Consider the following 1,085,047-nt stretch of genomic DNA (forward strand, 5'->3'; position numbering starts at 1 on the left):
GGCGCTGGAGTCAGTGCATACCAGCTTGCAAGAGCTGAATGTTAACTTTTCAGGAATTTTGTGAGCCGGTCATTAAACATAGCCATGATTAAAAATTAAATTATATATAATAACTATGTATTGTGTCAGATGGATACTAGACCTTCGGTGTGAAAGATGGGAGGGGCTTGGGGGCAGGGTGAAAAATGCGAAGGAATTAAGAAATACTAATTGGAAGTTACAAAATAGTCATGGAGATGTAAAGTAAAGCATAGGGAATATAATCAATAATATGGTAATAACTATGTATAGTGCCAGGTAGGTCCTAGTCAGGGGGATCATTTCGTACATGATATAAATGTCTAACCACTATGCTGTACACCTGAAATTAATATAAAATAATATTGAATGTCAAAAAATAGATTACATAAATTTACATTTTCATAAATTATATTAAAACAAAGGTAATAAATACACAGAACTTATTACTTCCTAATTATCACTACGTTTCACTATTATCTACCTTCTTGAGGTTATTTCTATTGTCTGTGTGGTGGAAATAGTATATAATGGTGCGTTACTACAAACCTCCTCCCAGCTCCCTGTTCAGTGGCAACATGTTGGCTGCTTGAAATTGGTCATGGTAGAAATAATTGCACCATGGATACTGGCAAAGGGTATAAATCAGAGCTTTATTTTGGAGAGCTGGTTGTTAAACATTTATCAGCACATAGGGAGAGGGGATACCAGTTGAAGCAGAGAGACTGATAATGGCTGAATCAGGAAGAGCCTTGGATGCCAAATTCAGGAGCTTGAATTTCTCCTTGAAGGGGAGAGGAAGCTACTAGAGCATTTTGAAGCAGCAGAATTATATGGCCCAGTTTGTTATAGCAAGACCACTCTGGCTGCTGTAGCAGAGGGACTGTAGTTGGCTTCACTTGGGGCAGGGAGCGCAGTGAGGAGGCTGTTGTAATAAAAAAGAAAAGATGGGATCAGCCTTGGTGAGTGATTAAATGTTGGGGGTAATGGAGAGTGACCTGTCTAAGGTGACCCTGGGTTCTGTCTTTGGACACTTGGTGGAAAATTGTGATGTCTCTAAAGTGCTAGGGCCCAAGAATATACCAACAGGGAGAATGTCCTGGAGACATAAGAAGGTCCCAGTGCTTTGGGGGCTTTATGCCTCTGTTCTTACCTGCATCAAATCCATACATACTTGGGATTTCCTTTTGCTGTGTAGACCCACAGTGGAGCATCTCTGATCCTTTGCCTCCAGAGAGGCATCACGGGGCTGAGAACACAGTACTGGTGTTGATCAGACACGACTCCTCTTATTCTGATGAATCCATAGGTAGGATGGTTTCCTCTCTGAGCCTCAGTTTACTTCTCAGTTTATGCCTCAGTACTATCATTCAGCCCCTATTCTCCTCCCCAAGGCACTCTTGGGAGAAGGGATACAGGCCAGTAACTTTTCTTATGGTGTCAGACTGTGTTTCCTAGTGGAAGAGTGAAAACTAGGAGAATTCCCTAGCACAGAGGGAAGCAAAGGACAGTTGGGTGTCATTCTTGAAAAACAGAAGGGAGTGCCAAGAGGGATTCTGGATTCCCACACAGTGGCTGCAGGAGGAATGTTTCTCATCTGAGAGGGTGGAGTGGAGTTCTAGGGATTGGTATGGTGGTGGTCTCTAGCCATGCCACAGGAGTCCAAGGTGCATCTCATTTGGTTTTGACTCAGGTATGGCTGGCAGCTGGCCAGTGCTCAGCCCTCTTGGTTTTGCCCCTGAAGGTCCTAGTACTTAGCAGTACCCACTGAGTGAGTCACACTTAGCTATCAGTCAGACATCGTGTTGTGGAATCACAAGTCCAAATGTTAACGAAATCAAACACACTGAATCACCCATATGAAATAGGAGTCCACCTTGTTGTTCTCTGTTTTCACACGGTGTTTGGTTCCTTGAAATTGCATATCATGATGTGTTTTTATTTATTAATTCCTGTATTGTACCCATTCACAATATCAACTCAATAACGTAGAAGCTTGGCGAGCCCAGTAACCGTGTTTATTTCACTCACAGAACCCAGCCTATCACATTGAGGGTGCTTATTCAATATCAGATGAATGAGAGTGGTTCTGAGTTCAGGGCATTTTGGGGTTGGCGACTGGGGAGACCAGGGAGGCCCGGGTCGGGGTTTTTTAACCCTTTGGAGTAACGGGTAACTCCTGTTATGGCTTTGAAAGGGCTCATCTTTCCTTTTTCTGCCGGACGGCGAGGCCAATTTATTGCAGATCACTTCCTTCCACCAATACATTGGCAGCGCAGAAACGGGGGCGCTAATCGTCGCCCAACTCTAATGGAACTCGGGCCTTTACAGGCTTGTTCATTTGCCAACCATTTTCCTTTTACTGCCAGCCTTTTTCGTGCAGGAAGTTTGATCACTAAAGCCTGTTGGTTGGCAGCCACCGTTTAATGGAAAACGTTGGGGACGGGTAAGCGTAAAGGAGGGTATTTTAAAATTGCCGTTGCCTCTAAACGCAGGGGGCGGAGAGAGGGGGGGATTGTGTCTGCTTTAACCTGTGTCATTTCCTCCAGCAATGATGAGTGGGTGTGACGCTGTAAACTATTTCCTGAGGGTGCTGTCAGAAATTCAGAAACAGCAGAAGAAAACCAGTGCATCACAGAAGTAGTAATTTGTGAAAGTTTATTGTTCACACACCAAAAAGACCGGGAGCATTCAAGCCAAAACGTAACGAGGCTCAGGGGTACGTTGTTAAAGCAGCTTGTGTAGTGAGAAGGCAACGGCTGGTTATCTTAACAGAGATTGGTTATAATAGTCACATTTTCTTAAATATAGGGAATTGGTAAGTGGTTACCTCATAGCAACCTTCGTAGATGGTTTAACTTTCACTTATGATTTCCAGAGGTATAAATGAGGAACTAGCCAGGTGAAGATGGTTTTACAAAATGAGCTAAATTTATTTTATTTTTCCCCTTCTTCCCCCTCTCCCCAACCCCCCACTCCATTCAAGCCGCTGTTTCTCAGTCTAGTTATGTAGGACACAGCTCCCTGGCCCATGCTGGTGTTAGCCTTGAGCTACCCCCCCCCCCCCCCCCAAGACCACACAATAAGTAAGAGGCAGAGATGTGGGCAATATGGAGAATCAGAAAAGGATAGAGGACGATAGGTTGGAATTAGACTGACTGATGGGTCCCAATCCAGATTTATCGCTTTGGCTGTGTGGCTTTGGGCAAGTCACTGGCCCTCCATGAGCCTGAGATTGCTCATCTGCAAAATAGTCATGATAACAATAGCATGTATTCTCCTGGGTTTTGTGATGCTGAAAGGAATCTATGTTTGCAAAGCACATAGTATCATGCTTGGCACGGGGTAGGTACTCAAATCTTTCTGTGGTTGAAAAAAGCAGAATAGAGAATAGGGACAAAGGCAAAATGGGGCTCCAGAGGCCACCCTGCATGGGTAGTGAAATTGCAGAGGACCCTGGGGCCAGTAGAGAAAAGACCCAGGTGATCCTGTGGTTGGGAGCTGCGGCTGGTGTGAGGGCTAGGTATGGCCAAAGGTAGGGTGCCCCCACTTAGATAAGGTTGCGCTGTGCTAGTGTTCCCATTACAGGTACCAGGGATGGGACATCAAGTGGGACCTGGCTGGCATACAGGAAGGAAGGATATCCTAAGATCCCTGCTGGGATGAGTGGTTGGTGAATCAATGGTTATTGCGTTGAATGGAAGACATAGTCATCTTTTGAGGATTTGGAGGTCCACTCTTGGGAATGCCAATTTCTGTAGGAAAAGATGTGTTTTACTAACTTGGAGCTAGGAAATCAGGCTCTGAGGATTAAATGAGATGACACAGGTGAAGTACTTAGCACCCTAAGCGTCCAATACATGTTAGCTATTGTTATTTACTGCTAACAATAAACTCTGAGAGGTGGGCACATTTTTCCTGCCTCAGTTTGAATCCTGGCTTAGCTGAGTGATTCTGGGTAAGTAGATTTAATCTCCGAGGCCTCATTTCCCTCATTTGTATAATGGGCTAATAATACCAATCTTATAGCATTTTGAAATAAGATGAACTAAATGCAGAGTTGAGCTCAAATCCTGTTGTAAGGAAAGAGTACAGGAAGTGCCTGCTGTAAGTATTGGTGTGAAAGTCCAACAGTCTGTGAGAGTGCCACCCCTGGTTAAATGGAATGGTGAGTGGGCCACCAAGCCCAGTGAAAGCCTCAGGGGCTGGGTGAGCAGAGGGGGAAAGAAGAGAGCTGTCAAAAGGGAACAGCATTCACCAACCCTGGACTTTACATCTTGATTCCAGTTACCTTTCTATTTCTTCCACTGATGGGGTGAAAAATCCCCGTGTGCCAATTGGAGAGCTTTGCAGCGTAAGGTACATGGGGAACTTGGTTTTCTCTGGGAGAAACCCTCTCTTCTCCCCCTCCGCCCTTGACATACCTGAAAAAGGGAAGCTCATTTGAAAGTCTATTGTAGGCCTATTTCTAAACTGCAAATGGAAGGGACTTCAGCTCACTTCATCCACCTCTGCTCCTGATTCTCAGAGGAGGAAATTGAGATCTATAGATGTGAAGTGGTTGGTCCAAAGACTCGGAATTTGCCAGCTGGCAGACCTGGGTCTGGAACACAGGTCTGCTGACTCTATATCAACTGTATTTTCTACTGTTCCACCTGGAGCATCACTACTGATGATGATGATGGTGATGATGATTTGTGTGTGTGTGTGTGTGTGGGGGGGGGTTAGTGGAAGCAATGTAAACAGGGATTGTAGTCAAAATGTCTAACAACCACTGTACTGTGAGTATCAGCCAATCAGACACCTCCCTGGGGCATCCTGACTGAATGTTAGCTGGGCTCTGATTGGACATTGGATATCCACTAGGGACAACTGAACAAACATTAGGAGAGACAGTGGGTTGGTTTTGTCTCCTTGCTCCAGATTTTCTAAGGATGGAGAGCCCTTCTGAAAATTGATTGCAAAAGTTGACTTTGGTGAGCTAGATTAGATGAACAATAGTTTTCATCTAGAGAACTAACATTGTGACTTTTGTAGATATTTGGCTTTTAATAAATTTAGGGCAAACAACTGATTTCTCTCCAGAAGTGTAAAAAATATTTTGTTCATATCACTCCCAGCAGTGAGTACAAGCTAAACATGAGAAGTGAATTTTGGAAGGACATCGATACATTCTCAGATTTCCCAGGGGGAGGGAAATTTTTGAGTCTGATGTTTTGGAGGAGAGCCTCCCTCTATTCTCTCTTAATCTATGTCTGATTTTAACTACAACTATTAGATGGAAACAAATAAAATTCTATCTGACCATTTTTGACCAATAGAAATGGTAATTTACTATAGTCCCAATTTAATATTGGCTGAGCATCAGTAGTGACTGCAGCTACTGTTCTGGAAAATAAAAAGAGATGGATGGGTTCAACCATTTTGGTTCTTACTGATGGCTATTTTCATGAGAGGCAGTTGGGTGCAGTGTCAGAGAGACGTGGGTTTAAATTCTGGCTCCGTCAAGTACTAAGTTGGTTCTCTCTGGCCATTCTTTCTCTTTTTCAGGGTTGCTGGATATGAGTTTAGGCTGCTTAACTACAAAGTCTCATAATTCATAAAAGTAACTCAGTGGAGGGTCTTCTCTCTCTTTCCTTCTTCATCTGAGCAGTGGTACAATCTATGGGGTTTCACAGTCAATTTGTTATAAGATTTATTATAACCTATGAAAATCAGTTGCCATTTTGCATTCAAGTACATGGAGAACTAGATGCATTTTTAAAACCCCAAGAGGTTACCTAGAGACCTTCATTGAGAAAAAAAATAAAACAAACAGATTAATAAAAGATTGACGCAATTATTAACATTCTGTGGCTTTCAATGCCAATTTATTAAGTTACATCTATTAAATACATGAACATATACAACATTTCATTCACAGAGATTGGAATGGACGCCGCAGTGCCCGAAGACATGGGCTGTGTACCAGTGAATTACATCTCCAACAATGTACAATATGCAGTTTACCTTGGGATTGTGACGTTTTAACATAAAACATAAATCAATGAAAGCACATGAGGCTTCTCACTAAAACCACATAAACACCTACATTTATTCAATCTCTACCCCCCTGAAACAAAAGAGGGGAAAGTTACATATTTCAATGACTTTAAGAATAAAATCATTTGATTACATTCAGCTACTTTATTTACTTGAAATTGTGTGTCTCCTTCCTCCTGAATATATGCTCCAGAGAGTAGGACTTGCCTGTTGCTTTCCTTCTTGTCTTGGCTGTCTAGCCTCTAGGTGCGGTCATGTGACAGATGCTCAAAAAATAACTGATTCATGGATGAAATGGAAAGACTGCTGGGTGTGGTGTCAGAAGATAGGAATCTAGTATCAACACTGCTACTAGCTACTGTCTGGCATTGGGCCATTTGTGTCATCTTTCTGAGCCTGGGTTTCTTCATCCTTAAAATGATGTAACTTAAGAGCAGGAAAACTCTACAGATACCATCAACTCTAAAATTCTACGACATTTTCTATTAGCCAAGATCTCTGGGTTACTTTCTGTTGGACATTCTTTGAACAAGTGGAAATGGCATCCACTTTTCGGCTGTAAGCCACTGAACTCTTGACAAGGCTCCCAGGTTCTTAATGATCAAATAGAACACACGGAAGTTAATTAAAAATGGCATAATGATAGATTTGAAAAAGACCCCAGATCTCCTTCGGCTCAATCCCTCCTCCTACCTCAATGGAGGAATGGCTTCTATAATACAAAACCCTTGAGATAAGCCCTGTGCTTGAATATCTCCAGGGACTGAGAAATCACTATCTGGGGACTTTCTACTCTTGGGTAGAGAGTTCCTTTGGGTATCAAGCCAGGAATGGTGACTCTATAACTGCAACTCATTAGCCCTCGCTCCTTCCTCCAGGGAGATATGGAAGAAGGCTCCTCTCCACTTCTACATCATTCCATAGGGATCTGATAACACTTCTCATGTCTTCTTCCAATATCACCTCCAGTTATGAAAATAAATACTGTTTTCTGAGAGCAGAGGCAATTGGATGAGCCTAGCATTTTGATTCAGGAAGATATTAGGTTGGTGCAAAAGTAATTGTTGTTTAAAAGGTTAAAAAAAATTGCAAAAACCACAATTACTTTTGCACCAACCTAATAGTAACCTAGCTCTAGAACTGCTGATAACTGTGTGGCCCTGAACAAGTAACTTCAGTCTGGGCTGGTGTGGCATTTTCTTCTTAAAATGGAGTGATAGAAGGGGGTGTGGGGGTGGTGATGACACATGTGTCCCAGAACTTGGGAAATTGTAAATATGTTTGTCGGAGTGCGGCAGGGTACAGATGTGACTGTTCTGACCCACACTCTCTCATCATGAGCAAAAGGATTCAGGGGTCAACTGTCCACTGAATTCTCCTCAGGCCCAGCTGCAAATATGATGCAATTGCTGGTAATATCCAGTATAGTGATGCACATTAAAAAACAAAACAAAAAAACTCTACTCAAAATGGCAAAACACTTCCAGGACTCTAGGCCCTAAGAGAGCAAGAAATCTTGGGGTAAGAGACTTCGGCATGTATTTTAAAAGGTGCAGAATATAAACCATCCTGTTCTGAAGAATTAATCCCCAATGTCATAATAATGGAAACATGATTGGGAAAGGACTTGGAAAATACCTTGCAAGAGAATGTTGGCAATGTACATGCCCCGTGCAGTGATCTAGCTGAACTTTTATGACACAGAGGGGTTATTGACGAGCACAGAGGTGGAATTTCCTCTGGAGTGACGTGGCTAAGATTGAAATTGAGCCAAGGGCTCTGTCATGCCCTGTTATTAAACTGAACAAGATGCTTTTCAGGATGTGAAAAGTGTGCCTTAGCTATAGAATTTAGAAATTTTAGTAGCTTAAGCAATTCTGTTCTATCAAATAGATCTATACCATGCTTGGGTCAAAATGCTAGTGATGCCATGCATTTTGATCATGGTTCCTGTTTTTGCTGAGGGACACAGGCTCTTCAACACACCTCTGGGTCATCCATAAAGTTGCAATATTTTCAAGGGTGTTGCTGTCCAAATTTGAGTCTAGAAGATAATAACCTCTGCCCACATTTGACTTAATAATGGATTCCACCATTGAAAACAGTATTTTATTTTCTCCCCTTTTATTTATGAAAAACTATCCTTGGGTAGCTGTTGAAAAAACCACTTAGGGTAAACACAAGTCATTTCGTTAATGATCATCCTTCATCAAATGGCACCCATTTTCGTAATAAGAAAATATCCATGTGCCTAAAGTTAGCTAATTAATTAGCTAATACAACCAAAATAAATTAAAGGATCTGCAGATAATGGAGGTGCTGAGTAGTTAGAATGAACACATCTGAGACTAAAATAATTTATCCTTGTGTCCCCGGGGCAGGTAGGTACTCATTAAACATTTGTGGAATTTATTTCAATTTGGCCTTTTGACAGACATTGAACCAGTAAAGTTTTTCCCCCTAGATTAACTATTTTCTAAAGTATGTAAGCATGTTTCTTCTTCCCTTGCAAACCTTTGAATGCGTTCCCTGTATGCCTTTTAGGGCACCCCACCACATATTCTTAAAAAGCATTCACCCACTTCATTTTAAAACCTAGGGCACACATATTTGCCATGAAGATAATGCCCAGAAAACAAAAGTTCTGACTTGAGTCCTACTAGGAATGTTAGGCTGGGCCTTTCTGAACAGTAAAATATGTATCACAGAGAATGAACAAATTCAGCAGTGAAAACATAAGCATAATACATTCTTCAATAAACAAGCTATGACAGAAGCAAAATAAATATATGGCAGGATTTTCCCAAAGCCTCAAGTCTTTTAGGATAGCAGGAAATACCAATTTCTTGAATAAACTTCCAAATGCCCCAGATCCCTTAAGGAACAGGGGGCAGGTATGAGGGCCTTGGCACAAGGGTTCTTTTTAGCAGAGGAGACCACTCTCATCTCTTCCAAGCAAATTCTTTCCCGCCCACCAAGTTGCTTGGTATTCTCAAGCACATGCAGAAAGAGCACTTTATTTTCTTAATGAGTTGTTCATTCTGATCATGGAGCCAGTCTAGAGTCATTGATCGAACATTCCTAATCTACTAATAAATATTGTTCTAGGAGTTGGTTGAGGGAATAGCCTCTTATCAAGCTGGTTTTGTAGTTACTGAGAAACCTTTCCTTTCTGCTTTAAGTAAAGGGTAATTCCTCCATCTGAGATGCCCTTTCCCCAAGGCCATCTGTTGTCCGCCCACCTTCTTTCAGAACTCACTCAGGCTTCACTTCCTTCTTGAAGACGTTCTGAACCAGGTGGAGGTGACCACACCCTTCTCTCTGCTCCCATTGAGCCCTGTGCTGACTGTTTTTGAGAAACTGAAGGCTGTAGAACCTTAACCTCCCAACTGAGAAACTAGAGATTAATTTCAATGGAGTTATAACTCAACAAACATCGATCAAATACTGCTACACCCATCACTGTGCCCATCATGCACCTCTGTGCCGCTATAGTCTCCTGGCAACAAGGGTAAGAGTGATTTGAGTGCCAGGTTTGCTTTCAGAGCCATCCGTGAGGTCTGTCACCATAGGAGCGTTTATAATAGAGGCCAGCGTGCTGCCAGTCGCTCCCCATGTCACACTGATATGCTCTCGGAATTCACAGAATGCTCAAAGTTAGCATGTTTCCTCCCCATGAACTCATTTGATCTTGGGAAACAAATTGGTGGATTCCTGTTTTACAGACAAATCCACAGAGGCTGAGAGAAATGCTCCTCCCACCCCTGACGTATCAATGCAGGAAAATGGCGGAGGTTAGAGGATGTGAATCCATTGCAGCACAGGGGGGACCTCCTCGATTTCTACCCTGGAAGTAGCCTTGGCTGAGCTGATTAGCTAATCCCATATTTAAAAACCTTTGACTATTTTAAGAGAAAAATACCCACATAACACTTTGCATATAAAGTTGTGAATCAAACCTCAAAGCACATTTAGGTTAACTTCTCCAGGTTTAACTTCTCCAAATTTAGTGGTTGACTCCCTCCTTCGCCCCGCCTCCCCCACCCCCCCCGAAAATAAGTCCATTATCTTCTGGCATCGATCAAGTTTGTTGTACAGTTGGTCTAGTTAGCTAGAAATCTGTCCTCAAGTTTGTTGAGTGACCTAATGAGCTGGATATCTTACAGAATCAGGAGTGCTCCAGAAATCTTATGTAACACTGTCAGATGATATTTTCTTAGGACTTAGAGTTAGTCCTTGGGGTATGTTGAGACTTATTTGACCAAGAGCCATCTGGTGATAGTCGTGTAAGTTCTGAGTAGAGTCTGTCTTGCTCTTCATCGTGTCTCCTGGGTGAAGGCAGTGCCCAGAATATAATTGGTGCGCAAGAAAACTGCGGTGAATAAATGCTAGTGTTGTATTTTTGATATGTATGTGGAACTCATACATGCTTGTTTTTATGCCTGTGTAATATTCATAATAAAGAGAAACGTAGTTTTTCTCATTTGCCATGGAGAACGTGAAAACCAATTTCTTTTTTTGAGAACATTCATGAAAATACCAGCTTCTTTCATTTCTTTTTTTCTTTTCTTTCTTTTTTTTTTTCAGGCACGGTATTAAAGTATGTGCTTGGGAAAAGTGATTAGGGTTTTCTCCTCTGAAAGGTTTACACTGTTTTCTAGGGCTTTGGATTTTATTCAAGGCTCCTGAACTGAAGCAAATACTTCATAATCAAATTGAACAACTGGGCCCACTGGTGACAAATGTGTAGTAAGAAAGTGTGGAAATTTTCCGAGTAGATCATCCATTCATTTGGTGACCAGTGTTTTAACATTTAGAAACTCACCACTCTTCCAAGCAACCATGATAATATATCTGCTTTCTTCTACCTTTTTCCAGTTAGTATTCTCATCAGTAATGCATATAAAGTGAGAACTTTGGGGCCCTGAATTTCATAGCTAAAGCACTATCTCTGTGGGATGCTCCAAGAAAATCCCTGGTTAATATTCTATATGAAAGAGGAAAATGAGAAAGTAGGAGGTGAGGACCTTCACACAATGATATCTGCCTTTGCTCCTATAGCAGGAAGGCTCCGAAGAAGGTTTTATCTTCTTTTGTGTAATCCACCAAAGAGATGTCACTGACGTTCACCATCAGCTTGTCTCCTTCTTGTAAGGAGAACATCGCCCCTAGGTAGATGGGTTGGAACCAGTTGCTGCCTATCTCACACACTGTCTTGGTCCCCATTAGGAGCTGGGTGGGGTCAGGGTAGCTGTCTGTTACCTTGGTGATGACCACGATGATGGCGTCTGGTTTGTTCAGTCGGCTGCCTTGGCTGATTTCACCACACTTGGATGTGGTACCTCGGAATGTGATCTGGGAGTAAACAAAGTAGTCTCCTGACTCTGGGATCACCAGGAATTTATTGGTGTAATTCATTCGGTTCTTGGTGAACGCCAAGCCAAGTTCATGTTCCCAGTGCAGAGTCGGGAACTGATTTTTCAAGGGCGGTGTGGGAGTTTGTCTCACAACTGCAAAGACAAGAGAGAGGTTTGAGTTGCGTGTGTTGAAACCTGTGGACTTTGCAAAAAGTGTCTCATATCATTTTTAAAGAAGAAAGTGATTGCATAAAACCAATAGCTAAGATGCTGCTTGAGGAGGAATGAGTAGAGGTTTTGTGTGTGGACATTTGTTCGGAGTAGCATCTTAGGTCAGTGACCTGGGGCAGATTGCTTTGCCTCCCTGAACCTGAGTTTTCTTACCTGATAATTTAAAATTTTGCCTGAGCACCATGGTCCTGGAGAACAGTGAAGGTTAAGAAATCTCCTCACTCTTCGGTGTTTCAGAAAAAACTTCCTCTTCCCCCAATGACTTAGGTAAGACTTGTGGATACCCCCGCTTGCTTACCTACAACAAGGCCAGACACCAGACCCTCCAATTTCCCATTCTTTGCCTCATAAATGATTAGCTGAACTGTTTGTCCCTAGTAATTCATCAGAACAAAATGCTTGCCAAACCAAACTTTGATTAAGTTCCTCGGCTTCCTCCAGGCCCCTGAACTTTGGCCCAGTACACAGTCTCTCCTGCCGATAGGCTGGCCTCAGAGTAAAACATTCTCTGCCCCTATTATGCCAAACTTTCTTCCCCCTCCCCTGTACCTGGTTCTTTCTAGCCCTGTTTACGCCTCTCTATAAGAGAAAAAACCCTTTTAGCTTAACTCTTGAGACACTTGCAGGCTTAATGGTCAGAGGATCATCTTGCTATGGCAATAGTCCTTTCCCTCCCCCCGCTCCCCACCCCCCGCAATAATCCTTCTTCATGAACTCTCTTCTTACTATGTCAGGATTTGTTTTTTTATTTGACATTCCTTTCCTTAAAAAGAAAGAAAGAAATAATACCCGTGGGAAGGATTAAAAGACATGGTGTGTATAAAATCCTTAGCTATTAGGGATATTCTTTAAACTGGATTTGCTTTTATCAGGCTTTTTGTTTCAGACATGCTCTGCTACAAAGAGAGATCATTCAGACAGAGTTAAATGTTTCCTATCACTCCCTTTTAACATTGTGGTCCAAAGCCACATGAAACATAGGCCGTAATTAATTAAAAACCAAAAGAATTAACATGCAGGGAAATATTGGAACCAGAGATCCAGAACATTTTGGAAATGCTTCTCCGGCATTCACAGGGCCACAATAAAAAGCCAGTGTAGTTGACTCATGGAGTGAAAAGGACCAGGGTTTTGGGCCACTTATGCCACATTCCAATCCTGCCTCTGTAACATGTTAGGTTATTAATCAACAATGCAGGTTCCTTCTCCTCTCTGAGTCTTAATTTCCTGTCTGTGAACTGCAGATAAATCTCCCTCATAGACTTGTTCTGAAGATTAAGTGAATGGAAGAGACGTGGACGTTTTTATCCTGATGGCTAGATACAGCATTACTCAATATATATTTATTTTCTTCCCCCCAAATACACTAGCATCTTTCATTGTGACTGTTTAAAACTAAGCCTATTTCATTCTATATATTCTTATGTTTGCAGTATTTGCACATATCCATTATATAGAACCTATGAATGAATGCTTTCATGAAGTATGTCTAGAGCAGAAAAAATGAATAGAATCAAATCATTATTTCAAATAAGATAATCTGCCGTAAAACAAATACTTTTCAGGAAAAATAAAGACACATTTTAATTTCCTACAACCACTGTTGAAATCCACACTAATCACCATTATATACTGTCAGTCACAGTTTGGGGACAAGTTATGTTTAAAGAAGCATTTAGCAAACTTCACACCTGGGGGTTGACCAGAAACCTGGTGGTTGACCAGAAACCTGGTTCTTGAATTTTTTTTTTTCTTTTTTTTCCTAAAGTAACTTTCCCATAGCTGACTGGACTATGGGTTCTTTTGCAACCATGACCCATGGTCAGAGTGTGTGTGGTCTCCCCTGGCCCCTGCACTAAGTGGCCTCTGGAGAGCTCTGTTGCTTCTTTGCAAAATCTGTGAAAGGCATTTTTATTAGTTGCCATGGTAGTATTTACACTTTTGTTGGTGATGCAGTAGATTAAAAAAGAAAAAATTCCTCCCAGATCACACAAAAGCAAAAGTTATTTAGTCTCCAGATAAATCAAGTTCTGTTCAATTGCATACAATTAGCTATGTCAACATAGCAGCAAGCAGGAATTCGGGCAGGGAGTCTGTTGTAATGGAAGCAATGCACTCCTGAGAATCAAACTCACATCTCAGCTGTTCTTAGTCATGTGACTTGGGACAAGTGAATTTAGTTGCCCATACCTCAATTTCCCCATCTCATTGGGCTAATATGCAGATTAAATAAATCACAGATGTAAAATGCCTACCCCAGTATCTGGTACATGTTAGGACTGCCATTAGAGCCTGGATTCCCTCACCAATTTCTCATCTCGCTACTCGGTAGGAAGAGTGCTGGCATCTCCATACTCGATTTTTAGGATTTTCCTGCCCAGCCTGTTCAATCTTTCCCATTCTTATAGGCAAGTGGTAAATGATGGTGACCTGGTACTAATCCTTACTCAGGGCTCCTCACAAACAGCTTCCTCTTGATTGAACATTAAGACAAATGTCTTGGACCCAAGGGTATCCTCCTGTGGGTTGCAAATTTTCTAATAGGTCAGGAGAGTATGCTTGCTTTTTAACTCTTGTTTTTCAATGTTTTTTTTCTCCCTATGGATTAACATGTTTCTGCACCGTCTTGCTCGTTTCTCTGAAGTCTTAGAGGTATATATAACTCCAAGTGTGAGATGCCAGAAATTTCGACACTACACTTGGGGAGCTGGCTAACTGGTGATATTATGAGATGGCTCTTAATCTCTTCACATCGTGAAAATTCTTTGGAAATATCTACCTGAATGTAAATGTCCAATAATTTTGAGTAGGGCACAGATGGACTTGATAAATTGGCGACTCAGAGGATCATTCAGAATTATGTGAATAATTCTGAGAAATAATCATAGTCTGAGGAAAGCCATTTCTGAATGACTGAGTATATGAATGAAAGAAATAGTAGAGAAAAGAAAGAGTACTGACAGAATCTGAAAGAAAATGCCCAAGAGATATGGGCCTTTGGCTCCCTTTAGGAAGGAAGACCTCTGAGAACCCTCGACTGAGAGAGGGTGTCTGTTACCAAGGGGTGTGGTTTCCAGCTTGAAGCTACTAGAATGATTTTGGCAAACACACTGAAAGAAATCTCAGGTCCATGGTCCATGGTCTCCTGGAAAACACCCCGGGGAGAATTACCTGTCAGGTGTGCCCTTGGCTTATCTCCACCAGTTCTGGGAGGTACATCTGTAAGGAAAGAAGAACAATTCTTTGTATGAGTCAGAGGGTAACCAGAGTGAAAACAACATCTGGAGAGCTGCGTGGTATCTGCAACTGGAGAGAAACATTCCTTTCCTCCAGCTTGGTCCAGTTCCACTCTTTGCAGGTTTGTTTTTTTCAGGGATGGGGAGCCTCAGGAAAAAGAGTCTTCGACACAAATGAATGTTGGCCTATGACTTTGGGCAAGTTATCTAAACTGTCTGAGACTCTGTTTTCTCAACTCTAAGATGGGCACATTAATTCCTACCATCGGTGGAGAGTGCTCAGAACGTTTCTTGGCATACAGTTGGTGCTCAATAAAACGCACCTTGCCTCTTCATTGCTCCTACTGCTTCTGTGGAAGCTAATTGGCCTTTTGCCATTTCCATAGTCCTTTAACCATATCCACTGCGGCATCCAGATGACCTAAGGGAATGGAGTGGGAACCACTCTGTAGATAAATGACCTTGACAGTTCCCTTTTCCTCTCTGATCTTCTGTTTCCCTACCAGTTCTCCAGAAGGCCTCAGAATTTCCTTTTGGTTTTCAGAGATGATTGTATTAGACAAGGTATTCTAACTGCAGAGAGAAAGATGATGTTGTTGATGATAAAAAGGAAAAATCATTGCATATTTTTGATGTGGTAGGCATTATTCTAATACTTTATAGGGTTTAACTAATTTAATCTATACTATCCCTGGGAGGTAGGTACTATTATAACCATTTTTATAGGTGAGTTAACTGAGACAGAGACAAGTGAAATTCTTTGCCCAAAGGTCATCAACTCCACAGGCCATGCACTCGGCCATGGCACCATTTTGCCTTCTTGGTGGCTGAGGATGTCCCTTACTTCTCCTCTTTGTTTGCATCCCTCTGAACCTCCTAAATACCAGAACTACTTGATATGTTCTTGTTTCCCACTAGAAAAGGCATCAAATAAGAGCATACTTACCAGCTCGCTGATGTGAAGGTCCAAACTCCTGTCCTTTTGGAGTCTGTTGGGAAAGAAAAATATGGTTCAGACCATCTGTGATCCTTTTGAACCCAACACCCACACAGCTGCCCACGGCATGGGTATGCTTAAGATGCTGCTGATACCCAACCTGGGTACTCTGAGATGAAGGAAATGGGAATGAGAATATTTGGTTGACGGGAATCTTGCACCCAAGCTCTCCCCTTGCTTCCTCCAGCACCCTGAAGACCTTTCTCTCTGTTATGCTTGTCTCTGAAGCTCAACTTTAAAGTTCTGTCCTGAGAGCTCTTCCTGTTCTATTTTAGGGCACACTGACATCTCATCATTGCTTCTGTTATTTGAACCAGTAATAACACTTGCTTTTTTTTTTTTTAACCACAATTTAAAAATTGGAACTATTTTTTTAAAAAAGATACAGCAAAAGAAATAATGTCTATGTTCTTCTTCTCATCAGTCTATACAATTCTTCCTTGTTTCCTTGCAATGCATGATGACTTTATTCATTGCAATCCTAGTTCGTGAACCATTTCAGATACCATTTCAGATAATAGAAGAGTAACTGCTTCGGAGGGAGGCAGAGCTGGGCTCGAATCCTAATTTCCATCATTTATTGACATAGGACCTTGAGCAAGACACTTTTCTACTCTGAGCTTTGGTGTCCTCGTTTGTAAAATGGGAATAACAATATTCATAGCCCAAGATAACTCCCGGTTTGAGATGAGGACCAACTCAGAAAATGCATGAGTCAATACACAGAATGCTTAGAAGATGAAGGAACCCCTCACATGCCTGCATAGAAAGCTCAGGAGCAAAACTAAGCTCTTAGCTTAGGAACAAAATCACCATCTTACATTTGGCAATGTTCCAAATAACCTTCTCCCTTATGATTTTGACTCAACCTAGAGTCTTCTGATTTGGTTCTTGTAACTGCTCAGTCCCCATGAATAGTGATTCTCACATTACCATGGACACTTGTTCAGTTTTACATGCTAAAACCTGTGTGTGTGTGTGTGTGTGTGTGTGTGTGTGTGTGTGTGAGTGAACTTGTGAATGAGGAGTTTTGTGTCTGTGTGAGTGTGAGAGGAGATAGCTGCATTGGTGGGAAAGTGTTTCTGCATCCATGTATCTCCATGTGTCTGTGGTGTGGTGGGAAGTGCATGGATGTCTCTACATGCACATGTGTGGCCCTGTGCGCGTACCTGTGCCATTTCCGAGTCTAGGTCTGTGAACAGTTCTGTGATAACAGTGACTTTGTTAGAACCCAGACCATCTGGCTCTTTTTACTCCCAAGACACATGACCTAACCTCTACTAGAAGCCCTCTTGAGGGCAAAGATCTTGTCTTTGATTGACAAACTGACTTCATGTACTCTCCAGCTCCCTTTCCTCTGCTTTCTAATTCTGTTAATGGTGACACAACTGCTTTCCCTCAGTTACCAGGGAAAGTACCTTTAGTTACTCAGTTACTAAAATTTCCTTCTCTCTTCTTCTACAAACCCAAACTGTCATTTCTATTTTGCACTTTTTCTCTTTCGTGCCTCCACTTCAGCATGCTGTTCTCCTGGATTCTTCCAAAAACCTCCTAACAGGTATTTCCTGTACCTGGCTTCTCCTTTTCTCTAATCCATCTCCTCACCTTTTTCTAAAGTATCACTTTATTGAGACAGTTATCTTGGCATTCAAAGTCTCAATTTACCATCACAGTCCCAGAGTTGGGGGAATCAGGGGAAATTACCCCTGAACTGTCTTACAGGTCTGACAGGTATTAGCCAGGTGATAAAAGGTAATGGCCATTTGAAATGACAAGGCCAACAGCTTGTGTAAGAGAAAGGAGGCCCAACCGAGCACGGGAGCAGTTGGGAAACGGCAAAGATTTCTGCTGTCAGATGAAAACATTACATACATTTAGCATAGGGTTATGAGTCCAGTGGTCTTTGGAAACCTAAACCCAACTGATGTAACGACTGGTCCAGCATCAATACATGTGATGAGGTTGTGGGGTGGAGAAACAGCCTAGAAATGAGCTTATTGTCCTTATTTGCTCTTGACAGAGCTGATAAAGAATCAGTCCTTTGGCAAGGCAGAAACCTGAAGGTGGGGTTCTCTGCTTATTTTTGGCTAAGAAGGCAGTCAGCTAAGAGTTTGAAGGATTCGTTTTGGCTCACAGTCTTCTCATCATTAGTGTGTATTTTGGATGTGAACACATTTCCCTCTTTACACTGCCAGATTTCTGTTACTTGGGCACACACTGTATTTTCATACATGGATGGATGTACATGGATGTTAGTAGCCTTAGAATGCCACACATCTGGAGGCTGTGATAGTACCAGTTGGCAGGTGTTGAAGGATACAACCATCCCAGAGGCCCCAGGAACGTCAGCTGGACTCTCTTTCCAAGAACAACATCTGAAACCTTCCACTGCTGCTTCTCTTAATAATGACTCTGTGTACCATGTGAGGAAGGTTATTGTGATGGAAAGCAGGACTGAGCAAAGAGATGATTTGAGAGGAAGAAAGAGTAACTTATTTAGGGAAAGGTCCATGCAGTTGAGCTGGCTCAATGCCTGATTTCCAGATAGTTGCTGGTAACAACAGGCCAACCAAACATCTTACTGTCTTCCAACCCTGACTCATCTCCACTGCTTTTGGGTTACTCTGGGGCACCGGTGGCTCCTGAAGAAGGTTGGTCACTCAACATTGACTTCCAAATCGGAATAGACAAGGCATTCAAGAGCACCCCATGAGAATGTGACTTATTCCCCTTTAAATGCCTTCTCAAACCACTGGCTGCGACCCAGAATCCAAATTTATTCCCCTCCTGAGCATGTATCACTCCCCAAAGTGATATTACTTATTTGTGTGTTTACTGCTTTTCTCTGTCTGGTAGAATCCAAGCAGCATACAAGCATCTGTCTTGCTCACCACTATATTCCTAGTGCCTCTGACAGTGCCCGGCACTTCCGCTGGATGATCCAGCCTGCAGAATATACTGATGCTTGGGTATCAGGAAGACAGGTAGAAAAGAGAGCAGATGATGGAGTAAGGTTCAGCTTCAGTGACTTCCGCCAGAGTTTTGCAACCCAAAAAAACTAGGAAAGATTACTTTACAATACATGCAAAGTTTTGAGTTTTTGTTTAAATTTAAAAAAATAATTATCTCGAGGTGGGTAACCACATATTTTAGGATTGGGACCACTACAGGTTTTCATCAGGCCTACTTAGAGCATAGGCATGGCTCCAGAAATATTTGTTGAAGTTTCAAGCTTTGGCCAGGAGTCAGAGCCAGGAAAGGCAAGTGTGTATGCCCATGGGCACACATGTTAGTGGGATGGTGGATGCCTGCCACCACCGGCATTTATTAGACCAAGCAAAACAAGCTGGGGCCTTTTGCCCCTTAGTTCCTGTAGGTCAGGGAATTTTCACTCTCGTTTGATTTTCTTTTCATTTTTTTCTTCATATTTTTTTTCTTCCTTCCTTCCTTCTTTTGTGTGTGTGTGTGTGTGTGTGTGTGTGTGTGTGTGTGTGTTGATTGGTAATCCCTGACTCAAACTAACCATAACCTATTACTACAGGCATTTTTAGAATTACTCTAATACTTCAAATAGGGCAGAAGAAAGGCTGGAGAAAGGAGGAGACTACTATCTCGTTGAGTGCTTGCTGGGTGCCAGGTCGTGCGCTGAGTGTTTATGTGTGTTCCTCATCTCATACTCCAGTTACTCTCAAAGGAGTGTGTCACCTTTGTATAGACTTTGTCAGCCAAGGGTCAAAGAGTAAATGGAGGGTTTGGGATCTGAACCTTTAGACCAAGTACAGACCCTGGCATATATCAGGAGCCCCATAAACATTAGCCGAGCACATACAACGGACGATCAAACCTGAGCAAGATTGTCTTTGAGATTTTCTTACTGGCATTTCCCCAGGAAAACCCCTTGAGCATATTTTAACTAATGATCCATTTAGCCTTTCTCCCATGTTCCATAGTCACTCTCTAGTATACGCATAAAAAGGAAGCAATATCCATTTTTTGCCCTCAGAAATGCTACAATTGCAAAGGCTAAAGTGTTTTATGACCCATAAGATCCTCCCAGCACCTTTAGGAGAAATATGCAGACATTCACCTCCTTGTCTTTTCCTCTTGCTTCTTCCTAATTGTACTTGCACAAGGATAAATCCAACCTAGAAATGTTTTATTCCAAGGCCATTTCATTTCATCATCCACTAAGGTGCGCTTGACAGGGCTTTACATGCAATATTCAGAGTGGTGTAAAGTGAAGAAGGTGGTGTTTGCAGCAGAGCAAGTGTGGAAATCCCAGCTCTATTATTTCCTGGTGGTCTGACCTTGGCATGTCACCTAATCTCAGTGACACTGTTTCCTCATCGGTAACAGCAGACAATGCTTCTTTCCTCCCAGAACTATTGTGATGGCTAAGAAAGACCATACACATAAAATGGATATCCAATTCATTTTCCTTTTTCCTTTGGGCTCAACAAATGCTTGTGGTACGTGTTGTTGGCTCCGTAGAGCTTCCCTTTGGTTTCACCATTTCAGTGATAAACAGAAGCCACCCTTGTGTCTCAGATTTGAACCCCTTAGGAAGTCTGGAAAGCTTCTTCTTTCTTCCAACAGGAGAGGCTTTCTCAGTCCACAGTTTACTTCTGGACTTCTGCCCTGTCAGAATGCGAAGGGGTTGAGGGAACGGAATGCACCCCCTACACATTTCAAAACCTAAGCTAGTTGCTGCTGTCAGCTGCTGGGCCTCATTCAAGAGAGCGAGCTGGGAGATGACCTCTTGCAGCCACTGTGCTGTTGCAGCCGGGTGGAACAACATCCGGCTGTGTGGTCTGTTGGGTGAGGACCTTGAGGACCACTGAACATTGAATGATGTTTGTGTACACCTTTTTTTCTTTTTAAAAATTATTGTTAGTTTCAGGTGTACAAAACAATGTAATAGTTACACATTTATACCCCTCACAAAGTGATAACCCCTTCCCCAATCTACCAGCCCTCTGACATCGTATACAGCTGTTACAATTCCATCGACTCTATTCCCTGTGCTGTACTCCACATCCTGTGACTATATATAAAATTATAGTTGACATTCATTATGATTCAGCTTCAGCTTCAGGAGTACACTGCAGTGATCAGGCACCTACACCGTCCATGAAGTGGTCTCCCTAATAAGACAAGGGTCCATCGGATACCCTACAAAATCTTTACAACATTATTGATTATATTCCCAAACTGTCTTTCGTATCCCCGTGGCCATCTTATGGTTACCGGTTGTGCTTTCTAATGCCCTCCCATTCTTCCTCATTCCCACCCCCTCCCATGTGTGTGTTTACTTTAACAGGCAAAGGAATAGATCCTGGAATCCCCAGCCAGGAGCTGCAGTGGATGTTTCGGATTCACACCCACAGCTGGCTCTACACCCACAGCTTGCCCGCCCTCCCTTCCTTTGCACTTGCATAGCTCCTCTCCACTACCTGGGTTTCTCTGCCCTTTGTACTCAGCCTGACCTTTGGTGTGAGTCGGGCTTCTCTTCCAGCTGTGCCAGCCCTTTGTGAGGTGACAGCACCCCCGAGTGCCCTGTGTTTTACAATTTACAAAGCACTTTTACCTCAACTCTCTGTTGGTTTCCTCTAGACAACACTGAAAGGGGATTATTACTGTCCTCATGCCGACAGGAAACAGCTTGAGTGAAATGTAAGGGCTCACCCAAGGCGAACATCTAGCTTTTTGGGGATCTCCTTGGAGAATTCTCAGCACGGTGCTATGAAGACAATGTGTGAACCTCCTCATATTTTAGACAGAGAATGTAACGCTTAGGGATGTCAGGTACCTTGTGCATTCCTTCATGCCTCTCTCCATCCAGCAAACACTTAACGAGTGCCTTCTGTGTGCTAAGTACAGCTAGGTGCTCTCAGGGGAGGAAGGGGACTCGCATTTATTGAGCACTTATTATTTGACGACACTTTCAGGGTGTCATTGGTAAAGCCAGCTAACCACCCCAGGTGGTGACTAATTTGTTGGGCGTATACCCAGAGGCAGACCAGCATGGTGGTTAGGAGAGATATAGATGGTGGGTTTGAACCCCAGTGTCACACTCTATTTGTATGACTGGGCACGTGGCTCAACTTTCCTAAGCCTCAGTTTCATCATCTCTGAAATGGACATGATAGTACTTTCCTCATTGTACGAGTTCAAGAATTAACTGAGGTTATGTATCTAGTAATAACAGCAAACATGTGTTGTACGTATTTATATTCCAGACACCATGTTAAGGATGTTTAGACATGATCTCGTTTGCTCTTCTCAGAACCCTAAATATAAAACTTAGGATGGAGTCTGGTATATAGTAAGTTATTACAAGGTCACAGTGGACCCATGGCTTTCCCTCAAGTCTGTGTAACTCTGAAGCCTGAGCTGGCATCGCTAAGGGGTCCTGTTCTGGGAGGAGATGAAGGGGTCTCAGGAACGTGTGTGTAGTGGAGAAGAGGGGTTCAGAGAACAAGGGCCAAAAGCCGTGCAGAGATTTTCAGGAAGGGGTGGGAGTGAGATTGGAGGGAACCCAGGTGAACGTGGGAGAGAGTATGTGCAGATGATTCCAGAAATAGGATCTGGAAGGCAAGGACAGAGACGGGCACTGGTACAACACTGGGAAATAATGCCTCCTATGGCATCCGTGACAGTTCATTGCACAATACTGAGGGCCCACTGTGCGCCAGGCTTGGGGCTGAGCCAGGGTGGTGCATCCTGTTATGCGTGGAGCACAGACACTGCATGTGCTGGAACAGTGTCTGGAGAAGAGGGAGTCCTGGCCTCAAGGCATCCGAGGGCCAGTGGGGCCTGTGGCCCCAGCCTGAGGGCAGTGGGAGCCACCAAAGACCTAACGCAGTCCCAGGCCATGGTCAAGTGCAGCTGGGTAAAGCATGGATTGGAGCGTGGGCTGAGGGTACAAGACCAGGGTGGAGAAGGAGTCATGGAGGTAGCTGACACATCAGAGACCAAGAAAAGCCCTCCAGCGCCAAAACCTGCTCTCGGGCCTGGTGATGGCAGATTCCAGAGCAGGAGGAGAAGACGTTTTCTATGATGTAACTTTCATGAGCAGGGAAGTTCCCTAATTACCACTTATTCATCTCTACCTTCTGCCAAATACTTTATTTCTAATTATCCCTATTTTATACATAAAGAAGCTGAGGCCCAGGAAGGTTAGGCAACATGTCTAAGAAGTGGTTAGGCCAGAATTCAAACCGGGTTTGAACTTCTGACCCACGATTTTTCCAAGATGCAAATCTATCTAGCATTCTCCAGGAGTCTAAATCATTTTATCCTAAAACACTTCACTTTTACTGTATCTATTTTTTTTACACAGGTAACACACACATTTTGTGCACAAGGGTATATGTTTAAAAATGTCTCCCCCTTTTCGTTGTCACCCAGCCCCCCGGTTCCCCTACCTGGGCACTAGCAGAGTACCCAGTCTCTTTCGTCCTCTTTTTGGGATAGTCTGTACATTTTAAAGCACATCCATGTATATAAATATGTATTATTTTTTTCACAAAACGATGTGTTCCACGTTCTATATGCTGATATACACTTTGCTTTTCCCCCTTAATTACATATCTTAGAAAAAGTCTGCATTATTATATATAGAAATGCCTCATTAAAAAAACAAAAGAGTGTCGGCTACAGTTTCCCATTGCGTGGAAACACCATGATGTATTTAATTGATGCCATATTTATGGACATCTCACCTAAAGGCATTTAATCCCAAACCTCTCAAATCTAATTTTGATTTCTGCCCTGCAATTTACCTGGCTGATGAGTTTGTCACATTGAATCTTTCATTATACATTCCCTGAGGAAGAGTCCAGTGTAAAACACATTTTGTAACAGTCCTGATAACTGGTTTTGTTGCTGCTAATAAAAACCTGGAACATTCCTACACTAGTTGCTGTTGCTTTTCCAATGTCTGATTTGGGGACCTGGCAAGAATGGGGTCAGTTCTGTTTTCTGGAATCTAGGTCTGGGTTTGGCCCCCTGACCTGCTTTTTGCCGTGAACTTTTCCTTCCCATATCGGATCCTTGGTTTCCTCAACTGTAAAATGAGGAGATTGGACTAGATCAAGGGTCATCAAACTTTTCCTGTAAAGGGCCACATAGTAAACATTAACTTTGCTGGCGATACAGCTCTGTCACAACTACCCAACTCTACTATTGTGGTGTGAAAACAGCCATAGACAGTATGTAAATAAATGGGCGTGGCTGCGTTCCAATAAAACTATTTACACAAACAGGAAGTGGGTGAGATTTGGCCTGTGGGTCATAGTGGCTGACCCCTGGACTAAGGGCGCTTCCATCTCTTAGTCCTTTCCTACTTAGGGGAACAAAAGGGACAAACACCCACCGAGTGCCTATATTGCCAGGCACTCACTGGGGGCCTTAGGGAGATCACTTGGAATCCTCACAGCACTTGAGTCAGGTAGGTAATGTGGGAAAATGGAAACTCAGAGAAGTTGTGCAGTTTGCTCACTCTTCCTTTTGAGCCACTTTGGGCCTCTTCTACTTAAGGCTCAACTCGTTTTTATGTTAGACTAGAAAAGATTCTTAGTGATGCCAACCTTCTATGTTATTACAAGGATGGAATTGAAGAAATCCCTTAGCACGGTCCTGGCAGAGAGAGCAGCCATGGAAAGATTGGGAACAGGAGCACACGTGGAGGGCTGGGGGACTGAGGGAAGTCAGGGTGGCCGAGAAGCCAGTGATGAGGACAGAGGAGAGGAGGGAGCGTGGTACCAGAGGGGGCCCAGAGTCTGGGCCAGGACACCATCTTGCGAAAGTTTTCAAAGAATCATTTTGGCTTCTGTGTGGAGGGTCAAGCCCAGGATTGTCGTTACAGAATTTCTTGTTTTACATGCGGGTGATCCATTCATTCATCTATTAAAAAGGATGGATAGAAAGTTCTTTCCACGATCATAATGCTTGATTGTGAAAAGGGAGGAAAAGGTGAGGAGGCAACATGCAAACCAGAAGAGACCTGGATTTGCCAACTCAGATCCCGCCCGGTGCCCTCCCAGCCTTGTGACCTTGGCTGCTCCCATAGACTCTCTCTCGCTCCAAGTTCCTCATCTGCCAGATGTGACTGCCCATCCCTTCACTGCATCTCTGGGTTGCTCTGAATAGTCAGGGGGATCATGTTTGTGAGAGGTCTCTACAAATGTACCTGGGAGTTAATGTCCGATTATTATTACTGTTGTTATTATCATCACTGGCTTATCTTCTGCTACTGGGCTTGCTCCTCAGGGCTGTGAACACTCTGGAAGGACTGGGAGACCCTCTTCTCTTAATTCTCTTTGTGTTAGAGTTGAATTGCCTTGGGCCGGGGCGACTGTGGGAATGGAAAACTCATCCCGTGAACAATTTCAGGTTCCATGGATCTAGCTGTGGGCAGAAGATGAGGAGTGTGGGGCTGGGGAGAGGAAGAGGAGGAGGAGGAAACAAGACCTGGAACATGAAGGGGATGGGTCTGCAGGGGCCAGTAAGGTGGTTATTTGCCCCCCAGGTGACTTTGGGGGAATCTACTCAAGCAGATCCTGGTGGGGCTTTTTATTTGCAGGGCTTGTGGGATAGTCCAGGCTTTGGAGGAGACAGATCTGGGTTCAAGTTCTGGATCTAGGTCTTACTAACTGGGGAATCTAGACCACAACGAAAAAAGCAGATTAAAAATAAAAGGCTTAGTTCTCCCTGTTGAAGTAAAGGAAGAGATATCATTTCGCTCCTTTTTTCTAGAGCATTTACTTTAGAAACTTGTAAGTACTTTCTCCTCTCTTTGAAATGCATATACATCTTTTTGAAGACCAGATAAACCTTTTTTCCCCCTCAATGACCTGGGAGCCATCTCTTTGAACTGCCACTGTGGAGGGGAGCAGAGAGCAGGGTGCCAGCTGGCCTGGTTTCCAGCTGGATAACCTTCAAAGGCCATGTTACCTCCAATGGCCTGTGTTGTCTGATAGGCCATGGAGTCCGTGGCCTGGACCTCAGGTGTAGCATTCTGACCACCTGCCTTCCTTCCCCCTTCCAGAAGCCCTTCCCTGAACCAGCGCTACCCCCACGCCTGGGCCAAGACAACATCTGGAATCCCACAGTATGTAGCCTATTCCTTTGTAAGTCATCAGACTTGGAGCTCCCTGAGGCCAAGATCAAGTTTCCCTGGTAGTTGTCTGGTGCTTGGCAAAGTGACAGTCACATCACAATAACTGTGTGAGGATAGCTTTCCCCGTTCCCAAGGTACAAACTACTCCCACACGCCTTATTAGTGCTGACGTTTTGATATCAGTATCCTCTTTTGGTAGAAAAGGAAACGGGCTCAGAGAAACGAAGCCACATGCCTATTTTCACGTGGCCAGAGGTGGCTGAGCTGGGATGCAAATTCTGGTTTCTATGAGCCATGACATTTCCACCCTGTTATGTCCACCCAAGCTTTGCTTGGTGACCTGGGTTTTTCTCCTTGAATCCCATCTTCTTCAGTCTCCTCTGAGCTGGTTCTTGTCCGTTAGCCCCTCTGGATCTACTCTGGGCCCTGCACTGTGCCCTGCGAGGATGACCTCTGGGGCACATTTGCCCGAGCAGAGTTTTCCCTCCTCCTTCCTGATCCTTCCCTGCTATTTTGGCAGACCTGCCAGCCTTCCTCTAGTCAGCCCAACGCTCCTCCAGGCAGGCCCCCTCCTTCGTTTAGGTCTCCTTGTGTTCCTGTAAATCTCCTCCCTCCTTTTGCCCTGTTAGGTCAAGGGTTGGTGACCACTCAATGCCTCATCAAAAACAATGGTCTCTTTCTGGCTAAAGAGGTACGGGGTCCCAGAGCGCTGCCTGGGTGCTGCAGTTTGGCTTCCCAGGAAACAGCACCATGGTGGTCTAGGGGGTCACAGCAGTGACCCCATCAATCCCATGTCCGGCAGTGATCCTCTAACACAAACAGCATTTCCTGGCTCTCTGCATAGTTCTACATTTTCTGAATGATGGCATGTGGCCATGGAGGCTGCTGCCTAAACCACACACAGTCTGTCCGCTGACCCCGATGGGGTGGTGAGAGCTGCACGTTAGTCATGGCCTGCTCACTGTGTCTCTGTGTTGCAGTTGGCCAGTGTTGCTTAGAAGCTGGGTTTCCAATTTAACCAACTGAAAACCCTGTGTTTTCCTCTGGAATTTCATACTTTGGACTGAAGTTAAATCAGTCAACAGATTATGCAAGAGTAGTTTTTAAAAGGGGTATTACTTGAATGACACGTTCTTCAGGCTTTAAGGTTTTTGATATTTCTAGTCTAGAATTACAAGTTTTTGCCTTGACACCTGTACCCCTTCATTGTTCTCCCTAGACCATATATATATATATATATATATATATATATATATATATATATATACATATATATATTTGGCTAAGCTTCTCCCAACCTTTCCTAAACTCCCACTCTCCAGCAAGACCATCCAGCAGGTGGTCCTTTCTTGAGCATTGAAAAAATTCTTCTAAACCTAAGAAAGGAGGTTGATTAAATTATAGCACAATAGATCTATGGGAATATAATGCAACCACCTATATCTTCATGCTGCTGTGAATTTATTAATAATAGATTCAATGATAACATATTGGGACACTCAAATAATCCCATCTGCATAGAAATATGAAATTATATACCCCTACATTTTGGAGTGATTACTTCCACAGGGTTATGGGTAATTATCTAAAAATGTGTAGCTTGAAGTTGTTCCCATAGAAACATAAAAAGGGACAATTTATTTCCTGGACATATTGAAAACAAAAACCACATTGGGCCTCTCCACCCCTCACATTCTACGTTTCGTTTGCACGTGAGAGCAAGGAAGCAAAGGAGCGTGATGGAGCAAGGCGCTCCATTCAGGGCTGCAATAGCTGCCAGGCACAAACGGAGGGTCCGCCAATCCCCCAAGGAAGGCAGTGTGAAATCTTGCTTACCTGGAACACACAGGCCTCTCCTTGGGTCCGGAGCTGGCCCATGAGCAGGTAGGTGGTGAGTCCTGCCAGGATGGGGAGCAACACCAGGCAGCAGGTGAGAGCCCAGTAGGCGCTGCGGCTCCTGGCTGCTAGCCCGGCTCTGGCCTTGGGCCTGCAGTTGTCCTCCGGCAGCATTTCCACGCTGGCTGTTTCCCCAAAGCCCAGCACCAGGTCCTCTGCCATGCTCCTGGAGACAGCTCTGACTTCTCCCAGGCAGAGAGACCCCCCATTAAATAGCAGACCAGCTCTCACAGTGGGTGAATTAATCTGCCTACTCCTCCCCCTGGCTTCTCTTTCTCTCCCCTCCACAACACCCTGTGCCCCGCCCTGCTAGGGAATGCACCGCCTACAACAGAAACCAAGTTTGGTCTAAGAAAAAAAAAAAAAAGAGAAGAAGAAAGCTTCCCGAGCATATTTATGTACAGTGTGCTCATGTGTTCCTTCCTTCGTTTACAGAAGGAAGTCAGGAAAGTCCCTGCAGGAGGAGAAAAAGAATTCATCAAGTCAGTGGGTGGGGCAAATTAAAATATACCTGTTTCTGCCCTGGAGGCCTGCCAGCTGTTCCTGTCTATGGAGTATGCTTCTGCTAGAAGTGAAAGTGAGGGACGGGGAGGTGTGTGGTGTGGCTTGCAGACTGGGAAATGGAAATCAGGTTTACATCACCACTTTGCAAAGTGCTGCCAACCCCTCCGTCTTGTTTTGAACCTTGTAGGACCCCATTCCCATTGCACAGATGGGAATACCGAAGTTCTGGAAGGTAAAGGCATGTGTCCTAGGCCATCCAGGGATTAAGACAGAGAAGCTAGGAAGATGCTCTAGTTCTTCTAAATCATTGTTTCGAATCATGGTTTAGGGTTTTCACCTCTACTACACAACTACCTGTGAAAGGAAAGCATATTTCTAGCCTGTGTTGACCAAGTGTCTAAGCAAAGAGTATGAGGTCATAGTCTGAGGAGAGGACATTGACTTCTACTGTCTGATTAGTGCCAAGTTTATTGAGCAACAGTGATAGACCTTGCTCACACAGTTGGGTGTGTATGGAGGGCGGTCACAATATGTACCCAAATGTAACATTTATTAAACGTTTGCTTTGTGGTAGCCACTGTTCTAAGTGAGTTCAGTGTATCAGTGAAATTATTTAATCCTGAGATAAACTCTTGATGTAGTAATGTTATTATTCTCATTTGACAGGTAAGGGAATTGGAGCATAGAGAGTGAACAGTGAAGCCCGGATTGAGACTTGGGCAGGCTGCCTCCACAGCTCCTACCCATTACACTGTATCTGCTGCTGTACAGTGCATGTACACAGACACCTGTACCAGTTCTACCCAGCAGGAGGTCGTCTCGTCCAGCTAGGGGTTGCGGGTGCTTCCTGGAGAAAGAGGTGGTGTTGTAACTAGACCTTGAAGCTTTGGGAGGGTGATATTGGCACGGAATGGGGACCTGCAAACAGATGGGTTACAGAAAGAAGGAAACTGAAGGATGTCCTGTGGCATTTGGAAACCATTCTGACTAGAGCCTCCATTCGATTATTCCTCCTGCTTATAGCCTGGCCTAAACCCTTCAGGCGACTTGGAAAGGCCTTTTATGACCTGGTCTCTGCCCAGCCTCATATCTTGCTACTTTTCCAAACTGTAGTTCCCTGCCTCCCCTCCAATGCACTACGGACTAACTGCTCTATTGCATGTGCTGTTTCCTCTATGTGAAAGTTTCCAATCCTTTCTTTTCATATCACCATGCTCTCTTATTTTATAACTTCATGTAGAAAAATGTTCTGCAGCTCTCTGTCTCTAAGTTTGGGTAAGATGGTCGTCTATGTTCTCATAGCTCCCCATTCTTCTCCTATCATGAATATTTCATATTAGACTGATTGGCTATTTTTCCTTCACGCACATTAAACCGTTAGATCTAAGAGGGCAGGTACTAGGTTACATCCCTTCCCTGTAGCTGTAGCACCTAACATAGTGACTGTCACATAACAGACTCTTAACAACATCTATTGAAATAAGAATCTAAAATATGTTTTAAGAATCCCAGCAAAGGATAATTTTTATGTCCCTTGGTTACCCATTCTTGGTTAATCTAGTAAGAAACTTTTCCACTAGACTGCGACCTGTAACCATACACCAACATTAACTCAAAGTGGGTCAAAGACCTAAATATAAGACCTGAAACAATAAAGTGCATAGAAGAAAGCATAGGTACTACACTTATGGACCTTAGGTTCAGAGAGGATTTTATAAATTTCACCTCAAAGGCAAGGGAAGTAAAAGCAAAAATGAATGAGACTATATCAAACGAAAAAGCTTCTGCACAGCAAAAGAAATCATCAACAAAACAAAGAAGCAACCAACTGAATGGGAGAAGATATTTGCAAACAACACTTCCAATAAGGGACTACTATCCAAAATATATAAAGAACTCATACAACTCAACAACAAAAATACAAGCAATCCAATTACAAATAGGCAGAGAACCTGAACAGACAATTCTCTCAAGAAGACAAACAAATGTCCAACAGATATATGAATAAAATGCTCAACTTTACTAGCTATTAAGGAAATGCAAATCAAAATAACAATGATATACTTCCTCATACCTGTTAAAATGGCTGTTATCAACAAGACAATAACAAGTGTTGGAGAGGTTGTGGAGAAAAAGGAACCCTCATACACTGCTGGTTGGAATGTAAATTGGCACAGTCACTATGGAAAACAGTATGGAGTTTCCTCAAAAAATTAAGATTAGAATTATGATCCAGCAATCCCCTTCTGGATATCTACTCAAGAAATCTGAAAACATTTATGCATAAAGATATATGTACCTTTATGTTCATTGCAGCATTATTCACGGTGACCAAGGCATGGAAACAACCAAAGTGTCCTTCGATAGATTAGATAAAGAAGATGTGGTACATATATACAATGGAATACTACTTGACCATAAGAAAAGGTGAAATAGTGCCATTTACGACAACATGGATGGATCTTGAGATTATCATGCTAAGTGAAATAAGTCAGGCAGAAAAAGTTGAGAACCATATGATTTCACTCATATGTGGGATGTAAAACTGAAAGCAACAAATGAACAAGAAAGACAAACAAACAAACAAAAACTCATAGATGCAGACAACAGTTTAATGGTTACCAGAGGGTAAGGGGGAAGAGGGAGTCGTAGAAGAGGGAAAAGGGCTTCAAATATATGGTGATAGAAGGAGAGCTGATTCTGGGTGGTGAATATACAATGCCATATATAGATGATGTATTATAGAACTGTACACTTGAAACCTATATAATTTTACTAACCAATGTCACCCCAATACATCTAATAAATTTTTTTTAAAAGAAACTTTTCCTTGAGACTAACCTAAATATTTGTGGTTGTAACTTTTAAACACATAATCACACTCAATTTCTTATCATGAAGGGATTTACCAATGTGTTCTTACATTTGTACTTCTTTTTTAGAAAGTGGGTGTGCTTTATCAAACCAGTCTTAAAAGTGGTAAATGTATCGGCTCAAGAGAAGGGTTATGTACTATCATCTATAATATAAAAAGGTCTTGAAAGACAGCAAATACTAAAAAGACCAGGTTGGGGATCTGGAGACCTGGGGTTTAGTCCATCTGTTTTGTGACCTTGAGAACTCTGGTAGACGATCCCCGTTCTAAAGTATATGGCTGCTGCCCAGCATGATAATAACTAAGCTTGCTATAATTCTGTTTAAGTGTTGATGGATTCTGAGTTTGAGCCTGGGGAATGTCCTTGGGAAGAGAGTAAGAATTTTAGGTCATGGACTTATAGACATGTATTTGAGGTAATTGTAGATGTACATTTGCTTGTAGTTGTAAGAAATAATACATTGCTCAGGTTTCCCCAAAGGCAACATCCTCAATAAGTATAGTATAATATCATAACCAAGGAATTGACTTTGACATTGATATTCAGATTCTACCGGTTTTATATGCACTCATTTGTGTATATGTATTTAGTTCTGTGCAATTTATCATACGTGTGACCATGACCACAGTCACAATACAGAAAAGCTCCATCACAAGGATCTCTTATGCTACATTTTATAGCAACAGCTACTACCTTCCATCTCTTCCTCCTTTAATCCTTGGCAACCAGTAATCTGCTCTCCAAATCAATAATTGCGTTATTTTACAAATGTTATATAAATAGAATCAAGCAGTCTGTATCCTTATGAGATTGGCTTTTTTTTCACTCAGCGTAACATCCTTGAGGTTCATCCAAATTATTGCATCACTAATAGTTCATTTCCTTTGATTGCTGAATGGTATAGTCCATGGTAGAGATGTACTACAGTTTGCTTAACCACTTACCCATTGAAGGGCATTTGGATTACTTACAGTTTTGAGTTCTTTTGAATAAAGCTGTTCAGTTTTTGTGTGAACTTGTCTTCATTTCTTTGGTGTAAAAGCCAAAGAATGAAATTGCTGGGTTGTATGTAGGCACCTGTTTATTTTTGTACCACCATACTCTTCTCCAGGTGGTTGTACCCTCTCTCCAGCATTTGGTGTTATCACTATTTATATTCTATTTTATCTTAACCATTCTGTAGGTACATAGTGATATCTCACTGTGGCTTTAATTTGCATTTGTCTTATGGCTAAAAATGTTGACCATCATTTTTATTTATTTTTATTAAAAATATAGCTAACATACAATATTATATTAGTTTCAGGGGTACACCATTGTTATTCAACATTTATTTACCTAAAGAAGTGATCACCATGATAAGTCCAAAAATCATCTGACATTGTACCACGCTATCACAATATTATGGACTATATTCCCCATGCTGTATATTACATCCCCAGCACTTATTTGTTCTATACCTAGAAATTTGGATCTCTTTTTCCCCTTCAACTTTATCCCCTTTTAAAATTTTTCAATTACAGTTGACATTCAATATTATTTTATATTAAGTTGTATAGCATAGTGGTTAGACATTTATATAATTTAAGAAGTGATCTCCTGAATAGTCTAGTACCTACCTAGCAGTATACATAGTTTTTACCATATCATTGACTATATTCCCTGTGCTTTACATTCCCATGACTATTTTGTAACTACCGATTTGTACTTCTTAATCTCTTCACCTTTTTCACTTTGCCCCCAACCCCCTCCCACCTATCACCCCAACAAAGCTAGTACCCTTCTGACACCATACATAATTACTACAATATTATTGACTATATTCCTTATGCTGTACCCTACATCCCCATGACTACGTTGTAGACCAATTTATACTTTTTAATCCCCTTCCCCTTTTTTGCACCCACACTCCCAACCCTCCTCCCATTGGGCAACCATCAAAATGTTTTCTGTATCTATGAGTTTGTTTCTATTTTGTTTGTTAATTTTGTTCTTAAGATTCCACATATAAGCGAAATCACATTGCATCTGTCTTTCTCTGTCTGATATACTCCACTCAGCACAATACCCTCCAATGCTGCCACAGATGGCAAGAGCCCATTCCCTTCCACGGCCAAGCAATATTCCATTGTGTATATGTACCACCTCCTCTTTATCCATTCTTCCATTGATGGACACCCAGGCTGCCTCCACATCTTGGTATTGTAAACAATGATGCAATGAACATGTAGATGCACATGTCCCCTCAAAGTATTTTGGGGGGATCAAAATACAACCCAAATTGTTTTGGGTTTCTTTGGCTAAATACCCAGAAGTGAGATTACTGGATCCTTCATTGTCTTTTCCTTTTTTTGTAAATTAAATTTATGTGGGTGTCAATGGTTAGTAAAATTACACAGGATTCATGTGTACAATTCTATATCATTTATATATCACATTGTGTGCTCACTACCCAGAGTCAGTTCTCTTTGTTTTAAAGTCTGTTTTGTCTGGAGCTACTCAGCAAAAGTCTCAGAGCACACCAACTCTAGTCACCATCCACCTGGGGCCTGCCGGAATATTACATGATAGTTTTCTAAGAAAGACTGCAATGCAGAAGGGGCTGGCTGCTTGTGGAGAAAGTACCTCCAGTGTTGGGGGGAGTTGGCTGAGGCGGGGTCCCAGCTGAGTCAGCACGGCAGAGCCGTGGAGCTCACCAGACCAATCAGATTCGGATTTAGCTGTAAGCGTAGGGGGCGGGCTCAACACAAGAAAGATGGCTGCTGCCCGCCGGCTGCACAGGAGAGAAGGACTCCTTACAGGGAAAATGATGACTGTCCTCCAGCTGTCGCCTCAAAGGCACACACCTCAGTTTGCCCCCTATATGCCTCTGACACCCCCGAGTCACCGTCTCTTCACCACCTCCCACGGTAAATACCTGTGAGTAAGTCTGTGCGGGGCTGTTTAAGAGGACATCTGGGTTTCCCACAGCCTCCCGTCTCATCCGGATGGTCAGAATCCCCACTGTTTTTCACTGCCAGATGTTGTGGGGTCTCCTTTTCCCAGCACCACCACTGTGGGCTGGGGAGCCTCGCTCCTTTGAGAGGAACCTCCATGTCTGAGATATCCCTCCTCATTCTCAACTGCCACACTGAGGTTTGGGCCCATTGTGCATCTCCGCCCCTCCTACCAGTCTGGATGTGGCTTCTTCAGTTTTTCAGTTATAGGACTTCTGTTTGGTTGGACTTCAGATGGTTCTCTTGGTTGATTGTTCTATAATTTAGTTGTAATTTTAATGTGTTCATGGAAGGACACAGGCACAGTGTTTATCTGCTCCATCATCTTGGATCTCTCCCATCTTTATTCACCATCTGTATAACCTCTCTGGTGATACAGACGTCTATTTTGGCTGCTACAAGGATTTTCGCACTTCCTGTTTGATTCTCAGTAGATTCTAAGGCAGAAGGTATAATAAATAGCTTACAGATAAATGATGAGTTACTGCACTTGAGTGTCAAGTATATTATGCAAGATAGTGTTCTAGGTATTGGGAATAAAGCAGTGAAGACAACAGACAAGAATCCCTGCTTTCATGAAGCTTATATTCCAGTGGAGCAGATGGGGTAAATTAAATAAATTAATAAAATTTTCAGTATATTAGATGGTCTTAGTGCTTTAGGAAAAAGAAAACAGAAAAGGGAGATGAGGAGTTAAACTTAGTTGCAATTTAAAATGGGGTGGTCAGAAAAGGCCACCTTTTCTGAGAGAAGACGTTTGAATGACGACCTGAAATGAGGGGAAACTGTGTGTGTCTCTGGTAGAATACTGGTCCTGACCTTGAAGCAGGTGTGTTCTAGGAGCTTCGGGGTGGCCAGGAGGGCTGGGGCAGTGAGCGAGGTGGACAGTGCTATGGTGAGGTCAGAACCGTATCGCAGGAAGCTGACCACGCAGGGCCTCCAGGCGTGTGTAGGACTGGGTTTCTCCTTCTAGAAGGTGTAAGGCAGAAGGGTGGTAGGTTCTGATTTCACTTCAAAAGAATCATCCTGGATGCTGTGTTGAAAGTAGCCTGAAGGAGAAGTGGAATCAGGGTGGCCACTGCAATAATGGATCAGGTAAACTACTGCAGTAATCCAGATGAGGCATGATGGTGGGTTGGACAGGTTGGATAGGAGATGGCATGGGTAACAAAAAATGGCAGATTCTCAATATACTTTGCAGCAGAACAGACATAATTTCTTCTCAAGCTGGATGTGGGATGAGAGAGAAAGAAAACTCTGGTTCTAAAGGTTCTCAGTTGGAGCATTGAAAGGATGGAGATGCCATTAGTGGAAACAGGAAAGGAAGCTTGATGCTCAGACCAAGATGTACACCACAAATGATAACTTTTAGACCAACAAGTGGAGAAGAAGACATGTCGAGGAGGCCGTTGGTTGATGAGTCTGGGGTACCAGGGAGCGGCTTGGGTGGAATAGTAATTGGAGAACCTCGCTTGGCACGGCGCTTATCACATAGTTAGTGCTCCAAAGTGGAGGCTCCTCTTGATCACAGGCCCTTAATTCCTTAATCCAAGATCCTTGGGGCAACCAGCTGAAGCCACTGGAACTGAGGATTACAGTGGTGAGGTTGTCGCCTTGGAGGGGTCAGGGGAAGGGAGCCCCTGGGACTTGGGGCCAGGTTGTAGAAAAGCATTAAGTTGAACTATATGAAATTGCCATTATCTGACGTTTAGTGACCTACAATAATAATAATTTCATGTGGTTCACTCTAATAATGCACTCTATGTGCCTTATATTACATAACACTCTCAGTGGGGGCTGGAACAGAACCTATCATCAAACACAGAAATATTTCCGCAGCCCAGCATACTCATATTGAGTGGGATACACACACACACAGCACACAGACACACACACACACACACCACACACACACACACACACACACACACACACACGCCCTTTCAGGTCAGCTTTTGCTGCGAAATGTGTCATAACCACTTTCAGATTTTTAGACCTTTTTGGACTTTGGATTGTGGACTTGTAGTACCATCCTTGTTGTGTTATTATTATTTGACCATTCTGTGTGGCATCCAGAGAGTTAAAACAGGCCAATGTGTGGCAGGCACAGAGGCACATTTCAGCTCAGTTTTAAGACTATGTCAGTGCTATTCAATGGTAAATCTTGCTGCTTCCAAAGGTGGGAGGTCTCTGTCCCATGAGTAAATACAGGATCTGAACAACCACTTAATGGGGGATATTTTAGAGGAAATTCAGTTGTTGGAGAGATGATTGGCGTTGATGTCTTTTACAGCTCTTGATCTCAGTGGGACAGGATGACTCTAAATCATCTCTACTATTCAGGCCTCATTCTCTTCATCTGTAAAATGGGGCCAAGTAGTTGACCTTTGTGATTGCTGAGGATGCTTCTGGCATTAATGTTTTCAGGGTCTCTCTGCTTCTTTTTACCCACTGGTTGTTCCTCCACCCATCTCTACACATCCATGTTTTCTGAGTCATCTTTTTTCCAGACTGTACCATGGCAATTTCCCCAGGATGTGCAATGAATGATCAGTTTGGATGGGGAAGCAGAGGTTTTCCCTGTTGCTGCCTAAACTGGGAAAAACGGTCATTTTTCAGTAATCACTTCTTGATAGCTAAGCGTGTTTTGACTTGTGCAATGTCCCCAGGCTTCCTGCAAGAATGCTAATCCAGGGCACAGCTCCATCTTCCTGGATTGGTGTTGATGGTTGCAGAGACTCTCCTTTCTGGTTCTCTTGGGAAATGAGCTATATATATGATGAAAGAATTTTTCAATGATTAACATAGCCCTCTAAGGGACAACCTAAAAAAATGAAGCCATTTTGAACAAAAACCTTTCTAAAATATAGTTTGCGATTTTAAAAGCGTTCCTTCCCCCCCCCCTGATTATACAAGTAACATATGTGGACTTTAGGAAACTGAAAAGAGAGGGAGAAAAACAATTATCTACACTCTCTAAACTAGGGGTTGGCAAACTTTTTCTGTAAAGGGTTAGATTGCAAGTATTTTAGAATTTGTGCGCCAAGGGGCAAAATTGAAAATATTATGTAGGTGCTTAGATAGCTATTTAAAAATGTAAAACTGTTTTTGTTTGCAGGCCATACAAAAACAGGGCTGGTTGGACTTAGCCCGTGGGCAGTAGTTTTCTGACCTCAGCTCCAAACCCTCTGGAAACTGGTGTCAACAATTCAGAGTATTCCTTTTCAATTTAATTTAATTTAATTTTTAACCATTGTTGGGATCACTTTGTACATCCCATTTTGACTTTTTGTCATCTTACTGAGTAGCAGCATTTCACGAAATTTCATGAATAAAGATAAGGACTGTGTACATCTTCCCTCAAATGGAAGTCCTGCAGCTCACTGAAAACTTGCTGAAAGAGCATTTGGATTGTTTCTTATTACTTTATTGGAACCAGCACCAGAGGCAATTATTTTGGAATTTAGAAGTGAGAGTTTTTTCTGTTTTGTCTTTTTTTGAATTAAAATTTATTAGGGTGACAATGGGTAGTAAAGTTACACAGGTTTCAGGTATACATTTCTGTAATACATCATCTGTATATCACATTGTGTGTTCACCATCCAGAGTCAGTTCTCCTTCCATCACCATATATTTGACCCCCCCCCCCCCATTTAACCTCTTCTACCAATCCCCTCCCCCCTTACCCTCTGGTAACCCCTGAACTAATGTCTGGGGCTATGAGTTTTTGTTTCTTTGTCTGTCTTGTTCTTTTGTTGCTTTCAGTTTTATATCCCACATATCAGTGAAGTCATGTGGTTCTCGACTTTTTCTGTCTGACTTATTTAGCTTAACTAATAATCTCAAGATCCATCCTTGTTGTAGCAAATGGCACTATTTCATCTTTTCTTATAGCCGAGTAGTATTCGATAGTGTATATATACCATATCTTCTTTGTCTAATCATCTATCGAAGGACACTTTGGTTGTTTCCATGTCTTGGCCATTGTCAATAAAGCTGCAATGTATTTTGTGTCTTGCATGGAGTCCCAGGAGGGGCATCTCTAGGACAGAGGATATGAACATATTTGAGGCTCTTCCTATGTAGAGGTGGTACCACATGTCACCCCATTTTTGCCAGGATTGTGTATTTTCCAAGCACAGCAACATCGTTTGAATTATCTAGTGAGGCATTAAAGCAAATTTAACAGTCTGGATAATTCTGTTTCCATAATGAACGTCACTAGATCTGTGCCTGGTCCTCCATAGCCTTCGAATCACAAAGAGCACATGTTACTCTTGTGTTGAGTTTGCCCCCAAATTCGGCTTTTAGAATCCACCCTTCTTTTCTTTCCTTCCTAGTTACTCTCTTTCTCTCTGCTTTGCTTCGCTCTGGCTGCCCTTTAGATTTATCTCAAGTAGGTTAGAGCCAACTTGTCCACTCCTAGGCACATGCCCAAGAGAGATTCTTGCACATGTACATGAGGTACGTACAAGGGCCTTTGTTGTAACAGTTATCACGGTAGCAAAAACCTGCAGGCAAACCCAATGCCTGTCACCGAGAAAGATGGTGAATAAAGTGTGGTGAAACCAGCCAATGGAGGCATTGTACAGTCGTCCCGATGAAGGAACAACAGCAATGCATCTCAGTATGGATGAATCTTAGCAAGGGATATAAAGTGAAAAAGTAAGTTCCCAAAGATTACATACAGCAAGGCTATTTAAGTTAAACATATGCGTGTGCATGTGTGTGCACACATACTTACACACACACACACAAATGCATATAGACACAACTAATTAAAAAAGGAGAGTAAAGCAATGATGAATACAAGACTCAGGATGATGGATCCCCTGAGCTGGGGCAGTTGTGAGGGGCTTTGTGTGGTGTCATATGATACCCTGCAAGTCCTGGCTTTCATTTTATGTTGAGGGGTCATAGGTACTTATACTCTTACAACTAATCAACTGACTAAATAAAAAGCAGTCCAAGTGTATACCATGATGATAATGTGATATGATCCAGGGATTCTAATTCCAATTTCGTCTTTCTTTCTTCTTCTTCTTTTTTTTTTTTTTTCCTATTCTGTCTTTCTGAGATCCAAAAACAGAAAATAGAAATCAGTGAGTGTGCTGCGTGTGGTCCTTGAAGACTTTCCAATGAACCACGTGGATGAGCATCAGTACACAGATTTCAGGGTGTCTGTTTGACTTTATGGAGGAATGCTTTTATTTTCTTTTTGGTTCTTGATTCTGGTCCAGGCAGCTGATGTTGCCAGGTAAATGACGTCTTGTTGAACCTAGTACCATTGCTAACGTTAATAAGCATTCCCTTAAAAGGGCCTGGAGTTATGGTTGACCATTTGGTGATGGTAAAAATATAGGAAACCTGTCGCTGGATAGATGACACACCCTGGTTGGTAGAAAGTGCTCAGATGATTGGCAAAAGTCCAGGAGTGAAGGGAAAGAGTGCAGAGGCAGAGTTGTATTGGGTGGTGACAGTGTCTTCAAGTTCGGAACAAGCAAAATGGAGCCAGAGAAGTCTTGGCCAAACACAAGATTATTTTCTTGGAGTCTTTCTGGCCTTTATGTTATCACTAGTTTCAAACAAGCATGCTGCTAAATTGTGAGGCCTGGCTGTGGGTGTGGATATTCCCTCATTCCTCTGTGGCCCAGACTCAACTAGCAACTGGAGATACAGACGTGACCCAGATCTGAGGTTGAAGACCATTATTATTTTGCCCATGGTTGTAGCCCTACCTCTCAACATGGACACTGTTGGCTCTTAGTGCTGAGTTGAGTCAAGCGGAACTTGCAATAAAGGAGCAGAGTGCTAAATTTTAAGGTTGCATCATACTGGCAAATTTAGAATTCCCTCCTCTCAGTATGCCCAGCCCACACTTTAATTACTGATGGCTTATCACATTGCATTGTCATAATTTATTTATATAGCTCTCCTACCCACTAGCCCGTGAAGATGTGAACATCTCAAGAGTGAACTACGTCATTTTCATTGCCAAGTCTCCCAAGTTCAGGGCATAGCATAGATGCTAAATAAACATCCCGGGGAATACCGTGCATTACACTTTGTTGTCAGCACCCAGTGAGAGGGACCTCAAAGCAGAAACAGATGATCGCTCTTAGGAGGAATCCCAGGTAGCTCAGAGAGGAGGGTGTAGTTTGGTTTGGGCTTTTGAAGTGAGTTTCATGGATGGAGATGGAGGGGAGAGAGTGTGGAGGGGTGATGGTGGGAGTGGTGGGGTATTCAAAGTAAGGAATGACCGCAACTGCATGCCTGCTGACCCAAAAGAGTAGACTATGGTGCTGAATAGTCAGTATTGCTCTCCCTGTGCCTCGTAGCTGCAGGCCAGCCTGGAAGATGAGGAGGGATCTGGGGTTTTCGTGGTGAAGAGGTAGAAAAGGACTAAATATTTCACCATCACCATCTTTATTCCAACTCTGCTTCAGGAGCTTTTTGTACATGATCTTACTTCATTCTCACACAACCTTGGCAGGTCGGCACTATGACTCCAATCTTTAAGAGCAAGAAACAGCTACTAGAGGGGTGATGCAACTTGCTTAGAATTACCCAAGAAGGAAATAGTAGAATGGGAGCTGATGTTGAACCCAGATTTTCAAGTTCCTGGGCATGTGCTCTGTACCTCTGCCATCTTGTTACACTGCTACGAGTGGAGGGTGTGACCAGTAGAGGTCAGGGCAAGAGCCGAGGTGGGAGGTGGGAGCCATTAGACACGTATGTGGGGGAAGAGCAGGAATGAGGCTGTAGCAGAGGGCTGGGCAGCTACTTAGGCTGGGGTGGTGTCTGCGGTCAGGGACATTCTATTTCGAGTCTGTAAACCTCCAACCTTCATACCAAAATAAGTTCACAGCGGCAACACCCTTGTGATCGCCTTTTTGGGAGTGTTTCTGGAACTGGACAGAAAGCTCAGGCAGGGAAGGAGGTCAAGGCACAGCCCTGAGACAGTGATTTTTGAGCCAGAGACAGCGATTTTGGAATTTAGAAGGGAGAGGTTGAGCCCAAAGTTTCAGCCATGGGGGCTGGAGATGAGTAATATCTGTTTAGGAGACGAACTCCATTCTCAGATGAAAAAGAAGAGATAAAAAGGGAATCAGAGACTGAAGATGTGGCTGAACAAGGTAATGGTACCAGCTCTGGTGAGAGAACAAGGTAATGGTACCAGCTGTGGTGAGAGATCAAGGTAATGGTACCAGCTGTGGTGAGAGATCAAGGTAATGGTACCAGCTGTGGTGAGAGATCAAGGTAATGGTACCAGCTGTGGTGAGAGAACAAGGTAATGGTACCAGCTATGGTGAGAGAAGCCCAAGGCTGGTTTCATGGGGGCCACCTGTCATCGAAAACATTGGATTGGTGTATTGATAAAGGAAATGTATGTAGGGGGGAAATCGAGGGAAGATTGGGAAAGAGGAATAAAGATAAACAGAAACAGAGAGACAGACTGAGATGAGGCAGAAACGTACAAAGATAAAAGAAAGATACAAAGAGACAGAGACATAGAGAAATAACACCCTAAAGATCCAGGGGCCCATGGAAACCAGGGCAGTGCGAAAAAGAATCGGGGACACAGAAAGCGACAGAGTCAAAGAGAGGAAGAGAGGAAGAGGGACAGTGACAAACACCCAATGGACAGCTGTGTTTAATGGACAAAATACATAGGAACTTCCTTGAAGGATGGTTTCTTTGACTCAGCTGAGGTCCTAGACAGTTCTAAGTCTCTGTGCATTCCTTGCTGACAGATAGAAACCCTGGGGTAAAAGGCCACTTACAATATATATTTTCCCTGCAATTACAGCATATGAGCCCTGGAAGAGGCCTTAATGCTGTCTCCCATCCTCCTGTCTCAGGCCTTTGCTTGCCCCTCTGCAGTTACCTCCAATGACCAGTTGCTCAGAACTACCTTGCAGAATATTTTTCCTTAAGCTGAGCTACCTCCCTGTGACTTCCAGTTTGGCAGCAACACATATTCTCTCTTCTTTAGGACCATCCTCTTCAGTTCCTTCACTGGTGTTATTAGTCAGGACAGGCTAAGTTATGCTGTAGTAACAAACACTTCCAAGTCCTCAGGGGATCTTAGGAACAAAGGTTTATTTCTTGTGTTAAAGAGAAAAAAAATGGTATTCTAACTGTTAAAGAAAAAAGTATTCATGACACTTGTTACAGAATGCTAAGGCAGACTTTATGCAAAGGATAAAGGATATTATGATGTTAGAGACTGTCTCAGTGGGACCATGTAGAGATCGGACTCAATTCCAAATACAGCATGGGCAAGTGGAAGTTTATAACTAAGGAGCAGGATGGGGACCAGTGGATGGAAAATTACTAAGAGGAAACATCAGGAGAAGGGGACTCTAGCTAAACTGATCTAACAGGATCCTTACTGAAGGCAGGCCAGGCTGATCCGACTCACCTGAGGGATGGTGGGGAGTGAAGAACCTGACTGGGTATTAAACGTGATATGATATGGAGATGAGGGATTCTGGCTAAGCTGATTTGTCAGGATTCTTGCAAAAACTGAGAGACAAACACTAAAGCTCAAAAGTCAGAGCCTATTGAGAAGAGAGTTCACAGGTGCCTGAGTAGAGTTTGCCCAAGGAGAGACTTTGTCACTTGCTCACACTGTATGTTCACTGCCGGCCACGACAGATGCTCCAAGTCATCTTCACTCCAGGACCCAGGCCGATCAAGCAGCCTCTATCTAAAAGGCTGTCGATCATGGTGGTTGAAGGAAAGAGAATATGAGTTCCCATAACCTGGTCCTGAAAGCTTCTACCAGAGGTGACACACATAACCTTCAATTACGTTTTGTTGGTCAGTCTTCTGTCAATGAGATGGGGAAGGGAATTCTGCACACAGGGCAGGCAGTGAATGTCTATGAATAATAATAAGCCTACCAAAAACAGCTCCTCCCACACTGTAGTTTCCAGCTCTCTAACTAGGCTAGTCCCTTCTTTAGGGAGGCTCCCAAGTTTACTGATGTTCCTCTTGATATGTGGGAGCCAGTGCTGGACCAGAAACTATCAGGTGGGTGATGCTCATGGGGCACCACGTGATCATACCCACGAATGGTCTTCTTCCATCTTATAGCTGCGCCGCATAGAATATGTCTCCACCACATTGGCCAAAGCCACGGAAGGAGAGACAGGAAGCACACCTTCAATTCGATCTTTATACCCAGGTTTTACTGGGTCATTATCATTCAATACCATTTAAAAATCCCAAGTGTTATGACTTGGGATCTAGAAGAAATCGGTTCCTCTGTAGCTCCAAGATGGAAAAGGTTAGCTTGTCTTCGTTGGACTTTGAATGAGTGAGAAATAAACAAACCTTCATTGTGTTACTCCACTGAAATTTTAGGATTTGTCTGTTTTGACAGATCGTGTTAATTATTTTAATGCAGAAATCGGTATGAGAAGTGGAGGCTCCATAACAAAAACATAAAACATATGATGTTAGTTTTGGGATCCAGGGACAGATACTAGGAAACTGAATTGGAAACCGGAAAGATGGTGGTCGGAGTATTCAGTGGCAAGGTATTTGTAAAGTTGTTGCCTGTGATGACTTGGAAAGGCAGACCCGGTGCTAAGTGAGATTGCCATTCTAGGGGAAGAGGTAAGAAAATGGAATTATGGTAGTATGGCTGCATTTGGCAAGCTATTACAAATATGAGATGAGCTTTGGAAGTTATTAGGTGGGTTTCAAGCAGAAATTAAGAATTGAGCATGTCCAGAAATGTGAGGCCTTCAAGTTGCAATAGGATTCTGCTATAGATACCATATAATAAGAGATGGGATTCAATAAAGATTTAAGTGGCAAAGGCCTCAATTCAAAAAATGACTGAGGGCATAGATCAAATGAAAAAAGCAGATTTCTCATTGATTTTTCCAGATAGCCTCAAGGTAGCTGCCATTAACTTAAGAGAGAGAGAGAGAAGCAAGAAATTGAAAAAACAAGGCAAAGAACAGATTTGAGAGCTATATCTTAAAAAGAACTTTGGCTGTGATCACTGGAAATAAATCAGAAATCTATTACTGAGTGAAATGCAATACCAAAAAGAAGCCATGATCCCGGTCTAGAAATCTTGGGGGTTTAAAACAACCCTTGGGATGCCAACTTTCCATGAACAGGAAGTCAACTAGGAAGATTATACACTATCTAAGGAGGCATAATCCTTAATACTTACTTCATCTGTGTTCAAGGAAGATCATGACCCCCAAAGGGTCATGCAAAAAAAAAAAAAAAAAGAAGAAAAGAACAAAAGAACAAGCTTGAGCTGCTCTGAAAGGAGATTCATGATTCATAGCGCCTTACCCAGAGCAAGTGCCTACTGGAGTCTTCCCAGCTGGATTTTCAGAGCTGTTCCTATCAATGACTCTGTTTGTTTCCCATTCTTTCCAAGCAGGCATGTTGATTGTGGTTATCCTGTCCCTTTTCCTCCATTGTATCTTGGATGTGTGGTGTGTGTGTTGGGCTGTAGCAGTTGCTGGAAGAGAGGGATATATATAATTTGTTCTTTGAGATCATAGATCGAGGGTAGCGATTCTCAACTGGGGGATATTTGGCCATACTTGGAGGCATTTTTGGTTGTCACAAGTGGGGGAGGCGTGCTACTGGCATCCAGTGGATCAAGGCCAGGGTTGCTGCTAGCCATCCTGCGATGCACAGGACAGCCCGTTATAACGAACAATTGTCCATTCCAAAATGTCAGTATTACCAAGGTTGTGAAACTCTGGTCTAGGCAATAAAAGGTGAAACATCCAGACCTAATAGCCAGATTATGGGACATCACCATTCCGTCATTTAATACTTAACTGAGTGCCTTCAAAGGGTAGGGGGTGGTGGAGAGTTGTGTTGGAGAGGTGGGGATTTGGCAGGTAATTAATGCTAGTTGTTGCAATAGACAACCTCCTCAAATCTTAGAGTCTTTAGCAATAAAAGTTTACTTTTCATGTCATGGCAGGGGAAATCTGTTTTTCTCCTGAACAACATGACTATATATATATATATATTTCGCCCCCCCCCCATGGGTATTGTGAGTCTAGTAATGGATTGGTTTTCCTCATTGACTTGGCCAGTAGGAAGCTCATTACAACACCTGCTTATTGCTGTTTACTGATGTTTCCGGCTCATGCTCCTATTTGACTCTCCTTTGCCCATGACTTTGATTTCTTGTCTCCCTGAATACCCCCACCCACAATATTGTGTGCACTTTTGTTTGTTGCCTTAAAAATACCTTTGGGGAAAAAAATACCTTTGGGGATGAGGTGAGCTACAGAGTAAATGAATGAATCAAAAGCATTCTTGCTGGAAGATGGCTGCTGTTACAGGGAAATTGGGGAACAAGTAAATGTCTCTTTCCTTCTTCAAAAAGGAAAGTGGAGCTTTGGGTTCTGGCTCGACAATTTACAGAATTGAAACTGTTGTTTGGGCTTGGGATCTGCAAAAAGCAGGCCTGTATTCATTTTGTAATTTTACTTACCCCCTTTAAGTTGCTATTTTAACAACCCAGAGTCCCATTCGTTTTAGCTGGCAGAGGAAGGAGACAAGAAAACCATTTTTCCAAAGTCTTTGGGGAATCACTTCATGCAAATATCTTTCTCTAAGAAGGAAACTGCCCTGAGGTTACGCCTCTGACTGTTCCTGAGATAGCAGCATTCAGAGTTTGTGTCTTTCCTTTTGCTTTTTTGTTTCCAAATATGAAACAGAGAAGTAGTCAGGAGATCAGTCACAAACTTGCTGTGTGACCTTAGGTCTTTTTAACCCCCTCTCTGAGTCTCCAGAAAAACAAGTGAGTTAAGAACCCATCTAGATCCATGGTTCTCATCTGTATAACAAAAGAATGGGCTAATCCAGTGAAATGTGCTTTCTGATGATTTTCGTGACACCTCATCCTGGTGTTTGGAAGAAGCTGGCTCTGCTTCCCATAAACATGGAGGAAATGATGGGTTTGGAGGCTCAGACAGGTGTTTTGCCAGTGACAACATTGGGAGATTGGTCAGTATGAACCCTGGAGCCCCACTGCCTGGCTTCCAATTCCCACTACATCCATCAACCTTGTGCAACCTTGGGCAAACCATATTGCTTCCTTTGGCCTCAATGTTCTCATCAGCCACAGTGGGATGACAACAACAGAACCCTGTGTGTGAAGAGTAAATGACGTCATGCTCATAAAGTAGTGGACACATTGCACAACACATATTCCTGATTGCTAGCTACCCTTAAGTGGACCAGACAATGCTGGGTTGGGGTATGTCCACTGGGAGGACCGAGACAGGATCCCCTCACCCAGGGCCCCACTGGATCATCCTTTCTCCTCTTCCAGGAGGTTGGAAAAGGATTGCCCTAGCCGCTGTCCCAGAATGGGATGGCAGGAAGGACATGAAAACATCCTTGCAGAGAAGCTTCCCGACACCCAGCTCTTAATCTTCAGGGTCCTCTTCCTCTCCATCCCGTCCTTCCTCGGGACATTGGGTCCCTTTCACTTTCTTGTTTGCATTTTTTCTTCTGTGAAACGAATAGGTTAGATTGGATCATCTCTAATCTAATGTATTCCATCCCACCCTCGCTTAGATAATTTATATTAAGTTCAAGCAGCGTTTCTCAATCTTGGCGTCATTGACATCATAGGCCTGATAATCCTCTGTTGTCCCATGTATTAGAATGTTTAGAAGCAGCCCTGGCTTCTACCCATGAGATGCCAGTATCTAATCCCTCCCCAAGTTGCAACAACCCAAAATACAACCCAAAATGCTTCCAGACATTGCCTCCGGACATAGCAACCCCCCCCCCCCCCCCCGTTGAGAACCATTGACTTAAGAGTACTTAAACATAATAATGCTGATCGCCTTTATCAAGTACTTCTTTATGCCAGCCACAGTGCTAAGAGATTTCCCTGCTGGGATCTTATTCAATCCTCACACATCCTGGTGAACTGGGCATTAAAATCCTCTGCTTTGCAAATGAGGATGTTGAGCTGCTATTCACAGGATGGGATTTGAACCCGTGTTTTTCCAAATCACAGACTGTTAATGCTTCACCACTTTAAAAGTCTAGAAATACTTCTGAAGGGCAAGGCCATATGGTTTATTTAGTAAGAACACAGGATTCGGACACAGGCAGACCTGATTTGGAATCTCATCTCCATGCTGATGAACTGACCATCACCTGCTCACCGAGCTCCATTTCTGCCATGGTTGAGTTGAGGGTCATACTGGCCTTGTAAATTGTTGGAGGATAAAATGAGGCAGAGAGACAACTGCCATGCCAGGTCCTTCTACCGCTGAATTGTCTGCTCAGTAACAGTGGAAAACACTGTTGACACTGATTTCATTCCTTCTCCGCAGCCCTGGGCGTGGTGTTGGTGCTCCTGGGGGGGATGAAAACCTCCTGCCGTGGTGTAGCGCCTCATTCCTGGTCCCACCTTCTCTCGGGTGTCTAGGCCTTTCTTCTGAGCTCCAGCCCAGTGTAGACAGCGGTCTGCTGGAAAATCCATACTCAGTACAACCAGGACAGAAATAGACATGTTGCCCTCAACCTGCTCCTTCACTGTGTCCCTTTGCTCAGTGACCCCCCACCCCCGACCCCCATTACCCAAGTCAGGACTCTGGGAGTCGTTCTTGACTTCTCCCAACTCCTCACTTCCCATAGCCAAGCAGGAACCAGGCACTGTCCATTTTACTTGCTAAGACCCCTTGCATTTGTCTGCATTTCTCATCCTCTCTCCCTTTCCCTGGGCCAGGTCACCATATTTCTCACCTGGATGCTACCCAACACCCTCCGGTGCACAGACTCAAACCAGCCTCACCGCCTCCACTCCTGCCACTTCCCCTGGGGAATCTTCTCTGATCCCTGAACCCGGTCAAGCTCCAGCACCTCCTCGGGGCTTCTCCACTAAGGCAATTACTGTGCTGTACTGTAACCGTCTGTTGACAGATCTGTCTCCCATAATAGATGCAATTTTTATGGGTAGCAAGTGTGCCTTTTTCTGTAATTCCCAGTGCCCAGCACAGGCCTTGTTACAATAAATGTTTGTAGCATAAATGAACGATAAGCAGCACTGCAGAAGTTAAAGAGTAGCTATAAGAAGGAGGGAAGAAACCAAGGCAGTGAGTTATAGAAACTAACATACGAATGGTCCATGACAAATCCTAAAACTGGCTCAGAGATTTCTCTTTCCGTCTTGAAATCCATAGGAATTCAATAGAAGATTATCCTGTTAGGTGGAAATGTGACTCAAGGTAACTTTATCTTTGACATTAAGATAGATAAGAAACCATCTTTGTACCTGACAAAGAGGCTGTGTTCCTTTTTGTAGGGTAAATATCAGATGGAGATGGTCAAAGAACCAGGAGCTAAGTGACGTAGGGTTCACTTTTAGCTTAGCCATTAGAGAATTTATTAACCAGTCTCTCTGTGATGTCATGTGAAAAACCAGATGAGATTTTGGTATACTTTAGAGCAGGATTTCTCAACCTTGCCTCAACCTCTGACATTTTGAGCCAGATAATTCTGTTGTGAGCGCTACTCTGCATTGTAGGAGATTCTGCAGCGTCCCTGGCTTCTACTCAGTAGATGCCAGTAGTACTCCCTGCAACCCAATTGTGACAACAAAAAATGTTTCCAGGCATTGTCAGATGTCCCCTGTGGGGACAAAAATCAGCCCTGGTAGGGAACCACTGCCTCAGAGGAATTAAACTGGAGTCCATCCGGTAGAGCCATCTGGATGAGAGTCAAGTTTGAAGTTCATTGCCAACTCTGCCATTGAACTGAAGATTTTATTTCTTTGTAAGTTTTATATGAACTTAAGACCAGGATGTTTGAATTTGGGGAATCAGCTGGACCTCCCTGGATTACAGCTTTCTCATCCAAAGTAATAGAATCATGCAAGCCCAGAATGTTTTGGATCCTTCCAAGTTTGGTTCTGGTCTTAGGAGTAATTAGGGAAATGGAGTGAGCTCAGACCTCAGACAGGGCTCTGACCTGACAGCTACAGTCAAGTGATGAGATTCAGGCCTCTGCTTGCTCAGGGTGGCCTGTCTCCACAGGCCAACTCAGCTCTCACCGTAGGGCTTCTCATGATGCCCCAGGGAAGACTGTCTCATTCAGTCACTTCTTGGCTGCTCTCCATTCCCAGCAGCTTAGACTGACAGCTACCAAGTGATTAGAAATATTTGGCCTCAGCCCTTTGTTACAGAGAGGGAAACTGAGCCTTGGAAGAGGGAAGAGAGTTAGCTGAGGTCACACCGTGAGTTAGAATAAGACCCTCTTATTGACTCAAGTTTCTTCTTTTTTTAAACTACTTTATTGAGGTATGATTGACATGTAAAAAGCTGTATGTATTTAATGTATACAACTCAATGGGTTTGGGGATAAAGTACGCACCTGTGAAACTATCACCACCATCGAGGCCATAGATACATCTATTCCCTCCCAAAGTTTCCTCTTACCCCTATTATTATTATTATTATTACTACTACTATTACTATTAATATTTTGTGGTAAGAGCACTTCACCACAGATGGTAAGATCTACTCTATTAGCAAATTTTACATATACAGTACAGCATTGTTAGCTATAGGCATTATGCTGTAGAGTTTTAGAACTTATTGGTTTCAGTTATGGCCAAGTTTCATGATTCAGAGTCTGGTATTCTTTTTCCCACTCTGTGTTACCTAACTCTGGGATACTTACCTCCATATCTGTTCAACACTTGGTGGAAGTCTTTATTGTAGACTTCTCCTGGCATTTCTTTCTATTTTGTTGAAACTTGCATCTCTTTGGTTTTATGCTTCCTGTATCCTGATTTGTGCTTGGTGATAGCCATCTAATAAAAGTGGGACCACAACACTACAGCAAGAAGTAAAAGTTACTCCCAAGAGAAACTTTTGGTTTTTAATTGTACTTTAACCTAATGAAATGAAACTAATAGTGGAATTTGAGGCAGTGAGAAAGGCTTTTGGAGCAGCTAGATCTTTTTGGGAAATTCCCCATGCTTGGACGTCGTGTATTCTAACATTGTACAGAGTTGCACTGTGGTTGTTTCTCATCATGTGATTTAGAGGAAAGAAGCTGGACTTTGGACATAGGTTCAAATTTCAGCTCCACCTCTTCATAGCTGTGTGAATGTACAAGGTAACAGTATTTTTGAATGGTCACAGTGGGCTGTTCACATTACCTATTTATCTTATTAATTCTTACAACTCCGGGAAGAAGGGTTTATAGTTTATGGATGAGAAAATGGAGTCTCAGAGAGTTTGAGATACAAAATTATGTTAAGTAATAAAGTTAGAAGTGACAGACTGGGGGTTGAACCCAAAGGAATTTGGGCTCCAGATGATAAATGACCAAACTGAGATTTAAAAACAAACAAACAAACAAAAGATTAGGCATCATATAACCTCTGTGAACTTCGGCTCCTCAGTATGCTAAACAGGGATGATAATACCTCCTTAGAAGAATTGTTGTGTGGATTAAATAAAATAATGCATTGTATAGCGCCTGGCCCCCACTGAGTGTCTGATAGTCTTTAGCACAAGTTGCTCCTGATAGTTTCATGTCAGTTACAATTTATTCCGTTCCAACCTTTCTTTATTCACTAGGATAGATTTCAAGATTGGAATTACTGGGTTAAAGGATGTGCATATTTAAAATTTTGATAATTATAGCCAAATTGTCCTCCAAAAGTTTTTTTTTTTTTAATCGACATATATTCCTAATCGTCTGTGAGAATTTTTGTTTCCCTCCTTCATTTTTCTTAGTATCTTCTTGACTTCTCAGCAGTTCACACAATGCCTTGCACACAAGTAAATATTTTAAAATATTTGAATTGGATCGAATCTCCATTGTTTTTTGAATCTTCCCCCTTCTCTCTAGTATGTGCCCTGAGAAATCTCACCAGCCCAGTCTGTAGTTTACATGCTCTTGTTATTTAATTCAAGTTATTGATGGAGTCGTCACTGGTTCTGGATGTTAGAGATAAAAGATGGACTAGACATACTTCCTTCCCTTACTTCCCCCTTCTTTCCTACTCTTAGGATTTTGTACTCTGTTGATTGACACTTGTCTCTCACACTATATTAATTTAAAATACTCTCTTCCATTTCCAGATATTTCCTTTTGCAATGCTTTCTGGGTATATTTTGCCTAGCACTCAAACGAGGTTGTTCTGGGAGAGATTAATATCCTCAGGTAGCTGATGGGTACATTGAGGCTCAGTGAGGGAAAGAGTCTTTTCTAAGGTCACATACAACCACACCTAGTCGTTGGGGCTCCTGGGCAGGGTCGAAGAAATAGGAGTTGGGTGTTGGGGTTAATAACTCTATTATTCTGCAAGGTAGAATATTACCACACTGGTAATTAATTACCAAAGGGAGAAGATCTCTACCCGGTGTCAGCATCCTGGTGAGAGGTGAGTAGCTGGTATAGAGGACTTCTCCCTTCCAGGAGAGAAGTGTGGGGCATGGCCTCTGTGATCTTGGACAATATTGTCCTGGGGACTAAGGAAGGATCCTGCAGGGTCGTGAGGCTTGCAGTGCCCAGTCCATATCTTACTAAAGGGAAGTCTGTGGGCTCCGTGGGGCCCCTGGTCCTGCATTGCCACACTGACTAGGAATGCCAAGGGACCCAGAAATGCTGCTGCTGCCATTTTAATTATTGACAGTCTCTGTCTTTATGTATAATGTGTCTTTTTGTTTCTCCTTCAGCTGCTTGCAAAATTCTTTTTAAAAAAATCTTTTGTTTTCAGCAATTTGAATGTGATGTGCCCAGTAATATCTTTAGTAATATTGAGCTCTGAACCTCTGCTCAGCTTGAGGTTCACTGAATTTCCTGGATGTGTGGGTTGCTGTTTTTGATCAAATTTGGAAAAAAAAAATTGGCCAATATGTTTTTATTAAGCGCTAACTTGGTGTGAGCAAACTGCTAAGTGAGTGTAAACAGATACTTTCATTTAATTTTACAAAAGCTATGCAAAGGAGGTAATATTTTCCCCGATTCCTGCTGAAGGAATTGAGGCACAGAGAGGTGTAGGAAATGGTGGAGTTCAAACAGTGAGGAAATGGCAGAGTCAAGATTTGCATTCGTTGACTATATGCCCTATGCTATTTATCTTGCTCTTAAAAAAAAAAAAATTGCATTCTTGCTTGGCTGACACCAGGCCCCCTTGGGTATGCTGACCCCTCTAGCTACTCAAAGACAAACAAGCTTCAGAAAATCTCGCATGCCTCAGATCATCCCCTTGGCATGATTTTCACCTTTGAGACTAAAGTAAAACAATTTTCATCTTAATTTGTAGATCTCTTCCTGCCCTGGAGGCTGGTGCCTTGAGGACCAGATGAGTTCTTCTATTAAAGCCTTAAAGATACTGAAGTCAAATCTTGCTTGTCCTCGGTGAAGTTCTAATTCAGACTCACATCCATCCCTTTTCTGTTCTGCCCAATATGGCCTCAGGGACTCTAGACTCATTTTTAGCCAAATTGCAGTGAGATCTCATTAAAGCTGTTAATGGTTCACCCTCAAAGCAACCAGGCAGCGACATGTCCCAACATACTCTCTCGTCCTGGAGCCACCTCTGAATTGCAGCTTCCTGGATCCGCCCCCTACCGTGCCCTTTAATCTTCCAAGTCCCCGTTTCTCTGCTCAGCACAATCCTGTCTTCACCTGATTCATATTTCTTCTGTCCATCGCCTACAAGTGTGAGAAAGTTGAGTGGAATCAGAGCCACATTTTCCTTCAGACAAAAAAGATGAGTCTGGAAGGCAATTTTCTCTTCATTCTTTATCTGTAAGAGCTCAATATGGCGCCCAAAATTGTAGGCCCTAATAAATGCCTCAGTGATTGGCAAGGGCTGAGCCAACGAGAGGATGAAAGGGACTAAAGCATTAAAGGGGAATACATATCTGCATAGTAATCCTTTTGTGTTTGGATTTTTTGGGGAAGAGATTCAGTATATCCCTAAATCAAGCTGTGTGGTTTGGGAGGAAAAATATGTCTTGATTATTTTTACACTGTTGCCTTGACCTTTACCACGTGGAGTTTTACAGCCAAATTCTGCCTCTTATTTATTTAGCTTTTTCAAAGTTGTGCCAAATCAGCTAGTTATACCTTCCTTGGAGGCATTCTCCTTGGGAACAAGAGTCTTGCCTTACAAAACATCAAGGTATATTATGTGGCCCAAATCAATAGTTGGAGTCAAACTCTCTTTTGGTTTTCTAATTCTAAACTCATTGTGTTTCCTTTGGTTCATGGCTTCTTTGAAAAATAAATATTTCCTGTGATTCATAGGGGTCCATGAAAAATTAGACAAGAAACTAGAATGTAAGCTTCATGAGGATATGGAATTTCTTTTGTTGTTACTCTGTCCCCAGGCCCTAGACTAGTGCCCTGTGTATGGTAGGAACAGGAACACAGAAAGAGAGAGAGACACACACACACACACACACACACACAGAGAGAGAGAGAGAGAGAGAGAGAGAACGAGGAAGGATGGAAGGAGGGAAGGAAGGAAGGAAGGAAGGAAGGAAGGAAGGAAGGAAGGATGGAAGGAAGGAAGGACTTACTGTTCTTAAAATGAAAAATAACCTTAAGGATGATGCTGGCTGACCCTGAGACATCTGCTTATGACCAATTGTGCAACCTTGGGCAAGCACGCTATGCTTTCTCTATTCCTGGTTGGTCTGTAAAATGAAGTGAGTGGGATGAGTGGATGTGAAGAAGATGGAATTCAATACTGGATATGAAAGTATTCGGGGGAAAAACATACTTTGCTTTCTTTAAATCTCTCTTTGGGGAAAATATCCAGATATGTTTGTTTTTGGACCATGGTGGACAAGCAGCTTTACCCCAGCGTGGATTCTGAAGGCATTGCCAGGTGGCATTGATTGGTGGGTTAGAACCAGATCAAATCTGTGTAAGTGGCAAAGACTGAGGTGTTTTCCAGAAGTTTGTGCTGGGGTAGTGTTGCATGCCTCCCTGACAGATATGATCTGAGCAGCACCCAGGAACCATTATGGCAGGTGGAAAGGCAGAAGCAGCACAGGTGTTAGTTGCCCTGCTTTGGAAGAACATATCAGCAAAGCTTCAAGTTGAAAATTAGGGTTGCTCAGGTCAGATTTGTGTTCACAAAAGGGTGAAGAGGAAAATGAGGAAAGGTAAAAAAATGATAGAGCTGAGGGAGTGAGAGAAAGCAAGTGTAGAAATTAGTTTATTTGAAGCTATTCGGTTGGTGCAAAAATAATTGCGGTTTTTGCAATTATTTTTAACCTCTTCAACCGCAATTACTTTTGTGCCAACCTAAGAGTTCACAATTACACTCTTCTAGTTGTGTGACCTTGAACAAGTCATTTCTAGAAGAACTAAGCATTGTTTCCGACCCTCTGGGGGCTAGAGGTAAGTATAATTCAGTCTTAGCCCTCCCAGTTTGGGAGAAGCAGACAATTAAAACAAAGACGCCATTGAGAGGGGTGACTGCTGAGAACAGGAGAGCACAAGGTTCTGTGGGAATGCAAAGCGGGGAGGTGATTGAATTTGCGTGAGTGGTAGGAAGGGATTAACGAGGAGGTGGGCCTTAAGAGGAGAAGAGACTTTACTAGGTAGAGTAGGAGGGATGGTGGGTCGGGGGGGCACTGTTCTCAATGGAGAGCGTAACTTGTGCAAAGCACGGAGGAATGAGGTAGCACGGTGTCTGTGGCAATGAATTGGATTTGCCACACCTCTAACTTATATGGAGAAGAAAGCAGGGAAAGAGAGAGCACAGATGATAAAGACCCAGTCTACGGGCTCACGGGGACTTCTGTACCTGTGGACAGTGATAAGCCACGGAAAAATTGCTGGCAGAGGAGAAGCGTGATCACATGTGCATTTCAAAACAACTGTTCCAGCGTCGTGTGGAGGATGAGCTGGAGGTGAGTGAGGCTGGTGGCAGGGCCACCATTGGCAGCCTGTGGCACTCACCCAGGTGAGAGATGAGTAAGTCAGGGGCCATGGAGATGAGATAGGGGGGCAGATAAAAATAAAATTAAGAGAGGTAATCACTAGGGCCTCAGATTTCCCATCTGTAAACTTAAAGAAAGTTAAACATTTCTGAACCCAAGTTTCTTTTTTGTTTTGTTCTGTTTTCATTAAAGTTTATTGGGGGTGACAATGGTTAGTAAAGTTACATAGGTTTCAGGTGCACAATTCTGTATTACATCATCTGTACATCACATTGTGTGTTCACCACCCAGAGTCAGTTCTCCTTCCATCACAGTATATTTGATTCCCTTTACCCTCATCTACCACCCCCTCCCCCTTACCCTCTGGTAACCACTAAACTATTGTCTGTGTTTATGAGCTTTTGTTTCTCATTTGTTTGTCTTGTTCTTTTGTTGTTTTTGGTTTATATACCACATATCAGTGAAATCATATATGAACCCAAGTTTCTATGATGGCCTCAAAATCTAGAATGGAATGTAATGATGGCTGCGATTGGAGATACCCTGGGAAATGAGTGTCCTCAAGAGGAATACTGTGTAGACTCCCTGCAATTTTATTGGCGGGGTATTTGGGTAGGGGGAAGTGTTCTAATTTTCATAACAGCTCTGCAAAAGGATGAAGAAACTCTGCTGTGAAACTTGAAGGGGGGTATATTTGAATGATTCTCGTAAGCAAGTCTCGGGGTTGGAAGAACCTTCAGAAGCCAATCTGTTGGGTGCTCTCAACATCTCTACAAGATGCTCACTTAGAGTTTGCCCAACCTCTTCTTGGTCCCTCCTGTAATGAGAAGACACTCACTTCCTGAATAGCCTGTTCCATTGCTGAAAAGGCTCAACACTGAACATCAACCTATCTATCGATGTTCTATTGCTACCCTGCCTTGGCCAGAAAAAGGAATGTCTTTGAAACAGACTGTCTTAAGAAGCCTTGCACAAAAATCCTTGATTAATGAAGGCATTACAAAGGCAGGCAATTGCCTTGATTGAAATTGATTTGAGTTTTTTTCTCATTTGGGGCCCAGAAGTATTTTAAGCTGTGTGTCAGAGACAGAAGCATGGTTGAGCTCAAGAAAGATTTTTGTCAAAATAGAGAGCTCTGGGAACCAGATAATTCTAATGCTTACAGTGCAGTTGAGATGGTGCTGAGGGGCCCATGTGGGGTGGGAAGGGCATAGCGTACAGGCTGAGAAAGCCAAATCCACTCTTGGTGGTTGGAATGGTGTAAAAGCCTTGTCCTAGGATGAACACTGGGACTTGTAAGAAGTTAGGAAGAACCTGCTCCAGTGCGTGTGACTAGAGGGTCGGAAAAACACTGAGGCAATGACTACAAGTACAATGGGCTGCTTACTCTCTCACCCCACTTCCCTTATCGTCCTCCTACTCCAAACCCCTTCTTCCCGGTTTCTTCCATTGTCCTCTATCTAAATTGACTGCCTTCTTCCTCCTTCCTTCCCCACCCAGCTCTTTCTTACTCTAGGTTTCTGTCTCATTCCCCGCATAGAAGCAATGCCTTCCGTTTTTATGATACTTCACAGTTCACAAAGCCAGTTGGAATACATGAGCTCATCAGCCTCACAACCACACTTATAGGGAGGTGCTGTCCCCATTCTGCAGATGATGAAAATGAGGCAAAGGGAGATGAAGTCACCTGCCCAAAGCCACACTGCCACGTGGCAGCAGAGGCAGGTCATGCCCACGTTCTTCCCTCCAAACATCACTCCAGCTTTACAGGTTAAGTCTCTGGTATGCCAGTGGCTGACTTGCCCTGGATGTTCCCAGCACATAGGGAACCTAATGATCTCCTCGTTTAAGGACCCTAAAGGATGCCTACTTTCTCCTGGAGGGATTATTAGAGAAGATCAAAGGAGAGTTTGTCTCCCTGAAAGTTGTCTTGAAGTGTGGGCAAGTCCCATTTTAAGTCTTTGGAATCTTTAAATGTCCAAGCCCACTGCGTATGCCCAAACTCCATTCTGAGAATCCGCTACTGTGGGCAGAAGTAGGCCAGAACCAGTGGTGTGCTGGAGCCAGCTCACGTTGCCTCGCTGGTTAAGTTTTCAGGAATTTTGCAAGCTGGTTGTGAAACACAGCCATTATTGAAATTTGTATAAACTTATAATCAAATGAATTATAATGAAATGAGGGTAAGGAATAGTCAAGACATCATTCCTTAATTATTTTACTATTTTTATAATTACTATACTCTTGAGGGTATTTACATCTAGTGTATGCGAATGGTAAAAATACTATATAATGATATGTTATTGTTCATCTGTTTTCAACTCCAAGTTCAGTGATATTATATTGGAAGCTTGATATGGCCACGGGGGAAATTATTTACGTCATGGAAACTGACAAAAACTATAAATTGAGGCTCTCTTTCTGCCTCAGAGCGTTGGTTATTAAACATTTACCAGCCCAACACTGGCTAAGATAGATAAAGGTTTGCGGTATTTGGGCCTCTACAATCCTGAATGCCCAGGTAGGTCTTCCATCCTGCCAGCATGAATTTGAGCATGGAAAATGGTGTCTAGAGAGGAACAGAGATAACAGACATTAGGAGCTCACTCACTATTTTCCCTCCTTTCCTCTACCTGCGTGGTGGTGATAACACCAGCAATGGTATATAACATTTAACACTTGCTATAAGCCAGGTACTGTATTAGACATTTGACATGCTCCGTTCCATTTAGTTCTCAGAAAAGCCAGGTGAGGTTTTACTGTCCGCATTTTACAGATGGAAACCTAAAATTCAGGGAAGAGGAAGGACTTGCCCAAATTTACCCTGAGAGAAAGTGGTAGGACCAGGTTTTGAGGGCAGTTCTGTCTGATGCCAGACAAATCAGTGCTTTTTCTGAAATGCTGGTGGAAGGGGAAGTCATTGGGAACTCTATGGCTCACCCTGTACAACTTCTCTCACCTCCGGAAGCTCTTTTATTGCTGCCAGTCAATGATATGCCAGGTGTCTTTTGTTCAAATTAATCACGAATTCCAAGTAGAAACCAAATTTGAAGCATCTTTTTATTTATTCAAATAATTTTTTTGAGTGCATAAGAGCTTGGGATCCAGCAAAGGACAAGACACAAAATCCCTGTGTTTGAGGAGCTTATGGACCTGTAAGGGGTACACTTCAGGCCTGGAGAGACACTTAAAGGTTTGGTACCCTCCCAGGATGCCCCCAGAGCATACTCTGAGGTTACTATGTTCAGAAAATGGGGTGATATCATGTACTCTCCTGTGTCACCAGGCCTTGCCCAGGCCTCTGGAGTTAACAAAACTCCCGTTCTCTCTCCTCTTTCAACATAAGATGGGTCAGCAATTATTAAATTCACCAGTGCTGCAGAGAAGGAAAAGTGGCCCTAGACCATGTCCACCAGGTTGTTTCCCTTTCCGGGGCAAAGTGATTTGGAGAGAGGTGTGTACATTTCCTCAAGTTGTGGTTTACAGTTTGAGTCTGTGGTTTAAATCCCTAGTTTTGGCAGTCACCTCTGCTATTGACTGGCCAATCATGCTAGTTTCATGCTATTTCACACCCCATGGGTGCTTCTTCAAGGGCAAATCAGGCCATTCCAGAATGAATGCTTTACAGCAGCCCCATTCAGGTTGCCTCATGGTGATATTTCCTGAAGCCTACATTTTGTCTGGGAAACAGACAAGAGAACTCTTTTGGCAGGAAAAAGGGGTGCAATCATTTTGATCTATGTAATGTTGATTTCCTTAAGCAAGCTGGAGTTTTTCCCCCATTGTGATGATGGTAGAAACGTCTTGAAAAGCCTGGAAGCCTGCAGAGGAAAGTCCCTCAGGGAACATGACTGTCGAATACGTTCGACCACAGCCTCCTTCAAATGTGTTTGGTTTTCGATTATCTGAAGACTTGGGCTTTCCATGGCTGCCGTCTCTCCCCTCTTGCCATTTGTAAGGAGAGGTGAGCACTGATGCTACTTGAAAAGTATGTGTAGAAGATGGTATTCATTCCAAAGGGGTGATGGAAGTGGCATGTTGGCCCTAGGAAATGGTAGGCTGAGAGTGGAGAGAAGAAACAGAGGAAAGCACCGGTGGAGCTGGTGAGGTGTGAGCTCGGAGAGTCCCAGCCTGACAGGGAGGGGCTGCCGAGGCAGGTGTGGTCTGAGCCAGACTGGTCTTCCTCCTCCGGCTGCCTTGCTATCCCTTCTACCAGGGACATGGCTACAGTCTCTTTGATAGCACTCCCCAAAGAGAGTCCTGTTTTAGTAATCCAGGAGAAAGGGCCTGTTTCCCCAAGGTGGAGTCACACTCAGGGAGTGGCAGCATTTCTGTTCTCCAAAGTTCCTGACCTTTTTGTTGCTTTGATTGCATTTTCCCCCTCTTCTTTGAAATCACTGCCCATGGCAGCTCTCGCCTCTTCCTCATCAGGGACAGTTTTACTATTGTACAATTTTGCTGCCCAACAGATCTCTATGTTTTGAAAGATGTTTTCTCCTAATAATTCACTTTCCTAATTTACATGAATCAGAGACCTAAGAAGAACTGATTAGAGCTTCTGAACTGCATGAGAAAATCAGAGAGCCCATGGCAAGTTGATTTACTTCAAAACCACAAGGTCTTGGACGTCTCATTTTCCATAAGCTTCTGTTATTTAGATGAACATAATGACAATATAATAATATACACCTCCAAGAGTTGTTGAGTGACTTTTGAAGACAAGGGATACAAAATGCTTAGCATCAAACTTGAACTTGCCGTGGCTTTTCCAATTATCTCACTCACAATAAATTTGAGGAACAATATTCAAGGAAAGTCTACTCTGTGCTGACACTGAACTTGGCATTGGGGATACAGTGATAATCATCCCTGTTCACAGTCTGTTTTCTTGGAATTTCTAGTTGAGCAAAGAAGAAAATCAAACCAGAAGAAAACCAGTATGTAAGACAGCGTGTCTTGTCAATTCCACATGGTTCAGGTGGCCCACCTGGTGGAGAATTGTCTTTCTACCATCTTAACTCTTCCCAAGTGGAAGCCTTTCCAAAGTCTCTTTTTCTCACTGTGACTTATGTCCTGAGAGTTTCATGTTTTTCTTTTCCTAGTGAGCATTACCTTGGCTGTACAACCATCATTTTAAACGCAGTGTGTCTAAAAGCAAGTTTATCCTTTTCTCCTGAAATTTCCTGTGAAGGGCATGAATGTTCCCTAGTTTAGCTGGTTAGCTGGGCTGACTATCTGGGTCATTCTTAGTCTCTCTTCTGTCTTGTCCCATCTGTTCTCTTCATCACCAAATCTTGTAGGATTCCAAGTCATTATCCCAACCTTCCTGTATGTGATTAAGTTGCTGCAAAAGTAATTGCAGTTTTTGCAGTTGTTAACCTTTTAAATCACAATTATTTTTGCACCAACCTACTCATCTCCCTGCCTCTAATCTATCGTGCATACCCACCTCTAATAGATTGATTTTCCCCAAATATGACTTTGCAATATGACTTGACAGATACCATTTATTGAGCACCTATTATATGCCAAGTTCTATGCTAGGCATTTAATATTCAGTGCCTTTTAAAACCCACCCAACAACTCTTTGAAGTATATAGTATAATGTTCACGGGAAGTGAGATGTCCAAGATCTTGTAATTATTAAATGGCAAACAGATTTGAGTATAGCGTTTTCTGTGATTCAAAAGATTATGTTCTTACCTACCATGCTAAATGGCCTGTGGTATTTTAAAAAAAATATCTGTTATCATCTAAAAGACATTTAGTGCCTCCTCGTTGCCTGCAAAGTAACGCCCAAAGACCTAGTCTGGTTCTCATTTTGCACGTTCTCTTTCACCATTTCATGGCATGAACTTTCTTGAGTCAGGCCAGGATCCTGAATTCCCCTTCAATGCTTGGTTCATTCCAGCCTTTCCATTTTTGGTCATGCTGAGAGCTATCTGAAAATTCAAGAGACTGTTAAAGGAACCTGATTTAAGCACTGTTTAGAGAGCAAGAGGAACTACTTAGCTCTATTTGAATTAGAACAAGAAAAACACATAAGTTTAATGAAAATGACAAATATTATGCAATGAATTTGCATGACATAGCATTGACTTGTGGCACCATGAGGTCAGTCTGTCTTTTGATGTCCATGAGCTAATAAGACACCTAATGATTGCAGGGGCTTACCGCATATTCCTTGAGTGAATGAATGAACTCCGGGGTGGAATGAGAAGCAAAAAGGCAAGGCCAGAAGGATGGAGGTCTTTGTGTATGAGGAAAGGGAATGATGTAGCAGGCTTTGTTTACATGTTGAGTGCCTTACAGCTCAAGTAAAGATTAAAAAACAAAAATGTAGAATTTATGTATTATTTTAAATGTGGAAATTGAACAACTTAACACTTGTAACACCAAAAATGTATTGCAATACATTTATACTGTTTATAGGATGAAACAGATTTTGTAAAATGTGTATGTCCAAATATAAAGCAAAGTATTCACCCACCCCGCTCCCTGATTACCCCTGAGAAAATGGAGTTTCTTTATACTTAAGTCTTTGTGGAGTACCTCAGATTATGGGATACTTTCCCAATGTATTTTTTTCCATAATCAATATAATGTTGGAGGAAGACAATTAGCCTGAAATCATCTCAAGCAATGCAAGTTTTAAATGTTTACAGAGGTAACCTGATTAAGTCATTTAGAATGCGGCAAAGGAGTCTAACCCAGATTCAATAGTTTTTCTTGAGCTCTGCCTTCCCAAATGTAAGTGATATGTGCAAGTACAATAAATGGCTTCATAAAAGAATAGAATTCAGTGGTTATGCCTGGAATACCACAAATATACACCAGAAGACAAATGAGAACAAAATCCTTCAGTGTTCTGAAAATGGGTACTTGTGGCTTGGGATTCCATTTGCAGTGTGAATATGGTTTGTGGATTAACTCAGTCCTTTACACTGAAAAACTGAGTTAGATAACTCAAAATATCATTCAAGTGACGACAAAAACCCTTATGTCTAAGATGCATCTGAGGACTTTGAATAAAGTTAGTATAATATGTATGAGAGTGGGAGAAAGCAGAATTTCCACATTAATATAATTTATATACTAGGTTGCTTTAGCTGTGTTTGTGTAACTTAATTGTTATATTAAATATTGTGAATAGAAAAATGACTCTTTATTGTGTATGCCTAAAAGATTTCATATCCGTTTAGGCAAAAGTCTTCGTTATTGGTATTTTGCTAGGGAAAGGGGGCTCTCCCCACATACGGGCTTGCCTTCTATTTGGGCAGATGTGGTGTTCATCGAGCTCTCTAGGAAGTGTGGTGGTTGTTGGCATCAGTTGGAAGTTGTTTCAGTGCCTTCTTTAATCCCGACACCACTGATCTGTGGTGTAATTGGATGGAAGGTCAAAATGTCTACATGATCGGTCCTCCATGCTTAGGGCTGTCCTGTTGGGCACTTGATGTGATTTTCCGAGAGAAGAGACATCATAGGAGAGGGTTAGATGTGGAGACCACAGGAGGTTACTTCAACCATTTAAAGTTCTGGATCATCCTTTTCCTCCCAGGCCTTAAATATCCAAGAAACCCTCCTTCTCATGCCCTGTATCTAGGAATCCAGCTTCCTAGATCTGCCTGCTTCTGTTCCAGCCTTTTCCAACCGGGAGCCTCATCTGAGCCACAGAGCACAGAAAATGACTTGAGTGATTATTCTCTCGTTTCTCCCAAAGGTGTCATAACCAATACCAGTCTGGATGCAGAGGAGAGAAATTAATGGATTATATAAAATGGATACCTAAGGTCTCTCTATTCCATCTGTTAAGGTCTCTTCCTTTCCCAGGATTCCTATGTGTGAAGACCCCGTATCCTCATTAGATGACAGATATGATTGATGCTGCACTTTCTATGGGCTAGGAGACATTTTGCATACGTCTCATTTATTCTTTCCAATAAGGTCATGAACTGTGTACTGTTATTTGCATTTTGTGGCTAAGGAGATGGGGGCTCAGAAAAGTTGAATAATTGGTGATGATGATGGTTAGTTATAGAGCCAGAATTTGATCCCAGGCTGGATTGCAAAGATCCCTACATTGCCAATAGCTTGGCATGAATTAGATTTCTTGCCTTCTGATGATGAAAAGTTTAATAAGATTAAGGTTTGTAAGACTCATGAGCAAACAGTGTATTGTTTGACATTTATTGCCCTTCTTATATTTCTTCTGAGTCTCTTCTTACCCAAGGTCTGTCTAGATGTCTTCTTAAAATATGATTTAAATTGATACTTGTATGTGTACCTAGCATGAGCGGGGTGCTGTGTTGGGTAGTACTGTAAAAGGAAAATTAGAAACTAGATCCAGAATTCCTCCTAGGAAAGGCACTTCATTGAGTAAGTAGCACCCAAGGTTGTAAGTGAACCCTCTCCAAGGGGTCTGGTTAGAGATAAGGAAAGAGAAGGAGCTAAAGGATTCTGTATAAGAAATCAGCAGGAATTTGGTTATAGAGGGGTGAGAAGAGAAGAGAGGCATAAGGGCTGATGTTGGTAGGAAAGCAGCAGCTGAGACATTTTTTGAAGACCAGGGTTATCTACCATAGAATTTTAACATGCTTGGGCTGTTGGAATGTAACACCATCTTCACTCCTATAATCTCCATAAACCTCTTGCAGAGTCTTCTGTACATACCAAGGTCCTGTGTGTGAACTCATGTACTACAAATAAGGAAATGAGTCAAATTTCAGATCTGGATGAACTTTTAAGGACGAGAGAAAGAACATACTAGAAAGCATGACAGGGTATAAAGTGATCTGATTCAGTTCATAGAAACTGGAACTCATAAGGTTCATGAAAATGCCATTCCCTGGGAATTGGGGAGGTCCCCAAGCTTTCCCCAAGATGAGTGATGGAGATTCAAGACAATTTCATCTAGATCTGAAGAGGTGTAGTGCGTGTAGCTGTGAATCTGATATTTAGGTTACTTAGAGAACAGCAAGATACAGAGTCTGTCCTCAAGAAATTTACAATCTAGAGGGAAAGGCAATTACTTAAAGAGGTCATTTCAAAATCATGTCCCAAGCTCTAGAGGAAGGAAAAGGTGCTGGGTCCTATGAGTTCAAAGGAAGGGTGCAAGGATTGGTTGTGCTAGGGCCAAGAAAGTCTTCTTGGGGGAGACAACAAGAGTCTTATAGGAATACTAGAAATTATCCAGTTAAAAAGGAATGGAAAGAACATTCTGGACAGATGAATTAGTCTGAGACTATGACTGCTATTACTACTACTACTAGTTGGCATTAACTGAGTACATACTGCATATACCAGGCAATGTTGTAAGTAATTTACACGTATAAACCCATTTGAATCTCACAACCCTATGAGATACATACTATCATTGTCATCATTTTACATATGAAGGCACAGATCAAATGATTTGCCCAGGATCATATAAACAAGTAAGTGGTGGTGAGTTGAACCCAGACAGTCTGACATCAGCGCCTGACAAGCTTAATCACTACATAAGAGTGATTCCCTATACTGGTGAGGAAATTTAGGGAGTTTGGGATTATTGAGTGTAAGGATAAATGCTGGGAGTGGTCAGTGATGAAATTGGAGTTGGTAATTAAAGGCCAGGTCATGGGGTCCATTGCTCTTTTCTTCTGGGGGAAGGGGCTCCTGGAATTTTCCTTCTCATCTCTCTTTTCTACCAAGGGATCTCTTTCCAGTTGAGATGGAGCAATACTTGTGTTTTAGCTGGGTGTGGTATCAGTTGTGTATGGCTGCAAAAGTTCTGTGTCTACAAACAACCACAAAATATTTGTTTAGCTCAAGAATCAATGGAATTCAGATGATCTGGATTAGACTTGACCTTGGGCGGGGTTGCTCATGCATTTGTGGTTGGCTGTGAGTCAGGTAACTCTGCTGATCTTGGATGAGCTCACTCCCTTGTCCAGGAGTAGGCTGACTGTTGGTTGATCTAGGCTGGAGTCTCTCAGCTCTTCTCCACATGACTTTCAATTCTCCAGCAGACTAGGTCAGGCCAGGTCACATGGCAATGGCAGAAGTAAAAGAGACAAGTTGAGATGCTCAAGCCCTTTTTCAAGCCTCTGATTGCATCCTGTCTGTTAACATCTCATTAGCCGAAGCACGTCACCAGGCCAGCCCAGAGTCAAGGGCAGAGAAATAAACTGAAAAGCACATGACAAACAGCATGATATATGAATGTGTGAAGAACTGGGTCATTAATCCAATTAGTCAACCATATATATTCACCTGCTCTCAGCCTACAGCTACAGGGTAGTTACAGGATCCCTTGAAGGAGTTGCTGGAAGACTTATTAAAGCAAAAAAGTGGAAAGAAGAGTGGAGAAAAACAAAACAAAACAGGACAGCATTCATTTTGGAGTGAAGAAAAAGAAAAGAGATGTTACAGAAAGAAGTTATGATTCTACATTGGATATTAAAAAACCCTTTATTTTGGAAATTTTAGAAAAGTTTTAGATTTACAGAAAAATTCCAAAAATAGCAGAGTTCCCATGTCCCCATATCCAATTTTCCTCTTTTATTGACATATTCGTTCATTAATTATGACAAATGGTACCATTTATGACAATGTGATTAACATCCATATTTTATTCAGATATCCTCAGTTTTTACCCAATGTCCTTCTTCTATTCCAGGATTCTATCCAGGGTGTCACATTACATTTAGTCAACATGTCGCTTTAGCCACCTCTGTGACAGTTTTTCAGACTTGTTTTTGATGACCTTGACAGTTTTGAGGTGTATTGGTCAGGTAGTTTTGTAGACTATCAATCGGAGTTTATCTGATATTTTTCTCATGGTTAGACTAGAGTTATGGTTTGGGGGGAGGAAGACCACAGAGGTAAAGTGTCATTTTCACTACATCGTATCAAAGGTACATGCTATCAACATAACATCACCATTGATATTAACTTGCACTGAGTTTCTAAAATGAATCATATAATAATTTATTTTTAGTTACATAAACTCTATAAGGAAGAACAAACTTTCAAATGACTTCCCCCCCTAATTGCAAGAGAATCTGTATCATTTTAACTACCACGTGGATTAAATACGACAAGATGTGTGAGATCTTAAGTCAGAGTTAACTAAGCATGATAAATAATTTTAATTTCTCATAACAAACAGTTTCCCAAAGCAAATGAACAAAAGAAGCACCTTAGTGTCAAGGTAAAGATGCTACGAACCATTGTATTTGAAGGAGTAGCTCCTGTGAACATGTCCTGTAAATAAGTGACTCCTTTCCACAATGACTGGCTATAGGACCAGATCTTTAGTTTCCTGTAAGATCTCTCTTTCCTCCCCTTGACTAGTGCTCCTTGACTGCCCCAGTTACTTCTAGCCTTTGAAACAATGATATTGTTTACCCCAGCATATTTAATTCTTAGAAACATTCCTGGCAAGAGTTTCTTTTTATTCTTTCAGGATTCTTTTATCCTTGCCATAAACGCACTAGGCCTTTGGTTTCAATGACAATATAAACCAAAGCTGAAATACCATTGGGACGCATAATTCTCTATTTTCACAGTCTATGAGTACAGACACAAAGGAAGCAGGCAGGTGAAATTCACTGATTTAACAAACATGTATTGAACACCCATTATGTGCCTGCTTCTGAGCCAGGGGACAAGGAGACAGTCGCTGCCCTGAGAGAGTCCCCTCATGATGTGGAAATGATGACCCACCAGTGCAGAGTGTGATATGAAGGAAGCCCCATGTGTGGGACTACAACGCAGAGGCACCACGCTCTGGGGACTGGGGCTGTGAGCGCGGCTTCGGGACGATTTCTCAGAGTCCTCGACTTCTAGGATACCTGAAGGATGTGTAGGATTAGGGGAAGGGGGCTTTTGTGTGCATGTGTGTAAGTGTGCATGCATGCATGTGTGTGCGTGACCGAGCATGTGAAGAAAGACTGGTTTAGGTGGAGGGAAAAAAATCATATCCAGAAAACTAGAAATAAGCATGGTTGTGGCACGTTCAGAGAAGGGCAAGAATATCTCTGTGTTTAACTTCATCTGAGGAGTCTGAGGTTTCGGAGGGTTTTCTGGACGCCGTGGAGCTGGTCTTAAATGATGGGTAGGAGACAGTGAGCCAAACAAGGAGGTGGGAGGGCAGGGCTCTCCGAGCAGAGCCACAGCCTCAACCCAGGCACAGAGGAAGTGAAAAGCCTGGTGCCTTTAGGAAACTATAAATAGCTCAGCCAGACCAGAAAATAGATTGGGGGGGAGGAGGGCACAAAGAGAAGGGAGGTGAGGAGATGACAGGAATCCCAGGTCTGCCGCTCACTAGCCTTGTGATTTTGCATGAGTTAGCTGACAGCTCTGAGCCTCAGTTTTTCATCATGAAGTGGGGAAAACAACAACAGCAGTAATAGACCCTGCTGCCCAAGAGTTGGGGTGAGGATTAAATGAAATAAGCCTGCAGAACACATAGCACAGCGCTTGGCAGACAGAGCTGAGAAAGGGCAGATTTTGTTACCATTCATTACCTTTGGGTTGTTAATGCACTGATTAGTAACTGCTGCTTGCTGCTAGAGGCTTCTGAAATTCTTCTCCAAATTTTCCCAGAGGGCTCCCTGGACGGAGCCCAGACTGGGCACCGTGCCTGGCACACTGTTGGCAGTCAGAGGCTAGGCGTAGCAGGAAAGAGAGATTATTCCTCAGGTTTCAACCACAGCAATGAACCTCAGCCCCACTCAGGCTCAAGTGAAATAGACTGGAAGGTTCCACAGGGGTTTGGCCCCCACTGGGAGATGTTCCGTACCCCTTGACTGATTTCTAACAGACATATCTTCTTGAAGGACACTCTTGGTTCTTGTCCCAATTTTAATCCCCTTTCCTGATGTTTTATCCCCTGAAATAAAAATGTGCATGTTGGGGGTGATGGTGGTACCGTGTTTCCCCCAAAATAAGACCTAACCAGAAAATAAGCCCTAGCATGATTTTTCAGGATGACATCCCCTGAATATAAGCTCTAATGTGTCTTTTGGAGCAAAAATTAATATAAGACCCTGTCTTATTTTCAGAGAAACATGGTAGGAAGAAGTGTTATACAATATTTTTTTATTTGGTGAAGTCCTGCTCTGCCCAAAATTCTGCTTGCGGTTTTCATCTTTTCAACTGAGTGGCTGACTCTGGGTGTGTAGACTGTTTACAAGATAGAAAACTCTATACTTTTAATCCTTACAAGAGAGAAGGAACCTGGGGAGGCAACCTGCCTGCAATAGACTGAATATTTGTGTCCCTTCAAAATTCATATGCTGAAATCCTAACCCCCAATGTGGTGGTACTAGGAGGTGGGGTGTTTGGGTGGTGACTAGGTCATGAGGGTGGAGCCCTCATAACTGGGATTAGTGCCCTATAAAAGGAACTCCAGAGGGCTCTTGTCTTCTTTCTGGCACAGGAGGATACAGTAAGTCTGCAACCCTTAAGAGCATTCTCATCAGAATCCGACCATGCTCGCACGCTCATCTTGGAATTCCAGCCTCCAGAACTGTGAAAAATAAATAACGACTGTTTATAAGCCACCCAGTGCATGATACTTTGTTATATAGCAGCCTGGATAGACTAAGAGACGCTGCCTACCCATGACCAGTGCCCCCTTAGACTCAGATCACTGAGGTCTCTGCATCTCTTCTCTGAAGGTGTTCGGGCCATCAGCTCAGGGCCCTGGGTATGGAGCTGTGGAATTAATATCAACCTATTCACCAACATGAATACAAAGGCAGGGACTCTATGAGGCTTCATTACTTTCTATATGTTAATAAACTAAGAAAAATGCCAAAACACCTTTTGACCCATCAAACTTTTCTCTAGCTATTCCCCTATAGCCACTTCACTTTGTGGCCATGCCAACTTACATGTGCCTGCATTTTCATGCTTCCTTGCTTTTGCCCAAGCTATACCTTCCACCTGTCCTGCCTGTTGCCACAAGCTCTTCTCCATTAGGGCAGCTCCTATGCTGAATATACCTGGTGTTAGGAGCAGGTAAGACTCTTCTCTGCAATGTCTTCCCTCTGTGTTCACTTCCACACCTGGTGGATGACTTTCTTTGAGTGAGTCTCCCTATATTGTGCTGAGTGCCTGGATTAGCACTAAATTGGACGCTCATTGAGGATAGGCATCCCCTAGGACTGATTCTGGAATCCAAACAACCACCATGGATGGATAAAGACTGAAAGAGTAAGTACATGAATTAGTGAACAAAATAACTCAGAGCAGGCTGCGAAGATCCACTAGGATAATTGTGTTTTTTTTTTCTTAGAACACTTCCCAGCGAGTATTCTTGATATATTTTCACTCTTTGTAATAGCTTAGGAAAAATTGCATTAAAATTTAGTGTTTAAAAAATCATTTTAAGAGTACTTGCTTACTGTGAATAAATTGTAATTTATCTATAAGGAGCAAAGTATAACTTCCTATAATTTTGCCACTTAACATATTTTGATATGTATGCTTACATTTTATCAAACAAATAGGACTGTATGTAATTTCAAATACTATATAAACTGTTTTTATAACCTCCCTTCAATCACTTACTATATCAAGAAAATATTTCCTGCCATTAACTATTTTTCTGCAATAGCTGCATGATGAATCACTAAAGATGAATCATAATTTATTTAATTATTCCTCTGGATGTAGATCCTTTAGAGGGCTCTTATTTTTTTGCTGTTATTATGACTAATGCCATAATGAAAAATTTTGCAGTTAGATATTTGTGCATGTTTATGTTTTTCTTTCCTTCTTTGGGATGCATTCTCAGAAATCAAATAGTGGGATCAAAGAGTGTGCATGTAGTTTTTAAGACTTTTACACATATTTTCTCTTTGCCATTGCCGTTCACATCATTTGCCCTCCCACTGAAGAAACCCCTTGCCAACAATGGGCATTGCCCTTATTTTTAATATTTGGCAATTAAATGAGCAGAAAACGGTGTCTTATTTTAAAATGCATTTCTTTGATGATTAAAGAGGTTCAGTATCCTATTTGTTGATTGGCCATTTGCTTGTCTTTTGTGAATTACCTGTGAATGAATTTGTGTCCATTTTCCAACTGCTGGGTTCACCTTTTCTTTTCTAGCAGCAACAATAATACTAATGCTTTATTGAGGTCCACTATTTGCTAAATGTCTTGCGTTAATTCTCTCGTCTAATTCTCACAGTAACTCTGTGAGGAGGTAAGAGATTTTTTTATCCCCTCCTGATGCCAGATACGTGGTTTCTTTTCCAACACACACCTCGTCTCTAACTCTCCATCACCAGCCAGGGGTCCTACAATTCAGTTCAGTTCTGACACTCCCGGAAGTTGACACCAGACTCCACAGGTGTGAGGCCTCAGTCCCACAAGACTGCCTTCACTTCAGACGCCAGTCACAAGGCTCGGGTCACTGATTGACCAAGCTCTAAATCAGGGTTCCCATAACCCCCTTCTCAGTTTTAGTAAGTTGCTAGAGCAGCTCACAGAGCTCAGGAAAACACGTGACTTACTGTTATCAGTTTATTATAAAGGATACCAGTGAGGAGGTAGATAGATGGAGAGGTACACGGGATGAGGTCCTATAAAGGGTTCACGAGCCTCTGTTCCCGTGGGGTTGGGTGCACCATATTCCCAACATCTTGATGAATGAGCCAACTCTGAAGCTTTCAGGGCCCTGTTGCTTAGTTCTTTTCTAACTTAAAAAATACTTTTATTTTTCAATTACAGTTAATACACAATATTACATTAGTTTCAAGTGTACAACACAGTGATTAGGCATTTATATAACTTACGAAGTGATCACCCCAATAAATCCAGTACCCACCTGACACCATACATAGTTACTACTGACTATATTCCTTATGCTCTACTTTACATTTCCATTTCCATGACATTTTGTAGCTACCAACTTGTACCTTTTAATCCCCTCCCCCTTCACCTATCCCCTGATGCCCCCCAATCCAGGAACCATCAAAATGTTCTCTGTATCTATAAGCCTGTTTTGTTTAGTTTGTTCATTGATACTGATCTCTAGATTCCACATAATAAATGAAATGACATGATGTTTGTTTTTCTCTGTCTGACTTACTCCACTCAGAACAATACCCTCAGGTTCAACCATGTTGTTACATATGGCAAGATTTCATTCTTTTTTATGGTTGAGTAACATTCCAGTGTATGTATGTACCACCTCTTTATCCATTTATTCATTGATAGACACCCAGGTTGCCTCCATATCTTGGCTATTGTAAGTAATGCTGCAATGAAAATATAAATGCACATGTCTCTTTGAAGTAGTGTTTAGGGTTTCTTCAATACCCAGAAGTGGGATTCCTGGGTCCTTCTTTGTTTCTTGTTATATAGCCCTTGCTTTGAAGTCTATTTTGTCTGGTATAAGCATTGCTACCCAGCTTTTTTTTTCTTTTCATTTCCATATTCATGAAATACATTTTTCTATCCTTTTACTTTCAGTCTGTGTGTGTCTTTTGATCTGAAGTGAGTCTCTTGTAGGCGCATATGTTAAGCGTTTTTTTTTTTCTTATCCATTCAGCCACCCTGTGTCTTTTGATGAGAGCACTTAACCTATTTACATTGAAAGTAATTGTTAATAAATATGTACCTATTGCCATTTTATTATTCATATTTTTATCTTTTTTTTATCCTTAAAGAAATTCCTTCAACATTTCTTGTAGCACTGGATTGATGGTGATGCATTTCGTTAGCTTTTTCCTGTCTGGGAAGCTCTTTATCTGTCCTTCGATTCTAAATGACAGGTTTGCTGGGTTGAGTAACCTTGGTTGTAGGTCCTTGCTTTCCATCACTTTGAATATTTTGTGCCAGTTCCTCTGGCCTGAAAAGTTTCTGTTGAGAAATCAGCTGACAGTCTTATGGGAGTTCCCTTGTAGGAGTTCCCTTGTAGTGCAAAACTAATTGCGGTTTTTGCAGTTGTTTTTAACCTTTTAAACTGCAATTACTTTTGCACCAACCTAATAACTGCTTTGCTCTTGCTACTTTTAAGATTCTCTCTTTGATTTAACCTTTGGCATTTCAATTATGATGTGTCCTGGTATGGGCCTGTTTGGGTTCATCTTGTTTGGGACTCTCTGCACTTCTGGAGATTGTATGTCTGTTTTCTTCACCAGGTTAGGGAAGTTTCCACCATTATTTCTTTAAATAAGTTTTCAATTCCTTGCTCTCTCTCTTCTCCTTCTGGAACCTCTATGTTGTGAATGTTGATATGCTTGATGTTGTCCCAGTGGCATCTAAACCTAGCCTCAATTTTTTGGATTCTTTTTTCTTTTTTCGTTTCTGATTGAGTATTTTCTGCTACCTTATTCTAAATCGCTGATTTGATCCTCTGCTTCATCTAGTCTACTGGTGATGCCTTGTAATGTATTCTTTGTTTCTGACTGGTTCTTTTCTATGTTTTCTAGCTCCATTTTTATGCTTCCGATCTCTTTGTTGAAGTTCTCACTGAGATCATTGAGCATCTTTATAACCAGTGTTTTGAACTCTGCATCTGGTAGATTGATTGTCTCCATTTTGTTTAGTTCTTTTTCTGAAGCTTTGTTCTGTTCTTCCATATGGGACGTGTTTCTTTGTCTTTCCATGTTGGCTGCCTCCCTGTGTTTGTTTCTAGGTATTAGGTGGAGCTGCTATGCTATGTCTCCCAGTCTTAATAGAGTGGCCTTACGTAGTAGGTGTCCTGTGGGGCCCAGTGGTGCCGTCTCCCTGGTCACCTGAGCCAGGAGTGTCCCTTGTGTGTGCTCTCCTAGTTAAGCCTTGGTTGCTGTTTGTATGTTGATAGGAGGGTTTGACCTTCAGATTGATTGGTTGTGAGGACTGGCTGTGACTGCAGTGGAGGAGCTGTTATGCAGCGGCTGACCCACTGAGAGTTGCCTCATTAGAACAAAAGATGTTTCTATTACTACCCTTATCACTCAGGAAACTGGAAAGGTTTTAAGGAGCTCTGTGCCAGGAGTTGGGGACAAAGATCAAATATTTTTCTTATTGTACTGCATGAGGGCATTATCATGTTTCAGAGAAGGAAACTGAGGCAAGGGGAGACCATGGCCCGAGTCATAAATCAAGAGGAAGCCCTGGAGCTGATTTAATCTGTCTGTCTGCAAAGCCCATCTCTCAGCAAAAGACTACATGGCATTGTTAATATGTGTTACCTCTTCATATATTAAATACAATAGCCTATGTCTATGGTAGATGTTGCAAATACATTTTATTTTTAGTGTATCATTTGCTTTTTAATTTTTTGAATTAAAAGTTTAATTTTTTGCATCATTATTTTGTTATTTGAAAAGCTAATCTAGTGACATAAAAACAGCATAATGATGAGTTATCACCTTCCCACTCCCAGGCTCCAGTTTTCTACTCTAGAAGTTAAAAAAAATAATTTTTTATAGCAAAATCTATTCATCTTTTCTTTTGTGGCCTCCACCTTTAGTACCATATTTAGAAAGTGTATCATTACTACATGATGTTATGAATGTTTATTTATATTTTTCTTACTGCTTTTATAGTTTTTTTTTTTTTTTTTACATCCAAAGTTTTAATCCCATGGAATTTAGTTTGACTTATGGCACGAAATCAGGTTTTATGTTTTCCTGAGTAATTAGCTAACATTTGAATTTTAAATTTGAAGAGAAGATAGAGTATATTTCATGTCTAATTGCAGAATCCAAGAGAATTAATTGTACAGTAATAACAAGTAAAAAGAGGGCACATCTGGAGGGAATGCTGAGGATGTCACAAGAAAGAGCTGATTCTGAGAGAAAGTGAATGCACTCGTGATCACACCAGTGGAAGCCATAATTTTTTACAGAAATGATTTGAACAAACTTATGTGATGAAAGGGAAACCCACAGGGCGATGCCCAGCAGACACTCCCAGTTGTATTTCTGCCAGGGTGCTGTATTGTAACAGCCAGGAAAGAACCAAGGAAGGGATTCTCCTATGTATATCAGATTTGGGGCCTCTCTTAATTTTCCTGGGTGGAGATCCCATCCGCTCTCAGGGTTAGTGTCTGTGGGGCCTTTGGCAAGCAACAGTCCTGGGACTCATAGGGAAATCTTAACTCTTTAACCTTATGTGGCTTAGTCAGTATGAAATGGAAACTAGGACCTTGGGAGCAACAATGTATTGGGGGAACGTGGTGAGTTAGATGGAGGCTGGTCTGGGGAAGTCCAAAATCTGTTCTAGTTTCCATTTTTCCCACTGATCCCGGGGTGAATTTTAACATTATCAAATTCTACGAGCTATCCAAGATCCTTTCCAACTTGAACTTTTTGATCATTCTAGGGACTTCCCATTGTCATCCTCATAGACCTCAGACATTCATTCATTCATTCAGCAAGTATTTAGTAAGTAGCTACTGTGTAAGTAGAAATTGTTCTCACAACTAGCCCAAATGGTATTGAAAGGTTTTCAAGAAACTAAGATCCCAAATAAAAGTGGCTTAAATAATGATTTTTAAAAACCCCCAAAACTTATATAACAAGATGTCCCAAGATAGGTAGATTCCAAAATAAGCTAATAAGTGTCTGAATGGCATCAAACACTAGGTTCTTTCTGCCTTTCCACTATGTCATTCTCAGCATGTTGAGTCTCCTCATTTTCTCAGCATAGCTGCAGCAGCTCCAGGCATTGCATTCTCACAGATTTAGGGGCAAATAAATTGGGTATTGAAGTACCTTGAGCTTTCTTTCTAAGATCTGAGAAATCATTCCTAAAATGGTTTACTGTTCCTCATGTGTTCTTCACCTTTGACTGTATGTTTCTGTCCCATATCATTCCAGAATTGGAACACAGGCCCTTTCCAAAAGCAGTCATTGATAAGAAGAGTGGAATCACCAGTTCTGGCTCAGACTAATCAGAGTTCTTTCCTATTGGGATGGGGCTGGGCTGGGCCCTGGAAAAATAAAGCTAACTGGAAGGGCTTGGATAGCTGAACAAAGCCTGAGTTTTATTGGCCAGGAAGGATGCTATTGGATAGGCAGTCAACAGTGTCTGCTGCACCAATCTCTATAATTTTTTTGCTAATTTTGGAGGCAAAAACTGATTATTTTATATTTTTGTTTACGCTTTCTCTTTAATTCAGCTAGGCATTGTTTTCCAAATTTCTTGGCCATTTTTATTTCTTCCTTTATGAATTGCCTGTCTATGTCCCTGTCTTATTTTTTTCTATTGGTATATTCATTTTATTATTGATTTGTAAGAGTTCTTTGCTTATTATCTTTCCGGTGGGATTATTGTTTCCTTCCCAATTCGTGTAATTCTGAATCAGGTAATCCTGAGTACTTTGTTCTCCTCAGTGCAAATACCTTCCAAATTTACCTTCTTGGAGATGTCTCAAAAATTCTTTCTTTTATAACACACACAGCTGTGGTCTAACACAGAATAACTTTCAACCAACATCTAGTTAGTCCCCGATTTTCTGGAGTTTTCTTTTAAGATGAATATCGCATCCTCTTTTCTTCTTCCCATCGTAAATGCCCCAACTGCTTCTCACTTTGGACTGTTGTCATGGCCTCATAATTGGTTTCCTCTCCTCTGGTGCCTTCGTTTTCATCCAACTTGTAGTATATCAGTCACAGATCACTAAGAGGTGGATGACACAGCTTTATACTCAATGTTGCTCTTGAGTGAAGTCTAGAGCTTGTTGAGTGAAGTCTAGACTTTTTAGCCTATGTCTAAAGGGCAGACCTGCACCATTCAATTGCAACAGCCTTTTTCACTGCTGCCTCGTGCTCTTATTGTATCAGTCTACCACGCCGAATCCTGCTTTCTGTTAGTGCCATTTCCCTTCCTCTCGTGTCCTTTGGGTGAAATCTCCCTATTTTTCAACGCCCACCTCCAAAGCTACCACCTTGGCAAAATCCTACTAGTTTCCTCAAGTGAGAATGACCTCCTCTTTGCTCTTTCATAAGCCGTTTTAGTCTATGCTGGAGTATTTAGAACATCTTGTCTGTATCAGTGTGCCATCCGTGAGGAGCTCTCTGCCAGCTCCCAAGGGCAGGACTCTGCGTGGTGTAAGCTTGTGGCCTCACCTCCTAGGGTTTACATGGAGAGATGCCCAGTGCGTGCTTGTTGAATCTGCTAGCGCTCAGTAAATGTTTGACATTAACAATTCCTCCTGGTGTACAATTAGGCCAGAGGTCAGCTTAAATTTAATTGCCATTTAACACTTGCTAGAGCAAGGCACTATATGCACAACACTTTTGGGAAAGGAGGTATTTTCCATAGACTGTAGTATGGATTTTCAAGCCCCATTTTTGATTTGCTAACAGAAGACTCTATAATGGTACTGTGTGTAACTGATCTTTTTAGTGAAAGATTATTTTAAGTGAATTCAGCCTGAAAATTAGTACCATAAACATATCTTTAGAAGTCATGCTAAATTATGGGAAATGAGATCAATTGTAGAAATTTACTTTTCTAGTTCCTTTTAAGAAACTTTAAAAGATATATTAATAGCCAACAGTTATTGACGATTTGCTATGTGTCATGTTCTATTCTAAGCACTCTATATGTACGAATTTATTCAATATTCATAACGTGTTTAAGAGATATGTACAATGATTATTTTTATCGTGGATATGGGGAAATTGAGGCAAGAGAGTTTAAGTCATTTGCTTTAAGTCACACAGCTAGTAAATGGAGGAACCAGGATTTAAATTCAGGCAGTTGGATATTTGAACTGTACTGTGAAGTATACTCTAAGCTATATTTTTGCTGACTTCCAAGGAGATAAGCAGTTAATTCAAAGCCATTCAATATAAAATTACTATTTTAACAACCTTAGGCTTCAAGGGACAGGAGGACAAAAAGGAGAAGCGTTAGATGGGGGAAAAATTTTGGCTACATCTATAGTTATGAGAATTAAAGACTGTATTCATCTACCATCTTATGCTACTTTTGATTTCCACGCTAGAACACCTGCTGATCAGGTAGGCAGAGTCAAGATGCAGAAAGATGGTAAGATTTAAGTTAGAAATGACAGAACCTATAGTTTTGTGATGCTGCAATGAGTACGCTGTTTCATGAAGATAAGCTTTCCATGAATTTTAATGTCCATGATATTTTAGTCTAATGAGAATGTGCATTGAAATTTCTCTGCTGTGACATCCTTGTATATGAGGATTTATCCCAGTGAGAGAAATCCTATAGCTCTTTCAAAGCAGGAAAACAATCCTTTGACTCATTTTCCTGACTGTGTGTGAAACTTGTGTTATGAAATGTGTGGAGCACCGGTTCTCAAAGTGTGGTCAGGAGATCCCTGGGTCCCCAAGATCCTTTTCATGAGTCTACGAGGCCAAGGCTATTGTCATAATGATACAATATGTTATTCGAGTTTTTCATTCTCATTTTCTCACGACTGTATAGTGGAGTTTTCCAGGGGCAAGAAGTTGTATGTAGAAACAGACCTGAGAATCCAGTTGACTTCTATTAAGGCAAACATTAAAGAGATGTGCAAAATGTAAAACAGTGTCACTAAATTATTTATTATTAAGTTATTTTGTTTTGGAAAAATAGTTTTCATAAAAATATGTTATTTGTGTGAACCCATTAACATGCAAAGGTTTATTACTGTTATTTTAGCATAAATAATTATTCTTAAATGACCAGTTTTAGTATTTAGTACAGACATTATCAATGAGATATAGCCCATACAAACAAAAGCTCTTATGATCTCAATCAATTTTAGGAGTGGAAAGGAGTTCTGAAACCAAAATGTTTGACAACCGCTGGCATAAGCTAAAATAGATCTAAGAAGCTGGATCTAAGATCATAATTTCAACTCTGTGTACGTGCTAAAATATTTATAGCTTGAAATGTTCTCAATGTTCTCATTTATTTGTTCATATATTCAATGGATATTTATTGAACACTTGCTGTGTGCCAGGTGCTAGGCGAAGCATTGGGGCTGCAATGAGCTTGTGCTCCCAGAGCTTAACCTTGGCATTCATTCATGCAACTTCCCTTTAGCAGCTATCCTCAAGGCCTACTCTAGTCTTAGCACAATTCCCAAGGAATTTATAATCTAAAGATAAATCGGTGTGGACTGGTATGATAGGGGTTCCAGGGCTGGACTTAAACCCAGAAGGGCAGGCAGGGTTAAGAGAGTGGAGTTGAGAGGAAGGGGACAGACTGAGTGAGGGAAGAGAAGAGCGGGCCTGTGGAGGTGAGATCGTTGCTCACTGTTTAGGATGTAGAGAAAGGCAAGGGCCTGCCCAAATGGAAAAACAGTCTTGTGGAGGGGAACTCCTGGTCCAAGACCGGGTTTTCTTCGGTAGCTGATGGAAACCTCCTTATGTCTTCCAAGTGACTGGTCATCAAATGTCTCTTGGGTGTGATTAACAGTCTATGCTATCATTCAGTGCTTTCCAAACTTGCCAGATCCTAAACTTTCCCAAATAACAAGAATTATCTATAAGTACTTGTTAAGGACACAGATTCCAGGGCTCCATCCAAGATGTACTGATCTGGGGAGGAGCCTGGGGTGCTGTATCTTTATTAGGCACGCCAGGTGATTTTCTTTCTTTTTCTTTCTTTCTTTTCTTTGCTTTGCTTTGCTTGCTTGCTCTCTCTCTCTCTCTCTCTCTCTCTCTCTCTCTCTCTCTTCCTTCCTTCCTTTTTTCCTTCCTTCCCTCCTTCCTTCCTTCTTCTTCCTCTTCCTCTTCCTCTTCCCCTTCCCTTTCTTCTTCTTCTTTTTTAACTGTAGGCAAGTTTGGGGAATATAACTCAACCCATTACCAATGGTTCCAAGCCTGAGGCTGCACACCAGGAAACTTTAAAAAAATACCAGTGTTCAGGCCCTACTCGTAGTACCCTAATTTGATAACAACAAAATGATAAACTAAAGATAAACTAACCATACTTAGAACTAAATGAGTTAGTTTAGTTCTAACTAAACTACAAATGGTTAGTTTAGTTCTAATTAAACTAAGACTGGTCCATAATCATTCTTTAGTTGTACCATATTCTCCACAGCCCAGGATCAGCTAGGAAAATCACATCTGACTCCACAAACAGTGTTTTTCTCGTTTCAAGATACTAAGAATACAGCACTGCGAGCTGAGCTATGGGTGTGATTATTGGTAGTGCTGGAGGAGGGGGAGTGGCATAGCTTGCTTTGAAGGTTAAAAAAAGAAAAAGGAATATTTATGGTTGCTTTGGGCTGTCAGTGTCTCTTCAGGCCAGAGCAAATTTTAAGGACAACTCACCGAAGCCCCGTGGGAACTAATCCTGGTTCTGCTTAACTGATAGCTTTGGGAAGACTCAGAGCGACACCCTCATACCAGGGCTCTCTTTGTTCCTGATAACTTTCCGAGTAAATGCAAAGTACATGCTGCTTGTCTCACGGGAAAATCATTCTGGTTTTACTGGGCAAAGGATTGGTATTTTTCCGTTTATGAAATCACGAACTCCACGTTTTGGGAGAGCCAAGAAAATATTTGAGAGGCCACTCGGCTCTACTTCTTTTTCTCTCTCTCTCTCTCTGCTCTTCCTCACGTCACCTGGACTGGGCACCAGGAAACTGAGACTTTGAGCTGCCTCTGGCACAGGCGTGCTGTGTGACCATGGGCAAGGCCCTTGCTCTCTTTGGGTGTCGGCTTCCCCATCTGTTCAAACAAAGATGTGCTTCAATCTGTTGAGCCCTTCCAACTTTGCAAAAATATGAGGCTCTATCATGATATTATTCTGGCTCCTTCTTAGACAAAGGACACCTAGTATATAGAGGTGAAAGGTTGAACTACATCTAGAAAGAGCTATACTCGTTATGTGGTAAAATTGAACAGGATCTGTGTGGAGACTTGGAAAAACTGTCTTAGCATTCAGGAAAGCATGTCCAATATTCTGAAGAAAGGAAAGGTCTGAAATTTGACTTTCTTGATTCAACTCCACACTGGGTTTTATGGTCTTGAGCTAGTGAATTATTCTCTATGGGGGTCCACTTTCTTCATTCATAAAATAGAAATAATAATAAAATAATAATAATAATAATAATACCTGTTTCATGATGTTATTCTAACAAGTAGATAAAATAATGTACTTAGGCTCTCAATAAAAATTAGCTGTATTATTTTTCCCTTCTAATTTTGATCCCAATGGGTGTTCTCTCCTTTGTGTTGTCCCAGATATGGTTGTAGCTTAGTTTTGTTAATGCATTTTTTTTTTTTTTTTTTTTTTTTTTAAGATTTTACTGGGGAAGGGGAACAGGATTTCATTGGGGAATAGTGTATACTTCCAGGCCTTTTTTCCAAGTCAAGTTGTTGTCCTTTCAGTCTTAGTTGTGGACGGCGCAGCTCAGCTCCAGGTCCATTTGCCGTTTCTAGTTGCCGGGGGCACAGCCCACCATCCCTTGCGGGAGTTGAGGAATCGAACTGACAACGTTGTGGTTGAGAGGACACACTCCAACTAACTGAGCCATCCGGAAGCTCAGCGGCAGCTCAGCTCAAGGTGCCGTGTTCAATTTTTAGTTGCAGGGATCGCTGCCCACCATCCTTTGCGGGAGTCGAGGAATCGAACTGGCAACCTTGTGGTTGAGAGCCATCCGGGAGGCAGCTCAGCTCAAGGTGCTGTGTTCAATCATAGTTGCAGGGGGCAGAGCCCACCATCCCTTGGACTCGAGGAATTGAACCAGCAACCTTGTGGTTGAGAGCCCACTGGCCCATGTGGGAATCGAACCCGCAGCCTTCGGAGTTAGGAGCATAGAGCTCTAACTGCCTGACCCACCGGGCTGGCCCATTGTTAATGCATTTTTTTATTCTCTTTCTATTTTATGCTTATTTTGGCCTGGTTCACCTAAGAGAAAGAAGAAAGAAAATGTCTTTTATGGAGTCAAGTTTTAAAGAAATAATAGTATACCCGGATAGTAAGATTCAAAGCTGAAAAATTACCCGTATTTCACACTGTCAAACAGGCCAAAGAAGAATCCGAAATTTGGGAAGTAGAGCAGGTCTCTGGATGAGCAATTTCCCCCAGAGTTGTGCTTTCTGACCTTCATTTTCTGAGCGAGAACTTTCTGTGCAAACCATAGGCATGAATCAAAGAACATTTGGGTTCTCTCCTAGGCAGCCTCCCAGAGCAGAGCATCAAGTCAAAGCTTTCCTTTTCCTTCATCTAGCTCCCTCTTCCTAGCCCCAGTTCCTTGGAATGGAGCAGTGAGGAGTCCACAGCTGCAGCACAGTTGCCATGTGCCAAGCCTGGGGGTCCAGACCTTGGATTTTGTCCTGGTTCTTCAGCCTCTTACTTTCCATGGATCCTTGAGTGGGCCTCTTGTCCCATCAGTCTTACTCAGAATCTGCGCCTGTGAATGGGCAGGCTGGAATAGGTGTGTAGTTCCATACATCAGGGGTACCTAAGGGCATTTTATTAAACATGCACAGGTCTAGACCTCACTCTCAGAGATCCTGGTTCAGAAAAGTCAAAGATGAGTTGTTTCTGTTGATCACTGCTCCTGACCCCAGGCACCTGCACATAAGAGCCTAGCTGTCTTCCATTCATGATATGTGGCATGTCTCACCCACTTACTGGGATGTGAGAGAACGCAAGCAAACTTCCTCTTGCCCGGGATTGTCACCCAGGCTGTGGTTCTGCAAGTGTGGTCTGTAGGTCTCCAGTGAGCTGTGAGGGCCTGTCTGAGGATCTCAGACAGACTCAAATGCGAGTTCTCTCTTTACTTGTAGGAGGTTAATGACATAGATTTCCATAGATTGGTATTTTTTATATAATTAAGCACTGCTTGCTAATAATCTAATGTCTTTGGGTTCCTCTGAAAGCAAAGGATTTCAGTGAGTGCTTTATTTCAGAGGTGAACCCCAGAAGAAGAAAGGAGGGAAGGGAGAAAAACCAATAACGGGTATGCCCACACTAGGGATGTAGTTCAGTGGTTTTCAGCTAAGGGAGATTTGTCTCTCTAGTGGCATGAGGCAATGTGTGGAGACATTTTTTGATTGTCAGAACTGAGAGGTGCTACTGGCATCCAGGAGTGCTGCTAAACTTCTTATGACACACAGGACAGCTCCCCACAACAAAGAATTATCCAGCCCAAAATAACAGTGTTGCTAAGATTGAGAAATCTGCCTCAAAATCGTCTCTCTTACGGATGGTGAGCCTAGAGCATCTATTCCTCACCTCCCCCCACCTCTGGGTAAGGGTGGCTTCTGGGAGTGTGAACGTTCTCAAATCACCAGGCTGCACGTAAATTAGTGTTGAGCAGATTTCCACGTTTTGGAGAAATCTCTGAGCTAGAAAAGCAGAGAGAGCCCATGACGTGCATAGGTGGAGCACTGGCCATGTGGGTGAAGGTGACACAGCCTGATGGGTGCTGAAATTAGACCAAGGTCAAGGGCATGCAGCCAAATGTGGTTTCTCCCAGTTGGGTGATGATTCTGGGGCTGTGGGGGATACGGTACAATGGAAAGGAAAATCATAGACCCCCAAACTGTTATGATTTAAATCTAACCATGAAAATGGCTGAGGCTGGAAATCCAGTACAGTACAGAGCTGCTGTATGGTGAAATGGTTAAACACATGGTCTTTGGGCCAAGACTAGCTGCCTTCTAACTTTGCCTTTGACTTGTTAGTTTTGTGACTTGGGGTAAATTAACTTTTCTGTCCCTCAGTTTTCTCATGTAGAAAATGGGATTAATCATGATTCACACCTCATAAAGTTGCTGTGAGGATTGAATTTTATTTATGCGTGTATACATATGTATGTATTTAATTTAACACACACACATATATTATTTAATGTATTAATAACATATTCACAGTGTCTAGCATTTGGTGAGTACTGATTGACTGATTGGCTATTATCTTCATCCCAGGGCTTTGGCTCTGGGCCTGGAGATTTGCAGCATTTATTTGGTTTGGTCTTTTCCCATTGGTAGTAGACACAGAAGCTGCAATGCAATGCAATTCAAAAACATTTATTGAGCTCCTACTATAATCCAGACATCGTACTAGGCTCTTGGCCAAACTTATTGCTCTTAGTAATAATAGGAATCTCCCTCTTTCCTCCTCTGCTCTTTACTTATGTAATGCCATTCCTTCCTTTGATTTCATGAAATGTGGGTAGAAAGTAGAGTATAGAACTTAGAGAAATGAATTTCAGTTTCAGTCCAGGACAACTTCGTCATTCACTGGCCGTGAATTTGGGAAACCACTTTGCATCTCAATTTTCACATTTTTAAAGTGAATGTAGCCAACTCCGGTCTCATTGTGTTGCTGTGAGCCTTACATGAGATGCTATAAGCAAAAATATTGTAAGAATCGTTCAGTGTGTCAATCGTTTATTAAGTTTATTATTTTACTTGAATGTTCAGCATTCTCAACTCTCTCTGAAACTGGAACTTTAAATTAGAGATTTCTGGGTTCTAGCCCTATGATTGCTGAGTGTGCTTGAAGAGAGACCAAGGGAATCTGTAATTTTAAAAACATTTTCTGGTTAATTTTGATGATCAGCCAAAATTTGAGCATCTGTAAACTATACTTTGAGTGCCACAGAACAGAGATTATGTCATATTCAACTTTATTAGGCAGTATTCCCACTGCCTACTGTCATTTCTAGTATATAGTGTAGTCAATACATGTTTTTTGAATGTATGAAAGGCCAAATTTCCATACTTAGCACGAAAGAGGAAAGGTACGACTCTTGAGGAGTCACCCTGTCCCCGCCATCTGCATATTTGCCTGACCCACCTTCCTTCCGTTGAATAAGTGTGTTTGTCCTGGAAGTATGTCAGCTAATTTACATCCAGGACTATACTACCTAAGCAGCTTGCACTGCCTTATGTTCAGAATCACCGTGACTGACAATATCTGCCTTTCTACTTCAAAAGTGGTTGTGAAGATTATGGGGAAAATAGATCAGACAGTGATTTTTCAGGCTGTAGTAGGCTATAAATGTGTAAGCAATTAATGTTAATACGAAGAATATGCTAAGAAACTTTATGGTTCTCCAAGGCTCAATAGATACTGTGGCTATAAAAGAGAGAAGATTCTTTAACGAGAGTCTCTGGGCCCACAGATTCACTACTGAGCTCACTAAAGGGGTTCAGAGAACAGATTTAAATTAAGTCATGGAGAATTGAATTTATAAGACTGGGCAGAGGTATACAGACCAAGGAAACCCAAAAGAATACAGAGGATCTCAGTATTACTATCAGGAAAGTGGAATTCAAGGCAAGAGATGTTAGACAGGTCATAAAGGAACTTTTTATAATGGTGGAGAGTGTGATTCATAATGGAATATGCTGTCATAAATAGTTATGCACCAGTGAATATAACACCAATATATAGAAAGCAAAATATTCAGTAGAAAAAAATCCCTGACAATATCAACTTTTTATTGGGAAAATTTGTTGCACTTTTTTGGAACTTTGGCAGATCCAGTAGACACAAAAATAAAGAGGGCATGAACATAATTTGCACGATATTTCTAATAGAAGTTTATTGAAGCCTGCAAACAAAATATACATATATTTTTTAAAGCAACTATGGAACAAAACTTTACAATATTTTAAGCCTAAAGATAGCCTAATCATTTCTTCAAAGAAAAATAGTGTTGACCTCGGCTGTCCAACATGGTAGCTATGATTCACAGCTGGCTAATGAGCTCTTAAAATGTAGAAAATAAAGAAATTAGGAAAATGAAAACTACTTTGTCTTAGAGTCAAGTTGGAGAGAAAAGCCTACCAGTGTACAATGACCTCTCATCCATTGGATTTAGAAACGTAGAGGGTATGGACTGATGATCTTAACAAGAGCAGTTCCTGTCGAGTGCTGGGGGCAGAAGCCAGAATAGAAGTATTAAGAGTACTTCTATTGATACAAAAATCCTCTTTGTCCCTAACTTGCAGTTTTATCTGCTATCTCTACCATAGGAGCAATCTCTGTCATGCATTTCATGTGTATTTTAAAAATTCATTAAAAAACATATACATACATATCCAAATATACATATCCAAATCTTTCCCTGTATTTTAAACTTTTCTCGGAAAATACATTAAGTAAAAATAAATACAGGAAAGTGAGAACTTGGAAATACTGTGTGTAGATAACTCTTGCCAAGTTTGGCTCTGAATGAGGGATAGAGGAATGCTGGGTCAAGACTTGCCTGTTTGATAAGAGCAGACACTTAATGAGAATGTTTCCTTATTGATGGGAATGTTTAAAGAGACGGGGAGACTGACCATGTTCGAGGAAAAGGCGTAACTAAGCAAATGAGGTCCTTCAGAAGGCAAAAATGACTCCACGGGGTGGGGCTCAGAGCCCAGGAAGAGTTGGCCTTTGTTAGGCCCGAGGACACTTCCTCCATCACTCCAGGCTAAAAGAAAGAGAAAATGAGTACAGATACCGTACACTTGAGCATGGGTGGTGAGATGTTGATGGAGCTTGCTTATGGTGACTTGTATTTTTTTCAAATAAGTATGAGGCAAGGTCATCAGCTGAAACTGTGGATGGAGGAGGAGGTGTGGGAGGCATGGGGAAAGAGAAGTTATTCACCTCGGTGACTGTGAGAGGAAGATGGTCAGCTCTCCAGGCGGATGTGAGAGCCCATTGATACTTGGGACTGTTACATTAATGTGAACCCCCTCAGCTCAGTTGTGCGATTGTTTTCTCCAGCAACATGCAGCTGCTTGGGGAAAGCCTCAGAGAGCGGAGATGGCTGGAGTGTGCAGGCCAGAATGACGAGGGGGACTATGGGGAAGGAAGTTGAAGGGATTTGTCAGAAATTAATTAAAATGAGTGCTCATGAAATCTAGGATGGGTAAGAAGGGAAGTGAAATCAAAAGAGACGAACGGATGGTGAGAAAATAGCAGGGAATGAAGAATTGTGGTGGCGGGAGTGGTGGAGGTTGTCCTGTAGCGTGTGACTTGGAATGACAGGAAGTAGTGGTCAGAGTGTGAGGTTTTTAAGTTGGTATTTCATAGATGATGTAGTTTCTGTTGGTGGGGAGAGCCAGGATGTGACCGTGAGAGTGGGTGGCCGAGATAGAGTGGAGGAAAAGGTAAAGGAGCCAAAAGACCAGGGTGCTGGGTGGTTCATTGTGTGGATGCTGACACCACTGAGAATGATTCAGGAGTTGGGGTGAAAAGAAAACTTGAGCCAGGAGTTCAGGTCTTCAAGGATTAAGGGAGTGGTCAGGTGGGCAGTAGGTAATAGCAACTAGGCGAAGGTGTGAGTTCACGAGAGCCTGAGTGTTTTATAAGAATAAGGGGGAAAGGGTGTGGAAGAAGAAATGGGGAACGAGGAGCACACTTACTCCATCTTAAGACTTTGATGGTGTGGGGTATGAGAGAACAAAGCACTTTCCTCTTGAGAGGGCCACAGGAAAAGTGGTGTCTCAGAGAACAGCCAGATTCCAACTCAGGTAAAAAAAGAACTTGCCAAGAAAAGGTGATGATTTATGAATATTTGCTGACACCAGAGTAGGCTTTCCAGAGGGTTACAGTGGAGAGGGATTGGGTTAGATTAGAGGATGCACAAAACAGCATGGATCTGTGCACACAATATTTCCAGTCCCTACTCGGCCAGACTAATTCATAGGCAACTGACAATTCTACAGGCTCGATCAGGGGTAACCGATTCCTGGTCAAATCCCCTAGAGCCACATGGTGCTGATTTGGGTATGGAGTGTGGCTTTCTATGCTTAAGAAGCTGCCTAGAACTATTTCCCTCAGCAAAGGCTGAGGGCAGGGCAAGGACTCTTAGGGCAATTCATTCCTGCACAGTGGTCCCCCGCCTTATCTGTGGATTTGCTTTCAAAGTTTTATTACCTGCCGTCAACCGTGGTCCAAAAATATTACATGGAAAATTCCAGAAATAAATAATTCATAAGTTGTACATTGTGCTCCATTCTGAGTAGCATGATGAAATCTTGTGCTGTCTTGCTCTGTCCCCTCTGGACGTGACTCATGCCTTTGTCCGTTGTCCGCATCCTGTAGACACTACACTTCCTGCTTGTCTGTCACTTAGTAGCCATCTCAGTTATCAGACTGACGACGGTTGCAGTACCGCAGTGCATGTGTGGAAGTCCTCCTTATTTTATTTAAAAAGGCCCTAAAATGCAACAGTAGTGATGCTGACAATTCAGATATGCCAAAAGGAAGCTGTCAAGTGCTTCCTTTCAGTAAAAAGGTGGAAGTTCTCAAGCTAATAGGAAAGAAAAAAAGTCGTATGCTGAAGTTGCTAAGATCTATGGTAAGAATGACTCTTAGGAACACAATTTAGGTTACTACCTGAACCTGTGTCTCCTGGGCTGCAGCAACTTTTGCTCAGATAAATGCTCATTACTCTTTATTACAGTCTAAAATTAATTTTGGTTTGTAGAACACTAAGGCAAAATAAAGGTGTGGAGGAAATAAAGAACCAATCTTCTACCCGTGAAATTGTGAAGAAGGAAAAAGAAATTCATGCTCGTTTTACTGTTGCACCCTCAAACTTCAGAAGTTATGGCCACAGTAGATGATAAGTGCTTAGTTAGGATGGAAAAGGCATTAAATTTGTGGGTGAAAGATATGAACAGAAAACGGGTTCTGACTGACAGCGACGGGTTGTGCTAGAAAGCACTGAGCCTATACAGAGACTTCAGCAAGGGGTCCCCTGAAAGGAATGACACCAGCAATTTACTGCAAGTAAGGGATGGTACACAGATTCAGGAATAGGTTTGGACTGAAAGATATAAAAATTAATGGAGAAGCTACATCTGCTGATGTAGAAGCTATTGTCACATTTCTGGTCTGGGTTGGGGAAATTGATTAGGGTTCGGTATTATCTGTGGTTTCAGACATTCTTTGGGGGTCTTGGAATGTATCCCCCATGGACAGGGGGAAGTACATACAAAACCTTAACCAATTCTAACCCCTTTTCAAAACAAGTTTCCTCTATGCCACTGTCAGTAGCTTGTGTTTAAACATGTTTAATTAATATAATATTTCTAGAGTCTAGTTCATATTAGTGTTGGCAATCCACAGCATAGATATGTGATTAAGTTCTTTTAAAAATGCCAAATAAAAATGTCAATAAAATGTCAGTAAATCCCCTTAAATTAGCAAAAACAATAAAGCTTGGTAGTATCCAGGGCTGGGGAAAGGGTGGGAGGTAGGCATCCCTAAACACTATCAGATGGATAGTGAATTGGCTCAAAATTTGTGGAGGAAAGCTTGTGATATCTATTAAAATCTTAAATGCCCATATCTATTGACATCAAGTTTCACTTTCAGGAATCTAATTTACACAAAATTCTCATTGCATTTTAGGTGCATAAAGCTATCAGTGATGTTGATTGCAGTACTGTTGGCATAATAAAAAAACTGCAAACTATCTGTTCATCCGTGGACAAATGGTATGAAAATTACCTCTTTACAAATAAATGCTAGACATTCATTTAAAAGAATGAACAACAACAACAACAAAGGCATTTCTGTAGGCACTGACATCAAAGGATGTCTTTGCTATATTATTAAAAAAAGTAAATTGCAGACATATATATATATATATATACTTCACCAATTCTAAAACTTACATTTTTCATATTTTCATTTCTCTGAAATCAGGAGGTGTCTTACAATGTGTGATGTTTTACAGTTTAATTGACAGTAACACTTTTTCTTTCTTTTTTGGTGGTACAGAAATTAATGGCATGTTTACCATTGACAGAGACTTAGGTGTGATGAAATATGGTAGATAGGTGAGTAGAGACAAATAAAAATAAAAATGGCTAAGCATTGGAAAAAGGATATGTATCAGATAGTTACTAGAGGTTGTCTTTAAGGGTGGGAGTGAAATGGCAGTGGGTGTTTTATTTTTCTTCTCTAAAACATTTCTAAATGTAATTGTTAAATTGAGGTAAGGTGTCCAAATCTTAAGTCAACAGTTTGAGAGTTTTCATGGATGTGTATAAACTTTGTAACCCATAACAGATTTAGAATATTTCCATCACCCCAGACTAATCAATACCCTCCCAAACTCTATTTTGATTTCTATCAACACAGATTGGTTTCACCCATTCTGAACATTATATAAATGCAGTCACACATGTGTGTATTTCATTCATCAAATGTAGTCAAGTGGAATATACTCTCTTGTGTTTTCTTTCTTTTGCTTAACAAAATATTTTTGAGATTTATTTATATTATTGTGTGTGGCACTAGCTGTTTTCCCCTTTATTTCATTGTACGAATATTCCACTATTTATTTATCCATTCTTTTTTTTATGGACATTTGAATTGTTTTCACTTCAATTAAATTCAACTGGAAAATATTTATTGAGCTCCTATTGTAATTCAGATACTGTACTATGAACAAAGCTGCTACATTTTTCTACCTGTCTTTTTGTGGACATATGACCTCAATCTTCTTAGGAATATACTTAGGAGTAGACTGGTTGGGTCATAAGGCAAGCATATGTTTAACTTTAGTAGATATTGCCAAACATCTTTCCAAAGTAATTATACCATTTTCACTTCCCCCAGTAACTTATCAGCTTTCCAGTTGCTTCACACCTCACTGACACTTGATATAGTCAGTCATTTAATTTTAGCCATTCTGGTGCATATAGTATCTCATTGTGGTTTTAATTTCCATTTCTCTGATTACCAATGGTACAAAAATACTTTGTCATAGCCTTATTGGCCATACAAGTATTCTATTTTTTGAAGTCCTGTTCAATTCTTATGCCCATTTAAAAATTAGATTGGTTTGTCTTTTATTGAATCATAGGTGTTTTTTATATGTATTGTGAATGTGAATCCTTTGTCATATATACGTAGCAAACATCTTTCCAAATATCTGTGGCTTTTTTATTCACTTTCACAATAGTGTCTTTTGATGAACAGAAGTTCTGAATTTAAATGAATACCAATTTATCATTTTTTATGGTTGTGTATTTCATATCCTACAGAAGACATTGCCTACTTTAAGATCATGAAAATATTCTCCCATATTGTATTGCAGCAGCTATATTGTTTTATTATTTACATGTAGGTCAATGGTCCATGTCAAATAAATTTTTATATATGGTGCAAATTAGGGGGAAAAGTTCATTTTTCATAGAATTTTCCAACATCATTTGTTGAAAAGAACATTGTTTCTCCACCGAGTTTGTTGTCACTATTTAAATGATCACATGAGTATATGTATGGCTCTATTAGACTTCACTGCTTGGATTATTTTAACTTTATAGTAAATTGAAATCTGATAGTGTTAGCCTTTTAACATGCTGATTTTCTTTGAGGCTATCTTGTCTTATTCTAGGTTCTTTGCATTTTCAGATAAATTTCACAATCAGTTTGCAATTTCCGCACACAAATACCTACAGGGATTTTAAATTAGGGTAGCTTTCATTCTACAGATCAATTTGGGGAGCATTTACATTATAATATATTGAGTCTTTCAATTCACATACTTGAAATATCTCTTCATTTAAGTCTTTAATTTCTCTTAGCAATCTTTCATAATTTTCAGTCTGGAGGTCTTTCACATCTTCCTTTAGAGTTATTCCTATGTATTTGATATTTTGGGGTACTATGTAAATGGTATATTTTTCTGAATTTAGTTTTCTAGTTGTTTGTTGATAGTATACATAAATATAATTGAATTGTATATATTGAATTTGTATCCAACAACCTTGCTAAATTCATTTGTTTGTAGACCCTTTGCAATCATAAATTATAATATTTGTATCATCTATTAGTAAGGACAGTTTTATTTCTTTTCTGATCTTTGCACAATTTATTTCTTTTTCTTCTCTTATAGCTCTGGCTAGGACCTCCAATTCAGTGTTTCATAGAAGTGGTGACAATGGACATCCTTGTCTTGTTGCCAATCAGGAGACAATCACTCAATATTTTATCAATGAATATGATTTTAATTGTAGGCTTTTGTAAATATATTTCTTTTGTATCTTAGCATGAAATATTTTTTTAAAATATAGGTGTTAGTGAAGAACACTTCTCTTTTCTACATGTTTCTTTCACATGAAGGAAGGTTAATATAATTTCATGTCTCTTTGTGCTCTTTCGTTCATTCTACCATGGGATGGTTAGCAGGGATGGCTCATTTGGTTCTCACACTAAGCTCCTTCCTCCAACTTGGCCTTTCATAGTTACAAAGCTGAGCTTTTTAATTCCCATCTGTCTTAATCTTTGTTTGAATTTTCAACTTGTTCCAGAGCTTGGATATAGAAATGAAGGGCTTACTATTTATTGTCTCCCTTCAAACTTCAAAGGTGGCATCAAGGTATACTTTTACGTTTTTACTGCATGATTTTTAGTATTTTTGAATAAAACAAATCATTTTCACAAAGAATTTTTAAACGTCTTTTAAGGCAAGATATTTTCAAGGTGCGATTTTTATGAGACATTTAAACATCCTTCCTTATTCTGTTTATCCCAGCCTCGGCCCTCTTTCGATGACCTTTCCCTTCTCTGTCTTCCTGCTCGGACTTAGCCATGCTTCATCCCCCAACAAGAAACTACCTTGGGTAGTTTCCTTTGCTCCTTGGGTAGTATCCTTTGCTCCTTGAAGGCCTGGGCTTCTCCTCAGCACCACTGTGTAGGCACACCCATTTCCTCCTGTGGATACCTTTCCCTGCCAGGCCATAGGTGAGGCCCTCCAAAGTGAAATTCCACAGTTACCGCAAGAGTTCTACCCTTTTGTTAGATATTCTCATGACAGGTCTGAAGCAAATTAACCTCTCAGGGCCTCATTTCCATATCTGTAAATTGGAGATAGCCACAGGACTAACCCCATAGGATACCTGTGAAGATTAAAGGAGTCATTTGGATGTAAAAGCACTTAGACTACTGTGTGGCACTTAATATGCTTTTATTGCATGTTAGTTATTATTATTAGCCAATATTAATACATTTCTTGGGCTTTTTAATATACCGTTTTATACTTTTATCAGGATATTTTGGGAACGTATAACTCATTTTCCAAATTAGTTTTTAAGTTCTGTAAAAACACATCTGTGTCTTGTACTCTGCTTGCATTTCCTTTGTGCTAGTCAAATTTGCTATCTTCCTTAGAACAGCAGAATGATAATTTTGAAATTTCAGTATTTTTTTCACCTGTATTTCTGCACTAGCATAAACCTGATCCTTTTTGAAGTGGTGGTATGTTGGGGATAATGGATGCACATCTGTTATGTGAAGATTTTGCTCTTTCAAGTATTCAGAGAAAGAAATGAAGAAATAGAATGAAAACTAATTTGCTTGCTGAAAATTTGGGTTGGAGTCCTGGTTTTTTCATTTATTTATTAGTTTCGTGATTTTCATCTCTGAGTCTCAGATTCTCTGTATCAAAAAAATGAGGACAATAATGTCTTTTTAACACACCATTTAGCTTTCTTCTGTATTTCGATATTCAGATAAAAAATACCATAATAATCATATTTCCTCAAAAAATACTACTTAAAGATAGCTGGGCCACCAGAATACTATAAATCTGTACTGCAGTTATTAGTGCATGTGTGAGTATGAGATATACATATGTATGTATATTTGTATATATATATATATATATATATATATATATATATATATATATATATGTCATATATATATATGGTATTGTTGAGTTAATAATTGCAGAAAAGTGTATAGATCAATGTTTACCAAAGAAGGTTCTCTGGAGATGCTAATAGATGCTCCTGGGTAGGGGAGGGAGTTACAAATAGATGAAAAACTTACAAAACTTGTCAATATTCACAGAAAAATAATCAGTTGCATTGCATGGGGCACATTTGCATTTTTATGAACAAGAACTTTTGCATTACTATCATTTTCCTTCAGCTTTAAGGGTTGTAAAAAATCTGAGAGACAACCAAAGCTTGACATAATCTAAATTCATGAGTAAAGCCGTATTCTTCCTAATTTTAGTCTTTCACAATTTTTCCTTGTACCATATGTTTTCTCAAATAGAATGCTATTCTTGCTAATCCTTTATTTAAAAGGAGACTTGGCTTATTTTAAAAATATAAAGTATGTAGCTCATTTAATGAGTTTTTGAGTAGGATATTTCAATCGGGAAAGAGATTGAGCTAAAAAGAAAAATTCAATATAGAAAGTTTTTTAAAGATGATTTCAGCTTCTATTCAAATCAATACATATTTTCTAAGTAACCTACCATGTGAGTCAAAGAGGAATAATAATGATACCTGTCTTCATTGGATACCTACAATGTTCCACCACCTGCTGTGTAGGGTTTGGCCCCGTGTTTGAAGAGAACCCCATGTCCGATAGCATATTTCTGGAAGTCTGGATAATTCAGTCCACAAAATAGTCATACATGGGGTTCTGTAATTCACATAGAATTCACTTAAGTCCTCTTTACTAGTGTAAATGGGAGATGCATTTTCACATTCCTTCAGTTACCATCTGGTCACTGCTTCCAAACTCCCCTGGGTAACTGATTGAAGAAAAACATACACCTCTGAGAGCAAACAATAATTTGCCTGGAGCAGTAGACTCTGAATCTGTATTTTAGAAAGAGACATTTCCACTAAAAACCTTTTCATTGTTATAAAGAAGTTCAAATCTTCACATCGCAAAACTCTTTTATTTAGAACAAGATCTTTGCTTTGCGTTTGTATAACAAAACTGTCCATTCATGTGTTTTTCCCAAAACAAAAGACTCTTTGTCCTCAAAGGTTAATTCAAGCTTCTGAAGTTAGAAAGCTCCTGGCAGCTTTTTTTCTAACTAAAGTCATCAAGATTAAATAATAATAATGATAATAATAATAATAATAATAATAATACAAGAGATGTGTTTCAGTGTCAGCCATGATATTACAACTGGACTGAATTGTGTCATTATAAGGGTGTTTAGGGCTTTCAACCCTGAGCTAAGTTGGGATTTTAGACTGTTCTGCTTTTTATGGTCCTCCTCTTATTGGATGCCACCCCTTCTCACTGCCTTTGGTGGACTTGCCTCTGAGGCCTTACTTTGTTAGTTTGTTACTTCTCCACGTTGTTAGGATAGATAATACCATGGTAAAAGGTCATGCATTCCCCCATAGAACCTCTTATTCAGCCCTCAAAGACATGTTCCATTCATGACTCTAACACACTTGACACTCCCTTCTTGTAGCTGACAATATTGAGAAGTTCAGACAGAGGCAGTGGCCAAATTGTTCTCTTTGTGGGTGAATTTAGGATGTGTGTGTGGTATGTAAGCATATATATCTGGGTTTTTTTGTTTGTTTTTTAGGAGAAAGATTTTGCTTTATTTTTTAAAGAAAAAACATTTATTTTGAGAAAACAAAGAGAAAGTTTTTTTTTTTAAATTTTTCAGTTGCAGTTGACATTCAATATTATTTTATATTAGTTTCAGGTGTATAGCATAGTGGTTAGACATACATATAACTTACAAAGTGATTCCCCTGATAAGTCTAGCACCCACCTGGCACCATATATACCGTATTTCTCCGAAAATAAGACCAGGTCTTATATTAATTTTTGCTCCAAAAGACTCATTAGGGCTTATTTTATATTACGAGCATCCTGAAAAATCATGCTGGGGCTTATTTTATGGTTAGGTCTTATTTTCGGGGAAACATGGTACTTATTACAATATTACTGATTATATTCCGTATGCTGTACTTTATATGTCCATGACTATTTTGTAACTACCATTTTGTACTTCACCTTTTTTCCCCAGGCCCCTATATATCTTAACATAGAAGGAGTCACAAGTGATATATAGCAGGATTGGCAAACATTTTCTATAAGTGGCCAAACAGTAAATATTTTAGGCTTTGCAGGTCATAGAGTTTCTTTTGCATTCTGGCACAACTACCCAACTTGGTCATTGTAGCAGAAAAGCAGCCATAGGCTGTACATAAATGAGTGGCTGGAACTGTATTCTAATAAAAGTTTATTTATAAAAACATGTATGAGGTCTGCCAATTAAGTTCGTGAACTCAACCTAGAAAAAGTGCTACATACCTCATTGCTGAATGTCACTATAGTAGTTTGAAGTACTCCCCTTAGGAAGCTATGCACCGATGCCAGGGCCTAGTCCACCCTTCAAAGCAGTTTTGGAACTCTTTCCCTGGAATGGCCATCAGAGCTGTTGTCGTATTACCCTTGATGTCCTGAATGACATCAAAATGTCTTCCTTTCAATATTTCCTTTATCTTCAGGTAAAGAAAGAAGTCATTGGGAGCCAGATCAGGTGAGTAGGGAAGGTGTTCCAATCCAGTTATTTTTTTACTGGCTAAAAACTCCTTCACAGACAGTGCTGTGTGAGCTGGTGCATTGTCGTGACGCAAGAACCATAAATTGTTGGCGAAAAGTTCAGGTCGTTTTCGTCTTTTTCATATAGCCTTTTCAGCACTTCCAAACAGAAAACTTGGCTAACTGTCCGGTTGATACAAATTCATAATGAATAATCCCTCTGAAGTCAAAAAAGGTTAGCAACATCATTTTGTCTCTTGATTTGGACTGATGGAACATTTTTGGTTGTGGAGAATTGGCTGACTTGCATTGTGCACTTTGACGCTTTTTTCAGGGTCGTTTTGGTACACCCATGTTTCATCACCAGTGATAGCAAGACCTAAAACATCATCTTGCCTCTCCAAAAGGTCTTGGCAAGCTTCAACTCTCCTTTGCTTTTGTTCATCAGTGAGCTCCTTTGGGACCATTTTTGCACACACCTTTCTCATGCTAAGATTTTCAGTTAAGATTTTCCTAACTGTTTCTCTATCAATGTTTCCTTGGTCTGCTATGCTTCTCACAGTCAGCCAATGATATTGATGCACAAATCAACGAATTTTTGTAATGTTTTCATCAGTTCTGCTCATTACTGGCCACCTGACCTCTCTTCATCAGTGACACATTCTCTCCCCTCAGAAAAACATGTAATCTATTTGTACACTGCCGTTTTCTCCATGGCATTATCCCCATAAACTTGGACTAACATGTCGCAGATTTCACTTCCATTCTTGCCAAGTTTAACAAGAAATTTAGTGTTTGTTCGTTGCTCTAATTCAAGCCCAGACATTCTCGTGATGACACAAAAAACACACAACAACAATAATGAACACCACTCAGCAAGACAGCGCCACACGTCGACACGAACACAGCAGTGAGACACTGATAGACCAAGGTTATGAAACCTTCCCGAGCTGTTTGTCCAGTGCCGCCACTGTAAGTGCACGGTGGCAAGTTTGCGATCTTAATTGTCAGACCTCTAGAAGCCCCAGAGGCTATAGTTTGCTGATACCAGAAAATACTACAGTCTGACTACATCAGAACACCAGGGCTCTCAACTCTGTCCCTTACCACCTGACTGCATAGCTTACCCCTCTCTTATGTCACTTGAAAAAATAGTTTTGTAAACTCTGAAGCACCGTGCAGACATCTAAAATGGTATTAATGCAATGTTTCATTTATTCAACTACTGTATATCAAATGCCCACGGTGTGTTAAGAACTGTCCTAGAACAACAAGGTCGTAGTAGATCAGGATGAGGTGCATAAACCTTGGGAAGAGCACCAGTATCAGACTGTTGGGTGCTTGTCAGGTTGGGGTCATAGGGTAGGATGACAGCCTGGTAGGTGGGGGCGGGGTTTTCCCCTGAAGGGAATTCATGCTCACACAGTCACTTATTTGGGGAAGTGGTTAATTCTGGGCAGGAAATGAGTTGGCACTTTGGGTTGGGGGTGGTCACACTCCTTTCTCTCTCTGAGGCCAGGAAGAGTTGGACCAAGATTCTAAGTCATCAAAAGGCCTCGGTAATTCTGATGGTGGGGAATGAGCTGCTTCCTGGTTATGTGGAGAGAGGCCCAGAGTGATTGTATCATTTAAGTTTGTGACTTTTCCACTCAGTGGTGACAGTCACCAAGAGGAGAAATAGCCAACCTTTCTGGAGCAGCCAGCATGAAGGCTCAGGGTTGTAGAGTTATGGCCTCCAGGTAGCAGTGTTCCTCCTGGAGTCCAGGGTAGGTGTGAATGGTGGGGAACCAGGGAAAAATTATTTAGAAGCAAGAATCGTTTTATTTTGTAGGCCCTGGTGGGAGAAGTGTACTACGTATAAACATTGTTCTTACCGTGAAGTGCACAGTCTAGCAAGGGAGGCAAACACAGTCGTACAATTCTAACGCAGGCTGATGATAGAGGCGAGGACATCTAGGCCCAGGTTGGATGTGTAACTTAGCCTAGGAATGGTTCTTGAAAAATCATGTCTGAGTTGAGATTTTATGAGCGAGGTCAGTTAACCAAGTTGAGAAGGGAGGGCAAGGACCTTGTAGACAAAGGGAACAGCATGGGCAGAATCAGGTGGCCTTACAGTAGAGCCGTGTCATGTCCTTAGGGAGGTGGCTATGGAGTTAGACTTTGAGCGCTTACATCCTGGCTTCAAGCTGATTAAACTCGGACATTCTTATGCATTTCTTCAAGGCCATGGTTTCTCACCTGTGACATGAGAATGGCAATCTTTCTTCATAAGATTGTGTTATGAGAATGAAATAGACTGTGGTATTTGAAGGCTTCAATATGATGCCCAGGACGTGGTAAGCAAGCGCTCAGTAAGCATTAGCAATTATGCATATTTATATAATACAAAGCTATTTAAATAAACACCTCATAGTTAATGAAGGAGGAACACGAAAAGATCAGATACAATTGAGGGCTGTTTTTTTGAGTGTATGAGTGTCACTTTGGCACTAGGAATCAAGCCTCCTGAGGCGTTTGCTGCTCTTTCCTCATCTTGATATGTCAGTCCCATGACGGGTGTGGCCTTTCTTCCTTTGACTCCTTCTGCACCTGATGCTGAGTGCGCAGGCCAGCTGGTCAAATGAAACTGTTTGTGACAGCGGAAGGCAAAGTCAGAGGTCAAGGCAGTTATGTCATCTGTGCACCCAGCGAAAGGAATGACATGAAGAAATACCTCAGCTAGTTTTCATTCGGAACCTTGTAATTGTGACCTCGAGACTGTCAGCGGGTAATTCCCTGTCTTGCTGGGAGTGAAGTCTCCAGAGTGTTGACTTAGTGCCAAATCCTGATCTAGGTGCTAGGTGTCCAAGGCAGATTCTCACCTCCTAGGTGCTCCATTCTAAGTGGAAAACAGACACCAAGCCACAAACACCCCAGTGTGACCAGTGCTACATGAAGGAGACAGGCAAGGGACCCCCCAGGACTCCATCTCCCAATATTCAATTGGCTTACCCAGGACAGTTTTGCCAAAAGTATGAAAGTGTCCACAGGGTAGGTGCCATGGCTATATTTTTCTGGATGCAGGTGAAAGCTGGTTTCAGTGACTTTGAGGGACTTTCATTCCTGTCATACCAGCTGATGATTTTTGCCCTGCTCCTTTCCCCACAGCCCAACTCCTTGCGGATACTGAATATCATAAAAATACCACATGTGTGTATACTTTTCAAGCTCATCATATGTTTGTTCTCCCCATAGCTTTGGGATAGATTATGCTTCTCATTTTACAGCCGAGGAAAGTTAAGTTTACAAAGTGTCTGTGGCTCATCAAGATTCTAATGTTAGTAACGGCCTGAGCTAGGATTCAAACTCAGGTTTCCAAGCCATCCTTTTTCATCTGCCCTTCCCCCTCCGCCCTTCCAGACTTGTTTTCTCTCTCTCCTTGGCCTTAGGGAAAGTACACCCTCCCTGCCCCTACTCTGGACTATCCTCCCATGCTTTCAACATATTGGCCAGAAAATTGTCCCAAATCTTGCCCAAGAGTCTCAAGGGAAATAGCTAGACCCAAAGCAATGTTTAAAAATTTAGTGATGATAATTACAAATGAATACCATCGTGCTGACTTAGTGATGCTTTTGGTAGTGTCTAGACCCGCCCATTTGCATAAGCATCCGAAGAGGAGGGAGAATGCATTTCAGAAGTCAGTTTGGGAAGCATAATGAATGCAGTACAATCTTTTCCACTCAGCAGGGAGAGTCATAGAAACCAGTGTTCCTCAAAAATTAGGTGGCTTATAGAATTGTCATGAAGGCTAGACACAGGGTCCAGGCTGAGCTTCCACAGGATGTAGGTGTTTGTGCATCTCTTTTGTATCTTATTCAAATGGAGGTTTTGTCTCAGTAGGTTGGGGTGGGTGTGAGTTTCTGCATTTTTAACAAGCTCTCTGGTGATGTAAGGCTGCTGATCTAAGACATAATTTGGATAGCCAAGGTTTAAACTACCAACTTTCAAAGTTAGCTTACAGTATGGGGCTTAAAGTAATTCCAATGCCTGGGTTCTAACCCCAGCGATTCTAACTTAATTGGTCTGAGATGTGGCCTGAGGACTTTCCAAAGTTTTTCAGTTCATCCTTAGGGGCACTAAAATTTGATTTACACTTTCTAGGGTGAGTGTCCCCACCTACCAAATGAATAGAACAGCATATAGCTATCTCAAAGGGGTAGGAAGAGATGTGGATTATATAGAGAATATACTACTACACCTGGCTCATAAGAGGGGTTCAATAAACTACGTGAGGGTTTCTTATTTTCCCTTCCAAATTCTCAGATGATACCAGTGAATTTCGATTTCTGAAAATTTCTCCTTTCTTTAATTAATCAACATTCTTACTCTCCTGAGTGCTGAAAAACCTTTTGAAGAGAAAAGGTGGCTTTCAATTCACATTTCCATGTTTTTCTAAAGAGTTTTCATTCCTTTTTTTTTTTTTTTTTTTGATGGCTTATGTGATATCTTTTCCCTGGAATGAGACCTGTGTTTAAAGAGATTTTCTTTGCTTATTCATTGAAGAAACAATTATTGAATGACTCTCTAGTGTGTCCCAGGAGCTGTGCTGAGCTAGGAGGACCTAGTGCTGAATACGATTGGTAGGGTTCCTGCCTTTGAGAAGTTTGGATGTTGGAGAGAACCGCTAGAGACAACCAGGGGTGGACAGTCAAGGGCCGTGCACTTAAGGAGGGGTTAAGTGTGGAAAAAGACTTCAGAGAGTTAGGTGAGGCCAGAAGAGTCAGGAAGACTTCTCTGAGGAGATCAGAACAGTGACAGGAGATAACCAGGCAAGAAAGAGTAAAACAAGTATTCCAGGCAGAGGGAAGAACATCTGCAAACAACTGGAAGCCAGGCTGAAGAGCTGGGAGAAGTTCGATGTGATCTGAGCACAGGGCACAAGGAGGTGGGACATGGCATGAAGCTAGAGAGAAGGGCAGGCCTAGATGGAGAGGGAGCTTAGATTTTAGGAAGGCTGGGTCTGTAGTGATGGAAGCATGGCATGTTGGAATGTGGATGTCCACACACCACGGCTTGAATCCCAGCTCTACCACCCAGTGACTGTGTGATGTTGGCTGTGCTATTCAATATCTGAGTCTTGATGTCGTTGTCTGCAGCGTGGGGGTAATGATGTCGACCTCATAGGGCTGTTTTGAGGATTAAACGAATAAGTGCGTGAACATGCGTAGAATGTAAAAATGCATGATCATTTTTACTATCAATCCCAAGAACAATGGAGAATTGTGATAGCTTGTCTGGAGATGGAATTTTAGGCGAAAGACAGGAGGCAATGATGTGTGTTAGGAGGTGATGAGAGTAAGGCAAGTGAGATGATAGGGGTTGGGACTGGAAAATTGGATGAATTGGACAGGTCTGAATTGGACGGGAAATAGGAAAGAGGGGTCATATGAAGCTCACGTAGTCCTTGAGATTTAGAACACAGGAATGGTGATCGATTTGGGGTGAGTATCATGTGGTCAGTTTTGCACGTGCTGAGATTGTATCCATCAGAGATCTGTTGCAGAGAACAGACTTCACTCTTGCTCGTTTAGCAGGAAGGAGTTTATCACAGGGTATTAAGTGGCTTATACAATTGTCAAGAGGGCTGAGGAAACAGAATCCAGCTTGAGCTTTCAAGAACAACCTCTGACGCCACTCCTAGGAGCTGGGCTCTGGGTAGCTGCTGCCTCTTTAATAGTCTCACAACCAGGAAGCTGCCCCCTCAAGAGCCACACCACAGCTGTTTCAAACAGGAAACCACCACAATCAGGAAGCCACTACTGGGACCAGTTCTAGAACCAATGGAAATCTGCAACAGACCATGTCAGCAGAATGAATTCCCCTCTCCCTATATCTGGTCTCGCCACATCTACTAAGCTAGAATCTGAACACTGGGACCTCTGCAAATGCAGATGCAGAAAAACCAAATGCATCCACAGTTGGGCATAACAGCTGAAGGGACAAGCATTCTAAAATCTTGTCTCTCTCAGACTGAACTATTCTAGAACCCAAGCTGCAAGAGAATAAGGAAAGTATATCTTTAGTTTTCCAGCTTCTGGAATGGGAAAATTCACATGAGAATGATATTTTGCAAATTGTGAATTGCGGCTCATGTGAGCCTCATGAAATCAATTCAGGCAAATAGTAAGGGTAACTATTATGTAATGCAATGACGCTTTTGTTCTTAAGGATGTGTGCTCATCCTTGTTTGCTAAAAAACACTTCTTCCTCTGGGTCATGGAAAAAAAAAAAAAAAAAAGCCCTTGAAAGTCACTGCACTAGACGTTGGGAGCCAGTATTCCATTGCAAGGTCTCAGAGACAGTTAATGGGTAGAGCCCAGTGGCTGCTGAATATACAGGGTTGGATTCTAGGAGACAATCAAAGCTAGAGATATAGATTATACAATTGTTGGTAAGAAGATGTCATTTGAAGCCATGGAGTTAAGTCACCCAGGGGAGAGATTGTGGAGCGTAAAGAGAAGGGGTTAGACCCCAAGGAACACAGACATTTGATCTTGGGAAATAAATTTTCTTTTGGGGTTGTACTTGTCCTTCCTGCACTCTGGTATTTTTCATTTACTCTCCTGAAAGAGAGCTGAATCTAGAGAAGCCCCTGAGCACTTTGGAAAGGCGTGTTTCACACACACACTAACATGTGAGCCTCATGAAACCAATTCAGGCAAATGGAGTATAAAGCAGCCCGGCAGAGCGGTGGCGCACGCCACGCTGGGTCAGAAACTGGCACTTGGCGTGGGGCCGGCACCACACTGGCTCTCATGACTGGTGTGTGTCGAGTGGGCATACAGGGCAGAGAAGTTCTTAGGAAAACTGGAAAGAGCCTTTCAGATTCCAAAGCTCCAGTTGCTGAGCTGTGCTCACAGAAGGGTCTAACCTCACTAGCCAAGGCTGACTCAATAGTTTTAGTAGCCCCTGCTTATCCATAGTTGCATTTTCTGCGTTTTCAGTTACCACAGTCAACTGTGGTTTGAAAACATTACACGGAAAGTTCCAGAAATAAACAATTCATACGTTTTGAATTGTAGGCTGGTTTGAGTAGCATGATGAAATCTCAAGCGGTCTCCACGCTGGATATGCTCTTTGCGTTAGTCACTTAGTAGCCGTCTTGGTCATCAGATCCACTGTCACGGGTGTCATAGTGCCTGTGTCAAGTCGCCCTTATTTTACTTAATAAGGGTCCCAAAGCACAGTAGTAGTAATGCTAGCAGTTCGGAGATGCCAAAGAGAAAGCCGCCATAAAGTGTTTCCTTTAAGTGAAAAGGTTTGTATGTATAAGAAAGGACAGAGTGTACAGAGGGTTTGGTACTATCTGTGGTTTCAGGCATCCATGGGGGATCTTGGAACATATCCCCTGTGGATAAGGGGGGGCTACTGTATTTATAATTTTAAAGAGTATTTTTGTTGTATATAAAAAAAAATGGCAACAAGGGGTAGGAGCTGTACCGGAAGATGTGCTTGTTGCACCAAAATCGAGATGCAAACTAAATGTTCAACCATAGAAGAATGGGCAAGTTGTGGTATATTTAAACCACGAAAGTCTAGCATACAGCAGGTACAGGCATGAGCTAGAGCTGCATGTATCAGTCTGGATAAATCTCAAAAACTTAACGTGACATGAAAAAAATTCAACTCACAAAATGTTATATCAAGTCTGATATCATTTATTGAAATTTTAAAATCCACAGAAAATTGTCCTATATATTTTTATGGGAAAACAAGCATGAAATTATGTAAGTGAAGGGGACACAGAAACTTCCAGGCCATGGTTATTTTGTGGGGAGTGTATAGGGAAATGGATGGAGGAATGAGACTTTGGCTCTATTTGGATTATTTTATTTTTTTCAAAAGCAGAAGCAGATATAGCAAAATATTACTAGTCATTAAATAAGCTGGTGAGGCATGGGAGCAATATTATTTTCTGATTTTTCATAATTAAAAATAAATACAACCATGTATAAATTGTGTAATACCCAGAGCAAGAATCAGGTTTCCTCCCCTGACCCCAGATTAAGCAGATGACCTTTAAAACAATTACTAGGGAAACACAGACACACACACACACACACACACACACACACACGTATATATAACACACATGTATTGTATAATGCACACATGTGCAAATATGTACACACACATATATACACACATACATACATATGCATATGTACATATATACATAACTCCATAACTTCAAATTAAAACAAGCCTTTAATTGTTTTGTTGGGAAAAATACTGGCCTTGGATATTTCTTCAGTTTCAGAACTTCTGTATCGTTGGACACTAACATTTTCCTGATATTTGACCATGTACTGACTCTCTAGACCATGTGTGTCTCATGTTAGAAGGATGCTCCTGGAGTGACTGGCGTGGGGGCAAGGCAGCACAGAGGAAAACCCTGCTGGAATGCTGAAGAATGCTCCAAAGCAGGGCTTGAAACATGTGACCTGAGGCATCACAGAAGAGCTGGGGGGGGGGGGGGCGATAAAGCCTGGCAGGAAACTGTGGGGAATCTGGGCTTAAATCCTAAACTCTGCTGCTAATCATGTGTGAGGACTTGGTCTAGCCGATCTCTCAGGATCTTTCCAGAGATGACACTGATTGACAACTCTATGTTCTTAACTCAAGGGCCTTGTTTTTTGCCGGAATAATCAGTGGTATTCCAGGGATTCTGAAAGGATCCCTTGTTTGATCAATTCTGTCCAGTTTCCCTCAGTACTTCTTTTGTTTAGGACCTATTCATATCAACTCTCCTGGGTTGCTGACCCCCTCCTTTTCAGAGCCATCCATTGTGTGACTGGGGGATTCTAAGAAAGAACTGGATAAGCGAGTTACAGGACGCATAGTGGACAATGGAGAGACGGGGTGAAGAAAAACTTACCAAATGTAGAGAAAGAAAATCCTACAAAATTTTCCAAGAGCAGGAATATATTTAGTCTCGTTATTTACATTGACTTGTTATTTTTCATCAACTCATCCGTTACCCTCTTCTGCAAATTCTACAAGTATAGTGTGTGTGTGTGTGTGTGTGTGTGTGTGTGTGTGTGTGTGTGTGTGTGCTGAGGGGCGGGAAGAAGGGTAGGGTCTGTGAGCTCCAGTTGCATTTTTATCAAAGTCATATGTTTCATGTAGCCCGAGTTCCCAGCCATACAAAAATCATTTATTTTACCTGTATAGATAGTATTCTTTTGTCGTAACGTTCCCGGGGGCTGGTTAACCCTCGGGGAGTACCAGAATTTAGTTTTAAACGTCCTAGGTTGTCTACTCCCTATGTACCTATCAGGTGAGTTATTAATGATTATTCTCTTACTGTTTGTCTTGCTACAAGATTCTTTTAATGCTGTGAGCCCTGTATCTTCAGCTGTTGGCTTTCAGAGTATTGCTTGACAGAGGCAGAGAGTTGAACCACCCGCAGTGTAAATGTTGGGCACCTCTACTCAGAGGATGGTTGCTGAAAAGTGAAAGTGGAATCTTTCCCGAGTTAGAATATGAGATGGTAGAAAATTTGCTTAGTTTATGCGTGTGTAGGTTGCAGATACCTTTTCAAGAATGCATGAGTTGGTTTCAGGCAAAATTCATGTATTCTGTAGAGTTAGGGTATAACTCAAATGCCAGATGCCCCCTTGTTATTTAGCTTTGGGTCCTCAAAACCTGTCTATGGTTTTACCATGTACCGCTTGGCTTGCTGAGTTCAACACCTCTTTCAGTGCCCCCTGCTCCCAAAGAATCTACTCACAGAAAGAGTTAAAGAGAAGTGTAGACTTTACTGAATATTTCATTGACTGAGGAGAAGTCAACATAGGACACTGCTCAGCAAATAATGAAAACATTTTCCCTCAGTCACTTTTGTTCTCGCAAGTCTCTCATCCATTCCACCGCTGCTGTTTTCTCTTCTTCTAAATCTTCTCTGGTCTTTCTCTGACAATCTTTCCTGAATTCTTCCTCCTTACTTTTCTCTCCTCCTTCTTGAGAAAAATTCAGATTTTGCTCCATTCGTTTGCATAGCAGGTGTGGGTCCCTTTTCTTTCTGAGGCACGACCTCAGGGGCTTATACTTCAAGTCCAGTGGTCCTTTCAAACAGATGAGATGCTCCTTCCAAGATGATGGACAGATGTAAAGGCTGATGCAGCGAGGGAAGTCTCCTGGTTACCCATATCAAGAGAGGAGGGTCCTATTGTTTAGAAGTTCTTTTCACCATTTTCAGAGTCACCACTGTCTATCAACAACTGTGTGGGTCCTTAAAAACCCTCTACAGAAATGGTTTCCTGAGAGGTGCTTGAATCAGGGAACAGAAAGAGATCGCGCGGGAGAGGGTAGCAGCTATGCCCTGACCAAATGACCGCATCGCCTCAGTCACCACTCTTTGATTGGAGTGTTTGCTGAATGAAACTGTCTGTTGTTGATTTATTGTCAATCTTAACTGGCGTGGAGTCAAGCCTGGTCAGATGCTTTTCCAAATACCCAGAAGATCTCTTAAATTTGGGATGGTCAGTTTGGCGGTCCTTACTTTTACACGTTTTAGGTCCTACGGCTCACACCATTTGGCAAGGTGCCCTGAACCTCGTCCTCAAATTCTGACTCTGCTGAGGTGACATGCAGCCAGATGCTACTAGTGCCATTGATTTTATACTGGTGTGGGGGGGACCTTTCCTTGGGTTGGGGGTTTCCAGAATACTGCCAGGTCTGTGATGAAAGAGCCTGGTTTTCTGAGATGAAAGAGACTTTGGAGAGAATTCAAATCCAGCCCCTTCAGGTTTCAGATATGGCTCCTGAGTTCCAGGGAGGGAAAGGGACCTGAGTTCCAGGTCATACAGTGAGTTAGTAGTTGGGCTGGGGCGTAAATCCATGCCTTCTGATCCCCATGTGGGGCTCTGTCCACCACACCACGTTGTTTCCCTGCCTTCTATCTGGAAGATGCTTCACTCAGAACTCTCTTGTTAACCCCGGAGATGTATCTTCCCAAGAGACAGAAGGAGAAGCATGCTATTTAATATGCTCGGTGGTTTCAGTCTTGGTGTAAAGTTTTCATTCTGCCCAAGTGTTGGATGGGTGAAGTACTGGATGGTGGAGAGTTGCTTTCTTCCTGAAGGCCAGGAGAAATAGTTCAGTCGGAACTACTGTATAAGAAGACGGACAACACATTCTCAAGAGGAAAGGTGTTTGTATCCACATACTGGAATTTGTCCACCCTGACTGATATGGTGGTGTTGACCTGCAGATGCTCCAGCAGAAATTGAGAGAGATTCTGGTATATGCTTTCGGTTTGCACTCCAGACTCACACACTGTCACCAGTGTCTGCTTTTTCACAGCTGTGTTGATGAGAAGCTCCAACTTTAGGTCGACAGAGCCTTTCGTGCATTTCACGAGGAACTGTAGTTGGCAAACAATGAAGTACCAACCTGGGAACTGGATCACCACCTTCCCATCCTGATGCGTGACTCCATGGACAATGCCATCTTTGTTCCAAGTCAACTCGGGTTTGTTTATATGCTTTGATGCTGGAAAGAGAAAGACACAAAAATGGAATTATTGGTCAGATTGCAGGTGCCACTTGGAAAGTTTGAAGTCATTATTCAAGGTTCCCCATTCAAGGCCCATGTCTCCTATAATATTGTCTGCTGTTCTACCCATCCAGAATAGCTTCTGTGTTACTCCTTCTAGATCTGCTTAATAGTCAAGGCACAGGTACCAAACCGCCCCTCTTCCTTTTCGCTAATGCTCAAAGCTAGAGGGTCAGAACACACCTGGTGTGGGACCCTACTTCCTATAGAATATTTTCCCACTTAATTAGTATATTCTTCTGTGATTGTTATAATTATTATTATGTTTGCCTTTTCAGACTACAAGTTCCTGGACTGTGTTCCCCATAAATTCTGGACTATCAGGTTTATTTATTCAGCCAATCAATGAACTTTTGATCATTGCGGGACTACTATTTGGTAGGCGTTGCACAAAATATCAGAAAGAAGACATGCATTTTTGTTCAATTGATAACTAATTTAGGCATCAAGACGTCCAGGAGAATCTCAGTCTCATTCACTTTCACATTAAGATGCATCCTTTAACCCTTCATTGTCTGAGTTTTTGAATGTCTTCCTCTCTGTGACAGCGCAGGCAAACATAACTGTGTGGACCCCTCACATGCACCTTAAGGGGCTTGTCCCCGCTGGGATTTATAGAAAAGCAGAGAATTATCAGATCTTCTAAGCCAACATGTTCAAGTCGGAAGCCAAGTCTCTCTGAGTCCCAACGAATGAAAATCAGCACTGATTGATTGGTCAGGGTGCCTGTCAGAACTGGGAAGCTGGGGTGTTAGTTTTAATTGCCTCTATGCCTTCCCTTTAAACCTCGTTGCAATTCAGTTGAAGAGTTAGCACTAATCTCACTGCAAAACTGAATTTCTAAATTGAGCAGAATGGCTATTCAGAGAATCTTGACCGTCTCCTCCATATCTCATCTTTCCTAGGGTGAGTGGCTCCCTCATGTCATTTATAAGGGGCCTCTTACCTGAAGCAAGCTGCAATATGCAAATCGGCCCTGAGTCAACATGTTCATTAAGAATGTCAATTTGGGAAGAAGGCAATTTTGTGGTTCTCTTGTGAATAACTACATACAGGCAGAGATTAAGAGCCTGCTTCCCTTGCATGAAGAAAGTACTATGCACTTGGCCTGCAACTTATAGGTAGCCGAATAGATGGGGTAGTGGAGGTGGGAACCAGATGCCTTCAGGGGCCAAGCAGGTAACATAAAGGAGTGAATGGGGCTGAGACAAGAGGAGCATTATCTATGACAGTAACATTCTCCCCCCCACCCCGAAGGCATTTCAATTCGAATTATAAAAAATATCATGCAGGCTAAATAGAACACATCTACAGATCACATTTGGTGTGGGCCTCTGCTTGTGACCTCTGGCTTGGAAGTTTCAGAAAGGCCATAGGAAGTGGCCCTCCTATGGTTGACGGTTGACGTTCCTGGATTTGGTTACTGACCTTGGAGGTAGGCCCATGACTTCTTGAATGGAGCCCTTTTCAGGATACATGAGATGTCTTCTGAGCAATTTCCTAAAAATAAGGAGATCACATAGTAACTAGCTTTGTCTGGGAACTGGAGATACACGATCTTTTTCCATGACCCTTTGAAGGAGACAATTGCCGTTCTGTTTTCATTTGGGGACCAAAGAAAAACCTGTTTATTTTTCATTTTGCCATCAAGTACCTTGGGATTTAAAAAAATAATTGCTTTCCCTTGGGCTTTTACAAAAAAACTACGGAAGTTGGGGAAAGGAAACAAATATGAACTGGGTTCCTATATTTACCAAGTGCCATTCTTGCCACTTTACGTATTTCATCTCACTTAATCTTTGAAGCAACTCTATGAGCGAGGTATTATTAAGCCCCTTTGACAGACAGAAAAAAGCCTGGGGACCAGACAGTACATTGTCCCACGTCACTCAGCCAGGTAGTGGTAGCCAGAATGAGATTATTGATAGTAATTATTGCTACCCTTCCTTTGAGAGTGCACCAGATACTGGTCTGAGTTCTTTTACATATTTCAGCTAATCTCATTCTCAGAATAACTCTGCAAGGTTAATCTTGATGCCTAGACAAAGCCAATGACACAGGGTCAAGCAAGTTGGTGGAAATGCTGAGGTTCACCTGAGTCTGTCTGATTCCAGGTTTCCTCCTTGAGGCCGTTTTGCTAGACAGTGGAGATACTGTGCTCAATTTTAAAGGATATAGGATCAAAGAGGTCTAAGCAGGGAGCGTGCTATCTGGAGCTTCCTTGGCAGTGGGGAAAGACACTGTTTATGTCATTATGGCACATAAGAAGTAAAAATGTTTTCAATATATTCACTGGTCATGGTGGCTGAAGCCTCTTCTTATTATAGTAACTATTTTGAATGCAAAGAACCAAGTTACACATTTCTGCAGTGCCTCATGAATTCAACTTATTCTGGGCAAATTCCTTGTTGTTGGGACTTGGTTTCCCTAGCTGTAAAACTAGAATATCTATGACCTGATCATCGACCGAAAGATCTATGATGTTTCGAATGTCATCACAAATGACCATTCATTCCACCCATCGAAAGCTAGGCAGCGTCCGCTGATTCAGTTGAAGCGACCACGCCCTGGAGTGTTTGCTCACTGTATCTCCCTGAGTGGTACCTGTTGGGCTCTCAGTCTTTTCACAGCTCTCTGCTCAGGCCTGAGAAGATCCCTCCGGCCTTCATCGCATGGTTGAAAGTTAGGGGAAGAGTTCCCTCTGCTGTCTGAACAAGGTCATTGCGAGAGGCAGAAGCAAGGGGGCAGTTTTCATCTTTACCTGCCCTTATCCCTTAAAGAGGTTCCGGGCCAAAGGTCTCGGCTGATGCAGGCTGGCAGGCCAGCTGCCACTCTTCTGATCCTGTCTCGCACTCATCATCCTACAGGCATTGTTGCCCTGCCTGTTTCAGCCCACAGCCCACACTCTTGGGGCGTGTAGAACACAACACAGAGGGCTGCTCACTCCCCAGTGCAGTGCGACTACTGTTGAGAGTCCCCCTGGCCCAGCCTCCTCTTTGTTGGGTGTGGAGCATCGGGTCAGGAGGAATCACAGAGAGGCACATGTGTCTGCATCTCTACTCTGCTCAAAACCCCTTTCTGACTGTACTGTGCCTGCAGGGTGGGGGCCAAGCCCCTTCACATGGTATTCGTGTTCCTTTGTGTTCCCGCCCCTCATCTCTTTGCCTTGCACTCTGTCCCGATACTAATAACAGTAGTAATAGGAGTGTTAATAATAATAATAGCTAATATGTATTGAGTGATGGCTATTTCCTAGGTACTCTGCTAAGCATGTTAAACACATTATTTCACTTAATTCTCACAACCACCCCACGAGAAAGGTACCTGTAATGTTACTATCTTGTACATAAGGACACCGAGGCCTTGAAGGGTTAGATGACCTGTTCACATTTGCGCAGCTAGTCCAATGGTGGACTGGAGATTCAAACCCAGGTTGTCTGACTCTAATGCCTGAGTGTATTGCTCACCATCCTGTTGGCGTTTGAGGGCTCCTAGTGTCCCCAAACACAGCATATTGATTTGCCATTCCACTGGGAATCCCCCCTTCACTGAGCAAATAATGACAAGTTTAAAGCACCGCCTTTCCCGGCAGGCGTCTCCTTCAGGAAACCTTCTCTAACCCTTCCCTCTGTTTGCCTATTTATCTCTCTTAGACCGTGAAACCGCAGGAAAGAGACTACTGTTATATATCCCAACTGCCCGGCCCAGAAGCTACTCTGCAAATGTTTGTTGGATTGCGTCATCTGATCCGTCTCTCTTCCTTCCCTCTGTGGATGTCAGGTAAGTTCTCATGACATGAATGAGGTAAATGGGGATGGTTGGCTTGTCTTTCCCCTCCGGGTTGGGATAACACCTGGCCTAATTCTCCCATTGGCTCTGCAGGTTAGATTAGGTTAAGGGAACATAAGACGCATGCCCTAGACTGAGGCCAGCAATCTCACGAAGGACAGGCCTTGCTCATTGGCCAGAGGGCCCCCTCACACCACACCACTTGAGGTGGCATCTGTCAGCTGAGCTGTAAACAGATGACTATAAAAGTACAAGCCTGGGCTTGCCTTTCACACATGCAGGTTCTTCTTCTTCTTTTTTTTTTTTTTGTTTCTTTCCCCTTTGGTCTTTGCATGTTTGGTGGGTTGACCTCAGTTGTAATTCTGAGAAACCCAAAGATGGAAAAAACAAAACTTATTTTGAAGCTTTTGCATTTCCTGAAGTCAAATGGCGTGGTGTGTTTTAATTTTTCTTCAAGAAACTTTTACATGGTTTCAAGTGGAAGGAAAAACACGGGCAACCCCCTTTAAGAATGTCATTGCTGGAGCTGGCTAAGGGAAGGGGCCTGGGACTCCGGACACCGGAGAACCTGTAGATAAATTGGGGTGGTGAACCTAGGGAAGAGCACAGAGGAAGCCTTTACCATCTGACCAGGCTGTCAGCAGGAAGATAATGGAGCCTGTTCTGAGGGTCCAAACGCTGAGGCTTCAAGTACACGTTTAAAGAGATGACACACTCAGCTAATGGCTAACGCTGCTCACATCCCCATTTCTCAGCTGACACAATGGGAGATCTGCACGAATCACACTGGAAGTCACGGTGCTGACAGGTCAAATATTTGACCAGTTTGTGCTGTTCACAGATGTATTGGACAGCTTTGAGGGTCATGAGGCTCTTGTCCAGAGCTAGATAAGCATTTCATGTGGCTTGAATCTCCTGTTAGCCTGTGACTCCACTCCATGGTATGACTCTTTTTTAGTTATGAGGACAGGAAGGGAGTGACTTATAAATACCGTGTTTCCCCAAAAATAAAACCTAGCCGGACAATCAGCTCTAATGCATCTTTTGGAGCAAAAATTAATATAAGACCTGGTATTATATTACATTATATTAAAGACCTGGTCTCATATTATAGTAAAATAAGATTGAGTCTTATATGAATTTTTGCTCCAAAAGATGCATAGAGCTGATTGTCCAGCTAGGTCTTATTTTCGGGGAAACATGGTAGGTGGTGCTACATGCAGCTGGAATATTGTAATGTCTCTGGAATTTTGAATGCTGGGAGAATAGGGAGGAAAACACACCCTGTTTCATTCATTTCCTATCTGAATGTGAAGTCTGGAGGGGTTTCGTTTGAAGAACTGAACTGTTAGGTGAGGGAAGTGAGAACTGTCTGCAAGTCATGGCTAAGTTGATGGCCTGGGAGTTAGAATCTAGGAATTTCCCCTCTCTGGGCTCTTGTGTCCTTAGCTAGGTGAAGAGCGGTGTGGATTGGATGACCTAGAAGGGCCCTTTTAGCTTATTCCAGCAGGCTGTGTAGACTCAGCTGTAGTAGACGCAGTGGGGGTAAAGTCAGTCCCAGCTCCAACTGTCTGTCTTTGCAGGCATGTTCCTATACCCCAGCTAGGAAATTATCTTCACATATTCAGATTTCCCAACACCTGCCATTGTAGAACAGAACATTTTTACTCTGGGGACAATCAAAGTTATGAAGAGCCTGGTTCCGTAGGATTTGCATGGTTCATAGAAATGGAAGTTCCCTGCTTGGTAACCACACAGCACATGTGCTCCCCAGTGGGACCCCCACAGTAGACTTGTCCTAGGTTATCCCAGGACTTTAGTGAAAGAGGCAAGACCAAAGCCCAGGACTCCTTACTCCTTCTCTGGGGCATTCCATCTTTTGGACAACTCAAATACTCTGTGAATTCTTCTGAGGACCTAGGCCTTCAGATGGGAAAGATTTATAAGCTGGTTTCCCAAGCTTGGGACTCCTCTAGAAGGATCGTGAAACTTTTGGGGGCGTTTTTTTTTTTTTTTTTTGGAAGGCTTGAGAGAAATATGTGCCAACGAAACCTTCCTTACCAGTGGCACAGAAGAGAGATATTGCTTACGGTGTTTGAAAGGATCATGATCTAGAATAATGTCAACCTAATGACTGGACCCCACCTTGACATCTCAAAATGTTAGACATGAAAGGGCCATTCGATGACGAGTTAACCCGGGCCCTTGTTTTCTGAGTGGGGAGATTGAACCCAGAGGAACTGAAGGTTTGGCCCAAGACCCCATAGTAGGTTAGTGGCAGAACTGGGTTCAGAGCACAGAGCTCCTGGCTCCTAGTCCAGGGCTCTGTCCCCTGATTGTTTGGTTTTCCCACAGAGCAGAGAGGGTTAAGTGTAGGAAGAAATGAGTTTGGAGCTACCAGACACACTGGACTGAAAACTGACACTACAGCTGGCAGTGCTAGGAAAACAAGCACTAATGAGCCTTCTGGGCTCCCTCTTATGGGACAATGCCAGCAGGTGACTTCAGGCCTATGTGCTGAACACTGCCAAGTCATAAGTCAGGGGAAATCAGACTTTCATGAAGATGCAACAGTGCCCAAGGTGGCAAAACAAAACCCGCTAAACACTGCAGCCAGATGGTAGTACACGGTCTGAGTGCCAGGCATCTTCCAGGTCAATACCAGGACAAGACAGACACAGGGCTTCTCAAAACAAGCACCGGGTTCTGCACAGGCTTTTAGCTTCAAACCTGTCACTTCCCCTGATAGACCCTCCATTACTGCATCTGTAAAGTGGGGCTAACAATCAACCCAAAGGTATGGATGTTGAGAAGATGCGATAAGATTACGGATGTCACGTGACCAGGGCAGCATGTGGCTTAGAGGAGACACCCAGCAAATAGTAGTCCCTTTGTGCCCTACTCCTCTTTTGCTAGTCTTTTGCAGCTTAGCAATGCCACTTAGCAGAGTGATCTGGTTGATGAAATGCTCATTGAAGCAAAGCTTGTGGCATTTTCTGCTGGACTAGAGATTCTCAATTATGCACATTAAGTGTTTGAGGCCATCTGACGCTTCCGGAAAAGTATGCAGAATCCTTCCAGCTGTTGAAAATATTTTAATCCTTCCAGGAAGGAGAGGAATTATTCTACTAACACTGCATCTACCATGTTCTGTCTTCTTAGTTCCATCTGTCTGGCAGAATATCCAGGAGAATCCCAACAGTGACATCTGGGGGAGACTTTCTCCATTATCAGTAGAATTTGGAACCAAATTGAATCCTTAATCCAAGGGTCATTTCAACTGGCTTTAATTTGACTATTTCCTTGATGACACCAGGCCAACTACTGATGGAGAAATGCCTTTGTATTTGTTAAACAAAGGACAACTAGGTGACCCTGGGTTTACAAACAGCGTTTGGGGAACACCCAACCGGCACGCTCAGCGTTAAGCACATAGAAAGTGATCAGTAAATACAAATTGAGATGATGTTGAAATTCACTTGAACCCCTTGAAGCTTCCTTAGGGTTTGGGGGTCTTTTCAATCCTGACCTGCTACAATGTGTAAGATAAACCTATCTGACCCTATGTGGGTATTTCCTTGGAATTCACTTATAGTAAAGGCAGGTGGAATTGATAGTATTGGGAGCATTTCAGAAGCACGTTCACAGTCTATAATTTGAAAGGCAAGGTGAATCTGGAGTAGTGTGGTGAAATCTGCCGACATTTTAAATAACTTTTTGAAAACACTTCCTAGGTATACTAGATGCGGACGTATAACCGCACACTTAGAATGTTAGGCTTGGGATCAAACTGGCTTGGGTTCAAATTCTATCTCTGCCACTAAGTTGTGTGGCTTTGCACAAGTGACTCAGTCTCTTTGAATTCTCCCCAAAATGAGGATAATAATAACCTCCCTCAAAGAGGTGCTGGGAGGATTAAATGAGATAATGCATAAAAATGAGTCGTGTGTCCACAACCCAAAGTCTAATAAATAATGGTTGGTTCCCATTCCCTGGTCCAGAGCTTGCACTGCTAGGTTTGTAGAAATTTAAGCCAACACATATGGTGTCCGGGACATGGATGATATAAATAATGGAGCCAGTGTGAGAGATAGGCCTGCTTTCCCTCCCTCCCTTTGTCCTTCCCTCCCTCCTATTTCCCTCCTCCTTCCCTCCACCTCTATTTCTTTCTTTCCCTTTTCCTTCCCCAAAGTGTTTGGAAGACGAGGATTTTCTCTGGATTTAGAGACTTGTGATTTGTATGAGCTAAATTGAAGTATACTTTTTAGTGTCTCTCAGCCGTCTGAATGTTTTTTCCTTTTCCTCTCTTCTCCTCTTGTCTCCCCTCCCCACCCGTCTCATCCTCCCTCTTCTCTCCTCCTGGCAGTGGGGTTTAGTTGTAGCACTCAGGCTGGCCTCCCAAGGATGCTATTCTACTTTATTCTGAACGGCCCATTTTTTAGTTTATCTGTCTACTTATTTAATTATTTTGTATACAGAGATTCCTTATTCTTCTAGCTCCGCCTTAAGAAAAAGACAGCGCGTTGAAGAGTGAGTTTGGAGTGAGTGTGTTTAAAGTAAATGGAGAAGCAAATAGGCTTTCTGAGGCCTGTGATGATCTGAAAAGCAATTTACCCTTTGAGAAGTGCCCCCTCTGGCTATAAAAAAAAAAAAAAAGCAACACCAACTGGCAGGGTAGGCATCTAGAGACAGGTCAATCTATCTGACAGTGGTGAGGTCTCTGCTATTTTCATTCTAGGGAAGGGGGCTGCGGCCCCTCTACCTGCCTCTTCTACTGCCAGTGTGGAGTCCTGGCGGGATTGTGACCATCTGGATCATAGCCGTGTGACCTCAGGGGTGGCTGGGGATTGAGGAGTAGCCAGTCTCAGTGGTTTAGTTTTATTGCCTTCAATGGGCAGCTGTTATAGTTTCTTTGTGGGTGGGTTCACTAGGTACAGTTAGATCTCTTTTAACGCCCACATTTTCTTTTTAGCAGGGGAAGTGGGGAGGAGGGTAGCGTGCCAAGCCGTGCAAAAACTGGAAGTTGTTAGAGCAGTAAAACGGTCATAGACTCTTAAGATATTTGCTTGATTCCTGGAATGTTCTACTTGGAACAAAGTCCATGCCAGGGATAGGTCATCAGGCTTGCCCCCATCACACCTGCTATTTTAGAAAACAGGAAATCCCAGTCCCTGCAAGGGAAAGTGAGTGGTTTCAAGTCCCAGGACTGGACTGTAGATATTCCAGAGTTCAGCCCAGTTCTCTGCCTGTTGTGTCTCCCCTTCAGTGGGAGATTGAATTCAGGCAAGAGTGGGGAACACATGGAAGGGGTTGTTGGGACCCACATATGGTCGGGCAGTTTCCTTGGGGCCTCCAAGTCCCTTTGACGTTAGGGCCCACATGGCATTCCCAGGAAAGACAACCCTCTTTTAACTGGCAAGGTGTGGAGAGAAGGAATCATCTCAGGTTTCATGACTACTTAGCTGCAACGCTAGGGCTTAAGTTCAGCCTCTAGATCCCCTGTCATGGGCATTAAAGCTCCCCACCACCCACCTCTCATGCAAACTCAGGTGAGTGGTCACTCTAATGGCCCTCTCTGCCCCAGAGCTCAGTCACAGAGAGCACGCTTCAGTGACAAGAAAACGGCACCCAGAGCAGGGGCTGAGGAAGCCACAGAGATTGTTGGAAGGATTTCTAGCCTTGGAGAACTGGTGAGGGCAGTGGAAGGAAGCACAGTTGTGTTTTACTAAGCGTCTGATCGTGCAGTCCTGGTTAAGCAGAGAGGCTCCCAGGCGAGCCAGCCTGAATTCTGAGGTCTTGCCTCACTCCTTGTTAGCTGTGCAATCTTAGGCAAGTCAGTAAACCTCTCTGTGCTCCCGTTTCCATACCCATAAGATAGAGATAATAATTATCCTTGGGGCTTGTGAGGACTCGGTGAGTGAATCACAAAACACTCAGCCCAGTGCTTGGCACACAGTACATGCCCCACCCGTGTTTATTATTTTCTGCCACATCCTCATTCATATGTAGTGAGGAAATAAAAGAAACACTGATTTAAAAGTTGTCTACAGAATTCCTCTAGTCCAGGGAGGAACTGTCATTTGGTTGTGGGGATGTTGGGAAGCCCTGGGAGAAGACCACGGTGACCACAATCTTTCTGCAAAATAAAGTCTGTAGAATGTGAATTTCTGCAGAGTTTGTGAGGGGAGGGGCTGTGTGTGGAGGAAAACGACATAAAAATTGGTAGGAAGGACAGTAGGTCAGTGCGCATGGTGGGAGGCTGAACCCCAGGGAGGAATGCTACCCATCAAGAAAGTCTGTGGCTGGAGTGGCAACGGCCTGATAAAAACAGAGGGGTGTAGTGCTCAGTGGGCATGGTTCTCTGTGATGGAGTGCGCTGACCCATCAGCTTCTCTCCACACCCTAAATCCTGCTGTAAACTTCGTTATACACACAGGCGGGGTGCTGGGGGGACTCAGGGGAAATCAAGGCCAAAATGTGTGTATTCTGTGGTTTGGACAGATAAGCCACGTAACATGAGCACATGCGAGATTCAAAACGTGGTGCAAACAGACAATTGGAACAAGAAACGAGAAGCAGCACCAGCCTTGCTCTCCCTGCAGCCCTCCTGAGCTCCTCACCATATGTGAGTGGGAGGGGGCCATTTCACTCGGAGATGAAAGAATGGAGTGGACCCTCTGTCCAGAGGACATAGGCTCAGCCAGGAGGCAGGCAAGGGTCATGCTTGCTGTCTCCTTCTAGACTCAAAGCGCTCTAGGCAGGAGGCCCTTTAACTCCCTTTTCTAGATGAGAGAAGCGTGTGCTGAAAAGTTCTTCTCCCAGTGCTCTTCACGGCCCCCAGTTTCTGCCGAACCTCCAGAATGGTCCACTGAGTCCCAAGCACAATGGAGTGGGATGTGGGTGGCAGAGTGCTGGTGACAGCCAGCCACAGGAAGCTTGTGTTGGGACTGAGAAATCCATTCACCCCCAAAAGGGCTTGGATTCCTTTGGTTTCTCTGCAGCTAACTGTCAACTTGGGCTAAGTTACTGTAGTGTTCCCACCTGGCCCTGCTTTCCAGGCCTCCGGCTGATGGCGGGCAATTTCCATCAGCCGGAGGCAGAGGGCTCCCTGGAACGTGTCTGGCTCTGCCCTTGTCCGCCCCAGTGCCAAACCACAGGCTGCCTCTGGAGCTTCTTCCTGGAAGCTTCTGGGAGACGGTTCCCCCCTGTCCAGAATATTTTACAATGGCTTTTCAAATGGAAAATTTGCTGTGTGTCCCTGTTTAAGAGGGGCTTGTTGGGAGAGGAAGCTACAGCTGCAGATTTCCTCAAGGTTATTGTTAAACTTTTTGTTTTTTCTATATTTACATATTAAACAAGAGAATCAGAGTATCATAAAGCGCCAAAGCTCGAAGAACTTTCCAGTTCATTTAGTACATTACCATTATGTTACAGATGAGACCCAAAGAGGAGGAAATAATTGCCTAGAGAAACAGCCTGCAGGGATGAAAGTCAGGTCTGCAGCCAGTTCTTACGCCACCGTAATATTCTTTCCATCTCACTCTGCTACTATGTTGGCAGTTTGCCACTTTAAGAGAAGTAGCATAGACTTGCATTAAAAGCAGGAAGAAACCCGGACCACACACAACAGGTCACTGACATTTATGGCCAAAGCACATCATGCAGATGGATAGAGAGGTGCTCTGGATTCTGGTCCCTGCTCTGCCTTCACCTCCTTGGAGGACCTCAGGCAAGTAAGTCTCCTTGATTGCACGGGCCTCAGCTCCTCCTCTGCAAAATGGGCGCACGAATCCTCATTGCTCCCAAAATTGAGGCTAAGAGCAACCCAAGGGAGGTACAGAAAGGTCTTTCACAAAAGTTTCCTAGCCCTAGTGGGGATTATTATTAGCATTTTTTTAATCTGGTTGCCGAAACATTGAATTGTAAACTGAGGTTGGTTTTGGAGTAGTTTCTGTGCTGTTAGTCTGTGCTTGACAGTGATGGCCAAGACAAGATGAGATCTGAGAAGTGATCTAGTCCATGGCACCCACAGTTTTGGGTTTCACGGACCGAAGAAATTTACCCCAAAATGAATATTCAGTGACTGTGACAGAGTGGACATTTTAACCTTTTGGAAAAGAACATACTCTCAGAGGAAAGGAGTCCCCCTACGTTAAAAATGGTTGGCTCTGGGAAAAAGGGGCTGCCTTGTCCTTCTTTTTCTGATTCCACTCTTGACTGGTGAAAACTATTGTAGGGACAGAACCACTAGTTAGTGCCCCGTGCTTGGCAACCTGCGAGGGAATGCTCTCCAGGTGCAGAGCTGAGATCCAGAGGGGCTGAGGTCGCATTGCCCAATCAAAACTGTCCTTGTCATTGAGATCACGTTCCTGGTCCAGATTGCCTCCCGTTCTCAAGAAATGACAAGTTGTGGTCTTACTTGGAAACTCTGGGTGGGTGTGGTGTGGAATGTTGGGAATGGGGAAAGGGAGATGACATTTGCTCAGTGCCCTTGGCTTTTTGCAAGGCTCCATGTTCTGCTGCCAAAGTCTGTGCTGTTCCCATGATAGAGGTTGGCAAACTCTGGTCTGTGGGTCAAAGCCAGCCCGCCACCTCACTCTGTAAATAAAGTTTATGGACCCTTAGCCATCCCTGCTCAAGCCCACGGAGTCCATGGCTGCTTTTGCACTACAATGGTAGAGCTGACGAGTTGCAACAGAGACCTCGTGGCCTGCAAAGCCCAGCATATTTACTATCTGGTCCTTCACAGAAAACGTTTGCTTGCCTCTGCATTATAGCATGCTCCATTTTACATTAATGTGACGGTCTATGGAGGTATTCTGGGAAATGAGGTCGCACGCTAAGTAATTCCAGCCAAATTTTAAGATATGGTTGACAAAGCTGTAATTATTAGTCTGCCCTGAAAGATCCAGAATGCTTGTCTGTTCGGGGCCTTTGGCCTCTACTTTCTAAGTTTTTGGGTGACAGATAGCAGGGTATCCCCGAGGAAACTCCAAGTGTGATGCTGTTGGCATGAGGGACTGATGTCCTCTGGTCCCAAGGATGCCCTGGGGTCTCCATCAGGGTGCCTATGATGACCCACCCTTTCTCTTTGACTCTTTTCCCCTCTAAGTTGTCTGGTTATCTAGCTGTGCTTGCTCTCTAGGGTCTGAAGTTCACAGGAGCGAGATGGGTTAATGTTCTTGGGTGGAAAGAACATTGGATTAGAGATGAGGACATCGGGGTTGTAGGTTGGGCTCCATATGACCTTGGACACAGCACTTTACTGGGTTTCACACCTCCTCTGTGCAGTGAAAACATTAATCAGATGATCTCAACGTTTTTCATCTCCAAAGTTAACCTAACTCTGTGTATCAGCCTCCTGGAGCTAGTCGTGACACCGTATTCATTGGTGACTTCAATGATAGGAAATATGGGGGGTGAGGAGAAGGCCTGAGGTAGGTATTATTATTCCCATTTCATAGGCAAGGAACTGAGGCTCCCAGAGGATTCGTAGAGCCAAGATTCATACCCGCGTTTCCCTGACTCCAGAGTTCAAGCTCTTAATGCTGCTGAATGTTCCTATGCATGTGACAGCCTATGCCGGAGGTAGAATTTTCATCAGTGGGAGAGTTAAGGGCTGGTGGGAGACTAGTGGGGATAAGAGTACAGATCAAAGATGCGCATATGAATTGAGATGCATCAGCTCTGCCCTGAGCAGCCCCCACCTCCTCCCCTCCCCACTTTTCTGGTGAGCACTGTCGTGCTGTTTCTGGTTATCAGTCAGCTATGATGGGACATGGATGATTCACTACACACTTACTCCCAATTCCAAGGTCTTACCTCCTTTAAGGGAGAATTGGCCCGTTGAGGTGGAAATGGAGTCCTAGAAGAGAAGAAAGAAAGAAAGAGAAAATAAAAACCAGTGTGAGAATGACATTCAATTGAAACAACTCCCTTTTCCATTTTCATTTTGGTTTTCCTCAGAGTACTGTGCAATTTAGCATTTACATCCCATCTGACTGTTACATTTTTAAAACTTAATTCACTGACTTAGGTATAAGGAGCTTGCCCATCCATTTGCTTGACAACCTGCCCATCAGAAATGACTTGAAAGATTACTGTCTACATTTCACAGGTGAAGAACCAGGGCTGAGAGAGGTAACATGAAAAGTTTACGGCAGCTCAGGGACCAGAACCAGCAATTCAACTCCCAGTCCAGTGCTTTTTTTTTTTTTTCCCCTCACCTCCACATGTGTCATTTTTACCCCCTCCGGTCAACATAAGAACAATCAAATGTGGTATCCAAATATATGTGGGTTTTTTCCATCTTTGATTCATCATACAGTAAAAGTAGGTTGTAAACATACCTGGGAAGGTACATCTCTCTCTTTCCTGTGGTTGGAAATTCTGAATTAATTGAATGTTTATGTGCCAAGCACTGTGAGGATACCATAAATAATTAAACTGAGTCCCTGCCCTCTAGATTTGTTACAAGTTCCAATTAGAATATAATATCCAAATATTTAGAAACGTATAACGTCAGTAAACACAAATGTTCATTATATATTCACTTTGTATTTTATGTTATTTATTCTGTAATAAGCATAAATATATACAGAAATATTTACACAAGAGGTTCATAGTAACAGATTGTCTTCTGAAGGGGGGCCTCGCGGGCTGGGGAACTGGAAGGGAATAAAGGGAGGTCTTGTTGGGGTGCACTGAGCCAGTGGGCAGCAGAAGCAGATGGGCACATTTCCTCACACTAATACATTCTTCAGAGACTAACTTCCTCACACCCAGTCTCCCTCCCTCTTCTCTGCACCTCAGCCAAGGAGACACCCCTCGGGTGTCCTGTCAAGAAGGAATAAAGTGTCTTATTCATCTTGCGATCTGTCCAGGTTGGGAATCTCCTGCAGGGCATTGGATTGGGACATTAATAAAGACCTAGAGAGGTGTGAGCATTTATATGTCTGACACCACGTTGTCAACCTCTGCCCATGTTTTATTTTCTTAGTGTTTGGTATAAACCTTGAGGACCTTCTGGAGTTCCCCCTTTATTCTGCCATTTCCCAAGGGGGTCTGTCCTTTGCCTTCCACTAATGGCTCTTTTTTCTGGTAAATGGATCTCTTCTCCAGCCCAAGTGGGTGGTGATGAGTCTGGGAAGTCTCCCGAAGGTGAGGCCCTGACATCACACTGACCTGGAAATGGCGGAAGTCAGTATAAACTTTTGGGCTTCCGCTTTTCAGGGGAAAGATAGTGAACTTGTCTTCGTAGGTGCTGCCCTCTTTGTTCTAATATTCCACGATATTATTGCTTTAGTCAAAAGCTCTTTACCTAACTAAAATGCTGCACATTTGCGGTCTCTCAATTACGTATGCAATTCATAGGAAACCTGACATCACAAAATTCCCCTCTGTGAGACAGCAAACAGCACTTCAAAACTTAATAGATAGCTCATTTACTGCCAAGCATGACCATCGATTTGCATGTTGTTCAATGGACAAAGGAAAACATCTATGTTTAAATGTGGTGCTAAGATCATTGGATTCGTCAGCTGCCCAGGAAACTATCCAGGTAGAGTGAGAGAATGCTAAAACAGCAAAACCACTGGAGCCATCCCTCCCAGGGGCCACCAGCAGTTGGAGAAATACCAGAGAATCATGTATTCACCGTATATTGTGTAAGCACCTGGTGTGTGCCAGGCATTGCTAGTTATGGGAAGACATCCTCTGGATTTTAGGGCTAAGTCATTGAAGGAGTTATTTAAAATATACTAATAAATATACAAGTAGAATTGCATGTTGTGGCAAGAGCTGTGAAGGACAAGAGAATGTTTCGAGATCGTACAGTTAGTCCCCTCTTATCTGAGGGGGAATACATTCCAAGATCCCCAGTGAATGCCCGAAACCATGGATAATACTGAACCCCATGTATATTGTGGTTTTTCCTATATACATACAAATTGTCAGCATCACTACTGCTAGCTTTGGGGCCATTACTAAGTAAAATAAGGGATACTTGGACACAAGCACTGTGCTATGTTATTGTGACAGTGGCTACTGAATGACTGATGGCCAGGAGCGTATACAGCATGGAGATGCTGGACAGAGGGACGATTCACACCCTGGACAGGGCAGAGCAGGATGGAGCAGGTTGGTGCGAGATTTCATTGCACAGCCCAGAGTGGTATGCAATTTAAAACTTATGAATTGTTTATTTCTGGAATTATCCATTACACATGTTTGGACCATGGTTGACTACGGGTCGCTGAAACCAAGGAAAGTGATACTGCAGATAAGGCGGGGGCAGGGTGGACTGCTATACTCCCCCTGCACTAGTTAAAATGCAAATTCTGACTGGGCACGTTTGGTGCAGCCCAGGAGTCTGCATTTCTAACAAGCTCCCAGGTGACGCTGATGCCCCTGGCCCACAGAACACACCTTCAGTAGCAAGGGTGTAAGAGAGAACATCCTCGAGGAAGAACTAATTTATTTGGGAGTCAAAAGAAGCCTGTCTGTGATTTGACAACTTTCTGGTTTCCTAACTTCAAAACCAAAGCATCTTAGTATAGGAAAGAGTCCTGGTGTTTAAACCATCACCCAGGGCCTAGGGCATCCGGGACAGAAGTGTGACTATTCCTGCCCTGAAGAGCTACTGGGACAAGGTCTCCCAGCTCCCCTGGCTGCCCATGGTAGACAAGATCGGAAAATTAGAGCCAGAGAGGAAGCTAAACATCTTTTAGTCCATCTGGCTAATTTTACAGAAGAGGAAACCAAGACACTCATGCGTCAGTGGCAGATGCTGGGGTGAAGTTCTCTGGTGCCCTTTCCACGTCCCCGGAAGTGGCTATCTTCATTCAGAAGCCAAGGATGGGAAAGTTCATTCTTCTCTTCTCTCCCCTCCCATGAGCAGTCCTTACATTTGGAAATGGAAAACCGGGGTACAAAGAGATAATGACTTTTAAGGGTTGCTGAGGACTGTTTATACTCCAGGCACTATGCTAAGTGCTGTCCATCAGCTTCTCTTTGGCAGGTACCTCCCAATCCTAGAATTCTCTCCCAAACCTTGTTTGCGGATCTGGGTCCTGGCTGGAGAAATGTGAGCCAACGTGCTCAGTGACTTGGCTTTGAAGTGAAAAGTCCATTGGCTGGATACAGACACAAGCAAATGGACCCTCCCAGGTTGTCCTTCTCAGCTCCATTGAGTAGCTCAGGAAACTTCCTCACCATGGTTACTGACCAGCTACACTTCCTTCATATGTTTGTTCTTTCGGTTCAGACTCTGGGTTTCTGTGTGTGGAGGGAGGAACTGTCACATTTAATCTGCTTGTTCCCAAGTGAAATGACCTAATCACAACCATCTTCCCTGTCTAGGACTCTGTTTTTTCATTTCCTTTAATCATTGTTATTGCAGAGCTAGCAATTCTTCCCTCCATTGTGGACATAAGATATTATATATAAAAGGTTAGCGAGTCCTTGAAAATGGTACCATATTTTGTCTACTCTCTTGATCCTAATGACATGTTTAGTTTGCCTCAATACCCTCACAGGCTATTTCCTTTCCCAGAGCAATGCTATGCAGGGATAATCAGCTCCCAAGTTTGCTTTGGACAGGAGATGCCCTCTCTCATTAAAAATGGCCAAAAGCAACTAATGTTTGGGCTATGCCAGGGGGATTTCATATCCCCGTCCTTGCTGACCTCATATTGTCTTATACAGTGGGCCACAGAGATCCTTGCTAGGAATGTGTCTCTTATTTTCTAGTTAACATGATTAAGCACTTAATGAGTGTGCTCAATCCTCCTGGGCTAAATGCATTTCACCGAGAGTTAGTGATTCACTAAGACTTAGAGAAGTGACTTAATGATTGTGGAAGGTCTCACAGATGGTAAACAGCAGGGAAAGGATTCACACTCAGGCGTGTTGACGTGGATGGAAGGCACGCCACATTGCCTCTCTAGGGTGGGTCAGGATGAAGCTGGGGCAGAAAATTCTCCTGAGACTCTGAGACTCTGAGCAAAGTGGAAGGAGGTCATAGAAAATTCCTAGCAGGAAGATGGTTTTTGTTGGCAGCCTTTGTCTTGGTATGGCTAGTGAAAGTGGGAATTGGAATAAAGTGGCTTAAAGCCGTGCTTCTCCCACTGGGGGGTCTTCTTAAAATGCTGAGTCTGAATCAGTGGGTCTGGGATGGGCCTTTAGGTTTTGCATTTCTAATGAGATGGTGTCAGTGCTGCAAGCCCACTGACCACACTTTGACTAGCAAGACATTACTCAGGCCTTTCTTTACCAAGGAGCAGGGAACGGCAATTGGAAGACGAGTGTGGAACTGGGCTCATCCATGGGTTTGGAAATCTTCCTAGTCTGCTGATGGAAAAGGCATCCTATCCTCTCACCTCCCTCTGCCAGTGCTTGTTGCCACCCAGCTCTACTTCGTGCTGTTCCCCTGTGCCGTCGGGAGTGACCACTGTTCTGACTCTGCCATTCCTCTCCTCACACCTGGGCTTCCTCTCCTGGAGTGTCCTGCCCCAACTCTACCTGCCACCGTACAGCCAATGGAGACAAGTGTGGAAAGAATGGCAGAATTAGGCAATCATTATTCTCCTACCCTCTCTATTAGCTGATTCAGACGAGGGTCATCAAGGAGAGGCAAAACCTCTGAAGGAAGGATATTTCTATGTTTTCAGCCTATGACCCCAGAAAAAAAAGTGTTTTAGAAAATACAGAAAAATAAGTGTTTTAGAAAAGAGATAGCCAGTGGTCACCACCTTTAATCAGGTGATGAAACATTATCATCATAATGGGACAACCTGGCATGTGGCTGTAGCTGTGCTACAATAAGAAATATATAACATTATCTAAGTACTATTCTTGCCAAAAATAGTTTGTCTACATATAATCATGACCGAATCTTAAGACAAACCCAAAACATGAACTAGTCAACAACAGAACTAGCCTGGACCCTTCAAAAAATCAATGTCGTGAGAAACAGACACCAAAGGGTGGAGAAAATTGTTAGATCATTGCTCTCAAACTTTTATGTGCATATAGATCACCCAGAGACCTTGTTAAAATGCAGATTTTGATTCACTGGGTTTAGAGTGGGGCGTGAGATTCTGCATTTTTAATGAGCTCCCAGGACCACCCTTAAATAGCAATGTTCTAGATGTAAACAGACATAACCAAGTGCGGTGTGTGACCTGAGAGGGGATTCTGAATTCCCAAACAAAACAAGGCACAATAGATGTAGAAGATATTTTTGGACAAGTGGGGAAGTTAAAATATGGACTGCATATCATTATGAGATGATATTACTGAATTAACATGAACTCTCTTGGCTATGATGATGCCATTTCAGTAAGTAGGAGATGGGGGCTGAAATACACGTGAGTGAAAGGTCACACTGTATAAAACTTACTTTCATATGTAGAGAGAGCACAAATACAGCAAAATATTAACACTGCAAATTTAGGAGAAAGGTTATATGAGTATTCACCGTTCTACTTTACTGTAGGCTTGAAAACGTTTCAAAATAAAACTTTGGGCATAAGACATGATCCTTCTAATTCTAGAAGGAGGCTCAGCTTCTATCCTAGCTCTTCCTCCTCCAAGCAGAAACTGTCTTCCTTTCTTCTGGTCTGTGACATTCTGGGTCATTCTGCCCTGAACTCAGGCTCTTGGGTATTAGGTCCTCATCTCCCCAACCTAGAGAATTCCCAGAAAACAGCAGTCCTGCCCTGGTCACTTGGTCCTCCCATTACAGCCCAGCACAAATCCTGACCCTGAGATTTTTCAGAGGATTTTTTGATTGATAAATCAAATGCATTGAAGAGTGTAACTTGGATAGAGGGAAGCATTATGGGGCATCGTATCTTACCCCTATGTATTATCTGAACTTCAAAGCAAACCAAAAAACCATACCAACACCACCACCACCAATCACGACCCTTAAGCAGGTATTCAGCTCCACTCTTGGCGAAGAGGTAGAGTGGTACTGTAAGGATACATTGTTTTGAAGAAGAAAGTTTCTTTGCTTATAAAGAAAAAGGAGACAGTTGCTTTCTCTTTTTTCTAGAAAGAGTCTCCTTGAAAACCTAATGATCCTGAGCCTTATTGCTTTGTTATAACCTTTTTGAATAGTTCTGTCCAGGGGCTGGGTTAGCCCCGTCTCCAGGTTTATAACAGAGATGTCCCTAAGACTGAAGACCTCAGAGCCCCTTAAAACGTAAACACTTCTGGGGTCCACCTCACAGCCTACCTCCTTATCTAAACCTTTGTCTCTGGAGGAGATGAAAACCTTAATCATTTTCCCTTTTGTTTTGCTGTATAAATTGTGTGAAATTTCATTCTGATATATATGTGTCGACTCTCAATAAATCAATTTTCTTTCTTTCCATATTGAGGTGAAGAAGTGTCTCTTTCTTGGTAGTACTTTTACTTTCTCAAGAGGACAATCTCTTTGGAAGCTGAGTAACAATATTTATGGAAGTGAAAAATAGAAAAATATATATTCTATTCCCACCACTAGGAACTTATCCCGCAGATATACCCACAGATGTGCACAGCAAGCAAAATTCTAGACAAAAACACAAGTGTCCTTCACGAGGCACAGATAAAATAAATCATGACGCAGTCATACAGTAGAATACTATGCAAGTCCTCGTAAGAATGAGGTGGATTTCCATGTGTTGACATGGAAAGAGCCCCAACATATACAGTCAAGTCAGTAAAGTAAAGCGAAAATTATGAGTTTACTATAATGACATGTGTGTATTATATATTTGTAGCTACACAGATATTTTGGAAGGACAAGGAAGACTCTGTTCATGGTGGTTAGCACAGAAAAGAGAGATTGGTGGTTGGGTGGGGAACATGTAAGAGATTTTTACTTTTCTTTCTTTTCCCTTGTTTCCTGTTTACTTTTCTTAAACCATGTCAGCATTATGTTTCATAATAGATATACTGGTTTAAATGTAAACAAAATGAAATACAACCATCACAGTGGCTGAGAAACGTTACCAGACTACTAGTCCACAAGCAACATGAAAGCAGGACTTTTGTGGGCTTTGTTCTAGGCTGTATCCCCCTTGCTTAGAACGATGTCCTGCACTCAGTAGATGCTCAATAAACACCTGAGACTGAGATCTAAGCTCCTTCTTTGTCTCTCACCCAAGGAGTGACCTTGGAGTTATTTGATCTTCAGGCCAAGTCTCAAAGCAATCTTTGTTGATGTTCCTACATGCCTTACATCTTCTCTTCTCCATCCCTTTGCTCATGCTGTTCTGTTGGCCAGGCGTACCCTCTCCTCTGATCTCCTTTTCCACCTGTTTAAAATCATACATACCGGGGGTGCCAAAAAAAAGTATTCCTCTTTCGTTATTGGTGTATTCTGAGTATCACAATTCTAATACAGTTTTTTTCCTTTCTTACAATGTGTATACATTTTTTTGGCACCCTCTGTATTTCTCAAGTCAACATGAACCTCCAATCTCCTGTGAAGTTTTTCTCAAGCCTGCCTGGAAAACTGTTCTGTCTGCGTAACTCAGGGTCTCATGGTAGCACTAGGTGCCCACCTTCCATCACTTCTTATATATTGTAACTTAACTTTGTTTTAGTTTTGCCTGTACATGTGTCTTCCTACCTACAACTGTGACTTCTTAGGCCAGTAAAACCATTCTCGTGGTTCTCCACCCTGCCCCTGCTCAATGTCACACACAGAGTGCTATGTGGCCATCAACCCACTCCATTTTTAATAATTGGGATGTGGGTTTAAATTCCTTGGGTATCTCCCTTTGATTTTTTTTACCAGAGGTCCTGTTAGTATCTGTTCATTTGTCTAAGTGCTACCTGTCTTAAAGTCAGCTTGCATTCCCTCTTCCTTCAGGAAGCCTTCCCTGATGGCTTGAGCTAAAGGGGATAACTCTCTTATCTTACGACAGTTATTATCTGAACAATGTATTAGAAATGATATGTGTAAAACATTTAATACTTAATATCACAACTTAATATCACAATATCACAAAGTAACTGATACTTCTCAGGCTAAGCAATCACAGCACACCATACTATACAATCAGACTGTGAAGTGAAACTTTTCATATCCAAACATGAGGGCCGAGTCCAGGAAACGGATGTACAAGAAGATAAAGCTCCTGAGAGAAGCCTGGGAACAAAGTGTCTGAGTGTTTCTGTAACTATTTGTCTTGGGAAGGGGAATGCTCTTCTCATTAGACAATCGTGCAGTCTTGACTCAACCCCTTTTACAGGATGACTTCATTCAAGCCCTGTGTCCTTTCTGATCCTCATTTTCCACATCTATGAAAATGAGGCAGAGAGATCCACCCCATTGCCCTCATGAAAAGAATCAATTCAACTAAAATTGGGATTTGGATAAGAGCCATCCTGGAGCTCTCGCTAGCTTCTTGTCACCATCACCCCGTTGCCCCCCATCATCTTATTTCCCTTTCTTCCTTTCTTTGTTTTTCTTCTTTTCTCTCTCTCTCTCTCTCTCTCTCTCTCTCTCTCTCTCTCTCTCTCGTGCTAAATGCAATCTTTAACTAAAAACCTTCTTAATGCGACTTCAATTTCTTTTCTTTGGCCGTTGCTATAAAATGATATATCTCTGGTTTATATCAAATTAGAATTACTGAAATTATAGGGCCTGTAAAGAAAAAGGCCCTAAAATGTTTTCAAGAGTATTATTCTTAGTAGATGTCGATAAGGACATTAAGTGATAAGTTTCATAAATTCTACTACCTAAATCAAATGTTCGCAGTTCTGTTTTCTTTCACTTCTATGGAGATTTGAGCCCCAAAACTTCATTTAAATTTCAAAGCTTGCAGACACTGAGAAAAGATACCAAAGGCTTTTAAAGCCCGTTTTCTTTTTCGCTTTTGTTTTTTTTTAGTCATCCCTAAGTTATAGAGCATTCAGCCTAAAACAGGGTGTCCAAACTGCGGCCCGCGGGCCAACTGTGGCCGGCAATCCATTGTTAATTGGCCCGCAGCAAATTCCAAAAATATATTTAGTTTACTTAAATAAACCAGGTGAGGCAATATGTACTTCACCTTGAGTGAACGGCCTGGCTGTTTGTGTATTTTACTGCATATGGCCCTTGGTAAAAAATGTTGAAAAAAGTTTGGACACCCCTGGTCTAAAACAACTGAAGGACAGATTCTGTAGGATTGTAACACCATGAAAAACTGGAGCTACGAAGGAATAAACAACCATTCTCATGTTGGTAGAGTGGAGAGGGGGTACAGTTCTTAAATTATCAAAATTAACAAAAGCTTTACTTCATTAAAAAAAATCATCCGTGAGCAATATGTACCCTCAGTACAGTATTTTCTGTAATAATACTGGTAGATTCTCTGTAAACACCAGTTTCCTAAAATCGGAAGCAGCGTCTTCCTTCATCTCTTCTGTTTGTACCAACTAATCTTACCATTTGCTTCAAACAAAGTACATCTCCTGAGACAGTTTGACGCTACAGCGTGTACCCATAATTGCTTGCAGTTTTTGTATTGCGAGCAGCCTCAGAGGGAACAGGTGTTAAAAACATTTCTGTGTTCTTCTGCCTCTAGGCTCTGTTTCTTGTGACACCCTACACTCTTCAAAGCAGTGACTCAGAAGGAAGCTTTCAATTTGTCTTGTGGGCTTTAACACCAAAATGTCCAAAGCTCTAAGCAGCCCTGGTCTTCTCTCTTGCCTCCTTCCCTTACAGACCGTTGGCCTCTGAAACTTAGCTCCTTGTTAAAAAAGCTCTTGGTAATGGATGAGGCCTAAGAAATTTCAGGAACATTTCCATTGAGAATATAGGACCTTGAAATCTGGTCTGAAAATGTTGAAGATATGATAACAAGTTGTGCAAATATGTTACAAAGTTTCCCTACTGCTTCCTTCTTTGCTACAAGTCTCTGGCTCAGCAAGATTTAAACCTTAATTTCTCAAAGCTAATAGCTCTTCTGCCCTCTTTTGGCTCATGTGGGTCTGGAAAGTTTTGAGATGATGGATAGATAGCTCAACAAATTTGCCTCTCAAAAATCCAAAATATTTCAGAGAGTTGAGTTCCCGTTTCTTTTCTCCCTTTCTCTACATGATATATGTACTTCCCCCCCGGCAACTAACTAATTTATTAGTTTATCCCCAAGGCTGTCTCTCTGGGGAAAACTGAACATAAATCAGAAAGGAAAGGTGGAGAACAGAAGTTGACTTACCGTCTTCTGAACTACCAACACCATAATGGTTGCCACGGCAAAGACGAGACACAGAGCCAGCGTGGCCATGGTGAAATAGAAGTAACTGCGGCTAGTGGTTCCCAGGTGGTTGGTGACAGAGCCCGCTGGCACATGCATGGCTGTGTCTTGAGCAGGGGCCACTCGGTTGAATGCTTGCTGAAGCCCTGGGTCCATTCTTATATAGTCTTCCCCACATCACACCTTATCTCTCCTCATCTAATTCGGTTCTGGGCCCATCTCGGTTCCAAGAAGGATTCTCCCCTGCATCCTGGATCATGTGACTTGGAAAAAAACCTTCACCGGCTGCCTCGCGAAGAAACTCTTCTCTGGGGGCGTGAGGAGAAAGGCGGCCGCAGGGGTGGGGGAGAGGCTCATTTTTCGTTGCCAGGGATTAATTTGAGTGCAGAGAAACTGTAGCTACAGAGAAGGTGGCTGATGTCAGAGGGCGAGTAGGAAAATGACGGTTTCCCTAATCTGGTGTGTGTGTGAGTGTGTGTGTGTGTGTGTGTGTGTGTGTGTGTGTGTGCACAGAGTGACTTCTGTTTCGTTTAGACTTAGCCACAAAACGCCTTCCTGCTTCAGAAGTTGCTCATTCTCTTTAGGGAGGCCTGCGGCTCAGAAGACCTTATCAGAAACTGTCTCTTTGCTGGACCTGGGGAGGCTGGATTCCTTGGATTGCAGTAGAATGACTCAGAGTCATTCAGTTTGACAATGTCAGCTCCTACCGAAAACTGGAAATGCTACCAGATATCTGGGAAGCAAGAGCCCATGAATACGGCGATGTATCCAAACGGGGATGAGCTCATCGCTGTATGAAATCTGGGAACTGGCGCAAAGAGGCTGGAAACACTGATCCTTTGAACAAAATTTTCTGCAGAGGGTATCGGGATCTGTTACACTTGCAGATAAACCCAGGCCTGCCATAAAACTCACAAAAAGGGGAAGGAATTGGCAGTGAGGGTGGGGGTGGGGAAGTGGTCTGGTGCAGAATGTGGGGTGTGTGTGTGCTCTGTGTGGGTGTGCACGTGCTGTGTGTGGGTGGTTGCTGTGTAGACTGTGCGGTACACATTTGTGATGTGTGGTGCATGTTGTGTGTCCCCGTATGTATTGTGTATTGTGTGGTGTGTGTGTGTGTAACTATGACAGTGGAACCTCTGCTAGCTCAGGCACAGTGCTAGGAGGTTTACACATTGCCTTACTCCTCCCTCACCTCCCCCCTCTCAGGCAGATAATATTTCTTTTTTTACCAGATAGGAAATTGGAGGATCCCAGAGAATGAAAACTGTCTCAAGTAAAGTCACAAATGTTGATCAGTGAGATAACTTGGGTGCATAGCCATACCTGACTGGCCCCCAAGAATGCTAAATAATTCACCCGTCCCTGCACTTAAAAGCTGGAAACCTGAGGTCCAGCCTCAGCTCTGCCTCTTGCTGGCCTGGGCTCCCTGCACAAATCCGTATGGCTCTCCCTTTTCCTCACGTGCGTTCACAGCCACTGTGAAGATCAAATGGGACAGTGATGTACGAGTACTTTGTGAATGGGAGTAAACTTGGCAGTGGTGTTGAGCCATTCTAATTAAATGTCCGAAGTGGTCCCCATGGCTCAGTCTGGAATTTAGATAGATTCAAGAAATAGATTCTCTGGGGGTCATGGTGGTGGTGGGGGGGCGGAGCTGGTCACATCTGTGCTTATGAATGGACTCCATTTAAATTGTGAATCATTGCAGAGCTGGTGCCTTGGGATGTAGCTCCTTAAAGATTTCATTTGGAAGTACCCGATTCTTTGCAGCACCCCTGCCCTTTTTACTCACTTTTTGGCTGCAGTATATCCTTGAGAACCAACAGGAACTGGGGATCCTCCTAAGGAAATGTCCTGTGTCCGACGCCAAACTAGGATGATGCCCAGATCCCATACTGCTGAGTATCACCCGAGTCAGGTCAGACTCTAGGAATTGGTCTGGATATTCCTTCCCAGTGAATCCATAAAATCATAGATTGCAGATATGGAAGAGACATCAAGAAGTAAATTGTTTTCTTAGGCTAAATAGAGTGGTAGGCTGTGTGCCTATTTTTACAGTCAAGGAAACTGAGGTCCCCCAAGTTGAGACCCCCCCTTTATATACCACTGTATAAGTTTCAGGTGTACAGCGTGATGGCGTCGTTGTTGTTGTTTTTCAGTGTGGTGGAACGGTTACCACAATAGGTTCAGCTAACATCTGGGCTTGGTTTTGGAAGGAGTGGGTACACATACTCATTGGGTCTGGTCATTGGGGGGAATGAAGCAAGCCAGTATATTTTTGGCATGTGTACCTGGCTGATTTGGGGAGATGGCTGTGTCCTGCGGTGCGCATGGGCAGTGAGTGGGTAGCAGGGGGCTCTGTAATCTGCCCAGAGCTGCTGAGAATAGGCTGCTCCCTCGGCTTCTCTCTTCAGTCTCTTTGATGAAAGTGGAAAACTTCTGATTGTTGAATGGAAGCTGTGGGTGTTGAAAAATAAAAAGGCTTTGCTTGAAGTGCAGGTCTTCCTGAAGCCCCGTGGGGCTGAGAAGGGCAGTGGAAAAAAAGGTTTGTCTTACAGTTACCGGTTTTGCATACAGTACAATGTCCTGGGAGGGAAGGCTGACATGGGGGAAAATCAACCTTTGTGTTTACTCAGAACCTTCTGAGCAGTTGAGATTTTCATATCAGTTTGCTTTTCTAGCAGCCTGTGGGCCTGATTTCACTTCTCTCCCGGTGGCCCTCATTCACTCACGTTGGTCTCAACTTCTCCTTGTTGCCAAGCTGTTCTAGAAGCGAGCCTGGTCAACTTAGCTGCCCCATCCATTGTGCTAGCTGGCTCTTTTCCTCCTTTCTGTTCAGCCACCCAACGTACAAATGGAAAAAGCCTTTACAAAATTTCTTGTTGAGTGACTGTCAAATGCTTTCCGTAAGTGAAAAATTTAAACAGCAGAGCTTCTCTGGCAAATGCAGATGGGACAGAGAAGAGCTGAGCCTGGGCTGTTCACTGTACCTTTCAATGGTCTGGGGTCTCTCCAAGATGGAACAAAATTTGGAAACTTGCGATTTAGCTCAAAACCTTCCTTGCTCACATCAGGAAACTAGAACCCCCCAAAGTGGAAATGACTTGTGGGAGTTCACGTGGGGAGGGTAGAGACAAACTTACAAGTGCGTTGTACTCATCTGCATCCCCTCTGCTAAGATTCCAGGCATACCCAGTCTTCTTTGTGTGTTCTTCTCACCGTTCCCCTGCCTGGGTCCTTCTTGCTCTGCAGGCCCCTGCCAGCCTGCCTGAGCTCCTCCAGGAAAGTCTGTCCAAACTGCTCAAGCTCACGAATATCTTCTCTCCAGAATCCTCTATCTGCGTGCCACCTAACCTTGCATGTGATTATCTACTCAGTGTCTTGACGAATGACTGTCAAGTGTGTGAATTTTGCCATCCCCAAAGTCAGAGAGTCCCGGAGGGCAGTCTACAGTTTCCTGGTCTTCTTTCGATTCCTTGCCTTCCACTCTGCATTACTTGGCACTGGACACTGGGGTAATAGTAGCACTAGGTATGATTAACCCTCAGTCAATGCTTGTGGTGACTTCATGTTTGTGGAAAAAGGAAAGTTCTAGAAGGGTGGCTTATACAAAGAAATTGTGTGGTGGCATATTTGCCTCTTAGTTCTCAACTGTCCCTCCACCTCCCTGTCCTTCTATAGATGGCTCACCTGGCTGCCCATCGGCGTTTATGTTCCAGGGTGGCCCCATCATGGAGGTGCACACCAGCCCCCTTTCAGGGTGCAATTAGTAGTGAGGTTTCAAGAAGGAGCCCCATTTTCAAAAAGAGGCACCAGCTCTGGACCCCCACCCCCACCGACCCCACCAGTGCGTCCCCACAGAAGGGACTGTGAGCGCTCTAATCCTATATACTAGTGGTTCCCATAATGTGGTTCCTGGACCAATAGCAGCGTAAGTTGGTGGCACAGCAAATTCTTGGGCTCCACGCTAGATCTACTGAATTAAAACACAGACTGCTGGACCCTAGCCTGAGTTTTAAAAACTCAGGCTGGGGGCCAGCAGTCTGTATTTTAACAAGCACCCCAGAGAGTTCTGATTCCTGAAACCATTTGGAAATCATGAGTTTAAGGAAATAACCGAAGTTCCAGAACGAACCTCCAAGGGATTATCTAATCCAGACTGTGGCCTTTGGGCAGGTGAACTCCTAACCCTATTGTGTAGGTGAGGAAACTGAGGCCGAGAGAAGTTATTGCCCAGGGTCAGGTACCAGGGAATGTTGGCATGAAGACTCGTTTTTCTGTCCCTTGATTGAACCCTCTTTCTCGAATATGACTGTAGGCTATAAAAATACTATTGCTTATGCAGATGGAGATTTTCTGTAATATTTATTTAAAGTTTTCTTGTGGTGATCATTGTATGTGGTAACAAGAAGTAGTTTTTAAAGCTATTGATATATGCGGGAGAAGGACAACCCCCCCCAGGGTGTTTCCAAGCAATGCAACATGCAATGCAACATGCAATGCAACATGCAATGCAACATGCAATGAAACTGCCTACTGAGGAGGGAGCGTCCTGTCCCATTAACTGGAGAACATTCTGTTTTGCTGGGGCTAACTTGAAATGATTGGATGTTGGAGTTGGCCGGAATGACACTTCACTGAGAGGATGCTGTGAGGACAAAAAAACAGGGGAAGGTTTAGAGCCGGGTCAGCAAACTATGGTTATGGGCCAAATCTGGCCTGTCACCTATTTTATACATAAAGCTTTATTGAAACAGTCATGTCCCTTTATTTATGCATAATCTATGGCTCAATTTGCACTATAACCACAGAATTGAGTAGTTGTGACAGAGACCTCATGGCCCACCAGGTCTAAAATACTACTATTTGGCCCTTTACAGAAAAAGTTTGCTGTCCCCTGATTTAGAGTATTAAAATGAACTCAAGGCAGGATAACCAAAGAAGGGATTTGGAAACTAGAACAGAAATGTATTTCCTAAGACTCCTCTATAAAATCTTGATTTGTTTTTATATTGATAACTCATGCTTTCCTGTGAGCAGATTCTTTTTTGGAGCTAATTGTAGAGGAGATAGATGTCCTGATAGATGCATGACAAAAGTAGACTACTGGAAAGGACTCAAGAGCTGAGAGAGGTGTGGCAGAAGACATCTGGGAAATATTATATAGAAAGGTTTACTTTCCGTATTGGATATATGTGTTTGTGTTCATAAATAATAAATAATACACATATACATATACGAACATATGCAACATATATGAATAGATATACATGTACATGAATATGTACATATACATGTATACACATACATATTTACATACATACTTACATATACATGTTATTTCGGCCCACTTTAAAAATGTTTTGAGGCAACTTAAATAAATGCACAGATATATAAGATCTGAAGCCACTAAAACAAAACAAAAGGTAGGAGCCAAGATATAAAGGTAGAGAGAAAGTGAATCGATTAAGAAACCCTGGTTGATGACAGTTTCAGCAGCTGAGCACAACATGTATACCTCTGAGCTTCCTGGTAACCAAGGCAAAGAAGAAAACACATTGGGTTGCATAACCCTCTTTGATCGTGAGAAGCAGATGAGTTCAAAAGGAGAAATGGACCCTTTGCTGGTGGTATAGGTGCTTTGAAATATATAACATACTCTGAAATAGTAGATGGTTGTAATCTATGAATTTAAAGCATGCCATTGCAATGAATTAGGATAAGAGCTAATTTTAAGAAGTGAAAATACTGAAATATTTGAAAGGAAATGTAGTTTTATGATTTTCAATGATCCAGAATGAATGATAAACAAATACTAGGGAAGTGGGAGATTCAAGAAAAAAAATAGAGCATCCCTTTCCTGGCCTCCATGGGCTTCCAGTAGAAATGAAGGCCTGGAAAACTCTTAAGTTAGATGGAGTTCAACTCCATTGTCATTCAAAGAAGAGAGATGAGTCTGCACTTTTTGCAAAGCTGAGGCTAGGTCGTATGTATTAATAAAAATACATATGAGAAGAGACAGGATACTATTTTCGTTGGGCATTTGAGAGCTTACTATGTGTTGTACACTGTTAGTATGACAGACGTCATTTCTACCTTCATGAAGCTTATAATTGGGTGAGTGAGATGGGCAATTCAAAACATAATTATAACATAATGTGATTGATATTAATAACAGACATTCAGGGCATTATATGTATTCAGTGGGAAAACTCAAGCCCATCTATTATTTTCTAGGGGGCTTCCTTCAGGCAAACTTTTTAACCTCTGCACTAGGTGAATGGGTAAAAATCCACAGGGACTCTAGTAGGTTGTTTCACTCCCTTCCTCTTCCCTTTTGTAATGTTTCAGCATCTCCTGTTGCCTGTGGAATCTGGTCATTATTTCCTTGCATGTCCTCCCCGGTCTTCCCCTAAAAGCTTCTTTTTCAGCCTCTTATGCCACTAAAACCCCACCTCCACTCCAGGTGTACTGTTTATTCAGATCCTGGTCCCTGCTAATCCCCTCCATTTGGGGGGCAAGCAGTACCCTCACCACAACGTGAAATGCCCTAATTCAACATTTTTTTTTTTAGTTGCTGTTCAAATACTGTCTCTTCTCTGAGCTTCCACTCCCAACTTCCAGTAAGAAACACAGCCCTTCTTTCTCTGCAGTGTTTTGCAGCATCTTTCTACCTGCAGTCAACAACGATGAGAGTAGTAATTATTTTATGATTACAACCATCACCTACATTCAGGGAGGTCATATTGTGTGCCAAGCACATTATATTCATAATTTCACTTGCTTTTTGTAATTACCCCATGAGTGCTATTATTCCCATTTAGCAGATAAGGAAACTGAGGCTTGCTAGCTGCCAAATGACTTTTCCAAGGTCTTGGTGTTATTTGGTGAGGAGCTGCTAATCTGACACAGGTCTAACTGCAGAGCAAGTTGCTGTAACCATTTTGCAATTATATTACCTGTGTTCTAGGTGGCTACCTAGGGCTCTGTCTCCCCAACTGTACTGTAAGCACCTTGAGAACACAGCATGTTCCTGGAGCAAATGACTTGCATGTATCCACACCTAGCACGTTCCCAATAAATGTTTAAATTGTGCATTTCCCTAATAAATCTATCTAAATACATATATTGGGGGAAAACACCATTTGTTTTTGGATACTTTTTTTTTCAATCGTCATAAAGTTTAAACATGAGCCTGTCCCGGAGAAGAGATCCCAGGCCTGATTCCTTCTCCAGCCCTCCCCTCTTGCTGCCTTCCAACCTCCAGATTTCTGTTTCTCTCCCTACTCCAGCCCTTGCCTCTAAGTATATAGGCACATAAGTCCTGAAATAGAAGCAGACAGAAACTGTGACATGTAGGTGTCTAAGGAAATTATTGTCTTCTTATAATGGTGCTTGAAACATAACTGATGGGCCAAAAATTAGATGAACAAGTGTCATCTGCAGAAAAGGAGAGAAAGAGATAGAGAGATAGAGATAGAGAGAGGAGGGGAAGGGAAGGAAGGGAGGGGGAGGGGAGAGGAGAGGAAAAGAGAGAAATTTAAATGGCTCATTTTTCTGGTTGTGCTAGATTTATGGGCCGTATTGAGGGTGGAGGTTGACACTAAAAGATGTCCTAAAATGTTGTTTCCTGATTTTGCTAAAATCAGGAACTGACCTTTTCTTTTCTCTTTAAAATGGGCTAAGTTTTTTTTTTTTTTTTCAATTTCTATGAAATTTGAAGCTTGGTTTGTCTTGGTTTTGAAGTAGAACTTGATTTATCCCTGAAATAAACTATTTCAAATTGAACAGTGCTTTAGCTATGCAATGCCACATATTTTCACTTGTGAAGGGACAAGAAAAGGAGGAAACATGTGAACCACAAGTACGCACCAATCCATTTTACGTAGTTATTTTTTTACTGGGAAGAATAAAAATATCCCAACCTAACTTTGCTTTTTTAGCATCCAAGTTTTAGCTGTGCAAAGAGAGATTAGCAAACTTGTAGTGCTGAAATGTGAGCATCTGTAGACGGAATAGTCAAGGAGGGGGAACACAAAAGGTGTTAAAAAATGGAAAAATATTTAGTGGAGCATCTCCCTGGGAAATTTGTCCTCAGTGAAGTGACCCTAGTCTCCCCTTATCCACGGGGATGCGTTCCAAGACCCCCAGTGGATGTCTGAATCTGTGGGTAGTACCGAACTCTGTATATTCTTTTTTTTCTACACATTTATACCTATGATAAAGTTTAATTTATAAATTAGGCACAGTAAGAAACTAACAGTAACTAATAATAAGATAGAACAATATACTGTAATGAAAGTTATGTGAATGTGGTCCCTCTCTCTCTGAAAATATCTATTGTAATGTACTCACCCTTCTTGTGATGATGTGAGATGATACAATGTCTAAGAAATGAGATGAAGGGAGGTGAATGACATAGGTATTGTGACATAGCATGAGGCTACTATTGACCTTCTGGCCATATGTCAGACCAGAAGGAGGATCATCGAGACATGAGCAGTTGATGGCTGGCTGTTAGGAACAGATGATGTAGATGGTTGAAGAAATTTAATTTCGTTTTTGAACCATGACTGAGCAGGGATAGCTGAAAACGTGGGAAGCAAAACCATGGGGTAAGGGAGGCGCTAGTGTATAGAAGAGTGTGGATGCTTGAAGAAGGGTTCGGAGAACTGAGTTGGAAATACAGACTTGCTTTCAAATCTTCTCCCCCTTCTTTCTACTCATAACTAACATTTGTTGAGGACTCAAAGAAAGATAAGTGTTTGGAAGGGGACAATTTAGTCACCTATGTCTCAGTTGTTTTCAATAGTAAATTGACAACAATCACTTTCACTTTTAGGGTGGTTACAAGATTGATATTGTTTGAAACACCTTAGAGCAGCTCCTGGTACATGGTGGGCACTTGGTTTACATTTATTGAAAGTATCTGAGTCTTGTAGACTTGAAGTGTTAGACACTAATCTAGCTTAAACCACTGGGTACATGGTTTAAGGCATTGAAATTCCATCATCATTGCTGGTCAAATCACCACAGACGTTCATTGCTCCTTTCCTGTCTCCCTTTCTCCACTCCTAACTTCTTTTCTTCTTCCTTTTCTCATTCATCTTTGTTCTCTTCTTGATTCTATTCCTTTCTGCTTACCAAGCTGCAATTTTACCAAGTATATATTTTTGTTCTATATTTTTCCTTCGTCCCAATTTTTTTTTATAAAGAATATATATTACTTTTTGTAAAGAAGATGCGAGAAACAACCCATAATCCCTACCCACTGGGGAGATCACAAGTAATATCTTGGGGTCATATTGAATATATGTTTATACTCTTGTTTTCTTTTTTTAATATATGTAGTTTCTTGCAAACCATAGGAAAATCTATTATTTCTTTGTCTGAAACCAATGTACCTTTCACTACTTCTTTTCAGGGAATGTGGAATGTGTAAGAAATAAAATGAAATTTCTCCCTTTGAAACCAGCCCACTGCGTGGTTGACACAGCCCTGTGTGTCCTCTTCTTCTTGCTCTGTGATATTGCACTCTGGGGTAGTCCCTTCTACCCTTCACGTCAGAAAATGTTCACATAGCTGACAAATAGCTGAACAGACTGAAAACCATTTATGGGAACTGAGAGAGAATAAGGTATCAGACCAGGGGACTCATCTGTCAGTCTGGCAAAACCGTACAAGATGTTTCTCCTCTTTTTAGAGGACTGGAACCCAGGCACAGCTTGGCAAGGTTCTCCTAGAAGGGAGCTTCTCCTGTGAAGTCCTGCCTTTGGTTTTCCTGTGCCTGCCCCTTGGAGGATCCAGGCTGAACAAAACTGACTCAGCTCTCCTGGACTTCATGGGACCAAGGCAACCCTACCTCTGAGGCCCTATGGTTTTGCCTTTCTTTCCTCTTTCTTTGATGTGATGGATCTTGATAAGCATTTTGGGGGAGAGAAAATAAAGCCTAAAAGTTAATACATTGAAAATATTGTCGGTGGCTGCCCAGGTCCCCGCACTGGGTCTGGAGACCTCTGCTGTAGTCCACAGGGTGGGGGACATTATGGAAAGGGAGATGGCGGCTGGGGGACTCATGGTCAGAACTGTTGCCACACCAGAAGCACTTGCCTACACTGTGGTGGGGACCCTGTGAAGCATGCGACACTAGCCAGGATACTACCTTATGTTCCAGGACCTGGTGACTATTGGTCTCCTGAGACCACCATTCAGTGAGTGAGAACTGAAGCCCCTTCCACCAAAATGGAAGCGCTAATCCTCAAATGCATCTGGAATTGGAAGGGCCCTCAAATAATCAAAATGATCTTGAAGAAAAAGAACAAAGTTGGAGGACTCACACTTCCCAATTTCAAAACTTACAGTGATGTCAGAAACATGGCAGTGGCATGAGGGGTCCCCATTGATTTCTCAACTTGAAGTTACAAGTTGAACAGCTATAATTCAGCAAAGGATTCCCTACGCGACACACCAACCCATCTGAGAGATCTACACATCAAAACATCTGAAGGTGGGGAATGAGGACCAACAGGAGAGGAGGGAAGGAAGAAGTGCAGAGACAGGGGCCGTGGGATGCAGCCGAGAGCTCACTGCAGTCCTAGGAGAGGGGAAGATTGAGATGGCAGGTACACTCTCTGTGGCCCCAGCAATCCTGCCTGATGGATCAAAATATAATACAGCCGAACCCAGTGATTGGGGCAGAGACCTTGGGGCAAAGACTGAATACAGAAGTGTGACAACTGTGGTCTAACAGCCTTCAGTGCCAAGCAGAAAACAAAGCCATGGAGCCTGGCTGACTCTCCACACCACCCCTGCACCCCCTGAGCTCTCCTCCCCCACACCTTCCCGGTGTTAGTAGCAGGTCCCGGAAAAAAAATGGTAGCAGTGTCAGATTAAAGAGCAGAATATGTACAGCCCCGAAAACTGGAGAAATAGTTCCTGAGTAGCAGACACACACTGCAGCTAATTACAGTGACAAGGGAGGAGCTATAGGGGTGAGGCAGCTGTGGTCTGGCAGCCACCATTACTCAGAGGAGAGCAAAGACAGAAACACACCAGCAACCTCCCAGCCCATACCACTCCACCTTTCATGGCTGATCCCAGGGGAACATCCAGGGCTGCTGAGGCACACAGCTCTGCATCTGGCTGCAGGAGCAGCCCTGGGATTTCAGGGGCTCAGAAGCCCATCACCCACCATATTCTCCCATGGGTCGTGCCCTGGGACGAAGGCAACCTTGTCACAGAGGAGATGCCCACATCCCCAGGAAATCTTCCACCCAGAGAAGCCAGAACAGGGCAAGAGAAAATAAAACACACTAGTGCTACCTACTGGAAAACAAACGAGAGACCTCTTCATATCAAATCAACCTCCTGCAGAATTCACTCCCGTAGATGCCCAAGAAGAGAAATAATCCATTAATTAACCATGAATAACCAGGTTAGCGGCTCAGAAAGAAGATGAAAAATCTCCAGAAAATAAATTTAAGGACATGCAAATATGTGACTTAAGTGACAGAGAATTCAAGATTGCAGTTCTGAAAAAACTCAAGGAGATGCAAGAAAATTCAGATAAACCATTTAATGAACTCAGAAATAAAACAATGAACAAAATGAGTATTTTACCAAAGAGATTGAAAATTTAAAAAAGAACCAAATAGAAATTCTGGAGGTGAAGAACTCACTAAAAGAGATGAAGAATGAAATAGTGAGCTTAGAAAATAGAGCTGACAGGTGGAGGAAAGAATTAGTGATGTCAAAGATAGGAAATGATGCAGATGGAAGAAGAGAATGACTTGAGAGTCATAAGAAATGAAAGAACTCTACAAGAACTATATGACTCCATCAGAAAGAGCAATATAAGAATAATGGGTATACCAGAAGGAACAGAGCAGGGAAGGGCACAGAGAGTCTATTCGAACAAATAGTTGATGAGAACTTCCCAAACCTGTGGAAAGAACTGAATCCTCAAATCGAAGAAGCAAACAGAACACCTAATTACCTCTATCCTAAAAGGCCTTTTCCAAGGCATGTTATATGGAAACTGTCGAAAATTAATGACAAAGAATGAGTTCTCAAGGCAGTCAGGGAAAAGAAGATGATAATCTACAAAGGAAAGCCCATTGGATTATCATCAGATATTTTAGATATTTTGGCAGAAATTCTACAAACCGGGAGGGAGTGGAATCAAATATTCAAACTATTGAATGAGAGAAATTACCAGCCACACATAATATATCCAGCAAAGTTATCTTTCAGATATGAAGGAAGAATAAAGACCTTTCCAGATATACAGAAGCTGAAGGCATTTTCCACCACAAGGCCTGCATTACAGGAAATACAAAGGAGGTTATTCTACCTGAAACCAAAAACCAAAAATAAAATAAAATAAAAAGGATACAAACTATGAGTAAGATTACTAACAGAGAGACAGAAGCAGGAATAAGGCACTATACACTTAAACATAGCGTAAAGGGTAAAGAAGATAAAAATGTAAAAAAAGAAAAAGCGAAGAAGACAGTTTGCTACTGCAACTCAGAAATAAACTCACAGCATAAATAGGGATAATTTGTGACAACAAAAATCTAAAAGGCGAGAAAAGTTCTGAATTGGTGAAGGACAATGAAGATAAGAAGCATGCTGAAGCAAAAGGACTACTGTACATATGAAACTTTCTTTTACATAAACTTAATGGTAACCACTGAAAAAAATCCAGAACTGAGACACATAGCATTAAAAAAAGAGGAAACAGAAGAAAAAAAAAATCATAGAATACCACCAAACTAAAATAACAGACAGAAACACAAAGGCAAAGAAACAGTGGAGATACTGTGCTACCAGTAAGCAAAAGATAAAATGGCTATAGGAAATCCTCACACATCAATCATCAATGGACTGAACTCACCAATGAAAAGGCACAGAGTAACAGATTGGATAAAATACAAAACCCATCCATATGTTGCCTTCAAGAGATACATCTCAGTTACAAGGACAAATATGGACTCAAAGTGAAAGGTTGGAAAATGATACTCCAAGCAAATGGCATCCAGAGAAAATCAGGTGTAATCCCACTTATATCTGACAAAACAGACTTCAGGATAAAAAGGTAACAAGAGACAAGGATGGACATTTCATAATGATAAAGTGGACAATAGAACTAGAAGACATAACACTTATCAATATATATGCTCCCAATGAAAGAGCATCTAAATATATAAAGCAACTACTAATAGAACTAAAGGAGCAACTGACAGAAACTCGATTATAGTAAGGGACCTAATTATGCCATTGACAGCTATGGATAGATCATCTAAACAGAAAATCTATAAGGAAATATCAGTTTTAAATGACACGTTAGACCAAATGGACATAATTGACATTTACAGAGCCTTTTATCCCAGAACACCAGGCTATACATTCTTTTCTAGTGTACCAATTCTCAAGGTAGACGATATGTTGGGATACATAACTAGCCTCAGCAAATTTAAGAAGATTGAAATCATACCAAGCATATTCTCTGTCCACAGTGCTTTGAAATTGGAAATCAACTGCAAAAAGAAAGTGGGAAAAACCACAAATCCATGGAGATTAAACACTATGCTACTAAAGAACAATTGGATCAAAGAAGAAATAAAAGGAGAGATCAAAAGATATGTAAAAACAAATGGGAATGAAAATACATGATACCAAAATTATTGGGATGTGACAAAAGCAGTATTAAGAGGGAAATTTATATCATTACAGGTCTATCTCAAGAAACAAGAAAAATCCCAAACAAACAACCTAACATTACATCTTAAAGAACTAGACAAAGAAGAATAAATGAAACCCAAAGTCAGCAGAAGGAAGGAAATAATAAAAATTAGAGCAGAATAAAATGAAATAGAGGACAAAAATACAATAGAAAAAATTAATGCAACAAAGAGCTGGTTCTTTGAAAAGATTAATGAAATTGACAACCCCCTCACTAGACTCACTAAAGAAAAAAGAGAAAAGACACAAATAAACAAAATCAGAAATGAAAGAGAAATTATGACAAATACCACAGAAATACAAGGAATCATACAAGAATACTGTAAAGGACTGTATGCCATCAAATTCAATAACCTAGAAGAAATGGACAAATTATTGGAAATATATAACCTTCCTAGACTGAACTATGAAGAACTGGAAAATATAAATAGATGGGTAAACAGTAAGGAAATTGAATCAGTTATCCCAAACCTTCCCCAAACAAAGGTCCAGGACCAGGTGGCTTCACTAGTGAATTCTACCAAACATCCAAAGATAATTTAATACCTGTCTTCCTCAGACTCTTCCAAAAAATTAAAGACAAAGCAATACTTCCTAACTCATTTTATGAGGCCAACATTATCCTGATACCAAAACCTAGTAAGGACAACACAAAAAAGACAACTACAGACCAATGTCTCTGATGAATACAGACACAAAAACCCTAAGCAAAATAATAGCAAATAGAACACAACAATACATTAAAAAGATTATACATCATGATCAAATGGGATTCATTCCAGGGGTGCAAGAATGGTTCAACATAAGTAAATCGGTTAATGTGATATACCACATAAAAAAAATAAAGGATAAAATCATGATTATATCAATAGATGCAGAAAAAGCATTTGACAAGATACAACATCGATTTATGATTAAAATAATAAAATGGGTATAGAAGGAAGTTGCCTCAACATAATAAAGGCTGTGTCTGACAAACCCTCAGCTAATATCCTCTTTATGGGTGAGAAAGTGAAAGCTTTTCATCTCAATCAGGAACAAGACAGGGATGCCTCACTGTTATTCAATATAGTGTTGGAAGTCCTCTTCAGAGCAGTCAGGCAAAAGAAAGAAATAAAGGGCATCCAAACTGGGAATGAAGAAGTTAAATTGTCACTTTCTGCAGATGACATGACAGAAAAACCCTAAAGATTCAAGCAAAAAACTATTACAAATAATAAACAAATGCAGTAAAGTTGCAGGATACAAAATCAATGTACAAAAATCCATTGCATTCCTATATACTAACAATAAGATTTCAGAAAAAGAAATGAAAAAAAAAACAATTCCTTTTGCAATTGCAACAAAAAGAATAAAATACCTAGGAATAAACTTAACAAAGGATGTGAAGGACCTATACACTGAAAACTATAAGACGTACTTTAAAACAAGTGAAGAAGGCATAAAGAAATGGAAAGACATTCTGTGTTCATAGAATGAACACCTATTAGAATGGCTATCAACAAGACAATTAATAACAAGTGTTGGAGAGGTTGTGAAGAAAGGGGAACCCTCATATACTGCTGGTGGGAATGTAAGTTGGTACAGCCACTGTGAAAAACAGTATGGAGTTTTCTCAAAAATTAAGACCAGAATTACAATATGACCCAGCAATCTTCTGGGTGTCTACCCAAAAAATTGAAAACATTTATCCATAAAGACATATGTACCCCTATGTTCATTACAGCATTATTCATGGTGACCAAGACATGGAAACAGCCGAAATGTCCTTTGATAAATGATTGATACATATGCACAATGGAATATTACTCAGCCATGAGAAAAGACAAAATACTGTCATTTGTGACAACATGGATGGATCTTGAGATTTTTTTCATCATACTAAGTGAAATAAGTCAGAAAAAGTCGAGAACCATATGACTTCACTTATATGTGGGATATAAAACTGAAAGGAACAAACGAACAAGACAAACAAAGAAACCAAAGCTCATAGACACAGAACAGTTTAGTGGTTACCAGAAGGTAAGGTGGGAGGGGGGGTGGTAAAAGAGGGTTAAGGGTATCAAATATATGGTGATGGAAGGAGAACTGACTGTGGATGGTGAGCACACAATGTGATATATAGATGATGTATTATAGAAATGTACGCTTGAAACCTATCTAATTTTACTAACCAATGTCACCCCAATAAATTTAATAATAATAATAATAAACTTACTACAAAGCTACAACAAAAGTCATCAAAACAGTGTGGTACTGGATAACAATAGACATATAGACCACTGGACTAGGACTGAAAGTCCAGAAATATGCCCATATATCTGTGATCAATTGATTTTGAACACTGGGGAAAAATAGTCTCTTAACAAATGGTGTTAAGACAACTGGATATCCACATGCAAAGAATGAAATTGGACTCCTCTCTCATACCACATACAAAAATTAGCTCAAAGTGGATTGACAACCTAAATATGAGAGCTAAAATCATAAAAGTATTAGAAAAAGATAGGGGTAAATCTTAATGACCTTGGATTTGGCAATGGATCTTAGATGTACCAAAAGCATGAGCAACAGAAGGAAAATAGATAAATTGCACTTAATCAAAATTAAAAGCTTTTGTGCATCAAGGACATTATGAAGAAACTGAAAAGACAACCTACAGAATTGGAGAAGATACTGCCAACTTATATAGCTAAAAAAGGTCTAGTATCCAGAATATATAAAGAACTCTTACAACTCAATAACAAAGAGACAACCCAATTTTAAAAATGGACAAATGAATAGACATTTATATAAAGATGTACAAATGGCCAACAAGCACATGAAAAGATATTAGTTTTCAGGGACGTGCAAATCAAAATCAAAATGAGGCACCACTTCACACCTACTAGGGTGGGTATAATAAAACCAATACAATAGGAAAAATCAAAACTCTCATATATTGCTGGTGGGGATGTAAAATGGTTCAGTCACTGTGGAAGTACAGAAAGTCCTCACGTAATGTCTTCCTATAACAATTTTTCCATAGGCTAATAGATATAAACAAGAGTTAAGTTTCTGCGGCACCTCATCAAGATTATAAAGAAATGACATTTACCGAAACCAGGTTAATGGAGGACCTGCTGTAGATTGCCAGTTCCTCAAAAAGTTAGACATAGGGTTACTAATGACCCAGCAATTGTATTCCCAGGTATGTACCCCAAAGAATCGAAGACAGGTCGTTAAGCACATGCACATGCGTGTTCGTAGGGGCACTATTCACAATAATAATGTAAGTGGCCCAAATGTCTATCAGTGGACAAATTGTGGTATGTCCATACAATGAGATATTATTCGGCCATAAAAAGGAATGAAATACTTCTACATGCTGCAATATGGATGCACACTTAGGGTGTGTGCTAAGTGAAAGAAGCCACACACAAAAGATCATATACCCGAGGTGTCAAAAAAAGTATACACATGAGTTGTATTCATCTTTTGTTACTGATATATAGTATTGAGTATTAAAATTTTAACACAGGTTTTTCCTTTTTTAAAATGTGTATGCATTTTTTTTTTTTACCACCCCCCTCTCCCTTTACCCTCTGGTAACCACTAAACTATTGTCTGTGTCTATGAGTTTTTGTTTCTCATTTGTTTGTCTTGTTCTTTTGTTGTTTTTGGTTTACATACCACATATCAATGAAATCACATGGTTCTCTGCTTTCTCTGTGTGACTTACTTTGCTTAACGTAATAATCTCAAGATCCATCCATTTTGTGGCAAATGGCACTATTTCATTTTTTCTTATGGCAGAGTAGTATTCCATTGTGTATATATACCACAAAGTCTCTTCATTTTTTTTCCCAGTGTTCCACTCTGTCTCTTTATCTTGGTCAGGATAATACCAGATATGCAGTGCTAACAAGTTAGCCTTGCAATATCAGGGACTTAATACAATAAAAATTTATTTTTGCACCTCTGTGAAGTCTAGTGGGTGACAGGTAGCCCTTGTGGTCTCCAAGGTGGCTGTGGAGAGGGAAGACAGGGTGGAAGGTTGAAGGAAGACTATGGGGTAGTCTTTGGGTCAGGCATGGAAGTGGCTTTTCATCGCTGCTGCCTGTATTCTGTTGGCCAGAACTCAGTCATATGACCCCAATCTAAGTATAGGGGAGGCTGGAAAATACAATCATTTTGTGTGTCCAGAGCAATGCTTTAACAATTGTATAGGAAACTATATAAATAACACTGAGGGCCTCTGAGTGCAGCAGAATATCCCCACCCCCATCTCTCTCCTTCGTAGGAGACTGTATTAATCTGCTCAGACTGCTATAACAAAATGCCCGAGTAGGTGGCATGAGCGACAGACATTTATTTCTTCCAGCTTTGAAGGTCTGGGGCAACAGTGGTTACATCTGGTGACGGCTCTCTTTCTGGGTTGCAGCTGGCTGCCTTCTTACTTCTTACTATGCCTCACATGGTGAAGAGAAAGAGCTAAGCTCTCTGGTCTCTTCTTATAAGAGCTCTACTCCCCTCATGAGAATTGCACTCTCACGACCTCATCTAAACCTAATAATCTCCAAAGGTCCGGTCTCCAAATATCATCACATTGGGTGTTAGGGCTACAGCATATAAATTTCAGAAGGATACAAACATTCAGTCCATAACAGAGACCCCCTGCCATTTTCTGCCTACACCCAGGGCACTATATGATTAGAAATCTAGATACTTGGGTTCTGGACGACCTATGACTCTGGGAACTGGAGTGTCTCGTCATGGGATTTCTTGATGCATCAGTTTTCTCAAATATCTACATTTAGAGCTCTTGAAATAATGAACATGAAGGAAATTTATGAAAAGGGATGGTGATTATTATGCCACAGTCAGAGGGGGCGGGGTTGTGTGTTCATCTTTTTATTTAACATGAATATTGATTACTCAGTGTGAAACATTTTCCTAGAAACTAGAGATACAATGATGACCGATAACACACTTGCTAGCTGTGCAAATCTTCTCACACATATTTTTTTACCTAGTCAGGGACATATAGATTACTTTTATGATTAGTTGAATCATACATAATTATGGTTTGTAATTAATGCTGTGAAGAAAATGTACTCAGTCACATAAATGGGCAAGAGTAGGGCACCCTCTCTAATATGGGGGACATGGAATCTTCCTGGAGCAGGTAATACTTGATGAGAGATCTGAAGGAAAATTTGGAAGTAAATTTTGATGAATATGATGACAGCACGTATTGAGATCTTCCTATGTGCCCAGTAGTGTTTTATATGCCTTATACACGTCCTACCTTAATTATCTTAGTATCTGGGTTATTCCTTGCAACCACTCAATGGTTTAGGTATTAATAGTAGCCCATTTTTACAGAACTAGTTGGGGAAAATAAGAAGGATTGACCTAGTGAAAGGGAGCAGGAAATACACAAGTCCTTTGTGTAAAACGGAAAGAACTACATGGCCTATGACGTATTTGAGGAACTGAAAGATCAAGTATTTGGAATTATTTTCTGTAAAAAATGCTAAGGAGAAAGACTTCCCCCTTCTCATCAAAGTGTGAATGTGTTGGGGGACAGAGAGGAAAAGCAAACATAGAAGTTTGTGATTGGGTAACAAATTCAGCTGCTATAAAATACAGTGAACTTCTGGAGAATTTGATTCAAAAATTTTGTGTCTGGATTTCTCCTGTTACCAAAAGACCTCAGAGCAATCTAGTCTTTTGCAAGATGCATAAAATCCCAACACCAGGAGGAGAGAATTTAGGGTTTGCTAGCACTTTCCTTCTTTTGAAGCTATGAAGTGGGGTATAGGAGCTACCGAGGTTTCATAGAGAACAGAATTCAAGGAGGAATGCTTTCATTTGATCTTATTTAAATCTGCGATGTGGATTGGGGATGATAACAATTTTGTATAATACAGCGGTAGCTTATGCAGTCTGGCTCAGAGTGTTTTCATAGCAGGTAATAGGAAAAACTTTTTATCTTCTCTTCTTAGAAAATGATCAGCTCTTTTTGAAGTTAGAGTTTGATTTTGTATGTTAGGCAACATTTTGTTTTCATTGAATTGACTTTGATGTGAAATTTCCTGGCATTTCTTAATTCTGTAGGGGAGGTTTCTCTCTTTGAAACTGAGATGCGAACATGTATAATTACACATGGTACCGTGTCTCTGACTGATGCCTGTGTTCACACATTTACTAGCAATATTTATTCAGCACCTACTATATGCTAGATTCTGGGAATGCTGCAGTGAGCACATCATGCAAGCAAGGAGTAGCATGTCTTCATGGCCATGTGATTGACAATCTGAAGGTGCTTAGGGACATTCAGCAAAAAAGATACAGGCGTGAAAATTGTATTGACTACTCAAATGAAAAACATAGGTTGTTATGAGGCCAAATAGTAAGAGGGTCCCCTGAGGAGGGATGGTGTGCTGGGAGCTTCTGTTCATCCCTGTCATCCTTCTTCCCAACCTTATCCACCTTCCCTGGGAGGCTGGCCTGCATGGACTCCCTTAAAGGGCTCCTCTGCTCCCTGTTGGAGACTTGCCATAGGGACAAGTGGCCATAGGGACAGTGGGAGAAGAATGATGCTGGGGTATTTATTTCCCTTATTCCTTCTGTACCCGATCTGCCTGCTTAGTTGTGACCCTTTACAGAAGGCCATCAATTCTTTAAAGTAACCTTCTTCTTCCACCTACTCTCCCAGGTTCCTGTACACGTTCCCTTGCGTCCTGCTTCAGGCCTCGATGAGGTAATGTCTGCCTACTGTGGCTAGCCATGGGGTACTGCATTATCTCTTGTTGGTATTTCTAAACCCTATCCATACTTTGTATGTATCCCCTTTATTAGCATTTTACTCCACTTGGTATGTGGCACCTGTTTCCTGCCAGGGCCCTTACTGATATATATCCCAGAGTGTATTTCTTTGAGGATGTGGCTTTTAAGTTGAAACCTAAAAATGACAGAAATTGTGGGCCAGGAAATTAATGGGATGAAGTGCGTTTTAGAAAGGGTAAAGCACAATTGAAGACCACAAGGCCAGAAAGAACTTTATGTGTTCAAGGGTCTTATGAGGAAAGACACACATGTAGGACAAAGGAGAGGTGGTACCAGGTGATGCTGGAGGAGTGACAAGGGACAATCACACCTGGCTTTGTAGTTGCTATTAGGAAATTGGATTTAATATGAATCCAATGGAAACCATTAAAGGAGTTTAGGTAGGAGAGTGCCATGATCAAGTTGGATCGATCTATTTATTAATTTGCTTATGGTTATTAATTGACACTTCCCATATGTCAGAACATGTACTGAGTATGAGGGAGACGGAGGCAGATGTAGAGGCATATAAGACATGCACTCCCATCAGGTAGCCTACCAGAAGAGTTGGGATACGGGTATATAGAATGCTAATATAAGACATTATATAAGTCATATGACAGGGAGAGCCAACAGCAGATCACTTTCAGTGGAGACGAATAGGGAAGGCTTCCTGGAGGTGGTAGCATTTGAGTGGGGCTTTGAAGAACAGATAAATCTTAGATATTGATGATGGAAAGGCATTCCAGGGAAGAACTGGATTAGGCAGTGCTATTCAAAGTAGCTGGTCTGGGTACTAATGACATGAGAAACTTGTGCCTGACTCCTCAAGAGACTCTTGCAATGGGCCGCCTGACATTTGTAGATAGGAGGTGGAGTAGAGAGAGAAAGAGAAGTTTGGTAAAGTGGGATGCAGCCAGATCACAGGAGAATGCAAATAGCCAGGTAAGAAGTTGGGACTTTAGGCTGTGGGCATGGTGGGACCTTGGAATTTTTTGAGAAAAATGGAAAGTTGAGAGCTGTGTTCAGAAACATCCTCTAGCAGGATAGGGCTGGAGAGATCCAAGCGGGAAAGTGTAAGACAGTGATCAGAAAACCACCGTGGGAGCCTTGTGGAGACTCAGTTCTCTGTCCTGTGGTTTCATTAATTTAACAGGAGCTGTTTTATCTTTGAAATGATGGTTGTGGTCTAAAATGTGCTGTTATTTGCCTGAGTAATTTCCGTGATAATTTTTGATATGCTGGAACAAAGCCAAGGGTCTTCAATGAAATCAAACAGAAATCTTAAGCAAAAGTGAACTTCCATCTACTAATTTTCAGCTTGTTGATTTGGGGAAGGAGGGCAAGGAGAAGGTATAACTATCCATTCTGTAACCTGTGTGAACTTGGGCAAATTATAAAATTTTCAGGGGAGAGGGAAGGATGATAAACATATCTATTCTTAATCTGTGGGAACTTGGGTAAATTATAGAATATTAGTAGGGTGGGCCCATCACTTTCAGAGTAATGTCAAATAATTATGCAAAGAATCTTGGTGAATTATAGCACACCATTTATTTACAGATAAAAGAGATCAGTCATTTTAATTATCAAAGGTCCGAGATAGGAGTTAAAGAAGAGAAACGGGAGAAGGGGAGGGAAACAAAACAACTACAGGTAGTCTGCGAAGAATGAATATATCTTGCACACATTTTTTGGATAACCTGATTAGCTGGCATCAAGCAAATAGTTCTGTGTGGACTGCATCCTTGAGGAGACTGGCTAGGAGTGTCAAAGAAAACCGTTCCAGCTGTTTATGGATTCTCTGGAAGACCTAGAGAGTTTAGACCTGTGGAGTATACAGGGCAGACTGGGTGGCTGTGAGTGTGGAGGGATTCAGAGTGCTTCCAGGCAGAGGAGATAGCATTTAGGAAAGCCCTGAGGCTGGGAGGAGCCTGGCATAATACAGGATCTGAAAGATGGCTCTTGTGGCTGGAATACAGAGAGAGGCAGAGAGACTGTAGCTTCTTCATAGAAGAGGCTCTGTGGGTTCTTGAGTCAATGGGCTGTGCCAACATCAGACGTAGTGCTGCATCATCATTACTATGACCCACGTCATCACAGCTGCCATTCATGGAGCTCTCTCCGTGTATTAGGGACAGTGGTCGGCGCTTTCCATGCATTATCCTATAGGAACTTCCCAACAACCCTAGGAGACTGGCATTGTCATCCCCATTTTACCAATGAAGATACTGAGGTTCACAGAGGCCCTCTGCATGCCCAAGTCATACAGTTAGTACGTGGCAGGAAGGGAGTGGAAACCAGTTCCGTCTTACAGCGCAACCTCAGTCCTTCTACCGAGCACACGGCTTCTGGCTGTGGTCTTCTTCCTCCTTAGCTCCAGCATTCAGCCATGTGCAAGTTGGTATTTGCTCAGCTGATTAGTACTGATTATCATTTTGCTCAATAGATGCCAGGATTAGGGTATTGCCTTCTCCTCAAAACTGGCACAAACAAGAAAAAAGGAAGCATCAAAATAAGACACGCTGCTTCCTGAAATAGGAATCTACACTCTAGACAGCTTAGAACTGAGATAAGCTATTGAATGAATTATGTATCCACGTGCATCGCCGCCAGCTCACACCAACCTCCGGCTGCTTGTGGCAGCCCAGCTCCAGGGAGAGCCATTGTTCACAATCTTAGCTATAGAGGGCGCAGCTCGTTGGCCCATGTGGGCATTGAACCGGCGACATCAGCATTAGAAGCACAGCGCTCCCACCACCTGAGCCACTGAGCTGGCCCAGTTTTTATTTCTAATAATATTTATAGATAAACCCGTACACACAAGAGTTTTAAGGGGTCTTTGATTTTTTTAAAGGCTAAGGATATTTAAGACCAAAATGACTGAGAACCACATTATTAATTCAGTGCTGCCTCATCCCATTATGATAAAAATAATTTGTGATTGATCTTTAGTAATTCCTACAAGAAAATGCCAGCAGCAGTAATGGGGAGTTAATATGCAGAGATATAAGTGCTATTTCACAAAAATAATTACATCTGGGTATTACTTTGAACCAAGAGCATGAATTGTAAAATGTAACTAGAACACATTCTCCTAAATATTGCTATTTCTTTAAAAGAGGAAAACTCCTCGATTAGTAGAGGGTGGGAAAAGGGAAATTCTCCTCTTGGAATTTTGTGATCTCAGGTTCCTGCCCACAAGTGTGTAGTAGCTTTTTTTGTCTGAAGAGTCTTTTAAAAGGAGGGGTTCACAAACCAAAAGTGATACAATCTGCATTGCAACCCTATTCTGCCATCAGCTTGCTGCCTGATGTTGGCAAATCACTTCTTTTCCTGGGGTCCATTCCTCATGGAGGTGGAGAGAGAGTATCTGTTGGGTCCTTCCTTGAAAGATCCGAGTGTGGTTTGAGATCTCTGGAGCTGAAAGATGAGAAGGTAAACAGGGCACTTAGGAAATTTATGGAGTGATTGTGAAGATCAAGACTTTAGATTTGGTTAAGGAGGGGCAAGTGGGAACTCCAGAAGAGACCCGGGAGGTTAAGGAGATAGAACAGGCAGGTGTTGGAGCAGGAGGTTATTTGAGAAAGGCAGGTCACTTCCAAAGCCAGCAGTGACATTGGGAGTTGCCCTCGCTGCTTAGAGTTTGCCACGTCATCTGGAAGAAACAGTTACAGTCTGGCTCAACTTTCTGACTGTACAGCAGCTTCTTCTGCTAGGTTGTGGATTTGTACCTGTTTTCATGCAAAATCATGCAGGGAAGAAATGTGCTGCAAATGTTGGACATATGTTGCGAGACGCCCTTGTTAGTCCATTGATAACATCAGCCAGTGTTCAGCCCAGCCTTTGGGGTGCTTCAAGGTGGGATCACGGTCTCCTTCTTCCTGTCTTTGCTGGTTTGTTCCGGAAAACTTCTATGTCCACACCTTCTTCTTCCACCAATCCCATCTACTTCAAGTCCTTTCAATCATCAGACTTGATCTCGCCCCCAGGCTTTTTCACAGGCTAGTCCTGTCCGGGAGGGGAGGTCGCATCCCCCAAACTGGCTGGTTTGCTAGCTTTCAGTTTCTTAGTTTAAATGCCATTTTAGAACCAACTTCTCTGATGATTAAGTAAACTTCTAGTTTATCCACCTTCATTGTTTTTTTTTCATATCATCTTGTTTGGAGGCTCCATAACACCTATTGTCTTTTGTAATATTTGAGATAGTGTATTTTTGAAAATTAATTGCCGCGTTATCAAATAATATGTATAAACAACTTTAAACAAAAAAGCGTTGAAAGGTTTATAACGAAAGCAGCAGTGCCTGCTTGCTAATCCCTTCCTCATTGTTCAGCTCACCAGGCAAATCACTTTTTAACCCTTTTAATTATTTCTCACGGCATATGACTCTCTATTTCTAGCAAATATGCTTATATCATTATCTATTGATTTATCAATGTCAGTCTTGCATTGACTTCCTGCTATAGTAGATGAAAATTTACAGCTTTTATACGTCTCGTTTCTCCTCTCTTCTCTTTGATTGTGATATGTATATTGCAATTCTTGGATAAATTAGAATCAGTGTTTATATTTTTATGATCATGCAAATATTGTTCACTACAAAGTCCAAGTAATATGCTGTGATCATTTTTTTTCTTGTACAACTTTGTATTTCCTGAGTTAACAATTGCTTCTTTACCCCCAGTTGGTGTGGGTTCTTTTCTCCTCTATATTTATTATATTTTTTCACCCATTCTATCAAATCAGCATTTCTCTTTTTCCTTTTAAAATCTGGGGTTGACATACTCTTTCTTCTGTAAAGGATCACATAGTAAAAAAAATTACACTTTTCAGTCTAGACGGTCTCTGTCGCAACTACTCAGCTCAGAGGTTGTAGAAGGGACACAGTCATGGGCAATATGTAACTGAGCTACAGGCAATATGGAAATGAACTGGCGTGGCTGTGTTCCAATAAAACTTTATTTACAAGACCAAGCAGCAGGCAGGATTGGAACACAGGCTGGAGTTTGCCAATCCTTGTTCTAAATGGTAAAATATATTAGATATTGTGTCACTTTTTACTTTCCTGCATCCTTCGTCCTGGAGCCCTCCACCCTGCTGTGTGTTCTCTGTGCGTCCTGCCCTGCTGGCATCCTGGAATTTCCCTGCACTGCTTTCCTATTTTGGACCCCTTGTTTCTTGAGTCTCTGCATCTTCCTCTTTCTTGCTTTATTTCTTTTCTTAGCTGGAAAATGTTCTCAAGTAACTTCCTGAAAAAGAGGGTGTGTATGGGAGGTAAATTTTCTGAGTCTTCCTATGTCTGGAAATGTGTAAATGTTCCCCATGTTTGTTGATAGTGTAGCTAAGTAATGGATTCTAGATTTAAAAGTCCTCAGAAGTCTGAAGGCTTTTGCCAATGATTTTCCAAGTTGTAGCATTTCTGGTAGAAGCCTGATTACAATTCTGATTCCCATTTGTTTGTATATGATCGTCTCCTCTTTCCCCTCCCCCTAGCTAGGAACTTTCAGGCTCATCTCTGTCTCCATGGAGCTCTGAAATACCAGGAGGCTGTGTCTCGGCATGATCATTTTCGGCCCCATGCCTCATCTCTGTCCTTCTCTGTGCCTGACTCATATGAGTCTGGAACTTCTTCAAACAACGTCTCCAGATACTAACTCTACTGTCTTTGCTTGTAGGGTACCCGTCTGGTTCTATGGGGCCAAGGTGGGGGGCATCTAAGCATTTAACTCTTCCTATGTCCAGATGTGCAGCCTCATTCCTGTCTTGCCCCTTGCTTGGGCGGAACTTCGGGTCACCGAAACCCTCACCTTGCAGGTGTCCTGCAGGGTATGGGATTATGTTCAGTATATGCCTCCATGGGCCCTTTAAGTTGATGTTTTCTCTACTCTGCGAAGTTGATCATTGCTCATCTATCTACAGCATGTCTTCCAAAATTTGGTTATGTATTTTCTTGTCCACTTATACCTTAAACATGTTAGTTGTTGTTCATTTCATTGGGGGAAGGAAAAGATATAAATGCTGTGGTCAACCTGTCATGTTTCATCAAGAGGTCACCGTTTGTTATTTACTTGTCTGAAGCCTGTCTGCTCCACTACAAAGAAGCTGTGTCTGTTTATGCACCTATTGTACCCCGAATGACTAGTTCAAAGTGGGCCTTCTGCAAATATTTAGGGAATGGGATGAATATATGTTGAGTGAAATGGTTTGATGGGAGCAGAGGCCTTAGGTGGGGCGCCCTGGGAGATAACACGGAAAGAAGCTGAGCCCAGAGTATGAAGAGCCTTGAGCACCAGGCCAAGGAGTGTATGCTTATCCAGATGAAGGGTTGTTGATGGCTTTTCAAACGTGGTGGAGGATGGTGGGTGAAAGATATTTTTCTGGCTATGGCATAAAGGCTGGCTTGAAAGGAGGACACATGTAGAGGAAGGAAATATCATGAACTAACAAGAACCTGTGAGAAAGGAAGAGTTGGATTGCAGAGAGCTGTGGAGGAGGAATCAATAGCATTTATGTTCCGGTTCAATATGGGGAGTTAAAAACGAATCTCAATGACTGCTGCTACCATTAGCAGAAAGAAAGAATAGTACAAAGGATTTTAGCCTTTTTGTTGGTTTGCTTTTTCTCTTAAAATTTTGTTTTATCAGTACAAGAGATTTTGGGGAAGGGGGGTTGGGGAAGAATAGGTAATGGTTTTTTTGTTTGTTATATTTGAGGCAATAAAGGAACATCCAAGCAGAAACCTTTAGCAGGCAGTTGGCTGTATTAGGGGGAGGAAATGAAAATGCAGATTAGGGAGTTATTCTCACAGAGAAGTCAAAGGAGAATGACGTGAAGAAAGATTGTTACTTGCTCAAGTCACATTGCTGACAATAGACAGACCCAGAATTTGAAGTCAGATCTCTCTATTCCATTTTAATGTTCAACCACAATAGTGTACTAACTCTTAGACTGTCCAGATACAACCCAGAAGAGTAGAGACTTAGGATAGGCCTTGGGAAAACTCACATTTAGTGGGACCTGTGATTTCTTAAGAATGAAGGGGAGAAATGCAATAGAAAGCTGGTGAGGTCTGAGAGAAGAACGCTGATGCCACAAGACTCCCTGGAGTCTGGACAGGAGGGAAGGGCCTGGAAGCTTTGGCAGGCCTGGTCAGAGCTGAGGTCTCCCGCAGACCCCACATGCTTTCACTCTGACGACTTCCACCAAAGCATCAGCTGTACTTTATTTACTTACACTTTCCACACTGCTTACTGCTATCGGTTGAAGCCAGAGAAAACTACGGGCAAGTAGCAATTCTCAGAACCCAAGCAAGGCTGACATCCTGCGTGGTTTCTTCCTCTCTCTTGGTCAGCCCAGAGCAGTCTGAGAGAATCCTGGGGAGGGGGTATTTAGAGGATTTTAGAAGTGACCCATGCAGGGAAGGGTTCCTGGGCTTGTCTTCCCACTGGGCCCCTTCCCTGGTGTATGCCTTAGGGTTCATGGCATGGGATGAAGAAGGAAGAGGAAGCAGACACCGTGAGAGTAGGGGCATGGGGTGTGTAGGTTGTGAAACAATATGAGAAACCTCCAGAGCCAGCAAAGAAAAGTTTTGTTTCTGGAATTTGGAATTCAAAATTTTTTACACTCAACATTTCTGTGACTAGAAGGTGAGATAAAAATCTATGTCATTCCACTGTTTTTCACCTTTGTTTTAAATTATCAGATTTTAAACAGAAATTATCGGTGTGATATTATTTCCTCTTCTAAAATGTGGTTTAATTTCGTAAAGAGCAGAGTAAGATGGCAGAGCTGAATCATAGGAAGTGTCAGCATGCAAGCTCTCTGCCCGTGATTACAAAACCCTGGCCCAGTAACCTTGCTATTCTCCTCAATCCTAGGTTTGTGTTTTTTGCTAGTGGCATTTCCTCTTCCTTTTCCCTGCCAATACAGCCTTTTTGATTTCATGCGAGAGAATGTTTAGAAAACACGGGTCTTTAATTTGAATCCCACCTCCTCCTCTTCCTTACTGGGTAATAGTGGGACAGTCACCTAACTGTTTTTTGTTGTTGCAATTTTAATTTTTTTCCAATTACAGTTGACCTTCAATATGATATTAGTTTCCTGTGTACAACATAATGGTTAGACATTTATATAGCTTACGAAGTGATCTCCCCAATAAGTCTAGTACCCACCTGACACCATACACAGTTATTACAATATTTTTGACTATATTCCCTATGCTGTACTTTTATCACCTAAGTTCTCTGAGACTCAGTTGTCTTTCTATAAATGCAGATAAGACCACAGAGAATATATATAGTGATTAATATATAATTAATGATTAACTTATATTATATATGATTAATTATCGTATTTATATGATTAATGCATTTCTGGTACTTAGTAAGTACTGAAGTCATATTAAGTCCTCCCTTTGAACAGGACTGGATATTTTATTTCCTATTGCTAGTCACTGACTCACCAAAAAAAAAAAAAAAATCAATTTACTGTATGCTGTTAATTCAAGGGAGAGAGTTGTGGGTGTTTATGTTTTGGATCTTATTTTTAGACATTACAAAAATGTTCCATCCACTGGATTTTGAAATTAAAAATGGGAAACATTATTTACGTCTGAATCATACAACAAATGAAAATATTACAGGTATGGTCTCAGTTCTATATTATAGGCCTTTAAAGGAGGAGGGAGGGAGAGAAGGAAAAGAAGGGGAAAAAGGGGAGTCAAGAAACACAAAATTGGCAGAGATATGAAAGACACAGCAAGGGCAAGCATTTAAGCACTGGTGTTTGCAAATTTGAGGTAGCTGGAAAGACTTCATAGAGGGGGCAATCCTATACTAGGTCTCAAAGGAAATGCTGTAATTTGTTAGGCAGGAAAGATTGTTAGGTGTGGGGGAGGTTAGGAGTGTGTTCTGGGCAGAAGAAAATTCTGAATAGCTTTGAAATGACCCAGTCCCGTCTGAACTGGGAACTGGTTTATTTGAAACAGAGCTCTGTGTGCTCAGGGGACCAGTGTGGCAGGTGATCAAGGTCATGGGTGTTGCAGGCAGAGGCATATGGATTAATTATGATTTAATTAATCTGTAAGACTAATGGTGTGGCTTTGGACAAACGGAGCCCTCACGTCTTCCTTCACAAGGAGGATAAAACTCAGGAATGTTGTAAACTTTAATCGAACTGACCTAACACCTGTAAAAGCTTTGTGCATTGCTGGGCACATAGTAGACCCTCTAATCGAAACCATTATTTTCATTTTAATATACTGGATCGTTGGTGTAGTGGAATCTTAGTGACACTCTGAACCAGTTGGGTCAGATGTGAGAAGTGATCCCCCTGCCCCATGAAAAAATAGATTCTGTATGACTTTTCAACTCACTTCTTGAAACTTCTCAGAAACTTTTCTGCATCCCTGCAACTCAGGTGTCACTGTTGCACCTCTGAGGTGCGTCTCCCTTTGTATTTTCTAAGGCTGGAGTGAGAGATTCACCATCTTTGTTGTAATTACCTCATGGTGAAAAAACCTTAACGCATTAGGTCCCGAGAGCAGAGCTCTTCAGAAGACTGTCAGGCACACGCTCAGTACAAAGCTGTTTCAAGCCTGTAATTTTGAGGAGCACCAAGGATACCCCATGGAGAGGATGCAGCAGATTTGGGTCGGCTCTCTTAGAATAGACACCTGTGTACAGGATGTAGAGAGAGCAAGTAAAACCACGAGACCAAAGCAGGAATAAAAAGGAGTCATTTTCAACACTGACTGACTTGAAGTTAGCTTTTTTTTCCATAGAACCACTATTAATTACTGGGAGGTTAGAGTGTAACTGATATCAGCTGAATGGGTCTCCAGTTCATAATTGCTGCTTCACAGGTAACACAGTGGCCAGACTTGTTCTTTATTTTCCGGTGCCCTTGGCCATAGTTGATCCTAGGGCCATTGTTCTCAAACTTCAGTGTGTATCAGACTCTCCTTGTGAAAACACAGATTGCTGGGTGCCAACCCCAGAGTGTCTGATTCAGCAGGTCTAGGGTGGGGCTTGAGCGTTTGCATTTCAGAAAGGTGCCAGGTGATGCTGAGGCTGCCGGTCCCGGAGCACACATGGAGAACCACCAATCTAGGAGGAAGCAACTGAGCCATCTCAGTGTTATGCCTTGCGATTCACCCATCTCCCCTCAACCTGTTTTGTGTTTTCTAGGTGTAATGAATACTGGAGGGGGGGGGGCTTGTGTTTATCTTAGAGAAGAGAGAAATCAAAGTGTAAGAGGGAAATCAAGATATGCTCTAGTGTCTGAAGATCTGTGGTGTCAAAGCAAGAAAGGGAAGTGGATCTTACCGAGTTGCCCAGGTTGCCCCAAACTAAGCAAGACATTTTTAACCATTTAAATTATTTGAAAATGGTCAGCCTTTGGTTAAAGATGATAGATTGAACACAACCTTATCCTTGTTCTCTCCTGAAATACTGATAAAATGACAGTGACTGAACTTTTAGCACAAATTGTGTGGCATAAACTCTCAAGGACAAAAAGAAGAGAAGAAGGGACTGATAAGGATACCGAAAGCTGGAAAGCAGATGGACAGCTGGTCCAGTTGGTTCTAGCAGACCTGAGAAGTCTGATACATAAGCTGGCAGAAGCAAGAGAGCAAAGCGATTTACACCCTAGAGCCTGGGAGGCCTGCTGCTGATGTCCAAACTGAGTTTAAATTTACTGAGCAGCTACTTGGCACCCGACAGCAAGTTATAGGCCCTGATGATTCAATAGTAAGATTCAGTGTGCTCATCCCTCAGTTAACTAGGCGAGAGGGGCAGGGGAAGAAACAGCATGTCCAAAGGCAGAAAGACAGTGGTGAAACAGCGTGCTGAGTGTGTGGAACTACAAACACCTCAGTGCTTTGGGCATGGAAAGTGTAGACACACAGGGAGCGTGGGAGGAGGAGAGGCCAAAGAGATGCTGTTGTGTGTATTTGTACGAGGTCTTTCAAAACCCATTATTATTTTACGTGCATGTATTTTGAATCGAGATAAATGTATCCATTCTGGTTTTCCTTTTCCCATCAAAGGCAGTGTTTTTAAGATCCGTCTACATTGCTATGGCAATAATCTAAGCCATTCCTTTGAACTGCCTGATATTTCATGGCACTTTATATAGAGTGTACCCACATATTTTTTTCCTACCCATTTTCCCAGGGATGGACGTCAAAGTTATTTTCCATCCCCTCCTCTCACTCGCTCCAATAAAGAAATACAGCAATAAACATCCCCATGAATGTCCTCTGATGAACCTGTGTGAGAATGTCTTGTGCTTTATACCACGGAGAGAAATTGCTGAGCATGTACATATATGTAATAGGACTAAGTATTGAAAGTCTGCCCTCTAGGGTGGCCCCCCACTGACACGTGAGGACCACTGGATTTCCACACCGCTGCTAATCCAGTTGTGGTGTTTTTTTCACCTCCCAAAGTTTCCTTGTGCCTCTTTGGGTTATTATTATTATTTTGTAAGAACACTGGATAAGAGATCTACCCTCTGAACCAAGTTGTAAGTGCACGATACAGTACTATGGACTATACAGGCACTGTGTTTTACAGCAGATTTCTAGAACTTATTCATCTTGCTTAACTGATGCTTCATCCCCTTGAACAACAACTCCCTATTTTCCTCTCCCTGCAACTCCTGGCAACAACCATTCTATTCTGTTTCTAGGAGTTGACTACTTAGATACCTCATATAACTAGAATCATGCCGTATTTGTCCCTCTGTGATGCCTTCTTTCACTTACCGTAACGTGTTCCAGGTTCATCTATATTGTCATATATGGCAGGATCTCCTGCTTTTACGATATTTCATTGTATTTGTAGAGCATATTTTCTTTAACCATTCATCCATGGATAGACATTTAAGTTATTTCCATATCTTGGCTATTGTGAAAAATGCTGCACTGAACACAGCAGATACTGCTTCAAGTTCCTGATTTCAGTTCTTTTGGGTAGATACCCAAAAGTGGGATTGCTGCCTCATTTGGTAGTTCCATTGCCAATTTTTTGAGGAACTCCCATACTGTTTTCCATAGCAGTTGCATCATTTTACATCCCTACCAAGAGTATACAAACATTGCTTGACATCCTTGCCAACAAAGTTTTTTGATACCGTTTTATAGTTTTTGCTAGTGTGAAATGTTGATAATTTTTCTTGAGTCCAAAACCTCATTTGCATTTCTCTAATTGCTAATGATTTTGAACATCTCTCTTCAGAAGCTTGTTAGCTTCTGAGTCTTCCTGTCCTGTAAATTAACTGTTTATGTCCCGTTACCACATTTCTATTGGGGCAGCCCTCTGTTTTTTTGTTAATTTGAATAATGTTATAATATATGTTAGCTCTTAAACCCTTGTTGGCTGCTCATCTTAGACCTGAGGAAAGTCCTTTGATTGCAAGTCCTGCCTCAAGATGTGGTCATAAAGTCTCAACAACAGAAAAATGACCATGAGACTTGAGACAGAATAAACTGGTGTGACATGCTTATGGCCCAAGGACCCCGGGGGTTATATTTTCACTGCCCTTGTATCTGACTTCATTCACAAACTTCTCCCTTCATTCCTTCACTCACCTGCCAAATCTTCAGTTTCAGGCATGACATGTTACGATCATTATCGTTTCACTTTTATTACATAAATGAAAACTATTTTGTGTTGGAAAATTGGATAATATTCAAACCGGCAAAATTATTAAAAGCCACCCACACTCTGCTGCCTAGAGATGACTGCAGCTAATCTCTTTGGATGTATTCCAATCCCTGAAAATGAATGGCTGAGAAGATGGAAGCATCATTATGACAAATAATATAGAGCACTTGTACATCAGTGCTCTATAGTAATCGCTCTTGTAGAACTTCCTACATGTTATTATAGTTATTTGTTCAGTAACTATTTATAAATAACTATTTATTATAGTTATTTGTGTAGGGATTATTAGAACAAGAGTCAGTAGATTTATGTTTTAGTTTCATCTTTGATTTGCCAAAGTTTCTTTGTTTTAAAAAGAGGAGACCTTGAAAATCTTGCCAAGGCATTGGGACTTTCTTCTGTAATTAATTGGGAATCATCAAAGGACCTGAAGTGGTTGAATTATCCAAAATAATTTTGGTAGAAGAAGTTCACACTGGAAGTAATGGCACATGAATGTTAAGTGAATGAAAATACCATTTATTGTGGTAAAGCTACTATCGACAGTATTTCACTAGGTCCTTTTAGTACTACTATAGTATATGGATGGTCACCCCCAAGTTAGAGAGAAGAAATTTAAAACTCAGTTGGGTTAAGCAATGTGAACAAGGAAACACAGCTAATAAGTGTTGGAGTAGGAAGTTAAGTCCAGCACATTCAACTAACTGGTTTCTTTCCAGGCGCAGAGGCTTCTTTGAAAGGCATTTTAGCAGTCTAGGTGGGGTCAGTTCCCATTTAATGGTGAGAAGTTCAAATGCCTAGCAAACTACTTTCTTAACAGCCACAGCATTAGTTACTGATTGTCCCCAGGGGTTTTTCCCTATGACTCATATATAGTAGGGGAATCCTGAGGAAAGCTTAGCTTTTATTTTTTGAATTTCAGAGTCCTGACAGACTCTGTAGTGATTGCAGATAGAGATCTGCAATCCTTGCCAACAAAAAGATTGAAGGAGGCACCTTTGGTAAGTCCCTTTCTCTCTGGACCTCAGTTTTCTTAACCACAAAGGATGAAATGATCACTGAAGTTTTCTTTCATTCTAACACTCAAGATGCCTGATGAGATGCTGAATTCTACATAGGGCTTAATGGTATGATGATTTGTAGGAATTGAACCAATAGAATACCATTACACACAGATGTGGTTGAAAATAGGCTGTAGAAAGGCTATGGGGGATATATATTCTTAGTTACTCAACTTTTATATATTCACTATACTGTAAGATTCACATAGGAGGGACTGTATGTTTGTTCATCCTACACCTTAAAGTCCATCACTAGTGACTTATATGTCGGCGGCCAGACAGTTTTGTTGAAGGGAAGAGTGAGCAACGTAGAAAGGCTACTCGTTCCCTAATGTCTGTCTTCCCTTCTCCCTCAATAATGCAGCATCTAAAAGTTACCTGGAAACAGGAACCCAGCCCAAAACCTCATTTCCCAGATTCTTTGTAGTTAGATGTGGCCATGTCATTAAATTCTGACCAATGGGATGTAAATGGAATTAGAATTTCCTTTTTTTTTTAGGAGATATTCTTAAAGGAAAGGACATGATTTTCTCCTTTTTATCTCTCCTTCTGACTGGCTAAGATAAAATAGAGAAATAGATAAGATGTTTGTGGCTTGGATCACAAGTTGGAACCTATATGCTGAGAATAGCAAGAAGGATGGTGTCTGGGTATCTGGTGATATTCAAACCTTTATATAAACCTTGAATGACCATGTTAACATACATGAGAGAAATAGATTTCCATTTTGTTTAAAACATTATTGTTTTTGGTTTACTGATTGTTTTAGCTAAACTGGATACAAGGGAACATTTTCAGAAAAAGCACATGACCTTCATAATTAGAACTGCTGGTAAGAAACATATTTTGAGCATGGTTGTCATAAATCTCAGCATCATATATGGTGGCTCTGGTTTGGGGATGGCTGAGGAATGCCTACTCAGTTGACCAATAGGGAAATTTTACTAGGGCCAGTAATTTTTGTATAAATGCATGCAAGTTTTACTAGGGCAATAAGTTGAATATTTTACACTAAATTCTTAAACTAATCCTTTCATTTCCACTGAAACTTTTATATTTCTATTCATTACATAAGGTTGTTAATATAAGAGCAATTTATTTTTGTGAATAGAGTGAGGTAGAGAGAAAAAAAATAAAGGGATAGACAATTATTCCAAATCTTTTATTTTATAGGATATATTTTTTTTGCCACTGACTTAAATAACACCTTTTTCATAATATTAAATTTACATACATAAACTTTTGAGTAACAATGGTAGGATTTTTACAAATTTGATAAAAATATAAATCCTCAGATCTATGAGGCTCAAAAGTTCTCAATCTGGAAAAACAGAAAGAAAACCGCACAAAGGAACATATTTATTAAATTTCTAAAAACAAGAGATGAAGAGAAAAATCTTAAGAACAGCCAGAAAAATTATGTATAGAGGAACAAATATATAAATCCAATTTCTCTTCAGAAATTATGTATGCCAGAAGAAAGAAAAAGCACCTTTAAAGTGCTGAAAGAAAAAGAAATAAAAAACTCTAAACTTAGATTTCTATACCTGACAAAAATATCCTTCACAACTGAGGCAATATAGAGACATATTCAGAAAAAAATCGAAAGAATTTTTGCCTGGCAGACCTGGACTACAAGAAATGTTAAAAATATATATATATATTTTTTTCTTCATATAGAAGAAAAATGATAACAGATGAAAATTTATACCTATGGAAAGAAATAAAAAGCTCCAGAAATGGTAAATATACATAATAATGTAATGGTAAATATAAATAATATAAGAAACAATTTTTATTTGTAAGTTTATTAAATTTCTGTAAAAATAATTAATGAAAGCAAAACCCCTACTCATGTATCATGGATTTTAACCTATGTAAGAAATTTTATGATAAAATAGTACAAAGCACATGAGGGAGAAAATGTAAGTATGCTATTGCAAGGTTTTTCATTTATATGTGAAGTGGTATATTAATTGAAAGTTGATTGTGATAAATTACAGATGTGTACTATAAACCCTAGTGAACAAAACAAACAAACAAAGAAGTATAGCTTATAAGCCAATATTGGAATTAAAATAGGATGATAAAAAATAGTCAATTATCTTCTCCCACTTGGTTGGTTGCCTGTTTGTTTTTTGATGGTTTCTTTTGCTGTGCAGACGCTTTTCTGTTTGATATAGTTCCATTCATTTAATTTTGCTTATACTTCCCTTGCCTTTGAGGTCAAATTTTTAAAATTACCTCTGAGGCAAAGGTCCATTAGTTTAGCACCCATGTTTTCTTCTATGCAATTTATTGTTTCAGGTCTTATGTTTAGGTCTTTGATCCATTTTGAGTTACTTTTGGTGTATGGTGACAGATAGCAGTCTAGTTTCATTATTTCACACGTGACTTTCCAATTTTCCCAGCACCATTTATTGAAGAGGCTCTTGCTTCTCCATTGTATGTTTTTGGCTCCTTTGCTGAAAATTATCTGCCCATACATACGTGGGTTTATTTCTGGATTTTCAATTCTATTCCATTGGTCTGTGTGTCTGTTTTTCTGCCAATACCATGAAGTTTTAAATATTGTCACTTTGTAGTACAAATTAAAATTAGGGAGTGTGATATCTCCAGCCTTGTTCTTTTTTCTTAGGATTGATTTGGCTGTTCAGGGTATTTTGTGATTCCATACAAATCCACCAATTAGTGGCTAATATCCAAAATACATAAAAAACTTGTACAACTTAACACAAGGAAAAAAAATCCAATTAAAAATGGGCAGAGGACCTGAACAGACTCTTCTCCCAAGAAGACATACAAACAGCCAACAGATACATGAAAAAATGTTCACCTTCACTAGCTATTAGTGAAATGCAAATCAAAACCACAATGAAATATTACCTCACACCTGTTAGAAAAGCAATCATCAACAAGACAAATAATAACAAGAGTTGGAGAGGCTGTGGAGAAAAAGGAACCCTCATACACTACTGGTGGGACTGTAAATTGGTATAGCCACTGTGGAAAATAGTATGGAGTTTCCTCAAAAAATTAAGAATAGAATTACCATACAACTCAGCAATCCCTCTTCTGGGTATCTACTCAAAAAATCTGAAAACGTTTATCTGTGAAGATATATGTGCTCTGATGTTCACTGCAGTTTACTTATGGTGGTCAAAAGACATGGAAACATCCAAAATGACCTTCGATAGATAATTGGATAAAGAAGATGTAGTACATGTACACAGCAGAGTATTAGTCAGCCATAAAAAAAGATGAAATACTGCCATTTGTGAAAACATGGATGGATCTTGATATTATCATGCTAAGCAATATAAGTCAGACAAAAAAAATTAAGAACCATTTAACTTTACTGATATGTGGGATATAAAACTAAAAGCAGCAAACAAACAAAAACTCATAGACACAGACAAGAGTTTAGTGGTACCAGAGGGTAAGAGGGCAGGTGGTAGAAAAGGATAAAGGGGGTCAAATATATGGTGACGGAAGGAGAACTGACTCTGGGTGGTGAGCACACAAAGCAATATATAGATGATGTAGTATAGAAATGTATACCTGAAACCTGTATAATTTTACTAACCAATGTCACCCCAATAAATTTAGTAAAAAATTAAAATAATTAAAAAACACAGTCTAAAAGAACACAGGGAAAGAGAAAAGGGGGAACGAAGAACATTTGGGACAAATTCAAAACAAATAATAAGAAAGTAAATCTAAAGCCAATTGTATTGTTAATTACATTGACTACAAATGATAAATGTTCCCATGAAAAAGCAGAAGTTGTCAGACTGGATAAAAACGCAAGACCAACTATGTGCTGCCTATAGGGAAACAGCTTTAAACATTAAAATGGGTTAAAATTATTGAAAAAAAATAATGTGCACATACTAATTATAAGAAAGAAAAACTAGATATATTAATATCAGGAAAAGTAGATTTCAAAACAAGGACTATCACCAGGGCTAAAGAGGGACATTTTATAAGAAAATGAGGTAACTCATCAAGAAGACACAACAATCCTAAACTGTACCCAGTGATCCCAGCTTATATGACAATATATGCCTAAAAAATGGGCAGAACTGAAAGAAGAATTAGACAAATCCACAGTTGTATTTGGAGACTTCAATATTCCTCTTCTTATAACTAACAGGAAAATAGACAGAGAATCACTAAAGCTATAGAAGAATTGAACACCATCAATCAAATTGACCTAACTGACATTATAGAACACTACCTAAAACAGCAGAATTCACATGTTTTTCAGGAGCCCATGGAACATTCACCAAGATAGACTGTATGCTGAACCATAAAACAATTCTCAATAAATTGAAAAGGACTGAAATCATGCAGAATATATTATTTGACAACAGCAGGACTAAATTAGAAATCAATAACAAAATGATACTTCCTGAATATTTGAAAATTAAACAACACACTTGTAAATAACCCATGGGTCCCAAAAGATGATAATACAAAGGAAACTAAAAAACATTTTGAACTAGGACTTAGAGGTGTGCCTACTTCCAAGACGAGCACTTTCTAGGAGAAGGTGTGCCCTCTCCATTTTCACTCCCTGCTTACTGGAATGCAGGTGTGAGAGCTGGAGCTGGAGCAGCCATCTTGGTGACAAGATGGAAACTATGTGCTACGGGTGAAAGAGCAACAGGTGCAATCTGGATCCCTCTTTCCATCACAGCCCTGGAAAGAGAAATAACATGTGACTTTGAGCTATTGCTAATCTGGGTCTATGTTACATCCGGCAAACCTATAGTCTACCTAACGCAGTCATGAAGCAGGTAATACCATTGCCATATTGGGACAACTAGGATTGTTTACAGGAGACCAGGCTGTGAGGCTAGAGCTTTGCCATTGAGTGAAGCTCTGTCCAGAGAGTCATTACTTCTGTCTCAGGTACATATCTCAGTAGATGCATTCCTGTGGTTCAGGGCTCACTCCATGGCTTTTGCCCAGTGCTTTGGCCGACATAACTCATTGTGGAGAAGAAAAAGAAAAAGAGCACACAGAGATCTTTCCCTAAAGTTTTCAGTTTGAAAACAATCGCTCTTTTTTTTTTCTTTCTTTGAGAAAGTTTGAAATGATCTCTCAACCAATATATCCAGAATTGAATATCAGTGTGGGTGTGTGACTCACTCAAACCATTTCACATCATTAAATACCTCTTAGGAAATTTGGAGCTTTCCATTATCCCTCTCGTGGGAAGTAGGAAAATGGCAAGATAATTCACAAAGAAATTCCAGGAGATGCTTCTGTTTCTAAGTCCTCACCGGTCCCCATGGGGCCCTGGGAGAAGAGAAGTTCGTTTTTTGATTATGTTACATTAACTCAGAGTCAAATTTTTCACTTGTAAAATGGGATGCTTACATAGACTTAGGCAGGGCAAGAATTATCTTTTCGTGTCATGTAGAGGAGTTGAGTGAATTGACAAAGATTACACACATAGTATGTGACAGAGATGTAGCTTGAACTGAAGTCTTTTGAGACAAAGTCCAATGCTTTGTCTCGTATCTAGTCAAGGAGGCAGCCCATGGCTGAAAACTGATGATGGCTGTTTCTTAATAATTTTGGGCTCATGGACCCTTTTGAGACCAAGAACCGCAGAGCTCCCCAGAAAAAGCCATATTTGCACATACACACAAATTTTAACTTGCGATATCAGAAGGCTTCTCAATTTTCCTACAGTCAGTCCATGGGGCACTATGGTAAGAATACCCGTGTTAGATGTATTTTTAATGACCTGGAAAGGTTTTTTGCACAGCATAATTTTTGTGTGAAAAAATAGTTTACAAAATGGCATGTGTGAGATGACAAAATTTTATAAGAAAAATGTACATATCTTTCTACCTATGCAGAAAAGAATCTGGAAGTTGGCACTTGTGCAAGTAGGGTGCACAGGACAGAGCTCAGAACTGTAAGGACTTTGGAGGAGGCCAGGTTGTGACAAGAGTACCCAAAGGCCCCATCTTCTGTTGAGGTAGGTCTAGGGGCTGGGCCCTGCCTGGTCCAAGGGACCCTGTCTCTGCTCTGCTAGGGGAGTACAGTCCCGAATAATTCCATGAGCACACCCACCTCTTCTATGTGCAGGTTGTTGAAAACCTGCAGAACTCTGCCTAGAGAATGACATTGAGTCTCAGGGGCCAGAGTGACCTTGGGAAGTGGGAGCATATCTAAAGGAGGGGGACAAGGATGGAGAGGGCGCGGGGACCCATGCTAAGGAAGGATTAGTGGAAGACCCTAGCAGGAGAAGAGATAACTAAGGATGGGCAAGATCATTCTCTACATGGATCTGAAGGGCTGTCATGGAGAAGAGGGGATATAGTTGTATAATAATTCAAACCAATGTATGTTATGCTCTATACCCTAAGCCTTGTGCTAAGAGCTGGAGAAACGGATTCTCCTATGTAACAGGGCAAGATAAAGGGTTTGACGTAGGATTCCAGCGTAGTCTGATCCGTGTTATATAATAAAGCTATGGAGGCGAGCTCCAGGAAAACAAAGGTGCAAAATGACCTACTCTGTCTGCGGAAGTTGCTGTGGAATTTAAGGATTAACAGAATTTTCCCAGGCTTAGAGAGGTGACAAAGAGAATTCCAGGCAGAAAAAAACAACATATATGAAGGTCAGAGACACAAAAAGTAGATTATGTGGAGGACAGTGGAGGGAGAGAAGGGTGGAGGTTTAGGTACCATCCAAAATGTAAAGAATCTCGAATTCTGTGCTAGTACACTTGAACCTGTGCTATGGGAGCCATAGAAGATATCCCCTTTCCCCATGTTGTGATGGAACTAGGTCCACTGATGGCAGGTACAGAGGGTCAGAACTGCCCTGGGAGAGAATGAGTCTCCATCAGGCAGAGGCTGGTCAGTGTCTTGTTGGAGCTAGATTAAAGAGAGACAACTACTGGATGCATTTCATAGAACCTTGTGATTCCGCCCCCCCCCCCCCCCAAAGAATGGGCCGCAGCCCTCAGCTTTTTAGAGAGGTATGTTTGTGTATCTCCCTCTGTGAAAGAAACTTCCTGAAGGTTCTGTATATTTTTGCTTTCTAACTTAGTGAACATTGTTATTATCTTAATAGCTGGTACCAAAATGTGTCTATGAAGGGATCCTTCTTATTTGGCAAGATCGTATGTCAAGTCACTCTGAGTGGCAGGTAAGACCTCAAGAGGCTTGGTAGGAGCTCAAGCAAAAGAAAAAGTTAGAAGTTGGTAGTTGTAGTCCCACCTGAGAATATAAGAGGCGTTTTAGATATTACTTTTACCACGTCACTGAGGAAGAGGAGAGATCGCGAGCGTAGAATGGAGTAGGGGGAGGAGGGACTAGAGAGATGGTCTATGACTGAAGACTGTTTGAGGTAAAGCCAGAGCCACCATTTGCAGCTTCTGGGGGTTGCCATTGCTCAGGCTGGCAGGTTGAGGGGGCAGGTTGGGGCTGCAGTGAAGCCAGTGTCTGCTCTCCAACTCCTGCTCCCTTGGTCTACGAGTGCGTGGAGGGGGTGCCTCTCTGGCCTGGTGCTGACCCTGGGAAAAGCGTCCCATGGGGATTCCCCTGCAGCAGGGTGAACAAAGGACATTTTCACAAGGGAGACACTTAATGTTCAATTTGAATCAGTTGGTAGGCAATCTTTCCTATCTCCTACGTAAATCTTCAAGAAAGTATGTTATACTTATCAGCTCTTTGTGCAAGATGCCGCGCGTGTGCGTGCCTGCGTGAGTGTGTGTGTGAACACGCGTATGTGTAGAAATTGAGGAAGGGCTGGATTTCTTGTCTGGTTTGTAGCCATGTGGAATAAACGCGGCATTTGAAGAATCGGGTACCTAGGTTGGGAGACATCAGAGTGACCCTTCCTCCTCTGCATCCGCAGAAATCTTATAGGCTTTGGTTTTCCCCAGAGCCTGGAGTTAATGATTTTAGCCAACTTTATGTGGATATTAAAGGGCAGGATATTAAAAAACAATGAAATGTAAACCTGAATGACCTCAGCTTTACATTTCATTGTTTTGGTGCCTCTAGCAAGATGACATTGATAAGTTTATTTTGTGGCTGTCTCTTGCTCAAAGAAGCTGCTATTGTATCACAGGTAGTTTTCACAAATCACTGAGGGTTTAAGGAAGCAGTTTAAAATACCAATTACACGAGCAAATAGAGATTCTTATCTCTAGGATACATAGGAAAATAGTTCATTTATGCACCATGTCTTTGGAATGTATTTTTATAGACTCTGTAATTGGATGAGCTAGCTGAGTACAATGCATGGAATGGAAAGGTAAACAGTTAGAAGCCCTGACTGAGTTCAAGACCAGCTCTCAGGCTAAGCTGCTGTGGGTACCTGCTAGCCCTCTCTGATGTACAACTGTCCTGTGATATAGGAGGAGAGTTAACAGTAGTCTTCAGCATCTGTATTAATTAAGATTAAATGAATTGTATGAAACAGTGACTTAAATAGGATAGAAATGTTTTTCTTGCTCATGCAGAGGTCTCAAGATGGGCTATAGGTAGGTATCACTTCTCTAAGACCCAGGATTCTTTTGTTTTTCCAGACAGCAGGAAAGTATAAAGAGCTAAGAATATACCATCTCTAATGATCAAATATACAACCTGGAAGCTGCGCATAGCATTTCAACTCATAACCCGTTGGCTAGAACTTTGTCATATGGCCTCACCTAGCTGCAAAATGGCCTGGGGAACATTGGTTTTACGCTTAGTTGCTACAATGTCGGCAAACAACAGGGGTTCCTTCTCTCTGAGAGAAGAGGAGAACGGTATTGCAGAACAATTAGAAGTCTCTGCCAAGGGTTCCTTCCAGACCTAATAATCTAGGGTTCTAGGTGTTATCTATAGCTTGGATGATCAGATATCAAGTTATCTTCCATCTACAGGGTCTTCTTCACTGTGTGATAGCCGAGGTGCCTTGATCACAGAATTAGCAAGTAGTATAGACCAGGGCTATCGCATGGAAACCCAATGTGAACCACGTAGAAATTTAAAAATTTCTCATAGCCACAGGAAAGAAAGCAAAGAAACAGGTAAAATTAATTTTAATAATATATTTATTTTAATAATATTTATATGTAATAATATATTTTACTTAACCCAATCATGTGACCAATGTCAGAGGTTGTTAATGAGGCATTGTACATTTCTGTTTTCGTATCAAGTCTTCACAATTCAGTTTGTAGTTTACAGTTACAGCCCATCTCCCTGTGAACTAGCCACGTTTCCAGCGCTCAATAACCACAAGTGGCTAGTCGCCCTAAGGTGATACAGTTATATAGATTGTGTCTATTGGAGAAATCGCACCACTGTATGCACACGTAAATTACTTAGTTATAAAGGGACTCTGCTAATTAATTAATACAGATTTAACTCAGTATTATAGTCTCCATGAATATGACCGAGAACATTATCATTTCCCAGAGGCTTTCCTATGGGTACGTGACCATTTCATTGTTCACTTTCTGGGTCTTCAGAGATCTCACCAGGCATCCATACCAACCGGCCAAGTCAGGTAGAAATGATGGACTCCAGCTCTGCTGCTTACCAGCTGTGTCATTGGGAGTAAGGTGCTTAATTCCTCTGAGCCCCAGTCCCTTACCTGTAAAAATGCCATATGTTGAGGTTCTTAAAAAAAAAAAAAAAAAAAAAAAAAAGACCTTTTGGAAGCTGGATGCAGCAGAAATAGCACTGAACCAAGAATAAAGGATTTGGATTGTAGCTTGAACTTTCCCCTGACTTTGTGAGACTAAGAATCTCATCCTCTCTCTGGATCTGACTTTTCACAGTTTGAAAGCTGGAGGTGAGGCGGGTATATTAGATTCTTACCAATTTGCTTCTTTTCTTTCAAATAGAATCTCCGGACATCAAAGTAAAACTATAATATTCACATTTCTAGGATATGATTAGGGAGATGATTGCTTTCTCAACTTCCAACTACTTCCAATAATTTCATAAAAGAGGGAGTTGAGATCTGGAAGACTGAGACATCCACAATATGTTTACAATGTTTGTAAATAGACACAGTCTCTGGAAGAAGGAATGAGTAGGATCAGGTAGAAATATCTCTTATGGCAGTGACTGAACCTTTAGTGTTAAGGTTGAAAAAAATAACCCAGGAGCTCTTTCTCATTGCTGGTGGAAATATAACAAGGGGGGCCCCAAAAACGTACATAAGTGGACCCTTTGGTCAACGTTGCTCAAGCAAAGCAGTATTTCGCCGTCATCAGAAGTGTCTGGATGCTGATGGTAACTGCTTTGAGCAGCTCTTGTAATTGCAGCAATCAAAAGTGACCTGTATTCATCTTTTGTTATCAGTATATTTTGAGTATTACAATTTTAATACAGTTTTATTTTCTTAAAATATGTATACTTTTTTTGGTACCCTCTGTATATTGAGGAATTTTTCTGGAAGCCAATTTGACAAAGACATAAAATGTGTACATCTGTTTATATAACAAATTTAGGATTCAGAGTTTAAGGAAACAGTCTTATGTTTACAAAGATCTGTTTACTCAAGAGTTCATTGCTCTATTACTGATACCAGGAGAAAATTAGAAATACCCTGGCTGTAAAACACAAGAAAATTGTCAAAAAATTATGGTACAGGCATATGTGAAGATATTATTAAGCCAGTAAAAGCCACGTTTTCAAAAAATATTTAATGGTACAGGAAAACACTTTGCCACAATGTTGAACCATAAAAGGTCACTAACAATGTGTCCAGTATCTTTTTTAATTAAATTTATTGGGGTGATGATGGTTAGTAAAATTATATAGGTTTCAAGTATACATTTATATAATGTATCATCTATATATTGCATTGTGTGTTCACCACCCAGAGTCAACTCTCTTTTTAAGTTGACTCTTCCCCAGAGGGTCCAGTCCTTGCTGTCCTGCCTTCTGGTCCCTGCTTTGCCCTCCTCCTTCACATAAAGACTGAGTCTTCATTTCCTTCTAGGTCAGGGTTTCTTAACCTCAACACTCGTGATGTAGTGGGCGGCATGGCCCTTTGTTTCAGGGCTGTCCTGTCCTTTGTGGGATGCTGAGCAGAAGCCTGGGCCTCTACACACTGGATGCTAATAGCATCCTTCTCCAGCTGAGATAACCAAAAATGTCTCCAAACATGGCCAAATGTCCCCGTGGGGGCTAAACCACATACCCCTCCTTCACTTTGGCGATTATCCAAGTTTGGTGATTATTAAATTATTCTTGCCAGTAAAAGGTGGAAGTTGAGGATTGTTCCGGGTATTTCTCTCTCTCTCTCTCTCTCTCTCTCTCTCTCTCTCTCTCTCTCATCCACACACACACACACACACACACACACAGCACACACACACATCCTCACACTCTCATATAACACAAATATTGATTCTCTAAGGCAGCTCAGTGTATGTGCACAGTAGGTATTTCCATCCTTGGAACATTCTCAGCATGGATCTCTTCCCAGCATGGGAGTAGGGCTCTGTGAGTATACAGATGAGTCATTCCTCTCTTGCTTCATCCTCTGGTTTCCAGTGTGAATGGAGATAACTGCACTTGTAGAGCTCAGTGATCAGGAATGGAAACTGAAGCCCAACATGACTTTACTAGTTGTTCCAGAAAATTCTTGCTTAGGACAATAAACCTGTTCAAGTAAACAATTTCGTTGTTAACCCCTGGTACCTCATGAAACCCATTTATCTGGCTTGGGGACAACTGGATGCTCATCTGGGCAAACAGTGCCTTCTCGGGACAGTTGATTGCTCAGCTTAGCAAGCCCTCTTGTTTCTCAACAACTGTTTGCTCATGAACACTGCCCTCAGGACTCCAGCCTTTCTGTGTCCTCCCATCCTCAGCTATTAGGACAAAGACCTGCCTGAGACACTCAAATCCAGATCCTCAAACCCTATAAATGTCCCCCTTGACCTCTGCTTTCTGAGACACCCTAAGACTCTTTCAGGGTGGTATTCTCCCTTATGTGACCAGTGAAAATTCAACTTGACCTGATACATAGAGGTTTCTTTGGGAAACTGGCAGTCCCTCAGGGCTTCTCTATGTTTAAAGAAGGGGCTACTATCATAAAGTGTGGACCAATGATGCTTAGAAAAAGACCAGGAGGAAATATTTGAAACAGCTGCTTTTCTACATCTTTGGCCAGATAAGATTCGTCGACATGGTGTCCCCACGCTGCACTCTACAAGTGGAAGGGCGACAACAGGGGGTTATGATCCTCCTGCCCAAGGAGTCTGAGTGCAAGTGGAATAGTCAGGGCCATGAGTTTTATAAACATAGAAGAAAAAGAAGTGTAGAAACACACACACACAAACACACACACACACACACTCACTGGAATTATGGGTTCTTTCATTTTTATACTTTCCCATATTTAAAATTTTTTCCTTAATGAAGATGTCTTCCTTCTCATCAAAGTAACTACTGTTATAATTATAGATGAAAGACTATGTTAGTATAATGCTCTTCTATTAGTTTGGTGCAAAAGTAATTGCGGTTTTTGCAATTATATTTAACCTTTTAAACCACAATTACTTTTGCACTAACCTAATAGCATATATAGTGGGAGATCCAGGATCTTGGCTTCGAGGAGGTACAAAGAAGTCAAAGATTTAGACTTTGGGCCCTTCCTTCTTCTGCACACTTCAGAAAAGTCTAGCACAAATTACTACAGACTTGGGAATGCGTCATTTGTACCAAATACTAGGCTGAAGTATGAATGGAAAGGACTGTAATTACTTCTCCTTTCCCCCTGTCACGTTTCTTTAATGATCTCATAGCTACTAGTAAAAGCACTCAGCAGTGAGATGGGATGGGTAAGCTACTGGGCATATGATGGGATATAATTAGCAGGTGCTAAAATAAATGATACCACTGATCCCCAGGATTGTGGATGGAATCAACGCTGAGTTACTCTTGACCCAACGGGTCACTGTAAAGAAGAACCCTCTGGGGTTGGCTTCAACTCTACCACTTATGAAATTTGACACCATGAGCAAAATTCTTCACTTCCCCCCTCTCAGCCCCCCAGAGTACAGTTTCTTCACCTGCAAAGGTTAGATACTTGTGCCTGCCTAGTGAACCTCATGAGTTTGTTGTAAAGACCAAAAGAGATACTGGAGATACACATGTTTAGGAAATAGTTGAAATTTTTCACATGTCTCTTTGATTGATATTAACATAAATTAAGATGATCAGCCCACACTCAATTTAAATGCTGAAGTTGTTCAGCGCCATGGGATTGCTTGAGGCAGAGACATAGGCATTTGGGGATCTCCACTTTATCTGGGAGCCCCCGGACCTGGCATAGCACCAGGGACCTGGCTGGGTGCCCCCGACTAGGCGCCTGGTTCCCCTAGTGCTGTGTGGGCACTGGGTATGCCCATTGAGAGCATACCTAGAAGGAATGTTTGGGCAAGCCTGCCACAGCTGCCCACGAATCCCTCATTAACATTTCACGCCTAGTTTGTAATCCACAAATTGGATTTTCCAGGGTGGAGTCAGAGGAATGAGAAAAATGAAGAGGAGCAGATAGATAACACGTCTCCCGCATCCACTGTTTATTTATTGTGTGCCCACCATGTTCTTCTAGCAAGTGTTACCTCATATGATGCCCAGAGAGACCAAGGATAACCTCTACCTGATTGTAGCCACTCACAAGCTCCAAGAGTTTAAATAATTCGCCCCAGGTCACAGAGCTCAGGAGCAGAGCAAGAATTCACAGCTACCTTTGTACATTTCATTCTCTCTGACTCCGTCTGAGTAAGGAAAGGCATTTGGGCTTTGCAGCTTAGCCACAGTGGGCGAGGACACCACCAGAGCTAGATTTCCTCCTAGAAATTCTTTATAGCAAGTGCAAGTGCAAAGAGGGCAAAGGAAGGCAAGAAGAAATGAGCAGAATTAATGCCCAACTATGCAAAAGGCTTAACTCTAAAAATCATCACAGAAAGGAGTTACATTTAATATTGGGCAGTTCCTAGGGCTGAATGTTCTCGATTTTTTTCCTCTGCCACTCTCCATGTTTTAATTTCAAGAATCAAATAATCCAAGTATGTCATAATCCAATATTAACTGAATGCCACATGCATGAAATTTCACAAAAATAATTAAATTTCCTTGTATTTTTTTTCTGTTTTAAAGCTATTTTGGAGTGGTGGGTGGGGGTGACTTTAGCCAATGACTTCCCACTTTTTTTGAGTTTTGAAATACAAACTGGGGAAAATATGTGAAAACAGAGTTTGATAGGGTGAGGAAATTTTTTTCTAAAATCCCTCTGACCTGCTCAGAATATGAATAAGGTCACATATTATTGCTTGTGAACCCACTAGAAGGAAATACAGTAGTCTTTTTTTTCAGACCCCCCCCCCCCCCCCCCACACACACACACACATTTTTCCAGATCTTCCACTAACTTTAGATGCCTACTCAGTTCAATGGGGGATCAGTCCTTTAAATTTCAAGCCCGGAGAGAAAGCTGGATTATGAGCCCCTGCTCCTCCCGGCCACACGGTGGCGCTGTTGTAGCTCAGCCCTGCAGAGCCCTGTGATTGCTTTTCCTTCCCATCGGTAGTGATGTACTGGCTGGTCAAGGTCCTTGTCCAAGCTGCAAATCATACTTGGTCTCCAGAGTAATCGTTCTCTTCAATTACAAGGTACCTTGCTAGACCTGTAAACAAAACAACAATAAACATGTATTGAAAAACCCCATGTGCTAATGGCCATGCTAGGGCTAGAGGCCCTAAAATGAATTAGATCTTGCCCCTGCACTCAAGACATTTACAGTCTAGGGGGTGGAGGCGGGGAGGGATGCAGACAAAAGCAGTGACCTAAAGCAGAAGAGCCCACCACTCTGAGTGCTAGGCTGAGCTTCAGGTGAAGAGCTGGGTGCTAGAAGAGGTGGTGGGGTGGGCGGGATGAGAGCACTTCAGACCGGAGGCATCCAGGGAGAGCAGAGGCTTCGACTCACTGAACCTGAGAGATGACTCGAAAACCAAGTCTGAAGAAAACAGAGAATACACAGTCCCAGAGTTCGAGATGGCAGGAAATAACCAATAGTTTTCACTATGCCTTGGAATGAATGTACTCCACGTGTTTTTCCGTCTTTGTCTCTTGGCTCAGGGTTCGGAATCCTGAAGGTCCACTCTTTAGTTTCATGAAAGCAGGACGTCAGGAACTTCCATTGTGGGAGCAGGTTTGTCTGCAGAAAGAAAATTCAGTCAGTGTTGCCAAATACGGGGATAAGATACAGATTGCCTGGGCATGTTTGCCCACATCACTTTATTTGAGTTGAGGTGTTGGGTGAGGAAAAGCAGAGTACCCCAGCAAATTCCTTCTCTCTAAAAATGCCCCCTCCTCCCCACACACACACTTTGATCTCTTTATCCTCTGGAAGAATTCAACTGTAAGCCATTTCATAAAGCCTTCAGGTGAAAGATGGGGCACATTGGCCACCTGTCCTGACGTCTCAGCATGGAATTTCTGTGCTTCAGAATATGGGGTATTTGATAGGTATTTCTTTGTAGGTGGTCTTTGGGAGGGATTTCTGCACAAATTCCCAAGTGGTAAGAGCAAATGTTGTTAGCATGTTTTAATGCTTCACTGAGGCCCAAAGCTGTCACAAGCAGGCCTCACTTCCATTCCCTTGGTGCCTGCTCTTCTGTGCCCAGTCCTGCCTTGGGCACTCACACATGAACAAGGCCAGGCTCCTGGTTTGGGGGTTCAGAACTGGTTGGAATGGCCCTTCGAGTCAGTTCTCTGCAACTGTGCCCTACAGTCAGGCTAAGCCTCAGTCACAGGGTGACTCACCAGAATGACACCGTGTACTTCCCCTCCTCAAGGCCTTTCCTACACAGGTCCCTCTGCTCGTGCTGACCTTCCTTCTCCAGTGAACACATGCTCACCCCAAAACCAGGTAACCTTGTTGATTCCCTGCCGGCTCCACCTTTCCCATCCTCATCCTGGGATCCTTCCTCTGTGCACCTCTAACCCTTCTCCCATCTGCTCAGGGTTGGAGCAAACTGTGCACATATCTGTCACCCCAACTGGACTGGGAGCCCTGCGGGGGGCAGAGACCCAGGCTTTTTCCTGTCTGTTTGCTGAGATGCCCATCACAGTGACTGACACTCGGTAGAATGGATGACATCTAAGGGTGCCTTTGTGCCACAAGCATGCTTGGTCCTCAAGTGCACAGAGCTGCCTCCCCTCCTTCCTGAGGGTCCCCCTATTCCTGATGGCCTGGATTCTAGAGAGGTCTCAGTGAATGGCCGTCCAGATGCATGGAAGAAGCCCCGGACGGAGCATCCGGAGGCTTGGGTTTACATTCCTGCCCTCTCAGCTTCCTGGACCATGGGCAACCACTTTCCCTCTCTGGGCCTCAGTCTCCACCTCTCAAAAGGGGACTTGTTGCTCATAGCTCTAGTGGATAAGAATCTGTTGCTATTTTCTGTGCTTCTTTCATATCAAACCTCCTCTGTGTCTGTCTCTGTCTCTTTCCTTCCCCTCCGTCCTTCCTTTTAGGTGCGTAACAAACCCAGAGTTTACAGTAAAAGCACAGGAAGAGCTGAATGATGTGTTCTCTTCAGGAAAGTACCTGGTCCACCAGGGAGCCAGTGGCTGCCTCAGGAGCCCTGAGCCTCCTGAGCTGTGGCTCCTCAGGGCTTTCAGCATAGACCCAGCTCTAGCCTTTGATGTAGCTTCGACATGCGTGATACCCAAGTGGCCCCGATGCAAAACGGTGGGAAGGCTTGCTACTTTCTGCCACTGACCCTAGCGACGGAACAGTGGTGGTGGGGGACAGTCAGAAGGTCCACTGGGGACACAGAACAGAACACACACCTTGATAATCACACTCCACAGCATGCCCAGACTTCAGGTGGGACCCCCGTCTTCCCCACCAAAGCTCTCCTAAAGAGGAAAACAGATAGGGCCTTAGAATCCATGTGCACCCCTAGAGACCAGGCAATGCTCAGAGGAGGTGCCTGCAGAGACAGCACATTGAATAATCAGCCCCCGAATCTCCAGATGTGTCTGTGCTCTTACAAAGTACGGAGGAATCCCCAATCTGTTTATTAATGTCTTGCTTTTCTTAGTAGAAATACAGGGGTTGGAGGAGCCTGAAGATATAATCTCAATGGCTTTCATTCAACTCATTCATTCATTCATAAATACGTTCACGCATTCACTTAGCAAAGATTTGAGGACCTATGTTATACAAGGCTGGACACTAGGGATACAATGATTTTGATGATAGATGATAGATAGATAGATGAGGGATAGATAGATAAATGGATATGGATATGGATGAAGATATAGCTATAGGTATCTACTGGGGCCTTGCAAAATTCAGAGTCTGGTAATGGCACAAGCATTATAGAAACAGTGGCATAAATAATTGTGATAACTGCTCAGGGGGAAAAGACGGGTGAGCCATAAACCTATAAAATGGGCAAATCTCAATTGATTTGGGGGGATTGGGAGAGGCTTCCTGCATGGAGTCATTTGATAGCTGAACTCCAATGAAAGGAGATCCCCCTTCCCCTAGTCCCTACCACATACACTTGTCAAACTAATTGTAATGTGGGTCTGATTGCTTGATTTTCAGTCTGTCTCCCTTATGAAATAAGTAGCTTTACAAGGTCATTGAGGACCCAGGCTCCTTCCTTCTACCCTCCCATCTCCAGCCCCAGAAGATTGCTTTCAATTTCAGGTCACAGAATGGCTGCTGCTCCTCCAGGCATCACAACTATTTTTCAGGTGCAAAGAAAAGAAGGACCAACCACCAAATGGGGCATTTCCTTTCAAAGGGTTTACCCAGAAGCTCCAGCCATTGGATTCTGCCTTCCTCTCATTGGCCCAAACTGGATCTTACTCTAGGTCTACTCCGAGTTGCAGTGCTGTCTGGGGAAAGGGAGAAGGACTTTAAACTGGGAACTCTGGCTCTTTGAACCACATCAGAGCAGCCTGGGTGGTAAACTAGCTGTATCTGCTTGAACTATAGCTGGTATTCATTTCCTTTCGGCAATCTGTATCTTTTCCCCATATTTGGCAACACTGACTGAATTTTCTTTCTGCAGACAAACCTGCTCCCACAATGGAAGTTCCTGATGTCCTGCTTTCATGAAACTAAAGAGTGGACCTTCAGGATTCCGAATCCTGAGCCAAGAGACAAAGACGGAAAAACACGTGGAGTACATTCATTCCAAGGCATAGTGAAAACTATTGGTTATTTCCTGCCATCTCGAACTCTGGGACTGTGTATTCTCTGTTTTCTTCAGACTTGGTTTTCGAGTCATCTCTCAGGTTCAGTGAGTCGAAGCCTCTGCTCTCCCTGGATGCCTCCGGTCTGACGTGCTCTCATCCCACCCACCCCACACCTCTTCCCAACCCTAGCACCCAGCTCTTCACCTGAAGCTCAGCCTAGCACTCAGAGTGGTGGGCTCTTCTGCTTTAGGTCACTGCTTTTGTCTGCATCCCTCCCTGCCTCCACCCCCTAGACTGTAAATGTCTTGAGTGCAGGGGCAAGATCTAATTCATTTTAGGGCCTCTAGCCCTAGCATGGCCATTAGCACATGGGGTTTTTCAATACACGTTTATTGTTGTTTTGTTTACAGGTTTAGCAAGGTACCTGGAACAAGTACAGAACAGACAGAGCAGAAAACAAGAGCCTTGGCCATAGAGAGATTTCTGTCCTTGTCTGAACATGTCTCCAGACTTCCTCTCAGAATCCTACTAGCTGGACAGATGTAGTGACTCTTGATTCTTCAGTAAGTCCTGACTCACGGAGCAGCCCTCCCTCTGTGTTACCACAAATTCTCCCCCTCCGACCTCCTCCTCCTGCTCCTCTTCTCCCTCCCCCTCCTCCTCCTCCTCCTCCTCCTCCTCCTCCTCCTCCTCTTCTTCCTCCTCTGCCTTCTGTGTTGTCATCAGTACCTTCTTCATCATCACTGTTAGCTTACACTCAGCATTTCCTATGTGCCAGGCCTGTTCTGAGAGTTGTCTGAGAGGAGAAGCCTCATGCCCAAGATGGTAGTTCATTCACGGCAGGGTCAGGACTCAAATGCAATCAGTTTGGCCCCAAACCTGTGTTCTTGACCCCTCCCTCCTGCCCTCCCTCCCTCAGCCACAGAGGCTCTGGGGAGGGTGAGGACCCTCTCTAGCCGTGCCCCACCTTAAAACCCTCCCTTGAACTCTGCATTGCTCACTGTGGTGCTCGCAGAGCCCTCGCCCCGGTGACCAGCGCTTCCCGCTGTCTGTACAGAGCCATCCTTCACCCTGACTTGTCTCTGTTCCCCGTCACATGCCCGAGGTTCTCACCCCACCACCCGCTTGCCGCACTGAGCGTGTGCTGTGCTTTCCTAGCCAGAAGCTTTTGCTATATATTCTCCCTACCTGAAATGCCGTTCTCCCACCCACCTGTGGAAAATCATACCCTTCATGTAAGACCTATGTCAGATGATGGAGGCACATGAAATCCTCCAGGATTCACCTCCTTTCCAAACCTTAGCTCTCTCTTCTTGAAACCTCTTATTTTCTTGGTGTACAAGGAAGTCATGTGTGGGGGTGGGGGAGGGAAACTAAGGCATCGGAGACAGGCACGCTCTGTTGAAATCCCTTGTCAGCCTCTTCCTAGCTTTATGAATTTGGGCAAGTTACTTAGCCTTTCTGGGTCTCTTTGTATCTGTAAAATGAAGCTACTAGTACACACTTTGGGAATACTAAACAATTCTCATAAAATGGCTTATGCCCTGCCACCACTTTCATTACATCTGCCACCCACCCTCTGTCTGGGGCAAAGATACTAGGCAGCCTGCAGGCATGACTTGCTATCATTTATCTTCCAGGGAATAGATCAGCTTTAGTGATAATGTCGTTGAGAAATGATACCATTGGCTGTTATGACTCCTGTCTCATCTGCTAGGGTACTCTTTGCCTTCATAGTAATTTCTTGACCTCCTGAAGTCTCCATCACCCAGTGGCTGGTGAGCAGCACCCTAGACAAAACCATCTGCCCCTTCAAAGAAGGAAATTCTCTCTCAGTGGCCTTGCCTCTGCTTTATAATGGTAGGTCAGGTAAAGGGCACAGCAGACCGTGCGGGGGAGGGGGGAGGACAGATGCACAGGTGAAAGGAAAGCAACGTGGTTCTCGTTATGGAACTGCCTCTTACTAACTGTGTGATTCCATCACATTTCTGCGCCTCTCTGTCCTCAGTTTCCTATCTGTATAATGGGATGGTGGGACTCAATCCCTAAGCAGTGTCCACCTGGATTAATTCCTAGAGTGTGTGGGTCTTGTTTCGGGGCGTCAACTTGGCTTCAGATGTTATTAGTGATGTGTTATCCTGAACTAGAAGAGTCTGAAATGTGTGTGTGAGTAGGGGTCGGGGGACGAGGACCAATCCAGGGGACTGCTAAGGAGTTGGGTGACATCTACCTAGGGACAGTCACTGGGAAATCACTACCACGTGGAATTTTTGAAGACACTCCTTTGTAGTTTACCCTAAAGGCAAGCAGTTGATATCCATTGAGTACCTACTATATATAGTTGTATGCTTTACACTTATATTCACATTTTTATATCGATAATTGTGTTACTCAAATACTTCATCTCAGGATACAGTATCATCATTGGTCCAAACAGCCTCTCTTGTTTTATTTTTATTTCACTAATACTATTTTTCTTCCCTGCATCCTTGGTCCCTTCTTCCACCCACTTTCTACCCCATTGTAAGGATATGTGTATATTTTTGAAAATACGTAGTATTTATGGTGAATGCGCAAACTTTTTATTTCCTTATATGATGCTGTGATATATATCTCATTCAGTTTCTTATTACTTTACTCAACATTTTAAGACTATCCACATGAATGAATGTACTTTTAGCTGACATTTCTAACTGCTGCATAATATCTCGGTGTGGAACCCCCACTCTGTCCTCTGCCATGCTCCTAGGAATGGCAAGTGCATCGCTTCCAGTTCCCAGAAGTGATACAGATCTTGTCTGCTGAGGTACGCATTGCTTTTTCCGCAGTGCTTTTTAAAAGCAGACCGTTGCTGCTAATTGAGACACTTTCAGGTGCTGGATAGTGTGACTGTTGCTAATATGGAATGACATACATCATGAAGATCCCATCAGTTTGATGCTAGTAAGTCACCTCTAACCCTCTTTGCTCACTGAGTTTCCCTTTTTAAATAGATTGGTAGCATGCCTCAGGCTAACATATTGCAGGCAGCACACTAGCTGACGTTTAATTATGTTGGAAATTTAATTAAAATGTAATTTAACAAAATATATTTATTTAAATAGTTCCTTCTATTTTTAATAATCAACCTAGTTTTCCACTCAAAGAAGTGACATTCCATATTTAATAGCATCGAAAATGTTACAGATTATGAAAACATTATTATTATCTGTCCCATTAACAAAGAAAAATAATTTACTAATCAAACCATCCTACACCACCGAGTGTAAGAAGGATGCTGCTTTCAAAGGTGTTAAATGTGAACAAATGTGCTTTTGTTTTCTTTAATAAACAAGGTTATTTAAGTAAAGAACAGAGTAGGTTTAATGAAAAAAAAAAAAGTAAATGAATGGCAATTTTGGTGTTAAGTGAATTTGGTGTGGGAGTGCCTGGAGTTCAGGAAACACAGAATCACCTGATGGTCCTCGTCCCAGCTTTAGGGACCCGTGGTTATTCCTGTTCAGCAGGCAGGGAAAATGGACCTTCCCAAGGCCAGAAGATTAAGAGTAAATCTATGCTTAGGCAGGGAGTTCAAAAGTCCCCACTTCCAGGTGATAGAAGTCCATAAAACTTGTGACCTGACTCCAGCATGGCCTGTCTCCTGCCCCTTCTGTCTGGGAGTCTTTAAGGAATGCCCAGTTCTCGTCTTGCTCCCTTCCAACCTTGAGCCTTTCAAAGCTTTCATGTTGAAAGCCTGAGTTGAAAGCCTGCCTGAGTATGAATTCATATATTCTGCTACCTTTCTCACAGAGGCTCTGTTATCCACAGAGAAGTCAAATCATGATGAGTGGCCATTCCTGACACTCTGGCATCCACTAAGGAAGGGATGTATACTGAGGACAGAGAATACTCAGGTAAGACTTGGAGCAGTAGTAATTGCTTTGCTAAGTCCAGGCTCTTTCACTTTTATTTTCATTTGACCATTACCACAATTGTGTGAGTAGATATTGGCCCCATTTTACGGATGGAAAACTGACAATGTGAATTTGTCCCAAATCACATAATAAATAATCGTTAGAGCTCTAAGTAGATCCATGAAGGCACTGCCTCTTTCTTTTTTTTAATGAAACTTTATTTCAAAACAACTGTAGGTTCACCATAGTGAGAAATGCCACAGTGAGATCCAAGAGATCTGGCATATCCCCCCATTGGTCCTCTTGTAAAAGTATAGTACCAAATCACAGTGAGGACGCTGACAGTGGTACAGTCAAGATACACACCATTTCTAAAGGCCTGTCCAGGTGTTACCCTTTTCGAGTTATGCCCACCTCCTTCTTTTTCTCCCCATCCCATCCCGACTCCTAGCAACCACGAATCTGTTCCCCATTTCTATAATTTTGTCATTTTAAAAATGTTACATCAATGGAATCCTATGGTATGGAACCTTTTGATATTGTTTATTTCCACGCAGTTTGTGTTTCTGGAGTCTCATTGCAAGTTGTTCAGTGTATCGATAATTAGTTCCTTTTATTGCCAAGTAGCACTGCATAGTATGGCTACGCCACCGTTTATTTAATCATTCAGCTTGGAAAGGACATTGGGGTCGCTTCCATTTGGGGGCTTTTACAAATTAAGTTCGGTGAACAATCATGTACAGGTTTTTTTGTGAATAGAAGTCTTCATTTCTCTGGGATAAATGCCCAGGAGTTCAATTGCCATGCTGTCTGGTTGTTACCTGTTTGTTTTTGTAAGAAACAAACTGCCTTACAGACTGTTTTCCGGAGTCGCTATACTAGTTTATAACCCCCACCAACAATAAATGAATGACCCAGTTTCTCTGCATCCTCAGCAACATTTGCTTTTGTCACTAATTTGTATGTTAGCCCTTTTGATGGGTGTGTAGTTATATCTTATTGTGGTTTTAATTTGCTTTTCTCTAATAGGTAATGTTATCAAACATCTTTTCATGTGCTTGGTTGCCCTCTGTATATCCTCTTTGGTGAAACACTACTTCATTTTCTTTTCTGAATTTCCTTTTAGTTTCCCCCAATGTCCTTTTCTTTAAAAATTAAAATTTGTAAGGAGATAATTGTAGATTCACATGCAATTGTAAGACATAATACAGAGATCAATCATAGACAGATGAATAACCCAATTAAAAGGTAGGCAAAGGATTTGAACAGACATTTCTCCAAAGAAAATACACACATGGCCAATAAGCACATGAAAAAATGTTCAGCCTCAACAGCCATCAGGGAAATGCAAATGCAAATAAAAACCACAATGAGATACCACTTCATATCCACTAGGATGGTTATAATAAAAAAAAAAGAGAGAGATGATAATAAGTGTTGGTGAGAATATGGAGAAATTGGAACCCTTATATACGCTGGTAGGAATGTGGAACACAGTGGAAGTTTGTCGAAAGCTTAAATATAGAGTTATTGTATGATTCAGTGATTCCATTCCTAGGTATACACTCAAGAGAATTGAAACTGTATGCCCATACAAAAATTTGTATGTGAATGTTCATAGTAGCATGGTCCATAACGGCCCCAAAGTGGAAACAAACCAAGTGTCCATCAACTGATGAATAAATAAAGTACGGTATATCCATACACTAGAACATTGTTCATTGATAAAAAGAAATGAAATATTGATACATTCTACAATAAATGCTAAGTGAGAGAAGCCAATGACAAAGGACCACCTATTGTATGATTTCATTTATATGAAATGTCCAAAACAGGCAAATCGATAGAGACAGAAGGAAGATTAGTGGTTATCTAGGGCTTGGGGTATGGGGGAATTTGAGAGTGATTGGTAAGAGATGTGGGGTTTCTTTGGGGGGATAATTAAATTGTTCTAAAATCGTGGTAATGGCTACACAACTCTGTGAATATACTAAAGGCCATTGAACTGTATACTTTACAGGAGTGAATCATATGGTATGTGAATCATATCTCAATAAACCGGCTTTTTAAGACAACAAATAAAACAGAAGGATTCTATGTACCTTTCACCCAGTTTGCCCCAATGCTGATATGTTGTAAAATTATAGTCTGATAGAATATTGAGACCAGGATGTTAAGATTGATAGAATCCACTGATGTTTAGGTTTCCCCAATTTTACTCATTCTCATTCTGCTGTGTGTATCTGTACGTATTTAACTCTGTACACTTTATCACATGTGTAGGCTGTTTATCCATCACCACGGTCAAGAGGCTGAATGGAATATTGCCCCTTGAAAGCTCTGTTCACCCTCGATGCTGTTGGAGAAAGCACTCCAGGGACCTTTAGGTTGTCCTCACTGTCAATCAAAGCAAGGCAGCCGCCCTTCTGGCCTCCTGAGTTCCCAGTGGGCAGAGCACCCTGCTCCTGATTGTCAAGGGCAGGAGTCACAGAGGGACATGAATTCCCACCCACACGGGAGCCACGGAAGGTCAGGATTGTGGGCACCATTCATCTAGATTCTAGAATCACCCACACTTCTGAAAGAGTAGGAAATGATCTTACCAAAAGGAAGAACATGAATTCTGGAAGGGGACGACGCCCCCGTGTCTCCACTCCCCGCTCTCTCCTCCCACCAACTTCGGAAGCCATCTCTTGCTCCCAGGCCCAGTGGGTGACTTGTCAGCGCTTTCGGAGAGCTGGTATTTATTGGTTTGCCACGAGCAAGTGCTCTCAGGGAGAGGACTGACAATGATTCATCTGTACTAATCCCTGTGTTTTCATCAGCCTTGCTTCTGTGCGAGGGGACAGCCCCCGTGGCTCTTCGCATCATCATCACTTTGGTTTCTCTCAAAATGTTTGCTCAGAAAAAGCCCAGAGTTTGGCCTCCGTGTATTCTGGGCTTCCAGGGGAATTTCCCATCCTCCTCGGACTCTATGGGTGAAGTTGCTAGAATGTTTGCTCCTTAGCTGGTAGGATGAAAGGTTAAAGCTGGCTCCAGCACAGATTTTTTTTTTTTTTCATCAAAGACAAACTTACCAAGTTCCCATCATTTGGAGCAAGAAATATGGGAAGAAGTAGCTGTCATTCTCTCTCTCTCTCTCTCTCTCTCTCTCTCTCTCTCTCTCTCTCTCTTTCATTCCACTGCCCCCAAGTCACTGGTCCTGTCATACCTGCTAGTCCCACCTCTGCTCTCCCCCTGGATCTTACAACCGGCTATAATGTAGCATCTCAAAGTTACCTTGAGCACATCCACCACATATGGCCCCAAACGTGGCCCCTCGACGCTGACTTACTATCCAACTCCCACACACACAAAACCTCAAACACCACCATTCACAATCCCAGCTGAACTTTGTGTTGTCACTGGTGCATAGCAGCATCTCCAAAAATGAGTGCCTCTGCTAATGATGGTAATAAGGTCCTGATTAGTTGAGCAACTTTGTGAGACAGAAACTCAGAGATTGAAAAGTCTTGTCCAAGATCCCATAGTGTGATGAGGATAAGAGTTGATTTATTTAGTTTTATTTTATTATACTTTTTATTAAAGTGTATTGGGGTGACAATGGTTAGTAAAGTTACACAGGTTTCAGGTGTACAATTCTGTATCACATCACCTATATAGCACATTGGGTGTTCACCACCCAGAGTCAGTTCTCTTTCCATCACCATAAAGTTTTTATTAACAAATTTAAGTTTCTTCCCTTTAGCCATGGTTTCCTTGCAGCCTCCCCCCTCCTTCAAGTTCATTGTCCCAGAGGACGTGTACTTGACTTCCTCAGTAAGACCATAGCCTTGCACACTGGGAGAAAGAAAGGCTGGCCAGCAGGCTAGAGACCCAAGGAAGGGCTAATATTGTGGCTTGAATCTGAAGGCAGCCTGCTTGCAGAGTTTCTTCCTTTTTGAGGGAGGTCAATCTTTTCCTTCAGGCTTTCAACTGATTGGATGTAGCCTGTGTACATTATGGAGGGCAACGTGCTTTACTAAAGTCTACTGAGTTAAATCTTAATCTCTGTAAAAAATACCTTCATGACAACATCCAGACATGCTTGATCAAATGTGTGGGCACCATGGTCTGGCCAAATTGACGCCTGAAATTAACCATTTCACCAGCCGAAGGTTTTATGGAAAGGAGAAGTCTGGGAGAGAAGAAGGAGAAGACGTTGAACTATCCTGTGAGGGCAGTTGATGAAGAAAAGGGAAGTACTTTAGGTAAATGAAAGAAACATCCAGAACAGAAGGTGGTTATTGCTTCTTGTCTCTGCTTGGGGAGCTGCCAGTCAGAGCCAAGTCACAGGATGCTGTATCAGTGTCAGAGCAGCCACCTCAACATAAACGTGGCAGTGTAGCCGCTGCCCTCGGTTCCTGTGTGCTGTGGACAGCTGGGTACTGGGGTGGGGTACTGGTTAGAAGGGCCATCATAGCAGGACCAAGGTGGTTCTGTAGAGTAGGCTGCAGAGATAATAAGCTATTTGGGCTGAGCCCAGATGGATTCACAACTATATCTCAGAAAGGTCTAGAAATGGTGGGGCTGAGTTAGCCAGAAAGCACCTGGACTTTGTCCAAGGAGAGAGAGCGAGAGAGAAAGCGCAGCCCTCAGGTTTCCTCTGTTGCAGACCTCATTTGAAGGACTAGCATGTCAGTTTACAATTAGGTGCACTACAGGTGTTACTTCTGCCACTACCATCCAACTGGCTTTTGGCCTCAGGGCCCCAGTGTTTTGCTTCCATCCTGAGGTTCTGTAAACCATGCCCGTGCACAATCTTGGATTAGAGTTTGGGATGCCAAACAGGAAACCATCATTTTCGAGATTGGATCTTTTCTCCTAGAGAGATTGAGATGTTCCTAAAGGGTCTATTTAAATTATTAGCTGACATGAGGTATACATGATACGGAATTTAAAGTTCACATTTTATCCACTAACTGGCATGAAGAACCGAATTCATTAGAGAAAGCAACACATTTCAGAGCTGATGTGTCCTTACATTTGTGATCATCTTCTGTTAGTAAGTGGTGAATCCAGGTGTGAAAACTAGGTCATCATTTCTTCAAACCAAGTGTCATGCGGACGCCCAGATAGCATGGACGTGATTAACCAACACGCGTCATGATCCTTGCCTGACGCTGGCTACTTCCCAGCTGCCTTGATGCCCCCCTCTGACCATGACCTTCGAACATGTACTCTAACGTCAACGTAGGCTGACTGAGAGGGCGCTGGGCCACCCTTCTTTGTTCAACACATTGCTATTACTTGTATTTTGAGAAATTTAAAAAATAAGAGCAATATTAAGAATAATATCACATACATCGCCACTATCCAAATTAATTTGTCATATTTGTTGCTAGTCTCCTTAAACACGAGCGACACGTTACAGATGAAATTATTGTCCCCTTGATCCTTGTCCTTACACCACTTTCTCCCTCCCTCCCCCAGAAGCAACCAGATGTGGAGTCTTTTAGTCCATTTGGAAAACACTTTTATACACACAGATGACACATCCATGAAAAAATGTAAAATATTTCGTTTTAAAATCAAATCAAGTTGTACCCAACTGTACGTATACTTTGATAACTGCATTTTTCAGTCACTCTTAATGAGGCTACGTGTTAATGCTTCTAGTTCTTCATCTGCTATAATTTATTTGCTCTCCTATTGATGGACATTTAATGTTTTTCCTGATGTTTAAATTTATAGGCGGAATTTCAGTGGTCGTCTCGGTCATGTTTCCATGAGCACCGTCTCCCTCTGTCGCATGCTTCTAGAAGTGGAAGTGTTGGCTTTCTTGTACTTGTAGGAGGTAGTGAGCACGTCTAGACACCGATCTTCCCACTTAGACGCTGAATTCCTTGAGGTCAGGGGCTATGTTTTCTTCATCTCTGTATTGCCAATGCCTGACACATAATGTTGAGATAAATGAATAGAAACATCAATGAGCGAAGTGCCTCCCTCCCTCCCCCTGCTTTCCTAAGCTAGCTTTCTTCCTGAGGCTAGCATCATGAGAGTCAAGGGAATTGTCTGCCACAACTTACAGAGTGTGTTACTTCCGTCATCTCATTTAATCACCACAAATTTCTGAGATTTACCATTTCACAAGCAACAAAATGGAGGCTTACAAAGGTGAAGTGAATTCCTGCCATCACACAGTCAGTTAGGAGTATAGGTGAGGTTTGAACCCAGGTCTATGCAAATCCAGAGTCTGTGGCCTCTCAGTTCTCTTTCATGACCTCTCAGACAGTGGGAATTTGCTAATATGGAAACAGTCTGATGTTTTGCCTCATATACTGACCTCATCTTTGACAATTCTCTCCCCTTCAATGAAATCTTTTTGACTAATTAACTGTCATCCTTCTCTCTTGGGCCTTAAGTCTATATGCTAGAATCCTAAAGTGTTAGCAGGATCCTTCATAACAGTGAGGGAGCTCCCATAATTCTAGAGATGGAAAAGCCAGACCAAGGAGCCAAAGCAATGTGCTCAAGGTGCCATAGTAAATTAGAAGCCAAGCTAAGGTCAGTACTGGGTCTCCTGCAGCTGGGTCTGGTGCCCTTTGATCTGCTTTTGGATTATCTGATGGGGCTGGCTCTTCTCCAACAGGGAGACAGTTGGGTGATTCCCAGCTTTGCCATCGCACTGATTTCGGAAGCAATGGAGAAGGGAACAGGCAAGGACTGGAACAGGGAATGGACATCACAGAAGCCAAGGGAAGTCCAGCTTGGACAGGACCAGATGGAAGGTCCAAATGATACTGAATCTGCTGGACTGAGTCAGAGGAGAAAGCTGTCTCGACTGCAGAAGGATTGTACTGACCAGGGTTGGGTGACTCCTGGAACAGACAACTCCATACACTCGGAGGCAGGACGCTATAAAAATGGACTGCTTGCTCACATCACGGCCCAGTGCTACCAGTAGGTTTGCTCTCTGCTCTGTGGGGTTGTTCAGGAAGGCAGTTTCCTTCCTTCTTTGGATTCTTCCCTTTCCAACATGCAGCCTGCACAGTCCGTGTCCAGTGTGGCTGGGGCACCCGTGTGGAGTCAAGGTCAAGCAGGGGCAGAGTGTGGGCTAGAGTGGGCATTCCCTGCGCCATGGCCAGTGGCTGGGATTTCTCCCTCCCTGTCCTGCCTCTCACCTCTGATACAGTTTGTTCTGCTCTGAAATGGGAGTCACACAGTCTGCTCTACTCACCCCCAGCATGGTGACTTCAAACACTGGAATATGTTTTGTAGATGAAAGCATCCCCTGCAGATATAAGCATGGCTGTGGTTTCTTTTCTAAATGACAAGGAAATAAGCATTCCGCCCACCCGAACCTGGAGTCCTTCCCATTCAGGTCCTGAAAGTAGATGATAGGTCTGCGAGACGTTCCTTAGGGATGGAAGGACAGCTGCAGTGTGAATGCATAGGACAGAGTCACTGCTGCTGCGAGGCTGTCACAGGGCTCATCTCTCTCCAGATGATGCTGGTGAATCCAGGCCAGGGGTGCATTTTGACACCAAGATCAGTTTCTGTCTCTCCCAGCCCCTCCCACCTGTAGCCAGCAAGCTTGTATCTGCAGGTCAGTTGTTCCCCTTGGACTTGGGCTGCAGCACCATTGGACCCTGGCAGGGCAGTGGTTGGTCAGAGTATGAAATTAGGAATCCAATAATGCTGGATTCCAGTCTTGTTTCTAGTGCTTAGTGGCCTCACTTTCCTCATCTATAAAATGGGGAGAATGACTTATATGGTTGTTTTGATAACTAAATGAGCTCATTATGAAAACTGCTTAGCAGATTGAAAACGAGCAGCTCAGGAAAGCTGCGGTTATTTTCAGGCCTTATCCAATGTGCTAGAGATGACTTCTGGGCACTTGCATAAAGGTTGAGTCAGAACTTCCCCTGTGGGTTCCCTGGTGGCCCCATTTCAATGAGCGGCCTTTTGCCTCGGTGTCCCTTCCCTGACTGTCCCAATTCCTTCCCTGAATCTTAGTCAGCTTGGCAGAGGCCCAACGCCTCTATCCAGCCCTGGTGAGGCAAGATCCCCAGGCTCCACTGCTGCCTGCAGGCCTGTCGGCTGGGTTCCCGGGTTGTGCTCCACCTTCTCGACCACTAGGCTGTGGTCTGAAACCTAAAGGTTTTCCATGGCCCGTTCACCATCTGATCTCACCGACCTGAGCTTACAGAGCACTCCTAGTTCTCACTCTAACTACGGCGTGCATCCTCCTCAGCTTATCAGGCCTCAAGCAGAGCCCGAGACAAGAGCTTGTGATCCCAGGATGCAGGAGTGGGGACGTGGACAGGGTGAGACAGGGAGGAAGGAAAGGCCAGGATGTGTCAGGTTCGCACGGGGGCCCTGTGGGAAGGTGAGCCCGGGAGGCCTCGGGAGTGTCCTGTGGAAGGAGAGGAGCCTGGGACGTCCATCCAGAGCTCCTATCCCCCATTGGTTGAGGGTCTTCAGCGACTCCCCACCCCCTACTTTGGAAATGTCTGTGGGTTCGATCTGAGTGGGCTTGCCAGGCTGAGAAGAAAGCCCTGGGACAGAGAAATGGAGAGACTTCGAGGCACATGCTCGAAGGAGCATGTATCCACTGCTGCTGCACAGACGTCAGGGGCAACGTGGAACACCAGAAGGGTCTGCTGAAGCCGGTTCACTTAGTCAGCAGTTTCCCACTTTGGATTGTCACCAAAGGTCTAGGTTCACATGTCATCTTCTCAGCGGGGACTTTCCTGCTAGCCTACCTGGAGGAGCCAACCTGGGGTTATTCCAGCCTATGATATTCTTTCCATGACCCTTCTCTGGCAGCCTGGCCAGGGTAGCTTAAGGCCGACAGGTCCATGAGAGTGTCCGGGTGATGGGATCTGTTTGGAGAAGACGTGTGCCAGACTTGGGCTGGGTCATTATGAAGAAGAGGGTCAAATTCCAGTGCCAGTCCAGGAAGCAGGTGCCAAAGAAGTACTGAAACTTTGGTTGATTAGCACGTGTTGGGGTGGAAGATATCAGAGTCAAGTGCAGCAGGCAGGGTAAGCAACTAGCAGAAGTTGACCAGGCAGCAGGAAGTGGGGACTCAGGGACAGACCAGAGTGTCCAGTGTGACTTCTGCAGACAATGTCAGGATGACCCTCTGGTCCTGCGTTGCCATTTTACAGCACTTCTCTGTATGTGGTTTCCATTCCCCTAGCGTGACCACACTGATGGTGTCACTAAATGTTGGGAGAAGTGCTTACTTTAGTGCATACCTCGATAAAGATGCATTTTTACCTGGCTACGGCTCATTCCAAAAGTGACGGCAAAGGGATGTTTAAGACCTTAAGAGCCACTTTTTTGAGTCTTGGTGCAAAGGGGAAGCAGCCTGCAGAGGTCCCTGGAATTCTGGAGACTCTGGAATGCAGAACAGCAGGCAGTACCTTCCATGGACCATGGCCATAATTTTCCAACCCCTGGTGAGAGCAACCACTTCTCCATCGGACCAGCTTAGCAGGACCAGCTTGCCTGAATACAGTGTGAGCCGCCCACCAGGCCGGGGTCAGGAGCCGGGTCTGCAGGTTTTCCCTTCACAATGCCCTCACAATGCCTGTCTCAATTCTCCACGCTGCAGGAAAAGCGTGAGGTGAGGAAGAGCTGGTGGAGTGATGTGTCTGCCTTGTAGCCGAGGAGACATTAGTGTGCGTGCCCTTTTGCCTTATGGATCTTTTGTCCAGTAACCCAGTTACGACAATAAATAAGCTCTTGACTTCCATTGCTTTTATAGTCAGGTTCTGTAATTTCTGATAGTGGAACTTTAATGGTGGAAGGAAAATGGAATTTATTCCTTCTCATTATAGTCAGTGTCTGTACGGTGCGGGCTGCCTCCACTGCCAGCATGTGCAGTGTGTTATATTCATAGCTGTCCTCACAGTTCCCGTATGAGGGGGGTCTGCATTAAAGCATTCCATTTTAATCCTAATTGCATTAAATCCAGTGCCTCCTCAACAGTGTGTTTCTAAGTCACCTCACTTTCCTGTTCCTCAGTTCCTCCTCTGCATGATGGACATATGCTATTACACCATGAAATTTTTGTGTGGATTGAATGAGTTTGTACCTGTGGAGCACTTTTAACAGTGCCTGGCCTAGATCCAGAGCTATTATAAGTGTTTGATGTTATTATTTTTATCATCATTACTCATTTAAAGATGGTAAATCTGAGGGGGGAAAGTCAGGTATTGTTTTCAAATTAGGGAAGTTCAAATTGGGAATCTGTGTGCAAAGTTATGTTTTTAATGTTCTATCTTACCTTTTTGCGGAAAGAATTGCAATGGTGTATGGATTAAACAAAGTAAAACCAAACCATTGGGATGAAAAAGAGAGCAGGAAGCAGTGGAAGGAGCTAGAAGGAGTAGAGTGTGCCACAGACCTGAGCCGTGATGATCGGAGAAAGTGGGCGATGAATTTGTCCTTACTTTCCCTGCAGCAAAGGCAGTGAGGGAACACGTTGGATGGTATAAATTTCACTTCCTGATCATAGCATGAAGTATATATTCATTGGTAAAATAAACTCTTTGGGAACAGGGGGTGGGGACTGGATGCTCCAGGGATTCCTTTAGGCATAAGTGACTTTGGGTACGGCTGACTGTGTCTATATGTCCAACTCTATGAATGGGAATCTGTTAAAGCCATGAATTCTGTGAATGCTCTAGAAGATCCGGAAACTTTGCTCTTTGTTTTTATATTTTTTTTTTGGTTGTTTTTCTTTGAGTTTCATGAGTTCCTTGTATATTTTGGATATTAGCCCCTTATTGGAGGCACTGTTTGCAAAAATCTTCTCCCATTCAGTTGGTGGCCTCTTTATTTTGTCAATGGTTTCTTTTGCTGTACAGAAGCTTTTAAGTTTCATATTGTCCCATTCGTTTATTTTAGCTTTTGCTTCCATTGCCTTTGGAGTCAAATTCATAAAATGCTCTTTGAACCCAACATCCGTAAGTTTAGTACCTATGTTTTCTTCTATGCAGTTTATTGTGTCAGGTCTTATGCTTAAGTCTTTGATCCATTTTGAATTAATTTTGGTACATGGTGACAGATAGCAGTCCAGTTTCATTCTTTTGCATGTGGCTATCCAATTCTCCCAGCACCATTTATTGAAGAGGCTGTCTTTCCTCAACTTTGCTCTTTGGAGCTGAAATGGCAAAGTAGTAATCATGGTATGAGCAACGAAAGACAAATACACATGTCAGCTGCCTCTCGCAGTTGGCAGAGATATAATTTCAGATTTCCTTTTCTTCCTCTGCCTCACACTCTTCCATGGAGCAGCTACCTGAGCCCAAGGCACATGAGCTCACCTGTTTGTGTTTCATCCCCAATTAACCGAGAGCATGCATAGTAGTTCCAGCTATCGATCATCCAGGCAAATGTTTACTGATCATCTATTCACTTTGTGTGAAGTATGGTTCTAGGAAGTAGAAGGGGCATACCACTTCCTAAGCACCTACTATGTGCTGGCCACTTTCTGGGGGCACTTTGAACACATTATTGCATTTATTGCAATCATATGAGGTAGCTGTTATTATTTCTGATTTATCGATGAAACAATCTGGAGCTCAGAGAGGTTAAGTAACCAAGGTAATCAAAGTAACACCATGGGTCCTGCAGCAGAGCCAGAGCTGGAAACCATCCATCGATTGATCATTGATTGATCATTGATTTAGCACGTTGCCATCCTCCTTGCCAGGCTCTGCCGCTCCAGCGTTTGCTAAGAAATGATTCCTGCCTCCCCGCACCCAGTACACCCACAGTCTGATCGGGGAGGTTATTTCTTGACTCCATGTCTACCGTTCTTGTTATAATCAACCTCAAACTTTAGTATTAAAAACATGTATTATATGCTGCACACGAAGCCATTTAAATTCCATTTGAATGCTCTTGGTATTTAGATTAAGTAGGAAAAAGAATGAAGTGGTGAAGGGGACCTGAATGATAACATCGTAGATACACTTAAGGTCTCCTTTGTAGAAACTGCCCTTTACGCAAACCTCTGGTCACTTCCTAAGGGAAGGTTAGAAAGTGAAATTTGGCCCTGAGCCACCTCTTTCAGCCATCCTGGCCCAGGAGGCAGTGAGATTCTTTGGCAGTAAGTCCGAGTCCTTTGGGGGCTGCAGATTTGATTTTCTGTAAAGAGCTTGCTTCGGAGAAACGGATTAAACCTAGATGTTTTAGGAAATTTAGGGTTTTGCCAGCTTGCAAGTAAGGCTCCTCCCCAGCACATTCCTGGGGGGGGGGCAGAACACTTATGTCATCTCCTGTCTCCCCAAGGAGGCCACCTTCTTCTTAAGAATAATATCTGTGTCTCGTGGTGTCTGAACTCCTTCATGATCGCCTTTCCTTTTGTTGCATTTTAGACTCAGGCTGGAGACTGAAAACCTGGAACAGAAGCTGCTGGACACCTTTGTGAAAGAACTCACTGAACCAGAGGGGCAGAGCTAAGTCCGTCTTGGGACTGGAAGGGACACAGTAACGCCACTCTCTGTAAGGTCTGAACCGTCACCCAGACGGATGACCCCTCCAATATCAGGTGCCCACTGCTCCGATGACAGCCTGCCTGTCCTTTGGGTGGCTTTGGTCATTAGAAGTTCTTTTCTTATTTGAGTACAATTTGTCCCCGGGTAGATTTCACCAAGTTTTTTCTCTCTGTCACCCAACAGAACAAGTCTGCTCTCTCCCTTCCATGACAGACCTTCAGTGATTTTGAGACAGAGATATGTCCCTGTGTGTTATTCCATTTCTCTCTCTCTCTAAAGAGGTGGTGTTTCTAGTCTTCCCACTATCCTGATTGGCAAAATATGTGCCATTCTAAGGATGACAAATACCAATATTAATAAGAGATCTATTAATTGAGTAGTACTCTTTTTTCTTTTTTTTACTGCACTTGGTTGTGACCTTGGTATCTTTCCCAATAACTTCCAGGCAGTTATTATAAATTAATGTCTTAATAAGGAAATCTTAATTGTGCAGCTATTGTGTGCCTGCACTTGCACTGTGGGTAGTGTGGACACAGCAGAGCAATCTGTGCCCTCGTGGCATTTGGAGCCTGCCTGGGAGCTAACCTGGTATTGCACTGAGTTGAAAGTTCTTGGCTCCCTTGGAATGTTTGGGTAGCAACAGATGCCTTTCCAAACTTGACTCTGAGGCTCACTTGAAGGGAGTGTGGAGTGTGGTCTATGGCCTCTGCTGAGCTGGGTCTGCTGTGTGTCTCTCTTCCAAACCCCTTTTACCCATCTGGGGCCTGCTCCCCTCTCTCCTGTGCTAACTGCTTGGAAGGCCTCGAGTGCAGGGAAATGTATCCACAGGGAAGATGAATGCCTCTGAGATGATCCAGCCTCATTTTACATTGGGAAATGGAGGCGCTTCTTGGAAAAGCTCTTGAACCCACGACTAGGTGAATCCAGGTTAGTGATGCTTTACCACACCTGGAGAATTCTCTCTGTCTCTCTCCCTGTCATTTTAGTAACCTTTTTAAAGTTAATGCCTGTAAATAGAAAGCTTCATACGTCAGCTAATTTTGATCCCTTCCCATCAGTCCTTAAGAAATGATGGTCTCAGTGCGGTGGGGTGATGTCCAAAACTGGGAAGATGCTTGCCAAGAGACGACGGGTGTGAAAAGTCCCCAGAGAAGTGATTTTGGTTGGACGTATACCATGCTCCGTCTTTTAAGTGACTGATAGTTATGGTGTTTTTCTCTCTGAATGTCCTGCGATTTCTCCCTCCTTGGCTATAAGACAACCTCAGCCCACAGCGTGTCCCACCATAGGAGAGGCAGCGTCTGGGGCTCTCGATAGAGGAATTCCTTTGCTGTTTCTTTAAATCACACTATTAGGTTCTGACCTGTTGAGGTAATGATGTGGGTGAGCAGGAACTGAATTCAAAGCCACATTGATTTCATGGCAGCTTTGGGAAATCACATCTTCTCTGAGTTTGTTTCTGCTTAAAATGATGATCTTGGAACAGAATCAACACTCAACAAATTAAATAGAAGACAAGGTGAGGCTAAAAAGGACTGCTCACCTCTCCTTCCAGTTCTGGCCGTGTATTCAGTTAACATGTAATGACTGAGAAATGATAGAACAGGTTCTGTTGTAGGTGCTGGAGCCACAGCAGCAGGGAAACACACATAAAGTCTCTGCTATCACAGAGCTTGATTCTAGAAAACATACACAAAAATAGGTAAACCAGTGGTATGTCCAGAGGAATTATGTGCGATGGAGAAAAATAGAGAAGATGTCATGTGGGAGACCCTGCTCGCTGCGCCATTTGTCGTGCGGGGTATCAGGCGGGGTCTCTGCTCCCGCTCCCTGCACAAGAACACAGGTGTTGTGCGGGGCGGCCTGCGGGGTCTCTGTTCCCGCTCCCCACAGAAGAACGCAGGACACAGTGAGGCCAAAAAGGAACACCCACGGAGCCATAAGTAGGGGAGTCATATCACTATATTCTCGCTGGCGGCATCCGCCTCTCTGCAATTCGCTCTTGTTAGCTCAGCCACCATCCTCTTGCCAGCCCCCATTTTTTTGCTAGCATAGCCACAGCAGTTATATTAGTGGCCAATGGCTCACTGGTTACAGCTGATGGCCAACTAGCCACAGCTGATGGCCATCCAATCACAGTTGATGGCCATTTACTACCTGAGCCAGCACCTTTCTATGTGAAGCCGAGAGCCTGGAAACTGCTTTCTGGGGCTCTGTCCTCACAGAAGAGTACTGGGCACAGGGCGTAGGTGCATTTGTGTGTCTGTGTTTTTGCAGGTGTGTGTGCATGTGTGTGCTTCTGTAGGGTGGTGAGGGAAAGTCTCATTGAAAGGGACATTGGGAGGGAAGATGCCTAAAGGAAGTGAGAAGTGAGCTATGCATGTGTTGGGGGAAAGAGCATCACAGGGTGAAGGGTCTGAAGCGGGTGAGCGCTTGCTGGGTTTGAAGAACTGCAGGATGGCAGTGTGCCTAGAGCATTGTGATGAGAGGTGAGAGGCTGAGGTCACGGAAAACAGGGGACTGGTCACTCAGAGCTCTGAAGGCCACTGTAACACCTGGGCTTTGCTCTAAGCCAGAGGCCAGCTTTCGAGCAGTGGGATGAGACGACATGACTCAGCATTTTGAGAGCATTGCGCTACAACTCTTTGGGGTACGGACTCACTCTAGGAGGCAATTATTGGGAACACGGGCCCTTGACTTTGTTTTCAGTGCTGCCCAAGCTGCTCAGGAGAATCGGAGGGACCACCACGCAAACCAGGATTAAAAGTGAAGAGAAAGTAAAACAGTAACAATGGTAACAGGAACTAGTCCCCATTTTCAGATGTGCCTCTGTACTGCAAAGCTGAGCGGCAGGAAAGGAGAATAGAAGGGGCGAGGGGCAAGCCAAAGGAACAAGCATAGGACCGTAATGAACTCAGCCTTCACAACCAACAAGGGAATAGAAAACAAAAGTAAATCAGTGGTGAAATGTTGATATGATGGAGCCATTAGATGTGCCAGAGAAGGGTGTTGGTCCTTGCCAGGAGGTGCTTGTAGGAGCTGAGTGGGGGCTGGACACGTGGCCCAGAATCCCTGTCCCTGTCTCCTACATTCCTGTTCTCCATCCTAGTATTTATTTGCAAGAGGTGATAAACTAGAGCGTTTGTGGTTGTTGACAGGAGGTTTTGCATGGCCGAGGGGGAAGACAAGAACAGAAGAAGTGGCCTGCCAGCCTGGGCAGAGTTTGAGCCCCTTACGGAGAGAAGGAGTAGAGAGGAGTTGAAGAAAGTGTTTTCTCGAAAGTATCTGACCCTGGGAGCCCAGCTGGCATTGAAAGTCCACATCAACCCTTCCACAGGGAGCTCTGCATTTAGTGTCCTCCTAAAGCCAGGGGAGACTGCCATCTGCTGGTTGACTTAAGTACTGAACCCAGACACTCAGCTTTGGACAACCTTCTTTCGACTTGAGAGAAACAAACCTGTGTTAGCACTTTCTCCAGGCCAGGCACTGTCCATTTTCTTTTTTAAGTTTCTTAGATTCTCATCATGGTAGGTCTTCTTCATCCTCATTTTTAGGGATAGTCAGAAAAATGAAGCGACTAGACCAAGATCATTTGGTATTTGGGAAACTGGGGATTCAAGCTCAGCTCTGACTGCAAAGATTGCTTTGAAGAAGTTGTTATGGTCACACTGGCTTTGCAAACTATAAAGTGCTACGAGGGAACTGGCAAAGGGCAGGTGTCCTGTGTGTCCTGATGGGAGAATGGATGAAGGAATAAGTGTGTAGGTGGTGCTCCTCAGAGCCCTGTGCCCTCCGGGCTCAGGACACCTAGGTTTTAGTCCCAGTTCTGGCACTTCAAGGCCGGGTGAACTTGGGGGAAGTCATTTCACTGCTCTGAAACCATTTCTTAACCTATAACTAACTGCACATACTACTGGGCTGATGTGAGAGCTTGTTTTGACTGTCTGTGGTGTGTATATGTGTGTGTGTGAGTGTGAGTATGTGTGTGTGTGTATGTTTCCTATAATATATTGAAATCTATTTTCCAGTCTTGGCATTGGAGCGATTTTCAAGGAGAGAGCCTTTCTTTCCCTGTTTCCTGTCTGAGCTTTCAGTCCATCTTAGGAGCTCACTGGGGAGGACAGACCACAAGGCGACTGTGCCCTCTGCTGGCCACTGCTGTACCACACCGGCTCACATCCTGGCAGGGTGCACCAGAGGATCCCAGCAGCCAACTGAGGCCAGGGGACACAGGCAGATGGGGGCAAATGCCTTTCGAGTGTGGGAGTGAGCTTGCTAAAGAGCAATGCTGATTATGTCGCTCCTGCCTAAATACCTCCAGCAATTCTCAGCTGCGCTCAGACACACACAGCCTTCGAGGCAAGACCCTGTACCACCTTCACCCTTTGCGTGTAGCCACAGCCTCCTCTTGGTGTCACCAGTCCTCATTCTAACCACAGTGACCTCAAGCAAGCCTGTCCTGATTCCCCCTCCCACCCCACCCAAAGTCCAAGGAGTGACGCCCTAGTGCTCCAGGACCCTACAGCTCTCCCTATTCCCGGAGTTAATGGGGACTTGATTCCAGCTCCCCATATCCCTAATTAGGCCTAATTGGAGTGACACCCTGTGGGGACAGAGCCCCAGAAAGCAGTTTCCAGGCTCTCGGCCTCACATGGAAAGGTGCTGGCTCAGGTAGTAAATGGCCATCAACTGTGACTGGATGGCCATCAGCTGTAACCAGTGAGCCATTGGCGACTAATATAACTGTTGTGGCTACGCTAGCAGTAAATGGTGGCTAGCAAGATGATGGTGGCTGAGCTAGCAAGAGCGGATTGCAGAGAGGAGAATATAGTGATATGACTCCCCTACCTATGGCTCCGTGGGTGTCCTTTTTGGCCTCACCATGTCCTGTGTTCTTGTGTGGGGAGCGGGAGCAGAGACCCTGCAGGACGCCCCGCACGACACACCCACATTGAGGAACGATCCCTGTAGCAATTGAGGACATCTCAGGAACGGGAGTACGGGCGTGGAGAAGCTCTCTGGAGCCCCAAGTCCTATGGGTTTTACCTTCTAAACAACTCTTAGGAGATATGCTCCTTCTCCAGGACACCATGTTTATGCAAATGCCATCACCTTTCACCTGGATTCCTGCAGGGGCCTCCTCACAGGCCTTTCCGATCTTGCACTTTCCAGCCCAGATGCAAACTGCCACAAAAAGATAGTTTTTAAAAAGCAGATGTGACCCTACTTCTCCCTTGCTGAAAATTCCTTAGTTGCGTCCCATGGCATTTAGGAAAAAGGTCAAAATCCTTATTCTGCACCCAAAGAACCTGTAGAAGCAGGTTCCTGCTGCAGCTGTGGCCCCCCTTCTTCCTGGGCATCAAGGCCTGTAGAGATACTCTGCCCTCTGCCTTTGCTGCCTCCTCCACTGGTTAACTCCTACTAACCCATTAGTTTGTACTTCAAACACCCTTCCTCAGGGAAGCCTTCCCGGTCAGGTCTCCATTAGATGGTCTCACATTTGCTTCCATAGCGTGCCTTCCGTTTGCAGTGACACTTTGGCTTATCTGATGCGGTGGCTGTTGCCAGCCTCTCCCTGGCATGGAGGCTGCAAGAGGACAAGGCCGCGGTTATTTTGTTCACTTGGTGCTGTGCATATGAGGGTGCTCAGTCCTGACTTTTACATGAAAAGGTAAGTGAGAATCTTGGGGGAAGAGAACCAACCCGCATAGCCCACAGGAGCTCCAGATATTCTGGGGTTGGCAAAGCCTGATGGGAAGGAGAATGGCTTAGGTGGGGCAAGCCGAGTAGGGGAGAGGGTGGGGTTGATCCTAGTCCCAAAGGACAGGGCTGTGTGGTAGACACTGTGATGGTGGTGGGGAAGCCAGTCTCACAGGCTCCTTGGTTTGCATTCCTTGCTCAAGTCTGTCTGGGGATATCCAGTGGGCATAGCCCAAGTTATGTGCCTACGCTCTGGCTGCCATGGGGAGGAAGAAAATGCATTTTCCTCTGTGGCTTCCATGGTGGGCAGCAGGGCCCTCACCCAATGCTCCAAAACTAGAAAGGAATTTGGGTGTTGGGAAGGCATTAAATGACCAAAGTTCACTGCAGGGAGAGGCGTGAGTAGAAAGGCGTGACTGGGGTCACGCAAGCAGGCAGCTATGTCAGTGGTACTGAGTGCCGAGATATCCCTGAGAGTGGGTGTACCCGCCAGGGTCCCTGAGAAGAGTTTCAGTGAAGGGATTGTTTCCAAAGGCGTGGGCAGGATTGGGGAGAACCACAGGGTCAGTGAGCCTGGTTCCCCAGGTCTAACAGTAGTTGAAGTGTAGAGATCACCCCTAGGCCTGAGGGGGCAAGTGTGGAAGCAGTAATCTGAAACCTAAGAGAGACTTCTATGGAGATGGCCAATTGACAGACGCCGTAATTCTGTTAGGAGTGAAACTGTCAGCCCACCAGGATGCTGCAGAGAAAGAGCTGGAAAATAAGTACCCTGACTACCCTCAGCTCACCATCCCACCAGGATCCTCCCTTCCACGTCCTGTGGATGCTGCCCATTTTGAAACCCGGCCAGAAGCCTGAGGGCATGGAAGTCCATCAGTATGATTCATACAGGGGGCCTTGGAGTATACAGAGCAGGGAGAAGGGGAGAAAGGAGATGGGGAGGGTCACAGGGAAGACCAAACACTCTGGAAATGAATTCTCGATGGAGAACTGCTGAGCGCTTCACGGGGGATGAAATTGGTCTTGGACTTTGAGGGTTGAATAGAATGTCAGGAGACCTTTCAAGATGCAGGGGGTTGCTTGAACAAAGCCGCAGAGTTAGTGGCTAGACTGAGGATGTGTTTGAGAATTGTTGAGCTTGCACTTTCCACCCCAGCTTTTGGACCAGAGCTCATGGTGTGTAGGCAGTTTGAAACCAGCTGTGAAGCATTGAATGCCATGGCCTCAGGCTCTTCTGGGTGCATCTACAACCTTTCCAAGGCCAAGATTAAGAGCACCTAATTGATGTGGCTTCTTCAGCACTCAGAATTTGATTTTTGTGCAGCTTCTGGGAAACACCTTACCAGGTTAGTTATAGCTCTCTTTCTTAGGAGGGGTTGGAGCTAGAGCTCAGAGACTCCCAAGGCTGCAGCCTGCAGAGGGTTAAGCTTCCTGCTAAGGCTTGGTTTTTGCAGGGCACCCGTTTGTTTGGGTTTATGGAGCAAGGCGAGTGTTGCTATGGCTGAGCTGCAGGCAACAAGTCTTATGATCTGGAACAGCAAATTGTATATATAACATGACAGCATTCATTAAAGCATGATGAACTCAGAGGCAAAGGATGTGGCAGGAGCCGTAAATTCCTCTTATCCTCACTTCTGAGCCATCACATTCCATTTGAATGAGGCCCTATCAGCCCAAACAGTGTCATTAAATCAGTTAATTTGCTGAAAATTCCTACGAGAATGAACTGGGAGTTGCTCTGCCCATCCGCCACCAACACCCGTGTTTTAAAAGGTACGGATACTGTGCGGTGTGGTTCTGACTCATGTTCGCTGAGTACAAACAGATATGTTGTGCTGGGCAGTGAGTTCCCCCATCACTGCATATATTCAGGCTGAGACTGGGGGACACTGGGCTCCCTTTCTCTAAGGGGCTTCGAGTAGGAGAGGAGCCATTCATTCCTAACAGACATTCTTCCAGATCTAAGATGTGGGGATTGTAAGGAGCCTGGTGAAGGAAGCAGGTGAACGTCCTCATTCTGTCTGCAACCTGTGCTTTGTCACCATGGTGCACATTTCCTCAGGGAAGTCCCGGCCTGGGGGAGAGCAGAACATTGGGGCCAGACGTCCAGAGTGTCACTCCTAGTTCTATTATTCATTGGGTAAGTAGCCATGAGCAAGTTCCGGTACGTCTATGAACCCCAGTCCATCATATGTAAACTAATAGTAACAGCTGACACTTATTAGCATTTCCTGTATGTCAGCATTTCACGTATGCTAAGGGCCTCAGGTGGATGACATCCTTATTTTTCACAGAAATGCTAAGAAATTAAGAAGTGTGACCGTCCCCATTTTACTGATGAGGAACACAAAGGTGAGGGATGGTGGAGCCAAGACTTGGACTCAGGCAGTTGTGCCTCCGGGGATTTTAGCCCTCGGATGATAACAATTCTCACCTCACCTGTCATAGAGTTATTAGGAGATTACATTAGAATATGAGTATAAAAGCATCTTTTAAAACATAAACTATTAGTCTTGGAAATGTTGAGCAAGGAGTCGAAACTTAAGTTGTAAGCTTTTTCCAACCTTGTTCATCTGTGTCCAAAAAAGTGTTTCCCTCCCTTCCAGCCCTTCATCTCCCTTTCTTTCTTCTCCTCTCACCAGATCACTACCCCTCTTTACCTTTCCTTTCCAGCGTCCCTGCTTTGTTTAAATACATTGGCTTTGGTGGAATTCAGTCTCAACAAAGAAAGGCAAAACAACAGCCAAATTTAAAAGTACTTGTGCTTTTATTAAAAAACAAAAATACGATCAGGTACTGTCCACATGTGTTTTGGAAAGGAAGATCTCTTTAAAAAATCCTTAGTTTTCATCATCATTATTATATTAATAATATTAATTTTATCCTTAAAATCGAAACGGTATTGCTTTTCTGGTTTCCATTGGATGAAATGTAAAAAAAAAGGGGGGGACGGCTTCCAATGACACACATTGAATCATTGGTAACAAAAATAATGATAATTAATTATACAGCTTTGTGTAAAATACAGCTGGTTCTAAAACAAACTACCACTGTATAGCCTCCCCCTCCCCCATTCCCAGAGCCACCCAAGAGAAGGAAAAACCATTGTAAGACTGTCACCGGAAGAGTTTTGCTGATTCAAACAACAAAACAGAAATCTGTTGGAGACCGTTGTCTTTGGTGCGAAGGAAGGGATCGCAGAGCGGGGAAGCCAGTGCTGCTGCCATCAGCCCCGATGATCCAAGGTCAATGTCACCTCCCGCCAAATGCCCAGGTGTGGCTTGATGGTTGGATGGGTCGTATTGATACTTTGGTAACATTAGTTTCTTCCTCTGGGCCCCACTCCTCTCTCACCCAGTTGTCCCTGGAATTTATGCCCGTTTGCGCCTGCCTTCGAGATTTCGGAAGTTGCTGGGTCTCACCTTCATCTCAGCAAACTGAATTGAATATTCGTGGCCCTTCCAGTGGAACCAATTAACACCCTGTAAAAAAGAGAAGACATCCAGATTGGTTTCCATTAGGCAAGGTGTTCATTGGCCATTGCTGTTTAGTTGACAGAACCAAACAAGTTCTGTTCCATCTTGACTATTTGGTAGTTCACAGCTGTCTCCTGTTCTCTGTCTATACATCTGTGCAGTGAAAACTTTCAAAGAGGCTGGATGGCTGTATCAAATTTTTTATTTTATTTTATTATTTTTTTTACTTTAGTCAGAAGCCATGTGATTTTGCATTGAGCTTTGATCTTGAAACAAAATGGTGGCCAATGAAACTTGCCATCATTAGGAATAGGTGCTAAAGGAATTCAGGTCAGGATTGGAGGTTACAGAATTGAGTCTGTCCATGCAAGGGGAGTCTATAACTCCCAGGATTCCCACTGAGTATTTTAAATAGGGGTTGGTATGGATTGGGAGAAAGGCTCTTACTTGAGAGAGAAATGGTCTTGGGCAAGTGAGCAAACCTGTCTGGGCCTCCGCTTCACTCACATTTCTGTTTTCCTTCAGGTCTGACAATGCCAATCTTGAAAGAAGGCTATGCAGATTAAATGAGCTGGTAAAGGAGCTATCCCAGTACTGAGCACATGGTAGGTACTCAGTGAATATTAAGTCCCTAATCTCAAGTAGAGAGAAATATCCTTGGAATTTTGGCCAAAAAGCTTCCTTAAGAAAAGACTATATGTGTGTCTGTGCCTCCTAGTTCTATGTTTGACTCTTCGGGAGTCTACAGATGGTAGAGTCTGCATTTCGAATCCCACAAGGCCCCTGGTCCCACCGGCGGTGGGGGTCAGGTTCAGAGAGTTCTCCTATGAGGCCTCTACCCCACTCATTGACCCCTCTTCTCTATCAGATGGGAGGGGACATATCCGGGAAGAAGTTAATGGCTGGTGAAATGAAGGAAAAAAAATAGACACTTTCTTTGATTCTAATTTTTTAGCATTCACAGATACCGATCGGGTGGTCTCTGAGTCTGATGAGGAGGTGGGATTTGAGGATGGCTGGCTTATTTCATGAGCAAATGTGTTTGTAATTCTCAATGATGGGGAGTCTGAGAACTTGGGCCTTGTGCTGCCTTCCTCTCCCCCGTTCTGTCTGCTGATAGAGGTTCAGAGCCCGAAGCAAGCCCCCCTTGTACTATGCTACAGACAGAACCAGAGAGGGAAAGTGATTTCACAGAAGCCACACAGTGGCCAGAGCAGAGCCAGAGCTAGGACTGGGCTCCCATACCTTCCTCCTTCGTGGTCTTTTATGTCATCTCCTTCTAAAATTGGATGGAAGGATGGAAAAAGAAGTTTCCTTTTGGCATGTAGGTTTGTTTTGTTTTCTTTTTTCCCCCGCAGAAAGACTTTGTATTGCATGGGGTTAGGCGACGAGGCAGTAAAGGTGACACAATTATGCTCAGAGTGGAAGGATAACGGAGGCAATTTAATAAGATGGAAAGAACCCCCTGCCTTCACCCCTGCTTCACCTGGACGGGCTCTACTTTATCTGCTTTCCCTTTGGAGTTCTGACAAAGATTTTGTCTGAGGAAAGCTTTCCCTTTTGGAACCCACTTAACTGGTGGGTCTCCTCAGGATCTTTAAGAGTTAACACATGCTGTTTCTGTGATTTTCACCTGACCTGCAGTGTCACTGAGGTTTCTCCTCGCTTTGCTGGGAAAAATCACGTCCTTACCCTTAGGTTTCTGCCTGCTAGTCTCAGCCAGGATGGAGGGGCTGAACTGCTCTCGCATCACCTGGTCTGGGGCCCTCACGGTCCGCTCACCTGACTGTGGTTATTGTCTCCATATCTCCCCATCAAGTTGACACGGTGACAGTTCTTGTACCAGAAGGCCCCCTTGTAGGACAGAGCACAGTTGGTGATGGCTGAGTCCGTGTCCTTGTCGAAGGTAGAGAAGGACCTGCCATTGTGGTAGGCCATTGAGTCACCTGGGAGAGAGAAAATACGGCTCTGAGAGATCTCAGTTTGGAGTTTCTTGTGGCCTGTGAGGGGTAAAATGAGGGGTGACAACTGAAAGGTCCTGGGGTGAGCCGGCCTTCAACACTGGACCCAGACTTAGGATCATACACCGGACTGGATGGGACATGAGTGTCACCTGAGGACTCATTTCTGATAGAAGCAGCATACTGTGGTAGAAAGAGGGCTGTGGGTAGCTTTGGAGGGTCCAGCTTCAAATCCCATCTCTTTCATTCCCTAGCTGTGACCTTGGCCAAGTCAAGCCTCTTGCTGGACCTCAGTTTTCTCATCTATAAAATGGAACAGGAACATTGGTTCTGCCCCCCTTTGAGTGCTGTTAGACAACAGACAGGAAGGTGTACGCTAAACAGGTAGAGTGTTGTACATAGTTGTGATTATTGTTATTTTTATGATTTTTTTGCATTCCCTTTCCACAAAGGAGCTCAGAGTAAGGTGAGAAATTTGCATGTAAGAATGTGTACTCCCCATAATACAAATATTTAGAGCCATATTTATAGTCAAACCCTTCAGCTGTTAGAGGTCACCGAATAGCCTGTGTATCATATAGTTATTTTTCAAAGCGTGTATGGGACCAATGTTCCCTGATTCTCAGACAAAAAGCCCGTTTATAGATAGTGCTATTTCGGAATCTAGTTTGTAATTTAACACATTGACTTTTAGGCACATTTAAGTGCCCTTTCTCTCTGTGCCCCTCACTCCAAGCCTGGCCAGTGCTATGCATAAAAATGTCAAGCTGCCTACCTAATCTCCCCTGATACCTGGAGCAAGTCATCAGAGGGAATCAGGTGCCTTTTTAACTGATGAAACTGCTAAGAGCGTGAGCATGGCAGGTTGGGATGCTGATGAGCAAGAGGCTGTCCTGAAAGGTTACCTTAGTGAAGGGACACATCACAGCCCGTTCTGTCCTTGGAAATAGGAGACTCACTCATTCCTGACGTTCACTCAGTGTCTTTGTTTGCCACGTAACTATATCCTTCTTGCCTGAAGCCATCTCAACCAAAGAGATCCCTTTGCCAGGTAATAAAATGTAAGAATTCTTTGAGCGATGCAAGAATGAAAACAATTTTCAGCCCTGGGTCTCTCTCTTCATTACCACCAGCCTGAGTCTAAAGAGCGGGGTCTCTCCTTTGACTGAGCCTGGCTTTTGGGGAAGTAGAGACTTTTCTTCCCTTATGGAGGTTTTCTTTCTTGGCTCAGAGAGGTTGGAAATGTACCATGGCATTTCTATCTTCTGTTTTCACACATGAATGCCACCCAAAGTGGGCATGGGTGGCATAGGGTGGTCATACTCTCAGACCTGATCCCCTCTTGTTACCAAGAACACCTATCTGTGGCCAGGCTTGTACCCTGGGCTCACCTTCTACAAGCTGTTTCACCTTGAGCATATCGCCAACTTTTCCTAAGCCTTGGTTTCTTCCTCTATAGAACAGTAATATCTTCCTGGGATGGTTTTTCTGAGAGTCACTTAGGGGTAATACCTGGGAAATATCTGCAAGAGAGGGTGCTACCATGTAGGCCAGGATGCGTGTGGTTTCCTTATTTGTTTCTCTAACATGGAGCCGGAAATTCAGATAAAGTCAAAGACATCTTCAAGACCTGAACTAGGTTATGTACCAGACAAGGAATGGAAGGGCTGCTGGAGGGGCAATGAGCTTCTGGCCGTGGGGGTATGCGGGCTGAGGCTGGGTGACTGCGTGGCAGGGATGTGTTAGAAGAGATTCAAGCAGTCAGGTGATGGAGTCGACCGTTTGCTACTCAAAGTGCAGTGCACAGACCAGCAACACCACCAACAGTAGCATCAGCAGGGAGCTTGGAAGAAATGCTGCATCCTGGTTGTCAGCACCTGCCCATCCCAGGATCCCCCGGGGGTCATATGTATGCACTAAATTGAGAAACATTGCATTGGAGGAATATTAAGGCCCCCGAAAGACTTTTTCTATCGGTCTAAAACTGGTATCTAAATATGGATAAGAAGACATATTTTTTAAGTGACGGCAGCTACAAAGTGGTCCTGATTGTCCTGATTCCCACCCTCGTCTGTGTTTCGGTGACCAAAGTATCTACCCGACTCTGCTCAATTGTAGTGCTCCGGGATTAGCACGCAGTAGGGATGCAAATCATTGTTGACCTAACAAATGGATGAATGGAGGCATTAGCTGAAAACACAAGAAGGGAGTGTGGTTTTGTAGGCCCTAAGTGTGCAGTCTCCTACCTGCCGTCCCGCTGTACCCCTCCACCTTCAGCTTATAGCGAGTCTTGGCGTCTCCCACGCTGAACCTGTCGTAGACGGCGTATGCCGTCTTCCCATGGTCCCGCAGATCCACGCGGAGCTCGTACTGCCCTTGGGATGTGATTTTGTTCAGGTTGTCCAGCCCTGTGGATGACAGGCAACGATTAATGCAGAAGCACAAGAGTCTGCGGCCATGATTTCTACCCCACCCTGCAGGAGCGTGGCCAGTATGCTCTAAGGAGGGCCGTGTCACACAGACCCAGGCTTGCAGCTTGGTCTGCTCCTTGCTGGTGCAATATCAGGACAGATAGATTATGCTTCTGAGCTGCAGGTAAAATCCAATCGACAGGTTTGCCCTGCCAAGCTCCTGTGTGCTGTGACGATCAAAGGAGATAAGGTGGGGGAAGCACCTTGTAAACTCTAAAGCTCCTTACAAGTAAAACAGATGATAACGGGATAGACCTTCCCCAGCCCAGGCACTGGTTGCGTAGAACAGTGACCTGGGCAGGTAGGTTGTCAAAAAGTGTGAATTGTGTGGATGGATGGGTGATGGCATTGTAGGATTGGCTTGAGAGATTTCAAAATGCATCTCAATGGCTTATAGTATTGGCTAGATTCCTCTGAGGCTCTGATTTCCCCTGCGTAAGATGGGAATTCTGTACCTTGCAGGGGTGCTTTGAGGTTTTGGCTCTTTGAAGAACCCATCTCAGCACAGGAGCCCAGGACAGACGCAGTTAGAGATCAGTGAGGACGATTCTATAAACGGTTCAGTGAGTGACTTACGGGTAGGCTTAATCTTCAGGCCTGGCTGTTGGCTCTCTCCCTTCATCTGAATTTTATTTTTAATGACCCAGAGAATTTAAAGTCTTTTTCATTGAAAATTTGATATTCTGCATCTACTACTGGGGCTATGGTTTCCTTGTAATCCATTTCTCTCCCATAGGTTGCTGTGGGTTAGGACAAATGACAAGGAGGGCAGACCTGGGCATTTGGGACACAAACATGCAGGGCTGCATTACCAAGCCAGAATTCCTCTCTGCGGTCCCCAAACCCAGCAGCATAGGCTTTCCAGTTTCGATAGAAATCCTCACGTCCATTTTTGCGTCTCAGGAACACCTATAAACATAACCAATGAATCTGGGTGCACTTAAGCTATTGCGAGAAAGAGAAGGCATCTTTTTGAGAGGAAGAACACTAGACTGTGGGAAAAGCACCAGTCCCCAGCTGTGTCCGTCACTAACTGCCATTAACTCTGGGCAGGTCACCTCCCTTCTCTGAGCCTTGGTGTTCTCACCTGAAGAATAGGGACTGAAAATACCACCCAGCTCTGGGTCACAATGATGTGTCAGTGTAGGTTCGCCACTTGCTACACATGCACCACAGTGGTGCAGGATGTTGACAGTGGGGCAGGGGGCTGGGCATGTGCCATGGGGGCATGTGGGCCCTCACTGGACTTTATGCTCAATTTAGTCGTGAACCTAAAACTGCTCTACAAAATAAACTTTAGTAATTAGAAAAAATACTACCCAACTCATACGGTCATGAGGTTGAAATAATTCATATAAAACACTTATCACAGGGCCTAGTAGATAGCACATGCTAATTAATATGCATAATGGGTTCCATGACCACTGTCATGTCTACGCATCACAGAACTGAGAATCAGATGAGATAAATTACAAAAAAATTATTTTCTCTTGGCTTTATATCCCCAGCTTCTTTCCCATTCTTTTGTTTCAGAGAGAATACCTGAATTCTCCGCGTGACAGACACTATCTTGCAAAACCTCATGCGCCTTGGGGTCAGAGGGCACGGGGAGCACTCCACCCATCCCCTCCCCACTGTGCCCTTGGCGCGCATCCGCCATGCCTGCGAGCTCTGCGATCCTTTCGGCGATACTCACGATCCAGCCACCCCCGTCTGAGGTCATGTCACAGAACACTTCCAGTGCCTGGGCCTTATCACCGTTCAGATAAATGGTGTAGAGGCCAGAGGTCGTGTCTCCATTCAACATGGCTTGGGAGCAGTCCCTGGGGAACGGGTACAGGAGTCCAACTGCAGGATAAAAAGGAAGAATGACTGTCAGAGCAGAGGACTGGGATAGGAGCTTGGGAATTACAGCTCACTGTTTGCTGGCCAGATGACTCACCTTCTCGGAGGCCCTGTTCTCTCACATGCAAGATGGGGACAAAACCTATTTTGTGGGGGTGCACTGAGGCTTAGAGGTATTGGATATAAAGGACCCAGCCATCTCAGTCCCTTATATTCATGGAAGTCACCAATGATGTCAGTGGGGGGAGACCGAAGCCGCTGTGAGGGGCAGGTGCCAGGTTGGCCTTGACCTACCTGGAGCAGCCACGCAGCCCCTGATGAACTCCCAGGTAATGGCCAGGGTGGCTGGGGCTCTAGCGCCCAGTGGGTGCCTTACTGTAGATCAGGGTACTCTATTAGGCTGGAAGCTTCTCAGTGTATTCAGAGGACTCTGAAGCCAAAGACAAGGGGTCTAGTCCTGACCTTGCTGCTTCCTTTTCTTGGGACACTGGAGAAGGCATTTAACTGCCTGCCCTGGGATCTTAGAGGGAGAAAACAAGAACGCCTGGGGAATTTCCAAATGCAATAATGCAAACAATTAAAACATTGATAGAAATGGACAATCTTGGGGCTGGGCTTAGCCCCAAGGTGGGACCAAGAACTGACAGCCACAGCAGTTCTGTTTTCTGATCTGACCTCCTCACATATTTTATCTTCACCTGAGGCTGCATCATTGGCTGTTCTCTTCTTTATTTCCTGGCCCTAGTCTGAGAGCATCTCTAGGGCACACTCATTGTTTTCTGCATCCAGCACCTGGTGGTAAGTTCTGGCAGAGTTATGTTTGCCCCTGCAGCTCCCTGGGCAGGTGTCTGCAGGTTGACTACAGTGCAGTGCGAAGGGCAGGGGGCAGCTCTGGGGTTAATCTGTGTGTCCCAGGTTCAGCTTCTCCAAGGCTGACTCCCTTCCTCAGGAATGAATGCTTCCCCTTCATCAACAATGGAACACCTTGCATGTTTGCCATCTGCAGGAGACACCCAGTGGTAGGGTGTGGGGATGGTTCCCTGGTCCTGGAACACCTGCGCCCAAATCTGCTCTAAGTCAGGGTGTAGCCCTGAGCAGGTCATCGAGTCTCTGGGTGTGTCCATTTCTCCACCAAAACACTGGGCTTGATAATCTCAGCCTGCCGTACTTGGTCGGAGGACGGCTTGTGATTTTGAATGTGGACAGGCTTTGTAAACGCTGACATGCTAAAAAGGAGAAAGACAGGGACCCTGAGCTTATAATGAGCTCTGACCACACAATGGGTGAGGAGTTCAAATACAATACAGGAAACCTCACAAGGTGCTTGTGATGAAGGGATGACTATCAATCCCATTGTATAGATGAAGAAACTGAGGCTTGTAGAATAGCAATGACTTTCCTGAGTCACACAGAGCAAGTGGTGGAGATGGGGACTGAATCCAGATCTTCTCACTACTGACCCTCGTTGCCTTTCACCACGAGCCCTGTTATCTCCTACACCCACATTCCTCAGACTTTCAGGTAGTGGCAGGGAATTGATTCTTTTCAGAGATTTGATGGAAAAATTTAATGTCGAAGTCTGAGGAGAAGTGGAGGGTTGGTTCAGCTCACAAAGTTTGCTCTAAAGCTCGGCTGCTCCCTGAGCTCCTTACTTGTGGTGAAGATGGTCTGGACCAGCTTGCTCCTCAGGGGCCCGTTCAATGCCTGGATCTTGGCCGTGTAGTGAGTGGATGGGCTCAGCTCTGTCAGGATGTAGGAGGTGGTGTCTGGACCTACAATAACTTCCTAAGGGCAGAAGAAACAATAGAATAGCTTTTGGTCACATAACTCCTCAGAATACAGATGATGCATCCATCCATTCATTCACCCATCCATTCATTTATTCATTCAACAAGAATCCACTGAGTCCCACTCTGTGCCAGGCTCGCTGCTGGAATGTCAGAGATTGGGAGAATGCAGCATGAGCAAAGGTCCTGAGGCCACAAGGGGCTGATGAGGCAATGATGTACCTCAACCATACTTGGTTTTCGGTGGTAGAAGAGGTGGGCAAGGACCAGATTACAAAGGGCCTTAAATGCCAAGCTATGGAATTTAAAGTTTATTACTATAAGGAATGGAGATTCCTGAAAGGTTTTTTGAGCAAGTGAATGACATGAACTCAATTTAATCTGGAAGCAAGATGAATTACACAAAGCGCAAAAGGTTTCGATTTTGACACAGTTGTATCAGTGGTCCCTAAGTATGGCTCTTTTTTCACAGGCCCCTGGGAAGCTTTAAAATAATGTAATGCCTAGGCTCCATCCCAGACTGACTGAATCATAAAAGTCGGAAGGGGGGCCTGGCCAGGTGCATGTTTAAGAAGCTCCCCAGTTGATTCTGATGTACAGTCAGTTTGGGGATCTCTTGAGTCAGATGATTATAATGCTCAGTGGGCCTGGCATAATGAAGGCTTGAGCTGACCCAGCATGTCTCTTTTCTAGAACAGAGCTATCCAGGACAGGCAGATGTGTGCAGCTGACCCCTTCTAGCTATGCTTATAGTTTGTGATATGTCACTGCACTGCCGTCCAGAGGCGGTGATCAGTTTCAGTGTGTAGGAAATCCTCTTTCTTTTCCAATCCCCTTTCCAGCTTCCAATGCCTGTGAAATCACCTTCTAGCAAGTGACCTTGGTGGCTAGGATTGGAATCCAACCTACATTCCTAGCTAACAAAACACAATAGTGCTCTCTACAACCTGCAAACACAGCCAGCAGGATTTAGGCAGTAATGAGTCAGTGTGGGGGCCCCTGGAAGGTTCTCTCCCATCCTCCCACCTGGGCAGGTGAAGTTGTCTTGATTTTTCCAGTGGGACCACTTGAGTTTCAGAGGAGCTGTGAGACTTGCTCCCAGTCCATAATTTGTTGCTGGCAGAGGATGGTCCTGCATCCTGTCTCCCAACATCCTGTCCATGACTCCTTCCTCCTACACCATGCTCATTTTCTTGAGTGACACACTTAACGCTGGGGATTGGACATGCAGCAAAGTAAACCAGGTGAGTGCTCATTTGATACCACTGACCCAGTGCCCTTTGTGTGGCCCACAGGTCTGGTCCTCGGGGAAGGATCAGGTACAAAGCGGGGCTCCTTGAATTACCAGGGGATTCCATTACCTATCCGCTCTCTGGGCTGCTGGGCAAAGCTGTTTTCTAAGCAATCGGAATACATTGAAATGAGACTCATGGCTTCAGGTAAACACTAAATCCTGGAATGCCTGACCAGGAAGGAAGCTTCGAGTTTGGTGAGACCAATGCACTCATACGTGTGAACACTGACACCCAGAGAAGGCACGGGACTTGCCTCTGTTCACAGTGAGTTTGTTCGTTGTTATAGCAACTCCAGGAAGGGCTGTGATAATAACTAGAGATGTGTGTCCACTTCTCGTTAAACCTGGCACATGGCCCATGCCAGTTCATCTCTACTTGCTTCTGATGCCCACTAACCAAGAGCAAAGGGACACAGGGTAGGAACCCACAGATACCAGGGAAATGGCAGAGGAGAAAGGAATACACATGTGATGTCAACAGAATCTTCATAGATGGAAAGTGTGTGGTGGAGTGACCACTCAAGGGACAGAACGGAGAAAGCTGGGAGCTAACTACCTAAGTGGGCAGAGCCGGTCAGAGGCTGGCTGATGAATGCCCCAGAACCAGCAAGTTCAGGAATGGAATGTACACGAAAGCAAAGATGCCTTCAAAGGTCAGTGTGGGGGCAAGGCTGAATAAAAGTTTGTTTAAAATCTTTGTATAAGAAACAGATCCCCAGCTCTCCCCATCCCTTCCCAGTTCTTCCTAGTGCAGACGGAAGGATGAAGTTTGCTCTTTAGAAAGGCTGAACCAGAGAAGACTCTGGATTCAAACCCATCAGGCCCAGCTGTAGGGGAGGCCAGGGTGCTATCCTGCAAACAGAAGGAGTGAAGGTTTGTACCCAGTGGGAGCCCAGGCTCCTTCTGCAGGTAGGCTCCTAGTAGCCCGGTTTGAAGGAGTTGGGGGATCTTCCGGGGAGACTGATTAGCTCAAGAGAAAAGGTTAACAGTATTGATATTTGGGAGTCTCCCATAAAAATTGCTGGGTGCCTGTCCAGTCACTCTACAGCGAGCCCCATGGTTGACAAGCCCTGTCCATGAGACTGGAACTCCCAATCAGCTGTTTCATTCTTGGCTGCAGCACAAAAGGACCAACAGACATTGAGCAGAAGTCTCCAACATGAAAGATGGAGACCTAACCCAAACCAAACCATCAGCAGTGAAAAAAATAAATAACTTAGAAGAAACACTATGCAGGCGGTAGAATAAAATAACAATAACATACGTTCTCACAAAAAGAAGATGGTGCATGAAACACAAACAATATGCTAGAAACAGAGGACTGTGCAAAGAGTAAGTAAAAGATCTTTGAAATATAAAGTATGATGACTGAAATCAAAAATTCAATAACAAATTTAGAAAATCTCGTCCACTTGTGTGAAGATCTAAAATTACATCGAATTACGAAGTAAAAAGTTCATGGGTAGAGAATATAAATAGTATTAGCAATTTCTATAAACAATATTAACAGTTGATATAACAAGAATGTGGTAATATATACTTGAACATATGATGGAATGATGCCATCTTGGAGATAATATATATGGCAAGAATGCAGAGGAAACCTTCGGATTTTTGCTCAATAAAACATTAAAGGACCAAGAAAATAGCTCCTAGAATGTCCTCAGACCTTGTGAACAGTGCTCCTTGACCTCGGCTGGCTATCAAAACTCGAGTCTGGTTAAAACAAGAGAGGCTGGAGCATCTGATTCAGGTCTGGCCTGGCGTCAAGTCCCTGTTACTTTTTCTTTTTCAGCTTCCCAGTTCCACTGGGGTAGAGAAACACACCCAGATCATTCTTCCCTACTTTGAGCATCCTGTAAAAGTGTCAAATAGCAGAGGGGAGTGGAAAAGATACCTTGACTGTACCATCCACGGATTCATACACCAACAGGTAACCAGTGACAGATGCCTGGGGGGGTCGCCAGTTGAGGAGGGCAGTTTCCGACTGAACCTCACTAGCAGTCAAGTCTCTAGGAGAATCGAGGTCTAGAGAAGATAAGACATTTCACATCAAACCAGTCAGCAAGTGTAAGGCATATTCTCTGTGGTCCATCTTATCCTAAAGGCCATGTTTCCCTGAGCCACAAATGGGCTTGACTGGCCTTGGTTGGATTTGGAGAGAAAGACACAACTGTGAACATAATTACATCGCGATGCCCCTTCTTCCTAAACAAAGCGACAGATGGGTGCTGATCTCGGCGCTCACCCTTAGAGGGAGGACGCTTCCTCCATTTCCCTGCTTGCTGCAGTTTGGAGAAAGGTCTCCTCGTATCAGAACCCAGTGAACGGCCAGGAAAATTGGCCTGAGAAAGCTTCCTCTTAAAAATATTTCCCCGCCTAGTACATGGATCATTAAATACTGGGTTTAGGGCCAGTGGGGACTGGTTTTCCACTTAAAAAGCCCTCCTCTTAAAATTGTTTTCTAGTCTGTGGGGAGAACAAGGGCATTTCAGTTCAAAAGGAAATGGTGTGTTTCTTAAGGTCCTGATTGAGTGCGTACTGGTGAATTCAGCTGAGGCTGATGTCATCACATTGCAAGGATCTGACTTAAGAAAGAAGAGTCGGAGAGGGCGACTCCTTAGGATGGAGGCTGTGGGTGGGCGTCTTTGTACCTGTTGTGAACTTGGTACTGATAGTTGAGCTCTTCTGGGGCCCTTTCTCTGCAAAGATCCTCAGCACGTATTCCGTGGCAGGCTTGAGGTCCGTCAGCACGTACTCGACCGTGTTCCCGGACACTCTCCTTGTGATTTCTGGCACTAAACACGAAAGACACACACCGAAGCAGTTACCTCTGCCGAGCTGAGCTATCAGCGGATTTAGCCAACAGTGCACACACCTCCTTCTAACCAGAAACTGTCAGTGACCCTGCAGAAAAGCAAGTTTGATTTCTGAAATGACTCACGCCCGATTCTCTCTCTTGAGCACTCACCTCACTTACAAAAGATTTATCATAGAGAGGATGGAGTTTTCCAGGCACCAAATCAGAAGGCAGGGGAGCTGGCGGTCAGGAGACTTTTCCGCAAGGTGCAGGCTGCGACAGCTTTGCAGCTGAGGTGCGGGAGAGCTGCAGGTAACATCTCCAGCCTCGGGCGACCCACATTTAATGTGTCCACTGCTTTTTCTCCCCCTTCTTTTCACTTACGTACAAGTACATGTCATTTTATAATCTGCCAAATCAGTAGGCTGGGGGACCATACAAATTAGGAGGCAGACGTACCAGAGCCTGGTAACTGCCTCTGAGACCCACTGGGTAAGGTCTAATAGTGGAAACAAAACACCGGTGCCCAGGTGTATATGTTTATTTCCTAATCACAGGTGACCAACCATCCTGGCTTGCCAGGGACTAAGGGGCTTCCCAGGCTGTGGGACTTTTAGTGCTAAAACTGAGAAAGTCCTGGGCGAACTGAGATGAGTTGCTCACCCTGCCTCGTCATCCATGAAGCCCCCTCCCACTTCTGGACCAGGCCCTTTCCTAGCCTGCATCCGTAATTTCCATGATTCCTACAAACTATACTCTGATTTATTTTAGGTGAGACAGCACCATTCTTCAGGGCTCGGAAGAGTTTGCACATTGAGAATATGAGTATTTATGAATAGAAGACTAAAAAGAATAAACCCCCAAATCTCTCCCCCACCCCTTCCTTGCTCTGTCTCTTAGGTGGTTGCTGTAGCTGAGTTAAGATGTTCACCGATGGACACCTGTCTTATTAGAGAGACCACTTCAGGGATGATGTAGATGCCTGATCACTGCACTGTACACCTGAAGCTGAAGCTGAACAATAATGAATGTCAACTATAATTATATATATATGTGTGTGTATACACACACACACACATATACATAGTCACAAGAAGTGGAGTACAGCATAAGGAATAGAGACAGTGGGAAATGTAACAGCTGTATACGATGTGAGAGGGGTAGTAGATTGGGGGAGGGGGGTTATCACTGTGAGGGGTATAAATGTCTAACTAGTCCATTGTTATGCACACCTGAAACTAATAAAAAATAAAACAATGTTCAGAGACCCCAGGCACCGATGGTGGTGCACTCATATTGTCGCTGAAAGTAAAACAATCCTGAACCATAAAATACAAAATTTACATATGCTTGGACATTAAAATAGTAACATTTTTTTCTAGAGTAGCTCATTACAAAAGTATGGATTCATTCACTGGAAAGGAATCGCTCTTTCTCCCATCTCTTATTTGTATTTGATTTTAATGTTCCGGTGGCTGTGGTTTGCTGGTGCCTCCAACAAGTGTTTAACCTGACAAATGAGTACAATTGGAAAAGAATGGTTGCAAAGACAAGGACAAATAACTTCCAATTTCTCAGCCACATTTGCTACAACTGGCCTCCTCTGTGGCCTCTCGGAAGCCCAGGCACCCAGAGCACCCTGCAGTAGCCTGTTTTAAGATTCCAGCTTGTGGACCCCTTCTCTGTGAGAGGTGAGAGGGGCTTCCCAGAGAGGGTGGCTCATGCTGACAGGCAGACACACTAGCAGGAGAGGGGGAAGAGGCCCCAGAAACACATACAGGCTGGGTTTGTGCCCTTTGCTTTTCTTTAAATGGCTGACTGGACTCCCTTGCCATAACCACAAGATCGACGCTCTTTCACTTGATAACAAGCACAGGAATATGGGCAGGGCTCCTTGCCACCCCCTGACCTGGCTCCTCCACAGCACGGCCATCCAGCCCCAGCCCCAGCCCATGAGTGGCAATCGGGAGACATACGATGTTGCCGACCTTTCCAGCCCTCCTGTGTGTTTACTGTCATCCTGCACCAAATGTGGCACGGAGAAGGGAGAACGGGGAGGATTTCCAGCAGGGCAGACAGTCCTCAGAGTGGCGAGGGTTTTGAACACAACCTTACCTCTCTCCCCTGTATAGGAGATGACATAGCTGTCCACGGGGGCGATGGCCGGCTGCCACATGGCCAAGGCCTCTGAGTCGGTGATGTTGGCTGTCACCAGGCCAGATGGGCTGTCCAGAGCTGCAAAGAAAGATGGTAACATGTTGGAGAGGTAGGCAGTCATGGGGAAGGACTTCAGCCCACAGCTCTTCTGCTGTGTACACTGCTCCTGGACTCCTGGTTTGGAACACAGCATCAGCCGCATGGAAGGTTTAGAGTCCTGACCTTGGAGCCAGATGACCTGAGTTTGAGTAATGACTTCTTCCATCACTGGCTGGGTTTCCTTGGGTCTCTATTTCCCCATCTGTGAAATGGGGATAGTAATTCGGTCTGGCTTTATCCTCAGTGTTATTTTGATTTTTAATCTGATATTATAGGTAGAAAAGTGCTGTATAAAATGGAAAGGGCTGAACACATGGCAAGGATTATCATTATAGCTCATGTCACTTTCCCAAGGGAAAGAACTTACGAAAGCAGACGAAACATACAGAATGAAGGCTGCCTGAGACTTTTCTAAGCTTTGAGTGAGAGCTCTGCTTAGGCGGCTTCTAGATAATAGGGACCCAGGCTCCAGAGGCCAGTGGCCCGGGTTCTACCTCGGCTTCTTTGTCTAGGGCCTGTGTGCTCTGTGTCACTTCCTTTTTCCAAACCACACCTTCTTCAGTTGTCAAAGAGTGGCTGCTGTAACGATGAACAAGGCGGTGTGTGTGAAATGTGCTAGAGGCAGTGCTCGATAATTGCGGTTGTTATTTATATGACTACTAACGTTATTTGGAGTCTTAGATATGATTTGCAAATGACTTGTGCAGAGAAAGGATGGCAATTCTCAGGGCCTTGGCCCATTTAACTGACCACTGCTATTACCCAAGAGCCCTTTCTTAGAAACCAACCTAAATACGACTGTTTCCCTCTTGTGTTTGCATTTACTACTCAACTATTCCAGGACAGCAGCCCTGGGAGGGTGGAGGGTAGCTGTCAGCAGCTCATTTCACAGATGAGGTGCCTGAGCCCTAAGAGATGAAATGACTGGCCTGACAGTGAGGAGGTGGCAGAGCAATTTGAGGAGCCCGCATCATCCGCTCCAATTTCCTCCCTGCTTCATCATGCCTGTACAGAATCTCCTTTAACTGACAAGAACAATGAGGCATCAGGAAAAAAAGCCATCCAGCTTTTGCCATCTGTTGCTGTGGAAAATCCATGAATGAACGATTTCTATGGGGGAAAAAGGGCCTGTGCGGCAGGGTGGACCAGACTCTGGGTTCAGATGGGATGTTTTAATCACATATTATCAACTCTTTTCAACTATTAAGATATTTTTAAAATTTCCTACGAGGCCCATTCTTTGGATCCCTGAATGGATTAGACTGGATAATTGCTCATATATCAAAGGATAAATTGTTTGGAGACATGGCTGCCTAAAGAGAAATTTTCCACTCCATTCTCCTTCAATGCAATTCATTCTTTCCCCCTGCTTATAGTGTGCTGTCCAAATCAGGTTATAACAGGAAAATAATCCTTCATTTTAGAAGCACGCAGAGTTTGGAGTGAGCTGACCTCAGTTCAAATTTGCTTCCAGCATTTACTAGTCATGAGGCCTTGGCCAAAGTATTTAATTTCCCTGGGTCTCAGTTATTTCCTCTGTAAAATGGAATGATAATAGCCAATGTAAGGTTTGAATGCAGTGGACATAGTAGCAGTGCCTGGAATACATTAGCGGTTACTTTGTAGCTGACACCATTATACATCTGTGCGAAGTACCTGCTTGAAAGGACCCTCGCGATACACCTGGCACCAGGTGGGGACGGAGAGGAGGTGGATTAACCTGTATAGTCATTCATATTTACGTATATCATTTCACGTGGTTCTTACAGCAAAGGAAGCAGATTGTCCCCACTTCACAGACAAGGAAACCAGACCCTGGAGAAATGAACTGACTGCTCGGGTATCTAAAAGTGATAGACTTGGGATTTCAACCCTGGTCAGTATGTCTCCCAAACTTGGGTTCTTTCTTCCACACGACCCAGGAAACAGGGGCCAAGAGAGGTTGAGGATGAAGTCAAGTTTTCCCAGCCCGTAAGGGGCTGGAGAGGGGCCAGAAACGAGTCCTCTGATGCTCCCAATTCCATCCACCCGCACTAGGATTTGCTGATAGAAACATTTCCCAGCTGCTGACCCATGAGCACGAACGCTGAAGGTGAGAACAGCACCTGTGGTGAACGTTCCTGAGACAGGTTCGCTTTCCTCGAAGCCCTTCGTGGCGGTGATGCTGACGAGGTATTCTGCTCCGGGTAAGAGTTTCACCAGCCTGACCTGAGTCTTGCGTCCGTCCACACTGACCACTGAGGGGTCACCTGCGACACAGTGAAAGTAGCATCAGGAGAGGTGAACCTCACAGTAACGTACTCACTGTTGCCCCAAGAATGGGTTATCGGATTTGGAAATGATACTCTAGCTTTAACCGATACCATTTTTCTTGACTTCTCATCTGCTCCTGTCTTCTGACAGAAGAGAAGAGGTCTTACTTTCTGTATAATGTATTTTTCCATCCAGGCAGAAAACCAAGCCAGGCGAGGGAAAAACATGAAGTCACAATGTGCTAAAAATGCTAAGTTTCCGTTCCTTAGAGGCCTGGCATGTTGGGCACATTTTATTTATTTTTCTCACAAAGAATATGGAAGGCTCACTATGTAATGCATATCTGATATAGTCAGCCCATTGTATTAGCTTAGGAATGTAGAGACTTCCTTAGTAGCAGAGATTCTACTCTTTAAGAAAAGAAGGTGGTCATAGTCAAATTTGTACTCTTATATTTATTACAAAGTCTAAAATTTATATTTCTGAGAATTTCAGGGCTGGGTGAGGAGTTGACCATCAGCTGGTCAAACGCCCCGTGGAGATGCTGCAGCCTTCATCTGGAGAGGTTGTCAACCATTCTCTTGTACACACTTCCACTAACAGGGAGTTCACTACCTGACAGAATGTTTTTAGACAGATCTCACTGTGCTTCCTCTGTGGTCTCTATTACAGCCCACATGCTGTAAACGAGAACCCCCAGTGCTACTCAATCACAACTTCCCATCCTTTACGGAGATAGATTTTGGGACCCAGGGCCAAAACCTCACATATATCCAGACCAAGACCAGCTTTTCAGATGAGTGTGTGCAGAGAAAAGGCCGATGTACTTAGCGTCTCTTGTCATTATGTGGAAACAATATTGGGGATTTATTTCTCATAGGCACTTGGCATTTCAGGGCTGGAAAAGGGCTTCATAAAATGACTCTCACAAGGTAGTTTCTTCCAAGGATCTCACAGCACTTTACAAATGAAGTCTATCCAGATGGTCTCAAATAGAAGGATGGCCGTGATGTTTGGGAAGGTGGGAATTATCAGGGTCTCTTCACTATGCTACCCAAACCCTCCAGGCTCCTCCTCCCCGACCCCTCTCCAAGTCCCCTACCTCCTGCAATGGGCACATAGGTGATCCGGAAATTGTCCACCTGGGCAGTGGGCGCCATCCAGCTGACAGTGGCCGAGTTTTCAGTGACGTCTGAGAAAATGATTTCCTTCGGGGAGCCCATGGCTATAAGAACAACAGGAGAAAACCAGAAACAGTTTACATCTTGCTCATCAAAATTCTTTCTGGATTCCTTATCCCAGAAAACGTTGTCCCTAGTTTGCATCTGGGCCAAGCCTTTAGGATGAAAACTGTGGTGATCTGCGGCCAAGTTGTGACTCGATAGAAACAACCAATTTTTCATTCAGGTCAGAGCCCAGGGCTGTAGGGTTGCCATTTGGTTTCATTCAAGGAGAATGTTAGCACTGCAGCTGACATCTAAGGAAATGTACGTGAGTGGTCTCTTAGCTTAGAATATGCCCTCTGTTTAATTCTGGATTTTCAGCATTTTTTCGAATCTTTGCTTTCCAGTTCCTTCTATTAAAAGATACCAAGACTTGACAATTGTACAGTTCTTTGCAATTTATAAGGATCAACCCTCATTTAGAAAAGCCTGAGAAAAAGGTATGGTTAGCCATTTCACAGAGGGGTAAAGTGAGGCCCAGTTCTCCAATGAACATTCTTGTGGTTTGACCTTTCTCGGTCCCAGGAGTGGGCAGTAGAACTGAGCACAACCCCAGGATCCTGGAAATAATGTTCACATGGAAACTGACCCCGGCAAACCCATTCCCAGAACTGGCTGGAGGTTCAGAGCCAGGGAACAACCTCAGGCCCATCACCAAAGCAAACGCCCAATGGACATTGGGCCTACCTGCGGGGAAAGCCGTGCCCTGGGGCCAGTGTGTACTACATAAATACCTCCACCCCAAACCCAGCATCTTTTGGCTTTTCTCTGTGTATGTTTTGGCTTAGCTTGCTGCCCTCTTTAGCTGACCATGCTTAACCAGAGAATTCAGGAAATAATTTTCAGGGCTCTAGGGAGCTCACTTCATCTTTTCCCCTCTCCAACCCACGTTGATCATTACGCTCTGAAACCCACAGAGCACTTTGGGGAGGGTGTTTTCCTTTCCTCTCCCCATGTCTATCTTTGCCCTCCTCCTACAGCTTTCTTCCGCAACCTAGTAGCCACCCCCAGACTCGGTGGCTGCCTGGGGTTTTGCCCCTTTCTGGGAAATCTTTGGAACCACAGGGGCTCTGGAGCCTGCAAACTTTTGATTGTCCAAATACCATGGAGAGGCTGGGCAACCTGGGGCAGTTCCCTTCTCTTCTGTGAGCCTCAGTTGTTCCATATGTCCGGTGGTAAAATGGTGCCCACCGTCTGGAGTGTTTTGAGGATTCCCAGAGATAATGCATCTAAAGCCCCTAGCACAGAATCTGGCATGCAGTAAGAATTCAGTAAACATGATCACCTTCTCTTTACTTTCTTTCCAATCTGACTCTTTCCTCCACAGGCCACACTGGATTTTGAGGTAGCCCCCAGGAAAGATCTAGGTGAGGTCAGCAGAGAGAAAATACCCTAGGCGGGTACGTGAACTCAGGCACTGGTGCCCTCCTGCTGCTAGCTTTGTCCCCTCTGACTTTCGCTGACTGCAAACCTCACTGGTACAGGTCCTGGCACAATTTAGAAGGTGGATCTTGTGGCCACAGATTTCCTCTCTGGATCCCAGAGGCTATTGTGAAGAAGTGGCTCAAACCACAGAGGGGAAGAGGAGCCATTGCAAATGCAGGGAAAAAACAGATAGAAAGAACAAAAACGTCATAACCCAAGTATCCATCAGTGGGGGAATGGTTTAAATAAGGTGTATGTGATGATCTCTGAGATCTATTAATAAGCAAGCAACACACACACAACAACAGCAATGTGTGGAACAGTGGGTATGTTAACCACTGTGCCAAAAAAAAAAAAAAAGGGTAAAAAAAGAGAATGCAGACTTATGTCTAATTTTGTCTACTTGTATAGAATATTTCTGGAATCATACAGAAGAAAGTGATAGTCCCAGCTGCCTCTAGATAGAGCAACCAGGTGGAAGGGACATAGTAGAATAGAGACCTCACTCGATATCCTTTTTGAACTTCTGAATTTTGAACCAAGTGGCCCACTAAAAATAAAATTAATATTAAATCATATAAATCATATTATATATCATATCATATTCATAATAACATATTAATAGCTAATTTTGTTACAGTGGGCAAGGGGACTCTGCTATACACTCTGAGTTCATGATCTTGTTTAAACCTCAGGGCTGACCTCTGAGTTAAATTCTATTTGCCAGGTGAGGGGACTGAGGCCCCAAGAAGCAAGGAGATTTGCCCAAGGTCAGAAAACTGGTAAAAAGCAGAGCCAGGATTAGACACGAAGGAATCGCTCAGAGGCTGCAGGCTTAACCACAAAGCATCCTGCCTCTCACCAGCAGGGCACTGGGGGCTGGCAGCTTGTACTCAGGGAGGAAGAGGAGAACCTGCAACAGCTTTTATAAGGAAAAAAAGGAACAGAACCTTATAGGGAAGGGTTTACAACAGTGTGATGGAGAAACGACAGAATAAAGGATGAAAAAGCAAAAGGGAAACTTTATGAAGGTGATGAGGTGACAGTGGAAATTAGACGTCTGTTGTGCTCAAGAGTCACCTCTCCTACGCTCCCAAAGTAACTGAGCAGAGGTGTGTGCACACACGTCACACACACACTGTTCTCTTGGGCTGTGATATACAAGGCCCCAGAGAAAGAAATCAAAGACAGGCCTTTCTAAAAACTAGGGTCTGCCTTTCCTTTTGTTCTTAAAAAAAAAAAATAAAAAATCATGATTATTCATTCTCCTTTTGGCTTCAGAACTGCAGGGCCTCTAGAAAATAAGACCAACAAAACAAAATCAGTGATCAGAAGTAAACTTCGAAAAACAGTGTTTATAAACTAAGGTCAAAATCAGGCTCTGCCTCTGATCTGAAGTTGTTTCATGGGCAGCCACAGGGAGGAGGAGACACGGCCCCACAGCCCAGGGATCGGGTGTCCATGTTAAGAAACAGGGCTTTTCCTCTGACTGAATTGCTCAGAGGATCTCGCAATGTCTTCACATCTACAAACACTGATTACGATTTCTATAGGTGGCTTCCTGGAGCTTACTAGGTCCCGAAACTGGACATCATAAAATACCTTGGACAAATATTCTATGTATTTCTCTGGACAAAGAGAAGGTTTTGGCTGGTGTTATTCTCTGTCTATGCCTGTCAGAGATGGCAAGTATGTATATTCATTGGTTCTCTGTCTATCGTCCAGCCTGGCTTGTATTTAATAGTATAAAATAAGTTGGCATTTGGGATCTACCCCAAATCTGGCTGTGTGACCTTAGGCAAATCGTTGACCTTTCTGGGCCTCAGATTCTTCATGCACAAACAGAAGAGGCTGGGCTACATCATTTCTCAGGGCCCTTTCACCTGTCCTCATGATTTGGTATTCTTTCCTCTGGTTCCTCTTTGAAGCAGTCCTCTCTAGCTAATGCTATCTTTCCCCATCTCCCTCAGTTTTCTGAAGGAATTCACCCCACCTGTTATAGGTCTTTCCTTTTCCTTCTCAAGAGTCATGTTAGCCTTCATATTATTATTATAAAGTCACACTATTAACCATCTTTTTTTTATTTTCCTTGAAACAACTCATATGGAAAAGGGTTTTCATTCCCCCCTCTAGTGCCTTTTAGAGTGTAAGTATCAAATAAAATTAATGAGCTTCACAAAGAGCAACCCTTAACCTTGTCAGCTTCCTCTTTTCTCCTTCTTGATTACGGTACTGATTATTCACACATAGCATGTTATAAATATTAATTTTTATAGATGGAGCTACTAATTCTCCATTATCTCTGCGTAGTTCAAACATTTGACCACAGGACAAGGGAATATATCTCTGGAAAAAAAAATGATGAGATAATAATAGAAGGAAGAGTCTTTGGGATGAAAGAGATGTGATCATCATTGATCAATGATGATGATGTATTAATGACAATAGTGAATATATAAATATATCTCATTTGCTGAGCCCTTGCTATGTGCCAGTCCTTCTGTTACGGGCTTTCCATGCATTATCTCACTTAATCTCACAACACTATTAAGTAAATGGCATCACATGCTTTTTACATAAAGACTTAGCCAAATTGTGCATGGTCACCCAGTCTATAATTGGAAGAGGGAGGAGGATCTGAACGTGAGCTTGTCTGTGTCCAAAGCTCCTGTAATTTCCCAGCCCTGTGAGAAGAAGGTCCCCGTCATGACTTTTCTCTGTTTTCTCCTCTTTCTGTACGGTACCTGTTGTTGCTATAGCACTGATTGGCTGGGATCGCCTTCCACTGCTTATTCCATAGAGTTCAATTTCATATTCAGTGGCCTCTCTGAGACCTGTTATGTCCCTGGTACGTTCGGGGGCAAGTAGGGTTATTTCCAGTGGTTCGGACTGCTTTTTGGTATCTCTGATTTTGAGAACAAAACTGTCGAAGACCCCTTCATCAGCTGTCCAGGACAGACGGAAACCGTCTGGGGTGGCATCTGAAACTAGAAGGTTGTCAACTTCTGGCTCAGCTTCTAGAAGGGGAGAAAGTGATGGAAGGAAGAAAGAACACATCATTTATCAGCCTGTGCAATCTTCTCTCCAGTGGGGATATTAGTATGTAGTGATGCTCGGCTCTTAGAGATAGAGGTGTCCTGAGATACCGAAAATAAAATTATTCAACACGAACAAGGCTAGCAGGCCTAGGAGAAGGGAAAGATGGAGTTGACACATTTATTACAAACCAAGTGGATGCTTGCATATGTGAGTTTTGTCTAAAAGCCATTCTATAAATCCACATCTGGACTCAGCAATGGCCCCTCCTCTGCATTATTAAACAAGTTCAAAGCCAGTAACTTGTTTACATTTGCTCTCTGTCTTCCAGTGGCTGAGTGCCCATCCTCTGTGAGATCTTTTTCTTTTCTTTTTGAAAAGACAAATAAACCAGCATTAACGATCTGTAGAGCTGCCCATGATGATACTGCTGATTATATTTCCCTTGATCATGAGCAAAATGGCTTTTAAAATGATATAAATGTTATGGTCTTTTTGCTTTTTTATTGGAGCTGTTTTACTAAAGAAGGCTCCTACTCTTGACTTGCTTGTTTTTTTTAACCATTAGATAAGTGTTAAGATGATAGAACTGAGGCTTGGAACCTCTTGTGCTACATACTTTGGACTCAAGGTATTATCTTGGATTGCGTGAACTAGACAAAACTCAATGTCAAGATAAATTTACAGCTGAGTTTCCCAAAGTGTACTCACAGCAAACTATTCTTGTTCGAGCCTCTTCCTTAAAAGGTATCCATTGTCAAATAAGTTTGGGAAATACTGCCTGGGTAAGTCCCTCTTGGAGAGACACATGCACAGTAGGACATTCTGTAAAGCCTTATGGTTAGGGATCCTGGTAAACTATGTTTAAATCAGTGTTTCCAAAACTTATTTGACCATGGAACTGCCTCACCCTGTAGGGCCTTTTGAATAGTCTATGGAACTAGTCATCTCTCGAAAGACTTTGGGAAACACAGGCTTTTGAACATGAACGTTGTTAATGCTCTTTTGGGAATTAGTAGTCTTGAGAAAATTATCGATTTAGTCTGTGTTGAAGCATATCTACGATATTAGTGATTACCAACATAACAAGTTCATAATTGGTTTTCCAGGGATGAGCCTTCCTGGTAAGTCTGTCAAGATCACAGTTGAAACTTTGAGATGGCAAACGCTGTAACTAAGTTTTTGAAATATACTTATTGGTATATTTCTTTGGAGAAGGCTGAAATGTAGTTGGGGGCCCAGCCAGGATGAACATGGGGGAAGGTGGTATGGAGTCATCACACAAAAGCTACGGAGAAGACATGGTCTAAAGGATTTGGAACACCAAGTGGAACCATTTCGACATTCTCGTTTCTGGAGTGGGAGAAGGGGAGTGCTCATTAGAGACATAAGACAAGGGAGAATGTGGGGTGGGGGTGGGGGAAACATCACAGAACAGGCCACATCTAAGGATTAAATAAAGAATGTGGACGAGGGTGTTAGAACCATGGTGATCTGGCAGATGGATGACACGGTAAGAGACCAGGAAAAGAAGAAAATGGCTCACTGGAATCAAAATACCTGTAACAATCTCAGCCCTCAAGGGCTTGGTTTGGTGCCCTTGAGTGGAGCCAGAGACCATAACCTCATAGCCAATGCCGGTTATGAGGCCTCTGAGCTCCAGCTTCCTCTGGGTTCCTGAAAGGGTGAACTCTTGGGGGTCGAGCAGCTTCCCTGAATCCACCACCGTTACTAGGAAGCTGTCAAAGGCATTCTCCGATGCCATCCAGGAAACTGTGAACCCGTAGGGATTAATGTCGGAAATGGTTAGGTTTTCCAGAAGGGGCAGGGCCTCTGAAAGAAGGGAGCAGTGAAAACAACTCAGGTTAGCAGCACTGACTCTGCTGACACAGCACGTCTCCACAAACACTGATCGTTACCCCATCAGTCATTAAGTGTTTTGTATGCTCAGAAAATGAATATTAGTAAGACTTTGTTGGCTACCAGATGACATCTTATGTAAATCTCATGATAAGCCTATGAGATACATAGTATTCCCATTATACAGGTAAGAAAATTGAGTTTCAAAGAGATGGATTGATTTGGCCAAAGTCACATAGCTAGTATGTGACAGACTAAGGCTTTTTAGCTGAGTCTGATTGCAAAGGCCATGAACAACTTCTTATGAAATTGGATATTTTGTATTGGGTTGGGCCCCTTTCCCTACTTCCCGCTGTCTTCTGATCTTGAAGCAAATCATCCTTTTTTCCCCCCCTCAAATATATTACTTTTTTTGCTATATTCTTATGTTTCTATTCTACTTCTCGTTCACCCTTTGAATCAAATCAATTTGGTCAATTAGTGACACACATGCTCGCAAGTTGAGATAAAATGAGGAAGCAAGATTTTTCACGTGTCAAAATCAACAAATTATGTTTGTGGCCCAGCAAAGAATACTGATTATTTTGATGTTTGATTATTTTGAATACTAATTATTTTGATGCTTACTTTTCTGGATCAAGATAGGAGATCAGGCCATGTCTGGATCTTCAGTAAATTCTGTCACCATTTTTTTTTCATTCATTCACCAAACATCTATAGCTCAGTCACTCTTACTTCTTAGGTGCCAAGGGGACTTTTCACACATGGGGATTCCCAAAAGGAATAAGCTCATATCAGCTGAGTTTCTGAGGTTTCAATCCTTTGCAATTGACAAGGCTTCAAGTCCATCATCGTATTTAATCCTCACAATGACACTGTAAGGTAGATATTGCTATGTACCCACCTCCCCCATCACAACTAAAGAAACAGACAGGTTGATGACTTGTCTAAGATCACAGATCTACTAGGTGGCTAAGGTAAGATCCAACCCAGCTTGTCTGACTCCAAGTTCAATGTTCTTTCCACACCCTCAGCTAACATCTCATTAGTCAACCCCATCAGAGTTGGCAAGTACTGAGGCATACACAGGATTAGTGGAGAAGGTCCAATGCCTCTGCTCTAAAAAAACAAAGCACGGTAATGGTGAATGTATTTATTTTTTATAGGAGGGGGCATGAGGATGGGGGATTCTACGGCCAAGACTGCCGAGCTGCATCTAGTTTACAGCCTTCTTTTCCACTGCAGCTAAATGGAAACTTTCAAAGAGATAAATGATCTTATACTGAGGCCCACAGTCGAATTCATGGGATGTAAAGAAAAACTGTTTTACAAAGAAGTGTTTGGTGACTGAATGAACAATGAAGGAGATGCCTTCATCCCCTAAGCTGAGATTTAAATTTTGCTATGGCTTGAACTTTTGGTACTTATTTTGAAACACTTGGTGTTTATTCTGAGGCATTTTTTTTTTTTTCACCACGTAAAGATCTCCCCCAAATCATAACTCTATCAAAGGCAAAGCTGAAATCACATGTACTGTGCAAACAGGCTTCCTTGTCTGCAAGACAAGAGTCTCAAATTCTGTTGCTGAGTTTTGTTTAGATAAGTGGCGCCTGGCTTTGATAGCAGGCTTCTCTGTACCTCCACGCCATCAAAGCAGCGGTGTTCTGATGAAAAAGGAGGGCGTTCAGGCTAATTAGTCGATAAAGGGCTTGTTATTTATAGTCCCTCGTATTCCGTTTTCTTTTCCTCTTTTTAAAATATGCTTCTTTTAAAATGCAATCTGTTCGAGGATTAGTTGAGACAATGCTGTAACTTGATCTAGGATTCCCAAGGCCAGCTCTCCCAGCCTCCGTTTCTCCTCTCCGTTCTGTGGGAGGTCCTGCAAGAGGCTACAAGTAAGGGCCTGATGGGATCTGTAGCTGGCCATTTCTCCCCTCCTGGGCAGTGAGATTCTCCTGTCATGGCTGCGCTTGCCCCGCCACGCCTCACTAAGGAATTGTCAGGGTCTGCATTTCAAGACTGTCAGCATGACTGAATTCACATTAGATAACGGGACAGAAAAGGTAACCACTTTTTGACCTCACATTAAAACATGTCCAGGGTTCTCTTAAAAAATGGCAGGAAAGTCATGATGGCACAGGTCTATTGTTTCTATCTAGCTTGCTGCTCATTTTTAAGAACACCACTTTCCTCATTGTGTTGGGAGATAGTAGAAAGGATCTAGCATCTGTGAAATGCCTACTGGATGCCAGGCAGTTAAAATTCATCATATCCATTTAGTCCCCAGAGGGATCTGTGGGTGTCTTCTCTTCATACACAAGGAAATTTGGGTTCAGCGCAGTTAAGAACCGGGCAAGGTTATAGAACTAAAAAGATGCAGGAGAGGATTAGAAACCACTCAGGCCTGATTGCAAAATCCTCACTTTTCTGGGACACCATGCTGCCTTCAATTAAATACTTAATCGACGTCATTAACAGAGCTTACTTATAGCAATTTAGACCCTGGCAGAGGTCTGGTTTAATGTGAAAATCAGATGGCAAAGTTAGTCTCCTGAAAATTATCATTAGTGGAAGGCGAGAGACTTCTACATAGTTTTTGAGGTTTTTCAAACTAGAGGTTTGGTAAATCCACACCATTTTCAGCCTTTGCCATTGATTTAGGATAATCCCAGGAAAGAAAATAGAAAAACATTTCCTTATGTAATTCAAAGAGAAGTTAGAAGTCAAGTTTAATGAATGGATAAAGTTCAACTATACTTGGGATTTATCTGCTGTCCTAGGTTGAACCTTCATTAGTCTGTTGTAAAGGCCATTTAAAAAATGTATTTTTTAGAAGAAAAGGATAAATTATTATGTTTCTGTGGCAGTTAGTTTATAGACTGACTGCCTTACTTACCTAGCATGATTTCTAGACAAAATTCCTGTCCTAGGCCTTTATTAACTTAGAACACACTCTTCAGCCAAAATCTCCAAATTGTGGATCAGACAACCTATAAAATTGGGCAGGAAATCCTTGGAAGTTTTGTACAACTGTTGAATACATTTCCTAACAGTGGCTGCGAAAGACCTCTCTTTGCAATAGTATCGGCTTTCTCCTTACTTAGAAGTTTATACATGGAGTGAAGACGGTATTTTGGGCTCCATTTTCCTGTAGAATATCTATCACCTCTTCCACTTTTCCCATCTCAGAATTCTAAACTGACAAGTGAGAACCTTTGAATGAGTACCTGTCATGACAAAGGCAGTGAGGGGTTTGATGGGGTCCCCAGCCCTGGTGGTCCCTGTCACACTAATGTCATAGCAGTGTTCTCCACCAAGCCGGTGATGTGAGCGTGCTGTGCGTCTCCTAAGACTGTGAATTGCTGGGGCTCATGCAGCAAATGAGAATCGCTAACATTGATAACAATCTTTGCAAAAGGTCCATGACATGTTGAAGCTATCAGAAGTAATATTGCTAAGGATTAGCGTGCCCACCTGTGGCTCTCGCTCTGAAGGGGAAGGAACCCAGGCAGAGAGAAAGAGAGACATTATTAGGGGAAGCAGTGGGTCTCTCCAGATTGTAGCCATAGAACGTGAAAGTATCAATCCCTCCAAATATTGACAGAAAGGTAGTATATTAGGCTATATCACTTTATCTACAAGCATGGATGTGTGTTCTTTTTACGTGTTGACATGACCATTTGCTAGTCATGTATGAAGAAAAGTGAACAAGCCATGAGCGCAGTAGGTAGGATTCACATAAAGGACATTTAGGCTACATTTCCTAAGGTTTGTAATGGGGTACTAGCTCTGTATGATGGTCCAAGAAAAGACAGCTTCATGGTAAAGCATGTATGATAAACACTGGAGATGATATCTCACCCTATAGATTCACAAAGCATACTAGCATTTTAAAGGCTCTGAAATGCTGGTTTTGTAAAAAAATCTGCTTATGTTTGTTTACACCAGCATTTCATAAACTTACTGATCAATGGATAACCTTTATGAGGAATATTCTTTGAACATCTTAAGGAGCTGGTGTTCCACTGAGCATGACTTAGAAAATGCTACCTTCCTTATTTAGTCTTCTTTATATCTACTTGGATTGTACAAATTAAAGGCTAATATCCACGTAAGAGAAATTCTCTATAGTATTGAGAAAACTAAATACATACACCATAGGAAAACCTACATCTTACCCTCAAACACTGTAAAGGTAAAAATGGCTTTCATTAAACAATTCCTGGTGTATGCAAACATTAAAGAAAATCTTGAAGTAAGGCATTGTATTTTCTGATTAGGAAATTCACTTATTGGATAACTTGGAAAGATGGATAGTTCCACTGAGGTTAAGTTTCTCTTGTCCCTTAAAGTCTAGACAATCAGTGATGAAAGCAACTTATTTTTAATGTAGGGGACCTGTACTGCTACTTCTAACTAGGATGTATATGGTCTGGCCTCCTAAATGCACATTTATCAAATAATACTAATATTACAGTAAATTGAACCCAGAATGGATTTATAGAGCGGCAACAGTCCTGGGGGGCTGAGATACTAGGATGAGGTTTTAGGGTTGGGGGGGGAAGCAGACCAATTCTCCCATGGACTTGGGAATTGTTTGCAGTGCCAGTATTTGTAGAAAGGAAGGGACTCATTTGGATAAACTTTAACTGCACAGCCTAACAATTGCACAGCCTAACTCGATGCCCTAAAGTCTTTAGGAACAAAAAAGGATCTGACTCAGAAACAGAATACAGCTGTAAGTAATAGCATGGAGTTTCCTACTTAGCAGTCAGTTTGAGAAACAATGATGGTATAATCTTCAGCCACAGCATTGGCAAATTACCCTAACCCCACAAAAGGTAACACCCTCCAAATGAGACTCTCTTTGCTGCTAGACAGAGACTGGCAGTGCCAACACATTCACCATGCCGAATAAGACCTGGCTTCTCAAGGTTTACTGCCAGCTGTCTCCCAAAGAGTGTAACCAAGCTGAAAAGTGAGAGATGCAAGAAAAACTCAGAAAAAAAACGGTAGTTAGTGTTCCATGCAAGCTAGGGACATTTTTCTCTTACCACTCCTAACCCTTTGAAACAATTCCTTGACATGCTGCTTGCTTCCAGGAAAGACAAGCATTCTCAAAAATTTAATGCTCTGACTATTCACCACATGCACCTACATTGGGACAAGATGATGGATGCAAGGAAGATGCGGACCTTTTGTGACAGATACCTGTGGAAGACAAAACATGCTTGATAGAGCAAATGTCAAAAGAGAGCAGTCTGTTTGCAGGGAATCCAGACAAATAAAAATCTGAGAAACGAGATGAGACCACTGGACCCTCTCATGTGGTTCTTGGGGTGTGTTGCAGGGTCTTTTCTCGGCATGCTAGTGGCACCACTTTTAAAATCTTGGTGGAGACAATGAGAATATACAGCATTCCAACCAAGACACCAAAAACAGCACACACACACCTCTTTGAATAGGACACAGGCAAACTTTGATTAGAAAGACCACAGGCGGATGATGATGGGTGGAACTGGAAATGATTATTCAAGATCAGACAAAAGGATGGTTTAGAAAATTCAACCAAAGCAAGTCAGGTTAACTCTATATAAACAAACAGAGAAACTCCAGATGTGACTGAATATTTAGGAAAAAGAGGTTGACATTGAAGTTCCTTAATTTGGGGTAAGAGGTTTTTTTTTGTTGTTATTCTTTAAAGCTCTGATTTGGGCAGCTCTATCAAATTTGAGAAAGATCCGGAGGAACTAGGAGGATGAAAATGGGTAGCAAGAGATTTTTTTGGAATGCTCCTCAAAGGACGTTCAGTAGAGAGTGAAGAACCCATCATGGGAAATACCTGTGGTTGTCTGGACCATCAGGGTCTAAGCGCGCTGCCCGCCAATCAATCCATGAAGGTGGACAGTGTAACTGGAAGAAGCTTTAAGGCTGGTGATGAGAGAGCTGCAAGACACCCAGGTACAGAATGCACCACTGTCTCCTGGAGGTGGTCAGAATTCCTAACTTCTCTAAGAAAGCTATCAAAGGCAGACAGACTCCTGAGCTTTCCACAAGATGGACACATTGGCCCAGGTCACATTTGAGATAGCAAGGTGGCTAAGGAGATGTTCAGCTGATAAGGCAAGAAGAAAACAATATGAAAGCGTGTCCATTTAAAATGCTATTATAGGGTCCAATGCAAAACACATATAACTAAATCCATAGTTTTACACTTTACCCTTTAGTAAAGGAACATGTCCTTTGCTGGAAACCATTTGAGACATGAGAAACAAATAGACATGGGTGACTAATTTTCTCCCTAGGTTTTGTTATACTTTAAGCTAGCTGAGATTAGAACCAAATAATGCTGGCCCTTGGCTTTTTTCTGCAGACCACCCTGGTAACAATGTGTAGTGTCACCTACAATGAGGACAGACCCTCCCTTGATGACGGGTGACTTGATAATGTTGATGCTATAATGTCAACCCTTTTCTTGAATTCCCCAGAATATGAGACTGTGAACTCTAAGAAGAAATTCTCTTGTGTTTATTCCACAAATAACTATTTTTTTTTTCAGTTTGTGATGTCTTACCTTATCTGTCAAAAAGAGGCACTGTCCAAAATGTGCTAAGAATGTTATTTTGAGTAAAAAGGCACTCCTTTCTAAATTCATATAAAATGTTCTCTTTTGCTGCATGCTGTAGGTATGTCAGAGGCACCCCAAATTTAAAGTGCGAGCCATTTACTCTTCTGCTAACCAACCTCCTTGTTCAGACACGATATGTCACTTTTACGTTTGTCATCTACCATTCACTGTTCTGGGGCAAGACAGCCTGCCCCTGGAGGTGGCACTGGAATTGGGGTGGTCTGGATGGCATGGTTTCCTTCTGCACTCATCTGATGCATAATCTCTGCTCTTTCTCATTACTTTCCCAGTTGAAAAAAAATAGCACCAATGCAATTGCATTAAATCATTGTCATATTTGGATACTATGAGGTCAAAGTCACCAGAAAGACAAAGATGCTAGGCTAATAAAAAAATATGATTTTTAAGATCTCTTTTGACTGATGTACGTAAGTGCCTTCCCAAGTGAGGGGACATTGCTTATTATGGCTGTTGTTGTTGTTGCTACTGAAGGGGAGAATTCTTTTCTCCACATTCTCTATGGCAATCTGGACCAAACTACATTTTATGCTGCAAATGTCCTGGTCGGTGAGAAAACAAGGAAAAGCCTTAATGGAAATCCACCATTTGGGCTGCTGTTGGGAGAGAGTTATATTAAATAGTACTCCAGCCAGGCTTTACTGCACTATGGCTTGCGCCTCAGTGGGCGAGCAGGAGTAGCTTCACCCTGCAAAGAAGACTCTGGAGAGAGGGCATTATCAATGGGGGAATGCACCTGTACCTGTGGTCGCTGTGACGTTGATGGTTTGGGTCCGGATGCTGGGAGAGAGTCCAGAGAGGTAGACAATAAAATCATTACTAGGGCGTAGCCCTGAGATGTGGGCAGTTCGCTCAGCACCAGACACTTTGTATTTCATCATCTCCACAAACCTATTGGAATCAATAATTTCAATGATAAAGGTCTCGAAGGCTCCATCAGTAGCTGTCCAGGAGAGATTGAAGCTCTCGGGGGTTATGTTGGAAACATTTAAGTTTCCAATTTCAGGTTCTCTGGCTGAAAAAAAAAAAGGGGAGAGGGGGAATAAAAGAAACAAATAAATTTGAGTTAATCCTTTGGCTGTGTTTTAAAGTAAACATTGTTAATAGAATGGTAGCTGGGTCGAAAGATCTGACAGTTCAGGATTATAGGAAAATGAAGGCATATTACCAATCAGTGCCAATGGGAGAGGAAAAGGGGATTTGTTAAAAGAAAAAATACAAATAGGAAGGTGTGGCAATTTGATTTCCCTGCTCTGGAGCTGCACACATGACCAGGCTGGCCGAGATCCAGCGTGAGAGAAGCTGTACTGAGTGACCGCAGCAGGACCTACGGTATTAGAGGCTTCCAGGATCCCCAGCTTGGCGATGCTGGCCGTTGCTCAAAAGATATGAGTGCTGGCAGCTTCCAGAATTGCACTCAGGAGACCAAGATTACTTGGCTCCCTCCCACAGGCATCCTTTGCTTTGAGGGAGCTCCCGTCTATTCAAATGAAGACTAATTCTGACACCATTACCCTCCCAAGGTGGTACCTGGAGGCTTCTGATTTGGGGACTTAAAGGAAATTGGCAACTTGTCAGTGTAATTCTTGGTATTTTCTTTATACTTCTGACAAGGGCCAGCCATTCTCATATTCTGTTAAAATAGCTTGTCCTCTCTTAACTGCTTTCGATGTGGGCCAAGACGGCTAGTTTTGCATTGCCAACCAGGAGAGCTGAGCCAAGGCAAGCCAGTCAGGCAACCCTGTTGAGCCAAGAAATAACATTTTGTCTTGGAGACGTTCCTACCCGAGCTTTTCCGAGCAACAGGAATGAAACATGCAGAGGGTAGGCAGAAGCAGGCTTTGGAAAGCTAACACTGTCTCTCTGGCAAGGACGAGAAGGCCCGCCCATCCCAACAAATTTGGTGAAACACAGATCGAATTATGGCCCTTCCTCTCCTTATAATGACTAATCAGAGGCAAGAATGTTGCTATCACTGAAAAGGAAAAACACAAACTAAAATGCTAAGAACACCAACACCACAAGATAGATCGGTAAGAAAGATCAGAAATGGTGAGTGACTGCTCTGCCTTGTGGGAAGACATGGTTTGTGGATGTGATTAGAGCCCAGCCACTCCAGGGCAGCCTCAGCTGCATTTTTAAGGCGTTTTCAGGTCACCCTTCATGCAGCGGTTGCCTGTGCTGTATGTTTACCTCAGTGAGAGTCCCTGACATAATTAAGGCTGAAATGTGGAGTTGCTTTTGGTAGAACCAACTAGGACATAGAGGTTTTGCATGAACATTTAGTTGCCATAATTGTCTAAAAATGGGGCAGGCATATGCAAAACCAAACAACACAGCCTCTACTGATCTTCAAGCCAATGGAGGCACATAGGAAGACGAGCACCGAGCACCACCGGAAAACAGTGCTGGGAGGGCTGCTCACTTGAGCAGGCTCCTGGGGAACACTGAATGCGCTGTTACGTGGCAGAGTGATGAGTAAACTATAATGCACCTCCTGGGTCACAGCTGGGGGTCTGCCATCCAAAGGCCAACACTCCAGGGAGCCACTCCAGTAAAAGAGCAAAAGGGGTATCAGATCTTTGACACTTATAGCCTGGGACATTCCTTGCTTCAAATACTGCTGTGTGTACTTTTGCTAATGAATGGCTTTTTCTTTGGTAGTGTCTCCAGTCATAATTGTGTGATTCTTTTTCCCCCCTTTTGGTCTAGCTATTTGCTAATTTGCTATTCTAACAATGACTCAGTATCTGAGAGAACTGCCTGGAGGAGGGTAATTCAGTTCTCTTATACTCAGTGCATCTTAAAGAAACATTTAAATTAAAACATATCTTTTAAATGCAAGAACCGCAGTGCCCACACCCTTGAGGGATTTGGGGTAGAAAAGCACCCTTTCCAACTAGCAAAAAAATTCTCCAAAGCAAATAATCTGTGTTCCACCAGGACTCACAGATGGGACAGGCTGGCTTTTACTTGTATCTGAGCACTGGAGAAGAGAATTAAAACCTACAGACTGTCTCCTGAAACAGAAAGCCATCAGTTCACAATTCTATATCACTAAAGTTGTAGAATTCGACAGGTGACGTCTGGGAGAGGCTGGAGGCTAGAGGTCAGAAAAGGCAACATCTGCATTGTTCACTCTCGAGGTGCAGAAGGCATCTGGCCCAAGGTGCAGCCCGTAAGGTGGTCTCTGACTGTGCACAGCCAGCCATTAGGGGAGCATGGAAAGGGTTCAGACTGGAGAGAAGCTGACTCCCTACACGACCCTTTGGGGACAAAGCAGGGAACCTGAGGAGAGAGCATGGACAGGGAGAGAACGGTACCTGTGGAGGCCTCAGCAGAGAGCACGGGTGTTCTATAGCCCTGGATGACCCCGTAGATGGTAACTCTATAAGGGGTGGCCGCCTGGAGGCCCGGGATGTCCACAGCCCGCAGGCTGCCGGGCACCGTGAGGTTCTGAGCGGCCTCCACCCCGTTGGCCTCCTGCACCTGAATGACAAAGTGCTCGTAGGCCTGGTTGGCTGCGGTCCAGTTGAGTTTGAGGCCATTCCAGCCAACCTGGGTCACAGCTAAGTCTCCCAGCTGGGGGAGCTCCTCTGAAGAAGGACAGAGAGGTATTTGTCAGTTCTGTAAACCCAAAATGAGAAAACCAAATGCCCCCACAGCCCAGATCAAAAGAAAGAGAGAAAGGGGCCAGAGAATTGTGTGTGTACGTCTGGGTGTGTGTGTGTGGGATTATCCTTGGTCTCTGAGCATTTCTAATTTGAACTGTGGTAATCTGGCTGCAGCTTTCTTCAGGAGTTGAAAATGGTCAGACCGGGGAACATTTGCATGGTTCCCCCTTGAGATGGTGATGCCATCTGGACCATGGCACAGCCCACCAGGAGGTCTCTGAACAGGCACAGCCAGAACTTAAATGGCAATTGGAAAAGATGGCATTGTGGGTCAGGATAAAGGAAGTAGGAATGGTTAAACATGCAGGCTTTGGAGGCAGCTGGGCCTTGGTTAGAATTCCAACACTGATATTTGCTAGCTGTGTAATGTTGGCCATGCCGCCCAGCTCATCTCTGAGCCTCACTCTCCTCACCTGTAAAAGGAACTGACAATACCATTTCATTTGGATTGTGTGATGTTTAGACTATTTCTAAACCTTTGAGTATCATACCTGACACATAGTGAGTGCCCAGTAAGTGACAGCCTAACAATATGTCATTGTTTTGAGGTTTCCCCTTGGGACGTCTCAGTCATATGGGTGAGAATTACATTTCATTTCATCACTTGACATTGGTGAGGTCATCTTATTGCTGGCCACATGCTATCTGACTGCGTTTATAAAGCATATGCCGTCTCAGGTTTGGACAAGTCTGATGTTTTATCTCTGGACTTTCCTCAGCTTTCAGGGATGAAAGGCTCTCTACTGGAGCTTTGGCTTGCTTCTTTCCCTCCCTCCTTTTTCTGCTAGTACTTGGTGTCTGAATGAAGAATGGCTACATCACGAAGCAAGGCCATTTGTGTGAACCGAGTGCCCAATTTTAATTAAAATGATTATGTTTTGCTCAGCAAATGGTGCAGAGCAGGGCCCAGTCTTTATTTTTCTACACTGTAGGAAAGAAATTTAATGTCATTATTGCCAATTTGGGAAGTTTAGATTCAACTATGGAAAAACACACTGCCTCATGAATGCTTCTCAGGGCTGAATCAAATCTCCCAGCCTCTCTTTTTAAGGTTGAAGTGGCCGGGGATTCAAAATTAGAGACAGAAATAACAGCAGGGATTTGAGCCAAAAAAAGGTGTGAGAGTCTTGTTCTCAGGGGTCCCGGGATTTGGGGTACTATGAGAATCAGAGCAAACTCTGCAATTTAGAGGGGCTGTTTTCAAACTGTGTTCCACGTACACTTGGTGTTTTGTGGAAGGACTGGGTTGGGGCCCTGGGTCGAGGAAGCCCCTTCTCCTTCCAGCTCACCAAGAACAGCTGTTCATGTAGCTGTCATATGTGGGGTTCCTTGTAAGATTTCATGTTCAGGAGTTCTGCTGCGAAAAACAAAACTTTACACATGGCAGGTGTGGACCATTAGCATCCTGCACCCAGATTCCATCTGTCTCAAAGGCCCCTTTTGCTCTTGTTTGGTTTGCAGCTACTCCAGGAAAAATAGGACAACGACAATCTGGCCAGCTTAGGTGGATTGCAATATCACCTTTCTTATTTTTGGAATTGTGTGTAGTTTCTATCAAGGACCAAATTTATTTGATTTATAGAAGCAAGAAAAACAATTTTTTTAAATTAAGTTATTTGGATGGCATTATCAAAACACAGGGTCTATAGAGGTGGTCATGGGCTTAGGGACCAGCATAAAAACCCCATTACCAAAAATCTGGCCCATTTGCCCATAGCCCCTTTTAAAGCTGTTTCTAGAAACCTCATGAACAGCATGGAGTTCTCTATAACAGATGGAGCAGCATATTTTCAGGGGAAAATTGAGATGAATTGTTTTTCCTCCCCACATTGAATGAAAAACATTGAAGTCAAATTGTGGCTGTCCTTTCTTGGAAATGTCCCTCCCTCGAGTGTCTGTTAAAGAGAGAGAGTGTTGGATCCTTTCAGCAGCTGACTCGATCATTTCAGAGGTTATTCTGTAGCGATCTGACTACAAATTGGATGGCAGTTCGTGACTCTGAGGCCACTAATAAGCTTTCTCTAGAAAGTGTTGACCTTATTCTTGTGCCACAGCCCTACTGTTTAGGCTCTTTTTATTCTGATATGTTGCTAGCTGATAAATTTAGCTATTTGCTGATCAATATTTATTACAGGATAGGCACTTTTCTAAGCACTTCCATCATCTCATTTACTGTTCTGGACAGTGTTCTGAGCTGGGGGTGTTATCTCTGATTTAAAGGTGAGAACAGAAGGCTCAGAGATGTAAAATAATATACCCAAGAATATTCAATAAGTAAGGTGGAATTCCAGCCTAGACCTCCCTGAGTTACAGCTGTGTCATTCTGCCTGTTAACAGCACCAAGAAAGGCTCCTGCCACCTGGAGAATTTGCTCTGTTACAGAGACAGGCTGGCTCAGTCACGTCCCCGGTCCTATACCTGTGATGACCTCCACAGCAAGGGGTCGAGTCCTGCGGCCCCTGACCTCGCCATGCAGAGTGACAGTGTAAGGGGTACCAGCCCTGAGGCCTGGGATTTCCACGGAGCGCAGGCTGCCAGGAACAGTGAGACTGTGAACTTCTTCGGCCTGGCCAGCCTCTTGGACCTCAATGACAAACTGCTCATAGATCCCATCTGGGGTGGTCCAGTCCAGTCTGAGCGCGTCCCAGCTAATCTCGGTCACTGTGATGTTTCCCAGATCTGGAACCTCTTCTGCATAAGGACAGAGAGGCTGAGTTACGGAAACAGGCCATCGCACGCTGAGATTCAGGTAAGATAGCGTTTTGGCTAGGGTTGGGGTGAGTTGTCTGGTTAGTGTTGATTACAGATGCGTAATTTATTTACAACAGCTGGTGAACACACTCTGATTGTTGGCACTCAAGCCGGGGTTTTTCTAATCAGCCTTTGGGAATGAAAGATATCTCTGGGAATTGTTCACAACTTCCATTTTTGACTTACGAATGGGGTTTTGGGGAGTCCTTTGGTGTGATCTTAAAATGAGCTCAGACCAACTTTTTTTCCACTTGCAAATTGTGCTTTCCAAGTTCTTAAATATTATGACTGAAACTTGCCTTGAAAGAAAAGTCACCTCTCACTTTTGTAAAGGAAGACTTGGTGGAATTTTCCATGGCATTGGCTACCGTGCTATGACTAGGACTTGGCCATATAAGGGATAAGACATTTGGACGGAAGTAGGGGTGATTCACCAGTTTTCCCCAAGGTGGTAGGGGCTGAACCCAGTTTAGAGCAGGGAAGAGCCTTGATCACTCCTGAGCAGAAACGAAGGAAGGAAGCAAATTAATGAAATAGTTTAGAATACCTGTCAAGACTTCAACAGAGAGAGGGGTTGTGATGAAGTCCCGAGTGACCCCGCGGATGGTGACGCTATAGTGAGTGCCTGCTTTGAGCCCAGGCAGGTCCACAGACCTCAGTCCTCCTGGGACTGTGAGGTTCTGGGCTGCCTCTGCTGTGTCACTCTCCTGCACCTGAATAAAAAACTGCTCATAGGCTCCTTCTGGAGCAGTCCAGTTGAGCTTGAGGGCATTCCAGCCCAACTCGGACACGGTGACCTCTCCCAAACTGGGAATTTCCCCTGGAGAAGGACAAAGAACCAGTTTAATAATAAAATCACACTCCACAATCCAGGGAATCTTGAACACAAGAACAGGCTTTAGATTATTTTTAAAAATAAAAGTAGATAAACATGAATCATGCAGCTTCCTAAATTTGTGAAATAGAACAAAGGGGGTGAGATGTAGGAAAATATTTGTTATCTTATTTCATTAAGGAATTGCCCTAACCTCCAGTAGACAAGGAGATGAGTTGTGTGATTAATTTCTTTTTTCCTTTTAGATAAAATGCCTTAACATCCCTTCCCAGGAGGGAGGCTGTTTGTGACACTAAAGCTCCCTGTCTTCGGGGCTGTGTGTATGGTCCCCAGGCTGGGCTCTGCACAACTCCAAAGGGTGTCATTCACACGGGGAGCAGGGTAAAGGCTGCATCTGAGCTGTGCAGCCTGATGGCTCCCCATTCTTAGACACCACAGTGCTACACCTTGGGGCAGAACAAGTCCACTGAAAAGCAAATTGCATCTGATTATCCCTGGACGGTTTCCTGTGGGAAAAAACAGAGCCATAGACAGAAGGTGAGAGGTACCTGTGGAGGCCTCAGCAGAGAGCACGGGTGTTCTATAGCCCTGGATGACCCCATAGATGGTAACTCTATAAGGGGTGGCCGCCTGGAGGCCCGGGATGTCCACAGCCCGCAGGCTGCCGGGCACCGTGAGGTTCTGAGCGGCCTCCACCCCGTTGGCCTCCTGCACCTGAATGACAAAGTGCTCGTAGGCCTGGTCGGCTGCGGTCCAGTTGAGTTTGAGGCCATCCCAGCCAACCTGGGTCACGGTGAGGTTTTCCAGTTCAGGGGTGTGGTCTGAATAATGACAGAGATGGGGTCAGTTAAACCATTCCTCAAAAACACTTTCCTCCTAAGGAACCCAAAAACGGCAAACCCGCTGCCAGTGCCGAAAGGCCATGGGGCCTGAGTGCCGCGTTTCACTCACCGCATCCCCGAACAGTGCTGTCACTATAAAAACACCAACAGAAAAATCAATATATTTATTTTGCTTTGTGCCTGCATTCTTTGGGTTTGCCTCTTGGAAATGGTATTTTCCCACAGACCAGTGTCCTGTGGATTTAGAAAACTCTACCCATCTATGTTACTACAGCTCTGGACTTCGGTTTCCATTTTGGAAAGTGTCTCTCGTAATAAGGATGAGATCAGAAGACACAGACTTCGGCTGTTCTTGGTCTGAGCTGTCCAGCCTTCTGTATTTTGAGAAAATTGGCTGCTTTTAGATTCCCTTCCTGTCCATGCTTCCTCAATCGCCTATGGAAGGTCTGTTTCATCTTCTCTTTATGTTGGGATTTTTGTCAGTTTCTGGGACTCAAGTCACTTTACATAAACAATTTCAGGAAGATCAGAGATAAATTCACCCAACACATGTAAGGCTGCATTGAGCAAGGCAGTGAGTCTTGGTGAAACTGTCCCTTGCTAGACAGAAAGAAAGCCTGGGAAAAACAGAGCTTATTAAGCGCAGTTAAAATGAGATGTGCCATCTTCATTCATCTCTGGAACATATAAAGCACAATAAAAACTCTCTTGGCTGAATATGCCTTCAAAGTGACAATTTACTCAGGGCTGAGTTTAAGTGGATTTTGCATGATCTAGGAAGAAAAAGGACTCTCTCTGGAAGTGAATCCTGTAAATAACAGAGGAAGAACTGCTTTGAGTTCATTTAAAAGAACAATTTTTTCTTCTCTATTTATGTCTCACTCTGGCAGCGAATTTCAAATGAGCTCTACTTGTATGTGTCCATTAAAGCAGACTTCTAACTTGAATCCTAGCTTGCAATTGGATTGAAGATATCCTTCATGAGGGGGAAAACGTTTCTTTTCAAGAACACATTTAATTCAGACTTTCCCAAGTCCTGGGAGATGCTCTTCCTGATTGTTTCATATTGGCAAAACTTACATTCCTTCAAATCTTGTTTGATCTAGAACAGGGGTCTGCAAACTACAATCTGAAGGTCAAATCTGGCCTGCTGCCTATTTTGGTAATGAGTGAGCTCACAACCATTTTTATATTTTTTAAATGATTGGAAAAAGCATCCAAACAAGAGGACGACTGTATGACATATAAAAATATTTGAAATTCAAATTTTGGTGTCATAAATAAAGTTTTATTGGAACACAGCCATGCTTGTTCATTTAAGTTTTGTTGGTGGCTGCTTTTGTGCTGTAAGGCATGGTTGAGTAGTTGTGACAGAAACCACATGGCCTGAAATATTTACTATGTGGCCCTGTACAGAATATGTTTGGGATACCTGATGTTGAACTACATTCTATGGACTCCTCATTTAACTCAAATTTGTGTCCTGAAGTTCACACCCAACATGTTATAGCAGTTCTAACCACACAAATATGGTCTCGATTAGAAAGAGAGACCCGAAAGTCAAAATGATATACATAGTTTGGCAGAAAGAAAGGGACAGTCAGCTGTCCTTAAACCCATCGCCCTTGTGAGGCCAGAAGCAGCACTCTAGGTGTAACGGTTACTTCCTTGCCCTTGGGTTTTAAGACAAATAAACTCAGGAGTATGTCCTTTTCAAATATTCCAACAGCGCTCATGCATAAAAAGACAGGATAAAACCAATCTAAGCAAACCAATAAGGTTAAGGATATCGAACCTACTGCCCACAAATTCCTCTTCTTATCCCACTTTCCTAATTTTTTTTTTTTAACTGCTGTCATAACTTCCTGTCAGAAACTGAGCTGACATTGAGTTTTCCCCTTTATGCGGATTAAGTCACTGTCTTTCCTCTCCAGGGAACTGCTTTTTTAAGCTGTCTCTCTAATTCTAACATAAAACAATTTTTTTTTCCATGAAAGCAATTTCAGGTACCCGGTTGTAAGAGATATGAGAGTGACCTAACTTGGTAGGGAGGAGGTGATTATGGATTATCTGCTAAACCGTTGCAATAAAGATGGATGGAGAGAGGAGAGGAGATCCACAATGCAAAGTGTCTCTTCCTGATGAGAACCATCTTTTCTCTCTTTGAATCAGCTTTTTTATATGCCACTGACACTCTTACACAATGCCCCTCACATCCTTCTTTATTTGTTCGTACAGTTGATAGAGTAATTTTCACCTAATGATATGTTGCTCAGTAAACAGTAATAATCATGGTAATGACACTTCCACCAAAATGTTTGGCTCTTCTTTTTTACCCCTTTATGCTGGGGGAGGGGGAGGAAAATCAAGAAACAGCATCAGTTTATACTTAGTGAGCTGTTTCTGGGGTGGGTGCTATTGGTCTCCATCCACATCCCTTCACTAACCAAATGCTAGTCCGATAAGTGAAAGTTGTAACTTCCATGAATAAAATCGGTAGATAAATGAAAGGGAGAGGGATAAAAATTACAAAAAGAGAGGGAATAATATGACAGCAGACAATAGTTGAGGCGGCGACTAAGAGGCTTGTCATCATAAAGGCAGACTCTACAGTTCATTAGCAAATGACCCACTTGTGGGCTTACTGCCCCAGAAGCCCAGTCTTTCCCTTGTAGAGTTCCACACTCCATTTCTTGGCATTTCTTTATGAAAAGGCTGTTGTCTTTTTCTTACAGCTGTGCACGGCGTCTACCCTTCAAACAATGTCAGTGGGCCTGGGAAATCAGAATTTATTTCAACATCCCATTTCTGTGCTGATAGTGGGTTGACCAGCTGGCCTGGTTGGAATTTGTAGCTTTGTCAACTTTAAATCTTTAGATTCCCACCATGTTGTAGATGGCAAAGGGGAACAGAGTTCGCTACCTCCAATTATGCCCCTTTTGGGAATATTTGTTATTTGAAGTTGGTTATTTTTAAGAAACTTAGGAAGGAACTTTGACCTTCCCCCTAACAGCTTAAAAAAATTTCGGTAGAGTACCTGCTCCAGGAAGGGAGCTGTCATCCTAGGTAACTATGGTTTAATGTGAACCAGGTGTGATAGACGGGGAGGAACCCAGCAAGGCCCCTTTGATCAAAGCCCTCTCTGTCCCATTGTTAAAGACGGCCCAGCAGACATTTGTTTACCAAACATTTCTACTGCATTCCCTTCCTCTCCTTTGAAGTCCACACCATCACCCTTCCTTTCCCCTTAGCTCAAGGTGGCATATAAGCTTCAATTGCCCAATTTGTCCTTGGGCCCCATATTCTTGTGGACCTCCCCTTGTGTACATGCGTAATTAACTTTGGTTATTGCCTCCTGGTAATCTGTCTTATGTCAGTTTAATTATCTGACCAGGCAGAAGAACTAAGAAGGGAAAGGGGAAATGTCCCCTCCCCCACACTGGTATGGAAAGATGTTTATTGTCGTTGTGTTTCTACATATCCTCCCTGCTTTATGTCCCCTACTGTTCACAGCAAATTCATGGTCTCCACCTTAAGAAGGGTTTCCTTGAGTTTATCAGAGCAAATGCAGAGACAGAGGGGTTTGGAAGAATACGTCCAACACACACTCATTTTTTTTCAGTGCTAACAGGGCTAGTACTCTCCTTCCTTCCTTCCTTCCTTCCTTCCTTCCTTCCTTCCTTCCTTCCTTCCTTTATTCCTTCCTTCCTTCCTTCCTTTATTCCTTCCTTCCTTCCTTCCTTCCTTTATTCCTTCCTTCCTTCCTTTATTCCTTCCTTCCTTCCTTTATTCCTTCCTTCCTTCCTTCCTTCCTTCCTTCATTCCTTCCTTCCTTCCTTCCTTCCTTCCTTCCTTCCTTCCTTCCTTTATCAGCCCTTCCTTTTCTCCCTTCCTCCCACCCTACCTCCCTTCTTTGTTTCCTCCCTTTTCTCTCCAGATTAAGCTTAACTGAAGACTTTGCAGGGGAATGACTTCCCTTTCCTTCTCCTTAATCCTCAAGGGAGAGAATTTGGGCTGTTAATGGAGAGGGAGGAGAAGACCAGAGGATTCTATGTAAATACTGCCTCTGGAGCAACTGGGGTCCCCAAATGCTCACAAAGCACATGCCTTATGCTTTGCTGTATTCAAGGCACTGGGGATGCAGCCCTGGATAAAGGAGACAGAGTCCTTCCATTTTGGTTGCTAGTAAGAGGCAGGCCATAGACAAATAAGCCAACTACTGAGTAATAGCAGGCCGCATAAGTCTCATGAGGAATTCTGAAGGAGCACCACATGGTAAATCAGGATGGGACACCATTTTATCTTGGTGGCCAGAAAAGTCTTGTGAGATGACATGTGAGCTGAATGCAATGAGGGAGATGCTACGTGAGGATCTGGTAGAAGAGTGGTACCTGGGCAGCAGGAATAGCATGAGTAAAGGCAGGCATACTGAAGGAGCAGTGAGGCCAGGTGACCATTGTGAAATGAGCAAAGGACAGGGGGAGGAGCATGGTCAGAAAGATGGGACAGGTCAGATTCTTTAGGGCCCCATAGCCTGTGGTCAGGTTTTTGGATTTTATTTCAGGTGCGATGGACATGCCATAGCTTGATGGACAGCTAGGTTATGCATACTTTTAATTTGGTGCTGCCTGAAGCGAAAGGCTTTCACTTTGGCTCAATTCCATGGCTAAAACCTGGAATTTCCTGGGACAAATATTTCGGGGCTGCCAATTCTACACCTTCTCCATAAAACTCACAGACTATGTATGAATGGCACTTTACAGACTTCTGCTGTTAAGAATTTAGTGATGCAGAACTGGAGTCCCTTTCTTCCGAGGTTTCAACCTAGAGCCCTTTGACATTTCAAGACTCATAGCTACCTGGTACACTTACCCAAGAGCTTCCACTTTTTCTGTTTTTGTTTTCTTCCCACATGTTGACCAAGGCCAGGTGCCTGGATTTCTACTTCTTTACATATTCTACGACACAACCTGTTTGCCTCTTCTGTATCAATCCAAAAGCTTCCTACCCTTTTCAGCCTTTCCTGATGCCCAGAAGGCATTTGTGCTCCTGCTGTACCCTCTGCACCCCCAATTATAGCAAACAGAGTGCTGTGTTGTCTGTTTACTAGATAGCGAGATCCTTGGAGCACAGACCTGTCTTAACTGATCTAGCATCTCTAGAGCTTAGCACAGAACACAGATGTAGTATATTATTGACTGTAGCAAATGTAGGGGACTTGGGAAGACAGAATTCAGGAGAAGGAAAGAAACACCCACCTCACTTTTAATAAAATAAAATACAATAAAATAGTTCTGTAGAGAAAGCCAAAGAGAGAAATATTCTGGAAGCACTGGGGGAAGAACCCATAAAAGGGACTTTGCACATTTTCCCTGTAATAAAGAAATGTCTTTAAATATACAACACAATTTCTTTGAAACAACGGGAAGGAGGCATGGCTGGGGAAATGACATCACTGAACCCTTGGGGTGCCAAAACTGGGCTCGCGGTCAGAGACAAAGTAATACCAAGCTGTGGTTCTTGTGAAAGTTTTCATCTCCGTGGGCAGCTGAGGCCTGGACTTCCCCACTGAAGACAGGAGATAATGTGGCTGCAGCCAGAGGGTAATATGACTGAGTGGAGTAGGAAATGCTCTTTGATAACAGCATTTGTCAAACTCAGGGAAAAGCAAAGAAAGAGAAGAAGGAGAGGAGGAAGAGGAGGAGAAAGTGAAGAAGAAGGAATCCCCTCTTCTGTTTTTCTGGTTCTTTGTTGACACGTGACACCTTCTAATTAGCTTGTGTTTATAAAGCTACAACATTCAGATCTGCACCATAGATTGATTCCTTCCTGATTCTGTTCTGTCCCTTCGTCACCTGTGATTAAGCTTCCCCTTCACAGTATCCTTGATGGTCATCTCACAACTGGGTGGGAAGCAGTCCATGCACAGCCATTAGGATTGACCACCGGGACTCACTCTCGACTCTCCGAAGAGGTTGCTCTTGGTCTTCCAAACATCCCTTCTCTCTCTTTCTTACAAATAACCACAAACCAGAAGACGACCTTTCCTAGACTTGCTGGTAGCTAGGAATGGCGAATGATGCCTGAGTAGAAAAGTTTCCAGAAAGACTCATCTGGGAGGTCCTCCTTTTTGGTTTTGGTTTGTCCTTCTTCCTGCTGCCTAGAACACAGACATGTCGGCTGCGCTGCTGCAGCCACATTGTGACACGGAGGTGACTTTGAGAATGGAAGCCAAGGACAAAGGCTAGTGGAACAGAAAGAGAAGAACGAGCCTGAGGCCGCGATAATTTGTATCTGCTATACTAACCCTGAATCACCTAGCCTCAGATTTATTTCATGAGAGAGGAAACCAACTTCTATTTTGCTGACATGACCGTCATTTGAGTTTTCTGTTATAAGCGGGTGAACGTATTCAGAAGTAACCAAGACTCTTCAAGGCATTTCTAAATTTGCCCGTCATTTCAGCCCCTTTTCTGCTTACGGAGATTCAGCGGTAGTAACGTCTCTGCCATGATACTTTCTCTGTCTGCTCCTGACTGCCCCCCGCCCCGCCATCACTCACTTACTTTGATTGACTTTTGTCTAATATTCTGAATATCTAATCTTCCCCAAGGTCTGTGAACAGGAGCACACGAGTCAAAATAACAGTGCGTAGCCTGTGCCCTACTCTTCCTTCCAATATTAGCACACCCCAATGTATTCAGTGGGTTCTCCATAAATTCTTACTAATTAAATTGAAACTAAAAACTATTACTTGTCAAACCCCAAAGCATGAACATTTCCCACCTATATATCTTGAATGTTTGGGGGCCAAAATTATACGTCCATATTTTTCATACAGGAAAACGAAGTTCACCTCTTAATAACTAAGAAGAAAGAGAAAATGAGACGGGCATCGTGGAAGGCTCCAAGGACTGTATGCACGTTTTCAGGTAACCTTAGAGGAAAACAAAAGACCTGGAATGAAAACATTTAATGGGAAACAACCAAAGAATTATTACCAACATCTTGGTCATCTTGAAAAAGAAATAAAATGAAAAGTAAATTAACTGTTAGGCTAAAGGGAAGGAAAGATAAGAAACAATTTTTAAAACTCTGTAAAATGCACAAAATTAAAAACAAAAAAAAACAAAGAAGAATTACCAAAGACAAACACAACACTGATGCTTTAAATTCTCCTAGGAAGAAATATCTAAAACCTACTGTTGATCGCCCAGCAAGGGAATTTGCTGAATCAATGGACAGGAGAAAAAGAGAAGTGGTATTTAGTGTCTTCATGAATAAAGAAAGTAGCATGTCTTTCCACCTGTTTTTTGCAAATAAAGACAGCCTGGCTGCTGAGTCTGCAAAACTCACAGTGAACAGACGGTCTGCAGGGAGCTCAGGGGCTGACCTCACCTGTGGAAGCCTTTACACGCGCGGCCTTGCTCTTGTGCCTGCCCTTCTCTGCTCTCAGGAGGATGGTGTAGTCCTGCCCAGGTTCCAGGCCTCTCAGGACATAGGAGGTGGTGTCTCTGGGAAGCTGCATCTCTGCTGTCTGGCCTGAGGGAAGGCTGTAGTTGAGGCGGTAATGGTCAAACTTGGCCAGTGGGGACCTCCAGAGCAGGGTCACGGTGCTCTCCGTAGCTGCAGAAACCCGAAGGTCCTTGGGTGCATCCATTTCTGGGAAGAAAACAGAGAGGTAAACACTCAGCGAGGCAGGCTGCTTCTGGGGCGATAATTCAGCTGGCTCTGGGCTGCCATACAGGGCTGCGTGGCTTCAGGCATCTCAGTTTTCACCTTTGTAAATGCCGTTGTACATTACCTCATTGGATTTTTGGAAGATCAAAAAGAATATAGTGTATATCCATACCACAAAATGTTACTCAATTAAAAGCATTTAGAAGGAGCTGACTATTGACATAAGAACCAATTTGGATGGATCTCAAGAGAATTATGCTGAGTGGAAAAGCCAACCTCTAAAGGTTGTATGATTCCTTTTATGTAGCATTCTTGGAATGACGAAGTCACAGAGATGAAGAACAGATTCATAATTGCCAAGGGTTAGGGATGGGGGGAGGGAGGGAGGGGCCTGGGGCTATAAAAATGCAGCAAGAGATTTCCTAGTAATGGAACTATTCTGTGCCTTGACTGTAGTGAGGGATTCACAAATCTACATGTGATAAAATTGCATAGAACTAAGCACACACACACACACACACACACACACACACACACACGAGTGCATGTAAAACGGGTAAAACCTGAATAAAGTTGATTGATTGTGCCCGTGTCACTTTCCCTGTGGTATTGTTCTATAGTTACACAGTTGTTACCATTGGGGGAAACCAGGCCAGGGGCTTAGTCCAAGATCTCTCTGTATTATTTCTCACAATAGCATGTGAATCTACAATCACCTCAAACTAAAAAGATTAAAAAAAAAAAGAGTATGTAAGCAGTCAGCACGGTCTCCTGCATACCAAGGAAGCTCAAGGAGGCACAATCTATGTCCTCTTTGCATACAAGCCTCCCTTTTCTTCAGTGTCTGGGGGAGGTAAGGAGGAGACTGGCAGAGAAGTAGAGAGAAGCATTTTCTTTTTTACAAGTTTTCCAGGAAAAAAAAAAAGTTCGAGGAAAAAAAAATTTCCAGGAAAAAAAAAAGAATCAATGGCTTCAAATCAGGTGGCTCCTCACGCTCCTTACCCACAAGCTGGGGCTACAGGATGCCAGAGGTAAGAGCAAAGTCTGACTTAAACTATGTTCCTGTCACTTATAAATCTGTATGACCAGGGTATACAATATATGTTAGGAGTTTTCCACAGAGAAAACGCCCCCAGATGTGTTTTGATTAGTCAACGGTATGAAAAAACAACAACATGGAACTGGTTACCAACTTAAAAAGTCTATAGATGTCTTATAAAGTCTGGTTCCAATTTCCCCCCCCACAAAAAAAAGAAAAGCCCGTTCCCCTTCCTGTATGGAGAGAGCCGCGCCGGTTGGCATCATTCAGATGTGGTACGCTTACATTACTTTTGAATTAGACATCTGGGCTTGATGATCCTAGGGGCCCCTTTCTCCTTGGGGCATTTACTCTGTCTTTTCAAGCAGGTTTTCTGCCTCCTCGGCCCTGTGGAGACTGGCGGTGCCAGCCCAGTGGTGGGGATCCAGGAGTACCTCACCTGTGGCCGCGTTGATGGTGGCTGGATTGCTCTCCTTGTCTCCCTTCACAGCAGACACTCCAATCCCATATTCAGTTCCCGGCCTCAGACCTACGGCAGAATATGCAAGTTGAAATTCAGCCCCCAAACTGGAAAGGCTTTCACAGGATCATGAAAATGCTCTGAGCTGTCCCTGGAGGCTATGATTTCTCAATGTCTGGAATGTTCTACAGACTGACTCCTTGATGTTCAAGTGAGAGGGATTGCTGGGAACTGCACTGTTTTCTCACGCTGGAGGGTTGCAACAGGGGGACATGTCCCCAGAGCGGGCTGGGTCTGAGGTGCGGAGCTCACCTGTGAGTGTGGTCTTGGTTGTGGTTTGTTGGCTCTTTGGGACTTCGACCTCGGCGTGGTCACCTCCAGAGATGGGCGCGTACTTAATTCTGTAATTGTCAATGGCCGCTTTGCCATTCCTCCATTCCAGGGTGATGCTGCTGTCTGTCTGGGAGACACGACGAAGATTCCTGGGAGCATCCAGGCCTGTAGGGGAGAGGAAGGAACATTTGTGTGGAAAACACCAGGCACCAGGAGGGGGGAGTCTGACAATTCAAGCTGAGATATAAAAGCCTCCTGCCATTCGAGAAAAATGACAATATCACCCACATACCTGTCTCACTAACTGATGCACAAATGTAAAGAAATGCTTCACATTTGGCACTTTCCCCCATTATTAACGTGTGTGATACTTTAATCATTTCTGTTTTCCTCAGATTTGCGGCTTTAAAAACTATATAAAAACTTAGAAATAAGCTCTGTGAGTTTAAGGACTGGTTTGCTGTGTGCATCAGTGTATTTCTAATAAGTCACGTGGTGCTTACTGAGCTCTGAAAAAATTTTTATCGAATGAGTGACGGACACTTTGCCGTAGGCTCAGAGGTTAGGAAGCAACTTTGTCATTCATGTTTTCCATATACTGTATTTTATTATTAAAAAATTATTTAAAAATGTTTACTAGAACTTCTGAGGTCAGACCAGCACCTTCTATGTATGCATATATATATATATATATATATATATATATATATATATATACACATATATATATATATACATATATACATATATATATATACATTTTTTTATTTTTTTTTTGCTTTGAAAGATGATTTTGGGTATTTTTTTTTCTTTGAAAAATTAGTCAACCAACCACTACAATATTTAAAAATAACGTTTAAAGGAATGAAAATTCCCTTTCTCTTTTCCTACTCTAAAAGGAGCCTGGAAAACACCCTGACACAGGGTGGGGTGGAAGTCTTGCAATCCTTTCTTTGCTGGTACTGAAAAGAGGGGAAGGCCCGTTACCTGTTGTGAAGGTCTCTTTTGCAGGGTTGCTGGACATGTCGCCCCTGCGGGAGATGAGAGACACTTCATACTCGGTGTCTGGCTTCAGGTTTCCGATGGAATACTGGTTCTCGTCATGTGTGAGATCTATGGTGGTGCGGTCGCCAGGCACATCTTTGATCCCGTAGGAGAGTTCTATGCTGTCAATCTCCGCCAGTGGCTTGAACCAGGTGACCAGAGCAGTGGTGTCTGTGACATCTTTCACCTCGATCTGGCTGGGGGCATCCAACCCTGTGATGAGCAGAGGACAGCCATTTCAGGGTTTGGGGGCAGTGCCAGGGGCCCCGCAGAGAGAGGGCTGGCAGCCATCCAGATCCATCTGCGTACATTTATGTGTAATTCTGACCACTTGACCTTCCATTATCTTTCTGAGTCTCAATTTCCTGTTCGACAAGCTGTAAGTAGGCATGATGACTGCTACCTTGCAGGATTTTTTTTTGTTTTCTTTCCCCCCCCCCAAATAGTAAGGGAGATAATGGTTGGTTGCAAAGCATCTGGCATGGAGCCTGGAACATGGCAGTTACATGATAAGTGGTTGTTACTCTGTTATTATTATCATTACTGTTCTCATAAATTGAAGGAACAAGCTCAGGGGCTACTTGATTTTAAAAACATTGACTTGGTCTCTGTTGTTTTTCTGTGAAGCAAGAACTGTCTTGGCAGCATATGGACAGGAACTTTTCATGAAAAAAAAGTAGGCAGAATAGCCATGGCTGCCTATCTTTGTATCCTCATCTGGATTTTCCTCCTGCCCAGTTACTCACCTCCTGCTCCATCTACCCTTTTGTTTTATGCTCAGATAGCAGGTGGCTCAGGGCTCTGAGAATAAGTCATGCTTTTTCCTATCTCCTGGCCTTTGCACTTGCTGTTCCTTTGTTTCTTCTCCCTGAGATTGCCCCCGACCCCCTTCTGAAAAATCTCCTGTTCATCCTTCAAAATCATACTTCCTAACGAGAAGCCCTCTTTGGCCCTGCTGCAATCAGATACACACATACTCCCTCCCCAACACATTTAAATTTCAGTTAATTAAGATGATTAAGTTCTAGAGATCTGCTGAACACTATTGTGCGGTTGGTCCCCAATATTATATTGTACACTTAAAAACTCATTAAGAGGGTAGGTCTCATGCTAAGTGTTCTTACCACAATTAAAAAGAAGAGTGTTTTTCTCGCTGTTCTGTAATAGATTTCTCTACAGTTTATTCAAACTGCATTATTCAATTCAGATAGGGTCACCCATTCATTCAGACAGAGGGTCTTTGACCTTTCTAGATCCCCAGCATAGAGTCGGGCTCTGTCATTTATGTCTTAACTCTATTCTTAAAAATTATGTAAAAAAAATTCTAATGTAAACAATAAAACATTCCAGGCATTCAGTAAATGTCTAAAATTAAGACTTACTACGCATTCGGTCCATGTTTCCTTCTTTCTTCATTTCAAAAAATAATTAAGTTTGTGTTTTCAGCGTTGGTTGAGGAAACAATAGCAAATGAAAGGAACTTGGTTTTATATAGGGGATGAGAGGAAGGAATAATTCATAGCTGATTGTGAGAAACCTGCAGAGTCTATTTTTTTTTGAATTCTCAGTGTTAATACATCACTCTCAGCTCACAGATAATGAACTCATAAAACGCACAATGAAAATGATGCTATAATTCAACAGGGAAGCTGCCTGTTTTGTGTTCTTACAGGTGCTGGCAAGCTCCCAAACCATACCTGCTGCCTTCCTTAGCAGCCCTTCTATTAAAGAAGTTGGGAATCAGTCAAGGACACTGGTCCCCTAGACTGGGGACCCTTGAATAGAGGAGACTCACCTCCTCCTGTGCTTACCATGGGCCAAGCTCAGTGCTTTGTCATTTATGTCTCAACTCTCATGCCAACTCCACAAGGAGGATACGATAAACCCACTTTCCAGATGGTTGGTCAGGGGCTTAGAGAAGTGGTGAAGCTGGAATTCAGACTCAGGACTGCATGGGTCCAAAGTCCATGCCCTCTCTTCTCCTCCAAATGTGGGGCCTCTCAAAAATAGTCACCTGACCAAAATGGTTGTAATACCACCTCTATAAAGATCAGAGGGAAAGAGGCAAAAATGTTTTGGCACCAAATCTTTAAGATGCTTTACACCTGGAAAAAATTTGGGTAGTGGCAAAATGAACAGGTAAATATCTACCTCTCAGTGTTGATATCTACGTGATTATAGAACTTCGAATGTTAGGATGTTTGTCCTGCAATACGAAGAAAATAAAGCAGCCAATCCCCAATTTAGATTAAAAAAGAAAAAGGGCTGATGAAAGAAATGTCTTTTGTATTTTCAGTGTGCCTTCTCTACAGCAAATAAGCATTTGCTTGATCTTTTTTATGCCTTTCTGGTGATCTAATGATTTTTTCCTGTCGGTACCTGCCTTCTACCTACCACAGAGGGATGTTGTCAAGATGATGGAAAGCAATTGCTTATGAAGAAGACAGTCCTATGACTTGGCTGTGAGCTGGGCAAACTGTGCAAATATTTAAATGCAAGATGTTCTTTCTTGTCATTAGTCAACAGATTTAACTTTTCCAACAAGCCCCTGCCAAGAAGAGTCAATTCCTTAAGCAGTTGGCACATTCGAGGTTTTGAAAAAGATAAAGACGTTTTCCCAAATGGCAGTGAAAATAATTTCATTTATTTATTTATTAAAAAATTAGCTTTCTAGTAGAACAACTCCAAACTTCCCCCACACTAAATGATCTAGCAATGCCAAATCCTAGCCTACCCCCAAGAAGTTCTGATATTAATTGTATTGAGTGACATTTTATTTTGGTTCCTGTTGAAGATGCGGGGTCCACATTCTACATAAACCGGAGCCCACTCAATGCTAGTGGTGATGGAGTTCAAGTTATAAAACTGGACCCTGGCTTACAATTGTGATCCTGAGAGTATCAACCACGTGGTGTTAGTTATATTGATTTAGCTTCTCTAAGCCTCAGTTTCTATGCTTCAAAAATAATAACAACGTTAATATTTGCCCTAGCTCTTTCTCAGGACTTGTGCTAATATTAAGTTAGATGATGCAGTAGATTGTTTGCAATGGTCTCAGTTATTTATCCTGCTGTGTCTGTGCCACTTTGAAATATCACGTTGCAGCGCCTCTCCTCAAGATATAGCCCCGTTTGTTTCCCTTCCCCTTAAATCTGGACTGGCCTTGAGATTTGCTTTGGCAGAAGTGATACAGTGCCAGTTTTCAGCCCGCTCCGCTGCCATGAAAGCAGGTCCAGGCTAGCATGCTGGATGCTGAGAGACCCGTGGGGCAGAAAGGCGCCATCCTGGCTGGGGCCATCCTAGGCCAACCAGCCCCCAGCCCACACAGATGCATAAGTGAGCCCAGTCAAGAACAGAAAACTTGTCCAGCTGAGCCCAACCCAAATCATCAACGTGCAGAATTATTGTTTTAAGCCACTAAGTTTCAGGCTTGTTTTTCACATAGCAAAAGCTAATTGATACAGGAGCTATATAAGAGGGCATGTGATCAAGCAGAGGGGGTATGAGGGACAGTCAGCTTTGCCATTGTGTCAGTGGTCTTAAAGGTGATACTCACGGGTGGTTGTCACCCTCTTCAGGCCTGGGCCCCGAGTGTTGTTTTTCACGATGTGCAGAGAGATCTCATATTCTTGCCCAGGAGCTAGGCCAGTCTGCCGGTACGTGGTCTCTGGCCTCCGCAGGCTTTTGGTGATTTCTCCCTCATCTTCTTTGTTCTGAAAGGTAGAAGCACCTTGGTAAGACCTAGAGGAGGGGCCAGCCTCTTCATTGATGAGGTTCACTCAGTTCACATTCATGCATTCCTCATTTATTCTCTCGTCTATTCACGAAGCACTTACTAGGCATTTCATCAGTATGGTAGGTGCTGACGGTAAAGAGATGACAAAGACATTTGTCAAGTGTGCTTCTCCCTCTCATGAACTTCTGTACCCACCACTTAGACACTCAAATCAAGTGGCAGAGAAGCCAAAGCAATTCTGGAGACACAGCCCTAATGTCTCCTTTGCTGGACTGAGAAGCCAGAGTCACAGAAGTCAGGTGTGCTGTCCCATAGTCACACAGTTAGTTAGTGGCAGAGCCTGGGCTCGAACCCAGGAACCTACATCCCTGCCTCTCCTGTGCTTTAGGCCCACAGGCATTTTGAGACAGGGACCATTTCTTCTCTGAGTAGAGACTTGCAAGACTATGAAGAACATTGGGAACCCAGAAATGACTTAATGTCTACTTGTCTAGGCTCTCAGCCCTAAGTGCTATGCTTATTGACTCACTAAAAATCACTTAAAATGTATATGCAGACACACAGGGGCTAATGAGGGTCAAGGAACTAGAGTTGGTATAAAGTCTGCAGAGCCCTTTGACCACCTCTCAGCTCCTGGTGTGCCCGCTCCTTCGTACCCTTACCATATTCCGGAAGATGATCTCCCATGTTTCAAAAGCGATTTCCAGAGGATCCCACTCCACTTCCACAGATGTCTCCTTGATGGACTTGAATTTCAGGCCTTCTGGTGCAGGCAGGTCTGTCAGGAAGAGCACAGAGAGGAGCTAAGGATGGCTACATGCGTGGTGGGGGTGACAGCGCCCTGTTCCTCTGAACCCAAGGGTGGGGGCCTGCCACAGTCAGGGCTGACCACATGAGCTGGAGTCTATTTCAGGGCTCTTCTGGGGAGCTGCCCACTGTGAGGCAGCATGGAAATCCATATTAGGACCAGACATATGGTTAAATATTGGCAATTTCATATGGCTAAACCTAATATGCACACAGCCTTTAAAACTGGACAGACGTGGACTAGATTGTAAGCTCCACCGTTTCAAATTCTGTATGTTTGGGCAAGTCACACGGAATGCCCCCAGCCTCAGTTTCTTTACTTGGGAGAAGGAGGTGAGTACGCCTGCCCCTTGGGAATGTTTTCAGGACTGAGGGATATATTCCATGGAGACTGCTGGGCACGCTTCCTGGCAGGTAGCACAAGTCTAACATGGCACACAATGTTATGATTACTAAGCCAAAAAAGGACCCATTTTTAGCCACAACTTGCTTTTAGGTTATGAAGAAAATTATACAGACACTGGACTTTTAAAGGAATAACTTAAACTCTAATATTTCCACTTAAAAAATATGTATATACAGATATACAGATATATATCTATATCTATAAATATCTATATCTATCTGTATACATATATATGTATATATGTATATATGTGTATATATGTATATATATGTATATATGTATATATATATAGGTATGTGTATATATGTATATATGGGGAGAGAGAGCGCCAGCGAGCTCCGCAGGAAGGTAGTAGTAGAATAGAATGATAAGAGCATAAATATGCAACCAGATTGCCAAGGTTCAAATCCCATTTTACCACTTATTAACTGTGTGGTTTGGGATGAGATGCTTAACCACTCATTCAGAGTCTGTTTCCTCATTTGTAAAATGGGTTGACAATGGCTGTTATCTCATAGGATTATTAAGAGTGAAATGAGTTAGTATATGAGGAGTTTCTTTAAAAATAATATTCAGTGGGCTTACTTGGATCCCAGGATCTTAACTGGTGTAACTATGAAAGGCCAGCTAGAGAGCTGTGGGGACAAATGTGAGGCAGTGACCCCTGGGAGCGGTTCTGCACTGGGCGAGGGGAGGGCAGCTGCGGCTGCCCAGGGCGGTGGTGCTCACTCACAAGTGGCCACCCTGGCGCTGACGGGAATGCTCTTCTTATTCTCCAGGATGGCGAACACACGGATAAAGTATTCTACCCCCGGCTCCAACTCCCGGATGGTAGCCGACGTCTGGTCCCCGGGGACGCGGAACTGCATCTCCAGGCCGTCCTGGTGGGTGGGCGTGTACATGACGAGGTACTCGGTGACCCGCATCTCATTCTCCCAGGCCAGATTCACGGTCTCTTCTGTCACCTCTGTCACAATGAGGTCTTTGGGAGGGGACACTGGTGGGTATAAGAAAGGACGATTGGGGTCAGTAATAAATTCTTTCTAGGTTTTTCTCCCCCTGACCTGTATCTTCCATTGCCAGTCACAGAGGCCTGAGATCTACCTTCCGTTTTCTAAAATGCAGATCTCAGCAGGACACCCTGGGGAGACCCATCTTTAAAAGCGTTGGTGGCTGGATTGCCTTCAGGCTACAGTTCAAGTCTGCAGTGCGGTCTTTAAGGTTCTTTGTGGACCAGCCCCTCTGACTCTGTCATGCCCCAGAACTTCGTTCAGATTCAGGCCAGTTGCAGCCTAAGCTTAGCTCCCTGCTCTGAACTTCAAGTCAGACTTCCTTAGTGCTGGGAGGGTGTTTGGGGCTCAGCTGGTCCAACTTTTTTAATTTCTAAATGTGAGTGAGGCAGAGGGACTTGCCCAACTTTGTTTCTCTCATCAAATTTGGGACTCACATCTCCCGCCTGCCAGCCGGGGTTCTTTGCACTCAGGCTTTCCTGTTTTTGCCACGTTAAACAAAGAGCCATTTATTTATTCTTATCTACCAAGAGCTTTATAACCACGGTAGAAATTCTCCACTATGACAATTATAATATGGGTGGATGAGAGAAGCACAAAGAAGACGTTCATTAAACATGAACATTACCGGTGTTTGCTGTGTTTTTACTCAATCAGCATTTACTGGGCACTTACTGTATACTATGCCTTGTGCTCATTGTAAGGATAGTGACCCTTTAAGGAGCTCATAACCCTTGGGATCGAAGACAGCACAGGAAAAAATGATTTAAGAGACAGGCCACCTCATAGGTGATCAGCATTTAGTCTTCAGCACAGTGTATTTAAAAGTTTGTTTTAAAGAATCTCACTGTCCATTCAATGTAGTGGAGTTTTTACTTCCATCTGAATAGAGGGATTTAGTTTATTATTGGTTCAGGGTCGATGGGAAGTAGGAAAGAGGGTTGATGCTTCGCAAAAGGGAGGTTCTCACTTCATCTACCTCATCCTGGGCAATGGGTGCTAAACTCAGTGTAGACAAAGTAGGCGGTATGGTCATGTGTCAGCTCTGTGATGTATTAGCACGTGTCCTTGAGACAATTTCATAACCTCTCTGAGCCTCTGAGATTTCAAATAGGTCGCCCTGTAACAGGGGAATGACCAGGGTCCCTTCAAAGAGTGTGTGTGTGTGTGTGTGTGTGTGTGTGTGTGTGTGACACTTCGTTCTCCAGCGCATACCAGGCGTACACTCAGTCATGGCCATTACCTCGCTAGGCTGAGCACGGCACTCACCCTCGGAGCAGTCTTCCCCGGTGTAGCCCTCATTGCAGATGCAGCGGCCGGCGACACACTGTCCCCAGTTACTGCAGTCATTGGGGCAGGAGCGCTGCCCGCAGTCCAGGCCCGTGAAGCCCTCGTGGCAGATGCACTGGCCGTCCACGCAGCGGCCCCGGCCGTTACAGTCACTGGGACACCTTCGTTCCTTGCACTCTTTGCCCATGAAGCCTTCATGGCACACACACTGCCCGTTCACACAGCGGCCCTGGCCGTGGCAGTCGCTGGGACAGGACAGCTCCGTGCAGTCGGGGCCGGTGAAGCGGTCCTCACACACACACTGCCCATCCACACAGCGGCCCCGGTTGCTGCAGTCCTTGGGGCACCGCAGATCCCTGCAGTCTTCACCCATGTAGCCATCGTCACAGACACACATGCCATTCACGCAGCGGCCGTGCTGGTGACAGTCATTGGGACAGCTCATTTCACTGCAGTCGTAGCCCTGGAAGCCTTGTTCGCACACACACTTCCCCTTGATGCAGCGGCCCCGGCTGTGACAGTCGTTGGGGCACCGCAGCTGGCTGCAGTCCTCCCCAGTGTAGCCGTCGTCACACACGCACTGCCCGTTGACACAGTGGCCGTGGCCGCTACAGCCCTTGGGACATTTGAGCTCACTGCAGTCAGTTCCCGTGAAGCCATCGTCACACTCACACTGCCCGTCGATACAGTGGCCATGGTTGTGACAATCGGCGGGACACCTCTTCTCACTGCAGTCCACACCAGCAAAGCCCTCGTCGCACACACACTGGCCCTCCTCACACCGGCCCTGGCCGTTGCAGGCATTTGGGCAGGTGAGTTGGCCACAGTCTTCTCCTGTGAAGCCTTCTTCGCAGTAGCAGGTGCCATTGACACAGCGGCCACGGTCGAAACAGTCGTTGGGGCAGATGAGCTCGCTGCAGTCGTCGCCCGTGAAGCCCTCGTCGCACACACACTCATTCTCCACGCACCGTCCGCGGTTGTAGCAGTTGTTGAGGCACAGCGGCTCATTGCAGTCATGGCCGGCAAAGCCGTCGTGGCACACGCACCGGCCGTCCACGCACTGGCCGTGCTCCTCGCTGCAGGGCACTGGGCAGACCTCCTGGCTGCAGTCAGCCCCGGCGTAGCCTTCAAAACAGATGCAGATCCCGTTCACGCACTTGCCCTGGTCATTGCAGTCGCTGGGACAGGCCAGCTGGCTGCAGTCCTCTCCAGTGAAGCCCTCGTCGCAGATGCACTGCCCATCGAGGCACTGGCCTTGCAGGTGACAGTTGCTGGGACATTCGGGCTCCGAGCAGTTGGGGCCTTTCCAGCCAGGTTCACAAACACAGCCACACCCCTCCGTGCTGAAGTTGCCCCGGCCACTGCAAAAGGGCCTGGTGTCCAGGCGGCCTGCAGCAAAGAGAAGAGATGTCCTCAAGTTGAGTACTACAGCCCGATTTCTCCATTGCTACCCGTGAAACCCAGATTCAAATTCAGCCAGAGCACAGGTTCCACCCTCAGGCCCCATCTGACTTAAAAACTAGTTTCTCAGTTTGTGAAACCAGATGGGATTCACATCAGATTATACTAGCCAGGACTTCTTAACCTGTATTCTCTAAAATTGCAGCCTACTATACAAAGATAGTGTGTGTGTGTGTGTGTGTGTTTCCTCCCCTGGGAAGAGGATCCATAGTTTTCATCAGATTTTCACATAGTCCCATAATCCCAGTGAAATGCATGATATTGGGCTATGCTGCTACCTTGGTGCCCAGACAAGGTCAGGCACAAAAGAGGTGTCCAAGAAATAATTGTTGAACTGAACCCAATTCTGACTCTTTGACTCAATAGCTGTGCTGCATCTGGGAAGGAATTTAGACCCTCTGGAGCTCAGTTTGTTCATCGGTGGAGTTGGACCAATAACCTACTTCCCTGGGGTACATCAGGGTTAAATGGGGACATTCAGAGGTGACTGGCTGTGCTCATCGTGATGTTCTCTTTCAAAGTTTTCCGGGTTGACTCAAGTTGGTATATGGGTTTTATGTAACCAAAACTATCTAATTTTCCATAACCGAAATTAGGCAGCTAATGAGTGGCTTTCTAATTCTGTCAGGACAACTTGCAATTTGGCGCTGCCCCCACAAAACTCATGCACCTTTATCTTTTTTTTCCCTCTCCTTCCTGAGGGCTGCAGTGGTGCGTGTGTCAGCGCTGACACCACTTCAGCCCTTTAAAGGCTATGTAATGTGTCGGCTTACCTTGCAGGAGTAACTAGCGTGAGTTCCATGGAGCCCAAGAAGAACCAAAACTCACTCTATTTTCTCTGCGTCTAAACACAATTGTATTAATATGTTTGATCCCCTTCCTGACAGCAGGAAGGAAGGCAACTGAAAAAAAGCTGGGTTGAAAAGTGAGAATCTGACATGTGCTGTGTAGTGTGCTGGCTACTGGACACTTGGGGCTACCAGGCAATTGAACTATGGCTCGTCTGGATTGAGACGTGCTGTACGTATAAAATAAAATGTACACCAGATTTCAAAGGCTTAGTATAAAAGAAAAAAATGTAAAACATCCGTGAATAATTTTTATATTGATTCCAGGCAGAACATGGATACTCCAGTTCTATTGGCTGAAAGAAAATAGATGATTAAAATTATTCTTACCTGTTTCTTTTTCATTTCTTCAAAGTGACTATTGGAAAAATCTAAGGTTACATATGCGGCTCACATTATATTTTTATTGAATAGCACTGCTCTAAACAATTATTTCAACTTACTCTTTAGAATTAATCCTATTGTGTAACTCCCATCTACATTTGTCAGGGAGTTGACAGAGGGGGAAGATAAACTAATTTATGCATAAATAAAACTTTCTTTCTTTCTGCCTTTTTTTTGCCTTAGAATTCTAGAGCATGTTTTATTATAGTACTTCCCACTTACGGTAATTAGGTCTACTCTGAAAATAATTTGTCCAAGTAATTTCTGGTAATTTTTTCTGAGTGGCGGAAATAGATGTTTTCATTTGAAGCTGTTGGAACTCCTGTAATTCTATAAACATTAGGAAATGGAGATGAAGGCATAATTCCAAAGTGGCAAAATTCCTTCAAAAGGGGTGCAGGCAGGGATTACTTGGAGACTGTGAGTTCTGGAGACACACAGGCATGTTCAAACCGGCTATCTCTTACTACCCTTCATGTCATCTTGCCAGTTGGTTAACGTCCTTGAGACTCAGTTTCTAGATCTGCAGAATGGGAATATTCAATTTTATCTTACAAGGTTGTTGGGAGGATTAAATGAGATAATGAATTACAGTGCCTGTTCCATAAAAGGGGCTCAGTCCATGGTTGTGACCGTCATCATTATTGCCATTCAACTGAGCACTTTGCCAATGCCCACAGACTTTGCACCACCATACGCAGCACTATACCCCTGTGAGAACACCAGGCTGTGGAACACGGTGGTTTAAGTCCCAACGTGGCCACATCTGGGCCTTAGTTTCCCTATTGTATAGGGCTGTATCAGTATCTTTCAGAATGTGATCTTTGGGTCAGGAATTTCATAATGTGTTCATAGGCTTGGGGTAGATTTCATGTCAAACAAGTTTTAGAAACTAGTAATCAAAGAGAAACAGGGTTTCCCAAAGTAAGACTTCTCAAAAGCCTGTAAATTCTGCTAAGAAACATCTGTCGCCAAGAGTAGAATAGACATGGTTACATTCTCCATACTTATTTGACCGTAAAAATCTCTTTTTAGTGATGCCTTGCGAGGCTAGTTCCCCAGGGAACCCACTTGGGAAACAACTCATGGATCCCGCCATGCTCATCACTTCCATTTGCGCAGTGACAGGCTGGGCCAGTCACCAGGTCGTACCTTCAGCAGGCTGGAGACAGCAGCCGGCTCCTGCGGTGCACTGTTCCCTCAGGGAGGACACCAGGTTCTCCAGCTCCTCCAGTCTGCTCAGAAGCTCCTTGATGTCAGGGGCAGGGGCACAACCACAGGCCTGGCGGGGGATGTTGATTCGGTGTGTGAAGACGATCTGGTTTCCCCCATCCATGGTGTGCTCCTGGAAGCTTTCACTGGGCTGCGAGGGTGGGGCCAAGTCTTTCTCCCCACTGGCTGATTCCAGATCCACGGAGCACTGGGACCCTACAGGCAGCTTGATGTTGTAGATGTGGTTAAACACCACTGGCTGGTTTTCCTCCGACAGGGTGACGTTCACCCCACTCTGTCGCTTGTGTCGAACGAATTTTTTGAGAACCCCGCCTTCGGTAGGGATGGCAAGCAAAGCTAGGCAGATGCCCGCCAATAGCTGAGTCACAGCCCCCATGGTGGAGGTGGGGTTGGCTGGATATTTCTGGGGTTCAAAGGTCCTAGGCTGTCTCACTCTCAGGCAGAATTGGGGATTCGGAAGCACAGAGTTGACTCCAAATCAGTTGTTCCTGATCTTCTTGAAGGAATTCTCTTCTACAGGTAAATAAAGAAAAACAACAAGCTTATTCGTATTTACTGGTAATTGAATCTATTGAACATCTGTAATTCCAAGTGAACTTTTATTTTATGTCTGCTATGTTTGAAGCTCTCCTGATACTTCTGCAATATTCACTGCAGTGCTGGTACACAGTGGTCTCTAAAAGAGTACAGAGGATTAGATACAAACAGAGGTTGGAGGAGAATATGCTATTGTGAGGCCGTTCTTACTCTGCTAAGCTGTCTAATTCATCTGTGTTATGGCCATTCACCTGTATGGGATATCAAGTATAGAAGAAAGGGGTATTGTCAAAGGCGGGTGAGAACTTACTGAGTAAAGACAGGAAGACGCGGTTAATCTTTAGGTGGTTATAATATTGACTAAAATATGCCATGCATGCATGTGAGAATGATCTATATATTGTATGAAGTCATTCATAGTCCTGTTTAATTAGGAAATACACCTGAATATAGTTCTAGAAAATAATTGACAGCTATTTGGTTTTTCATCAATCGTTTTACAAATTGACATTTTCTTATGCCCATGTTGTTCTTAAACTTGTAAATTCTAAGGTGGCTGTTTATGTCAATTAGATGTGGTGTTTGGATTGCTTATTCTATCAGAGGTTTTCCAACTTTTTTTCCTAGGAAGATCTTATCCTAAGGATAGAATGCATCAACATAATCTCCTCTGTGATGACAGAGTGTCTTTGCAAAACCTGGAGAAGGACTGTGGCGGGAAAAACTGAACCAAGAAGAATTTCTGTAGGACTGAACAGGGGTCTGGGGACCTAGAAAGCACCAGCTGTACCTTTAATCAAAAACTTCCTCTCCTTACCACATCCTAATTATATTGATATTTGATATTTTACCTACTATCCATGTAACATCTACTTTGGCCTTCTACCCCTGGGTAGGCAAAAACAAAGCAAAACAATACAAAACACAAAGACAAAAAGGAAACACAAACTTCTTCTGAGTTTCTCACTCAAATTAGTTTCCTAAATAGGCATTTGTGGATCTGTGATGTAGGTGAGCGCACTGAATAAAAATTATTATGAAGAGAACTTGGAAAGTTCTCTTCTCTCAGACCAGCATAACTCATCTTATTCGTTTACTGGACAAATATTTATTGATTGCATACTCTATGGCAATTGCTTTAACTCTCCTTGCCTTCCACAACGTCCTTCCTTCCCACCCTCTTCCCATCAATTCTTCCTCTTTTTTTTTTTTCTTTTTTTTTTCCGTTAAATGAGCAAGGGCCATGGGCCAAGTTTGAAACGGTTTTGGACTTCTACCCAACACTTTTGTGTGTGTTGCTAAGTGACTTAAGTTTCCATCTAAAAGACCACTAGAGTTGCTGGTTGAGACTTTAAGACAATGAGTCTAGGGTAATCATGACCAGAGAATGGGTTGAGGGAGGATTTGTCACTGTGCGTGTCAGGGACGTGCATTGGCGCAGCACCATGCCGCGTTGTTTGGAGGAAAGAAATGGGATTCTTCCGGGCTGTGTCGTTGTGTATTTCCCATTGGCGGATGGTGGTCTGAGGGCAAATGGATGTTTGCATACTTTGGGAAAGACCCATTATATCTTCAGTGTGGTATAAAATGCCTCAATTTGAGAATTAGACACACCTGGGTTCGAATGCCACTCACTATCTCTGTGACTTGGGCAAGCTATTTATCCTCTTTAAACCATGACTTCATTTGTGAAATGGGGTTCAGAATCCTTTCCAAGGGAATTATGAATTAGCTCAACACGGTGTCAGGCCCATAGGAAGCACACATCAAAATGTAGCTGCAATTCTGTTGCACTCTTAGGAACAAAACCTAGCACCAATCCAGGCCAATGGCCTCTTTTTCGCTTAAACTTGACCTCACTGAATTCAGGCCTAAAGTCAGCAGCAACTTGAATCGAGATCAAAGAGGGGCTACAGAAATCACTAACGGGTAAGGGTAAATCTTATAAAGATAAATGTACTAGACCTGGAAATATTTACACCAGAGAAGCAAAAGATAAGGAGTAAATAATAACCTTTAAGAATGTAAAATATTCTTTTGCAGACAACTGGCTGCTTAATGTCCCCTTTGAGGATAGAGCTGTAGATTGCAGTTCGTGATATTTAGGTTAGACATGAAGGGTCAGTCTGACAGTAGAGCTTTTACAATTTGAGAATGAACAACTTATCCCACAGAGACTCTTTCAAAAAGCACAAACAGATTCTTATCTTTATATGAAATGATCAGGCAATGGAAAGTCTGGACAATATCTTGGAGGAGGAAGGAGTGTAGACCTGTACGCGTTCATCCTATAGTTGAAAACAAGAAGGCAGGGTTACCACTTATAAGCCCTGGGGAAGCAGGAGCTGGCTTGTGCCTTGTGGCCCCAAAGGACAGAACAAACACTAATGTGCATATGCGTGTTGGGGGTGCCGTGGAGGGTTGGTGATGAGAAGGCAAATTTCAGCACAATAGGAGAAATATTTTTCTAGTTGGAATTATCCAGTCAAAAGGGCTTCCTTGAGAATATAGCAAGCTCCAAGGTGCTGGAATAGTGGTGAAGAGATAGAATAGTGGGGAAGAGCCCAGGTTTTGTAGACAAACTGCCTTGGGTTAGAGTCACTGTTCAACCACTGCATCTTCCTTGAGTGATGTCTTATCTCCTACCATAAGCCAGAGTCGTGTCATCAATAAAATGTGATACGGGTGTTTTCATAGGACTGTTGAGAAAAGTACATGAGATGACGTGTGTAAGGGGAACGGTACAGTCGTTGGCAGCAGCCAGAGTTCAATAAAGGGAAGCTTTGTAGTAAAACAGACAGACTGCACTTAATATTTTTTCCAGGATTTTCTTTCTCATAACTCTTGAAACTACCATGGCTTCTGCAAGATCTGCTTTTTAAAATTAGGATAAGAGTTCTGCAGGGAAGTGGAGACCTCTCTCTCAGAGCTCCCAGGCAAATATTCCTTGGGAGATAGCTCTGCCTCTACCTCTGTCTCTGTCTCTGTCTCTGTCTCTGTCTCTGTCTCTGTCTCCATCTTGCTCTCAGTCTCCATCCATCTATCCATCTATCTACCTACCGATCTATTGTTTGTGGTGATATTAAAGGATCTGGTGAGTCAGTGATTGCAAAGGAAGGCAGCAGGAAGCGACACAGCCTTTGGACCGGCTCAATACCTAGATTGTTGGAGGTCACATATCCAGGACAAAGTGGCTGTTTCCAAGGCTGTGGCCTTACTCTGTATCCTGTCTCAGCATACTCGTATATGCTGAATGCACAAAAACACACATGTGGACCAGATTTTGCTTTCTATCTTTATCAAAACAACAATTTAGAGCCAAGTGAACTACTGTGAATTGTTTTTGTGAGACTCTTTAGGTATCGGCTTTCCCATTTACTTCTCAAAACATAGTTAACCTGGGGAAGAAAAATCTACCATAAAGACTTCCCCTTGAGAGAGAAGGTTTAAGAAGAGGTAGCAAACTTTGAATTCACTGATCTAAAGCTGTGCCCTCAAATAGGATAGCTACTAACCACAAGCAATTATTAAAATTAAAATTAAATACAATCAAAAATGGCATCCTCAGTTGTACCACCCCCACCTCACGTGCTTAATAGTGATATGGCTAGTGTTCATAATATCAGATAGTGCAGATAAAGAACATTTCCATCTTTGCAGGAAGGTTATTGAGCAGTACTGCTTTAGAGGGTTGCTCGCTGATATTAAGGCCATTGTACAAATGAGGAAACTGAGGCTCAGAGAGGTCAAAGAGGCTCTGAGAATGTAACGCTATTGTTAAGTCTCCCACCTAATGAAAATGGGTGGGTACCTCAGACACGGGTGCAGGAGACTAGGTTGTTCTCTGAAGTATCTCACCCAAACACAAGCAATAAGTTCCATCCCTCACATGTGCAAACACATCCAGGTACAAGTGAGGAATGGTCTTCGTGGCTGTCGTCTTCCGCAAACCTGAAGCAACATCACATTGCCCCAGGTCAGCATCCTTTCCCCTCACTCTACCCTTGGGATAGGAAATGTTTTTCTCATTTCTCTCTCTGTATACCTTAGCGTCCCAAGTTCTTCATAAGGTTCTTCTCCTCAAATCAAACCAAAAATAAGCTGCTCCAGAAACCACACTGGCCACACCTAACATCTTGTCATGCTCTGCCTCTCCCTCCTCTTGGGAGCTGGTAGGACTTGTCAAAAGTAACATGATTCTCCTTCTTCTGTTGACTCTGCACTATTTTGCTCCAGTGTGTTGGAAGGAACTCAGCCCACTTCCTTCAGCAGTCTAAACACCTCTGTTGGTGAAGCGGCTGGATGTGGGAGAAACAGCCTGGTCTTTGGAGAGAAGTAGACTGTGTTAGAATCTGACTCTTCCACGTATGGTAGTAGCTGCTACCTGTGGACATTCACTTTGCCCTCTGAGTCTCAGTTGCCTTATCTCATACAGGGTTATACATTTGTCTGCTTCATAGAGCTGTGGGAGGATGGCGTAAAATGAAAAGATATATATTAAGTTACTAGCACAGTGCCTGGCACATAGTAGGTGCTAAATATATGGTATCTAATGAAAATAGAACCTATAATAATAACGCTGGTCAAGTAGAAAATAGATTAGGAAGGAAACTTGCACCTAGAAGGGATGGGAGAATCAAGAAGACAGTAATCAGGGAGAATCGTGACTATAATAATAAAATAGGTAACAAAAGGGATTGAGCAACCTAAGTCTATTAATATTCAAAGTGGAGGGAGACTACATTCTTTTGAGGTGTTCAAGAAAGACACCTCGAAAGAGATGGTATCTGAGATGCAACTGAAGGATGGTGGGATTCTAAAGAGTGGATGTGTACAACTGTAGTCGGTGGGTAGAATTTGAAGCCTACAGAACTGAAGCAAAAGGCCACAGAGTTGGACGGCCTGGGAAGAAGGTGAGAGTGAGAACAGCAGCTTCCCTTTGTGGCTACCTGACAGAGGCAGATGAGCACACAAAGTTGGTAGAACCACAGCAAGGAGGGCACTATGGGTTGGTGTGAAGAGTAGGTGCTGAGCTCAGTAAGCATTGCTGTGCCTCTCTAAGGCTAGGAGTCTAATTGCTCACAGCATCATCTGTTGAGAAAAACACAGGCTTCTGTATTTAGCCCCTGGGTCTCGAAATACCTGGCACATTTATTGTGCTTGTTACATACATACAAACAAACAAACAAACAATGGTCCTAAAGGCTTTTTTGGGGGGTGCTGGAGGGGAGTGTTAAAATATTAAGTCTTTGTTACTGATGATAAGAATTAGTTCATGTTTCCATTTCTTTGGTATTAGATGCTGTCTGTATAGGATTATTCTCCAGATTTTTATTCAGAACATTACTCCGAGGTAACACTTCATTGAACAGGCGAGGAAACCATAGTCAATATCACAGCAGCTATGTCCCAAAGACTTTTTGGTTAAAAATTTTATACTTTAAGGTGCCTCTTGTCTTGTTATCAAATCTTCCTCCCTGTTTTTTCTTTTTTCTCAGTAGAGCTGTTTAGTAGCTAACCTCTCGGAAACTGCATGGAATAAACGAAGGGTTATTTTTAGGCACCTCATCACAGGACAAAGACCATAGTTAGTTAAAGGAATCAACAATCTCTGGATTTTTCCTTAGTCACAGTTGGAGAATAAACAATTTCATTTTTAGATAAAGACAAAACTTTCAACTGGCAAGAATCATATTTCAGAATTAGCTACTTCTGACTTCATTTTTTAGTAGCTGAAAGAGTATATTTATCTTGTTGATTTAGGCACGTACGTGAAATATCCTAGGTTTGGGGGAGCAAGCAGGAAGCTCACTGTTTAGCAATTCAGATGCACTTCTTTCCATATCATTTTGCCCATGCACGAGACAGCTCACACCAAGAGGATTTTATTGTGCACAGTCAGTTAAGCACGGAGTTGCTTACAAGGGCGTTCTTCAAGGTTCTAGAAATTCCTCACCCCTTGTCCTTCCCAACATTCATAAATTCCTTCTTGGAATGTGTCAGGAAGAGAGAGGAGCCAGGAAAGGGCCTTAAATGTGGATTTTTTTTTTCCAAGGACATCTGATCTTTATAGTCGAGTGAGTCCAGCACAACCTGTGTCTTAAAAGAATTGAGAAAACTTTGATTGCCAAACCAAAATCCTTCCAAGCCCTAGGTGTTTGAATTCCAGCACTGAAAAACACTTTGGTAGCACGGTGGCTTAACTGGTGCCCAGTTAGGGTGCTAGTGGAGCCAACAATCATCCCAGAGGCCTGGGAAATTAATGTATTTAAAAAAAATCATTTATGCTTGCATTCAACAGAGGTGAGTTCAGTGAGTGCTAAGACCAGGCTATGGGATAGCCCAAGGGGTAGGGAGGTGCTCCAGAGACCAATGATGGAGAGTATTTGCTCTCAAATAGTCCAGTAAAGGAAACAGACATGTAAACAGATATTTGCAGGAAAGAATGACAAATGCTACAATTGACAAATATCCAAGGAGACTCTGTGCTCCGTTTGAGAGTTTCTGCTCTAGTATCAGGCAAATACTATCGGATCCTGGTTCTGTCATTTGCTATTAGCTTGAACCATATGGAATTGCCATTAGTGTAGATTAAAAATAGTTGGCTCATGGCAATTTTGTATGGCTCCATCTAGTAGCTGTGACCTTAGATATGTGAGAGAAAAAACTGAGATCATACATGGAAATAATTAGGACAGTGCCTAAAAGGAGGGAGAGCTTAATAAGTGGTGTGTGTTGTTACTGTGGGAGGATTGGTGTCTTTTGTTTGGACAAGCCAGTTAGTGAAGGCTAGTCTCTGAAGGATGAGGGCTCCATAAGGGAATTTTGGGGGAGTCCTGCCTGCTCAATGTTGCTTTTTCCATAGAAGCATATAATTCTTAGTGTTTCAGCTTGTCAAGAGACAGGGAATACTCTGAAATCCTTAGGAGAGGAAGGAGGCTGTGGTTAGAGTCCTGGTTTTCCTTCCAGCCTATCTGTTCTAACTCAGTAGCAAGGCAATCAAGTCCACGAGCCTGGGGTGGAGCTCTTTTCTGGGAGGTGAGTGCACTGGCCAACAGGCAGTGCTGCTACTGGGATGCTCATCCACGCTGCTCAGCCAGGGCTTCTCCACAACAAGCTGCCTGTGGTTTAGTCTTTCAAGACATTGCTCCGGATGGGAAATGTTTGGCTCAGCTTTTCAACACTTTCCATAGACACAGACAGATAGCAGATTGCAGAATCAAAATCAGACTTGGACAGGGCTTAGAAGCAACTGTAAAAGATCACTGAGTCCAGGAGTGGCAAATCTGTCGCACCCACACACATGCTTCTAGTGTACATAGCAGACATTTTTAATCAATACCAAAACACTTCCATGGAGCCGCACTACGGAACTGTTGCGAGTGTATCACTCCAGGCAGCCACATGCAATTCAGCAGAGGCAGTGCATGACGTGAGAGAGAATACAGATTTGAAACCCCCAGAGAGAGCCACCAGCTGCTCAGTGGTAAAGCTGATACTAAACCCATAGATCCCGCCTCTGGATCCAGAAACTTGATGGAGGTTTATCTCTTTCCCCAGATCACTGGGGGGGGGGGGGCTTCAAAACTGAGTGCATATGAAAGGTTTTTAGTAATTCTTAATTTGAGGTCAATTTAATGGTCCCAGAGAGAAATATGAGCAATGGGGTCTTGGAGAACATGTGTTGAGAGATTTCCAGATTTCTTGGTTCTGTAACATTTCTTTAATTTTCCTTCCTGTCACCCATCCATCCATCCATCTATCTAACTATCCATCTTTTCAGTACATATTTATTAAATATCTATCGTGTGCTCAGCCCCAAATTAAATATGTGGGATACAACAATAGAGAAGATAGGCATGTTCTCTATAGTTATAAAGCGTATCATTTCCTCCTGAACACTCACAAAATGCAATTGATTTTAAATCCATGTACTGTGGATTTCATATTTGTGATATTCTTAAGTGTTGCTGTAGACTGAGAACATGGTACATGCTCCCAAGCCAGTGACAAAAGTGAAAATCTTAAGATTCTTTCAAGAGCTTCTTGCTGTTGACTTACTATGTGCTGAGTGCCAGAGAGACTAGGCAGAGTAAGGACCCATTCTCTGTTTCCAGAAATCTCAGAAACTAGAAGAACATGCACAAGCAAGTTTCAGTAACAGTACTTGTCTGAATGACCATAGCCTGTGCTAAGCATTTTCAGTATCCAATTTCAAATTCTCTCAAAATGAGGAAACTGAGGCATAGCATAATTAAGTGGCTTGTGCAAGTTCCGTTCTCTATTAAGTAGTAGAGTAGGGATTTGAACACAGGTCCATCTGAGTACAAAGTAAGTGCTCTAACCATCATGTTACATAGCCTTTTGAGCTGAAGGGCCAAGGAAAGGAGTTATGCTTCAAGACCAGAGCCAAGCTCTGTCTATATAACTTCCAAACACCTGCCTCAAAAGTGAATGCTATCAATGCCCTGGGATTAGGGCCTTAAAGTGCCAGACATTCTGTGGGTGCGCCGGAGATGAAGCATGCCGACTGATTCCATGGAGATGCTGTCACATCTCAGTTAGCACGGGGAGAGGATTCCAGATGCCTTGAAGCCTCCTTGAAAGCCCTTTTGCCATCTTGGAGTGGACAAATCTATCTGTCCTTCAAGATAAAGCTCAAAAAAAAAAAATCTACTATCAGAAATTTTCTCAGGTAACTTTTTCCTTCCTCTGAGTATTTGATCTGCTATTATTTCCATCACACGTCATTCTAAAAATGATTCAGGGTGGCTTTATTATGGATGTAAAGCTTCCTCTTTTAGAGCTTATTGCGAATTCTATCTTGTATTTATGTTAGGCTGTAAGCAGTTAGTGTACGCTCAGTTAGTCCTTATATAGTTTTAATGCCATTAGACCGTAGACTGTAAACTCCATGAAAAAAGGAACTACGTCTGAGTCATTCACCTCTTAATACCCAGCGCCAAATACTGTGTCTCGAATGTAACAAATGTACAATATATTGATATTTGAATAAAATAAAGCTGAATATATTTCTTGATTTGAACTTACACAGAGCAGGTGCTCGTATCCATGAAATTGGAATTAGTTCCTTTTTATTCCTTTAGCTGTTCAGTGACCACGTTTATGTGCCAGATACCACACTAAGCACAGGGGTTACAAAAGTGACCAATCCAGGCCAGGCTCTGTCTCATGAGATTCTAGTCAACACCCCAAGGGTTCTTGAGAGCCCAGGACTGTCTGCTTTGAGATAAGCTGTCTGTATGACCAAAGTAAACTCAACTGGACCTTTGGCAGGAGGTGGACTTTACCAGGTCTGTGATATACTCACTGTGAAAATTTGGTTTTGGTGTGAAGGACACATCCTGAGTAATTTGTCACTAATCTTTCTAGTTTCATTGCAGTATTTGTTGTTTGTTATATGTGGGTCACTCTCCTTTTGTACTTTGACTATGTATTACTTCTTTTTAAGCTCCTGGAGACTTAAGGCTCTCAGAGGGCCATGTAGGAGAAAGTGCAACAGATTGAAGAGCTAAAAGATGAGCTTGGAACGACAGGTCTGCCAACTACTCAGGTGACCTTGGGCAAGTCACATCCACTCTCCTGTCATAGAAGCTAGTGCACGTGGCTCCAATTCCAGAGTCTCTTTGGTTCTAGTTACCTATGGTCCATTGTTAAGTCAGCAACATTTCTGCTGAAGTTAAGTTTGGATTTTATTTTAGGCCCAAGTCAAATGGCCAACATTAAGCACAGAAAAACAAAAACCAAAAAACAAAAAGCAACAACAACAAAAAAACAAAACAAACAAAAAACCCAAAATACTGAGTGTTTCTTTCTTTAGTTATTTGGCTAAAGCATTGTTGGTGCTTCATGGCTTCCTCACCCCCATCCCCCACACAGAAGTTTCATTACTAACCGAATTAAGCCCACAAATCTTAATCCATAAAATATTTCCATCGAGCACAGTAACAAGATTCATATTTGTGGTTTAGTATACCTAAGAAAAGCTCAGATGAAATATGACTAGATCCATTGATATGTTCAGACCACAAACTAGCCTGGTACGGTCTGGTTTCAATTTTTGAAATAAAAATTCTGCAGAGCACTTGCTTTCTCTCTTCTATTTCTTGCCTAGACAGAAAAGAAAATAAAACGTGGTCTGACCAAGTGGCAATAATACAGGTTCCTGGAAAATTGTTTCAATAATAGATCTGAATTCATTTCCCAATAGAACAATGACCTCCCCCGTTATGGCCTTCATCCAGAGATTTAAGAAATCTAGTTGACTGGCAAGTTGAGCTCTTACTCCACAGTTAAAAAATGAAAGAGATTTATCTAGGAAGGACAGGTTATAGATGGACTCATAACTCAACTTTCAACTAGAGACATGCTGAATGGCTCCGTGATACGGTAGCCTTTGTGAAGCTGTTATCAGCCACTCAATGCCAAAGATGTAGGCTCGAAAATACTTTGAAAACTGAAGGAGGCACTGTGATGGGTGACAGAACATAGTCTTTCCAGTCAGGAAGACCTGGGATCAAAGTCTGCTTACCTGCTGGGGAGTCTTGGACAAAGTCCTATACCTTTTCTAAACTGTGGCTTTTTCCACTGTAAATACAGATCTTTCCAGGGTTGTTGGATATAATGAATGTGATCACAGAGTTACAAAGGCCTATAATGTTAATAAAAAGTGCTGTCCAACTGTTAGTATCTATTCTTTTCTCTCCTTTTCCTTTTTTGTCCTCCTCTAATAGGAAACTCTACAACATTTAACATATTAAAAAATAGACACTAATATTGTAGAGGTTCGTGTATTGGTTAAGAAGTTGAATTGGTTTGGGATAGCAATTAAGTTTTAGTTTGTGGGTCAACCTCAGTTAGCTGATACAGCTTCCTGGAACTGCACTGAGAAAGATTCTGTGGCTGTGTTTGGCTGAGCAATGTCTGCCATGGGGACCAAAGTGCGCGGGGAGGGAGGGGTTGTGGACATGTGTGCCAACTATTTGGCATAGCAAGACCCAGATAGCTTTGGCAATCTTTTCCAACCCAATGTGCTGATGTTCAAATGAATGGAATGCTGTTTGACTGAGGCCTGTGTCAGAGGGAGCCAGATGGAGTCACTGACAATTATAAAAGCCTATATGGATCAAGTTCAATAAACCTCGATACACTTTGATAGCAGTTGACTCCTGAAATGTAAATGTGCCTCTAAGGCTGAGAGCAGGAAACTGGACTCTCAGAGAAAACTAAAACTGCTCCAGTAATGAATTTGTGTGATCCAGGGCAAGGCAGACATACTTTTATCATCTATTTTCTCTTTCTCAAAATGGGCATTTAAAAGCCACAGTGATAACTAACACTGATGGAACGCATCTGTACCAGGAACTGCTTTACATGTCTTATGTGGATTATGTGATTGAATACTCACCCAGATCTCTGAGGTAGCTACCTTTATTTTTCTCAGTTTACAGCTGAGGAAACAGGCTCACACAGCTCAAGGTCATGTCACTGGAAAGGGGGAGCAGGAATTGAATTCAGGTGGACTGACTCACGAGTCAGAGACCCCTTTCCTATCCATCAGCTTTGCACTGTCCTTTAATGACGTCATACAGTGGTTTTTGTGTGCCTAAGTTACAAGGACTAACTTCAAAAGGACCCAGTGGTCAAGATCCAGCGTAAATATTGGCCATGAAAGACCTTTCTGACTTAGAGAGAGAACAGGAGAAGCTGCACATGAGCCTGAAATATGGAGATATTTCTAACCCTTGACTTTGGTTTAATTTAGCTTTTTAACTTTAAGCAACATTTTCTAACATGTAATCTATAACATGCCGACAGGTATTAATGCAAGGGGAAAATTCTTTAATTAAACATGCTTGGAAAATGCTATTTTAAACCAAATGCTCTTTTCAACCAAAGTACACAGCTTTCTTTACTTCCGGGTTTTCTAGGGTCTTTCATGTGTTTGTGTTCATTGGAATTTCCAACAAGGGGAGAGTTTATAGAGTATTTCACAAACTTAGTTGACTATTTTGTGTTTGAAGTATGCCACAGGATTAGGTTTGATGGAACACGATGGGGGAAGTACAAATTTACAGTAATTCCTAGACCCTTTCTCTTTTCATTTCCTTGTATGTTAGATGGGGCTAATGATACACCTATGATAAAGCTGTGACAAGTGTGAAGTTCCAGGATGAAGGCTCTTTAGCCATTCAGATTAAGAGTGAGGCAAATGGTTTAACACTTATCCTGTCCCTGGCACTTTACCGATGCTATTTAATTGTGACACCAACCGTATGAGTTAGGAAGCATTGTTCATGTTAAAAGAGCTGATGGCTTGAGAAGGTTAAGTAAGTTGCCTAATCAGTAATTATCTGACTCAGAGTTAAGAACCCAGTTTTATAATTCTAAACCCAGTGTTCTCTCTGCTATACCAAACTATCTTTCGAAGCAACATTCATTGTTCAGTTTAAAGAACTGATATTTATTTATTCAATAAATATCAAAGGGAAACCCAGTATCATGGATGGAAATAGAGTTGTTGGATTCTTCAAATGGGGCCTCTTGGAAGAATGGTGTTGGAGAGTTGGGGAAACAGAGGACTATTTACATTTTTAACTTGAGAGGCGGCACAAAGCTAAATGCACTGTACTGTCTGTGTCTCCAGCAAATCTTTAAAGATCCTGGAAATAGCTTACTCTGCTTGAATCTGGCCCAGAGAGAAAGTGAGTAAGTGAGAGGAAGATAAAGTGAGAAGTAGCAGACAGGGGAGCTTAAAAATCTCTCTTTTCTGGAAAATTGGGCCTCAGGCTATGTACTATCTGGAAATATAAGGCTGGCTTCCAAGAAATTAGTCAAGGCATGATAGCATTTCAGAGGGTCTAGACATTACAACTTTTATTTTTGAAAGAATAGACTTACCTGAACAAATAAACAAACATATAAATAAGGAAATGGGGGAAAATCATTCCTAGACAGGGTCATTTCATTTAGCATATGGCAGGAAATTCAAGCAATTTAGCCTGAGAGAGATAACAATCAGAGCAGAGTGGGGCAAAGCGGGATGAATCACACCAATGAATAACTCTTCCATGATTCTTCTAAGCTTCCTTCAGGTCTAGAGTTTGGCACATGCTTTTGGAGGGGGACTTCCTATTTCTGTTTCCATCTCTTTATATGTATAGCAATATCCAATTGCTAATTTGTGGTTATTGGAAATTACTCGTATGTATATAAATTTAGCACCCTGACTAGCAGGAGTCAGTAAACTCCTTAAGTGATCAGATAGTAAATGTTAGGCTTTCAGTCAGATGGTCTCTGTCACAACCCAACTGTATTGTAGAGAAAGTAGTCATAGACACGGCATAAATGAATGAGTGTGGCTGTGTTCCAATAAAACTTTATCTGCAAAAATCAGCCACTACCCAATAGTTTGCTGAGTCTTGCTGGAATATAGTAGTTAGTAAATGACAATTAGTATTATAAAACCAAACATAGATTACACTGGACAGGAAGGAAACTAACATTTTGTTGAAAGCCTACTGTATTCTGGTTTTGTATCAAGTCTTATGCTAAATGTTTTTGTTATACATGCTATCATTTATCTTGTCATTTGTCACGACAACCTCGTGAGATAGGTATTAGTATGGCTATTTGGAAGTAAAATTGATACTCAGGGAGGTTCAGCAATGGGACTGAGTGGCAAAGCCAGCTTTTGGACCTTGATTTACGACTCTAAAATATGTGCTCTTAACTACTACACTCAGTCGACTCATCAAGCAGCTTCCTAAGGTGAAAACTTAAATCAGCACCGCTCAATAAAAAGAGAGATGAGCCCAAGCAGAACCCTTCACCTTCCATTTCCTAGACCTACAGCCGCAATCTGGTGGCCGTCCAGGTATAAGCACTGAAGCATTTGACCTCTGTCTTTCTCCCAGAGCCTCTGGCGGGAGCTCAAGTTTTACACACTTCCCCTTTGGAGACGCTGAAGCCAAGGTGTACTGTTTGCAAATGCTTATTAGCTTCTAGGCAGATGTTGGCAAGTTTCTTTTGGCCTGAGATGGGGTTCCAGAGTCTGCTGAAACCTGGCTGTGCTCATCGATCATCTCGGCCAAAAAGAGTTGTTAATTAGGGTAATATCCTGCTTGTCTCTCCTCTAGAGCTAGGTTTTCCTGCTTTGGGCATGCCTGTGTTGGCCCAAATGGTTTGTTTGGCTTATTAATGTAGGTCTAGATGAGGGAGAACAAATTTACAGCCCTTTGGAAATCTACAAAGCCTTATGCTCCAGTGCAAAATTTACCAGACTATATCCCAAGATGTTTTTAGGTAGCTGTCCTACGGGAAAAGGGTATTTGTGGTCAGATAAGTTTGGGGATACTGGGTCAAACAAAGCCGAACAGATGAACTGCTACAGGATTTCTCAGATCATGGTCTCTTCTACCCCACACCTGCCATTGGCTTCGAATCACACTCAGAATAAAATCCTAACTCCTCGCCACTGCCTACGGAGCTCATTTCCTCATTTCATTCAGATCGCTGCCCAAATGTCATCTCCATGTCCCACCCATCTAAAGGAAGACCCTTCCCACCACCAGTCATTGTCTGTTCCGTCATTGTATTTTGTATCTCTTCTTAGCAACTATTAACCTGAAATTATACTATATATTTATCTGATTTGTTTTTTGTAGTGTGCCTGCTTCCACCCCATAATGTAAGCTCCATGAATAAAAGGACCTTACAGATCATTTTCTGTTGTACCTCCAGCCCTTGGAAGTACGTATTGAATGGACCTATGAGCTACGAGTTTCCAAGAACAGGCCACAATGTCCAGCGTTCCTCTCACTCTTTCGGCCATAGGACATGTTTTTAGGTACATCTCCTGAGAACACTGCTCCATAGGACACACTTTTGGGAACTGCTTCTTTCATGGAGTTTTATTACCAAGAACCATTTCAACAGTAGTCATGACAAAATGTTTATATCGAGTGCCAGTTTCTATGCTAAGCAACACACTTGCACTATGACATTTAATTCCTAACCTTATGAATTAGGTAGTACTAGTTTGCCTTTAATATGGATGAGGAAAATGAGACTTAGAGAAGTTAAGTGACTTGGCCAGGATCACGTTAACAAGCAAATAGTAAATCCCGAACCCAGCACTTTCTGATGCCCAAGCCATACTCCTAACCATTATCTAACCCTTCCCAAGCTGTGAATTTCTCCACGTCCGAAGATAGAGATATCTCTATGTCTCCATTTTTTCCTTGAGCGCTTTTCCTTCCTCCCACTAGTTGTAGACTGATCCTTATTATCACCTCCAGATTTTCCTATCTCTAGTGACTCAGCCTCAAATCCCCAGACAGGCCTTCTCTGTCCTTGGTACTGGTTTCTCAAAATCCCAGGCAATACATTCTTCGATTCTGGGGGCGGCCACCTCTGAAAGCAAGGGCATTCCTTGAAGTCTGTACCCAGAGACAGTTTCCTGTCCCAGGACTGGGCTGGCTTCCTCCTGTCAAGTGTTATGACATCACTCTGCACAGTTGAAAGCCTGGAGGGCAGAGTATGAAAATAACTTCAAGGTCTGGTCTTTCTGAATAAACTCTGAGGAAGGGCAAGTCCAAATCTGGGACACAGCAAGGACTGCTGTCTGTTGTTGGAAATTAATTTGATTTCAGTTGTGCTTGATTACAGTTAAACCAGATACAGATTCCCCTTTCAAGAACTTTATGGGCAGGAGGAGTTGACCTATGAGCAGACAGGCAATTCCAGAATGATACAATGATGACAGAAAAAACATGGGGTGGAATGGGATGACAGTAAAGGGGGCATCTCATCGACCTGGACAAAGTGGTTCCTGAACTGAATTTTGGAAAGAGAATATGAGTAGGTGAAAAACATAGGGGAGGGCATTCTAGGAAAGAGGGAATGGCATTTGGAAGGGCACACAAAGCATGAAATAGTTGGTGTGGAGAACATGAATTATAGCTGAAGTACAGGTTTGCTAGGAGACCAAGAACCAGATCATGGAAAACACTGAACACTAGGCTGGGGATGTGAATTTTTCCTGTGGCCAGAAGAGAACCATTTGGAAATCTTTAGGCTGAGGAATGTTGACTTCTACAACCCAAGGTTGAGAGATAGATTGAAAAGGAAAGCTGAAGGGATGGGGGCCCATAGGGAAACTGGTCCATCTTTGAGATACCACAGCCTGAACTAGGGTGATGAGGGTGGGGATGAGGAAGCAGTCAACTGATTTACTTGTCAAAGCAGAAGAGCCTACAAGATTGGGTGTATGGTAGGTTAGTAAGGAAAAGGTGGAAAGGGAGAAGGCATTAGTCCTAGATTGTAGCCTTCTTTATATCTGCTAATAGAGGAATAGGTTGGCTAGGGAGACGATGGAAGAATTTCAGTTTTGGTCACTTTGGATGTCTTGCCTTTGAATGAAATACATTTGAAGCCTTTGCCATGGAAGATCGTGCCCTGGGGTAATATTCAACAAGAATCATGGCTCAGCAATGAATAATGACATCTACTGAAAAACACGTGGCTCCACCTTATAAATGGATAGGAAGACTAAATAAGACACAGTCTACCTTAGTGGCTGCCATAATTATTTATTGCTCATCAGCAGAAGTGCAAGTGGGTTGGATGAACTTGTCATTAATAAGAAGTTGTCAGAGGTCAGTGACATTGGGATGTTGGAAGTAGTAGCAGGAAAACTCTAAGATAGTCTCCAATGACACACTGCCTCCTGCTATTCACATCCTGTGTAATTCTCTCTCCCTGAGTGTGGAATGGCCCAGTGGTTTATTTCCAACCGTAAGAATACGGCCAAGGTGATGGGATGTCACTGGCACTATTAGGCTACACGAGATTGTGACGTCTGTCTTGCTTTCAGGTTCTCGTGCTCTCCTGTTGACTCTGAGGAAGCAAATGGCTATGCTGGAGGTGCCCATGTGGAAGAAAGTGAGGGTGGCCTCAGGCCAACAGCCAGCAAGGAACTGAAGCCCTCCATCCAACAGCCTTTGAGGAACTGAATCCAGCCAACAACCACATGAGTGAGCTGAGAAGCTAATCATTCCCCATTGAGCCTTCAGATGAGACCCCGACCTGGCCACACCTGTGATTATAGCCTCGTAAGAGACCATGAAGTAGAACATTCACCTAAGCTATGCGTGGAATTCTGACCTACAGAAACTGTGAGACTGCAAATGTATGTTGTTTGAATCCACCACACTTTGTGGTACTTTGTTATGCAACGATACCTAATACAGAAGACCCTTTGGTTCCATCCATGTGTATCAAAGCCATTCAAAGAATAAAACTCTGTTAATTTTTCCTTTTTAAACACTGTATTAACTTTGATTCTTTTTATATTGTCTTTGGCTTTCAATAGCAAGAGTCGAGAGACCTAGGATTGAGTCCTGGCCCTGTTGCCAACTGGCGTGAAATCTTAGAAAGACTGTTTCTCTCTAAGGCTCAGTTTCGCCATCTTTAAAATGAAGGGAATTAAAGTAGGCCAGCAATTTACAATTTTTTTTGGTCATAAAACGCTTTCATCAAATGACATTTCATGAGGAAGCTCAGTGAACAAAACAGATAAAAGTGGAGGGGCTTTAATTGAAATAAGGTTGAGCAGATTTGATCTGGCCTCCCCATCTCTCCATGGCAGCCCATGAATCACTTCAGAGGAGGCTTTTTAAATCCAGTGTCTAAGCCAGGGGCTTAGAGGTTACTGATGAGCCCTTTTGGTTTTAACATTCTGTGGGCTCTAGGGACATATTTAAAAAACAAACAAACAAAGAAACAAACAAAAAAACAAAAAACAAAACCTACCTCTACGTTGGTCACTGTTTTGTGACCTCTCTGAATGAAGCTACCGCTGTGTGACCATTGGACTCAGGGTATAAGTGCCTCAGAGAGCAGGCTACTTCCCTTAGGAGAAGCACCAAAGGTGCATATGCCCATGAGCAGACTTTGACTTCCTGAGTGCCCCATCAGGTGGGCTCCCTCTGGCACATCAAAGCTCCTTAGGTATTTGCCTCTCCCAGGCCATCTCTTCCCTGGGTGGAAAGTCAAGGCTTCCTTGTCTGGATGTACTCACGTGCTTCACTACTGCTGTTGCTATTTTGTATTTTGGTACCTACGCTAGATGCTGGCCTCTGGACACAGTGTTCCTGAGGGTGTCTGGCTGGCAGGGAGCCCAGGGCTGCTCTAGGCTCCCTTGTTCTGGCTGCGGTGTGTCACTTCTGCAGTGAGGTCACATGTGCACATATTGTCCTGCATGGCCAGCAAAGTTCTTTCATGCACTGCTGTTAGCCAGGATGTCCCCATGCTACGTTTCCAGGCTTAGAGTTCTGAACAAAGATATACTGACTTGCACTCAAATTCAGTCTCTGCCATCCTTTTTTTCTAACTACCAAGTATGGTTTTACCCCTGGACCCATCCTGGGGGATGACATTTGAGCTCACCTATTCCCCCAAAGTATCGGGCTGCCTAAAGTTCACCACTGGCAGTTCTCTTATTTGTGTTAAGTGTTTGCCCTCTCTACTGAACTACCCTTTAGAAATGTAAATCTTCCTGGAGCATGTCGCCTGCTGTCTCTAACCTCTTTTCTTATCTGAAAAAAAAAGGGGGGGAATAATACCTGAATGCTGAGTGGCACAGTGAAAAAAGCACAGTTTGGGGAGTTAGGCCTGGGGCGTAACCCAAAGCCACCACTTTCTACTTTGTGCAAGTGACAGCATTTCTAGGCTTCAGTTTACTGCTTGTAAAGTAATGCATAGTTGCAGGGAGAATCTGAGAGTGATTTATAGAAAAGGTACTTTATACATGTATAAATTTATGAGTATCCTACTTTGTTAAAAATTTATCTGGCATGTGAGTACGCTTCATAAATCATAGAACACAGTTAAGAAGCAAAGCGGTGGGGAGCTATTGTTCCATTTCCTTTGGGACAGTAGAGTTTCTTCAAGAATAAAGTCCTGAGGGCCTAGCAGGTGGCTAGGCTTCAGAGAACATGAGCTCCAGCAGACACAGCTCCTGCCTCACTGATGTACCTGACCTCAGTGGCACTAGTCTGGTGGAGGGGGAGGCCACCGTCAGGGCAATTATGATGCATGGAGGTCAGTGGGGGCAGCAGGGAACTCTGCTGGACCCGGGAGACGGGTGTCTAAGCCAGCCTGCAGGGCAAGCATGCCTTCACGTAGGCAACGCCTGCTTATGTGTGCCCATGCTTCAGGTCTCAGGCTGGAAGGAGGGATGAGGTGTGGCTCGGGCTTTGCACCCCTGCAACTTCCAGCCCAGTAGAGGAAACGTATTACACTAGAAATCAACACTGCTGCTTTAATGAGTTTCCTCAGGAAGTGAAACTTAAAGGAGCAAGTTAAAGACAGTAAGAGCAGCTACCCTGCCGAAGAGAACACTAGGATCTAGAAAGCAAGCTTTTGAGTCTGTTTTTGCTTTGCTATGTCTCACCCTCGCTGGTGTCAGAGGACCAATAGAATTACAGTGCTGAGCATGACTTGCTACCATAATGGTTATAAACACATGCTCGGGGCTTGGCACTGGCTTTGAGTTCTGGCTCCAGCAAGCACTACCTATGTGGTGTTGGGGAGTCTACTTATACTTTTCCAGCCTCAGGTTCCCCATGTTTGAATTGGGGGGGGGGCAGTTACACTTGCTGTAGACAATGATTGATGATTAAATGGCATAACGCCCATAGAGGACTCAGTAAATGTTCCTATTATGATCGTCCCCAAGGCCTGTGCTAGAAGTTTTTAGACACGTTCATGTACAAGGTAATAGCAGCCAACTCACCTCCTCTGGGGTCAGAGTTGATCAGTGGTTAATTCTGAAGCAAAGTGTCTACTTTCAGAGCTAATGAAGTATCTCTGGCTCTTGAAATAGGGTATTCGAGGAGGGTTCAAGGAGCAACGAGAGCTATTTGAGTTACTCTAGCTGCACAATTAAGGACCTGTGAATTTCAGGAAATTTCAAAAAAAAATCTGAGATAACTTGGCACGACATAATTTTATTTTTTATTTCCATTCACAAATAGACAAATAAGACACATAGAAGGGAGTTTCCATTCATGATCTGCTTTCAACTGGGACATTTTGCTTTTATTCTATGATGGAGGGTAAAAGGAAGCAATGCAATGTTGAACTAGGGTGTTGCTAAAATAAAGAGAGGCTGGAAGTGTGAGACAGGGAGAAGGAAACAAAAAGTATTTCTAGGCTGAAGAACATAACTAAAAAAAAAAAAAATGTCTGGTCACCAGGTTACAATCAGGTGGCATGCAGCAGACTTTTCTCCTATGCCAAGAGGTCAAAAGGTGTACAAAACTCCTGTTATGGTAGGTGAGGCCACCACTATCGTTGTATTAAATGGAGTTATTACCTGGAATTTGAGGGGGTTTTCCTCCTTGGAATGGAGACTTCATCTCAAGTTTCTCCCATGCTGACAATGTTCATACTAGCCTGGGATTAAATTCAAGAGGATTCCCTGCAATCTTCTCAAAGTGAGAAGTTATGGAACCACAGCCCTCATCTCTGAGGCTTCTGGGGAGTTCGTGTTTCAGAGCCTACAACGCTTTCCTGGTTGTCCTGGCGCTCACCGCCCCAAGGCTGGACATACCAATTTAACTTCATCTCCTAATCAGCCCTTTTAAAACCTCAGAGAGGGTACGGACACAGGTATAGCCCTGCTTTCCTGATCAGAGCTGCCACCTGTGGTACATGGCAAAGTCTGTGCCTACTTTCCCGGGGTGAAAATCAGTAGTAACGACCTAATTGCTATCTCTAGTGTCATTCTTCTGTCTCCTGGGGCTGAAATTTGAACATTCCTGTTTCCAGGCAGAGAAGTGCACCACTATGCGTTGACCTTTCCTGAGCATCATGAAAAATGATATACGCCGGGCTACTCTGTAAAACCAATAGACACCAATGCCTGTCGGGGGCTTCTCTACCATCTCGGCCAAACACTGAGAGACGTTGGTCAAGGTTTTGCGTGAGGTCAGCCCAGCCAGACTTCAGGAGGCAATGCAGCTGAGTGGAAAGACTAGTAGGGCTTGAGTCAGAAAGCCTGCGTTCAAAGCCAACTCTGCTCCTCACTTACGGAAAACCCTCAGATGAGTCATTTAACGATCCCTAGGCCTCGATTTTTCTGGCCATAAAAATGGAGCTAGTAATTCATAACTTGCATGTAGTGTTAGAGTGAGAATTATGAGAAACCATAGGTAAGACCCCCCCACCACACACATGATACTTAACTCTCAACATTAACCATTTTGAATGTGCGTGTTTTAGCATCATCATGAAAGGACTGTGTGCACTGAGTCAACCTAATGTTTGTTACCTACTTTCTGCTTTTCAAACTGAAGTGACGTCAGTGTGCAGGGCCTTGTGCTTTAAACCAGCTGGATTTTTTTTTTCCTATAAGAAAACATGGCTCCATGTCTAGAAATCCAGAGGGAGGAGAGAATAGGTGTTGCAAATTCTTTGTGAGCATTAGCAAGGAAGGTAGGATTAAGGGGGATGTGTTTTTCATTCTGTCAGCTTGAATTCCCTTTCCAAATTCCATTCTGGTTATACGATCAGCCTACCGCTGTATTTATGGGTGGCCACAGTCTGGCTGGAGGGGCAGATTTAGTCAGAAAGGAAGTTTATTCCTTCTGCAGGCAGTTCAAGCAGCTGCAGCCTGCAGCAGGTAGGGGGGGAGTGTGGGGGGGAGGGGATGTGCTTCTGATTTGGGGATCATGAGGACAGGACGTGGATCTGGAAACTGGCTCCCTCCCTCGACTCCTGGAACTCAGGAAAACCCACTCATTCTCTTGGATTTTCAAAACCATGTCTTTGTCTTAATGGGTATGGTCCATTTCTCAGAAGCACGTTGTGGCTATTTAGTGAGGTGATGTACTTTACAGAGGGCCTATAGGATAGAGAGTAAGCTCGCCATGTTTTGGCTATTGTTATCATCAAAATTAATTAAAATAATCATCCTTCATCAAGCATTTTAAACTTCCCCCATATACTTCTGTCTACTGTGCTACTTGGAAAATTGCTATGACTTCTGTTAGAGGCAGGGACTCGGAGGGGCACAGATCCTTATCAAAGTGCAACATTGCAGCGCTTCATGATGTTTAACTGTGTCTTGTGTGTTCAGGATTCTGAGGGAATGTCCTAGGGGCTGAGAGCAATAAGGTGAGTTTTGGAACCTCCACCCCCATTTCAACCCAATCAGCTCCACATTTCCCTGTTATATATTGGGGTTTTGCCATCAATTTCATTTAATGCATATTTCTACTGCTAAAAATGTTTGAAAGCCACTGTCTTAGAACATTAATCTTGGACTAGTCCTTGTAAGTTAATAAGCAACAAAACTAAGAACAGGCTCTATGTATTGAGCTCTTACTATGTGCCAGGTACTGTGCAAGAATTTGCCATATGTTATCTCGCTTGAATGTCACAAGATCCCTATGAGATAGATTGTCATCCTCTTTCTATGGGTGACAAAGCTGAGGGTTGGAAGGTCAGTATCTTCTTAGGGGTTGGGGAGACAGTGAGAAATGAGAGGGAAGCTGGGTTTTCAAGCAAAGCATATAAAACAACTTCAACAACTGTAGAGTTTGGCAGCACTCCTTTCGATCTTTATCCAGGGATACTAACGAGCAAATCAGAGCAAAATTCATCTTGTGCACCCTTTTCTTCCCCCAAACACCATCACCTCCCTGCGAGGCCCAGGGTCAAGGGCACTCACTTACACCTACTGCAAAGGGCTTGGATGCTCCCTATGCCAGCAAACTTTCCCTGGGTTTCTTTAGCAATGAACAAATCTCTCCTCAGTCCTGAGCTGGGCTTGTCATATTGTAGGACAAAGCAGAAAGCTGGCTGGGGTGGGCAGCAGGTTTTATTTCTAAAGCACATATGGGAAAGCGCCATTAAGCAGCGGCGGGGGGCGGGGGGGCGGGAAGGTCCACCAAAATCATGAGAAAGTGGCATTTATTCTTCAAGTGAGGTCTCCCTGTCCTGCTCTCTATCTGGATGAAAAGCATTTCCAAAGATCCCCCAGCAGCATCATACTTTACAATTGACAGCTGTAGAATCTGCAAATGCCCAGACTCAAAACCTTGTGCATTTTGGAATCAGAATCCAACATTTACATCCAGCCCCAGGCGGCTCCCTTTTCTCCCACCCTGTGCCAATACAACCTCCTGCTTGTAAAATACAGCCAAGTCTCTGACCTGTCAGCCTAGTGAGACACCCTCAGACCTGGCAAAATAAGACAGGGAGTGGGGACAGGCGGGTGAGGAACGCACAAGAAACAATCCAAGGTTGGCTAAGTGCCCATTTAACGTCCAAGGTGATGGCAGTTTTTGGCAATGGCAATGATTATCCAGACTTCAGTTACTGAGCACTCATTTCCTCTTCATAACAACAGTAGAAGTTATCATGCCCATTTTAGAGAAGTGGAAACTGAGGCTCAAAGAGGTTATGTATTTTTATCCGGGTCACATGTGTGGTGGTGGTGGTGGTGGGGATACTAAAGGGCTTCAAAACCTGAGCTCTTAATCCCCTTACAACACTGAGGGGAGAAAGGAACCCCTGTGTTCTTTCCACAGTCAGCCAGGGGAGATAGCGCTCCCATCCCCTGGAGAAGTTGCTTCTCAGGGCTTTTTGTGATGAGAGGTGAGGAGGGAGAGGTGATTCTATAAAGACCTGGGATACTGCTGGCTCTAAGCACCCCAAACATGCCCATGTGCCAGCCCAAGGATCAGTGAATCAGGAGGTATCCACAGGGAGACCCCCACCCCCGCTTCAGAAGGGAAGCTGGGGGCCACCGCTCCCATCTTCTAGCCTGTAGCTGTTCATTTGACCCGAGGAGTCACCTTTTCCCTCCTGTCCCCAGCCCTCATCCCTTTCCATGTCTGACCCCAGGATGGATGTTGTGGAATGAGTGGATGGATGCAAAACTGTAAGCTTGTCAGGTAAGGGCTGTTTAGATATAAAATGTTATTGTTCTCTCGAGAATCCTCTATCAATCTCCCCCTTTCCCATCCCAGAGTAAGGCCATGAGCAAACTCAATTTCCCTGAACCCTCACAAAAACAGTCACAGGTGAATCAGCCAAGCAAAGAAAATTCTTACTTTTCTTCTGAAGACCGGCACAAAAACAAACAAACAAACAAACAAACAAACTTTACAAGAAGTTTCTTCCATGTGTGATTATTCATAGAACTTAAACAAACAGACAAAAATCTATAAGACTGGAAGGGGGCAGACAGAAAACAGTCAAGGTGCATCCAGACCATACAAACACCCCATTTTGCTAGCGGTGAAGGTAAAGCAAAAGTTTTATAATTATGAGCACACAACCTACTTGGTGCCAGGAAGGCAAACAGTATATCGTAACGATCTTTGGTGATGAGGGTGAAACAGACTTACCTTTCCGGAGTTGGAAAGACCTAGGTCCTTGAATGAATCAGCACCACGGAATAAGTACCTGGATGTGAGCAGCAGCGGGGCTCCCACGTGCGCTGCCCCCCAGGGTCACCCCACCCCGAGCTGTCTTTGTGCGGAGAGGCGGGTATCTGCGCCGGAGAGCGTGTGACAGTAGGCAGGCTGTGGCCAGCGCAGCCAGCTTTGGCTGGCTTATATAGTGAGCTCCTTCCTCTGTAATGGGACGCCTCGCCTCCACACATCCTTCCCCACTTTTTCAGTTGGCGAATTAAAGGAACAGCCCTCCCAGCGGAGGAACAGGGTTAGCTCATGAAAGACGCACTCGCTCCCTGCCCTCCGCCAGGAGAAGAACCCATTTGCATACAATTTATGGCGAAAGTAGGAATTCCTGCTTTTCTCCCTCCCGCTCCCTATGCGGAGCAGCTGTTAGTGAAGTGTGATTTTCGCTTTGCTCCCCAAACGGATTTTCTAATTGGGAGACAGAAGCCCTGGAGGGAGAGGGAGCAGGATCTGTGGGTCTGGCTGGCTCTGCACCTCTCTTAGGCTGGAAACGCAACCGGGGCTCGCCTGGGCTCTGGGCAGCAGCTGCTCAGTGGCACCTCTGAGAAAGCAAATGGGCTGAGCCGAGTTCCTGGAGAGAGGAGATAAAGCCCTTCGAAAGCCTGGGGAGTTTTGGGTTTCTCTGGGCCGGCAAGCACAGAGATAGCGCTGGATTAGTTCTCAGGAGGTGGGGACAGCGCTGGGGGCACAGATCAGTCCCCTTTCTCCTCTGTGGGAGAGAGCTGTGCCCAGCTGCCTGGAGGGCTCCTTGTCCCAGCAGCTTTTTGACACTGTTCCTCCCCGGGCCTTATCCTGTCCTCTACGCTGCGTCTCCTGGGGAAAGTTCTCTGAGGTTTACCCTCATCGCTGAAAGGTGTCCACCACAAGAAAAGAACAAAAAAGGTAATGTCAGGGAGGAAAAAAATTAGTCTCTACGCTTCTAAATTTTTCTGGCTGGTCTAAGAATTAAATGAACGTGAGATGGGTTAACAGGAGGGAAAAAAACGTACTTCTGATAGTATGAGGGCCCCGTAAGAATATGCTCCACAGACCGTCAGGCAGTTGGGGCTTATACGCCGTTCTGAACTAAGGAGAATGGGCAGGAGTAGGGCTTCAAACGGGAGGAAGGCAATTTACGTGGAGATGGAAAAATAAATGTTTGGTAAACACATGTTTGCCGGGTCATGCAGAGCCGTGGGACACACAGAGGACTCTGGTTTCCAGGAGGCTCCATAGTCTTTGTGGGTGTCTCTGGTGATACTGCTTATCCTGGACCAGGTCCTTTATCTAAATTCTTCTAGGCAGTTCACGGGGAGCTGAGAAAGCCCTGCCTGAGTCTTTTGTTTCTTAAAAAGAATCAGCCTAAAATACCCTCATGCCAAAGAGACATATTTTGGGGTGGCAAAATCCTGCTCCCCTCCAGTAACAACGTAATCTGTGAGACATAAGCTGCGCCTTTACTCTCCAGCCTGCTGTGGATTCATTCCAAGCTCTGAGTCATCCATTAGTTTGGTGGTTAACATGCATTGACTATCCTCAGGGCACACACAGGCATTTGAGGGAGTGGGGAAGAAGCCAGGGCATGGCACCCATGCTGGAGCTTGTCACAGCACATAGCAGTTTTGTGATACTGAAGGCAAATGAGGCGTCCTGTAACCTGTAGCAGCCGTTGGGCCCTCCTCTGTGAAGTCTGTATTAGGCGCTGTGCAAGGTGCTTTATGGACATTGTTTCATTACATCCTCGCAACCATCGTGTGCGGTGGGCCCAAGTGCTTGTTCCCTTTTCACAGATGAAGAAACTGAGGTTCAGAGAAGTACCGGAACGCCATGAAGGCAATCCACCTGGGAAGCATTGAGATGATAACACTGGGCTCCATAATTGTTACTATTACGCATTACTGCCCAGGAACTTTGGGAGATGATATTAAAGGATGTTTTATGCCATATTAGATTATAACACTGCTTGTATAAAAATCACTGCCGTATTTGAATATGGAAGATATGTTTCTTTGTTCCGTAGAGCTAATTCAGAGGTCCTTGATTTTTTAAAATTAACTACTAAGGGAGGTTGCAATTATCCACCTGTTTTCAATCTGAATGTTGTCATCCCCACACTTGTTATTATTGATGTGGCCTCAGTTTCCCAATGTGAAAGAAGTGGGACAAAATTAGGTCTTTCTGTGGTCACTCTGGCTGTGGTATTTCAGTATTCTCTGCTTAAGTGACCATCCCAGACAGCAAGAAAGCCCATAAATAGTCATGTCATAAAACAGCTCACTTGAACTTTTGAATCGTTTCGGCTAATTCAAATGTTAGTTGTTTTGGAAATTTTTAATTCTGTGTTTTAGCTAAAGCATTTTGCAGTGGCACGAGGCTGTGTCTTTCAGCCCGTAGCGGATGTTTCCAGGCCTCTTGGCTTTCCAAAGTCTACCAAGTGTATCTCTTCGGTTAGGGAATAAAATATTAGAATAGTATATAATGCATGTCACATGCCATGTAAAGTACATTTACACGTAATATACAATCAATATGTATTTGCAATTATGTGTGCTTTGAATGAGGTAAGAGAGTATAAGAGAGTTGCTGGAAAACCGGGTGATAGATATGGCTTCTTCGAGGAATGGCCCAAACCTACCCCACCCCCTCGTAGTATCCCACAATCACTGATTAGGGTCTCCTGTAAGTGCATTAGCTAATCACAAGGAAAACAAAGCCACATATGACCACGTGGGCCCTCGGCAGGAAACAGACCAGTGGAGCAAACAAACAAGAATATTACTAAGCATGAAGTTGACTATCATAGAAGTATATTTTAATAACATGAGAGATAACCAGTTTTATTTATGCTGTTTCCCCCAAAATAAGACCTAGCCGGACAATCAGCTCTAATGCATATTTTGGAGCAAAAATTAATATAAGACCCAGTCTTATTTTACTATAATATAAGACCCGGTCTTCTATAAGACCGGGTAATATATTAATTTTTGCTCCAAAAGACGCATTAGAGCTGATTGTCTGGCTAGCTCTTTTTCGGGAAAACACGGTATATCTTTAAAAGAGGCTACTTGTAAAAAGAGTTTTCTCCAAAACCTAGATACCTTGGCTTAAGTCATACCTTGGCTTTTAAGGAAGGGGGGCCCAGACAAGGATTTGTTTTCATCCATCCCTGGACCTTTCACAGCCTCTGTTCCAGGCAAATGGGTCTGCACCCACCGTGTGTTCTCTCATACCTGAACCTTCGCTAAAGCTGGACTCTACCTAGAATCCTCACCTGCACCTCCTCATGTCCATGTATCATCCAGTTCTGATCTAACATCATGGAGCTTCCTAGATTTCTTCCACAAGAAACGCTTCTATGCACCACTGCATTTTGTACCTCTGTTAGGACATTCATTGCTTCTGTGTGGTACAGCTATGTAAATGTACGTCTAGTTTTTCCTTCTACGTGTGAGGCTATCAGAGGACAGTGACCATGCCTGCTTTTTCTGTGCCTAGCACAGAACCTTGGGTGTCACAGAAACTCAGTACATGTTTGTTGAATGAATGAAGTAATGGCGGAACAAGTGAGTGTTGGACATGCTGTGCTTTCTAATTAAACCCTTTCTTTTTTACCCATAGAACAAGAGGGAAATTAGATTATCGTATCCAACCCATCCATTGCACAGATGAGGAAAGGGGGCCCAAAGAGGTGCAATGAGGTCCTCGAGGCCACCATGGCTGCTTTCCATGCAGATGGTCATCACAGTCAGCACTGAGAAACCAAACCACACTAGACATTACAGCCGAGGATGTTTACAGGATTCGTAACCAACCATTCGTTCTCCTGTCGGCCAGAGGCCGTGTGTCTTGGCTTCCCGTCTCTTACCATTGCATCCTTCTCAGTACTGTAAGCACTTTATTCCACGTGAGAGGACAAAGTATGCTTGTAAACACCACCTCTGCTGGGAGTTCTCAGCCAAAGGCTGACTTTGTTGTTACTTGTTTGCAATTCTCATTCACAGGTTGCTAATGGAGGTTGTGGTTTGCAGGCCAAGGGGGGCCTGGGGATTTGCCTCAGGTGAGATCATTCTCATTTCTTTGAAGGCCTGTTAAATGTAATGCAGGTTTTTCCTCAGATAGATCAGCCAATGAGTGGAATATTGGCCAGGACACTTATCTGAAGAAGCCGAGTGTCCCTTTTTTTTTTAAAGTCTGTCATCCACTTCCCATGGGACCCCTTGCTTCCCATCCTTGCTTCCCCACTCCCTCACTGTTCCCAACCTCCTCCTCCTCTTCTTGGAACTCACCTAGTACTAACTCCTGTCCAAAAGTCCCATGTGACTCTGTATTTGCCAGAATTCTCTCCCAAAGCAATGAAGGAACTCTGGTCCGACACAATGGGCTAGTCATTCAATCAGATGCATTTTTTGAGAGTCAAGGTTCCCCCACTTGCTGTCTGCGAGGTTTTATTCAGTGCTCTTCTCCTTCTCTTCTTGTTTTTCCCTGCACAACAAGGACAAAAAAAAATCTCAAACCCATCACTGGTCATCAAATGAGTGGCAAGATCCACGACAGCATCCCTCCCGGATGGAACAGAGCAAATCAGCTGCCTAATGGACCAATGAGTAGATCTTCTGGTCAGTATGGCAGAGTGGAAAGAGCTTTTGTTTACAGTGGGCTGGAGTCCCGATGCTGCATCAACGTACTGTGTGACTTCAAACAAATCCCTTCCCATCACTGGCTTTCAGTGTCCTGGCTGCCCAATCAGCAATCCCTAGGATCTTAGCAGCTTCAATATTTTAAGTAAAAAACTCAGAGAAACAATTCAGAGGCCCTGAGCCTTTGCACATTCAATACCCGTCCTTAAAATAACCCTGCTCCCACTTTATTGACTTGTCAAATTCCTGTATTATTTCTCAAGATTTACCTGATAGGACTTCTAAAAAATTCCGGGCTCTTACCTTCAGAGAAAAGGGCCCCTCCTCCATGCTTATCCAGGTGTTGGGTTTTCATTTTTAGCACGTTGCGTAAATTTCCGGTTTACCCCATAAAACCATGGACACTTTGAGGGTAGGCTTCTGCTTATTTACTGGTTTGTTTAGAGCCAGCGTCTGTTTATGATTGCTGCCTGCGTGCCATGGCACTTGTTAATTATTTTGAATAGTATTTCTGCATATCATGGTGTTTAGAATGGCATAGATCTACGGTAGATTTTGGAGGTAAACAATACAACTTTCTTGAAATGATTTATTAGGTGTTTAGAGTATTGCTATCACCGATTTACTCATCTATTTCCCCCATGGGATTGTGAGAGCTCCTAGAAGACAAGCTCTGGGCTTTCTACCCCAAAGCACTGGGAAGTCAATGAATGGCTCCCATGCAATGACTGACCAAGTGATTGGCTGAATGATGGAAAAGGTAGAGAAGGCATAAAACTGGCACAGGTAGTTTTGGGTTTAATCGGCTTGATCATTCACTAGGTGAATTACCTCGACAAAATCAAGTCCCTTCTCTGAAACTCAGATTTCTCATTAGCGAGACAGATAACTATCCCTACCTGAAGTACCACCCAGAGTTGATGTCAAGACCAAGTAGGAGAGTAGAAGAGAACGTGCTCGGTAAACTTGATACTCTATGCAGATTTTAAAAATGATAAATGATTTTTATCCCCAAAACCCCAGTTGAAAGTTCACACTTTGCATAGATGCATTGTGCTTATGAAAGCTTGAGGCCCCGCTTCTATCTAATGTATTTCTGGGCTGTGCAGGGGCAACCGCGGAGAGAAGGAAGTTGAAGCCACCGGGTTCTGTCTTGTCTGCTAACCCTCTCTAAAGACTGCTTCTTATCTGGAGGTCGAAGGGAAAGAGGGAAATTTCAAAAGACACACACTGGCCAACATTAAGTTAAAAGGTCTGGAGTAAGTGTATTCCCTACAGAGGGCTGGGGATGTGGTAGGACCTGATATCAGAGAAGCATGGGGTTCACTTTCTTTCTTGGGGAGTACCCCTGGGCCAGCCTCGGTCCTGACTGAACAATCTTACCTGTACTTCTTCCCTACCCCCAAGGCTTCCAATAGCAGGAATGGTGGAAAATTTACCACTTATAATTACTGATAAATTAGAAAGCATTAAAATTATTTCAGTCCTCACATCTTAGGCTATCCCCATATTACAGGTGAGGAAACTGAGGTGAGGAAAGGTCAAAAGACGTGTGTAAAGTCACATAGAAAGAGAAGACACATAGCCAGAGCATGGTTTGACAGAAAGTTTCTTGTAAAATACTGGGCTCTTTGGTTTCTACTACAGAAACCATAAGTAATGAATGTTATTTTATCAGTCTTATGGGGTACAATCGTATAACAGAAGCAGCCCGTGATTTGAAACTAGACAGACTTGGGTTTAATCCCAGCAATGCCATTTATTAGTGTGTGAAATGTTTCAAATTCCTTCACTCCTTGAGCCCCATCTGTGCCATTGTCTGTAAAATGAAACTCAGGGTACTCACTTCACAGAGTTGACAGGATGATGGTAGAATGAATAACAACCCCCAAAATAGCCTCATCCTAATTCCCCAGAACGTGTGTCTACCTAATAAGGCAAAAGGGGTTTTTCAGATGTGATTAAGGATTGTGACACGAGGCAATTATCCTGGGTGCAATCACAACTGACCTTCGAAGGGAGGCAGAGGGAGATTTGACTACCGGAGAGGAGAAGGCACTGTCACCCGGCAACAGAGGTTAAAGAGATGTGGCCACAAGCCAAGGAGTGCTGGCAGTTACTAGAAGGTGAAAGAGGTAAGGGACCGAGTTTCCCCTGGAGTCTTCAGAAGGAACCAGCCCTGTGACAACCTGATTTTAGCCCAGTAAAACTCATTTCGGACTTTGCCCTCCAGAACAGTAAGGCAATACATTTCTGTTGTTTTAAGCCACTGAGTTTGTGGTAGTTTGTTACAGCAGCCACAGGAAACTAACACAAGGAGAAATGGGATGATATCTTTGTGTTGTGTGTAACAAGGTAAAAATGGTAATTTGATCTCATTAGATTTCCAAATACCTTCTTGTTGCAGCTTCCTTAATATGGCTTTTTAGGTATTGGCTGGAAGACAGGGAAAGAAAGAGAAATCGGAGGGAACTACAACCTCCACCATTAGTCTGATAGTTGTGAAGTGGCCTCTTGATGTGGGAGCTTAGCAGTGTTGAGTGATGTAGCCCAGAGACAGGAGTAAAACTGGACCTAAACATTACATCCTTATCACTCTAGTAAGTGTAAGCCTAACTCTAGTAAGTGTCAGGCTTATCTGGGTAGCTGCTCATCTATAACTCTGAGGATTCGTCCACAGCACACTTTGTCAAGCGCAAAGTGCTAATTGATCATTGTGCACAAGTGAGAGACAAGAAAAGGAGGTTTACACATTGAAAATTGTCAGCTGAGGCTCAAATCCAGATCTGCTTATTCCTGGAACACTGTTTCTCAAGGAGGATGCAGCTTGTCCAGCTTTCTGTAAGAGCCACAAAAAACAAAGGAGTTGATTGTTTATAAAGGTCTTCACACAGGTTGGGCTTTTTCTACCTAGAAAAGTCATAAAAAGGTGACTGAGAGGAACACGTGGACGCACGCCAGAGTCCCCACTCCCTCCCTGCTTCCGTGCAAACCCCACAAGTCCAGTCTCTCTTTTCAGCTTCCCTTTGTTTTCCTTTTCACTCCTGATCTCATCAGATGGAGATGTGGTATCTGGGGACCAAAGAAGCCCCATAGTGAGATGCCAAGACTTTCAGACGTTGTCTCCGAGCATGGCCTCTGTAGGGGAAGTACAAAAGCTTTCTAAATTCTTTGGAACACCTGCCCAGGCCAGGATTGGACTCGACTTGCAGATGAATGGTGCATGAGGAGAGCGTTCAGTGACTATAGGTCCATGAGTCATCGTTTGAGGCAGATGATGGAAGACTTCCCCCTGTGGAAATACTTTAAAAGGAAATGATGGCGCAGCCTTGGTAATCCCCACGGACAGGATGGGGTAGGGGCCAAGATGAATCAGTGAGACAGCTGCATTGCAGCCCAGCTGAGGGGCTCCATTTGAAGTATATTCTGCCAGTAGCTCCTGTAAGCTGGTAGGGACCTGGGAGCCTGGTTGAGTGAGAGGAAATCAGTAGGAAACAGTTGATTTTAAAGGAAATGGAAGTACTTTAGCTCTTTAGCAAGTTGCAATTTTGTTTGCAGTTAATCTAATAGGTGACTTACATGAAATTGCTGGTATTTGATTATATCTGACCTACAAAAGTGGTGCTTACATATTAATTCAACACAGTACATTCTAAGCTCTAGCACCAAAGCTGTGACAAAGATAAACTCTAGACCAGACCTTGGCTAAATATAAAGTGGCTTCATCCACAGTCGCTCTTGCCATAGGAAGACTGGCCAGGTTGATCTGGGGAGGATCTTTGTGAGGGTAGTGAGGTAGTCCGGTCTGTAGTGCTGGGAACCATGGTTAGACAATGGACTCCTTTCTCCCATCTGTGGGTATTCTACTGATACCAAAGCTTTGTGTGAATCTAGGGAGAGCAGGGAGATGCCCAGTTGAGGAGATGTTACAAGCTGATACTGACTGTCATAGGACAGACGCAGGCCAGCAGAGAGCCAGGGACACGAGCAGGAAGCATGGATGAAAGGGATGGTGTTCTTGAGACCACACTGGGCAAGTGTATGCGTGGATAGTTGCCTTTTAAAGGGCCCTTCATAGGGGAGAGGACTTCTTACTTCTGCCCTTGGGGTTGTCCTATAAATTGTGATTGCTAATTTTTATTGAGCATGTGCGTTGGATACCATTTTTAGAATATTACACAGTCACTTCACTTCATCTCTGTAACTAACCTATGAATAGATACGATTATTAACCTCAAACTGAGGCATAATATCAGATGTGAGAATAGAACCCAGATCTCTTTTCGTCGTGTGCAGGATCCTCTGCTCTTTGTTTCCCTAAAGAGCATTTTTACAGCTTTACTTCCCTTGTTGCGGAAAAGAAAATGGGGGAAGCAAGGAAGAGGGCATAGTAAGACTTTCATTGACTACCTCTTTCACTCAATCATTTCCTCACTCCGTACATATGGATGGGATACACAGGCCCTGAGTTAGCAGACGCTGGGAGCACTGCTGCAAATGTGACACAGTCCCTTTCCTTTTGGGCTTACTTCTAGGACAATGCTTCTCAACCCAGGGTCATCTTCTCCTCCAGGGAATATTTAGTAATGTCTGGAGACGTCTGGCTGTTATAATTTGGGGGGTGCTTCTGGCATCCAGTGAGCTGAGGTCAGGCAAGCTGCTAAAAATCTATAGTGCGCAGGACAATCCCCCATAACAAAAAATTCTTTGGCCCCAAATGTCAATAGTGCTGAGTGCGAATAATGCCTATTCAATAAGGATGGAGGGATATGGGAATCATGACAACTACCTAACACGTAAGACCTCAACTTGAACCCAAAATTGTATGGTAACATTCGTGACCTTGGGCAGAACTAACGCAATAGACATACAGTGGGACTGTGGGGGAGGAGTTGGAGTCGTTCGCGAGACAGGACAGGCACCCTCTTCCAGTGCAGTGAAGAGACTTCAGCTGGTCATGGCCATGGACTGTTCCCTGAGTGGGCTCCCAGGCCTTGCTAAGACCCCCCAGTACCATAGTTGGAGATGGAAGGAGTAGAGCCGGTCACTTCTAGGGGTGCAGCATTGAATAATATCTGCCATGGCCAGGGAGGAATGAGGCATGCAACTGGTTTCCAGAGGTTCTGCGCCATGTAAGACCCATGGACTCCTGAGTAAACCAGTTGGCAAGAGGAATAACTCCTCATCAACACAATCAAGATTGAATTTTACCCGTTACTTGGCTGCTTGTATTCTATTTTATTTGTTTAAATTTTATCAGGTACCAATTGGGTGAGGACTTAAGAGTAGAATGGCATGGTTGAAAGAAATGAAAAGGAATGCGACGTTTCTAATCCTCCAACCTGGCAGATTATTATATGTACTACTGAGCAATAGACATCAAGCTGCCGGCTTATGGCCAGCCACAGAACATGTTAGTTTTCTTTTCCTTCCCATGGAAAACAATCATAAATAAAGTAATAGCTTTTCTTGTTTTCAGGGAAGTTGCTCGATGCTAGGGAGATGAGAACTACAGGTATGGGAAACTTTCCACTGCCTAAGCATTCTGTTCTGGAGGCTACCCTCTGGCTAGGAGGTACCTATAGCTTAATTAACTACTTTCTTTGTGCACGGATGTTCCCTTCTCCAAAGGTGCTGAGACCAGAGGATGAAGAGTTTGTCTCCAAGACTTCTGAGCCTTTTATGCTAACCCAAACAATCCAAGAGGAACATCTGGTTTCCTTTGGATAATTGAGAAGAATTCCTAAAGTGTCAATCATTCTCCAGGTCTTGAATGACCCAACAGGATTTAACCAGCACCTTGACCCAACAGTAAGTAACCAGCACTGACATGTGGCTGGCATCTATAGATATTAGTTTTTGTGAAGGGTTGTATCTAATTATCTTTGAAGTGCAAGCTTGGATATGAAAAATCTGTCTCAAAAATTTTCCTTCTAACAGTGGCCAATTTAATTCAATATGGAATTATTGATGGTACACGGTTGTCTGGAGCAATACAAATAACAAGCCCAATCTTTTGTTCCTGTTTGGTGGATGGTGCGTGAGCAGAACTGGCAGCAGTGAGAGCAGCTAAAGCCTAGAACTGATGAGTTGGAAGATATCAGAGTGATAATTGTGTCTGAGTTCTAACTTGGTCAACGGATGCCCTCTAATGCATCGATGTCTTTACAAATACTGATTGGACTTGGACGTGTATCACACCTTGGCTACAGGTAATGGGATCAAGTCATGGGGATAAAAAGGTGATTTGTCAGCACTGAAGGAGTTTATAGCCTTATGAGGGAGACAGGCACAGAAACAGGTATTTGCTGTAGTGGCAGTCGCTATGAGAGAGGACTGTCTGATAGGGACACAGAGGGACAGAGTCTATTTTTTCTATTGCTTGAATACTTCCAGTGTCAGGAAACTCATTGCCTTGGAAGAAAATCTAGGGAGAAAGCGCACATTAATATTTTATATTGACTCGAGGCATTTAAATGAGTATCAACTACGTGTTACGTACTGTGTCAGGTGCTGGAAAGGCAGTGAATAAGAGACCAGTCCCCACTCTCACAGAACTTTCAGACTCATGGCTGAGACATCCATTAAACACATAAATGCACCAATAGGCATATAATTACAAACAGTGACGGGTGTGATGAAAGAAAAGCCAAGGAGCTGTGAGACACTGTACATTGGTTCCCCCCTATCTGGTGAGTATTTCAATTTCCATTTTGCTGAAGAGTTCGCTGAGGCTCACAAGTGTAAGTTGTGCTTTGCCCAAAGCCACGTAGCTGGTGAGTGTCAGGGCTGGGATTAGCACCCGGAACCGTCCAATGCCAAGTACACGTTTTCAACTCCAACTCCTCACTGGAGAGGCTCATGGCATATGGGCTGCCCCATTCAGGAACGGACGGTTAGAAATACAGTCATTAAAACAGTCTTTCTCTTCAGCATACTATTTACCTTATATGCCTTTAACATGTACCACCAATGCAGGGGTTAACTGAGGACTATCACATGTTGACTTATGAATGTGGGTCAGCCTTGTTTCAGGAAAGTCATGGAAAGTCTGATTCTTCCATTCAAATCCACCCACCTTCTGTCTCAGCTGATGCTGAATGTAGTTCTCATCAAATACTCATTGGTTTATGTCAGACTTTGAAATTTTTATGTGTTGCATACAGACTCCAAAATAATGGATGGAGATAACCCAGTGGCTCTGAGTTTGGACTTTAACTCATGCAGACCGGAGTTCAAATCCCAGCTCAGCTACTTACAAGCTGCATGCTCCTGAGCAAGACTAAGACTGTTCACCGCCCTGAGCCTCAGTGTCTGCAGCTGTGAAATGGGGATAAGAACGCCTATATTCAGGTCTGCTGTTAGGAGTCAGTGAGATAAAGTGCTTAGCACCATGTATGCTTAGGACATGGAAAATGCTAAATAGTTAATTATTACTAGTTAATAATTACTAGTGCTAGATTTTCCTCTTTATTGAACACATATCCTCTGAACTATCAAACAAAGCTACCTCCCCCACTTATGCTTCATTTCTAAAACTAGATTTGGAGTTGGAGAACTTACAGTATTTTATTTTTCCCCTGAATTCCTTCCCCTGCCTTTAGCATGAAGGGATCTGATTTATCTCATTCTTCGGTCTCAACTGTGGGTGATGTTGCCCCTCAGAGACATCTGGAAATGAGTGGAGATTTTTGATTGTCCTAACTTGGAGAGGGAGTGCTACCGGCAACTAGTGTGTAGAGACCAGAGAGAATGTGGAATTGCCTATGGTGCACAGGACAGGCCCCCGTAACAAAGAATTATCTGGCACAAATGAGTCAATAGTGCTGAGACTGAGACACCCTAGTTCACATCCTCCAGCGCGCGCGTGCGCGCGCACACACACACACAGACACACACCACACACACACACACACACACACACACACACGCTCATGTACAGCCCAGTCTCCTGCTGCGTGGAGGGAGCAGTTTGTGTGGACCTGAGCCCGGCGGAGCTCCAGGATGATGTCATGCTGGGGGAGACCCACACAGGCCTGCGGTGAGACACATTACACGTGGGGGATCTCACCATTTCCGTGCAGACCCTCACCTCCCCTTGCCGCCGCCTCATATCCTGCTCTGGTCCCTCCGGGGAATACAGGGAAAGCTCGCAGCAGATGGGGTTTCGCTCAGTCACATTCTCTGTGGTCAGATCTGGTTACACCGACAGAAGCTCTGGCTGCGAGGGACCCACAGTCGCCTGGAGCCTCTGGGCTGGCCTTTCACCTTCCAGAACCCAAACTCATCCCAAGGCAGGCGAGGAGAGAGGTTTGTTCTCAGTTCCATCACAAGGAAGAAAGCTGAGAAATAGAAAAAAGCCGAAAGGATGTTGGCATCCTTTATTCAGGGCAGGGACTGGATATTTCTGTTTGTGTATTTTGTGTGTGAATCACGTCAAGTGGGAAGGATTCAGTAATTTAAAAAAATATGTATGTCTATAAATGATAGAAATCGTGAAGGCATTTGTATTTCATACGAAAGAGTAAGCGTGGCTAATTATTGAGCAGTTTGTGTTTCACAAGTATTATCTCATGTAATTCTAAAACAGTGATGCGTAGATTAGCATCTCCACTTGAGAGCTGATATGATAATAGAGGGTGAGTGAAGCTGGCTCACCCAAGGGCAAGAGCTACTAAGTGGCAAAGCCAGGATTCCAACCCATGTTTCACTTCCTTTGAGGACGGGGTCCTCCCCACTACGCTGCGTGCCTCTCGCTAGTGAGAAGAGAGCTAATCTTTTGCAGAAAGCATGGCTAATCTGAAACCTCCCAGCCCCTGAGGAATGATGGAAGGTTCTAGGACTCCTCGTTTGGCACTGCTCTTTACCAAATGGGAAATTAGTTCTTAGTACCTCCCATCTCTCTCCTGAGCATGCATTTCTCACCTGGCCGCGCTGCTCCTGACTTCTGTCTCAAGCTCCGGATGTTACCTGGCCTCACTGGGGCCCTCCTCTCAGAATCCTTGCTGTTATGGTTATCTGATGAATAGTGTCACAGGATCAAGGTGACGTAATGAAAATAGAGGGTATATTTATTGGGGTAACAACAGTTGCTGTAATAGAAAAACACACACAACTTCAGTGGCTTTTAACAAAATGAAAGTTTACGTCTTGCTCACGCAAAGCCTTGCTAGGGTGTTGGCTCTCTTTCAAGCAATGATACCAGAATGTTTCCATCTGATGGCTTTACCATCTTGGTTTCCATGGAGACTGGGTTTACCACTAAACCAGCAGAAGTGGAAAGAGCAAGGAGAATTGCATGGGTGAGATTATAGACTAGATATAGTAGTGACAGTCTATTGGTTAGAACATGCAAGGAAATCTGGGAAATGCAGATTTATCTAGGCTTCTTAGGAAGGTGAAGAGACCAATTTTATGAATAGCTAGACAGTCTCTAGCACAGTGGGGATCTCTGGGGCTTGTTCTTGAATTTGAAAGAGGTGGTCAGGAGTTGGGGGGGAATTTTGGTAGGTAACAGATCTGGCTGTACTCCTCAGATCTCACCTTTCAGTTGATGACTAATTCTTTCTTCATAGAGGCCTCCCTCCTCGTGACAACGATGGGCTAGGGACAAGGTGGTGAGCAATAGTGCCCTGGGGGCTAGACTAGGTCAACCAATTTGTAGGAGGAAAACAGAAGGCCTTTGGGAAGTAGAGTCAGCTGGGCCCTCTTATCTCTGTTCAATGTGAATCTGCCCATATCGTACATAATTCCTTGATTCATTTATTCCACAACATTTATTTGAGCAAACTGCATACAGTGCTGGGCAGGGCTATCTAAATAGCTAGTCCCTGCTCTTGAAGAGCTTATAGCAAGTGTGCAAAGGAGGGGGAACAGGACCGTTATAACCCAGCAGTATGACTTCTGTGACTGAGGCAGGTACATGCTAGATGAGGTTCATCCAACCCAGGCTGGAGGGAGGAGCAGCTGACTTATCTCTACACGGAATTTCGAAACATCCTCAAAGCAAGGCAGTTGGGGAAGGATGCAGACACCGCATGCGCAAAGGCAGGGAGGCCCTGAAGAGCTCTCAGGAGCAGTGAGTACTTTGGGGAGGGGGGCGGGGCAAAGGATCCATGAGGGAGAGAGACGGCTAGACTAGATCATGACGGGCACTGTGTGCTCAACCAAGGAGTGTGCATTTATTCAGCTTTTCTGACCTTCCAAAAATGACAACGTCCACATGGGGACAGGGAGTTTCACAGCACATGGAAGTACCCATGGCTGCCCTTGGTGAGAGCTTGCTATTATACTTGTAGACAGTGATGTGGGTACCATCAGAACCCTGTGTGCACATCATTAGGCTCGGGACTTCCTCTCGGCACGTGTCCTTGTTGCTGTAGTTCACATACAGTCTCTGCTACATGTTCGAGTCTGTCACGGCAACAATATGTGCCAGAGAGGGCACTGATTCTCTACCCACGTGGGTAGCTCTCTCTTTATCCCAGGGTCTCTCCAATAAAAGTATGTCCTTCCCCTCTATCCCCAGGGAACTGATGGCTGTTTTCATTCTTCAGAGAAGATTGAGTCACTGTAGAGTCATTCTACAGGGACTTAACACCCCCTTTCATTAGTATTCAAATTATGAGGACGCGCCAGGAACTCTAATCTCAGTTTCTCGTCTGTAATCTATTTTTGGATAGGAAGCAGAGCCACATGGAAAAGATTTGATAATGTTAACAAATGACACAATAGTAACTAGCCGAGCCAGGAAGTGTTTCCTTCCACACTCAAGTGACACACTTCAGTTACACAGACTTCTAGGAAAACAGCCTTATCTTATCGAAAATGCTATTTCATCTTCTAACGTTCAACCCAAATGCCACCTGCTCTGTCTTCCTTGATTACGCTCTTTGCCTTGGATCTTAAATAATTGCTTCCACATGTGCCTCTCTCATGAGATGATAAAATAAGGTGAGTAGCATTTATTATGAGTTTACATGTGCCACGGGATAACTGGCTTACACATGCTATGTCATGAAATCTTCTCGAATTGACTCAGGGCAGATGTTACTAGTTCCATTTTAAAAATTAATAAATGGAGGTTCCTAGATGTTAAGTCCTGGAGGGCTTAAAAAAAATGTGTCTTTACCTAGCTCTGTGTGCTCCACCAGCATGACATAACCGGGCCCTGAAAACAGCAGAAACAACATAACTGTTATTGAAATCCTTGGAATTCTCCTCTTCCCTACCCAAGGAATTCAATATTCATCCAGGGCTCATTTTATATATAAAAAATTAAAATATTAGGAAAGCTCAACAGTGATGTGAGCAAGGGGTCACAGTTTTAAATGACTTGGGCTTCTGCCACAGGCATTTACCGCAGGACACGTATTGTTCTATGCTTCATCATGACAGACGAATATTCAGTGATGCTGGGATACATTTTAGGATCAGATTTGCAAAACTTCTCCTGAACAGTTGTGCGTCACCATGTGGGAAAGGGTAGGGCATCTGGACCAGCCTGTGTTTTGCCCCTTTTCATCTTTCTCGACCTTAGCAAGCGCAATGTCTCTTTCCCTTGAAACAACTTATGAAACACAACCTTTCTTTGGGTCAATCCCTGATTTCAGAAAGTCTTCAAACATCTGCTTTCATGAGTGTGTGTGTCTGTGTGTGTGTGTCTGTGTGAGTGTGCGTGTGTGTGTGTGTGTGTGTGTGTGTGTGTGTGTGGTTAAGGATGAGAGAAGAGAAAATGGTTTCCACTCAGTAACCTGGGGCCCACTGTATTGGAAAATCCGCCCCCCCCCAAAAAAAAAAAAAAAAAAAAAAGAAAATGATACAAGAACTCTTCTTTTGCAGAGCTTGGATTGGATTCCTTTCTGTTTTTGGAAAAGCTGTATGAAAAATCCATCATGTTCTCATCTATGGTCAGAAGGCCTGTTCAGACCTTTAAAACTGCCCCTGTTTTCAATTAGCTGGAGAAGTTGGTTCCCCTGTGGAAGGGAACATGGTTCCATGGAGAGGATGAAGCCATCTTTACCATCCCTGGGAGAGGGAGGCTGGGGGTGGCCCTAATGAGTTAATGACAATGTTCAAGTTCAGTTAACTTTTGCAATCACCCTGTTTACAAACATACAGCAATATGAGAACATATTGCTTCCATTATGAGGTGAAGATGATAATGAGGATATTTATTCATTTCTTTAATGCATATTTACTGATCACTTGCTCTGTGTTTAGCAGTCCGGGCAGTGAGGAATTTAGATGAACCAAGGGGTTTGCCCTTACGAGGCTTATAGCCCAGAAGAAAAGACAGACAAGTGAAGAGAAGATTGTAACTCAATGTGATAAGTGCCATCATACAGCGAGAAGAGGACCTAGTTGAGTGGGAGTGGAGAAAAGGCTTGCTGGAGAGGGTTACACCGGGACAGAATTTTGAATATGATTTAGAGTCATGGAGGGGAGGAGAAGGAGGAAGGGAGTAGGAGAGAGGCAGAGGGGTGTGTCCTTACCAGAGTGTGGAGAGGAGAAACAGCATATGGAATTTTAGGGAGGTCAGTGGAGGGAGATTCCGGGGACAGTGGGGGTCAGGATGGTGAGAGCGGCAAAGTTGGTACGTTCTCACTTAGAACCTTGAGAGCCATATGAAGGATTTCGAACTTCACTCCTACAGGTAGGTGAAGGGAGGCCATTCCAGGGTGTCAACAGGGCAGGGACAAGGACAGGTCCATGCTTTAGAAATATTGCCCTGGCTGCAGTGTGAAGCAGCGTTAAAAAGAAGGCAAATGGGAGTCAGTTAGACCAGTGAGGGGCTGTCATAGTCATTTAACCAAGAGATGGTGGTTTGTACCAGGGTGGGGGGGGACTTGTGGGGATGGAGGGAAGTGGGAAGATTTTGATGACATTAAAGATAAGCTTGCCAGGGTTTGGCAATTGATTGGATATGGGGACTGAAGTAGAAAGAAGCAGCATCCAGATGGGGGACCCTGTGGATGAAGATGCCATTCACTGAAATGAGATTCGGGGAAGAATGAGCATGACCACTATTTGGATCTGGGAGTCACAGCTCAGGATTAGAGGCAATAGTGGCCAAAGGACTCCTTAGTGAGCCCGGCCACAGAAGGACACAGTGCCCACGGTCCATTCATCTCTGAGCCCATAGACCTAGAACCCTCTCTCTTGAAACTGAGCCAAGGAGGGGCCCAATTAACCCCTAGAGGCATTGTCCCCACTGATTTGGTTTTATTCTCACAGTCCCCAACAGTGAAATAGTAATTGTGATACCTACAGAGAGTGGTGCAGGGGTTAAGTGCATACAAGCCAGACTGCTTGGGTTTGTAAATAGTCTAATTCTCATTGCTATATGACCTTGGGCAAGTTACTTAACCCACCTGTGACTCAGTGCCCTCATTAGTAAGTGGGGAATCATAGTTCCTACTTGACGAATTTGTTGTAGAGAAAAAAAATGTGTAGACCCATATGCAATGGAATAAGCATAGGCACATGATAAATATTGATAAAACAAATGAATAAGTCTTACCTTTTTCTTGGTTCATTTCTTCCTAGACGCACTGTAGGTCATGGATTCAGAGCCCTGCTTTTTTTTCTTTTTTCTTTTAGTTTCAGTTGTACAAAACAATGTAATAGTTAGACATTTATACCCCTCACAAAGTGATAACCTCCCAACCCCAATCCACTACCCCTCTGCTTCTTTAAGGAAAGAAGAGGAGTTGTGAAGTCAACTAAGGTTGTTTGTTTGTTTTTGGAGAATCTGTCTGTATCTAGTGCTGAGCCGGATGTTTTTCATTTCATCTAATCCATGGCCACCCAAAATTATCATCCTAAAATTTTGATCCAGTCATGCTCCTTCCCCTTGCTCAAAGGATCAAATTCAGACTTCAGATGCCTCAGCAGGGCTTTTCAAGGCTCCTTGTGGTCTATCCCCAGCTTGCTTTGGCACTTTATCTCCTGCCCTCCCCCCCACCAAATGCCGATTCTACCCTTTGCATTAATCGCATTATACTTTCCATTCTTCAACTGTCATGATCACATGGGCTTCCGTGTCAAAGTGTGTGCTGTGCCCTCTGGGACTGCCCTTACTTCTCACTTCTTAATTAAGACCCTGCTCAAATAACACCACCTCTTGCAGGATCGATCACTCCATCTTCTCTGATCTCTAGCACCTTGATAGTTTTTCTAACATAACACTTACTACAGAGTATCTTAATTCTTTGTTCATAAGTGTGTCTCTTCCTTATGAGATCTTCTACGAGATCTTCAAGAGCAGAGCCGTGTCTTCTTGGCCTTGGAAATCCTATCACAGAACTTGGCATAGAGTGGGTATTTAGGTAAGGCTTACTGAATGAGTCAATGGATAAATACAGTCCACTTAAAAGTGAGACAATAGTAGGTAACCAACAGGCTTTCCTTCCCCCACTCCTACCACCTCCTTGCTTTCACCCTAGCTCAGCAATCTGCCTGGAAAGGACAGCATCTGGAATTGACCAAAGAAGAAAAGGACATCCTAAGAAACAATACAAATATTTATGCTTTTCTTGTGCTCCCCACGCAAGGCATTGGCTCTATGGTACCAGCATTATACTCTGTTTCCCCGAAAATAAGACCTAGCCGGACCATCAGCTCTAATGCGTCTTTTGGAGCAAAAATTAATAAAAGACCCGGTGTTATATTATACTATGTTAGATAAGACCTGGTCTTATTTTACTATAAGATTATAGTAAAGATTAAGTAAGACTAAAGTAAAATAAGACCGGGTCTTATATTAATTTTTGCCCCAAAAGACTCATTAGAGCTGATGGTCCGGCTAGGTCTTATTTTCGGGGAAACACGGTACACATACTGTAATTAAAGATTAGAGTTTTGGGGAATTTCCCCCCCTCTCAATAAAGACCCAAGGTTTAAAAATCTTTCAGCTTCCTAATGCAAGTTAGGGCACCCAGTTATAACGGATAACATGGGTCCGAGGTTAGGAATAGTGGGCTGGGGTTCACAAGGAGGCCCAGTGCTAGTACAATCTCAACCAAACATGACAGGTACCATTTATACTTAGAAAATGTGTCACCCTCACGTCGTTTACACACATGATCTCATCAGCACATTGGATTCCTTTCAACACTTACTCTTCGATCTGTTCTATTATACTTACTGAAGACACTTCACTGTAGTAAAACAGAGCAGTCTTCAAGAGTTTGCTTCTGTACCCTCTAAAATCCTCTCGGAAAACTATTCACCTTTTTAAGTTGACAAATGTTTTTATTGTATGTTTAAATACTTGCAAAGGATATAACTTCAAGTATATTGAAAATATAGTCATTTAAAAATAAAACTGTCTCATTACTCTTTTAAATGGATTTAATGAAATCTATATTCCACAGTGATTTGATGCTACCATTTACCCATTAAGAAATATATGACTAAGATCTTTTTAACAATTGAAAATTTACATAGTTCCTTTTTCTCCTTAAATGTTTATTTCCATCCCATTTCTTCCACAGGAGTTTAGCCTAATGTGATATATTTTCAGGCTTTGAAAACATTTCATTGATCATATTAACATATTCCTCTGAAACAAAACATGTATATAATTAATATTAAACTTTATTTAATGTTCTGTAAGTATAAGATTCTAGCTCAAAACAATTTCTTCCAGATTGAATTATTGTAACAATTGCTAGTAGTCAACTGATCAATCCACTATACATTTATTAAAATTTTGATAAATATTTATGACATGAAACAAGGCTTTGTTGAAAATGCTTCTCTGAATGAGAATAAAGTTTTTCAATTAGATCATATATCTGTTGAGGAATATTCATCATTACTAGGATGAGATGGTATTATATGAATTCTATTTCTAGTTTTCATTTTCTGATTGTATGTACCTATTCACTGAAACAAATGGGTGAGGAAAGAAAGACTTTTGTTATAATCCCTGACCAGATTGCATGCCAAAAATTACATAGGGATAATCGTCCAAAAGCATTTTTAATGATTTCTCAGTTGACATTTTAATTAGGTTCCCCTTCAGTTTTATTGTAACCAAAGCATTGTAAGTCATCTGACTTGCAAAATGACCTGTTACTAGATCATTAGTCATTCACTTTCTCAATAGTTACAACAGAATTTTGAATTGTACCTTTGTTTGGTCCCCCAGAGATTTTCTTTACCCCAAGGGAACTCAAGATGAGTAAGAGTTATGGCCTCCTTTTCTAAAGTGGAAGGAAGGCATTTATGAAAAGGAGACTCCTTATGCTCAGATTCTTGAGAAAGAGTGCAAACGGAAGTTGAAAATCTGAAAATTTCCTTAAAACTATCTGCCAACTGGAGCCCTTGGAAAATCCTTGAGTACCTTGGGGGTTCAGTGCACCACAGTTTGAAAATTGCTGTAATTGAAGTAAGTCTCCCCAGAGGGGCAGCATGGTTGTGCAGGTAACATCAATGAGATAACAGTGCAAAGCAGCCAGAAGTCAAGTTCATATTAGCTTACAATATATGGACTAGACTGCACAACTCAGAAGTGGGGAAAACTAACTTGTGTTTCAACAATCTAGGTGGACTTCATAAATGAGCTGGGATTCAAATGGATCCTTGAATTATGGAAACAGGATGTTAAATCTGGAATAAACTTCAGAGATCACCATCATCTCTTCCAGAGAAGGCAATTAAGTGTTATCTTTTACTTCAGTTTGGATTGTTAGTGACTGCTTAGAGTTCTATATGAAGACAGATTCAGAGGAATCATCGGGAGGACCTGTTGGAAAGAGTGCTGTGATTGATTAGTCATGCCTGTCAGGGGAAGCGGGGCGAGAAGTGGCACAGCTGTTCTGTATTTGCCATCTCTGAGCTGATCCCAGCACATATAGTCCATATCATATGACTACAGGGAGAGCTAAAGCCCAGTGAGAGCAGGAAGCTCAATCAAAATTCCACAGCTAATTAGTGGCAGGGTGGGCAGAAATTACTTATTTTTTCTTCAACATTTGGTACTCATTGTGCACTTGATAACATTTGCTACTGGAAATTTTTGGCACGTTTTAGAGTTGGAGGGGAGAAAATTCTGACTGCACAAACATCAACTGTTCTTTCTTTTAGGGAACTTTTAGATGCCTTCACATTTGTTCTCTGTGCTGAAAGGAGGAAATGGGTCATCCATTATGAAGAGACTGAAAAACTGAAACTAGTAGGAGCACGGTCTTACTTTCCCATTTAGACGGAGCTCAGGAAAAATCATAAACCATATAAGCAAAGGGCTACTCATCTGGCTATTGATTCTACCTCATCCGTTTACTCTTCTACCTACCTGTCTATGGTAATCATTCATTCCTAGCATCTCGCACGTCTGAGGGCCTACGTGAGTCCGTTTGCCACGTGAGTATTACCACATCTTGGAATTGGAGCGGGACTAGACAGAGGTAGAAGCAGAGGTACAACAGGACACATGCAGTGATAGATGGGTTAACTTATAACAAATGGATGTTACCACGCATACAAAATTGCATATTGTTTTTCTCCTTTTTCTTTTGGAACTCCTTCCATATAAATCTACACATGCCTCACTTTTTTTTTTTTTTTTTTTTTTAATGGTAGCTACAGCATAATATTCAGTTGATTCCAGACTTTTGCTAGTACAAACAATGCTGCAGTAAACATCCTCATATATTCATCCTGGTGCACTTCTGAGAATTTATCTAAAAGATAAATTCCTGGAAGTGGACTGGCTGCAACAAAACTTTCAGTTTCCATAGATACTGCCAAATGGGCTCCGAGGACATTTCACCAATTTACACGCCCAACTATGGCATATGGGAGTGCCGGCTCTCCCACATCAGGCTAACACTGGGTATTTTCAAATGTGAGGAAGAGGAGAATTTGAATATAGTTGTGAATTGGACTTGAGGCATCTGTCTTGGCTACCCCAACCTGTGTCTCCCCAAAGTAATACCGCTGGGTGATGGCTTATGCCACAGACTCTGCACAGAAGGCGGAATGCCCCTGCTTTGTGGGAACAGGAGGTGTTTCTTCAGTCTGTGCCCTACTTGGCATCTGTCCCTGACAGACCCAGCCAATGTGGGGAGCCAGCCTTTCTGACGGTAAGAAAGAGTGGATTGAAAACAAATTGATCTTTTCACAGCTGGCCGTTCCCTTCTTTCCCCTCAACTTGGACCCAGCTCAGAACAAGGTCGCTGATGTTCTGCTGCAACAAAGATGGCATTATTGAGGATGGCCCCCTTTGGGGGGAAGTTTCATTCCCCAGGAATTGCCTTTGTAGTGTCCATGATGACAAGCCTGGAAACAGCATAGCTGTCAGTCTGCAGGGGTCTCCAAAGCGACACCTAAACTGTCCATCCTGTGGATGACCAGGTATTCTTCTATTGGTTTACAACTTTATTTAAAGGATGTCAGATGACTCAGTTCAACAGACTATAACCTTCCTGGAGGCCCACGGTCAGGGGCTGGGGGAGTTTGGGATACAAAATAAAATGAAGGGTGTGAGCACACGGGAAACAAATCTGGTATTTTTTCCCAGTACCACAACTCTTATCACTCTTCTATTAGTTTTTCTTCATAACACCAGTTCCAGCTAAGAGAAATCTATTTGCTTATCTGCTGATTGCTTGCCTCCTCTTCTCGAATAAAACCTCCATGAGGGCAGGTATATTGCTCAGTTCACAACTTCGTCGTCAGTCCCTAGAGTACCTTCTGGCACAGGGCAGGTGTTTGATACACATTTGCTGAATGGATGAATGAGTGAAGTTATTGAGCACTTCCTGAGTTGCACAATTTCATGTATGTAATGACATTTAATATTTAAACTTTATGAGGTATAGGTATTATTTTCATTGAAGGCAAAGGAAATTGGGTCTCAGAGATTAATTAGCACTTCCAGAATCACACAACTGGTAATTGGTAGAACTGAGATTTTCATTTAGGCCTGACTGACCTCAAACCTATCGTCTAGACCACTAAAATTCTAATTTTTTTTAAATTTAAACTCCAAAATGTTAAAGACTTTTGAAAGCAGTGAGGGACATGGTCATCAAAGACATTTCCAGGTGAGCATCATGCATTCAAAAAGAATAGATATTCCTCCCTGCCCTCGCCACTTAACCCGTGGGGAATTGCTTAACACTTGGGAATTACTAGAGATAGTTATAATTCCCCAAGGTAAGGAATTCCCCAAGTGTTAAGTATTTATTCAATCCTTCTTTGTTTGGGGACGAGGAGTAGGGCTAATTTATACCCATTGACACAAATTTTGGGACCTCTAAGCTGAGTAAAAAAGGGATTCTAAAAGAGCCTAATATTGACGGCGAATGAAGGTGAATGAATACAAGAAAGGGCGCTAATATTTAACACTCATATTGTGTGCAAGGAACCATGCTTTAGATAAATGATTTCATTTAGTTCTTACAAGTTTCTCTTCCTCTCTCTCTCTCTCTCTCTCTCTCTCTCTCTCTCTCTCTCTCTCCCCCCCCACCCCCCTTAATCTCCAGACACGGAATTGAAAGTTTACTTTGGTTAGGTAGTGCACAGTGATAGGGCAAGCATTGGAACCTGCATCTATGTATCTATAGAGCCTCTTCTCTTCCTACCCACCATGCCACCAGCAGAGTGTTGAGCAGAGACTGTGGTCTCCGCTGACTAAGTACAGTCATAGGCACAGAGGGTGCTGCATAAATGACCAACTGGCAGAACCCTGACAGCCTGGTCCTAAGCCAGTGACCCCCATGGCTACTTGAGGTTTGGCGCCATGCCTCGTATGATTTTATCCTTTAACTGTTTCTTTCTTTTGTCGGCCAACCCCCTGAGGGAGCCCTGTCTCCTCCAACCCGGTGCTGGAATGAGAGGTCTCCACAAGGGTTCCGGAAGCCCTCACTCAGTGCTGTGGTTTTCCCTGAGAACTGGCTGTAAGGTAATGCTCTGAGATCAGTCCTTCCAGCTCCCAACTGAAAGATCCACAAACTCCAGGCTCCCAGGGGTTTTGAGCTGCCAGTTCTGATGAAATATTAACACAGAAGAAATTTTTTTTTTTCTATTTTGGGTTTCTAATCAAGACAGCATGGCTACAGGATGATTTATGTACTTGTAAGTATTTTCAAAAAGTTTCTTTTAATATTGTTCCTTCTCTAGTCATTTCTCTTATCACTTGGGCTCAGCTTGCTGCTTCTCTGGAATCTGCCTGTTTTTCTTCCATCTGCAAAATGCCAAACACATGTTCCCCCAGTCTAGCTCCATGAGACTGAAAATTTTGGGGAACTCTTTAGAAAAAAGCCCGACAAGTTGTGTTTTGGACACAGCAAATCCCAAGTAGGTTGTGACTGCAGTATTCGGGGATGAAACTGTCCTTCTGGGAAAACAAAACAAAACAAAACTGAAATCTTAAATAAAAAAAAGTAAAAGAAAGACAGTTTCTCCAAAGCATTCTGTTCTTTACTCACTATTGGTTCATTCAAGCAGTCATTTGACAAATGCTCATTACAAATTTACTATGAGTTAGACATTGTGCTGGGTATGGAGAACATAGTAGCAAATCCATTTCTTCAGGAGTTCATGGTCTATGACACTAGCCAATGGACTGATATGGCTCACAGGGCACTGCACTGCGGCCACCCTCCCTCTACAGTCCCCTTTGACAGCTCTCATCTCCTGGCAATACTGTTCTCCTCATCCTAGTCCCCCAACTTTTCCTACCTATGTTCTTCTTGTCTCTTCTGATCATGAACTTCTCTCCACCCTAGAACATTTTTCCACCTTCTCTTCATCCAACAAACTGATTCTTCAAGTCCTAACGTAGATGTCATACCCCTCAGGAAGCTTTCTCTGACACCCCCTCCGAAGCTGGGTGTGTGCTCCTCCCGTGCGATCTCAGGGTCCCCTCCTATTATAAGACATAATATATTTTATTATAATCAGCTGCTTCCTCACCAATTTCTCCCACTAGACTGTAAGCTTCTTGAGGACAGGGGATAAGTCATCTTCGTCACAAGTATGTGCCTAATGCATGGCCACAGTGAGTGCTCAATAATTATTTTTGGAATAAGCATGTGGCCTGGAAAACAGATAAGACAAAACAATTTTAAGAACCTCACAGGGGTTCTTATGAGACTTCAAGGAACTGGTATTTGTAAAGTAGTTAGAATAATGCCTGCACCTAAAGAGTGGATTCCAACCCTGTGTAAAATGCTAGGTTAAACCTTATCAGGAATTCTAGAAGAAAAGAAGAGGGCTGCCCTAATATAGCCTGAAAACCAGGATGGAGAGAGGACTTAGCAAACATTTTAAAGAGAAGATGAGTCTTGAAGGATGAAAAGGAGTAATGGAGAAGGGCGAGGAGAAATGTGTCTCTAAAGTCAAGGGAACTGTACATGCAAAAGTGCAAACGTAACAGAGAACAGGGCGATGTGTTTGGGGGGCACCAAGATTTCTCATGTGGTTGGAGAAGAGTGACTCTGGGTGCGTGTGAATGGGTAGATGAAAAGAGGGGATTTGTAAATGAATTATAAATGCCCCATGGCCCAGTGGAAAGAGTGCTGGAGGGAGAATAAGGGGACTAGAATTTGAGCCCAAACTCTGACATTAACTCTTCAGGTGATCTCATGTGGGACACTTCATTTTTCTTGATCTTAGTTTTCTCGCCTATACAAAGAATGTGCACCATGCACTACGGTAGATGATATCTGAAGCCCCCTTTCATCTTGCACATTCAGAGAATTGGGGGGAGAGTTAGAGCTTTTTGAGGGCCAGGGCCTTGTGCCTGGTGCCTGGCAAATACAACTACGGTTACTACCAGACTTTGATACTATTACTTCCTCTCCTAGTACTACTACCGGGTGTCCCCGAAAATAAGACCCAGCCGGACAATCAGCTCTAATGCGTCTTTTGGAGCAAAAATTAATATAAGATCAGGTCTTATTTTACTGTAATATAAGACTGGGTCTTATATGCTATGCTATACTATACTATACTATACTATACTATACTATACTATACTACCTGGTCTTATATGAATTTTTGCTCCAAAAAATGCATTAGAGCTGATTGTTCAGCTAGTTCTTATTTTCGGGGAAACACAGTATAACAGTATTTCTAGTGTTATACCCCCATAATATTACTTCTACAATTACTACTATATTACTATGTCATTCTTAGTACTGTTACCACTATACTGTTACACTATTGCTATTAATATACTACTGATGCTACTATTGTCATTACATGGCCACCACTATTATCACACGACTATCACTACTATACCACTAGTGCTATTATGCTCCTCTCTCACTATACTGTTGTACTACTAGTGCCATCATTACTGCTGTACAACCACTATTTCTACACCACTACTATTACTGCTGCCAGAAATAATAGCTAATACCTTTTGAGATCCTACTCAATGTCAGGCACTGTTTTCTGTATATTGACTCAATCCTCCCAACAAACCTAGGAGATAGGTTCTGTCATCATCACCATTTTAGAATTTAGAAAATCAAGACTCAGAGACGTTAGGTAACTTGCTCAAGAGGCTGGGGTTGCAATTCAGGTAATACAGCTTCAGAGCTATGCTACTTCTAGGGTTTCTATTAAGGCCTGTTGAATAACTGAATGGAAGATTGACTGACTGAATAAAACTGAGCTCCTCTGTTGCTGTTTCTGAAATCTTATTTTAATACGAAGTCATAGGGAAATTATTATCTACTGGAGATAGAAATCGGAAAAGTTTCCTAATTCAGTTTGGCTGAGAGTCTTTAGTTCAACCTATTTAACCCTTACTATTCATCATGTGTCAAGCAGTAGCTACATGACATGAAAGATAAAGTGATTTATCAAATTTCTCCATGAGATACAGCCGTATGAGAACATGAGGCAAGGGTATGTACGTGCACACAGTCTGAGATTCTGAGACGTTCATGGTTCTCTTGAAGAGAAGAGGGGAAATGTCTACCTGAAGGCCGCTGGCTTCTGATCCAACCTGCCTGGGGAGAGGGAGCTGCTGCCACTTCGCCAAGTACAGAGTTATATGAGCTCTACAGTGTGCATAACTCAATTCTTCTAAGGGTCTCCAATATGTTGGCAGCATAGTGAACAAAAACATCATTCCTGGCATCATGGGCCACTGATGAATGAAGGATGTCTCTGGGAAGACCCGTACCTTCCCAAACTAGCCATCTCCTAATCCTTTAGAAGCGTATCTAAGAACTTCTCATTAACTCTACTCCATGGTTATTGGATCTACTCATTTGGAATTTTTCCCATGGCCCTGTGATTGGATTTGGTGTCTGTGTTTCATCTCCCTGGATCTTCCGGGCTCTGTCTTAGACTGCTGGAACATTTTGCTCCCACAGCTGCTGGAAGCCACCCACTGATGTAGCCAGAAGCAGTTGCTCAGCATCTTAGCAGCAAGACCAAATGGGGTGAAAAAAAAATGGAAGTCATGGTTAGTAAGTGATTGACCTCATTCTGCAGGAATTCCTTCTGGAAAGGGAGCTGCAGTGTTGTGACAGGCGGTAAGTCATCTGTAAGAATGTTTATCATGGAATTCTAGCGAAAGAAACGGCACGAGAAACTTCCTGGTTAACACAAATGGAGTCTGCTCAGAGGTCCAAAGGGGCATCCTGCAAAATGTCAGGGAGGCTGTCTACTCCCACATTGGGCTCAACACAGGTTGCAGGGGCACTTGAGGTATCCAGACCACAAGGGTGGTGTTTATAAAAGACTCTTCTGGTTCTTAAGTCAGCTTGACTTAAAAGGCTAGCCATGGGGCTCTATGAGGAAGTACAAAGCAAGCTACCATTTACTGAGCATGGAACTAGGAATTCCCATTTTCATTTTATAGAGGCTTACTGATTGAACGAATTTTCCTAAATTCACAAAGTTTGTAAGTTCTGGAGTCTGGGTTCAAAGTCGAGTGAGTTTGACTCCAAATCCTGCCTAGTTGCCTTTCCCGAGAGCAGGTTTATGCATTCTAGCTATTTTTCTTACTTCATTGCACTATTCAGTGTCCCAGGCAAGTGCAATCTTAGAACATCAGGATTTGAAGGGCCTTAGACAACCCATGATCTAATCTTCTCACGGTACAGAAGGAAATGGGCCTAGAGAGGGAAGTGCCTTGCTCAGATGCACACAAAGGCCAGGGCCAGAAAACAGGTTGGCTGAATCTCAGTTCAAAATGCTCTTTTCTGAACAGGCAGATCGCTCTGAGTGCATACTTAATATATTTTGCTGGTTGATTTTTGTAAAAACTGCAGTTTACGGCAGTGCTGCCTCTTCATCTTCTAGGCAAATCTGCTAAATCCTAAAAGCTCACCTTTTGGCCCACTACTCTTTTTCCGGCTGCTGGTCATTGGTATTTGGTGTATAAACTTTTTCCCCTTTAGCCCAGTGAACAACCATGTGCTGTGAGACACTGGAGAGGCAAGGATAAATCAGTCACGGTTCATGAGCTTCAGGAACTTACCAACAGTGGGAGAGCCAGATAAGGGAGCAGCTGATTTTAGTACATTATATAATATCCACCTGGAGGGTGTTAGGGACAGCAGAGATTAGGGACAGAGATTATTAACACAGCCTGGGAAAATAAAGGGGCCTTTCTGAAGGATTCATGAATTAATTAAACTGATTAATGATTGCACCCATTCACCAAATATTTATTGGGTACTTCTTCTCCGGTAAGTACTTTTCCAGGTATCACAGGATACAACACTAAGAAAGTCCAAATGTTCTTCTGTCTAGTGGGTGAGACAGAACATAAATAAATCAATAAATATTTATAAATATAAGTAAATAAAATATTCAAAGTAGCAGTTTTGAAGGAAACTATAACAAGGAAAAGGTCTACAGAATGATACGAGGTCGAGGACTTATTTTTAAAAGAGTGGCCAGGGAAGGCCTCTTCAAGGGGATGTCTTCTGATCAGAGAACGAATGGAGAACTACCTTGAAAATATCTTTGATAACTGCTTCCCAGGCAGAGGAAAAAAATAAGACCAGAGACTGAGTCAGGACCGACCAGTTTGGTGTATTTGAATACGAGTGAAAGCCAGTGTGAGTAGAGTGTCGTGAGTGCAGATTCGGGCGGCAAGAGATGGAGACAGTGATGTAGTTGAGGACCAGATCACAGGCTGTGTAGGTCACAGGTAAGTAGATGGCAGGGAGATGGAGAAGGGCTTTCTAATCTTTCCCTTCCTGTTAGGCATCGCTGACAATACCATGACATCAACACACCGACAAAGACAAAGCAAATAGCAAATGAATCACTCTGATTGCCCATCTTGAAAGACTGCTATGGATGATGACTAATGTGTTCTTGACCTAACGGTCAGATTCCCTCTAAACATCTCTCTGGAAAATGCAGTGCTCAATACCTGTGACACCGGCTCTCCCACACACCCCTACATTCAGCATCCTACATCCATCATCTCTCTCTGGTCTTTGTTATGTTGCTAACATCCCTTGAAGGAGATGGTGCAACTCCAAGTAAAGCTATCTCCATAAATATTTAGACTGAATAGAAAATGTGCCAAAGATGCAAAGAATCTGTCCAGAGGGAGAAGAGGCCTTTCTCTTTATTGCCTCTTCAGGCTTGTAATTTAATTCATGGATACGTGTCTTTGAATAATACATAGCTATCAATTTACCTAAAGGAGTTCCACAGAAACCTTAGCTCCTTCATCCTTCTGCTGGGCCCGCGTGGCATTTTCTTCTCATCTGGGTTATTCATTCCTCTAGTTTTCCTTTATCGCCTTCTTTCTTGTATATTCCCATGTTTCTGATCACATACTGTGTGTCAGGCTCTGTTAAACTCATCCCTGTGGAATCTATATGCACTACCTCTTCTCATCTCACAGTCACCTGTCAATTCATTTTAATCAGCCTTCTCCCTCACCCCCTTAACTGAGTCCGTTCCCACAGAGGTCAATCCAATCTCCATATTATTAAGCCCAGTGGCCACCATTCTAGTTCTTATCTTGCTAGACATCATCACTGAAATGAATAACATGAATTGGTCCTTGCAGAAATTGGCATTTCTTTTGGCATCTGTTTGCACCATTCTTCTGCTTGGACAGCTATGACTATTCCTTATCCGTCTCTGAAAATTTTGGCTTCCCGTGGGCTGTGTCTCTGGCACTCTTTCTATGGCTCCATCCTCCCTTTTCCACTGTGTTCTCGTTCATGCCTGGGCTTCGACTCTAATCGCTTCCAAACCTCTATGCTCTGCTTAGAATGAACACCTGGCTCCTATCTGCGGGCATGGAATGCTCACGCTCATCTGATCGATGGCTTTTAAAGTGACCCCTGAGGCACCTCCTTATTTCTAGTCCAGGGTTGGGAGCCTTCGACCTTCAGCTAACTTGCTAAGTAAACTTCAGTAAATGCCTTCCTTTCTCTGGCTTCTGTTGCCCCAGGTGTAAAGTGAACGAGTTGGACCACTTCAAATCTCCTTTCAGCTTTGTTTAGATGGACAAGAAATAAGGCCACAAAGAAAAATAAATAAATGACTATTGTGGTTTTAAGACTCTGAATAAGTGACACCCCTGCCCCCCTCCCCAAATTCAGAACCAACTGCATAACTGAAATTAGAGTCCTGTTTAAACAAGAGACTCTAAATGTCAGCTTCATTAGATAAAAGTAGACCCATGTACGGGGTCTTCATTACCTGTTTCCAAATCCTCCTAAGTAGATATTTCCTTAAGAAGGCAGAGAAGCCCTGCTCTCCTAGCAACTGCACGACGGAAGTTATTCCTCTCCAGGGTTTGATGATGGCACATTTTGATTTGATTTAGCTTTATTAACCTTGCAAGAAATTCTAAAGCTGGAGGGATGTTTAAACTCCTTCCAGCTGCCTATTTAACATAAAGAGCTCTTCTCTAGACCTGGTGGTGAGAGGGACTCTTATCTTCTCCTTTAATCAAATCAATTTACGCTGAAAAAAAGGCCAAGTTGACAGCCAGCGTTTCACTAGCATTCTACCTCTCTAGGCATCACATGCCTTTTTTCTGCTCTACTGAATGAGATGAACTGCTTGATTTTAAGGGTTCTCAACCAACAAGCACCAAATGAACTTAGAGCATGGAAAAATACAAAAGTCCTCAAGGCTAAACAGAGAAAGCTGAGAATGTACAGACCCTGGAGTCGTGTACAATCTGTGATTTTTACAGATGAACAGAGGGTCAGAAAGGGGATGTGACATGCCCATGGTCACCCAACTAAAAAATAGCCAAGGTGGTACTATGATCCTAACCTTATAACTTGTCGTACAATGACTTTTGCCAGCACACAGTGTACCAGAAAATAATAAGCGTGATATTTCTGTACTGAAGATTGCAAACTGTTTAAATCAGTTGACAAGTGTCAGGCCCAGGGTCACATCTAATTCAACACTGCTGTAATGCGAAAGACAAGAGTTATAAGAATTCTCCTGGTCCATCTCTTCAGTGTGCTGTTTCATATTAGACTACTATGACTACCACACTGAAAATGATTCACTTTATTTTTGATTGGAAGAGTAATATAACTATTCTTAGGAATTATACTAATATTCATGAATTATCAGTTCTTATAGTTTATATAGTAAAGCACAATGGTATTGTTTTCTTTATTTTTGTTAGTAAATCGGTAAGTAGTCCATGAATAAGTCTCACTAAAAAAACAAAAAACAAAAACAACAGTTGGTGCTGGGTGGGCACTCATGCCTCACTCCATGTGGAGAGGTGTCTGTGAGTCCCTGGACACTCTGCATGGCCTCCCTGCACCCCTGGGATCCCTGCCTGGGAGAAGTGACTTGACCAGGTTGATGAGTTTGGAAGAAGCTGCAGGGCATACTTAGCTTAGCTCAGTGGTTCTCAATGTGGTCTCAGGACCAGAGGCGTAAACAGCATTAAGGAAACCACCAGCCCCACCGGCACTGAATCAGAAACTCTGGGGGTGGGCTCAGCCATCTCTGTGTCCACCGCACAGCCGTGGTGCCCACTCATTTGAAACCCACTGGTTAGCCACCCTCTCCTCTCTCTGCATCTGCATGCCTACTGAGGGGCGACGCGTATGTTTTGGTCCACGTGCTGCCCTGTGGCTAAAAAAACAGATCTACCCAGTCGGGGTGGGGGCGGATATGCAGTTCTGCAGAGCTGTCCTGACTGGATGTTCCCATATGCTAACTTCAGGTGCAGGGTCAGGAAGCCCAGGATTTCACCTACGTAAACCATGGTCTCCAACCAGACATTATCTAAGGAAGCCGACACTTGGATTCTCTTCTTTAAATATGACTCCAATTTCAATTACGCAGTTGGTTCTGAATTTGGGGAGAGGGAAGGGGTGCCATTTGTTGGGAATCTTAAAATCACAACAATGTTTATTTATTGATTTATTTTTTACCACATACTATGCCCATCTAAAGAGGGAAAGATATTTGGAATCGTTGAACTTACTTTACACTTAGGGCAACTGAAGCCCAGAGAGGGGAAGGTGTTTCTTCCAGGTCACTTAGCAAGTTAGCAGGAGGTAACAGGCCCCCAGCCCTGGGCTCAGACACATGCATCCAGGCAACACAACTCTGATGCCCCTGAACCAGGTCAAAGTTGAAACAGAGGAAATGCATATTCTGAGCTGTTTGTCTCACCACATTGAAGATTTCTTAATTTACATTTCAGCCTTGGGATCTTGGATGACTCTGACTCTTCCATGGCCCCCTGGTGATTATGGCCTTTCTCAGAGTTGCATCCTTGCATTCCTGCCTCAGCTTCTTGCATCCAACTTCCTTGACAGGAATTGAAAATCAATTGCAGCTGATCCGCGTCTCTGTGGAGGGGGCCAAATTCTTCATCCTAAACTGAGCTCATCTCTGGGAAAACAATGTGCAATGGGGACGTGCTCCCTATTATGACGCTGATCTCACCTTCTTTTCCTTTTAGTCATTTTTGTTTCCAGTCCACAGCCTATTTCTCCAGATTGGGTTACTCGATCCCCTTCCAGACATAACCTGTGAGTTAACAAATCTGGCTTTCAGAATTGCATTTTCACCAATCTCATTTTTATTGACATTATGCTTTCTTCTTCTCTGATTCCTTTTCTTGGTTGTCTACTTGCATGCATTTGTCATATTCCAAAGTTGACAGCAGCTCCCGGCTTTGATGCTAGAGACCAATCTTTAGACAAACACCTCTATCTTTATAGCTTGACAGTGCCAACTACAATGTATTGAGCAATGACCATGTGCCAGACAATGGGCTAAGCATTTTATAAGTGTTGGCTTAACATATCCTCACTGTGGTTTATAAGGTAGGTACTGTTAGAATCCCCACTTTTTAGGTAGGAAACTGAGGCACAGTGAGGTATTAACTTTTCCCAGGCCATCCGACTAGTAAGTGGGCAGCCAACATTTGAACACTTGCTATCTGAGTCTGTACGTTGCCCTTTAGCTCATGATTTCCTGCACAAGGACTTGGAAGGCATCTTTACAATCCTGCCCCCTTCCTGATGTGCCACTACTTTCTTTGTTCTGCATCTACTGGAAGGGGTTTGAACCTAGGTCCTGATTTTCCAGGACCACTTTACACAATGAGACATGTGAGGGTATTCTTGGATGACCCAGCTGGGGGAGGGCTTGCTAGGCTAGAGGGCAGTGTAACTGACAGCCTTTGCAGAAGGAGCAGGTGTCATCAGTCCAAGTGTGATGCCAAGGAGAAGAACTGGAGAGACATAATTCTTGGGGAAATATTCAAGAATTTGGCAGCAGTTTACAACAACTAAGACTCATCCTTGGGTCTGAATATATCCAGCAACCTAGATTCTGTGTGGTAGATTCTAGGGATCTTACTGCTGGCATGCTGTCCCACATTGGCCCAGGTTATAGCCACGTCCCTGGCAGTCTACAGAAAAGATACTTAAGTTGTGAATCGGGGAAAGTTGAAAATGTACAATCCAGACAGAATAGATGAGTTGGGGACACTTAGCAGACATCAAAGATCTGGGCAGAATTTTTCACTAGGAAGAATAGGGAGACTAAAACTAGCTCTTCATAGAAAATTCATGTGGCAAATATATCCACATAGAAATGAGCTCGTTTCACTGATCCAGACAGAATGCATGCAGGTGTTATGCTCTGATATACAATCTAGATTAGGAAGGATGCAGCGGACTGAGATGAGTCTTAAAGTGTTATTAGGAATTAGATAATCAAAGCAAACGGCAAAGGTTGATATTCCAAAAATAAAGACTTTATTTCCTATATCAATTAGGATGTACTTGGTTGCCAGTAACAGGAAGCCTAACAATGGGGAAAACAACTCTGAGTTTACATTTACACCTAACCAGAAGTCCAGCCTTCACAATGTCAAGGTTGGGGTCTGCATTTTTTCCCATAATCATCTCATGTTGGCAGTCACAGTCCAGGCATTTCATTCACTTTCAGATCAGGAAAAAGGGGTGGGTGGGTGACATTATCGATACTCAACCTTTTCATCAGAAAAATTTTCCTAGAATAGCCACAAATTTCCACTTATATTTCCCTGTCTAGAACCAAATTACGTGACTGCTCTTGGCTGCTTTTCCAGTTTCTACAGGGGAAATAAGTAAGGGAGAATGCCACCAGGAATGGGTGTTAGGTTGACCAACCGACAGTAGCTTCCATACCATCCCTGCTCTCCTGGGAGCTTTATGAAGGCACCATTGGTATTTACTTTGTCTCTTTATTTCTCCCAACTGTAGAGCAGTGTTATGTCCAAAGAAGGGATAACACAGAACAATAATTGTAGGAATAAATTCAGCTTATTTCAATACACATTTATTAAGTGAGGCCCATTTGCATAGGAATTGCATAGGTATAGACCAAGGAGCTTAGAACGTGGGGGCTGATACTCAACATATACACAGTCCATCATGCTATGGCACATGTGAGGATACAGGAGCACATCAGGGGCTTTTTCAGGGAACCTAGAGATGGAGCACATGGCCCACCTTAGTGGGTTGGAGAAGGAGGCAAAAAGGGAGTCCGAGAGCGTCGGGAGAGTTGAGGTTAAGCTTAGGCAGCCAATGACCCCTACATCTCAATGTGCATCCAGCCACAGTGTTTATTTCTCTGTCCGCTATGTGGCCACTGTGGCTTAGCTGTGGCTTTGCTCCACTTTATCCTCAGCCTGAGACCCAAGTCCAGTGAGCAGCCTCTGTCTGGAGCATGGACAGAGGGGATAAAGAACTCAGCAACTATACATTGGCTTTTAGAAGCTTCTTTCTAGAAGTGACACTCGTCATACCTGCTCATGCTCCTTTAGCCAAAAACAAGTCACATGACTGCCAAATTGAACAGCATGAGGGTTGTGTAATCCTCCATGCGAGGGGCACTGGATGGGTGAACAGTAATACCATCTACCACAAAGGGCCAGGGAAGGGTCTAACTGTGCTCTCTGTTTCATCTGGTCTACCACCCCTCACTTCAAGTCCTCTTACTATTGGCCAGTCACCAACCTTGCTTTGTGTGGGATAGCTGTGGGCTGAGCTGAGTGGCCAGAGATGAGCTGGAGGAGGCAGGAGGCTGACTTCATCTTCACCTGGTTTAGGAAGGGAGACTGAGGGAAGGGGCGTGGGTCCAGAGCCATGAAGATCCCGGCAGGATGTGGTTTTCAGGAGGCAGAATGATGGATTTCACCATCTGTGTCTTTCCCAATGCTGTTGAGGGGAGGAGTTATCCCAGGATATAGAGGCTGGTGGTCCAGACTCCTGAGAAAAAATTCTTGTTGGCAGTCAGCACTGGCTCAGCACATGTCGGTTGTGAAGATGGCCTTCTGACATCTGTGGGGCTTGGCATCTGCAGAGGCCACTGGGGAAGTGAGCTGGGGACAGGGACAATGACCAGACCCTCGCTTCTTGTCAGTGGGAATAAACATGCACAAATATGGATTCAGCACACAAAGAGCCAGATTAAGACTCAGCTTGACCTGAACACTTAGAGCTTTGGGGAAGAGACCATCTTAGATTTTTTGCCTCCTTAAGTTGTTTCACGACCCCTTGCCTTCCTTCTGACTCCCTGCTGTGCTTCTGTACGTTACATTCAAATCCTCCTTTAAATCCTGTCTGGAAAATAAGTTTTAAGATCAATGGTTGTTAGGATACTCACGAACTCAGATTCCTATCTGTAGACACCAGGCAACATGCCCTTGGACTCCAGCAAGGAGAAAGGTAGAATACCTGGCTAATGACCGCATGGAATTTATTTTCATTCCTGGCTCTGGAATTTCCATGGATGCTCAGGTACTCACTGACTTCTCTGAGCCTCGGTTTGCTCATCTGTAAAATGGAGCTGCTAATCACAGCTTTCCTGCTCCCCTCAAAGGGTCATTTGTGGACTCCGGTGAGAGCCTTTACTTATTGAACTCCTCCTGAATAGGAGACTTATCTGGGCAAAAGGTAAGTGGGAACTTGTTGCCATTTAAAGTATTTAGGTAAGTGTAAGGAATTTTTATTGTTTTAGTTATTGTATCTGAGGAAATTAAAGTTGGGTCTGCAAAGGTATATAATCATGGGAGGTACACCATTAACTTTGGAATCAGAATCTCTGTTTCAGGCTTCAGAATATTTTGAACAATCTCCACTTGTCCAATTTGGACCATGAACTTGGTACAACGAAAATTGCCTGAACTTTGGTTGCCAACATTTCCCCCCTGGATTATGACAGCAGCCTCTTCCTCTGCTCCCAGTCTCACTGGTCCAATCCATGGCATGGATAGCAGACAGATCTGAAGACATTACACTCCTGCTAAAAATCGTTTCATGGCTTTCTGCTCTTCCAAGAAGTCCATGCTTTTTGATTCTCTTTCCATATTTTTTAAAACCTGGCCTCTGTCAATCTCTCCAGGCTCATATCTGGACATATGTCTTCCAGCCCAACCATGCGGTCCTATGCATTCCCATATACAGACAGACCTATAAACTCTACTGCAGTCTCTCTGAGGTTCTAGAACCTTTGAAGAAGCCTTAGCACCTTGAAGCACGGCATACTTCTGTCTAAAATATCTTTATTCTTTCAACTTCTGGCTAAGGTTCAACTACAATGTCCTTTCAGGTCCCAACTTGGAAGTGGCTCCATTCCCTCTGAGGAAACTTGAATGACATCCCTCTTTTCCATTTTCCTCCATAGCCTGTATCCCGGCTGACAGCTAATAACTGTGTATGTTTGCTGCTGTGCATTGTTTGTTTCCTTTTCAGGTTGCCACTGGACCTTGAGCTCTTTGAAGACAGAGACTGAGTTTCATTCATTTTCTCTTTCCCTCACTTCTTTCCTTCCCTAAGTAGTGCGTGAGTTCCTACTCTGGGCCGGGCACTCTATTCTGACGATCATCACATCTTTAGACCTAACAGGGTGCCTGACGCAAAGCAAAGCAATGAACACGAGGAATCGAACGGACCCACCAATGAATCATGAATCCAAGGTTGAGTTCAAACAGGCTCAGCTCTCTCTCCCGTCTAAAGTCATGTGGAGGTTCAGGAAGATCAACATCTTTCCTAACCTCTGCATTTTGCCATATTGTTATTCTTTGTCTGGTTTCACCCTCTGGCACAGAGACATCTTAATGAAAATAGACTGCTACGTTTTTCTAGGCTATATCCTCTGATTGGTGAATCGCCCAAGCCCTTCATCTAGCTTATTATTTGACTTTTTTGTGTCCTTGTTAGATCACTCTCCTGGCAGTGGAAAGAGCATTGGCATAGAGTCCGAGGGGCCTGCGTGCTTCCACTGTGAAGATGTGTCCTTTGGGCAAGTCATTTACCCTCAGTATCTATTGTCCTTATCTGTAAAAAGGAAATGATAATATATAGTCTTGTGAGGAATAATTCGGAAGATGTGTAATAAGTACCTAACATAGTCCTTGGTAAATAATGGGTTTTCCAAAAGTATGTCTGCCTGTCTTCCCTTCCTTCTTCCCTCCCTTCCTTCCTTCTTTCTTTTCTTTCCTTCCTTCCTTCCTTTATTTTCCTTCCTTCCTTCCTTCCTTCCTTCCTTCCTTCCTTCCTCCCTCCCTCCCTCCCTCCCTCCCTTCCCTTCCCTTCCCTTCCCTTCCCTTCCCTTCCCTTCCCTTCCCTTTCCTTCGTTCTTTCCCTTCCTTCCTCCCTCCCTCACTTCTTCCCTCCCTCGCTTCTTCCCTCCCCCCTTTCTTACTTCTGCCTGTGTCTTTCACCCAACACCCACTCTGCCAGGGTAAGACTATGAAGTGAGAGGAAGGGTATTGTAAATAGCAGTAAATGGATAGTATCTGCTGAGAAGGTAGAGAGTTGGAGAGTTGGCTAGAGGAAAGTTTCATATTACTCTTAGAATCACTGGGTAAATTATTAAGGCTCATCATTTTTATAGATAAACTTGAGATCGTTTGTTTTCTCTGAGGGTGTTGGGATTCTAAATGAGAGGATGAGTGAAGTGCATCACGGCGCCACGATCATATAAGGAGGCCTCAGTACATTTTTGTGATGATAGTATTGTATTATCCGTCTTCATTTCATCAATTTGCACAGCTAAGGTGCATTTGAATTCCAAAATTATTTAACTCTGACAGCTGGTCTGCACTGGCATAGATCCTGGGGGCAGTGACAGAGTCCAGATGCCCTTATGGGCATGACCTGCAAAGTTATGTACAGAATGTGGTGAGACAAGAACCAGACCACACATCACTTTATTCTCAAGCCAACTACAGAGCTCAAATGCATTTTCTGACACCTCAGAACCTTCCTGGGGATGGGCTTTCTGCATTGGGTGCTGGGACATGTTGGGTATTTGTGGCTCTTCCTCCCTTGTGAGGTCTTCATGGAAAAGCCAAGTCACTGGCAACAGATACATGGTGGTGTCAGATGCTGTTGAGACTTTCTGTGAATTCCAATCATACATCATTTCCGATTATAACAGGGAATGGAGGTGTTGGGCCTTGTTGCCTAACCGTGGTGAGAAGGCCCTTTACCAGAATGCATTTCTCAACATGCTACAGTGGCCAGTGATCTGTGATGCAGCCTTATGCAAGTCGTATAACTTTGCATCATCTTGGTGTTCCCTGCTGTGGGGAGAGCTGGAGACCATATGTGAGGCAGCTCAAAGTCACGAGTAGAGCTCAGACTCTGACATGGACAGAATTAGGCTTAGAGTGCGGCTCCACACAGACCAGTGTGAGACCTTTAGCACATGACTTGATCTCTCTGAGCCTCAGTTTCCCCTTTTATTAGATGAGCATGATGATTAGTCCAGTCTAACAGAGCCAATGTGAGGACTCAATGAGATAATATACGTGCAACGCTTCAGCTAACTGCCTGGTACACACTACGGGATCAACCCACTTTGGCTGTCACTTATTAGAAACAGATACTTACTGAGAACCTACCCTGCTCAGTATTCTGAGTGCATCACCACATCCAGTCCTCACATCAGCACCACGAAGAGGGTAGGACCCTCACATTGAATGTGAGAAAATGAAACTTAGAGAGTTCCAGTCACTCAGCCAAAGTCACGTGGGCGGAAGTGGCAGAGCTGGAATTTAAACTCAGGCTTCTTTGATTCCAAAGCCTAGTGACGATCTTTCTACTGCAACATGTGCCCCAGATGACATTTACTTTCCTGAGAAACACTGACGGCCAATGACTAATGAAATGGAATGGATTCATTTCAGACCAACAAATACCGACAGAGCATCTATCATGTCTCACGCGGTGAGAGATGAAGGAAAGGAAATGGCCTGTTCCTTGACCACAGGTTACTGTCTCTTTGCGGATGTGCGACAGGATGACTGATGTGAATGTTAAGTACCAATGCGTGTTCTGGGCTGCAGGGGCTCCCACAGTCACAGACAGGATCTTAGGGAGTTGGGACTGTTATAATAAAAATGCCATCAACTGAGGGACTTAAACAACAACCTGTTATTTCTCACAGACCGGGAACCTGGGAAGCCCTGAAAAGCCAGGAGATTGCGTGTCTGGTAAAGACCTACTTCCCGGTTCACAGATGGCCATTTTATCTCTGTCCTCACATGGTGGAAGGGGCAGGGGAAGTCTCTTGGGTGTCGGTTATAAGGGCACTAATCCCATTCATGAGGGTTCCACCCTCATGACCTAATGGCCTTCAAAAGCCCCAGCTCTCAATACCATCACCTTGGCCATTCGATTTTCAATTCATGAATATGGGGCGAGGGGGTACATAAACACTTAGTTCATAGCAGACGGTGATTCCTGGTTCATGTGGTCAAAATATCTCCCAAGAAGGGCTGGGGAGCTTGTTGGAGATTCTGAGAGAGTCAGGAGAGCTGCTGTGGGTAGAAGGGTGGTCCTCCAATCGGTGGTGCTGTGGAGCCACTGTAACCCCACAGAAGCCAGTCCAGGTGCCCCTTCTCTGGGACGTGTGTCCTGATATCCAGGTCTCTGCTTCGTGAATCCTTCTTTTCCATACTCAGTGCTTTGTCACTGGCACTTGACTTGACTCTTGCTTCACTATCTGTGAGCTCCTTGAGAGTAGGTGCTGCATCTTTCTTCTTTGATACTCCTTTCATTGCACACTACCTGGTACACAGTAAGCACTGAATCTTATTCCCATGGACTTGCAGGGGGGACGGAACATCCGCTTTGCTGGCTGCATTGCCCTGATCCAGACGGGTAATCTCTAAGGAGCTGTTTCCCAGTTGGCCTATGCTAGAGTGATAACAAGTGCTGAGTCCCAGAAGGAAAGAGGTAATAACAAGTCCTGAGCTTTCCCTTCAGCCCCCGTGCAGTGAGTTCCTCCTGTTCCTGGAGCCACAGGTCCTGGGATGTACTTGGGCATTGCTCCCACCTCCTCAGTCTTCCTATGTTGTTTCCCTCTGCAGCCAGACAGCTCCCTGCCTCAGGAAGCTCCCTATGGCCTCCTGGGAGGACATTCTCATCCTACAATATCTCTGGGGCCATCAGGGATACACACTTCAGTGTGGCTCAGAACGAGCAGACGAAACATAAGCTGAAGTTAACATCCACCCTTTGGTTTTCAGGATATACTGTGTTCTTGTGCTCACAGGCTCTTTTGCCTTCTCCTCCTCCACGTCGGTTTTGGGCTCAGCATAAATCCCCTTCCTTTGGGAAGCGTTTGTACCCTTATAAACATCCGCTTTGGGCCTTCCTCATTGTCGCCTTCATCACGCTATGGATTGATAACTGTTCAATTATCTTGTTCTCTACACTGTCAGTTATCTTTAGCCTTAATTAGTTTAATGAATTAATTTATTAGCTACTGGACTTTGGAGATGAAAGAAAAACTTTTCAAGGGACTACACTTTGGATGAAGGACAACAGGAAGGAGAAGGAAAATACGTCGGTAGTTGTTAGATGTGCCCCAGTGGGCGTCTCTGAGCTTGACGGTGTCGACCAGCTCTAAGCGTTCAGAGCCAGGAGGAGAGGCTGGAAAGAAGGAATGCAACAGGAAAACTCTACTCACTTGAGAATTTGTCCACGAGTCAGTCCTGAAGTCAAATGTGATCTCAGCAAAGCGCACCCCCCTTGATCATGGCCATGTATTCTTGTGTGTGCGTGCATTCGTGAATGCGTGTGTGTATGTGTTTGCTTTTCAGGCTACAGAGTGATGTCATACAGTGTTCCAACAGCCTTTTGTATTAAACATAACGGAGTTCCTCTTATTTATAAATGAGGAGTCTAGGGTTTGAAAAGGAACCCGCCCACGTCCTACAGCTGCGGCACATATCCCAGGCCTTCTCATTCCCACGGCAGCTGCTCTACTCCCTTTTCACGCTTCCAGTCTGAAAGGTCTTCAGACACCTAAGAGATAAATATTTATCTCCACATCTTTCCTCAAAGAATTCAACATGCCTTATTGTCTTGAATTTCACCATGAAGGTTTGCAATGGTATTCCATATAGTATCATATGGTATTCTTTCCCATGGAGTAAGATGACAAACACCCACCCTGAGAAAGTGTAATTAAATGGAGGACATCAAGGAAAGGTAAAGAGAAAATACTAACATGCAAACCCCATGTAGCCAAAAGCTGATATATCTGAGCCTTATCTGTGGTTCTGAGTTCTCCAGCATCAAAAGGAAAAAGGGAGATCAATTTTGTCATTTGCTCTTAGGAAAACAGTAGTTCCTGAGCCAAAGAAATATTTTGCAAGCATTTAGATCTCAGAGAAATCTTTCCAAGGGGCTTTAGCATTTATTCAACAAATATTTATTTACTAGGGCCCATGTACTGGGTACCATTCTAAGACACGAGTACAGACAGTGAACAAACATTGACCGTGTGAAGCTCAGTCTTGTGGGAGAGAGACATTCAAAATCATATTCTGTTATATATCATGAATAGGACAGTAACAGAGAAGTATATAATGATGGAAGAGAATATGAAGGGACTTGGTTTATTTGGGGAGTTCTGGAAAGTCTCTTGAGAAAGTGTTATTTCAGCTCAGAACAGAAGGTGACTAGGTTTTAACAATATGGAGCATGTGTAAGAACGGACATTCTATTCAGCAAGAACAGCCGATGCAAAGGCCCTGAGGCAGGGGAGAGCCTCAAGCATTCCTGAAATTTATGGAAAGACAGCGTGGCAGTGTGAGCCTTAGAGGGCAAGGGGGAGAAGAGCCTGAGATGAGACCTGGGAAGGGCCAGACCGCCCCCCCACCCCCCCAGAGTCTAGTTGACCTTGGTAAGGCTTGGTCTTTATCCTGGGGGAACCATTAAAATTACTGAAGGATTTTAAGGGAGAAAGTGGCTGTTGAGATTTGCATTTAAGACAATGCTCTGGCTATTACAGACAATGGCCAAGAAAACCAGCAGGGGCAAGAGTAGAAGTCTGGAGACTATGAGGTGGTTGTGGAAACATCCTGGCCCGAAATAAGGGTGGTCTGGAAATACAAGAGATGGCTAGAGTCAAGACACATCGTAGAGATAGAAACTCGACAAGCTTGTGGCAACCATCTTACATCAGGAAAAGATGGTTACTGCTCAGATATCACGGACAGTGTCCCTCAAACCTCCAATTCCCAGAAGTCAGGACCTATGAAAGAAGGGTGGAACAGAACACCAACCTTCACTGAAAATGACTGATAATGTCCTAGGAGACATTTAGAGAGAATACACGCACTCACAACCCGACTATGTGTGTGCCACATAGCCACTGCAGCTCACATCTGGGAGTTTTCAGCATGTAATTAAAATAAGCTATTTTCAGTTCTCTCGTGTGCTCTTTCTGTGGAAAGCGGGGGTTTTGGGCCCGCAGTTGCAATGGTGAGAAGCAGGCTTGACAGCTTCTGGCACAGCAAAGCCCAAGAATCATCGCAGCATTTTTCCGAGTAAATGGGTCTCCCTCTGTGGGCAGATGCTGGCACCCCTCCAGGACTCACTTCTGAGGGGCTCCGTGCCGCCCTGGGTTCGGAGAAAGAGGCCAGGCATCAGGCCCAATGTTGGTGACACAGTGGCTTCTTGCCTGCTTTTTAGTGCGTTCATCCAGTGGGCACATCTGTGCTGCCCAGAATTTGTCGGCTTGGGTGAAAAGACAATGGAGTTTTGTTGCCTGTATCCGAAACGATGACTTCATGCTACTTTTAAGGCAGAATGAGAATGAGGATGGGAGGGGGACGGGGGGAGTTAATGGAGTGAAAGGGGCACGTTACTCACAGAGTTTGAGTTTCCACTGGATAAAATCTGGAGCGCTTCCTATCTGAGAAACTGTTAAGTCCAAGGCATTAACCATGTTGGCAGGAAGGACCCTCGTTTCCTCCCATTTTACTAGCTTAAAAAAAAAAATTATGAGTCTCCAAGTTGTTGGGGTGATGTGTGTAGACTTATGTTCCTTTCCTGTGCTGAAAGCATGAGGTAGAGCAGTGGCTTTTAAAGTTTTTTGACAATGATCCATCGCAAGGCATAAATTTTATATTGTGCCTTTGAACATACATATGTACTGAAAAACATTTCAGGAAAACTAGCACTACAATGTGTAACACACAAGGGCAGTTTCTATGATATTTGATTTGTTGTTACTTTATTTGTCAAAAAAATCTGCTTGTGGCCCAGTCCTTTGATTTCCTGACCCCTCACAGGTGTGACCTGTAGTTGGGAAACGTACAGGTAGAGGAAAGAACGTGGAGTCTTGGGGGTCTCAGCTCAAGACCTAGCTCTCCAACCAACTTAAGTGCTGTGAAGGTTTTCTGAGCCGTGGTGTCTCAGTCAGCATGGGCACATTATGCTTCATTAATAACACCAACATTTCTGTGGCTTAAAACAACATATTTCACTTTCATCTACAAGAGGTTTGATCAAAACATACGGTGAATGTTTAAATAAAAAACATATATATTATAGTAAAAGACACATTGCCATGAATCCCCCTCAAAATACTCCCCCTCACTTCAAACACACTTATCCCATCGTTCTTGCCACTTTCTGAAGCAGTTCTGGAAGTCCTCTTATGTGAGTGTCTTTAGTTGTGCTGTCATGGCTGCTTCCATGTCCTGAATCATTTCGACTTTGGGGAAGAACCAGAAGTCACACAGTGCCAGATCCATGAATAAGGTGGATGAGGACACACCGCCATGTTTTTATTGGACAGCAATGCGGTACCAGAAGCGATGTGTGACATGGAGCCTTGTCATGATGGAGGATGATTTACAGCACTTTAAAGCACACCTTCTCTAAACCGTAGCTCACACCCAACTGACTGCACCCAACAAGTTGACACTTGTCACACACTGTTACTAAGGTTCGATGCACTGCTTCCTATATTGAAGATCCCTGCCTTTCTGTTGGATAGCACTCGGCAGCAGCATTCACTGTATGTTTTGATCATACCTCCTATGTTGGGGGCTCTATTCATTGTAGTGACTCGGGGACCCAGGGTGCTGGAGCCTCCCTGTCGACACACTTCCCCAATTAGTGTGAGAGCAATGCAACTCCCAGTCATGATGCTTTCTTGCTGTATGAACCTGGGACAGTCACAGCACCAGGGCTGGCTTCATGTGCGTGTGGCCTGTGCTGTCACACAGACCCCCGTGCAGAGAGCTTGTGCTTGGCTCACTGCTCCGCTGCTCCTGTCTGGAAATTCTTAATAATTACTGAAGAAGAAGCCCCATGTTTTCATTTTGCAGTAGGCCCCACAAGGTAGTCGGCTACTTTGCATAGTCTCTTTGAGCCTCCATTTCCTCATCTGTAAAATGGGGTCACAGTGCAGAACTCATAGCGCCCTTAAGGGGACTAAAAGAAGCAAGGCAAGGGGCTGCATCTGTTTAATAGAACTGTTGTTTTAAACTTGCTGACGTCATCTTCAGTCGTTACCTGTATAGAAAACCTCTGCTTAATCCAACTAGTCTCCTCACCTTGAAATGCTGTACTTCCTCATATTGCTTTCCTCTCACCCTGAGTTTTGTTCATTATTCAAGACTCCACTCTAGCGCCCCTTTGGGGCCCAAGCTGCTCTCAGCACCCCACCCCGTTAATTATGGATCTTTCCTCAGTGACCCTCTCACTTCTGTCCATCCTTGCCTTCTGACTCCCCCACCCTAGCTCAGGACCCCGCAGTTCTCGTCCGGGACATTTAACAGCCTCCTAATTAGTTATCCCTTCTCCACTTAGCCCTTCCATTTCTCCCTCCACAATGCCAGCGTCAGTTCCCCATTATTCTAAAATGTCTCTTTTATCATGTCATTTCCATATTCAGAGAATTTCAATGGCTCCTGCCATGTAAGGGCTTTAGGCTTTCGTCCGGCGTTCAGGATCTGGCTCTAAGGTCCCCCTTCTCGTCTAACTTTCCTCTGTTCCCCTCATGACCCTGTACCCTGCTCCACACAGTGCCACTGGAACAGAGCTTATTCTGTCTTTGGTTCTTTGCACATTCTTTTCCTTACACTGACGTGACCTGCCCCAACTTTCACTGGGAAGAATTCAACCCACTTTTCACTGCTCAGCTGAAATCCAGTCTCCTCCCCAAATGCCCCCTGTGCAGACCCAAGATGAAAAGACTCCCTCCTTCCTCTGAGTTCCTATAGTGTTTCTTGGAATTTGACACATATCCCGATATGTGGGGCAATTCACGCACTGTCTTGGTTGCCTTTCAGCTAGGTCCGTGTTCCAGAGAACAGGGACAACAAGATACTGGGTTGTGTCGGCCACACTTTACAGGAGGCCCCTGGAGTGAAGGGCTCCTGCAGAGATCGCCTGGGGATTCTCCTGATGCCCTTGGCTGGTTGGAATCACCCCTCTTCCGGGCCCTCTTGGCACTCTGCGCGTTCCTCCGACACTCACTGCTTTCCATTCCAGTTCTTTCCTGACACGGTGAGCTCCCTCACTAGGCGTGTCGTGTGCATTACTGCCGCGCTAACGCCTCTCACAGAACTTGGTGTCCAGTCAACACTCAGTGAATGGGTAGACAGATGGAAGAACAGACACCCAGTAGAAAGGGAAGTTGCTGGCTGCTGTGGGTGTGTGTGTGGTGGGGAGGGGCCTAAGTGTAAGCTAAGTGAGGCTGAGATAACAATTGATTACAAAATCTTACTGGCTTCAAATAACAAATATTTATTTCTTCTTCTTCACTCATATCCATTGTGGGGTGACTGTAATCCTGCTTTATTCTCTCTTTATTCTGGGCTGATGGAGACGCCCAGTCTGGAAAACACTATTCTACGGCAGAAGAAAAGGAAAGACGGCAGAGGAGTACAATGGCTCTCAGAGTGTCTGGGGAGAAATGGCTCATATCATTTCAACTCACATCTTTTTGACCAAAGCAAGTCTCGCGGACACAGGGAAGAGAATTCTCTCAGAGAGATGGTCCCAGTACAGAAGGGCATGAGTATTTTGACAAGAGCATAATGTTGTACGGTCGGGTGGTGGTGGTGGCTACTCCACATGGAGGGAACTCCAGCGGGCACCTGCTCTTGCTCTCTCTGTGCGCCCACACTCATCTGCCGGGGGTGGGGTGGGGATGGACAGGCTCATCCACTTGGCGAGTTTGGATCCAGGAACTGAGCGTGCAGAGCTTTGCACCTGCCTCTTGCTTTCTTAGTGCCCGTGAGCTACCCACAGGGAGTGTGCCTCCGACCTTGCCCTTTTAGGAAGTGAGGGAGAGGCTGCCCAGGCTCAGGGTTGCCTATAACCTGGCAGTAGGTCTGTCTAATCCTGGAGTTTCGTTCGTTCGTTCATTTGTAGAAGCCAATGCACAAGTAACAACGATGTTTTGGTCTTCCTTCAACTTATCTCTCTGTCTTACCTCTGTTGATTTTGAGCATGCGTGCAGAAGAGGGTGTAATTTTTTTGAGACCCTGGTAGAATACCAGGGTTTGTAGAAATATCAGATTCTGATACTGATGTGTTTATTCTCAGGGGCAGGATGAGAGGCTGCAATGTTGCCACTGGCAGGATTGTTTCCCTTAAAGAACTTTTCTGGGTGCAAAAGAAAGACTGATATTCTGAAACAGTCTCTAACATGCCGCTTCCTGCTCTGGGATCATCTTCTACAAAAGACACTATGTCAAATATATGGTGATAGAAGGAGAACTGACTCCGGGTGGTGAACACACAATGCAATAGACAGATGATGTATTATAGAAATGTACACTTGAAACCTATATAATTTTACTAACCATTGTCACCCCAATATATTTTTAAAAAAGATGCTATGTTCATCCTGAGCCAATGTGGTTCCTTTACAATCAGAAAATAGAGCATAGTAGAAAATGGACATGTTGGGACATCTGTAGTGAATGCTATCCTCTTTTATTCAAAGCAGTCCTTCTGGAAAAATCCTGAAACCTAACTCTTCACACGTGGTACCCAGAGGGTCCTTGTGAGGTGTTGTGTTCAAAAGCAGAGCATGTCTATTCTTACTTAATAAGGTGTTTTGCAGAGGCCCGAGCTGGGATGCCAGGTGGCAAGTAGGATAGTCATACCTGTCCCCATGGAGCATCTATTTGCATAAGTTGTGATACATGGATGGTGCTTCAGGTTATAACTGGAGGAAGTAGAAGACATTCTGATGTGGGTGGTGGGAAAGGGTGGGGAGAGAAACGAGAGCGAGGCAAAGGTGAGAGAGGAGATGTAATGATTTATTTCTGCTCACCCTGTCCCCATGAATGAACATGGGGGTGAAACCTAAAGCGGAAGGAATTATGTTTATGAAGACTGTAAGCTTCTGGGAAGAAGCAGCGCAACTTTGGGGAGAGGCACCAAATGTGGTAATTCACTCAAAGGTTTTCTCTTCTTGCTAATTCCAGAGCTCAGGGACAGCACTGGGTGGGGCTTGCAGAGTAAGGTGGTAATCAGAGGATGCCCAGGAGGGAGGCAGGGCTGCACCACGGGGACCAGCGTCTGTGGCACTGGTAAGTGTCCTCCTGAAAATTTGCTCACAGAGGATTTCAAAGAGAGACTGGATGAACTTGTTCCTGCAAATGTTTGATGTAACAGGAGAAAACAAAGAAAGCTAAGTTATTGGGAACGGATGGTGGTATTGGGAAGTAGTTAAGAATCATTATTATTTACCCATTAATGAACTAGTGACCTCATATATATTCCCAGGATGCTGGACCCTGACACACTGGGTCATACCTACATGTCCTGTGGTACAGGTTACCCTTCGGTACTGGGGTGAATGTTTTACGTATGATAGATCCCTCTGTATTAGTTTCCTGTTGCTGATGTGACAAATTAGCACAAACTTAGTGGCTTAAAAAAAGCCCCACAGAAACTCTCAAATTTATTATCTTATGATTCTGGAGCTCAGAAGTCCAAAATCAGTCTCACAGGGCTAAAATTAGTGTCAGCAGGCTGCAGTTCTTTTGAAGGCTTTAGGTGCATTTCCTTGTATTTTCCAGATTCTGGTTTATCACCTGCATTCCGTGGCTCATGGCCTTTCCTTCATCCTCAAAGCCCCCAGTGGCGCATCTTTCAATCTCTTTCACTGGACTTTGACATTCCTGATCCCTTTCGTAAGGACTCTTGTGAAAATATCTTCACGTCAAGGTCCTGAACGCAATCACACTCTCTTTTGCCATATATTCAGCCTACTGTACCCTTGGCTTTGGCTCACGAGGAGACACATTCAGTCTCTCATAAGCACATATTGTATGCCTTTTCTCTGCTAGAAACTCTCCATATTTTATTTCAATGTACCCTCACTGTGATGCTACCAGAGGTATTTATTATATCTGTTCTATAAGTGAGGAAGCTGAGGGCTGCACAACTTAAATTACTCATTTCTTTTGTAAGAGATGGAAATCGGATTTGAGTGCAAATTGGTCTGGCTTAATAACTGACTCCCTACAACTTCAAACACTCCATTTCCAGAGCTATTATTTTCTCATGATTGAAATGACTGGATGAGAAATGCCAAGAAACTGTAAGTCCATGCTTTCCAGAGGAATGCTTGAGGGGCCTTTCGGTGCTTCCTGATAGCCACTTTCTGGGTCCCTGGAGTAGGAGAGATCCCTGATTCCTTCAGCTTTCTCCTGGGACTCTGCCGAGGATACCCTGGCTTTGTGGAAAGGACACACCCAAATGCCCTGGATGAGTCAGACTCTGCCCAGAGCGAAAGTGTGAGGAGAAAAGGCTCTTGCTGCCCCAGCCTGTGAAATGGTTTCTATTACAGTATTTCTGCCAGGGTAGCAATTCCGTCCTTTGAGTCTCCTCCCCATGAGGCTCCCCACAGAGCCTCAGGCAACGGACTGAGTTAGCAGCAAACTGAACATGCACGGGGACAGCCCTGGTTTGGAGGCCCTGGAACCTGGAGGCATGTTTCAGTGTGACCGTTGGCTGGTCCTGGGGAGCCAGTCCTATCTGTGAGTCCTGGGTCTCATCTGGACTGAAAGTCTTGGGCCTTTTCTTCTCTTCTAACTTAGAGTGTCCCTGCTTAGCCCAGGCTACCACTATTCTCAGTGGAACGGACACTGTCAGAAAGCCTCCGGATACCAGGCTGTTGGAGGTAACTTTGTCATGTGCTCTGGTCTTTCTCAAATGCAAAATGGTACAGTGGCTAAGAGCCTGGATGCTGCGTTAGCATTCCAGCTCTGCCCTTACTGGCTGGGGCGCCTTGAACAAGCCTCTTTCTTCATCTGTAAAATCGGATCACGCTCATCAGAATGCCCTCCTCCTAAGGTTGCTGGGAGGACTGCACAGCCATTAGAACAGCGCCGGCAACTGTACAGGCCCATGCAAACCCATTCTTCCTGAAGCTCCAGTGCAGAAAGCATCGTTGGCTCTAGAACCAGAACCACTTGGCTTTCCTGTTAGGCTCTGCTACTCATCAGCGGTGGGACGTTAGGCCACTCCATCCGACCTGCCGAGCCTCAGGATTTTTAATCTGTACCGTGGAGATATTAATAATAGCCACTTGGTGGCAGTGGGGGTGGGGGGTGAAGATTAATAGGACGGTACATGGAAAGCTCTCAGCAGAGTGCCTGGCGTGTGGGACGGGTTTGTTGCCTTTGGATGTCATCCTCTGCTTGTGGGATGGGCTTCTCTAGCATTTCTGGGCTGCTTTGAATTTAATTCCATTTTCTAAGGTGTGAGGAAACATAATTTGATATTTTGGACAAAGTGAAGCTTTTCTATTGAGCTCACACACTTGTAAATATGTGCATTAAATTATGCAGAGCACGTGGCATAGATTTTTCCAGCACCCTTCACTTCTCAACTCATAGCCTCAGTGTCTGCAAATAATTAATGCAGAGAGGAGGTTTGCAGTTGGCCACCCAAATGCATCTTAAAAATTTTATTTAAAAAAACTGAAAGGATGAACCCAGCAAAGCTGCTATGAACTTCAAAGGATCTATTAGGGACTTGGACGCATGGTGCGAGAAGATAAATCCAAGATTTCTGGCACTGGGCCTACTAAAAAAATTGTGGAGTGACTGCTTCCGTGTGGAAAATCAGGCAAGGGACGCCAGAGGTGAGCCATGTGCCCTAGTTTTGGGCCTGCCCTGACCTTGAGAGTAGAATCAGATAACAGTAGACTTAGCTCAATCCTTGGTTCTTCCAGAGGCAACCAAAAATTCAGAAAGCTTAGGACAAGGGAGAATATATTTGACAGAACTGCCACAGGCAGACGTCAGACCGGTCTACATTGAACTTAGGCCCTTTCCACCTGGAACAGAGGTAACGATAATTATGTCAACTAATATTTACTGAGGAATTGTAATGTGCTGGATGGCACTATATTATATTTAATTTAATCTCATAACAAACTGTAAAGGAGGCATTACTGTTATACCCATTTTCCTGATAAGGAAACTGAGGTTCAGAAAGTTTACATAACTTGCTCAGATACAGATAGCTTATAAATGCAAATCCATAATTGGAATTAAAGTCTATCTGATGCCAGCCAGACTGCTTTGTGAAACTGTTAAAGGGAACAGACAACATCTAATATACATGGTCAGCCATTGATCTGCTTGAAGGCTGAGCAATGCATCAAATGATGTCTAATGTCTCCCTTTCTCTTTCTGAATTGATACGTTGTGCATCTACCTGCGTCCTTCCAAATAAGCTGCTCCACATCCCTGGTCTACCTACTGCCTCCTCTCAAAAGCACAGCATGGATTTTACCCACTTGGAAGTTACCGTCCGACTGTTTGCAAGAGAGAACATTTACTCTAAATCCTTACAAAACTCTCAGGGTACAGACAAGGCCCAGGATATGTTTTTAGACAGATAAAAATGTTTGTTGGGCTTTTATTTCCCTGGATTTGATGGAGGGAGGAACAGAAATGTTTCCAACTGAAGTTATACACTGACTGTTGCTACCAGCATGATCTCAGGCCCAAAGTTTGGGGATGTTTCCTGAGATGTGGCATTCTCCCCCACACTGCCAACACCCACCATCCATCACCATGGTCCAAACCACCCCTGTGCTTTGCCTAAAATATTGAATGACCTAACTGTTCTCCCTGCCTAGAGCCTTGTCTCCTCTAATTAATTTCATTTATTAAAAGATTTTTGTGTTATAAAATAATACAAGCATATGGAAAAGGATCGTGTAATATAAGGAATGATTATATCGCTTAGTGTTAGCAACTTTTAAAATTACATCTATGCGTCCCTAAAAGCAACACATGGTATTGTCTCACATGCATTTAAACTTAGCATAAATTGTATCATACTACACATAACCTTTGTAAGTTGCTTTTCCAAATGCAACTTTGTGTTTGGAGAATTAACCATGCTGTTGTTTCACGTAGATAAAGTTTATTCATTTTGAACTTCACTATGGGGTACCCTTGTGTGCACATCTCGTATTGGTGCACATTTAGTTTGATTTCAATTGTTCCTCATTACAACAGCACTGCAACAGGCATCGTTACACACATCTCTTTGTGCGTATTTGCATCCTTCCCCAGAGTGAATACCTACATATGGGTTTTCCAGGTCACATAATATGCCAATATTTATATTTACTAGATAATATCAATCAAATTGCTGTCCACAATTGTTGTACCAATTTTCCTTTAATGGAGAACGAAGAGTTTCTGTTTCCCTACATTCCACCAGTAATTGATACTGTCAGACATTTGACAGTATATGATGGGTTTGACAAAGTGTCTTATTTTCTAAATTTGCACTTATTAGTGAGAATACTTATCTTTGATGTAATTATTGGCTGCTGGGATTTTTGTCTCTCATGATTTGCCTGTTTATGTCTTTAATATTTTTGTCTTGCATTTTTAGTATTTATTTTATTGATTTGTAGAAATTTTTACCCTGTGATGTGTGCATATTATTTTTTTTCAGTTAAAAACTGACAAAAAACTTGCAAATAAATTCTGCAAGTATGTAGCATGTTCTTTACACTTTTTTTGTGGTGTTTCTATCATGCAGAAGACTTTTGGTTCTACTATATTCAGATTTATCAAACTTTTTATGGTTTGACCTTTTGCGTCTGGTTCAACAAATACTTGATTCTGAGGTCAGTTAGTTTTCAATCATGTTCATAGAAAACTTTTACTTTTTACATTGTGACTTTAAATCTACCTGAGATTTATTTTGCTCTAAAGCAGTGTTCTAATTTGTTTTGTTACCATATGGAAAGCCATCTGTCCTTATACCATTGATTGTATAGTCTATCCTTTCCCTGTTTATTTATAATGGCAAATTTGATATTGCTAAGTTTCCGAGAGTCTATTTCAATATACTTGACTCTGTTATATTGATTTGTTTGTTTCCTCATATCAGTAACACATTGTCTTACATATTATACTCTTAGGATAAGGCTTGATATCTGGTTTTGGTAATCTTTATTATTTTTCTTCAGTTTTTAAAATTTCTCTATTCTTTTATATGAAAAGTCTAAGCTCTGGCTGGTGAATTTCAATGAAAATCTTATTGAAATTTTCATTGCAATTGCAACAAATGCATAGATTATTTTGGTTGGAGAATAGGCACTTCTTTAATACTGAAACTTCTCTTCCACAAATATTTATTTGGGCTTTCTTTTATGTCCTTTAAAAATTTCTTAAGATTTTCTCCTAAAAGTTTATTTACATTTTTGGTTAGAATTATTTGTAGGAGTCTAGAAGTTTTTCTTGCTATTATGAAAGCATCTTTAATTCCCCCTACATTTTTTAATTGGGAGAGCTGGTTTCTGAGAACACTGATGGATTTGAATGATCTCGTAACTTGCAGAATTCTCATATCTTTTTACATATTTTTTTCCGGAATTTTCTTAGATTTTCTAATCTTGTCTGCAAGTGAAGGGTATTCTATCTCTTTTTAAAATCATATGTTTCTTTTTCTTATGCATTGGCCAGGGATCTTGAATAATGTTGAATAGTAGGGGTGACACCAGGCCTCCTTGCCTTCCTCTAGATTTTAAAGGGGAGATGCTTGTAGTGTTCCTTATAGAGAGGCCATGTAACATAGTGGTTAAAAATGCAAGCGCTGGGGTAAATGCGTTTGAATTCAGACTCTGTCACTTAACAGTTGTGTGACTTGGGAAATATACATATACATATACATATGCAATACACACATACAGAGGGTGCCAAAAAATGTCTACACATTTTAAGAAAGGAAAAAACTGTCTTAAAATTGTAATACTCAATATATACTGATAACAAAAGATGAATACAAGTCATGTGTATACATTTTTTGGTCACCCTTGGTATATACAGTGTTGCCCCGAAAATAAGACCCAGCCGGACTTATATGAATTTTTGCTCCAAAAGACGCATTAGAGCTGATTGTCCGGCTGGGTCTTATTTTCGGAGAAACACGGTATATTCTTACTGTATAAAGACTAATAAGAAAGCATTTTACCACAGTTTAAATGGCAGCTATATCAGTAAGGGTTCAAACAAAGAAACGAAATTAGTAGGGTATATATTTTTTCTTTTTTAATACTGTGTCAAGTAAGGATGCATCTTAAATTTGATGGTATCTTGAATTTGATGAAAGACATTATCTTATAATTAACTTTTTTTCCTCTTACTTTTTTTCCCCTTACTCTTCTGGTCTGAGGTAGATTTAACCTACATTGAGTTTTAAAAAATAATTTAAAATATAATTTTAATTATTATTTTTTAATATTTACAAATTTTCTAATAGATTCTCTATTCACTATTCCTGCTACCATTTTACCTACTTTTTGTTCAGTTTCTTGTTTCTTATTATATCTTTGAAAATTATAACCTTACTTACTGAAAGTCTTTTACTAGAAAAATTTCCACCATTTGTCACTGACTTATTCTGATTATTGTTTTGATCTTGCCTTTTACATGGTTCTGATGTCATTTTTAATGTTTAATTGGTTTTGGTTTTGCTGTTCAGATGGTGGGCTTTCCCTTTAGGATTGGCTTCTTTATGTGTTTTGTAGGATTATCTTACATAGAATGAGTTTTGTTTTGGTCTGCTGTATTTCTCCCGCTGTAGGCTTGGGATGTTTTCTTCCAATGACTCTGAGTCTGCTATCCAGGACTGTGTTATATGTCACTGTTTGAGATTCCTGCTCCATGGCTACGGTGGAGGTATTTTGATCCAGTTCCATCAGGGGGCACATGATTGGTTCAGCGGGGTTCTGGGCTGTGAGGGTGGATCTGTACACACTGGCCTCCTCTATCAGGTGGCTCCCGCCCCAGACAGTGGTCACTGAAGCTCGGACTCTTCGGTCTTTTCTTATTCACAGGGGGTCTCAGTCTCCCTCTGGAGTTGGAGCAGGGAGCCTGACTGAAGTCCAGTCTTGCCTCATGTTGAACGTGATTCCCTGTTTTCCCATAGGAGCAGAAACCCTGAATGCCTCTGCTTGCTTTGGACCGACGGCCCAGAGGCTCGTAGCTGCAGCCCATTATTTAACTTGTTTTCATTCTATTTCTCATCCACAGAGATGTTTACAGTGGGTTTGTGAGCAGCTATGTGTTTTGAATGTTCTTTGCAACTGTTACCTATCACGATTACGAATCTGGAACAACACCACCTTGCCTGGATTTCTCCCTTTGTTTCCTACCTGGTGGGACCAATGGCATTGCCTAAACTCCAACTCTCTATATGTCCTCGTCCTGTTCATAACATTTCATTGTGTCCCCATTGAACTTAGTCCGAGTGAAAACACATTACCAGACATTCTGAGACCTTTATGTATTTACTCCGCCTCTGCCACTTATTTATGTGGAGTGGCTTTTAATCCCCTGACTACACTTTTTTCCTCTCATCACCAGTCTTTAACTTGGGCTATTTCTCCATCTGATGCATTTTTGCCCCTCTGTCTTGTTTGTAGTTAATCCTCCTGATCATTCTTATCTTCCCCTGTCGCTTCTTCCCCGAGTCCATTCCATGTACTTTTATTCTCCCACTCCTCCTTCCCCTAGGATAACACTTATCTCATTTCCTTGTAACCACTTTCTCATTAATCTTTCCTCCGGGGACTGAAGTTCCTTGTGAGTAGGGCTCACGTCTTGCTCATTCAATCCTTAATCACTTCACCTAGCACACGACAGACACCTAGCAAGTCTCAAGAAAATGAGTAGATGAAAGGAAGTGCAATTCCCTCATCCATCTCATTTCTTCCTTGCTGTCCAGCCCTGACTTGCATATGACATGGAGGAAAGAATCATTTTATCTGTATCACCAGCCAGCTCACAGTCCCCATGGCTCAGCCGTGAATTTCATCAAGGAAATCCAGAGCTTCTTGGAGAGACGGAGGGGGAGGTGGTGGGATTCCGGTGTGGAACTGGGAGGGTCCAAAGGAGGTGAGTCAGAGTGGCCAGTGCTCTGTGACAGAGACGTCCCCCTCACTTCTTCTTGTCGCTGGGGAGCAGCACACAGACCTTCCAGGTCTGTTGTGGCTTGTGGTTTGGTTATTAGAGTGTATCCCCTCTTGAACTAGCTGATCCTTGCAAATTCATAATTGAAAGCTGATCTGAGCTCAGGGGCTGGGGAAACAAAGCCACTCCTTCCCACTCTGAAGCAGACGTGGTTCAGTGTATTTGGACACGAGCCTGTGACCCTGGCTGAAGCCAATCGGTGCCGGGGACTCTGAGTCCTAAATATTGATCACCAGAGCAGCTGTTGAGCCTGGCTTTCAAGACCATCCCTCACGGGGAGCCTCTGGCGTGCCAAAATCTCTCTCACTCCCTTTCCTCCACCATTTTTATATGCAATTTAGTTAAAACATTTGCCTTTCATGTGTGGGCCAAGATGGTGACTTCATAAAGGTCAGGAAGTGGGGAAGCAAAAAACTTCCTTGAAAGATTTTAAATAAATTATTTTTAGTTATAATAAACGGTAAATTGAAAGATTTAAGACGAGGAGCCTGGTAGTTGGATGGGCTGAAATCTGTGATGTTTGGGGATTGTTGCCAATTTTTCCCAGGACTTGCGTGGTTTTGTACTTGCATTTTCTCTATCTGGTATCCATTATTTGCTAGCCTTCCTTTAGAATGGAGATATACGTAGAGACTTTTAAATTATCTTTTTAATTGGTAATGGGTTGGAACTGAGCTACACAGTTCCTCTCTCCTGAAATATCCCATTCTGTTGTGTGACATGAGACCGCTCTTCATGTGGAAAGTGCAGTGAGGGGAAGAGAAACACATTAGCTGAGCAAATTCAGAATATCCTGTAGTTATTTTGAAGTCTACGTGTGAAAGAAGCAGAGGAGTATTTTGGGGAGAGTGTCAGCTTAGGTAGGAAATACCTGCCATCGTCTGTCCTACCATTTAACAGCCATGTGGCTTTGGGAAGATCATTTAGTAGATGCAAGCTTGCCAACTGTCAAGGCCTCAGTTTACCCATCTGTAAATGGGGGAACTTGGTGAAGTCAAGAGTAGTTAGCTCCATGGATTGTGGAGAATAAGAAGGAAATTTAAGAAAGCAAAGGAGTGGCGGGCACCCTGGTGAAAAGGGATCCTGTGTAGTCCCAACATAACTCTGCCACATGGTTACTGTGCAGCAAAATAGACCAGGCACTGTCAGCACTTCTGATGATCTCAAGGGGAACCTCATATCTAGACCTTTATGAAATATCTTGATTTCACATCTAATTAGCAACTCATTAAAAAAGTGAAATAAACTAGCAGTGTCCTGTGTGGGCCAAGCAGACATGTCTGTGGGCTGAACACAGCCTGTGGGCAGTCAGATTGCAATCGTGGGGGCGTGGGGGTAGATGATCTTTGACTCCAGATTTATTGTCTCTCTGTCTTCAGAATTGGCTGACCTGCCTGGACCCAGCCCAAGATGGGGGTTCTGAGAGTCTGGTAATAGGCTGAAGCATGAGCTTCCTGTTGGAGGCTGTGTCCTGAAAGAGGGCTGGACTTCTCTTAAAGTTGGAAAAGCCAAAGGCAGCGTCAGCATTTGCACTGTGGTGGGAATTACACTGTGCTGGGGACTAGGTGCTCTTGATCCCAACCTTAGCTCTGCCCAAAATGCCTGTCTGGACTTGATTACATCACCTCCTTTCTCTGATGCTCAGCTGCCCTCTCTGTAGAATTGAAACTCTAGGTCTAAGCAGTGTTTCTCAAACCTCAGTCACTGGTGTATCTCAGTGCAGTGGCCAGTTAAATGATCCTTATTTCCTTGTATCTGCCCCTTGCGTAGTCCCCTCCCATGCTGAATAGGGCCGATTCATATGACTAACTTGATACTGTGGAAGTGACAGCTGTGACTTCTGAAGCTAGGTCATAAAGGACATTGCCACTTGTACCTGGATCTCTCAGGTCACTTGCTCTGGGGATACACACGTGGCCATATCATGAGGACACTCAGGCAGCACTGTGGGAAGGCCCTTATGGTGAGCCAGCACCAGCTTGTTGGCTGTGTGAGCTGCCTGGCAGCATATCCTCCGGCCCCAGCCGAGCCTTCAGATGGAGCACATCCTCCGGCCCCAGCCGAGCCTTCAGATGGAGCACATCCTCCGGCCCCAGCCGAGCCTTCAGATGGAGCACATCCTCCGGCCCCAGCCGAGCCTTCAGATGGAGCACATCCTCCGGCCCCAGCCGAGCCTTCAGATGGAGCACATCCTCAAGTACCAGCCAAGCCTTCAGACGGCAGCAGCTCTGCCTAGTATCTTCACTGCAACCTCATGAGAGACCCTGAGCCAGAACCACCCCACATTCCTGACCTCCCAAACCGTGTGAGAGAAGAACGTTTATCATTACTTAAGCCACTACATTTTGCATTATTTTATCACATAGTAATAGATAACTAATACAAAGTCCTGAATACTGCCATATCTGCCTACCATCAATTCTGTTACGTATGTTTTTCAGCTTTCTTGAGGTGCAACTGATTAATGAAATTGTAAGATATTTAAAGTGTACATCATAGTGATTTGATTTGATATACTGTGAAAGGATTCCCATTATCTAGCTAATGAACACGACCATCATCTCACATATTTATCTTTTTTTATTTTGTTGTGTGAGAACCTTTAAATTCTAATCTCTTAGCAAATTTCAATTATACAATTCAGTGTTATCAGGTATACTCCCCATGGTATACATGAGATCCTCAGACCTTATCTTATAGCTGAGAGCTTGTACCCTTTTACCAACCTCTTCTATTTCCCTTACCCCTCAGACTTTGGAAACGAGTTTTATACTCTCTGTTTCTATGACTTTCTTTTCTTTTCTTTTTTTAGATTTTACATGTGATACTATACAGTATTTGCCTTTCTCAGTCTGGCTTACTTCACTGAACATAATTCCCCGATGGTCCATCTATGTTGTGGCATATATCTACCACATATTAACACATTTCTTTAAATAGTTTCTTCTTTTAATTTAATGTTTCAATATCAAAATTTTCATGCTATAAATGGACAATAAACATCACTAGCCAAATAAAGATAACTCAAAATTTAATTTCCTTGTCAATCTAATTCCCATCTAGATAATGTTTCCTGCAGAAAGCGCTAAGGCTGAGGCATCTAGTTTCTCTGTTAATAAGGGAGATGAACTAGAGTGTAAGGGATGCTAGAGGCAAGCTGGCACCAAACTGATACTGTCTTCTTGAAGTAAACAAAGGAATTAAAAGGAAAATGAGCAGGGAATTAGTTTGTCACAATGAAGTTGGATGTGAATAATGCCCCTTCTATGCCTCCAAGTTATCTTGCAGGCCCAAAGGAATGTTGTTGTTGCTTTTTTATTTTTAGGGAGAAGATTGGATAAGATCTATGTGTTTTTTCCCCATTTTTAAAACATCCTAAGATAGCACAAATGTGTATTTGTACAAAGTAAGTTCATTTATAATAAAGTCTTGTAAAACAGCCTGCCACAGTTTTTAAGTGTTATTTCTAATATAATGCCTTTTGGTTATTAAAAGGTGTACCATTTATAAAGCCCTCCTCCATTCACTGGGCTCTTGTAACAACTAAGAGACAGGTCTGACCCAAGATCATAATCCCCAAATTGCCAGTTCAGGAAACTGAAGCCCTGAGAAGGGACATCATGCACCCAAATTACTCAGCTAGTCGTTAGCAGAGCAGGAGAGCAGGGGTTAGAACCTGGCTGTCCTGACTCCTTGGTTCCCTCCACTGCCCTAAACTGCCCACACACAATCCATTCCCCTGCCTCTTCGTGTGTGCTACATTTGTACCCCAGCTGGACCCTTGAGAAACTGCAGCATATAACTGAAGAAAGGGTGGCATAGGAGCATCAGGGATGGTATGGAGGCCTGGCCAACAGTTATCAGACAAGGGTATTTAAGGAATCTGAGAGACTGAGAAGACAGCAGTGTTGGGCTGGGCAAGGAGACTAGAGAAGTAAATGCTCCTGTACCCGGGAGCCCATCTGGAGCTCATCTCAGCTCAGAGATCAAGTCTGCAGCTCCACCAAGGAAGGAGCACACAGAAACACACACGCACAGAACATAGATTCAATACTGCTGTGGTATCAAGTGTACCCCTAGACCACACTCCAGTCCACAAGAGATGCGAAAATGTGGCTTTCAAATGAACACACATGTTCCAGTCTCTTTAGCTCTGAGTCCAACTCCCCGGCCCCTATCTCCCTATGTGTATGATGTTTTTCAATTTCTATTTAAAGTACTTCTGAGACTTCGTATATTTTGATGTACAGGAGTGCACGGAGTCTTGCGATTCTCTACTGAGTGGAGTAGGATTTTTTATGGGTATTGGGTGACAAAACATTCAGAGCAGATGGAAAGCAAACATGTTAAAGCATTTTGATGAAATAATTCGGTGGCTATTTCTAGATCTAAAAATACTTCGGCTTTCTCAGTTGCGTTCTTCGTCCTGTTTAAACACTGACCACCAGAGCTAGTAATTAATTGCGTTTTCCTAAGATAGTTTATAGGTCTTGGAGCACAAGACTGCAGTGCTGGAAGGTTATGATATTCTCATTCCATCAGAGGAGACATCTAGGCACATAGGGGGCCAAGACACGGCGCAAGTAACGCTAGTGAGTGAGTCATAAGCAGACGGGGGACTAGTCAATTGTATAAATAAAATCACATTTTGCAAAGAAAGTACATTTTGATGTCTTTCTTTTCTTTTATTAGTTTTACACTGTTAAACGGATTCCCCCCACCACTCCACCTCCCTTCAAATTTGGAAACCAATTACATTCCAGGGAGACAGAGATCTGGTGATAAAGGACTTGCTTCAGGTTTCAGACTTGAATCTATTTTACAACCTGCTTGTAAAATTCTGCAGGTTGCTCTAAGGGTGGAAAGGCTGATGCTGTCAGATGCTAACTGGTACAATAATTACAGGGACATTCAGATCTCTCTGAGTCAGTCCTCTCTCTCAGCACCCGAAGGCACGGGTCCTTCCTTGCAGCAGTGCAGTCTCCTCATTAATTTCTGGGGTCAGCACATGGATTTGCACTGCCAGGTGTCAGACCCAGTGAGTCAGCAAAGCCAAGCCACGGGGCCAAGACAGTGTCAGCCACCAAGAGCAGAGGCAGGGCTCAGGCCCCAGCAGCCAGGGAGTGGTAGCGTGCACATCCACAGAGATGCTAAGTGTGGTGTTCCAATGAACGCACCTCGCCCAGAACCCCAACCAGAGACAAAGACCCAGGGACGCCATTTCACGGGCTGCTTCCATTCTGGTGTTCTTTCTTGTTTCCTCTGATGCTTAATCAGCTGAGGGTTTAGAGGGAAGGTATGTGAGTGGATCTCTACCTTGCAATATTGTAATATTTTTCCCCAATTTGGGATAGAAAGGCTAGTTCAGACCATAACATTTTGCGTGATGCCAACTTATTTCAACATAGATCAGAATAAAGGGTTAAGTCATTAAATTCAGGTGAAATCTATGGGTCTTACTCAACTAGTCAATTATATAGTCTACAGCAAGAAAAATGGCTTTTGTCAATAACAATCAAACTTTAAAACAGAAGAACTTTTGAGAGGGCCATTTTTAATGTAATATTTCAGATTTCAAATATAAATAATTATTTGAGCTACAGAGCTAAATGTAAATTTGTGAAGAGATGATAGCAAAAATAACACATTTATAACAGCTACTATTTATTAAGCACACACTGTGCTATGTTCCAGCCACATTGCTTAGAAATTCATTTTTCATGGATGCTACTTCTATGTCTCTCTCAACTCTAAATGATTTTGTTTAAAACTTCAGGCAATTTTATAAGGTAGTTATGATCTTCTTAAGAAACATTCATTAATTCAACAGATATTTATTGAGTGTCTGTTATGTTCCTGGCGTGGTTCTAGGCCCTTGGGATCCAAAAATTTGGGAAGACATCTATGACTCCTGTCCTGGTGTTTACAGTCTTGTGGAGAGAAGAAAGCAACTGCAAATTGATTCTTTTAGGAAGGGTGCAAAGTGCTGAGGAAGAGAATAATAAGGCAAGGAAAGTCTTCAGATGAGACATGCAATGAAGGCCTCTCTGTGTGGTGAATTTGCCAGGTGAAAATAGATGTGAAGACTGTCTGAAGCCAAGCTCTGAGGTAGGCAAGATGTTGGCATGTTCTAGAAGCTGACAGAAGGTCCACGTGACTGGTGATGGTGCAGAGTGACAGAGGTGAAGTCGGGGGTGGGGAGGGTCAGGAGGAGCCAGGTGGCCTGGGACATTCAGATCTCCTCTCTAAGTCCTTCCTCACCTCCTGCACCCAATATGGAGCCCAGTGGGATGTGGGGAGAGTTGAGATGAGGAATCTGTGGCATGCAGGCATTAAGTCTTTCTTCCAAAGCCACACAGCTTATAAAAACTAAAGCCCAGCAGAGTCAGATGAGGATATCTATCTATCATCTATCTATCTAAATATCTCTCTCTATATCTATACTTATCTAATCAATGCATATTTCTATCTCTATATCATCTATATCTATATCCATCACCTACTATGTGCCAAGAATTCTAGGCTCAAGATACATGACAATAAACAGAACCATCAAAGCTCCCAGTCTCCTGGGTCTTCCTTCAGTAAGTGCAGTAATGTAAACTAAAGCAGGAAAAGAGGGCCTTTTTTAGATAAGGTGCCTTAGACAGAGGACACCTCTTCGAGCAGAGGCATGAATTACTGAGGAAGCAGCCATCCACTCTGTACTCTGCAGCTAAGAGAGCTTGGTAATGAGCATTTTCAAAATACAGAAGAAGGTCATCTTCATGGGGTACTTTGAAACACATCATAACTATTGCGTGTGTGTTGTGTGTGTGCGTACGCAGGCACATGCACACATTTGTTTGTCAAATCCTTTCCCAGATCGGAGACAGCAAGAAAAGGTCAGCCTGGGTCGTGTAAACAAGGAGGATATGGAGGTTGATAAAGTTTTGCCAGGTTTGGGGACTGATGGAAGCAGTGTTCATGAATAGAAAGGACTTCGCCAGATGTGCGTGTCAGAGAAATGCAGCCTTTGGTGTCTACACACTAGGAATCAGTTTCGCCTTCAGAGACCAGTCATGTCCTTCTCAGGAGAACATTCTTTCAGCTCATTCAAGAGCAGACTTCCACCACAGAATGAGGGAGACTGATGAGCCTGGATGACAACAGCCAATAAGAATTCATGGGAAGGTCAAGTGTTGGAGTTTAGTTACTGCTGGGTCTGGACAAACGCAAGATATCCCTATAAAAGACTAAAGATTAAGCGCTCTCTCTCTCTCTCTCTCTCTCTCCCTCCCTCTCCCCCCTCCCTCCCTCCCTCCTTCCCTCTCTCTCTCTCTTCCCCCTCCCTCCCTCCCTCCCTCCCTGTCTCTCTCCCCCTCCCTCTCCCCCTCCCTCCCTCCTCCTTCCCTCTCTCTCTCTCTCTCTCTCTCCTCCCTCCCTCCCTCCCTCCCTCCCTCCCTCTCTCTCTCTCCCTCTCCCCCCTCCCTCCCTCCCTCCTTCCCTCTCTCTCTCCCTCCCTCTCTCTCTCTCTCTCTCTCTCTCTCTCTCTCTCCCAACAGAATTTCTGTTGCTTGAAAAGATTTAATATAGAGCAGAACTCTAAACACAGTTAGGATTAGCTGTTATAGTATATGGAGAGTGACGAAGGACCATTTGTCATGTTGAGTCGTTGGAATGTCTGGACATGAATGAAAAATTAAAAGGAATAATTGTTCTTTTTTTATGGTTGTCAAGTGGAGTAAACTGTTCAGAATTACATTTTACAGTTTACGGGTCCACTCCATCTTGAGCTTCTTTATGGCTACGGCCAAGATATTTCAGAGGGTACAAGGTGATTTACTGGGTCTTATGCAATTATTATTCAGAGAAGAAAAATGATGTACCTTTGACCTATTGTTCCAGAAACTGTTCATGCATCTATCCATGCGTCTGTCCATCCATCCAGAAGGTATTATGGAATTTCGTGAATGACACAGAGAGGAATAAGGCCTGACCTCTGTTTCTAAAAAGCTCACAGTTCAGCGACAAATAGGTAAGCAGGGAATCACAAAAAAAAAAAAAGAAAAAGAAAAAAAAATGGGGTTGTTGTACATGAAAGATGGTGGTAAGGATCAGACGTGCTGGCACTGGGGAAAAGGAATCCCCAAAAGGATTAGGGTGCGTGGGGATACTTTCTCATAAACGTCAATGACTATGCTCATCCAGGAAGAGTATGTTGGAGCCGTCCAGGCAGAGAAGATGACAAGAGGTTTTCCAAGAAAAGGAAACTATATGAGCCTGTGCATAGGCTCAGGGGAGTAGAAGAGCAAGACTTACTCAGGGAACCAGAGGAAGTTGTCACAGTTGGAGTCCAGACTCTATGTTTGGTCAGATGCTAAAAGTGGGCATAGAAGGGGGAAGAGTGGTCATCAGTGAAGCTCTGAAGTATCATGGGCAAAGTCATGAGAGGCTGGGATCACTGGAGTGAACTTGGATTTGATGCTAGCAGCTATCACGAACTGTTACCACATTTTAAATGCGAAGTTAGCAGGCCAACATTTTAGAAGCTGCATTGGCCTCTTATGGGATCATTATTTTTGTGACAACTTTTTCTGCAATGATAATCTCAGTAGAGTGAGACCTAGAGTAAATGATCGCAGGTTATGGAATGTGAGGAAGCCACTTAACTGTCTGTAGCCTTTTCACAGACCTTTTCTAGACCAAGCAAATAATCACCACATAAGATCTTGTAGAAAATTTTAAAAGGAAAGGGAAGAACAAAACCTTCAAAACCTGAAAGGTCTGAATGATACTTCCATGCTATATGTAAATTGCTATTATATATCAGTGACTTTGGAAACACAGCCTGGTCTGACCTTATTTCTCATTCCCGAAGGAAACTCTTCTGTTTTGAATCCTCAGCAGCGCCTGGCACAGTGCCTGGGAGAGAAGACGCTCAGTCAATGTACAAAGAGTTGATTTGACCCAAACTCAGGGCCTTTGGGAACATTTAGTGAATCGCTTGTGTTAAGTATGAGGAATACCAGCATTAACAGCAAAAGTAGGTCAATAACAGCAACACAGCAATAGCTTAACAGCTGTCATTTACTGGGGACCTACTGTCAGCTAAGGCGCAGTGTCAGGCTCCCCAGGCATCAACTGGCTTAATCCTCACCCTCTCCTCTCTGCTCAGTATTACTGTCCCCCGGTTACCATGGGAAGGGACGACCCACTCTGATCCCCCTTTACAGATAAGAACACTGAGGCTGACTGAGTTTACTCAACACTCTCAAGGTCACACAGATGAAGACTAGAACAGGACATGAATGGGGGACTACTTGGCAGCAGAGTCTGTGTCTTTTCTCTCCTAGTGCTGTTTCCGAATATTTTCAGGTGTTTTTTTTTTTTAAAAAGGAAGCACACCGGTTCTCCTGCTGCAGAGGAGAGACAGCAGACCAGGAGATGTCCCGCGTGGGAAGGAGAGGGCTAACTTTTCTGCAAGACTGTCGCCACCTGTCCCTGGACATGAGACCTTTATGTGAAAGTGGATAACCATCTCTCGGGGCATCTGGAGAATCATTTCTGTGCTGGCTGGTAGAATAAAGTATATTTACTTCTATCTTTACAATCTTGAGACATTCTTCGGGTAGCAACAACAGAGCCTGACATCTGGGTAATATTTCACATTAGACAAAACACTTGCACAGAGCGTCTTATTTGGTCCCAAGTGGCTTCCTTTTGGGGATGATGTAGCTGCTGCTCTGAGAGGCAGCATGACTTGCCCAAGGATGTTCAGAGTAAGTAAAAGACTCAGAAGATAGACCTGGGTCAAGCAAGACCGTGTGCCTTCCTCCATGTATGTTGTCCAGGCAATGGAGCCAAAATCCAGGTCTGTGAGGGGGCGGGGGGATCAGAGTGGGTCGTTCCTTCCCATGGTGACCGTGGGCCACATGCTGAGGCTATTTCTGCGACAGTCATCCCTTTCCATGTAGATCAACATCCCCGAAGCCTGGACTTCCCTCTGGGGACAAAGCATCCTTCAGGGTCTCCCTTAATTATCTTCATCAGTGTAATTCGTTGCTTCCTGTCCAACTGCCCCATTTTCGTAGGCACTTTATATATCCGGAGATGCCAGAGTGATGATTCTTAGTCCAATTGTTTCATGTCTAGGTTATTCTTCCTGACATCTGCATCTAGGACACAAATCTAAGTCCCCCGCTTATGCAGCCCAGAGGGCCAACCCCTTCTCAGCCAGGAGCATGCTGACTCCTGACTGTGGAAAATTTGCCTGTGTGCTAAGTGTAAGCAGATGTTCCCAGCTGCCGGATTGTGTGGCCATATGAAACCAATCACACACTCTGCACAAACATGTAACATCAGGCCAAAGTCTTAAGGTGCAACCAACTCATCTTGGTTCCCATAAAACAGTGGGTGAGGAGGGGCTGGTGTGTGGGGGACTGGTCAGAACGGTCCAACCAAGGGCAAACTTGTATGGTCCAGTGGGATAAGAATGGTGAAACTGGGCCAGAGGAAGTGCTGCTCAAAGTTAGGACAGACACTCGGACTGGTCCTGTGACATCATCCGAGCACTTCCAACTCTGTGCACATGGAGGCACTAAGGTCTGGGGGCGGAGGAGACTTCCGCATGGTCTCATAGCAACCTAGTGGCAGTTGGGGCTTTCTCACAGACCAAAAGGCTCCACCCAGGACTCATTCCACTATGGAAAACCGTGCCACTGGTTTTCTGGTGGGCTTCGTCATGTGCAGTCTGCATGTCTCTTTTGTTCTGAATCCTGGTGTCTTTTGGGGTGACTTCTCTAAACTGAGTAAACTTTCCTAAAGAATGATCATTAATAGCATTTAATGAGGATAAATAATACATCGGGCAGGATGTCCTATGTACTATATTATATTTAATAATCCCCCAAACGATGAAGCAGGCCTTTTCGTCTCCTATTTCAAAGGAGAGGAAACTGATACTCAGAAGTAGAAAGCTGCTCAAGGTCACAGAGCTTGTAGGTGGCACAGCTTAGATTGATGTCAAGATGGACTCCAAGGCTTTGTTTAAAGCAATCAATAAAGTCATATTGAAGCATTTGATTGATTAGCGATGGAAGATGGCTGGGTAATCCACATTTATTCACTTAAAAGGAATTTTGTGAGCATCTTTTAAGTGCTTGGCTGCACATGTGGCTTCAAAGACGTACATGACACTAGCTCCATCCCTCTGGGAAAACAGTCTAGTGGTGAAGTCAGAAATACAAACAAATTCTTCCTTTGTGTTGAAGTGATTTTTAAAGAGATAACTGATCAGGCCAATTGGAATAGCGTAGAAAGAACCCACGAGTTTGATCAATGTGTAAGAGATGGTTTGTTAGAGAAAGTGACATTTTTCTTTTTTTTTTTTTTTGGTCAAGCAAGCAAAGATGATATTCAAAGCAGAAGTTGACAATATGTGTAGAGAGTTGGAAACAAGACCAACTATGAATACTTAAAGAAATACAAATCATTAAGTATTGCTGATTTGTAAAACCATAAATGGGAAGCTTAAAATATGATACCAAATATACAGGTTATAAGGACCTTGAATGTTCTGCTAAGGGATTTAGAAATTTTCTCTGAGGTCAATTAGGAACCTTGGATAGGTTTTAAGCAAAGAGTGACATGATTGACATACCGTTTAGAATTAGGTTTGATTGCTCGTAATGGAAAACTCCAAATACTATTGGTTTTAAAGCATCAGAAGTTTGTTTTTCATGTAAAAGTCTGGAGTTCTGTAGCCTGGGACTGCTATCGTGGTTCTCAGGAACTGAAGGTCTTTCCAACCATCCCATATGTGGCCTTTAAATTCATACTCCAAACTCATAGTCCGGGCAGCAAGATGGCAGCAGTGATAAAGAAGAGACCTACGGGAAGTGTCTCAGTCTGTCCAGGCTGCTATAACAAAATGCCAGAGACTGGGTCTCTTCTAAACAACAAACATTTATTATTCACAGTTCTGGAGGCTGGAACTGTGAATCATAAATGTTCAGGGTGCCAGCATGGTGGGGTTCTGGCAGAAGCCCTCTTCCAGGTTGCAGACTGCCACCTTCACTCTGTGTCCTCACACGGTGGAAGGGTAGGGAGCTCTGTGAAGTCTCATCTATAAGAGCACTGATCCCATTCATGAGGGATCCCCCCTCATGACTTAAGCTCCTAATACCATCTCCTAACACCATCACACTAGGCATTAAGATTTCAACATATGAATTTTGGGGGGAGATAAGCATTCAGACCATAGCAGGAAGGCTTCTGCTCTCTCTTAAAGAAGTCTCAGAAGCTTGCGTAAGAGACTTCTGATTTTATTCCATTTCTCAGAAATGAGTCACATGTCCATATTCAGTGACAAAGAAGATTGAAAAATGTAATCTTGACATGGACAGCCATGGGCCCACATGAAAATGAGATTTTGTGTTTCTCTTCTAGAACTGGAGAAAGGATACTTAGGGAAGTTAGCAACCTGTGCCATTAGTAGGTCTGAAATGTACAGATCACTTCGCTATCCTATAGTAGATGCACAAGGATATAGGGACATAACTGGAGATGTGGGACTAAGTCTGCTGGCATCCATGGGTTTGGGAGATGCATTCGCCACTCCCCTACCAATTACTGGGGCTTTGCCCAGGGAAGGAAATTGCTCCCTTACTTTTCTTTCCCCACTGTTGAGTCGGAGGTGGATATAGGTCTCCTTTAGCAAATGAGTCACACTCAAGGTTGGGCAAATCCGTTTGTCTATGCAGAACAGACCACAATATGTAACTGGCTTGGACTCCATCCTTTATCGACTGAAAACCCTGCTCGCTGTACCTCTGACCCAAAGAGATGTATCAGATTTCTTATTCTGACCATTTATAGAGCCAGGACAGGGAAGAGGAAGTTTCTACACATGTCATTCATATTAGCAGAGTTTACATGTTTTGTCGTATGGACATTCACAGAGTTAACTGGTTAATAGCATGTGCTTTCGCACCAAAGAAATAGGAATTCAAATCTCAGCTATGGCCCTCATCTCAGGCTGTCTGGTTTCAGCGTTCTTAATCACCAGGACATATTGCCTCCTCTCTGGCTCTGTGTGTACTTTTGCCCCTTCCCTAAACTGTCCGTCTTCAAGTAAGGGGAGGAAAGTGATCACAGCAGCCTTGATGAGTGTCTCTAGGAGGTGGTGGCAGAAGAATGGACTTAAAGATACAAGAATTCGGTCTTGGGTCCTGAAAGCACCAGCTGGCTGTCCACCTCCATGGAGCCCCTTTAAGAATCGACTCCTGTCCCAGCAAGTGTGTCTAGGGCCCCCTAGAAGAAACAGCTTGGCGCCTATCCCGTGTTGGCTCACCCACTCTTCCCCGTCCCCAAGCCAGGTGCCCCCGCTTTGCATCGCACTTTTTCTGCTAATGTCCTCATGCCTGCTCTCTTCAAGGATCCTGGCCTCTCCGCCCCTCTTAGGAGGCACCCAAAGTATATGCAAGCATATCAGGGAACTTGTGATGATTTTTCTTTATATATTTTAAATCTTTCCAAGCGTTTTCATGAGGCCTCCCAGTTAATTCTGATAAACTCACTGTAAAATTCATTGCCTTTGCAGTGTAGGCGGCAAAGTCATGTAACTTAAGTGTCATTTGCTGTCTCATGAATCTCCTTCATTCTGAGGCACTTAGGGCTAAGTGACTAGGGATGTAGGAAGCAACTCTTCCCTGATCACTGCTGGGAACCTTGGGACTGAAGATGCTGGACTCCTGGGAAAGAAAACCCTGTTTTCTTAAAAAATTTAAAGCAGGTGTCTGAGATGGAAAGCCTTACTACTTTCTGGGCTATGGTGAAATCGTTCCCTTACTGGTGGTTCTGGGCTTTTTGCTCACAAAGTACTGGCCGCTTGAACCCATTTGAGAACATCACGAATGGTCCACAAGACAGGACCAAATGAGTTTTAAGAAACACCCCAGGACCCCTCTCTACTTCATCCCTACACAATGTAACAGAAGACTCAAAGCAGCATTTGCTGAAGATAGCACTGTCTGCATAAAATTTCCATTGATACATCTGGTTTTCCTTTTGAAAAAGGCCCTCAAACCTCATAAAACCGAAATCTTTTGAATCAAACCACAAATTCCTTATAGCTAACCTCAGCGAAACTCCCTACACACTCTGTGTGTTTAGTCCCTCTAACCCCCATCCCTCTTTTCTCTCCATCTTCATTAAGTGAGCTGGGGCCCAGCTCACATGGATAAATCAAGTTTATTTTTAAGTTCACTTTATAGTAATAAAAATTGCAGGTCATTTTTCTGTCTTAGACCTTTGATTTAGAATAGCTACTACTTATTGAGCCTTAGCAACATGCCAAATGCTTTACGTAGTGTCCCATTTCATCCTACAACAATCTCACAAGGTAGGTGGTATTTTTCCACTCTTCAATAAGGAAAGAGAAACAAAGAGCAGTCAAATAACATGTTCATTGTCTTGCTCCTGCTAAGTAGTGGATTTAGTAGCTCAAATCCAGCTTGTCAACTTCCGTGTCCTCACTTCTCATGTCTGTCTCTCTACGGAATAGATTCCTAAGACTTACTTTTCAAATATAATCTGATATTTAAAATAACTCCTCATTTGACTCAGGCAATCATTATTCTGGCGATTGACTGCATGGGGACGACGGTTATTGCTATGATTAATAATAGCAGCTACTATTTGTCACACTAATCACGTCACTTGCCTTGACTCCTTACAATAATTTCTTGAGGCAAATATTATTATCACCATTTTATAGATTTGTCAACTGAGATGCAAATCATTTGTTAACTATCCCAAGTTCACACGGCAATCAATGAATTGGAACTGTAGATACTAAGGAAAAGCAAGCCGAGGTATATGCAGACTCTTTGAAACACTTTACACAGTAAACGCGTTCCATCCGAACAATCTTGAAAGGTAAATAGCATTATCTGCATTATACAAGTGAGGAAACTGAGGCTGGAGAAGTGAAGTGGCCTCTCCAGGCCACACAGCTCGTCAGTGGGGTGGGGGCTAGAATGTGAACCAGTGGGGCCCTGGGGCTGGACTCAGAGCCTGAACCACAGGGCGTGCTGCCTGTCTGAGTTCAGAACCTCCTTGCTCTGAGCAAGTGTTTACGGGAGTGGATTTAAAACTGTATTACTCGTCCAGTTGTTTCAGTCTCCGGTGACCTCATTGTGTCACAAGGACAACACTTGATGCATGCCATGTCACGGGTGATTATCGTTAGGGAGATGGATCAGCACGATGTCGGGAAGTTTGGACTGAATGTTAATGACATACACAGATGACCTGCAAGAAATACACGGCTCTGTCTTAAAGCTGGGGTTCTGCTCGGCAAGAAGGATGGCCACAGACTGTGGTGGATTCCCTGCCCTCAGGCACTTTTCTGAGCAGTGTTCAAAGCTTATCTAAAGACTGAAAGAAAAAAAAATCACAGTGGAATCTTCTGGAATGTTGGAAGAGAAGAAAAAGACAGTTACGGGAGTGAGTGGGGATGTGGAGGAGGTTCAGCTGGAAGATGGAACCTTGACTAGAACAAAGAGGAAATAGATCAGCCAGTTTCCTTCCTGGGAATGAAGGGCTAGGAATGGTAGGGAAAAAACAGAGGGACTTTTTGTTTAATTGCAGGCATAGAAATAGATAAATCAATATCCAGAAGAATCCCGAGTGGCAAGCTGGGCTCTAGGTGGTATCGTTCTGTGTTTGACTCTTAAACTTTCTCCACCAGTATCTCTGCGACTAGAGGTAGAGACATATAGTAAAGCCTAAAGTGGACTCCTGCACCTTGGACATTTCTTTGAAGCCACATATTTTATTAATCAAATATGTGCCAGATCTGAATTCACATTTATATTTGTTTTAATAAGAAATACTGGTTTCACATGCTGTTTAGTTAAATTTCTTAACTTTAATTTTCAAGTAAAAGTGATATCTGATGTTTATCATTAGATTTGGGCATTTCCAAGAACTGAGTTTTACATCAGTATTCAAGAAGCATCTTCCTACGCTGGATTTATGGGAAGGTACCCTCCGGCAATGCAGAGGCTAAGGGAAGAATAGTTTGAAGGGGACTCATATTTATTTGTCACCTATGTTGTCAGGCACTGTTAAATGTTATTATGCATATGACATCTTATTTAATAGTCACAACAGACATGCACAGTGGTTACGAATGATCCGCATTTTACAGATGAAGAAACCAACTCAGGTGAGCGAAGTTATACCCGGTCACATGACTAGGACACGCAGGAGCCAGAGTTAGAAACTAAGTCTGCCTGACTTCAAAACATGTTCTTTTCACCAAACCACCCAGCACTGCCTCTCAGGGTAAAGCAGAAAACTGGCACTATTAATTTAAATCTGTGCAGACAGTTCGGTCAGGAGTCTTGCCCTCTGCCAAGGAGGGCAAACCAAACCAAACCAAAATAGAACCATGAACATCAGTATTCTGATTTGGAACACCAACCCTTTCACGTCCCAGGTCTAGGCCGTCTCATGCTCTCAGTTGGTAGGTCACCTCTATCTCCTTAAAGGTTACAAAGTCAGTCATTTGTAAAGGAGACATTCATTTTAGTGAGCAAAGCGATCATACATCATAATTTGATGTGCTATGCATTTCATTCATTATACCTACCTTGTGGTAGGCTGAAAATAATGGCCCCAATTTGTTCCTCCGCCCACATCCTTTGCAATGTGATGTTACAGCTCTTTTATTAAGCGGTGGTTTATTTGCCCAGGCTTTTATTCTGGGCTGCCCTCGAACCTTGATTCACCTAACAGAGTGTGACAGAAGTTACAATGTGCCAGTTCTGAGAGAGTCTAGGCTGTAAGAAGCTTTGCGTGCTTCCATTTCTCTCACTAACTCTTCCATTCCTGCCATGCCATGGGAACAAAACTGGGCCAGAGTGGACGAGGAAGAGAGACACACGTGGCCAGCCACACTCAGAAGCAGAGCTGCCTAACTAAACACAGTTAACCTCATTCTCATGAAGGAAGGAGCCCAGCAGAAACCAGAAGAGCCACCCAGCTACGCTTGCCTTAAATTGCTGATCGGCAGAATTGCGAGCTATATAAGTGGTTGTTGTTTTAAGCCACAAAGTTTTGGAGCAGTTTGTTTTGAAGCATAACTGACACCCATTTACTAAAACACAACCGAGTGCCAACAGTGCGGCATGGTATGGGGACACAGAGGTGATTAAGCTGTGGTCCTTGCTCTAAAGGGACAGCCAACATGCCAAATGGAAAGTCAGACAGGTAGACAAATGATCACAACCTGGCAAGTTACACGATTAAAAGTAACCTGGGAAATCCTTTTGGTGGGAATAGTTCTACTTCCCCTGTGAAGAGGCCACCATTCTCAGGAGCATAGTCGGTTCCCAAACTTCTCATAACAGTGTCATCCAAACCTCAGGCTGCTTCAGTGGCCACTCAGCAAGGAGCTCTGAGGATTACCCAGTGCTATTTATATCTATTATGGGATCCCCAGGAAGCAACCTCAAATGGGAGCCAGGAGTTGAGGGCCAGGACTTTTTGGAAGGACTGTTTTAAAGGGACAGTATCCTCTGTTTAAATATGGAATTGCTGGATATTTGGGGGTACCGGGCAAAAATGTCAGTCCCTTGGACTTTTAACGATTGATAATTTTCATAGAGCTGTGGCACCAGAAATCACGGACTTGAGGACTATCTCTTGACTTTTCAGAGAGAAAACTGAGGCAGTGGCAGATGGATTAGGATACAGAAGCTAAACCTGTGTTTGAGTCCCAGCTGAGGCATTCACTAGCTATCTGAGCTTTAGCTGGTTCCAGAATCTGCATAAACTTCGCATTGTCTTTAAATAGGGATAAAGGTATCTACCTTATACAGTTATGATGAGGACTAAATGTGCCTAGTACATAGTTAATATTAACTCATTTTCCCATTCCTCAAGTCTTAACTCTCATTTGCTTCCCCCTCCCCCTTTTCTACTTTCTTCTATAGACACAGCCAAAGCCCCAATCCATTAAGCTTCATGGAAATGGGGTTGATTATTAGCAATATGGATACATTTGAAAGTTTCCCCAAGATCTGTTTTTAAAAACACCTTTTTGAAAGTGCCTTTCAATGATGGCTTCAGTAATAAGACATATTCATGATTGTGAAGGGCCCAAACAAAGCGCTGAGACGCGTCTGTTTCAAGCAAACTCTGCATTGAATACAGATGCTCATATCAGCAGCCAGCCTGTCACTTTGGTCCATGGAAAGAATGGTGGTTTTGAGACATCCTTCGCCCAAAACTGAGTAAGTCTCAACTGGCTGGAGCATTAAACATGAGCAAAGACACAGCTAGATAGGTGGTCCTAGAATTTTTTCTTCAAATGTAGCACATTCAATGTTCTTACGCAAACCAGAAAGGAAGTGGGAGATTCTTTCCTCTTCCTTTTCTTTGCTACCGTGTTTCCCCGAAAATAAGACTTAGCCGGACAATCAGCTCTAATGAGTCTTTCGGAGCAAAAATTAATATAAGACCCAGTCTTATTTTATTATAATATAAGACCGGGTCTTACATACTATAACATAACATAACATAACATAACATAACATAACATAACATAACATAACATAACATAACATAACATAACATAATATAACATAAAACTGGATCTTGTGTGTGTGTATATATTATATATATATATATATATATATATATATATATATATATATATCAGAGAAGGTGAATTGACAACCTCTTGCATACGCAGTGTTGTCACCTGTATGACGGGAAGACGTGCTCCCAGGGTTAGCATGTGTTACAGGGATGCTCCAAGATAGTGGATATGAAAAGTAGTTGCCTCTGTACTAAAACACGTTCGAGTCACAGGACCTTTGCACTTCCTGTCGCTCTGCCTGGAGATCCCTTCCTTTCCTTTAGAGATGTTTGTTGGTGCGTCATTCATTTCATTCTGGCCTCCACTCAAATCTCTTCTTCTTAGAGGGCTTGCCTTAATTATCTCATTCCAAACAGCTATCCTATCACTGTCTCCTCATCCTGGTTAATTTCTATTTCAAAGCATTTATCTGACATTATGTCATGTATTTACATGTTGACTTGTGAACTGGCCATCTCTGGCAACAGAATGCCAGCTTCATGAAGGCAGAGGTCTTACCTGTTTTGTTCACCTCTTATCCTTAGCACCCAAGCACTCAAAACAAACATCTGTTAAATGGATAAGTTAATGAATGTGTAAGATTATTTTTACATCAAAATCACAGACTCATAGTGGGCATTCTCTAACTATCGGCAGAATTAAAGAGTATTCATATTCGTGTATGATCAGAATTTGGGAATCACGACTCTCCAGCAAGCCAGTGTCCCCCTCACTCAGCGCCCCTGCAGATTGCATAAGGAATATCCAGACGCTTTCTCTTTCCAGCATGATGTAATGTGGAACGAGAAGACCTGCAGAGCATACTGCTCACAGACGAGACAGATGACCTCATCCCCTTCCTGGGCATTCCCAGGCTTTGCTGGTAAAAAATAAATACAAAACATAAAACCTACCATGTTCGTTCACAGGTGGTTGTTTCAAGCCTCAGTCATTTGGTGGCCAAATCCTGGATCTCTTCTCTTAGCTCCCTGGTGGATGAGGGCAGGAAAGTCATGTCGGATATCGTCTGGTCTATTTCTTCAGTCGAATGGAACAGATTTAGCCTGAGAAAGGAGAACATCCAGGGGGAAAAATATATTTTAGCATCAGCCACAGGGGCCAAGCTGTGAGCAACTAGCTGGGGGTGATAGGAGAGTTTAAAAAATAAAGTCGGCAAAGTGTTTCATCGACACCAGAAGTCTGAAGTTGTTCTTGGGTGAGTTTCAAAGGTTTAGGGCCTGAAGAAAGAATGTGCCCCATTTCTCTTATATGGCTCACTTTCGTTTAAGCATTTTTTTTGGTGTTACCGTCTGTGTATATACTAAAAGGATCATAATTCTGATTTATAGATATTAATTGCTGTACAGTTTGCAATACCTTCTAACATGAAGATCTTCACAAAAAAAGTGAGGGAAGAAGAATTATCCCCATTTATAGCAGAGGAGGTTGAGGTTCAAAGAAAGAAGGTGAATTAAGCAATATCACACAGTTAGCGTGTAACACAGCTGGTAATAGAACCCAACTCTGGTTATCCGGTTATCGTTAAGTCCAAATCTCTCCAGGGAAATCTTCAAGACTTACAAGGTGATCTCTATTTGTCAACCCCAGTGTCTGTATCTCCTAATTTCCCCACATCTTTTCCTTCCCTGGTCAGCCACGAGATACCCTACTTCAGATCCAGATCTGAAACAGGCTGTGTACAAACCAAACTAAAGTCAACCTGGATGTCTCATGAACAAGTAACACTCCAACTGGAACTGCTGACTGCTCGCCAACTTTCCGCTTCCTCTCTGCACTAGACCCTTTCCACTGGTCTCTCTCTGTATCTAGAAAATGGTATCATTAATTGCTTGCGTCCTACATATAGAAGTCATACTTGGTTTGTACCTTTCCATCATCATTTTCCCCAACCAAACCATGACAAAATCTTCCAGCTTTCATGTCCCATATGTGTCCCAGCTCTATCACCTTTCTCCATCATCACTGCCAGGATCTTAGTTCTGGCAACCGATCTTGCTCCACCAATTTTTATAACAGCCTCATAGCTAACAACCCCTCTTCTACTTCTGCTTCTCCCATTCATTTTCTTTAATAGAAACGAAAGCAATTGCCTTATCATATATTTATGTATTGCGTTCAAATCCCTCCAAGCTTCCTGACACCTGTATAAATGCTTAACGAAATCCGTACCATGATCACCAGGATCTGCTTGACCGAGTCCTTGGCTCTCTCTTCAAACTTATTCCCACCCGTTTTACACTTGCTTATTCTAGGCTAGGAGCCACTGTGTGGGAAGAATCGTTTCTTGAGAATACAATCCGCAGAGAAGAAAGTGGAGCTTCGATCCTAGGGGAGGTGAAATTCTGGTGACATTGTTTGAGCTGCTGAGTCCAGCTGTGTCCTGAGCACTGTACTGAGTTACTGAGCCAATACATCCTCTCTCCTATTTTTTGTTTTTTAAGTGAAGGTCAAGTTGATTTGAGTTTGCTATCATTTGCAATATGATATTCCTGGATTTTTAGAAACTCACAGTCAGATGGGGAAAATTTGACACGTGAACAGGCAAACTCTAAAAAGAGAAGGTAGGTATGACGCAGGTAAACATCAGGCACTTTTAATCAGCCTGGGAGAGGAAACAGGGTCATGGGAGGCTTCCCTGTCAGAGCCTGCGTCTGGTCTGAACCCTGAAGCTCTGGGCAGTTGACAGCATGTGTCTACCAACCGCAGGATGGCAGAGAAGCCTTCCCGGGACAGGGAGGAGCAGGAGGCAAGGCACGGTGTGAAACAGCAGGACAGGTTTGAGGAACCACAAGTAGTTCAGCGTAAATTTAAGGCAGCACGAGGGGTGGAGTCAAGGAAAGAGAAGCAGGATGGGGAGGCAGAGAGCAGGCGAGGAAGGGCCAGAAAGAATACTCTCCTGGATGTTCTGAGAGCACATTGAGAAATTATTTCTTCACCTTTAAAATAGGCATTCTAATCCCTGCCTACCCTAACATTTTATGGTCAAGGTCTCTCAATAGAATGGCTGTGACAGTGCTTTGAACCAGTCATGAGTGAGCTAACTATGCAAAGGAAGAAAGAAAACTGGGATCTATCGGGCATCTCCTACATGCCAGGCTCTGGAGCAGGACAGGGGTGCAGGGCAGGTAGAGCAGCTGGGCAGATGCACAGGTGGGTTTGGTAAGTCCCCTGCGCTTCCTGTTCCTGCAGCAAGGACAGTAGCAGGGCCGCTTTGGGAGCTGGGAGTGATCCCTGAAGCGAGAGGAGAAAATATTGCCTGTGAACTTGGCCTATTTCACAACTGCCCAGAACAGGATTTGCTCCCTGTCTCTCTGTGCTTCCCTCTCACATTCCAGCAACATGATCTCCAGACAACTTGAGCAAGTCAGGGGCTTTGTTCTCAGAAACTGTCCCCCCAAACTCCCTTCCTGTCTTACTTCCTGTGTGTGTTACCTCTTCCCCACCCAGCCCTTCATTATTACAGTTGAGCAAACCCAAGAAAATGTCACAGCTGCAAGCTTTTCCACAGGCATGCAGAGCCAACTCCAGTGTGGAGACATGACTAGATTCCTGGGGGTGCTGCCGGCTGGAAAGCAGGGTTGTAATTGACAATGCACCAGAACAAGGGTTGGTTTTCCTGGGACGGTCCAACCACGAGACCAGGGACTCTCAAACTACATCTCGACATCACCCTTCCTGGACCATTTACTATGGCCACTAAGTGTTGGATTGGCTCTGAGCTGATTTGCTTCTGCTATTGAGTGAACTGGGATGGTGGGCCTGAGCTTGGAGATGTTGAATATGTGTCTGCCCAAATAAAATGAGACAGGACTGTCACAAGAAATGAAACAATGTGCCTCTTCAGTTTAGAAAATGACTCAGTTATAGAGTTGACCCTTGAACAATGCGGGGGTTAGGGCTCTGACACCCCCGCCACGAAGTAAAAAATTCCACATGCAACTTTTGACTCCCCCAAAACTTAACTGCAGTCATTTCTCGGTATCCACAGGGATTGTTCCAGGAGCCCTGATGGATACCAAAATACGGATGCTCAAATCCCTTATATAAAATGGCACAGGACAATGCATAGAGTCAGCCTTCCCCATCTGCGGACTCCCAACCGCAGATGCAAACCAGGGGATACAGATGGCCAACTGCATATTTATTGAAAAAAATCCATGATGGCCGCCTGCATATTTATTGAAAAACATCCATGCATAAGCGGACCCACGCAGTTCAAACCCCTGTTGGTCACAGGCCAACTGTATTTAGAATTATAAAGCAACCCCTCCGTTTCATAAGTGTGTTGAAGAATACGCCGTGCGTTGATGAACTATTCAGTTCATTCATTCATTGACTCAGCCCTTATTGAGAACCTGTTCTGTTTCAGGCATTGTGCTAGGATACCTGCCCTGTCCTCCAGAAGCCTGCAGCCCATCAATGGCACTGAGCAGTGGCGTTAACTCTCAACTAGAAGCCAAATTGGATTTTAATCCTTTCCTGCGCTAGCACAGTGCTGCATACTCCAGCAGATAAGGAAATGGCTTTCTGTCCAGAGGAGACATTTATAATCAAGTTCAGACAAGCCTTGCAGATTTATAGACAATCTCTCAATTGCTTTATTTTTAATAGCAAAAGTATTCAGGGAAAACACGATCATCGATTAAAATCAATGCAAACTTTGAAACTGTATAGAGGTCACCTGACCAAATGGTAAAACAGGAGGCAAATATATTTACTACATTTTGCAATTTTTTCCTGAAGGAATGCACTGTGGTATTCAAGAATGTGTATGTCTCCAGAATGAATTAAAAAAAGAAATAAACAGTGTTGTATCGCTATGAAAATCAGTACTTCTGGCTTGCAGATGAAAAAAGAACCAGAGCTCAAATGAATCAGATAAATGCAGAGATGGTGGGCTCTGCAAAACTGTTAGATGACTAATGACAGATGGATATGATGTCAGGGATTTGAGTAAAAAGTTCATGAAAATTGAGAGTTGAAAGAAAAAGCAATGATTCACCACATTTATAATTTTATGATTTTATACATGGTAACTCAATTGATAAATTACTGTAAGTAGACATTTTATTATTTCCTCCACATCTTTAATGTTTAAATATATAAATTGCCCAAATAACTTGTACCTTTGAATCTTCTCGGAACGATGAGGGGCAAGACCTAATTGGATGTTGTCCTGTGTTTGGACCTATGTGGTGAGTGGCTAACAAAGGTACTGGTATCGGTTTTCACAAAGGTCCTTCCCTCTCTGAACCTCAGTCTCCTCGTCTGTGACATGAAAGTGATGAAGTACCCTCTTCCTGCCCTCATTTGGCACCAGGGCAGAAAGCTATGGAAAAACCATACATCTACACACTGGCTTTATTTTTGTATTTCTCCCCATTTTCTTCCCAGCTTGTTGAGTTGGAAAGCCTCATTAAACAAATACACCTCCAGAACTTAACAATACCCCTTTCCCCAAGACTCTAAATGGGAAGTTAAGAATATTTCCTTTCTTCTATCTGTTATATAAATTTAGGTTTTACGAGACATCTCAGGAGAAAGGAAATGACTGTTGACTTTCTGATAATGTTACCTCTTACTTTGTGCCTCTTTCTTGCTCCCGTCCAGATGGACCAGAGCAGTAAGTGTTGTGTGAGGAGCATAATGACGTTTAAGGGCAGGGATGTGGGGAGCCATTATAGTTTTGAAGCAAATACAGTTTTTACAAATTCGCTTTTCTCTGAGTCCAGTAGATCTGACACATTAGCTGTCCCCACGGGATGGATCATTCCATGTGGTCCATAAAAATCTCCTGTTGAATGGCCTCTGCCACTTCTATATTTATTTATTTTATCCTAGGGGCCTAGAAATATAGTTCAGCTAGATAGGTGGGCGCTTGCTAGCTATTACAGTCTTCGTACAATTTGATTGGACACATCTGTAGAATGAGGTGAGGGAAATGTTTTTATTTACTATAGTTAATGTAAAATCTTCAGAACAGAACTTAGAGCATTCTAAATTTATGTGTAGTTCATAGCTGCTGCTTCTCTCTGGAGAGGGAAAATCATGTTTAAGAGCTTTGTTTAAAGGTTTTCACTTGTTCCAACCTTGTTGCTGTAGACTCTAGCTCGCTCAATCAGTCTGTATTTAAAAATTTAAAAGAAGGGGAAACAGGCTGGGAGCAAAATTGTGTTCTGGTCTCTACCCAAAACACCCTTTTTTTTTTTTTGCAAACCCCAAAAGCCTTTTAAAAGCTTCTTTGATTAGCTGTCACACCACTCCCCCCACACAGAGTGAGATGCTAGTTTGTGGCCCAGGATGAGAGAAAGAGGAGCTGTGAGTCTCACGGGACAGCTTGGCCACTCGAGTCTTCCAAACCCAAGAGACTTTACATAAATCGGAGATGCCCTGGAAGGGGACCAGCAGCCTTTTGAGCTCTTTGCCCATCACTAATTCTGGCTCCAGCTAGACTCTGGCTCCGATGATGAAAGGGACTGAAAGCGGTGGGCCTCAGCGAGCATTTTGGATGGGATCTATTCAGACTGCATTTGCTCACCCTGCATTATGGGGTTTCCAGGGCAACGGTGTGTTACATGTGGAGGGGCTGTACCTTACAGTCTTCCCTTGTCAGGAAAATGTGATCTTGTGCCATTTCCTTCCTAATTGTCTGAATGGGCTCTCCCGTGAGTCAGTCTCCCCTCTTCCCATGTGATATGCATGGAGAGAAATGCCCCAGGCCAGCGTCCAAGATCTTGAAACCACGGATCCCACTGGAGACACAGAATGGAGTCTGCTCCAAAGACACTTGGCATGGTTGTGGCAGATCAGAAACTGAGGCCCCTTTCCTGCTTGCACTTGGCTCCTGGCCTTGGCTGGGTTTTGAGGGCCATGAGATGAAAAGGTCATGTGGACATTGCCCATTGTGATTCTGTCCCAAGGAGCGAAGCTTGTGAGGCAGCTGGTACCAGTGAGAACTCCATGCATGAACCTGGAATAATTGTCCTCTCTGATGTCTGTCTGTTGCTCATGTGGCGAACCTGAGATGTGGGTTTGCAAACAGTTCGTGGGATTATAGAATCATATTCAAAGGGAATGTAGATTAATACCATCTTTGGAGGAGAAAACATCCTCTCTCTTACTCACCTGTTTCCGCCCACCTCAGTTCGTAAAATAGAACCTTTTGTCACCTGAGAAGTCAGGGAGTAGGAATTGGTTCCTCTTTCCAACTACAGGAGAAGATGTCACTTGTCTGGTGGTGCCAAGGGTCTGTTTTCCACGTGTCCATATTTCTCCGTAGGGTGGCCTACATATGTTAAAGATTGTGTGATCTGTGACTGTCGGGTTCTGTGTGTCTCGATGCCTGTCTTTTATACTAGACTATACTTTTCCATTGTTTATTCAGTTTGGAAATTTCATTTATGAACCATCATATCTCAGGATTTTAAAGATCAGTAACCCTTAAGACAGATCTGATCCACTGAAACATTATTTCACTTGTGGAATGATTATGGAGTTTTGATGTAGATGTTAAGCTTTAAGAATTGAGAAACTGTAAATACCATTCTGGATTTCCTAGTTATCTTAGAAGACCTGGCCTCCTGAGGTCTACATGGCAATCACCAGAAGGAGAGAGCCGACTCCGCCCTCTAGATGGGGACGCATTCTATGTCCCAGATGCTCTCCATGCCTACTTTACACATTTACAATATCTAACACGCTAGCGCACCTTTGAGTGTGGGACCTCTACTAACATGAGCTGTGTGCCTGATTCTCTGTAGGGCTCATATGTGAAAGTCTGAGGGATGTGTGACCTGTCCTTTAGTGTGTTCAGTAGGGTATGTGGGGAGACAGGATATGGTCCCTGGCTGGCTGGGTTAGGGCACGCTCTGTAGCCCAACCTCTCATGTCAGGGTACCGAGGTCTAATTATAGTACCAGCTATCTAAGCACTGCAGAGCTGGCAGAGACAAAGGCGAGAGAAGCTTCACATAGGAAGAACAGAGAAAACGGTACTTGAGTTGGGTTCTACAAGGAACCAGATTTCACTAAGTAAAGAAGGAGAGGAACTTTCTGAAGGATTATCATTAGGGAAAATGAAAGGTAATTGGGAAGCACATGAAACTTCCAAAGAGTATAAATATTTTCATATGCATAAAATGTAGGATGTGTGTGACAGAGACCTAGGAGAAATGAAGTATGGACCAGGTGACACAGGGTCCCCTGGGGTCAACGGAAATCTACTGAAAGTTAATTTTCAATTAATCTGTAATTACGGAAGTAATGCACATTACATTTTATTTGAAAGGTCTGAAACATTACTGATACACTTCTTTTTGACACCCCCTAATCCTTATGCCCTCTTTGTCTACCCAGAGCACCACGGCTTCTCAGCCTTGGTACTGTTGACATTTTGGGCTGGATGATTCTTTGCTGGGGGGCTGTCCTGTGCATTGTAGGATTTTTAGCAGTATCCCTGGCCTCTGCCCACTAAATGCCAGGAACTCCATCGTTCCTCCCAGCAGTCTGATAACCCACAGTGCTCTCTGGACATTGCAAAATTGCCCCCAATTGAGAATCAATGACCTAGAAGTAACCAGTGTCACATATTAGCTGTAGAAGCTCACAGACCTATTTCTATACATTTACCTGTACATGTATTTACCAGTAGGATATGTTTTGCTTTTCTTTTTCACACATCGTGCATCAAATTTTGACTTGTTCATTCCACACACCTATGTGTCTGGTATACCCAAACATGCTGATTGGTATACATGGAGCCGTCCAGTTTTTTGTTTTGTTTCTTTTTAACGGCATAATATTCTGCAGTAGGGATATATCACAGCTTATTTATCCAGTCTGTTATTGGACCTTTAGTTAGTTTGTTTCTTTTTATTTCTTCTTCTTCTTTTTTTTTTTTTTTTTTTGTATTTCAAACAATTTTGCAATGAATGTTCTAACTCATAGTCCCTCATGAACACACAGAAGTCTGTACCAGGAACAGAAGGCAGCCTTGGCCGTGCTGTTATTCATCTCCAAAATGACTAACCCGTTAACTAGATTCTTTGTGCTCCTTAGAGAAATGCTTCTTTTCTATTGAAAACAACCCTAAAGGGAAAAGATAGAGGGGGCCAAGGAAGAGAAGGGTGGAGGAGAGAGTGGGAATGAAAGAAACAAAGAAGGGTTTACGAGCCACTCCACGGATTGGAACTGCAGTGTAGCTGAGCATTAGTTTAGAAACAAAAGTTTTGGGGGGAAGATGAATAGCACGACAGGGTATTTCAGATGTCAAAGGAGACATCCTGGCACAATGGGAGGGAGAGAGAAGGATGAGGTTTGCAGATTTGTTTCCTAAAGCTTCTCAAGACATTACCCTCCACCCTCTGATCTGACCCGTAGCCAAACGAACCTGCATCCAATATGCCTTATCCCAAAGAAGGACCTTTAAGTCCTGCTTAAGCCAATTACGTGATAGGTTTTATGTTTTAGAGGAAAAAATCATATACTTTCAATAGCCCACTTCCTTTCTGGGCTGATAGGTTGGCACAGGGCTGCCTCCTCCACGGGAAAGTAATTCATAACCCTGCCCTTGCTCATCTCAGCATATTCGCGGGTGGTCAGTAGCTGAACACCTACCCTGTGATAGATCCACAGGGAGGAGGGTCAGAGCCTTTGGGATTAATCAGCTCTGTTCTGGGACAAGCAGAAGCTGAAGGTTCCCATTTTTGGCGTGACTGATCAGCAATCTTCCTCACATCCTTCAAGACCTGGCTTCCCCCGGGAAGCATTTTAACCCCCTTGCTCTCCTGAGTCCTGTCCTTGATGGCGTCCCACTCCTCAGTCTCACATTTCCTCCCTTTCCCCTCTAATGCCTTGGGTATGTATTACTACCTTAAAACCTTGGCTCTGTCTCATATGTACTGGACTGTCCCTTGGTTTAAGACCGCAATACCTTGAGGTCAAGATTGTACGTAAAGCGGTCCCATGTTCCTGACTGTGTATATAGAGCTGTGTTCCATTGATCAGTGAGTCACAGAACCAGCCTGAACTGCAGCAAAGGATACCACCTTACTACATCAGGGCCCACAAAGTCATATTGCAAAGGAGCCTGGAACGGGAAGGAAATGATTGCAGCTGTGTTGATAAACAATCTACATGAGGCAGTTTTATTAAGATAAAAAATGCATATACTGTGGGACACAACAATTACACTTTTTTCTGTGTGTGCGACTTGCCTTTGGGTTGGTGACTGCTGGTGACCCTGTGTGTAAGTAATGTCCACACTGTCCTGTCCTCACTGGCCCTGCTCAGCTCCTACAGACTCACACCTATGGCTTCTTTTATGGAGTCCAATCCACCTCATGTTTGGTCTTCCATTTTCCTGCTACCTTCCAGCTTCCCCAGCATTACTGTCTTTTCTTTTCTTTCTTTCTTTTTTATTTTTTAAGTGTGTTTTTCCAGGACCCATCAGCTCCAAGTCAAGTAGTTGTTTCATCTAGTTGTGGAGGGTTCAGCTCACAGTGGCCCCTGCGGGGATTGAACAAGCAACATTGTTGTTAAGGGCACAGCGTTCTAACCAACTGAGCTAACCGGCCACCCTACATTATTGATTTTTCCAAAGAACCCTGCCTTCTTATGAGGTGTACAAAGTTGGACAGCTTCAGTTTTGTCTCTTTTGCCTCCAGCGATGTTTCAGGCTTGATTTGCTCTGGGACCCACTTGTTTGTGTTTCTGGCGGTCCAGGGTATCCACAGAGCTCTCTCCAACACCATATTCCTAATGAACCAATTTTGTTCTTATCACTACCTGAGAAAATTTACACATGTGCATAAGGAAATATATGTTAGGGTACTCATTGCAAATTTGTTTGAAATACAAAACAAATTGAAGGTCCAATAACATAGAGATAGCTATACTGTGATATATACATACAGAATACTACGCCATATTTTAAAAAAACCAAACAACTGACAGCTTCCTATGTACCAGCATGTTTAGATACCCAAAACACTTAGGCATCTGAAATAAGCAAATTAAAAATTGATGCATATAACATAACGATACATATCTGAAAAAACAAACAAACAAACAAACAAACAAACGTTGTCATCCAGAGTGCCAGGTGGGTCTCTGCTCCCGCTCCCCACACAAGAACGCAGGATATGGTGAGGCCAAAAAGGAACACCCACGGAGCCATAGGTAGGGGAGTCATACCACTATGGTCTCACTGGAGGCTGGGTTCACTGGACGTGCGACCTGCTGTCCGTTTTTCTGCCAACTGACCAACGACTCTCCTCCACTCTCCTCGGCTCTCCTTGGCTCTCCTCCGTAGCCGCAGCAGTTATATTAGCGGCCAATTGGCTAACCGGCCACAGCCGACGGCCAACCAGCCCCAGCCGATGGCCATCCACCACCCGAGCCAGCACCCCTCCACGTGAGGCCGAGAGCCTGTAAACTACCCCCTGGGGCTCTGTCCCCACAAATGTGTTCTATTGGTAAATATATGCACAGGTAAATATATAAAAATCGGTCCATGATCTCCTACAGTAAATGGATGACACTGATTACCGGTAGGTCAGTGGTTCTCCACTGGGGGCAATTTTATCCCCAGGGGATATTTGGCAAAGTCTAGAGACATTTTTGGTTGTTACAGTTTGGGGGAGGAGAGATGCTACTGGCACGTGGTGGGTGGAGGTCAGGAATACTGCTAAACATCCTATGGGGCTCAAGACAGTCACCTCTAGCAAAGAATTATCCAGCCTCAAATGTCAGTAGTACCAAGGTTGAGAAGCTGTGTTGCTCTAGCAGACAAAGAAGAGATCAGAATAAAAAGAAAGATGTCAAAAAAACATGGCTCAGATCTTTTAAAAAAATGTACCTTGTGAATTACACATGTAATTACAAACTGACTAAAAATGAACCTTCATCAGATTTCCTTTGACCCTGGAGAATCATTTGGAATCTGGTGTCTGCCTTGTCTCTCTTGTGTTCCTATTACATAGCCTACATTTTAGACATATGAAAAAATGTATAGTCCTTCCAAATTTCATGACTGTTTCTATTTCACATGAAGTTTTGAGTTCCAGACATCTGGATTGTCTATTCTACATTTCTACTTGGATGTCTACTAAATAGACTAGCGTTAACCTGCACAGAATGGACCTCTTGATTTCTACTAGTCCAGAGCTTGTTCTTCCTCCAGTCTTTCCCTTATCAGGACTTGGACACTCTCCTCCTGCTGGCTGTTCATTTCACTTACTTCCCACATTCACTCCATCAACAGGACTCACGGCTCTACCAGAAATCTGTATCTTAAACTGGATATTTCTACTACGTATTGTCACCCTAATAAGTCATCTTTGTATTTTTCCTAAGCCACAGAAGGGGATCAGGGAAGATGAGGGGGGCTGGTACCACAAGACCAGGAAAGCAGATTGTGGGGAATGAGAACAGAGCTGAGGAAACCATAGTCTCTAAGACAGTGTCAGTAAGGACCAGAATGTAGAAATATACCTCTTTTGTCATGATAGGAAAAAAAAAAAAAAAAGAATAAAAAGCTTCACTGATGCAAGACATCCAGCTGATTTTTCAGGGAGCCTTTCCAAGCTGGGTTTGAATGTGGTAATCAGACCTTGTGAAAAGGATTTAATCAGAGAGCACAGCAGCCTTTTATTTGTGTGGCCACATGGCCCATGGCTTGCCATGACAACAGAGGGGGACTGCCCGATGTTGAGGGGGAAGAGAGCAGGACTGGATCTGCTCAGTGAATGGACTGCGGAGCCAGCCCAGCTTGGAGCTTGGGGTTGAATCCCATCTATTTATGGGATTAAAGTGGAAGACGGATTAAGTTTGATAAGCCCTGGACTTTGAGTCAGAGGGACCAGTATAAATTTACAGTTTCAACCCCTATTAACTGTGTAAGCTTACTAAATAGCTGAAGGTCTTAGTTTTCTTTATCTATAAAATGTGTTTAATAATTTCTGGCTAACTTATATTCAACAAAGTACTAGAAGTATTAGCTAGAGCAATTAGACAAGAAAAAGAAATAAGAGGCATCCAAATAGGAAAAAAAGAAGTAAACATATCTCTGCAAATGACATGATCATATAGGTAGACAACACTCAACAAAAACTGTTAGAACTAATAAACAAATTCAGTAAAGATGCAGGATACAAAATCAACCTACAAATATCAGTGGTCTTTGTATATACAATGAACTATCTGAAAATGAAATTAAGAAAACACTCCTAATTGCGATAGCAATAAACATAATAAGATATTGAGGAATAAACTTAACCCAAGAGGTGAAAGATCTGTACACTGAAAACTATAATACACTGATTCAGAAAACTACAGAAGATGCAGCTAAATGGAAGGCCTACTTGTGTTCATGCACTGGAAAAATTAATATTGTTAAAATGTACATACAACATGTTGAATAGAATCTGCTTCAAAACCCCAATGACATTCTTTACAGAAATAGGAAAAAAAAAAAAGTCCTAAAATTTATATGGAACCACAAAAGACCTAGAAATCTTGGGCAAGAAGAACAAAACCAGAAGTATCACATTGCTTGATTTCAAAATGTATTACAAAGCTACAGTGATCAAAAGAGTATGACAGTCGTGTAAAAATAGACACACAGACCAATGGAACAGCATTGAGAGCCCTGAAATAAATCCAAGCATCTACAGTGAGCTGATCTTCGACAGGGGTACCACCAACACCCAATGGAGAAAGAATAGTCTCTTAAATAAATGGTGTTGGGAAAACTAGGTGTCCATATATAGAAGAATGAAACTCGACCCTTATCTCACACCATATACAAAAATCGACTCAAAATGGATTAAAGCCTTAAACGTAAGACCTGAAACCATAAAACTACTAGGGAAAAATCTTTTTTTTTTTTTTTTTTTTTAAATTTATTGGAGTGACAATTGTTAGTGAAATTACATAGATTTCAGGTGTACAATTCTTAACATTGGTCTGGGCAATGATTTTTTTGGTTATTACCCCAAAAGCATAGACAATGAAAGCAAAAATAGAGAAGTGAGGTTTTTTTTTTTTTTTTTTAAGACAAATGGGACTTAATCAAACTAACAGCACAGCAAAGGAAACAATCAACAAAGTGAAAAGACAATCTACAAAATGGGAGAAAATATTTTCAATCCATATATTTGATATAAGCCCCAAATATGTAAGAAGCTCACCTGAATAGCACACTTATTTTTAAAAGTGTATTTACATGTTTTTTCAAGATATAATTCACATACCATAAAATTCCTCCTTTGAAGTGTAAACTTCAGTGGTTTTTTAGTATATTCACAAAGTTGTAGAACCATCACTACTATCTTGTTCTAGTACATTTACATTACCACACAAAACAAGATTCTGCATGCATTAGCAGTCATTCCCATATACCCTCCTCCCAGCCCCTGACAACCGATAATCTGCTTTCTCTTTCTATGGATTTTTGCCCATTCTGGATATTTTATATAAATGGAATCAGATAATATGTGTCATTTTGCATTTGGCTTTTTTTAACTTAACATGGTATTTTCAAGGTTCATGTGGTAGAATGCAGCCGTGCACCAGTCTTTTTACATGCTGAATGATATTCCATCAATGAAACCACATGTCAACACAAAAAGCTGTACTCAAATGTTCATAGCACATCATTAGGTGAAACAACCCAATGTCTTGCAATTGAGGAATGGATTTTGTAATTTATGGAACTGGGAGCTCTCTGATGGCAGGGACTGTGTCTTATTCAAAGTTTTGTGCATAACAGGTATTATACCAATGTTTGGTCAATAAATGAATGAATGAATCACTGCTCCTACTACAATACTAGGCAATTACTGATGATCACATTAATTATGTGGGGATGACAGTGTCGAGGATGATGGAAATTACCACTTGACTGAGCTTGGTTAAGTTTCTGACTCTTTAGATTTCACTTCCCTTGTGAATAAAATGAGGCTAATAGTGATGGTTAAAATGAGATGAGGGATATGCTTTTTATTCCTATATGAAAACATAATTCCCCATTGCAACCCCCTTTGCCAGGCCTGCTGTATATATCAACAACAGGCAATCACTGGGCTTTTAAAACATGCTGGAGTAATTAAGAGTAAAAGACCCACTGCTAAGAATTTCTTTGTATCAAGTTAGATTCCAGTTATTTTGGTGCGAAAACTATAGTTGTTCCGCTGGATAGTATAAAATTAGTTACAAAAATGTTTATGGATCTCTGAGGAAAGGTTGAGATTCACGCATTTTAGGATTTTAATGTTTGCTTCACATTTTCTCAATTTCAGTAAAACAAACAAACAAAAATCACTAAATCTCAAACTTCCTATATCAGGCCATACCTTTATCACCATGTCTTTAGGGACAAGCAGAGGTGTTTGCATTTAGTAGGTGCTCCATTAACGTTTTACAGGTGATTCAAGAGACAGCATTTGATATAAGAAGGTGCCAAAACTGATCTCGTGGCTCAGTGTAAAAACATGAACCCAACGCTCCACAGATTTCACCCCCAGACAAACACCAGCAGCAGAGAATTGAACTACACCCATGGAAGGCAACTAGGCCTTGTAGACATGCCCTGTTTCTCAGCCTCCCTTACTGGAACGGGGCCGACTCTTCCCCGCTGAACAATGGCAAGGCATTTCAGAGACTCAGCCCTCAAGGGCCTGGGTGGCTGGCTTGCTGTAGGAGAAAGTCATGGCCTGGGAAATGAAATACACAACCTGTGGCCTTTCACAGACCGACGGGCACAGGCAGATTATTTGTGGTGGGGACAGAGACAGTCATTTGGCCAATATCTCCAGACTTAAAAAAAAAAATAAAACAAAAAACAACCAACAAAAGTAGCCTGTCTTTGTGGTTGAGCCCTGGAGAAACTAACCTCAGAGCCATATGGCTGATGGGAATAAGGAGACTAATTTCATCTGTAAAATGATAGGCCTGGACGAGATAATAATCAGTCTCATCTCTCCCAGCTCTGACCTGTGGTTTCTTTGAGAAACCCTACTGAGGGAGATGTGGGATCCCAGCGTCCCCACGGCCTCGGCTGCCATGGGGGTCCTGCTGGGGGGTTCCTGACTTTCTCTGCAGCTGTGTGCACCCCTCTTTCCCCTTTCCACATGCTGAACTCCTCCTCTGCTTGCTCATGCTCTCCTATGACACACACACGGTACCTACACAACAAGGATGCTGACAATGAGGGAGAACGGCGTTCAGCCACACTGGTCTCTGGAGCCATCATTGTCACCAATGTGCTTCCAAAACAGAAACCTGATTCCCCTCTGTAAAGCCTTCCACAGCATCCACTGCATTGGGTTCAAGTCCAAATCCTTGTCACAGCACCCAAGACCCTGGAGCGTGGGGTCCCAGCCAACCCCTCCAGTACCACAGTCTGTGGCCATTGCATCCCTCCACTGCTCTAGGTGGTTTCCTTTCCTTCTTCTTCTCCTTCTTTTCGTCACATAGACCACGTCCTTTCTCCTTTGGAGCCTTTACATATATTGCTTTTTAAGCTCTTACAAGAACCACGGTGATCTTCAAGTATGTAAATCAGATCCCAACCGTCTCCTGCTTAAGATCTCCAATGGTCCCTATCACACTTAGAGTACAATCAAGCATCTCACTGTTCCCCACATGGCTTTACAAGCCATGATCGCCACCATTTTGTGCCTCGTGTATACCAACCTTGCTCTGAAAATAAGACCTTTGCACTAGCACTTCCCTGTGCTTGCACATCAGTGGTTGACACAGTGGCGTGGTCGGCTTCTTCTCCTCTCAGGTTTCAACAAAAATGGGACTTTCTTAGAGTGGCCTTTCATGACCACCAAACTCAACGGAGCTCGTGTGCACTGCACTCTGCATTATTTTCTACACGGCACAGAGCACTTCCTGATATTTTGTGAATTATTTGTTATTGATCAACCAGTTTGCAAATCGAGTCTATCAGTCTGTAATGTTCAATACTGTGCCCTCAGTTTTCATAATGGTTCCTAGAACACATTAGGTACTCAGGAGTTGTTGTTGAATGAATGAATGAATGAATGAATGAATGACCAAACGAATGAACATCTTTCATCATCCTCTCCTTCCTTTCACACGTCTAATTTCTACGTATCACTAAGCTCCTAACTTACACGTCACTTCCTCCAGGAAGCCTTCCCTGTCTGGAAGATGAGCTAGGTGACCCTCACCGGTGTCCCTTAGCAGTTGCTACTTTTAGAAACAAGAACGTATGATGCTGATGCCTCACTGCCTCTTAAACTGTCATTCTCCCCTTGACTGTGTTCCTACAGGCAAAACCTTTACCCTGTACATTGCCACATTCCCAGTGCAATGCTCAGTTTTGAACACTTCGATAATTTAAAAAAATCTCAAAATAAACTTTATTCTTTCACTAAAAAATATAAGGTGCTTCCTAGGGTAGTCACCGTGCTATCCTCTGGGTAAATTCACTAAAGGATGAGAATGGGGGACTATTTTGGGTTCCTTGACCGAATTCCAACATGTGTTTCTGTGGAGGGGCATCAACTCCAAGCAATTCTCAGACACCAGCAGGTGTGTGAAGATTCACCTCAATTCTGACACTGTCTACCTGGAGATGACATCGGATTCCACAGGTTAAGCGTTCAGTCCTACAAGACCACCCGCCCCACCCGCCCCCTCAGATGCCAGTCACAAGCCTAGGCTGTTGCCCGCGCTGCAGATGGCCCAGGGCAGGTTAGAGGTTCCCCCGACCCCTGCTTGGACTTCAGAGGCCAGGTGCAAATCCAGGCTGTTACCTGTACTTCTGACCGGGGGGCTGTATATCAGAGCTTGCCACAGCAGCCTTCTTGGGTTCAATTAATTTGCTACAGGGGTTCACAGAACTCAGAGTAACATTTTACTTATTAGATCACTGGTTTATTATAAAATGATATGTAACTCAGGAACAGCCAGATGGAAGAGATGTACAGAGCATGGCATAGAGAAAGGGCTCAGAGCTTTCACGTCCTCTCCAGACACGCCACTCTCCCCAAGTCTCCCATGTTCACCAACCTGGAAATTCTCCGAACCCTGTCCTTTTTCAGTTTTTTCTGGAGGCTTCATTACATAGGCATAATTGGTGAAATCATTCATTGGCCATGATGATTAAACTCAGTCTCCAGCCCCTCTCTCCTTCGGGGAGGTCAGAGGGGTGAGACTGAAAGTTCCAGCCCTCTAATCACGTGGTTGGTTCTCCTGGCAACCAGCCCCATCCTTGGGTGCTTTCCAAAAGTCACCTCACCTACATAACAAAAGGCACCTTTATGCTCTCATCACTTAGGAAATTCCAAAGGTTTCAAGGGCTCTGTGCCAGAAAGAGGGAGGAAGACCAAATACATATTTCTTTTTACAAATCACAATATCACAGGGACCATCACCCAAGTGTCTGCTAAGTATTGGTGTTTAAACTGTCTCCTCACAAAAGTCCTCAGAGGAGTAAATGGTGACTCCTCTTAACGGATGTGGGAAGTGTGTTTCAAGGAGAGTAATGACTTGGTTGAACTATCGTGTTTCCCCGAAAATAAGACCTACCCCAAAAATAAGCCCCAGTTAAGATCGTCAGCCAGACGGATGCATTTAGTACGTTATGACGATGTTCCACAAGATGACATGACTGTACTTGAATAAATATAGATTGTTGTACATAGAAAAATACGACATCCCTTGAAAATATACCCAAATGCATCTTTTGGAGCAAAAATTAACATAAGACCCGGTTTTATTTTCAGGGACACACGGTAGAAGGCAGAAGTAGTGTTCTGTCCCAACACTGTGTTTTCCTCTTTCCAACACCTGCATTCAACACAGTGGGGGACATGCAATAGAAGACATATCCCAATAATTTTAGCCATTCTCAAATGATACTTTCCCTTCTGGAACCTCAGAAAGGAGGCCACAATCAGAGGTTGAGCCTTGTAAGTGGAGAAGAACCAGCGCTGTGTTTCCAGGTACCCTCTAAGGAGAGAGGGGACTGAGGCTGGTGTTACTACCTGGCAAAGCCCCAGTGCTGATCTGCCCCCTTCTATGAGATGTCCCACATCTGATCCCAGCACTGTTTTCTGGAAATACTATTCCAAAAATAGTTAGGTAAGGGAAGAAAGTGGAGGGGCATTCATGGCTGCTGGGTGATGAACACTGATGCCAGGTTCCTTCTTCCCTGGCATATAGGCAGCTGGCAGAGCTGATGGTGACTGGTTTCCGGAGGCAGTCACCTCCAGTCTCAGCGGTTACCCGCTCGGTTGGTTAGCTGGCTCCTTTTGCTCGTTGACACCTTGCCCACTTCCTGAGTCACCCATTACCCTCTCTGAGCAGTCTCAGAGCTCACTGCAGTGGGTTCAGGGAGAGACAGCAGTCAAAACTGTTTGGGCAAATGAAAGTTCTACATTTTAGACAGATAACAACTGAACTGCTCTGCATGAACCAGTGGCTTTGTCTCCCCCAGTCGGTTAAGAGTAACATACAGAAACCTCTGCCTTAGCCAGCCCTCTACCATGTACCACTTAGAAGGGTCTTCCTCACCCTCCATAGGGTCTGGTCCCTGGGTGGTCACAAGCAGTCACCTTTCCTTTCCCAGCCATGATGGTGGACAGATGTCCAAGGCCCTCGTGGAAGTCAGGATACTCAACTGGAGGACCCGGTCTTACTGTACACCCATTGCATGACCTTGGGAAAGTCATTTTCACGTCTTTGAATGCAGGCTTATTGAGCCATTAATTGAGTGGTTCAGCGATGCAGTGATATGGAGCATAACCTTATCTCAAGAGCCCCCTCTGGCTTTTGAATTTTGTGATTTTCAAGTCACGTTGAACTGACAGAATGCTGCTTACAGTATATTAAGTAGAAGAAGCAAGCTGCAGAACAGTCATCAAAGTACCCCACATTTGTTTAAGTACTATATGTTTTCAACTGTGCATTGTTTTGGTAATTTAAAATAATTATGAACATGTTATAAGCAATCTTTTGTAAGTTTATCATTGCACTAATGAATCAATGCATGCCAAAGGCTGCTTTGAGTGCCTACTTGATAGGAGACATTTGGGACACGGAAATGAATAAAACAGGGTTGTTGTCCTGGAGGAGTCTAAAGTCTAAGGAGTCTATGATTTATTTAGAAAAGATTTTTACAAAGCAATTGCTCTGCAGTTGAGGCCAGCCTGCTGCCACATCTGATAAACAGAAAGGACGCGGACAGCCCCTTCCTTATGACAAGGAGCGTATTGTTCACAGTCGCCTCACTGCCACATCCTCTCGTTAGTGTTTCCCCTGAACTTGCCCTTCCTGAACTTCTATCCAACCTTGAGTTGGTGCCAATACTTTAGTACTTAATCATACAGTCTTCTTTCCCTATTTCCACCTGCTCACACCCGGTCTCTCCTTAGCTCACTCCAATCTAGCTTTGTCCCTTCCATTCCACTGAAAACGTTCACGTCAAGGTTACAATGCTGTACGTGTTTCATCACACACACACACACACACACACACACACACACACACACACACAGAGGCAAACATGCACATTTGCAACAATGTCAAGGGGGAGATGGGCTGCTGATGGCCATCTGACCTGTCTCCTGGATACTGCAGACCACAGGGGGGTGCATGAGCGCTGTGCACATGACCTTTTCATCTCCCGGTCCCTGTGACTGGTGGCAGTCCCACCTCCACTCTGCTGCCTCAGGATGACTGACACTCCTGTACTGGGTCGTTCTCACCACCCTACCTTTACTCTTGCTGCTCTCCTGGCCTGGAAGGAACATCCTCTTCTTGTCCAACTAGAAAATTCCTACTCATCTTCTCAGCGAACCCCTTTCCGTCTTATTTTCTCCCCCACCCGCTTTTGGTTTAGTTATCCTCTATTCCCTCTTCCAAGAGCATCTCCCTGAGGGTAGTTATATGTGGGCATAGTTGCCCGGTTAGGTCCTTCAGCTCACCTGTTTGGTACAGTCATTGAATGGATATTGACCTAATTCAGGCCAACTGCACTCCCTCCATGAGAATGCATGAAATGTGTGGATTCTTTCATTCCAGCAGTGGTTCTGGGTCCAGATATCAGACAATGTCAGCCAACAACACCCTCTAGAGCTGCCTGGCTTCTATCTAGTCCAGATTCCTTCTTCAGCCTTCTTCCCTAACCTCGGAACTTAGTCTTACGCTCCTCTGACATGTGCTTTTTTGGATTAAGTCATCCAAAATTGGTTTCTGCTCCTTGCAGTGGAAAAACAAAAAGACTGATCCATCCTTCCAGACGCAGACAAGCATTGATAAGTCCTGCAGAGTTCACAGGCTTCCTGCATTGTCTCTCCTCGGCCTCTAGTTGCTCTAGTAGATTCCTCTCTCGTGACATTGTAACCGACCTCTCCTCCTCACAGACTCCCTGGGGGTAGAGCCCAGGACATCTTTATCAGGCCTATTGCTGGGGTCCGCACCAGCTTTGTTCAAGAGTGAATGAGGGATCAGAACTATTGTACCTCCAGGGATGGTATATTCTCTCTTCCTATTGACAGAGATGAGGACGACTTGACAGGGTAGTTTCCTTTTTAAAGAAGTTAAAATTTTATTTTTATACAATTGTCCTTGTAAGAGATTTGATAACATTATATTTAAAGATATGGATGCCCTCTGAATCCATCATGTTCCAGTCAGGAAAATAGAAAGCACATCAGGAATTCCAAATAGAGGGAATTTAATATAGGGAATTGACTACACACCTGTTAGAAAGCTGAACTAGCAAACGGGATGGTACGTAATGCAGACATCTGTAACTGCAGGAAGTAGCTACTATCCCTCAGGCATGGAGAACAAAAATGGAAAGGTAGTGTTAGGAGAACTCAGGAACTAGGAGAAGGATCCTGCATGACTGATTCTCGTGTGTGTGTGCGCGCACGCATATGCGTGCACGTGCGTGTGTGCATGTGTGTGTGCACGCGTGTGCACATGTGTGCATGCGTGTGTGCGTGCACACGTGTGTGCGTGCACATGTGTGCATGCGTGTGCATGTGTGTGTGTGTACACACACACACACACATGACAACTGGTGCTTCAACCTCTGGGAGATGCACTCTGTAGGCAGTGCTTAGACCTCTGGGGAAGTACCCCAAGGCTGGGTACTCAGACCTCAGTGGGGGCACAGTGTGGCCAGTGCCAGAACTCGGACAATGTGAACTGAATGCTTAAGCTGAGACCTGGTGGGCCAGTCAGTGCTGGTACCTCTAAGGAGGCATCTCACAGTGGGTACTGCGAGTGCTAGAGGAAGCCAGAGGCTGGAGCCACAGCTGTCTTACTTCTAGAAGGTGTCTAACAGGATCTGGAGATGAGAAGAGAGTCTTCTTCATGCTGCCACCTTCTAATCTGTGAATTCTTCCCACTGAGGGACCCTCAGGGGAAGCAAGCCAGCAACGAGTCTGGGAAATGCAGTTTGCAGGTTCCCAGCTCTAACATCAGAGTAGAGATGGGAGTAGGGAGCCCTGAGGCTGACAGACACTGAGTAAATAACTACATATACGCTTCTGGTAACGAAGGCTAAGTAGAATTGGCCTCTGAAGTAATGTGATGAAATATGGTCTCCTTATTCTGTAGCCCATTTCCACCAGGACTCCTAATAACTCTCGAGCAAGAAATCGCAGTTTGGGATGGGACCTCTGGAAAATTCCAGTGCCAATATGAAAAGTGGCTCCAAAGTCAAAGCATTCCTGTAAGCCCGGACTCTTGGAGCCCATGATTTATTTTAGCTTTTCCTTATTTTTGCCTGCTTCTGCAATCCTTGGTTCCAAGAACGTCTTCTGGGCAGATGCCTCCATGGCCCAGATACTTGGAAAAACAGCCATTTACTACAAAGCCTGCTGCTCCTCAGGCCACCCTGCCAAGTGCCTTGCTATGTGCAGCTGCACCCTGTTCCTCTGAGCTTGCATCTTTCCATGCGTCAGCACCCCACATGTCAGCACCCATTTTCTTGGGAAGAGAATGCCGTAACTTGACACATCCCCTGTCCAGACTCATTTTTTTTCTTCTTAATTTTCCATTGCTTTTGCTCACCCCTTAATTCCTATGGTGGATGTAAAGCCCTGGATCTCTTTCTAACTATTATGCTCTTCTCCTAGGATCCTACTATGTAAAGAACACCTGGTTACGACAGTGATCGTCATTACATTTTGGCAACTAAAGCTTCATACAGCCACTTTTTTTTTTTTTTTTCATCTGCAACCTCAATGACCCATTAGGCGGAGAAACAGGTTTTTGGATTCAAGTACTCATGTGTAAATCCTGACTCTAATTTAACTTGAAAATCTTTAGCTACTTAATTCCTCGGAGACTTAGTTGCCTCTACTTTAAAAAAGGAACTAATGGCTACTTCTGAAGCTTGCTAGGAATATTAAATAACACAAGCTGTGAGCTACATGTGGCACATAGTAGGACAGGGTAAATCTTAGTTCTTTTTCCCCCAGCGAGAGTGGGTGTTGTTCTCATATACATATGGAGAAAGCGGGACAAAGCATTATTTAAGTCTGATCTCAGCCACATAATGGTTTTTATAACAAGAAAAGATTTAAGAGAAAATTATGAGCACTGCTATGTGGAGGACAATTATTTCTCTGTTCCTACAGGGAGACAGGGATCATATCATCAGATGAGTTCTGACTTTAGACTGACTTCTCTCCCTCAGTTTTACCTCTGTACACATCTGTTACTCGTGTGTGTGGACGAGAAGAAATGAAGAGGAGAGGGCTGGGGGCAAAAGCACACGGCTGGACAGTATGGCGGACTCCTGGGGAAAGAACAGCAGGTTAGAGGACTGAACAGGCAGGTGGGTCTGAGTCATACCATGCAGATCTTTGATTGTCCAACTGAGGAGTTTTGCCTCTTACTTCTCAGACAACAGAATGTCAAAACCAGAAAGAGTTTAAAAAAAAGAAAGATCCTGTAAAAATGGACTTGAGTTTTTTATATAAAAGCTCTTAAGGAATGCCAGGCAAAGAGATTCAGGAAAATGCAAGATCCAGGGAGATTTCATCTTTGGCAATTTTTTTTTTTCTTTTCCCCTAAATGACTTTAGGAAAGATATACGTAAAGGAAGTGCTAGGTGCTGAGATGTTCCTGTCATTTTATTTCCCTTTTATCCATTCACATGGGACACAGTGGGCCGCTATTTGCTTCCGACACAGGGAAGATTTCCCCTACGGACCAAGAGCAGGTCTCCATAAGGGAGATGACGGAACCTCACCCCAGGTTCATTCTGCCAGCAGGACCACTGCTGCCTTTAAGGAGTCAACTTTCCGGTTGAGGAGACAGATGCATGGAGTTCAAGATAATCAATGGGGTGATCACACTGAGAAGCACAGATGAGGCTTGCACCCTCAAGGTGGGGGCCGTAAGGCTTCAGGGGAACCTCTCTGGCACACACACGACCATAGAAAGGGATGTCCAAGCTGAGCCTTAAAGGATGAGAAAGAGGGAACCATGTGGAGGAAGACGGGAGGCAGAGCCATCGGGATGAGAAACACAGAGGGATGAGAAACACGATCGTGCATGCGGGAGACCGCAGGCCACGTGCGATCCTGGAAGCTACTGAGGCACAGAGTGAGTGCAGAGAGAGGGGCAGAGAGGAGGTGAGGGGGTGAGGCAGGACCGGAAGCAATGGGGTCTTGTGTGCTAGGCCAAGAAACAGCATGCGGTGTGTCCTACAGGGGATTAGGTGTGTGAAGAGGCTCTGAGCACCAGAGTGACACTGCTGAATTTCCGTTTAATCCGTTCTAGTGGCTGCATGAAGGAGGGAACTCAATGACGGGAGAGAGATCAGATGGGCGGCCATAGAAGTATTCCTGGTAGGCAATGGGGTGGGGGGCTATTCGGGGCTGCCAAGGAGAGTGTGAATATAGGATCAGGGGAGTTGGTGATTGACTGATACAGAACAGGGGACATTCCAGATGTTCACACATGATGACTGGAGGACTTTGCTGCCAACCATAAAACAGGGAACACATGAGGAATTGCCATTTTGGGGGGAAGACAATATGCTCAGCTTCAGAAACTATTAACTTGGGATGCCTGAGGATACAGGAAGCTCATCCTCCCAGCTGTACCAACGACTAGCGGTTTGGCTTTGGGTAAATGATTTAATCCCCCGAGCCTCAACGTCCGCATTTAAGAATGGGGAAAAGCTCATAGATTTCAGGGAATGAATAATTTGTCCAAGGAACTCAAGGTGTTGCTTTTACCAAACTCTTTTCCTTCACACTTCTTTACATGAACTAAAAGGAAACAAACGAACTTCTGTCCTTCCAGTTGACAAATGTTCGTTTCTGAGTCAAACTTCCGCTTTTGTTGTCACCCTAAGCCTCGGAAAGTCCCTACTCTGTAGGACTGGCTCTTGGGTGTCATAGATGTCCACATGTGATGCTCTTTCTGCTCAGCTTTGGTATCAATGTGACAGGTTAGAGTGTGAAAGTCCCAGAGATGAAGATTCTCCTGCTGAGAACATGCACATCAAAAAATTCAGAAGTCTTCAGAAATAAAGGTGATCCCGAGAGGATTTTGAAATTTGTGAAAGCTTTTGAAATAATCTTTATTTGATATTTATTTCTCCCATATCATACTTCCAAAGATTTTGAAACCCATTCCACCCTTAAATATTGTCTTTTTCTTTCAAAACAAGGATATGTAATTTTTCCATCTCTATAAAAGCCCTCTGTTTTGGACCCAAAGATCTGTTTTTATTTTTCCCCAGTGGCGGGACAGAAATGGGGACAGAAGGACAGAACCCTCAGCCCACGTTTACTACCAGTAAGCCATGAAGTAAACAAGTCTCACCATTCTGACCACATGTGTTCCAGGAACAAAAGGGACTTTGGGGTGATGGGTCCATTTTTTACTATGAACTGTGAACTAGCATATTTTTAACTTGGCTTTGGAGGTTTATGAAGGGAGCTGTCTTGTCCTTCCCTAATAAAATGCAGATGGCTCTCCTTCCCAAAGCCCCTAAGTCCCCAAAGCTGTGTATAGTATGACTCTCTTCATCTTTAAGGATAAGAATACGTTTGCAATTCAATAAGTTGTAATGTGCATCATTTCCATTCGTCACTCCAAAAATTTTCCTAAAGGGCTTAACATATAGTAAATGTGCGTGAGACATGTATGAAATGAGTATATGAGAAGACGTCAGCACCAGCCTTAGAATCTGAAGCCTGGATTTAAACTCTGGCATTGCAGGCCACTCTCTGGAATGAGAGGGAGACATGACTGCCAGCTTAGAATAGAAGTTGTGGTATATATACACAATGGAATACTATTCGGCGGTAAGAAAAGATGATATAGGACCATTTGTGACAACATGGATGGATCTTGAGAGTATAATGCTGAGCGAAATAAGTCAGACAGAAAAAGCAGAGAACCATGTGATTTCACTGATATGTGGTATATAAACCAAAAACAACAAAAGAATAAGACAAACAAATGAGAAACACAAACTCATAGACACAGACAATAGTTTAGTGGTTACCAGAGGGTAAAGGGGGTGGGGGGTGGGAGATGAGGGTAAGGGGGATCAGATATATGGTGATGGAAGGAGAACTGACTCTGGGTGGCGAACACACAATGGGATCTATAGATGATGTAATACAGAATTGTACACCTGAAATCTATGCAATTTTACTAACAATTGTCACCCCAATAAATTTAAAAAATAAATTATTAAAAAAAAAAAAAAGATCTGTAAGTCAGTTAAGTCAGGACTTGGATCCTGGTTCCTCACCTTCCTAGTCATGTGTAGGGAGGATTTGGGTCAAATTTCATGACCTCTCTGTAATTCAAGAGGGAACAATGGCTGAGCTTGAGAATTCTTGGTTTGAATCCTTATTTTGTCACTTATCTAGAGGACTTCGGCAATTTACTTAAATACTGGATTTCCTCACCTGTAATATAGAGAAAATAATTGTACCTGTTGTCATAAATGTGTTGTACAGATTTAGAAGTTTAACGTGTGCAAAGAACTTAGAGTAGAGCTTGGCATATCATAAACACTCTGTGTTAACCATCATTCTATTATTTTCCTTATATGACCTCTTACTTGATGTTCTGACTCTACGAATGGACAGTTCTTTCCTAGGGAGAGAGGTTCCATTACATTCCACACCTTGTGGTGGTCACATAACCTCAGGCATTTTGGGGTTCAACTTTCACACACGTCACTGAGATAATGCTCCCCATCCCTTCTCTCTCTCCAGATAGAGCATAGGTTTTCCTGAGGCTCAAATAAGACCACAAATGTGAAAACACTTAGCTAACTCTCAAGTACTCAATAAATGTGAGTTTACTAGTTGGAACTCTTTCCACTACAAGTGACAAAAACCCAACTCAAATCAGTGTATGCCAAAAAAGAGGCTTTACTGCCTCTTGCAACTAGATTCTAGGGTAGCTCACAGTCCCAAAGGAAAAACCTTAAGAACCGGGTCTTTGGGAACCCAAACTGGTGCTCATTGTAATTCAAACCCACACCTTATACCTGTGTGTCTTCTCTGATGGTCATAATCTCTCCCTCTCCACATAGGCCTTGGAAATGCTGACATTTGGACCAGAAAATTCTTTGTTGTGTGTGTGTTGGGGAGATGTCCTGGGCCTTGTAGGATGTTTACAGCATTCCTGGCCTCTGCCCACTAGATGCCAGGAGCACCCAACCCCTCTACTCTCTACCTTGTGACAATCAAAAATGTCCCAAGACATTTGTTCAAATGTTCCCTGGAGAACAAAACCATACCCCAAGTGCCCAGTTAAGAAGACTATACTAATGAAACTCAGCTGCGTAGTAATTCATTCCTCTCTATTCTCCACACAAGTGTCTGGGCTGGTGATATAACTTTAGAACCTCCCTCTTCCCCCTCTACACACGCCCAATCCCGCTCCCACCACTGGGGCACTGAATGGTCATACTGTTGAAAAAGGCTGCAAGATACCTGACTCAAGATATTTTGGGGTCCAGTCACTACCTTACAATTTGGCTGGGCATCTCTTTTCCTCTCCATGCCTTGGTTTTCCATATTGGCAAAATGAGAAGACGTCCTGTAATTGTTTTGTTACTCTAATATTTTTTATATGAATTGATCAGATTTGAACTATGAAATGGGAAATCACCATATAGAATTCAGTTATTGAATCATATATGACTGAATCCTAAATTCCCCACAAGCCATCTCTTTTGTTTCCTGGAAGTTAGGATTGCACTGTGTTCTTTGGGATGTACAAGGAGTCTAGGCAAAAGTGAGGATGTTTTGTTTTGGGGAGTCTCTAAAGATTCCATCTTACTGTATAAGAAAACAGTATAAAGTAGAAAATCATTCAGTGAAGCTGAAGCATGGTATTTGTAAGAAATGAAGTGGGAGATTGTACAGGGCCTTGGATGCCCAAGGAATGGGTACAATGCTATTACCCAAAGGGGGGGAGGTAGAATGCATAATAATAAAAGCATCCATATTAACTGGGTGAATTGTTTTCTATCTTTATCTCTGAAGTTTAGACAGATAGTAGAGTTACATTAGCCATATTCAATTTGGAGTAGACAACAGCTTGTTGCCTCTTTATTTTTCCCATTGAAATCATATGGCACAAAATATTCACTTCATCTACAAAACTGAAGCTCAAAAGGGAGGAGTTAGGAGCAGTGACTATACTTAGAGTTAGTGGCAGAGTCTAGAAGGAAAGCCAGCTCAGTGATGTTTCCACCTTATCATCCCCAGGGAAAAGACCCTATGGGGGTTAAAAAAAAAAAAGTGCAGAAACACCCATTCTCCCCTCCCCCTAATATTAGACTTCAATAAAGGGAGTCATGCTGATGCTGGTTTTTCCATCTTCCTATCCTCTGCCTCCTATTCTTGGATGGGTTTTCACAGAGAGTTACATCTTATTCTTTCTCCTTGTTCCTAGCTAGAGGCATATCAGCGCTCCTACTGGGGCTTAGAACAGAGCTCACGGAACAAATGTCTCATAGTCCCATCCCCCTTCCTACCCAGTTAAAGAAAAAGCAAAAGGAAAGGAATAAAGGCATAATTTGTGCTTTCAAAATGACCTTTCCAGCAAATGGGGATGAGAACTTATATACGGGTTTTGAACACTTACTATTTTCTAGTATCTAATTACTGTATGTGTTTCCTGTGGCTGCTGTAACAAATTACCACAAACTTGGTGGCTTAACACAACAGAAATGTACTCTCTCCCGGTTCTGAAGGGCAGAAGTGTGAAATCAAGGTGTCAGCCGGGCTGCACTCCCTCTGGAGGCTCTTAGGGAGATTCTGTTCCTTGTCTCTTCTAGCTTCTCGTGGCCACTGGCATGGGCTTGTGGCTGGCTCATTCCAATCTCTACCTCTGTGGTCACCTTTCCTCCTCCTCTTCTCTGTGTGTCTCTTAGAAAGACATTTGACACTGGATGAGGGCCCATCTGAATGACCCCAGGGGGTCTCTCTCATCTCAACATCCTTAACTTAATGACATCTGCAGAGACGTTTTCCAAATAGGGTCCCATTCACAGGTTCTGGATATCAGGACACGGATATGTGTTTGGGGGAACCATCCTTTGGTCGACTACATCCAGAAACCGTGCTGATTTTCTTCATACAGTAGCTCATGAACTTCCCACAGGTCTCTGATTTATGGATGGACATTCCCATTTTACAGATGAGGAGGCAGAAACAGCAACAACATTTTAAAAGAACACAGATTTAGAAAGTGGCAGAGGCAGCTGCACACGCGGGTACTTTTCATCGAGTCTACAGTCTACTCCAGAGCTTTGGGTATTTCCTCTAAGAGCTTAGTTCCAATGGCTTTTGTTGTTAATACATTCATTTTAGGGTGAGACCCTGCAGAATAGAAGCAGCACCTCTAGAGGACACACGTGCTGACTCACTAGGTCGGATGAAGGGGGTTTCCCATGTTTGATCCAATTGTTAACGTCTTGGTGGTTTACAGGCATCTTGACTCAAGTCTTCACTTCCAGCCCTGCCACTATTTAGCTGTGAGTGAATTCTAACAAGTCTGTTTATCTCTTGGTTTTCCATCTGAAATGAGCAAGTTGGACTTTGAGCTCTCAGTTCATGAATCTAACCCTCCAGCAATATCACTTCTCCAAGATATGGTTTTTGAAGAGCTAATACCGTCTTTACAAGTATAACTGCTGCTGAAAATACTCACACTCTTCCCACCACTGCTCAGCTGGTGAAATAGGACCCACATGCCGGAAAGCTTTAGGACTCACTCAGGTGAATCCTGCCCTGAAATCCTCTCCCCTCTCAGGCTGTATCTCCCACTCAGCCTTGAAACGCCATCTCATACACTCCCCCTGCCCTGATCGTCCCGAGCAGAGGGAACTATCTATCCCTCTCTTCTTAGCACACCTTATATGAATAATGACACTGTCATGCTGGGTGTCATGTGGGGACTCAGCTCCTTCCCCTCCCAGGAGTGGGATATGGTGAGGACACAGGACATGGTGAGGCCAAAAGGAACACCCATGGAGCCATAGATAGGGGAGTCATACCACTATAGTCTCGCTGGCGGCTGGGTTGGAGACACAGGAAGTAGGAGACACACGATCTGCAATCCGCTGTCTGCTTCTCTGCCAACCAACCCACTTGCTAACTGCAATCCGCGCTTGCTAGCTCAGCCATGGCAGTTATATTAGTGGCCAATGGCTAACTTGTTACAGCTGATGGCCATCTACTACCTGAGCCAGTACGTTTCCATGTGAGGTCGAGAGCCTGGAAACTGCTTTCTGGGACTCTGTCCCCACAGACACTTATCTTCCTGTATGGTTAGTATTTTTCTTATCTCACTCCTCTAGAGTGTGAGTAAACCAATTTTGGGAATCTAGACCTTCTTTAAGAAGGTGTGAAACCAGGGAACCTGCAGTCTCACTTTTTTTTCTTGATATTTGATTGAAAAGGTGCCAGAGCCTTTAGAGGGAGACAGCCTGTGTCAGTCAGACCTGGAACCCATTTTCAAAGGAGGACTAGTGTTGGTTCTCTGCAAGATAATTATTTCCTTTGTTTCCTTCCTCCTTTTCTTCCTTTCCTCGCTCTTTCTTTTCCTTCTTTTATCAAAAACACACCCTGAAATCCTACTAATTGCCAGATGCTCCTAGTGGTTCTAAGGAGACACTGATGAATAGGCCATTGTCTTGCAGTCAGATAGCTCATATCCTCATGGCAACATAATCAAGGAAACCAAGAATCACACAGCACGCCACGTTATCTCACATCAGATCATACACTCATACATGCTACACAATGCAGTACAGCTGGTACGTATCATTGTGCTGCATATTTTTGTGTTTTGTGTCCCGCTGTAAACTATAATGCGCACCACACTGCACAGTCCAAAGGAGGTGTACTAAGTCCTTCATTTCTTCTTCGCTTCAGGGGAGGCCACACAGAAAAAGTGTTAGAAAAGTGTTCATCAGACAGAGGGAAGAGAGTTAGAGCGGGGCATTCTCTAAGGCTCAGAGTCCGGGCTTGAACGGCAAACTCTGACAGGTGTATGATAATCCCAGAAATTTCTCTGGGGCCACTTTTCTGAAGGAAGAGTTACTTTTGGATCGACCTGGGTGTTCCAGTGCCGGTTGCAGGCCCGTCTCCCTCACTGTACACGCAGCACACTGGGCCAGCGTCCTCATCTGCCCACAGTCCGGACTCCGCCCAAAGCCCACGACTGGACACCGGGAAGCAGACGCTGAGCACTTCGCTGTCCTCCTTGTGCTCGGCCTGGGCCTTGTTAGCCTGGTTCTCATTAGGATCCCTCTCGGCTAGTTTGGACTCCCCAGAAATCACGTGTATTTCCATTGCTAACTTAACTTGCAAAGCATTTAGCAAACTTCGTAATTTTCGCCCCCGCCCCGTAGCCCTGTAATCCGATGTTGCAAATAAAAACAGATTACAACATGGGGACAATCAGGGGAAGGCCTAAGGCATCGATTGCTGTATTTTAACACCACAAATAGCCACTGATTATTAAGTCTTGAAAGTATGAAGTGTGAGTCATTTTTACCTTGATATACCTGTGTCTCTAACAGAGCTGGCATACATTAGGCGACCGGCGAATGACAATGCAATTACACTGAGCAAGTCTGCAGGACGCAATGAAATGGGGATTGTGGATTCTCTTCACGTAGGAGAAAGTGGGTCCCAACTTAGCTGTGAAGGGAGCTGACAGTCCCCGTTCTGTGCTCTGGTTCGCTCAAGAGCTCTTACTGCCGTTAGTGCCAAACACTCATACTAGCCTGTTGGAGTATTTCTGCTGGGGACTTAATACAAGTCTGCACGCGTGGCCTTTCTCTTGTCAGCCCTCCTCTCCTCCATTCCCTCCTTCTCCATGCTGTGGGCTGTGAGATCTTTCTGAAACGCAGATGGGATAATCTGTCTAAACCCCTCCTGGTTGTCTGTGTGCCATTTTATGCTCCCACCCCTGCCTGGGTCGATCGCCCCATCTCACACTCACCCGCGCATGCCCTATGCTGGAGCTCTGTGGGGTTCCTCGAATAGCGTTGTGCGTTTTCGATCTGCCCTGTCTGCACATGCGGTACTGCTTTCCAGGAAGACATCTGTCCACCACTCTTCCATTCGGTTAACTGTCATTTCAAAGCCCAGTTCAGAATCTACTGCCTCTTGGAGGAAAGGGACTTTCTCTGAAGGCCACTGACGTGACTAGGGAATCAGTCTTCTCTTTTCCACAGCCTCTGGTGTATTACTTACCACACTAAAGGCAACCAGTCATGTGTTTGTCTATCCTTCCAGCTCAGCTCTGAGCTCCACGATGATGGAAACCATGTCCTGCGTCTCTGCTTTGTTCTAGGTTCTACTCCCAGAATTTAGCATCCATCAATTGCTCAACTATTGAAAGAAAGACAGAAAGACAGAAAGCAAAGAAGGAAGGGAGGGAGAGAGGAGGGCGGGAGAGAGAGAAAGAGGGAGAATAGTGGGGCAGTCACCACCAAAGGGCAGCAGGAGACATTCATGGTCCCATGGTCACACTCAGCCTGAATTACTTTATTATAAACTCTTCAGGAAGAATTTACAACAGCTGCCCACTATCTGGCTTTGGGGAACCAGGGCTATATGGCCACTCAGCTACTCCATAAACAGTACTGGGGAGCTAAGGAGAACTTCCCCATTCACCCTTGGAAGCCAGTTTGCTTTTGTTTGTTGTGTCTCTGCTGCCATGGTTCCCAGATGACACCCCATCTGCATAAGTGCTACTGCAAACAAACATGGAGCTGCCAGGCGGGTTTTCTCAAACCCAACAGCCTCAGCAAACCAGCAGCTGACAAAGGCTAAGAGCAGGCCCCAGACACGGGAAGGAATGCGGATTTGTCTTGATCTGCCTCATGGAGGGGGAAATGATAAAGAAGGAGTCATAAAAGACTGGCAGCAGCTCAACTATTTGGCACCAAAGGTCTCTTGCAAAGAATCATTTCCCAAGATGGGGCTGCACCCCAGCAAATGCGCTCACGTTCACACGAGGGTTCTGCTTCCCTTTTCTTTGTTTTCTGTTTTCTTTTCTTTTTCTAACTTTGCTTTACTTTCTTCTTTTTAAAATTCCCCTGGTCTTTTAGTGAATAGCATTAGTTGAAGGGTCAGGTCTCAGACATCAGGTAAAGATTGAAAAAAAACAGAAAAGAAAGAAAGGGGAGAGAAGCAAACACCCACCTGGAGGGAAGGCAGGTCTGTCTGGAAGGAGAGGCCGTCCCTCGGCCCCCCAGCCTCCCTCCCCCAGGCTGTATCTGGTCTGGGAGCCATGGATGTGGGGCCCACTGAGTTCTTCCTGCTGACTGCAACTGCGATAATTGTCCAGATCTCAGAAAATCTGACCCCATCATTTTCCCTTGAAGGCTTTCCTTCTCCAAGTATTTGTCTGGCTATTCTCTGGGGGAAGAAATGACACCTAGACACTCTTTGTCTGCTTTCCTTTCTAGTCCATAAGGTAAGTCACTGCTGCTAACAGAATATAACCGTAAATTCCTCCCTGTCCCCGAGAGTCACATCCACCTTCTCTTGGGCTCCTGACAGTTTGTCCCTTCATTTTCTTATTTCACTGTCCACCCTCTATGTCTCCCAGCTCCTCAGCTTGCAGGGATCACTGTTAGGATTAAGGTCTACATTGGCTCAAAGCCCATCCCACACATGGTTGTATTCCAAGTGACCTCCAGGGATTCAGGCAGGTGACCTTCTGTTTTACACTGTCACCTCTGGCCCTGGTCTCATGCGTCGTACGTAGTCCATCTCTTTGGATACCGCACCAGCCTCTCCCACCTTCTGCTTAGAAAGCAGCTGCTTTTACTTTATCTCCCCCGAACTCACCCATAGGAGTTGTGGCTATCAGGCTTTTACTGACAATCCACCGCGTGCGTGTGCGTGTGTGTTAAGTATGTAAATGTGTCACTTTGCAGCTCAAGCTAGATGTGATTGCAGCGCAGCCTTCAGTCGTATCATTCCTTTTTCTGCCTTCTCTTTTAGTGCTGTAACCCTCTCCGATATTCTGGTGTATCTCCTGGGTTAGAACAGTTTAGCTAGTTTACCCTAGCCCTGACCAGTGCTACTTTTTAATGACAAAATTACCCACAAGAGATGTTGCTACTTAAAAGCTCTTCTCTACTCTAAGTGCGAGCAATTTAATCAGCGGTCTTAACCTACCAACTTTCTGCACTACACGTTCACTCAGTGGGCAGTGGGGATCACGGCAAGAGCTCCTAAGCCCTGCTCACTATAGCAGTGAAAAAGGACGGATTCTTATTTCCCTCATGTGTTAATTTTTTTACATAGCAATCCCTCCAAACCTTGAGGGCAGGTGCCACGTTTCGTTTATTTCTAGATTCCTGGCTTCTAGCATCATGCCTAGTATACATTAACAATGAACAATGAATATTTTGTGGCAACATGGTTTCAGGTATTACTATGATGTACATTTTACATGTGGGAAGAAGAGACTCAGAAACCTCATGTAGAAAGGCCTTAGTCAATACAGTAAATGGCAGAGCCAAGCCTTGAAATACCCAAATGTTCAAACACCAAACATGGAACTTTTGTTTCTGTACCACATTGGTGCATGTTTTCTGCAAACAATAGTTTTTTTCAGATTTTACATACATGTAAAGTCACGTGTTCCTTTTACACTGGTGACTCGGACCCCTAGGTTAGTCTCCTACTTCTCTCCTACATTTGTGCAGGGACGGGTGTGGGCAAGGACGGAGGGAGGGACACCTGTAAGCTCCACCCTTGGCCTCCACTCAGGGTGCAGAGGCTGTAGCAGTCTCTACAGCTGGCTGCGGAAGACTCTATGATCAGTGCAGAAGAGTTCCTGGGTTCTTTCTTATATTGGCTCTTAAAGGCATGACCTGGGTCATGGAAGCAGAAAATTACCATCTTAGAGAAGGGAAAAATGGACGTAGGAATCCTGCCCAGTGCATTAGCTTTCTATTGTGCGACAAATCGCCACAAATTTATCAGCTAAAAGACAGCACACAGATATTATCTCACAGTGTTTGCAGATCAGGAGACCTGGCATGGCTTAACTGGGTCTCAGACAGCTGCAGTCAGTGTTGGCGGGGCTGTGTTTACGCCTGAGAACTTGACTGGGGAAGAATCTGCTTCCAAGCTCATTCAGGTTGTTGGCAGAATTCACTTCCTTGTGGCTACTTGGCTGAGGCCCCCAACACTTTGGTGGCTGTCAGCAGATGTAGATGTGTTCTCTCTAGATTCATTTCCATTTCCATCGTAATGAAAGCAATGTAAATAATATTCCTTAAGTGTAAGGACTAAAATTCACTCAAAAATCACATGGGCATTAATTTTGAAATAGATACTCGATATTAAATTCAACCCACATAATAGAAATGCCAGAAATGTATCCTGTGAAAACAATGATCGAAATAGAATTATGGTGACTTGACAACTTTGCCTTTAGTGTGTGGGCCCACAAGTTGCACTGACAGTAGGAAAGTTGGCTGAGCTCAATTCGAAACCCACAGGTTCTCAGTTGGTACTGCTGCATACTCCATTTCCTCCCCCAGGACCCCCTCTGCTCCTACCACCTCACAGCTCTTGTCTTTCCAACATTTAGGGGGCTTCTACTGTTTGGGTGTCATTCACCAAATTCCTTGTCTGACCTGGATTATCACTGGCCACTCGGCTGGGAGCCAGGTCCCAGCATCCCAACTCCTCAAGGCTCAGTACTTGTTGACTTGGAGTGGAATGCATCACAGTTCCAGTAACAGAACCTTAAGATAACTTTTAAGATGAAAAGGCTGTCATGTAAGTTGTTATCAATAGTTTATACTTTTCTTGGGTAAAGATGTGGACTTGCTGTAAGGGGAGGAGATGTTTGGTGTCTTTTGTTCTGATCTCAAGGACCATGTTGGGAGGCTCTTTCTGTCAGATAGGTCCAGGATTGATAAACTTTCTCTGTAAAGAGTCAGGTTGTCAATATATTGGGTTTTGACGGCCAGGTGGTCTCTTGTCACAAGTACTCAACGTTGCCATTAGAGCACGAACGTAGCCCTAGACAATATGTAAATGAATGAGTATGGCTGGATTCCAATAAACTTTATTTATGGACCCTGAAATTTGAATTTTATATTATTTTCATGGGTCATAAAATACCATTTTTCTTTTGAATTTTTTTCAACCATTAAAATATGCATAAATCATTCTTAGCTTGCAGGCCATGTGAAAACAGGCAGTGGGGCATAGTCTGTGCACTCCACTACAGACGTAAAAGAAGTACCTACCCATTTTCTTGGGAAAACTAAATTCTCTCCTTTGTCCCCTTGGAAGTCAGTTGGGGTTGCACTCAAGAATTGTGGGGATTTCTGAAGATTCTTGGGAAAAATGTCTCTGTGCCTGGGCTTTTCAAAACAGGCATTTGCAATGTTTGGAGGCAGCAGCCAAAGGAAGAGCTTTCTAGGCTCCAGGGCCCATCGTAGCTCCGTGGAGGACAGCTGAGCTCAGCCAAGCTGTGACTTCAGTGATCTCATAGGCAGGTGAGAAGGCCATACCGGGAAGAGGAAGCACGTAGCAGCTGCAACTTGGGTGAAATCATCTCAGTAGAGGAAGGGGTGACCTGCAGAAGAGCAGGTGATGGTCTGGAGACAAATGACTGGTTTACACAAAAAGTGACAACCAGGACAGATTTGCAGCACATTTAAAAATGTCCTGGAGATTCCCAGAGGTACTTGGAGGAGTTTGGTAAAAGAATGACTTTTCCATATTTGAGTAGCTTGAGGAATAATGCCTTTATAATTTGAAAATACAAAGAAGTGCAGCATTTCTGGTAGGGTCTGCCCTGTGAGGCCTGAGATGGATGTTATCATAAACACCCTTGGTTGCCAAGTAACAGCCATATCCTTATTTCCCCTCTTTTGTTTAAACTTTTTATTTTGAAACAACTGAATATCTTCAGAAAAGTTACAAAATAGTTCAAAGAATTCCCATATTTATATCACTCACTTTCCTCAATTATTAGCATTGTTACACATTTGTCTTAAACTTCTTTCTCTCTTACAAATACACTCATACACACAACACACATACTTGTATGTACTATTGCTTCTGAACCATTTGTTAATAAGCTGCATCAGTTTGTATTTCTTAAAAAATGAGGATTTTCTCCTACATAATGACAGTATAACCATCAAAATCAGGAATTTAGCACTGACCCACTATTGCTTTCTAACATATACACCCAATTGAAATTTCTCTGACGTCTGAATAATGTCCTTTTCATGTTCTGGATCCAATCCAGGAACATGTGTTCACTAAGTTGTCATGTATTTTTTCTCCCTTCTATTTGGAACAGTTCCTGTCTTCCTTTAGCATTCATGACTTTGACATTTTTGAACAAGACAGGCCAGTACCTTTGTTTTGAGTTTGTGTGTTTCCTCATGATTTAAAGAGCTTTTTGCTGTGACATCTGCCAAATAGTCATCTCATGGCATCATATCGTTAGACACTAAATGCTAATTTATCTTATTACTTGTGATATTAACTCTTATTATTTGGCTAATGGTGTCTATAAGTTTTCTCTGTTTTATGGTTAATTAATAAGTATTTTGTACTCATCAATTAATGATTAATAAAAATGTATTTTTGGGATTGATACTTCAAGTCTTCTACTCTAACTGGGAACATTTTCTTCTCCCCCATTTATTTATGTCAGTACAGATGAACGGATTTCTGTTTTACTTAAAGGGTTACCACCTATAAGTGTCATTATTCTGATGTACAGACAGTCCCAGACTCGGCCAGTAGAGCCCCTACCGACTGGCTCCAGTGATATTTGGCCCTGTTTCCCTCATTCTTTCAGCAATTCCTTGTTTTGTGATACAAGATGTTCCAGACCTATCTTGAATTATTTCCTCTTCAAGCACTAGATAACCCATTCATCTTAGGAGTTTTAGTGTCTTTAGCGGAGAATAGTACATAGAAACCAAGAACTAGATGTGCTCATTGTGATGGAGTGCCAATGTTTCTGGGTCGTTCTAACGGACAGAGATAGTACACACATACATGTGCACACATATATAATGTATATCCATCCATCCGTCCGTCCGTCCGTCCATCCATCCATCCATCTATCCATCCATCCATCCATCTTCTATCATCTATCTATCTATCTATCTATCTATCTATCTATCTATCTACTATCTATCTATCATCTGTCTGTCTATCTATCTATCATCTATCTATCTATCTATCATCTATCTATTATTTCTATTTAAAACCATGAGTTTACCTCATCACTTTCCATTTCAATCTATACCACACTATGGGATTTGTTCTTGTCTTAGCCCTCTTCATATCTGTAAATCCCTTCTCCAGCCATGAAAAATCAAACCCGCAGCATTTTCAATGTACTTACTTATTTTTTCAATCCCTTCAGTTTACCACCCATAGTGAAACATGCATGAGGGAACGACCACGAGACTTTCACAGGTGCCACTCCTGGTAACTTCGGGTAGCTGAATTAAAACTAGCAAGCATCTAGCTCTTGTTATATGAAGAAACTAAACTATTAGTTTAACCTCTGGAAGTCTAGTAGTGACTTATACCTCAATACATTTTCAATGGAACCCCAGCTTTATCAGTATCTCTGCATAGCAGGGGAAAGTGACCCCACCTTTTGCTGCAGGAATGGAGCTGACTGATCTCAGGGTGGCTGCACTCCACTTTCCAGTGACTGATCTAGGCATGGGCACACGCCCAATTCCGGAAACGATGTGGGAAGAGAAGTTGGCCATAGACAAATCAGTCTCTTCCTCTGTACATTACTGTGGGGGTTCTCACGATCGCTGTGATCATCTATTTACATGCCCGAAGATGAAGAAAACACACGGAGAGGAATCTGAGACAGAACTGCAGCATTAAATCAAAACTGAAGTTGGCCCCACCTTTTGACCTTCAATTATTTGAACTGGTACATTTTCTTATTAACTAAGCCAATTTGAATTGGATTTTCTGTTACTTGATGCCAAAGGCAACCTAACTGATAGATGCAGATAACAATAATATGTATTAGGCTCTGTTCTTGGCAGTGAGAATATGGAAAGCAATATGAAATAAGTCTACTTTCAATGAGATCAAACAAAATATTATTATAAGTGCCATGATAAGAAGGCATGGAACACAGTAAGAGATTGGAGGAAGTCTGGCTGAGGTGTGGCCTTAACTAACCAGGAGTTTACTGTGCAGAAGACACAAAGGGAATAAAGACCATTACAGACCACATACTCAGTACAATGGCACAGAACATTAAATGCTAATAGAGGGCGGTGATGGGTTTAATGTTAGAATGAAAAGTACGAGCCATGACTGATTTAATGAAGAAACATATGCCAATCACATACAAAGATATCTCTGCTGAATAAAGATGGAAAGCTAAATGTTCCCTGGTAGAGGGAACTCATAATTTATGAATCCATTCCTCTGAAATGACTCTTCTACAAGAAGGGATTTTGGGGTGGAACCTATTGTGCTGAATGATATACTGGTTTTGATCCATGAACCTAAATTTTCTTCATTTTACTGACAACTCTGCGTTTTATGGACCTGAAATTAGAGGCCAGGAAGCTGTCTATCTTAAGACCTGAGGCTGTACTAGATAGTGGATATACCTACATATAAGTTTTCTTCAAGGAGATTGTGAAACAAAACTCCTGAGGCAAAGCCTAACCCTGTGCTGAAATAGCAGCAAATCTGTTCTGTGACTTCTTTCTACTGCTGCAGAATTGGCCCTTCCCCAGTGGCATCGATTTGGTTCAGCTTTGCTTTGATGCTGTTGACAGATGCATCCTTGGGGAAGGGCAGTAGAAATCGTCACTCTTAGACATCACCAAAATGGCGGCGTGAGGTGAGCCTCTGTAAAGCTCCCCTGGAATTTACAGCTAATCGAACAACAATAATTCCACAAAGGACTCCCTGTACAGCAGACAGGCAAGACGAAGAGGCCCACTACTGAATTCACCTAGGGGTGGGTGAATCGCGCGAGTGGGGCAGGAGGGAAGGGAGAAGTGCGGAGACGGAGCCGCACGGGTGCAGGACGCAGACCCAGCTCAGTGCTCCAAGCTCGCTGCATCCCGGAACTACCGCAGCTGCAGGAGAGGGAAGAACTCGGACTGCTAGGGCTCCGCTTATGGCCCACAGGGCTGAGGGGGCAGCATATAACACGGCTGAACCCAACGCTCACGGCAGAGACCTCAGAGCAAAGACTGAGGGAAGAAGGATGAAAAAAGCGGTGTAAGCCCGCACTGCTGAGCAGAGAACGGAAGCCTTAGGCACTGAGACTAGCTGCCCGTCCCTACCCTCCCAGAGCTCGTCCCGCCCCCACCTGCCCGGTGCTAGAAGCAGAACAGTAGCAGTGTCAGATAAAATAACAGAATATCTGCTGTTCTGAGAACTGTGGACCACAGACATAGATGCCCAGCCCAACTAGTTCTGGCAAAGGTGAGAGAGCTGTGGAAGCAGGACCGGCTGTGGTGGTGGTCGCCGCCATTGCTCTGGGCCACCTCTCACAACTCACCCCACCCCTGGCCCCACCTATCTGGGCGGATCCCTGCAGGAGTAAACAGAACTGATGAAACATACGGGCTCTGAATCTGGTGCAAGAAGAGCTTTGGAACTTCAAAAGCTCTCTGCATACTCACGTGCACAGTGCGCCCTGTGACCCAGGCGAACTATTAACAGAGGAGAAGCCCATCTCCCAGGGAATCCCCCCATTGTGTGAGAAGCTGGAATAGTGCAGAGAAAACATAGCACTACCGTGTGAGAGAGGAAAAAAAGGCTGCATTCGGAGAGAAAAATAAAACATGCTACCAACAAGTACTGGAAAACAAAAGAAAGACCTCTTCCTATCAACCTATTGCAGAAGCCACTCCTGTAGATGTCTAGGAAGAGAAATTATAAATCAGTAATTGCCATGAATAACCAAGGCAACAAGACAGCGCAGAAAGAAAGTGAAAAGTCTCCAGAAAAGGAACTTAAAGATATGGATATATGTGACTTAAATGACAGAGAATTCAAGATTGCAGTTCTGGAAAAACTCAAAGTGATGCAAGAAAACACAGAAAGGCAGTTTAATGAACTCAGAAATGCAATCAAAGAACAACATGAGCATTTTACGAAAGAGACTGAAATTTTAAAAAAGAACCAAATAGAATTTCTGGAGATTAAGAACTCAGTAGAAGAAATTAAGAATGAAATAACCAGCTTAGGTAGTAGAGTTGACAAGATGGAGGAAAGAGTCAGTGACATCGAAGATAGAAACCTTGAAATTACACAGATGGAAGAAGAAAGAGACTTGAGACTTAAAAGAAATGAAAGAACTCTACAAGAAGTTTCTGACTCCATCAGAAAGAGCAATATAACAATAATGGGCATACCAGAAGGAGAAGAAAGAGAGAAGGGAACAGAGAATATATTCAAACAAATTGTTGACGAGAACTTCCCAAACTTGTGGACAGAACTGGATCCACGAATCCAAGAAGCAAATAGAACACCTAATTACCTCAATCCGAACAGGCCTTCTCCAAGGCACATTGTATTGAAGCTGTCTAAAATCAACGACAAAGAAAGAATCCTCAAGGCAGCCAGGGAAAAGAAGACGGTAACCTACAAAGGAAAGCCCATTAGATTATCATCAGATTTTTCAGCAGAAACTCTACAAGCCAGGAGGGAGTGGAACCAAATATTCAAACTATTGAAAGAGAGAAATTATGAGCCAAGAATAATATATCCAGCAAAGATATCCTTTAGATATGAAGGAGGAATAAAGACCTTTCCAGACATACAGAAGCTGAGGGAATTTTCTAATACACGACCTGCACTACAAGAAATACTAAAGGAGGCTATTCGACCACCATCAACAGGGACAATTTGTGGCAACCAAAACATAAAAAGGGGGAGAGTAAAGGCCTGAACTGGAATATGGGAATGGAGAAAGTAAGCGTGCTGAAGAAAATAGAATACTCTAAATATCAAACTTTCTTTTACATAAACTTAAGGGTAACCACTGGAAAAAAATCCAGAACTGAAATATATACCATAATAAAAGAAGAAACAGAAAGAAACATCATAGAATACCACCACACAGAAATTATAGACAACAACAAAAAGGCAAAGAAACAATGGAGACACAACCTTAACAGAAAACGAAAGATAGAATGACAGGAAATCCTCACATATCAATAACCACCCTAAATGTAAATGGACTGAACTCACCAATAAAAAGGCACAGAGTAGCAGATTGGATCAAAAAACTAAACCCAACCATATGCTGTCTCCAAGAGACACATCTCAGCTACAAGGACAAGCATAGACTCAAAGTGAAAGGGTGGAAATTGACACTCCAAGCAAATGGTACCCAGAGAAAATCAGGTGTAGCCATAATGATATCAGATGAAACAGACTTCAGGGTGAAAAAGATAACAAGAGACAAAGATGGACATTTCATAATGGTGAAGGGGACTATACAACAAGAAGACATAACAGTCATCAATATTTATGCCCCCAATCAGGGAGCACCGAAATATACCAAGCAACTACTAACAGAACTAAAGGGAGAAATTGACCAAAACACAATTATACTAGGGGACTTAAATACATCATTGACAGCTATGGATAGATCATCCAAACAGAAAATAAATAACGAAATAACAGCCCAAAATGACACATTAGATGAAATGGACATAATTGACATTTATAGAGCACTTCATCCTAAAACATCAGACTATACATTCTTTTCTAGTGTACACGGAACATTCTCAAGGATAGCCATATATTGGGACATAAAATCTGCCTCAGCAAATTTAAGAAGATTGAAATCGTACCAGCATATTCTCTGATCACAAGGCTTTGAAATTGGATATCAGCTGCAAAAAGAAAGCAGGAAAAAACACAAATCATGGAGATTAAACAACATACGTTTAAAGAATGACTGGGTCAAAGAAGAAGTTAGAGGAGAGATCAAAAGATGCATAGAAACAAATGACAATGAAAATACATCCTACCAAAATTTTTGGGATGCAGCGAAAGCAGTTTTAAGAGGGAAATTTATATCATTACAGGCCTATCTCAAGAAACAAGAAAACTCCCAAATAAATAACCTCATGTTACACCTTAAAGAACTAGAAAAAAAGAACAAGTGAAACCCAAGGTCAGCAGAAGAAAGGAAATAACAAAAATCAGAGCAGAACTAAATGAAATAGAGAACAAAAAGACAATAGAAAAAATTAATGTGACAAAGAGCTGGTTCTTTGAAAAGATTAACAAAATTGACAAACCCTTGGCTAGACTCACTAAGATAAAAAGAGAGAAGACACTAATTAACAAAATCAGAAATGAAAAAGGGGAAGTTATCACAGACACCACAGAAATACAAAGGATCATCCAAGAATACTATGAAGCACTATATGCCACAAAATTCAATAACCTAGAAGAAATGGACAAGTTCTTAGAAACATATAGCCTTCCAAGGCTGAACCATGAAGAACTGGAAAATCGAAACAGACCGATCACCAGTAACAAAATGAATCAGTCATCCAAAACCTTCCTAAAAGCAAAAGTCCTGGACAAGATGGCTTCACTAGTGAATTCTACCAAACCTTCAAAGAGGATCTAATATGAATCCTACTCAAACTCTTCCAAAAAATTGAAGAAGAGACAGTACTCCCTAACTCATTTTATGAGGCCAACATTACCCTGATACCAAAACCTGGTAAGGACAACACAAAAAAGAAAACTACAGACCAATATCTCTGTGAATACAGATGCAAAAATCCTAAACAAAATTCTAGCAAATCGAATACAACAATGCATTAAAAAGATTATTCATCACGACCAAGTGGGGTTCATCCCGGGGCACATGCAAATCCATCAATGTGATACATCACATGAACAAAATAAAGGACAAAAATCATATGATTATATCAATTGATGTAGAAAAAGTATTTGACAAGATACAACATCCATTTATGATTAAAACACTTAATAAAATAGGTACAGAAGGAAAATACCTTAACATAATAAAGGCCATCTATGACAAGCCCTCAGCTAATCTCATAATTAATGGTGAAAAACTGAAGCCCTTTGCTCTATGTTCAGGAACATGACAGAGCTGAGGGCTTGTCATAGATGGCCTTTATTATGTTAAGGTATTTTCAACACAATAAAAAGGGGGATCAAGTGTTGGAAGTCCTCCCCAGAGCAATCAGGCAAGAGAAAGAAATAAAAGGCATCCAAATTGGGAATGAAGAACTTAAATTATCACTCTTTGCAGATGACATGATGCTATATATAGAAAACCCTAAAGCCTCCACCAAAAAGCTATTAGAAACAATCAACGAATACAGTAAAGTGAATGGCTACAAAATCAACATACAAAAGTCCATTGCATTCCTATATACTAACAATGAAATCTCAGAAAAAGAAACACAAAAAACAATTCCTTTTGCAATTGCAGCAAAAATAATAAAATACCTAGGAATAAACTTAACCAAGGATGTGAAGGACCTATATGCTGAAAACTGTAAGACATTTTTGAAAGAAATTGAAGAAGACACAAAGAAATGGAAAGACATTCCGTGCTCATGGATTGGAAGAATCAACATAGTTAAAATGGCCATATTACCCAAAGCAATATACAGATTTAATGCAATCCCCATCAAAATCCCAATGGCATTTTTTAAAGAAATAGAACAAAAAATCATCAGATTTGTTTGGAACCACAAAAGACCCCAAATAGCCAAAGCAATCTTAAGAAAAAAGAACAATACTGGAGGTATCACACTCCCTGATTTTAGCTTGTACTACAGGGCTACAATAATCAAAACAGCATGGTATTGGCAGAAAAACAGACACATAGACCAATGGAATAGAATTGAGAACCCAGAAATAAAACCACATAAATATGGACAGATAATTTTTGACAAAGAAGCTAAAAACGTACAATGGAGGAAAGACAGCCTCTTCAATAAATGGTGCTGGGAGAATTGGATAGCCACGTGCAAAAGAATGAAACTGGACTGCTATCTGTCACCATATACCAAAGTTAACTCAAAATAGATCAAAGACTTAAGCATAAGACCTGACACAATAAACTGCATAGAAGAAAACATATGTACTAAACTTATGGACCTTGGGTTCAAAGAGCATTTTATGAATTTGACCCAAAGGCAATGGAAGTAAAAGCTAAAATAAACCAATGGGACTATATGAAACTTAAAAGCTTCTGCACAACAAAAGAAACCATCGACAAAATAAAGAGGCCACCAACTGAATGGGAGAAGATTTTTGCATACAGTGCCTCCGATAAGGGGCTAATATACAAAAGATACAAGGAACTCATGCAACTCAACAACAAAAAAACAAACAACCCAATTGAAAAATGGGCAGAGGACCTGAAGAGACATTTCTCCAAGAGGACAGACAAATGGCAAATAGATATATGAAAAAGTGCTCAACATCACTAATCATCAGAGAAATGCAAATAAAAACCACAATGAGATATCACCTCACCCCAGTCAGAATGGCTATCATCAACAAGACAAATAGTAACAAGTGTTGGAGAGGCTGTGGAGAAAAAGGAACCCTCATACACTGTTGGTGGGAATGCAGACTGGTGCAGCCGTTATGGAAGGCAGTGTGGAGGTTCCTCAAAATATTATGAACAGAATTACCGTATGACCCAGCAATCCCTCTCCTGGGTATCTACCCAAAAAATCTGAAAACATTTATCCATAAAGACACGTGTGCTCCAATGTTCATTGCAGCTTTGTTTACGGTGGCCAAGACATGGAAACAACCAAAATGTCCTTCGATAGATGAATGGATAAAGAAGTTGTGGTATATATACACAATGGAATACTATTCGGCAGTAAGAAAAGATGATATAGGAACATTTGTGACAACATGGATGGATCTTGAGAGAGTAATGCTGAGCGAAACAAGTCAGACAGAAAAAGCAGAGAACCATATGATTTCACTGATATGTGGTATATAAATCCAAAACAACAAAAGAACAAGACAAACAAATGAGAAGCAAAAACTCATAGACACAGACAATAGTTTAGTGGTTACCAGAGAGGGGGAGGGGGGTGGGAGATGAAGGTAAGGGGGATCAAATATATGGTGATGGAAGGAAAACTGACTCTGGGTGGTGAACACACAATGGGATTTATAGATGATGTAATACAGAATTATACACCTGAAATCTATGTAATTTTGCTAACAATTGTCACCCCAATAAATTAAAAAAAAAAGAAATCGTCACTCTTTAGCTATCATCATGAAAATCTAGCTCACTAATCAAGTCACTATGTCATTTGCCTCATTACAAAGAAAGTTAAGTTTGTCTTACTTGAATGAATTAAAATCCAGTAAGAGGATGATGATGCAATGAAGAAAAAAAAAGAAATGAAAAAATATTGGAAAGAAAGATATGATTATTAGAGTATGAGATTTTATATCCGGAGAATCAAAGATAATTAGCAAAAATAATGTTAGAACAGAAAAGACAATTTAGAAAATTGGCCAGATACAGAGTAAATATACTAAAAACCAATAATGTTTTTATACATCTGCATTAAGGAGATAGAAAAATAAATTTAATGATATACATTAACCAAAATAACAAAAGCCAAAACCATTGATGGAGCTGTTCAGCATACCCATCAGACAATCAAATGTCACTGTTAATGAAACGGAATTGACCCTAGAGATCTCTCGTTTATTGTGCACATACTATGTCTCCTTGTTGCCCCTTGCTCTTACAACCTGTACCATGATCCTCACACCAATCTTTATGGCTCACACTATGAGCCCTATTTTGCATATGAGAAAACTGAGGCGAGAGCCGCAAGATCACACAGTTGGTAAAGAGCCCAGTGGAATTAAAACTCCTCTCTGATTCTCCCCCAAATGTATAGTTGTTTCACTATTTTCAACCTAACCTGCCATTAGGTTGACTCCTCTGCTGTAGAACTCTCTTCTTAAGCTAAAGAGGTTCCTTTTTATGGGAAGATCCTCAACTTCTATCTTCCTCCTTGGCTCTTTCATACTCATAGGCCAATATTTTTCTTATTTGGCTTCCATACAATTTCCTGCCCATTCCTCCAGGAGAAATGCACCTACCCAAAGTCAGCAGCCATATCTGGTTTAACTTAAAATGGTTGCTGGGTTTTGAAGGGGAACAACAAAGACATAGCCATATTCATTTCAAATCGGCTCTTTTGTTTTAAAAGTCAGATGTAGAGAATTTGTGGTATTTTGTCTTGATTGTTCAAATAGAAACTTGAAAGAGTAGGAAAAGAAACTGTGGAGATCCTGTTCCCATAACTTGATTGGATTAAGTGTCCTTGCTAGAGTGAAGTTCTCATGGAGCATTCCTCAACTGTGAATCCCCAAACGTCAGGGCCTCACTAATCAACACCATAGTTCAGCATCTTTCCTGCCTTGTCTCTAATGAAATTTCCCCCAGGAGTGAAATCTTTCCATTAGCCTTACTGCTGAGAAATGTGTCTGTATAAACTGGAAGGGGAACATGGGAGTCTTTCTGAAACTTGCTGGTTTGGGCCTAAAATAATGAATGCAAAGTGTTTTGGGGAATTATTCTACAGAGAACTGTTTTAAAAAAGGAAAAATAAGGTGAAGTCCTGAAATTTCCTGTACTTGGGGAGACTAACCTTTAAGAGGCAGATGTCATTATCCCTTCTTGTGTTGATCAGTCTATTTCCCACTTGGAGTAAGAATAAATAAGCTGAAGATACCAATGTATAGTTGGAGTGGCTATACATTGGTGAAGTTTCTGATATGAATGGCCAATATGATATGATACAGTAGAGAGTACACGGGTGTGGGATTGTTTATAACTCCATTCAACACCTGGTTCTCTCACTTACGAAGTACATAAACTAGTTACATGGCTACTTTTATTTACACATGAAACAGAGTGAAGAAAACATACTATTTTCATTAAATTAGCCATTCAGCACATTTTCACATGTGTTTCCTTCTGCCTGGATTGTCTTCTTCTTATGTGCTCAGCCAGTGTTTACTTAGGCTTCAAGACTGAGCTCACGGTTCACCTCCCCTGGGGACACTTCTGTGGCTGTGTCTCTCCCAGGGAAAGCTGGTGTTCTCTCTCGGGCTCCCAGCTTACTTCACGCTATTCTAAGCATCACGCTACATTACAGGTATTTACTTGCCCAGGTCTGTCGCTGAGTGGACTCTGCCAAGATCCTGTCTACTTCACCTTCATATCTATGTGCCTTGTCTAACGTCCGATGTCTTATAGGAGCTGGAAAATGTTTGTTTTGATAGACTTGGCATATGTAAATGGAGCCATTTCAGAATCCATTTACTTTTGTCGGATATGTCCAGATAATTTTCCCAATTGGCCACTAGTGATAGAATTGCAGAGTCAAATGCTAGACTGTCCTATGTAACTTGTCCCACACATCTAACTCTAGTTCTTCGCGTCCACTTTCACAGTTTCTGTCACAGCCACATACCCCCTCTACTAGTATTCATATTTTCTAATGTGGGTTCTTTTAAGAAACTGAGCTATTTGCATTTGTTCTAGTCAATCACTTATTTGATATGACAGTTATTTTCCAGTGCACATTAAAGAAATTCACAGCTGTTAAACTGCTCACAAGTTTGTCCATCTAGTACCTGTAAATATTTCACATCCCACCAGTAGGTACACAGACCCCCTTTGGGAAACACTGAGCACTGGGTCCTTCTTACTGACAACAAAGGACTTCCCATGCCCAGAGAAGTCCACGTCTAACCGGGGCCTCTACAAAACCTCCCAGGCTTCTGAGCTGGTCTTCAATAGAAGTTCCGTGAATTAAGCCAAATATGCACATATTCTTGGAGCTCCAGCACTTTGAGCAGCTTTTGTCACCGCTCCAGGTCTTTGTGGCTAGGGTGAAAGCAAGACACTACATAGCTCCCTGCCTGTGCCCTAGCAACCGAGCACAACACAGATGGCCAGCTTGGCCACCTGCCCACCAGACGTCGACTACATACCTGGCGGTGAGACACAATGGCAGCTTCTCCACACAGGAATAGTGTGTATTTGCAGTGTGGCTAGCGTTTAGAGCGATGTGCAACAAAGACTGTATGTATATACCCTGTGCCCTCAGGCCAATCTGCTCCTTTCGAGTCTAGAGACCATAACTTTCCGCTAGTGTAATGACAACTTGTCTCTTGCAGCTGGATCATGTTAGGACAGTAGGAATTTTCTCTCTTGGCCCTTCTCAATAGTGCCTTGTAAGAATAGGGTAGTGTTTTCCCAAGATGTTCCTTGCCAGTTGCACACATGCATTGGCTCATAAAGTCTTGAGCATTGCTTCACATCAGAAAATGAAAACTGTCTCTATTTACAGGAGGGAAGAGTCCCAATGTTACAGGTGGCGAGACCAAGACTCATTCCAATTCAAGAAGTATTTATTATTATGTGCCCATTACTAGTTGTTAAATTGAATGAATGACTTTTATAAGCCATTCTACCAGGCCCTCGGCATACAAAGATAAACAATGACCAATGTGATTCAACAGGCACTCAGACAATTAGAGGAGGCAGCCATTTACACTGGTAACTATAATACAGCATGGTGAGTGGTCTAACAGGGGGTGTACCCACTGCTGTGGGAGCACAGAGGAGGGGGCAGTTACTTCTTCGTGGAGCAGGTTGAAATGAAAGCTAAATGTGAGCTGGACATTACATTCAAGGAAGGACATTACATTCAAGGAAACGCATTCTGGAAGAGTGGTGAGAACGTTTGCTTTGCGGCTGGATGAATCTGCACTCAAGTTCCTGCCTTACTACGTACTCACTTTGTGACTTTAGGCAAGTCACTAAAATTACCAGATCTGTTTCTGTATGTCTAAAATGGGGAGAGAAAGCGTGCATGTCATATATACACATATAAAATGAGAACAAAATGAAATAATCATTATGAAGTACTTAGCGTCTTTTCTGGCATCTGAAGCATGTTCAATAAATATCAGCTGCGGTTGTCATCCTTATCATTATTACTATTATGTGCGTTGCCTTGCAGGCACACTTGTGATGTGGTATTATTATTGGCATCAGGAAGCGCTGGCTATAAATCTAGCTCTGAATTTTACTACCTGTTTGTCCTTGAGCAGAATCTTCACGGTTCTGAAGTAATTCTGTACTAGTTGACTGAGATGGAGAAGAAAGCCACTGTAACAGTTAAGAAGTATAGATTTGATCTTTGTCCCTGATTCCTGGTAGACAGATCCTAAAACTCTTGGAATCTCTGGAGTGATAAGAGTGTCTTTTATATGCTAATGAGATGCCTGAGTTGGAGGCTCCTACATAGGGTCAGTGTGGGGGCTGGTCTCCAGAAAGACCAAACCATGATTAGTAGGTTGGAACTTTCAGCCCCACTCCCAAACTCTGGGAAGGGGAGAGGAACAGGAAATGGAGTTAATCACCAAATCTGTCATGTCTGTGTCATGGAACCTCCATAAATACCTCTAAAGGGTGGGGTTCGAAGAGCTTCTGGGTTGGTGAGCACACAAGGAGCTGGGAGGGTTGTGTACCTGGAGAGGGCATGGGACCTCCTTGCAATGCCCCTTCCTCACCCCTCACACAAACACAATTTGCTCTATGCGGCTCTTCGGTCTGACTGTTCCTGAGTTATATTCTTTGTAATAAACAGGTAATAGTAAGTAAAATGCTTTCCTGAGTTCTGTGATTCGTTCTAACAAATTATTGAACCTGAGGAGAGTGTTGGTTGTGGGAACCTCCTGAATTTATAGCTGGTGACAGAGTACTGGTGAAAACCTGGGACTTGTGAGTGGCCTCTGAATCGGGACAGTTATACGGGACTGAGTCCTTTTATGGGATCTGATGCTAACTACAGGAGGATAGCGTCAGAATTGAATTGAATTTTAGGACACCCAACTGGCGTTGGAGAGTTGGAGAAGAGGTGTTGGAAAAGACACTATGCATTTGGTGTTACAAGTGTTGAGTAAAAAGCAGTTCAGAGCCACTTATCTTTATCCGCTGGGTTTCATTCCAAAAGCAAATCATTTGAAAAGGTGGCATTTCCAGAATCGTGGTCCTTTCAAAACATCCCATTAAGCGCTCAGAAGCACTGCTCACTAGGTTTTGGAGGTCATGTTATTTTTGGAGGAATACCACAGTCTTACCATGGTGCATTGCATTTTCTGGCATGAGTCAAGTTTGGACAAGGTTGTATGTCCTACTCAGAACTAGAATTCTGATGAAGCAGAGAAAATAGATAGAAGGTGAGGCAATGTCCAGAAAGTGAGGAAAGCTGTGCTGAGAGGAAACGATCCCAGGCAAAAGAATGCTTATAGCTAACGGGAACCCCCATCACGCATGCTGCAGGGGTGGGGGTGTGCAGGTGGCTGTCCTTCCTCCTTCCGGGGGGTCTGGGGGGAGTGAGGCTGGCAGACCTGAACGCTGAATCAGAGTCACCAGGTGGGACAGACGAGAGAGGGTAGTTTGGGGAGATGGAAGAGAATTGCAATGACATGGAAGAACAGGTGTTTGCAGAATATTTGTGGAATGATGAGATGTGAGTAGTCTGATGAATCTGGGAAAGAGTGTTGGACTAGACTGGGGTAGACTGGGAGAAAGGAAGACAACAGGAAACTGTTTGCAGTTGAGTATCCTCAGCGTGCTTCACTAGCCCGCCTGTCACTCACCACCCTAACTCAAAACAATCAATAACAAATGCCAGATATGTGCTATGTATCATGTGAAATGGTTTATACATTAAATATGGAAATGGAAAACAATTGTGTTCACTACAATTAAACTTGGCTAAGAATAACATTTGTACTTTCCCATTCCTGAATACCAGCGACATAAACAAGATACACATTTGCTTTTCTCTCACGTACAAGTCTAGACTTCAGGGATATAACGGCAATTCTGCTCCAAGGTACCTGGGCTTCTTCTATTTTGTTGCTTCTCCATCTCCATAGCCCAGGCCAAGTCATAGCCTAATTTGGCTACTCTGTGCATAGTTCTAGGTACCATGTCTGTATTCTTGTCAGCAGCAAGGAGGGAGGGAGGAAAGAAAGTGGGCCATGGGAATACACTACATGTGTCCTAAGAAAGCTTTCTGCAGCTACCTGACAGTACTTTTGCTTGCATCTTGTTGTCCAGAAGGTAGTCACATGGCTATAACTAGTGGCAGAGGATGCTACAAAATACAGTATTTATTCGGAGCAGCCAGAATAAATGTGCTCAATTAGTAATGTGGAAAAGGGATAAATGGCTGGATGTATCCATAAAGGTCGGTATTATTAATCCCTATTTTTCAGATAAGGAGATTGAGGTTTAGAGAAGCACGGAGACTTACCCATAGTGACACAGTATTAAGTGCCTAAGATTTCAACTGACTGCACTTCTGGTGATTCTAACAACAGGACTTTCCCTCCAACATTACTCATCCATCCTTGCTGAGGTTTCCTCAAAAGCAGAGCCGAGACAATGACTTGGGTGACAATATTTGGAAGGGGAATCATAGGGTGACCAGCCATCCTGGTTTGCCCACATTTAAAAGGGACGCAGGCCTTTCAGGTTTAAAGCTGGGACCTTTGTTTGGGGAAGGGAGACATGCAATGGAAAATGCCAATGCGAGAATGCAGCATGAAGCCACAGGGCTCCGTTTCAGCAGGGCTTCTGAGAAACATGCACAATTTCCTTCAGCACCTGAGAGACAGGTGCCTGCCACCTGTATCCAGTAGCTCTTGTCTTCATTACTTGAGAGTTGGTCCCAGAAGCATTAACTCCAAAGGGCACTTCTGGGCTGTACCTGCTTGCACTGTGAGCCTGCTTGTGGTGAGTCAGAGAAATCCCCTGGGCAAGACTTTGGAAGACACACTGTTAACATTTGATGAGGGGCCTTAAGAGTATCAGGTGAATGGGAATGATTTAGTAGACTAATGATTCCCCAATTAGTCTAGTATCCATCTGACACTATACATAGTTGTTGCAACATTATTGACTATATTCTCTATGCTGTACTTTACATCCCTGTGGCTATTTTGTAACCACTAATTTGTATTTCTTAATCCCTTCACCTTTTTCATCTAGCCCCCCAACCCTCCTCTCCTCTGGCAACCATCAGTTTGTTCTCTGTATCTATGAATCTGTTTCTGTTTGATTTGTTTGTTTATTTTGTTCTTTAGAGTGAAATCACATGGTATTTGTTCTTCTTAGTCTGGCTCATTTCACTTAGCATAATTCCCTCTAGGTCCATTCATGTTGTCATAAATGGTAAGATTTCATTCTTTTTTATGGCCGAGTAATATTCCATTGTATATATGTACCACATCTTCTTTATCCAATGGTCTATTGATGGACACTTGGGTTGTTTCCATATCTTGGTTATTGTAAATAGTGCTGCAGTGAACACAGGGGTGCATATATCACGAGACAGTAATTATTAAATGGAACTCCTCTAATTCCTGAGGGGTTCTAGGAGCTACTTCTGGACCTGGCCGTGTGTGTGTGTGTGTGTGTGTGTGTGTGTGTGTGTGTGTGTGTGTTTCTGCTGCAGGGATGTTTTAGTACTTTGCTTCTCTTCTTTCACTTAAAACCAGAGCAGTTCTAATTTCATCTCTTTTCTGTTTTGTGTTATAATTTTCACTTGAAGAAAAGGTTCCCAGTTTCAAATGTTTGTAAAGTAGTGCATTAGGTAAGGGAGAGTCATTGTGTAGGGGATAAGCCGTCACATTTAACGCTTGGGAAATCTCTCTGTGAGTGCAGCCTGGAGAATGAGCAGGGAGAGCAAGCCTATAGGCAAAGGAAACAACCTTGATGCTGCAACAATCACCTAGTCAATGGGTGATATAGGACAGACCAGAGAAAGAGAATGGACTAATGACCCACTGGATTTGGATGGTAAAGAAGACGAGACGGAGGAGGCTCCATCTACTAGAGATGTCTTATTTGGCTAGCTTAGGATCAGAACAGCACCATTTATTCAGAAAAGATACACAGTGGAAGGAGCTGACTTGGAGAGCTAATGATTCACCCATGTAATGAGTCAATGACCAGTACCTGAGGTCCCTTGTCCTATACTATCGTAGCATCTGCAGTTGGGGAGTGTTATGACAATTTACAGAAGACCTCCTGCCCCAGCCTCTTCTCAGAACCCACATGGGGAGAATCATCAAGGCAGAGTGTCCTTTGTCCCCAGGACCCAAGGAGAAAGAAAGTCAATTCCTCCTTCTCGGAATAAACTAATCAAGGTGTGCTGCCTAAGTAAGGGCCTCACCCTCCAGGACCCCTTGAAGGACTGAACACTGAACACTAATGGTGCTTTGGGGGCAATCTCACATAGAGTGGAACTGATCTTCATTCACTGATTCATATGTGGGGCATCAATGGAAAGACTTTGTTGGCAAAACTACTGGAAAAAAGGATAGTAAGTTGGAAATGACATGATTCCTGGCCTTGATGAGCTCGTTGCGGGCTTCCTAGTCATTTGGCCATTTGAGACGTCTCATTGAGTTTTATTCATGGTGATATGTACTGATAAAATTAGTGAAAAGCGAAACAAAACAACAACAAACACCAAAAAATCCATCACTCAATAACAAATAGAATACAATCAATAATCTTTAAAGCCTACTTGGAAACTATTAGATATGAAAGGAAGAAAGAATGGATTTCTCAAAATCTGAATCTCAGATGTATATGGTTGTCATTTTGACTTTTTAAGACATAACATGAGAACTCTTAAGAACTCTTAAGATTACTGCTTTAGGGATATCTCTCCATTCCTTTAAAGCCATTTACTGCCTCAGAATTCTCCTTTATCGTCTTTAAAAAAAGTAATGATGGGGTGGCCGGTTAGCTCAGTTGGTTAGAGTGTGGTGCTGATAACACCAAGGTGGCTGGTTCGATCCCCGCATGGGCCACTGTGAGCTGTGCCCTCCTTAAAAAAAATAAAAAATAAAATAATGGACATTTTGGGGGGAATTTTCAAGAAGTAAAGAAGGATCTGGAAGCACTATTAAATTATGTGTGTGTTAAAAGAGAATAGTACCTATTTATAATTATAATGATGATTCAATCTAACTCATATCAATTGGTTACACGAGCAAGTCGTGCCAACCATGCATATTTGGAGTCCAAACTATCTTTCCTTGGATTAGACATAGGCCTCTAGGAATTCAGCTGAGGGCTGCTGTTCACTGAGAGAGTGCTGAAACTCTCAGGCTATTTAGTGCCCAGCTGAGGGGTGTGGAGGCTGTTTTTATACCTGAGTTATCCTATACTCCTTCCCAATTGAGAAGAATCACCTGTTAGTACCGATATGAACAGGGCCAACCCTTGCACAAATGATGTGAAAGCCAACATTGTTTGAAATGTGGTCCTTCCCCTTCACTCTGGGGTCCTCACTGTGCCTCAGCCATGCCAGAACCCCATGAATTTTCACCCCATGAAGCCACTCTATCTAGACCAATTTATTTAATGCTTGTCAGCCCCCAAATCCTTTATTTAAATGAGATATTTTGTGGAAAATACTACATATTACATGAATAGAAGCAACTGTGCTGAAATGGTTATGAAAATCATGGAGCTCATCTCCCACAGATGATTCCTCACCACATTTGGCAGCTTCTAGGGATCTGCAGAACCTAGTTTGCAAATACACGACATAGACAATTCCTATTCTAAAGTGCTCATGGGAAACTTACCTGAATCAGACTGACTGGGTTTACAAATATCAGCTCAAACTCTCACTTTCTGTGACTTTGGAAGATATTATTTAATTTCACTATGCTTTAGTTTTCTCACCTTCTAAGTGACTTACATTTTGTTCATGACAAAATAGGGTTGCTGTGAGGATGACATGATGTCGTAAGACATGTGAAAGACCTTAGAACGATGCCTGTCGCATAGCAATCACCCAGTAAATATTACACACCATTGTTTTGATTATTGTTATGGGTGTAAATTAAGTCGTCAATTATTACTTAGTCTAAGAAATGAATCCATCCCAGTGTGCCTATGCCAAGAATAGTATCAATATCATCAGTAATGACAACCATGAAACCCACCAGTAATCACAGGAATTGCTTTGCAATGATCACTCGCTTTGCCACTATTTTAGAATGTTCTCTGACCTCACACAAGCCCTAGTAAATACTTCTTAGACCCACTTCACAGATGAGGAAATCAAGATTCTGAAAGGTTAAGCCACTTGCCCATAGCCACAGAACTGATATGTGTCAGAGCCAGGATGCATAGCTAGAATTGTCGAATTTGCGAGCCTCAGCTCTTTATTTTTCCATTAACAGCTCAATTTTCCATTAACAGCCCAATTTTCCATTAACAGCCATCTTTGTTTGTTTTTTTCCCCCCTCAAGGAACTGTTGAGAGGGTTCTAAGGATGACGTTTTTAGGCTCTGATGCTGAGGAATAAGCGGCCCTTTCCTCACTGATGTCCTATAAGCCTACTACCTGGGGTGGCAATAGTTACAGCTCCAATGGCTCCAGGTCCTGCTCTCCAACTGTGAAAAGAGGGTGACTTCACGGTTGTCACATGTAAATCCTAACTCAGGAAAGTGCTCTTCCACTTTCTCGATCCTGGATGCTACTTTGTTTTAAATTAGCCTCACAGATCTAGAGGTCCGTTGGACACTGAAGGATGAGACAGTGTCATGTGAAATTTGTTGTCAGGTTGGGGGCCCAGGCCATGTCCTACCTGTGTGATATTTGCAAGTTTTTCTATTCTCCAAGACTCTATAGTTTTCCTTATAAAGGTAATTACATCTATCCACAGAGTAACTAGGAGGTTAAATATAATAGAAAGCTCTTAGCCCAGTGCCTGCAGTCTTCAGGATATGGCAGCTATTATTATAATTATTAAGTTCAACATCCTCAGAGTTTCAGGAATCTGTTTCCAGCCACATTTCACCCAAATGTGAGTTCCTTTCCCAGGAGTCTGTGTGCTCTGCATGGTTAAGAAGGCGCCCAGCTTATTCTCTGCTCCCTTGATAAAGGCACTTTCACCATCAAATGGCTCCACTGAATCAACCCCACATTTTCTCCTCCCCTTCCGCCTCCCTGCTAACTGCATTTTGGCACTTCTTCAAGGGACTTTCTGTGATGAGCAGGTTCCCAGAGAAAGCTGTTTCCTGAAAGGCTTATAGCATTTAAAAGAAAACAACGTTAAGGCCTCAGCATTCTTGCTTTTGAAGAAAGAAAGAAAGAAGCTTAATCTGCAGGCCTGGCAGCTGCAGCAGGAGCCTCAGGCTTTCCTGATCGCAAACCTAAAGAACCATCACCTCATCATGCATGCTGTTTCCCAGCTCCTTGTGCAACTGCATTCTGGCTTGCCCATTTGCCCGCGGAGGCTTTGGTGGGAAACCCAACCTCTCCCCTAATTCTTTGTTCCTCAAATTAGGGTGAGGACTGTTGCCACCCCGATCAGATCTGCATAAATAAGCCCTTTTCCACAGTAGCATGCAACACAGCAGCGTGGGTGTGTGCACTGTTCCTCAGGCGGGCTTAGAGATGTGAGGTGTAGAGGCAGAAAGACAGTGCGTGCATAGGAGCCAGCACACGGGGTGCCCGTCGGCCAGACACAATGCAGCTGTGGCACCTTGAACAAATTACTGATTCTCTTTCAACCTCCAATGTCTTTCTTAATTAAACTGGAATAACTGTGTCTACATTGCTTGTGAAGACTGCATACGGCAATGCACATGTATGTCTGGAATATTCTATGTGCTTAATAAAAATATCAATTAACTTACAAAGTAAGCATTCCTTCTGTGGAATGTCTTCTGAGCTCTTCCTTTGTGTCACACAATGTTAGTTTAGGCATTTGGAAAAAGGAAGTCGGACACTGTATCTCTGCTTTCATTGTGATAACAGTCTGGTGAACCTATGCTTTCACCAGTGGGTAAGGAGAGCTGCGAAAATGACCAGTGTCACATAATGTGTCATAAAACCATTGAATATCAAAGTTGTATAGGGCCTTGGAGACCAAATAATCTTTTTATGAATGAGAACAAATGGTACAACCAAAAAGAGAAATGATCTATTAAAATCATATGGAAAGCCACTGAGAGAACTGGAACTTCATTCATATTTCAGTACTTTTCTCTTTGCTCTCAAGAAGTTTATAGTTTCCCTGACATATGAAGTGATTTGCAAAGACAACACATCACTATGTATTAACTATTTTGCCAAAGGGGGAGGGGAACAGGAAGGAGCTCTGCAGTTGGGGACGTATTTAGGGAAGGCTTCTACCGGAGGGGAAGCCTAATTTAGGTCTTGATGGGTGATGAGTTGGGGAGAACATTCTAGATAGGGAGAAATACATGAAAAACACTGCCATCTTGAGATTCTCCCTAAAAAGTTTAAACTTTTTTTTTTTTTTAACAGACTCTTAGTCTCAAGGATCTTTTCTGGAAGCAGATCTACTTAATGTTAGGTATTTGACTTAGTGGGTGATAAATGACAAATAAATAGGCATTATAGGCGTAGATTTATGTTTCCATGACTCTCTGGATTATAAAAACATTACCCCACAGGAAGATCCTACTACATCTCTAATCTTTTTTTCTGAGGGGCAATGAAGATTATGCTTACTCCAGCCCCAACATGAAAACTTATCAAAGAGCTATTAAAAAACCATCTTTCCTATCTCTAAAATCTGTCAATTGAAAAGTAGTTGTACTTTTTTTTGGATGGGACCTCACACAGGCTTTTCCTCCAAAGTCTTTTTTGCTTCCAGAAAGCGTCATTTGCCAAAAAGAATATTAGTTACTCAGCCTAAGTCTACTGGAAGAAGGGAAAATCAAAAATCAGTACGATTCATGGGTATTTGGGCCATGAGGAGAATCCAAAAGAGCAGGAAAACTTAAGATCTAGGAAAAATTTAGATCTAGAAACATGTAGGTTGTTGAATAAAATTTCCTGCTGACCCTAGGTCTTTCCAGGTCAGGGGATTCCTTCAAGTGTAATTATATCTCTTGATCTATATGATGTCAGTTTTCTTGGAAACTGCAGTCTAAATTATTTTGGATGTCGTAAGAGCTCCTGGACTCTTATCCCTGCTTATCGAACAGGGCACACTGACTCTCTTTTGGAAGATTCTGTGTCCAGGTGGATTGGGCCAAGATATTCTGCAATCCTAAAATGTAATGTAATGTAATGTAATGTAATGTAATGTAATGTAATGTAATGTAATGTAATACAATACAATACAATATAATGTAAAATACCAGCTCATACTAATTTTTGCTCCAAAAGACGCATTAGAGCTGATTGTCTGGCTAGGTCTTATTTTTGGGGTAACACAGAATACGTGATCAACTGAGCACACTCACACCCAACAAGTCTGCAAATGACTAAAGCAGAACAACACTTTACTTATCTGTACTCAGAAAGAATTATGATTACCCCATGAGGTTAACTGCTCGTGATAGCAGAGTAGTTAATTTCCATTGTACATAGAAATGTTTACAAGGGGATTAATCTTTACTATGGCGATGGTGATTAGAAGATACGAGCAGAAAATGGGTCAACTCAATGCTCTTATTGGCTAAAACGAAAGAGCCATGACTTCCTGGTTGACCATCTCCAAGGTAAGATAAAACCACCAAAAAAACAAAGCAAAACAAAAAAACTCCCACAAACAACACAAAACCAAATAGCGTATGTACACGCTGTTGGGACGATGTCTATCCTGAAACACTTTCTCTCTTTCTCACTCTTTCTTCCATCCTTAGCATGTTCCATGAGCAGAACAGGTGGGGTACAATCAGAAAATGACGCATTTTTTCTCACAGCTGCTTCTGTGTCCCCATGTGGATTCTTCTATACCTGCCTCCTTCGATAAAGACCTCGGGTAGTCCAACACCTGATCTACTCACCCTTAGAGAAAACGTGATTTCTATCCATTTTAAACCACAAGGCAATCTTATTTCAGTCATCAAAATGTCCAGTCCCCTTCAATAGTTGAAATGCTTAGCTTCATTACAATTTAAGTTTCCCCCTTTCCTGTTAGCTCAGGAAGCCCACCACACAGTAGGTAAGTGGTATGAATGTTGATGTCTTTGATCAGTGGTTTAATTCTTTTTCTCCACCTTATACTTTTCATTATCCTTCTCATTTGTAGAAAATTCTGTTGATCATTCCTTCAGGAGCAAAACTGAGTCAGTGATGGAGAGGTGAACTGGGTGGGGGAAAGTTTGGAGACCAGCATTGCTGTGGGCTGTCATCAGCGCTCTCCGGTCTCGGGGTTGTTTAAAGGTGACACTCTCATGGAGTGTTCTGTGCATAACTGTCTTTGTCACTGTCTTTTCTGAGGATCTCTCTCTTGCATGGGTGACATGGATGAATGCATTGTCACTGGCTGGTCACTTAGGAGGCCACTACCCTCTGCAAATCTCCGCTGGGTTTTTTTTTTTTTTTTACCATCCCTCCTGGTATCTACTGAAGAGTTTGTTCAGAGGACTCCTGCCTGGCCGACTTGCTGCCTCTCTCAGGCGCATCACCAATCAGTGTGCAGTGACTTCCCAATCTGTTCTACTCAGCTGCTGGAGGCTGCTCTGGCCAACCTCCTCCTCTTTGGATTTCTCAGGCATGTCAGTCTGGTCAGTCCCCCGTGTCCCCCAACTCCAGGGAAAATATGTAGGCTCTTTGATCAGTCTTGAAACTCACTTAGCTTGAGATGAGGGGAGAAGAAGCCCTGTCATGGGACAGGTGGAGGAGGGCTCCAGCATGCTTCAGTGACAACCCATCTCCAATGTCCAACTTAAGTCATGTATTCCTTTAAGGTAGGTTGTAAAAGCCACTCCTTTTGCTAGTTCTGCTCATATGGACAAGCATCTCACTTTGAAATCTCCAACTCTTTGACAGCATTGTTTTGGGGACCTAGCTGAAAATGAGGCAGCATCCCATTAAAACAGCCTGTTCTTCTTCCTTCCTCTCCTCTTTCCTATTTTTATCATTTAACTCTTCCAAAAATAATGCATATCCTTCAGTTATGTGAGAGGCCCTCTGTTAGATGTCAGGATAGCAAAATGAAAACAAGAAATAAGACAAACTCAATGGACTATTATTATGCAGTGAGTTTTGGAGGCATCTTTCCATATCTGTTCTGTAGCACAATCTTTAGTTGTTGCTACTTGTATGAGATGCCCAGCTTGCAGAAGGTGGGCAGCAGCTCTAAGAGTCAGTCACAGGGGAACAGCAAACTTAAAGAGCTTGGCAGTTTTACTAAGGTCGGCCTGGAGAGGAATGTAGCCGGGTCAGATGAATAGGTGGAAACACAGCTCCTGCAGCAACAAAAGAGGTACTTCACGCAACATGGAATTAAGTGCCCCAGGACAGGGTGGGGCTCATGAAGACAGGCTGAAACTAGAGTCCAAGTGGTGCAGAGCTGCTCAAGTTCTCCTACGTCAGGAGAATTCAGGAGCCCCCATTACCCTATGAGGGCCGGTGTTCTGAGATGCAAACACAATGGGTTTATTTTGTCCAGTGCTCAGGGTTCTCGGAACATTCTAACTTGGCTCATTGTTGCTGCTGTAAAAGGTCTGCCATTAGAAGGTTTTTGTTTTGTTTTGTTTTTTGTTCCTACCCACTCCCTTTTCCCCCTGCCTAGTAACTCCTTAGTACCAGAGCACTACCTGGTGCCCTTCCTAATTGAGCTGATTCTGATTTTTAGTTAGTATGGACTTTAGTGTATACCTGTAAATGAACGTGCGTGGGTATGTAGGTAGGTAAGCAGGCAGGTAGGTAGGTAGGTAGGTAGGTAGACAGATGAAAGATATAGATGATAATAGATAGATGATAGATGCCAGATAGACGATGGATAGATAGGTAGATAGATAGATAGATCGATTGATCGATCGATCGATTGATCGATCGACAGACAGACAGACAGACAGACAGACAGACAGAGACACTGACATAGTAGCCATAGGGGGAAAAATAATTATATTTGTCTCTTTTCAGTTATGTGTAAGAAGTATAGTCCAGTCAAAGAATCACTTGAGAGTAATTGATGTTTGTTTATTTTATCTTCCTATTTTATTATTAACTGCAATTCATAGGTTACTAAGAAAACCTAAAGTGGGTTATATTCTGGACATCAGAATCTAAAATTTCCACAGAATCAGATCTATCCTGGCATGAAATGAAACTGAGCTATTATTTTAATGGAGGAGTGAGACAGAGTTCGTATAATCTTATCATCTTCCCATCCTTCTTTCCTTCCCTAATTTTAAATAAGTATTGCTTATGCTTCTTTCTTTGTGCCTTTTCTTTCATGATAAAGTCAGCCTCATGTCAGAGGTGAGACTGCTTCTTGTCACCGCTGGTGACGCTGACAGCCAAGCTCGCTGAAAGGACTTTCCTATTCCACGCAGGGGGCCACACCTACCCCCTATGACAGGAAGCATTTGGTTGAACCACGTGATCACTTTTGGAGGCTCCATCCTGTATCAAGACCACCATGACCCATATTGCCAGAATCGGACAAGAACCCATTTACTTCTTTCCTACGCTGAGGCATGAACCTTTGACTCTATCCACCTCACAGCTTTACAACCTGTGTCTGAATTCACTAGATGCTTCCTGCTTCCACCAAGCCCTGCGGCCTAAACCCTACACAGGTGATCACGTGCTGATCTCTGGCACCTTCCCCCACGGTGCTCCACACCAGGCTAAGGGATAAATGAAATAATACATGCAAAGAACTTAGCACGGGCTAAGCACTCAATACACAGAAGTGCAACATTTGCTATTTTATGAGTCAGCACCACTAGCCTTAGGGTAGGTTTTAGTAAAATATGGACCTATCTTAAACCCTCCCCAATTTATGACTGGGAATCCCTTCACTGGATCTCCAATTGGCTATCCATTTTGTTACCTCCTCCCTCCCTCCTCCACCCTGTTCACCCCCCTCAGTGGGCAGCTTTCCTCTCCCCAGGGAGCTACCCAGCAAGATGCCTGAGTGTGAATCCACGTTCTCCTGCTTACTAGCTGTGTGACCCTGGGCAAGTTACTACTAAGTGTCTTAGTTACTCCTCTGTAGAGAGGGGATTCTAAGAGTGCTTGCCTCATAAGGTTGCTGCAAGGATTAACTGGGTTGAAATGTGCAATGCAATTTGCAAACTGTCTGGCCCGAGGAACCATTATATGAGGGCACATCACCACCACGGTGACTCTCTCTGCATCAAGTCCAGAACTCATCTGAACCTCCCCAAGGAAGGAGAAATCACACAATGGCTCTCATGAAAAGAAAACAGTCTGCAGAGCACATCTACCCACAGTGATGACCAACTGTATCCTCTTATGCAAAGAACAGTTTATTTTCTCATTGTTTTGAAATAAAATGGGATTTTGACTTTATCTTTGAGAAACAGAAGCACTGGATCTTCCTCTCCCCCAGACAAAGACACTGTCAGCCTTCGAAGGTGAATTTGAATGTCCACTTTTAAATAACCTCGAAAAGTAATGTATTTGTCTGTCTGTCTGTCTGTCTGTCTCTCTCTCTCTCTCTCTCTCACTCTGTCTCTCTCTCTCTGTCTCTCTCTGTCTCTCTCCCAAATCCATATGTTGAAGACCTAACCCCCAATGTGGCTGTATTTGTAGGGATGCAATTAAGGTCAAATAAGGTCATAAGGTTTGAGCCTTAATCGGATAGGACTTGTGTTCTTATAAGAAGAGGAAGAAACACCAGATCTCTCTCTCTCTCTCTTTCTCTCTCTCTCCCACACCCACACCTTCTCCACATGCAAATGGAAGAGGCCATGTGAGGACAGGGTGAGAAAGTTGGCATCCACAAGCCAGAAAGAGAGGCTTTACTGGAAAACAGCAGTAAGAACACCTTGATCTTGGATTACTATTTTCCAGAAGTGTGAGAAAATAAATCTCTTTTGTTTAAGCTATACACTCTGTGGTATTTTGTTATGGCAGCCTGAGACGACTAATACAATCTCATTCATCAATCATTCCACAATGACTGACTATATCAACAAGAATCAGACCATGTGCTGAGCACTAGGGAGCAGAGGCAAACAAGACATGATCCCTCATATTGGACAGGACCCTAAATCTATCTAATGTTTAGTGATGGATCAGACTCACAGAAGGGACTATTGTTGCTCAAGGACGCAGAGATGGTTCACAGTAAAGCCGGCTACAAATGCAATTCTGATTAACTTCAGCCTGATGTTGAGATAAACGGTAACTTCAGATACGACAGGGAAATATTAAACAATGCCATTTTGGAAAACTAAAAATCCACTGGAGAAAAACTCATTTGGATGAGAGACTATTTGTTACAATTTCCTACTTCTAGTTCTTTGTCTCGGGCCTTGCATGTGTACTCACAGCTTGCTAATGTCTTTGACCCAAGCAAGAGACCTATTCCTCTCCACTAACTAACTGTGGCTAAGTAACAAAACCTGCTCCCTACTGGGGACAGAACTGGAGCTTTTAATTTCCTGTCAGCCATGGCCCACAATGGGTTTCCCTAGAATTTTCTGGAGGCGAAAGGCTACCACAGGAAGAAAACCATAGAATTCAACTGGAAGCCATCCAACTTTCCTCATTCTTAGCGCCATCTCCAACAAGCCTCAGTCAAAGAGACACAGACCACAAGGTTATGACATAATTCTTGTTTGTCTGCCAACACACAAAGAAAAGGATGAAGGAGAAGAGTTTTATTTGAAAAAAGACAGATGGAGGATTGTATTGTCTTTTAACTTGGAGAAATTTAATTTTGAGATTGAGATCTGTTAGAGTAGAACTTAGATGAGGATGTTAAATCAAAGCAGATAAAGGGAGACGGGTGGGTAATTAAAAAATGCTTTAATCCTTGATGTTTTCCTTGGGCAATGGAAAAACAAATTCTCTGCATACTACACTATCATTTACATTTTAAGTGAATGCGGGAGGAAAGGGCTTAGGTCAAGAAAGAAGCACAGGTGTTAAACATTGAACCAGACGTAAAGAATTGGTATGGGACAGTTGCAGATTTAAGAAGAGGTTATAGCATCAGGAGCGCTGATCAGTTTTGTTTTCTGAGGAGTGTAAACTTCCATTAGACGATTCTCTTGTTGAAGGAAACATACTCGTGGTTCTGTGAACTGCCTACTGTGCCATAACCTTCTACCCATGTTCTCCTCAGCATTTCCCAGCCTCCTTTGCACTTGGGTTGGCCATGTGACTATTTCTGACCAATAAAAAGTGAGTGGAAGTAATGTAGTCACTTCCAGGAGAGGTGGCTAAACTCAAATGTGCCTCCCCTCAATTCCCCTCAACTCCTCCCTGCAGCTGCAAGGGGAGGCCTCGAGTTGGTGGAAACAGAGGATGAAAAGGACCCAGATACTGAATCGCTGGGGAAGAGCCATCTGGAAAAGCCAGGAGGCCTACATTAGACCCAGGGTAAGTGAGAAACCAACTTTTGTAAAAAGAAGTCACTAAGGTTTGTGGATTGCTACAGCAGCTAATGACAAATACAGGTGCAATGCATTCGTTCTCATTTCCTTGCACCTATAGTTCCAATCTTTCTCAGATGTCACCCTTCCCCCATGAGAGGCAGGGAGAGCTAGCCTATCTCTTGCTCTGGAAGAAAATCCTACTGGTCTCTTCTTGCCCATTACCTGTGCTAGTGGTTTAGGAGTGGACGTAGGACCAGATCGTGAAGCTTTCTGAGGACCCCTAAAAAGATTCTCTTGTTCTTAAAGAGCCAGAGACTGAGAGTTTCCCCTTTCTGATTGGAGATGGAGAGTTGGAGGGAGGGCTGATGTGACAAAGCAAGCGAAGTGGTCTGCTTAGTAAAGCGGGTGATTTTCATTGTCTAGCGGAGATGACCACATACAGTTAACTGGGGCCCTGGAACCGAGGGCTAGAGGAGGTCCTAGGAGTCCTGAGGTGAACAGGGCAGGGACATACAGAGAAACAGCCCCTAAGGAGGGCAGTGGCTTATGGCCTTTGATTTTAAGTCACTTCATGAGTGATAATGTCCTCCTTTGATGACGGATCCTTGTGCACACGAGTTTGTGTGGGAGGAGTTTGGGGAGTGGAAGGGGAACATCCAGAGTAAGCTAGAGCAGCGTGAGAGGTAGCGCTAGAGAGAAACATAACCGGAGCAGGTAAGCGCCCCATGTTCTTGCAGTCCTCAAAAGTAGGTCAGACGGGGGCACAATATTAAGCTGGAATGTTAAAACGAGGAGGACGGGGAACACTGAACACTCAAAATAGGAGGAAAACCACACCATTGGTGCCAGACTTTATTGGAAACCTTCGCTTTGCCATTTACGCACATTTGTTTCATTCAGCAATTGATTTCTCCTCTCTGAGCTTCCCTCCTCTTAGTCACGGGACTTCTATTACTTAACATATTCTTTACGTTTTCAGCGTACTCTGTACCGTATGTATCTATAAAATCTTGTCAGGGAAACAGAAGATCGGCTTCTTGATATTCACTCTGCAACTTTTAGATGTTTGCATAACTTGTCTCAATGTGTAAAATGGGGAAGGTGGCCGTGTCATCCCCACCAGGTTATTTGGAAGGACAAACGTGACACACATTTTATTACAGCCTGTTAAATAAAACATGCCCCAAACTACTATTCAAATTATTAACACGCATACAGAAAAAGTTCAATCAGGTGTTAGTTTCTTTCTTTAAAAAAATTATTGCACCCGTTTCAACTCAGGACTCCTGCTTTACACGATGAATGTGCTGTTACTTCCTTTCTCTTATAAATGGCCACACTTCACTATTCAGATAAAATGTGACAAAGTCAACCTTGGTTCCCAGAAAAACCTGGATCCTTTTCACTTGACCTTGTATTTGGTCTGGCTTTGGGACCTCGGGAGCTACGAAACCCCATTGTCGGAAACTCTGAGAATGCCCCATCACCCACACAGCCTTGCCCTTTCTGGTTTTTCGGCCACCCGCCCACCAGCCCCACTTGGCTGAGGCTTTGGTCAGTGTGGGAGAAGAGAGAGGACTGTGTTCGGCTGAGTCATGAGCCAGCCAGGCCTACCATGTAGTACACATGCAGTTAAGGGCCCCTGTCCATGGCCTGACTCCATGGCACCGTGTCTTTGAGGGAGGTGGAATCCCAGCTTCTTTTCCCTTGGCAGCCCCCGTGCCCTACAAAAGAGAAGGGGTGGAGTTCTTGCGGGCCCTAGAAGACGAATAAGCCACACAGACATGGGGGCTAATTGCTGGCACTTCACCCCCACTCCATCCCCCAGAAATGTTCTTTGGCCAAACCAAATCTCAGGGCTCCCACAAGACCCAGCTTACTCAAAGCCAAGAGCAACTCCACCACCCTGCCGCCACTTACTGTCCCCAAAGGTCTATCTGGATGATCTGGTCAGGAAGCTTAAAAATAGTTGAGTGTGTGGTGACAAGCTTTGTGGGTTTGCTTTGCAAAAATACTCAGCACGGGGAAATAAACCTTTCAGCAGCTTATTTTTCCACTGCTCTGGGGAGCTGCTCCCACTTTCTGCTGCTGTAAGCATTTCAGGTACCTTGTGGGTGGTGGCGGGAGAGCTGGAGGGGAAGGGCAGGGCCTGCATGGGGGTTGCTCGATGAAGGAGAGAAGCGTTATGATAAGAGAACCGAGTGTAGATACCCAGGAGAGGGATTGCTGGGTCATATGGTAATTCTGTTCGTAATTTTTTGAGGAACCTCCACACTGCCTTCCATAGCGGCTGCACCAGTCTGCATTCCCACCAACAGTGTATGAGGGTTCCTTTTTCTCCACAGCCTCTCCAACATTTGTTACTATTTGTCTTGTTGATGATAGCCATTCTGACTGGGGTGAGGTGATACCTCATTGTGGTTTTTATTTGCATTTCTCTGATGATTAGTGATGTTGAGCATTTTTTCATATGTCTATTTGCCATTTGTATGTCCTCTTTGCAGAAATGTCTCTTCAAAAAATCTGAAAACATTTATCCATAAACACACGTGTGCTTCAATGTTTATTGCAGCTTTGTTTACGGTGACCAAGACATGAAAACAACCAAAATGTCCTTCGATAGATGAATGGATAAAGAAGTTGTGGTATATATACACAATGGAATACTATTCGGTGGTAAGAAAAGATGATATAGGAACATTTGTGACAACATGGATGGATATTGAGAGTGTAATGCTGAGCGAAATAAGTCAGACAGAAAAAGCAGAGAACCATGTGATTTCACTGGTATGTGGTATATAAACCAAAAATGACAAAAGAGCAAGACAAAGAGAACCGAGTGTAAGCGGGCCAGCGGCTCCTGAGATGCAGAGGGATGTGATCCAGGCAACATAACATTTCTGCACATTCTGGGTACAGAAGGAAATGTGACTCCAAGCTCATGACTCTGGGCATCCAAAGCCTTTCCAGCTCTCGCTCTGTCCACCAGCACTGCCCTTCCCAGGCATAATTCACTAACAAACAAGTACTAGCGGTTGTCCCATCGTGTAATGATGCTGTATGCCGACACACCGTCCCATACTCTGTTCCTTCTGCCAGGAAGGCCTTTCCAGCCTTGGACCCCCATCACTGCCCCCACACCCTTGTCCAACACATTCAATCATTAAAACCCATCCCAGAGGTTTGCCTTCTCCTTGAAATGCTTCCTGACTCCCTTACCAGTTAATCGCTCTATTTCCTAAGCAGTAATTCTGCCACCATTGCATTTGGTCGGGTGTTCCCTTACCGGGTTTGTGTTTCATTCATCCTGATGTTTTTGTAGCCTCACACAGGATCTGGTAATAATAGCAAGTACTGCCAAACAGGTTAATTGAACAAGTTAAAGACTGTGATATTTCTGCCAAAGAGGAAACAAAGAAAAAAAGGCAGAACCGCCAATTTTCAGGAGCTTGGGTAAATTCAGGACCCTGAGGGGTTGAGAGTTTATGGAATGATCACACCTACTTCCTTCCAAATGGGCATTTGTCTCAGCAAAGCAGTCTGTTAGAAGTTGTCACACACAGCACAGTGAAGGGCTCGGAGGACGTCTGAGGTAACAGAGAACTTTACCATCGCCATTTTCCTTCCCTGCACTCCCTTAAGTTAAGATGCTCTGATCCTACTTTTCCAGGTGAGAAAACAGTTTCCACAGAGGAGACAGGAGAAGAAAGTGGAGCTGGAACTCAATTCAGATGGCTTGTTTCTAGGAATTTTCTCATTTCACAAATGGCCCAAAACGACTGAAAAGAGAAAGAAACTATGTGCAAAACTCTTTCTGATAGGGTATTATTATTATTTTCAAAAAATGTAAAACCCCTATGAAATTTTGTTTTTCCAAATGCAAGTAAATCGCCAAGGGGTGAGACATTGGAAAGCGTAACAGCATGTGTCCTCAGCTGGACCCCTAACTCGGAACAGCTTGACTACCCTCTTTGGTACACGGTGACACTGTAACTGCCATCCATTGGGAACCACTGTCAAGAGGAGGGCAGTGTGGGATGGAAAGTCAGGGCTGGAGCCGTGCTGTACAGGCTCAAATCCCAGCCCACGCCGACTCACCATGCGGTCTCGTACCTGTCATTCATCTCTCTGTGCCTCGGTTTCTGCATCTTTAAACTGAGGGTAGCAATTAGACCTAACTCACAGGGTTTTGTACGTTACACCACATAAAACATTCAGCAATCGGTAAGTGTCACCTCTTATGTGCCAGGTGTCACCCTGAAACCATCCAATTCTTTATCTTTCATACTAATAACAGCTCACCCAGGTACTGCGGTATCATCTGTTTTACCTGTGAAATACCTGGGGCTCAGAAGTTAGGTGTTTTTCCTAGAGGGTGTTCGGGGTTTTAAATCCCCATCTTCCTGAATTTAAAATTCCATGTATATTATCTCTGCTTCTCCATAAGTCCTGGAAACAGGACTCCTTTGAGGCTCCGCTATACGGAGTCTGGGGTTCCAGGTGGCCAGTAGTAAGCTGGGGTTCCCTGGGCTTTTGTCAGCTTCCCAGCTCAGAGTCCATGCTGGAAGTGCTGTATGGAGCATGGGTGTAACTTGGATAAATACCCAGAGGGTTGGGAGGTAGAGTGAAAATATTTGGAGCTGGCAAGTCTGGTCAATTAACATATGCTTGTGAGGCATTTTCAAAGCTGAAAGAGCTTCTGCAAGTGCCAAGTGATAGTAATTATTAGTAGAGGGCAGATCCTGCCAGCAGGATAAGAGGTATCCAGACTGACATGTGTGCGTGTGACTCACCGGCTGGTGGCGCAGTGCATGCCGACCCTCCAGCTGTGAGGGCAGAATTCAGGAAGTGGGTGCTCCTGGGGACAGAGGCGAGGAAGTGTGAGCCTGTCCTTCCCGCAGTGTAGGGATGTGGCCTTGCAGGAAGGGGTCGCCACCACGCTCCCAGACTCAGAGGGTACAAGCCGTGGGGTGGCAGCAGCCGCGGGGATGTGTGCCCAAGCTTCTAGCCTGGGTTGGAGCAGCTCAAGAAGGGGAAGTGTGCTTAGTGCTAAGCCAAAGGGTAAGGCAGGACCATAAATGGGAGAAAAATGAACCCTGTGCTCAGAGACGGAAACGATATACAACCTGTCAGGAAGTAGAGTCCAGCATAAGTCTGGAAAGTGGTTCAGAAGGGAGTGATGGATGGTGTGAAGGCCTGGCAGCTCAGCCAGTGCTGGATGCCTCCTGCTCAGTGTAGGGTGACCTGGTCTCGTAAACGTTCTCAGGAGGGTAAGGGAGGCCCCTTCCCTTAGTGAACCTACAATCTTCTGTGCCTTCTCCAGGTGGATCTCAATTGACATCTCGGGAACATTTCTGATTTTTTTTTTTTTTTCTTGGCGGGGGGAGGGTGGCGAAGCGGGTAGAGAAGAGTCTGCTTTGGGAGGCAGATGATCTAAGTTTGAACTTAGGTCCATTCACCAATGAGACCTCTGTGACTGTGAGCAAAATATTTCTTTTCTTGTGCAATCAGTTCCTGATCTGGAAAATGAGGAATGGGTTCAGTATGTTCCCCTACGTTTCCTTCCAGTGTCAACTTTCCATAAGTTACTGAACTGACAGATGTCTCTTTTTTGTTAACTCTGCAGAACTCAGGGATCGTTCTGAGATGTCCTGTGGGCCAGTTCAGTAAATTTGAGGATACCTAGTGGGCAGGGCTCAAAAGAACAGCTCTCTTTTTACCTGTTTTTAGGGTTTATTAAAGTTTCACGATATCCTTCATGGAGAAAATAATGCACACATCCACATTTTTTTTTTTTTTTTTTTGTATGTATGGTTAATTCCTTTTCTGGGCTTTGCTTTGGGTGAAATTTATGGCAGGTTATAAAGAGAACTTTGACAATATGAATAATTATCCCCACTTATTTTGGAATATCAACTTTTATTAATAATAATTCCACCTTATATCTATGAAGCACGTTAGAGTTTATAAAAGCTAATTGTTTGCAGAATCTTCACTGGTCCTCAAAACCACCTGTGAACCAGACTTTTACTTTTTATTATTATTTCTTGAAATATCCTTATTAGCTTTTTCAATCATAAAATGAATATATGTATAGCAGGGTACGATGTTAAATATTTAGTTTTTTTTTCTTTTTTTCAGTGAAAAAAGAGTCAGAAGCCACTAAGGTCATTCTTGAGAGGATGATTTACTTTGAGGAAAGAATGTGGCTCCCTTTTATCAAGTGGAATGAGAGGTCTACCACCAGCAGCAAGTGGTGTTCTGTGTTAGGGGAAATGAGCTTTGCAAATCTTATCTGTCTCTGTTATAGTGATCTGGATTCTCTCAAAGAGTTCAGGGAAGGAAGGAAAATGAGAACATTCCTTTTTGAGGATATAAATAGGAGAAACAAACAGGGCCCCTGTGAAGAGCTCTAGGATGGGGAGAAAACTACCTCACTGACAAGCAGATGACTATGCTGCTGCTTGTCACAACGGCTCCCTGGAGGCCTTGCTCTTCCACAGTGGAAGGAGCTGAAGGAGCTGAGATTGGAGATCTTCGGTCCTGAAAAACTAAGGGCATCAGTCACAGCCTTGAGGTCAAGGGAGTGGAAGCCCTGTCCTTTAAGAAGCACATGGATGCCATTGCAAAGCCCCTGCATCAGAAGGGGCTCAGTGACACTATCGTAACTCTGTAGCAGGTATCAGCACACTTTTTCCATAAAGGTCCAGATAATCAATATTTTGGGTATTGTTGGCCATATGGTCACTGTCGCAAGTACTCAACTGTGCCCTTGTAACATACAAGCAGCCATAGGTGACATCTAACAGAATGGGTGTGGCTATGGACAAAAACAAAACAAACAAACAAAATACCCAGCAAAAAACTTTACAAAATCAGTTAACAGGCGGATTTTGCCTATGGACCATGGTTGACGATCACTAGCTTAGGAAAGTCCCCAGAAGTAGAATTGTTAAGTCAAAGTGTACACACGTTTCTAGGTTTTTCTAGGTGTTGTCAAGTCACCCTCCAGAAGAGTTGTACTTAATCCTTACTATCAATGCAACAAAGCACTTCTTTCCCTCCTTGGTCCTCAATACTCACTATTTTTATTTTTTAAAAGAACTAAGGAAAATATGGGTACTGTAATTTTGTATATGGAAAATATTTTTAAAAAAGTGAATTTCCTTTTCTCACCCAAGATCGCAAAGGAAGAAATTGACAAATTTCTGAGTAGCCCCTATAACTTTTAACTTCAAATTATATTAATACATTGAGTGTCAGAATCTCTGCAACATGGGGATGGACTGTGTGTGGGGAGGGTGCCAACAGCAGAGAGAAGGAGAGGCTGGAGAGAGTCACACAATTTACAGTTGAAAATAACCTTGACCTTCTTCATGACTGAATAGGCACGTGGCTGACAAAGGACTCCCAGCAGCTGAGCTCCTTGGGATCCTTATTACCAAATAGCTACCTAAGGTGAATCCTCTAGGACATTATGTGACCTCTATGCGCTAACCCCTGCAATAGAAACGTTCTGGCTTGAATTGAAGTGTCTCCTCCCTCTAGCCCCGTATCTGCCCAATAGGACCCAGGCATCAGAAAGGAAACTCATTGGAGTTTTTGGCTGACCTTTGGAATCTTCTGGGATGGGAGACATGTTGGTCCACTGTTGAGGTTCCCTTTTGTTTTCTGATTTTGCCTGTGATCAACTAGATAGTTGATCTAGCCAGACAGTCGTGATGTCAACCGGTAAAGTGCACTCTTTGGAGACACACAGATCTGATTTGAACTGTAGCTCTCCCCTACATGACTGTGTAGTCTTAGATATATTCTCTCTAAGCCCAATAACACCTCCCTTGTGAGGTGTTTGTAAGGATTCAATAATCACATATATCCAGTGATCCAGTCAGAGGGCAGATACTATTAGTCCAATCCCAGAGTGTTGCTCATAAACCTGCGCTCTAGCTACAAAGCCCTGGGCAGCTGGGCAGAGCAGAAAATCCGGATTGCTCTGATGACTTCAGGTGGCCAAGGATTGCCTGGGTCTCTGGCATCTCTTAAAACACATTTCATAGAAAATAACCTGCTTGAAGAGTAATTAGGAATTAGGCCCAGCAAATTATTTGAGGAGAAGTTGATTTGGCCCAACAAACATTTTAAGTACTTACAATGCCAGGTCATGTGTTTCATTCTTGGAATAAAGAAATGAACTCATCTCAGTGCTAAGGAGCCTCATACCATAGAGAGAAATAGAGTAAATTAACACGAAACATTTGAATATAATCTAATAAAGGGATTAAGTGAGGAAATCACAGAATGCTACAGAGGCAAAGATAAAAAGTCCCTAACCCAGATGGCTGGGATTAGAGAAGAATTCTCATAAGGAGCACGGAATTTAAGCATTATAGCATGAAGATGTGAGTGGGTTTGTGGAGAGAGAGGGAGAGGGAGAGGCTCAAGAGAATTCACGAGTAAAGGCATGAAAATGAAAGACACATATAAAAGAATGAAAGAAGTTTTGTGAAAAGGATAGTTGGGAAATAGCAAAAATTGAGATCAGTTATGAAAGGCTGGTCAAAGTCTTTGTTCTTCCGAAGCCACTGAAAAGTGTTATGCAGGGAGATTCATGTTTTGATCTTTGGCTTCAGTGTGGAGAACGGATAGGGTGTCCAAACCGGAGTCTGAGGTACTAGTTACGGGCTATTGTAATTCATGTGAGAGATGGCAGTGGTTGAACTGGAGAAGTGCAGTGGGGACGGGGTGGAGATTGATCCAAGCAGCCAACAGTAACTGGTGTAGCCAGCAAGAGGGCGTGAGTTCCATGTAAAGCGTGAAAAAAGTGAGGATGATTCCCAAATATCTGGCTTGAGCTGGGAGTGCTTGGTGGAACCATTCCTCATCCACTGTTTCAGTGGATAAGAGGGAGATGACATGTTTAGAGAGAAGAGGAGAGACTTCAGCCAGGGTGTTTGGGGTTGGCAGTCAGGTCCCCTGGCTTCTGACAAGCTTTGTCATTGTCTGTGGTCAAACCACGCTCCCTCTTTAGCTTCACTTTCCTTAGTTTTATCACGAAGGTATCAGACTCAAGAGCGATTCCCAAATGTGTGTGTAGCCTCACGACAGTAGATTCTGGTTCAGTAGGACTGGTGTGTACTCCAGGAGTCAGTGTTCTCAAGTTTCTCAGGTGACACTTTGTTTAACAATTTGGAGACCTGTGGATCAGGAGATGCCTGAGGATTCTCATAGCTCAAACATCTCTGAATGTCCTTTTTTCCCTAATGCTTATGCGTCTGCTGACTCTGCACATATAAGCTGGCATCTGACATCCACTGTGGCTTTCACAGTCACGACCACTGCATGCCAGTAACCACAGTGTGTCTCACTACTGCCCCCGTGCCCCTCCCCACCACCCACCACATTGGTTGGGCAGACAGAAGACAAGATAATTGCCCCTCACACAATTGGTATGGAGGCAACTCCATACCAAACCCATGGTTTTCAAAGAACATATAGTTAATCTCCCACCAGGTATTCTATAATAAATTACTTGTGGTTAATTGAGATGGAGGGTTGGTTATTTTTTTCCAAGTGTGGTGCTCAATACAGAAAAAATAAAACCTTTCTCAAACTCAAAATTTTAGTAGACAAAGCACATCCAGAAATGGAGTTTTATTTTTCCAGCTATGCTCTGAGGACATGTTCCCTACCCTTTCTCTTGGTGTTTCACTGATCCCACTTCCTGCTACAGATGAGCTCAGCAGACACTAATGTAGACGCATGAGGAAAAATAATCCCACACATCTGAAAAATTCATCGGGGCTTGGCCGTCAACAGGGAGGCTTTAGGTGTTAGCTCTTGCAGCTTTCAAACAACATTAATTGTAGAGACCTCCAGGCTGGACCAAGAAAGGGATTCCCTTACACCACACATGAGAACTTTTGGCTGGAGTGAGACAGTGTAGGTCTTTCCCTCACTGCAGGGCTGTGATCAATTCTTGGCCTCCAAATCCAAAAGGGATGTGGGAATTTGGTGGGAACTGCTAGGGCCTGGAATATAAGACAGTCCAAAGATGAAAGGCAGCAGGCTTTTTCAGGCTGGAGGGGGCTGTAGAATGGCTTAATTATAACCTCCCTGTATATAGAGGGTTCTTACGTCTCCGGTGAGGTAAGCCCACCACTGGACCCCAAGCTGTTGTGTCTTATACTTTTTATTTTTTCCATGGTGAATGGTACAAAGCTCTGAGTGAAGTGGTTGTGGAGGAAGCTGATTCAGCAACTGTATTCTCACGTCTCTTTATAGAACTTAACTTTGGGGTCATTCAAACCCAGAATTGAATTCCAGTTACACCAAATATAAACTGTAACTTTAGAAAAGGCACTTTAATTATGTGTATGGTAAAATTTTTTACCTATAAAATGAGGTTAAAATACTGACCACATAGGGCTATTTTGAGGATTAAGAGAGAGTGTGTGTACCTATAATACCTAGTAGAGAGTCTGGTAAATTCATTAAATGTTTGTTGAGTGAAGAACTAAATGAAGCTCTGGAGAGCATTCAGGTAGACGCTAGAAGACAGGTAATGAGAGTGACTTGAGTGCTGATTTGCCTTGGACGGTGCTGGCTCGAGTGGGTTGAGCAGATAGGCAAGGTGATCCTTGATTGAAGGAACAAGGTGACATCCCTCTAGCCTAGGAAGAACCTTACCTCTATGTCTTGTGGCAATTTAGTGTTGCAGTTATGCACAAGCAGTATGTGTATGTGTGTGTATGTATGTGTATGCATATATGTATATGTGTGTTATTGTATAGGAGGATCCATAGCATAAGTCATGTGTGTGCACGCATGTGATGTCTAACGTCTACTACCCTGACATATGTGAGCTTCTGGAAACATGGGTGGTATCTTATTCATCTTTTCATTTCCCTTTGTCTTTGAAATACCCTGGGTTTTAATACATGTGAGAGGAGAACCAACTGCCTTCTATAATCAGAACAGAAAGAAAAACAAACAAAAATTATTCCCCTCTTCCTATAGCTTACATTCTAGTGGCAGAGAGAGATTTTATCTAGGAAGCCTTCCCCAAATATAATTATTAAAATTTATTCACCATACAATTGATTTATTTAATAATCAACAAGCTTCCAACTAACAAAAGCCCTGGACCAGATGGCTTCACAGGTGAATTTTACCAAGTATTCAAAAAAGAATTATCACCTATTCTCCTTAAACTATCCCAAAAAACCAGAAGGATGGAAGGTTCCCAAGCTCATTTTATGAGGCCACTATCACCCTGATCCCCAAACCAGACAAAGACATTGCAAAAAAAGAAAACTATAGGCCAATATCCCTAATGAACATAGATGCAAAAATCCTCAACAAAATATTAGCAAACCGAATTCAGCAATACATTAAAAGATCATACACCACGACCAAGTGGGATGTGTTTCTGGTATGCAACGTTGGTTCAATATCCACAAATCAATTAACATGATACACCACGTTAAGAAAATGAAAAATAAAAAACATGGTCATATCAACAACTGCAGAAAAAGCATTTGACAAATTCCAGCATCCATTTAAGACAAAAACTCTGAGCAAAGTGGGAATAGAGGGATCATATCTCAACATAATAAAGCCCATATATGATAAACCCACAGCTAACATCATACTCAACGGGGAAAAGCTAAAAGCATTCCCCTTAAGATCAGGAACAAGACAAGGTTGCCCACTTTTTCCACTTCTATTCAACATAATGCTGGAAATTCTAGCCACAGCAATCAGACAAGAAAAAGAAATAAAAGGCATCCAAATTGGAAAGGAGGAAGTAAAATTGTCATTATGTGCAGATGACATGATATTATATATAGAGAATCCCAAAGACTCCACCAAAAAACTATTAGAACTGATAAATGAATTTAGTAAAGTAGCAGGATACAAAATTAATATTCAGAAATCAGCTGCATTTGTGTACACCAATAACAAATTATCAGAAGGAGAAATTAAGAAAACAATCCCATTTACAATTGCTCCAAAAACAATAAAATACTTAGGAATAAATTTAACCAAGGAAGTAGAAGATCCATACTCAGAAAATTGTAAGTCACTGGAGTGAGAAATTAAAGAAGATACAAATAAATGGAAACATATACCACATTCATGGATAGGAAGAATTAATATAGTTAAAATATCCATGCTACCTAAGGCAATATATAGATTTAACGCAATCCCTATTAAATTACCAATGACACCTTTTACAGAACTAGAACATATAATCCTAACATTTATATGGAACCATAAAAGATCCCGAATAGCCATGACAATCTTGAGAAATAAGAACAAAGTGGGAGGTATCATGCTACCTGACGTCAAATCATACTACAAGATTATAGTAATCAAAACAGCATAGTTTTGGCATAAAAATAGACATACAGATCAATGGAACAGAACAGAGAGCCCATAAATAAATCCATGCCTATATGGTCATTTAATCTACGACAATGGAAGCAAAAATTTACATTGGGGTAAAGAGAGTCTATTTAATAAATGGTGCTGGGAAAACTGGACAGATACATGCAAAAAAAAAAAAATGAAGCTGGACCACCTTGTGATGCTATATACAAGAATAAAATAAAAAATGGATTAAATAATTAAATGTAAGACCCAAAACCATAAAACTAGAAGAAAATATAGGAAGTTAATTTGCAGACATTACCCTTAGCAATACTTTTACTGATATATACCCTTGGGGAAGGGAAGAAAAAATAAACATGTTGGATTACATCAAACCAAAAAAAATTTTCACAGCAAAGGAAACCATCAATAAAACAAAAAGGCATCCTACTGAATAGGAGAAGATATCTGCCAATGATACATCTGATAAGGGGTTAATATCCAAAATTTATTAAAAAACTCACATAATTCCACACCAAAACAACAAACAACCCAATTAAAAAGTGGATAGAGGACATAAAGAGACATTTTTCTAAAGAGGACATACAGATGGCCAACAGACAGATGAAAAAATGCTCAACGTCACTAGAGAAATGCAAATAAAAACCACAATGAGATACCATCTCACCCTGGTCAGAATGGCTATCATCAATAAATCAACAAAGAACAATTGCCTGTGAGGATGTGGAGCAAAGGGAACCCTTGTGCTCTGTTGTGAGATTGCAGATTGGTGCAGCCACTATGGAAAACAGTATGGTGGTACCTCAAAAACTGAAAATGGAACTACCTTATGACCCAGCAATTCTACTCCTGGGTATCTATCCAAAGAAATCCAAAACACTAATTCGAAAAAATATATGCACCCCTATGTTTATTGCAGCACTATTCACAATAGCCAAGATATGGAAACAACTGAAATGTCCATCGATAGATGACTGGATAAAGAAACCATGGTACATATATACAATGGAGTATTACTCTGCCATAAAAAGAATGAAATCTTACCATTTGCAACATCATGGAAGCACCTAGAGAATATTATACTAAGTGAAATAAGTCAGATGGAGAAAGACAAATACCATATAATCTCTCTTATATGTGGAATCTAAAGTACATAATAAACGAACAAACAAAACAGAAATAGACTCAGAGAAATAGGGGGAAAAACTGATGGTTGTTAGATGAGATGGGGGTGGTGATCGGGGAGAAGGAAAAGGGATTAGAAAGTACAAATTAGTAGTCATAATATAGCCATGGGGATATGAAATACATTTTGGGGAATATAATCAGTAATGTAAAGATTATGTAGGGTGTCAGATGGGCACTTGTCTTATTAGGGAGACCACTTCATGGATGGTGTAGATGCCTGACCACTGCACTATAATTCTGAAGCTGAAGCTGAATAATATTTAATGTCAGCTATAGTTAAATATCTATAACAACTATATTCAATGTCAGAGGGGTAGTAGATTGGGGAAGGTTTATCACTTTATGAGGGGTGTAAATGTCTAACTATTACATTCTTTTGTACCCCTGAAACTAAAAAAAAAAATAAAAATAAATAAATAAAAAGTATAGAACATTGCAGACGAAGCAGAAGCTTCTTTTTCCTCTCTTTATCATCCTCCCTCAGAGGTAATCACCAACATGAATTTTGCAGCCGCATTTTCTATGGTTATTATGAAATGTATCCATAAATCATATATGTCATTGCTGGTTTTTAAAATATATTTACATAATGATTCTGTACATAAATTTTAACAACTTGCTTTCCCTCCCTTTCTTCTACTCAATATTGCATTTTTGACATTCATTTATGTCTTTACACATCTAATTAATTCACTTTGATTTTTTTTTACTATAGAATATGGATGAATGTACCACAATTGATTTGCCTATTGGTTGTTGAAAGGCATAGAGGTTGCTTCTAATTTTTTCCCCCACTGCGAACAATGATGAAACAACAAACACCCTGGATACCCTGGTACATATGAGCAAGGCTTTCTCTAAGTAGAATTGCTAAGTCATTGGGTATGCACATTTTAAATTTCATTATCTATCGCCAAACTGCTCTCCAAAGTGTACTAATTTACACTCCCACCAGCAGGGTGTGAGAGTTCAGTTTTCTCATGTCTTTAGCAATAGTTGGTGTTGACAGATTCCTTAATGCCTGTCAAACTGTTTGGTGTGAAATGGTGTTTCACTCGTTTAATTTGCATTTCCTTTCTTACTAGTGAGGATAATCATCCTTTCATAAGTTCATCGGCTCTTCTGAATTGTCTGCTCCCATCATTTGCTCACTTTTAAGTTATATTGTTTGTTTAAACTGACATGTAATTTCTCTACCTATTCAGGATTCTAATCTGTGTTGGTTTTATATATTACAAATACCTTTTAGTATGTATCATAAAGTGTTTTGTAAAAGAGAACAGTTTAATTTTGACATAGTCAGTTTTGTCAGTACTTTCCTATAAACTACTGATTTTGAAAGTTTTCAAAAAATCTGGTTCTTCTGGTCAAAAAAAAAATTATTATTCTAGATTTTTTTCCTTCTAATTAAGTTGTTCCTATTTAGGTTTTATTTAGTTATTTTCATGTATGAAGTGAGTTCTAAATGGAAAATCAAGCAATTTAATCAGTAGTCGTTTTCCCCCACTGATTTATAATGCCACCTCTGCCATGTGCCAATTTCTCATACATACTTGAGCTTATTTAAGGGCTTCAAGTTCTGTTCCATTGACCCTTATTGGCTCTGTTCAAATACCACTCTATTTTAATGTGTATACCTTTAAAATATATATGTTTTAATGAGTAGGTAGTTAAATGCTACCTCCTATTTTTTTCTTTTTTCTCCCCAGAGTTACTTGCCTAATCTTTGGTATTTGCATATCCGAATAAAATTTAGAAAAAGTGTACAGAGTTGTAGGGGAAAAATCTTGCTGGAATTTTATTTGAAATCCCATTGACTATATCAATGATTTGGATGAAATTAATCACTTTGTGATGTTTAACATCTCCATTCATGGAAATGGCACAGCTCACCATATATTTTGGTTTGCTTTTTGTTTTGTAAGAACATCTTACAATGTTTTCCATAAAGTTTTTACACATATGTATTTTAAAATGTATAAACACCTTAGATTTCTTTTTTGCTATTATGACGATACTTAGGTTACATTATTACTGATATGTATACATCTTTGTATATTATTCTACCCTTCTGAGTCTCATAGATGCTCAACTTGTTCACTTATAGTTTTTCTTGATTTACAATGTTGATAATCTCATAGTCTAAAATGTAAGGACAACTTCCAATTCTTACGCCTCCTTTCTTTTTCTCGCCTTATTGCATAGTCAGGAAATCCAGTTGACTCGTGATGGTTATTATGGGAACTATATTATTATCTTTACTTTAACAGAAGTCCTTCTAAAGCTTCATCATTATGTATTATATTTTCAGTGGGTTTTTGATAGCTGCTTATTTTAAATTAAGGACATTTCCTGTTGTTGATAATTTATTAGGCATTTTATCATGAATAAATGTTGAATTTTTATTGCAAATTTTATATATCTGAGACATGTTTGTTTTCTCTTTTCATTCGCTTACATGTTGAATAATCATGCCATGGTTGATTTTTTTTATACTGAATTATACCTGCCTTTCTGTGATAAATTGTACTAGGCCATGATGTCTGCTGGTTAGTCTTCAAACAATGCTTGGTTTAAGATGCTAGTATTTTACTTCAGATTTTTTAAATTAAGATTTTTGCAGCCTATAATTTTTTTTCTTATACTCAAAATATTTTTGGGGGAGGAGAGATTTGTGTCTAGTGTTATCTTTTCTGACACTTTAACTTCATTCTATATAGCTCTTCTGTACTAGACTATTCCATCTACAATTTCCCCCATACACACTAGAACTTAAAAGTCATATTCTATCTTGTTCTGCACTTGAATTATATTACCTGTACGTTCACTTTCCCACTGCAAACCAACCTATTTTCTGATGTCCATTTGCTGTGCCAATTGTGCTCTCAAAGAAGTAGGTGGGATTCTTAAGAAGAAAAAATCTAGGTATCCTTTATTTAGTGTACTCATTTTAGTAATGGCTAATAGTGAAATTCCCAGATAAATCAAGGAAACGTCTCAACCACTTTCCACAGAAGCATTTCATAATGATAATTAATTAAACTGGTAGCTTCCTGTGTGCTAGACACTGTGCTAAGCACTTTATACACGTGCTATAATATTTATAGAAATGATATAGGATAGATGGTGCCATTCTCAGTTTAGAGATAAACTTGAGTTTACAGGGTATACATAAGTTATGTAAGTGTGCACAGGTGTTAAATGATAACTTTCATCCAGTCCTACCTGACACCAAATCACATACTCTTAACTATTTAGCCACACTGTGTCCACACCAAGGTTTGGAGACCCTACTGCCATCCATGAAAACTCCACACTAGCACATAACAGAGTTCAATCCAGCACTGTCTCCTCATAAATATACTCCTTGTATCTTAGCTCTCTGATGAACAGATGAGAACTCTGTTCCAAGACATACATATTTTGTTAGTTTTTTTGTCTTATTTATGTCTTATTTTTCTTTGTTTCTTCTTACACTTTCTCAAAGAATACCTACTCATGCTTTGACAACTTTTTTCTTCTATTTTCCCTTCCTTCTGTTCATTTCCCTCATTTTCTAGTTATTCTTATTACTACTCATTGATTTTTTTTTTTAAGTTTTTTTTTTTTACTTTTATACTAGGAAAAAGAGAAGTCAGGAAAGGAACTATAAAATACAAGGAAAGAAATTGTTCTACATTGGCCTGTTGTGCCTCCAAGGCAGGAAGCTGATGCTGGGTTCTTGGATGCCCTGGAGTCCTGGTTCACGGCTTAGGCTGAGAATGGTCAGCACGCTCATCAACTACCTTGGATGCTTCATACCCTGGGCCTCTCTGACTGGCCACAGGCTTCAGCTTTGCCTGACTAGCTGAGCATAAGACAGACCAGGCTGCTTGATCAGCAGTGAATGTTTTCCTGTTTCTGTAACCTACTTGCTGTCAAATCTCTCTTCTCTTTTATGATGTTTGAAATCGCAGCCTAATGAGATCTAGCCAGACCCTTTTCTTTGGCTAAAGACTTGATGTCACTGCCAACATATCTGAATAAGGAGAGAATAATTTCTGGAGAAATGGAAAACTTCAAGGGCTAATAAAGGCCAGTAAAAATGAATGGTTTACATGATGCATTTTACTCCTTACGTTTTAACAAATTAATTTGTTACTAAACTGATGTTTCCCTCAACAATGATTTGATAGTCTTAGAATATCCCTGGGACTCAAATCCAGTCAATGCATCTAGATTTTTGTTGGTTGAAGTTCAGGATCTGTGATCTCAGTGGAATTGGCTCCTTGGAGTATGCTTGGAAATTTAAAAATGTGTGCTTTTAGGTTTCCCCTTTCTTTTCAGGGCTGTTCAGATGCCACACCCCTACAAATTTTTTCTTAATTCCCAAATTATCACAATATGTCCATCATCTGCACATCTAGAGAACTTGTATTTAAACCATTTCATTCGACCCTGTGAAACGAGACGTGATGCAGTAAGGAGAGGATATGAGGATTAGAGCAGTTCAGGAATGTGTTTGAACCCTGGGACAGGTATTCTCTAGCTGGGTGATCTTGACATCTCCATATTTTCCATAAAGTGACAATATTCAAACAATAATGATGATAAGAAACCTGCCTTATTTGGTTGGGCGAACTGAGTAAGGTCACACATACATTAGATTTGGTGTAGAGGAGAGATAATCAGGAACTATGACTTCCCTGTACTTTGAGCTTATCTCCACGTACACGTGAAGGACGGCACTTGTAGAAAGGATGCATCTATCTTTCCATAGCACGGACCATGCCACCTAAGAGCTTGGCAGCAGGGGCATCTGACTCATCATCTGGCATGACTTCTTTGACACTAAGTCAACGTCGTCGGCTTTATTTGAGCTAATCTCATAAAATATTATTTTGATTCATAAAGGGACTTCATTCCTGAAAGTTACTTAATGTTATTTTTTAAAAAATTAAATCTTATTCCATAGGTAGCTGGAAAACTCAGTATTAAAGTGAGCCATGTGGTTAACTTTTTGTGTAAAGCAGCTTTGAAAAATCCATTGTAACTTATCATGGTTGTATTCAGACACCAGGGCTTCTTAGAGAGTGGCCTGATCTGCGTGCATGATGTGCTCTGTACAATAGTGTACTTTTCAAAACAAAACAAAACAAAAACTGCCACTGAGGCCAGGGATGGGTAAACGTGAATGATATTCTTCTATTTTACAGAATTCGTCTCTACACTTCTATGAATTAATATAGAAAGTGGTGGGTACACACTTGGATGTTCCATAGCACAAACTTGTGAGACTTTCCTTTCAGGAAGACTCTCAAGAGTCAAGAGCAATGAGAAGGAAAGGAACATGTACTGGGCATCACACGGTTAGCACCGTGGTCATCGTTTTCACCCACATACCACAATCAGTCCTTATCACAATGTTATGAAAAGCAGTGTCCCCATTTTATTGGTCAGGAAAATTAGCTTCAGATAGGTGAAGTAATTAATCTATGCAGGTAGCAAAGCCAAGATTTGAACTCAGGTCTGCCCGATGCCAAATCCCTTATTAATTCCTGTCAAGTATTTCTTCTTGAGAAAAATGTACTGAGTTTAGGAAGGAAGTAAAATTTAAGATTTGTGTGACAGTTACCTTATGGGGGGTATTTTTTAAATGTCTTATCATGCACTATCTTGGGGCCTCATCTTTGGTATGGAACACGGACCTAAACCTTGGCTGTGAGGCTAGCTCCAGGGAGGTTTTGAAGGAGTTAATACTTTTCCTTTTTTGACAGAAGATGAAACGTGGACTGCTGCTAGAAGCCACAAAGCTGAGTATTTATTAAATACACTTATTTCTCTTTCATCTATTTGGCCAATGTTCCCAACCATAATCTAATTTCCTCTAAAATTTTCCATGGAGCAGGATGGTGGTTCCAAATTCTGAAATGCTGAAGGAATCATTTAATGACCTGTGGTGAGTTCCTATGAACTCATCCCAGAATTGGTAATGAGTGCTTGGAGAAGACTCGGGTAGGCTCCAAGTCTTCCAAAATGATCCTGCTAGCTGCAATCAAGGACTTTCTGGGGTTATTTAAAAGTTCTAGATGATTTGTAATGGAGTCTATTCAGTTCCGTTTGAGAATATGGTGCTATGAAGGCCAATGATTTGAGCCCTCTGTCCCATTCTAGTGCTCAGAGACTATACTCCTCACTGGACAGGCATTTAGCAAAGAAATGGTGACCAAAACAAAAGAAAAAATGGCGTGGATAGCTTAGTGTGTGCCATTTACTCTGTTTACTCATTCAACATGAATTTGCTAAGAGCTCAAGGGGTCCTAAACTCTTGGGATACGTAGCCAACTTGACCAAGGACTGATGCTGTAAACCACAGGCTAAGGGGGATATATAACCAGGTAATTAGGAAATGTTATGGTAAGCACCATGTTAAAGGGAGGTGTAGATCACATCTGTAAGGCTAGCAGAGGAAGGGTATTGATGAATAAATGAAGTTTACTGAGTATAATAATCATCAGAAGTATTATAATTGTGATTACAACTACCATCATCGATCTCTCAGTGCTACTCCCACTGCTCACACCTGTACTTGAATCATTCCATTCAAACCACCAACCTTGAGACACTGGTGATGATGGTGATGGTGATGGTGATGATAAGGAGAATAATACGCTAAGGACTGTAATGTTAAACACTATTTTTGAGACACTGTGTCGGTCTTTTAAAGACATTATTTTACTGGCTCATGCCAGCAACTCTCTGGGGTCAGTATTACCATCACCATTTTGGAGAGGAACAATCTGATGTTTAGAGTATCCACAAATGCCCCAAGCATATTTAGAGGTTAGGTAGAATATGCAAAACCTGGGTTCACTGACTCCACAGTTCTTACTCCTGTGTATACGAAGCCAGACTGTCTTCTGGGAAGTGTCAGTACTGAAGGGTATTAGGCAGGTACAGAAAGAAAAGAACATTCCAGGAAGAGGAAATAATATGGAAAAAAAAACAAGCATACAATGTTCCTTATACTGTGCTACTGAGGTCACTTTGTAAGAGTTTGTGGTGCAAGAAAGAAAACAGTATGAGATAAAAGCCCAAAATAGGAGTTTGTGTCAAATTATAAAGGGCTTTGTTTTGTATTTTATCTTACAGGCTTGGGAGCCAAGGATGGATTTTTTAGCAAGGGAGAAATATATTCAAATCTGTGTTTCTAAAGAAAACAGCAGATGCAACAAAAATAAATAAAACTACTTGTTATGAGTGGAAAACCTAAACTACACTGGGATTGTGCAGAGTTTGAAAATTCAATTTAAAAAGAATTGTCTTTTATCTCTGGAACTCCCACATGGCTCATACCTCAGTACAGGCAGATAGCTTCTGTTGCACTCCATTCTCTGGGGTTCTTTAGCTCTATGGGTTGGATTAGTCCTCGTGTGGGTTAGTACTAACAGACAGCATCCAGAGGCCAAAATCATTCTCTGCTGAATGATGAATTGAAAATATCAGTCTTGGACAAATGACCGAGTGGAAAATCAAGCCTTTGAACCCTACGTAAATTCACCTTCCCAAGCCCCACTTCCACAGAGGAGACTGGAGAAATAGCATAAACCTTCTATCTCTGGAATGGTACCTTTGGAACATCTGAATTTACTATTTCATTTCTCCACGTACACCCTTATTATTATTTTTATTCCAACTCTGCATTTCCAGCTTTCAAAGGAGTTATCCGATGCCAAGAAACTCATCTAATGGTATTTTCAACTTGAAAAGAAGGACCAAAATTCCAGAACTGTAGACTCTGAAAGTTGTTTTTTTCTGAATAGCAAAATGAAAGCTCAACCTACTTTCCTTCCTTCCTTCCTTCCTTCCTTCCTTCCTTCCTTCCTTCCTTCCTTCCTTCCTTCTCTCCCTCCCTCCCTCCTCCCTTCCCTTCCTTCTTCTTTCATTCCTTTTTTCATTTTTTCATCTTTTCTCCCTTTATTTTTTTCTCTTTCCCTTGACCTTCCATCTCCATGTCTTTTTCCATCTGCTGCATCATTCTGTCTTTCATCTTGGTTTCCCTAACTCATGTTTTAGTCACCAAAGGTGTGCCACTCTGCTGGGAACTGGGAACACAGAAATGAGCCAAATACAGTCCCTGCCCTCCTGGTGCTCATGGTCCAGTGAGGGAAAAAAATAAGGAAATACGTAATTATAGCACAGTGTGCTATATACTGTGATGAAAACGTGCAACTATGGAATTACGGAGGTAGGGCACATGGTCCGGGTTCACAGTCAGCTGATCTTCCTGGATCTGGTGACCAGAAATGAGTTTTAAGGTCGTATTCACACTCAGAGCACCACTATTGCAAAGGTGTGAAGGCAGAAACAGTGGGACGCACTGGACGTCTGTGGAAGTTTTCAAGAGGCAGGAACTAAGAGTGCTGTGGAATGAATATCTGGGCAGAGCAGATGCTCATTTCCTACAAAGTTAGAGTCTTTACTAGATTTCCTCTTCAGAGCATAAGTCATGGCACCATTTCGCATGTGAGTCACGTATCTGACTCCAAATGGCTGATGACAATGTCGTGTACAGCTGGGTGCCCAGAATGACCTACTGTGGTGGCTCTGTGACAGAGTAACCTAGTGTTGGCTGCCCACTCCGTCTGCACGTGGAACGGAAGCAGGCCACGACTTAGACACAGACTCAAAGAGAAAGAGACTTGTATAGTCAGAGAATTTAATTTGTGACAAAACTGTGCTCTGGGTTTTACATATACACTCTCACTTAATTTTCAGCATACTCCTTTGTGGAAGAAAATAGCCCTAAAAGAAATTAAGTGGGCTGCACAGAAATCTGTTTTTTTTTTTTTTAATTGCTTCTTGTCTTATTAATTGCCAAGGTCTTTTTGGGTTTCTGGACCTGATTTGTGTGTGTGTGTGTGTGTGTGTGTGTGTGTGTGTGTACACTCGCATGCTTTCCCACACCAATAAGCAATTCTTGGACACCAACAGGGTGTCTGAAATTCGACTCAATTCAGACACTGTCTACCTGGAGATGGCATCAGATTCCACAGGTCAAGGGCTCCGTCCCACAAGACCACCATCCACTTTAGACGCCCATTGCAAGCCCAGGTCGTGCTTCTGAATGACTGAATCAAATTGGAGGCTTTAACAACCCTGTCCAACACAAGATACCAATCGCAAATCCCAGTTGTTATCTGTACTTCTGAGCAGCTGGCTATGAATCACAGGTTCCCATGACCCGCTCCACCCCTCCTTGGCTTCCACTAATCTGCTAGAATGGCTGACAGAATTCACGATGCCTATTTTCTCACCAGATTACCAAAGGATATTAAACAATACAAATCAACATCCAGGAGAGATACACAGGGCGAGGTCCTCGTGGACCTTGGGGCTCAGCATGGAGGCCAAGTAGAAGCATTCTGTTTCCCAGTTGGGAAGCTTTCCGAACCCCCTTCTTCGGTCTTCCTGGAGGCTTCATTACATAGCCATGGTTGATTAAATCATTGGACATTGGTGATTGATTCAACCTCTCACCCCTTTCTTCTCCCTGGAAGTCAGGGGGTGGGACTTAAAGTTCCAACCCTTTATTTGTGGTTGGTTTCCCTGGCAACCAGCCCCCATCTTTAGGAGCTTTCCAAAAGTCACCACATTAACATAAATCCAACTGTGGTGGAAAAGGGTTTGCTATGAGTAACAAGACACCCATTTCACCTTTATGTTTCTGAAGCATTTTCAGGAACTGAAGACGAGTCCAAATATTATGATAAAAGATACTCCATTGCTCTTATTGCTTAGGGAACGTCAAGGGTTTGGGGAGCTGTGAGCCAGGAATGGTGGGTGAAGACCAAATATATATATATATTTTGGTCATCTGAGTGACTAAATACATGTATTTCTTATAAATCACAGTGTCTCATAGGGGCACTGCGTAGGTGAGAACAGTTCTAAACATGATTTCATTAAGCAGTTGTCTGTGATATAGTTGTTACTTAAGGCAGCTACAGGAAAACGTGGGAAGGTGTAGATCTTGTGGTGTGCTTAGGAAACCTGAGAAGTTTTGTCTTCACTGCACTGTTCTGACAGGCTGGCAGACATCTTTCCCTTAGCACCTACATACCTAAACTGGAATCTGGGGTTTAAGACAACTCTTGCCTTTTGACTTTTGGTTGAAATGACACACAGTATATCAAAACATATGAGGTCCTAGGAGGTGAGTTTAAGTTGCTTAAATAAATACAAATTGGGAACAAAGAAGGGTTCTATGAATCAGAGTGAAGACAGGGAGACTTGAGAGAATAGGGACCAGACATCTCCTGGCTCGAGGTCTGAATCCTCACAGTTGGAATACTCTGTGGTGGGTTTGGGCTGTGGACTGAGGCCAGGGCTGAGGGTCTGAGTGTTGTGGAGAAAGGAGTTAGAGGAACAGTGTTCACTGATGAGCTGTAGGTCATGGTCCTGAGTATAATCTAAAATACAGCACTCAGAGATAAAATCACAAACCAAAAAAAAAAAAAAGACATTCAAACTAACACATCCATCTGGAGGGCACAGGAAGAGATTTGAATGTAATTATGAGTCAAAGGGACAGAATCTCTGTACCGGAGTAAGAGAAGAAAGGGGATGGGAGAGGGACACATTTCATGAGCTTTGGGGATGGAACCATAGGGATGGAACCATAAGGACACTGAAACAGCTCACAAAACTCTGGCTGTGTAAATTTCCATAAGCGGGTAACTTCTCTGAGCCTCTATTTCTCATCTGTAAAATGTGGATCATAATACTGCCTTCCAGGATGGCTATAAGGAATATATACATTTTTTTGGGGGGGGCTGCAAAGTTTCTCACATCACAATTCAGACATGCAAAAAGTATACAGCTAGTTAATTTCACCATACTGATTTTCTTTCCTACGTTTTCCACACCAAAAAAACAAAATTAAACTGAATCTAGTTCACATTAGTTTAAAACATAGATTGATCTAATAACTTAAACTGTCTTTTGGTAGTCTTCCAGTCTCTGTGTGATATTTATTAAGTCTTTTAGATTCCTCCATTTTTCCACACTCCTCTCTCATTGGGGTTTGTGAGGGAAAAGCTAACAGCTTTGGTGCGGTGAGTTCTCCTGGCCGCATAGTGCTTTTTAGTAATGTCTGGGCTAGTATCCACTGAGCTAGAGTTGGTCTGTCATGTTTTGGGTTTTCTGCTAACTCCTGGCTTGTTCTCCTGTCTGATGATCGCCTTCTTGACTCAGAATCAGATGAGTCCCCCTTGCTGACTCGCTGTTCTTTTGCTCTTGCTGGTATGGATACTCCTCCGAGACTCTTTCATGGTCTCCATTTGGATCACAATGTAGGCTATTTATCCTACAGCCTTTGCTTTGGCGCCGTCTTAGTCCTCCCCCTCTGCTCCATGACAGGCCTGCTGACTTTCAATTACATGGTTATGCCATGTAGGAAAGAGAGACATTTGACAGGCACCCTAGATAATCTTTCACCCTACAAAGCAAAGACTTTGGGACACCCAACCATTCTCACTTTCTTCTTCTCCCACTAACCTTTGGTCCAGAAGAAGCAGGATTTCCCTTTTCCCTCTGATCTAAATGGAATGTCTCCCAATCTCATATTCTAATTTTTTTCCTTTATGAGCTGATACCTGCCTTCCAATCTGACCCCTAACCCCCCCCCCCCATTGCTTTGACCTAGAAGAAAATGTCTAACTATTAGAGAACATAAATTTAGAAGTAGTTAAAAATATATTGGTACTTCTGCTTCTGGCTATGAGAGCGTAATGGAATCACTCTCCTACATAAATAACTACAATACTGAACAAAATATAGAAAACAACAATTTTTAGACATTGGCCAACATGCTATAAAGGACTGCGGTTCCTACAAGAAGGGCGCCAGATGAGGTAAGCCCAACAATCACCAGGAGGTCTGCCTGGAGGCAATTCCCAGAATATCTCATATGCGGGGCAACTCAGAGACCAAAGGGGTCTTGCTGAATAGATAAGACAGAAACGGGAGTTTGGGGAGAGCAAAGTGGTTAAAATTTATACATAAGAATTCCTAAGAGGAGGGGGTTTAGCAAAGAAAAAGTATCAGAAATCTGCAAAAGGGTACCATAGACACCTTGCCTGAATACCAACCTATATTTAAATTGTAAAAACTTCAAGTTTAGACAAAGAATGGCTTCTGGGAAAAGAAGTTACTAGAGAATTTCAAGCCAGTTGATTCCCAAAGACATTATCCTAGTTCCCACAAGCCATAGTGGAGGAGTCTTGTTGAATACATGACACATTCATTAGAGATCCAGAATTGTCTTAGAAGTTAAGCTAAATTAACTCTAAAGAAAAGACTACTCTAGAGTCACCCTCTGAAAACAAACCTCAAAGGCATCAAACCAATCTGTAAGTTGCTTAACTGCCTGCCATAAGAAAAACCAGCAGTCTTCAAAGGACCATACAGCACTCAAAAATGCAAAATTATCAAATATACTAGACTTACAAAGAAGCAAACTGGGGTCTATAACCCAGTGAAAAAAATCAGTCTATAGAAACAGATCCAGAGATGACAAAGATGATAAAATTAGCAGACAAGGGCATTTAACACACTTTCATAAATATACTTAATATGCCAAAGTATGAAAAAGAAAGCATAAATACAATAAAGAGATAAGTATAACATATCTCCTTATGTTAAGGAAACCAAATGGAATTTTTAGTGGTAAAAAAAAAAAAAATTAAAATTCCACAGAAGAGGATAAACTGCAGATTAAAAATATGGAAAAAAATGTTAGTTAACATGAAGACATAATAGAAACTATCCAAGAGGAAGTATAAAAAGAAAAAAGACTGAGAAAACATAAACAGAAATTTAGAGACCTGTTTGAAACTATCAAGTGGTTTTAAACACATGTGATTTAGTCTAAGAAAGGGATTTGAGGAAGCAATGATGGTAAAATTTCTAGTAGACAAAAACTATTAATCATTGGCCCAAGAAGTTCAGAAAACCCCAATATTATAATCGAATTTCTGAAAATAAACATTGAAGGAAAAAGTTTAAATCAGAGAAAAAAATTGTACATTGCATACAGAAGACTAGGTACGATTACTGTAGATGTCTAGTAGGAAATTATTCCAGCAAGAGGAATGATGCAAAACAGTGGAACGTCATTTTTAAAAAGGCTGAAAGAAAAAGACAGCAACAACGTAATATTCTATATTCAGATACTATCTTTCAAAAACTAAGGTGAAACAAAGACATCTTTGGACAAAAAAGCTGAGACTATTTATTACTAGCAAACCCACATTATAAGAAATGTTACAGAAAGTTCTTCAGGCAGAATGAATCCCACCACCTTATTATTGTCACTCTTTGTTTAATTTCCTCCCAGGTTATATCAAGTTTGGTTTGTAAAACTAGTAAGTCATGATAGATACGGTGATATTTTTATGTCATTTCTGAGATTGAGTTATAATACTCATAGGCAGGTCAAAGGAGAGAAATACCATGTTAATAAGATGTCAATTCTCCTCAAGTTGATCAACAGAGTCAATACAGTCTCAATCAATTTCCCAGAAGGTTTCTTTCTTTTTTGTGTGTAGAATTTTACATATATATTCTAAAATTTATACTGTGTTTCCCCGAAAATAAGACCTAGCTGGAAATCAGTTCTAATGAGTCTTTTCGAGTAAAAATTAACATAAGACCCAGTATTATATTATATTATATTATATTATATTATATTATATTATATTATACTATATTATATTATATTATATTAAATTATATTATACACAGTCTTATATTATAGTAAAATAAGACCGGGTCTTACATTAATTTTTGCTCCAGAAGACACATTAGAGCTGGTTGTCCGGCTAGGTCTTATTTTCGGGGAAACGTGGTAAGAAAGTGGAAAACATAGAATAGAACAAATAATTCTGAAAAAAGAAAAAGAAAAGGTGATAGGTTTACCCTATTTAATTTCAGTACCTACTGTCAAATACACTAATTAATACTACACAATACTGGCATAAAGAGAGAGACAGAGGTCAATGGAACTGAATTGATCCCCCAAATAAAACCATTTTTATATACCAATTGATTTTTTAAAAAGGTGCTAAGGTAAGTCAATGAGGGAAAGAGTAGACTTTTAACAAATGATGCTGGATCAACTGGATATTCATATGAAAAATAATGAAGTGATGCCCTATCTTACAACTTATACAAAAATTAACTAGAAATGGAACGCAGACCTAAATGTGGTAGCTCAAAATATAAAACTTTTTGAAGAAAGTATAGGAGTAAAGTCTGCTCCTAAAGTAAGAAGTAGAAGTAGAAAAAAATTTTCTGAAATGTTACACGAAGAGTATGAATCACAAAAGAACAACATAATAAATTGTACTTTATCAAATTTAAACATTTCTACTCTTCAAAAGATACTGTTAATAAAATGGGAAGGCAAGCTGTAGACCGGGAGAAAATATTGGCAATACGTCTATCTAACGAAGAACTTTACCTAAAACTATAAAGTACTTTTACAATTGAAAAACCAGAAGATAAATAGCTCAATTAAAAAAAAAAAAAAAGGTCAAAAATTTTAACAGACGTTTCACAAAAGAAGACACAAATGACCATTAATCTTATGGAATTATGCTCAACAGCAGTAGTCTTCAGACAAAGACAAATTAAAACCACAAAGAGATACCATTGCACAACTATTATAACGGCAATAGTTAAAAAGATTGACACTCAGTTTTGGTAAACAGCACAACTAGAATTCCAAATGTTGCTAGTGAAAATACATAATATTTTGGAAAATACTTTGGCAGTTTCTTATAAAGTTAAACATACACTTACCACATGATCTAGCAATTCTACTCTTGGCTGTTTAGAAAAATGTAAACATGTCCATATGTCCATACAATAATTTGTAGTTGAATGTCCACAGACGCTTTCTTCATAATAGCCTCAAATGGGAAATGATCTAAATGTCTATTAATTGGTGAATAGATAAGCAAATGGTATATATAACCATGGAATACTATTCTGCAGTAAAAAATGAATGAACCACCTATATGCACAACATCATGAATATATCTTAAACACATTATGCTAAGTGAACGAAACCAGGCTCAAAAGACTATACACAATATGATTCAAATTTTAGACAAGGCAAAACTATAGTGATAGAAACAGGTAAGTCATTGCCAGGGGCTTCAAGAGAAGAGAAAGGGATTTCTGCAGAAGGGCAAAAGGGTACTTTTTACAGTGACAGAAATTTTCTATATTATTGTATTTTTATGCATTTGCAAAACTCATTGAAATTTGTACTTAATCTTTGTGAATTTTATTATATGTAAATTTAACTCAGTAGAGCTGACTTTTAAAAGTCATACGCTCATTGAGTAATGCGTGTTTGTATGTCACTGTACAAGTCATAGAAAACGAAGTTATAGCTTAAAAATAGATCTTTCATCCAACAAATATTGCATGATCACATTACATGCCACAGGCTAGGCCAGACGTTCAAAACAAAGTTATGAACTAGACAATGGGTAAGACAGTGGATAAAGCAGACAATTAAAATACAATGTAACTGCTATGATGGAGATAATCACAAGATGCTGTAGGTGCACAGAGAAGGGGTACCCAACCTGGTTATGGGGTTGGGAAAGGCTTTTATTAAAGCTAATATCCGAGTGCAAATCTGATGGAAGAATATGAGTAAGTTAACCAAATGTGGACAACAATCCAAAGGGAAGGAGGGTAATAATATTAATACTGGATGGAACTTGGAGAAAGAGGGCAGGTAGACTGTGCGTGAAATGGAAACTAGATGTAGGTACACTGATTCAGGATAGAGCTGAGAAATAAAATTCATAGACTTTCTAATTGTTACATACAGAAGCTGAGGCAAAGCAAAAGGACAAGGGTTGTTACATACTTGAGAAACTGGGCAAATGATGGCAGTCTCCACTGAAACTAAAATGCGGGAGCGCATGGATGAGTTTACTTAAAGGCTGGGGGTATGCTGTGAATGCTGACAATGCAGTGCCTGTGAGACAGCCCAGTGCAGCTGTAGATCATTACATACAGAACTCTGGAGCACTGAAGACTGGACAGAAATAGAGGTGCAGCGTTAGGAGGCATGAACGCATTGGAGGCATCTCAAGAAAGGATGAGATCAAGCAGGGAGACGCGGAAAAGAGACGGCCCAAGACAGAGAAAGGAATGAACAGCCAGACAGTCCGGAGGGTAACTAGAATACGATGTCCTAGAAACCAAGGAAAGAGAACGCTCTGGGTGACAACAGCATCACATTGCAGAGAAATCAAGTAAGACAAAGGGTGAAAAATGCACATGCCAGGTGGCAAGACAATTTTTCTTTTTCTTATTTATTTATTTATTTTTTGGGGACAATTTTTCAGTTGTTGCTTCAGTGGTGTAAAGATGGGGAAGCCAGACACATAGGTCTGAAGAGTGAGTGGGAAGTGATGAAATGGAGATATTTAATACAGATGCTTCAAGGAACTTTCTCCATGAGAGAGAAGGGAGAACATGTGTGGAATCTGGAGGAGAACTGGGGACTGCAGGCAGGGCCATGTCCTCACGCTAAGGGGTTGCAGACAGTAGAGCAGGAGAGATGGATGGAGTAACATTCCTGAGAAGGTAAGAAGGGATAGGATCCAGAGAATGGGATCCAGTTTTCCATAAGATAAAGGATGTTTCTTTCAGTCCATCAAGGAGGGAAGAAGAAGGGATGAGTGCAGATGCAAATATATAAGCTTTATGGCAGGACGTTGCGGGAGTTGACCAGTGTCTTATTTTTCTTTGGGAGGCAAGGTTATACAGAGACTAAGGGAGAAAAGGGGTCATGTGTTTGAGAGCAGGAAGACAGTTTGAAATAGTCGCCTCGGAGAAGGGGAAAGCACTGCCTACAGAACATAATGGGATTCCTGGCATCATTAAAGTCCTAGTTAAGGCTGGAGACCATGAATAAGGACTATTTCTAATTCAGAGTGATTCCCCCCAAAAAATTACCCAAGTGCAGGTATGGGGAAGGTAGCAAGTTGAGTTTATTCAGTAGGTTTTAGGTTTTATATAGACTCACAATAATTGCAAAGCAAGAAATGGGGGATTTTGAGACAAGCAGTTGCTGTGATGGTCAGTGATATCTTAGATGGTTAATGAAGGAAGTGAAAACAAGGGAGTCCTGGCAGATGAGAAGTAGATGGGTCTGTTGACCGGAAGTTCTCAGAATGCTTACAAAATGGTACAGATATACCTTGTGACCACCGCCGTTACAGACCACTGCAATCAAGTATCACAATCAGGCAACTTGTAATCTTTTTGCTGGTGGAGGGTCTTGCCTTCAATTTGTAAAAAAACTCATCTGTGAAGTGCGATAAAGCGAAGTGCAATAAAACGAGGTGTGCGTGTATATTGTAGATAACTGGATTGAGACCCTGTGGCTGAAGTGGTGAGACGGAGAAGATCAAAGGAAATGAAGACGGCAAGGGATTCGCGAGACCAGGATTTGGAAGGGTCACCCACTGCTGGGGTCACCGAAGATGAAAGCAACGCGTGTGGTGGGGAGAAAGACTGGAAGGCAGAGGTGAATCCTGAATTACGAGGAGGAACCAGGGCAGAAACTCTTTAGATGGTCGTGTGAAGAAGGAAAGCAGCAAGGCAGAAATACAGGCAGTATCTCAAATGAGTCAGAACTGTATAAGGACTGAAGAAATCTCATCCACAGTGGTTGTTAGAAGCAAACACAAACGTCTAACCTTCAATGACAGAAGAGATGAAAGGAAGAACAGCCTCCACGGGAGGGGTCTGTTGTGTGGCTTGAATGGGCAGGCTCCATGAAGACTTTCTGGGATCAACACTACTGATATGGATAAATAGAGACTTTTGGGTGGTAGGAGGCTTCCTTTCAGGGTAGATGAGTGAACAGACAGTGAGATATGCTCTATTCCCCACGAATAGAAGTGGCCACGCCTCAACTAGGAAAATTAGTAACGTAACAGCTCTGGAATCAGTCAGCTCCGGGGTGAATCCAAGTTCTGTCATTCATGACCCATGGGACCCTCTCTGAGCCTTGATTCCTTTTACCCTTATTAACACTTCGATAAGATTATGCTTCTCAAACAACATGGTGTAGTCAAATAGTAAGTTCTTAACAAAGACTATTGTTACTATCATTATACTTCTGGACATAGGTGATGCTGGAGCCCAGAAAGAAAGTATTGTGCTTAATGAGCTAACCTTTCAGTTAATCTGGGTAGAAGGAAAGGTGAGGGTATGAGAGTTTGCCAAATGGAAAAGGTGAACTCATTCAGTGAACGAGAGCTTTATTCCTCAAGACAGATCTTTAAACAATGTCAAGTGTCAAAGAATCTAATCCAGGGTGATTTTCCTACTTTTCTGTAAGAATGGGTCTGGAGATTCAGGATGATTGAATTTGCCTTTTGACAGGAGCAAAGCCTTTCGAAAGGGGAGCATGGGATGAGAACTGTAACTCCCTCAACGCATGAAGAAGCCCCAGCCCTGGTTGGTTACACAGTCTGCTGAATTTTGAGGACAGAGTTGTATGCTTATAACAGACATCATTGTCCAGATGTAGACACACTACAGTGGTTTCCAAGTAGGAAATCCAGGACTCTTGGAAGTGGAAACTTTCCTGAGTTTACTCCTCTGATGAAGGGTCTTCCTCTGCAGCAATCTGAGTCTTCATGTGACGCAGAGAGCTCCCTCCTGCCTCTGACAACCTTTATCTCCCCACAGGGGACTTCAAAAGGATGCAGCCCGCTCAGTGGCCGAGGCGTTTTCCTGCAGGTATGGGAGATAGATTATAGGGCTTAAAACAACCTCTTTCCCTGACCCGGTTTAACCCCTACACGTATATTCCTGGAGCCTGGTCAATGCTCCTGATGATTGCTTGTCCAGGGCTCTCTCTGTTCCTTCTGGAATCACCCTCTTAGAGCTTACTTTTTTTTTTTTTTTAACCCTGATAGTTTTTGGCCTACTTTTTGTTGTTTATATTTTATACATTTTTCCAAAACCCCAAGGTCTTGCTTCATATTCTACTCATTTATTTATTTTGTAAATAAATTCATTGTTTTATATTGTAGTGAGTTGGGAGGGGGAAATATCTGGCTGCCGACCTTTCTATCTGATGAGTGTATAGAAGGGAATAGTACAGACTCTGGAGCCAGACTGAGTCAGGGCCCTACCACTCTCTATGTGACCTTGAGCAAGTTGTTTAACCTCTCTGTGTGTCAGTCCCCATTTGTGAGACGGGAATATAATGACAATCTCATGGAGTAGTTGTGAGGATTAAATTAGCTCATAAACACAAGTGCGTAAAACAGTGCCTGGTGCAACATAAGAGCTATAGACACTTCTGTTATTATTTATCTAATGATCTTAGCATCCAGCATTGGAATGCCTTCTGGGAAGAGGGGTGGGTGGAGCTCAATAATCCTTTTGAGGTTGGTGAGATCTTCAAGGTGTGGGTGGTGACAGATGCTAAACTATCATGGATAGTGTCAGCTCTCCATGTGATAGGAGCATGATTTATCCATTTTGCTCCTTAAATGGAGTAAGTGAGAGATGAGTAATGAGACTAAACTAGGGAGGAAGGGAATGGAGAAGTCAGCCAAATGGAGAAAGGCTGATACTGGCTGCTATGAAGAGTTTGTGAAACACCTTCGTAGTGAAGTGGCCAGAGGATATTTCTACTCTTTTCACAAGTTTGTGAGTGGACATCAAAGACTCCAAAAAAAAAAAAAAGTTTTGTTTTCCCCAGCTGGGTGTTTATGGAACAGAGGTACCCATCTAAAAACATGACCGTCAGAGACCAGAATCTCCTGGGTTCCTGAAAATTTGCTAGGAGATTGAAGAAGGCTTTGGATATCCAAAGGCTGCACAGTTGGGGAGAGTTTCGAGCTAAATTTTCTGAGATCTCAAAGGTCAAAAGACCCCAGTTGATTTCTCAACTAACATCTACTGAGAAGCAGTTTTTAGTTACTGAAAGACATGCAAGAATCAAGCCCTGTCTTTAGCACTGTGACATAGTGCAGTGACATGGCTAAGTTGCCAGCCTGGATAGGTGAGAGTGGTTTGTGGGGAAATCAGGGGAGACTCTGCTTCCCTCCTTGACCTATCCCCCCATACTCTGTTGCTTTGAACGGCTCCAAATGGCTGAGGCTTCAGACCCAATGCTGGTAGAATTCCATAGACAACCACGTAAAAGGTACACATAGATTGATTCATTAAAATAGGATTCACTTAATCCTTCCCCAAACTGCAAGAGGCAGATCATGCTGCCATTTTGAAGAAGGGAACAGTATGGTGAAGAGATTCGTAATTACAGCTGTGAATGGGCATCCATAAGCCAAAATTTGATTGACTGACAGCTTTGCCATGTTCTAGAATCTTGAGCAAAGTTCTTAATGTCCAGGAGCTTATATTTTCTCTGAACAAAGAGATCTTACAGGATCGTGTAAGGATTATAAAAGCACACTGATCTCTTGGTATAATAAATACCAATAAACAGTGGTATTATTCTTCTGTTATTCCTCTGCTGACATTTTTTTTTTCATATCTGTCGGCATTGAATACCTAAGAATTTAGAGAGAAAAATGAAATAAAATTATCTTCCTAAACTAGGCCACCATAGTAATGTTAACTCCTGTATACAATTTATAATGAAACCTTATGTTCCTTGTGTGGAAAAACCTGCTTAATTTATCAGCTCTGCCAAGTTCTTATAAAAACAAAAAAGGTGAGGAGGTAGCAGAGAAAAAAAAAAAAAGAAAAAGAAAAATATCCTTTATGCAGCCTTTTGATGTTGACATTATGTATTCCCTCTTCAACCAAGAGAACTAAATTAAAACTTGAAAACTGGGATGGTTCGTGCTCAGAAGGAACCAGAGTTGTTCTGGAATTAGCTGGTTCTGAACTGGAAGCGGTAGGCCACCTCAGAATCTTGCATGGACCAGCACAAGCAGGGTTCTCTGGTTTACTGTTCACTTTTTAAAGACAGGAAGCTCCCTCAACAGAGTCTGGCTTTGGGCCCCTGCCACAGTCATGTTGGTGGAGCAATGGGGTGAAGGTCCGCTGCCCAGATGCACAAGCAGAAGACGGGTTGCAACCTGCACTTTTAATCGAGAAACCTTCTGTCTGTGCTTTTGCAGACGAAGGTCTACTTCCTCCCTCTTTCTTCCTCCCCCACGCTGAAATGGGGAGGCCCCGAGGGCCTCACACAACACTGACCCAGATGAAAAGGTCTTTGTGAAGAGAAGGCCATTTATCAACTGCTGGACCACTTTGGAGAGTGATTTAACTGTAGCCGCAATGCTGCTTACAGCAACTTTATTTCCAAACCTACAGTACCATCTTTTCCAACCAATTTGAAAGCATATACCTGGTACATACCTATGCTGACCTGGTATCCTGTGGGTCTTTCTCTAGGTTTCCAAGTGTTTAGTTTTTATTGCATTTGATTAACTAGGAAGGAAGGAGAGGGGGGAAAAGAAAAAAAACAAAAAACAAAAAAAAATATAGAAAACAACAACAACAAAAAACACTTAAAAAGGGAGACTTTTACAGGGAATTTAGCCAATGTTCCAAAGAGCTGTGTTGATGAAATGAAGCAACTCAAGTAAAAACAAATTGAATTTGGAAAAAAAAATTTCCTCCACCCAGTGGCAGTTAGAGCTTCCATTCCAAGTTACTTCTAACTTTCTGGAGCCACGTTTACTCTGCTGAACAGACTAAATCATTTAATTTGTCAGCTTCTCGTTGCCTTGCCAGACCTCACTCAAGGAACTCCTCCAGGGCCCTGGGAGCTCACCAAGGCCTTGTCCTGCCTGAGTCACTCCGTGGGGGCCACGTGGCCACAGCACAAGGCTGCCTGTCCTAATCCAAGGCCACTCCAAGTCAGGGGACAGCATTTATGTTCCCATCCACAACCCAGGTCAGAGGATATGGTAAGAGCAACAGCTAGCATTTCACTGAGTGTTCCTTGTGTGTATCAAGCACCACACTGAGAGCTTTATTCAATTTCTTTACTCATGAGTTCTTCACAACAATGTCACAGGGAGAGCTATAATGACATTCTTTGGGCTTTCCAGATGAGGTGCCTGAGATTCAGAGAGTAAGCAACTTGATTGAGGCTCTACAACAGCGTCAAGTGCCGAAACCAGGTGGTCTGACTTGCAACTTGGTTTGTAACACTCAGCTGTGTTTCTCTGAGGACACGTAGTATCACTGCAATTCCTCACTGAGCAGCTCACTCAGTACTGGGGTGAGTGCAGGATGGTGGGGACACAGGGACGCATTAGCACTGGCCTCTGCTCAGAAGGAGCTGAAATTCCAGCACGGAGCCAAGCACATGAAGAAGCTGTAAGACAGAGACAGCGTGACTGTGGGCCAAGTCTAGAGGTACCAAGAGGGATGCACAGTTAGTTAGCTCCGGGTAAGGAAGGGGCCCGGCAGAGATGGACTCGAAGAGAAGGCAGTGCTTAGACAAGAACCGAATGATAAATAGGAGTTCACCTAACGTATTACTGACAGAGAGACCAGCAGGGTCCAAAGCAGGGACCCGGACAGTGTGATGGATAAGTAAGAGTCTAGAGTTGCTTCAGTGTCGGCTGTAAGGGAACAGGACAAAGCACGCTAATGATCACCAATCTCTACTTTTCCAGCCTCCTTTGTAGTTAGGGGAAATAATATTCTGCTTTCATTTCCAGTCAACAGAATGGTGTCATGCGGGAGACCCTGCTCGCTGCGCCATTTGTCGTGCAGGGTGCCAGGCGAGGTCTCTGCTCCCGCTCCCCATACAAGAACGCAGGATATGGTGAGGCCAAAAAGGAACACACAAGGAGCCATAGATAGGAGAGTCATACCACTATATTCTCTCTGGCGGCACTATACTCTCACTGGAGGCTGGATCCACACTGTCCGCAACCAGTCATCCTAACTGCAATCCGCGCTTGCCAGCCCAGCCACCATCTTCTTGCTAGCCCCCATTTTCTTCTCTCTCCTCTTCTCTTCTCTGCTAGCGTAGCCACAGCAGTTATATTAGTGGCCAATGGCTCACTGGTTACAGCTGACGGCCAACTAGCCACAGCTGATGGCCATGCAATCACAGTTGGCCATTTACTACCTGAGCCAGCACCTGTCTATGTGAGGCTGAGAGCCTGTAAACTACTTTCTGGGGCTCTGCCCCCACAATGGGATAGAAAGTGATAAACACATCTTCCAGGTCTGGACCCTAAACCTCTACCTGAGTGATCTTTTCTCTTTCCCCATATTCTGGCAGACAGAACTCTGAAAACCCAGAGGAGAAGGGGACCCACTAGACCAAAGGAAACGAGGTCTCTGAACTATTGCCCACAACGATCACCCTTCTCTCAGCTAACCCAAATCAGATAGAGGCATAAATGAGAAGCAAACTCTTACTGTGTTATTCCGCTAAAATTTTGGGATTACTTCTTCCAGCACTTAGTCTGCCCTGATTATCCTGTGGGTCAGGGAGAGGGAAACCACAGTCTCATCACTGAGAGTCTTGCTCCGGGGCATGAAGAATATAGGTTTCTTTAAAGTGGTTGGGAATTATTGGAGAGTTTTAAGGAGCGCCTCAGACCTGCAGTTGGGGAAGTTCTCTCTGGATGCAGTACGTGCAGTGAGCTGGAGGCGAGGCAAGATGGTAGGAGTGGGAGGAGGTGCGTGTGACTAGTGGTCTGTCTGTGCTGCCCACTGCCGTGGGCCTACCTCTTACCATCTGAGGCCACTGTTGCACACTGTGCACATTACAGAGACAAGGCCCTGTGAAAGAGGAGATGCAGACGATGGCACGAATGAATGAATGAATGAGTGAATGAATGAATGACTCCATCACTGCCCATTGCTTTACCAGTCACTGCACTTGGCGCTGATAAGCATCGTCTCATTTAAAACTCAGGATTGCTACTTAGTGGGTGAGGAAACAATGCTTAGACATGTTGTGCTACTTTCCCAAAGACCTACAGCCACTAAATTCCAGAGGTGAGGCTCTGACTCCAGAGCACACACTTCTTTCATTACACTCTGCTTGCTGAGCAGTCTAAGCTGGAAGGAGCTTTTGGGTTGAGCTTAACAACCAGCCCCCCACCGCCGGTAGAGAATGCCTTTTACTACCTGCTATGTATGTAGCTTCTCCCTGGTCTAGGTAGTGACAGCAAACAGCTTCACTTATCATGGGGTCATGAGCTGTAGAACCCTTTGGGTCCTCAGGTATGGTGAGCAATTTTACAGATGAGGGAGCTGTAGCCTAGAGAAGTGGGAAGGAAAAGGTTACATGGGCCTGCAGTGCATTCTTTGCCTTTCCTGGGGTTGCCCGGGAAGGAGAAATGTGACCTGGTCAAAGCTCCTTGTAAATATGCTATTAAGGGTTCTAAGGAAAATCACGATGGTATTTATTAGGGGCAGAATCTTTATCTTTGGGATACTTTCAGCAACATGTGCCTTATCACTGCAGGATTGCATCTGGTAAATAAACCTAGACTCCAGGGATTCATGGGCATGGCTCCCTGAAAAATGTCACGTAAGCTTTGTAATCATTAGCGCATGAAACGGAGATGTTTCGTGACCCAAAGATCTGGCTTTCACGTAAGTGACGTGCTTTTATACATGTTTTAGAGGCTACATGTGAAATCTGGGTCAGAGCGTGTCCTAATGTGGCAGGGAAGGGCCTGGAGAGCAGCTTTGGCAGTCCCGGGCCCTTCCCTGCTCTCCCTGCATTTTGTGATTACTTATAGCTTTGAAATTATTCACAAAGCTTGATACGTGGTGAACTATTTGTTTCTTGTGAGGCTACTTTGAAAATCCCACCCTGTATTATCTCCAAAAGAGTCTGCTTTATCCAAGATCACACAGTTTGCCAGCAATGGAAAATCTGACCTCAGACCACTAGTCTCCTATATCCCAAACCGGTTTACTGTTTCGGTTTCCTCCATTTCTACGTGTTCCTCATCTTCTATGTCTGCCTGCACGTTTTAGGAGGATGATGATGACGAACGACTGATAGCAACAGCAACTACCTTTTATGAAAACCTATGTATGATACGTAATATTGCATATGACATCCAGTGTGAACAATACAAATGTGTAAAAACTCACTATTCATGCAGGACAAGTTAAGTGCAGAGCTTTTACTAGGTTGAACCTTACTAAACTTCTGGTGTTCAACCTACGAAACAGTAATTTCATATGCTTCAACCTACGATTAGATGTCAGGTAATCCAAATGAAGTGACCAAAGAAGGCCTCGCTGAAGATCTTCGACCTGACTGAAAAGATGGAGCCTCGGATATAAAAATCAGGATGGAGACTATCCCATGAAAGGGGGAACTTCTACTGTCCTTACAGTAGAAGGACAGTTAGGAGGAAACCAGTTTGGGAATTTGCTAAACTGAAAGAGCACTGCTGTGGCTGGGGGCGGAGTGGCTGGGACAGAGTGCTAGGAGTTACTTTTGGGCAGGTACGCAAGAACAAAGCCATTGGGCTCTGTAGGCAGGACTAAAGAGTTTAAGTTTTATCCTAAATGGGTTTTGACTGGGGAGAGGGGTAGGAGACGGGAAAATGAGATGTGGTTTACATTTTTAAAGTGTCTCTCTAGCTGCCAAGGGAAGAAGGAATCACAGGTGGAAGGGTGGTGACAGATAGACCATGTGAGATGCTACTGCGTGGATCAGGTAAGAAAGAGCTAATGGTGGCCTGGGATAGAGTGACAGCAGTGGGGTGGGAATTGCCCACTAGATGTGGGCTTTATTTGGGTTGCTTCTGATAGGCAGATGTCCCCCATGCTGCCAACAGACACATTAGGAAAACTCTTGTTGTTTCAGAGAATGTTTGCTAACAACCTCTCAGTTTAGAGAGAGCTGTGGAAACAGCCAAGGGTTGGATACTTACTTTGATGTATGACTTATGAGTCATACATGAGATATTGTATGCTAATTAATTCTCTCCTTTGTCTTCCAGAAGGATTTGCTTTGGGAAGGTGGGAACACTTGCCAGGAGATACTGACAGCAGCTCTGTTATCTGAGATCCTGTCCTTGGTAGAGGGGAAGCTGGACAGTGGAGCTCAGATGCTCTTCTCCAGAAAATGAGACTGCTACCAAGTCCAGAGATAATTAGACAAAAGTCTCACGGCTGCAGGGAGCAGAAAAGAAGGGCTATGATGGGCAGATTCTTGGCATGGCTGCTCAGACACACAAGGGCTTGCCCGGGGACCAGGAGAGTAAGGGCCACTGAGGAAAACTGGCTGGGGATGAAGTGAATGACGAGGAGGAAGATGAGGACAGCGCCCGGGCTGCCTTTGTGGCAAGTTCCCTAACAACGCGTTCTGGGGGGGACGTCCGGGGCGGCCTGAAGCTTAATTCAGATTCTCTGAATGTGCCTTAAGGATACAGACTAAGGAATGATCTGATGAAATGCAACGGGAAGCAACACTTGGCAAAGGCACAGTGGCAAATGAACTGAGAATATGGGGGATATCCTGCCAAGAACCCCTTCCCCTGAGGACCACCCTCAGCGTATCCGGAGAAATCAATCAATTGGAAGGGACTGGATGGCTCCCACAGAACAGCAATGGGGGACCCCTGTGAGGGTTGGGGGTCTTCCATTGACAAACAGGATTTGAGTCTCAACAGAGCATTAAGATGGGTCAGTGAAAGGATAGGGGAGGCACTCAACGTCTCTCAATATCCTGTGGGTGACTCAGCGGTGCCAAATGCTATGCCCACTCCTGGATTGTGCCCAGGGAATGATAGCCCTGCCTCCCACTTCCTGTGAAGGCCCTGCAGCGGGAATGTGACATGATTTCAATGTCCCACCACACTGGGGAAATTTGTCAGAACCTTGCAGAGAGTTCACAAAATTGAGCAAGTGCACCAAACATCGCCTGCCCCTGCCCTTGAGCAGCCCACCTCTTTCCTCTGTTAGGCATTCATACTGCTCTCCTCTGAAAGTCCAGCCTGACACATTCATGCCTCCACTCAGGCAGCCAAGTGTCCAATAATGTCTTCCTACAGGCTACTCACAGGGTCATCGGCCAGGCTCATCAAATTTAAAGTTGCAAAGAATTTCATATCGATAGACTCCTTTTAATATGTAAATGCTCTCCTGCTCTTCTTGTCAATTTTACAGGCAAACTTATTTTTTAAAAAAGCTCTTTACAATATCCAACGTGCTTTTCTCAATGTATCTTTGCATCTCACTCTAATTTTGTGAAGTGGCTATTATTATCCCCAACTGACTAGTGAGGAAAGAGGCTCAGAGAGGGAGAGATTGGCATAAAGTCACACAGTAAGTTTCATGAAAGAGAAGGGCCTGGAACCTAGGTCTCCCAGTTCCCATCTGGCTCACTCACCCCTATGCAAAGCTGTCTCTATTATCTTCTTTTCTTATTCTGTCAAAGCAATGGGTGAAATAGAAAAAAAAAATATTATTTCCTATTCTCATGTCCAACCAAATGTGGACATAGCCTCTAGTCTGCTTTCCTTTAGCTCAGCTGAGACAAACTCTCATCTGGAAAAAATTTGTTTCTTAACATTTCCAGTCTCATTGACTGCCCTTTCCAACCTCATACTTTTAGATCCAACAACCTTCTCCTACCCCAACTAGTCATAATGATTAAAAACAAAACAAAACACAAAATTGCTATTTCATACTACAATCTGTTCCTTTTTCTACAGACCTTTTCCCTATTCCACGTGCCCTCCCCAGCCTTTGACAGAAAACTCCTCCTCATCCTTCAAGCCTCAGGAATCTACCCTTGACTTCCACGTGGGGTGAATGGGCTGTCGGCTCCATGGCCCAGCTCTGTGTGTCGCCCATCACAGCACCCAATCGTCTGTTCACATGCCTTACCTCTTCCTCTGGCCCAGCAGCTCTGGGAGGGCAGGGACTTCCTATCTTCAGCATTCAACACAGATCTTGACCCATAATAGATGTTCAGGAATGATTTTGTTCCCTGATCAGAAATCACTTACTACAGTAGTTAGATTTCTAGGCAATTAGTTTCTAATAATTAAATACCCATGTTCTTACTTCTGGAAACAAGTTCATTGGCATTTTCTTATCATTTTCCATCCAATCAACATAGTTCTGAAGTATTCGGTTAGGTGAGTCTTCACATTAGTATATACTTGGGTAACTCCCACCTCAAACAAGTCATAGACTGTCTCCACCTGTTTTCTTCCTTGCGTGTAGGCCGTAAGAACTGTGTGCTGAACACCTTGGCCAAAGCTAAGGATCATTTTTAATCAGTGTCTGAATGTGAGCTGTCCTCTACAAGTATAAACTTTGGCCCGAGGGACCATGGTGGCTGCAGCCAACTGGCATGTCATGGTCAGTGACGCAATGCTTGGCATTACTCTTCTGAGCAGAAATGGCACTCTCGGTGATGTACAGTTAGCTGAACAACATTTTGTATCCCTCTCGTTCATGGTCAGTCGTCAGTGCAAAACCCTCCGTTCTGGCCTAAGCAGAGAAGTCCCAAGGAATCCAAATTAGGCAGGGACAGATAATGGAGCCCAGGTTCTTAAATCATCCGTAGGCTTGTGGCCTGGTTTTCATTTGGGCCTGGAGGATGTCTTTTCCTTCCAGGGACTGTGAGCCAATGTTTCTTTTCCCGCTGATTTATGACCTCCTATAAATTAACAGAGGCCTTTCAACAGGGAATTTCACATCCCAAAGGCATGAATCTTCCATATGTAATTCCTCCCTGAGGAAGCCAGAGTTAGCTCTCAATTACATACAGTGATGGAGATGCATGGTGGCTGGAACGATACAAACGCTACTTATACTCAAGTTGGAACTGTCACATCAAGTCATAGAAAGAGAATGGTCACATTTGTGTCCCTGAAGCATGAAAGCTTTGCCTGCTCAGTGTAAAGGAAGGGGTCTTATCATGTCTTTAGTTTCAGTACATATTGGTTTATTGAACCCCTCCCATGAGATGAGAGGTGCAGAGACATAGGAACGTGTTTTCTTCTCTCAAAGCATTCTCCGCTGGCAGTGAAGACAGATGCATCCATAACTATACCACAAGTTCATATTTTCCACTTGTTTGGAAATGATTTGTACTAACATTTTAGTGAGTTGGGCATTCAAAGTCATAATAAAATGGAAAAAAAAAACCATTAAATCACAATTTTTACTACGTCTGGTATTGAATTTCTTTGGTTCATTCCTTCTTTTCTTCAGGCATCCACCAAGTGCTGCCAGGTGCCAGACACAGTGCCAAGGAATGGGACAAATGCCACGATGAAGAAGAGGTGGCCCTTGACCTCACGGGGTCCACAGCCACGGTGCCTGAGGGCCTGTGGGCTGTGCTCCCACCGCCTGACTGGACATCAGGTGTGGAGTGAAACATTCAAAGTCTGAGGTAGAACATGTACTTATGAGTTCTTTCCCTTAAGGTGACTTTTTTTTCTTAAAGAGAAAGAAAATAATGGGTTAACGCAGGAATCAGGAGGCCTGATGTCTACACCCAGATCATTTTCCTGTTAACTGGTGATTTTATAAAAGTCATTTAAAGTCTTAGCCCCAATTCCTTCATGGGTACAATGAGGGCGATGCTTAACTTGAAAATTGAAAGGTGTGTGTGTGTGTGTGTGTGTGTGTGTGTATGAATGTTTGATAAGACTCATCCACTGTACAATTCTTTCATTCTTCTATACATTCACAACTCACTCGTTCATTCTTCTAAGTAAACATTCATTTATTCTATGTATTAGCTTTTTGTGACTATTGTAACAAATGGTCCCAAATTTGGTGACTTAACAGAAATGTATTCTCTCACAGTTCTGGAGGCCAGAGGTCCGAAATTCTGTCAGTGAGCTGAAAACAAGGGGTCGGCACTCCGGAGGTTCTCGGGATGAATCGGTCCGCGTCTCTTCCAGCTTTTGGCGGCTCCAGCACTCCTTGGCTTGTGGCCACGTCACTCCAATCTATGTCTCTGTGGTCACATTGCCTCCTGCTCTTCTGTTTGTAATCTCCTTCCACCCCTTCTTCTAAGGACACTTATGATTGCACTTAGGCCCCACCCCAAAACAATCCAGGATCATTTCTCCATCTCAAGGTCCTTAACTGAATTACATCTGCAAAACTTATTTTTGTCATATAACATTCACAGTTCCAAGTATGAGGGTATCTTTTACGGGACTATTAATAAGACTACCATAGCCTGTAATCATGTGTTTGCCTAGCACTCTGAGAGTGAATAAAATATAAGAATTAATAATACAGGTTTTGGATTCAGAAGGACTTATTCCTGAGTACAGTGTCTGCCACTTCCGAGCTGTGATCTGGGGGAAGCTAGTTGCACTACAACAATACGCGTGACACGGAACATACATATAAATTATTTAGCACCGTGAGTTCAGGGTATCACGTACTCAACGGCTGTTAGAAACAGTCAACAATAAGCATTCATGGTCTAGAGTTAGAAGTTCTTCTCCCTTCCACTGGATACTTCAAAATCTGGTTGAAAAAATGCAAAATAAGTATTAATAATTTCCATGGAGTTCAGTAACTGTTATTAGCAAGGGAAGTCAGGGCTGTGGGAGCCCACCACTGGCCCCCAGTTCCTGCAGGACAGGAAGGAGATGGTGTCTGGGATGACCCTTGGTGGAAAAGAAGTAGTGAACCTACAAGGAAAAGTGAATCCCGGTGAGGCAGCCCAGGCAAAGGAAAGGCCTGAGAGAGCGCACGGCTTCCTGGGGAGTTATGCATAGTCTGGGCTTCACGTGGGGCTGGCAGTGCCAGGCACAGTCTGTTTCCTGGGCAGCTGCACACGCCCTGCACTTAGAAAGGCCTTGTGTTTTGTTTAATGCTTGGCTAGGGCTGTCTTGAAATTCCTAATGATTTCTTAACAAGGAGCTCTGCATTTTCATTTTGCACTGAGCTCTGCAAATTCTGTAGCCAGACCTGGTGCCAAGGAAAAGACTTGAGGCTGTTAGTTAAGGGTAAGAGCTTCCTATGAAAGGCTTTTAAACAGAGGAGAACATGATCAGACTTGGGGTTTAGAAACATCAGTCACAAGTTGTTCCTGGGGAGAACAATGAATGGACCGTCCACGGCGAAGGTGCTGTAACAATGAGGCTGGAGGGTGCTGAGGGTCTGCCCTCCGGCGGGAAGGGCAGTTACAGGAAGGAGGCAGCACCACATCTGATAGACTGAGTGAGCAGACGCAGTGGTAATTAGATGCTGAATGTAAAGAGCAGAGAGATCTGGGTAATTCCCATCATTTTAGCCGAAATGATGGAGTGAAGCAGGCCACGGATAAGACAGGGACCCAGGTGGCGAGAGGCAGAAAATTCCCTAAAGAATAATGCCATTTGGTTGTAAGGAACCGCAAAATTCCCCTCCTCCTTCTCCATTCTTTCTCCTCCTTTCCCTCCTCTTCCCTCTTCTCTCGTCTCCTTGCCCTTCCTCCTCTCCTCTCCCTCCTTCTCTTCCTTTTCCTGTCTTTCACGGAGCTGGGAAAGTCAGTATAAGCCAATAGGAAAAAGTGAGACTTCAGAGAAAGTGCCTTTTCCTGTCTGTCCCCTAAATGGCCTTCAGGGTGCCAGGCGATTTCCTTCCTAGGGGTCTTATGCCTGCCAGCCTGATCCCTCTTTCTGGAAGGCGCTTGTCTAACTACCCTTGCCTCCCGTCCCATTTCCATGCCTTCACACATAGACAGTTAACCTACTTATGTCCTCCTCATTTTCCAGGCTGCTTCACTGACACGTCCTCAGGGAAGTGTTCACTATTTCTAAGCACTGTTTCCCAAGCCCACTAGCATGGACACACACACACACTCACACACACACGTCATTCCCGGTTATATACTGCCCTCATTTGCTGTCCTTTCCATTTTTTTTCCCAGCACTATCACAACTACAATAAAATATTTTAATGATTATTTGTGTAATGCCCTTCTCTCCCATTAACACATAAGCATCAAGAGACAAAACCTATGACCGCTTTGCCCACTGTAGTATCTCTTGAACTTGTCACAGAGCCTGAGGAATAATAAGTGATAAATATTTCCTGAAGCAGTAATGTAAATGAATGAATGAATGATGAATGAATGAATGGATGCAGAAGATTACAATGATGTAAGGAGCTACCTCCAAGCATCAGAAGGCATAAGCCAGTCTTGGCGAGGCTTATGTACCCAAACCCTGTAAAATGGGTCTCTGGTGAGAAAGATCAAAGAACAGTAGCTCTAATAGCGAACTATTAGATTACTTGATTATAATGAGAATTACTTATTGGCCAGCACGTTACAGCTCATACATGGCTTTTACTTGGATTATCTCACATGAGCTACGCAGCAATGCTGGATCAGACAGAACGATCATTCTCAGTTGCAAATGAGAAAAAGGAGGCTTGGGGAGACCGTGTAACCACCCAAGATGTCAAGAACCCTAAGCGGCAGAATTAGTGTTCAAATCCACGTGTATTTAACTCTGAAGCCTGTGCCTTCTTCTGCATAAGCTGGTGCCTCTTAAGCCGAGAGGCACTTCCTGAGCACCATCATCTCAGTGTCAGGCAGGCCCTGTGCTGTGTGCTCAGGCTACAGAGAGCAATCTGACTGTAGTGAGAAGTAAGTGGGAAAGCAGATAGGACCTGCACGCCAGGTAAAAGGAACTCATAGGAAGGGACCATTGAGTCAGCTCTGCTGTTGGCTCAGTCGCGGGGAGCCGATGACACAGAACCGGGCAGGGGCAGAGCCTTCCTGAGAGGCAGAGTTAATCCCTGGAGAGCCAGGTGGGGGAATACTTAGGGAATGATCTCAGAGCAAGCAGGGAGGGCTCTGGCCCTGCTCACTCCGCTGCTGATGTCACAGCTCCTGGGGCTGCCCACGAACAGCAGGAGACGGGTGGGGCGAGCTGCCCTCATTCCTCCATCCTTCCGTGGCCCTTTGCCTTCCTTCCAGTCCTCTCTCCCCTTTTCTGCCAGTTTCTCTTCCTAGGCGCCTAGCTCAGACATCATTCTTTGTCCCGGTTTGATTAAAGAAATAGGCGACTAGGATTTGCAGTGATGCTCCTACAGAGGAGCAGAGAAGGGACATGTGTGCTTTAAGAAACGGTTATGTTGCATGGAAAAGTCAGCCTGACCTTAAGAAGTACAGCACTAATTGTTGGGTGCTACTCAGCGTGGTTGTGCGTTTATGTGCGAGTGTGAGCGGTCCTGGAAGTGGAGTGATGTGGGCTGTCACAGAGAAAGCTAATGTCTTCATTCACTTTGGAGCAGGCGGAAGAGCATGCCCTTGGAGGGGGCATAATTTGGTGGACTGCCCCTCTCTACCATTTACGTATGGTCATGGTAAGTTGCTTCATCACCTTGAGGCTCAGTTTCCTCCTCTAAAGTGAGGACAATACAGTACGTACCCTATGGTGAGAATTAAATCAGAGAACATACAGAAAGTGCTTGGCCCAAATCTGTTATGTCACTACATTTTGCCAAAATGGAGCTGTTCCTAGGATCTTTCATTCAACAGGCATTTACTCTGATCTTCTGCATACCAGGTGGAGGACATACAAACAAGTCAAACCCTTGCTCTCAGGAACAAGTGGCGGAGTGGAGACATACATGAAAACAAGTATCCAATGAATTAGAAGTACTAATCGAGATTAAAAATAACAAAGAACTGTGGGACCACAGAAGAAAAGGGGTGAACTGTTTCTGTATTGTGGGATGCAGGGAGTCAGGGAATCCCTCACAGAGAGAATAACAAGTTCAATTTCTCTGCCAGAGACATCCAAGGGGAGGGACCCTCCTGCACGAGGCCACAGAGATGTCCCCTGACTCACAGCAGCTGGTACCCAGCGAATGATCTGTGTGTGTGTGTGTGTGTGTGTGTGTGTGTGTGTGAAAGAGGGAGGCAGGGGAGGGAGGGGCGGAGAGAGAGAGAGAGAGAGAGAGAGAGAGAGAGAGAGAGAGAGCCTGCATACAACTTAGCATTTATTGAAACTGTGGTAGAAACCATGATAACTATTATGATTGCATGAGTGTGTGAAATGGGTTCTACTAAGCTCATTTTACAGATGAGAAAAACAAAGGTTCAGGGAGGTTAACTAATTTCTTGGGTCACATGACTAGAAAATGGCAGAGCCAGGACTTGAGATTTAAACCAGGTTGCTTGATGCAAAAGTAGAGAAGTATAACGTTAGTTGTCCTTCTAATACCCAGTCAAGTGCAAGCTGCCTCTCCTGGCCATCAACCACTCCCTGGGGCTAAGTTTCCAGTTCACATGCAACCCAATTAGAATTACACTCTTTGAAGCATGAAGTCCCCAAAATAGCAGGTTACGTTTCTTGGGGGAGGAGAGGTCCCACCCAAAGCTCGCTTCCGAGCCTTGGAGGAAGGAAAAAAAGGGAGGAGAGATGGCTTGACTCAAAAAAGGTGACACACCTTTTCCAGGGGCTGCCTCCAGAGATGGAATGGAGATTCTGAGCATACTGGTTTTAAACTTTTAAGTCAATTTTTCTTTCTTGCTTCAGGACTTGGCAAAGCTGGACTATTGCGTTTTGAACAAAAAGTGGAAAACAAGAACGGCTTTAAACTGTAGGTCTATGGAAACCATTTTTCTGTGCCTGCTTCATGGGATGCTCTGCCTGTGCATGCCAGCAAACCAAACGCTGCAGCCGGTTTGTCCCTGGAAAGGGGGCACCTGTATGGGGGCGCTGTAGGGAGTGAGAGGGGAGTTGGGAAAAAGATGGGCTTTAGCTTTAAAAGGATGGGATTGACTTTGCACAATTAATTTCTTAAATTGCTTCCCTTGATTGTTCCCCTGTTTGAGGGGTCCTGTGTGCTGTGCTGTGTAATAGGGACGGGAGGGGCTCCTACAGTAGAAATTTCTAAATGACCTGCTAGAGGAGTTTGTCCAAAGTACAGCACGAGCACAGACAAGGGCGTTGTGAACTAACTCTAGGTCAATTTTCTCCACTTTCAAGTCTTATTTTATACACAGAGGGACATATGTCTTTTAAAATGATCATCTTTCACTGAAGGAGAGAAAGGAGTGAACTACATTGGCAAGTTCAAGCATCCATCTTCTTTCCTCTCATCAGAGCTGCAGCTTCCAGACCTCCTTCACATACTCATTCTGGCTTTGCTCTAGTTGGAAGCAGAGCAATGGAAATTGTAAGGGCACCGAGGTTCGTTCTTAATATGAGGGCTATTGAACATTCAAAGAAGAGACTTTGATTTAAAGATTGGGGAATCTTCCCCTTAAATCTTCTGAAAACGATAAAAAGGAAAAGAAAGACAAACAGAAGGATAAATAAAATCTACTCTATCTTCAGTGACAGTGGAAACAGTTACAATCCCAAACCACACACTGGTATTTTCCCACCCAGTACTGTGAAATCTGGTCCATGGCAAGGGGCTGAATGCTGAGAACATGTGTGACTCCCAGGACCTGGCAGATTTTCCTAGAAGTGTCACAACCCTGAAAAGACGATTCAGTCATCCCTGGAAATCTAAGATTATAGAATCAAGGGGAATCTAAGATTGGGGTTGGCCTTGGAAGAAGAGAGAGATAATGCTGTGGGAAACCTCTGGTCCGCAGGCAGTCTCTGTATAATAACACTTATAATGTTTATAATTGAGCCCACCAACTCCTTCGTCCCCACCTAGTAGTCTCGCCACTCCATCTCTGAAATAGGGGAATTGAAGGACAGAATGAAAACAGAGATTGCCAGATCACAAATCAGAAGGCTTGTGACGTACAGATTTTGTATGGGAGCCAAACTGATCTCCCAGTTACCTAAAACAGAAGGAATGGACCCATGCTCCCAGCAATGGAAATGTTCAATTTGGTGAAAATGTTCTGGAAAACCCATAAAATAAAGATGTCTACCACCTTCAATGAATTTTCCTCCCATCTTATACTTCTGCACCCCTCACCATGCACAATATTGTTCAGCCAATACTTTGTCAGATTCAAAAAAATATCAGAATGAAATAAGCACCAAAACCTGGGCATCGATACTGAACAGTCAAAGGAATGAAAAACAAACAAAAAGAACATACCTCACTGGAGGAAGAGTTCAAGCAAATAGTTTTCCAGTCCCCAATAGTTTTGAGGAAATTACTTACCTTGATATCTCTTGCATAAAAAAAATAATGATTTATAAGTTGAAAAGCAAGGACTTTAGTAAAAATTAAATCATAGATGGGGAGAAGAGCTCAAGAAATAACCACATAAAAAATTTAAAGTATCACTGAAGTGAAACGCTCAGGAAAAGTCTCGAAAGTATAATAAACTCAACTGAAAACCTAGTCAAAGGTAAGATAGTGCTGGAAAAATATCACAAAGATGTTTCATAAAATTAACATGGTTTAATAGAAAGAAATATCCCTGTATCCTATGCCAAAAAAGTTTTACGTGGAATGATGAGCACAGATCCTAGTAAGTTTATTATATCCCAATACTACTATTACTACTGAAACAAGTCATACAGAAGGACAACGTTCTGGCTTGCCTTATGTTTTTCCACAGCAACATGTAATGCCAGAAGACAGTGAAAGAGTGTCCATAAAGTTTGGAAGAAAAGAAATTGAACTCATTAATTTTATATCCAGCTAGACTTTGTCATTGGAATATTAAGCTAATAGCTCTACATCCTCAAACATGCAGAAAATCAACCTACATACAGCATGCATAAACCTTCCCTAGCCTTAAATAAAGACACTAGACAAAGAAATGTACCCAGTGAAGAGATGAAATTAAAAACCTAGTAGTAAGAAGTCATAGTAAAAATGACTGGTGGTGAACATTAATCTATTTAAATATATAACTAATATTAATGACTCTGAATAGTATTTTTACCTAATGTAAAAAGTATTATAAAACTTGACAGTGAAACATAATATTTAAAATCATGAAACAGGGAAAGCAAGGATTCAAGAGATACCATTTAGGGTGGAAGCATACAATTTTTAAAAATGGCTCCAATCTCAATGTTTTAAATAATATTTCCCCCCTTTAACTTTGGAGGAGATTTTAATAAGTGGAATCTATTTTTGTAAAGAACCTTTTATTTAAAGTTCAGTAACTCCATTAGTTTATTTAAAGTTCAGTAACTCCATTAGTTTTCTATTTTCTGTTAAACTGAAGAAAAATGAAAGTAATCCTTTATATTTTAAACGGCTTACATTGGATGACTGTAATTTCAGTGAGAGGTGACATATGGGTCATGACTGGTTTCAAAATGTATTTATCTGTGTTGTGAGTTTTTTTCTTAATCAAAGAAGACATGCTAATGAAACAGTAAATAGCAACCAAGTAGAATTAGGTTGAAATGGAAATCTATGGAAGCGAAGAAGGAAAAGGAATAAAGAAGACAGAGATGATGATTGGAAATTCGGAACTGTAGTATGCCTTTAGAATACTCCATACAACAGTAAGTTATAATCAGCAGGGAAAGAGGATGAATGTTGTAGGGCATATGCGTTACAAATGTGAGTCCTCCAGAGCTTAACAGCTCTCATACGCTGTACACCTGCCTCTTATGAAATCTGATACTAGCAGCCTTTTGCATTCAAAAGGCATCAATTTCCTGTCTATTTTACCTTTTCAAAGGTCATCAGCAGGTCATCAGGATTCACATTTGATGGAATACGCTTCTGTTTTCTAATATCTGTAACTAAGGAGAACTATATTACTCTTTCAAGAGTGCCATCATTGGTCTCCAGACTCTTGCTACCTTGCCCTGATGACTATAAGCTTTGTGAAGGATATGGAGTGTGTGTTTTTGTACATTTATTCACCGTCCTTCAGAATCTGGCAGGGTTCTTGGCATATAGTAGCACTTAGTAAATATTTAGGAGTAGAATAAATGAATTAATAATGTATGAATAAATATTAAGCCCAGTTCCCAAGGTCACCTAGCAAGGGAATGACAGAACTGGAATTTGACCCTTGGCTTGCCTAACTCCAAAGTCCCTCTGCTCTCTGCTACACCATACTCTTTTCCTAAGCTCTGGAGAAAGGAACAGTAGAAATTCTAATCATGAAACCCTTTGTCAAGTGCCAAGTGACACTTTGGCAGCCCACGCTGGACTGTGGACCTGCCATGAACGATTAGCCTTCTGAAATGTGTTTAAGGAAAGAAAGGAAAACTATTAGAAGAGGTTACTTCTGAAGATACAAAAAAATAAGAGACTATGATCTGATATCCTCAGCCACTCACACGGCTTTGACACAGGGCTCACGGGTTGGAAAGAACTCACGACACAGTCTCCACTCAGCTCTCCTTTCAATTTGCCAAAAGGTGGGAGCGCTGGCATTCTCTCTGCCTGGTGGTACTGCCTGTCACACAACTTTAGGGGGTACGATCAGACTTCAACGCAGCGGTGACTCTGGTATGGTGGAAGATTGCCTTCTGTGATGAGGTATTAAAATGGGGCCTCTTCTGAATTAGTTTCAGAACACACAGTGCCAACTACTGCTATATTCTAGAGTGTGATATGAGATGACCGACACGGAACTTGTAAAAGATGAGGCCGGAGGGTATGTGACCACTAATGCAATTTTCTCCAGGATGGTAGAAAAGTGAATGAAGAGAAGATGTAAAAAGGGAGAAACATTTTAATTGAAAAATGGTGTTACAGATGTGGCCTCTTGCACATGGAGGGAGATGAGCTCCTTCCACCTCAGTTCAGGCTGAATGAGCAAAGTCTTAAGGGGCCTGGAACCTGTAGGCACAATGGGTACAGGTACCAGACGCATCATGCCTGTTCAAGCCTAAGGGAGAGAAAGTGTGCCTGGTATCTGTTCTGGTGATGGATGGAAAGGGGGCAGCTGTGTGAATGACCTGCTCCCCTGGAGGTCATTGGAACAAAAAATACGTGCTTCTAATGGACCCGGTGGTGGTCACCAGAAAAGAGCAGGCTACGAGTCATCCTAAAAAGGCTTTTCCCAAAAGTGACTTCTGGATGGGTGTTGGGACCCCATAAAGACAGTCTCGATGAGACTATGAGAGGCCAAGGGGAAGTTGTAGATGGCCCACATGTAGGTCACAGAAGGTAAGAGAGCCACAAGCAATAGGGACTGTCTGTAAAGAATGCACAAACATACCACAGGGAAGTATTGGTTTTGAACATCCACTGCACCCAGTCTCAGTTTTCATCCCCCATTATTCCCAGAGGAAACCAATGCCAGATTATATCAGCATTGATGAAGGGAGACTTTCTCTCTTCTCAGACTTCCACTTCAATCCTGAAAGAACCAGAGGCAGCCTGAAGGGGTGGAGGAAGAAGAGAAAGGTACACCTGATGTAGGCCTGACCTGGGAAAGGAAGAAACTTAAACTGTAAATCGAGTTAAAATTGTGATTCATTCTATAGAACTGAATGTATTAATCATTGAACTGAGGCTGTTCAGGGGACATTTTTATTATTGGAGAGCAACCAGACAAGCCATCCAGCCAACTCAATATTACATACAGTCACAGGAGAGGAACTGACATCCAAAAGATATCTGAATAGGAAATGGGGAAAGAGAATAGAATCCTTTTGATCCCTGTCATGCCATTTAGAGTCCTGATCGGTCCATGTCTCAGTTATATTTCTGTTGTTTGCAGGAGGGAGCTAGAGGGTACAAAACTCACTACGATTTGAATTCCATCTCTTCTTCTAGTCCAGCTCTACCCTATGCAAGATTCCCCATTACTATAATTAAAACAACTAGTATCATTTGCTGCTTTCCCTATACTATGCCAGGTGCGTTATCAAAATTAAGTAATTTAACCTTGTTATTAACCATCTCAAGGAGGCAGACATCATGTCCTCTTGTTACAGATTAGAAAACGGGGGTTAAGATGGGGGAAGCACTTTAACTAACATGACTAGTGAGTGGCAGAGTCCAGGTTTCAGTAAAAAATCTAACCAGTTCAAAAGCTTCATCAATTAACCATGACGCCACTTCCCACCCCTTAAGGAGCTGTTAAGAAGACACTTGTAATAAAAACTTCCTTAATCTCTAAATACCACATTAAAGAAGTTTAAATACTTGAATATATGAGAATCTTTCTGTGACTACGGCTCTATCTCTTTTAAATCTTCCCCCGCCCAATTGAACCATCTCAGCAATTGCTATCATTTGTCATCCTTTAATTGTCCTTAAACGATACCACTTAAACGTAGCTCCCCTGACATTTTTTTCCACTATGAGATAGCATTTTGCTTACTGTTCAATATTGTGGAAAATGTAAACATCTATATACTGTCTTCAATAGTGAATGTTTTACTGTTGGTTAGATGGATGACCCCTCATCACATCCTTCTTTAATTCGGATTCTTTAATCTAGACTCCCAACAGTTTATTAATGCAGCTGTAAAACTGTGCTGATTATATTAAATCTAAACTTTGCTCCTCCAGGGATTTGATGTGCTGTTTTGCTGAGAAGCGGGGCCTCATTTGAGTCATTGAAACAGTTCATGCTTCTGCCTTCCCCTGAGTGATCTCTTAATTCATCCGCAATATACTTGAGCTTGCCTGCTTTTGGACGTTCTGCTTTGGCTAGAATCCCATGAGCTTCAAATGGAGTAGCTTTGTAGACATTAGACACGGAGGGCTAAACTTTAAAGGGAATGTTAATGATAGAAATTTTTTTGCCTGTTCTCAATTTAGAGATGCATCGATTTTAAGAGACTATATGAACATAAAAATAAAGTTAATCAGGGAGGGAAGACAAAACTTGAAAAAGGGGAGGGAGTCATCTAAACAACAGAGCTTAATTGTAAGGATCCCTGTTAATGAAAACTCTCATTCATTAAGTATTTACTACATTCTGACTCTGAAAAGCCTGTTACGTACATTAGATTATACAATTCTGGACACAACATTAAAAAGTAAATATTCTTCTTATCATGTGACTGAGACAACTAAGGCTTGGAGATCTGACATCACTTGCTACAGGTCTTGTAGTGATTAAATTGTAGAAGTAAGATTCACACTTAGTTTCTCTTTAATTTCAAAGTCTGTCATGCTTCAACATCCACTGTGCAATATTGCCTCCTAAGTCAGAAGGAAGCTAAAAGAGATGCTGCGAACAAACAAACAAACAAAACCCCCCAAAGTCCCTGATGTAGAAGAGAGGTTGAAGAGAATACAAGACAACTGGCTTTAACTAGACGGCTGAACTGGAGGTAACAGTGACCAACGCCTCAGCAGTGTGGAGCAGAATGCTGGTCTGCACTGTACTGGGGGTGCTAGAAGATGGTACTGCCACTTTTAGCCTTAGAACGCAACAGTCGTTTTCAACCTGGGGCACTTTGGCCCTCAGGGGATGCGTGGCAATGTCCGGAGACATTTTTGGTCACAGCTGCTGGGTGGAAAAGGGAAGGGGTGCTAGGGGAATCTAGTGGGTAGAAGCCAAAGATGCCGCTAAACATCCTGCAACGGACAGGATAGGCCCCTCTGCCCCCAACAAACAATTACTTGCCCCAAAATGTCAACAGTGCTGAGACTGAGAAATCCTGCAGTGGAATAAAGTCACTCATCTTTGTTAAAACTATGTTTTTATCGCATTCACATCAAGTGGCACCATCACGTTTGGAGGACTGAGATGAGAGGCTACAAGTACAAAAGGAAATGGGTTTGCCGTGACGGAAGAAGGGGAAGAGCAATATGCTCTGCGCAGGGACTTGGAGCCCCGGGAGGAATGTGCTGAGCAGGAACGGGTTGTTGCTAATACTCAGCCCTGGCTTAAGACTGCATGCCAGCCATCCTTTGCATGGGTGGCTTTTGGGTGTAGCTGACAGAATTGGTCTTTGAATTAATACTCAATGATTGCAGCAGATTTGCCTGTCACCCGTGTTTTTGCTATTCCTTCTTTATGAAGAAAATCAATGTCCATTTTAAGTTTTGAAAAAGAGGATCTGTTACCTGCTATATTTAGCATTGCGAGGGAGGAGAACTGCAATATTTGCTTTCCATAAATTTGCAAAAAAAGAAAGGTATTTTCCACTGGCCCTACCCATTCCATGATTTTCCACTGACAGCTGCATATATGGATATCCTGCCATATATCTCCGGAGAGAAGGAGACCTAGGAGGCGTGGGCAGGCCCATGAATGGGGCCATTGACTCAGCTGTTCCTCGATGGGGAGGCGTGATTGCTTCCAGGGGCCAGTTCTCCCGCTGTGACAGCATAGCTAGGGGCACAGCCAGTGGATGAGCTTTGCCCAGCCATTCCTGGCTGATTTACACTGGGGTCAGTGATGCGTGCACAATGTCAGATGCACCCCCAGGCTCCAAGGGTAAGGCTCCGAAGTGGGACTCGTAACAATCACGCCCTGTTGGTGAAGGAGAGAAACTAGGGTGGGTCACTCCGGGCATGAGTAGGAGGGGAAAGGAAAAAGAAGGCAATGGTGTCTGTGAGTTATTGCTAGGGCCGTTAGAAAAATAAAAGCATGTGTTTGAGGAGGACGTGGAGGAACTTCAGGATCATGCCACTCCTACTGCTCTTAGGAGAAGTTCAAATTTCCTAATATGGCCGACTAGGCTGGCACGACCAGGTGTGTCTTCCTAGCCTCCTCAGGTGCCACTCTGACCTCCTCCATCCAGGCTGACCACCATCTTTTAGATTTTCTAATAGGGCATTCTCCTTTCCTTGAGGCCTTTGCAAATGTTTTTCCCTCATCCCGGAAAGGCTGGTGCCCTAACCGTTTCCCTCACTAACTCCTCCTCATGCTTAGGATGTAGTTGAAACAAACACAACTCCCCTGAACTCCCACACTAGGTTGGGTTCCTGTTAACCTGTGTTCATAGTAACTGGATCGTCCTCATTGCAGGTGTCCCGATCGTGATCCCACAGCTACGGTTCACCTCTGCAAGCTCCGTAACAGCTGGGACATAGCTGCTTTGGTCATCCCTGGAGTCACTGTTCTTAGCCCAGCACCTGGCCCATTGTAGGTATGGCTGAAAGGACTATTAAGCAGGAAGTGATGGAGGAGAGAAGGAGGGAGGAAAGGCAGGAAGGAAGCAAGCAAGGAAGGAAGAAAGGAGGAGGAAGAGAAAGAAAGAAGGTCGGAGAGAAGTCCATATATGAAAGAAACGTTATCAGTCATCATGTCCAACTTCTGGACTTATCCGTAAGGCAATGGAAGACCTGAAGGCTAAAGTCTAGACCCCTGAACCTAATAAAACAAACCGATAAATAAACACAATAAATCTAGAGAGAGTATTTAGAAAAGAAGTCAACTATCCTCCTACTTGGAGGAAGTACTGGATTTGCAGTCTCAGTGAGAGCCAGGTCCGTGGGTTATCCCGTCCAGTGACTGGATGTTGGGTCTCTCAGCATTATTGAAAGAATAATCAGGGACATCAGTATTTATCAAGCAGGAACTCTAGGCTGCTCAGGACTGTGCAATGGACATCAAAGACATTTTCTCACTTCAGCCTCCAAGAACACACATTGAGATAAGGATTGTTCCCCAGTGACCCTGATGGGAACGCAAGGCTGAGCCTCAGGGTGTATTAGGAGAAAGCACACTGCCCTGGGTACCTGGAGACCTTATTCACTTATCCCCTCCTGATACCACGCCTACCTGATGACTTTTACTTCACATCTACTATACTTCCTCAGGGGAAGTTCTTCTTACTGCCTTCACTAGGGGAAATGGTCACTTACAGGCTTGCATCTCTTCTTTGTACCTGTCATAATTCTCATCGGACATTTTTAAGTGACCAGTTGGCCACTGCCTGGAGGCAGGCACAAGTCTGGATTGGACTTCCCTTGTTACCTCAGCCCCTTAATAGCCCCTGGCACATAACAGGTTGCCAGTAAGCTCTTATAAGTAAATGAATTAGATGGTTTTATTATACATTTACTGTGTTTTGGGCCCTCTGCTGGTCTTTCTGGATATAGAGAAAATTCACACATGGCCACTGCTTTAAAAGAGCTAATAGTCACATGGGAAAAAGGTACTACTACAAAAATAAGAGAACTGAACTGTTATTGGTAATTGGGAGCTCAGTGGAGTCCCTGGGTGGGGAGAGGGCGGAGATAAGCAATTTTACCAGGGACTAAGTTTCAGGAAAAGTTTTCTAGCAGAGAGGAAGCCTGGTGGATGCCCTTCACGGTGAGAAGGCTTTTGCCAGGTGTGCAAGGTGGGGAGGGAATGCAAATGGAGGGAGCGGTATGAGAACACGCAAAAAAAAAGGAGCTATGAAATCGCACTGTATGTTCAGCAACTGCAAGTAGTTTGGTTTGCCGGGAACACAGGGTTGGTTCCGAGGCACGGCCAGGATGAGACTGAAGAGGCAGATGTGGGCTAGACCATGAAGTGGTTTTCATGTTTGCCTTGGGAGTGAGCGCTTCACTGTAGGTGACAGCAAACACGTGTTGACAGTGAGGCAGATGGCGGAATATCGAACCATAGATCCCTTATTTGAATATACATTCATGGAGTATTAACACCATACCATACCCCACGCTACCATACTAGGGAATGTGGGTAGAAATGAATACGATAATTTCCTTCTCCAAGAAGACTGCAGATTAAATATATAACAGAAGTCGGGTCCTGATCTCTATTTGCCTTGTGAGACGGAAATGCAAAAGTCAAGCAACCTGAGAAGCAATCACCATCATCTCCCCTGCAGCACACCCAAAACCATCTGAGGGGGTCGGAATGAGCAGTGGTGGGAGGGTGTGAAGAAAGGAGGGATCACTGTGGGAAGAGGGCCTGGAACGAGGAGCTTTTCCTGGACACAGTGGATTATAGTAGGAATTCTGCAATGCATAGAGAAAAACATATTTTCAACGCACATATTTTCTTTCTGCTCTTAAATATCTTTGCAATGTTTTTACAACTCTGGCCTGAAAAGACTTTCCATCTCTGACTCAGATAACTGTTCCAATTTTACAATCCTCCCATATCCTCCAATTAGCTAATCTTTCCTTGGCACCTACTGTTTGCTGGGCATTTTTGCAAGCTAACATGTACGATCAGTTTCACAAACATCATTTTATTGATGAGAGATCTATAGCAAGACTAGGAAGTGCTCCAGCACACATTTCTTTCCATAAATGTCTTACAACAAAACCTAAGAATTTGCCAATATAGCATACTACGTAACATGCATTGTAGTCAGGATTGAAGGGTAACAAAATGGGATTATTAAAACACCATATTATGTTGCAAAGGAATTATCCAGTAATTATTATCTCACTATTATCCATCATTCCCCACGAAGTCAGCAGACTTCATGCAAACCCAACAGTCACATTTTTTACAGTAGAAAACTGAGGCCCAGAAGAATTCAACGCTGGCCCAAGATGATAGTGTGTTGGGGCAAAGCCAGGACTGGGACCTATGTTTATAATACGTTCTCCTGATCTTGCCACTATAAGTTGCAGATTCTGCTGCTAGATTCAGACTCTTGCTTCTAATTTTATTTTCTCTTGGCAGTAAGGTGTGTAGGGCCAGGTATGGGTTTTGAGGCCAGCTGGATCTTGGTCCAGTTCCCAGCTCTACCACTGACTTACTCTGTGATTGTGAACGAGTTCCTCCCTGTGTTTCAGTGTCCTGTCAAGTGGGGTGAAAAATCTCTCTCCAGTAGGTTGGTGACGAGTGTAACTAAGGTGGCACATGTAGGGTATCCAGCACAGGGCCCAACCCATAGCGTAACTTCACACAGGTGGGTCCTCCCACTTCCCTTGCTGGAGGACAGAAGGCGCATGCGCCAGCGTCACCAGGCTACCAGAAGGCACAGTACTATCAAAGGATGCGAGCTTTCTTTGTTCCCTCCCCCACCATTATTTACCTTTTTATCTCGGTTACTGTGGCATCTGAGGGGGGGAACTGGTTAGAAATACTTTCTTAGACTAGAAAGACTGTCTGGGATTCAAAGAATGCCTCTCTAGAGTCTCCATGTCAGGAGGCCTTTACACTCACCAGTTAAACAGACAGTCGCTGTGCTGGGTAGATAAAGCAATTCCATTATTCATCTACCCATAAAAATATGTCCTTCCTTGTCAGGGCTGAGGTGTTAGTTTTATAATATAAGGGCAATTTTTATGATATTGGGTTGAGGCTACTCTTTAATCTCTTGTTTCAAAGAGGGGCTTAGAAATGGCAGGAACAGGATTGTCTGTTCAGCAAAGGACACTTTGCTGCAATAGTGGGGCTTTGTAAGTCCCTGTAGGAATGGAGGTGGCTGAATATCCAGACTTGGATTTGGTTAAAGGAATTTCTGACAAACATATCCCCTCAATGGTAACCTTGGCCTTATAAGAGCTTTGGGAGCAGAATGAAGCATGTTTTGGGCTTTGGAAATTGAAATGATGCCCTCTCCTTCCTCCTTCCCTTCTTATTTATTTAAAAACAAAACAAAACAAAAAACACTTCATGATGGCTATATGTGCGGAAAGACTTGCATATACATTCTACATTTATAGTAGAAAAGAACAAGATTCAGACACTTCTCCAGATGTCACCAACCCTACAACTTTCTAGAATTATGTCATTCCCCCCCCCCAATTTTGAGAAGTCTCCTTGCCCAGATGTTTTCAATACACAAGTGATATCTTCTTTTTTTTCCTTTTCATTTCCCTCTAAAAGCCTACTCGTAAGTACTCCTGAGTGTGTCTGTAAATAAAATTTTGACCTGCCTACCTCCCACGATAAGACACTGCATATTACCAGTGAGTGACTGGTGTGGCATCGACTGGGATGAAATCGAAGACCATAAAGTAATGGGGCATTTCCTGCTCAGTCAAGGAAGGCTGAGTTGGAAATGCCTGACATGGCAGACACAGTGCTGGGAGCTGAAATTATAGTAGAGGAAAAGGAAAGACACAGCCCTGGCCCATTCAGGGATACATTCCTGTAAAAAAAAAAAAAAAAAAAAATATATATATATATATATATATATATATATATATATATATATATATATATATTTGCTGAATTTATGAATTTGGGTATTTTTTAAATTAAGACTTTACTTTTTAAAGCAGTTTCAGATTCACAGCAAAATTCAGAAGAAGGTACAGAGAGTTCCCATATACTCCCTTCCCTGTCGCCATACATGCATAATCTCCCCTATTGTCAATGTGCCCCATCAGAGGGTACATTCATAACAACTGATGACTCTACTTTGATACATCATAATCACCCAAAGTCCAGAGTTTACACCAAGATTCGCTCTTGGTCTTGCACATTCTATGGGTTTGGAGAAATCTGTAAATGACAGGTGTCTATCATTAACAATCATACAAAGTATGTTCACCGCCCTAAAAATCAACTGCTCTCTGTTCACTCCTCTCTCCCCTAACCCTTGGCGACCACTGATCTTTCGACTGTCTCCATGGTTTTGCCTTTTCCAGAATGGCATGTAGTTGGAATCATATAGTATGTGGCCTTTTCAGATTGGCTTCTTTCATTTAATAATATGCATTTAAGTTTCTTCCTTGTCTTGAAAGCTTATTTCTTTTTGGCGCCGAATAATATTCCATTGTCTGGGTGCACCATAGTTTATTTATTCACTTACCGAAGGACAGCTTTGTTGCTTCCAGGTTTGGGCAATTATGAATAAAGCTGCTACACATATCCATGCACAGGTTTTTGTGTGGACATAAGGTTTTAACTCCTTCAGAAGGAGTTAAAGATAAGTATCAAGGAGTTTGACTGGTGGATTGTATGGTAGGAGTATGTTTAGTTTTCTAAGAAATCGCCAACCTGTTTTCCAAAGTGTCTGTACATTTCCCGCCAGCAATGAAAGAGAGTTCCTGTTGCTCCACTCTTCTCACCAGCATTTGGTGGTGTTGGTGTCCTGGGTTTGGGCCATTCGAATAGGTGTACAGGGGTGTCTTATTTTGCATTCCCAGATGACATATGATGTGGAACATCTTTTTATGTGCTTATTTGCCATCTGTAGATCTTCTTTGGTAAGGTATGATAATTTCTTCATTTATAAAACAGAAATAAAAGTAACCAACTGCTGAGCAGTTATGAGAATTAAATGACATGATATACAGAGGGTGCCAAGAAACATATGCACATTTTAAGAAAGGAAAAACTATTAAAATTGTAATACTCAAAATACACTGATAACAAAAAATTGAATACAAGTCACGTTTGACTTCTGCAGTTACAAGAGGTGCTCAAAGTGGTTACCATCAGCATCCAGACACTTCTGATTATGGTGAACTACTGCTTGAGCAATGCTGACCAAAGTGTCCACTTGTATACATTGTTTTGGCACCCCTGGTATATGAAAGTGAAGGAACGTAGCCAACTGGATAAGAGGGCATCTCTGAAACCAGAATGCCCAGGTTTGAATTCCAGATCTAAGTGGCTAAACCTCCTTCTGCCTCATGTTTCTCCTCAGTAAAATGAGGAGATATTATTTTTCATACAGTTGCTGTAAGGGAAAAATTAGATGAATTATGAAAGGCATTTAGTGTACAGCATAAAGTAAGTACTCCATAACGCTACTTCTTGAGTACATAGTGAAGGCTCAGTTAAATGTTGTTGATGTGATTCACTGAAGCTCGAAGAAAATGAAATTTTGTGATGTAGGTGGACTAGGATTGCTGTTCGAATTGTGACTTTTCTAAAACAATTAGGTTTGAGAGGTGTTGTTTCCAACAAATACCTTAGTAATATTGTACAACTCATGGGAATTTGGGAAAACGTACTCATTCTTCCAATTCATCTCCCTGAAGACAAATTTTTCCCCCCAAGTTTGTGCTTTTTTCTTGTGGAATTTTGTGTGTGGAATTTTTGGTGTGGAATTTAGTCAGAGAGACAGATTATTCAACTAGGTCACTGTATGCCAAGTCTTTTTCTTGAGTTTGCAATTGAGCACAGAATTTCTTAAGAAGTTAGAGTCAAGAGAATGACGGTGTTAAGTCAGGTACTCAAGCATCAGGGGTTCAGTTTAAATGAACTAATTACTCAGATCCCTAGAACTCTGTTATCTTTTAGGTTCTCTCCAGCCTCTGTGAGCAGAGATTGTTCCTGGTGCCTCTCAATCGCATCTTCCTTTCCTCTCAGTCCCACCTTCACTGGTCCAAAGATCACATAGCTAACTCATTCATTAATCAAATATTTTTTTGAGCTTACACTGTATATTAAGCACTAAGTGCTAAGGATTTGGATAATGAATCAGTTATCATCCTGGCTCTTATGAATGCTACCTTCCAGTGGAGAATTAGATAACGAGGCAGGACATTTCAATTGAGTATAGCAGAAGGGATGGTGACACAGAATCAGAGCTGGGACACAAAGAAAGGCTCCCCTTGACTTTTAGGGGGCCTGAGCACAGAGGATGAGTGGTCTGAGGGCTGAAGATCGCGTAAATGTCAGCCAGGCAAAACAGACATTTTGGGGTACATTTCAGCCAGAGAGGTAAGAGCATATACAGACTTGGGATTAGCACGAGCATGGCACATACAGGAAATGGCAAAGAACACATGCAGGCTGGTGCATGAAGTGGGGTGTAAGAAGAGCTAATGCTGGAAAAGCAGACAAAAGGCAACCCTGGACAGCCTTGCAGGTCATCTAAGGCATATGAGCTAGCCCAGTGCTTAGGGCACCGGTACATCTTTGTTGAAAGACTGAATGGAACAATACACTTTATTCCGAGGGCAATGAGAAGTCCTTGATTGATTGTAAGTCAGCTTCTGACTTGTGTTAGATGATCCTATGACTGAGGTAAACAAATGCTTTGCCCAGAGCCTTGTATGGGGACTGATGCCACAGGGACTATCCTCCTCTGTGTGTGTCCATCACTGGGGGTGTGGGAACCAGGAGGAGGAGCCAGACACAAGGCGGTTCATCCTGTGGGCAGACTAAATACGGCAGGTCTGTGGCAAGCCCAGAGAAACAAAGAAATGATCAAGTCACCCAGTGAGGATAAGCAAGTGAATGGAAAATGTGTGGCTTATGCCCGCACAGAGAATGGGCTTCCAATCCTGCCTCTATTCCTTACCATCAGTGGGCTTTAACCTCTTTGAGATGCAGTTTCTTCATATGGAAGATGGGTTCATAAAATCCCGGCACAGGGTTGTCGTGAATATGTGATGTGTTCATATGTAAAATTCCTAGCACAGCAACCATACTTCTGCTGGGATAGTCAGAACAGATCATTTAAAATAAGAAGTCATGACATAATTTGGATATTTGCTAAACTGCCACTAAGAATAACTATATTTATTGAGTGTTGATAATGTGCAAGACACTAGTCGAAGGATTTAAAGCGACACTTGATTTAAGCCTTCCAAAGGCCCGTTGAGATAGGGAATTCCATTGTCCTCACTTTACAAAAATAAAAGAACCGAGGGAGAAAAGTCTGAGTTCACACGAGGATGATTACCAGAAGTGGCAGGGCTGGAATTTAAACCCACGCTGTCAGCTCCAGGGCATGCTTTCTTATATTGTTAAAACATAATCAGCCATATAATAAATAAAATATCAAAATGTCACAGGTTAAGTCTCTGAATCTTGCAACCCTGATCTGATACTGCATAGGGTCATAAGCTGAAGTCTCAGGGAAACTGTCTTTTGGAACAATCTTGAATGATCTTATTTAGCCCCCTAATACTCAGTTCAGACACAATCCTGTTTTGTGTAGACTGTTAGACAATTACCAATAAACAAACCACAGTTTTGCCTAAGCCTCTGTTTGAGTCACACAGATTTAGCTGGAAGAAGTTACGGTCTTGTGTAACCATTTTTTATTATCTAGCTAAGAATCGCCTTCTATGTACAAAGAAAAACAGGGCTGTTTGACGTGAAGAGACTTGCTGAAGTGTCTGGGATCTGTCCATGAGACTGGTTTCCTAACCGAGAAGATATTTGGGGCCACGGAGTTTGACAAGCAGGAAAGGATATTCAGGTATGAGGTAGTCTTCATCCGTGGACTCACTGCACTGTTTGCTGGGATGTAACAGAAATAAATCAAACTTGTTTAGATAATTAAGGGAATTTATTGATGGTAGTATCCCAAAGTTGAGAGGAAGAGCAGGCTTTCTGTAGAGCTCACTCTAGTGGCTCAACATTACGACCAAAGGCCTGTGTTCTGTCTGTTTCTTCTGTATGCTTTCTACCTTCCTGTTATCGTCTTAGAATATAAGATGGGTAAAAGATAGTAGTCAGATGTCCTAGGCCTGCATGTTTACTCATAAGCAGGGATAGAAAGAACTTCACTCTCACTAGCTCTCTTCAAAGCGTGAGAAAGCTGCATTCCCAGAAGTCCTCAGAATGTGCCTCCTTGCATCTCATTGACTTACACTGAGTCACATACCATTTCTAAACCAACCACGTGGCCAGGTAGATGGGCTTCACTGATTAGCATATGTCAGTCAAGGCCTACCTCTGGAACTGAGAGTGAGTCAACCTTCCTACAATGCACTGCTAGGCATGGCAGAGAGTCAGTTCTTCAAAGGAAATCTGTAGCACTATTAATACTCGGCATTACCCTCAAGGAAGGGAAATAGATGGTAAATAGTAAACCAAGGTGGACATGGCCATGTCTTCCTCAGAGGAGAGAGTCTTAGTTCAGATGTCCTAAACATTGTATTGAAGCGACAGTTGTGTAGATCAAATCAACATTTACATTAAGAACAGACTCTTCATCTATTGGATCAAATCACCTGAGGTCACTTAGCAAGACTGGATCATCAGGCCCATTTCTCTCTGGAGATCATTCTCCGAGCTTAGAGGAATATTAAAGTGTGAATGTTTTATTTCCCAGTTAGAAAAACTGATGCTCTGGAAGAGAAAGTGCCTTGTCTAAATTCCCCAAGCTGGTAAATACAGAGCAGGCATGAGCACAACGCAATTTCTTGCCGTCTGTCTCAAGAACACAGAGATAAACAAGGGAGGTTTCAGCTAGTCATGACAAGCACCAAACTATTCAAGAGATTACCCAAACAACTTAGCTAATTCCCGATTATTTTAAACACTAACTCACAAATGAGGCAGGACAAGAGTGTCAGAGCTACACACATGAATTTTAGACATGCGCGTGAGTGGTAGCCTGTTTGTGCTATCATTTGTTTACAGGGCTTAGTATCCAAGGGACATGCTGTATTGCCATTTATCAAGACTGGGGCTCAAGTTTGACTCTGGTTTAAGTTTTCCATGATTTGCTTGCTACATTTCTTCCTTTAGGCAGCTCTTCCACAATAGTAAAAGCATTAGGTGACAGCTTCCATCTGGCTGGTTCCAAGTTAACTTTTTTTCATATAATTCATCATTTTAAGAAGTTAGCTCCCAATATGTTGAACCCAGTTTGACAAGCCATGGCTTTTTATGAGACATCATTCTAACTATCTTAGCATCTTAGGAGGAAGAACTCCATAATTTATCTTTTATGGAAAGACTTGGGACACACATTTTGGAACTGTATGCTCAGGACTTTATGTGCAGAAGAATCAAGGTATCATATTATCCAATGTCCCTGGAAAGTTCCCAGGACTAAAGTTTATGCTACAAGATGTTTGATGTTCATCTCAAAGGTCAGCTTTGACCACGTTTATTAAATTTAACTTGCTTTTCTTTTGTCATTAGAAGATGGTAGGAATTAAGTCTTTCTTATGATGGCCACAGTGCAGATTAGAGCTAAAAACACCTAAAGCAATTAGAGTGACCAAGAACATTTAACAAAAAACCTAATAAATGCTCAGTGCCCTTGGGAGGCCCCCCACTCTATTTGATGCAACACAGAAACATATCATTTGTTAAAATACGAAACATACCAAATATCAATTCTTTTTGCAAAATAAATTAAGCCATCAGTACATAAGCCTTCCTGCCACTCAGCTTGCCTCTTCTAGTTCCTGCCACAGTGGTCCTGATCTGTTCTTACCACTTTTACAATCAAACAATCTTAACGGGTTTTCACTGCCTTAGTGACCAAGTTCCACTGCCTCAGAAGATGTGCAAAGCCTCCTCTAACCCCATCTCCTAGTGTGCTTCAAGTCCCATTTTATCACCAAACAAAAAAGACAACTTAATTTTCTGTTACATACTATACTGCGTCACACGCCTAAGCTTTTGCAAATACCATTCCTTCAGCCCTGAATGCCCTCCCCTATTTATCCAAATAATGACATCACCCTTCATGACTTAGCTTAAGTATCAACACTTGGGAATTTTATAGTATGTGAATTATATCTCAAAAAATTATAAAAAATAACAAAAGTTTGAGAACTATTTTCTGATGAACTCCTCTCTCTTACCTATTTCTACAACACACAGGCACCTGCAAGCAGATATCGTCACACACACACATACACACACACACACACACACACACACACACACACGAGCGCATACGCAATATCAGGTTAATTTGCCCTCCTCAAACACTCTGTATATGAGGTGTGATAAAAAAAACAAAACACTACAAATGTTTAAATAAAAAAACTTATTACAGTAAAAGACACATTGGCATTAATGCCCCTCAAAATACTCCCCCTCAATTCGAACACACTCCTAGTTCTTGCCACTTTCTGAAACAGTTCTGCAAGTCCTCTTTTGTGAGTGTCTTTAGTTGCACTGTTGTGACTGCCTCGATGTCCTGAATCAATTCAAAATGTTTACCTTTCATGGTCATTTTGACTTTGGGGAAGAGCCAGAAGTCATTCGGTGCCAGATCCGGTGAAAAGGTGGATGAGCACACATCGTAATGTTTTTATTTGACAGAAATCACCATACAAGAAGTGATGTGTGACACGGAGCCTTTCCGTTGTGATCACAAAATACAGTTAATGCTGCTGCCCAGTGCTATACAACAGAAAGACAGGGATCTTCAATACAGAAAGCAGTAGTCGAAACTTAGTTAACAGTGTGTGACAAGTTTCAGCTTGTTCGGTGCAGTCAGTCGGGTGTGAGCTACGGCTGAGAGAAGGTGTGTTTTAAAATCTACCCTAAATCATCCTCCATTATGACAATGTTCCATGTCACACATCACTTCTGTTATACGGCAATTTCTGTCAAATAAAAACATTACGGTGTGTCCTCATCCACCTTATTCACCAGATCTGGAACCTTGCGAAGTCTGGCTCTTCCCCAAGGTCAAAATTACCATGAAAGGTAAATATTTTGAATTGTTTCAGGACATTGAGGCAGCCACGGCAGCGCAACTAAAGACACTCACAAAAGAGGACTTGCAGAACTGCTTCAGAAAGTGGCAAGAACGATGGGATAAGTGTGTTTGGAGTGAGGGGGAAGATTTTGATGGAGATTAATGGCAATGTGTCTTTTACCATAATAATTTTATTTTTAAGTTTTAAAATTCACCGCATTGTTTGATCATACCTTGTACTTATGTATCTTCTGTGTTTATGAGTTTACTTATTTAATTTCCATCTAGACTTGGGCTCTCCAATATGGCAGCCATTAATGACATGTAGCTGTTGAGACTTGAAATGTGGTAGTCCAAATTAAGATGTGCCGGAAGTGTACAAATCACACACTAGAAGTCTTGGTAGATTTGGATACATTGGGTTACATGAAAACATTAAAATTAATTTCATCTTTTTTCTTTACTTTTTAAAATATGTCTACTTGAAAATTTAAAATTAGGCGTGTGGCTCACATTATTTCATGTGGACAACAATGATCTAGACTGTGAGCTCCTTGAAGGTATGGATAGTATGTTGTCAGTCTCTGTGTATAGAATCTGCTCCACTGGAGGTGTTCAAGAATACTTGTCTGCATAAGGAGAGTGAATGAATAAATCAGGTCCCAAATGAATAGTGCAGATACCGAGACCAATGGGACAACAAGGGAGAGGCATGGTCACTATTTCCATACAAGGCCAAGAAGGTCTGTAAAAAAGGAAGTAAGACTGGAGCCTTGAGGCTGGGAGTGGTTTGGGTAATAAAAGAAGAAACTATTACGTGACTTTCCCAAGTCTCTCCTCTCTGAACTTGAGTTTCCCATATGAAACAAAAAGGCAGGGCCAAATGGCTTTGATGCCACACCATTCATAATCCATGATAAAGGTGATATCCAATAGCTAATGATGGCCACACCATTTGAAATATTTATTTTACCTTTGATTTCACATTACTGATTGGCTCCCAAGGTGTGTAGAGGGTCCAGGTATGGCTGGGTTTCTTAAGATTTTATATATACATGTGGTTGGTTTAGCTGATGAGCTGGACAAATCAAATCAGTCTAAGGTCTCTTCTACACGAGACGTCATGCCCACAGTCTTAATTCATGGACATTTCTGAAGGCTGCTCTTTGTCTCTCTGATTGGGCTATAAGTGGACATCTGATTCATGGCAGCCACTGGCTGATGACCCAAAGGTGATGTTTCTAATTAATCCTTTCAGAAAAGACTACCTCTAAGATTTGGATTTGAAGATACAAAAGAAGATAGGATAGCTATATGCAAGAGACACCTCTCCCAACTATAAACATAAATTGACATAATATGCATTATTGAACAAAAGTCAATAATTACAGCGTTTACTGAAAGTTTACACTGCATTAGGCATTGCATGCTATTTACATGATCTCATTCAAACTTCACAAGAATAAAGTTTGGACTGTTATTTCACATTTGTAGATGATGTAAGTGGCTCAGAAAGTAGAAGCAACTTGACCAGGTAGTAGAGGAGGAATTAGAACCCATGTCTGTTTGACTTGTTTTTACCACTATACGATGCTGTTTTCCATGTGTCAGGTGTAACTCTGGTCCATGCTGTCTTGCTGCTGACTTGGTAAATTGGTCCCACGGGTGGAAATGACCTACACACAAAACTCCCAACTCATTCAAGAAAACAGAAGCTCAGAAGTCTGAGTTTCTGCTGAGTACTACGCTCAGTGTTGTACTGGAATCTGCAGTCCTGAGGGCCTTCCTTTCACCTCTGGGACTCTGCGAGCCCATCATTCACCCCTCCTCATGAAGCCAGCTCTTCACAGGTCACCTTCAGTCTGACCCTTTTTTCAGGGAAAAGGAGCCTGTTGGCTCAGCCCTTTAGACTGCTGAGGCAGCCCCTTTTCCCCGGGCCCCAGGAATTTATTTCCACCCTTCATTTTCCATTTTGATGGTCCCACACAGACTGACATTTGTGAACTGACACAGATAAAATAAAATGAAAACCTGGTTCTCAACCACATGTCCGACTCTATAAATTGGACTCTTTCCTGGATGTGTGGAAAATATAACTGCTGTTTCCCCCTTGGACTATGAATACAAGAATCCTTCTTTTAGAACGGGAAGGAATGTCTATAAGGAGTTTTCACCCCCTGACTCTGCTTTTTTCCAGATTATAATTTATATCTGAAAACATTTCCTATGGCTTAGAGATATTTTTAGAAGTATGAGGGTGGCCTCAAGCAAAATACAAAATACTCTGATGTTTTGTTTCAACTTCCAACTTCATAATTTTTATCCTTAGCTTCCAGTCTGGACCTTGACCTCGCTTTTGCTCCTTTCACTATCCCAGCAAGTTTTCCTTGTACCCTGTTTAATTCTGTCAGGAAACAGCTGATATAGGAGCTGGCAGCTCTGATATTCGTCACGATAAATCTCCTCCTTCCAGAGATCACAATTTCATTCTCACTGAAGTTTTTTTTCCCTTAAATCAGAGGAGTAGCAATTTCAAGATTGAGAGTCATAGACACTTGTGGATTGCATACTTCACACTACAGTGTTACTTTGTAGGCCAACTGCTATCTCATCTATGAGCACAGAAAGGCAGAAGAGACCTTTATTGTCGAATCTCTATTGGAAGGTGAGACTTTAGCACTGAAGGGATGTCAGACCAAGGCTCTGGTTAATGTTTAATATCCATTATACAACATCCCTCACAAAGGACCATCAGGCTTCTATTTGAATACCTCTGGTGGTGGGGCGCTCACTACTTTAGGAAGCTTGATGTTATTATCATGTGCTTCTCATCAAAAAGCACATTCTTAGAGCCCACTATGTGCTCGGAGGATCTCAAATCATTTGGAGAAAACGTAGTGCTCTGTATTTGTCCTCTAGACAGATTACCTTCCATGCTGAGGTCACCATACCTGATGCAAAACTGAACAGTGCAAAAGGGCAAAATGAGGTCCACAGCATTTTCACTCACTCCTGGTAGGATTCTGGAGATCTGGGCTCAAAGACAATTATATATGAAAAGCAAAGTGTGATGGACATGGCCTCAGGATCCAGATCTCCTGGGTCTGAAGCCTAGCTCCACTACTTGTTATCTGCATACTGTTGGTCAACTGACTTAACCTCCATGAGCCTTGGTTGGTTTCAGCATCTATAAAATAAAACTAATAATAGTATTTGCTCCATAGGGATGTTGAGAGGATTCAATCATTTAATACATGCAAAGTACTGAGAACACTGCCTAGCACATAGTAAGCACTCAGTAAACTCTTGTTCTTGTTGTTACACCCACTACTGCTACTATGGCTCAACCAAATGCTGAGGAATCCTACATTTTCAAGTGAAGAATCGCCTCATAGGGGGAGTTAGGATTTGGGTGTTAAACCCTTGCATTTGCAAGGATTTTACTGTATACTAAGCTATTAACCTTCACAGTCCCATTTGCTGTCCTCCGAAATCCCATTACTGATGGGAAATCTGAAGCTCAGAGGGTCAGAGGTTTTTCCCAGGGTCTCAGCTTAAAGGCATACGCTCACATGCTTCAAACCACCCAATATAAAGCAGCCATCTACTCCCTCTTTACATTTACTCTAAGATTATTATCTGCATATTATTTGTTATTATTGTCTGCATAAATATTTCTCTTTATGATTGCGTTTATTTTCCGCCACTTCCCAACTAGAACACGGGTCTCTACATAGAGGAGCCGTTCTGTCTCACCACAGAATCACTCCCCAGCACCTGGTTCATTGCAGGCCTTTGGTAAACATTTGTTGAAGGAATAAATGAAGGACACGAGAAGTCATAACTGATAGAACAACTATTCTGTGAGAACAACTGAAGGAGCTAGCTTTGCATTCTAGAGTGGTCCCTGATTTCATGACCTCCGGCAACTGGTCTCCTGTCTCTAATTAGGGGAATGGGGATAATCTCTCTACTTCCTGAAGCTGAGGTGAGGAAAAATGAAATAAAGTCTATAAATCACTTAGCATAGTGCCTGCAAATTGTGAGGGCTCAGTAAATGCTGTGCTCACTCATCTGAGGAGACAGGATTTGTGGGGCTTGATTCAGAATCCTTCCTGCCACGGTGTCTGCATACATAGGAAATTATGAAAAAACAACTTTGTTGGGCAAAGGGAAGTTCAATAAACTAAAAACCATTATCTTTTTGTTCCTTTTAACTACATTATTTTTTTTTCAGCTACAGTTGACATTCAATATTATTTTATATTAATTTCAGGTGTACAGCATATGGTGATACATTTATATAATTTATGCAGTGATCCCTCGATTTGTCTAGTACCCACCTGGCACTATACATAGTTATTGCAACAGTATTGACTATTTCCCCTACGCTGTACTTTACATCTCCGTGATGATTTTGTAACTACCAATTTGCATTTCTTTACCTTTTTCACCCAGCTTCCTAACCCCCTCCATCTGCAACCATCAGTTTGTTCTCTGTATCTATGAGTCTATTTCTGTTTTGTTTGTTTGTTTACAATCTGATAGTTATCTTTTAATGGAGAACTGACCCAAAGGTTCTTAGTATTTTCCTTTCAAACCAAATGTTCTTTCTTAGACTACGTCTCTCAATTCCACCTCATATATTACCATTTTATTTCTCTTCACCAGCCAAAGGGTGTATAAAAAAGAATCCTACGGTGTTAAACTTAATGGAATTTCAGGGAGGGCTTAGACGTTGCCCAATGTGACTCCTTCCTATGTCAGGGAAACTGAGGCCGAGAGAGGGGAAGGGATGTACCTCAGATGACACAGAGGACAAGCCAGGTCTTTAATATACCTTCTGCCACTTACCACACACCTCCTGACACTTCTGGAGGAAAAACAGATCCCCAACAGTTATGACTCCATTTCCTCCACCTTCCATTCCCTATAACCACTTCCAAATGAAGAATGATGGCGTACAGGAATACACTGTTACTTTGCCATTTTGAAATGCCATCTGGGGCCTCCCGTTTCTATTATGTTGATGTCAAAGATTAGGCTCCTCTTTGCTCTAATTGGTCATTTTTCCACCGAGAGAGTTACATCAGTGTTGCATTAGCCCAGCCTACAGCAAGCAGGCGCACTGACACACGTGTTTTAATCTGTCAGGGCCAATGAGGAAAGAAAACCGCTATTGACTTTTGTTTCTACCTCACCATTTAGTCATGGCTCTTTGACAGAGGACTTTATTTACTAAACACACTGCTCAGTAGCATCAGTAACTAGTTTTAGATTCTTTCTAAGAGGACTTCATGTGACACTCAACCCTTGGTTCCCCAATAAAACAACACAGCTGTTGCCTTGCAGCTCATCTCTCAGCAGGACCCGCAAAATCATATTTAATCCAGTCTGCTTTAAAAGACATCCCGTTTCCTTTAGGGCTCTGGCTGCTTCACCAGGCCAGGATGGCCCCTGCCACGTGTCAGCAGCAACAGCCAGTCTCAGAGGGCTGCCCTTTGCTGAGACTGGCCCGCTCTCGGCCACTTCACATTTACGACTTTATTTAATCCGCCTTGCAGTCCCATGAGGTAGGGATTACTGCGGAATTTAAAGACAAGGAAACCAAGTCTTAGAAGTGCAAAGCCATTTGTCCAATGTCAGAGGAAGAAGCGAGAGAATTGGGATTCAGCCAAGTACTCTCTACTTCCAATATCTAAACGTTTTCTACTTTTCAATGAGGCATTCTAGTATTTTATAGATGTGATGAACACTACAATCAGTGGCTTTACACAAAGGAGAGGACCCTTGATAATATGTCTATCTCATCTTATCAGTTGATGGCCTGAGAAGCAAAACAGGTTGCCCAGAGAAGAAATTCTGCCTGAAGACTGTAACGTATCACTCCTGCCTGAGTTTCTCCACCCTAATGGCCTGTCCTATAGACTGTAGACCCAAGAGTGCAATGTCAGCTCTTACCTGCATTTCTGGCCTGCTGGCCTGCCCTGCAAACTTCAGACTTCCTCACTCCCACAATCACACGAGCCAATTCCGTACATACATCTCCTATTGCTCTGTTTCTCTGCAGAGCCCTAACACAGGGTGACGTCAGCAAAATGGCATTTGACTTCCTTGGCTTTACGTGAAAGTGGCAAGTTGGCTAATGTTAGGTTTCTGGAAGTGGGGTCTACACCCAATTTGGGAAGGAATTCAAGAGGAGAAAGAGATGAGTTTTGATTTGGAATTTTGTGTTTTAGACGTCAAAAGGCAACTAAATGAACATCCACTAGCAGTACATTCATTCAGGGGTAAACAGAAGTCAGCATTTTTTCCAATGCACACGGATAGTTTGGCAAGAAGGGCATGTCTCCTTTAGAATCTTTTTTTTTTTTTTTTGACAAGTATATCTGTCTGTCTGTAACAGTTTTTAGAGACTGAAATCTGGGGGAAATGCCTCTAGTGACACAGGGACGAAAAGAGCTACTGTGTCCAGAAAGGAGGCAGGAGTCATTTGGGGCTAAACGTCCAAGACACACCTGAGTGGGGTGTGAAACAACAGAGAGGAGAATGGACATAGAGAAAGGAGGTGAGATAAGTCACTAGGGGAAAAGCTGAATGGAGCCGAGTCCTTGGGTGACTAAGGCATGACTAAGACCTCCAGGGTGATGAGTGACGGTCTCACCTCTAGGAGAGTGGAGTGGTTAATAATTCATGTGTACATGGTGAGCCACTGGATATGAAAACCGCAATGGAAGCTCTTCATTGTAACAGCTCAACAGTCATCTACTGATTTCCCACAATACTGCAGGCGTTCACTGAGCACTGGCTCAGGCAGGGGAGAGATATGAGTCTGGTCTCATTTTGATTCTCTCTTTTCTGTGTTCTAATAGTACCCTGAACTTAACTCTCTCTCACCAAGAGGTGTAACAAGGTAGCTTTGTTCTTACATTCATTCAACAAGGATTTGTTCAGCTCCTACAATAAGCCATGGGAAATATTTGTATTTGGCATGGGAAATATGTTAGTGAACAACAATGGCAAAACTCCTGGCCCTCATGGAACGAACATTTCAGTGTGGGTAAGAGAAAATACCATGATAAAGAAGCAAACTATGTAAGATGAGTTGTGATGATTTAAGGTAAAAAACAAAACAAAACAAAAACAATCTGTTTCAGTCAGGAGAGGCTCGGTTATTACGACGTAGTAATTAACAACTCTGGAATCTCAATGACCTCCCACAAGCCCCATGTGCATCACAAGCCAAGTGGGGCCTTTGCTCCCTCATCCTCACTGTCTTCCTCACTCTAGGGCCCAGACCAATGGAGCAACCAACATCTGTACTTTTGCTGGGAACCTTGGCACAAGGAACAAATGAGATCCCTGATGGATCTCACCATGGCAATGCCTGGAAATGACATATTATTTCAGCACATAACTCATTGGATTGAACTGATTACTTGGATTGACCCGAAATATGGACTCAGGAAGGGCAGACCTATCATGTGTCCAGACTGAGGGGACCTATAAATTGGGCAAACAGCAATAGGGCTGTTTATATCATAGTAAGGGCTTGGCTTTGCCCATGAGTGAAATGAGAAGCCATTGTGGAGTATGAACAGAAGAGTAAATGTAGAATGAAACAGACTTTCATGCAGATCTTAGCTCTGCAACTTATGGCTTGTGTGTTAGGAGACTATGAACTGGGATAATAAAACCTACCTTGTTTGGTTGGTATGAAGATTAAATGAGGTATATGTATAATATCTGGCAAGGAATAAATGTCTATAAAAAGAGGGTGATAGATTGAATTTCCTATATATCTTTATATAAGGTTTCTTTAATAAGGTTTAATTTTTTCAAACGCAGAAACCACGTCTTATTTATTATTGACCTCCCAAGGCCTGACACAGGGTTTGATCCATTTTACTCTCTTAATATGTGTGCTTTATTCTTCAAAAAAATGACTGAGAGGAGAGGGAATATGCAGTGGGCATCTGTATGCGTCCTTTCTCGTCATTAGTCACATTTTGTAAAAAAAGGGAGCTGTCACCTTAAATACGGAAGGTCAGGAGAGCAATTAACAAGCCACAGTTAAGGATCAAGCTCATGGCATTCCAGGTGCTGAATCTGGTAGAGGCATGTTCTCTGTGATCTCATAGCTTGGGGACTGTTTGGAACAGGGCGAGCTGTCACATTCTGTTTCTGAGAAAAGATATGACCTGCCCATAGCTGACACATCTGTCAGCCCCACAGAGTCGGTGTTCAAAGACAAAGGTAGGCTAGCAGCAGTTACAATGCCTAGAGATAGAATTACAAGAAACCTGAAAAATCTTGCTCTGAGTGTGTGTCACCACTATAAATAGAGGCTCCATGGTTCAGGGTCAACCTCAACGCACAATGGGGAAGTGATGAATGTTTTCCTTATACTCCTCTGCTTGTGTCTCCTCTCACCGCGGAAACGTGTTCCACACCCCTCCTATCTTGATCTGGCAGTAATGCTACCTTTGGGCCATCCAATAGGCTCTTTTCCCTACCTTCACCCTTGTCTTTTCTCTAGAGACAGCCATCTTTTACATTATTAAACACAATCAGCTAGTCGCTGTGAATTTAGAGAGATAAGCGTATCATAGCGATGATGATCAGACTTCTTGGTCTGCCCAGTACAATCACGGCTTCTGACTAATATGCACATGCAATTATTTACTGTATCTCCTTTTGTTCTCAAATTTTCTCAGTTTGGAAAATATGTAGGCTCATTAATCATAGCAGAACTTTATCCTTTTCTAAAGGGTGAAAAAAAAAAAAAAAGACCAGAAACGATCAAACTTTTCCAACAGAGTGAAACTAGAGTTAGCTTCAGGATTCATATAATATTAGAACTGTGAAGGGTTTGGTGGTCAACCAGAATAAGCTTTCGAGGCCAGGGCGCAGACGGGACGGTCCTGGCATATCTAGTTAGTTAGCAGTCTACGTATTCTTCTACTCTGCTGCCAATCCCAACTGGAGCTCGACCTACCCATCGAGGTCTGGTGTCACATTCTTCCTCTCCCGGAGAGGTAACACCCAGCCTCTAGCTTTTGATGGCCCTGGGTTCAAACCTTGACCTTGTCAATTAATCTGTAACAGTTATCCCTTAACTTCAAGTGTAATGAGAATAATAATACAGGACTTAGCCAGATTGTTGCAAAATTTAATGACATAATGTGTGAAAGCTGTTTAACATAGTTTATTGATACTGATTAATTGAGAGTATTTATTAACATTATTAATAAAACATTTCATTTTCATGTCGCTGATATTATCTGTATCTAAAACCTAGTAGACAGTATATGCATTGGTACATTTGACTGTTAGAATAACCATAAGCAAGCTCTTCATCTTTGATCTTGATATATAGCATAAATTGGGTCCTCAAATTATTTTATTTTGATTAAGACAGGAGAGATTTTGGACGTGGACAAGACAAAAAGAAATCTGAATGCAGCCTGGGCATTAGAATGAGAGGTAAGATACTCCCCTGACCTGAGATCTGCATTTGTACAATAATTAATGGATATGCTACCGTCCCACTGGAAAATGGGCAGGGGATGGGGACGGTGGAGGCAGTCCTGGAGAGGTTAGTACCGCTGTCAATGGGGAGCCATCGCGGAAGTAGAGCAGCTACCACTGTAAGTGGGAAGGAATCCGAACAAGTCCCGTTGTTCACAACAGGTCAAGGTGAAAGCAAACGAACGCAGTCTGCCGCTATTCTAGTAACGGTTGGGTACCCTGCTCCAAGTCCCTGGCAGAGGTGTGGTGGGGCCTGCGCTGGGGTCTCCTACCCAGTGTTGCAGCAAGGTGGTGGTGGCTCCATCACCTGCAAGCTGGGTTCAGATCTGTGACTCCAATGGATACATTTAACTCATGACCACTCCAGTCCAAGGCAAAGCTTTTCAACCCTTGGTCCTGCCTCTTGTGACGTTTTCCCGTGTCAGCCCAGCTTGACAGTCCAGGGGTGAGAGCACGCCATAGGATTTGCCCCTAAAGTACTAAAGCATCACCTTGAATTTGGGCTTAACGTGTTTTGGGGACTCATGTGTATCTAGGGAGCTGGAATGTGTATTAGAGAAATGCAAAGAAACACTGGACAGAGACATATAATTATGGTTTTCAGACCATTTGGACTAAAATCACTTAGAAAGCACCTTTAAAATACTGATTTCTGAGTCTTATCCTTATGTAATGGGAACCTACCTAATTAGACTATTTGGGAATTGCATAAAGATTTACAAGCTCACAGGGTATTGGTATCCTCACGGATATTTGGAAACCACTTGGTGAGTGACTCCATGAACAGTTCAGTGTAATGAAGGAAGATGCCCTTCATCAAGACCCAGTAATGGTAGGTGTCACCATCTTTATATACCATCTTTATATACCCATTGACAAAACTGAGGGTCAGAGGAATTACAACCAGCACAAGACCCAAAGGACATGGTTACAAATCCAGATGGAGATAACTGTTCTTTGCCGCCTTCCAACTGAAGTGGCAGTAAGATGCCTGCCCAGATTCCCACCTCCCCAAAACAACAATGGGGGCCATTTCCATGGCCTGGAAGAGAGATGATTTCAGCAAAAACACAAAACAAAACCCAAACTAAAGCTACTTTGATTATTCGGGGAACATTTTTATTAAAAATCTTAAAACAAACAAACAAAAAATGATAACCAAGCACAAAATAATCCTATCACTTTGAATGAGTCCCCGTGGCCCCTGCCACCTCTGAATATATCTAAAAAAAATCAGAGGCATTTTCCAGGGACAAATGTGACTGTTGCCTAAGTTTGTATGTTTATTTATGTTAAAGGAATTGGAAAAAGCTTAGATTTTCCGGGAAATAGTAACTCACAGGTTACTGAGCAGATAGCACCTTGCTGTCTGGCTCTTGCCTAAATACACTCACTGGTTCCATCACAAGCCAGGCCCAGCCTGGTTATAGCTCTATTACTGAGTCCCGAAGCGTCTGCTTCTGTATTTATCATGCAGCTGAGAGTATAAATACAGAGCTTAGACATTGTAGTGAGGTGGTTTTAGGGGCCTGCAGCAGCAGCAAAACCAGTACAGAATCTGCAGAAAGAACATCCATTTTCGAAATAGGTACAATTTATAGAATGGACACTGTGATCCCTTCCCTCAGAGTACAGTTTTCATCTGACCAATGTATTTCTTGTCATTGCACAGAAAGCAGTCATTCATTCACCTCTTTGGTTATTCAATCCACAGAGAGCATAGCATGCTGACTTAGAGCAAAGTTTCTCAAACTTGAACGTGCATGAGGACTTCATTAAAATGCATGTCATGATTCAGCAGGCCTGAGAGTCTGCGTTCCTAACCAGCTCCCAGGGGATGTCACACTGCTGATCACTGCACAACAGTAAGTGACCAGGTCTTAGAGCACGGTCATTTGCCCACGTTCACCTCCAAGCTTTACCACTCACAGCTATGCGACCACAGAAACAAGGAACTTCTGGGTCTCCAGCTCCTCGGTTTAAACATCTGTATATAATGTTTACAGATAATGAGTGCGAGTGCCTAAAATACAGGACTGTTTTAAGGACCCAGTAGTGGCAGTTTCTATGGTAATCCATGCACAGGATTAAAATAATTTCTTGTAACATCATGTTATATCAATAGATGTTTGCTGTCATTACAATTAGGCATTTATTGTATATTTATCATATACTATGGCTCTAGGGAGAAAAGTAGACTGCATGGTTCCTGTCTTCTTAGAGCTAATAGCCCGCAAGTGGCTGACAGACTAGATAGGTTATATACAGGTACACGAATCTCTCTGTGAGTTTGCAGATGGACCAGTGCCTGCTGCGATGGCAGAAATGCTGGTCATGGATCGGGAAGCCTGGGTCCCCTTGTCTTTGTCATAAAGCATTTTGCACAAGTCCCTTTTCTTCTCTGATTGCTGTCTCCCAATTCCTAACATAAAAAAGTTATATCAGAAGACAGAGTCCCGCATCCCAAGTCATAACTTACTGGCTTTATGACCTTGATCAAGTTTCTTACACTCCCAGGCCTTATTTTCCTCATTATCAAGTTGGCGCCACGGTGAGGATTAAACATGTTAGTATAAAGTGTTCCAGTAATTACCCTGCTTCCTTGAACACTCAGTAAGTGTCGTCATCAGCGTCATCATCGTCATCATCCTGAACTGGCCCTTTTTTCTTACTCCTTCTGACTAGCTCTGTGACTATAGCACACTCATGTTAGCAGCTACTCAGGGCTTTCTGAAACTGCTCAAATAGATACTGAACTTATTTTTAAACTTCATTGAGAGGGGTTCATGAATTCTGTTAGCAATTTTTTTTTCTGTTAAACGACAAACAGTAATATTTTAAGCTTTGCCACAGACAATATATAAACAGATAGATGTCCCTGTATTCCAAGACAGCATTACTTACCAAAAAATGGAGGTGGCTGGATTTGGCCCGAAGGTTGTAGTTTGCTCACCCCTGCTTTAGACTAAAGAAACTGTAAGTGTTTTGTGATTATGAGGACGTTTCAGTTTCACCCAGCACAAACCTTTGCTTCCTAAAATGCATTATATTGTAGGGAAGTTCACAGCTCTGTGCTCTTTTCCATGTATCGTCAGCCCTGCCTTCACTCTGAGAACCCGCAGCCTTAGAACTGCAGGGTCTCCCCGTGGAGAAGGGCTTCTGAGGTCACACCCCTCTTTTTCACGGCTAAGGCTACACTGAGGCCCAGACACGGGAACTGATTTACTCCGTCAGCAGCAGCAGGGCCTTGGCCTCCTGACTCTAAATCACGGACTGCATATTTTCTCTCTTTAGCTTGAAAGAAGGAAGAAATCATTTCCTTCAGGAAAAAAAAAAGAAAAAGAAAAAAAAAAACAACCCAAAAAAAAAACACCTTTATTTCCACAAGGGTTTTAATACAGAACTGGATATTTTTCAACCTTTCTGTTAATGGATATGCCATGATCAGACATGAAAACACCACTATGTCTGCTTAATGGAAATACCAGCTCCCTGTCCTTGTCACTTGGACCTCATATTAAAGGTCTTCTTTCATTTCTAGTAAAACAGAAAAACACCCCCTCCCTCCACTCACATCAACTCAGATTCCAGCATCATTTCTTTGGCAGTAAATCAGCAGTGAATGAGACGCCTGCTCACATCCATCCACATCCTATCCCCCAAAAGAAATGCGAACAGAAAGCCCTGGAAGAGAAACAAGTTTTCTTCGGCTAGAATCTAAGTGGAAGTATTCCCTCTCCTTTTAATGTGTCATTTGTGTGGGTTTCCACCGACTTCTTTTTCTGATTTCTTTATCCCAGCCTTGCTAAACTATGCTGGGTAATAATAATAAAAATAATCATGATAACAACAACACGATTTATCGATCATGTACTATTTACCAGGCATTGCACTCAATGACTTAATCGTCCACGGCAGGATGATGAATCTCAATTACAGATGAAGAAACGGAGGCACAAAAGTTAAGTCACACAAGAAAAGGATTGTATTTCAAGTCTCCCTCCAGATAACAAATGGGTACAGAATTTTGACACAACAATTAATGATGTGAGCTTGTATTATTCCATTCATAAGAAATGTCGAGAGAAGGTAAATCTATAGAGACAGAAAGCTGAGAAGTGGTGCCTGAGGCTGGGCTGGGAATGGGGAGAGACTGCAGTGGTCATGAGAGATGTTCTGGGGGTGATGGAACTGTTCCAATATTGTACGGTATGATGGTTGCACAACATTATAAATTTACTGCACAACACTGATGGTTTTACGCTTGATATTAGTGAATTTTATGGTATGTAAAGTAAACCTCACTAAAGCTGTGAAAATTAATTATGTAATGCAGACATTGTACAGACTTCCTTCGTCTTCATAGCCGCGCCTCTCATGTGGCTCTCTTCACTTCTCTTTACAGCCAGTCAGACCAGAGCACTGCAAGGCCCTGTCTCACCCCGGGTGTTCAGCTCCCGTTGCTTAGTTAATGATGGGATGTAGAGGGATGAGCGCTGACTGCTTCAATGCTAACCGATTGCCAAAACAATAATTGTGGAATTTGAGTGGGTGCAAGGAGAGGAAGAGGGTGCTTCCTTGCTTTAACAGAAACGAAAGGAGACTTTTATTATAAATGGAGTATGACAAGAACAGGGGACTGTTTTTCCTATTAAGTAGACACAACCATCTTTTAGTATATTAAAGAAATGGTTAGTGCAATAAGCTCATCTATGTATTTGTTTATTCACTCAACATATATTCGTCAAATCCCCGTTATGTGCCAGGCACCTTTTTTAAGTCTGGAAATAAAACAACAAATCCCAGTTTCCCTATCCTTCCAGAGCCTGCAGCCCAGCAAGCAACCGTCTCCTTCTCTTTCCGTCATTGTGAAAACCCTACCTATTTTCCCAAGCTCTGACTCTCATTTGGAGCTAACCTCCCCCACATCATTTTATCTACCGCACTCTTACGACTCTAGTCATGTTGAAATTGCACTGGGATTATAGATGTTCATTACCAATTACTAGAATCACCTTCTCTATAAGTCTATAAACCTTCCTAGTAGATGCCGTAATTAATTCATCGCTTTGTTCCCCAGGGTACCCGTCACAATATTTCACATATAGCAGACACTCAAGAAGCCTCTATTTTTTTAATGTGTTAACTTATTCATTAACCAAAATGAACAAACACAGTGGATAACTTCCTAGGTGACAGATACTCTTCTGGGCATTCGGAGATTTAGTGGAGGATGACATTGGCAAGGTCCCTTCCCTCTAGGAATTTACCTTGGCTTAGATACAGTGACTTCAGCTAATGGAGAATATTACAAAGGAAAGAAGTAGCGGGCAACTTATTGGGGAATGGGCTGCAGGGAGCTGCTTCAGCAACGGTAGACAGAGAAGTCCTCTTTGAGAACTTGGCACAAAAAATCAAAAAGAGCCAGTTTTACAAATAATTAGATAGAAGAATATTCTAGGTCAAGAGAACAGCAAGTAAAAAGACCCAGAGGCAAGAAAGAATTGGGTTTTCTTGGGGGAAAGGTAACCAGGCCTGTGGCCGTAGCCTAGAGAGGAAGGAGGAGAGCAGAGAACAGGGAGGCAGTCAGGGTCACGTCACCAAGGGCCTTACCAGTCACTATGAGGAGTTCAAATTCCATTCTAAGTGTGACAGATGAAAGATCCTTAAGGACTGAGTGACACAGGTTTGATTTATAGTTAATGAGATCATTCTGAATTCTTCGTGGAGAATGTACAGGGGAGGAAGCACTAAAGCAGTGAAATGATGAATACATATTTGGAGTGTAGCTTGCCTTGGGCACCAGTCTGGAGACCTGGATCAAGATTATAAAGTGATCTGAGTGTTATCAGACATGTACATTAGAGTTGATTGCTTTCAAGCCCAACTCACTGAGCTTTCGGGCACCAAATCTTCCTTGTTAATTGCATGCATCTCCTTCTGCACGTCTGAAATTATACATATGTGCTACAACTAAGGGTCATCCGGGAGGTCGCCCAGACTTCTGGGCATCTCGTGATATTGTATCATATATTTGGGGAGCTTCTGCATCTTATTCCTTCTCCAGGGAATTAGATGCACTTCCTGTCACCCCAGTCTAACTCAAACTGCAGCTCTCATTACTGCCCTTATTGGCCAAACTCTGCTGGTTTTGGCACTCTACACACTTCCTCTCATTAAGAGGAATCCATTTCAATTCCAGGCTCCTCATTAGAACAAATATTTCATGTGGGCAGCTTCCCATTTCATGCATCCCAAGATGAGGAAAAGATAGAGAGCACTGGGCTGGAAGTCAAGAGACGTGGTCCTGTTCTCTCCGTGACTGTAACTCATTGTCTGACCACTCCTCTTGTCTGTACCCCCGTTTCCCTATTTGTAAAATACGGAAATTGAACTTAATGAGCTGTGAGGTAAATGTTTCTTTGCTGGTTCTCTAGAAAGTGCTTGTCTTATTTCCTAACTGGTTTTGCTCATTGTTGTGTTTTCCTCTCTACTGTAGTCTTCAGGGCTGTCAGGGGTTGTGGATTATTCCACTGCCGAAGCTTCAGCATCTGCAACAAGTCATTGCAACAATTCTCAAATGTCATTCCCTCCAAGTACCCAGCCAGCAAGCCATATGCTCATTTGTGCGTCTCGGAAATAGCCTTAGAATGTGCACTGTGCATCACACACTGTGTCCAGTGGCGGGATGTCATACGTATAGGGCACAGTCTCTGTACTCAAGGGCTTCAGAGTCTGAGGGGAGGAGGAGCCAGGCACCCCCCCCACAAACACATGTGGTACAGTGAGCACTATGGTGGACAGAGGCCCAGGAGATGGAGGAAGTACACAAAAGAGCATCTAAGCTAAGCTCAGAGCAACCCAGGCAAAGACCCCTGGGTGAGGCAACTCCTAGGCCAAAGCTTGAAACCATAGAAGGAATGAGCTAAGTGAATGGGCAGGGAGAGGTGCTCCAAAAAGATAACACAGGTGATAATGAGCCAGAGGTGAGATAGTCCGTAAGGAGTCCAACATGGCAGATCATAGAATGAGAAGGGTAGATGGCAGGCATCAAGGCTAGAGATTCCGGCAAAGAACAGTCCACACAGGGTCCTATACACCATGAGACAGAGTCCGTATGAATGAAGGGTTGAAGGAGGAAAGAAACACTCACTACTCACTGCATTAAGCGCTGCAGCGGTGTACATGGTGTAATACAAACTATCTAGCGCAACGTCTGCCACCTCGGAGGCATGATAGCCTTGTGGTCTAACATGCAGGTCCCCTGGGCAACCAGCTCTGGTCTGAATCCCATTTCTACCACTTAGCAGCCATATGACCTGGAGAAATTTCTTACCCGCAGCAGGGGCCATCTTTCCCATTTGCGTTAGGGTTTTTGAAGGATTAAATGAGATTACATATGTAGAGCTTCTAGTACAATTTACTAACTAGTGCAATTCAATAAATGGTAACTACTACTACAAATAAATATTACTTTTTCTTTCTCTTCCTCATTCCCTCCCTTTCTTCCTCTTTTCTTCCTTTCTACCTTCAATTCCTAGAATAATAGACAAGGATGAGACTGAAAAAGTCATGCATTGAAAGCCCTTCCATTTTCCTAGTATGTGTAATAAAGACACATCATTTATTTGCCTCAAATGGTGTCTAGATATTGGTCCATTCAGCCAGGACTATTCAGAACAGAATGATTCAGGTATGCACTGCTGACAGGGGAGAGAAGATAGTCAAACCCAGTAGAATTGGAGGCTGTAGCTCAAACTTGAACCTTTCCTTATGCTGATTCTTCCATGGAGACAGAAGACCAAACTGCACTCTGTTCTCAGGTATGGTTTCCCTGACCACATGGGTGAGAAAAGGGGCACAGGTTAAATGCACGGTCCTCCCAGTGAGCTCTGGGCATTCATCCTAATGCTGGTCTCTATTAGCTGTGTAACATAGCTAATCTTTGGAACCTTAGTTTCCTTATGTGTAAAATGAATATTGCTTGATCCACTCACAGCCTCCTAGAGATCATATAAGAGAAATGTGTAGCAGTGTTTTATACAGAGTGAGCTTTCAATCTATGTGTATGTTATTATTATTAATGTATTATATTTTAACGGATATTACTAATAGAAACATGAATTTATTGTTAGTGCTATGTAACAATATCTAACAATATTGTTTAGTGCTAGTGTCAATAGTTGTTTTAAGTGTTCTTATTATTTGTATTCATATTATTAAGTAAGACAGAAGATAAAACCACCCAGAGTCAAAGTCTATAGATGGACCATGGTTTCCATGGTGAAGACCAATGGTTGGGCAAGATGAGATAATCTTTTGAAAAGATGGACCAGGACTAGGTTTTATGTTCTCTACAAGGTCAATCCTCAGTAAATCAGACTTGAACGTGCTATTGTATGAGAAATCATCTGGGAGCTCTTGTTAGTGGCTGGGGGCTAGAAAGACTGGCGAATGTGCTGGGTGTGTGTGTGTGTGTGTGTGTGTGTGTGTGTGCATGTGCGCAGCTGCAGGTGAGTGGTGCCAATCCTCATCCACTCAGATTCATGGCACCTGCCAAATCAGAAAACACAATTCTTCCCACACACGCAAAAAAACACACAAAAAAACAAAACAAAACATGCAACAACATTTTCCTGTGAGGAAAGAGCTAGTGGGCTCATGAAGGAGAAATGAAGGGCAGGGCTTGATTATCTGAGTGAGGAAGAATTTGTAGGGAAACAAACATGGTAACTTGTGAGATATCAGAGGGAATTATATTTAAGAGAAAGACAGACTTGGCTTAACTCATCTTTCCATGCGGTTACATTTTATTGGTGCTTGCTCGGTGACAAATCATCCATTTTTAGCTTTTATGTAGCTCTAGTTTTGATCTTATGAGTTAAGAATGACTAATAACCCAAGAGGGTATAACCCTGGAGCAAAGCATGGTGGGAAAGCACATTTCTGGGTGCATGTTCCCTCTGTGTCTAGAGACACAGGTTCAAATAAAAGTCAAGACTACTGTCCCACCGGGAGCCATTGCTTTGGAAAACAAAGCAGGCCTTTTGAATACATCTTTGTTTGCCATTCTTATTCAAGGTTATCCAAAGACAAACCTGCTTCAAGAGAGGAGCGAGTAGTAAATTTAATCGGAATTTTCAAGCAATGCTCAGTCCAAAACTAAGAAACTCAAGGTCAAATAAGTATTTAAAACTGCTGGGCAAAAAACAGAATTGGTGTCTTCAATGCGCGTCGCTTCCTTTGTCTCGCTGGCTCAGAAGAGCAAGTGTAAGGGATGAGAGTCTGCTCATGCTTAACTCCCTTAGGGTCAGGCTCTTGTGGGAGAAAGCTAATGACCTCTCATCCTTTCTGACTATTTTTGTTGTCTGGAGTTATGCCCATAAGAGGTCATCTGTCCATGGCTTACAAGAAGGGAGCACATTGGACCTCTGGTTGTGACCTTTTGCACAAGCTTTGATGGACTAGTCAAAGTCTATCTGTGGGGCCCGTTTGTTCCTCTCACTGATCCTGGAAGGGAAGCATGGTCGTTAGCATGTCCATTGTATAGACAAGGACACAGATTCCCAAGGAGTTAGGTGACTTACCCAAGATCACACAGTGAGCTAGTGAGAGAGCCAGAACAGGAACTAGAGTCTCCAAATTCTAGCTTCTTCAACACAGTGTTTGAGAAGCCAATGTTCTTTTTCAAGTTTTCAAAAATTAGAAAAATGTTTAGTGACCAGACTCTGCATCCGGCCTAATTCTCTTGTCCTGTGGGCTGAGATGTCCCCAATTTCTCCTCTTTCTGAGCCACATAGAATCGCCAGCCGGTAATTTCTCAAGAGGCTTAGTAAAAACAGTTATGTGAGAGTCTACAAACTGGGAAGTTTCAGCAAGCCATTTGCTGCCGTCATGGGCATCCTTAGAGCCTAAGGGTGTTGAAGCAAATGACGCTCATCCCCATCACATTATTGTACAGAAAGGGAACCCGAGGTTCAGAGAGGAAGAAGGGATAGTTCAAGGTCACACAACTGTTGTGACACACTGCAGATCCCTCAGTGATCTCCAAGAAATGATGACGTAGCTGATAAAGGTCGTTCATGGAGAAGAGATTAAGAAAAAAGAAGTATGCATTATTATTATGAGGCAATTTCTGCTACTTCCTAGCTGTGCAGTCTCAAATGAGTCTCTTAAACTCTTTGCCTCTCAGAGTCCTTCTGTGTTAAATGGTAATAATGACAGAACTCCAGAGGGTATGTGAGGATACATGATGCATGCAAGTCTCTGAGTACCGGGCCTGGCTTGTGGAAGCACACAATACATAGGAGCTGTAATAAGGGCTTCTCAGGTCAGAAGTGTGGAGAGAGGAAATGGGTTTGTGAGGCAGGAACAGTGCTGGAGGGAGCTGAGGGAGTGATTTATGCCTGTCTGTTCCCACATTCCTTTCTATTTGAGAAAACAGAAGGATGAAGATAACAGGAAAAGGGGGCATGTCCTTGAGTAAGTTGTCTATTGTTACTCAGATATCACTCTGGTAACAAGGAAACCCCCTGAAATCAGTTTGTCCACAGCTCCAGATACTACTCCCCCGGCCTTTCAGTGACAAGTTCTGGGGTTTCAAGAAGGTTCCAGGAATGAGGAGGTTCCAGATGGGAACATTTATTTCTTTGGGAGGCTTCCTTTTCGAATGTTCTCAGAGCTGTGGATGAACTGGAAGCATCTTCATGCTAGAACTCGCTCCTGGAGGGCGTTTTCCCTTCCATTTTGCCCAAGTTTATCTTACTCCCATCACGGGGCTAGATGCCAACTTTCCTATGCAACCAACTGATTAGGCCCTGTGAGTTTAGAAATAGCTTCTGGAAACCCTTTCTGAAACTTCCCTTAGGTCTTTTAAACTCTCCTTTATAAGGACAGATTGCAAGAGAAAAGAGAAATAATTTGCTACAGGCAAACTGACAGGGTAGAAAAAAATGAAAAGATCGTAGATAAAAGTCACAGTAAAAGTGGGAATTTGGAGATGGCACGCTGCTTAGGAATTTTGCTAATTTCAAGTTTATAAATGAAAGTGTAGATGAACACTGAGACAAAATGTGCTTTAGATTGAGTCCTTCATGATAGAGAATTTCCCCACATCAAAAAATAACTAGCATTAATAAAACCATATGGAAAAAATAACCTTGTCTGAAGGAATACATTTTAGTTTTTTTCAAGCACATTTAGGCACTTATTCAGTTTTAAGCAGCTACAAACAATCCTTATCTGTTCAGTTACAAATAATCCTTATCTATTTATGGCAAAGAACCATATACTTCTCACCAATATCCTGCCTTGACATCAGTGTCCTCCATTTAAGGGGTGACATTCAAGTTCCAGGATAAAGGTGAAGCAAGTGTATTCTCTCTAAAATTGAGCAGAATTTTACATGAGGACAGAGACTCACAGAGGTCAGATAAAGCACAAAAAAGGCTTTAATCTCTAATCCCACTTGTTAGAGTTCATCTGAGTTGCAAGAGAGGAAAAAGTATTCTTAGGCAAAAAGAGACCTCAAGAATGGCCATTTCTTATTTTTTATCCGTCCAAACAGAATTCCACTTTGTAGCTCAAGTTGATTGCAGTGAGGGAACAGAGTAGGTGGAAATGTCAGACAGGCTAAGGAGTCTTTGTTTCTTGACAAGGGAGGAGACACTTCTTTCAATAGAAGATCCCAGCAGGTACAAGGACAATGGCACTGGCCTGGGGTGTCCCTGGTTGCCATGGCTGTCTCGAGAGGGCCCTCAATCCTCCTCTATAGGCCTCGCTATGGGACCAACGAGGTGCAGTCTGGTTCTTCTCAGGCGTAGCCAGGCAGGCAGTGGACAAACACTGGGCTCTCTCGGGAACTCTTTTCGATCTTCAATCTTCAATCAGATCAAGGTAACATATTCTCTATGCAAGATGCAGAGTAACCAAACCATATCTCTAGGTAAATAATCCTGATTAGTGCTTCTGTTGTTCAAATGATTTCCTTCAAATAATATCTTAGTCAATATTTCAATGCTTAGAAACCTGAAGAGGTAGATATAAGATATGGTGAGCATCCTTACTCTGCAGGAGAGAAAAGGGAGCATTGCCCATGTAAAGTGAATCTACCGAGGTCCACAGCTATTAAGTGCAAAGCCCAGGACTTGAATCTGTTTTGAAAAATGGACAAAATCTTAGGGCCTTTTCATAGGACTCATTGATTCCATTCAGTCACACAATTTTCTAACTTATTCTTTCATTCTTTCAGCAACTATGAACTGAGCGCCTGCCACGGTTACAAGCACTATTCTGGGCGACTGGGTAATGGAACAGAACAGAACGAGACGAATAGCAATCCCTTTCCCTGCAGCTGGAGATAAAATATGTGGAATGTTTCCCCCACCACCATCTACCGTCTTGTGCAATATGGATTCCAGCTCAGAGCGCTTACTGTCTAGGGGGAGGGGGACACAGAGTAGAGACGATCTCCGTAATACTAGTTTGAAAACTAGATCAGAGGTGGTGAGTGACCTAGAAGAAAGAGGGTAGGATAAAGGGGACCAGAAGTGTTGGGGAGAAGGGCAACTAAAATTCCGAATAGGACGATTACGTGAGACCTCATTAAAAAGGTGAGTTTGAAGCAGGTAAGGGATAAGGTAAGAGCCTTCCAGGCAGAGTGCACAGCAAAGGAGGAGACCCTAAGCAGCCAGCGGGGCTGGAGCGTGTGTGTGGGGGGAGCATAGTAGAAGCTGAAGTTAGCACAGTAGTGGGGACCAAGCCAAGAAGAGCCGTGAAGGTCACTGTGATGACCTACCTCCTGCCTCATCTCTATCTTCTTTTATCTTCTATCAGTTTTGTGATGTTTGATCAAATATCACTTACCAGAAAAGTCCCAAAGTCAGAAACCTAACTGGCCTAATGAGAGGCAGAACTTTTCTCAGTGAAGCCAGAATAATTCTTCCCTTGGACATAGGAAAGGGCAAAGGGGATTAATACACCTTTCACGTGCCAGGAGCTGCACTGGGGACCTTATACCCCAGAACACCTCATTAGTCTTTTCAGGATCACTGCCCGTGGATCGGGGATTTAGGTGGAGGCTGTCAGCACTGGTATCATCTCCCCTCGACTAATGGCTGAATAGACTGAGAGAGGTGAGGTGACTGTCACACGCCACACGACCAGGCAGAGCCTCTCTAGATGCGAGGGAGCGAGGGCCTGTCCAGGGTCTCCACGTCACTGCAGGTACTGCTTCTTTCACAGCCAGTGAGGCGGGACGCTGAGGAACACTGCAAAACCGACCGTGACCACCCACAAGAGGCACATGAGCCTAGTGGTTTAGGAAACCACTGTGATTGCGGCCAGAACTGGGTGTGAATCCTGCTTTTGTCACATCCGAGAGGTAGTCCTTGAGAGTGTTGCTTAATCTCACTTATTCTTTGTGTCCTTAAACATGTGTCTGTAGTGGCCATAAATCATCTAGCACAATACTTTGCTTCAGGGTAAGTACTCAAATGGTAACCGCTGTGGTTATTCTAACGCCACTAGAAGGTCTGATTCAGAAAGGAGCTTCCGAAGAGCACGGCTAAGCCCATTTATAGATTGTGAAACATCCCACTACAACCCCGGCATGTACTAAGTGCTCTCAATACAGTCACGGGGCAGGCCCCCTTCCTGATGGTCAGAACCCAGCGAGGCAAGGAGGGTTCTTCAGGGGTTCAGAGAAGGGTGGGCATGTTCCTGAAGCAGAGAGGGCACCACCTCGGGCATGTGCTGTCTTTGCTTGTCTCCCCTCACAGTAGTGGGTGCCTTGTCCTCTCCAAATACCCCACTTCTGCTCTCCCCATGGGCAGGAAGGAACAGATGGCAGGACAAGCCTGGGAGAACCAGGGCAGTAGGGAGCATGCGTGACACTGTTCGGTCACTGTTCTAGCTAGTCCGAAAAGTTTGCTGAACACAAAAACACTGTTTTTCATCTTCACCTCTATAAGCTCTTTATGGGGCAACTGTCAGAAGGGACTTGCCCTGAAGATTTCATTTATCACCACCTCTTACAGGGAATGGAATGCTCTCCATGGGATCCACAGGGTAGGTTGGTAAGAGAGAAGGGAAGCACATTTAGAAAAAAATTACATAGCTAGAAAGTGTCAGAGCCTGGAATCTACCCCAGTTTGTCTGCCCCATCTCATGACTGCCCTCATCTGCAGATTTGAGACAAAGCCTGTGGTAGGTGGTCCTACCCTACCGAGGGACGGCTGGGTGCTTGCTGTTAGAATCCCTGAGCGAGACAGGCCCTGCATCCACAGAGCTGGCATTTGGCCTCAGACTGTGCGGGAGGAGAAAGCACACATCTGTTAGTCTTCAGGATGCATCACTGAAATTCTTGCAAGGATTCTGGTTGGAGCTGGTGGAGTTCCCTGTGCGTGACTCAGGCCAGCCAGCGGCTAGCAAGAGAGAAATACACCGAGGTTCCCAGGGAGGCCTCTGATGATTGTCTTTCCCGGAATCGCTCCTCCAGCCCAGCCTAGTGTGGAAGGAATGAGGTGAGTGGCGGAGCCAGAGAGACAGTCTACAGACAGCCTCTTCGTGCCTCTATTACCTTTGGGCTTGTGGTGATGCCTCCTGCATCACCAAAGGGAAGTCTGTAAAGTGGCAGGCAGGACCCTACACCAATGGAGAAAAGGACTGTGCTCTACCTCTGCTTAGGGAAAGGCTGCAGAGGGCTTGGTAATATGCGTCTTCATCAGAGTGTTTCAAAATATGCCATCATTTCATCCTATGAGGCACATATGATTATCCTTATTTTACAGAGGCAATGCGACAAACCTGGGACCCAGAAATGCTTGCTTCTTAGTTCACCTTGATGATTTCAGACTAGAATTCAAGTCTCCTGATTCCTGGGCCAGTGCCCTTTCCAACATTCGTATCTTAGGCATGGCAAAAAGAGAAAACGCTCCTTCTTTGAGGTTTGCACAAAAGCTTGGGGTGTGGGCTTGTGCTTAAGTGGAGTCAATTGCAGTCTGATATTTTCAAGGCTTTGAAATGATTCACAGTTTATGACTCTCGTTTTCCCTGTGTTCTAAGAAGTGGATAAACATTCTGACCTTGGTTATTTCACATTCAGGATCAAAACAAAGGATTATGTGTGCTGATGCTTTGGGAATCCACAAGAAATAGGCAGGGTGGTTCAGTAATCAAATCTTCAGATGATAACAGTATTGACCATCTACGATTTAGCTATAAACTCAGCTATTAGAAAAAGCTCCTAACAAATGGACATTTACTTATCAAGAAGTTGCAGCCCCCAATGTGCTTTACTGCACAGAAAAAGTCACATCCCGTGGGTCACCACAAGGCTTTGCACAAAGGAAAGCCCAGTGAATATCTGTAGATGGAATTTAATGAATAGAGACACAGACCTTCTAGCTCTCTAGCTGGATCTCATGGAATCTTATTAAACACACTATTTACCAAGCTTGGTCATTTGCTTTTTTTTTTTTCATCCCCCAGCAGATTAAATATAAGTGACTTGGGAAAGGAAGGAGAGTTTTCAGAAACAGTGAAAATGTCAATAGAAGACTTGACAGCTTGAGAATAGAGGAGGAAAACATAAAAGCAAAGCAGACAAAGAAATTTACCTCCTCCACAACATAATAGTGAGCTGCTGAACCAACAAAAACTCAGTAAGTTTAGTATCATCACAGGTGTGCACAGACGATTTTAGAGGGACTTTGCACCTACCATAGTTTACTTCAAAATGTTTTGACACTTTAAAGAGGGGTTTAAGCCTTAAGTTATTGCTTATTAGGAAGGCCTCTTTTGATGAGAAGGTACAGATGAGTTTCCTCTGAGTGTTTAACTGGCTTTCCTGTAGGGTAGGTGGACAACTGGGAGCTACAGAAGACCATGACCTGGAAGACGTATGTCTATTTTCTGTCTGGCATACCTGCCCTTCTTTTCTTTTCTAGATAATCTGGTGAATTTGAAGTCAGGGGAGGGAAAGAAGGGAGGGAGGGAGGGAGGAAGAAAAGGAGAGAAGAAAAAGAAAAAAAACACCGTCTTTTTCATCTCACCTCTACGTTTCCTATGGTGTAGCCATCAGAAAATACTTGCCCCAAAGATCTCTTTCATCACTAGCTCTTACAGTGAAAGGAGTAGGTTTCCCACTGTCTGTTCTGACAAGATCTGGTCTCACATCCTTTTTTTCCTTTTGTGACAAACAAAATACAAAAACAAAAAGCAAACCAGCAAACAAACAAGCAAACAAATAAAGGAATAGACACTGACTTATCCATAAAGATACATGTGTATGTCTAGATACAGATACTATAGATTTAGAGTGACGGTTGCTAGGGATGAATGATGGGCACATTGTCGGCAGGATGCCAAAGGCAGAAAGAGGCTCTGGTTCCATGCTGAGCTCTTCCTGATTCTTAAGTTCATAACATATATTCATTGGTCCGTCTCTGTCCACCTGCAAAGCCCTGGGTTTGGCTGAGACATAAATTCAATGTGTGACTCTAATCTTCCCCATGAATGAATGGATAAATGCCACGCCAGTGGATCATTGGGGGACATAATAGGTGCTAAGCCATGAGGGTTTCCAGTCGAGTTACTCACAGAAGCAATGTTTAATAATGTGGACATATGATGGCAATAGTAAATGAGAATGGCCTTTTATTGGACAGCTGGCATTTGTCTGAAAGTACTCCGAACACTTCATCTGCACTCTCTCAATTAATCCCCACAAGGACATATTGAAAAAAGAAGTCATTAATGCACATTATTGATCAGGAAACTGAGGTTCAAGGGGGTTAACTCAAAACCCCAACTCACACAGCTAGTAAGTGGCAGGGCTCCAATTCAACCTTAGATCTACCTGCCTTCAAAGTCCAGTCCACTCCTTTACCATTTCCTTTTCCTCCTCCTCCTCCTCCACCACCAACTCCATCTTTTTCATCTTCTTCTACTCTTTAAGGCTTGCTAAAACCATAAATCTCCTTTTTGATCCATCACTTCCTAATACCCTTTTCAGGAGTAAAAGGATTCAAAATAGCAATGAAAGTTTATAAGTATTGACTTTTTACAAGGCACCACGACATAAAAACTCAGTTTATAAAACAATGGAGGAAAAAAGCACATATTTACTAAGTGCCTATGATGAATCAGGCACTATGTATTTTATTATATTATGTCTTAATTTTCTCAAGCACAGTGTGTATTTTATCTTCCTTTTACAAGTGAAGGGACGGCGGCCAAGAAAGTTGAAGGAAGATGCTTATCTAGAATCACACAGCTAGCAGAAGCTCTGACTTGGCTAAACACTCATTAATCCAGGTGAGCTGTCCACCTGGAGGGAGCTACACAGCCAGAAGCAGTGCTCTGAGCATTGGGGCTCAGGCACATTCCCAGCCTCAGATGAAAGTGTAAATTCTGGGGGGCACTTTGGTGATAGCTATCAAATATGTAAAGGAGTGTATTCATTGACAAAACAATTATACTTCTACAAATAATAGGACAGATGCTAAAAATGCATATATACAATGATCCTCATCGTGTGTGCTTATGAAAATAATAGTAAAACAAGTAATGTAAAGTAAAAATGTAAATATCATAAATAATAACTTTAGTAAAATGTTGTCATAACCAAACAATGGAATAAAATGTAACTGCTAAAACGATGAACTACATTTATATTTATTGACATAAAAAGATGTCTAACATACAGCCCAGTTAGAAAATATTTCAAAAACTATGTATTAGATGCTAAATAAATCCGTATCTCTGAAATGGAGATCCCCGCCACCAACAAACACTCATCCTGGAAAAATACATATACAAGTACAACTTTAATTGTGTTTGGCTTTAGATTGTGGAATAAAGGATAAGCTTTATTTCCTTCTTCAAATTTTCCTAAATGTTCTGAATTCCATTTGGCAATAATAAGAACTAGCATTTATTGAGTGTTTACAGTATGAAAAAGAACACATTCATTTCTCTCATTATCACAACAATCCTATCACAATAATACCACTTTACAGACATGCAATTTGAAGCTCAGAGAAGCTCGTGATTTGCCTGTGGGAGTGTCAGAGCTGAGATTTAAGTAGATTTTTTGCTCCTACAAACTTATGCTCCTAGCTACTATTCTACACTACAATGCAACATAACAATTTTGATATAAAGTAACAACACAAATATAAGAATAAAAATAATTTATATATATTTTTTTTCTTTCTGGAAATGCACAATTATCTGTGCATTCTACCCAATATATTAAATTGTGTTTCAACTATTTCATCATTTTAGGGCCCAGCCATTCTTTATTTTCAGGCACCTCCCTTTCTTTATTTCTAATAACATGCCTTTCAATAGAACTTAAAATAAATATGGTCTAATGTTTCCTCCACTCCTGAGAAAGACTGTTTTGCAAGAATTATTTGGTAGCAAAGATGCCACAGGACCTTTGAGGTAGAATGTGTGGTTTTCTGGTGGTGTGGTTGTTTATTTTTGTAAAGGAATTCCTGGATTGCCAAATGTCAAAAATCAAGAGATTTAATTGAAATTTAACCTCTAAGCCACAGCCTTTGTGTGAATTTGGCCTTTGATAAGAAACAGCGCTGCTCCTCTGCGACCCCACAGCCCTGTGGGGTGCCCGATGGTGGCACAGACCACGGATCCTTAACACAGTTCGGTTTCTTATCTCATTAGATTGAAATCTGGATCTGTCTTGTCAACTGCTGTATCCTCAGAGTCTAAACACTCAGTTTCACAAGTGCTTTTTCATACGATCAGAAAGCCCTCAAAATGCTAATACTGGATATAGGATGCCACCCCTCCCCCAATCCCCATTAAGATAGCTCAAAATTGCTCACCCATTGAAAATTGGGTGGTTTCTGAATTCTGTAGAGAAAAACGAAATCTGTCTCCTGGAGGAGATTCTTGGGTGAGCCATTGTTGCCTGAGGGACGCAAGTTTTCCCTTTTTGTTCTAGGCAAAGTTAGAACCAAAGTAGTCATATGGAAGTTGTGCTTAGCCTGGATTGTAAGGTTCTCAAACAAACGACGTTCATTGTGAGCAGGGTCCATCTCTCAGGGATTATAACCAAGTTCATTGATTTTCATTCTCTCATTCTCCTGGTGGGGTTAGGCCTCCTGACTGCAGCTGGAGGCCTGAGATTCATAGAGAGGTGACTTGAGAAAAGGGACTGTTTTTCACGACATCTCAAAAGAGGGACTAAACCACCTGCTAGGGAGAAAGACGGCCATTGGGGATGCCCTATAAAGACAAACGCTGTGCACTCAAGGAGAGAGCTGTGTGGTGTTCACGTCTGGGTTTCTTTTTTCTGCATTGTCATTTATCATCCTCAAGCTTTAGTAAACTTGGATACAGTCGAGTGCACTGTCTCAGCTGTGCTTAAGGGAAAGATGACCCTTTCCACATGTAGAGGTAAAGAGAGAGTGACAGCAGCAAAGAGAAATGGTGGCAAAATGTCTACAGGTGACAAGAGAAGCTGAGGGCATTTACCTGGAATGAGAGATGGCCTAACCAAGGTGAATTTATGGAACATATAATCACTTCTTAGTTATTTTTGGAAACACTTGGGAAACAGGCAGGTCTTCATACACTTGATATTGGGGCTTGGATTATGTCATTTGGATGTGAAAGAGAAAGCTGCCCCAAGAATGGAGAGCTCTGGGACCCTTGGTTTACTCTTGGTTAAGAAGTTTGTTTCCTATAGGTTAAAGGGAACATGAAGGTATTTGTCAAACATCTAATAACCATAATTAATCAAATTATTTATTATTTCCAAATCTCTATAGCTTTACAGCAATGCTTTAATTTTATATTCCTAAACATGCAATATAGGGTAAATATTTCATAAAGCTAAAATGTCTTTGAGAAAACAAGTTTTCTGAATCCTGATCTCAGGACAATTTCATTAAAACACAATAGAGTGTCAGCATGGACAAATCAAAATCATGATCAGAGAACTGTGCTTGCACACCGGACCTGGTCTTTGCATCAATTATGAAAATGATGGAACAATTTTCATGCATTCTGAGGACAGATTGCAGACATCCCAAGGAGATATTTCAACACATCACCAATTTGAAAATAGTGATTGAAAATGTCAACTGGGAGAAAGTTTTAGACACATATGATGGGCCAGCCATAGCCACAAGTCTCTTAGACTGATATGTGGAAACCCAAGACTTGGAGAGGTGGTGGCAAATGAACAAGCCCACTCAGAATCTTCTTTCCCATGAACACGTGGGCACCACCTGTGGGCATTGCTGTGTACCACCCCTCCCAGCCCATCAAAGAATTGTCTGTGACACAGCCAAGGATCTGAATGGGATAGGAGGTAATTGATAGTCCAACTGATAGGATTTCCGGAGCAGAAGCAGAGGCCTCTGAATACTGACTCTGTTTCCTTGATGTCCTCTGCCACCCCCTTTAGTTGACACAACACCCAGTGGCCCCCAGAGAGTTCCCACAGAGAAAGCCATTTCCTCCCAAGCATGTCATTTCTGCGTGCCCAGCTCTGAAGTGGGCTGCCCACCTGTGTGTGACCTGAGCTGGGGTCTCCAAAGTCCTAGACTCCCAAGGAAGAATGCAGATCAAAGATTTTGAGAGGACGGATCAGGCCAGGAGTGAGGGGAATCCCTTCTGGAAGGAAAAGGTAATCACTTCTCAAGACTTCATTTGCCTGAGTCAGTTAATAATATCATTCGTATCTTCAGGATTTCTGCTATTGGTGCTTGGCCAATTTGACCTTTTTGTCACATTTTAGTGTTTCAATTCTAAATAAAACCAAGATTATTCCTATGATTATTATGTACAGAAGAAATAAGAGTGACTTTTAATGTGTGTTATGACTAATCTACTCAGTTTTTAAGTAAAACACACAGAATGACACATATTAAATTTAAAATTTTACATTAGTGTTAGTCAAACTTTTGGAGTTTTGCTTTGCTTAGGATAGAAATGTTAGTTTTTTTTTTTTTTGTTTTTTTTTTATATTTACCACTCCCATTAGACATATGAACAAAATATGGATTAGATTAGACAGGCTTGAAATGGGACAAAGACAAGATCATTCAAGGTTAGATGAGATGGAGGCAGTGCTTTGCAGTGAAAACAAGTGCAGCAGCAAGGAGTCTGACATTTGGGCCCCTGTACTGGGCTTGGAGACACAGTGGCCAGAAAAACATGTCCTCTGCCCCCAGGGATGCCATTGCAGACCTCTCTGAAGCAGAAAATTAGAGCAGAGTAACACAGCACGGTAAATGCTACAAGGGGGAAGAACGAGGTGCTGAGCAGTCCTACGAAGGCCACCTTCATCAGGGGGCAATGTGATGACAGGCCAAGGGAGACCTCACCATGGGCTGCGAAGACGGAGTTCTGCATAGACTTTAAGTGGATATTTAAGTGGCTGGGGCACAAGCTATGTGAGTGCAGGCCAGGTGTGGTGTGGTGGCTGCCGAGAGAGAAAACTCAAGAGACAGTCAAGGATGAGCTTCTGAAAGTCTTGAGTGCTGATAAATGTGAACTTTATTCTAAGGCAATAGAAAGCCAGCAATGATTACGGGACATTTATTTATTTCTGCATTCATTCATTAAATATTTATCACCTAGAACTTTTTATTTAACAAATATTTACTGAGCTCATAGAGGCACTGGAGATAAAGCAGAAATAAACAAACAAATCAAAAACCAGACAGATATCCTGCCTTGACGGAGCAGATAGGATTTATAGATACAGTGGGCAGGGAAAGCCTCGCTGAGAAGGTGGCATTTGGGCAAAGATATGAAGGGGGTGAGAGGGTGAGCCATGTGGATGGATAGCCAGGAGAAGAGCATCCGACGAGAAGGGAAAAGCCAAGGTGAAGGTCTGGAGGCAAGAAAACTGGGATGTTTGAGGAACAGCAAGGAAGCCCAGGGAACAGAGTGGAGTGGTCCATTGTGCAGGCTTCGGCTTTTATGCTGAATCAGAAGGGAAACCACTGCATTTTTCTGAGCAGAGACTTGAACTGCCCGGGCTTCTGGTTTAAAAGGGTTCCTGGGTGTTGGGATGGGGCAAGGATAGAGCAGAAAAACCAGTTAGGAGGCTAATATACTGGGGGTGCCAAAAAAATGCACACACATTTTAAGAGATGGTATCTATGCAGCAGTAGTTGGCTGTAATCAGAAGTGTCTGGATGCAATCAGAAGTGTCTGGATGCTGATGGTAACCACTTTGAGCACCTCTTGTAATTGCAGAAGTCAAACTTTGCAATTGACTTTATGTTATTACAATTTTAATACAGTTTTGTCCTTTCTTAAAATGTGTATACATTTTTTTTGGCACCCTCTGTATAGTAACCCAGGAAGAAAAAAGGTGGTGACTTGGGTGGCAAGGAGACCAGTGGGTACGGTCAGAAGTTGTAGGGAGACCCAGTAAGATTTGCTGATCAATTGGAAGTGGTGTGAAGACCAGGTGGGAAGTCCAGAGAATGACGTCATATTCTGGGCTGGCACACCAGGGAGGATGGGTTGCCATGAGCTGTGTTCCCTGGGGAAGACGTTGGAGGAAGGTGAGGACTAGGTTCTGGGAGAGCATCAGGAATTCGTTTGTGATATGTTCTGTTTGAAATACTGGTTCTAGAGATACACGTTCAAACACCAAATCGACAAATGTAAAAGTCAAAGTTCTGGGGAGTGGCGAGGTGTGGACACATACGTTTAGGAATGTTTGGCCTACAAAAGGTATTTCAAAAGAGGAGAATGAATGAGAACGCTGAGGGAGCAGCGCCAAACACCGCTAGGCACCGGGCACCCCCATGGAGACAAAGAAACTAAATCCTGGTCCTCGAAGGTCTCGCAATGAAACAAGATAAATAAGACAATGCTATACAGAATAAGGATGAAAACTGCATCCGAATGAATTCTGGATGCCAAGTAGAAAACAGAGTGGGAGGGAAGACCAGACCAGGGAGTGACACTGTCCAGCACGCTGCTGTCACAACTCGCAGGGAAAGTACTGTCTTGAGTTTGGTGTTGGCAGTGGGGATGGAAAAAGACTCGGGACACACTCAGGAGGTCGAACCCGCAGAATTGGGTAATTGTTTAGTTCCACCAAAGTGCCTCATTCCAAAGACGTGAATGAAAACAGTTTTGGTGTTTAAAGGAAACGTCAGCAGAGTGAGGCTGCAGCATGTAGGGCTGACTTCAGGTATAATCCCAACTCTGCTGCTCAACCCATTTGTAAGCTTGGGTGGATTTTTCAGTTTCTATTTTCCCAGTGTCCTTACCTGTGAATGAGATAAATAACGACTGACAATGTTTATATGGAGATTAGAGGGGGAAGTTACATATGAGTATAAGCTCCTAGCAGGGTTGGTGGGGGGCACTTAGTGGGTGTGGGGAGGGAAATCTTTCTGTTCCACTACTCATTTTAGGTTCATTGGCTGGGGCTCTGCAAATTAGACTGACAAAAACCAGATTAATAGGAGAAAAACAAGCTTATTAATACACCCACTGGGCATACATACAGGGGAACTCGGTGATGAGTAACTCAAAGTGGTTGTTAGAATTGGGCTTATCTAACATCTTGGCAAAAAACAAACTTCTAGAGAAGTGACAGACAAAGGAAAAGGACTCAGCTTCTGGGTTGACAGCCTGTAGGAAGGCAGATACATGGGGAAACTGATGAAAGGGAAGGGCTAGTGTCAGCAAGGTTTGTTTTGTAGAATTCTCTGGTGCCACCCCGGGTGATGAAAGTCTAGAGTTGTATGGTTTCCTGGTAGGGAGGAGACTGGGACCCCTTTATAAATGTATGTCCTACTTTTAGGCAAATGGGGGAGGGCAGAGACCTTTTCTTGTATCTGCTTTTTCTCACTTTTCTTCACGTAAAAACAATCAATATGCCAAAGCGGCATTTTCTGCTACCTATCACAGGTATTTCTTTTTCTATTGAGAAATTTTTTAAAATCAATAAAATACAATGAAACCAAAATTCATTAGCTCATACAACTAAATATATATATATATATATATAAATGGATACATTTGGGCTGGATGGAGGGTTCTCAGAGGTCAAGTTGACTTCCTGACTCACTCTGCTTTCAGACCTATCAGTTTTATTATCAGCGAGATGTTAGCTTGATGATGTGAGAACCTAGAGTCATAAAGCTGGACCCTGGAAGTGTCAGGCTCCAACCTGTGAACTCTTTCATCATCACAGCTGCTTTTATCCTACCTCAGGACCGGTGTTTGTTAGCGATGCCACCGCCCATGTCCTTCTGATACTGAGTTGGTGCTTTGATGCCTCGCCACCTCAGTGGAAAGAATATCTCTTTTCCAATATCTCCAGCACAATTTCCAAGCATGACCCTACCGGGCCCATCCTAGGACACACTGCATCCGTGACTGGACAGGAGGATGGAATTCTCTCATTTACCAAGGGCTGGCGTCAGCCCCATCCAACATCATAGAATAAGCATAAGGGAGGAACGAGCGGGCCCAAACACAGGTCCACTGCTTTAGCTTTTATTATTGGCTTATACTTATAAATATCTCTGTGTTCCTAGCCATCAGGCCCCCTTTCTTTTTATCTTGTGACCATACTGGATTTTATGGCTCAAACACTATGATAACTTGCAAACTCCTTGAAAAAAGTGACCTTGAGCTTGAGGAAAATTTGCTGAGTACATGTCCTCATCTCCTCGCACCATTCCCAGCCTCCACCCATGCACAAACCCCCTATTTGGTGTCCTTCCACAGTTATCCATCAAAACGGCCTTGCATTGAGAAACAAGACAAACACTTCAGTTCCACCCAGCTTCCTAACAATTAAAGATGGAACTACTGTAGTTAACTGCAGAACAAATAAAAGGATTCCTGAGGCCCTAAGTTTAGTAGCATGACAAATGAGCAAGCACATGGCTCTGGGGCAGGAGGGAGCTTCCCACCCAGGTCGAATCACCAGCTCACTGTTGGGAACAATTTACTTGATGCAAATGAAAAACCAAACATTTATAAACCAGCTAAACAAGAAGCTTAGAGGGAGAGTTTCTAGGACTTGGAAAAAACAAATTTTATTCTTGATGGAATTAGAAGACTGGAAATCTATCAGGACTTGGGACATGCACACATCTGGTGTGTGTTGCGGGTCCCTTAGTCACTTAGTGAAGCCTTGACCAGTGTGAGGCTTTGTTTATGGGCCTGGCTCTATTGCCATTGGAAAACCTTTGCCCTCATTTCAGAAGAACATGTTAGAACTGTCAGTTCTACCTCCAAAATAAAGTTCGGATTTGCCCCCTCTATCTTAATCCCTCACTATAGCCCACTTTATAGTCAGTTAACGGGTTTCCCTGGTTCTCCTTTTTAAAAATAAACTCTTTATTGTAGAATAATGTTAGAATTATGGAACTGTTGCAAAATGAACATCGAGAGTCCCTGTAGATCCCTGACCCAGTTTCCCCAATGCTGACATCTGACATTACTATGCACGTTTGTCAAAACAAAGAAACTAATATTGGTACGTTACTGTTAACTAAACTTTGGGCTTTGTTCGGATTTGACTAATATTTACACTGACGTTCTTTTTCTGTTCCAGAATCCAATCCCGGATACCATGCTGCACTGAGTCATCATTATCTCCTTAGGCTCCTCTGGTCTGAAACAGTGTCCACATTTTTTGTTTTGTTTTGTTTTTTTATTGTTTTGTTTTCTTAGTTTTTAACCCTCGACAGTTTCAAGGAGTACCTGACATCAGGTATTTTGCAGAGTGTCCCTCAGTTTGAGTTTGTCTCATGATTAGACTAAAGTAATGGATTTGAGGGAAGAATTCCACAGAGTTCGTGAAGTTCCCTCTTTATCACACAAGGTCAGGAGTTGCTTATTATCAGAATGACCTCTTGCTGATATCTTAGTCCGTTCAGGTTCCTATAACAGAATACCGTAGATGGGTGGCTTATAAACAACAGAAATCTATTTCTCACAGATCTGGAGGCTGAAACTCCAAGACCAAGGTGGCAGCAAATTCAGTGCACAGTTAAGGCCCACTTCCTGGTTCACAGACAGCTGTTTCCTGGGGTGGAACTGTTCTGTCTGGGGTCCCTTTTATAAGGGCACTAATCCCATTCATGAGGGTTCCACTCCTATGACCTAATCACGTGCCAAAGGCTCCACCTCCAAATTCAGCATAAAATGTTTCTCAGGAGGGCACAAACATTTTGTTTAGAGAGCTGGTGACATTAATCTTTACCATCTGGTTAAGGGATTATCTTCCAGGTGTGTTCTCTGTAAAGTTACTGTTTTCCCCTTTCCCACACATTTTGGATGTGAGTCACTAAGTCCAGACCACCCTCAAGTTGGTGGAGGTTGGGTGGACGTTGGAAGCGGAACTGCCTCCTCCTACCTTTGACCCAAATGCAAATCCATTATATGCACTGAATGAAAATAAATCCATTATATGCACTTAAAAAATATTCAGGCGACATTCTTATCTAATACTTTCAATGGCTTCACTCTGTCCTCTGGCAAAATATCTTATTCATTCTGTTCCACCTCCCTAGAAGTTGCTATAGAATCCACTGAAACGGATGTTAGATCCTCCCTAGTATCGCTTCTTACAGATCTAGTTTTTCTTCATAGAGATAATTACAAATTGTCACAATTTGTAATTCTGTATTTATTTCATTAATGTGTGCCTCCTCCATGAGTCCCTAAGTGTCACGTGATCAGGCCCTGTGTATGGTCATTAGTTGCACAACTCTCAGCATAGACTGATTCTTATATGTAGGCAGCAGAGCCCAGCTCTGGATACTCAAGCAGAAACTGGTTGTTAGAAGGATAGTAAGTCATTGTTCACAGTATTGTTGAGAGTAACGGTGCTGGAGAATCATGATGAGACCTGAACTTCCAGAAACAAATGCTCTAAACCGTGCTGAAGAACTGAGATGAGAAGAGCACCTCTGTCCTTACTGCTCCCTTATGGGTGTTCTATAGAGAAAACCTCCATCGTTGACCGTAAAAATACTCCTGCCATCAAAAGTTGGATGCCTCTGAGACTACTCTTGCCAACAAAAGGGATGCTGGTTGGTGCTTCCTTCCATAGTTGCTGATTTCCCCATCAAAGCTTAGTAAGGGTGAATCTCATTGGTAGGGCAGGTGACCTGCTTGTGACCCACTCTTAGGGGGACCTAGGGTATAGAACTTTTTCCATTCTACCTTTGTGAGACAGGATTAAGAAAGCTAGAAATCCCTACAAACATAATAAGGGAATTCAAAACGTGCTGAGTAGCAAGAAAATATGAAAAATGAACGATTCGTTAACATGCGGTTTGAGTCTCAATAAATATCTGTCAAAGGAAAGAAAGATTACAGGATTGCCAGGCTTAGCAAATAAAAATATAATATGACCAATTCAATTTGAATTTCAGATGAGGAATGATTTTTTAAATATAACTATGTCTCATGCAATATTTGGGACATATACTAAAAAATTATTTGTTGTTTACCTGAAATTCAAATTTAACAGGGTGTTCTGTATGTCATCTTGCAACCCTAGGAAGTAAAAAAGGAAGAAAGGAAGGAAGGAAGGAAGGAAGGCAAAGAGGGAGAGAGGGACAGAAGGAGGGAGGGAAGACGGTATCAGTCATGCTACCTTAAGTTTGTTCCATTAATGTTTGATTCATCTAACTCCAGATTTACCAAGAGAACATCTGTCTATAATTTACTATTTTCTGAGGAACGAGCCACGGGGAAAAAATAAACTGATCAGATTGCCTGGAATTTCTCACCGTTAAGTGACAAATTGGCTTTTGCCGAAGATGTGGTGTACCCTGAAGCTTGGTACAGGGAAGGAATGTACTGACTCCAGGGACAGTCATACTCCAGTCCATGTGACAGTTCGATTTTGCAATATAAATTAATAAGTTAAAATTCCAAGTTTACAGTCCATTCCCAAGAGTTTAGTTACCGTGATGCCAACCCTGAGAGATGAATCTGCTCTGCACGGGTCTGTTCACCATGAGGAATATATGTACATAATCATGTTGGCCGTGTTTTATTTCTTACACTGGATGGTAGGTCTACGGGTGCTCATTATCTTCTTTTTGGTAATATTTTGTATATCAAAATATTGTACAGGGTATTTTCAAACAAAATGAAATAAAAGGCAGAGCGGTTTCATGGATGAAGGATGGATTTGCTTTTAGAAGATACTTGCTTGAGCCCAGATTAGCCACTGTTTCGTTTCCCTCTCTTTGACACGTCAGCAACATTGGGTTAATCAGATGGTTTTCCAGTCTAGTTCATGCTGTACTATTTCTTTCACATTTCCATGACTTAGTCTTTGTCCTTTGTCTTGGAAAACCTTCTCTTATCCTTTCCTACAGCCACTCCCACTTACTTATTTTAAACACAACCCCTAATCATCATACAAGACAGTTCAGGAATTCTCTTACTGGCAAGGCTTCTCTTTCAGTCTCCCCTCCCACTACTTCCGGGAGGAGCATCTACTTCTGTCTCTGCCTTATTTCTCTCTCCCAATCATCTGTGTTAGGGCCTCAGTTTCTCCCACCAGGTTGTGCTATGATTATCTTTTGGCAGGTCAGTCTTCCCACCAATGGGAAGTGCCTCAAGAGGAGGGCCTGAGCCTTATTCACTCCTCTACCTCCTGAACCTAGCAATAAGCCTAACCCGTGTTTACCCATCTGAACGGGCCCTAGGAAATGCCTGTCTCTGAGCCTCGGATCCCTATATTAAAAGTTGCTAGACACACACAAAGAAGTCTAGAGTAAATTTGTAGCCACATATTAGCTGCTTAAAGCAAAGCTCACTTCTCTATATTCCCAGAGCATCAGGAATAACCCAACATCCTTCTCTGAACAGTGAGAAAAGCAAGGCCCAGAGAGGGACAGTAACCTGCACAAGCAGGAGTGGGGTGGTGGGGGGCTGATTCAGAGCTAGAACCAGGTGTCTTCCTGGGATGCCTGTTGCTGGGTGACAATAAGCATGTTGTCCAACTTCCCAGCCCCCTAACTCTTCAGCAAAATCTTCAGGTGAAGTGCTGTCCTTGGCACAGCCCCTCGGCCACACCAGGCCTCCACGAGCAGCTTGTAGAAGTGTCCACAGTCAGGGGCCATTAATGTGGCACTGGCACACTTACCAGTGCTGACTCAACCTAGGAGGCCTGCTGCTTCGTTGGTCAAAAATTTCACTGGCACATGTAGGAAGTAACATCTGTGGATGCTCTGAAAGCTTCCCCGAGAGTCCCCTTAGCCTTGGCTACTGAAGGCCTTGGCCAAAGCTGTCCTTTCCATATTCTGCTGACCTGAAGTCATTTGGTGTGAATGGAAGCAGAGGAGCTGGCTCCCTACAAACGCTTCTTGCAAAAACAAGTTGCTTTCTTTTCAAGCTGTGGATTTCATTAACTAACTGGAATGGCCTTTATGGATTTGGCATCAGATATAAGCTTGCCCGTCTCCTGCCCCTTCAACATTTTGGAGGTTAAAAGGCTCTACCCTGGGGGGTTTCCAAGGCCAACCTGGAGGGAACATTCCAGCATGGATTTCCCAGACTGGCTGTCCTCTCTTTTGGAAAGTGTCATCCAATTTATCATCTGTTCCCCGTTGCTAAGTTGGCAGGTGCATGACCAGTTCTAGATCATGATTCTAGAGGGAAATTCCAGGACTGCCCCACTTGGTTCCAGAGGGATCAGAATATGAACATTCTTAAAGCTACAAGGGCCTTTCAACTTTGCCCGGGTGAATCCTTCATTTTTACAAATGGAGAAACAAGACTGAGAGAGGAAGAACTCTGCCGAGATACCCACAATATTAGAACTGAAACTAAATCCAGATTTTCTGGCAGCCCACCCAGGCCTCAGAATTTCAAGGAATTCTCAGACAACAAACAAATAAAACATTGGCCTCAAACACTGATAATATTTATAAAAATTCCCCACAACTTTGTTCTTTCAGATTTCCTCTCTCATTCCCTCGTTTCCTTTGTTTATTCATTTATTCCTAATTCTTCATCTTTGTTTCCTTTGTCTATAATTTTTCTTTACCCCCCTCAATTTGTCCTTCAAAACCCAGCTCTGTGAATTTCTGTGAAGTCAATGAAAGGGAGGGAGTTTGGCAGATTGAATTACTGGTCTCAATTTTTCATTCCCCTGTAATAGTATTAATCGCCTACACTCCTGCTATGGCCTCGAGGTAGCTGGAAGGCACGCTCCACTCCATGACCTTGGGATGTTCACTTGTCATCTACATGAGGTGACGTACTTCTGTCATCACTGTGAGCACATGGCCTGGGGGTCCCCTGCCTCCAGGGCTGTAGGATGAGACAGGAAGTGCAAGCCTGGCACAGACCTACAGCTGGAAGCTAAACCCAGCAAGGCCCAACAGAGCCACATTGATACCACCAGGTGTGCCTGGAAACTTCTGGAAAAGAACTTCTGCCTCAGAAGGGAAAAGTACTACCCAACTATGCATATGAAATATCCTTACCCCAAGGTAAAATAGGTTTCGATAGTTATTCATTCAGTCATTCATTAAATAATCATTGAGCGCCAATTATAATAGAATCTAAGCCTGAGGTTCTTAACTCTCTGAAACTGTATGTCAAGATTTGTCCAATAACGCATTTTTCTGAGGAAAAGGTTTATGGCTTTCCTCAGCTACTCAAATTGGGTCCTTAACTCCAATCAAATGAATAAAGGCCCCTGGTATAGGATTCACTAGGGGTTTATCTGCCACAAAAGGTCAATATTGAATAGCAGTATTATATGGCTGCTCGTCTGTGAGCGCAGACTAAATAAAGAGTTCTGCCTAAATCATTTGAATATTAGTAAAGGGTTGACCAGAGGATTGAATTTTAATGTGCTAATTGCTAAATGAGTGCATGAGTCATTTGCCATGATCACCCAAACATACGTTTTGCAATTGACACTCTAACTATATAACGTCTACCCTAAGATTATAAGAAAAATACTAAATGTTTGTAAACACCATCTTAAATTTTAAATATCACCCTAATAATTTTGTAATTAGGACCCTAGTATCTTTCTGTTAGCATCCTAACAACTTGTACTTTTGTAACTGTTTTCTCCTGTTACACTAATGCAGCAACCTCCCCGCCTCACCCAAACACACACAGACAGAGACACTAACGCAGTTCCCCGCAGTTCTTTTATGGCTGGGTTCTTTCTTTTTTTCTTGTATAGTATGATTTTAAGATCCTTTGCTGTTCTGATTTCTCTTCTCTGCATTTCCGCATTTGTCACAGATCTTAAATACATCAGTCAAAATTGACCAGACTCCAAATGTGATCAAATGCTTATTTTCTGCTATGAACTGGATTATATCCTCTCCCAAATTCGTACGTTGAAGCCCTGACTCCCCCAGTGTGATGGTATTTGGAGATGGGACCTTTGGGGGGTCATTACGTTTAGACGAGGTCATGAGGGCGGGGACTAGTGACTTCTGGAAAGAAACACCAAGAGCTTGCTCAGTTTCTCGCCACCATGTGATAACGTGTGATAGCAAGAGGGCAGCCATCTGGAAAAGTGCCCTCACTAGAAATGACCACGCTGGCACCCTGACCTCCGACTTCCAGCCTCAAGAACAATGAGAAAATGAATTTCTGTTGCTTAAGCCGCCTAGCGTTTTGTTACTGCAGCCTGGCAAACCAGCACACCTCGCTCCCACTCCCTACACAGTGTCTAGCACGGTGCTTGGCTTTCATGGCGTGTCTGATAGACTGGCCCCTAGGATGCCGCCTTAGGAGACCATTCTTGGTTTGCCCAGAATCCACACACACTGATGAGCCCAGCAGGCCCCCGAATTCATGCCAGACTCTGCCACTGCTGGTCTGGATTTCTGGGCTTCCCATGCCTGTCTATCTATGCCAGGCTTTGGGGAGCCAACTGCTTCTTGGGGAAGGTACCACATGCATGAATAACATGACAAGCATTTGAGTTGGCAGCCAGGGGTGGCAGAAGTTTCCTACGAGGAGGCCAAGGGTGGAAGATTTCCTGTCTGCATGCAGCTCCTAGGGGCCCAGCCAATTCACATGGCTGGGCCTGGTGCTCTAGGACTCCCTGGAGGGAAGGTTTAGACACAGCAGGCATAATAGTCTCCTTGCAGCTGCTCGTCAACCAACACAGTTCAGTCACCTTTAGGAACCCTTAGGAAGGACTGATGGATACCTGCTGCCACCTACTCTTCCCTATTGTGTGCCTCGCGCTACTCACAAGAATAGGTGGGGCGGACAAGCGAGTCTTACCTTCAAAATAAAAAGGTAAGAGGTATTTTTAACAATAAAAGGTATTTTTAGCAATAAAATAAAATAAGAGGTATTTTTAGCAATAAAAATTAAAATACTGCTCAAGACTGTTGTGAGAATCAAATGAGATAAAGAGGTCACACTTAGAGGTCAAAGAGAGCAACCATTGCTGGGCATTGCTCTCAGAACTGTTAATATTCTGTTTCCAATAACGCTGATCACACTAGGAGATAGACTATATAGGTTACTGTACAGATGAGGAAACTGAGGCTTGGGGAAGTTACCGACCTACAGAAGTTCACAAAGCTAGTGAGTGTGAAATTCCCTTCCCAGTGCTTAGTATATAGGGAGAACTCATGTTGTATTTACCGAATCAATAAAAGCAACAGATTTTGTTTTTTAATTCAGGCTGACTTCCAAATCCATGTCACCAACCACTGTGCTGAATACTAACTCTAAACTGTAAAGTGCTGTTCACCTGTGAGGAACTGTTTGCATTTGGTTACTGGTTCTTATCTGCAAACTGATTGACCTGAGTCGGATCCCAGCGACCTTCTGGACCTCACATCCTGTCCATCCACATCTTTTGTGGGCTACAGATCTAGAACAGGTTTCTATGTGGGCCCAAAATCAAGGGCATGCAAATACTGACACTGTGCTGGAGGAGATTATGCTCCAGACGAAGGAGGGGAATAAGGAAAATGTCATTCAAAGAGAAAAGATAATAACAGCCAAACTTACTTACTGAATGTTTATCTATGTCAGGCACTTTGTTAAGGCACTTCTTATATAGAGTATGATTTTAGCCTCGTACAACCTCATGAAGTAAGGACCTGACTGTATTTCTTTTGCAGATGAAGAATCTGAGGATATTAACAATGACTCCATGCAACATTCTGGTTCCTTGGAGAAGACAATCATGGTTAAGCCATGATTCCTGACTTGAAAGTCAAAATTTAGCAAGTCGCCAGCAGGATATAGAAGTTTTGCCAAGGCTTTGGACCTCGGGAGACCTGAGTTCAGATCCCTCCCTGTCAGGGAGTCCTGACAAACCAGAAAAAGGGGGTTGCCACCGCTGATTCTCAGTGTGCTCACATGTAAAAATGGGATAGTTATTGTACAATAATAAGATGTGAGGTAGCTGTAAAGACTAAATTAGATATTGTCTATGAAGTATAACTTGCGTGGCACACATCAAACACTTGATATGTGTTCAGTTGACATTGTTATGTACATATAAAACAACAAACCTAAACTAAACTAAGCCAGCAGATTCGAAGTACAGATGAGGATTTCACACAGTGAGTGTTTTCAGAGCAATGGGAGCTCGCTTCTTTCCAGCTTGGAGGGGTGGGGACTGTGATCATCGCCATGGCGGCCTCAAGGAACAAATCACTGTGGAACTTCTCTTCTGCCTAAGGCCCTGAGGCTAAGTGGGAGCAAACAGAGAAACAAGGAGACCCCGGGTCTCCCTTCCTAAAGTGCTAGCAAGTTAGATGACAGCATGTCTACGTGACATCTTAGGGTCAAGTTTACATTGACTACAGGTTTAGAGGGTACAGTAATACGGCCTTATATATGTTTAGCACTTCCACAGTTTCTAGGGTTCTCTCACATGCATGATTTCACTCCTGTGGCTCCCTCTCTGATCTTGTGGGAGCCCCATCTCCTCCTTGTGAGATGAAGTAATTCAGTGGTCGCCCAATTCACCTGAGTGTTAATGGCAGAGTCAGGACTCAAACTCTGGTCTGCATAAGCCCAGGTCCAGTGCTGTGTCAGCTCCTAGAACGTGACAGTGAAAGGATTGCCTGGGTCGGGGTGGGAGGGTTATTCAGAGAATGTTCCTCAGAAGAGGAGGCAGGGAGTCCCAATGACCCCAGGACCAGACGTGTTCTGGTCGGTGGTATTGCTGGGCAGTGCCCCACTTCAGTGGGAACTGTTGTGCAGTGCTTCACATGGAAACTGCTGGCACAGGGAAAGCCTTTTTTACTCTACTCCACTGCAGATGGAAAGCAAGTGTTTCCAAACAAACTATTTTTCTTTATTGATTCTGCAAATGCTAGATATCCTGTTCTGAAATGTTAAGAAGGACCTTCACGGAGTGGGAAGAACACAGGCTTTGGAATCAGAAACGTGTGATTTCGAAACCAGCACTCTGACCCTTACCAGCTGCATGACTTAGGACAAGCCATTAAGACACTGAGAGCCTCTGCCTCTTCATCTTTGAAATGAGGTCAATGATAACCTATCGCAGGACTGTTGGGGGGATTAACTATTTAGTGTATCCAAGGTACGTACATCAGACTAGATACTATACAAAAAAATCACAGTTTTTATCATTACTTTTATGTTAGTAAATTAATAAATTGCAGTTCCAAAAAAATTTTGCTTTCTAGATCCAGTGACTTCACACATGTCACCTTATGTTTATAATATCAGAGATTGCCGCGTAGTTAGCTTGATTCACACCGTCAAAAGGAAAAAGGAAAGCTGTGTGTGGCGGTAGGAGGAGAGAAATGCAAAGAATTGAGTCAGCACTGAAAGGGAATTAACAAACAAACACCAGGTGGTACAATTAATTTCATAGCTCTCCATGTGACAGCTGGCATAGCACTCTCAGAATGTGGCACTGGAAGGGTGACTGATGGAAAAGTACCAAATAAATTAATGTATTATTTTTGAAAACCACAGAATAAGTTGTGGCTTTATGTTTTGCAAAGATTTACAAATGAGAGAAGTGTCTGTTTAATCAAAGTTGATATCTTGTCCCCCAGAGAATAAACCTCACTGTAGGCAATGAAGGGCGGGGACGTGAGGTAAATTGGGTATGACTTCGTACAACATATTTACTGAAGAGATAGGAAAATCGTATCATAGAAGCGAGAGAGACTTGCTCATGGTCCTAAAGAAAATTAATGAAAAAGTAGTAGTAGGGTCTTCTGAATTACAGTCTTTTATTTTTTTCAATTGATCTGGGGCCTTATCATTTATAAAAGTGAAGAACACACCAATTATTAGAATAGCCTCTTCCCTAGGGTACCATTCTTTAAGGTATGTTCACTCGGATGCAGCGCTGGTAAATGGTAGTAGCTGGGGTGTGTGCCTGTGTGCATGCCTGCGTGTATGTGTGTGTGGTGGTGGGGAGGGGTGGTGTTATTTTAGTTTCACATGTTTGGAAATAATGGTAAAATCAAAGCTAAGCATAGTCCTTTATTACAGAATGTTTAAGAACTTTCAATAAGCTAATACACCTTTAGAAATTCTAAAAGGAGTATTTCCATCATCCTAAGGTGTTCATCAGATTGATACGCTGTTTTCATAAATTGCGCTCATCATATTGACTCTTTTAGCATCTGCAGGATTGACATGCTAATTATGTATCATATGAAAAGCTTTTAGTGTTTTATTTGCATTTCCTATTATATACTTAATTTAAGTATGTATCTCTAAAAGTTGAATAGCTCTTGAAATTCAGCTGGAAACCTTTGACAGTTGAATGCTTAAATAAATCACATCAGCTCTCTCAGCTTTCAACATTTTATAACCTACTTCGAGAGATCTGGCAATGTCTACTACCTTAAATTGGATTGTCTTGTGACTGTCAATCTCCTGCCTTCATAAAAATGTTTCAATGCAACATCGAAGAGTAATCTTTTATAAGCAAAACTTGAGCATCTAAGTTCAATTCAGCCACCTGAGGTACAACAACTGCAAATAACTCCACTGACGTGACCACCCAATAAAAGGGTCTGATCCATGCACAGCTAAGTTTGCCTAAGCAAGGCCTGGCCATGAACAAATATCATTTGACATTGTGTACCATGCAGCCTCATTCAGAGACATTAAAATGGGGGTGGGGTATATGTTAGAGTTAAGGAACTAAACATTTTGCAGCTGTTTTATAGACCACACTTTGGGAAGGGCTGTTTCCCTAGGACAAGGAACAAAATGCCCTAGACTCTTGCCAGGTTTTCACCACTGTGTCACCATTCCAATTTGAGACTCGCGTATGTCTTAATCCCTTCAGGCTGCCTAGCAAATTACCATATATTGGGTGGCTTATAAACAACAGAAATTTACTTCGCACATTTCTGGGAAGTCCAAATTTATTTCTCACATTTCTGGGAAGTCCAAGATCAAGGTGCTGGCAGATGAAGGCTCACTTCCTGATTCACAAACAGCTGCCTTCTTCCTTCATCTTCCCAGGGTGGAAGAAAGGGGAGACCTCTTTGGGGTCTCTTTCATAAACTCACTAATCTCATTCAGGAGAACTGCACCCTCATGACCTAATCAGCTCCCCAAGACCCCGCCTCCTAATGCCATCACACTGGGGGTTAGGATTTCAAAATATGAATTTGGGGGGAATACAAACGTTCAGCTTATAGCAACAGATATTCAGATAAATCTTCAGCTAATTTCTCAAAGGCGTTCTTATATTTCCCCAAGTACAACCACCTTTCCTCTAAGGACGCAAGCTACCGTGTTTCCCCGAAAATAAGACCTAGCTGGACCATCAGCTCTAATGTGTCTTTTGGAGCAATAATTAATGTAAGTCCTGGTCTTATGTTATATAAGACCCGGTCTTACAGTAAAATAAGAGCAGGTCTTATATTAATTTTTGCTCCAAAAGACGCATTAGAGTTGATGGTCCTGCTAGGCCTTATTTTGGGGGAAACATGGCATTTCGAGTTTTAAAGTGAGGAAAAAATTTCAAGATTTTAAGATATCTGATACTCAAAAAGTATGATCTAAAAAACATAGGAGATAATTGAGAATGTATGCTCTAATATTAAAAGTAATATACAAATCTGTTTTTATTATTAAATTTTATTTCACTTTTTCATTTTTAAAATCTTTTCATTCATTTTCCCTACAGTCCAATTTTCTTTTTTGTTCAGCTGACATATCTGAATGACATTTTAAAGCCTGTCAAAAGACGGAAAACAAAACATATGATTTTAATTAAGCTCAAATGAGTGTTTTGCCAATTCCAAGTTGTAGTTAAGAAAGTTAGTTTTCATTTTAGAGAGGGAAAGTGGAAGTTTACAAGTCTATTCTATTCTTGCTCTATTAAGTCAAAACAAGCCTCCCCCTAGCTGAAAATTATTTATCTTCCTCAGTCAGAATCCTGTATTTGCTAATGGCCCCAGGGCATTCACCGTGAAGAAAATGGGAATGACCTCCATTAAGGATTGTGTCTTGAACATCACTAAGTTTCTTCTAAAAATATGAAAGAATTTCCCTACTTACTTGTAGGGGGTTGAATGGTTCCCAGGCCTCCACCGCCTCCCCCCAAAAAAAACATGTGTCCATGTCCTAAACACCCAAAACCTGTAAATGTGATCTTATTTGGGTGTGTGTGGGGGGGAAGGTCTTTGTAGATGTAATTAAGTTAAGGATTCTGAGATAAAATCATCCTGAATTAAAGGAGTGGATCCTCTTCCAATGATAAGAGTGGGAAAACACGCAGCCACAGCACAAGAAATGCCAGCGGCCATGGGAAGCTAGAAGAGGCAAGGGTTCTCCCTCGGAGCTTTGAGGGAGAGACTGACCCTGCTAAAGCCTCGATTTCAGACTTCTGAACTGGGGCAGAATAGATTTCAACCACCAGATTTGTGGTAATTTGTTATGGCAGCCATAGAAAACTAATACACTATTCGGATGCTCAATGTCTTCCCTTTTCTGAAATCATGAGGGGCTAATACTACAGGCTTAAGAATGGACTCCACTAATGTGCGGACAGTGACTTCCGTGTTCAGTGATTTTATCGAAGAATGGGGGTGGGATACTCTTTCTGTTCTTCCTGAGATTGTTGGGAGGGCTTTTCTAGTAAAGCACATTGTGAACTGGAAGCACTGTAGATGAAGTAATAATAGTTAAAGCCTTTTTCTGTGCCCTAAAAGTTAGTATAATACATCGTATTTAACTTTGTCTTATTTGCAATGAATCAAGTGTTCTTTTTAAAATTTCCATTAAAAGACAGAACGTGATGAAAATGCCTGATGGCTTCTACTTTCCTCACTGTGCCTCAGTTTTCTCATCTGTAAAATGCAGGGGTTGAATAATTGTGGATTGTTATCATTATCAGTATTATCATTATTATTATCATCATGCTTATCGACATACTAACGATGAAGTGGAAACCCAACACTTACAGTCTGAGTAATTACCTCGCCTGTCTCAACTTAATTGAGCTTGAGTCTCCCTAAGTGAAACAGTCTAGGTACCCATTATGGATGGAGAATCTGTTACAGTCTTTCTTCAGACTCCTAAGAACGACAGCTTCATTGTGTCGTAAAGGCATCTCAGACTTCAGAGCCAGACCGCCCTGAGCTCAAATCCTTATTCAGTAGAGAAATTGCTTTGTAACCAGTAAACTTGCTGGTAGTAGTAGATACACCTTAGATGGTCTGCTCAACCTGTCTTCTCTACCTGCATGTTGAGAGTCCCTGCAACTTGAACTAGTTGGAGGTCACAGATGATTAAATCAATATTGAGCACATAATGCAAGCCGAGCCATCACAGTGCCGTTGTGGAGATTTAGAAAGTGACCAAAGAGAAAGAGAGATGAATTGTTTTCCTGCATATGAAAACCCCAAAGTCCGGAAAAGGATGGAGGAAAGAGGAAACGGAGTAATGAGAATGAGATGCAAAGTAGAGCAAAAGAAAAGGAGAGGGCTTCTGTTTTCTCTTTATTTCTTCCACATTTTTTTTTTTTATTATTGTCATGGTCCCTTTACTCTCATATAAAGAGAAAACAAGACAACACAAAAGACTAAATTTATATTTGAATCATAGGAAGGACATCAAATTTTTTAAATAAATATATAGGGACACAATTTTGTCTATTCTCCAAGGCTTAACAAAGCCCATGGATTTCATTATATGTACGTTCTTTTTTTATCTTTCTTTTTTTTCTCTAAGACCTTTAACTAGGATTAAAAGATATCAAAGCATTTAGTCAACCATAGTTTGTCTACATTAGTACAAATGAGCAGATGTTCCTACATACTTCTCTGAAATTGTTTTGATATGTGCGTACATCCTTGCCTACTAGATGGATGGTTCTGCTTAGTTTGGTCAATTGCGTCAAATAATCAATCAGTCATTCAGTCAAGCAACCAATTGGCCTGTTTCTACCTTTCTCCCCTCACCAAATTGGCTTATTTGATTATATTGTTGGTCAGTTTTACATTTATTCTTAACGTATTTCCCCTTAAATAGAAGACTTAGGCATTACAAGGCATAACATACTTTTCCCAATGCAAAATAAGGATACAGCAAGGAGGAGATTTGGTATTTTCTGATTTTCAGAGTAGCTGCTTTTCCGCTACAAATTACGCACATGTGCACACACGCACACATGAGACAGAAGCAACTCCTTTTGCCCTGAAGTACATCAAGTTATCATCACTTTACGGGTAGGGAAACTGAAGTTTAGAGAGAAGTACTGCGACTTCTCTGATGTCGCAGAGCGTTGAGACACACAGTACCTGGAGGGACCAAGCCATACACCACACAGTCTGGACCTGCTGTTCAGGAATCGCACCTACATGACAGGAGCCTGGCCTGGGGCGCCAAAGAACACAGTTTTCCCGACAAGACTGAACAATCGAAACTTACTGCGGACAGTTTCTGATAAGAGAAGGACTAGAAAACTCATTCCCAAGACGGATGGTCTCCTCTGTGGCCCAAGCATAACGTGGAAAGAACGTATGGACGGAAAACAAACCTGAACAAGCAAGGCTGCTCCCTGCAGCCTGCCTCCTTTACCTTTACTGAAAAAAGAAAAAAAAGAAAACATAATCCAAGAAGCACCATCTATAGACAATGAACTGGATGGGCCATTTGCCTAGAGCTACATATAATAACCCAGCACTTCCGTTCACTTCTAGCTACTTCACATTAAATTAATGTTTTCTCCAATGTTTACATGAGGCAGAAAACTCCTGGAGTCAGGGACGATGTCTTCTTTGCTATGTCCTTGGGGCTCGGCAAAAAGACCACCAGAAATATTTGTAAGGTGCTGAATAGATGGTTAGGTAGGATATTTCTTCAGCTTCAAAATTTCCTTGCTATGAACTCTAAAAGGTCTAGTTTAAAGGTCATATCCTCAAATAAGGAATTATTTTACTAATTTACTATGGAATTCCTTATTTTACTATACGGAATTTGCTATAAAGAATTATTTTACTATAATATAAGACCGGGTCTTTGATATGACATGACATGACATTAACATAATATAATATAATATATATATAATATATAATATAATATAATGCAATGTAATACCAGGTCTTATATTAATTTTTGCTCCAAAAGACGCACGAGAGCTGATGGTCCAGCTAGGTCTTATATTTGGGGAAACACGGTAGGTAGGTAAAATGTATGGGAACAGGTTATTATAAGGAAGGAAAGAAGGGATAAAGAAGAAAGAAAAAGAAAAAGAAAAAGAGAAAACAGTCAAGAGTTAACCTGAGCACATTAAATATACGTCATTAACTGTTGGAAAAAATAGACATATCCCACAAAACCCAAGTGCATAGTAACCGACATAAATATTTTTTTGCAGAGATTCACTCCATCCTGGGTTTATGTCTGTTTATGGCTGATGACAGCTACGTCTTGGCCTGGAGGACAATCTTCATTCACATCACTCAGCTGGGCTGGTTTTAATTGCCTAAATATAATTCAATCATTAGAGTTTGTATTCTTAACTAGGTAAAGTCAACACTGGACTTGGCCAATGGAACGTCAATAGAGACAGCTACCTCCTTCTGAAACTTTCTCTTAAGGTGGATCATAACCAGAACCTTCTACTGACTTTTTTCTTACTTTTTTATCATCTTTGTTTTTCATAGGATAAGATTCTACAAAGACCAAATATATTTGTCAATTATTTATTTCCATCCTTCACTCTAACTTCTAGTAATCAGAAAATACTTAATGTTAATTAAATATTGCCCACTGTAAGTATTTTGATCTATGTGTAGGGTACTGGAATTTATTGGGCAAATACATTTTCATTCTCACAATGACTTAAGCCAAGGCATTTTTCTGTTCCTCCCAAACCCCGCCACCACCACATTTTATAGATGAAAATTCTGCCACTTAGGGAATTTGATTAGTTTACTCCAAATCCCAAGCCAGAAAATGACAGAGCTGAGATCTGTGTGTAAGTCTTTTGGACTCCAAAATGCATGTTCTTTTTTATTACTCCACCATAGATGTTTTGATCCTAAATGTGACATAATTCCTTAATGAAAAAACTACAGCAAGTATTGTCTGGAACATTTTCTTTAGCACTTATTCATAGAGCTATTTGGTAATAAAAACTTGCCACAAGAAAGCCTTTCATCAAAATTATTAACAACTAACATTTAGCATGCTTTACTCTTTCCAAAACACTTGACAAATACTTTCTCTTTTAATCCTTCAACAGCTGCTTAAGTGGATAGGATAACCTGTGACGCAGTGACAAATATACCCTTAATTTCAATGGCTTTACACAAGAAAAGTTTATTTCTTACATATGCCAAATCAGATGGGGGACAGGCAACTCTTCTAGATAACATTTTATGTGACAATGCAGGCAGCAAGGGTACTTCAACTTGTGGCTCTGCTATCAAGACACGTTTTTTCTTGATTGCTACAGCTGGGGAAGAGAAAGTAAAGAGAACTCACCCTTGCTTCTAAAAGCCTCTTATTGGCAGTGACATTTGTCATAGTCCATTGGCTCAAATTAATCACATGACCTCAGATTAAATGCAGGACAGAGAAGAAAACCAGATATAGTTAGTATTAGTAATTTCTACTACAGTAAGCTTGTATTTTTTCTTCCATTTTACATAACTCTACCTGATGCTTCCCTGAAATGTCTGGATTGCTCAGTAACAGAAAGAATTGAGTTCTACTCATGACCTTTCACAAGTCAGTGCATGCACCATAGTTATTTACTCTTTTCCACAGATGATTGGAGTTGCACATTCATAAATGTCACTGTCTTTGTCTCCCCGCTTTTCTCTTCTTCTTTCTTTCCCCCCCAGGATCCCAAAACGTCTTATCGTCACCATCTGTTTTCAGGCTGCCCAGTCAGGTTTAGCCTGGAATCTCAGTTCTTTAGACTGGCTCACCGACAGCATAAATGAAACTCTAGTGCTATATTAATAATCTCTCATTGCATAACAGTGATGCGTCACTACCTTTTAAAAAGTCTCACAATCAAGAGAGATTGGGGAGAAATAAATAATGTGAAGAGAGAAGGAGCCCTACCTTCCCACATACAAAAAGAGAACTGAAATTCAGTGATTTGAAGGAATTTGCCTAAGGTCACAAAGCTGTGCAGTGTGTCTGGTGTGGGGTTGGTGACATTTATGAGCAGAAGAGGGGTGGGCAAGGAGGCCAATGAACTTTGCACTAAATCCTCTTCAGCAATGTTGTGTTCCGGGAGAAGATGTACATGTGTAGTTCATCTTTGTGTTCCTCGAAAGCGCCACCATTTTTTTGGTGGAAAAATGAAAGGACACCTTCCATCATCATACAAGATTTCCTTCTCTTGAAGTTCCACTCACAAATACTAACCTCTACCTGGTGAGGCAGTATCACCTAGTTGCTTATTTTTTTAAAACAAATATTTGTTGAACAATTACTGTAGGTAGTATTTTAATGCTAAGGAGACAATGCCCACTAAAATGACAATCCTGCATTTTTTGAACACAAATACTGTCTAAAACATCTCTACAGTCTTCAGTTCAGCTCTTCCCACTCTAACGTATCTTAATCCACTCATGAAGACGCACTGCTGCAAGCTGACACTTGTCACTCAGTGCTCCTCTCCCCTTATGATCTATGGTAGGACACTGCTGTGGCCCTCCCCTGTCTGCAAAAGAATCCAGGAATTCCCCCAAATTAACACAACAGTAAGCACAATTAGACGTACTTAAACTCAGAAGAGACATGTTTTTCTCATGAAGTAGTGGAAAACCTGACATCATATTTATACTCAATCCAACTGCAGTCAGATTTCTAAAGTTGAGAACTGAAATGTCAAAGACAGGAAAGAAGTGTTATCCGCATAGCTCTGGTGCTCTGAGCTAAAGATGACTCCTGGAAGGGGGGGGTGTGTGTGTGTGTGTGTGTGTGTGTGTGTGTGTGTGTGTGTGTGTGTGTGTGTGTGTGTGTGTGTGTCCCTCAGATTCTAACCAATTACCAGCACCATGAACTTAGAAATTAGAATATGATCGACAACTAGGAATATGGACTAACCTGAAATTTGAATTCTCTTTGGGTGGCTTGGACATTTTCTTGTAACATGTACATAAATAAAAGTAAACTGCAGACAGAAGGGTTATTTTTGTTTGTCTGATGAATTCTTTCACATAGCATTTTTTTTAAGCTTCCTGGCTTCCACCTTGCCATGGTTAAAATATTTATAAGCAGGCTTCCTAGGAAGCTTTTCTGGGAAAGGAGTCTTAGATTTCAAATTATGAACTTTGCTAAGAAGCAGTTTAAGATTTATTTTTTCCTAAATCAAGGAGTTTATCTATTAGTAAACAGTATACATTTATATCATTATTTCGTATCAGTAAAGAAACAATGTACTGAATTAAGGCATTGAGGAAATTCATTAGCAGTTTTAAAATGCATCCCTTGTTTGCATGTTCTTTTTCTTACTAAGTCAATTTCTCTTTCCTCCTCTTCCTGGCTCCTCACTTGTGTGTCCTCACTGAATTTTGAAAATTCTTACCTAGCATCTCCTATGTGCCAGGTACTGGAATGTCCTAGAAATGAAGTTCTTAGGTAGCTCATGATTTTACTAAAGAGCAGGTAATGAAGTGGCAAGTGTGTGAAGTGTGATGTGGGTGTCATGATGAATGGAGAGAGGAGACCCTGTCTAACTCTGTTTAGGAATTTGGGGAATTATTTCACAGAAGTGCAAGTCATATTGTGTTTTGCAGGAGGAACAGGGCTGTCTGGCCGAGAGAGCATGAGGCCACTGCAGGCAACTGATACTGCCTATATATGTTCACAGATTCAGGAGGGCGGTATGGCTGGAATGCAGGGCAGGGTGAGTGAACCGCCCTGGGAGAGGAAGCCATAGAGAGAACAACTGGGACGAGCACGGCAAGCCATATAAGGAAGGTTTTATTTGTGACTCTGAGTGTGTATTTTGGCCTCTCTCTCTTTCAACCTATAAAATTAAAGCAAAAGAGAAGCTGGTTATGTTTGAAAATAGGAGGTCAATGTGATATGTCCGTGTAACTCTCAAACGGCACATACCTGAGTGAGGAGCTTTGTGGCTTCCTAGAGAGTTTCTGTCAGTTTGGTAAATAAAATGATTTGCCAAGCTCTACTGAGCACTTCTTACTATACATCCAACACAGAATCAGAGGTTGTAGAAGTGAACTAAACAAATCAAGTCAGTTATATTCAAGGCAACACATTTGTTGATGACCGACGCTATGCAAACCATTATGATGGGAATAGGGGTACAAAGATAAATAAGACACCAAAGGCATGGAATAGAGGAGATGGAATGGCTCCAATTCCTTCAATTACTCACTACATTTGTTGAGTTTCTACAATAGGAGACTCGCTGAGTTTCAAACAGGGAGGAACACAATAACTGCATCATTTACCGACAAACCGTCTGTCTTCTAGAAGCTCATGGTGCACTGCCTAAATAATGTACATCAACAATAGACATGTAAGAATTACAGACAGAAGGGCTTTGAAAGAGTTGCCTTCACGATAATTTGGATGAAGAGAAAAGACTGGATATTTATTGAGCATCTTCTAGAAAGCCAGAAGTTTTACAAATACAATCCCATAATATTCACAATAATTAACCAAAATTCACATCCTTATCTCCATTTTATGACCAAGGAAATAGCTTTAAAAAGTAACCTGCCTAGCAATAACCACTACTACAGGTAAGGGCTTGAACTTAGGTGTTTCTGGGTGTGTTGTCATGTTTGCCTCCCTCTGCCTGGGCCATATGGAATTCGGAAGAGCTTAGACAAAGATGGGACATTCAAGAAAACCTGATTCTGGCATTCTCATAAAGACACAGCCTCAGGTCAGAGACTTGGTTCTTCCGGCAGAACTGATGGATCTGCCTCATTGTCCAAAGAGATAAAACTCGGATGAAAACAGAGCAGTGGACACTCTCAGACTTAATACGCTCAGATGGCCTTGTGTGTGGACATGTGAGTGCCATGGCATGTAGTGTGTATGTGTTCTTTCTGGCTTGTGTGAAATCATCTGGCGCCATTTGTATGGCAGGAACCAGTTTGCAGTCATTCCTATTTGTTTTCGGAACATTTATAATAACATTGGATAAATTAATATTAGCCCGTGTGCATTGGGCCTTGCCAGGGAACACATTAACAGAAATCTCCAGTACTCTCAAGCACAGTTTTGGTTGAGAAGACTTATCATAGTCTCTGGTATTAAAGATGTTAATGTCTGAAAGCTTACGATATGACAAGACAGAGTGTACGTAAAGGACTTATTTTGAAGGCCTGTCACTTTCCATGGGGACAGAGCCATGAGAGGCCTTAGAGAAAAAAATAAACTTGGGATTGTAAATAACGCCTGACCTGACATTTCCCTTGTGGGGACGCCGGTAATGGGGCCCAGCTGCCAACCCGATGCTCTGTTGAGCTGTAAGGGAAAATAACATTTTTTTCAAACCGATATTGTGAGTTAAGATCTACGCCGAATGCCATTTGTTTTTGTACTTTACAACAATTCAAACCAGATTATTTTATACGAAAGCCACAGAAAAACATTCTCTGCTGCCAGCCCCCATTGTTCCTCCCTCCTGACAATTCTGCTCTTTTGTTCTCAAAATACAGGTTGCAAATGGGAGTTATGTCCGCGGACTGAATGTTTCTGACTGAGGTTGCATGATGAAAAGCTTTTCTAACTGAGCCTGAAGTGCTATGGATGCTTTCAATCAGTGTGTAGGATTTTAATTAATCCCAGGGTTGTGCCCTTCCCAAAAGTTCAGGTGCAAGGCTACATTCCTTTAGGGGGTTATGTTTGAGCGCAGGCTAAAAGACCCCTTCAGAAAAAAGGGTGGAACATGCAGAGATCTGTGCTGGGAGACGGAAGACTGGATTTGATCATCTTTCTGTCATTGTGGGCTTGTTGTCTCATCAGCAAAATAAGGAGATTTGAGGAAAATGACTTCACAGCTACTGGTCCATACTGGAAGATCCTGTGAGTATATGCAGACAGGGTTTGAATTTAAGCTTCTATGTGCTCTGTAATCACTGAAGGCAGAGGCTAATGTTGTAGTCTGTGGGTTCTACTCACATTTTCAGAATTCATAAAGTCAAATCTAGACAGCTATAGCTAAATAGGCATTTGATTATTCTGTCTCAATGTCCTCATTTGTAGAACAAAAGGATGGGCCTAGCCATCTAGGTAGAGACTTTACAGCTTTCAGGAAAGAGTTCAAATTCCCTGCTTTGGCACTCAAATCCCTTCATGATCTGGCCACTTGACACTACTCCAGATGTACCTCTTCAAGCCCTCTGCACATTCCCATGCCCTCAATTTTGACCTCAGAAATCTATACGGTATTATGTTTTTGTGCCTTCTGACAAGTTACTGCCTCTGCTTAGAATTTCCTTATTATTAAGCCAGAGTAACAAATAGCATATTCTGTAGACAAGGACATTTTCTTACGTAAATTCCATGGAACCAATGTCATATTTTTTTTTTGTTTTGATGTTGAACATGTGTTTTGGGGAACAGTCTCAATGATCAAGAAATCAGGAAAAATGTTTATTCTACCAATCATTTGAAAAAACCATGAGACAGGTAAGTATAATAAAGGTTCTGAAAATTCCTGAAAAAAATAAATACACTTAAGCCTACATTTTCCAAATGCATATGATGACAAATTCTTTCTCCTATGTAAGAGCGACAAATACTCTCCATATCACAGTCGGAAATACCTGTTCAAATTAATATAGAACATACGTCACAAGCAGATTATAATTTTCATGGAATTATGATACACGTTATTCTTACCAATACATTTTAATTATTTCTTGTGCTTTTGAGCTAATTGTGCTGTGACACGAAATTGTAGGAAATAATAGAGGCCTCATGTACCCTTTTCCTAATTTCTCCCAATCAGAACACCTTGCAAAACTATCGGGCAATATCTTGACCAAGATATTGACATTGACACAGTAAAGATATAGATCTGCTACTCTCTCCTTGATCCCTTTCACCACTAATCTGCTCTCGATTTCTAGAATTTCACCATTTCAAAAAGTAACATGAATGGAATAATACAGTATATATAACCTTTTGAGATTGACTGTTTTTACTGGGCATGATTCAACTGTATTCATTTCTGCCCTATTTCTCCTCTCCTTCCAGTGCTCAGATGATACAAATGTCCAATCTTTTATTATAGTCCCACAAGTACCCGAGGCTCGGTTCACTGTTTTAGATTGTTGTTTGGAATGGTCTATCTTCCATTTATGCATTATTTCTTCTGTCTCCTGCATTCTGCTGTTGAACCTATCCACTGAGTTTTTCATTTCAATTACTGTATTCTTCAGTTCTAATATTATCATTTGCTTCTTTAAATCTTCTATTTCTTTGTGAAGACTTTCTATTTCTTTCATGAGGTTTTATCTTTTATCATTTACTTTAAAACTGTTTGTAGTTGTCCATAAAAGTATATTTATTAGGGCTGCTTTAATACCTGTAATGCTCTGTCATCTATTTTGGCATCTATTGACTATCATTTTTCATTCAGGTTGAGATCATCCTTATTGTTGGTATAATGAGAGATTTTCAATTGAAATCCAAATTTGTATTTTAAACTCTGGGTCTTACTTAAATCTATTATTTAAAATAAGAATTGGCTTTCTTTGACACTGTTCTGGCAGAAGGGAGGGAGAGTACCACCTTGTCACTGCCAGATGGAAGTAAAAGTCCTGGTTCCACACTTGGTCTCTACTGATACTCAAGACTGAGAGGCTTGCTGTGACTGCGAGGCAGGAGTCTGGCTCCCTAAGTGATCGCCATGTACACTAAAGTGGGGTGGCTTCAGTGTTGTTGGGTGATGGTGAAAGTCTTCACTCTCCACTTGGTTTTCTCTGACATGTCCCAATGGGAAGTAGAATGGTGGACTTTGGTAGAAATTCAGTGACACCAGTAGGATGGCTTTTTATCAGCTGATGGGGATGGAAGACCTGTTCCCAACTTGGCCTTCTCTGATACACCCCAGTCTTGGGTATTGGGTTGTTTTGTTACAGCATTGTGAGGGTAGAAGTTTAGGTTGTTCCTTGCTTGGCATTTGTTGGCATGGATGTGTGTGTGCGCCACACTTTACCTCTAGTATTTAGCTGTAGTAAACTGGTTATTGCCTTGTAGAATCTTTGTCTTGCTAGTCTGTCCCTTTATGAATCTTTGATTGACAAAATAAGCTTTTGTTGGGTGTTTGTTTGTTTGTTTGTTTGGTTTTTTGTCTGTGTCCATTGACACTTCCAGGTTGCTCGCTTTTTCATCTCCTAGTTTTGGATGTATGAGGCAAAAAGAATACCCAGAGAACTCATCATCCTGCCATTCATCGAGTCCTGATGTCCCTGGATTGTCTGCCTTCTTCTCTTCAATTTTCCAAATCTCCTTACTCATATGTGTGTCATAGGTATAATGTCTAGAGTTTTTGTTGTACTTATTAGGAGAAAAGTAGATGTAGCTCCATCTTCTTGGAGGTGGAAGTATTTCATCAATAATTTTAAACCATTCATTTCAAAAGTTTATTACCTCCAAGAACAATATGATATTCTTTTTTTTTTTTTCAGACTTTATTTTTTATATACCTTATTTTACTTTATCCCTAACAAACAGTGGGTGAGATATTATTATCTCAATTTGGCAGGTGGGGAGTCAAGTTCAGAGAGGGTAAGGGACTTAGCTAAGCAAAATACAAACTTAGGATTTAACTCTGATCTCTTACACATATTCTTTTCTTTACAGAGCTGACTCACTTTTAAAGTCATACAGGACTTTGGTCTACCTTTGGAGTTTTTGGAATCCTTGATGACTGAAAGAGAGAATAATAAAATGGTAAGACATCCAGGAGTCAGAACACATGAAAGATAACTGAAGGAAAATATATATGGGAGAGAGAAGACTGTGTCTTCATGCAGTTGAACAACTCTCAGATGGATAACATATTTGACCTATTATGTGAGTCTCCAGAGAACATGACCAGGACTAATAATTAAATGTTACAAGGATACCAAGTTCAGCTTCATTATACAGAAAAGCAGTTACAGATGTCTGAAATAAAGATAAATTGTTTCTGGTGGTAATGAACTCCCATCTTTGAGTGAGTTCAAACAGGAGCTAGATTAATGTCCTGTTGCTGACAAGCATGCAGAGGTGTGGCAGATATGACCCCAAAGCCCTGTCTACTTCTTACTGTCTTTAATGCAGGCTCTACAGTGTGCTGGCTATGTGATAGTGGGCTCATTACTGCTTCCTGAGCTGAACTTTTCTATGAAATGGGGATAATAATAATTCCCTTCTCACAAGATGATTATGAGGATGAGGTAAGATAGTGGGTTTAAAACGTTTAGTGGTGTGCATGCCAGTAGAAAGCAATGAATAAACATTAGCTGTGATGATAATAATAATATTGTTGTTTCTGAAGTTACTGCAGGATCTTTGAAGGGTTCAAATTATCGTTGTAGAGAAAATACGTTGAGGAACTAATTAAGAGAGTCTTAATAAAGCTAGATGTTAAGTAGTGAACATTTTACTGTACTCAACCTGTCCATGAATATTTCATTACTCTAAAACTGACCTGAACTTACCATTGATACTTAAGATGTCTTGAGTTTGGGACATATCCCTGAACAGAGCGAGTACACAATGAACGCTGCCCATTTATAGGCATTCAGTTACATGCTAATTCGTCTTTCAAACTTTGTCCATCACGTGAGCCAGTCTCTACCTTCAAATTACTGTTTGATCTTTGGCAAGTCTCTTAATATCTTCTCCAACTTTCTCTTTAGAGAAGCTCTTAGGTAGGCTGTGACCTAGCTCTGGGATTTGGTTATTTTTCCATTTTGAAATGAATCTCACATATTTCAAAGGGGTCAGAAAAACTGTATCCCTCAATTGGCCAATCTCTTTTCTTCTCATTGCTGGTCTCAGTCAACAGTCAGAGGATTTCACATTATCAAGCCAGTGAAAGACGGCACTCCAGGCAGATTTCATTCCAATTTTGTTTCAGTTCTAGAAGTAGTAGTCCCAGGGACCACTGCCATCCCTGCTGCTCTTCACTTTCTTAGAGGAATTAGCTATTCACAACACTTCTTCTCACAAAATTCTTATCCCTGTGGTGAAGAGGTTAACTCATTTCACATTCCTCTTCAGAGGAAAAGGCAACAAGGAGTTTGGGAATTGTGGCTGGTTCCAAATAGACACTTTCACAGTTAGAACGCTTCTGATAATGAAGTATTTTGCAGACAATCTGTTTGAAAGGTTCCATCTATTTAAGCATCAAGGAGGTGACTGCTCCCTACAAAGGACTTCTACAAAAAGGAACAGCCTGCAGCTATATATGACGTCAGAGGGTAGTAGACTTGGGGTTATCACTGTGTGAGGGGTGTACATGTCTAAGCCTAATGTGGTTTTGTGCAACCTGAAACTCATATAAAAGTTTAAAAAATATATGAATATGAAAGAACTAAAATAAGTCACAGTCTGCCAATAACTAGGGGGGTGCCCAGTCATAACAGCTTGTTGCAACCAACTCTGTAAGTTAGTCGTGGACTTCTTCACTTCGATTGCTTCTTCCCTAGTGGATAGCAGCAATGTTTCCCAGTGACTCAATCCAAAAATCTCCACTCTCATCCCTCACAATCAACTGGTCTCCAAGTCCAGTCCAGTCTCCTTTCTACATTTTTCTTATACTCAGCTCCTCTTCACTATTTACACTTCCGGTAGGCTGGACTATTCCTGGGACTATTATACGGGCCTGGAATTCAGTCTCTTTGCCCCATTGTTCAATCTCACTATGATCTTCAACATCTTTAACGCTACTTGATCACACCATCATTTTCAGTTATAAATCTCCTTCCCTGTTGCCAAGTCTTTCAGCAGCTTCCTGTCACCTAGAGGACAAAGTTTAAATCTCACATGCAGCATGCAGGGTTTCTGGTAATCTAGCCTGTTCTCCTTTGCTACTTTTATTTCTCACGAAGAACCACTTTACATCCAAAATGCAAAGCACCGAAGTACTGGCATTTCACAAATATGACATACTCTTTTCTTCTTTTGTATTCTGTTCCCTTTGGCTGTCATGACCATTCCCTCAAAGTCCTACACCAAACTCATACTAGCTCACCATGAAGAATCATTTTAACTATAACCTCTTCTGAAATGCCTTCCCTGATTAGTTAGGCAATTTTTTCCCTATGTGTTCATTGTGCTTTTAGAAATGTCTGGTATTACACTTATTTGATCATTTCTCACTTACAGACTACGGGCACTAAAAGGAAATCAACAATTTCCTTTCCTCTTTTTATGTACATATCTGGTTCTATATGAATGCTTTAAGAAACTCAATAAATATATATCTCTTCGTGGGCAACTAGCTATCTGTCATTCAGATGTGAGAGCATTTGAGAGAAGTAACTTTGGCCCATCAAGAAGGTAACAGCCCTCGACCTGGGGTCTCTGCTAGTGAGCAGGCTGTAAATCTGCAAGGAGTGATAAGGGATTCAGTTGAAGGTTGATTTTAAGCTACCTGTGGACTGGGCTTGTTAGTAACCTTGCTCCTGTGAAAGTTTTGATTGGAGTAAATTAGTCACCAGGGAAGGGAGTCATGCTTGTAATTGTAACATTTATTGTTCTACTGTTTTTGACCATGGAAGGAGTATTTTGGCAGAAATATACAGAAGGTGGCAAAAAAAACAACAACAAAAAAACAAAAACAAACAAACAAAAAAACACCAATAAACAAAAACGCACACACATTTTAAGAAAGGAAAAAACTGTACTAAAATTGTAATACTCAATATATACTGATAACAAAAGATGAATACAAGTCTTGTATACTTTTTCTGGCACCCCTAGTATATGCAGAATAAGACAGACCAAGAGTCAATCATCCCTCCTACTCCTGGAATCCCAGGTGTAGCAAATCCTATGAACAATCTAAACAAAGCTGCATTAGGTTCCTAACTCCAGGTAATTGAGAGTCTAGGGTCTTTGATCACTCACACTGTGAGGAAGAGAGCACAAGTAACTTGAGCCCAGACACTGCTGTCCCTTCATGGAGTGTCATTTCATTGCAGCACCACTAGACTGCATTTTGGTGGAGGTATAACCAACTTTGTTGTAGCCTTGAAAAGATGAAATTATAAAGGGAGAAAGAGCAACAGAACAAAGGAGAATAAGGAGGGGTGGCGTCTAAAAGTAACTGACCAGCAAAGAAAATAACACTTGAAAAAAAAAATATGAGGACTGTTGTAGACATCCTCATAGAGGAGGCTTATCATACGCTTCCTGGTTGTCTTGAGTTTCGGTACCTGGGCAGAACCAGATACACTAAGATCTCTCCTTCCTGTTATTCCTCTGTCCTTTCTTTGTTTTCATTCCCCCATAAGAATATTTTAATAATGTTTCATGTCCTAACCTATCCCCCATCATTTCCGCCAAGCTTCTCTGGTAATCGCCTCAAACCCTAATACACATCACACCCACGCCTGGCGCAGAGGCAAGTGTTGTGGTTCTAGGAGCACCCCCATAAAATACCTCCTCCTTTGCTAATTGTGTCAAACTGGCAAGTTTTCTTGACCTCTCAGTATCTCAAACACTTTGACCCATACATATTTCTATGAGAAAACACAGAGACTCCAAATTGCACAAAGGTGCAAAAGGCTTTTATCAAGTCCTTTTCTGTGAAAAGACAGATTTTATTCAGATCACTGTAGTAGAGGAGACGGAATCCTGTATAAACTGAGCTCACTTCCAACTAAGACAAAGGTAACTAAGGTTTGTAAAAGGGAGAACAAATAGGGAATAGAAAAAAGGGACTAGGCGGATCTGTGGAAATGGAAAATGAAGAAGGGGATGAAATGGAGAATTACTGAAAATGGTTTGGTGAAGTGAGTTGGGACAAAGCACATTTTGAGGTTTGGTAGCCTTGCATTTTCTTGAGCAAAGACTCAGTCCTGGGGCTGGGATTTTCTTTAGGGACACATCCTGGGGCAGGTAGAAGCCAAGCTAAAATTTGGTTACAGTGTTTGGGCCACTCCTTTGTTGTATGGGGTTCATAGTTCACAGAGGATCAGAAAATATAGAAGGAATGAGAGAGGTGCCATTGAGGTGGGTATGGAAGACAGAATAATGTTCCCAGATATGTCCAAATCCTATGATTCCTGAAACCTGTCAATATGTTACCTTCCTGCACAAGAGGGACTTTGCAGATAGGATTAAGTTAGGGACTTTGAGATGAGTAGATTATCCTAGATTATCTGGTTGGGTCTTCTAAGAGGGAGTGTCAGAGTCAGAGAAGATGTGATGACAGAAGGAGAGAGAGAGAGAGAGAGAGAGAGAGAGAGAGAGAGAGAGAGAGAGAGAGAGAGATATCTGCAGATGCTGCTTACCTTGAAGATGGATAAGGGGCTAGGACCATGGAATGAGGGTGGCCTCTGGAAGTTGGATTAGGCAAGTTAGGCAAGGAGATGGTTCTCCCCTGGAGCCTACAGAAAGAACACAGCCCTGCTGACACCTAGATTTTGGCCTTATAAGATCCATTTTGGACTTATGACATTCATTAATTTTTGTTATTGTAAGCCACTAAAAATTGTTCGTATTTATGGTCATTTGTTACAGCAGCCATAGGACAACACAGGACAAGAAATATGGCCCTCAAGCTGCCCATTTCACCACTTTTCCCAGGACTTGGAACCACATCCTGAGGACGGGAACATCAGAGGGCTGAAGGGAAGTGTGTGCACTGGAGCTTATTCCCAGGAGCATAATTTCTTGGTAGGGTAGGAACATGGTCGATACTCACTTCTCCAGGAATGCCATGGCATTTGCTGTGTTGTTTGTGGCTTTAATAGTAAGGATCTTAATGCAATCATCCTTTTATCATTTGATTGCATTTCCTTGATGAATCAATGATTCCTAAGCTAATTGACATTTAAAGACAGAGTGCACGCTCCTTACATTGGTTTGCTTAAACAGGAAAAGGTCGGGGTGATTAGCACAGGAGAAAGCTCATTTCTAAGCTATTTCAGTCCTCTTTTCACATCTGCCAATAATCTCTACTCCAAAAGCAATATTGGCTGGGACACTGGAAGAATGTGCTAGTATTTTCAGACAGGCTGCAAACTACCAGCAAAGTTTACTGAGGAGCCTTGTTACAAAAGCTACAGAGATGATAGTTCTTTTCCTCCGGAGAAATCCTATGTTCCCCTTCATTGTTACATCTCACCTGTGCTTTGCAGGCTACAGTGGTCCTGGTCCTAGAAACGCAGCGCTGCATACTGTATCCGTTTCCCTCTGAGACCTTCTTCTGTTCCCCACCAAACCTCATTCTTCCACATTGATGTAACAACTGAGTTACAGACTCAGGTTTTAAGTAAGATGTCAAGGTGCAAATAATCGCCATGATAAGTAGTCACAGAGAACAGAGGCCATCTTATGTGCCAGGAACAGCACGAGGCATTTTGTATGTATTTCATTTATTCAACCTGAGTTTTAGTGAATTCAGTGTGACATTTGGTGACTGCTGTTTGCACTACTGGTTGGAGTCATCGTTGGGCTTGGAAAGCAAGAAGTTAAGATTCCTAATAGCTGCAGGGTTTCGGGAGAATGATGTCTTCTTCAGCTCTCTTTTCTCTAAGAAACAAAGCCATTTTCCTTGGTACAGAGTCAGGGGCAGGGTGAATGCACTGCACTAGGCATAGAGCATGAATGATGCCCAGTGTTTAATGAAGAGTGTGTGTGCACAATCAGAGGAACACACTGACAATTAGGCCTTTTAAACACATGGAGCATGAGCTCTGGAATTTGACTAATGTGGTCCAACCTTCATCCATTCATTCATGCATTAACAAATATTTATCAGCATCTGTGAGTACACCTCTGAGTATTTGGGCTACTATGTACAAAACAAAGTTGTTTCTTCCATGAAGTTTATATTCCAGTGAAAGAAATAGGTTAAAACAACAGCAGCAGCAACAACAAGACCCATTTGTATAATACATGTCAGGTGGTGACAGATACTATGTGGAAAAATAAGCAGGGAAGGAGACAGGGAGAAACGGACAGGCGCCTTAGAGAAGGCTTTTCCGGAGGTGGTGACGTTTGAGCAGAGACCCGGATGAAGTGAGAGCAGCGTGTTTCTCTCTGGGAGAAGAGAATTCCAGGCTGAGGAATAGCAAATACAAAGGCAGCGCTGACGCTGGAGAGTGTCTAAGGCTAGTGGCTTAGGTTGGCTTTCCAGAATCCCTCTTTGGTGGTTCATTATGGAAGTGCTCTCGGGAGGAAACTCTAAGGAAGTAGGGTAGGGGGGACAGAGAGGATGAGAATTCAGGCTAAGTCCCGGCCTTAGCCTGAACTTTTCTGGAGATGAGACTACACTTCAAGGAGCCAGGGAGGAAGTAAGCTCCCCCAGACTCTGTCAGGTCAGGCAAGAGGGCTAGTTTCAGTGGTTTCAAGAAGGTACGGGGGTCGGCCATTAGAGGGTCTGGCTCCTAGAGACTGGAGGATGAGCACAGAGAACCAACAGAGAGATCCCAGGGGATCTGGGTGGACCATCAGCTGTGTCTGCTGGAACCGGCATACTGAAGCACACGGGAACAGCAGAGGGTTAGAGAACTGTGTCCAGGACGGGGCCAGGGACCAGAACACAGAAGGACTTTGGGATCTTACTTTATTGTGAACAAGAAGCCTTGGAGATATTTTGGGGCAGACAGTGGCATGATCTGATTTAAACTTTAAAAGGATAAATTAAGCTATTGTTTGAATTTTCCACTCAGGGGAATAAGAACAGAAGCAGTAAGATTTGTCAGGAGGCTGTTGTAGAATTCTGGGGGGAATCATCTTGGATCTGCACTGTCCAACACAGAAGCCACTGGCCAAATATGGTTACTGAGCTCTTGGAATGTGGCTCATTCAAACTGATGTGCTGTAAGTAAAAAGTATGCATCAGATTGCAAAGGCTCAGTAGGAAATAAAGACTGTAAAATACCTCACTAATATTTATGTTGTATTGATCACATTTAAATGATAATGTTTTGTTCAAATAGTTGCTCAGATAAAATGTTATTAAATTGTTAATAAAACATGTCATTAAAATATGTTATTCAACAGTTTATTTTTATTTGTTTAATGTGGCGACTGGAACATTTTAAATGACATGTGTGGCTCACACTATATTTCTATTGGATACCCCAGTTTAAACTCAGTGAAAAGTGCTTAGCTTCTATATATTATGAAAGAAGATAGGATTTAATGATGGATAGTATGTAGGGGTGTACAAGGTGACCACTGGTGACATTTGGTGATGACAATGATGGTGACATTTTCTATGACGAGAATCACTGGAGGAGTGGGGAGCATATTAGGGAGGATGGGAAATGGAACTTGGGTTTACAAATTGGAGATGTCTAATGGATCTTGAAATTGAGGTGATGAATGGTTGTATACATGAGTCGGAGTTCCCTGCAGAGATCCAGGCTGGAGATTTAAGCTGAAGGATGTTTACTATATAAATAGTTTTTAAAATGATTGGATTGGGTGGTATCACCTAAGCAGTGAGCATAAAGAAGAGGCTTACCCTGCAGCAGTCGTCTTTTGGAAGATTAGGACATGGCACAGAATATTAAAAATGCAACTTGCTAGTTGTCTGAACTTGGTCAACTCTTCTGTTTAAGTCTTTGTTTTCATTATAAGTGACAAAGGACTAGTAATAGTACAGACTTCATGGAGTGGATATAAGAAGTAATTGGGAGAATATGTATCCACACTTAGCACAGTGTCTGGTAAATGTTAGGTATTGTATCATTCTCCCTTTATAGATGTGTTACTGGATCAGTCACCAATAGCAAGGAAGCCTCCAATTTGGGTGTCTGCTCAGTTTTTCTGGTATGGGAAAATGAGTATGTCTGTCTGCCCACTCTGGGCCAGGCACAGAGCTTGTCCCTCTGCCTTCATTGCCATTTGGCACTTTTCCAGATGCAGATACCATATCTACACAGGCCTGGGATGGATCCCAATGGGAAAACCTGCTTGGTTTTCAATAAGAACTAGAAGGAGAAGATTCAATTTGGGATCTTGAGACAAAGGAAGTCAGGTACCCACACTGTTATGGCTGGAGGGGCAACAGAAGTGTCCTCTTGGTTGGCCCAGTAAGAATGTTAACCTAGTTAGATAATATCCCAAAGGCCAGTCTTCAGGCCGCCATGTTGGTGGGTGGGCAGATGGGAGCACGGGAATGGAGAGCTTTCAGGGTAATCTTGTATCAGTAACTGTGGTAGGGAGAATGAAGGCCCCCTAACGATGTTCATGCCCTAATCCTTGAGATCTGTGAGTATGGTATCTTAATGGCAAAAGAGACTGCAGGTACGGTTAAGGATCGAAATGGGAAGGTTATCCTAGATTATTCTGATAGGTCCAATATACTCAAAAGTGTTATTGTAACAGGTAGAGGCAGGAGTTTTAGAGTCATAGAATGAGACGTGAAGATGGAAGCTGAGATGGGAAAGGCAGAGAAGAAGAGAGAGAGAGAAAGAGAGAGAGAGAGAGAGAGAGAGAGAGAGAGAGAGAGAAGAGAGAGGCTTGAACATTCATGAAGCTGGGTTTGAAAATAGAGAAAGAAGCCATGAGCAAAGGAATGCAGGCAGCTTCTAGAAGCTAGAAAAGGCAAGGAAACAGATCCTCCTCTGTAGCTTCCTAAAGCAATGCTGACATCTTGATTTTAGCCCAGTGAGATCCATTTTAGACTTCTGAACTATAAGATAAAAAATGTGCATTGTTTTAAGCTACTTAGTTACAGTTATTTGTTATAGCAGCAATAGGAAACTAACACTGCAACTCGCGAAAGTCATGGGCTTTCAGTAATAATTATGCTGAAAATATACCCATTCTAATCATCTGGAACACAGCTAAGGAGAAAATAAACAAAACGGCTTCAGAGCCATTCAAACAGCTGTTATTTATAAGCAAAAATAAAGCCCCCAAAGTTCCATGATTCCAGACCCCATGCATTGCTATTTTAACAAAAATTCCACACACTTGGCCTGCCACCAATGAGAAGCATCAAATTAGAAAGAGGAGGGCGAGTTGTTCAAGGAAAGGAGCTGGGCAGCAGTGAGAGGCCCAGCAGCCCTGGGCCTCAGAGGGAAAGGTGTGTGGCACGTGGAGAGCCTGCTGCAGAGCTGTTCTGTGCAGGGCCATTCCATGTACAAGCAGCTGCCACCATTGATGGGGGCATCGCTGTACCACAGACGCGTAATACAAATAACAGAAATGTCGTCTTTGAAAATCCAAGCAAAAAATAGGCTCAGGGTACTGAAGCACTCAAAAAAGAATTGACTACATTTTTACAAGGTTCCCCCAGGGAAATAAGAGTTCAATTTCATTTAAAAAAAATGTGTTTCTCAAAAGTTTAACCCTAAATAAGCCAGAATCCATGCCATCAGCAAGGTTTGGGTGAATTTTTTCAGTTGTACATGTGCATGCAAGCCCAAATATACAGATAGGCATTAAGGGCTTTAAATGTCTGTTGTTGCTTGGATTTGGGATAGCTTGAGGGAACAAAGTTGATAGACTGCAAAAAAAGAGAGGCAAAGGGAAATTATATAAATGTGACTTTGTTCCATGCACCATGCGCTACACTTCGCATACGTTACTTTCCCTACTTCTTAGAAATTTTCTACACAGTTGCTGCCGATATCCTAGAAGTCTTACATAAATTGTCCTAGCTCACATTCCCCCAGAGCAGCATACTAGGGCTTGAACTTAGGTCTATCTGACTTTAAGATCGAGATGAGTCTTCCACTCCATTGTGAAGCTGAAGAATATTCCTTCCTAACATTATCCCAGAAAGAGTCCAGTAATTAAAAAGGTTAATTTCTGCCTGGGGCTAGCAGGTGTGTGGGAATCCCTCTCCCGACTAATCTTTATGCTACTAAGACTTATTTTTTACTTGAAAGAGGCCATCGGTATCCAATCGATTCACTTTACACAGGAGAGAGCTGAATGGAGACATCTGAGGTCACATGGTTAATTAGAATGAAGATCAAACCCCAGGATTCCCGTTGCCCCGTACTAAACAATGTCGCCTCCTGTCACCTCTCAAAATGGGGCATGTGTAAGGGGCAGAACGTTTAGGGCTTGCATGGGCTCACATGAAAATGTAGGAGGCAACCCCCTTCACAAACATGACGTTTGCGGGGGGTCCTGCCCTGGACCTTTGATTTGACCATTCTCCCTCGGGGCAGGGCCCGGCAGGGTATGAATTAGGCTCTGAGCATTCACGGCTTCGCCCTGTGCTTTCATTGCTGGGGGACAGGAATCACAGGCAGGGCTGCTCTTATTGGAAGCACTTGTTTGCCTAGAGGAGTCTTCCCTTTGAACTGCTCTGGGGACTCTGTCCACATGTCAAGAGCTGATCAAAACAGTAAATGAGAACCCTGACAAGGATTTTCAAAATTGCATGCAGATGTCTCCATTTTAGAGAATTGGAAACACAAATCTTTTTTGGATTGCTGTGACAACAGGGGACAGACAAAACAACAAGTTGTAAGAAGCCATCCCATGGGGACTGAGAGCAATTCTGGGGACTGGGTCTGGGGGAGCTGCAGAGGCTGGGAATCCCACTGTGGAAAATGGAGCTTGTGTTCTAATGGAAACCACCAGTCTCGAGGGCGCATTCCCCTCAGTCTGGGCCCTGATGTGAGAATGTGAAAATGGGAAAGGCAGGGGGCCAGGAGCAAGGCCTGACCTGGCAATGTTGCCTTTTGGGCTCAGTTTCCATTTGCCCCAACCAGTCTTCCGAATCCAGCCCAGTAGAATACAATTAACATGTTCACAACACTACCATTTGCAAAATATTTTCCGCATTCATCATCAGCGTTGCTCATTTCACCATCGCAATGTAGTGAATGGATTATCAGGGCTCAGGGACAGGCCTCGAGTTGAGATTTTAATTTAGACCCTTCTGGTTCTAAAGTCCTTGACAGAAACCAAGCTACAAGAACCAGGGAGCCCTTCAGCCACTGCCTTTTTCCCCTGGAATGTTAACTGTCTTCGTATTTCGCCCCTTAGACCTCAACCTCCCACTCAATGGCAAACTGATGCTAGTACAAGAGGCTCTAGTCTTTATTTCTGACTTACAAAGTGGAGAGACTCAAAAGCTCAGGGTTAAGCAGTTAGTCAAATGCTGGAGTCAATTTATAAGACCCAGTCAGCTCCATATTGAAAGGGTCCTTCCATTCTCATTCCCCAATGAGTGTGATTCTTAAGCGGCGTCCCAGCCAGGCCTGGAACCTTTGCTGATTTTGAATAAAGCTCAGGTGTTTAACTGATCACCTGATAAGAATCTGCTGTACAATCACGGCTGTGTTTTCCACGCCATGACTTTCACCAGAGTGTTTCACTGCATGGCTTCACATCATGATGCCCTGAGTTAATCATCGTATTTGTACAAACCGGGGGATTAAATGAAGAGACCGCTTTGAGGACAGAAGCGACCAGCCCAAAGGACCTGGAAAAAAGTGTTTTAATGGTCAAATAAGCCCCAAAGTCTGTCCTCTGGGGGTCATTACAAAGTATATTATCATAATAAAGGCTTTCCTCAGTTAAACAGCGGTAGCAAAGATGGTTAGATTTGGTTTAACCTAGTGTTTCCCAAATGAATTTAGTGTCATTGACCTTTCTCCTCAAAATACCTGTTAACATTCCAGGCAAGTAGTCATTCTTAAGAAGTCATTTTTGGGGAGCCACAAATTAGATAGTGGAACAGCTTCCTTCAGGTTTGCCAAGAGGCCCCAGTGTAGTAGTTAGAAAATGTTAAGGAACCAATAGAAATATTTTCAAACCTGTCTTTCGCCAGCCACCAAAGTTCATCCAGCTGAAACATTAGGGCTCCGAGTGGGGGAGGAGGGCTGGTTTCCATTTCCCTCAGGCAAGTCAAAGAGTGTTCCCATTAGAAACCGCAGAGGTTTTAATTTCGAACTGCAAGGGATTCATATCAACACCCCACTACACCTCTGAAGGGAGGGATCAAACTGGTTAGAGTTCCTGATGCTGAAGCCTTTGAGTCACATGGACTGGAGGTGGGTGGAGGAACGTGTCTCTCTGCCATGCACCTGACTGCCCTTGCATCTGTGTGTGTTCTTGCTGGCTGGACACGATTAAATCTCGGATGTTGATAGGTGATGGGTGAAGCATTACTGCTACATAACTATTCTGAAGATTTCATGGGTGGGAGTAGAGGGGCAACTTGGTGTGGTGTGGAAACTCTGTCATCCAGCAGAAGGCTGGGCTGACAAACACATTTATGGATTTGAAAATGCCAGATGAACTCCCAGGTAGAGGGTTTGGACTGCAGTTGGGACTGTAGGATGCAAGACCTAACATGATTCCAGGACAAGTGCGGGTGATATTATGCTTTCCTTTACATCAAGCCGTACACTGATGGCTTGTAACACCCAGTGTTAAGCCAGGGACATGAGAGATGGACTCACTCAAGGTCAAAATTGAAGTCAAAGTCAATTTTCAAGCTGGAATAGAAAGAGAACCGGAACTGAGCTTAGAAGATCTGGGCTCTACTTTTTTAGTAGCCTGTCTATGACTTTGGCCAGTGGCAGATTCAAATGTAACATACATTTATTTATAGAATGCTTGTTGGTACCCATGACTGCGAAAATTATCAAGGTGAAGAAAACACAGGTCTCAGATTCTGGGTGACCGCAGCTTAGGGGAAGGGGAAAAAAAAGATATGATGATTGTCTGAGGAAAAATACAGTATGGAAGAGAGAGAAAATAGTATGCAGAATTCTTTGATTTTAATCATGAGTTCTGAGCAAATAACACAAGCTATCGGTGAGCATTTAATTCAAAATTATTGGATAACAGAATGAGTAGCTTTGATTTCTATTTCAGCTTTATTAAGGTTCCCCTATCATTATTAATTTTTGTAGTTGTGTGAGGTGTGTAGTATGTTCATGGTCAGGGGCGGACAACAATAGCTCAGACAGTTGTGTCCAGGATCTAAGAGCTGGGAATGATGGAGGCAGGGTAAGAGCCAAGCCTGCAGTTTCCAGGTGTCTAGTCTCTTCAAACAACAAGTAGCCATTGCCAGTTCTGGTTTCAATCACGTAACTACACTTCCAATGTAAACAAAGATCTTGAAAAGCAACACTGAACCCCACAGAGAGATCCTGGCGAAACATGCCCAGTGTTTCTCTATACACACAACACTGTTTCCGTAGAGATAATAGAAGTAAAATAAATAAATACAGCCTCCTGAATTTCAGGATGGCTCTGCTATTCTGATGTGATATTTATGAGAAGCTGGTGTGAAGTTTATGGGGGGAAACACTCCTACTTTTGCTCAACAACCACCTCATAATATTTTTCATTTTAAGAAAATATACAAGAAAGCTCTGAGCATCAGGACACTGAAATACATGGTGACTGAAGACAATTGTGCATTTTTGGTGCTCTTTAAATTGTGTGTATAACTGTCTTCTCTGAGAATATTCTTTGGCAAGCCTTTGCCTCTCATAGAACAAGTAACACTATAAAGTAACAGTGCTGCTCCCCTATAGAAAGTAAATAGAAATCATCCCAAACCAACCATCCTGGAATTCTTTCTTGGAGAACACCTAATCCCTAGAGTAGGTCAGATTTGGTATACGTTCCATTAATTGCTTTCATATGCTCATAGGCATGCTTGGCAAGAGCTCTAAGATACTCCATGAGTACATTGCAATCAATATGTAGTCTTCTAGAAGCTTCTGGAAGCTAGCAGTACCTTAACTGGGACATATACATTGTCTACACTGCAGAGCAGTGTGTTGAGAAGGCGGGTGTGGCCTGCAGTACTTCTGCGGGAGTATAGCTGTAACAGGGGTACTGACTAATTTCAGAGCTGTAGAATCACTGATTTTGCCAAATGCTAGTTAGCTCAAGGAAAATGCAAAATAATGTAGGGATCATGTTTTAGATGAATAGGAGGTAGGGAAGTCAAAGGTCTCAAATGAATTCAAAGTTTTTGAAGACTTTCAGTCATTCTATTCATATTTATTGATTATCTACTATAGATATCTCTACAGGTAGGTATGTAATTGGGTCCTGGAAATGAGATGATAGAAAAGTCAGGTGGGTTCTTGCCTTGGAATTTTCTATCTAGATAGTGGCCGAACCCAACTCATGAATCTCTTCAACAATACTTCTGATATGGGGACGTTCTATATCTGTTTGGCTACTTCTGGAGACTCAAGTCCAGAACTTACCATAATTTCAAACACAGAGTTGACCCTCAATAACCTGTTTTTTATTTAGATTCAACTTTTATTTATTGAAATCTATTAGGTACCTCTGGTAAGCATGTTCTTGTATGTTTTTGTTTTGTTTTGTTTTCCAGGAAATTCCCTCTCCTGAACCAGAGCCTGAACATTTGTAGGTGTTCAAAAAAGTTTTGAAAAATGAATAACTTTCTTGAATTCTTCAAGGAAAGATGATGTTTGTGTACTTAGGAGATTTTTCTCACAATAGATTGTTTCAACATGGCAAGGACTCTGTCCCAATCATCTCTGAATACCCAGTGCAGAGCACAGGGCCTAGCCGAGAATAACCTCAGTCAGTTCATGTTTCATAAAGATGGAGCCCTGCTCCATCCTTCTGGCACATCTCAGGACAGAGGCAGAGAGAACCAAGCTATCAATGACTAGGCAGGCAGAACTGTGGTGAGGAAGACAGACAAAACACACAGAAGCATAACAGAATAATGAAAGGGCACCGGGGTGACTAATCACCTAAGGCAGTTCCGTTTCTCTTTCGCAGACTTACTCCGGGGCTTTGGGAATTTTACTCAGGCTCCAGTCGTGTTCAGTGAGGTGCTTTAGTGCTAGACTTCAACAGATCTAGGTCTCTCCCTCCTTTTTAAATTCATCTCTTCTCTACTTTATTGAGCAGTTGTCTCTGGTTCTCATTCATGCATTGCAAGTTTTTCTTTAGCATCTACCAAGTGTCCAGCATTTTTGATACAGATGTCACTCAATTATCAGAAGGGGCCCTCTGTCCTTCACTGTACCAGAGGACTTGGGATGAATGTCCTGACAGAACCATAGCCTGTGAAAGCCCAGAATTCTTGTCAAAGTTTCTGCTAATTTCTGAGGGGCTCATATTATCCTGTTTGACACTCTCGCATCCCCCAGTGTGATAGCCGGCTGCAGGTCTGCTGTTAGGGACAGAGCTTAGCCATTTTGTGAATCTCTGGGAAGTCTCTACCCATATAAATGCATTAGTAAAGACTAGAGAATGTTTTGAAGATTTTGTAGAGATCTGTGGAACACCATCAAGTATACTAACACATGAGAGTCCTAGAAGGACAAGATAGAAAGAAACAGCGTATTAGAAGGAATAATAGCTGAAACTTCCCAAATTACAAATTCAAGAAGCTCAGCAAACTCCAAGAAGGGTAAACGCAAAGGTATCCACACTGAAACACATTATAATAACTATCAAAAGACAAAGAGAATCTTTACAGCAGCAAGAGAGAAGCGAACCATGATGTGTAAGGCATCCTCAGTAATAACGTGTCTCCCTGAAAATTACATTATATTACATAAGACCCGGTCTTATATTTATATTAAAATAAGACCGGGTCTTATATTAATTTTTGTTCCAAAAGATGCGTTAGAGCTGATGGTCCAGCTAGGTCTTGTTTTCGGGGAAACACAGTATGAACAGACAATATTTCAGCAGAAACCGTAGAGGCCAGAAAGTAGTAGGACGGCATGTTTAAGGTACTGAAAGAAATTTTTAAAAACCTGTTAACCAAGAATTCCAAATCCAGCAAAACCAAAAAGAGAAATTAAATTTTTTCCTGAAAAAGTAGAAGGTGAGCACACTGTTCAATAGGAGATCCTCCCGGTAAGAAATGCTAATAGCGGTTCTTTAGGTGACAATGAAGGACACTAGATCGTTACTCAAACAAAGAAATAAAGAACCCTGGTAAAAGTAACTACATGGGTAAATATGTAACATAGCTAAATCCAACTTGGGGACTTCTTCAGGGTTTCTGTTGATTTCTGGGTGTATTTTCTTTCTCCCTGAGAATGGGCTACACTTTTCTGTTTCTTTGTATGCTTTGTAATTTTCTTGTTGTTGTTGAAAACAAGACAGTTTGAGTATTATAATGTGGTAACTGGAAATCAGATTCTCCCACCTCCTCTAGGGTTTGCTGGTGTTGCTCGGTGAGGGTCATCTCTTTGTTTAATGATTATTCTAAACTAAACTGTTCTTATAAAGACTGTTTTCCTTGTCAGGTGTGGTCTCTAGAGTCTCTGTTTCATCCTCTCAGTAGTCAGTTAGTGACCTGACAGAGATTACCTTAAAAGTCTGGACCCAAAGACAAAAACCAAAAATTGTCTCATGGTCTTCCTTGGCAGACTGGCTCTGAGCCAGACCACTCCTCCGTGCTTTGCCCGTGTGCCTTCAATTCTGCCTTAGTCTTTACCTGTAGTGTGTGTGGAGCCCAAGGATCATCCAGAGACACCAGCCTAAGGTTCTCTGGGGACTTCTCAGAGTATGTGTGCAGTCCCAGGTATGCACATTGCGCTCTGGATTCCCTGGTATAGACAGGAACCTTTCCAACCATGATGCCCACAGAATCGTCTTTCTCGGTTTCCCCTTCCCAGGCTTTTTGGTCCATCTGCTGCTTGCCTCACATGTCATCCCTCGCCCCAAGCAGCTATGGGTAATTAATCTTTAATGCGTTCAAAAGATGCTACCCAGCCAAAGGGGAGTCAAACAAAGACAAGCGTCAGCAATGATCCCTCAGGAAACCGCCAGAGAAGTCAAAATATACTAACAAAGTCTGTATTTGTTCCCCATATTCTGGCATCACCAAGCTGCACCCCAAATGTAGGCCACCCTCCCTATGGAATGGGGAATAGTAGACGGCCAAGCAAAACCACCACAATACTTTATTATCAAAATGCAGCAGCCTTTTTTTTTTTTTTTTTCCATTATGATGTCCCCTGGATGCTGTAAGATTTTTATTAGATTCCAGAGTTCTTTAAAGCTTGATTCTGTCAGTTTTGGCCCTTTATGGTGACTTGGGTGGAAGGATCAATTCTTGGAACTCCCTATTCTGCCATTTTCCATGACATCCTGAAACACATACACCTCTTGATTCACAAACTTCTCTTCTAGGACTCTCTCCCACTGATATACTTGTGCACATGGCAAAATGATATCTGCCCATGATTATTCATTTTGGCATTGCTTGTAACGCAAATGACTGAAAATAATCCCAAATCCACTTTTTAAACCACGTATGGTTTATCTATAAGAAGTCGCTGTGTATACAAAAAAAAAAAAACAAAAAAAAAAAAAACAAGATTTATTTACACTTATAAAGATCTCCAAGATACATTAACTGATAAAAACAAGTGATAAAAACAAGAACTGTGTGTACAGTACCTATTTTGTGTATACATTAGGAGCCACACATAGGAAGTATGAGGCATGTTTTCTTGTCTGTGCAGGATACCTAAGAAATCAATAATAGCAGTTACGTAGCAAGGGATCGGTGGAGTGGGACTCAGTAGATGGGATAGAGACGGTAAGAACACCTGACATTGCAACCTTCTTAAATTTTGAAATGTGTGAACCATATGAATGCATTAATTATTCAAAAGATGAGTTAAAAATTCAAAGGCTTGTCATCACCCTTAAAATAAAATCCTCACGAGCATAAACCATCTTCAAGACCACGCGGGATCCCACCTCTGCTTCCCGGGCCTAGTCTTTCTTTCCCCCACTGTCCCCTGACGCAGCATGCTCCAACCACACTGGCCAGATGGTGGTTTTTCTGCCCAGATCCTAGAACTTTCCATGTTCTTTCTCCCTCCAGGCTTTGTACAAAGTATTTCCTCTTCGAGGCATGTTAATTGCTCTGAGATTCACATGGGTAGTTTTTCCTCATCCTTAAGTGCTCAAGAAGACCTCCCGTTAACACTTCTGTCTAGGGAGAGTTCCTTCATCTCCAGCATTCTCTCTCAGCACTGTGGTTTTATGTTTCCTGTATAGTAATTACTATAATAGGAGAATATTATTCATTTATTTACTTTTATTTGTCTGTTACTCCTACTAAACTCTGAGAACTGTATCTGTCTTATTCACTGTCAGATCTGCAGCAGTAGCTGAATCTCTGCTTGATCCACTAACATATTTGAGTTGAGTGAATCAATGTGTTAATGAGGGGGTATATTAAATCCTCACATATGACTGCACAATCTTTCAAGACCATTTTCTTTGTGTCCTGGTGCAGATTCTTAGTTGTCTCATCTGTAAAACAGGGATGCTGAATCGACTGGTCTCTACGGTCCCCAGAGAGTCTTTTCACAACAGTCCTGCCCCTTCACGTCTACAGCTAGCACACATGTGAACTTGACTTTGCTCTTTTCCCTTGTAAGACAGTGAATTCCCATTGCCAGCAAAATGGGCTCTGTTACTGGTATCAGACACAGGCAAGAAGCCAGGTGTCTTGAAAAAGGGTCCTTTCTGACAGTGCTGTTCTGCCACAGAACCTCGCATGTTATATTGCCTCCTGGCACCTCCCTTTTCTAATTTACCTGCAACAGGAAACCATATTTACATTTTTCTCCACTTACCCTCTTATACACAGTGTCCAGACAATAATGGCTTTCAAAACCCAAATTAAAAATCTGGACCACACACAAAACCTCTGGAGTCATTTATTGGCTCTGAACCTGGGTATAATAAGCATTGTCCAAAAAAGTACTCAACCTAATGAATCTTAGAAAAGGCTACATCAATCAATAAATAAAAATAAAACAGCATAAAGTTAATACTCTTGCTTCCAAAATCCAGAGAAACAGACCACATGGTTGTGGAGAGACAGGATTCAACTTCCTAGCAACCGAATTCAGGACACTGGTGTGGCAAGCATCTCCTCCGCGGTCCCTCGGAGGCCAAACCTCAGGGCCCCTAGCCGAGGGGGACTCTGGGTGTGTGCATACACTGTGACGTGGAGGGGAGGGTTCGACATGACAATGTGGGACACAGTACCTTCCTTTATAGTCCAGGAGGACCCATCGCACTTCCCCTGCCTCTGGAGCTCCTTTCAGAGTAGCCACTGAGGCGTGCTGTTCAGGCTCTAGAGACAACCACATCTAGCGCTCCTGGTGCCCAGATGTCCTTTTGACAAGGTAGGAGATAAGCGGTTATCCAGGGGGCGGGAGCCAGATATCTATTTCCAACCTTGACTGGCAACTTCTTTGTCTGAGAGTGTTTATCTGGAAAGCATCCCCGTTCTCTTCCTTTGGTTCTTTACAAGGATCAACAAATTCCAGGGCTCTGAGAAAGCAGAGGGCCTTGAGAAACGCCACCATCAGAACGGCAGGAGCAGTTAAACGGCAGGAGCACAGATTTTCCGCTTCGACAGATACATGTTTCAGAGCAGTATTATTTCAAGCAATAGATTAACTTCTCTGACTATGTCCACCTTGGTAGAGGAAACAGTAGCATTCTCATGTGTTCTCATGAATGTTAAATTAGATCATGCTTACAAAAACCCAATTCAGTGTTTTACCCAGTAGTAATTGGCTGTTTTATCCTATCTATAATGTACATATTTTCATCAACCCCTGTTATTTATTTACAGTGAATATTTTGAAATAGTTTTTCTATAGATACATTGACACATGTTTGCCACCCCCAAATTGGAGAGGGGTGTTTATAGAGCCTCGGGAGGATCCTAAAACTGAAATTGCTGGCCCAGGTTCACATTTCTACCTCCAAAATTTGACACGTTTCACATTTTCCACTTCAAAATAGCATTTTAAATGTACTTGGGCCCCCACAGCATCAATCACGGTTCTGCTATTTCCCTTTTTAACATCTTTAACCTTGCGGCGGCTAGCACCATCGTATGACACATGTAAATGATACAGAATTCTCAGTGCTTGGCTGTGCAAACGACTGCCCTTCAGCTTATGTCAGAAACCAACCTGGCAATGATTAGACTGTGAATATATTTCACCCAAATACCCTACATGCAAAAGGCAGATGAAACAATAAAATGAGTAAATGAAAAGGGAGTAGCATTCTAGACGGAGGAAGCAGCAGCCGCAGAAGCCTGTGGGATGGAAATTGCCCACCCCAGGCAGTTCCATCCGCCTCCACATCCAGTCCTTACAGGCCACCACCACTGCTCAGGCCTCCACATCCATTCTGACAGTCTCACCCTCCAAAGACACCGTAAGTCTCGACGCATAGAACAATGACAAAGTGGTTTAAGATCAGTCTCCTAGGTGGGAAGAGTGGATGTGCTAAAGGCTGGTGGCTCACACACTAGGAAAAGTAGAGAAAAACGCTTCCCTGGAGAGTCAAGCGTATGGAAAAAGCATCAAGAGTGCAATTCCCACGATTTGCCAGCAGTTACAAGTTATAATGGTGAAGTGTCACTGCCAGATACACACCTGCAAACTGCAGTGAGCATTCAGGATGCCACCCACTCTCCTGCAGCCACATCCTCGGGCACCCTGCTCATCGTCCCCACTGCAGGGAGGACGTCCTCCCATCTACACACAGAGACAGCTACCGCTATCCGAGGAAAAAGGCTCAGGTATGCTTTCACTTTGGAGTCAATTGTAAAGAAATAAAGACCAACACTTACTGGGAGATGAATACTTGACAGGACTTGAGTTCGGTGAGTCATTAACAGAAGGAACACACAACGCTGGTGTTGGGTTGCGTGGATTCAGACGACAAGTCTTGGTCTCTCCATCTGTAAATGAGCCAAATTATTATTTTCACTGATGAAGGAAAAAAAGCTAGAGAAAGGGAGTGGGGGAGAAGAGCAAAACAGCAAAGAGGAGAGCACAAAGATTACATATCATCAGATACACCACGTCTGATTTTCAACTCTGGATTCTACCACTTATGTGGTTTCCACCTTCAGGAAAGTCATGTATCATCCTTCAATCTCAGGGTTCATCAGTCAAATGATCTCTGTCATGATTCAATTAGAAATTATGAGTAGGATAGGGACTACCACACAAAAAATTGTTTTGCTCTTAATATCCTTTTATTTTATTTTTTTCCATTTAATACTCCCAACTATCCTGTGAGGTTAATATTTTCTCCATCTTTCAGATGAGCAAACTAAAGTTTGGAGAAGATAGGTCATTTGGTAAAGTTCACCCACCAAGTTCCATATGGGATTTGTTCTCTCCTATTTCAAACCCTATTTCCTTTATTATTAACAGGTCACTTTGGAAAATCACTGTATCTTTCTGGAGACTCAACTGAATTTACATTTTATGTGCAATTACACTGCTTACTGCAAGCAAGGAAGGTGGAATCTGAGTGGATTTCCCTATTTCCAGAACTTAAAACAAGACAGGCACAGTGCCCTGGGTCACAGGTGGTTTGGGACACACAGACACATGATCCAGATGTTAGCTTCTGCAGGGGCCATTCCCCCCAGAACCAGAGACTTGGACCACAGCCCTCTGATTTGCTGCCTCCCAGGCCTCCTGACCCACATTTATAGGACAGCAAATCCTGCCAGATCCCATTCAGGGTCAGAGCGCCCTAGACAGGGTGAGGTCACCCTTTCAGGCCTGGCCTGCTTTAATATGCTAGATGCCATCCTGAATAAATGTGTACATAAATGAACAAGGGAATGACTCCATGGGAATTAATGAAGAGATTCCATGTCAAGAAGCCATTTAAGCTCTTGAAAGATTTATTAGTCTGTCACAGGAGAGCAAAGTCACCTGCCGAAAGACTCGATGCCAGGATGATTCATCAACCTAGGCATGGGTGATCCTATTGACTAGTGAGTTGCTCGGTGTGTTTCTGCTTTTGTACCTCCTCTGGGAGACTATTACAGGGCTCAAGTCTCCTTATCAACTACCTTCTGGGGATGCATGTTATTAACTGCTAGAGAGACTCATGAAAATAAAAATGGATTTGAAATTAGACGATGTGATTTCAAGTCTACACTTCTTGGCTGTGTAACAAATAACATAACTTCTTTAAAGCCTCAGTTACCGCATGTAACAGATATGATCAAAAAGATTACCTACTTTGCAGTGCTTTCTGAGAATCATATCAGGTAGAGGATGAGAAAATTTTTTGTAAATGGAAACAAATTTTAAAATTGTCAGTTAAGCTTTAGAGTCACTTAACACTTTGGACTCTGACTGACAGCTACATCTTAACTTATTTAGTCATTTGCTCCATCATTCATTCCACACATATTATTGAGAAACTGCCACAAGTTTGGAATTAAGCCTGGGAAGAACATCAATATCTTTCCTGAAAAAAATGACAATTATTTTACTGCCTTGGACTGTGAAACCCGTAGGGGACAGGAAAGTCATCTGATTCATTCTTGCGTCCTCATTCTTTGTCCTTGTCCTGACCCTAGCACTCAGCAACACGCCTGTCACATAACAGGTGTTCAGGATACAGCGAGTCAATCAATGTATTGAAGGTGGAATATCAAATACCTCTGGTCTGGTCCTCTACAACCGTAACCCACTTCATTGGCACAGTGGTATTTCCAAATGCAAACCAGGCATATCAATTCCTTAACACCCTCCAAAGCTCTTCCATGCTTAGAGGAGAGAGTCTGACGTCTCGATCTGGTGTCAAGCTCCTAACTTTCCCAACCAAATATGAGTACACCTTCCCCTGCCCAGTGTGGATATTTCTACACACACTGTTCCTAAATAATAGGGCTTTGGGAGTAGTCCCAATCTTTCTCTTTCTCTCTCTCTCTCTCTCTCTCTCTCTCTCTCTCTCTCTCTCTCTCTCTCCCCACATACATATACAAAAAGACTTATAAGGAATTGAGTCACACAATAATTATGGAGACTTAAGAAGTCTCAAGATCTGCAGCTGGAGACTCAGGAGGGGGAGGGTGTAATTCCAGTCTGAGTCTGAAGGCCTGAGAACCAGGACAGCCAATAGTGTAAGTTCCAGTCCAAAAGTCAGCGGGCTTGAAAACCAGGAAGAGTTGATGTTCCGCCAGAAAAGAATGATGCCCCTCCTCAAAGCAGTCAGGCAGGAGTTCCCTCCTAGCCTTTTCGTTCCACTGGGGCCTTCAATTGCTTGGATTCCCCCCCTGCCTCCCCACATTAGGGAGGGCAACCTGCTTTACCAATTAAAATGTTAATCTCATCCAGACACACCCTTACAGGCATACCCAGGATAATGTCTGACCAAGTGTCTAGGGTCTCATGATCCAGTCAAATACACACATAGGATTAACTATGGCAGGATAGTTTTCAAAACAAACTAGTTCTATGTCAGAATTTTCACTGACTTCCAGAGTCTGCTTGTTTCTTTTGTCTGAATTTTGCCTAAAAATTAAGAGCTCCGTGATAATTAAGAGCTCCGAAACTTTGTTCTGCAGGGCAACAAGAGCTATGCTTTTAACAAAATGAAGAGAGTCCCTGGGAGACTAATTTCACAAAATGAATGAACTATCTAAAATGCAGTGATTCCTCAGCAAATGTGAGGGAGAGAGGTACTCATCACGGAAGGTGTTTACGCAGGTCTCGGTTCCCCCAAGGGAAGGCATACCATAAGGTGCCTCTCAATCACACCCTTCTTCGAATCCAAAACTGGCCAATCTCTAAAATAGGATGGGCCTTAGGTGTATTCCAAGGAGCATGTCTGCTTTGCTTATGACATCACGCCAGTATAGGGCTTGCTACATAATAAACATTGGCTTAATGAAAGGATATGTTACTAGATCCTTAATGGGTTACCTCAAAGATATTACAGGTTATGGTTTTTCTCCCCTACCTCAATATTTGGATTAGTGCAAGTATTTTCCTTTAAGGGATTAATACTACCTGACTAGTATCACACAGCCAGAAAGTAGGGGAGCCAGGACTCAAACTCATGTCCTCCGCCTTCCACTAACTCACTGTTCACATGAAAACACTAATAAATGCAGGCATGTGTGCAATTTAATGAATATCTGCAATATAACAATCTAATTTCAACATACTGAGTATTAAGAACTGTGAATCATGAGTAATCTAAGGAATGCATGCATGAGAAGGGTGTAGAAGATGGAATTTTATCCACACTTCAGAGGGAAAAAAAACAAGATCAAATACTCACATGTAACCAGATAGCAAATCTACTCCAATTAATAATCAGCTTCAGTCAAATTCCAGTCAATAATTCCCAAAATGCTCAACACTGTGCCTAAGCCCTACAATGTAATAATGAGCCAACTGCTCATTATAACTGTGTCTTTGGTCTTAAAATGGTAGCCTTGGGAAAATTTGCTAAGAGATTAGACCTTGAGCATTCTTACCACATTAAAAGAAAAACTAATTCTGTGAGGTGATAGATGTGTTAATTAATCTGATTGTGATATCATTTCACAAAGTAAACTCATACGGATGTCAAATTATCACATTTTGCACTTTGTGCAATTTTATTTTTCAATTATACCTCAATGAAGTTGGGGAGGGGAATGTTAGCTACAGGCAGCACTTTGGAACAAAAGGGAAAGAAGAAAGTCTTACTTTTGTGCTAGTCACATCCTCCAGTTTCCTAAGGTTAAGAAAAAGAATAATAAATTGGGTAGCTCAGGAGCAAAGGGGGAATGCTATTTTGACTTAATATTTGTAAATTGCTTCAACATTTACAAATTCTTCCATAAGTGTTACCTTACTTGTCATAACAAAGCTCACAGGTGATTTATTTCCTCTCTACTAGTGGGGAAGCTGAGTCTAACTTAGCAGCAAGTAGCTGAGCTAGGATCTGGATTCAGGGCTACTGACTCTTGCTCCAAGCTCTTTGTCTCCTCCTTAGTATAGGACATCTGGGGATGAGCAAGAGGAACTCATGTTTCTTTATTTACCCCGAAACCTATTTTTAAATAAGCTTCTTGAGGTATAATTGATATATCAAAAAACTGCACACATTTTGTGTATACATCTTGATGCGTTTGGACATAGACACACACCCATGATACCATCACCACAGCCAACGTACTAAACACATCTATCACCTCAAAAAATGTCTTTGTGTTCTTTGTGGTGTGTGTGTGTGTGTCTGTGTGTGTGTGTGCGAGCACGCACGCACATACGTGCATACGTGTGTGCTTTGTGGTAAGAACATAAGATGAGGTCTATCTATCACCTCAATGTATTTTAAAGTTGCACAACTCGTAAAATATTGTTAACTAGAGGTACTATGTTGTAGAGCAGATCTCTAGAACTTAATCATCTTGCGTAACAGAAACTTCATACTCACTGAAAAAGCCCATCTTTAATTAAAGAAAGGCTAACTGCCTATGAAATGAACCCAGACATTCCAGAATGGAGGTAAATCTATATTTTCTTCAATTATCCAACAAAAATGTCACACCCTTACAAAACACTATATTTTATCTTCTTTTAATTAAAATTAAGTTTTTAATCATGTCAACGCACACATGGAAGGTCTACTGTGTGCTCATCTTTGTGTTTGGAAAATATGTTTACAACAGTTTACCTGACTAGCTCTAGTGATATTCAGTGCTCTTCAGAGCCTCGCTGGGGGCACGCCAAGTGTTTTGAGATGAATTAAACGGAGACCTTGTCTTCCATGCATGGTAGATACCTTAAAGTAATTGGACTGCCATGTAAGAGCTGTTATGATAGAGGCAGAATTGGAATTAGGATGACAACTCTACTCATGGATGTTAGGACAGGGGCTCAGGAAGAGTGATCTGAGGGACCATTCCAGAAAGTGCCGGGATGACTAGGTGGGGAACAGGGAACAATTTGGACAAAGACATGGCACATCACAGGGTATCTGGGGAACTGCAAGCAGAACATTATTACTGGAAGATAAGGAAAAGGTAAGGAGTCAGAGGCCATGAGATGAGAAAACCAGTCATGACTACCTACCATGTAGGTACGGCAGATCTCTGCTAGCACTTTCCCAGAACCTTCCAACTGTTCCATTAGGAAAACAAGATTTCTTTCAGTGTGAGGGAATTAATTTAAGTGGTCATCAGTTCTTCAGCGGGTGCTGGTGATCTTATAGCTGAGGAATGAAGAGATGTCAACATTCCTTCCACCTAGCTTTTCTGGAACATTTTGTTTCCATATTTAGAGATGTGAGAAGAAAAAATTCACATTTTATGACAATCCCCAAAGAGAAATTAATCAGCCCTTAAATCTTTAGCTTTGCACTTACTTGTGATACTTTTCCTTAGACAGAAGACGAGGGGGGACCATGACATACCGTTTTTGGGGAACTCAGGAGTTGTTTTAGAGTGCTGAGATATTAGTAGTTGTGCTTCCTTCCATAAAACTATAGAAATGCTGTTTTGGGTTTTGTTTTGTTTTTGTTTGGCCACAGGAGCAACACAGAAAATCACTCAGGGAGAAGACCAGGAAGCCATGCTAGAAGAATAAAGAGCTTTAAGAGGTGGGAAAAGGCAGTGACATTCTTTGGCTGAAAGAACCAATGGGAAGATTATGCGAAGCCCTCAACAGAACCACGCTGGGGAAATTAGTTCTTCCTTTGGTCCAACTTCTGGAAAATATTTAATGTTTTGAAACAAGTTGCAAGAAACTCAATCTTTTTGCCAGGAACTTAATAATTATAATAATAATAACAATAATAATAATAAACTTATTAAACTTTACGGCCAGGAGGACTCTGAAAAGCCTGCCAGTCTAATTCCTCTCACTGGACAGATAAGAACGAAACTAAAGAAACGGTTTGCTCAAGGTCAAACATCCTACCTTCTGCATTCTTAACCTGGGCTCTTGCAGGGTTCGAACTCAAATGGAACTCTCCTAAAGTTAGCATAATATGGTGATTAAATTATATGTTCTCTCAAAAAATTGTCTTTCAGTGATTGGAGAAACAGAATTTTGAGAATGAAATTGCATGGCAGAAAACAGGAGAGAGAAGGAGGGGGGAATCTGGGTCAAATTCAAATTTCCCATTTGGAAAGTTTAAAGTTGCTTGAAATAATTTCTCAAAATAACAGTAACTAAGACCCATCCCCATTAAAAATTTAGAGACATTCCATAATTTGTTCATTCTTTAACAAACTTTATCTAGCAAAAGAGGGTGGTCTTGGATATCTCCTCAACCTGGGTAAGGAACTTTGTTTGGGATAACTGGCATGTTTGTAGGAACTCTGACTAACAATGAGGTATTGGAATGTCCTTTCAATGTGCAGAACAAAGATCTCACACTGGCATAGAAAATCAGTCAGTCAAGAAACTGGTGTTCTGGTCCCTGCTCTGACACCTGCTCTAGAATACTGGGCAAGTACCCCACACCCACACCTCCTCTCCGACCTCTGATACCCTGTTTCCCTGAAAATAAGACCTAGCCAGACAATCAGTTCTAATATGTCTTTTGGAGCAAAAATTAACATAAGACCTGGTATATTATGTATTATATTATTATGTTATATATTATGTTATATTGTATCATACCCAGTCTTATGTTATAGTAAAATAAGACCAGGTCTAATGCATCCAAAAGATGCATTAGAGCTGATGGTCTGGCCAGGTCTTATTTTGGGGGAAACACGGAAGAGGTAAGGATCTTAGCTGTGAAATGATGGAGGCGGCCTTGGTGAACCTTAAGAACACCCTGTTGCTTTATCCCATCATGCATTTATCCAAAGGATCCTCTCCCCTTGGAATAGCACTGTCTTCACCCCTTCTTGAATGTCCTCGTTTCAATTTTTCAGGCATTACCTCCTTCGGGAAGACTTCCCTGTCTTTCAGCTTCACCCCACTCCCCGTTCCAGCCTGAATTGACAGCTCCCCTTTAGGTCCCCACACCACCTGTGCAGTCATGACCTTTATCACAACAATTATAAAATATTCCAGACATTCAAAAAGCCATTAAGACAACAACAGTCACTTAATTAACGACAACCCAATTAAAAAAAAATGCTTTAAATCCATTTTTTTGTCACTGGATTTAAAAATTATATTGAAATTATCTCTGCGCCCAGCTCTGTACCCACTATCTTCAAGGAAGTTTACAACTGAAATGGAACTTTCTTCAAGTTCATGAGATATGGTAGTTAAGGGATAGTTCCTCCAAACCATAAACCGTTTGTCAGTAACTAAAACAACAAAAAATTAAGAATAAAGTAGTGGAGCCACAAACAGAGTGTCTCCCACTCTGAAAGGACAAAGGAGGGATATGAAGGCTAATGTTTAATTCATTCTGAAATTATTAGCACCAAACTCTGTGCCTGATACATAAACACTAAGTACGTATTTCAGAAAGTGATCTGAACTACGCTCATAGTCAAGTTATCGAAAATAACCTCATTATTGTAACCTCATTATAATAAAGGTCCAATTTCTTAACAGCCCAAGATAAAGGGCAGCTCTTCCAGGATTCCTTTTCAATGAAACGGACTTCTCTGCGACAGCCCCATGGCAAAGCCAAGACATCACTGATGACGTTTGTGACTTTTATCTAAGTAACGTTTCAATGGTGCTGTTCCCAAACAGTAGCCCAAACAAGCTTATTCTCTGTGGCAACAGCCAAGGTTTGGAAACCCTGGGTGTATACACTCTTAAATCTCAAGGGAAGAGTGATGTTTAATTAAACCTTAAAGAACTTAAGTGTATTTAGATCTCCAAAGTTGTTTGGTTTTACGGTAAACAGGATAGGACTGTCCAGAGCGAGGTGAACATTTAGGGAAGAAGACGTGTGTGTGTATGTGTTTCAGTGGAGATGGTAGCATTCTCTGAAATACCCAGAGTTATGAAAGAGGACTCAGACTCACAAGACTGCTTCTCTAGGTAGGAGTTTTCATCAGTGAAACGCGTATTTTACATCTGCAAACGTACAAAAGACAGCCTACCTGACACTTCTGTTAGCTGTATCAGCAGCATTTCAGGCTTAGCATTCCAAATGGGGATCTCTTTCCCCACTCCCCTCCCTGTCTGTGTCCTCCTGCACCTTTATTATGTTCCTCATCCCAGGAACTTACGCTTCCATTGACACACTGAGACTTAGTGCACCCCACTTTCCACCTATCCCTACTTATCCTTCAGGTCATGGCTCTCCTATCATTTCCTCGAGGAGACCTTTTTTTTGGCCACACCAGATTGGGACCCTTTCTCTTGTTCTACACTCACCAAGTATCCTCTACGTCTTCATACCATTCAGCAAACTTCAAATAATGTATTTACTTGGGTGGCTGTGCCTCTCACTTTTTAGGCCCTTGAGGTGAAGGGTATGTCTATTTTAGGCATTGTTCCTCCATAAACTAGGATAGTGTTTGACTCATAGTATGCTCAAACACTATGGAGGGGGCGGGGGCAGAAGAATGGGGGGGGGAGAATATCAGTCCAAGTGATGCCCCAGGACCAACGACAAACACAAGAGACATTTTATTGTATCTAATATTTCTATGCCCAAAATAGCTTTTATTCAAGACTGTTTTATGCTTCCACATTTGGACTGCACCAGTCTGTGAAAATAAAGTAAGGAGGAAATAAAAAGAAAAACCAAAAAAAACCCACCAAAAACCCTGAGTCTTATGTATCCTTTTAAAGAAGAACAGTTAGATTTGGGTCTAGAAATGGATCAAAGTAGAGAACAAGACTTAATTTATTTATTAGCAAATGCACCACGTACTGAGCTTGTTGGGAACTTTCATAAGTATCTCACTTAATCCTCACTATAATCTGGAACAACGAGTATTACTATTCTCACTTTAGAGATGGAGGTGCCAAATTTCAGAAAGTTTAAGCTCAAGACTAGCTAACTAATTAGGGTACCCAGTGAAAAGTGAAAATGCATGGCTCTTTGTTCAAAAATTATTGCGAATTTCAAGTTGGCAGCAGCGGAATATTAAACCAAGCGTGGTGCCCTTTTAAGTGCAAGGCCTTATGTGACTACATGGCCATATGCCCATAAAGCTGGCCCTGGTAAGCAACTCACCCAGTGTCACAAAGCTATTAAATGAGAGCGTCAACCGCGAGTACTCAGCCATCTGAAATTTAAGCCATTGTTTTCACTCCTCTGAATTCCCAGGTCTGTTAGTCTCCCCCTCCTGCCTCCCCACCCCATTTAGTGTCTGTTTAGCCTGCCCTTGTTCTGTGGATGAAAGGCCTTTCTTGGAGAGTTATACCTGATACAATTCTTATTGGATGTCCGCCACACTCTAAAGCCACACATCTCTGAAACAGAAGAAATCTTATGGATTACTCAATCCCATTTTTGTTTTGTGTTGTTGTTTTGGATCATTTTAATTTCTTTTTATCAGAGGTATACTGAGGCCCAGATGAATCAGTAAGTAGCTCAAGGTCATACGGTAAATTAATGGTAAATTTTGGAGTAGAATTCAAGTATGATAAACAAGAAACATGAGATTATTTGTAAAAAGTAAACAGTTGATATCTAGATCATCTCATTTTTTTGGTTTGTAAAGCAGCTTCTTCAAGAGTCAGATATATTTTTTGGTTAACAGATAACCACTTATAAAAGATCCCACTATGCCTGTTAGGACTGTGAGAAGACTCGGTCTCCTTTTGTTGCCTCTTACTCTTCAACATGGAAAGATGCATACTGGGCCATGGTGGATGTGGTGGGCACCCCTCAAAACCTGTAACACGCAGTTGTGTGCTAACCTGACTCCGGCCAGTGGAATGGTACAACGTTTTTAAGACAGCCCAGTGTCTCTGAAACTCTCATTAACTATAGTTTGGAAAGACTTCAGTTGATGCAAAATAAACAGGAATGGAAAAAAGCAAGATGTCCTCTGTTTCTGGGGAAAGCTGGCCATGCAAACAGCTCCCCATCCACAAGGGACTGTCTGGTGCCAGATAAAGAGTGGCTCACCGGATTTCTGAATATTTTGTCTATTGGGCAATCAAACACACAGGCTGTTTAGGATATATTTCAGTGTCCTTTGCAGGTAACAATTACTATTTGGAGAAATGTCCTTGGCCCTAATGACTTTACCATACAATCCTGACTGCATTCTCATAAGCAGCCTTGATACTAGTGAGATAGTAGCAGCAGGCACACAGTACGTTCATCCTGAGCATCTTGTCAGATGCCAACAAACACCATGAATGTAGAAACTCATTTCTTGCTTATATTTAGTGTTCCTTAATTTACAGAGGGAATCTCAGAGACATCTAACTCAGGTCAAGCCTCCTGACAATCCAATTACCTCATAAATATTTATTGAGTTAAGGAGATGCCACTCCATGTGCTAGACTTCAGCTGGCCAGTGCCAGACAATCTAAAGTTCGCCCCTTTACCATCCCCATCACATGACTTCATTAAGAACTCCCAATGCCTCCAGGAAGACCTCTTTTCTTCCTTGAACTCAGCATTCATTTGTACCATTCACTGGATCCTTGGATTCTAAACTGGGTTTGAATTTTACCCAGCCCTGTGTTTCACAAAGTGAGGTACATGTCCTACTAGCGGTGTACAAGGTGGTTTGGGGGAGTAAACCAATAAACTTAAAAAAATTAGTAAGTAAGCAAACATCCAAGTACACCATGTGGGAGAGTCATAATCTAAAGCCAGCATTAATCCAGACAGCAAAGTTGATTCAACATAATAAAATCTATTAAGATATTTTATCATACTGACATATTTAAGGATAAAAGTGAATCTCAACAGATGCAGAAAAAACATTCAAGTTAACCTCTATTTGTAAATAACAATGTCATCTCTCAGGAGGGCAGTACTTTCTTTTTTTACATTGCACCCTCAACTTTATTGAGGTTTAGACAAATAAAATTGCATATATTTAAAGTGTGCAAAATGATTACTTGATATATGTGTGTGTGTGTGTGTGTATGTATATGTGTGTATATATATATTATACATATAATATATATATTGTGAAATGATTACAAGTTAATTAACATCTATTACCTAACATAGTTACCCTTTTTTTCGGGTGTGGTGAGAATGATTAGATCTACTCTCTTAACTAATTTTAAGTATATAATACAGCATTATTAATTATAGTCACCATGCTGTACATTAGATCCCCAGAACTTACTAATCTTATAACTAGAAGTTTGTACCCTGTGACTAACATCTCCCCAATCCCCCTATCCCATGGCATTCTCCTCTATTTCTTTGAGTTCAACTTTTTATTTATTTATTCCACATACAGATGAGAGTATACGGTATTTGTCTTTTTCTCTTTGGCTTATTTCACTTAGCATAATGTCCTCTAGTTTCATCCATGTTGTCACAAATGGCAGGATTTCCTTTTTTCTTATAGCTGGATAACTTTCCATTATATATATGATATATATATCTATATATCTATCTATATATAGATATAGATAGATATGATATATATATCTATATATCTATCTATATATAGATATAGATAGATATGTTATATATATTATTGTATTTGTTGTTTTATATATCATGTCGCATATTATATAAATATGTAATTTATGTATTTATATATTATAAATACTATATTATGTATAATACTGTGTATATCACATTTTCTTTATCCATTAATCCATTACTGGACACTTAGATTGTTTCTATACCTCAATCCCACCAACAGTGCACAGGGTTCCCTTTTCTCCACATTCTTGCCAACATTTATCTTTTGTTTTTTGATAAAAGCCATCCTAAAAGGTATTTGGTGATTTCTCTTTGTAGTTTTGGTTTCCATTTCCCTGATGATTAGTGATGTTGAGCACCTTTTCCTGTCCTGTTGGCCATTTGTATGTCTTATTTGGAAAAATATGTATTCAGTTTATTCCAGTCCTTTGCCTATTTTTTAAATTGAATTTTTCTTTTTGTCTGCTTGCTATTGAGTTGTATAAGTTTGATATGTATTTTGGAAATTAACCCCTTACCAGATGTCAGGTTTGTAATTGTTTTCTCCCATTCCATAGATTCCCTTTTCACTTGGTTGGTTTCCTTTGCTGTGCAGAAGCTTCCCTAAGAAGTCAATCCACTTAGCCTGAGAGGACACACGTCAGTCAGTACCGGTAGCTTATATACAACATGGTGACAAACTCCTGAACCTCTATGTCTCAAAACAACAAGGATCTATTTCTCATTTACACTAAATACCCATTAAGATTCATCATGGACACCTGCTAACTGCACACGCTGGGGGACCCAGGCTGAAGAAGCAGCAGTTTTTGGACACTGCTAGTCACCATGCTAGAGAGAAAGAGCTCTGGACAGTCTTGAATGGGCAAGTAAACGCTCTGACCTAGAAGGAACACACATTTTTCTGCTCACTGCTCTTTGGCCAGAATTAGCCAGAGGGCCCTGTACAAGAGAAGACCAGGAAGCTACTCCCATCATGTACCCAGAAGATGAAGAACTCTTTATATTTGGCAAAAAGCACTAAGGAACCACATAGGAACCTACAAAAGTTGTATAGCTCCTTCATGCTTAATGGTAAAACATCAAAATATATTTAACTTTCCCCTTAACTAAGAACCAGATAGGATTCAATAATGTACTAGAGATCCAAACCATCTCACAAAGGCAATATTACGTAATTAATTAATCAAATTAAACTAGTAAATAAAAACTAAAAATCCTCATCATATACTTTACATATGAAACCCAAAATAAATAGATAAATATATGTTTAAAATTATTAAGAAATTATAACAAGCTTGCTTGTATATAAAATTTATATACAATACTCAGGTGCTTTCTTGCACCAGGGACAATTCTACAATTCAATTAAAAGTATTATTTTCTAATAACAAATAGATGAGATCCCTAGAAATGAATCTAACAAATGATGTGCAAGACATTTTGTACAGAAAATTGTTTGTTTGTTTTTTTTAAACACTTGTATTGGAAGAGATTTTTAAAAATCTTACATAAGGGGAAATATATTCATAGATAGAAATACTCAATCTATTAAATATATTAATTCTCTCCAAATTAATAAATGCAATGCAATACCAAGTGACACCTCTGCAAGATTTTCTGTTTTCTGTGGAATTGACAGGCTAATTCTGACATCTATATTAAAAGCTAAGAGCAGCTAAGACACTCTTAAAAAAAGATGAACAACACAGAAGAACTTGCCCAGGCATAGAGTATGATTTGTTTGAATTAAGGCATTTTAGATTACTGCAGGTATAGAAAGATAAAGTAATGGAATCAAGTAGAAAGCTAAGCGAGGGGACAAGCTTTTATATAAACAGTGTATGACAATAAATGACCTTTGCGGAACAATGGAGGGAAGGATGGATAATTAATAAATGCGGCTCACCACTGGGAAGATAAAGTATGTGGTTCCTTATACTACATGGAAAAATCAATTGAAAACTTTAAAATTTTAGGAAAGAGAAATGAATATTTGTAAGCTTAAAGTAAGAAAATAAGAAAAAAGATACAGAAGTACCAATCAAAAAGGGGAAGATTGACAAATATAACTATATTTTAAAAATTAAGAATCTCCGTTCATCAATAGTTACTACGGAGTGAAAATACAAGTCACAAATTTGGAGAAGGTATCTGCAACATTTAACAACAATTAAAAAGTGTTAGTATTTAGAATATATAAAGTATAGAGAATACAACCACATATGAAAATGAACAAAGACATGGACAGACATTTCCTGAAAGCAGCAACACAAACAACTAATAAATATTAGAAAAAATACTCATTCTCATCAACTATAAAGGAAATGCCCTCGAGACTCATGTAAGCCTAACTATACTGACTGTCATAAAGGATTCAGACCAACAGCATCTCTCCTATCCTGCTAATGGAATGTAACACATGGAAAATAAATTGACATTGGCTACAAATATCAAAAACCCTAAATTCAGCAATTATATTCATAAGAATACAGCCTAAAAAAACTTGCACGTGTATACCAGGAGACAATCTAAAAAAATGTTTCCAGCAATACGGATTTTAATTGAAACCTTGAAAAATCTCAAATTTCTATAACCATCAGAATGGACACATTGTAGCATAGTTATTATGATGGAATACTATACAGCAGAGAGAAAATGAATGAAATACCGTGCAAAATTTAGCATAGATTAATTTCAAAACAATATTGATTGAAAGTACTAATTCATGAGGAAATACATGTAGTCTGATTACATTTATGTAAAGTTATAAAACAGGTACAACAAGCAGAGGGTTATACTTGTAGAAAAATCTGTACAGAAACAGGTTGTAGTTAACAGAAAATTCAAATAGTGGTCACCTCTGGAGGTTGAAAGAGGGATAATGGAATGCACATAGGGCCACAGGTATCTTAAAGGGCTCTCTAATGTTCTATTTCTGAAGCTGGGTGGTGTATACACGGTTCTTTGTTTTCTTAGAATTTATTATCTATCCATCTATTTGTCTACCTATTACCTACCTATCTATCTACACACATTACATATATTTTTATGTACAATATAGACTATTTAAGAAGGAAAAAATGACTAGGAGCTTGCCAGCAAATAGGAAAAAAGATAAAGGAAAATGCAGAGAAAAGGACAGGGACAAAGGCACCGACCTGTGAAAAGCCATTTATGTGTGTACGGACTTTTGAAGAATGCCACCTAACTCAAGTAAGATTGGAGAAAAGTTTCAGAGTCAACTGAAAAGCTGGTGAAATAACTGCTTGTTAGACGCGTGCCCCTTTCAGGGTGGTAAATGGAAAATGAGTCCCAGTCTTGTTTCCCTTTTCCAAATTATCTAGACACACGATAGGTCCGATCCAGATTCTGCTCTCAGGGGACAGTGGACATCTTAGAGGCAGACGTTGGCTGAGGCCCCAGGAGCTGTAGCTTCTTTGGGGGAAGAACGTGGAGTAAGATGATCTCCTTCCTCAGGCTGGCGTCAATACCATGTTGCCAGTGCTTACTGCAAAGCTTGGCACACACTTATGCTCAATTAAGTATTTGGGGGAATAAATGAACAAATGGAGCCTTTTACAATGAGGAGTCCTGGGAACACATTGACTTTGGTTAAGACTGTCTTGTTCCCTTTTCTCTTTCTGGCTATTCTCACCATGGCTGGGGAAACTTTATAACATTTTTCCCTTTTCCTTTTCAGTAGCTGGTAGGGGTGGGAAGACTTGAAGAGGTCCAAGACAAACTGTGAATGGCCTTGATTTCCAATGGTCCTCACAGAGTGCTGACAGATGTCTGACATGAGAGCGAGATTGGAGAAGCTGCCAGCTGGGGCCAGGAGCCAAACTCCTTCTCTGAGGAAACCTCCATAGATGGTGGTGGATCCAACGCCACTGCATGCAAACTCTGGGCTCTTTCTGCCCTCCTAGCTATGCCTTCTCTCTCCAGCTCACACTGCATTCCATCCACCTGATGGTCCTCGTTTGCTTATGTTTCCTAAATGGTTCCTTTCTGTGCCTTTGCTCTGGTTTTCTTCTTGTACTCTTTAGTCCATTGTTCTCCTTTTGGCCAGGAGGATACACGAAGCTGGGGGCATGGCTGAGGCAACATGCTTGATTCTAAATCTCATGCTTCTGAGAGTTCAGTTAGATTTAGCTTCTCCTCTTTTTAAAATTGTGTTATTATTTTAACAGAAATATAATGTAAGTTCATTATAAATGAAATTCAGAGACATATAAAAGAAAAAACACTAAAAAGCATCTAGCGATAACAGTCGTTCCACGTATTTTGGGGAATACTATTCTAGTATCTCTCTGTTTGATTTTTATGATGATTTTTCTTGCTGGAAATTAAGGGTTCCAAACATTTAATAGTCTTCCTTTCCAGATTACAACAAGCATTGGGAAAAAGCACAAGGAGTCAACTGTGGACCTACTAATAATAAAGGCTTGAGAAGTTCTAACTTGGGAGGCTTCTTCACAAGGCAGGATCGGGGCATATGGTGAGATCTAATGTCAAAGAGGGTTCCTCCTATTTCATGCCCACCAAACCTATGCCCTCAGATCTACTGTGGAGACCATTACATCTGATTGTACTCACCTAGTTATCTGCATGGAAAATGGTCCCTGCCTCACAAACAAAGAACGAAAAGCAGAGGGAAAAGGGTGACTAGTGAACCTTGGGGCTTATCTCTAGGAGGCCGGCCCCTAAGTCCATCTCCAGGTGTTGTCAGTACTCAGAAGCAGAAAAACCAAAGAGGAACCAAAGGTCTTCTTTTGAATCTTTGAAGCAGGAGAAGGTGATGACCTATTTCCAAAGTTTGGTATAGAGTTGCCTCATCCATCAGCACAAGTTTCAGTTTGTACGAGGAAGGTTCAAATTAGGAAAACAGAAACCATATTAATCTTTGTATCAGAGAGAATTTAATATAGGGACTTGAAGAAGTAAAAAGGGAAAAACAAAAGAATAAATGAGGTAAGAAAGAAGTCACTGTAGGAAACAGGTACCAAGGATTGAGGAACAGCTTGAAGAGGATGGGGATTATCCACACAAAAAGCATAGAGGATGGAAGGTCATGTGTTTACTGGCCAGCAGGTACTGGGAGGTCAGGAGCTTGAAGGAGCCTCAAAGAGCCATGGCTTAGCTCTCCGAGAAGGACAGAGTCTGGCCGGAGCAGGTCTTTCTAAGGATGCATAAGGTTCTGAGTGTGTGTGGAAAGTCTGGAAGCTAGAATTAACCACTAGCTTCCAGACTTTTGGTTGGAAGCCACTACGTGGATGAGGAGTCATTATTAGTGCTGTTGAGTAAAGTAAGCAATCCAGAAGGAACAAGTCCCTTCAGCCTCCTCCAGACCAAGGCTGTTTCCAGAGCTTAATGGGAGAAGAAGTGGCAACAGAGATGTGGTTTGCAAAGCATAAACCCCAGAATCACAGTACAGAGTATAGGCAGGTGATTTTGGAGCTAAGGCTCACTTAAAAATTGGGATGCAGCCAAATAGATGCCACGGTCAGTGTTGCCGCCACTCGGCAGAAATGGGATGGAACCCACCCAAAATTTGGTTTAGCTGTAGAGACTGATGACACCACACTAAAAAGGTATGACAAGGTCTATCACTCATATAATTTTCTGGGGAAAGCAGGGCAGGCTCCTAAGCTGGTCTGAAGATGAGTCTGAGAGCACAGGAAAAGGCGACAGGCTTGGGTTGTCGTTGTGGTCAATGGGTGGGGTGGGGTGAGAGTTCCCCTGTGTGGACAGAGGCTTGCACAGTTTGAATCTGTGCCGGCCCCACGGGAGGGAGGCTTTCTTATCTGCTTGCTCTGATGTGGGGCAGAAGGGGAAAATGGAAGGCTGAGACCTAAAAGCCATCGGCAGTCAAACATCAAAAAAAGGAGTCAGACACTTTACTACACTCAGACAACAGCACAGCTAAGTTTCCTCCTGGCAAGTTGAAAGTGTTCCTGTTGGCATTCTCCACATTGAGGACATTTACAGGTAGGTGGTGGAATGGGAGAGGGGAGGATTCCCATCTCTTTCAGGACCCAACTTGAGTCCACGCTGTACACGGCACCCAGGAACTTATGCTTCTTACTTAACAGTATATTCTGAACATACCACCAGGTTATTCACTATTCTTATAAAACCATAATTTTTGATACGTAGCTGCATGCTATTCCATCTTTGCATATTTGGAGAAACTATGCGTTCTATTGTATCAGTTCCTAAGTGATGGGCATTTAGGCTATCTCTGGGTTTCCTTGTATTTTGAAATATGTAGTCTATGCTGAGAAGAGAAGTCACTGAACCAGGCCACAAGGACTTACTGAGTAGTTATCAGGGGCTAGGCACAGGATAAAACAAAACAAAACAAAACAAAACAAAAAACAGCCTCTGCTCTCCAGATAGAGATGGTCCCACACTAACAGGAGTAACCGTTCCACCCAGAGGCAGACAAAGACAACCAGGGGAGGTGTCAGGTCACTTTTTTCCTTTTCTTCTTCTTAATATTTTAAGAATGTTAAATCATGAGTACATGCTCATTCAAAATATTTATGCTTTATCAAAATGCATAGTTGAAAAGCTATAAATATCACCTCATGCTCACTTTCTTGAATACCTTGCCTTCTAAGCTTTTTATAAAAAGCACACAGAGATGCATACACAATACACAGTATGGAAATATATACTCATATAGTTTGTAGTGTCTACGGATATGCGTGGGACTAGCAAATAGACGGATTTATCGATTATAAACAGTTCTGGCACTTCAAAATTTTTCAGTTAAGTTTATATCTTAGAAATTTTCTAGTTTTTTGTAAAGGCTGCATTGTTCTCATACAAAGAATATTCGCAGATCAACATCACCTCTTCTCCTGTATTGGACATTCAGTGTTCTTACTTTTAGTAATTATACAAATGCTATAATTTAAGAACATTCTTATATGTGTATTTGCATGTAAATGTGAAAATAAATCTGAACATAGTGTCTTAAAAATAAAATTGTTGGGTAAAATGATACCTGCAATTTAAATTTTGTATAAATTCTCCCCCCCACACCCAAAGAGCACTGATTTAAATTCTCAGCAAGTGTTCCTCTTTTGAAATTAACTTGCCATCATTACTTTTTTACATTTTTAAATATCACCATTTAATAGGAAAAATCTCTCATTCTACTGTTTCATTTTTAGCTCTAAAACATAAGCTTTTAATATTAAACATCACATTCATGTTATCTCTTTATAAGGCAATTAGATGCATAACATGTACAGAACAGAATTTTATTTCTTTGACCTTCATGTTAAATTGAGCAGAAGCTCTCTTTCCACTTTCTAAATAACATTTTGTTTCTAGAAAGAAAGAGTTAATGGTTTGAATAGTTTTTCAAAAGAATTACTTGTAAAAAATGAGAGCATTTTAAAACAACTAATATAACACAAATTCATTAAAAATCATTTTTATATTTTCCATGGAGACGGGTCTACAAGGAAATCTGATGGATTATTAAGAGTTATTGAATAGCTGCCTACAATGGATTGGGATGAACCAAATTGGGTTTTTATATCACCTGAGGACTTCTATCTTTCTATACCTCTTTATTGATTTTTAAGGCAACTCAATACATATAGGCTGCCTTCTTAATCTTCCTCCCTGAGATACTGCAATTTTTTCCCCAGATGAGGTCTGCACTTCGTCTTACAGACTCCCATAGGATCTAGACTTCCTTCATGGGACACAAGCCTTGTATAATAATCTGCTTCATTTCTGCAGCCTCTGCTAGACCATAAGCCTAAAGCATACGTTTTGTTCAACCCTGTCTCCCCAGCACCTAGCACAAGGCGCAGTGCACACCGCAAATTCTCAAATCTGTGCAGTTACTGCTTTGTGAAAGGAGGCACAACTCTCGCTCCTACAAAATGTTGAGGACCATCGAGCTGTTGCATATATTTCAAAGTACCGTGAAATCCCACCTGTACTGTGGTGAGAAACACGATCTCAAGATAAGCCACTTCTGCATTCATGTGACTCGGGTGTCATTAGGATTCCCTGAGGGAACCTCCTTTTCTATCCCTCTGATTCCATGATCCGTGTATTCCCTTGCCTGTGGAAGTCAAAGCCTAACCAAATATTCCCCAGACACCCGCAGCTAGATCATATCTCCAGGGTTCCCCTGACTCCTGAGCTCTCTCTTTCTCTGGGTCTGTTTCTCTGAAAACATGCATGATGTCGATGGTAATGAGATACTCAGCCCTGTCTTCAAGTTCCCTAAAACCCTGTGCACACAAGGCAGCCGCGGACCCTGAGGGGTTCAGTTAGGATTCATATCAGATTCATTCAAGGAACGAAATGAAATGCAGTGGTGTCTCCATTTTAAAATTTTCCTTCCACATCACCAAGGACTCCCACTCATCTTTCATGAACGTCTTTATTCTCTCGTGTCTCCAAAATTCCACAAATCCATTCCTCCCCCATTCTTACGAGGAGCTACTCTGCCCTTTTTTTCTCAAGTCCTGGAATCAGCCAACACTGAGGTCCTTGGGACCTCGAGCCTAATACAGAGGTGTACTAGGGAACTGACACCCAATAAAAGATGGCTTACTCCCGAAGAGGAAACTGGTGCTGGCTGGTGAAACAATAACCTTTTGCTGTACTGGTTACATGTACATAGGTTGCATCTAGAATCTGGGAACGTTTTATGGGTGTGCAGTTCAGTTGGGCTCTGTAAGCAGAAGAGCAACACAGCAATTCTGCTCTCCTTCCACACACCACTGGGCACAGCCTATGTTCTCATTCACAGAAAGATCCTTGGATAAAGAGATCACAGATAAAGTGGATCACAAGTAAGGCCCAGAAAAACATGCCTTTACTACCACAGTTGTTGGTGAGAAGGGCAGATTCTGAAGCATTTTGCTGAGAATTGCAAAAAAAAAAAAAAAAAAAAAAAAAAAAAGCAGCAGCATGGAAGAATGCAAGTGCAAAAATCATTAGTTTTGAGACAAGTAAAGACTAGTCGGAATTTAAAAAGAGAAGGTATGGATTACATCACAACAGACATATGGAAAACTACCCCAGAGCACCCCACCAGCACAACTTAGCCATCTTTCCTAAACAAGTAAATGTAGGTGACTCAGGACAATGTTACTTTTTTTTTTTCAAACATTCCATTGAAGTATAACATGCATATAGAAAAGTGCACAAATCCTGAGTACATAGTTTCACAAACTGAACACACACCCATAGCCAGCACCCTGGTGAGAAACAGAACACTGCCATGTCCTAGAAGCCCCTCTTAGGCCCTGCCAGTGCCCTCCACCAAGGTTAATCACACTCTGCCTTCTGGTGGATTCCTTTTGCTTGTTGTTGAACTTGAAATTGATAAAATCTTGTAGCATGCATTCTTTGCGGTCTGGCTTCCTTAGCTCAACGTTACATTTGTGAGAGTCCTCCCTACTATTTTTATTTACTATTATCATCATCATTTAATGTTAACTTTATACTATAAACATCATTTATTGAATCGCAACACTGAATTCCTTCTGTCAGAATACATTTGTTTTATCTTTTCTCTGTGTTTGTATTTTTCTCTTTTTATTTAGGAAAAGTAATTCAAAACAAAACCAGAGAAAAGATAAATCATCTATAACACACGTATAATCTATGCTGTCTGGACAGTAGAACTGACTTCAGTTGCGGTAGATTCTACAGGTTACAGGTCCTAAGTCTTAAATTATCCCTTCCTCCTCCTCTTCCTCCTTCTCTCTCTCTCTCACAGAAACACACACACACACACACACACACACACACACACACACACTCACCTGTACCTTGGGCCAGCATGTATTATGCTGGATCTCTGTTCGGTGAGACCCAGCATAATGATGGTACACCCTGGATCTCCCTGTGGTTGGTAACTGGGAGCTAAATGAATGACAGGCTTCCTTCTCCCACCAGGACCCTATGATCGAAGGCTGATGTTACCACAGAAAAGAGGTTGCCATTACCAGACAAAGGGGGTTGTACGATCAGATTGGGTAGGAGAAAAGCATGGACTCCGCAGTACACCATGCCCAGTGCACATCATAGCTAGTCTATAGATGACGTCTTACATTACGTCACACAACAGTAACACGAGTTAGGAACAGAAACTTTCAGTCAGCTTCTCAGCTAATGCCTAGGTCTGAGGGATGTCCCTTCTTGGATATAAGTACATTTTTAGCAGGATTTACAGAAAACTTGGCATGGCTCCAAGTTGACTGGCTAGGGAGTCAAGCATGTCCCCACTCTATCTATCTATAGACAGGAGGGGGATGAGCTGTGTGTTGTGGGTCGGCCCACCCAGGTAGCACCCTAACACCGGCCTTGGACAAGGCTCAGCACACGGAGAGCTTCCCTGTGACTGGTGCCAACAGGAATGAATGGGAGGCCGGGTTGTGGCTGGAGACACACACCCAGGCTCTCCCGCTGGCAGCAGTACTGCTGTGTGCTGATGTCCCTACCTCGTTAGAGCCGCTGTCCCCGGGAGATGACAGCCTTACCTGGATGGATGAAGGGGTGAGAAGATGAATGGTCGGTTTCTCTGGTATCCACATGTCTGGTAGCAGACAGTCCCCAGTTAGGACAATCAGTACACGGGACCACGTTAGGGTTGTCTGTTAGTGAACGTTGTTGTTCACAGTTGGAATTAGATAACTGGTAATGTGTAGACCCTTTTAGTACAGAGGGCCCTCAGTACTGACTTAGAGACTTAAGTCACTGTTTCCTGGGCGTTTATAGTGCAAGATTAAAATGGAATCCAGGTCCCTGAGGCTGTGTTAATTTTAAGAATTGTGGGATACTATATCTAAAGAGTGGTGAATCCCCATCCATTCATACATTTAATGTGATAGATAGACAGACAGACAGAGTGATGGTTAATTTTATATGTCAACCTGGCTAGGTCACAGTACCTAAATATTTGGTCAGATATTATTCTAGATGTTTCTGTGAAAGTATTTTGTTAGATGAGATTAACATTAAAATGAGCAGACTAGGAGTAAAGCAGGCCACTCTCCATAATGTGGGCGGGCCTCATCCAATCACTTGACACATTAAGAAAAAGATGAACCTTCCCCAAGGAGAGAATTCTACCAGCAGACGGCATTCAGACTTTGAGCTGCACATCAGCTCTTCCCTGAGCCTCCAGCCTGCCAGCCCACCCTACAGATTCTGGAGGTGCCAGCCTCCACAATCATATGAGCCAACTGCTCAAAATCAATCAATCTCTCTCTCTCCCCATCAATCTCTTCCCTCCTTCCCTCCCTCCCTCCCTCCCTCCCTCCCTCCCTCCCTCCCTCCCTCCCTCTTCTTCCTGTTGGTTCTGTTTATCTGGAGAACCCTGATTAGGGGGCAGGAGTGGGGAGGAGAACTAAATACTCAGGACTCAACTAAGAAGCCAGTGAGAATTACTTCATCTCATCCTTAGAACATGGGTAAGAGTTAGATACTGATATTAATCTAATTTAACAGATCAGAAGCTGGAGTTAGAAAACATAAATTTCTTGTCCAAGGTCTTACAGATACTTAGCGGCAGACGTAAGTTCTAATTACGGGATGTGCCTCCAAAGTTAAAGCTCACTTTTCTATGGTATCCACTGCCTTCGAGGGACTCAACACTTATTTGACTCTCATTCATTGTGCTTTACAGACGACCTGCCTGCTCACACGAGCAAATGCCACCTGCTCTTTCCACATGCATTCAGAACAGCCCCGTCCACACCAGAGGCATTTTTCCCAGATGGAACTCTGGCCTGGAGTTTGTTCACACAGCGCGGTGCTAATAGAGATCCCAGAAGTTCCTGGCTTCCCTGACAACAGCAGAGGCAAAAGAATGTGAACAGAAAATGTGCTGAGGTCGGAGGGCTGGATTTGAGAGTGCATGTGGTGGCTGCAAGGAATTCAGTTATTCAATGGGACTTAGGTGAGACATCAAGGGTGGGGCAGCATGGGATGCTATCGGCAGATGAAGCATGGGGGGAAATTGCTCCAAGCCAGATTCTGTAACAAAGCTGGCCTCTGGGAGCATAAGGAGAAGAGAGGAAATGATGGAAAGCACAAAGAGAACACCATTTGCTCTTCTTAACTGTAAGTGCTGGCATGGGTTTGGCTGCCATTCCTCACCAAGTTACCACCTATTCAGGAGCTCGCACCCTCATCTGTCACAGGAGAGCAGCCCTGCCCTGTCTACTGTGTGAAGGTCAAGGCAACAGTGACTAAGAAATGACTACACACTTCCTGAATCCCCTCTCTCCTTGAAGGTCTCCAGCTCAGTGTGGAGATAGCACTCTGTGCCCCAGACACCCAGAGGTTTTATTCTTCAGAAGCCCAGAGATTATTTTCTCCGACAGGTTTTCCCATGGAACACTTCAACTCTCTAACCCACTGAGCAAGGCCGCTAGCCTCTCCCATTTATTGTGCCATGAACCCAATGCTCTGGCCACATGGAACCCCGAATCTGGTGTGCGAAAACCAAAACCAAGCAAACAAAACAAACAAAAAAACAATTCCGTCCCCTAGTCTGTACGTTTGATTCCCATGCCAGCCCACGCCCCATGATACAAGGTTAATGAAAAAGACTGAGACGTGGCTTTGCATTCAGGCATCTATGCGTTTGCACAGCTTGTTCCCAGGGCCCAGACTTCCCCTTTTTGATCATTTTCCTGCATTCACCTGCACTCATTTTTACGTGTGTCTCCTTGGGAAGGCTTTCTGATCTGGTATAGCCATAGCTGGGATCCCTCTTCTATGTGCCCACAGCAAATTGCATGTCCAATACTGTTTAACCTCTATGAACTGCTTCTTTTTTTTTCAATTTATTGGGGTGACAATTGTTAGTAAAATTACATAGATTTCAGGTGAACAATTCTGTATTACATCATCTATAAATCCCATTGTGTGTTCACCACCCAGAGTCAGTTCTCCTTCCATCACCATATATTTGATCCCCTTACTCTCATCTCCCATCCCTCACCCCCCTTACCCTCTGGTAACCACTAAACTATTGTCTGTGTCTATGAGTTTCTGTTTCTCATTTGTTTGTCTTGTTCTTTTGTTGTTTTTGGTTTCTACACCACATATCAGTGAAATCATATGGTTCTCTGCCTGTGACTTATTTTGCTTAGCATTGTACTCTCAAGATCCATCCATGTTGCGACAAATTATGAACTGCTTCTTGAACTCAGAGTAAAAAATTGTCACACGTGTATTTCCTTAATCTCTCAGATCCCCACTTGCTTCATTACTGTATATTACTCCATTATGTTACTTCCTTATTGCACAGTATCATGCTTTTAGAGTACTCTTCCCCGCAAAATTGTTAAAAATAAATAAGCAAAATAGCAACAGCAAGAGCAACAAGCAAAATATGGGCTTATAAAATCCAAACACGAAATCAGTCCAACCTCTAAAATAAAGTCGGAGAAGCAGCATCAGACACAAACATTCTGCCACCGCCAACTGCCAAATCCAATCCCTGCCCTGAGAGGCCACACTGGCTCATCTTTGCACAAAGCCTCACATGTCCAGTCACTGTGCTACCTGCTATGGTTCCGCCAGGGACAGCATGCTCACATCCTCTGAACCAGGTGAGGCCAAGCTGCCCAGTGTTGGGCAGTTTGTTTGTAAGTCCTCGCGCTCAGTTCTTTCAAGCACATAGCCAGCCTCTCTCAGGTTATCAGCCAGACCCAAAAATTCTGGTCAAATTATGACACCTGATGGATCACCAACTCAGAGTCCCTGTGCCCTGCCCCTCCTGGGAATCGGCTTACAAGGAAGAGGCAGGTTTTCATGCACATAGGATCGGACTGACCTTCCCATTTGACGAGGTTCCACATCCATCTTTCCACAAGGTGCGACCTTAGTTTCTCTGCTCCCTTTTGAGTCTCTAACCTGAGTGACTCAGAGGTGGTTTACTTTTCCAATGGAGCCTCATGTAGTTAGTCCTATATATCTACATGCGTATCCACATTTCCAAGGTACCCTGCTCTGCTTCTGCCCCATCAGAGACACTGCTCTTGGTGAGTTGAAAGGAGATTCCTGGCAGGTACCTTGCTGAAGAAGGGAAAAGACAAACATGTCATCTCTGGCATATATCCCACCACCATAAAATTTATGATTCTGTATTGCAATTTTCTAGTCCTTGCCCAGATGTGTCATTAAACTGTGGGTTTGTTCAGAGCAGGAATTATATCTCGCCTATATCCATAAAATATTACATCATATTTCTCTCCAGGCTCACCATTTTTCAGATAAAGCTTGAGTCAGCGTTGAGCCAAGACCTGAGGAAATAAAGGGAATTCTCCAATACAGGGACAGGGATGGAAATAACTGTTTTCTGTATGAACAGAAAATGTGCTGAGGTCGGAGGGCTGGATTTGAGAGTGCATGTGGTGGCTGCAAGGAATTCAGTTATTCAATGGGACTTAGGTGAGACATCAAGGGTGGGGCAGCATGGGATGCTATCGGCAGATGAAGCATGGGGGGAAATTGCTCCAAGCCAGATTCTGTAACAAAGCTGGCCTCTGGGAGCATAAGGAGAAGAGAGGAAATGATGGAAAGCACAAAGAGAACACCATTTGCTCTTCTTAACTGTAAGTGCTGGCATGGGTTTGGCTGCCATTCCTCACCAAGTTACCACCTATTCAGGAGCTCGCACCCTCATCTGTCACAGGAGAGCAGCCCTGCCCTGTCTACTGTGTGAAGGTCAAGGCAACAGTGACTAAGAAATGACTACACACTTCCTGAATCCCCTCTCTCCTTGAAGGTCTCCAGCTCAGTGTGGAGATAGCACTCTGTGCCCCAGACACCCAGAGGTTTTATTCTTCAGAAGCCCAGAGATTATTTTCTCCGACAGGTTTTCCCATGGAACACTTCAACTCTCTAACCCACTGAGCAAGGCCTCTAGCCTCTCCCATTTATTGTGCCATGAACCCAATGCTCTGGCCACATGGAACCCCGAATCTGGTGTGCCAAAACCAAAACCAAGCAAACAAAACAAACAAAAAAACAATTCCGTCCCCTAGTCTGTACGTTTGATTCCCATGCCAGCCCACGCCCCATGATACAAGGTTAATGAAAAAGACTGAGACGTGGCTTTGCATTCAGGCATCTATGCGTTTGCACAGCTTGTTCCCAGGGCCCAGACTTCCCCTTTTTGATCATTTTCCTGCATTCACCTGCACTCATTTTTACGTGTGTCTCCTTGGGAAGGCTTTCTGATCTGGTATAGCCATAGCTGGGATCCCTCTTCTATGTGCCCACAGCAAATTGCATGTCCAATACTGTTTAACCTCTATGAACTGCTTCTTTTTTTTTCAATTTATTGGGGTGACAATTGTTAGTAAAATTACATAGATTTCAGGTGAACAATTCTGTATTACATCATCTATAAATCCCATTGTGTGTTCACCACCCAGAGTCAGTTCTCCTTCCATCACCATATATTTGATCCCCTTACTCTCATCTCCCATCCCTCACCCCCCTTACCCTCTGGTAACCACTAAACTATTGTCTGTGTCTATGAGTTTCTGTTTCTCATTTGTTTGTCTTGTTCTTTTGTTGTTTTTGGTTTCTACACCACATATCAGTGAAATCATATGGTTCTCTGCTTTTTCTGTGACTTATTTTGCTTAGCATTGTACTCTCAAGATCCATCCATGTTGCGACAAATTATGAACTGCTTCTTGAACTCAGAGTAAAAAATTGTCACACGTGTATTTCCTTAATCTCTCAGATCCCCACTTGCTTCATTACTGTATATTACTCCATTATGTTACTTCCTTATTGCACAGTATCATGCTTTTAGAGTACTCTTCCCCGCAAAATTGTTAAAAATAAATAAGCAAAATAGCAACAGCAAGAGCAACAAGCAAAATATGGGCTTATAAAATCCAAACACGAAATCAGTCCAACCTCTAAAATAAAGTCGGAGAAGCAGCATCAGACACAAACATTCTGCCACCGCCAACTGCCAAATCCATCACTTTGGAAATCCCCAATCCCTGCCCTGAGAGGCCACACTGGCTCATCTTTGCACAAAGCCTCACATGTCCAGTCACTGTGCTACCTGCTATGGTTCCGCCAGGGACAGCATGCTCACATCCTCTGAACCAGGTGAGGCCAAGCTGCCCAGTGTTGGGCAGTTTGTTTGTAAGTCCTCGCGCTCAGTTCTTTCAAGCACATAGCCAGCCTCTCTCAGGTTATCAGCCAGACCCAAAAATTCTGGTCAAATTATGACACCTGATGGATCCACCAACTCAGAGTCCCTGTGCCCTGCCCCTCCTGGGAATCGGCTTACAAGGAAGAGGCAGGTTTTCATGCACATAGGATCGGACTGACCTTCCCATTTGACGAGGTTTCACATCCATCTTTCCACAAGGTGCGACCTTAGTTTCTCAGCTCCCTTTTGAGTCTCTAACCTGAGTGACTCAGGGGTGGTTTACTTTTCCAATGGAGCCTCATGTAGTTAGTCCTATATATCTACATGTGCCTCCACATTTCCAAGGTACCCTGCTCTGCTCCTGCCCCATCAGAGACACGCTCTTGGTGAGTTGAAAGGAGATTCCTGGCAGGTACCTTGCTGAAGAAGAAGGGAAAAGACAAACATGTCATCTCTGGCATATATCCCACCACCATAAAATTTATGATTCTGTATTGCAATTTTCTAGTCCTTGCCCAGATGTGTCATTAAACTGTGGGTTTGTTCAGAGCAGGAATTATATCTCGCCTATATCCATAAAGTATTACATCATATTTCTCTCCAGGCTCACCATTTTTCAGATAAAGCCTGAGTCAGCGTTGGACTGTGGTGACATACTTATTATTTAAGGGAAGAAAGAAGAACGAATGAATGTAATGACCTCCTGCCAGAGACCTCACTGGGTGCTCGTGCACAATAAAAAAGGCCCTCTAGCTCTGGTCACCAGAATTATATTCCTGAAAAAGACTTTTAAGCTTTCCTTTGATCAAGTTCCCTTATCAGTTCACTTACTATCTTCTATTCAGAAGTAATACACCCAGACTTGTCTATACAGATGGAAATTCTATGTGCAAAAACCTCTACAGAGACTCGGGATGGAAAGACTCACTATGAAGAAGAGTTACAGCGTCCTACTTAGCGACAGCGGAAGAGAGCGATACCAGAAGCGTTCACACATATACACCTACTTGTCAGTGTGAGTTTGTGCGAACAAGGTGCCCACAGGTTCTGCCTCCAGCTCTGCCACTAACCCACTGAGTGGCCTTGGATAAGTCCCTGTCTGTCTCTTGGTCTCAGTCTCTACTTCGCTAAAAAGCAGTGGCATGCATACACTGTCTTCATGCTCACTTGGAAAACTACATCCCTGTTTACTCAATTTCTTGAAGCTCTTAGGGGACGCTGCCTAAAATCAAAGGTGGCATGTCGTTCTGGCTCACATGTCCCTCCCTTCATCACTGGCTGTCATGTGATGACTTGGCCAGGAGAGATTCGTGAGTATCTGCGCTTGCTGTATCCCGAGAGAATTACTGTGATCTCACAGTGGGTACTGGAGGTCTCAAAATCCTGAATAGCGGCTCTTTACTGCTCTCTGGTGGCTCAATGAGGCTTCTGCAGAGGTTCAAAGAAAACGTCTCCCTAGTATACACCCCACTCCTATCTTATGGGAAGGTTTAATGAGCGAACTATGCAATGTGCCAACACAATGCCTGCAACCCAGTAGCTGCTGAATAAATGCATGTTCACTTGTCCCTCCCAAAGGAACTGGCTTCATAATGTTGTGTTTACAAAATCCTTTAAAAGTATATTTGTGTAGTAAAAATTTAGAACATATAATGACAGAAACTACAAGAAATAGGGAGTATTTATTAGATAACATCAAGATTTAAAAAGGAACCCAAGCAGAGAAGTGGTAAAGCAACTAAAAAAAAAAAAAAAATATTCATATACTCATTCCTTTTTTCATTTGTAGTTCATGGAGGTGATAGGAATAGGGAAAGCCTAACACTTACTAGCTTCCCCACGTCCCCCCCATGCTTTATACGTTTTGGCATTTAATGCACAGAAAAACCTAGTGATATCGGGGTTAGTAGCCTTATTCTACACAGGAGGAAACTGAGGCTTCAAGGGGCAGATAACGAGTTCCATGTCCCATGGATAAAGTGTGTGTGGCCAGCATCTAGAATTTAATCCATGGTTTGCGTGCTGCTCCAAACCATGGCTGTCCTCTTACATTACTCAGGCTTACAGGGGCTTTAAGATTATATAAACACAGTGGAGTATTATTCAGCCGTGAGAAAGAGGGAAAACCTGCCATTTGTGACAACATGGACGGACCGTGAGGATGTCATGCTAAGTGAGGTAAGTCAGAGAAAGACAAATAATTTCACACTTCGCGCCTTTTACAGATGGAGAAACTATGAATCAAGGAGAGATGCTGTTTGCCCAGTGGTGTGCTGGTAAGTGTTTAACTGCCAGCTTGGGGTGGTGGTGGTGGTGGTGGTGGTGGTGGTGACGGTGGCAGGTTGATTTACAGAATTTGTGAATTTCTGTGGCTTGTTTTAACTAAGCATGGAGTTGGGAAGAAGTGTGCACAACTGAGCAAATCACTGATCCAAAGTCTTACAGCGAGTATCTTACTTTTTGAGTACCAACATGTCCTAGATGGAAGTGAATAAGAGTTGAAGTGCGTGGTTCCAACTCCAGCTCTCTTCAGCTTTCTGAGCTGGACAATACGACCTGACAATTGCTGACGTCATCCTCCTAATGGCTTCACCAGTTGACCATATTAGCCTCTGATTCCTCCCTTTTCCTGTGGACTCTGCCTTCACAACATGAAGCGATTAAGTATCAAGATGAAGTGGTAAGATATTCACGGAGGCTGAAACGAGTGGCCGTCCATCTACAGTAATACCGCCAGGTGCAGAGAAGAGGGGTCTCCTTCATGTGGGGCTCCAGTCAGCATCAGCCAGGTCTCTGCAAAATGCTTTCTCCCAACAGACTGTTTGCTCATGGAAGCAAACTATTTGTCTGTTTTTATACACACACATTGCATCCTCGGCACATAGAATAATGCTCTGCTCCCCTGTAGGGACTTGGTCAATATGTACTTGTTGAGTGATTCTATCTTTGGCGATTGTATTACAATTTCACCATTAAGATGAATTCCAGGACTCTGTGCTATTGATAGTTCACTTAAACACTCTGGAAATCAGGGTTTGTTTCTAACTTTAAAATTTAAAAAAATGCTAGCCATTATGAGGGTTTGTTGTAAGATTAAAGTGTATATCAGATGCTAAGCACACAATCAACAAATAACAATTCTTCTTCTCCTCCTCTTCTGTCTCCTCGTCCTCCTCCTCCTTCTCTTGCTCCTTCTCCTTCTTATTTTTCCTCGTTAGCCTTTTTCCATTTTCAAGATCCCCATAATATAAAGCAGGATCCCTGAGAAAGGGATCTACTAGATCATAATACCTTCCATATATTTGGCAGAGAATTTTTACACCATGCATATAAGTGGATACTTATAACCTCTCTCTGGTAAGACATGCATAAACTATTGTTTCATAGATGAAGACATGAGGTCCAAAGAACTAGTATCTTCTGGGATTTTTTCCCATTACAACGCTTCTCTGGTGAGCAACTCTTCAGTGCTGTGTCTTAAAGCCAAACTTGATTGTCCCGATACCTCTTCTGACACCACAATCATTCTACCTGCACAGTGATCCATCTGTCTTATGTATGCAAGTTCGGCTTACCTGCATGTCCTGTACTAAGTCCTGTACAGTAGAATGAAGACCGACCACAGTATTGTATGTAAATCAACCTGCCACCACCACCACCACCAGCACCACCTTTAAGCACCAGTGGAGAGTCGTCATCTCTGTATCAACTCCAACACTGGCCTCCACTGCCTGACCTTACTCGGTGTCGCTGGCTCCTACCCATCTCAGTCTAAACCAGCTTGGGTCAAACAGCACTGACCCTTCATTTTCCCTTACCTCGCCATCAGAAATCACTTACTTCAGGGTCCTAGAAGGTGACTCCCACTTGTAAAGCAAAATCGAGCCTATAGTGTTTCTTCTTTATCTTTTTCCTTTTTAGTTCTATCTAGCTTTGCTGAGATATAATAGACACATAACATCGTGCAAGTTTAAGGTGTACCACTTGTAATGTGATGCTGCACTTATACGTTACCACCACAGAGTTAGCGAACACCACCACGTCACATCCTTGCTGTTTTGTATGTGTGGTGGGAACATTTAAGATCTACTCTTTTGGCAACTTTGAAGCATATAATACAGTACTATTAACTATAATCACCATACCGTACATTAGATCACCAGAACTAATTTATCTTACAACTGGAAGTTTGTATCCTTCAACCAACAGCTCCCGATTTCCCCCGTCCTCCGCCTCAGCTTCTGGTAACTGCCATTCTAATTTCTGTTTCTATGAGTTCAGTTTTTAGATTCCACCTAGAAGTGCAATCATATAGTATTTATCCTACAGTACTTTGAACTCAAATTTTTCTATCATATTTTATAGTTCACGTATCAAGAATTGCTTTGGCTCCTAGTAGCAGAAGCCCCCAAACAAGTGTCACCAAATAAATCTAGAGGGAAGCACTCCAGGGCTTCCATAGCTATTTCAAGATGCCAAAAAGAACCCAGATTCTTCCTGCTTTTTGTTCAGCCCTTTCTGAGCACGTGTTTGTCACCAAAATGACTGAACCACTCCCAGAATTACAGTCATGGTTTAGACAAGAAATGGAAGGGCATAGAATAAAAGGTATATGATGGCTGAATGGACCCTTTTAAAGACCATTCCTGAAATCCTACCAACAGCTCTGCTCATGTCTGATTGGCCAGAACCTAGTCACATGGCCACTCCCACCTGGTGTGTTGGGCTATTGTCACACTGAGCAGTTACTTATTAACTGTCAAAGTGTTGTCTTTATATTAATTCATCTACCCTTCAGAAGAGCCCCTTTTAAGGACACATTATGGATTGCAGGTATAAAGTAACTTTTCTGTTCTCTAGAGCTATGAGTGATGAGTTGGGTCTTGAACTGAGATAAGTGCTGCCTATTCCAGTATTCCCTTTTTCTTCCGAATATTCTTCTTTTTCTTTCAAATATTCCCGTTTTCCTCCCTCTGAGAAGGTCTTTAATGAAGGACCACATCACCATTTGGGACCAGCATTTTAACTATGCTATAATTAAATTTCCCCCCTGGGAAATCACATGGCTTAACAAGGCTGAGGACACAGAGAAACAGAACATACGCTAGAGAGGCTGTGAGCAGGCTTCAGGAAGCTAACCTCACACTGGGGTGTGGGCAGGACTTTCCCCCCTACCTCAGCCTCTATAATGTTCTAGTAGTTCTTAAATTTAGTAACCAATCATCAGAATCAGCTGAGAAATTTTTAGGAAATATACATTTCTGAATCCCACCCAGGGAGTCTCTACTTTAGGAGACTCAAGCTAAAAAACACTACTCTACTTTTTATGTGACTTACAGAGTTGTGGTCCCCCTTTGCGTGAAAACTGTCTTGTATTTTTTAGCTATATTGGCTTTGTCAGGCCCTTTCTGATTGCTTTGTGAATGCACAGCCTCACTGGAGCCTAATACGTGTGTGACGTAGGCAGCACTTGTTCCTCCCATCTGTCCAGGTAACTCCACTGAGGCTCATGAGGCAGAGTCACTTGACTGAGGGCACAGGCTGATGCATGGGGTTTCCAGGATCCCTACCCAGGTCAGCCTGACTCTGAAGCCCACGGCTTTTTCCATTCAGATATGTTGCCAGGTCTGAGTCTGTGTAGCTGAGGAGGAAGGTCACCCTTGAGGCACGTCAGAATCACTCCTTACCAGCATCCCATAGACGCCATGCTGACTAATAAATGTCTACACAAGTCCCATATCCCTGCTTCCCAGCAGTTCCTGCCTCCGTGCTTTCCCCAGACCGGTTCCCAAGGCCCCAAAGGAGGGGCAAACGTCATCTACGCAGACAAATTGGGAGCAGGTTAAAGGAGGGAAAAGGGGTAGATGGGAATATTGAGCCAGGCTGGAAAATTAAAGTTTCAAAACAATTTTCAGTTAGCACAAAGTGATTTTTCCTTGGGAATTTTTTGTCTTCCAATTTTGTAAGTTATGTTTATTTTCAGCGAAATTCAGTCCATCTGTATCTGATTCATTCACACTTAATGCATCAGCAGACAGCTCTGTCTGAGAAACCGATTCCCATGTACCTCTCAAGTTTTACTGTGGAATCGGGGTCTGTGTGGAATGCCAGGGCAAGGAGGCTTGTGAGAAACACACAGAAAGCAGGTGAAGTGGTTTCAAACCTCCCAGTCCAAGACGCACATTCCTCTGTTGGGTTTTCTGTTTATTTTAGGCAGCTCTGATGGTCTTCACAATTATTTTGTAATCAGGCTTATATACAAATCTTTTGCTCTCTACTGGCTCCTTTCTGTCTGTTCATAAACATGCTCACATTTCTCTCATCCTAAAACACGAAACAGACAAGTTGTCCCCAAACAAAAAGATAACAAACTGCAATGCTTTTTCCCACTTCCATTTATCCTCAAGTACATTTCCATCAAACTTCTCAGAAGTTTGCACTCTGTGCTTTGTCACCCCCACTTTATTTCTCATATTTCTCATTCTTCTGTTATGTACATTTGCCTGTACTCAGCTGAGACCTTCTAATGAAAGCCACCTTTTAGTTGCCAAATCCAATGATTATGTTCCATTACTATTTGACTAGTTTTTCTGTTGCATTTGCTTCTGCTTAGTTACCTCCTTCCTCGCACTCTCTGCTGTATCAGTTTCCTTCCGTCTCTTCCTTTCTCCTTTTTCCCTTCTTTTTGGCCCTATGATCCTCTTTATTCCTTTATTATCCTTCCTTATTCATATATATATAAATATACATGCAACACCCCTCCCCCCCAATTCTTGATTGAAGGTTCTGAAGCCAGAATGTCTGGGTTCAAAACCTGCTGTGCTATTTCCAAACTGTGTGATCTTGGGTAAATTTCTTAAGCCTCTCTATGCCTCAGTTTCCTCAAATGAAAATTAAGACAAGTTATAGGTCTTATATAGAGTTGACACAGGGATTAAATTAATTTATTACACATAAAATTCTTTCAACAGCACCTAATGTCATAACTACTCAATAGATTTTAACTGATAGGAGCAGTACTAAACACACGCTAAAGATCTATAAATACTTATATAGTAGAATTGATGATAGATGGTAATGTATTCTAAGGAAATCATTGTGATTCTTTTAAAATTATGTTGGATGCATATTTGACTCTATAGGAGACAACATCCAAGCCTATAGTGTAAAAACAATCTATTATTGTTTTTACTTGTGTATCTATATCTAAAGATACAGACTAAGGTTAAACCATTGCCTACTAATGTAATAAAAGGGAAAACAATGAAAAAAAAACATAAAACTTAACACTAATTACAAGAAAGCTGGAGTGGTCATATAAATATTAGTTAAAATAGACTTCAAGGCAAAGAGTAATACTAGAAGAATGCAAAGATATTTAATGATAATAAAAGAGTCAATTCATTAGAATGACAGGAACTCATATGTGTATGCACCAAATTAAAGGAAGCAATAAACAAATCCACAACCAGATTTGGAAATTGTAATCCTCTTCTCTAAGAATTAAACAAACAAACAAAAAAAGCTAGACCAAAAAAAAAATCAGTAAATCTATAAAAACGTTAAGCGGTCAATCACCACTGGTCTAACTGACATTTATAGAAAACTACATCCAACAACTGCATAATACACTTTTTCTTCAACTTCATTTAGAATGTTCACTAAGATAGACAATACACTGGGTCATAGAAAGTCTCAATGACTTAGAAAAAATGTTGTCTTACAGACTTTATTAATTAATCTCAGCAAAATTAAATTTGAATGTGGTAAAAATAAGGTATCTTGCAATATGTCTTATATATGGAAATTAAACACTTCTACATAACTTAAGAGTCAATGGAAAAATAATGAAGAAAACTAGAAATCATTAGCTGAATGATACTGAAAGAATACATGTCAAAATTGTTGGAATGCATCTAAAGCATGGCTTAGAAAAAATACTATTTTTATTTATTTTTTAATTGAATATTTTTTTTATTTTTTTAAGTTTATTGGGTGACAATTGTTAGTCAAGTTATATAGATTTCAGGTGTACAATTCTGTAATACGTTATCTATATCTCACATTGTGTGTTCACCACCCAGAGTCAGTTCTCTTTCCATCACCATATATTTGACCCCGTTTACCCTCTTCTAGAGCCCCCCTCCTCCCCTTAACTGAATACATTTGATGTGTAACCTTGTGTAAGTTTAAGGGATACAATGTGTTACTTTGATACATGTATATATTGTATAAATATGATTGCTGATGTACTGATATTTATCACATTACATAATTATAGTACAAAATTATAGTCTATATTCATTACACTGTGCATTAGATCTATACGGCTTATTTACCACTCGTTACAAGTTTATACCCTTCAACACAATCACTTCCCCCTCCTCACCTCCTAGGAAACACTATTTTACTGTTTTTGTGTTTTGGCGGGGCAGGGTTTGTTTAAACACCATATTAGAAAAGAAAAAAAGCTTTAGAATCAATTACCTAAATTTCTACCTTAAGATGATGAACAAATTAACCCAAAATTACTTCAGCTCAAAACTACTGAACCAGAAACTCTGAAAATAATGTTCAACAATTTCTGTTTAAAAGCCCTCTAGGCAATTCTGATGCACGCCAATTTTTGACAACTCCTTTTTTAAAGAAATTGAATTTACTGTCAAAAATATTTCCAAAAAAAATCTCCAGACACAGCTGTTATTACTCATAAATGCTATCAGATATCTAAGAAATAAATAATAATAATCACAAACTTTCAGGAAATAGGGGAGAAGAGAACAAAACTTCACCATTATTTTTATGAAGCCATTACCCTGAGTCAAAAACCTGAAAAACATATTCTAAATAAAGAAAATGACAGACCAGTGTCTCTCAATAAATTTAGAAGAGAAAAAATCCTGAACAAGATACTAATAAATTGAATACAACAGTATATAAAAAGGATTAAGTGACCTCTATCCCAGGAAGACAAAGTCATCTTCATATTTAAAAAGTCAAGCAATGAAATTAATTATATTAACAAAGAGAAGAAACATAATATCTTAATAAAGTCCAAAAACATCATTTGAAAATGTTCAATGTCTATTCATGATAGGAACTTTTAACAAATTAGTAATAGAAAGGAACTTTTATCAATATGATCACTGCAAGAAGAATAACACCAAATACTGGTGAGGCTGAGGAGTACCCAACTCTAAAACATTTCCAGGAGAAGTGTAAAATCGCACAACTTCTCTGGGGGAAAGATAATTGATATTTTCTTATAAAATTAAACATACTTGTGCTGTGTGACCTGGCAATTCTGTGTTTAGTCAAGGGCAATGAAAATCTATGTTTACAAAATGACTTATAAAAAATGATCAAAGTAACCTTATTTACACTAGCCTAAAATTAGAATGGATAAGCAAATAGTATACTCACATAATGCAATAATGTTAAGCAATAAAAACAGCAACTTACTTAGACACTCAGTAACATGGTTAGATTACACAGACACTGTGCTGAACACAAGAAGCCAGACACACAAGAGAATGCACTGTATGATTCCTCTTGTATGAATTCCTAGGATAGGCAGAGACAGTCTACGTTTAAAAAAAAAAAAAAAATCAGAGTAGTCATGCCTCGGGGGGGATACTTTAACTGAGAAGTGGCCAGAGAGAAAATTCTAGGTTGACAGTTATATTCTATAGACAGGTATATGGGTTACATTGTATGGATACATTTGTTAAAACTAATAGAACTGAAATTTAAGATTGTGCATCTCCCAGAATTTAATTTGATCTTTAAAAAGACTGCATTAAAAAAAAAAAAAAAAGAAAGAAAAAGATCTGTTATGCTCCTTTGAATTGACAGCCAAATTCATGGCTTGGTTGAGTTCAATAGCAAAAATGTTGATTAAAGTCTATGGAAAATGGAAAGATACCTGAATGTAAGGCTCCACAAAGTCTTCTGATAGTCCACTGTATTTGATTTTGTGAGCGATTTTTGCTGTCTTAAAGCCAATATGAATATTGCTGCAACTTGAGAAGCCATTTTCTAGCCAGATATATGTAAATATTCTTTTCCTCTTGCAATAAATGAAATAAGTCCTACCAACCATTTTTGAAAATGAATGAGTGGAACATTAATTTCCCGATAGCGCAACACCCTAGCTTTCCAACAGTATTAACTGTTTTCAAGTGTGTAGTCTTTCATTGGTGGAGTTTTCATTTCTGAAAATAAACCTCCCTCTTTTTTTTGAAGTTAAAGAGATACCTCATTTAATTTCTATTTTCCCTCTAGTTAATTTTCAAAACTGAACATTCCTTTTACCTTATCACTTCTTAGCAGGAAAATGCACCTGGATCATTTGTTGGCACTCACAATTGGATAAATATACAAATGGGGACATTATTACTTTGCTTATGTAAAATACTGACCATATTGGAGAATGGAACAAGATGAGGAGAAATAAAATTCTGGTGGAATTTTTGGTGTTGATTTATATTAAAATATTATTATACATTATGCAGTTCTAAAAATTGGAATTTTATTCAACACCTGCTTGCTTTACATGCCTAGCAAGCTATAATGTTCTGTCACTTCAACAAAGATTTCTGAAAATGTGTTGAGTCCAAAACCTAGAAAACACAGAGATGAAAACAATTCTACCTAGGAGGTGCATTCAGAGTAGGGGAACAGACAAGCATACTAACAATAGCAATTTTAATAGCAAATGATAACTGCTAACCCATAGAAACAGTGGGCTTGGGGTATAAATGGCAGCTAACCCAATTCTGGGGAAGTATATTTGACAAGATTCCAGAATTCCTCTCTACTCTTCTTACCTTTCCCTCCCTCTCCCATTACCCCAATCTTTGCCTGGTGTATTTCAATTTATTTTGAGTTTCAGATTAAATGTATTTTCACAAACATCTTTTCTGAATTCTCAGACTATGTGGCATCCTTTTTTTATAATTTCATAGCACTATGTAATTTTCTTTATAACATTTATCACAATTGAAGTTAAATAATTGGGATAATAATTTGTCCTACATTGAACATGTCTGTGGAAGTGTACATACCTTGTTTTAGTCTTGGCTTTATTGCCTGTGATTAACGTGTTACTTGGTACATACTGGACGATCAAAGATTCTTACATAACAACCAGCACCACAACAAAGAATGAGCTAAGTTTTGAGGGACCAATGATTTCAGGGCAGAGCCTTCCAGAGTTCTTTCCTTCTGTTACCTAAACTATAGTATGCAGCTGGTATGACTACTGTCAGCCAAGACACTGATTAGAAGAAGCCTGCAGTGGGCATGCATGCAATGTGAGCAAAATTAAATGTGTGTCCGTGTAAACTGCTAAGACTTGGGGGTTGTTTGTTATAGCAGTATAACTTAACTCATCCTAACCGATACACTGGTTATATCCCAAATTCACTTCTGTTAACTAACGCAGCATCAGAAACGTGCTGAGTGCTACGGAGGTACATACAGATTAGTTAAATATGGCCCCTTTACTTCTTTACCTTACAAGGTCACAGTCCCTTTTTTCCTAATGAAATTGAGCCTCCCCGTGGTTCCAAAGGAATGCCTTCTTCATCTTTCATATGTAATCTCAGATATGAATAGTGTACTTAGACTTCCTGAAGTCTGGTAGTGCTCAGTCATAAAACCGAGAGGTTAACAAGTTTTCTAACCTCTCTGGGATTTAGATTATTGTTGTCGTCATTGTTAAGATGGAAATAATACTAATCATGTAGGGGTTATAATATGCCTATCTCAAGCCAGGCAGTAAACTGCAGTTATTTATAAGAAAATAAGAAAAGGGAGAATCTGATATATCATTATAATAATTGTATCTTAAGTTCTACATGAAATGATATCGTATTCATTACTAGAGAATAATTTTGTCTCACTTGTCTTTCTATATCCAGTATCCAGCACAGACCTGGACACACAGTTGGGACAGATATATGAAGGTTGACTTGAATTCTATAAGGATTGAGAGGAGAAAGGGACGCATTTTCAGTCTGAGAATGTCAGGGTAAATTTCAAAATGTCAAGGAAGTAGAAACATTTGAACCTAACTAAATCTTGAAGGCTGGGCAAAATTTTGATATGCTAGAAAGATCATAATTGTCAGAGAAAATAGCAAAGACATGAATTAGGACCTTCTGGAATACGTGAAGCAAATCTTGAGCAGTTCAGTTTGGGTATGTGTAGGGTATGGGAAATAAGAATTCTGCAAAGAGGCAGGCTGAGGTCAGAGTACAGAGCATCTTGACAGCCAAGTAAGGCCTTGAGTCTTGTCTACCGCAAGAAAGAACCACTGAGAGCAGTGAAGGAAGAATGAGAGGTGGGAAGAGCAGTGCTTCAGGCAGCCTGCCTTACAATGCAGGCTATGTTAAGTGCTTCATAGTTACAATTACCCCACGAGATAGAGAACATTATTTTAATCTTATAGATGAGAAAGCAGAGGCTCAGACGTTAAATAACGTGTCCAAGCTATAACCACCCCTAAGTGGAACAGATACCTTATGACTCCAACATGTTGTTTGACGTCAATCTGTACTTTTTTCCATTTAAGACACAAGCAGAATAAATTCCATGTTGATATTTTTCACAGGTACAGGAAAAATCACCCTTGTAGATAATAGAGCCCTACAGTTTGTTAAGCAAGTCCAAAAGAATTTCCTTAATTTATTTATCTTTTTCTTAACATGGATTTTGAAGATAATTTGTGAAATGCAGTGTCAGAATACCAGCTGCTAATACTAATGATAATTAGACAAATGTAACTTAGAACAACGTTCTTTAGACCTTCTATACCTTTATAACTATAGGCCTGCCCCAAAAGCTATTATTTGATTTGCTTTCTGACTTCTAATCTCATTTCCAAAGTACAACATTAACAAGTAAAGAAGTTCATTGATATCACAGAATTTTATCCCAGTGCCCATCTTTTTGGTTTAAGTTCTACGGAAGGCTAAAAAATTTTCGAGGTTATAAAAGTTGAGAAAATCACAGTGCATGTCCCCTAGTGGAGACCCAAACTGAAGAACACTTCAGAGGTATGGGCCGTGACCTTTTAGTGCAAGTGACACAGGACATGGGCAAGGAATTCATTTGATTCAAAAAAAAAAAAAAGTGAAAAAGGATCCTTGTGTGTCGAGCACATATCCTCAGTGATTCAGCATTTACATTTAGAGGATAAGTCCTAGCACAGGGCAAATACAGCGATCACTATAATAGTAATTGTTTTTTTGTTTGTTTGTTTGTTTTTTTACTGAACATCTACGATGAACTGGATCCTTTATTCATATTATTTCTAGTCTTCACAACATCTTCTCAGGGCATGTATTGCTATTCCCATGTTGTAGAGAGACAAAATGGGGATCAAAATGCTTTAAAACATTGTCTAAACTCTTCCAGGTAGTATGTGCCTATGTGGAGATTTTTAATATACATTTCTGGAGTCATAAGCCCAAATGCTGTCTATTCAGTCACCTTTCCCAAGGTTCCTTCAAGTCTGACATTCTGTGGTTCTACCTATCAGCTCTGCTTCTTTCTCACAGAACGGAAAGAGAGGATGATGACAGTTAAGTGCAGATGAGGCAGCTTGTTCTAGCCAAGAATGAACTCAATGGGACATTGTCTTCTTGCGCTTTGCTTCCCCAGTACTGAGACACACCTGCAATCCCTTGTGTCCTTTTGTTTATGGCCACTCCATTATACTCCTGATGGACAATGACAGGTGACACTGAGTTCTGTTAAACAACCGGTCAGTCCTGTAAGACCCGAGGAAGTCCCTGGTCCATCCCACCTCCTCCTTCTTCCAAACAAAAAAGAACAGTGTCCTGAAAATGGTGGGGATTTGGCCACTCAAGAGGCTAATGATAGAAAGCATACAAGTTTCAGCGTACAGAACATCTCGTCATAAAAACCAAGACCCCGGGGCAAACTGCATCTGTCTCAAATGCCTGAGGCCCACATAGAATTTGATCCCTGGGCTCAGAGGGTTTGTTTGGCTCAGTAACGTGGAAAATTTTATAATTATTATTCATGAAGCTGGCTCTATTTGTCCAAAGAGTTAGAGTAAGGAACAGACTTGAAAAGAACGTTGGTGTCTCAGGACAGCATTTTATAGACGAGGAAACGGAAGCTCAGAGTAGCGGAGTCCCTGGCCTACCTAGGTTTCCCTGGGAGCCTGCTCTTCCGACTCTGCGCTCAGGCACAGTGGCGCTCTCTCTACACTGGAAGTGGCTTTCTCAGTGTAACACAGAACTAGGTCATTGGATTGTTAATTTATATTTAAATTATTTTAAAAGACTATCACACTGCTCTGTAAGTCATGCCTAGCTTTGTTTAAAGTAGAGGTGGCAGGAAGTGCTTGTATTGGATTATTGAAGGTTGTCTCAATAGGGATAAAAAAAATAGGGCTGAAATGGCCAGTGCATATTTACATACCGTGCCCTGGGGAAATGGGCCTGCTGAGAAAGTGATGCATGAGAACAGTGCTTCTTTATGCAGTGAATCCTTATTCATTATGTCACAGGGGATCCCGGGGCCATCGGACACCCACATGTACTATTTGGAAGTGGTGGTTTGAGGACGTTTCACTGTGGCTGTATGAGTCTCTGGTGAAACCTTAGGAGGTTGCAGCTGACCTATGCAAGTCACCGTGAAGGGGCTTTGACAAATGGTATGTGGCCCTTCTAGGAACAATCACCTCCTTGATTCTTTCCTTGGAAGATGGCTGGCAGGAGCAATGACAGTGAGGATCATGTTGCACTGATGCCTGTTCTGGTCAATGTGGGCAATCGAACAACTTGGCCTCTGGGCTGTGTGCCTCCGGGACAAGGTGCTGGGGCTCGCGCATCTGGTAGTTCCCACCCTGAGCACACGGCTTGTGGTGTGCCTGTAACATCTGACACTCCTCTGGGAAGATACGGGAGACGGGAGGGAACACATGTGGCCTTGCAGAGGAGACAACGTTAAAATTCATCTTTGAGAGAGGATGGGGGTTAACGCGCAAAGAGGAAGTGAAGGGAGACATTTCAGGAAGGAAAAACAGTGCATGACAGTGCACTGAGGATGAAAGCAAGAGCATGGCAGGTTCATACCTGTCCCCGAGATAAGGATGGGGAGTGGGTGTAAAGGGCAAGGAGATAACACTGAGCTTGCTGGGAACTACTTCACGAAATAGCCTGTTAAGTCCGAAGGGAATTTAGACTTTATCCTGCAGGCAAAGAGCAAGCAGTGAAAGGTTTTAAGATGAAGGTCAGATTTACATTTTGGAAATCTGACCCTAAAAAACCAAAAACACCCAAAAATTTGTATATGGCAAAGGCTATATACACAAAGAAGAAAGACAAGTGAAATACAGTTTGGCAATGGTACTAAATGCCCCTAAATATGAACAGGAAATTCATGGAGGTGATTTCATTATACACTTAAGAAATCATGTTCAATCTCACTAGTCATCTGGGAAATGCAAAATAAAATGCAACTGAAGACATTAGAAACAGCTATTGCTGATGAAGGTGCACATACAGTGTTAACGAAATCACTACTGTTTTCTGGGTAAGTTATTTGGTAGCATCTGTAAACATTTAAAACTATCATAACCCTTTGAGTTGAGAGTCCCACAACTAGCCTCTAACAGCATTAAAAGTCCAGTATGCAAGGATGTGCATATGATATTCATCATAGCATTCCTTATGAAAAGCCAAACAGAACAAAAAATTAGGGATGGATAACCATGGTGGCTTGACTCCTTTTCTAGATTCATTCTCAGCCTCTACTGGCTACATCACACGCGCTCCTGACCCTCTTGTTTCCAGCAGATGTCGGAAGAGGGGTGAGGGAGAGAAGGGGGTATTTATCCTTCGGGTTGCTCCTGCTGCCTGCAGGTGCTGGTCTTGGTCACAGCTGTATATCCCCAGTGTGACCACAGCTTTCCGATGGCCAGCTCTCGCCCACAACACAGCTCTGACCAGGTTCCAGTAACTGTGCTCCCCTCCTTCCCCCTCAGGCCTTGTCGTGTAATGTCCTCTCTCTCTAAATACTTGCTTCGTTCAACTGTTTTGAACTCCCTTTTTGAGTGTGCCAACCACTCCCTGCTGGAACCCAACTGAAGAGCAGAGGATGAATTGGGGGGTAAAATTGGATAAAACACGTGGGCTCGTCCTTGCAGGATTCCTGCGTGACATGAGGGAGGGCACGGAGACAAATGCTAGTGACATTTAAGACAACAGTTTATGGAATACATAAAGTCAATCTGCTTCTGGCACTCAAGTGAATCGTCAATTCATGGGTGCTTAGGACACTGGCATCAGGGAAGGAGCATCAAAAGGAATGAGAGGTGCTGTCCTGTCAACGGGAACCTTTCAAGGGGCCTAACTTTCCTTAAACTCGCCCTGCCTCCAGCACCAGGAATATGTTACTATTATTATTATTTTTTAAAGATTCTGGAGCTCAGGAGGTATTAGCGAGAGCTCAGGGTTGGGCATGCAGGCGCCAGCAGCCAGCAGGAAACTCCGGCTCCCTGAGTTCACATCCTGATTCCTCACTGTCTCGTGTGTGACCTCAGCTGCTACCTAATCTCCCCACGCCTCAGTTCCCTGGTTTTTGAAATGGGGATACTACTAGTACCTCTCTGATGAAGTAGTTATGAGGGGTAAATAGTTACTGCACATAAAGATCGTATAACCAGCCTGGCGTATAGTGGAGGCTTAGTTAATACACGCAGTCATTATTGTCTACTCACCGCAGACCATGGCACGCGTAGACCAAGTGAACATGGAGTCCAGCTGCAAAGATAAAAAAAGAGCAAATGAAAATGGTGATGACCTCATTCTGCTGCTCTGTCTATGCATGTGGCGGTTTGGAACCTACAACCACATAAAAAGAGAACATGTGGAAACCATTATCCAGACAGTTTCATTTCCTTTTTTGATAGGGTTACTAGACTGATGGATTGGGGACAGCTTTGGGAGCAGAGAATCTTGATTTTAGAAAGGCATCTGTCAGGGCTCTCCCCTGTCTAGTCCAAATCTCTCCCTTTCCAGGAAGCTCCCAATGCACCTGCAATGGGGCTATGCCCTCTCTATCTTATTCACCAGCGTCCTGCGAATTTCCCCTTTGCAGCAGGGAGATCGCTTGGCCCTGTCGGGGTCATTTACGCATGTCCATGACATGCCCCTAGACCGGAGGGAAGTGGCTGGAGGTCAGTGTCATACGGTGGGCAGGCCGCAGAGGTAGAACAGGCAGCCTTGGCTTTCAAATCAGACCCATGTGAGTTCAAATACTGCTTCTGTCTCTCACCAGTGCTGTGCTCTTGAACAAGTGACTTTGTCTCCCTGAGTTTCAATTCTTTCATCAGTGACCCTGAACTAGAAATCTTTCTTATTATAATAGCTAACATTTATTGACCATTCATTCTGTTTCAGATCACTGATCACTGATCTGTTTCAGATCACTCCGTGACAAAGGTGCCTTCAGGTATGTAATACAACATTATGAGTGGAAGCCTGTGCCCTTTGACCAACTTCTAGTTCCCCCACCCCCAACCCCTGGTAACCACCGCTCTACTCTCTGTTTTCATGAGTTTGGCTTTTTAGACTCCACATAAAAGTGAGATCATACAGTATTTGTCTTTCTCTGTCGGACTTATTTCACTTAGCATAATGCCCTCAATTTTCATACACGTTGCTGCAAATGGCAGGATTTCCTTCCTTCTTGTGGCTGAGTAACATTCTATTGCATTTATGTATCACATCTTCATCTATCCATCCATTGACGGACCCTTCGGTTGCTTCCATATCGTGGCTTTTATGAATAATGCAGTGAACATGAAAGAGCAGGTATCTTTTTGAGATTCTATTTTAATTTCCTTTGGATATATACCCAGAAGTGGGATTGCTGGATCATATGGTAATTCTATCTTTAATTATTTGAGGAAACGGCATACCGTTTTTCATAGTGGCTGAACTTATTTACATTCCCACCAACAGTGCACAAAGGTTCCTCTCTCTCTCTCTCTCTCTCTCTCTCTCTCTCTCCATATATATATGAGAAAAAGTCACTAAGTGAGTAGAAGTGATCCAGCTGTTAGGTAAACCTATGGTGGTAATCATGTTGCAAAATACGTGTGTATCAAATCAACACATTGTACACCTTAAACTGACACAATGTTATAAGTCAGTTTTATCTCCAAAAGCTGGGGAAAAAGAAGATACTATCACTATTATCAATTTAAAGAGATGAATAAATTGAGCACAGAAAAGTTTTCAGCAAAACTCACCCAAGATTACAAAGCTAGAAGGTGGTACAGTCAGAATCTGGCTCCAGGCAGTGGAAGCTCCGAACCAATATTTCTAAACACCGTATTGCACAGCTTCACAGCCAGGCGGCTTATCATTGATACCCAGTGCAGTTTTTGTTAACACGTTGCGTACGGATCACGAGAATCTTCACGAGGGATTTAAACCCCACCGTACGCAACGTGTTAAACAAAGGCTCACTGAGACTCCAGTGTGTACCTGGTACTAGATGCTGGGCACAGAGCAGTGATGGCGGAATGAGGACCGATCTCACAGACATTACTCTCTAATGCAGAATACAGACAATAATCAAGTAAATAAATAAGTCATTATAGCTTATAATTAGTGCTCTGAAGAGAATAAACAGGGTGATAAAACAGAGAAGACTGGAGTGATAAAGACATAGTGCAACACTTTTGCCCTAGTAAGGACTCAAAATATTTATTAACTTTAAACAGGCATGGAAAGAAACAATGCGGGGAAGCTGTTAAATGCTAGGTAGATATACAGCGGGTTAACTAACCCTTTCCAAAGAATGCTCATCAGTCCACTGGCGCCAGTTTGGAGAGGGTGCTTCCTCTGCCCTGGTCCTGAATCATTTCTTTAAAATGATATCTGGTTTAATACCTTACAGAAATTATGAGACTGGATTTTCATATATGGGAAGTCTCGGTCAGGTAGAGTAGAAATGATAGATAGCTGCTTTCTTTTTCAAAATATTGTGGAAGTCAGTCATTTCAAACACATGTGAATATGAGATTTTAAATTGAGAAGCTCCACTGTTTCCAAATCTGACTTTCCGTTGCTTCTTCATGTTCCGGCGATTAGCTAAGACCAAAGGAAACCACCCTGACTAACCACGTCTCCCTTCTGGAGCCTCTGCAGGGGTTGCACGGTAGATAAAATGTTCCAAGGGCTTCCAGCAAGTGATTTCTCCTGCACACACTGAGTAACTTCTGAAGAAAGGACACAACAGTCTGAGTCAGACCACAGTCATCTGAAACACATTCTCCCCCATGTAGCACGCGTTACTGGAAGCTTTCAGTTTTTCTGTCTCCTTAATCTGGCTCCACTTGCTCAGGCTCCGAATTCCTGGAGAGGCTGTTCTCTTGTGAGAGATGGTCTCAGAAATCTGACACCAATTCATATCTGTCTTATGCAGGTGTCAAGTACTGATCCAATTAAAGGTAGTGGGTCCTATTGGGTTCTGAAGGTGCACCTGGATAAATCAATTTAGAAAATTGTTTTTTCTTCATAGAAACATTCTTCACATGCTTTTAAAATGCCAGTATTTGTTCCAGAATTGAATATTTGAAATGATGTAGAACGGAGAGTACCAAAAGAGAATAAAATGCCTATTGAACAACAGCACATTGGGTGGGGAGAAGAGCTGGGGGGAGTGGGTATGGCAGGAGGTCTGTTCGCCAGAGTTGGCTCTGCCACTGGCTGGCTGTGCCATTCTGGACAGGTCCTTGACACATGCGAGCCTCTTACATACTCAATGTCTCAAGTTTTCTCTTTGAAAAATAAGAATGTGGAATTACGTAAGTGGTTGCATTCTGGGTATATAGGATAGACCATCCTTTTAGACTTCTGTGTTATCACTTAGGCGTTTTGGTTAGTTTCAACTGTTTTCATTTCTTTCAAAGTTTTGGTAACTTTATATTATTATATATATATATATATATATATATATATATATATATATATATATATATATATATATATATTTTATAAATTTCAATCTATAGAAAAGTTGCAAGGATTCCCAAGTATGAGCGTCGCCAGTGGTCATGCTATCGCTGAACCAGCTAAGAGCACGTTGGCGGCATCATGCCCCTTTAATTGTTGCAGTGTGTTCCCACAGAACAAGGAAAGCCTCACATACAACCACAGTACACGTATCAACATCCTTTGCACTATTATTGCCATACAAATTACACCTTCCACGTGGCTTCTTTTCCTTTTCATAGAATCCCATCATGTTATAAGCACTCCTCTACTTCTTAGCACAATGTAAGGTTCCAGGATCCTACTTTTCCATGAGTTTTGCTTAGACTTTTTTTTCCCCCTCATAGAATGGCAGGTGACTCATTTCTTTTGAAAAATCGTAATGTATTATACTACTGGGTTGGAACTTTCATTCCACGGCCATTAGCTGGAGGCGACTGGCCTGCTGAGACACAGCACCGTCAGTTCCCAGTTACATTACTCACTTGGTCCGCTCACTCACGACCTGCCGAGACTCCTGTCTGGTGTTTGGGTGGTGCAGCATCTATACAGGACAATCATATAGTTTCACTGGAATTCTTTTGCCAGTATAAGGGAGTACAATTAATAATTACCACATAGAGCACACTGGCACAATCTGAGACAAACTGAAACCAATGGTCTTCCCATGGAGACACTTACTCTTATGACACTTTCTACTTTAACACTATAGATATGCATTTTCCTCCTGTTGATTCATAACTGAAAATGGAAAATGAACATTGGGATCTGAGTGGTACCTTAACAAAAAGTTCTCTAAATAAAAATTAAAGGAGACATATCTGCAGAACATTCTGGGAGTGCAGAATGCTGAGTTCCTTATTTTGACCTCAGCCATTCTTATAGTGTTAAAGGAACCCGATTTCTGAAGCAGGCCAAACCTGCCAAGCCCTGCATTAACACATGAGGAGAAAGGATGTCTACGGTATGTACACTTCTGCTCTTTCCCTTGCTCTTCTTCCTGATGCTGTAAGATTCCTTCTTTGATCATTTCCTTTATCTCAGACATAGAATGAGTTGGTTGACAGTTTTGTTTTGTTTTCCAAAACACTTGAAAAATGTGCTAATTCCTTCTGATCTCCATGGTTTCAGATGAGAAATGTACTGTCATTAGAATTAATGTCCCTCTATAGTATGTCATTTTTATTCGTCTGCTTTCAGTATATTTTGTTGTTGTTGTTTCATTTTCATTACTGTTCAGAAATTTATCCATGATATATCTAGGTGTGGGGTTTTATTTATTTATTTATTTATGTTTGTGGTTTGCTAAGCTTCTTACATCCTATGTTTATGTCTTTTGTCAAATTTGACAATTTATTTTTAGCTCTTGCCCACATTTTAATTGGGTTGTTTGACTTCTTATTGTTGAATCTTAAGAATTCTTTACATATTTTGGATACCAGTCTTTTACCAGATACATGTTTTGCAAATATTTCCTTCTAGTCTATGGCTTGTTATTTTCATTCTCTTGGGAGATATGTTTTAAAGGACTCCAAATTAACCTCTAGAGATTAAAACTACAGTGTCTGAGATTGAAAACCACACTGCGCTGGACTGACAGCAAATTAAACATGCAGGAGAAAATACATGTAAATTTGAAGAATAGCAATGGAAAATATTCAAAATAAAACATAAGAAAAGTAATTAAAAGATAAGCAGAGTATCAGCAATCTTCAAGTGGCTTAATTGTGTATGGAACTGGACTCTGTGAAGATGAGGTAAGAGGGAAGAAATATTTGAAAAAAATAGAGGCCAACGTTTTTATAAATGTAAAGTTAGCCGTGAAGAGATCAAAGAAGTTCATAACCTCAAGTACAAAAAACATGAAGTAAATAAAGCACATTCAAACCCAATTCCTTAAAACGTGATAAGGAGAAGATCTTAAAAGCCAGAAGGTTAAAAAAAAACAATTCATGGAAAGAAACAAAGATAAGGATGACCGCTAACTTCTCATTGGAAGCAGTGCAAGAGAGCGAACAGTGAATCAACAGCTTTAGAGTATTGAAGATAAACTTGTCAACCCAGATTTCTTTACCCAGGGGAAATCTTTCAAATTTGAAGATAAACTTTTTCAGGCATTAAAAAATAAAATTTGAAAGATGTGTCACCATCAGATCCACACTACAAGAAATGTTAGAGGAAGTCCCTCAGGCTAAAGGAAAATGATACCAAATGGAAACCTGAATCTACATAAAGGAATGGAAATCTCCAGAAATTGTAACTACATGGGTAAATATAAAAAAGAATTTTCAACTCCACAGCAAAGAGAATATTGTGGTATGTACAAAATATGGAATGTATGAATATTAAAATGTATGACAACAATAGCACAAAGGCTGGTAGGGGAGAAATTGGAGCATGTTGTTTCAGATTCTTGAGCTTTGCATGAGGTTGCATAATACCGTTTGAAGGCAGACTGTAATAATTTAAATTTGTGTACTTTCAGCCCTAAAGTAACTACAAAAATAATACAATAAAGAGTTGCAACTCATAAGCAAAAAGGAGACAAAATGGAATCATATAAAATATCTAAATGAAAACAGAATTTGAGGACAAGCAAACAAAAAAATGACTGCCTAAAAAGAAGACAAACATAAATAATGGAAAGATTTAAACCAATAATGTCAATAATAATTTTAAATGTAATTGGTTTAAATACCTTAATTAAAAGTCACGGCTGGTCAGATGGGTTAAAAACATCAGGATCCAACTATGTTACTTACAAGAAAATCATGTTAAATGCAGAGAGACAAATAGGTTAAATTACAGAGTATAAAATTGATAGATCATGCTAACATTAATAGAAATAAATATGGAATGGCTAAAATTAATGTTAACTTAATTTTATTTCAGAGCAAGGAACGTTAGTAGGGATGAAGAAATTCATTGATACTGGTAAAATGATCAATTCATAAAGAAGATATACAAATTCCAAAAAAATTAGCACCAAATAACAGATACATGACACAAAACTTGACATACAATTATAGTTGTAGATATCATAACTCTCCCCTTCATTATTGCTACAACAAGTAGGCACAAAATCAGTAAGGATAAATACATTAAGATAAAAAAAATAAGGATCTGTAAATCTTAAATAATTCTCTCAACCAAGTTGACCTGACTGATAATCATAAAACATACCACCCAACATCAGCAAAATATTCTTCCCAAGTGCACAAAGAATATTTACCAAGACAGACCATATTCTGGACCATAAGTCAAGTTTGATTTAAATTAAATGGTCACATTAAATTTAAATGGATTCAACTTATACAAGGTATGCTCTCTGACCATCATGGAATTATATTTGCTATCAGCAACAGGAAGATGTTTAGAAAATTCCCAAATATTGGGAAACTAAATAACATTCTTATATATAACAAATAGAACAAACAAGAAATAAAAGGGAGGTTAGAAAGTATTTTGAAATGAATAAAGATATGATATATAAACTGCTGTGAGCAGCCGACCAACGACCGGCAACCGACCGCCTCAGCCCAGGGGGAGCGCAAGGCTCGTAATACCAGCTGGGCCAGGGAGCTGTGTCCTACACAACTAGACTGAGAAACAACGGCTGGAACCAGAGTGGGGGGGTGGGGAGGCGGAAAAAAGGGGGGAAAATATATGACATATCAAAATTTGTGGGATGCAATTAAAACAGTACTTAGGGAAATTTTTATAACAACTTTTGAAAATAATACATATTTTGGGAAAACATGAAATAAAATTAAAAAATCAACAGGAAAAAGAATAAAACAAACAGTTATTTTTTGAGATAATAAAATATAGAAAGCTTTAGTCAGAATGATGCGAAAATGTAGACACATTACGAATACTGAAAATGAGAGAGAGGACATCTTTACAGATTCATTGATATTAAAAGGTTAGTGAGGGAAATTATGAAATATTTTATGTCAGTAAATTTAATAACTTGGATGAAATGGACAGATTTCTTGGAAGACAGAAAATGTCAAACTTACTCAGTAAGAAATAGATTATTTGAATAGCCCTATATCTATTGAAGTAATTGAATGAGTACTTAAAAAACCTTTCCACACACATAAAAAATAACCCTCTAAGCCTAGATATCTTTAATTGGGGATTCTTACCATGATATTACAGAAAATTGAAAAGGAATGCTTACTTTCCAACTCATTCTATGAGGACAGAATTACGCAGATTTCAAAATCAGACAAAGACGATACAATAAAGGAAAACTACAGAACAATATTTCTCATGAAATTGGTACAAAATTCTCAACAAAATTTTTGCTAACCAACAAAAATTATAATACATTACGGTCCATTGGGTTTTTATCAGGAATTCAAGATCAATTCTAATTTAAAAAAAAAAAAAATCACTCAATGTAAGTCACTATGTTAATAAATTACACAAGAAAAAAAATGATTAAATAAATGGAGAACAGGTACTTGGCAAAATCCAAAGTTCATCCTAATAAAAATCTTTTAACAAGCTAAAAATAAAAGGGAATTTTCTCAACCTGATAAACAACATCTACCAAACATCTATAGTTAACATCACAGTTAATCTCAAAAGAATAGATGCTTTCCTGCTAAGATCAGGAATAAGGGAAGGAGGTCTGTTCTTAGCCCTTCTTTTCAACATTGTACTGATGGTGACCACAGCCAGTGTGATCACAAAAAACAATGAAAGAAAAGATTGGAAAGAAAGAACTAAATTTGTCTTTAATCATAAATAACATAATCATCTTTGGAAAATCAAATGGAATTTACAAAAAATCTATTACGAATAATAATTGAGTTTAACAAGGATTGCGGTATACAAAGTCAATGCACAAAAATTGTTTTTCTATAAACTAGCAATGAACAATTAGATGTTGAAATTAAAATTACCGTTTAGAGTAACATCAAAAGTAGACATTGTAAGGGATAACTCTGACAAAAGATGTGTAAGACAGGGTACACTGAAAACTATAAAATGTAATTGAGAGAAATTGAAGATCTAAGTAAATGTAGATATATGCTATGTTTATTGATCGAATGGTATCCATGGGTTAAACTATCAGCGCTCCCCAAATTGATCTATAGATTCAAAGTGATTCCAGTTAAAATCTCAACATATTTTTTTCTCATAGAAATGTACAGGCTAATTCTAACATTCACAAGGAAATACAAAGGACCTAGAAGAGCCAAAACAACTTCGAAAGAGAACAAATTTGGACAACTTATGCTATCTGACCTCATGATTTACTATAAAGCTACATTAAGCCAGACAATGTGCTATTGCCATCAAGACAGGTAAGCAGATAAATGGAACAGAACAGAGTGTCCAAAAATAGACACACACATATGGTACATAGATTTTCAACAAAGTTGCAAAAGCAATTGAAAGGAGAAAGAATGTTTTTTTCAACAAAGGTACTAGAAAAATTAGATATGCACATGTAAAAAATTAACTTTGATCCATACCTCAAACCATATCAAAATTAACATAAAATGTATCATAGACCAACATGTAAAACATAAAAGTATAAAACTCCTAGTAGAAAACATAGAAAAAAAATCTTTGTGGATTTGGGTTATGGAAAGATTTTTAGATACAATGGAATAGAAGAAATAATAAATGAATTGGACTTTATCAAAGTAAGTTCTGCTCTTGAAAGGAATTGTTAAGAGGATGAAAAGACAAGATGTGGACTTACAGAAAATAATTTCAAAGCATACATATGATGAAGGATTTTTATTCATAATATATGACAAACTTTTAAAACTGAATAAGAATAAAACAAAGTACCCAATTAGAAAAAATATATTTTGAAAGACACGTTATCAAAGAATATATATATCGTGTAAATAAGTACACAAAAAGATGCTCAGAAAATTAGTCCTTAAAGAAATGAAAAATAACACCACACTGAATACACCAGCACCTATTACAATGGCTAAAATGAAAACAACTGCCCACACCTGGTATTAACAATGACACAGAATAACTTTCATACCCTTCTGGGGAGAATGTAAAATGGTATTTACCTACACATTGGAAAACAGTCTGTCGGTATCTTAAAAGTTTAAACATACACCACCTATCATCTGACCTACCCCTTCCACTCCTACTTATTAACCAGGAAAAACGAAAGCACAGGTAGATACAAAGGCTTGCACACAAATATTCTTAGTAACTGATTTGTAATAGTTAAAAAAAATATTAAAACAACCCAAATATTCATCAAAGGGTGAATGAATAAACTGTGGTATATTCATGCTACTGAATATTACTTAGCAATATAAAGGAATAAATTATTGGCATATAACGGAGCGTAGATAAATCCATAAATAATTATGCTGAGTGAAATAAGCCAGGTCAAAACCAGCATATACTATAGGAGTCCATTTATATAATTCTGAAGACGACACAAACTAATGTTTAGGGAACAGAAAAAGATCAGCGGTATGGTGGGTGAGAACAGAAAGGGGCTGGGCAAGAGGAAGGGATTACAATGGAACACCGGAAAACTTTTGGGAGATGATATATATGTTCATTATCTTGACTGTTTATAGTTGTATATATATCAGAACTTGGGAAGTAGTACACTCTAAATCTGTGCAGTTTATTAAGTTGTTAAAACATATATCAATAAATTTAATAAAAACAAACAGCAATTCCTAAATATAACAGATGTTCAAGACATCAAAATGTAAATAACAAAACACATGTGAAAATAAATTAAACCTAAATAAATGGAAAGACATACTATAGTCATGAGTTGGAAGGCTTAAGAGTGTTAAGATGCAAATTCTCCCTAAGTTGATCTATGGATTCATTGAACACACTTATAGAATTATACACAGACTTTATGAGGGACTTCTGTAAATCAACAAGGAAAAGGCAGAGAAAGCAAGACAGCAATGGGCAAAATATTTGACCACGCACTTCACAAAAAAACAAAATGTACATACAAAAACATGCACAATTTCACCAATCACCAGAGAAATGCAAATCAAAACCATGAGATGCCTCTGCACAAGCAATATATTGACAAAAATAAAAGAACAGACACTAGCAAAGTTGGCATTGGATAGGGCTTCTCAACCTCAGCTCCCTTGAAGCTTTGGGTCATATAATTATTAATTGTACAGAGCTGACCTGTGCACTGTAGGGCATTAAGCAGCTTCCCTGTCCTCTACCCACTAGATGCCAGCAGTGCTCACCCCTTTACCCCTTCCACTTTCAGTTATGACAACCAAAAGTGCTTCCAGATATTTTCCAAGAGAGCAAGATACGCCCCCCCCACACACACACACCAAAAACCGTATGCACTGGGGGAGGAAACGTAAGCTGGTATATCCACTACAGTGTATCTAACAAGCCTGGACATATGCATAGTCTGGGTAGGTATTTAAACTCAAAGACATGTACAAGGGTGTCCATAGAAGCCCGATTTCTAATACTGCCAACTGAAACAATCTATCTCCACCAATAAGAGAATGGAAAAATACATATTCAAACAATGGAATTCTGTACTGTCAAATGACATATGCATGGTTTTCACAAACATAATGTTTAGCAAAAGAAACAGGACTTCAAGAGAGTACATAATTCCAAAGACAAGCAAAACTAATTAAAAGTCAGGATAGTGGTTGTTCTTGGTAGGAAGAAGGTAATGACGAGAAGCGGGCACAAGAGGGGGTCCTTGGGTAATATCCTGCTTCTGGACCTGGTTTAGGGATCCATGTGTGAAGTCAGTTTGGAAAAATTCATTGAGCCCCACCCACACTTATGATTTGTGTACTTTTCTACATTTTGATTATAATTAAATTAAAATGTTTACCAAAAGGGAAGGAGAGAGTCAAGAATTAGAAGAACTCTAGGCAAGCCTGCTTCATCTACTTCCATTTTCTTTTCAAGGCTAGGCTCAAAGCTGCCTCGTTTGCTGTTCTGCGTGGCTCGTCCACAAAATGCCCTGTCCACAGACGCTAGCCGTATTTGCATTCAGGGACCACTGTATTATCACTTGAAGTTCTCTGCCTCCCTGAGAGTTGAAAAGCATGGGTCAGGGCACCTGGCAGGGGATGGAAAGAGGAAGCTGAACTTACATTATGTTATCTAAACATCACTTACATCTGTGTGACTCCCTCCGCTTAGTGATCAGAATCAACTGATCAGAAACAAGTATTCCCGAGAGTACCTTGTATCCTGTGGTGGGACTGAGGGGGGTGGTCACTGAAAAGTTGTAAGTAAGTCACAATCCAGCAGAGGAGGTGAATACCTACTATTCTTTCTGCCCAGCATTCATTCCCGCTGGCTCTGAGTCCATACCCCAAGTTTACTCTGGGAAGCCAGCCTTCCTCTTCCTTCACTCCATGTGGCACACAGTCTGGGTGGCCCTGAACGCAATGGTCTCATGGACAGGGTTAGCTAGAAAAGAGGGTGGCAATGAGACTATTTACTGGGCATTTTGCTGACCTGAGCTACTGTGGGATTTTGTTAGGCTGAAGACAGTGGGGGCAAATTTGGGGATGACAGCTAATGGTGTTTTGGGGGCAGTGTCTGCCATATGAATGAAATATGCTTATTTTAAAAGATACACATATATATCTAGAAAAATTACCGGAAATACATGCCAAAGTACTGAGTAGCTATAACTGAATGGAAATATAAAGATGATTTTTTACTTTTCTCAGTTTGTATATTATTAGAATTTAAATACACAGGGAGTACCAAAAAATGTATACAAGTGGACACTTTGGTCAACGTTGCTCAAGCAGTAGTTCACCATAATCAGAAGTGTCTGGACGCTGATGGTAACCACTTTGAGCACCTCTTGTAATTGCAGAAGTCAAACGTGACTTGCATTCATCTTTTGTTATTGGTATATACTGGGTATTACAATTTTAATACAGTTTTCCTTTCTTAAAATGTGTAGTGTATACATTTTTTTTGGCAGTGTGTGTGTGTGTGTGTGTGTGTGTGTGTTTGTATCAGCTCTTTGAACGAAAAGGTCATTTTAAGAAGAGAAATTAAAGCAAACCACAACTATGCATGATGCAATGAGAAACTTATTTGTCAATATTCTTCGTCTAGCAGAAGGAATTGGTACCTATCAAGTGCTTTAAAAAATTGCTGAACTGTACAGAAATGTCAGCCAGTACACACTGGCAAGAATATAACAGAAAATGGGCCCATTTGTAAAAAGCTATTGACATTCAAGGCTGGGTCACAGATAGTTGATTAGTTCATGTTTTAGGAACCAAACACTGAAAGTTAAGAAAATTATCTTGGAGTTATGATTAGGTGTAATGCATTAACCAATAACACCATTACCATTTGTTTGGTTTTATCAAAATGAATTACCATATGACCCAGCAATCCCTCTCCTGGGTATCTACCCCAAAAATATGAAAACATTTATCTGTAAAGATATATGAATTCCGATGTTCATTGCAGCCTTATTTTCAGTGGCCAAGACATGGAAACAACCAAAGTGTCTTTTGATAGATGATTGGATAAAGAGGATGTGGTATATATACACAATGGAACACTGTTCTGCCAGAAGAAAAGATGAAATAGTGCCATTTGCGACAACATGGATGGATCTTGAGATTATTATGCTAAGCGAAATAAATAAGACAGAAAAAGTTGAGAACCATATGACTTCACTCATATGTGGGATATAAAAATGAAAACAACAAAGGAACAAGACAAACAAATAAAGAAACAAAACCTCATAGACACAGACGACAGTTTAGTGGTTACTAGAGGGTGTGGGGGGTGGTAGATGAGGGAAAAGGTGGTCAAATATATTGTGATGGAAGGAGAACTGACTCTGGGTGGTGAACACACAATGTGATTTATAGATGATGTAATACAGAATTGTACACTTGAAACTTACGTAGTTTTGTTGACTATGGTCACCCCAACAAATTTTAATAAAAAAGACCCAAAACAGCAATCCCTTCAGCTTTCCATGGTGAGATGGCTTATTCAGATATGACTCTTCCCACCTGAAAGTGGCACAGAAGGTCAAAGGGCTAATATGACATCAACCCAGCAGGTTCATGACGTGACCAAGACTCGATGTGATCACGACTAGCGTATCGTCAGTCTATGGATGAACCAAAGGCATAGCTTTCTGAGCACATTCTTCTAAAATATGATAGTAAATAAGTGATGGTGCTCTTACTCTATCCCCGGTACTGTTGTACGTGTTTAGGATATACAAATTCATTAAATAACCACATCAAACCATGGCTTAAATTATTGTATATCTATTTTACTGACATTGATAATGAAGCACAGAGAAGTTATGGAGTTTTCCCAGACACATAGCTAATGAACAAGGGGCAGAATTAGAAGTCTGATTTCAGAGCCAAACCTCTTAACTACAACAGTTAACTATCCTTCCAAATGACCTCATTTTAAAATACCACTATTTTAATATATGTTTTGAGACATACAGACAAGACAGTCAAAAAGGGTTTTCTTTTTATATGTACTTGCTCATCTGGTAGTAGAACCTGACAGTTCCGTTGTTGTTTTTTTTAAGTAGTTGGTTAAAAAAAAAAAAATTAAATTAATTAACAATCTTTGTCTTTTTTATTGAAGCATTTAGAGAATTTACTTTTAATGTAATTACTGATTGATTTGGGTTTAAACACAGCATCTTCAGTTCAGTTTTTCAGCTTTATTGAGGTATAATGTACAGAGGGTGCCAAAAAACGTACACAAATTTTAAGAAAGAAAAAACTGTATTAAAATTGTAATAGTCAATACATACCGAAAACAAAAGATGAATAGATGAATACAAGTCATGTGCATACATTTTTTTGGCACCCCCGGTATATACAAAAAAATACTGCACATGTTTAATATATGCAATTTTATGAGTTTGGGCATATGCACACATCTGTGATACTACCACCACAATCAAGGAATAAACATATCCATCACCTCCAAAAGTTTCCTTGTGTGCCTTTTCTTTTGTCTTTTTTAGTTTTTTTTGAGCCAACGTCTTTCAATTTCAGTTTCACCTTGAGTTCAGAGTCTATCCAAATTATTCACCTTATTCAACTATATACAATTGCACAGGTAATTTCTACAAATAGTTCCTCTTTGCAAGGAGGCCAAGTGTGAGCTAAAATCCACCAAGGCAAGCACCCCTAGCTGCATGTCTCTTGAGAGATCTCCTATTTTCACAAGAGTTCTATATGCTCTCTTCATGTTCTTGTAGTTAATAATAACAATCAGCAACTCAGTGCCTGTGTATTCAAGCAATTATTCTAATAGTCCTGATGAAGTTGCATCGCTTTCCATGTTTTCCAGATGAGGAAGCTAAAGAAACTTAAATACTTTTCCCAAAGCTGCACATCTTTAAACGAAAGATTCTGGATTCAATATAGATTGGTAGTGTTATTTAAAAATGCAGAAAAGCAACAAAGGAGATATGCCACTTCCTACTGACTTTAGCACCTCTGTTAAATGCAGCATTACAAGCCTTCCACATTGTCTCCTATCACTCAAAATATAAACAACAGTAACAACATTAATGGCCATCCCATGACAGCCATCTCATCCTTTACACCATCTAGAAACATACTGCTCTCGTGGTTTTGGAGGGGAGTGGCAAGAAGATTATCAATAGCCTGCCATCTTCTGCCCAAACAGAACTATAGATAATCCCTTTCAGCCAAATTCCAAACCCAATAGACACCTTGCTTTCATGCATTAGGAATGTCTTAGCATGGCCACCGGAAATGGGCTACAAAGAGTAAGGACACCCCGTGAATTATATGTGCACTGTTTGTTTATTTTTAATAGCTATTTTTTCTTTTATTTTGAGATAATTTTAGACTTACAGAAGAGTTGCAAAAATAGTATAGCTGTCATATATCCTTCACCCAACTTCCCCTTATGTTAATACCTTACATTATCCGACAATATTGCCAAAACTAAAAAATTAACCTTGGTACAATAGTATTCACTAGAGAGCTTACTGGATTTCACAGTTTTTACAGTAATTTCATTTTTTTGTTCTAAGATCTCACATTGCATTTAGTTTTTCTGTCTCTCTAGTCTCCTCTAACCTTATTAGTTTTTCAATCTTTGCTTGTCTTTTATGATCTTAATACTTCTGAGGAGTAATGGTCAGTTACTTTGTAGAGTTTTCTTATATTTTTTCAATTAGATTGAGGTTTTGCATTATTGGGAAGAAAACCACAGAGGTGATTTGTCCCCTTTCAACAGTGTTCATATGTTTCATTTCTTCGCTAGGTTTATTCCTAGATATATATTATTCTTTTGGATGCAATTATAAATGAAATTTCAAAGAAAATTGCCCTTTCCACGAAAGAGAGGAGGCAGAAACATTTTTGTTTTTAATAAGTCCTCTAACCCTATGTCAGATTGACCTCTAACCATGCAGGTTGGAGCTGATGAAACGTTCCATCTTGTGAGGCTTTCCTCAGACAGCTCTATTGAAAGCAGAAAACTACGCATGGCTTAGACTCCACAAGCTCCCATTGCATCATACCAGGGCATATAATGTCAGTATGTATCACTGGTTATGCTAATCTTGATCATTTGGCTAAGGTGAGTGACAGATGGAATTCTCCATGGAAACTTCATTATATAATCATGTAATATTTAGGTAGATTCTTTGACATGGTGCAAATATGCCATTTCTGTTTAACTTTCTCTGACCCATTTTAGCATCCTTTGTTGGATCTTGCCTGTAGCAATTATTGTTGTGGTGGTCTAAAGGTGACTTTCTATTTCTCTGTGTCCCTCCACATTTATTAATTGGAATTCTTCTATAAGGAATTGTGTATTTTTCTATGTCTATCTGGAATCTGGAAAACTGGCTGTAAGTTTTTTTTTTCTTCAATGGACTTTCACAGGGGAAAAATGACCTTAAAAAGCTTAAAAACTACTATTTGGCAATGAGAACCAATTTCAAGGGAAACAGAAACAGTTTTGTTTCCAGTAAGTCTCCCAAACCTTGAGTGGGCTTGATCTCTGACCTTGCAGGCAGGATCTAATGAAATTGTCTATCTTGTAGGCTTTCCTTGGATACCTCTACTGATAGCAAAAGAATGCACATGATTTAGACCTGTAAGGCCTGATAACAATTCCCCTCCTTTAGCTGTCCTCCTCTTGTGCTTGGGAACCAAGGCTTGCTCAATTATACTAGTGAATTCAAGAATCATTGGCTTAAATTGGAGACATTTATTTCAAAGCCCCAAACCCTAAGCTTTTTTTCTAAGCTTCTTTTCCTCAAAAGTCGCCCTAATGACAAAAGATGACTTTCAAGATTTGGGGAGAGGGTACAAGATCAATGAACGAAAATCAGTTGTATTTCTGTATGCCAACAATGAACAATCCCAAAAGCAATTATAAAAACAATTCCATTTACAAGATAGCATCCAAAAGGATAAAATATCTAGGAATCTATTTAACCAAGGAAGTGGAAGACCTGTACACTGAAATCTATAAAACTTTGCTGAAAGAAAATTTAAGACTAAATAAATGGAAAGAAGATCCTGTGTTCATGGATTGCAAGACTTACTATTGCTGACATGACAATAATGCCCAGAATAATCTAATATTCAACATAATCATCATTAAAATTAACAACATTGTTTTAAGAAACGGAAAAGAGATGAAAAAATATAGAATAAGAAAGTATCAATGAATTTAAAACATAATTCCAAATTCGTATGGAATTACTAAGTGCCCAAATAACCAAAACTATATTGAAAAAAACAAACAAATCTAGAGGACTTGCAATTTCCAATTTTAAACCTGACTATAAAGCTACAGTAATCAAAACAGTATGGCACTGGCATAAGGATAAACATACACATAAATGGAAGAGAATTGAGAGTCCAGTAATAAACCCAAACATCTAGGGCCAACTGATTTTGGACAAGGTTATAAAGACCATTCAATGGGGGAAAGAATAGTCTTTTTAACAAATGATGTTCAGACAACTGGATATCTACACAGAAAGGATAAATTTGGATTTATACCTTACTGCATGTAAAACATTAATTTAAAATGTAACAAACAATTAAAAATGACCAGTTTCCTCCTCCTCCAAAAAAAAAACATACAGAGAAAACTGACTAGATACATTAAGAAAAGTTGAATCTACAAATAAGAACTCTAAGTAATGAAAAATAAAGCCATTAAATTAAAACCATGGTAAATGGATTAAACAACAGATTAGGCATAACTCAAGAGGAAGTTATTATACGATAGTTCTGAGAATCATGCTAGAGTGCAGCACAAAGAAACAGGGAGATGTGACACATGAGAAACAAGTTGAAGGGACATAGAAGATGGAATGGAATGGAATGGTCTGCAACACACACTGTTTTGCAACCAAAAGCACCACCATCACGTGATACAAAGCACATCTTTAAAGCAGCCATTTAAAAAAAAAAAAAGCCACATATCTGCAAAGGAATAGCAAATGGTCTAAGAGTAGACTTGTCAACAATAAAAATCAAAGGACATTAACAAAATAACTTCAAAGTACTGAGAAAAAACAAATATGTACCACGTGTGTACACAAATGTGTATAATTGTGTACCTAGCAAATTCTCTTCAAGAAAGAGAATGAGATAACTAGTCAGATAAATATAAAGGAAGTGATAACCAACAGGTACCACTAAATCAATGTCTAAAGGATTAACTACAGGAAGAAGAAAAATTATTTCCAAAGGAAAATCTGATATACAAGAAGAAAACAGTCATGATCTATATACAACAGTAATTATAATAACTAATTTGTGAGTTAGAACAGAATACCAAAATGCTCATCAATGAAGTCACATAATTCAGAGACTAAGTGCCACATGTACAATGATCCTAGATCCCTGAGTTCAGAATACCAGTTAAGACACTGACAGGCTTCTGACTTTGTTAAGTACGCATAGTAAATTTTTGAGAGTTACTGTTAAGTGACTGGAAATAAAGTATCTAACATTCAGACTAAAGAGATGAAAAAATATAGAATAAGAAAGTATCAATGAATTTAAAACATAAAAGAATAGAGAAAGGAAGCTTAGAAAAACAGAAAAAAAATCACAACATAAATTGAGTACCGTGTTTCCCCGAAAATAAGATCTAGCCGGACCATCAGCTCTAATGAGTCTTTTGAAGCAAAAATTAATATAAGACCTGGTTTTATTTTACTATAAGACTGGGTAATTAATTTAACATAACATAACATAATATAATATAATATAATATAATATAATATAATATAATATAATATAATATAATATAATATAATATAATATAATATAATATAATATAATATATATAACACCGGGTCTTATATAATATGATATAAGACCCAGTCTTATATAATACAATATAAGACTGGGTCTTATATTAATTTTTGCTCCAAAAGACACATTAGAGCTGATGGTCTGGCTAGGTCTTATTTTTGGGGAAACACGGTATATACAAAGATAGCAGTAATCACAATATATATATATGGTATAAATTCAACAGTTTTATGGTAGTGATTGTTAGACTGGATTTTTTTAAAAGTGCATGTTCTATATAAATGAAATACCTAAAACATAAGAATGGTGTCATTATGAAAATGAAAGGATGGAAATATATACACTAGAAAAATATCAATCCAAAGAAAGCTAAAATAATTTTATTGATATCCGATAAAAGAGACCTTAAAGTAATAAGCATCTTAAGAGAAAAAGATTACTAAGTAATGATTCAGGGTTTACCTTACCAGGAAGATTTTTCTCATCTAAAATTATATCCACCTGAAAAATAGCATCAGAATATATAAAGTAAATAATATTTGGCAGAAACAGGGAAATTGACAAAAGTTAAAATTGTAATCATTGTGAAGGATTTTAATAATTCTCACTATATGTATAAGTAGGGAAAAAAGGAATGATATGGAAGATTTGATCAACAATATCAATAAAATTCATTTCATGAAAATAATGGGTGATGTTTCCAATGTACCAGGCTCTACATATTAACTAATTCAACCCCCTCGGCAACAGTATGAGATAGATACTGGTATAAATCCCAATTTACAGATGCCTAAACTGAGGCACGAAAAATTTATCTGCCCAGATTCTTGGCTTCTACTGATACAGCTAATAGGCAGAGTTAGCTGGGATTTGAAACTTGGCATTCTGGGGCTACAGTCTGCACTCTTAATTATTCTAGTAGTTTGCATGCCAACCATACACCCAACAATTAGAGAATACATGCTTTTCCAACCATATGTACACCATATACATAATAGGCTATAAATCAATACTTAACATATTTCAAAGAACAGGCATCATACAGCACATGTTCTTTGACTACAATGAACAATTAAGTTAGTAATAAATAACAAAAGCATTATGTAAAATACCACATGCATATGGGAATTTAAAAAACGCTCTTAAATACATAAAGAAGATAAAATGGAAAATTTTATTAAGTAGAAGTATTAGTATAATAAAAACACTAACCTATCAAAACTTTGGGATATGGTGACAACAGTATTTCAAGAGACATGTTACCCTCAAATAATCATATTATAAAAGAAAACTAACTGTAGATTAATACCACAAGCATCTAACAAGTTAGAAAATAAGAAGACTAAAGAAAATAGAATTAATGTGTTAAATAAATAGTAATGATATGAACCAAAAGTAATGAAATTTAAACAAAGATAAAAAATAGGTAACAAAATTAAAAGGAGATTTGTTGAAAATGAGGCCTACATTCAACCCGGTAAATGGAGATGGGAAAAGGAGGGCTGACTGAATGCTTTGGATCAAAGGCAGGAGAAGCTTTTGCACTGGGCCTGACCTGCAGTTACAGTTTGTCAGGGCAAAGAATTTAGGCTAGCTTCCCAAGGAACGTCTGTGGCCCAAATCAGAAATGGAGCTAAGCAGGGTCTTGGTGGGTCCTGGTCAACTGGTCTACGTGGAGGAACAAGAACTCTGCAAAAAGAGACCATTGAAGCCCAAGGATGAGAGCAGGTCCCCACAGACATCCCAGAAGAGGGCTGCAGAAGCCTGGGGTCAAGGACACTGCATGGGAAGGATATTCAACATGGAACCGCTGAGGAGTGTAGGAAATGACCCTCAAGAAAAAAAACAAAAAGCAAACAAACAAGCAAAAGAACACTTAACACTTATCATTTTCTACTAGAACCGGAGAGTGAGAAGTCAATGAGGCATGGGAAATGGTCGATCTCCTCGTCCCTTGCACGCTTTAACCCAGAGGGGAGAACGACAGAAGCTAGGTCATGGAAGGTGTGGTACATTATTCAGAGTCGGTGAGGCTGTGCTGCAGCAGAGAATAACCAAAGATCTCCGTGACTTAACAGAATTGGCTTCTTCTTCTCGCTACAGTCCATTACAGGTCGGCGTGGGTCTGCTCACCATCGTTCACACAAGCACACTGACTGATGAAGGCTCTGTCTTAACACAACTTCCAAAAGACACTGTCATTGTATAAGCGCTGCACTGGACCACGGCATGGTGACTCTCATTCTATCCCATCTTTACAATGGAAATTAATGTTATGGTGCAGGAAAAATAACACTAGATCTGCAGTTCTCAAGTTCCAGGGAGTGAGTGTGTGTGTGTGTGTGTGTGTGTGTGTGTGTGTGTGTCTCTGATTAGAAAATTTTACATTTCAATTTCTTGTCCTCTAACATATTGCAGACCACGCACTTTTGCAAAGGCCAGAATCCAAGTAACTCAGTATTTCGTGCCACTGTTTCTGTGGTCATCGTCCTCCCCTGAGACTGTCTGGGTGACCACACCAGACAGGCCCTGCTCAAACAGCACCCCATTTTTATGTTTATGTTTAGATTTTAAATTCTGAGACGTGATCCTAAGTTATCTTCTTGCTTGAAGGCAATGTGACCACTAGAGGGAAGCAACGGCCAGGAATGTCCTTTACACCACAGATAAGTTCATCTCTCTGGGTCAGATTTAGGGTTTGAGCAAAATCTCTAGTTCCAGCAGGGATTTTGGAGTGAAGGAAGCTGATTTCTGTCAAGGTCTTTCACTGACTCTGAGCAAACCACTTTCAGGCTCTCTGGGTCTCGGGGTCCCTCTGGGCACGCAGGACAGTGTCTGGAGGGAACGTGCTGGCCTTCGGGTTTCTTTTCCTAACCATTCCCAGGAGTTGTCTTTGTGAGGCCCATCAGTCTCCATTGAAAAACATCACTGTGGAGCAACGGCCACTTCATGGGCTCAGAGCTGACTTTCTCTCAATCCAGCCACTGTCCTCTAGCACTCTGGAGACAGATTGCTCTTCTCCAAGCTGTGGGGACCCTAGGGGACCCCTTTGTACACTAAAGCTAACCCCTCCTATGGGCGGAGAAACAGATCACGATTAGATGCTCCAGGGACCTTAATAAATGCAGATGTTTTTTATTTAAATAAATAACTCTTGGGATGTAAATACAAACCAAAACATACTTCCAATTAGAGATAAACGATGAGTGAATGAGTCAGTCGAGGGTGGATTAAGGCAGTTAAGTCTGTAATCAGAAAGTCCAAATCCCAGCTCTCTCATTAATGATTGATATCTGGTAGGTCATTTAGTCTCTGAGTTTTTCATCTGTACAGAGAAAGCAACAATACCTATATTTCAAAGTTCAACAAAGACGGGCACATTAACAGCATGTACGTGTTCACCTTAAGAAAAAAAGGAAAGGGGAAGGAAGAGTAAACTGTGTGTGTCTACTATCTGGTCCAGTGAGAGACACTTTTCCAAATGCCTACAGGTTTATACTACAGTACAATCCATCACCAGTCCTACAAAGCAGGTATTATCATTCCCATTTTACACGCCAAGAAACTGAGAGTTAGAGACTTTAGTGACGCCCAGCATCACAGTTTGAAAGCAGACAGTGTCTGGTTTCTGACAGGATTATATCCTTGCTCTAATGTCTCATGGTGCCAGATCTGTGGCACAGACATGCCGACTTGGGCTGACTGCCAGGCCCACTGACTACGGTTCCCTGTTATAGGGGCTGTTGCACTGCAGTCCCTCCCCAAAGCTTAGGGAGCCCACATTTCCTTTGCCCATCCTTTTCTCTAGTGCCTGCGCTGGCTACATGCAACCACTAGATGGTGCCGGCATCCTAGCTTTGGTTTCTACCTTCTAAGTGAATTAAAAATTTATTTTCTACATCAACAGACCTAAATCTTTACATAAATCCCAGCTTGTGCGACTTATATATTTGTAAAGATTTTTTTTTTTAATATTCAGGCTGAACTCTGGAGGCTTAGTTATCTTGCCTCAAAATGCAGACCATTCCTCTATAAATTCACTAGCAGAGGCCCCTCTATGGCCATGAGCAATTGCAGTGCTATGTGTGTCTCTGCTCCAGGGCGAACTGGAAATTATTAGCAGCTTTTTCTCGGAGTGTATAGATCGATGGGCCTGTGAGAGCCCACCAGCACTTCATGGCTTCTGCTTACTGCTCTGAGTGGAGACGCAGAGCACAAGCTAAGCTCACAGCTGAGACAAGAATAAAACAGGACACCCCAGGAGATGTAATGAGTCCCTTACCCCAAACTCTTCCCCACCTAGCCGGTCACAAAGGTCCATTATATGTCATGGGTTAAGGCATCCAACCCTTTATAACAAGAACAACAGCAACAATAACACCCTCTGAAGAGTCTTGTACAGTATAGAAAGCATGTCTCAATTATTTTATTTAGCACGTCTGAATTAAGCTCATGGTTATTTACTCCATTTTACAGAAGAGAAACCAAAATCAAGAGAGTAAGTGAATTCCTAAGAAACTACAAACTATTCAACTAAAATGGTAGAACTTGAACCCAAGACTTCTAACTATAAGTATCATATTCATATAACCACATGATATAAAAACCTGTAATACATCCTGAGCAATACATTCATAATGACAGTTCCCCTACTGCTACTCTCTTTTCTAATTGTCTCTGAATTTCATCTCTCCCCCAAATTCAGAGTCCCTGGAGGGAGAAATCAACCCTCCCACCCTCTCTCGCTCCCTGCCATCCTCCCATCCTCCATTCTCATGCCCAGCCCAACAGTCAATGTGGGAAGCAACACAGAAGACACTGTCTGTGTTCCATGTAGAGAACACCAGAGCTGGAAAGGATCACTGGGATTATCTCATCTAACCACCCCTTTGTACGTAAGGAAACCAAGCCAGGAAGAAGGAAAAATATTCCTATATGTGAAGCCTTGGAATATCTCAAATGACCTACTTTTTATTAAAGCCAGTCTACACCTAGGTATCTATTGGTTTGGAAACTATGTTCATACCCACTGCATTACCCTTGAAATACTGTCTAAGTTTTCCACTAAGGCAGCTGCCCTCCTTCCCCCCACACACCTATATACACAATAACCAAACAAACTTTGTGCTGTGAAATCTCATCAGAAGCGAAATCTTCATGTCATAACTGTCTTACCTTAGGGCCTAAAGAGTACAGCACGTTCACCAGAAATCTGAGCTACAACTGGCCTATCTAGTTTTTCTTTTTCTCATACCATCCATTTGTCTTGAACTAACCACCATGTATCAAGGTCGCCTTTCTCCTCACCTGATTCCCCCACGGAGCAGAATATCCTTAAGGACAAGAACTAAATCTCAGATATCTCTGTAACTCCAGATGCTAGTTTTTGGCAAAGAGTAGGTGATCAATAATTAATTGCTGAGTTGAATTACATTACATTGAATTGGACCTACACATTATAAACCAGCTCCCTGGTCATGTATCATCAGGATTTTAAAACCCAAATGGATACAGAAAAGGCACCTATTAATGGATATTTAAGGTTTACGATCTATTGAGACATTCGAGGTTTAACAAGCACCTTCTTTATTCTGTCCTCAAGATCCGTACTGTCTCACTAGTCAGATGAAGGCAGGTGAATTAAAGATTAGGCTACACAGAATCAGATAATGTAGCAAATATTTATTGAGCTTTTTCCATGTGGAAAAGTAAGTAATCAAGAGTTCTAAATTATCGGGGGGGATCACTTCATAAATTATATAAATGCCTAACCACTGCACTATATACCTGAAACTAACATAAAATAACACTGAATGTCAACTATAATTGAAATACATATATAGTCATGGGATGTAAAGTACAGTACCGGGAATGGTATTGTAATAGCTGTGCACGGTGTCAGATGGGTAGTAGACTTGTTGGAGTTATCACTTTATGAGGGGTGTAAGTATCTAATCATTATGTTGTTTTGTGCACCTGAAACTAACAAAGCAACAACAAAAAAGACTTCAAAAGTCCTATGGGCTGCAACAAATCAGAGCCCACCACCTGGAGGAGGTGGGTGGAGCCAGGCCTTGAATGGCGGGCTGGATGTGGACAGACATGGCGGCCTCCCCCCAGCAGGATTTGTGGCTTGGGAGCCACAGTGCTAGCAAAGCCTGCCTACTGCTCTGGCTCCGTGGATGTGGACAGAGTGACAAGGGGCTTTATGGTCATCTAGTTCGAGCCTCCGTTTCACGGGTAGGAAGACTGAGGCCCAGAGAGGGGAGAGGACTTGGCCCCTGTCCCCTCAGCGAGTGAGTGACAGAGCTGGAATCAGTGCCCGGGGCTCCTGACTTCCAGCCCAGTGCTCTTTTCACCACATTTCTTGAATAATCCACTGTGCACGCACCTGGTGATGCTTTTCTTTCGGAATCCAGCCACTATTTCGTTTTCTCTATATGGCAGGCTGCCAAGAGCCTTGAACTTCTCCATGTTACCATTTTGCCCTCTGCAGAATGGGATATTAAAGTATTCACTTGGGGTATGGGTCACGGGGTTCCGTCAATAAATGTTTGTGAATTGCTCTGAGCTCTTTGGGCCAGAGGGATTCCAGAAATGGGAGACCCCAGTGGCGGCGGTGGTGGTATCTGAGCCCTTTTTGAGGTCTTGCCTTTACTCTGCAGAATTAAAGAGATGGTTTAAGTGATAAACTATTCCTTATGAGCTGTATTTGTGTTGAAAGCACAGCATGAGTTCCCTGAGCGCTTCCTCTCACACAACCACAGCTATGCACCAATCCTCCTGGGTTCAGAGATGGAACTTTGGTTAAATGCATGGAATTTATTCTTAGTCCTTTTCTTAATTACGGCTTTATTTTTATTTCTCTGGCATTCTCTAGGGGAGGGGGAAGAGAGGAGCGGAAAAGGAAAGAGAGAGGCAGGGAAACATGTTATAGATTCAAGGCGGGTTTTTGTTGTTGTTGTTTCTGAGCTGCTCGCTGTCAGCAGAGTGGAGGGATTTAATGCATCTTGCAGAGATGCGAACCTCATTGCAAGGAAGCTAGAGCTCAGAAGACATGTAACAAATACAATGAAAACATAACTTGAGGTGAGGGCAATCATTATTTGACTAATGAATCCCCTAGGCTAATAGAAAAAAAACACTGATCCTTTTCTCCATCGTCTAATTTAATAAACAAAGGGGGTGATGGTCACGGAAGAGGACGGTGTGGTCAGACTGAGGAGCTCAGCAAACTGCTTTGTTATAGCCAACACCATTGCTACTCTGGGTTAGTCTAGTCGTGCAGCCTCACCTCCTGTGTCCAATCTGCATCTCAAAACGCTGAAAAGCCTACACGCTCATGCTCTGTTCCTTTCCTCACTCAAAATCCAGGTCAGAACATGTCCCCTGAATAATTACACCTATGTCCTATCTTGGTGAGTATCCCTCGATAGCCGGAGCTCCTTTAAAGTATATAAATAACTTGTGTGTGGGCACATTTGGATTACCTTTCCTCTTTCTCCTCTTCCTTCTCCTCTGTATCTTCTTTCCCTTCTTCTCCCTCCCCCGCTCCGCCCCTTTCTTAATTTCCTTTCCACCATGGTCACTGTGCCATGTGCTCTAGGACATTTTACAGTCCACAGAGGAAGGCAGTAAAAAGAAAATGGACTTGGGAGGGTCATATTTTACTTGTGAATCCTCGCCTTGGTTTCAGACTGGCTGTGGGAAATTGAACAAATCCTGCAAGTACACGAGACAGACATTTTATCCACAAATTAGAGGAAATAATCAGTTGTCCAAAGGCTTCTTGTAAGGATAATCTGAGAGAGTGAATTGAAACACCACAGTGTAATCTGAGAGAGAATGAGCACTTGACAAATAGGAGTTTCTGCAGTCTCCTTTGATCATGGCTAAGATGGTGGGGAATGGGAGTTATGTCTCATATGAGCACATTTATGGAGCATGAGCATGGCCCTAGGGGAATTCTAAGGGGACACCTCCACAGGTGCTTCCACCACCCCTCGTCCCCACCCCCTTTCTGCCACGGAACAATTAACCCATCAGGCCAAGGAGGTGGTTAGCATGGCATTTAAGAAGGTGAGGAGTAGGAGGCAACTGGGATGGAACCCAGCTGCTCTACTGACTAGCTCTGCGATGCTGGACTAATGATGTGAATTTTATCTAAGCTCCAATTTCTAAGTCTGCAAAGATGCAGATAATAACTACCTCATATGCCTTTGTAACAGGGAGCTAGCAAGAGTGAAGTGCTTCAAGTGGTATCTGGTCCACGTTAAATCTGGTTACAGCCAACAGTGGCCCTGAGAAGGTAGGACCCTAGTGCCCTGGGACTTCAGAGGCACAAGGGGACAGTGAGCTGGTGCAGACAGACCATGCTTCCCTCCTGCCAGGGTTGTGCTTCCACCTCTTTCCCTCACTTATAACTGATGAGTGCTGCGTACATACTTCTGGCCCAGCAAAAGTGTTAGCTGCGTCCCGAAGCCGTCCTGATCCCATCTCCTTTCTCCTGTCCACCTCTGGTAGTGGACACCTGTCCCTCTGAGCTGCTGGAGCACTGTGTGTCCTTCCCTGCGTCAGTGAGCACTCTCTAACCAGTGCCATAGAATGGATACTCAGGGTTCATTTTTCATGCCATGCCATGAGCTCCTAGAGGGCATGCACTATATAGCTTTTACTTCTCACCCTATCCCTCACAGCCCAGGTTGATTCAGTGTTCTTGAAATAAACAGAATGGTGAATGAATGATCTACCAGTTCCAACTCCCGTGTCACAGTATATGGATTTTTCTGGACTATCTGAGATTCTTTGTAAAGGAAGTGTCCTAAGCAATGAGATGTGCAGAACCTTGGAAAGAGATGCGGCCTCTCTGAAACACCCAGTAAGATATTTTAGATAGTTGTTCGGAACTTACTCAGCTCTACCATTCAGAATGCAGTATAATCATTGATTTGTATTAGCTCCTATTGAATAGTTAAATGGCAAAGGGATATACTAAGGAAACAAAAGGGGAGACTTACTCATGCCCTGAATTAGTTACTGAAGTTGTCAAAGTAACCTGATGTTGTTGAATGCTGTCAAAGAACCAAGTGAAAGAAAAACAATCCATCTCAAATGCCCAGTGACTGAATGGGCAGAGAGATTTCATTGTGTTGGTCATAAATAGGTTTCACCAAGTTAGAGTACTTACTTGAACCCTACTTGAACTGGCTGGATGCTGGTGTATTCACTACTCAGAGAAGAATTTCTTAAAGGCTTTGGGTTGCTCCCACTTCTTGTCAAGGAGTGAGCCAATTTTTATGTCTGTTTATTACTTCGTAGCCCAGCTGGACCCCAGAAGGACGGGGCTGTTGTGACCATGGAAAATAACACACATGCATACGGACAACAAAATGAAGCCAGAGACCTTCTGGAGGCTTAGATAAACATTTAGTCTCATAAATAAATACATTATCAGACCACACAAAGCACTTCCTACCCAGTCTCTTCCTCAGAAGTCGCACTCCAAATAGCCTCTTTCATTTTCCCAGGTTCAAACAATCAAGATGTATTTATTGATTATGTGCTCAGTGACCAATCCCAAGACACATGTTCCAAGGGACACAGTGGCCAGAAGACACAACCCCTTGCTTCTTCTAAGTATTTGGAATCGTGGATGTAGAGGCAAAATGCACAAACTTACATCAACTACTAAAATGCAAGCCAGGGTGAATACTACCTTGTGATATATCGGGAAATGGATTGCAAGGTGAGGTCTGAGTCCCAGAGCTGCTACCAACTTGCCAGAAGATGACCATTTCTTCATTCACTCATTCGATAAACAAACAAACAAGCACCTACAATGTATCAGGTACCGTTCTAGGTACTGAGGATACCTTCACCAGATCATTTAATTTGTTCATTCAATCACCAATTCACTAAACAGTTAGTGATTATATAATAGGTAAGGCTTTGTGTTAGGTGCTGGGGAAAGGAGAAAGATAAGAGTCCCCTCCCTCTGTGGGTCAGGCATCTCATCAGTAACAATGATGTGTGTTAAGGGTGAGGGGAGGTGGTAGATTCATTGGTCTCTCATATTCTTCTGCCAAGAATATGCTAAGCAGTGGATTGGAGGATTCTGTGGTTCATTTGCTAAGTGTCAGGTCAAGAAGATGAATGGTCATTTGTAAAAATGGAATAAACCACTGGACTTTGAATTGCAGACTTTTGCATGGGAATCCCCTGAGAGCCTCCAAGCACAGCACTCACATGCCTATGTCTTTCTTTAAGAATGCAAGTAACTGCTCTTCATCCCCATATATATGTATACATTTCTTTATCATTTACAAGGCACTTCCATGTGGACAGTTTTATTTGCTCCACATAACAATCTTATGAAGTCAGAGCTTTAACGTCCTCTTTTTAAAGATAAAGCAACTGAGGCCACAAGTGGTTGAATTTACTTGCTAACATCTGTAAGGAGTAGAGCTGGGGCCACAGCCCAGGTCTCTGACCTCCAAGTCTGGTGCTTCTGCAACAACAGTGTTTATGCATTTTGTAAAGTGCGTTTCGAGGGCCAGTTATAGCCTAGGCATTTGGGAAAATCCTGGGGAAGTCATGAAGAACCAGGCAGGAATCTAAAGGACCTTACAGTGAGTTTTCCTCTAACTCTTGCTCAAAGTTAACAGGAACGAACACTGCTTTGTGGCTTATTGTGTAGTTTTACATGCAACTTAAAGTATGATCTATTAGATCATAAGCTTCTTGTGCTCAGGTGCCAGGTAAGATAAACAACCCTTAATAAAGCATTTATATATGTTTATATCAATTCAACTGATATTGGCAGCAATGTCTGACATTATTCCTATTTATCTACACAATGAAGTGTAGATTCTGAGAGACTCAAAATTATACACATGGTTAGTAGAAGATCTAGAATTTAATCCTAAATCATATGTCAACCAGCACTTTGTTATGTCCATTCCTTAAACAATATTGCATCCCACTGTGCCACACATATGGCCCAGGAGAGCACTTTATCTGGAGTAGCAATTCACCGAGTCATTACAGAATGAACAGACAGAATGAACATGGGCTAATTTAATCTGTGACTGGGCTACACATTTAGCCCCTAACACCTGCCCCTAAATCTAAGAAATAGCTTCTCTCCTAGGCAGAACATCACCATGAGAATTTCAGTGGGGAAGGAGTGCAGAAGAAAAGAGTGAAAGATGAAGGAATGATACAGAAAGAGGAAGAAAGACCAAGGACTTCGGGTCAGACAGACCTGGGTTTGATCTTAGTTTTCCCAATTACTCGTGTGTACCTCTGGGCAGCAAGTATTTTAACTTTCAGGTCTTATGGGGTGGTGAAGAGTATCAAGGGCAGTAATTTATGGTCAGCATTGAGCACAGTGCATCACCTACAATCAATACGCAACCAACACTAGTTCTCTAACTAATGTTAGTAACCCTAACATTACAGGCTGAGAGACCTATTGGGGAAAATACAGAGTGGTGAGGAAGCACAGCATGCATTTGGGGGGAACTTTAAGGAGGACCAAGTTATGCACAGGGACAAAGGAGGAGAGGAAGTTGGAAGGTAAGGCCCCTGTAAGGGGTTAGCATCTATCTTGTTGCTACAAGGAGTCTATAAACAGCTGGGCCTTTTATAAACATATGGTGGGGATAGGCAGGGAAGAGCCTGTAAGTAGAGAGATGTTAAGAAGCTACACAAAACTAGAGTCGCAATCACAAGGCTCCTTTCTTTGTGATTTGCCTTCAGTAACGTCTGAAGGCAAAAGTGCCTGGTGCCCGACTGTACAAACCTGAACTACTCTGAGTTCCTCCAAGACACAAATCTTTACCACTGCATGGTTGGGAAAGGATATATACGTATATTTTATGATGGATTAGCCTTTTTGGACTGTGGCCACACCATAAAGGGTTTTCTAATCTATTTTGAGTTCTAATTGATTACAGCATTTGGAAAAATGTATAGCAAATTGCTCCGTTAATCAAGGTAAATCAAGCTGATGTCATAGATGCTAAATATATGTCTTTGCAATAGTCCTATTTACATGGCTAGAACTCAGGCTGCTGTCAGTGTTTCCACTCGACAGCCCTGCCTTCTCAGAAGGAGCTCGTGGCTTATCTCTGAAAGCACTCAGTGGTTCCTCTCCAACGCTGGGTTCCCCGTCCTTCTCCCCACATCTAAGGAAGGGGTCTCAGGAGAGGGTGAGGCTGCCTCCTTACACACAGACTCAAAGGCGATGGGAACGAGGCCATGCCATAAAGGCTAGGAAGACAGGGAGGAAGATATCAAAGGCAGGTGGTTTTACGGCATGTCACATCCTTTGCCTGCTGAGGGAACTGAGAGATAAGCAGAGGGCTTTGCGGAGATACCGATCACGGTATGGAAAGAGATTCAAAGCCCTTCTCGTCATCGTGGTAAGCGTCCTGAAGCACAGAGACGGAAAGGAATTTATTGGACCACAGAGCAAGTTAAAGAGCTAAGATTAGAAATTACGTGTCCTGACTCCTCCTCATGCAGCGCTCTCTCTAAATGATAGAAAACATGATTGTGCTGTTCTTCTATTTTCGTCTCCTTCTTCCTCATCACCATCCTAATATTCAGTATTATCCCTAAAGCTTACTATGTGCCAGGCTGTGTAATAAGCACTCAAAAGTATTACAACCATGTGAGGTTAATATTATTTTTATCCTCATTTTTTAAATGAAGAAATGGAGACTGAAATAAGTGAAGTAACTTGACCAAGGTAGGTCTGCTAATGAGCAGCCACAACAGGGATTAAAACCTGAGAAAGTCTAACTCATATGTTTGTGCACTTAATCATCGTGCTAAAGATCAACACCGATTTCCCGTCGTGTTTGCACACCTGTTTTTCGCTACTCTTTTCACACGGTGCCATGTACTTCATACCTGGTATTTTTACATGTCACAGTGAGGCTGCGAGTCACAGATGATTACTGCCTTGCAAGCTGAGGTGAAATAACGCGTGGAAGGCCACACCACTGGGAGGTTTCATACCCAGCCGCAGGACCTGTGGACATTTCTGTGAGTCTGAGTATGAGGAGCATATGATAAGGAAGAAATAGCACTAAAATTCCGCTGTGTCCTTGAATGGCGGTATCCGGATCCTGGCCCAGTTCCTTTTCCTCTCTGGGTCCCAGTTAGCATGTTTGTAACATGCAGATATGAGGCTCCTCTCATGCTCTGTGAGTCTAAGAGGAAGAGCCATAGCAACAGCAACAACAATAAAAAGAAAGCAGAGGGAGGAAGAAATCCAAGAATACATGTGCAGAGCTTCTGAGACCACTAAAGAGGACTGGGGGGTGGGAAGGTTTGGGGTGAACAAAGATCAGAAAATTCATCCTCCGGTCAGTTGTGGCTGATCACACATGGCCTGATGGTGCCCCATCCGGACTGGATCAAACGCAGAAGAGTGAGGCAATCAGCTGTTTGTGTACACACGCTGCCTCCACATTCCCACAACATCTGCTGGGGACAACCACTTGACAAATAAGCAGGCTATTAGGTAGCAGATCCATCTGTGCCAAGAACATGAGGCCACCAGCGGCGGGGAGGCTGCAGTAGGGAAAGAAGGCCATGCTGGGAAAGACGCTGTCATGTGCATGGGAGAGTCAGACGACCTGAGGCTGCAGTAGGGAGATGGGGTCAGGGACAGAGCTCAGCAGAGATCATCTGCTGCTGGTTTGGGGACATGGTGTCGTGACTCTTAGTCTTGGCTGTACATTAGAATCACCTGCAGATTTTAAATATCCTGATGCCCAGGTTGTAGCCCAAAATAATTCACTCAGAGTCTCTTGGAATGGGGCAGAGGCAGGCAGCAGTGTTTTCGAAGGTCACTCAGGTAATTCCAATGTGCAGCCAAGGTTGAAACACTATGATCTGGAAGGCTCCAAATTTAACCATCAGGACACAAAGACAGTGGTCTATAAAAAGCGATCATCTTTATTCCACTATACCTCTCTTTGGAATAACTCCAAATATGCATTTTGAGTTTATGAAATCCTGATTTCAATGGTCTAAAACTCAACTAAAGTCCATCTGTTTTGTGAAACAAATGCAAACTACTACCTCTGCTACTAGCTGATCCTAAGTTGGTTCTCTTTCCAAGATTCCATTACCTTATCTGTTGTCCCACAAGGTTATTTGTTGGGAAGTAAAATGTGATTATGTATACTTAAGTGTTTAGAACAAGCCTGGAATATAATAGGTGCTCAATAAATGAAGGTTGAACTTGAATCACACACACACAAAAAAAGGAAAATTCTGAGCAAGTCAGTTTGGTCATTTTTCTTAACGCTAATCTCAGCCAATCTATCATCAATCTTACAAATATTACGCCCCAAATACTACTTCACTGCTTTGTATCTCTTCAGTGTCACTGCTAGTGGTCAGACTCTCATCATCCCCCACCTGAAATACTGCAACAGCCAAGAGCCATGAGCTCCATACCTTCAACGGAGGAGCCTTGAATCTGTTCCATATACTACAGATAGAGGAATTCACAATAAACAAAGTATCACCTCAGCTCCAAACCTTTCAGGGACTCCGTACTGTCCAAAAGACAAAGACCAAGCTCTTCGATTTAGCCTGTGAAACTCTCTCTGACCTTGTTCCTGCTGATCTCGCCATACACACCTGTGTTTATAGCTCTCCTCTCCATCTCTCAACCACCATCACCAAGTTCATGTCCCAATGCTGTCAGTCAGCTCATATTTTGCTCTGCATGCATTCGGATGTTTTACACATTAGGTCCTTGTCTTATGCTGTGTGCTTTTCTCAGAATACCTTTCTGACCTTCATCCTTCACCTAGTAATGTCTACCTATTCCTTAGGCTCGACTCAGGCAGCACCTTCTTCAGGAAGCCTTCTGGGAGTCCCTTTGCCTTGGTTTACATTAGGTTCTGTACCCTCATTTCCTTTACCATAACATTTCACATTTCTCCTGGAATTTTCCAAACACATTTCTGAATCTCAGCCAGTAGACTGTTAGTTCTTTCATGTCGGAGACCTTCTGTGACCCTCTCAGAGCTAGACAGAAAGATAGATAGATGACAGATAGATAGATAGATAGATAGATAGATAGATAGATAGATAGATAGATAGAGATACAGATACAAAGACAAAGATAGATGGGATATAAAGGATATAGATGCATGCTTTGACCCATAGTGAATGCTCCATCATTTACAAATTTGATCCCAGTGGACCTGAGACACTGTTGTGATCTGTGTTCCCAGGCAGGAGGTTGCTCACTCTCCTGTGTCTTCTCTTACACTCACCCACGAGGGAAAGACAGGACTGGGAGATCTGCATTCAAATTCTACCGGTCAGTTGGTGTCTAACTAAGGCCGAGGCCCTGAAGGCAGTCCTCTGGGGATCTTTTGCAGACAGGAATGGAGCCATGCAGGAATAGATCTTAGCCTTAGTTCTTTCCTCTGAACCAAACTGGCTCTGAGTAATGCCTTTGAGATCCTGACCACATCCTCCTTTTTTATTGCCAAAAACAAGGGGCTAGAGATAAACCATAGCTCAAGCTCCAAGACTTCGGGGAAGGTGACTCGCTTGCTGGGTCAGGGCCATATTTTAGAAAGGCTCCTTCAACTCCCTTGGGTCTCAGATTAGACTGTGTCCTTCCAGTCTTATAAAAAATGGGCTGTCAACAGCAAGTCAGAAAATATTAATGAGGTGGGCAAGAGATGCCCCCAAAGGGGCAGGATTGCAGAAATTGCTGAGAAAACACTCAGGAGGATGATATTTCTAAAGAATTTACCCTCTATTTCTAGTGACTTTCATACAAAGTTACTGTTGACTCCCCCAACTGCATTGGAAATATTTAGATTCTACATTTGATTTCAAAAAATGAAGCATAATTTGAATTGGAAGGGATATTAGAGATAATCTGGGCCAATCCCAGAGCTTTTGTTTCTGAAGGGAAATGGGAAATTTTGTTTTCCTGGCTGCCCAACATTTAATGTCCTCTTGTTAATCAGGCCCCCATTTTCCCGTGGTGCTAGACAAAATTTGAAGATGGCCCCTAAGACTCCTGCTCCCATATACATTCACTGTGTAACAGACCCAGTGGAATATAATGACACAGCACTCGCATAATTAGATTAGTAATCAGTCAACTGAGTTCCTCCAAAGGGAGATTATCCTGGCTGGGCCTGATCTAATCAGATGGGTCCTTTAAGATTAAGCAGTGTCAGAAAGACACCCCTGCTGACCTTGAGGGAAAAGAAAACTGCCGTACTGTGCGACGACAGGACCATGTGGCAAGGAGCTGAGGGTGGTCTCTAGGAGCTGAGAGTGCTCTCTGGCCAAGAGCCAGCAAAACAGTAGGGGCTTCGGGCACACGGCCAAGAGGAACTCAACTTTGCCAACAACACGTGAGCTTAAAGGACTCTGGGCCTCAGGTGAAACGACAGTCCTAGCTGACACTATGGTTTCAGCCTCGCGATTCCCTGAGCAGAGAACCTAGTTATGCCATGCCTAGACTTCTGAACTACAGAAACGATGAGATAATAAAATTGTGTTGTTTTAACTAAGTTTGTGATCATTTGTTATAAAGCAATAGAAACAAATACAGGGCTCATTCCTTTACTGTTGGTTATTTGAACAGGAGTAGCTCACCTCCACCTACAGGAATGGTGTGTGACCCAGCTGAAGCTAAGCACTGCGCTCCATTCTTCTGTCCACAGTGATTGGCCGCGACTCCCCTGGGAGCCAATTTGTGCCTACAAACGTCAAGACTAAGGCCTTGGTTGGATCTGTGCAAGAAAGAAAAGTGCTCTCTTTTCACTGAAATGGAAGCTCCGGGCATTTAGCTCTGGCGCTGATGGCAACCATATTGCTGCCATGTGAAGTTTGGGAATGAAGCCAACATGGAGGAGAAGCAGTTCTGAGCAAGAGCAGTTTTGAGAAGTTTTGAGAAGAAAAACAAACAAAAACAGATTTCTTGACGCATTTTGAGTCCCGGATCAATCTGAGCTGAGGGAGAGATTACCTGTAGAGATTACCTGTGGAGATTCCACATTTGCTTTAAGACTATTTGAGACCGGATTTTTGTCCCACTGCATGAGAAAATGCTCTATCTGCAATATGGGACAACTTGGGGCCAGAGAAGGAATATACTGCCTCAATCACACAGTAAGTTGCAAGGATGACACAATGGGAACCAGGTCTCCTGACGCCCAGTTCAAAAGAACCAAGCATTGTCATGCCACTATGATGAGTAACCCTCTGGGAGATATATACTCTGATTTCCCAAGAAGAGACTAAAACAGCAACAGCAGAAACAGTAACTATAACTACAGTTCAGTATGTGCTTACTATGGCCAAGCCCTTCGTTAGGAAGTTTGTATAAGGTACTTCTTTTATATTCTCATAAACCTTATGAATTTTGTATCTTAATCATCTCTATTTTAAAGACGACAAAAGTGAAGCTCAAAAATGTTTACTAGTGTGAGCAAGGTCATATCACTAGCAAGTAGAGGAGCCTGGACTTAACCCTTATTTATCTGGCGCCGAAGTTTATTCTCTTAACTATTGTTAATTGTTGCTGGGATAAAACAGAAACAAAGCAAACCTAAGGAATGTTTATTACTTTAAATTTATGGTAAGAATTTGTCATAAAGGACCTTTTTTGATTAACACAGATCCACAAAGAGTGGTATATATTTCTCAGCCAAATCAGCACTTCCATGTTTGAAGATATCTTTAATCCCTAGCACTGGGACATTACATCGCACATCTCTCATCCCTCCTTGGTTTTAAAGACCATAGAGGAAGTATATTTGGAAAGGAACGAAAATGCAACTTGTTATGTGGGACAAAAGAACAAAGAAGCAGTTGGGACACTTGTATTCAAGTCCCCATTTTGCCTGCAATTCCCTGGGTGAGCTTGAGCAAATGACCTCTCTCTATTGGCCTCAGTTTTAGGATTTATAAACAAAGGAATTTACACTAAAATTGATGAAAAAGCTTTTGTGCATAGAAAACGTTGTTCCATTATGAAGACACTTTGATGGGACTCCAAATACTCCAGAGACTTTTCTGGCTAAACCAACATTTACTCTCCTTTGGATGTGTTTGTGGGTTCCTGGGATATCTCTGAGATGTTCAGGCACTGAAAAGCCACTATGTGCAAACTATAAAAATATGATACATTTGTTAAGTCCTTATCTGTTAAAATGCTTACAATATGGCATATGGCATCTTGACTGTATTAAACACACATCATCAATGAGGAAATAGAGCCACAAAACATGAAATAACTTCACCAAGGAGCAGAGTACAAACACAGGTCCACCTAACTCCAAAGCTCGTGTGTCTACCCCATGCCAAAGTGCTTCCCACCTGAGTCCCATTCCGTAACAGCTTCTTGAATCTTAATTTTTGTATCTTCTTGTAAGTTATGTGAAGCATTTTCTGGATCAAGACAAGCCACAAGTCGAAATGAAGTAAATTCTATCTGTTTCCAGAAACAATTAAGACACAAAGGTACCTAAAAGGATAATGAGTTAGTTATCCTTAAATCCAATCTTTGCTGGCTTCCATTTTCCTTTGCATGGCAACAGTATCTTTTTTCAAAAACAAAATAAATTTACTTTTTATTATCATTATAGATTTACAGAAAAATTTCAGAGATTGTACAGAGAGTTCCCATACACCTCACATCCAGTTTCCTCTGTTTTTAACTATTTACCACTTACCGTGTTTCCAAAAATAAGACCTAACTGGAAAATAAGCCCTAGCATGATTTTTCAGGATGACATCCCCTGAACATAAGCCCTAATGCGTCTTTTGGAGCAAAAATTAACATAGACCCGGTCTTATTTTCGGGGAAGCATGGGAATATGGTATATTCGTTGCAAAAAGATACCACATTTATTCATCATGCCTCCTAGGCTCCTCTTAGCTGTGACAGTTTCTCAGACGTCCCTAGTTTGTAATGGCCTTGACAATTTTGATAAGTACTGGTCAAGTATTTTCTAGAATGTTCCTAAATTGGTATTTGGTGTTTGTCTCATAACTAGACTGGAGCTGAAGGTCTGGGGGAGACAAAGTGCCATCCTAATCACATCGTAGCAAGGATACACACACATCGATCAATGCGACATATTGGTGTTGATGTTGACTTTGGTTACCTGACTCAGGTACGACAGTACCTTTTTAAACCTATAGTGTCTACCCTCTCTGAGTCCTTCCTTTCTCTCTCTGGATACTATTTAAGCACTGTTTCTCCATCAAACTGTCCTAGATGGCTAGGACAAGGTATGATGTTAGCCAGCAGGATCTTATGTCAGTCTGTTGACTGGGGGAAATTTCTGGGGCACATGAAAAGGTGATTCGTTTGGCTTTCCTGACAGTTGTCTCCACTGTCTCATTTGTTCTGATACAATTAACCCAAGAGTTCCCACTTTGAACGTGCTGAAGAGCTAATGGTTTTAAAATGGATTGTACAACAGTGGGTGGCAATGCAGGTTTTTTGTTTTTGTTTTGTTTTGTTTTCTGCTATAGGGTGAGGAATTGGTGAGCTGGAATCTGCTTGTGTTTTCCACTCACAGTACCAGGGAAAGCAGACAGACTCTCCACACCTGACAATAACAACATACATTCATACAGGACTTCAGTTATTAAAATGCTTTCACATATTTAATCCGGGCCCCAAAATGTGTTCAATAAATACTTTTTGAATGATTGAATGCAAGAAAGAAGGACGGAAAAAGAGAGAGAGAGAGAGAGAGAGAGAGAGAGAGAGAGAGAGAGAGAGAGAGAAGGGAAGAGAGGGAGGGCGGAAGCAAGGAAGGGAGGAAAAGCATTTTCAGCATTGGGCAGCACTGTAAGGTGGAAATGGTTAAGAGATTAGATTTAAATGAAACTGGGTTTGATTCCTTTCTCTGGAGCTTACTGACTCTGGAATATTAAATGTGGGAGTTGATTTCCATGGGATTGGCTTTTTATTGGGTGGTTAAATAGATCTCAAGACAAGGGAGAGTTCAATACAACAATGCATATAGAGTAACTGACAACCTATACTTTTGTTATCATGTAGAAATGGAGTATTAAAACACTGATTACTGTATGTCAGTCAACATGGATGCAGTAAATTAAAGATTACAGTCCCCGTTAAAATAATATCACACAAATAATCTCACAGAAGGGAAAGGCTATTTGTTGTTTTTATCATCACTACTTGACAAAGGAGGGAACGGAGGCTCAAAGAGTTACACAAGGAAGGAGCCAACATTTTAACAACTCAGTTCTGTCTGACTCCTAAACTTGTGCAGAAAACCACTAGATTATAACCACGCACCCTTAGCTCTTCTGAAGACAATTTCCTTGTCTGATGTGACTGCAGTGCTCTGTTTGGGGGTTGCTTTGGGCATGAAGCACAGCCATCACTTTCAGTGACTCAATCTATGTTCGTCTGAAGTATACCAGACCCTTTCTAGAAGAGCAGAGGGGAGCTGAAAATTCCTGAAAATGGAGATCACTTTGCTCCTCTGAACAAAAAAGAGCTCACTCTACAGCCACACTGCAGAAATCATTCTAGGTTTTTTTTGGTTGTTTTATTATTATTATTTTTGTTGTTGTTGTTGTTTTGTTAAGAGAGAGTCATAATTGCTAAGATTTATGCAGTAAACTCTTCTCTAAAGGATTACAAACAATTTTTCAGAGTTTCTAAACCTCCTCAGCCATCCCCTTGAGGTGTCCCCAAATTACTCTCTCAGGGAAAGAGTGCCCTACACAGCCTGGCAGAGAGAGAGCATTCAACCGTCTTCAGGGGTAACATATACAGAAGAGATGAGCGGAAGTGGGGGGATTTTCAGGCATTAGATCATCTGGTTTCTCCCAACACTAGAGGCTGTTCTCAGTGGGATATCACAAGCGTTGTGAATGGCCACTACACTGAAAAACTCCATACCTGTTATCTGAGGCCAGTCCTTGAGCATCAAGAGAAATACATTGATGGGACAGGCATTGCTCTCCTTTTTTAGATTATCCATGGCAAACTTGTGTCCTTCCTGCCTTTGTAACCAGCATCATCCCCATCCATCTCCAAATACAGCTCTCAATTCTTCCCCTGCACGTCCAGTGTAACTGAGGATTTAATCTACTCAGACAGTGGTAGAATGGGTTGCACTTTCTCTTTTATTGCATTTGCAGTGGGTGTACAACATGTCTTCATTAACTCTCCATGACATTCAGAATAGCTTGGGATAAAAAAGACACTCAATCAAGAAGGAAAAGCAGTCCCCCGCCCGCCCATCTCCAATCGCAAGCACCCCCCAGGGCATGTATTAATTACTGAAGATGAATGCTGGACCTCCATTCTCAGCAGGGGCTTTTAAATTGTATTGCTCTGTCGGGTCAGAAGATGGTGCTTCATCTTGTGAAATGGTAAAGGAGTATCAGCCTCTTGTGGAAGCAGCAGCTAATAATGGCTCCCATTTCTGAGTGCCTATGATGTATCTGGCATTATTAGATTCTTTTCATGAATTAGCCCACATAATCCTCACACCTACCCTACAAGACATAGTATCATTCCTGTTTGTTAGATGGGGAACTGAGTCTGTATTTCCAGTACAAAAAGTGGCTCTCCATGGTTCAAAATGGAGGGAGGTCTGTACGTCCTCAAAGTGACTTGTGTCCAGGAAGACACTCTCACAACCACCTCCACTGCTGAATCCTGATGGGAATTGAGAAGATGGTTCTCAAATCCCAGTTCATTCATTAACCTTCTAAGGAAGGTTTCCTGACTGCAAACAAGATACAATTAATTGTCTTTCTTTTTTCTTTCTTCCAATGGGGTTATTACTGTCGTCCACAGAGCAGGCGATGTTAAAGGGTTGATCTGCCTTCGCTTTACTGTTGTGTTACCCAAGTACTTTCTAGATACATCCCTCTTTTCTCAATTTTGCCCCGCCGCACCTGAGCAATTATCAATATTCCATAAATGAAGCTAAAGACATATTAAGAGTACAGAAGGGAAACATTTACCAGTGCTTTCTTGGGAACACTAGTCTCAAAGCTTGCTTCCAAAAAATACTCTTGAAAAATCCTGTATGTTCCCCCCCCCTCATTATTTCAAGAAACATGTACTTATTGAACATTTTGAGATGTCCTGCAGGAAAATTCGAACACAAGCAAAAACCATTTACTTCTGTATCACCAGTCCGCCCTTTCTCCTATTTAAATGAAAAAAAAAAAAAAAAAAAATGTTTTCTCTGGAAACGTCTGCTTACTTCCTGTGGTACTGTGGCTTTGTAGGGATCACATTAGGAATCCCTTCATTAAGGACGATTCAAAGAATTATCATCATAAATCCCAAGTAAAATGAGGATTTGTCTGATTCTCCAGATAGGTTTACACTCTACCTCTTCTGAAATCGTACACCGATTTACCTTTATTGCTCTTTGGCTTATAAAGATGATACACTGATGGCAAGAGACAGATGTATAAACTGATAAAGGTGAGCAATGTATCTGATCTTATGCTTTCCCCCCCTCTAACTTGTATTCCCTGATTACAAATGAATATATGTTCATTTTATAAAATTCAAAGTTACCCAAATGTAGAATCTGTATGATCTACTTTGAACTGTACAAGGATTTAATTCGCATTTTCTCATAACAGTGTAAATTCCCTTATAATGGGCACATAGCTTGATATCTGGAACATTGTAGGTTCTCAGGAAAGGTGAATTGAATAGGTGAATGGGTTGTTTTTATTAATTTTACCCACTCAACAGCGATCTTTTTATAGAGACCCAAGTTTTACCAGTCTTTGCCCCCCCACGCCCAGCATAGTGCCTACTGAAGAGCAGACCCTCAGTAAACCTTTGCTACAATCACTTGCCCTTTAGAAGTGCTTCTGAGTGGCCCTTGAAGGAAGGTCTCTGCAACTAGAGGCAGACACACTTGTGCTTGCACTTCCATTCTGTCATGTACTTGTCATATAAGTTAAGAAGCTTGGTTTCTATATCTATTAAATGTAATACTACCTGTTTTATAGAGGCTCACATGAGGATATATATGTAAATGTGCTTTGTAAACACTAGAGGGTTACTCAAGTTAGTTTTTTATGATTATAAAATGGTCTTTTCTTAAAATCAGCCAAGTTTATTCAAATAAACAAGCATTAACTGACCATTCTCTCTATGCCAGAGAGAGAAACAGATTAAGAAATAATGTAAACTGATGTAATAAGTGATGAGGGTCATAAGTGGAGGATGTTTCTGGAGCACAGAGAAGGGACACATTCTGATAACACTGAGGCTTCAGGTGAAAGAGAGAGTTGATGTTGCAGGTGTGTTTGGAGGAAGGACCATTCCAGGCAGAGGGAAGAACTTGAGCCAAAAACATACAGATGGGTAATAAACACATGGTAGGGAGCTACTACTCTTCCACTATGGATGTCAGTCAGAAGGTCCTGTGCTGGACTAGCTATCGCCTACTTTATGTAATGCTGTGCACAGCTTTAGAGAAGAGGAAGTCAAAGGTGCTTTGTTAGGCATGCTGCATTTCATCTAACGTGTAACAGAGGACAGACCCTTCCCCATAATCCTTTGAGGGTGGCTAGAGCGCAGACAAGAGAAGTTACCTGACCCGGCTCACACAGGCAGTGGGACCAAAACCTGGGTTACTACTATGGCCCAGATCAAATGGCCCTGTCCATCACACTTCCTGTCTTATCATCTCTCTCTTCATCTACCCTAAATTGAAGAGAGAAGGGATGGGAATGCTTCTTCTATAATAAACCTTCCTTTTGTGGTGGGCCAGTGAACAGTCTGAGCTGGCTCTTTTGTCCCAAATGGCCAAGTTAAGTCAAAGTGGCTGCTTTGGACAAGGGGTCCCATGAAACCTGGATGACTGGTTGTAACTGACCCCTACAAGGCAGCAGAGAAGGAACCCAGGCTCTTAGAACACCCAGGAGGCTGTGGCTGAAGAGTTCCAACAATCCACATTTGCAACTCAGTGTCTCCACAGGAGACTGAAGCTTTGGAAACTCTGGAGCTCAGCAAAGATTCTGAGGCTTGGGAGGCTTGTCTGTTTGGACACCTTACCCCAAGGAGCTCTCCAAGCCCCTGACATTTGGGGGATTGTCAGAGCTTTGGGCCGCCAGAGAAAGGCCCTGTCTCAGAAGCCAAAGTCATCAACAGAAAGGGAATTGAATAAGCAGGTTTTTCAGAGGCTGGAAGAGAAACTGTTTCGAAAATCTGTTTTGACTTTTGCAGACACTGCCTTTCCCTCTGGCCCCATAATTGAGTGGGGCTGGCGATACTTATTCATCTCTTAGTTTATGGCTGAGTCACCCCCTCCTTCTCATCAGAATGTTATGAGTATGCAGAAGAAAGGTGTTTATTGAGCAGTCTCACTCCATTTTAGGGTGGTAGTGGCGCTGAGGGTTATGGCTGTTCTCTCCACACACATTCCAGTAGGGTCTTGCACCTAGCAACTGAGCAGGAAAACAATAGCCCATATGTAACTGACCTAGATGACTTAGGCTTTCTTTTGGTGAGGGTGGGAGAGGGGAATCTACAGAGGGTGCCCCCCCCAAAAAAAAAAAAAAAAAAAAAAAAAATATATATATATATATATATATATATATGTATGTATTTTAAGAAAGGAAAAAACTGTACTGAAATTGTAATTCTCAATATATACTGACAACAAATGACGAATACAAGTCACGTTTGACTTCTGCAATTACAAGCAGTGCTCTAAGTGGTTACCATCAGCGTAATTTTAATACAGTTTTTTTCCTTTCTTAAAATATTTATACAATTTTGGCACCCTCTGTATTTGGGCAGCAAGTAAGACAGCAGTGCTCCTTCTATTCAGCAGGATGTCTTTGAAAATTAAGCAAATACCTACCTATGTAGATCCCCAGCAAATGGCTGGCAGGTAACAAGTGCTCCACACCGTTATAGATGTGCCTTCCTGGTTTTGCCTTCCTTTTGATCCTCTCCTCTCCTTCCTACCCAGTTCCTTCTCTCTGATTCTGTTAGCAAACCCAGACTAAGTTCTGAAGAGCTTACTTTAGATGACAGTCAAATATGAGAATAGTGCTGTACGTACAGATGATGCAATGACTAATCAAATTATTATGTAGGTCCTTGGGCTCTATAGTTAGTAAGAAACCTTGCAGTTGTATAGCACTGCACATTTGATTAAGTATCGTCAGGTCTGCTACCTCATTTAGTTTGCACTTTAATTTCGTGAAGTAAATATATAAATAGTATTATTCCATCTTACTAAAGCTAACATCCAAGAACAGCTAAGAGCTGATGAGTCCCCAAATATTTTCTTCTGGAGTTTCTTTGTGTGTGTGTGTGTGTGTGTGTGTGTGCGCTTTGAATTTTAGTTTGAGACATATCCATTTACTGACTTGACTACCATAATATCCCACAGGCCCTTCAAACTCAGCACATCTAAAACTGGTTTTATCACCTCCCATCCCTCCCTTTTTCCCCCCTCTATTTTTTCCCCCTGGGTAATCTGGTTCAGTGGAAATCCCCTGCTATTCATCCCATCATCCAAGACAGAGATCTTTCCTTTCCTTTGCAGCCTCACACCCATCCCGTAGATTCTCCCTGCTTATTGTAGATTCTCCCTGCTTATTGTCTCAACAATTCCCCTCCAGTGCTTCCATCCCAGTCCAAGCCTTCATCACTGCCAGCCTCCTAACCAACCTCTGCATATTGAGTTTGGTCCCACCCCATCCATTCTTTCCACAACATACTGAGTATTCTTTTTAACATGAAAGTCTGATCACAGCACTTTCCCCCTCCTGTGTGTTGAAACTTTCCAGTGTTTCATGGGCCTGTAGGGCAAATTCACACATTTGATTATTTGTGATCTATTATTATTTGTGATTTGAATACTGGTAGTAGTTATTCTATTGTAATTTCGTTTTTCATTGGATTCCCATGTTAGGCCATTTTATACCACATCCCAAGCCAGGATGTGTTTTAACTAGTCTGAACCTTCTCCTCACTTGTACGCATGCCTCACTCACCTGTGTTCCCCACTTTCCCTCCGGCTCACCTCCATGTGCTTCCAGGTTTCACAGTGCCTCTGCCAGGAAGTCTTCCTTGACTGCCTTTCCAAGTTGTCTCCTTTGGTTTCTATACTATTTTTTGCTTCCTTGTACTATTGCAATTTTATCTGTGCATTTTTTACTTCTTACTTTCCTCTCCTTCCCTTTTGAGTGTAGAGTTGGTGTCTTATTCTGCCCTAGTTCCTAAGGCTCTCACAGCAATCTTGCACATTGCAGATCCTTGATGAATACCTGAGAGGTGCAATAACTTGTCTGAGGCCCTCAGCTCAGAGTGAAGGAGCTGCTCCTCTAATCCAAATCTTGTTTCTCCAAGTCAAAGGCTGCATGGAGGAGAAAAATATTCAAGAGGCCACATTGCAGGGATGATCTGAATTCTTTCTGCTCTCAGTTGATGGATGTGATATAGCACTTAATTTAGAATACAATGAAACGTGGTTGGGCTGCCTACATATCTTCTATGAAGTAAGCTTTTCTAGCTATCATCCCATCTCCATTCTCTCTCCTCTTTCTTCTCTAGATGTTCCCTTGAGGACCCACTCTGTCTGTACCCCACATTGTCTTTGACTTTCTTGGGAGAGAGAGAGAAGTTCCCAAGAAGTTCTGTGGTTCTTGGTTTTTCTGTTTTTCCTGGAAAAGTGAAAGAAACGTGGGGCTGACTAGCTAGGCTCACTCTCACTTACCCTTCATGAAGCCCCCTACCCTACCCCACAAAGGGAAGTGCAAGTAAATTGGGGGTTACTGTGTAATACCGAAGACTTGGAGCAGTACTTTTCTTCCTCATCATATGCTTCCACCGCTGTTTACTTAGAAATGTCAATGTAACTAAAACAGCTATCATCCCAAGGAGGACTGCAGTCCTACAAGGAACACTACTGCCAATGAGCCTGGTATTCAACGTAAAAACTGTGAAGAAGTTTCCCACTTCTTTAAGAAGAAACCCAGAAGAGGCCAGAGGATGAAAGAATTGACCTAAGACCACTCAGTATGAAAGAAAGCTGTACAAGTGGACTGTAGGATTGTGGATTCCCTATTCTTTGCTCTTTCAGCTGTTCTAACATCTCTGAGCACACCCAAGGTTGAAAAACCAGAAAAATGAATCACATTTGCTCTGGATCCTGAAGTAGTTAGCATCTTAGGAAGCTTTTGAGGTGTTTGGAAAATTGACTGCATTTTGAGGGATGGGATGTTTCGATAATCATGGAAACCAATGATATGCCTTCATTTGACCAATTTTTTCGAAGCCAACACTCAATGTCTACTATTTTCCATTGCATTCATAATCTCAGCCTCTGGTGGGGAGGGGAGAGGGAGAGAGAGCGAGAGAGCGAGAGAGTGAGAGGGCGAGAGACAGAGCGAGAGCGAGAGCAAGAGCGAGAGCGAGAGCGAGAGAGAGAGAGAGAGAGAGAGAGAGAGAAAGAGAGAGGCAGAAAAGGCAGCAGCAGGACACCCGACTCCATGCCTGTGCCTGGCTGCGCTGATGTGGATGGGCTGGTTTAAATTTGTCAGTTGCTGGCTCGGATTTCCAGTGCCCTGCCTCTGAAGTGTGTTCCTGTTGAATTTTAAATGGGAGTGAAATTAGGTCTCCACATAGGACCTTTCATACTTTCATTTCCTTGGGTGTTCCTGAATGGCACACCAGGACGGAAAGCAGCGCTGTGCATTTGACCCTACTGAGAGGCCATTATGCTCTGAAGGAGAAATTACTCACTGCCTGTGGTATTAGCTGAAACACATCTAAAACCTGGCCATGCAGATGTTAATCTCGGGCATTTGGAAGCTTTAAAACATATCAGGAAAGAAAATTTAGGCTATAAGGAAATCTTACTGCCGGTTTAACCCCATCTCTTTTCTTAAGAAAAGGAGAAAATGAAGGAGCAGAGTAGGGAAATGACAAATCTCAAGGTCACACAGTGAGTTACGAACAAATCAAGGATGGATATCCCTGTTTCTTAGCTAAGTTTTACTAATGACAAGCGAGCGTTTAAGGTACTGAGTGTCCCCGAGTTGATGGCAGAAACCCTGCGGACAAAACAGGCCTTGGTGCTTTCTCTTTCATTGTTTTCCTTGCCAAAGTATAACCTATAAGGTGTTCTGTGGTTACTTCTCACTTTTATGGAGAGTAACCCTTCCCAGGGCCCATGCTGCTATTCTTCTAGGGTCTGTCCCTCCGCTCTCCCCTTTCTTCACGACGATGACAACTTCTATTTCCCTGAGACTTTCTTCAGAGCTGCACTTAATGGAGTCACTGAAAAGCTTCTTTCCTTCACGCACAAGAGCCTGAGGCAGTGCTTACATTCTAATACTTTCCTGGGACTTCAATGCCAAAGGATGGGTGGAGAGAAGGGAAGTCAGGCAGGGGCAAAGGATAAGCAAATGCAAGATGAATGACCGAGCTATCCACAACTTCACAAGAACATCCAGCACGGGGAGGATGCCTCTGGAAAGCCAGCATAGAATCACTATGTATGAGAACATTATTCGGGGTTAGCGAAGAGGAAGGAAACGCAATTATCTGCTTAGTCTTTACCTTCTACTGCGTCTCATTGGTCATCGTATCCTGTAAAGCAGTTAGTGCTCCCATGTTTCCACTTTGTGTCATCTGACACGTCAGGAGATCACTGCCCCAGGTAGAGCATCTATGGATTGGTGGTGTTCAAGTGAGCTGCACGCTGGAGCCCACATCACACTGGGGGTGACAGATGGATGAGACGACAGAATGATCCAAGAAATACTAGCTTAGATAATTGTCTCAAGCAGATCTGAGATGTGCCAACAACAATTAGAAGCTTCTGCATATCGCAGATGGAGAATGTCAGAGCCTATAACTTAGACAGAGCCCTTCAGAAATCATTCTTCTTTTTAAATCCTGTATTTTGCCAAAATACATCAACTATGTATCGATTATTTTGCCCTTATGTTCAGGGGTCCCTCTGCCTTTCTCTTAATCACCTCTCCCTTCTCTTTCCTCTTTAGTCCTATCTCCTTAGATAAAACTTCTTAATCTTAGTTATTAAAGATGGATGATGCATCCCCCACCCCCATTGCCAAAAATAAGAAAAAGTTTGAAGAGAAATATTGAGGGTAGGTTTTAGAGAGTCTTGAAAACCAAGTTTAGGAGCTTGGACCTTATCAATCTCTAGTGAAGAGTGACATTGGACTTTTGCTCAAAGCAATCCTGTTGACTGTCATACAGTTCCTTTCTTTTCTCTCCCTAATCCAAGTCCTACCCATTTTTCAAGATATACCTAATTTCATCACCTCTGTTTTTCACCCATCACCTCTGTTTTTCACCCATGCTTCCACTTATGAGATGCTGAGTAGTTACTGAGCATCTATTAAAATCTAGGTACAGGGCAAGTTTCTGGAAGTAGAACAATATCCTAATGCTATTCAAATCCAGCAGGAAAAACTGTCAAAAACAGAAAATTACAGTCTACTGTGAAAAGTGCTGGGATATGGGGGATACTGGGTGCCTATAGGAGGGGTCTCTGGACTGCCTGGGAAAAGATTTAGGGAAGATTCCTCAGGAAAAATGGCATCTAACATATGCAGTGAAGGATGAGAAGGGATTAACCTAGCTGCCTGCAGAGTAAATTATGTGTAATGGCTGGGAGGTAAGAGAGAACATGCTGCATGGAGACTTCAATATTAACTGACCCACTGAAATACTCGGAGCATGAGCGGTACGGTAGTCAGCCTCCAAGACGATTCCGGATGGTTCTAGTCTAGTCCATTTAGTTACACTTTGATGTCGCTTCCTCCTGCTTTCAGAAGGGGGAATCTGTGTAATCACTAAGGTGTTTTAGAAATGACAGTGGGTGATTTCCAAGGCCAGGTCAAAAAGACGTTACAGCTTGTACCATGTCCTCTCCTGGATCCCTCGGTCTGGGGCAATGCCAGCTGCCATGTCATGAGGACACCCAAGTAATCTCACAGAGGAAAGCTGAGCCCTCCTGCCAACGATGAGCACTCACTTGCTAAGCGTACGAGTCAGTTACATTGGCCGTAGAGCCTCCCGTCCCAGTCAAGCCTTTAGAAACCTGCAACCCCAGGTGACATCCTGACTGCAACCTCATGAGAATACTGAGCCCAAACTCCTTAGGTGATTTGCTCCCTGATTCCTAAGGCAGAGAACCAAATACACATTTGTTGTTTGAAAGCATACAATTTGGGGATACTTTGTTACACGACAGTGGCAGCTGATAGAAGGGGACTGGGGTTATGCACGAAGACAGGGGAAGCAGGCCTGGGGCAGGCTTGGTAGGTCCTGTGAAGATGCTGGGCTCTTAGAACAGCAGCAAATCATTAACGGGCTTTAAGCAGTGGAGTGATGTCATCAGGTTTATGTTCTTGTGGGCTCTGAGCTGAACTGTGTTCTGAAATTTCTCTTTCTTGCTCAGCACTGAACACAGCGCTTTGCATTAGGCATGACAAATGTAAATTTCAACTGGAGAGTGATAGATTGTAGACAGCGTAGGATCTCTCAGTAGCAGCAAAAAAGGAGGCTCTCTGGTTCCCAGACTAAGTAAAAGTGATGGAATGCAGCTCCCACATGCTCCCACTCCCCAGCAAACCCGCATTTATGGATGAGTGAAGTGAAATGCCTGCTGTCAAGCATGTTAAATGCGGTCTCTTTACAACGTGAGTGTGGGGGGACAGGAAGAACATCTGCCTAACAGACATATCATAATATGATTTTTCCAAATATATTTATATTCTTGGTGTGGGAGTTGGAGTAATGATTTGACCCAAAAATGTCAAAATATGTGAAAGAAAACTATAGAATCATATGGTCTTAAAGCAATAAAGACTGTACAAGTACTTTAGTCCAACTTCCAACCCAGTTCTGGATTCATCTATAGAGAGGCTAATAATAGCACCGAATCTGAGTATCAACGGCTAGGCACTCTGCTAAAACCCTTACTAACATGACCTGATTTATTGTGGGAGCACACCTCAGAGGTACATATTATTGTCAGTTTTTCTAAGAAATAAATAACCCAGCCACGGTTCAGAACAAGTAGGTCAGTGCTTTCAGATGCTGACATGCAAGCGAATGGCCTGAAGCTGTGAAGATCCAGATTCTGACTCAGTGAGTCTGGAGTGCGGCCCATGTGTCTGCACTGCTCACTGAAATGCAGCTTCCGGTGATGTAAGCACAGCCTAGGCAAAGAATACAAAGTCTCCAGGTAAGGATGTGGCAGATTTAAAGCCTCTTCTGTGTAACTTCAAAGAGTCAGCTCTTCACACACTAGCAACCACCTCTCTGCCCCACTGGAGTGATGACTGGCCAGTCTCTACTGGATGCTTCCATTTGCCGGGAGTCCTCTCGACATCCCAAGGTGGCTTCCCTTTCCAGTTTTAAATGGCTGCAAAGGGAAAGGCTCTTTCTTGTGCTGAGTCAAATTATGTCCCTATGGCAACTTAGCGGGTCACTTGTTGAACCTTTACTAAAAAAGGACTTTCTTTATGATCAGATTATTGCTCTCTGTGCATGCTTCATTAGTTAGGGAGCCATGGAGAGAAAAGAGGGGAAGTTGGATAGCAACCCACCTCTTGAACCAATAACATGAATGAATGAATGGACACACGATGGGGCCAGAGGCACAGCATCCTAGAACAAGTCCAGACATATACTAACCTGAGCCAGCACTAAAGCAACAGTAATGCAGAAGGAGCCGATTGTGATCAGGACCAACTTTCCTTTTTCATACCATTTCCAGTCACCACCAGGGATATGGCCATGAACAAACTGATAAGTAAAATACATCATGAGTCATATTAATAAGATCCCTCCATAATAACTGGCCCTATTGATCAACTGAGTCTACTCTTGTCTCCAGTCGTATAAAATAAGGCATAAGTTGCCCAGCAGAAAACGAGTCAGGGCTCTGGTGGACTGAACTCATAAGCTGAGTGCTGAGAGCAGCTTTCCTATAACTGGTTTCAGGCTCTCGAATACAAAGCTAAGTTATCTAACCTGAGGGAGAGCAGAATAGTATATAGAGAAGATATGGAGGGGGGCATCAGAAAACCTGAGTCCCAATACTGCCTCTACAGCTAGTTTCTTTGTGTCTCCACCTAATCATCTCCAAAGAGAGGTCCGGAGGGGGATCAGACCAAATTGTCCCCCATTTCTCTTCCAGATCAGAAACTCTAGGCAGTAACTTCATGGAGTACAAGCAGAGCTTTGGCTTCCAAAGGAGACAGCCACCAAGCAGCTCACAACCAAGAACCAAACTGCAGATTACTTTTCTCCATTTTCTAACAGCAGCAGGAAAAGAAAGAAAGAAAGAAAAATCAGAGATGTTAGAAAAAGAAACAGTGATATTAACAGAGGTTCCTAATCTGTTACTCACTTTTTCAGGGCAGGATGCATTTCTCTCAAAAGCCAGCTGAGATGAAAGATTCATAGACGGATGGTGGCAATTCCTGCCACCTTGTTACTCAGTTCAGAATGTACTGAATTAATAGACACTTGGAAACCTCTCTCGGTTCCATATTCTCAACTCACAAATGGGAATTACGAGTTCTTTGACATCCTGCTGGTATTATATTGTTTCTCGATGTTCTTTGGGTAACTTTCTTTAAGTGTCTTTATCCTCAGCTGAAACGATATCTTATAACTTTGCCATCAATAATCCTTAGTGAGTTGTAGAAGATGGGCCCTAAAATGCTGCCATCTACCATAGGGAGACCAAGTTTCCATTTAGATGATAAACCACAAGAATTTTAGAAGCTATGGGCCAACTTTTATGGAGGTTTCTTGTTAATATTACTCATGATATATTTTCCCCCTATTACTCCAAAGCCATATCCCTTTCAGCGACTGGAAAGTGTGTGTATTGTCTGAGTTTAGTGTCTGTAGAGGCAGAGGCTTGGGGAAAATGAGGCTTCTTGGGTGTGGATTCAGCACCAGGAAAGTGCTCCAGTTATGGAATTATAGGGGCAAAAGTGTAACAGAGCCAATCATTTTAAAAATCAGACTTTAGAGAGTGAAGGGAAATGACAGAGACGATCAAGTTTTCGATGCCAGCTATGTACCAGGCACGCCCTAGTACCTTTACCCACATTTACCTATGTAAGTCCTGAGAGGGAGCTGCTATGAACTTGGCATTCCAGTTGAGGGAATTAAGTGAGACTACAAGAGTTGAAGTAACTTGCCCAAATTCACACACCTAGCAAGTTTCAGAGAACTGTGTTTCCAGCAGATCCTCTGAGATGCAGACTCTAAACTCTCTTCAGCATCCCTGGCTCTGCCACTTTGGCTAAGTTATTCTGGCTGAGTCACTTAACCCAGCAGAGCCTCCACTGCTTCGTCTATAACAAATGGAGTGGAGAGTGCCTCTAATGCTTTAACCCAGAGCGAACAGAGTCATTAGCAAGAAGCAAACACATTAAAAATGGTAACTACTAAAGTTATCAAAATCATCATTACTGCAGCATGCTGCCTCTTATAAACGAATGAATAAGTGAATGAATAAATAAAATATTAGAGTAGTGCTAACTCACAGAAGATGGAGAAGAAGAAATACCACAACACTGTCTCCCTGAACTGCATGCTGACATATGTTTGATTCTGTGCTGATGAAGGCGATACTTCAGGACTCCACCTTGTGCTTCTCGGACCACAGTCATGATGAATGGGGGAAGCACTCATAAATGACAGCCCTCCTTCTTTGTCTCCCTCCAGGTATGCTCTCTCCTCACTTCTTACTCTGGTCCCTTGTCCTCTCATCTCTGAGGGCATCCTCATCTGAAGAGAGGTGGGCTGAGGAGGCAGGACAGTAGTGGTCAGCAGGGTGGGTGTAACTTGTCAGATGTGTGTGGATGAGGAGAGATCCCACTCAGAGAGAATGTAAAGGAGTGGGTAGTTATCCGGAATTATCCAAAAGTAGCTTCCTGAACTGAAAGCACTGAAAAGAGCTATGAATTCCTAAAAGCTAAACCAGATTGAGTATGAGGGCCCTTCGAGGTCATTTGGTATCCTGCTCCATTTTACAGATGAGGAAACTGAGGCACAAGACAAGGGACCTCCATCACCAGGGAGTGGAGGCAAAGGCTATGCTGGCTGTCAATCTCTTTTCAATACACTCTGGTGCCTCAGTCCCTATTTCATCTTCTGCTTGGATATACATCACAGTGACTTCAGGGATTTTAAACTGTCACTTTTATCTCTGTTCTCTTTACCCCCAGGTTCCTGACTTGGGAACTCCAAAAAATACTCATCTTACTTTTTTATCCACTTCAAAACTGTCTAACTTGCCCCAGAAACAGGTTACTCTCTTTTTTCGACCCTGAATTTCAACTTTGGAACATTCTCTCACAAGAACTGAGGCAACTCAACTGAAAACAATTATGTTCCACACTTACAAAACAAATGTCTACACATATGCTTTTTAGGCGTGCATCCATGTGTGCATGTGTGCGTGTGTTGTGTGTATGTGTGTGTGTATTCCATAATGTACTTCCTATCAGCAACTGACTTGCTTTTTTGAACACTGGACATATGGGTCCACATTTCCTGTCTCAGACTGTGAACCCTTAAGGATGAGAGGCTTTCTGGTTGGACTGCACTAAGTTTTCCTCTTCCCTTAGAAGCCCAGAGTGTCTCTGAATTGGTTGCTGTATTTCTGAGTGCTCTCTTCCAAACTACCACCCTGGGTTATCACATATGCAAACCGAGTTGGCCACCAAAAGAAGGTATAACCAGGTAGCAGTGGTGCATGTTACGGAGCTCTAAAATTTGTAGAATTGTGATCATTCTTTTTTTTTCTTTTTTCTTTTTACACGTTCTGAAGCCCCAGGATCAACTGCCTTGGAAAAATTGAAATAAATAAAGCTAACGAATTCATGTTGCATTCCTTTTGGAAATCTTTGCATTTTCAATGGTGGTGTTCCTCACCCCACCCCGTTTGGGGAGATCAAAAGCTCCTCTTAGGACCAAGGGGGGAAAAATCGGGTTTTAGAATTCACCACACTTTGCCCACCCTCCCTCAGAAAAGGAGGCAGCTTCGGCCTCTTGGATCTTAGCAATTGCATTCCCCCTTTGTCCCGTGGTGGTCCATGGGAGGGCACAGGTCATTATCCAAGGCTCCAAGCTTTGTTGGATTCTTGAGAAAAGCTGCTAAGGCAGATGCAAGGCTGGCTTTTAAGTTTTCCCGCCTGGAAAACTCCATTGAGGCGTTTTGTGTGGTTACTTGTGGAGGTCAGACTGGGGATCTGACCCCTTGCATCCTCGGGTAATTACAGTATGCAGAACAGCACCTCCTCCCTGGCTAATTGGCTCTCTCTGATGAATCTTTCAGAGAGGAAGTTTGTCTGGGAGTCCCTTGCCCTCTGCAGCAAACTTAAGGCCCTCATACATTCATCTGTCTCTGTGATGGGATAGAGACTTAGGAAGTCATTAGAACTGGGATCAAACAAGCCCCTGATTGCCCCATTAGCAATGCGGCCCAGTAACTCTTTGAGAGCTGTCTACCACCCTGATGGGAAACTGATTGCAACTGGAGACACTTTCTCAGGTTTGGAGATGCTAACATGTTTAAACTTATCCCCAGGAAATACGGTAGCTCCTGGGATCTACCTGGAATTCAGTTAGCCTGGTATAAAAACAGCAACATATAGCTTGGTATTAACAAATACCTTAGGAAAAGATAGGAAGCCGCCAGGGAAGGGAGGTAAAGTAGAAAGAGATATTTAAATAAATCACGCTGCCCTGGTGGCAGGTACTGGGGTACAGGGAAGCGATAAGGATAATATCATTATGATCACCAGCCCTCCAGAACTCTTGGCAGTTTAAGTCAAGAGAGCAAGTGTGGATTCTCCGGAACAGCCCTAGACACAAGACCTGCCTGGTCGGAATCCTTGCAGACTGCCCTTGAGTCAGGCCACACCATCTGGTGAGGGCCACACTACCGTCCCTGCTGGAAAGATTCTTCAAGGATTCTTAGCAGGCTCCAGTGCAGACAAATTCGATCCTGCTCTTGTAGGTCATCTCTCGTTTTTCGTGAATGATTTACCGCTGACTTTCCTGGTTGATGCCCAAGCCATTCACAGCCTGCAAACTGAATCATCCCTGACAGGTTGTGACTTTTAGGAGTTCTTAAGTGGTGACTTATGTGAACAAGGAATGCTAAATGTTAAAAACACAGAAAAGCACCCGAGTTTTAACACTAGTTACATAGAGGGTGGTGAGGAAGGAAGGACGAAGGAAGGGGTAGGAGAAGAATATCTTTTTCTTTGCACAGCTTTGAGTATATGATATTATTCTTATGATAATGCAGTAAGTTTTAATTCTGAAAACGTGGAAAAAGAACTTTTAAGATGTGTTCATGTGATGTGCTTTTTTTAGAAACATATAAGTTGGCTTTCATTTATTTTGGCTTTTCTACTCAATGTTTCTTATGTCACATGGATTAATAAGCATGATATTTTGCTAATGATAAAAACTCATACTTAAGAGTTCATGCAGGTCAACCTATATATTTGCATATTACATCTCAGTTCCACCACTCACTTGCTGGATAGTTTGGGGCAACTAATTTATTCAATTTCAATAAAGATCCAAGATCTTCATCTACTAAATGGAGCTATTTCGTGACCATCTTAGGGGTTTGCCATGTGGGTTATAAAAGAACAATGCATATACTGTGGGGTATGTGGAGGAGGTAGAGAAAGAAAGGGGAAAGAAGAGAAGAAGAAGAAAGAAATGAGATTTGTGCTCCTAAATCCTGTCTTATAAAAAGTGAGCACACGGAGCTGTAATGCAAATGAGCCTTGGCACGTGAAAGGAACAAGATAAAAGGTCAGAACTTCTGAATTAGCAATAGAGGTGTTTACAGCACGCTTAGTGAAATACGTGACAAAGACTTCTATTTTCAGGCCTTACTATGAATTCATGCCCATTTTATACAGATGCGCGTCAGCTTCCTGTTGTTTTCTCTCTTCACGTGCATCCATGCACACACACACACACACACACACACACACACACACACACTGATCTTTATACGAATATACATTAGAGGTGGCGGTATCTGCTGGAAACTTTTCTTAAGTTTCCCATTCAGGTTCATGTTCAGAGACAGGACGAGGACTGGAACCTATTACTGTTTTTTCCCTGCCCACTGACCAGGACCATGCAGTCTGTGGACACTTAGAGGCAGTGCTACAAGGCACAATGGCCTGGAGTAGGAGCCCAGGCTCCCCATCCTTTGAGTTCTGGCACCTCTGACTTCTTTCCTTACAACCCCCGTTTTGCTCTTGTGAGAGGAAGAGTTAACATAAAAAGTCTTCAAGGTTTCTTTGGTTTTGAAATCTTCTATGTTGTCTTTTTTCCACGACTCTGAGGGGACTGCCTGGGAAGGGAGGCGCCTTATGGGCTGGTAGCTACAATTTATGGAGTGTGTTTTGTCAGGTTTCCTGCTGAGGGCCTTATGAGCAACATCTCGTTTAATCCTCACAGGAACCGGAAAGGGCAGTGTTCGCCCATGTTACAGACAAGGGTCAGAAGCACAGAGGAAGGGAGTTTGGACCGTGGTCCTTTATTAACCTCTGAGATAGCCCAACCTGTAGGAACGCCTCAGTTGGCTCTTCACAGGCATGAACAGGTATCAACTGACTGCCCTTCTTCCCTTCCAGTTTTCTACCTCCTGGAGCACCCAGCCACATACATAACAGTAATGTAAAGGCAATGCCCAATGAACCATTTGTTGATTACCTTTCCAACAAGAAACTGTCCAAGGGGAAATCCAGAGCTTTGGAAGTAGGAAACACAGAGTTTTTTTTCTCCTCTCTCCATAAACTCACTGTTTGTCCTTGAGAAAAGCATTTCTTTTTCTTAGATTCAGTTGTCCCAACTGTAAATGAGAGGGGAAGAGATGGCATTGATCCGAGGCGTTACAGGGCACTGGAGAAGAGCATACCATGGCTCTGTGCTTGGTTTAAATCCAAAGGCCCTCTTTTCTATATGTATGTTCTTCTGCAAGTACTTAACCTCACTGAAACTCAGTTATTCTAGCTATAAAATGGGGGGAAATGTGACTTAGCTCCATGCAGCAGTTGGTGAATATTGTGTGACCTAATGCATGTGAAATGGTTAGCATGGGCCTGGTGAAGTACTAATTAACTATTTATTAGTATTCTCTTAACAAAAGTACTTGTGACTAATATGTGTAGACCAGTTGATTACTAAGAACTCCCCCTGATAACATTTAAGAGTAGGTTCTGTCTAACCCTGACCCATGGGTCTAGTCATAAATTTGGGAAGGGCATTTTAGGAGGAGGGCTTAGCGTGCACACAGGATGAAAGCAAGAGAGCCAGTTACGTTGTGAAGTGAAAACAATCCTATATGGTTGGAGCACTGGGTGTGTATGTACAGAGCAGACTTGGGACTGACCAAGAAAAGACACTGGGGAAACAGGCAGGAGAGAATCATGGAAAGTTCTAGACATCAGGTTACAGAGGTGGGGATATACGTTGAAGGTGGTAGGGACCAGAGGAGTGTCTAGAGCAGGTTTGCATTATAAGGGAAGAACCGTGGTGATACACGTATTTCTACGGAGCACACGCTCAGCTAATGCGTGGGTTTTATTTAGCATGTGTGTTGATTTGGGAATGATTTGGGAGGCTAGACTTGACTGAGTGATGAGGTGTCCTGGGGGCTCTCCCAAAACCACTTCTTGGCACCGTGACTGGTGGGATTTAGAGGGAAGGGAGGCCTGCACAGAGCCTTCTGTGGAGAGGTGCTCTGAGCTGGACTCGGACAGTGGCCGTGGGCACGTGGAGCGCCAAGTCCCAGCTTGCTGTGAGACTGCAAGGGCAACTCTCTCCAGCCTCGCCGCCAGCATGGCCTTCGTGCTTTGGCTCAGAAGCCTGACCGCGGAGACATTTGCCCACCCCAGGGCTGCTCTGGGGACGGGACACCCAGCACAGCATGAAGGCTGATGAGCTCAGCTTCCGGGCCCCTGGGGCCACCGCTAGCAGAAGGAGAAGGCATGCCAGGTGGGAGTTTCTCAAACACTCGTCCTCCTCCACCCCTGGATTTCGGGAATGCATAGAGAACCACTGTGGTTTGGATGTGAGACTAGAAGCTCAGCAGCCAAATGAAGTCAGGCTGTCCGTCTGTTCTAAATTTAACTCCTTAACCACGTTTGGGCACAGTACCTTGTCTGAGGTTGTTTTCTACCCAAAATGTATAATGTCAGGGTGTGCCAGGGAGGGATGCGGGTGATGACAGCCAAGGGCCCAGCAGAAGAAAATACAAGCAGCGCCTACAGCCAATCTGATTAGCGCATAAACTCCCAACTCAACCCTCTGCTCCAAAACCTCACTTGGTCAACAGCAACTGCCTACAGGCAAGCTGCCTTCTTTAAACAGAATTTAACAAAATTACCATTTCAGAGTCTCTGTGCGAAAGTGTGTGATTCAGTACTCCTTCCCTTAACTTCTTTTAGGGGCATAAAATTTGGAAAATATTAATAATTGCTATTTTAAGCATTCCACACGTATAAGGCACTGGGCTAAACATTCCCTATTATCTCATTTAATCCTTACTGCAACCCTATGAAATAAGTACTATTATTAGCTTCCTTCTAAAGATTGGGAAAACAATTAATTTTCGACTGATTAAGTAACTTGCCCAAGCCCTCACAGCTAACCAGTAAAAGAGTCTAGACTTGAATTCAGTATCATCTCAAACTGAACAGTATTGATTGCATCGATGCCTGAGTGCAGGAAAGAGCCTGCACAGGCCACCTGAGCCAGCCTACCACTCATATAGGTAAAATATCATCATCATTACAGAGTTGGGGAAAAGAAAGACCAGAGAGGATCAGTGATATGCCCTAAACCACACAAGACATTATCAGGAGAGTAAGTAGTGGGACCAGGGTGTCTATAAGGTCAGATGTCTAAGTTCACGAACTCATCCTCCAAAAAGTGCTACACACCTCACTGCTGAGTATCACTACGGTCACCTTCGAAGTAGTCCCTTTGGGAAGTTATGCACCGACGCCAGTGCCTAGTCCACCCTTCAAAGCAATGTTGAAACTCTTTCCCTGGAATGGCCATCAGAGCTGTCGTCGTATTACCCTTGATGTCCTGAATGTCATCAAAATGTCTTCCTTTCAATATTTCCTTTATCTTGAGTTAAAGAAAGAAGCCATTGGGGGCCAGATCAGGTGAATAGGGAGGGTGTTCCAACACAGTTATTTGTTTCCTGGCTAAAAACTCCCTCACAGACAGTGCCGTGTGAGCTGGTGCATTGTCGTGATACAAGAGCCATGAATTGTTGGTGAAAAGTTCAGGTCGTCTAACTTTTTCACGCAGCCTTTCCAGCGCTTCAAAATAGTAAACTTGGTTAACTGTTTGTCCAGTTGGTACAAATTCATAGTGAATAATCCCTCTAATATCACAAAAAGGTTAGCAACATCGTTGCAACAAGGTTGTGAACTTAATTGTCAGACCTCCTACCTCAAAAAAAAGAAAGAAAGAAAAAGGAAGAGGAGGAGGAGGAGGAGAAAATGATTCAGAATAATCAGTTTGCTGTCATATATCTTAATTTTTTTAACTACTTTTAAACTTACAAAAAAGTTGCAAATACAGAACAATTTCCATATATCCTTTACCCAACCTCCCCCAATGTTAACATCTCATATAGCTGTAGTACAATGATTAGAATAAGAAAATACTGGTACAACACCACTAATGAAACTAAAGGCCTTACTGAAATGCTCCCGTTCTTTCTACTTATGTTCCTTTTCTGTTCCAGAACCCTGTCAGGCGCCCACGTTACACTCAGTTGACTTCTCCTTATGTTCCCACAGTCTGGAACACTTGTCTGTCACGACTTGGACACCTTTGAAGAGTATTGGGCAACTGTTTTGCAGACTGTCCCTACGTCCGTGTTTGCCTTATGCTTTCACATGACTACACAGAGGCTATGCATCCCGAGGAAGCGCATCACAGAGGGATGTGGTACCCTCCTTGCGCATCGTATCACACAGATCTCGTACGATGTCTGTGTGTCTTATTATTGGTGATGTTTCCTTCGATCACTTGGAGAACGTGGCTTCTGCTGGGCTGATCCACTATAAAGTTGCTCTCCCCCCACCCCTGTAGTTAGCAAATGTCTTGGGAGAGATATTTTATCTCCTGTATCTCTTCAAATTTGTAGTCCCTGATTTTGGCATCCATTAGTAAAACCTGTATGCAACCAGTATCCCTGTGCTGTTGGCTCACCACTGAGTTTCAATTTCTCTCTTTCCTTCTACTTGTATTACTGTGAATTCGATTGTAAGGAAGACTCCCATCTATCTATTTAATCAAATATTTTTTATATCCTCATGAACTCATGGGTATTTATTTTATTCTATGGATTATAATCCAATACTATCACTTCCTGTGTTGTTACTCAAATAGTTCAGTTTGGGCCATTTTTGGAGCTCCTGCGGCTGTGCCGCCAGATCTCTTGCCTCACACTACTCCTCAGCTTTCTTTTTAGTAATTGCAGCTGATGCCTAAAACAGAAATAGAAACAATTTCTTTGGTTTCTCTTTTCCACTTATTTCCTATACCCTCTTCCAACTTTATCCCGTTTCCAAAGTCTGTTAGTTTCAGTTCCAAAATCTCTCTCAAATCTCCCCTCATGGTCTCTTCCTACACTGGGATACTTCTCATTTAAACCACTACAACATTTTAGTTCTGCTCTTTCTAGTCCCTCTTGCCCCCAACCAGTCCCTTTTCCACACTGAAGATTAAATAATGTTTTGAAAATGTGATGATCAGATCATATCACCTCCGTATAGAGGCTCCTGCTTGCTTTCAAGGAAAGAACTGGGATTTCTTAGCCTAACCTGGAAGACCATCCATGATTTGGCCACAGGAAACTCCGTCAGTTCCATCTCCTCCTCCTCCATCTGTTTTGTGCTCCGGCCCATGAGTTCCTCACCTTTCCCACACACGCATACCATTTCATCTTTTTATGCTTTGGTACACGCTGCTGATTTGGCTTACAATGCTCTTAATCTTAAAGAACAGATATTAAAGGAAGTTGCTTACTAACTTAGTTTACCATAGTCTACACTTTCTCAGATATGTTAATACCCCAGCTCAGAGCTGCTTGCAATTTACGGAACCAATGAAGGAGTTCCTCACTCTATACATATCCATTTATTCAAAGGATCCTCAATTATTTTCACAACTTCTTGGGCATCCAATTTACATTTTCTGGAGGAGAGAGTCGGAGGTTTTGTGGAATATCCTAAAATATTCTATTTGAGTTGTAATCCTATGGCAGAACAAGCACTACTGTGGACTCTGATGAAGGGTGAGTTGATTCCCTCTCCTTTTGTGGAATAACACCATCACCTCATCACCTCATCACCTACCCACCACTTACCAACACCGAAAGCTTAACGCTACCACCATGACCGTCACCAATAAGATTTGCACTAACATGACTGCTACCACCATCAAACCTAACAATAAAACTAAGCAACCATCACCTCACCACTTCCATCACCATCAGCACCATTACCCCCCACACCACAAACACCAAGAACTTTCTGAGTGCCAACAAGTATACTAAGCATCTCACGTACATTAATTCATTTATCTCCATTCTTTATAATCTACTACATATATTATATTTATAGATTTTTGTATATCTATAAATATATGTATACATATATTCTATATATAAAGAAACCTAGACAAGAAGAAATTAAGCGATTTGCTCAAAATTACTCAGTTGGTAAGTGCTGGGAAAGATAACAACACTGACTATAAATACAAAGTGAATTTAAATGTCTGCTAATTCAAATCTCATACCGTGCAAGTGGGAAAACACAAGACGAGAGGTAGGGACTGGCCCAAACCTTGCTCTGGTTCTTAACCCAGGACCATGCTCACACTTTTACACAGACCCCTTTTCCCTCTGTGCTCTGGGATAGTCTTTAGGTTTTTCTCATTGTACAATTTTGTAGCATCTCATACATGCACGTATTCACCAAAAGAAATAATATACCAAAAGAAAATGAGCATAGAACCCCAGAAAAAAAGACTTAAAAGGTAGTAAGAATGATTTTCCTTTTTCCCAAAACTAAACGTGACAATAAATATTTTATTTTTATTCACATAAATTCATTCCCTTAACTGTATGGATTTAATGATATGCTCTCTCAGAATGAACATGGAGGCATCACTTTAGTCACCCAGACCACAGCTTGGCAGCCAAAACAGAAGAATTCTGAGCCCATGACTGGGGAGAGAAACGGTAGCATCCTCCAACAGGATTTACAAAGATGAAGAGGCAATGGAGCAGAGCATGGGAACTGTCAACGCCAGAGGGCAGAGGTGGATCTGGAGAGTCCTCTTTAATCTCAGTGGTGGGAAGAGGTTTGGGCTTGAGCGACATGGATTAGTTGCATATTTGAGGGATGAAACGATTTGTAGCTTCTGAATGGTTTTCTTCCTCAGGTGAGGCACAGCCAGGTCCAAGAAAGGAGGGAGTGAAGCTGCCACAGATTGAAACGAGTTTAGAACTGGGGCTTCTCGTAACTGGATAGGGAGTGTGGGTTGGCCACGGAGCCTCTGGCTAGGTTCCTGAGACATTCTTCAGGGCAGGTTATGAAACTGTGACAACATCCAACCTCTCCTCCTTTTGTGAATTTGGAGCCATGCATGGCCCCCTCTGCACCTAGCCTTTCTAATGTGCCCATTCCTGTGGACTGGGTACAACTGAGGCTAAGCTCCAGACTTAACTGCCTGCTCCAGATTCACTGGGGACACCTAACCCTCACCCTTGCAGTGATCCCTCATTTTTCCATCCCTATTTGAATATTAATGGTGGGGGAGGTCGTTGAAAGAGCACCAAACTTAGACACAGAAGGCGAGGACTTGGTTCTAGAATGGACAGAGGAGGAAGAAGGAAACAAGAGTCTACACACAAGGCCTCATAACGATTTGGGGTCTTACCAACTGTTGCAGTGATTAATAGCTCAATCAGCTGTGCTTATTTTCGTGCTGGTCCACGTTTCTTCATCTAACTTCAACCTTTGTTTCAGAAAAATGTACTGGTTCCTCATCTTGCCACTACATACCAAAACTCTGCCTCAGGATTTAGTCTTAGTCAAATGTGACACTGCACATTTAATCTGTCATTCAGATAGTTGATGCATATTTTTGTGACTCTACTCTGCCACCAATATAGACAGAAAGAAACAGAGAGAGGAAGAAAGAAGGGAAAGAGGAGAGGGGAGGGAAGGAGGGAGAGATGCAGGAAGGGAGTGAGTCAAGGTTTGCTTCCTTTAATGAGATTATAGTTGAAAGAGGAAGTCAAATAATAATAATTACAAAAACTCAAAGTGTCCTAGCATCGTGAAAGAGAAGCGCAGAGAGATTTCTACTTGGGGACCTAACACGGTTAGGAGAGTTAGGATGGCTTTTTCTGTGTAGTCGTATTTAGACTGAGAGATGAAGAATGAGTAGATTTCAGCCAGATGAAAGAGAAAATTTTGTTTTAGGAAGAGCAGGAAAACAAACAGTCAAGTCCAACAAATGAAACGTAACATTGGAGGCACTTCAGCTGTGGCTGTGGGGAATACCTGGCGGGCTGGGGGGTTGGTGAGAGGCGAGGCAGAACAACTAGGCCAGTTGAGATCATGCAGGTAGGTAGACCAGGTAAGGATGTCGGGCTGTAATCGAGTGCTGTGGTCCAGTATGTGGTAGAGCTTTGCACACAGTAGCTTCTTAATAAACGCAAAGTTAAATGTGCTGCGTGACTCAGCAGTTGACCCAGAAGAATCCACTAAAGTGTTGATCTTCCTTCACTCCTCACACAGACTCTATTGCAAGAGGTATTAAAGGAAATGGGAACTTCACGCACCTGAGCCTCAGTTTCTCATCTGTTAAATGGGGCATTATGATCACCACGAGGCATAAAAAGCACCTCGTTTCGAGTAGATTTCAAGTAAAAGTTCTCAACCATTGCCTCTTTCCCATGCTTTTAAACTTAGATAATCACTGATCCTGCCATAGAAAGTAAACATCATCCTAATTGTTAGGCGAGGTATACACACCAGAATATCCCCAGCAACATGTCACAATTAAGTAGCAATATCACTAATAATTATACGCATTCTATGGTCTCTCATTTACAAAGCGCTCTGATGTTAGGAAGCTGAGGCTCAGTAGGTTGGAGAGATTCAATTGTCACCGAGCTATTTGGTGATACGGTAATACGGGGACAAGACCCAAGGCGCCTTCATGGTCTAGGCTTCTGCCCGTCTAGTCCCTCTGATCTCCAAACGCCTTCTACCCGCACCACTTACACCAATGCTTTTAATTCCTTCTGCTTCTAAATACGTGGCTCAAGGCTAATCACTTGGGTGTTTTTGTTTGTTTGTTTGTTTGTCTGTTTGCACCTCTGTTGTTGTCTTCTATAAAGTGAAGATAGGAAGACCTTATCCATGTATTCTCTTCTAACTGGCTCAGGTGGCCACAGAAAACAAAGCAACTGAGAGACTATACTAGACTGTCACTCCATTGTGAATTCTTACCCAGCTATGGTTATGATGTCTGTGCTGCTCAGTTCTCTAGCAGATGGAGAAGAGTGGAAGGAAGAGAAAGAACATTCATGAAAACGTCAGAAGCAGAAAGGTCTTGTAGAAAAATATATGTAGAAAAATAATAACCTGGAACCCCTATTTGGATGGAATTCACATAAAATGTAATCCTAATGGCCTCTTCCAATTAAAATCTTTTGCCTCTATCTGGTCTATAAAATCTGGTTGTCCTTATGTCCAATCGCTCAGCAAAGCATTCTGATTTTACCCCTCGAACACCTCTCACATGTTTTTATCCTCTCCATCCATGTACTTGTCATGATCAAAAGTCTTAGGACCTTTCCCTAGAGGTCTCCACCTCCTGTTTTTCCTATCTCAATCTACTGCTATACTTTGCCAGATAAAGCTTTTGATATCCCAGTTCTAGTCCAGTCTTTACCAAAATCAGGTGATACTTCCCAATTAACTGCAAGAGGTTCTACAGCCCAAGCCTAAAATCCCAGGCTTTCACAACTGTTCATGTTTTGCCCTGCCGACCGTAGCAGGCACTAGTCTCCTTTATTTTTCCTAAGCCTGAGTCTAACTATTGCCTTTGTTTCCTACTAGCACTTTTTTGATGAAACACCTCCCTCTGCCTGGAATCCTGTCTGCGCCATCCCCAGTCCCTGCTTACTTACATCCTCAAATGTCCTCTCTTCCATGAAGACCCCAGTGATTATCCAACCTCACCCCCAAACACCACCTTCAGCTCTCTAGTTCGAAAAGCTCTCCAAAGTCTTTGGACTCCATTCTCTCTTTCTTTCTCATGCAAAACATTGGTTTATTCATTTACTTCCAAAGAAAAATCATTTGTGGTAAATTTCTTGTCTGTGATTATACACCGTGATCCCCGTGAGGGCAGGGACTATATCTGATTCTTTACACCATCCCTGGTGCCCAGCGGAGTACTTGACAGACAAGAGCCCAACATGCCTCATGGGAATGAAATGGTTATTCTGAGCCTTTCTGTAAATTGCAGCAAAGAGAAAGTCTGTCGAGAGAGCTGAAGGTAGCTCTGAGGGAAGCAAGAATAATCCCTGAATAATGGTAATTCATAATGTAATTTAGACAGAGAAATGACAAACCAGAGAGGGTTGTCTTCCTTCATGTTTATCTTTGGAGGCCTCGTGTGCATTAGGCTCTGAGAGTCTTGGTCTTGCTCAAATTGTTTTGTTTTTCTTCTTTTTCCTGGCCCTCCCCCACCTCACTTTCTTTTTACAATGTCCTTAAAAAGTTGAGAATGGTTTATCTTAGCATTTGTAAGTTTATTTGTGGATGCAATTGCGAAGCTCATCATGTCAGTTTTATGAGAAGTCTGAGTCCATTGTCCTTAGAAAACGAAAATGATTAACATTGATTTGTTTTGTTACCCAATTGTTTAAATTATAATAACTCCCCATCAGGGTTTTTTAAGTACAGCTGTGTTTATGGATTAAGATCTACTGACTCAAATATTTACAGAGTTCCAAAAATTACGAGAACATACAGTGTCAGGAATTTTCCATAGGCTGCTCCTCTGAGCTGGACTGGGTTTCTGCTCAACTTGAAAAGTAGGCTTTTAAACAATTTCAAAGGACATCCACAGGTCTATGTAATTGCATCTCCAGATAGGCACCAAATGAAATCGTTCCACAGGAGGGAAACATCAGCTAAAATGGCCAGATGAACAGTAATCCATGACTGTTTTAAAGGAGCAGACATAGAGGGCATAAGGCCCCGAGACTAAGGAGGATAGACCCTCCTCACTTATAAAATCTAGCCTGTTGCTTTCATGTAACTCCCCATATTGCGTAACGATGCCTCTGCCTTGACATTCTTTAAGCCCAACTGGCCTGGAGTAAATGCAGAGCTCCACTGTTCTCTAGTTCTATTACCGGGACAAAAGATTTCATCTTCCTGAACTCTTTATCCTTGTCTATGGGATAAGTGTACTTGGGGGAACACGAAAAAATAGCATGACAATAAACACGCATTGGCTTCTTTCTCCTTTAAGCCAGATTCTGCCCTTAGGAACACTGGCTTAGAAATGGTATTTTTTCCCAGAAGAAGCTTGTAAAAAGAGTACTGTCTTGGAATATGAAACGGAGGGTTCCAGCTTGTCTCTGCAGATACCGTGCATGGGTTTCAGTTCATTGACTTCTCTTCACGTCATCCCATCATGGATCTACTTTTTGTGCTCAGTTATCGGCTTCCTCATGGCTGGGGCTATGCCTTATTTGGCTTTGTATAGTGGGTCACAGTGCCAAGTTCATGGTAAGACCTACAGAGGTTTTTTGAAGAAATGGAGAGAAGGAAGGAAGGAGGTTGGAACGTTGGAAAATACAAGGGGACAAAGGGAGGAAGGAAAAAAGAAAGGAAAAATCTACAAATCTGGGATGAGCAAACTTGTCCTACCTAATTCATGAGATAGATCGGAGTTTGAGAGAGAGAGAAAAAAATCACCTGCGGTATATGAATGGTAAAATCACAAAAATAACCTACAGGCCTATTACATCTTTATCGTACTTTCATAGTCTACAAAATACTTTCACATCCATGTTCTAATTTGAACTCCAATGTCCCTTGGACTAGGTGGGACAAGAGCAATTACCCCCACCTGATGGGTGATTAAACTGATACTCAGGTCATTGAAATTCTTCACCCAAGGTTACACAGGTAAATTGTCGGTTGGGACTATGACAGCTATTAGCTAACGTGAAATGCAGAGCTCTAGCTAATACACTACGCAGGCTATATGCATTTCTGGAATTCAGAGAAAGAAAATATAAATTTGAACTAAAATAATGAGAAAAGAAACAGTGTGAAATTACATTTTAGTTGAACCAGTCATCAAAGTGTTAACTGTCCAGAAAGGGAATTAAGTTCATACAGGAAATGCAACAGTAATTGACAAAACATAATGCTTGTCCTAAATCACGAGATGGGTTCTAATAACTAGTACTGCTTGTGGTAGTTTGATAGAGGGTAAAGAGGAAGTCACTTGAAGTCAGATATACCTGCTTCTCAATACCAGCATAGCTACTTCCCCATTCTTGACCCTGAATCATGTGAAATCTCAGTTCTTCAATCTGTAAGTGGGGTTACTAATACCTGCTTCATATAGCAGTTATGAAGCCTAAACATAATAGACTATGGGAAACATAATGCATGATCATAATATGGCCATTACTAAGGGAATGACAAATATTATCTTTGAGAAACTCTTTGCATTTCTGGGGCGAAGTCAGATGTTGCTCTGCCGTGCCATCGTTCTAGGTGAGGATTGTGCCTTGTCCTGCCTGGCATTCTCTCTATGGCCACATAACAACATGCATAATCCCTGCCAATCCACTTGATAACAGAAGTAATCCTGAAGAATGCTGCAACGTGGGTAATTTCCCTGCATGGGGCATGCTGTGCCTAGTACCAGGAAAGAGCTTAGAGGGTGGCAGTGCAGGCTTGTCAAACCCTGCTTGCACCAAGTATTTCTTCCTGGAGACACACCCATCCAGGAATTCCAGCCAGCATCCTCGCTCCTGGCTCTGGCCAACTTTTGTAGCAACCTGTGTCTGCTTCTGACTTTTTATAAAAGTAAAATTCACCTGCAAAAATTTGTTTGTTCATTCATCTATTGTTTCAATAAATCAATCATTCATGTACCCAAACTATCTCAACTGTTTCCATGTGCCTGGTTTCATTGGCAAGTATATAATTATTTTCAAATGAATGATTGAAAGAATGAGAGTCTCAAAGGCCATTATAGTGTCTTATGCTTCTTTGTTCTCTTCAACACTTCTACAAAATAAACAAAAACAAACTGTTTAATAAATCTTGAATCATGGAGAGTTGGTACATTCTGAGAAAGAAGGAATTTCAACATTTTACATAGGTAAGGATCCACAGAAACAGCCCAGTGCATCCCCATTTCTTTTTCAGGAAGGATCAACCTGCCACACTTAGCAGCAATAATTCAGGAAAGGTTAATGAAGAGATGACTTATGAAGGCACCATCAGGGTCAAAGGAAACGAGACATAATGCAGCGCCACGAGGCTAGCAGTAGCCGGGAGACAGGGGCACCCGGCGGCCCGATGGGGTGAGCAGAGGGGACAATGCTATCGTAGTCTAGAGAGAGCAAAATATGGTTGTAGGAGGTGACCTCTGACAGGGGCTGTGGCCTTTATATGAAGGATTAATCACGGCTCACATGTGGCCTGACAGGGAGCAGAAGAATAAAAACCCAAATCTCAGTCTGCTCCCTCCCTTCAGTATCATGTCAGGGTCTCCCACTGGCTTAACCCAACTGAACATCAGTGGACAAGAGATCTCACTGGCACAGTGCACAGCCTCTTAGGTCAGCAAGCAGAGGGAAAAGGAACGGGATGGGGGAGCAAATGAAGACTAGTCAACATCGGCATCATTACAGAGAAACCTGAGGCTGGGGGAAGGCGGTGACGTGTCCACATGGAGTTTCATTAGCAGAGCTGAGATAATTACTGCTTTTACAGAGCGGTCACTCTGTGACAGGCCCAATCCCACATGCTTTTACTTGCATTCATTAACTTAATGAATTCTTACAATCCTATGAAGTAGCACTCTTACAACGCCCAAGTGAAACTGAAATATTCCGTATTATGTTGTTCTCGATCCAGTTATATAAAATGCCAGAAACATTTAATCAAAGTTGACAAAATGTTGAGAGAGGGGAAAAAAAACTCGAGTAGAGTGTGGAGGATGAAACCTGAAATTCCAAACCTCTTCGTCTACCAGAAGTCTGGGCATTAGTCACCTAACAGCGCCATGGCAGACAGAATAATGGCTCCCCAAAGATGTTGAGGTCCCAATCCCCAGATCATGTGATATGTCACATCACATGCCAAAAGAGACTTTGCAGATGTGATGAAGGTTACAGATTTTAACATAGGAACATTATCCTGGTTTATTCGGGTTGGTCTTAATGACATGAACCTTTAAAAGTGGAGAACTTTCTCCAGCCAGAAGCAGAAGAATTGTAGCAGAAGGGTAAATCGGAGAGATTCCAAGCATGAGAACAATCCAAAACAACCACTGGATCTGCGATGGAGGGACCACGTCAAGAGCTAGAAAGAGGCCTCTAGGAACTAAAGGTGTCCTCCAGCCGACAGGCAGGAAGAAAACTGGGGCTTTAGTTCTACAACCTCAAGGAGCTGGATTCTACCAACAACCTGAATAAGCCCGGAGAGAGAGAGAGACAGAGAGAGAGAGAGAGAGACAGAGAGAGAGAGAGAGAGAGAGAGAGAGAGAGAGAGAGAGAGAGAGAGAGAGAGAGAGAGAATTGACAAACATATTTGTATATATTGTAAAACGATCACCACAGTAAGTCTAGTTAATACCCATCATCATACATAATTACATTTTTTCTTGTGATGAGTACTTCAAGATTTACTCTCTTAGCAACTTTTAAAAATATGTAATATAGTAAAATTAACCATAGTTGTTAATGGCTGAAGGGGGTCAAAAAGTACAAACTTACAGTGACAAAATAAATCTCATCAGGATGGTGACTAGAGTTAATAATATTGTATAACATAAATATATATTGCTTTAATTCACTGTGTTTGTGGTAGTTTTGTTATGGCAGCAATACAAACTAACATAGAGGCACATGTAACTTGGATTGAAACTCCAGGAGCTCTAGGTTCTCTGGAAACACTCTTGTCTAAGCCCTTCATTTTACAGGAATCCTTGCTATCATAGTCCTGATAAATGTTGATGTACTCACAAGAACAGCCCCCCGCACTTCCTATAAAAGAGGACACCACCACACGTTGGTGAGCATCTAGAGCAACTAGAACTCTCAACACTGTTCACTAGAATATAAAATTGTACAACCACTGTGGAAATATTTGTGGCAGTTTCTTATAGAACTAAACATATGTCTATACTATGAACCAGTAACTATACTCTGAGGCACTGACTCAAGAAAAATGAAAACATATATCCACAAAACATCTTTTGCCTGAATATTCATAGACGATTCACGTAAAATAGCTCAAAATTAAAAACAGCCCAGGTTTACATCAACAGGAGAATGGAAAAAATAAACCGTAATAAGTACATACTACAGAATACTGTATAAAATGCCCAGAATAGAAAAATCTATAGAAAGTAGAGTACTGGTTGCCAGAGGCTGGGGGGAAAAAGGAAATGGGGAATGAGTGGTAATGTGCACAGGATTTCTATTGGTGGTAATGAAAATGTTCTGAAATTGGATAGCGGTGATGGTTGCACAACCTGATGAAAATGTTCTGGAATTAGATAGCGGTGATGGTTGCATAACCACTGATTTGAAACTCTAAAGGGTAGATTTATGGTACATCATTATAGCAATTACATCTCAATTTTTTTAAAGCAGCAAGAAAGAGAAAGGAACAAAATATGAATACATGAAACAACACAGGTGCATCTCAAAAATATATGCCGCATGAAACAAGCTTTACACAAAAGAGTAGATAATTCATAATACCATTGATACGAAAGTCCAGAGGAGGGTGAATTAAACTATGGAGGAAACAATTCAGAAGAGTGGTTGCTTTTACGAGAGAAATGGGGTTTAACTGTGGAGCAACGTGAGAAAACTTTTTGGCGTACTGGTCAAGTTTTATATCTTGATAGGGATTTGGGGCCATGAAGGTATATTCATTTGTCAAACTCATCAAATGGTACACTAGGATTAGTGCATCCACTATATATAAATTTCACACCACACACACACACAAAGAAACAAATACTGAGTGTCAGTTAATTACAAGTAGACTAAAATATTTAGAGGACAGTGTACCAATGTCTGCAACTTACTTGGAATTCATAAAAAATAATATTCTACTGTCACATAAACAGAAGGAAGACCAGACAGACAGACATAGGATAAAGCAAGTATACTTAGATGCTAATTGTAGAATCTAGAGCAAAGGGAAATGAGCATCCGCTGCAGTTTTTACAATGTTCCTTTTATGTTTGATATGTTTACACTAAAGTGTTGGAATACTGCTTGATCTTTGCTTGAATATATATATTTTATATATATAATATATATGATATATATTATATACATGCACACACATATACGTTTTTTTAATTACAATTTATTGGGGTGACAGTGGTTACATAGGTTTCAAGTGTACAATTCTGTAATACATCATCTATGTATCACATTGTGTCTTCAACACCCAGAGTCAGTTCTCATTCCATCACCATGTATTTGACCCCGTTTACCCTCATCTACCACTGCCCCCCTCTGGTAACCGCTAGAACTATTGTCTGTGTCTACGAGTTTTTGTTTCTTTGTCTTGTTCCTTTGTTGCTTTCAGTTTTATATCCCACATATCAGTAAAGTCATATGGTTCTTGACTTTTTCTGTCTGACTTATTTTTCTTAGCATAATAATCTCAAGATCCACCCATGTTGTCGCAAATGGCAGTACTTCATCTTTTGTTATTGCAGAGTAGTATTCTACTGTGTCTATATACCATATCTTCTTTATCCAATCACCTATCAAAGGACACTTTGGTTGTTTCCATGTTTGGCCACTGTAAATAAGGCTGCAATGAACATCGGAGAACATGTATCTTTACGGATAAATGTTTTCAGATTTTATGGGTATATGAGTATATCCAGGAGAGCGATTGCTGGGTCAAACAGTAATTCTATTCTTAAGTTTTTGAGGAACCTCCACACTGCCTTCCATAGCGGCTGCACCAGTCTGCATTCCCAACAACAGTGGATGAGGGTTCCTTTTTCTCCACAGCCTCTCCAACACTTGTTACTATTTGTCTTGTTGATGGTAGCCATTCTGACTGGGGTGAGGTGATATCTCATTGTGGTTTTTATTTGCATTTCTCTGATGATTACTGAGGTTGAGCATCTTTGCATATGTCTATTGGCCATTTGTATGTCCTCTTTGAGAAATGTCTATTCAGGTCCTCTGCCCATTTTTTAATTGGATTGTTTGTCTTTTTTGTTGTTCAGCTGTATGAGTTCCTTATGTATTTTGGCTATTAGCCCCTTATCAGAAGTGCTGTTTGCAAATATCTTCTCCCATTCAGTTAGTTGCCTCTTTGTTTTGTTGACAGTTTACTTTGCTGTGCAGAAGCTTTTTAGTTTGATATAGTCGCATTAATTTAGCTTTTACTCCCCTTGCTTTTGAGGTCAAATTCATAAAATCCTCTTTGAATCCAAGGTCCCCAAGTTTAGTTCCTATGTTTTCTTCTACGCAGTTTATTGTTTCAGGTCTTACGTTTAGGTCTTTGATCCATTTTGAGTTAATTTTGGTGAAAAGTGATAGTGATGGGGTACTCTTCACATAAGACATCCCATGTTATTATTCATCAGCTCTTGATGTCAGAATTATCTTCCAGATATTGAGGTTTTGCTTTACTGCCATCCAGTGATTTTTGTTTCATCTTCTGGGATCCTACAGAGAACATCTACTCCCCAAACTCTTTGAAAGGCCGTCTGGAGTAGTGTAGGAACATGGGCTCTGGAGGGCTCAGGTTTTGCCCCTAGGGCTTCATTACTCCACGTGCAGTTCTTTGAGAAACAATGTAGGCATCACTTGGGAGCCTGTAAGAAATGCAGAATCCCTGGCCTCATCCCAGAGTGACTGAACTAGAATCTGTAATTGAACAAGACCCTTGGGGTATGAATGCAAGCCAAAGTTTACGGAATGAGCCAGGACAATAAGGCAAAAATATAAATGGGGCTTCTGCCAGGGTAGTAATATTGGGGAGAGAGTGAATTCAACAGAATAGAGACATATTTAGGAGAGGTAACTTACAAAACTAAGAGATTAATTGGAAGAGAGTGATGAGGGGTACCAGGAGTCAAAGACTGTCCAGAAGGTATAGCGTGGATGACTAGATGGGACCCTGGCCTGAGGCAGTCAGCACGTCCGCTGCTTTGGCTGACATGGACACAATGTCAGACTTACAGGAATACGGCAATCCTTAGTGGCTATACCTCTTGAGCTATCTTTGACATCCCCGCCCAGTATAAAACCTGCTTCCCCTAGTCTGGTGCTTCTATGACCAAAACTCTTGGGACCTCCTCTGCCATGGTCTGCCCTTGTTTTGCTTGTCCAAAAGCACTTTCTGAATGACTAATATAACTCCCTTCCATTCTCTGCCTCCTCCTTCCAATTACATAAGCACAATCACCAGTGTTTTAAGCATTTAAAAGAAAAGGTATAGATCAATTCATCAATATTTCTAAATGAGGCTTTTGCATGACAGAATGACTGCCCAGGGACTAGGGCTCTGCTTTCTTAATACTGATGACCTTGGTTACCGGGATTTCTTGGAGGGTCTTTTGTTTTGATGTTGTTTTAATGAGCACAAAAGACTATTTTCCATCTCAGAGCAAACGTCCAGGAACATGTTCCATCCTCACCCTTTATGAGCCTTTCACCGATTTTGCAACTTCTATTAACTCTAATGGTCCTTGCTGGTGGCGAATGTGCCCTGTGAGAATGCTGGGAACTCACCTAATTGGTTCTACCTGACTGTGGCTCGAAATAGCTCTCAGGAGAGAGGTGACCGAGGCATGACTATCTGGCTATCTCATCCTTCGAGGTGCAGCTCAAATCGCTCAAATAATATATGCTCAGTGAAGCCCTCTCTAACTTTCCTACCTGTCTCTAAATGTGGCTCAGGCAGTTAGTAACCTCCTGGATTTATGTACACACTTCTGTTCTAATTGTAGAGTGCAGACATTGTACTCGCATATACATTAACCTAACAGGTGGTACAAAAATGCCTCCTGGTATGGGAAATGTTTGGTCTATGAAAGTTCCTTGATTAACAACTTGAGGTGGAAGGTGAGACCCCAAGGGCATGGTTAGAAAGAGTCAAGAAATAAAAACAATGTCTAAATTGCTCAGTACTGGAAAGTCAGTGAACGTGAAGGGTAGAAGAGAACACAGAAATGAGAGAAATGGACAGGATGGCAAAAGACTGGAGACTGAATCCCAGGCTCATCTGAGGTTTGAAGCTTGAACTCAGGTCGTTTGAATATGAGTTATTTATGGCACAACTGTAGTCACCTACCTCTCCCTGAACAACAACAAAAGAAATGGGCATGAGAGGTCTTTATAGAAATGACGCCATGAACATGAAGACCTATTTACATGTAGGGTATCTCACTTATCCAGAGATAACCATTTCTAACACACCTATGACTAAGAGATAGGTAATGAGAGGTTTCATAAAGTAGCTAACATAACAATATGAATAGAATCCCCAATAATTATGCATAGCTATATTGACTGAGTTTGCACAAGGCATCTGTCACTTTGTTACAGTTTTTCCTCCACATTGCCTTGTAGTATTTGCAAATATCATGTGCATATTTCCCATGCTCCTGATAAGAAAATTGAAACTTAGAAGGATAAATGGATACCAAAGATCTCTGAGTTAGATTATGTTGGAGCTTGCACTACAACTCTGATTCCAAAGAGTATATTCATCACCAAATATTCTTAACCAAAAGCATCTATCTTCTTATGGATAATCCAAAGTGTCTACTAAGACAAGTCTCCATCTTTTAGCCATAAAATGGCCCCTTGGGTTCCAGAGTAGAGCTTATTTAGTCTTATTGTACGTAGTAACTTAATGACGGAGGAGTATCTGGTAGACGTATTAAAACATTCAAAATTAAAAATTTAACGAGGAATAGTGATGAGGGAATCTGAGAGGTAGATCCATTGGCAACTTCAATACGTGTTGGGAAACTGAGTATCAGCGAGTGAAGACAAGCAGAACAAAAACAAAACAAAGCAAAAAACAAAAATACAACCGAAACAAACGGGAACAATCAGATTTCGAGAACTGAGTTTACGGCTAGGTCTAGCAGTCAGAGTTGTCACTGCCCTCTGGTACAGAATGTTGCTGTAAAGAGTGTTAAAAAGATAATGTTATTGTATTTCCCATTTTAAAGTAACATGAAAGAAGAAAACATATTTCAGGAAACAGTAATCCAACACCAGTGGCTGTAACTAGCAGTGTGTGATGGAACAGCTCTAGTTATGGAGAGAGGAGACGTAAGTGCCCACCCTGGTCTTGCACATATTAGTGCTGTGACCTGGGACCTTGCCATTCTGAGTTACACTTTGCTCCTCTCCACAGTGGGAATACTAAACATAGCTCTTTCCGAAGGTCTTTGTGAAAAGGAAACAGATGACATATATAACACGCTTGGCACAGAGATTATGTTCAATGCGGCTCTATTAAATCACATGTAAGGACAACCTTGGTGCCCAAATCATAAAGTTCTGGCCAGTGGAAGGGATTTCCAACATGGAGTAGGTCTTGTCTGAAGATGGTATGTGCATGGAGTACTCACTCCTCATTTGGAGGAGAAAACAGGAAGGGGCTTTTCCACTCCTGAGCTATCCATCCCCACTTTGTGGCAAGAGCCATAATGTCAGATGCACTAGCTCTCATTCCTCATAGCCCAGCCAGCATCTCCCAGGAGACAGAAATAGCATTCATCGAAAGCCGCAATTACCTCATTTCACTGGCCCATTTGTGTGAGATGTGCCTTGCCTCACTCTGACTGCATGGGGCCAAGAGTCCAGCAAACAGAGCTGCTGCTTGTCCAAGAAATGGCCCCGAAAATAGGGGAGGACAGCATGTTCCCTGAGCAGACTGGGACCCTTGGCTGTTTCTTGGGTGTTTTTGTTTTTCAGGCCAGAAACAGTGTCTGAAAACTCCTGGGGATTTCCCAAGCCCCATTCGTCAGGCGGCCAGGCTTCCTCTGACATCATCTGTGAGTGATGGGGTGCAGAGAGGGGGTCATGCACAAGGCAGTCCCAGAGCAGCTTTAGCACGATTGCGAGAAATTAGAGAACTAACGCCAGAGTGGTCAGAAAAACAATAAGTTTCTAAAACAGTGCCTAGCACACAGTGGGCCTCCCAGGAGTAGTTCTTGAATGAAACACTGATTAAATGACTTGACTTCCAAATCATGCATCCAGAATATGGCAGAGATGAAATTTCAACCAGAAGGACCAACTGCCCTCGTTTGCCTAGGACTAAGGGGTTTCTGAGGCTGTGTGACTTCAAGGGCTAATATCAGGAAGCCCTTGGGCAAACTGGGATGAGTCTGTAACCTTAATTTCAAGTGAGGTGTGTCTGACTCAAGCTCACGCTTTTAAACATAAAACAAAAATTTGTCCTCAAGGAGATTTGAGTTTAAATACCGTGTTTCCCCCAAAATAAGACCTAACCAGAAAATAATCCCTAGCTTGATTTTTCAGGATGACATCCCCCGAACAAAGCCCTAATGCGTCTTTTGGAGCAAAAATTAATATAAGACCCGGTCTCATTTTCAGGGAAACACTGTAGGGGAACTAAACATGGGAAAAAACACCTGTCATCTAAAGTGAAAGGGCCTGCTTGCTTAAGAGGAGTCAGCAGTTTAGCCAAGCACCATTCACCAATTACTATCACTCCTCCTGTCTGAGAGCAGTTCAGTTTTGTTGAGGAAATTCTTAGATTAAACATGTGCTTCAATGAGCCAGTCACAAAAACTGCATTCCCCTTGCCAATGAATGGTTTAGGAATGAGCATGTGACATAATTTTGGCCAATGAAACATGAGAAGATGTCTGACGGTCAGATTCTTGGAAAAGTTTCCTTGTTCTTAAAAAGAAACCAACATCAACAAAAGCTCTTTTTACCCACTGGACACATTTATGTCAGTAAGTGGCACTTAGAAATGTGGTGGCTGTTTTAGATTTATCAAGGCAAGGCTGGAATATGCAGAAGGTGGAGTCTTTTCTGACATAGTTGCACTATTAAATTAATTGACCCTGCAGCCATCTTATCTCTTGTGAGATAATACAGTTTTTATTATTGAAGCCATTTGAGACAAGGCATTCTGTTATGCAGTCAATTAACATCCTAATGAATACAATATTTAAGTGTGATATGCCATCAGAGGAAAGAGAGATGCTTTCCAGGTGATGGCACCAGGGAAGGCTTCATGGAGGATCTAACACTTAAATCACGCTCCGGAGGAAGGAAATGCTTTCAGTAGACAAGGCTAGGCGTAGGCAACAGCACTAGTGAAACTACAGATAATGTACAGCTCTCGGTATAGCTGGACAAAGGGAAGGAGTCTAATTTAGCTAAAGCTAGGGTTTATGGGAGTGATTAACAGGAAGCAGGAAATATACTCAAGAAGTAGAGCATTGAAGGCTCTGAATCCCAGGCTAAGTAAACTAGATTTTCCACAAAGATGATGGAGTGTCACTGAAGAGAGATGGGCTAGAATATCACCCTACCTTTCCAAAACTACCGCTGACCACCGTAATTTCTCCATCATCTAGATTCACTTATTATTTAGAGCCATAATTCTCAACTTTATAAGCATATAGGAATCACCTGAAAGCGATTATAATCACCTCTCCATATATGGCATATAAATGGGATGTAAGCAGAGTACATTGCTCTGGAGAAAGGTCTGGAGGTTTTTACTTTCTATTAAGTTCCTAGGTGGATCTGAAGTGCAATCATGTTTCAGAACCACTGACTTGGCCATCTACATGTTGTATATTTTCATCTTACATATATGAAATGTCTGCTAGAATGTCAATCTGGAAGGAATATTAGAAATTTTGTAAGCTTAACACCTTTCATTTTTGGCTAATCACTTTTCCCTCCCTTTAAAATAATGCAACGGCACTGTAAACTCTAAAGAGCTGTGAAAATGCACTAGTCATTACCACTGCTACCACTGTCATTTTAATTGGGATTAAAAGGAAATGGATGGAAGTTAAATGATTTGTCCAAAGGCAACCTGCACAATAGTATCATCAGAGCTAGGACTCGAAATAAGGTTTTAAAATCACTTATTTAACATTTTTTCACTAAATGAGTTGTTTATGTCACATTATGCACATTGCCCCCAGTTCTGCAATTAGTCTTTGTGTAGAAAACATGTGTTTTATTTCTTTGCACTCTCTCAGCTACGTCCTCCCACTGTAGCATTCCTGGGTGCCTGCTTCTTATATGATTAATTAAATCTCACTTATCCAGCGGTTCCAAAACAGTAGCCTGAATCAGAATTACCTGGAGGGCTTGTTAAAACACAGATACATGAGCCTCACCCTCAGAATTTCTGATGCAGTAGGTCTGAAGTGATTCACAGTCATAAGATATTCCCAGGCGAGGTCTATTCTACTGGTCCAGAGACCACACTCTGAGAATCACTGCACTTGTCCAAATCCAGAGGTAGATTTTTTTTCATCTGAAAAGAGCCATAAAACTGGTTTGTATCCTAGGTCTGGCACTTTGTGTGACTTGAACAAATTACCTCTTCTATTAAGTCTGTTATCAAATCTATAAAATGGAGCTGCTAATGAATACCTCAAAAGTTACTGAATACAATGATGTAATGTGCCCAGGACAGTGGCTGGCACATAGGAAGGACTCAGAGTCATGCAGGGTCTCTAGTCCGCTCCCCGCATAAGAACGCAGGATATGGCGAGGCCAAAAAGGAACACCCACGGAGCCACAGATAGGGGGCTCATACCACTATAGTCTCACTGGCGGCTGGATTGGAGACACAGGAAGCAGGAGCCACACGATCCGCAACCTGCTGTCCATTTCTCTGCCTGCCATCCAACCAACCAACCAACCAACCAACCAACCAACCAACCAACCAACCAACCAACCAACCAACCAACCAATGTAGCCACGGCAGTTATATCAGTGGCTCATGGCTACAGCTGATGGTAACAGCTGATGGCCATCTACTACCGGAGCCAGCACCTTTCCACGTGAGGCCGAGTCCCAAACTGCTCTCTGGGACTCTGTCCCCACACTAACTATCCATTTCCTAGCTCCTTTTCCCTTTGCTGACTTTCCATTCACAATGTACCTTTCCCATGAAGAGAGATGTTTCCTGGCTCCAGTTGTAGATTCATGACGCCTCTTGTAACTGGCTCTCCTTCAATGAGCTTGAGTTTACACTTCTTCCACTGAATTACTAACATGCATATGGAGCCTATTTCTAGGAAATGGTATGCAAATCATTTCAAAAGGGGGAAATATGATAGGCAAATTATGTCAATATTATCCTCAAAGCAGTATTTTGGAGATAAAACCTGTCCCATATGTTCTATTTCACTCATTTTGGCGTTTTGAACAGTTTAACTATAGCAGCTGCGCCTGATCACTAATTGCCTGCAACATTAAACAATGAATGCAAATCAGTTCCCAGCCTTTTCCTTCCACGTCAACCTCAGAGCTTCCAGATATTTACACATTTCTCCAGGTCACTTCATTCCTCTTGTGCTAAACTCTGTCAGCCTATGGGATTGAGCAAAAGGTGGTGTGGGACAGATGTAGGTGACCTTCAGTATAAGGCTTGGTGAGACCAGAGCAGTAACAGATGGGGTTTCAGACTCTGAGACAATCTGGCTGCACACATACTCTTTCCATGACTCATAGGACCCTGACTTTCCATCACCCCTCCTGGTTGATGGGTTATTTTTCCATGTGAATTTTCTGAGATCTTCTTCATCCGAAACTATGTACAGCCAAGTATCTTGTTGTCCGTGTGAGCAACTTCAAATCCCATTTATGCTTTTTCTGATCCACCATTTCAAGTCTCTCCTATCACTGTTTCTACTTAATCTCTTGACTTTTTCTTTAGATGCAATCTCCACTGCATCCACACAAACCGTCTTTTTTTAGCTAGGATCACTGCAACATCATCCCAACCAGCATCTCCTGACTTCTGCCCAACCTCAGTTCACCCATGCCTCACCTCTGTTGGAATCATCTAAGACACAGATTTCCTCATGTCATTCTCTTGAATTCCTTTCCAGAGACTCCCCACTAGTCTCAGAATCTAAGTCCAATCTCATTACCCGAGTTGACTCTAAATCTGTCCTGCCCAATATGGTAGCCACTAAGCACAAGTGGCCACTTAATTAACATTTAATTAATTAAAATTACCTAAAATGTAAAGTGAAATTCCTTATTCACACTAGTCACATCTCAAGTGCTGAAATCCATGTTTAGTTAGTAGACATTTAGGACAATGGAAATATAAAATATTTCCTTCATAACAAAAGTTTCTATTGAAAAGCCCTGCTCTAAATATTGCAAACCAGTTAACATTATGTATCTTATTGTAATGCTCTATGTGACCATCGTATGGGGAAATGGTGCCTGCAAGCACTGCTGAAGGGAATGTAAACTGATGTGAGCATTCTATAGTGCAACCGTTCTTAATGAAATTAAGAATGTTTATAAACTCCAGAGAATTCTCACAGGGCTCTCAAAAGGAATGCACTCAAGGATGTCTGTCACAGCATTATCCGCAGTAAGTGTCCATGACCAGGGGATTGGAGGAGTAAAGTATGGAAGATGAATATTGTGGAATACTGTGAAGCAGTTGGAAGCAAATGACTAAAGCACACATGTCTATCTTAAAAATAACACAGTGTTATATTCTTATTGTGGAATATTACTCAGCAGTAAGATAATTTTAAAAATACGAATACATGTAAAAATGGATGAATCTCAGATATTAAGTTGAATTAAAAATGTCAGACATAAAAGAGTACACACTGTTTGAGTCCATGTTTATAAAGCTTATTGGACCTGCAAACTAATCTATGGTAATATAAATCAGAAGAGTGGTTGCATCTAATTAGGGGGTTTACTGTAAAAGAACAAAGAAACTGTCTAGGGTGATAGAATTGTTCTACATTTTGATTGGGGTATCCATTACATGGGAATACACATTTGTCAAACTCATTTAACTGTATGTTTAAGAGCTGCATAGTTTACTGTATTTAAATATACCTCAATAGAATTCGTTATTTTTAAAATAGTTTTAAAGACAAAAAGATTAGTTTCAGATGAGACACATAGCCACGTATATAAGCTTTCAAAACCACAATATGCATTTTACAAAGACACTCATACATTTAAAAGGACATGTAACAAAAAATTTGAATCAATATTTTTGGAGAGGATTAGGGGAAGTAAACGCTAATAGCGATTAGGGATGAAAGAGAGAAATTAGGATAAAGTCAACTAGAGCAGGTCCGTGTATTGGACAGGAGGTGATTCATCCATGACTGGGGAGTGTGATCGACTCATTTAACTTTCTGCACCTGAAAAAAATAACACTTTCACTGGGTAAAAGCCTCTCTTTTTTCTAGGGGTGGCTAAACTGGGACTGTGAAACACCAGTGTGGTCTCCAGCAGTGCTTCTCTGCCTCCTTTTCATGGAGTAATCTTGGCTGTAGACAGGAGGAAGGAGGTGGAACACAGAGGGGATGGGTGAAACAGGAGAGATGCACATACAGCGGGTAGGGAGTGAGAGAGAAGGCGAGAGGTGGGGAAGAAATGGAACTTGTAGACATTCAGGGTTTCTGAGCCCGCTCCACCTCCAGAATTTTCAGTGATAAAAACAAATGCATTTCCTTTGTATTTTCTTAAACTAGTTTGAGTGGGATTCTGTCATTTGCTCTCTAAAAACTATTAATACGCTAATGTAGTTTAATATTTTAAAGAATCTGAGTTAAGACCAATTTTAGCATTTTAAAAACTTTTTATCATGGAAATATTCAAACATACACAAAGAGAAATAAATATTAGTGTAAAGAATTCTCATTTAACAAGTTCTAGTATATTGCTAATCTTGTTTCATTCATCTCACCTGCCCTCCCCAATCTATACATACTATTGGATAGTTTGAAGCCAATTCCAGAAATTTTACCATTTCAAGCATGAATACATACATATGTATGTATGTGTGTGTGTATATATATATATATATATATATATATATATATATATATAATGCACGCGTGTGCACATACACACACAGTTAAGAACTCTTCAAAAATATAACTGCAATGATAAGATCTCTCCTGTCATGCACACGCAAACACAATAATTTTCCTTAATATTATCAAACAAATATTCAAATATTCCTGATTGTTTAATAAATGTAATTTTACCATATTTTTTCCAAAATAGGATTGAAACAATATCTAAAACAATTAATCTGGGTAATACGTCTCTTAAATTTATTTGAACTTACAGTTCCCCATGCCTCCACGTGTGCACGCACGCATGAGCTTGTATGTAGTATGTTTGTTGAAGAAACCTGGAAATATGTTCCTACAGAAATTTCCTTATTCTGGATTTTTAGATTGCATTTTTTCCTTAATCTCTTACTCTGATCTTGTATTTTCTATGAACTGAATGAAAGACTACTTCAACTCTCTGGCGAGAATACTTTACAGGAGGTAGTCTACAGTTCCTGTTGCCTCACCTCAGAAGAAAATTAACATCTGATTATGTCTCTTCCTGTGTTGTGAAGACTGATCGGCGCATTCGGCTGTTTTCAGTCTGATCCATCCATTTTAAAGTTCTTTATCAGCTTTTTACCTAAGGTGTGAGGAGGCATCGATGATCATTCATCATTTCATTAAAGGTGCCAAATGGTTCATATTCATTTACTCCTATGTTTAAGAGCTGCAATTATTCTATAAGGAAGGATTTTTCTTCTACATTATTTGAATACATGAGACACAGTTCTTACAGGAAAGATGGTTAATGCTTGATTCCTTCTCCATATTTAATAGTTTTCAGAGTAAGTTGGCTCCTATAAAGGTAAGAAATGAGAGTTTGGGATTTTTGTTTAAAAAATTATCTTTATGAGCTCATGGACTATAAAATATTTTATATGATTTAATCTATTTCATTTATTATTCTCTTTGTGGCCCAAACGTCCTATTTTTGGCTAATGACAGCTCCTGAGTCCTTTTGACTTGAACTCACTCATTGATAGACTTGCTTTCAAGGATGATAAGATATCCCAGGCTTATCTCATATGTTTCTGGCCCCAGATCTAGAGGTAATTAATTATTTCTCCAAGGTGCCCTTTTTCTTTTTAGTGGGAAATGACATTTTGAAACACCCATCTGTGAACTAAAGGTGCTCACTGCTACTGGTTAGTAGTGATCAGACATTGTTTTTTGACATTTTCAGTGGACAGAGCTACAAAATCTGCATCTTTTTAACAGAAACTGTTTCCGTATTTCCAATCAAATTTAGGTAATTTGTGGTTTTGCTTAACATGTCTATTTTAAATTTTTATCTCATCCACTGAAAAAATTTGATTCCTAAAGTCTTATTGACTTTATCCAACTATAATAGATAATAGTATTAGAATAAGAAAACCAATATCATTACTAGCAATATAATTGCTGAAGGCAAATTAAGATTTGTTTTTGTAGTTCATTTTGTCCTTCATATATATTACCACATTATCATAGTTTATGGTCAACTAAGTCTTTCATGAGCAGCTAAGCCACCATCTTAAGACACAGATCCATTTCTTATATATTGCTTTTGATTTTTATGAATTACCATTTTTATTTCTTATTTAGTTTTGTAATTATTTAAAATATTTACATGGCTCCAAAGTGATACAAAATTAGATATATTCAGACAAAGATAGATTTTATTGTAATCTCTCCCTCTCCCTCCCTTCTCCCTATAGGTAATAGCTAAAGCTGTTTATTTCTGCTTATTCTTCTATTTTTATATTTGTGCATGTGTGTATTTTAGATAAGAGGTAACACAGGCAATACAGGCTGTTCTAGACCTTGTCAAAATTTATTTAAAAAATAAAGAATCCTTTCTTTGAAATACTCTACTTTCCTGCACCTACCAATTATTTCAGTAAAAGTAGAGGATTGTAGAGCAAGTTTTCTTAACAAAAGGCACACTGATATTTTGTAACCAATGGGAAAGTCTTGAAAAGTTAAGAAAGTTCCTTTGAAAGCTAACTTCTATAATTATTAAGAGTCTCAGCAGAGTTTCTTTCCTCTTTGGAGTTGAACAAAGTTTGGATGAAGAAAGTGTAGGTTTTACTAATGGAAATGGCCTTGTGTGTATACTGAACTGGGTTTGTGGGCATTAAAAGGTATTTGACATGTACCAATCTTTTAGTGGTAAGAATTTGGGAATAACAATTTCTTTCTTGCTTCTTTGATCTCCTCCCAAATCCTGTGGTGGTATATTAAGGCTGCAGAGAACTGTAAATGTTAGCAGACAGCAATCTGAAAGCCCTGAAAAATGCAGTTGCAAAGGCAATTCAAACACCAGGTATCCTCATCATTCGGACTCTGGTTTAAGAGCGATTGAGGGAGTTCTGTCAACTCTCAAACTGCATTGGATTGCTAATCTGGTGTAAATACTCAAGTTACTCTGAATAGCCAAATTTTCACTGCATGATAGCAGCTGTTACTTTCTTCTGTCCTTTCCTTTAAAAAGTACATATAGGGGCCAGCCCGGTGGCTCAGGCAGTTGGAGTTCCATGCTCCTAACTGGGAAGGCTGCGGGTTCGATTCCCACATGGGCCAGTGGGCTCTCAACCACAAGGTCGCCAGTTCAATTCCTCCAGTCCCGCAATGGATGGTGGGCTCTGCCCCCTGCAACTAAGATTGAACATGGCACCTTGAGCTGAGCTGCCTCCCGGATGGCTCAGCTGGTTGGAGTGCATCCTCTCAACCACAAGGTTGCCGGTTCGACTCCCGCAAGGGATGATGGGCTACGCCCCCCCGCAACTAGCAACGGCAACTGGACCTGGAGCTGAGCTGCACCCTCTACAACTAAGACTGAAAGGACAACAATTTGAAGCTGAACGGCACCCTCCACAACTAAGATTGAAAGGACAACAACTTGACTTGGAAAAAAGTCCTGGAAGTACACACTGTTCCCCAATAAAAGTCCTGTTCCCCTTCCCCAATAAAATCTTTTAAAAAAACAAAACAAAAAAAACAAAACAAAAAAACAAAACACATGGTCAATGTTTAAAACAAACAAAACAAACAAACAAACAAACAAACAAAACAAAAACAAAAAAACACAGGAAACCCAAAGAAAAAAATTATTAAAATAAAAGTACATATGTGTGTGTGTGTGTGTGTGTGTGTGTGTGTGTATGCGTGTGCACTGCAAAAGCATTTCTTTCTGAGGACAAACATGACAGTTCTGAACAAGGGGTTGAACTCTCTGCCCAGTCTAGATACATGTATGATCCCTGAGGTTCTCTCACTGATATTTTTTCATACCCATTTGCGGTTTGAGAATCATGTTCAATAAGTGTGTTTGACAAGGTTTGTGGCAAAGAGAGATACTGTATGCCTCCTGCTACAATAATAGTGAGGAGACTGAATAATAATAAAAATGGTAATGATACATATAGAAAATACTACTCGTATGCTTTCTCTTTCCCACAAATAGTGGTATAGAAGATACATGCATAGTTTACTTTTAGCTGTATATAATCAACATTATTTTATTAATATTGTTCACACATACATTGCACGTTTAACATTTCTAATTATTTCGATGTATTTATTGGAATTTCCCATATTCCACTATCCTGAATTATCAAAAACCATTCTATGTCTACAAAAATGGAAGCTACTTACTTAAGAAAAGGGAAGAGGGTGGTAGGGAGGATTCACTTTTCCTTAAAGATCTTTGTCACTAACACTTGAGGACTTTTTTGACCTCAAAACCTTTCAGTTATTAGTCACCATCCTTCTGAAGTAGATAAAACAGAAACTGATGTCAAACCAAATGACTGCCTCCATATATTCTAACCAAGTCAGTAATAACTCCAGAAGAGAATGAGCTTCCGTTTACTATGTTAGAATTTTAAAACCATTTGGCTAAGTATTTAAGGAAAAACACCTCTTGTAATCTGATGCACCCCCACTCTAGTCCTACCTGGCTGCTTTCTTCAAAACACTCTGCTTCCCCAGAACTACTGGAGACATCTCCAGGAGAGACCACTGAATTGGGAGCTGCACAAAATCTTTGCTCAACTGACAACATGCTGGGTGATCCCAGGACTTTCCTCTCTGCACCACAGTTCCTTTCACCATAAAAGGAGAGCCTTGGAATCATGCTTTCCATTGCTTCTTTCAACTCTGACATTTGGAGGATCTACAAAAATGCTCCAAGATATTAGAAAAGTTCCTTTTAAACACCTGGTCACTTTAGAAGGGCTTTGCATATATATTGTATTTCACTTGCTAAATCGCCAAATCAACCTGACCCAGAGTGAGCCCCAAGAGGACACAGCACCAAATTGCAAACGTCTGTTTGTGATGATGAAGGTCTCATAATCTGAGCATTGATTCTAGAAAGCCGTTGGGTGCTTCTCAGAGTAATGTAAGATTATAAAGTGATATATTACCCATGAGAAATCCTTTCCCATTTACATTTCATTTTCCTCTGTGGTATTTAACTTATTTTTTTATTATGTGAAGCCATCATAAATATTTATACTGCAATGTATGATTGGTCAATAAAGAAAAATCAATACTGGGTTTTTGCTGCCCAGGAAAGAGATTGTTCTTTACCTGATACTAATCAAAGATCTAAAATAAATTTTTTACTTAAAAAAACACAAGTGGGATGGGGACCCAAGTGGGAAAAGAAAAAAAAGTATTATTTATTTTGTATTTTTATCACATATATTTCACACTTACACTTTTACCAATACGCAAAGGCTTTTGGTTTAAAATGGTGTCTTGTTAGTAACCCTCGACTCAGTATATTGCCTTCCTACAGTACCTATGAACTAAAGAAAATAATGAATTTTAAATAACACAGAAAGCTAATAACCAGTTACCCCATCATGATTATGGTTGTGTCTGCCATTAACTACAAGGAAAACGAACTTGGAAGTAAGAAAAAGGAGTTTGCTCATTGCTTCCATAAACATTATCCAAACACCTCCTGTGTGCTGGGTCAGGTTCTGCTGCTTGTGTCCCAGTAGAAGGATCACGCTCTTGCTCCGTAATGGAGGGGACAGACAAACACAGAGGATAAACTCTGTACAGACAATTAAACAAGTTTATGTGATAGAGAGTCACTGAGTGTCTGTTTAGATTGGTGAGAGAAGTTCTTCAGAAAGGACTTTAAGAGCTATATAAGATTATCAAGAAAATTATTACAATTTAATTAAGTCAGACACACAAATAAGCAAATGTAAGTAAAGGAGTGGCCAGAGCTTCCAAAACTCTTGCTACACTCAATGAGTGGTTTATGGACCAGTAGCATCAACACCTCCTGAGCGCTTGCTAGCAATGCAGCATCACAGGTCCCAATCCAGACCCACTGAATGTTAACACATTTTCCAGGTAATTTGTATGCAAATGAAGGTTGGAGCAACACTGTTCTAACAAAGGGTATTCAGAGGAAAAAGGAAAGCTTGCAGTTGGGAGGGTTCCTGGAGGAAGAATCACGAAGGCAACTTAAGAAGATGGATAGGATACAGGTCATGCTTTGTTTGACACTTCTCAGCATTTTTCAGGGGGGTTCACAACTAGCCCATACTGTGATGCCATCAGGCTAGAAGTTAAATCAGAAATGAAAGATAAAACATCACAACAGATGCCTCTGAAACAAACAGGATCCTTAGGGACTATTATGAGCCAGATATGAAAACAAACTTGACAACCTAGAATACGTGGATAACCTCCTAGAAACATACAACCTACCAAAACTGAATCAAGAAGAAACAGCCAGCTTGAACAGACCAATAGCAAACATGAAAACTGAAGGAGTGGTCTAAAACCTGCCAACAAAAAAAGGCTGAGGCCCAAAATGGCTTCACAGCGGAATTTTACCAAACATTCAAAGAAGAAATCATACCAATCCTTCTTAAACTATTCCTAAAAAACAAAAGTAGAGGGAATACTTCAAACATATTTTATGAGATGAGGCCAGCATCATCCTGATATCAAAGCCAGACAAAGACACCACAAGAAAACTACAGAACAATATCGCTGATGAACACAGATGCAAAAATCCTCAACAAAATACTAGCAAACTGAATGTAACAACACATGAAAAACATTATGAATCATGACAGAGTGGGATTGATCCCTAGGATGCAAGGGTGGTTTAACATAACCCATCAACGTGATGCACGGCATTAACAGAATGAAAGATAAAAACCATGATCATTAATAGATGTAAAAAAAAAAAAATTTGACAAAGTTCAAAATCATTTATGATAAAAATGCTCAATAAAATATATATAGAAGGAAATTCCATCAATACAGTAAAAGCCATTTATAAAAAGCCCACAAGTAACATCATAATCAATGGAGAAAAGCTGAAATCTTTACCTCTGAGATCGAATTCAGCGCAAGAATGCCCACTCTCACCACTTATGTTCAACATAGTAATGAAAATACCAGTCAGAGCAACCATAAAAGAAAAATGAACAAAATTGCATGTAAATCAGAAAGGATGAAATTTTTTTTAAATTTTCTGTTTGTCGATGACATGATCCTACATCTAGAAAATCCTAAAGATGCCACAAAAGAACTGTTAGTACTAATAAACAAACTTAGTAAAGTTGCAGGATACAAATCAACATACAAAAATCAGTTGTTTCTTTATACAAACAAATGATCTATCCAAAAAGTAAATCAAGGAAATAATTTTATTAACAATAGTATCAAAAAGAATAGAAATAAATTTAACCAAGGAAGTGAAAGATCTGTACACTAAAAACTATAAAGAATGAGGAAAGAAAATACAAATAAATGGAAAGATATCCTATGTTCACAAATCAGAAGACTTAAGTTTGTTAAAATGTCTGTACCACCCAAAGAGCTACAAATTCAATGCAATACCTATTGAAATTCCAATGCTATTTTTCACAGAAATAGAAAAAAAGCAATTCTAAAATTCACATGGAACCACAAAAGATCCCAATAGCTGAATTAACCTTGAGAAAGAACAGAGTTGGAGGTATCACACTTCCTAATCTCAAATTGCAAAGTTATAGTAATCAAAACAGTATGGTACTAGCATAAAAACAGACATAAAGACCAACAGAACAGAATCCAGAGCCCAGAAATAAACCCACGCCTATATGGTCAACTAATTTTCAACAAGGGTACCAAGACCATACAGTCAGGAAAGGTCAGGATTTTCAATAAATAGATTTGTGAAAAATATATATCCACATGCAAAATAATGAATTTGACCTTTACACATCATACATAAAATCAACTCAAAATGGATTAAAGACTTACATGTAAGATCTGAAACCATACCACTCCTAGAAGAAAACATAGGGTAAAATCTCTTTGATATTGGCCTTGGCCATGATTTTCTGGGATACGACACCAAAAGCTCAGGCAACAAAAGCAAAAATAAACAAGTGGGCCTACATCAAACTAAAAAACTTTTGCACAGAAAAGGAAACAATAAAATAAAAAGAAAACTATGATTGGGAGAAAATATTTGTAAACCATATATCTGGCAAGTGGTGATATCCAAAATATGTAAGAAACTCATCCAACTTGGTGGCTAAAACAACCCAATTAAAAATGAACAAAGGACCTAAATAGACATTTTTCCAAAGAATACAAACAAGTGTCTAACAATTATGTGGAAAGATGCTCAACATCAGTAATCATCAGGGAAATGCACATCAAGCCCACAATGAGACATCACCTCACATATGTTAGTATGGCTTTTACTAAAAAAAAAAAAGAATGAAAACAAGTACTGGTGAGGATGTGGAGAAAAGGGAACCCTTGTACACTGTTGGTAGGACTGTAAATTGGTACAGCCATTATGAAAAAAGTATGGAGGTGGCTCAAAAAGTTAGAACTAGAACTACCATATGATGGATCCAGCAGGCCCACTTTTGGGTATATAGCCAGAGGACATAAAATCACTGTATCACAAAGAGATATCTGCATTCCCATTTTCACTGAAGCAGCGTTATTCACAATAGCCATGATATGGAAACATAAGTGTCCCTCAACAGATGAATGGAATGAGGGAATATACATATGTGTATACATATATATATATGTATACGTATATGTATATATATATATAAAATGCTATATATGTATACACATATATATAATACTATATATATGTATTCACATATATAATACTATATATATTAGTATACATATGAATGTAGACATATGAATTATACATATGAATTCCAACAGATGAATGGAATGAGGGAATATACATATGTGTATACATATATATATGTATATGTATATATATATAATGCTATATATGTATACACATATATATACTATATATATGTATTCACATATATATAATACTATATACTATATATAATTCAGCCTTCATTAAAAAGAAAAGTCTGCCATTTTTGACAATGTAGATAAATCTGGAGGCGATTACGCTAACTGAAATAAGCCAGACAAGGGAAAAACAACAACTGCATGATCTCACTTATAGGTAGACTCTTAAAAAGTTGACTACATAACAGCAGAAGCAGAGAGTGGAAGTGTGGTTACTAAGGGCAGAGAGGTGGTGGAAATGTGGGTATGTTGGTGAAAGGGCACAAAGCTGCAGTTCTGTAGGATGTTTGACATACAGCATGACGACTACAGTTAATAATACTGTACTAAACACTGGCCATTTGCTAAGACGTAGATTTCAGGTAGTCTACCTCACACACTCACACACACATACACACACACACAGTAAGTGAGGAGATGCTATGTTAATTAGCTTGGCTCTAATAATAACTTCACTACGTCTATGTATATCAAACCATCATATTTCATTTCATCATACAATTTTCAGTGGTTGGCCTTTTAGGATGGAATATAAGCCTCAGGTATAAAAGTTGTGTTGTGTTACAAGAGTTCAGTGATTTCCTCAACTTTGGCAGGACCTTATCTGTACTGAGAACATTTCCTGAAATTTGTCTCTTTAGGGAAAAAGCCATACTGGGACATGCTCCATCATCCCTTGAACAATATAGCCTCCTCTTTTTAAAGATCTACTAACTTGGCTAAATAAAGTTGACATTTTATTGAGAGAAAGAGAGAAGTTATGTATCTCACATATACATTTAGGTATTTGGGAAGGATTAAAATTAAAATCGTGTGGTTTATATGTTGTGACTTATGGACGTGTGACTCTAGAAGGACTCAACCTAAATGGATCAGCTCTCATGTGACAATTTATGTCAAATCAGAAAAATTTCAGTGAAAATATAAATGGACATATATGTATGTTGGTAAGTGTCTGCGTGTGTGTTTGTGTGGATGGGCATATATGCTCTGCAGTGTAGAAGGAAAAGCGTAGTACTGGAAATCAGATGGATCTGATTCAAATGATTTTACTTCTCTAAGCCTCAGAGTTCCCATCCATAAAATGGAATTAATAAAATCTACCTCATAAGGTTATTAGAAAAGTTAAATGAGATAAATAGAAGTCTTCCAGTCCCACACCTGGCACATCGGACAAGAAATGATAGTTCCTACGCATTTAACAAAAACAATGTATTACCTACACCTCTTGTTGTATGAAAAAAATCTATGCATATCATCTCTATAACTAGGAGACATTACTTAGAATCATCTAACCACAGATTATGAGAAATGAGTAAGATTTCAAATTACTGACATTATTACTATTGAAATGCCAGATATATTTTGTTCGGAGAAATGTATGGTACAGATAACAGATAAATAAATTAATATGCACTAAACAAATTAAAAATCTCTTGGGCTTTCCTTGTTATTGCAGCACAATTCAACTTGGGAGAAAAAAACAGAAGGAATAACGCTCTGTCAGTTTCTAGGTTAATTACGAGTCATCACGTTGGCTGTTTTATGAGAAAAAAATGTATTGTCATTGTCACATGTTCAGATCTAACTTTGCTAACAACTCTTTAAAAAGATGTTAATTATCTAATTTGTCTGATAAATTAGGTTGATTTAAGACCCCATTATTGCTATTATAGTCTCCCTATAGTTTAAAAATTTCATAATTTTGTGAAAATATGATTGGCTTTAGTATTCCATTATGGAGGTATTTCTTTGTGGGATACTATACCATCCTTCATCCCGATTCCTAAATTACACTTGATGAAACACCAAGACAGGATTTTGGAGAGGACCACCAGGAACCAAGCTAATTGAATATTGTTCTCAAAACAAAGGGACCTGAAGGTATTAAAAATCTGATGCACAGAAAGTGGCAACAGCATAGCCAAGAGTGAGAAAAAATGAAAAGGAACTGAAGGTACATTAGAGACACGATTCCTTCAGCCACGGCAACCTTCAGCACACTGTTCCGACTCATCTGTCCTTGTGCAGCCAGCAGTCTCAGACTTCAAGAAGAGAAGGTAAGGGGGGTGGGGGGTGGGAGATGAGGGTAAGGGGATCAAATATATGGTGATGGAAGGAGAACTGACTCTGGGTGGTGAACACACAATGGGATTTATAGATGATGTAATACAGATTTGTACACCTGAAATCTATGTAATTTTACTAACAATTGTCACCCCAATAAATTAAAAAAAAAAAAAAAAAAAAAAGAAAGAAATATGGGAAGATAAACGATAGTCTCTCATCTAAGTAGTGGTTAAGAGGGAGAGTGGTAGACTTTTCCTGATAATGTATATTGAAAAACATTCTAGACTCTTTTACTCTCTTTTTCCTTCCTTTTCCATCCTAACCCTTACCCTCCCCTCCCCCAATTCCTGCATAGCAAGACAACAGCATCCTGAAATGGTTTCTTTTGTGGCATTTTCTTTGGGGAAGGGAGGAAAATTCTTGGTATTTTAGACTTGCCTGAAATGATAGCAATGCATACCCCACTCCACCCCATCGCCCCACCTGCTCGCTGAAATATTTAAAGCATGTGCTCATCTTGGACCTGTCCTCTCCTAGACTGAAATAGAGTAAGGGGAGAAAAGAAGAAAGTTCTCTGTACAGCAGAGGAGGGCTAGTTGGAGTCTGGTGCCTGGCTCACCCCTAAGCAGTGATATGAACTTGGAAGATTCCCTTTCTCCTTTGCTGCAGTGTCCTCATCTGTTAAACAAAGGGATAAAATACTTTGAGCTGCCATGTGATAGCCTACAAATACGTGACTGCTGCCTAAATTTCACCGTGAGGGTACTACAGCTTTTAATGAAGCAGGTTTCATAGTCAGATGAATGGGGTGAGGGGGGGTATGTCAATCCTGAGTTAGAATCCTAGTCACTAAGCCTTTCCTGCTGTGTCATCTTGGGCAAGTCCCTGGAATCCTCTAAACCTCAGTTTCCTCATCTGCAAAATGGTGACAATGCCTTCTATGTCTCTGGGCTATAGAGATTCAGTGGAAGAAGAGATGTTACAAATGTTATAAACTTTAAAAATGTACTCCCCCTCACTTCCATTTTAGTTATTATCCCAAATATGGCCATTGGAACAAACTAGGAAAGTGTAGGTCATCTTCCAAATCTGTGTATCAAAAGTGGCTGACCTGTGGTCAGCACTGTACATTCGTGAGCATGTTTAGATGTTCTGCTCCAAAACATCTGGCTGTTTTATGACTGTAATCCCAACTTTGAATTCCACAATGCCTCACATAATAATTTTCCTTTATCCAGAAAACTCTTTGAATCAGACCAGATAAGAAAAGCAAGAGCTTGGAGTATAATCCTTCCAGTTGTCTTTTGACCTCTCTTCTGCTTCTACTTAGAAGTCCAAGGACAAGTCATTTCTTCACCATTAAAACAAGGGGGTTGTACCATACAGGGCCAGTGATTCCTTTATTTCATGGTGGTAAAAGCATTTTAGCACATAAGTTAGGCTTAGATCCCTGTTCTGACACATATTAACTATAGCACCTTGGGCAGGTAACTTCTCATGAATGAAACAACACAAAAAATACAGACTTGACACGGAAATGAAATGACATCATGCATGTGAAAGAAAGGTCCTGGTAAACAAAGAAGTTCTGTACGGTGTCATCTGTTTTAAAAATCTCATGGTGTATGAATCATTCCAGTGGCCTTTGTCTTTTTCACAAAAAGCAACTGGAACAATGGTTTTCAGTTCACTCTGGGTGCTTCCCCTTACTTTTCTAAGGAAATTTATTTTAGGAACTCTTGCTTGTGTAATGGAATCAACTGATTCAGAAATAGCCTGCACAATAGCAATCAGATATGAGCCATTTTCTTTTAATTCCTTTCTGTCCACTCTCTATTGAATCTCCCTGTTGAAAGTAGGAGGTAAGCTAAAGAAAGAAAGGTATAGAGAAGAAACGAAGATGTGAAAAGAAAAAAAAAATGCAGGTACATTCACTTCTCAGGGCTGCTGAAACAAATTATGACAAATGTGGTGCCTTAAACGAACAGACATGCATTCCCTACAGGTCTGGAGGCCACAAGTCTGAAATCAAGGTGTTGGCAGTGCTAGAACCTTCTGGGGGCTCTGAGGGACAATGTAGTCCATGCTTTTCTCCTACTTTCTAGTGGCTGCCAGCAAGTCCGTTGCATTCCTTGGTTTGTAGATACGTCATTCCAATCTCTGTCTCCATCTTCATATCACTTTCTCTTCTGTGTGTCTGTGTCTTCTGTCTCTTATAAAAAAGAACCCTTGTCATTGGATTTAGGACCCACCGGGTAATCCAGGATGATTTCATCTCAAGATCCTTAATTTAATTACATATACAAAGACTTTCTTTACAAATAAGGCCACAGTCACAGGTTCTAGGTAGGCTTTTTTTTTTTTAAAGGAGGGCACAGTTCACAGTGGCCCATGTGGGGATCGAACTGGCAACCTTGGTGTTACTAGCACCACGCTCTAACCAGCTGAGCTAACCGGCCGCCCCTCGGCTTATCTTTTGGGTTCTATTCAACCCACTACAATAGGCTGAGTTATACTGAACTGGATTGGAATCCCAGTTTGTAAACTAACTATATGTATATGACCTACTTTGTGCCTTTACATATTCACTTGGAAAATGGGGCCATGATAATTCTTTACAAGATTGTTGTGACCTTAAAAGAAACCATGAATATTGAGTTCTTGTCATGCAGTGAGCACTCAATACAGGGTAACATTTTTTTTATTTTTTTTTTTAAGTAAATGCTGCCTTTGGCACATTTAATATTCATGAAAATCAAGGCCAACCCAGAGGAAGAAAGAAATACTCAGATTTAGTGGAAACCACCCTGGGATAGGCCTCAGAAGTTCTTTTCTAAAATCTACCACTAACTACTTCATTCTGACACCTCTGAACAGTTCTCCTGTCCCACTCAGCGGCGCACATCTCAATCTCCCAACCTGTAAACTGTGTGGGTTGAACTGGATAACTTTTGATTTCTTCCCCCTCTCTAACATTCTGGAGGTTTACAAGTATAACATTTAAGATGGCCTTGGCAGTCAATGGGTGAAAAAGGCACTCCAAGATTCCTAAAAATCCAACAAGAAAGAAAACCGCTAGCCATTCTCCTGACTTCACATAGTTTTAGAGATTTGTTTTTAGGGATAAATAGATTGATTTTTAGTAACTAGTAAACGTTTACTGTGCACACATCAAAAAGACAGTTGCAAACTGGGAGCACTCAAATCAAAACATGGAGTGAGGCCTCAGGGATATATTGTTATAAAGCAGCTTATATAGTGAGAAAGCACTGATTTTATTCTTCACAATGATTGGTTATAGTATTAGAATTTCCTTAAGTGATATCAATTTGGGGACACATTTCAAGTCTTGTTTGTTTTCTAGAGGCATAAGCAAGAAATGGCCCAGGTCAAGTTAGCTCTGGAAAACAATCTAAATTAAGCTTTGCTTATATGACTAAACTGATTTTGTCTGCTCAGGGAATTCTCAAGGTTGGTCTCCATCGGTTTGTTTGTTTTTTATTCAATAGATGAATGGATGAAGAAGATGTGGGACACATACACAATGGAATATGACTAAGTTATAAAAATGAATGAAATTTTGTTTTTAGGGATAGATTTTAGTTAGGATTTCCTCCCACCCATTTCTAGGAAGTGCCATACACAGAGGGGTCTTCAAATATTAGTTGAACAGTATGAGAGTAAAACACACACTGGTAACGACTTCGGAGTTTACAAAACACTTCCTCATCCATACAACTTCTGATCTTCAAATTAATCCTACAGAACAAATGACATTGCTCCCCTTATTTTACAGAAGAGAAAACTGAAGTCAACCAAAGAAAGTGACCAGTGCAGGCTCGCATGACTCCGCTGGGTGAGCTGATCCTGAGAAGCAGGGATCCCGACCCTCTGGTCCCAGCCTTTGTTGATGGGACAAAGAGTTCTAAAAACTCTCCCCATTAATAAACCTCCAGGAGCTTTTTCCCTCCATTACTTTACATCAGCCAGACTCTGACTCACCCCCGAAGAATCAGCCTCTTTATTATGTAGTGAATTCCATGTGAATACACACCAAGTGTTGTTTTCTGTAACAGGCTGAAGTAGCTTCCTCTCCCAGTCTCCTTCTTCCATTAAACGCGGAGTATTTTTCCTTGGAAAACTGTGCTCAGGTTGAGGGGCCTTCTCCCTGGTTTTGTGTAGACTCTTTGATATGCTTCAAACGCAACAACTTTCCTTCAATCCCTGGGGCCTCAGGAACAGCCAACCCACATGTGGTGGGGAAGCAAGGCGAGAGGGAAGGAGGAATGTGAGGGAGACACAAATACAGCACAATGTTTTCTTTCTGAGAAACTTCATCAAGGCTCCGATTCCAGTGACCTCACCTTCAAGCAATGCCAGCTCCTTTGCTCTAAATCAAAGTTGACTTGTGGTGGTGGGTCACATGCTTTGAGTCTAATGAGCCTACAGCTTCTGATACTGGAAAAGAAACCCTGGGGGTAGTCAGCATCTGCCCTCTGAGAGCAGGAGCGCTGATGACCCTGACGTGTGCCAGCTCCCAAATTTCAGTCCAGAACCTAAAACGAAGGTATACATGGGACACGAGGCTGTCGTGTCGTGAGCACCATTCAGACTGGGACACTTACTGCAAGCCACCAGGGCACATTCTGTGCGCTCCTTTCAAAGAAATGAAACTGAATTATAGAAACAGGCTCTCTCACTGGTCTCCTTGCTCTCATTTTTGCCTCTCACCCTTATTTGTTTCCCCCAAAGCACTTCATGTCACTTCCCCGCTCATATCCTTCAAGTGCTTACTTGTCACAAATAGAATATAATCCTTGTGCCTCTTGATGTCCTACAAAGGCCATTCATAATCTGACCCCTGGTTATATCTCTGTCTTCTATCACTCCAACACTCATCCCCAAACGAGCTACTCCAGGCTTCTTGCTGTTCCTGGAGGGTGACAGGAACTCTGACTCATGACATCAGAAGTGCTGTTCCCTCTGTAACTGAATGGAAGGCTCTTTCCACAAGACTCTCATGGCTCATTCCTTCAACAAAGTCAGGTACGTATCTACTCAAATATGACAACTTAAGAGCATCCTGCAGTGCTATGGTGGAAGTCTCTTTTCTAAGATTTAATAGCACTGTGGTGGTCAATTGTATGGGTCAACTTGATTGGGCCATGGGGTACCCAGATATTTTCTTAAACATTTTCTGAGGGCATTTTTGGATGATTAACATTTAATCAGTAGATTAAGGACAGAAGATTCTATCCCCTAATGAGCGGGTCTCATCCAATCACTTGAAAACCTGAAAAAAACAAAAAGGCTGATCCTCCCCCAAATAAGAAAGAATTCTTCTTGCCTGAAGGTCTTTGAACTGGGGCACTGGCTGTTTTCCTGCCTTTGGACTGGAACTGAAATGTCTGCTCTTCCTGGATCTCTTATTGATATGATAAGGTTTAAATTTCCCGTGGCTAATTGAATTGGTTTTTGTTTTCTATTTGTCACATCTGTTCTTTGCTTCCAAGTGTCTTCTGTTTCTGCCTGTTTGAATTAATTAAATATCTGTATGATTCTATTTTACTTCTTCTGTTGGCTTGTTAATTATAAATCTTTATTTGGTATTTTAGTGGTTGCTTTAAAAGGTGTAATATACATTTTTAACTTATCAGTCTATCAGTTTACCACTTTTCTCCTACTGAATTTTATTTATTATTGGTATACCTTTTACTTTTACATGTCATAAATTCCACATTATATTATTTTTGTTTAAACTATCAATTATCAATTGATTTCTGTCTATGCACGACTCTCTCTTTTACCAATATCCTGTCCTATGGACACTGATCACTTGGTTCTTTCTGGATTCACAACTCTATTACCTCAATTCAGAGAGCCCACTGGACTTTGTCTCTATTTGCCCTCTTAATGCTATGACCTAGAAAACTTCTCAAAACAGTAAGCTGAGATAATCGTAAGGCTCAGCTAATTTTTGTGTCATCTCTCAGGGATCACTGTTTTGTTTTTGCCTAATATCTAGTGTCTTGAGAACCACTTTTTCATGCATTTTGTTTATTGTGATTGTTTTAGGTGGAAAGATAAGTAGTCTCTGTTACTCCACCTTGGCTGGAAGTGGAACTCATGCAGACTTTCAGAAGAAAACCAAATAAGTGAAAGGATTCAGAGATCAGATTAGATTTCTGATTTTTCCATTTGCTCTGTAAACTTACAAAAGTTTTTTCTCCTTTGAAGACCTCCGTTGTCCAACTATAAGATGGAGAAAAGGAAACTTGTCTCCAATGGGTGTTGCAAGGACTAGATAAAGTGGTGGTAATAATCTAACAGAGTGTACAACGAAGGGCTGCCCGTGTTCTCTCGGTGGCACGTTGTACAATTGGTTTGCTGAGTTTATATCAACTATCCACAGCTCTCTCCATTGGTGTTCCTGCTTAGAGACAACTCTTCAAATAGTGCTTGTAAAAATCTAGTACTTGAACTTGACACAGGAATTCAAAATTATTTCTGCTCAATATTATTCTGTAAGAAGTAATTTATCTTTCTCTCACTCCAATCCTATTTTTCTGGATACTGATTCTGATGGCTCACCATTTTCTCTGTACCTTCCAAATGAAACTATCACTTATAAATTGGCTAAGCATGCTTTCCCTCCAAAGTGTAACTCTCCATCTTGAAGTACTATCTTGTAATAAACCCTTAAACATCTCAATTTTCTCACATAGTCTGATAAAAAGGCATAAACAATGAGTGTATTTATAGTTTTTTTTAAAAAAAATAACACTATTTATAGGTTTTTTTTAAAAAACTATAAATCCAGAAAATAAGACCACTCATTATGTGTCAAGGGCGTGATCAATGTATTACTTGATATCCAGAAAATACAGCCAGCTAACTTTACAACATGTGACATCAGAACCAATATTTTGACTTCGAGGAATTTAAAGAAAGACTTGCATTTTATGAGTCAACATGATTTATAGATGGTATCAACATCAGAATGATTCTGCAAGGGTCTCCAATAGCCTGCTTGAGTAGTCAGATAAGAGCAAAGGACAGACTTCAGCAAGAGGCTGATACAGGGCCTAGCATTGATTATCAGAATGGTTGCTTGGAGCTTCCACCAACACCAAGTTAAAATACTAGTTTGCTGGGTAAATACTTCCCTTTATAGTGGGAAGCTTAACATAAAATAAGTAACTGATGTATTATAGGTACTTATGATGAAACGACAGGGTATTTAAAAAGTGGGGGTAAAATATGCAAATAGGGGTATAATATACGCAATTATGGATTTCATTATAATTATTCTAATAATACCTAAGATTTATACATTCTTTTCAACTTTTTAATGAAGTATAACACAGATACCGAAGCCGACGAGTATTTTTATGTATTATGTTTTCTATGAATATTTGAGTCCATGTTATGAACTTTAAATTTGAATAACGTTATCCCTAATTTGAGGTTATAGATACTGAGTGCTATTAGGTGCATGGCTTGACATTTTATTGTGTGTGGGATGATTCCAAAGCCAGTGCTCTTTACCAAAGTTGTTTTCTAGTCCCTGTTTTGTTAAATGTATATATTCTATCAAATGTAATTCTCACAGAAACTTTGTGTAGCAGAGAGTGTTTTCTATGCTTTATAAATACCGAACTCAATGTTCATTGTGTGTAAGTAATGTTCTCAAGACATCTACTGTCCGACAGATGGGGGTTCAAATCTAGATCTTTTCCTTCTCTTTCAACAAATTTCCTGTTCCTCTCCATACCTCCCATCCTGCCTACCAGTCTGCCCGTCTTCACTTATCCAAAATCTCCATCTAAGATCCAGGCATGAGGAGGAGTGAGTCAAATCAAAAGAGGGTTCCTGGAAGAAAGAATACAGAGACAAGAGAACACTTAGTGTGTTTGGAAACTGAAACTACTGTAAGAAGGCTGGATCTCAGTGGTTTCAATCCTGGTTACACAGTAGAATCACGTGGGGACACTTTTCGATACCTACTAATGAATGACTTCAGCCCAGCCCAATGAAATCATCATCTTTGTACACAGAAGCGGAGGCATGTATCTTTTTTTTTTTTTTTCAAATGTCTTCAGGTGATTTTAAGGTGCAGTCAGGTTTGCGAACATTGAATTAGAGATTAGGGGGAGGGCAGTGAGCAAAGTACTATGAGAACAGTCATCAGGGCCCTGATTTCATCAAGACCTGCAAGCCATTAAATGAGCAGAACTACATCTGAAGGGCAGTGGGAACCACTGAGGAGTTTTACACAGGGAAGTAACAGAACCCCATTCTCATCTGAAGCTGCCATATGAAGAACTTGTTGATCGTAAGTAATGGCACCATTAGGAAGCCAGTTACAAAGATGATGTTGTTATATATATATATATATACACACACACACACACACATATACACATATACATACATATGTGTGTACATATGTATATGTATATATGTATATGTGTGTATATACATATAAATGATAGAAGAAAAGTACAAAGATTTGAGAAATATTAGATGTTATGTTGTGAAAGGTGAAGCAAAAAGAGGAGTCAAGAATAATGCCTCATATTTCTCTCCTGATTTTACCATTCACTGATGTAAGGTAACATGGATAATGGAGGAGGTTTGAGTAGAAATAGATGCAGCTTTGAGCATTTTGGTCAGGGGTATCTGTGGGGCACGCAGGTAGAAATGCCTGGGAGGCACCAAGTACACAAACCCCAGGAGGAGAGAGAGCTAGCCTGGGTCTATGGAGTTAAAAGTCCTTTGCAGTAGGTGGTGATTCAAGCCACATGTTTTCTGTTGTCATTAGTGGTAGTGGTTGGTTGGTAGCTTGGTTGATTGTTTTTAAGAATTTGCTTTTGTTTGTTTTCTTTATTATTTTTTCTACATTTGCTTATTTGACTGTTATGGTTGAAAAAAATATCCTAAACAAAGAGCTTTACAAAATTTACCTGCTTGTAACTTGCTACTTTTTTGTTGTTATTTTTTGCTTTTTTCTGAGAGTAAAAGCAATTCAAATTTATACACAGGTTTAATCAGGTTTTTGAATCATCGTGTATGTGATATAGACGAAATGGTAAAGGGTAAAAAGTGTATTTTTTGGAGGTGGCAGGATAACTGTCTGGGTCATGAACATACACATTCAATCTGCTCATAGTGGAAGGTAAGGATAAATTTCAAAAATCAACATTTGTTCTCCTGGCAAATGTTTCCAAAGAGAAGGGTTAATACTGCTTTCTGCCACAAAACCAATGTTTGCCTTCTACACTATGGCTACCATTAGAGATTTTGCAAAAGAATACCATGAACTGGGTTCTGTGCCTGCGGCCTTGGGTTTAGTAGATATCCGTTTCTGTTAGGATTTTCCAAAGTGCTCTGGAAAATGCTTGAACAATATTTGAGTAGTTGTAATGATGTGGGCAATTAAAGAATACGACTTTGACAAAAATTTAGCAAAGTGGAAGTAAAACATTTTGAATATTTTGACAAGATCGTAATCACATCAGATACTCTCATCTTACATATGGGGAAATTGAGTCTAATGAAAGCAAGTAATGTACCCGAAGGTGCAGAGCTGGAATCAAAGCAGGATCTGTCTGGATCTAGTGTTTTCCATTACAAAGTTCTGGAATTGGGAAGAGTGGGTCCAAAATCCAAGCATGAATGGGGGTCAAGAATAATATACAAAGAGGATTTAGTTGGCCTCTACTGGGACAGATGATGGGATAAGGGACACAATAAACCAGGGCTATTCTAGTGAAACTATGCAGGATGCCACTCCCACTGACAAGAGCTGTTCTCTCACCATAAGATTGTAGAGAAAAGAAGACCTAACACACAATTACATTGGTGTTTGATGATGTTGTATGTGAGTTTGGAAATGGAAAAATGAGATTAAATCAGCAAGTGAGGCTTAGTCACCTACTGGGTAGAACAAAGAAAGTCAGGAGGTGGAAGAAAAAGTCAGGGTGGGCCTGGCTGTCTATTTCATACCGAAACACTGAACTTTTTAAACTGGTGGACCTCTTGGATTTCCTGAGAGGAAATAGTGCTAAAAGGGGAATATAGCCCTTCAGATGGAAAGAAAACGTATGATCCCAGAACATTTGTTTAGTCTTTCTGCAATTCAGATAAAGCAAAAAGCTCATTAATTTAGAATTGGTGATAATTTGTACAGGGCCTATTCTGAAGTTTACCTTTGCTTTATCTGGCTAAAAGGATTTGGAAAGCAAATTAACAGTGTAAACAGGATGGCAGGCAGCAATATTTAACCTCCTTAAGAGAGCAAACTTTCTCCCAATATCTTTAAAACACGTTTTATACATAGACGACATGCTAGTTACAGATTACTCTTATCTATTTATTATAGCTGGTCCCTGTTGATTTCTACCTGGGAGACTTTTTGATCCAATGTATGTGTTCCTGAGAGAAGTCAATTTGCAGTATTTTCTGATCGTCAAACTTTTAAAATATTGATACTAACTTGGACAGGTTGAGTGCCATAATCAGGTCCACTTAATATCAAGAAATGCAGGTTTTAAACAGCAGATGGAGTGGAAACATAGTGGCTATAAAACCAGAGGTCTTGGGTTCAAGTCCCTGCTGTTGTGTTTACTAGTTATGTTACCTTGCCCATATTTGGGTTAACTGGGCATCAACCTCCTCTTTAGAACCATCTCAAGTGATGATAAAGACAACTCTGTCGTAGAACTCACAGAGCTGATACAAAGATGGATTTTGCTACCAGATAGGAAAGTGCATTATGTACCACAAGGCAGTATCAGAATGCAACCTAATTATATTATTGTTTTTAGCATTATTAAAGACTCAAAACACTGAAGCAAAAGAAGACCACCTGGTTTTTTTTTGGGTTTTTTTTTTGTTTTTTTCAGGAAATGCCACCGTTTGGCACTTGATTACTAACAGACTCCTCGGAGCGGTTAGCTACAGTATGCTCACTAATCACGGCCATCTCCACTGGAAATTCGCTGAAGTAAGGAGTCAGGTGCATTGGCCTTTCTCTTGCTCCACTACACAGGCTGTGCTTCTATGTAAAAAAAATGGCTCCCTCAATCGCTATGTGTGTACTCTGACGTATTTCCTACACAAGCACCCTAAAGTGCCTTTGGTAAATTTTTCCTTATACTTCTGTATCTCCACCATCAATTTCTGCCTTATTCATCTCTGTTGGAAAGGCTTGACACATAATAGTCATTCAGCGTAGTCTTGATAAAGAAATAATTTAATAAATAAGGAAGACTAGGGCACATATAAGGTGAGTGGGAAATTTATGTATTGGGTGAATGATCGTGGTACCAGCAGCTCCTCAAGCCCATCAGGCGATAACTGCCCTATGCACAGTCCTTGCCACATAGGAAGCTGCCATTTCTACCGTGGGACCCACTGACCACAATTTATAGAGTGGGTACCAGACTAAGGGCAGATGCATCCACAGGTTAGCTAAACAGCAAGGTTGTATCCTGGGTGATCACGTTCCCTGGCCACAGAAGAAAGGATTAGAAGGGGCCGCTCACTCCAAAGTCACTTGAATCACACATCAGTGCCTCTGACATCCAATTCCACCTTTTCCTTGATAACACAGTATGATGTTTGTACGGGTAAGTACCAATCATTCAGGAAAGCTGACTATCTCCTGCTCAGAAGTGAAAGCTAAGCCAGTCACAGAAATCTCCTTTCCTTTGCCAGCATTTGGTTTAGGCACGGGCATGTGTCATAATTCCAGTCAATGAAATGTGGAAATGTGCCCTTGATGTGGGGCAGTCTCCTGATGAAATTCTAGAAAAAGTTTCTTCATTCTTAAAAAGAAAACTTACTGTCTTCTTACACAGGATGTCGCCATGTTTGGAGGAGATGCTTAGAATGGCTACAGCAATGGTCACGACGGGGAGTGAGCTTTAGAAGAAACCCAGCATGCGGAGGATAACAAAGCAGGCTGATGTAAAGAACCCAGATACCTGGGTCATTAATGAAATACTGAATTACCTGACTCAGGAGAGGCCCTATGCCAGGGATTCTTCTCAGTAGGTGACAGATGTTCCTTATTGTTTATGCTAATTGATCAGGGTTTCCTGTTAGTTAGTTGTAACCAAAGACATGGGAGCAGATACAGCAGCCAGTCCCGACACAGTGCGGCCTAGTGCTAAAGGATGACTAGCCTTTTAGATTCTTTTTTTACAGAAATCAAAAGTCAGAACTACAGAAAGTAGGAAATTTTAAGTTAGGAGCTAAACCCCTAAGGTTACTAATTAGAGAAAAAGTTGGAGTTGACTTAATGAGTCACTGCCCGACTCAATTCATAAGGAAGTAGTAACTGTAAGGAAGCAAAGATACCCAGGTGGTGGCCAGAGGGCGATAGAGCTGACGGTCAGAGACACCCAAAGACTGACCATGAGCTCCCTGAGGGAAGGAGAGAAACGGCGGGTATTGGGTCCTATGCAATACCTTGATTTTTTTATGACGTCTCTTTCCCATGTCCTGTACACATGTCCTCCTTTTCTTGAGTTAAACTGAGTCTCATTTGGCTCTTTACAACTCAAAGAACTGAACAGAAATAAGTATTTACTGAACAAACAGAAATAAAATGATCCAATAACTGAATCTGAGTTTTTTCACATATAAGAATAAAACCAAACCAAGCCACACAAGCAGGCGGCCTGCCCATCTGCTGGCCCTCTTCTCTCCACAGCATCTCACACTGGTACCGTGTTTCCCCGAAAACAAGACCTAGCCGGACCATCAGCTCTACTGCGTTTTTTGGAGCAAAAAATTCATGAGACCCGGTCTTATTTTACTATAATATATAAGACTGAGTATAATATAATATAATATAATATAATATAATATAATATAATATAATATAATATAATATAATATAATACCGGGTCTTATATTAATTTTTGCTCCAAAAGACACCTTATAGCTGACTGTCCGGCTGGGTCTTACTTTTGGGGACACACTTTTGGGGACTCCGTCTCTGCTGGATGTATCTGGGTATGGAGTGACATCCCTCCTTTCCAGGACAAACTGACCCATTGCTAATTGATACTGACTGATACGATGCTCCCTCTGAGGTTCAAATTAAATAAATTCCCCAAAACTCTAGAGTCATCTCCAAATAGACAGATCATTAGTTATCAACTAGCAGCAATTTCCCCCTTGCCAGAGGATAATTGGCAAAGTCTAGAGACATTTTCAGCTATCACAGTTTAGGGCTTGCTGCTGTCATCTAGTGGGTAACAACTAGGAATGCTTCTGAATATCCTACAGTGGACAGAACAGCTCTTCACAAGAATGAATTCTCCAGCCCTAAATGTCAACAGTGCAGGCTGCTGGTTGGCTCAGTGGTTAGAGCACAGTGCTCATAACACCAAGATCGCCAGTTTGATTCCCACATGGGCCAGTGAGCTTGCGCCCTCCACAACTAGATTGAAAATGACTTGACATGGAGCTGCTGGGTCCTGGAAAAACACACTGTTCCCAGTATTCCCCAATAAAAACTGAAAAAGAAAAAAAAAGTCAACAGTGCCAAAGTAGAGAAGGCTTGACCTAAACGGGGTCCTTACATAGCAGATAAATCCCCCTTTGCAGGAGGAGACTTAAAAAACTGCCATGGTTTTGGAGTGTTCCCATTGAGCCCTTCATATTTTCCATTGGTAGCAAAGCCCAGGTATTAATTAAATAGTCTTGTATATAATACTTGGTTTCCAGGTCCTGCAGTAGTTGAAAGTGGAATAGCCCTTACTTGGAGATCAACCAACAGTGAAGCAAATGGTACTGAGGAAGAGGCATATCAGATACTCAGAGGTGGTGCTTAATTAATGGTTTTCCATGTTTTGGAGCCAAGCCATCTACAATGCACAGCAAGCTCCCCACATGTGATCCATGGTCTGGTCTATGAGTATATGCTCTATGTCCCTACTTTGGAAATGCCTGAGTCACGTCCTTGGCTTTGCTCCTACAGTGGACATCTGTTGTTTTCCTATCTCTAGCATCCCTTCTCTCTTCTGTTGGGAATAGCACTCAATTTTCCTTTGGGAACACTTCTCCCTATAGGGGTATTTCCTATAAAGTCCTGATGGAGCTATCAGTCAAAGGCTCTTGTATTTTCCAGCCACGTGTTGGCAAGTGTCTCAAGCTAGACCAGTCAGCCTTCATCTCCTTAGGAGTCAAATCACATTTCAAGCTGACTCATACTGAATTGGAATGGTGTCCTAAAGAGAATACCTATAGCTCTTTCTACCCAGATTCCTAATTGTTTCTTGTTTTTGACCCAACTGTTCAGTTGACCTCTCAATTCTATAAGTTGCCCCTACACACTTTCATTTCCCACTCTCCGCCCTCAGGACTAGTTTCAGTTTCTTATACTCAAAAATCTTCAACTTCTATAATTACAGAATTTGGTACTATACAGGGAATCAACACACTTAGGTTCTCATTCTATCTTTGTTCTTAACTGGCTATTATGGTCATGAGACGGATACCTTTCCTCTCTGAGACTGTCTCCTCATCCATAAAATAGAAGTGGTGGCTACATCATTCCTGAAGGCCCTTCTAGCTCTAAGGTCCTAAATTTAAAGTAAACATTGGATTTTCTTTGACCAGAAATGGCAAATTAAACTTTCAAGATAGCCAGGAGGTGGTGCTCCAGTATCATAACGATACTGGATAACGATACAACCACTAACTGCCCAGGCAGTACTACCCCTGTTGGGGATATGGACTTCCAAGAATCCTGCAGGGTCATTTCCACACTGTCTGGTTGATTTGGCACATTTTTCTCCTCTATTGCTAAACACAACTCTGTGTGTGGCTAATGAGGGAAGTCTTTGCTGCGTCTCTGTTGGAATAGATAAGCCTTCTTTCTCAAATATTTCCCTATTGGACAGTAGAAATACTTTTTTTTCTAAATATTTGGTAAGTTACAGTGTCATTGGGTAAAGTAGAGGGGGGGTAGAATTATCCATGTGGAAGGTACATCAGAGTGAGACAAATGCCATGGAGCAATAAAATAAATATGGCCCTTGCATTCTGGTACCAGCTCTGCTATGTATTTGCTGTAACTCTGGGAAAGTATTCCTGCATTTTCCTTCTATTACCTCCTCTGTAAACAATTACACTGGGTGAGATCAGTGGTTCCCAAATTTATATTTTGTCAGATAAAAACAGTGGGAAAATGTTTCCTTAAATAAAATCATACATGCAATCCTCATATGTAAATACTGCTCAAAACTCTTTATGGAAGAGTGGCAGAAACGGAATTCAAACAAGCTTACAAGTAAAACAGAGGGAAATAAAATATGTCAGACATGGCTGGTTCAGAGATCAAAAGCTGTCATCAGCGATCCATCTTTCCACCTCCCATGTACCTATATCTACTTGGCTTTATTCTTAGACAGACTCTCAAAGTGTGACAGTAAGATGGTTCTAGGAGAAGAGAGAGGAAGGGAGAGAAATTCTCTCCCCATCCCTACTCCCTATTTCTTGTACTCTGAGAAAGTCCACTGAAACAGTGAACATCTGTTGTGAAAGACACAAGGCTGCATGCTTGCAGCTCTATCAGAATAACATGGACTGAGAAAGGGAATATGCCACATGGAAGACAAGAGGAAGGAAGGACAAAAGGAAGGAAGGAAGGAAGGAAGGAAGGAAGGAAGGAAGGAAGGAAGGAAGGAAGGGAGAAATGTCCAATACTAAAAAATAAACAAGACTGGAATTGCTCTGATTGGAAAAGAAAGACTCCTATGAGGTGATCCCTCAGAAACCTCCATGGAACAATAAATTATAAAGAATAGCAAATAAAAACCATGGGACTAGGGGTCTATACCACGTCTTGCAGGTCTCAGGGTCTAGACCTCTAAATTGAGAAAAACATAACACATTTATATCCTTTTTGCTATATTAAACCTGCAGTTCCCCCCATTTTCTATGAACTATTTATTTAGAAAACAAACTGATGACTTGAGATCTTTGCTTGAGTATTTCCTCTTTCTCCAAAATGATTTGTAACCTCATTTAAATCATGCATTTTCTGTGTAAATGGAAGGAAACCCAGACATGATTCTATTACTTAAATGATGCAATTGAGCAACAGATAATTAAACAAGTTACCAAAAGATTGGCATAAAATGTTGTATCTATACGAACCCAATGAAATCACCTTGTCCAACTCAATCATTTTCCATTTTAGGAGGCTGAGATTCAGCAAAAGGAAGCTAGTATCTTCCCAATGCCGTGCCATGATTAAGTCCCAAAACAGGACTAGAAGCCCAGATGTCTGCTTCCAAACCATTATTCCTTCTAATTGGTGCATCAGCGGGTGTTGCGACTAGTGATATCTTTTTCCTACCACAATTCTGATTACGTCACTTCTTTCCTTAATCATTTTCATGATTGCCCGTCGTTATGGAATGGTACAAAAACTGTAGTGTAGCATGATAATCAAGACTGGAACTGACTTGTCCAGCTTCACCCCTACCACTCCTCACGTTTTCCTTTATGTACCAGCTTTCCTTTATGCCAGGCTTCTCCTGTCATCTCTCATACACTGTGGTATTTCTGGCTTCGAGTCTTTGCTCAAACAATCCCGCTGTCAGGAACAGTACACTTCTTCTTTTCTCTTATCTCATAAACTCCATCTCCTCTATGGCCCAGTTCATCTGTTACTTCTTTACAGCATCCTGTAACACATCCTCTTCCTGCAAAATCGTGGTGATATTAGCCTTTGTTTCTCTCAGGGCATTTCATCCTTATTTCTATGGTTACTCTTACTAAATTGAGTAGAATTGTTATTTTATAGACTTAGTGCTGTGCATGTCATTTTTAATGAATTATGTTGATGTTACGCTTTGTGAGAGAGAAGGTTAGGGACAAAAGTGCTTTTCCACGTCCTCTGAAAACACGAAACAGGCATCGCTAATGGTTCTCTTTCTTGAAAGCCTGAAGAAAACTCCAGAATCCCACTCTGTACATGATGCAGCCACTATCATTTAATTGAAGTTGGTAAATGAGTAGCAACTTCCCTTACCATCCCCATCTATATCAGAAACAAAAGGTGAATCATATTTCTTCTAAGGTATCATATCCATTTGACCCTGAAGTCACTGAAGAGCTTGAGGCTACATCTTGGCTGAATAGCAAAGAACACCACGGTTGGATAGTGATGTCTGCCAAAGCAGAGGAAGGGGTGATGCCCTGTTTCCCTGAAAATAAGACCTTACCGAAAAATATGCCCTAGTATGATTTTTCAGGATGACATCCCCTGAACATAAGCCCTAATGCGTCTTTTGGAGCAAAAATTAATATAAGACCTGGTCTTATTTTCAGGGAAACACAGTAGTAGCATACAATACATTAAGTTTATTTGCTGACTCCACTTCAGTTCAATGGTCCTCAATCTTTTAACCCCAGTTTCACATTTGAGGGCTAATTTTCACCGGCCTGATAACACTCCAATCAGATCATAGCGACAGCTCACTATTGGCCATCCTTCCATAGGTAAAGCAGTCTGCAATTTACATGCAATCCCCACCTCTAACTATAATAGCACTCATTTCTCTCCCTCTGAAGTTAAGTGATGCCAGATTCTGGCTGCATCCTAAACATTCCACTTACCTAGCTTTCTCTACTGAGTATGCTAATGATTTAAGATTTCTCCTACCCCAAGTATATATGGTACTCAAGGATGAAGGAAGTTTCTTTTCCATCTTTTCATCCAAGCTTCCTTTTTATATAAAATAAACTAAAAACTTTCACATGTTCCTGTCCTTGAACTAGTTACTTACAAAAATGATTTCATTTTAGCTTTATTGCAATTCTTTAAAGTAGGTATGAGTATTCTCACTTCCAGGAAAATGAGGTTGGGATCCAGGAAATAACTAATTTACTCAAAATCAAAGTTTCTTTGAATCTAAGTCATTTCTTTTAATTCTGCTTAATAAATATTTTCCAAATGACCAAGTGTACAAATGAATGAATGTCCAGGCTGTAAGAGCTGTTTGAAATATTTTCCACCTCTGGCACAATTTATGTATCTGACTGCCCCCAAATTTACATTTTGTTCTACCTTTGAGCTCATGTTAGAAAGTATAATCCCACTTGGAATTTTATGTCTCTTTTTCCTAATGACTCTCCTTATTTAAAAGCTATCACATTGAATACACATAGCATATAAAAAATGATATACACATAAACATCAATAGTTATCAGGGAAATGCTGACCATAATGAGGTACCACTTTATACTTACTAGGATAGCTATAATATCCTAGTGGTAAGAGAGAGCGGGAGAGAGAATAAGTGCTGGCAACGATGTGGAGAAATTGGAACCTAGTACGCATCTTGTTGAAATACAAAATGGTTCAGGCACTGTACTTCGACAGTTCCTCAAAAATTTACACATAAAATTTTACTCCTAGGTGTACACCCAAAAGGACTGAATACAAGTATTTGAATAAATACTATACACAGATATTCATAGTAGCACTAATAGTAATAGCCAAAAGGTCCAAATATCTGCCCAAATGTCCATCAATAGATAAATAGATAAACTGTGGTATATACATACAATGAAATATTTCTTATTCATAAAAATAATAAAGTACCAATAATGCTACAATGTTGGTAAGTCTTGGAAACAATATTCTAAGCTAAAAATAAAAAAGCCAGACACAGAAGGTCATATAATGTATGATTCCATTTATATGAAATATTCAAAAAAGTTCACAGAGACAGAACAAAGATTAATGGTTGTCGGTGCTGAGGGAGGAAGAGAATATGGAGAAACTAATTAACAGGTAATAGATTTTACTTTGGAATGACGAAAATATTTTGAAACTTGATAGAACTGATGGTTGCACAACATTGTAAATATACTAAGTGCGACTGGACTGTTCACTTTAAAATGGTTAATTTTATGTTGTGTGAATTTCACTTCAGTGTTAACAATAAACAAATGAAAGCTAAAGTATTTAAAAGTACCATTTACAAATAGCATTAAAATTATGAAATACTTAGGGATACACATAACAAAATATGTGCAAAGACTACACAGTGAAATTTGTAAAACATTGCTGTGAGGAATTAAAGAAGACCTAAGTAATTAGAGATATACCATGTTCATAGATGAGAAGACACAATTAATTACAATAACAATTCTTGTCAAATAGATTTAAACAATTCCAATCAAAATCCCAACAGGACTTGTTGTAGAAATAGATAGGCTAATTATACCATTTATATGACAATGCAAATGACCTGGAAGAGCCAAAATGTCACTGGCTAAAGAATAATGCAGTTGGAGAATTTACCCTACTTGTTTTCAAGATTTACTTTAAAGACATAGGCCAGTGTGATATCGGTCCAAGTAAAGAATTATAAAACATGGGACAGAATAAATACACACATATGTGATCAATACATTTTTTGAAGAGAACATCAAGGTAATTCAATAGATGGATAACTGTCTTTTCAACAAGAGGTTAGAGAAATTAGAGGTCTATGATTTTTAAAAAATGCTGACCCTTAACTCAAACCATATACAAATATTAACCTGAAATATATCATAGAGCTAAACGTAAAAGCTAAAAGCTATAAGACTTCTAGCAGAAAACACAGGAGAAAAGTCTCTGACATTTGTTTAGTGAAATATCTCTTAGGTAGGACACATAATTGTAAACCAAATGTAAAAAACATATATATATATATATATATATATATATATATATATATATATATATATTGAATTTTACCAAAATTTAATAATTCAATCTTTGAAAAACATTATTTAGAAATAAAGAAGGTAAATCAGAGAGTAAAAGGGTGAAAATATTGGCAGAATATGTATCTGGATAAAAGTTTTATATTCATTTTACATATATATGTGTATACACACACACACACACACATTTTCCCCTTACAACTGAATAACAAGAAAACAAAGAGTCCATTCTAAAAAGTAGAATGGCTATTAGCACATGCAAAGATGTTTAACATCATTAGTCATTAGAGAAATGCAAATCAAAAGGTTATACTACTATATACCTACCTAATGGTTGTTATTAGTTTAATTGATAATATCAAGTACTGGTGAAGATGTGGAGTAATTGGAACTCTCAATGATTGCTTGTGGGAATGCAAAATGGTAAGCTACTTTGGAAATTACCATATTTTGCCCTTATAATGTACACTTTTTTTGCCCAAATTTGTAAGGGAAAAATAAGGATGCACACTATACATGGGTAGTACTAACTCCATATATATATATATATATATATGTGTGCGTATACATATATATATGTGAATGTTTTAATTCATTTATTTATGCTTATGAGTTGAAAGTGTAACTCTAGAAATCAATAACGATATCCATATGAAAAATAATACCTGGAGTACAATAATTGGTTTTGTTGAACTTACGACAAACTTACAACAACGAGGAGTTCTTGGCCTTCTATGATGCGTAAATAATGTAAATTTGTTACCAGTACATAAAATTTCCTGTACCTTGTATCTGTTCTTGTGATTTGTAATTATTTATTTCATAAAATTTATTGTACCATAATATGTTAAAAAAACAAATGCTAAAATTCCTTTATAATTCAAAAAACAAGTACCTAAATGTAAACAAATAAAAATTTTAATTAAAACGAAATATTTTTCCCCCTGAAAGTTTGGGCCCAAAACATGGGTGTGCATTATACACAGGAGCACATTATACACAGCAAAATACGGTAGTTTGGCAGTTTCTCATAAAGTTAACTATATACTTACAACACACTCCAACCCATTCTTAAGTATTTATCCAAGAAAAAGGAAAGCTTATGTTCACACAAAAACCTATACTCAAATGCTCACAGCAGCTTTTTTCTTAATAGTCTAAATGTAGCAATAACTCAAATGTCCATCAACTGATAAACAGATAAAGTATGGTATAACCATACCAATGGACTACCAATCAGCCATAAAAAAAGGAACAATCTATGGATACATCCATACATTGCTGAATTTTAAAAGAATTGTTCTAAGGAAGAGTAGTCAGACACAAATTCCTACATACTACATAATTGTAGTATAATTCTAGAAAAGGCAAACTATAGCAATAGACAGTAAGTCCATAGTTGTCAGAAATCTTTGCTTCGCAAAGGGGTACTGATAACAGAGAGGCCATTGAAATGTTTGATAGCTTTGATTTTAGTGGTGATTGAATGATTGTATACATTTGTCAAAACTCAATAAACTCTATACCTAAAGCTGGTGAATTTTATTGTATGTAAATTTTCCCTCAATAGAATTATTTTTAAAAAGAGATTGGGACAGTTAGATGAAAAGCTAGCAAGTTTGTCATCTCTGATGTACCAACTATAATCTGTACCATTAGATAATCTCATGCCTACATAGCTCTTCAAATCAGAGCTCTCTCTACTTTGGTTTCTGAGGCAGGGTGCTGTGGGACAATGCTCTTGAGAGTCTCAGAACTACAGAGCATCTGAGAAAGATTTAAAGGTAACAGCATAAGCACGTCTGATATCCTAATAATGGGTCTTATAAGAACATCTTTGATTTTGTCTTGGTCCCATCCTCACATTTCACTGCAGAACCCAGGATTTGATATTTTCCCTGGAGCTGTTTCTTACCTTTTCTAATCCTTTTCCAGCTGGAGTAGATGGGAGTGAGAAATGGTTTTATTTTCCAACCCTGTAAATCTTAAGTTGGAAATATTTTCCCTGAATTCTGCTTGGAAACTGAATGGGGCTTTCTTAATTTATTTCTCCATTTTCTCAATTTATCTCAGCAGAGAAAAGAAGCCAATTAACACTGTCAATATTCTTCCTGATAATCTCCTAGGCAAGACTCACAGTTCATTAGGACCTTTTTTTCTCTTAAATTTTCTACTTTATTATACATGATGTTTCCACTCATAACACAAGTGACCCTTTCTCCCGTCTCCAGTAGCAATTTCACACTTCTCCAACATCTTCCACTAACAGTTTCTTCACCACCTTCTAGCTTCTGCCTGCAGCCTGATCCCGAAGCTAATGCCGTGCATTTTGTATTTTTGTTATAGTCGCACTAATTTTTTTAAAATTATCTAGTGCTACCTAATATACCTCCCAATACACAGTGGCTTAAAACAACAATGATTTTGTTTAATTTCTTAAACTTTTGGATTAACTGGTGCTTCTTTTGCTCCGTGTGGTGCTGACCTGGGTCACTAAGGAAGAGATGCTCAATTGGGAGCTTGGCTGGGGCTAGAACAGTCCAGGGGCCTCACTCAGAGCCTCAGTTCTCCTCCATATGGCCTCTCTCTCCCTCTCTTAGTGTTCTCTCATCATTCAGCAGACTAGCTCCAACTTACCTACATGGTGGCTGTGTTCTAAAAGAGCCAAAAAGGAAGCAATCAAAACTCTTTAAGGGCTCAGACTGGAACAGCGTCACTTCTGCCTCATGTTATTGGCCAAAGCAATGCACAAGTTTGGGCCAGAATCAAGGGTAGGAGAAACAGAACCCACTCCTGATTTTATAGTGTCATGAGGGTACAGAGATGGGAGGAGCTCCTGGTGTCTTTGCAGACAATCAACTATTCTGTTCTTGAACTTTTCAGGTATCATAAGCCAAATAAACCACTCTCAACCCATTCCTTTTTTTTTTTTTTTTTTGAACAGTTTTAATTAGGTTTCTGTAACTAGACTGGAAAGGTCCTAATATATGTAAAAGAAATGAATATATGAGAGAATTGGCTAAGAGAGGAAAGTAAGATTCAAAGAAGACAAAATCCTGAAAAAGCGCCAGTGTTCAATGTGATTTAATTATTTGGAACTTCAAGTCACAAGGCATGGTGTGCTCTCCGTGGGACCATTGATTAAATCCCAAAGAAATGTTTGAAAGTATTTCATCCAGTCTTTCTCAAAGCATTTTGTAAGACTTTGTTTCTACAGCATGCTTTTTAAGTGATTCCATGGAAAAAATGAGTTTCACGGCTAACGGATTCACCAGGGCTTTTGATAGCTAATATGCATCATGGACCATAAGGTGCCATGTGTCCATAATACCCACCAAACTCATTTTACCACAGACTATTGACTTCAGCACCTTGTCCCGTATGTTCTGTATAGTCCTGGTGTAGTGTGAGCTCCTCTTTTCAAAAGTGAGGAATCAGAGGCTCAGAGAGTTTGAGTCACTTGCTTGAGATAAATAGGAACAGAACTTGGGGGCTGTCTCTGAGTTTCTAGTCCAAAGTTCTATTATTTTCCATCTGGCGTGAACACTGTTAAATTAAACAAGGAGGCCATTAGACTGAAGTGGCTCTAATGCCATGGTGGCCTTCATAAGCAAACCAAAATCTAAGCCTAAAATGCCTCGAGGTTAAAAAGTAAAATCCTAAGGACAACCAATCACAAACCGCCAACTAGACCCTTAAGCTATAGATGATCAATAATTTTCCTACTTTGCTTCTGCCTTTTCTCTATAAAAGTCTCAGTCTCTTTCCAGTTCCTGTTGGAACGCACCTACTTCTGGTTTGGCACTACTCTCGATTCAAATGGATCTTTCCTCAAATAAACTCTTAAAAACTGTACTGTGCCTCAGTTTACCTTTTATCAGTTTCGGTCACAGAAGAAGGAACCAAAGGAGACCCCACGAACCATTAGCCACAAGGCGCAGGTACCTGTTAATCTCCGGGAGCTTGCTGCTTCCTGGAGGCCTCAGGCGGTGGGGGTGGGTAAGGCCCCCCCTCAGATCCCAGCTCCACAGCTTCTGTCAGGAGCCTTCAGACTTGGAGCGTTTCTTCTTCCGGAAACCAGCCCGCGTCGGATTGGGTCCGACTTAAAAACCTGGCCGGGTCAGATTTAAAAACCAACCGGTACACGGGATATTGGGTCCGACTTAGGAACCCAACTAGAGCTGGATCGGACTAGGTCCTACTTAGAAACAGGACCGGTTCCGGGGTCAAAATGGGTCCAACTGAAAATGGCCTGGGTCCGGTGTGAATCCTACAGTGAATACAATTTTAAGACTGAACACGTAGGTTAACCTTGGCAAAGATAATCTTGAATTACAGCGGCCACAGTGGAGAATTTTGAACCATCTTACATAAGCTTATCCATTCACAAGTGCCCTAGAGAAAAATGGGTCTCAGCGAAGCACTCACCATAGAGGATAGAGGAAAAATTATTTTTCCCCCTCTACAAATTGTGGTGAGACCCACGGGGACACCCCACTTGCTCCAAAGGCTGCAGATGACATCCTGAGAAAATTAGCAGAAGACAAAAGATAAGAATTCTTACCAAAGTTGTGCCTGCTTGAGAGAGGGACAATTTCACATTGTCCCTCTTTTTCCAAATTCAGATTGCAGGAAAAAACATTGGTTATCAATCCTTTTCCTCCCAAGGACAGCTATACTGCCTTCTTGTCTCATTTTCTGTAACAAGAACTTGGTTTGGTAACCATCAGGTTGAGGGCCCCCAAAATATTGCCAGACAGAAATGTGGGTTGTACTCCTGTATGCAGCTAGGGTCCTAACAACTGTCACCAGCTCTCAGGGGAATTGTCTGTCTTTCTTTTGGTTATCTTTGGGAGTGGCTCTGGATCTTTGGGGACCGCTCTTGTGTCCACGAGGCTGTTCAGTAATGCCAGAATACAGGAATATGTACTGTTTGTCCAGGTTGAAACTTGGCAAGGTATTCAAAAGGTTTTTTTTTTGTTTTTGTTTTTTTTTGTTTTTGTTTTTTTTTCCTCCTATGGTCTGAAGTTGGCCAAATTGGAAACTAATAGTCACACCCTGATAGGAACTTTTTAAAAGGCCTCTAAGCAAAAAAGAAACTGTGTGCCAAAAGAAAATATTGCGTATGGTACCTGTGTCATGGCTAATAAAATAACCAAAGCTATAAGATTCTGCATCTATCTGAATGTTCATCTATGTCTGTATGTTATAAATGTGTGGTATTTTTCTACCTCGAGATGGTATTGGCAAAATTAATTTGTAAAAGTTCTATTTAATTGGCTTAAAGACAAACAAGTATTTATATAAATCAAGTATACGCTCAGAAATATACAGAAACTAACCCAAGTGCTTTTCAAGTTCGTGTGAGCTAGGAAAATCTTGGTAAATAAAGGTTAATTTAAGTTTGTTGGTTTGATTAAAACAAGCACATTAATTACTAAAAAATATTTACCCACTTTTGGCTTCCTTTTACAGATGCACTAAAAATATTTGGGTCTATCAGTAAATATGTTTTGTGTAACATTGAAAGTTTTACTATGAGGAAGAAGAGACTTCTAGAAAATAGAAAATGTATTTGTAAATTTGCCAGTTCACAGAGTGCTACTGTAACACACAATCAACAATTGCTTACTGTTTAGTTTTCACTAGGAATAAAATATGGTTAAGAATTCTAATCAAATATATGTAATTAAAACTACCTATAAATAATGAGAGTAAAAGGAAACAATTGTGTATTAAAAATAGGTAAGGAAAGTAGAATGAATGGTTGTTCCAGAATGAGAGAGAAAAAATAAACATAAGACAGGAGCTGAATGGATTAAAAAAAAAAAAAAATGTTGCAGAAGATTTGTGGAAAAGGAATTTTTTTGTGGGGTCAAGCTGACTGAAATCAGGATGAATTTAAGATGTTAATGAATGAGTTTTAATATCAAAAGTACAATGGTACAAAATTAGAATTTGGTTTTCCCTCTGTTAAAAGAGCTGTGATTTTTTGGACTATTGGTCTGCTTTTATTAGATATTGTGAAAGGTGTTTTTTGTTTTTGTTTTTTACCCTTTGGGTAATCTACCTGGGAAGTAAATACTGTGTATTTAACCAAAAGAGTTGGCTGTGCTTCATGTTGCATTTATCAGGTCATTGATTACTTAAGAAAACCCAGTCTTCTCAATATTTAAAGAGCTAAGCTTTGTTCGCAACTATGTAACTTTCTGTATTTGCCTTTAAAATCTTCTTCTGTCACTTTACTTAAATAGATAATATTATTTCCTAATGATCTGAGATGCCATTTCATCAAATGTTCACCGCTTTTGACATTTTGACAACTTCCCAAAATCAAATTTTAAATGGAGTCCTTTTGACCTCAAAGCAACTTTGATATTTTCCAGAAGGTCCCTGGAAAAGCTCAAAGGATTTGTTTCTCACCTTGTAGAAGAGAGATATTAAAATAATTAGGTTTATTTGATATTTTAAATTATGTGGGGAGCATTGTCAAATAAGAGTGATGATGAACCTTCTGGATTATATGTGTATGGATATATGTTATGAATGTAGGGATTCCAGAAATCGTTTAAAGTTTTTAGAAATTTGTCAATATTCTCATTGTCCAATTATTATTCTAAATTATTGTATGCCACAGAAATAATTACATTTCTTTATCAAATGAACTCCCATCAGATCTTTAACCATGGCCATTTAAAAATATTTTTGTCATTTATAGACAGTTACTGTTTTACTCTGATACTTTTGCAAAGTTTCTCCATCTTCAGGGAGATTCATGCAAAGCACTCTGACAAGTACTCTAGAATATAGCTTTCCGATAACTTTAAGATCATAAAACTAAACCAGATAAAAATTTCTAGAAGTAATGGAAATCTGGATTCAAATTGAATAAGAATTAAAAATATAGGACTGAATAAACTGATGAGGATGATTATATTTTTTTTCACAATTTCTTTTAAACATTACTGGTTCCTTAATGTTTTATTTATCCAGAATTAAGAAAACCTCTTTTCTCTTAGATAATCTATGACTTATGAGATAGAACAATTAAGTTTGCGAACTCATCCTAGAAAAAGTGCTACATACCTCATTGCTGAATATCACTACGGTCACTTTTAAAGTACTCCCTTTGGGAAGCTATGCCCTGGTGCCAGTGCCTAGTCCGCCTTTCAAAGCAATTTTAGGACTCTTTCTGGAATGGCCATCAGAGCTGTTGTCGTATTACCCTTGATATCCTGAATGTCATCCAAATGTCTTCCTTTTAATATTTCTTTTATCTTTGGGTAAAAAAAAGAAGTAATTGGGGGCCAGATCAGGTGAGTAGGGAGGATGTTCCAATACAGTTATTTGTTTACTGGCTAAAAACTCCCTCACAGACAGTGCTGTGTGAGCTGGTGCATTGTCGTGATGCAAGAGCCATGAATTGTTGGTGAAAAGTTCAGGTCGTCTAACTTTTTCACACAGCCTTTTGAGCACTTCCAAATAGTAAACCTAGTTAAGTGTTTGACCAGTTGGTACAAATTCATAATGAATAATCCCTCTGATATCAAAAAAAGTTAGCAACATCGTTGCAACAAGTTCACAAACCTTAATTGTCAGACCTCGTACAGTAACTTTGTAAAGTATATCTCTGTAAACAGAATGAAAACATTTACCTTTCACCCTACTTGAGTCCTCTAGAATTCAGAAACTTATGGAGCATTCTTATTCCCGTGGCAATATAGTAACTTAGTAACTTGTATTCAGTTCAATAAGAATCTGTTCTCCTTATAACAGGACACAATTAGAAACATTGGCTATATTACCAAGGCTTTGACTAGAATGTCATATTTGAGAATATGTACAAAATCAGATATGAACAGACAATTTTAAGTACCTATGGTTAATTTTATGGATCCAATAAAACTTGGAAAAATTGGTGAGTGCCTTGCTTAGAGGGTTCCTGGCAGCCTTACTAGGTAAGTAAGGAAACATCACTTCCTGGCAGGCCTAGGAACCTCAGGATATCCTGGGGACCTCAAGAAGAGAGGAATACATCCAAATCTATAAGTATTCCAGGCAAAGTCTGATGGTGAGTTCTTGGCCTGGCTTCTTAGCCTGGAGAAGCTTTTAAAAACTTAGTCTGAGATTCCTTATGAAAAGTTCCAGCAAAGCAAATTAAAAAAGAGTCTGCATAGTCAATCACTATTCTTGCTGCACTTACGTAAATAATCAGGCCAAGTTTAATGAGACTAGACTTATTTTGCAAACAAATTAGTCTTGCTGTGATTATCTTTGATAGAAATGAAAGTGGTTGTAGAGGAAGAAATTACATTTCAGTAGAAAATTATAACACAACCTTGTGGATATCAGATTCCTGTTCATTGTCTTTGCGGTTTTGTTATGTATCTATAATCCTAACTGCATCCTGAATTCTTCTAGTTTCCTGAAATATTTAGCTACAACTCTCCAAACTAATGTTTCAAATTTCCCCCTACCCTTCTAATGTGAAATCACTAAGAACAAACATTGCCTTTGAACCTCCATACATGTCCTCCTCACTACCCAGAAGGCAGCCAAACTTCAGGGACTTAAACTTTGGGTCCACATCCCCCAATTAAAAAGGGCTCCTCCAGACTCTTGGAACTGCACACCAGCTGGAGGCATAAAATTATCATTGACTAGAAAGGTTCCCCCTCAGATGCAGACAACATCTTGGGGTGGACAGCTCTCCCAGAATCATGAATTAGGATCCCCATCGGCAATGTGAAAACTTCATTCCTTTTGTCTTTTACCATTAGCCTTTTCTCTCTGTTAAGGCATGAGAAGACAATGCTCCTTAACTCTGGCAACTATTGCTAAATCTACTGATAAGGCCATAGCTACACAACAAAAGTGCCTAATTTCTTCTGGCTAAGGTGATTTTAGATAATATAATTGCTGTAGATTACCTATTGGCTGAACAAGAGTCTGAAAATACCTCCTACTTTACCTGGATCAACACCTTTCGTATCATACCAAACACAAGAAATTAACCCACCAGCCATTAGCTAAAAAAGATTGATGGCTCTTTGGGGACATTCTTTGATTTATTCTATACCAATTGGTTTGGTTCATGGGGGTCCTGGCTAAGAAGTATACTTTCATATCTTGGTATTATCCTGCTAATAGTTATCATTGTGGTCTCTCTGCTGCATCATGTTCTCTCAAAGTTCTTAAATTCATACCACAGTCATTAGCAGTCCACCAGATTGTGCTTAAAAAAAATAGAAAAAAAGAGACATCATCAAAATGGCAGTGTTAGGTGAGCCTCTGTAAATCTCTCCTACAAATTACAACTAATTGAACAACTATAATTCCACAAAGGACTCCCTGCACAGCAGACAGGCAAGACGAAGAGGCCCACTACTGAATTCACCTAAAGGTGGGTGAATTGGGCGAGTGGGGGAGGAGGGAAGGGAGAAGTGTGTGGAGACGGAGCCGTGCGGGCGCAGGACGCAGACCTAGCTCAGTGCTCCAAGCTTGCTGCATCCCGGACCTACCGCAGCTGCGGGAGAGGGAAGAACTCGGACTGCTAGGGCTCTGCTTATGGCCCACAGGGCTGAGGGGACAGCACATAACACGGCTGAACCCAACGCTCACGACAGGGACCTCAGAGAGAAGCCTGAGGGAAGAAGCCTGAAAACGGTGGTTTGGGCCCTCCCTGCTGAGCAGAGAACAGAAGCCTTAGTCACTGAGACTAACCGCCCCCTCCCTACCCTCCCAGAGCTCGCCCAGCCCCCACCAGCCCAGTGCTAAAAGCGGAACAGTAGCAGTGTCAGATCAAAAGAACATAATATTTGCTGTTCTGAGAACTCTGGACTGCAGACACAGATTTGCAGACCCACTGGTTCCGGCAAAGGGGAGGGAGCTTTGGAAGCAGGATTGGCTGTGGTGGTGGTCGCAGCCATTGCTCTGAGCCACCTCTCAGAACTCACCCTGCCCCTGGCCCCACCTATCTGGGCGGATCCATGCAGGAGTAAACAGCACTGCTGAAACATACGGGCTCTGAATCTGGTGCATGAAGAGCTTTGGAACTTCAAAAGCTCTCCGCATACCCACACAGACACTGTGCCCTGTGACCCAGGTGAACTATTAACAGAGGAGAAGCCCGTCTGCCAGGGAATCCCGCCATTGTGTGAGAAGCTGGAATAGTGCAGAGAAAACATAGCAATACCGTGTGAGAGAGAAAGAAAAGGCTGCAGTCGGAGAGAAAATAAAACATTCTACCAACAAGTACTGGAAAACAAAAGAAAGACCTCTTCCTATCAACCTGTTGCAGAAGCCACTCCTGTAGCTGTCTAGGAAGAGAAATTATAAATCAGTAATTGCCATGAATAACCAAGCAACAAGACAGCTTAGAAAGAAAGTGAAAAGTCTCCAGAAAAGGGACTTAAAGATATGGAAATATGTGACTTAAGTGACAGAGAATTCAAGATTGCAGTTCTGAAAAAACTCAACGAGATGCAAGAAAACACAGAAAGGCAGTTTAATGACCTCAGAAACACAATCAAAGAACAACATGAGGATTTTACGAAAGAGATGGAAATTTCAAAAAAGAACCAAATAGAATTTCTGGACATTAAGAACTCAATAGAAGAAATCAAGAATGAAATAACCAGCTTAGGTAGTAGGGTTGACCAGATGGAGGAAAGAATCAGTGACATCAAAGATAGAAACCTGGAAATGACACGATGAAAGAAGAAAGAGACTTGAGACTTAAAAGAAATGAAAGAACTCTACAAGAACTTTCTGACTCCATCAGAAAGAGCAATATAAGAATAATGGGCATACCAGAAGGAGAAGAAAGAGAGAAGGGAACAAAGAATATATTCAAACAAATTGGTGATGAGAACTTTCCAAACTTGTGGACAGAACTGGATCCTCGAATCCAAGAAGCAAATAGAATACCTAATTACCTCAATTCCAACAGGCCTTCTCCAAGGCACATTGTATTGAAGCTGTCTAAAATCAACGACAAGGAAAGAATCCTCAAGGCAGCCAGGTAAAAGAAGACGGTAACCTACAAAGGAAAGCCCATTAGATTATCATCAGATTTTTCAGCAGAAACTCTACAGCCAGGAGGGAGTGGAACCAAATATTCAAACTACTGAGAGAGAGACATTATGAGCCAAGAATAATATATCCAGCAAAGATATCCTTTAGATAGGAAGGAGGAATAAAGACCTTTCCAGACATACAGAAGCTGAGGGAATTTTGTAATACACGACCTGAACTATAAGAAATACTAAAGAAGGCTATTCGACCACCATCAACAGGGACAATTTGTGGCAACAAAAACAAAAAAAAAGGGGAGAGTAAAGGCCTGAACTGGAATATGGGAATGGAGAAAGGAAGCGTGCTGAAGAAAATGGAATACTCTAAATATCAAACTTTCTTTACATAAACTTAAGGGTAACCACTCAAAAAAAAAAAAAAAAATCCAGAACTGAAATATATACCGTAATAAAAGAAGAAACAGAGGGAAACAACATAGAATACCACCACACAGAATTAATAGACAACAACAAAAAGGCAAAGAAATTATGGAGACACAGCCTTACCAGAAAACTAAAGATAGAATGACAGGAAATCCTCACATATCAATAATCACCCTAAATGTAAATGGACTGAACTCACCAATAAAAAGGCACAGAGTAGCAGATTGGATCAAAAAACTAAACCCAACCATATGCTGTCTCCAAGAGACACATCTCAGCTACAAGGACAAGCATAGACTCAAAGTGAAAGGGTGGAAATTGACACTCCAAGCAAATGGTACCCAGAGAAAATCAGGTGTAGCCATAATGATATCAGATGAAACAGACTTCAGGGTGAAAAAGATAATAAGAGACAAAGATGGACATTTCATAATGGTAAAGGGGACTATACAACAAGAAGACATAACAGTCATCAATATTTATGCCCCCAATCAGGGAGCACCGAAATATAGCAAGCAACTACCAACAGAACTAAAGGGAGAAATTGACCAAAACACAATTATACTAGGGGACTTAAATACATCATTGACAGCTATGGATAGATCATCCAAACAGAAAATAAATAACGGAATAGCAGCCCTAAATGACACATTAGATGAAAAGGACATAATTGACATATATAGAGCACTTCATCCTAAAACATCAGACTATACATTCTTTTCTAGTGTACGTAGAACATTCTCAAGGATAGACCATATATTGGGACATAAAATCAGCCTCAGCAAATTTAAGAAGATTGAAATCATACCAAGCATATTCTCTGATCACAAGGCTTTGAAATTGGATATCAACTGCAAAAAGAAAGCAGGAATAAACACAAATACATGGAGATTAAACAACATACTTTTAAAGAATGACTGGATCAAAGAAGAAATCAGAGGAGAGATCAAAAGATACATAGAAACAAATGACAATGAAAATACATTCTACCAAAATTTTTGGGATGCAGCGAAAGCAGTTTTAAGAGGGAAATTTATATCATTACAGGCCTATCTCAAGAAACAAGAAAAATCCCAAATAAATAACCTCATGTTACACCTTAAAGAACTAGAAAAAGAAGAACAAATGAAACTCAAGGTCAGCAGAAGAAAGGAAACAACAAAAATCAGAGAACTAAATGAAATAAAGAACAAAAAGACAATAGAAAAAATTAATGTGACAAAGATCTGGTTCTTTGAAAAGATTAACAAAATTGACAAACCCTTGGCTAACTCACTTAGATAAAAAGAGAGAAGACACTAATTAACAAAATCATAAATGAAAAAGGGGAAGTTATCACAGACACCACAGAAATTCAAAGGATCATCCAAGAATACTATGAAGGACTATATGCCACCAAATTCAATAACCTAGAAGAAATGAACAAGTTCTTAGAAACATATAGCTTTCCAAAGCTGAACCATGAAGAACTGGAAAATCTAAACAGACCGATCACCAGTAACAAAATTGAATTAGTTATCCAAAACCTTCCCAAAAGCAAAAGTCCTGGACCAGATGGCTTCACTAGTGAATTCTACCAAACCTTCAAAGAGGATCTAATACCAATCCTGCTCAAACTCTTTCAAAAAATTGAAGAAGTGACAGTACTCCCTAACTCATTTTATGAGGCCAACATTACCCTGATACCAAAACCTGGTAAGGACAACACAAAAAAAGAAAACTACAGACCGATATCTCTGATGAATACAGATGCAAAAATCCTAAATAAAACTCTAGCAAATCGAATACAAGAATGCATTAAAAAGATTATTCATCACGACCAAGTGGAGTTCATCCTTGGGGCACAAGGATGGTTCAACATCCGCAAATCCATCAATGTAATACATCACATAAACAAAATAAAGGACAAAAATCATATGATTATATCAATTGATGCAGAAAAAGCATTTGGCAAGATACAACATCCATTTATGATTAAAACACTTAATAAAATAGGTGTAGAAGGAAAATACCTTAACATAATAAAGGCCATATATGACAAACGCTCAGCTAATCTCATAATTAATGGTGAAAAACTGAAGCCCTTTGCTCTATATTCAGGAGCACGACAGGGCTGTCCCCTATCACCTCTGCTTTTCAACATAGTGTTGGAAGTCCTTGCTTGCCAGAGCAATCAGGCAAGAGAAAGAAGTAAAAGGCATCCAAATTGGGAATGAAGACGTTAAACGGTCACTCTTTACAGATGACATGATGCTACATATAGAAAACCCTAAAGACTCCACCAAAAAGCTATTAGAAACAATCAACGAATACAGTAAAGTTGCTGGCTACAAAATCAATGTACAAAAGTCCATTGCATTCCTATATACTAATAATGAAATCTCAGAAAAAGAAATACAAAGAACAATTCCTTTTGCAATTGCAGCAAAAAGAATAAAATACCTAGGAATAAACTTAACCAAGGATGTGAAAGACCTATATGCTGAAAACTGTAAGACATTTTAAAAAGAAATTGAAGAAGACACAGAGAAATGGAAAGACATTCCGTGCTCATGGATTGGAAGAAACAACATAGTCAAAATGGCCATATTACCCAAAGCAATATACAGATTTAATGCAATCCCCATCAAAATCCCAATGGCATTTTTTAAAGAAATAGAACAAAAAATCATCAGATTTGTTTGGAACCACGAACAACCCCGAATAGCCAAAGCAACCTTAAGGAAAAATAACAATACTGGAGGTATCACACTCCCTGACTTTCGCTTATACCACGGGGCAACAATAATCAAAACAGGATAGTATTGGTAGAGAAACAGACACATAGACCAATGGAATAGAATGAGAACCCAGAAATAAAACCACATAAATATGGACAGATAATTTTTGACAAAGAAGCTAAAAACATACAATGGAGAAAGACAGCCTCTTCAATAAATGGTGCTGGGAGAATTGGATAGCCACGTGCCAAAGAATGAAACTGGACTGCTATCTGTCACCATGTACCAAAATTAATTCAAAATGGATCAAAGACTTAAGCATAAGACCTGACACAATAAACTGCATAGAAGAAAACATAGGTACTAAACTTATGGACCTTGGGTTCAAAGAGCATTTTATGAATTTGACTCAAAGGCAATGGAAGTAAAAGCTAAAATAAACAAATGGGACTATATGAAACTTAAAAGCTTCTGCACAGCAAAAGAAACCATCGACAAAATAAAGAGGCAACCAACTGAATGGGAGAAGATTTTTGCAAACAGTGCCTCCGATAAGGGGCTAATATCCAAAATATACAAGGAACTCATGAAACTCAACAACAAAAAAACAAACAACCCAATTGAAAAATGGGCAGAGGACCTGAAGAGACATTTCTCCAAAGAGGACATACAAATGGCAAATAGACATATGAAAAAATGCTCAACATCACTAATCATCAGAGAAATGCAAATAAAACCACAATGAGATATCACCTCACCCCAGTCAGAATGGCTATCATCAACAAGACAAATAGTAACAAGTGTTGGAGAGGCTGTGGAGAAAAAGGAACCTCATACACTGTTGGTGGGAATGCAGACTGGTGCAGCCGTTATGGAAGGCAGTGTGGAGGTTCCTCAAAAAATTACGAATAGAATTACCATATGACCCAGCAATCCCTCTCCTGGGTATCTACCCAAAAAACCTGAAAACATTTATCCATAAAGACACGTGTGCTCCAATGTTCATTATAGCTTTGTTTACGGTGGCCAAGACATGGAAACAACCAAAATGTCCTTCGATAGACGAATAGATAAAGAAGTTGTGGTATATCTACACAATGGAATACTATTCGGCGTTAAGAAAAGATGATATAGGAACATTCGTGACAACATGGATGGATCTTGAGAGTATAATGCTAAGCGAAATAAGTCAGACAGAAAAAGCAGAGAACCATATGATTTCACTGATATGTGGTATATAAACCCAAAACAACAAAAGAACAAGACAAACAAATGAGAAACAAAAACTCATAGACATAGACAATAGCTTAGTTGTTACGAGAAGATAAGGGTGGAGGGGGGTACGAGATGAGGGTAAGGGGGATCAAATATATGGTGATGGAAGGAGAACTGACTCTGGGTGATGAACACACAATGGGATTTATAGATGATGTAATACAGAATTGTTCACCTGAAATCTACATAATTTTACTAACAATTGTCACCCCAATAAATAAAAAAAAGAAAAGAAAAACAGAAACAAGATGAACAAGGAATGAATGGCAAAAACAATTCTTCCAGGGAACTGACATCATAACCCATGAGTTTCACTATGAGACAAGGGCAACTTAACTCTGATGGTGACTGAGTGTGAGGCTAATAACAAATTATTGGTCAATCTCTCACATATGAAAGGATGACTGAAAGGGGAAACTTGTTAAATTAGTTAAACAGGAGGTCATCAGACTGATGTGGCTCTAATGGCATGGTGGGCTACAGAAACAAACAAAAACCTAAGCCTGTCAATGCCAAAGGTTAACAAAAACACTAAGGACAACCAATCACAAACAGCCAACTAGGCTATAAGCGATATAGAGCCCATCAATAATTGCCTTACTTTGCTTCCACCTTTTCTCTATAAAAGTCTCTCCTTGAGCTCCTGTTGGTGGAATGCTCTTCACTATTTCTGGTTCGGCATGGCACACTTTCAATCAGTTTTTGCTCAAATAAACTCTTAAAAATTTTAATATATCTCAGTTTATCTTTTAACAACACAGAGCGCAGGAGCATAATTTTTCATGTTACTTTCAGTTCCTTGAGTCCTGTCTCTATTCATCCTCTTCATGCTCAATCCATGTTGTAGGATTTCACAACAATGGAACCACAGAAAGGTAGAGTCTTGTGGAATCAACATATATCAGGCATTGGTGGGCATTCCTGTCAGAATCTCAGTAACAGTTTTCCCCGTTGGAAACGTCATCGTGTGATCATTAAGAAAGACATGAAATTAGTACTCTCTTATTACAAAAGTCTTTACAAGACAGATTTCTTTCTGGACCTCATTCTGATACTTCATAGATCACCTCCTTTCATCAATGTTTTAGAAAAACCTCCATTGTACAAAACCAACCTCCAAACCTCCATCCTTCTCCACGAAAGCACACACTTTTGAGCACCTGTGTGTGTTTTGCAGACAACATAAATGCTTTGGACATGTTCTCCTTAACCAACTTGGAGTTCTGGTCTTGTGTGAAAACATTCCACCCTTTCATGTTTTTCCAGACAGTCTAATTGGCATGGAAACTCGCACAGAATTGGGTGTTTGGTGAAGGAAATGCCATGTGGCCCTCTTAGAACTAAGGGGTGATGTCACTCATGAAGGTGAAGACTCTGTTGCCTGCTGCCTTTGTGACCAGGGATTAGTGAGATGCAGTGGAGAGAGCACTGGACCGGGAGTCAGGAGACCCAGATTCCTGTCCTGGGGTAGCTTCCACCTCTCTCTTTGGCCTTGCATGTATCTCTTTCCCTCCACACTGTTGTGTTCCTTATCCGTACTGTACATTGTTCCCACCTGAGTCCTGTTTTCACGAAGCTAGATCTATCAACTCAGAAAGTCTTAGTGTAAGTGTTAAGGGAAAACAATTGGGATAGAAATTGCAAAGAGTCAGCTTTCTACACAAAGGCTAGACGATCAATAAAACGTAAATACTATAGAAGAAACAGGAGGAATCACTTAATTATATTTTGTGGGTTTATTAATTCAAGAAAATGCTTATGCAGAAGAGTGAAAGAAACTGATTTACGTGTTAAGAGATCTCTCTGGCTTCTGTGTAGTCAATGCTTTAGAGGAAGTAAGGAAGAAGGTAGCTGAGAGGCTAATCAATAGCCCAGGTAAGAAATGATGGTCAACTGGGCTATGGTGATGGCATTAGACATGCAGTCAGTTTAGAGTAGACAATGAGTGGCAAATTATTAAGACTTGTCAAAGGCTTGATTGTAGCTAGTGAAGAAAAAGATGTAATGAATAATGATTCAATGATTCTGGCTTTAACTTGACTTAGTTTTGTTCTCACTTACTGAGATGGCAGAGATTGGGAGTAGAATATGTTGGAAGTGAAATGGGAGTCAGCATTTGAAACGTGTACATTTTCCAACTTCCAACTGCAGATATCCAACAGAATGTTGAGTATGTACATTTGGCTGAATTTAAGGTGAACTTTGAGAGTGATAAGCATGTAGATTATACTTGATAAACTTCGGAGATGGTTGCCATTGGAACTGACTCTTTAAGGGTGAATAGGGTTTTATCGATTGAGAACGTGGATGGACAAGGGGAATAAATACAAAGGGGACTGAGTGAGAAAAGGCAGAAAGCTGAAGCAATCAGGCCAAGCTCCACTGGGGTCTCATTGTCTGACCTCGGACTACTGCACAGCACTTTCTGTGACAGCAACACTGTCTAGAAAAAATTCCACGAGCCATCTTAGATCCCTGGACACAGGTTCAAAGCCAATAAAGGATTATAGCTAAGAGTGAACTTAGGATAATAGTAGATCTTACAGGTTATTTCTTTTCCCCAAAAACTAGAGAAGAGTTCCTTTTTTTATTTTTTTTCTCTCTCCTGAGTAATGTTTAATTCATTAGTGTCTGTCTTTTCCCAAGTCTGGCAACCTCATCCAGCGTACTTCAGTTCAGACTTCAGTGTCACTACCCAAGAGACTAGGATGGATTATAAACAATCTAGAGATTCCTTGTCACATTTAATTTGTCATTGGCCAGGGATTTTGAGTTTATTTCTGAACTTTTTCATTTTAAATCAGTTCCAAAAATAAGGTGTGCTGTCCTTTTTTAGTCTGTGTCCAGCAGAAAGATAACACAAGCTTCCAGGAACACTCTAGCCCCCTGTTACCTTAGGTTTTAATATCACGGATGTTCTCCCAATCCTCCTGTTCTATCTATAAGCAGAGTTCTTGCTCTCTCTGGTCTCTCTGTCTCTGCTGAGTTCATCTGCTTTTGCTATCACACCCCCTCTTATATTTACCTTAGTAATCTAGAAGAAAACTCTGACACTGCCTAGTTTGATATTCTCACGTTAGAGGTGATACATTAATTTTCTATTGCTGTAACAAGTTATTATAAATTTAATGGCTTAAAACAACTCAAATTTATTATCTTTCTGTCTATAGGTCAGAAGTTTTGTCATACAAAACTGAGCCTCTCACAGAACTAAGATTATGGTTTTGGAAGCTTGTGTTCCTTTCTGTACAGTCTAGGTGAGAACCCAAGTAAGTCCCATGTGTTTGTAGCACTGGATCTCTGTTTACTTGCTGGGGACCTCTCTTAGCCCCCTCTGTCTCAGAAGCAACAACAGGACGTCAAATCCTTCTCACGTTGCATCTCTCTTGCCTATTCTTCTGCCTTCCTCTCTTTTCCTCTTAAAAACTCATCTGATTAGATTGGGCCCACTCAGATAATCTAGGATAAGCTCCCTATCTCAAGGTCTTTACCCTTAATCCCACCAATAAAGTCTCCTGTGCCATATTACCTTGTAATGTATTCACAGGTTCTGGGAATCAGGGCCAAGGCATCTTTGAGGGACATTATTCTATTAGGCTGGTGCAAAAGTAATTGTGGTTTTAGCAATTGTTTTTAACCTTTTAAACCACAATTACTTTTCTACCAACCTAATACCTACCACAGTTGAGAAAACTAAGACCCAAAAGATTTTCATGCCTTGTCCATGATAAATAGATATCAGTTTAAATTAGAATCCAGGCATGAGCTTTATAACTTTATATTCTTTCCATGATTAAAAAAAAAATTCATGCAGTTCAAGTATAAATTCAGGTCTCTCCTAAGAGTAAAATGTATTGCGACTAATGCAATCTCTATGATAAGGCACACATATATTTAGAAGCTTGTTTCTCCACACCCTAGCCACTCAACATTGAACAAATCAGTTTGTCTCTCTGAGCCCCCATTTTCTCATCTATAAAATGAAAAGGATAGAATCTGTGTTGCAGGGGTTTAGTGAGGATTTAATAAGACATTTCTTGAGCACTCAGCACACGGTTTATATATATATTTTTAAAATCACTGCAAGGGCTAGTTTGAGTCCCTAGATTGCACAGATGAGAAAACAGGCCCAGGGAGGAGGAGAAATTGGCGCAAGGTCATAGAGTGGGTTAGTGGCAAACCTCAGGCCAAATTACACAATGGCACAAGAATTTGGAGGGAACGTAATTACAAGAACAAAATTCCACACCTGCTTTCTGCAACATTCCACAGACCGCGCAGGGTCTGAACCTCTTGATTCCCTTCTACCAGAGCATCCCAGAGGAATTAGAGGCCAAAAAGCAGGCACGCTGGCTTCATCTGATGTGACAACTTTGGTTTTCCCTCTGGCATTTTGAGTTCCCACATTGCTCTATGAACCTGTACCCTACAGCCCAATCGATGGCAGCTCACTTAGCATTAAATGCTTCCTGTGCACCGAGCCATTTTACACTCGCTTGGTAAAAATGGAGCCATCCAGTATCAATTCACGTGAAATAATTGGTGATGTCAAAATCACCAATTTCCTGCTATGAGTGAGTGTGAGTGCTAGGAGGCTCTTGAAGTCATGCATTACTGTCACCTAGGCTGCTGGCCTTTGTGTGACCAAATAAATCCTGCACCTTGTAATTAAACATAAAGATTCATATAGCCCATCTTCATGTCACACTGGAATCTTACCACCCTCTGAAGACAAAAAAATTAATAATAATAAATTGCCATTAATTTTGCAACTCTAACAGGGCAGGTCAGAGAGGATCGTTCATTCATTTGGGGAACATGTTGAGAAGCCCAATTTCCAAGGCACACTTAGAGACAGGAAAATAAAAAAAGTCTCAACTCTTAAAAGAATCTTACATACAGAACAGCAGGGATGGTTAACTATGTATACACTCAACTACAATAAAGGGCTTATTTAATCATATGCAGCTGTTAAAAACTGTATCTTAAACTAGTAGCATTCAAATATTTTGGCTGTTAAGTCTTCATGTACGTGAAATTTCACATGAAGTCCAGTAAATAAACCTGGTGATCAGGGGACCTCCTATGGCTGAGGTGGGAACAAGAGACCTGGAGACCTCGCCATTAAGCATCTCTCCTGCCACCCTCTCACCAACACATTGTACTTTCTGACAGAGCTCTTCATAATGTGTTTAACAGTCACAGTTTCACAATATTTCTGACTGACTTACTGAATGTACTCATCTGTAGGTACAAGTAGAAAATAACACTTTTCTTTTTCATCGTTACCTCTTTAACAGACTCTATGGGCTGAGTTTTCCCATACTCTTGGTTTGGATCTTAGGGGCATCCCATAGTTTCTCTGGTTCTTCTCAAGTGTTAAGATACTAGGTTGTTTCCCAGCTCAGTGTAGAACTAAAGTCAATCTCAGCAGTTAAACAATCTTTCCTTTCCCAACCTTTGGTCCACACGACTGGAAAAGCTAGAGAGAAGTAAAGAGACTTCTGATCAGCCTCTTCACCATGTCTGCACCATGCTCTCCTGTTCCTCTCCCCCCCCCCATTCATAATGACTCCTCTCTTTGGCTACTCCCAGAATGGAAAGGGGATCAGGGGGAGGGAATAGAGGAAAGAGGCGAAGGATATCTCATCTGCCCACCAGGGCAGTTGTGTAGGTTACATACTGCACAAGGGTTTAAAGCCAATGGAGCAAAGAATCTAGCTCACTCTGCCTGGGAAGCTGCATACTTTGGGTGTGGGGCTGCATCCACCTGGGGGAAGGGAACATGTTTGCAAATTATCACCTAGTTGCTTTATCACCTAGTTCTGTGCTACCTCCAAAAAGAGGGTGCACCTGTCATTAAAATCTCAGAAGTCAGCCCTGTGGACCAGACAATGTAAAGCTGACATTGGCAGATGTTCAAAGCCTGGCTCTTTTCTATGTGAGGTGCTTTGGGAGTTATTAGGCATTCTCCCATTCTGGTCCCACCGTCACCAGGACTCCCCTAATCGATGGTCTCCAATGCCCCTCTCGCTGAGTATTTCTGACCACACCTCAGCCCAGTAATCCATCCCTCCACCCTACACGAATGGTCTCTGCTGGGTTTCCTCTCCCTGCAGGCAGCCTTTGAATAGAGTTCCTTTCCAGACACCTGGAGGCTTTGCTTCATCTGGCCCAGAGGACACATGTGCCTTTCCCCGTCATGGTGGAAAGTGAGACTCCAACAGCCACCCCAAAGACTCCTTCAGCAAGTCTCTCCCTGTTAGGCCTTTTCAGGCACTTGTCAACTTCCTGTCTCCATATTCACTTAAGGCCAGGGTATATATATAAGATTCTCCAAAGCCTCTTCTCTCTGAATCAATCCTCTAGCATCTCCTCTGTACCCACAACATGGGAAATAAGCCCAGTGACAAAACCAGTTTGTTAGCTCTCACTCTGTCCACATCGACAGGTGGGAGCTGACAGTCTGGACATTCGGAGCATCTGCTGAGACTCAGAGACATCAGCAGAGGTCTTAGAACATAGTGTTTAGTGACACGGGTACATTCTCAAGTAATACAAATAGCAAGTCAGAGAAACACATAAACTTGAATATGCGTGTGTGTGTGTGTGTGTGTGTGTGTGTGTGTGTGTGTGTGTGTTTTAGTTCCCGATGAGGTGAAGGAGTGAAGGAGGCGTAGAAATCCTCTCATATAATATACAGCACCTGTGAAATTTGCTTGGGGCCCTGCTTGACACCTCAAACACATAGGATATAAATGCTAGATGCCATCTACTTTCCTATTGCTGCTATAACAAATTACCACGAACACAATGGCTTAAGACAGCACAGATTTATTACATTCATGCCTTGGAGGTCAGAAATCTGAAAAAGTATCTTACAGGGATGAAATCAAGGTGTCAAAACACCTATGGTTCCTTCTGGGGCCTGTAGGAGAGAGTCTATTTCCCTGCCTTACATAGTTTCTAGAGGCTCCCTGCATTGCTTTGTCCATGGTCCCACATCACTCCAACCTCCGCTTCTGTCATTACATCCCTTCTCCGACCTTGACATTCCCGTTTCCTTCTTACAAGGACTCTTATGATTTCATGGGACTCACCTGAATAATCAGAGTAAATGTCCCCCATCTTAAGGTCCTTATTAATCCCGTCTGAGAAGTGCCTTTTGCTATGTAAGGTAACGTAGTCACAGGTGTTGGGGATGAGAACAGGGACATCTTTGATGGGGGCCTATTGTGCTACCTCCCACACCGTCCTTAACAGGAGGCCACAGATAGAGAAAATGAAAAATGGTAACAAATAGGAGTGCTTGAAAGTGTGAACTTGGGTAAATTACTTAAGCCCTCTCAGCCCTCAGTGTCTTCATCTATGAAATGAAGATAATAATAGTACCTGCCTCATCCAATTGTTTTTATTGTTAAATGAGTTAATATTTTCAAAATGCTGAGAACAGTGCTGGCTCATGGTAAGTGCTACGTGAGTATTTTTAAAATCTCACATGGGAGGACACTCGATGTTGCAAAGTAGATTTGAGATCCAGCTGCTTCTTATTTGGCTGACACTGTGTTACATAGTCCAGGATTAATAGCAGCAGGGGCTTATTAACTTAATGGATGTTAATAAATCTCTGGAGTGAGTCTGATACAATAGTATATGTATTTATAATTTTTAAAGAAAATACGCTAACAGTTCTCATGTAGGATTATGGGTGATTTTTATATTCTTCTTTATACTTGATCTATGTTCTATATTTCCTATATATCAGTTATAATCAGAGAAAAAAATCATGTATGCAATATATATATATATATATAATATATATACACATATACACAAATATATAGAGTTACAAATATTGTGAAATATATATATATATATATATATATATATATATATATATATATATATATGGAGAGAGAGAGAGAGAAAGAAAGAATGAGAATGAGAGAGAGAGATCAGAGTCTTTTTGGGTCCCTGGACCCCATTTCCAGTGGGTGGAGAGTGGCTGACACTTCCAAGCAATGCTCCAACACCAGCTTGATGTTCTATAAGTCAACTCAATTCGGACACTACCTACCTGGATATAGCATCAGATTACACAGTTTAAAGGGATTACACAGATTGAGGTGTCCGTCCCATAGGACTGCCAGGGTCCCCTTCATATGCCAGTAGAAAGCTACAATTATAACCTGTACTTCTGATGTACTGGCTCTAGATTAAAGGTTCCCGTGACCGCTTTATTGGGTTTGTTTAATTTGCTACAGCAGCTAACAAAACTCAGACAAACATTTTACTTACTAGATTACCAGTTTATTTTAAAATGATATATTAGTAAATCAGGAACAGTCAGATAGAAGAGATGCACAGGGCAAGTGTGGGGACAGAGCAAGGAGGGCAGTTTCCAGGCGCTCAGCCTCACGTGGAAAGGTGCTCACTCGGGTAGTAAACGGCCATCAACTGTGATTGGATGGCCATCATCTGTGGCTAGTTGGCCATCAGCTGTAACCAGTGAGCCATTGGCCACTAATATAACTGCTGGGACTACGCTAGCAGAAAATGGGGGCTAGCAAGATGGTGGCTGGCAAGCGCGGATTACAGTTAGCAGGGCGGAGTGCGGGTTGCAGATTGCAGAGAAGTGGACAGCCGGTTGCGGATCTTGTGGCTCCTGCTTCCTGTGTCTCCAACCCAGCTGCCAGTGAGACTATAGTGGTATGACTCCCCTATCTAAGGCTCCGTGGGTGTTCCCTTTTGGCCTCACCACGTCCTGTGTTCTTATGTGGGGAGCGGGACCAGAGACCCCGCATGAAACCCTGCATGACAGCAAGGTATGGGAAAAGGGTGAGGTGCTTTCATGCCCTCTTGGAGCGTGACATTCTCCCTAAATCAGGTGTTCATGAACCTGGAAGTTCTCCAAACCCAAAACTTTTGGGTTTTTATGGAGACTTCATAACATAGGCATGATTGATTAAATCATTGGCCATTGAGGACTGAACTCAATCTCCAGCCCCTCTCCCATCCCTGCAGGTTTGGAGGTGGGATTAAAAATCCCAACCCTCTACTCATTTGGTTGGTTCTCTTGGTAACCAGCCCCCATTCTTAGGAGCTCTCCAAAAGTCACCTCATTAACGTAACAGAAGACACCTTTGTTATTCGTATCACTTAGGAAATTCCAGGGGTTTTAGGATTCTGCTCTGTGCCAGAAAATGGAACAAGGACTGAATATATATGTCTTATTATAAATCACAACATCACAAGAGTCATTGAGAGAAAAGAAGAAGGAAGAAGGAAGAAGAAGAAGTGTCAGCACTCTATTCAAACCACATAAAGGAAGCCAAGACAATAATCCTTAATGGATCCTCATTGACCATTGGCTGTAGTCTAGACACCCAGACCTAGCATGTAAACCTTTCTAGAAACTGGCTCCAGTCACACTGCACACCTGTAATTCTTCCCCTCCCCTTGTTCCTGTGACTCAATCCAGCTGACACTATTCAGCAGTCCTGATGCGAGATTCTGCATTGTGTGTTGATTGGATCTACACCTAGGACAACAAACCATCTCTGTTCCCAAGCTGTTCGTAATGTAAAAGAAGGGGCAGAGTTCTACACGAGAAAAGACAACAATGGAGTAAAGGTTATGTTTCTTACTGTTATAATCAAATGCTATGAGAAAACAAAGGGGAGCATGACTGAGCCTACTAGAGTCAGGGCCAGCTTCCAGAATGGCTACCTGTGCAGTCCGAGTCCACTCACTTCATTGGGTTCTGTGCTTAGTTTAGTGCTTGGCCACTGCTATCCTGAAAATTCTTAATTATTTCTGAAAAAGAGGCACCACATTCTCAGTTAGCACTGGGCCCCACAAACTATGTAGCCAGTCCTGAAGAGGGGGGCAGTTGGAAGTATGAGGTTGATAAAAAAATATGGTGAATGCTGCTGTTACTGCATGCCATCCAACCAAAAGGTGATATTAATTGTGTTTTTTGACCTTGATGGAATTGTGTGAGCTGAGTTTGTACCCAGGAACACTACAGTGACCTCTGAATATTATAAGGGCTTATTATAGCCTTTAAGAAATAATGTGCATAGGAAACAGCTTGAGAAATGGGCAAACAGTTTCATCCTCCATCATGACAATGCTCCGTGTCACACATCACTTCTGGCACAGCAATTTCTGTCAAATGAAAACATTACGGTGTGTCCTCAACCACCTTATTCACCAGATCTGTCACCATGCGACTTCTGGCTCTTCCCCAAAGTCAAAATGACCATGAAAGGTAAACGGTTTGAATCGATTCAGGACATCGAGGCAGCCATGACAGCGCGTCTAAAGACACTTACGAAAGAAGACTCCCAGAACTGCTTCAGAAAGTGGAAAGAACGATGGCATAAGTGTGTTCAAAGGGAGGGGGATTAATGGAAATATGTTTTACTGTAATTTTTTTAACTGTATAATTTTTTTTTTTAAATTTAAACATTCACCGTATTGTTTGATCACACCTTTGTACATTGCCATTGAGAAATATTAATGAACCAGCCAAATCAACAAGATTTTTTTCTGTCCCTCCTATGCTTTGGATATCATGCCGAGTACTACATATACACATATGTATATATACACATAAAAATACATTGGTCTTATATATAAGCACATATGCACACACTTAAAATGTCACCAATTCACAGGCACCTATTGCTTCTTCTTCACTCACCATCTACATTGTCATTTTTTGTTAATTTTAATAAAGGTCAGTGAATCTTAAATCCTTTAGTCCAACTTCAGTGGGCATCACTTGGCTGCTTATTTCAAATGCAGATTTTCACACCTACGATCAATAGATCTGGGTTGGGCCGCAGGGATCTGTATTGGAAACGCACACATGAGTCTGGTACCTGCTCTGAAGAAAGTTGTCAAATCTGATCTAATCCCCTTACCTAATTGTTCTGACAAACTGAAACCCAGAAAGAGGAGGTAACCTCCCTAAAAGTCAAATGTTGATGTAGCAGCAATTTTGAAGAAGAAAGTTCCGTGCCTGATCACGATTTCTACTTCAGAGCCCTTAAAAATGTAGGCTCTATTGTGCACCCTCCTGAAATACGTTTGAATGCAAATCACACCTTTTCACCTTCTTATCCAACAATGGAAAGCAGACTGAAATGAACATGTGGAAGCCTCGTGGAAGGGGCAAGAAATCAGAAAAAAGCAATCTGCAGCCTTGCCCTGGTTTGGCTCTGGGAAGGACTGGCCTCCCAGGGTCTATCCACCTTGCCTTGGGCAGGGCTCCCCTACCAGCCAGGATGCTCTTGTTGAAATACAAACCATTGAGATCACCTTCACCCCTGGCACAGCGCCCTCCTTACAGAGCTAGGTGTGGCAGGAACAATACGAACACTGGGATCAGATGTGCTGGAATTCAGATCCTTTCTCGGCTACCTCCAAGCTGTGTAACTTGGGGCCAGTGCCTTGGTGTCAAGATTTATGAAAATGACACAACTGTAACGAACGCACAGGGTTTTGGGGTGAGAGATTGTGCAATAGTACTAGGTGAAGAGCACAGGCTCTGAAGTTGGACACCTGCGTTCAAATATTGGCTCCTCTTCTTAACAGCTGTGACTCTGAGCAGGTTACTTAACTTCAGGACAAATAAGGACTGTGCTCACATATACCCTGTGGCCCATTGTGAAGACTAAATGAAATAATTATTAAATGCTCTTCGCTGAGCTTTGGGCTCCTCATAAGGGCAAAATGAATGTGGGTTGTATGAAGGATGGGTAGATGCTTCATAAACCAATAGGAAATAAAATGAGTGGGGGAAAAAAAAGAGATGTTTAGGCAAAGTGTAGTCACAAAAAGTGATGTGTCTTCTCCACAGAACGCTCTCTGAACCCAGTGAATTTCCACTGTGGGGGGAGAAGCGGGGAGGGCAGGCCAGATTAGGATAATTGTTTTTCTTGGAAGCTGAAAAATCACAGTTTGCCTCCAGCACCTCTATTACTGCAACTTCAATCCAGTACCCAAATCCCACTGAAAGAGTGAATGAAACTTAAAAGCTGTAAGAGAAGAGAAGGAAGAATGGACAGGACCCAAAATGCTTCAGGCTTCAGTTTGATCCTTTTCTGCCATCTCCCCACCCTGCTTTTGGCCCATGTCTCTGCAAGCTTCTTCTCTGTTTGTACCTTTTGGGGAAAATAGTCTTCCTTTCTGCTCTTGGCTGTAGGAAGATTTTCTGTATGGGCAAGAGTGAGCAAGGGGCAGGGTGAACACACTCAGGCACTGAGAGGGAGACCAAGGGGGATACAAGGTCCTTGGTCCAGGACTGAAAATGCAAACCGTATAGTCAAGATGCTCATCACATCATTGCAATTGCCTCTTTACCTGTATGTGCTTGCACCAGGCAGGGGTGATCTGGCCCCACTGTCAAGGTCATAAGCACTCAGACTTGGTATAAATCCAGGCCCCATCAGTGGCTTTACGGTTAATCTGTTGGGACCTCAGTTTCAACCTTTGTAAAATGGGATACAATGTGTAAAATACTTGGCACCATGCTCAATAAAATGCCTTTTTCACATCCTCCTTCTTGTTCTCTTTCTTTTTCTTCTCTTCTGCTGCCTCGTTTTCCTTGTCCTTTTAAAGTCTAATCCTTTTCTTCCTCTTTCATTCTATGGCTCTGTTGCTCAAAGTCAGGGGCCATTGTTACTCATCTCTGCCTCCCCGAAGACCTTGTGCATGTCAGGTGCTCAATGGATATTTGTATGCTGAAGAAAAAACCAACCCCTCTACTATCCTTTCTCTGCCCATGAAAAGACACTATCGTCTCTGTGTTCTAACCAATGGGTACCAGCCAGTGTAACGCAAAACTTCCAGATAAAGAATTAGAGGATCAGAACAACCCATTCAAGGACTTGAGTTCTCACTCATACTTGACAGAGAAACAAAAGAGAACCACAGAAGAGTAAGACTTATCCATGGTCCTGGGGGCAGGGACACAGTGACCTGTCTTACTCTTCACCTATCTCCCTGTCTCTCTATCCCAACCCTTTCCTCTCTGCAGGAGGACCTCCTGAGTGTCACGTTCAAAACTTCATCCCTTCATCTAGTCTTTCTCTGAAGAGGTGTGTCATAGCACTTACAATGTGACACGTAGGCATGGTGCTAAGCACTGAGGACGCTACAAGTAAACATCGGCCTGACTTCTCCCCTCCTAGTGCAAAGGCCTAGCCTAGTGGAGGAGACGGCGATTAACTGAAAACACAGACACCCCACTCCACCCATCAACACATATAAAGATATGCTCGGTTTTCAATAATAATAGGCTTCCAAGGAAAACTGCAGGATGCTACAAGAGAGGATTAAAAAGGTGGACTGTCTTGAACTGGGGCATTGAGTGAAACATCTTTGAAGAAGTGACTTTTCAGAGGAAGCCTAAAGATACAGATTATTCTGTAAGTTCTGCTAGTCCCGCAATGCTGATGTGGTTGGCCCACTTGGGAGGCCCTCCCTCTATCCCCTCCTTTCTTCATCTAAGGCCCACGTGTTCTTCAAGTCCCGGTCCAAGGACTCCTGATGCTACAAGTCTTCCTCTATCACGGTAGCCCTGCCCTTTCTAATACAGATGAAGGTTTGCTCAATTCATAGTCAGCAAACTCTTTCTCAGAGATGGTTGAGTCCATTTCCCAAGGCAAACCCATCAGTTTTCTTTGTCTCTACTGAGACAGATCCATGTTTATCTGGCCCACATTCGTTGAAGTATATTGGATTTGAATGAGCCGAGGCCGAGTCTGAGAAGTTCCACAAACACCCTATTACCTAATTGCATCAGACATATATGTTACCAGGGATCCTTTATGGGAAATAAAATTTACAGAAAATAAAGACATAATCTTAAGAAATTAGAAATGACAGAGGGGAGAGACAATCAGGGTGGATTTGAAGATAGGAGACATGAATTTAGATTCTACTTCTATTTCATGACGAACAACGATAACAAGAAGACTAATCCCTAAGCTGTTATGGAGCTCTTAGTATATTCTAGGCATTATGCTAAGAACTTCATGTACATTATTACCACGTTCGTTTCTTACAGTAACCCCATTAAGTAGTACTTAGTATTAGTTTTACCCGAGTATTACAGATGAGGAAACTGAGTGCCGGAGAAGTTACATCACTTTCCCAAGGTAACACTTAGTGAGTAATAAAAGAAGAGTTCAAGCTAGGTGGTTTCATTCCTGAACCCACACTACATGCTCATCTGCAAGTACGGGACTAGCTTAGTAAGTCATTTAGCTATAGTTTGCATCCATTTTTAACCTAAAATAACAAAGGGATTGGGCACAGTCAAGTACTTCTAAAGTGTCTCTGTTTTAAAGGGCCTGTTCTTCCCATTCTTTCAGTGCCTGAGGGGATCAACAGAGGATTCCTGGAAGGGAGACATGAAGACCTGGAATTTGAAGAAATCCTGTCTCCTGGGTTCCTTTCACTCATCTGAAACTCCCATCCTGCACTTCTTTGATTATTTATAGAAGATATTCCCAAAGGAGGGCAGCTCTACACTCTGCCTTGCAGATTGCAAAGAGAGATAAATAACACATTCCTCATTCTCTTACTCGCTGGGGAAGTGGGGGCTGTGTTTACATCGCTTCCTTGGTATTTATCCTCCTGCTGGCTGTTCCATCCCCTCTAGTTCATGTTGTTATTTTACTTCCATTAAGGGAGCAGAAAAAAACATGAGAAGCCATTCTGATCCAGCCCGATTCTCTGAGGGCATTGCTTGGTCAGTCAGCGTCCTCTCCCTTGTAATTTCCCTACAAACAGCTCATTCAAGAGGCATTTTCCTCCCTCTGAATATGAATGTCCTGATGATGATAAAAATAAATATCACACACATACATACGCGCACATATCAAAACAAAATAGAATGGAAAAAAAGACAGAACAGAAAATCGATTGTACACTTGGTTCATTGCATGTTTATATCCTTCTGGATTTCCTTCCTGGGTGCCTGAGAATTGCCTAGTCAGCAGTTAGGAGGCGCTGGCTGTTTCACTGCCATTTTAATGTGACGTGCTTGTCTTCTGTGGCTTTTCTTCTTTGGGAAGGGGCTGGACTTTATTAAGAAAACTTTAGAACATAACAGCCTCTGTTATTTATCTACCAGGTCCATGGAGATGTTGGTGTAATTCATTGTGTATGAAAACTGACTGGATTATTTGTTATTTTTCAGTATTTCTCTGGAAATGGACACTGGTTCAAGAAAATCTTGTGGTCATTCAGAACAATTTTAATAACTGGAATCCTTACCTGGTTAAATTTTCTGTGCCCTAGCTCTTTCATGAAGGACAACATACACTGAGCATATGGCTATGCGTCAAGTGTTATTCATGTTGCATGTGATATTCCATTTAATTTTCAAAAAAAAAGAAAAAAGATTGAAGAAAACAGCAGTGCACTAATTCTGTAGATGGAGAAACTGAGATTCAGAGTATAAATGCAATTCTAATTGAGAGATTGTGAGAAGTCTTTGTAATTCATTGATACAGATTTACTTCCCTCTGATAAATTTTAAAAGACTGTGGTAGAGCTCACATCACTAGATTTTAGAATACTAGATTTGAGTCTTTTGCAAGATGCACAGCCTTAAGCAAAAATATGAACCTCTCTGAATCTTATTTTCCTCCCCTCTGTGGTATAAAAGAAAATGTATTATATTTGGATGCAGAAATCAGAGACAGAAATTCTGGCTCCACCATTTACTAATGCTGTGTCTTAGGTTAGTTTTCCCAAATGCAATGTCTGAAAGAAAGAGCCATACACATGCTATTTATTAAAGAAATGCTCCCAGAAGAGACTGATAAGGGAGAAGCAGGAGAGGAATGGGATGAAATCAAGCAAAGATGTGATTTCGAATAAGTCCCCATCTCAGTCTGATTGCATGGGGAGCTCTGGAGCGTGTCAGTCCTCAGAGTATGTCCTAACTCAAGGCACGAGAGCTGGGTCTTCATATGGCTCCACCCATCTGTCATTGGTAAGAGCTGCCCAAGGAAGGATATAAATTCCCAGGTACTTCTGGCTCCCTGCTTGTGCTGGGCCATGGCCAGAGATAAGACAGACCTAAGTAGATCTGGGGAGAACACTCTGAGATTCTGGGTATGACATTTTACTTTAATATTTTATTTCCCTATCTTTGAATAGTTCAGCTAGATTATCATTGCAATTTGTGTAATGGTTCCACATGTAATTGAAAAAAATAATAACAAAGTTCCTCCCACTAGGACTTAAGATTCTTGGGCCAAGAATCTTGATTTTACTCAATAACATAGCTTACACTCCTACAAGAGTGACTAGTTTTGGAGGAGCTCAATGACTATCTAACTAAGGAATGGATGATGAACAAATGGGTATTCACCAATTGTTGGATAAGGGTTGTATCCATGATTATCATCATATCATTATAATTAATCTGCTAATTATGTCATTGAAATATTCTGTATTCTTACAATGTGCACGCCACACATACCATAGTGCTGTAATCATTGGAAAGACACCAATGGACCCAGAGAATGTAACGTTACTTTAATGAAAAGTGACACAGAAACATACAGAGATATTTACTTAAAGAAGGAAATAACACAATATACCCTAGACCAGGGAACTTCCCAGTTCCCAAGCTCCCCATAGGAATAAATTACTATGAATGATATCACTGCTTAAAATGAGGATTACCACAAATGTAAGAAGTCCCCTTTTCTGTTTCTATGGGATTTTATGCACTCCAAGTGCCTCCCCAATCACCTGGGATAATTGGCTAAGAGATAGCCTTCTGACTCGGTACAAGAAACTGGAAGGAGAACCAGCCCCAGACCCCACAAATACAGACCTGAGCTTCATGTGAGCTCGAGGATTTACCTGATCCCCACGCTGAGAAAGTAATATACAAGTATTTTGTTAAGTGCAAGAAGACAGTCACACACACACACACACAAAAAAAACATACTGTGTGATAGCATTTATATGAAATGTTGCAAGTAGGCAAATCTATAGAGACAGCAAGTCGATTAGTGGGTTAGGGAGGAATGGGAAATGACTACTAATGGATACAAGTTTTCTTTTGGGTGTGATAAACGTGTTCTAAAATTAGATTGTGGCTGATGGTTGTACAACTCTCTAAATATACTAAAAAAAATTGATTTGTTACACCTTAAACAGGTATACTTTATGGCATATAAATTATTTCTCAATAATGCTGTTTAAAATCACCAGTGAACTCTCCAAAATGTCTAATGTAAAGGAATAAAAATCTCCGGGGGAACATGCCTTCATCTCAGGATCCACTGGATTCCCCCAGGTAAAACCTCCCTGCAGACGAGTTTACAATCTTTGATTACTAAGCCCACAATAATTGAACATGAGGGTGAGTCGGCAGACATACCAAACAGAAGGGTTGGGTCCTCAAGATCTTTATTCCGGCTCTATCCGTTAGCCAACCTCTCTGAAACTGTTCTCTTCTTCCCTCTGTATCAATGGGAACAATAATAATACCTACTCTGTAGGACTTACAGTAAGGATTAAATGGATAATAGCAAGTCAAGCATTGAACATGGTGGCTGTCACTGAGACACACATGCTGTATAAATAGTAAGTATAATTAACTATCAACAAGAAAATAAAAAGGAAAGCCTCTGGACTGAAAAATGGGATTTAACACCTAGACATGTAATAATTCACAGGTGACACAACCACAGTTGAATCATGTTTGACTTCACAGGAAAACAATTACATGCACCTTAAATTAAAAAAGATATATATATTTTTTCTATCGGATTGGCAAAGATGAAATAGTTTTTGTATTTTGCCAGAGGTTCATACGGTGGGAGAGCAAGGGATTTCGTCACACACAGTTGGAGAGAATGTAAATTGGAACGAACCCTTCCAATGAGCATTTGGACAAGTTTATCAAAAAACATTTCGTATCATTATGAAATCTCTCACATTTCTTTTTTCATCTAAGAGCCGAGGATGAGAGAGACACTTTTTTAATGGAAAATGGTACAGAACATGTAGAAGTATTTACATAAAAAGGAGATAGTATCATACTTTACACTGGGTTGTCCCTTCCCAGGGTCCATAGGCTCAGGCCACCATGAATGATACCATTGCTCAGGAGGGAAGACTCAAACTTAGTCCACCTTTAACTGAGGTGTAGACATTTGAGAGCCCTGGCTGGAAGCAGAAGTCTGAATTTCAACTCCCATCTGTGCGCAGGCCCTCCTCTCCTGTTCCTGCAGTGACCTTGAATCCCAACCCCTACATTACCAAGACTCCAACAACAGCCCCCCATCCCACATTCTTCCCCACCCCATGACCCACCCGCCTAGGGCAGCTGCAACATCTATTTATGTGTTGATTTTCTGGATCTCAATTATTTCTTTGGTTTTTTGGTGCTTATAAATTTCTCTTGTTTTCTTCTGAATTCAGCTATGTATTTAAAAGGACCTCTCTCCTATCTAGGGTTTCCAAGTGTTGTGTAGTAGTGGAACTTTTCAGTGCTGTAGTTTATCTTATGGCTAAACACAAAAGTCTGATTTTAAAATGATTTACATGTTTGTCAAATCCCATGGTCCTATGGTTCTAAGAGAAAAACCTACCATCACAGGCAATGACAGGCCTCTCTGGATGAGAATAAGTGAAAGAACGAGGGGATCTTACCTTTGGCCAAGCACTGGAACACTCCAGGTTTTCACCTATTCCTATAGCTGCCTACAGAGTCCTCCGCTACGCTGTCTTTGGCCCCATCGCACATACATACATACCTGGGACTAACACCTTCAGACATTGTCAGTTTACAAGTCTGTCTCACGCAGCAACTGTCCTCTCTCTCAAAGCGAGCATGCTGTCGCCTATAAATCTATATGGATCCCCTCCAGTTCCTATAACTACATCTCCTACCAGAACATGTGCTCTGTGCATGTTTGATGAAAGAATTAGTGACTTTCATTGTAGAAATATATCTGATGGGATGATAGGGAGAGAAAGTCTTAGATGAAATGCTGTGGATCAATTGGAATGCATGTGCGTTTTTCATTTCACAAATATCCATTAAACACCTAACGTAACAGTAGCCACTTTATATGTCCTGTGAGAAAAGTATATTTTGTCTGATGGAATAGCTGTTTTTGTCAGGGTTTCATGTAAATTCCAGTTCAATAGGAAGACTTTCTGTGTGGGGGTGTGTGTGGGTGTGTGTGTGTATGAGAGAGACAGAGAGAGAGAGAGAGAGAGAGAGAGAGAGAGAGAGAGAGAGAGAGAGAGAGAGAGAGAGACAGAGAGAGAGAGAGAGAGAGAGAGAGAAGAGTTTCTCCTTTGCAAATAACTAACGTGTTTTATATATGATCTGCAGACAAAGCTTCAATGTAGTAGCAGAAACATCTGCCGGACATGCCTGCCTGGGTTAGATGCTTTCTCGCTATGTGAGCTTCAGCAAGTTACTTCCCTTCACCTAGTACCAATTTTCTCCTACAGGCCTTCCAGGGTTGTTATGAGAATTGAGAATTGTAAATAATGCCTATAAAATACCTGGCCCATAGTAGGTGCTCCATAAATCATAGCCACTGCTATTACATCATAACATGAGAATCCTTTTCAAATGTGAGGGTTAACTCCCTTATTGAATCCATTTTCCAAGTTCAGGGCCTGGGCACTTGTTTTCTATAAAGTATGGCACAAAGTGACTTCTTGTTACTAATTCTAATCCTGTGAAACACATACTGTGAGAGGTAATTATGCCAGTTAGGACAAGACAAGATTGAGCTTGCATGTTTCATTTCGACAGCAAGTAAGCATAAAGCAACCTTCTTTATTGGCATTTCCAGATCAGAGCCAGCAGCGGAAATATAGATAGTGCCATGATGATAATGCCACGAGATTCTTTAAACTGCAGACCCATCAGATATGACAAAAAGTTGGCCTCATGGGTTACTATGAAAACCTCAGGATGTCCAGACGAGCCCTTAGGGCATCAAGGGCTAAGGGTATCTCACTGCCCCCTGCCTAAATGGATAGCCTTTCACAGACATTTTACCACATTACCACAATACTCTCATCTGGTGCCAAGAATGTGCTGGAAAAGCCAACAGGAAACGAAAACTAGCCAATTTGTAAAATTTTCTCATGCCTCTTTTATTTCCTAATGTATGCTTTCGTTGATCTCTTAGAGTTCTTGAGGCTGGAATGGAGAACAACAACCTCAGGCAACGCATGGTCTGACCTTGACAGAGTTTTTTTCTTCTGCCTTTCCTGGTCACAGTGGGTCAGATTCCCATGAGTGAACAGCATATCCACAGTAGAATCTCATCCATAGCGCCTCTGTCTACTTATTGCCAGGAAACCATGGAAATGGTTGGTAGGGAGAACATCAGACTTGGAGCTCTACCACTTAGGTACTTAGGAGTCTTAGGTCAATCATTTTATCTCCCTTCATTTCCCATCTGTAAAATGGAGTCAATGTCTAGTTTATGGGACTGAAGTTAGGATTACCCCTGAGAAAACACTTTTGAGACTAGTTTATAAATGTTAAATCCTTAAATACTGGGAATTTTTTTTTTCTTTTTGACATTTTCATCACTAGAGAGAAATGAAACACCCTCCATTATCTTTTAAACTAACGTCATTTTTAACATTGGCTTATCCACAATATGGGCAACGGGTTAGAAATAAGACTATGAAAAGATTTTGCACTGCAGAGAGAAAAAGAGAGAGGACAGAGAAGGACAGAAAGAAAGAAACATTTATTTTAAGGAACTGACTTATGTGAATGTGGGGGTGGGGGGTGGCTTAGGTCTGAAATCCATAGGGTGAGCTGGCAGGCTGGAAATTGAGGGGAGAGTTGTTGATATTGCAATCTTGAGTTTTAATTCCACGGCACAGGAAGCTAGAAACTCAGTCATGACTTCTATGTTGTAGCCTTGAGAAATCCGTCTCCTTTGGAGAACCTCAGTCTGTGCTGTGAAGGTCCTCAATTGATTGAATGAGGCCTGCCCACATCTTGGAGGATAATTTGCTTTGTTGAAAGTCTAGGAGGATAATTTGCTTTGTTGAAAGTCTAGTAATTTAAATGTTAATCACATCTAAAAAATACCTTCACAGGTATTCACATCCAAATTGGTGTTGATCAAAACACTGGGTACCATTGCTTAGCCAAGCAGACACATAAAATTCACCATCACAGCACCAAGCGCTGTAGAACATTTCCAAGTAGAAATGACTGCAAACAAGAAAGCATAGAGAGCACATGGTCTCTGGTCTCCAACATCTACAGGACAGTTGTTGAGTGGGAGCAGCTTTCAGAGGTCACTAAAGGCCCAGCAATGACCAACAAGTGCAGCTACAGAGAGGCCAACATTGGCTGCAAATAAGGAAGAACATTCTAGAATCTACATGTGTTGGATGTCAAATATTTTGTTTCATTGGAGGGTTTAAAAAGAAAGCTGACCTGATACACCCCATGAATGCTACACTGGGATAGGATGCTGCATCAGATGGGATGGCCCCAGGTAGCATACAAGGTCCTTCTAAAACATGAGATTCTAAGATGTCAAATAGATATTCTGAATCACTTAGAGCAATTTTCAAATTGCAGTTATTTACTATGTGAGATACTTCCTTCTTACGATGCCACAGATTGCATCCTTTCAAGAAGCAAATATGAACATTTAATTTGTGTTTTACTTTTCCCTCTTGGCATTTTTAAAAATTAAATTTACTAGGGTAGCATTTTTTTCAAAGGTGCTGATTTCCTATTACACATAAGACTTATTTTAGACTTACTGTTTTCTCAACATTATGACAGAGCAAGGCTGAAGAAAATAAAAGATGGCACTGTATTCTTGAATTAGCATTCTCTTTCTTTTGTGTACTCGTCATTTACTATATAAATTTGAAAATTGGAATTGTTTTAATCACCCTTCAAATCAATGCACTCAACTATATGGGAGACAAATAAATATGATTATCTACCCATATATTTCAGGTTTCCCTGAGACAATTTGACGGTATCGGTTCTATTTTGTCTTTGATTCATTGTCTGATCTTAAGCAAGTTGTCTCCATATCTCAGTTTATCCATCTGTAAAATGGGTATGTTGGATTTTCTTGATCCCTCAGATTGTCAGGTATTTTCTAGCTCTTACCTTGAGTGACACTGATTCAAAGTTATCTTCAGAAATCCTTTGGAACTCTACTAAAACTTAATCTGTGGCACTATTAATAAACCCCTGTATTATCTGGGATTTATCAATATTTTCTGCTTATGAAACAAATCTGTTAGGATGCCAGAGCTTCTCAGACAAGTGTTGGTCCAGTGCTCAATCCTGGCCTCATAAACAAATCCTGCTATTTTTCTGTTATTAAAGAATATACATTCAGCAGAACCTGCCATATTTTCCCCTCAATTAAAAGGTATTTAGAGGTGCAATTGTGTCCCCTGGTACTGATCTGATTGGAAAAATAATTTCTAAATACTCCCAGAGGTGATTCTAAATGCATCCACTCTTATCCCATGCTGTTCATCTTCTTCTGCTGCGTACGTCCCTTTGTGAGGTTCATGTATGCTTATTACTTCCCAAGTTTTAAATTCTTATTTCCAGGGTAGAATTACAAAGGAGGAAGCAATTGAAAACATCTGCTCTACTTTCGGACGCTGGGCAGGCGCCTCCATCACATGCCTTTCTGCTGCTGGATATTTAGATACAAGTGGAGGCAGAATTGATTTTACTTTTGACTGGGATTCTCTTTTTGGAGGTGAATGAATGAGATGCACCGGATGGAGCCATCTTTTCTCGCTCAGTGAACGGATGTACCTGTCACTCATTCTGAATAGGAACATCTATCCCATGCAAGACAGGAGTGGCAGATATCCTGATGAGTTGAACACTCTAAAGCGGGTGTTTCCATAAATCTTGGGCTGCCTTTGAGGCAGTGTAGTGATGGATTTTGTCCCTGTTGTCATCGGGGGTAAAAAAAAAAAAGGGGGAAGGAAAAAGCTGCTTCTATCATGAGTTCTCAAAGTGAATAAAGGCGATAGATGCTGAACAAACCATCCACATCACAGCATTCAATTTAGGCTTGATAGCTGTACAAGTGCAGTTACTGAGAGTTGAGGATACAGCTATAGACTATCGGAGCTGGAAAGTCTGAGACTTCCAGTCCAGCTATGTTCATTCACAAATGGGCCAAATGTGGCCCAGAGGAATAGGCTGGTATATTACTACTAACAGCCATCATTTACTGAGCACTTACCATGATAGGTACCATGGCAAGAACTTCACAAAGACTACTCAGTTCTCACGAAAATCTTTCAGACTTTGGTACTATTTTTATTTCTTTATTTGATTTTATTGTTTTCAGATAAGGAAACAGGCTATGAGGCTAGGGCTATACAGTTAAAAAGCAAAGGATCCGTACTCAATTCCAACTGATCCCAAAATCTGCCCCTAACTACCGTGTTTCCCCGAAAATAAGACCAGGTTTTATACTAAGTTTTGCTCCAAAAGATGCATTAGGGCTTATGTTTAGGGGATGTCATCCTGAAAAATCATACTAGGGCCTATTTTCTGGTTGGGTCTTATATTTTGGGAAACACAGTACTACCTGGAGACTGGAGAGAAACATGCCTGAGTTGAAGAGCAGTTCTACAATTTGTCTTGAATTTTGAGCAAAATATTTCACATCTCTCAGGTTCAATTTCCTCACCTATAGAGTATAGATGATAATAATTGCCTCATAGGGTGGTTGTTGGAATTAAGTTAGTGTCATATTGAAATGCTGGTTTTAGCATATGAAGAACCAAGTGATCAGAAAATGGGTGGCTGTTTCCCTTTCTGGAGATATTCAAGTTGGACAGCTACTATGTTGATATTTAAAATGGCATTTCTACCCCTCGAGTATGTGGAGTGTGGTGTTGAATGAGATGGCCTTTCTCATGCCTTTGAGCTGAGGCTTTTATTATTCTGTGGGTCATATGACACAAGGGGCATATCCTGCCTGCATCCTAGCTCAGGAATCTTACTCCAACCTCAGAGTTGTCAGAAAGAGAGAAGGCATAAAGTGCTGCCTGAACTTTTCTAATAGGAATATGAAATCTCAAATCTAAAAGCTTTACATTTCCAACTGAAGTTTCAGTCCCTTCAATATCCATTTATAAAGACAAAAAAACCCAAACTCCCACTCTGAAGAATGAACACACTATTTAAAATTTCCTTGGGAAAGGAGAAGCACTGATGTAAAGAGGGAACTGGAACACTGATTAAATATTGTAGATTTTCATCTGGGCCCTGGCACTCTCTACTTGTGTGAATCCACTGTAGACCCCTACTCAGACTTAGCTGTCTCATCTTTTAAATGAGCAAATTAACCTAGAACTAAGTGAATTCTTAGAACCTTTCCAATCTTGAAGGATTGGCTTTCTCATCAATCTCGCTTCCAGAACTCTGCTTTAGATTCTCTGCACTCCCTGTAATACCATGATGGTGAATTTTTCTTGTCAACTTGACCAAGCCACGAGGTGCCCAGATATTTACTCAAATATTTTTCTGGTTATTTGTCTGAGGGTGTTTTTGGTTGAGAGTAACATTCGAATATTTAGACTGAGTAAAGCAGATTGCTCTCCTTAATATGGGTGGGTCTCATCTAATCAGTTGAAAGGCTGAATAGAACCAAAAGGTTGACCCTCCCTTACGCAAGAGAGAATGCTTCCTGCCTAACAGCCTTTGAATTCAGACAGTGATGTTTTGCCTACCGTTGGACTTGAAGTGAAATATCTGCTCTTCCTGGTTCTCCGGCTTGCTGATTTACCCTGCAGATCTTGGGACACCTCAGCCTCCATAATCATGTAAGCCACTTCCTTACAATACATCTCTTCATTTATAAAGATCTTACATGTAAAGATATGTATATACACATACATGTGGAATATATGTATGTGTATATATGCATACATATATGCATATACACATATAATGCATATACACTTTCTATTGGTTCTATTTCTCTGGAGAACCCTGACTACTGCAGATACCCACTCAGACTTCATGCTCTTAATTTTCTTGGCCTTCCTCCTCACACATACACATAAACAGAAAGAAACTTCATGATGAAACCTAATAAACAACTTCAATTTAAGATGAGAGTAATGATGGACAACAAAGTCATAATAAATAGAATTAGCAATACAGAATTAAACATTTACAAAGTATTCTTCATATAGCCCTACAGAATAGATGTTATGAATCCTATTTTTCAGAAAAAAGAAAAAAAAAGTAAAATGAGGTTGAAAGAAGTCCTCAGCCACGTGGTTGGAATAGAATGAAAACTGTAATTGTCCTCAATAAACAGGGACATGCCTTTCCATTACTCCTCAACAGATTTCCAACTGGTACTTATATTTCACAGAGGACTTTGAAACCTCTCTTCCAAGAAAGGAGTCATTTAGGTGAGACAGGTTGAGTGGCCTGGCAGAGGAGAAAGACACCTACTGTCCATGGTTCCATTTCAGTGAAGGCATAGCCTTGGTACTGAGCCTGTATGTAGGTGTGGATAACCGCCCCTCTGACCACCCTATTCCATGGAGATCAGAGTGGTAGAGAAGCAGGTGAAAATGCAGAATAGAGTGATTGTCTTATCTTCGGTTTGGATGTCAGAATTCCTCTTTGGAATAAAATGATCTTTCCTTTTTTATGACAAGTCCTACCAGAATGGCTCAGTGGAGGGAAAAACCCAAAGACAATGGTTATAATGCCACAGTAGATGATTCCCTCAATATACTGAATTAAATCAGGATACATTTTTTCTTTTACTCTGAAAATAAGAGCTTGGGGTGGGTGTATGGAGCTGGAGTTAGAGATAAGAGGCAAAAAGCTCAAAATAGGTTCAGACTATGAGGTAGAGCGTTAGTTAAAATGTTTTGGGGATGGAACAACTGAAAATATTTTCAGCAAACTAAACTAGTAATACCTTTGGAAATCACTTGCTTTGCTGCCTTTTAAATACAATTTTGTCTTTCCCCCAGATAGTCAAGCATCAAGTTTTGGAGGGACTCGTGTAATAGGGTTTAGGTATAAACAAAAAAGAATTGAGTTAACAAGATGGGAACAAGGAAGCATCCATGGATGCTGAAGCCAGGAGACAGAGATGATACTGAGAATTAAATCTTGCTAGGAACTTAACAGAAATCTTGAAATTGACTTTGGATTTGAGTAGAAATCCAGGGGCTGAAATACATATGATAAAATTTCAAGATTCAGAGAAGCCCATTGATATCTCAGCTACCATTCTATAGAAGTTGCTGGGTAGAATGATTCCTAACTGAATTCACTCTTCTTTTCTCACTCTGTGATATTTGTATGGAATGTGGAAAACTAGTCTGTTACATAGATGGTAGCAGCCATGTAACAATATCTATATGTCTTGGATTATAATGGGATTGAGCCCCTCCCCACGTGCCCAGTACTGTATTTAATCCTTGAGAGCATCTAGCAGTGACAGTGATTTAAGATGACAGCAGAGCTTATTGTTCTATTCCCCCAAATCTTTCCCACGTCCGTCCTGACCACTATAAAAGTGTGTCTGGCATACTGCATTCCACTGTGGTTGAAAGATGCATCCGGGGTCTGTAGTATATTCCCCTTCTTCATGTTTCCATTACTCAGGGAACATTTTCAAAAGATGAGATCTGCTCAATTTTCAAATAGTTTCCAGAGGGATGTGGCAGGGTGCCACCTCATTTGATTCACTTAAAATTAGACCAGAGTGAGGACTCCCAGTGTCCCGCAGGGAGAAGCTCTGCACCGGTGGGAGTGTAGGAGAAAAGATGTGCCCATTCACTGCTGGAATACAACTCGGGCGCTCCCTCACTGCCTCGCGTGTCTCCCCAATTCTGATGACTGTCATTTCAAGCACAGACCGTCTCAATGAGAACACAATATAATATTCCTTCTGAGTGCCCCTTTCCTCTCCCACCTCTCACCTAGCATTACCATTGTGGAATCACTGATATTAAGTTTAGAAGAATTGGAGAGCACTTATTGGGGTAAAAAATGTAATTGCAGACTCATACCTGCTTCCCAGTCTCTAAAAAGTCAACTGTAAGTTGTATTTGTCAAAGATTTAAAACATACCCACACTGCATATAGGATGTCATCCTGGGTATATTAGTCAGCTCGGGCTGCCATAACAAAATACCATAGATTGGGTGGCTTAAATAATGTACATTTATTTTCTCATGTTTTTGTATGCTGGAAGTCCAAAATTAGGGTGCCAGCATGGTCAGGTTCTGGTGAGAGCACACTTCCTGGCTTGTAGATAGCTGCCTTCTCACTGTGTCCCCACATGGCAGGGGGAAAGAGGGAAAGATGGAGAGAGGGAGAGAAGGAGAAAGAAGGGAAGAGAGAGAGAGAGAGAGAGAGAGAGAGAGAGAGAGAGAGAGAGAGCTCTTCCTATTCTTATAAGGCCACAAGCTTATGGGACTAGAGCCCACAATCCTATCAGATTAGAGGTAACCATAATTGCCTCCTAAAGGACCCTATTCCCATCCAGGTACTAACCAGGACATAGAATAGTACTGAATGTCAACTATAATCATATATATATATATATAGTCATGGGTTGCAAAGTTCAGCATGGGGAATATAGTCAGTGGTGTGTGACAGCTATGTACGGTGTCAGAGGGGCTGTAGATTGGAGGGGGATTATCAGTTTGTGAAGGGTGTAAATGTCTAACTAGTATGTTGCTTTGTACACCTGAAACTAATTAAACACAAAAAAAAGCCCCTGTTCCCAGATGAAATCACATTGAGGATTAGGGTTTTAACACACACATTTCAGCTCGGTGGAGGGGGGCACAACTCAGTCCCTAGCACAGGGAATTTCCCGAATTTTCGTTATTTAATTTCTCAATCCTCAGATAGAGGTCCCAAAAGAGAAATCAGATTTGGCTCAGATTTTCCAACGATTCCCTTCTCTACATACTATGAGAGAATTTGGACTAATTTGTCTAAAAAGGGTAAATTCAGTGATCTGATTTGTTATTTTCATGTACCCATTTATGGGTCGGAAAGCATTCAATCTTTGGAGAGAGCAGATTAAGTTCTAATCTTGGTAATATTACTAGTTTGCTTTATGACCTCAGCTTTTTCCATCTGTAAAATGTGGTCTTCTCCCTAGATTCCTTCCCACTCTGATATTCTGGGGATCTGAGATGTACGAATTGGCACTTGTGTTCTTTTTGGCATAGAAACTTGCTATCAAAATCCAAAGGATTGCTGGGTCAAACAGTAATTCTATTCTTAAGTTTCTGAGGAACCTCCACACTGCCTTCCATAGCGGCTGCACCAGTCTGCATTCCCACCAACAGTGTATGAGGGTTCCTTTTTCTCCACAGCCTCTCCAACACTTGTTACTATTTGTCTTGTTGATGATAGCCATTCTGACTGGGGTGAGGTGATATCTCATTGTGGTTTTCATTTGCATTTCTCTGATGACTAGTGATGTTGAGCATCTTTTCATATGTCTATTTGCTATTTGTATTTCCTCATTGGAGAAATATCTCTTTAGGTCCTCTGCCCATTTTTCAATTGGATTGTTTGTTTTTTCGTTATTGTTGAGTTGCATGAGTTTCTTATATATTTTGGATATTAGCACATTTTCAGAGGGGTTGTTTGCAAATATCTTCTCCCATTCAGTTGGTTGCCTCTTTATTTTGTTGATTGTTTCTTTTGCTGTGCAGAAGCTTTTTAGTTTGATATAGTCGCATTAATTAATTTTAGCTTTTACTTTGAGGTCAAATTTTGCCTTTGAGGTCAAATTCGTAAAATCCTCGTTGAACCCAAAGTCCCTAAGTTTAGTACCTATGTTTTCTTCTATGCAGTTAATTGTTTCAGGTCTTATGTTTAGGTCTTGGATCCATTTTGAGTGACAGATAGCAGTCTAGTTTCATTCTTTTGCACGTGGCTTTCCAATTCTCCCAGCACCATTTTATTGAAGAGGCTTTCTTTTCTCCATTGTATGTCTTTGGCACTGGTTAGAATGGCTATCATCAACAAGACAGATAATAACAAGTGTTGGAGAGGCTGTGGAGAAAAAGGAACCCTCATACACTGTTGGTGGGAATGCAGACTGGTGCAGCCTCTATGGAAGGCAGTGTGGAGGTTCCTCAAAAAATTAAAAATAGAATTACCATATGACCCAGCAATCCCTCTCCTGGGTATATACCCTAGAAATCTGAAAACATTTATCCTTAAAGATATATGTGCTCCATTGTTCATTGCAGCTTTATTTATGGTGGCCAAGAGATGGAAACAACCAAGGTGTCCTTTGATAGATGATTGGATAAAGAAGATGTGAGATATATATATATATATATATATATATATACACACACACACACACACACACACACACACACACATACACACACACAATGGAATACTACTCTGCCATAAGAAAAGATGAAATAGTGCCATCAAACTGGATGGATCTTAAGATTATTATGCTAAGTGAAATAAGTCACACAGAAAAAGTCGAGAACCATATGATTTCACGTATATGTGGGATATAAACTGAAAGCAACAAAGGAAGAAGACAAACAAATAAAGAAACAAAAACTTATCGACACAGACAATAGTTTAGTGGTTACCAGAAGGTAAGAGGGGTGGGGAGTGATAGATGAGGGTAAAGGGGATCAAATATATTGTGATGGAAGGAGAACTGACTCTGGGTGATGAACACACAATGTGATATACAGATGATGTATTACAGAATTGTACACTTGAAACCTATGTAATTTTACTAACCATTGTCAGCCCCAGTAAATTTTAATTAAAAAAATCCAAAAGATGCTCCAATTTAATCGAGTCTACATTTTTATTGGCCTCATGGCCAGGATAACGCAATAGAGATGACTTAAACAGAATATTGGAATCGCACTTTCTGGGAAGCGGAAGAAGACAGACACTGAGCGACAATATAGAGGTAAAATTGGGGGCAGTCAGCTGGAATGACTCACAGATCATGAGGGGGCAATTCTCAGCGTGACAGAGTTTCCTTGTCACTCCGTATATACCAGAGAGATCCGCTAGGCACAGAGGTGTGAGTAAGACACAATACACTGCTTTCCAGGAGCCTCACCACTGGTGGCGACAGTAGACAAATACGCAAGTTACTGAACCTCAGTGTCTCTGCAGGTGAAATGGGGAAGAGAAAACCTTTTCCATCTACTTCACAGGATAATGGGAATGCCCAGTGAAGTAATGCATCCAAAAATGCTTTATAAGTTATAAAATAGCATTCATATGCAAGTTAATAGTTACAATTTTATGGAAAGTTGGCTCTGTATTCCAACTTATCTGGATTCTTAATCACAGCAGAACACATAGAAGCCTTGCTATATATGTGCTGTCAGAAGGTAAGACTGAAACTAGAATAACTGTTTTTTAGCTACTGCCTTTCATTCTTACAACCCTATGTTTACGTGGCTTCAATAATTGTCTACTCTCATTCTCTAGTTCTATAGCTTCAGGTTATAGAAAACATGAAACATGAAAATTACAGGCTTTGTTCTCCTACAGTATCTCTAGTACACAACACTTTATGTAACAAAAAAGGCAGCATACATTAATACACATACTCATATGCCTGCACATTTATTCAAAAAGAAGTACAGGAAAGTAAACCAGAAACTCAGATTGACTGTCTAGAGGGAGAGTGGGAAAGAATGAAATAATGGAAATGGGCTAGAAGGAGTGAAGGACAAGTGACATTTCCTTGAATATGCCTCTTCGTAAAGTTCTGACTTTTAGAACCGTATTAGTGTATCACATAGCAAAACATACATACATACATAATTCCAGGACTCATGAGGGAGGTAAATCTCAAGTGGAAGATAAACAATAACAAATGAACTAACTGCATTAAAAATAAATAGCATCATACATATATATATGGGCGAGGAAGATTAATGACTAACGTAAATAATTTTGAAAAACAGTATTTTGACTATACACTGCAGAGCTAATGACAAAAAGAACGGTACACAATACTATACTGTGGTTAGTAAACTTGTTTTCCACAGAGTTAGTAGTTCTGAAATTATTTGTGGTTTAGAATTTTACAAATAAGTAAGCATGTTGTGGATAATGAGAGCCAAGTTTCTCATTGTTGAAAGAAGGAGTTATAATTAAAGGGAGAAGGAATGTTGCAGTGTTGGATTTTAATCTGAGGTAGTAGAATAAATATACATACATATATATTCATGCACATACATATGTATATATATGGATAAATAGATGTAAAATAGATAAATGTGTGTGTATGTGGGAATACTTGTATTTTCTAGCTCCGTCTTCTGAGAAGACCTAGAAGCAATCATACTGAAGTCACACTGAGCACACCTTGAGCCCAAAAATGGATTCTAAATATCATTCTTCAGTAAAATGAACAGACACCTTGTAAAAATGGATGATTCCAGCATTAGTACAGGGATAATGCAAGAGGAGCCTGGGGCCACTTATGGTGCCAGAAAATAAGAGAATGCTCCAAAAATGGTGGAGGCATGTGAAAAGGACGTCGGAGCCAACAGGGAGGAGCTTCCAATGGTCAATTTCATGATAAAATAAGCAACACCATAAAAAATTATATTAATGCATTATAACCCATAAAATAAAGACAATATTCATTATTATATACTGATATAAATAAACAATTTAATAAGGTACTAAATGGAGAAGCAGAAAATCTCCTTCTTTAGTAATATTCCAGATCATAAACTAAGAATAGATGGACTTCCTCATTGGGTGACTCCCACAGCAATAATTGTTGCAGGCAAGATTCATCAATAGAAACTAAAATCGGCGGGGGCGGGGGCGGGAAGGTGTGATGAGAAACAGGATGTTTGTATCATCCCAAAGTATGGGCCTCACAGATACTTACTAAATACCTGGGAGAAAATAGTAACTTTACGTTGGTAAACCACACAGAAGCAACTTGAACCAATGATCACATTTAACATGGCCAACAATGAAATATGCGGACACAATTGTCTTCCTAATAATGATTAATGAGATGGACACAGCATGATTTTTATGATATGCTCTCTAAAAATGCGTTATCTGAATTGAAATATGAAGAAACAGCTGATGATAGACATTCTACCAAATAACTGATCTGTATTCTTCCAAAGTGTCACAGTTGTAAACGAAAAAGGAAAAGAAAAAAGACTGAAAACTTGTCCCAGATTGGGGGAGACACACAACAACTAAAAGCAACACATAATCCAGGATTGGATCCTGGGCCTGAGAAAGGACACCTGGGGGATCCCTGGAAAACTTCATATGAGAGCTGTAGATTAGCTGATAGAATTATATCCATGTTAATTTTATAGTTTTGATAATTGTACCATGGTTATATAAGATGTTAACATCTGGAATAGTCTGCTGAAAAGTATAGAGGAACATTCTGTACTATTTTTTCAACATTTTTGTGTAAGCCTGTTTTGTTTTTTTCAAATTAAAAAACAAAAATAGATACTTCATTCATGCAACTAGGTCCCTGAAGTTAAAAAAAAAAAAAAAAAAAAAAGTGGTCATAAGATCTGTTGCCAGAATCCTGAGAGAGTATTTTGTTGCCCTTATAATTCAACGGGATTATCTGTTTGACCTCCAAAGAACTCCAGAATCAACAAATTCAGAGTATTGGGGTGATAAAAACAACAAAACAGCAGCACACACGGTGCCAGGCATTATGCTGGCATCTTTTTTTACGTCCCTGTATTACTCATAATTTTGCATCATGTCCTTTTCATGTCTTCTACCTTGTACCATAATTTGAATCCTGTTTTATAGAAATAAGTCCAAACCACTCTGTTCCTCCTGGACAGAGAGAGCAAACAGCTTAATTGAAAATTGCTGTTTTTCTTCTCCTTAAGGTGGTAAAAATCATTTTCCATTTCTTCAGGCTGTTGAGAGTCATCACCCTCCAGGAAATGAAGAATGTTCCTCTGGACTTTATTTTCCTACATGTTATAAAATTAATTACAGTTTTGTTACATTTCAGGATTGAGGTAGGGATAACAGAGGAGAAATGCATGAAGGTAAAGGAGTAAACAGTATACAAACCTATAAGATGTTTTGAAAGGTTGCCAGAAACTAGGTGAAGAACGAAAGATGCTCTAAAGCTTCTAGACCTTTTTCATGAAATGGTCATTATGCCAAAATGAATTGTGAATTGCAAGCTGCCCCCGTTTCCCTTACACACACACACACAACCTGCCTTTTGACTCCCTCTCTCAGATAAGAGACTTATACTGTTACTTATCCATTCAGAGTCCTGAAAGTCAGACCTATTTTACTCTTCCCTCATCCCCAAGCCCACTGCCTTTGCCTTCATCTTGCCCACATTTACTTGCATGTAATCTTATGCACCTGGTCTCCCTGCCCAGGTCTGGCTGAACCACTGCTTCCTACAGAGCATTTCCTACTCTGATCTTACTGTGCTCTGCTCAACAGAGCAAGTCTGCTCCATCCGCCGATGCCTGCCTGTGAACAGTAGCCCCCATTTGTGTCTTGTAAGCTGTCGTGCAAGGCCTTCTGGGGTCTGGCTTCTGACCTCATTGTCACTGGACACTATAGCAACCCTGAGTATCTCTTCATTAAGTTAGTCTTTATTCCCTGGACATGCCTGATATTTCTCACGGCCCCGCCTTTCCCCACACAGCTTCTTCTACCCGGAATGACGGTCCTTAGCCCTCAGCTCAGCCTGCTCAAATTCTGTCCCCTCACATGTAAGTGCTACCTGTTTCTTTAAACCTTCCCCAAATCTCCCAGGTGAGAATTCATAATTCCTCTTTTCTCTTCACATTGTGCTTTTTTCAGTTATTCTCTTAGTAACCTGCCTCAGATAACTTCTGTAGGCAGCCATCTCTGCTCCTGGACAAGAAACCTTTCAAGGTAAGGGAATGTGTATTCTGGCATCTATTCTTAGGAATGTAGCAGTACAGTTCAGGAAGATGGTATGTGAAAGTTAGAAAATCTACTTAAGTGGAGCATAGCATGCTGCCATGATTCTGGAAAATGAAGTGCTGCTCTATATCCATTTTCACAGTGTTATTTTACAATATATTTTCTGCATCATTAATTCTCAAAACCTACTCAGTAGAGAGAGTTTGGTTGTCCCCATTTTTCTGATGAGAAAACTAAGAGATGGACAGAGATCAATTCCAGCCAGGGGCAGAGAGAGGACTTATCTCTGTATAGAGTTAGATGAGAGCTGGAAGCTGGAACGAAAAGCCACAGGAAAGGGTTAGGGAGCAGCACACCAGACTTGGAGACACGCAGACTTACTTTTTAGTCCCAGCTCTCCCATCTAGTAGGTCAGTGGTCTTGTGTAAGCCATTGGTTTTCCAGGCTTTTATTTCCTGGTTGTAAATCTACAGATGAAATTTCTAGGGACATCTGCACTTAACAAATGACTCCTTGAGAAGACACATCATTTGGTGCACTGTGGCCATAGTGGAGTTCCCAATCTGCCAGGCAGAGGTCCAAAGTTTCTGAACTGTTAGAGATCTGGGCTTGTACATTGCTCTTTACCCATGAAGAGGTCAACATATCACCTTTCTTTGTACAAGTTGTGGAAAAAAAAAAAAAGTGTCACTGTGGTCTCAGGAGACAGTCTACTTCACTGATTAATAACTCCACCTAGAGGGTCAGACTGCCTGGGTTGGTAACTCAGCTCTACACCCAAACTAGCTATGTGGTGTGAGGAAAGTTGCTTACCTTCCATGCCTCACTCTCCCCATCTGCAAAATGGGAATAATAGTGTTTGTCTCATAGGACTGCTTGAGCATCCATAAGAGAAATCTCTGAAAACAGTATCTCCCATAAATGGTAGCTATTTTTAATTCTGTGCCAATTACTCAGCTCCTAGGAGGATCAAATGAGAACAGTTTGTAAACTTTAAAGCACTAATGGAAAATAAAGCCTTAGTAAAATGAATATGCTCTTTTCTCTAAAACTGGCGGTGTGTGTGTGTGGGGGAATGTGCCCTCTTATTCCAAAATCCTTTGGGAATCATAAGTTAAGAAATTCAAAGACCTATTTATACCATTTATGGGACATAATTTTCTTCTCTCTAAAACATTTTCAAAGTTAACTTTATAGTAAACTTTCTCCAAAATGTCTTTTGTTGGAATCTCTTTGCAGACTTGGACTTTTGAATACTTTATTTTAAATACCCCCTCATTCCAAAATTGGAAAAACAATTAGAACAAATAATATGAAGTTATAAGTTGCAAAAGCCATTTTTAATCTGTGAAGATTTTTAACTTCAAGTAGATATATCATAGACACTCCACAGAGAGCTTCTCCCTATAAATTATATATTTCAATAATAACTTTAAGCCATAAACTCAGTGGTCAGTAAGGGGAAGTGCCCTTTTATTTGGCAAGCACAGCGATGCTAAGTGAAATGGGTGGGTGATGCATGCTGTCCCTAAGAGCAGAACAGTAGTGTACTTAAAAATGCCACACCAACATATATGTACTGACGGATATGTATGTGCAATAAATAACTTGGGGACTGGCTTAGGTCAGTTTTCACACTGGCTTCTGGTCAAAGTTTGGTACAACCACCCAAATTTTAGCAATGTTGTAAGGGAATTGTCCAAGGAATCGTGAAGGATACGAGGCAGCTGCGATCTAGTAATAATAAAATGTTGATCTCAATTCAAATTCCACATTTGTTGACAAGCTCTTATTTGTAAGTCACTATACAACGAGCTAAACTGACGTATGCTATTGGAGTTTTAATATATATATATATATATATATATATATATATATATATATATATATATATATATATATAGAGAGAGAGAGAGAGAGAGAGAGAGAGAGAGAGAGAACTGCTCCATCACCTGCTGAAGATGAAATTCTTTCCTCTTGGGGACACTGGCAGGGGTAGGAGCTCCTATAAAAGGAAATGACTATGGACGAATTCACAAAGTGGAGGTATCTGTCCCAGGCCTTAGCAACAGGATTTTTGTGGTTGTGATGACTGTTGGAAAGGAGGTGGTGACAGGAAGTTGGGAGGAGGTGAGGGAGAAGGTGGCCATTCCGGAGGAAACGATAGAGACAGGGAATAATGATAGGAATGATGGCTCTGGTCCTTGAGAAGTGGCCGAAATACGGTGCGTTGGAAGGGAGACAAAGGGTAAAGGGCTGACAAAGTCCAGGTGAAGCTCCTGGGAGCACTGGCCTGGTTCAGCACTATCTGTCCTCACATCTGCCCGCCACCAGCTGCCCATCATTTGCTTTCACTCCTTCTCAGGACGGAGTAACTCTGAAGGCCTGCTCTAGGATTGCCAGCTCCATGTAAAGTTATATTAAAAATATAAATTTCTGTGGTCCAATAAATGTGGAAAAAATGGCATAAGTTGGGTTACACATACTTCGTTTTTACAGAACTTCTCAGAGTGTATAATAGTTTCATATGATTTGTGACTCTCTTAGCAGAAGACAGAGGATGTTGCGTTGCCCAAACACATTAGAGCAACGGATTTCTTCTTTTTAAAGATATATTCCCACACTACTGTTCTAAGAAAATAATTGCCAGGCAATTCTGCTGGGTAATGGAGCTCCAGTTGTTAATACACAGCCTCCGTCCTATTCTCATGCAGCTCACATCTGGAAGGTTAGCCCAAAAGCATGAACATTTTGGCAGCAGGTGTGAAAGGCTGGAGCACACCTTGGAGGATGTGGGGGAAATTTTCTGACTTTTCTTTTTAATATGTATGTTACCCTAAGTCTTATTTTTCCTTTTTTTACTTCCAAGTTTATTGGGGTGAAAATTGTTAGCAAAGTTACATTGGTTTCAGGTGTACAATTCTATAATACATGACTTTTGTATCACTAATGCCTGACATGTTGCACGACGTGGAACCAAGTGCATGGTTGATGTTCAACAAATTTCAGTTAAAAAAAAGTTGGAGGGTTGAGAAGAACGAAGAGAGTCATGAAGGAAAAGATTTTGGGTGGGAAAGAAAATGAGATAGCAAGAGACCAGTCTGGGAACATAACTGGAATGCGGGCAGGTGGTTGACCAACACTGAAAAACCCTGAGTTTCTAAAGGAGTTGGAGCTATTCCATGTGGGAAAATTGAGAGTAGCAGTTAAAGTGAAATATCCCGAAACGCAAGACTGCTTTAGGCTGGCCTCATTATAGATCCAGACACACTCTTTGAGTCAGATAGCCTAGAAAGTTACTGTGAGAAGGGACCTTGGATATGTTCCAGTAGGAACTTCTCCTTTCCTTGATCTCTGCAGATGACCTTGTACACTCACCTTATGTTGTTTTTAGCAGACAACCAGATCCATTTAATCTATTGTGCAGCCCCTTCTGTTTTGACCTGTCCGAAGCTCAGGGCTTAATTTCATATGCAATTTCAGTAACTGTTACCTATCAGCTTCCAGTTATACTATATCTCCCCTTCTTGTCAAAGCTTTCTGAACAGCTACAATGGCTTAAAGGCTATTTATTCTAAGCTCTGTGAGGGCTGTACATTACGTCTCAAAGAGCGCTGGCCAGCAATGGGACATGCAATTTTTGCTCATTTATTCATTCATTAACTCATGAAGTTATTGGATATCTATCATGGGCCTGGATCTTTGCCAGGAGCACTAAGGAAGAAAAAGAGGTAAAAATTAAAAAGGTTTTCTGCATTCATTCTTTTAATAATGTATTTAATATGCGTCTACTGATAGAAAATTATGTGCATATGCAAATTATTTCAAAAATTGGTTATGATCGATGCTCAAACAGATCTATCATTTTTACTGCAGATACCCTTCAATGTTTGTGGTAAGTATAGATTCATAAAATTCCAATCGTGAAAAGGCACAAATCTGTGTGTGTAAAATCTAAGCGGATATAAATTGTAACTAAAGAGTCGTGAAGCTCTTAAACATTATATAGAACACCACATTAGATTTGGGACAATTATGCACTGACATCCCACCGTTACAAAAATTAACCTTAACTCATTTACTCGGCATATGTTTGGAGGGTCCCTACCAAGCGCTAGGTCCTGGGCGGGGCAACAGAACACATAGGTTATTTCTGACTCTCCTCATTGAGGGACTCTGGTTAAGAGCCCTCTGCCAATCTCTACTGTAAATATATTATCTAAGCTCTCAGCATAGGGGACCCATTTCCAACTTTCTGACTGAATAACTACCATGACCAATCTCCATGCAGAGCCATCAGGAAATAAGCACTATTCAGCTTCATGTTTCTTTGTTGAGCTTAATTCCCCCACAATAGGAGGATTATATAAGGAAGTAAGAAATAAATTGACAACACTTAGCATAAACATGTTCTGTTCAGAATGGAGCGCCCTGCATGAGGAAAGAGCCATGGCAAGTATTCCACAGAATCCAGTAAAAAAGATTTAGGGTGTGGATCTGACATACTCTGACACTTTTAGCTCCTCTCATCATTGGCCAAAGTCATCTTTCCACAGCTTTTTCTTGGTGCCCACAATGTAGAGAAGCTTGCTTTTGGCACAGAAAATGAAAACAAAACAAAAAAATAGTCAGAGATACTTCCAGACACAACTGCAGAGGGCACCATTCACACAGACTCCAGTATAAGTGACACCCTCTAGAGTTATGCAGTGCACAACCTTGACAACTGTGTAACATGAGATGAAGAAACATTTCTCATTTCCACATTCTCATATGTTAACAGCAGGAATCAATAAAGTGAAAATACAAGGCCGTGTGCAAAGAAAACATTGACGAGAGAAAGTAGCAAATTGGATAGCTGAGGCTTAGAGGCACAGTTGATGGATTCAGACTTGTCAGGCCCAGAGTTGAACCCAGTCTGCAGAGCAATTAGGACTCCATGATGTAGGCTGATGGACAAACCGACCTGAGTAGAAAACGAGATTGAGATTAGGAATTTGGGTTTAAGATTTGTCAATAGAAATTTGATAGCTGGGAAGCATGAGGTAGAGTAATCTCATGGAAATAAAGCATAGAATTAGAATAGAAACAAAAGGAGTATAGGCTTGGATCTTGGCAAACCCCCCAGTAGGGAGAAGGATTAGGAGTAAAAGGACATAGAAAAGGAGCTGGAAGCTTATGTTTTCATCCCCTGGAAAACATTGTCACTGAGTGAATTGCAGTGGCATACGACTATCTCAGACCACAAGTACTCTGTGGGTTTGTGAATCTTTGTTTGGCAAAGTCTGGTTTGCCTTATAAGGGCACAAATTGTCATTTTTCACAGATTCCAACCTTCTGTTCTTCAAGATATGCCTCAAGTGCATTCATCAATTCCATCAAGAATGCTTCCTGGTGGTAAGGGAACCATAAACCCCACAAAGTTTAAATTACCCACTGTTTCATATACAGGGGAAGCTTAGACTCAATAAACATCCTGTGAAATACAATAGATGGGCAGAAATGATCAGAGATTCCTTCCATTTGATAGGTCTTTAACCCAGCCCTGGTAATGCAACAGTGTTAGAGGCTGGGATAAAAATGGGGAACAAGGCTGACACATTTCTTTACCTTGTGAATTTCCATTCTGATGGGAGACACACACACACACACACACACACACACAGAGAGAGTATTATAAACAAGCATGCATAAAGTATGTGATAAATTCTGTGAACAAGGAATTAAAATAGGGACTAACTGGAGGCCATTCTTTAGATAGGGCAGTAGGAGAAGGCCATTCTGGGAGATACCATTGTAGCTGAGGCCTGAAAGAGGAAGAAGTCCAGCCTTAAGAAGAGGCTGAAGAGAGAACATTGCAAGCAAAGAGAATGGCATATGCAAAGGCTCTGAGGGAGGAAAAAACCTGAACAAGTTTACAGAGCTGGCTGAATGAGGGGAAGAGTGGAGAGAATTGAAAGGGGAGGAGTCAGGGGCCAGATTATTGCCTTGTGTGGAGAATGGATTAAAGGTGGACAATACAGACCTGGAAATTACCATGGATGACTATCATAGCTTTCCAGGAGCGGCACGACTGAAACATTGACCACTAGTGAGAGAGAGAGAGAGAGAGAGAGAGAGAGAGAGAGAGAGAGAGAGAGAGAGAGAGAGATAACGATATGTGTGAAGACAGAATTTACAGGACTTGTCTGTGTGTCTGTGGATCAGTACAGAGCCAAAGAGAGGGCAGAATCAGGGATGTCTCCCCATGTTTTTTGTTTGAGAAACAAGGTGAATGAATGGTGGAGCCATTTACTGAGATGAAGAGAACATAAAGGAAGCATCGTGTTTTGGAGGAAAATCCACAATTTTATATGTGCTAAGTCTGAGTTATCTGTGCATGATATAGTCAAAGATAAAAACAATTTTATACGTGCTAAGTCTGAGTTATCTGTGCATGATATAGTCAAAGATAAAAACCAGCAAAATTTAAGAGTGAAACGTAATTATTTTCCCTGTGGTAAGAAAATTGATAGGACTCTCAACAAGGTGAACAAAAATGTGATCCAGTTATTTGTTAGTTTTAGCCTGTCTATGGCCCCACTTTACCTCCTGGGTAAGGATCTTGATTCTTAGGCTGGTATTTAGGGCTCTCTGTGGTGTCACCTACCATTAGCTCTACTTACCCTATGTTCCAACACTACAGACAGTTCTTGTTTTGTTTATAAAGCACTCATTCCTGAAAACACGCAATACTTTTTTCTTCCCTCTCATGTACATGTCATCTAAATAGAGTGATGTTATGAGAAAGAAGACAGTGAAAAAAGAAAGGAGATGTTGCTTTATTCTGATCTATGAATCACTGACTTATGGCCCAAAGCTGTTGTATCGGGGACAATCTTGAAAAGTAAGAAGCAAATACGTGCTAAACCCCTGGTTTCTTTTTGCTTTCTTGCTGGCCACTAACAAGCTGGGATGGGTGAAGAATTGGCTACTAGAAAAGCAAATTGCCAGAATGCTAAACGCTTAAACCTTCTCAAAGTAAGAGTGGGGTTATTGATAATAATAGAAATATCAAAGGTATGTGTCACCAATAAAATGACCTCCAAAACCCATTGGCTGATTTATTTACAATATTCAGGGTAGGTACTCGGTATTCTAGGGAGAATCAATGGCAGGGGAGGTACAATCATCTTTCTCAGAGAGCTTGAGGCATCCAGAAGAGACATATATATGCAGTAAAACAGAATACAAGGTTGAAAGCTATCAGACTCAGAAACCAGGATGTATAAATCGCTGTTGCAAATAGGATGACAGAGAGAGAACCCCCAGATGAGAATAATATGGACCTTAATTGAATTAATTGGGCTTTAAGGAAGGAGTATAAATTTAGAACATATGGAAAGGGCATTTCGGGAGGAAAGTAGGATGGAACAGAGGCTGTGAGATGGAGGTGTGCTTGCCCAACTAGTAGTTCACTATGCATGGAAAGTAAAATTCGAAGTACAAGGTAAAGCTGAAAAAATAGGCAGAGTCCAGAAGTTGAAGAAACTTCTTGGCTGTTTCTAGATTATCCAATCCACCGACCTCACATTTCTGAGCCTTAAAATTTTGATGGGATTAGCTCTGCTCCCAGTTTAGTTCCAGATTAGATTAAACCTCTCAGTGTATGTTATTCCTTTATTCAAAAGGACTGGTTCAGAGATATTAGATGGTGGCAGTAAAACAAGATACTCTTCTATTGGTTTTATGCAAGAAAACCTCTTTATTTTCAAGCTGTATTGTCTAGTAATGCTCTCCTTTTCCCTGCTAGGTGTGGACAAAGACACCTGAGCTCTGGGAACCCCTGGCAGTCATCTTGGGCCAGAGGGAAAGCAAGTTAAAAATAAATAAATACATACATATATACATACATAAAATAAATCTGGCACTGAGAAAGTAAGGCTGAAAAATGAGGAGGGAGAAAAACTCTATTCTAACATTTCCTTTTGAACCAATGGATTAAGCTTCACATGAGAGCAGTGATAGTTCTGGATGTTTGTATTACATGAGCCAAAAAATCTCCTTTATGGTTTCAACCACTTTGACTTGAGTTTGCCATTTCTTGCCATTCACAGCATCTTGATACAGAATCCTTAGAAGGCACATTAAGGCTTTAGTTAGTAATCAGCATCTACTGATGTTTGTGGCCCCAAGAGCGTCATGTTCTGGAATGTACCCCTCATGGTACTGGACAGTGCAGAATACCATTAAATCAAGGTCATCTGAAACAGAGGCCATGGAATTCTGTCAGTCTTTGAAGTTGAGACTAGTCTTATTTTGCTCTCATTCCTTACCCAGTCACTTGACTTCTGTCACTGTCTCCCACAGAGGAAAGGAAGTAATTCTTAAGCCTTTCCTTGAGAAGAGCCACCTCCTCCAGGATTGGAGCCTGACACCATTTTTTCTCTCTTCCACTGACGCCATAGATGTATCCGTTTCTTTTTGGACATTTAATGTAAACCAGATAAGCCACAAACTTATAATAACTTTAGTCAATTTCAATTCTAAGGCAAGTTGAATCATTGGGGCCAATGCTTCAAATACAAGATACTATGATTTCACCCATGGTGAGACTGTTTGGGGAATTGCTTTCCTGAACTTTCCTTCCAGTGTTTAGATTATGGCATGCAGTCCAGGGGTATATTATAAGTGATCCTCTTGAACCTTGTCAGAAAGGCCTCATAAATCACATTCAAGAAAATATATTTAACTTCCATATACATATATATGAAACTTAAGAACTTAGACAAGTGGAATGAATTCTGAACTGTCAGTTCATAGCAGTAACTTTCCTTTTCAATTTAGGGATTGAAATTTGGGGTGAGAAAGCTGTAATGGAAATAGCATGTTTTTAGAGAAACCAGGGGGTCTGCCTGCCTTCTGAAATACTTTATATGGAACGACACTTAATTTTGGAATTTAAAAAAGCTTAGGTTATGGCCCCAGGTATTTGTAGGATCCCAATGGATCCCAGCTGTTAAATCTAGTATTTTCATCTATGAAATGGGTTTAATCTTTCCATTTTATGTTATGAATGTAGAAGGAAAAACATTCTTGAATAAATATAATAATATTAACAACTGACTGTGCTCCTAATATACTTGGGATACCAAAAACTGAATGCACATGACTTGTATTCATTTTTTGTTATCAGTACCTATTGAGTATTATAATTTTAAAACAGTTTTTTCCTTTTTTAAAATGTATATACATTTTTTTTGGTATCCTCTGTATGTCAGGTGCTGTATTTTAGATACCAGTAGTCATGACATTTATGTACCAATCAATAAGTATTGATGTGTATTAACATACTTAATATTCACACCATGCAAATAATATAGGTTCTAGTATTATTACCATTTTATACATGAAAAAATTAAGACACGGAAATGTGAAGAATTTGTCAAAGGTCACACAGGTAACACAGGCAGAGCAGAGAATCAAAGAGAGGCGGTCTACTCTTCATATGTATGTCATGTTACTTTCACTCTTCCTAATGGCACTGATAGCTAGGTATGGTGAATACCATTTTTTGGATGAGAAAATTAAGGCTTACAGAGTATGTGTAACTTTCTCAAGGTAACTCAGATAATTAATAAAAGAGCCTAGACTTAAAACTTAAATCCGTATATTTTTAATTCCCCTAGTGTTTTGCTCATGCACCCCCTCTCTACATTTCGAAGCTTTCCATTCCATGCTTTATTCAAATTACATTTTTTCCATTCTCTTGAGCTAGTGTTGACTGACCTACAAGTCGGGTTGAACATTAGATAAATCACAGATCACTAGATGTAGCATAAACCCCTGCTACATTTAAGGAAATTGTTGAAAGAATTTCATGTATACACACATGATTTTGACTCAATTGGATATCAATTTAAAAATGCAATCCATGATTACATTTTGAAGTTTACCATGCTTTTTATTTTACCACGTTCGTGACCAGATTAATGTTTTAAAATCATTGGCACATCATCATGTCCCCCTAATATAAGGGATGCTGACTCGTTACCAACTCAAATTTTAATCAGGATTAGGATTTCTGACTTCTCACTTATTATTAGTGGTAAGTTCTGCAGCCATACAGAAATACTCTGCTGTATTTTATAGTTAAGTTTGACAGAATCCCCTACAGTTCTTTTTCTCAAAAACAGAATGTGTAGAACAATAGTTTAGATTTCTAGTTTTTGTCTCAATGGTTGTCACCTTGACCAACTTTCACAATATATTCCCATAAAGTTTGTTCAGCAGTCAAGGTGTTAAGGCCATAAGACACTGTGATTGGACTATATTAGCTCAAAGAGTTGTTAGTATTATGAAACCACCAAAAATGAAAACTATAAACTGACCACATTAGAATGAGGACAAGTTATAGAAAGTGGCTGGTGCAGAATCATCAGAATTAAAAGGAATGTCGTTATGAAACTCCTATGCAGCAGATACTCCCATGGATGATGTATTTTGCAGCTTGCAAAGATCTTTGATATTTCTCATATCATGTAATACACACAACCACCATGTTAGACAGGTATTCTGTTTTTAAAACACTCCCAAAATGAGGATCAGAGACATGATAGAATCCCCCTGACTCCAGAATCCAAAGAGGGAAATGGTTAAAATCCCACGGGCTTTCATTCCGTCAGCTCTGGTGCTGGAATCCACCGGGACCCCACTAAATGGTTTTGGTTTTTCTTCGTTTTTGTCCCTTTCTTTTCTTTTACAGTTTTCTTGGCTACATTCATGGGAAATGACTCCAATTAAAACTTTGTGAGGCCAAAGCTGGTTAATGTATCACTGACCACAGCTTCTCCAGGATGTGGCCAAACTTCAGTTCCTCAGTTGTTTGCCATCTGCCCCCATCCTGTCCATTGCCCCTCAGGACCTACCATTGCCAGGGCTCGGGGCTAGTCTCCTGGAGCGGCCTTAGCCTCCATACCTAGAGATTGGACACTTAGTCTATATCCCCAGAGGGGGCCACATTTGCACCCTGTTTTTGCCTGAATACTTTGAAAATACCAAGCCCTTTCACTTTCTCCAAAGACTGCTTTCTTTCCTACCTTCCCTAGATACAGGGCTTTTATGAAAGCTCCTCATCTTTTTCTGCCTCAAGTTAATCTAGAGCAGGGCAAATACTGACTTGGCCTTTTCTCTATTGTTTTCACTTTCTTTGAGGTTTTGTGCCCTGAAATTTTGGTGCTCTAAGACTGTGAGCCCTAACTGTCTAACATACTGTGCCAGTTACACCCTTTAATTCACTTCGATTAAAAACGAACAAACAAACAAACAAAATGCTGCTCTCTTCCTACCCACCAAGATCTGTCTGAGATGGACAGAGCTTTCATAGATGACTCCACTCTTCAAGTAGCTCAATAATATCTCTGTCCCTGTCTATGTCATAACTTCCTGTCTAGAAACAGGATTGAACCCAGGTCTGTTTGATGCCAAAACCAGCACTCTTTCCACCACCTTATGGTGGTACTTAAGCTGGGATTTGAAATACGGTGAGCCAAAGACTTCTAGTTACTTCCCAATATCCATCCTGCTAAAGTTCTCTTTAGTCAAGACAAAAATTCTGGAGCAATATTTAGGATTTCTACTTCTGGTTCCAATGTCTGTCAACTTGGCCAGTTTTCATAGCCCCAGTTCCAGTAACATTAAGCCACAATTTTCAACTGAGCACATTGCCACCCACCCATAAGATTACATTTCCTATCCTCTTTCCTCTTGTGCAACTAGGTGTCATCATGCAAGGACATTCTGGCTAGAGATGCAAGCTGAAGGAGTATGCAGAGGGTACTTCCGGGAAATCTTCCTAAAAGGGAAGCTAAGTGCTTTTCCTCCCTTCTCTCCACCTCTTTTTTGTCCTTCCTAATGCTTGGAGCAAGGTTTTAATGGGTGCCATTGTAGCAGCCAATTTGGTCCATGAGAATGAAGTACACACTCAAGGGATGGTGGAGTAAAGAGGTGAAAGGATCTTGTGTCACTGACAGAAATAGAGCCACCATACCAAATTCAGACCTCCTTCCCCCAATAAGCCTGAAAATGAAGGAGAACTAATCTTTTATCTTATGTTAAAGTATTATTATTTATTTCCCTCATATACAACTGCAACCAATCCCAGCTAATATTGATGGATAGATCTTAAAAAGGGATAAATATAGTTATTGGTTGATTAAGTAAAGGAAGTTGACATGAATAGAGGTGATCAAATGTTGCTATTGTAGGTTATGTGTAGCTAAGAGAAAACAGTTCAGAAATGTAGATCCAGGCAGTATTTCCTGTTCTATGTGTATCCAAACAATTCACATATTACACTCTACTAGTTCTCCCAGTGTTATCGGAAAGGACAAAGTCTGTGATCCAATCCCTAGAATCTCCACTTGCTAGGTGTCTGACATTGGATGAACTCATTTCTCTCTCAAAGCCTTATTTCTACATCAATAAAATGGATTGTGAGTTATTAATAAATTATGGTATGCAAAGTGTTTATCATAGTGTCTGGAACAGAGAAGGTACCCAAGTAGTAGGAATTCCCATAGGGTTAGACAATTCTCTTCAATTCCCGGAACTTCTTTTCTGGCTAGCCTTAAAGGAGATAGCTGAATGTATCCTGCTGAGAAAATCAGTCCCCCATACTCTCACTCTGTTCCCCTCCCTCTTTGGACACATCAAGAGATAAGTTCCAGTGATTTCACTAAGATTCCATTAGCATTAAATGGATGCACATGACCCAGGAGAATTGAGACTCTGTCAGTGGAAAACTCTAAGTGCTAAGGTTCCTGTCCGTGGAACTGTTGCTTTAGAGAACTTGTCAGTAAGAGCTTTTGTCTTAGGGGTTTGTAAATATTTATATTTTCAAACTACTATGAGAGGAACAACAGCCATTCCACATGAATGGATTACGTTAAATGTACCCAAAGTCTGTAATTCAAGCTGTCAAACGTGAGGAAATACCAGACTTACGACTGCCAGTCCAGTCCTCTCAGAATAAATAAGGACTTTGGGCAGAGCTGTTTCACACAACGGCTCACAGACATATGGAAGACGTTACTGAGGAAGATGACTGAAGAGAAGGAAAAACACACTAAATGAGTTCAAGAAATACCTAGTCTTTCTTTCAGAGAGGGACAGGATTGAGGCTTGAGGGAGAAGATTCTTGGCCTAGAAGCAGGGAAATGGGATTAACATTAAACCAAGAATGAGGGGTGGCACGTGGAGGCTTTTCCTGTTCCTAAGACATTTGTCTGTTTTTCATTTATTGTTTTGGGGGTCTGGTGATATGACACCAACATAGGAATCAAAATGTGTGTCTGGACAGGCTGGATGAAGGGTAGGGGATTTATTTACTGTGGAAGTTCTCTGTTAAGAGTGTGGTGGAGTTTTCTAGCCCATAGAACACAGGTGGAAACTGTGTTTATTGAACAGAATAAAACTGCATCTCAGGGAGAGACTGACCAATGGGCCGTATAAATCTGATTCAATCCTACAAGCATGTACTAGACACCTCCTTCGTGCCAGACCTGGGCAGTGAAGCTTGAGAAGTTATCTGATTGAGTGGAAGAGCTTTACTTCTAGTCCGTACTCGAGGCTCACAAGCTTTGCAGAGGGAGGCAAATCTCTTCCTTGCACATCAGCTCAAATGTCAGCTTTTTCTTTTTAATGACTAAATACTAAGTTAGATGATTTGGCTGAGGTATAGGAATAAGTGGGCTTGCTAATGCTCTCTGTTTCACCCTTCAGTCTGGGCTTTGGGAGGGCTCCAGGTGTGGTACTGTGCATTACTATTCACTCTTATTTGGTGCACTTCTCTGTGGTACCCACTTCTGTGACAGGATGTAACACCCCACCCTTGTCAACTCAGGTAAGTCAAATAATTGTTTGTCCAGTGAGATATAAGTACAAGTGACATGTGTCTGAGCAGAAGCTTTGAGAGCCAGTGAGAGGTTCGCTGCATCTTTGTTTTCTTTCCCTCAGCCCTGATGACCAACAATGGTCCAAATAGAAGCTAATCTACTAGTGTGGGTCCTGGAGGGAGGATGACATGAAGCTGAGCTATTGCTTACCCTTCATGCAAACAGCATAAGTGAGAAATAAATACTTACAGTTTTACATCAGTGAGATTTGGGGGTCTTTTATTACTGCAGCAAAACCTACTCATGCTCAAATATATGGGACGGAAGAAGAACTGCCTCTGGGTGTTGAACACACAATGTGATATATAGATGATGTAATACAGAATTGTACACTTGAAACCTATGTAACTTTACTAACAATTGTCACCCCAATAAACTTAAAAAACAACAACACACCCTACTTATGCTGACTGATACTCACAGGATAAAGAAAAACTGTAGTCTGCAATGTATACACGCTTACCTTAGAATATCCTAAGTCTCAGTGTGTTGTATCACACTGGTCCTGGCAGAAAGTAAAGCAAGAACAAATTCTTAGTGCTCATGTCTTTCAGTAGATTGGCTCCACCTAGTCAAGAAATACACGTCAAGCTCTATCACCCCAAAATTGGTTTCCACACTTCTCCTCAATGGGAACGAGAACATAAATTCAGGTTGAATGACAAAGTGTGTTATATTAGTGGAGTCTCCTGAAAAAGGAAATATGATGAGCGTTCTCCCTACAGCACTGAAGACTTTTTGAAGAGGGAGTTGGCATGCTCGGATGTCTTTCTGAAATTTCTCTCTTGATTCACTTTGGAGGATGAACTGGATTAAATATGAGTGCAGTTTGGTTAACTAGTAAGAAGGAGCATAGCAAAAAGGAGAAGCAAGTAATGCAGAGGGTAGTGTTAATAAAGACAATTGCAATAAAGATGAAAAGAAGAGTGAAAACGGAAGAAGCCTTTTTTTTATAGGCAGAATTGGCAGTGAGAATTTCGATGTGTGGAGAAAACATAGCCAAAGAAGGGAACAAGACAATGGTGGTGTCATTCATACAAAAACTGCACAAGGGAAATCAGTTTAAAATGTTGAATAAGGTATTTAGTTTTGGGTTTTCTCTTGTGCTCCCGTACAGAATATCCACGATCAGGGTTCTGCCCTTTGGGACCATGTTCAGATACAGACCACTAGGCAAGATGCATTATTCAACTGGTCAGTTGTGGCCCTTTTAGTAAATTTATGTCAGCTTTACTGGCAGACCATATTGCTTATAGTTCAAGGGAGGTATTCATGGCAAGTAAAAGAAGCACAGTTTTGACCACAGTTGTGAATCGTGAGAAAGGAGACAGCTGGGCAGATTGCCAGAACAGCCTGAGGAATTCTACAGACTTGGGTTCAAATTCCAGCTTTACCACTTTCTAGATGTTTGGTTTGGAGCAAGTTACTTAAAACTGTCGAGTCTCAGTTTTTTCACCTATAAAATGGGGTATAATAATATATACTTCAAAGGATTGCTGTGAAGGTCCCAGGACTTAATCACTATAATGTGGCCAAAACGTAGTAGGTATTCCATAAATGCTATTTCCTTTTCCTTTCCCACATGCCACTTAAATGATGTGGAATGAGACTGTCTCTGAAAGACACCATTGAATGATATGTTTGTTATTGGTCAACTCACCCTTTCATTTGGGGAGTCTGAAAATAATCCTTCATGGTAAATCAAAGGGATTTTGCCATCAAAGAAAGGGACCCAACATTTTTGGTTTATTACCCATTGAAAATAGCTTGAGCCAGTAGGACATGTTGCCCAGAGAAGAAATGACTTGGATTGGTATGTATGTGGAGAGAGCAGGGATTGGGACAGGGGGAAGCAGTGGTCACCATTTCCAGATATCAGATGTTCTTCTCTGGGGAAAAATAAAGTGATGTGCTTTGTGGTCCAGACAAGAGAACTCTGGCCAGTAGGTCAAAGTTACCATGAGGTATTTCTCAATTTAATTCACTGCAGCTAATGGCCCCACAATGACTCTTTGGAGGTAGTAAGTGCTCTGGTATTGGATGTAGGGAAGCGGAGGTTGGGTGAACACTGGACAATTACACAAGGAATAGAGACTCCCACACTTGGTGGGTGGTTGAATTAGATGCAATTCAAGGCATCAAACGTGTAATGAGGGTCTAGTACATGTAAGGCCCTGGCTGTAATCTGGGAGAGAAACAGATTCAAAGGAGTCAGTGTCTCGCCTCTTAAGCATACATAGCCAACTCTAAGTTCTTTGATTCTAGGATAGACTTAGTGACTCAGCCTTCCCCAAGGGTTAGTCAGTTCAATCACAGGCTAGAAATTATAAATGGTCAACTCTGTGTACTATTTATTCTGACCCTTTTATGCAGAATTATTCAGTTGGAATTAGTTTCCAAAAGAAAGTGGTTCATGCAAAGTTGATTTTTAATAGAGGGGCATCCTAAAGGTTAACCATAAAATTAAAGGAAAGAAAAACAAATTAATGAATTATGTAAAGGCATGTCTAATTGAAAAATAGAAATGTTATACCAGGATGGGCATAGAGATTATAAAATTGGATTCTAGGTTTAATTTGGACAATAACTAGCTATATGATTTCTTTGGTTCATTTCCCTTGTCTGAACTTCAGTATCTTTATATGTATTATAGAGATTGAATTTACTAATTCCCATGTTCGCCTCCTGCACCAACATGCTATAGTGATGTTAAATGTACTAAATGTATACTATAAGCCAGATATCATCTGAGGAAACGGAGTAAAGAAAGCGACAAGACATAGATGCTGCCTTGGAAAAATTCATGCCCTGTCAAAAAGGAGCTAACAAACAGGATAGAAAGGCTTATATAGATTAGGTTCTATGGGAACTTAAATGAGAAAACAAATGGTTTTGCCTTGAAGGATTGAGGGATACTTCTTTAATGAGGTTGTGATAAGATTTCATATATCAGAATGATATGGAAAATCAAGATGACTCTCTTGATAACATAGATTCTTGCAAGTGCTTTAACTAGAACTATTTAGATACATGTGCTATAGGGCAGATAAATGAAAGCCAGTAAATAAGTGAGAAAGAATTATTGAGTGACTACGACAGTCCATAGACCGTGCTACTTAATATACATTAACTCACTTATTCCTCCTAACAGCCTAAGGTACATGGTACCACCTCCATTTTTATTTTACAGCAGTACAAATTTCAGTTAAAATTACACCTCAGATCCAACAGTAGTGACCAACCATAAGGGTATGTTGAGAAGGATTCTGAAGCCACGTTGGAGAACAATGAGAGGGATAGAATGACATGCTTAATTAGGAATTCATGCAACAAATATTATTGAGCTTCGTATATGTTCCAAGCATTGTTGTAAATGAGTGGGATACATTGGTGAACAAAAGTAGCCATGGGTCACTGCACTTCCATTGCTGATATTCTACAGGAGGATACGAGGAAAATTATTATAAAACAAATAAACCTGCATAGCTTTTTAGACATTGAAAAGACTGTGGTAAATAAGACAGTGAAGACAGGGTAAGTCGTCTGTGCAAGCGGGAGTTGTTGTTGCAAGTTCCGTGATGGTGGCCGATGTGGACCGTGTTACGGAGGTGACATTGAAGCAAAGAGTTCAAGAAGGTGCAAGGGCTGGCAATGGCACGGGCATGGAGATGGTGGGACATGGGACAACAAAATAGCAATGTGGGCAGTAATGCCAGTTTCTACATTATAGGCCTCTGTGGCTCTAAAGATTAAATAATAGAATTACAGCCAAGAAAACCCACAATTATGATTTTAAATCTTACTAGAACCATTTCAGGCTTAGGACAGATTTAAAATTTCAAGCTACGAGAATTTGGGGGAAAAAAAGTGACTTTCCTTCTCTGAGCTCCAGTTTTCTCATCTGTAAAATGGGCATCACAATATCTAACTCACTGAGTTCTTGGGATGAGTTCATGCAATGAAGATTGTAAAGAACCTGGCGTAGAGCCAGACACCAAGTTGGAGCTCTATGAAAGATTGTTTTGTTTTTCACCCTCTTGAAACCTTCTGGAAAGAAGCAGTGAATGTTTTGCTTTGAATAATGCACTGCATTGTGTGAATGTTTCTGAAAGCTGCAGGCCACCATCCACCTATTACTTGCATTGTCACAGGCATATGTTCAAGTCCTTGCTCAAGTACTGACATACCTCTGATTCACTTATACTTGGGACTACCAGGAATATTTTTCTTTTCTCTGTTGGCTCAAGGACTGAAGCGATATGAACCATATTTTTATAATCCCCTTACCCACTCTCCTTGTGGATGCTTGTTTTGTGGATTTAAAGAATACATCTACTGTCACTGAAGTGTAGAGTTTTCACAGTTTTCTTTTCATGGATGAAAAAAGTAAATATGAAATTAATATGTAATTAAACTACATCGTATGAAAAAATCTTATAGTAGGAAGAGCAGATGAACCTGATTTGCAGGCTGGTGAGCGTTTACATTCTCAAATATAAATTCAAGTCATAGGGAGATTATTTTCAGATACATTTTTGGAATTAGGAGCTCTACCTACAGATGGTTCAAACAAACCTCACTGAAGGGCTTGGGAGGTAGGTTTATGACATTTTGCTTGGGTTCAAATCTCGCAATACCTATTACGTCCTTATTGAGAGCTTTTGTATGCGGGGCGCTGTGCACCAAATTTTAATATCTAATTTAAGACTTTCCACAACACTGTGAGATGGGAACTTTATCCTTTTATATAAGGAAACTGAGGCTTTGTATATCCTTATTGTATAAGGAAACAGGCTTATTCGAGTGAATTTTTTCTTCAAGGGGTCAGAACGCCTAACCTTCAGAATCAACAGTCAAACTCTGAATCCCCTTCACTCCTATGTTTCTTCCATTATTCAACACTATTCCGTTTTTTTAATCAAATAGATTTTGTTTAGAGAAATGCAAAGTATAGATTTGCTGCTTATATCACATAATTCAAAAAACTTTGTTTTGGGAGAGAAGTTTCATAGTGTTATAGGATCATTTTAAGAGAGGAGGAAAACCTTTTATATGTAAAGATTATCTAAAGCAAGAGCTAAATTTCAAGTCAGCATTCCCTGTTTTAGCATAGCACCTTACAATGACATGTCACGAATGCCATACCAGCGTTTTCTACATCTGTATTTCCTGTTGATGCAGAAGCGTAGACAGATGAGATAAGAGAAATGAAGATGCCCATATCTGAGAGGCTTCCAGGGACAAAGGGACAGAACAGAAAGACAGCGAGGCAAGACGTCCCTGATTGGCAGTTAGTTTGCAAAGATCTTGAGCAGGTTGTTTTCCCCTTTCTCAGCTGAAAATGAGGTAACATTTACTGTCCTGGCATGCACCCCCACCTGCAGTCCCCACACTTTTTCTAGGATTGAATGGGTGTTTTCTGCTTTTTCATGTGGGAAGTTCTTTGGACTGACCATTGGGTGTAACTCATCTGGTTAGGTCATTTCCTATTGTAAACACGGGAGATACAGAGGTAAAAATTGTCTTTAAACGTCACCTGGTCCTATCCCTTACAGGTCAGCTGTGAGACATCGAGGATCACAAAAGGCCAAGCTTTGGCTGGCAAAGTCACATGTCAATTCAGTGTGATGCACGGGCCAGGCCCAGGCCTCTGCATCCCAGTCCAGTGAACTGCATTGCTTTCAGCATGATTTAATCTGACGTCAGACCTCACGGAGAGATGATGTTTTGTTGTTTTGTTCTATTGTGTTAGCCCAGAGCATATAAGTTTTTTCTCCATAATGAAAAATGATCACTCTTCTTAAAGAATAATTGAAATGAAAAAGGCAGAGTAATCACACTGCATCTGCAGATATTGGCATTTCAGAACACTGAGTGCATAATAAAATAATCCTTAAGGAAATTAGTTATTGTCCAAGCACACTGGCTGCTTTGACTTCCTCCAATGCACTCTCACCAATATTAATATTGTATTGAAAGATATCCAAGGTCTTTCTTTAGTCTGCATTACAACGTCTGAAGAGAAATGAGATTTTTTAATATTACAGAGTAGTTTCATTTAATAGAAGTATAATGACCAAAATCATGGAGGTGAGACTCTAGCTCTGTAATTTAACTGGAATTAGGTTTACCTTGAGACCGTGGGCTTTCTGGGAGACAGGGGCGTTACATGATAAAAGGGTATGAAGTCATGTCACATCATATCAGGTTTGTATAAAGAGAGAAGAGAATCCAATGCAGAGTGGGGAGAAGCCGAGGGTACTGATTGCTCAGTGTGGAGAAGGCTCCATGTGTTTTGCTTCATTTATTCCTGACAACAATTTTGTGATGTAGCTATCATTGCCCATTATTTTAAAATGAGGAAGCTGGGGTTCATTAACATCAAATAGACAGCTCAAGGTCATTACTGTGCAAGTAGAGGACTAGGTTTTAGAAGACTGGGGCTTTCTGAATTCAAAGACTGTGCTTTATTTGGTTGTTCATATTAATTCCAGTGAAGGAACAGGGATGTTTATGTTGAAAGATTGAAACTCTGTTTAGAGCTGGTAGAGAGAGATGCTTTTTGTCTCCAAAACTCAAGATCACTTTAAAGAAGACAGAATAGATTTTCCCCTTTATATCCTCAGAATGCTGAGCAGAAAATACAGATAGGGATAACAGAAGACAACCTTTTAAGAGAAGAGAGGCCATCCTCATGAGAAGAGATGCATGATTTTGATTGGTCTACCTCAGAAATTGCATGCTTTCCATAATAAGTGTGATCAAGAAGCTAACCAATGACTTCACAGAGATAAAGGGAAGACTGAAGTCTTATATGAAACTTTGGACTGGGAAATCTCTTGGAAGATGTCAAACTCTACATTTCTATGATTTATCATTTGATCTGTAGCACTTTGGTTAACATAGAAGGTGTATTCGATTCCTGTAATTTTAGGTTCCTAAGTTTTGTCCAAATGCATATTTTTGCAAGAAAAAAAAAATCCTCAGCAGTGTTATATTATGGCTTTTGGCTGAAATCTCATGCCTAAAATGTGCAACTGAAATATGGCTTTATGGAAGAGCTCCAAGTTTTTCAGAATTATGTACTGTTTGAGAGGGGTCAACCACAGAACTGCACATCTCTGCAGTGTCTTCAAACACGCGAACTGCTGAGGTCTGCAAAACTCATTTGGAAACCTTCAGAATGGGAGGTCCTTTTGGCTTCCTGTCCTCAAGCTGCTATCCAGCAGAATAGGAACCAGAAAACAATACGCGCTCGCTCAAAGCCACCAGGTTGGAAACTTGCTAGCATTAGAAGAAGACGGGCCCCAGAGAACCATTAAATAGGTGAAACCCCTCTTTGATGCCCTGACGCCTCTATAAAACCACAAAATATTGGAGGTGAAAAGTCTCAGCAATAATTTTTTCAGCCAGGGACACTAAACTGAGGCTCAGAAAGGGGAAGAAAATTGTTTAAGAAAACACAGTGACTTTGTTCCCAGATTAGTACTAAATTCTAAGTTGCTTGGCTCCTTTGGTGCTTGAGGAATTACAGAATTTCAGGAGGAGACAGAACTTCGGAGATCATCACGTCACCAGCAATCCCCCCAACTGGATATTAGTAAGTTTCCATGGAAAAGGGCTTTCCTGATGAAGCAAGTTTATGAATTAGTGCCCACCAGATTAATTTCTTAGAGCTCTGCAATGTCCATGTTCAACGCTCTGGGAAGTCTCACAGAAAAGAAACTTACCTGATTTTAATGAAATGTCTCTCAAACTCATTTGACTGCAGGACCATTTTCCTTCTGGCCACCCACTGACTTGACATGCAGGGGACTTTGCAGTACATAGTTTGGAAGTGCTGGGTTTGACCAGTTTCACCTGATACTCAGTTTCCCCACCAACAGGGACACCACATAAGTGTCCAGCTTGAGTGTCTACAAGAGGCACTTCCCTGACTGCCTATTTCCCTTTATCAAACTGTAAGTTCTTCGAGCAAATGCTGACGATGTGTTCCCAGTTGTGTTTCCTGTGCGTGAAAACAATGGCTTAATAATGATGTGATTTTTACTTTCACAGGCACCCTGGTCACATTTTTCAACAATTTCAATCATTCAGATACCAATCCTAATATTCAGTTCCAATTATCTTGCTGCAATCATAGTCCTCCTGAATACTGACCTGTTCTCTATACAGCTGATAGTCTTGGCAAAGATTTGAAAATACTGATCATTTCTCCCCTTCTGCATAAGCCTGAACATCTCCTTGGTAAACATGCCTCAATTCTTTTACTACTTCTTATACAGCATGGTTTCAAGTCTCCTCACCATTCTGGCCACTGATCCCACTTAATAACATGGGCTTAGATATAATTAGGCAATTCTATACAAATCTAGGTTCAACTTTTTGCTACTCCATTTGGTAGATGTGTGAGATTCTTTAAAAATGCATGACCTTTATTAATTTCAGTTTTTTTCTTTACCTAACTAGTAAAAGAGGCATTTATCTCTTATCTAATGTGTAAAATCAACCCCATAAACATATGATGATAAATACATGAGAATACATGTATAACCTATAACATAGAATTCAATATATTTTTGCCCTAGCACTTCATTCCAAGAACCTTACTAATTTTTAGGAATCTATTCCAAAGCAGCATCATTTGGACCTATCTTTTGAATATTTGGTTAAATAAATAAAAATAGAGGGCAATGTCAAAGGAGGTGATCTGTCCCTCTACTTCTGACCACTTTCAGATCACTGGATTACAGTTGTTCCTCATGTTGCCCAGTTGCAGTTTGACTTCTCTCTCTATCCAATTCTGCTCCCCTCACTCCTTCATAAGTCTTTCCGACAGCACCCCCCATGACGCCACCCACATGCAAATTTCCAAGGACAGTCTGCTTTTTAGGGCATTCAACCTATGACACTCAGAAATAACACAGGGATTTGGGAGGTGAACTGAGATCCCGTTAGAAAGAGCAATGAGCTAGCCAATTTTAGGTAATAATAGCAATGTACCCTCACTTCATACTATTCCACCTATTGAGGTGGAGAAGTTGGAAGAATACAGGTGTTAAGAAGCCTCTGTGTCACCTGGATTTCATTTAGTTTCTATTTGGGCACAGAATTCTGGTCTTCTCTTTATGGATGTTCTAGTTTAATAAAGTTGAGGGTAGGGAGAAGAGATAAGAATGGAATGAGTCGTAGTTGGAACACAATAGATCAGTCCTATTTTTCTCACTGAGTCTCAATTTCCCACCCATACCATGGACCAGCTGAACCAGATAATTTATCAAGAGTGGATTGGCTCTGTCCTTACATCATTCTATTTCTTTTCCAGAACTTCATCAATTATCCTCCTATATGACTTAAATGAAATTTTGAGTTCTATGGTGCATTTAACAAATAGTTACGAGTATGGTGCAGCTACCATGTACTAATCCTATTGCTTGGTTTTGAAGACATAATAGTGAACTTGCTAGAAAAAGCTGAGAACTTCATGCAGATTGCAAGCTAAGTGGCTAGACATGCAATGAAATAAACAATACGAAAGGATAGAGACTAATAGAAAGTCCAGGATGCTACAGAAACACAGAAGTGGCGCCTCAGCAATCCAAAGCCATCCAAAGAAGTTCGGAAAAAGCTTCTTATAGGAAATATCCTTTAAAAGGAGACTTGACCAATGAACCACACCAACAGATAATGAAAAAGGCCCCCGGCAAATAAAACATAGGAAAGATCCTAGAGGTTTTGACTAACTAATTGGAGCAACTGAAAGAAAGGCAACTCTTGGAAAAGAGTTCTAACTCTGATGGAAATTATGAAAAGAAACAATGCGCATCTGAAAGAAGGGTCATCTTCTAGTCTGTCACCTAACTTAAATAGTCTATGCCATTATTTGGATCTGTGGGCCAGCATACTTGCCTCACCCAGAGGCTTTGAGAAATACAAATTCTCGGGCCCCATCCCAGACCCACTGACTCAGAATCTTGTTGGTTGGGGGTCCAGAATCTGTGTTTCAAGAAGCTCTCTGGGTGATTCTCATGCATACTAGAGATTAAGAAACACTCTTCAATATCATCTGAAGAGTCAAAACTACCCTTCTGATGTATCTGCTTCAAATCTTGGCATTTGAGGTTGCATTCACAAAGACACAAAATCAAACACCCAGTCCTAAATATTTGGTATTCAGAAGCCTGCCTCCCATCCACAACTCCAAATCCTCTTGCAAAGTCCCGAAAATTTGTGAACAAAACATGAGCTCACTAGACTCTAAAATATAGCTCTCTAGAGAGCATGATGTTTATAGGATTTGGAAATATCAATTATATAACAAAGACACTTTCCTCTCTGCAACCCGCCAACGATAGCCCTCTTTCTCCATAAATGTCACTGGAGGGGTGGGTCAGATATGATTTGGTTGGTGCTGCCATGTGAAATACCTTTCATGTGTCATTGTTAAAAGAAATGGGATAATTTAGCATCACCCTAATATCTTACATTAGCATGCTGAAACCCAGGCCTAGATAGGAAAAAAACTGCCCTTCCTTGCTAAGAGTCATGTTAGCATCTCTTTAGGACAATAACGGAAAAGATAAATGGTAATGGGAGGGAAGAAAAACAATTTCCATAGTGCTTTCAGCTGTAACTAAAGCCCAGTGTAGGAGGCAGAGGCTTTTATTGAAAGATCTTAAGAGATAATGCATCATAAACCCAACAAGCCTCAAGACGGACAAATGGCGTGTGAGGAAGAAAGGCCTTCCCTTGTAAGAGGCATTGTTAGTACACCTGGAAAACCCTTGAGGTAAAGGGCAATTCAAGCAATCATTTGGTTCATGGAATCCATGATATAGAGCCAATCTCATCTCAAATGTTATTGTTTTGTTTAAGGCCTGAATTAATGCTTCCACTTTGCTCTTCTTTGTTTGTATAACTAAATGCTGAAAGGAAAATAAAAAGCTGGTGCTCTACCTTCTGATGAGGGAGGAAACCTTGAAGTAAAAGGCTTAAGGTGAGAACATTGCTCTCTAAGAAGACGGAGTGAACTGGGTCTCCACAGTTCCTATCCCTGAACTCAGCCCCTGGCCATCTTAGCATAACTAAGCCCAATAAAATACTCGAAATAATTAAAATATCTCTTATTGGCAGGCCCTACTCTCTTGAGAAGACAATTTTGGTTATATATAGCAAAGGTTTTTCTTCCCTACACACCCATAGGTAATTTATTCTTATACTTGTCAGTTGGCCTTATTTTAGAGCAATTGGATATTTGTGTTGGTCTTCCGCAAGCTAGAAGTTTTAAGATGGCACTACTCACCATGGCACAGGCATCTCAGTTTTCCTGAAAGCATGCAGCATCATGCTTGCAACATAGAGAGCTCTAATTAGTCTTATTTTCTTCATGCTAAATCATGTTCTTGGATCATAACACATAAAAACACATCTTAGGAAAAGTTTCTAAGAATCCGATTAAGTTGGAGCTTTGACTCATGTTTACTTCAGGAATTCAGATGTGTTTGTGATGAATTCATCTCTACTAATGGCAGGATTTCATGCATTGGAATGCTCGGTGATGGTGACAACAGGGACAGAGAACCTGTATTAAAATTTACTTGTCCCGCGCCACATACAGCAGAGTATGACGCTATCAAGTTGCTTTCAGAGAAAACATTCTTGGGCTGTAAAATAACTGTGCCTATGGATGTTTTAAATGGGAATTATTTGACCTGGTAGAGAGAGCACCATAGTGCTTACCAGGGTCATGGAGCCTCATCCCAGCTCTCTACTGTACGAGCTAAGTCAATTCCTTTCCCTCACTGGTCTTTGTTCTATTGATCTGTATACTAAGGTGATAGAAGTAAGTGATCTCTAAGGTCCTTTCAGCTCTAAAGTTTAAAGATCTCTGTCAATTTCGAAATTACCTATTTTGGGTTTCACCATTTTTACACTTAATTTTGCTGTCTCCTGTAAGGCACGGGAAGCTAAGTGTTATAAATGTAGTGTGATGGATGTTTAAATTTGCCATTAATAAAACGATTCATCAAATACAGGTTGTATTAATATAGCAGCTAAAATAGAACAAACGCTAATTTTAATGCCTTATAATAGGGAATGCTGATGGGCTAATGGAGAGGAAGGTATATGAATATGAACTTTCATATGAGCTAGAATAGGCTTGTTATGATGAGTGCAACATAGATAAAACGAAAGGGTGGAGGGTTTAGAAGAGGAGATTGCTTCCACACGGTGGGAATCAGGTGTGACTTGGTAGAAGCAGCAGCATTTTACCTGATACTTGAAGGATCAGTGTTTTTGTTTGTTTGTTTGTTTCCCAATAGGAGACCTCCTAGAGTTATGATTAATACATAGAGTTGATGAAAAACAAGAGGGGCATACAACTGGAAATGATGGTTAAGGTTGAATCATGAAAGGGGCCCAGGGCCAGGTATAGGAGACTGGAATGTTTTTAAATAAGTAGGTGTGAACACAGACTATCTATCAGCATCACCTGAAGAACATTTGAAAAAAATATCTCTGCTGGGGCCCACCCTCAGAAATGTATTTAATAACTTGTATTGGAGCCCAAGCATCAGGATTTTTAAGATGCAGCTACAGTGAGAGTCAATCATTCCGGTTATAGTGGGCTGTACACGTTGTGAGCCTGGTAAAGGATATAGCTGTAATAGTCTTGTAATGAGCAGGAGGGATATGTATGCTCTTGGCAATTCATATCTGAATCCTTTGAAGGGAGAGGGCCTTCTACTTAAAAGATGCCTCTTATAGTGGGAGTCAATCCTGATTCTTAGCGGGGGATCATAAAGAAGAAAGTCTACTTTATATAATTAAGGGGAGAGGAAGACCAACGCAAAGATTGACACTGCTTGGAGGAAGACATGGGGTGACTTAGATGGGACTGAAGGTAAGGAGGAGACCCTTGGCAGAGGACATACATCTAAGAGGTTTATTTCAAGTAAAATGCTATTACTATAGTAACTCTTCCTCAGAACCTCATAAGTCTTCAAGAAAATATCTAAGAAATGAAAACTGCTGGTTGTAACAGGACTTCTTGTGGAAGCTCATGAAAGCCTCCATATGTGCAGAGGATGTCATTCTAAGAAATCATGCGAGGGCTTATTTTCTGGTTAGGTTTTATTTTCAGGGAAACATGGCAGTTGCATGGAGGCTTGGTGCTTAAGAGCTACTGTGCACAACTAACCCAGCATGTCATAGGTTAGCGAACCGTAGAAAGCAGCCTGGAATATCTTATTGCAAGTTGTCCAACATGACTGAGCCACACAATCAATGAAGCAATTAGTTATAAAGGCAGATGCCGAGGCTCAATGTCAAACCTTATGGTAAACTGGGTTTTTGATGGTGTGGCCCAGGAATCTGTACTTTTGACCAGTTCTCTGTGTCAAAGGTCCTAAGTTGGAAAAGATTTATTTATATGGAGGATACATAAGTAAGTGGAGAGGTGTGGAGGCAGGGGAGGGTAGAGAGACAATTAGAACTGAGAATTCTCATAATAATTTAAGAAAGGGAAAAAAAAAGATTTGTTGGGTTTAGGTAATAATAGCAGGTTTGAATGTAGAGGAGAAGATGGCTAAAAGAACTGCAAGTTATATGAAATGAACAAACATTTCCATGTGTCTAGGCATGGCCAAAGACATAACAAAACATTTTTTTTTCCCTTTTCTATTTCTGCTATCCCCTGGGACAGACAGCTCTGGGCCTCACGGAGTTATGAATCAGAGCGTTCTGACATATGCAGCTAATAGAATGTGGATTAGCTTTAAAATTAGGAGCTCTGTTCTGAGTGCCCATGATTTCACTCTTTATTCCAAGAACATTAGCCTCTCCTAATATAGATGTGAGATTCTCATACAAGTTTCACTGACTCTCTCACAGTGGCTCCAGAGCCCATTTAGTCTTTTCACTGCCAGTTCTGGTCTCTCTACCCAGGAGCCAGATCACAAAAATCCCTACCAGCTTGATTTCGGAATTACTGAGACTATTAGCCATAGTGTCTTTCAGTGAGAAGTTCTCATTTTATGGTGCATATACCTCCTGCAATTAAACACAAATATGTGCATGAGTGTGTGTGAGTGTGTGTGTGTGTGTGTGTGTGTGTGTGTTCAAAGTCCCCCTCCCTCCAGGGAGAAAATTAATGAGATTTCCCAAAAAGGCCATGACCTGTACATTATGGAGTGCCTCTGGTGTGTAAGAATGAGCACCACTTAAATTCAAGTACTGCCTCTGACCGGTACATGTGTGTGGTTTTACATAAGGCTACTATTCCACCCTTCATTTTACATCCACAGAATATGGGGATGTGAATTAAACTATCCAATGTATTTAAACATGCCTAATAGAAAGCCATAGAATGCAGAGAATTCCTGTACCCCATAAGCAATCTAATGTTCACAGAGACTGGGACACCATTAGCTGGAGCCAGCACACATTCCATTAGGGACGAAAACAATCCATGACCAGAGTGAATTTAGGTACACTAATGACTTCAGTAACCGAAGTGTGTGTCCATACCAATGAGAGCAGAGTGATCACCGTCGGAATTACCGGGAGTATAAACGTGAGGCGAATTACATTGATCATCGGGGCGACTGTTTAGTGAGTGTTTCCCATGTAAACACAGTGTTTCATTTAAGCCTCACAATCCTAGGGTGGGTGTACTTATACCCACAGTATGAATGAGGGAGGTTGGGTGAATGAACCAAGGGCAGTACATGCCTGAGTCAGGATTAGGCATTTGGGGGAAAAGAAGATACATTTACATGAGAAAGCTGCCCTCACATATCTAAACAGACAGACACCGGGAAGAGAAGTTGCTTTTCTTGTGTGTGATGCCAAAGAATACTAGCAGAGCCATAATCAGGAGCTACACTGAGGCTGAGAGTTCCCAGCCATTAGAAATACTCAAGCCACTTGTCTAAAACACAATAGACAAGAACCCTGATTTGGATGAAGGGATCAGGGTGGCCAGCTTTGAGGGTCTCTTCCCAAAGTTGGAGTCTTTGTTTGTAGGATAAAAATGGTCTGTTTGCTCTGTGATCACTGCAAACTCTTGAGGTGAGGAAGTGGTACTGACCCAGGCATTGGTCCTTTTCATTCCGATTTGATAGTTTGTCTTAAAGAAAACCGTAGTCTGATTGCGCCTCAGCTCCCTCCTGCGGTAAGTGGCTGTTGCAATGCTGTTGCTGAACTCAGACACAGATGAGGCTCATATTATAGAGGTTCTCAGACCCCCTGGGATACTCACCTGAAATGGGGTTTTGCTACTGACATGTTCACAGCTATGAAGAAACGGGGCCATGAGCTTGTGAACTTACAGATGGCAGAATGACGTTTTCTTCAAAAGGTGGCTAGGAGAATCAAGTAAGGTAATGGATATAACATGACTGGACAGTGTCTGGCACATGGTAAGTTTTCAATAAATACTAGTTGAATCCAGTTCTGTTCTGCTGGGCTACGCAGAACCCCTTTTAAGGAAGGACTTGCTACCCAGGTACTGGGAATGCAGTCAGCAGAGGGCCTCCCACGGTCAGAGACTCAGGGTCCATTTCTCCGCAGAGAGAGAACTGCCTCCCGGAGCTTGCACCCTCCCTGGGACCGTCTGTATCCAGAGACTGAGAGAGGCAGGTATAAATTCTTAGCCATTTTGGCCTAATGTGGGACATGCTGACCAGCTCCTCTCTGGACTGGCTGAGTTATGTTCAGGCCTTCATGGCTGTGAAACTTCTCCCTATAACAATCCCACGCCTTCCCTCTTCCTTTCATGGTATTGATCTCTAAATATCCTGCATTCTAAACTCCATCTCTGTGTCTGCTCCCAGAGAACTCAGCCTGCAGCAATCGTCCAGATCCCAGACTCATACATAAATTGAAAAGATTCTCACTCCAACTTCCTAGAGTATGATACACGAGCTCAGGTATTTTGTTAGCCTTTAGTTAACCGTTTTTTTAGCAGGAGGGTTTGGGCCTGGTAACCTCTAAGAGTCCTTCCAGTGCTGATACTTCAGGAGCTTTCACTTCTTCCATTCATATTCTCACCATCCCCACAAGGAAGCCCCCTCTGTGGCTTGTTTTCTTCCCTGTGTTCCCAAAGCATCCTGTATTCACAGCAGAAAACTTCACTGTCATTTTTCCTTAGTGTGTCCGTCTTCCCTGCTTGATGGATGCCTTTGAATCAAAGGGCTGTCTTCCACCTGAAATTCACCAGCAGCACCTCCTGCCTGGTCTGGAGCCTTGAAGGTATTCGATAAATGGGTGTTCAATATATAAACCCATACAGATACTCTCCCAGTTACCCTGATTGATGGATACATAATGAATGGCACTCCATAACCCTCTCTTCAATTGTCCTCTTCTTTTGGTAAATTGTATCCCACTTAGTGAAGATCAATTTGTTTTCAAGTGCATTGCTGCAGGACATAAAGGCGTCTAAGTAACTGGCTCAGTAAATGAAGACATGGCACTGTATTTTAATCAACTGTCATAGGTGATGCGAGACAACAAAACATCATTCTTTTCCAACCAAGCCTGTCCTTTTTTCAGAGATTAAATTACAATTGCTTTGTATTCATTTACTGTGTTCTCTTGTAAAAAAGCGAAGATGAGAGCTGCCAAAAGACAAGGTGGGGTGAAGTAGCTGGCAAGGGAGAGAACAAAAGGTGGTAGGAAAATTTAGGAAGGGAAAGGAAAGTATATCTGTTAAATGCCTGGTACATACCAGGCAGGGTTCCAAGCCCTTAGCACATATTTAATGTACGAATTATATTTAATAGACAAGAAAGCTGAGGCACAGATTGGTTAATGACTTGCCGTGAGCACTACAAGAGTGGTCACAAAGGTGGAAGTAGACGCTCATGCATTTTTGTCTCCAATGTGAGGATCTGTCTCAACAAATAAAAGGAGATGGAGAACTGAGAGGTATTCAGCATATCAAATCATCAACAATGGCCTTGCGTTGGTTGTTCAAGCGGTAAGAAAGCGGGGAGGGGGGTAGAATTACCAGCAATAATGTAATCAAATGATACTGATCTCATATGTAGAATCTTAAAATAAAAATTTATGTTGAACTCGTAATAATAGAAAGTAGAATGGTAGCTACCAGAAGAAGGGGGGTTGGGGAAAAGGGAGATATTGATCAAAGGGTACAAACTTTCAGTTATAAGGTGAATATATTTTGGAGATGTAATGCATATAGCCTGGTGACTACAGTTAATAATAATGTACACTTGAAATACTAAGTAATTCTCAAATGTTCTCACCACACACACAAATGGTACCTGTGGGAGATGATGGGCATGGTATTTAGTTTGATTGTGGTAATCATTTCACAATGTATACATACATCAAAATATCACTTGTACACCTTAAACATATACAGTTTCATTAGTCAAAAATAAATAAATAAATTTAAAAAATACTTATTGAGTACAAAGCATTGACTTAAACAGGAGGACATGTATAATTGCAAAGCGTATTTCCTGCCCACAAAGAACTGCCAGGATATAGTTGTCAAGACAAGACATAAGTGAATAGAAAAGAAAAAAACAAAACATTAGCTCCCCAGGGCAGTGAGGCAGGAATGTTACGTCCACTGCACAGTACGTTCAGAGTAAGCCTGTTTTAAGTAGGGCGTCAAAATTGGCTAAAAAACAGACTTCTCCCCACTCCTAATTAATTTGGTGATGAATGTGAATAATGTCCTCTTTCCTCATCCTTCCTCTGATTTTACCGTCAGGGTCTCCCCATCTAACTCATTCTCCAGAGTTAACAGAGGGGCATCCCATCCCTTAAAATATAGATCACACTGTGACACTTCATAACCTCATACATCAGTGACTCCTTAGCCCCCCAAGAATAAAGGACACTGCTGTCCACAGCCATGAGGTTTTTACATGTCTACTTACTAACTGAATTACTACTAATCTACCATAAGAGAAGAAGAAAAGAATATCCAGATTTTCTGAAATCAGCCCTACAGCCAGACAGGACGCCCCGTTTCAAAAATTGTCCACCTTTTTTCAGTTTACTTTCAAATATGAATTGCCACATAGACATAGAATTTGCCTATAACCATATCCAGCTGTATACAATGAGTGCTTTAAAAGAAAGAATATATAAGATGATATGGAATAACCATAGAAGTAAGGCTCCCTAAAAATACTATTTATTTCAAACAAAGACTCTTAGCAGGAGAAAGCCTTTTAGTTAGAAAACCAGGATTCAAAAATGAAAAGCTGCTTTAAAGCTGGAAGCTGTTCTGGTGAAAAAAAAAAAAAAAGCCAATCCTATCTTATGAAGATTTTGCATATGTAATATAGACATAGAGGTCCAATTTCCTTTGCAAAGAAGGAATGTAGTATTGTGACGTTTCTGAAATTCTAAACGCGAACAGGGTCGGGGGGAATCATTAGAGTCTGAGCACATATGCCAAGGTCTGCTTTATGAATGCTAAAGCTGAAAGGTTCGCTTTTAAGGACGAACACAGGTTTCCCTCCTGGCCACCCTGCATCCGGCCTTTCTTCAAGGGTCTCTTTTGGAAAATAAAGTCAGTGATTTCTTTTTTTCCAATGGACCCACAAAGCAGGAACAGATGTGACACGAGTAACCTCTACTTTGTGCGTACCTCAGAGAAAAACGACGCGGCCTAACGCAGGGGATCTGGCTCTGGGCCAGAGAGAAGGACAATTGGAGTTTAGGCTTCTAATGACATGGTTCACCTCAACTCACTCCTTTATGCTTTGTAGAAAGTGCAGGTGGGAAAGGGCTGTGTCTGCTCATGGGAAACACAAATGAAATATTTGCAAAAGGCTGCCATTTTCCTCCGCTCTCTGCCCTCTCTTTGCCCTGTATCAGAATATCCACACTACTTTAGCTGACCATCTCTTCATGCATGATAAAACATAAAGCTTGTGGCCTCGGTGCCAGAGTCTGACACTGTGATTAGAATTCTTACTCTGCCACCTACTAATGCATCATTTCTAAACCATTATTTATGCTTTCTACACATCCATCTGTGCGATATACATGAGGATAATAACGTCATCTACTTCGCTGAGTTAGTTTTGAGAAGTTGATAGATAGTATTGAAGGAGTACTCAGCACAATACACTACACATAGCAAGTGCTCGATAAATGTTATGTTATAATTAAGAAACACTTTCCATCATCTTTTATATTTTTGGGGGTCTATTTCTTATTTTTCTCATCAGAGAGCAAAGTCCGCGAGTGCAGAAGACATCTCAGATTCACCCTAATATTGCGTGGTCTCAACTCAGTTTCAGTGGTGTGCTGGTAAATATTCAACGACTGGCTCTCCAAGAAGGAAGCTGAGATTCGTAGTGTTTGCCAGTTTCTGTGGTGTAAGCACTCCCACCGTGATCGTTTTCAAGCTATCAACCTGATGTCAACTGACTAACAAAATTCTTGAAAATTTAACAGTGGCCTCTTGTGAGGCAATATAAGGCAGCTTCAATGCACCACTGAACACATCTACAAGAGAAAGGAGTAAGGGAATCAACACGTGAATAAACCCATGAAGAAATGAATGATTTACATCAGGGATTCTCAGTGATACCAGAGAGCCACGGCATGCCACTGTTCCTTTTTTTCCCCAGCTTTATTAATGTATAATTGAAAAATACAAAGTATATAATTTAAGGCATACAGCATGATATTTTGATATACCTATACATTATGAAATAATTACCACAAACAAGCTAATTAACATAGCCATCACCTCACAGTTATTATTATTATTTGGTATAGTGAGAACACTTAAGATCTACTTTCTTAGAAAATCTCAAGTATATAATATAGTATTATTAACTATAGTCATTATGCTGTATATTAGATCCCTAGAACTTATTTATGTTACAAGTGAAAGTTTGTACTCTTTGACCAACAACTCCCCATTTCCCCTACCTCACAGCTCCTGGCAACCAACATTGTACTCTCTGCTTCTATGAGTTCATCTGTTTTAGATTCCATGTATAAGTGAGATGATATAATATCTGTCTTTCTATATCTGGCTTATTTAACTTGGCGTAATGTCTTTCAAGTTCATCAATTTTGTCACAAATATTAAGGTTTTCTTCTTTTTTATGGATGAGTAATATTCTAGTGTGTGTGTGTGTGTGTGTGTGTGTGTGTGTGTGTGTGTCACATTTACTTTATCCATTCATGCATCGGTGGACACTTAAGTTGTTTCCGTATCTTGACTATTGTGAATGCTGCTGCAATGATGGGCATGCAGATGTCTTTACTACCATTTACTGGGTGTTGCAATCATCTAGCCTCTCAAAAGAGGCCTCTGACCAGTAGAAATGTTTACTGAAAATTTCTCCATCACATTGGTCCCTTGTGTTATTTCTAGAAAAAGAGAATCTTGATACAGAAACCTTGGGTACTGTCAGACAATATATGTTTCTTGTGAAAATTCATAAATCATATGGGTATATTAAAGACACTGATAAGTCTTATGGAAAAAAACACACATTTTTTTTACTGTAATGTAAACATAAAGAAATATTTCTCAAACATATTTGACCACCAAAACTGTTTTGGCTGGGTAACTAGTCGCATCATAAGGAATTAATATCTCTGAAGAACGCACATTAGAAAACACTGACAGAACTACTTTTTTTAATTGTATGGAAAAGAAGTAAATGTCCTCAGTAATTTCTGAAGAATATGTTTTCTTAAAACTTGGAACAAAATATATCTTGGATATGCGTCAAAAGAAAAAAATGTATTAATAAAAATAATAGCTACTGTGTGCCCAGAGGTGCCAGTGTTCAATTCTGCAAAGTAGATAAAATTACTCCATTGTACAGATGACAGAGTGGAGATTTGAGAAACTTAATTAATTTACTTACTGTCACACTTTTGAGCAGAATTCAAATCCAGATCTGTGTGTCTCCAAAGCCAACATTCTTCTACATCAGACATGTGATGTCATTACGAAATTACGATCATTAGCTTCAGCGTAGCCCTTCACTCTTCAAAGCAAGTTCAATTACATTTTCTTCATTTACTTTTTCTTTTCTCTATAATAACTACTTCAAAATTTCTACATTCTCTCTGACACCCTGCTTGCTAAAGATTATTTCGCTTTCTTTTAACCAAGACATAAAACATTGGAAATAAATGTCCTCAACTTCTCACAGCCTGATCTGTAAATTTAGCTTTATGTGTACCCAACCTGCCACCTTCCCTCTGCTTATCTCAAAAAAAGAAAAAGGAAAGAAAAAAAGAAATTTTCTATGCCGATGTTACATACCTCAATCCTTTCTTGACTTTTCAAACTCCTCCTTTTATTCTTATCCATAACCCTGTCTCATTCTGTACTTCTTCCTCCCCAATAGATTTTTATGACCATTTATAACATGTTTAATTCTGTCCCAATAAACAGTGTAGAACAATCTTTTCTCCTTCATCTTTCCTCCCCTTTTCTTTTTTCATTCTCTCTTTCCACTCCTTCTTAGTCAAGAGTCTTGAAACTCTTATCTGCAATAGCTGTCTACGTATCTTCACTTCTCAGCCATTTTTCAAATATCCTGATTAGGTTTCTCTCACCACCCCACTACGACTCTTTCAACAATATCATTAGTGAACTCTTTGCTGCTGAATCTTTGGTCACCTTTTAATTCTTTATTTAATCAACCATGTTTTTCTTCTTGAAATCTGCTCTTCCCTTTCCTTCAATGACAATTCACTTGACTTGTTTTCCTTCCACTTCTCTAGCAACTTTGTCTCAAACTCCATCAGCGGTTCCCCTTCCTCTACCTGTCCTCTAAATTCTGCTTCTGTCAGAGATGATTTCAGGCTCATATTTCTTCCCAATAATCCTGCTTGTCTTGAGTGATCTCATCTATTCTTGTGGATTCAATTACAGCCCTTTATGCTGATTATTCCAGATCTACACGCAGTCTAGAAGAAACCATGGCTTCAAAGCACATTCAATTTCTTACATGAAATGTCAACTTGAATGACCTACAGGTATTACAGGTATCTCAAAATCAGTTATAATCTCCTATCTCAACATGCTTTACCACATACGTTCCCTTTTAAAAGTAAATTTCAGTCAGTCTTCTAAGCCAAGTAAATGAACAGTAATCCCTAACTCTTCTGTCTTATCTCAAATCTAATCCATCAACAAGACACATTGATTCATCTACCTAACACTTCTAAATTCATCCATTTCTCTCCAATACACCATAAGCATATTATGATCCACTCTTTTCCTGCTTGGGTGTCAACAGCAGCCTTCTATCTGAACTGCCAACCTCTACTCTTGCCCATGTGCAGTCCATTTTGTATTCTAGAGCTAGAGATATCATTCTAAAATTAAAATGTGATCTTTTAAGTCTACTTTTTGTGGTTTCTTTTGCTTTCCACCCAGTCTTAACAGCTTGAAGTTATTGAAGGTATGTTAGCCTTTGGATAAAGCACTTTTATTCTCCAATCCTCTCTGCACTAAACCTCCAGGAAACACACACACACACACACACACACTTAACTCAGTTATCCGGACCAATTCTTCTTGGCCTCCATGTCTCAACTAAAAGTCATTTCCTCAGGAGGAACCCCCTTCTCCAATTCCTAATGTCTACTTTCCATATATTCTCATCCCTGAACTTCCACTGGTATAACATTGACAAGCATTTTTGTAAAATAGTTTGCTTCTTCTTCAATATGCTCGAGTTACATGTTTTTGTAAAAGTGCATGAAACCTAAAAATGCCTGTATAGAGTAGTTTCCATAAAAAATAATAGCAAAGTAATGGGTGCCAAAATTTCTATTGTATTTACAATTCTGGAGATTAATATATTTACATTATCTTAGTCTACAGTCATAATAGTCAAATAACCTATATTCATAGAATTTGCATTATACAAATCCATATTATATGAATATACAGGAGAACAATTTCAGTTAAAATGCCAATCTAGTGTATATATTTTCTTTTTTTAATCACCATGACAATGATAATAATGTAATTAATATGTACAAATTTATGAGGCTGAAGAGAACCAGAGAAAAGATGACCTGAAAAAGAAGCATTAACACATTTTTGGAAGGTGAAAAGCAGATAAGTAAGTTGTAACTGACCTAACAGACTAGACAATCCTGAAACCCAAGTGCCTTTCAAAAGGGATCATGAAAAAAATCAAACCACAGAACCCTGGAAAGGTAGCTTGGAAGGTACAGTGCGAAATGCACAGATTGACGAAGAATCTACGCAAGCCATCAGACCCCCAGGTACTCTTCCATGTCCCGGGAAGCCAGGCAATGGCTCTTTCCTGACCAAGCAGAAGAGTCTTGTTATGTGTGGATGTAGAATGAGGGGTGCTTTAAAGTGGGGAGGCCAGTAAAGCAGAGGGTAGAGGTGAGATGCCCTTTGAAGATAAGGAAATTAAGTGATTATTCTGGATGGTGAAAATACCTTCCATACCCTTTTTAGCCAACTAAAATGCAGACAGGAGATGGGGGGTGGGGGTGGTATCCTCTCTGGGGATCCTGATTGGCCTGGAGGAATAAACAGAAGGTAATGACTTTCAAGGATCCCAGTGAAACAATGGGGTGACTATTAGATCACCATACAGAAAGGACAACCCAATAATGAACAACTCCTCGCCCCCCATCCCCTGGCACCAGATTTTTGTTCTTCATTCTAAATATAAATAGATACTCAAGTGTTTCCTGACATTTAAGAACAGGCTCACACATGAAGACAGAACCCAAAATGTAAAAACTATAACAGGAGGTTTATAACAATTGTAAAAGAATTATGTTCACAAACCAAGAATATGATGCTATAAAAAGGAATGCTCTAAGAACAACAACCAAAAAAAAAACTTGTTAGAGATTAAAATCAAGATTCCCCCCTCAAAAATCGTTTCAAATTGAATTGAAAAATAATGTTGAGAAAGTATACCAGCAAGCAGAGAAATAAATATATGGAAAATAGGAAAGGAAGATGTTATAATATTAGTAAGTCCAAGAAATAAAATAACTAGTAGAGAAATAAATATATGGAAAATAGGAAAGGAAGATGTTATAATATTAGTAAGTCCAAGAAATAAAATAACTAGTAGATTGTTCCAGAAAGAAAGACCAGAGATAGTGGAGAGGAGGAAAGTGTCTGTGTGCGCGCGCGTGTGTGTAATTATACAAATATAAATCAAGACATAACACAGTGAAAATTCTGAATACTGAGGGTGTTGGGAAAACCATAAGAATTTTCAGAAAGCAGAAGAGAACAGTTGATATACAAAGTATTTGGGGATAAAAGTGTCATAACAGTTCTCAACAATACCAGACACTAGAAGAAAATGGATCAAGGTCTTTAATATTGTAAATAAGTTTTAAAATTTATGTTCTAGACTGTTCTTCAAATGTAAAAATAAAATTAAGACAGGTCGAATATGAAAGGACTCAGAAAATTAACTTTACACCGGAAGCTCATGTTTTCCAATAAAACATAAACAAAAAAAGGTGGGGATCCAGAAAACAGTGGTTTCTATACTGAAGAATAAACAAAAGGAACTCCAGGGTGATGAGGAAGGGAAGGTCCAAGGTGAGCTACTTGAAAAGCCTGGAGAGAAGTTAGTAGTTAGTTGAGATGGAGCCCAAAGATGGCAGGCTCCAGGAGAGAGATCTCTAAGGGGAAAGATAGATAGATAGATGGATGGATGGATGGATGGATGGATGGATGGATGGATGGATAATAGGAAGAAAGAAACATACATATATCATAGGTATATAGATGGATAGATAGATACATGAATAGATACACAGATAAAGTTTTTGTTTTGTTTTTAACCAAAATAATTTTTTGCTATTCTTGTGGATATTTGGAGGCTTAAAATATTCCCTGAACAAATGGATTATCCAGGCACGTTTAAACCCAAAGGGAAAAAAATTATACAAAAAAAAGGAAATAATTATGTTGTATTTCATGATCAGCTCTGAAAATATTGATAGTCTAATAACGTAAACACTAAACATTGATTTACTTTAAAGTGTGATAGAACTATCTTGAAAAGTTGAGGGAAGGCAAATGTGTGCTGCTATGTTGATACAAACAGTAGGCCATGGAGCACATTGTAAGAGTGCAGCCAAATCTTCATCAACTATAGTTAAAAGGCAACAAATTATGTCTAAAGAAATGTCTAAAGAAATAATGTCTACATAATACCCAAAGCAATATATTGAAAGAGTTGGAATCGTGAGCCTCAGAGAAGTAAGAATTAGTGGTGAGAAGGGGTCAAGGATTGCTATTTTTTGTTAAAAGTCTAATACTGTTTGAATTTTTAAAATATTTCCATATAAACAATGAAACAGTGGAATGAGATGGGGAGGAACACACAGGCAGATGTGAATGAAAGGTCATATTCTTGTCCTTGAACTGGAAGCTGAGTTCAGAAGTGTTGATTATATTATTAGGCTTTATAGCACACGTAAAGCTTGTAGATATTATTTTATATGTATCAAATACCTAAAAAGATGTAATCATTTATTAAAGAAAAATATGAAAAACTTGCAAACATGAACCACATCTTTGTTAAATGTGGAAGTTTTTGAAAACTGGGAAATAGATTTCCCTGGGTCTACAGACGTTGTCTGTAGAGCTTCCAGTAAGCTTCTGTTTCTTTGTTTAAAAAATAAATACATAAAACATTGAAGGTGAAGTGGCTATATTACACCAGTCTCTGGTAAACCTTCATGGGTAAATCAATGTTTCCTGTGTTGCAACAAAGGATGCTATTGTCGGACAGAAGACCATGGAAAACACAAGAGGGGAGAAGAGAGACTGGCTGTCGTATTTCACTGATGTGTATTCTACTGCTACAGGCCCTTGTACAGGGCAGCACGTGCCTCGCGTTCTGTAGCTTATTGATAAAAACACTGAGAAACTTACATCAACACAGATCTAAACATTACTATTCTACTCTTTCTAACGAATCTAAAACTGAGCAGAGCCCATCTGTACTTACTTAATTGCTACTTTCCCTGCTTGTCTGCCAGCTCCATGCAGCTTGAGACCTTGTGTCTTTTTCCTACCTGGCTGCTACTATTTGCCTGGCACATTGTGGGAACTAAATAAATAATAACTGAATGAGTGATTGAACTACAATTCGTATTTTTTATTTATTTTATTTTTGCTATTGATTAACGTGAAATTTAACCTACTAAAAATTTTATAGATTATAGCCAAACATCATACTTGCTTATTTATCTGTTTCCTTCTAAAATTATGTAATGTGAAGAACATGAAATTTAGTGACAGACGGCTCGCTCCAGTTTAATTTTTGGTTCTGTCCTTTACTGATATGTCATTTTGAGCAACCCTGCATAGCTCTCTGAGCCTAAGTTCTTTCATCCATTAAATGATGATAATAAGAGTTTACTCATGTTATAAAGAGGGAATGAGCCAATAAATGTGTATTTACATAGGCTGTAAAGTAGTGTATGTCAGTTATATCTATGACCAAAGTCGTTCTGATATATATTTCCTATATATTGTATCCATTTCATTCCTTTCTCTACTCATTCTTTTCCAAAATTGAATTTACAAGTGAGAAATTTAATCACAATGCTTGTCTTCATGAGTCCATATTAAGAATTGCTAAGATAGGAATTGCCACAAATATTTATATTTATCTCCTTGAATCACAAGTTTCAAATACGTAAATCAACCACAGTTTGCCCAAGGTACTATTTTTCCTGCCATTTTTCTGATAAGTCTACACAGAGTTAATCAGTTCTATTATATAGTTAGTCACTAAGATATAGGGAAACATTGAATTATCTTTTATTTTCTTTTTTAAATCGCCTATATTTTTGACAAGGACATGCTATATGAAGTTACAGGTAAAGTTCACTTAAGTTTAAATATCAAAGCAAAGAGCCTATTATCATTAAATAACAGCTATTTTATTATTAGCTCTTTATGTGTATCACTGACACCACTTTTAGATCAGTTAACATTTTTGCAGTATAACAAAGTTTAGACGTCTCTGTTAATTATTTATAAGACACTGTGATGCAGTCGAATATGCTAAAGGTTTGCAGCAACATGTCCTGAATTCAAATCCTGACTCAGTCACTTAATCTGTGGGAATTTCAGTCTCCATCTATGGAAAACAATAAAGCATTTAGATGCTTGTAAGGATAAAAGAATTTGTACAAGAAATCCTTGATTGGCACTCAATTAATGTTAGCAATCATTGTTGTTTTAGAATTGGATTTAATACTTTTGAACCCTTCCTACTCAGATATCATTCTCTGGTTATGTTTGTTATCTTCATGCTGACTTGGATTTGAAGAAAGTAGTTGATACTAGCTGGTTCCCCATAATGACTGTGAGTTGCGTAAGCAAGTGTAGAGGGAGTGTAAAGAGTGTATATGTCCAGGAGAGAACGGCTGGGCTGCATCTGTGTCGCAGTGTCACACATGATTGGAAAGCCACACTGGGCTGCATCTGTGTCGCCGTGTCACACATGATCAGAAAGCCACAGATACAGAACACTGTTAAGTGCTTCAAGATCTGAGCAAGAGCAAAACAGAGACTGACAGCAAACCAAGAGTGTCTGCTTGCCCTCCCTAAATAGCAACTATGTTCAAAGGCGGGTGAAGCTATCAGATAGAAAGAGCTTTGTTCTTTTGAAAACTTGGATGGCTTTGGATATTCATGTTTGGTAGTAAAACCAGAGAAAAGTGGCAATGTCCTGCTTTTCGTGTGCCCAGGACTTTGTGAGATGGAAAAGATGAGTGAGGGGAAAAAAGAAAAGAGAGAAACAGAAGCAGGGAGGCTCGTGATGACAGAAGTCTGTGCAGTCTTCCAGGGAAGCCCCCAAAATGCTCCAGTAAAGTCTCCCAAACATATGCACGCTGGTGTTAGTGATTTTGTTGTTACTGCTTTGTAAACTGAAGGAGAAAATGATACCTAAATCAGTGCAGTGAGGGGAAGAGGTGGTAATTAAAGCATCAGGTCCCAAGAGAAACTATCTTCCAAGGATTCCTATAAACCCTGGGCAGGACTTGGACTTTCACAGGTCAATTTGGGAGTCTGAAGCAATTTGATCAATCTCAAGTGTGCATATGTGTGTGTTTGGCGGGGGACTCTGAGCTAACCCAGAGGTTACACGCAAATAATTGTATTATTATCTCTATTTGACAGACAAGGCTAGAAGGTATTTTAATGACTTACCCAAGGTCACCCAGCTAAATACATGTTTGTAGAGGGACTGATATTTGAACCCATGCCCATCTGTCTCCAGAATTAGAGCACTTAGTTCACATGCCATGTAGTCTCTCTAAAACTACTCTCTGGATCATCTAAATGGGGGTTACCTAGGCTAGGTACATCAGAAATCACCTGAGAGCTTTTGAATAAAACCTGAGAGCTTTTGAATAGGCCCCAACTCTGCATTTCCTGATTCATTAAGTCTAGATAACACCAGGGGAATCTGTATTTTTAAAAATTTCACCAGATGTTTCTAATGGGAATCAGATTTGGGAATCTAAGGTAGTCCAGTCTCTTAATATAATTGTGGGAAGCTGAGGGCCTCATTTGGGAAGGGTCTTTTGCAAAGACAAACACCAAGAACTTGACTTTATTCTACTTATTTATTACATAAGAATAGAAACTCTATCTCTAGATGCAACATCCAGTGGGAAATACACATGAACACCAATGAAGAGTCCACACAACACCGAGCTTACAGGGATTGTATGACAAAAAAAGAAAAAAACATGATTTCATAAAAATCCTTTCTCTGTAACGAAACTCACTAGAAAGTCTAAGAACATTTCTGTCATTTTCTAAGTGCCAGTTCTGTAAGGTAAGAGAATTCATATCTTTATTTTGTCAAAAAGAAACCTGAGACTAAGAGAAGGAAATGATTTGACTAAGCCTACAGAGCTAGGGAATGCAAACCAGAATTCAAAGCCAGTTCTATTACATTCAATGGAAAGACTACACATTTGATAAACAACACTCTCCTTTTCAAAGTGCGTATGTATTACACGAATGGCTCCTAAGGTTGTAAAAACAGGGTCATTTTGTGCGTAATGAAAAAAATTCCTCTGGCTCTCACTCTCACCCACTGTTGTGCAATCCGCAGTCCTCCTAGAGTGGCCAGGTACTCTGGGGGTTGTCCAAGAAGACTGTACTATGTTCCCCTTACCAGCCTTCCTTGCCCTTGGTTTGAAATGAGCCCAACAAACCGAAAACCCCGAGACAATGAAAGGCAGCTCTAATGAGACAGAACGTACGTAAAATGAAAAAACAGACCCTTGGATAAGCCAGGAGGTAAGGTCAGAGGGTGCAGGACCCAACTAGGGAAACGTATAGGGAAACACACTCATAAGTTTTACAGTTAAATGTCTTTTACGTACTGGATCTGAGTGGACATTATGTCAACGTCTGTATAGCTATAATTTGCCAACTGTTGTCTAAATCTGGATCTGGAGATTTCTTCCAGCTATAATAAAAATAACAATAGAATTTCCCTTACCTCATTCCTCTTTCCTCTTCCTTTGCTTCTTTCTTTCCCTTTCTTTCACAGAGGTATCAGCCTGTCCTGCAGGAAAAGATAAGGATAGAGACGGAGACACAGAGAAGGCGTTATACCTGGCTGCCCAGAGATGCTGATGTGTGTGAGGTGGGGGGAGTGCCTGAAGGTGATGGTGTGCCCAGTGGCCAAAGGGGGCAGAAAAGGCAGAGGACAAAGGCAGCCTTGTTGGGAGATTGCTGATATTAAGGTTGTCCTACAAAACAAAGGATTGTGCTCTTAAAAACGGTTAAGAACACGAAGGACAGAGAAAGGCCAAGCAACTGTTTCAGACTGAAGCAGAGAGATGAGATCTACCGACTAAAAGCAACATACTCCTGAACAGGTTCCCTCCACCCAGAGAGCAAACGGGACACTTGAGACACTGGTGACATTTGCATGGGGTATGTAGATTGGATGGTAGTGCTGTACCCAGGTTGATATTCTGCTTTGTAGGTTTGTTTGGTGGTGATGTAAGAGAGCAGCTTTGCCTGGGGTGAAAGCACGTTGGAGAATTATGGAGTCATTGGGGACATCATACCTGCTCTTGCTCTCCAATGGTTCAGAAAAAGACTAATGGCAATGGGTGTAGGGAGAAGAGAAGGAAGATAGTAAATGTGGGGAATCCATGTGTTACGGGTTGAATTATACCTGCTCTTCAATATCATATGCTGAAATCCTAGCCCTGTGTAATTTAGGTAGAGATCTTATTTGGAGATAGCGTCTTTACAGAGATAATCAGGTGAAAGGAGGACCCTGGTGTGGGCTCTGATTCAGTATGACTGGTGTCCTTACAAGAAGAGCAAAAGTTGACACAGAGACATGTGTAGGAGGAAGAAATGTGAAAAGACTGCCATCTACAAGTCAAGGAGAGAGGCCCGGAGCAGATCTTACCCTCACAGCCCTCAGAAGGAACCAATCCTGCCTACACCTGGATTTCAGACCTCAGGTTTAATTTCAGACTCTCCAGAACCAGGAGACAATAAATTTCTGTTGTTTAAGTTGTTCAGTCTTTGGTATTTGCTACAGCATCCCTAGCAAACTAACACACTGTGTGAAGGATACGGAAATTCTTCATATTGTCCTTGCAATTTTCCTGTAAGTTTGAAATTATTGCAAAATAAATTGTTTTTAAAATAGTGATAAATTATCATTTTACACATACTCTTCTGGTGACATTTGCACACGTGCTATCTCTTTTAATCTGCACTACACCATGGAGAGGTAGGTAGGTGGGCATTATTAACTGATTCATTTCTCAGTCCACTAGTCTCTGTCTGAGCACATTGCAAATGGGTCTTTGTACTTAACAACTGATGGCAAAAAAGTTGAGTTTAAAGAGGAGGTGTCATCTGAGCCTCTAGTGTTGCATAAGAGAAGCCAGTGGTTCATGCATTTTAAGATTTTTACAAAGTCATCAGAAGGAAAAAAGCAAGAGAGGCTCTGTTAGAATACAGACTTATGGGTTGCCCTTAAGCCTGCCCTTGCCCTTAAAAGACATGGAGGAAGGACAGAAGAGGAGAGGAGACAGAGGAGAGGCAGAGGATGCCGGAAAAGGATGGAGGAGAGAGGAGTAGTGATGATCTCTGGCTGCGTCTGGTCTCCACCTGAAGGCTGATGAGCAGGAAGATGGAAGCAAAAGGAAGCATCCTCTCCTCCCAGACAGAGATGGTCCCCTCCTCCTCTCTCTCTCTCAGCTGGTTCATAAAATCTCTAGTGTCCCCTGCGACATGGTATTGTGATTTAATACTATTTGCCTCTCTTACACAAGTCTGAGGTCTTCCAGCTCTTCTGTTTCTTAGTTACGGAATCTTGGGTAAAGACAACACCATGGTTCTGTAAAAACAGTCTCATGAAGTCATTCCTCTGCTCAAAACCTACTGGTGGCTCTCAGTCTCACTCAGAATAAAACCCAAAGTCATTTCCCAGACCCGCACGGCCCTATGTGATCTGTCCACATGTGACCACACATCCCCTATCACCTTACTTCAGCCTCCAGAGACTTCTCAAGGGTCCTCAGACTCACCAAGGGGAGCTCTAGTGACAGGGCTGTATACTTGCTGGTCTCCCTACCGTGAACGTGCTACCTTAAGATGTCCGGAAGGCTGGTCCCCTTACTTCCTCTGGTCTTCACTAAAAAGTCACCTTCATAGCTGACCCTTCCTAAATTTTAAATACTACTCAAAACATCCCACTCTCCTTTCCACACTCGATTACTGTCCTTAGAGTTTGGCATTATGTTACATGTTGTGGTTTTTACTATTTGCTTTTCTTGTATAAATTGCCCATCATCCTCACTAGAATATCTGTTCCATAAGGCCAGATAATTTTTTTTTTCTTTTTTTTTTGGTATGCGGCTATCTCTTAGCACATAGAGTGGTATTTGGCTCAACAAATATTTATTGAATGAATAATTGAAGTTACTTGACTGTCCTGTATCTCAGTTATATTATCAAAAAGTTATAATAAAAATCAAAAGCTGGTGAGGAGATGGAGAAACTGATCACTCATACCTTGCTAGTGAAAACATGAAATGACACAACCACTCTGGAAAAGTATGACAGTTTCTTATTAAATTATACATGCAATTACCATAGGATCCAGAAATTATACCACTGGGCATTTATTCCCGAGAACGAAAACTTATGTTCATATAAAAAACTGTACATGAATATTCATAACAGCTTTATTTGTAATAGCCAAAAACTAGAAACAATCCAGATGTGTGCTAAAGAGGGATGGTTAAAAACACTGTGGTATATCCGTAGCATGAATATTATTCAGCAACCAAAAAAAAAATTTAACTGTTGATAAAACTAATCTCAGAAGGTTATACACTAGATGATTCTATTTATCTAATATTCTTGAACAGCAAAAGTAGAGATGAAAAACTGAGTACTGATTTCCACGGACTGGGGATGACAATGGTGGTAGAGGGATAAAGGCAAATGTGCTTATTCAAGAACAATATGAGACACTAGTATGATGAAACTGATGTTTCTTAACTTTGGTAGTGGGTACACAAGCCTATATACGTGATAAAATTACATAAAACTAAATATGCCCAGAAACGAGTACATATAAAACTGTGGAAATTCAAACACTACAGGTAGATGGTATCAATGTCAGTTTCCTGGCTGTGATATTGCAAGATGTTATCCCTGGGGGAGACTAGGTTCTAGTACCTGGGATCTCTCTGCATTATTTCTTACAGATGCATGTGAACCTACAGTGAACTCAAAATAAAAAGTTCAATTGAAATAGTATATTGCTTAATTCTGAAAATATGCATTAAGTACTCGGTATGTGCATCACCTTCTCAGGTTAGTTGGAAACGTTTTGTGTGTGTGTGTGTGTGTGTGTGTGTGTGTGTGTGTGTGTGAGAGAGACAGAGAGAGAGAGAGAGAGAGAGAGAGAGAGAGAGAGAGAGAGAGAGAGACACTTAGAATGCTGCCCAGCATATAGTAAACACTCAATGCATTTCAGCTATTATTATTTCAATCCTCCAGGGCAGAGCCTGTGTCCAGTTCATCTCTTTTTCCGAGTAAGTATATCGTTTCTGATGAATATTACAAGCACCAGTCAATGTGAGCTGAATAAATGACTTTCTCATCTCACGTACCAGCCTTCAAAGAGCATGAGTCAGTGAGAGGGGTGCTCTCTGCGGAGTCCAGAGTAATGGAGAGCCCTCAACAGAAAGACAACAGGACTACGTAGGCTCCAGCTCGCAGCTTTGCCCCTTATATACCGTAAAGCTTTGAAAATCCCACTTTCTTTACCAAGTCTCAGTTTCCCTACTTGTGGAAGGAGGTGTATTTTTTGGAATGGCATTTTCTTTCCACGGGCTCTTTCCAACCCATAAATATACACAGTTCTATGTTTTATAAGCACAGAAAATCATCTTTCCTGAAACTTGAGCAGTAGGCTGGATGTCCAAAAGTAATTATATATGGACTCCAAATTTCTACCCCCCATTAAAACACAGTTATTAGCAGCTGGTTTCTACCTTTATAGTTCTTTGAAGTATGTGATAGAGTATCTGTAGATGATAGCAAGCCAAGATTTTGCAAACCTTTAGGGGATACGAAATTTCAGCTATAACCATGGTATTAATCACTACCATTGCATCATCATCCTCCAAAGCCAATGGGAGTTACACTTGCTAAATTTCAAAACAATAAAGGCATGTTGTGATTTATGAAAGCACAAAAAAGTCCTCAGAAAAATGCCAGCTTGTTTATTTTATCTAATATTTGTAACACAATCTAATGTATTCGTGTAGAGTTTTGGAGAGGACTCCTGGGTAATGTTCTATGCCAAAGGTTAGCCAATAGCTGACAGATGTCCTTCCTCCAAAAGGCGATGTTCTTACAGTGCGATGTGCATTCCATGGATCATTCTTGTCTGCCCTCTTGCCCCATCCCATGTCTGTGCATTTGGAATGTCCAGCCACTTCAGCATTGAAATTGCTTGTGTTTTTTTACTAACTCAGGATTTTTTGAATAGTAAAGACTGAGTGTTTCTTGAACACCTTGCATAAATTCACCTTTGTAGAGACATTATAAAATAATTACAACAAAATATGCCAGGTTCTCTCTTAATTTGTTGAGGAACTAAAAAAGGCCCCCATTTTATCTATGCTAGTTCACTGAATTTAACTCTCATAACTTTATCAAAAAGATATTAATAACTCCAGTTTACAGAGACAGCCAACAGAATCAGAGAGATTATGTAACCAAATTCTAAGCTTTTTTGGATGGGGTAGACTGCTTTAATTAAAAAAACAATGTTTTCTTTAAAGAGCAAACTAAAATAAATGTATGGATGCTGGCAGTTAAACTATAATGATGAAGAAATAGAAAGCAAGTCGAGCTAGAGTAATTGAAGAAGATGGACAAATATTTTCAAAGTGCTGAAAAAATTTGGTGGGATTGCATTGCCAGCAAAACTATCTTTTAAGAATGAGGCTGAAATAAAGGTATTTTTATACAAATAAACAGTGAATAGATTATGAATAAATTATCATAAAATAATTTATGGAGGATGTACTTATGGAAAAAAATAAACTCAGTAGTAAGATCCATGATGCAAAGAAACAGCGAATGTTTGGGCATATCCAAACAAACCCTAACAGTCCAAAAAATAATAATAGTGTTTAATTTAAGGTTGAAAAATAAAAACCACCCAAGATGCAACTTAAATACTGGGTGACAGTATTTGACATATATATTGGGAGGAGTGAGAAGAGTAAAAGCATTTTAAAGTCCATGTGTTGTTCAGTATGGGAATAAAAATATCTATTAACAAGAGGAAATCGTTAATTATTATATGCAATTTGTAGCATGACCACTAAAACACTAGAAAGAGTAGACTAAATCAAAGTGCACATGTTTAAATCCCCAAAACAAAACAATCAGACTACAAAATCTACAAAAACAGGAGAGTAAGATTCTCGGGCCCAAGCAAGGATGGGGAAGGCAAAAGGAAGCCGGGTTATCAATGGAAACCTAGAGAGAGGAACTTATCCATTTGAGAACCCTTTAAGGAAGATAGCATGTTAACCAACAGATCTCCCATTGAAAGGATTCTGTACAGTGAGGCCCCCAAGCTGTCTTAGCTGAGGACCAGGTCCTCAGAATAGTATAAATGATGTAAATCTTCCAGTTAAAACTTAGTTAGCCAAAGAGATGGGCCTGTATCAGTAATTCTCAAATGTACGACTCTCGACTATACTTCCAAATGTACTAACTCCGTGGCGGCATTTTTATCACATATCCCCCAAGATAATGAAATGGACAGCCTGGAGACCACAGGTTTGAGAGTCATTATCCTGCATGTGAATACCACAGTCCCCTGGGCAGTTTTATTTCTGAACACAAATTAATACAAAGTCACTTGGTTTATATCTCAATCTCTGGGAGAGTTTGAGAAAAGAAAGAAAAAAAGTGCATTCATTTTAATAAGACATTACTCTTCATATGGAAAAACAAAAACAAAAACAGGTTTCTCGGCTTAAAAACAGGAACCAAAAACAGACCTTGGTACCTTTGTGAGGTAATATCCAGGAGTCTAACCCCTCATGGGAGGCAACCCACCTGGTCTCTCCTGGTGACACACGGCCTACAATTCCTGCCATTCTCATGTCAGAAAGGCTAAAGAGCAGACGTCTTTCCAGTCAGTAAGTCAAAGCCATCTTGTTGAAGCCCCTAAATCCCAGTCTCAGGAACTACGGAACAGTCACACCTCAGACACTCAGACATTTACAGAACTACTCTCTTGAGGTGGCAAGTACACTTAGAATTTATGACTTCGGTAGAAGCAAGGAAGTCTGACCTCGTCTCTGAGCACAAATTCCTATAAAATGCAAATTTGTGTTTTCTTCCTCTTCTGGAAAACTGATTTTAATAAGTTTGCAGTGCATATTTAGTCAATCACATGTTCAGTTACTTTGATATTCACTTCCCCTCCCTCACCCATATGTGTTCATTCACGTATTCCTGTTTTATTGTCAGTCATTAACTCATTCATGATCGTCTCAATCACGATCATTGATGTATTTCACTTACTCAAAGTGTTTTTTATAGTTTTCTCATTCTTTGAGTCTCTAATATATGTATTTATTCACTCACCATTAATTCATTTACTCATTCACTTAAAACACATACTCTCTCTCTCCCTGCAAGCTTCTTCTCTGCTAGCGCCACAGGCAGCGATGGGCAACACACCCATGATTCCTTCTCAAAGCTTTTTGGATTTGTCTGTCCCAGATCTCTATACAGAAATGCACTGGAAAATCCACTCTGCACCTATGAGTGCAACCCGGATCCTTAGCTCACACTGGGACAAAATGTACACCAGCTTCTAAATGCCAATCAGGCCAGGCTTGGAGCAAAATTCTGTTTCCTCCAGTCAGACCTCAATCAGCAACGAAACTTTGAGCTCGCTTTCGGGCTCTGTAAAAGGAAAACCTCAGAATTGTCCTTCCTGTGGAGGGAAAACCCAGTTTTTCCCTATTGTGTTTCTTCCCTCTGAGTCTCCTTTACTACTCACATAAAACACTTCACTTCTGACACTTCTAGTCACCAAATGTCTGGAGGCTTTTCCCCTCACTAAGCAATTGTCTAAGACACCAGCTAGGTGTCCTACATTTTAATTCAGTTCTGATACTGTCTACCTGGAAATAGCACCAGGTCCCAAGGTTAAGGGCTCAGGCCCACAAAACTGTCCATCCTCAATTCCCACCGCCACCCAAACACACCCACTTTAGACACCAGTCACAAATACCAGGTATCAGCTGTGCTTCTGACAGACGGGCTGTGCAAATCAGAGGTTCCCAGGACACCCTCCTCAGGTTTGATTAATTTACTAGAATGGCTCACAGAACTGCCGTGTTTTCCCCCAAATAAGACCTAACTGGAAAATAAGCCCTAGCATGATTTTTCAGTCCCCTGAACATAAGCCCTCATGCGTCTTTTGAAGCAAAAATTAACATAAGACCCGGTCTTATTTTTGGGGAAGCAAGGTAAGAGTATCATTTTACTTACTAGATTATTAGTTACGAAAGGATATAACTCGGAAACAGCCAGAGGGAAGAGATGCAAAGGCAAGGTCTGGGGAAAGGGTGCAGAGCTTCCATGACCTCTGCAGGCCCTCTGCTCTCTCCCAGTCTCCACCTGTTCACCAACCCAGAAGCTCTCCAAACCTAGCCCCTCAGGGTTTTTATGGAGGTTTCATTACATAGTCATGGTTTATGAAATCATTGGTCTCTGGTGCTATTCAAACACCAGCCCCTCTCCCCTCCAGGGAGGTTGGGGGAGGGGTACTAAAAGTTCCAACCTTCTAATCACTAGGTTGGTTCCTCTGGCAACCAGCCTCCACCCTTACGTTATCTATGGGTTTTCCCCAGTCTCCTCACAACAGACAGCTTTCTGTCTCTTATCACAGGAAATTCCAAGAGTTTTAGGAGCTCAGTGCCAAGAATCGGGTCCAAGACTTAATATATATTTTCTGTTATAAATCACAATGCCCCCGCCTCAAATGAGTGGGTCTCAATCATGACCTTGGCAGTGGCTGTGTAACCCTGAGGTCTTAATATTCCCTTAGCCTTCAAATGATCTATGTCATAAGAAGAAAATTTACCCTAGCTCCCTCCTCCGTGATTATAATTATAATATGTATGTTATAATCCAGTACAAATGGCCCCTGGCTTCATTAAACTAATGGACAATACTCTCAAAGTATAAAGAACTTTTCTTAATAACCTATACAACTGCTGATGATTTAATATTTATCTGTACTGCTAGGGAGTAAGCTCTAAGACAGTAGCAACTTGGGTGGTGCTATTTATCAGTGTATCCCCAGCCACAGGCATAGTGTTTGACTTAATGAATATTTTTAAAGAGAAATAACAATGGCAAGTGTTGTAGCTGATTAATGCAAATAACCTAACAAGAGAAGATGTAGGAATAAACTCTGCATTTGAGGGATGGGTGCTAATGGGGAGGATGCACAAAGGACAGGACATTTTAACTGCTTTGAACAGAACTAGGGGTTGCCAGGCAATAATGTGTGTGGTGGTAGTGTCGGTGGTGGTGGTTCCCGGCAAAGGAAACCATTTGCAGTGATACAGAGGTAAAACGAAAGGGAAGTTCACTGTGGTTGGATGATAGTGTACAGGGAAGTGGAATTGGGAAGGGGGAAATAGTGGGTAAATAAGGCTAGGAAGGGAAGCAGAAACCAAATCACGCAATGTATAATCTGTGTTAAGGAGTTTAGGCTCTGCGAGCAAGAAGTAGCAAAGAAGCGATTTACACAGGGAGGTAAACTGGCCATAAGAATTTCTTTTCTTTTTTTTTTTTTTTACTTTGGGAAGATCACTTATTACCAAAGCAGGGCAAGACAGGGGGTTATATATCACAAAACAGATTACCCTGTTCATTGGGGAATATTTTTAGAGACTAAAAGTAGCTTAATGCGACTCTTTGAGCCATGCTTCTAAGAACCACATTTCAATCATGAGTGTGGGATCCATACTCTATTTTTCCTTGTCTCACCACTCACATATATTAAACACCATACCCTATTAATTTAATCCCCTAAATACTTTTAAAATATACCACCTTCTCTTCATTCCTTTTGCCATTTCCCTGGTTCAGACACCCATCGGCCCTGACCTGAAGTATAGAAGCACCTTTGGACTGTTTTTATTGCTTCCTGTATCTTTCCCACCAATCAATGTCCCCACGGGTTGTCAGAGTGACCATTCTAAATGGCTTTTTTTCCTGTTTATTTTTTTCCAATAGCTACCCATTACCTAGAAGGTCAAGTCTAAACAAGTCTATCATGTGCCCTATTTCACAATGACATCTCAGATGACTTCTCCGGCACAATTTCCTGCATTATTTGATTAGTGCATTATCAAAAAGCAGATCAAATCACCTAAATCAGAGTCTCTTCTTTACAGTCTGCTATAGGAAATGAATACTCATACCTAATGCTATCTTCATATGGTGTACACACCTCTCTTTTTACACTTATTTCATTGTGTTGCTATTTATTTGTGTGCATTATCTGTCTTTATCCACTAACTCTGTCCTCCTTGGAGGCAGAAACTGTATCTTATTTATTTGAAAATGCCTAGGGCCTGGTACAGTGTCTATTTAAATAGATGTCTCCATTCTCCCATTTCTTTTTTTTTTTAGTGAGCAAATAAATAAACAATAAAATATGAAAAGAATGAATCAAAATAGAAAAATTGGATCAGGTTCAAGGTAGGAAAAAAAATCATATGTCTGGTATTTTGGAAGGGAGTAATTATTTTTTAGCTTCTTGGAAAGGTACAGAAGACCTTTTGCTCATTATTAGCCATCCATTTGAGTTTCACTATTAGAAAATATAAATATAGCATGACAGCTTTAATATTGATCAACTCTAAGCGTATATCTATTGATACCTAGGGAGAAATTGACTCACAGTGTTTCCAATTACGTGGTTAGAAAGTACTTTGATTGGATAGTCACTGGGGTCAGGCCTGGAAGAGCCAAGAAATCCAAATGTTTTGCCTGTATCCCCTGGTAGCTTTCAGGGTCTAATGGGAGCTACTTGGGCTCATCCCAGGTAAGGTTAACAGTGGATTCTCAAAAAACCAGATTAGGTGGGAAACCCTTCACAAACTGGGAGTAATGACCTGAGAAATGCTATGACCAGTGAACTGGAGACTCCTTCAGGTCCAATGGAGACCATGAACGCCAAATAGGAAATGAGAAAAAACAGCTGGAAGTACTAAGGGAACATGAGAGAGAGGTTGAAACGGCTGTGGGGATAAGCAATTCTTTAGGAGAGTAACACAATTGAGAGACTCAGGAGGAAAAAGCAATTTAGGGATGAAACGTTAAAATTGTATGAGTATATATATCCCCTCAGTTGATACCATATGACATTTTGGAGTTGATATTCACTCCCAGAGGTAACTGGTCAGTGTGGATGGGGAAAGGAACTAGTGAGAAAAGAGCACTTGCTCAGCACTTGCTGCTTGTAAGGTGTCACCCTCAGTGCTGGACATAAATCTGCAGAGACATGACTTTGCCCTCAATGAACTTTCCTACACCATATGAGGTAGCTATACCCATCCCCCATTTATAAGTAAGAAAAACTGAACTTCAAGAAGGCTAAATAATTTGGATAAAGTCACTCCTCTAGGAAGAAAGAACTAGATTTTCTAAGAGAGCCTGAGTAGAAGAAAGGAATAAGCGTGGGGTGTTTTCATTAATTAATTAATTATTCTGCCTATGACACAGTGAATCTTTGAAAGGGGTTACATTTTTCCTTTTGGAGAGACATTATCAGCTAGGATGGGAAAAGATGCAGAGAATGGCATTGATCTGCTAGACTTAACAGTGCTTTCAAGTCAGAAACTATAAGGTTGGTGTGAAAGTCATTGCGGTTTTTGCAATTATTTTTAACCTTTTTAAACCACAATTACTTTTGCATCAACCTAAGAACTGCATCATTGTTGCTATTTCATGTGTCTTTCACCAAGTTTTTCTCCATACTCCAGATTCCCTCATCCTAGAAAGAGGTAACGATTCATGACCCATCCTCTCTTTAAGGCTATTCCAAGAATTGGGAATATTCCAAGGTTAATGTGGAATCATTGTCAAAAGGAAGGTTTTCATTTGACTTATTTTTCATTCTGTTACCTACTTGACACTAGCCTGTTATCATTACTTTAGCAAATGCTATGAAAACTTGACACAAGTATAGTTGGTGTGACAAAAACTGATAGGGGGAAAGACATGAAATACTTTAGGCAACAATGATGACTTTTGGTTTGAACCGTGTGATTTCATATCCCAAAATGACTATGCCCATACAATTTCCAAGTCTTCCCATCATGCCCTGCACAATGACAACACGTACCAAATCCAAAATAGTAGATTTTTCTGAATCAACATTCAGCTAGGTTAATGTTAACTATACAATATAATAGAATAAGGGATCTCGTAACTTATTTACTTATTGGTCATCATCTCCATTGAGACCCTAATCAGCTTTACCTATAGTTTCTCCTGAAGATAGAATTGAAGTGAAATAAGCCCATTCATCACTATTCATTAACTCATGTACAAACTTCACTCAAGTCATGAATACCTCAAACCTCATCCATTAGGTAAGAAACTATACTCCCTTCAGTTTACACATGGAAAGTCGAAGCCCACAGAAGTAAACTGACCTTCCCCAAAACATTTAGTGAATGACCACAGGATCCAGAATCTGAACTGAGCTCAGTAATTTTTCTGCTGCATTTTACCCATTTTCTTAGTTGTAATCATTTTATATTTTTAGCATGTTCCCATTTCCTGGAAATATTTGTTTCGATCTGAGAAACTTATAGGAAACAGCACCACATTTAGGTGAGTGAGAAGAGCAAATACGAAATCATAATCATTTTAGGATAGGGTTTGAAACCATCAATCCAAGTGGCATGCAGAAACGTGACGCATTGACCAGCATCGTTGACTACCACAGTTTCACTTCTGCATCCTCTGAATGAATGGGGCGCAGTGTGGAATTTTGCAACAGTGGCCCTCCATAGGAATATACTGAAGTGGGAATTTTGACAAACAGCCCAGCACAAGCTTTGACGGCCCTCCTCCCCCCCAAAAAAGTGCTTTATTCATCAGTCAGCAACAGTACAGTTTGGACTTTATGTTACATGCCCATCACACAGACACCTTGGAGGTGCTCTTTTGTTTATTGGTTTTCTGCCAGGGCTGACCACCATCGTGACGTGGAGATGTTGCTCTAAATAGAAATGCTTGCGTCCCACCCATGAAGATTCTAATCCACTAGATTCCAATGGGCTTGAGCGTATGTCCTTAGAAACTTTCACCAAATAACTTCTTGAACAGACCTGATTGAGAAACAATCCAGGAACACACTCCCCTCTTTCCCAATTTGCAGACAGCAAAGTGGAATGCAGGTAGCAAATGAATGCCTGGAGAGGTAAGAGTCTTTCCAAAATGTAAGGAGTTTATTTAGTCAATTGCTCAAGGAACTCCATCATTTGAACTGAAATGATCACAGGACGCTTGATGTTCTGCTTGCTTCAGATGATGAAGGGATACAGAACACCATAGGGTCCTATGTATTTGCAAAAAGCATAAATGGGAGTTTAGCGTTTGTCTACAGGTGCATGTAGATAGAGCACCGACTTTGTCCTAAGGACTATGACAGCTGCTTCTCGGGTTTCCCCTCCCTGGAAAGCTAAGGTTGATGCTGGGGCTCTACAGAGATTTCAGCAGACAGATGGGAACTGGGAGGAGGCTCTAAAGCTACAAAAGGGGAAGAGAAGCCTGAGACCTGGATGACATGTCTTCTGGGAAATAGTGGCTCTCCAGAGCATGCCATTCCATGAGACAAGCAGAGGCAGCCTGCTACACAGGAATAAGAGGTCCGTCTTCATGGTAACAAAGACGCACATATGATTAAGAGAGAGAATCAGGAGACATTTCCTAGGTAGAAGGAACAAAGGAGGAAAGACCCTTTCTTAGTCCACACCACCCTGGAAGTGCTATCAAGAGACTCCGCCAATGCAAACAGCACTGACAACCAGAGATGAAGAAGAAAAAAAATGCTACTTTCAAGGAACTCACATTCTGCTTTGATAAGTATGTGCCATGGACAGTGCTAGGCGTTAAATACCAGAAGGTTTCTGATGAAGCTCTTCAGTGCAGGCCATGACTGAGTATCATTGTGGAGGCTGTTTTGTGGTTGACCACACAGACAGGGTTAGTGGAGTGAGGTCGGTCCTGGCAGAGGAAAAGCACATGCAAACTGCAGAGCAGTGATACTGGGTGACAATAGAGCTATAAGACAGTGCTTGTGCTAGAAGCTGAAGCACAAAGAGAATTGTTGAAGATGGAGAGGAGGTAGCTGGGTGATGTCTCATGAAACACCTTAAATGCCTTGTGAAGACATTCCCTCCGCTTCCTGTAAGCCACTGGCTGACAAGCATGTGGCGTACATTGTACCCTTCCAAAGGACAGAGCTGCTTTGGGAAATAGTAAGCTCCGCATGGTTGTTAGCATTCAAAGTATTTGAGCCCTGGACTAGAATTTAGATTATATGACATTAGAGATATTTGTCCAGCTGTAAGATATTCTGCATTATCTATTTAAGCATGGTGGCCTTTCAGGACAGGTTCTCACTCTTACGGGTGAGATGTGACTGAAAAAGAAGAAACAAAAAATGCTCAACATCACTAATCATCAGAGAAATGCAAATCAAAACCACAATGAGATATCACCTCACCCCAGTCAGAATGGCTACCATCAACAAGACAAATAGTAACAAGTGTTGGAGAGGCTGTGGAGAAAAAGGAACCCTCATACACTGTTGGTGGGAATGCAGACTGGTGCAGCCGTTATGGAAGGCAGTGTGGAGATTCCTCAAAAAATTACGAATAGAATTGCCGTATGACCCAGCAATGCCTCTCCTGGGTATCTACCCAAAAAATCTGAAAACATTTAGAGATAAAGACATGTGTGCTCCAATGTTCATTGCAGCTTTGTTTACGGTGGCCAAGACATGGAAACAACCAAAATGTCCTTCGATAGATGAATGGATAAAGAAGTTGTGGTATATATACACAATGGAATACTATTCGGCGGTAAGAAAAGATGATAAAGGAACATTTGTGACAACATAGATGGATCTTGAGAGTGTAATGCTGAGCGAAATAAATCAGACAGAAAAAGCAGAGAACCATGTGATTTCACTGATATGTGGTATATAAACCAAGAGCAACAAAAGAACAAGACAAACAAATGAGAAACAGAAACTCATAGACACAGACAATGGTTTGGTGGTTGCCAGAGGGTAAGGGGGGTGTGGGGTGGGGGGTGGGAGATGAGGGTAAGGGGGATCAAATATATGGTGATGGAAGGAGAACTGACTCTGGGTGATGAACACACAATGGGATTTATAGATGATGTAATACAGAATTGTACACCTGAAATCTATGTAATTTTACTAACAATTGTCACCCCAATAAATTTAATAAAATAAAATTAAAAATAATAATTAATAAATAAATAAATAAATAAATAAATAAATAAAAGAAATAATGATTAAAAGAGCAGTGGAAGATGCTGGACATCACACCGGAATGGATGGTAACAGTTATAGTGGAGACAAGGCTAGTCTAAAACATTTCATCCTGCCTGGATACTCAAAAAACTGTTAACTGTTGTCTTCTATCCTGTTCCTCTCTGATCGGACAGACTTTCAGAATGGTTCCATACTGTAGATTTTAAAAAAAGGAAAAAAATAAAAACACATATAAAGCCATCTCTCCACCCTCAATCCTTTAATAGCTTCCTGTTCTTCTTAATGACCAAACTATTTCACATGGGCTACAAAGACTCTCACTGTCTGCCTATGTCTGTCTCCTCAGCCTCATTCAATACCAGAATCCACTTCATTAGAGTGTCTCAACATTTTCACTACTGGCTGGGTGGACTGAATAATTCTTTGGGAGGCTGTCCTGAGCATCCTAGGATATTGAGTAGTATCCCTGGTCTCTACCTGAACATAGTACTCTCTCAGTTATGACAACCAAACATTTCTCCATATTGCCAGTTATCCCCTGGAGGAACAAAACTGTCCCCAGTTGAGAACCATTGGTCTAGATCTTTCTTCTCCAGGCACCATGTTCATTCACTCTCATCACAAAATTTCTGAAATCTCCACCTCCCTTCTTGGAAAGAATCCCTCTCTCCCCACCCACAAATCATTAATGTCTAATCATTGCTAACAGTCATGTGTAATCATCACTTCCCATGGGGAGTCTACACTGATCCACCAATCACAGCATTGTAATAACAGCCTTTCCTTTAGGACTTATTTGTAGCTATATGCTCATCGGTGGGATTATTGGAGTAATTTCTGACCCCTCTTCCAGCCAGTATACTTCATAAGAACAATAGGCTCTGTCTATTTTTACTTAACCATTGTGTCCTCAGTACCTAGTATGAAGGTTGGCCCATGACAGAAACTCAATAAACATTTATTAGATGAATAAATGAAAACTGAATAAAAAAAAATTACAATGGTCCGAACAGTAAAGTCAGACTTATAGAGTCTGCAGCCAACAACTATTTGCTGAGCGCTGGTTTTGCACTAAGCAGGATGCTGAGCCATGAGACCACAGAAAAGAATAACATCCAGCCTTTGCCCTAGGATGCATACATAGCCTTGGGGGAGAAATTGATTTGTAAATAGAAAGGGATGATAAGGTATCCCAAGTGATCAGTGGAGGTCTGAACAACCTGAAGTTGGGTACGTACAGAAGAGTTCCAAGATCTACCTCTGAGAATGAGAAATGGTTTCACAAAAAAGGTAACTCTTGAGCTCAGACAAAAGGGTTAGATAGAAATGACCTGATGGGCAAGGGTGATGGAATAGAGAAGTGTGAGAGGTGGGAAATCAGTCACAAACAATGCTGCAGGCGTACAATCAGCCAGCCAGCTGAGAACTCCACATAGTTCTGGGCAATGAGTTTGAACACTTAAGCAAAGACAGAGTATACGAACTTCTTGTGCCAGTCTCAGAAATGTGGACTTGTCCTGGACATGATGGGAGGTCGTAGCAGGACGGCAAGCAGTGGAGTAAGTCAGATCTGCAATTTCAGAATGATAACCTCAATGGGTGGATAGTATACAGGGAAGAACACAACTTCATGACTCAGGGTCTCATTAAAAAAGAAAACAAACAACAACAACAACAAATACCTTTGAGTGGCTGATGACCTGGCACTTAGTAACTTCTCAACAAAGAAAATCAGAAGGCAAACTCAGTATGAGGGCCAAAAATACAGAGGCCCCCTTCTTACCGATAGGAAGACAAAAGCTGATTGCAACTAGTGAGTCCTTCTAGCATTTCTCCCATGAACCCACATTTTATTGTTAATGGCAAGATATGCATTGGAGGTATATAGAGATCAGGGGCCAGTTCCAGGCTTCAGGGAAAAAGAGGCGAACATAGGCATTTTCTGGAAACTTCTGCATTCTGAAACCTGATGATTGAGTGTTTGTTTTCCCATTGTCTGCATTTCTGCCTAGTCCTCCAACATGAATAATTGTCAAGGTTTTGCTAGGCCGAAGTATATTCCAGGGAAATTGGATCTGCAATTTTGCAGAATTTCACAATGCCTTTTGCAGTTCTGTGTCAAATTGTTTGTTTAAATCTAGTTTATTTTACCTTCTTGGTCCTGGATGTACTATCAGCTGAAATATTTATATCACTGCCTCTTAGGAGTTGTGCATTTCCCTTGTTCTGTGAAAAAATGTGCTGACCTGCTGTATGTATATGAGTAATTGTTTTTATTTTAATTACTTGAGTGCCTGTGGAAAGAGCTTTGGTTGTCTGGCCTGTTCTCTGTTTGACCATTTCTTGTCTTGCTTTCATTCACTCTCTTTCACCAAGAAAGTTCTTGCATTGATCACCAAGGATGTCTTCGGATACCATTTGAAGTTGGAACCTCCGTGCTAAATGTAGGCTTTCAAAAGGAGGTGTGGGAATCATAAGGATAAATAAACATACCTTGCCACCCAGTGCAAAAGTCTCCGTCTCAGCCAGTCTCCAGGATACTGGAGAGAAAGCCCAAGAACATTCTTGCTATTGTTCAGATCTTATTTCTAAAAACAAGCCCCTCACACAAACATACACACATATTCCTTATTACAGATAACATTCTGTTTCCAACTCATTCCCTGCTGACCTTATTCATTCATTCAAGTCAATTATTGAATATTCATAGTGTGCCAAGTAGTGAGCAAGGCAGGTAAGACTCTGCCCTCATGGATGCCACAGTCCAACATAGAAAGACGATAGTCCAGCACTTAGTCAATACCATCACGGGGGCAGGGAAGGGAAGGCCGTAGGTGCTATATGGTTCCAAGGAGTCATGGATATTATGCCAGATGTGATATTCAAGCTGAGGAAAGACAGGAATGGGTGGAGGCTGTTAGCAAGAGGAAGGATAAATGTTCCAGGTTGGAGTTGGAGTGTCTGTCACTGGATGAGCGATTCAAGTAGAGAGGGAGGATCTGAATGGTATTATAAACAAACAAACAAACAAACCAGGATATCTACAACAGTATGGTCAGAACTACTTGTGTCCCACACAAGCTCCAGCTCTTTGTAGCTGTTTGGTCTTGAGCAAGGTTAAGTTACTTAATTAACCTCACTAAGGGTGACTGTCACCATCTAGTTCATAGGGTGACTAGAAAAGTTAAGTAAGGTAGAGCATAAACATCGTTTACCCCGTCGCTGACACAGGACAGCTTCTCAATAAATAGTAGCTCGTATCATTAGCTTTACTAGTGTCCCGATGATCATCACTGTCCTTGTTACTGCCCACTTTTATGTCCTCCACATCATGCCCTTACTCTCTTCTCCATCACCTTGTTGGTCTCCGCCTCCCAGTCAGGTCATTTAGAATCAACATCTTTCTGGAAGCCACCCAACTCTAGATCCACTCGCTACCCACCCTCTTTCTCTCCATCCCTCTCCATCTTTCTTTCTCTTTCCCCTGCCCTCTCACTCCTGTGATTGACATTCCACCCCAGTTGCACCCCAGGAACAGAACAGTGGATAATCTGAAATAACTGAGCGCTGGGTATTCTTATCTCCATGCCAGGACCATGTCAAGAACAGTTCCTATGCATAACTCACTGGGAAATTCATGTTAGGATTCTCTACCACTATGGGGAGTGGGGGGCAGGGGCAAACAGAGCATAAATTATGGATAAATAGTATGTCTCGCCTAGCTGTCAACATTGAAGAGACTCTTCAACTCAACTCTGGTAATGTTTCCCAATTTTTATGCATTTCTATATCCACACTGCCATAGCTGAAGTTAGGGTTCATGTCCCACCTATTTTAGTGTGTTATTATTCTCAATTCTCTCTCTCTCTCCCTTTTTCTCCCTCCCTCACTCCCTCCCTCCCTCCCTCCCCCCCACCTCCTTCCAAACTTGACTATTCCAATCTAGCTTCCACTGAGATATCAGAATGTTCTTCTGAGAATACCACACTGACAATCTTATACCCATGTTTGGAAACATTCAAAGATGCCGTGTTTTCTGAATAACAAGGGAAGACACTCTTCATTGCAAGGAACAGTAATGAACTCATACCAAGTTAAAAGGTAATGAGAATATATTGCTTTACCTACCTGAAAAATCCAGATGTGATTTGGGCTTTGGGCACAATTTGATCAGGACTTTAGCTCTGTTTCTTGGGTTACTCTCTTGGTTCTCCCCCAAATGTCAGTCTTATTGACTAGCTGGTTCTCTCACACTGGCAAATGTTTAAAGCAGTCACAGGTATCCTATCTCTACATCACACCATCCCAATTCAGAGAAACAAACACAAGTCAGAGGTTTCTTCTCAGTGTGTTATCTCAATCTGTGGACCCACCTCTGAAGCAATCGCTGGGTCTATAGAGATGTCAGGAGCTGGTTAAATTTAATGCCATCGCTGAGTTGAACACTGTGGGAAGGTATGTGGGATTACTGTAATCTGTTAGTTTAGGGGAATTGGGACCAACCCCAGGAGTGAGGGTTAAAGGAATTTCTAACCAAACAACATGAACCATTATAGAGAATGCAAGAGATGCTGGGAAGGCAAGTAACCATGCCCCTTGGTTTGAAGATGTCATCCCAGGCTCATCACACTCTAGCTCCAACCTCTGATGGCAATTTCCCTCCATTCATCTTCTATATATGACTCTTCTCAGACTGAATTAACTGCCTGAAGTTTCCATTTCTGCGCTTTGCCTCCAGAGAAACTTTCTGTGTGGAACACCAAGTACCTGCCTCTGTGCCTCCATCCTGCCCTTCCATCTTACCCTTCCATCCTGCCCTTCTCAGTCATAGAAAACCTTGCTTGCCATTTAAGACCCACCTCAAAAGCTATCTCTTCATGAACACTGTATTTTCCAACCTCTCTGTTCCGCTGTAGTGGAGTAAAAAACAGTGAAGTTGCAATCATCAAATTTGGATCTGGCTTCTGGAGCGATCCCTTCCTCATGGCGTGGCGGAGGAAGCCTGACCTGCTTGCTTGGTCTCTGTCCCTATTATTCAAGGACTTGCTTTCTCTACCTTTTATTTTTTATCCAAGAAAGTACCAGAACTTTGACTTGAAATGTTTCTCTATAGGTCAATGTTGTCATCTCATTTAAATACCTAAAACATTACTGAGTTAGATTTTGGGGCTGGAATTTTGGAAAATGGGAGGGCTACTTATTTTTTCCAAGGAATATTCAAAGAATTAAACCCTAATAACCTAGAAATTATTACTTACATGAACAAAAAGTAATAAAGGCAGCCTGCAAAAGATACCATTTGCTATCGTCTTGCCCTTGAGATATTGGTATATATTTTTCTCACATTTGCCAGTAAGCCTTATTTTACACAACACCTGTATTTCTGAGAAGCCTTTTGCATATGAAATGTTATATTCTCATTTACATACACTGTAATCGTAGGGATGAATTGTATGGATGTTTTTCAAATTTTAGTGCCCTCTAATATTTCAGCTCCTTGTCAAGTCATCAATAAACTGTAAATACATATTTCACTGAATCTTTTAAAGGTACTTTTAATGAGGCAAAGATACTTTGTGTTGTATGGGAAATAACTCCTGATTCGTTAATTTTGAAAGTTCATGCTTTGGCCATGATGAGTTTTTAATCAGTGTTGGACGCTTGCATTCTGATTTTCTGTCAGGACATGTGAAGTCATGAGTAAATACTGACATGAAGGCATATTATGAAACAAAATTATAGTGCAAGATGCCATTTCCAACTGTGCAGTAAGGGCATTTCAAGGGCATACAGTTGCTTTTTTCTGGTTCCTTTTAATGTCAGTTCCAAACATTAGAGATGAATGACTGTGAACATTTTTAACCAGGCTTTGAAAGACAAGAGAATTTATATGGTGTTGAATATCTTTCTTTTTTTGTTGACTACACTATTTGGGGGGCAATATCAATTTTACCAGTAATTCTGAAAGCAACTAAATATTTAAAATCTGATTCACGAAGGTTAGTATAACATTGAGTTTAGAGTGTAAGAACCAGAGGGAGAGAAAGTGCTCCAGCAAACGATGGGTCATGTTGAAAGGACACAAAAGTCAATTTTTAGAAGTTCCCAAAGGCTAAATCTGGGATGATGAGTCTAGCAACAAAATAGAAAATGATAGTACTGAATTATAAGCCAAAAAAAAAAAAAAAAAATCCATTAGTCCATATTGATATAATAAATGAGCAAGTGAATGAATGAGATAAATAAATGGAGAGAAAAGGACACTCTCCCTTATGGTAAAATATATATATATATATATATATATATATATATATATATATATATATATATATATATATATTCTGTTGCTACTGTAACAAATTACCACAATTTGATGGATTAAAAGAATACAAGTTTATTTTAAATTGAAAAAAAAACACTTACAATTATGGAGATCAAATTCTGAAATGGGCTTCAGTGGGTTAAAATCAAGGAGTGCATTGTTTTCTGGAGGCTACATGGTGGAACACATTTTCTTGCCTTTTCCAGCTTCTATAGACTTCCTGCATTCCTAACATTACCCCCCCACCCAACATTATTAAGTCAGCAGTAGCCAGTGGCATCTTTTTCACATTATTTCACTCCCACACTAACTTCTGCCTCCTTGTTCCACATTTAAAGGACCTTTGTGTTTACATTGGACTACCTAGATAATTCGGGATAATCTCTTTATTTTAAGATCAGCTGATTAGCAACCATAATTCCATCTGCAATCTTATTTCTTCCTTTCCATGTAACATTATATATTCACAGGGTCTAGAGCTTAGTACATAAATATCTTTGGTGGAGGGATCATTATTCTGCTTATCACATAGAATTATGCTTAGTAAATGTAAAAGGAATGATGTAAGTAGAACATTGCCATTTGGCAAACACTATTGTCATTATTGTACTCATTGATAGACACTACAGTTAGGGAGAATGAGAAAACAGCACACTTGAATAGTTTCAAAATATCTCCCCATGTGATACATACTAATTATAAATGGAGTAACTTTATATGCATAAACATGACAGATACCACTATAATCAAGTAATTAGGGATATATGTATCCCTAAGCAACAGAATATATGTATAATTGGAGTTCCCAAAGGAGAGATAAAAGAAGAGGAATAACAAATAAGTATTTGAAGAAATGATGACTGAAAATTATGCACATTTGATGAAAACAAAACCCACGAATCCAAGAAACATCACAGTCCCCTAGCAGAAGGCAGAATAAACATGAAGAAAATTACACCAAGGCATATTATAATCAAATTTTTAAAACCAGTGTCAAAAAGGATATCTTAGCAACAGAGAAAAAAGTCACATTAGGCACAGAGTGTCAAAGATAAGAGTAACAGTGACTACTCCTCAGGAAAAATGGAACTCGGCATAACAAAGCAACATTATTGAAACACTAAATGAAAAAAAAGTCCATTTTTAATCTGGAATTTTATAACCAGCAAAACTATATTTAAAATTTTAAAGCAAAATAAATTTTGCAGATAGAAAGCATCTGTCGCCAACTACCTCTAGAAGGAATGCTTTTTAAAAATTCCTTCAAGCAGACAGAACATCAGAGGGAAAGTTGCTTCTACGCAAAGGAAGAGACAACATTAGAGATATGTATATATGTATATAAATATGTATATAAAACATTTGTATATGTATATAAAACAATGAAATATGTATATAAAACAATAAAATAATTTTATCCTATTTTATTAAATTTCATTAAAACATAATTAACTAACTTTGGTTTCCCATCAAGAAGAAATAACATGGGTCATTACCTTACTCTATTAAAACCAAAACAAACAAAATATATAAACCAATGGTTTTGAAGACATCAGGCAAGAAAGGACAATGGTCCTGCACATACAGGAAACAAATAAGATGAACCCTACAATTGTCACAGCTTACCACCTTAAGACAGTTTCCAGACCTAGCAGGGAGAAAATGGAACACACCAAGTCTGAGCCATAAAAGATTCCTTGAGTTGAGAAGAGGGAGCTGAGAATCTCAGACCAAGTTGTCTAGAATTCCCAATACAAGGTAGCAGAAGAGTTGGCTGCACAGAGGGTGTGTTCTAAACATATGCAGAAGGTGCTCCATAATTGTTTAGCTCAATATTGTTAGGGTATTAATTCTTCCAAAACTGACCTATAGATTCAATGCAATCCCAATCAAAAACCTACCAGGGATTTTTGTAGAAATTAACAGCTGCATCTGAAATTGAAACTGACATGGAAAAAAAAAAAACAACAACAAAAAACACAAAACAAAACAACAACAACAAAAAACAGGAATAGCCAAAAGAAACTTGAAAAAAAAAAGACAGATATGGAGGGCAAATATCTATTTGATATTAAGACGTCTTATAAAACTGGTATTTTTTCAGAATGCAAATGTTGCTGAAGTTTTGCCTCATAGCTCACTTCTTTTGAGTTCATGTAAGCCAGAGACATGGAGACATCTGTTTCCCTTCAGGGGCCTCTTCAGTAGCAGTTTTCTGCCACAAACTTATGCTCCATGATTCCAAATATATATAACCTTGTTCTAGTATTGTCTGTCCCCAAATTGTCCTTTTTCTTTCTTCCTTCCCTTTTTTTTTGCCATTCAGGGAAATGCTGAAAAACATTATAGATTCCCTCAATGTTAGGTAGATAGGTGATAGATAGATGGATATACACATAAATCTATCTATCTTGATAATTGCAGATAATTGTTTGGAAATGTTCGTATTTCTTAGAGCTCAATTAAGGATTCAGGTTACTGAGGGTCATGGCTTCTAGAACCTGGCAAGTGTGCCACTGAACTTAATTCTCGCGTACTAACTCAATATTTTTTTTCCTGTAAATAATTGGAAATGTGAGATTGTTGATTTTTAAAAATTTATGTTATAACAATGATATGATTACTCTATTTTTATGTCTTTTATCATTTCTTCTCTCTTTGAATTATGACCTCAGCATATCATTGCTTCTATACATTACCATAATTCACATTTACCCCAGTAATGGACACCAACAAAAACTCTAAAATAATCCTGTTGGGCACAAAATGAATTTAGTTCAGTTCCACAAACATTTTTGAAGCCCTATTATATTTTTGGCCTTAAGTTACAAACATAAAGAGTGCCGGTCTCTCTCCACACAAAGGAACAGAATGAAAAGAAAATGTGAACACTTACTTTCATTGCAATCTCTCTAGCCTTCAGATGTAACTTAAAATTGCCTCTCAATTTCAGAATGTAATTGTGAGAACCAACATGAAATACCGTATGAATGTGTGATCTTTTCCAGGTTGAAAGCTGTGTAACATAGGATCAAGAGCATGGCTTTGGAAAAACACAGTTGTGGGTTTGAATCTTAGCTCCACACTTCCCTAACTGTGGAGCTTTGCAAATCCTCTTATGCTTTGTTGGCGTCTATTCTTATAGCTCCAAAATTAGGATAATTATACCCTATCCTACAGGCTTGTTGGGAATTTAAAATGAGATAATCGATATTGAGCTCCCAATCCAGAGCATGACAACCATCCCAGTGTCCAATCCTCTAGATTGGAACCAGGGACTGTCTGAGCTGCTGCTGATCGCCAAGAGAAGGGAGGAGGCTGTGAGCAGTAGAACATAACAATTTATAAACTTCTCATTTCACAACAAGCTCTGAGACATCCGTGGTCCATGGAAATAAACAAACTCTGAGTCTGGGGCCATTCCCAGCTGCGGAGTCCAATGCAAATGCACCTGAATGACTAAAGAGTACTGCAAATGACTCACCAACCCTGCAATTTGGGTCCATCTGCTGAACAGAGCCAGCCACTCCACCCAGAAGGGGCTTACAAGGACTTCTACAGATCACCCCTTGGAAAGAGGGTACTCTGCTCACTTTGAAGGTGTGTTAGGCAAAGCCCTCATTCCAGGTATTTAGCAAGCTGTGTTAAAGAAGCAGACAAGTTTCTCCATGCATCTTTAGAGCTCTTTAAGTTCCAATCCCTCTTTTAGCAAAATGAAAAACTGATTCCAGGGAGGGAAGGTGTGACTTTCCCAAGGTCTCACAGACAGACAGATCTTTTTTTCTTTAACCTGACACCTTTATACTTTACAATGTGCTACTCAATAAGGCATTTGCTGAAGTGTTTTGTTGGTGTGTGTTGGTGTGTGTGTGTGTGTGTGTGTGTGTGAATCTTGGGAGTTCAAGGATGGGAATGTAATGAAGGGGATGGTGAAAATGTCCCAAATCCCTCCAAGACCCACCCGATATCTTCACACGCTGAGAATTTTTCTGAATTCCTGGACATATGCAGCGTGATACTTGGTTGCTAAACTGACCACCTGTGGCTTTTCTCTCTCATTCTGCCGTGCTTTTTTGAATCCTTCTTTGCAAGAATTCAGTTAGACAATGATGCAAAAATACATACTTTCATTTATCTACTCACTCTGAGCAGATAATGCTGATTATTTGAGACCTTTATTCTCACTGAGTCTGGAAGTTACCTAAAAATATTGTCTTAATACAGACCTCTCAGCAGTTAATACATGTGGGCAACATTTTCAAAGCTACTCACTGTGCCATCACAAAGATGGTTCAAAAAGATGGACCTCTATTAGACAATGTTCTCCTTCAAAGCAAACTCTCACACACACAAAATGTAATTCTAGTATAGTGATGCATCGAGGACTTTGACACACAGAAGGTGCTCAACAATTATTTGTTCAATGAATGAAACAACTGAATAAATGTGGTGTTATATTAACGTTCCCAAATAACAATCACTCTTCTAGAATATCTCAGCTATAAAGGGTACATTACTGATCAAAAGGAACATCAGAGATTCAGAGAGGGAACAACTAGACACGGTTTTTGTTGTTGATTGTAATAAAAGCAGAATAATGCATAGACTTTTCAGTAGCAGGAAAATTAAAACATCAGACATTGGGCAGGAGTGGGTATACTACAAAACTGTTCTCTACCTACTTGTCCATAAAATCAACATTTTTATATAGATTTTTAATATTGAATGATCCCTACCACAGTTTCTAAAATGAAAACACACACAAACTTTGGATCTTGCACCTCTAACAGTATTCTCCGTAATTAATAAAGCACTTGGAAATGAAACTGTCCACTATGCTTTGTTCTTATTTGTAAGGCTTTGAAATATATATGTTTATTATATTATAATGTGCTTAAATAAAAGTTTTGGCTTGTTATGGCAATTAGTGGAATTGGCTACTTTCTTTCACATTTAGGTAAACATAGAAATAGTGGTATCCAGAAAAAAGAGAGTGAGGGAAGTAAAAATTTTGGAAAATGTTGCCACTCTTTCTTTAATACAACGATACTTATTCTCAAGTGTGGTTAAAAGCCAATGACTCATCTTTATAACAAAACTCGCTAAGGAATCCCATCTGAGTCAAAGGTACACTGGAGACCTATGGCCGTAACTGTCTGGTGTTTTCCATCAGCCAGCCTTTCCACAAATGGCTACACTGTTTTGTTTTGTTGTTTTGAAATTAATTCTGCTTACAGAATATTATCTTGGATTTTTAGAGAAGAGGAAAGGGAACACTATAGATAGTAGATGAATGATAGAAATGAATGAGCAAGTCCTTATTTGAATGGTTCTGAAAAAGGAAAGAGAGTGGGCATTATGCTGGAAAGAGCACTAAGCTTTGGAAAGTTGGCAACGTGGGTTCTAGACAAGGCTCAGCTCACTAATTTTTGGTAAGTTCTTCTTCTGCAAAGCCTCACTGTTTCCATCTGTTAAAATGAGGGGGTTTTGTACAACCATTTTGGAACACTCTTTGGCAGTATTTCCTACAGCAGATTATATGTATACCTTATAATCCAGCAATTCTACTGCTAAGTATATACCAGCAGAAACACGTGAACCTGTACATCAAAAGACAGACTGCACAAGAGTTCATAGCAGCATGACTTGTAATAATAACAACTGGGAATATCCCAAGAGTCCACCAACAATAGAATATTATTCACCAATGAAAAGGAACTCACAAAACCACAGGTGAATCTCATAATGTTGAGGAAATGTGCCAGCCACAAACAATTTCATACTATATGATGCCATTTATGTACAATTCAAAAACAGGCCAAAAAGTAATTTATTGTGAGAGAAGTAATTTGAGATTAGACAGATCTGGATTGGAAACCTGAATTTGCAAGTTAACGGAGATCAGGCTTTAGACAAATTCCGTTACTTCTCAAAGTCTCAGTTTACCCATCTGGCACATAAAACAGCACAGTATCATATATATATATATATATATATATATATATATATATATATATATATATGTATATGTATATGTATATGTATGTGTATATGTATGTGTATATATATATATATATATATATATATATATATATATATATATATTATGACGGAAACAATTGAATAAATGTGGTAAATGTTAGATCAGTTTTTCCAAACAACAATTACTCTTCTAGAATGTCTCATATGTAAGGGGTACATTACTGATCAGAAAGAACATCAGAGATTGGTGGTTCTTGTTATGAGTCTTTCAAGCTCTGACATCCAGGGTTCCTTTGAAGTATGTTATTCTAGAATTAGAAAGGAATTCCTAAATCTGTTGCTGTGGGTCTCTACCATGTCCCCTCTCACATACATTTTGGTTCATTCTTCTTTCTTACATCTACCCCTTCTCCTTTCCATTCATTTCTTTTTTTTCTTTATTCCATTTTAGGTTGCTTTTCTTTTTTTTTTTTTTCTTTTTTTTTTTTTTTTTTTTTTTTTGTGGCTCTCTAAGGCTCCCAAACAGACATAATTTCTTCCAAATTGCCTCCAGAAGTAAAAGAAGTAGCTAAAATTTTCTCTTTATGTCTTACTCTCTCAATTTCTCACTCTCCTATTTTCCATGTGCATAGTCATGGCGACGAAAGCCAAATTGGAGTGTACACATTATAATTCCATGTAGAATCATTCCTGGGTTAAGGCTCAGATGTGTCACGGCACAAATGTTTCACAGCATGTAAAGAAAGGTAATAGCATCGATGGTAAGGCTTTCAATTGACATGTTCTATTTGGAATGAAGTACTGTGACTCCTTTACTTCTTAGTCAGTCTACTGTCTCAACTACTCCCTCCCACCATGATGGTCCAAATCTCCTAAATAAGTGTGCCCCATTTTTCTATTGCCCATGGACACTGCCCTTTCCTGTGTTCCCCCCTTGCAATAAGTTACTACATTTTCCATTCAGCAATCTTTTTAAAAAGTACAAATCATGTACTTTATCTTCTTTGTTGAAACCCCTCCAACAACGGCAATAAATGGAATTGCAATAAATCCTAAGTCATTATCAAGACCTACCAGGTCTCCCATGTCTCTTCTCAGTACCCATCTACTGCCATTCTCTCCCTTTTGTTGCAATGGCCTATTTCTGTCTCTCACATACATTTCATTTATATTCAGCTCAGGAACTTTGCACATGCCAAGCCATCTATTAGAAAATTCTTCTCCAGAAGATTTCATGGATCGTTAGTTCCCTGTCATCATTCGAGTCCACTATCACCTATTGAGAGAGGCCTTTCTCAGACCAGCTAAAACAACTGTTACCCTAACCCCCAAATTATTACATCACCTTCTTATATTTTCTTTATAGCAATTTTCACTGACCTCATTTATTTGACTTTCTTTCTTGTTTTGTTTACATGCTTATTGGTATAAATATTGGGTTGCAAGTGTTCATGTGGTTTATAGGTGATACCAGTGGCATTGGTGGTGGGAGGAGGAGCCACCAATTGTGTTCCTGTGGTCTAGAGTTTCATTACTCCTACCCAGGGTTCAATTCAGTAACTCCAGGATCATCAGAAGAATTAGTGTGAGCAATAAAAGGAACGTGGCCTCCCTCTTCTCTCTGATTATGATATGATACCATTCACTGGCTTAAACTCACTGGGTCAAGCTATTTTCCAGGCTTGACTTGAGGATGAAAACTTGACACATGTCTCCTTCTTTGTGGACTTTAGTATGACTTAAGCAAAAAAAGTTCTCTGAAAAGGAAGAATATTCTTAGCCGGTTTCTAGAATATTAACATGAGCAGCAGCAGCTGGGTTCCAGCGGATTAACTCCTCCCTTGCATGGTATGTCTTTGATATAATAAAGACATATTTTTTGGTTTGTCATGTTTGTTTAGTTTGTTTGTTTATCTGTATTTTATGCCTGAAGAACCCAACTACTCCCAAAAACAGCGCTGAGATGACAATTTGCTGCTGCGTATTATAGAAAATGCTAGAAGCATGGTCAGTGTTTAATAAATGTATGCACTCCCAAATTTGAACTTTTTATTTAAAAAATTTCAAAGCTATGTTTTTTGACTATTTATTCCGCAAACATCCTCTTAGGCAGAGACTGCATATAATAATTCCTTCAGATGCTCTTCCCTTCCTTAAAAGCAAGCATGGATTCAAAATAATAATAATAATAATAATGATAATAATAATAATGATAATAATAAAAACAGGTCGGCATCGAGATGTAGCATAAGTATTTGGGAGTTTGATCTGAACTCAAGCCTTGGGGTAACACATAGTAGCTGTTTGGCATTGACACATGACTTAACCTCTTTGAGCCACAATTTCTTCAGTTGTAAAATAAGACACATAACACCTGCTTTGCTTTTTTTGCTTCATTCTTATAGATTATAAGTGAGTTTAGCAAATCCTCGGGCATTCAATAAAAGTCAGTTCTCTTCATTAACAACAAGATGCCATGATAATGGCCTTGAAATGCAGTCAGGTGAAGGAGCTAGGTGTTTCTGATGCCCCTTGAGGAATGCAATTGCCCTACTCGGGTGATCACAATCCTGCTGTCACTCTGGAAAGTATTGCTCTCAGCTGAATACAGCCTGGGGTGTAAATATGCATCCACGGAGGAACAGGATGAGTTTGCAAACAATTATGCAAATATGGCTGCATGGTTTTTCCAGACCCAACCACAACATGAGTGTCAATTAATCAATGTGGACACTGTTGGCAGCTGGAGCATTTTATTCTGTTCTTCTTTAGAAATAAGGATTAATGTCTAATATTGAGTCTCCTTTCAGCTGTACGAGTAGGGTAAAGATAAGGGCTGGCTGAATTATCTCTGTTCTGTTTCACATAATTCCCCTGAAAGTAATCTAAACAGTTAAGCATAGAAGAAAAATGCTGGGGGTGATGGAGGTGAAGGTGGCCCAGGGCAAGTTTGTGAGTACATGGTTTCCATGGTAAATATTAATAGAAATAATCATCCTATATTATCTGTCAAAATCAGTCCCGTAGGCTACTATTATCTTTTATCTCTTAGATTTCAATGAAAGCATGAATCCTGCTGTCAGGATAAAACACCCTTCTACACCTGTGACTATTTTATTCATTGATCAAGCAGGATTGAAGGAGAAACTGTTTATATTTAAAACCAAATATCATTATATCCAGATACATATGATATATATCACACATACATATGTTATGTTCAAACTATTGGGTAACCATGGAAAGTCATGTCATTTCTGTGAGTCTAAGTTCTCTCATTTGTACAATGAGAATACATTATATGAAAGTTGCTGTAAGTATTTAAAATACTCTAAAAATTTAGAGAATTTTAAGGTAAAATACTCTAAAATTTAAGAGACTGTTTTCATAACTATTATTTCTATTAAAGTCACACTCATTTATTTAAATAAGAATTTGAGAATCTTCATTTTTTTCCAACAAATTTTCATTGAGTACCTATTATAGGTCAAGTTCAGTTAGGAACTTGGGATAAATGATTGAATCAAGTATACAAGTCACTGCCTTCATGGAGCTTGCATTCTAGCATAGAGACATGGACCATAAATAGACTATACGTATAATTTATTTATACATATATAATTTATTTATACTTGCACACACACATACACACACACATACAAACAACATAGTTCATAGTACTATAAGTTGGATGGCAAAAAAAAAAAAAAAAAAAAATGAACCAAGTAAGATGTCCTGAGAAAATGTTATTTGAGCTAAGATTTAAATGAGTTGAATCTCCTGGATCCATAAAGACATGGACCAAAAGACCAAGTGAATATCTGTGTTGAACGCATTGAACTGAGTCTTTGTTTCTCCATCTGTCTACTAGAGCTTTTCATTCCCTTTAACACAAGTAGACCAAATCTTTAATAAACAAAGTCACATTGGTATGGCCTAAGTAGAAAGACAGTTTAGAAGATAATAGAATTAGGGAGCTGTAAGGTCCCTATCCACGTTCTGCTTACTCTCTCTGTGTAACTAGCTCAGGAACCCAGGCGACAACTAACCTGAACATCTTTGTCTCTCCCCAGTCCCCACCTGGGATAATACCTATTCTGCCGCTCAGAGATATCTATGAGCATCATTTGGGCGTCGCATAATTGCACTCTGAAACACATACAAGTCCTATGTGGAAGCAAGATGGTTTAAAATAAATTATGCATTGCTCCATAGACTGTGAGCATAAAAAGGTTTTATTCGTGTGACAAGATCTCATATATTATAAGCAGTTTGCATCTTTTCAGCCAGTGTCTTTTAAGTTTCCTGTTACAAGTACAGAAGCTTCTCTACTAAAGAACTTTCCAATTATATGTGTTCATAGGTATTTAACAAAGCTGTTCACCAGAATCAAAGCACACTGTCTGCATCCACTGCAAGCAGATGAGATAATCACATGAAATCATTTTTGTCTCATCCATATTTTTTATGAGTGTATGTCATATGCACTGTTTGAAGTAGCATCCTTTTACATTTTACGATGATGAAAGCCAAAATGTAAGCATCTTTGGATAGATACATTTAAGAGAGTGGATAAGAAACAATAAGATTTAGCCTTAATGTTGTCAATATCTCTGGCTCTCCTATGAAACAACCTTCCGTAGAGGTTTTATAATATTTTGGACATGTGAATAAAAAAGACTTCTGCACAGCTGCTTAGAAACTAGCATTTTCTGAAGGACCATCTACGCTCCCTTTGGTGACTAGTGTGGAAATCACGGACATGCCCAGATACGTACTGTTTCTCAGTCTATGTGGTAGCCTTAATCATGGCTCCCCCAAGATGTTCCTGTCCTAACCCCAGAACCTGTGCATGTGACCCCGTATGGTAACAGGAAATGTATAGGTGTGATTATATTAAGAACCTTGAGATGGAGAGATTTTTCTGTATTACCAGTGTAGACTCTAAATGTAAGCACAACGGTCCTCATAAGAGGGAGGCAGACGGAGACTTGACAACAGAGACAGAAAAGGAGAAAATGATGTGATGACGAAGCAAAGAGATTAGAAGATGCTAGGCTGCTGGCTTTGAAGCTGGAGGAAAGAGCCATCACCAAGGAATGACAGAAATGCAGCTCCAGAGGTTGGAATAACCAAACACGTGAATTCTCCCCCAAAAGCTTCCCGAAGGAGACAAACTATGCTGACACCTTGGTTTTGGCCCAGTGAAACTGATTTCAGACTTCTGACCTCCAGAATTGAACAGAATAAATGTGTGTTATTTTAAGCCACCAAGTTTGTAGTAATTTGTAACAGCATTAATAGGAGTTAATACAGTGTGAACCTCAAATAATTGTTGACATCCACCCCTACCCCCCACCCCAGAAGATGCAATTTATGAAGCCAACACTGAGCTAGACTCTGGTAAAGAAGATTCAGACTCACCGGACCCAGAATCTTGAGAACATCTGTTACATCTTCACTATACAAGGGGGCAGAGAATTCCTGTTCTGGAAGCAGATCAAACCAGATTAACATTCTGGCTCTACCCAGACTGGAACCATCTTCAATACATCGTTTAACTTCTCTGACCCTCAATGTTCTGATCTATAAAAGGAAGCTAATAATATCTGTGCTCAGAAGTCTTAGGTCAAGACGAGATGAAATAATGCATGCTCAGCACTGAACATAGTTTTGGGGCACAAATTATGTACCAGGAAGACAGTAACCCTTTCTGTTGTTAATCACAGCAAACCCTGAGCCAGGAGACAGCAATCTATTAGAAAGACCATCTTCTCCAGACACAAGCTAGGTCACCACAAACACTAAATATAAAACTCAAACTAAAAAGAAAAAGATGTTGACTAGTTTCATTGCTGACATTTACTGGTTGGAAGCACCTGTGCAGATAACCCAATGTTCCTCGTTCTCACTTCTGGTCCTGCGTGCCACTGTAAACTCCAGTCCCACAAATGCCCATGCGTAGCTCAGGTGACCACACCAGTGTTGAAGCGTGTCAGTCACCTTGGTGAGAATTATCATCCAGGGTTGGAGACCTAGGCTCTACCACTGACTAGAAAAATGATGATTGGAGAGTTATTTTTCCATTATGTGCTTTAATTTTCTTACAAGTAAAATGGAGCTATAATGAAGTCACCTATTTCAGTGGGCTATTTTAAAGGTTCAATTCTATCAGAATACATAGAATTTAAGAATATAGGAACAGCACAGTGGCTGGAACATAACAACTGTTCAAAAGATGACAGTTATGAACAATAATAATTGTTAGACACTGGGGATATAACATCAATTAAGATTTGTATGCTCTAGTTAAGGATTTTATAAGTCCTGGTATTAAACTTTGAATGCTCACAGCAAAGAGATGATGACAGAGATAGAGATGATAGGTAAAATCACTCTAAGTGGCCTACATTCCACATCAACACACCTCATTTTAACTTTTCTAGTAGCCACAGTAAATAAAAAGAAACAAGTAAAAAAAAAAATAGTATGTTGTATTAACCCAATATATCTAAAATATTATCATTTCAACATGTCATTAGCATTAAAATGTAAGTGAAATATTTTTCATTCTTTTTAAAAATACTTTTCTTTGAAATCCAGTGTGTATTTGCCCTTAAATAAGGTGACCAACTCATCTTGTTTTCCTGGGATTGTCCAGGTTTCAGCCCTTTCATTCCGGAAAACACCTCAGTTCTGGGCAAACTGAAGTAGGTGATTACCCCACCCTTAGATGGTATCTTAATTTGAACACTAAGTTGTCATCAGAAATAGCTGATCTATATTTAGATTCCATCAAATTCACAGTTGGAAAAGAAGATTCACGTATCAAGTTCTTCCAAATGTACTTAAAAGATTTTCAATAATAAAATGATCACCAGTTTGTAATGTTCAATTTAAATAAATTGAAATTAAACGTTAAGATGTATTTCCTCAGTCTTAGTAGATATATTTCAAATGTTAAAATAGTGGCTACTACATTGGGCAATGCAGGCCTCTTGTTATAAAATTACATACCAAATTGTGCCTTCTGGAGGTTTATTCTCCTAGCCTATTCAAGTGCCATCACAGAACTGAGCTAGGGGATTTTTTATGGTACTGCATACATTACTGAGTATTACATTATTACACAGCCCCCGGCAGAGATGTGACCACTGCCTTAAAGATGTAACATTATGCTCTGCACCTCAGAAAGCATTGGTTAAGAAGCGTTTATTTCAGAAGACCTTTGGAAAGAATATGGTGACAAAGGCAGAATAGCTGAAAAGCAGCAGTGAAGAAGGTAAGCTGTGGGGGAAGGAAGTGTAAAGTATATTAAAGCATACGGACAGTCATCCACTCTAGGGTGACATTACAAGGACTAAACCGAGAGTCGGGAGACCTAGCTCTACAATGGGCATGCTAAAGACCATAAGTTAGAATTTTTTTGTTTCTTTTTGGTCTAACTTCACACTTCTAGAAAAGTCATTGGCTGAGCCTTCAGAGTCTCACTCTTACTTTAAACATGTAGAAACACTGCATTAATTGTAACAACAATAATGTAGTCATACATAGATAGCTAAGATTAAAACAAAGAAACACAAATTTTGAAGCATGAGAATTAAGAGCTATATCTAAGCCAAGTGCATGTGTTTTCAAGTTAATATAATGGTGGCTTACAATGGCAATAGACAAGATAAAAATTGAACTCTCTCTAGGGGCAGCAAGTATGAAATTATGACTGTTGGAGATTGGGAACTTTAACTAGGTGGTATACATAGACAGGGCCCTGAAAGATTGCAGGATCCTTGTAATAAGGGGGAAAAATTCTTCCTACAAGTCCAATAAAGTAGCAAGAAAGCTTATCTTCTGCTTATGCTCATGGAGAAAAAGAAAATACATCCACAGTGAGAAATGAAAAACCTAACATGTGCCATGAATGCATGTCCAGTCTGAAAGTACGTTACTTACATGGTGTAGGGATCACAAGTGAGGAAAATAATGCAAAACACACGCTAAGACCATTGTAAACCCCATGGTTTTGGCAGAAACAAATGAAAGAAACCACGCCGTGGAGGCCCTTCCAAAATCCAGGGAATATGTGCCTCAATATATTGACAGAGGGGATAGAATGCGGGGGAAAGGCCACCATGTAAAATAAACACATAATCCAAAAACACAAATTAGTTGAGGAAACAATCTACCACATGGGAGATCAACATAAACAACAAAGCAGAAAATTAATACCACAAGAAACTGAAATTATAGAACATAAGAAAGAGGCTATCAAATAAATACATTTTAAATGATTAAAGAGAACATAGAAGGAAACAAATTAAAATTAAAGAACAAGAAATTACTAAAAAATGAATAATTACAATTAGAAAAAATAGACATTATAAGGAAAAAAGTACATGATCTTATATTAAAAAAAAAAAAAATCAGTGTCTGGGCTAAATAGATTAGTCATAGCTGAAGAGAGAAGTAAAGAACTGGAAGATAAAAAGGGCAAAGTTGCCTGGATTGTAGCACTGAGCTATAAATAGATGTAAATAAAGAAAAAAGATGTTCAGAGCAGAAAATTGGCTGTTTCAATAGTTTTATATTGGTAATACATTAGTAATTGCCTAAACCAGTGTGTGGTACATAAAAGGTACTCTAGAAATATTTGTTGAAGGATGAATGAATGAATGATCAGAAGCCCTGGAAAGAGAATGCAGATGATGCGCGGCAAAGAAGTGAAAATTAAAGAGAGAACAGCACTGAACTCTTCAAAACTGGAGATATGAAAATCAGTTTAAAGAAGTATAGCAAGTCCTGAAGAGGAAAATCAAAATACACATACACTTAGACAAAATATAGTGAAACTGTAGACATAGTAAAATCTTAAAAGGGAAACAAAGGGGAAAAACTATCAAAAACAAAAATAGAAAATAGATATTCTTATCCAGACTTCTTATTAGATGTTCTTAATTAGACTTCTTATAAGTAAAAATTGAGGCTAACAAGAAATAATATATTCAACAAGGCAAAAGATAGTAATTTTAAGCTTCTGACTATATAAAACCTCAGTGCCATTCAAGATTGATAGCAAATTGAATAAATTTTCAGCAGAGACGGAAGACTTACAGATCATCATAAAAAGCGTTGTTAACGAACGTATTTCAGAAAGGAGTGAGTTGTATCACCAGGAATTAGAGATGCACAGAAAATAATGCTGAGTAAAGAAATTGGTAGGCAAGTTAGTAAACCAAAATAAAATAAAAACAAAACAAAACACAATAATAATTAAATTGAGGTAACTAGAAATAAGGTGGAAAATACTCCAAAACAGTAACAGGAAAGATTGGGGTGGTGATATGAACAAGATAAAATATTTTAGACTCTTTCAATTGTTGGGTGGGACTTTAGAGATATTGACAAAACTTAGACTTTGTTGTTATACATGCATCTTAACATTTTAAAAGTAAACACTAAGAAATAGAAATGTTATATATACTAATGCATGTACATACATATATGTACATATATACATACACATACATATACTATATGTCTATAGTATATGTACACACATATATATCTTTAAAACTGGTAGAGAAAATAAAAGAGAATAAACAAGTTCTATTAATCCAAATAAAGGCAGAAAAAGAGAAAGAAAAAGGAAAAGCATATTTAACAGAGAACTCAGAATAGAATGATAGAAATGCACTCAAAAGTCAATAATCATCATTAAAGGAACAATACTAATTTCATCTGATTAAAGACAGAAATTCTCAGACTGGATTAAAAAATGACAGTTAAATGTTATATACAAGAGATTCAAGTAAAACAAATAAATAGAAAAATGACAGTAATAAAAAGACAGAATGAGGTACTCAAGGCACATAGAACCAAAAGAAAGCTGGATAAAAAAAAAATTAGTTTTACACAGAAACAGCTTTATTACAAAAAGCATATGTAGAGATTGAAAAGCACATTAATTAACAATAAAATGATCATCCTCCAGGATAAGATTCCCTTAACATTATAACCTTAAAATGCATTAAGTAATAATTAACATATCTTAAGGGGAGAATGATATAATTATAGTGAAGATTTTAATTTGTTTCTCTCAGAAACTGGTAGGCAAAGAAGTAAAAAGAATATATAAGCATAAGAAATGTCCTTAAAGAATGTTTTATAAACTAGGCCACGCAAGAGTTCTAAGCAAATCCCGAAGACTTGATATCAGAAGACCATATGACCACACTGCAAGCAAAATAAAAATCAGTGACAAAAGGATAACCAAAGTTCTTATATATTTGGGAGATTAAAATTAATTATCAGTGAAGAATGCATAATAGAAACTAAGATATTTGGATCTGAACCACAATGGTAACATGAATTATTAAATCTTGTGTGATATGACTAAAGCAGTGATTAGGGAAAAAAATATATATAACCTTTATTAAGAAAAGAAGATTAATGTGATAGGTGGAACTCTTGCCCTTCACGATAACATGGATGAAACTGGAAGGCAGTATAGCAGTTGAAATAAGCTAGATACAGAAAGACAAATGCTGTCTGATCTCACTTTTATGTGGAATCTTAAGTGGTCAAACCTATAGAAGCAGAGAATAGAATGGCGGTTGCCAGTGCCTGGGGGCATCGGGGAAATGGGGAGATGTTGGTCAAAAGGTACAAACTTCCAGTTACAAGATGAGTAAGTTGTGGGGGTCTAATGTACAACATGGTAACTATGGTTAACAATACTTTGTTGCATACCTCAAAATTGGTAAGTGGCTAGATCTTAAGTTACCTGGACGGGGAGGAAACAGTATTATGTGTGTTGATATATGTTAATTAGCTTCATTGTGGTGATTATTTCACAGTGTATACATATATCAAACATTAAGTTGTAGATCTTAAATTATACAATTTCTATTTTTCAGTTACCCCTCAATAAAACCGAAAAAGTAAATGATATACACATTAAATAAAAACATTAGAAACAGAAAAATGAAGAAGAAAAAAATAAGAGCAAAGTGTAAGAAAAATGAAAATAAAGGGGCAATTGATATGATCTTATTCTTGAAAGGACTAATACAATAGAATTAAACTGACTCGAAGAAAAAAGAAAGAAAATAGGTAAAACTCTAACCATGAAATGATGAATTTCAACCTTTATCTCATATCACAAAATATAACTTGAAGTAGATCATATACCCAAAAATAAAGTTAAAACTATATAACTTCTAGCAGAAAACCTAAAGGGAAAATCTTCATTATCTTAGATTGAGTAAAAATTCTTAGATATAACATCAAAAGCATGATCCATAAAAGAAAAGAATAAATCTGACTTCATCAAAATTAAAATACTTTACTAAAAAAAAATTATGAAAATAAAAATGCAAGTTATAGACCTGGAGGAAATAGTTGCCAATAAACACATGAAAAGATGTGTTTCCTAATGAATAACAGAAAATAAAAATGGAAAGCACAATGAGATACCACTATACATCCACTACTATGCCCATAATCAAAAGACAGACGATACAAAGTGTGGCTGAGGATGTGGAGAAATAGGAATCTTCCTACATTGCTGGGAATGTAAAGTGGTGCAGTCACTTAGGAAAACAACATGGCAGTTGTTTAAAAACTTAAACAGCAACTTACCATATGACTCAGCAATTCTACTGAGGTATATATGCAAAGGAAATAAAAAAAAAAAATTGTCACACACACTTGTATGTGAATATTCATAGTAGCATTATTAATAACAGCCCAAACATGAGAACAATGGAAAGTTCTGCCAACTGATGGATGGATAAACAAAATATGATATATCCATATAACGGAATACTGTTCAGCACTAAAAGGGAATGAACCACTGCAACTGCTACCAAGTGGATGACCTCAAAAACGTTACACTACGTGAAGAAAGCCAGACATGAAAGACCACATATTGTATATTCCATTTATACAAAATGTCCAGAAAAAATAAGCTTACAGAGACAAATACAAGGGCTCTTTTCCGGAGCGACTAAAATATTCTAAATCTGGATTTGCACAATTCCAGTAATTTACTAATAATCATTTAATTTAAAAAAAATAAGTGAATTTTATGGTATGTAAATTATACCTCAATGAACCTGTTAAAGTCACAAAAATGCAAACCATAAGGGGAAAGATTGTTAAATTTGGGTTTATATTATTGACAAATAATGTAAATTATTTGATAAATGTTAAAAATTAAAACTACTGTATATAGCTCCCAGAGAAAAAACATATGTATATAATAATATGGTGGCATTCTAGAAGATTCTCAGCTCCCATGCCCCTGATCTGGGGGAGGCTGGATGGCATAGTGGAAAAAAGATTTGGAATTATAGGTGTCAATCATTTAAAAGCTGTGAAAGTTATTGATTACTTGAGCCTCGTGTTTCCCATCTGTAAAATAGTCTAAATATCCATTTTATAGTGAAGATTAAGTGATGCATACAGAATATGGGACAGATTTTTTGAAAACTGCAATGTTCTCTACAAATTATTAAATGGCAATTGCTGGTGTAGTTAGGTAACTTCCATATGCCAGGGATTCTTTTCAGGCATTTTACATTGTGTTATCTCATTAAATGCTCAAAAAAACAAAATAAAATCTATGAAGTAAGTAATATCTCTGCTTTACAATGAGGCTAAAGAATAACCTGCTCAAGATCACTGGGCAATAGGTAGCATAGATTGGGGTTAGCCTAGATTTGCTAGTGTCAGAGCACCAAGCTACCTTGGTGCATTACAACAGAACTGAGTAAAGCAAGCCCCTTCAGGAAAGCAAGCTGACTCTTATGTGGAAACCCAGCAAGAATGTACTAGTCACTGAAGGAATCATGATTTAGGTTTAGAAATGTCCATACCACGGTGTCCTCCAAGTTCCCACCTACCTAAACATCGTCACAGGCTTGCTTGTTCCACGAGCGTGTAGTGCTTATTGAAAACTCATCTTTCTCTTCCCAAACACATTCTTTTAAACCCTCCTCTCCACTATTTGCCACTATACTTTCAGGATCCTAAATCCAGAGGTTTGGACTCATCTTGACAACTAACTAATCCCCAAGACCTGCTTGTTAAGTCTTCATCTGAGATATTTCTGCTTATGGTTCCATTCTCCTTTTCAATGTCATATACTATATGTAACCTTTTCCCCTTCATACCCACAGCAGCTTCCAAACCATTCTCCCCACCTCCAGTCTCTCCATCACCCCCATCCCAGACTTTATTATTAGACACATATTCCCAAAACGCAGTAGCTATCACATGATTGTCTTGTCCGTTGCATTTTAATCTGCCAAGATTGAAAGGAACATTAAGTCCACTTAGTATAATGCCCTTTGTGAAATATAAAATTCCTAATTTCTAAAATTCTACAGCTCTATGACTTAATCGTCTTTCCACTAAGGTGGAATTGGCTAATCACCAGATAACTGGTTCACAAAAGGAGAAGTCTGAATATAGAGGACAACAATCTCCTGAAAAGTGGAATGAGAGATACCGTGGTTTTGTTCAAGTGATTCTGTAGACAGGGAAATCCCTCTCTCTTTGCACCCTCTTCACCTAGCTAAGTCCTTCCTATCTTTCAGACCGGGATTTAGTCTCCTCTTCCTTCAGGATGAGTTCTCTCATCACCTAAAGAAGGCTGCTCTGACAGGAGGTCTCATAGCTCTCATCTCAGATTTTCCTTCATAGTCCATGAGGTAAGTAACTAACTGATCGCTGCATCAAAGTCTACAGTGAGAGCTCCAAAAAGAAGACTGTCTGTGCCACTCACCATTTCATCACAAGTACCTACCATCGTCCCTGAAACACAGTATGTGTTCAATAAGTACTCATTAAATTAATGAATAAATGAATGAGTAACTAAAGGAAAAGGACACATTGATTTTGGTGACAACTTTGCCAAAACCTTGGGAACTCTCAGTCATTAATTAGAAGGCTCCTAACACCATGCTAACAGCTTTATAAACATCGTTTCTAGTCCTCAGAGCCACCCTGAGAGGGTGCAATTTATCTGCCCATTTTATACAAGAAAAAACTGAGACTCATCAAAGCAAAGTGGCTTGCCCAGATGCTGCACCATATATGAGACATACCCGCGATGGCACAAATCATCCAAGTTTACATCAAGAGCAGGGATGAGCTGCCAAACGCATTGAACCATACAAAAAAAAAAAAAAAAAAAAAGTTTTCTGATAACCACTAGGGTGTTGCTGTGATGGGTGTAAGAAAATGGTGGTTTATAAACTTAACGTCATTCTTTTATTTCACACTATGAGGGATATTAGCATGTTTTCTCTTATAACTAGAGTGACTCCAGTAGTTCCCACTTACCTGTGGGGGATATGCCCCAAGATGCCCTGTGGATTCCTGAAACCATGGAGGGCACCGAACCCTATACATACAGTAAGTCCTCGTTTCATGTCGTCCATAGGCTCTTGTAAAATGCAACTTTAAGCAAAACAACTTATAATGAAACCAATGTTAGCATAGACTAATTGATATAAACAAGGGTTAAGTTTCTACGATATTTTCCTGGTCACAAAAACCTCACTCAACTTCTAAATAAAGATCCGAAACACTTCTAATATTAAACATTGAAATAAATGTGAGCTATACATACATTTCAGAAAGATAAACAAAAACAAGTGAGATAATTATTTTCCAACCTGCTGATTCCAGTTCAGGGTTTTGGTCACAGGTGGCTGGAGCTGCCCCCGTGTGAAGTGGAAACCCATCCTTTACAGGATGCCCTTTCATCGCAGAGCCACTCACAGCAACATCTACACTCACTCAGACTGGGATAATGGACACACGCCCATTCCCCTCAGGTGCATATATTTGGGATGTGACAGGAAACCAAGTACCCTGAGAAAATCCACATGGGCGTGGGGAGAACTAGCCGACTCCACACAGACAGTGGCGCTGGATGGAAATCGAAATGCACAGGGTGCCAAAAAAATGGATACACATTTTAAGACAGGAAAACTATATTAAAATTGTAATACTCAACATATATGGATAACAAAAAATGAATACAAGTCCCGTTTGACTTCTGCAATTGCAAGAGGTGCTCAAAGTGGTTACCATCAGTGCTCAGATACTTCTGATTACGGTGAACTACTGCTTGAGCAACGTTGACCAAAGTGTCCACTTGAATACACATTTTGGCACCCCCAGTGTGTGTGTGTGTGTGTGTGTGTGTGTGTGTATAGATATACACACATATATTTTTCTTATCAAAATTATAATGAAAAAACGTTGAATGGAACATTATTTGAGGACCTGCTGTACTATGTGTTTTCCTATACATACTTATGATAAAGTTTGCTTTATAAAGTAGGTATAGTAAGGGATTAATAATAACAACTAATAAAATAGAACAATTGTAGCAATGCATTGTAATAAAAGATATGTGAATGTGGTCTCTCTTTCTCACTGTCAAAATACCTTTTTGTACTGTACTCACCCTTCTTGTAATGAGGGGATGATAAAACGTCCCTGTGGCGTCAAGTCTGCAGTTTGGGGTGCGACATCAAAACTAGCATGGCTTCCTTTTTCCTTCTTCACAATTTCGAGAACAGAAGCTTGATTCTCACCGTAGAATATGATTTTTTTTCCTATCCTTATTAACTCGAGAACTTTCACAGTTTCACTGAAAGGAAGCACTTTAGGGCTTCTGTGGAATCTCCAAACTGCCAGCCTCACTGCCCTTGCACTGTGAGGGCCACTGTGACGTGAAATAAGGGTGACTTGACACAAGCACTGCGGCATCACGACAGTCCATCTGACAACCAAGACGAATACTCAGTAACTAACAGTTGGAAACGTATACGCCAGGAAGACGCTAAACAAAGGGGTGGGTCACGTCCCGGGCGAGACTGAGCAAGACTCGCGAGATTTCATCACACTGCTCAGCATGGTGCACCATTTAAAACTTATGAATTGTTTACTCCTGGAATTTTCCATTTAATATTTTTGGACTGTGGGTAACTGAAACTGCAGAGAGCAAAACCAGAGAGCAAAACGCAGGCAAGGGGGACTACTTTATATATCTTGCTTTGCCCCAGAAAGTCTTGGTTTACATCTGTGTCCTAATGTAATTATTAGTAGTACTGCTTTTAACTCTCAAGTATCCAACCTTATCATATGGCCACCATAATGAATATGCCTCCAGCCTTTATCAAAACCTTGGAGACAGATGACAGGTACTCATAAAGTACCGGAATAACATATTGCCCAGTCAGGTATTACAGTTTTTATTCTCTTTCTCTCTGCTCCTTTCCAGTCCCTTCCTCCCTCTTTTAAAATTTCGCTCCCTGCCCTCTTCCCATTCTTCTGTGCCTTTGGATTTATAGAACTCTCCATCCCTGCCCCAACGACCAGGTGAACTATATAGGCTTTTAGACCTTCCCATGTTCATAGGCAATAAGGGAAAACAATCTAGTTTTAGGTCTGTGTCTACATTCTGAAGAATTTGGGATTTGTTTCATTTCAGATTCAATAAAACTCCAAATGCATTTGCCCAAACATATTCTCTCTCTTTATTTTTTAAATCCCAGTTGCAACTTAATGAAAACTTAATCCCTCGATTTAATTCACAAAATGTGATTTTCTATAGGATATTTCATATCTTCTTTCAAAAATACACATTTTTTTTTTCTTTCAGCCACCAGAAGATTAGAGTTGATAGACTGTAGTTTTAAAAAAATACAAATCCAAAATTCTTTGAATTCAAAATACGGATAAATATATTTGGGCTTTGTAGGCTGAAGTACAGCCATATCTGTAATATGTGTTTAACTGTTTCATTTTTCTGCTATTCCCCCACCCCAATTCTCTACTTTCAGTTTAAAAAATAAACAATACCACTGCCAAATAATGAAAATTGATTACATGCGACATGATTTTAGATCTGTGGTCTACGCTTTAGAAAGTCTTTTTATGCTCTTTTGTGTTTCATGAAGGTTTCTAAAATATAATTTTTAAAGAATTTGTGCTCTAAAACATTTTTTTATGTTTAAACCTTGAATTTGGCTTGTATTTTTCCTGCATAGCTTTTTATTGATTAGGTGATGGGTCCAGGGAGATGGTTCAGACAGTTCAGATTCTATGTCAGAGGATGGTAGTAGCTTACTTAAAAAATAAAAAAATAAAAAATAATAATTAATTAAGACACCTTTAAAGTGAGTTTTAGAATAGTTTTAGATTTTTGTAAAACTTCAAAGATAGTACAAAGGACCCCTTTATATCCCTTACCTATTTTCTCCTATTATTAACATCTTTCATCACTGTGATAAATTTGTCACAACAAAGGATCTAACATTGGTACATTATTATTAATTAAATGCCACATTTTATTTGGGTTTCACCAGTTTTCCTTAATATATTTTTCCTGTTCCGGTATCCCACCCAGGGAAACACATCATGTTCAGCTGGCATGTCTCTTTATATGTGGCACTTCTCAGACCGTCCTTGTTTTTGATGACTTTGACAGTTTTGAGGAATATTAGTCAGGCATTTTATAGAATGTCCCTCAGTGTGGGTTTGCCTGATGTTTTTCTCATGGTTAGATTGGGGTTTGGTGTTTGGGGAAGGAAAACCTCAGAGGTGATGTTCCATTCTCATCACCTCACATCGAGGGTGCGTGCTGCTGACATGATTTGTCACAGAGGGTGTTCACTGTCATGACCTGGCATTAATAGTGTTTGCCAAGTTAGACATGGATTATTTTTTCAACCAACTCTTTACTATTCAGAGATGCAACAGGGAAAATGTGTGACGTATCTGATGTCAAGGCAGGAAGTATAAATTCTTGATCCTGGCCTTGCCGTTCACTTCCTAGGTCACTTCACTTTCTAGGTCTCACCTATAATCTGTTGGTTCCAGGGAAAACACTATAAAGAAAAGGAAAATCTTCTGAGGTCTTAGTGCTCATACAGTAGTCCTCCCACCCCACTTCTCTGTGGTTCCTCTTTTCGTAGTTTTAGTTACTCATGGTAAACCTCTGTCTGAAAATATTAAATGGAGAATTCTAGAAATAAACAATATACGTTTTAAATTGTGCGCCGTTCTGAGCAGCGTGATGAAATCTCGCGCATTCCTCCCCATCCAACGAGGACCGTGAATCATGCGTTTCCCCAGCTTCTTTGCGCCGCACGCTCCCCGCCCCTTAGTCAAGCAGCGGCCGTGTTGGTGATCCAGTCCACGGTGGAGATACCGCAGCAGTGCTCGTGTTCAGGTCACCCTCATTTTACTTCACAGTGGTCCCCAAATGCAAGAGCAGGGACGCTGGCAGTTTGGAGATGCCAAAGAGAAGCCCTACGGTGCTTCCTTCAAATGAAAAGGTGAAAGTTCTCGAGTTAATAAAGGAAAGAAAGACATTGTATTGTGAGGTTGCTGAGATCTACGGTACGAATGAATCTTCTGTCCACGAAATTGTGAAGGAGAAAGAAATTCCTGCTAGTTTTGCTATCGCACTTCAAACTGCAAAAGTTACAGCCACAGTGGGTGATAAGCGCTTAGTTAAGATGGAAGAGACATTAAATTTGTGGAAAGAAGACATGAACTGAAAACGGGTTCTGACTGACGGCGACGGGTTGTGCTAGAAAGCACTGAGCCTATACAGAGACTTCAGCAAGGGGTCCTCTGAAAGGAAGGACACCAAGCCACTTACTGCAAGTAAGGGATGGCACACAGATTCAGGAATAGGTTTGGCATCTTATCATCTCACATCACAAGAAGAAGAAGGGTGAGTACAATACAATAAGATATTGAGAGAGAACATTCACATAACTTTTATTGCAGTATATTGTTATAATTATTTTATTGTTGTTGTTAATCTCATACTGTGCCAAATTTATATATTGAACGTTATCATAGGAAAAATCATACTCGGGGTATATACAGGATTCAGTACTATCTGTGGTTTTAGACATCTACTGGGGGTCTTAGCATGTATCCTCTGTGAATAAGGAGAACTACTACATTCTATAGTCTCACGTTTTAGTTTTATACCACTTTCTCAGTCAGAGTCCCAGTAGAAAGAAAAATGTGAAATTTGAGGAGAATATGATAAAGGAACTATTAACAAAGGTGAGGGTGGGGTGGAGAAAAACCCCACGTTTTAGTGTATCCCTTTGAGTGTAGTACCAGCAAGGTGCTTGCATCACACCTGCAACTGAAAGGATGAGAGGAGAGAGTGCTTAAGGGGCCCTGGAGACACAGATACCCTCATGGAGGGTAAGGCTGCTGGAGAGCAGCTGTGCCCATCATCAGAAAACACAGCCAGCCCATGAAACACGTGTAGGCAAGGAGCAGGTGGAATAAATGTTCTGACCTCATGCTCTTCCATCCCTCTAATCTTCTGAAAATGTTTCCCACTGGATGAATCTAGCCTGAAGCTAGAAGGCCAGGAGCCCAAGGAGATGAAACAACTGGGGCACAGAGATGGGTGGGGAAGTGTAGAAAGCATGTCTAGAGGGACAAACCAAAGGTAGCTAGCACACCTGTGATTTGAATGCTATGAATTACAACTGAATCAATTCATCTCAGCATATCACGTAGCTAATGTTATTTAATATAGCTATTCCTGAAGTATTTGCAGAGAGGAAGGACTCAATGAATTCCCAGGCAGCCCAGTGTGGCCTAGGGCTAATTATTGCAATCTGCCATCTATGTCTTCCTTCCTCTCACTCAGGTAGTAGGTGTGATCTCTCTTCCATTTTGAAACTTGAAATATGTGCAGATAATTCCAATGGACTCTGGATACCCTCTTCTCCAGCTCAATAGTCCAAGTTCCTTCCAGACGAGGAACATCAGACTAGTTCACGCTCAACAGTCATCCATGTCTAAGATCTGTAATTCCATGGGAATATAAATCACTTCCTTGGAAAGATTTATGTCCCTAAAGTTCATTAAGGTTGTACTGAGAATTAACATAAAGAGATGAAGAGAGGAGGCCAAGATTCTGAGGGACTGGGTCAATAAACAGCAGTTTAATCGCCTTTATCAGGGAAATAGAACAACACATCAATCAAAATGGCATGAGGGAAATTTGAGGAACCCTGGCAAGTGAGTTAAGAACCTTAAGTTGCATCAGACAGACCATTGTCCATTGCATAAGAATTACCTCATCTTAAATGCAAGAAAATAAAAGGTAAAAAGAAGAAAACAAAACTTTGCCAATGTTGTTTTCTGTTTGACAGAACTTTAAGATTTCTTCTGTCATTTTTCGCATTGTGATATAGACATTGTTGTACCCATCTTGAGATGGGGAAAAAGAAGCTCAAGCCAATCAAATACCTGTTGTAAAGTCATACTCTCCTAGCACAGAGCCAGGCATATGGTTGACACTCAGCAAATAGATCTGAAGGAATAAAACTTAATTAGCTTAAGTGCTGAGCTAATCTTCTAGAAAGGGCTGCCCAACACTTTCTCCCTCCTGGCACAGTCGTTGGGCACAGAGAGAAGTCAGCCAGGGTTCCTTTTTCATGTTCTGGCCAAAGAGACTCATTCAGACACCCGAACGAAAATAATTTTTATATTCTCTAATGACTATAATTCATTTTCTATTACTTAATAAATGTGATGAATAAAAGAGTCCTTGGGAAGCCAGATAACATTTGCAAATGTGCTAGTGTGACTTGACAGATGGATTTGGAGCCTGAAGCAGGGAGTAGAGTTGCTGAAAGTTGCAGGTGTCGGCAGAAACTGACTTCCCAGCCATTTCTCTATCCTTGGATGATGATAATCCAGGCTTTTTAACTAATTAGAAAATCTAAAAAGTGCAGCTTGATTTTTCAGTTTGCATATAAGAATCAGCTAACTGTTGGGATTCGGCAAGCTTTTTCTTCACTCTTCCCGTCTAGTTTTAGCGTCTCTCTTCACTTTGAGGAATGTCTCTAGCACAATGGAAATAAGGTCCCGAGGACCAATGGATTAAAAAGACTTACCTAGAGAATATCAACTATATTTTTGCCAGAAACTAGAGAACTCAGAAAAAGCCATAACATAACTATTTTTACAAGCTACACATTTAAAAAAAATTGTTGAGCATTTAAAAAGGTATTTTAAACATTTGTTCTAGGGAAAAATGGATTTGGTTCTTTAAGTGTTATGCAACGGTGAGTATAATAGAAAAGAACCTGGGCTTGGAGTTAGTCCTAGGTTTAATTTTGAACATATGACTTAATTAAAAAACAACAACAACAAAAAAACCTTTGGGCAGTTTTTTAACCTCTCCATGTTCTTTATAAGAAAGGTAATTGATTGCAAAATTCATCCTTTAGTGCAATGGCTCTCATTTTTGGCTGTGCATTAGAATCTCCTAGGGAGCTTTTAAAAAATATAGATACCTATATGTGGAACATAGGTATTTAAAAATACAACACAAATGTGCAGCCAGAATAGAAAACTACTGCTTAACCCATCAGAATGGGAGGATCCATTTTTTCAGGGATACAGAAAGTTACAAGGTTCACTTTAAACCTGTGAATGGGGACGTTGAAGCTCAGAGAAATTCTTAAATTTGCCCAGAATCATACACCTTACAGTAGAATCCAGGTCTTCTGAAATCTAGGGCAGAATATTTTCTACAATTATAATCTTCGCCTGAGTTACGTAATATACCCAGAGCAGAAAACAAAGTTTGAGAGATACCAATGCTTTAATAATGGTGGTGATGATGATGGTGATGATGATGGTGATGATGATGGTGATGATGATGATGGTGATGATGATGGTGATGATGGTGATGATGATGGTGATGATGATGGTGATGATGATGGTGATGATGGTGATGATGGTGATGACGATGGTGGTGATGGTGGTGATGGTGGTGATGATGGTGATGATGGTGATGATGGTGATGATGGTGATGATGGTGATGATGATGATGATGATGATGATGATGATGGTGATGGTGATGGTGATGGTGATGATGATGATAATAATCCATACTAGAGGCAGCTTGGCAATGAGGTTAGCCACCACCATGGCCGGAACTCTGGGTACGAATCTATGAAAGCTTGGATTTGGCTTAAATCAAGGTCAGTGTCTCATGACCACCATGTTCAGGCAAGCAACTAACCTGCCATAATCAGGTATGGAGAGATGGGAACCAGGAGAAGAGGGAGGGTCAATCTTTTCCATTCAAATTTTTAACACATTTGGTAGCCAACAAAACAAACTGGTGACCTGAATTCCGTTCTCGGGTGCTGGTATACACACCTCGGCTTCAATCCCACCAGTGTACCACAAAACACAGTCCGAGATTTTCGAAGGAACTTGACAGCAGGATGTGATCCAGCGTTTTGCTTTTAGTCTGATTTTGTTATCACCTCCTTGCTAGATCTCAGGAAACCAGAGGCTGGCAACGCTGAGTTATTGGTCCAAGCTTTCAAGGTGACAGAGTGAGAACCAGAACAGAAGTTTTTGTATTCCATGGCTCATGCTTTTTTCAGTGTTCGTCAGAGCATGAGACTGGGAGTTAGAGGAGGTACAAATCCCAGTGACACCATGTCTTAGCTGGGAGACTGTGGGCAAGTTACTTTTTCTTTAAGCCTTTTTTTTTTTTTTTTTTATAGATATATGTACTATAAAATTAGAAAAATTTAGAATAATTAAAGCTATTTACCTGAGAGTATTGTCATGGGGATTAAATAAAATAATGCATATTCAATTTTAGCTCAGTGCCAAGTACAGAGTGAGGGTTCCTTAGCTGATGCTTTTGCCATCAGCATTGCTGTTTTGTTGTGCCATGTTGCTTCCCAACCCAAAACAAGGAACTTTCAGAGTTGCTGATGTTTTTTAAGAACGAGATCGTTTCAAATTGGCTCTCTCTCTTCCTGCAAGCCATCAGAGTGCATATGCACTTAAGGTCATCCCAGTGAGCGCCCCATACACAGTAAATTCGAACCTGCAGCTTGATGTCTGGGACAAGGAATCACAGCTTTAGGGCTGGCTGGTGTGTAACTAAGACCAGGGACCGGGGCTGTGGCCCCCCAGGATATGCAAATTCCTTTCTGATGATGCATTCATGAGAAAAGGAACGCAGTTTAAGATGAAATAAATGGTATCAGAAGCTTGACATTTTTCAGTTTTCCTGGACCCTGGTAACAATGACATACTTTTCCCGCAGCCTGAGTGAGGGGAGTTTGGCCTGGAAACCCGGCTCGTCTTCTTTCTATCTCTGTCTCCATGGCCTTGCTCCGGCCTCCTTCCATTGGTCATTGTCCAGCCGACTTAAGGAAGGACATGCAAGTGTGGAGTGAGAGGGACGGAGACATTTTCCAAGCCTCCAGGCAGCCCCCAACTCTGTTACGAGCCGACACTCCTGGTGTTTCTAAGCAGCATGAGGCTTCCAAGGGCTATGAGATGTGGACTTGAAGGGGAGCTCCTGCGTCCATTCCCTGGCCCAGCCTCGGTGGGGAGGAAAGGATAGGCACACACGCCCCTCCCTTCTCTTCTGACCTGGCTGCTGTGTTACAGGCCAACACACAGCCTCCTGACTGGCCCTAGTGCGGTCCTTGTTGATAACCACAAGGTGGCATTGCAGATTAAAGTGAAATACCACAAACCTCCTTCCTGCTCCCAGGTGAGGCCCCGGTGTTCCACACCTGGGACTTCAGAGGACATCTATCCCAATCTGCTCATTTTACAGATGGTGACACTGAGGCTCAGAGACAGGTATAACCTGCCTAGGGAGTCACGGTCTAGAACATAAATCTCCCGGCTACTAATCAGGCAGGAAAATACCCGCTATTAGGTACCCAGGTAATGGAACTTGTCCCTCAGTTTAGCAAAGTGTGAAATACATCAATGTGGATTTTAAAGAATCATTGCCTTTATTGAAGTGGGTATAAGAAACTAGAATGCAAACCCCATGAAGGCAGAGATTGTACCAACTTTGCTTGCCACATAGACGATCCTGGGGTCAGTTTAGAGGGTATGGATTTATGGTTCCTAACATATGCTAGGTTCCTTCCTTCCCCTTCAGTTTTTTTCATCTTTAGACTAGTTCTAGAATTTAATGGGGCAAAAATTAATTTCCCCTTTACTTACCATTTTCTCTGTTAACAAATAATTATTGAGACACTACCAGGTCCAGGGAATGGGCTGTGTACCTACTAGGGGCCGAGCCTTGTGTTTGGTACTGAGGAGGTGACAAAGGGACACGAAGGGCACTGCCCTACTCTTACAGGTTTACTGTTAACTCAATCATTGATTTTAGGAAACTGGACATTGAGCAGGGGTGTTTGGAGTGCCTTTCTCCTTACCCTTTCCTCCTCTCTAGTGCCTCTACAAAACTCAAGCTCAAAAGTTGTATTTCTGAATCTTGGGGGAGCAAAGAGACCCTTGAAGCCCAATGGCAGAGTTCCATTTTCAGGATGTACCTTCTGACATCTCTCTGCTGCTACAGCACACAGGGATTACCACTTGTCCCAGCTTTATCGCTCTCTGAGTCACCTTGGGAAAGTCACTTTTCTTTAGACCTGAAGTTCCCCATGTCTAAAATTCCCTCAAAGCCTAACACCCTATGGTTCTAGACCGTCTCACATCCTCCTCTCATGAAGCTTATTAGCATTTGAAACTGCTTCCCCACTGCTTCTGTCTGGGTTGCGTTATATCAAAACATTGGCTGTCCAATGAGGGATCCCTGATGACTGAATCTGGAATGTGTATTCTTTGGAAAGCTATGGGGTTGGGACTTCAGGGAAAACGACATGCCATCATGCTGTTTTAGAAAAATTCTCTCCCATCAGAGGGAAAATCAGTGATTCTCAGTACAAAAAAGGGAAAAAACAAATCATGTGCCCAGACAAAGCTTTGTTACTGTTTTGTATTTTCATGCTCATATAAGTCAAATGACCTCACTCAGGACCCCGCGTTTCTTGGAGTGATGTTCAAGAGTCGATCAGATTTTCTGATGCAAAAGGTTTAAATCCTTGCAGGTGAAAATCCCCACACGACGTAGAACTGTCAGTATTGGAGAGAGGTATGAAGACATTGCCAGGTGTGGGTGCACAGTCCTTCCTTCTTGTGCTCTCAAGGTTTGGTCTCTCAGTCCTTATAAAGGCTTTGGCTGACCAGCTGTCAGGCAGCCTGTGATGCCCACCCCGCCTTCCATTCTCCTAGTGTAGAGCTCTTTCTATTCTTTCACTAGTTCCTCATATGACATGGTGTCTAGGTCTCCAACTACTCAACTAGTCCAGTGTCCTTTCTGAAGAGTGGTGACCAGACATGCATGGGCCCCTAGGTGAGTCTCACATGCCACTTCTTTGTGCCCATTCCTGTGCTAAGCAGGGAAATAAAGAGATGAAGAAGACACGGCCTATGTCTCTGAAGAGTTCATTCTGCAAAACAAAGCTGTCAAGTGTAGGTAAACACAGAAACAAAAGGCAAGAGGTTTAAAGTACTTTTCCATGGATGGGACAGAAAATAGCACATAGAACAGACAGGGTTCTTAGAACATCATTTGTAGTGTCAAGTTCCTGGATGTTCTTATTCTGTTCTTAATATTTCATTAAATGGGTGTCTGCATTTATTGCCGATGCCATGTCACCCGTATGAATATCAAAGCGGATTGCATTCCCAGAGGCAAAGCTAGTTACATCCTTCCTTTTGTTTGCCTCCTTTCCTCTTTTCAGCCAGGGATGGCTGACTACTCAGAGCAGAGATTTTGCTTCATTAATCCCTTTCTTTTGTGCGAATTGACACAGCTGAGACTCAGGGAGAGAATGGTGTTTGTGCCCAACCCCAGGTGAAACAACATGCTGGATTCCTCTTGCAAAGGAACTCATCTATGCAGCAAATACTTGTTTCTTCTGTGTTGCTGATTGCACTTATGAGAGCATTAGGCTAAGAAATGCTGTGCTTTGGAGACAGAGTGTGAATGCTGAGTAGTAATGAGTTCTGCCTCTGTGCCTTTGGTGGCTGAGTCCCGTTGTTGGCGCTTCAAGGCTTCAGTGAAAGGGGAGTAATTCCCCACCTACTATTAGGGCCCTGGTGCTTTTCTTGTAATTAGAGTAGAACCCACTCTTTATGCCGTATGTTTGCAGAACATGCTGCCAGTTGCAGAGCAAGATCATATCTATCATCTGGCCTCCTCCTCATGACAGCCCTGGGGGGCAGGTGGGGGTATCACAGTTTATTCCCAAGGAGACCGAAACTGAGAATTTAAAAGGTAGGTCCTAGGTCACACAAGAAAAACTAGGCAGAGAAGCAAGGGCTGAACTCGAACTCAGGGCTTTTGACATCAGAGCCCTGATGATACTTCATACCCCACAGCTGCATCCAAGATATGCACATTTGTGTATAATGTGACTATTTGGAAAGCTCCAGTCACATAAATCTAGCTCATTTGTTCCTCAAAACAACTATATGAAATTGGTATGAGTGCCCTTGCTTTGCAACCAAGGTATATAGTTTTCTTTGGTTGTTTGCTCTTCCTGTTTAGGAGAAATATGACAACTATATAAAGATGAAGGATGGAATTGTGTGTGTGTGTGTGTGTGTGTTTAATCAACACAACTCCCCTCCCCATTTCAAGTTCTAGAAAACACAGTGGAACAAAATTAGAATAAACTCAAATCCCTATGCTTCTCTTCATTCCAGACGAGTGAAATTTTCCATGCACAAAAATGTCCTCAATGCCCTGTAAGAGCTAAGACATTTAAACAAAGTTTATATTATTTTTAGTATAATCTATATCCCAAGTGAAAACTAGAATTATGTCTTTTGTAAAGATAATAAATATGCAAATCAAAGTCTGACTCCTCTGTCAGTTAACTATAATTTATGTTTATTGGTAATTTAGAATTGACCAAGAGCTTGTGAATTTATCATAGTTGATTCTTTTAGTAATCCTCCCAGGTAGCTATTATCTCCACTTACAGATGTAGAAACTGAGGCATAGTCATGATCATAAGTTTCCCAACCACTGAATGATAGAGTTCAGCCACGCAGAACTTGGGTTTGCTTGATTCAAAATATCACACACAAGTTCTTGGAATTTTCCATAACGAACAACAGCGTCTTTGGCTCCTCTGTCACTGGAAAATACCCCTTCTTCCAGCAATTATCCAGATCTCAGTAGGTTTACTTCAGAGAACGTCTAATTATTATTATCATTATTATTATTATTATTTTTTTTAATCAAGTTGCTGGAGATGGGACACAAAATAAGTGGGAAAGGGAGCCTGATTCACTCCGTCAGCTCAACTTGTAGTCACCTTTACATATAAGAATTACAGAAAACTTCTCTGTCTGTGACTTTGACATACTGAATAATGAATGTGTCTCTCAGGTCTTTCTGAAAGAGAAGGAACGATGCACAGTCGTCCCCCTTATCCGTGGTATCAGTTATCTGCAGTCAACCTTGGTCCTAAAATATTAAGTGGAAAATTCTAGAAATAATCCCTACGTTTTCAATTGTGTGCGTTCTGAGTAGTATGATGAAGTCTTGCACATCCTGCTCCATCTCACCTGGGATGTGAATCATCCCTTTGTCCAGCGTCTCCACACTATAGATACTTGCCACCGGTTAGTCACGTAGCAGCCATGTTAGTTGTGAGGTTGACTGTTGTAGTATCGCAATGCTTGTGTTCAAGTCACCCTTATTTTACTTCATAATGGCCTGGAAGTGCAGGAGTGGGGATGCTGGCAGTTCATGACGCCATACAGAAGGAGTACAGTGCTTCCATTATGTGAAAAGGTGAAAGTTCTTGGAAAGAAAATATCATGCTGAGGTTGCTAACATCTACAGTAAAATTAACATTTTATTTGTGAAATTGTGAAGAAGTAACAATAAATTCATACTGGTTTTGCTGTCGCACCTCAAACTGCAAAAGTTATGGTCACAGTGCCATTTTATCATCTCACATCGTTAGAAGAAGGGGGGGGGGGGTACAGCACAGTAAGACATTTTGAGAGAGAGACCACATTCAGAAAACTTTTATTATAGTACATTATTATAATTGTTCTATTTTATTATTCGTTATTTTTGTTAATCACTTACTGCACCTAATTTACAAATTAAACTTTATCATAGGTAGGTATACATAGGAAAAAAAATAATACAACAGGTCCTCAAATAATGTCATTTCCTTCAACATCATTCTATTATAATGTTGATGAGAATAAAAAAAATTGATTCCCGCTGGGGCCACTGTCTGTGTGAAGTGTGCATATTCTCCATGTCCGCGGGGTTTTCTCCAGGTACTCCAGTTTCCTCCCACATCCCAAAGCGTGAACCTGAGGCGAATGGGCGTGTTCCATTGAGTCTGAGTGAGTGTGAATGTGGGTGTGAGTGGCCTTGTGATGGAAGGGTGTCTGTCCAAGATGGGTTCCTGCCTGGCGCCCTGAGTTGCCAGAATAAGTGGCTTGAAAAGAATTATCTTACTTGATTTTATTCATTTTTCTTAAATGTATATATAGCTCACATTTATTTCAATGTTTGATATTATAAGTGTTACAGGTCTTTATTTGGAAGTTTGGTGATATTTTTGTGACCAGAAATATGCCATGGGAACTCTTGTTTATATCAACTAGTCTGTGGTAACACTGGTTTTATTATGCATCCTTTCACTGAAAGTCGCAGTTCCAAGAACCTATCAAGGACGTTAACTGACGACTTGCTGTCTATATAGGGTTCAGTAATAGCCATAGTTTCAGGCATCTACTGAGTGTCTTAGAACATGTCCCCCTTAGAACATGTTCCCCTTGGATAAGAGGGACAACTATATAGTTACCCTGGTAAGTAGTCAGGACTAAGACTGTTAGAGTTATCAGCTTAAGTAACATTCACTCCACTGAGTACTGGGGTTCCTAAATGTGCCAGAGAACTTCTGAGAGCCTGTATTTGGGTGCACCAGACCCTGGAGTTAGAATAAACTCTTTGAATAAAAATATGAAAATCACCAAAGCATTTCATCCTGTAGATTGATAGATTTAATAGCATCATATAATTCGAAGGGGAATTAAACATCTTCTAATTCCATCATTCCTAGAAAGGGAAGTGATCTGCCTAAGATCCCACATCAGGTCAGTTATGAGACTGGATCTTTTGATTCCTAATGAAGACCCTTTTCCTTGCGTTACTCAGTGGAGATTTACTGAATACCCATTACATATCTGGTCCTTGAGTAGTGGCACTGAAAATACAACAAAAGTAAGTTATGGACCTGTTTTCTAGGTTGAGTAGAAAACAGAGCAATAAATAGAATTATAATATATCCAGAAAAGCTATAATACTATAGAATATTAACAATAACCAACACATATTGAATGGGATATCTAATGCTTCTATTGACTCTAAGAGGTATGCTTGCAATGACTCCAAGAGGTAGATGTGTCCTTGTGTTAAATCTGGGAGAGAAATCAAGAAGGTAGACATTACTTACTCAAGGTTACATCCAATAAATAATAGAACTAGAATTATGAGTACAATAGAAGCTTTGGGTAAAAAGAGGAGGAAGAATGTCTATATTATCCTAAGAGAAAGGAAGAAGTAATCCCTGAACTGAGTTTTCAAAGGAAATTAGGAATTAGCCAGGTTAAGAAGGGATAAGGATATTAGAGACTTTGAATTTGTATATATATTATAATAAAGTAAAAAAAGCATATTGTAAACCTGCTAGCAAGTACTAAAAAAAAAAAAAATACAGTGAGTGATATGATGTACCCAATATTGGAAATAAAAGGTAATACTAACAATACTGTTACTCCAAGATAAGGCAGAAAAGGGAAATAAAAAAGTCATAAAGATCAAATTACACAAATTTCAATGTGGTAGACTTAAACCCAATCATATCAATAGTTACATTAAATGTGAATAATCTAAAGATAAAAACCCTCCATTAAAAAATCAGAGATCATCACATTGGAAACGAAGTAAGATCCAACTAATTGCTGATTATAGCAATTCACTTTAAGTTTAAAAACACATATAGGCTAAAATGTATAAGTCAAAAGTAAAAGGTATAAAAGTAGAAGTATGAAAAATATACACAATGCAAACATTGACTGTTAAAAAAAATAGAATGGCTATGTTAGTATCAGTCAAAGGAGGCATCAGAAAAATAAATATTTCTAGAGATAAAGAGAGACATTGCATAATAATAAAGGCAGTCGAGTTAATTCACCTAGGAGAGCTAACATCCTAAAAGAGCATGGCTATAATAGCAAGTTTTAAAATTCATGAGCAAAAACTGATAGGAATGAAAAGAAAACTGCAAGTCCACGTTGGAGACTTCAGCATTCCTCTTTTAGTAATTGATGGAACATATAGACGGAAAATTAGTAAGAGTGTAGAAGACTCAAACAACACTATTAACAAACTTATTCTAATTGGCATTTATAGAACACTCCACCCAACAACAGCAGAAAACACATTCTTTTCATGTGTACATAGCCTGTTTACCAAGATAAACCACTTACTGGACAATAAAAAAGGTCAATAAATTTTAAATGACTGGGTAAAAATCAAGGGTAGCACCTAGGTCTGTCCTTATCCTTAACATAAATTGATTCACTTTAACATAAATTGATTGTGCATAGTGTCAGTAGAATTATTAAATTAATACCATTACAGTTCAAGCCTGTTATCCTATTATCTCACTGTGTGACCACTGGCTTCTTTGTATCCCTGAACCTCAGTTTTCCCAAATGTAAATGTTTAGTAGTAACGACAATGTTTCCTTAAAGCCTTTCCCACTATTATTTATGATGCCAGCACCTATCAAAATGCCTGTGATATACATGGGCATCTCAACAAATATTTGTACAAAAAATGTTAAGTAAGTAATTACTCTGATTTAAGTGACGTTTGACAGCACTCAGCTGCACTTCACCCTCCACATTTCTGGCTTTTAAAATATGTTTTCTTTCCAAAATACAGTAGAATAGGGATTAGAATATTTTGTCCTTACTTAAATACTTAACCCTACTTAGGTTATTGTAAACTGTAACGCATACATGAATCAAGTACAATTTTTGGTTATCTGGAGTAACAATCTGATGTCTTTAGGTAAATGGCAGTAATAAGGGTTTTTGTAGAAGGAGTATATAAGAGATGTCCTGACCTATATGCTATACAGAACGTTATTAATATTTGTGAAAGTCAGGTGGCAATAAGGAAGTTCATGTAAAAATTTCAGATTATTTATTTTGGTTGTCCTAATCTATATATGATATTGTACAAAGTCCGTTTTGCTGTTAAAAACATGAATCCTATAATATGGTTACTAAAAGTATCACTCACAATGTACTGATCGTTTTAAAAGTACTGAAAAATGTGTCATGCTTTTGCAGCTATTTTAGACATACTCTTAGGTGAAGAATATTTAATTTAGTATTCTTCAAAGTGTATTCTGCAAAACCACAGTCACCCAAGCTATAAGGACAGAGGGAAGGAAAAAATGCCAGTTTCAGAAAAGTTTTGAAAACATTGACCTAAATAAATTCACAGGACTGTATGGATCGTTTAATATGTTAATGTATATTATAAATCTCAAAATGGTGGGGAGAGGGACCATTGTATGAAAGGCTCCCAAAACATTTTACCATTATTTGTGTACTGTGGCTGTTGTAACAAATTACCACAAAGTTAGTGGCTTACCACAGCAGAAAATTATTTCCCCACGATTCTGGTAGCTAAAAGTCCAAAATTAATGTGTCAGCAGGGCCACCCTTCCTATGGAACTCCTTGGAGAGAATCTGTTCTTTGCCTCTTCCACCTTCTGATGGCTGTTGGCATTCCTTGGTGTGTGGATATGTCACTGCAACCTTGCCTTTGTGGTCACATGATCTCCTCCTCTGTGTGTGTCTGTTGAATGTCTCTCTGACTCACTGGATTTAGGGCCCTCCTAAATAATCCAGCACAAGCTCTTCCTCCCCAAATCTTTAATTTATTCACACCTTTTTGTGAAATATAAGGTAATATTTATTATTTTACTAGATAAGGCAATAGTCCCAGGTGCCAGGGGTTAGAAGATGGGCATGTCCTCTTTGGGGCTACTATTCAGCCCACTATACCTTGGAACCATTTCATGGAACTTATATTTTGTTCATTCACATATATCACTCAACACATACCTTTTCAGACACTATTATATGTCAGGTACTATTCTAGGTACTAGAGACTTAGCAACAATAAAATTTTAGCAGAGTAAACTTGAGAAAACTCTGCCACTAACCAATAAATGTGCTTTGAAAATGCTACAAATTCATTAAAACATTTGAAAAGCTACATAATGAATACAATTTATCTTTCATTCAGGAATTTGGCTAATTTAGGAGATATTACTTGAATTACTTGTATTTTTGGAATATAGAAGTGGATGAATAAAATGTGGCCTCTGCTTTCATGAAGTTTGGATCTGCCTGGGAAGATAGACATAAGCATACAAAGCCATACTCAGAGTAATAAGAAAGTTTATTAGGAAGAAAATAAATGATTTTTAAAAATTGAGGTATGAAATAATGAAATAAAGTCCTCATGACTGAATAACAGAATGGATACAGTGAAGAATAAAGTAGTAGACTGGAAAACCAGGTCAAAAAAGATTCCTAGAAGGCATCAGAGAGAGATAAAAAGATGAAAAATATTCTTTTAAGTTAAGAAATATAGGGGAGGAAAGCAGAAGTATTAATATCCATGTAATAGAAGTAATAGAATGGAGTCAAAAATGGAGAGGAGGTCATATTTGAAGAAATAACAATTGAGAATGTCCCCAAATCTTTTTTTTTTTTTTTTTTTAAAGTAGCATTTCAGATAGAACAGTCTCAGTGTTAAATAATGTGGCTATAGAAAGCAAAACAAACAAGAAACAAAGAAATAAAGAAATAACTAATCATAGTATGGTCAAATTAAAGACCAGAAAAAGAGATAATTCTTTCCAATTCTAAAGGAAAAATACATAATTGCAGGGGGATAGGAAATTAGTTTGAAATCAACATTCAGTGTGCAGAACGAGATTTAAAAGGAGAGTGGAAAAATATTTTCAGAATTTTATAAAAGCACTTGTATATCAAGTTCAAATGCAATAATGAAATAAATGTGGTCTTATACAAAGTCTCAGAACTTTAAATACTAAAATGTGTTTGAAGACATTTTCATAGGAAGTATTACAACAAGTAGATAATTATCTGGGAAGATCTGTGGAACAAAGTTAATTAATTACCGTAGTAAAAGTTTTTATCTTAAACAGTGATAACTCTCTTACAAAGTTAAAAAAAAAAAAAAGGAAAGTAAGACAAATATATAGGAATTCAGACTAAAACTTAATATAATACAATGAGGGTATGAAGGGGACAAAATCAGGGAAGAAGAAAATGAGCTAAAGTGTCTTTTTTTTCTTTTCCTTTTTTATTAAAATTTATTGGGGTGACAGTTGTTGGTAAAATTACATAGGTATCAAGTATACAATTCTGTAATACATCATCTATATATCACATTGCATGCTCACTACTCAGAGTCAGTTTTCCTTCCATCACCATGTATTTGACCCCCTTTACCCTCTTCTACTATACCCCCTCCCCCCTTACCTCTGATAACCACTAAATTTATTGTCTGTGTCTATGAGTTTTTGTTTCTTCATTTGTCTTGTTCCTTTGTTGCTTTCAGTTTTATAACCCACATATCATTGAAGTCATACGGTTCTTAACTTTTTCTGACTTATTTCACTTAGCATAGTAATCTCAAAATCTATCCATGTTGTCACAAATACACTATTACATCTTATGGCTCATACACTGTTGGCGGGAATGCAGACTGGTGCAACCGCTATGGAAGGCAGTGTGGAAGTTCCTCAAAAACTTAAGAATAGAATTACTATATGACCCAGCGGTCTGTCTCCTGGATATATACTCAGAAAATCTGAAAGCATTTTTCCGTAAAGATATATGTGCTCCGATGTTCATTGCAGCCTTATTTACAGTGGCCAAGACATGGAAACTACCAAAGTGTCCTTTGATAGATGAGCGAAAGTGTCTTGATCAGAGGAAGATACATAATTGTAAGTCCTAAGCATTGATGAGGAAATGAAAACAATTATAATTCTTAATAATATTGGTTCTAACTAGCTGAAAGATTTCAATAGAATGCAAAATTTTCAAAGTAGCAGAATAGTTGTTCATTGGACATTAGGAAAGGTGAAATAAAAAGAGAAAGATAGCATGACAAATAGAAAGTATAAAATAAAGTTGCAGAGATAAGTGACATCCTACAGTATAGCAATGATGTATTAAATGTATATGGTTTAAATTCACTGCTCAAAAGCTAGAGATTTTCACATTGTATTTTTATGCCCAAATCCACTAATTTATTATCTTTCAGAGAAAATTCTAAAACAAAGGAACATACATAGTTTACACAAAGGTATGGAAACACGCAGATGAGGAAGATGTGTACTACAGGAGCCTAGCAAATTTCATAACAGATAAATATAACTTGAGATAAAAGTGACATAAAAGAACAGCATAATTAAAATAACAATAGATCAAAAAGGTACAATGTTCATACACATATATGCACTTAAGGAGATTGATTCAAAATTAATAAAGCAGCATTAGCAGAACTACACGGAGAAATAAATATGGCAATAATTTGTAGATCGAGGTTTTTAACACATTCCTCTAATGTATCAAGTAGACTTTAAAAATAATCAAAACTATTTTTAAAACTGCAGAAATATAAATAGTAGGTGGGAACTGATACATATAGAATTCTATGACCAACCAAGAATATCCATTGTTTTTCAAGGACATATGAAATAGTCTCAAAAATTAACATGTAAGAGCGCACAAAATGCTACCATATAATAAAAAGTAGAAAAGGAGAATAGAAAATATGAGGGTTGCAACTTTAAAAGGGCCTAAATGAATGCTTCACTTATAAGTTGACACAAATGAAGACATAAAGGTGAGAGAATGAGCTTTGTGAATGTCTGGGGGAGAACATTGCAGGAATAGAGAACATATGCTATTTTACACCTACTTAGTTGATAGATTTTTTTAAAGTCAGAAAGCATTGCATGTGGCTACAGGTTTGAGGAAGGAGGTGAAATGAGAAGCCATCCTCCTGTACTGTAGGAGGGAGCCTGAGAAGCAGCTATTCTGCAGAACAAATCTGCTTGTATTAAGTGCAATTGCATATGTATATGAGTGTGTCCGGGGACCCAGGAATACTGCTCTTGGGTATCTAATCCGTACATGGCACATTATTCATAAAATATGTGTGGTAGTGGGGAAGTAGAGCCAACTTAAATGTCCATAACCAGAAGGTTGGACAGATTAAAAAGAAGAGGATATTCACATGGAGTAGAGTTATAGTCAGAAGAAATAGATGCACTTAGAAGAAAAATGTTAGATATTGAAAACAGTTTTGACTGAGTAAATTAAGAAATATAATAAACTAAACAGGAAATGTATAATTTTATTTATGTAAATGAAAAATGTGTACATTTTTACATATTTTGTACACATATATAAGATATTTTTAAGATTGACTATACACCTAAGGAAATATCAAATACACTAATCTGGTTGCTTTGGGGAAGGAAGAGAATAGGGGGAGGGAGAAAAATTAATGGAACATAAAATATAAAGTAAAATAACACAAGTATGGAGCCTTGAAAAAATCAGTGATAATTACCATGAAACAAAGAGTAATATTGACTCAATTACATGCCTCATCTGAGATTAAAAAAATACAAAGCAAACAAATGAAAAAGCTCAATATAAAATTATACAAGTATGTCAAAAAGAAAATACAGATTGAAAACTAGGAAGAAATAGGCCAACATATTTATAATATTGTGTGTGTGTATGCGTGCGTGCATGTGTGTGTGTGTGCATTCACTCACTTCTGGTGTGTAGCATACGGATGTTCTATACTCTTTTTAATATTTTCTTTATTTTTTACATTTTCTCCATTGAGCCTCTATTCCTTTCATAAGCAGGAACAAGTTAAAAACTAAAAAAAGGAAAACTTGTGCCTAAGGCATCTATTGTTCATTTTGACGTTTTGGTTTTTAATGTCATAACATATGAAAGAAACACAAAATGAATTAAAAGAGATCAAACAAGGAAAATGGCTGATGAAATTATTAAACCAAATAGTCAAGTATAAGCAAAGTCCTAAATTGTTGATATGGGGGCTGCTGGATAGCTCAGTTGGTTAGAGCGCGGTGCTCTTAACAGCAAGGTTGCCTGTTTGATCCCCACGTGGGTCACTGTGAGCTGCGCCCTCCACAACTAGATTGAAATAACTATTTGACTTAGAACTGATGGATCTAGATTGAAACAACTATTTCACTTGGAGCTGATGGGTCCTGGAAAAACACACTTAAATAAAAGTTTAAAATAAATAAGTAAGTAAATAAATAAATAAATAAGTAAATGGTTGGCATGCATACTTCCCAATCCTAAGACCATTGCACAGGCAGACTTGAATGTCTTTCAAGGCTAGTTTTTGCTGCAGTGTTAGCAGTTTCTATATCATATAATAAGCTCAACTTTTTCCCCATGCTCTTTACCTAAAGAGTTAAATAAAGGCCTTTGGTTCTCTTCTAAAAGGGCCTCATCACTGAGACTAAAAATTAAAAGGAGGATCATTACTAAGCCTGCAAAAATGGTCATGCCAATGATGAGATGGAAAAAACCAGACATGTGGCACTTTCTAAAGAAATGATAATTTTTTAAAGGGTAATTCCCTGAAGTCAAGTCTTGGCTATTTTTAGCTTCCATGAGTTATTTTAAAAATATGACATTTAGACCTAAATCAGGAAATCCAGTTCAAACCTTTGCAATTATGTTGCTTTGGGTTATGGAAACATCGGTCATGGCCATCTTGGAATTCCAATAAATTCACAAGTATAGAACACTTCATCCTAAGAGATGTCAACAGACCTTTTAAATATCAGAAGGAAAGCAACTTCAATCAATTTCCTCTTATGGTACACTTTGGTACAGACAAAATCCACTAGGAATATTCCAGACTGAAAGCTCTAGGAATTATTTCCCACTGAGCGAATTTCCTTTGTATCAATAACAGGAGTATCACATTTTATGCTCCTTTAAAAAAAAATCTTTAAATTTTCTCATCTTACTATAGCAATTTAATTCTTCTCCCTCTCCTCTTCTTCCTCATATTCTTCCTTTTTCATCTTATTTCTTCATCCTTCTTCATCTCCTTTTATCCATCTTCTCTGCTCCTCCTCCTCCTCCTTCACCTTTTCTTTCTCCTCTTCCTCCTTCTCTTCCTCCTCCTCCTCCTTCTTCAGAAAACTAGGTGATAACTGGGTCAAATATATTTAAAGAAGTAGTTCTAATGGTCAACAGATGGGCAATTATGATGTCATTATTTTTATTATATTAACAGATATTTGTTGAATGTCAACTATTGCCAATAATTTGGCATACCATGTTCATAGACATGGCTAAGGCCTTAGATGCATTCTGCCCTAAGATCCTCATTTTATAAATAAGGAGATGGTGCTAATATGCATCTCATATGGGATAAAAGCTATGCTAAATTCTTATATCATTTCATAAAACCTTAGAGAATATAAATACATTTTGCCTGTTCACAGAGTTATGAAAAGATGCATATAAGAACTGAACCCAGATTTTTGTCATTCCAAAACCAGTACTGTTTCTCAGATTGTATTGCCTCCAAGAGAAGGCAGGGAGCTAAATAAAGTGGCAGAGCTTGGTTTTAAGACCCATTTATGTGAAATATAATTGACTTTCCACTTTAATGCATGTCTTTTTATATAATTTCAGTTCACCAAGGAATGATAGATTATTTTTAACATCCAGACTTGGAAATGTTCCCTATATGTTTCTTCAGCTGGACAATATATGAGCCATGTTATATTAGATAAGTGTCTTCCCAAAATTTAATTTTTGTAAAAATAACTCATTTTTGTGAACATTTATGTGAACCCATTATAAAATAATGGTTGATGATTTCTTCCTAGTGGTAGAGGATAACATTTCAGTTCAAGAAACATTTATTGAGCATCTATTATGAGAAAGACACTGGAACGTCTTTGGGGACACAGAGGAGAATAAAATGGTCACTCGTCTGAAAAGGGAGAAATATATAAAAACAGAGAATCACAATTAAATGTGGCCCACGACAAGTCAGTGGCAAGCCTAGGGAGATTTGCCAGCATAATAGAGAGTTGGGGAGGGTGATAGGAGGTATTTTCTGGAGAAGGTGATTGATGCTGAAACTTGACTAACAAGAATAAGCTTGAAAAGTCTATAATTAAAAATATATATAAAATAATGGAGGAAAAAAGACAGCGCCAATGAAGAAAAGAGGAGGAAAGCCCTCTGAGGAAGTATTGTGAGCCAAAGGCCTAGGGGCCAGAAACACATGGGGAATTTAGACGATTGTGATTATATTGATTCATCTTGAACATAGAGGTCTAGGAGGCTAGTGAGACATAAGGCTGAAAACATAAACAGGTATTTTCCCTGTAGAAGGTCCTGTGAGACTGTGGAATCAGGTCTGAATTATCTAGGCTTGGGGTGGTGTAGGGTGGAGCGGCCTTGTGATGAGACTATAATTGGGAACCATGTGACCTGTAGTGTCCATCTCCTTTTTCTCTTGTACAGAGGAGGAAGCTGAGTCCCAGAAAGAGAAAGTAGCCTTCTCCAAGCCCCACAGCTACTTAATTAGCAGAGCCAAGGCCAGAATTCAGATTCTTTCATTTATTCATTCAGTGATTCAATATATAGTTATTAAATGCCTAGAGCGGTGAGAAAGATAATGCAAGACAGTGCCCTGCCTGCATGGATTTACCTACCAATAAGCATGTTAAAGTAACTAGCATTTATTAAGCTATTACTATGTGTCAGAAACAGTGATGAGCCATTTGAGTAATCTATCTCCTCAGCCTCAAATTCTCTATTTCCCACTAGAATATGAATTCATAAGAACAGTAACCTGTCTGTCTTGTTTCATTAAGGCGTTTGCAGGGACACTTGTCCCTGGCACCTAATAGGAGATCAATAAACATTTCTGAGTAAAAGAAATTACTTTATTAATTGGTCCTTTTGTTATGTCCATTATTTTTTTCATTAAGATGATGAATTGTTCTGACTCCCAGTAATCTTAGCTTTGGACACATCTTCCCTCTCCCTGTTCCTATCCCAACCCTGGGAAGGTGAGAAAAGAGCCACAAATGTAACCCTATTTTTAAAGAGCCTGATGTTTCCTCCCAAGGCTCTGACACAACCCTCAGATGTGCATGGAGCCAAATGTATGTCCCAACAGGGCTTTTCTAAGCAGGGGCACATAGTCCCACAGCCATGCTATGCAGGTAGTATGCATTCTAACACCAGGGAGACTGGACTTTGAGGGTGGTTACAAGGCCCCACCTCCCGAGGCTGCTGGCCTGATGTGGAGACTGATTTGCTCTGGCAAAGCACATGCTTCGACTCTAACTTTGTGTACATGCTGTATTTAAAACCCTCTAGAGGTTTCATCTGGGACCCGAGGCTAATGTTACAGGATTCCAACATACAGTTGGGACAACTTGATCTCCCTTTTTCCCCACTGCTTCTCCACAGCTCTTCCAATCCTCTAACTTTCATTAGATACTATGTTCAAAATAGTAAAAGAGCATTTGGAATGTTATGGAATCATTGGTTCCATAAAGTTACAAAGAACCTAAAAGGTCACTAAGCCAAAGGCCCCAGTTAACTCAGGGGAAATGATGCTTTTAAAAAAGTATCTTAAAACTTGGAGAGTTGAAGTGATGTGAACAAAATCAGTTGTTTACTAATGAAATGTTTTTATCTCAGTGCAGGAAATAGACATAACCTCAGAGAGCGGAGCAAGTGGTAACTCTGGTTAGGTTTCCTTAACCTACAATATCCAGAGTGATCAATGGGGTTGAGGATGGGGAAAGAGGGAACCTTTGGTAGACAAGGATGAGAACAGCAACATTTTTAATGGGACTGTACTGAGAGCTAACTTGTTCAGTGAATAATTTACCAAGTAATGGGCTTTGCAAAAAAATGGAAACCTTTGTGTACATAAAATTGTAATGCCTCTTGACCCATTTCACCACAAAAAATTCTGAGGTTCTTTAAATTGAGTAAAATATACAGGACTCAGGATGATTAGGATCTTTTGAATTATAAAAACAAACAAACAAACAAACAAAAAAAAACAACCAAAAAATGGTGTAACACTTTTTCATTGTTTTTTTGTTTGTTTTTTTTTTGTTTTTTTTATTTTTTGTTTTTTGTTTTTTGAGCTGTTGGACGTATAGCGATGCTTGCCATGAGAGTATGAATGGTGACTATAAACAAAATAAATAAGTAAAATATATAACATGTTGAAGGGGAGATGTGTTATACAGAAAAATAAAGCTGGGAAAGGAGAAGAGCTTTCTGTGGTGATTTTAAATAGGGTGGTGAGGATGGGCCTTGTTGAGAAGGTGTCTTTGGAGCAAGGCCCCAGGGTGGTGGGAAAGTGAGTCAGGCACATATCTAGGGATGTTCCGTCTAGGCTGCGGAATGGCCACGGTAAAGGTCCTCAGATGAAAACAGGCATTGCTTGTTTGAAGACAGGCAAGGAGGGCGAGAGAGCTGATGTGGAGAGAGAAAGGAAAGAGTTATTAAAGTCTTGGGGAGGCTGATCAAAGAGAACTTTGTAGGTCATTGTGAGTACTGGCTTTTGGTCTGTGTAAGATGGAAAATTTAGGATTTTTTTTTAAGCTAAGAAGAGATATGATCTGATTTTTTTTTCTCTAAAAGAGAAAAGTCTGCTGAGTAGAAAATAGGGGGAACAGTCAAGAGACTGGTTGGGGAGCTCCTTCAGTAACCCAGCAAGAGACAGTGGTCCCTTGGACCAAAATGAAAGCTGCAGAAGGAAAAGAAACAAACTGATTCTGTATTAACTGATAGATTGGAAATAGGTGTGGAGAGAAGGGGGAGTAGGTAAGAAAAGCTGTCCAAGATGAGACAAGCAACAGTAGGTTGGAACGGTTATTTTCTGAGATGGGGAAAGTAAAAGAGAGCTATTTGTTTGTTTGCGGAGTGTATACAGAGAAGACAAATAGTTTGGTTTGGGTCATGTTGAGTTTGGGATACTCATTCGACATCCATGTGGAGATACTGATCTGGAAGTTTGTTGACTACACAAGTCTGAAGTCCAGGAAACATGTTTGGAGAAATATGTTTGAGATTCATCAGCAGTAGAAACCCTGCCTCCCACCCTTCTCCCCACAAAAATACAATTGAGCCTGGATGAGAAAAGCTCCCAAGACTGAAACCTGGGACTGTCTAATGGTAACAGGTTCTAACAGAAGAAACTATCAAAGGAGACTGAGGAGATGTGAGCAGGAAGAACAAGAAAAGTAAGGAGAGTTAGATATTCTAGAAACAAGAAAAAGTATTTCAAGGGGCAGTCATTACAGGATAGTGTATTAACAAGTTGGCCTTAGCTTCTCATGAAAACACAGCTGGTTGCTTGCTCATTTAAGACCTCTCTGGAGAGGTTCCACATGGAACCACTGCATCTCCGAAAAGCCTGTCGGAGATGCGATGGAAAAATGAAAAGAAAAAAAAAAAATTATCTACTGGCACCCTTGCCACATTCTATTTTCCATTGACAAGTCTTTCCTGTGGGCATTACTTGTGGGTTGTACCATCCAGCCTCTGTGGATCCAATCATAGCTGAAGCGCTTGTGGCTGGCTGTAACTATGATTGGCTCAATGGAGGCCAAGGCCAAACCCAAGCCATCACCTGAGGAGAGGTGAGAGCTGGGCTTTGTCACCATAAGTATATTTGAGCCATCGACAGGGCCTCTCTGACCAGGGAACAAAGCAAGTGGCTGAATTTTAAGAGGCACTAGGTACCACGTAGATATGAAATATGCATAAACTGGGTTAGTACATTTTGTGAAGGTATAGAAAGTCCTCCATTGCATTGCTGTGCCTTCCTCACTTCCACCAAAACCAATCCATATAGCATCTTTCATACCCAATCTATAAAGCATCTCTTTCAGAAAGCCTTCCTAAGCTATTCTTTCTTTCTCTCTTCCTTTTTAGTGCCCACACTGCTCAATGGCTTGATTTCAGATGCAAATATTCTGAGATTCCGAGTTTGAGGCTACTAGCTACCAGCCAGGTGAAACTGATTAGAACATCTTTCCTTTCTCAGTATCAGTTTCATCATGAATAAGCTAGAGAAAATATTATTTGTTCACAGTGTCACCTGAAAATAATTAGGTTCTAGCATGTGATAATATTTTGACAAACCATCCGCTGTGTGTGTCTAAATTATTGTTATTATTATTATTATTAATCCATATTTGTTTTGTGTCATTGAGACCTTGAGGCCAAGGATTACACTTTTTCTTTTATTTGCCGCCCTCCACCCCAAATTTCCAGCATAATGATAAGATACTCAATGAAAACTTTTGGCCTGACCAAAAGTTCCAAAAACTTGAAAAAGAAAAAATGATAAATCTTTTGCTTCAAATCCTTTTTGGAACTTGGCTAACCATAAGTAAACAAACAAACAAACACATGAAAACAAATTATAAACCCAACTGTGCCCCTTGCTCTGAACTGTGTTCGACATTAGAAACCAAGGCTTTTTTGAAAATTGGAAAAAAAGAAAAGAAAATTGAAATATAAAACTTTATGTGTGATTACTATTGTTTCCTTTCTAAAGACAGAGCCATGGTTGCTGAAATAATGTAATATACCACACTGCATTCCCCCTGTAGTTGTGCCAATTCTGATTACACGTTTCCAGATGCTGCTATGTGTTGTGGTTCTTTCACTACTACCTGGCCAAGGAGCTGAATGGCTTGTCTCTCTCAGCAGCTCTGGCCTGGAACACACAGCTGATATGTGCTCTAGGTGAAAAAGGCACCTGGGGATTGTTCACATTGGGGCCAGGGTTCTGGAGCCCTCTGGACTCCCCAGTGCAACACCTGTACTGTATGTTTAAGAGCCAAGAGATTAAGGAAGATGTCAAATTAGCCAAGATAGGAGAGCAGGCAACAAGCCTAAAACAGATCTAATAAGACCTCATTCCTTTGCACTACGTTTTTGTGCAATATTTCATGGGAATTGCCACTTGAGAGACACATGGAGCCAAACTGGGGCGTGGCCAACCACAGGCAGTGAGCTAAGGCTTCCCAGGCTTCCCCCTGGTCTATACGCAGACAACCTAGAGGGATGGAGACCTTTTTCATAATGCTTCAGCTCATGGACTTTCTGTGGAAGGATAGGAGTGGGCACTTGATAATACACTGGAGACAGAGAATTGAGTTCTAATTCTAATTTAGCTATCTATGGCTACTAGCTGAGGTAAGTCATTTTTTCTCGATGGGGCTCAGAATTCCCGTATGTCCATGGAGGAGACTAGGGTTTGTAAGGTATCTTTTAGTTCTACTCGTTTGCAGTACTTCATTATTATGCTCTGTGGAGGTGAACAACAGTGTTATATGGGGAAAAACGGCATTCACTTTGGAGCCACACACCCTGGGGCCTCATCTGCTGTCATATTTACTACCTTTTGGCTGTACGATTTAACCCAAGTTGTCCCTTTCTTGAGCCTTAGTTTCCCAAAATATAAAATGAGGAAGGAATTGAGCGAACTTGCTGAGTTCTGTTTTGATGTTATAGTATGCTATTCTACTCTACCCTATTGATTTATAGGAAGGTTGTACCCTACACCCCATCAGTTCCCACACCAAGGGAGAAGGAAACGTGTGGAAACTTCCAAGGGGTATTCAGGGACGTTCTTTGAATCCTCTTCCACCTTTTCTGTTTACTAGAACATCTACTGCAGAGAGAGAATTACTCACAGACCCAGCCATAAGGATGAAGGGAAAAGGGCTGCCTTGAAGTGAATTAAAATCTGTACCTTTTTCTGTTTTGGGTTTTGCCTTTACTGTCATAGGAGTGTGCGTAGGGGGTAGAGACGGAGGTGGGGTCCAGACACCATATTTACTCGTACATTCTGATTCTTCCATTTATAAAGTGCTATCAGCTCACATTGGTGTTCAGTGCCCCTCCATTACATCTTGGGTTCCAGACCACACCCATTTGCTCAGGGTGTTTCCTTACATAGGATACCTATGCACCTTTTCCTGCCCACTCCCTTCAATAACAGATAACCGTGATCATAGTAATACTTCAACTATAACAACAATAATGCAAACAAACAGCTGTCACTTGTTAAGTAATAATTATGGGGAAAACAGTACAGTGTGATTTGCATTCATGTCTCTTTTATTCCTCACAACTATCTATGGATAGGTTTTATTCCCCCCACTTTATGGATATGGAAACTGAGGTACATGGAGGCAAAGTGATAAGGTAACTTCCCATGGCTGGGAACAGACTTTCATTCTGATGTGTCTGAATTATCTGTTCTGCTCTGAATCGGACCATTTAATGCTCTAATCCCTTGAGCTGCTATTCACACAGGGCGATAGATCTTACCCCCGCCAATATCTCCCAAGGTTAGATATCCTGTATAGGTTTCTCTATATCTCTCAATTATCTCTCACCTTGCCTGCTGCCTGGTGGGTCCTCAAGAGACAGTAGATTCAGTTGTCTCATTTAGTCATCACATTGGACTGGTGGAAAAGATGTTAAAAGATGTTAAGAATCTTTTCAAGGTCACACAGCTAAATGGCAGAGCTGAGATTCAAACAGAAGTAAGACTATAAATTCCATGAGGTTTTGTATTGCCACAAAGTACCCGTATAAACCTCAAGCCCCCCTTTTTTCTAACCTTTGGAGGGGAAAAATCATCAGGCATGACAAACTGGGACTAGCAAGTAAAAGCAACCTGGATCCAGAGGTTTCTGGTGGTTTCTATGCATGTGTTTTGCTGACAGGACTAGAGGGAGCAATGTGCATGGTGGTAGAGGTGTTGCTGGCAGAGAATTCTTTGAGCTTCCACTTGAAAGTCCTCTCTCTTTTAAGTACCTATTGATTTGAATCCAAATATCTTAATTCTATTCCTAGACCAGCACGTTAATTATAGTGGATTCTCAGTTAAGTCTGATGGTTCAGTTCTTTGAGCCCCTCTACCTCACCCTCTTTTTAACATACAGATCAGAATAATGTTTTGAAATGGCTTTTTATTTGTTTTTTTAAAAAAAGATGATCTACGAGCAAAATATATTAACAATATCATTGTCATGTTGAAATTACAACTTTAATGATCCCCAGAGCGATTTTCCTTGACTGGCTGATTTTTAATGCTTAACTTAAAAAAATATATTTATAATTATGTAATAATATTAACAGCAACCACAATAATAGTAATAATCAGCTGTAAGCACTTGTTATGTACCAGACACTATGCTAAAACAACTTATGTATTGTTTCATTAAATCCAATCAATATTTTATTAAGAAAGTACTATTATTACTCCCACTTTCCAGAGTTTGGGTTTAGGGAAGTTAAGGAATTTGCCCAAGGTCACAAAGCTAGTGAATGAAAGAGTCTGGAAACGTCCTGGCCCTGAAGGCTGAGTTCTTAATTATTAATATGAACTGATTCTCTCAGTGAAGAATGTGATAGTGATTCAAGAGCCATAAGACATAGATTTGGTCCTCAGAGGGCTTAACCCCACAAGAGGAAACAGCCTTCATATTAGCAGAATAAGAAAATGATTGTCATATACAATTTCACGTTTGTGGGATCATCTGTTTCCTTGATTAGCTTTGTTTGACATATCAAACCAGTGCGACAGCCTTCACAGCTGGTAAGAAACTGCCCAATAGCTCCTCCATTCAATAATTAAGACCTACTGTGTACTAGGCACTGTGCTCATTACACTTGAGGGAATCAAAGAAGCATAGAACTACCCCCTGAAAAGTCTTCCAGTCAATGAGTAAGATCCAGTATGTGCTAGATATTAAGCTGCGTTATACTCAAGAGAATTGAAGATGCATAAATGTAGTTCCTGCCCTCAAGGAGCTCTTTGTTTAAAAGGTGGTTCTCTAACTTGTGAGCATCACAACCACCCGTAGAACTTGTTAAAAAATGCCCGCGATTGGTCTTGGAGTGGGACCCAGGAATTATTGCTACTTAGGTTTTTATATCCTGATACAAGTGGTCCATAAACTGCTTGTGAAGAAATTTGAATCCTGAAGGTGATGTAAAACATACAGTGCTTCATCTGCTCTTACTGAGCACCAGGTACTGTCGGAGGCTCTGTGGAGAATATATATATTGTAACATGTAATATAGAATATGTATCTATTCCATATATTCTGTATTTATCGAATGTACACCATCGCATATAGAGACATATACTGTACTAGGAGAGATAATGGTCCGGTGAATCTATACACATTTACTGAGAAACCATTATTTGTCAAATAATGTGATAGACTGTAGCAGCACAAAGATGAAAAATGCATGGTTCCTCTCCTCAGAAAGCTTAATTAGAACTAGATTAGCATCAGTAATTTCTACCTTCATGTATTTACTATTTTATTTCATCAATTAATTTATCCTTTCGTTCAGTCAATAAATATTTACTGAATTACCTACTAAGTGAAATGTGCTATCAAAATGCCAAGGAAATATATGATACCTACCTACGTGGAAGTATAAATATCTTACTGTAAGAGGGTTGACACCTTCGCTTCTGTACACTTTTCAATATTTAAGGCCGGGTTAATTAAAATGCATCCTATGGCAGTGAACAAGCAGTCATCTTGAGGTGGTAATCGTTGTTGAGATATCTGTTATTGGTCATCCTAATTCCCTTTAGTTCCCAAATCTGGGGGTGGTGGGAGAGGGGGAAGCAACAGTAAGGGTTCCCTCTGGTTTGCCTGACTCAAAAGAACCATTTTTGAATTTGGAGAATTTCACAATCATCCGTCTGACAGGCCTGTGCTAGCAGTTTTCTGGATTTCTAGGAAAATCTCTGGTGTGTGTCATAATGAGAAAATGCTCAAACAAGGAAAAGAGGCAAATGAAGTATTATAATCACTTAGAAAGAATTCACCAAGAAAGAGGTCTGTGTGGTGTAACTGAGGAAGTGCACAACGCGGTTGCAGGAAATGCCTGATACATGACAGGTGGGGCTGTGCTCTCCTCTCACCCACCCAGGACAGCCAGCAGGAATCCATCCTAGCTCTGTTTTCTATAGAGGCAGATGAAACCACAGAATCCTACAAACACTGATTCCAGGCATCTACTCCCAGTTAATTGTAATGGGCGCAAGAGATGTTATCTAATTTCCATTCCTAGTGCAGTGACTTGGATTTGAGAGTGTGGAGATTGGGGATTGAGGTCCAGGTCTTCTAGCAAGCAGAGATCTATATCTGATAGGTGCTCAGGCCATCACTTCACTAGTATTTCCGGTGGACTGCTTATCTTATTCATGCCTCTGTACGTTTATGAAAATGAAAGGTGAGAAAATACAGGACTCAGCTTTGAGAAAAGGAAGTGTGAACTGCTCATAAATGACAGGACTCCCGTTGGCATGCTTTCCTCGGCCCTGTGGTCTGTGCTGGTGCCCCTGCCCTCCGGCAACCTAGTTTTTTGGCCACTTTGAATTTCCGTCATTTTCCTGAATGTCCTTTCACTCTGTTACTTACTCATATGCTGTGATCAATGCTGTTCCCTCTGCCGGGGCAAACTTCTTCCTACCCACCTCCCCTGCCTCTACTTAATCCCAGACTAATCATCAATTTAATACATGACTTACTCTAACTCCCTCTTTAGCTTTACTGGTCCTTCCTCTAACAGTTTTTCTCTAATGGCATCAGTCTGGGTTGGGCTATGTTCTTCCACAGCCCCCATTAGTACCCTTTTCTTGCCACTAACCTTTGACTTCTTTGAGTGCAAAAACTAGACCTCTTGATCTCCACTGTTTCTATAGTGACTTACATGGTCTCGACACATAGTAGGTATGCAACAAATACTTTCTAGTTGGTGACTATAACAGCAAGGGTGTGTTGCTGACAGTAATGAGTATGATGGTTATACCTCCCTTATTGTGTACGAGTCTCTTATGCTACTGTTCTCTGCTTTACTTCATGTTTTGTATAACATATTTATTTAATAAAATTACTGAATTATTTATTATTAATAAAGTAGAGAAAATTTTATCAGAGACTCATAAAAAATGAGAGAGGTTTGGTTACATGTTTATCTCATTAATATTTACTAAGCACCTTCTAAGTGCTAGGAAATGGAGAAGTGAAGAAGAAAATGGAGCCGTCTCCACCACCAAAGACATCAATCTAGCAATGGAGATAGACATAAAGTAAGTGACTAAAATGACCATGAAGTGGGTGCTAATCATGAGTTCATATTCATTGCATGCCTACCAGATTCCAGGCACTGTTCTAGGCAGTGGGGCATGCAGGTGAGAAAACAAAGTCCTGCCCTAGTGGGTTTCTATGACGGAGCTGTAAGTGAGGGGACTCTGAAGAGAGAAGCAGGCAGCAGGAAGAGCCCCATTCAGCCTGGAGTAGGAGTTAGGAGATGGCTTCTGTAAGGAGGTGACTTTTCTGCTAATCTGAGTGGAACAAAGCAGCACTAACTTTTAAGGATGAAGGAATTGTCACTTAATTAGAAAACATCTAATGCATGATAGACATGATTGTAGGACCAGAGTTCCTTGTACCAGTTGGGTGTTTGATAAATGTGTCATTCTAGCTAAATAATCCCAATCCAAAAACGAGTACAAAGTGGTCCTGCCCCTCAAAGATCATGCATTCTAGTTGGGGAGATGGTGAGGTACCAGATAGTGAATGAGAGCAGAAGCTGAGAGAAGACAGAGTTGGAGCTCTGTAACTCCCACATTTCTCTCCTGCCACCACCCTCTCTAACATCCAATGGTCCTTCTGTTCCCTCCTCTGAAAACTAATATTCTTCTTGGGAGTTCTAAGTTCTCTGGTGTATCTGTTTCCTTTGCTGGGTGCTCCATCTTGGCCTTCTCCCAAATGCCTCCTGCAAATGTTTATTTTTATAAATGTTGCATCTACAGGGAAGGAGATAGGGGGGAGGATGAGCCAGAGTCATTTACGAAAGCACTTTGGCGCTCTGCTCCGGAAATCATTTCAGCATGAGGCTGCCCTGGACAGAGTGTACTTATGCTCATAGCTCCTATCCCCACTTCCAAGCAGAAGCCATTGTGAGTTTTATTTACTCCAGAAGCTCCTTGGAGTTCTGAGCCAATAGCCCTTTTTCCTGAAAAGCCGGCAGTGGCCTCCAACATTCCATCCTCACCTATAAGAAGAATGCTTTCCTGTTTGAGACAAACAAATCACCAGGTACTCGGGCCAGAAGGAGAATTATGGACCTAATTAATCCCCATCAGTGGGCATTTCATAAAACTTGTGCAGATTCTATCCCAATCACTGAAGACACAAGACATAGGGTCCTGAAAAGGCAGGAAGGGGCTTTCACGGAGGACATGGCACATATCATTATAATTTACACACATGACTTCATATAATCCTCATGAAATATATATTATTATCCCACTTTACAGATCAGGGAAGGGGTGAAAGAAGGAAAGTAGGAAGGAAGGGATGGATGAAGCGTTTCAAGTTCTGTAACTTGTACCATGTCCTACAGCTGGTGAAGAGGCTCTTCACCCGTTTTCCCTCCATCTCCAATCAAGCTTTCACCTCCACCTCTCCACTAAAATTTGTTCTTGTCAAGGTTGTAATTGACACTCGCATGGCTAACCCCAATAGTCAATTCTCAGTCCTCATTTTTGTTAATCTATTAGCAACATGTAGTACAGTTCATTACTTCCTCCTCCTCGAAACACTCTCTTCACTTGGCTTCTAAGACATCATACTCACTCTCCTGGTTTTGCCAGCCCCACACTGCCAGGTCTTTCTCAGTCTCTTAGCCGGCTTCTGCTCATCAACCTCATGTCTTCTATTGGACTTTCTCAGAACTCAGTCCTTAGGTCACCGCTTTTCTCTATTTACATTCATTTGCTGGGTGATCTCATTCCCTATCATTGCTTCAAATATTGTCTGCACACCAACAGCTGTTTTTGCCCTCCATTCTGGTCCACTTCCTAAACTTCCAATTGGTATATATGATCCGGTACTGGATATCTCTTCAGGGATGTCTCAAACTTACTGTTTTCAAAATTGAACCCCCAATCTTATCCATCAAATCCACTCCGATGATGGACTCTCCATCTTAGTTCATGGCAGGTCCATCTTTCCCATTGCTCAGGAAAAAAAAAGCAGTGTCTTCTCTTTTGCTTACACTCCATACTCAATCTGACAGGATATCTGGTTTGAGTTATCTTCAAAATATGTCCTGGATCCGGCTACTCTGCCATCTTCTGATTACCTGTCTGACATGCCTGATACAAGCAGATTCTCTCACCCAGGTTACTGTGTGGTCTCCCGTCCTCTGCATCTGTCCTATATTGCTGGTCTCAACTCAGCGGCCAGAATAATCCTGGTAGACCAGTAGGTTCGCTCCTGTATAACACTCCAAAGTCTTCTCCTCTCAGAGCAAAAGCCAAAGTCCTTAAAATAACTGACAGGATCCTACGCCATCTGGCCTCATGTCCCCTCCCTGAACTCAGCACCGACTCATCTCACCTCACCTATGCTCACTCTGCTCTGGCCTCACTCCTAACTGGCTTCCTTGCTATTCCTTTATCTTAAATTCTGTCCCCCAGACATCCACATGGCTAATTTCTCCACCCCTTTCAGATCTTCATTTAAATGTGGCTTTCTTACGGATGATGTAGTTGACCACTCTACTTAAAACTGCAGTCCTACCCCAGCATTTTCTGTTTCCCTTCCTTTTAAAAATTTTCTCCACAATGCTTACTGCCATCTTATAGATACAGATACTATAGATACAAATATATATACATATATATGTGTATATGTATACATATATATGCATACGTATATATATGCATATATATATATATATATATATATATATATATATATGCATACACACACAAATATATATCTTATTTTTTAATTTATTTCTTCTTTCTTTCTCTCCACACTAGAAAGTAAGCTCCTTAAGGGTTATATCTGTAGCACTTTAGAGAGGTGTATATTGTATATAGGAATGTCAATTAATATTTGTTAAGTGAGGAAACCCAAACAAGTAAGGGTATGGGAGACATCAGTGAGGAAGGCTTCATGGAGAAGGAAAAAAATAATTGTTGAGTACTTACTGTGTATGAGGTGCTAAGTAGAACATCTTACATCCATTACCTCATTAAATCCTCCTAACAATCCTGTGAAGTATTATCATCATTTCCATTTTATAGATTAGAAAACTGTAGTATAAACAGGCTAACTCACTTTTTTAAGATAACCACAATAATTTGTATAGAAACCCAGGAGCCAGCATTGTTTCTGTTCGGTTCCCAACTGTGGAATACAATTTTAATTAAATGCAATAAAAATCTAAAGAAATTACCTTAAAAAAGAAAAAAACAACACACAACTTGTTTATTATCATATTTGTTTAGTTTTTCAAACTATCATGATTTAATCCTCGTAATAATTCTATTACAACAGTTCTCTTATCTGTGGTTTCACATTCTGCAACTTGTTACCCATGATCAACTATGGTCCAAAAATATTAAATGGAAAATTCCAGAAATAAACAATTCATAAGTTTAAATTGTGCCCCATTCCGAGTAATGTGACGAAATCTCCCATGTCCCACCCCATCTGAACCAGGACGTGACTCATCCCTTCTTTGTCCAGCGGCTCCACACTGTAGACACTTTGCTCCTGGTCCATCCATTAGTCACTTAGTCGCCATCTCACTTATCAGATCCACTGTCACGGTATCGCAGTGCTTGTGTTCAAGTCACCCTTATTTTACTTCATAATGGCCCCAACATGCCAGGGTAGTGATGCTGGCAATTCACGTATGCCAAAAAGAAACCTGTAGTGCTTCCTTTAAGTGAAAAGGTAAAAATCCTCGGCTTAATAAGGAAAGAAAAAAAAAAAAAATCATATGCTGAGGTTGCTAAGATCTATGGTAAGAGTGATTTGTCTATCCATGACATTGTGAAGAAGGGAAAAGTAAGCTGTGATAGTTTTGTTGTTGCATCTAAAACTGCAAACAATTTGGCCACAGTTCCTGATAAGTGCTTAGTTCAGATGGAAAAGACATTAAATTTGTAGGTGGAGGACATGAACAGAAAACGGTTTCTGATTCATGGTGGCATGTTGCATCAGAAAGCATTGAGCCAGGTGGGGGGTGGGAGATGAGGGGAAGGGGGATCAAATATATGGTGATGGAAGGAGAACTGACTCTGGGTGCTGAACACACAATGGGATTTATAGATGACGTAATACAGAATTGTACACCTGAAATCTATGTGATTTTACTAACAATTGTCACCCCAATAAATTTAAAAAAAAAAAAAAAAGTTGAGCCTGTACTGGAGAATTCAGCCAAGGGTCTCCTGAAATGGGTGACACCAAGCTATTTACTGCACGTAAGGGATGGATACACAGATTCAGGAATAGGTTTGGGATTTTATCTCATAGCATGGCAAGAATAAGAAGGGTGAGTATAGCATAATACGATATTTACAAAGAGAGAGAGAGGCAGTACAAGCACCCACATTCACATAACTTTTATTGCAGTATATTGTTAAAATTGTTTTGTTTTTTATTAGTTATTGTTGTTGACCGCTTACTATATCATAGGTATGCATGCATAGGAAAAAAACTATATATTGTGTTTGATACTCTTCCTGGTTTTAGACCTCCACGGGAGGTCTTAAAATGGGTCCCCCATGGATACAGGGGGCCTCTTACATAGTTTGTGCTGTATCCATAGGGGAGAAAAATGAATGGAACATTCCCTGGCCTCAGTGAGCACAATCTAGCCAAGCTGATTTTATATAAAATTATAAGTGTTTTAATAGTTTTGTGCTTTAGGACTACAGACAAGGGAGCAATTGATTTTATAAGGGGGGAATCAAACAAGGAAGACCTCAGAGAGACATCTGAACTTAATCCTACAAGATGGGGAAGACTTTGCATTTCAGCCAAGGCTGCAGCAGGAGTAAAGGATGGAGACATGGCGCTGTGGGACGTTTGCAGGGAAAAGAGCTTAGCAGGTACAATAAGGAGAGGAAGGTGGAAATTTCTCCTAATGTCAATAGGAAGCCATGGCCAGATTTCGTCTGGGAAGTAGCCTGGATAGGTCTGTGCTTTGTTGAGGTCACTCTGACTGTCATCATGAAGGACAGATGGCAAGGGATGAAAAAGGGGGACATAATGCTGGGATACGGAGCCTCGTAACATCTGGGAAGACATGATGGAACCAACACTGGGGAATGGGATGCGGGGGTGATGGATGACGATGTAGGTATATACTTAGAGTTTTCAAGTCAATCGTTCTTCAACTTGGCTATTCATTAAAGTACCTAAGGAGCCTTAAACAATTTGTATACCCAGGAGGCGGCCTAAATCCATTGATTCAGAATTTCTGGGGGCAGGACAGGGTGGCAATAGTTTGTCATGCTCCCCAGATGGTCCCATTGTGTGGCTAAGTTTGAGAACCATTGGTTTATGAATTACAGGTCTGGGAGATTAATTGGATGTGACCAGGAAAGAAGAAGAAACCCTGAAAGATAAGACTTTTCCAGGCCACATGACTAGGAGAAAGGCTACTATTGTTGCAATATCTTTTCTTTGGGATCAGACTGGTTAGAACTGGTACTTGATGAGCAGCCTTGGGCGAATGACATACTTCTCAGCTATAGGAAATGGTAAATTGACCTTATATAATCCTTGTGAGGATTAAAGGAGACACTGCGTTTAAAACACAGAGCATGATGCCAGGAACATGATGAATGCTCAAAAATTTTATTGTATTAATTACTTAATTCTATTAGACAAGAATGAGTTTACGGGAAAAGAAACATTTTCCAGATGAGGGATACTAAGTTTGGTTCTCAACATACTGAATTTAGAGTGTCTGTAGAATATCTCGTAGTCATTTGGAAATAATACTTTAGTGTTCAAGAGATCTGTGGTGACTAATTTGATGGTTTGGTGTCTTTATTGTTCAAGCTACATAAATGTATCATATCATTAGAGGGAGAGTGTAGTGAAGGGAGTGAAAGACTAGTATACTGGTAGCTGCAAATCATTCTAAGCCTCAGTTTCCTTCTCTGCAAAGTGAAGATAATAGTTATGTTTCAGAGCATAGCTAGGAAAATTAAATATGATGATGTGGGTGAAGCACATTAAAAAGATGGGCTACAAGAGGTACCAAAGTGCAAAAAGCTAGAACAGAAAAAAGGGAAAACATTTTCAGAAGCGTAGTTTGTCAAGAAAAAAAGAGTTCCAAATATGAGGCAAAGGTCAATTGTGTCAAATACATAAAACACATCATTTTGGGCCACTGTGTTCTCTAATTGGTATAATGAGCCTTTGAGTAAAAGTGTGTTTACATATGTTAATTTGTTGTCCTACTTTAAATATGAGCTTCCCAGCATTGAAAACAAACAGGGAAATGCAATCAGTTATAAGATTCAAATATCGGGGCCGGCCCAGTGGCTCAGGCAGTTGGAGCTCCAAACTCCTAACTCCGAAGGCTGCCAGTTCAATTCCCACATGGGCCAGTGGGCTCTCAACCACATGGTGGCCAGTTCAACTCCTCCAGCCCCGCAAGGGATGGTGTCCTCCGCCCCCTGCAACTAAAGATTGAACACGGCATCTTGAGCTGAGCTGCCTCCCAGGTGGCTCAGATGGCTCAGTTGGTTGGAGCGCGTCCTCTCAACCACAAGTTTGCCAGTTCGACTCCCGCAAGAAATGGTGGGCTGTGCCCCCTGCAACTAGAAACGGCAACTGGACCTGGAGCTGAGCTGCACCCTCCACAACTAAGACTGAAAGGACAACAACTTGGCTTGGAAAAAAGTCCTGGAAGTACACACTGTTCCTCAATAAAGTCCTGTTCCCCTTCTCCAATAAAATTTTTAAAAAAAGAAAAAAAAATGAACATGTCAATTAAAAAAAAAAAAAAGATTCAAATATCACTTGTCAAGAGAAAAACAGTTATTTGCTGACTCTAAGGCTAAAATAAATTTCTTTCCTGGGTCCTTACTGAAGAATTAACGTGATAGAATGGGAGATATCCTCTTCAATATCTCTAAAAATGCTTTTAAAAATGAGTTTTATGAGGCTCCTTCTCTTAAAGTCTCTCTGTTTATACTACTCCATAAATGTATATTTACTAGGAACCAGATGATAATAACAGTGTCTAATATTACCATAATAACAGAATCAGCCACCATTTAGCGAGCATTTATTATGTGTCAAGCTGTGCAAAGTGCTTTATTTACATTGTTTCTATGCATCCTCCAAAGCGAGAGGACAAGTATGACTATCCATGCTTTCCATATGACCAATCTGAACTTCCGAGGGGCTGAGTGACCACCCAAGGTCAGTAAGTGGTATGGCCAAGATTTCAAACCAAGTCTACTCCAAGGTCTGTGCTTTCAGTGCTACTCTGCTCTAGAGTTTAACCTACTATTTTGTAAACACGGTTTCCAGTGTGAGCGGGTAAGGCAGAAGTCAACTGATTTCATAAACGAGAGAAAAGAGGCCCCAAAAGTAAAATGAATTTCCAACAATCCCATGAGTCTTTTGATGTGAGGTGCCATATGCTCAGCCCCTTCCGGCTAAAATTATATTATGTTCTGCCCTGTCAGATATAACACTGGTTGACGTGAACAGAGAACAGAGGGTCTTATGTTCCTGCTCTCTTATGGGCAAGGATATTTTTAGAAAAGTATAGAAAATGTCAGGCAGATCAATTTAGCTATAACTCCTGACCCTTAAGCGGTCAAAAATGATATTGCTTTCTACTTATTCTTTCTGCACAAAGCAGCAGTTTTATTTTAAAGTTGAGTCATGGGCCAGTGGGAGAAGACTTTGAGTGAAGGCGTTTTCACCCAGATCATCTGGTTCTGTAACGCTTGATCAGGGCACACCCTCTCCAGGGAAGAATTATCAACCAATCTCCTTGCTCTCACAATTTACATTCTCTATCCCTCCTCAGCTACAAAGAAAACCTCTCCTGCACTTCAAACAGCAAAGCCCTGCCAAATACTCTGCTCTCATCAATCTCCATTCAAATGCCAGCAAAATGACCCTTCCGATAAAGGCAGTGAGTTAATAAATCAGAATCCTTTTAAAGAATTTTCCTTTCACGGACACAGGGACTTGGAATGACCACCTTCGAGAAAGAGGCACCAGTGTAATACAGCATACTGTTTAGACCTTTGGGACCTGATGCCAGGCCTGGTTTCAAATTCGAGCCCTGCTGTTTACTTGTCATGTGACTTAGCGCAAGTCCCTTACTCTTTGAGTCTCAGCTTTCTCATTTGTAGAAAGGTGAAATGAATTGTACCTCTCTCCTATGACAGTTGGGAATATTGTTGCGGGGGCAGGTTGTGTGTGTTTCCATGTGGAGGAACACCCAAAGGCAAACACTTCTGGGTTCCGTCTACCCCTCATTTATCTAATCGGGACAAAGAACGAGGAATGAATTCATAGTTCTGCATCATTCCTTTTCTCTTTGGGATCTTCCTGTCTGCTGAGAACCTGTGATCGGCTTTGCCCACCGTTATGCAATAAACTAGGCCATAAAGTCCCTGGACATGTTCGAGAGGCCTGGGGATGTCCAGGGCTACTGTGACCAGGTGTACACTTCTGTCTAATGCGGGGAGAACGCCACTGAATATTCTCAAACAGCTCCCTTAGTAATAAAGTCAGTTTTGCTCTCTATCTTCCCAACTCCTTTGTGTAACTTGGTTACACAAGCTCAGAACTTGGGAGATACCCTAAAATCCCAGCAAGGTTTAAATTAAAAAATGTGATTAACATGGTGCTCTGGGTTCTATTTAGGAGGCATGCTGTCGGCATATTCCCTTCCAAGGTAGATCTGACAGTCAGCCTTCCAATTAGCACACCTATTCCCCATGATTAATAATAACTAATTATTGAGAGTTTGTTTGCCAGGTGTAAATTTCTGTGTTTGGGGCTGTGTATAATGCAGTGGTAAAAAAGAATGAACTTCGTTCCCCAGGGATTTACCAGGTTAAGGATGAGAAAAAGAAAAAATGTGTGCAAATTTATGCCACCAGGTAGGGAAGAAATAAACCACGAGAGAGTCAGATGAACTGCTGTGGGAAGCTGGCACATAGCAGGGACAATCAGTAATTTTTATCCAATGAGGAGGCAGTTAAGTCTTTTTGTTTGTTTGTTTGTTTTTAATCATGAAATTGACGGGAGGCCTTGAGTAAGTTTCTTCTTTTCTTTGGGCTGTGGGTTCCACTTGTGAACATGGAGGAGGGTCATTGAATGGAATGGTCTATTAGGGTCTTCCCAGAGCTGATATGCTCTAATCCAATCTCCTTCTCTTTGATTGATGTGCTCCAATCCATCCTCTTCTACTAAGTCAGGGTATTGTAAGAGCAGAAATGCAGAAAGGAGCCTTAAAGAAACCTTACTGTGCCTTGGGGGCTAAGAGGCATGGAGTGGTGAGGTCGAGCCCTGCCTCCCTGTGCCCATCTTACCTCTGCATGATTTCATTTTATCACAGGACATCCTCCGGGGAGCGGTCCATGCATCTGCTGGATGGCGCGACAGCGCTCAGGTCCTCCTGGCTACTGTCTTCACTCTGTTTTCATTCAAAACCAAAACCAGTTTCAAAGAGATCAAGATGTGTCCCTGGTCCTGCCCAGGCAAATCATCATGGGGCAACACCAAGTTTTGGGTCCATTTGGATACAAGCAAAGACTTCCCAAAAATCCCATGGGAAGCCCCACCTGAGGTCGAGAATCTGGCACTTCCACGACCCTCACCGGGAAAAGGGGAGTCAGTGTGATAAAAGGAGCACACACTGGGTTCAAAAGAGCCCAACTATTTAGTTCAATACCACAAGTGCCCAACTGTGAGAAATTAGGGTATCTGGCCAATCTCTCTCCCCAGTTTCCTTCAGTACAGAATGGAAATAAACCACCACCCCCCACACTCCTGTTCCTCAGGTTGGAGGCCAAGTTAGGGTAAGAGAAGGAAAAGTGATGATGATGATGATGATGGTGATGGTGATGGTGATGGTGATGGTGATGATTTACTGAGTAGTTAGCCTGTGCCAAGTATCGGTCTAAGCGCTTGATGTGCTATTGCACAGAATCCTGGAAACAGCACTATGAGGGAGTTACATTATTATCCTAATTTTACACACGAGAAAACTGAGGCACCCTGAGTTGTGTAACTCACCTAAGGTCACACGTCTAGTATGTGGCCAGGCTGAGATTGAATCCTTGTTAATCTCCCACAGATCTGCAGTTCTATTTGACAGCCTTCCTCTGAGGTTTATATATAACAAGTCAAATTTTCTCTATCAGCCTCAGTTTCCTTGTCTAAAACAATAGCTCTTCCCCTCAAAAGACATGCTTTTTATATCTGCCTTCTTTTCTCCACCCTGCCGATGTTGCCCTGGTCCGAAGTATTCTTTGCCTCTCATCTAAACTGGACATTGAGGCTGCCTCTTATTCATCCATCTTCCACAATGAAGCATGTGGAATATTTCTCAAAAACCAACGCTAGCCCCAGCTCTAACCCTTACCTAAACTCTTCAGTAACACATCCCCTTTGCAACACATGCAAAATGCATAGTTCACATTCCAGTCTTGTGTACCCCTTCACTCTCACCCATGGCCACTTTTTTATTTAATACATTTTATTTTCTACTCAGAATAAGTTTCTGATACTTCTACTGAGTGACGTAAGTTCCCCCTCAACTCTGTCACTTAGCATGTGCTGGTCCTTCAACCTGGTCATGCCCCCCACCCCCAGTGCACCCCCACCCTGCAGATCCCCCTTTATCCTTCACCTGTATGTAGCTGTCACCTCTCCAGAATGTCTCCCCTGACTCCCCTTTTAGGTTAAGTGTTCTTCCTACACTGTTCCACGGCAAGCTGCACAGATGTTACACTTTCCTGTGTCCTCATTTTTAGTTCTTTATTTGCTTCAGCACATTGTCTGCGCCATTAGAGCGAGGCTGGCTGGTGCCTTACTCGTGTGGTGTGCCCTGTTCCTAGCTCTGTTATAGTTGTTGAATGAGTGAAGTAATAAATAAAGGGACAGATGAGAGAAATTCAGGGTTGGAAGACATGTAAGTTAGGACTCAGTCCCATTGCTTCCCATGTGCTCCAAAGGTTATTGGAAATGTGAAATATAGAAATGGCGAGCAAAGAGAGAACTGCAGCTCGCACGTAAGTCACTCACCTCCCCACTCTGCTTGTTGGACCCTTGCTTCCTAACGACAGAAGCCATTGTGCCTGACTATAGTGAAACACGCAGCTGATGTGCTCTAAGCATATCACAGAGCTGTCTGGAAGTATTAGAGCTGGATGGATTAATAGTGCATTCATAGCCCCACCATAAAATACTGTAGGTATTTTAAATAACAGGAAAGAAGCCCTTTTGTCCTTGAATCCTTTTTGATATGCACTGAAGCAATGAGAATTTCTCTAAAGCAAGGAGGAAAAAAAATCTTCAAAGTTTCTTATACTAGAGAAGATTGAAATTTTCAGACTTTACCTCATTAAGGATACTTGAAGTTTCAAGTCCGCTAAAGACCCTCAATTAATATTAACTGAATGTGAATTGAATTAAGTAAAAAACCTAATAATGACTCTTGTTTTTCTCCTCAGAGGAATTTAAGGAGAACTAATAGCTGACTATTACCTTAAGAAAATGGAAATTTCTAGATGTCAGCTATGGAGAGAGAGGGAAAGACATGAGAGGCAAGAGAGGAGAGATTAGAATCAAACAGATCTGGATTCAAATCTCAGTTGTGCCATTAAATGGCTGTATGTCCTAGGGATAAGCCTTGATTTACTTCTCTGTCAGCTAAAGACATTGATACTTAGTTTTTGGATATTCTGGGGTTTTGTGAGAATAAAGTGTGTGAGTATTTTTAACTCTAAATTAGTAGCTATATTAAAGAAATCTCTCATCTGTCCATCCAAGTCATGTCAACATACTGCTATGTCAACATGCCAACATTTTCAGATGTATCCATCTCCTGAATCATTTTATGGTTGCTGTGGAAAGCTAATTGCGTTCTCTCAATCTCTCTCTCTCTCTCTCTCTCTCTCTCTCGTGCATGAGCTCTCTTTCTCTCTTGCTATCTGCATTTAAGTACACTTTATTTAAAAAAAAATAAGTGATTGTCCCTTCCTAGATTTCTCTTTCTGGGCTCATGTCTGGAAATCAATTGTTCTACCCTAACTTGAGAATTTGATTTTCACCTCTTAACTTCTCCAGGTTTCTGAAGGCAGAAGTCAGTTATATGGGGAATTTAATTCTACCTCTGGACCGAGGAGTTCCTTGGATTGGGACTTTCAGTACTAAAATCAGGAAAGTCCCAGACACTGAGACAAGTTGGTCACTCTACCTCCCAGCTTTGGCTAAATTGAAAAATAGACTCAAGGATCCCATAAGGAACAAAAACCCTTTTAGAACTTATCATATGGCAACAAAACCAGAGAAAACAAAGCACATCATAAAGGTATGTTAGTCCAAAAGTAGGGGGACTGCCAGGCCCGATGGAAACAGTGACCATTAACACCATACTATTCAACACTAGTTTAGAACAACAAGGCTCATTGGAAGCCAGACTTACTGTTTCATTAATCAGAGGTAAATGGGTAAGAGACCAATGAGGAAGAGAGAGGAAGAGAGTCTGCTATGCTTTTCTCTTTCAGAAGTTTCTTTATGGATCTGTAAGGAACTAGGAAGTGGTTAGGACATGGTGGCTCTTCCACGTCCCTGCCTGAGAATACACACTACACAGAAGCACGATGTGTGATAGCATCACTATGGATTTGGGGCACCAGAAGCCTGAGCTGGAATCCTGGCTTCCCTGATTCCCAGCGGTGTGATCTTGGGCAAGTCATTTACTTTCTCAAAGCCTTAGTTGTCATGGAGAATTTAATATCTATCTTTAGAGTTTTGCAAAATACTGCATGGATGTGTTGACTCATATTATTTGAAGCAGAAGTTCTCAACTGGAGGTAATCCTCCACCCCCTCCCCCAGGGACATGAGGCAACCTGTACAGGCATTTTTGTTTGTCATACTTGGTTAGAGGTCATCCTGGCACCTAAGAGGTAGAGGCCAGGGATGCTGCTCAACATCCTACAATACACAGGGTAGCTTCTCTTCATCTCCTAACAAACAATTATCCAGACCCAAATTGCAGAGGTTGAGAAATCTTCATTTAAAGATTGACATATACTAATTATCTTTAGCTCCAGTGTTTAAAAGTAGTATATGAATAAAAACATTCAAGGACATTTGAGTTTTTTGTCCTGTGTGACCAATTAATAATAACCATCCATGACTGGGATTCATAGTCTTTTTAGATTCACCTGCATCAGGGGCAAAGATATTATGATTCCTTGGTCTAATGGTTTTTCAAAAGAACAAGTGTGTGTGTGTGTGTGTGTGTGTGTGTGTGTGTGTGTGTGTGTGTGTATTCAACATCCCCTTTGAATGTTTTCTGGTTTTACCTATGAACAAACCATTTTTGAAAGGTCATAGCAAGTCTATGAATCTGTGGAATGATATTTTGTACCATGTCTCTCTCTGTGTAAATGACACTGTCCATAACCTCTTCCAACTGTTGCGCATTTACCGGGATTCATAGCATTTTCACTTGTCTGAGTTGATCCTCAGAACATCCCTGTTAGGTATGAAGAGTAACCCCATTTAACAAGTGAAGCAACAGCTATCCGGGAGTACCATGAGACAACTTGCTTAAAGTTATTAAGTAATGAGGATTTTTGTGTCTCAACACTAGAAAATTATTAGGTGTATAGAAGCCAATACAGATACGCATTTGTATTAAGATTTAGTGTTTGTTTTGATTCATCAGTTTAGTTAAATTCAGCAAACATTTGTTGGACACTGACATTAAGTTTGAAGATAACCAAATGATACAATTTCTGCCATCAAAATTTCAGAGACTAGCAGAAATTTTTATCTAAATATTGGGCAGCTATAATAATGTTAAGAAAAATGTTGTTGATTTTAAATTACCAGAGGAAACAGATGTTCAAATGCATTTGCTGGGAAAACTGTGTCATCACATGAAAGTTAATTGAAAAGTTAAATAATCAACTCTTTCCAACATAACATATGTTATATACTCAAACATGCATGCATATATAGGTATATTTTATATTCCCAGTTGGTTTTTATGTCCCTTGAAACCAGTGGCTTTTCTCGCATCATGAGTAGGATTTTTCCTACCTCATATGTGGTTTCTAATTTAAAGAAAATGCTTGTGAGGGGAGGTGGGCAATGAATGAATATATTGAAAAGATGGACTACAAAACAAAGGAAGGACTCCATTTATACAGTAATAATTATATTTAAAATGTGCTGTTTTTCAAGTGTTTTCTATGATTAATATTATCCCTCCAAATAAGTAGGACTCCCTTTGCTGAACCAAATGTATGTGTTCTCATTTATAAATTAAATTATCTGTCATCCGGCCATGGAGAAAAGTATAACAGGGCAGGCCTGGATTGTAACCACATACTTCATAGCTTAGAGTTATCTGTACACCTCTTGGAACTTCCTTCGAATTTCTCCTAACACATTGGAGTCGATTCTTCTGTTTGCCTCACTTGTAGGACAGGGTTGCTGTGAAGATCAAATAAGAATCCCTGTTAAAGCTGAAACATGAGTTGACTATGTAGTTTCCTAAACAGGCAGAACTCTTATCCAAGTGCTGGTGAATTATCAGTTCTCCAAGAACTGATGAGCTCATTCATCAATAACATAACCAACTGGGCAGAAAAGCAATTTCAAACAAGCATCTCTTTAAGGAGAAGAAATAGAAGGAGAAGGCTAGTGGGAAGTGGGGTGGGAGGAGATAAAAAACAGATCAGGAAATGGGGAGGGAACACCTCCAATTCTTTGACCCCTCTAATTTATCCCTATCAGTCATGCCCAGACTTTACTTCCTTCCCGCAGCTTACATTCTGAGTGCCCACTTTAAAGGATTCCTTTATCAATAAGGTATTTTCATTTCCTTCACCATGGAACATTCACTGGGAAATGGAGGAAAACCTCTTTGGGAAAACTAGCCTGGATAAATGCAAAGATCTGTCTTATTGGTATTGCCTGCTGAACTCTGGGAGAATAAAAACATTGCCCCAAACTGTAGCTTGAAGTCACAACAAACTGAGAGTCTCAAACCTCCCTTGAGCCCTGAACACTCATAGCAATCTGTCCTGTGTCCCATACAGCCTTCCTCCTTTGCAACAATTTCATCACCTCTGCTTAAGTCTAGAAGCTCCACTAATTCTTTCTGGGCTCTCCACAGATAAACTCTCCCTTGTAATCGAAGTCAGCACAGGGGAATCCTTCAGTGTTCCCCCACAAGTCTTCAAGATAAGCTGCATTTCCACCCATCTTTCTTCTGTTCCTCCTATCACACCAAAAATTTTGCTTATGTCCCTTCCTTTCTGTCTAAAGATAATTCCTTTGTCAGTGCGCTGGTGAACTTCTCCAGAGCGGTGTCCTTTCATCTATCCCCTCCCTATTATGTATCATCAACCTCACCCCTCTTTCTCCTGTGGATCATTCCCATCAGCCCTCAATAGAGATGAGTTTGCCATGTTTAGATATTGAAGTTTCTCCCAGATTAACAAACTTCCAGCAAACCTAAATCTATGTCTCCTTCTGATTGCTAAGATATTTGCTTTTTGCCCTTAGCAGCCAAACTTCTATACAGACTGTCTATTACCCCAGTCTTTCATTTCTCATGCTTCATTTTTCAGTTGTACCCATTACCATCCACCCGCCCATCCCCCCTTTATTCATTCCTCATCCCAATGACACATGCCAATGTGTAATGTGCAATTCATGAATATCGGTTGATGAATCAAACTTGCTTTGCCCCTCTTCTCCACTATCTTTAGCCAAGTTCATCAAAGACCTCACTGCTGCTAAATCCCATAAATATTCCTCATTCCTTATATAAACACATTTATTTACAGCATACGACACATCTGTCACCATCTCTCCTGATTTCCTCTTTTTCTTTCTGTAACACTTCTATTGATATATAATTCACACACCATGAAATTCACCTTTTTCAAAGTGTGCAGTTCTGTGGTTTTCAGTATATTTACAGAGTTGTGAAACACTAACCACTATCTAATTCCAGAGCATTTACATCACTTCAAAGAAACCCCATATTCTATAGTAGTCACTTCCAATTCCTTTCCCCAACCCAGTCCCTGGCAACCACTAATACACTTTTCTACTTTTTCTGTTGTTGCTATTCTGGACATTTTATGTACGTGAAATCACTCAATGCAGTCAATTACTTCTTTCACATAGGATAATATTTTCAAGGTCCATTCTTGTTGCAGCATGTATCAGTACATCATTTCTTTTTATGGTTGAATAATATTCTATTATATGGATATGCCACCTTTTGTTTATCCATTTATCTGTTGATAGGTATTTGTATTGTTTCTAATTGTGATAGGTATTTGAATTGTTTCTAATTATGGGCTATTATAAATAATGCTGCTAAGACTATTTGTGTATGAGTTTTTGAATGGAATATGGTTTTCTTTCCCTGTGGTATATTCCTGAGAGTAGAACTGCTGCGTCATATAATAACTCCATGCTTAACGTTTTGAGAAATGGCCAAACTGATTTCCAAAGCATTGGCACCATATAATATTCCTACCAGAAATATACGAGGGTCCCATTTTTCCACATTCTGGCCAAACTTGTTATTATCTGTCTTCTTTTTAAATTTTAGCCGTACTAGTGACTGTGAAATAGTATATCATGGTTTTGATTTGCCTTTTCCTCAGGGCCAACGATGTTGAGCATCTTTTCTTAAGATTATTTGCCATTTCTTTATCTTTGGAAATGTCTGTTTAGATCTTTTGTCCATTTAAAAATTGTGGTATTTGTCTTTTTCCTGTTGAGTTATAATAGTTCTTTCATATTCTAGATACAAGTCCATTGTCAGAAATATGATTTGCAAACCTTTTCTCCTGTGGATTCTCTTTTCATTTTCTTGATGGTGTCCTTGAAGCAAAAGGTTTTTAAACATGATAAAGTCCAATTTATTTATTCTCTTTGCTTTTATATTTTTGGTGTCATGTCTAAGAAAATTTTGTCTAATTCGAAGTCACAAATTTTTTTACATTTCATTTTTTAACTAAAATATAGCTACCGTGTTTCCCCAAAAAGAAGACCTACCCCGAAAATAAGCCCCAGTTAAGATCGTCAGCCAGACGGACGCATTTAGCATGTTATTACGATGTTCCAGAAGAAGATGACATGACTATATTTGAATAAACGTAGATTGTTGTACATGAAAAAATGAGACACCCCCTGAAAATACGCCCTAATGTGTCTTTTGAAACAAAAATTAGTACAAGACCTGGTCTTATTTTCAGGGAAATAAGGTAATATACAATATTCTAGTTTCAGGTGTACATTTATATACCTAAAGAAGTGATCACCATAAGTCCAGCAACTATCTGACACCGTACCACAATATCACAATATTATTGACTACATTCCCTATGCTGTACATTGCATCCCCATGACTTGTTTTATACCTGAAAATTTGAACCACATATTCCCCTTCACCTTTCTCTCCCTTTTTAAAAAAATTTCAATTATAGTTGACATTCAATTTTATTTTATATTAGTTTCAGGTGTACAGAATGGTGGTTAGATGTTTGTGTAATTTAAGAAGTGATCCTCCCAACTAGTCCAATACCCACCTGGCACTGTACATAGTTATCACCGTATTGACTATATTCCCTTTGCTTTACTTTACATCCCCATGACTATTTTGTAACTACCAATTTATACTTCTTAATCCCTTCACCTATTTCACCCTGCCCCTCAACCCCCTCCCAATAAATCTAGTATCCCTCTGACATCATACATAGTTATTACAGTATTATTGACTATATTCCTTATGCTATACCCTACATCACCATGACTACTTTGTAATAACCAATTTGTACTTCTTAATCCCTTCTCCTTTTTCATCCACCATCCCAATCTCCCTCCCATCTGGCAACCATCAAAATGTTCTCTGTATCTATGAGTTTGTTTTTGTTTTGTTTGTTTTGTTCTTTAGATTCCACATATAAGCGAAATCACATTGCATCTGTCTTTCTCTGTTTGACATACTGCACTAAGCACAATACCCTCCAGGTCCATCCATGCCACTGCAGATGGCAAGAACCCATTCCCTTCCCTGGCTGAGCAATATTCTGTTGTATATATGTACCACCTCCTCTTTATCCTTTTATCCATCCACAGACTCCCAGGCTGCCACCACATCTTGGCCATTGTAAACAATGCTGCGATGAACATATGGATGCACACATGCCCTCGAAGTAGCATTTTGAGTTTCTTTGGTTAAATCCCCAGAAGTAGGATTACTGTGTTCTTCTTTGTCTCTGTTTATAGCCCTTGTTTTAAAGTCTATTTTGTGTGCTGTAAGTATTGCTACCCCAGCTTTTTTCTCAAATTTCCAATTTCATGAAGTATCTTTTTCCATCTTTTTACTTTCAGTCTGTGCGTGTCTTTCAATCCAAAGTGAGTCGCTTGTAAGCAGCATATATGTAAGAGTTTTTTTTCTTATCCATTCGGCCACCCTATATCTTTTGTTTAGAGCATTTAATCCATTTACATTGAAAGTAATTGTTGAAAGATATGTAGTTATTGTATTTTATTATTCAGTCAGAGAGTCACCAGGGTGGAGTGAGTGGAGCTCACCAGACAATTCAGATTCAAATTTGGCCATGGGTGTGAGGAGAGGGCTCAACCTCCCTGATGGCTACGTAAGGAAAGTGGCAACTGTCACTCCAGTCCTCACCCAGAAGCTACTCAATTCAAGCTCTCCCCTTACGTCTCCGATGTCCCCTTACTCACTATTCCAACGCCAAAGCCCAGAATGAGTGCCTGTGAGCACGTGAGTCTCTGCACTGGCCCTTTAAGAGGCCTTCTGAGTTTCCTGCAGTGTTCAGTCTCACCAGGACAGTCAGAACCCCCACTGTTTTTCACAGCCAGGTGTTGTGGGAGCTCCTCTTCCCAGCACCTGTACTACAGGCTGGATAGCCTGGTGTGGAGCTGGGGTTCCTTCCTCCTCTGGGGGGAACCTCCAAGGCAGCGGTATCGCTTCCGATTCTCAACCACCTCAGAGAGGTTTGGGGCCAGTCTGTTCCGTGTCTCTACCCCTCCTACCAGTCTTGGTGTGCCTTCTTCTTTATATCCTTAGCTATAAAACTTCTGTTCAGCTAGACTGCAGATGGTTCTCCAGGTTGATTGTTCTATAATGTAGTTATCATTTTAATACGTTCACAGGAGCAGGCAAGCACAGTGTTTCCTCTGCCATCTTGGATCTCTTCATGAAATGTTAATACTATGTTTACTTCTAAGAACTTTGTAGTTTTTCTCTCTAATGCCATCATGCACGCATAACAACATTTCAGGCAATGACAGACCACATATACCACAGTGGTCCCATAAGATTGTAATAGAGCTGAGTGTCCTGTAAGAAATGGCAGAATATGTGGTTCAGGAGGATTTTTTTTTCCCTCTGAGGGAGGAATATCAGTGGGGCTTGGCAATAGATTTCCTTTCAGTGACAGCACCTCAATTTTGAGTGTACAGATTGCATCCCAATCATTTAGCCACTGACCTGTTTACGGAGGAGCCTGTCCCCTCAACATTACATATTTAGAGAGTGCTATGGCCCTCCCAGACCTAGCTTGATGGTCTTCAGAGTATACTGCTGTGCATTTTTTGTTGAGGACCTAAGATCCTGTACAAGGACACAGGTCCACAAGAGTTACCTTAATAATTATTAAGTGCCACTGGACCTTCAATAATACTTTTCTGTGATAGTGTGGAGCCAGCTTGTCCCTCTACTTTGGAAATACGTTCAGGTTGTACCAATGTAAAGCATAGGTGATTTTTATTTCTTTAATCAAGTCAATGCCAGAGGGAGCCCTTTGTGCCTGACAGGGTCAATGGGACCAAAAACAAATTTTCAAAGTCAAAATATTGAATCCTCAGTTTTACATTTTCTCCATGTTAAACACTCTTTTTAAAATGAATATCACAAAGTTCCTTCATCTGACCACTGCTCCAACATGCAATAGCCAAAACTACTTCGCCATGACAATCCTCTATGTTCCTTTCTCTCTTCATCTTATTTCTTATTCTTACTCATCCTTAGGCCAACGTTCACTCCCTCCTGACAGTAACTATTATAGTGATCGATGGCCTTACCTGCTCAGTTTCTCCTTGATACTTCCAGTCAATCAACAGACATCTCTGTGCATGGAGCATTATTGACAACTTCAGGGTTCTATTTTGAACTTTCTGGAAAGAAGCCGGGAGGGCTTGTGGAACAGTGTTATAAAGTCTACAGCCATGTCCTGGCCTTCACATTCACGCACCACTCACGCACGGACTCACCCAGAGCAACTGTCAGTCCTTTAAGGTCCACTCATGGTAAGTGCCCTGTATAGGTATACCATGTTTTACCTTTTGTATCTTATGTTTACTGCACTTTTTCTATGTTTAGATATATAAATACTTATCATCATGTTACAATTGCCTACAGTATTAAGTACAGTAACATGTTGTGTAGGTTTATAGCCTAGGAGAAATGGGTTATACCATATAGTCTAGGTGGTTAGTAGTTTTGTGTGCGTGCGCTCTATGATGATTGTACAATGATGAGATTGCCTAGTGATGCATTTCTCAGAACATGTTCCCAATGTTAAGTGATGCATGACTGTATTCAAGTATATAATCCAGTCTAGGTTAATTTTTCTGTATAGTGTGGTGAAGGGTCCAACTTTTTTTTTTCCCCATGTGGATATCCAGTTCAACCAGTACAATTTGTTGAAAAGACTCTTCTTTTTCTATTGGTTTGTCTGGGCAATCTTATCAAATACAAATTAACTAAACATAAGGATTTATTTATGGACCCTCAACTCTGTTTCAGTTGATCTACAGGCTTATCCTTACGCCAGCACCACATTGTCTTGAATCCTACCTTTGTTGTAAGTTATGAAATCACCAAATCTGAGTTCTTTAATTTTGTTCTTTTTTTTTCAAAAAAATTTTAGGCTGTTCTGGGTCCCTTGTATCTCCCTATGAATTTTGAAATTAGTTTTATTTTCCTACCAAAAAAAAAAAAATGTAGCTGAGATTGCATTGTATCTGTAGTTCAATTTGGGAAGCATTGCCATGTTAACAATATTAAGTCTTCCAATTCATGAACGTAGGATAGATTTCTCTCTAAGTCTTCTTTAACTTTTTCAACAGTGTTTTGTAGTTTCAGTCTACAAGTCTTATGCATTTAAAAAAAGTATTCCTTGATATTTTGTTCTTTTTGATGCTATTGTAAATGGAATATTTTTCTTAATTTTCTTCTTGAATTGTTTATTGGTAGTAAATAGAATATAAGCAATGTTTGCCTATCGATCTTATATCTTGTAACCTTCCTGAACTCACATAATAGTTTTAATACTTTTTTGTGGATTCCTTAGTTTTAATACTTTTTTGTGAATTTTCTATATAAATAATCATGTCATCTACAAATAGAGATAGTTTCATATTCTTTATAATCTAGGTGACTTTTTTTTTTCCTTGACTAAATGTCTTGGTGAGAACCAACAGCAACAGTCAAATGGAAATGGTGAGAATGGGCATCCTTGTCTTGTTCTTGATCCTAAGATTTCAGGTTTTCACCATTAAGCATGATGTTAGCTATGGATTTTTCATAAATGCCTTTTGTCTGGTTGAGGAAATTTTCTTCTCTATATAGTTTGTTGAGTTGTTTTATTACGAAAGTGTATTGGATTTTGTCACGTCTTTTTTATGTGTTTATCGAGAGGATTATGTGGTTTTTGTCCTTTATTAATATGGTATATTCCACTGATTGATTTTTAGATATTAAAGCAACATTATGTTTCTGAAGTCTTTATCAGGTCAAATAAAGACAAGTCCTGTAAATGCAGTATTGCATGGAGCTATCAGGCAAATCAAATCATAATAATTCTTTGGGATGGGGCTTTTAGGAAATCTCTAAACTCTGCGCATGCTAGGCTGCTGGTTTTCACAGCTACTCTGATTATGAGGCTGTGAATTTTCATGGCTACTGTTTGGGGGAAAAGGAAAAAGGATAGGGCATGTTAAAATGACACAAGTCTCCCCACTGTTTCTACTGAGATTCATCTGTTTTTCTTCAATAAACATTCTTCAGATTATTGCAAGTTTTGATTAATTTCTAGGATTCTGAAAGAGTTGATTTGGACTTTTTTTTTTTTTCCCCCAGTGTTTTCCTCCTTTGATGGAGGAATAGATTCTCAGGGTTCCTTACTCTGCCATTCTGAAAGTGATCCTGTTCCAAAGTTCCTCTTATCTCTTTGGTTACTCTTCTAAAATTGTAAGGCATTCTTCTTAATATGTCTGACCCAAAAACTACTGTTTTTGTTTATATTTTAGGGTTCTGTATTAGACTCTCTTCCCTGCTGTCTCATTTTGTATTACCTCCTCAGATGTCCTGATCCGTTGCTATGGCTTCAGTTAGCATCTCTGTGCTGGCAACTGCATATTTGTAATTCCAGCCCAAATATTCCTTCTAAACAATACGCTCATACATCTAAGCATCTATCGGTATCTGATGGAGCAACTACAGGCATCTCAAACCCAATCTATCCAAAACTAAATAGATCGTTAACCTCTTCTTTAAACCTCATCTCTCCCATTTCTGTGTTACTTATCACAGTTAATGGCACTACCACATGCATGGCCAAGAAGCCAACAGTCACCCTTGACACCTTGCTTTTTCTAACCCATACAGCATATCAAAGAATCATTTCCTCTGATCATCCCACTTTCCTGCCCCTTGACCATGTTACTTCCCTTTATTTGACTCCTTGTTGCATTCAGAGTTGAATCTGAGTGCCTTAATAGGGTCTACAAAGAACGTCAGGAGCTGTACTCTGTCATCTTCTCCAGCATCACCTCTCCCTAGTCTCCCAACCGCCTTGAATTTTCTTTCCCATTCTTACATTATGTTTTCCACATGCTATTTCAAGAGAAATCCCGGCGTGGTTTTATTAGTTATCCCTTTTTTTTTTAAAGGCTGCCTTGAATTGAATTCTGTCACTTGAAACCAGCGGATCCTAAATAACACCCTGAGCTTCACAGCACAGCTTCAGCATCAATAACCTTAATTTACCTATTCTAATTTTAGTCTCTAATGTAACCACACTCGTAGCGGTCCTGGCCAGGCTGCTGTCACACCTAGTGCTGTCCATGCTTTTCCAGTCCATCTTCTTGGTATGTCCTTGACAGGTCTTATCAGTAAATGCTCTCGTCTCTGCTGAGAGGGTGGCTGCACCTCATACTTTAACTCCTTAAGGAAAATTTCTTCTCTCTCTCTCTCTCTCTCTCTCTCTTTCTCTCTCTCTCTCTCTCTCTCTCTCTCTCTCTCTCTCTCATTCTTATTTTATCTTATTTTATTTTTTGTTCTTCTCAAGTACAGTTCTCCCCTTCTGATGGGGAAAGGGGCATGGATGTATTTACTAGCTGAAATTTACAGCTAGTCTATAAAACTCTATTGTGCTAGAGGCAAAGTCCTTTTGGGCACTTTTATCACGTCTGCATCCAGTACATATATAGATTATATAACCCCTTTGAAAATGTTAAAATGGTGTGTAATGCTTATTATTTATTCTAACTGTGGGGGAACTAGGTTCTGGGATTCCTTCTGTTTAAATGCACGTTCACTGGTTATGGGGGCAGCTCCAGGTAACACACTGTGATCTTTGGACCTGACAGGAATGTGCTGCAGCCCTGTTTCCTCTTACTTGCTAGTTGCTGAGCTGGAGATAGTTGTTTTACATTCCAATCTCAGTTTCCTTTTTAAACATTTATTTATAAAGTGGGGCAAATTCTGTCCAAATCCAGGACGACTGGTTGAGTTAACTATGTGAATGGGATGTAAAAAACCTAACCTGCGATCTTCTCAATGTTACCCACTTGTAAATGGCAGCTTAGTTTATTGTCATCGTTGGATTGCCCACCCTGCAACCTCTGCTCTGTTAACAGATTTCAGCCCTGTAATCTTTTGTTTTTTCATCTTAATCCTTCACTTCCTCTGACTATTACTTTTTGGTTCCTAGCAAGCAAGCTGCTTATATCTGGATCTGGCAGATCCTGAATTCTCTGCTTGGCTTTGTCAGACAAGTTCAGACATGTACAGACATGTCCACGAGTTTCTCATAAGGTTGACTTTGCCAAAGCCAGAACCACCACTTCTCCTCCCTCCCCACTGGGTTCTGTGCTCCAAGCTGTTGGACATAAGTTTGTGCTTTCGAAACTTTAGTATTTACACAGAGTCTGTGCCTCTGATTTACCCAGTGTCCAGCTGCTGATACTTATCTTGAAATTTCTAAGTGCAAGACGGCAATCAAAGCATCAGGGCACAGACATGAACAAATAAAGATGTTTGGGGACTGCCTGCTTTTCTCATGCGATTTGCACATTTTTCTTGGCTTGCGTAATCTGAGGTGGCTGGGACCATGGGCCCCTTCATTCCTTGGCCCAGTGGTACAACACATGGCAATGTTACAAATACAGGAGCTGGACATGCAGGGGGGGGCCTCACCCCTGCTAGGAAAGCATCCACCTCTGTGCCTCCCAGACAGCGTTGACGCATTCAGACAAGCTGGACAAAGAACGTACAGTCTACATTCCCTGGCCTTTGAAGAGAAGATGTTGCAATGTAGAGGCAATTCGTGTTTGTCTAATTCATCAAAACATTCACATTTGCTAGTAATACAATGCATCTATGATGAGAAGGACCCGGGGGAACTCTGTGGATTAAGGGTAAAATGGCTCATGTCTCCTAATTTTTACCATTTGGCTAAGCTTTGGAGCAGCCTTCCCTCCATTCATGAAACTGTTGTAGTGTTGTTTAAAATGCTTGGGCTTTGGAACCAGATGGATCTATGGCTCAAACTTGCTAGCTGTGGGATCTTGGGCAATGTACACTTTCTAAACCCTCTGCTTTCATCTGGATAGTAAGGGTAGTAACATTAAATTCTTAGAGCTTTTCTGAGGATACGTTGAGATAATGTATAGTGCTTAGCAGGGTAACAGACACAGTAAGTGCTATAAATGAACATTTATCTTTCATCTACTTTTTAAGTGCCTACCGTGTGCCAAGCACTCAGCTGGGCACGTAGCATTCCTCTCCACCTTGGAGTTGGCTGGACATTCGAATGGAAGTCGGGAGAAGCATATTTTGAAAGAAGCAAAGAAAACTTGAGTTTAGTTCCAGTGTTACCTCTGACTAATAATGTACGTGGCCTTGGACAAGAGACATCTTCGTAAATCTCAGTTTCTTCAGCTGTAAAGCAGAGTCATTATTTCTATTCCAAAGAGCAAATGGGAAAGTCTAATAATAATTATAATTATAATAGCTAGCATTACTATGGAGCTTAGTAGTTTGCTAGCATTTTCTACGCATTTTAAATTTACTGTTTTATTTAATCTTTACAGCTTCTCTAGGAATAATTACACAAAAGCCAGGGGATAGAAAAGTTAAATGACTTGTCTACAGTTAGCAATCAGAAACCAGCTAGTCTGGCTCCAGAGTCTTTTCTCTCAGTCATCCCACTTTGTATTTGGTGAACTATGAAACCTTGTATGAATATGGAAATTTATTATTACCACTGTGGAAAATTCTACCTAATGAACTTCGTTTTGCTTTGATGATTGTAGGATCCAACATGATCATTATTAAGGGAACTGAAGCATTTTTTCCCAACATTGTGAAAATTTTCAAACATACAGAAAAGTTAAAATATTTTTTACAGTCGACATCTCTCTCTCTCTCTCTCTATATATATATATATATACATACACACACATATGTGTATATATATGTATATATACACACACATACACACACAAAAGTTCTGATAATTAAGTTTGCAAACTCACCATATATATGTGTGTGTGTGTGTGTATGTACATATAGTATGTGTGTGTATATATATATCTCCACATACTATCTCGATTCTACAGTGAGCATTTTACTGCGCTGGCCTTATCACTTATCGAGTCATCTCTACACCTCTGTCCCTCTATCAATCCGTATTATTTACGAGGCATTTCAAAATGAGTTCCATCACACTTCACACAAATACTCTAGTATGCCTATCATTCATTAGAATTTAATATACTTTGTGATTTTTTTCCCCAAGATGCATTTTTGTTTCTATAATTGGTATGAAGATTTAGCAACCTCAGAAAATAATTAAACTAACATCCAACCATGGGATGGTACACTTTTGATATTATCACTTTATTATTGTTGCTACTGCTGTTGTTGGTTCTTACACCTGACTTTTTAATACTCAGGGCCAGTCTGCTGTTGAGCTGCTTTCTTCCCTGCTCAGACCTTCCATTTCATCCCAGACATAATGACTCCTGCTCAGATTTTCCCACTCCCACCCTCACCTTCTTGTGCCCAAATCCAACCACAGTTGGCTCTCTGCCAGACCTCCTTATATCCAGTGACGTTCCAGTGCTGCCGCAGAATTCCACATGGTATCCAAATAGCTCTCTGGTCCAGCCAATTATTACAGTAACACCTTAGATTTAGTTGGTGCTGGTTCATCATTTCACTCACCATTTATCAAGGGCCTGTTGAATCGCTGACCAGGAAAGGAAGAGGAAGAGAGCAGGCGGAGGGCACTGAATAACAGAAGAATTAAATTAGTCAGCACACAGGTATTGCAAGACTTCTGTGTACACATCAATTACCATCAAGGAGTTTATAGTCAAAGTTGAAGGAAGAAAACAAATGCACAAAAAACACCTGGAGACCAACTAGAGGGAGAAGCAAGCAGAAGTTCTCCATAGTCATGTAGACCTGTTTGTCTGCGTGCCTGCCCAAGAGATGCAGAATAAGACTGCTCATAGGGCTTGACTGGGATTTCTGGAAAGAAATGGGGCTGTAAATAAATATCAGATAGCTATATGCTCTGGAGGGATACAAGAGGGCTCTTTTTGAAAGGAGGAATGGATTATGTTGGCCAGTTGTCAAAATGTCTTAGAATATATTGAGGAACTGAATAATAGAGGCAAGGACTTAGAGCTGGAAGGAATCGCTACAAGGATAGTTTCTGGAACATCATAAAGATGGCTGTGTTATAGGGTTGAGACCTTTTCTAGAAATGTCTGAGCTGAAACTGTTTGGCAACAGGCCATGTGCCCCAGAAGACAATGGTGAGGATTGTCACGGAAGCTGGCCCGTGCTCAGCACTGCTCTCGAGCACATATGGTGGCTTTGAGTGAATAATCTTAAAAAAAAAAAGGAAAAAAATTCATTCTTTAAGGCAAACTAATTTCTAAAAGTGCCCTCTCTTGACAGATTTATAAACAAAACAACAGCAACGAAACATCATTTCACCCAGCCCAGGCACACAGCTTGGTGAGTAGAGCACAGATTGGATTTTCGCCCCCACTCGTACTCTTTTTCTCGGCCATGCTGTCATGTTTCCAAACAACAGTACTGAGAGGAGAGAAATGAGATCACCTTGATATACCGAAAAAGAGTCAGTAGGTCCCATCAAAGGAGCTATTCAGGGACTGAAACCATCTCTCTGGATGGCTGTGGAGTTGAATGAAGGAGTTAGAAAACCTCCAGTGCCCTCTCCATCTCTAGGATTTCAGGGCTCAGATTCTTTATTCTGTTATAACCTCAGTTCCTCCGCATTACACTGCCCTTTGCATATAGACAGGGTCGTGAAGATGTTAACCTACTTTTCCTCTGCATAACAAAGACTCCCAACTCCAAATCTCTGCTTGTTAACTCTCAAAAGGCTGCAGGAGATGTCACGCACAGGTTCACAAACAGCCCATTTGCTCCAGGCACTTTATGGTGATACAATGCCCTTCTTCTACTTCCGCAGTGCTCCCTCTTAGGTGGGATGATAAGGAATCCACTTGGAGAGGGATGCTGAGCACTTCCCAGGGTCTGAGAGCATGAGGATGTTCTCAGAATTGGTTCTTCCAGACACACCACATTCCCAGGCATCTTTAAAATGCTCAAGTTTGACTATTCCACCCCTGAGTTAGGAGGAGGTTGTTTTGCACCTATTCTGTGCCATGGTTTATCTCCCGGGCACCAAGGATGACCTTTTGTACTTTTGTGTCCCACAAAACCTTTGAATAAATAGCTCCTTCAGTGTCTGGACCATGCCAAACACATCATAGGCACCCGGTTGTTCTCACCGTTTCCCTTTCCTCTTTCTTTACAGCCTTCCCCACTCTACCCCCTCCAACCAGTGCAAACTACACATATAAATAAACATTCACCCAGCCAGCTCTCCAGACATGTATGAATCGTAGTGTCAGCCTCAGTTTGGACTCGTGTTCCTACATAGTAAATCTATCACTGGTATTTGTGAAGTCCTCACAGGATGTCCAACTGAATTGAGTTCTTGGGATACATTTTTTAATGGAAAGTCAGTGGACCCTGCTGTTCAGAAGTGCAGTCAAATGAGGACAGGTTTACTTTTAGACATAGCTTTGACTTTTTTTGTTTGTTTGTTTTACAAAATATAACAGTCTCATTTTAAACAGATTTAAAAATTCAGACAAACAAACAAAAATAATGACTAAAAAAGAGCACTCTCTGGACACGAGATCTGATAATTATTGATTTGATCATTCCAGGACTTTCCATAATTTATTTAACAAGGTCGAAATTTTCAGAAATACATGTTGTTTCTAATATTTTGCCATTTTCAACCATGAATATTCTTACAGTGTCTTTCGGGAGATCCATGATTATTCCCTTAAAGTAAAGTCCTACAAGTGAAATCAGTGCCACAGATTTCCAAAGTAGATCATTTTGGCAAGTTTTGCTAGCTCCTCCTTCAGATTTATCCCAAATCTCAGAACTGCTCACTAATTCCACTTCTACTACTCTACTGTATGTCCCCTTACACCAACACCCTTGTCCATTTCCTGCTAACCCATCACCCAGTCCACCTCCCCTTGCTCCATCACCCTAGAACGATCTCATATTATAAATGTACTTTTCTGTCTCCCCACACTAGAACTTAAGATTCATGAGTCTTTCATCACTGTGCCTACCAAAGCTAGAAAAATATCTGCATTAGGAGATGCTCAATAAGATATAGATAAATCTGTAGATGGCAGAAAAAATGACTTGTTCTATCAAAGTGTATGAAGAATATTAAAGCTTTTGATGCCTATTGCCAAATTGGCCTTCATTAAAAAAAAAAAAAAAAAAATGTATCTTATCTCTGTTCCCACTAGTGGAGAATTAAAGGGGATAGTTTTAACTTGACTTGTCCTGGTTATTTTCATGTTTATTTTCTTAACATCATTACAAATAAATGTTCTTAAAAAGAGTCATTAATTAGGGGGGAAAAACACATTCGGTGTTTCATTTGATGATAGCTTTCCCTAGGAAACTACTCAAAATAAGTGTCATATAAAACTCTCTGAAGATGAAGCAGATTTTTTTCACACAGTGGAGCTTTCTTTTTCTGTGCATATAACTATGTGTACAGGGGAAAACGAAAGATGTAAAAAGTCAAAGTAGGTAAGACTCAAAAGACATGTTATATGTTATATGAGAAAAATCTTGATCCTGGAATCAGACCTATTTGAATTCAAATTCTGGAACCACCGTTTACTGATTGAATAATGGGGGACACTTTTTAAATACCTCATTGAGACTCAATACCCTCACCTACAATATGGAGATAATCATTACTTCCCTTTCTGAGTTGCAGTTAGGATTAAGCAAAATATCAGACAGGCTATTTTATTGAGCACATCTAGAACAAGGTCAAATGTACTCCCTAAAGGAAAGCTGTTTTTATGTGCATTCTTGCCATATTGTTGACTTCATCTATTCATTCTGAAACCTTCTAGAGAAAAGACATTGTGGGATACAAGAACTGTCCTTCAATATGTGAGGAATCATTTTTTTTTGTGGAGGAAGGAGATTCACTTAGCAAAAAATTAAAGTTATGGTTTAACAGACCCTGGTCGATAAAGAAACTTGGCTCTACAATCTAGAACTGTCCAGCAAAAGATGAGATTCCTCATGAAGCACTATACACAGGAAATCCTTAAGAAGAGGCTGGAAGGAGAGTTGTAGGTAAAATTAGACTCTGGATAACGTCACCTCTAGGCTGTTAATGATGCTTGACATTCTTCTCTCAAGGCACCTCTCTTTTGCTTGTCAATGCCATAGGTATTTAGGAAGGATTTTCCTATGGCTTCTGAGACCATGCCTCACAACATTCTCCTTCTCCATTGATATAGAAACTTTCCCTTGGGCATTCATGTGCAAATATGAGAGAAAATGAACCCCAACATTCCTTCTAAATATCTTATCAGTTGACTGGGAGTGTGAAAATTCCAGTGTTCTCTGCAAACGCTCACGTACTCATGTAATTTGCAGCTCCCAAATCCTCTGGTTGTCAGTAAATTATGGTAAAAATAAAATCACTTCTTTTATTCTGGTACTCACTAAGGAAACCCAACCTATTGTCCCCTCTTTCTTCTTTTAATACATTACCATCTTTCATAGTGAAGTCAGGGATTAGACAGCTCATTGGCTGGAAACATAACAGAAAAAGAGGATGTACTTGTATCTGCCCAGTGAATTGTATAGTTTTGCATTTTCTCCAAAATGGCATGCACATGTTTATAGCATAAGCCCTACAGTGGAACACCACCAATGTTTACCTAGCCTTCTCAGTAAAAACATGTGTTGTAAGAAAAAAACATAGCGCCAGTCCCTATGAAACCCTGGCTTACTAAGTGACCTTGAGCAACTTGTTCTCTCTCGATCTCCAAGTATCATGACTAAGAGTGTAGGCTTTGAATCAGACTGACCTGAGTCCAAATCCTGACTCTGTCACTCCTTAGTTTTGTGACTGTGGATGATTTTCTTAACCTTTCACAGCCTAAATTTCTTCATCCCTAAAATGACCATTATAAGAATTGTTCATTTCTCATAGAAGCATCATGACCGTTGATTGTGATACCATAATGTTTAGTGTTTAACCAACTGCCCAGCACATTATAAGAGCTCAATAAATGTTCCACTATTAAAATAATTAGATAAAGATGTCCTTGTCCTGGAGAAGCTTTATCAGCTAGTGTCCTCAACTCGACATCATTAGTTGAACCCTGGCTGCAATATTGCTATTCTCCCAGTAACCCAAGACAGAAATGTTTATTCATTAAGCAATGAGTCATCAGAGTGCTATCATGAGTCAGGCACTGCGCAAATTATTGGGCGATGCTGACCCCCGGGCAGATGCATTTCTTCCTCCCGTGGTTCTTATCATTTGCAGAATCATCTTGGATTTCTTCCTCCCTGCTACCCCTCCTTTGGCCAACAAGTTACTAAATTCAATGGATTCGATTGCCTAAATATCTCTCAATTCTACCCTCTCAATCCTTCTGACTCTCACCAACTCAGTTCTAGTTTCCTCATCTCTTGCCTGTATCATCACAGCGGCATCTTCACTGTTTTCCTTGGTTCCAACATGACATTCCTGCCAGCGACTCTTCACAATCAGTCACAAGTGTCTTGCTCAAATACAAACCCCATCCTGTCCAGAACAAAACCAAAATTCCTTGGCATTTCATGTGAGGTCTTTCATCATGTAACTCTGTTAACCTCTAGCCTGATTTTTGGCCCCTTTCCTACAGGGGCAGGCTCTGACCACATGAAGCAACTTAAAATGACCTGAATATGCAGTTACTAGTTCATGTTTTGTGCTTCTGTGCTTTTGTGTATGCAGTTTCCTGTTTTCAAAAGGCCCTTCTGCCTTGCCTACTGGGAAAACTCACTCTTCAGTGTTTGTTTCAAATGTCACCTCTACTGTGACCCATTCTCAGAGAGTAGGTCAGTTCATCTTCTGAGCTATCTCTATACCAAAACCTATTACTCTTGGTTTCTCTTAATTTTTCATTAGATATCAGCTCAAATGTTACCACCTCCTCAGAGATGACTTTTTTGACCACTCCCTACCCCCTAAGAACTCCCAAAGCATGAATTTCTACACCGACTTCTCCTATGACTTCTTATTTATAAACATAGTTCACTGAGTCTTATAAACAAACTTTTGCAAAACAACTACATAATTACATAACTATAAATAATTAACAATTTTCCAATAAAAATTCAGAAAACAATACATATTTTATTTTTTCATGCAAAAAAAAGGCAAAATCTTTATATCTCTAGGAAATACTAGGCTAAGAGCACGTTAACTATTCAAACCTTAAAATTCTTCACATTGTATTCCTATGTTAAGCCAGATCAGGAGAAAGTCACATCCCTGTACTATATACTTCGGGCCTTCTAACAAATTGCCTTTTTGGAATTATGATTTAGCACTATTCTCTGTGTTCACCCAGGCCACTGCTATTATAAAAAACAGATGTTTGCAGAACATCTTCTGGAATCTTGATCAAAGTGCTACTGAGAACATCTTCCAAAGTATTGCTCAGTGTCTTTTGTGTCAGGTTTAACTCAGAAGTAAAATCCAGGACAACATGTGTATCTATCTGTGTATTCTTCTACTAGATGCTAAGAGATAGATACCCATCACATTTCTCTCTTTGCTTAGACTTTCAGGAAACTCAAAGCTAATTTTGGCTCTTAGTTACTATAATTTTACTCCACCAAAATTGTTTTAAAATCCACTTTTATTTTCTCTTTCTGTTACTAATTCCCCTGCCTCTTTCCCAGGTTTAAATATGTGAATTTTTCCACCTACTGGCTAAAGAATTTGGGACAAAGAGAGAATAAAGTGTATGGTAGTAAAAGAAGCATGCACTTTGAAGTCACATGATACTGAGTTTCAAGGTCAGCTGTGTTACTAGATTTATACCTTACTTGCCACTACTCTTAGTTATCTCAACTTAAAAACGCAAAATTAATGTCATCTAGATGTGATTAGGAATATTATATGTGAAAAAATATATATATACATAAGCATACCTACTGCAATGTTTGAAATTTAAGAGGGATCCTTTTTAAATTATATTTGTGCCTCCTCAAATCCTATTGGAAAATGGGGAATAAATGCGTGGACGGACAAATGATAAAAGGGTAAAATAACAATCAAGGCAACGAGATTGTCCACAATCAGTTGTGGAACAGATAATAAGATTTTGACCTTGGTTAAGTTTATAGAGATAATAAAACACTAGGCTTTAAAGGATGTGCATAATTTACATAAATAAAAAAATAGAATGAGGATATTCTGAAGAGTGAGACTTTGACAGAAAAGTGTGAATTGAGAAAACCTGAAGCTTACAGACCTCATAGCAAGTTTATCAACAAAATTACCAGAGTATGTATTACAAGGATAAAGTTAAAAATTCAGAAATCTCCTGCTTATACAACTGAGAGTCATGGAACACACAATGAAAAGGTAATTTCTTGGAATTTTAAAAGGAAAACAGGGTGATATTTGGAGCATCCCTCTCCCTCCCCAAATTCTGAACAACTGGAGATACTGAAAATGTAAATAAAGGTAACTCTAGGGAATCCCAGGATTATCCACTCGCTTTTCAGAAGCCAAGAGGAAGATTCATGGCATCATAGAGCAGAGGAATTGGATTGGGTGCTTGGCCTCTAAGGGCTGCACATCTGAAGAAGAGAAGAGAGAGGTCCAAAGTCACATAACAAGACAGAGGTAGAAAGTGGACCCAATTTCACGTTCCCTGATTCCCAGTCCACACTGGGACTCCTGCTTTGTCTGTACATCACATTCTCTTCATCTCTAGGTCACTGCATTCTGTCCTGCCTCCCATCTGGCTGTGTGAAAGGGAAGCTCACTTAAAAAAAAATATATATATATATATATATATATATATATATATATATATATATATATATATATATATATATATATATGTATATGTATATGTATATATATGTATATATGTATATGTATGTATGTATATATATATGTGTATATATGTATTTTAATATATATTTTAAATAAATACACACACATTTGTGTGTGTGTGTGTGTATTTTACTTTCCACTTCCTGAATCTTGATCCATTTCACTGCCAAAATGTATGGTGATCAATGAGGCTGAAAAGGTCTGCATCATGCTTCGAGCATGTTTTTTGCTCATTTGTATGACTGGATCTGAAATAGCAGAAGAAAGTGTGTTTTGAGAGTCCGTTGTGAGGTTGCCAGCTGAGTGTTTGGATTGAGATGGATCACACGCAACACTTCAAATGGTTTTCAGCTCAGTATCCAAACATTTGGTTTCTTATCTACACTAATTCCAAATTTTATAAAGTTGCTGAAAGTTTATCGTGGCTAAATTCATGTATGCCTGAGACAGATGCAGCTGAAATAGGTTTTCATTCATTGGGTGGGGTTGGGATATGACTCCCAAAGGAAAATGTGTAAGTAGATGAAGAGAAATATTCTTCTCTGGCAATGGACATTTTTTTTTTTTTTTTTGAAGGAGGGTGCAGCTCACAGTGACCCATGTAGGAATCTAACAGGCAACCTTAGTGTTATTAGCACCACACTCTAACCAATTGAGCTAACCGGCCACCCCAGAATGTTTTTTAAATCAAGAAAGGATATAAAAGATGATCTATTCTGGAAATGAACAATAGGTTTAGTAGAAAGCTGCTCTCTAGTGGAATGTGTTGCAAATCCTGAAGTTACACTCTTGCAAATCATGAAAGAGGATCACAAGAGATTGGTGACGTCTGCCATGAGCTTGGAAGATCCTGGTGGCAGCACACAGGTCAAGCAAATGCCATTTCTGATCTGACCGAATCCTTTTCTAATGTCAGAGAGTGACAGTGACTAGATAGACTCTAGAATCCAGGAGCAGGATCTAGATTGTATGACTTACCTTACATGACCTTTATCATTCTAGGAGCACTTCAGACTTGGTTATCTTCCAGTTCGATAGAGAAGAGACTCACTTCCTGCCCAGCAGTCTCTTCATGTGTTTTATTAGTGGAAGCAAAAATCAAACTATTTGTGAAGTAAGGTTTCCTCCTCTTCCAGAAGAAATGTCCCAAATGAGGCTTCTAGATCTCTATGTGGGCTTGTCACAACTTCTCAAGTCTAGCCACACTCCACTGGAAGACCTTGTAGGTTCCTCAGAGATGCTCTCAAGTTAGAAGGCAAAGCCCAGCCCTTCTTGTTGTTCTCTCATTGATGCTTGTCTGCAAGAAAAAGTAAAAATGGCCCAGATTTTTATTAATCTGTAAGGATATGGCTAATTTTTCCTTGAGCCTACCAGATTCTATATCACATGAAGGAGAATTTTAGAACAAGGAGCCCTGCCCGTACAGGGAGGAAACAGCCAGGCCAAACACACTTGTAACATATGGGAAGAGGCTAGAGCAGGCATGAGCAGTGTTGGACAGATGTGCAGAGGAGGGACGGTGGAGGGACAGAGTCCTCCCTTCCGTTTTCTAATTCCTCTAGCCGATCCCCCCCAAACAAACCCTTCTGAGTATTTCAGAGCCATAGCTGGACAGAAAGCTCTTCATACCTTCTGCCTCTCAGTCTCTCATCCTCTTTTTCTCCTTAGCAGACTCTGAGCCAAATGGCTTTGAGCTTTACCCCAATAATTCAGAGCATATTTTAAGCTTCTAAGGAAACACACCTCCCCACAAACATGCTGCATACACAGAAATGAACATCTAATACAAAAGATGTAAAAAGCTGAGATTTGACTCCAATTTCTAGGATTCATTACTAAGTTTTCCAAGTAGGGGATACTAGTGTCACTTGGGTCTATAACAAAAAAGTCCTGAATGTTTAGAATATACAAGACAAATGGTGGAGAGTTAGCAGCCCGGGAATGTACCACATGGGTTGGACTAGACTTTAGAAGATCTAAACACTAGCCTGGACTCTGGCGCGTGTACACACACACACACACACACACACACACACACACAGTATATTCTTGGGCAAGTTCTTATCTTTTCTGGGCCTGACTTCCTCCTCTGTAAATTCTCCAGCCTCCTAATCCCACAGTAGCAGTTGTTCCTACAGAACCTTATATTCATGTCAATCATCTGATTGTTCCCGCTGCATTGGATTGTGCTTATGTGCTTGGTCTGCTGCTGTGAGGTCACAGAACATGACTTTTAGAGGCAGGTGTGGATGGAAATCCTGGCTCCACCCCCTCAAATGTATGACTTTAAACAAGTCACTTCGCCATGCTTAGTTTGTGTAAAGCAAACACGGTGATAATAACGTCTACTTACCAAGTTTCTTTAGAAGCTTAAAAATGAGGGCACATGTGAAAATGCCTATCTATGTATAATCTTAACATTCAGTAACTCTTAGTTTCTCTCATGTTTCTTTATGTCTAGCATAAGCCTGGTAGGTGGGGTTATTCCAAAAATTCCTCTTGGAAAGAAGAACGAGAGAGAGAGAGAGAGAGAGAGAGAGAGAGAGAGAGAGGAGAAGGGAAAGAAGGGATGGAGGAAAAGAGAAAAAAACGAAGGGAGGGAACAAGAAAAATAGAAATGAAGGGGAAAAAGGGGGAATAAGGGGAAACGGAGGAAGAAAAGATGCTGGGATAGAGGAAATAATATTAATTGTGCCCTCTTTATTAGTCTATTAAACCCTAAGGGGCCATCTGTGACATACTCATATCTGTATCTTCAATGCCGAGTACTGACCTTACTTAGCATATCATAACTACTTCGTTAATATTTGCTGGCCAGATTTTATTATTATTTAAAATGGGGATAATAATACATGCTATGCTTTATATAGGGCTTCTATGGACCTCTGATGAAATGTTGAGTGTGAAAATGCTTTGTAAATGTAGCAAGAGTGCTGCTGCCGGATAATCTAGTAAAGTGGGGACTGTGAAGCCTACTTAGAAAAAGCGGCACCCACAACTTCGGTACAGGCAAATGTAATAACACTCTGCGCGTGGTAGGGATGAGCAGGAAAGAGATCTGAAAACTGGATTATAAGGAAGAATTGGACCATGAATTTGCTGAGAAAGAATGCATAAAAAAAAAAAGAAGAAGCAGCTTGGAATGACAAGAGTACTTGGGGAGTAAAAGGGTGGGTAGAATTGAAAGAGTTGTCTAAATAAGCTCTGTGTCACTTAGAGACCCAAGCAGCCCTGTGGTCGCACTTCCCCAATGGAGGGGAGTAAACAATCCCCTCTCTTTGTAGGAAAGTGGTGAGCTGCCACATAGGACTGGGAGCAGGGTGTACCAGGTGCGTAAGTGGAGATCTGTGCCAACAAACACGCTGATGTGTGCAAGTCTGTGAAAACTCCACAGTGTAGGGCTGGAGACAAGGCTTTATCACAGGTTTTTATGGTAGACTCCAATGGCTCATGGTAGGCAGACAACATTGCTTAATAGACATGTAAGACAACACTAGAGGAAACCAACAACTCTTGTGGTGGGGAAGGGACTACGTGGTAAAACAGTAGGGGAGACTGATACGTTTTCTGATAAGCTTCATTGCATTGGCAGCCACATGTAATATAACTGTGTCTTCTACTCTGAGGGTTCTAATGGGGACATTTAGGTTAGGTAAAGTAGCATGGTACAGTAACAGAATTTCTGTGCTAGCTATTCTAAATTTATTGACTCCAGAGTTTACATACTTTGGTGGGTATAGGAACCATGCATACGATTTTATATCTCAGCCAGACCAGCTGTTGTCTTATTGGAGTAATTCCAAAATCAAAATCGAATAAAAATTATGCTGGGAAGATTCTTTATGGAAAATGGATCCGAGGGCATTTTTTTTTTCCAATCATAGCTGGTGTTCGCCCAGATTGAGAAATACATAGACCACTAATTTCGTTGTCCAGGTTGTCCCCATGGCATTGTACAGTGTGAATCTCCCCCTTGGGGAAGTTAGAGTGAGTTTCCTCTTCTTCATCTGCTCTTGCAGAACCAGGATTATCTCAGGAACTATCAAAAAAAAAAAAATATTTTTCTAGGCGTTGCTTACAGTCTGTGAAATGCAGCCAGTGGGAGGTGGGTATATCTCCTAATGGTCAAGAATCCCGGAGCATGCACACCTGGCCCTGAGCCAATCCCTGGGTCACATTAGGCCACAGCTACTCATCTCTAAAATGAAGGTGAGCATAACTGTCTCAGCCAGGGGACCATAAGGATATGTGAAATAAAAAGTGCAAAATAAGTAGACCAGTATTAGCACAAGTGAGTAATCAATACATTGTTCACGTCAATACTGCTGTTATTAGTAGGCTGTTGCCAGCAGAGTTAGGATAGAAACTTGACAGCAGGACTTAAGAGAGAATCTTACCCTCCTGAAGGATGGCTCCACTCAACTCACTGAAACTTGTGAGCTGTTAATATTGGCAAGGAATTACAAGAGTTACACAGATTATCGAGGCTTTCTGTTTTTTGTGGGTTTTTTTTTAACCACAGAAGCTCAAAATTTTTGTGACGAGAAGACCATTAACAACAACAAAAAAACTGAGATAGAGCAAAGACTAATTATATGCATTAATGTTAAGAACTGTTTTGACCTTTCAAAGGAGATAATTATTTTACCTAATGGGAGGGTCAGGACAGACTCCATGAAACAGGGAGGGTTTTGACAGCTCTGGAAGAAAGCATGGAGTTTGGACATGAAAGAGGAAGGATAGCCATTTTAGTGTGAGGAAGAGAGAAATGCAAAGAAAGATAAACAGGTTGATGTGTGACAAAAACACTAGGAAATGAGGCTGAAAATGTAGGTTAGGAGCACATGACAGAATGTCTTAGAAATTCTTAATTCCAGAGGCAGTGGAGAAAGCATTCTGTATGTTTCTTGAGTGGACTGTGAATTCTCTATGGACAGAATATTTGGTTTTGTGTCCGAATTTTTCATGATCTTGATATAATGACTGAGAAATAATATGCAATAATTGTTTGAGTAAATGATGGGTGAGTGGACAGATGGATGGATGGACAGACACATAAGTAACAGTAATGGAAGCTATGCACCCAGCTGTCTTGTACTCATCTTCTTGTTCATTCAGTATTCAGTAACGATGAAATAAATTGGTATTTCATAAGCTGTGCTGCACACTATTTGTACTTTGAAATTGACAGGAATTCTCTCTACCATAGTAAGCCCAGGAAAGACCATTTTGCCTACCCTGTGGAGGGATTAACTTTATAGGTAGTACACTCTATCTACTGGAAGTCAGGGGTATTTTTTCCCCTAGTCATTTTTGTTGAATCACTGAGTTGATTTTAATAAGGAGAACAGTTCCTTAAAAATTGGGACTCCCCCAAAGCCAATTTTTATGTTTCCCCAAGCACTGCAATTGAGGCCACTCTGCCTGGCTATTAATACTCTAATGGAGCAGCACGGCCCTCTTACAGAGGGGAAGTCAGACATCGTGCTGAGCTGATTAGAAGTGATGGCATGGAGCTTCTTCCTGAGAACGGAAGTCCTGTAACCTCAAATACCAAGGACTATAAATCTCAGCGCTGGATAATGGCAATCGGTTTGAAAGGCCTAATCGACACAGAGAACGGAAGCCAAGTGCAGATGCTGGTGACTGGACGCTCCAGGCCTCCGCCTCCATCTAGAAGGAGATGTGTCATTTTCTCCCTCAGTGCTGGGAATAGCAATAAAGGATTTCAAAGGTGAGCCTCGCTAAGTGCCAGACCGGATGCCCTCCCTGATGGCTGGTAGTGTCTAAAATTGAAGTTCACCTGTGGCGCATTAATTTGGGAAGCTGGTGAAAAACATGGATTCCTAGTTATTATTTTAGACATATTGAATCAGACTCTCTGAATTTGGGCCCAGTAGTTACTATTAGCAAAAAGGTCCTGGTTGATTCTTAGCCATGGCGATGTTTGAGGACCACTGCTGCAAATATCAATCCCCATCTGCTCCATGAACTCTCCCTCAGCCCCTGCCTCTATGTGATAATGAAAATATCTCTGACCTTCCTTGGGTTTAGCCAACCCATGTTCACACCTCAGGTCAGTCACCTACTCAGTGAATGGCTTTAGGAAAGTTCTGCTTTCTTTCCCCAAACCCCACTCTCCGCATCTGTAAAATGAAGGAAACAAAGTTTAAGAGGCTAGATTCTTATAAGGTCCCAAATGATTAGACATTGCATGAAAACATTAGGACACGGTAAAGAATATTACTGGTCATGCACTTGAAACCTGCATAGCTTTGGAGGGTGCAAGAGATACAAAATAGCCTTTTGATACTATGTATGCCTCTGTTTAAGACTAACAAAGTCAAACCTTTTGGAGTGCAGAGACAGGATGACTGATATACAAAGAGTTGGACAGACCTAAACTTGCTTCTCCGTTCCATTGCTCATTACTAACAGAAGCTTAGGCGAGTCACTTAGTCTCCCTCAAATTCTAATTGGCCTTCTGTAAACTGGGCATAAAACATCTGTCTATCATAGTTACTATATTAGAGTTATTTGTGTAATGTACTTGGCACGTATGAGTACTAACACAAGAAGCCAACGATGATTCCACAAGCCGACATAGGTGGAACTGTTAAGCCCTCATAACCTTTCTTAGTCACGCCCTTGTTAGTGGGTATTAGACAACTGAGGTTTTCTCTGTTATAGACAAGTACAATATGTTATGCCAGCTGAGCCCCAGGTTCCTAGGCTACCCCTTTCCAAACAGATAGTTACATCAGTCCCCCTACCCCAGAGAAACTATGAGTCTCTACTAGTGGTAACTATTTATCATTCATCATATACGTACTTTGAGGAGGTTACTTGACTTCTCTAAACCTTACTTTCCACCAGTTCACACTGGCCATACCCCCTGTGCCAGTATTAGTTAGGATAAGTAACGCTAAAGATTGTAGCAGATAAATCTCGAAATCCTAGTGACACCCTGATCGGAGTAAAAGATTGTTTACTCACACCCTAGTCAAAGGCGTTTTAGTCAGGTTTGGGAGAATTTTATCCATGCTGGCTTTCAGGGACCCAGTCTCCTTCCACTTGATGGCTCCCATCTGCAACACACTGTCTCCAAGTTCACTGCAGAAAGAAAAGGATGACCATGGAGACAGAATGCCAGAGGCTCAAGTGCCTCAACCGCAAAGGGACACATGCCTCTTCAGTTCATGTTTCATTGACCAGAGCCGCTCGCACTGCCCCACCCAGATGCAAGGGGGTCTAAAAGAAAGTCCCTGGCAGGCAGCCACTTCCCAACATGAACTTCATATGATGCAAGGAGAGCACACGTCTCTGTCTCAGCCACTGGTACTGACTCATACCATTGCTGTGAAGGTGAAATGAGCAAATACACATCAGTGCTTAGCACAGAGCCTGGTACATAGTGTATCATCAATAAATGTTAACTGAAGCCATCCTTCTGAAAACCACAGGTTCATTTCATTCTTTGTAAACACTAGTGGAGTCCTTTGGATGCAGATGACTTATTTAAACACCAAATTGGCCATCAGGATGATCTATCTTTATTTTGGTTTATGTTTTATTAATTCATTCAACTCACACTTATTGAGTGCCTACCAAGACTGGGCTCCAGCAGTGAACCAGACTCCCTATGCCAGGCATTACATGGAATGATGGAGAGAATGGACATGAACACTCTGCAAACAATGAACATAAATGGTTATGTAAACTATAATTGTGACCATTGCAAGGCAGAGAAGTATTGAGAGCCAGCAGACTGCCTTAGGCTGTAGGATTCAAGGAAAGGTTTCTCTGAGAGCTGAAGAATGAATGAAAATTAGCCAAATAAAAAGTGGGAAACAGATTTTAGGCACAGGGGACTGATGTGAGCCTCCACTTGCAGCTCTCACCGCCTCAGTCCTGGATATAAGTCAGCTTCAACAGCAGACCTCATGGAATATTCCAAAGCATCATCAGCTTAAAAATACAAATAAATAAAAGCATCCTGGTAAATCTGTCCTCAAGGAACAAAAGCAACTTACAAACAATACACAACATCTGAACACTTTAGAAGCTCCAAGGAATTTGCAAATGTTTTTATCCAGTTACAAACATTCCTTTGCTCCTCTTCAGAACCTTCAATGAATCTTTCTGCATATAACTTCTCAGCTTGATTCAAGTCACTGAGTCTCTTGGAAATAGAAATATTTCTGTGATTTGTACTTCTCTTAGCTGAATATCCAATCCTCACCAGTTTCCCCACAGCCCTCAAAATGCAGAAACATGATTTTACGTTAAGTGTCCAGATCACAAAATAATAACAATGACAATAACAAAACTAAGAAGCTGGGAGGAAATTTTTGGAAGTGATCGGTAGGTTTAGGTTTATGGCAGAGATTGTGGTAATGGCTTCATGGGTGTGTACTTATCTGTACACTTATGTATATATATGCATTAATTATGTACAGCTTTTTGTATGTCAAAGATAACAGTCATCTTAAGATGTGAAATAAAAAGTACAGAAGTATTGTGCGTATGTGGACCCCTAAGCACACAACCAACATGTGTATGTGCAAACATATGTGCACACATATGCACACAGCAGGGGAATGTCACTGGAGGGGACAGAGAGAACTAGTAAGTAGACCTAAGGATTTTACGTCCTGGCTCTGCCATTTGCTGGTTTTGTGATTCAGACTCTTTAGAATGGCATGCGAAGTCCCTCATGGTTTGGAACATACCAAAGTCTGAGCACTTAGCACCTTCCACCGTTCTCCCCTGCGTGTGCCCTCTGTTAGAGCCAGACCAAGGATTTCAGGTCCCTCGCCTGTTCCTCATGTACCCATTGTTTTATACATGATGTGAACAGCCACTCCCTGACACGCTCTCCACAAGCACAGACCTCTGTCTCCACCTTCTGCCACATACACACTTCTATTTGACTCCCACTCGGTCTTCCCATGGCTTTCAGTCTCTTTCATTCAACTTTTTCTCGATCTTTCTTTTGCCTCGCTCTCTGTGGTCCCATCACTGTGCTTAAGCCACTGTTAACAGCTGTGATATTTTCTAATTATTGATGTGCCTTCCTCTCTCACTAAACTATGTAAATTCTAATCATTTGTCCTCTCTCCCCCTCAGTTTTCTCATCCATTCTCTTATTCAGTGAGAAAACGCATGTGCAGTGCTTAGTATATTATGTGTGAGTGAGTGATTAACTCAACAAACATTTGAGTGCCTACTATGTCCTGGATTGTGAATGGAAAAACACTTTGCCAACAGTTAAGCACTCTGCAAATAGAAGCATACATTTAATAATTATAATGTGATTGCTGCAACATTAAGACAAATATGTGTACACATTTCTGCTTATGTAATTATAATAATGATAATAATATGAATAACCCTGCTGGCATTCTTGAAGAATGATGAGAAAAGTAAGGAATGTGGAGTTTGCAAACATTGGGGTCCTGAATAAGATGATGATACTTGATGCAAAACCATTTATGAATTCCAGGGTCAGTGAATTTAATACATTTTATATCATTGCAAATGTTTGCTCTACTCCCAGGGAAGATTTAAAAAAAAAAAAAAATCCTGTGTTTGGCTCAGGAGCTTGCTTCTCTCCTGGCATTATGCATCAGGCTAAATGTCACAAGAATATTTCAGCATATGTGGGTAAATATTTACACTCATTTTAAACAGATATTCCAAATTCCTTGTTGTTTTTCAGCAGAGGCCTAAACCTGGTGGTAAAAGTCATGAATAAAACTTTTTCATTCTCACTAAGTGAGAAGGGGCTTTTCAAGGATGCTTGCCTCCAGAGTGCTCCATATTTTTCCTTCCATTCTCTTTGGGTTGAGCTTTTGGAAGGGAGAACTGGCACCCTGCCATGGAACTCTCCACCAAGCCACTTCAAATTATTGCTGCATGGTCCCTGAGAGCCAGTAAAGATTCAGCTGTGATCTCGAGGTGGGGAGGAAGTATAAAGGAAAGAAATATAGAAGCTATAATATGAAGAAGTAACTTGCAAAAATGCAAAAGAAAAATGTATAGTGTTATGGCCTTGTGTTGCAAATGGGTGGACAATGACATACACTGTATTTCTGATTCTACGAGGAATAAGAAATCATGGCTGGAAAAAAATCAAAGATTGTTTTTGTGCTGGGTCTTTGGAGATGCAGAGAGCAAAAGGTTATTTCTGGCTTGACAGGTTGATATTATACAAAACATGGGTTATAAACAATTTTGTTTGTGTTTGGGGTACATTGAAATGCCGTGTGTGTGTGTGTGTGTGTGTGTGTGTGTGTGTGTATTCTCCTTGCAGTTTCTTTTGTTTTCTAAAATACTGAAGAGAAGAAGTCCTCCCTTGTGGAAAAGGCATCAAGACCTCTGCTAATAGAGCAAAGGAAAAATCTAGGCAAAGCTTCAGCCTGGTCTAACGAGCTGCTCTCACGCATCATTGGTACCACAGGTTTGCCCCGTCTTGAGGCACGAAGGTCCAGTTTTATTACCCTGTATCATTTAGTCTTGGCTGCAGGATTTCCAAGGGGTTTGAAGGCAAGGGCTACCTGCAAGGTTGTCTGAGTAAGGTAACTCACCCTTGGCTAAGGTGGATTTTCTAGCTGTGAATATGCTGAGCTGTTGGCAACTCACAACGGCTAGAGGATGAAAGGGGACCTGTGTGGGCGCCAATAACAACTAATACATAGGAGTTGAAATCTATAGAGGGACAAGGTAGAATCACAGAGTGCTGGTAAGTTCAGAGCAGAGACACTGATTCTTTCATTCTACATTTATTGAGCATGTACTTGGCTAGTAATACTGCTAGGCACCAGGGATACACAAACCAGAGCGGGCCATTCTATAGTCTACATCCTGGTATAATCAGGCAGGAATTCTACCTTAGGGTCCCATAAAAAGGGAAAAGCAAAGGACACGGGAGTCCTGATCACAAGACAGCGTGCACGTATTGTGCACCTGCTAAGTGAGCAGCCCTACGCTTAATACGATGGAGGCAGCGAAGATACGTAGCTTGGCTTCCACCTTTGGGAAGATAACGAGTGAAAAACATTGAATAAAATACAAGGCATGATATACTCGGTGTCTCATAAGAAGCAGGAAGACTAAGTACAGGCGAGCCCAGAGGAGAGAGAGATCATCAACTGGAGGAATTATGGCAATCTGAGAATTTACATTGGAGGTGACGCTAAAAGAATGGGCAGAATATGAGCATATGTCCGGGCGGGTATATTCCAAGTAGAGGAAATGGCTTAAATAAAGACAAGGAGGAAAAAAAATAGTTTCACATAAATTATGCCATGTGATTGTCAAATAGTGAAATTTTGCTAGAGTAGCAGGTAAAAATAGTGAAGCCGTAAGACGTAAACCCAGAGAAGTAGGCAGCATGGAGAGAACCTTCAAATCCAGGCAAATAAAGATTTGGGACTTGAGCCTTAAAACAATGGGTAGCTATGAATAGACCCTGAAGAGTAAAAAAAAAATTATAATTAGAGCAGTACAGTGAGAGAGTAAGTTTGGCAATGCATAAGATATACACCGAAGCAGGAAAAGCTAGTAGAGCCCAAAGCAAACTACTGCATAGTGGTACGTCGCATGCAGGATACCTAGCACGGGTCTGTTAAAAGAGAACACTCTTAAACACAGGGTGAACCCTAAGGTAAACTATGACTTTTGATAATAATTTATAAATATTTGTTCATCAATTACAACAAATATACCACAGGAATGTAAGATGTAAATAATAGGGGAAGCTGTGGGAGGGGGGAGAGGAAGAGGAAGTATGTGGGCAGTTTCTGCTCAATTTTTATGTAAACCTAAAACGGCTCTAAAACACTTTTCATTTCAAGAAAATCTAAAAAAAATAATACCACTGTCACCCAGCCCTTTCACCTCGCCAGTCACTACTCATTCTTCAGAATCTCAGTTTAAACAGAGCATTTCCTCTCTGCTCTCTAGACCCCTTCTGTATGGTTTCATACCACCCTGAATTTATTTATCCTTGGTTCCATTATTCTTACAAGGTTGTTGGCTAGGAATACTCTCACTACACTGTAATGTGATTGGAAAAATACATTTTATTGCATTAAATCACTGAGATTATGAGGTTTGTTATAGCAACTAAAATGATGTATTCTAGCTAATAACTGTGTTCACAAAATAGTAAGCATCTTACGGCTCAGGATTGTGTTTGTCTAGTGTCTGAAAGAGTACCTGACTCACAGGGGCTCAGTAAATATTTACTGATTGCATATTTCATTACAAATTATTTTACCATAGAGATAGGATATTGGTGAAGAATGTTGGCTTGGAAATAAGACAATCCTTGGTTTAAGTGTTAATGCGTACTTTCACTTTTGCTTTGTGATATGGACCAATTCATTTTATACTTTCAAGCTCTTCTCCTCTGTAAATTGGGAACACGAATAGTTCCTATACCATAAAGTTGTTATAAGAAGTAAATGTTATATTGCACGGTTTTAGCCCAGTTTCTGCAGAAAACAGAGCTTGAAGCAAGGACTAAGTGCTAATGCTTAATTTTGGCAGATGCAATCCCAAGGTAGAAACATGTGGGAAAAGCAAAGTGAGGCATAAAAGGACAAACACAAATGCAAGACAATGCATTACTGTGCCGTCCATTGTTTTATAGTCAACTATGAAGAGACACAACTGTAGCATAAGAGCCAGATCCCCTTGGTCATATGGGCCATCTCTGAGCAGTCAGTATAGAGGATCCACACATCAGAATGGTCCATGTAACACTGGAAGGGAATGGGATTCATTCTTCTGCATTTTGTTTCTCACAGTTAATACCCCACACTTCTGGACAGCTGCATCTGGCCCTTTGGACAGCTTCTCAGAAAGCCTGACCCCCCCACCACCACCACCACCACCCTGTACTGTGCATTTCATCCAAGTCCAGAAGTAGCAGGGAAAAAATGAAATCCAGGACATACAGCTGGTCAGTCTGGCTTTGCATGGGCAACCAAAGGGTGGAGGCTGACACTCCTGGGGAAGCTGCTGGCCAGCTCCAAGAGGCAGGAACCATGCAGATTCAAGCAGACGTGGTCGGCCATAGAAACAAGCTTGTGAACCAGTCCTTGAGGAAGAGCTATGACAACTGATATGCTACCAGCAGTGGAGGGCTAGAAGAAAGTAGCTCTGACAGAACCCAATATGGCACAGAAGATGTGTGCAATAGAGCAGGCAGATAATCGATCCGTCTCTGGCACAGAGAAGGGATTTAATACATAATAGTAATTAGTTTCTCTTTCATTATGCAGTTAAGAACTTTGTTTAAAATTATCATCTCTATGCCAAAGAAGATAGATTGAATAGGCGAGAATGAGACTCTCAGCAAACCATAAAACAGAAGATAAAATATTTTTGGATGATAAATTGTATTATGCGGGCTACATGAGAAAATCTGTGTCCGTGTACTACATGTGCTCATACAGTATATGATATATGGAAAGGGCTAAATAAACACTAGATTTTATTTGAAACATTTGTTAAATGAATGGAGAAATGAATAAAGCAAGTCGATTTTTGAAGAGTCTAGAATTCTAGGATATTGGAGCTAGAAAGGATCTTAGACATTGACTATTTCAAATTGGTTTTTTTTTCTTTTATAGAAAATGATACTGAGGCTCATGGAGGCAAAATAGTTTTTTAACAGCTAGCGGGCAGGTATTCAAGTATTTTGTTTTTAATTTAAGTTTATTGGGGTGATAATGGTTAGTCAAATTACACAGATTTCAGGTGTACAATTCTGTAATACGTCATCTACATATCACATTGTGTTCACCACCCAGAGTCAGTTCTCTTTCCATCACCATATATTGGATCCCCTTTACCCTCATCAACCACCCCCCTTCCCCTTTTACCCTCTGGCAACCACTAAACTATTGTCTGTGTCTATGAGGTTTTGTTTCTTCATTTGTTTGTCTTGTTCTTTTGTTGTTTTCAGTTTTATATGCCACATATCAGTGAAATCATATGGTTCTTGACTTTTTCTGTCTGACTTATTTCACTTAGCATTATACTCTCAAGCTCCATCCGTGGTGTCACAAATGGTACAGGTATTCAAGTGTTATTTCTCATTGCTTTATACCTTACTCCCTTAATTCTCTATCGATCATACTTCTGTAATGCAAAGGAATCTGATAATTATAATAATAAGAGCTATCATTTTTCCAGTACTGAGAATGTGGCAAGAGGTTTTCACCTGCCTGAGGAATTTCCTGTGCCTATTAAACACACAGAGAATCCATGGTCTCCAGTGGTGAAGTACCTTGCTCAGTTATTAAATGGTAGAGTCAGAAAGCAAACACAAGTCTTGCTGTTCCTGATGTTCTTACCTTCTATCACTGCATTACACAACGTGTGGTGCTTGATGATGGATTTTCCCTCTTGTCACGCTTACAAAATTCATGTGAAGAGAGGAGATGGAAATCCCATAACCTATAACAAGGAACAGGGGCACAGAGGGAAAGAAAGAGGAGCAAGCTGTGGACCAGCAGAAAATTTAAAACTGAGATTCCGTCTCCCTCCATCTGCAACATTTGCCTTTTTTTTTTTTTAAACAAGAAAAAGTCCCTTCTGGGAAAGGCTCGCTCAACTCCAGATACCTTTCCAAGACATTCTTGGAGCTGAGACTAGCATATCAAGTTTGGCGGCAAAGTGTGATTTTAATTAGGCCATTTCTCTCTGGGGGCTGGGGGCTCTGTTGGCTGAACTTCATAAAGGAACCTGTGGGTGGGCAGCGCACAAGGAGCTCAGAGGTGAGGAACATTCGGGACTAGTCTCCTGGAGGGGCCTGGCTGTCAGTTCATGAAATTTCCCTTATTTCTTCTTCCTCCTAAAGTCATTGGAAATTACTGCACCCAGGGAGAGTTGTGGCCTCCCTTGATAGAAAAGGGCTTTGGAGCTCTTGGGTCAGAGCCAGCTAATATCCAGGGCATTTGTTTCTCAGCCACAGGCCCCTGTGTGGACCAGTCATTCAATCCAGACAGATGTCCACCTTCCTTGCTTCATGGACTCCCTTTGGGGCCTGGAGAGCTACTCGTGCTGCTCCCCAAGTGAAAAGTTCACGTTCCTCCTGTTCATGAAATAACATAACGTGATCCCAAGCTTCCCCCTGGGGTGTGTCCAATGATTTAAGGCTTTTGACTTCTGCGTTAGAGATCAACTGTTGGCTGCCTACATTATCTCCTCCACACTGCACGACAGAAGGCAGGTGCAGCGGGTTTGTGGGCGGGCCTGGTCACTCAGGAGGGGCGCCTAGAGGATGGAAATCACACGGATCCCAGAAAACCTGACACTGGAAAGTGAACCCAGGACACACGTCCTGCAAGCACTCCCTGGTTTATTATCTTCCTTTGAAAACTGGACATTCACCTCTGGTTTCCAGGGCACCTGAGGGAAATTTTCTAAAATGCAAATCCAATCACCTGACGTTTCTGCTTTAAAACACCTACTGGCGCCTTGGTTCACGCACATTAAAGTCCTTATCAGTCATTGCATCGAGCTTTTGTTTGTTTTGTTTTTTATGTTGCTGTCCGCACATAGCTCTCCAGGTTCATTTGCTCTCCTTCCACTCCTGCCTTCTACAATTCTCAAACTTAATTATGCCCTTCAGATTTTCATCCATACCCTTCCCTCTAACTGCAATAATCTTTGAGGCTTCTTCCGTTCTGTCAGTGGGTTCCCTATCCCCTCCACCCTGATTCTTTCCTGTGCTTACGTGGATAAATTTGGCTTTCTTCATATATCAGATTAGAAGTGACTTTCTCTGGAAAGCCTTCCCTAAATATTTCCCCAACCCACTCAACTCATTGGCAAAACTGGAAGACCTGACCATGTCCTTCCAGAATGAACTGCTTTAACATCTATTTTAACACTTAACATTGTTTGTGGGAAACGAGTAAACTCGTCATATCGCCTCTAGTTGGAAGCGGCAAAAATTTTGCAAAGTAAATAAATAGAGACCTCTTTTTAAACTAAAACACTGAAAGTTTCATAGAAAAATATCAAATAGATCGAAAGATATGAATATTTTACGGAAAGTCTAATTTTGGCGAGAAAATGTCAAAAAAGCCCCGCGTTACGACGCGATTTGGCAGGAAAATGCCCGCATACAAAGTGTTAACACGCTTTATTGTAATTCTCTGTTTAATTTGCCCTCTCCCATTTACTGTAAGCGCTGTGAAACTAAAGATCTGGTTTGCGTTTTATCATTATATTCCCAGTTCTACATTCGATATATTTTCCGCATTCAATAAATATTTGTTAAATTAATAAATGAGACCCTGGAGGGCATCCTGTTAAACCTGTAATGATCTTTGTCATTTCCTGGGGATTAAATACTTAAATACTTTTCTTGAAAACCTGCAGAATCTAGGGGATTGGAGCAGCTTTTCACTAATAATTTACACGCAGACCGTAAGAACTGTTGGTGGTAAACACTGAGTTTTTGTTAAATTTTTTGTAGACACTAAGTTTTGGTAACACTTTAAAATATGGAAATAGGAAGTATGGCTAAAACAAGGGGTCATGTTTTGTTAGGTCTGAAGTCCTGTCTACATAGTTGCTCAGAGGAATACACCTGAGCACATCCATTACCCTGATTGGATTCTCTGGTTTTCATGATGCACAGCTAGAGCTCAGGACATAGGAATGTTGGTGGAGAAGAACTTACACACATGCAGAATGTCATAAGACTCTGCTAAGTGGCGTGCAGCTGCCCTTCTGTGTTTTTCTAAGAGGAAGAGTGCTGAGCTGAGTATAGAAAATGATTCGGCAAGGGTAACAACCAGGGGGCAGTCACCAGGAGAATCTGCCTAGAGGAAAGTGTATCTGTAGTTGGAACAAAGCAATGAGAAGAATAGCTGGGAGAAAGCAATTTTTCGGAAATAAATTTCACAAGTGTTGCCTTTCCACTCTGGGCACCATCCTATGATGCACAGAGCATGGGCCGACTCTGAAGGTCCCAGGTAACCTCAGAGTTGGTTCACGGTCAGATCTTTATTAGTGTTAAATGGAGGGATGGCAGAACATGCCGTGTTTACATGGAGATGGTTCTAGAACTAGAGACTTCATGGAGGAATTTGTAACCATCCAACAGAGCTCTGACAATTGATTTCAGGCACAAATGATTCCCAAGTTCTCTCTCTCACTTGCTTCTTTTCTGTTACATGAGTTTTACATTAAGGACAGGAGTAGAACTGACAGAAACCCCCATTCTTTCCCATTCTTTTCTCATCTTAGGCAACCCTCAGGGCCACTTAACTTAGCAGAAGCTGATAATAGTTCCTCGTAAAAAAAAAAAAAAAAAAAAAAGGGCATAACCCTTTCTATTTTCTAGTATAATATTCCCAAAGTGATTTCCACAGAACATCTGATCTAAGAGATATTAATAGATGCTGAGTAAAAAATAGTTCCAAACCAGAGTTCAGGAAGTGATACATGTTATGGCTTCATCTTAGAGAATCTCATTGCACATCAGGATATTTAAGACTTTGGTGAGTCCTTTTGAAGAAAACTATCAGCTATTCCTACATTTATTAAACAATAGAATTTTTTTTTTACAAAATACTAACTTAAGATTCTACTGAAAAAACCTTTAGAGTAGCTCTAGTACCTCATCAAAAGATTGTGAGTCTATACACACAAATATCTTTACCCAGTATCTTGTTTATAAAATAACTAAATCTATTAATATATATCAAATTTTCATGTTAACTAATCATCCAGTATTATCAATGTTTGTGACCTATTTTGCCTTTACTGTTTTGGATAAAATATATTTTCTGTTTTATCAGAAACTAGAAAATTAAATTCCACAAACATTTATAGAATGAATGCCTTCTACGTGTAAGATGCTGAGTTATGCATTAACACAGGAGACAGTAATAACAATAATAATCTTGTAAATACTAATGACTATCTTTTATTGAGCCCAAAATATGGGCCAGAAATTATTTTAAAACTATTTTCTCATTTAATACTCTCAATAGCCCTATAAAGACTGTTTTTATTATCTCTATTTTCCAGATGGAGAAACTGAGACCCAGAGAGTTTAAGAAACTTTCTCAAACTTATACAGCTATTAGGTGGTATAGTCTGCCTGATTATATATGAAATTGGTGTTCTTGACCCTCAAGGAACTAGTCAATCTAGATGGTAGCAGTGAAGGGGTTTACACATACCTGGTTTACTTTCTGTTGCTTCTGGGAAAATGGTGCTCCTTATTTCATCTAAGATCAGCATGTATTCTCTGCCCAGGCTAATAAGCAAAGCATTAGAGACCCTCTTGGTCTTTACTGAAGCAGTAATGTAAAAGCGTGGGGTGCAACAGATGCAGTCCAGACTGGGGCCCTGGCTCCGTGGTTGAACATTTTCTGGTAGTGCTCAAGAGAAGAATTCTTTGAAAGTCTGAGAGTAAGCATGCTCTAACCAAATGGCTTTGGATTCCTTGCATTGCAAGTTGAGCCTTGGGGTATAGTCATGGACCATGAGTATGGAAAGTTATAATTAACATCCTGACCTGCAGCTGAGAAGATATTTGTCAACACGAAGTCAAAGCACAAGAAGTGAATGAACCCTTGGCCAACTTAGAATTCTGAAACATGATTTCTTAGGTGCAGAAGCTTCACATGGGTTGTGAGGAAACTTCCCTGTTTCCGATTAATGGAGGTCCTGTGTAAAAGCATTTTAAGGCAGGATAGCCACCGTGAAGTCAAAAACACTGTCTGGAATGTCTACTGGGTTTTTTACTCTAAGGGAGACAGAATCAGTAAGGCTTCTATAAACTCCCTTCTCCTCTTCGACTCCCGCAGCCAGAATTGCTATTCTAAAACAAAGATGTTTATGTCATGCTTTTTCTCAGCACACTCTCTGGCTTCCCATCACACTCAGGGTAACGAATCCTTCTTTAAGTTATGAGGGTTTACAGCATGGGATCCTTACTTAACCTTGCTAGCCATATCTATCATGGTATACCATGAAGAAATGTGTCAGCACAGGAAGGCTTTAAATTCTTCTGTCAGGGATGTGAAATGTTTCGAAGTTTTAAACAAGAGTTCATGTTCAGATATTTGATTTGCTTCAGTTTTCTTTCACTTGCCCTGATTGTATTTTCAATGACACCAATTATATGTAGGTTTTATCTTCTTTTTCTGTCTTCTATGAACACTTTCCCCTCAATTGTTTATTTAAATCTATTTTAATCTATTTAGCTCACTTTCCTTAAGTATGCAATAAGAGGTTTCCATACCTCTAACATTATTTCCACCAGTAGAGATGGTGCTTTAATGCAGGTTTCAGTGGTAGTTATATTTTTTACTTTCATTTTATTCCTGACCTTGTTGTTTAGCTCATTTGTCTTATCGTTGTTATTGTTGTTCCTTGAGTCCTTAAAACTTTTTTGAGCTCTTAATTCTTAAATACCTGTGTTTACATTTTATCAATGCAGCAAAATGTTTGATAATAAATATTTCATCCATGGTAAGATTTTCAGGGGGTGTTCTTCAATTTTCTCTCCTTTGTAAGATTCCTTTTCCCTTTTCTTCTTGTAGGTATTATTCTAGAGCCTACCGATCTTTTTGTGTATTACCAAGCTCGTGGAATAAGATTAGTTTTTTTTTTTCATTATCAGTTTTGTGCAAAATTAATGATGCTGTGAGAGAAGTGCCACTAATTCACAATTTAAACCATTCTAATATGCAATAATGTGGTGAGGGGAGTGGAAGGAGTATAAAAATGAGACAGAAGCATAAAGTTTATGGTTCTCTTTATTGTTTTCATTGAATTCTGTTGGTTTTAGAAAGAAGAATGGGATCAGAGTTACATTTAATTTTCTCTTAAAAACCAAAGTGCAGCTATGTGTTTTCAAAAATCATTCTAGCTACCTTTAGCAGGTTAAAAGGGAGGCAGGAGATGAGGCAAGGTGCTATAAGAGAACTATTGTATTAATATATAAATGTGATGACTAATGGCATTGAAGATAGAGTGAAGGGAATGGAGGTAAAATTGTTAGGATATGATGCCTGTTCCAGGCTTTATCCTCATAGCCTATGAGTTTTTTTTAAAGGCTGGAGATATGTTTAGCCATCTATACATTCTCAAAGACCTAAACCAAGCGCCAAGTAAATAACAAATATTTACTGGAACCAGAAAAGAATGCATACGTTAATTCCAATTAATTAAAATAGTATCCTTAATTGAATATGTCCTATTTCTCCTTAGAAACTGCTCAGGTCACAGCAGGGGGGATTTGTGTTAGACTTTTTTCTGGGTGGTTTCTATGAGATTTTATAGCTTTTTCTTAAAAAGTTCTTTAATGCTTTGTAATTAACCAATGTGATAAGTGGCCTCACTTTAGACATTTGTTTTCACATTTTAAAAATGGGAATAATAATAATAATAATAATAATAATAATAATAATAATAATAAAATACTGTCACCACTACTACTAAAAATAACTTGATGAGTGCTTTGGGGATTAGTGAGTGAATATTCAGTGTGCTTCTCATGGGCCTGATTTGGTCCAGGTTTTCCCTAAGGGAGCTCCCATTTATTCTGTCTCTCTTCTTTTTGCAAAAACGTTTTCAGGTTAGGTTAGTCTCTCATCTTAATCTTCTCGTTATAGGTTTTTTGTTTCTCTTTATCATAGTCTTTTACACAGAGTTTTACAATAACCTGTTATGTCCTTGTAGCCCCATCAGGCCAAGGATCATCATGACATTTTATCCTCATATCTACCAGTACCTGAACATTAAAAGGTCTTGAATATATTTTTAATACATAAAATAATTGATTCCTAAGGGCAGGTCATTCCTATCATGGTTAGGGATGCAAATAGCCCTCCCCTAACCCCGGTCTTAGAAACGTAAGGATTATGGCAAGGCCACCCACAGGCTTTGATCCTTGGGTTTAATAGAGAGGTTCTCCAGTACCAGAAACAATCCAAATAGGCTGTATTTGGAAGAGCATGCTTCTCAGACATATGGGCTTCTCTGAGCAACAGTCACAAGCTATCGTGTTTTGGTGAGTCATAAATGGCTTCAGCAACCAGTTCCAGAAGAATGGCTTTAATTCATGAAAAAATACATTCCATCAAAGAAGACACATATTTCTGAAGCAGAATACAGCTTCTTGGGAAAACACAGTCTCTCTCTATAAATATATAAAAGAAAGCCAAATTGCATTATCATTCAACAGCTAGATTTTTTTTTTTTTTTCACTTCTTTGAAAGTGCAATGCGTTACTTTGTAAGCCCTTTATTTTTATTTGGGAAATTGAATAGTTGTAACTAACCCAATGGAACTGTGCTTTGTAAAAATTGGCCTCCTACAAATCAATTTCACTTCCTTCTCTCTAGTGGTGCCTTAGCTCATCCTAGCAAGACCATCAGTTGGCAATTGTTTTTTGAACTCCTGCAGGGTTCTCAGCAGCACATTAAATGATAGATGGCTGGAAAGTTGATGACTGAGGAAGGGGAGGGGTGTGTCTACTGTTAGTGTAGTCACAATTTTATGGAAGCTAGCAGAAGAACTATTGTCATTCCTGAAGCCCAGCAATTCTTTTATGGAAACCAGGATTTTTATAAACGACTCTGTTGTTATAACCAAACTAAAGGCTATTAACCAAACTAAGATTCCAAGTTAGAATTGTATCCCTTGTTTATGCTAATGAGGGAATGAGATATGCTTTTGTGAAGGTTTGCTATGCACTAGGTTCTTTGCACGTAATATCGTTTCATTTTTATTTAAAAAGTTGAGGGGTGGGGCAAATTCGCCCTTGTATGAGGGAAAGTCAGAATTATCTGATTTGTTTGATACGTATTTGTTTTAAAACTAATATTTAAGAATATTTATCAAAGCAATAAATTATGTACTTTACAAAGACCAAAACATTTTTAAAAGTGGCAATAGTCCCCTTTTATGCCCGAGATGATTATTCTTAGAAAGGCAATCACATTTTAATATTCTTAATTTTTAAAAACAAAAAATTTGGATTGTTTTAAGGTTGTAGGTGTTTTCTTTTGACTTTGTTCTCATAAAAGACAAGAATTTATACTTTTTTAAACACAAACACACACAGATTTACATATATCCTCTAATCATGACCGTCTAAGTGTAAGTATATCACAGTAATACCTACAGCACTCTAAGAGGTCCCTAGTAGACTTACATTAAATAACTTGCCACTGCACCAAACTTATTCTATTGGCTAAAATTGCATTCATACCCATGTAATTATATAGTTATGTAACTACTGTACTATGCGAGTATACACTGCGATTACATTTTGTTTGCGTATAGTTTTTTGTTTGTTTTTATTGGAGTTAATAATTGCCTCCTTACAATTTGCTCAGTTTTTAAAGTGTCTACTATTAAATTATCCTGCATTTTCAGTAGAACCACAAAGCTCCTTTCAGCAGGAGCAAAAGCACTACTTTTCAGTCAGTCTAGTTATTTAAACTGGAATATGACCCTTCTAGAGTTCTCTGTCTTCCAGCTCTTATGTGGAATGGTTGTTCCCTAGGCCTTTTATGTACCTGTCATTCTGACATTTTTCATCTTCATTATCCTGGTGATTCCCCTTTCTTCTTTCCTACATTGGGTCCAAGGATTCTTGAGTTTTTGTCTTCCTCTTTCTTGGTTTATTCCTACAATTTTCGGGAGCATATCCTCCAATAGATTCTTGGAAAAAAAACAGGAGGTAAATTCTTCAAGACCATGTATATCTAAAAAATGTTTATATGTCAAATAACATTGATGGATAATATTTGTGTAGAAATTCAGGTTGTAATAAGAAACATAATAGACCATAAGTCCAGAAAGGTGAGGAGAGGCCAGATCATTTATTAGGTTGATGCAAAAATAATTGTGGTTTTTGCAATTTTGTTTTTCACCCCTCACAATTATTTTTAACCTTTTAAACCGCAATGACTTTTGCACCAACCTAATACAACCTTCTGGGCCTTGGTAAGAAGTTTGAAATTTATTACGAATAAGTTGGAAAGCCATTGGACAGGGCTGAGTAGCAACATGTCAAGATGTAATTTTTTTTAAGTACTCTTTAGTTATCACATAAAGACTAGACTTTAGGGGGATTAGAGGTAAAGCAGAAAGGCATGATTGAAATAATCCAGATAGAAGAAGTTTGTGTGTAGAACTTAGTCAATAACAGAGGTAGGAGGTAGAGAGATGGTATTAGTGATACCATTCGCTGATACAAAGAAGACTGAAGAAGAAATGGATTCAAGGAGAATACGTGGCTAAAAGTCAAGGGATTTCTTTTCGTACATGGTATTTTGGGGAGGAATTGTCAAGTGGCAGCTTTGATAACTAAGTCTTGAGTTTAGGGAAGTTAGACATGATATTTAAAGCTATGGGACCAGATGTGATTATCTAGAATAGAGGTTTTAAAACTGAAACCCTTGAGCCAAATCTGACTGCTCCCTGTTTTTGTAAATACGGTTTTATTAGAGCACAACTGCACTTATTTTTTAATGTAATGTTTGTGGCTATATTTGTGCTATCCTGGCTGTGTTAGATAGTTGCCACAGAGACCATATAGCCATAAACCTAAAATACGTACTATCTGGTCCTTTACTGACAAAGCTTGCTGACTCCTGACACAGGGAATGAGTGTAGGTAAAGAAGAAAACAGGCCAAGGATGAACTCTGGGGTTTCCCAACATTTAAAGATTGGGAAGATGAGGGTGATACAGCCAAAGACATTGAGAAGAAGCAGTCAGTCAGGGGAGGAAAACCAATAAGTGTGATATCCTAGAAACCAAGTGAAGACAAGGTCTTAAGAGGAAGTGGGGAGGACTCAGCTTTGACTGATGTTGCTGAGAGGTGAACTAAGATGAGGACTGAGATTTGATCACTGGATCTGGCAAGACGAATTGTAGCAACATTGGCAAAAAGAATTTATATGGAGTGTTACTGACGAAGTCTAATCGGAATGGGTCCAAGAGAGAATGGAAAGTGAAGAAGTGAAGATAGTCAATGTGGTAAGAGCATAAACTGAGACCTACCCTCTTCATACATGTTTCAGTTTACAATACAGTGTTGTTAAGTATAAGTACAAGGTTGGTATAAAATGGTGCAGCCACTACAGAAAACTGTATGGAGGTTTCTCAAAAAATTAAAAATAGGAATATTATATGATCCAGCAATCCCACTTTTGAGTATTTATTTTAAAAAGTTCAAATCCAGATCTCAAAAGATATTTGCACTCTCGTGATCGTTGCAGCATGATTCACAATAGGCAAGACGTGGAAACAACCTAAACGTTCATTGAGGGATTTGTGGATAAAGAATATATAATAATTTTTTGAGATTTGCTGTAAAGAAAGCAGAAAAGTGGGGGCGGGGGAATAACTGAAAGGAGGCAAGGGGTCAAAAAAGGTGGAGAAAATTAGTTTATCAGGAAGCCATCTTTGAGATGAAGATTGGCATGCAGAATGTGTATTAAGGTCACGCTTTCAGAATCAACTTCTTCGGAGGAGAAGCACTAAACAGAGGGGGAAGTTGGCTGAGATGAAGTCCAATAAAAGCTTCAACCAACTCCAGGGAGAGCTTTGAAGCTGACGTGGCCCTTCAGAGCTGTAGCTCGGTGAAGGGAGGGAGTCAGGTCTATTTGTACCCTCATTGCTTGGTCATCGGATGAGGGCTGCCTCGGGGAGGGGGGACATCCTTATGCAGCGTGGTCCTTCTCCACCAAGGCAATTCCTTACAGGGCATGACAACTAAGAGCTGTTGGTCAGCAGCACTCCCAGCAACTGCAGGAATAAGTCTTGCAATCCCAAAGAGGGATCCGAATGGCACATTCCAAAATTCGCTTCAGAAGGAGCTTTAAAATATGGGACTCCTGCTTCCTTTTTTCCGATTTCTTCAATGCGTCTCCCAGATTGTGCTTCACAGTTCTGAAAATCATGAACTTCACCTTGTGATGGGACACCGGTTGGTCTCTGTCTTACGGCTTATTAAAAAGGATGGGAAGTAACATCTCTTTTACTAACCTGACTTGTTTCTTCTTCTGTTGAAGGACAGTAACATGGCCATTAGCTTTTACTTAAAGAATTAAGAATTATTGTTTTAATACACAGGTGCTTCCCAAACACTGCTGGCCCCCTTCTATAAAAATCGAACATAAAAGAGATTCAGTGTAACATGACATCAGTGGCTGGTACCTTTGGCCTTTGGAAAAGGGTTAGGTTTAAAACTAATTTAGGAAAGGATTTTCATATCACTTAATGTCTTTTCTTGGTTTCTATTATGTTCCTTTCATCTAATAAACGTCCTTTATTTAAGGCCTCTTAATCAATTTGGAATCATAGGTAGACAGAAACTCATCAAGGCTCTAACACAGCCATCTCCCCAGTACAGTGACATCATCTGGAAATGATTTGGCTGGTGCTTTCCATTTCTGCTGGCAGGCAACAAGGAGTGAGGACCTCAGCAAATGTTTTCTAGTATTGGGTAAAAATGGTTCTCCCTATAATTTTCATCCTTCAGTTCCGGTTCTACACTCCCAGGGGAGGTACAACTTCTCTTCTGAAGGAGAGCCTTTTGAAGAGTTATAGGTAACTTTCAGTCCTCTTTCCCTACCTTTTTACCTACCCCCCCTTAATACTCCTTTTCTGCCAGCTAAATATGTCCTCTATATTCATTCAATGTAGCCAGCAAGCCTGTATTAAGTCACCTGTCCTAGGACAGGCCCACGACTATATTCCCGGGATAAATATGCACTCTAAACACCAGAAAATAATTTCTAGTATTCTCATCATCCCAATTGCTCTCCTGTGTAAGTTTTAACCAAAGATGGGGTGCTTCCTCTTGGTTAAGAATTTATTTCTCACTCAAGAGGATGGGGTGCTCCTCTTTCTTTCTCATCGTCAACTCTCTCCATAGAAACTCTTAGCTAACACACAACATTGACTGAACACTTACCCTGCAATAGGCACTGCAGTTTACACTTGTTTCCTCATTTAATATTTACAAGAAACCTAGAGGCAAATGCTTTTATCATCTCTATTTTACAAGCGAGGAAAGTAAGTCTTTGAAAGCTTATGCAACTTGCCCAAGGTCTTGGCAAACAGGTGGTGGAGACAGGAGTCAATCCCACATCTGTCTGACTCCAGAACCTCTGCTCTTAACCACTAGGCTATATTTATTACTGTGGCTCTAAATAGCAGCTAACTGCCAGTCACTCCCCAAATAGATATCACCCCCATTTGGGTTGAATTGTGTGCCCCATAAAGATATGTTGAAATGCTAACTCCAGTACCTGGGAATGTAAATTTATTTGGAAATAGGATTGTTGCAGATATGATTAGTTAAGATGAGGTCATACTGGAGTAGAGTGGAGCCTTAATCCAATATGACTAGTGTTCTTACTAGAAGAGGGAAATTTGGACACAAACAGAGAAGACAACCGTGAGAAGAAAGAGGCAAAGATTGGAGCTATGCTGCTACCAGCCACAGGATACGTGGGGCTATCAGAAGCTGAAAGCAGCAAGGAAGGCTCTTCCCCAGAGCCTTTTGAGGAAGCACAACTCTGCCAGTACCTTGATGTCAGACTTGCAGCCTCCAGAACTGTGTGGCAATTAGTGTCTATTGTTTTAATTCACACAGTTTGTAGTACTTTTTTATAGCAGTGCTGGGAAACTAATACAACCCCTCAGGTCTCTATTCTGTGTTTCAGACTCACACTTCCAACTGCTCCTGGAAATCTTTCTTTGATGACCTCCTAGGCAGACATCATTTGATGTGACTTCACGGCCTTTCCTGCCCTCTCTCTCTTTTTTTAAATTAAATAAATTTGACATGTAACATTGTATAAGTTTAAGGTGTACAATGAATCATTTTGATACTTTTATATATTGCAATATGGTTGCAAGTGTTGTGATATTTATTTCATTACATAATTATAGTACAGTATTATTGACTACATCCATTACATTGTGCATTAGCATCTATGGCACATTTACCACTCACTGTAAGTTTGTACTCTTAAACACCATCACTCTTATCCCCTACACCCCTACCACCTGGGAACTGCCATTTTACTATGTTTTTTACAGTTTCAACTTTTTAAAATTCTGCATGTTAGTGATACTGTACAGTAGTTGTCATTCTGTGACTCATCTTGCTTAGCATATTATGTTTAAGTCCATCCATTTTGTCACAATTGGGAGGATATCCTGCTTTCTAACAGCTGAACTATATTCCATATATACTCCAGAAGACGCCACATCTTTTTTGTCTATTCACCCACTGATAGGCATTTGAGTTGTTTCCATTCATTGGCTATTGTGAATAATGCTGTAATAAATATAAAAGTGCATATAGCTCATCGAAATCACATTTTCATTTCCTTTGAGTATAAACCCAGATGTGGAATTGCTGGATCATATAATAGATCTATTTCAAATTTTTTGAGGAGCATCCATATTGGTTCCCATAGTGGTTGAATCAATTTACATTCCTACCAACAATATATAAGGGTTCCCTTTTCACCACCTCTTTGCTAACACCTTTTATCTCTTGTATTCTTGATGGTAGCCATTCTAACAGGTATGAGGTACTAGCTCGTTGTGTTTTTGATTTGAATTTCCCTGATTATTAGTGATGTTGAGCATCTTTTCACGTGTCTCTTGGCCATTTTGATATCCTCTTTGAAAAAATTTCTATTCAGTTCTTCTGCCCATTTTTAAATCAGATTGTCATTTTTGTTGTTTCTGTTGACCAAATTCTTTATGTATTTTGGATATTAACCTCTTACCTGATAATAAGGTTTGCAAAACTTTCCTCCTATTCTGTAGGTTGTCTTTCATTTTGTTAATTGTTTGTTTTGCTGTACAGAAGCTTTTGAGTTTGATGCAATCCCATTTATTGATTTTTGCTTGTGTTGTTTGTGCTTTTGGCATCATGTCCATATCATTTCCAAGACCAATATTGATGAGTTTCTTCCCTATGTTTTCTTCTAAGAGTCCCATGGTACCAGGTCTTATATTTAAGTATTTGATTCATTTTGATTATTTTTTTGTGAGTGTTGTGAGATAGGGTTCCACTTTCACTATTCTGTTTGCATTTCTCTAGGTTTCCCAGAACCATTTTTTTGAAGAGACTATCCTTTTCCCATTGGCTGTTCTTGGTTCCCTTGTTGAATATTAGTTGACCGTATATGCTGGGATTTATTTCTTGGTTCTCTATTCTGTTCTATTGGTCTATGTATCTATTTTTGTGCCCGTTCCATACTGTTTTTATTACTACATCTTTTTAGTATACTTTGAAATCCAGAAGCATGATATCTTTAGCTTTTTTCTTTTTACTCAGAATTACATTAGCTACTCAGGGTCTTTTGTGGTCCCACACAAATTTTAGGATTGTGTCTTCTATCTTTGAAGAATGACTTTGGTATTTTGATGAGAATTACATTAAATCTACAGATAGCTTTGGGCAGTATGTCTTGCCTGCTCTCTTGACTATGCTCACCTTTTACCACTCTTTCTACTCAGTAGTTAGTGCCACATTCATGCAATTACACCTAAAAGATTGTTGTTTACTTTTCATTCATTTTTAAACACTTATTGTGTGCCTACTAGATGCCAGACATTGGGATAGGTGGTGAAGACAAAAAGAGAAAAAATAAAGTAGCTGTTACTAAGCTCGTGCTAATTATAAGCATGGTACTCTTCTAAGGGATTTGCATATATCACCTCATTTATTCCTCAAAACAGCCCCATGAGGTAAGACTAGTAATACACCCATTTAAGAGGTGAGGAAACTGAGGCACAGAGAAGTTGAGTAACTCGTGTGGAATCACACAGGTGGCCAGTAACAGAATCAAGATTTGAACCCAAACAGTCTGGCTCCAGAGCCTGTGTACTTAATGGCTGAGCTTTTCTGTCTCTTGGAAAGAAGTAGCTCCAGCTTTCAGGAATGATACAGAATTTTAGAGAATCTAAAATATTAAAGAAATAATTACATGAATGAAAATAATTTAATAAATTCTAAGTGATATGAAAGGAAATTAAACAGCATTAAAAGTGAGGCTGGAGGATCAGGTTTCCCTGAGAGGAGACACTTAAGCTAAGATCTGACAAGGGAATAACATTTTGCCAGGTCAAGAGAGCAGAGAAGGGAATTTCAAAGCACAGGAAACAACATACTCGTATATATGGCCTTGTGATAGAGTCAGACCGCACATTTCCTTCCCCCTCACGCCCAAGTCCAATTGATCCCTGAGTGCTGTTGAATCCATTTCTTAAATATTTCTCCATCTCTCTACTAGTCCACTGTAATGGTCTCCTAACAGCTCTCTCTGCCTGGCTTCCCTGTCATAATGTTACACAGCAGTCATAGGTATCATTTAAACACAAATTTGGTTGGGTCTCTCTCCTGCTGAAAACTCTTCAGGAGGTCCCCTTGCTTTCAGAATGGATTCCCAAATATTTGCTGTGGTGCTATGAACATCTGAGATTTCAGTATGTCTGGTATCTTCCTCTGATAACAGCAATCCACACTCCTAGCCTTGCCCTTTGGGAACCACCTTTATACGAAATTCTTTGGGAGGTTATGGTGGCCCTATCAATTACAGGACTCTGCCCTCTAGACCACAGGGGTGAGCCTGTGATCAGAAACCGATCAGTCATTGTACCCCATCTCCTTAGACACAATGACTTGTCTGAAATGTCATGTTTCCCCGAAAACAAGACTGAGTCTTACATACATGCTAGTGGCTTACAAACTTGAGAGGACATCAGAATCACCTAGAGGGCTTGTGAAACAGATTGCTGGGCTTCACCTCAGAGTATCTGACTCAGTCTGCCTAGGGTGGGGCCCAAGAATTTCCATTCCTAGCAGGTTTCAAGGTGATCCTGCTGCTGACATTTATTCACTGATGCTAAAGGTCAAGTATAGGCCAGAGACAAGCCACAGAAGTTTGTATGTACTCAGTAGAGTACAGAAAATGTCTCTTTCTTTTGGAATCAATTGCTGGGTAGATGTTTGGAGCCATCAATGGCCAAAACCTCTCAACCCCTGGAAAGAGTTTAGGTGCATGATAAGATGCGTCCAAAATAAAGAAGAAAACAGATTGGAGAGTTAAGGAGAGTCTGTGCAGAATGATTGTAGTCCTGCATTGTGCGGGGGACCCTGCTCGCTGCACCATTTGTCATGCGAGGCGGCCTGCGGGGTCTCTGGTCCCAATCCCCACATAAGAACACAGGACATGGGTAGGACAAAAAGGAATACCCACAGAGCCATACGTAGGGGAGTCATGCCATTATAGTCTCACTGGAGGCTGGATCCACATGACCTGCAACATGCTGTCCGATTCTCTGCCTGCCAACCAACCGACTGACCAACCAACGCAGCCGCGGCAGTTATATCAGTGGCTAATTGGCTAACTGGTTACAGCCGATGGTCAATTAGCCACAGCTGACGGCCATCTACTACCCGAGCCAGCACGTTTCCATATGAGGCCAAGAGCCTGGAAACTGCTCTCTGGGACTCTGTCCCCACACCCTGGATTTAATTAGCATCCAGGATACTGTCACTCCTATTTTGCTTTATTAATATGAGCAAATGCATCCCTTGATACACACCCTGCATCCCTCATCCCTGTCTCATGCACACTTTCTTATTCAAAGGAGAGCTAGGGTATTTTTTTCAATCACTTACAATAGATTGGCCTTGACTATAAATGCATGGCACATAGTAGGAGCTCAATAAATATTGTCAGAAAATGACTAAGTAGTGAATGAATCAAAAGGTGATAAATCAATGAATTTATTTTAAAAATGTACTCATACATGTTGACATAGCAGGGAAAGAACAATCTATTTGAAAACCATAATAGTTTACATTAAAAAAATGCAGTAAAAAAATACAGAAAAAAATACAGTTAAACATACACACGAGGTTATTTCTGGAGTAGAATTATGGGTGATAGACTTTTAGTTTCTACTTTATATATATTGGTACTTCTTGCATCTCTTAAAATAAGCTCAATTTACTTCTTATATTAAGAAGCAATCAATAAATGTAATTTCATTTTGAAAAATAAATGCATAGTTTGAAATGTAATGCAATACTTTAGATGTGGTCTGACCAGAGCAGCTTGAAGATAGCTGCCACTTGCAAGTTTAGGAGGCTGGACTTCTCAGTTAGGAGGGGTATATCATATGCTAGACTCCCAACAAGGTGTTTTCTGGCCTCAGGTTAATTCTGGAAAGGTTAATTACTCCCACAACGTAGCAACCCACTCTCTGGATACTTTTGTGGACAGGGTATGGTTTTCAGTACAAAAGAGTGAGGAGATTGGAACTTCAGGAGGCTAAGCTTAAAAGTAACCTTTTGTGGCTTGGTTATTTTAACCCTCCCCATCCATCCCACACATTGCATACAAGTTGGTCTCACCAGGAAACCCTACCCAGGAAAATCAGGCCTCAGGTGGAAATTGAGAGGTGGCATTTGGCCTGGAGGGAAGGATGTTATTGTTGGTGAATCATGTCCGGTGGGAGCTTACAGGGCAGCTGAGGCACCTCCCTGTCTTGATTTTGTCATCAGTGGTACATGAAGTTCACACAGAAGTCACAGATGAGAAGTCAGGGGCTGTTTTGGGGAAAATGACTGTGCAGAGAAAGAAGTGGATTCTTCAATTATGCCATGACTTTTAGTGAATGGGAAGAGCTGATGAAGAGTAAGTTAAGGTGTGGGTTCATTTTGGGGAGAACATGTGATGGGCAGGGTGTTGAATGAAAAGAATCTTTACCTGAAAGTCGGATACACCTGGTACTAGGTCTAGGTCTGCTGTGAATTAACTCTGTGGTTGTAGGCAAATCAGTTAATCTCCTTCAACTTCTGTTTCCTCTGTTAAGTGAGGAGTTTGAACCAGGTGATTTCCAAGGTGTATCTTGTGTAGAGGCAGCAGCTTGGTTGGGCTTCATCTCCTAGCTGTGTCATTTATTAGCCTTGTGTTCTAGAGTTATTCCTCCTGTCTGGCAAGGTAAGCCAACCATGTAGCCTAGTTCACTGCATATATAGGTGCTCATGACACTGCCCTTTATGCCATTGTAAGATTGTGTCCTACCCATCCCATCACTTTTACAGTGCCAATAATATTCATGTGTGTTTGTATGTGTGTACCATCCAAATTGTGACTAGTCATGGACATGACGTGTGGACCTGATGGAGTATGCACATGCCTTTGGGGAACATTCTTACTCATCAGCTAATGGAGACACACAAAAGTTAATGGACTTGTCCAAAGTCACACAGCTAGTAAGCATAGCAGCTGGGATTTGACCCCAGGTTGTGTAGTTCCAGATTCTTCCTCCTATCCTCCATATTACACAGCCCCTCCTAGGTCAAATGTCTCAGGAGCACCTCATTCGTCTTTCCTGGGTATCACAAATCAAAGGTAATTTAACATCAGAAAATACCTTTCATTTGTCTTGACATTTGCACTCCAGGCCTTTCTGATAAATGTTCATACTCCATCCACTTTTGAATAATCCTTGCCTGGATTGAGCCACAGCACACATTTGATGTGCATTTCTGAAAGTGTGGGAGTTTTCAAAATATTCTAAATCACTTCCCTCAGGGAAGAAGACAGAGGAAATGAACAAGTCATGCTGATTAATATTTGAACATAAACAATTATTAGGGAAACCTGCAGAGAATGTAGGCTGGGAGAATTCCTTTGCCCCATTACAATGTGTTCCTAAGTCATGGGGATTTGCCTTCCTCCATATTTCCTGTGTTCCTTTTGCTTAATTTCTTCTTCTTCTTCTTCAGCCACAGACCTAGATCAGATCTCAGTACAACAACCCCCTGACTGGTTTCTCCCTCCCTTACTAGACCAGAGTTGGTTGCTATTGATTCTTTGGTTTTGACACTTTTTTGGTCCAGAACCATCCATGGTTCTTCTTTTCCTACTGATACTTGAACTTGGTGCTTAATACTTGAACACGGTCTTTGTTATCTGGCCTCAAGCCACAGTCTGTACATCATACTCACCTATTTTTCTCCTGTACCTATCTTTTGATCCAGCCACACTTGACTGTCCCATCTCCATTGAACAAATTCTTCATCCTTTATGCTTTTGTGTATGTGATGCCGATTCCCTGGGATGTCTCTGTCTTCATCCTAATTTCTAATTTTCACTTTTCCTCCAAAGCCTAAGCCCAGTGTTAACTCTTAGATGGCCCCTTGCACTGATTCCATCTTTCAATCCTCTGAACTCATCTGCTTGGCTCATTCCTATCTTGTGGCTCTTAGAACGGAAAGTTTGGGTCTGTGAGGACCTTAACACTCCATCTATCAGCAGCTCCCTCACCCACCCAGTGCAAAACAGGTCACATTGAATGATGGGAGAACTGGATATAGGACCCAGATATTTTGACTCCTATTCTTGGATCAGGAATATGACTCAACATGCATACAACACATATTTTTTGAGCACTAACAGCTATCCTATGACTAGGGGACCTCACGCAGAGTAAAAGCCCATGGCTGTCAGTGGCCTTGAAGCCCCACGTGATGAGTTCTCATCCCTGCTCTAACCCTCCCTCCCTTCCATCCAACCACAATGACCTCCTTTCTGTTCCTTGAACATGTCCCCCACCGCTGTGTTTGGTACTTTCTCTTCCTTCTGCCCAATCTTTTTCTAATACCAACCTGCCCTTCCTTTACCTACTTCAAGTTTGTGCTTAAATGCTCCTTCCTCTGTCATGCCTTCTCTAACTACATAACATAAAATTGCAATCAACTTCCATGATGACTCTTTCTATCCTTTGCTTGATCTACTTTCCTCCATATTGCCTATCATCCTCTGACTCACTCTATAGTTTTCTATTCATATATTGTCTGATTCTGCCACCGGAATATTAGCTATTCTATTAATTACTCAATGCTTCATGCCTAAAAAAGCACATTACACATAGTAGATGTCTTATCACTATTTGCTGGATAAATGAATGAATACAAAGTTGAACAAGACATGCTCAGTCTTTACCCTCTTATTTCTCATGGACCACTGGAAAGATATGGTAGACTCAATACCCAATCTGAGAAGTTTTCTGGTAGGCAAGTAGAGGCAGCCAACTCAGATTAGGATCCCCAAAGAAAATAAGCAAATCATTGTTCTTGCCCTGAAAGAGTTATAGCTGTTCAGAGGAATAAATTGATACATTTACAAATAAGTAAACAGACAATGTGAAAATGACTTTGTCAAAGCACAAAATAAACTCTCTTTTGTGCAAATCTTAACTCACCCACTTGTCTGTAAACCCTTTCAGGACTTGGTCCAGAGCAAATTCATGACCACCTCTACTGTACCCCACCCCACACCAAACCCCAGGTACAGTATCCGGAGGGAGGGAACATGTGAAAAGACACTCAATGGATGAATGAATGGACCTAGAAGCAATATGCAATCATGTGGTCCCTTAAGCAATAAAAATGCCGGTGGTGATTTGGCTGTGAGATGATTGTATTTTCCTGTTTATCCATTTGGCTGGCACAGCAAGGCAGGGATTTCACAGCCATTCACCCGCTGATATATGGTGTGATAAAAGCAGGCATTTACCTGTGAAGAGCAGTTCTCCGTAAAGCTTTTCTGAAGAAAACAGGTCCAGTAAGCTGAGCTCACTCCCATTACTGGAGATATCTCCAAATTTATTACTGGAAGTGGTATCAGGAGGGTTGACATAGCCTTCTCCTGGTCAATTTCATTGATGGTGATTTGGAGGGCATGGGATCATCTAAGCCATGGAAACCTTGCCCTCAGCCACCCACTGGAAGGCTAATGTGGGCTGCTGGACTCCTAGGGGACACTGCCTCCCTTAAGATGATTCCCTTATCTTCAGATTAATAGATAAGAAAACTGGGACCCAGAGGGAGAACTGATTTGTGTAAATCCACACAGCTACCTTGACGCAAACCCTGGACTAGAACCGGCCATCTAATGCATAGTTTGTCAACTAATCACTGCTTGTCTATCTCAAATGACAGAAATTAATACTCAGTTGAAACTACCAGTTTTTATACTGATGTGACTAATAGAAATAGTTGGTTAAAAGCAGTCTTTAACATAAGGCTAGAACAAAAATAGTAAAAGTCCAGAAAAACAAAAAGCACAAATTAATCCAAGAGAAGTTTTAATGGCTATATCGTATATAGATCAATTTGTCGTTTTATCTATGCAGCATATATTACATATCTACCAGTGACCTGTCTTGTGTATTAAGGATGTAGATTTGAATAAGGCATAGCCTCTGCCTGTCTGTCAAAGTGGTTTAGAATTGTGGTTCTGAGCGCATTATTAGCCAAAGTAAGTAAAGATGTTTGACTCATACGTGCATAGGGTCTGTAAGGTCTGGAGAGTTGTGAGGAGTGAAGGGACTGTAATTGAGGGCAACAGAGATGTCCACAGGCCGTGGCCAGCTCCTCAAGTGCCCAGGCTGGACACCTGATTTTAAACTTCCGAAAGGGTGTTTGGGATTGTTGGACTAGCCAAGGTCAAGGGCTAGAGTATAAGCTCCAGCAAATCAAAAATTATGCGTGATTCATTCCTTATCTTTCCAATGAATAGCTAAACTTGACACTGAGGTGATACTTAGCACATGTATCCCAAATTGTTGACTGTGGCAAGTGAGAGATTACACAAAGCAGCAGAGAATGAAGGGCCAAAAAGATGTGGTTCAAACTCGAAATGCCAATAAAATGTAGACTCAAGAAATTAGTGAGGGATGAAATACCAAGAGTGGTGGGGTAGAGTTTGTGCTAGATTTTGATTAATGATAATCCTTCTCATCTGTTTGGTGATTTAGAAAACATTTCTATATCCACAATATCAATCTAGCTCTCAACAAACTATAAGGTTGTCAGGGGTTATTTATTACCCTTACTGTAATTGGGGTGACTGACTCTTCAAAGGATTCTCCCATAACTGTGCCTCACTGCAGCATTATTTGTGCTTTGTGGCATTTTGCCATTATTGTAGTCTTAAGGTGTTTTAAATGTGAGCAAAAATTAGACAATGCGGACAGTTGTTTGCAAAGATGGTTACAACAGGTCCACCATCTTTGTATGTCCACCTTTGTCAATGTGTCTTTGCCACTGCTCTTATTGAGATGTGGAGTTTCTTTCTCCACCCTTAAATTTGGGCTTGGCCATGTAGATTGCTTTGGACAACAAAACATGAGCAAGTGTGACAAAAGCAGAGGCTTGAAAAGTGCTTATGTGTCAGAGCGTACACTCTTTTGTCTCTGCTGGAATCCTGAGACCACACTATGTAAGAGCTCAAGCTTACCTGCTGGAGACATCCCAGTTAAGAGCTGGCCAACTGCCAGCCCTGAGTGAGGCCATAGGAGAAACTCCAGCTCTAATCAAATTGTCAATTAACTGCCATCATCATAAGAGACGAAGTCTCCATAGCAAGTATTTATGCAGGACCATTGTAACCTGCATCCAGTGAGACTTTCCTTCCAGGGGCCCTGATCAGCCAACAAATCTCCAAATATAAGTAACTGTTGGAATGGGGTGGCTGGCAGTATCTAGAATAGCTTTGGGGGAAATATCTTTCTTTATATTCATATTTGTTAAAGCAGAGAGATCATTAATCGGTTCTGACCTTAAGACATAACCTCCACCTGGTCAAAGAGATAGAAGAAAGGAAAAAGAGGTTTTCAAGGAGAAAACCACATAATTTACAGGGCTCACTAAGAAACTAAAGGAGCACTAAAAGTATTAAAACAATTACATAATTATTTTGATATATAGTTAATTTATATTACTATATACGTAAATGTATAATGATAGATTTTTAAAAAAAATTGATTACCAGAAGGTAAGGGGACGGGAGTGTTAGAAGAGGGTAGAGGGGGTCAGATATATGGTGATGGAAGGAGAACTGACTCTGGGTGGTGAACACACAATCCAATAAATACACGATGTATTATAGAATTGTACACTCGAAAACTATGTAATTTTACTAACCAATCTCACCGCAATAAAATTCATAAAAATTATTTTTTAAAATTTTATTGCCTGACAGATTGGTTTTATTATATGGGTGGATCTATAAAACAGTACAATACAAAAGCTGTTTTCAAAAATTAAATCGTTTTCAAGAAATAACATAAGTTCACATATACTTTCAGAAATGTTTGTTTTTTTAATTGCACATATTGATTATTTGAAAAAGAAAGCAATTTTTATCAGTAAATAGATAATGTAATAACTTTTTTTGTTGTATCTATATCTAATCTGGTGTCTGATATTTTCTGAAGAAAGTTTTTTTCTCTCAATATGGTGTTCTTAGATTCAATATTTTCACTAAATTACTTGCAATCATTCTCAGTGTTATGGTTAAGAAATTTAAAATTGTTGATACCTTCAATTGACTCTTTTCAGCAGACCAGAATATTGAGAAAATATCCTCTGCGGATACTAAAGTACCTGGGAAGCTCAGAGCAATTTCTGCTAAGCAGAGGAAATTATCAACTCTATTTTTTCACAGTAAAATGTACAAATATTTCAACCCAAATATTTTTTTACAGGTACTATTTTCCCCCTGAATTTTGCCAAATGGCTTTTCCAACAAATATTTTTACAAGAACTTATCAAATAAGTGATACTAAATTTAGATACTTGCAAAATTGTACACTGTCTCAATTCCATGCCAATACAACACAGAATACGACATTATGTAAATAACAATAGAAGCTCCTTCAAAGATGGTTGCTACAAATCTAGATATTTCAAAATGACATTTAACCTCACTTTCCGCCACTGCCCACATCCCATCATCATCACCTAGCAATTGCCATAAGAGGATCTTTAAAAATCTTTTGAAGTAGATTCAGAAACTCAGTACTTAATTTTTGTTTTATTAAAAGGATACTTTTATTTTTTTATCTTAGTGATAATGAAAGGATTTATCGCAAATTTAAAAAGCATTACCAAACAATTAAAGTCACAGATAGTTGTAGATTTACACCATACGGCAATGATGAAAACTGCTGTAGCAAGTGCATTTTGGGTCTCTATAAAAGGGCTACTCAGTCTGTATTTCCCACATGTATTTCATGCGTATCTCACTTCTTTACTTCTCACTGAGCTGCCTGGCTACTTCCTCCATGTCATACGTAGCCTGTGGCAGGGGCCGTGGCATTACATGGTACACCAAGTGATCAGCAGGGGCAGCACCGTTGAATTCTTTATTCCTACACCTCTGGACACAGGAAGGGTGTGGATTTTCCTAGTCAGTGTTTTCTAAGGGCTGAGTCTAAAAGGGAAACGTTGGTTGTCACAAGTGTAGAAAGAGTTGGAAGAGAAGAATGGGCTATAGATGATTGTCATTCAGACTAAACTCTAAGTTAAGGAAGGCCTTAGTGTTCCGTGTGTCTCCCACTCTATTAGATGGTGAAATCTGGAACACAGTATGGAAGTCTTCCATACCATCCAAGCTCATTTAAATGCAGCTGTTAATCATAATATGTTATTCAAAATGGAAAACCTTGGGCAAATGGTAAACTTGGACAAGAGGACAGTATGTCCCAGGCAAACTGAGTTCTGTGGTCACCTTACTTGAAGGTGTTTCCTGTCTGGCCACCATATTCAAACAAATAGTATTTGACTTAAAATCCTGGCAAAAAATAATCTTACTTGATTGGCCTCAAATAGGTAAGGGGAAAAGTTAAAATTAGTATAAATATCAGGAACTATAACATGTTTGTGTTCAACACCACAGTCAGACCATCTTTGGTGCACTTTCTGCACCATGTTCAGAAGGGAACAGTGATGTCCCTCACATCGCACGAGTGTGCTGCTGAGGACAGCTGACATATAGATAGATCATGGAGCAATTTCCAGTGTTTTCCTGTTTACGGTTTCATTGGATGGTGGTGTGATTTTAAGCTGTTTAAAACCTTTCCATTGATGCTCCATAGTCTTGAGGTCAACATTCAATATCCTCAGTTTGGAACTCAAGACCATTATGATCTGGTCCCTATCTATTCGTCTAGGCTCATTTTCCTAAGGTGTCTCCTTTACATTCTTTTTTCCAGCCAAGTATGATCCTTTTTATTTCTGGTAACATGTTTCATGCCTCTGTGACTTTGCATATGCTGTTGCCTCTGCCTAAAACTTTTTTGGACCGTATCTTTTACTCATTAAGCAAGTATTTATTCAGTGTCTATGAAACTTCAGATTTTGTGCTGGGCATGGTGGATTGTTATGTTTTTAATGAGTATATAAATGAGTGAATGAATGAGGCAACTTTATCAATTTGAAGAACGGACAGGGACTCCCGTGGGGAAAGGTATAACATCCCAGGTTAAAGGGGCCACATGAGCAAATGGCATAAAGGCAGACTCTGCGATTCCTTCCTCCTTCCCCCCTTACTCTTTGGTTTATCACAGGTCAAAAACATGCATTGAAAATGGTCCTGACCTCGCACCATTTAATTATTCTTACTTCCAGCTGATTGCACTAGATGCCTCAATAAAAAGTAGAAAAAGCAGACCATGCCATGGTTACAAATGGTACAATCACAGGTGGAAATATAATCCATCTTCAAGGACAATCTTAAAAGACACCTTGTCTAGGAAACTTTCTTTCATATTGCAGACCCACTCCAAAAGTTGTCATCCCTCCCCTTTGTTGGTCCTCCACCACACATTATAGCCACTTTTTTTTAGCATTTATTTATTTTTTATCTTGTATTTATAGAGCTTTCTGGCTGCTTCTTGTGTCCTTACACTCTTCAGCATATTGTGAGCCATCTGAGGACGAGACACCAGGAGTCACTCATTTTTTGCCGCACCTGCCAACAAGTCCTCAGTGTTCTGCCATTTTAATCTATTATTTAATCTATTATTTGGATGCATTTTAGCTTAACAGTTTTCACTCAGTTGCCTGCAAAACGTAGAACTGTTTTTTTTCTTTTATGTAACACTTTTCAGCTCCTTCTTCATTAGCCTCCAAGCACATCAGTCTCCATTTGGTTCTTTAAGCACACCAAATCCCTTGCTACTAACTGTCCTTCACAGAGATTGGTTCTTCTGCATGGAACACCAGTCTCTCCCAGTGCTTGTGTGCCCTGTTTCCCCGAAAATAAGACCTAGCCGGACGATCATTTCCAGTGCATCTTTTGCAGCAAAAATTAATATATGACCCGTTATTATATTATATTATATTATATTATATTATATTATATTATACCTGGTCTTATATTATAGTAAAATAAGACCGGGTCTTACATTAATTTTTGCTCCAAAAGATGGGTTAGAGCTGATTGTCCGGCTAGGTCTTATTTTCAGGGAAACACAGTATGTAGCACACACACACCCTTCTGCATGGCTGGGTCTTTCTCAGCCTTCAAGTCTTATTCTAAATGCCAGCTGCTCAGAGAGGACCTCCCTGACCTCTCTATATCGACTCATCTTTCCTCAATGTACATACTATTCCATGTCATGAAGCTCCGCCCCTCCTTCTAGTGCATTTTTCAGTTTGTAACTACATACTTATTTGTATGCATATTTGTCATCTGTCTCCCAACTACATTTAAGCCCCATAGTGGTAATAGACCTATTTGATTCACCACAGAACATCTGGTGCTTAGCTCAGTATTCAATATGTAGTTGGCACACCGCATATACTTGTGGAATTAGGAGGTTCAAAGTGCTTTAACAAAACTTGCTACTTCTCCCAAGTCTTCCTACAATCCTGGAAGTTGGAGATGGAATGTGAGAACGTCCTATTTCACACAGAAGAATGCTGAGCCAGAAGGAATGATCAATACTCTGCGATGAACTTGTGAAGAAGCTGCTCTAATCTCATTTGTAGCCCATTATCTACAACCCCAGGCCAATTCTCCTGCTCTTTCCAAACTGGAAACAAAGTTAACACGTGCCTTTAGCATGACTTTGACCAAGGACTTCTCAGGAGACATTTTGAGAGATCTCAAATGCCCACTTGTGCAAGCAGCCTTCAATCAGAAGCAGGCACGTGTTGCGGGCTCTGAAATGGGAAACCTTCTCTGTGTCACAGCTGAAAGCACCACTCTGGATATTTAAAGCAAGGCCTCTTTTAAAAAATTAATGACCTGAAAGAGGAGAGAAGAAGCTGCCTATGTAATGCGGAAAGAGGAGCTGGATGACCACAGCCCTGGTCCCTCTCCAGATGATGTCATCATCAGTCTAGATAATAAATTTGTAACAACGTGGCTGAAAGAGATGGGACAATTTCAATATAAGTCAAAGGAGCTGGTGGCAGCGGAATCTAAAGGGAGTAATTTTTAAAATCTGGCTGGCATACAGTTTTCTATTCTCCGGTTATTAGATTATCCAGAGAGCAGAGCAGAAACCACAGCTCTGGCTCTGGACACTTTAATGTCCCCAGTCCATCAGAACAAGCAGAGTGGCAAGTGGTCTCTTTTCTGTTGTGTCGAGTAAGCATGCCTTTCTGGCTTGCAAGAGTTGAAATGGAAGAACACTTAATTTGTTTTTTCCAGAAGTCAGCCACTCACTTAACATGTATCATAAGATGTGATCACAGAGAGGTTTTTCCTGACCATATAGGACTGCACCATCTCTCTTGTTCCTTCCAGGATCTGTTAATTGTGACTTCTCTCTGGATTTGGTCTAGAGTCTGCCATCCCTTACCATGTTTATGTTGATCTTGGCGATTTCACATTTGTTCTGAATTACTCCAGGGTGTCTGGTTTGAAAATATTTTCCATTCTATCTGCAGTGTTAGACTGGGGTAGAGCTCAGTTATGGTGACAAATCTAATGCTAAGGTCTTATATGACATATCGTCTAGGGATTCCCATAGATCCTCAGAACAATAAATGTTTGATAAGGAAATGAATGAATGAATGAATGAATGAATGAATGAATGAATGAATGCATACACAAGGTTGCAAGATGATTTAATTAATTGTGAAGCACATGTCTTTTATCTCAACTCTGCTGTTTTACCAGACCCGAAGGTAGACTGGCAGACAGTAGATCCACGTGTTTATGGTCAGTCATCTCAGCTGAGTACTTACCAAGAGTACTGACAAGGTACACTTCTCTCTATTACCATCTTCATCCAAAGCCACTGTTACTTCTCTCCTGACCTTCTATAGTAACCTTGTACACGTTTCCTTGAAGCCATATTCTTGCTCCCCTCCAACACATTTTCCAGTGCCAGTTCAGTGTTTAAAGTTATTAGTTTTTCATACTTCCTTGCCTAAACATTTAAATGGTTACCTGTTGCTCCCTGGATAAGGACCAAGATTCTCCAGGAATGGCTTACAAAGCCCCATGTGGTCGGATGTGTACCACCTTTCCTGTTTCTACGTAAAGACCCATAGCTTCCTTGTTCTCTTTCTGCAGCCACCTGGTCTTTTAATTCTCTTGAACATGCCTCAGTCCTTTCCATCTCTGAGACTTCACACTGACAGTGCCTTCTCCTCACTTATACCTGCTTAATTCTAATTCATGCTTAGATGTCAATTTAAGTTACAGTGTCCCTGAAGTTTCCTCTTAACCCATTTTTTCACTGAAAAGCAGTGCACACACATACACACACAGTAGCCTTTCCCATAACTTGGCATGCCCTATCACTTAGCAGGACATTTCCCATGTATAACTGTGTGTTAGTTTATATGACCAATTGCTTAATTGGTTGTAAGGTGTGGAGGGGCACTGTTCATTTTAAGTGCATTGCTCATTCCCAAAGAATAGGGGACAGTACATGATCAGTAAACATTTGTCAGATGAGTGAAATAAATGTTTCATGACCCTGGGAAGTCAAAGACATAAGTTCAATTCTGAGGAGCCTCAGGACATCACAGACCACACCCCGCAACAAAGATGATGATGATGATGATGATGATGATGTTTGTGGTGGTGGTGATGATGGTGGTGGTGGTGGTGGTGATGATGGTGGTGGTGGTGGTGGTGGTGATGGTGGTGGTGGTGGTGGTGGTAGTGATGATGATGATGATGGTGGTGGTGGTGGTGGTGGTGGTGGTGGTACTGATGATGATGACCTACAATTTACTGAGCCTCAAACGGTATTAGGTGCTGAGCTAAGAGGTTTCTATATATTTCTCTTTCAACTCCCCCAAAAGTGCTGAGAAAACTGAGGTTCACTGAGGATAAGTTCCCTTTCTGAGTCCATATAGCTAGAAAATGCCAATGTTGGGGCTTCAAGCCAGGTCTGCCCAACTCCGTAATCTGTTCCTTTTAGTTCACCACAGACTCCTTCTGAGTCTTTAGAAGTAGTAGCTCTGCAGCCTAGGAATAAATCAACAATTCGGAGGACACACCATGTCGATGTAGGACAGGGATGTGATCTTCTAGATGAAGGAGACAAAGCTATAAAGGAGGAGTGTGTCCCAGGAGAAGGGGGTGCTGTGTGATGGACTGCAGGGAAGTTTGTTCCTTCCCTGGCTGAGGTGTAGAAATGTTACTCATTGATGTTTCCTTGACAGTAAGACTGAGTTATGATGGTGTGTGAATACGTAGAACTATTAGAAAATAGGGTGTAAGGTGTAAGGAAAAGCGAGATAGAGATGTGTCTTTTGAGGATCTTGCCAAAAGGCTGGTAGAAACTCAAATTTAACTGCTGTAAACATCTGGTGAAACTTTGTCCACATCTGCAGTTTCCCGCTACCCACCCCCACCCCAGTCTCAGTAAAGTTCTTCCTGTAGGAAATGTCTAAAATTGGTAAGAAATCAATTATTTTAAAAACCTAGTGACAGTCTTCCTTTTTTACCTGTCGTTATTCTTCCAAAGCATCTTAAAGAGAACTTCATGAATTTAGTTTCTTAATTTTTTAAATGTTTGAAAAATTGTACATAAGTTTCATGAATAATGAATACATGTGAATGAATGAACCTCACCACTGCACTCTTTTGAGAGAAAGGATTTGCTTAGCAAATAAATGACTTTGATATCATTGGAAAGAATGTTTAAACACTATAAAGAGAACAAGCTATTCTCAAGCACTTTGCATACCAACTACTGATAAGCTTATGACAAATCATTTCTTTCTATTTACTAAGATATGTCCCTAGAGACACCTACTTGGCAACTCTAGATTGAATTAATATATCTTCTTCAAAAGGTAATCTGCATTTATTTTAAATCTCTGCGTAATTCAAAGCGTTACAGATTCATACCAGTAGATACGTATTAGTCAGAATTAGGAAAGCTTCAGAGTGTTTACATAATGCCTTCTATCTGGAAGTCTGTTCAAAGGCCACAGAATCTCAAGGTTCTTTTCTTTTTTCCACTGTCTTTTTCTATGCCCCAGTTTCTGATGCATGACTTTGCTTACTGTAACTGAATGTTGGGATTCAGAAGAGAAGGTGTTCAGAGCAAAAACAGAGCAACACAATGACAAAAAAGGAAGTTGCACATTGGATCTTAGAGTTCAGTATTTTAGGTTCTGAAAAGTCTGACCAGTATTTAAACACATTATATCTCAACTATTGATCCATTATGCATGTACCATTTGTGTAGGTACTGGAGAGATATAAAGAAGTATGTCTCCAAATCTTTAAGAGCTTACTCTTTTTAGGGAAACAAGATCTTGGTATGTGTATACTGATACAGATCAGTGGTGATGTTGCTCCCACCACCACCCCCCAGAACATCTGGAAATGTCAGGAGACACTTTTTGGTTGCCACACCTGGGGAAAGCACTACTGGCATCTAATAATTAGAGGCCAGGGATGCTGCTCAACATCCTTTACTTGTCAGGACAGCCCCACAACCAAGAGTTATCCAACCAAAAGTATCAATAGTGCTGAGATGGAGAAACCCTGATAATAGATATTGATATGAGTTCTCTAAAATATAAGATCCTTAAGGGTAGGGCTTTTGTGGCCTTCATCTCTGCATCTCCAGTGTTTAGCTAAGAGCCTTGCACATTTAAGCAGTTATTAAATGTTTGGCCATTGTATAAGTAAATGAATGCATGAATGAATGAATGAATAAGGAAATGGATGAGGAAAACTGAGGCATGAAACAGAAGGACCACTAATCAGTATTTTATAAACTAGTTATGGGGGTCAGAGTGTTTTCACATAGAGATTAATTTTCAGACCGTTAGTGCTACTACTACTTCCACAATAACTGACTTTTTTGGGGAGACCACTATTTGCCAGGCATTTTGTATCATATGTTTCCAGAAATAAAGAAACCACAGATATACAGAAATCTCCATATTCCCAATAAGAAGATTAAAATAAATTTAACCAACTTGAAAATATTTATTTTAGTGGTATAGATTAGAGATAGCGATATATATTAAAGAGTTAAATATCTACATATAGTGTACACATTTAGCTAAATCATTTTAAACATTGAAAATTCTCTTATATTAAACATTATATTAATTTAGAAATATGATTTCCCCCCATTCCTTTATTTCATAACACAGTTTTATTCAAACTTTTCACATGCAGTTTAAAATATTGCTTGGTCATTAGTAGATCATCTCTTTCAATTTGTTCCATATAAGTTGTTTTAGTAGCAGTTTTTAAACCATATATAATTCTCTTCACTGGGAATTTACTTCCCTAAACCAAAAGCAGTCATTCATGTATGATTATGAAAGGTTATTTTTTCTTCCTATAGATGATTATTCAAGCATGTCACAATGGAACCACTTAGTTTATTACTTTTTAAAGTGCTGCTCACAGGGCTTGTTTATTTGCATATTTTATCATTGTAAAGCCATCTTCCCTCTTACCCCATCCTCCTATGCCCCATCCCCTCTTCCCCACTTTACTCCCAGGATAATCACTAAATATTTGTTACCTTTAATTGCCTTTTATGGTAACGGCTTTCATTAGATGATTCATATAAACATCCAACCCTAGAACTGATGGAGATAGTTACAGGATAATGTGTCTTCCCCAAACAAAATTTATTGTTCAAAATATAGTAATTGAGTGAGCTCTCAAACGAAAGGCGGTCCTACTTTGCGAGGCACAGTTTTGAGGGGAAACATCTTACCTGGTATTGAGACATGTGCAGTGCATTTTCTCATTGAATCCTAACAGCAACCCTTCTAGTCGGCCTGGTTACGTGCATCCTAACCTTAAAAAACTCAGTGTTTGTGACCATGCCACATAGCTAATAGGAGCTGGAGCACAACCCACATCCAGGCCTCTCAGGTCACAAAGACTGATCTATGTACCCTTTACCTGAACAAGTGTTTGTGAGTGAAGACCAACTGGGAAGGTGCTTCAGGAGAAAGGTACAAACATAAGCGAAGGAGAAGTAAAAGTTCCCATTGACATTTGCTCTCCCAAGTTTAATTTTCTTTCCAGTTGATGCCTAAGACACTTGCTGTAATGACTATTTTTTTCTGATTTTCTGCAATAGACTGGATTCATTTAATAATCTTTAGAAGTGAAGAAAGATTCTTTAAAAAGGTTAAATAACACTTACGTCCTGAATGCTTTCAACTCTCAAAATCGTAGCTAGGCAAAAAATATTGAAGATTTTCATTTTAAAACCAAGCACACACAAAAATGAATTGAATGTTAAAACAAATTCAAGCGGTGAAAATATTCTACTTTCATCAAAAGCCCTTTGAGTAATTTCCACTTTGCAATGATGAAGCTTTTTGGTATAGCCTTCCTAAATGTGATTCACGTTTCAGGTTTCCTCATCAATGAAATTCCTAGACCACAGTGCTGGTGGGAGGATGGAAGGCATAACATGTTTTAAGCACAGCGTGCTAGAGCTGGTTCCCGGAAACCATTGAATCAAAGTTAGCTCCTCTGCCTTAGTGCCACGCTTTTCTCTTCACTTCAGCATTCAGACCAGTAGTGATATTTGAGGAAGAATACCGGAGAGGAAGCAGAAGATGTTGTAACAGTTCCAAATGTAAAAATAAAAAATAAAAATTAACATTAGTATCTTGGTGAATGGCAACATTTGCATGAATGTTAGTTATCATTTAAAGATGCGCTTAGAGCCTGATCCAAAAGTCACACTTTACAGTCTTAATTAAATATTGGAAGAGATTTTCCTACAGTCATCAGTTATTAAGTGATAAAGCTAAGGAAAGCTTATTTCAAAGACATCCGTGGTGCTATGAATTTTTAAATTTTCAAAAAATTCAAGGTCTAAGGTATCCCAAAACTTAATTCTTAGCTAAGATCTGGAATTTGATGGTAGAGCTTCGCCATTTCCAAAACTCCACTGCATGCTTTCTGGTTCTCTATTCCGTGCTGCTTAAACCTGGCCACAGTCACCCAGCAGAAGGCAGCTCAGCTGCCCTTCTCAGTCCCACTACGGATTGGCAAGAGTCGTGAACTTTGATGGATTTCAGACCTGTTTGAGGCAGTGGTAATCAAAGACAAAACAAGACCATTGAGTTGCTAGCAAAATATCCTCAGAAGGATACATCAGTTCCTTAAATACAGTAAAATAAGTGTTGCCACTGGTTTCTAGTAATTAAGAGAACAAAGTTGCTGGAAGGGGTCTCAGAGATTCCCTTTCTAAAAGAGTCATGATGCAGCTAGAAGAACAGAGCCCCAGAAAACAGGGGTGACTTGCCCAGGGTTGCATAATGAATCCTAACAGAGAAAGAACTAGAATTCATATCTCTTCGGTCTCTAGTAACTAGACAGAGATAAACACATATGTATATAATCATTCCCTAAAGAAAGCTCTCTTGAGGCACTCATAATTTCACTCTGACATCTTTGCCCAAAGCCTGTTGTGGAGTGGTGACCTGAATAGGAAGAAAGTGACATCACTTCTAGGACATCTGCCCCTAGTAGGTAGCATCGAACACCGTTGCCAAGGACACTTCTAATCTCCTTGGACATGCTGGTTCAGCTACTTGCTTGGCTGACATCAGCCTGACTCACAGCTTCAGAAATGGCAAGATGTGCACAGTGAGGAATGAAACAAGCTTATGCCCAAAGCTAGGTCAGGTTTGCCAAAATCACCTCCAAACCCCTGTCGCTAACTGGGAATGGCTGCAGAGGGCCTACCTGTCTTTTGCAGCTGAGCAACAAAAGCGCCTCCATTGGAGACTTTACCTCCCAGAGGTGAGCTGAGATCATTTCTGGCAATGCAGTCCTCCCTACTTATTTTTAGATCAATAAAATGGAGCTCATTGGTTGACTGCTGGGCACACACAAACCATTTGGAAGCTATAGCTCTGAAAAGATGTCTTCCAGAAAAGAGTTGTTTAATTTGTTCCTGTCTGTATTAGTAAGTAAAGAGATGGGTTATGGAGTCCACCGAGCTCTGCTTTATTATTTTGTTCATTGTGTAAGCATGGATGGTTGTGCATCTGTGTGCCTGCTTCTGTGTGTTCAGATGACGTGTAGAATAGAGATGGTCCCTAGAAGATACTCAGTAGTGCTCATTTCTTTTTCATTTACTCAGGGATATGTGATAAGTGACTATTGTGTGTAATTCACTAACATTGTCACAGACTGTTGACTCATAAGCAGTAGAATCATTTCCATCATGAATCAAACAAGTATTTACTGAATGCCTTCTATGTGGTAGACATCATTTTAAATGCTTAGGGCATAATGTTAAATAAAATAGGCACCCAGCAACAAACGAGGACATAACTGGTGAAGGAGGTAGCTGTGCAAAGAAAAAAGCATAATACAATACAGGAAGTGACAGAATAGAGGCTGCATCAAGTGCTGTGTGAGCAGAGATGAGTGAGCAATGAACTCTGCCCAGGAAAAGTAGAGAAGGCTTTCTGGAGCAGATGACAACTGGCCTGGGGTTTCCACCATGGTTAGGAGGAACAACAGGATAACAAAAGAGATCTTCGGGTACAGGAAGATCCAAACTTCTTCCTCTGGAAGATTGACGCTTCCTGGGAAGAGGAAGTCTGAGAAAGCCCCAGAAGATGTCCTCCTTGACTCATGGCCAAAAAGAGAACCTCTATGTCTCCAGCGTCTAAGTTTGGGCCTCTCACACCAGTCCCGAAATTACTGCTGTAGAGAAAACAGTGAAGGAACCCGTGTGGTTTGGGAAGGTGCCTTCCCCCTGACTCACGACTCCACAACACCCAAGCAGAACCTCAGGCAGAAGCAGAGTGGATTTCTCTAGCCCCAGCCAAAATAAAGCCTTGTTCAAACCTAAGCTTTGGAGGAGAAAAATGAAGACATTGTGTGTCTGATGCTGGAATAATCAACCTCACCTTTCTCAATTCAGTAGTGCTATTTAGTATATTATAGACCCCAAAGGACTTGGAACAGTAGCAAAGTTTTGGGGTCCCCAGGAGCAGAATTCCAGAGTTAAGAAAGCTGTGGGTTGAGCCCTGGCTTGAGATTGTGCAGGCCTTTGTTCTATTGTCAGCTCTACCACTAACTGTCTGGTCTGAGGAAAATCACATTCTTTTCGCGAGGCTGCATTTTTCCCCTATTAAAAATGGTACTTGGGTTATACTTCTTTGTGTAATTCTTAAATTTGGGAATCTATGAGTCTGTTTAGACATGTTTGCAGCCTAATAGGTCTCTCTAGACACGGACCATTCATTAGGAAACCCAACCATCCCAGGCCCTGATGGGCCCTGACTGTATAGGAGACTGGTGAGCCCACAGTCTCACAGATAGAGACACCTCTCAGTGACTGCGGGTAGACTGCGTTCTTTGTCTTCAATTTTCCCTTCCCTCCCTGCCTTTGCTATGGTCTCTGGCAGAGTGTCCTCCCTGGTCCCAATGACTTGGGCAGATTTTATGATTTACTTGGGACAATGAGATGGAGGCAGAAGTAACAGTGTGTCAGCTTCATATTGAGAACTTAAGAGGCATGGCCAATCTATGTCAGCCTTTTAGAGCGTCTTCCGTCTGCCAGGAGAACAGCATGACGGAGAGCCATTGCTTCTTCAGCCTGGGTTCTGGGATGAAAATTTTGGAGCTGACCCGAGCCTGTCCTTAAGCCTACAACCCAGCATAGTCCAGTCAAGCCCAGTTAAGCCCAGCCATATGGTAATATATGGATTAATGTATATACTGCAACTGAATTCAGCTACAACCTATCCACCCGTCAGCCTGGACTATCTTCTCATTGCTTGAAGCCACAGAGAATTGGGGGTTGTTTGTCATGCAGCAACATTATTTCAGCCAAAAGATGACTGATGTGCTAATCCTCTTTGGGTTAGACTCCACAGATTGCCCTGCAGTGCTGTGGAACAGGGCACTGTATTTGTTTCTTATTGCTGCTATAACAAATGACCACACACTTAATGGCTTAAACAACACACATTTATCTTAGAGTTTCAGAGGTCAGAAGTTTGCAGTGAGTATCACTGAGCTAAAATCAAGATGTTGGTGGGGCTGCCCTCCTGCAGGAGACTCTAGGACTCCATTTCCTGCTCTTTTCTAGCTTCTAGAGGCTGCCCGCATCCCTAGGCTTATGGCCCCCATTCTCCATCTTCGTGGACAGCCGTGCCTTTGGCACACTGCCATCTCTGATTCTCTTCTGCCTCCATCTTCCAGTTATAAGGGTACTTGTAATTATGTTGTGCCCACCGGGATAATTCAGAATAATTTTCTTATCTCAAAGCCAGCTGATTACCAACTTTAATTTCATCTACAGACCTAACGGATACACAGATTCCAGGATTTAGGAGGTAGACATCTTTGGGAGTGGGGAGGGGGTCATCCTATACTCATAGGAGGACCACAGTGAGAGAAGCATTTGGCGTGGGGCTCCTGCTGTTTGCTCCAGAGCTCAACCTATAAAGCAGACCAAACCAAAGACTAGGTATAGCACGTGTTTTTGGTACCCACATTATACAACTTCTTTCAGTCTCTCTTGCCTAAGTGTTGCTGTGATGGGCAGTTCTGTGCATTTTGATTTCCACCCATCTCAAAGGGACATGACCAATTTCTCCACATATCTTCCTGATGGCCTTTTGCAGGGCTACAGAAGCCTGCTCAGCTCCTATGCAAGCCCAGCCTTCACCAGGTAGATGGAAGCTGATGAGTGAATGCCCCAACCTCCTGGAAAAATGTGGATGGAAGCTCAGTTCTCATGGTTCCTTGAAGGGTCTCAACAGGACCACAGTCATGGTCAGCTCAGTAGCCTACCACTGATTAGCTTTCCTGCATTCCCTGCCTCTCTCTCCCTACTCTCATCCCTACTACTTCCTGGGTCACCTCCCAAATCAACTGCCTAATGCCTAGACCTTATCTCAGATTCTGTCTTTGGAGGAAACCAAGCTAAGACAACAAATTTGAAAGACCCCTAAATGACATCCAGTACAGCTTGTGTAGAAACACCTAGTCCAGCTCTTGTGATTCAGGAAGGTCCTCTAGTCTATAACATCTGTTAGTAGAGGTTGTCCAGTCCCTGATTATGCATTTCTAGGGATGGGGAGACAGATGGTTTCCCATGAGGCGAACCATCTTACTGTAGGACAGCTATCAATGAAAACTTCCTCCTTTGAGAAATGCTCTCATTACTCCTAGTTTAATCTTTTGAACCCTTCCATAATGCCGTATATTCTTGTTTCTAAAAATGCTCAGAGACTTAGAGACCAAAAACAATGCAAACGAAAACTTTCCTTCTTTAGATTAAGGCCCAGGACCTTCAAGCACAGTACACAAACTCAGATGTTCTTACTGTTGATGAAATCCTCTTTGCCTCTGTACTTGAAAGTTCAGAGCTAACTGAACATAATGTTTCATGGGCAAACCAGGTGAACTGGTAGAAAAACTGGGTTCCAAAATCATCTTCTTAGCTCTGTGTGCATGGGAAGTAAGTTTCACCCACTGTGCCTCAGTTTCTTCATCTGTAAAATGGGGATAATGATACTCCCCTTAGAGGGTTTTCAAAAGGAAGAAATCTATTAACACATGAACTATCTTGGAAAAGGCTCCAAAATATTGTTATTGTGCAAATAAATGGTTCATTTGTTCAACTTCAGTTTAATCTCTAACAAGGGAAAGGGACATCTTCATAATGAACTTGGAAACAAAGCCAGATATACAATAAATTATGTCATCACTTGGAAATGACTAAGATATTCTATACTGACATGACAAAGGCCATGGTGAACTATGGCATTAAATTCCCAATGTGTAGTTAAATTATATTGGTTCCTAATAATATGAATCAATCATAGTATATGATACCAAATGTTGTTTCATGTCCTGACACTTTTCGGTTTACTAGTTCTCTCCACCCTTGTCCATGTATCACTTCCCCTACATAAGAAAAGTACAGCAAATTTCCCAAGAGATCATCTTACAGAGGGGGGAAATGGAGGTTCAGAGAGGGTAAGGTACTGATTGATATGGTGAACTGGTGGTAAACAGCCAGTTAACGATATGAGGCAAAGCAGTGCTGACCAATAGTGCAGCAAGTGCAAAGGCCCTGAGGCTGACACTGGCTCATTCAGAGTAGCACAAACACCGGTGTGTCCCTAGAGAAGAGAGGAAGGGGGAGAGTGGTAATAGATGAGGTTAGAGAGGTAAGCAGCGGTCAGATTATATGGTGCTTTTTAGGATATGGGGGAAAGTTCATAGTATATTTTTAGTAAGAGGAGAAATCTTCAGACGTTTTTGAAGAAGGCAGTAACACGATCTGATTTCCATTTTTTTATTTCGTGAAAGTTGATTATTGACTGTGGAGAGTGAGAATGTCCCAGGGACAACTGGTGAAAGCTGGTGATACCGTGGGATGGCTTGGGAGTGGTAACAACAGGTTCAGGACCTATTTTGAAGGTAATGCAGTTAAGACATGGGGTTGAATTAGGTGTAGACTTTTAGAGACTGAGAAGAATCAAGAATGACTAATGCATATTGAGCCTCAGCAATAAGGAAAACAGTGGTGCTGTTCACCGAATGTGGAAAATGATGTTGAAACTATGGGAAGGGGATGTGGGGGGTGGTGAGGCAATGGAAGTCAGAAGTTCAGTTTTGGACATACTGTGTGGATAAGGTGTATTACACATTCAAGTGTAGATGTCATTGTTTAATTAAAGGTATGAATCTGCAGATAATTGCTGAGGTCACAGGAAGGGGAAAGAAGGTGGCAGCCATCAGCATATGCACGGTACTGAAGGCCCACTGAGCCCATGTGACCCTCTGCAGAGGGGTCCTAAAATAGGGGAGTGCTGGAGACAGGCTGAGTCTCCCCAGATGTGGGAGAGGAAGAGAAACTCTATAAAGAATGCTGAGAAAGAGAGGCCAATGACATAGGAGGAAACTAAGGGAGGGTGGCAACGTGGAGAAAGTACTTTAAAGACAGAGTGGGTGACAGTGTCAACTGACGAGAACAGGTAACAAACAGGATGATGGAGCGCCTGCGTAATACACATTTAACATATCAAGGTGCCCTATCAGAAAAAAAGAAAAAGAACTTTACGGAACCCATTTCCCAAATGCATTTGTCCACACAATGTTTTTCTTGTTAATATCAGTTACCAGGCCCCAAGCACTCGGTTTGTAAACTGAGGGTCTAGACGCCAGGAAAGGAGAAGAACCGAGTACCTCTAGCTCCCATTGCTACCTCTCTCTTTCCTTCCCCCTAAGAGAGTTCCGTGAAAATTATACAGAAGGGCAAGATGGCATGTATCCTTGCAAATGTGTGTGGCCTTTCTGTCTGATTTCGATTAGGCAAGGCCTGGTTTCTTGGGTTTGAGAAGACCTCACATAAGAAAATGAAGCCACAAGCAAAATCCAAACCACAGCATTCAGAGGTTTTCTTGTCCCAAGCCAGGTCTGAACTTTGGTGGTGGTACTCCAGAGAAGCGTACACAGTGTGGGCAAGACCTCGCCTGGCCTCAGTGCTACCCCCCCTTCCCAGAATCCCAAGTTCCAAAGTTACTTAAAGAGAAGTGTCAGGAAAGATTTTTCTTTTCCACATCATTGGCAAATGTTGGCTCAGATCTATTTTGAGGTCATTAGCTCAACACTGCTGTCTTTTCTTCCCAAAGAATTCAAAGGGTGTTTCAAAAACACATTTATTTTCCCCCTCTCTCTTTTAATCCCTCTGTCGTCCCCATGCCCCCGCCCCTTGGCATTTTCTCTCTTTCTGTCCTTCTTTCTTCCTTGACCTACTTGGATTCAACATGGATTCTCTCTGCCATGGCGTGGAAAAGGCCTATTGTGGCCAGGGCATGGAGGAGCTGCTCCATTGCCACGCTGGTCCTGGGTTCGGTCAGCATCCATTTTTGTTGTGAACCGGAGTAGCTGCAACTGATGGGGAAGCTTCTGTACACCACGTAGCATCAGCAACCTTTGCTCAATGCAGAGCTTGTGCTTGCTGATCACGTGCTATATGTGAGACAGAATCTTTGGTGAAGAATAGAGGGAAAGGGGTGGACAATTATGGAAGACATGAGGTGTGCATTTCCATGATGGTTGCTTTACAACCACTGTGTAAGGTAAGCATCACTCTCCTCGTTTTACAGGTCAGGACACCGAGGCAGACTGAGGCAAAGGGACTTGCTCAAGATCAATCAAAACGGACCCGTCAGTCCAGGGCTTGCTTTCTCTAGTAGGGTCCAGGGTTTATACTTCTGCTGACTCAATAAGCGGTGAAGAGAGAAACAGGAAAACAGTGACTGTCTTCCAGGAGGAAGGGAACTTTGTTTAAAGCAAGTTATTTATTTAAGAACATGAATTAGTGTAAGATGTAATGCCTATATATTTTTGGTCAAAATAGACTTCAAGTACATGCTTTTGGCTCTTCTCTACCAGGTAGTATGCTGGACTCTCTGCATGATCTCTGAAAGTCAAAACAACCTTGCCATGTAATACTTTTATGTAAATAGAAAATGTATACTTTCTTCCTTTTGTAAAAATCCCCTGCAATGTCTTTCTCCATGACATAGAATATTTGAACGGTCATGCTGGCCACAGACATACATACCCGAAAAGAATAATCAGCATTTACTCCCAAGTTTTTTCTTCCTGGAATGAAAAAGCTTACCGCTGTTCCAATTTGATGCCTTAAAAAAATCACATATACTGAAAGTGGCATGAAAAGAACCTCTCCCATCATCTTAAAGCATCTCCAATTTTTTCCCTCAATTTCTGGGCCAGAAGTTCTCCCTAAGTTGGCACCACAAATTGAACAGGAATGAAGGAGGAAGCTTTAATTTCTCCTAGCAAAATATGATCTACTCCTGTTTTGAATCACCTTCAAAAAACTAGACATTTGGTCCTACAAAGTTGTGTTTCAACTGCAAAATATGGGGACATTGACGTCTTGGTGAACTGCAGTAAATATTAGATTTTTTTCGGCTGGCTTGCTTCTCAACTCCCACCAGCAGCCTCGGTACCAGGCCAGCCCATATTTTAATCCAAGGCAGCTAGCCACTATTCTCTCTAGGGTCCCCCCTCAGCCTGTTCAGGGAGGGATGGAGGTGGCCTCCCTTCTCATACAGGATAATGCCCTTGGTGACGGTACAGTGACTTGCCCCTCCGCGTTTTCCCTCCTGGCTTCAGAAATGAGGCAAACTGACCAGCTACAACTGTGACATCAATCTGGAGTGGCCAAAAAGAAAAAGTCAACAGTGCAAGTTTCTGACAAGCTGTTGACAGCATAGCCGTTTATCAAGACGTCCATTTTTCATGCAGCTAAAGAAGAATGAAAGTCATGGGCTGACTCCTCCTGGAGACCAACTAATCCTTCTTCAATGGCTGGTACACGGGTTTGTTTCTCTCCCAACAGCATTGGGCTCTGAAGGGCACTCACGTGCCCCACTGAATTACACCGGATATATCAAATTAATTCTATTAACCAGCTTATCCACTAAATCTCTAACCAGGCCCGGATGCAGATGCATTCAATGGTGTAAAGGACTTCAAGCAATTTCAGAGCCTGCTCCTTGGAACTGTAGGTACATTGAAAGGTGAGCCAATCTCTGACCTGACTGCATTCCACAGCGTTAAATAATCAGCTAAATGCTTACAGCCCTGCTCCAGAAACGGGTACTGCGTTCTCCTCTTGCCCCCACTCCCTCGCTAGCCTGGAATTTGCCTGCAGACTAATTGCAGGTCCCATGAACGGTAATGGGTAAAAGCAGGAGATGCGAGAGGCACAGTCTCCACTGCAGACTGAACGTGAAGGAAATCCAAGAATGCGTTCCTGCCCTTGCCTTTTCTGTCCCCTACCACCTTATGCTCTCCCTGGAATAGGCTCACTTGCTCTCTGTTTTCTAGACAGTGTTTTCTGACCATCCACCACAGGTTTACATATGGCACAACGGAGGCACAGAGTGGTGCAATAACTTGCTTGGGGACACCAAGCCAGTAAACCTAGGACTAGACCCAGGAAAGTGGTCTAATTGGATCGTAACAGCTAACAGGGTTGAGTGCTAGTTGTGTGCAGATACTAAGTTGTTTCTGTGTGTCATCCCATTTCGTTCTCCTGGTGGTCATGTGCAGTAGAGGTTACATAATATCCCCATTTTATAGATGCAAAAGTAGAGTGATGTGTTTGAATCCATACACTGAGTAAGTTTAGAATCAGGATCCATTTCAGGTCCTTGTTTTTCAAAAGCCCAGGTTCTCCATCACCAGGCCTAATATACAGTTTTATAGTTGCTTATTCATTTCTCCATGAGCTTTCCTTGTGTGCGATCTCAATATGATTCATTTTTCGTCCTGACTGCCCCCCTCCAGAATACTTACGAGTGCCACTTTTTACAAATGCTTGCTATGTTCACCCAAACTAAATATATTTTGAGTCTTAGCCATGTCAATTTGCCCCACCTGGGGAATGAGAACTTCAAGGGAAAAGAGACCAACTGTCTTAGCTTTGTCCATATGTTTGCTCTGTTCGACTTTTCTGAAAATGGATGGACCAGTAGAAACCTCCATTCCTTCCTTGCCCATGAAAATGCACCCACTACGTATAGTTGAGTTCCATCCTACCATATGGGGTGCTGGTGTGGCGTGACGTAGCTATCTCCCAACGTCTCACCGGGTGCCATGCCAGATTGCACCATGCCATCTCCGGGGAGTTAAAGACGATCACAGTAGACTTTAGAAAAGCAAGAGTTGTAGAGTCTGAAGGTGCCACGTTTGAGTCTATGTTTTGGATGTCTTATTCTGGGGAAATTACTTAACTTTGCTGTGCTTTGGTTGTTTGTATGAAAAATGGGGAGTAGCACTTACCTTATAATATTCCATGGTGATTCAATGAGAAACTGTTCACAAAGTGCCTGACCCAGCGCCAGGCACTCAATCAGCTCTCAGTAAGTGGGAGCAATGGTAACAATTATGCTAAGCAATCTTCGTTTTTTCTCCTAGACATTGTCTTCTCTGACACATACCTGGATATAATCAATGTATTGTTATATTTGCAGAACATTTTATTAGCGAGAAGCAAGGGACTATTTCCATAATAATCTCATAGGTATTGAGTCCTTGCTATGAGCCAAGCACTGTGCTGGGTACCTCAGATAGATTAATACAATTAACCCTCAGTATGCCCTAGGAGATGAGCACATTGATTTTCCTAATTTTACACATGAGGAAGCAAAGGCTTAGGGAAGCTAAACATGACCTTGCCCAAGGTCATGCCATTAGTAAGGAGCGGGAATGGGATTCCAACTGAGACAATCTAACTCCACAGCCCGATTCCTTAACCTGACATGCTCAATGTTCTCCCTGTAAGCCGGGGTTGGATCTCTCCGTTTTAAAATGGGTGACAAAGCAGGGCAAATACTTGGAAGGTCAAATTTACTCAGCTGTAAGCAACATTTGGGACTTGGCTTGCCAACATGGAAATCTGTTTGTTTGCAAGCTTTTATGAGTAGCGTTGTTGAGTCCCTTCACTGGCTGTCTTCTGTGTATCCTTTACAAAGGATCTTCAGTGAACTTTTGGGTTCTGGGAAGCAGCTGGATGGTTTGCATAACTGCCTTTGCACTTTTCTGGCACAGATGTCACATGTTCTTAAATTTGACACAGATACAACTTAGTGGTTATCGATTGGGCTCTTGACACAGAGCTCTCAGGTTTTCCTTCTATCATGTTTTACTACATCCCACAGTGATGTTGGTGACCTTCTAAGCTTTCTTTGAAATCTTATTGATCATGCAATTAAATGGTCTCTCGATGTGTGTCAGAAGTCCAATTTGGATGCAGCGCCTTCTGCCTAATTCTTATAGCTTCAATTCGCAATTCCAGATAGATGCCCCTCTCGGATTGTCAACCATCATGTTTAAAATGGATGCCAGGTTTGAAGGGCTAACTAACTCCAGGATGGGTCAGAGCCTGCATCACAGGAAACACTGCCAGCTTGCATCTTCGCATATGTTTCTCCCACTTCCAGGAAAGCAGTGTTCTGATTTTTAATAGGTCCAAATTCAGAAGGCAGTCCAACTGGAACAAGGAACACACATTCCAAAGCAGACTTGCAACTTCTAAAAGGCATTTGTATTTGCTCTACATGGCAAAATGGCTCAGTGAGGGACCAAAAGAGTTCATGAGGAGGCCACAGTTTGAAAGATGGTGGAAGTGCCTTGTTCCCTCATTGAGTAATTGCACGGGGTATATGCTGCTGAGATCTGGGCCACAATTAGGAGATGGTATGGTTAGTCAGTATATAGATGACCCACCTTTTAGAGTAATGTCAAATACTTTCATAAATGAGACATGGCAAAGTAAGGAAAAACAACAGCTGCAGCCTATGATTCAGGAGATATGAATTGTAGTCTTCCATAACTCCTGATTTAACTTCAGCAAATCCTGCCTTCTCTCTAGGGCTCAACTTTACCATCTGTAAATTGAGAATGTGGGTCTTGAGATCCCCTTCTGCACGAACAGGTTTCTTGTTCTGTGTAAAGCCTGCATGAGGCAGCATCTGCTCCCCCTCTCAGAGTAGTTCTCAAGATGCAAAGTCTGTAATAACTAGGAGTGAAAAAGAAAGGAATGACTTTCAGCTCTGTTTTCAAGGAGAAAAACCTCACCACTCATTGGCCCAAGGGGGCAGCCAATGTTTCCAGAAGTCTGGTGTTAACTGATCTCAAATCTGAACCCTTGTGAATTATAAGGCCAATTTTCCAATCAATTCCATCTGAAATTCAGAATGCTTGTTGAGATTTAGGGGCTGGTGAGCTGCAGAACTGCCAGAGATAATTTCTATTGCTCTGGACTCACAGCAAGTCCTAGTAATAATAATAACTAAAAAAAAGAAAAGAAAATACTGGCAGTATCGCAGAGTAAAAGTAAGAACATCCAATCTGGATGTACAGAATGCATTCAAGCACATTTTCAAATCAGCAACAGGCAGGCGGGATTTATTCTTTGATGTATTTTTAACATCTTATAAAAAGCTTTTGCATTTGTTGTTTTATTTGTTCTTTAACGATGGGATACACACTCCAGAACAATGGCCAAATTTTCCTCCAACCTGAAAATAGGTTGCAGAGAGCTTTCTGGTGTTCCTCTCCCCAACTAGAAGTTGCTGGCTTTGCATTTATTGCCACTATTTAAGGTTAATGTGTAGGAATTAGGACTCACCCGACCTCGTGTCAGTGTAGGACTATTTAGTAGCTCCGAGATACAGTAGAGAGCTAAATAATAACCTTATGACCACCAATAGTTAGGCGCCTCCTGTGTACCTGGAACAGTGATGTCCTCTTCACATAGAGAGCTCTAACACCTTGGGACACCATACGGATCTTTAATTCTACTGTTTCATAGAAGAGAAAACTGAGACTCTGAACAGTTAAGACATTTATCCAAGGGCCTGTAGCTGATAGCTTCGAGATTTGAACTCATTTCTGTCTGATTCTGGAACTCATGCTGATTCTGGAGTTCTGTGCCAAAGCTATAGGGTATCTGTGACTTGTCTTCTGTGACACCCTGTATGATTTGAGGCATCTCCCATGAAATTCACCCTTTACTCAGTCATGGTGCAGAAATAAAGTTATTGGCTAATTGGCTGTTATAAATAGCAGTTGAATTTGAGATGTTTTGCTTCATTTAAAATAACTTAAAATGTAGTGTATGCATAATAATATTTTTCTCGTTATAAAAGTAATATGAATTCATTACTAAAATTTTGGAAAATTCAGAAAGTCACAAATAAGAAAGTAAAAGTTAGCCGTCACCCTGCTAATATGAGCCAACCGTGGCTAACATTTCTTTTCCTGAGTCGCATTGTGGTTAGGTGCTCAAATTCTGGAGCCAGACAGGCTTAAGTTCAAATCCTCGCTTAAGCAATTATTTGCTGAATGGATTTGCATAGATAAGATTTGTCTTTTTGTTTATTTTAACTTTTTAAAAAAATTTGATTTATGAATGGCATCACTTAAAAAAAAAAATGAATAGCCAACACTTCTGTAACATTCACTCTGTGTCAAGACTGTTCTAAAGCTTCATACAAAACTCATGTCACAAAAACCCTATGATATGGACATCGATGGTCTCCATTTACCCATGAGGGAACTGAGACAACGAGAGGCAAAATAATTTCCAAACTCGCCTAGCGAGAAAGTTATTAGAGCTGGGATTCGAACCCACGAGTTCTAACTCCACAGCCTATCTTCTCAACTATAAATGATACTACCTCTGGTATTATTTAATATTATTATTGTTTCCTTCATAATTTTGATTTTATAGAATTGGAAACATACTGAGTCTATTGTTTTGTTATCTGTTTTCTTCATTTAACAATATGCCTTGAACGTGTTTCCAAGTCACAAAATACTTTTGGGGAACACAATTTTTTCATGACTGCATGGTATTCAATTGAATGTCTGAAATGAAATTAATTCAGCCAAATATCTATTGTTACCCATTTCAGATATTTCTAATTTTTCAACATAGTAAGCAATGCTGAGATGAACATCACTGGACATGCGTTCTCTAGTTATTTCCTTTGGATAAATTCCTACTAAAAGAATTGTAGAGTCAAAAGGATATATGTAATGTGTTTTATGTGGATATTGGTGTTTTTTTGTTTGATTGTTGAGAAATGAGGGATTTCTCTGTAACCTCACCACATCAGGCATACTATTGTGACAAAGGAACTATTAAAAGTCACAAAACTAGAGTTAGGGCATACACAACACGTAAATATTTGTTATATATAAAACGAACAGTTCACCAGACCAGAATGCTAACTCATGGTTGGCAAAATCTAATAGCTACTTACCCCTATATGTATGGACAACCCAGAGTCTGGAGACAATCTGGTTCATAGCCTGGTGAAGAGAATAGTGCTTTATCGAGTACTATATGTGTCCGCATAGAGCTAGATCCCGTAATGACCTGCGTTGGTCAATGGAAAGCGTATTTCACAGACAGTGTACTTCACAGACATTGCCCAACGTCATAGGGATAGGAAGAGGCAGTCAGAGTGAGGCCCAAGCCTGCCTGTCTTCACTTTGCCATTCTGTATTTCACCACATCACCCCAGAAGTTCAACAAGTCTGTATCAGGACGCGTCAAAGAAAATCTCACTATGATCTGGGGTCCCTGTTCCTGCATCTAGACTTCCGTTTTGGTCCTATGTCTATTATGCAGTTCTGTGCTCCTAACTATTAGCCTTTACCTGAAACCTAAACATCTCACTGCATGGTTCTCTCCATACTGTCACCGCCGTGCTCAAGAAGTTGGGTGTGTATAGGGTGACAAACTCATTCTTGTTGGCAGGGTACTTTTCCAGTTGTAGCACTGAAATTGCCTCGTTCCAGAAGCCCTCTGTCCCAGGTATACCAGGACAGTTGCCCACTTTACACAGTGAATCCTGGGTCAGACGGTCACAGATGTGTTTCCTTAAGAACCGATTCATTCATTCCTTGGTATTCATTCACTCCTTCATTCATACCTGGTCAATGAACATCTGGTACTGACCCTTATACACCAGCTGGGATTCAGACAGAGATCGGATTTACTTTCATTCTTCTCTTGGTTAACATTTTCCAGGAGGAGCATGACAGGAAAGTACGCTTCCATTGTGGGAGAAATGCTACAACAGGAATATGGAGCAGGCACTAAAGAAAGACCGGAAGACCCTACCATTTTGAAAGATTAAAAAAGACTTCCTAGAAAAGGAGATATTTGTGCTGAGTAAAAGCAGATTCTATGGAATTTGTGCAGTGGGAAAGAAGAGGATACTGAGAGGACAGGATGGTCCAAGCAGAGGGAACAGTGAGAACAAAGCCTTAGAGGATGCATTCTTACCCACACACATGTGGTGCGTTTGAGAAACCATACAGAGTCGAGCCTTGCTGGAATATGGGTGCGGGCAGCATGCTAATGCCAGTACCCTAGTCAGAGATGGAAGGGGAGCAGGAGGGGGACTTTTACTGAGTGAATTGCTGTCCATTACAGAAAAGACCGAGACTGAGGAGCAGCAGATAGGAGACCAGAGTAGAGAAAGACAGAAAGCAGTAAAAACGTGGGGGGTCTGGTGTTTTGGGACTTTATTTGGAAGGTGACAGTCATTTATTTATTATTTATTTGTTTGTTTGTTTATTTATTTATTTATTTATTTATTCTCTAAGTTCATTAAATAGATATTTATTGAACATCTACTGTATGCCAGTAATTGTTCTAGATGCTGGAAATACAACAGTGAATAAACAAGAGGCAAGCTTCCTGTTCTCATGGAACTAGCATTCTAATAGGGGCCTGACAAACAATGGGCAAATACATAAGGAGGTGTTTTTAGATAGGAACCAACACAGGGAAGAATCAAAAGCGTGATGGGCCAGCGAGTGGCTGGGTAGGAAGTACAGGTTGGGTTGTCAGAGTAGGCTTCTCTGAGGAAAGGTTGTTGGAGCTGGAATCGGGAAAATGAGAAAAGCTGGTTGTGCTGAGATAACGGAAGAGGGTTTCAGGCATGGGAACAACAACAGCAAGACAAGAGGAAGCTCAGCATATTGGCGAGATAGAAACAAAACCAATGAACTGGAAGCTGGGAAATGAAAAGGAAGAGGGGACAGGGAGGAAGATGAAGACATCACTCAGGACCAGACAGATCAAGGCCGGTAGAAGGAAAAGTTATTGAAAAATTACCACCAAAGGAGTGGTGTCATCCAAGCCAGGGCTTTCTACGCATATGCATAGCGTCCCATATACCCTCACAGACCACCATTCAATTTCCTATATTATAACGTTCTAGTTTTATGACCATGGGAAAGGCATTTCGCATACTTCCTAAATGCTAGGCCTATAGCGGTGAGGAAAAAAGACACGGTTCTTATCTCCATGGAACCTTGTCTCTCTGAAGCTTGAGTTCCTAGCCCAAAATTATGGTGATAATAAATCTCATGCTGTGAAGATGTGATAATAACCAAATAAGATTAGAAGAGGGAAACACCTAACTTAGAACCTGATACGTGAAAAAAGTCTAACGAATGTTCAGCAGGCTTTCCTTCCTTTAAGAAACCATCATTCATAAGACCAGCTCAAAGTCTTTTTCTATTTTTAGCTAAATGCTGTTTTATTTCAACTCAGTTAAGCTTTTCAATAACTCATTCCCCATTTGAAGAAATGATACATCCACATTTCAGTATTCCCATTACACCCTTAGTCTTCCAAGGACTATTTATTCCAAAAACAGTGAGGATGACCACATATCAGCATGTCACTAGATGGCCTTGAAATGATGGCCAAGAGCAGTGGAACACAGGTACGTTCAGAGTAGAAGGTGAAGCTGCAGCAGATGCCAGGTGGAGAATCTCTTTGACTGTTAAGTTTTGTTTATGTGACATCTATTTACTTCACTCACTGGAACCAACATTATGCAGAGTCATGTACTAAACACTAGCTATCCGGACAGGTTACTTATTACCTGCTCAGTGTGTGAACAGGGGCAAGTCATTTCCGAAGGAAGCCATCTAAAAGATTTTCCTGCATTTATTTTCCCATGTTCAAGAATTCATAGAAAAGTGAATGATTACTAATCGAGTTCAAGATTTCTCCTTGAGAAAACTCCAAAGGCGTTTGGAAGTTTCTCCAGCAAGGCTGGCTCCCAGATTTGGAAATCTAGGATCACCAAGCAACCAGTTCTCAATCCCTAATATGTGCCAGATGTTCATACCAGGAAGTGGTTCACAAAGATGATATGAACTAGAATTATGCCCTCAAGCCATTTATACTGGAGTAAGCCTGGCTTCCCGCTGACTTCAGTGTAAAGCTTAAACCCTAAGTGAGACCCACGAGACCCCTAGAAGGCTGCCTCAGCTCCACCTTCACACTGCCTCTGGCCAAATAAAGGGAGTCCTTCTTCTCCAAACACTTCTTGTCCTTTACAGCCATTGTAATCATGCCTGTCTTTGAATTTGTCCCAGATGATTACCCAGACACAATTTGATACATTGTAGTAAGAAGAACACAAATTTCAACTCCAGGCTCTGCAATTCACTTGCTGTGTGTCCTTTAGTAGGTCAAGTTGCCTCTCTGAACCTCGGTCTCCCTAGTTAAATGAGTGGGTAGTGCTCTGTAGTCTCTACTCTTCCTTCCGCCAGTGATATTCTAGGATTCTAGAGCTAAACGTAGAAAGACTAGGACATCTCAAGAAATGTTATCGGATGTCTCCTCAGACCAGAAAAGAAGAAATATTTTCCTTCTGCTCACTCAATTCTTTTTTGACCAGACTGGTGAAACTGAGGTCAGCAGACCAATCCAACACCCTGTGCATGCAATTTACCTGCTTCTGTTTCCGGGTGGACCTCTAATAACATCGACTGAGCTCTCATTCAGTGCCATTCATCACCTCCGACATCTTTACACCAATCTTGAGCAGTGTGGGTTGTTATTGCCATGTTGCATGTGGATCAATGGAAGCCAGGCAGGAGACATGCCTGAGGGTGTACAGTCAGACCATGGCGTCAGGATGTCAACCAAACCTCAGGCTCCTTCTGGGACTGTAGAAATCGCCCCCTGTTCATCCCATGTCCTGTCTCTGGTCCTTACACCTGGGCCTCCGTGAGAAATGGCAGCATAAGGAGAAGTCTATGAGACTGAATGCTGTGCCAGCACGTTTACACTGACGAGCTTCCCTCTCCACAGGGGAGGAAAGGCCAGCTCTGTATGTGATATAGGGAAACCACAACAAGGCGATCCCTGGAACTATAAAAGCAAATTCAATCAGGGGCTCTGGCTGGGGATTTAAACATCTTAGCCGCTTTGATTTCTCTAGAGCAGCCGGGAGACCTAGCCAACTCCTGTCATGCACTCTCTCCCCGGTCATAGCATGTTTTTGCCCCAGGTTTTCAATCTGGTTTAAGTTGGCCATTTGGAGAGGATGGAACTTCCCAGGCTTGATGAAAAGAGAGCTTTCTGGGCTTGGGGAGGACTTTTGTCTGCCAGTCTGCTCTGCTAACAGTGCTAGGAAAGCTGGGATGCTGGTGGACTCAAGCGTGAGTATGGAGGATGGCTCCTGTTTGCTAAGCATGGGCGGCCCTCCAAGCGCTTTCCACCTGTTAATTCCCACAGCAATGCCATCCGAGAAATACCTGTAGATATCTTCTTCGTCCCCAGTGGAGGCTCAGAGAAACAAATTAACTCCTCCAAGGTTATGCAGCTAGCGAAGCTAGAGCCATGTTTCAGATTCTGGATCATGTGACATGAACACCTTTCCTTTTAAATCACATAACCATGTTACCTCACATCCTACAGTGCTGTCTGGATCCCTCAAAAGAAATTTAAAAAGAATAGTCCAACCTGCCCCAAAGGATACATTAGTTTACAGTTGCCTGGTGTTTTTTGTTTGTTTGTTTGTTTGTTTGTTGCTTTGTTTAGGACAGGGGGCAACACACATGGGGACTTAAGAAAAAAATTCAGAATGACATTGACACTCACATAAATAAAGATTCCCAGCACAAATCATTTGGCAGGAGGAAGCGTACAACCAAAGCAGAATTGAAGAATGGAGGAAGGGAGAAACAGAGGTAGTATTATGTATATTTTATAACTGATAAGAAATCACGTATCATAGGAATCAAGTTTTGCCATCAAGATTGGAATCTCAGCCCCAAACCTTCTCTTGGGCAAATTATCTAATCTCTCATCCTTCCTCTTTCTCTTTAAAGAGAGGATAATAATTGCTACCTAACAGGGTTGTAGTATAGATTAAATAAGTTACTGTCTATAAAGAGCTTACAAGAGTACTGGGCACGTAGTTAATGATACACTTGTCTGCTAGTATTATTTTTAACAGGTGTATTGCTATATAAACCATCTACTGTCTAGTTCAATCTAAAGTGTAAAATTCAATGGCTTTTTGTATATTCACAGAATTGTTGAACCATCATCACAATTTTAGAACATTTTCAACATCCCAAAAAGAAACACTGTGCCTATTAGCAGTGACTACCTATTCCCCACCCCCACCCCCACCCCCACCACACTATTTTAGTTTCTGTTTCTACAGATTGGCCTGTTCTGGAGGTTTCATTGAAATAGAATTACACAATGTACGGTCTTTTGTGACTGGCTTCTTTCATATAGCATGATGTTTTCAAGGTCCATCCATATTGTAGTATGTGTCAGTACTTCATACCTTTTTTATGGCTGAATCATGTTCCATTGTGTAGATATATGACATTTTATTTATCCATTCATCAGTTAATGGACATTTGAGTTGTTTCCACTTTTTGATCACTATGAATAATGCTACTATGAACATTTTTTGTGCACAAGTCTTTTTATAATCAAATATTATTATTTCTTTCTTGCATATATACCCATGGAGAGAATTAGTGGGTCATATGGTAACTCTGTTTACATTCCAGAGGAGCTTGCTACACTGTTTTTCAAAGCAACTGCTCCATTTTGCATCCCTACCAGCAATGATGCAAGCTGCAACTTCTCCACATTCTTGTCACCACTTGTTATTTTCTACCTCTTTTATTTTAGCCGTTTTAGTGGGAGTGGAGTGGTACCTAACTGTGGTTTTGATTTGTATTTCCTTAATGATTAATGATGTTAAGGATCTTTTCATGTATTTAAGTGCTATCTGTGTATATTCTTTGGGGAAATGCCTATTCAAATCTCTTGCCCATTTTTAATTGGATTATTTGTCTTTTTACTATTGAGCTATAAGAATGCTTTATATATTATAGGCATAAGTCCCTTATATTATTTATATATATATATAAAATTTGCAAATATTCATATTATTTAAGATTATAGTTGCCGAAATAGGATCATGAGCTGTGGAATCAGTTCGTACTCTGAATGCCTAAGATCACCCATTGCTAGCTGTTTGACCTGGATGGTTATTTATCTTTGTCTCTGTAACGCAGAACTACTGATTCTGAAGCTTCAGGTTGTGGGGATTAAAAGAGCTAATACATGCATCACGTATGTCACAGTGCACAGCACATAGAGGTGTAGAACACACAGGACCTGTTAGTACTGTACAGTGCATCAGAGAGTTCAAAGCATATTTGTGATTATTGATTTATTTTCAAGACCACCAGTATATCTGGTAAGATATTGATTATTACTATTTTAAAAACTAGATCACTTTCTTCAGGAGGTTGACTAATAAACCCAATAGAGATAATGGTTACATGAGTTACATGATAGATTCAGAACTCCAACGGCCTCCTTCTGACGAACTTTAATGCTGTCCTCATGTGCTTAGTGGGATACATGGTGTTTCTGTGCCAACTGGAGAATGAAAATTTCTGGGAATTGAAGCGGTAATCCAGAGAGGCAGGTTACAGCAAGTAAATTAATACATAATCAAGCACTCAATCAAATCACCTCTGGCCACAGCAGTATCTCCTACCCCAAATTGTATCTTGTAATGTAACCTTGTTATTTCCTTATTAAGAGGTAACACTCATTTCCCTCCATTTCAATCTGAACTGGTCCTTTGATTTGATTTGACCAATAAAGTGTGGCAGAATTGATGCTATGTAATTGCCATGAAGACTAACTGACCACATATAGCAACCCACATGGAGGAGAAACATGGGCCTTGGCTGATAGCCCCAGACGAGCTTCCAGCAAGCAGCCGACACCAACTGCCAGCCATGCGAGTGAGGCACATTGGACCAACCCCAGCCAATACCAAGGGACGCAAAAGGATCACTCAGGCAAACCAAGCCCAGAATCACAACCAAATAAACTATTTTATAAACCACTGAGTTTTGGGATAAATTGTTGCCTAGTAATAGATAAACAAAACAACCTGAAATTCTCAGGTAAGGAAATGATGTCAGAATTTATTTATTCACGTTTGATATAGCTGAAGAAATAGATACATTTCCTACTTTACTTAACTATAAGTAAGCCTTTGTTTTACTATATCTCCAGGAACACTGAAAAAAGACAATCATATTCAACCAACCATGTCTCTTTGCATCCATCCATTCATCCAACAAATACTTAATGAGTGCTTATTAAGTTTCCAGCACTACAGGTATATGACTAAGGAGAGGGAACAGACATTGAGCAAGTTACCATAAATTGACAAACTGGGAAGAACCAAGAACGAGGTAACAGAAGGGCTTATAAGAGAGAATGCTAGGCTTTTCTGTAGATCAGAACTAGCTCTTCTATCAGAGTCTCTTGCTTGGAGTGCTGAAAAGGTGGCTACTTCTATTTCAGTTACTATTCCTGTATAATAACAACTTCCACCCCACATCCCCCCACCCAAAAATGGCAGCATAAAGCAAAAAGTTGATTATACTTATGAATTCTGTGGGACATGGCAGAGGGAAGCTGATCTGTCTGCTCTATGATGTCTGAGGCATCCACTGAGTAGACTCATAAGCCAGGGACCACTTGATAGCTAGAGGCTGGGAAAATCTGGAAACGTCTTCACTCATATGTCTTGCATTTGATGCTGGTGTCAGCCAAGACCTCAAATGGGCTGTCAGGCACACCCCCTACACATGGCCTCTCCACATGTTCTCTCCACATGAGCTAATTTGGGCTTCCTCACAGCATGGCAGCTAGATGCCAAGAGTGAATATTTCGGAGGAGAACTAGGTCAAAGCTAGGGAACTGCCTTCTGTGACCTAGCTTTGAAAATTACATGTCACTTCTGTCACAGGGACAAGCCCACTCAAATTTAAGGGGAGAACAATAGACCCACTGGCCACTCAATCAGAGGAGTGTCAGCATTACATTGTAAGAGGAATTTGTGGAATGAGAGAGATTGTTGCAACCATCTTTGGAAAATATAATCTACCTCAACATATATCAAAACAATGTTGTTTTTAGATATTCAGAGATAGGACAACATATTTACAGTCCTTACCTTTAACAGCCCCTCATAGGCAGAAGCCAGCAGAAGGCTTGAGAGCTTATGTATCTGTGAGATCCAGAATGACTCAGGAGCAAATTGCACATGCAGCCATTAATATAGCACCTTCCTGAGCTCGCTCTCTTTAGTCATTTTCATTCATGATGAGATAGGGAAAAGGTGTAGATTCTTCTAACTGACCACAGCTCCTGAAAGAAAGCAACCACCCAAATTACGAGAGAGAGGATCCATTAAGACATATGCTTTGAAGGAACCTCAAAATGTCTTCGATCAGAGGCTAAGAGGAGTTACCATGAATGTGAATTTCTCAATTCATGCATAAAATTTATCTCCACAGAAATCTTCTCAGCCTGCATTATATGGCTTCCTCCCTAATCCTGGGATTACGTACTTCCACCACAGAATTACTCAATGCATCAGTGTTGCCTGCTTATTTAGTTGTCTCCTTCATTAGACTGTGAGCTCTCTGAGAGTAGGAACCAGTTCTCATAAACCACTGTGTCCTCTATATCTAATTATCTCATCGCTTGGAACACAGTAGTGTATTCAATAAGTATTTGCTGAACAAATGCATGAGATTTTCAATATTAAGCAATTGAAATCCTATCCCTCGCTAACTGCTTTTCCTGGGCCCAATTTCCACTACCCAGGATTATGAATATGCCTCGTGAAAACTTTCCTCTTAGGACTATTCAAGTCATATCAAAATCCCAAGGGGGGAAAAAAAAGACTGATTCTAAACGGAAGCAGGAGATACGCAACATGAGCCTGGAGCATTTTGCAGTGCCAGGAAGTAAAGAAGTGCTCAACATATAAGCAAACAAACTGACAAATCCCACAATGATGAGAATATGTCTAAGGGACACAGGAGCCAACTGCAGGAGGTCCCAATAGCCAAAGCTGGAACAATTTGCACAACAAAAGAAATATTGGCAGCGGATCATAACCCTAAGTATACAATAAATATCCATGTGTCCATATTGATGTAAATAAATGACTGAATAAATAAATAAATTAGGGAGACATCTCCCATGCAGAAACATTTCAAGTAATTTATGTAGATTATTCTGCCCCCAAGGAGGAGGACCCTACTCCCCATTCCTTAAAATTTGGACTCTTAAGGAGTGACTTCTTTCCAGTGAGTACATTCTGGAAAGACGATAAACAATGGGTCCATTTACAGGAGAGAATCCTGACCAATGGCACCTCAGTGAGGTGATCAAGGCTAATATCAATACTGATGTCATGTGGATGGTCCAGACTCAATACGATGGCATGAAAATGGCATTTCACCTCTGTGATTTTTCTCCTGAAAATACATAGCCCCTATCTAATCATGAGAAACAAACCTCAGACAAGCCCATTTGAGGGACATGCTACAAAATGCCAAACCTGCACTCCTCAAACCTGTCAAGGTTATCAAAAACAAGGAAAGTCTGAGAAAGTGTCATAGCTAAGAGGAGCCTAAGGGGACAGGATGACTAAATGTAATACAGTATCCTGGATGGAATTCTGGAACAGAAAGAGCACATTGGGTAAAGAAAGAACACATCAGGAAATTGAAGAACGAATGGACTTTAGTTAATAGTAATCTGTCAGTATTGGTTCACTAATTATAACAAATGTGCCATACCACTGTAAGATGCTGGTGACAGGAAAAGCTGGATGTGGGGTATATGGCAACTCTCTACTATCCTCCCAATATTTTTTGTAAATCTAAAATTGTTCTCAAATTAAGAATTTATTTTTAAAAATTCCCAAGGATCCACCTGTATTTTAAAATCCTGGGTTTCCCAGTTGAAAACAGACTGATATAAGCCACCAACACCCCTAAGTCACTAAGTAAAGGATGCTTCCTCTTTCAACAGGCGGAAGCACTGGGAGACTTTCCTTTCTGATTCCCTCCTGTTCACTAAATGAATTGAAGCGGGGAGGATAAGAGGTGGGCATGAAATTGTCTGAAAATTCTTGCCGTAAAGGCTGGTGCAAAAGATCGTCTGAAGACTGGAGCAAAGACAGGTTCAATCTATGTAAATATCAAGAAATGAAATGCCATATGTTGCATGCCAGATGCTTTCAGCTGCCACAGCTGTGCGCAAACGGTGAGCAGACAGTCAAGTAGGAGAAGTGTCATTCTTTGCAAAGGAGGAGGCTAGGGCTGCCAGGTGGAGGGCAAGGGGTCATATGTTTGAGTGACTCGATTCCAGCAATCTGACAGCTTCAATCACTGGACAGTTGAGAATTCCATATGAGGCTTAAAAGTTGGAAAAACTTGTTAAGGGTGTCATCGTCTTTGGAACCAAGGATTTCCTTTGAAGCATGTTGTTTATTCCAGGAACTGTATTAAAAATGCACGTGTACGATGAGGACAAATATGAGAGAGAGATTTCCATTGTAATTAAATATGAATGGTCATGTAGGGGAAAAAAATAACATCATCAGCTCTAAAAAGGAAAAGATAATAAAACATGCTTAGTATGAATAGAATTGATACATATGGGATAGCTTTTAAGCTTTCAACAGGTGTCCCAGCCCTCTGTAATGCCTGTCCATTTGGGTTAAATGCTACTTAAATCTGAAGATAGCACAAACCCTGGAAGTGGCTAATATCTCAGGAATGAGTGGTAGAACATGAACATTTAGGAATTAGACCTAAGAAGTGATGTATTAAATTTATAGGTCTAGCTATATTTAAAGAGATGGGAAGCTAGGCGATTTAAGTAAGAAAGGGTCTAAGTTTTCTGGAAGAGCTCTCGGAATCAAGAGATTTGAAGTCTATCTTGAGCTATTCTATTAGATTTCTAAACACATTTTTCCTCAGCTGTGGAGCATAAAATGGAGCTGAGGCATTGGTGCCTAAATTCCTGACTTTGAATCCCAGTTCTGTACCTTAACTCTGTGACAGTTGTCAAATAACATAATCTCTCAGTACATCAATTTCTTCATCTATAAAATGGGCACCCAATCTCTCCTCAGTGTACGTTTAGAGAATTCATTTTGTGGACTTAACGACCTTACCCCAGTGTGTGACACTTGCTAAATAAATCGCACTTGTTTTTCTTTTCTAGCACTTAATTACACTCAAAGGGACTTAACAACATTTAAAGGGATCTTGACAGACTAATGCAAAACCAACAAGGAAGGATTTCGAAAGAATGTGAGACAGAATTTAATCTGAACCAAATCAATGACCCAAGGTTCGGATGGTTCTTAAGATTTAGGTATGGATTTGTGGAATGAGAAGCCTAAGTGAAAGTCACATTTCCAAAATTAATGCCACCAGGTCAGTCTCATAGGGTGTCTGGCCACTTTTGTATTCAGACCACCTTAGAGCATTGACTTTCATTCTGAACATCTCATTTTAAGAGAGATATTGACAATCTAGAATCCCCAAGAAGATTGAATAAAATCATAAAAAGTCTGAAAATCTTGGTACATGGGACAGTTGCCGGGAAAGTTTTTCACCATGGAGAACAGATGATTCATGAGGTTCATGGTAGCCCTCTCCAGATATTTAGAAAGTGTCTATTTAGATAACTATGAAAACCACTGAGTGGCACTTTGAGTGACAGATTCTGAGTCAACATAAAAATTTTCCGTATCTTATTTTCTTCTCTCTTCTGAAATATCAAGAGCCTCTTCCTCCCTCCTCACTCTCAGTTGGCAGCCTTGCTTGATATTTCACCAAGAAAATGAAACCAATCAGGAGGGAATGTTACCAAGCTACCACTTTCACATCCACCTACCTCCCTATATCTTTACTAATAATCCATATCCTGACCTACTGTAGACTAATTGTTTTCAGATTTCTTAGCCAAGACCAAGATTTCTACCTCCTCAATAGACCTATCCTCTTTCTCATCTAGTCATTTCTCAGGCAATTCTCCCCTTATTTCTCGTGCATCATCAATGTTCCCTCTGTCCAGGATCTTTCCATTGAACATGCAAAATTGTTATTACTTCCCCATTAACCAAAAAAAGTTTGGCCCTATTTTTCCTTCCATCAACCACCACATTTCTCTCTTTCCTTTTAGGGAAAACCTTGAAAGAGTTTCCAATTTCTCTCCTCCCATTCTCTCTTGAACCCACTCCAGTCAAAGTTTTACCCACACTCCTCCACCAAAAACCCGCCTATCAAAGTGATCAATGGTTGCTATGATGCTAACCCCGGTGGTCAATCCTCAGTCCTCATCTGGCCCAACGTTCCAGCAACATTTGACATTGCTGATCTCTTTCCTCTTTGAAACTGTGGTCTACCTGCACACTCCATTCACCTAGTTTTCTTCCTTCTTCTCTGGTTACTCCTTAGTCTCCTGTGAAGATTCTTTCTAATCTCTTCCATTTCTCAACATTGAGTGTCTAGGACTCAAATCTGGGATGGTTTCTCTTTATCTGTCCTTACTCACTGGTGAACCTTGTCCCATTTTAGGCCTTTAAAATGCCATATCTGTGACAACTCCTAGATTTTAGTTGCAGCCTGGTGGTATAACTCCTGAACCCCAGGTTTTTATAACCAACTATCAACTAAACCTGTCCACACAGATGTCTTGTTTGGTATTGAAAACTAAAAGTCCAGAGCTGAATTCCTCATATTTCCCCACCACACCTGCACCAAACCTTCCCTAGCCATAACATCATTTTCGGCGATGTAGATGGTGAAAACATCATCTCTGTCTTTCCTAAGGCCAAAACACATATAACCTTATGAATTTGCTCCTTTGTGCTCTCACTCTTGAATCCATCAATCCTCTTGGCTTTATGTTTAAAATATATCTATGATGAGATCACTTCTCATCCCTTCCACTGCTATCTCCTTGGACCAAGCCTCCGTATCTATCACCTGTATATTTTAATAGTCTATGATCTGTTTAACCTGCCCCCACCCCTGTTCCCTTCAAAATGTTTTCAACATAGCAGCTAAGGTAGTCTTTTTAAACTTAAGTTATATCATGCAACTTCTTACTCAGAACCCTCCAAAGGTGGCCTCTCAGAGAGTGAAACCAATTCACAAACGATGGCCTCTAGGGCGTGACAGGTTCTGCCCAGCACCACTGACGGCCCTGACGCCCTCCTTTTTCTCTCTTCACTTCGACCACATTAGCTTTCTCAACACATCAAGCATCCTCTTGAGTGAGAACATTTCAGTCTTTGTAGTTTTTGTTCTATCTACGTTGAATGCTCTTCCTCCAAATAGTTTCATGGCTCACTTCTTATTAACACAAGGGCATCATCTCAACTTGACCCTTTCTGACCATTTACCCACCCTCCACACCTCCCGCAATTCCTGCCCTCCTTTTCTGTTTTATTTTGTTCTCTCTAATCTTTATTTTTTGACATTAATATATTGTGTGTTTTACTTGGGCTTTCCCCTAGAATATAAGTATCAAGTGTGTAATGATCTGTCTGTTGTTCACAATACATGCTCTGTACCAAAAACAGCCCCTGGTATATAGTATGTACCCAATAAATATTTAATGAGTCAGTGACTGGCTGGAAGGATGGATAGATAAACCAGACAGGAGGGAGGTGGTAAGTCCCCTGTCATTTGGCATACAGCATTCAGAGATGCTGAAGATAAGACAATTGCATAGGATAGGTTATTTCCAAATGAATAAGTTACAACTTAAAGCAATTTGGAGATTTGGATATAACTATGTGATACTAACAATCATAGAAGATAAAGCAGCATAACATAATGTTTATACTTTAAAATAATCAATAAATCATAATATGGGCATAACTCTATTAGTGGATGAACGACTTGCATCCCATAGGTTGCAAATAATCTGTTCCATGTCATATGGCTAGCAAATGACAGCAAAGAGAACTAATGGAAATAACTCTCTCCATACTTAACCACATTTAACCCTGGCTTGATGTCTGGATCTGTGTAAAATTTTGTGGGAAATAATGTTTTACCTCTGCCTCCGTGGTTGAATTTTAAGTGAAAGAAGACTCACTTTATATTATTTCTGAGGAAGTGTTTCTCGCATTAGGCACATGTGCTTTTTTTTACCTATGCAAATATTTTTTAAAGTATTCTTTTATTATAGTGTTTCCTAATAAATAGAAAAACATGGGTTTAAAAGGAGTGTCATGCTTTAAGTTATTTTATATATGGAAGCAGGTAGACAGAGCATTTGGAAAGCATTCTGCCTCTTTGCCCTTAGCTAAGAAGTAAGAACTAGGTCCCATGCAGTTCCTTTTACCAAGGATTATAGATTTGATCACAGGAAGGTGAGGTAATGAGGCCCACGTTGGTGATGAGTCAGCAGCTGAACCACAAACAGAACCTTAAAAACTCCTGAACTGGAGACCAGAGTGTTCACTTTCTTCTGTGGTGACAAGGGAGTGACCTGAGGTTTGGCTCATAAAACCTTTGTCCCTTGGGACCTGGTGAGGAGCACACATAGCTGCAGTCTTTGGGTAGCTGAATCCTGGAAGGGGCAAAAGGAACAGTTCAATTCTTACGCGGTGGTTCCTCTCCTTAAGTACAAAATATGTTTTGCTGATCCTTTGAAATGGAAAGAAAATAGCATCTTCAGCTCCCGAGGAAAATCCAACACGCTCAGCATCAGAGAGGGTCACATCCTGGGTGTTGCCCTCTAAGTCTTTTTAGAATTCAGCTCTGCCACCAGACCTCTTCTGCAGCCCTCACTTCTAGCTGGCAATGTTGCTGGTCAAGCTAGACTTGGACCCCAATGAGAATTTTAAAACCACATCACAACTTCCACCCTCCATGCTGAGACACGGAGTGACTACTTGCCCTGCTCCCTTACCTTTCACTTTTTTTTTTTTTTTTTTTCAAACCTCATGGAGAATTCTCTCTTACAAAAAAGGGACACATCATGGGCCTCTGGCATCATTACAGACACGATGCAGATCCGAGGTAGCGATTGTCATGCATATGAGTATGAAAGGTTGGCATGAAAGAGGGGAGTGTCTGTGAATCACTCAACATAAGGTGAAAACATTGGTGGAAAAATCCAGCCACCTGATGACTCTGAAATGTGTTTAAATAGAGTATCTATGACCCATGTTTCCAGGGAATTTAAAACAGTGGTTTCCATTGACCACACAATCCAAATTCCAAAGAATCACATACTTAAGTGTTCTATTATGGACTTAATGCAAGAGGGGGAGAAGAGAGGAGAGAAGAGGAACCAAAATAGTTCAGAGTGATATGTAAATAGCTTAGGCATGGGGTGTGTGTGTGTGTGTGTGTGTGTGTGTGTGTGTGTGTGTGTAGAAGTTTGTTTGCCTCAAGGGGAATACAAACTACTTGGGGCCTGCCAAGGTATATGGTTTCTTTTACATTACTCTATCATATTGGCATTCAAGACAAAGAGTTTAAGACGCAAGATTGCCAACAAAAACTACCGTTTCCAATCTCATTTCTGTGGGGCCCAGCTCAACACCACCTGTCAAAGTGACTTCCTGTACTCATTGCTCACCAAATGTCCTTTGTCTTTGTAATATGCTTGGCTCACAGTTTTAGAAGCCAACATTTTTCTATGTAGGGACTTTCCATTGGTGCCGGAGGGGAAAGGGGGTGATAGAAGGGTAGGTTTCCTAAATAATTCTGAACTTTCAGCCTTTACTGGTCACAGAACCTGGGATTCTGCAGCTACTGTGTTTCCCTGAAAATAAAACCTAGCTGGACCATCAGCTCTAATGTGTCTTTTGGAGCAAAAATTAATATAAGACCCGGTCTTATTTTAATATAAGACCCGGTATTATATTATATTGTGCCTGGTCTTATATTATATTATACAAGACCCAGTATGATTATATTATATTATATTATATTATATTATATTATACCCAGTCTTATATTATACTATATTATATTAGACCTGGTATTATATTATATGATATTATATTGTATTATATCCAGTCTTATATAAGACCCGGTCTTATATTATATTAAAATAAGACCGGGTCTTATATTAATTTTTGCTCCAAAAGACGCTTTAGAGCTGATGGTCCAGCTAGGTCTTATTTTTGGGGAAACACGGTATTTTGTGCAACTTTGGAGTTTTACAAAAACCTCGATTGGCCCTCCTCCAATTTTATCTCTGCCTTGTGGCATGTGGGTGATCTGTTATGACACATGTTCCCTTTCTCTTCTCTCCCTTCTTTGATGAACATCCTAATGCTATTTACCTTTATATTGACTCCTATATACCATCGTGAATTTATGATCGTTTTGGTTGGTGGGTAAAACTTTTTAGAACCTATTCCTTTTTTTTTCCCCCCAGATTTTATGCTGTGTTTTATGTCTGGATTTTAAAGAGCAGTTGAGGTAATGAAGGTATAGTTGATCTCTCTGAAAACAACAGACTATCCTAATCTACAAATCTCCATCCAAAGTCTTTCCTCTGTTATGTTCAGATTTTTCTATAAAGTCGATCCTTGATATCTTTAACTTTGCTTTTACTATAACTTAAATTAATTATATGTAAAATTTTATCCATTGCTTCATTGAGCCCTTATTATGAGTTTAATTATTTTTTCCTCCTGATTATCCGTCCACCTTGAACAATTTTACCCCTCAAAGGCACTGCATTTAATAAGTACAAATAATTTTCTCCTGGAGATAATCCATGTCACCACAATGAATCAATATGATTCCAGTCTAGAGTACTCAAATGTGACGTTTTAGTTAGCCTTGTTGACCTGAAGAAAAATGAGCGCCTTATTTTATGAGGCTTTTTAGACCCATGGAAGCAGTTGGTAACCCCAGTACAACCGTCAGAGATAGCTGGTTTTCCAGTGTGTCCAACGATAAATTCTTGTAATGTTCATGGATTCAGTTATATCATAGGAAAGTTTTAAATATCTCACCCAATTTAAATGCAGTGAACGCTTGTATTATTTCAAGTCTAAATTTCTCACCCTGTTCTTTTTTATGAGTTCCATAATTTAATAGTCCCCTGTTTACTAGACAGCTCTCACTTGAAGTCTTGAAACTGAGCTCATCTTCCTCCTCCTCTATTTCCTGTCCTCCTGGATGGTGGGACCATTCACAAACCACTTACCCAGAAGCCAGGAAGCTATTCCTGACACACCATTAACCCTTACGCATTGTGCCCTCCATGCCCAGAATCCTAGTAAGGCTATCTCTTCATCCTTTCTCCCACCCAACACCTCCACTCCATCTTGCAGAAGGTAGGCTTCTCTTACCACTCACCTCAACCACAGTGGCCTCCTAGCTGGTCCTTGTACTTAGAGTCGTGCCCCTTCTACTCTACATAGTAGTCACAGTGATAATTCTTAGGCCAATTTGACTTTGCCACTCTGCATGTTAATACCCTTCATTGTCCTCAAGATAATTTCAAGTCATTCTTTGTAATAGATACAGACCCATCTATCTCTGTGACCTCATTGCCTTCCATAAGCACTCTCTACTACACACACACTAGACCTCTTAATTCTTTATTCCCGGCATGATGTCTCCTTCAAAGGTATCCATGCCTCCCCACACACTGCTTCTTTTGCCTGGAAACACTCTTCAGGAGCACCAACCTTGTCACTCCCTTAATACCTGTTTTCTCAATTCATTCATGAAGCCGTTACTGAGGCCATCCTTCATGTCAAGCATTATGTGAGGCAAGGCACTTGGATAAAGGAACAGACACTACTCTTCTGCTTCATGGGCCACAGTGTAGAAAAGAAATAAGAGAACAAATGTCTATAATGAATGGTAGGCTGAAAAGAAGAGGAGGGCATCAAGGAAACAGTTGTGGTTGATAAAGAAAATTGGCTTTCTATATAAACAAAGGCAAGAGGCACAGAAACAGAAACTGGGTGTCAACGGTTTTACAAGTTTGAATACAGGTTGCTCTTCTATGCCCAAGATTAGTGCATCCTTGCTATAGCAACAATTGGGAAAATTGGTCCATGATTACAGTGTAAACATTTGTAGCGAGGGCTGTTGTTAAGATTTTTCTTGACAGTTTCAAAAATAGGGAATCTTGACGTTGGACCAGAATTTGAAGTTCATTTATCTTATCCCCCAACAGATGCTTTAATTTCCTCCACAAAATTCACTGCATGTGATCTTTTAGCCTCTGCTTGAATATCTCCTATTATGAGGCTCCCACTCTAACTTTGAAGAAACACAGTGCTAGATTTAGAACTAAACCACGTGTGTTCGGACTCGGCTTCAATCGTGCATTTGTCATCAGAGTGCAGCCGCTTCAATCTACCTCTATTTGTTCTTCATCTGTGTATTAGAAATGAACCTTAGGTTACAGGGCTCCTGTTGAAAAGTAGAGGGATAAAGGATGTGAAAATGCCTGGCACTTCAACTGACACATAGTAGGTGCACAATAAATGGTGGTCCCTCGCACTGTGTGATGCTCTCGCCTTCACAAAATACCTGTTAAGACTTCACCCTTGCATGGCATTTCTGCTTTCATATGTGGCTAGTAGCTCTAACATTTGCCATCTTGCTTATTAAATCTAACTAACACCCCCCTAGAGATGCATAATCGAGTGATTTTGGCATGTGAAATAAAATATAGCAAATGTTATTGCTATGGTTATTCAGCTGCCAGGATGTTTTATAGCGCTACTCAGTTGATGGGTTACATAGGAAGCTCTGGGGTAAATAAAATGAGTTTTTGCAAACTTGTAAATGGTTCATTTAACCTTATTCTTTGGGGAAAGAGAAGAAAGCCTTTACCTTTCTCCCTCTTGAAGGAATGAATATTAAAATACTCTGCCAAATTTTGCATTCAGCAACTCAGGAAGTATTTTTTGTTTTATATTTTACTTTTTAATAAAATATATGTCTACTTAGCCTCTGGAAACATTCTCAGAAACAGACAATAAAAATATTGAAGTATGTTCATTGCCTTTTATAAATCTTACCACTACTAGAATGTTAGTTTTGTAAAGAGGAGAGCTGTACCGGGAGTGCCAAAAAAATGCATACACATTTTAAGCGATGTTATCTATGCTGAAGCAGTAGTTTGCCGTAATCAGAAGTATCTGGATGCTGATGGTAACCACTTTGAGCACCTCTTGTCGTTGCAGAAGTCAAACGGGACTTGTATTCATCTTTTGTTATCAGTATATATTATTACAATTAATACAGTTTTTTCCTTTCTTAAAATGTGTATAGATTTTTTGGCACCCTCTGTATGTATAATCTTCAATCTACTATCACCAGCAACCTGAACAGAGCTTTACCTAGAGTAGATGCAAGATAATTATTTAATAAAATAATTCCTGTGAAATAGGCTGATATTCTTCTGTCAAGTAAGGACAATAGCAATGCTGTCTTCATTTTAAGAATGTTTTAATTAGTACATCTGGGAAGGGGGTTGAAATGGGAGGAAAGGACAAATATTCAGAAACACATGTACGAGGCTTTCGTTACAGCATATTGCACACAAACAATTATAAAAAAACAAAATGAAAATTGGAATATTCAGAATAGAATCTTATAGATAATCTATAAAATAGTTTTCAGACTTTTAAAATGATAATATAGATAGATCAGCTGACATGAAAGAAACAGAAAATACCATATTTTGCTGTGTATAATGTGCACCTTTTTGCCCAAATTTGGGAGGGTAAGATAAGGATGCACATTATACACGGGTGGTACTAATTCTGTCTCTATATACATGTTTTTAATTATTTTATATATGCTTATGAGTTAAAAGTGTAAGTCTAGAGATCAATAACAACATCCATATGCAAAATAATACCCTAGAATACGGTAATCGGTTTTGTTGAACTTACAACGAACTTGTCAAGACAGAGTTCTTGGCCTTTTACGATGCGTAAATATCGTAAATTTGTTACCGGTACATAAAATTTCTTGTACCTTGTGTCTGTTCTTGTGTTTTGTAATTATTTGTTACAGAAAACTTCTTGTACCATAATATGTTAAAAAATAAATGCTAAGTCCTTTATAATACAAAAAACAAGTACCTAAATGTAAACAAGTAAAAATTTGAATTAAAAAGTTAAAACGAAAGATTTTTTTCCCTGGAAGTGTGGGCCAAAAAACGTGGGTGCACATGGCAAAATATGGTAGTTTTGATTGAGAAAATATATTAATATTTATATGCTGACATCCCACTTTTTTTTTTTTTGTCTTGAGATCGTGGGATGTGGATAGTTTTATTTCCTTTCCTTTGATTATTCTATGTGTTAAGTTTATGTTTTAAAAAATCTTTTTATGTGATATTGATGAGAGAAGGATTTTCCTCCAGGAGAAGAATGTCCTGCCTTTTTAATTTGTTATAAATGTAGTTTTTGCAATTTGCGTTCTCCCACGCCAATATCTCAAAACATGTTACTGACATATACCTTTTTAGACTATCTCACTTGACCAAAATCATCTCAAAAAATTCTGAATGTTTAGCTATTAATAATTAGTTGTATTAGATGTGTTCATATGGTTCTCTTTGGAAAACTTAGTTTGAAAACATCTTGGGAAATGGCTTTGGATTGCTCTGTCCAAAACAAAATTTTCTAATTCTTTCTGTCTCCCCACCTCAAACCACCCCCATTCTTTAGAATGGTGTTGGCATAAAATCCACATTGCTTCTAGGAAAAAGGGAAATTAGCAGTTCTTTGGCAGGAAAAAAAAGGCATTATAAAAAAAAAAAAAGATTTTTAAATCTGTGTTCTGATCATCAGAAGATATGGAAAAATAAGTTTAGCCAATTTTTTTTTTCTGATGTCAGAAATAAAATGTGACCTTTATTGTTAATGATACTAATAAAAATGTCAATTCAACATTGAATGCTGAAGATTGTGGGTCATATAGGGACAAGCATATCATTATCTTAGTGCTAGAAACCATCATTCTACTGTTTCTATGAGTTTGACAATTTTAGATAACTCATACATGTGTACAGAGCATTTGTCCCTCTGTCACAGGCTTATTTCACTTGGTGTAATGTCCTTCAGGTTCATCCATAATGTTGTACATGGCAAGATTTCCTTCTCTTTTTCAGCATGGAATCATTTTCCATTGTATGTAAATGCCACATTTTCTTATCTATCCATTGATGGACATGTAAGTTTTTTTTCACGTATTGGGTATCTTGAATAATACTGCAGTAAATAGGAGAGTGCTGATATCTCTTTGACATTCTAATTTCAATTATTTTAGATATATACACAAAAGTGGGATTGCTGCATTATACGGTGTCTCTATTTTCAGTATTTTGAGGAACTGCCATACTGTTTTCCATAGAAGCTACACCATTTTACAGTCCCATCAAGAGTGCACAAGTGTTCCAATTTCCTCATATCCTTGCTACACTTTTATTTTTTTGTGTTGTTTTGTTTTGAATAATAGATGCCCCAACAGGTATGAGGTAATATCTCATTTTGGTTTTGATTCGCACTCACCTGATGATTCGTGATAATAAGCATCTTTTCATTCACCTGTTGGCCATTTCTATGTCTTCTTTGGAGAAATAGCTATTCAGGTCATTTGCCCCGTTTTTAAGTTGGGTTATCTATTACTTTTTATTAACATTTTTTTTATTTTTCTGTTATAGTTGACATGCAATATTATTTTCATTTCAGCTGTACAGCATAGTGATTAGATATTTATATAATGTAGTAAATGATCACCTCTGTAAATCTAGTACCCACCTGACACCATATATAATTATTACAATATTACTGACTAATTCCCTAGATTATACTTTCCATCCCCATTACTGTTTTGCAACTATCAATTTGTACTTCTAAATCCTTTCCCCTTTTTCACCCACCCCCAAACCCCCTCCCATCTGACAACCCTCAAAATGCTCTCTGTATCTATGAGTTTGTTTCTGTTTTCTTTGTTTATTTTTTTTTTGTTAGATTCCACATGTAAGTAAAATCATATGACATTTGTCTTTCTCTGTCTGACTTACTCCACTCAGCATAATACCCTCTAGGTCCATCCATGTTGTTGCAGATGACAAGATTTCATTGTTTTTTTATGGCCGAGTAATGTTCCATTGTATAAATATACCTCCTCTTCTTTATCCATCTATCCATTGCTGCATACCCAGGTTGCTTCCATGTCTTGGCTATTGCAAGTAATGCCACAAAGAATATATGGATGCACATGTCCCTTCAAGGTATACTTTTGGGTTTCTTCAAATACATACTCGGAAGTGGGATTACTAGGTCCTTCTTTGTCTCATTATATAGCCTTTACATTAAAGTCTATTTTGTCTGTTACCAGTATTGCTACCCCAGCTTTTTTTTCATTTCGATTTTCATGAAGTATCTTTTTTCATCCCTTTACTTTCAGACTGTGTGTGTACTTTAGGTCATTCATTGTAGGTAAGGGCCCAAGAGAATAAATAAAACAGGTAGAGCACTTACTCTCAAAGAGTATCCAGTCTAGTAGAGGAAGCAGACAAGTCAACAGAGAAAGGCAATGCAGGGGGTTCTCTGCTATAACTAAAATATATATATATATATTTTTAAAAAGGTAAAGCTCTGCTCAGGTTGCTGGTGATAGTAGATTGAAGATTATACATACAGAGGGTGCCAAAAAATCTATACACATTTTAAGAAAGGAAAAAACTGTATTAATTGTAATAATATATACTGATAACAAAAGATGAATACAAGTCCCGTTTGACTTCTGCAATTACAAGAGGTGCTCAAAGTGGTTACCATCAGCATCCAGACACTTCTGATTATGGCGAACTACTGCTTCAGCATAGATAACATCTCTTAAAATGTGTATGCAATTTTTTGGCACCCCCGGTACAGCTCTCCACATCTGGAAAGCTGGGAGAATGACTTTGGGGTACACAAAACAATGTCAGAAGCCCACGTTCATGTTACTACCCTGGGTCCTCATGTAGAGTTCATTGCTGAGTCCCAGAAATCTTACTGAAAACACAATCTTAATGAGCATGGAAAGCTGACTTTGTGATCCACAATAAATGAATAGAAGACTACCAGATTTGTGGATGAGGAAGTGTGTGTGTGTGTGTGTGTGTGTGTGTGTGTGTGTGTGTTGGGGGGGGCATTACTTAGAGACAATTAGGGACAAGGGAAGAGGAAGAAACCACCACAAAAGTAGAAACATCAGATCCCCTTTATGGAAAAATAAATATATCTGTACCCCCCTAAGGTCCTGAGAGTGTCACTGTGGGGCTGGGAGACCTCTAGTCTCCCTTCAAAGTAGAACACTCAGTGATGGTCATGGCTGCAGCATGACCTGGGAAATGTCTTGTACAGCAGTGTAGGCTCATTGCTAGCTCTGATGGTACTCCACCTACATAGCACGTAACGAAAGTCAGGGATGTCTTCTCTGGAGGGCAACACAAGGTCAGACTGGCCCTTTCGTGAGTTTAGAACAGGTTTTTGGAGTCAGATGGGTGTGAGTAGATATTTGTAAGCTATAAAACTTGCAAAAGTGTTACCAAAAGTTCCAAACAGCTGGGCCTTTCTTCCAGTTTTTCGAAGACACAGGTCAGAGTACAGGTTTGAGTGAGGAGTATGTTCCCTTGGCCCTCAGCCCACGCCCCTCTCTGGCTCTGCCAAAGGTGGAGATACATGGGAGGACACAGCTCATTGTGGCAAACCTCAACTCCCCGGCATGTCTGGCTCTGGCAACCACCAAAGGTTAAAATAATTTTAACAAAGTCTTAATGAACAGTGCAAAGCCTCAGAGTTACACCTAGGTCAACGGAGTTGAAGGCCAGATTCTGGAATCAGCCCATTTTGTTGGAACGATTTACCGCCATGGTTCATGTCAACCACTCACCCACAAAACCTTTGCAGAGCATTACAATTAACATTTATAGTAAGTGTAACAGTGTTCATCACGTGCCAAGAACTGTGCTAAGCTCTTTGCGACATTGTCTCATTTCAGTCCTCGAAACAATGAGGGTGGGCTTATTCTTATCCCTGTTTTACAGATGAGCAAACTCAGGCTTAACCAAGCGAAGTAACTTTCCCACAGTGACATAGGGAGTAAATGGCAGTGAGTGGACTGAAGTCCAAGTCTATTAGACTCCAAACCAATGTGTTTTTATTGCTATGTTCTATGTAGTTTTTAATTATGAGTCAGGCCAATGTTAAATACAGGGACTCAGAGATAAATAAAAATCATGTTTCTGTCCTCTAATTGCATACAGTCTAATAGGATAGATTTTTAAAAAAGTAAATAATTATGATACGGTAGTGTAGAAATAATGTCCTATAGCAAACCTGGAGAAGCTGAAAATACTCTGGAGGCTCAATTAACCCAGCCCAGGGGATAAGAGGTTTCCTGGCAGGGGTGATTCTGAGTGAGGTTTCTACAGATGAGTCAGACTTAGTCGTTTGGACAAAGCAAGAATGGAGTGATCGAGGCATAGGGAATCAAGACTCTGGTGTAGTTAGGGATCTTCCAAGTAGTGCAGTAAAGCTTGAATTTGCAGTAAGTGACAGGAAGCCAGCACAGGAATTTATTCAGGGAGAGCTCAAAGCTGCGAATTAGGAAGCTCAGTCTGGCAGCCCCTTGGGCCATAGGTTGGCAGCGTTGAGTGAAGGGCTGGGCCTCTGGTTCAGAGCTGGGCAGCCACGGGTACCCTGCCTCTTTGGCATCAATTGGCACACTGCCTGTGTGAGAAGTGATGCTCATGGCCAGCACTTGGGTTCACAACCCACCTGTTTTCTATCTGCTCGTTTGCACCTTAGAGGATCCGACTAGTCTCCTGTAGGTCCCTGCAAAATTATTCAGGCATGGAAATTGAAAAAAAAAAAAATCCTAAAGTTTGTTTTTCTGTGGTTGCTGCTGATTAAAACCACATTTGACAGAGTGTAAGGAGGAAAATACCTCGGGTATGAAGGCAGCGTGTCAGAAGGAGGTGAACGATTAGGTGCCTTCGTCTATACTATGATATCCTGTTCGGATCCAGAAACTGGCCTGCTGGAATTCTTCCTGATGCTGGGAATACCAAGAAAGACCACTGTGAGTCATGGGAAGTCTCTGCAAACCCCTCCCACCTCGGACAGGACCCGTAAGCTCCTCACATCTTCCCGTGAGCCCACGTCTTTCGTTTCCACAAGCTCCTATGAGTGTGGCTAAGTTTCACATCGTGCTTTCCTCCAATAGGGGAAGAAGTAGAGTAAATCATGCTGTGGACAAAAAGGGGCTGGTGTGATTGATTTATGAGAAAAGAAAGGTTAAAGGCACAATCTAGTGCATAGCTGACAAAGACTTAAGGAAAACAACGTGAAAGCGTGCAGGTTTGAAGATCAGCTCTTGGGAGATGTCAGGGAAAGTAGCACAAATGATTTGAAGCAGAATTCAAAGAAAAAGTGAGGAGAGAAATAAACAGGTACTGCCTCTCTGCAGATGAGGGATTTATGGACATTGACTCTTTTTGTCTTCATAGTATTATTGTGGGGTAGGTGTTATTAGCCCCTTTTGTGGAGAGAAACTGACACCCAGAGGGGTTATTAGTCCAAAAAATAATGTGACTGTTAAATAGTGCATGTTTTTGAAGTTTTTGAACTCAGGTCTGTTAGGTGCCCAACCTCTTGTCTTCAAATTACCACATGAGCAGGAAAATTGTATTTTTGAGGTTGGCTGATCAGACACAGACACGATGACTTGATAAGTCTGATTTTCATACTTTAATGCTATTCTAATTGTGAAACAAGGATTTTAGTCCTTAATATATAGCTCAACCAAGTAAAATAGAAATATCATTGAGGAGTCAAGTCAAGAGGGAAATCAAGTCTTCCCAAAGACTCCTTACCCCCAAAACAATGGAAAACAACCTAGAAATGCTCAGTCTCATCTTTTGGAAGAGGAAGTGTGATACAGGGAAAAAGCATCATAATGGCCTGAGTTTTGATTATACCTCTTTCCATTTTCCAGCCAGATGATCTTGATCATGTCATATTGGTTCCTCTCTCGCAGCTCAATGATTTCATCTCGAAAATGGAGATAATATTTCCTACCTCCTAAGTTGGTCACTAGAATTAAATGGGATAGTTCTGTAAAAAAAGAAATGCCTAGTACGGGGCCTAGCATACAGCAGGTATTCAGTAAATGACCAGTGACTTTCCACTGCTGTCCACAGGATTCCGTGGTGATTATATTGTTGCTATTACTATTATTGTTTCCACAGCTACTGTTATTGTTGCTGCTTCTAAATTCTTTTGCCTCTAATAAAGAAGTTCCCTTGATCAGTTCTGATAGAAATTGAATATCTAGCTCTTTCTTTGATTTTCCCCCTTCCCCACACTCCTTTGGCTTTTTTCCACAGAAACAGAAGGAGATTGTCAGAAGAGAAATACACACACACACACACACACACACACACACACACACACACATATACACACACACTTGACAGCCAAAATGGTAGAATGCATCTGCCAAAAATCTACAACTTTACACCAGGGGCAAACATGTGACTGTATTTTCCTCCACCAGGACACACTTGTGCTGTCATAGCAAAAATTGATCTTCTGGTTGTGGGAAATTATACACAGTTACCTCTTGTCTGTGCTGGGGAAAATTCAAGTCTAAATCCTTGCTCACAGATTCTGGCAAGTGTTTTCTGCTTCATATCTGTTGATTTTTCCCCCCACAAATATTTATCAAGCACTTATTATGTGCCAGGCATGGGGCTAGTCATGAGGAATAATACTGAGCAAAAGCACACTTGACTCCGGCCTTTGTGAAATGTATAGTCTGGGGTGTGGGCAGGAGGGGAAGATACATATGAATCAAGTACTCTGGTAAAAATGTGATTGGAGCAAGGATGAGAAAGATATGTAGGATTTGAATAGTTAATGAGAGGGAAAATGTCACAGTAAAATCATCTATTGTTTTCCGTAATCATAAGAAATGCTATACATCACAAAGCATGGACTATTGACAAAACTAAGGGGAAGTAATCTGAGCTAGAAAGAGCTTATGGCTTTGGTGTCTGACCTGGGGTCCCACACCAACACAGTTGCTGATGGTTTAACTCAGGTTCTCTTAACCTCAGGTGTTTATCTGTCAAATGGGAATATTCCTCACAAGGCCTAGAAGACATAATCCGTATAAATCTGCTCTCTCTGTCTAGGCAACTCTCCATACCTTTGCTGACTGGTTACCTCCTATGTACCTTTAAGGTGTAATTTTAAATGTCTCTTCCTCAGGGATGTTTCCTTTGACCCTCCCAAACTACACTAGATTCCTCTGTTATACACACCAACAGCACTGTGAACCTCTTCTCTCTGCACTTACTACACTGATAAGAAAATGGAGTTTCCCGTAGACAACTGTTTGTCTCCCACACTCACCCTGCGGAGGGCAGGGATCATCCTTCCTTTGGTCATCTCTGTGTCACCAGCTTCAGGCACATGGGTGGGACTCAATAAGTGTGTTTGGAATTAAGTTGAGTACAACCTCGAACACATGCCTGGCACATAACGAGTTTAATAAATGGAGCTTGTGATTTTTACATTGTTAGATGTCAGTGGTAAAGAATAAATTTGCATAATGAAAATCGCTGTCAATGATAATAAGTTTAACCACAGCTTAGGTTTCTCCTGATGGCTCCCATGTTCTCTTGGACCCTGTTTCCCCAAAAATAAGACCTAGCTGGACAATCAGCTCTAATGCCTCTCTTGCAAAAATTAATATAAGACCTGATATTATATCATATATCATGTCATATCATATCATATAATATCATGTTATATTATATAAGACCCAGTCTTATATTACAGTAAAATAAGACCGGGTCTTATATTAATTTTTGCTCCAAAAGACGCATTAGAGCTGATTGTCCAGCTAGGTCTTATTTTCGGGGAAACATGGTAGTTCCCAGCTTTTCTCCTTCTTTGTCTTCTTGGAGACAAACACTACCTGAACTTCTACTGTTTTTACTGTGTTGTCTTGTCTATCCTCACTGCCCAACCTCACTCCAATGAGTAGATCCCAAAGGCCCTGAATGCAGGGACCACCCTATTTGTTCCTACACCCCAAGTGCCTGGCTCAGTAACCTTGTGTGGTGGAATCTGAGTGACCCAAACTCACCACCAATTATAAACTATTATAACCTAGCACTTAATAGCTTCCAAAATACTCATACTCATCCTTACACTTATATCCATTTCATTGACAAAAGAACTGAGATTCATTGGTGAAACTGGAGGACCCACACCCAAGCCCCGCAGCAAATGATTTGAATCAGAGATCGCAAAGGAAATGCCCTTGGTGGCTGGGCAGGTAACTGACTGGGATACCATTGCTGGGAGGGGACTGGAGGACCCACACTGGGAGAGAAGCAGTTCCGTCAGTGGCTGGCAGGCAGGGTTGCCAGATACTCAAATATTTTGAAAAACCACAATGAGAAATCTGGATTTTTGTACGAATTTCACCACTTTTCAATGTTGGCATCTGATTCAAATTCTTTTAGAGCACGTTGCCGTCCAAACCAAACACAGCCATGGGTCGAATTCAGCCCCTGGACCACCAATTTACAAGCTATGATTTAAGCGGTGGAATCTTCCAAACTAGTTTGCATTGCTCTTCCCGGGGGGTCAAATGTCAGAGCCAGGCGGCACTTGGACCCTAGGGGTGGCTCCACGGACTAACAAAATGAGAGTAGAACGTAGTAGGCATCTTACTAGCCTGCCTTGGCAAAATGAGAAACATATTGCACGCCACTCTTGATTTCCTTAAAGTATACTAGTCCCCGAAATCCAGAAGTCCGGACACCAGCGGCTTAGCACAAACCCCACTTTTTGTGGAAGGGAAGACAGAGATCCAAGGCTGTTCACAATATGAGCCCAACATCAAGTTTATGGAACGCTCCCCTCCTGCGTGGAGATTCTCACTTCACACAGCTCTCAGTGTGTTCAGGGCTGTCCGCCTCCTGCCTCTGGCAGCAAAACCACCACCTCCTGACGGGCAGGAGTCGTCTACTCCTTGCCGGTTGTTATCACACAGGGATGCCCGGGCACTAGGTCCTTTCTAAGGACTTGTCGCCCACATGCCTTCCCTGTCTTCTCCTGTGACTTTCTGCTTAAATGTTCAAAGTTTTACTGAAATCCCACATCTTCTACAAAAACCTCCTCAAATCCGTCAGTTAAAATAGTTTTCCTTTCCTGGGCTCCCATGAAATATTTCTATCATCACCCCAGCCTTGTGCTAGCGTTCCTGTTGATTTATCTGTTTCCACAGGAAGATTGTGAGCCAGTGGTAGGCAGAGCGCACGTCTTAATCAACTCTGCATCTCTCCCATGGAGGGGAGCTCAGCATCCTGCCTGAGAAAGACACTTCACAAGTATCTATTTGAGACACTTCACAAGTATCTATTTGACACATTACAAGTATCTTCCTTGTAATGGCCAGGCATAGCGCTGGCACATAGTGGGTGCTTAATAAGTGTCTTTTAATTGCTGTTCCCTTTTAGAAGCTAGCAAAATGCCCAGAATGTGGTAGGCGCTCAATACAATTTTTCAAATGAATGAATGATAAAATGACCTGATGGGCTAACTACAGATGCCTTTCTGGAAAACGCCAGAAAATTTCCAACCAAAAACTTGCAACCTTAGTCCAAATACCTTTATTGTGAGGTCTGAAGGGGAGTTAGGTAGTAGGCAGTCTCTTCATAGCTGCTTGAGGCGGGACAGGGACTAGGGTGAGACAACTAAGGGGCCTGAGGTAGAAATTTAAGAAGCATTCCCTCAGAGTGTTGTGAAACCCCACCCCTCCCCGGTGACCTTGTGATGAGGGTCTGAGTGCCCCTCTTGCTTTGAACAACCCTTGTTCCAGCCCTAGTCCGAGGTGTGTTGTTGGCCCAGTACTAGTCAACTCAGGTTGCCGTAAGGAAGTACCACGGACTGGATGGCTTAAACCACAGAAATTTGTTTTCTCAGAGTTCTGGAGGCTGGAAGTCCAAGATCACAGTGTCTGTAGGTTTGTTTTTTTCCTGAGAACTCTGTCCTAGGCTTGTAGACAGTCGCCTTCTTCTTATGTCTTCCCATGAGTGCCCCTCGAGCTGTGTGTTCTCTGTGTCCTAATCTCCTGTTCTTCTAAGAACACCAGTCACCCTGGATTAGTGCCGACCCGTATGACCTCATCGTTAAAGGTCCTGTCTCCAAATACTGTCACATTCAAGACACCAAAGGGGTAGGACGTCAACATATGAATTTGGAGGGGGTACGCAATTCAGCCCATAACCATACCCCAAGCACCACAGCTAACTACTTATTTGGTCACTTTGAGATGTTTTATTTTACCTTAGGAAATAAGCACGTGTAATAAACACATTAACAGTGTTCATAAAAGCCATTTACCTGGATTTTTAATGCAACTTAACAGAACTTGCTCCTGCAAGAGATAACAGAATCCTTTCTTTCTGTCAACATCCTTGTACCATGCCAGCACAGTCTCGTATATCCATCCCCTACCCAGAGCATCAGGCAAAATAATTTATTATGTGCTAGACATCTCTGGTTATGATATATGATTTTTTTTGTGAGGTGAATAGACAGGGAAAGAGGAAAAAGACCCAGAATCATTTACGTTGCCCGTAAAGCATGGTTACAGACAGTGCCTCGGTTTAAGGGCCATAAATTCTGGTATAAATGATTTAAATTATAACAACTCCAGAAATAACTTTAACTGATGGATCACCAAATGTTTAATTCACTGATAGAGGTTGTCTGTGGATCCTGGCGCATTGGAAGAGATAGAATGAATTACTTGGATCATCTTTAACTTGGATGACTGATAACTACGTTAAAAATATGATAATAATGTGTGTTTTTTAAGAACTATTTACTTGGACCATCTTTAACTGGGATCACTGATAACTATGTGAAAAATATTATAATACTATGTGTCTTTTAAGTATAAGGACATAACTGGGAATACTTTAAAGTTAAAGATTTATAGCTCCATGGAGGTCAGGATATTCCAGAAATGTGTGGGTGTGCTTTCTTAGGACATGTGTGATTACTGCAGCTATTCAAGTAGTTGTTGGAATCTGCCCTGTCTTTCCTAGCAGTGGAATCACTGCCTCAGCTCTGGTGGGCCTGATACTTTTTGGCAGAAAGGATGGATTTGCAGGGCAGTAAAGGCAGTTTGAAGTGAGAAGAATGGAAAGAGTGGAAGATATTAGTTGGGTAAGAAGGTTGCAGTGTAATGAAGCTGGCTAGGGCTTATCAAACAGTCCTCCTTTAGAGTTTTCCTCATAATCTCTATGCGTCATGAAGACATGCTCTCTGAATGACCGAATTGTTAGATTCCCTGTCTCACAACTTTGCTTTCATATCTTCTTTCTTTTTTAAAAAAACATTTATTGGAGAATATTGGGGAACAGTGTGTTTTCCCAGGACCCATCAGCTCCATGTCAAATTGTTGTTTACAATCTAGTTGTGGAGGGTGCAGCTTAGCTCGAAGTCAAGCCATTGTTTTCAATCTAGTTGTGGAGGGTGCAGCTCACTGGCCCATGTGGGAATCGAACTGGTGACCTTGGTGTTATGAATACTGTGCTCTAACCACTGAGCAAACTGGCCGCCCAACTTTCATGTTTTCTAAATTTATAAACCTCTGTGCTACATTCTAAGCAATATTCTATTTTTCTTTCTTTTTTAGGTTTGTGTGGAAGTTTTACTTTATTTTTTTTTTTTTCAAATTAAAGTTTATCAGGGTGACAATTGTAGACGAGGGTAAAGGGGATCAAATATATGGTGATGGAGAGAGAACTGACTCTGGATGGTGAACACACAATATTCTAAAATTTGTTTTCTGTTTTACTAATTATTTCTTCAGTTGTGTCTATGCTTCTGTTTAAAACTCTGCTAGCTTTATACATTTCAGATTACAAATTTAATTTTCAGATTCTAAGTTCTTTTGAAATTATTTTGCATATATGTGTGTGTGTGTGTGTGTGTGTGTGTGTGTGTGTAAAGAGAGGGAAGCATGCCAAAAAATGTATACACATTTTAAGAAAGGAAAAAAGTGTATTAAAATTACATTAATAGTAACCACTTTGAGCACCTCTTGTAATTGCAGAAATCAAACTTGACTTGTATTCTTCTTCTGTTATCGGTATATATTGAGTATTACAATTAATACAGTGTTTTCCTTTCTTAAAATGTGTATACATTTTTTGGGCACCCTCAGTATGTGTATTTCAGATTGTTTTATTATCTCACATACTTGGCACCACTGTTTGCTGTCCTTTATAGTGGGCCATTTCTGCACATAATATTTAGTATTCGGTTTGACCTCATCCTCTGTGGAACTTTTTGTTTGCTGTTCAGGGGGAGAATTCTAATGGTGACGCTCAGGGCACAGACATCAAGCTCAGTCCTGCTCAAAATTTCTAGCAACAATTTAAAGGAAGATAATTGATAAAGCCTATCCGTTTTTTTTCTGAAATAGAGATTGGATTGGAAGCACAGTTAATACACTGGACTATAAGATTCATTGGATCAAGTTCAGCAAGATATGGGACAACAGAAATACCATGTTCTTACTGTGAAAAGCTGCCTGCAGTTTACTGAACTTGTCACTTGCTTTCCTCCTTTGGAGTTTGACACACACTTTCCTGCCCAGCCCTTTACCTTTCCTCAGTCAACTGCCACTAACCCTTCAGGTCTAAGTCTCAATGTCATTTGCTTTGGATAGTCTCCCATGATTACCGTCTCCAAGACTGGAATGGATGTCCTTCTATTCTACCATAGCACAATGGTGTTCCGTGTTTTCCTTCCATCATGGTGTTTATTGCACTCACTGATCCTTTCCATCTCTCCCATTACTAATTTCACTAGTAAGTACAATTTTTAAGAATAGGGATGATGTTTTTTTAAAAGATTTAAAAAATAGGCACCGTATTGAGCACTCACTATATGCCAGAAAGATAAGTGTTTCACATATATTTTATATTTTACTATTCACAACGAACTTATACATTTTTGAACCTCTACATTAAAGATGGTGAAAAGGAGGCTCAGAGAGGTCAACAAACTTTCTTAAGATGATGTAGCTGGTAAGTGGCAGAGATGGGATTCAAATCAATTTCTGTGTCCAGGCTTGTGTTCTTCATAATGTACCATATTCCTTTTGTCACATCTGCACCCCCAGTACCTCTAGAGTAGGTGTAAAATGCACATTTAATGAGTAAACCCATATGAATTCCTGGATAGTGAAATAGCAAACCTTCCCAAAGAAGAAGGATAACTGGGGGAATACAATGTTCCTGGTTATATAGTGCTGTACAGGAAAGCACCTCCGAGACTTAAAAACAACTCTTCTATGACATCTCATGATTTTGTGAGTCATAAATTTTGTAGGGTTCAGCTGGGTAGTCCTCCCACTCCATGTGACATTACATAGGGTCACTTGATGATACACAGCTGTGGATGGTCTGGTCTGGCGGACAACTTGATGGGAAAGTCTGAAAGGCTCGATTCAGCTAGGTCTCTCTCTCTTCATGAAGCCTCAAGGCTTCTGTACATGAGAAATTAAACTTCTTACATGGTTTGAGAGATGAAGGTAGAAGCTGCCAGTCACATTCAAGTCTAGGATTGGAACTGGCACAGCATTACTTCCACCAAATTCTATTGGTCAAAGCCATCACAGGCCAACCCAGATTCCAGGGGAGGGAAAACAGACACTACATCTTGGTGGGAGGAGAGTCAAAGAATTTGTGGCCATCTTTATTTAATTACATGGAGTGAACGAAATTACAACACTGCTGTTAGTACAATAAAAAGAAACGACTTTGAATTAGGGGTACACAGTGCTTACCGCTGGGCTGAATCCGGTTCCTTATCATCCTCTCTCACAGAACCCTCATCGTCCCTTGTCTTGTCCTCATCACAGAGTATAGTATGTTTCACTTGAGATTGCTTGGCTAAAGTTTGGTTCATCCTCTAGACTGTTAGCTCCATGAGGGCAGAGAGGATTTTTGTTCTATATACCACTGCACACCCAGCATTCAGCACAGGGACAAACACACAATGGGCACTCAAACAATATTTGTTGGGTGGATGGATAGATGGGAAAAATACGTGGGTGGTTCTTCTACCCACTGGACTAGGTGACTCAATTTACCCTTTATCAAAAGTGATATTTTAGTTTCCTTCTAGTCCCCACATCCTGTAATTCACCAGCTTTGACGTATAAGAGGACTGTAAGGAAACCATGGGGCAATGACAGGATAGAGCTGCCAAGAAAGCTGGTGGGATCTTGGGCTCTTACGAAGGAGAATGCGGAGTCCAGAGCAGACACTGCTGTCTAATGTGCTGGCCTCTAACTGGAAACCACCACTTCTTCTGGGCACAGCACTTCTAGAATGCTATTAACAAATTGGAAACTGCCCAGGGTCACTACACTGGTGGATTGAAAAACCCAGATGTCATAGAGAAGTTGAAGAAACCGGGAGTATTTTACCACGGAAGAAAAGACTTAAGCCTCCTCATAAATGTATTTAAATGTTTCAGTTGCCATCATGAGGCAGAAGAAGTAGAACTCGTGGGTGAACTCCAGGGGGCAGAAGTATGACTGATGGGTGGAAGTTATATGAAAGGAAATTTCTGCTCAACAGGAAGATGTTTCTCACCAGGGAGCTGCCTGATAAATGCTATAAAGTTTGGAGTGTGAGTTCTCTAACACCAGAGGTATTCAAGGAAAGACTCTGAGCCTAAACATGGATGTCAAAATAAGAATCAGAGCACAACTGATGGCTGGGCTGGATGGCATATGCTGCCGAGTATGATGCTGGTGGTACTCGTGGATTTGGAACCAGAGCACCAGGGATCCAAGTGTGTTTCTGCCACTTGGATGTGATGTCAGGAACATGACTTTACCTCTTCAAAAAGAGGCTTGTGAGAATTAAATAGAATAATCTATATAAGTACCTAGCACATTAAGTGAGACATACTAGACTTCTAATAGGTGACAGTACTTTTCAAATTATTTCTATAATATTATTGCATGAAAGGAAGAAGAAATTGAATGTTTCCTGAACATCTGCCTTAAACTACACTATAGATAGATATCGATATATCTACCTATATCTATAACTAATCTCCATATCTGTATCTGTCTATCTATCTATCTACACACGTATAAACATCTTTTCCTTTCATGACCCTATGATGTATTTAGGTTAGTGCAAAAGTAATTGTAGTTTAAAAGGGTAATTGCAAAAACTGCAATTACTTTTGCACCAACCTAATAATTAGTTGCTAAATTCCCTTTTTACAAATGAGGAAACTGAGACTCAAGGAATAGAAACAACTCACCCAAAATGCACACTTAGTAAGTGAAATAAAGAAAGGCTTAAAACTAGATATTCTCACTCGATGATCTGATCTCGTAAAAATTAGCTCCCATAGTCTTCTGCAGGTATGTTCTCTTATCCTAATAATGTCATGTTTATTAAGTGTTACAAAAGCATTTGTCTTCTTTCCTCCACTTGGCCAAGACCTTTGGGGGCCAGAAACAATATCCATATGCTATTTGTACTTTGTATCTCTAGGTGGGTCTTCAGCACGTAAAGGATCTCAGTGTTTCTCAGGTGCTGTAATTTTGCTGCAAACTTATTTCTGGAGAAGATGATCTCTTATAGTATTTCTTTGTGGCTGTTGGACGCTAGATATTGAAAACATACAGTCCACAACCATAAATATTTTAATATTTCTGTGGGTGATCCTTACCCCACCTACCCAATCTGAGTATGCAAATGGACCTCCCTCCAAGTTCTGTGCTTCCAGTTCAAAATGTGGGCAATTCAAGTTGTTTTACAGGACAAAGGTTTGTCTATTGCTAATTGTGTGACTTTGTACAAGTGCCTTAACAGCTCTATGCCTCAGTTATCCCATGTGCAAAGTACGTATAATAAGCCCTCTCTTGCAACTAGTCTGTGCAGATTCAATGAGATGCTATAGCAGAGGCAAAGCAATGTGTTCAGCAAAATGTTTCATTTTTCTTCTGAGAACATAAGTCGTCTTCCTGCTCCTTATTTCTAAGTGAGGGCATTGCTGCTTAAATCTAGCCAAAAGAATGGAGCTGTTATGCTATAGGCCATTTCCCACTCTGGCCCTCAAAAACCTTCTACTCACTGATCCTTCCCTAGTTGCCAGCTGGATGTAAAAAAAAAAATCCAGTGGAAGACTCTGAGGTCCTAGAGGAGGACCAGCTGATAGGTCTCACTCAGAGCAGTATATACATGATTATTTGGGGATTGTTTATTATACAATTAGTATTGCTTGCTCTGACCTATACAACCATTAGGTTGGTGCAAAAGTAATTGCAGTTTAAAAGGTTAAAACAAAACAAAACAAAAAAATTGCAAAAACCGCAATTACTTTTGCACCAACCTAATACTATGCACCGAGCATGGTATCTGGCACGCAAGAAGCATTCATAACCACTTGCATTTTTACATAACACCACAGTATGCCAAAATAAGGATATTTTCAAATAGCAATACCATTACAATTTGTAAATCTTCTCATCTCTCTGCAGAAAATATATTTATTTGAAGTTTGCAACTCTCTAAAACTGTCAGGAAAATGGTTGCCTTCATTTTTCAACAAAAGGAATTGAGGAAAATTAGGAGGAAAGGAAAACTGCTCTTGTGTGAGCACTGTCTGTGAGCCTCATCACCAAGCACGCACGTGCTTTGATCAAAGTGACCCACACTTGCTTATGCAAACAGTTAGCACTATTAAAACGTTTTAGACAAGACACTGATACTCAGAGCAGGTCCCAAGTTTGCATAGCTGGCAAGTGATAAAGTCAGAAATTTAACTTGCGTCAGTGTGGCTCCATCATCTGTGCCCTTTAGAACAGACAGTCTAGCCTCTTAAAGGTCATACAACCAACCTTCCAATGAGCTCACAGAAAACTACAAAAGTGTTGACTCTTAGCCCACACTGCCTTCCTCTGAAGATCTACTCTGTTTTAAGTGGTTTCCCAGCTATTCTAAAGATAGGAATCTTTTCAATCTGCATCTCTTCTCAAGGAAAACATTGTAGCAATGGTTGAGAATCAATCAGGTTTTAAATATTTAAGAGTTAACTGTGATTGCCCCTTCATGACATCAAATAAACCAAAAGAAATATGCTTTTTACATTCCCCAAAATAAATATATTTCCCACAAGGGAAAATATGGGTGCCATTTGCCATTGAGTAATATGGCAACAGATGGAACTCAGCATGAGGCACAGAAATCCATGGGTGTTTCCTGGTGGAGATGCTGTTTGCCAGAAAAAAAAGAAAAAAAAAAAGAAAAAAAACTGAATTGTATGGCTGTTTTATAGCAATAAAAATAAACAACGTTATTCAAACATAATTAATCTTCCCCAAAATATTCTTCCTTTCTTGGTGTTTTTGTTCTCACCAGTGTTTGAGGAATCTCGCCCTAGGTTTGAGTCACCAAACACCTAGTTTGATTTTTTTTAAAAATGTTTTATGTTTAGATACAGGCATGTCATTACCCACTCATCTTTTCTAAATTACTCATCTTTTCTTGGGGTAACACCAGTGCCTCCACCCATCCCCAAGTCGAGCTTTTCATCCTCAATTACCCCTGTTACCTTATACCCACCTTTGACTACAGCTCATCCAGCTGTCAGCTGATCCCTGGATAGGGTTTGTACCATCCCATCTTTGTATCTTTGTCTGTGCTCCCTCCCAGCTGGTGTCCTCATCTTCATAGCCCCCTAAGAAAATATTTTCATCTTCCCACATACTCTCTCCTTCCCGCAAAAAACTTATTTATGTGTGTGTTTGGTTTTTAATAACCCTTCACCTGCAATATTGCTGTCGATGCTCGTTTACCTTAATTCTTCTAATTCCATTCGTTTTTGACATGAGGAAAAAAAAAGTAAAGTCATGTCTAAGATTTGCTGAGAGTCAAAGGCAAGAAAGCAGAACCAACATCTTTGGCGTACTTGCTCTGTGCCTGGCACTGTGCCATAGACTTGGAATGCCCGTGGCGACCCTGTGAAGTAGACTGGCATGTTCCTATTTAACAGATAAGGAACATAAGGCTCAAAGAGCTTCAGGAATTTCTCAAAAATGACCCAGTCATGTAATACGCTGTAGAGTGTGTGATGTGGGCTGAGATCTCTTTGCGTCCAAATCCCTTATTCCTCCGTGAAATTTGGAGTCACATATACCTGGGTTCAAAGCATTTATTAGTTCTATAATTTTAGCTAAGTTTCGTCTCACCCAATGGCTGGCCACTCTCTCTGATCCTTAGTTTCCTCACGTTTAAAATGACAACTGCATCTTCTTCAAAGGCTTTTTGAAATACATCAGCTCAGGACGCAGGTGACAAGCCAGAGCCGAAGCACAGATTCACAGGACAGCCAACAGGACCCTAAAATAGTTCCCATCAGTGGCAAACAGGCAGTCTATGGAAAAGCATTGCCCAGTAAAATCACAGACACTGGAGAAGAAAACGAAATTTTCTCTTCTGAAGCAGACGTTTGCATTTCTATCTGGAAAACATGTGTTACCGATGCTACTACCTAACAAGGGATTGAGTTTGTAGTTGCTGAGATTCATGACATAAAGAGTCCACTTCTTATCGGGGCTGTTATTAGCTAGCACTTGCATTGGCAAAGTTAATCCAGATGGTCTAACATACTTTCAAACTCTGGCAGAGATGCATGACAGGGAGGTGATCACTCTTGTTCAATACCTATTATATGTCAGATATTGTATTCTATGCTAAACATGCATTACCTATGTTCACATGTACACACACACACACACACCCTAAGAATCAGATATCAAAATCCCCACTGTAGAGATGGAAAAACTGAGGCTCAATAAGTTTAGACTACTTGTCCAAAACCACAGAACTAGTGAACGTGGGTTTGAAGCTGGATGTTTGTGGTAACAATCTTTAGGCTCTACCTTTTAACTTGACATGTCAAAAAGTACCTAACACCTAATATATATACATATATAAATATGTATAATTTTATATGTATATATGTTATATAGATTATATATATTTATAATTTTATATACAGAGGATACCAAAAATGTTTACACATTTTAAGAAAGAAAAACTGTATTAAACTTGTAATCGTATGAAAGATAACGAAAGATGAATACAAGTCACGTCAGACACGTCTGATTACGGTGAACTCCTGCTTGAGCAACGTTGACCAAAGTGTTAACATCTCTTAAAATGTGTATACATTTTTTTGACCCCCCCAGTATATAATAAATATATGTGTAAAGTAAAAATATGTTTAACATAGAAATATATATAACACGACATATATTATCCTGAGCCCATGCAGTAAGTAGATAACTAGATGATGGAGACAGTTTTTACCCAGGCCATCTGACTGAAGAGACATAACCTATATTCACACTACTGTGATATCTCTAAATAGAACATCCTCTGGACCCATTTTTCTTGGGAAATCAGGAAAGCACAACTTTAAAACAGAATAGAAATGACTAAGTAGTGAAAAAAAAAAAAAAAAAAGACCTGGGAGTTAGGCAAGCTCAGCTCTTATTCTGGTTCACAAACTAGATGTCTGCAAAACTGGGGCAAGTCATTCTCTTGACTCACTCTTGTCAGTGATTCTCAAACTGCAAAGAGAATTCTAGGGGGCTCTTGAGCTTCTTCATGGTCTGTAAAGAGTGGGTGTGGAACCAGTTAGGTAATGTCATGAGAGAGATGAAGAGGTACTAAAATAATACTCACTGAGTTTCCTTAAGAGCTTAGTATCACATGCTTCACCTATATTATCCCGTTTAATCTTTTCAGCTACCCAATGAAGTATTATTTCCCCACTTTACAGATTAAATAAGCAAGACTTAGGGAAACTTAATAAGAGGATTTGAAATCTAAGTCTTGTTGATTCCAAAGGCAATCACTGAGCCACCCCACAGTCTGGATGAGGATACTTCCTTTCAGAGGTGTCAGTGGTAGGACAGTTCCAACTGAGGGGACACTGGGCCCCTGACAATGATTCACGTCTCCTGGGGTTTGGATTAAGAGTGAAGTGCCTGGCTCCTCCCACAGACCGTCTGGTTTGGGGTTTCCTGGGTTGTGTCCCAGAGACTGTTATTCTAATGAGCTTTTAGGGTGATGCGTTTGAACACAGATCTTGTAAAAGCACTTTGGGAAAGGAACAGTGAACGGAGAACTGGTACTTTTATGCTATGAATGCAGAAGTAAGAAGACTGATGGTTCGGGCCAAAGGAGGAATACAGGATATGGACGTGTGTGTGTGTGTGTGTGTGTGTGTGTGTGTGTGTGTGTACACGCGCATGCACACACATGCATCTGGATGTGTGCATGTATGTTCATGGTGTGTGTTCATGTGTATATTTAAGTACGTGGGTGTGAGGGAGTAGGTGCGTATACATGTACATGTGTGTGCTCACGTGTGTGAGTACATTGTGTGGGTGGGTAGGTGCATGTGTGTGTGCATGGGTGTACATGCATATTTATGTGTAGGCGTCTGTTTAAGTGTGTGGGAAGGTGCGTCCTCTGTGTGTGTGTCGGGGGAAGACACTGGGGAGGGGAGAGAAAAGATAATCCTATGTTTCGAGGATGGATTCAACTGTTCACTCACTTTATTCAAGTGTTCACGCCAGTGTCAGTGCCCCCAAGAGACTTCCTGGGCCGTTCTAGTCAAAAGTTAATCTCCCATTATTCTTCATTGCTCCACTCTGCTCTGTGTATCTCCAGTTCTCACCTTATCTTACTTGACTTACTTCTTAGTGCATTTATGGCCGTCTCTCCCCTTAGAATGTGAGCTGCATGAGGCCAGGACTGTGTTTTGTTCACTACCCTACGTCATCATCTCAGCAGGGGCTGCCATGCAGTCAAATCTCAGTACATGCTTGTCGATTGAGTGAATAATAAATGGGCTTCCAAAGAAGCATAACGTTGTGGGTGTGGAAACACGTCTGGAGCTGGCTAGGGAAGGATTAGGCAAGCTCCCTGCCAAGTCAATCAGAAGGATACAGTACTCCACAGGAAGAAGCCCCATGAAAGAAACCACAGAAGAAGTCTCTACCACTTGGGAACTTTTAACGAGTTCATTCTTTCTGGAAATGAATTTTCTCATGAATAAGCACATCTACCTCCTGGGGCAGATTTAAGGGGTTAAACATGAAAACACTACAAAAGACTTAGCGTACTACAGAACATGAAAGAGAGACTTAGCACATGTCCGTTCCTTGGGGAGACAGCATAATGCAGTAGCAGTCTAGAGCACGGCTCTGAAGTCATATTGCTCACATTTTTGTTCTGGCTCCAACACTTCTTTACTTGGAAAGTCACTAGACCTCTCTGAGCCTTCCCTGTTTTATCTGTAAAGCTGTATACAAATGATACTTACCTTAGGGTCAATGGGAAGAGTAAATGACAAAATTCCGTGGGAGACATTTAGCATTGTGCCTAGTCCAGAGGCAACACTCTTTAAGGATTACTTTTAAATGTTATGCTTATTTTAATGCTTTTCCTCCCCTTTTCTTTATGGAATTATTTAGGTAAGTTACCAGCTCCACACTTTATCTGTATAGAAATGATGCCAAGCAAAGTCTCCCTTGTGAAAGCAGGGCTCTGTGTCATGTCTGTGTGATACTGAGGGCTGAACTCAGTATCAAGAGAACTCAAGAGAAGAGCCTCCAAATAAACCATGCACCTTTCCAGCAGCGCAGTCTTTTCCGGAGAGAATGCACTGTTTGGTTCACGTATTAGGTTGTCCTCGCTCGGCTTCATGGAAATTTTAAAAATGGAACCCTGGATGGAAAATCTACCTGGGACTTCTTCACAAACAGAGGAGTCACAAGGGTTGATTGACTTATAGGAAGACCATGGATTTGGGATCTGCCATATTGAATTGGAAATGCCAGAAGAACATTCTATGTGGGGATATCTAGATGTAAGAGTTTTATATGAGGAGTAAACTGCATAGTTGTAGTGTTTGAGACCTTAAGTATAGATAGGTTTGGCAAGGGTAGGATCTACACTAGCACATTCCAATTTGCTCCAAAATGTTTATTGGGATTTTTTTCGAAGATGAGAATAGGGTAGCTAGCGTGTTCCCAGAGTTTGTTCACCATAAAATCCTTTTAACAGAGAACCTTTCAGTACTAGTATACCAGAGAACACAATCTGAGAAAGGCTCATCTAGACCAGCAAAGAGAAGCGAGTTCCATTGATTAAGACAAAATAGGTTTTGCTTCAATAACAACTAACCTAGAACTCTCAGTGACTTAAAATAACACAGGTTAATTTATATCTTATCCATCATCAGTTGGCAGAGGGACTTTACTAATTGCTGTGACTTAGGGAGTCACCCATGATCTTTAATGCCACTGGTCTCTGCAACAGAGAGAAAGAGACCTCTGGTGGGTCCCACATTCATTTATTAAATTCCTTGGCATAGAATTGATACATATTACTTATTACTTTACAATTATTTCACTAGGACTGGTCTCATGTTCCACTTAACCACAAGAAAGATCGGAAGTGTGATCCTACTATGTGCCCAGAAAGCTTCACCTACCATGTGATCAGAATTATTTGGTGGGTAGCAGTAACATTAATCCTGAGGAGAAGACACTGAGGGATTTCTCTACTTACAAAATAAGAGAAAGACTCTTGAAAAGAGCACTGACAAAAGAGGTGGATGAAGGATTTCAGAATATAGTACAACACAGGTTTTTCTGGGTTCCGATCATTGAAACACTCTTTCCAGACCTCTCTTTCCGATTTCTTTCTCCTTGGAGGGGGTAACAGGGATTACTGGAAATGCTGTGCTGGCCTATGTGTGGCTATGATAGTCTCATTTTTCACCATTCCCATCTAAGGTCACATCTTTTTTTGGAGGAGGATGTTGATTCACCGTGTCCCCAGCCCTTACCTGTGTCACTTTTTCTTCCTGAAATCCCTTCTGTTTCCTGACCTGTTTCTGGTTGGTGAGCAACTTTTCCTTTCTCTCATGGTTTAAGGAGGTTAGACAAGAATCATCCCATCTGACCTTTGTGGGTTTCACTCTGGGTGTTCTCTTGTGCCTGCCCTCAAGGAGCCCCACCCCTGGACGGTGCGTAGCCTGTCCTCCTGTCTCACCCCTTATCCCAGCGCCAACACGCTGATCAACCCACAAACCAACTTTTCACCTTTCTTAAGGCCCTGTGCAGTAGTATAAGGCACATACAATTTGTCATCAGACAGACTGGGTCAAATCCTGACTCGACCACGTCTAACCCTCTGACCTCAGGCGAGTTACTTCTTACCTCACTCAATCTTCGTTTCCTCATCTGTAAAACGACCAGTGACCAGAAACCCCACAGACCAATTGTGACAATTATACGAGAAAACGGTAGTGCGTGCATATCAGTTCCTGTATCAGTCATGCACACCAAACCACCTCAAAACTCAGTGGCTTAAAACAAAAACAACTTGTCATGGCTCACAAGTCTTTTGATCCACCGGGAACTTCTGATCTGGTCAGACTTGGAGAATCTCGTCTGGGCTCACACATGTGCTTATGGTCTGCTGGGCGGTCAGCTGGGACGTCAGCTGGGACTGGTTAGTCTAGGATGGCCTCACTCATTGGTAATTGGCTAACTGTCAACTTGGGCAATGGGGGTGACTAGACCATCTGTCTTCCATCATCTAGCTGGCTAGCTTGAGATTGTCCTCATGGCAGCTGGCAGGGATCCAAGAGAGAAGGTAGACGTGTGCAAGGCCTCTTGCGCCTACATTGAAAACTGGCACAAAGTCCCTTCTGCCACATTCTATTGGCAGAACAAGTCCCAAGTCGAGCCCATATGCAAGGGTGGGTGAGATAGACTCCACTTCTTGACGAGGAAGCTGTCAAGTAGCTTTGCAAAAGGTGTTGACACAGGAATCAGTGGGACATTGAAGCTATTTTTGCAAGCAATCTACCACAGTTTTATCTTCCTTTTTTTCCTCTCTCAAGTCTTCCCTGTCCTGCTCTAGTACTGGTCTAAGTGATTGCAAGCTCTCTTGAAGTCAGGGACTATGTATTATACATCTCTATAGCCTACATTTCCTGAGCATCAAATGGTATCATCATACCTATCATGAAATGGTGAATTTATTCCAGATTCTGTTTTAATCACTTTCCAATACATCTCTTTGTCCTTATAACTACTTTCTTTACAATTGCTACTCTTGACCATCTTTCCATCTCATGTACTTAGTAGGTACCAAGTAAGAATCCATTAAAGGAACCTTTTTCCAGCCCTAAGCTATTGTGGGGTTAACCCCTGTTTTGTGGTTTTAGGAGATGGATCCACAAGTAAGAAAATGAGTCAATTTTTCCCATCTGACTTCTCCCAATACCCACTTCTGTCCCAATACCCACCTGTCTCACCTCCAGCTAACCCAACAGACTTGTTATTCTGGGTTAATTTCAGCCTCCCCTGAACTCTTGTAATATTTATCATGCCCTGAAATGCCCATATTACTCATCTTGCTCACCCACACACCTCCTACTTCCCTCCATTCATGTCATTGCCCACAATCATTCTACCCCTTTGCTTATGTAAGTTTATCACAGTTATTTTGCAGAGAGAGATACCATACACACTTATACTTAGTCAAAAAGAGCAGTAATAATGGCAAGTTTTTTTCTATTCCCAAGTGCTTGTCCTGACATCTCATTTGATTTCTGGAACCTCCCTGATAGTGTGTGAGGCAGATACAATAGTCCCCATTTATATGCATCAAAACCAAGGCATGGAGAGATTCAGGCTTTCTCAAGGTCCCACAATACAACAATGTTCAAGATGGGAAGAAGAGTCAGGAAGTATGATTTATTGGCCAGAAGAATCCCATCCTCTTGTCATTCAATGTGACCCATTCTGAAGTTTCTCACATTTCTCCAGCTTTTCAGCCTGTTGTGTAGCAATGCTAACTAAATATAATCAAAGCACGTCGGTTGGTTGTTGATTATACATGCCAAGCACAATTCCAAAATGGAAGGCTTGCAAAGTCTGTCCATCTAAAGAGAAGTCCTGCTGTGTTGTATACAAAACTGTTTTATATTTAGGTGGCCTTAGCTTCTAATCAAGTTTCTATCCTTTGCTCATTTTGTGATCTTGAATAAATTGCTTAATATGTTTAATCCTCAGTTTCTTTATCCCTTCGAAGTGGGTAGTCCCGTCACACCACAGGTTTATTAGGACAATTATATGAGATGATGCAAATACAGCTATGACATATCGGAGCCATCCCACAGGCTATTATTATTGTTGTTGCTGTTGTTGTTAAATGTGAATGAGGTAAGAATGAGTCATGTTAGTCAATTGCTCAACTCTCTCTTGTTCAATCTTCATCACGTTTTGTCTGCCAAACACATAAACTGTTTTTGTTTTATGTGCCTAATTCAGGATGACCCTTCTATCTCAGAGGGGTAATTTGAAACATAAATGACGCATTTGCATCCCTTAAATGTCTTTCTTCCCCTTATTCAAAGGTGTGTATGAGCTGGAGGGAATGGTAACTTAGGAAAACATCGATAGCCAAAAAAATCTAGGGAGACGAAATAGTGAGTCCTTGATTTCTGCACGGCTGTGGGATTTAGCTTCTGAATAGTAAAACCAGCAGGCTAGACCATGATGCTAAGAAGAGTCATTCCAAACCCTCATGATCTAAAATTCTTTGACGTCAGCTTTACATATATTTTTATTATTTTTGAGATATATTAAAACCCACAAAAGTTAATGACAAAAATCTAGGCAAAGCTGGACAAATCTAGACTCTCCCTCCAGTGTCTCGTGCTCCACAATGCTGTAATAATAGTAAATCGACATCTTTTTTACATTTGTTTTGTGCATTACTGTTTACAAGCAGGTTTGGATTTCTTCCTCCTTAGCTCTCTCAACACCCAATGTGCATTAGTTAAAGTGATATTATAGCTCATTTGTAAAACTAAAGGTGAAGAAATTGGACTCAAATAGGTAAAGTGGTGTGCCCAAGTTCTTGGAGTTAATGATGAGAGAACTGTCAACCATACCTCAATAAAGTGATTAAAAAAAAAAAAAAAAAAGGAAAACACAACTGGAAGTTGAATGCACATTCCCTGACACCAGTGCTTTTCCCAATGGCATGCTGGGATGAGATAAAATGGGATCCAAGCTGGTCTAATCAAGGCATTTCCTTCCACTCTCAGCTATGCAGGAATGTTTGTAAAACATGACTTTCTTCCTGAGGATTGGAGAGTTGGAAAGAACTGAATGGAGCCCTAGAAGACAGATCACTCTTAAGGAGCAAGGAAGGGACTGAATAATTCAGTGAAACTTAATGGGCTTTTCAGAACCTGCCAACAATCCGTTCCCGTTCTCAAAGCAGATGCCACAGAGCCCGCACTCTTCCTGTCTGTCTGATCTGTTTGAGAAGTTTCATTGGTGGACAAATGAGAGTTCTTCCCAGAAGGTGGAGACCCCTCTCCTCAAGAAAGAGGTTGTCTTCTGAGCAGCTCACTGTAAATGCTGGGGGCTGATTTGCCCATATGTGTGTGTTTGGGGTGGGGGGCATTGCTAAGAGAGGTGGTAAGAATCTTTAGAACTTGCCTGCCATCTTTTCTTATACACTAGAGTAGCAGAGATGCACTAGAGGGAGTTTCCTGGCCTTGTCACAGCTAGCTTTCATCCATGATGTCGGGTACCATTCTGGATGTCAATGTCCCATCTAGAAAACAAGGAAGTTGGACTCTTGTTCCTGAGCATGTTGTGAGTTCCAAAATGTCATGGTTTTCAGTCATTTAGTAAAGTGAACAGCTCTTGTGAAGGCTTATTTGGGTGAAACAGTAATTATATCACCACCGTGGGCACATTAACCTGATGAGCCTCAGTTTCTTTATCTGCAAAACAAGCATAAAAAAAGAGGACACTCATAGACGGTTGTAAAAGTTGAATCAGTTATTGCACGTAAAATTCTTCATATGCAGCGCTTAGCACCTACCACTCAAACTTTAGCTGTCATTGTTATCATTTACTATTGTCTTTATTGTGATTTTTATTCTTTTCCTACTGCCCCATGAGCCTCTGAGGCCAGAGCAAGATGTGAAGCCAAGTAACATCCCTATGGACTTCTTAGACCCCCAAGAAAAATGGATACTTCACATCCGACAGGCTATCAATTAGTGATGTTTTCTATGGAAATCAACTCCCTGAGAGAAAGAGGAGTATTTAATTTCAAGCATGAGAAAAGAGGAGGAAACAAAGATTAGTCACAGCTCTAAAGTGTTCCAGTGCCATTGGTGTTATTATCTCAGCAGCCAGGTATCCAACACTTCCACAGCTACTTAGCATAATGGATAGGTGCTGACAAGCTGTTCAACAGGGCTCTCACTTGCAGGTGTATAACCGTGGTATTAGCTGGGACTTTATTTGAAGAACATGCTCTTCTCATGACTAAATTGAAGGGCTTTTACTTTCAGACACAACATATGCTTAATACAGAAGTGCTGTTTTCAGCTGCTCGTACATCTCTGCAAGATCACCTAAGAAGATTCAAGCTCCCCTTCCCCAACACACGGTGTTCAAAATTCAGTCAGTTGGGACAGAGTCAAGTCCCCTCTTGGGTTAGTCTCTCCTCTCATTCTGCAGTGTTTTATCACCAAAGAGGCTCAGTTTCTCATTGTCACATGTCCTTTTATTCAGACAGTAGAAATAGTGAACTGACTCTGTGAATCTCCTTTATTCATTCGATTACAAACATAAAACATACTAAGAAAATTCAAGCAATAGAGAAATATGTCCATGAAAATGTAAAATTCCTTAGCCAGCCATATCCCAATCTCTACAAGCTCACACCCTAAAGATTGTGATTCTTAATAGTATAATATGTACCCTTGCACACTTTTGTCTATAAATTTATGATTATAATTAGATGGAAAATTGTATTCAATGGATATTTGTTTGGAAATATGGTTGAGTTAGAAAATGAGCTCTTAAGTAAGAAAATAGGAGTCCCTGGTATGGCTAGAAGGGTTTGGGGGAAATGAACACAAGAAGTAGATTGTTACTTTGGAGGTGGAGGAGGAGAAGGGGGCTGGAGGAAGGGGGAAGACGTCATGTTGAAGCCAGCAAGATGGCAGAAGGCCATATTTGTTTCAATGCCACCCTATATGCTCAAGAATAACTACAAATCTTCAGCAGTGTTAACAAAAAATAAGAAAAGACTTGGCGTGAATTGATTCTTGAAGATACAGGTAAAAGGACTAAGTTTTATACCCCAAGTTCAAATGGGGTGTAGTGGAAGCAGCATGAGTATATGTAGAAACATGTATATGGAGAAAACCGTAAGGGGAAAAGTCCTGGAATTTACAGAAATCATAGGGAATGCTTTCAAGTATTAAGACCTGGAATATGTGTGTGTGTGTGTGTGTGTGTGTGTGTGTGTGTGTGTGTGTGTGTATACACACACATGCAATAATACAGCAGTTGTATATCTGCTGTATTATTGCATATGTGTATGAGCATATACACATCTACACTGAATATGTGCACATTATATATATATATGCACATAAAATATATATGCTTTTGTTTTGCAACTTGCTTTTTTCACTCAGAAATCTATCATAGTATTGCTTTGTTGTATTATTGTATTTCAAACATATTTAGTGATTGCCTATAATGAACCAGGCACTATGCTGCAGGCCCTGGAATACAGCCAGGAGGAATCTTTTCCTGTCAACAGATCTATATCTTTCTTTTTAATGACCACATTGAATTCTGCAATGGAAAGTTGTGTCTTGTTTTGTTCTGTTTCATTTGGTAGCAAGTCCTCTAGTGATAGACATTTAGGTTATTTTTAGTCTTTTGATATGCAGTCCTCTAGTGTAGCGGCGTGTTTCTGCATACATGCAAATATTTTTGAAGGTGGCTTCCTTGGAGAGGATTGAAGGAGCAAGCGCACATGCATATTTTAAAATTAAATCTATATTTCCAAATACACCTCCCAAGAGCTAATGTCATAAAAATGTTACTCTATTAAACCTCAAATAACTAAAGACTATTGTAGAGGCAGAACCCCTATCAGATCCTGTCAAGAATATTGATGATGATGATGATGATGATGATGATGATGATGATAATGATGATGATGATGTTGATGATGATGATGGTGGTGATGATGGTGATGATGATCATGGTGGTGATGATGATGGCGATGATGATGATGATGATAATGATGGTGATGATGATGATGTTGATGATGGTGATGATGATGATGGTGATGATGATGATGCTAATGATGGTGATGGTGATGATGATGATGGTGGTGATGGTGATGATGATGATAATGATGGTGATGATGATGATGGTGATGATGATGATGGTGATGATGATGATGGTGATGATGATGATGATGGTGATGATGATGGTGATGATGATGATGATGGTCATGGTGGTGATGATGATGGTGGTAGTTAACAATTATCATATTCTTTCCAAGTACCAAACATTATGCTCTGTATCTTCTAAACCTTGTGGGTGTTACACATAAGGTGAAGGTGGCTCAGAGAAATAAAAATTGTCCAAAGAGACATGGCTAGTGACTGGCAGAGCCAGGACTTGAGCCCTTTTCTTTCATACTCCAAAGCCCACTCTACCCCTTCAACAGTACCCAGGGGTTTGCCGTACACTGGTATTATGAGATGTTTCACTGGGAAAAACTGCATAGTAAATGAAAGGGTTCTATGACCAAACCAATTCTGGGAAACAGTTTGTATAATCTGTATATTTTTGGAGATTCGTAATACTTGTTAATTAAATAAATCCTCAGGGAAGCTGTTTAATCAAGGCAAATAAATATTTCTCAAACTTACTTGATTGTAGAACCCTTAAATGAACACATCTATTCTGAGGAACACACTTTGAGAAACACTGTCCTTATTGTACAATATCTTTATGATTCCTTCATCAAATTTCAGGCATTTTAAAATCTTTTTTTTTTTTCAAATCATCTACACTAAAAGATTGACATGGATAAAATCCCTCCTTCAGGTCTTTGCTGGTAGGTCGGCAGAAATGGGGTTACTACCTCGTGGGCCAACCGATTTCATTTTAGGATAACTCTGATATACGAACATTGTTTATTATATGTTAACCCACTTAACTGTGAAATTGAATCACTGACTAATTTTACCCCTTTGCAGTTTCACAGAGTATATTGAATCCCACTTTTCCCTTCAGAATTTTGAAACCAGGAATCACACCTTAGTCCATCCCTCGTCATCATATCCCTATATTTCATGGCCCACATTTTTCTTTTACCTGCTTTTATCTGGCTTCTCCCTCCCCCCCCGGCTCTGCACTCTCACAATGATTCTCTGCTACCACTGGTTTGTACTGTCATCAAAGTGTGACACCCAGAACTGGACACTCCATTCAAGCTGTGGGCTGACCATCATGGATGGGAACAAACCCAGTGTTTCCCTTGCTAAACATTCCATTTCGAGCAACACATTCTAGTTTGGAACCCTTGCTTTTGTGGCCTGGGCACGCTGGAACACCAACTGCACTGAAAAAGAATTCAACCTTCTAAAGAGCTGTTACTCTGGCAGGGGGTGTGGGGAGTTGATGGTGGCAACTTTTGAAGAAAGCAGACATATGAATGAGGATGAAGTTCTGCTCAGTACAGCTGCGAACCTGAAGGAATATTTCATTGTGTGGCCTACTGGCTTACAGCATCTTCTCTATGCCTGGAAAAGTGAAGTTGAAGGACCAGGAGAGAAGTGGTGGTGGTGTGGGGGGGGGGGAGATACATAGTGAAAAGTAAAGGATAAATTATGGCAATTATTTTGGCAAAATTTTCAAGAAAGATAATCTTTAAAGTATAAAGCAAAAGAAAATAATTTAAAATAATAGTAAGAAGAGAGTATAACTATTATGACTTAGTGCTTTGCGTATATCTTCTCTTTTAAAACCTTATAACATAAAGGAGAATATTACCCCTATTTTTAAAAGTCCAGAACCTAAGGATTTGAGAAATTAAAAGACTTGTCTGGCTGTAATCAGCTGATTGGTGACGGAGTCAAGTTTTCTTCCCTGGTACCGTCAATGCTAAAGCCTTAAAATTCTATAATTCCAAGACTTCTCCTCAACACCCAAATCCAAGTGTTTCTGGGATAGAGCAGCAAAGCCCAGTGAACTCTGCTTCGAAGATGGGCCAAGCAGAAGTGTTGGGCACTGAGCAACTTACAGTGACCTGAAATAGTCATGAGCAATTGCCCAGAAAACCGGCCCCTCCAAGGCCTGCCAAAAAGGAGCCCTCCCTCAGCTCCCCAGTATGAATTAATTCCGAAAACCAAAAGCTTTACAGAGAACGTGTTGGAGGCCTCCTATCAGGCGGCCCCGAACTCCAGTCCTAACTTTGAAGTTCTATTATGGCTTCTTGTAAGTTCCTCAGATCCTGGAGTTATCCCTGCTCTGATGGAGAAGGAGCCAAACAGGGCTGGCGGGTATCACTTCCTGTGTACAGGTTGCAGTTGGCCAAATTATTCACCTACAAATTTGACATTATCATTGCTATTAATAGGTACTCTTCTATTTATTGAATACTTACTATGTGCCATCCACTGTGCTAATGTTTTATATGCAATATCTCATCCAATCGTCAAACATCGTATTTTAACGTAAGCCTTATGATTGTTATTTTAAACAGCTTTTAAACACGTGGGGCAGGAAGAAACTTTTGGAGGTGATGGATATGTTTAGCACCTTGATTGAATTAAGCATTACCATTATCTCCATTTTTATCAGTAGGGAAACTATAAAGTTAACTTGCCCAGAGTGCCAGAATGAATGAGTGGGGCCAAAATTCAAATCCAAGTCTGGCTGAAATTATCGCCTCCTTTACCCAATACTTAGCCTGAAGCTTCTCAGACTTTGGAATGTATTGTAATCTCCTAGGCCTAAAACACACATCCCAGTTCAGGGTCCGATGTAGTGGGTCTATACTGGGACAAGGAATCTGCATTTTGACTGACACTACTAGATAATTATGAATACCATATTTGCAAAGAAAACTTTCTAAAACTGTAAGTAGATCCCTTTCTGGGTTAAGAATTGCCTCCCCCCAAAAAAAAAAAAAAAATGTGAATACGGTGTTCTTCTAATCAGGAAATGGCTGAAAAGCTGGGGTAAGAAAGGGATCCATATATGGAGAGAGGAAAAGTGAGAGGTGAGATAGTGAAGGAGGATGAAATGATCCATCCTGAAATCCTGACATTTGGTGATTTCTAGAAACTTAACTCAGTGGTCCTGATGACAGTGATCTTCTCTGGCTTTGTCCCGCTGGCTTCCTGACTGGTTGGTTGGAACAGTCCCTGGACCAGAGAAAACACAGCAACAAGGAGGAAGGAAAGCAGTGACTGGGCAGGGGCTTGGTTTACAAATCAATGTCCTCTCCCCTCCTGCTCCCCTTCCAGACTTCTGCAGCCAAGAGGCGTAAACAGAGCCGTGAACAAAGGAGGCCAGAAGATGAGCCGTTTCCTGTGGGATGTGAAATGTATAACTTATGCATTGCCTGGAAATGCCATAAGAAATTAATATTTGTTACAGAAACAGTAGGGCTGCATTAATATTTTAATGGTGAATAAATATTTAATCCCAAATTCTGGATGGAAAGCAGACAAGACAACCATGACAGGAACAGTTACACCACCCGGTTAGAGATGTTAATGATTCATTGGCTCAGTTAGTAGCAATGATGCCACACAGTGTATCCATTATATAATTCTTTTGAAATATTGGTAAGTCGCTCCTCAATATCAAAATCAGGAGAAGAGTTGTTTATACTTTAAGGGGCAGCATGAAGCACCAGACAGAGCAAATCTTTGGAATCAGGGGGGCCTGGACTGGATACCAACTCTATGGTTTACTGACTCAGCATCCGTACGTAAATAAGCCCATTCCCCTCTTTGAGCCTTATCTTCAAGATGAGACAAGTATCTACTTGATAGCTTGTTGACTGACATGTAGTATTCACTCATTATTTCCTTTTTTCTCTCTCCTTATTTTTATAAGATGGCTACAAAATGTTGTAAGGTGGCTGAAATATCTTTTAATTTAGCCCCACACCTACTTTTCAAAGAAAGATGATGACATTTTCATTTTCGTATTTCTCCTGGATACTTGTGTCTGCCATCATTCTTCTTCCATGGAAATGTCAGTAAATAGTTTGGAGAAAACTATCTCCCTGATTACAAATCCAATTCTATCTGTGACCCTTAAATTTAAATTAAAAATCACTGATGATAACTGTTTGTTTTAAATGCACTAAGATGTCTCCATATAGCCCCGCTATTAATGGTCGCATTTACAATATAATTGCAATGAATCAATAAGCTTCTCCTGGTAGGTAATTCTCACTTGTTCAAGGCTAGAATATGGTCCTTCTCATATCTCCTCTGTGGTCCCACTGTACGTACTTTATTAGCTTCTTTATTCTGCCTCTTGGAATTTTCTATAGTTTAATAGTTAAATGCATGGGCTTTGGAGTCCCATAGCCCTTAGATACAAGTCTCCACTTGGCCTATTATTCAGAGCCTGATCTTCTCAAGGTCATTTGTCAACCCCCTAGGTCTTACAATTGGGACAATGACATTTTCTTCATTACATTACAAAGATCTCTGAAACACACATAAAATGAAATATTTCTGACCATCCCCATTTTTCAGATAAGGAAACAGATGTAGAAGTCAAGTAACTTACTCAAGATCAATCAGTAAGGACTAAAACCAGGTCTTCAAAGGAGGTTTTCATGAATCCACATGTCCATAAATCTCTATAAGACACTAAGGAGACATTTTGAATGTAAGTTTGCAATCAAGAGTTAATGACAAAGCACCATCTACTGTGTTCTCTCTGAGAACAATAAGCCTCACTGGCTTTATGTTGTGGTGTTCAAATGTAGTGTTGTAGCTGCTGGTTGCATATGACCCGCTCTAGAACCCCACCAGCACAGTGACTACAACAGGTCAACCATAAAAGCGAGAAAATTCATTTTGTTGCAATTACTTATTCATTCATTCATTCATTTGAGGTGAATGAATTAATGAATTCATTTATTTAGTTGAGGTGTTACTGACATTTATTAGTTCTCATAGTCACTCTTAATAAAAGTATATTCTATGTATACCACATCTTCTTTTTCCATCTGTCTATTGATGGACATTTAGGTGGTTTCCATATCTTGGCTGTTACTAGTAATGCTGCAATGAACACCGGGGTGCATATAACGTTTTGAATTAGTGTTTTTGTTTTCATCAGGTAAATATCCATAAGTGGAATAGCCAGATCACATGGCAGCTCTGTTTTTCAAGTTGTTTAGCAACCTCCATTATTGTTTTCCATAGTGGCTAAACTAATCTATATCCCCAATAGCAGTGCACAGGGGTTCCCTTTTCGCCACATTCTCACCAGCACTTGTTGTTTGTTGATTTATTGATGATAACCATTCTGACAGGTGTGAGGTGATGGCTCATTGTGGTTTTAGTTGCCCTGATGATTAGTGATATTGAGCATCTTTTCATATGTCTGTTAACTGTCTGTATGTCCTCTTTGAAGAAATATCTGTTGAGGTCCTCTGCCCACTTTTTAATTGTATTGTTTGTTTGTTTGTTTGTTTGTTTGTTTGGTGTTAAGTTATATGAGTTCCTTATATATTGTGGGTATTAACCTCTTATGAGATGTAGCATTTGCGACCATCTTCTCCCATTCTTTCCATTTTGTTGATGATTTCCTTCTCAGTACAAAAAATTTTCATTTCGTGTAATCTAATTTATTTTTTCTTCTGTTGGCCTTGCCCAAGGAGCCATATCCAAAAAGATAATGCTAAGGGTGAGGTCACAGAGTTTACTGCCTACTGTTTTCTTGTAGGAGTTTAATAGTTTCAGGTCTCACATTTAAGTCTTTAATCCATTTTGAGTTAAAGGTGTGTTCTAATAGTGAGGTGTTACTCCCAATCTTAGAGAGCTGTCTTTTTTTGCCATATAAACCTCAATACTCTGAGTTGTATTTCTCTGCTCCTTAAAGGGTATATAGATAGTAGCCTCAGGCCTTATTCAGTCCTCACTTCCCTAAGAAATTCATTTACTGAGAACATTAAGGAAAGAACAAGAGAATCCCAATGGCACTACAAAAGAACTTCAAGAACTATTAGGTGAGTTTAGCAAGGTCGCAGGATACAAAAATCAACAGAAAAAATTTAGCATATTTCTATATTCTAGCAATGAACAATTAGAAACTCAAGTAAAAACACAATACTATACAATAACTATTTTTTGAAAACTTGAATTTTTAGGTATAAATATTAGGTATACATCTAACAAAGCATGTATAGTGTCTGTTAGTAGCTGAAAAGTACAAAACACTTGTGAAATAATTTCTTAAGAAATATTTTCAATGAAGAAACATACTATGTTCATAAGTTGGAAAACCCAAAAAAGTAAAAATGTCAGTTCTTCCCAAATTGATCTATAGGTTTAATGTAATTTCTATCAAATTCCAGAAGGATTTTTGGAGAGATATACCAGCTGATTCTAAAATTTATAAGGTGAGCCAAAGGAACTGGAATAGTTAAAATAAATTTGAATAAAAAGAATAAAGACGGACAAAAGTGCAAAAGCAATTCAATAGAGATAACTTTTTCAAACAAATGGCTTTAGAACAATTGAACATCCATAGACAAAAACGAAAAACAAACAAAAGAAAAATTCCTTGAACTTAACCTCGCAGTGGATATAGATCTATAAAACTCTTAAAACATTACAGAGGAGAAAATCTTCATGATCTAAAGCCAAGTGAAGAATTCTTAGATGTGACACCAAAAGTACGATCAATAAAAGGAAAAAATAAATTAGACTTCATAAAAATTAAAAATATTTTCTCTCTTAAGGACACTATTAAGAGAATGAAAAGACAAGCCATAGACTAGAAGAAAATATTTTCAAATTATTTATCTAACAAAGAATTTGTACCCAGAATATACAAAAAATGGTCTGAATACAGCATTGAGAAAACAAGCAATCTTATTAGAAGATGGCAAAAGATTTGTGCAGTCACTCCATTAAATAGGATATGTACAGGGCAAAAAGATATTCAGCATCTTTCTCCAGTAGAGAAATGCAAATTAAAGCTACAATGAGATACCACTGCACATTTAATAAAATAACTCAAATTAAAAGTCAGGTAATATTAAGTCAAGAGGATGTCTCTTACATTGCTGGAGAAAATGTAAAGTGTTACAGTCACTCTGGAAAACATTTTATCAGTTTCTTATAAAGTTAAACATATAATTACCATGTGACCCAGCAATGGCACTTCTCTTGGGTTTCTGCCCTAGAGAAATGTCTTAATATAACACAGAAGCCTATATATGAATGTTCATAGCACCGTATCTGCAATTTCAAAACATTGGAATCAACCCCAATGTCCTTTGACAGACTTGATAAACAAACTGTAGAATATCGATACAATGAAATACTACTCAGCAGTAAAAAGGCACAAACTATTGACACAGCTGACTACTTGGGTGATTCTCAAAACCATGAGGCAGAATTCTCGTTAAAATCTTCAATATGTTACATACTCTATGATTCTATTTATATAACATTCTCAAAGCAGCATAGTGATGAACAAACAGGTCAGTGGTTGCCAGTGTCAATGTTGGGGGAGGATGTAACTAATAGGAGAGGATGAGGGAGTGTTTGGGGGGTGATGGAACAGTTCTGTATCATAATTGTGGTGGTGGTTATACAAACCTACACATATGATAAAATTTCATAAAACTGTAACCAGAAAAGGTACATGTAGGGGGTGGCTGGTTAGCTCCGATGGTTGGAGTGTGGTGCTGATAGTACCAAGGTTGCCAGTTTGATCCCCACATGGGCCAATGTGGAAAGGTGCATGTAAAAACTTGAAATATAAATAAGGTCAGTAGTTTAGGAGTGTTGTGCCATTGTCAATTTCCTAGTTATCTGAATGTATTTGAGAAGTTATCATTGAAGGAAGCTGGATGAATGGTTTATTGGAACACTATACTATTTTTTGTAACTCTTACAAGAATAAGAGAAACGCAAATATTTAACTCATTGTCATTTAACTCGAATTGATTTTTTTTCTTATTTCCCTGCCCCCGTGAGACCACAAGCTACTGTCTTCTGATCATCTCAGCAGTTTTCCCTCTCTTTGTCCATAGAGAATCATAGAGAAAGTTTGTAACAACAACAAAAAACTGATACTTTGGATGAAAATTCACTGGTAGCTAAGCTAAGAATAAAAACACTGTTACCTACCAGTAGTGATAAATCATCATTGAATGACTACTCTGTGCATAATGTTACTGAATGTGTAAAGGTGAGAATGGAGGTAGAGAGGGGGTTATTCAGGTAAATAACCAAGAAGTGGGGTAAGACTGAGGACAAATTATTATAATACAGAGCAGAAAGTCATCTTAGAAAATGAGAAGACTCTATTGCAAAGCAGAGACAAACTAGCAACTTTTAATTCACATATTGGGATTCAGTGTAAAATTTCACTGGGAGGAAAAAAAAAATTTCACTGGTAAGAAACAGGAAAAAAAACCAAGTCCCAAAACTACTATGATAAATGATGTCAGTGAACTCCAAACTTTAAACATTCATCATTCTATGCCTTCTTCTGGAGAGAATTAAGTCATGGAACAAACTTCTGTGAACGCTCACCTTTTTGTTTTTCCTGGAAGAATGCATGAAGTATATGTGGGAGAGAGGGCATGATTGATGGATGCAAAAAAAAAAAAAAAGGAAAAAAAGAAAAAGCCAATACCTTGCACTCAGAAGTAATAGTCTGAAGTTCTGTTTTAAAGTTTCTGCTTTGTCAAGGAGAGGAAGCAACCATACTATTCCCTGCCAGAGTCTATACAAAACGCTTTATATATCTACGTAATTTCATTTAATTTCCACAAGAACCCTAGGAAGAATTGTATCAGCAACAACAGAAGTCACCTCTGCCTGTCTTAAGCAATAGACTGTTTCCAGGCAGCAGACACAGGGTCTTCTGCAGGCCTCTACTACCTGTGGATGCTCCTGGACTACACACCTGGGTACCCCTGCCTCAACTGAAAATCTCTCTTCCTTGTTCCTTCACCTCTGATCACTCAGTCAACCTCCAATGTCCAAGGCAAAAACATCCAACCAACCAGCCCAGGTTATGCCTTCCAGTCCAGGATACCTGAAGAGATGCATCTCTCCGCGTGAGCTTCCCTACTTCCCTCCAAGATTCACCACGAAGTCCCCCAAATTGAGAACAAGTCCATATCCATATCCACGGCAGACCACATGACAATTATTTACTGTAGGTGCTATCATCTCAGCCTTACAGATGAAAGCATAAGGCTGAGAGAAGTATAAAAATTGTCTTAAGATCGCCTAGCTAGTATTTTTTAAACCACTTTATTGAAGTATGGTATGTACAAAGCTGTACATATGTAATGTATGCAACTTGATGAGTTTGGGGATAAGTATACATCTGTAAAAACATCACCACCACCAAAGCCATAAATGTAACTATCACCTCCCAAAATTTCCTCTTGCCCCCTTTATAATTATGATGATAATAACACTTAACACAAAATCTCCCCTCTTAGATATTTTAAGTATACAATACAGTATTGTTAGCTATAGGCACTATGCTGTATAATAAATCTCCATAACTTACTTGACTTGTATAACTGAAATTTTAACCCTTTAACCAACATCTCCCTGTTTCTCCCTCCCACGTTCCCCAGCAACCACCTTTCTACTCTCTGTTTCTACAGCTTTGACTATTTCAGATTCCACATATAAGTGAGATCGTACAGATGTATCTTTCTGTGTCTGACCTATTTCACTCAGCCAAATTTCCTCCAAGTTTCCCCATGTTGTCCCAAATGGCAGGATTTCCTTCTTTATCAAGGCTGAATAATATTCTGTGTTATGCATATACCACACGTTCTTCATCCATTTACCTAAGGATGGACACTTGGGGTGCTGCCATTTTGGGGCTCTTGTGAATAATGCTGTGATGAACACAAATGTGCAGATATCTTGTTTGGGTCCATGTGTTCAATTCTTTGGGATATGTACCCAGAAGTAGAATTACTGAATTTATGTTCATTCTATCCTTTTTTTTTCTTCTGGAATTGCCATGCTATTTTCCATCGTGGCTGCACCATTTTTACATTCTCACCAACAGTGCACAAGGGAGTCCAGTTTCTCTACTTCCTCATCAGCACTTGTTATTTCCTGTCTTGCTTTGCTTTGATGGTCGTAGGAATCTAATAAGTGTGAGGTGGGTTGTGTAGGATAATTTTTAGTGCTTGTTCAACACTGGCTCCCATAGTACCCCTGTGGGATGAGATTTGCAGTTTCCCACACACAGTGGTGACTTGCCTTACTGGTTTCCTTCTCTTCCTTGTCTAGATTTTCCCATTCCCCTACTGGTGTTTCCTCTGATTACCTCCCAAATAAACTGCTTAGCCTCAAACTCTCGCCTCAAGGACTGCCGCTGGGGATCTTGAACTAAGACGCATATCTGAAATTATTCCTTATTCCTTACAAGACTTATTGACACCTTCCTGGATCAGTGTTGTTAGACTAAGTTGCTTCTCAACTTTAGTTTTACGAAGATTATCTGTCCCCACAAGCATTTTGGGGGCAGTCAATTCCTAAACACAAATTAGATTCATGAACATAATCCATACTCTTAAACAAACATAGAATTCATCAGACAATCCTAGAGATAAGAAATCCCTCTCTCTTTAGTATACTCAAAACTCTTAAAACTGTACAACTACAGAAGCAAGTGGGAGCTCGCAAATCTCTAGAGCAGCTGTTTTCAAACGAGTTTCATGGATCCCAGTGTTTTGGGGACTTGGGGCATGTTTACTTTGTGCAATATGATGAATAAATTGGTTCTACACTAAGTATGAAGATAGTTCAAATGTGCTGACATGGACCGCCAAGTTCATTGCTTTTGGTGTAGAACTCTGCTCACAGTTTCTGTAATCATCTCTTAATTTAAAAATATCCAACGTCTTACCGGCAAGTTTGTTGTGTTTTTTTGTTAATATTGTTATAGACAACCACATCTTTGTCACTGAGGACTTTATCAATACTGTGTCATATCATAACTCTAAATGTTTTTCATGTTCATCCAGATGATAAAAATATTAAATCATTTCCAAGAAAAAAATCCATTGCTGCTTTTTTTTTTCCCTATATACCGGGGGTGCCAAAAAAATGTATCCACATGACGTGTATTCATCTTTTGTTATCGGTACATATTATTACAATTTAATACAGTTTTTTTCCTTTCTTAAAATGTGTATACATTTTTTTTTGGTACCCTGTGTATATGCTGGGGGTTCCAGTATAATTCGCTTAAACATAAACAAACAAATAGGAAGTTTACCATAGCCATAAAAGTTGGCAAATTATAGATCTAGGTCAAGCCGTCACGCAAGTCACAAATTCCTTCAACAGCGTCTTGACATGTGTGCTTAAATATGGTGAGTTAAAGAAAGTTTTTACCTCCTGGGGAAATTAGCTTTATTTTAGGATATTTCTAATTGCTATGAAGATTTCTGTTTTTCCCTACTATTGGGCTGAAATATGCCTCCCTGCTAAGTTCACGCTTCCATCCAGGACAGAGTTTTGTCCTTTTCCTCTTTCAAAGGAGCCTCCAGGCCTCATTGGAGTTTCCCAGTGTTCTCACACAAGCAGGCAAAAACCATGGCAGGTTTTGGAACTCCTGGGCCTTTTGGCACCCAGCGAGGAGAAGGTCCCCCTTCTCCATTGGCTGGCGGCAAACCTTCCCTCGCCAGTCCATCTGTAACATACAGGAAAGTGACGGCAAAGATATGGATTTCACCAAACTTAATCAGAGCCTTAAGTGAATGAACAGAGGTGGGGGTGGAGGAGAGTTAGGGGTGCAGAGAAGAGGTGGGCAACTTTCCAGCCACACAACATATGGCAATAGTTTCACTGAAAGCCCAAGACAGTATTTATTTCATGCAGCGACATTGCCCCAAGAAGCACACAGGCCAAATGTCTAATACATGAACCCTAAATCCAGTTTTTCAGATCTCCTCTTCTTCCTCTGATTTTTCTTCCCCCACCCCACACCCCTCAGTGCTAGTTCCTCCTCCTTATTTTTCTGGAAGACTCCCTGTTCTCCTTAAAAGCTGGGGCAGTATGAATGGAATGTTTTGATTTACTACAGCCCCCCTGAATTCTAGTTTCCCAAATCAATTAATTTCCACACATTCTGACAACTGAGGGGTAAGAGCAAGGAGTGAGGGGGGCAATGGTTGGGTGGTGAGAGGTCAGGGGATAGCAGGGGGTGAGGCGAGTGGGAGATTAGAGCTCCCCAGAGGGGTTTAGCCAGGGGAAGATAAATTACCCCTGTGCTTGGTGTTGAGAAAAGAAGAGTGGGGGAGAGCGTGGTGTCTGAGATGAGCACACATGAGCACTGGAGGCAGGGGGATTGGTCATCAATCAGAGGGTTTTAAAAAATAGAAAAAGGAAAAGGCAACTTCATTCCAAGAAGACCGGGAACTAGGGAATGAGAAGGCCTTCTCTACCTCCCTGGCCCAGGCTGCCTGGGGCCATAGTCATGGTTAGTTGCCTGGCCCTTTGCTCATGCAGCTGTATCTCCATCTGAGGTGGGCAATGGTCTTTCTCTGAAGAAAATATTCAAGAATTCTGGTGGAAAACATGGGAAACGGAGACTTTTCTTTTTCATCTTCCTTTGTTTCTTTCCTTCTTTCAATCTCATTTCTTTTATTTCTCCTTCCTTTGTTCTTCCTTTCCTCCCATTCTCCTTCCCTCCCTTTCCTTCCTCCTACCTCCTTTTCTTTTTTCTTTCCTTCTTGATCACTCAGCCATTTATTCTTCCAAAATGTACTAAGCAGCTATTGTGTGAGACTCTATGTTAATTACGATAGGAAAGACCTGACTTCTGAGATATGATACAATTCAATTGTAAAGACATTGACTTACCAAGCTCTGTACTAGATGTCAGAGATACTGGGTCTGCAAACAGGAACCCAGCACTGTGACCTCAGGAAATCCATTGCTATGTGGGGCAGACAGACATACAATTACTCACTTGTTTGTTCATTGAATCTGTATATGATGTTCTGTGACCGTTGACTATTTTTTAATCTACAACGTGTAGGACCATGCCTAGTCAACATGCAGTAAGTATTCAATGATGAAAACAACTACATTTATTAGAACACCTGTGATGTGTCAGCTATATTGCATCCTTTATTATTAATCTTCCTCCAACCTTGTAACAAAGATATGTTTATTCCCATTTCACAGATGAGAAACAGAGATGTAGCGAGATTAGACAATTTGCCAATGTTAAGTCACTTAGAGGTAAAATTAAGATGCCAGTTCAGCTCTACCTGGTGCCAGTGTAGAACATTTTGCTGCTCTTTCTTCCATGATGCTTTTTGCACAAAGATGTGAATAAAAATCTACTAGGTATTATTCATTTTAAGTTGATGAGATTAAAGCCTTCCTACTTCAAGAAAGAAATCCTATCCTAATTGGTAGCAAATCTAGGTTGTAACATATTTTGCAATGCTTGAACCTTTATAAATCAATGTGTAAAGAAAGCTGGCATGTTCCAGGTTACACGAGCCTGAGGTTTCCATTGCACGGAGACCCACATTTTGCTGTTTCAAGATCTCATTTGCATGATTGTGGGACCTCAGCACCATCCAGCTAAAGCCTCTTTTCAATTTGTTGGCATCCAACTATGCTCAGTCAGTAAGTCAACACATGTCCTTCTATTCTGGTCCCTCTATTGCTGTCTCCTGCGCAAAGTCACTGGGGGCAGTTGCTCATCTTGAACACGGCTCTCAGGACCCTGAGAGGAAAGAATGTGCTCCTGCTAAGGATGATTCATCGCAGGGTCCCTCAAAATACACTACCAAATATTTACGTATGACTCCTACTACCTGCCCAAAGTGGAACATCAGGGAGGCTCTACTCATGGAGTAACTGACTCATCACACGCTTCCACCACCATCTCAGCAATGAATAGAGAGAGAACTCCCTGAGTTGCTAAACCCTGCTGTTTTTTTTTTTTCTACAGTACACATTACATCAGAGCCAAGCTGTGTTTTAGTCACAAATGGGAAGAATGCTGCACTCCTCAACTCTGCATGACTCTATCATCTGAGCCTAGAGAAAATTTGCCGAGATGCAATAGATTGACTGCAAATGTTTTCACTCCTCCCGAAATCCACATCCTTTGATTTATTTGAGAGTTAACCCACTGGCTCCGGTCTTGGACCATATGACTGATTTTGTCCAAGGAGATCACAAACTTTATGGAAGCAGAACCTTGTGAAAGTACTTGCAAAAACATGCCTGGACCAGACTGCTTAGAGGATGAGACATGTGAAGCACTGTTACTTGGCCGAGCTAAGGCTATTGTAGATTCACTAACACTCAGCTGATCACCTGAGTCCCCAGAAGACAAAAAGAACTGCCTGAAAAAGACCAGCCCAATTCAGCAGAACTGCCCAATCGACTTGTAAACTTGTAAAAAATAAGATATGGTTGTTTAACGCCACTACTTTGCGGGAGGGGGTTGTTGTTATATAGCTGTTGCTAACTGATATATTGATTGTAAGTCATCTCACAAATTATCTCATAAAAATAGATTGTTACGTCTTGCCACCAACTTTTCTCCCAAAGGTCACAACCCACCTGAGAAAGAAGCATCATCCTTTACATTTCATCTCCTGTATTCTCCTTCTCCTCTCTACCTTCACTCCCAGGTATCTGCTTGCAAAAGTAATCTATGACGCTATCAAGAAGCAGATGACCTCTTGTTACCTGTCCTATTCTTCCACTCTTAATTCTTCTTCCTTCTCTCCGTCCTTTCTTTCTGCATTCACTAGGTACCTCCTTCAGGTACCGCTCTCCTCCTTCACCAAGAGGAAAAAAAAAAAAAAAGAAACACAAAGCTCTCATATATATTAGTTCATGCAAATAGATATCTATGGGTTTACCAAATCTATCGCTCCATTAGGCATACATAGAAAAGGCTAAAATCCTTTTATACTAAGCCAGGATCTCACTACAGAAAAATAATATGTATGTAATTGATACTGGTATATCATACACACAGATGCGACTTGCATGATTTATACAGACACAGTAAGATGAAATGGATAAGAATAAGTAAAACAGATTGTGAAGAGTAGAGTCAGAAAGGATTGCATCATGCAAAACTACATTGTTACCTCGAAGAGAAGATGCATTATTATCTTGGCCTCGATCATGCATTAACATCACACATATCTTCGCTTAATTATAGCAGATTCTAAATTAGCAGGACATGAATTAACAATGTTTGTGTACCTGTATCCTGTCTTATGATTTTACCAAGGACACAGGAGAAGTTTTGACCTTCTGGGAACCCATTGTTGGTACTTTGTAGGGGACCAGCCTCAGCTTTGCCAGATCATCCTGGTGGCATCAAAATAAATCAGTCCTGCTCTTTCTGTCATGTTTCTAGATAGTTTTTTTAAAAAACAAACAAACAAACAAACAAACAATCTCCCTGGCACCTGCAGACAGGCTGTGTTTTCCTTTGATCCATATTCTTATTTTACCTATTACAACCTTCCACATCAAGGACAGTATATCTTTCTTCTCTCAGCAAAAAAAAAAAAAAAGAAACGGAGGCCGGTGCTCCATAGTTCACAAGGACTTAGTTTACTTCACAAGGACTAACTCTGAGCACGTGAGTCCAGTAAAAGGCACTCTGGGCTAGAAGTCAGGAAGCGCAGGTTCTAATCACAGCTCTGCCCCCAACTTACTTTGTGAATTTGGACAAGTTACTCCAGGCTGGACTTTAGTCTTCCTCTCTATTTGTCTGTGAAATGCAAAGCTGTATGAAATATTCTTTAGGACTCTAGCATCAAAAACTAAATGAGTCGCCCTGAGGTTCTCAAACTGCCACAGACCTTGAAGCTGTCCTGCTTGAGAGTTTAGACCCTGACTCCAAGACACCGTGATGTTTTGCTTGGACCACGGCAGTAGATTCCGATTTGGTATTCCTGATCCCACCCTTGTGTTTCTACAATATTCCCCACGTAGAGTCCAGAGTGAGGTCTGTAAACACAAAATTAGATCAGTTCCGTTCCCTGCATAAGTCCTCCAATCATTTTCCGTTGAACCTAGAATCCCAGCGACTCTTGCTACATCATCAACTTCATCTCCCACCGCCTCCCAGGCTGACACCCAGCAAACAAACAGGAACTGCATTCTTACAGTTACATAGAGCTGAATTTTTCCAGCAACCTGAATGAGGCCTGGAAGGGATTCTCACCCAAGTAACCCAGGAAGGAACGTAGTCCTGCTGACACCTGGATTTCAGCACCATGAGACCAGAGCCCACTGGACTTTTTGTGAGCCACAGACAAGCCAAATTGGACGCCTCACCTACAGAACTATGAGATAATACAGTTGTGATATTTTTTAAGCCACTCGTGGGGTGGTAATTTTTTACTGCGGCAGTAAAAGTCTAACACAACAAATGACTAAGCTCATCTGGGAAGACTCTATGAAGAAAGAGATCCCCAATCTTCCTCCATCTCTTCAGCTGGGTGTTCCTCTCTTAGGACCTTTTATCCTTCCTTTGAGTAACACACAGCCTAAGATTCAAATTGCTCCCAGCCCTGGAGGGAATCTCAGCTGATATTACTGACCTGCCATTATGCAGACAGACACTGAAGTCAGGCTTTAGATGTACAAGGTGGGTTTACCCTAGAATCTTGGGACCCACACCTGCTACCACACTTGAAGATGAAAAGAACAGAGTGGGACATATTTAACGTGGAAAAGAACTGGAAAATTATGAAAAGAAAGGAACTGGGGGACTTTTGCCTAAAGAAGAGGGAGTTTGCCGGGGAGGGACGGGGGAGATAAATGCCTCTAGGGTTCTCAGACAGGTGAGAAAACAGACTTGTTTTGGTTCCAGGGAAGAGATATTAAACTGATGCGTACATATTCGAGACACCTTAGTGCCGGGGTGGGTGGGAAGCAAATGATGAAAGGTGCTCAGGTCTACCTCAGGAAGTGCTTCAATTGAGGATGCTATTTGGGAGAGCACTGCCAAATAGTTAGAAGTTGGAGCGCTTCAGAATCTCTGGTCCAACGTATCATTTTATTAATGACTCAACCAAGGCCCAAAGACCTTGGCATGACCTTTGGTCTTTTGTCACGATGAAATTCCGTTTCACTTATTCCTGTTTCATGAAGTACGACAGACCATGGGGAAGACTCGCTGCAGAGAACATGTTGCTCTGCAGGACTTGCAATACCTCCCTTGTCCCTTTTCTCTCGAATGCAGACTTGGGCTCATGACCTTTGCAGTGACCTTCTCCTGCTGCCCACGCACTGAGGAAAACATGGAAATGACAGTTCTTGTCTGACTCCTCAAATGAAAATCCTCCGACGTCAGATGTGCCTGGGATTTACACTTTCTTTTGTACTGTGTGTTGAAAAAGGATTTGTCCAGCAAAATAAGTGTCCAGTCAAGATGTTCAAACCGTGTTTTATCTACTGAAAGAGATGCGAACGTCCATTCGTTCTTCACCTGAAAAGCAGCAGTTCCTTCCAGGCTAAGTACAAGTATTGTAGAAATGAAGAAGATAAAATCCACACCCTCTAGTAGCCCCCGGGGAAATGACATGGGGAAAGAGCACTATGCCACACGGTATCATAAGTGCTATAGTAAGGGGCTCTCTCAGGTGAAGGGGAAGGTGAAGGGAAAGGAATAGGAAGGCCAGAGCCCTGAGGCATCAGGATAGAGCTTGCTCCACGCACAATTCTATGTTGCACAGGGAGACTGGGGATAGATGCAGTGACAGCAACTGAGGCTGGGAAATTTGGCTGAGACTGTGCCTGCCATGTTAAGGAACTGGTATTGTATTCGAAAACTAGTGTACATTTGAGTATATACTTAAAGGAGGGCAAGGGCATGGGTACAGCTTGTTTTTAGAAAAAGACTTCTGGTAAAATACGGAAGACCAATTTCCCACAATCCCCCTCAGCATTATCCAATTTTATATTGTGCTAAAAATCATTCTCATTAAAATATGTCCAGTGGGTTTCTCTTCTGGCTACATAATGTTAGCTACTAATCCTTGCTTTTAAAGAATGTATATCAGTGGTAATGAAAAAATATGTCTATAATATTTGAACAGCCTGATTCATAACAGCATAATTTACATTAGTCCAAAAGTGAGAGTAACCTAAGTATCCATTGACAGATGAGTGGTGTTCAACAAAATGCAATACACACACACACACACACACACACACGGTGCCAAAAAAATGTACACACATTTTAAGACAGGAAAAAATTGTATTAAAATTATAATACTCTATGTATACTGACAACGAGAGATGAATACAAGTCACGTTTGACTTCTGCAATAACAAAAGGTGCTCAAAGGGGTTACCATCAGCGTAATTTTAATACAGTTTTTTCGTTTCTTAAAATGTGTATACATTTTTTGGCACTCTCTGTGTGTGAGAAAGGAAATTCTAACACATGCTACATAAATGAACCTTGAAGACATTATTCTAAGTGAAGTAAGCCAGTCACAAAAGGACAAATATGGTACGATTCTATTTATATGAGGTACGTTGAGGAGTCACATTCATAGACAGGAAGGAGAATGGTGGTTGCTAGAAGCTAAGGGGACGAAGAAATGGGGAGTTACTATTGAATAGATACCAAGTTTCAGTTGGAGAAGATAAAGCTCTGGGGATGGATGGTGGTGATGGATGCACGACAAGTGAATGTCCTTAATGGCACAGAACTGGACGTTTAAATATGGTTAACATGGTAAAGTTAGAGTTATGTATGTCTTACTCCAATTCTCTGAAATGGCAAGAGGTAAAGCTCAAAGCCGGTTCTGACAGTGTCCTGAGGGAACGCACCACACGATCCAGCTGTCTGTGACTGGACGGTCACTCTGTGTTCCAGCTTCCCCTGAATTCCTTCCCAGGTGCATTGATCCCCTCAGAATGTGAAATACCCGTCTCTTCTGGCCTATGTAAAACAGAGACCAGTTTTACTGCTCATCAAACCCAACCTGACAAGGGAATTTGCGAGATCATTTCTTACATCCCAAATCTTTATTTATCCCAGGAGACAAGCTCGGCCAACTTGTGTGCATTTTGTTCTCCAGAATCAGGGACATTCCGTCTCTCTTATTTTCTGTGATCATACTTACCACTAGGGCCTCAGGTAGAGGGATAGTCTGCTACAAGTTTCTGTGTTTCTCCCCTTCCCCCTCAGATTTGGCATGAGACCAGGAGCTCAGACACTTGCAGAGAGAGGGAGAGGGCACACCGGCAAGCCGAGCCTGCCCGGAGACCTGAGCTGACCACCCTCAGTCAGAAACCAGGGCAGATGTCTGCTGACAACCTAGTGTCCGCTGAGATGGCACCAGGAGACAAACCGCCGGAATCAATGTGAGGTGCTGTCAGAAACAAACACAATGGAGAATTAGAGGAAGGTAGAGCAACCCAAGTGTCACAGAAACAGCACGAAATCCAAGTCCGGGGCCTGGGCTCGTGCTCAGGCCCTGCTCTATGACTTTGGGCAATTAGTTTCACCTGTCTGGGCCACAGACGTCTTCCTTGTAAAATGAACATATTACTCTGTACAATTGTGATGCATAGTAAATGGGATGACAACATAGAAAGTGTATGGTAGGCTGTAGGTGTTCACAAATGTCCGCTCCCCCTCCTTCAGGCACGGTAGTTAGAGGTGGTCAGGTTCTTACCATTGGATATGGGTCTGTCTTCACATTCATCTGTGCATCTCTCCTGCAAAAGGTGACGCTGCACATGTTTTCCCATGTACGTCACATTCTGATTAAACGCCTACTGTGTGCCACACATTATACTGACTGCACATCTTAGATCTCACTCTAGCCTTTACTTCTGATGCTTGAGTTGCTCTGAAGGCTCCCCTCTGACTTCTTTCCAGTCTGTCGTGTCTTGTAGATTTCAGAGCGTACGTTGGGGGGAGAATTGCTGTTGGAGCCCTGGCGAGGGCCGGGTGATACCAAATGATGCTTTCAGGTCTCCTGGAGCTCGTCCTTTCCTTCCTTATACCCAGGTGGGCTTGCATTTCAAATTTTCATGCTCCTCTCTACTCTCAGTTACCTGGTGAGGGGTCCTATGGGGTAGGGGAGTAACCAGGGCCGTAGCAGGCAGACAACATGACCATTTCTCCACATGACTGCAGTTTCTCCTTGGAGTTGTTTTCAAAGTGAGATCTTCATAGGATAACAAAAAAAAAAAAAATGTACATTTTAAAACTGTTTATTCTATTGTGGAAAAAAGCGTCGGTAGATGATATGTGCTTCCGATTATGTCACATAACCAGGAACTGGTGTCCAAGGATTTTAAGGGTGGAGAGGATCTTTGAGACCATTTGTTCCAGAGGGGTGAACTTAAGTGTCCAGCAAGGCCCGGAAGGGAAGTAAATGAGTGACCCTGGTCAGGAAAGCGAACTGGGGAGGTCAAGCTTCATCTACAGGGGAAGTTGCTACTGAGGTCCTAGGATCGATGTCCTCTATTATCATAGGAAAGCTCTAATGCATCCAGATTTTGATGAGTTGGCAATTATTTTTGTAAAAAATATCTATATATATATATATTAATGTTGGCACTTAGTGCAAGTGTTTTAAAAAATACTACGTAGGCCAAACATAGCATGTCTGCACAGTCCATGGGCTACCATGTTGCAATTTCTCACTTTGTCCAAACCCCTCATGTTATAGAGGTCCAGGAAATACAAGTGAATTGCCCAAAGTCACAGCAGACACTCCTGGCAAAACTGGAATCGGAACTGAGATCTGAGACTAAGCCAGATCTTTCCATGACACCTCAAGTTGTGTGGCCCTGATGGTCCCTTCACCCCATTTGGGAAGGAAGGTGGAAAGAAAAGGAAAAGAGGAAGGTGAAACACATTTAGAATGGGGGAGCAGAACAATCCTCTGTGGTAGAAAATGTGATTCCTTTCTTAAAACTTCATCAACTCTACATGTTTCTGCTGAGCAACTGCAGTGAGCTAAGTCTGTACCAGGGCTGGGGACTCAGTGAAAAACAAGGTGGGACAAGTCCTCATCCTGGTGGCCATCTCACTCTAAAGGGAACGTCAAGTATTCAGGCGGTGGTAAAGCGATGTGAAAAAGAGCTGGGGTCGGAAAATGAAAGGATTTGTGAGAATACAGAGGTGGGGCACCTAACCCAGCCTGTGGTCACAAAAAGCCTTCCAACCCTGAGGAAGGGAGTTCCAAAGGAAAGTGATGGATTGATGGATGACAAAGATGACAGCAGTTGCTGGAGTGTGTAACCCAAACCACACAATCCCAAGGGGGAAAGGAAAGTTATCGTTCAACCAGCCCAAGGGGTGGCATTTTAATAAATTCTAGCTCTGCGTTTTGGGAAGTAGCGTTCCTCCTCACTTTATTTCCAGCCTTCCTGTCATTAAATACTGAGGGTGCCAAAAAAATGTACACACATTTGAAGGAAAAAACGAGCTGTATTGAAATAGTCATACTCAGTACATACGGATAACAAAAGATAAATACAAGTCATGTATACACATGTTTCTGGCACCCCTGGTACATTGACGAAGTGGAAAGCCCATTACCGAGGCTGCTGTTGAGGAACTCAATCTCCAAATAGCATTCAAATGCTGTCGTGGTTGACAGCTTTTTGGGAGCGCAGGCTTTGGAGACAAAACCCTAGCTCTACCCCTTGTAGCTGTGAGCTCTTGAGTAAGTTGCTTATCTTCTCTGTGGTTCAGTTTTCTCCTTATAACGTGGGACTCATAATAGTACTTAATGTTAGGGTTGTTGGGAGGATTAAATCGTAAAGTCTCAAAAAGAACTTAGAAGAGTGTCTGGTCCCTGGTAATACTTAATATATTCACTATTATAACCTATGAGGGAGGCTGAACTCAGGGATCTTTAAAGTCCCCTCCAATGCTGGGGTTATGTAATTCCCCGGGGAGATCATTAAATCAGGAGGTCTGATTGCACATACACTACAATTGTAGTGGGGAAGAGGGGATGGAAAAGACAAATTAAAAAGTTAAAAACAAATCTAGTAATCAGGAATCCATTTATTTAATGGATATATGAGAAGTGGAAGACATTACCATTCCTGCTTTTAATAAGCTCCTAATCCTTTTAAGTTGAGAATTGTTCATATGAACAGGGAGAGAGAGAGAGAGAGAGAGAGAGAGAGAGAGAGAGAGAGAGAGAAAATCCAGAATGGAGGACCAGGACTAGTTCATTCATTTATGCAACAGTCATTGTGTGAGCACGTCCTGTGTGCCTGGAGTTGTCCTAGATTTAGGAATACATGAAGGGTTAACAGGTAGTGAAAGGGCTAACTCAAAATAAATTCGGAGGGACCAAAGTAGAACTGAAAAGGGGCGATTAATGCCACCTGGGATGTGTCCAGGCCTCCGTCATCTCTCATTTGAATTCCTGCAAAAGCCTCCTAACTGACCTCTCAGCCTCCCACCTTGTCCCTCCTAATCCGTTCTCTTCATTGCAGAGCAGAAGGCTTCAGACAATGCAAATCCACGCCATGTCATAGCTTGCTTGGTGACAGCATGGCTTACAAGAGCTTACAGAACGTGGCCCTGCTGTGCTTCTCCGGACTTTTTTCTTGGCATCCCCCTCATCACTGAACTTCCTTCCATTACTTGAACCTCTCAGACTTGCACAATACTATTCCCTTGATGGGAACAGGCTTCCCCTGATCACAGCCTGCCTAAATCCTACTTGTGCTCCAACTCTCAGCTTAGATTTCACTTCCTCGAGGAATCCTTCTGGAATGCTCTGTGATAGACACACACACACACACACACACACACACACACACACACTCGGAGATCTGGATGAGGTGACTGTCCTTGGACACCCCTCAGTGCCCTGTACTTCCCTACTGGGACACTTACCATGAGGCATTCTCATGTCCCTTGTGTCCACTAAACTCTAAGCTACACACCGGCATGTACCATGGCTGCGTTGTTCACCACTCACTCCCAGCAAGTCCCACAGTGTCAGGCACAGAGTTGGTGCTCAGAAAATGTTTGGTGCCACGCCCCTCCTCTAGGAAGGGTGACTATGTGAGCTCCCCAATACAAACCTCTCTGTCCCCTGTCCCTGATCTCCTGGAAGCCTAATTCCCCTCCACTATAATCCCCTCCTCTGCCCAAATCTTTCTCCCCCTCCCACTGTTTCACCTCCCGTCAGGCCTGGAATCAGTCCTTGCTTTATTAAGCCTGTGTTCACTTTGAAGCCGTGGCTACACATGGCCACACAAACTCTGGCATCCAGGCCTCCAATCAACCAGATCCTTGGTGACCTGACAACAAAACATCTGGGCAACTGACTCATCTTGGTTTTCTTTTCATCCACATGGTTTGGCACTACTTAGGCACTGCCTGAAGGTTGGGCACTGAATCCTGATGCCGTGACAAGTTTCCTCTGGTCTCTTGAAATCATCAAGCATTTGTATACATGGGCAAGGCTTTTTTAATCAGGGAACAGCTGCTTGTGGTGGGGGATCTATTTGTTGCACCCACTATTAATTAGTAACATTTAGAAAGCAGAACAAGCAAAAGTAAAAAGGAAAGTTTACCACGGGGAGAGAGAATTGGAAGCCATATGTAAAAACTGGGCAACAAAGGTTGGATTCACGAGGCATGATCGAAGATTCTCAGGTGAAGACAAATGTGTCTCCCCTGTGACTCTAGAGAGTGAAGCCATGATCAAAAGTTTCAGGGAAGATGATTTTAGATTTTATCCTTTCAGCATACAGGACTGACTCAAAAGGTAATCTGTTGTTATTGTTGTTGTTGTTTTCCAGCAAACATTAATGAAACACCTATATCTTCTGTGCCAGTCCCTGAGCAAGTCATGTGATGAGCAATTTATAAAACAAAGTTCTTGCTCTCAAGAGGATTACAGTCAATGGGAAGAAACTGACAAACCACCAGAAATGATGATGATGTGACGTTTAAGTGCAATGGCACACAGATGCATCCTGGGAGTAGAGGACCAGGGTAACTTTGCTGGGTTTCAGAACTGGTACCACCACCTCATAACCTACCTGGCACGATGGTAGTGGACCTGAAAAGATTTAATATGGGTGACAGCATTGTGTAAAAAGAAAATAGACTTATCGGTTAACGTCCGCCATTCAACTTTCCCAAATTCACACAGGATAATTTTGTAAGTTACTGAGCTTCTGCTCATTGAAAGTATTTCAGGAGGCCAGTTGGCTTCCAGGAGAAGGAATGTTGAAAGAGAAATTCCTGCCCTGGGAAAGGCCCTTAAATGCCTTAGGGTCTCATTTATAGCACCTTGTTGTCTGTAAGAGCAGTGAATTCGGTTCTTGTTCGAGAACCTAGAAAGTGTGTGAGAGTCAGAAAGCTCGCAGCCATTGGTCATTGAAGAATAATCCACCCCTACCGGTGGCATTGAGATGGCCGCCCCTGACCCTGGCGCGGCCGTGGTTTCCTCAGTAAGAATATTTCAACCTAGACCACGAGTCAGGACGTGGACCGGGTTCCTTCTTCATGCTCCAGTGCCCTTTGATCTAGTTCCAGAGTTTCTTTTCTAAAAATTTTCAACTCTTCCATCTGTCTCATCTTCCTCCCATCACCAAGTCCCGTTGATTGTACTTCCTAAGCATATTTTTATTCATCCTATAGACATTATCCTTGGTCAGGTCTCACCATTTCTCATATTAGGCCTTTGGCCTCTAGTCTTGTTTCCTCACCTTTAGCATCCAGGATAGTCCTTTCTTCAAACAATAACCAGAATGATGACCCTTTAAAAATGCAAATCTCCTAATATCAGTCCGTTGTATGAAGCCATTTATTATCACCCACTGGCCTCAGGATCAAGTCCAAGCTTGCGGAACATCTGATAGGTCAATTGTCCAGCTTTTTTTTTTTTTATCATCAGGCACATTATACTCTAGTCAGATGAACCAACTGCATTTTTCAAATTGTCTGTCTGAGTCATTGCACAGGACCTTTGCACGTGCTGTGTTCCCTCTGCCTCGAAATGTGAACTCTCTCCCTCTCTGATCAAAGTTAGGTTTTTTCCTCTTTGAAACTTTCCCTAACCTTTGCCCTCTTCACCCCTCAGCTAAGTGGGAATTAACCATTGATCCTTTGAAGCCCCCCAGTATTCCATGTGCGCCACTATCGGAGCAGTATGAATGCCTTATTACACTCATTTCCTTGCAGGAGTGTGTCCCTTGCTAAACTGCAGAACCCTTGAGGGCAAAGACTGCATCCCAATCATCTGACAAACAGTATTTTTAAATTAAGGAATTGAAACTGCCCAGGCTACCTCTTGCGATTAAAAAACCAGCACATTTTCATTCTTAGGCTCTTTCATGCTATAAGAAGTTCAAGGCACTGCACACGGAGCCAAAGATAAAATCAACCAAATTTCAAGATTTACCCCCTTTCTGTAAGTAGCTCCCAATCTCCGGACAGGAGCCTGCTAATTAGACTATATAATTAGTGTCATCACGAAGATCTGAAGAATAATCAAGTGAGGTGAGATTTTTCATTTTCCTGTGCCATCTGGGGACACGGACAGCATGACGACCAGAAGTCACATCAGGAACAAAACATTTCTTCATGCAAGAGATAGTCTGATTTACGTTTCTGTGGGATAAGGGCAGAGACTAAGCACTGCTCATCCTTAGCAAAATCCTAACTCTCCTCATCGAGGTTCAGATGGCGGCCATGTAGGCAGCAGCGCTTCCATCCTCCGCTGTGGAAGCTGCAAGGCAGTGGTGGTCTGTCCCCCGGCCCCCCGAGGGAGCTTATCACCATGAAATAGGAGGATTCAGGAAGCATATTCAGCCTTGATGGGCCACCATCTGGAGCTGTCAGCCTTCTTTCCCCCTGGCAATAAAGGTGTTGTTTGGAGCTTATTAACCCAGAAAAACAACAACAACAAAAGTATGTAATCGTCTCCAAAACTTATCTGGTGGGGTGGGAGTTGCAGTATATATGCATAACTAACTGTCCTGGGACTGTGAAGGGTACACTAGTCACTCTTCAAGGACGAGGAATACTAATGAGTACTTTCAAAATGGCCTGTTTGTGTGGCTACCTTTCTTCTGCACCGTACAGATGTATAACTCTATGGATGGGAACCACCCAGAACAGGGAAGCCTCATTTGGAGGAGTCAAGTAATCCCTAATAGTGTCATTATCCTGATTGGCAGGCAGTTGGGCTTACTCATTGTCCTAACAACATTTGTAGGCTTCAAAAGTGTTTCCTTAGCATTTCTGATCAAAAAGATTCAGCTGAACTAGTGCCATCCCCAGGACTTGTGATAGAGTGGATTGGGCACTTTTGTAGGACTCTGGAGATGTGGATCTTGTTCCAGCAAAGGTCACGGTTAGTGACACCCCCCTCTGTTCCTCCATTTTCCCATCTCTACAATGGGGATGGGAGCTGTTGGATAAGACAAATTTCTTTCCAGTTCTGCCTTTCTTAATGTCTGTGTTTCCATGGGTTTTATTAGCTCCGCTGCATCTTTCTCAACAATGACACAATAGCAGAGTATTATAAGAAAATGTTCTGAGAAATTTCATTAGCACATCAACATTTCCATACTGGTGAGATCAGGGATCTATAGCTCTGCGTTCTGTGGCACTTACAAGAAAGACTTTATAATCAATGTTTGTGAGGTGTGATGTTCATTGAAGTATTGAAATGCTCCCCCAGATAATGACACCTGTGTCAACCAAGTCACAGAACATATTCATTACACAAGTACCTGACTCTAGGAGATCAAATCAAGTACACTAATCATAAGTCAGTGGACCAGTTGCAATTATGATCTAGATTAGTCTTATTTAGCTTTTTATTATGCTCAGAAAACTTTTAAATTCATGCATTGTATTTCTTAGTGGGTAAAGAGATCAAGATACTTGGGTTGAGTCCTCATTTGACAGATACAAGCTGTGGGACTTCAAGGGATAGAGGTAGTGATGTTTACAGCGTGGTGTCTGGTATAAAGTGGGTGCTTGGTACATAACACCTGTGACGTAGGCAGGAAGAGAAATAGTGAGATCCGTGTCCCAACTGGCTCATTTACCAAGTCTGCTTTGGAGACCAGTTCTCCTCACTCCTGAGCCTATGCTTTATTTGTATAAAAAGAAGAAAGGAGAGAGAAAGGGGGCGGGGAGGAGGGAGGAGACAGACAGACAGACAGACGAGTCCAGTAGCATTCCTTGCCCAAGTAAGCAGCTTTCCATTCTTCAGCTCTGAATGTCAGTACCTACTGCAAAGGTTCTATTGTCATTAACAAACTAATATTTAGCCTCCTTAGTAACAGAGAAAAAAAAGGGGGGGGACAAACAGGTATTTATAGCCAAGTATGTTGCCTGGGCAGGGAGTTTGGAAGCCATGTTAGTGGACAAATCAACTACACAAATCAAGTGTGCTTGCTAAGGGGTTGTCTCAGTTTCCTTTCTGCTTGTCTGGCATGGCAGACACACATGATGTGGCACAGAGAAAATGGCAGCTCAACATCCAGCAGTTACATACTCATTTACATCAAGTCTTAGCTTCTCCAGTTACCTTCTTTGGTCCCTCAGGAGTCTGAAATTTAAAAAAGAAGAAAAAGAAAAAGTTCCAATGAAAATAAAGAATGTCATTTTTCCTTCCCCCTTATGAAATATAGACTGAGGACGAATGAGTCCATTTGGATAGAATGGGATCCCTTGGAACAAATATCTGTGGTTGGAATTGCTCCTTTAAAAGTTGTGTAACTCTCTGTCTATCATTCCCTGGGTTTCGAGCACTGGCAATAAGCTGGTGCGGCGTAAGATACAGACACCTAACTCAGACAGCCCCGTCCCTCCGCACGTACTGTGGGCCAGGCACTGTGCCAGCGCCTTCGCTGCCCTCTCTCCTTCGTGCCTCACAATAACACTGCGAAGTAGGCAATTTTAAGCCTATTTACAGATGAGGAAACGGAGAGTAAGAGAGAGGTGAGGTAATTTGCCCAGGGGCATGCATTTTGTAAGTGACAGAGCCAGAAATTAAACTCATGCATGTCATGCTCCAAAGCCTGTTTCCAAGACACAAACCTTCTCCAGATCCTTACATCCTGCTTGGCCAGAGAGGGCATTTACATAAGACTGCAAAACCAGAGAGCTGCTTCTTCCAGGGCTACACCTTTGTGGAGGGACTTGGGCATATTTGATCATGTCATTTTTTTTTAAATTTATTGGGGTGACAATTGTTAGTAAAATTACATAGATTTCAGGTATACAATTCTGTATTACATCATCTATAAATCCCATTGTGTGTTCAACACCCAGAGTCAGTTTCCTTCCATCACCATATATTTGATCCCCCTTACCCTCGTCTCCCACCCCCCACCTCCCTGACCCTCTGGTAACCACTAAACTATTGTCTGTGTCTATGAGTTTTTGTGTCTCATTTGTTTGTCTTGTTCTTTTGCTGTTTTTGGTTTATATACCACATATCAGTGAAATCACATGGTTCTCTGCTTTTTCTGTCTGACTTATTTCGCTTAGCATTATACTCTGAAGGTCCATCCATGTTGTCACAAATGTTCCTATATCATCTTTTCTTACCGCCGAATAGTATTCCATTGTGTATATATACCACAACTTCTTTATCCATTCATCTATCGAAGGACATTTTGATTGTTTCCATGTCTTGGCCACCGTAAACAAAGCTGCAATGAACATTGGAGCACACGTGTCTTTATGGATAAATGTTTTCAGATTTTTTGGGAACATACCCAGGAGAGGGATTGCTGGGTCACACGGTAATTCTATTCGTAATTTTTTGATAACCTCCACACTGCCTTCCATAGCGGCTGCACCAGTCTGCATTTCCACCAACAGTGTATGAGGGTTCCTTTTTCTCCACAGCCTCTCCAACACTTGTTACTATTTGTCTTGTTGATGATAGCCATTCTAACTGCGGTGAGGTGATCTCTCATTGTGGTTTTGATTTGCATTTCTCTGACGATTAGTGATGTTGAGCAATTTTTCATGTCTATTTGCCATTTGTATGTCCTCTTTGGAGAAATGTCTCTTCAGGTCGTCTGCCCATTTTTCAATTGGGTTGTTTGTTTTTTTGTTGTTGAGTTTCATGAGTTCCATGTATATTTTGGATATTAGCCCCTTATCGGAGGCACTATTTGTACAGTATATATTTCAGTTCTGAATTTTTTTTGAGTGGTTACCCTTAAGTTTATGTAAAAGAAAGTTTGATATTTAGAGTATTCCATTTTCTTCAGCACGCTTACTATCTCCATTCCCATATTCCGGTTCAGGCCTTTACTCTCCCCCTTTTTATGTTTTGGTTGCCACAAATTGTCCCTGTTGATGGTGGTCGAATAGCCTCCTTTAGTATTTCTTGTAGTGCAGGTTGTGTATTAGAAAATTCCCTCAGCTTCTGTATGTCTGGAAAAGTCTTTATTCCTCCTTCATATCTAAAGGATATCTTTGCTGGATATATTATTCTTGGCTCGTAATTTCTCTCTCTCAATAGTTTGAATATTTGGTTCCACTCCCTCCTGGCTTATAGAGTTTCTGCTGAAAAATCTGATGATAATCTAATGGGCTTTCCTTTGTAGGTTACCATCTTCTTTTCCCTGGCTGCCTTGAGGATTCTTTCTTTGTCGTTGATTTTAGACAGCTTCAATACAATGTGCCTTGGAGAAGGCCTGTTGGGATTGAGGTAATTAGGTGTTCTATTTGCTTCTTGGATTCAAGGATCCAGTTCTGTCCACAAGTTTGGGAAGTTCTCATCAACAATTTGTTTGAATATATTCTCTGTTCCCTTCTCTCTTTCTTCTCCTTCTGGTATGCCCATTATTCTTATATTGCTCTTTCTGATGGAGTCAGAAACTTCTTGTAGAGTTCTTTCATTTCTTTTAAGTCAAGTCTCTTTCTTCTTCCATCTGTGTAATTTCCAGGTTTCTATCTTCGATGTCACTGATTCTTTCCTCCATCTGGTCAACTCTACTACCTAAGCTGGTTATTTCATTCTTGATTTCTTCTATTGAGTTCTTGATCTCCAGAAATTCTATTTGGTTCTTTTTTAAAATTTCAATCTCTTTCGTAAAATGTTCATGTTGTTCTTTGATTGTGTTTCTGAGTTCATTAAACTGCCTTTCTGTGTTTTCTTGCATCTCGTTGAGTTTTTTCAGAACTGCAATCTTGAATTCCCTGTCATTTAAGTCACATATTTCCATATCTTTAAGTTCCTTTTCTGGAGACTTTTCACTTTCTTTCTGAGCTGTCTTGTTGCCTTGGTTATTCATGGCAATTACTGATTTATTATTTCTCTTCCTAGACAGTTACAGGAGTGGCTTCTGCAACAGGTTGATAGGAAGAGGTCTTTCTTTCGTTTTCCAGTACTTGTTGGCAGAATGTTTTATTTTCTCTCTGACTGCAGCCTTTTATTTCTCTCTCACAAGGTAGTGCTATGTTTTCTCTGCACTGTTCCAGCTTCTCACACAATGGGGGGATTTCCTGGGAGATGGGCTTCTCCTCTGTTAATAGTTCGCCTGGGTCACAGGGCGCAGTGTTCGTGTGGGTATGCGGAGAACTTTTGAAGTTCCAAAGTTCTTCCTGCACCAGATTCAGAGCCTTTATGTTTTAGCAGTTCTGTTTACTCCTGCAGGGATCCGCCCAGATAGGTGGGGCCAGGGGCGGGGTGAGTTGTGAGAGGTGGCCCAGAGCAATGGCAGCGACCACCACCACAGCCGGTCCTGCTTCCACAGCTCCCTCCCCTTTGCCGGAACTAGTTGGGCTGCGAATCTGTGTCTGCGGTCCACAGTTCTCAGAACAGCAAATATTCTGCTCTTTTGATCTGACACTGCTACTGTTCTGTTTCTAGCACCGGGCAGGTGGAGGCAGGGCGAGCTCTGGGAGGGTAGGGAGGGGGCGGCTAGTCTCAGTGCCTAAGGCTTCTGTTCTCTGCTCTACAGTGAGGGCTTAAACCACCGTTTTCAGCCTTCTTCCCTCAGTCTTTTCTCTGAGGTCTCTGCCGTGAGTGTTGGGTTCAGCCGTGTTATATGCTGCCCCCTGAACCCTGTGGGCCATAAGCGGAGCCCTAGCAGTCCGAGCTCTTCCCTTTCCCACAGCTGTGGTAGTTCCAGGGTGCAGCGAGCTCGGAGCACTGAGATAGGTCTGCCTCCTGCGCCCGCGCGGCTCCGTCTCCGCACTTCTCCCTTCCCTCCTCCCCTGCTCGCGCGATTCGCCCACCTTTAGGTGAATTCTGTAGTGGGCCTCTTCGTTTTGCCTGTCGGCTGTGCAGGGAGTCCTTTGTGGAGTTACTGTTGTTCGATTCGTTGTAAATTCCAGGGGAGTTTACAGAGGCTCACCTCATGCCACCATTTTGATCACATCATTTTTATAACCACACTGTGCAGTGAAGGAGGCATTGATGTTTCCATTTCTCAGATGGTGAAACTGAGGTGCAGATGGATAGAGTGGTTGTCAGAAGGATAATGGTGGGATAGCTGCTTAGGAGTTCAAGGAAGGTTTCCTCAGGAGTTGGCCTTTACACTGAGGTGGTGGGGGTCTCTTTTCTCCTTTCTGATAACTAACAGTGGAAGCATTAGTGGAGAGTAGTTAAGAGCAAAATGTCTTTAGTTCCACGGCTTTGTCTGATATCCTCACACAGTCTCCACTGAGCCAGTTAGCCTCTCCTGGTAAACCTCAGCCTCCCCACGCCTAAGTACGACTAAGAATCATGCTTATATCAAATGGGTGTTGAGAATATTTAAGGAGTTAACGCTTAGCTGAGTGCATTATCTTAGCAAGCACCCTAGAAATATTACTTATGTCACTGTCATCATCATTGCCGTCAGCATCGTCATGTCTTACATCTAGCAGCAGCGGGAACCTGCAACAGCCAGCCAAGATGGAGTATGCTCAGGCATCAGGGTGCAACGAGAAACCCCGGGGTCTCCACCTCTTAGCTGTTTTACCCCAGTGCAGTGGGTAAAGCTGAGCTTCAAGCTCATTGCTAAAGTGCAG

General features: G+C 41.3%; 3 protein-coding genes and 3 long non-coding RNA genes across 9 annotated transcripts; 2 read left to right on the forward strand and 4 right to left on the reverse strand.

Annotated features, from left to right (window-relative positions):
* Positions 1 to 10,613: 10,613 nt before the first annotated feature.
* TNFSF15 (TNF superfamily member 15) lies at positions 10,614 to 28,188 on the reverse strand. The gene is made up of 4 exons (XM_019731245.2): positions 27,841 to 28,188; positions 15,831 to 15,873; positions 14,820 to 14,867; positions 10,614 to 11,570 (listed from the first exon to the last, which is right to left on the reverse strand). Exons 1-4 carry the CDS (start codon positions 28,060 to 28,062, stop codon positions 11,116 to 11,118), a joined length of 768 nt encoding a protein of 255 aa, XP_019586804.2. The 5' UTR covers positions 28,063 to 28,188; the 3' UTR covers positions 10,614 to 11,115.
* A 77,013-nt stretch (positions 28,189 to 105,201) lies between these two features.
* Positions 105,202 to 131,524, reverse strand: TNFSF8 (TNF superfamily member 8). Its single transcript, XM_019731165.2, has 4 exons — positions 131,007 to 131,524; positions 120,631 to 120,673; positions 108,448 to 108,519; positions 105,202 to 106,956 (listed from the first exon to the last, which is right to left on the reverse strand). The coding sequence occupies exons 1-4, from the start codon at positions 131,199 to 131,201 to the stop codon at positions 106,562 to 106,564; spliced, it is 705 nt and encodes a 234-aa protein (XP_019586724.1). The 5' UTR covers positions 131,202 to 131,524; the 3' UTR covers positions 105,202 to 106,561.
* Positions 131,525 to 205,015: 73,491 nt separating this feature from the next.
* Positions 205,016 to 207,769, forward strand: LOC141571360 (uncharacterized). Its single transcript, XR_012496118.1, has 3 exons — positions 205,016 to 205,609; positions 206,795 to 206,984; positions 207,701 to 207,769. It is a non-coding gene; the product is annotated as an uncharacterized LOC141571360 (long non-coding RNA).
* A 617-nt stretch (positions 207,770 to 208,386) lies between these two features.
* On the reverse strand, positions 208,387 to 295,204 carry TNC (tenascin C). Of its 4 annotated transcripts, XM_019731183.2 has the most exons (28): positions 294,785 to 295,204; positions 269,724 to 270,317; positions 265,858 to 267,267; positions 264,312 to 264,575; positions 263,028 to 263,143; positions 262,186 to 262,342; positions 258,573 to 258,842; positions 257,565 to 257,750; positions 257,232 to 257,321; positions 255,472 to 255,735; positions 247,780 to 248,052; positions 246,944 to 247,216; positions 246,064 to 246,336; positions 243,295 to 243,567; positions 240,714 to 240,986; positions 233,026 to 233,298; positions 231,174 to 231,446; positions 226,884 to 227,006; positions 225,634 to 225,777; positions 223,388 to 223,507; positions 221,127 to 221,270; positions 220,370 to 220,500; positions 217,044 to 217,176; positions 215,243 to 215,394; positions 214,359 to 214,455; positions 213,322 to 213,483; positions 210,897 to 211,060; positions 208,387 to 209,120 (listed from the first exon to the last, which is right to left on the reverse strand). In XM_019731183.2, the coding sequence occupies exons 2-28, from the start codon at positions 270,178 to 270,180 to the stop codon at positions 209,010 to 209,012; spliced, it is 6,606 nt and encodes a 2,201-aa protein (XP_019586742.2). In that variant the 5' UTR covers positions 270,181 to 270,317; positions 294,785 to 295,204; the 3' UTR covers positions 208,387 to 209,009. The 4 variants fall into 4 exon arrangements, with proteins under 4 accessions (XP_019586742.2, XP_019586743.2, XP_074187023.1 ...); XM_019731184.2 differs by lacking the exon at positions 233,026 to 233,298 and having other exon boundaries at positions 294,785 to 295,062; XM_074330922.1 differs by lacking the exons at positions 233,026 to 233,298; positions 240,714 to 240,986; positions 243,295 to 243,567; ... (1 more) ...; positions 246,944 to 247,216; positions 247,780 to 248,052 and having other exon boundaries at positions 294,785 to 295,043.
* On the forward strand, positions 209,637 to 215,246 carry LOC141571178 (uncharacterized). Its single transcript, XR_012495911.1, has 3 exons — positions 209,637 to 209,719; positions 211,330 to 211,459; positions 215,080 to 215,246. It is a non-coding gene; the product is annotated as an uncharacterized LOC141571178 (long non-coding RNA).
* Positions 295,205 to 371,254: 76,050 nt separating the features above from the next.
* On the reverse strand, positions 371,255 to 876,263 carry LOC141571361 (uncharacterized). The gene is made up of 4 exons (XR_012496119.1): positions 876,020 to 876,263; positions 628,379 to 628,421; positions 583,747 to 583,857; positions 371,255 to 371,398 (listed from the first exon to the last, which is right to left on the reverse strand). It is a non-coding gene; the product is annotated as an uncharacterized LOC141571361 (long non-coding RNA).
* Between the last annotated feature and the right edge of the window lie 208,784 nt (positions 876,264 to 1,085,047).

This window comes from Rhinolophus sinicus, linkage group LG04, assembly GCF_036562045.2.
Source record: "Rhinolophus sinicus isolate RSC01 linkage group LG04, ASM3656204v1, whole genome shotgun sequence".
NCBI classification, from domain to species: domain Eukaryota; kingdom Metazoa; phylum Chordata; class Mammalia; order Chiroptera; family Rhinolophidae; genus Rhinolophus; species Rhinolophus sinicus.

Bases quoted from the DNA above. Each gene is read 5' to 3' on its own strand.
- TNFSF15 (XM_019731245.2), bottom strand. From the start codon at position 28,062: ATGGCAGAGGACCTGGTGCTGGGCTTTGGGGAAACAGCCAGCGTGGAA. The intron at 15,874-27,840 runs GTAAGCAAGATT...CTTTCCCAACAG, and splicing joins GAGAGGCCTGTGTGTTCCAG to ACTCCAAAAGGACAGGAGTT. The intron at 14,868-15,830 runs GTAAGTATGCTC...CTTTCCTTACAG, and splicing joins ACCTTCACATCAGCGAGCTG to ATGTACCTCCCAGAACTGGT.
- TNFSF8 (XM_019731165.2), bottom strand. From the start codon at position 131,201: ATGGACCCAGGGCTTCAGCAAGCATTCAACCGAGTGGCCCCTGCTCAA. The intron at 120,674-131,006 runs GTAAGTCAACTT...CTTCTCTTCTAG, and splicing joins TGTTGGTAGTTCAGAAGACG to GACTCCATTTCCACCTCAAC. The intron at 108,520-120,630 runs GTAAGACCTTGG...CCTTATTTTTAG, and splicing joins CCAATTCTCCCTTAAAGGAG to GAAATTGCTCAGAAGACATC.
- TNC (XM_019731183.2), bottom strand. From the start codon at position 270,180: ATGGGGGCTGTGACTCAGCTATTGGCGGGCATCTGCCTAGCTTTGCTT. The intron at 257,751-258,572 runs GTAACGGGCCTT...TCTCCCCTACAG, and splicing joins AAAAGAGACCTTCACAACAG to GCCTGGATGCTCCCAGGAAT. The intron at 213,484-214,358 runs GTAATGCAGCCC...TGTCATCCACAG, and splicing joins CAGAGAGGAATTCTGGCTTG to GGCTGGACAACCTGAACAAA.